This window comes from Dermacentor albipictus, chromosome 1, assembly GCF_038994185.2.
Source record: "Dermacentor albipictus isolate Rhodes 1998 colony chromosome 1, USDA_Dalb.pri_finalv2, whole genome shotgun sequence".
NCBI classification, from domain to species: Eukaryota; Metazoa; Arthropoda; class Arachnida; order Ixodida; family Ixodidae; genus Dermacentor; species Dermacentor albipictus.
Genome location: NC_091821.1, coordinates 113,250,503 through 114,403,935, shown reverse-complemented (window position 1 = coordinate 114,403,935; position 1,153,433 = coordinate 113,250,503). Strand labels below are relative to the sequence as shown.

The window sequence follows — 1,153,433 nt, the reverse complement described above, 5'->3', positions numbered from 1 at the left end:
ACGAAAAACAAGAAACTGCTCGCAGCCATGCGCAAGAAGAAATCCGAGGTAAACTGGCAGTTCGTTTGGATATGAAAAGGACGGGTGTTAGCATGGAAAACTAAGACTCCGAAGGTCATCCACATAGCTTCCCAAAATGACCTAGAAGAAACGACCTAGAGAGCGAATAGGCTATCAGAAACGCATACACTACCTCAAAAATTATTTTAAGATGGGATTTTCACCCGCCGTGGTTGCTAATTGGCTATGGTGTTGGGCTGCAGAGCACGAGATCGTGGGATCGAATCCCGGCCGCGGCGACCGCATTTCGATGGGGCCGAAATGCGAAAACACCAGTGTACTTAGATTTAGGTGCACGTTAAAGAACCCCAGGTGATCGAAATTGCCGGAGTCCCCCCCCCCCCCAAAAAAAAAATTATGGGGGTTTACGTGCCAAAACCACTTTCTGATTATGAGGCACGCCGTAGTGGAGGACTCCGGAAATTTCGACCACCTGGGGTTCTTTAACGTGCACCTAAATCTAAGTACACGGGTGTTTTCGCATTTCGCCCCCATCGAAATGCGGCCGCCGTGGCCGGGATTCGATCCCGCGACCTCGTGCTCAGCAGCCTAACACCATAGCCACTGAGCAACCGCGGCGGGTGCGGAGTCCCCCACTACGGCGTGCCTCATCACCATAAAGTTGGTTTGGCACGTTAAACCCCATAATTTAATTTTAAAATGGGATTTGAATTAGTCGATGGCACTCATTATGATATTCTTCGTCTCTACAGAGGAACTACAGGTTTAAACAGTTTTTCGACTATGCATATTGCAGCAATATAAATGCCAGGACTATTAAGAACAAAGTAGACGAAATTCACAATATTATGTCGACAATAGAAAATCAATTTGATGTTATCTGTTTCACACAAACATGATTATCACAAAGCGACCACATACTTATTTTTGATGAATATCGCTCGCAGCACATTAGTAGAATCAATCAAAGGGGACGTGGTGTATCTATGTACATAAAAGAGAGATTACATTTTACCGTAGTGGAAAAATTATCTGTAGTTATTGAACACGTAGAATGCCTTACTGTATATAGGAAAGGCCATGGCATCGGGGATACATTGACCACCTACTGGTGAGAAACACATTTTTAAAAATTTTAGACACATTGCTATCGCATGCCTGTTCTAGAAGAATGAACCTGTGGTAATCATGGGGGATATAAAGATAGACATGAGCTCACTTGACACGTGGGCATGGCATCTAAAATGAATTCTAGCTTGCCAAGCCTGCACAAACCACATTAAGTTACCAACCAGAGTTACAGAGAATAGCGCCACAACGATTGACATCTGTGTCACAAACTTAAACGATTGTAGTACACCGCCAGGGTATAGCATGTTAAGATGGGACAGATATGCAAGAGGTGGGGGCGTCGCGATTATTGTTAAGGATTGTTGTCGGGCGATAATGGTAGAAATCAATATGTCAGAGTCAGTGTGGTGTAAGCTAATTTTTGGGAACATTGCGTACCTGGTTGGAGTAGTTTACAGAGCTGAATAAAATAAAGATATATTTGCTAAAAACATAACTCTAAAGCATCAAAAACTGACAAAACAAGATAAAAAAGTACGCTTTGAAATACACTCTAATCTAAAGCATGCAATTTTTTATTGTGATAAGAGTCAGTTTAATACTATAGTATCTGCTTGTATGAACATTTTAAATTCCCTTAATAACTATGATAACCTTTCTCAAAGTGTCGTTTACAGGCCACCAGCGACTCCACCTGAGTCTTTAGATGGCCTCAATGAATTTCTCTGCACTCATGTAAACAGAAGCACTCGACTAATATTGGCTGGTGGCTTTAACTTAAGACGCATTGATTGGGAGGCTCTGTCAAGTAACCACACCGAGACAATGAGTGCAAATAAATTATTAGAAACTGCCTTTTTTCGCGAATTAAGGCAAATTGTTAACGAATACACAACGGTGACACACGCATCCCGATCAATATTGGATTTGCTGCTTCTGTCCAGTAATGTCGGAGCTTATGGCTTGATCAATTCTGGATGGTATATCCGGCCATAAGATGGTTTCAGTAAGGATACTGCCCTCGCCATGCAATGATTCTGCCGACTTAGGCTGACTTAGGGCGTAAAGAACGAGTGTCGGTTAAAGATTACGAAGGATCAGGTGATAATTTGGTTTTGGACTATTTAGAACAATCATTTGACGAATTTGACATTGCCTCCCAGTCAGAGTCAGTCGAGGAATTGTGGCAGCGATTGAAATGCATTATTACAACTTGCGTCGACAGATTTGTACCAAGTCGTTATAAAACCAGAAAACAGAAAAATCCATGGATATCTCGTGACGTTGTTCAAACGTAAAATAAAATAGCTACGCAAACAGCCGAAGACGTTAAACGAACTATCACACGTGCGGAGCAGCCTGAATCAGCATTATTAGAATCAAAAAGAAAGTTCTTCAATGACACTCTCGGCAACTTCCTTAAAAGTGCGCCAAAAAAATTTTGGCGTTTTTTGAGAGCACAGAAAGCAAGAATACAGCAGATAACAATAGAATGCAACCTTGTGACAGACACGCAATAAATAGCAGTTGGTTTCAATGAGTTCTCTCAGTCGGTGTTTCACAGAGATACAGACAATCACGTCACAGATGACGTAAACTATTCCTGCGCTTTTCCTTTGGAGCTTCATTCGTTTCTCCAGCGTGTTTCATCAACTGATAAACTTAGATTCAAAGAAGGCCAGTGGCCTCGACGGGATACCGGCGGTATTTCTGAAGCGATATGCGGAGTGGATGTCCTTTCATTTAGAAATTATTTTTTAATACTCTTTACGTACTCATTCCCTTCCACAAGATTGGCGCTGCGCTGCTGTTATTCCGGTGTTCAAAAGTGGAAATCCCCTGCTTCCATACAACTATCTCCCTGTATCCCTGATATCTGTGTGCTGCCAACTCATGGAGCACATAATAGTAAAACACATTATTCATTTTCTGGAAATAAATAAGTTACTTTATGCAAATCAGCATGGTTTTAGACAGGGCCTCTGAGCGGCTACCCAACTATTCGAAACGGTTCACGATTTTTCAGTGGCTTTAGACGAATACCAATAGACTGATGTGATTTGCGTTGATTTTAGGAATGCCTTTGAAAAAGTGTCGCACAATAAACTGCTTTTTAAACTCCGCCAAGTAGGTATCAATAATGATATTTTAAAATGGATTGAAGCATATTTAACAGGCTGGAAGCAAGTTCTACGCCTTAGTAATTATGTGTCAGGTTTTTTGGAGGTATTGTCTGGGGTACCACAGGGGTCGGTGCTAGGCCCATTATTGTTTTTGCTTTATATTGATGATGTAGTTACAGTTGTTCAGCCGCCAGTGGTGTTGAAGCTTTTTGCAGGTGACTGCTTACTTTATGCACCAGTTACCTGCAAAGACAATCAGGTGAAACTAAACCAGTGTCTCGAAGGTCTTCATAATTGGTGTCGGAAATGGGACATGGAAATACATTTTGCCAAAACCACCTTCGCGCACATTACCCGAAAGAAAAAGGTTGTTTTCTTCCAGTATCATATTGGAAATGTTATTTTGACAAAGGTGTCTAGTTTCAGATATTTTGGTGTATTGATTGCTGATGACCTAAACTGGCGCAGCCAGATTGAAAATGTGTGCTCTGCAACGTACAAAAAGCTGTGTTTTCTTCAAGTAAAGCTATGAAACGCAACCAAAGACGTCAAGCTGATGGCATACAAAACATTTATTCAACCTGATCTGGAATACGCTGCCGTAGTTCGGATTCCCCATCAAAAAGGTCTGACAGCTACACTAGAAAGAATTCAAATACTTGCGGTCTGATTTATATGTTCTAGGTACAAAAAAAAAACAGACTCGGTTACCGAAATGCTAACTTCATGTAATTTGGAAATATTAGAAATTAGGCGACAGAGGAACAGGGTAAAATTATTATTTCAGATTTGCCAGGGTCATGTAAAGATTGATAAAAACAGCTACATACGTGCACGTAGTAGACTTAGCAGTAGAATAAATCATGGTGCAACCATCCGTCCTTATGCCACCCGCACAAACGTCTTTCGTTCTTTGTTTTTTCCTGATCTCATCGAAAAATGGAATGGACTACCTGCACATATTGGTGAATGCACTGATGTAAAAGCGTTTTAAACTTTCCTTAATAGTTTTGTTCCCTGAAATTCATTCAGTGTTTTCTTGATGTTCTGCATTCTTGTCAATCATTCTATGCCACTTTTTCGATGTTGTTGATATTTTTCGATGATGTTTTTTTGAAGTTTTATGATTGGTCAAAGTTCCTTCCCAGTTTTGTGTTTGTGATGTATTCCCTCTCTCTACTGAACCTCACATGAGGGTTAACAGTATGCTTAAATAAACAAATAAATAAACAACGAAGATGAAGTACTTGCCGGCGTTCCTACAAGTTGTGTAAGTGACCATTTACCCCTATTTTCTTTTACCAATCGTTCTAACAACCGCGCTACCCGGGGACCTTGTTATCGCCGAATAATAAACAATTTTTCGTTACAACACTTTCGGGAATTAATTGTAGCTATAAACTGGCAGGTGATCTACAATGAAAGTGATGTTAAAGCAGTTTTTAGCATTTTTCTTTCAAGCATACAAACCTCTTATGAATCGGCTTTCCCGCTACTATATGTACATAGCAGAAATAAGAAATACGAAAACCTTGGATAAACCGTCATTTGTTTTCTGACATAAAAAAGAAAAATGTCATGTACCACCATTTCATAAAAACACGTGATCAATAACAGTTGGCGACATTCAAAAAGTTGGGAAATCACGTACAAAGCAAACTGAAGAAAGCTGAACAAGATTACTATCTACAACTGTTTTCTCGCATACGTAACCAACCGAAACTGATATGGAATGCAGTAAATAATATAACAAGTAGAAGGTCGAGTATTGCGTCGCAGATACCATTACTGAACAAAAGTCAAGTCACGAGAATGAACGAACATTTTCTTCAGGCTGGTTCATGTATCTCGAGAGGAGGCGAAAGACGAGTGGTCCATGCAATCGATATCCCGCCGGTGACCAGCTCCATATTTCTCCAACCCACAGATAGCGTTGGGATGCAAAACCTTATAGACAAAATGAAGAGCACAGCCTCGGAAGGACCTGGCGGAATTGAACCGGAGCCGATCAAATATATCTCAAGCGAAATAAGTGTCGTTCTAGCTTATATCGTTAATTTGTCAATTTCATCGGGAATTTTTCCAGATGCACTTAAAACAGCTCGCATAACACCAATCCATAAAGGTGGTGCGAATGATCAAGTCTCAAATTACAGAACAATATCTGCCTGAAATATATTTTCAAAGCTTTTGGAAAGCGTCGTGGTCGACAGGCTGTGGTCTTTCTTGACTAAACACAATGTAATTTCGAATTACTCCAACGGGAATGTTCGCCTAGCAGCACTAGTTCTAGGTTTGCAGCGGTAGGCTGGAACAAGTCGGTGCTGTAGCGAAACGGGCAAGCAAGCGCTTCTCGTCGTTTTCCTCTTTTCACCAGCGTCATGCCCACTACCCAGTGCCTTCAGTACAATCATCATCATCATCAGCCTGGTTACGCCCACTGCAGGGCAAAGGCCTCTCCCATATTTCTCCAACAACCCCGGTCATGTACTAATTGTGGCCATGCCGTCCCTGCAAACTTCTTAATCTCATCCGCCCACCTAACTTTCTGTCGTCCCCTGCTACGCTTCCCTTCCCTTGGAATCCAGTCCGTAACCCTTAATGACCATCGGTTATCTTCCCTCCTCATTACATGTCCTGCCTATGCCCATTTCTTTTTCTTGATTTCAACTAAGATGTCATTAACTCGCGTTTGTTCCCTGACCCAATCTGCTCTTTTCTTATCCCTTAACGTTACACCTATCATTCTTCTTTCCATAGCTCGTTGCGTCGTCCTCAATTTGAGTAGAACCCTTTTCGTAAGCCTCCAGGTTTCTGCCCCGTAGGTGAGTACTGGTAAGACACAGCTATTATACACTTTTGTCTTGAGGGATAATGGCAACCTGCTGTTCATGATCTGAGAATGCCTGCCAAACGCACCCCAGCCCATTCTTATTCTTCTGATTATTTCTGTCTCATGATCCGGATCCGCAGTCACTACCTGCCCTAAGTAGATGTATTCCCTTACGACTTCCAGTGCCTCGCTGCCTATTGTAAACTGCTGTTCTCTTCCGAGACTGTTAAACATTACTTTAGTTTTCTGCAGATTAATTTTTAGACCCACTCTTCTGCTTTGCCTCTCCAGGTCAGTGAGCATGCATTGCAGTTGGTCCCCTGAGTTACTAAGCAAGGCACTATCATCAGCGAATCGCAAGTTACTAAGGTATTCTCCGTTAACTTTTATCCCCATTTCTTCCCAATCCAGGTCTCTGAATACCTCCTGTAAACACGCTGTGAATAGCATTGGAGAGATCGTATTTCCCTGCCTGACGCCTTTCTTTATTGGGATTTTGTTGCTTTCTTTATGGAGGACTATGGTGGCTGTGGAGCCGCTATAGATATTTTTCAGTATTTTTACATATGGTTCGTCTACACCCTGATTCCTTAATGCCTCCATGACTGCTGAGGTTTCGACAGAATCAAATGCTTTCTCGTAATCAATGAAAGCTATATATAATGGTTGGCTATATTCCGCACATTTTTCTATCACCTGATTGATAGTGTGAATATGATCTGTTGTTGAGTAGCCTTTACGGAATCCTGCCTGGTCCTTTGCTTGACAGAAGTCTAAGGTGTTCCTGATTCTATTTGCGATTACCTTAGTAAATAGTTTGTACAATCACTCCCCACCGAAAGAGTAGCCATCCTGGCGACTTAAGGACACGAGGACACAGGGGGGTCATGGCGCTGCTTTAGCTGGGAGACGTGGACAATTTCCTGTCCGTGACGAGCGCTGGTCGGAAGACGCTTCCATTGGCTCGATGAGGTAGTGTACCGCGGATGCTTGTTTCAGTACCCGATAAAGACCGTCGTACTTGGAGAGCAGCTTGGAGTAAAGGCTGAGAGGAGTAGAGGGCACCCACAACCAGACGAGTGAGCTAGAAGCAAAGCCCGTAGCCGTATTGGATGAATCGTGGTGATGCTTTTGGCACCACTGGTCCTGAGATGTGAACGAACGAGCGGGCTGGCAACATTCTTCGACGTATGCAGCCGCTCTGGAAACAGTCGTCGACTCTGAATAATCTGGCTGGTAAGGTAGGATTGTCTCCATAGGGCATGAAGGTTCGTGTGCGTAAAGGAGAAAAAATGGGGGAAACCAATGGTGTATGCGTGGCAGTATTGTGAGCGTAGGTGACGAATAGGGGCAGAATGCGATCCCAATTTGAGTGGTCAGATGAACCATACATGGCCAACATGTCGCCAAGGGTGCGATTAAAACGCTCTGTCATCCCAATACTTTGAGTATGATATGCCGTAGTTGTATCGTATCTTGGGCGCCGAGCGCCACACGTGTTCTGCGCAAGCGCCTTGTATGTCACTACGCATGCACCATGTGCATGCTGTGCAAACAACTTATCTGTTATTGATAAATAGACACACCCCTTCCTAAAACCTATATATGTACACATGTTCAATAAATCAGGGTTCTTTCCCCCACTGCCCCGGCCCAGCATGTTCGTCTTCCTAGGCACTACGATACAGTAGTAGAGCGGTGAATGATGCGACACTCTTTTAGCAATGCTGAAATGACGTCGGAGAAGAAAACACGACCGCAGTCACCAGTAATTCTCGATGTGCTCCATGGCATAAAATCAAGTTTTGAAAGATAAAACTGGCGACGTCTTTTACTGTGGCAGAAGCTAGCACTGAAGTTTCAGCTGAGGTGCCCGCGTGAGGTGCCCTATAGCAACAATAACCCAGCGGTTGCCGCTTTCAGTGCTGGGCAGCGGACCGTACAGGTCAATGCCGACGCGGTCGAACGCTCGCGCGGGACATGGTAAAGATTGCAAGGGGCCGGCGGTATGTTGAGGTGGCATCATGCGTCGTTGGCATATGTGGAATAACCAGACATATTGGCGAACGAAACAGTACATACCACGCCAGCAGTACCGAAGCTGGAGGCGAGAGTATGTCTTTAATGCACCAGCGTGCGCATTGTGGGTCGTCGTGGAACGTGGCGCTGATTTTGGAGCGGAGTTGTCGGGTAATAACAAGCAACCACATGCGGCCGCTGGAGTTGTGGTTGCGGTGGTACAGCAGGTTATCCTGAATGACGAAGTGCGCGGCTTGGCGACGGAGCGTCCGAGAGATCGGCGCCGGCGACTGGCTAAACAGGAAGTCAATAAGCGAAGAGATTCATGGGTCATTGCGCTGCTCTGATGGCATGTCCGAAAAGCTGAGGGCTAAGGCGGAAATAGACGAGTGTAAATAGACGAACGGACAGGACCAGAAAGCAGGGGTGACTGGGATAGAGCGTCTGCGTCTGAATGCTTTCGGCCTCAGCGATAAACAACGCGGATATCATACTCTTGTAGGCGCAATGCTCAACGGGAGAGCCGACCAGTTAGATCTTTTAGTGAAGGTAACCAGCATAGGGCATGATGGTCCGTTACGATGTCAAATGGACACCCGTACACATCAGGACTAAATTTTCCGATAGCCCAAATCATGGCCAGAAATTCCTTCTCAGTAACTGAGTAGTTCGCCTCGGCATTGGTAAGGGTGCGGCTGGCATACGCGACGGCGTACTCTTCGAAGCCATCCTTGCGTTTTGCAAGAACAGCGCTGAGCCCGACACCACTAGCGTCCGTATGGATCTCAATTGGAGCAGAGGGATCGAAGTGTCACACTACTGGAGGCGAGGTGTGAGCGCGCCGCAGTTCTTGGAATGCGTCGTCGCACGCTGGGGACCTGGCCGATAGGTCAGAACTGCCGGTGAGAGGAGGGGCAGCTGCGGAGCCGGGGCAGGTGGCAGCGCCGCGGTAACTTGATTCTGAAGTACGTGATGAAGCGAAGGAGTCAAGGTTGTCGACGGTGTAGTAGTCGCCAGAGAGAGTTGGCGTGCGACTTCCTGGCGGATGAACTGCTTTATCGCCGGCATTGAAGCAGAGATGTCGGCAGCATTGTGGTCTAAATCCAACAGAGATAGATCCGCGGTGTCCTGCTGAGCAGCGCGTGTTGAGGCTCGCTGATGAGCTGATGCGATGAACTGATACGATGAGCTGATACGATGAGCTGATACGATAAGCTGATACGATGAGCTGATACGATGAGCTGCTTGCGCAGCTCATCGTACTGCTGACCGAGCAGTATGATCTCGGCAATCGTCCGGGGACTCTTCACGACGAGCATATGGAAGGCATGGTCATTGATGCATTTCATGACGTGCTTGATCTTGTCAGCTTCGTCCATGAATGAGTTGATTCGCTTGCAGAGCGAGAGCACGTCTTCAGTGTAACTGGTGAAGGTCCCGTCGAGGCGTTCAGCTCGACCACGCAAGCGCTGCTCAGCACGGAGCCGGCGAATGGCGGGACGGCCGAAGACCTCTGCCAAAGTTGTTGTGAAAGCCGACCAAGTGGTAAGATGGAATTCATGATTGCGGAACCATTAATTTGCCACATCGGTCAGGTAAAAGATCACATTAGTGAGCTTGGCGTGGTCGCCCAGTTATTATAGGCGCTTACATGGTCATAATCGGCGAGCGAGACCTCCACGTCGTGGTCGTCTGTGCTGCTAAAATATAGCAGGATCGCGCTGCCGGATGACGCCAGAGCAGACGATGGCCGGAGGCACGGGAGCAGCAGCCTCGGACAATCCTGGTCATCCATTTCAATAGCTGGTGGGAGCGTCCGACTGCGGAGATCCAGCACGTCGAAGAGAAACTCAGCGCCTCCACCAAATCCAACCGGGGTATTCGCCTAGCAGCCCTAGTTCTAGGTTTGCATCGGTAAGCTGAAAGATGTCGGTGCTATAGCGAAAAAGTTTGGTTTGGTGCCTGTAGATATAGCACAACCCACTACGGGGGACTGGCCATGAATCGGGCGGCAGTGGGTCGAAAAAGAATAAATACCTAAATAGGATTTTTTTTACTGAAAATGAGATATTAAATGAATTCTAATCGTTAATAATAATTTTCATGCTATAGTTTCTTAAAATTAGAAGTTAACATTTTTCGTTTCTTGTTGTAGAAAATAGGGCAGTAAAATTAGCATGGAATACTCCTTGTTTCCATTACAAAATTATATATGGCATCACATACGTTCCTATTACAGTGTCCTAGTGCCGACGCCCCCAGAGACAGAATGATATGTAGCGTAATGGCTAATCCAAGTTGGCGGAAGGGACCTTCTAGAAGTCGTTTTCTATGCACGTTGGACCTACGACACCCTATAAAGAAATGATCCGTAGTTTCGGGTTCACTGCAGTAAAAACATTTAGGAGAAGGTGCCAAACCAGACCTATGGGAATAGAAATGAAGGCCCGGATTCTCAAACACTCCTTTCCTTACTAAGGATGTCCTACACGCTGTAAGCAGACCTGGCGTCAATTCTGGAACGTACCTTACTAAGGGGCACTAAGTTAGAGCCTGCTTGGTGCTTCCCCCGCTTAGGGAGCCGGAGTGCTATCTTCATGATTCCTAACCGTGCTCCTCTAACTGAACGCATGCTTCTTCGCACGACTTTGTACGCGGTATGCTCGGCTAGAATAGGTGCCGTGCGCAGCCAAGGCTGCGTAGCCATCCGCCGTGTATTGACATCCAGTTTGATTCCGCGGACCGCGTTTTGTGCCATATCTTCTTATTTTGATTTTGTGAAAAGCGAGTGGCGAGAATGACCGCCTTACGATATTTATCCGAAGACGACAGCTTCGAAAGGTATGCACGGTTTCTTCGACAAGCAAACGAACTTCTTTACGGGACTGTGTACAAGCCTCCGCCTTGACTACAGCCCGGCGTCTAATTGACAGGCAGAATCCACTGGAATACTACGACGAAGTGGACTTTCTAGCCCGGTAACGTTTTTCCAAGCGAGCTGTTACAGCCATTCTGGCAGAGCTGCAACTGCATTGTAACACTGATAACAGAGAGCCACTGCCTGCTCTCTTCAAGGTACTCATCGCACTACAACGTGTGCCATGCAAACTGTTGTAGGCGACCTTGTGTGTGTATCCCAATTCTCTGTGTGCCGATGTATTTGGGAGGTGACACAGCTGATATGCCTACGTCTGTATCCCAAGCGCGTTCGGCTGCCAAACGCCAGTGAAGCGAGGGTAGTCATGACCAGGTCCTATTCAATCGGAGGATTCCCTGGGGTTACTGGGTGCATCGAATATACTCATATACCCATTAAAAGTCCCGGTGGAGACGACGCAGAAGTCTTCCGAAACAGGAAAGGGGTATTCTCAGCAAATGCACACACACACACACACACACACACACACGCACACGCACACGCACACGCACACACACACACACACACACACACACACGCACACGCACACACACACACACACGCACACGCACGCACGCACGCACACGCACGCACACACACGCACGCACACACACACACACACACACACGCACTTAGACACACACACACACACTTAGACACACACACACACACACACACACACACACACACACACACACGCACGCACGCGCGCACGCACGCACGCACGCACGCGATGCAATACGTACGCAAAAAAAGAAAGCGACGCCTGAGAAACCGAACTAAGATGCTGCCATATTTGCTAGACTGAGTTTTCTTTCCTGCCATATGCATCATTTTGAACTATTTTTTACGTTATAAAGCAAAGAAATCAAACTTATGCCCCGGTATTGAATAGAAATGCAATTTTAACAGTCCCGGCACTTTACCTTGGCCATTCATTACAAATATTTTACATCTTTTTGTAAGTAATCTCGAAACCAGAAGCCTCTAACATTACACTTCCTTTGGTGAGGCGCTCCTTCCGCAGGGAAGGCGAAAGGGAGCTTATAAAATTCGTGGTGGCCTTCCGAGGGCGCCTAACGTTTAAGTAGCAAGGAGGACTCCTCGCGGAAGGTAGGGAAATGGTCTAAGGTTAGGAGCATTTCAGAATCCGGCCCTAAGCCTTGTTGTTCGGCAACGCATACGCCTAAATGAAACTTCAAATTTTCTTGTTACGCACCATCCGCTGTGCCAAGGAAATATAAGGTGCTGAAAATCGGCGTTATCTAATACACATGATTTGGCATGTTCTTCTTGAACGGAAATTTTTTTATATCTTGCAGAAGTGACGTATGCCGAAGGTTTTAGGATCCTCAGTACCGGGTCTTTAAGAGATGCCGCTGCTATAGTGCGTCTGCTGACTCGTTTAAAGTGAGCCCAACGTGCCCTGGCACCCATACTAGGTGGATGAGGCGCAAATGTCGGGGAACCAATGAATGAAATTCTCGAAGAATGATACTTGAATTGTGCACAGATAAAGCGGAGCAAACAGACAAGGAGTCGGTTAAGATTACGACTGAAGAAATAGATGTGGGAAGTTTCCGTAGAGCAAGGATGATCGCCAATAACTCTGCTTGAATTATTGGTGTAAAGTCGGGTAGTCGAAGAGAGAAAGACCACTTTATAGAATATCAAAAAAATTCCCACTCCAGCCTTCTCTTCACTGACAGAAGCATCTGTGGCTATTACTGCATTTATTTGGAGGTTTTCAAGGTGGTCATCTAATAAACCTCTTAGGTATCGAATAGGTAGGAGCTTAGCGTTATTGAGAAATATATCGCCGAATTCAGCACTTACTGTCGAAGTAGGTAAATTTTGAAAAGCCACGTCACGGATTGATATTTGTAATGGCTCTAATAGCTTCTGCACAAAAACTACCTGGGGACAACGCAGTCTGGACCCTTGATTCTCAAAGAATGCAGTTGGTTCTCGAATAAAAATATACTAGGAGCGTCTCTGGGGAGAAGCATAGATGTTTAGAAATGTTTGGACTGTCAGTATACAAAATCGAGTTTGAAGAGAAGGCAGGGGAGTTTCATGATATAAAATATTATTGGCTACAAGTTTTGGAAGGCCGAGAAACAGACGTAGGGATTCGCGTTCTAAAAGAACCAGAGCACGTAACTTATACGTAGGACCTCCTCAAGATAACACGCATCCTAACTCTAGAATGGGGCGGACATACATACAATAAATCATCAGCAAGGTCTCCCTGCGCATTCCAAAACGAGTGCTGCAGACTCTTCGTAATAAACCAACAGTGCATGCTCCTTTAGATGCGATGTATTCTATGTGTGTCTGCCAATTAAGTTTTTCGGTGAAACTGGCAAGCAAGCACTTCTCGTCGTCTTCTTTTCATCAGCACCATGCCCACTACCCAGTACCTTCAGTGCAGTAACAATACAATTTCCAAAAGAATAAGTCAGCAGAGGAAGCCCTTGTAGATATCAAGCATAAAATAATTGAGAACGCCGAAAAACAGAAGGTTACACTTGGCCTTTCTTTAGATTTGCGAAAGGCTTTCGACTCGATTAATCATAAAATATTGTTACATAAACTAGAAATCCACGGAATACGCGGCGTCGCTAAAGATTTAATAAGTTATTTAACGAATCGAAATCAATTTGTTCAGATAAATTATATTACCTCTGACATTTTGCCTGTAGAACAGGGTGTACCTCAGGGCTCAAAACTCGGCCCACTATTGTTCTTAATTTATGTAAATGATACTGTACGAATACCCGAATCACCTGACTTGGCAATGTAGCCAGTGATACCAACGTGTTTTTTACTTCCAATGGCACTTCTGAACTTTCAGCGTTAATGCGTATCTAAATCACAAATCAGTTTGGTTGAGTGAAAATAGTCTTGAACTAAATACCGCAAAAACAACAGACAATTTATTCAGGGCTCTTATGAAGAACATACCCAATGACATTACCATTAGTTACAATGGTGCGGCAATTAATGATGTCCCAGAACAAATATTCGTATGTGTTGGTGGTTTCGTGAATATTTGGTCTTATGGTTTGATGAACATTTATCTTGGAGTTCGCACATAAGGATGCTATGCAATGACCTTTCTAAATCTGTCGGTATCATTAACAGCTCAAAGAACAGTTATAGATTGCTCTCCTTTACTCTAAACTCTGCTACGGGGTCCTCGTTTGGGGAACAATTTCAAAACAATCTACAACAAGTTAATTCTTTCACAGAAACGAATTCTTCGTATATACTGCGATTACCATGGCCGCTTTGTAGACCTTGAAACAGCTCCATTATTTCAACACTACTCCTTTCTTCGAGCAGACAAAATATATTATAAGAAACTTCTGAACACCATACATAAACGAAAATTATTCACGAAAATAGACAACGATGAAAGATCTTCGAAAACAAGAACAAATTATGGTAAACAAACATACATATATCAGTTGATACAAATATTAAACAAGGTAGGAGAACTGCTCAATTTTAGCGCTTCAGGAAGCTCCTATAAAAAGAGCTTAGTGTGCATTATTACTCGCTGATCACATTTGTTTTCACTAATTATTGATATTTTCATTTTATTGCATCTGTATGTACGCCTGTATGACCTAACAAAGAGTGCGTATAGATAGCATTTGTGCTAATGTTTATGCGGCTTCCTCATTCCAATGAACTAATATTGCAATAATATTTCTTGGTGAAATGCTGCTTTCTTGTGCGAAATGTATGTACGTTTTATATGTATTGATTTGTACTGATTATAACTGCTGTTGTAACTGTGGGGTCTGGGACCTCTGTCAGGCCTTCGTGCCTTTACACCCAGTCTCTCCTCGCTCGGACGAGAAATAAGACCATATTATAGATATGAAAAAAAAAATAGTAACCGGAGTGAAAATCACTGTGTAATGCGTGTGTTATTTTGCCGTAGCGAAAAGTTTCACGAAGTGGTAATCAGCCGTGTGGCATCTGCAATTCGAGTTGCTCAAGCGCTTGACCTCAAACGTTCGCGCGAAAACGCGCATGAATATGTGCGCCGAGACGGGTATGCTTCACGTCACAATCTTCAATGCCGGAGCATAAAAAGATGCCCAAGGACATTACAGGAAACGAGAATGGATGCAGGAATGCGAGTAAAACGAAACGCGCTCTCACCTAAAAAGAGAGCCGAAGAGAAAGCGTGCTAACAGGGCTTGCTGCTGGGCCAATTGGTTCATGATATTAGATGGAAGCCCTGAAAAAACGAACGTGAGTGGAGATAAGGAAGCAGGCAGGACACGTGCTATTATCCATGTTCTTTCGCACTTGCCATTTTCCGAAGCGAACAGGCATCAACTCACTCACCAGTTACACTGAAGTGTTCATGGATATCAACTTCCAACTCGAGGTTGATCCCACCGACAAATTTGCTCGTTGACTGAGGATGGTATGTTTTAGCATGTCATTGGAAAATTTGGAGGGTGGTGCATTGTACTGCGTGGCGTGGCTTTCTGTCCAGGCTGCGCGAAAACCCAATCGCAAGTAACAGCGCTAAACAGACAAGGACATAGGCAAAGAAGAGCACGACCCTGACGGTCCTTGTCTGTTTAGCGCTCTTACATTTCGAAACATGAATTATCACCAACTCGGCCACGTTTCCCTTCTAGTCCAATCGCAAGCGGTGCTCCTTTCGGTTCGTGGCTGAGATCAGCGCAGGCAGGAGCGTGCTGTACTAGATTTTCTGAAAACGTATACATGAATAGGACAAACATCTTCAAGTCAACGAAGCCCCGTGTGTGGTGGACTGCTACTTTAGGCCTACAACGTTCCGCTAGTTTCAAGCGAGGAGAGGCTAGGGCATTACTTCACGGCTGCCTGACCGACGCTCTCAATGTCAGTGTGTCTCGTAACAGAGTTCTAACGGAGTACCATGTGCGCGCTCCTGCCATCTATCGTTCGCACGCCGCTTTTTCTTCAGCGTCTGCCCAGCACAGCAGAAAAGAGCGGCACTGCCCAGAGGACCAGGTGGAACTCAGGCTCCGCCCCCCCCCCCCCTCTCGCTTCAGTCTTTGTAAATAGACTCTTCCCCTCTCTCCTCCTTCGCGTATGCCCATCTAGAAAATATGGCATAGGTAGAGCTATTTATTTGGTCTAAAGACCGCAATAAATCTACCTTCGAGAATGCACCAAAGGCGAAAAAGCATGAAAAATTCTTGAAAGGTTGCAAGCAGAGAGAAATGATGATGCTGCAGCAGAAAAGTAATCGTTGAAGAAAACACTCGGAAGTTGCACATCGAGGCACATGACAAACGGGCTGTTTGTGCTCTGTTTTACGCATAAATATCCGACTTGTCCTCATCCTTAGCCATACATCTCGGAGTTTGGAGATGTTTTGACACGTTGACGTCTCTAGTCCGGGTGTCACGGCGTCCTCAGTGAATCCCACCGGTAGCTTTCTTACACGAAGATAACTTATTCATAATGTTCTAAAAATTTTATGACGCACGTAAAGTTTAAGCACGCAATAAGAGCCGATACAAAAGTAAGTTCACCTCCGCACTGCGACGTCGTTTCTCACAGTTTAGTTGGAGGAGTAACGTTCAAAGCTACATTATCAACCAAGAGAAGCTGAAGATACACATATACAGTAATGAACAAAAAGATGTGATATTTTGTATTTGAGTCCTGTGAGGTAAACTGCTCAGAATGCTCATGCTGTGCTATGCCAGACCACTAGCGGAGGAAAACAGTATCTAGGGAACCCACTGCCAGCGTACTTTCTTCACCCGCCCATAGCCCACCCACCGTGTACATAGTTTGCGTATTCCAAAAATGTATCGCAAGGAAACGGTAATATCAACCAGGAGGGGAAATACTGTGCGCTGGAGTGACAAATTTTAATGATACCTGAGGAGCTTAGCCGAGCAAAAGTATTGGAATGCAGGCTATATGTTAAACATAGAACAAGGGTTCAAATCACGAGTAAAAGAAAGAAATAAAATCGCACACGCGCTTACTCGCACAAAAACTTTGAAAGGCGCAGCAATACGCGCCATGAAACGAACAAGGTGGAAAGTGGAGCTTTATGGTGCCGTCAGTAACCAAAATGTTATCCTTTGCTGTGCTGCAGCAAAAAGGATAGAGATGGATAACAATTTGTTTATTCACGGCGCCATACAGATCCCCTTTCAACCTTGCTCGTTTCATGGCGCTCATTGCTGCGCCTTTCAAAGTTTTTGTGCGAGTAGGCACGTGTGCGTTTCATTTTTTTGTTTGTTCTCTCGTCCTTCGATCTGTTGTTATATAGTGTTTTCTTTTCAGAATTTTTATAAATGACTTACTAGAGCAGTGAGCTGGGCGTTCTAACATAGGAGTCGCTAGGCGATGTGTACTTACCTTGCCGCTAATACCGCGAGCTTGAGAAGATTAATTAATGAACATTAATGAAATTTTCTATGGTGCCTTGGGAGCAGATGTTGAATTTAGGAAAATTGGGAAATTCGGGACACTTGCAAATTTGGTGGCAGTAACATTGTAATCACTCTTAAAGATAGGTTGAATATTGCCCCTAATTCACGACATTCGTCATTGGATTCCAGAGACCGATCGAGGCAATATCGAAACTGAGTGCTCCCCGCGGCACGTCGGATAGCCCCGCACCGTAAAGAAGTGTGGGGGTAAGTTTGAATGATAGCATGCCGTTGCATATCCCGACTCGACACGCAGCCGCATATGCTTGCTAGGCAACGCGTGCCACATCAGAAGCCACCGCGACTGGAAACTCGGTTTCAAGCTTCCTCGCGCTCGTCGTCACGGGACGTTTCGACATGATAGGACGGCGGCGCCGCCTTTTCTGAGCTCCCGGCACGCTGGGTTCCGATTGTGCCAGGAATAACCGTTGAAATTTGATGATGAATATTTCAATTTTGATGAAACTTTCAATGTTAAAAAAAATTTGGGTGCACTAAAATGAGGCTTTCCAAATTGGCCATTTAGACGAAACTGCCCGTAAGACCCTTATAAAAAGTTATTGATTTTTTTTAATTAGTGTTGTTAAGCTTACGCATGTCCTCCTCGCCCCTAGGCACGCCTTTGCAAAAACGCCATATTAGCTGCGTTTATAGCCTTTTGATAAAAAAATATTTGGGGTCTAAAAAAACGACACCGTGTATATTAAACCTGTAGTAGCGTGCCAAACCTTTTGTTCGGCTAACCTTCTCACCTATCATTACAATTACTCTCACTAGCGCGCACGTATTGTCACTGCTGGGTGATATTACGGTTTTCCTGCGAAACATTCTTGGAATATGCAAATTATGTACACGGTGGATGGGCTATGCGGGGGGAATAAAGTACGACGGCAGTGCATGCTCAAGCTACTGTTGCTTTACGCTAGCGGTTTGACATAACGCAGCATCGACATTTTGAGCAGTTTACTTCACAGGACTCAAATGCAAAAAATCATATCTTTTTGTTCGCTACTATATGTTTGGTGATATAAGTATTGCCGAATGAGCGTGCGTACAACGCTGTTTTGGGGTGCTATGCAGGCTGCGCTGAGTTTGGCGAAACTCGGGATGTACACGATCTCTGGCGACGCCTCAAGATGAAAGAACTAACGGCAGCAAGACAGTCTTTGTCCCTCGGGACGCTTCCAGTTTCATTAGTTTATCTAATTCACTCTGGGTGGCTATCATCCTTTGGGCGTTGCCTTATGGGTGGCCGATAAACTGTGGCTCACGTGATAATACAGTCCGTACATCGTCGGTGCCTTCTTTCACTTGTTTGACGTTCCACCGAGTGTATTACATGCACAAGCAAGTTACAAAATAAATGCATTTAGTAGAATATTACTAGTCACTATAATGTGGTTTGTAAGCATCTGAAAGTTTAGAAGATGTACACTGAATGTGTGGTAGACTAATTTGTACTTTATTACGTTTCGCGTTATACCACAAGGGAAAGCTGCCCTCCTCTTTCATCTGGGTTGGATTCGTACGGTTCGCGACGTGCTTGCGCTCGCATTCCCGTGCTCAGATAGGTGTGCGTCTGGTTTCGCACTGGGCTTTCAACAGATCGATCGTTGCTCGCACTATATTGAGGCTGCGAGACGAGGCGAGCGTCGGCTAGCGCAGAAGTGGTTTGCCGCGCTATTTATTCTTTTTTTTTACTTTATGATGCACCATCATACATGTATAGCACCGAGCGATGACTTCTAACAATCATAGGAAAGTCTTCATACTGGGTAGCCGCGAGCGATCCAAGGCTTCTAGCAAACACATGGGTTTTGCAGCGTATGTGGCCGTTGACTTTCACAACATCCATGCCAGGTGGGACACCCGCAGCGATGCAGTTACTCTGTACCCGCCACTGACAAAGTGCTGCTTCACTTTTTGACAATAGCGTTCTATTTTTTGCGTGTGAGCGCCCGTGATTGGGTTCACAGAGTTCACGCTGTGGTTGACTGTCTCCCAATGCAGGATGAGGCTCATCCCGTTATCATCCACTAAATTTCGGATACAGTTGTATGCGGCCCATTCGTTACTGTGAATAATGATCCCCGGTTCAACGTTGGCTGCCAGTAATGTGGCCCATCGTCGCCGTGCCTTGTCGGTCGACACTGAAAAATCGCAGCTCCCCTGCGGTCGCGCAGATCATGCCGAAGATTCATGGTCCACGGTCTCCAACACTGCCCTAATTTTGGCGGCTCGGCGGAATGTTGTCGCCCGTCATCAGACGGCCTCGATTGTACTTTCACTTGCCGCGAAGAAGGCACTCGTCAATTTGCACTATCTTCCCGGGGCCACCGAGTGGAAGTCGCGACAGCAGCTCGTCCCGCACGGTCTCACGGGCGTAGTTCCTCCAGTCGGCGATGGCGTGCTCCGACAAAGAAAACAAGTCGCCAGTCATCCCCTTCAACAGCAGCAGGTCTACGCTTTTCATCAGGCAGTACATGAGTCAAATCACTTGCCGCCTGGAGAGGTGCACGTTCGGACAGCCCCTGCGGTCCCATTTTGGCGATGTAACTTCCATCGCCTCTCTGGCCATGCAGTGCAGTGGTACCGTGTAACTGCGACAACTGCTTTCGGCACCTGTTGCACCGCAAGGCAGCCCGCGGCGTCCATTCTGAGTTTTCCTATGTAATGTGACTACTTCGCCTTCGCAGGTTGGTTGGTTCGGGTTGAACTCCAGGCCCTTGCAGATGGCCCAGTACTCCGATGACGCCGCCGGACCCGGCTTGGTGCTGGGGTGCGGTAGACGCACAGCGTTTGAAGCCGGAGCAAGCTGAAGTGATCGCACAAACTGGTAAGACTGGCACGAGTTCGCCTGTCAGTCAAATCATAGCTCAGGCGCCGCGCGAGACATGTAACTTCAGTGCGCGCACCCAGCACTGTTGGGCTACGCCCAGCTTATTGTTCGGAAACAGCGACGCGGTGCTGAGCTGAGAGGCATATTTTGACCGCTGAAATAGAACACGTACAAAGCACTGACATCGGTGATGTACTGAGCAGCACTACATCAAAAAAACAAAATGTCGACTGTCACTGGCTTGTGAATATATCTTCCCGGGCTGTGATGGCCCCACAACACGGTTTCACTGCCTGCACTGTGGCGACGTAGCGCACAGCAAATAATTATCGACACCTCACTGTAGCTGCTTGCAAGGGGTCGATGTGCGTGGTGGACGACGATGCTGAGGAGGGCGTAGTGTTCTCTAACGACAACGTATCGCGCAGCTGTCGGTTGAGATAGCTGCTCTGTCATCGGTGATGTATCGGAGTCGCAGTGTCGCAAATACGGTTGGCGTTGAGAGTAGCTCGCATTCTAAACCCAGTGCGACCGTCATTCCTTCATCACAAGCACTGCGCACTAAACAGTTACAACGTCTTCCTCCATTCGAAGTGTCATTTCATAACTGTGCAGAAGAGTCCTCACCTTCCAAAATGCGATTGCTGCGGTGTCGTTACGATAGCCATCTGCGATCGCTGTTAGCTCCGGCAAAGGCAATTAGCAAGCACCTTGAAGTGCACAACACACTAAAATACTGCGTACATGCGCACAGAGGCACCTTCTCTGGGCAAGCAATGACAAACGATGAAATGTGTGAAGCAACCTCTTCGCAATGCATCGCGGACGCTTTGCGCGCACAGATAAACTTGTACATTTTCACTGTGCTTCGTCACTATGGACCACAGAGTATCGTACCACCATTTTGCATGCGACAGCCGTTGCGCTCGTCTCTGTGGCTGGAGTTTGTTTTTAGTAGGTACTGCGGCGGCCTTACTAGTCTCAGTGGAGCATCTGCGGTGAACAGCCATGCGGCGGTGCTATGTGGTCATTCCCCCAATGAACAGGAAATTGTCATATTAGTGTTATCACTGAAGTTATTGAGGATAGCACTGCAGCGCCTCTGGCGACGGCTCACCGTGTGAACTCCCTTGTGCGTGCGATCCCCTAGAATGCATCCGCTTGTAAGCTTTCGCCTCACTGTCGCCACTCGCGGCAAAAAGCACAAACTTTAACATTTCACTCGATATCCGTTTGTCATCAGAAATTTATAGCAGTCAAAACGAAAAGCAGACAATTTAAGAAAGAAACTGCGTTAATATTATTTGCTGCATTTTAACGTATTCGATTGAGGGCAAGTGTAGGTACAAGAATGCACCGCATGTGTTGTTCACATTCGTCGGAGGATAGGACGATAATGCCCGAAAGAGAAGACACCACCTTGACGCGCTCTAGCAAAGCGCGGCAAGCAGCTCAGGGCAAGTGGGCAGGTGGACAGCGGGATAGCCAGGGTATTGATAAATTGCGACAACATGTTGATAACAATACGCGGCGCCGGCGCGTTTCGTTGCGCAGCCTTTTGTGCTTGACACGCAGAAGCAGTGTGTCGCGCAGGGTGCCCGCAGGGTGCGCGCATGTTATCATACAGAGCTTTTTGTCTCACATTTTTTTTGCCTGCTGTTTTTGCGCGTTGCATGCTATCTCTACTCGCTGACTGCCTTCGAGCAGACTTGGATAGAACTCGTGCGAACAAGAAACTTGGCGCATCTTGCATAGCAGCTCTGGTCGCTTGCTTCTGCTTCTGCTGTTTGTCTATTACAAACCGACTTCTAGCGAATAAGAGTAAAAGAAAGAATTCTTCTACTTCACAATAATATGCAATACGAAAATGAAAAAGCCAATGTTCTGTAAGTTTCATGCCAAAGTGTTTGGCAGACAACAGCATCGCGAGGCTTACAGAAATCTTCATGACCTTGCACCTTTTTAAACAGATAAAGATAGCCGCATAATGCAATTCTTCATGCAAGAGCTGAGAACACTGACCTCGCCCTTCGAGTGCATACCCATTTCGCCTTTTATTTTCTATATTTTAATAGGTATATTACGATTAGGAAAATGTTCTGACTATATCTCAGCCAGGGAACTCCAGATCGGTTTGCTGAGCCCATTTATTTTCATTTGCGTCATGGCGAGCCTACCACGGAGGCTAACAAAGGGGCTACAGTACTCTTACTCTGGTGATATCTGTACAAGTTAGCAGAAAGATTCGTGTAATCTTCCACGAAAACCTGTCGCGAGACTCTCATGCTGAACATATCTGCAGTAAACTACCGCAGGACACTGGATTACTGTGCAAACATCGTTCTGTAATGCCAAAAGATCTTAAGCTTACAATTTACGATGGTCTGTTCTTTTTGTAATCAGCTATCATCACTTAGATTGTGGAACCATCACTTTCTACAATAATAAAGAAAATCAATCTGTTACTGAAGAAAGCGATTCCCCTATCGCCAGTGTTGAGTATGTTGTGCATACTGAACCTATTATTTAACGACAGAAGCTCCTGCCCATATGAGACTTGCACTGGCTCCTTCTGATAAAAGGCTGTGAGGTGAGCGTGAAAAGCAATGAGATGTAGAGCGTTCAGCGATAGGTGCGCGATACTCGGACTGGCTTTTGAGGCTCCGGAAAGCGCTGCAAGATGGCTGGAGGACCAATGGACTCACAATGTGTGGCAAAGGCTGTTGCCTTCATGGTATAGCGAAATTAATCAGCTTGGTGTCCCCAGACCTCAGTGGTGGGGGAAAAAGCGCCGGACCTTATAAATGAGAAAATAACAATGTAAACAATGTAGCAATAAAATGTAAAACAGCCCGTCCTATTTTCCTAATTTAATTTCCGTAGTTTAAAGAAATTTTATGCATTTATCCTACTAATATTTGTGCACCTGTGTGTCGATACGTTTCTTTCTGACGGCTTTGGGCTGCTCTTGCCATGTGTGTGCTGGTTCATTGCTGCTTTGTCAGAAAAGCTGTCAGGGCCCTTCGCGGGCTTTTCATCCATGACCTCACCATCAACGTACGTTTTTTCTAAAAAGTGATGCTGGAAATAAATTTGTGTTGTATTGTGCTTGGGTCTTTCGACCATGTCTTGTTCTACTTTAGCCCATATACAGGAAGGCCTGAACATTGCAGGCGGCTTCAGATAGGTCTATCAGATACTAAAATACATAGCTCTGTACTACCTCCACCCCACGACATTTGAATGTCTTTCAGCTGCGCTTTGAGGGATCAACCACAGCATTTTAAAGAGACAGCACGTATTTCTCGGTGATTCACGTCAAAACCCTTCAACGGCGAATGAAGTCAATCATAAAGGTTCTTACCCACTTTTTAGAGGCTCGGCAGGGGGAGTTTGAATTTCATCATCACTGAAGGCATTCAACGCACCTATAAGGCAAACGATAGCATAGACTGCACTAGTTCTGCATTGGCGGTTCCATTCGTTTCAGGAACGACTTCAGAATTTAATGGGTGATCTGTCTGCATCCCTAACGAAATTTCAAGTTTATTTTGAATTGAGGATGCACTTCACCTCCTGTATCCTGTTATTAGGAGGCTGAAAACTTGTGGACACTTTTCTCCCACCTTAGTGCAGCGCGAAAGTCGTCCGCTGGCCGGAGCGCTTACGGAGACAGGGCTCAGGTACACCAGGTGGTCACAATGCGCAGGAATTCTTCCCAAATTTTTCAACGTAAATATCAGGTTCATGAATACTTCTAACAGTCCAGAAAATAGAAGTTTCAGTTGAAGCTACAATATGCCACAGAAATACACATTTATGCTTGACACAAAATTGATGTTTACGTCAGATATATTTAAGATGCGCTGGCTATATTTTAGCACATACAGACTGTTCTGGTCAAACTAATCCTTCTACTTCCATATGTGGCATCCTAGAATAGGACAAAAACAACCACGTGTAAAATTTTCACGGATCATTACCAGAAGTAGAGCTTGCTGCCATCTTATTCGTGTATGGGACATAATTACGGTTCAAGAAAGTGTGGAACTGGCTTAAGCCCTTGTTATTCCTATAGGCAGCATCATCACCTTTTGAAATTGCCTACTAAAATTCGATGAACACAGCTATAGTATACGAGGCTCTGGAGAAATTCACAAGAGCAAGCGAAGCACACTTATGGTATTGTTCCAGTAGTTGGTAACCTGAATCCTACAATACCTTTGGGCATTCTATTCAACTCAATCGAATTCACTTTTACTGATAAATAAGTTAACACAAAAACAGCCCAGCAGGGGCTTCTGCATCAGCAGGCGTTTAGTGTGTTGGGACACCACGTACCCGAGCACACGAAGGTTGGACCCTCCCGCGTGTAGCCGTGCGCGGCTTAGCCCTCTTTGGGGAAAGGGGGATCCGGGGGGTTGAGCCGAAGCTGGATGTTTGGACCTTTAAGGCCCCCCGGCGGAGGCAGTTCAGGTGTCGCTAGGTTTCTATAATTTCAATGTCATAGTATTCTTGTTATTGTTTTCCGAATGTACCCCCTCCCCTATATAATGCCTTGGCGCTTGAGGGTACGTGAAACAAATAAATAAATAAATAAATAAATAATATAATAAATACGCCTCTTTGGCCTCTGCTTCACATAGACGGCAACTTCAAACTGACCCATGTGAAAGAAATCGGCAGTTGCCTTTTCCTGTCTCCTTCTTCAATCTTTTGCTTTCTCTCTCGCTACTTCTTTCTTGTCATCTTATCACTTCTTACTTCCGTATTCTGGGCGGCAAGGGTTAACCTGATGTAATTATCCGGCCTTGAGTAGTTTATCTTAGGTTATAGCGATGATGCATGACTGGCGTCTACAGGTGTTCTTCCAACCTTGTAGCGTCCCCTTGTTGGGCTTGTTGGGTGGCTACCATCGCCGCCGAATTTTCCAACGCTATATGGCAAGTGACTTTTCCCCATTACCTGATCGCTCCCTGAAGAAACGGCGCACCTATGAAAGATTCACATTTTTCATGCAACCAAAACAGTATTTTCCCAAGTACCACGTTGTACACAGTCAGCACAATACAAAAGAGTCAGAATGATATCACCATTTGTTGTAAAGAAATGTCCCACGGAAGCAATTGGCCAGGCTATAATGTAACGTAGATGGGAAGTGGCGATCTTCATTTCGAACTTCGCGACAAAGTACAATATGACAAACTCTCGAAACTTGAAGCATTTGGGGAAATTCCTGTCTCAGTGGGCCACACAGGTCCATGAACGCAGTGCGCGGGGTCCTCTCGGAAGATGACCTTCTCGAACTGAGTGAAAGTGAACTACTAGAGAGATGGCAAGACCAGACCGTAGTGAAAATGCAAAGGATAACATTAAGGCGAGATGACAAGCAAATACCTACCAAACGCATAATCATTACTTTCGGAACCAGCAACCTACCTGAAACAATAGAAACCGGCTACTGCAAGCTTCGTGTCAGACCATACATCCCAAATCCGCGTCGATGCTTCAAGTGTCAGCGTTTTGGGCATGGGTCGCAAACCTGTAGAGGTCGTGATACTTGTGGTAAGTGTAGTTCAACAGAACACTCTTCAAGCATTTGTACTTCAACAAACCACTGTGCCAACTGTGAACGAGATCACCCCGCCTACTCGCTATCCTGCCCCTCGTGGAAAAAATCGAAACAGAACATAGAAATGAAAGTAAAACTGAATCTATCTTTTCCAGAGCCACGGAAGCGTTTCTCACTCCTCAATCAGCTCAGTCCTTCCTACACCGATGTGGCGCGCTGGAGGGCACTGCCACATCTTTCGGCGGCCGGCGAAATCACACGGAGTGTGATGGCGGCTACGCCACCAGTCTCCATGGTAGGAGCAGCCAGTGCTGTTCCGTCCCAGTCAAGAAGGACCAGCAGACGTCCGGGCCTGCCGGTCCCAGTGCTACTGCCCGTGCAGATAGGCCCGACAAACCCCAGAGTTTGCTCGCTGAGCAGGCATCATCCACCACTTCTGAAGAGGCGATGGATGCAACCAACACTCCTCCGGTGTCCCATACACCGAAGGAATGGCGTAGTACGGTGGAGCGCGCAGGGAAAAGGAAAATCCCGTACCACAGGGCCTGGAAAGGCCTCGTGAGCTAACTCGAGTTACCTTTCTCGACACAAAGTACAAAACACTTCCAATATGGCTACACAAATTATACATTGCAATGCCAGAGGTCTACTCCACAATCTGGATGACATAAATGAACTCCTACACAAATTTAATCCATGAGTGTTGTGTGTGCAAGAGACACACTTCAATTCTACACACACAAACTTTCTGCGACAATACGTCATCTACTGCAAAGACCGCAACGACGCTCTCGCCTGATCGGGCGGGGTCACCATAATAGTTGATAAGGGTATCGCCTGCCAGCATTTAGACCTGCAAACGCCCCTTGGGGCAGTTGCAGGGAAAGCAGTGCTTTTTAGTAAGCTGCTGACAATTACTTTATACATCCCACCCAACTGTAAACTCTCCAAAACTGAATTTGAAAAGTTTATTTCGCAACCTCTGGAGCCCTAAATTGTCTTTGGAGACCTAAATGCTCATCATACCTCGTGGGGCGAATCTCGATGTGATGCGAGAGGGCGTCTGATTGAAAATTTACTCTTAAGTACAGGCGCGTGTTTGCTAAATAAGAAAGAACCAACTTTTTACAGTGTCGCGAACAAAAAATTTTCATCTATTCATTTAACCATTGCATTAAGTACAGTCGTGCCGTACTTGGAGCGGAAAGTGCATAAAAATCCATACGGGAGTGACCATTTTCCGATTGTTTTAAAATTAAGAAAAGGGGACGAATGCTCTCTACACGTGCCCCATTGACAAGTTCACTCGGCAAACAGGCAGCCATACCGAGAGCTGACACATTTGACCTGGGATGACATTCGTAGGCTTAGTATTGACGATGCAGTGTCATATTTAACCGCATTAATTGTCGACGTAGCGTCAATATGTATCCCGCAAACAAATGCATCGCCTATTGAACGACGTGTTCCCTGGTCGAACGGTGAATGTAAGGAAGCGCGAAAAAAAATAAGGCTTGGAATCACCTTCGGGACTCTCCGACTATAGAAAACCTTATCAGCCTTAAAAAAATAAAATCAGAAGGGAAGAACGCGCCGCCATGCCAAAAGGAACAGCTGGCAGAAATACATCTCCGGCATTAATTCTTACACAGACGAAGGAAAAGCCTGGAACAGGGGAAACAAAATAAAAGGCCGTGAAACTCATCCTCTACCATTAGTAAACACGTCAGCAGATACTCTTGAGGACCATGGTGATTGCCTAGGAGCACATTTCGAGCACGTTTCTAGTACATGTCATTACGCAAATACATTCCTAAAATACCAGCGACAAGCACAGCAGCTGACTCTGGGCCGGAAAGGCACATCCAATGAAGTATACAATCGTCTATTTCGAAGGGCTGAGTTCCAGGCCTCACTGAACTGTTGCAACAAGTCCGCTCCAGGAAGTGACAGAATATTGTATGAGATGATCAGACACCTACATCACGAAACCCCCCAAAACACTACTGTCACTGTTCAACTGCATGTTCTCTGCCGGATAAATTCCGTTCGCCTGGAAAGAAGCAATCGTAATCCCTATTGTCAAAGAGGGCAAGGACCCTTCATCACCCAACAAGTATTTTGAGTACATGTACATTCTTACAAAAGAAGTATGTCACTGCAGTAAAAGCTGTCCTTGTAAGGCCACTAATTGGTCATGTTCCGAGTATCGCCGCAAGTGACAATGGATGATCGCCACGAGCCCTAATTGCGAAGCGTAGCTGCACTACTTTTCAATGACTAAGTTAGGGCGATGTGAGTTGCGGATTTGAAGGCTACCATACTTCAAGGCCATGCATTTTTTTTTTGTGATTGATCTCTCGAGCAAGATCGTGCCCTAAGATCGTCGTCGCCAGTCTTACGGTCCATAAACGTTACTTCAGAAGAAAAAAAAAGGAAACAGAGAATGAAACATATCGTGCACCTTGCTGGAGGCATGCCGTGGCGAGTAAATGTGGTAATGCCGGTGTGCTGTGCCACTGGCAGAGGAGGAGGAGGAGGAGTAGATTTTAATGAAGAGAAAGGAGGAGAGGTCGGCCTGGAGAGCGTGTCTCTAGCCTGCTACTCCTCACTGGGGAATGGGGAAGTGGGAAATACAGGGAAAGGTAGGTGGCGGGTGATTATGATATGGTACAATGAGATACTATATACACGTTGTCCAATATGCGGATGCGCACTGGAGACGCAATACACGTAAGAGTAATCTTGTCCATACAAAAAGTAATCTTGCCACAAAAAGGTATTGCGCAAACACATTTCGCACTGACTACACATCTCACAGCTTTTAGAGGCGATCGTCTAAACCAATTTCACTTAAAAAGTTCAAAAGTGCTTTTATGGCACGTTGGGCACAGTAAACACTCCTCCACGCACCCAAAAGCTTTTCTTCTGAAAAGGGGCGGGAGTCCAAGCTGTCAACAGTAGATTTGAGTGTTCTTCGTTCGGCCGCATATTGAGGGCACTGGCAGAGGGCTTTATACCAGGGCTGACAGTAGGTTATCAACGTCGTAAGCCAAAGCGTCAAGCAAACTGAGGATGGGGCAAGCGTCGCTCTCCTTCAGAGCATGTCACTAAACGTCTTTAATGGCAATCTTGACGTGTCTGGCGCCTTTTAGCTTGACGCTGAAGCATGTTAGAAAAGACACTGGCTTATATTGAGGAGTGACCATATAGGCCATATTATAGTATAAGACAGGTGTGCCCAGGTTAAAATGTGCGGACACCTAACTAGACAAAGGGTATGCCGGAGTCGGTAAAATAAAAAGACATATAGCTGAAGTAAATATGTACCATAGATAGGCTTTACGAAGCAAAATACAGGAGGCACAATGGCACCGACGAACCGTTTAGATTCTTTCTTTCTACACCCATTCACCCTTCCCCCAATTCCGAGTAGCAGGTCAGAACATTGATCAGGCCGACCTTCCAGCTTTTCTCTCATAACTGCCCCCCTCTCTGTCTCTCTATTTTCGAAGGAGAATGAAATCATGTTTACAAGCCGGATGTTGACTAAAAAGAAAGAACGAAAGGTAATATTACAAGGACAAAGAAAACGCGTCTGCCGGTTTCTGCATAGGTATTAGCCGTCAGTTCTTCCATTGCAATAAAACCTGAAAGTCTAAAGAACTCTTTAAATAAACTCACTCAACGGTTAACTAATATTCAATGCGTGCCCATGTGCTATGATAATACGGAGGGGCTATTGTGGCACCGCATATCAACACCCACCGACAATATGAAGTGGAACACCGTAAAACTCTTGGAGCAATAATTATTCGTGCCGTGTAGATTTGAACCTGAAAATATTGCTTTGCGGAATAAGTTTTTTTTCTGCATAGACCGGTCAGCCACAATTACTCCTTATATGCAATGATGATGTTATGTTTAATACCGATCACAGTGGTACACATGCTTGAGAATTTATGACATGATTTAACTAGACACATGAGAAATCAAAACTTGTTGAACATTTTATACAACGTACACACTTAACCGACCAGCTCCTTGGTTGCGTTTTTTTTTCATAGTCTCCATCAGAGTCTTCAAGAATATTATTTTACCCAAAAAATTGTAATAAAGCATGGAGAATTAACAATTATTTTAAGTCAGTTTATCATGGATTAGCTCATACAACGCATGACGATGATATCTATTGGCATACTCTTTAAAACGGGGTGGCTCCAAATAGTTACCTATAGCCTGCTTGAGCTAATCAGGTATTATATACATGCATAGCCATCGAGCATGTAGCCTATATCTCCTCGATATTTTTTTCTCTTCAAGAAATCCTACATCTCTATATTGCACAGGCAGCTACGCTGGATCTATCAATCTTTTCTTTGTACCCCCCCCCTCCCCCTTACGCGTTTTGCTCATCTCGGCTACTGACCAGTTAATGCTTCCGTCTTCTGATCCTCAGAGCTTCCGAAAGGTCCACGTTTCCTGCGGGTCTTCTTATGGAATGTCTTGGAATTCTATTACGATATGCTCAGTCGTCTCCGTATTTTTGCTGCAGCAGTCAGGGGCCAGTTATACAACACGTACGTCACCTGGAATGAAGCTCACACCACAAACATGAACGAACTGCGACCTAAGAAATCGTAGTTCGGTCGTTCGAGTTCAGCAGCATGCTTGGTAGTTATTCGGTGCGTATAATGCCGTAAATACGAACGAGCCCACCACGTGGAGCTAAATATACGTAGTTTTATAGTGCAGGAATGTTGGCAGAATTATTTCCGTGTGTATCTAGCGAATATTGCAACTTAAGGTACTCACAGCGATCTTAACTGCTTTATTCACCAGTGATAAAAGCTGAAGCCCACTGGTATACTTTCAATATCCGTAACAGGAATACGAACACCACAGTGAAGTCCATTATTTGCCGGCGAACGTGCCACGTAAGGCCGATTGGCCACAAGCCCTGTTTAGCATCCATTCCTATCGGGACGCATTCTGACGTAGCCTGGTGTTGTCTGACGTAGTCTGAGGTTTGACGGAAGTCCGCTTGGCAGGAAAAACACTGCAGACTAAAAAAAAATGAAAGCGTAGTGTTATTATCACAGGAACTAATATGAAAAAGTAATGTAAGGCTAAGACGAAAAGAAATAAGGCATGTTTTCCTTTGGTTTATTTTCTGTGCTTGGAGTCCTATACTATTCAACTTCTGCCGTAGATGGGCTTCGAGAATGACTCACGTTGTGCATTGCATTTTTTTACATACATAAAGAGCAGCAGACTTACCCTGAAGAGTAAGAAACCACTACCACTTGCTCTTACATTAACGCAGACGCGTTTTCCACGTAAGTCCCTTCTGAATTTTTCAAAAACTACGTATAGCGCATTACAAGGATCAACTCAAAATTAAATTATGGGGTTTAACGTCCCAAAGCGATACACGGGCTACAACGGACGCAATAGTGGGAGACGTCAGATTGATTTCAACCACCTGGATTTCATTAACGTGCACATATACCCAAGTAGGCCAGGGTTTTTGTATTCCGCCCCTATGGGAATGCGTGGCTGCCGCAGGCGAGTGTCGAACTCGCGACCTCGTTCTCACCAGCAGAACGACACAGTCGCTAGTATTACTTCCCACCCCCTCCCCCCGTCGGTACACGATAAATAAATAAAACCAACAAGATTTTGCATTCAAACTTCTTTACGAAGCCAGAAGTCTTTATCTTAGTTTAGGAATGTATAGTTGATTGTCCTGGCCGGACCTGACACGCTGTGTGGAATAAACAGAACAGGGCCATTCTTCGGAATATTCTCAACTAAGGTTATTCGCAGCTTGGGCGCGTTGTTGTTAGATTATAATGGAATGCTAGTACATTCTAGAAGAGTTTCTGCACAAAGTAGCATAAGCATCTTACAGTGAAGTTCACTTCATCCTTGTGAGAAGCAAACACGCTGTGGCTCGCACTGGAGTATTCTGAGTTCCGATGAAAATGAAAGCACAGACAAGAAAAGAGGCTGTATGCCACGACTGTCACATCGTTTTCGTCTTGCCTATACGACTAGCTTTGTGGTCTTAGAAGTGGTAGACCTTCACAGTAATCACAATAAAGCGATTTGGTTCCGAGCTGTCTCACAACTAGTTTTATCCTCTTCGGAAGGTTATTCGCAGCTTAGGCGCGTTGTGGTTAGATTATAATGGAATGCTAGTACATTCTAGAAGAGTTGCTGCACAAAGTAGCATAAGCATCTTGCAGTGAAGTTCACTTCATCCTTGTGAGAAGCAAACACGCTGTGGCTCGCACTGGAGTATTCTGAGTTCCGATGAAAATGAAAGCACAGACAAGAAAAGAGGCTGTATGCCACGACTGTCACATCGTTTTCGTCTTGCCTATACGACTAGCTTTGTGGTCTTAGAAGTGGTAGACCTTCAGAGCAATCACAATAAAGCGATTTAGTTCCGAGCTGTCTCACAACTAGTTTTATCCTCTTCGGAAACAGCTGAAAGGCTGCATTGTTAGTACCTTGAATAAATGAGGGAAGGAAGGCAAAAAATGAAGTCTACGTATTTAAAGCAGAAAAAGCAAAATCATACAACTTTGACTCACCAAATTTGCACTTCTGCTATTGACATGCAATAAGAAATGGCTCCGGCTTAATTTAAGACAATCGGATTGAGAGAAACACTCACGTCATAGATTTTCGGCATAATAAACTTTCCATGGCGTTTACTGCACTTTACCTAAAGAACAGTTCATTCGAATATTCCGAGTTCTTATCCCAAGAAAACAGGGATAACTTGCGCTGAAATCTCAGTGCGCGGGCTTTTGGATTCTTCCCACGTCGTAATGAGGTCCAGGGCGAGTATAGAACCCGCGACCTGCCATTCAGCGGCAGAACGTGATAGCTGCTGAAACATTGCTGTGGGCATTGTTTAAAATATTTTTACGTAGGAAGACGCAGACGAAAAGCTATATACAAGTATATTTACAAGGAATTTATTTACAAGCACAGGCACGTGAACCATTTGAAACCGCGAAGGAGGGAGTCCATCATGCGTTCAAAAATTGCAGGAGCGTTACATAGAGCGAACGGCATCACTTTGAATTGATAAAGGCCGTCGGGTGTTACAAAAGCAGTCTTCTCGCGGTCGAGATCGTCCACGGCCATCTGGCAGTAGCCGGAGCGAAGGTCAATAGAGGAGAAGTAGCGAGCGCCGTAGAGGCAGTCAAGGACGTCATCAATCCGAGATAGGGGATATACATCCTTTTTGGTAACCCTGTTAAGGTGCCGATAACCCACGCAAAAGTGCCATGAGCCATCCTTATTTTTTACCAGTACAACAGGTGACGCCCATTGACTACATGACGGTTCTTGGCAAATGTTTTTGGCAAGCATTTTGCGAACTTCTGCGTGAATAACTTGACGCTCAGCCGGTGACACTCGATACGGGCGGCGATGAATAGGTGCGGCATCGCCGGTATTATTGAGGTGTTTAACAGCTATAGTTCGGGCCAAAGGACGAAGTAAAAAATATCGGGGTAGGAAAACAGAATGCGGTAGCGCTCACGAGCGTGCTCGGACGGCATGTTGGGCGCAATCATTTTCTGTAAATCGGCGATGGTACAAGTTGCCGACTGCGATGGTAGAGGAGGATCGGCTGAATTGTCGTCTACTGCAATAGATGCTACTGAGTGATCCGCGAATGAGCAAAGCTGGGCCAGAGACTTCCCGCGTGGCAGCACTTGTGTCGTCAAGCCAAAATTGACCACTGGCAGGCAGACGCAATTCGCCGTAATAGATAAAACTGTATGAGGTACTGTGATCTCAAGTGTAAGGAGGACGTCTTGCATAGGAGCTGCGATATAGTGACCGTCGGACACTGGCGGGGATGACAAAAAGGCATTAACCGTCGCCACGTTGTTGAAAACAAGCAAGTTGAAGGCGTCATCGGCAATGCCTTTGAGGATGTGGGAAACCTTGTCGGATTCAGTCATATGTGCGTCAACTTTGCGGCACAGAGCCAAGACGTCCTGAGTGTACGTGACGTAGGGCTCCGTCGACGTCTGCACACGGCTGGATAACGCCTTCTGCGCGGCAAGTTGGTGACCATATGGGTTGCCGAACAAATCTCGGAGCTTTTGCTTAAGCGAATCGCAACTGGTGAGCTCATCTTCTTGCGTCCGAAACCAAACTCGAGGTGTGCCACCGAGGTAGAAAACTACGTTGGTGAGCTTGATAGTAGGGTCCCACCGGTTATTGCGGCTGACGTGTTCGTACAGGCTGATCCAGTCCTCGGCGTCTTCCCCATCTTTGCCCGAGAATACACCAGGATCATGGGGAGCTGGGAGAGTGATGTAGGTCGTCGAAGTGGCAGCAGGTGTCGGAGGCGGCTGAGTCGAGCTGTCATCGCCAGGAGCCATGAAGGAAGGCTCGACGTACCGTCCACTGCGAAGCTCCGTGCGAGGTACAGGGAACATCCACCTCCACCAGATATGTTACGTAGGAATACGCAGACGAAAAGCTATATACAAGTATATTTACAAGGGAATAAGCCGCACTTGGCCAAGAGGCAACAGTCTGCGCTAGCCTCCAATCGCCGTCGTCGTCCTCTCACTGCTCGCCTCTTCGTCATTGCAAGTACTATTCCGTAGGAATATCTTTATCGGTCGAATCGTAGGAGAGTGTACATTGACGGTTCAAAGGGCAGTTTGTTGAGAAGAATCTAATGAATATACTCTTTTGAGCAACTATACACGACATTCCCTTCACAAAATGTTTTTTAGCAATTGCTTCTACGCCTATTATTTAAGAACATTAAGATGAATATTGCGATCGCCGTGCTGACAGCGCATAAACATGCAGAATAGGATAACGGTCGCTTACGCTGCATTATGTAGCGTGTAGTAGGCTTTATGGACAGTTTGCTGTATTTTAAATCCACGATGTGAGTGTTCAGCTCGCTGGCACGTAAAAACATGGGTAGCAAACCTTTTTTGAAGAAGGTTCAGATAATTGTATGCTTGGAGAAAATGTAAATAAATAAATAAATAAATAAATAAATAAATAAATAAATAAATAAATAAATAAACGATGGGCTCGGTGGCTAGCGCTAATAGTCCTGTTTTAGGAGGTCAAATCCAATTTCCTGGGCATCAGCCTGTTAGATGCGCATATTTATTTATCATTACCATTAAGAAAGTTCGCATTTTCTTTTCTTTCTTTGCCTTGCTCAACTCTGAAACCAGCGTCACGCTAGTGGCGGCACAAATCTGTTACCTCTCTGCATGCTGCAAACGTCAGCCTGCAGTTTCTGGAAGCACCGGTTAAAGTGCGGCAAAAGCAAAACCCAACGTAAGTGAAACGAGCGTTGACTGCGGGAGTGAACAATGTAAAACCAGTGTGTCGGAAATAGCATGCCAGGGATGGCAGTGCAAACTATACGAAGCTTCTATGTGCAAAAATATACGCATAACATTAGGCAACATTAAAGCGGCGCCACTTGTAACAGCTTCGGGCTTTCTGCTCTTAAAGACAGGACTGCGTTTCTTCGTTGCTATGGTTGCGCATGGCTGTTAGCCTTTAAATGGTTCGATAATAAATACTCGTGCGGCCGTTTACTTCTCCGTTGAAACAGCCGCGTGTCGGCCCGGTGTGCGAATTTGAAGGCCCGCGCCCTGAAGACTTGACAGCTGACGTACACCTCGAAGCTTTTGGCGTATTTCCTCTGCGCAGTATGCAGAGAAGAAGCAAAGAAGCAGGGTGTTCTCAGCATTTCAGCGCTTACACATGGTTTCCATCACGACGAAAACAATCGACGAAAAAAAGTTACAAGTGAACTTGAAATAAAAACAGCCGAAATTTCGTGGATGCAATCGAAGCACTTATAGGTGCTATGATTAGTTTAGCGTTCTCCCTCGCCATACAGAAATCAGTGCGGATGTTTTAAAAGTTCCATAGTGACTACGATAATGAACTATTCGCTCTGTGAGCGCTTTATGATGTCAGAATTGTGATAGCAAAAAATGTTCCCTTCCCGTAATTTGTCCCGATTTCATATGCTCGTGCGGTATTGGATATCGGAACGTGTACTGAGTGCAGTCGCTTGCCCACCGCAGTCGCCAGCGCTAAGCACTCTCAGGCGGACGTGAGGCTGGTTCGTGCACGATCGCAGGTATCGTTTTACCCTTGGGACTGATGCATTGAGCTCTCGCGAGAAGCGCTCCCTCCTGCGTGCGCCATAGGCAGCATGGCTCGCCACCATTTCTCGGTGGGACGGAGGTTCATCAGTAATTCGCCACGTGGGCGCAAATGCCGGTCAATCAGAGTGTGCTTCGTGTAGCGAGGATTCCTCTCTCTCTCTCTTTGTTGAATTAATTCTTCAAACCCCTCATGTACTCTCGCTAGACCGTGTTTGCGCTGACCTCATTCGTGCAAAGCTGCATAGGTTGTGTTTCTTTATGCATGTGCGATATATATCACCAGTATTTGATTGCGTTACACTTGATCCGTCCTCTGACTTGATGTTCGGAAAAGCCGCGTTATTACGGCCATTTCCATATAAGGCTTACGTCGTATGTGGTGCATTGCTTTTGCGTAACTTCTCTACCTCTAGTCGTTGCTACAGAAAGCATGAATACGACACTATGACCCGAGTCCTTCCATGTTTTTTCTGGTCACGAAACTGCCGCCTCAGTTTCATATAGCGCCAGCGCCCGCCGCTAGAGGCGCAACCGTGCATGAGAGGGCATGCGAACGCCGCTACCGCTGTGGTTGTGTGTGGGGCAGCCTCGGTATTCTAGCTTTCTCAACTTCCTCAACGATCGCTTTACTCTCACGTAACTATTTTTAACATTGAATATAATTAAATTACTGCCTGAGCATGTCTTCTGCGATGATATGAGCGCACGGGACGAAAAAAAAAAGCCGCCCATAACATGGAGCTTGCGGCGGTCTCAGACCGAAAAAAATAAAGATCTGGAATTTTAAGAGCCAGAACCGCAATTACTAACTCTGTGGATTACGGACATCTCCTGCACCCTTGGAACACAGATTTTTGCCGAACACGGAAAATTGAAGTGTCCATCACGAAGCTGCGCTGCCGTATACCTGCATTGAACTTCTACCTCCACAGGTCTGGTCTGGTCCCCTCACCATTATGCTCATTCTGTGGCGAAGCGGAGACAATCGATCATTTCTTGTTGTCTTGCAGACGTTTTTCTATTATAAGAAAACGACTACTCGAAATCCCGCTTCGCTCTATTGGTCTGACTTTATCAGTGCCTGTGATCCTATCTTTTGGAGCCTCCATTGTAGGGTTCAGCAACAGAAATGTTTGCTTGGCGATCCAAAATTACCTCATTGAAACTAATCGATTTCCATGTTAGATTGATCGTTCTCCCTCCCAACCATAGCTTTCTTTTATTTCTTATCTTTTATTAATTATTATTGTTATTATTATTATTATCTTATACCCGGTTTTCATCTGATTATTTCTTTTTTTCTCCAAACACAAAACGTTTACTTTTAAACTCACACGCCCAAATTGTTAACTCCCTTGTTATCATTATTATTTTAGGAACCTAATTAAACCGCCCAATTCTTGGCCAATCCCCCACTGTGGGTATGTGCCACGGCCACTCAGGACAACAACAACAACAACCGCGATACGATTATGAGGCACGCCGTAGTGGGGGCTCGGGATTAGTTTTGATCACCTGGGATCCTTTAAAATGCACCTAAATTTAAATAAACGGGTGTTTTGCATTTCGCCCCCGTCGAAATGCGTCCGCTGTACACGGCCGGGCGGTCTCGGTCCGGATTGCTTCGTCATCACCGTTCGCCTCAACGCTTCGGTGGGCTCCGCTTTTTAATATTTGCCTTAAATTAAACACCGCGCATTCGCAACAAAACGCCAGTGGTCCCACTTATCACCAGATGAGTAAGCGCCAATTCTCCGTTGCGCATAGCGCCAGATTGTTCGCCGAGCACAGCTGTTCAGTTTCTGTTAAACTGTGGCAGAGAAGGACTCTGTGGGCAGAATCTTATAACGAGATCAAAAGAATGAAATTGCTATTGCAAAGGGCTGCTACCGTAGAATACTTAATGACAAAGAAAAGGGAACTGAGCTGCTCCATGCGCTTCAGATTTCTTGCGAAGCGATGCCATTTCTGAATAAGATTTAGGTAGAATTAATGCAAGACGAACTTCGCTACTAAATGTCTTTGGTACGGCTTTTAACAACGGATTAAGGCGAACCTGAAGTGTTAGGACCTGCACAGTTGAAACTAGCTGTAATTAGGCAATTGCCTTAGCAAGCAGTCGTTTAGAAGCGTCAGTAAGCCCAGCACTTATTCACGCTGCTCGTGGTTTCGACGCAGAAACGACGAGACTAGGTATTTTGGTTCTTAATTCGCAACTATTTACAATATGTTAAAATGTTGCAATCACCGGTCCTGATATTCTTATCATGGTCGAAAAATGAAAAAAAACTTTATAATTCGATTAAGAAAAGAAATAAAACGTGTTGGTGCAAAAACAAAATACAAGCACGATCATTTATTTACCATGTAAAATAAGCGGAGCGAAATACAGATAGCACAGAGGCGTCCGGTCATAAATGGTCCACCATTCACAATGCAAGAAGTTTGTTAAAAGCATGACATAATACGCATAAAGAAATAAGATCAAACGTGAGAGGTATGCATTGGGAGGCAGGAAACAAACACCAGCAAACGAATGGCAATAAGTACAGAATGCATAGTCGATTGTTTCTATAAACAAGAAAGTGTAAAGCATAAGCATTTCATAACACACGGCTAAAGAACTCTCAAACGAACAGAAGTAGCCACATCACAAATACAGCAATTTTTTTTAAATGGCTTGTTAGAGATACAACCTTTCTACTTCTTCAGCTGTTACTTAAACATGCAAACAAAACTTGCTCAGCAAATCACAATACAAATGTAGCTAACAGTGTGCTAATAACCTTCTTACTCATAGCAGCTTATAGACTTAAAAGTACGTGCAATTGAAGAATTGTAGCCCACCAATAGCCAAGACTAAAGGACAATGGAAAATAAAACAATGCATATTATTCTGTTTTAACACTTGCATTTAAAGGAATTCTAATGCTATACCTTTCATAGATGGTCGGGGTATGGGCGCTATTGCTGTGAACTACTCTATCCTGGTATAACACAAATTGAGGTTGCAACAAAGCATAAAGCAAATGTGTTTTGTCATCAATGCCCTGATCAGATCTCACAACACCCTTATTCTCCTTCATCATCAGCATCGCAATTTTATGTAAGTGGTCACCTTTACACGATAATCGTGATACCTACTGCGTCCCTTTAACTGGTACCGCTTCAACTGGTTGGTTTCCTACCACCCCCTGCTGGACATGAAGCTCGCCCCTTTGCTGTGACGATGTCCGAGGCGTCAAAGTGTTTCGCGCACACACGTGTATACTTCGATTCGAAATTAAAACCGCCACTTCCCTGCCGCGGTATGGCCCGCTTCCATTTCTCGCGCTGCTCCTTGTTATTAGGTAAACAGAACGACACGTTTTCAGTCGTGCCCTTGTAGCCGGAACGGCACCCAGGCACGCAACACGTGTTCGGCATCGTTTTCCCACCCCACCACTTCAACCAAACAGCCCAACACTCGAAAAATAGCACAGCACACGCACAGAACGCACCCGATCCGTCAGCTCGCCTCGCACTGCGCACGCATTTCGGTACGCGAACGATGCCCTCTGTGGCACAGTGGCGCCGCGTCGCGGCACCTTTGGGCAGTATATGAACCTCTCCCATAGAGTGACGGCGGAGTTTCGTGACCAGAAAAACATGGAAGGACTCTGCTATGACACAAACATCAGGGAATTCTCGTACTAGGGACATTTTTACATCCCATCAACCCACTGACAGGTTTTTTCATGCTTTCTCGTCACCTCACTAGCTGACGAAATCACGTGTACCTGGTCATGAATATTCAAAATCACTCCCTTCGGTCATTAAGGAATATGCTTGGCTTACAAAATGTGGAAGCGACTGCGCGGAGGCCTTGGCCCACGATGACGTCCCATGTGTATTTGAATTCCGCTTTCGAGAGAGAGAGAGAGAGAGACGAAATAAGAGGAAAGACAGGGAGGCTAACCAAGACCGTGCACAGTAGGCTACCCTACATTTGGGAACAGGAAAAAATATATCTCACAAAGAGAAGCTACGCAAAAATAAAAAACAAGCCCATTTCGCCCTGCGAAGGCGGATGTCCAGCGGAGCTGTTAACATTGTGGTAAGAAAAACTTATGGTAAAGGCTTTATTGCGAAACTCATTGTCACTTAGTAACGACGGTCATAATGCGGTTGTGGTCGCCATGATATACACTGATTGGTATACTCGCAACTGCAGACACATTCTCTGATAATGTCGAATCGATGCACGTACGCCGCTGGGTGGGCAGTTGGGCCGGATAGGTGTGGCATCACAAGCGAAGTGTCTCCAACATGAAACGCGTGAAGCACTCCCTTTTCTGTCCCGGCACATTCACGTTTTCATCATATAACCATATAAATTTATTGATGTTAACATGCACAAAAATAGTAATATAATTTTTTTGCTCCCAGAACTCGCAATAATTATGGTCATCTGACTTCAGCATACAGATAAATTAAAGAATGAATCAATTTACTCAGCTCTTTAAAATCATCGCCATTTGCATCTTCTATATCGTCCCTTAGAACATTTTTTACAATAAATATATATATACAACCATATTTATTTGCTTACATTAGTTCGCATAATGTAGTATGTGCAGTAATTGTACGGCTATATGTGAACTTTTGTTTATGTGTTTAACTTCAAGATTACTATGTATGCTTTTGAATACTTATTACTATAGGGATGGATTTTGTTGTCCAGTTGTTCAATTATCTTCATTCTTACCTGTTATGCTGCTTTTAATGTGTGAATTCCTTGTACTTCTTGTAGAGGGCCCCGGTGCAATTTTTTTTATTTTGGAACCCTCTCCTGTATAATATACCACCTGCATTTTCCATTCCTGCCACAAATAAACAATTCTTGAAAAGAAATGGGGAATGTTCTAAAAAGAAAAAGGAAATTTGGTCGCATTGTTCGCACGTCTCATGGATAGTCTCCAGCAACCTTACGTCAACCCGTGAGAACCGGTAATCATATTATCTATAAAAGACTTCGTCGTGGGTGCCTGCTTAAAACTACAAGAATAAGTTTCTTTCTGTTCACTGTAGCAACTACAGCGCAGGTGAGATCCCAGCTATGGCTCATGCAGCACACATTTGGCCCCTCGAACACCTGCTCTCGTGAACGTTCATCGAAAGGACTCGAAAGCGTGAATCGGAAATTTTCCTGTCATGTCCGGCGTGTCACTCAGCCAGTAGCTCATGTGTTGTATGCGCCTTACTCGCAGCACCTACAGCATCGTTTTCGAAGTGTTTACGCTCGGTAGTCACCGGTTGACGGGAACTGCGTTGCTACAGATCGATTGCCCTCGTCGAGCACCTGTGTCACTTTGGCAAGGATGCGGGCCTTTCTCTTTATAGTCTGCCCTGGGCCGCTTTAGCAACGAAAGTTATTTTTCGATTCCCGTCGGTTTGTTGACTCTGTCTCGAAATCGCATCAACTGAAATCAAACAAAAATATTGAACCGAGTAACTACAGCTGTATTGGACGCCAGCAACCCGCTGAGCGAAGATCGCGCCCCTCTGCGAAAAAAAAGGAAAGAAGAAAAAAAAAAGCAGCAGAATAATACAGACTTGAATGGACCCTTGACCCATGTTTGTTTCCTTTACTTTATTTCTTTTTTCTCGCGCCGAGTCTCTCGCGCCAACGCGCGAGAGACTTGGCTGTTCCTCCGGCGCCGCGCAGTTTATGTTACTCGGAACCACTCAGCGCCATGCAGACAGGGTCAGAGCACGCCAGTGAAGCGGTTTTCATTTCATCTTAGCTCACTGGCGCTGCTTGCGTTTTGGTCCTGATCTCTACGACCGTGGTCGGGGTTGCGTCACGCTTGGAAAGAAAAATTGCAAAATCTGCGCCTGCACGTAATAATAAACAGGTAGCCTTTGCAGCAGCGCGAAGTTATTTCTTCCTTCCTTCCTTGCTTTCTTTTAATAGAAAAATTACGACCACGTTCTATCTTATAAGACTGCGTGGCAATGGCACAGGAATGAAATAGTAATGCAGTTGTGCACTGCACTTAACACAACTTTCTTCTCGGCCGCAATTGTAGCTTTTCATGGTACCTTCGGCTGAGCCACCCTAGCACCACGGCAGGGTAGCGGAAATTGCGTCAAACACTGCCAGAGTTTCACGTTACGCTACGTGCCAGACGAACGTGTGAGCCACCAAACGCGAGTTCACGTCTATTTCTTTCGAGAGAAGTACTGAATTCGAAGTTCAGCAGACAACATTTCATTTCAGAGGCTAGTTGTCACTTGCATTCGCTGTGATACACAGCAGTGCCAACGGTTGAGTTTTTGATTGATGACAAATGTTTGGAATCTGAAGGGACGAATAATTCCTGCCAGTGAACAATAATTTTAATAATTCTTGGGGTACTAGGATGAGGCTGGGAACTGCGCTGTCAGCATCTTGCACGTACTCCGATAAGACTGAAGTGCTTTCGAAACAGAAAAGAAACAACGGAAATGGTTTGCAGTATCCAAAACAGAATCTGATGATGCATCTTCATGCCTCATCATCATCGTAGGATGCCACTACATCGGGGATTAAAATGTCCACATTCGACAGCTGCTTTTGTTGGTGCTCCTGGATAGAGGCTATCATCCAATGCCTTGTCTTCACTGACCGATGAGCTGGATTCTAGCAGCAAAAGCAGTTATGTGTGAGGCACCCAAGGACACGGCTTCCATCGTACACAAAATGGCGCCTAAACTGAACGGCCGGCTATCGTCGTCTGCTAGCGCGCGCTGGGGGGAGGGGGGGGGGGGGTATTCTGTAAGAGTCCATCGAGTGGACTGTCTATTTCGGCCGCTGCTGATTGCCCAGAGCCGCTTGTTTCCTCCTCTTTCGTCGTACAGCTGCATCCAATCAGTAGCGGCTGAAATGTACAGTCCACTAGGTGGACTCTCTGTTCACTAGGTGGTCCATTACGAGACACCAGGTTCCCCCTGCACGACGGGAGTGCATCGCGCTCCAGCGTTGATCTCCGCGGTGGCACGGTGGGGCGCACTCATGTCGTGCTGACCTCAGCCGAACGTGTGCCACCAATCGAGTGCGCTGAAAACGCTACTAGTGCCGTCAGCGAAAGCATCGGTCAGACGTAATAAGCGACCAAAGTTTCCCTTCTCTACTCACCGTAAACTGATTTCTCTAGATTTCCGACAGTATGCACGGAAATTAGGCTTTTGTTAAACGATCTGGTGGCTAACAAAGCTATCAGAATATTTATTCATTGCTGAAATTATCTCGTTAACAAAATTACAGCGGGATTCCCCCTTAGCGACAACTGATCATACTTTTACGTTGCACACGTGTAGCGCCACTGAAAGCATGTTTTCAGGCTTCTGGTAGCAGGTGTCTACAGAAGCGGAAACGGCAATGCAAATGATGACGTAAACCGTGCTCGAATTTTTCGTATTATATTTTATCTCGTAGTGAAATAAGGACGGTTAATTACTCATAAATGACAATGCGCGTACAAGCTATAGTAATTGTGAGAGGGGTGGTGTTGAAACGACCCACGCTTCACTCTTGCCCTATGACGCCCCCATAGGTTGCAATGGGTATAGCTTGCAACCACATGGCACCGAATTCTCTCAAGGCGGTAAGGGACGTCGGGCTGGCGTTGAGGCTGGTTGGTGGCGGCTCCCACCACTGCTGCTGCTGGTTTATTGCCCCGAGAAACAGCCCACAGGTGATAAACGTCTGTCGTTACTACACCTTTCGAGCGCTTTTCCTTGTTGCAAAGAATTGGTCCACGCCTTGCAGACACTCGTGTTCTAGATTCGCACGGCCCTGTTTAAGCTAGCGATTGGCGACACCTCAATAAAACGCTATCCTCATTCGTTTGCAGCGACGATTAGCGTAAGCCGCATTCTCCGGGAGTAATCGGAAGATATTACCTAATAGCATGAGTTAGCAGGCCTGCCATCATTACGGGCAAGTGCTTATTTGACTGAAGATTACTGAGGATTAGCTCAGAGCTAGCGTGCTATTGATCTGGGCTAGCGCAACGCGAATTCACAGTCTCATTAGGAACTAGCAGGCAGGCAGACGGTGCCTGCTGTGCGCCGAGTTAGTGGAGAAGGCATCGACAGAGATTACAGGCTTTGGAGCTGCGTCTCGTGCTGATCGTGAAAACTTCTTTTGAAGATCACGCGCACTGGCGCATTTTCTGACCACAGATTACTTAAGATAATTGTGTCTTTTGTCAAGTTATTTCATTTGTAGACTCAGCTTCCTTCAAAACTGAAAAGGCCTTGGGCATTGGAAGATTCCTAATAGAGCACTGAGCAGATTTATGCAAAATAGACAACGTTTAAAAGTTTGGATATACGACATTTAACTTAAAAAAGAAGACCTTAAAGTTGAATTCACACAATGGAAGGAATCGCTGAATCAGCACGCGGATGAGCGTAACGTGGCTGAGCTCCAACGAATCGCACCACCCACAACTTGTCTGGGGCGTCCTTGTGTGCGGCGAGATTCAGCGTTCTTGAGTCAAGTCATGCTCGTCCTCGGATCGAGCTAAAGATCCGCCCCATCGTGTGAATCCAGCTTAAAACGCTCCCACATAGGGTATATGCCCCACTTCATTGATTTGTAATGAACTAAGCTTTTTTATTATTAATATGAAATTAAAGAAAAGGTGGGCACCATTATTGGGGCAGGCCACTGATTTTCGCCGGAGAAGCATTTACAAGCACACAAACACACACACAAGAAGGCGTGCACTAGTGACAGTCAAATAGCACGAACATCAACGGCAAAGTTCTTTAGACAAAAGAAAGTAAAAAGTAACTGGGAGACACACAGTTCCATGAACAAGTGCAAATGTACAAAAGAGTCTGAAAACGCGCACATAAGCTCAGTTTGTGTATATGCGACAAGGCACACAACAACATATAACGCCAGACATGATCTACAGAAAGGGACGGAGGAAAGACAGGGAGGTTAACTATAGGGCCGCATAACGTAAAACTATTCCGATATGATTTTATTCCAATCTCCTTACGTCAAATTTGCGTAACCGCCGACACAAGCATCGGGCGATCACCCGCACGGCTGCCTAAACAGACCAATCGAACGTTCTCCTCGTTCATAGGAGTTGACTTTCGTTTGCTTGAAAAACGAATAACATTACCTGCACTGAGCGGCTTGTCTTGTCTGATTGGCTGACAAGAAGTGAGGGGCACGCTCAAACTGCGAGGGATTCGATATGGTGGAGCCACTGCACTGAAAATCGATAACCGGATGGAGAGGGTGGTGCAGGCATCTGTGATTGGTCTGCTTTCCCTTACTTAGCTTGCGGTGGTCGGTCGAAAATCGCGGCGGCATGCAACAGAAGCTTAAGAATGATACTAAAAGGGATCCTCAGCAAAGAATAGTTGGCAGAACGAGGTCGTAAACGCGCTGAAAGTGCTCGAAAATGTTGCACAGCCACGCAAAAAGTATTATTATACGCAAATAAACTCGTGCCCTCGGGCAGGTGCGAGTAGACAGTTCCTCAGCGACCGGCTGCATCCATCTTTTATTCCTTTCAGAACAGGGCAGACTGTGGCTATTCAGAAGCAAATTCAGTTTTTTCGGCATATTAAAGCATCTTTAACGCGCACACGTCACTTTGACGCGGGGAATTTTTGCAGTTTTGTGACGTCGCGAGACAGGAAGGTGTAGTGGATGCAGCCGAAAAACTTTTGACAAATAGCCAAGGGCTAATGGCGAAAAAACGTTGAAGCAGAAATGACTATTTTTCTTTTGTTCGGTCACATCATGCATAATGAGTGTGTCCACATCATATCAGATGGTGACAGACACCATCTGATATGACAGACAGGTGAAGTGGGTGTGGTCCAAAAAAGTGTTTGACCAATCGCAGAGGGCTGATTGCAGAATGGGAATAGAAAAGTTTGGAATAGATTTACGTTATAACGCCCATAGACTGAGTCCGTTTTGCTACCCTACACGAGGTGAGGGGGATGGTGGAGTGAAATGATCCATATCCATATAGATACAACTCACTATACTACCTCCGCTGTTAGCCGAAAATGTAATAGTGTGGTCAACCACAATACGTTTAGTAATAACGTAGTACATATATATATATATATATAACGGACCATAGGAAAGCGTTGAATCCTGCGTAAAAAGTGACGCGTGATAGCTGTGCCAAGCCACAGATGGTGTACTAAAGTTTATGGCTTCTATTGTCGTTAAACTTCGGCGGAATGACCAATTTAATGTTATGGTCTGTAAAGCATAATTCTGAGCACTTTGATTTCTGATCAAACCAGAAGTTTATGCTTAGTCGACAGGGAATCTGTCTCAGCAAGAGAGGGATTTCGCTTTGGGTGATAGGACAATTTATTGTATTTTCATTTTTGCACGCCTGTTTTACCACAGCCTCCACTGCAGTGTTTCCAGGACTATTGCAGTGTCTTGGAATCCACTGATACGCAGTTATGTGATTTCTTGCACTGTCTTTTGTGTGCACCTCGATGGTATATTTATGCGAAATGCGTATTCAACGGATTTCGGAGTGTGCTCTTTATCGACGTGAGGACGGCTATCAAATCCATAAAAATAACCCATTTCTGTGTTGTATGAACTGACGCTATGAAACGCAAGGCATACAGGATTGCAAATAGTTCGCTGATTCTAGAAGGTGTCGCGTGGAGTAATCTAAGCATTTGTCCTATCTTCAGGCTCGGCATAATTAATACAGATGCATACGAATTATCTTGACACGATCCGCCCATATACACATGAATGTACTGTGAATATAAGGAGTAAATTTGGTAGCTTTTTCATCCTTGACGTTCTTGCCCTCTTAAACACCAACATCAACCCCAATTTGCACTTGCGCTTAATCTACAAAGGATATGAGAGCGCCACATAGTGCCGGCCTCATTAGATATTTAGATTCATAGAAGTGTTCATCTCGTCGTCTTTCCATATCGATGGCTCTTTTTCCGGCTTCAGTAGTCGTGTAGCAGTATATAGGGTCTCCCAGCTAACTTGGACGAAGATTTTGAAAAAACCTATGCGTTCTTCAGAACAGAAATCACGTGGATGTTGTCAGCCTTTTTCTAAACTTAACAGTACCATTTTTTGCTCGTCTTTGAGTAATTAGCCGAGATAAATTAATTAACTTCTTAAATATAGCTTGAAACGTTCCGGCTTCAATAGGATAGTTGTGGAGCTTCACAAATATTGCCCAGCCCAGTTACTTCCAACGAGATAGGCTTAGCGTGGCCGTTTTTATTGGGAAGAAATGAAAGCCCGCGGAGTTTTAAAAATACCACGTGACAGCGCGCTATGTGCGCCCAAATGCGCCGCGATTACAGCGCTCTCATAAGTGATTTATAAAAACATTGCCAGCGCCGCGCCTTCCCTTCACTTACGAGAAAGGGCTGCAACCTTTGCTCGGCTCTGACATTACCGGCAGCGGCTGGCGACGGCGCTCCGAAAAAGCGCTTCGCCAGTAGCCGCTCGCGCCTGTCGCCGAAGAACGCGCCGCCATCAGCCGTTTATTCCGATATGACGAGAAGACCAATTTTTTTTTCCAGCGTTCAAGTCAACGCGGAATAGAAAAAACTACGCACAAAACATGCATAATGCAATTGTAATCTGTGTGAGAGAGAGCATTTGTTACAACACCGCTTTTCTTCCAAGCTGTGCCAGCGGCTAGATGCATGTGAGCTTGACTGTCTATTACTATCGTGCCGCGCAAATGTTTTGAAGAATTTGCAGTGCCTTAAGCATGACTTACTCAAGCGAGCAGAAGGCGAACATGGTCTTAGCCTTGGGAGCGGCACGGAGCGACGAGAGAAAAGCTGCCAAGGTATAACAAAATTGGCAATGCGGGGGAAGACCTAGCGCGAACACAATTATGAGGAGTTGCTTGACGCTGAAAGAAACAGGTAGCTTCAACAAGACACGGCACAGAAAGGGGACCATTAGTGAAGAGGCTGGAAGAGAAATTTTGGCTATCATAACTGCAAACCCTCATTCCAGCATGCGTAATGTGAGTGGTGAGGTCGGCATTTCAAAGCCTTCAGTGTCAATAGTTATTAGGAAGGCTGAAGTGCATGCGTATCACCTCCAACTGCCTCAAAAGCTGAAAGAAATAGACTTTCAATGACGGCTTGATTTCTCAAACTGGATACTTGTGAACAGTGACGAAATACCAGATTTTGTTACAAAGTGTTCTGCACAGATGAGGCAACCTTCTCCAGAAATTCTCAAGTCAACATCCATAATGCGCATTACTGGAGCGATACGAACCCGCACTGGGTGGCGCATACGAGACACCAGTACCAATGGTCATTCAATGTGTGTGTGGAAGAATAATTGGCCCCATATTTTTTTACCACATGCTTACTGCTCAGCGGTACGTGAACGACATCTTGGAAGGCCCAATCGAAGATTTTTGCTGTGATCTTCCTCTTGCGTTTTTAAAGCGAACTTCGTATCAGCACGATGGTGCACCAGCTCACAGCAGCAGCCTTGACCGAGCCTGGCTTGACGAAGCCTTGAAACGCCAGTGGGTCGGGCGGCATGGACCAGTGGCATGGCCTGCAAGGTCACTGGACTTGACACCTCTTGACTTCTTCCTGTGGGGACATGTGAAAGACCGAGTGTACCGCGAACCTACAACTACACCAGAAGCGCTAAAGGCAGAGATTGCTGAGGCCCTGCAGCGAGATACTGTCTTGCGTCATCAAAAAAGCTACATCGCACGTGCTGAAAAGGTGTCAATACTGCAATTTTTAAAGGAGGAGACGAAAATAATTTCTCCAACTACCGACCTATATCGATCTTACCAGTTTTTTTCGAAATGTTTTGAAAAGCTTTTATTAGTGCGCATTACAAGCTTTTTTAACAAGCACAAAGTCATATCAGCTTCCCAGTTTGGTTTTGTCGCAGGAAAATCAACAGAAACAGCATTATTAACCATGAAGGAAATTATATTAGAGTCATTTGAAAGAAAAGAACTAACTCTCGGGGTTTTCGTGGATTTTTCCAAAGCATTCGACTCCATAAATCACAACCTATTATTCCTTAAACTTGAACACTATGGATTTCGCGGCACATTCCTTCAGCTTTTAATAACATATTTAGAGCACCGCCAGCAACGGGTTGTAATTAACAATTCTTCATCGCACTTTAGATCCATTCATTCTGGGGTGCCGCAAGGCAGTATTCTCGGACCTACACTCTTTAACATCTATATCAACGACATTGTGAATATTGACAACAGCGCTAAATGTATAATGTATGCAGATGATGTCAGCATATTTTTTAGGGCTAAAACACTTAATAACTTGACATTAAACGCTAATGAAACTCTGCGCAAATTGGTCGAATGGAGTACTAAATCTTTATTGAAAATTAACGCTACCAAAACCAAAGCTGTACTTTTTAGACCTAAGAACAAACCACTAGAACACTTACCTACACTAACGCTTGGTTTTCAAAGCATTGAAATAGCGGAGTCAGTAAAGTGTCTGGGTGTGACACTGCAGTGCAATCTTTCATGGGACATACACATCGACAATCTGGTTAAAAAACTTGCAAAATGCACAGGCGTGTTATACAGAGTCCGCTCTCTACTACCTCTGAGTGTTAGACTTTTAGTTTATAATGCACTATTTTTATCTAACCTTTCATATTGTCATCTGGTGTGGGGTACAACAACATGGTCAAATACATATAGGTTACAGAAAATACAAAAAAAGGTCATTCGTATCATTGCGAATGCCCCGTTTACTGCTCACACTCAACCTCTTTTCGCATCATTAAAAGTAACACCAATTAATGACCTATATAATTTATTGCTAAGTAAACGATATGAAAGAAAACGGAAAAATCATGACACATTCTTTGATGACACAGCTAACTTACGGCCCAAAGCTAATTACTACACAACACGTAACAACGACGTCTGGCATGTGCCATCCTTTCGTACTAATTACGGTCGTCAAATGCTCCAACATATAATACCAACTCTTCTTAATCGGCGTAATGAGCACTGAAAACCTTACGATACGGGTGTTTTTTACTACGCACCTCCTTCCTCTTTTTTTCTTCTCTTATTGTTATTCTTCATTTTGCATTCTTAGTGTTCCTGAGCGTATCGTGTTAATTCTGCCGCCTTCATTTATTAATTTGTTATTTCAAGAAGATGTTCACTAATATTTATTGAATATGATGTTTACCTATGCACTGTAGTCTTTTTTTATTACTATTGTTCTGTCCATGTTCTGTTGCTGCCGGTTTTTATGTACGGGGTGCGCCCCTCTGTCAAGCCAGTCAGGCTTTTTGGGTGCACCCCTAACATCCCTGATGTTGAAATAAAGGTATTTGTATTTGTATTTGTATTTGTATTAGGGCAGAGGGCGACTTGTTTGAACAAATTCTTTAGACAGAGATCACAGCGAATAAATCTCTGCAACCGTTATCCATGAAAAGAGGCATCTGTGCGAAACATTTGTACGACGTTGAAAAGGCACGTAATATGAAATTACAAATTATCTGCCGACAAGGAACGGACAGGAAGCTAAAAAGCAACCTTCCGTGTCAGTTTACAATTCTTCCTTTTGTGACAATCACCGTAATTCACACGACGTTATCCAGCTTGTTATAATACGTGTTTGCTTGTTGGGGTCTTTCTGCCAAATTCGAACTCATGAGCTTCTCACTATTGCTCCGCATGCATTCTGCTAGCATGAGAGTGCAATTATCGCCGCAGAAACGGGAACCGCGCTGTATTTCAACTGCCACTCGAACCCACTGGCGTTTATCTCGGAACCAAGCACAACGCGAAGCCCTGTCGTGGGCAGCACGAAAGGCGCAAAGCGAGCGATGTTTTTTTACGAAGCACCTTTGAAGGGGAGGAGGGGGGGGAAGCAGGGAGCGCTGTAATCGTGGCGCATTCGGGCGCACAGAGCGCACTGTCACGTGGTATTTTTTCAAACTCCGTGGGCTTTCGTTTATCCTGAATAAAAACGGCCACGCTAAGTCTATCTCGTTGGAAGTGACTGGGTTGAGCAATATTTGTGGAGCTCCACAACTTTCCTATTGACGCCTGAACGTTTCAAGCTATATTTAAAAAAAGTTAGTTAATTTATCTCGGCTAATTACTAAAGAAAAGACAAGCAAGAAAGAGGTACTGTAAGTTTAGATATATAAACGCTAACAACATACACGCGATTTCTGTTCTGAAGAACGCATAGTTTTTTTCAACACCTTCGTCCAACTTAGCAGGGACACCGTGTATACTCAGATGAAGTGCGGCGTGACAAATTGATTACAATATGGCCGAGGTCACGTGAAAGATGGTTGTTAGGTCAAATAGTCTAGAATGACATTCAAGCACCGAAGAGTTTGTTGTCAGGTAAAAAAAGCTACGTTTTCACTGGTCTAGCGCCAGGCATGTCGACATCATCATCATCAGCCTGGCTTCGCCCACTGCAGGGCATAGGCCTCTCCCATACTACTCCAACTACCCCGGTCATGTGCTAATTGGGGCCATATTATCCCTGCAAACTTCTTAATGTCATCCGCCCACCCTAACTTTCTGCCGCCCCCTGCTACACTTCCGTTCTCTAGTAATCCAGTCCGTAACCCTTAATGACCATCGGTTATCTTCGCTCCTCATTAAATGTCCTGCCCATGCCGATTTCTTTTTTTTTATTTCAACTAAGACGCCATTACCTCGCGCTTGTTCCCTCACCCAACCTGCTTTTTTCTTATACCTTAACGTTACACCCATCATTCTTCTTTCCATAGCTCATTGCGTCGTCCTCAATTCAAGTAGAACACTTTTCGTAAGCCTCCAGGTTTCCGCCCCGTAGGTGAGTACTGGTAAGATAGAGCAGTTATACGCTTTTCTCTTGAGGGATAATGGCAAAGTGCTGTTCATGATCTGAGAATGTCTGCCAAACACACCCCAGCCCATTCTTATTCTTATGATAATTTCATTCTTATGATCCGGATTCGCGGTCACTACCTGCCCTAAGTAGATGTATTCCCTCACCCCTTCCAGTGCCTCGCTACCTATCGTAAAGTGCTGTTCTCTTCCAAGACTGTTAAACATTAGTTTTCTGCAGGTTAATTTTTAGACCCACTCTTCTGCTTTGCCTTTCCAGGTCAGTGAACATGCATTGCAATTGGTCCCCTGAGTTACTAAGCAAGGCAATATCATCAGCGAATCGGAAGTTCCTAAGCTATTCTCCATGAACTCTTATTCCCAATTCTTCCCAATCCAGGTCTCAATACCTTCTGTAAGCACGCTGTGAATAGCATTGGAGAGATTGTACCTCCCTGCCTGACGCCTTTCTTTATTGGGATTTTGTTGTTTTCTTTATAGAGGACTACGGTGGCTGTGGAGACGCTATAGATATCTTTCAGTATTTTTACATACAGCTCGTCTACACCCTGATACCGTAATGCCTCCGTGACTACTGAGGTTTCGACTGAATCAAACGCTTTCTCGTAATCAATGAAAGCTGTATATAAGGGTTGGTTATAGTCGGCACATTTCTCTATCACGTGATTGATAGTCTGAGTATGGTCTATTGTTGAGTAGCCTTTACAAAATCCTGCTTGGTCCTTTGGTTGACAGAAGTCTAAGGTGTTCCTGATAATATTTGCGATTACCTTAGTAAATACTTTCTAGGCAACAGGCAGTAAACTGATCGGTCTATAATTTTTCCAGTCTTTGACGTCCCCTTTTATGGATTAAGATTATATTGGCGTCCTTCCAAGATTACGGTACTCTCGAGGTCACGAGACATTGCGTATACAGGATGGCCAGTTTTTCTAGAACAATCTCCCCGTCATCCTTCAACAAATCTGCTGTTATCTGATCCTCCCCAGCTGCCTTCCCCCTTTGCATATCTCCCAAGGCTTTCTTTACTTCTTCCGGCGTTACTTGGGGGATGACAAATTCCTCTAGACTATTCCCTCTTCCACTATCGTCGTGGGTGCCACTGGTGCTGTATAAATCTTTATAGAACTCCTCAGCGACTTGAACTCCATATCCATATCATTAATCCACATTCATATTAGTAATGGTATGGCCGGCTTTGTCTCTTAACGCATACGTCTGATTCTTGCCTATTCCTAGTTTTTTCTTCACTACTTTTAGGCTCCCTCCATTCCTGAGAGCATGCTCAATTCTGTCCATATTATACTTCCTTATGTCAGCAGTCTTACGCTTGTTGATTAACTTGGAATGTTCTGCCAGTTCTATTCTAGCTGTAGGGTTAGAGGCTTTCATACATTGGTGTTTCTTAATCAGATATTTCGTATCCTGCGCTAGTTTACCGGTATCCTGTCTAACGAAGTTACCACTGACTTCTATTGCACACTGCTTAATGATGTCCATAAGTTTGTCGTCCATTGCTTCCACATTAAGGTCCTCTTCCTGAGTTAAAGACCAATACCCATTCTGTAGCTTGTTCCGGAATTCCTCTATTTTCTCTCATACCGCTTACTCATTGATTGGCTTGTTATGTACCAGTTCCTTCCATTACCTCCTCAAGTCTAGGCTAATTCGAGTTCTTACCATCCTATGGTCACTGCAGCGCACCTTGCCGAGCACGTCCACATTTCGTATGATGCCACGGTTCACGCAGAGTATGAAGTCTATTTCATTTCTAGTCTCGCCGTTCGGGCTCCTCCATGTCCACTTTCGGCTGTCCCGCTTGCGGAAGAAGGTATTCATTTTCCGCATATTATTCCGTTTTGCAAACTCTACTAATAACTCTCCCCTGCTATTTCTAGTACCTATGCCATATTCCCCCACTGACTTGTCTCCAGCCTGCTTCTTCGCGTACCGTGGCATTAAAATCCTCCATCAGTATAGCGTATTTTGTTTTGACTTTACCCATTGCCGATTCCACGTCTTCGTAGTTGCTTTCGACATCCTGGTCATCATGACTGGATGTAGGGGCGTAGAGCTGTGCGACCTTCAATTTGTACCCCTTATTAAATTTCACAACAAGACCTTCCGCCCTCTCGTTAACGCTACAGAATTCCTGTATGTTACCAGCTATATCCGTATTAATGAGGAATACGACTCCTAGTTCACGTCTCTCCGCTAAGCCCCGGTAGCACAGGACTTGCCCGCTTTTTAGCACTGTATATGCTTCTTTTGTCCTCCTAACATCACTGAGCCCTATTATATCCCATTTAATGCCCTCTATTTCTTCTAGTATCACTGCTAGACTCGCTTCACTTGATAACGTTCTAGCGTTAAACGTTGCCAGGTTCAGATTCCAATGGCGGCTTGTCCGGACCCAGAGATTTTTAGCACCCTGTGCTACGTCACGGATCATACCGCCGCCGTGATCAGTTGCTTCGCAGCTGCTGGGGACCGAGGGCCGGGGTTTGATTGTTGTATTCATTTAGGAGGTTGTGGCCAAGTACTGCACCAGGGTGGCCAATCCTGCTCTGGTGAGGGAATGCGTTACCGGTTCTGGTCACCGGGATCAGGCCGCACTCCAGGCCTGTTTATGCAATTTTATCAACACGCGGATTTTCTTTTTCTTTTCTATTTTAATCCGGTGAAAAACTGCGTGGCACCGAAATTCGTATCACGGTCCTCTTGCACGCGAGGCGGATGCTCTACCTCCACGCTACCACTGCGTCAGGCACGTACTCTGGTATTAAAAAAGCGGAGAGAGAAAAACGCTTGAACTTTGGAGGAAACTTTTTCTTTCCTGGCTTTTTGCTAACGCTGAGCATTGCGACGAGTGTCGTGGTCCTGAAGAAGCTGTCGATTTTTCTCCTGCATTCCTTTATCTGCGCATACCTCTCTGCTCCTTCGCAGTGAGAATCTGACGATAGCGCAACAAATTCCGAATCGTAATTAAGTGGCGCGCAGAGCACCTCGAAGCTCAGTGATTGCCTCAGTTCACTATCGTAATCATGCAACAACGACGTCACATACTAGCACTAGCTAGTGGTGAGTGCGATGCAGGACCAACCTCAGAAATTATTTGCCATATTCTTATAGCTAAACATAAATAAAACCCGCTAAAACTGATGCTGTTTACCAGGCTTTACCGCCTAACGCGCTCACTTCAATGCAGCAGGCGAAACAATCCAAACGCAAAACTTCTCTTGTGGCATCGCATTTTTGAGCACGCAAGCTCGCGCTAGTGAATTCCGCCAGATACTTTTTCCAAGCTGATAACATTTCAGATATATGCCGTGTGTGGCGCGTAGCTATATAGCGCCGCATGCTCCCATGCTGCGTCTCCGGCACAGCTCTCATTTCTACACCTCGCCGTCTTTCCTTTGCTTCTCTCTGTTTATATACAGGGTGTTTCAGCGAACACATTCAAAAATCTTTAAAAGTTGCCTGTGGCAGATATCACAATTCTAGTTCATGAGCTGGGCTACTCGAAGCGGCGGACAATACTTGCACAAAAAAATGAGATGCAAAATTGGCTAATTATTATAGATTCGCTAATTAGGTTGTTAACTAATTACATTATGGCCCATATTGCAATTTAGAAATTCTAGCCATGGAGTTCGCAAGGCAGATCCACTTGGAACGAATTTTCAATATGACATCAGTTCCCGAACTTTGCGGAGAAATGCAGTGGCGTTCCAGTTAATTTGTTAAGAAAACGTCGTTTCATGCAGTGCAGCACGTAAGCAACTGAAACGCCAATGCATTTGTCCGCAAAGTTCGGGAATTTAAATCTCGAAGCTGGTGTCGTCCTGAGAATTTGTTTCACGTGGATCCGCCTTGTGAAGTCTATTAGTAGAATTTGTAAACTGCAATATGGGTCACAAGATAATTAGCTAAAAGTTAATTAGTCAATTGTTGTTAATTAGCGAATTTTGGATTTCAATTTTTTTGCGCAAGTATCGTCCGCCGCTTCGAGTAGACCGGCTCATCAACTAGAATTGAGCTATGTGCCACAGGCAACCTTTTAAAAATTATGAAAGTGTTCGCTGAAACAACCTGTATTTATTTGCGCAATTTCTCATTCACTTCATCGTTCACCTCCGTTTGTGTTCCTTTGAAACAATCGTCAGTTCATGAAAGCACTGACCGGCCAGCCAATTCACGCGGGCTTTGCAGCACCCGTACATGTTTCAAGAAAGGCCTGTGCATAGATTGAACTGTAACAACACTAAAATTTAAATAAAAAGAAATAAAGAGACATTTGGGCAAGAATGGAGGTGAGGGGGAAAATGAAAACTCATCGCAAGGCCGAGAGCCCGAAGGCCTTGTATATATACAGAGTGATCATTTTTAAGTAATATTGAATTTTTAAAAATCGCCTGTTGCAGATGGCATAATTGTAGTCCTTAAGCTGGATCATTCAGTGAGGCGGACATTACTTGAACGAGAAACCGAAATGCATGTTCAGCTGATTGAAAAGAAATCGCTAATTAGCTTCTTAGTCAATTAATTTACGGCACCTATTGCAATTTACGAATTGTAGGCGGTGACTTTGAAATGAACTTGAAATGAATTACCGGAATGACACTAGTTTGGAAATATGCGCCATAAAACTCACCTTAAAGATGCACTGTTGTGCCACTTACGTTGTAACCAAAATGCTCTTTTATGTATTGAAGCACAAAAGTAAATGGAACGCTTATGTATTTTGTCCTACACTTTGGGAAGTAATATCTTTAAGCCGGTGTTATCCTGGAAATTCATTTCGAGCTGATACGTCTTGCAAGATCACCAGCTACAATTCGAAAAATGCGTTATGTGCCGTAATGTAAATTATTAGGAAGTTAATATTGAATTTTTGTTAATTGTTTAAATATGTGTTTCGATTTCTTGCGCCAGTAATGTCCCTCTCTTCGAATAATCTTTCTCAAGAACAAGAATTATGCTATTTGCCAGAGGCGATTTTTTAATATTCCGTAAAACTTACAAATGATCCCCCCCCCCCCGTATTACAAGGCTTGCTTCAGAAGACCTTGTATTTTACGTTATCACCCAGAGAGGCAGTTGCATAACGAAGCTTTGTGTCGACTCTTAAATGCGCCATCCTAGGGAACATTGACATTATGCGAATCTACGGCGCCGTCATTAACGTCCTGTAGCGATGTAGTGTCGACGTACAAGAGCCCTTGCAAGGTTGCGGTGTATTTCAATAGCGGGTCGGTCACTTGGATTAGTTTCCTCAGAATACAGTTCTCCCCTTTTTTTTCCCTAGCGCCTTTAAAGTCGCAAGGATAGGCTCCTTTAGCCAATGTTTTTTTCCCCTCTTGGCTGAGCCAGACCGCGCAACCGGTCCTCTGCTAAGCAGGCACGCAGCAGCATCATCAATCAGCTTGTGGCCCGGTGGATGATTGAGAGCCAGCCTACTGCCTGAATTTCGCGTCGTTAGGCCATTCTTGCAACGAAAGCAGACTACAACTCCCGAGTCTGCTCAGTATGCGACACATTGACTCGATATTGCCAAATTCTTACCCGCGTGGTCGAAGCCACCGGATTATGTGGCTACAAAAGTTAAGACTACTGTGTCTTGATGTGCTATAGTCGCCTGCCGCTCGGTACAGGGCGGCGACAACCACGTCGTCTGCTACGGCGGGCGCCATGTTCAATCTCGCTGCGCAATAGTATTCCTAGCGCGGTGACGCGAGACGGTCTTTCTGCATATATAGATGTTCGTGCAAGGAATAACCACGCTGAAACGTTCTCGAAAGTTATATTGGGTTTCCTACTGAAATTCAATTAATTTGCTTATGTGGCCAATTGAGCATGTTGATACATATTTGAAAAGGCGGCAGTGCAAAAGGCACGGACAGAGACAAGATGACAAGGACGAGTGCTGATTGCTTATTTGCTTATCCTTTTATTGACACTTCTTTTTATGCTCGGACGCAGCTCAAACAACTTTGTATCTGCAGTTGGTGCATCAAGAAGGACTTTTCATTTTACAGTTGTAAACTACAGACCACATCTGCCTCTTATCTCTGCACGTAATATTTCGAACAATAAATACTCAATCGTTAAAAATGTTTGAAGGGTACATTTAAATCACTTCACGCATTTAAAAAGTTAGACGTGATACACACTGCATGATGCAGCGGAAAGAGTATCCGCCACACCTAGTCATTTAATGTACGTGGAAGTAATACGTTAAACTAATAGCAAACGTAGACTATAGTTGCACTGAATGAGACAAAATTTATTGGAAGGTGACTCCCGTGCATGTTTTGCTCTCATTCTTCTCAATCCTCAATCAGTTGAGCACAGCTGGAGATCAGAAGGTTCTCAACAATCTCCTTGTGCTGGCGGCATGCCTCGACACATGTGGCTTCAGAGTCCCACTGATATAACTAGTCACAGTCTGCACCAGCAACCTTATTTTGAAGATCCTTTGAGTGCAAGCAACAGTGTCATTGGTATTTTCTTCAGATGACTTGAGCGCTTTAATTACTTCTTTGCCCTTCACGAAAATATTTTCCAGGGTGGACAGGTAGGCTTGCTCGCAGGTGTACTTGCCCCAAAAAGTTCAGCTCTGCATGGCACAAACTCATTTATCCTCTGCAGGATACCTTTCAGAAGGAAGCCTGAAGGAGAAGAAAGAAGCCTTTCAATGAAAACACTTTTGGTACAGCATTTGGTGTCAGCTTCTTTCAGCCATCCGACTGGTTTTGCTCGAAGCTAGATTCTTCAAAGTGAGCATGCAGGTTTACAAGATAAGCGGAGCACGTTAATTGGAGACGAATACAAAGACCATAAGCTTGCTGTGGTTCATTGTGGCGTGTGGCATATAATGAACATCCGGACGTGCTTTTGAGGGCAAAGTAATTATCGTACATTATTGCTAAGCGAGAAAGCAGCAGTACAGCATTTGTAGTGATAAACACTCATGCTTGGAAACCCATGAGCTCTACAGTGTAAGACTAGTTGTGACTGCAGCGCAGCGTGCCAATTATTTATTACCTTAGATTTCTGCGGTAACTCATGAACTTGACCAGCAAGCTATTTCCTCTAGTGCAGATGTGCGCAGTCTTCAGATCACACCTTCCCTCTCCTCTTGCCTTTTCTTTATATTCCTGAGCGCGAATAAACCCGGCGTTCGCCGGCTGGTACGACTGTCTCGTTCACTACGGAAGGGGCGTTGCCTCCGCCCGCCAACCATCGTAACAGTGGCGACGAGAACTCCCAGGGACACGCAACAGCGGCCGGGCACCAGCCACGACACGAAGACACCCATCGGCCCAGCCGCGGCCATGGCCCTCAAGCTTCCAGATTTTATAGAGGACACAAATAAGTGGCAATCTCGTAAAAGTCGACGCTTACGTTGAAGCAAATGAGGTTACAGAAGATACCAAGAAGCAGGCCTTGTTGGTTGCGGCGTTAGGATCTAGGACCCTGAAGATTCTTTGCGGAAGAGTAGAACCTAGAAAACCGAGCTCGCTATGCTATGAAGAAGTCGTTTCAACCTTGAATGAGTACTATGATCCGTCACCCAACGAGATATCGGAAAGTTTCAAGTTCTTTCATCGAAGCCAACTAGAAGGAGAGTCTATGCAGGGATTTATCGTCTAGATTCGTAGGATAGCCAAAACTACAACTTCTCTTTGATGTTGGAGCGAATGCTGAGGGATCGCATCGTTTGCGAAGTGCGGTCAAAAACTTACAGAAACAGCTACTAGCGAAGATGGACTTGACTCTGTCGGAAGCCGAAGCACTTGCTCTAGCAGCAGAAAGCGTAGAGCTAGGTTCACAACAGATGAATAGGCAAGGTGACGCCGTCGGTGGGCTCAACTTTCAGCGGAAAGGGGTATCGGTAATATTAAAGGGAAGCTGAAAGCTTTTCCAGAGAAAATGAGTGAAGAGCAGTACGTCATGGTTTTCAACCCTCTGAATTCGAATATCGCATCGAAATTGAGCGAAAGAAAGCGCAAACATATTTTATTTCGACGAAAAATGCAGCAGCAGACACGCCCAGCTCGCGCGCCTCGTTTTCGCCTGTGACTGGTCGGGCGCCTCGTGACGTCAACAATGGCGTTCGTCCGGAGCGACTGCTGCCGCTACACATGAAGCACGGTTCAAGGTAGTTTGGTGGTGTTTTGCTGAGACGGTCATGGAAAATTTCGAGAGCTTGCGTTTCTCTGAGGAGTTCGGCGTTACGTCCAAACTCCACGAAAGCGATTTTGCACGAGACGTTGACGGGCGACGGCTTCGAGAGACAAAACGGGCCGTCGCTTGAACAGATCGCTCGGTGTTGTCGCTCGATCGCTCGTTTCTAGAAATCTAGAACTCGTCGCTCGTCGCCCGGAAATGCTATGAGCGACTAGCCAATGGTGCGAAGCCGAAACTGGATGTACATAACTCAAATACTAGTGTTTGTGGCACGGAACGAGCAAACTATTGAATTTTACACTTGCAAAAATAAGAACCTAGTGTAAGACCTTTAGAAATATTTTATGCTCCTTCTTCAGTAAAATACATCAACTTAAATTGATAAAGCATGCGTCACGCTAGTTTCGGCGCGTATATTGCTGCCCTCATACCGGGAAGTAGTCGCTCAAAGCCGTCGCTCGCGTTGAGTTCGTCTTGCAGGCGACGAGTGAACGCGACAGACATCGCCTCACTTGTCGCGCTGTTGCTGTCGCGTGCAAGATCACTTGTAAGGGGTTTATACTTTACTCCCTACATGTACGAGCCGAGTGCGAAGAGCCGGCCTCTCCAAGAAGCAAAAAATGCTGGTGCAAACACTGCTTCCCACGTGAACGAAGGCGAAGTGTTAGCATCTCCTTGTGTTGGAAATGTTCTTTGGCGAGTATGTTTTTTTTTGCTAAGCTGCATTCAGCGTTCCAGTGAGTACGTTTCCTGGCAAACAGCTGTAGTGTTATGTTCCTGCATGCTTCCTCGTAGAACGTAAGCGGTGATGCAATCTTCGGCATTTGTGCACTGCCCCAAAGCTGTCGGCAATCTACACAGACGGTTTATACGCGGGAAAAGTTTACCGGCTGTTGTAGCACGTGTAGTATAGAACCTTCATCAGCGCGCCATGCGCACGCTACTCGTAACCGGTGAATTCCGTCAGCTACGTGAGATGGTCGGTTTCTCTATGGCTGCGAGAGAAGGGGGAGTGCAGCGTCCTGGCGTGAGCAGGCTTTCCAACACATGCAAACTTTACGCTTGCCCTGCGTTATGGTAGCTGCATGCAGGCTGTTTCACAACACACGTGCGAATAGAAAATTCGCGGCGCTTGGCGATGAAACCTGCGTCAAGGGTGGGCGATAAACATGCACCTTCCGTTCAGCGTTCTAACTATTTTTTTTTAGGAGAACCCAAAGCACGCATTATTGATAAACTCCGGTAGTAATCGTCACGGAAGTGGTTAGAGCACAACACTGTTGTTCTTGAGCGCTTGAAGTTGTTTCGCATCGCAGCAGCCACCCACTTAGCTGAAAGCTTCTTGTCTGGCAGGAACTAATGTTACATCGAAACATCGTAGCGGCCGCTGGTGTTCGTGCAAGCGTAGGCTGCACAGAACGCCGGCATGATCGGCCTACAAGTTCAATTGATGTTGTGCACCTCAACTACCACTCCTATATACAAACAAACAAAGGAATGTAGGGTCGAGCGAAGCAGATTAGGACGACACGCACGCAGAAATAAGCCCGGTCAGGCACGGTCGCGGAGACTGCGAAGGAGCGGAACACAAGTGTTGACGTCACTACGCCGCGGTTTCCGGTAACCGCTCGCATCGTCAACGTCAGCGTCAGCAGCAGCGCGCGGCGCTCGACGGCGGGCGGAGCTACAGCGCAATTTTAACGCGATAGCGTTAAGGAGCTCGTGTCGCAGAAAAGCCGGTGTCGTCGGCGTCGGGTGTCGGCGTCGGCGGCGTTGACCGTGAGCGATAAATCACGGCAGGCGCTTCACAAATAAAAAGCAACTTCCAAGATTGGCCCGGTGGGAATCGAACCCAGGTCTCCGGAGTGTGAGACGGAGACGCTACCACTCAGCCACGAGTTCGATGCTTCCAAGCGGTGCAAACGCGCCTCTAGTGAATGCGGTGTTGCCTTCGAAACGAGCCGTGGAAAGTTATACTGCGGTGTATATCGGTAATTATGAACATGTAACGTACAGAAGTCACAATTACACGAGTTGCGAAGTGCGTTTCCGCTGCATTTCTTCTGCGCTTTCCGCACACGCAGAGCCATCTTGCGGCAAACACAGAAGACCCCCTCCTCTCAATGTACGGCGCTGCCCCGACAGGAGGAGCGCCGCGCGCGCATTGGGACCGCTGCCAGGCGCGTCGCGGGACTCCCTCTCCCCTGACGACGCTTCGCCGTGCTTCCGGTTTAGATTACTATCTATCTCTCTGCCCGTATCTCTCTGCCCGGCCCGTGCCGCCAACGACGTTTGGTTGGCGTAGATCGTTTCCCCTCCGAGACACCGAGTTCTTTGGTTCGTTTCGTTCGCTCAGGCGCACGTTTCGTCGCCGCGCCGAACGCTGCGTTGCTTGACGCTCACCGCGTGATAGGTGGGCGCTAAGTCCGATGCGGGGCGCATCGTAAGTGATTGCTGTGCCGTAGCGCATTGTCTTATACCCCTTGGCGGGTCGACGGGAACGCTGTCGCGTCCCACTCTTGAAGGCGAAGCTTAAGCGTCCTCCAATTTTTATCCGATGATTGCGTCGCTCCTAAGTGAAAAATCCCCCCCCCCCAAAAAAAAATTTGACCTTCATGGTTTATAAGGTTCCCGCATCCGTATATGAGCGTCTTATTGAATTCGACAGACTCTTCAGCTTCCCTTTAAGGAATGAGCCATGAATGTTATTGCAACAATGTAGCTGCTGTGGCAGACAGGGGCATTCAGGCCATTGCGCGCTCGCTGCGAAGGCGCCGGTGCTACATATGCAGGCGAGAAGGTCACTTGGCGCGAGTGTTCTCTCGAACAGTTCTCGCCCATCGAACCTTCATCATCATCATCATCATCATCATCAGCCTGGTTACGCCCACTGCAGGGCAAAGGCCTCTCCCATACTTCTCCAACAATCACGGTCATGTACTAATTGTGGCCATGCCGTCCCTGCAAACTTCTTAATCTCATCCGCCCACCTAACTTTCTGCCGCCCCCTGCTACGCTTCCCTTCCCTTGGGATCCAGTCCGTAACCCTTAATGACCATCGGTTATCCTCCCTCCTCATTACATGTCCTGCCCATGCCCATTTCTTTTTCTTGATTTCAACTAAGATGTCATTACCTCGCGTTTGTTCCCTCACCCAATCTGCTCTTTTCTTATCCCTTAACGTTACACGTATCATTCTTCTTTCCATAGCTCGTTGCGTCGTCCTCAATTTGAGTAGAACCCTTTTCGTAAGCCTCCAGGTTTCTTCCCCGTAGGTGAGTACTGGTAAGACACAGCTATTATATACTTTTCTCTTGAGGGATAATGGCAATTTGCTGTTCATGATCTGAGAATGCCTGCCAAACGCACCCCAGCCCATTCTCATTCTTCTGATTATTTCCGCCTCATGATCCGGATCCGCCGTCACTACATGCCCTAAGTAGATGTATTCCCTTACGACTTCCAGTGCCTCGCTGCCTATTGTAAATTGCTGTTCTCTTCCTAGACTGTTAAACATTACTTTAGTTTTCTGCAGATTTATTTTTAGACCCACTCTTCTGCTTTGCCTCTCCAGGTCAGTGAGCATGCATTGCAATTGGTCCCCTGAGTTACTAAGCAAGGCAATATCATCAGTGAATCGCAAGTTACTAAGGTATTCTTCATTAACTTTTATGCCCAATTCTTCCCAATCCAGGTCTCTGAATACCTCCTGCAAACACGCTGTGAATAGCATTGGAGAGATTGTATCTCCCTGCCTGACGCCTTTCTTTATTGGGATTTTGTTGCTTGCTTTATGGAGGACTACGGTTCCTGTGGAGCCGCTATAGATATCTTTCAGTATTTTTACATACGGCTCGTCTACACCCTGATTCCGTAATGCCTCCATGACTGCTGAGGTTTCGACAGAATCAAACGCTTTCTCGTAATCAATGAAAGCTATATATAAGGGTTGGTTATATTCCGCACATTTCTCTATCACCTGATTGGTAGTGTGAATATGATCTATTGTTGAGTAGCCTTTACGGAATCCTGCCTGGTCCTTTGCTTGACAGAAGTCTAAGGCGTTCCTGATTCTATTTGCGATTACCTTAGTAAATAGTTTGTAGGCAACGGACAGTAAGCTGATTGGTCTATAATTTTACAAGTCTTTGGCATCCCCTTTCTTATGGATTAGGATTATGTTAGCGTTCTTCCAAGATTCCGGTACGCTCGAGGTCATGAGGCATTGCGTGTACAGGGTGGCCAGTTTCTCTAGAACAATCTGTCCACCATCCTTCAACAAATATACTGTTACCTGATCCTCCCCAGCTGCATTCCCCCTTTGCATATCTCCCAAAGCTTTCTTTACTTCTTCCGGCGTTACCTTTGGTATTTCGAATTCCTCTAGACTATTTTCTCTTCCATAATCGTCGTGGGTGCCACTGGTACTGTACAAATCTCTATAGAACTCCTCAGCCACTTGAACTATCTCATTCATATCAGTAATGATATTGCCGGCTTTGTCTCTTAACGCATACATCTGATTCTTGCCAATTCCTAGTTTCTTCTTCACTGTTTTTAGGCTTCCTCCGTTCCTGAGAGCATGTTCAATTCTATCCATATTATACTTCCTTATGTCAGCTGTCTTACGCTTGTTGATTAACTTCGAAATTTCTGCCAATTATATTCTAGCTGTAGGGTTAGAAGATTTCAGCTAGAATAGAACTGGCAGAAATTTCGAGGAGCGGATGATATCTGACATCAGGGAAGTGCACCACCATGCTCTGGAAAGAGGGCACAACATTATAGTTCAATGGATTCCTGCTCACTGTGGCATCGTCGGCAACAACCCAGCTGACAAGGCTGCCCGGTCTGCCCACGAAGATACTCAGACGCGTCCAATACCTTTGGCGAGGTCAGACGGTGCCAGGAAACTTCGCCTACTTGCACGCAAAAACTGAAAAGATCTTTGGAGTTCAAGTGCCTTCTATTGCCGATTAAATAAACTGGACCCCACGCTACGGCTACAACTGCCATCTAGCCCTTCCCGCGGCGAGACAACCTTGCTGTGCCGCTTGTGGCTGGGAGCGGCGTTCACGAACGCATACTCCTATCGTTTGGGAATGGCCGAGAGCCCAATGTGCGACTCCTGAGGGTGCGAGGAAACCATCGAGCACCTATTGTGTACCCGCCCTCGCTACGATGTACAACGCCTTTCTCTGCGGGCAACTTTACACCGACTGGACTCAAGAGCGTTCACCGAGTCAAAGATACTAGGAATGCGACCACACCCGTCATTGGCACGAAAAGCGATTCGTGCACTAGTACAATACTTGAAGTGCACCGGTTTAAGAGACCGTCTATAGTGTCCCTGTGTACAGTGTCCCTTCCATGCGCCCTTAGTGCTTACTCTCTGCCTTTTTCCTCTTTCTTTTCCCCTTTCCCCCACCACCAGTGTAGGGTAGCAAACCGGGTGCTCTTCTGGTTGACCTCCCTGCCTTTCCTGTCCTTGCTTTCTCTCTCGCTCTCTCTCTTGCCTAATCTCTCCACGCTACTCAGCTCCTTTTACCGACTTCTGGAAAAGAAATCGAAATGGTCTTAGGAAGGGCCCGAGGATGACGCATTCCGAAAGGCTATAGCCGTGTTGTGTTCCCTCTAGTGCTGACTCACTTCGACTCTGCAAGAGCTATCTTTGGAGGCTGATGCGTCTCCCTACGGCGTGGGAGTGGGCCCATTCCATCGAATTGCAGGACAGCATGTATAAGCCCCCCAGGATTCCGATATCGGACGTTCACTGCCGCAGAAAACAATTATTCGCAGATTGAACGTGAGGCATTAGCTCTTGTCTACGGTGTCACGAGATTCCGAGATTATCTGCTGGGCAGGCTAGTCAAACTAATAACTGACTACCAACCTTTGTTGGGTCTCCTAAGAGCAGACAGACAAACGCTGGTTATGGCCGCTGCCCGAATTCAGCGATGGGCTATCATACTCGAGGCCGACCGATATCGATTGCAACATAAGCCTGGAAAATTCATGTGCAATGCCGATGCTCTGAGCCGCCTACCTCAGCCGTTACAGGACGAAGCGGACCAGTTGGATGAGGCCCATATCGTACTGAACCTGAACCAGTGGGATCAGTCTGCCGTGCCGTTAAAGGAACTGAAAGCACTCGCCGTCGCTGATGAGGTACTCTCACAGGTACGCAAGTAGACACGGGAAGGTTGGCCGCACAGTTTTTACATGGAAACGAAAGAAATGACAGGCTTCTACAAAAAGCGGCATAAGCTGTCTGTTACTGAAGAAGTGCTCTACTGCGGTGGTCGCCTTGTAGTGCCGACAGATGCGCGAGGGAAGCTGCTAAAGCTACTACATGCAGCCCACCAAGGCGTGTCCGCTATGAAGGCAAAAGCCAGGTATTTATTTCGATGACCCGGCTTAGAGAACGACATAGAGCGCCTTGCCGCGACATGCTGCAACTGCGTGCAAAGGTTACCGATGCCTCAGGCGAAAGTACGAGTAAATTGGCCCGATGCGCGCGAAAGGTGGTCGCGCTTGCATATAGACTATGCGGGACCAATAAAAGGGAAAATTATACTAGTAGTCGTCGATTCACCGACAAAGTGGATTGAAACGGTTCCCGTGTCGCAGGCGAACTCTCACAGCATCATTAATGTCCTCGGAACAATATTTAGCCGTTTTGGCATAACGCGCACGGTCGTGTCAGACAACGGGGCGCCATTCACAGCGTGGGAGTTCGAGCAGTTTATGCAGCGAAATGCAATCGCGCATATTCAGACACCTCCCTGTCACCCCCAGAGTAGTGGCCTAGCTGAGCGAGCCGTGGGCACCGTCAAAAAAGGCTTGAAGAAGATAGGAGACGGTTGCCTCAGAACGTCGTTATGACACCGAACTTGTTATTGAGACTATAAATAAGCGCTAGAAAAAGTAAGAGAACACGCGCAAGAGTAAACGAACGACGTGTAAAAACGAACGCGGGTACAGCGGCGCATAAACACAAGCCCAATCGTATATGTAGTACCACACTTCGCAGCGAGTTGAAAATTGTAGGCACTCTGGGAGCGATAAAGGCAATAATATGGAGGAAAAGTTACGACTGTGGGGTGAATTACCCGCGCTTTGAGAAATTGCGTCACTTTCGGTATTTGCAAACTTTCTTTGACCAGTTTCGGGGCTTCATAGAACCATTGCGAAAGAACAACTAGGTTTGCAAGACAGAAAGCTCCTAGCGACAGAGTGCATAGCTTCGATAACGTGGTGATGGAATTAGAATTCTGTAGGGCAAGTTAGCAAGCCACAATATATCAATATCTTATTCCAACACTTCACCCGTAAAGGAACTAAAAGGGGTATTGGTTTGACAGTTTTCGAATAAGTCCGACAATTTTTTGCAATGTCGCACTGTCAACACGCGCGCTAACAAAATGTCAACCTTACTGTACATACACTGTTTTCCTGAATTTTAGTTAGTAATTACAAACCAGCTAAAGAAGAACAATATGCGGTGCTAGCATTCAGACGTACTAGGCGTTCGTAGGTTGTCACTTCTCGCCTTTAATCTTCACCGTCGATGGAAGCATTCTTTTCCGATCTCGCGGAAATTTCATTTCATTCCATTTCAACCGGTTCAGTTCGTTTCCAAGTCAGGCAGTTACACTAATACAAGTGATTTTGCTCAAAATGAAACCCCCGATAAATTTCGGAAACCTGTTCTGAGTAACGCAACTTGGTCCTATTGGTTGCTATTCCTTTCTCACTTTTCACCAGCGTCTGATAATTCCTAAACGTGGCGGGTGCCTGCTGCATTCCCAAGCCTGGGCCCTACCTCGAACACTGCGTACTGCGAGCATCAGACGCAAGCTACCTTATCGCATGGAGATGTGCGATAATTACGATCGCTGTTAGCTAATTATAAAGAGAAAGGTGCCCTGACTCACAAACGGAACTCTCTTTTATTTTTATCCTATGATACATTGACGAGGTAACTTTACAGTTACCTCGTCAAACACAATGACCTCGTTCTATCAATTCACAATGACCGTATTTATCTCAAAGCACGACAAACGTTACAGCCTATATATTGTGGGATGGTTTGTGATACACTGTAACACGAGTCGCCGTGCGGGATTGCTCATATTGTCGCGATTGACAAGCAGCAGGACTGATAAAACAGGGCAGGACACTTTAATTGCAGGCAAACTGAAAAACAGTCGAGCAGGGACCTCGTCTTCTGTTGCTGTTGTTGTTGTTGTTGTTGTTGTTGTAGCCTGTGGCACGTGTGGCTCCTACCCACGATGGGGGATTGGCCAAGAAATGGATGGATTATTCCAAAATATTTTATAGCATAAATTTCCTATTATCTATGGGAATAGCATTGAATAGGGTTGAATAACCGGCTAAAATAAAATCAGTAAGGTGCTGTTGAATGAGAAATAATTAATTTAAAAGTAATAATAAAAAATAGAATTTAGCAGGGCATTCGTTTAGATTCTGTAAGGAATGTTTGGACAGCGAAGCATGCATCCCTGTGGCTGAAACCCAAAGTGGACGCCCCGAACGAAAGAATTGCAGGTTCTGTCAAATCCAGGCCAATTCTTCTAAATGGCATCTCCAACAATCTTTTTCTTAACGCAGCAAAGCGGCGACAAGATAGAAGATAGTGCTGTATCGTCTCCTCCTCCTCACAAAAAGAACAAAGGGGAGAGGGAACCAAACCCGACCTGTGTAAATAGAAATTTAGGGAGGGAATGCGGCAGCGTAATTTGGTGAGGCAGACCTCAAGCATCTTTGTATAACAAGAATCGCTATGCCAGGGAAATGCCAGGTGTTTATACTCTGGAGAAGCTGTCAAATGTGGGTTTGATAAGGCTGATCTAATTGATCTCATCCGAAATCTTGCCGCCGTGATCTGTGCTGTCACTGGTAGAATAGGAAGAATAGGGCCGGCTAGTGATGCATGTGCCAGTGAATCGGCAGTTTCATTAAAAAACAAACCTTTATGACCAGGCACCCAAATCAAATGAATACATAGCACATGGGCAGGAACTAGTAAGTGGAAGAGTTTTAGCATGGGTGACTCCTTAGTAGCGGTAAGGCAAGAGCAAACAGAAAGGGAGTCAGTAATAATAGCAGCCGTTGTAATCGTTGGGTCTAATTTACGTAAAGCTAGGATTACTGCTAACAACTCGGCCAGAAAAATAGGCACAAAATCAGGCAATCTTAAAGAAAAAGGCCAGTCGAGCGCAGGACAAAATATTCCAATGCCAGCTTTTTCCTCGCACTGTGAGGCATCTGTTGCAATGATGATGTTTGTTTCTAGGGTGCTTAGGTGGTCTTGCAACATGGCGTTTAAGATGCCGTAAGGGAGTAGTTTCGCGTGGTTCGGGAAAATGTCGTCGAACCTGATCTCTGGGTTATTTGAATGCGTATTATTAGGAAGCACATCACGAATTTGTAAATTTAGTGGGTCAAGTAATGTTTGCACAAATATAATCTGTGGTCTATGAAACCTGGGCCAATGAACAGGAAAAAATAATTCTGGATCGGAGATGAAAATAATTTGAGGACGGTTTAATGGTGATTCATATAGTCTTAAGAAGGTCTGAACAGTCAGAAGGTGAAATCAGCATAATATGGGTGGGATTCTTGCTTCCATGTATAATACGGCATTTGCAACGTATTTTGGAAGGCCTAAGCACAGACGTAGTGCCTCTCGTTCTAACAAAACTAGCGGCCGAAGCTTGTATGATGGAACACCTGAGAATAAAACACATCCAAATTCTAACACCGGACGAACGTACATTTTATATACCATCAAGAGGGATTTTCTGCGCATACCTGTTCTTCGATTGCTTAACTTGCGCAAAATGCCCATTGTACGAGCTCCTTTTGTCGCAATATATTCAATATGTGGCCGCCAGTCAAGATTTCCGTTGTAAATAACTCCAAGGTACTTTAGTGACTCTACTTGTGGAATATCTTCGAGATGGTAGTTCAGCGATATGTATACTGGGTCTTTAACTGGAAAAACAAGTATAGCACATTTATTAGCATTCAGGTTTAAGTGTAAGCTATCCAGCCAGTGTTCCAGTTCCCTTAGATACGACTGCAAAATTTCGTAAAGAGAGTATATGTCACTAGCCATACCAAAAAAGGCAATGTCGTCAGCATAAACGTAGGTACTGACTCCTGGGTGAACGGGGATTGTGCTCATTAAAATATTGAATAATACTGGTGAGAGTACCGATCCCTGAGGCACACCTCTTGTTTGCTTATGTTTTCTAGAAGAATAGCCGCTTCTAAAACAATAGAATTCCCTGGCTTTTAAAAATTCATGCACCCATGCTACAATATAGCCTGGAAAACAATGGCTCTGTAACCGATCTGTTAAAATTGTGTGTTCAATGCTGTCATAGGCTTTACATATATCTAATGTAACTAAAGCTGCGTACTGCTTTTTCTGTCTGGCGATGTTAATTCGACTTTCAAGGTCTACATGCGCGTGCCATATCGAATAGCCAGATCGAAATCCAATTTGGCAAGGACTCAACAATTGATTTCCGACAATAAACTCCAATATGTGTCCGAGAAGCACTCTTTCAATGAGCTTCACTATGTTTGATGTCAACGCAATTGGTCTGATGTTGTCGATGGTGTACCCTGCCCCTTGCTTTTTAAGTAACGGAATGATTTTGGCGATCTTCCATTCTTGTGGAATCCATGCATTGCTAACAGAGTAGTTTACCAAGTTCAGAAGCTCACGTGGCGCTTCTTGAAAGAAAATCTTTAACATTGCATTTGTTATTCCGTCCGGGCCAGGCGCTGTAGTTGGCAACTGCAACATAACTTGTGCTACTTCCGAATGGGAGATCTCTTTGTAGTCCGATAATACAGGAGTAAAAACAGAAGCTTGAAGGCGCGTTGCGAACCGGCTCTCCAATCCTTTAACCAATAGCTCTAAGGACTCCTGCATTTCCTGCGAGGTATAGACGATTGAGTCCACATTAACGCTCATTGGGAGTCTGTTTCGAAACCGAAGGTAATTAAATAAAGCACGTTTGTTTTTGGATTTAGATAGGTAATCGAAATGGTTTTTATCGTACTCATCTTTTGCGTGTTTAATAGCACGTTTGAAGGTTGCAGAAATAAATTGATGATCTTTCCAATTTTGTGGGCTCTGATTATGCAGAAGTTTTTTCCAAGCAGCTTTCCTGCGTCGATAAACTCCTGTGCACTCACTGGTCCACCAAGGACTAGATGGGGAATGCTTAGCGGTCTGAATTACAAATTCAGACTTTTGTCGGGACATCTGTAACGCTGAACAAATGTTCAAGCCAATTTCTTCGTTATTACTATTAGGTAATGATGCAATGGTGGAGCGCAAGCAGTCTTTAAATTTTTTGCTATTCACAAATATTCTGCTTTGTCGTTCAACTGATGGTAAAGGGCATGCAATTTCAAAGTATACCGGAAGATGATCACTGCTTGTGCCGAAATCAATCGTAGTCCAAGATGTCACGGCGACGCTTGAGCTAGAAAACGTCAAATCTAACACTGAGCGAGATTGCCCACGCATAAAAGTAGGTCGTCTGACATTAAGGCATGAAAGATTTTTATCTATGGTCCAGTCCCATAGACGTGTCCCACATGCATCTGTTTTGTATCCCCATGACACGTGATGCGAGTTGAAGTCACCAGTAAGGACGACTTCATTTTTGCAGCTGGCAAGCGCACTATCCAATTGGTATGTACTGTGTACGCCCGTAGGGAAATAAGCATCTATAATAGAGAATGAGCGGTAGCCTGGGATGCTAAGGTGCACTGCCGAAATTTCACATTCTGGAGACATTAACCTGAAAGCTATTTTCGCCCTATGACAGAATTTAGATGATAACAAAATCAGTAAACCACCTCCTAGTGAAAGGCGATCTAATCGAAAAGATAGAAAATCTTTAAAATGAAAATTTTTCTCAGGGGTAAGCCAGGTTTCTTGTAAGATTATGACGTCAGGATTAAGTTCAGTTGTTAAGTAATCTAAGTCTGTTGAAGCAGAGAACAAGGAACGACAGTTCCACTGTAGTACTTTTAAAAAAGCTATGGTGATGATCTAATTGATAACCAGCGACTACCGTCGTGATGAACTTTCTTGGATGCCAGAATGAGAAATAGGATTACCCTTTTTGTTTTTGGTATAAGGACAAGAATTAGTTACTGGAGAACCAGTTCGCTTTTGCGGCCTGATATCATGACCCGTTTCCATGTTGACCTGCGAGTCTGACTGATGCGAAGAACAAGGATCGGATCCTACAAATGTTGGGTCCGATATGGTACTCGGCACTAGAACTGAACTGGCTACCTGTTCTGCAGCACAAACAATCGATTTGGTGATTGGTGTGGCAGCTGTTTGCAACAGCTGTGTCATCTGCGCGGTAAACACTTGTGAAATACATTCGGTAACACTTGTGACAATATGTTGCATAGCCTTTGTCATTGCTTTTTCTACTGCTGATTCAATAAGTTTAGGCAAGTTATCCTCATGGAAAGTAGAATGCTTTGCAGTGACGCCAGCGTATCCTTCTGTTTCGCAATGTGCAAGATCTTCGTCTTTCTCTACGTGCCGCGTGTTGGATGTGGAAATATGAAGGTCGAAAACAGGCAAGTATCGCATCTATAGCAGTAGCAACGCCACGAACAATGGCTTGCGCCTTTCGAAGTGGCCCGCCACGCGCAAACACTTCCCTTTTTCTAACCTCCGCCTCGCTTGAAATATTCTTTGTCCTTAAAAAAGACTGATGCGGCTCGCTATAGGGAGTATGCACTGAAACTCGGCCGCAATGTGGCGCTGCGGTTCCCCGAGCCCGGCGCCATGCTTGTGGTTGTGCCGCAGCAGCCGACGCATGCTTGCAGCTGTGTTCCGTAAGTGTTGTGTGTTGTTCCCTAGCCTTTAGGTTTCTCGTGTGTTTCATGTGACGTTGGTTGTTTGCAATACTGCTGCGTTGGAAGCTTCCTCTACGGATACACGCTGTAAAGACTTGGAAAAGTGCCCCCACCGGAGCACGTTGTTGCGCGCCGAGCCGCAATGGTGAACTACGCCGTCTACGGTTGTTCCAACCGGTCAAAAAACAAACCCAACGATGAGAACTTTCAACCGCTGGGCTTCTATGTCGTGCCCAAAGTCAAAGAAGGACAGTGTCTTAGGACAGCTGAGCTGTCTTCAAGGCGCAGAGCTCTGTGGCTGAGCAGAATTCGTCGCAAAGACCTGGACGAATTGGCGACGCATTACCGAGTTTGCGGGGCGCATTTCATCACACGTAAGCACGGCAGCGGCATTAAAGCTTAGTTTTTTAGCGCAATTCTTTGCATGCAGCTCTGTAACGTACCAGTGGGCTATATTTTTCAGGACGACCAGCTTATTTGATCGATGAGGCTAATCCCGACTGGGCGCCGAGCCTCAATCTCGGCTACAAGTCCACGACGCACGCTGGAAGAAGCGCAAGCGCCAGGTGCAAATTAATTTTGTACGCAATCAAACAAGTGATTATGAACTAATCGAACTAATTTTTTTACAGGTATATGCGACTCAAGCAACGAAGGCGCGCGAGTTCTGCAGCCAACGCCTTTGAATTAAGGCAGCGACCGGAGAGCGCGAGCACGAACGCGGCGCCCATCGCTGCAGGAACGGCGGCTGAGGAGATTTCTTTCTGTACGAAGGCGTCACTTCACACTTACATTCTTCTACTTTAATTTGCATATTGCACCGGACCAACCTTAAGCTGTCCATTATTGAACCTTGTGTACTGCGTCTGTGTAATTTAATATACGCGAGCCAGCACGCATTTACTGCAGTGCACAACATTAAAAAAAAAAGGGGGGGGGGGGCGAGGGTGCCGGGGGCAACGTCCAGTTTATGCTCTTGCTTTCACATAAATTACAGTGTTCATTTCTTGTGCAGGTGACGAAGAATCCCCCTCATCAGAACAAACTGCAATGCAACACCTTGTAGGCCATGCATGTAAGCTAAGTAAACATTTATGCATTCGTACTTAAGCGAGTATGGAGCTCTGGAGCATGGCAATCGCTCCTTTAGGCTTCTGTCTTATGTGCGCAAGGACGTTTGTCTTTGAATTCTCACAGCTGATCGAATACTGCGTTTGAAGCTGTTAACAGTAACGGTGCATGCAGATGCAACACAAAATAATTTGCAAATGGAGAAACCATTTAGTCAGGCCGTTCAGACTTGCGCACGCAAGCAAAGTGTTTTGTTGCGAAGGTTCCTGAAGACTGCTTTTTTTTCAGCTAGTTTGTATCCTTTCTGTGTGCTTTCATTTTGCAGCTCCCGAGGAGCCTTCATGCTTGGAATATCCAGTTCTACAAGAAAATGCAGCCACAGCTCAGTGCCACCTGCAAGCGGATCTGCAGAATAACCAAGCTTCTGCATGCAAGTATCGCACAGTTTTGTTTCTAGGGCTTGCAAATGTCATGCATGTCCATGCATGTCCGTGCATGTCCTTCTGATTTTGGCCGAAGCGGTGTGAGCAGACGTAAAGTCTTTAATGTACTTGATTAAAACACAATCCTTTAAGCTGGAAATGTTTCAAATATTTAACAAAAATTATATTGGTGTGGAAAAAACACAGGGAATGCGGGAGATGGAAATTCAACACGATGAACAAAACAGGATGAAAGCAGGAGCCATTTCGACAAGTGGACTTGTCTTCTTCAAGGCAACATGTCACTTTTAGAAAGGCAAGTCCACATGTCGACACATTCGCTCCGGCTTTCATCTTGTACTCGTTTTGCTTATTGTTGGTGTAGGTGCGATATGTGCAGTACAATCTGACCATTATGGGTGTGAAAATTAGGGATGCGGTTTCTTTTGCACTGAAAGCTAATCGTATAACAAACAATTCAGTCTGACAGCCAGATTCAAGGTCATTATTTATTACAATAATAAAAATCCTCATGTAAAGGTGCTGAAACAAATTACATCATTATACATTGTGTTGACACCAGTGCTTTCCCTTCATATGGTCATCACACATTCAATTTATCATGCAGGCATGATAGACAAAGAGGTGACAGCTGACCTGCTGTCAGCCCACATCTCTTCACTGGAGGAAGAAAACCACCGCCTTCAGCATGACCTGGATATTGCACGCAGTCGCCTGGCAAAGGCAGCCCCTGGAGACAGGGATGTGCTCCGCAGCAACCCAGACATGGTTGTTTTTTACACAGGGCTGCCAAATTATGCAGTTTTGGAGGCTGTTTACATCTTAGTTGAGCCTCATGTAAGGCATACATTACGAAACCGCCTGAGCAAATTTCAGGAAATGGTCGTTTTCCTAATGAGGTTGCGGCTTAACGTCCCGTTACAAGATCTTGCATACAGGTATTTTATTCTGGGCAACAGCCATACCTATATTCATTTGTAACATTAAGGTTCCTGCACTACGCAGAACTGCAGTTGAGCATGCAATAGCCATTTTGTGCTGGTGAACTTTATTGCATTAGCTCCAATAACACTTACTAAAGCACATAACAACTCAGCAGTTTTGCTTACAGGTTTGGCATTCACCAGTCAACCGTAACGAGGACAGTAGAAAGGTGGCTTGATGCTGCTTACATTAGGCTCAGCAGTCTGATCAAATGGCCAGAACGTGAAGATCTTCAAAGAACGATGCCAATGGCATTCCAAGAAACATTTGGCAAGAAAGTAGCTGTGATTCTGGATTGTTTTGAAGTCTTTGTGGACAGACCTTCAGCCATGGAACCTAGATCATTAACATGGTCTACGTACAAGCATGCAAACACCGTGAAGTACTTAATTGGCATCGCTCCACAAGGTGTAATTACGTACATATCAAGAGGGTGGGGTGGACGTACCAGTGACAAAATGCTGACAGAATCGTGTGGTATTCTTAGCAACCTGCTACCTGGCGACTCTGTGCTGGCTGACAGGGGTTTCTTGATCTCTGATGCCGTGGGCATGTGTGGAGCAAAGCTGGAAATCCCAGCCTTCACTAAAGGGAAGCCGCAGCTTACTGCATACTCTGTTGAGGCAACACGTAGGCTAGCAAATGTTAGGATTCATGTTGAAAGAGTTATTGGGTTAGTCAGGAACAAGTACTCCATTCTCAAAAGCACTCTTCCCACTGAATTTTTGGAGCCAAAGGTGCTTAACGGCATAAAAGTCAGCGCACTTGACAAGGTTGTGTTTGTGTGTGCCGCACTTACCAACCTGTGCGACTCTGTTGTACCATTTGACTGACATGTGTCCTTAGTGCAAAGCATCTAGTAAATGTACAGTACCTTTTTTACGACTTCTTGCAGTCATTACAAAACCATTTCCGCGATTTAGGTGCCCTCTTCAAATTAACACACTGGAAGTGAAACCATTGTCCACTGCAATGCTTCCCATCACACCTAATCATGTCTCCATATTCTGGCTGCTGACAGTGGCAATATTTATCATCCTGACTGCCTGCACTTTGCTCCACTACTACTTCTTCAGCAGCAGTGGTCCAATAACGGAAACAAAGTTCAGGCAGGAGAACTCGTTCAAAATACAATGCACACTTATCCACAATTTCGTTGCAGAACTCCTTATCAAACATTACTCTTTCAATAAAAATATCTTTCTGTGTCCATACTACAAAATCGCAGTAGTTTCTTTTGCAGACAAACATCTGCATCATTACTTGCTTGAAGTAATGATGGTTTCTCAATAACTTTGCATCATTGCCATCAACTACAAGATAAGATCGTTGCCGCTCTGGAATTTCGCAAATAAGTGCATCTTTTGCAGAGTATGGACATTTTATCTCCAGAAGGCCGTCTCCACAACAATTGCAATGTACAAGGCCATCAGGAGTTGCAGCCAGAAATGGTCGCTCTATGCTTATGTGGAGGCCAGACATTTCGCACTTAAAGCCTAGATGGTGCTTCTGCATTGCTTCTATGTAAGCTGCCCTCCCAGCAGCTTCTTTCTTCTTTCCCCACTGAGTTGCTGCAGTCTGGAATTTGCAGTCCTCCGGGTAGCACAGTCTCTTCAGCAGGCTCTTTGAAGGCTTGGTCAATGAAGTTGCAAATACCGCTCCTGCATTTGAGGCTGTGATGCGTCCAGTCCGAAATAAATGCCACTTCTCGGATGCAGATTGGGCCTTTGTCTGCTTCTCGATCAGTACACACACCTGCAGGAAATTGCAATTCATGTGCAAACAAACACAAATATTTATCCTTTCGATTGTTTTTTTAGTTTTGCTGTAATGCTTTAAGGATGTTGTAGATTCATGACAATATTGCATACATTTGAAAAGTGCCCAGGCAACATGTGCAGGTTTAGCATAAATTATAATTGTGAACAGATGCTGACACATGGCTGCACGGCACATAACAACAACAACCTGCACAATTAGTTTTTTTTCTGCAAGTTATGGCTGTAAGCAAGCTACAAAGAGACGAAGAAACTTACATCAGGCTCAATTGAGAGGTCCTGCAAGACATTACGGCATTCTGCCTGTACATCCTCCAAGGAAATTGGGCACTGCTTCCTTTGCAGATTGCGGAGGAGGAGCTTAGGGTACTTCAAGCCCAAGGGAATGTAGGGGTCAGCAAATTTTTGGGCAAGCGAGAGAAGTACTGGCCTACCCTCAGATTTACTCAATGACGAGAAAAACTTTAACATCTCGTCCTCTCTCGGCTTGGGCATTTCAACACTTGGTGGGTCGCGGAGGGCAGCCTCAGTGTCGTCCAGGCGGCGTTTTTTCATTGCGGAAGACGCGAAGTCCATCTCTGCCACCGGTCGGCATTCCAGACTGACGAGATGAGGCGGTAGCCATGCATTTTGCCCATCTGTGCATGATTGACCATCCCGGCGTGTCACAACAGCCTCCAAATAAAAGAGCACTGCACCAACGTGTGAGCACGCCTCCCCGAGGCCGGCCATGCACGTACAGTGCGCGCACAAAACTTCCCCGTCAGCTTTAATCAACAGCCACGGCAGCAGAAGCTTATCTCTGAACGCCTGAGAGTGGCGGACCTGCGCAGGGAGAAAAGATACATCACAGTGTTTAGCTTACGCGATTAGACACTGTGAACACGAATTCAGGCGTATGAAGCACGAACAACATTTCAGCAACTTCACCGGCGATCTAGCGACAAGTGCGACGGACTGGGCGCCACATCCATTGCTTGCTCCATCGCTATATTTCTGGACGACTGAAAAAATGCCCCAAGCCGCTGACATGCGGTACATTATATAAGTACAGCCTACCTTTCCAACGACGACGACGTTGCCATCACGAACTTTCACTCTTGGTGGCTCCACGAGACCACTGGTGACGTAATTATGAGCCTCCAGGGATTTATAGCTCTTTAGCTGATCCTGCGTCACGAAGCTCGTCCCGTGGACTAGATAGTCTCTGATGTCCGCACGGTCGACACTTGGATAAAAAGCAACATCGTTCGTAAAGTGGTCGTCGGACAGCGCCAACGGGTCATCTCCGCCGCATTTCGCGATTTTGATGATGTATCTGCTGCGCTCGGGGTCAGGCAGCGACTTTGCGTAGTCGCTGAGTTGCATGCTACACTGCGGTCGCGCCGAATGAGACGTACACAGCAGCTTTTTGTCGCGCAACAACGTGCTCCGGTGTGGGCACTTTTCCAAGTCTTTACAGCGTGTATCCGTAGAGGAAGCTTCCAACGCAGCAGTATTGCAAACAACCAACGTTGCACACGTTGCACAACAACCAAACAACCAGCAAACAACCAGCGTTGCACACGAGAAACCTAAATGCTAGGGAACACCACACAACACTTACGGAACACAGCTGCAAGCATGCGTCGGCTGCTGCGGCACAACCACAAGCATGGCGCCGGGCTCGGGGAACCGCAGCGCCACATTGCGGTCGAGTTTCAGTGCATACTCCCTATAGGCAGGTCGGATGTTTGCACGCAGAGCGCAACTACTTCCACGGTTTCGTCGCTGAAATACTTCAGACCGATCAAAAATAATGTGATCAGCAGCAAGGACCATTTCGAATTCAACGAAACACCTCGAGTCGACACCACAAACGACGAACTTGGGCACAATACCAAATGAAAGAGCCACCACGACCTTGGATGCCGTAACCATTTTATTTATTTGGGCAGTTTTAGCAGCACAAATAACGGATTATGGAGTTGCCAATAGATACAGTGCCACGGCTTGTCACCGGTCGTCATCGGCTCGAAGTCATCGACGGGGTATAGAAGCCGGTTGGTCGTTCTGTACTCAAGCGAACACAGTGAAGGAGTCAGAATCGGGAGAAAGACAAAAAAGAAATATTTATAGACTGACAATGACAGACAATTCAAACGAAACACAAGAACACTAACACACATGCACCTAATGTACATCAATGATGAAGACAAAAGAAATACAACGAACAGTTAACAGTAAATATAGAAATTAACACTACACAAAACACACTTAACGATGGTCAACTAAACAGAGTTCAAAAGAAAACAAATGATGGCATACGCATGGCCGGGCAGCAGCAGCAAGTCCATAAGGCGTAGAGTCGACGGCAGAGCTTTCCCGAAGAATGCTGGCAAGCCGATCTCGTTGTGGTGGATGCGATTGCTGGGCTGGCTTTCCCGGGAGTCTAGGTCTGACGTCTTCCCTTTAGCAGGCTGAGCTAACTTGAAGGGAACTACCGTGAGCTTCATTCCAGACGTTGGTTTGTCGTCTCTTACGTCAACTAGTAACTCGCAGTTCAGGCGCGGCTATAGGCGGCGCAGGCCATACTGAACGGCACTAGCTCCTTGACGCTTCTCAGCACATTGTAGGCTCAGCTTCCAGACTGCTTAGCTCGGTCTAAAACTTGCGTTGCAATGACTTCTCCTTTCCCTAGTTCCCTGTGTTGGGGAACGGCACATATTGTTGCCGACCCAATGAAGTTCACCCAGTTGTATCCCAGTTCCTCGCAATGTCTTGGCCATACCCCTTTTAATTAGGGACGAGGTAACGGGTGATTCCCCCCTGCTGTTAGAGGTCGCGCATTTGTATTGCACCACACACGCTCACCCTTGAGTCCCTGGCGGGCCTCTATTGTTCGTTCACAAACACGGGGAGAAACGACGGCAGCCGGCCACACGGCGCTTTCGGCACACATTCACTGTCAGCACTTCGTGAACACAGGATTGCACAGGGAAACCACATATTTCGGAGTATTCGCATTCCTGCTTTCTTAGCAAGCTTCTCAATGCACGCGCGGGGCAGAGAATTCACAGGGATTCGTACAAAAACCGTCGGGGCGTCACGGTCGCGCCGACGACAAAAAGATAATAATCTCTAAACCTGCCTTCGACTTCTTTCGGCCGCTTGCCCGACTGGCCGGCAATAACCGTCTCGCTCGCCGGTTCCTATTGCTACGATCTTTTGGCGCCCGTTGATCGGTGCTTCACCGAATCGAATAATGCCGCACCGTGACATTATTATTATTATTTGTTTTGAACACATATACGGTAACAGGAAAGGGAAAGCGAGGAGCAGGCTGGCAACTGCCACCAGAAGGGGCACAACGCCTGCCTACTCTTCTGAATGGAGGCGACAGCAACACAGAAATGGAAGATAGGAAGGAGGGGAGGAAAAAGGAAAAAGGAAAAAGGAAAGGAGAGCAACAGGACAAATCTAAAGACCAAAGTAGAACACTGCAACAGGACAAATCTAAAGACTAAAGTAGAACTCTGCAGCCGGAATTAAAGTGACGCCACGTCGAACAGCCTCCACAATTATCAACCACGTCCATGGCTAGTTCGCTATGCGGCTGATTGTGTTCTCCACGATGAGACGCCAAGTAAAGCTGCACGTAATCACCGTTTCACGTAATTACCTGCACGTAATCACCGGTTCACAATATACACTACAAGGTGTTTGAACCCGCCACCTCCCATCTTCGAAGGAAGAAGCGTTAGGGTACAGTACTGATCACACACAGTAGGGCCGGTCACTGAAGGTCACGCTACAACGGAATGTCGAATGTTCATGCTACAAACGTGAACCTAAGTTAGTTAGGTTTATAAAGGTTAGTAGGGCGCGATGGGCCTGATCACGTGTAGATGCACAGCCACTGGGGTATAAACATTCCTCGAGTGTCGCACACCGCAGGCCAAGGAGCTGATAGTTTCTCACTAGCGACATGCGCTGCGCACTGAAAGCGGGGCACTCAAGTATAAGGTGCTGAAGTGTCTCGTAACCGCCACAAGACGTACACAATGGACTTTCCGCACGCCCTTGTCTGTATAAACGTTCGCGCACGTTCACGCAACCAACCCTCAGCTTGAGCAGTTGTGCTCTAGCGCGACGAGGCAAGCCTCGACTACGAACACGGGGCGGGAACGTTCCATTTGCGACGCGCTGATCTGGATGCTGCTTGAGTAGGTGGCGACGAATCAGCAGACGAGCGTCATCAAGCTTGCACATAATTTCTGGGCAGTCACAGTTGTTATGAACGCAACTTGAAGCGAGCCGATCAGCCTCTTCATTTCCGGCGATTCCTACGTGTGAAGGTATCCATTGAGCAACGAGACATACCCCACGTGATGTAATTTTGCTCGCAGAGTCATTAATGCTGCGCACAAGTGGACAATCAAGCTCGCTGCGTTGTAACCTGCTAAGGGCAGCATGGGAGTCCGTAATGATGACAACCTTCGATGTAATTCACTCTTCTTGCACGTATTTCAGTGCTACATTCAGTGTGACATACAGCTAATGCTATAAAACACACAACTCCAATAATGATTCGACATGTAATAGTTAATACTGGAAGCAACTTGCAGATGATGTATGCCATTTCTTTCAAGCGTTAACGTTGGTCAGAAGCGATACAGGCCCAGAAAAGAAAAAGAAAGAAATAAAGCAAAAAAATAAAAGAATTCGAAAAAGTGTGACGTGCAAAGGGATAAGAGCGCCTCGCTCATCTTGTTGTTCTTGTTTATGCCATCCACATTCAAGACGACGACGATGCATGACAACAGCCACAACAAGCAAGATGAGTGGCATGTCTTATTTATCTTGTCCGCTCCTTTTTCTTCTACGTGTATTTGGTTAGGCAAGTCTTTCCAACAATTTCGCACCCAGCAAGAAGTTTCAGTTGGAATTATTTCCACAATACTTTACAACGCAATATCTCGGTGAAGAGCAGTGCGTAAAAAAAAATGCTTAATTAGCCGCACCTCCGGGGCCATTTTCGCAAGTATATTAGATGTGACTTTTTTCTTGACACATTTTCATGCCGATACCTCTGTCAAATTGCAGCTTCTGGAGCATCCGCACTTCTCCGTGGTTATGTTATCTCCCGGTATTGCGCTATGGCTCAGACTAGGCTTTCACAGACAAATTATTCCACAACGCGAGTTCAACTTTGCATACACGTGCCCAGTGGAGACTTGTCCGGCGGCAAAGCCTCCCTACCGCGAAATAAAAGAAAAAGTAAAAAACAAAAGGAAAATCGCAAGTACACATTACCTTGAAGATATCAAACCCGCCTTCATGAGATCAGGTGAAATATTGTTTGGGTTTGTGGTGTAATTTGTTTCTTTGAATAGAAGACTTTAGTTCTTCTCGTACAAAGTGCCGCGGCAACCAGCCATCAACTATCGCTTCAAACAGCCCCCTCCTCCCTTCCTTTTCCGTTCCCCGCATATCCCAACTCCCGCTTCCTCACAATCCATCACTCCATTGTCTTGACAACGCCGAAAGAGGTTACTCGCCTGTCCCTATAGTTTCAGTGATCCATTATGTAAAATGCGCTCTTTTTTCTTTCCGTCCCTATGACTTCCACGAAAAGCTTACCGCGTGGAGGAGTTCATGGCACATATGCAATATAACCTTGCAGATCCCTACAATACATAATGGGATATACGGCTCGAAGAAAGCTTCAAGCAAGGGCAGCAAAGCTGCCGCTATTCGTGAGATTTCCAACGTATGGATCGCGTTGGTGGTAGCGGCTATTTATCAAGACTGCACTTTTATCGCCGTGAAAGGTGGCATTTGGTGCGATTGAACTGACACCTATTCAGCAAGAAAAACACAGCTCCTGAATATGCAATGACAAGATAGTGCCTTGAACAAATGAGTCGTACATGCATCAACTCAGGTACGAATAGTGTAGTAAAAGAGGCAAGACCGGTCAAAACAATAGCACAATTTATATGAATCCTGTCAGGTTATAGAGGTACATTTTTGAACGTTAGGACCAACAGTGCCCTTATTTTGAACGATGTCAACGAATATCTTTTAATATGCCTGTAACTTTCTTTTTCTTATATATATATATATATATATATATATATATATATATATATATATATATATATATATATATATATATATATATATATGTGTGTGTGTGTGTGTGTGTGTGTGTGTGTGTGTGTGTGTGTGTGTGTGTGTGTGTGTGTGTGTGTGTGTGTGAATTTCGCGATAAGGGAGTACCTTGTGGGGTCTTAGGGTCTCACAGGAGTACCGACCACCGCGGGTTCGAGCTTAGCGAGCCACAGGGCCGCGTCAGCCGTCAGCCTCTAGCGCCGCTGCGCGCGAGCTCAGGCCACAAGGGGCTACCGAGCGACGCACGCAAAAACACAGTATTGCCCTAAAATGAAGGAAACCGTTTATTGTCTCCAACGGCACCCAACACTGCACAAACGCCCGGTCCCGGGACGGCGGGGAACCAAAGGGGTCCCGCACCAAGGGCGAAAAATACAGCTAGGGGCGCCTGTAGCACGTCGCTGCGAGAGCACAGGCTCAAGCTGGGACGCGCCGCTAGGAAAAGTCCCGGCGGCTATGCTACTTGCTCTCGCGATAACCAATGGGCCAACTCGCGAGAGCTCGGGCAATCTCCTTCGGCTTGGGCCTCCGATGAGTGCGGCTCGGCGTGGTACGACCTCGCGCGAGCACTAGGCACCCGTTCTTCGGCTTAGCGTCGGGATAGGAAACAACACGAGGTACGCGCTCCCCGCACGAGCAAAGGCGCCGTGCGTGAGCTCAATACTAGTCACAAAGGTGTCGGCGGATGAGAGAGAGCATCGTACTTACCGGGTGTTGTCCCAAGGAGAAGAGAGCCGGTACCGTCACGGCAGTAGCCACCAGGGGCTGCTGCGTGACGTCACTAGCTCCGCCCTCACCCGCGAACCACCGCGCGAGTGGAGCGCCACCGCTAAAACCGGTTCGGAGCAAGGGCGACGTGGCTGGGATTACAGACATGGGTGAAATGCGCCCGCGCAATGGCGCGTCGAATTCCCCAAATCCCCACAACCTTGAGGTATCGCCGAATACACTTACTACATAGCGTAGCAAAAAAGGTACAGACTAAAACAGTTAAAGGTGAACAGCGCTCTCACAAAAGTAGCATTCCACGCTCAAGCAGAGCAAAACAGAAGCCCCGTGAAGTTCACAAAATTGCAGCTTTGTTTTTGTGCCAAACGTTGTTTAGACATTACGTCAACGACTTCGTTGAGATGCCGAGGAACTGGCTCAAATGTTTGCCTGTCCAAAATGTAATGACACAGAAGAACCTGTGGACGCAGTGCACCTGCTTTATAAGGGCCCTGGAAAATAACACACCAGAAGAGGACACCTTTTTCCGACCACTCATCTCGTTATAGTGATCCCGGTGGTCTCCGAGCATGAGTGTATATACGATCCTCACCACAACTCGTTCCTCCCTTACATCATGGTGTCTGGCTTATATTTTAAATTGTAGGATATGGTTTCGAAAGGAGGCTGTGAGGCCAATATTTGAATAAAGATCTTTGCACCACCAGCACCCGCATTTGCATTGCCCTGATCTCGCGTCAGGTATTCCAGATCCCGACTCGAATCCCTTATCGTGACAGTAACTTCATTATATTACATTCGTGTCCGCAGCTAATAGTGTAGATAATGAAAAGCTTGACGCAATGAGAACTTTAAAAGGGATAAATGCATGTTACCTCGGTACATCTTCTCTATTTCTGCTCCCTTCCTTTTCTTTGAAACCAAAGCTGTTGGAAATAGCCCAAGTTACGTCAAAAGTCACAGTTTAGCTTAAAAGGCGGAGCATCGATTGCGATGGCAAATTAGTAGACAGCTATACGCAGTAAGGATAGCAGTTGTATTGGCCGTATAACCTTGGAAACATTCACTTGCTAACTGAATTAACAAGCATGGTGTCAGAGCGCACAAGCAACTATGAGAACATCCCACTCGATGAGCGCGGACACTCGCTGTCAAAATGCTGGTGTGAGCAGGCCCGGCAGCAACAGCGAACGAAGTTACCTTCATGGAGTCGATCACTTCAACGTAAGAGCGGCGAGAACATGGCGTGCACAAAGGTATGAGCCTCCTGCAGATCACTTTCAAGATACGGCCCGCGCGGCTGTTTAAAGTACGCACTTGTTGGCGAAGTCGAAGCCGCCCCCCGCCCTCCCATCACTGCCTCCCCGCTTTCCTCCTTATAAGGCGCGCGAGATTGAGCAGCGATCGTCAGTACCCCTGGCGTCCGGTAGCGAAATGCAAAGTGGCGGCCAGAACACGACGCCGCCCCCCTCCTTATTCCCTCCCATCTCCCCACGGCCTAACGCGCGACAGAAAACTGCGCGTTTGTTTTCCGTTTTCTTCCTTCGTGCCCGCCAGATTGAGCCGAGATCACCGGCTCCCCTCGTGTGCTTCCGCTGGCACATACAGCATACGCCGCGTGGCGGCTGTGTTATCGCCCTTGGACTTTATATGAAACGTCACAGCGACGGCAAAAATGCGGCTGGAGTGTCCATATAATTGCTGTCGCAATGAAAATGGTTAAATTAAAATTATGGGGTTTTACGTGCCAAAACCACTTTCTGATTATGAGGCACGCCGTAGTGGAGGACTCCGGAAATTTAGACCACCTGGGGTTATTTAACGTTCACCCAAATCTAATCACACGGGTGTTTTCGCATTTCGCCCCCATAGAAATGCGGCCGCCATGGCCGGGATTCGATCCCGCAACCTCGTGCTCAGCAGCCCAACACCATAGCCACTGAGCAACCACGGCGGGTCAATAAAAACGGCTCATGATGGGAACAGAATAGTGTAAGCAGCGTAGACAAGAACAATGTGATTTTTTCCCCCTTAGAGTTTCTGTTAAAGCGGGAGGGGGGTTTGATGATGCGTATTTTCGCTCTTTATCGTCATAGCCTTCCATAGAGCACTGAAAGACGCATTGAAGTGCAGAAATGAGTATTACGACATGGCCGCACGGGAGTTGCGCACTGCTTGCATAAAAATTATTGGAGATCTCAGAATGTGGCTCAGCGATTATTTAGTTGCTCTGTGCCTGTAAAAACTCAGCGAAAAACGTAGCTTATGCCTCAGGCGCTCCAGGTCGTTTCTCTTCTATGCACAGTTTCTAAACTTGAGCTTGATGCCAAGAAAGAAAGAGAGATAAAAGTAAATGAAACACAGGGGGCTAACCAAAGGATATCTTCGGTTCGCTTCCCTCTACTGGGGAAGCTAAAAAAGTTTACCAAGCAGGAAACAGAAGGTGGAGAATGAGCAATATAAGAATATCTGTGGGCGCGCTGTCACACAGTCTGGGAAGGCACCACATAGTGACACAGTGTCAGCGTTACAACGACATACATCACGCAACACAGTACACAGAGCCCCATGTAGTGACACCCACTTTCAACTTGACACTTGGTGTCACAACTTGTGACACCCAGTGTAGCCCAGTGGCTATGGCGTTGCGCTACTGAGGTTCAGGTCGCGGACTCATTCCTTCCCGTGGCGGCCTAATTCGATGGGGCAGGAATGCAAAAAAAGTCACAGGCCTGCCCGGCACACGTAGCACAGTCACAGCGTAAGCTGGAGGAACGGTTGCATGTGGTCTCTATTTTCGGCATCGCGCAATACAGGGTCTTCGCGGCAAAGTCTCTTCGCGTCGTCTTCACGAGAACGATCTGAGCTGCCCGCCCGGCGTCGACGACGAGCTGCGGGCTGTGCTGGGGCTTGTCTTGCTTTCTGCACATGGGTCTTCTGTGCCCCATGTTGCCTGGTTGCAGCCGCGTGCGTGGCTCTACGATTCGCATCTTCGGCAGCGGTTGGTACCCACGTGGTATCCGGCTACGTGGCGCATGTGTCATATCCCTTGATCCGTGGCAAGGTACGCTGCTGTTGATTATGATGATGATAATGGTGGTTTATTGGCATCTCCTACGACACGGGATGGTGACAATTAGTCACATAGCCTGTTTGAGTTAACCAGGCCCTGCTACATGCAGCATGTCACTGCTATATGAAACTGCTACATGTCGGGACACCTGGTAGAATATAGCGAAGCTGAAATGCATAGTTTGCACACACCGATGCTACGCGGTGTGCATGTCACTTGACACGATGTGGTGGTAATGATAATGATGATGATTTAATGGCGTTCCCTTTCAAACGGGACGGTAAAAAGCAGTCACCTAGCCTGTTTCAATTAATCAGGTATGCCACACGTGTTTTTCATTACAAAAATATTGACAGATCTCCATAATCTTGGTTTTCGTCCTCAAGACTTCTCTATCTTGCTTGTACCACTACCTACAAGGTACCACTACAAGGCGTGCCACATGATGCAATGAAAGGGCGCACGATAGACGCTACGCGGCGCCCACGTGACATCGCAAGCCAAGTGGCACGATACGATGCTAATGATGGTGATTTATTGGCATACCCTTTGAAACCCGGCGGTCACATAGTCACCTAGCCAGCTTAATTTAATCAGGTACACAATCTATATTTTTTTTCTAGAATTCTTGTATACATCTCCTGAAACTTCCTTTTATTCCTCAAACGCTATTTAACTGCCCTGTACCTGTGCATCTGCTACATGGCGTTCTACCTGTTGTAATAATATGCAACTGCAATGCAAAATGTGCACGTATGGAGGCTACGCGTCGCGCATGTCACATCGCATGTCTCCTCGCGCGCTAGGACGCATTTATAGGGCATTTTTCCGCTGCACGCTATCAAGTGATGGCGTGGCACAATGGTATACATAGTAGCTGACTCCCGGCCGCAACTGGACATTTCTTTTTCCTCATTCCCGGCCATAGCTGTCACGGACACCGGCCACCGTTGGCGGAGGCGGACACCATTGCTACCAGAAATGGCTGTTGGAATGAGACCATCACAGCTAACGCTGTAAAATGCTAATACACCGTGCATCGGGTGACCGTTATTGAACCCTAGATGGCCAAAATTTAACCGGCGTCCACCTCTATGGCATTCCTGATAATGAGATCGTGGTAATTGCACGTAAAACCCCAAAATGTTATTTAATACGGTTGATTTTCTTAGCGCAGGGCTGTCAAACAAGAATCACTAATGTATTCACCCCGCCGTTACGGCCCAGTAGCTTTGGTGCGCTCCTAAGCCCGACAGAGCAGGATGAAATCCCAGCCGCGGCGGCCGCATTTCGATGGGGTGAAATGCAAAAACACCTGTGGGCAACGTGCATTAGCTGCACATTAAAGAACCCCAGCTGGTCAAAATTAATCCTGAGTTCCTCACTACAGCGTGCCTTATAATCATATCATGGATTTGACACGTAAAACCCCAGAATTTAATTTTAATTAACTACTTTTTTGCATATCACCTACGATATATACAGTCGTGCCTCGTTAGAGTGAGCATTGCCGACCTATATATCTGGTTCCCGATCAAACAGCGAGTCTTTCATAAAAATAAATATTGATGGAAAAACATGCAACATTTTTTGAGAGAAAGGAAGTTGTAATTAAAATTCATTTTGCGCATTGCTCGGCGCACTCGACTTATTTTTAACGTGACAGCGTTAAGGAGCTCGTGTCGCAGAAAAGCCGGTGCCGTCGGCGTCCGCGGCGTTGGCCATGAGCGAAAGATCCCCGCAGGCAAATAAAAGCTATTTCCAACATGCGCTGCGTGGGAATCGAACTAGGGTCTCCGGAGTGTGAGATGGAGACGCTACCACTCCGCCACGAGTTCGACGCTTCAAAGCGGTACAAAAGCGCCTCTAGTGAATGCAGTGTTGTCTTAGAAACGTGCCGTCGAAAGTTATACTGTGGTGTATATCGGTAATTATGAGCATGTAACTTACAGAAGTTGCAGTTACACGAGTAGCGAAGTACTTTTCCGCTACATTTCTTCTGCGCTTTCCGCACACGCAGAGCCATCTTGCGGCAAACACAGAAGACTCCCTCCTCTCAATGTATGGTGCTGCCCCGACAGATGGCGCGCCACGCGCGTATTGGGGCTTTGCGAGGACCGGTGCGAGGCGCGTCGCGGCCCCGACTCCCTCTCCTCTGACCACGCTTCGCCGTGCTCCCTCACGGGTTGCAGAATCAAGCGTCCTTCCTTTCTTTAGATCACTATCTATATATCTCTACCCGTGCCGATCACGACGTTTGGCTGGCGTAGATCGTTTCCCCCTCCGAGACACCGAGTTCTTTGGTTCGTTCCGCTTGCTCAGGCGCACGTTTCGTTGCATCGCCGAACGCTGCGTTGCTCGACGCTCACCGCGCGATTGGTGGGTGCAAAGTCCGATGCGGGGCGCCTCGTAATTGATCGCTGTGCCGTAGCGCATTGTCTTACATCCCTTGGCGGGTCGACGGGAATGCTGTCGCGTTTCACTCTTGAAGGCGAAGGTTAAGCGTCCTCCAATTTTTGTTTAAAGAACAAACTCTGCAAGTTGATGCGCATTATCCCAGACGCCGATATATTCGAAAAGTTTCAGTGCATTTTGAAGCGTCTCGCGGGCCATGAGGGCTGGGATGGCACGCTTTGCGTTGATCGAATTCGAAACAACTGGGTGTTCCCTCATAGAAAGTGAATCCAGCAGAATATGAGTGCGATAGGGAGAGCTAACTACGGCGTATTGACGAATCTGGCACGTAACAAGAAAAGCTGTTCTGTCTGAACCGACTTCTGCGTAATAAATGCTGGTGAAATAGCTGAAAGATGTACAAGGTGCAGACTCCGTCTCAGAAATCGCGTACACTTGACAGAGTACGTGGATACCATAGGTATTGTATGTCAGAGATGTGGAGGAAAAGACACTCGCCAGTGCTATCGTGCCATTGTGTCGCGTCTTGGCCCCGGCGGCCACCGCACGCATTTCAACGTCAGTGTGCGCGGGGCTTACGGCTCATTTCACTTAGACGAGGCCATGGCTGTATATATACCAACAGTGTCCATATTAATGAGACAAAAATGCGTGGGCTACTACGGTCTTTGTGCGATTCTGCCCTGTCCTTTGTTTGGACAACAAGTTTCCACATTAATGTAGCACAAGCACATTAGGAAAATTTGCCGCCTGCACAAATTCACCATGATTCGAGCCATCCGTGTTGACCAGGGTCATGGTAAGAAGGCACGACTGTATTTGCACAAAGTGACATATCACTAGTCTTCCAAGATATAGCGTCTCACTCATGGAAAGTATAACTTGGTTTTAAGCTTGTTTGTTAGTTAAATGTCACGCACGAGCGATGAATTGCGCCATATGCCATGACTGCATAGTAATGGCATTAAAAATTCGCTTCAGTATCAAACGCTGAAGGAAGTTTCTCCAAAATAAGTAGCAGAGTAGTGGGATTTGCGCCTTTGGTGTCCCACGGCGGCCGCATTTCGATAATGGCGAAATGCAGAAACGCCCTTGCACCGTGCATTGGGGGCGCCTTAATGAAGCCCAGGTAGTCAAAATCAATGCGGAGCCCCCAAAAAGGGCGTGCCTTATAATCGTGTCATTATTTTGGCACGTGAAAGCCCAGAATTTAGTTTAATATTCGTGTTGCATAACTTGCGCCCCCACACGGTTGCTAATGGAAACGTGAGACGAGACAGCGGGAAAGGAAAATCACACAGAGCATACGCCGACGCACCGAAGAAATCTGACTGGATCTCGAAGGCAATTCTCGCAGACAGTGAAGAGGTCCAAAAGGCAAGATGCATTCCGCTCCTGGCCATCATGAGAAGCGGTAACATCTTTATATTCTTCTTTTCGTTTTATTACTTGCGTGGTGGACGCCTTGAGGACATCTTCGGTGCGTTGGCCCATTGATCGAGCCAAAACGATCAAGAGGGCCACTCTCGTGCGTCGTTTGAACTCTCCCGCTTCGTCTGGAGCCACATGACAGGCCTTGTAGCTATATGTAAATCCCTCAATTTCTACTAAGCAAAGTGCAGAAATGTGTCTCGCTGTCAGACACACGTTGCGGAGTTTACGTTAGTCACTCTCGTTCTCGTGGAGCAAGTCCTACTTGATGGCTTGTCCCGACCACCGAAGCTCTACGTTGTGCAGTAATATTCAGATGGTGCCCACTGGGAAAAGTAAATGAACTTATTAAGTGCCGTAAACGACAAGAAACATTGAAGGAGCTGCAGATTTTCATTCTTATTCTTCTACATTAGCTCTCGAAAGCAATTGCACAACGTTTCGTCCTCGCGCTGATTAACCAATGCTGGTTTCCCCCCTCCCCACATACGCGCACACACGTGTTTTAACATTTCGTACAAGGCAAGGCATGTCTATAAAGAGAAGACAGAACAAAAAAGCGCATACATCGAATAAAAAATGAAAATCGCTATCTAGTTCTTAAGGTATTACGTTGGTAGGATGAAGTCAAATATTTTTTTTTATTCCTCGGAGAGTTGCGTTGTCTCCAATTACGAAAAAAAAGAAGGCTTACAGAGACCTTGGAAAAACGCGAGAAAAAAAAAATTACGCGGACCCCACACACTGTGGGAATCGATGTAATCGAAGCTTTCTGCGCTGTTTGCTTTGACTGACGATAATTAGCGGTGATGTTGACGGCGACTGTTCAATTTCTTCAAAGTTTAGTCTAACACGAGAGTGGTCAATTCATGATAAATGTTATCTTGCGTGCGCCACTGCTGGTTGTCTGCGTAATACACAGAACAGAGGGAGGTGTTTGCTTGAGGCGTTGTTGTGCGCCATACTTCATAACCTCTCAGACTGTTGATCACATTCATTGCCTCACTTAGCACATCGCATCGCGGCAGAAATGTTAAACTTTATTTGAGCTATTGAATGTGTGTGCTAAAACCACAGTTGGATTATGAGGCAAGCCATAGTGCAGTGGCGGAATACGGATTAGTGTTGACCCCCTGGGGCTCTTTAACAAGCACCTAAATCTAAGTATACACGAGCGTCTTTGTAAATTTCGCTCCCATCGAAATGGGGCTGCCATGGTCGGCGTCGAACACGCGACCTCGCAAAGCTACAGCGGTGAGCACAGAAGTGTTAATTTGACGTGCATCCGCTTCCGCAGTGTCGCCTAGATTTTCCTGCTGTCACGTGACTGCCGCAGCGGCTAGCCGCCAGTTGATGTGGCCGCACTGCCGCAGCTGCGTTTTAACACCGGCGACGAGCCGCACGCATTAGTCCGCTAGTGTGACTTGGACTTTATACAATAGACAGTTTTAGAAGGGCGTCTGAAACCAAACGTAAACCTATTACTTACGTATAGAAATAGCATCATCCTCACAGCGCATGCTCCGAACATTATTAGACTATTTTGGAATAGCGTTTGTCGCCTTACGGTCGTTAAACGTAAGCACCTTTGCCGGGCGTTAAGGTGCGCGCCCTTTCAAGACTTTTAGTTTGCCGCGCGGGTACGCAAACGCAAGGAAGATGTTATAAAATAGGGCGCCGTTTGGTGCCTCGTGCTAAACGTATTCAAGTCAAGACAATCCTTTAGAAACCATTTTGTTGTTGCTATGCGGATGCGTCTCGTTAGGCCTACGGGCGCCGGAACCGCCGTACGATCTCAGAAATTGGACGCGCTATGCGCTCATAATTAACGTTTCGAGTGAGTTTAGAGAAAGCGAACTCTCATTTCAACAGTTACTGGCAATCAACGCGAGTGCAAGCATAGCGATCACGATAATTCACGCTGAAGCGGGCACCATGGGTGCCGCCATGCTCGACAACGCTATTTCTTAGCGCCCGTAAGCATCACGAACGGTAAACTCGCCAAATAACGTAGGTTATCATAGCGCACGTAAACCACAGGAACCCACAACAACAGTTTATCGTTTGTAACGAAGCGTAAACGCATTACGTACGTAAAGACATAGCGCCGTCCTCACTGCACATGCTCCGAACGTTAGTGGGTTTCTGTGGTTTACGTGGGCTATGATAACGTACGTTATTTGGCGAGTTTAACGTTCGTAATATAAGAAATAGCGTTGTCGAACATGTCGGCACCCATGGCTCCCGCTTCAGCTTGAATTTGCATGATGGCTAAGCTCTGACTCGCGTTCATCGCCAGCAACTACTGAAATGAGGTTTCGCTTTCTCTAAACTCACTTAAAACGTTAGTCATGAGCGCATAGTGCACCCAATTTCTGAGATCATTCGGTGGTTCCGGCGCCCGTAGGCCTAACGAGACGCGTTCGCATGACAACAGGATGGTTACTAATGGACTGTATTCGGTAAGATACGTTTGGCACGTGGCACCAGACTACAGTGTACTAGAAGGCTTTGTAGTGGGGGGCTCACTGGCCTATCCTTCCCATGCTCTCCACTGACGCGGCCGCTGTCGCCTGCCACTGCAGCCGCTAGAGGCACTGCAGCAGCTTCCTCCTGAACTCGCCAGTGCGCCCGCCAGTTTCCGTCTCGCGTGCGTGGGATTCTTTGTGCTATGCTGCAGTGGCAGTCAGATGTCTGTGACTTCGTTGCTTGCTGCCGGCTTCTTTTCCGTGTAGTACCTGTCTCTGCGTGTCGCCCACGTTACAGACGTGTGTCCCAGGTAGGCGAATATTCCTAACCATCGCCGCAACTTTTGTTTCGCACCCATGTGCCGTACGGGGTACAGCCGCGTGAAAGCTGCAGCGAAGTCGTCCTTGTTAAATGTTCCGCGAGACGAATAACGAGGAAAGCAGTGGGAACGGGATTTGCACCGTGCAGATAAAGTATTGAATGAGACCTCTCGTGGTCTGCGAGCTACATTTGGAGCCGCGATACATAATCAGAGAAGGTGTACATAATCAGATACTATGTGCATGTAAGTGATGGCAATGAAACACGTATTCCTCCCGGAAGGCGCCTGCTATCGGAAGACGCCATCCCCACGATTCTCTCGAACCTGCCTGACGTCTTCCCATGACCCCAACCAGCACATAGAGAAGAGAAACTCGCGGTTAACATATGCCGCTGGTTATCTCGCACGAAAATGTGTGTTAAAGACTAAGTGTGAAGTTTGCAAACAAACTTTGACAATTCCAGCCAGTGAGGAGCGCTCAGAAGTCACAGACTTCACGCGGCTCAGGGATAAGGGAGGGCTACTGTATTCGTGTGGGGAACTGTTCTGCTTTGTTGAAATGCTTGAGAACTTGTTCACGGAATGTTTTAGCAAAAGCAAGCTGCACTCTAAAATCATCCTGGATGTACTGAGTTTGGCAAAGGCCAAGTGCACGAACACGATTGATTGCAGCGAACACGCGGCTGAACTAACCTTAACGAAGAAGTCAGTTTCTACCTGACTACTCGGCTGAACTTCTTAGTGAAAGGAGAATGCAGGGAAGTGAGTCAACAAGGATACAGTGAAACTCCGAAAGATGAGTAGGTGCGCCTAAGCTAAATATGCAACATGGGAGGAGGGGGGGGGGGGACGGTGGTTTGGGATGTTGCTTGGCTTCTGCAAGCTGTTCTGCTATGTTTTTGCACGATGCGCCTGACCAATGCGTTGTATTTATTACTGTAAATAAAAGTGTTTATACATGCTCTGAAAAATAATTTGTTTCGTCGAATTTACTCATGCTTTGTATTGTAAGGAAATGGTCTGGTAAAGGAGAGCATGCACGAATGCCGTAGACAAACCATTTGAGATTGCTTATCCATAATTACTGAATAAATTGGTCTCCGAGCCTATGCGAGCGCATGGCAAGCTTACTTTCCTGCAGCCATGTACCACGGCAGTTTAACAATAAAACTTGATGCGGTTAGAGCATGACGAAAGTAACGGTTCAACCCTTTGCGTATGATTAGGTTGTGGCAGTGACATAGGCAAATTAATCTTCCCACGGAAGCGTAACGATTGTGAGAACAAACTGGGCAGACATTCAACATCATCGCGGGAATGACGTGCGATCTTCCCCGAACCGTGTGCAGTGGTCCGGAGAATCGCACTTATTTATTACTGCCAAAATGTCGGGGTGCCCTACAAATAATTGCCCGGTCGGCAGCGCAGAAACCGGCAGTCTACTTCGAAGTGAAATAACGCCGCCCACTAGGCAGCCGCGGTGTCCCGGGGCTACCGGAGCGAAGCTTCAGGAGAAACTTCTTGCCACGCCCCCTCTCGGCAGCAACATGCAACACATCAGGTCACACCCTCCTCCGAGTCCCACTACAAAGCCTTCTAGTACACTGTAACCGGACGGAGCCCTGTCATAAAGCCTTTCTTGCGCTTGCGTTCCGGTACGGTAAACTGAAGGCTTTGAAAGGGCGCGCACCGTACCATCCCAAAAAGCTGACATGCCATGCCAGGCCCGTTCTAGCAGGCACGTTCTACGAGGCACGGCACGTTCTACCAGACATACTAGTCACGGGTGCACTGAAGGCCGCGAGAAGTAACTTTATGTTAGAGAAAGTTTGAGCAAAGCGGAAATTCCTACCGTATACAGACTGGAAAGCATTTGCACTTAATGAAATCCGGCGACAAGCTTAGATCACTACAGACTTGCCTCTCTATTGTGCACTTGATTGTTTTGTTCAACTAAGAGGCTTAATCATTCTTATGCGTTTCCTTTGCAGCCTTCTGCTACCGACCGGGCAGATGACAGATTATCTCTTTCATGAAAGTCCCTTCACTTTGCGGATTTCCGCCAAGATTATTTACTTATTGTTATGGAGAATTTTGTTTTCATTGTCTTACAATTACCTCCAATCTTCGAGGTAATTCTTGGAGGTAATTGGAGGACTTCTAATCTTGGAGGTCCACAAGATGTGGACGCGACGTGGCCTGTTCACAATGACAGCACTAACAAAGCAGCAAATCAGCGAAATGCAAAAACGCTCGTGCACCAAACGGTGAGGGGTAAGGAACGCAACGTTGTCAGGAAATAATCCCCCACCTTTCACTGCAGTGTGTCTCATAATCCCTGTGCTGCTTCAGGACGTCAAATCCGACCGGTCCAGCCTCAATAATTAAGACAACGAATAAGCTGAAGGCTGCACTTGATGAGGGTAAACGCTGTTTTTTGCATGTGTGTGTGCGTGCATGCGCGCGTGCGTACGTGCGTGCGTGCAAAAACGCGCGCGCGCGCGTTTCCGTGTGATAAAAAACCAAATTTACTCGCCACCCCGGCTCTGAGAAAGTGGAACTCCAGCGAGGCTGTTGAAAACCACCACTGCAACTGCTGAGGGCGCTACGCAATGCTTTATTGCTTTAGAGTAATGTTAGTAATCGTAATTTAGAGCAATGGCAGTAATGGGAGCAATGGTCATTTTCTCAACATGCCGTCCTTGGTCGTATTGCCCTTTCTTTTCCCTTTGCCACTCCTCGTATTTACGCTGCTCCTCGGGAGTCCTAACTATGCCTTACCTACCCATGGTGGTGCTGCAACAACAATCAAATCAGTTGCTAGGCTGGTTCATTTATATGTGAAATACTAGTGATGTCACTCCCCATGTCGCAAGCTGCCGTCACCGCGGCCGCTTGCGCAACAGTAATTTTCACCATGAAACGTATGTGTGGAGAGCATACGTACTGCGCAATGTTATCAGGGATGCCTTATCATCAATTATGTGGTTCGGATACTTGTTTTGTGCTTGTTCGTTATTCAAATGAATGCTGTTATGTATGTTCTATCCGTGATACCAAAGAACGTATAGACTTTTCACTTCAACCACTGAAGGTTTTGTTAAAAAATCCCTGAAGGTATTTTGACAGCGAAGCTGAATATGGTAGTTTCGAGTGGATCGATGTCCGTAGACAAAAACCGTGCCCGACCAGACTCCGGAACCCCATATATATGTATATATATATATATACAGGAGTCTGAATCTGGCAGCGTTTAGCGCTAGACCGTTATCTAGTGAGGTGAGTGTAGCAGTGATATTGGAGCAATTAGCGGGCAGTAAATTGGATATAATAGAGCTCAGTGGGGTTAGGAGGACAAAAGAAGCATCTACAGTGCTAAAAAGCGGGCACGTCTTGTGCTGCCGGGGCTTAGCGGAGAGACGTGAACTAGCAGTCGAATTCCTGATTAATAAGGATATTGCTGGTAGCATACATGAATTCTATAGCATTAACAAGAGGGTGGCAGTTCTTGTGAAACTTAATAAGGGGTACAAATTGAAGGTCGTACAGGCATATGCCCCAACATCTAGTCATGATGACCTGGAAGTCGAAAGCTTCTATGAAGACGTGGCATCGGCAATGGGTAAAGTCAAAACAAAATACGCTATACTGATGGGCGACTTCAAGGCCAGGGTTTGCAAGAAGCAGGCTGGAGACAAATCAGTAGGAGAATATAGCATAGACTCTAGGAATAGCAGAGGAGAGATATTAGTAGAGTTTGCAGAACAGAATATTATGCCGATAATGAATACGTTCTTCCGCAAGCGGGATAGCCGAAAGTGGACGTGGAGGAGCCCGAATGGCGAGACTAGAAATAAAATAGACTCGATACTCTACGCTAACCCTGGCATCACACAAGATGTGGACGTTCTCGGCAAGGTGCACTATAGTGACCATAGGATGATAAGAACTCGAATTAGCCTAGACTTGAGGAGGGAATGGAAGAAATTGGTACATAAGAAGCCGATCAATGAGGTAGTAGTAGGAGGGAAGATAGAGGAATTCCGGATCAAGCTACAGAACAGGTATTCGGCTTTAACTCAGGAAGAGGACCTTAGTGTTGAAACAATGAACGACAATTTTATGGGCATCATTAAGGAGTGTACAATAGAAGTCGGTGGTTAGACAGGATACCAGTAAGCTATTGCAGGAGACGAAAGATCTGATTAAGCAAAGCCACTGTATGAAAGCCTCTAACCCTAGAGCTAGAATAGAACTGGCAGAACTTTCCAAGTGAATCAACAAGCGTAAGACAGCTGACATAAGGAAGTATAATATGGATAGAATTGAACGTGCTCTCAGGAACAGAGGAAGCCTAAAAGCAGTGAAGAAGAAACTAGGAATAGGCAATAATCAGATGTATGCGTTAAAACACAAAGCCGGCAATATTACTACTAATATGGATGAGATAGTTCAAGTGGTTGAGGAGTTCTATAGAGATTTATACAGTACCAGTGGCACCCACGATGATAATGCAAGAGAGAATAGTCTAGAGGAATTTCACATCCCGCAAGTAACGCCGGAAGAAGTAAAGAAAGCCATGCGAGCTATGCAAAGGGGGAAGGCAACTGGGGAGGATGAGATAACAGCAGATTTGTTGCAGGACGGTGGGCAGATTGTTCTAGAAAAACTGGCCACTCTGTATCCGCAATGCCTCATGACCTCGAGTCTACCGGATACTTGGAAGAACGCCAACATAATCGTAATATATAGGAAAATGGGTGCCAAAGAGTTGAAAAATTATAGACCGATCAGTTTACTGTCCGCTGCCTACAAGGTATTTACTGACGTAATCGTAAATATTATCAGGAACACATTAGACTTCTGTCAACAAAAGCACAAAGCAGATTTTCGTAAAGGCTACTCAACAATAGACCATATTCACACTATCAATCAGGTGATAGAGAAATGTGCGGAATATAACCAACCCTTGTATATAGTTTTCATTGATTACGAGAAAGCGTTAGATTCAGTTGAAGCCTCAACAGTCATTGAGGCATTACGGAATCAGGGTGTAGACCTGCCATATGTAAAAATACTGAAAGATATCTATAGCGGCTCCACAGCCAACCTAGTCCTCCATAAAGAAAGCAACAAAATCCCAATAAAGGAAGGCGTCAGGCAGGGAGACACGATCTCTCCAATGCTATTCACAGCATGTTTACAGGAGGTATTCAGAGACCTGGATTGGGAAGAATTGGGGATAAGAGTTAATGGAGAGTACCTTAGTAACTTGCGATTCGCTGATGATATTGCCTTGCTTAGTAACTCAGGGGTCCAATTGCAATGCATGCTCACTGACCTGGAGAGGCAAAGCAGAAGGGTGGGTCTAAAAATTTATCTGCAGAAAACTAAAGTATTTTTTAACAGTCTCGGAAGAAAACAGCAGTTTGCGATGGGTAGCGAGGCACTAGAAGTGGTAAGGGAATACATCTACTTAGGGCTGGGAGTGACCGCGGATCCGGATCATGAGGCTGAAATAACCAGAAGAATAAGAATGGGCTGGAGTGCGTTTGGCAGGCATTCCCAGAAAATGAACATCAGGTTGCCATTATTCCTCAAGAGAAACGTGTATAACAGCTGTGTCTTACCAATACTCACCTACGGGGCAGAAACCTGGTAGCTTATGAAGAGTTCTACTTAAATTGAGGACGACTCAACGAGCTATGGAAAGAAGAATGATGGGTGTAACTTTAATGAATAAGAAAAGAGCAGATTATGTGAGGGAACAAACGCGAGTTAATGACATCTTAGTTTAAATCAAGAAAAACAAATGGGCATGGGCAGGAAATGTAATGAGGAGGACTGATAACCGATGGTCATTGAGAATTACGGGCTGGATTCCAAGAAAAAGGGAAGCGTAGCAGGGGGCGGTTAGGTGGGCGGATGAGATTAAGACGTTTGCAGGGACAACATGGCCACAATTATCAAATGATTTGGGTGGTTGGAGAAGTATGGGGGAGGCCTTTTCCCTGCAGTGGGCGCAGCCAGGCTGCTGCTGCTGCTGCTGCTGCTGATGATGATGATATAGACAGGGTGTTTCAGCTAACGTTAGCCAGATTTTAAAAATGTGCCGATGCAGTCTAAAATGACGCGACTAAATGCATCTTGCTCACTTGTGTATGTAGTGTGCCACACTATTTTCGTATCTTGTTTAATTAGATAATTAGTCAAGATTAATTAACTAACTTCTGAAGCAACGAAGTTAGGCAAAAAATTCCAATTAGAAAGCTGTAGAGCGGTTAGCAATTAAACGTGTGATTAGACAGTTTCTAATCTGCTATCTATTAAATATTAGTGTTTTTCAGCTTACTGCGGAAGCCCACGAAGTACAGAAAAAATACCACGTGACATACCCGCTTGCGCGCCGTGATCGCACCACTCCCAAACTATCCGCGTACAAACGAACGTAGCATCTAGCAGGGTGTGCTGCCGCTTAAAAGGCGACAGGGCAGTGACGAAGGCGTTGGATGTGCGATTTACGCCAGCGATGCGCTTCCCTCGCGGCGGTTCATGACAGCGATAAGCAGACGCAGGGGCAGCACACCCGGATAAATGTTATGTTCGTTTGTGTGCGGAACGCTTGGGAGCAGTGCAATCATGTGAGTACTCATGCAATACTCACGTTATTCAACTAAAATCAAGCCAGTCTCGTACCATTGGGTGCATTTACAAAGTACAACACCTAATACCCAAACGTTTAAAGCAGGCACTATACTATTGACTCGTTTACTCTAGAATGAGCTATGGAATCTTGACTTGGGCAACAACAATAGCTACTAACTAATACAAACTTAATGTATTACAAAAGCAAATATTGTGCATACTGGAAGATTTTAAAGACAAGCAACAGTCATTGAGAACAGAGCCGTTATTTACCAAATATCATATGTTGACGTCTGAACAGGTGCACCACTTTAAGCTATTGCAATGGATCCATAAATACAAGTTACATATTTCCAAAGTGCCCAGCTCAAGTTCATACAGTACCCGAAACCCAATACGAAAAATGCCTCAAGTTAAAACCAACTACGGAAGGCGAGCATCTTTTCAAATAACCAATGTTCTAAACAGAAAAGATATCAAGATAGACTTTAATAAATGTGTACATACATTTCAGAAATCCTGTAGGAAGTTTCTTGTGAACAGCGACATTATGTTTTCGTTGCTGTAGATTAACTCAAAAAGTGCGCTTTGTTCTACCTTGCCATGCTCTTCTCAGCTCCTGCAATTCTGATACACGGCTGTGAATTTATGCTTGGTTTTTGTGATGAGTGCTATGGCTATGAATGATGGTGTTGAACGTGCTGACTGGTAACTGAATTGCTGTGCTCTATATTTATTTTGCAGACATTCTGCTCCGTATGTAAATATTTTTGCTGCGATGACTTCATACTCCAGCAGTGACTAGTCCCCTTTTAATATTGCCCACTGTCTGAACCTATGACGTCTGTCTGACTGAACTTTGTGCTTGTATTTTATCTGTGCACATCATCGTGCAAGGGAGCTGGGGCCCTTGTCAAGTGCTCTCTCGCCTTTAGCCTCGGCCCCCTCTTAGACTGTGTCTGAGGAAACAATAAAGTAAGAAAAAAAGAATATATATATATATATATATATATATATATATATATATATATATATATATATATAAACGAGAAGAAAGGGGGTTAACCGAGGGACCCGATATTTATTAGTCATATAATGAGAAGCCAACAAACACTGACACCAAGTACAACATAGCGGAAATTGCATGTGCCTAATAAATGAAATAAAGTAATGATAAATTAATGGAAATTAAAGTGGATGAAAAAACAACTTGCCGCAGGTGGGAACCGAACCCACAACCTTCGCATGTCGCGTGCGATGCTCTACCAATTGAGCTACCGCGGCGGCGTTTCCCCATCCACTTTCTTGGGTATTTATGTGTACTAGTAGAACCCTGGGAGTGTTAGCCAGCGCCCCCACTCACAGACCTTGGCGGCGGACGTGGAACGTCTTTTTTTGCCGCAGGCGTCACGAGAACGTGACGCCTGCTACCATCAGTCCTGATCCTACCGAGGTTTTAATCACGGCTAAAACACCTGGTTCTGTGATTTCTACGCTCGATACACCTACGAAATGTGCGGTGGCTTCATCCGCCTCATTTGCGTCGCTTACAACGCCACATCCGATTTGTCGCTTTTCTGCAAAAGCAACTGCGCCGTTGCATCGGAATGAGCTCCCGGCTGCCGAAATTATCGGCGGAGATGATATCAATCCCGCAGCCCAACAGCTACCTACATCATCATCATCTGAAAATAGCTTCAGCCTCGCAGTTTATAGCAGCGTTGGACTCTCGCCAAGCCTGGATGGATTTGACGTAGAACTGGCGGCCTCACGAGACGTAAATCGTGCGCACGCGTCAGCCTCTGGCTCGGACGGCGCTCCGGATCGCCACGCCGAGTTACAGCGGCCGAAAAACCTCGGCCTTCTTCGAGGGGGTCGAAGAAGTGACGTGTGTACTGCAGGTCCACTGGACTTGTTCCCGGGGCGCCGACGTGAACAAAACGACCAGTTCAGTTCGGTGACACTTTTAATTAAATATGGCTGACACCCTGAATATTACTTCATTAAGCGCACAGGTTTTCCGAAGACCTATAAAACAAGCCGAAATTATCAGCGTGGCCCGCACTAAAAATTCTGAAATTTTGTGATTGCAAGAAACAAACTTTTTCACCATTCGACATGTTCTTGCTTTCAAACGCGCTTTCAACCTAGATTGTTTTTTCTCTTTCGCGACATCATGCTGTAGTGGAGTCGGTATTATTATATGCAATAGAGTTTTACTGCGAGATCATCCTGTTTTTTATGATGGGACAGGGCGGATATTGGCACTTGACTGTGTGTTATCTTGATTTAGGTTACGTATTTTGTGCATGTATGGGCCCACGCAGGCCACTAAGCGCAATAATTTTTTTCGTGACCTGGACGTGTATTTCCAGTACGGTCGTCACGTGGTGCTTGTTGGAGATTTTAATAGCATTTTACACGCGAGCAGATGTGCAAGGCCCGGGCTGGGGTCGCCCTGATTGGAACGCACGGGTGTTGCGTCGCCTCGTCCAGCACTTTTCGTAGGGGGTACACATAGAATTTTGGTGGTTCTCCATTTGTCTGGACGTGGCGACGCGGTGCATCGTCAAGCAGGTTAGACCATGCCCATGTGCCAAGCAGTTTAGCTCAGTATGTCTCCAAACCTGATGTGATAACTTTACTTTTATCTCCTGTTTATATTTCTGATCCCAGACCAGTTATGCTTGAAGCTTGCTTCCCTGCTTCATCAGCAAAGTCTTGGCGCCTCGACATTCGCGTTCTACAGGACGCGCACTCGCGCTCTTGTTTGTCGAGTGTCTTGCGCGCCTCTCTTTCTTGATCTGACCCAGAGTCATGGGGCGTGCTCAATGTGCAGTGGTGTCTGCATTGTTCAGTTGAAGGACGTGTACTCAGACGATGTATGTCAGAATAACTGGCGGATACTGCCATGAAACTCCGTATTGCCCTTCGGGTCAATCGACTGACTCCGCTGATGCCTTCATCGCAGCGTGAGCTACGGAGGCGTTCCCAACGCCTCATCGCAGCGTCGTCTTTGCCAGCTGCTGCTTGGCGATGCAGACGCAATCCGTGTGCACACCCTGAAGTTCTGCGCTATGTAAGAAACTCGCGTTTGAGACAGCCAAGTGCATTCGGTTCTGCTGCCCCAAGAGCACTTCCTGTTATGTCTCCTCCGGCGCGTGATTATCCGCTCTTTGTAACGCATATTGAAAACATGGCGCGTACGACTATGCAAATAGATCCTGGTACTCGAGGATCTCGTGCAATGCTTAGTGGGCTGCCTCAGGTTAAACCTGAGGTAGATGACCGTCTTTGCGCACGACCGTCAGCTTATGAGTTGAAGGCAGCATTATCTTCCATGAAACCTGGTTCAGCACCAGGGCCGGACGGTGTACCCGTTGAGTTTTATCTAACCTCCCCTATGAAAATGGTCATTGCCTTTATGTTTCCTTTATGTTTCCTTCTTGTGCCCTATGTGACCTTTATGATTCCTTGTCCTTTGTGTGACCTCCGGGACGCCAACTTTGTGTGTACCACATGTTTACTCATCCTAACGTACACCTCGAGGAAGTGACCTTTATTATGCCTCTAGGATGTGTCCTTTATGTTTACGGCAGGATGTTAACTGGGTGTGTACAATGTGTTACCTGAGTGTACACTTGAGTGCACATGTAGGTGACATAGAGTGCACATAACAACTGTCTGTACATATAATACAGGCAGATATATCTGTACTTTGTGACAGCCGTTGATACACTCTGCAGAGTCATTGTAAGTACTAAATCTTGACTTATCCTTTCCTTTGCCTCAAGAAAACAACCCTTATTATAATTATTGTAGTATGTGCCCTTTGTGTTTACGGCGGGATGTTACCTAGATGTGCACTTCAGTGCACACGTAGGTAACATAGAGCATTAATCTATATATGGTGCATGCACTCTTTATGTGTTACCTACATGTGCACTTGAGTGCACATGTAGGTGACATAGAGCATTAATCTATATATGGTGCATGCACTCTCTATATGTTACCTACATGTGCACTTGAGTGCACACGTAGGTAACATAGAGCATTAATCTATATATGGTGCATGCACTCTTTATATGTTACCTACATGTGCACTTGAGTGCACATGCAGGTAACAGAATGTGCGCAGTAAGCATCTTTTGCGAATAGTACAGTTAGAGCTATCTGTACTGTATGTTAGTCACTGGCAGATTCAAGGAAAAGGCACTGCTTGCACCCCTCGCACTAGACATGCCGACCGGCACTAATTGTGGCTATATTGTGCGGAAAATCGAGCATGCCATGAAGTAGGATGGTGTATATAATGATTTATTCCATGCATTCTCTTAATATATAAAGTATTTCTTACTTTTTCAACCTGCTATTCTCCAGTAGCAAGCCATATATAGAAATCTGCAGTATTTAACCTAATATGCAAGAATTTCATATTTCATATATATATATATATATATATATATATATATATATATATATGAGCACTATGTTACCTGTGTGGGCACTCTATGTTACCTGGCTGTGTACTCCCTCGAGTGCACATCCAGGTAAGATAGAGTGCGCTTATATATAGTGATTATCTTTTTACACATGCTACAGATAGATCGTCTACCTGAACGATGTATTAACTTTAACTACTGGCGTATCAAAGTAAAAAAAATGGGGGGGGGTGCAGCTGCCTCCCCCTCCCTATCTATCTTGGCCGTATTGACCACCACGCGTCGTCAACACTACATACGTACATCAAAGCCTCATGCAGCGAATAATCCCTCACGACAAATAACAATTGCGCGGCGGCTGGAGACGCGGTGGCACGACGCGCAGTGTTCGATGGCTTGCGCTACATGAACCGCAATAGAGGCGGACGCCTTCGCGGCCAATCTGCCGCTTTGCTAGTGAGCGTATGTGATTATACAACCATGTTCTCGTCGCTTTCGCGCTGACCACAAGTACGAGTAACTGCTGTGTCGATATTAGCACGCGTAGAAGAAGGGCAGCGCGGATCCCGTAATGCTTGCTTGGGCGCACAACTGAATAATTTATAATTGTGAGTTGGCTGAGTGTGAAAGTTGTGTGCGGGGTATGGCCGTATTTGATTACGCGAGCATGCAAGCAGTACACCTGCTTCACTTTGGCCGAAGTTCCGCTGCCACTGCAAGCCAGCCATCGCCACATTTTTGTCGCCTTTATTCCTTACGCTACGAGCAAATATGGTTCCACCTATTCAAGATAAGGCCTGACATTCTAAAAAACACGCCACTGGGCGCCATAAGAAGCGTGTATATGTGTGGCGATTCCGAATTTCTGATCGGTGGGTGTCACAGCTATCGCGCTGCCCGACCACCGTGCGCCATCACAAGCGACGGAGCTGCACATGATGCGCCCTGATTGGCTCGTGTCCGCCGGCAAAAGTTCGCGCATAGTTCCCCTAAAATCTCTGCATATACTTTAAAAAAACAAGGCAGCACACCAAGACAATTTAAAATCAATAATTTGTGTTTAAATACCAGCCTTCCTTCCAGCAACGACTTTTTTTAAATCTCGAAGGCCGTGCTTTTTCAACTTGTACGCCCTAAAAGGAAATGCAGATCTCGGAGGCTAAATTCACTTGTTAACCGCAGTGCGGCGCTGCCGCAGTGTAACGGTTGACGGTGAGCTGGGCCACGTTGTGTTGGTTACAGTTACACGGTAATTTAATCATATTTTCGAAGTGCCTAAACAAACTGTGATCCGTACCGTGTGCATTAACCATCAAGAAACCTCTGGACTCGTGTAACGCCATTACTTCGCCTTATGTTTCCTGTGATACGCCAGTGTCTTATGTGTACTACAGCGCCCGTCCGAGCTTCCTTTGTTCTCGCCTGTCCGCGTTCGCTCGTGGAATACCTGGTACCGTGGCTTCGAATTATGGTGCGTGGAAGAATTTGTTGAAAGTTGTGCTTTCGTGCGCGGGTGTTCATCAGCAATTCGACAGTGTTCGCGCCGGAAAGAGCGTCGTCGCGTGGTGCCTGCGAGACGAAGGAGCTGTTTGCCGACCACATTGAAGGTAAGCAGGTCTGACGCTTGCGCGCATTCTCGCAGCTTCTGGTTCATGTAGTAAGCTTTGTGGAACGACAACAGAACACGTTCTGAGCGTATGTTGACCATGTTGCTCTGCACATTTAGCAAAGCGCTTCACGAGGGGAGTTTCCGTGAAATTTATTATTTCTTACCGCTTACTTGCTTTATGGAGTGATGTGCTACCACCGCTGATCGTTGGGACTTAATGGGCAAATATTTACGTAAATGCTGAAAGTTACTGTTTTCTCGGTAGTTTCCCGGCAAGAAATTTTTCCGTAGATATGAATTTCCGCAAGTTACGTGTGTAATGCATGTCGATGTGTCACGGGCATCGCGAGTTGGCACGCCACTGCGATGTTTGACACTTGAACAGATATTAGCTTGTGTGAAGATTACTTTATTGATAGTGTTCAGTTTGAAGTCCAGCTTCGCGAGAACTTGTCTGCATTGTTTGTGTTCGACGTGCTCGCGTATTTGTGTTTTATATTGTAGGGCAAATATAGACAGACATAACAACAGCGAAATTTCTTTTTAATCGAGGCATGTCAATCAGACGCTCGTTTTCATTAATATTTTCATCCGAAGAACAGGATGTCAGTGCCTGCGATTGTTAAAGACAGTGGCTTGTAGCACTGCCTAATAAGGGATGCGATTTTCTTGCGATGCTTTCCGCTCGATGTTTGCCACTCATAACCCACCTTCCATGGCTGGCTGTTCTAGTTAATAACGATAGCCGAATGTCGGTCAGATCACTGAGCAAAAGGAGTAGCATCGGAAAAGGGATCGCTACAAAATCGCGGCCTAGGTTTTAGACCCTTCGTAATCGATTGTTCGTTTAATTTACTAGATATTTAAGTTTTGGTGATAATTTCCCAGGTAGTCTGATGTTTGCTGCTCGTTTTATTCCCGCCTGAATTTTACCATATAACAGTGTAACCACTTGAGATATAACTACGAGACATCTGTACAAGCAGGCACACAAAGATTTGTTGGCCAGTTGCCTACTCCTAAATGTCATGTACTTAGCAGCTGCTGCAGAAATGTTTAAAAGAATTTGTGAGCAGTTTAATACCTGAGTGGACTGGCAGCTGAGTCTGTTTCAAACAACAATTAGTTAAAAGCTTCTGCGTTGCCCTGATGTTTTTATGAGCTGTTTTTGACTGCTCCACGTTTCTTAGCTGTGTGCATACAGGCCAGGCTGTTCTTGCTTATATGAATATTTTTGAATGAGTGAAAAAGATTGGCTTTTGTTTTGTTTTTCAGGTCCCAAGCACCACATTCCAGAGGTCTGCTGTGAGCAGACGTGGCAAATTGCAGTAACATCCAGATAGTTCAATAAACTGTTCGTAATTTCAGACAAACCTTTGCAAAGTATAGTCAAAACTTTCTTTTAAAAGTGCAAGCACTGATCCAACCTGATCTTTCTATCCAAACATTACATTTTATATTAGTAACAAAGACATAACTAAAACAGCAGCACTGCAGTGAGGAACGTACACATGGCACTCCAAGTGTTATACTGAAATAATCTATGAAGTCTAATTATTTGTAATTTTAGAACAAATTGGCATGAATTTCTGTGCCATAGCAGAGTTCGAATCCGTGCGCTGCATCATGTAGGGAACAGTAACCTTACAATGAAAACCAATGCAAAACGTTTTAACTCAGGAAATGTTTATAAAAATAAAATGTGCACACGGAACTCTTCATGTATGCATGTCTACGTAAAATACAGGATTTCATCACTGCGGCCACATAAAGGATGCATAAAGGTAGGACACACGAAGGAAACATAAAAGCAGTGGCCAAATTTCAACATGGAGGAAACATAAAGTACGGTAACATAAGGGATACATAAAGGGAGGACACATGAAGGAAACGTAAAAGCAGTGGCCAAATTTCAACATGGAGGAAACATAAAGTACGGTAACATAAGGGATACATAAAGGGGGGACACACGAAGGAAACATAAAAGCAGTGGCCAAATTTCAACATGGAGGAAACATAAAGGACATTTCCTCATGTGAACTGCGGGAAACATACAGTAAACATAAAGGGCATAACCATTTTCATAAGGGCTTCTGGGAAGATAGTGGTGCCACTTTCGTATTTGTTATGAACCGCTGCTTTGAGAACTTTGAATTCCCGGCTAGATTTCGCGACGGTCGTATTGTGCTGATACTTAAGCACGATCCATCACCAGTTCGTCAAGAGGAATGTAGGCCAATCTCGCTTCTCAATGTGTACAACAAAATCTTCACAGTTGTTGTCACTCGGCGCTTGGGAAGCCTACATTAACAGGACACCATCAGGCATGTTTGGTCCCTGGCAGATAGATACACAGTCTCTCGTTCCTTACGCGTGACATCATGACGTACACGCTGGCCAGGTCAGCACGAGGTCATTTGGTTTCACTTGATCAAGAAAAGGCATTCGATCGCCTTGAACATAGCTACAGATTTAATGTAGGGACCTCGTTTGGCTTTTCGTGAAATTTGTTGAACTTATTAGGTTAGCCTATTCAAATATCTGAAGCACATTGTTTCTTGAGGGTCGTGAAAGTTCACGATTTCCCGTCACTCGTGGTGTTCGTCAAGGGCGCCCTCTATCCCAGTACTCTTTGTGCTCAGCCTGGAGCCATTTCTGCGCTCGGGACTGAGAGACAGTTACGAGCGCGGTCTCCCACTGCCTGGTAGCGGTGTTGTGAAGGTGATATTGTGAGATATTGATATTGATATTGATATATTGATATTGATATATCGATATTGATATATTGTGATATTGTAAAGGTGATATACGTTGTGACGGAAATATTTCAGGTGCTGAGCTATATTTCAAAAAATGTCGCTATTCGTTCATTGATTCCCCACAAACACACCTAAGTCCCCTTTTCCGTCTTCAAAATAGCGATTATATACGTACTTTATGAGCGTCATATATGTTATGAGCGTCCCCTTAGGAACGGGGTGGTGGGTGGCGCCACCGAGATCTTGCTGTTATACTGACTAATGTTCTACCTAGGTTAAAAAAGAAAAAACGAAAAAGAACGCACGATGACTTCCCATAATCAAATTTTTTCCCCCCATTGCGAACTTTGTTTTTGAACGTCTCTCTTTTTTCTCATTTCCATACTTCCTATAATCTTTCAATCGCCTCTTATTAATTTCTTTTGAGGACATGTTTACTTTCCCCCTGCTCTCGCTGCACCGAAGGGCTTCAAAGAGTCCATTGGTGGCTAAATCGACCGCTGGGCAGGTATCTTCGCATTTTAATAAAACATGCTCCATCGTTTCCCTAGCTTTACCGCAGCAAGCACATGTTTCTTCTTCCTTCTTATACCTCGCTTTATAGATGCGTGTTCTAAGGCATCCTGATCTCGCTTCAAAAAGTAACGAGCTTCCCTTTGAGTCATCATAAATTGTTTCTTTCTTGATTTCGTTTTTTCCTGATAGGTATAATTACTCATGGCAGGTTTCTTTTCCATTGCCGCCACACAAGATTATTTAGGCCTCTCTCACTTTCCGCTTGACATTTTTGTTGCTGTGTTGCTCACCCTACAGGCCGCATATTTGCTAGTAAGCTTCCTAGTTCTTTTCCTCCACTGTGAAACAATGTTTTTCTGTACAAGTACATCAACATTCTACCAGCCCATTTACTTTCTTCCATATTCCTCAGTCGCTCTTCATAATCCATATTACTGTGAGCGTCCCTGACTTCAAAACTTATCCAGCACATATTACCCTACGCAGCTTCATTTGTAGTCTTCCCGTGAGCACCCAAAGCGAGGCGTTCCACTGACCATTGGTCGCCATCGACTCCTGATTGTAACCCTGATTTCAAGCAATCAACCGGATTTTCTATAGTAAGTCCTGGAACCATTACACTTTTCCACATACCCCGGAGCACCGCGTACCTATTGCATACCCATAGGACTCTGTGCTTCATCATGACTCCATTTCTGTTCCCCTTTACTGTTACTGATTTTTCCTGCGTTTCCATATATCTACTGCCTTCGTTAATCCATATAGCAAGATATTTATATTCTTTTACCCGAGGCATTTCCTGGCCCTGTATTGCCACTTTCTCTTCAATGTTTTCATTGAATACCACAACACCTGATCTCTAACGCTAAATTTCAGAGCTAAATTCTCGCCTTCCTGTCCACAGATATTAAGCCAGACGTTGCAAAATCACTTTGCTTAGTTAGCAACACAATGTCGTCCATATAAGATCAGCCTGGAAGTTGCTGCTCTACTATAGTACCCGCCTGTTTATATGAGAGATTAAACTCGATATTACTTCCCTCTAGCACCTTCTCCATCCTCGCCATGTGCATCATAAACAGCAGTGGGGATAAATGGCACCGCTGCCTCAGTCCCTTGTTGATATGAACTGTCTCCTCGCTCCTCGTCCCTTCCCATTCAACGTAAATGGCATTTTCTAGGTAAATCTCTCTCAACATCTGCAGACAATCGTCACCTAGGCCTTCCCCTTCCAAGATATCCCGCAAAATGTTGCGGTCTACGTTGTCATACGCTCCTGTAATGTCTAAAACGGCCACATATGACAGTCTGCTTTCTATTCGTGATATATCAATACATCGAGTAACAAGAAATAAGTTATCATCCATACGCCAACCTATTGTGAAGCCATTCTGAAGTTCTCTGAAAATGTCATGATTGTCTGTCCATGCTTGCAGCTTTAAGTTGATTGCCTGCATTGCTAACCTGTCGCCAACTGCCGCGTATCCTTCTATCTTTGAAAGTGTTTTCCACTGCGTTCACAAGAGCTTCCTTATTTTTAGTCCTAGTTCATTAATCAGCCTAACGGGAATGTCCTCTAGCCCAGTGGGTTTTCGCTTAGGAATTTTCTCTTCAGCTTTCTTCAGTTAAAATTTGTCAGTACCATCTCCTTTTCCATATGGTTCTCTTTCATGCTCTCTATTTTCTTGCTTCAAATACAACTTCGTCATTGCCTTGGAAAGATTGGGCTGTTATTTTTCGGATGTCATTTAAAGCCGCTTCCCCTTCCAGTTTGTTTCCATCTTCGTCTAGGATATGTTGTTGTATTGTTATTGCCTTCCTGCCTAATAACTTTATGTGGTCCCAAAATATCCTAGGGGCAGCCTTGTTTTTCACATATTTCTGACAACTAACGTTCACTTTCACCCTTTATCCTGGCTTGCACGAGTATTTGAACCAGATACTTTTTCTCCCGATATTATTCCCATTTACTGGCTACTTCATCCTGCGCTAACTGCGCCTTCTTTACCTGCCTGTGCTCTCGAGAGGCTCTCTGTCGTTCGGCGATCGTTTCTCGTATGTACCTGTTCCACCAGGTTTCCGGTTTCTTTTTTCCTTTCCAACAAACTTGTTGTTTGTCTTTCCGTATTTCTGTCATTATTACACTTTGAAGCTCACTGCATTTCCACTCTTTACTTGGCCATTTCCCAAGTTCTTCCTCGACTCAAGTGACTATATTTGTTATTTGTTCAGCGTTCAAATTTGGACTGGTGATTTTGCATTCCTTGCTCTCTTTCCCAACTACGTACACCATTTTCAAAATGATGCATTATGGTCGCTCCCTATGCTCCTATAACACTTCCTCATCAATGACCATTTCTCTCAACTTATCATAAATTGCTTCTGTCATCAGACAGTAATCAACGGTTGATTGCCGGTTTCCCACTTGGCCCGTGATCTACCCTTCACACTTAGGCCCTGTATTCACGATAACGAGGTTATGTTGCTCACAAAGGTCTAGCATTGACTTCCCGTTGTTCACGGTATAGCTATCTAAATCCTGTATGTGGGCATTCATGTCACCTAGTAGGATAATTTCAGCCTCATTCCCGAAATACTTAATATCAACACTTATGCATTCCACTAACTCTTCATTCTTCTCTGTATAATTATTTTCGGTCCACAAATACGTAACGCCCAGCCAAGTTTTTTTCCCACTCATGACAACCAAAGATGCTCTTGACATTTTGAATTTACTCTTTTCCATTTGATTCCCTGATGGAAGAGCATTCCGACTCCTCCTCGCTTTGTTTTCGACTTAGTTCTGTTTCACCCTTCCCAAACATAATTCTCAATAACTGGCGGCTCTTCCCGGTCTCTAAGGTGCGTTTCTATAACCGCATACACCCCTATTTGTTCTCTGTGTAACTGCTCCTCAATCTCTGCCCACTTTTCTTCTGCCGCCTTGCATGTTTATGTAGCCTATTGCATAGCGAGCTCTCTTTCTTGTTTTCCTCCTTTTTCTGTTATTGACGGCGATGCTATTATGAGGTTTTCTTAGGGGACCTTCTTCATTACTATCTACTCTGGCCTTCTGAGCGCCCGTCGGCGCTCCAAAAAAGCAACAGCGTGACCAGCAAATCGCCAGCCCAGTTCTCGTCCAAGCCTACAATTAAAGTGGATCCCGCCTCGTTCAAAACCACCACACATTCTCATTTCCCTGTTTGCTTCGACAATGTCGAAACCTTTCTCTTGGCATATTTTCTATATCGCCTCATTTGCAGCCACTACGGCTCTTTGTACGTGACTGACATGTACAGGCGCCTCCAGCCCCGTGCACACCACGATCTGCACCGGAGGGGACAACTCGTGCAGGTCGTCCATCCCCTTCGCCAAGCGCTCGCCTAGTCTTGTCGCTTTCCTGTTTAGGACGTCATTTAGCCCACCTGCTACTATGAGAAGGTTTCGCACGTGAGCATTTTTTGCGAGCTTTGCTTTTGCTCGCTTCATGACAGAACCCAGTGTCCGCCCTGGAAATGTCCCTACCGCTACCCTTTTATCGCCTCCCACCCTCTCCAGAAATGCTTCTGAGTGCCTAGCTAGGTTTGAGTCGCCGACGATAATCACCAGTTCACTCTCTTTTTCCTCTCCCCGCTTGCCTTTGTCCTTTTCCACCTGATTCGGACTTGACAAGGGGCATTGACGCCTGCGCTCCTGCTTTTATTGCGTGGCGGCCCCAAGGTAGGTGCCACTCTTTCCAGCTGCCCTTTTGGCTACCCCCTTGGAGGGCTTGGCTTTAAATTTTGTGGTGAACGGACGTGCTTCTCGGGGCTCCATGGTGGCGACGAAATCATAAGTTTTTGTGCATGCTCTGAGCTTGATTCTGTTTTTTGATTTGCTGAATTTTTTAGCCTTTAAGTAGTAATTGGGTGGTTTGCTTTTTTTGTCTCTCGTATTTCGTGAGCGCGGGTGTGTTTTGCGTACATTTAGTTTTGCAGGATGGTTAGAGCGTCCTTTCGCGCCACGTGCTTCAACACGTGCAGCCGTGTGAGACGCAGAGTGTTTGTAGCCTTGAAATGGTAGCTTGGAGGTGTTAAGACTAGTAGCTATTTGTGGTTTTACAGTTTGTGCTTTGGTATCGGGAACATTGCTTTGGTAGTAAAGTGAGAGCGTGGCCACGTGGTTGAACATGTGCGAAAACGTGTCATACCTTGAGTCTCCGGTGCATTGATTGCTTTTGAAACATTGGTGACAGTTGCTTTGCGACATTTTGAGAATTTGGATCCTGTGCGTATCAGTTTTTGCTAAAAGGCACGTGCTCGGCATTATTATAGTGTCATAGTTTTTGCATCAGAAAAACCCGTGCAATACATGGCGAGAAAGCCAGGAAAGCAGGCAGTGTGTGGGGGGTCCCTCAAGTCAGATGAGGGGACGCATGAGAATGAAGAGGGAATCGAGTCAACGAGCACACACTGTGATGCCAATACTAGGCTGCAGAAAATGGAGGCTTTCCAGGAAAAGCTTGTCAAACAAGAGGAAGAGCTAAAAAATGAGCCAAATAGGGAGCGTGATGCAAGGAAAGTAGTTGAAAAAAGACTTGAAGCAGCAGAGGAAAAGCTGGACAGGGCCGCCATTGTGAACTAGAATGGTCATGACAATGGAACAAAGTCCCCCGACATGACAGGAGAGGGAGTTCTAGCAAAGTACGTGGAATGCATGCAACGTGGTGAAGGGTTAGCTGGAAAGAGCGGCACCTACCTTGAGGCCGCTCCGCGGAAAAAGCACGCGCAGAGGGGGCAATGCACCTTGTTGAGTCCGAATCACGGCGAAAAGGACAAAGGGAATCAAGGAGAGGTAGGAGAGAATGAAAAGGTGATTATCGCCGGCAACGCAAACCTGGCTAGGTGTTCAGAAGCCATTGTACTGAGGATGAAAGGGGATAAAAGAGTGGTGGTAGAGACATTTCCAGGGCGGACACTGGGTTCTGCCATAAAGCGAGCAAAAGAAAAGCTCGCCGAAAATGCTCACGTGGGCAACCTTGTCATAGTAGCAGTGAGCTAAATGATGTCCTAAACAGGAAAGCGACAGGACTAGTCCAGCGCTTGGCGATGGGGGTGGACGACTTGCGCGAGCTATCCCCTCCGGTGCAGATCGTGGTGTGCACGGTGCCGGAGGTGCCTTTACGTGACAGTCACGCACAAAGAGCCGTAGTGGCTGCTAATGAGGTCATATGGAAAATGAGCGGAGAGAAAGGCTTCGAGGTTGTTGAAGTAAACAAGGAAGTGAGAAGGTGTGGTGGTTTTAAACGAGACGGGATCGACTTCAAGTACAGGCTTGCACGAGAAGTGGGCTAGCGACTTGGTGGTCGCGCTGTTGCTTTTTTATGGGGCCCGCGGGCGCTCAGGAGGCCAGAGTAGGTCAGGAGGCCAGAAACAGGAGCAAAGCAAGAAAGAGAGCTCGCCATGCAATAGGCTACATAAACATGCAGGGTGGCAGAAGAAAAGTGGGCAGAGATTGAGGAGCAGTTAAATAGAGACACAGAAAAGCCGCCAGTGATTGAGAATTATGTTTGGGAAGGGTGCAACAGAACTAAGTCGAAAACAAAGCGAGGAGGAGTCGGAATGCTCTTCCATCAGGGAGCCAAATGGAAAAGAGTAAATTCAAAATGTCAAGAGCATCTTTAGCTGTCATGAGTGGGAAAAAAACTTGGCTGGGCATTACGTATTTGTGGACCGGAAATAATTATACAGAGAAGAATGAAGAGTTAGTGGAATGCATAAATGTTGATATTAAGTATTTCGGGAATGATGCTGAAATTATCCTACTAGGTGACATGAATGCCCATATACAGGATTTAGATAGCTATACCGTCAACAACGGGAAGTCAATGCTAGACCTTTGTGAGCAAAATAACCTCGTTATCGTGAATACAGGGCCTAAGTGTGAAGGGTAGATCCCGTGCCAAGTGGGAAACCGGCAATCAACCATTGATTATTGTTTGATGACAGAAGCAATTCATGGTAAGCTGAGAGAAGTAGTCATTGATAGGGGGAGGATGGTATTGGAGCATAGGGAGTGACCATAAACGCATCATTTTGAAAATGGGATATGTAGTTGGGAAAGAGAACAAGGAATGCAAAATGGCCAGTCCAAATTTGAACGCTGAACAAATAACAAATATAGTCACTAGAATCGAGGAAGAACTTGGGAAAGGGCCAAGTAAAGAGTGGAAATAGAGTGAGCTTCTAAGTCTAATAACGACAGAAATACGGAAAGACAAACAAGTTTGTTGGAAAGGAAAAAAGAAACCGGAAACCTGGTGGAACAGGTACATACTAGAAACGATCGCCGAACGACAGAGAGCCTCTCGAGAGCACAGGCAGGTAAAGAAGGCGCAGTTAGCACCGGATGAAGTAGCCAGTAAATGGGAATAATATCGGGAGAAAAAGTATCTGGTTCAAATACTGGTGCAAGCCAAGATAAAAGGTGAAAGTGAACGTTGGTTGTAAGAAATACGTGAGAAAAGCAAAGCTGCACCTAGAATATTTTGGGACCATGTAAACCTATTAAACAAGAAGTCAATAACAATACAACATATCCTAGACGAAGATGGAAACAAACTGGAAGGGAAAGCGGCTCTAAATTACATCCGAAAACTAACAGCCCAATCTTTCCAAGGCAATGACGAGGTTGTATTCGAAGAAACCAATATCATGAACGAGAGCCGGATGGAAAAAGAGCTGGTGCTGACAAATTTCAACTGGAATAAAGCGAAGAGAAAATCCCTAAGCACACAGCCACAGGGCTAGACGAGGTTCCCGTTAGGCTAAATAATGAACTAGGACCGAGAAAGAAGGAAGCTATGGGGAAAACAGTGGAAAAAACTTTAAAAGAAAGAAGAATACTATACAGTTGGCGACAAAGTAGAAAGAATTTAATTTATAAAGGTAAGGGGGAGAAAGATAGAATTGACTCGTATAGACCGTTGACCAATACATCGGCAATCTGCAGGCTAGCAATGCAGGCAATTAAATTAAAGCTGCAAGCATGGACAGACCATCATGACATTTTCAGAGAGCTTCAGAATGGCTTCAGAATAGGTAGGCGTATCGATGATAACTTAGTTGTTGTTACTCGATGTATTGAAATATCTAGAGTAGAAAGCAGACCGTTATATGTGGCCGTTTTAGACATTACAGGAGCGTATGACAACGTAGACCGCAACATTTTGCGGGATATCTTGGAAGGGGAACGCCTAGGTGACGATTGTCTGCAGATTTTGAGAGTGATTTACCTAGAAAATGCCTTTTGCGTTGAATGAGAAGGGACGAGGAGCGAGGAGAAAGTTGATATCAACAAGGGACTAAGGTAGGGGTGCCCTTTATCCCAACTGCTGTTTATGATGTACATGGTGAGTATGGAGAGGGCGCTAGAAGAAAGTTATATCGGGTTTAATCTGTCATACGAACAGTCGGGTACAGTAGTAGAGCAGCAGCTTCCGGGTTTATTTTATGCGGACGACATTGTGTTGCTAGCTAACAAGCAAAGTGATTTGCAACGTCTGGCTAATATCTGTGGACAGGAATGCAGCAATTTAGCTTTGAAATTTAGTATTAGAAAATCAGGCGTTATGGTATTCCATGAAAACAGTGAACCCACAGTGGCAATGCAGGGCCAGGAAATATCTCGGGTAAGAGAATATAAATACCTTGGTATATGGATAAGCGAAGGCAATAGATAAATCGAAACACAATAAAAAACAATAACAGTAAAGGGGAAGATAAATGCAGCCATAATGAAGCACGGAGCTCTATGGGAATACAATAGGTACACGGTACTCCGGTGTATGGGAAATGGTGTAATGGTACTATTGGAAATGCGGTTGTTTACTTGAAATGAGGGGTATAATCAGGACTCGATGAGAACCAAAGGTCAGAAGGTCGCCTGGCATTGGGCACTCACGTGAAGACTACAAATGAAGCTGTGCAGGGTGATATGGGCTGGACTAGTTTGAAGTGAGGGGAGCTCACAGTAAAATTGATTATGAAGAACAACTGAGGAATATTGAAGAAAATAAGTGGGCTGGGAGAGTGTTTAGCTATCTGTACAGGAAAAAGATTGATTCACAGTGTGCGAAAAGAACTAGGAAGCTTACCAGCAAATATACGGCTTGTGGGGTGGGCAACACAACAGCAACGAACGTCAAGCGGAAAGTCAGAGAGGCTGAAATAATCTCATGGGTGGCGGCAATGGAAAAGAAACCTGCCATGAATAACTATACTTGAAAGGAAAAAACGAAATCAGGAAAGAAAGAATTTATGATAACAAAGGGAAGCTCATTACTTTTCGAAGTGAGATCAGGATGCCTTAGAACACGCACCTATAAAGCGAGATATAAGAAGGAAGAAGAATGTCATTGCTGCCGTAAATATAGGAAAACGATGAAGCACGTTTTATTAGAATGTGAAGACATCTGCCCAGCGGTCTATTTAGGCACCATTGGCCTCCGTGAAGCCCTTAGGTTCAGCGAGAGCAGGGAAAAAGTAAACATATCCGCAATAGAGATTAGTAAGAGGCGATTGGAAGATTGGTGGAAAAAAAGTAGGCAAACGATAGAAAACGGAGACGTACAAAAGCCAAGTTCGCAATAGGTGGTCAGAAAGTTTGGTTGCGGGAGTTCATATTGTTTTTCCTTTATTTCTTTTTTAACCTAGAAGGGAAATTAGACAGTATAATATCAAGACGTTGGTGGCGCAACCCACTGCCCCGTTCTAAAGAGGACGCTCATAACATGCATCCATCCATCCCTCCACACGTTGCATGCATTCCCCGTGCTTTGCTGACAATCCCTCTCTTGTCACGTCGGCAGACTGCATTCCATTGTCACGACCATTCTCGTTCCCAATGGCGGCCCTGTTCAACTTTTCCTCGGCTGCCTGAAGTCATTTTTTCCACTACCTTCCATGCATCACGCTCGATATTTAGCTCATTTTTGAGCTCTTCGACCTCTTTGGCAAGCTCTTCCTGGAAAGTCTCTATATTATTCTGCCTAGCATCGACATCACAGTGTTGCCGATTGACTCGATTCTATCTCCATTCTCATCCGTCCTCTCATCTCCCTTGAGCGAGCCCCCGCACACTGCACGCTTTTTCCGCTTTCTTGCCATATATTGCACGGCTTTTTCTAATGCAAATACTATAATACTATAATAATGCAGAGCACATGCCTTCCATCAAAAACCGATACCCACAGTATCAAATCCTTAAAATGCTGCAAAGTAATTCTCACAAATGTTTTAAAAGCAATCAATGCCGCACAGACTTAAGGTGTGCCACGTTTTCGCGCGTGTTTAACCACGCGGCCACGCTCTCAGTGTCCCACCAAAGCAATTTTCCGGATACGAGTGCAGACGCATTACAATCACCAATAGCTAATAGTCCTGCGACTTCCAAACTATTATTTAAAGGATATAAAGGCTTAACGTCCAACGCGGTTGCACGTGTTGAAGGATGTGACGTGCAAGGACGCTCTGACTATCCTGCAAAACCAAATATACAAGAAACACGCCCGCGCACACGAAAAAAGAAAGAGAAAAAAGGAAACTACGCAATTATGATTTAAAGGCTTTTTAGCCTTTAAATCATAATTGCGTAGTTTCCTTTTTTCAAGCAAATCAAAAGCAGAAGCAAGCTCAAAGCATACACAAAAAGAAAGACACTTATGATTTCGTCGCTGCCAGGGAGCCTTCGAAGAACACGTCCATCCGCCCCAAAACCTCACGCTACTTTGCTACATGTGTGAGGAGCGACAGCTGTCGGGTCCACCAGTAAGTTTCATGCGCTGCCACTTCTTATTTTCTTACCACTGTGGAAAGTACAGCTTCCCCTCTCTAAAGTTGGTTCTTTATTCTATACCAGTGAAGGTGGAAGCCAACGCCAAGACCGGGTTTTCTGCGACAAGTTGACCTTTTACACTATCGCATTAAAATGCCACACCAATCCTTTGCTGACATTCGCACTACGTTTTTGTGCTCTCCTAGCCAGTGGGGATAGCTATCACACCAATAGTGATCATTATGCAAATTAATGTTCCCATTCCGGCAGAACTGCGCTTCATCTTTCCGGAGAACATTCTTCAGGAATTGAAGGTTTCTGTCAAACTCAATGAGGCACCAGTTGCAAAAGTGCAGGCGCCACCCGTGATCACATTCGGACAGTTCTTGGTGCAACGAAATGTGTTACGGATGATAGTTGTACACTAGAGGTGCCCTCTAAGCTTTCGACAAGGTCGCTCCAATTTCTTGTGCCATTTCCCGGACGCTGCCTTCAAGCTTTAGTTAAACAAAGGCGAGGAGATCAAGGTAAAATTCTTTATTAGCTGCATTGTCACCTCTCTTGCACCTTCGACGCACGATGACAGATTCAATTGAATGGAAACGCTTTAATATTCTGATGAATTTATTATGCGATGTGATGGGTCTATCTGGACGTCGGGCAGAGTAGAAGCAAAATGCGTCTTGCCCTGGGCTAATACATAAATTATGATCCTATCGAAGTATTCAGCTGTGGAATACGCCCCATGCAGGGCCGCCGCCATCCTCGAAATGAAACACAAATCTACCGCCAGCGATTGAAGTGGTATTATTCGGCATTCGTTAAGCCACGTGCACTAAGCGTGTTATCACAGCAAGCGCTGCCCGCACCTGCAGCCACGAAGCGAAGTAGATCAATTGCTGATAACGACACTGACGACTCATCCTCATCCAGCAGCGACAGTACAGTTGCTAGTAAGTACAGCGGGGTGTTGCATTTCCGGAGGCGCCGGACGTTTCTGCGCATGCGCGATAAGAGCGGGTGCGAGAGAGAAAATGTGGAGGGCTTTTGCTCCTTGAACATGCGATTCTGCCTAGGCACTACGAAGGAGTTTTTTTGCTCGTGTTGTATGCGTTTGTTCTTAGACGTGGTGGAATTGCGGAGTGGGGTTGAGTTTGTTTACGCTCGGACGCTGGCCGCCGGCGTGGTGAAACAGGTGAAGCAGTGGGTACTGACGCCACATTTGGTGATCGCTGTGTCGGGGGGACTATCTCGCACCTACGGCACTCGTGCTTAGTCAGTCGTGACGGATTATACCTTTATCGCGCCTGACGGAGCTCTACCTTCATAACAGCATGACTGATTTTTCTGGGGGAGCACTAAAGATCGCAGTAGAGGCCGGGCCGCATATATTGAAAATCTAGAGGGCAGAGCGCCCGAGCAATCCTGGTTGAACGCCACTGGCTGAAAGGCCACCGGTGGCGCTCGGAGCCTGTTGCGGCTCCAGGTGGCGTTAGGGCAAAGAATCCACCAAGCCCACCGACGAGTACGTACAGTAGTGGGAATGAAGGAAAAAGGGTTTGTTCGAGTTTAGTTACACGGCTCCATTTACGGAAGGCCACTCCACGCAGGAGCAAGTTAAATGTCCGAGTTCACATCAGGAAACCTCGGCCTCACTCCATGCTCTTAAAACAGTTGCACCCTTTGAGGTGTATATTTGTCCCTCAACAATTTTCACCATCTGCCCTGCTTGCGTTTCCTTTCTTAAAAATGCTGCACTCGCTACTTTCCTGTCGAGAATTCTACGTCACGCTGATAACGCGCGTGCCGTTCATGACTGGGAAGTACCGGGCTCGCAGCGTTAAAGAAAGGAAATGTGGGAAAAAACATATGGTGATTATTGTTGTGGGACAAGATACGCCCCAAAGGTTGTTAACTTCTTTAAGAGTGCATGAAAAGTCCCCACATTGAATACCGTCGTCTTCCCTAGGCGACTCAAATAGACAATCTGATGACTATATCGCAGCCACTCACAATCATCGAATCGGTTGAGATACCACGCCCGTACTATCTCAACACTCCGCACTCCTCTCCGAAGCCTCCGCACACTGGAAGCATGGAATCTGAGGCAGGATAGCAACCTCGGAACGCACATTCGAAGCTCTTCTTCGGTAGCACCTGCCGTTGATCCTTTTCATCATTAGTTCAGGCTTTCCGGTAGTGGTGGGGGTGGGTGCCTTTTGTGGACCCATCAGCAGTCGATGTCAACGCTACGTTGGCTTCATTGTAGGCGCTGATCTGTGGGTGGGGGCTGCCTTGTGGCAAAGATATAATTAACGCCTCTGGCCGTGTTGAGACGTAACACGCCCTGCAGCCACTATAAGAATACGCCGCGCCACCCTAACGCCTTTTACGCGAAACTAACCTAACTTAACGTAACCTAACCTAACCCAAACCTAACGTAAACCTAAGCTAAGCTGACCTGACGTGGGCGAGACGCAAAGCCAATAATCCTAATGGCGTGACATCAAGGCGTCGCCTGCGGCGTTTCAGGCAATCGCGTTCAACTGCGGTTGCTAAGGCACTGTGCGTTTGTTTCACTCAAAGTGGACCGCTCAGAAATGCTAACGGAATAGCGAACGAAGAATGCATTGTGTATCGCGTCCATTCTGGGTATCCGGGTTTATTGAGAGGTTAAGAACGCCTTCATTGTTTATGTCAACGTCAGTAATTCCTTCAGAACAAACTAAATTGGTGAGAGAAGTAACGAAGTTGTTATCGGGATACAAAAACGGACTGAAAATACTTGTTGAAAGCATCCGCTATTACTGACGGGTCACTGATTCATCTTAAAACTTTTTGTGCGCAAACAAACAGGGACGAAGAATAGGGGCAACACAAGGACGAGCGCTCGTCCTTGTATTGCCCTTATTCTTCGTCCCTGTTTGTTTGCGCACAAAAAGTTTTAAGATGAATCTGTTCCAACTAGGCCGACTCGCAGTTATGCTTCGGATCACTGATGACGTCATTATTCATTTTGAATGACGTGGGTGAAGCATCACGAGGTAAGAAGACCAAAATTAACGAGGGTTAGTTCTTAAAAGATGAGGCAGTTGAAGGCGAAAAAAAGAAATCTTTGGCCGTTTGCATTTTCAAATTAAGTTCATTTTTTTCTTGTGAAACCTGTCCATGATGATGGGATCGCTGGTTCGTTTAGAACGCCTAGGCCTACGCACACGAAGAGATAAATGCAAGATGTCGCGAGTCATCCAAGGAATATTAGTATAACTTTTCTTAGTTTTATTGGGGAGAAATCGTTGAACACATGACTTGAAAATATCCTCAAAGTAATTAACAAGACAATTTACATCCTGCCTGTCTGATAGAGAGCGAGACGCATCGAAATTTCATCGAAAATGAAATGGAATTTTCGTCCGCACGGGTGAAGTCAGGGAAACTAGTAAATGTGTAGGGTGATTTGGAGGTTGGATAAGAGAGCGATAACAAAAATGTTGATGATAGGAGAGTCCGTCAATTACTTCGCAAGAGAAGTCATTTTTCGCTAGATCAGCGCTTAAGAAAACGAAGTCGAGGATGGAATTGAAGCTAGTTGCACTAGAAACAACTTTATTGAGCCCAAAGGACAAGGAAATATTTATTAATTTATTACAAATTGCGACGTCTCGACCTGTTGTATTTAGTGAAAGCCAGTGAATGCCAGGAGCATCGAAATCACCCATGCAGATAAATTGTGATGAAGCAATGTTAGTCAGGCAGATGAAGTTTGCAATGGCATGAAGGACATCAAGGGAACAACCGGGCGGACGATAACGAATTATTTAACAATACTGCGAGCGTTAATGCTCAAAACGACGAGGTTATCAAGATGGCCAGAACGATGTCAGGTAGTGGATGAGCCGGACGTCATAGACACAGGCTCGTCCTGTAATGGTTGATTGGGTACTTTTAGTAATGTGTTTGAAGTGTCATCTCAGTTATAACGATCCTTGTGAATGAACTCATGATCGTATCTTAACTTTACGAGAAAGCCATTGTTGCGAAAGGAACTGACGCTTTCCAGATTTCTTTTCGAATTGATCTAATCCTTGCAGAGAAATCTTCTGTAATGAATAAATTGGAGTCCTTGAGTTTAAAACTGTTTTTTTTAGAATCGCGGTTTTCTCGTTGAAGTCAGAAAGTTTTAGAATGATAGGACGAGTGTGACGAGTGCGTGCTCTACGAAGCCTGTGGACGCGTTCAATGTGACGACAGCTAATATTGAAAGTCTTGATAAATACAGACGTAACGTTGGACAACAGTATGGTAGCGTTTTCTTTGAGGTTTTCCAAAATACCGTTTATTATGAGATTATTTCTTCGAGAATGACTTTCTAGGTCATGATTTTTAAGACCATCTTGGTAATTTGAGAAGATAAGGAGTTGATTTCTGCACGTAATGCGCAAATTGATCTAGATTCATTAGGTGAAGGTTCTAATGCACAAATACGCGACTCTAAAGCATCAGAACGGCAGGCGACTGTCTGTTCAAATGACTTGATGTCAGCAATGTCTCGAGCCAACTTATTTTGACCAATCAGTAGTTTAGAGAACATTTCGGATACAGAAAGATCATGAGTGTCATGGCATACAGGAGGAGAATGTGCATCAGCAGCCTCATCGAGAACGGTGTTAGAAGTCACACTACGGGCACCAGGTTTATTACCAGACTGATTGCTTTTACTGGTAGAAGCTGACTTGGACTGGGGGCCCGGATTGAGTTCCACATCACCGCTAAGGATAAAACGACTCAAGCAATATAAAGCGTGCAAACACCAGGGCACAAGGCTACGTGGGCAAAGAAGCAGCAGCAAAAATAAATCATCAGATCGTATACATAAAGCGTCGGAGTAGTAACGTGCCTGCACGAAGAGCAAGCAACAATTTAATATCCTTCTGGTGCTGCTGCAACCTGGCCCACTGACGAATGGATCGATGCGCAGGATATTAATACTCCTGGATGCTGACGTCACAGATCATGGCAGTTAAAAAAATTAAATTATGGTGTTTTGCGTGCCAAAACCACTTTCTGATCACGAGGCACGTCGTAGTGGAGGACTCCGGAAATTTGGACCACCTCCGGTTCTTTAACGTGCACCTAAATCTAAGTACACGGGTGCTTTGGCATTTCGCCCCCATCGAAATGCGGCCGTCATGGCCACAGACCAGCAGTTGTCGGTAATTGACTGATCAAGAGGCATGTCGCCGGGATGACTGACATGCCAAAGCTTGAAGATAGACACACCGGAACCATCACTTCTCGCAGTGATAAGGTAGTCCCAGAGCAAGCACTCGGTAGAATTCACGTGCCCGGCCAGAAACGACGAAGCTAATCCAGGCCACGTGACGTCCCGGCGGTGCGATAAGCAAAACAGGCGAGGCACTGCACGAAGAGCAAGCAACGATTTAACACCGTACTAGTGCTGCTGCAACCTGGCCCACTCTCGCGCACAATGCGCAAGCCGTTCGTGACTTGGAAGTGCCGGGATCGCAGCGTTAAAGAAAGGAAATGCGGGCAAGACAGATGACGATTATTGTTTGGGGACGAAATACAACCCAAATGGCGTAAACTTATTTTAGAGTGTGGGTACTCACTATTTCTGAATAAAAAACGCTAACACTTTATCGTTTAGGTGGACCGAGGGATCACTTATATATAAACCCCTGCCCATTATTGTTTTATTTGGACTTCTTCTTACATATATCTTTTTTTATATTTGAGTATTTGCTTTCCTTGCAACCACATCTCCCACAATACGATGGCGAGTTTCTACCTGTACCCGTGGGAAGCAGATTACGGCACTCACGCAGCCTCACATTTATGCATCCATCTGTCTGGTCGACGCAGACGAACCTGATCCGGGTTCACGAATTGCGTTGGGTGTGCGCCAGTGGCGTAGCCAGAAATTTCGTTCGGCGAGGGCAGCTTGGCCTCCTCCTCATATAATTTGTAGAGGGATCAAATACATGAATAATAGCAGCAAACGATTTTTTGAACGCTACGCACTGTCAAGACAAGTAAAATATGTATTTTTTCATAAAAGAATATACTCGTATGTCCCAATAATTGTGCCCGAAATAACTAATATCGATGCTTCCATGTTTTTTGTCCATTTAGTAAGTAAATAAAATATCACACGAACTTTAGAACTACGTCAGTGTGAAACCAGCAAAGCAGTGCATGCGGCAGAAATGAAAAATGTAAACGCCGTAAAATTAGGGAGGTGAGGACAAATATTTTAATGAAACTTTGTCATTCAAGAACCTTCTTTAGATTATTGTACATATGCAACGGCCAGGGAGAAATCTCAATCCCACTCTCCTTCGTTCACATGTATTGTGCAGGAGGAGCTGTCACCGGTCGTGTATAGTGAGTAATTGCACCGAAACTATAGTCGCAACAGAGAGCACATATAAAAAGCAGGAGTTCTGCAAAAATATACGAGGGTGAGTCAGATGAAAGTGAGCCAATGCGAATATATGACAAACGGGGCACTTCCTTCAAAAGTAGTCTCCATGAGCATTGAGACATTTGTTCAACCCCAGGTGGTCAAATTATTGCGGAGTTCCCCACTACGGTGCGCCTTATAATCTTATCGCGGTTTTTGGCACGTGAAAACCCGGAATTCCATTGAATTTAACACACACACACACATACACACACACACACACACACACACACACACACACACACACACACACACACACACACACACATATATATATATATATATATATATATATATATATATATATATATATATATATATATATATATATAATCTCATACGCTTCATCTCAACCCTCATAAAGACGCGGACATGCAACAGCCCATGGGATAACCCGACAACAAACACCACAGCAGACCGCCATTGTACTCGTATGATTGGTAGGATATGCTCATTATAAAGCCGAGAAACACATCAGTACCAATAACGTCGCACACACGCGCGCATACACGCACAAACACACAGTATAATGACAAATATATGCGTCAAGAAGTGCAGTGCCGTGCAACATAACGCCTCAAAGCACTACTTTGGCACGATAGAAGCACACGTGTGATCGTAGACTAAAGGCTCCTTGACACCGGCGGCTAACAGCGCTTGTGCGACCAAGTTAGCCATAAATGGTCGCTTTTCTTGAAAAGCGACTATTTGGGCCAGTCGTTCGTTGCTCGATTTTTCAGTCGCGCGACCACGGTCGCAAAATCGCTAAACCAATCAGCGGCGCGCCGAAAGTTATGTTGGTATAGGTTTTCATCCGAAGTCCTTCTGCGCCGCACCAAATACAAAGTCCACGCCACCATGACAGATTACAGGAATGTAACTGGTGTCTTGACTCGCGATGCTGGGGCGCAGCAGTTCCAGCGACGTGTCTAATGTACGCGGTAGCATTCGCAGGAAGCTAAACAGTAGCAAAAAAAAGCGCAAAAATTATGCACCGATTCCCACACAACGCGAACTAGAAAAAAACAGCTTACTCTCGCTAATACTCCTCGTCATGCGCGCGGAGTTCGGGTCGGAGGCGGCTAGCATGGGCAGCCACTTATCGCGAGCGGAGGCACGGACGCACCCACTAGCGTCGCTTTCTCTTCGGAGGCTACCGCGCTGCCACAGCTGGCACCACGGCAGAGCACATCAGCGCAGTGACGAAGTCTTCCTCTTCGCTCGAATCAAAATTTATGGCTGCTGCCGGAACGCAAAACCAGCGACGTGCGCGAACTGCGTACATCCCTATAGAGTTATCGCTGAGAACGATGATCTCCGGGATCGCAACTTGCAGGTGGCGCTCGGCCCGGCTTAGCAGCGTGAGCATCAGTCGCCTTCAGTCACTTTTGGGTCACCAGTCGCAAATGGTGGCTCGACCTCCTCAAGTCACTGGTGCAATTAAACCTTAATGGTTAGAGCATTGTGCTGCTGTGCTGGAAGACTGAGGTTCGATCCCGCAATCGTTCACGCATTTCTTTATGGCGTCGTAAGCGAACTTCATCCACTGGAGGTATCTAACAAAACACTCTAGGTTTTTTTGAGCGTACGCGAGTGCGTCACAGCGTGCACGAAAAGTCACTTTAATAAAGAGAATAGCTATCTGGAAGCGTTCTGCTATACCCTTACATTGACAATCATTATGGATGGCTTCTGCACAATTCCTTGTTTTATTTAGTTCAAACAGGTTAACAATCACGTGTGACATATTGCGCTGTTTCACTTTCTCGGGTGGAGTTCTTCCTCCTTAACAATGCCTAGAGCAGGAAGACATTACTTGAACGACCAATTGGAATATTGAGGCAGCGTATTGGGAACATTCACTAATTAGCTTTTAATATTCACCTAAGGCACATGTTGCAATTGCGAAATTGAAGCCGAGTAGTAGGGAAGTCACGTCTGGTTAGCATAAATACAAAGACTAGCCCCGCCTTCGAAATATCCATCCTTGATATTCTTTGCCAAAATGGACTGGCGTTCCCGTTTAGTTTCCAAAAAGGGTCCCTGTAATTGTTGGGGATGATATCAACTGGACCGCCAATGCATTTTTTACACGGTTTCGGGGACTGATATAAGGGAATTGTCTCTAGTCTTATGATTTCTGCTAAGCTGACATTACATGACTACTCCTCGACCTCAATTTCGGGACTGCACAAATGGTCCTATACACCTAGTGTACCGCCTATAGAGGCGCCTCTGATAACCACCTAGCGGGCGCTTCTAACAGTACGCGCGAGAGCAGTAGCAGACGACAACCCTTTGCAGCAAGGATGACAGAAGTTCGCGGCCGCGATTTCTGCTTTGTTCGGGCGCCAGACTGTTTCTTCTGCGGTGACAGTTGTAGGGGAGACCCTGACCTCTGTGGGAGCGGGTGTGCGCACGATGTTAGCGGTGTTTGGGACAACATGGTCCACATACGTGCCAGGTGCGTCCCGCAGACAAACGCCATGAACTCCATTTACATTAAGTGGAGCTCACGTTAACTTGCCGATAAATTTTGTTGAGTAATGCGATGTGTCAGTCATTTTTTCTTTAATTCTGCCCTTGCCGTAATGCTGCTTCTGTACCTCAATAATAAGCACCCGTCGTTAGTGCAGACTTATATCAAACAAATCCGCACGGTGCGATGTCTGCATATGGCGTTGTCATTTTTCTGCCGATGAATGCCTGTGACATCGCCGAATAAGTGCCGTCAATGTCGCCTCAAGAAGAGTCATATGGAATTTATTGAAGGAAAAGCGTACACTAGTCAACGAAGTCACCAAACGCACGGGTTAATAAAAGGGCGTGTTAGCGCTGTACCGCCGATGAACTACCGTTCCCGCTGCAGTTCTTGCAATTTTAAATTCCCCAAGGGTGCTGCTTGGAAACGTACAAAGCTAAAGTCTGAGTAACGTTTCAGTACTCTTCTTTAATGTTACTAGAGAGAAGTGCCACATCATATATTTAAAGGCAGAGTAGCACCAGTCAAAGTAGATGAGCGCTGGCGGCAAGGCCCGGTTTAGTCCTCTGCGGCGTAAGCGTATTAATAAATAATTCAATTGAGTACAAAATTCACATGCAAGAAGCGACTACGTTGTGAAACAAACAAATCACTCGACGTGTTAAGTCTGCTCAGACAGCATCGAGGTGGGATGACTTCCCAAACGTGACCGAACTTTTCAGCGAAAAATGGAACAAAAATATCATCTGAAGCAGCTATTAGCAGCCCTGAACTACCTATTTTCTAAACACATTTCCCAAAAAACCACGATAGCTAAGATGCCCTCGGTCGAAAAGAATAAAGCTGTTAAAAAAAAGCACTTCCTTGGTATCATTCCGATAAGGCACACAGTGATTTATACCCTTTACAAGCGAGGCAGGGTGAAAACCTCGCAGCTCAAAAGAATCAACAAGAGTTATGCATGAAGGAACTAGCAACAGTTAAACATGTGGGAAGCCACGCATAAAATAGGTGTAAAAACATGAAGTGCGTGACAGCTGGTGCGAGGATTTACCGGGCCACATAAAACTAACAATTTCATTTCTTGCAAACTTATGTAGCTTTAACATACAACACAGTGCTCTCGTGCAGTCGTGCTGCCTAGCTATATCCAAATGCGGTAAAGAAGCGGAAAACAATGTAAGTGGCAAACGGCATTCCGATCTTTAGCAGAAACCGCATGCTGCGCTGCAGACGAACTTCGTTGCTTACTCGACTAACTACGATCGAGTGGAAAAATACACCGAAGCGGCAAAGGAAAGGATGAGAACAAGAAATTGCCCGCCGAAACGACGATCCATCGCTACCGTTGCGCCCGCTGATTAGGCTTTGCGGGGAATGATTAGAACCATATCGGCGGCACGTTTTCACCGGTATTTGAACCCCCCACCATGCAACAATTCTTCTTCGACACTCCTTGAAGCTTTGGCCACCCCACACATGCGAAGGGTGTTGCCTGTTTTGCTCTGAAAACGTGAATAAGACAGAGAAGCACTGTCAACGACACAACAAACTACGGCGCGCGGCTGGCTCCTCTCCCGTGTGTTCTGCGCAAGGCCGCCACCAGTGGCGCTTCCATCGGCGCGCACTACGCGTATAGGGAATAATTACTTAGTAAATATTTCTAGTTGGTTACCGAGATGTTGTGGATTGTCCGACAAGTTATCTCTGCGTCTTGAGGTAGACCACCCGAATGGCCTGAGTTATTCAATATGGCTCCATCCACTAAATAAAGAAAGAGAATCCGTTCGAACTAAAAAAAGTAACGAAAGAAACTACGTCGTATTTGCCGCTTTTACCAAGTGTGAATGTCAGAGATATTTCGCAGACGATAAACTCCATGAATTTAAATGCTTAATGTGCCGCAGGCTAAAACTGAATACACCATGCGAATTGTTCGTGGACTGCTTATTCGAGATTTGCGAAACTAGGGAGAATTATGTCGCTTTTACATGAATTTGAATACCTAGATCGATAGAAATGAGAAGCAATAAAAAAAAAAGAACTCAACAAAAGGCCGAAACGACTATGTGATTGCCTTATATCGAAAAGGGAGAAGTTGCCATTGTAGAAAATGAACTATTGATTACCATATTTTCTGCCACCTGAAGGAAACCAGTACAGGGGACAATGTCGTCGACCGTCACGCACTCTGTCACAGGCGACGTGAGTCACGATGCCTGAAATATCGAACACCCCAAGCGGCAATGGGCTCTGCTGGGTCAAACTAGGGGCGAACAACGAGGAAGAGCGTGTCATTGTTTTCCCTTTGTTCCTTAGACGGAGTTGTTGGGAGGCGGGAAATGCATGCGCTGGGAGAAAACTGCTTTGGGCCATGAATAATGCATGAAGGGCGTTGACGCGCGGCAAAGGCAGATAACATCGTAGAATGCCAGGTTTTCCTCCATGACAACGATCAACCAAGGCAGAGTCAATAAGATTCAGCACATGAGGGTGAATTTGAGTTAGACAGTGCCTTAGCGCGGGTGACATCTTCACATGATGGTGCCAGCATATGTGTACCATCCGTCTGATCATCACTGGTAGGCCTGGATGAACTGGAAAGCTTGTTCTTAGAGGAACTACTGCGCGTTATAAGCTGTTCAACAAAGGTATCAGCAACTGTCCACTGGTTTTAACAGAGGCACGACTGTTTTGTCTCACGAGGCAGTGGCTACTATACGCCAGCCAAAGTAGAGTTGGCGTATACTTTAACACAAGATGTGGAGCTTTCAAATTAATAATACTTGTAGCACAAGAAGCAGCAGCTCCATAAATTTTTGCTCGAGCTAATTATAACTTCTAGCGCCTGCAAGAGTCTTTTCAGGCTTACGAAAACAAAAGCAAAACATCAAAAATAGGCCATCTGATTTAGATGACAAACAGGGGTGCTCACGCATAATTTATTCTCCAATCCTCCTGCAGCTGTTTTCGGATCCCGACATGGACTTGCCCTGCCAGCCGCCTCGTTCCCGGATGGCGTCCTTCCCACTCCGAGCCAAGCTCCCCGGCGTGACCCCCAAAAGGTGCTGTCCACAATATATACCAGATGACTACATGCCGTCTGGAGGTTGACCTGGCTGCAGGAGCCTCGTCTTCACAGTCGGTTTTTGTCCTGCCTGTCACCGGTCAGGCAGCAGTCGCAAGCGTTCCGCTTTAAGAAAAATAACTTAGTAACGTCAGAGGGCTATACTTGATGGTGCGTAGTGGAGATAGCGAAAGAAAGGACCCATAGAAAGGCAAGGAGGTTAACCAAGGCTGGTTCTGGACTCTGCAGGGGGGTAAAGGGAAAAAAAGAGGAGAGAAGAACATAAATGAAGTAAACCTGACGACAAGTATTCGCGCAGAGCGTATCCGTTACAGAGCACGATTCTCTCCAAGGAGCAGGCCACGTCTCCACGGTGGGTACAGACCCGATCCGTGCTAATTAAGCCCCAAAAGGTGGCGTAACATCTAAGCAATAGTTCAAACGTAACTGCAGGTACTGCGAAGCACTAACCGCAGACCAAAATCCCATACTTTGGATGACCCCATCCAATCTACCGCCAAGAACGATTCTTCGGCAGGCCCGCCCGCTAAGGGCCTGGGAGCGTACGATCAACACTGATGACCCAAAATGCGAAGTCATGCTCGCAGAGTGCGCTAACCGCGTCGCGGCCACGTGGCTTCCATGCTAGCTCCTATGCCAAGGTCTCTATAACTGATATGCCTGTAACAAAGTTTACTCCTCTCTCTCTCTAGATGATGTCAAGCGAAACAGTGCGACATCAGACATACAAGCACGGCTCCCTTTGCCAGCGATGTCTAAAATTTATGAGCTGGTGGCCCCTTTTCCTGGCTGCCGACCATGTACTCGAGAGTAGAAGGTCGCTATCCAGGTCATCAAGGCAGCCGACCACTGCAATGTGTGCATCCTAGAATCCATCCAGCGCACACTGCACACCCTGGCTCAGGAAGAGGCTGTGACAGGATGCTCCAGTAGGTGCCTGCACGTGCCATCGTTGCTGTAGTGACGAGGCTGCTGAGAAACTGGCCATAGGCGCACACCAAGCTTTTTTTAACAACAGCAGCGTCGTCATTAGAAGAGCTCCGACTCGTCATCCGCTTGGCATTCATGCAACGCCGTCTGGATCTCAAGACCAAATACAGCCTTCCACACCAGGGCGGGACCAAGCCTTCCAGTACAAGTATATCACGCCAGCATTCTGACAGCGAGTGTCCGCGGTCATCGAGCGAGATGTGTTCATGTTTGCCTGTGCGCGCGTGACAGCGCGCTTGTGAAATTGGTCAGTGGGCGAATACTTACAGTAATTTACGTAGCTTACATTACACAACTAACATTACTGCGTATAGATGACCAATAATTTTCTATGGTAATAATTGCTTTGCCTTTCGGGTGAAACGCTACCATTTTCTTATTTTCAGAGCCCGCGCATGAGGCAGCCCTCGAGCGAGCGTTTCCCTGGAAGGACGTGAGTTCGTTCGGGTTTTATGCCACACAGAGAAGAGAAATGCTTGCGTTGACTTAGACAACCATCCAGTATGGTGTTTGTCGTAATTTTTTGTGTGTTAATGTGCTGGGACCGTTGGATTATGGCATGTGTACTCTTTATTCCTCTTTGTTGGTGTGTATGTGCCCACTTCCTTCATGTGACAGTTACCGTGTGTTTGGTGTCCCGACTGCTGGAAAGCTCAATCAATATCACTTTTGCATGTTATATGTTGTACTTTGTCATCTGATGTTACTCCATGCTATGTTATGCACTGTTGTGGAATGTTATGCTATGTTCTGTAATGTTCTGTTATGCTGTGTTGTGGTATATTATGTATTTTATATATTGGTAAACCGCAACTGGGTACATAATGTGCCCTTTTTCTTTTTTCTTTTTTCTTTTTTTATGTTTATATAGGGTGCTTCAGCGAACACTTCGAAATTTTTGTCAAATTCCCTGTGGCAAATAGCACAATTCTAGTCCATGAGCTGGTCTACTCGAAAAGGCGCACATTGCTTGCAAAAAAAAAACAAACTCAAATGCTTAATGGACTAATTAGCTAAAATTCACTTCTTAAGGTTTTAGCTAATTACTTTATGGCACATATCGCAATTTATAAATTCTAGCGAGTGAAAATAATTGCGCTGATGACGCCATTTACGAGATATGCGCCGTCAAACGTGCGGTAATAATGCACCGTAGTTCCACTTACTTTCTTAAGAATTGAATTTCACCCGCCGTAGTTGCTCAGTAGCTATGGTGTTAGGCTGCTGGGCGCAAGGTCGCGGGATCGAATCCCGGCCACGGCGGCCGCATTTCGATGGGGGCGAAGTGCGAAAACACCCGTGTACTTAGATTTAGGTGCACGTTAAAGAACCCCAGGTGGTCGAAATTTGCGGAGTCCTCCACTACGGCGTGCCTCATAATCAGAAAATGGTTTTGGCACGTAAAGCCCCATAAAAAAATGAATTATGTTTGAGTTTATTTGCAACAGTGTTGCGGGATACTAGGAGTAAAAGTTTTTTAAATAGCTTCAGAGGACCTGGCCACCCTACCCACACGTTGGCATAACGGTAGTTGCAACAGGAAAAAGGAAATGTGCAGTGCACATGGCTCACGTACAGGCAAAACATACTTGCGTATGGCACGCATCAGAAAAATTACACAAACACTATTCCGATAAACAGCAAAATTAAAATAAAGAAATCAGCAAGAATTTCGTACAAACATGTATGAGTTTGTGGTAAAGACGTTACTTCCGGTAATACTCTCCGTAGTTGTTTGAAAGAGATTTGTGAAATGTCAAAGCGCTATTCTCTACCCACAGTATTTGATAATGTGGGTAGCAAGAACTGTAGCATGTGCTTGCCGTAATTTGTGCGACATTTTTTTTATTATTTGCCATTCTTCCGGTTTGCGTGTATTACATTTTGTTGCTTCTAGCCCGGCTAATATTGTTAGCACGTTAGTATTGTTGACTATACCAAATTTGTGCTAGACACAAATTAAAAGTGCACATAGAACTGACCTTAACAATACTATGTTCTCTGAACAGGTCACAGTGTGAAAAGGGTGTGAAACCTTACATATTTATCGAACCACACGCTTTTGCAGCACTTCAAGCTTGTTGATATTTTCGTTAGTGGTTGTATCTCAAAGTAGTAACCCATAGTTAATAACTGGTAAAAAGAGAGCCTTATAAAGAAGCATGTTGACAGGTACAGGGCAATCAAAAGAAAGGCGGCGTATCACACCATTCATTCTAGACAACTTACTAATCATGTGGTTTACGTGGTCATACCATGTCATGTGTTCACCAAAGTAGACTCCCAGGGTTTTTATTGATGGTACTAGTGCTATTTCTATGTCACTTAAGTGAATTGGAGCAAGCTGCACGGGTTTGTTTCGAGGTCGAAATAAGACCGCCTTTGTTTTAATAATGTAAGCTTTGAAGTGGTTTTGAGTAGCCGAGTCATTTATTTTAGATATCACTTCGTTTCCTCTATATTTATTAAGTCTGTGCCTGAAGTTCCCGCAAAAAATGAACTGGTACCATCTGCATATATTATAAATTTGGCTGTATTATCAGTTGTTGGGATCTCATTAAGGTATAGTAAAATAAATATAGTGTCAGAATGCTTCCCTAGGGAACACCACATTTGACTGGTTTCTCAAATTACCTTTCTCCTGAACCATTACATACTGAGTTCTATGTTGTAAATAGGAGGAAATTAAAGAGTGTGCAACGCCTCCAGTACCCATAAAATTCTAGTTTTCTTAACAAAATGCTGTGAACAACACGGTCACACGTCTTGGAGAAATCTAAAAGTAAGCCGAGTACCCTTTCCTGACATTCAAATTTCTCTAATATGAACTCCTTTTGGGCAAGGAAGACAAGTTCAGTGGATTTCTTTTTTTCGGAAGCCGTATTGGGTAGAATGTATAAGATTATGGCGATCTACAAAAGACGACAGGCGCTGTAAGATTGTTTTTTCAAAACCTCTAGGAAAGACTGTTAATATAGTATCGTCCTGTAATTGCTCATTTCATTTTTGTCCCCTTTTTGAAATACTGCTGTGACTTTGGCGGTATGCAAGAAGATGTCGTTTTATGCGTTGAAGCACAAAAGTGGCGGGAAGAAAAATGCATTTCTCTGAAAAGTTCGAGAATTAATACCTCGAAGCTGGTGTCATCCTGAGAATTCATTCCAAGTGGATCTGCCTTGCGAATTCCACGGCTAGAATTTGTAAATTGCAATTTGGGCCATACAGTAATTAGTTAAAAATCTATAATTAGTCTTTGTTTAATTAGCCGATTGTGCATTTCAATTTTTTGTGCAAGTAATGTCCGCCTCTTCCAGCAGACCAGCTGATTGACTAGAATTGTGTTATCTGCAACAGGCAAATAAAAAAAAATTGAAAGTGTTCGCTGAAACACCCGATATATCTGTGTATTTATGTTGTACCATTTTTACCACCAGGTTGTTCCTGGGCACGTTAATAAAAATTGATAATCATCGTCTTGGTCGTCATTATTATTATTATTATTATTATTATTATTATTATTATTATTATTATTATTATTATTATTACCCTATTCCTCTACTAAGTATGGTGAAGCGAGAAGAAGTGTATACATCCCAAAAATATTTACCGATTTGGCCGATGAATTCTTTTTGGCAACTTCGAAAGAACAGCTGAAGAAATTATTGATGAAATGTTGAAATTTAGTCCCGATTTTTACTTAAGTTGTTTATGTGTTTCTCTTCATTTACTATGTCATTGCCTGTTAACGGGTAATACTACCAAACATTCTTCTCAAAGTTGAAAAAAAACGTGTTATTATGTAAATGTCTACCTTTTCACTTTTTGTGTAAATATGTAACCACATCGCTGCACCGACTCTGCCGGGCCTAGTCGCACAAGTCCTCGTGGACTTAGACAGGCCCGTTTCTTTGTTTTGCTTTTGGATGTGTCAATAATAATAATAATAATAATAATAATAATAATAATAATAATAATGTTGATGACTTTCGCATCCTGCAGTCTGACTTGTTTCCTTTTTCTAAATGGTGCAGAGACAATAACTTCACCTTGAATACTGCTACGACCAAAGCCATCACTCTCGCACGCAAAACAGCAAGCATTTCTTTTTATTATTCTGCACCATTGTCTAAGGTGGGTGAGACCAATGATCTCGGTGTACTTTTTGACACAACCTTACACTGTTAAGCTCGCACTAAACGCGTTTTAATTCGGGGTATGCGTTCTCCTGTTTGCAGGCTGTCGAGAGAATTCGATTTTCCTACATCGTTACCCGAGTCGTACACAGCAATCTTTCTTCCTCAACTTCAATACCCGTCGGTCGCCTGGAATCGCATTTCCAGATCCAACAGTAACATCATAGATTGGGTCCAGGAAATGTTTCTAACCATATGTCACCACCGCTTTCCTAAGGCGGACACTGGACCTTGTTCTAGCAGTGTTGGATTATTGTCGTTGCTCTTACTTCGCTGCCGACGTAATAGCGCCGACTTTCTCTTTCTTGTCAAGCTCTTTCACAGTATCATCACCTGCCCTGAACAAATCAGCTGTATCATGTTTCGTATTTCGCTCAAGAACACCAGAGAACATAGACCTTTTCATGTTCCTGCCTCTCATCACCAAAACTCAACAGTCCACAGAATACACAATCTTTATAACAGTTATTTTCATGATCTTGCTCGTGGTTCTTTTCCGAGCTTTGGCGTTGTTGTGTCATAGTTTCACATATTGTTCTTTTGTATTCACCTTGCGCCTTGTTGTATGTGTACTCTACTTTTCGAGACTGTTATTTTTATTCTTTGCTTTGTTTACTTATATTCCCCTGTCGTTTGTATTGCTTTTCTAATCTATGCGTGCGCCAGCACTTTGACCTCATGGTTGATCCTGAGCACGGTAATAAATGCGATTGCTTATTAACGCGATAGGGTTAGGCCCCGTGTCGCATAAAATGCGCATTTATTTGTCGTGTCCAATAAATGCGCACGGGGCTCTCATGTCGCATAAGGGCCCCGTGTCGGTATCGGCGGAATATCCCCTGAGCGAAAATTTCCGTAGATATTTAGGCATATGTATATGCCACACCTTGTATACGAGATGCTGTATTTGCGGATTATAGTGCCACATCATTCTATCACTAAAGTTGCTTATATCTTAATTGTCTTACATTCTTGACAAAGTTATATTCCTCCGAATTTTGAGAATGACTGCCCACAAACAAATGTCATGAAACAAAACACCGTCAGTGCATGCCTATTATGTTCAATCATTTCACAATTAAATATTAAAAGTGCGAAACAATACCAGAAATCTGAAAATGATGTATTTTTTTTTGCGCGGCTGTGCACTACCTACGGGATCGGCCCACGCAAGAGGCCACCCTTCTACTATATTATAGATAGCTCGCCTTCGTGCATAGCGTTCGCCTCCAGCGTCTCCCGGTAAACATTGCGGTTGCATACGCTGCATATGCTGCAGAAGCAGTTAGGGATCTTTGAATGCTATCGCGTTCCACGCTTAAAGGCGAAGCTTAAGCGTTCTCCAAATTATTATTATTATTATTATTATTATTATTATTATTATTATTATTATTATTATTATTATTATTATTATTATTATTATTATTATTATTATTATTATTATATGGAAGAGTCACAAAGAGTAGGAACAAAGTCAGCTACCAACAGCCACAAGAATGGGCACAACGCCTGCCGGTTCTAGAATAGAAAGGAATCTAAAGTTACATTCTGGGGTTTTACGTGCCCAAAACCACGACATGATTATGGGGCACGTCGTAGTTGGGTCCTAGAAGAGAAAAGGTACATAGAAAAAAAGCAATTGAAGAGTACAGAGATTAAGAGGGAGGGGCATAGCGAATAAAGGAGGAAAGAGAATAAAAAGAGAATGAGCGGAGAAGAACACAAGAATAAAACAAGCATGTGGTGTCACACGCTCCACTGGCGGCAATTAACTTTTGGCAAATGGTCCACAAGTTACCACATACAGGCCATGTATTTTGCAGGCACGATGATCACCACATGACCTAAGCAGCAGGCTTCTTTGTAATTCCCGAAGCGTTGTTTGCTTTAATGCACTCGAATCGATGACCCTTGGTGGAAGTCGAACTCTTGACCTTTGGTGTTAATGAAGGCGGTGTTAACTAAAGCGCAGTCAATTACTGTACTGTTAATCAAGGCACTCGAACCCACTACCTTCGGTGGGAGTCGAACCCATGACCTTTAGTGTTAATGAAGGCGATGTACAGTTAAGACATCGTTATTTAGGCACTCGAACCCACGAACTTTGTTGTTAATGAATGCGATGTTAATTAAGGCACAGTTAAGATATATTAATCTAAGGCCCTCAGACCCACGACCTTTGTTCTTAATGAAGTCGATGTTAATTAGGGCACAGTTATTTATTATAGAGTAATTAATTCACTGGGACCCATGACCTTGGGTGGGAGTCAAACTCACGACATATGGTGCTAATAAATGCGACGTTCATTAATGTACTGGTAATTAAGATATAGTTAATTAAGGTACTCGAACCCTGGCATTTGTTGTTGATGAAGGTGATGTTAATTAAGGTACAGTTAATTCATATATAGTTAAATAAAGCACTTCAATCCATGACCTTCGGTGGGAGTCAAACCCACAAACTTTGGTGTTAATGAAGGCGTTGTTAATTAAGGCACAGTTAGCACGGGGAGGAGCGGAACACGTAATTCACGCGTTTGAAGAGGGGTGACCGAAATGCAAATCGTTCGAATAATGCCACAGTGACGGCTTTCTATACGGAAACATTTTCCGATCTCGAAAGTCCATGCTTTTGCTGGCTGCAGACAGCAGAAGCGATTCAAAATTGAAAATGCGTCATGGAATTCGTGTCTATTCCAAGCTATATATATATCTTACAATATAGATTTATCTGTGGTTCTGTTTGTCTTGCAACATATATGCGCAGTTGGGCGCAATGCGGCACAAAACATGAGTGTACTGTGTAGTAGCTTCGACGAATATTATAGGCATCACAGTGGCCATAGCAGCCGCACAAGTCTACAGATGACGCCACCCACCGCCCCGTTTCAAAACAGACGCTCAAAGCATCCACCCATTTAGCCTGCCGCTGTGTTAACAACGAGTCCGTCGGGTATGCAAGCTGCAACGATGTGCTTGTCTGATTGTGTGTTCTTGTGTTTGCTGTAATGAAATGTGATTTAGTTCGCGTGCGCATAAGTGCCAGAAAATAGCTTGCGTCTCGCTGCAAGCTCGCTGTATGTATAGCGCGCCAGCCAACTGTAGACCAACGATGTCCATGCCGTGGAATGCGTTCCCTTTGTCTCTGGTTGTGGAAAGTTGAGTAAACGTCGCAAAGAAATAATGCGGATTATTAGCGGGCCACAGCTCGTACACTACGCACCAGCACGTATGCTGGGAGTAGCATCGCAGCACTGGCAACTTGGAGGGCGCTTTTCGACCGCGTCGTACCATTCAAAAGGTAAGTAATAACCTTGCTTGCTAACTACACACGTGTAGTGCGTGCTTCTCGCGTGGGCATAGAATGCCTTGTGAACGTAAGAAAAAGAACTAACTCCCACAGCGACAGGGAAACCTATGCCGATGCTTGCTGGGTGTCAGAATTTCGTTACGCAAATTTATTGCCATAATGCGAAATTGAAAATCTTTATAAACGTTTTCTTCCGATGAGAAAGATTACGTTGGGGAAGCAATCGTGTTCATCATGCGCGGCTGTGCGTGAGCTCCCGCTTTTCTGGTGAAGTCGCATGATAACTACTCATCTACCTCTTGACCGATTGTTACTGCATTGACGTTTCCTCGCTTATAATCGAATCGACGTTACGGATAATCTCTGCTTACAAGGTTTTGGTTCAGGAGCAGTATTAGGGAAAAATATAAGCAATAACAGCTTGCTACTGGTACGGGTTTCTTTTCTAGACAAAGGGTGTTGGCATAACTTTGACGCAACAAAACATTACAGGGGAAAGTTGCTTAAAGTCATGAAAGAAACTCTAGAATTGTTATGTAAACAAACGTTTCTCGTAATGCGCTGCTGCTGCTGCTGCGTGCGTGTTAAAAATGGTGCTTTGTTTAAGGGGTCCCTATCATCATGACATTCATCATTGAATTCGACTCTGTGCTCTGTTGCCACCCTGAACCAGTGCAAGCATTGTTTTCGTGACTGTTTTTACATGCTCGTTGCATGTGTTCACGATGTGACGATCTTAGTGTGCGACAGCTATAAAATAACACAGAATTTTTTGTAGTGGTGAAGCCGTGACCCACAACAGTCTCCACAAAAGTGTCCAACAGTGTACAGCAGCAGCACGTCGTGTAATTTGGATGGAGATATCAAGTATGCATTAAGTGTACGTGTTCCAAAAAATAGGATCTCGGTATCATTAGTGGATAAGTTTATCAACATATTACTTATCGCAGCTTACTAAATAGGCTAAGTATTTAGGCGACTTTATTCCAACCGCTGCTCATTTGTGTTCGTAGACGTTATGCGCACATTATCGTGTTCTATGTAAAGCTAGACCTCACATGTCCTGACGTTTAGTACTTTTCTCGCATCAATTGCTTTGCTGCAAGTTAAATTTTTTTTGCTTATTACACGGTATATTTCTTTTTGTTTTTGTTTTATTTGTTCGAAACTGTTTCCTATGCTGTAGCAAATATTTCCATATTTTCCTTCCTGCTTATGCTACACACATGTGCAGTTTTTGTCCATGTCAGAATTCGAAGTGTAGTGTGCCATATATGTCACAGGTCTAAGCACGCGGTGTGCATTCCATTGTTTACCATTGATATTTGCAATTATTTCGGTCGTGTTCTCAGAATAACTCCCACTGTCAAATACACATGTGATGAGCTTTAATTCCTTGAAATGAAACAGGAAGGCCAGTATTCATTGTGCTGCAGTTATTTAAGTAGTGAGGTGTTTTCTGGTAAGCTTGCTGGATTTTCTCTCCCTTTCTTCATATTCTTTGCATGCTGCCCCCATTCATGCTGGTAGTCATTGTAGCAGTCATACGTGTGTCTACTGCAGCAATGTCGGAGCTAGTTTGCACACGCTACAGGATCCCGACAGATACCCATCACTGTTTTTGTGCATTTCTGAGAACCAGCCGTGTCCATTCGGTGAAACTTGTAGTGTCTGTTTGAGTTTGCCGGTCAGTTCATGTAACTTTCCAGGACAAAACTTACGCAGGGAGGAAAGCGAGACCATACAACGTGACCTCGGGTAACAACTGACTGTTTAAGTTACTGGAAGAATTTAAAAAATAGCACTGTATGTGCACTTGTGTTGTGCACAAGTTAATTTGAGAGGGAAGGCAAAAGTTGTAATACAAAGGCATAAAATAGCGATAAATGGTGCTTGCATATATGAAAGAGTAATTAAATGGGGGACAGACTAATTTCTATCCCTTGTAATCTAGTAAGGACGCCTTTCTTCGTGGATTAATATTGAGGCTTGCTCACACGTCTTGTTATTTATGATATGCCTGACTGATTTCTCTTGCCAATTTTCAACCATGGGTGAAAATAGATAAACAACCTTAATCCGGCCTGAAGGCCATTGCGACAATGCGGGGCCAAGTCAGACGAGCGTACTGTTTTTTTTTAAGTGAAATATGGTGATCTCATGGTTACATATTTAGGCACCGGCCAGGCTGCCCTATGTACATTTAAACACATGTGAAACGAATACAGTACACTGCCTCTGACACACACTGGAAAAATTTGGGGCTATCTTTAACCAAGCAAGCCTCGCCTGCCTCCTTGCCTTTCTCAATTCAGTTGTGAACTGTTGTGCATATGCTGCCTAATTTATTTTTTGCTGGAAATATATGTGCATAGCAGTCCATAAGTGAATTGAGAAAGGCACCCAGTCATTGGAGGCTTGCTTAGTTAAAGATTCCCAAAATTTGTCTCTTATCCGCCAGGGGTAGTGTAGTCTATTCTTTTCATCACGTCTATATTTGGTGTAATGTACATCGGGCATGCAGAATGGTCGGTGCCTCAGCATGCGCCTAGGAGAGCACCATAATTTACTCAAAGGACCAGTGTGCTCGTCCCACTTGACCATGCATTGACACGACGAGCTGTGCACCGGATTTAGATTGTTCATCTGTTTTGTTCACCTATGGCGACCAATTAATGCAACAAAGTCAGTTAGTAATACCACATCCAAAAATGGGACGTGTGTCAGTCAACGCTCATTAGGATTGCATGAGAAAGAGGAACACTGTCTGAGATGGAATTGGAATCACCATGCTTATTTATTCAATTTTTATCCGTTTGTTTATCATGCTTCTATAGATTGGGTTTTCAACTTGTACCCTCCCTCTGAAAGAAGCGCTCGTGTGTAAACAATGAAAAAACACCAGACATAGTGTGGTGCATTTATTGATTGGGATATATGCCATCATACCGCAGGCCAGCACAGGCATGACATAGTAGGCTTGAAATGTACGAGAACTATGCCGGTAGCTGATGCAAATATTGTATAATGACTGGCACTTGGGTGTCTCGGGGATGCATTGAGTTGCCTGTACACGAGCACTCCTATGCCCATTTCCATGCCAAGTAATCAGGTAGTGAGAAGATTTTGAAATTCACGCTAGATATCCACAGACATTGCTGTCCTTTGTCCAGTGAAAACCGATACAGCCGAAGTAGTTCACAACACGTACACACACCACAGCTGATCCACGTTGCACGTTTGTACAGCTCAGAGCAATTTCTGCTTACTGTAGTTACTGCTGCGCCCAAAGGCAATGCAGTGGTTCCTCAACAACTTTGTGTGAACCGACATCCCATAATTTTTTCGCAGAACTAGCTATGACATCTCCAAATCGTTCTGCAGCAAGTGATACAGTGTGTATTTCTGTGGCCGACTGCCAAGTTTTGTTAATTTTCTGTCGTCTATACCATGCAGGGTACACGTGCACTTACTTCAAGACGACGACCCTCCACCTGAAGAACAGCCTTTCCTCAATTATAAGTAGCAAGATTCAATGAAACGAAAATATCGCATCCGTGACCAGACGCATACTATGCTTTCCTTTCATTTAACCTCCTGCTGCATTCAAGGCAGCATTGATATGCCCAATAAATGTTTTTGTTAAGTTTCTTTCGTTGAGTAATGTCTAACATGCAGCCTATGTAGGCGCCCTCGTACACGTTGTAAAGAGTGCTGCATCTTCGCTGGACATACGCGCGCAAGCACGCACACACACACACACGCACGCACACACAAACACACAATCACATACATACATACATACATACATACATACATACATACATACATACATACATACATACATACATACATACATACATACATACATACATACATACATACATACATACATACATACATACATACATACATACATACATACATACATACATACATGCTGCACATATTAAGCACCAAAGAGAGCCAGGCAAAGGTAACATCTTTAAATAAGGTCTGACTGCCATTGGGAAACATCAGAAATTGTTACCACACGTGGTGGCTAATTTTGTTATAGGAGTGCTATGAACACCAGCAATCTAATGTATAAGCTACTTAGAGGTTCATCAGGAAGACATGAGAAAGTCACAAGAAAACTGCTCTGGAGTGCACATTAGGAAGACATTTCATGCTCATAAGAAAAGCACTCATCAAGAATTCAACAGGAAGATGGTGGCCAGTATATTTTAGAATGACATTAGGAATACATCAGAAAATTAAAAAAAAACTAATCGGAAAGTCTAATGGCTTTGATGTCAAAACTCGTGAGACTTTCATGTGAAACTCATCTCATATTTTCTTAAGGGTGGTCGGCTTTTGTGCTTGGGTCGCTTCTCTGAAGCGAACTTTGCTCACCAAGCTCTTCGCAGTCCTCTTCTTTAACTTCTGCTTCGACGGCGCAGTCTGTGACGAACCAAGGCGCTATGACAGTGGCAGCATGCCGGCAAAGTAGGAGCTGAGTATGCTGCAGAGAGATTGCGCAAGACGCTCCCGCCGGTGAAACTGAAACTAATCCACTAAGAAGGGGCTTTGCAAAGCCCTGGCACACTTCAACAACGCTAATGAATGTAAACTATAAACAAGACCCTCGGTATCTCCTTGCACAAAAGGAAGCATGCCCTCTCAACCGTGCTCTGCTCTGCAGCGCCATGCATTCGAAGATAGCAAGCCTTGTGTAGGATAGGGACGTCAGGGCATAATTTCCCACATTAAAATCATCATGCTATTGGAATCTCTCTCCGATTGCTGGTCAAAAATACCTGATCAAATTATTTTTCACTGGCCTCTTTCATTAAGAATGACGAATATTCTAGGCTGCGAAAAAAAGTATTACACACATATTTCTTCTTGGGGTAACTCGTTTATTCATAATATTCATTCCCAGAAAATACGATACAAAGAAACGTTGATGCTTGAAAACAAAACTTACAGAGTTAAAACGTTTTCAGATCGCTGAGAAAGCGTAAGTCTTTGTATAAGTTTGATTTGCGCAATGCAGTGAACAAATCCTTTAATCTTGTTTGCGCCCAAGACATTTCTTTGCTTGTTCTTGGCTTTAAGTTGGTTGCACAAAATTGGCCGTATGCCGCCGGATATGTTACATATTACATACCGTAAAGACATAGGCACATCACTAGTGCCTTTTCTAGGGATGTGTCATCACTGATCGCAGTGCTTTCCTGCTCAAAGCCGCAGATGAGTAGCCTTGTTTCCCCCCAGATCATGCATGGTCTTATAAGACGATTAGCAAATCGAGAACACGGTAAAAGCAGGAGCCAACGTTTCGACAAGTGGACTTGTCTGCTTCATGGCCTTGAAGAAGACAAGTCCACTTGTCGAAACGTTGGCTCCTGCTTTCACCTTGTTCTCGTTTTGCTCATTGCCTTGAATTTCCATCTGCCGCCTTCCCCGTGTTTTCCCTGGATGGTCTTATAAGGTCACTTAGCACAATCTGCAAAAAAAATGTCTTAATACCAAAAGCATAATACTTTAAAGGTGAAAACACGTTTCTTTTAGACTGAATGTGGTAACGAAGACCGCTTGCTTTTTCACTGCTTTAACACTGACTACACTTCTTCTGACATTTATCCTACTTACTGCTCTTAATATGTTGCGGTTTGGAAGTTTTTGGAAGTAGGCGATAGGGGAAAGATGGTCAAATCCCCGCAGTAATGAGAGCATGCATTGTAATCCTGGGTTGCAAGCACGCTTCTAAAGCGACCTATGAAGCCTAAGAAAATTTCAGTATTTTCGATAAAATCAAAAGGAACTTTTTCTATTTTTATTCATTTTCATCAATCCTACATCCTAACTTTTATTCGTTTTCAAATGTGACCTGAGAAACAAAAGAGTAATGTGCACAATGTGTCTAGGGGAAACCCATAGCTGTAACTGATTTCATTGCATCATGCTCTTCATAAAAATAAAGTTTAAAAATTCGAGCACAACTGGCAACGCTTTCGATAAAACCTTCTAAACCTAAGAAAAGATAAGCTAGAAAAACGTAGTTACGCTGAATTCCCAACCCAATGGAGAAATAGAAATTTTGACAAGAAAGACATTTTACGTGAACTTATCACACGTGAACTCTCACTCATGGGCATAGATGAGTTTGCAGCTGGAAATCAAGAGCTGCAACAGGCAGATTATATTCACGTTCATTGAACACAGTCACACTTCCTCTCTTTAAAGCCCGAAATGTAAAATATGCGGAGCTACACTAGATAGATATCCTAATTCAAAGTGCAATTGAGGTTTCAAATTAAGTAGCAAGTGTGTTTGCAACCTTGCATGCGGTGCTTCTGAGATGCAGGTTACTGTCAGTCGACAAATAGCTGACAAAATTATAAATTTTCAATTTATAGGCACCGGTGAGGGGCGTAGCCAGGGGGGGGGAGGTATGGGGTTTCAGCCCCTTCCCCCCGAAATTTTTTCGTGCAGTCAGGCACCACCTACCAAAAAACAACTCCCGGCGCCCGAAATCATTCGGGATTTTGTCTAGAATGTTTCTTTCATGCTAGAAAAGACACTTCGGCGCTGATATTGCGAGCTCGGGCTGGATCTCGTGGCAACGCCCATGCACCTGGAGTCACATGACTCAAGGAGCCCCATCTGAGCACAAAGTTTCAAGGGCGTTTTGATGGCGAGCGGGCTCTTCTCGGCATCTCGCGGAATCTACCCGGATTGCATGGATTTTATTTCCGAATCTTTATGGGTATAAATTTCTAATAAAGTTGTGACACAAACGGTGCATTAACATTTCTAAAGTCATGCTTTAGATTTTCAATTCAGGATCTTTGTGGGTGTAATGTTCTTATAAACATTTGACGCCAAAGGTGGATTGAATTTTCTAATGTCGCACATCGGACCATACAACGAGACAACCCAAACCAACACACTATCATATAAGTTCACAAAGCACGCAGGGAGGCCCGATAAGGCGAAGCATTGTGGTGGTTCATTTGTGCCATCATGTCACATAAAATAATATGGACATCTTCTTCACCTGTGCCAAAGCATCCATGTCAAGACAGTAAGGCCAGCAAATGTAACTATACGTTCTTATTTATTTTTTTTTTCAACTTTTACTTTTATTCCCGAAGACAGATTGAGCCTCTTCAATTTTCTTATTCTGGGTACCCGCGGGCTTCCAGCGCCAGCCAGAACGCATGCATTTTTCTCGTGTTGTTTCGACCACAGTGCGGCGCACTTCGGTACGCGTTTGTTTTTCCATAGCCGTGTGACAGAGCTTTGGACGCTTTCTGGCTAACAGACGAGAAGAACAAACAGTGGTCGCTCGCCACCATCACTGTGGGGACTCGACAGATTGCAACGCGTTCGCTTGAGGGCATCACCTTCACTTCGATGTTATCGCAACCTCTCCGGAAAGTCTTTTGTCTCGCCGGTGTAGGATACCGAGCAGTATGCGTATCGCTCTCTGTGGACCATGAATCTCACGTCTTCTTCGATATTCCTTCGGTAGCCACATTAAGTGCCCAATGAAGTCGTTCAATTGTGGCCAACATGCCTTCATTTGCGTTTCTTTTCATTTCAGTGCCCCCGCCCCAGAAATGAAAAAAAAAGTCGTTGTTGCGGTAGATTGAATTGTCGCATGGTGAAAGATCGATTTTGTTGCTTCTTCTTTTGCGGAGAGTAATGGGCTACGGGACTGAGTTGTCGGATACTCTTATTATTTATTATTGCGATCGCAATTACATGGACACTCCAGGCGCATTCCCGCCGTCGCCATCAAGTTCCGTATAAAGTCCAAAGGCGATAACATCCGTCACCTTGCGCCGCATGCTGTATGTGTGCGTGAAAGAGTAGGGGAAGGGGGAGCGGAGGATGGCTGAGCCGACGACGGTGGCTCAGTCTTGTGTGCGCACGGGAGAAAAGCTATGGAGGAAGCACGCCGCTCTACGTCGCACGCGATGCATCGGGAGATTGTAGGGAGGGGGTCTTAAGATGCTGTGATCTGTCAATCTGTGATTGTGCAACATGTTTTTTGGCCTTGTTTGACGCATTATACAGGGTGTTCGAAATTAAGTTTTACGGTTTTCTTAATATTAGGCAATGGGAGGCGCGCGAAGATCACCTGTGCAAACAATTTATGTGGCCAGGGGGACACAAAGTGGGATTATATATATCGGTGCCAGCAGCCGAATTAACTAAAATTTAATAATTCACTTTTTGTTGACTGCAGTCAGTTGGTATGTTTGTATCTAAAAGTTAGAGGCAGCTTTGTTTCAACACAGCATCAGCTGGAAGAATTCTTCAAGCGTGTCTGTGCTCCGAGATATATCCGACTCGAAATTTCAATTGTCGTTCGCATGATTACGCATGCAAGAAAGTTAGAATCGGCGCAAAGCTCCTCCCTGATGTGACGCGGCTATTGCGTGCGGCGTTTAGTCTGACAACGGGGTGGACAAGAAGAAGGCATCCACACTTACACGGGGGGACGGTTCTGTCTCCTCCAAAATTTCAGCTGGAGCAGTGGTAATTCCCGCAAAATCTGTCACCATCGAATTCAAGACCTCTCACATTACATCATCGACGGCTGCAGAACTCGCAGCTATCCGTACTGCTCTGGAGTTTATTGGTCACAAATCATCACATTCATGGTCCATCGTTTTTACTCGAAGGCAGCTTTCCAGTGTCTGTTGTCCCCCTTCAACCACGGACCTAATGTGCAATTAGTCGCAAATATCCGACTGCTCCACTATCCCGCAATCGACAAGGGGCACAACATCATCTACCAGTGGATACCGGGTCAGTGCGGAATTTCGGGAAATCACAGTGCGAATGACGCTGCCCGATCGGCCCACGATGGTGCCCATATTATACCAATATCACTGTCAAGAAAAGATGCAGCCAGAAGTCTTCGCTCCCTCGCACGCGAGCTTATGCAGGCTCAGTGGAACACCATTGAATTCACGAACGCACGTCTCCGCAGATTGGATCCCCGTCTGCAACTCCGTCTTCCACCAGGGTTACCAGGAGCGGAAGCAACATTTTTGTGCCGCCTGTAGCCCAGCGTGGCATTCACGAATTCCTATTCCTTCCGCATTGGAATGGCCGGCAGCCCGACTTGCGACACCTGCGGCTGCGAGAAGACAATCGTGCACCTCCTCTGTGGCTGTCCCTGTTGCAATGTGCAAAGGAAAGTACTCGTGACTGCGCTCGAAAAACTTTTTTTTCTTCTTCCTCCTTTTATTCCCTTTACCTCTTTCGCCGGCACAGGGTAGCCAGCCGGTACTTACACTGGCTAATCTACCTGTCCCTCCTCCCCTTTTGTCCCTAGGTCTCTCTTCCAGCTGATACTGTGTAGAAACACGACTGCCTCCAACTTTTCAATACAAACGTACACACTTACTGCAGTTAACAAAAAGTTAATTACACAATTTTAGTAAATTGGGCTGCTGACAGCGATAATTATCATCTCACTTTGTGTCCCCCTGGCCACGTAACTTATTTCTACAGGTAGTTTTCGCGGTCCTTCCAGTGCCTAATTTTAAGAAAACCATAAAGCTTAATTTTGGACACCCGGTATACAGCGACTTTTGCTTAGATACGTAGATTTATTGGAGACTTATACGTACATTTAAATACCCTGTTGGGAGGTGCTGTGTATACATGCAGCGAACTTTGTTTCCACTGACACTTTTGTGCCCTTTATTGAGCTGTACCTTCGCTTTTTGTATATTCCATTGTATCTTCGTATTTCTAATGTGTATTTTGCAGAACTCCTGCTTTTTATATGTGCTCTCTGTTGCGGCTATAAATTCGTTGCAATTACTCAAAATACATGACCGCTGACAGCTCCTCCTTCGCAATACATGGAACGAAGGGCAGCATCATTGAGACTTTTCCCTCGACATTGGATATGTACAAAATGTAAACAAGGTTCTTGAATGACAGAGAGAGAAAGAGAGAAAATAATGCAGAGAAAGGCAGGGAGGTTAACTAGAGGTAGTTCCGGTTGGCTACCCTGCGCAGGGGGAAGGGTTAAGGGGGATAAAAAGAGAAACAGAGTGGAAGGGGGATATAGAAAGAAAGAGAGACAAGCACGAACAAAGCACGTACACTACAGAGCGGTATAGGGGGCGGCATTCTTAGAGTCTGTCGTGAAGCCCCGTAGACCGCAGGAACCTTAATAACGCGAGTAAGGCCTTCAACGCGAATCTTCTTTCGGAGCATTGGCCTAAAGCTTTTAGTTCTGATAGAGGAAGATTGTCCAACTGGCCCAGTACTCTGCAGATCACTTGTCTCTCAGCACTGTATCGCGTGCAGACACAGATAATATGTGCGAGCGTCTCGTCGATGTTGCATGTGTCGCACGTGAGGCTGTTGGCCATTCCAATGAGGAAAGCATATGAGTGTGTAAAGGAAACGCCTAACCACAGACGATAGAGCATGGTCTGTTCACGTCGTGGTAACCCAGCCGGGAGGTGCATGTGTATGTCCGGAGACAACGAACGCAACTGACACATGGTGAAAACATTTGAGTCCCACAGGGGCACAGTACAATCACGGGACATCAATCGCAGCCCAGCCGCAGCGCCTGTTCGCGAAAGCGGAATGAAGACTCGTTGACCACTTTCATGTGCAGATCGGGCGGGTTCGTCGGCGTGGTAATTTTCGCTGATGTTACAATGTCCTGAAAGCCATGAAAGATTATGTTGTGTCTCTTGTCATGGCTTCGATGATATATGTGCCGAATTTCTGAGGCCAGTTGTTCATTGGGTCCGTGGCGCATTGGGCTTCGTATGCACTGAAGGGCTGCCTGGGAGTTTCATTGAAATATTTCTCCTTAATTCGTTCATTTCACGGCCTTTACGTTTTTCATATCAGCAGCATGCACTGTTTTGCTGGTTTCGAACTGTTAGAGCTCTAAAGTTCGTGTGATATTTTCTTAATAAATAGACAAAGAACATGGAAGCATTGACATCAGTTATTTCCGGCACAATTTTCGGGACATAATTTTTTGTGAAAAATACATATTTTACTTGTATTGACAGAGCGTTGCGTTCAAGAATTCGTTTGCAGCATCTTTGGCATTGGCAATGCAGTTATTATCCATGTATTTGATCCCTCCATAAATTCTAGAAGGAAGAGGCCGAGCTCCAACGTGAGCCCTCCCCCCCCCCACCAAGAATATTTCTGTCTACGCCACTGCACCGGTATAATGTGAGCCGCATACAAGGCAACTGCACTCTTAGCACGGTAACGTTTAATAAAGAGGCATAATCTCATAAGTTTGTGCACTTATAAATAAAAGTTACCTACTATGTTTTACTCTAGTAACCTTCAATAAAGGGGCATACTTGTGCACCTCTAAACAAGAAGTAAAATTGTAAGCTTTAATCAAGTAACGCTAAATACAGGGAGATATTAGCCCAAGTTCGTACACCTATAAATTAAAAGGTATTTAGTAACTTTTAGTATAAGTGCACGTTGTCTTTTTGTATAATAGCTTTTCGCGTAAGCATACACTCTTGCAACTCTTCACCCGCGCGTGATTCTGCGTATGCCCATGAATACAGATAAACTGACTCTTCGGCCATAATATTTCGAAAGATCGGCCGAATTTCGACAACTTCCAATTAGCAACATCCGGAGGATACTCTCCTAAAAATATGGGCATTTAAGGCACATAGTGGCAGTTACGACTAAGTGCCATAAAACCGTATGTTATCCGAAAAAAAGTATCCTTTCAACATAGGTAACGGAAAGTTCTTGAACTTCGACTGACCTTCTGAAATACCATGTTTTGAAAGCGTTGCTCAATGAGTTGCGTTAGTGTACTGCAGCAAACTAAAGTAATGTTTAACAGTCTCGGAAGAGAGCAGCAATTTACAATAAGCAGCGAGGCACTGGAAGTCGTGAAAGCATACATCTACTAAGGGCAGGTAGTGACGGCGGATCCGGATCATGAGACGGAAACAATCAGAAGAATAAGAATGGGCTGGGGTCGTTTGGCAGGCATTCTCAGATCATGAACAGCAGGTTGCCATTATCCCTCAAGAGAAAAGTATATAATAGCTGTGTCTTACCAGTACTCACCTATGGGGCAGAAACCTGGAGGCTTACGAAAAGGGTTCTACTAAAATTGAGGACGACGCAACGAGCTATGGAAAGAAGAATGATAGGTGTAACGTTAAGGGATAAGAAAAGAGCAGATTGGGTGAGGGAACAAACGCGAGTTAATGACATCTTAGTTGAAATCAAGAAAAAGAAATGCGCATGGGCAGGACATGTAATGAGGAGGGAAGATAACCGATGGTCATTAAGGGTTACGGACTGGATCCCAAGGGAAGGGAAGCGTAGCAGGGGGCGGCAGAAAGTTAGGTGGGCAGGTGAGATTAAGAAGTTTGCAGGGACGGCATGGCCACAATTAGTACATGACCGGGGTTGTTGGAGAAGTATGGGAGAGGCCTTTGCCCTGCAGTGGGCGTAACCAGGCTGATGATGATGATGATGACTGCAGTGAAGTTAAATGGATGGCCGAAGGAGCCATGTACAAAATTCATGGACATGCGCTGAAGGACGCGTGGGTGAAGACGTGCAAAACTATATGCCTACACGAAAGATCACAAAAAGTTCATAACAATAGCCTGAGGGGCTATGTCCAAGAATATTGGACATGATATGATGACTCTGTCTAAAATGAATAAATATGCAGGTCTTAAGATAAAATGGCATTTCATTCCTATGAAATGAAATGCTCACTGGTGCTCTGTGGCTCTCGCTGTTATGCAATTTTTGCACTTTTGCCATTTTCGTGAGAGTCACTTCATGAAAGATGAGCAAGAAGATGTTCCCACGACCACCTGAACAAGGTCAGTCGTCTGCTTCATCGCTCACTTTTGGACGACGTACCTTTGGAAGCTGGGACCAGCTAGATTCCTGGCAGAGCTCAACGTCAGAAGCCATGGTCTCTGACAACGAGTACACCGTAGTCATGGGGCGCGATCGGAGATATTTTGTTCGCTGCGCGTTCTGTTCAGTTGCTGCAACGTCACAAAGTTGCAGTATGCAAAATTTGTGACAGCGGGGCGGAGAGAGCAGCCAATCAGGAAGCGGTGACCTCCCCGGAAGTTTACTTCCGTCGTTTGTCGTCTGCTTGCAAGCAGTATACTACAAAACCAAATGTTTCTCGTCTTCCAAATGAATTAAATCTTTATCTAAAAAAATGTATTTTTCTTCTCAAGCCCAAACACGTTTTCAAATAGTAGTACGTGTGACTACTGCAATTTATAACTACAAGGTTCTTTGCGTCGTCCCTAGGTGGTGTCGCGCACAGCGAGAAGGAAAAAGAAAAAAAAAACCGACGGGAAGAGTGGCGCACTTTTCAAGAGGCAGCGACAACATCCCAGTGGCTCGCTGGCACCGATGATGTTGTCGATTTCTCTGTGCAACCAACGAATTATTTGTTTCGAGAAAGAAAAACGACGCCGGAATTCACTTTCTGTCATTTCTTCAAACGCGTTTCGCAAACGTGCCATTCTGCAGCCGCAAAGGTCGCCGGTTGGATCCAATCCAATCCACCAGACGCGCCATGCGAAGCCGTATGATCGCTCCAAACTTCTCAACTCCCGTCGCGTTCGGACGAAATGCTCGGTGGGCGGATGATTGACAGGAGCGTGTCGTCATTTTGACGTCACCAAAAACGGGGCGGCGCCCCGCGGCTGGCGACGTCGGCGCGGAGTAGGCCAATCGCGCGCGCCGGTAACCGAACGAACGCGCCGAACAACCATCTCCGATCGCACCCATGGACCACCGTATGAAGAAGACACGCCGTATGTCGACTGAGATGACTCCATCGAATCAGAGTGAGCAGGAATCCATGGTTTCTTACGTGTCGCTCTCGGCGTCACACATCATTAATTCCCTCAGCCGGCAGTTTCTAACCGAATATTTTGAAAGTGTGGCCCCTGGGCAAATCAACGAGATCAGGATCAACGCTCGCAAGAACATCCTGACAATAGTTATAAGGCATAACTATTGTCATGACTATTGTCAAGGCATGACAAGAATTATAGGCAAATGTGACGTAAGGAAGGGCAATGTCCCAGTCGTGGTGGTCCTTGGAAAAGTACTTGGACAGCATATCGGTAAGAGTACGGTTTAACCGCTCTGTCAGGCCATTGGTTTGAGGATGGTATGAGGTAGTCTGCTTGTGTTGAGTGGAGCAGGAACGCACAATGACAGCGATAACTTTCGAGAGGAAGTTACGACCACGTTCAGTAAGCAGCTGTCGCGGGGTGCCATGAAATAAGATAATGTAACGCAAGAGAAATCCGCGACGTTAGCGGCGCAACTGGTAGGTAGAGCCCGCGTGATTGCGTATCGGATGGCGCAATCAGTTAAATCAGCGTAAACTACCCATTTGTTCCCAGAGGATGACGTGGGAAAGGGACCGATGAGGTCTACTCCAACACGAAAGAACGGTTCCACAGGGACGGTGATCGGCTGGAGATGACCGGCAGGTGGCACCTGAGGAGTTTTCCGACGCTGGCAGGGATCACAGGCAGCAACATAGCGTTGGACGAAGCGAGCGAGACCAGGCCAGTAGAAGCGGCGGTGGACGTGGTCGTACGTGCGGGTTACCCCACGATGTCCTGCAGTGGGTGCGTCATGCATCTCAGAGAGCACGGTCTGTCGTAGATGTTTTGGCACGACAAGAAGATCAGATCCGTCAGGGAGGAAGTTCCTTCGGTACAGAATGCCGCCCTGGAGGACATTTCGGCGAACGGATGCGTCGGTAGGTGTAGAGCGCAGACGCTCGATGAGTGCTCGCAGCGATAGGTCTCGGTACTGCTCATCGGCGATGTTAGCGAAGGCAGACACAGAGAAAATGCCGTTGGCGGGGTACTACTGCCGGCGTCGTCAGGCTCGTCTACCGGGTAGCGAGAGAGGCAGTCAGCGTCCTTGTGTATTCGGCCAGATTTGTAGGTGACAGTATACGAATATTCTTGGAGGCGTAAGGTCCAGCGACCAAGTCTTCCTGTAGGATCTTACAATGAGCATAACCAGCAAAGCGCGAAAACGGTCGGCCATATAAGTATGGGTGGAACTTCGCAACCGCCAAAACTAGGGCCAGACGCTCACACTCAGTAATGGAATAGTTGGGCTCCGAGGGTGAGAGGAGGCTGCTGGCGTAAGCGATAACACGGTCGTTGCCGCGCTGGCGTTGTACCAGTACTGCGCCAATTCTGTGACCGCTGGCATCAATACGGACTTTGGTAGGCGCAGAAGGATCGAAATGGGACAGAACGGGAGGCGTTGTGAGAAGCTCGATTAGATGCGAGAATGCAGAGGCCTCGTTATCGCCCCACTGGGAAGGGGTGTCTTTATTCAAAAGCTCGGTTAGTGGTCGTGCTATGGCCGCGAAATTTTTCACGAAAGGGCGGACGTACGAACAAAGGCCGATGAACCTGCGCACATCCTTGACACACTTCGGAACAGGGAAGTGCGTAACAGCATGGATTTTGCCAGGGTCTGGTTGCACTCCGCTCTCGTCAACGAGATGCCCAAGGACGGTAATCTGGCGATGGCCGAATTGGCACTGCCATGCGTTGAGTTGCAGACCGGCTCGATGAAAAACGTCCAGGACTGCCGAGAGTCGCTCTAGGTGTGTAGCGAACGTTGGAGAGAATACTATAACGTCGTTCAAGTAGCTCAGGCACGTGGACCATTTGAAACCGTCAAGAAGGGAGTCCATCATGCGTTCAAAAGTGACAGGAGCGTTACATAGACCGTACGGCATCACTTTGAATTGATAAAGACCATCGGGTGTTATAAAGGCAGTCTTCTCGCGATCGAGATCGTCCACGGCCATCTCCCAGTAGCCGTAGCGATGGTCAATAGAGGAGAAGTAGCGAGCACCGTGGAGGCAGTCAAGGGCGTCATCAATCCGAGGTAGGGGATGCACGTCCTTTTTAGTAACCCTGTTAAGGTGCCGATAACCCACGCAAAAGCGCCATGAGCCATCCTTCTATTTTACCCGTACAACAGGTGACGCCCATGGACTAGATGACGGTTCAATAATGATTTTCTTGGCAAGCATTTTGCGAACTTCTGCGTGAATAACTTGACGCTCGGCCGGTGACACAAGAGGGGCATCGACGGTATTAATGAGATGTTTAACAGCTGTAGTTTGGGCCAAAAGACCATCGTTAAAGTAAAAAATATCTTGGTAGGAAAACAGAACGTGGTCGAGCACACGAGCGTGCTCGGACGTACGGCATGTCGGGCGCAGTCATTTTCTGTAAGTCGGCAATGGTACAAGTTGCCGACTGCGATGGTAAAGGAGGATCGGCTGAATTGTCGTCTGCTGCAATAGATGCTACTGAGTGATCTTCGAATGAGCAAAGCTGGGCCAGAGACATCCCGCGTGGCAGCACTTGTGTCGTCAAGCCAAAATTGACAACTCGCAGGCAGACGCAATTCACCGTAATAGATAAAACGGTATGAAACGCCTCTTGGTCATTGGAAATACTGTTCCGTAGCAATATTAATCAATTCAAATTAATTAATGAAGAAAAATTCCCAAGTCAGTTCGTGCTCCACTCCTATACAAAAAGCAACACCGCAAGAATGTGACAGTTTAACAGTAAAAACGCAATATCAAGTGAGTACAAATTGAATTACTACAATTACTATTCTCTAAGTAAGCATACCTTACAATTCATTTGTAAACGCAAGACAATATCAGCACAAAACACAAGTTCCGGGCATGTGGTCTAATGTTGTGCGTACGCACAGAAGTGCAACATATACTCGAACTTTAAGAATAACCAACAACTGTGACTGATAGAGATACAAAACAAAACTGTGTTTATGAAGCGAGCAAGTCGTTCGCTTCAATAATACTGAGTAGCGTACGCATGAGCATGAATTGAAGGTGAAATATGCGACGCTCGCACACCAGCAAATAAATAATTGAACAAGCAGCATTGCTTACCCAGGTCACATTTATTGCTGTCTTCGGTATTCGTTATAGCAGTCACAACATAAGCAATGCTCACCACTCTCACGTAGGCGAAGTACTTTTCCCATTGCCCATCGGCAATGCGGATCCTTGCAGCGGCCACGCAGCGCACCAAACATGTCGTTGCTCCACGGCGGCTATGCTTCTATTCAGCGGCTCGCGCACCTTTAGGAGTCATTTTGGTAACTGTACCAGGGGTCACGAGTGACTCCGACACACAACAGGCTTGGCAAGCGCACGCCACCAAATTGCAGTTCGTTATAACGTGGCTAAAGCGATGAAACACAACCGTTACAAAAAAAAAACCGCAACGCGGCGGTACTCTTCCCGGCGTGCTTCTCGAGAGCTACACAACGGAGAAGAGATATGACTCCGCTCATGTTTTGTTGAAGCAGAGGCGCGTTTGATTGTGGCATCCATATATAGAGCGACTAAAAATAATCCACCTACAGCTCCATCAAAGTGTCGCGTAACCATATATGAATATTCTAATAATCTATAATTTAATGATGTTGCTGTTAGTCTGTATTTGCATATTTAGGTCTTATTACAAAGTAAGTCTTACTACAAAGCATTTTCCTGCCCTACAGAATAGTTATTGGGCCTACTCGTTGCTTTTATTCTGTTAGTCGTAGAGCTTTTACACTACTCCAGCGTGCGCCCGCGTGCGCCCTTCAGTGTACGTCCTGCCATCAAAGGGTGTAGTGTTTCCGGAGAAGATATAACAAACGTAACTAAAGGAAGCATTGATACACTAGGAAATAAAAAAACATTACTGGCTACAAATGTATATTCAATCACCATAATGCATCCGCGTTTAGTTTTCGTGCAGGCAGGTTTTGTACCACAGCCTAAAATGCCTTCAGTGGTAACGCGGGGCTTTCCACATCACTGAAGCGCAGTTATAATTTATGCCCCAAGATCGTTCGCCGCAATATTCTCCTACATGTGTTCATTGTTTCTGTGGCTTGGTTTTACATTATAATGTCACGTATGCAGTATATATCATTGACCACTGAATTGCTGCTGGTTGACTTGAGCATGCGCTCGTGCAAAACTTAAACTTTTGTTTATTACATTACGAAAGCAAACATTCCCATTGGCATTAATAACATCTTAATTTAGCCCAACCTGCCATCCGTCCCGCGTTCGAACACAATATTTTACATGTTAGTCTTGGCTAAAAACATCCTATCACATCGTCATATAGGACACACTGATCAGCAAACTTCAACTCCATCTAATTGGTCCCCTGACCCATGAATTACTTTTTTATGAGTTACAGTCCAAATGTTACGAGATATTTGGCGTTGCAGTTACCTTTAAAATAGCTGCTTTGACACATGTAATCTCTAGCCGCACCGGAAATTAACAAAAACACAAATATGGAATTGTTTTAGGAACCTGGTAACATTTATGTTATAGGTTACTTCAAACTAAAGTTAAACTTAAACGTTACCGTGCTAAAAGTGTACACGGCATACACGGCATAAACGGCATATCATGGTTCGTCCGTTTCCGCGGAATGTGCACCCTGTGCACAATGTAGGGAGGAGGGTCGCGAGAGCTAGGGCTTTGTTGCGAGAGGCAAAGGATCAGGAGGACGAACCTGCGTTTGTTGACGCGGCATGGATTAATGGGAAAGGTGCTTATTCGGTGTTGGTGTTAGATGGTAAAGGGAGCGTTCGAAATGCCGCTTCCATTTATACAAAAGATTCGGGGGTCGCTGACCAGGTGGCTGTTGCTCTAGCACTAATTGATTCAAGAAGAGTTTTGGTGTTTAGTGACTCACGATCTGCGATTAAAGCCTTCTCGAGGGGCTCAAATTCCATCTACTTGCACACACTTTGCAGATACTAACTGCAGTAAGTTCAAGTGATTGTGGTAATAGAACTCAAAGCTAGATATGAATGATATTCAGAAAGAATAGAGTTTGGGCTTTGCACGGCATACTCGAGAAGTAACAGAACTTCTGGGTAAGAGGAATAATCATAAGAAATGATCACATTGAAATATTTTTATGTTGCCGCACAGATTACTGAGATACTAAATGTGTAGCCGTATGAAAACTTGGGGTCAATAATAAACTTTCCAGACGGGGAAGATACCGGATTATCAGAAAAAACTGAGTGTGTGGTTCAATCGGGGAATACACAATGAAGGAACAAAATACTGCAAGAGCTGTTAAGCAGCTTTACAAACAGGCGAAATTAAGTAGAAATAGGTAAAAAGAAAGAAAGAAAGAAAGAGGAAACCCTTTTCCTTTTTTGATAGAAGATGAAGAAAAAGCTCAGGAGCCTGGCGAGGGAAGAAAAGAGGAGAATGGGGAATAAATAAGAGACACAGGGCGGATGCAAGGTCCCCAACAAAGCTGAGCATTGTGTCCTTGTAGCTATAGGAACGCTACATTATTTTGCCATAGTCGGCACACGACTTCGACGTGTTGGTGAACATATTTCTTCAGGAGATTTCTACTCAAAATTTTCGGGATATCAATCTCAAGATGATGCAGTGGTGGAACTACCTCGTGACCTGAGCTCTGCCACAATCGGGAACCTAGCTTTGGAGAAGGCTTCTGCGTATAGTGCTGAACTTTGTCGGAGGAGTGCCGTGAAAGGGGACGTCCATTCGCTTTCACGGTTTGTCCTTCTAGACACACGAGTTCCTGCTTCGACGAACTGGTGCGCCCAACAAGAAAATGAGCCCCTCTGTTTCCATTGCTTTCATGCATTGCATAGCGAAGGCCTCAACACAGGCAGCCTTGAGCCTTCAGTTGTATAGCGTACGAACGTTTATTGGCCAGTTAGCCTGCTCCTATATAAGTTCGCGTATTTTGTGATGTCTGCCGTAGAAATTATGTTTCACATCCGTCGCCTTGGCCACCAGTCTTGCTGTCTGACATTCCCAGGGTCAGATTTTGTACAGAGACTCAAATATCCTGGAAATAGGATGGCATAACGGCCGTCACCGCAGCTCAGTTGGTAGACCACCGCAGGAGGCAGATGGGGGTTCGGTTTCCAACGGCGCCGAATTGTTTTTTTTTTTTCGTAACTTTCGTTTCCCTTTATTACTTCTCCATTTCAATTAAAGCCGCAGATAATTTCCCCTTTGTTTTCCCTGGCTCCTTTGTCAGTTAGTTGCATGTGGTTGTGTCTAAATTGAGTCCATCTGTTCTTGTCGCTTTGGACGAACTAGTTCGACTCATGCGTCGAAGGAACTTTGAGCCGGTATCAAATTGCGTTCCTTTCAGTCGATTCTATTCCTTTATTATCGCTCATCTTTGATTGTCGGCTGATCCAGGTGATAACGTGGGCGGCGCGTCCCTCTCTGACCACTGACGAAGAGCGAAAACGAATAGCATTAGAATAGAATCGTTACATTATACCAGTCCGGGATCACGGTGGCCTTGTTCAGCTCCAGCAAGCGACGACCGTGCAGCAGAACCAACTGGTGTCATTGCTTGAAAGCTCTCCTAGGGCCCCGAAGTCTATGGCTACGTTTTTGGAGCCCTATTTTAGGCTCGTATTTTATTGATATGCCTCTGGGACGAACAAGTGACACTATGACGAAGATACGATTACTAACATGCGTATTTACTTGGTAGGTGTGGTACACAAGTAGTACGAGCTACAAATTAGCAAGGCTGAGCAAATGTACTCTGAAATTGTATTACGATAAAGATACAATATACTAGCTGATTAATTGTCCCCAATGTGATACACGCCACTTGTACTTTAAGAGGCTTTGATACCTTAGTCAATTACTCATAGTCCTACGGAACGCGTCAACTAAAAGTTTACCATAGTTGGTATGGAATTATCGTGACTCCTGCGAACATACCTTGTTCATTTCGAATTTCTTCTACTAACATGGAATACTTTTTTCGACGCTCTGACAAAGTACTGCATCACCATTCTGAAACTGTCTACGGCACAAACCAGTAAATATTAAACCATATCACATATAGAGAAACAGCACACTGGATAGACGCAATGGACGGGAAGTTAGCTATATGGCATTACATCGTACAATAAATAATTAAATCAGAAGAGAGATGCTTTATGGTAGTTAAAAATGTCGCAGTTCCGCCCGAAACGTGAAGCATCGATTACGATAGCAAATTAGTGGACAGCTATACGAAGTAACGATAATACTTTCCTCGGCCGTATCAACTTGTAAACATTCACTTTAACTAAATTAACAAGCATGGTGTCAGCGCACAGTGCAAACATGAACCCATCACACTCGATGACCGGGGACACTCGCTGTCAAAACGCTGGCGTGAGGAAACGCGGCAGCAGCAGTGAGCGAACTGTTATTCGTACTGTCTATCACTTTCAACGAAATATGAACGCCGAGAACACACAGCACCCACAAAGCTACCAGCCGCCGACGCACCTAGACTCTGCCCCCAACGCAGATCGCTCTCAAGGTATACGGCAGAATGACCGTGCGCAGCCACCGCATAGACGTCCGCACGTCAAATTTCATCCTATACGCCAGCGCCCGTTTATACCCTAGCGGAACGATTTCACCTGCTACGGGTGTACGTTTCCGTCGCTTCCCTTCAAGGTCTCACTCGTGATGCGTGCAAAACGTCTCTTGTTGGAGATGGCGCCTTTTCAGAAGACTGGGAATTACAATTGTGTTGGTAACTTATACAGCAGGAATGTAAACACGAAAGGGTTGATGTCACCAGTGACATCCTACCGATTCCCAAGAAAATGGTATAAAAAGGGCGGACGACAGACATCGATTACTGCGGTGTGCCGACGAAAGTAAGTATAAACAAGTGGCAAACGAATAATAATATAATAATAATATTTGGGGTTTTACGTGCCAAAACCACTTTCTGATTATGAGGCACGCCGTAGTGGAGGACTCCGGAAATTTTGACCACCTGGGGTTCTTTAACGTGCACCTAAATCTAAGCACACGGGTGTTTTCGCATTTCGCCCCCATCGAAATGCGGCCGCCGTGGCCGGGATTCGATCCCGCGACCTCGTGCTCAGCAGTCCAACACCATAGCCACTGAGCAACCACGGCGGGTGGCAAACGAAGAGATTTCGTTCATTTCGTTCATCAGTGTATGATGGTGTTTACATGTAATCCACATGAATTTACATTGCAGCCACTGTAGTCGTCAACTACACAGATCTTGAAGGCAGATCGAAGCATATACATCGTGCACATGCCCTTCAAATGAAACGTCCACACACAGACACACACGCGCGCGGCACGAAACCTGCGCAAATACGTGCAGTGCAAGAGGCAACCAAGGCGGTGTGAAGGAGAAATCGGAGACATGCACACCCCGCTGGCTGAAATTTTACCCCGCATGCGAAGCTATCGGATGGATGGATACATGCATGGATGTTATGAGCGTCCCCTTTGGGACAAGGTGGCGGGTTCCGCCACCAAGCTCTTGCTATTATATTGCCCAATGTTCTACCTAGGTTAAAAAAAAAGAAAACGAAAACAACCCCACGATGAATTCCCAACACCAAATTTTCTGATCCCCTATTGTGAACTTTGTTTTTGCACGACTCCGTTTTTTGTCGTTTCCCTACTTCCACCAATCTTCCAATCTCCCCTTACTAATCTCTATCGCGGACATGTTTACTTTCCCCCTGCTCTCGGTAGCTGAGCCCGACGGCGTCAAGGAGGCTAGTGGCGCCTAAATCAACCGCTGGGCAGATATATTCACATTCTAAGAAAACATGCTCCATCGTTTCCCTAGCTTTACCGGAGCAAGCTCATGCTTCTTCCTTCTTATATCTCGATTTGTAAGCGCGTGTTCTAAGGCATCCTGATCTCGCTTCGAAAAGTAATGAGCTTCCCTTTGAGTTATCATAAATTGTTTATTTCCTGACTTCGTTTTTTCCCCTTAAGTAGTTACTCATGGCAAGTTTCTTTTCCATTGCCGACACGCATGAGATTATTCATGCCACTCTGACTTTCCGTTTGACGTTCTTTGTTGATGTGTTGCTCACCCTACAAGCCGCATACTTGGTAGTAAGCTTCCTAGTTCTTTTCCTCCAATGAAAAACAATGTTTTTCCTGTACAAGTACCTCAACACTCTCCCAACCCATTTGCTTTCTTTCATATTCCTCAGTTGTTCTTCATAATCAAGTTTGCTGTCAGCTTCCCTCACACCACGCCGGCGCGGAAGCACCGCTCCGCAGTGGCGTTGTTGTCTATGCGGCGTGAAAGAGGGCGTGAGTATTTGTGGCGGATGGACGTGTTTTTCCGGGAACCCGTGGCGGCGACGAAATGACAACTTTTTTGTGCATGCTTTGAGCTTGCTTCTGTTTTTGATTCGCAATTTTTTTTAGCCTTGAAATTATAATTCGGCAGTTTTCTTTTTTTTTCTGTTTTTTCGTATGCGCGGGTGTGTTTCGTGTATATTTGGTTTTGCAGGATAGTCAGAGCATCCTTTCGCGCCACGTGCTTCAACACGTGCACCCGGGTCGGAGGTTAAGTCTTTATAGCCTTTAAATAGTAGCTTCGAATTGGCAAGACTAATTGTTATCAGTGGTTTTATAGTGTGTGTTTCGGTAGGAAAGTGAGAGCGTGGCCGCGTGGTTGAACACGTGCTAACTCGTGTCATAGCTTAAGTCTCTGCGGCAGTGATTGCTTCTAAAACATTGGTGATAATTACTTTGCGACATTTTAAAGATTTAGATTCTATGCGTATCGTTTTTTCCTAGAAGTCACGGTCTCTGAAAGCTTCGGTATTGGCATTAGAAAAAGCCGTGCGATACATGGCATGAAAGCCGGGAAAGCGTGCAGCGTGCGAGGGGGGTCCCTCAAAGCAGACCAGGGGGGACGGACGAGAATGCAGAGAGAATCGAGTGAATCGGCACACACTGTGATGTCGATGCTAGGATAAAGAAAATGGAGGCTTTCCAGGATGAGCTTGTCAAACAGGTCTAAGAGCTCAAAATGAGCTAAATATGGAGCGTTATGCACAGTAAGTAGTGAAAAAAATGACTTCAGGCAGCCGAGGAAATGCTGAACAGGGTCGCCATTGTGTACGAGAATGGTCGTGACAATAGAACGCAGTCTCCCAACGTGACAGGAGAGGGAATGTCAGCAAAGCACGTGGAATGCGTGCAACGTGGGCAGGCTGTAGCTGGAAAGAGCGGCACCTACCTTGGGGCCACCACGCAAAATAAAGCCGGAGCGCAGGAGTCAATGCTCCTGGTCAAGCACGAATCACGTGGAAAAGGACAAAGGGAAGGAAGGAGAGATCGGAAACAGTGAAATGGTGATTGTGATTATTGCCGGCTACTCAAATTTGGCATGGTGCACAGAAGCAATTCTGGAGAGGGTGAAAGGCGGTAATGGTACGTTCACATTGGGGAATCCGGCGTCTACAGCTGCCGCCGAAATTCGCGTCGTGCACACTGCTTGCCCAACGCGCCGCCGGAACGTGATACAGAGCCATCTGCCGTATAGGACGCTAAGCTCCAATCAAGCGCGGGATATCTCGGATGTTCCCGCGACACTAAACTAGAGGGTACTGGAATGGGGGAGTGGGTCCAGCGGATGGTTTGTCAAGAGCCGAGGGTGTTGCAAAAGCGCCGCAATTGCGGCGGCACTGCCGTCGCCTTCTCCTGAAGCTTCGCCTGTTTCGGTAGCGCCCATTGGCTGAGGCGAGCTCACGGGCTGAGTGGCTCTCGTCTGCTCGACGCGCCATCATTGTCGTGTCGTTAGCATTGTTTCCGTCTCTCTTTCCGTCGCTCTTCCGTCGCTCTGCAGGTTGGCGGGGAATAAAGTCACTGTTTCCTCCACCGAGTATCAGAACTAGATGCAGCAGAATGAAACGCCTGTCAAAGCTCCATGCAGCTGAAGTAGCGTCTCCGATGCGACTGCGTCCGACCGGTGTGCGGAGCTGCTCATTCAGGTGAAGGCGACGAGGGCGCCACTAATCTTTTAATAAAAAAATACTCAGCGGAGAGGCCGCCGTGGACCCACTCCCCCTTTCTAGTACACTCTATAGAAACTGCACAGTTATCTCCACTCTAAAGTAGAGTTCGCGGGTTTTATTTTGGCCTCTTCATCACTGCTTGGAACGACAATAATAAACCCTGAGCAAGAAGAGGCAGCATTGCTAGGCCTGCTGGCAAGCACCTATCCGGCGATGCGTGACGCGCAGAAGCATTTTCCGAAGAGACGACGCCACCGGCATTGGGCGGTCCGTCCTGCTTTGCAAGAGCGCGCGTAGCTTGGTCACTCCACCTTGTCAGATCGCTTAGTCTTTGTGCTTCGCGTGGTACTTGTCGAAAAGGACGGGACGGTTACGCACCAATTCGATGAGCATTTCCGATGTCGCGACGCGTTCGAAGACTGCGATATGACGAGCGCGTCGAGCTTGGTCGCGATCTTTCGAATTGCTGAGACGCGCTCCGATTGGTTCGCGGTGAGGGAATCCGGCGGCAGCTGGCGCAAAAATCGGTCCGGGAGCGATCGGCGCGGAAAGGCTATTCCGGCGGATCTCGCCGCCACCGAACTGGGTTCCGCGCCGCTCCAGACGCCGAATGTCTCATTGTGAACGCGCCATAATAGGCATGGCCTGGACGCCACAACCGGCAGCCTGAAGGCCGCCCACAACGCTGCTTTTTAATTTTTTAATTTGTTTTTACTTTTGGCCTTCTCATCAATAAAAGTTTTTCACCACCACCACCACCATAAAAGAGTGGCGGAGGGACATTTCCAGGGCGGATACTGGTTTCTGTCATGGAGCGAGCAAAACCAAAGCTCGCGGAAAATGCCCACGTCCGTAACCTTGTCATAATAGCAGGTGGGCTGAATGGCATCCTTAACAGGAAAGGGACAGGACTAGCCAAGCGCTTCGCGAAAGTGGTAGACGAGTTGCGCGAGCTATCCCCTCGGGTGCAGATCATGGGTGTGCACGGTGCCGGGAGTGCCTGTACGTGACAGTCACGTACAAAAAGCCGTAGTAGCTGCTAATGAGGCGATATACGAAAATGAGCCGAGAGAAAGGTTTCGAGGTTGTAGAAGTAAACAGGGAAGTGAGAAGGTGCGGTGGTCTTGAACGAGACGGGATCCACTTCAATTACAGGTTTGGACGAGAAGTGGGCTGGCGACTTGCTTGTCATGCTGTTGCTTTTGTAGTGTGCCCACGGGCGCTCAGGAGGCTAGAATAGGTAGTAATGAAGAAGGTCCCTTAGGGGAACCTCAGAATAACATCACCGTCAATAACAGAAAAAGGAGGAAAACAAGAAAGAGACCTCGCCATGCCTTAGGCTATATAAACATGCAGGGCTGCAGAAGAAAGGAAAAGTGGGCAAAGATTGAGGAGCAGTTACATAGAGAACAAATAGGGGTGTATGCGGTTACAGAAACGCACCTTAGAGACTTGGAAGAGCCGCCAGGTATTAAGAATTATGTTTGGGAAGAGTGCAGCAGAACTAAGTCGGAAATGCTCATCCATGAGGGAGGCAAATGGAAAAGAGTAAATTTATAACGGGAAGAGCATCTTTGGTTATCAGGTACAAGGAGTGGAAAGAAAACTTGGCTGGGCGTAACGTAATTGTGGACCGGAAATATTGCACAGAGAAGATTCAAGAGTTAGTAGAATGTCTAAGTGCTGATATTAAGGTTTTCGGGAATGATGCTGAAATTGTCCTATTAGGTGACATGAATGCCCACATACAGGATCTAGATGGCTATACCGACACCAACGGGAAAGCAATGGTAGATTTTTGTGAGCAACATAGCCTCGCTATGGTGAATACAGGGCCTAAGTGTGAAGGGCAGATCACGTGTGAAGTAGGAAACCGGCAATCGACAATTGATTACTGTCTGATAACAGAAGAAATTCATTATAAGTTGAGAGAAATGGCCGTTGACGAGGAAGGGTATAGCAGCATAGTGAGTGACCATAAACGCATAATTTTGAAATTGGGATATGTAGTTGGGAAAGAGAGTAAGGAGGGCAAAATGGCCAGTCCAAATTTAAACAGTGAACAAATAACAAATATAGTCACAAATTAACACAGGCACTGTGTCTTCTGCTCTTTAATTTGTGGCCTTGCACTGTGTGCAGTAAGTGGCATTACAAACTAGCCGAAGTCAACCCCGTATTGAACCAACTTTGAAATGAGAGTCAACATTAGGAGCGATGCCAGTCTTAGCTTGTAAACAGACGCCACACAACATGTCCTCACCAAATGTTTCAAAACATGGAGCTCTGGAAAAGTTCATTTACCGCAAGGCCTGTATGCACCCAAGAATGCATGTATGCTTGCTGTGTACACCCGTAAGCGAAAGTATACAGACCAGATCCTCGCTGAAGAGACTGGATTTTCTCGTAATTAACATTAACAAACTGAGCTTGACGAGTCTACTGGAAAGTTTGCAATGCCAAGATTGCACTGCAGTCCTCAATCCCAAGATATATTCACAGGCAGCGGACAAAATCAGCTTTTGAGGCAGGCTCGCCACGCCTGTCGGGATGCAGCGAAAAGCAGCTCGGCCATGGTGACAATTAGTTTGGCGCATACTGAATTTTATTGCCACAAGGTTGAGAGACTTTTTGTGGCCTGGCAACAATTTAAGCCTGCTTTCGGTACTCACGCTTGTCGAAAACGCGACGAGCAATTGCCAAGAGTGTTAACACGGGAGTGTGTTGCTTGCGCCGGCAGAACGCGCAAAGGATAACGCAAAGAAGCTCAAACGCCAGGAACTTGTAACTCGAAAATTCTGTCTTCTGAACGACTAAAGACAGGCTTTGCACCCACGTATTTGTCTTGAGTGCGAGTAGAAAGAATTCTGTGATCGTCCGGCCCGGTCTGGTTGAGAGCGTGTGTTGTGGCCACCTATGTGTATTCGTAGAGTACTATCGCGTCCGTTGTAGCCAAGTTCTCGAAACGCGCACCAGCCCGTGTATTCGTGCTCTAAATGTGCAGGAAGTAAGGCCCGGGAAAATGCGAATGCTTGTAAATAGGATGTTTTCGTGGTATGCATGGTATTGTTTGGGATGAGTTGGGTATTTTCTGCACCGTGTATGTAAAAGGGGACTCCTTTTGTTTGTAGTGCCGCCCATTCACCACTTTCGCACGTTTCGCCTCTACACGAATTATTCGTATATGTTAATACCAAAATAACACTTGCAATTAAATTTCTTCAGCTGGCGTCGTCCGATGCAGCTTCGTACGGGAACTACTGCTGCATACCTGGTGCCACAACATAGTATGAATGCACGAAAAGCCCGCAACGAGCATTTATATGAAATAAAATAAACATTTCCTCATCTCACAAGGCGCCTTGCGTCTTTACGAAATTGCACGTGGCACATCTTCGATGGAGGCTTGTAAAGATAGCTCGCAATCAAGTTTAATAATAAAACGATTTCGCGCGAAGTCCGCGCGTGGTTGAGCTGTAGAAGCAAAAAAAAAAAAGAAGGAAGAAATGATCAGCGCAGAATGCGTAACGCGTACTGGCTAGCGTTCAAAACGCGCGCGCCTATAACCGAAACCGGAAGTGTGGTTCAGGTATTAACGCCGACGGCTTGGTGCGCTGCAGTCAATTGGGCCGCTGGCACGGAGGAAGGAAACTGAGGAGAGGCCCTGACGTCACTCTTTGTGAAGCAAAAGTGAAGCCGGAAGTTGGCGTTGCTCATTGCGATGCTCCGCCTTTTGTGCCACCCTCCTCTCTTGTTTACAACTTTCGCGAAACCACGCCGCGCTGCGCGTGGTTTCGCGCGCTCGCGCAACATCCGGCAGAGCACGGTGCAGGTAACACAGCGCAACAAGACACGGTGACTAACGCAAACCCGCCCACACAGCGCCTTTGCCACGGCACGAAACCTACCAGAGCAACACGTGTGTGCGCTCAAAAAATCAGAACAACGCCGCCATTGTGGCCCAAAAGGCGTGGCCATGCAGCAAAAATAAATAAAAAAGCAGCAAAAAAATTGAGAACCTATACGTCATTTCCGCCACACTTTTCTCCTAGCGCGCGGAGGGGGTAGGGCCTCTCCTTAGTTTCCTTCCTCCATGGCCGCTGGCCTCTATGGGAGTGTCCGCTCTAGTTCAATCCTTTTACTATGGGTAGGCGCTTGGATGATAACTTATTTGTTCTTACTCAGTGTATTGAAATATCAAGAGTAGAAAGCAGACCGTTATATGTGGCCTTTTTAGACATTACATTCTCTTTCGTCTCCTTAGACGCTTTATCACTTCGGCAGCGCTTGGCCAGCAGCATGCATTTGCACCGCCATGCGGTAAGAGCCGTATGCCCAGATACCTACACCAGGCGTAACGCCCTGTCGCGGGACAGTCTCGCTGCAGCCGGCCTTGTTCATCCATTGCATGCACATTAACTTTGCGCAAGCGCTCTCTCACGTGGTATTTTTTCATATTTCGCGGGCTTTCCTTGGAACGCATATAAAAGGACCACGTGAGATATATCGTGTTGGAAACAATATGTTGAGAGGTTTCTCAAGGTACTCTAAAACTTTGCGAATCTCAATTGGGGTCTCTGCCAATACTTAAAAGTTGATTATTTCTCTATTTTTCTTTTTTCTCGCATTATCTCGGAGCATCTCAAGCGCTCATGTGATGGCGAGAGCCCGAGTTGAGAATAAATTGACTTCACAGGAATAAGTGAGAAAGCAAACGAACAATTTAATAATGTAGTGTCAAGAGACTTGTGCGAAACAAACATGTATGAACCACTAAAACTCAACAAACATGGACGTGGATCAGTTCAGTGTCGAAGGGGACGTACAAGCGACAAGGGCGTTATCGTTTAGCCATCAAAGCTTTAAATACTTGCGAGACAATGGCCTGTTTTCATAAAGCCTGGCTACTGCTCTCTTGTCAGTAAAGTCAACGGTATAGTTTGTGAAAACCGGCTTCGTGAATTTCTTATATGCAAATTCTATTATTCTGCGCCTGTGGCTTCTGCCACAACGGTCACAAAACCGTATACTGGCAAGGCCCGTCAACACTGTACATTAAATTCGCTTCCGAGGGCTTCTGCAGGGATGCGCGGTCTGAAAGCATCGTGTCCACAAACCTCTTCAGGGCGTGCAGAAATCGCACCAGTTCTTGAGTGGGTTAGCTCCTCTGTCCTGGTGAGCGATATCAAACGTTCGTCGCACTAGATCCCTTGTGCTTTTGCGACCAGCGACACGCAGCACTCACACTCAACTTTCTCGCTCACAACGCTGCATATGTAGCTCACCAGTGCAGGCCCTCGTGAAGAAGTATCCTACGGGTATCCTGAACCTCGCATGCAAGCCACAGAGGAAAAAGCACAAGAGCGAGTTTGCCAGTTTCTTCCTTTCAGACGCTGACAAAGCGTTCTTCAGACCTTCCATGTCAACATCTCCCAGGAAAACATCTCTTTGCTTGTTGTACTCGAGCCTCTCCTTCATACGTATTTCATCTATGACGAGGTGGAACATTCTAGCTTGTTCCGTCCCGAGGAATATTCCATCTTGGCGCTCAGCTTTCTTTTTCTTTTTTTTTGACGAGATCACTGAAACCTGCTTCGCCTGCAGTAAACTTCCTAGGTATTTTTGTAGTGTCGTTCTGCGTGGGAGCGAGAGGAGCTCTGTCCTCAGGTATTCATATGCCATCGTGGAAATGTTACGCAATATTATGCACTGCCGTATAGTAGCCGCGGACTACATTGGATTTTGCCTTGTAGTTCAGCACCTGATCCATAATTAATCTAGCTTTCGTACTGCCCTAGCTTGAGTCTGCGGCGACTCGAATAAATTGGTTGACATTGCAATTTTCTCTTGGGCGTTGTAGGTCTTTTTTGTAAGCGTCGATGGTTGCGTGCAGCCTCTCATTCCGTGCCTCGCAGGTCCTTTCTTTTTCGCGCCGCTTCTTTCATTCTAGGAAGGCTGATGCAGAGCTTCTCCATTAAGCTTGAGCGTCAACTGATCTCAAGGCACCGGCGCCTGCCCCGTTTACTGAATGCGCATGCATCGGTTCAAAAAAAGGAAGATCATGCATTCCCAGCTTGTTGATGTCAAATGAGCAGTATCAGGCACGTCATCTCTGCAGTCTGCAGATTCACTCTCTGATGGGACCTGATCCCTGGGCTACCTGGGCTCGGGCGCTTGAGTGGGCACGTTCACACAAACTTCGAGTGTGTCTGGTGACAGTGCAGCGCACGAATGCACTTCCTGAACAGATGAAGGCAGGCTGGCGTGGCCGCCGAGGAATCGCGCTTGCTTTTCTGTGTAACACTAGAACTCCTCACCTTAAGCTGCTCCTTCTTTATGTAAGATGGATAGTGAAGAAAAACCCTGGGGCTCTGCACCTTGCTTGAGCATGCGCCTCTTCGTGTACTGGCGAAAGTCACTTTCCAAAAAATTAAGGCTGCATACGGCCGAATAACTTGAATTCGAACTCGGCTCCCAGTTCTTTCTTGCATTAATTTGCAGCCATCGTTCCCGTAGCTCTTTGTCCACTGGTATGTCCACTCCAGTGTCTTTCTTTCGCTGGCTCGACGTACAAAACGGTACACAACTGCAGCGCATACTGACGTCTAAAACATCACAGTAACGCCACCGTTGCAACAAACCGACGGACCTTCCTCTACCGCTGCCAGAAACCTACGGGTGAACAGTGTCGTTTGCAAATTGGCGGAGGCGGCCATTCTCGCCCCGGTAAGGCTCATAGTAACAATTTATTTCGACGCTATTCTTTTATTGCGTGCAGAGATTACTTCTTTTATTGCCATTGCGAAAACACCCAACAACTATTGTAGTTATTGCTTAAAGGCAACACAAGCGCGGCGCGAAATGTCCGCAAATGTTCGGGCGGGGGAGAACGTCGTCTGCAAGCGGGTAAAGGCTGTTTCACATGCTGCGACTGCAACGACGAAAATCGGTGCTGTCGCACGCGTCGCAATGCGATTTTTAGAGGGCTCATTTCACACGATTGCGATTTCAACAATGCGACTGGTGCGACGCCCCGGGTTGCTTACTGCCAGGTTTCGTGGCACACGCTGCATAATTCTTTTATTGTAATGAATAAAACGTTTACAGTATGATATTAATGACTTTTCATGACTACAAGCAAACAATATGTACGTTTACTAATTTAAAAACGTTAGTTAAGATTTGTCTTGGAGTGCGCGACGGCGGTTTCGGTAGTTCAGTGCGACATGGCGCACGTAAACAGCTGTTCGCAGGTGGTTCTGCGCCGTGTGTTGTCTCATCTGCCTTCTATGACCATTTCGTTCTGCCTGCGCTACAACAATCTCCAAGATGACCTATCGACCGGTTCATATTGCTAGCCTCGCCGCATATGCAGTAGTCGGAATTCGGCTGCCACGAAGTCGTCGTGTCAGCCCAACAATATCCTCGCGCTACCCGTGCTCAGCGTCAGCTTCTGAAGAAATGATGCGTGTATATTGCCCGTGATTGCGCATATGTGGTGCCTGCTACTAGCCATATTCTTACGCCAAACGCAACAAGAAGCACCAACCCGAAAGCACGCGTGTGCCACTGAACGAAGCCTCAAATGATCTGTGTGATTACGACGTGGAATGAAAATTGTGTTGTGAAATTCAACCTTAGCGCTATCGTGGTTCGTCCATCGCCGTGCTTGCGCTGCGAATATATATATGGGAGCCCTCTCTAAATATTTCTAAAGGCGCAAAAGCCGACGCATCAAATGTTTCGAGCAGTTACCATCACTTTTGTAGAAACCTGTACGTTGTAACATATCATTCTAAAAGACATGCTTCTCGCCCACTTTGTTGTCCTGTGTCTCGGCTGGCAGTATACTCGGAACTTCTAACAAGAAGACCATATCAATACGCGCTATTCACAATGCAGGATCGTAGGCCTGCGGCAGGCGCACTTGCCGTAGAATTTTTCAGCTTTCTGCTCAGCCTCGCACTTCTCTCACGGTTAACCTGTTTTGTGGAAATAAATATTGTTCTTATATTATTAATGTTATTAGCTATTATAGTTTCTTCACTGTAATTTATAGCAATCATCCAGATTTCTTAAGCTAGGCATGCATTTAACCTGTATTAGATAAACATTGTTACGACATGCTTATGGGAGTCATTTCAAACTAGATGGCTCAGTCAGAGAAAGTACAAATTAATGCAGGTCTCAATGTTTATTCGAATTTGGTATTCCTAAACAGATTATATTGGCAGAATTTTATGCCTGCTTGCATTTCCTGCAATTCAATGTTCAGAGCTGGAAAAACTGATTCCTTTCCTTGCTGTCGAAAGGCTGCTTCAATGTCGATAGCAAGCTATAATTATTCATTTCGAAAGTGTTAAGCAATGACTATATGTCTAACTTATCAATGCGTTTTTGTTCCACGAACACAAGTTTTCTCTCTCCCTCTTTTGAGAGCCAGGGAATGAAACCGTTCACTTTCATAAGTATCAGGATGCAAACATTCTGAAGTTTGTTCTGAGCATTTGCCTGCATCCTATAGTGTACATGTTTCTATCAAGTTCTAGTGTTACAAACGCAGTGATCTACACATATTGTTATATTGCAACAAACAAATTTATTTAACTTTGTTTTCAAATCTACACTGTGGCCATTCAGTAACAACTACATTAATAAGCAAAAAAAAAACTGCAAATTCCGTGTACGTGTTGGAATCTATGCGAAGGGAAGTTTTTGTCAAGTGGTGAATTAAATGCTGTTAAAGGAAGTGCGATATATACAATTTGTCTTACTTTCAACAATCCAACATGTCATTTCTTGCAAGGTTTGCTTATGCACCGCATAGGTCACAACCTTAATGTCATGTAATCTTTATGCATTACCCTGTTCACAAACCATGCCGAAACGCAAATGGCAGTTAATGTAGATGCACGCTGCGAGACATCAACACAGTGACATTTGTTGAGCAAGGAATGGTGCGAGGTGTATGCAGATGAATGAATGACGTGCTTATGTACTTATTTATTTATATACCTCGCAGGCTGCAAGGTTGGAGTATTATGCAAGGAGGAATAAAAAAGTTGTTACAAAAGAAAGAAGGGCACAACAAGAAAAAAAAACATCAAAAAAAGCAGTACCAATACATTGCACCAACTAGCCCAACGTGGTTTACTGGCACAACATTATACAATACTTAACAAACAATAAGAGACAAAGTTACGGCCCATGCACCCTGTACAGACGGTAAACCAGCGAAGCTGAAATGTGCGGCCCCGGTGTTTATCACTAATTCCTATGGTTTATTCAAGTCTTTCTATATTATTGGTTATGTCTGTGTTTCTTAATGAGGTTAGGCACATGTTTGGCTTGGGTTTATCACATTGTTTATTTGGAATGCCACACATCACACTTTGCAATGACTGGTTCATTGTGCAATGACTGGTTCATTGTGTTAATCCAGCGGGTCCATCAAAGTCTTTCTGAATTATGTTACGCAGTTGTGTTTTGTAATGCGTTAATCATAATGTTTATGACTCAGTTATGCACTGTAGTTAAGAAGTAACACACCGGGGCTGCAGATTCCATTTAATTAAATGCAGGGACACATTTTCGAACCTATTGGGAAGTTGGAGAGAGACTGTTGCACGCACGCTCTGCTGCTAGAGAGAAACGACGTCACTATCAGTCGAGTGAATGGCCCACCACACCTCTGCTGCGAGATAATAATGACCTCATGATCTTGTCTTAGCTCCATCCCCCTCTGTGTCCCTTCCCTGCAATAATACTAAATAAATGTATGTTTGAAATGCATAAGCATTTCTATGTCTACCCAACAAGAAATTTCTCCGTCCATCATGCAAGCGAATGCAATGGCTCACACCCCCTTAAACAATGGCTCACACCCCCACACTAGGGTTTTTGTGATCGGACCACGAGTGTTTCGCATAGGCATATACAGCTTCACTGTAAAAAGAGTGAACACCTTTCTGCTAGAGACCAAGACAATTATGAGGTGTATTAACAAGTGAAAGTTTATTGAACATGCCGAGTAAATGCTGGTCGACAGGCAATAAATCGAATTTACACAAAAAGCAGAAGCAAGATCTGATGTGTGTCCATACAGATCCCAACAAGAAACGCATCCATCTCTGAAAGTGTAACAGAGGCCATGCTGACACAAGATTCTCCCAGTGTCTTTGCATCTACAGCTTCCATAATTTCTCTAGGCAGCCGATCTCCACAGAATGCTAGCTTCCTCTACAACGCACTCTCCACATGTGAGCGTGCATTGTAGAGGAAGATGCTAGCATTCTGTGCAGATCGACTGCCTAGACAAATTACGGAAGCTGTAGATCTAAAAATGCTGGGTTAATCTTGTCAGCACGGCCTCCATTAGAAATGGATGCATTTCCTGTCAGGAAATGCACATGAATTTTCGCTTCTCCTTTTTGTGTATGTTCAGTCTATTGTCGGCGAGCATTTACTCAGTGTGTACATTAAACTTTTGGTTGTTAGATCATCTCGGTTTTCTTGTTTGTCCTATGTGTTCTCTGGTGCCATTTGCAGCCAGGCTATTCATTTTTCTTTTAGTCTTCAACAAGTCACTTTAATAGCCCTTATGATGCTTCTGTGTACCTTATAAAATCTTTTATTTGGCCAATGTAGCAAGAATGTATAGTGTGAAGCAGTAAGAACAGGGTACGCTAACTTCTAATTAAAAGGTTTATTGTGAAAATGCAGTGATCTATAAAGGTTACCAGAATAGTACAGCAATAAAACCTGATAAAGACTAGTGCTTGATGAAACCAAACATAAAAAAGGGAAAGGGAGAAAATACATATAAGATATACAAGTCCAGGGAAAAAAAACATTGTGATCACCAAGTGTGCATGTGGCTACCTTCCAGGAAACTCATTTTTTTCCCAATGGCATGGAACTGGAAGAATGTGCTTGCATAAGCAAGCTGTCAGTCTGTCTACTGGAATAACAACAGTGTTTCTTGAAAGGTGCTGGCATGCAGGATTGGCAATTGTAATTATTTTTTTCCTGCAGTTGGAATTTTTCTCTATTTTCTTTCTGTAGCATTTTTATTTATGTTTGGCTGCACCAAGCACCAATTTTTATCTATCCTTCAAAGATGTCTTTCTTTTTCTGGGGAAAACTCGGGGAAGGCGGGAGATGGAAATTCAAGACGATGAGCAACATGAGAACAAGGTGAAAGTAGGAGCCAACGTTTCCACAAGTGGACCTTGAAGAAGACAAGTCCACTTGTCGAAACGTTAGCTCCTGCTTTCACCTTGTTCTCGTTTTGCTCATCGTCCTTTTCTTTTCTGGTAAGTCATATAACTCGCCACATTTTTACAAATGAACCTCAGTTGAAAGTTCGTCCTCATCCATATCTAGTGTCATCCTGTTGATACTGCTTCATGCGATGCACTCTTGCAACATTTATGTGTGTGTGTGCGTGCGTGTGTGTGCACATGCGTGGATTTGGATGTGAGATCGGGCCCTTGGGCAGAGGTATCATTCTTCTCCTGTGCAGCCTTATGAATTCATTAACTGTAGTGCAACAGAAATGCGATGGAGAGGAACGAAGTGAACACACAGAGCGCTTCATTCTTGTCTGTTGTCTATCTGTTGCGCTTTAGTTAATAATGAATACACACAAACTCATCCAGTTTTCAGTTATTATGTCGGGCTTATAAGCCCGCTTGTGTCCTGGAATATCTGCATGGCTATGTATCCTGTAATTTAATTTCTGGCCATGTGCTTGCAAGTCGCGTATCAATTTCCTGATTTTCCTGACAATCTTGTATGATGTGCAGGCCCAGACAGTTTCTGGTGAATCCATGCAGGCTGTTGTGCAGGGTGTAATCTGCACTACAAGTGCTGCTTTGATTGCTTTCATTTCAGCTTTTCTAGGTGTAGGATGACCTGGAATGGTACTCACTTATATAGGGTTTAGTTTTATGTAGTGTCATACTACTGTTACACTGCTATTGCCAGATCAGTGTACTATATGTGCCTTATGTTTGCTTGCATCTTCATGATTAGCAACCTCCTCTGTGCATTTGGCCGTTGCATATAGTCTCCTGGCCTAATTGTTTGCCCCCATATTTCATGGTATGGGCCTGTTGTGTTTCAAGTTCAGGTACTCCCGAGGTTGTGTTTCTGAAGGGAGGGTCTTTGCATCTCATATGCTAGCTGGCATAGTATCTTGGTACGAGGTTCTGAGCTCTTGAGACAAAGAATTTGTGCTGCAGGCTGCGACTCTACTCTGTCTAGGTGCTTGTTCGTTAGCTCTTTCTCATAGAGGTCTTCAAGCATGTTAAAGTTGGAAAGACCTGTTATTACTACCCGATGCCTGTATTCGATGAGTTGTCTTTATGTGCTGCTGGTAATTCATACCGGACCATACCTTGGACACAAGCACAGCATCTGCGATTCTCTATAGTATCCACTCGTCCACCCCCACTATTTCGAGATTATTCTTTTCACCAGGTGTGGAAGCTGCGTCCAGGCATTGCATAATTATTTCACCCATGTGCTGGCTCTGCCGTCATGGGGTTACACTAGCTGAGGATTTGTGGATGTTGACTTGCGGGCATATTTGTCCAGCTATGTGGATCACAACGTGCAATCTGGGGTAGTTCTTGGCATTGTGAAACATCGTTCCAGCGCACATTTGAACAAGGACGAGGCGAGAAAGACAACACAAACGCCGGCTTTCTCGCCTCGTCCTTGTTCAAATGTGCGCTGGAACTATGTTTCACAATGCTAATCATAACCAACTAGCCCAGCTATCTATACTTAGCGGTAGTTCTTGATTCTAGTCTTTATTTCTTTTCCGACGTCGATATGAGCTGGCTTATCAGAAAGCGAGAGGCCAGACTGGCCAAGAAAGTCTGCAGTGTCGTCGAGGGCTTGTTGCATCATTCTTGATTTCTGTATAAGATAGCTTTCCCATAGACTGTAATACACCATAGGCTGTAGTGTTTCTTGTAGTATGCCCGTGTTGTTGGTGTGTGCGGGCCAAATGTACCTCCAACTCTCACCTGGAATTTTCTGTCTTTCAGAAAGTTACTGTTTAAGTGCTATACCAGAAATGCTTTTGCTCATCGTTCCTCTTATTAGAGCAGCATGAGGTACTGCTGTTAAAAGCCTATTCACTCACTTCATTCTTTCATAAGCGGTATTACACAATGTCCTGTAATAAAGTTTCTGCTGCTTATGGCCCACTCATATCTGCCGGAAGGGAAACTCTTGAAAAAGGTTTTCTCTATGCTATGTGTGCGGCGTAGTACGAGCATTCAAGCCTTGACATTTATACATCTGTAGAACCAGCTTCCTGACAGAGTACTTGCTATACCTGATCATGCTTATTTGTGCAGCGCTGTTGAACAATACATATTGATGCAATGAATATTTACACACTCGAATCATCACGAAAGATAGTTGTTTTACAATTCTGCCCTTTGCTTTCTATTGGTGTTAGATTTCCCATAAGCATGCCCCCCTATGCAACAGTATTTTGAAGTGTAAGGGTTCAATAAAAGGTGATGAACTAAATCTAAGTGCAAGAGCTCTTTTTCTCACCTATGACTCCCATCGAAATGCGACTTCCATGGCTGGCAAATCAACCCCTCGCCTTGTGTTAGCAGCAGAATGCTATAGCCACAGTGGCAGGTGAACAAATTGAAGAACAATATTTCTGTCTATAATTTTTTTTCTTGCCTGCATGTAAGTAAAGTTTGGAATAAGTTTGTCATTGCAAAAAATCCCAGGTTGTGGTCTTTTATTGATTAAACCACATATTATGTACAGTTGAAATGCAGAAATTTGTTCTAAAATCCTCGGGTGATAAATGTTCTTGCAAGTGGCATGGTATTTCATTACTTATAAAGATAGTAATCGCAGCGGATATCGTTATATGGGCGTACACACTAACATATGTGATCACAAACTTATTAGAAACTTACTAGAAACATGTAAGGCATATGAATGTTTCTGCACACTTGATCAGCTGTGAACGTGCAAGAACTGCTTGTACTGGCTGACTTCACTGCACAGTTTTGATTTACTTTTCTTCAGCATGTCGTTTTATACTGTTTTATCCCCACAAGAACAGACCGCTTGCCTGCTTTTCGCATTGTTGCACGAGTTCTACATAATTGTGCAGGAGGGTACGTTGTCACTGTGCCACTATAGAAAGCAATTTACTTAATCTACTAGCTGTGCAGTTAATTACCTTGCAGAGCAAGTGTTCATACAGATGCAGTAAGGATACAAAGTCCGCAACATAGTCAATGTTTATTGGTTTTTGTGCAAGAAAAAAAAATTCTCCACAGAAGAGGTGCAACTTAACGTGCATGTAATATTTTATTCAAGCCACGGATTTAATGATATCGTAGCAAATTCATTACGATAGCCTACACTTTTGCTCTGTCAAATTTAATAAGAGGCAAGATAAGCTTTCAAGATGCATCGGGAAATTCATGCTTGAAAACTGACAAGAAAATGCAACTGAACGGTACCGCGTTCAGCGCAACGTTGAAACTTCGGGTACTTTGCTGTCTTGTCATTTGCGCTTGCCGAGGTTGAAATATTTCAAGCGGCTCCGTAAGCGCGATTTTTGCATGCTAGTCAACAAAAGAAAATTGTGACGACCTCGTCGTCTGCTAGGGATCGAACACCTCCTAGCACTGACAACTCGCAAAGGCGTACGAAGCAAACGTGAAAATGCACTTCATTTGCTGTGTAGCGTGTCAACAAACGCATAGCAATCGGAGAATGCAATCTGCGGTACAAGTTTTTTATTCTCCCTTCGCGTACGTACCGAATTCGACGATCCACGTCTCCGCACATTGCACTTGTCGTTCGAGACGCCATTTTCCAAAACAAACCGGCGAAATAGCTCCGTTGACAGCTCTCCGCGCAATTTCGACGGAAAATCGCAGCGATCGGTGCGACGGTGCGACTGTGCGATCAACCGGTTGGTCGCAGCCGAAAATCGGGGGGTCGGCACTGCGACTGCGATTTTCATCGCAAACGACGGAAATCGCACTTCCGGTGCGACGAATATCGCATCATGTGAAACAGGCTAAACACGGTAGAGCCGCCAAGCGGCATCTCCGGACAAGATCGAGAGAGTAACAGGAGAGGGCACGGCGGACGCCGCGGTGCTCACGCGCAACAGCTCCTAGACAAGAAGGCCTGAGTGCTCGGCGAGTGACGTCACGGAGAAGAGGCCAGCGGCGCGCTTGGGGATACCGGTTGAATGAAGGGATCGCGGCTTGGTTCACCTAGCAGCAGTATGCTTCCATTGACCAGTCCACATTTTTTCTTCGTCTGAACTGCGGAATGAGCAGCAGACACCTTGCAAAGCATTTATTTAGAGGCACAGATACAAAGCAGCTATGTAAGGATTGTGCAGGTATTGATGCCAGGAGCTTTTATAGCGTCGCGCTTTGTCGTCTTTGTAATGTACGCTTTTTGTGAATTATTATTATTATTTATTATACCCCATACTTCATACCTATTACTTCAAATTAATTGGGTCCATAAAAACCTTTCCTTCCGTATTTTGTACTTATGGTTCTTATGGCGCGGCAATGACGAATCTAATGCACTCGATTAGCTTCACAATTACGTATGAACAATTTTATTGGGGACACATGTACTTATTCCAATCTAAATTATGCTCAACCGAATAATTTCGCTTTCGACGCACTAATTACCTCAGTCCACTAATTTACAACTCAAATGAAATTAAAAATGGGATATAAAACATTCGTGCAGCTATTTACACGGAAACAGTTGCCTTAATGTGCAGAGTTTCAGCTTTTCTCTTCCTTGCCTTCGCATTGGCATCCAATATTTTGTAATTCATCTTGAAGCAGTAGTTCAATAAAATATTCGTGCTGCACCACAAAAGGTCCCTTAACACAAATTCATATTTATGTCTATTCTCGCAGGCGTCGAACTATGAGGAATCATCACTTTCTGTAAAGGCACTTGCTGTAATTGAGCAATTAACCTTTCCGTATTTTTCAAAAGTAACTACTTAAAGAAGTTCTGAACATTTTACCCTGGAGTGCGCTAATACAATGAAGTCTGCACGTGGTAGTGCCCTAATCCAGGCACTCTGGGCTTCTTCATATTACAGAAACTTGAAGACATTATTTTCTGCCCCGATTTGTACATGTAATTGCTCCGGCAATTGGGCACGCAGCACTTATTAGGCATATCTTGACATGGCCACTCCACATTCCGGGGCAATGAAGACTCGTGGTACACACAATCGCAAGGACAGCACAAGTGCTGACACTACATGCACTGGTCACGTCTAGAAAAAATGTGCGTTCGGAAGCATGCAACAGCATGGCCGAGCATGCCGGGACTTGTTTAACCCCGAAGCTATTCAAGGAGCGCCAGGGGTCCTGGAACTAATTGAATTGTCGCCGCTGTCGTCCCCTCGGTCTTCTCCGAATAGCCGGGGTTAACCATTGTATATCTTCCGCGCTTCATTTTCAAAACTGGTGCGCCGCTCGTAGCTTCGTAACACGCTGCACGGAACTTCTATGTTGGCTTCTTGTGCGTGACGTAGCTTAAGGGGAGAGGGTCAGCCAGAAGGCCTTAAGTTTTCTAGAGCGTGTTGTCACGCGGCAGGCACAGAAAAAAAAAAAGGAGGCACAGGCTATTATAACGTACGTTGTTTGGCGAGTTTAACTTTCGAATGTTTACGAACGCTAAGAAATAGCGTAGTCGAACATAGCGGCACCCATGGCTCCCGCTTCAGCGTGAATTCACATGATAGCTGCGCTCCGACTTGCGTTGATCGTCAGTAACTAGAAATGAGCTTTCGCTTGCTCTAAACTCACTTGAAACGTTAGTTATGAGCGCATAGCGCGTCCAATTTCTGAGATCGTTCGGCGATTCCGGCGCCCGTACGCCTAAGAGACGCGTCGGCATAGCAACAACAGGATGGTTACTAATGAATTGTGTTGGCTTGGATACGTTTGGCACGAGGCACCAGATGGTGCCCTGTTTTATCACGTGTTCCTTACGTTTGCGTTCCTAAAAACAGAAAAAAGGCTTGAAAGGACGCGCACCCTAACGTCCCGCAAAGGTGCTTACGTTTAACGTACGTAAGGCGACAAACGCTATTCCAAAGCTGCCTGTTATTCCCATGCCCCGACTCAGTCTTACAGACGAGAATGGGCCCTTCTTATGGATACACTGTCGTATTCACACGGGATCATGTGAAACTCTGCCTCACAAACAGTCTCACGTTCTCAAAAAAGAAATCAAATAGCAGGTCGTTCATACTCACTTGAACTCACTCATACTCATAGAAGCTGTGATCCACCGGGTCTAAATTAGAATCATATTCACGCCTGCTAGGACTTACTTCGTTTAACTCAGACTCAGTGTCACGCTACCTGATGCTATCCCAGGCTCAATTAGACTCGATTGGCAGCCACTCGGCCTTACTGGGCTTCACTACAACCAGAGTCATTTAAAACATTTTCATAAAAGAACTCTGCTCCATCTCACGTCATGCTTAGAATATGAGTGGGCATGAGTGAGCCAACTTAGGAGCAAGTTCGCCGACTTATGGCAGGATCGTGTGGCGAATTCAGTGGACCACACTGAATAGGCAGGCATAGACCGCGGGATTTCATATCCAGCTTTTCTGGACGGACGGACGGACGGACGGACGGATGGATGAATGGATGGACGGATGGACGGATGGACGGATGGATGGACGGACGGACGGACGGACGGACGGACGGACGGATGGGTGGATGGGTGGATGGATGGATGGATGGATGGATGGATGGATGGATGGATGGATGGATGGATGGATGGATGGATGGATGGATGGAAGGCAGGAGCGTCCCCTTTGAAACGGGGTGATGGCAGTTGCCACTATGCTCAGCTTTATATTTTTGTTTAATTATGTTGTAAGTTATCTGTGTTGTAAGTTCACTGTGCTGTAAGTTTAACTGTGCTGTAAGTTTAACTGTGCTGTGTCTCAGGGCCCCATTAAACACGCACCAAATAGCGTCCCAAGTGGACCCGGCAGGAAGCTAGCGCGTTTTCAACGGAACGAGCGGGTTTTTCGCTAATAACAAACGCTGAAAATCGATTATTGAAAAATGCAGGTGACGGACAAGTTCTGAAAGACAATCCACACAAGCAAAATGCAGTGATCACGCTCTGGCAATTAAGAGTTTTGTTCCCAGAGTGGTTAAAGATTCAGCAATGGAAGCCTATAGAAACGACGAAAATTTGTGCTCGATTTTTGAGACAAGAACAGTAGCTGTGATAAAACTACGGCGTCTATAGTAAAAGTAGAGGCAGTGTATGTAGTCCGGACACTCAGCTTTCGATTGATGCCTATCTCGACTCTCTACATATGGCGTAACACTGTTCCCAAAAGCGATTTTTGGCACACAGTCGTGCAAGTTCACGTGGTATCTATAAAAACCCGAGCCTATCGCTTATCGAAATGGTGGAAGCTCTGGCCGAGTTGTTTAATCGCTAGCACCTATGGCTTCGCGTCGTGCTGGCAGCGGTTCGATACCATGCTGAGTGGTACCTTTTTTTTTTTCTTTTAACGCCGCGTAGTACTGAGTTCGACAGTCTTCCAACAGATAGCCGAAACACAAAACTTAAGATTTGGTTTCAGTGTTGTTTTTTTCAGGAGCGTTCCTCAAATATTATATTTTCTATTTTTACTTCCTGAAACGTAGGATTGGTTGCTTATTTGTTAAGTCATCGCTTTTATTATCAGATTTTATTCCTTGAACAACGTAACACCAAGCATGCGCATGCTTTGTGTTACGTTTTAAAAAAAAGTATTATCGTGTCTTGTAGAATGGACATACTCAGGAATTCTGCCCATTGCACCTTCACCATCCTGTGGAACTTCACGGCAATGCACATGCGTAACTGAATGGGCAAAATTTTATTGCTATATAATTCATTATCAACAAGTTTCAACTGTCTGCGCCAAGCGAGTAGTCCTTTGTAACAACATATGCATTTATGGCACTTAGTCGAAACATTGCTGGCGCGTTAAAGCAGTGTTCTGGTCGGGGATGGACGGTTATGTCACACGACAGGATCAAATGGTCTTGCAACCTCTCAGCAGAGGGTACATTGACGTGAAGAAGCGCGATATTTTAACCGTAAAACGATTTATTGCAGCTGGAGTTTTGCACTGTAATTGCAGAGCCAGTGTCATTCAGTCTGTTTGCACGCGTATGTTTTTGTGACGCAACAGGGAAGGACAGGGAGCGTATATGGGAGCGCACACCTTGAGCGTGCGTGCGTGTGTACTTGTATTTGCGTGTGCGCGCGCGTCTATGTCTCAGTATTTGAATATGCATGCGCACGAGTGCGTGTATGCGTGTGCGAGCATATGCGTGTTTGTGTGTGTGCGCAGTTCCCTGTGCGTGCGTGGCCGCGTGTAAATGTGAATGCGGACGAGCATGTGTCGTATCTCTGTGTGTGTGCGTGTGTGCGTGTGCGCGTGTGCGTGTGCGCGCGTGCGTGTGCGCGTACGCGTGTGTGTGCGCGTGTGTGCAAGCGAGCGAGCTAGCCATCACTTCGCCGCTTATACACCTACTGTTGGGGATGAATGGGAGATAGAGATTACTTAAACGCATATTTAAATCTACGAGACAAGAACGAATGACATTGCATTTATCTCATTCTCTCTTATGAAAAATAAAATCAATGCAAAAGAAAGCAAAGAAAACGCAGTTCACCTCCACTCTGTGAAGTAGGACCAGCGAAGCTGTGTATGTCGGTCACATAATGGCGAACTGCACCTCCCCCGCGGGTCGGCCCGGCATTCCACTGTGTTCGGGATCGGCCCACGTATGGGGAGTGCTTAACGCCTGCGTTACCTCCGCCGCGGGTTGGCCCGGCGCTGCACTATATTCGGGGTTTTGTTCTACACGCGTACACGATAGTGGAGAAAGCAGCCCTTAATGGCTTCGCTGTAAAAAAAGAGAAGAAAAAAAGCGCCTCCGCCATCAATATGACCGCCCCACATTTCATCACGATGGCACCGTCACCATCGGCACGGCTCCGTGAGCAACTCCTAAGCGGTTCATTTTCGTTATCTTCCTTCCCCCGGCGGCAGCGCATTCTCTTGATGGCAGGGACGCGGTTAATCTGTACCATCATTGCGTCATTTATCGCTTCTGCAACCAAGCAAACATTCGGCGGCACATGTTCACTGTTATATTGATATTAAAGCTTTAACTGCTTGCCTTCGAAAAAACAACGTGAATAGAAATGAAAAACGGACTGGTCGTGAGGGACATCCTCACGGAGCCATTCTTTCGATGCAATATCACAAATGGCTAAGTGCTGTCCGCTTGACCTTACAGACCTTCTTTTTCTGCGTTATTCATGGTTTCAGGGAGAGTTTAATTGCAAAATATTTGTTCGGATACCTCTTACAGAAGCGTGTTTAATCAACATTTCTTCGCTCGGCTAGATAATCTCATGGACGGGCTTTAAACTGCTCACTTGCTTTAGCCACCTAAGATCAATTATTGAAAAGTTATTTAACGTAGCTCGGTTAATAACGCATACACCTTCTAAACTTAGTCCATATCTAGAAATTGCCAATCTGAACAATCGAATACTAAAACGATGTCATCACTATTTGCATTGGTTTGGTAGTTTTATGCGGTGCTGTTAAAAGCAGCCGGCATACTGATGGTGCAGTAAGCTTCCTAAAAAGCGAGTTTGAGAGCTTGGACAGGTTTTTCTGGCCCAAATATGTTTATAAACTTAAACGCATGTGTGCAACCGTGCACTTCTGCCTTTACAATCGCTTCTCCTACATTATACAAGAAGTACCTTACCGCTGCGGTATATCACACAAGGTGTGCGAAAACATAGTCCGCACTCCCGATTACATTTCTGACCGTTGCTGGCAACAGGCTCGGTTTCCTGGCATTATTGGGAATAACAATAGTGGCCTGGGGTAAAGCGTTGGATATATTTTCAGTAGTTGTAACGTATGAAGCAGCTCGAGCATGTACGTTAGAGCGAAAAGTGCTGTAGTATTAAGATGAGTGTGTTGCTCCATATATCTTGGCTTTCCAGTGCTAAGTGCTAAAGAAGAAAATACTGTGATTTTGTGACAATTAATGCTGACAGATGTACAGTCACGTGAAATATGAGCTTCCACACAGTACCCGTGGTGTAACTGGCCCCTGGACTACAGTGCTACATTGAACCACGAAATGCTGGTTTGATAAATACAAGCAATTGGAAAGTGTTTGCTCTTGAGTTTTTGGTATGTCGCGCCGTTGTGCAGTCTTGGGGTCCTTTTTTACCACGAGCACTATGTTTCAGTTAATATTCAAAGCAACCGTACACTATTCTTCTTCTTTTAGGCGTAGTGGGGGGGGGGGGGGGGGGGAAGCTGAGCTTTCTTTAGTGTCTAAACATTGATCCAAAGTTATCGGTTAGCTCAAGACGCGCCCGCGTGTGTTTCTAATATCAAGTATTTTGTCCCGGATTCAATAGCGAAAGTGCGTTACCTTATCAGAATGCGCACGTGAAGCGAATACTGGCGTTACATTCTCTATCACATCTGAGGACCCGAGATTGCGATGCAATGTACGAGCATTCCAATCGGATCAACGGATACCTTGATCCGTAGATCAGATTCAGCGCAAGCACTACTTTGCGCGCAGCCATCGTTGTCCTTTGAGTGTCTTTTTCTTTTCCAGCGCTAGCTCACATTATAATGAGTTAGATTCGTGACTCACTCTTTTGGAACTGCCTTGTTCTTCACATCACTACAACGTGACAGCATAGACGTGTTACATCTTCACTGAGTGAATAATACCGGGAAATGGACTGGGACTTTTGTTGCGTGTGCGTTTACACATTTAACGGCACAATTTATTTTTCAAAACTTATTTTTGATTTTATGAGGCTGGGGGTAAGAGACAGCAACCTTATATTAACAGTAAGTATTAATAAAACAAGTAATTTCAATGCTTATTAGTCGGCTTTCACCTTATGGTAAGGAAATTTAATAAAGACATCGCTATGATAAAAGCCTATACGCTTGACAACGTTTCATCTGAGTTCCCCCTTTGCAATCCGACACCGACTTGAAGATGGTTCATATCGTGGGCCCTTGCCATATGTCCAACTGTCAAACAAAGGGTTATTCCCAATGTTTCATTTCAGGAAGACGTGTCACCCTCCTGCCCTTCACTCCGGTTCGCAAACACGCATAAGACGTAAGTGCTGCGTGAAGAGCGTCGTTAGTACAAACTCACGAGCTACCGTAACTCATCCTATATCGCTGTAATTCAGGCTTAGATGAGTCATGTACGTTTTAAATCAACGCATCACGAGTCCAAAAAGAGCTGCCCGCGAACAGCCCAGCTAGGTTTCTTTCATTTCGTACTTCGTCCTAGCGGCTAGTAGTAGCCCACGGAGCAGAGTTCTGAGTTTAAAGGTGCAGAGAAAGTGCTCTATACTGTCACGTCACCAACCAAAAATTGCACGCCGCGCTGCTGGTCATTCCTAGAAAATTGTATAAGCGACGCCGAGCCATTTGCAACACAGCAACATTGTTTTGCGACTGGAGAGTCTAGGTGAGAGTCAGGGTGGCTATGGAGATGAAGACACGCTATTTTCTGCAGCAATTTAGGAATGAATGAATGAATGAATGAATGAATGAATGAATGAATGAATGAATGAATGAATGAATGAATGAATGAATGAATGAATGAATGAATGAATGCGTTCATTTATTGAGAAAAAGAGGAGCAAACATCCGTGGAAGCACGTCTCAGCACATCGGGAAAGGAGCGAGGGACGAAAAGACGAAAAAAGTAGAGTCCAGCTGGCAGGCGAAGTCGCAGTTAAGGGCCGAGAGAATATAAGCGGGAATTTGCGAAACCAGTTTAATTTCAGTGTAGATGTGTGATGTGGGGAGTAAATGATTGAAGTCACCGCCCAGCATTCGTCCTTTGCGGTAGTATAAGCACCCGCCGTTCTTGTTAATTAACGTTTACTCAATACCAACCTTGGCAATTACTTATTCATCGGCCATTCCTCGCCCTCGCATTCTTTAGTGGCAGGCACTGTGAATTACAACAGCCCCGTCGCGACAAGTTGCGACCACACCATGACGCTTGCGGTTACTGTTGCCCTACTCGTGGCTCTTGCAGTTGCGGTAACACTATAAACATGTGTTTGCTGGACAAGTTAGAGAACAGACATTTTAGAACAGCGTTTCTCGCCTTACAAACGCTCAACGCAAGCACCATTGCAGCAGGTTACGGTGCGCGTCCCTTCAAGACAGAGACGCGAACGCAAACGCGTTAGAAGACAGGATGCCGTCTTGGGCCTCGTGTCAAACATATCCAAGCCAACAATATATTAGCAACCATGCTGTCGTTTCTATGACAGGAGGTTATATACTTAAACTTCTGGAGTGCCAGTCCCAGCCGCCGTCTACGGGAGCGCGTGAAGCCGCCGGCGGCCATATTGCTAGAGGAAAAAAAAAAGGGCGGCTGCAGTACGTGGCCGCGGTATTCGCGTTGCGCTTGGGGTTCCGCGATACAAAATAAAATTATACCCCTTTAAGAAGTATATCAGTCCACCGTTGCGTGTCACTGTTGCCGAAAAGAAATGTGTGAGGGTAGCGGGTGCCTTGTGTTCTGTGTATAATAAGTAGCGAGAACGGAAAAACAGTCGTATTTTCTGTTTTCATCATACAGTAACCTGCCGCGTGCACCGGCAGTGTGATGCCCTTTCGTCGATACGTGGTGTCGGCCCGTATTGGCAGCGACATGACCTCGAAGTAGAGCATCCTCATGCCATTTCTTTAACAATCACTATTTGTGTTATTACGATGAGCAAAACGAGAACAAGGTGAAAGTAGGAGCCAACGTTTCGACAAGTGTACTTGTCTTCTTCAAGGCGACATATGCTTTCCTCGCCCATATGTCGCCTTGTGGCTAAAGCATATGTCGCCTTGAAGAAGACAAGTCCACTTGTCGAAACGTTGGCTCTTGCTTTCACCTTGTTCTCGTTTTGCTCATATTCTTGAATTTCATCTCCCGCCTTCCCCGTGTTTTCGCTCTATTTGTGTTAATTAGTTAACATTGATGTTGATGTCTTCATCTCGTGATGCTAACTGAGACATGGTATCGAGATGCTACAGAAGTGTTGCAAATTCCAGGAAATACTTCCTACTTTTTAAACCGCGGCTTTAAATATGGGGGCGGATTTTTGATGCTAGTTAAATGTAACTTCAGCTGTGTTATTGTAGAGACATTTTCAAAAATTACCCCTGACTTCGAAATACTCACCATCAAAAGCGGTGTTAGAGTGTACAGCGTATTGTATCGTCCACCCAACGCGAATGTTTCCAATTTTTTTTCCGTTTCTGGAAACCTTCCTAAACTATTTAAACGATATGGCCGACACTGTGATTCTTGGACGTGACATGAACATCGACTGCTTGCAACAATCATCAAATCATAACGAATTTTGTAGAATCTTGCATGCGAACATCAACGCAATTAGCCTACGAACGCGCGTGCAACCAACTTCATTGACTCTACTTGACGTCTTTATTACCAATATTACCTCCGAGCATCTCAGTGCTGGCGTCATCAGCTCACACATGAGCGATCACTTCCCCATATTTTTTAACGCAGTACGCGAAACCATCCAACACATTAAAACCGCTGCCTGCCAAAACTTACAGACAGATAAGTTCTTGCACACTGGAATCATTTTGCTGTAATCTTCGTCTCGCTGATTGGAGCCAAGTCATAGATTCTACTGAACCAGAAGAATCCTATACGGAGTTCATAAGGGTTTTTAAGGCGGTATATGACCAAAGTTTTCCATGTAAGTCAAGAAAACGACCTTGAAAAGCCCGTAAACCATGGGTCACATGGGAACACTTGCAGAGTAGGAAAGAAAAAGGTAAGCTCTACCAGCGTTTCGTGAAAACAAGACACCCGACTGACTTGCATGTTTTTAAGCGTTTCCGAAACAATCTAAACAAACAGCTCCGAGCAGCAAAACAGATTCACATGACCAATCTTGTTTTCTCCCGAAGTGTGTAGGAGACCCCACCTAGTCTTGAAACGAGTAAATTCCACACTGCAAGGCGACCCCAAAGAGGAATAAATGTTATCGGTCACCAATAGAGGCGAGACATTAACAGATATCCGACTAGCGGATTTTAACGAGTACTCGACATCACTAGTCAAGAGTAAGCACGATCTCAAATTCCTTGAGTACTTAACAACACGAATAATGGATAGTGCATTTTTGTTTCCCACTACGCTGCACGAAATTGTAAGTTCCATCATGTCCCTGCGCAATAGTATGTGTACCGATGCTGATGACTTCCAAATACAACTTGTAAAATATGCCATCAACATAATCGCACTTATTTTAGAACATGTAGTCAAGCTTATGTTTCCCATCGGCACTTTCCCCAAAGGACTTCAGACACCAAATGTATCAGTGATTTTCAAGGGTGGTAATATCAACGACTTCTCTCATTACAGGCCAATTTCATTTATTCCCGTGTTTTCAAAATGCATTGAAACGTTGATATATGAGCGCATGTCCAGCTTTTCAATAAAACACAGCATTATCACGCCATGTCAGTACGGTTTTAGGAGAGGTTGCTTAACCGAAACGGGCCTTCTCAGCCAAAAAGAACACATTTGCAGTCCTTTGAAAATCAACTATGCACACTAGGGATATTCGTTGATTACTCTAAATCATTTGACTCAATTAATCACGAGTCTTTACTTGAGAAACTGGAACATTATGACTTTAGAGACACTTTCCTAACACTTCTCACATTGTATTTTCATAATCGTCGGCAGCAAACCACTGTTAACGGTTTTCTATCTGAAGTAGAACCAATTAATGCTGGTATGCCTCAGGGCAGTATCTTAGGCTCATTACTCCTCAACATACCGTATTTACTCGATTCTAAGCACCCCCCTTTTTTCACTATCGCGATGCCCAAAGTAAGGGGGGGGGGGGTGCTTAGATTCGAAAAATCTATAATGACCCCCCCTCCCCCCTTCCTCTTTTCGCTGCGACATCACGACGAGACGGGTGCGAGAAATCACATTTTATTTTGCAAACATTCAAAAGAAAATTTAGTGCACACAGTGAACCCACCGCCTGTGTCGGATGCTCAATTACTATCACTGCCACTCGAGTTCGTCGCACCGCTTGAACCGCCGCTCTTGGTATCCCACAGCAGGTCGCCTTCCGTTCCGTCGAAGTGGTTTGTGATCGAGCAGTTCTTAAATGATTTGACCACAACGTCCACTTGGACCCGCTTCCAAGCGTCCGAAATCCACTTTGCGGTGGTTGATGGGGACGCTTTCTGCAGCTTTCGCCGTACAGCCGTACAGTCCGGCTGTACGGCGCACTCGCGCCGCGGACGCCGTGCCACGTCGGGACTCCGACGGCTCTGGCTCCATGACAGAGTGGGCAAGCGCGATTGGTGGCCGTGGCTATGCGCGCTTCCTAACAAATAGGGGGGTGCTTGGATTCGCATGCAAACTTTTCCCCCAATTTTTTCGAGAAAGTAGAGGGGGGTGCTTAGAATCGGGGGGTGCTTAGAATTGCGAAAATACTGTATATGTGAACGATATAGTAAACATAAACAGTAACACAAAATTTATTATATACGCATACGATAGAAGTATTTTCATAACAGGGTGTGATCCGTCTAGCCTCATAGAGAAAGGCAACGTGGCGTTAAATAAACTTGACGCTTAGAGTGTCGCTAACTCATTAAACTTAGATGCTGCAAAGACGAAAACAGTTTTATTTCGCCCTCAACATAAAGCACTCAATATAACCAGCAGTATAAACATTGGATCATCAGATATACCAATATCGCACGAAGCTAAAAGTCCTGGCATCGTTTTTGAAGAACACATGACGTGGATAGTTCAAGGAAGGTAAACATTAAATAAACTTTCAAGAACTGTAGGGGCTTTGTGCAAATATCGCCACATCTTGCCTCAGACTATAAAACTGTTAGTTTACAAATCCCTGTTTTTGTCGAAATTATCGTACTGCTATTTAGTCTGGGGCACGACCAACACAAACTAACACTCAGAAACTGCATGAACTTCAAAAGAGAGCCCTTCGCAACGTCGTTAATGCTGCATACGACACACACACGGAACCAATCTTTAAGCCTCTAAATATATTACCAGTGAATGAGCTTTACCCTATAATGTTAAATAAATGCTATAAATTGGAAGTGAAAAATTACAAATCATTTCTTACTGTATTGTCTGGACTATATATGCCGGCTTGAGCATGCCCGTACATAGAGAATGCGTGAGCTTTGGAAGGTGCCTAGAACACGTACAAAGTACGGCACTCAGATGTTAAAATACCAGATACCTGCGCTGTTTAATAATCCAGAGTTCCGAATATAACACAATACCACACTAATTTTCTTATTAGCTTCGCTGTGAGGTTCTATTTTTCGGTTCTTTTTGCTTTCGCAACAGAATGCGTAGTCTTATGCAGTATTCATGTACTCATGTGAGCCTGCGTGTGTTCAAGCGTATTTCTTTTTTATTTTATCATTTCTTTTTACACAAGGATTTGTTGTTGTGCTTCTTTTACTAGTATTTATGACAGTAGCAGCTGATTTAAGACCGTACAAAAAAATACACCTGACTTCTGTACATTGTTCGGTTTATTTCTGTTGGCGTGCTGTATTTGTTATGCACCTTGTCTGCCAGTACTCGGGAGTGCAGACCTCGTCAAGCCTGATAGATGGCTTTTTGTCTGTACCCACCAAGTGTCTTTGATACTATAGATAGATAGATAGATAGATAGATAGATAGATAGATAGATAGATAGATAGATAGATAGATAGATAGATAGATAGATAGATAGATAGATAGATATAGATATAGATATAGATATAGATATAGATATAGATATAGATAGATAGATAGATAGATAGATAGATAGATAGATAGATAGATAGATAGATAGATAGATAGATAGATAGATAGATAGATAGATAGATAGATAGATAGATAGATAGATAGATAGATAGATAGATAGATAGATAGATAGATAGATAGATAGATAGATAGATAGATAGATAGATAGATAGATAGATAGATAGATAGATAGATAGATAGATAGATAGATAGATAGATAGATAGATAGATATAGATAGATAGATAGATAGATAGATAGATAGATAGATAGATAGATAGATAGATAGATAGATAGATAGATAGATAGATAGATAGATAGATAGATAGATAGATAGATAGATAGATAGATAGATAGATAGATAGATAGATAGATAGATAGATAGATAGATAGATAGATAGATAGATAGATAGATAGATAGATAGATAGATAGATATAGATAGATAGATAGATAGATAGATAGATAGATAGATAGATAGATAGATAGATAGATAGATAGATAGATAGATAGATAGATAGATAGATAGATGACCATTGAAGTCGCTCATGATGAAGCTGTTGCTGCTTTAAAGTTAGGAATGAGGGTTTTTGGCTTAAACTTAGAAAACAAGAACAAAATAGAACAGTAGGCCTCATTTTTGTCCAGCGTTTCAGTTTTAACCGAAAAGAGTCGATGAAAGCAAATTTATAATAAAGCTAAGGCGACGATCACCACGCAACCGCAAGCACATGCGCTTCAATGAAAGCATCCTGCCAAAGTTAAGGTCAGGTGTCAGCTAGCGGCTCAAGCAATGTTTTCTTTTTTTTCATTTTTGCGTCCGTTCTGCCTGCGTCTGCGACAAAAACGAGCAGTGCGAAGGCAGATAAAGTGAAAGTGGTGGGGGCAGGTGGTATCATAATGTCTAGCGTGCCCAGCTCCCAAATGCAGAATGCTGCTGATATAGGGGGTCGAATGACGTGGCTTGTTTGTGAAAACACCTTTCGGTGCTCTCTGCTGATGACGAAGCTCACAATGAGGCGGCAGCCTGACGACAACGGTCGCCGTCAGCGTAAAAGAATAAGCGGGCGTGCAAGGTCACACCTAAAGCCGAAAGTATATTCAGAGGAAGTACAGTATGCTCCTGCCGACAAAAAAAAAGTAATGAATAACGAGCGGTGTTGTTGAGCGAGGCTGTAGACCGATAATGTCGCCAAAGACAGGACCACGTTCCTATCCCGGTGATCAGCGGAAATGCTTATCGACAGCATGTCAACAAGCATTAATTAATACTTCATTAAGTTCGTTGCGTGTTTGTGTTGTGTCTAGCACGAACGAGTAGTGCAAGAGATGACTGGACAGAAAGCGGTAAGCGAAGTCCGCGATAAGTACTTCAGGATATCCATATTTAACGTCAACGCCCTGTTGAAGAAAGCCTGCGACTTCAGTTGCTCAGGTCGCCAGGAAGGCTTGAGTGGTAGCATACCGTTGGGCATAGTTGGTAACCACAGCCATATACACACACACTTAGCGGGATTAAACAGAGGAAAGGGGCCCAGGGAATTGGACGGCCTTTTCGAGCTCTGGCATAATTTGAAAAATGAATGTTGCAAAGTATGACGCACAACATAGTATATGACAACCTAAATGAATCAGCGTGGTCATACATGCAGGACACGCCATAGCGGCCTGCAACCAGGACATCATGGAGTTGCGGCGATGAGTCTAGTCTACATTGGGTGCTTGATAATAAAACCGAGCATATCAAATATGTCCGAGGGACGTTTCTACGGTGCAAAAGCACATATCCCCCCCCCCACTCCCCTCAAAAAAGGCTTGTGAATAAGGGCATCAGAAGATCAAGTACTAGACGCTTATTGGTATTGTTCAGGGTGACATCAGCGTTTATTTCAGCGTTTACTTCTGAAAGAAAATGAGTTCAAGTTACTTTTATTTGCAGCACAATGGCGGGCGTAATCAGGCAAAAACTTAAAGCATTTCATTAGACCTGAGGAGTGTGTAGATTACGTACGACAATGATAGCAAGAATACAACAGTATTAGAGAATTTAATTTGAAAAGAAGTTCACTTATTAATTCATTGTAGTAGAAAGGAAGTACGTCCGCGGTATCGCTGTGGATGGCGTAAATAAAGGACATACTTTTAAAAATAAACAGTATTGTAGGTCTGTAGTAAACTGGATAGACCATTCGCGTCTTGGCAACAGGATAAGGTTGCTCCTGAAGGCAGAAAGTCTAGTGGGCAATCAAGTCGGCCAGTTCGCTCTCGCCGCTTAGAAATCCCGCAAAGGACGCGTTGACGCCACGACGACAACGCCATTGTGCGCCAGCAAATAAATACAACTTTTTCAAAGTGAAGCTTTCTTAGCTTCTTCGACTTTTCCACTGGTGCTATTGCTGTCTTGCACGCTGTGTCGGAGGGGGTTTAGAGCGTGCATATACACCGAAGGAGCTTGGAAAAGAGAAAAAGCGGCGCAAGAAACTCGTTTGGACCTTTTCATCCCGTCACATGTGCATACACAGTGCCCTCTGGAGCTCCCTGGGCGTCGTCACATTAGCCTCTTGACAGCTGTAATTATCCGTGACCCCCCGCAAAAAGCATTGCGGAAACTGCAGCGCTTACCCTTATCCTAACCTGCAAGTCCTGAAGAGAGGTGGATAGAATATTAGAGAGGGGGTAGGGAGAAGAGGCGGATAATGGATAGAACCAGGGTATTCGCAAAACGAATGAATAACAAAGACCCTTGCCATTCTTGGCTGGCAGTTCTCATACAGGGGTGAAGGACGGGACAGGGCAAATTCGACGTGAGAAGATAACAAAACTAGACACGACAGCAGTTGCGGGCAAACTGAAGGTATGGTACTGTACGTTTCTAATATTTCTAGAAAATAAACAGCATGCAAATTTGTCAAGTGGACAACTGACACAGGGCGTGTTGACGCAAAGGTGCAATCAATTACCGCAGGGTATTGCACGTCAATTCAACACTTCTGTGCCCGCCGCGGCAGCTTGACAGCTATGACATTGCTCGAGGTAGCGGGTTCGATCCCCGCCACGGGAGCCAGATTTCATGGGAGGGAAATAAAAAATCCGCCGTGCACTTTCATTTAGAAGCACGTTAAAGAACACCGCGTATCAAAGTTAATCCGGAGTACGCCACTACGGCGTGCCTCATGATCCGATAGTGGTTTTGCACGCAGAGTGTTCCGGCGTCCAACAATGAACACGCAGCGTGAAAGCAACCAGAAGAAGAACGTTTATTCGGGATCGCTTCCCAACACATATAGTGTACCGACGGCTGCATGATAACAGCCACGTGTTACAGATAGCATGCTGGCCAGGGCACATGCATAGAGCGCATGCGCGTCTGATACAATACATCTCCCTCAGTGCAATATTTAAAGGTCTGCGAGCACAATACGGGACACTTGATGGAAATCCTGGTCGTAGTGAAGACGACTGGGCTGTCGCTTTTGTCGGGTGGACCGCCTTGGAACATATTGGGTGGGCTGGGTTGTAGGCTGCGATACTCCAGCGTTTTCCTGGGCTTGCGTGGGCTGGGTCGTAGACTGCGATACTCCAGCGTTTTCCTGGCAAATGTCTTCACTCTCAGTGTCATCATCCGTTAAGTCACGCCGGAATGGCTCATGTGTGGCTAGATGTCGGTTGCGTCGAAGCACCTTGTTGTCCTCTGCAAGGACGCGGTAAGACCTTGGTGCCACCAGGCCCATGACTCGAGCTTTGCAGTCCCATGCATCCCCTCGTACTCGTACAACTGCATCTTTCTTGAGTGCTGGCAGGTTTTTCCCTTTGGATGGCCTTTGGCTGCGTGGTTGGCGCCGAGACGTCAGTTGACTGGAGCATGACACGAAGTCTGGTAACCGAGTGCGTAACTTCCTGCCTTGGAGGAGTTCTCCAGGGGACCGGCCTTCGGCTAGTGGAGTCGAGCGATAGCCGAGTAGACCCAACCAGAAGTCCTCGTTGAGCTCGCCCGTCTTCATTATTCTTTTCACAATTTGGACTGCTTTCTCGGCGTGGCCATTGGATCGTGGGAATCTCGGACTCGACGTCACATGCTGGAATTCGTATCTGGATGCGAACAAAGCAAATTGATGAGATGAAAACTGAGGACCGTTGTCGGTGCAGACTTCCAACGGAATTCCATACCTTGCAAAAATTGTGTAAGTGTAGCAGTGACAGTGCACGTCGTTGTGTCGATTAGCTTTTCGACTTCAGAAAAGTTTGAAAACGCGTCAAACACGCATAGGTAGGAGTTTCCACCGTACATAAAAATGTCAACACCCGCCGTGGTTGCTCAGTGGCTATGGTGTTAGGCTGCTGAGCACGAGGTCGCGGGATCGAATCCCGGCCACGGCGGCCGCATTTCGATGGGGGCGAAATGCGAAAACACCCGCGTACTTAGATTTAGGTGCACGTTAAAGAACCCCAGGTGGTCAAAATTTCCGGAGTCCCCCACTACGGCGTGCCTCATAATCATAAAGTGGTTTTGGCACGTAAAACCCCATATATTATTATTATTATAAAAATGTCAACACCTACCCTGTACCAGGCATGGTCTGGGATCGGCCTAAGCACCACTGGTTCGGTTTGTTGTTTGTACGTGTATTTTTGACAAACAGAACAGGTCTTGACCATGTTTTCAATTACCGTATTCAGTCGCGGCCAAAAAACCTAGTGACGGGCTCTCGCTTTGCACTTATGTATGCCTAAGTAACCTAAGTGGCCGCTGACCGAGTATTTCAGCTTTCATAGCTTTTGGGATGACGACTTTGGTCCCGTTCATAACAATGCCCTTGACTTCTGATAACTCAGGACCGAATGGTTTCATCCACCCTTCAATTTCTTCTCCATTCCTTAGTTGCCGCAACGCTGTCTGCAAGTCTGGGTCAGCGGCCGTCGCTTCTGCCAGTCGATCAAACATTTTCTTGCTTACCAGCTCCGACGTCACGCTCACTGCATGGACGTCAACATCATCAGTAAAATCATCATTGTCGCTTGGAACGGCCGATGATGATCTTGATAGCATATCGGCCAGGAATAGCCGTTTGCCTGGGACGAAGTGAAGAACGTAATCGTACCTTAGCAAGCGCAGAAAGAACCGTTGCAGTCTTGGTGGCATGTCGCCAATGGCTTTCAAAGCAATTGCTGTGGTGGTCTGTGGTCGGTCTCAATTACAAACTTGCGGCCGTAAACGAAATGGAAAAATTTCTCACAACCGAAAGTAATGGCCATCGTTTCATTCTCCATTTGCGCGTATCTTTGTTCAGCCTCAGTCATTGTGCGTGATGCATAGGCGACCGGCCGCCAACTACCACCATAATTCTGAAAGGCAGCACCAATCCGATTTTTGGAAGCATCTGCAAAGGCCTTCGTCTCCCTATCAGGCTCGAAAATGGCTAGCAAAGGTGGAGTGCTCAATGTGTCGCAGACAGCTTGCCATTCTTTGGAGTGGTTTTCGGACCATTCAATAACGTTGTCTTTTTTAATGAGGCTTCGTAGAAGCGTCGTCCTTTCCTCCAGATGCGGTATGTATTTTTCCGAAATAGTTCACGACCCCGAGCATTCTGTGAACGCCGGCTTTGTCCTTTGGCTGAGGAATTTCACTTAATGGTGTGGTCATTGCGGGGTTAGGTCTTATTCTATCTGTGTTTATGACATCACCCAAGAAGTCAATTTCGGTCAGACCGAATTTGCATTTCCCCGCGTTGAGCGTTAGGCCGGGCTTTTTAGCTAGTAGCAAGACTGTGCGGAGGCGAGTATCGTGCTCTTCCCTTGTGCTCCCCCATATCAGTATGTCATCGATATAGATTCGCACCCCTGAAGCCTGGTCGAATATTTCATTCATAGTTCTCTGGAAAACTTCAGGCGCCGAAGCAATGCCGAAGGGAAGTCTCAAGAAACGGTAGCGTCCAAAAGGCGTTCCAATTGTGCACACCTTTGACGTAGCCTCATCTAAGGGGATTTGATGGAAGCCCGAGTACGCGTCGATGCGAGAGAAAAAAGCGGCACCGGCAAGCTCAGCCTCAATGTCTTCTCGTCGCGGCATTTGATAATGCTCTCGCTTTAGGCACTCGTTAATTCACCTCGGGTCAATGCATATGCGCAGTTTCCCATCCTTTTTTGCGTGCTGCAATAAACGGGCTCACCCAGTCCGTCAGTTCGCCGACTTTGGCCACGATTCCAGCACGTTCCATCCGATCCAGCTCTTCTCGCAGGGGCTCGAGCAACGCCAAGGGCACCCGTCGCACCGGCTGCGCTACCGGTGTTGCATCCTCCCGCAGAACCATGTGGTACTGGCGTGCTAGACAGCCGATGCCCTGAAACAGCTCGGGAAATTCCTTGACCAGTTGGTCAGTGCTGTTCGTGTGCACAGTGTTGACAGAACGAGACACTAGTCCTAACGCTTCGCTTGCAGACAGCCAAAGTATGGCTTGGCTGCTCTTCTTTAAAATGAAAAAGTCGAAATGCCCACTTCGGTCGTTCTCAGCCACTCGTAGCGTAGCGACCCCGATGTGCTTTATAACGTCACCGGTGTATGAGCGGAGGACGGAGGGGCTTGCTCTTAAAGCAGACTTCGCTTTGAGTCTTTCAAAAACGGAGTAAGTCAACAAATTCGCTTGCGAGCCTGTGTCTACTTTCAGAGACACTAGTTGGGAAGCCACTCTCGCGTGGACGACCCAATCGACTCTGTTGCCTGTGCTGACGTCGAGGATTTCGAATCCTTCCTGCTCGTCACGTACTTCACTCACTTGAGAACCTTTTGTGCAACAGGCCGAGAAGTGGCCAACGCCACGGCACCGAAAGCATGTTTTACCGAATGCTGGGCATCTGCCACGTTTGTGGACGCGGTTACACTTAGAACACTTGAACTGCCTGCGTGCTTTGATCTGAGCCACTTCCTGTTCTCGTTGAGCCTCGTCATGCTCCGAACCTTCTACAGGTTGTTCACAAGCTGAACATTTGCCTTGCTGGTGCGTTTTAATTTGTGCTACTTGCTTCTCCACTTGAGCCCATACATTGTTTTGCTCGGCGCATACCTCTTCAGCTTTGCAAATTTCCTCCGCCTTCATTAACGTAAGGTCCTTAACTTTCAGCATCTTTTCGCGCAACTTCGCATTCTTTGTTCCAAAGACAATCTGGTCCCTGACCATGGAGTCACTTAGGCTTCCAAAATTGCAACTTCGTGCAAGTCTCTTCAAGTCCCGTGAAAAATGTTCGAAAGGTTCGCCCTCAACTTGCGTTCTTGAGGGGAAGACATACCGTTCGTACACTTCGTTCTGTTGCTGCTGGCAGTACTCTTCAAACTTCTTAGTAACTGTTTCATAATCTTCCTTGTTTTCGTTCTCCGAGATCAAACAATTGTTAAATACCTCTAGGGCGTCCTCTCCGGCCATGGTGAGCAGCAGTGCGGTCTTAGCTCCCGGCGTCCGTGGTTCTTTCGGCGGCTCCGTGGCCTGTAGGAACAGCTCGAACCACTGCTTGAAGAGGCTCCAGTTCTTCGCAGTGCTACCGGACAGCACCAGCGGCTGCGGTGGCTTCACTAAATCCATCGTGCCCATGCACAGCAACGCCCCTTCCACCAGCGTGTTACTGCATACGTGAGGGCGATCCCACTTCTGACACCATGTTCCGGCGTCCAACAATGAACACGCAGGGTGAAAGCAACCAGAAGAACGTTTATTCGGGATTGCTTCCCAACATATATAGTGCACCGGCGGCTGCATGATAACAGCCACGTGTTACAGACAGCATGCTGGCCAGGGCACATGCATAGAGCGCATGCGCGTCTGATACAATACACAGAGCACCATAATTCTGCCAACACGTCTGCCTCGATGCTATGTACCATGTGAAGCAATGACAATGCTCAACCCTCTCACAGGTTACAAGCAATGGCACACAACAACGCTTCAAGCAAACATGTCTCGCTGTATGTTGTGCACTACGCAGACAAAGAGCAGTAGTGCACGCAAGGTAACATTTGCCATCAACTCCATACTCTCGTATTGCACTATGGGCTGAAGAAATCATACATTAGCAATCAGCATTACCGCTATATACCATCAATCAAAGCAAACAACACACAAAGCTTCGCTTATGTCGATTCGCACAGTGCATGGGATCCGCATAATTTTTTAGACTGTGAATTTATATGCTTATGAATGGAGCACATTAATGCAATATTTTCATTCTCAGTGAACAAAAGAGGCTGTCGTGTCCACAGTAGAATTGATTTAAGCGGCTTCAATTCCATGGCTATTACATCATTGCCAATTTCCGTGGGATCGTAGTCGTCAAAATTGGACACAAGTGCCAGAAAAACCAGTTGGTTGATGGACGGCAAGAAGGCAGAAGCTTGCACAAGACCTCAGGAAAATAAAATTACTTTTTGAGCAGCGTGATCAGGGGGCCGTGCTATGGTTTCAACGTCTAATAAAAATTCTCCAAAATGTGAACAGAGGCCGACAAAAAGGGGGGCATTTCAAGAAAGCTGAAACCGCTAGAAATCTCAGGACAGCGTTAGCTTAAATATAAAAGGTTACCTAAAAATAACAATCCATAACGTTGACAGGTTGGCTAAATTTTGACACAAATAATTGGCTGTTGAAGCAATTCAGCTGAAACCCGATGGTGCGAAATAAGGCGAGAATGTCGGCAAGTGTTGAAAAGAGGTCAAGTAGGTCCTGTGGCCGACACCAGAGCCTGGCAGCTCTCGGGCGACTACACGTTTAAGCGAGATGGCTGGTCGTCAGTCGTTACACGGTTACACAGTTATTCGGGTCTGAAATTTTGGACGTGGACTCCATCACATTAGATACAGTGCACTCTACGGTGTCATTCTTCAACGGCTGGTACCGATTCTCGGGCAATGAGAATAAGAACAAATGGTCTCACGTGCCAACTGTCACCTTTCCTGAACTGTCAACATTCATTACCCGCCGTAGTTGCTTATTGGCTATGGGGTTCGGCTGCTAAGCACGAAGTCGCGAGATCGAATCCCAGCCACGGCAGCCATATTTAGGTGGGCGTGAAACGCGAAAACACACGTGTACTTAGGTTTAGGCGACCGTTAAAGAACCCCAAATGGCCAAAATTATTCCGAAATACCACACTAAGGTATGCCTCATAATGATATCCTGGTTTTCGCATGTAAAACCCGATAATTTATTATTTAACATTCCTTAAGGATGTCCTTGGAAGTCGCACAACTCTTGAATACAAGTGTCAGAAGTTGTGCGAGAGGTCTTTGAGTATGTGGGTAGCCTTTATTGCTTTCGATACCTGCTAGTCAACATTGCGGCTATATTATAAAGGCGGAATGGCTACATAGAAGACAATATCGAGAACAGACAAATCCAGCATATATTACTGCAACAATAATTTTAAATAGCGATCTTCCTTCACGCACGTGGATAACCGTGACAGGGTACTTCTTTGGGAACTAGCTACAAGTACTATACTTGTCTTACCCAAAAGTGTACCTGGCTCGGTGGCCAGTAAATGGGACGTAATACTGCGAGCAGCTTCGGCCATAGCATACTAACGGACGACGATGCATAGACAGTTTGCTCAATTCTTAGCCGCTATATTGTAGCGATGCCTTATGCCTTATTCTATGCTATTTTTATCATCCACCACACACGGCCGCCTGATCGTGTTGATAATGTGGGCAGACCGTCGCTCTGACCAGTGGCTAAGCGCGAAAAGCCTGAAAAAGCATAGAATCGGAAAAGGCATCGCTACAAAATACCGGCCCTTGTGTTGTGCCTTTTGCCTCAAGGTGCAAAACCAACTTATCCATGTATATATCTTAATACTTAAGCACGTCCAGACTTTTAGTAGATGCGGTAGCTTATGAGTGCGTATAGCAAAGTCGCTAGAGAAATAATTGGGGGCACCTTAACGAAATCGATAGGTCAAAAGCAAAAGCCGTCCACGACGACATCTCCCAGCTGTGCGATATTCGGACGTTAAGAATGGGTGCCGACTGAAGAAAGGCTGCCACGGCGTGCTTCTGACGGTTTCCCTACCTCGTTTACTCCGTAGCATCAAAAAGAAAAAGATAATAAAAAGAAAAAAAAAGGAAAACAAAAGAACCGTATCGAAAGCCCAGAATCAATCATCGCTCGCCGCGACTAAACGCTCTTTGGATGATAAGTCATTTCCAGGCGACGAGCGGTTACGCTTTATCAAGAACAGTGATAACGCCGGCGGGACATATACTGTGGCGGAGTTCAATGCGCAGGGAACGCTTTTAATTATATTATTTTGCTTTGTTGACGCCATCACCGCGTCATCGCGTGAAGTTTGAAAAGTTTAAGGTCAGTACGCCCCGTGGTGGCACTCACGCGAACTTAACTTTCGTGTCCAGAAAAGCTGGATACGTAGTAGCTGGAAGTACGCTGCGTTTGGCGGTGTCGTTCACTGAGACATAATCCGACTCAAGTTCATACGCACGCCCACTTCGAGCCCACTTAACTCCCTCAGGACGTCACCCTGTCAAACAAACTTTGGCCCAATCGGCCAAATTCACGGTCACTCCTCCTAGGACTCTATGTGACGCACTATGGCTCACGGGTAGTTAGCGGACCTACATGTAGTACATGTGAAGTACATAAAAATATGAACATACAACACAGAATGCAACACTATATAAGCACAGAAAAATACGAAAGAACGATCACGATCACAATTAAAGTAAATGGTTTGTCGTCCTCAACCGCGAACGTGGGTTATGAATGACGCCGTAGTGAAAGGCTCCGGAGTAATTTTGATCCTCGCGGATTCTTTGGACAGAAAGCACGGTACACGAGCGTTCTTGCATACAGGCCCTGTAGAAATGGTGCCACCATGGCGGAGAATCAAACCCGAGAACTCCTACTCAGCAGCATAGCGCCATAGCCATACTCACCGCGACAGGTATAATATAGTTTAATAAATATATAGTATATAATCTTTTTGTAGAATTCATTAACGGATATTCTATAGATTGTACAACCTGATTTATTGGTGCCATCAGCTTCTTTGTTTCTTTTTCGTGCTTCTTTGTTTTGTTGCTTCTTTTTTTTCTTTTAGATTGTTTCTGTTAGAACGTTGACACTTTATTTATAACTTTTGAGTTGGGATTACGCAAGACGACATGCCTCTTCAAAAATTTGCCCTGAGGTGGGGATGCTCCCGAATGTGAGTGTTCATTAAAAGGAGTGCTACGTGTTACCGTCACCTTCACCCAACGTTCTAACGGTAACAAGTTATTAGAGGCAGAATAATTAAGCTGAAAGGATTGACACGGTGTGCGAAGAAGAGTTTCATAGCCACCGCATGTTATTAATTAAGTTCGGAGGGCTGGATGGCCTGGAATAATTTTAGAACAATAAAGCCACGGGTTTCGCGGCACTGCCTTTATTGCCGCCGCACGATGCTAAAATTGTTTACGACCCGACGCAAGTTACGCGGGTTTGCGACTGGGGATCGCTGTTTCGTCGAGGCGCTTGTTGCACTTCATGGTACGTCAGGATTTACCACTTTGCTAAGTGCACTGCGCGATGACACCGCATACGTAATGACCGGGTGCGAGCTATATAAACCTATCTGATCTTGCGACCCCCGACTGTGCTTACCGCTGCCCACTTTTTTCACACTGTGGGACTAACTTCGCCCGATGGCTGGATTACTTCTTTCGTGGTTCGCTGTGCTTCCCACACGTGCCAGTATGCCGTCTATTCCCTTTGACAATTAACGCCGGCTAATAGAGGTACCAAGTTGCGAATAAAATGTATGCCTTGTCTGACTGTCTGATGCGGTTTAACGTCTGAAAGCAGCACATGGGCTATGAGAGACACCGTATAGTGGGGGGTTTCAGAGGGATTACATTATATACATGGATTATTTTTAACTCGCGCGCGAAGTTCGGCACACGAGCGCGTTTTTCGTATTTGCCCTCCTCGACATCCGAAGAGCATGTTTAGATATATAACCGACGATGGTTGGCTCACAGCTGCGGAATGTCATGGCCACTGAGTCTCGGTAAGCTCTGTACGATTCGTGCAAATAGAGAGTTTATGGTTTTCGGTACTATCGTACGGTAACGTATACCTGGGGCACTATAACGTAAAGATATTCCAAGCTGTTTCTATTCCATCTCTGCCATTAGCCCTCCACGACTGGCGAAAATTCGGGCCACATCCACTCCGCTTGTCTGTCACGCGACGTCACAAAAACTGTGAAAACTCCTCACCTGAAAGAACGTGTGCGTGCTGAGTATGCATGATTAGGCCGAACAAAAGTTAAAAAAAAAGTTATTTCTGATTGTACACGCCTTTTTTGCTATAAGGCCTCCTACAGTAGTTACATTTTCTTCGGGCTGCGCCCACTTCGTCTGCCTTTCACGCGACGATACAAAACTGCGAAAGGTCACCATGTCGAAATGTGGTCAGTCTTTGTTGCTCAATACGTGCTACACAAAAGTTTTTTTTTTCCCAAGACTGAAAGAAAGCCCGCGGAACAAGTGCCGTGTGACTCGTCGCGCGACGAAAAGCTTAATGGGAATTTTACAAGATGGCCTACAATTTTCTCATTGACGCTTTTGCTCAGAATACTTGAGAAGTTAATTATTTAAAATAAGCATTTATGTAGTTAAGTGAAATACACAAAACTGTCTGACTTGCTCCAAGCGACGGCAAAGAAGGGCGCTATAACATAAAGCTATTCCAAACTGTGGCTTTTCCAATTCTGCAATCAACCCGCCATGATTGGTCAAAACATTTTCGGGCCACCTCCACCTAGGCTTTCTGTCACGCGACGTCACAAAAGCACGAAAACTCACTGCGTCAAAGTGACGTGTACGCGCTAAAGATGCATTAATATGCTGAACAAAACTTTTTTTTACTGAATAGCCAGAGTCTGCCCCGTTCCGAAAGGAATAGAAGATTGCTGCCCACCGGTACCTCTGGCACTGGCTACTCGTAGCAGCCGGGGAGCTTGTATTTATTTACCTAGAATTAAAAGATTTGCGTGGCAATATAACGTTATCTAGTTTTTTCGACAGCTATCATCACTCTGTCAACTTTTTCGCTGAGGATTCATTCTAGCGGCATTTTAGAGCTCAGCTCTTGGGCGCCCGTTCCTGCGGCGAGCGTCGGCGTCGGCGTCAGCGTAACCGAGCGAACGAGCACAGCGAAAGACGAAAGCGAACGCGGAGCGCAGCGGGGGGATGAAAGACGCGAGGAGGAAACCGGAGTACCGGCACGACCATGCATGACCGGCGCGACCAGCGCTGGCGTGGGCTTCGGACCCACTTCGCATGCGCCAGAGAAAGCCGCCGCTAGAAAATGCGCTCCGCGTGAGCCATGCGTTCCCGTGTTCACGCTTTCTGTCTGAACAATGAGTGATGCAACCGGTGGAAAGGTGGAAATGCTTCGTCGGTCTGCTGCTGCTGCTAAGCGAGCTGCCCGAGCAGGGGCTCAGCGCTGCCGCCGAGAGCACCTTTTCCTTCAGGATCAAGGGCGGAATTCACTAAGCGAACTTACGAACAAATTTTTGGCGTAAGAAGAATCTTACGAAAAAAGCGTATTCACTAAAGTAAAACTGTTTGTAAGATCAGCAGGCTTGCGATGCCCACCGCTGCAAAGACTAGCGCTGTAGTCGAAAATGCGCATATGTAAGGGTAGCTCCGGTGCGAACTTCAGTACATCGCCATTAGTAAGCGTAACTCGATTCACAAGATCTAAACAGCAGTCGCAGATAACGACTTAAGATGAAATTTCTACGATAGGGCTGTGGCAGTCTTACGAACATTATTATGCCTATCTGTGCTGCTCTAGCGGACGCGGTTAAGTGTAAGTCGGAACGGGTTGTTGCGACTGATTGGCCAGAAGCCACAACTGATAACCGAGGATGGTGCGTGCTTATATCTTGTGGCGCGCTCTGATTTGTCATCTAAAACTGCACTTAGCTGTTTCAGTGCATAATTGTATTGAGCATGTGCTGCTGTGCAAGGCAGCGCACGCTCAGCGCGTGCTCACGACACTAATGATATGCGGCGAACTTTCCCCTACTGTCTGATAGGCTGTGTTTATGTATGTGCGCAATAGCCTGAATTTTCATACTCGTCATGAGGATCTGTATGGCGTTCGCAAATAGAAGTGTACTGTCCATCCCTGACAACCGTCAAGTTTGTCATCTTTTAGCACTTCTATCGTATTTCTTTTCTAGTTTGAGCTTTTTCTTGCTCATAAGGCTGCGAATAATTTTTGTCCTATGCTTTGGGGCTATGATTCTCAATGCGAGATAAAACAACGAAGAAACGCATTAGTGTTTCTATTATCAAAACTTGTTGCTGTTGCACAATTTGCTGTCGCCTTCCATACTGTTAGCCTCGGCATTCTGTTATATAGCTTATAGTTTAATTCAGCACTGAGTCGAAGCGACGTGGCTGTGCCCACGGGTTTGCTCATTCTGTGGCCTACTTTGTGAACGAACACATGCGTACAACAGATGGCAGTCCTGTCTGTGATATGAAGCGGGAAGTCACACACACACACACACACACACACACACACACACACACACACACACACACACACACACACACACACACACACACACACACACACACACACACACGCACACGCACACGCACGCGCACGCACACACACACACGCACGCACGCACGCACGCACACATTTATATATTTCGGTTTTGGCAAAAAAGTGTGCAGCATGGGAAGATCAGACGACAAAGCGACAACCATCGTCGTCTTATGATTGGCTGAAGATGCTTATTCTAAACCCCAGACTGACATCAGTCCTGGGCGAAATCTCGTCACTCACGTGGTTCAGTCGCTTCGATCGAAGTCCGGCCTACAGTTTCCTTCTCTCACTTAAAAACCCTTCCTAGGCGTTTTTAAATTCAGCGTAAAATTTTTCTTCCAGCCGGCGACGGTCCTATGGCGCTCCGCGCCTGCTGCACAGTAGTCAGGTCAACATGACGGCATAGAAAAGACGGGCACAGTTGCCTGGTATCGTGAAATGAACAATGTGAAGTGTGCACGAGGCTAAGCGCGGTCACTAAAACGCGTTGTATCAGGCAGATCAGCATTTGCATCGCTCGAATTATACTGGTTTGTGCGTTCTCGCGGCGGCGCACAGTTCGATCACTTAATTCAGTGCGTTTAAATGAAGCTACGACATTTGTGTGTAATTAGCGGTGTAAGTGCATATTGTATGGATTGTACGGAAAGAGTGAACGAAATTCACATCAAAGGCGGGGTGCTTGCAGCATTCGGCTGGCAACTCAATAATTCTTTCATTTACGTAAGTGTAACTTTCATATTTGTGTAACTTGCAGCGCACATATCCGCAACTTTTCAGGCTTCCACTCTGCCTCGGTGATCGCTCTGGCTTCACATGTTTTAATTACCCGCAAGAAAAGTGAAAAAAAAATACTTATCGAGAGAATGGTCAGGCCAGGAGACATAATTTCTCCAATATATATTCAGAGCATGTTTAGGAGAAGTAGTCAAGCTGTTAGAGGGGAATCTGGGAAGGATCAAGGGTGATGCTCAACGGCGAATATCTCAACAAGCTTCAGCTTTCCCATGACATTGTCCTGTTCAGCAATCCTGAGGATACATTGCAATGATTGATTCAGGATCTTAACCGAGAAATTCTAAAAGTAGGTTGAAGAATAATATGCAGAACACGAAGATAATGTTGAATAACCTGTCAAGCGAACAAGAATTCATTATCAACAGTGAGCATGTAGAGTATGCACAGGAGGAAGATTATCTAGGTCAGTTTCTCACAGGAATCCTTGATTGAAACAAGTGCAGGCGCCCGTAGAAAAGCAAGAACAAACATTTAAGTTCGGCGTTTCGGCTGGGGTCTGGCCTTCATAAAGAGTGCGATGACAAGCACACAGAGCTCAATTTATACATTTTCTTTTACGGGTGAGGGATATTACAAAAAAGAAAAAAAAAGAAAGTACGGCGTCATGAATGCCAACATGCGCACATTACCTCAAGTAAAAAAAAAGTGCAGGTAGCCTATGAATACAAATACGCGTACAGTCAGTAGCGTCCGCAAGGAAGGGGTGTGAGAAATATACGATGGAAAGGGCAGCCAGTGAAATGCAGGAAAAAAATTGTCACATGTTGGCTTAGACCATGCGAGGCGTCCCAGCTGCCATAAGAGTGTTTCCCTTGTTTTATGTTAGAAGTTACGGCAACCACAAAGACGGTCAGTACACCCCCACTTGATTATATGACACCTACACTGTGACCTCCACCAACCGCTAAGTTCCGCAGACTGCATTCCATTGCATTTTTTGAAGAGGTGGTATCTTTCGTGATTGCGGGCAAACTGTTTATATAGAATGTCTATGCATGTATGAAAAATAAAACAAGAAATGAATGAGAAATTATACGATAAAGTAAAATAATGAACATCAACATAACAGAAAGGAGAGAAGAATACCTAATCAATGATTCGCAAATATACCTATAGCTTCATAAACATGCTACATATTATGTTAGTAAGTACATAAAACAGACAGCAAAACCTTCCCTGGAGCACCAAACATGTCGGCAATCTTGGAAACGTGTCTTGCTAGTTGGGCATACACGTCAGCCTACCTGTGCTTTCATTAATTCCCCTAGAAAGTGCGCTGAACTTGTGCATGACAACCGACTCGCAAGCGTCGCGGCCGTAGTTAGTGGAGAAACCTGATTTCAAAATAGTGGCCTTAAATTTATCGAAAGGGTGGCCTAGCATGTTTCCATGTTTGGAGAAGGGGAGCTGCGGTATAGATTTTACATGTGATTTGTGATTATAGAAGCGTAGCTTAACAAGGGTTTCCGTTTGTCCAATGTAAATGTGCGCGGCAAATGGTGCACTCAAAGAGACATACAAGTGTCGCATTTGTAATCCCCGTGGACACTGAATGAAAATGAATACGCAGGGCTCTTGGCAACATTAGCGGTACGCGTATTGGGTCAGAATTTGCTTCGAAGTTTGCCTCATGGGGCGTAGCCTTTGAAATAGGCTGAATCAATTTAGATTAGATTATTTAAATTTAAAATAAATTAAAATTAAGTTAATTGAAGGTGACATCTCTGAGGTTGGTACGTGGCCCGTCTGTATACAATCCGCGGAGGTTCAGGAACAATTTGGCGCATTTTATCGCTCTAAAAGAGTATGGTGTGATGTTTCCGGATGATACAGTTTATCTTATGAGTTGTTGCTGAATCCCTGAGCATAAGCTTAGTCCGTGAATCTGGGGGAGCTGGTTTGATGTTGATGAGCACATGACGATCAAGGTTGTCTGCTTTTTTAATTGTGTCGCCGATAACGGAGGGGGGATAACGCTGGCGTAGTAAGCCGTTGCGAAGTTGGTCACAGTTCGATGTAAAGTCCTCTTCTTTAGTGCATATCCGCTTGACACGAAGATCTTGGCTCTACGGAATTGCTTTTTTAGAATATTTCCGTACACCCAGTCCCGAAGCTCCACCTCTCGTAACGACTCCAGTGCACCGCTTCAGTCGGCGCCTGCTCGGCCTGAGCCCGGACTTCCCTCCCGTTTTTACTCCTACCAGCATGGCTACATCATCGGCGCTTCTCCTTTCTTCACAGACGGCGGCTAGCATTTCCCAGGTGACTGTTGAACACTCTCGCGTCCCCGAAATATTCCACGGCGATGCCTTTGAAGATGTCGAGTACTGGCTTGACCAGTACGAACGGGTCAGTCTGGTAAATCGCCGGAACGAACAACAAAAACTCGCCCGCACTTATTTCGCGCTAGAAAACAGCGCTCGTACATGGTACGCCAACCGGGAAGCGAGCTTCCAAACGTGGGGCAATTTTCGTCTTCAGCTCCTCGGCATATTCTCGAGCTCGGACCGGTGAGATTACGCGCAACAACTTATTGAGGCTCCGGTACAAAAACCCAATGAAACCATCGCCATGCATGCGAAAGATATGGCCCGTCGTTTTCGCCGAGCTGACCCTGACATGACTGAGGTAAAGAAAGTGGTTGTCACTCCCCTAGTCCGCGCCGGGGAAACTAACGGCAGCGACCTCCGAGGGAAAGGTTGCCTTGTGTCGAGACGCCAAAAATACCGCCCACGTTCCCGACGAAGACGATATGACGAGGACGATTGCTAACACCGACGAAGACGACATGACGACGACGAATGTTCACGCCGACGTCTTTGCCGGTGCCGATCTTAGCATTCTGGTGGATGGAAATCACGTCACCGCACTTGTTGACACTGGCATAGACTTCTCGATTATGCGGCAAGAGCTGGCCGACCGCATTAGGAAAGTGAAGACGCCGTGGACAGGGCCCCACATAAGAAGTGCCGCGGTGGTCAGCTAATGACAAAAACAGGAACATGCACCGCCCGAATTCACATCGGTAATTCGAACTTCGTTGCGACTTTCGTCATTCTCCCCGACTGCTGCAAAGGCCTCATCTTGGGGATGGATTTTCTCCGAGATCACGGCGCAGTCATACACATACCGGAACGTATGGTGACGTTTTCTGCCAGCCCATACGGCGAAACGATGAATGACGGGAAATATGAGCGTTTGCGAATCGCCGACGATGTCACCATTCAGCCGCTATCCGGCCGCCTTGTCTCTGTATCATGCAAGAAGCTCTACCCTCGGGGATGTGATCGTGGAGCAAATTGTTGCACTCTTGCTCACGCAAGGCGTTTCTAAGAGGAGTACTCGACAATATTTTACATGGCCACTGTGATCATGTAAGTTGGTTTTCTGTAAACTGAGGTTGCAAGCTCGTATATCTCGAAAGGTGATTGCAGAAGCCAAATATGTATGGCAGAATGAGATGGTTGGATGGAGTGCATTCAACTGAGAAATGCGCTTCAATAACTCTTCCTCGCCGTTGGGACCGATTAGGAATATGTCGTCTATGAACCATGTGTAAAACATTCATTTTAGTTCCCAGCTAATCCAGTATGAAACCCAGCTGCTCCAGCAGATTCCAGTATGCCCGTGAATATGTTGGCGAAATTGGGACCTATTTTAGTGCCCACTGATGTGCCGTTCATTCACTTACACGAAGTGCTTTCTATTAAGAAGAAAATAAACTCAAAATTATTTATCTCTGATACCAATTTTACTGGAGTTTGAAATGTGCGACAATCAATGGGATTATCAATGGTAACCTACTGATTGACACGCACTTCAAACCATATTAAAATTGGTATTAGAGCTGACTAAACGTGAAACACTATGTGAAATAAGATGCACATAGTGGCACGTGTATTGCTAAGTATGTTTGAGCGAGAGCTCATTCCAAGTCACACCAGTTTCTTGTGCTCTGTTGTGGCCTAGTGGCCTCAATTGTTGTGGTGGTCATTAGCGGCACATTTTTTTTTTTTTTTGGCGTGGTGGTGATGTAACATTAGCCTGTGCCGGTTTTGTAGCTTCTTTCTTTCTCTACAGTCGTCAGCTTTCGGTGGTACTTAACGCTGAAGGTAAGTAAATAAACCCTTGATTTCTGTTTGTATGGTATGTCGGTTTGTACAAAGGACCTGTATTCACGTATGCTGCGCCACCAGATTTTGAGGATTGGAGTGAGGAATCAGAGCTTGAGAAGGAGAAAGAAAAAGGCATGTTTACTTGAGCTTTGAAAGCTGAAAGCCCCATCGGCAGTGGCTGCAGAATGCGTAGGTTGGGTCCCCACTGCACTTGTTAACTTATAAACCCATAGAAATGGTTTAATAAACTATATGTAAACGATCCGTAGTGGGCATGTGCGTTTTATTATAGCAGACTTAAGAACCAACATAATGAGCTTCAGCATAATGGCCATGTTCACCTTCTTCTGGACGATTATTCCAGACAAATATAGTGCTCTTTAGGCAACGTGCCACTAATACTCCTGTCAAGCTGGCAATTTAAGTGCACTTACGAGGAGTGTACTTCAGGACCTTCAGTGACACTTTAGGCTACGCGGTGCTAAACTGGAAAACAGCGCACTCGCATTAAAAAAAATTGTCGACAGACTAATATCCTGTTTTTTTTGAAGACGTAGATTAAAAAAAAACCTTCCAAAAAGCGATTGATTAAGTTGTGTTATAAATAAACAAACACAATCTTAATTTAGGTTTACTCAACAAAAAAACGAAAATATTTTTTATCACAAGAATGTTACATGTCAAGGCCGGCCAAGACGAATGCCTAGCCAATCCAGAACAATATGGTGGCGTACGACGAGGCGGCATTCGATCCTGTAAGAACAGAATATAAGCGAGTTCTGTTCTTATTATATTGTTAAAAGCTGTTCAACAGCTACAATGAACTTCTGTGTCCTTTTTTCTATGCATTACATTTTGTATCGTTGAAACAGCTGGCGGCTAGGCTACGCACTCGACCAGCGAAGTGCGTTCCGTGAACGCACTTTTACCGGAGTGCACTCTTCTGCGAGTACACTCCACTTGCGACGTTTAGATTTTGGGAAAGTACACTTAAAACCCAGTGCTCTCTCTCCGTAAGTGCACTTAACTTTGGCGCTTGACAGGGGGTATAACGCGTCATATTACACAAGAAAGAAATAAAAAAGGAAGGAAGAAAACAACGAAGTGAAAGAAAGGAAGGAACAAAAAAAGAAAGAAGGAAGGAAAGACTGAAAGAAATAAGGGAGGAAAGAAAGGGAAGAGGAAGGAAATAAAGAAAGAAGGAAGGCAAGAAAGAAGAAAAAAGAAATGGAAGGCAAGAAAGAAGGAATGAAGGGAAGAAAGATCAAATGAAAAAGAAGGAAGGAAGGACATAAAACGAGAAAGCAAGAAGGAAAAAAGTAAGAAGGAGGAAAGAAAGAAGGAAAGTAGAAAGAAAGGAAAAACAGAGTAAGGAAGGAAAGAAAGAAGACAGAAAGATAAAGAGGAAGCAAGAAAGATGAATGGAACGAAATAAGGAAGGAAAGAACGAAGAAAAGAAAGAAAGGAAGAAGGAAGGAAAGAAAAAGAAGGAAGGAAGGAAAGAAATATAGGAGGAAAGAGGGAAGGAAAGAAAGAAGGAAGGAAGAAAAACAAAGGAAGGAAGGAAAGAAAGAAATAAGGAAGGGCAGAAAGAAAGCTGAGTAATTGCTAAATTTAACCCTCGTCAAAATACAGGGCCTCAATGGCGAACATGTTATGAGGATTTGTGAGGCATCCTGTCAGATACCTTTCCGGTAGTATGCTCTGCCAAAAATATTTCATAATTTGATGTCGACTACTGTTTTAATTGTTATCTTGTCGCCCACCTAAACAAAAGCTGTGCTTGGCTTCCTATGTGGTATCCTTTTTGGAAACATCGCCACTAATTATTTTTTTCTTTTATGGGCTTTAAACTGTTTGTTGCTCCTATTTACCGAGTGGTGGACGAGTAGGAGGGGCTTGGAATGAAAATAATCCCAAAACAAAACAATCCTTACAAGATACGGCCCATGCTATTCCCATTTATAAACACGTTATACTCTCATTTTCTTTGTAATTGAATCTTTATTTTTATTGTAATAGTATGTGCGCAGGAGTGGTTTGCATATGAGTGATGCCCGCTACTTACTCGTTCTCTCTTAGGCAAACAGTGCATAGCGAAGGATAGGCAGGCTCAGACACACCTGCAAACAAACGAGGTAGATTATCATAAAGTAAAATGGAAATAAAAGTTCGAACGTGCCAATGCATAGTTCACATAAAGTACAATGTAGCGCATTGTTCGGAGTAGAGAAACAACAGGCGCTCAATATCTTCGTTTTATTCCGAGCGAAAGCACACCGCACATTCAGCTCGGCCTATTGTAGGCAAAAATTGTGGTGATCATACGCACTGTGGAAACCGATGCTATGCGAAAGATTTTGCAGGAACTTGATAAACCACCTTTATTTGGGGTTACGCAATGGTATATCAGGGGGGCCAAAATGTTCGTGTTAATTGAGTAGTGCGTGCGGGTCGCGAGCGTACTTGTGTCTGACGACAGCAGAACGACGACAACACCGTTGAACATGTTCGTGGGGCAGCAACAGCACGATTTCTACACCGGTCATTCAACGTGAGCTTACGGCATGGTGATCGCTGGGTAAAAAAAATCTAATTATGGGGTTTTACATGCCAAAACCACGATCTGGTTATAAGGCACACCGTAGTGGGGAACTCCGGATTAATTTTGGCCACCTGGCGTTCTTTAACGTGCACCGTTCTCTAAGTACACGACTGGTTTCGCATTTCGCCGCCATTGAAATGCGGTCGCCATGGCCGGGGTGCTCGTGCTTAGCAGCGCAACCCCAAAGCCACTAAGCAACCTCGGCGGGCGATTGTTGGGTTCTACGTAGGTAGTGGACGAGAGCGTAATCAGCGACTACGTGTTATGCAATCGTATACACGTATACGGCTATGTCATGTGTACGTTAAAACGACGATCGCATTTGTACCACGGCGAAGAAATGTCAAAACATGATGAATTTGGGCGATCATAAACTCGAAGTTTCTAGGCAGTGTTACCTGCTACAAGGAAAATATTAGGCAAAGTGAGCTGGTCCCAGAGATATTGAAATAGAACATGGCGCCTCAAAGTGCGAACTGTCATGAGCAAAGACGATGATAAAGTTGTATGGAACGATCCGAGTGTTACAAAGAGCTGGCTGGCTTTGGAACGGGAGAATTATGTGTTCAAATAGACAGTAAGTAATACACCATGTGCTTTGTTCATGTTATTAGGACTTTATTCGTTATGGAGGAGCTGCATGATCAACGCCGAGCCACCCACCTCGTTCGACAGTTTCCGTCTTTCGAGAAGAGGTTCCTCAAGTGCGTAGCGTGGTTTAAACGTAACATGTTCGTTTCTGAGTGGCCTTCGCAACTGGACGCTTGTTCTTGTCGACCCTATTTTTTTAGTTCTCATTGGACTGCGCAGCACGTTAGCATTCTTTTTTTCTGGGTATATCTGAATGTAAGGTAAACATATGTTCGATTCCACAAGGAGTTGCACGTTATTATTTGTATGGGCACTCCAGCCACATTGTTGCCGTCATCGTGATGTTCCGTGTAAAGTCCAAGAGCGATAGCATCGTCGCCGCGCGCCGTATGCTGTACGTGCGAGTGAAAACGCGCAAGGGCGAGCCCGCGATGGGGGCTCGATCTCGCGCGCAAATGGTAGGAAAGCAGGCAGAAAGCGCGCCGTCTTCCGTCGCGCGCAACTCACCGGGGGGAGGGAGTGAAAGGGGGGGGGGGGGCAAGGTTATTTCGGCAGCTGCTGTGTGTTGCGCGGCGGCGCGGACCCCATCTTGAGAGCGATCTGCGATGTGGACAGAGTGCGCCGATTGGTGATAGCTTCGTGTGCGCTGTGTTTTCGCTGTTCGCGCTGAAGCGAGAAGCAGCACAAATAAATTCGCTCGCTGCTGCCGCGCTTCTTCACTCCAGCGTTTTGACAGCGAGTTTCCGGGGTCATCGAGTGAGATATGTTCATGTTTGCTTGAGCGCGAGTGGCACCATTCTTTTTAATTTGGTTAGTAAGCTAGTGTTTGCAAGTTTATGCGGCCGATAAAACTACTACTCGTACTTCATATAGATGTCTACTAATATGCTATCGCAATCGGTGCTATGCGTTTCAGGCGAAACTGTGACTTTCTTTAGATGAGACAGGAAGCTATTTTTCTGATCTACCACAAGGTGCCAATAATTAGCCAAAGAAATGCTTCTCATTAAAACACTGTGTACGCAATGCCTAGACCTAATCTGTGTAGTACTGTTTCGACAGAACGGCTGACCATCACTGGAATATTGAATTGCATTTTGGGAGCAATACGATATAGAACCGTTGAAATAAAATTACATCGTGAAAGTCTATAGCGTTATTATATATATATATATATATATATATATATATATATATATATATATATATATATATATATAAATATATATATATATATATATATATATATATATATATATATATATATATATATATATATATATATATATATATATATATATATATATATATATATATATATATATATATTACTGTGATAATTCAACGTACGTCGTACTCTTTCGATATATATATATATATATATATATATATATATATATATATATATATATATATATATATATATATATATATATATATATATATAACGTCAATTACTAGGTCATGATCATTTTTGTTTATGCTGTGGTGGAGTTAATAGCCAATAAAAACGCTTGAGAGTTACACGGGATGACACATTTGAGGGGGTATGGCTGAGAGCCTACCAAGGTCAAGGCAGACATTACGGGCGTAAAGTTTTGCTGTCGTCGAAGTAGTAATGTTTGATCATATTAAAATTATATGTTCCCTCGTAGATGGTATGTAGGATGCGGGTGTCGAACTTTCATTTTTACACGAGTATCATGTGTAACTCTGATTGAGATCCCTAGAGGTACAGTAGGTATGACACAGCTAAGAGGGATATGCCGTCCAATTGAATTACTGTGGTCGAATATCCGAAGAACTACAACCTGATGATGCAGGTCCGGAATGATGGAAATATTCAATTACAGCTCCATTTCGTTTCGCGCAGCGTGATTCGCTCCCATTTGGCAGATCCATAGGAAATACGCTTAGAATAACAAAGTATCAGATGAAAAGTAATGTTGTATTATGTAGAGCCGGTATTTTGCAGCGTGAGCAGCTACTGCGATTTTGACTACGATTTTATATGTGCTCTTATAGAGCGTAAGTATTCCACCGAAACTGGAGCGTGAACTGAAGCGAGGGGGCTGGTTGTTACGCTTGTCAACTTTCATGTGGAGTGCTGTAGTTGTCAGTGCAGTGAAATAAATAATCAAACTAATTGGGTTCTAATGGATCCCTGATGTCCAATAAAGATAAGTCCAGAAAGCGTGGCGGTACTTGCGAATGAGCCCGGTAGTCAGCAGCGATTGAGAACCACGTCGGTTTATATCTAACCTAACTATGGTGGAGGGTGTTGTCGCGGTTCGTTATGTGCAACAAATGGCTTCCGCCTTTGGTAGACAGAAATACGTGCGTTAACTTGCATCACCATCAAACTGAGTGAAGAAGAAAGGGAAATAAACTATCCGACCAGCCGATCAAGCTGATCCATCTCGAAAAAAGAAAGTGAAGTAGACATGTGTTTGTAGTCCTGTAGAGAAACGATCGATTATGTTTATCACGCAAATTTTGTGCGGCTGAGGATTTTAGTTTGCATGTTTCTACTTGTTAGTTATTTTTTTCTTGTTTTATGCAAGGCGCATAAGTTTCTGGTTTGTTGTACCAATGAATCCAGAGAACACTTATTTGAAACTCAGTGTTAATTCCGTAACTTTTTGCTAAATGTACATTGCGCGGGTCGCACTTTGGCAAGTCGCTGCAGAGCTTAATAATTCAGCTTTATTGATTGTCAAGACACGAACTTAATGGAGAGATTCGCTCTAGCTGCACCTTGCAACAGAGCATAAAAAAAATGAATGCATGAAAAGCTAAAGAAAATGACGAAGAGTGTCCAAGAGCCCGAACATACATGTGAAGTTCCGTACAAAAGTATAACGAATGCACAGGAGGGAGTACAAGAACATATGTAGACATGTGCAGTTACTCAAAAAAGCGTAAGTACTGAAAATAGCCCAGGGACACGCACAGGCTAGCGAAATTTTCTACACTAGTGCGCTAACGCAACTGCACGCAACTATTATTAACTACATAACACGTAATATCCACATAGAGGCACAAAGCCGAATCCTCGTTATAGGACCAAGATTGATCCGCATTTCTGGGAGACGCGAATTGTCCTGGTTATAAGGCACCAATTACAATGCGTTGTGCTCCTGAAAGACTCGTATGCTCTGCGTGGTGGTAATGGTGCAGCAGTCGGGCGTTGGGCTGGCCTGTCTTGCCGGCAATTGTACCGTCTGAGAATCTCATACATGTGTCGTGGGCACTCGAGCGGGAATCATGGGCAGTCGATGTGTGATGGGAACGTGGAGAAAGCGGTGAACGCGCGTCCACCTGATCCCGAGGTCACTGCGAACTACACAGGGTGTCCCAGCTATCACGCTCGAAACTTTAAAGATGGAATACTCTACGTGCATAAGTCCAAGTGGGTATTGTTCGGAGTTTATTTGAATAACCACCAGTAAATTTTAGTCCCTGACATTTAATTAGTTAATTAAAATAATTACCAAACTCATTAATTGTTGTTCCAATTGCTCAGAAGTTAATGAGAGCTGTAGATAAACGTACGTGCAAATGATATGTTTCCGGGAAGGCACGCATCACGTATATTCTAGGGAAGAGTGAACGCATGTGAAATATGAACAAAAAAAATATATCATGTGACTACGCACCAGCGCATGTGGAATCACTGCGCAAATAAACATTCTCGGGGGCATATAAACTGGTCACTGAAAATGCTCCAGCGACGGTAAGGCACGATACACGGTCACTGGTGGAAGCGCGACTCCTCAGAGCATACAACACAGGAAGGACGCAGAGACTGGAACCAGTGCGAACTCCTAGGTATACTATTTTTCCGACACACGCCACTTAGTATACAGGTTCGAACACGTGCAGAGCACTATCAAACAGGGTGGTTTTCGCAGGGCACAGTTGGCTTCTGTTGCTGGGACCTGTTAAAGGACCTTTGAAGCAGATTTTATTAAAACGTGAGGGACATTATGCTGGTATAAGTAGGATACGCCTCAAGGAATATATTCGCGAATATATATATATATTTTTAGAGTGCCTAGTGTGAACAGGCGTTCACACTAGGCCTTCACGTCGGTTCTCATCGGTTCCTCTTAGCTGGGGGGACGCGGATAACAGTGTACCTGCCTATGCTGCTCCTTACTTCTACTTCAACTATTATTATTATTATTATTATTATTATTATTATTATTATTATTATTATTATTATTATTATTATTATTTACGGTCTGTTTGTTGTAACATATTGAGGTTGGCGTCTCACGACGGCTCCCGAGAGGGACAAATTAGTGGTGGCATGACAGCCGTGACCGCGTCAACAACCGCCGCTTTACGTACCGTTCCCCAGAAGATCTCGACGGGTGCGCCTGTATGCACGAGGTGGGGCTCGCGGGTAATCGATGATCAAAAATGATGGCCATTTAGCTGCTGCCACCTTCCGCTGGCATCCGGCTGGCATTTCAAAAATGACGACGAAAGAAAATCGGCCCCAGTAGCCCGTTTCTTGTGAAGTCCTTTAGTTGAGTTTACTGTAACGTCATCGCTGATTCTGCCGCATGGGGCTGAAGAAGCGTGGGGGCGTTGAAGGTCGCAGGAGAGAGGAATATAGGAAGCAATCTATTAGGTGATATTTAGGTATGCCTGCTGCACGGAGCAGAACTATTTGCGTCACGTGTTTTCAAAAAGGTAGGCGACCATGCATTAATCCTACCCCCCCCCCTCTCCTTCATATTCGCATAAGGTCAGGAACGTCCATGGTCTGAAGGGTGTGAGGTTCGTGCAGTTTTCCCTGTTCCATGAAACACGTCACAAATGTGTAGGCGCGCACCAAATGAAAGACTACGTTCTACTTGCGAAAAAGCTTATATCATCTAGACAGCTAGGTCAATGTATCAATGATTGACTTAAGACAGAACGCACTTTCAATTAAGAAGAAAACGCGCTCACGCCTGCGTCATCACTGTCTAGCTTGCACGTGCGAGCCAGCTCTGTATGCTACAATAGTGTACTACGAAATCGTGATAACAGGGTAAGAAAGCTGAGGCGTTTTCATCTACAACAAAGGGAATTGCTGTATCAGTGTTCTGTCCGGTAATCTGCATAACAATGAACTTCAGTTCTCGGAGTACTCTTTTTGATCATTACATTGCGCTTTGTTTGACGGTTGTCTGCGCATACGTGGAGCTATATGTACGGTTTCTGTTCATTGAAAAATAATGTAGTTTGGAGGCAGCGCTCTTTCCTGCCTCTGGTGTCCTTCCTTTGCTATTTGAGTTGAAAACTTGCTATTTAGTATGCACGAACTAGCCAGGCAACGCAGTTTACTATGTTAATAAAAGGAAGTGCTTCCTGGTTATGGCGGTTGCTTTGGTCCAGTGGTATGTAAATTGAAGTAGGTGCGATAGGAAGAAAACAATGAACCTAGTGCTCCGACTTCCGAAAAGAAACCACGCACACTTTTTTTTATTTCTGTGTTTCCATAGGTTGGTTTTAGTGTTTATTTTGTTAAGTTAGCATAAATGCTCAAAGCATGCACAAGGGAATGGTGTGCGACGATCGCGCACTGAGAAGTATGAAACAAATAATTGCTTTAAGCGTGGCAGTGATGCTTGCCTTCCGCGGTGCACGGGTATACGATTCCGCCCGGATTCCCTAGGGACGTGTAATAAAACGAACATGCATTATTCATCTGTAGAACCCGCGACTCTGCATCATTTTCACAGAAAGTCGGGGCGAAGCCGGCGGCTGCTCCCGCTGCTACAGCCACCTCTCTACCTTAAATGTTTCGCCACGTGAATGCTGCACAGTCATCAAAGCAGACATTCGCAACCTAGAATAGCGTCGCAAAAGCATCCGTGTATCAAGCGAACTGCTGTAGCGATTGACTTTGTACGTTTCCAACCACTCATTCGGAGCCGCAAATATACGTTACGGCGTCGATGGCCGGGAAGTGTCTGCTGAAGGCTCTGCAAAACGTGCGACGTCAGGCGAGCGTAGTCCATCGAGTGTAGAGTAATAAATTTCCTGGCGGCGTAGAGATATAGAGAAAGGAAGGCTAAGAAATGCAGGGAGTTCAACCAGACGAGCATCCGGTTTGCTGCCCTACACTGCAGAAAATGGAAACGGGGAATAAAAAGAAGGAGAGAGTGAACACAGCGTACACGTGGTTGGAAGGATACACAGAAAGACTATAAACGGTCACTCAGGCCGGTGCACTTGAACAAACTACTTCCCCAGAGCGTGAATAGCTGTTCGCGCCAGCGATGGATGTGGGAGCGTTCAGGTTATCTCGCTAACCTAAGCGGCTCCAAAGCAAGGAAAGAGAGCACTTTCTGGCAACCTTATGGCACGTTGTGGCTCTGTCAACGCTTCCGTATTGTAATAATGTAAAATTCTATCATTCTTAAATTTGGTAAAAAAATACACCACCTAAATATAGTCGCAGTTTTGCCCGAAAGGCTAAGGATCCATCGCGATAGCAGAGAGAGAGAGAAGGGATGAAGGAAAGGTAGGGAGGTTAGCCAGACTGAGTCCAGTTTGCTACCCTACACGTGGGGAGGGAAATGGTGAGTGAAAGAGAGAGAGAGAAAAAAAACTTAAGTGGAGGATGTCTATAGTCGGGCACTTAAGTCTATTGCCTTCAGGTAGCGAAAGAGTGCTCGAACTGCTTTCTGGGCTAATGAACTGTGAGGCCAGGCACCCAAGATCTTCGCTTCCGTAAATGTCCTGTCGTCCAGTCTATTCAAGACACACTGGAGAGCAAATTACTGGACAGCTATACGAAGTAAGGATAGTAGTTTTATCGGCCGTATAAGCTTGTAAACATAGGCATAATAACTAAACTAACAAGCATGGGGTAACGTGCGAGCACGCAAACATGAACACATCTCACTCGAGGCCCGCGAAAACTCGCTGTCAAAAAGCTGGAGTGAGTAAGCGTGGCAGCAGCAGCTGCAGCGAATTGACCTTCGTGCTGCCTCTCGCATTAACACGAACTAAGCCGCGAAAACGCAGCGCACGGCGGACTCTGAACCCGTCGTAGATGGCTTTTAAGAGACAGCGGCCCGGAGTAGAACGCCCTACCCTCTCAGTATACCCGTCCCCCAGAGCCTGCTGCGCGACGGAAGACGGCGCGCTTTATCCCCGCTTTCCTACTTTGTTTGCGCGAGATTAGGCCCCCGATTGCTGGCTCACCCTCGCAAGCTTTCACTCGCACATACAGAATATGGCGCGCGGCGATGATTATATCGCCCTTGTACTTCATGCGGAAATTCACGGCAACGGCGCCGGCGACGCCGACGCCAGATATGCGCCTGGAGTGCCCATATAATTGATTCCGCAATAAAAACGAATAAAACGAACGCGAAACGTTGAAGGATGAAGCTTCAGCTATACTACGTACCCCAATCACTGTTGTTCGCCGGCGTTTGGGAGTCTGAATATGTGAGTGCTATTTCAGTGCGGGAACCAGAGGTCGCGGTGAGGGTCTCGCTGTTTTTTCCCTGTGCTGATTATAATGCCGAGGATCTTTTGCGAAACACTGTTTTGCCGTCATTGTGTTTTAATTGTGCAAATCAACACAACCCGGTTCGCACCGCTTGAAGCCTCATTTTTCTCACTCGGAATTTTTAAGCGAAACTAAAACGTTTTCTGTGAACTGGGAAAATGACCAGAAGAGAAAAAAAATTGCGTTTCAACGCCCTGGATCTAATGTTACATGACTTTTGCTCGCTTAATTTGCACATGCATCCGGTGTAGTACTTCTAGCGATATCAAAGCATCCCGGTAGCCACTGCACCACTATAACGTCTTTTTTGTTCTTTCTCTCTCTCTTTGCCCTCTTTCCCGCCCATATTTGCTCGACCCCAGTGCAGGGTATCAGATCGAAAACTCGCATCTGGTTAACCTCCCTGCCTTTCTTGTCTCTTCCTGTCCCTCTCTCTCCCTCGCTCTCTCTCATAACATGTCTGGCTGCGCTATAGCTTTTGCGTTTTGAGCGTTTCATACACTGATCGTGTGCTGAATAATTTTTGCGTCTATATTATTTATTGATTGCAGGGCCGGCTCGGTAATTGTTAAAAATATTCCATTTTGGTACAATCTCTCCTGATACTGTGAAATGCGGTGCAGACAGGTTATAGAAAGTTCAGTTACGGCTGAAAGGTATGAATTCATTTAATGTAAGCAGTCTTTGTAGCTTCAACTTCAGCATGAAGAATTGAGAAGCAGATGAATTTGTGGCATGGTTCAGTCATGCCCTCTGTACGCGAGCGTACAGAAGGCATGAGTAGTATTTCTGGTAAAGTGCCAGTGGCTGAACAAATACCGAACAAATACCGAACAAATCTTCTGAAGATATGATGTTCTCGACTGATAATAAAAAATCTGGGGCTTTCAGCATCTAAGCTGGGGGAACTAGCACACATTAGGCATAATTTAAGGTTTACGCAATATAATTTAAATGAATTATTCGAGAAAACGCATTTGGAATCATATTTAACTAATGCTTGTAAATTCGGTGATATTACCAATAGAAAAGCGTTGTTTAGATAAATTTTCTGTGACTTTATCTTTTTGTGATGCACGAACCTACCTTTCTGTACACTGTAGTAATGCATGCTGTGAATGTCACGGAGACTTAAGCGCGCTCAGGCTCCCCATATCTAAGTATACTAGCTTTATTTAGTTCAAATGTACAACTTAATGGAAACTTATGCTCGTAGCTCTTTGGTCAATGTCATACTGGTCCGTTCAGTATTGCCTCTTGTGGCCTCCGAAATGCACGCAAAAAAAGGCCACCGCTTTCAGAGGCTGCATGCAGCGCAATAGCTTGCCCTAAATGCCAAGCGCCGTTGTTCAGTGACAGAGCAGTGCTTGGCGCGTCCAACTCCCTAGTGCCCATTGTTGAAATGACGTAAGTTTGAATTTCAGTGGCAGTGACAGAAGTAGTTTTGTTTTCGACACTGGTTTGGTTATCATCCGCACGTTTTTAACATGTTTTGCACACCTCTGCTATCAATCTTTTCAATATCATGCGCCGATACATTAACGTGTACGTGGGGTAGAGAGGCACATAGGAGGCGACTAAATATTATGCATGCCATATGAGTGATTTATTTAGTTTCTCAGAACAGACGTGCGCTCACTGGAAGTGGAGGCAGTTGTGGACCAACTTTTCGTTTTCTTCCCCCTATAAGGCGATGGGGAAACTGACAATGAGGAGGCGGCCTGACGTCGACAAGATAGCGCCGATGACCACACTGGTCATCGTCAGCGTAAAAGAATGAACGGATGGACGGGCAAGGCAAATTCAGCTTCGAGCACTTAAGTGCAGTCGCAGTGAAAATGGGGCTGACGTGACTCAGCAACGATCATTACACTCGAGGTCGCTCGTGGAACACCGGGACAGACTCTATAAGCTCTCTTTTCTAGTAAACGTTACAGTTCCTCCAAAATTGTTCGCAGCAGATTGTGCAGAATGGGTGCCAAGTAAGCAATCTTTTCCTTTATGAGTGCGTTATAAAAAACTTGGAGCAGTAGTGAATCAAGTGATTAGTCGACGAAGTACGTTGGTAATTAAGTTGACTGTCATGAGCACTGACGTATACGAAGCTGATGACAGTTGTTGGTCCAGAATAACGCTAATAAACTAATAAATTTCAGTTGGTTTGCAGTTGGTTGACGATTAAGATGAAAGCTATTTATTTGCCGTCTAAGGATAGACGTTACAGCTGTATTAGCTCGAGACAGACGCGTGGCCCTTTTTTTGAAGTCAAGAACTTCGAGGCCTCCAGCAACATTGATTGAAGCAGACCTATAAGTACACATGAATGTCATACACATATGAAGACAATATCTGCCTACAATGAATATTGCGGAACACATGGCAGTTCTCGCTGCAAATATTTTCATATACTAGTGACGGTGAAAAAAGCCGGCAGACACCACGCCCTGTGGAAATTGATGTCACAGGTGCTGTGTTGTTTTCTTCCTTCAGTCCTCGTCTTTTGCGCTGTGCACACATGTCGATATAGAATCACCAACTCGCCAAAGCTTCCACCTTAGAAAGCACCAAGATTTAGGCGGCTGTTTCATCACCTACATGACACGCATGTCATGACATTCACGTCAAGACCTATTATTTATGTTCCTCATACGCTCTTGTCATACTATGCCAATTTTGGCCAATAGCAATTGAACAAAACGACCATGAGAGCACGAAGACGTAGGCGACTAGATAGATACTGTCAAAATGGCAAATGTTCGCCAAGAAATATTTAAAAGCAATGCAGCAAAACTGTTAATAGCCTAACGTTTTATTGGGCGAAGCTGTGCCCGCAAAAGCAAGTTACACTCAAAGCACAGCGACAGCGACGAACACATTCGACAATCATCGAAAATCTGATCTGGCGGTCAAGCACGTCCGCTCTTATAGATAAGTCACAGAAGTTTCCAGAGCAATCGCTGGTGCCTGCATGTCTTACAGAAAGTGCTACACAATTCGCGTCACGCGTGAAATCAGACTACACGAGCTTCGGGGACAACAGACAACACATAGAGCCATCGATAACATTCCCGTAAGTTCCAATCATGCAGGTAGGCGCGTCTCGCGCTGAGCGATAACTTTAGTGGCGAATTCGGCAAATGGCACCGGCGCGCACCCGGCGTCCAGAGGCGACGATGATTGGATGAAACCGCACACTCTGGCGCTCCGGTGCGCACTGGGGCGCTTTGACGAATTCACTATAAGTTGTTAGTGGCTGCAGTGCAGTCCCTTAGAAAAGGATAAGTACACGTGTCAATGTGGCATTACGCAGTCGAAAAGAAAAAATGGCTGTGGCTTAGCTAAGGTTAAGCCCAGGATGCGAAGCATACTAGCCTTTATTTTAACGCGACAGCGTTAAGGAGCTCGTGTCGCAGAAAAGCCGGTGTCGTCGGCGTCGGCTCAGGCGTGCGGCGCTTGCTCAGGCGCAAATTTCGTTGTCGCGCCGAACGCTGCGTTGCTCGACGCTCACCGCGTCCGCTGCGCCGTGGCAAAGACGCTCACCGCTGCGCCGTGGCAAAGTCACCTAGAAACAGTCTCTGTAGCACGCCGCAACCTTCGCTTCTCATTCCAACGAGCAGCTCTGTCTCCAGGAGGCATCTCACCTCGTGAGTGGCAAGCGCAGCTGCTCATATACCGCCGCGACGCCGCGAGCGACGGCGCGAGTTGGAGCCCTGTTTCTCCTCTGTCGTGACGTCATGGTGTCACGTGGTCAGCCTTGAAGGTGACGCCGCGAGCGACGGCGCGAGTTGGAGCCCCGTTTCTCCTCTGCCGTGACGTCACGGTGTCAAGTGGTATTGAAGGCGACACCGCCGCGCCTGAGGAGCTGGGTTGAGCTCTAGTAATATGCTTCGCATAAAATACTGAATGCACTTGGCACTTGTCGGAAGAAGTAAGTTAGCAGTCAAATTTTATCGGAGGCATTTCACTGAAGTAAGGCTGTATTTGTAACCGTTATGCCGTGTAACCGTTATGGCGTTGTGCCGTCCGCGCTTTTCTTCGCTGCTCGTTCTCACGGCGCTCCGTTTTCAACGGCGGCAGATCGCCTGCTTGCGCAACAGCGATGCACAGATTGCCGTGCGGTTTCAAGAAGGTTGCCGACGCCGACTGCTTTTTCTCGTGGCGGCAACCTCACGATAGGGGAGCGTCTGCTTCCGAACGTGTACGGCGTTGAACAAATTGTGGACGGTGATGTGAGAGTGAAAGCCAAGTGCGTGTCACAGGTGTCCGACAAGATCGTAGACGACGTCGAGTTAGAGGTACGCACCATGTTCAGAAATTTAGCCACTTCTATTTCAATTACAACATAAGTCACACTGGCAGCAGGAACTTCTGTTGTCATACTACTCGATCACTGCAAATCCATTGGGCTGCTTCTTGGCGGTTCCGTCACTTCACAAAGGCATGTTCTGGAGTCTGTTTCACACGTGTCTTGCTGCTCAAGAGCTGCGTCGCTGCAGTACGAAAGCAGATGTCCCGGTGGTGCTGACTGCTGAGAAGACTGTTGTGATTGCCATTGGTCTGTTTAGCCGCTTCCATCTGCATCGCATATAAATGAAACAGTATGTGTGCCTATTTGTTGTGGGGATTAAATTACTCCCAATAATATGTTTGCAAAGGTAAGGTTCCTGTGATTGTGTGCATATATTATTCTACAAGAGTGGTACCACTACAAGTTATGATACTTGCACACTTAGATACTTAGAAAGCATGGGCAAACAACAAACATAACGCGCACGTCTCGAGCGGCTGCTTTCCGATCTGCCGCTTCCCGACGCACGCGACGACCGTGGCTTGCATTAAATACGGTCTGCTACCACACAAAAGTAGCGCGCGGCCCCTTTCGTTACCTGCACAACTAGTAATTTAAGTTTCAGCGTTTGGAAAAGGGAAATAATTCTCTTGAGCTCGTCCATGCCGATCGCGAGGGAGGGCACAGTGCAATCAAATAAATTCGGGGATTCTAAGTGCCAAAACCATGCCAAAACGACGAAATCATTATGAGGCCCGCTGTAATGGGGAGTCTCAGGAATAATTTTAACCTCTGGGGGTTCTTTAACGCGCACAAAAATCAAAGCACACGGTAACAAGGGTGTTCTTGCATTTTGCCCCTTTCGAAATGCGGCCGCCGTGGCTGGGAATCGAGCACGCGTCGTAGAGCTTAGCGGCGCAACACGCATGCATTTACCGCTAACAAACGGCGGATGCCACCACAATTCATCAACGCGACACGACTGAACAAACGGCCGTGCACTAAAAACAGGCATATGACTATTCCGCTTTCAAGATATTACACGCGAATGCGAAAGTATGAGACTTACTTGACTCGGCCGCGCACTGCAGTTATCCATGGTTGTCGTCTGTCCTTCTCGTACCACTTCCCAGGAAATCTGTAGAACTTCACGGGCGGCGTAGGACCTTTCGTGTTTTCGAGGCTGCTGTGGCAATCGACAACACATCAGTATTGCGTGCCACCTTTCCTGGCTGATGAGGTCGCACTCGGCATCGCAAAAACCACGCGCACGAGCGCTCCCTCCGTACAGAACACGGGCGCGCGCCAGCGCAGCGACGACCCTCGAAACTTCCATCGGTCCGCTAGGGGAGCATTCGGCGCTGGTGCCGCGCGGGCAAACTTTAGGTTGCCTCGTCTATTGCGCGCCCACTCAACTCATTGTATCAGTAACATGATAGCATAGAGAAAGGAATACAACAAGAGCGGACACTCTGATAGAGCCCAGCGGCCGAATTGACTGCAGCGCACCAAGCCGTGGATGTTAAAACCTGAAGCACACTTCTGGTTTCGGTTTTGTGCGCGCGTGTTTTGAATTCTAGCTGGTGCGCGTCACGCCAGCTCCGTTTTTTTTTTTGCTTTTGCAGCAAATATTTATTTACATATTTATTTATTATTTATTAAATACTTATTTGCTAATTATTTTAAGTAAAATTGATTGCGAACGATCTTCACAAGCCTCCATTGAGTATGTGCCACCTGCAATTTCATAAAGACGCAAGACACCTTGTGAAATGTGGAAAAATTAACGTTTATTTTATTCTTTGTAAATGCTCATCGCGGGCTTTTTGTGCATTCATCCAGCGTTGTGGCACCAGGTAAGCAGCAGTAGTTTCCGCAGGAAGCTCCACCAGACGACGTGAGCTGAAAAAATTACAAGCGTTATTTTGGTATGAACATGCAAGAATGCCTGTAGAGGCGAAGCGTGCGAAAGTGGTGAGTGGGCGGCATTACAAACAAAACCAGTTGGTATTTACACACATGGCGTAGAAAATACCCGACTCATCCCAAGCAATACCGTACATACCACAAGCACACTAATTCCAAGCATTCCCCTCTTCCCAATACTTATTTCCTGCACTTTAATAGCACGAATGCGCGGGCAACGGCGCGTTTCGCGAACTTGGCTACAACCGACGCGATAGTACGGTACGAATACACAGAGGTGGCCACAACACAGGCTCTCAACCAGAGCATGCTGGACGCTCGCAGATTTCCTTCGACTCGCACTCAAGACAAAATGCGTGGGCCGGTGCCGTTCAGAATACAGAATTTTTGAGTTACTAGTTCCTGGCGTTTGAGCTCCTTGGCTTATCACTTGTGCGTTCTGCAGGCGCAAGCAACGCACTCCCGTGTTATCACTCTTGACGATTGCTCGTCGCGTTTTCGACAAGCGTGGGTACCGAAAGAAGGCTTAAATTGTTGCGGGGACATAAAAATTGCGACAAATTTGTCTCAGTAAGATTCAGTACGCACCAAACTAACTCACCACGGCCGAGCTGCTTTTCGCTGCGTCAGAACAGGCGCGGCGAGCGGGCCTCATAACATAATAGCATAGAGAAAGAAATTTCAACAAGAGCGGACACTCCCATAGAGCCCAGCGGCCGAATTGACCGTAGCGCACCAAGCGGATGTTGTTGACTCCTTCCGGTTTCGTTTTCGGGCGCGCGCGTTTTGAACACCTGTTGGTACACGCCGCGCCGGCTCCGCTGCTCGGCGCGGCATTCATTTTTTTTTTCCGCTTCTGCTGAATCTCGCGTGGCCTTGGCGAGGAATCGTTTCATTATTAAGTAGAAATGATTGCGATTGACCTTTACAAGACTGCGCCGAATCTGTCGGCTGCAATTTCATAAAGAAAACGAAAGACGTCTTCTGAAATGATGAAATGTTTATTTTGCTCTATATAAATGCTCGTTCCGGGCTTCTGCATTCATCTAAAGTTGTCGCACCAGGTAAGCAGCAGTCGTTGCTGTACGATGCTCCACCGGATTCAATCAGCTGAAAGAAAGTAAATTACAAGCATGTATCATTTCGGTACATTGACCTAACAGGAGTATTGCGTGTAGAGGCGAAACGTGCGTAAGTGGTGAATGAGCGGCATTACAGATAAATTCACTTTTAGGTACATTTCGCAGCAAAAACTCCTCCCAAACAATGCCATAAAATCTGAACATCCGACTTTCAAGCACCCCTCCTTTCCCGGGCATTATTTCCTGCACTTTAAGTGCACAAATACACGGGTGACTGCGCGTTTCAACTTGGCCTCAGTCGACACGATGGTACGCCAAGTACACAAAGGTGGCTACAACACAGGCTCAGCCAGACCATGTTACACGCTCGCAGAATGCATTCTAATCGCACTCAAGTGAGACTCGTGGGTGCAAAGCCTGTTTTCAGTCGCTCAGAATACATAAATGTCATGTTCTTGAGCTGGTCCATGTTCTTTTACGCGTCCTGCCGGCGCATGCAACACTCCCGTGTTATCACTCTCGGCAATCGCTCGTCGCGTTTTCGAGAAGCGTGAGTACCGAAATAAGATATATGTTGTTGCAGGGCTATAAAATGCCTCACAAACTTGTCCCACTAAAATTCAGTACACGCAAAAGTAACTCACTATGGCCGGCTTGCTTTTTTGCTAACAGCTTCACAACCCCAGGCGCGGCGAGCAAGCCTCAAGATTTCCCACAAAGTTAACAAACAAATTACAATATTTTTCGGGTCAGAGGATGCGTCACGAACTTCTACCAGTAAGATTCAGTACACGCGAAACTAACTGCGGCACACGGCCGAGCTGCTTTTCGCTAACTGCGTCAATAAGCCGGGCGCGGCAACCGTGCTTCTGAACTACCCCAAATATAACGACGTTAGTTACCATAATGTTGGGGGCCGCAGAATGTGCAAAAACTTGTCTGTCTTAGGCGCTACGACGTAGTACACGCATGTACACGCGCAAATGCGTCACACGGCCGAGCCCGTTTTCGCTTACTGCGTCAATAAGCCGGGCGCGGCAAGCGTGCCCAAAAACTACCGAAATAAGTTACAGTAATGTTGGGGCTCATAGAAAGCGTCGCAAACATCTGCCAGGACGAGGCATTAACTCAAATTAACTGCGCCAGGACGGCGGTGCTGTTTTCCGCTAACTGCGCCACTCGAACTAAGCCTAACGTGATTAAAATGAGCCGCACACTGTCAAACACAATTTCTCACCTTGCCGTAGTCCAGTAGTGCAGTGGTGCCACGTCGAAATGCAGACGACACGCAAGAGAAGGCCGGGAGCCCAATAAAATGGGCTATATCCAAAACAGACGGGTCGCCGAGCACGCGAGCTTCGCACGTACGACCATCCTCGCTCACTCCTGCGGCTTGTCTGGCGCATGACGTATGCACGCGCGTCTGGCGTGCCGCTAGCTTGTTGCTAGGCAACGCAACAAAAAGTTGCAAAGTATAAGTTCATTTACACGCAAAACTTTTTCACTTTTAGAGGGAAGGAATAAAAAAAATAAAACGTTGTCTGGAAGTTTATTTCACATTCCTATTTTGTGATGCTCGCGTCAACTAACGGATGTTGTTGAAACTAGGCGTGACGTGTTTCCTGTTGCCAGTTTTTGAAGAGTGTCCCCTCTTGTTGAATTTCTTCTGCTACTGTTGCCGTATTAAAACTGACTACTGTCACCAAGTCTAGCAAACGTCTCAGGAGCTGGCAACCTCGGCGCGTAGCAACATGGCGGCGCTCATGCGGTTCCCGATTTTAATGCATGGGCCCTATGGGTAGCTTGTCCTCTAGAGTCAGTATAGTAACTCTATGACGCATGGCGGCCGCACGGCCGCCATTAACCGCCATGTTTACTCTCTGATTGGCAGTCGAGAGGTCACGTGTTTTGAAATTTGTGCCGGGAAGCGGAAGTATTGCAAAATGCAATTTTGTGTTTTCATCAAGATGACGAAACGTGACGTGGAGCTGCAAATTTTATGGACTAATACATTTTTTTGGTCCTTGGCAGATATATCGTGATGTTAGCGCTTCAAAAAGAATGTGAGTGGTAGCGTGCAGAAGCCAGTGCAATGCATCTGCAATTGCGCGAATATGTGGTGGCGATTCAAGATATGCGCCATGCCAGCTTGCTGATTGGCTGAAGGAATATCTCGTGAGGAGCGTCACAGGAAGGGCTGTTTCGTAAACGTCATTTTGACGATGCGTGACGTTGCGCAGGGCCGCCATTGCTGAGATTTTCCGCCATAATTTTTGCTGCGACGAGCCGCGCGAATTATGCTAATGGGCAACCATGTGCAATGGCAGCCAAGAGGAATGCGTATCGCCACATTTTCCCCGTCGTTTGGCGCCACGAAAATCTTTTGTTCATAACGCGTGCTCATAGTATTTGCATCGCTCTCGGGTGGTGTTGGCATTTGTGTTTGGGGCCATCGTTTCTTAAAAGAACGCGTTTATACGAAATAATATTGGTTGAATATAGCAAACTTTCAGCAATGTTGTCCACTTTTCACTGCTGCATTTGTATTGTAATCGAGATTAATGCCTTTTCGCACAATCAAAAGTTATGACAACGGCCTCTTTCTAACTTATAAAAAGAAATGTACGCAAGGCGGCGCCTTGGAGTTTCCTCCCGCGGTGCGAGTAACCAGTGAAATGAACAAGAGATGGCAGCGCCGGCGCTTGCGTTGCTCTAGTGGATATGTCTGGCGCGCGCAACGCTATCAGTGATATTCGGCCGTTTCTCAGCCAGCCGAGTCGGGCTGAGTCACTTGCGTTTCACGAAATAGCGATAACGTGGCCTAGAACGTGCGCGCATCACCACTGGTAGGTCGCGTATGTTGTCTCAAGAAAGAAAACAAGCGCGTTGGCTCCAACATGCGATGACTCATTCCATTTTCCAGGGACACGCATCCGAGCTACTGAAGCAGACGACGGCTTGTACGCAGCAGACGACGGAAGCGAGACGCGTTTTCGACAGAATAATCATACGCTTTGAGATGGCTGCTTTATTTTTACTGCGGAGCAAAACTGTTTTGCTTTACCGATAACGCTACATTGAGTGCCTTCATTTCAGTTTCTTAGGCGAAACGTCAAGTTGGCGTCACGTTACGTAAGCAAAACCGGGCCACCAGCGCCATTTTGTTTGCGTCGCGCCTACGTCACGCATCGAAGAAAATGGCGGAATGTCCAGAATAGCGCCCACGGTCAGGCCATAGACATAGAGAAGGAAATTTCAACAAGAGCGGACGCTCCCTTAGAGCCCAGCGGTCGAATTGACTGTAGCGCACCAAGCGGATGTTGTTGACTTCTTCCGGTTTCGTTTTCGGGCGCGCGCGCTTTGAACACCAGTTGGCACACACCGCGCCGGCCCCGCTGCTCGGCGCGGCATTCATTTTTTTTCGCTTCTGCTGAACCTCGCGTGGCCTTGGCGTGGAATCGTTTCATTATTAAGCAGAAATGATTGCAATTGACCTTTACAAGACTGCGCCGAATCTGTCGGCTGCAATTTCATAAAGAAAACGAAAGACGTCTTCTGCAATGATGTAATGTTTATTTTGCTCTATATAAATGCTCGTTCCGGGCTTCTGCATTCATCCAAAGCTGTGGCACCAGGTAAGCAGCAGTCGTTACCGTACGATGCTCCACCGGATTCCATCAGCTGAAAGAAAGTAAATTACAAGCATGTATCATTTCGGTATATTGACCTAACAGGAGTATTGCGTGTAGAGGCGAAACGTGCGTAAGTGGTGAATGAGCGGCATTACAGATAAATTCACTTTTACGTACAGTTCGCAGCAAAGACTCCTCCCAAAAAATGCCATAAAATCTGAACATCCGATTTTCAAGCAACCATCCTTTCCCAGGCATTATTTCCGGCACTTTAAGTGCACAAATACACGGGTGACTGCGCGTTTCCAAAACAACTTGGCCTCAGTCGACAGGATGGTACGCCAAGTACACAAAGGTGGCTACAACACAGGCTCAGCCAGACCATGTTACACGCTCGCAGAATGCCTTCTAATCGCACTCAAGTGAGACTCGTGGGTGCAAAGCCTGTTTTCAGTCGCTCAGAATACATAAATGTCATGTTCTTGAGCTCCTCCGTGTTATCTTTTACGCGCCCTGCCGGTGCATGCAACACTCCCGTGTTATCACTCTCGGCAATCGCTCGTCGCGTTATCGAGAAGCGTGAGTACCGAAATAAGACATATGTTGTTGCAGGACTATAACATGCGTCACGAACTTGTCCCACTAAAATTCAGTACACGCAAAAGTAACTCACTATGGCCGGCTTGCTTTTTTGCTTCAGTACACGCGAAACTATAACTGCGGCACACAGCCGAGCTGCTTTTCGCTAACTGCGTCAATAAGCTGGGCGCGGCAACCGTGCTTCTAAACTACCCCAAATATAACAACGTTAGTTACAATAATGTTGGGCGCCACAGAATGTGCGAAAACTTGTCTGTCTTAGGCGCTACGACGTAGTACACGCATGTATACACGCGCAAATGCGTCACACGGCCGAGCCAGTTTTCGCTTACTGCGTCAATAAGCCGGGCGCGGCAAGCGTGCCCAGAAACTGCCGAAATAAGTTACAGTAATGTTGGGGCTCATAGAAAGCGTCGCAAACATCTCCCAGGACGAGGCATTAACTCAAATTAACTGCGCCAGGACGGCGGTGCTGTTTTTCGCTAACTGCGGCACTCGAACTAAGCCTAAACGTGATTAAAATGAGCCGCACACTGTCAAACACAATTTCTCACCTTGCCGCAGTCCAGTAGTGCCGTGTCGAAATGCAGACGACACGCAAGAGAAGCATAGAGAAGGCCGGGAGCCCCAAAAATGGGGTATATCCAAAAAAGACGGGTCGCCGAGCACGCGAGCTTCGCACGTACGACCACCCTCGCTCACTCCTGCGGCTTGTCTGGCGCATGACGTATGTACGCGCGTCTGGCGTGCCGCTAGCTGGTTGCTAGGCAACGCAACAAAAAGTTGCAAAGTATAAGTTAATTTACACGCAAAACGTTTTCACTTTTAGAGGGAAGGAATAAAAAAATAAAACGTTGTCTGGAAGTTTATTTCACATTCTTTATTTCTGATGCTCGCGTCAACTAACGGATGTTGTTGAAACTAGGCGTGACGTGTTTCCTGTTGCCAGTTTTTGAAGAGTGTCCCCTCTTGTTGAATTTCTTTCTCTATGATAATAGTATCGAAAATAATTTTCAACAATGTTGGGCGTCAGAGAAAGAAAATCGCCATGAACTTGTGAGTGCATTAAAGCGCGAAACCGCGCACCACGGCCGAGCTGATTTTCGCTAACCGAGTCACAGCGCCAGGCACGCCCACTGCGCTCGAAAGGTAGCCCAAAAAGCTATGAAATTAGTTTCAATAATGTTGGCAGTCAGAGAAAGCGCCAAAACTTCTCGCAGTAAAATTCAGTACACGCGAAACCGCGTCACAGCACTCTGTGCGACTAGCGTGCCCAAAAACTACCGAAATTAGTTAAAACATTATTGGGGCTTATAGGAAGCGTCGCAAACATCTCCCAGTACGATTCTTTAATTCAAATTAACTGCTCCACGACGGCCACGCTGTTTTTCGTTAACTGCGTCACAAGTCTAGCCTAGTTGCCGGGCAGTAAGCCTAATTGCTAGAAGTGCGTCGCAGACTGTCGAACAATGTTTCTCACCTTGCCGTAGTCCAATAGTGCAGTGCTGCCTTGTCGATGTTCCGAATGAAGGCAATAATTCGCCGGGAGGCCACCAAACCAGACTAAATCCCAAAATAGAAAAACAGGTAGACGGGTGCCCGAACAGTCCTACGCTCAGATGCGCGGCCGGTCTCTTGTCGCTTCGGCGGTGTGTCTGACCAATGACGCAAACATCTGGCTCGTCATTCGCCGGTTCGCCTGTCACTAGGCAACGGAAGTAAGCCGCAAAGTTTAATTTAATTTATACGCAGATATTTATAATTTTTCCGGGAAAGAATAAAAAAAAATAAAACAATTTCTGTTAATCTCATTTCACATTCTTCTTTTTTTCGATGCTCGCGACCCCATTGCGTCGATGTTAATACTATAGCGCGACGTGTTTCCTGTTTCCAATTTTCGCCGAGTGTCCGCTCTTGTTCAATCCCTTTCTCTATGCTTACACTCTTAAAACGGTTGCACCCTTTGGGGTGTGTATTTGTCCCACAACAACAATCGTCATCTGCCTTGCTTGCGTTTCCTTTCTTGAAAACTCGGCGCTCGCTACTTTCCTGTCGAGAATGCTGCGTCACACTGACAACGCGCATGCCGTTCGTGACTGGGAAGTACCGGGCTCGCAGCGTTAAAGAAAGGAAACGCGGGCAAGGCAGACGACGATTATTGTTGTAGGACAAGATACGCCCCAAAGGGTGTAAACGTTTCTAAGAGTGCACTTTTAGAAAAAATTATACCCTTTGGGGCGTATGTTGTCCCACAACAATAATCGTCATCTGTGCTGCCCGCGTTTCCTTTCTTTAACGCTGCGAGCCCGGTACTTTCCAGTCACGAACGGCATGCGCCTTATCAGTGTGACGCAGCATTCTCGACAGGAAAGTAGCGAGCGCCGAGTTTTCAGGAAAGGAAACGCAAGCAAGGCAGATGACGATTATTGTTGTGGGACAAATATACACCCCAAAAGGTGCAACCGTTTTAAGAGTGCGTAGACAACGTTACACCCTTTGGGGTGTATATTTGCCACACAACAATAATCGTCTGCTTGCGTTTCCTTTCCTGAAAACGGCGCTCCCGCTACTTTGCTGTCGGGAATGCTCTGTCAGGCTGATAACGCGCATGTAGTTCGTGACTTGGAAGTACCAGGCTCGCAGCGTTAAAGAAAGGAAATGCGGACACGGCAGATGACGATTATCGTTGTGTGCCAACGATATGACCCAAAGGGGTGTAATTTTGTTATAGAGTGTAGTGTGTTCTATTCTCACCCTACACTCTTCACTCTTAAAACGGTTGCACCCTTTGGGGTGTATATTGGTCCCACAACAATAATCGTCATCTGCCTTGCTTGCGTTTCCTTTCGTGAAAACTCGGCGCTCGCTACTTTCCTGTCAAGAATGCTGCGTCACACTGATAAGGCGCATGCCGTTCGTGACTGGAAAGTACCGGGCTCGCAGCGTTAAAGAAAGGAAACGCGGGCAGCACGGATGACGATTATTGTTGTGGGACAAGATACTCCCCAAAGGGTGTAAATTTTTCTAAGAGTGTGAGGCAGAGTTACACCCTTTGGCATGCCCCTTCTGCCACACAACAATAATCGTTATCTGCCTTGATGCGTTTCCTTTCTTTAACGCTGCGAGCCCGGAACTTTCCAGTAACGAACGGCACGCGCGTTATCAGAAGGGGCACTCCAAAGGGTGTAAACTGTTCTACGCTGATAACGCGCGTGCCGTTCGTTATTGGAAAGTACCGGGCTCACAGCGTTAAAGAAATGAAACGCATCAAGGCTGATAAGGATTATCGTTGTGTGGCAGAAGGGGAAAGCCAAAGGGTGTAACTTTGCCTAAGAGTGTACCTGCAGGCGAGCCCACCTTCTTCGCTTGCTTTGGAGGTGATAGCCGCTCCGCTACAATAGCAGCAAGTCACTGAGGATGTGCTTGGGATGACCACCGAGGGCGTCGATTAGCCGCTTTATGGGTCTGAACCAAAGGCTCGAAGGGAATTGTCTCGTGCGAAAAAGAAAAACCATGACTCGGCACCTTGTCTGCCCGATTGTTCCCCATCTGAAGAATAATTTAACGTGTCTGCTTCACCTTTTTAGTTGGCGGAAGATAGAGGCACGTTATTTAAGATATAAGGCTTTGGAGGGGAAGCATCCTTGGGTGGTGCACCCATCCGTATATTACCTAATGCCTGCTGACCTCGGAAGCGGCCTTGTTCCAGGGTCATCCCGTAAAAGACGCTGCATGACTTCCGCCGTAGTTTGCCCATTCTGGTCGGCGCATAACTTTGCAGTGTGTGTGGTCGTGGCCCTCGGAACTTATCTTGCAGCCACGCTGACTGCGGCAGTCTTTAGCGAAGGCCCTGAATTTCCGGAACTTGTAGCATCGCAGGCCGGCTCATCCAACATCGCGCGATGACTAGTGAAACCCAGCGTGATTGTTAAGGACGTTCGTCACTACTTTGTGTGTTTTGGGACGAGCGAGAAAGGATGGAAAAAAAGCACTAGGAGGCACAAAATAAAGTTTTTTATAAATTTATCTTTCACACAAATGATGGGCAAAGATGAGGGGAAAGCAAAACAGTGTCGAACATCAAGCTTCACGCGACAGAAAGACGCACGCGACGCTCATGACCAGAGAAGAACAGGGAGTTACGAAAAAAACAGTACCACACCAACGCTCAACAGTTCCCAAAAGACTGTAAACTTCGGGGGTCGTGACGGCTTGCTCGTCGTTGCGTGGTACCGTCGTCGAGGCGAGCCGAGGTAGATGTGGCACGGTTGCTGTGGCTGGAACCGTAGCCGGCATACGACTGCACTACCGCGTGCGGCACCTGCCTACGTTGAGGACTCCACCGCGATGTCCGGCTGCAACTCACAAGGAGCGCGACCCAGGGGCGACCCACGCGGACAGCACCTCGGTAGGCCTTGACCAAGAACGTCCCTAAGCAACCACGCCTCAGCAGGAGCTGCTCAGCCGGCCTCGTCCTTGGTCCCGGAACAGGGCCGCTGCATTGGGCCCGGGTAATCACACCCTGGCCACACTGCCGCAGCAGGAACGCCGGCAGGAGCTCTTCTTCCCGAGCGGCGCAGTCGGCCGGCGGCAACCGTGGCTGCTGTTGTTGTCACACGTGTGGCTCCTACCCACGATGGGGGATTGGCCAAGAAATGGCTGGATTATTCCAAATTAATATGCAGCATACATTTCCTAATATCTATGGAATAAGCATTAAATAGCGTAGAATTACCTGTTAAAATAAAATCAGGAAGGTCATATCGAATGAGTAATAATTAATTTAAAAGTAAAAAAGAAAGAATTTGGCAGGGCATTCGTTTAGATTCTGTAAGGAATGTTGGGACAGCGAAGCCAGTATCCCTGCGGCTGAATCCCAAAGTGGACGCCCCGAACGAAACAATAGCAGGTTCTGTCAAGTCCAGGCCAATTCTTCGAAAAGGTATTTCCAACAATTTGTTTCTTGCCGCGGCTTCGCTGATCGAGCTGCTCTACACGTTCTCCACGTAGCACTTCTTTTCTTTCTTTTCCTTTTTGCTTTTTCCTCCAGCTCCCATGCCACCTGCCCTCAGCTCGCCTTCTTCACTTCGGTTTTCGTTTTCTTGAAACTTACAAATCCACTGAATCCACAAATCGCGGCGCACATGTGAAAAAAAAAGTATTATAAAAAGGAATATTGCGTCCTTTCCTCCCACCCAGAAATATATTTTCTGGTATTAGTCCGTAATCCATTCCTGAGGTGATGGAGCAATATTCTCAGAGCGTGGGATTCGAGTGCACCATCTTCTTCTCGATTAAAGCGTGCTTCGTGGTGGAGACATGTGACACTGACAACTTTCATTAGCTCAACCAGTCGCTCTTCGTTGTACTGAACAGAGACACGTCGCCAGCTCTTCTTCTGCGCGATGTAGGGATTGGAACAGACTTTGAAAGCAGCCATTTCATTCAGTGACAGCAGATTCCTCTCGCATGGCAGAGAAGTAACGCAAAACAGACAAGCTTACACTTCTATTCCCACGAATGGACTGCAGCCCCTTCACTGGCAGCCGAAACGATTTCTCACGCATCACAGTCCCAATTACGTGCCGTATAGTGCGAACCGCTTCTGGAAGACAGACAACTTCTGTGAATAAAGGTCTGGTTTTCCTCGTGCAGGTGCCTCACAGGAATTTTTTTTTTAATTTCCTCTCAACATCCAAAAAGTTTCGAAACACCTGAACACTGTAGTTTTTAACGATAAATATTATAGCGAAACGATGTAATGGTGTCTGCACGAAGGCCCTTTTTCTTTACTTTTTGTTAGTCGGCGTTGAAGCAGCGGCTGCTGTTTCTGCCTGTCATAACAATCACTACTCATCGTTCATATTATCGACTCCTTTATTTCTTTCCCCAGTATTTCTGGCACGATAGAGTCGCCTGTCATAGAATCAGCCAGTGAACCTTTCTAATGATAGTTACCCATTGCGGATAAGAAAAGCCAAAAATCGTCGATATTGAGGGATCCGTAGTCAAAATACAATTAAGCAATTGAAGACGCCCCGTCGTTAAGCTGACGTGCCAAGAGCGCCGCGCCGCAAATCGCTTTTTTTTTTCTTTTCAGAGCAGCTCTAGCAGTGCCTTCAGCCGCGCGACGCGAGTCCCAATGCAACCGGCATGCTATCAAGGGCCTCGTCACGTGGCTGTTTTTCGTAACCATCAAAACAATCGTACCAGTTGTTGATGCGCCTCGTACTTGCAGCCAACAGTTCGCGACAAAGCTCTCGACGCTGGCGACGGTCAATGAGGCGCCTTCGGCTGATGACACAATGGTCGGGCGTCGACGGAATTTCAGACTAGCTCCCTCTGTATTTGCACTCTCAGCGCTTCCGCGCTCGCGCAACGTTCGCTTACCCATCAGAAGAAACTTTGCTCGATCATCGAACTCGGCGACGGTGGCTGGCGGATGGGGGGAGCGGTTGGGTGGGGGGACGCGACGGCGCGCGCGGGACGCGTGGCGTCACGGATGCCGGCGCCAATGAGCAGCTCGCACGGGAGTCGGTAGGGCCGGCGTCACGGCTGTCGTCACAGGTGGTAAGCCAATGGCCGCGACCGGCGCAAGTAGAGACCGCCGAGCGCGGGTCCCGGACTGCAAAGGGATTCCAGCGCGCGGTCGGCTCGAGTCGCGCTGCGGGTGTGCCCCGGGCCCCCTTTTCTTTGTCCCCTGCGTGCGAGCTCGGCGGGACGGCGCGCCTCAGCCGCGGTGTCCTGCGCGCGCACTTCGTCGTCCTGCCACGAGGCGCACCTGCGGTGAGTGATCACGCTTCTTCACGCATTCGTACCAACAGGAATGAGCCGGATGTCAGTCCGTACTAGTGTCTGTCTGCATGACAAACTGGCAAGAGTACAGAACGAGCTTTTCAAATTTTGTAGCTCGTTTGAGAGAGCCAATGGAAAGTACAGAAAGCAGTTGGCCATCAACTCGCGCATTGTTGTCGTTCGTTCTTGTAGACAGCGTTGGAAGCAAACCAAGACTAAGACAACAGTATTTAAAAACTTGCGCACCATTCGCATAAATGTTTTAGACGCAAATGTCTAGTGGGTGAGCAAATTCATGCGCGCGCGACCAGAGTTCGAGTTTCTCGCTACGTCTGAACTGTGTTACGTACAGTAGTTCTCTTTTTTTTTCTTCTTTTTTTTTCTCGCGACCACGCTAACGCCATTAGAAACAGCAATATTTTTTTCGAAATGCCTAGTTAATATTCTGAGCATAAGTTGGTTGAAAACTTGAAGATGTGTAACCTTCTGCGGCAACGTTCTGATTGCGTAGACACGTGTGTTCTGTATGTGCTTGACTTCGTCGCCAAAAATTCGGACGGCCACGTTGTCCTACTGGCAATTATTCAGTGTTTCACAAGGAAGCAGCATCAACAGCTGGCCCGACTAAGAATCCAGACAGGCAGTAGACGAGGACATGCGGCGTTTCATCCTAACGGTGGATGTCGTGTTCCGCTTTCGCAGGATTTGTAGCCTAATTACTTTCTAATATCTGTGCATATATTGCTCTGTGTTTCTTCACATTTTCAGACACCACTTTCGTGATTTTTACAACGCAAATCTGAAAGCGAATGTGTGACTGTTCATCGAGAAATTCACGCATTCGGTTTCAGAACCATCTGATACACTCGAAAAGTATCTATCTATCTATCTATCTATCTATCTATCTATCTATCTATCTATCTATCTATCTATCTATCTATCTATCTATCTATCTATCTATCTATCTATCTATCTATCTATCTATCTATCTATCTATCTATCTATCTATCTATCTATCTTTACGGGCTGGGACTATGTCACAGAGTTCCATACTAGCATTACTAGAGGCAAATCTGGCGCCAGTTAATCGTTCAGTTATCATGGAAAGCACATTTATTTGCCTGAGACAACACGTCGCAGCTTCGTGTAATCTTCCGTGCGGCTTATTTGTGTTCTGGGCTAATCTCATAACGTTCACTTGGAATTGTTAACGCTCATACGCTTACACAAAATTTATTAGGTTATTTTCGTCGCAAAAATAAATTGCGGCAGACAGTTTCAGTCATGCGTCTTTAGCATGACTGAAACTGCCTGCAGTTTAGCCGTTGTTCCATAGGTCTTTCTTATTATATTCTCAATAATTTTCCCTGCTTGTAATAATAATAATAATAATAATAATAATAATAATAATAATAATAATAATCTTTATGTACACTGCAGGACGAAGGGCTCTCTCCCTGCGATCTCTAAATGACACCAATAACTGGCATACAATAAGATAGCTTTACGATGCAAAATAAGATACAGGAAGTACATGCAAAAACCCACAAAGATGCAGATCAAGCAAATTCATGTGGAAAGGAATCAACATCAACATCCACGATGTGCTTCCCAAATCATTCACACGCTGGTTGAAGTGTCGATGAAGAAATCCGAATAGGTTCTATTTCCCTCGAGGGTTTTTGTAAACTGTAGGCTATATCATCTATGCGAACAACCACAAAAACTAAGGGAATGTTCGGGCGAAATGTTCGCTCGGTGAAAACGTCCCTCTGTCGATTGCAGTGACCTCGGCTCCTCTACGCAGCTGTTCGCCTTCCGTGTCAAAGCGCGAGCCCTCAGTACGCCCACCGATGAGTCGACGCCGTGAACGGTTGCGTTCACTTAAGCTCAACGCATTCCCTGCTGCGGAATCATTTGCGAGAGGCTCTGAAACTGCAGAGTGGTAGTCTTCGAAAGTATCTTAGAAAAAATAACTGGGAAATGGAAATACGGGGGAACACGAATGACAACTTGGACTGACTTCTATGGGCATTTGATGTTGGCGAAACTTTTTTTTTTTTCTGATGGTGATAAAGTATGTTCTTGTTTTCCCCACGGAAAGCCAAACTTCTAATTTCACTGGCTTATTCGAAGACAGTTGCGGGCAAACCTGCACGCGAAATCTCGGACCGAATGGACGAAACGAACACATATACGTTTAATACTAGAAGAAAACATTTAATAAAGGTTGAAGAAGTGCAACAAGAACGACTCCTAGATCAACACCACTTTTCTAAATAAGTGGTGATTTGTGTTCCGTTACTGGACCACAGTCGGATGTGCGTACGTGCCGTCTTTGTCCTAATCCTGGTGAACTCACCAGATATCTCTTAATCTCAGAAGCTTGCCCGGGCTCTAATTTTCTCTCTGCGTTTATTTCGAAAGTTAGATGAGAATCCTCAGCGGTAGCTAAGTGGATATGGAGTTGCGCTGCTGAGCACGAGGTCGCTGGTTCGATCCCCGCCGCGGCGGCGATGGAGGCGGACTGCAAAATCGCTCGTGTATGCTGCGTGGGGTGCACGTTAATGAAACCAAGGTGGTCCAGATAATTCCGGAGCCTTCCGCTGACGGCGTGCCTCATAATCAGATCATACTTTTGTGATGTCAAAAGCCCAGAATTTATGTGCTCTTGCGTTACCTGAGAATATTGTTTCGTGACTGATGGCAGTTAATTAGTCTCAAGAAAAGCAACAAGGCTGCTCTATGGCGTCCGTCCAGTGGGGAGGTGTGCGAGTGGTCTAGCTTGTGAAAAAGTAGTATATTTGAGCAAAATGTTCGGTTGCATAAGCCCAGTTTATAGAACAGCGTTAACTTCGTTTTAAGCAAGGTGGTGTTGTTGTTGATTAATTGTGACAACATGAGAAGTTTCGCTACTAGCGAGCCCGCTATCCCAGAATGATAGCTAAAGCACACACATATTTAAAAAAAAAAAGAACTACACGAAAAAACAGTATAAATATAAAAATAAATATTAACAGTCAATGTGTGTCGCTGGTTCGTGCTACGAACGAAGTGCTGTTTGATATTGCACTCCGGTCTTATGCGAGGGAAGGTCCGAAGGTTTGCTTACATTTTCAGAAATAACTTGCATGCAAAATTTTTTGCTCGTCTTCGAACGCGCGAATTATAAGCACTTATCTCAATACTACTCGCCAAAATATCGATGTATATTTTGAGCCTGCCGACTTGTAGCCGTACCATTATCAGGCACGCGGATTAAAGGGTTCTAGTCTTGTTTTTTTGTCGTCGCCGTTTTCATGCCGCAAAGTAGTAATGGCGATGACCGGGCTTCGAACGCGCCAAGCATTTCTGGAGGGGCATCGTTTGGTCATTTGCACAGTGCTGTGGCGCGCAATATCATTTGTGGCGTCATCTATGGCCCACAATTAAAGGAGCCTAACTAGCGCTCTTCAGGCCCTTTCTAAGGAATCTTTTGTCGAGGGAAAATAAATTCCTTGCTCCGTATGAAACACTTGCGCGAAGCACGCGCGCTCTATATAGTGTACGCCACTTAGGCTGAGGCAGCGTGCCCACAGGTCGCCCGATGAATGTAAAAGCAAGGCATGCGAGCTGAAGTGCTCTTATGACGACCTTTCAAGTGCACAAACGACGCTGTTAAAGGAGTGCTCGAAGCACGGTCGGAACTCTCGAGTTGCTCCTGGTCTTATAGCAAAGTACGGGCTTTTATCTTTCGTTTTCACTCATGTAGTGCGTCGCCTCACTTCTTTTCGATGGGAGCGCCCTTCAAGGTGAATAAGAACAATAAAAAAAAAGACCCGCCGGGGTGTGTTAGTAGCAAAGGCGTTGTGCTGCTAATTCCCGAAGGCGCGGGATCGAATGCCGGCGGCCGCATTTCGATGGGGGCGTAGTGAAAAGAAAACGCCCGTGTACCACTCGGTGCACGTTAAATTACCCCAGGTGGTCGAAATTAATCTGTTAAACACCAGAATGTAATCTTAAGACGACAAAAGTAGCAGTTTCACCCGCAAGACGAAGCATCGATTGCGATAGCAAATTAGGGCACAGCTATACGAAGTAAGGATAGCAGTTTTTCGGGCGTATAAACGTGGAAACATTCGCTTACTAACTGAATTAGAAAACACGCGGGGTCAGCGCGCACGAGCGAACATGAACATATCACAATGGATGAGCGCGGACACCCGCTGTCAAAACGCTGGTGTGAGCAAGCGCGGCAGCAGCAGCAGCGAGTGAAGTGACCTTCGTGCGGTCTGTCCCTTCAACGGCAGGAGCGGCGAGCACACGGCGCGTACAAAGGTATGAGCCGTCTGCCGATCATTTTCAAGATACGGAGCGCGCGGCCGCCCGCGCCCGTATAAAAGCACGCACTTGTTGGCGGAGTCGAAGCCGCCCCGCTCCCTTTCGCACTGCCTCTCCACTTGCGAGATTGAGCCGCGATCGGCAGTTCCCCTTGCGCCCGGTCCCACAGGGCGCAGTTGCGGCCGGAGCACATCACCGCCGCCCGTCCTTCCCTCCCATCTCCCCAAAACATTCGCGCGGCGGAAAACAGCGCGCTTGCCCTCCGCTTTCTTCGTTCGCGCGGGCCAGATTGAGCCGCGATTGTCGGCCCCCCTTGCGTGCTTTCACTGGCACATACAGCATACGACGCGCGGCGACCGTGTTATCGCCCTTGGACTTTACACGGCGACGGCAGAAGTGCGATTGGAGTGTCGATATAATTGATGTCCAATAAAAGGAGGGTGATAAGTTGCCATGGCGATGTCATTCGCAGATTCGTGAAGAGCGAGGTCAGATTCGTGCAGCAAAGACAGAGAGAAAGGAGAAAACCACTGCTTTGATCGAAAAAAGAATATTCTTGTCTAGCTTCACGTCATGAATTATCACTGCTGTATCGTTACCCATCGGAGTAGCTGTACACTAATGGTCCAAGTATAACGCTAACGCTATCGCTAACGAACGACGCGGATTATGTTAAACAGAAATACCATCAAAAAAGTATTCCTAGAGCGTGAGCACACTAGGGTTAGCTGCGAAAGGAAGGAAGGCAGCGTTATTACTCAACGAACCTCCCTAAGTTATGTTAACATGCTAAATGCTGCGCTTAAGTTGCTTATGCAGCCTTGGATGTGTTAAACATTGGGCACGCTGCAGCGTGTGCCGGCTTACATGCTCGCCCCCCCCCCACCAAAAAAAAATGAAGAGAAGAAATGGAGAAGGGCGAGCTGCAGCGATCGTGATGGGATACATTGCTGCGCGAACCAAAGCGAATAAGCACACGTTACCCCACGTCTTCCTTTTCCTGTGCTAAAGCCCGAATTTCCTTCTAGCTTGCTTTCCTTTCAGAAACACGCGTCTTCCTCTGCTTTCCGTTTAACCACCGGCTTCTTGGCCAATCCCTCGTAGTAGTTACGCGTCATGTTATAGGAAGTTAGCAAGCAAGCAATTGCCCCACTGCATTGCCCGAATGCGCAATATCTGCGAAGTAGGAAATAAAAGAGCGTGCTTACTTTTCGCTGGGATTACATACTAAATATACTTCGGGCTTTCAGTATCCATTTTTGATGGCTTACCCGCATGCTGCAGACTGAGCTTGAGCAATATCGAAAATGAACATAATTTTGGAGGAGTAAACATTCGCAATTCCCGACTTTCCCGCATATTTTTCTTCTTTTCGTTTTTTATTATTTTGTTCTGATTGCTTGCTTAGCGATCATGCTCCGTGTCCGGGAGTTTAATTGCGCTGAATAAACTTGCTTTCTTAATCTGGTTATTCTGCGCGTGTGCGTGTGTACGTGCGTGTGTATGTGTGCGTGTGTGTGTGTGTTTGTGTGTGTGTGTGTTGACTGGCGGGCGTCAAACAAAAGGTGATACATAATGAGCTATATTCTATTTAGAGCTTAATAAAATTTAATTACCATTTCAGATGGCCATTCACAGTTAGGAGTGAATTAAAGGAGTGATTAAAATGTGTCAAGAGTTTCCGTCTGCAGTCCTGCGTCCGTACGCACGAAAACGTTCTTGTGCCAGAAATGTTCGTAAGAGCCAGTTCCAGCCAATCATGGCGTTGTAGACTTTCTTAGTGGAAGCAAGCGGCTAATGGCAAACTGTTCAATTCGGCCTCTGCAGCACAAGAAAATATATGAAAGAAAATGCCAGGAATGACGTACAATGACATGCATTTCGTCTATGCTGCTCAAGAATAAACGCCTGCTTTAATTACTTATTTAGCTGCATTTCGCACATTTGTGGTGTGCGTTTTCCTACACCTTGACATCGAGAGAGAGAGAGAGAGAGAGAGACATAATAAAGGGGAAAGGCGGCGAGGTTAACTAGAGGGGAAGATCCCGTTTGCTACCTTATGCTGGGGATAGAGGGGAGGGGGAGGTAAAGTGACAGGAAAGAATAGATAGAGAAAAAAAAGGAGCACATGTACACAATCACAGTCGGTCACTGTCACTTCGCACAATCACCGCCCAGCACAGCAGCACTTTCAGCATTGTAAACATCAGTTCAAGCTACAGCCGCTTGTCCAAGTCTGTGTTCCTTAAACACTGCAACGGAGCCCTCGTTGTCTTCTGCTACGATGGCTTGTGATGTCAGCATTCTAACATGGTTTCCTCTCTTAATGGTCTTTAATCGAAGCGCGGTATTGTGATAGTTGGTGATCGTCTTTGTAAATTGTAGCGAGGACAGTCACAGAGAAGGTGTTGAAGCATCTTCTCGCTACCACAGTCATCACACGAGGCGTCGTCAGCCCATCCAATTCGGAAAGCAAAAGACATCGTAAAGGTCACTCCTAGTCATATCCGACAAAGCAGGGTAGCTTCGCATCGGCAGAGTCCAGCTGGGATGCAAAGGCGAAGAGAACAGTCTAGGCGGTGCAGCCGGTTGCTTTGAAAACTTCGTGTGTTCCACATAGAGAACATGATATCCCGTGTGACAATTCGAAGTTTTCTAGTGGCTTCTGTCCTTGATAACGGTATCGACTTCACTTTGTCTTCTTGAAGAACCGACCGAGCAGCGTTATCGGCGTGCTCGTTACCTATGACGCCTCAGTGACTTGGAAGCCTCTGAAACTTCAGCTGTTTCCCTTTCTTAGCCAAGGTATGTATTAGTTATCTAATATCGAATACCACTTGTTCGTGTGGCTTGCGCCGCAGGGCTGACAGTAAAGATTGCAATGCTGCCATGAAGTCACTGAATATGGACCGTCTTCGAGGTTGTTCATGCATGACGAGACGAAGTGCAGCGCGAAGAGCTGCAAGTTTCGCAGCCCGTTGGGTGACACGTCTTGAAACACCTTGACATCGACACTCCAAAGCTTATCACCGACTTCATGGGCGTTGCTTGGGGCGGCCCGCTTTGATAGCGCCTTTCCCCGTCATGGCCATGGGCTAAACAACAAAAAGCCGCAGCTTTGACCCGAACACGGGTTTTAACATAGCGATGGAATACAATTCTTAAATATGATTTAAAAATGATTTGTTTGAATTCCTGGGTCCATGGAGGAGGGAGCTCCACTTAGCGCTGTATCTTGAATAACGCTTTACTTTTGTGTATTCTGCGCGACATAGTATGTAGCCAGCACACTGACTCAATTTCAGGCTCATGAATAAAAGATCCTTCCGACATGCCTAAGTCTCGCTTTGGCGCCTTCGTTCGGGTCCTGATTAAAATGGTAGCATTTCGACCAGTGTAGTAGAAACCAGCTGCACGGCGCCACTTTTCGGCAGCCAAAACGGTGGACGTTGTGGTCGCCCACATGAGAGATAAAGGAGGCACCGTTTCGTTACTGTGTGCGGCCGAACATCGCCGTGTGCCAGCACGCACCACGTTCAGGACTGTCTTCAGCTGCTTCCGTTTCACCGGGTCTGCTCAGGCTAAGAATGCGCTTTACCTGTACAACAAAGAATTGATAGCGACTAACTTTCATAAACGCCTAGATCTTTACAACTGGTGTCTAACCCCTCCGCGGAGAGCTCGGTGGATGTGGTGTTGCGCTGCTGAACACGAAGTCGTGGGCTCGATAGCTGCCGCGGAGGTCGCATTCAGATGCAGGCGGAATGCAAAAATACTTGTGTACTGTGCTTTGGGTGAACGTTAAAGAACCTGTAGCTGGTCCAAAATTAACCCAATGTCTTCCACTACAGCGTCCCTTGTAATACATTAATCCCTATATTTCTTTGATGCCTAATTGAGTACGAGCAGGACACATAATTTTTACTCAGAGTTTTTTTTGTTAACTAACGAGGCGGAGTTTCGTAAGAACGCCTATGTTAACTTGCGCAATGCACTCGATACATTGGCCGCCCGAACGCAATCACAAAGCGAGATTGGCAGCTACCGTGTGGGGAGGCACCTTTCAAGGTCGCATCATCAGGCCCTACTTTAATGATACTATTTAAACTGAAAAAAATACAGCATGTGCATTTTGAAGGTGTATTATAGTTTGCGTTTGAGCTACTTTTGAGCACATTTGAGCAGAGCCACACTTTTCCGATCAAGCTCGGTAGTTGATCGGTCAAAACTTTCCGGACCAGTGAACGGCAAAGCGGAGCCTTCCTCTGACCACCAAGGTTGCCGGATTTGTCGCTTCAAGATTTTTTCTTTGGCCTTACGTAACAAATGAAGTTTCTGCACTTTAATCTGCTAGCCTCGATGATATGAACGGCAGTGGGCGAAGAACTCTCTCAAGAATATTTCGCAGACATGTGGTGTGTTCTGTAGACACTGAAAAATCGCTTGTTCTTCGTATTGTACTGGATTTGGAAAACAATTTGAACACATCTTGTGAACATATTAGTAAAACAAGCAATAAAGCCAGAGAAACCATAGCGGCAATTAACTGGCATGTGTAATTTAAATGTAGAAATACGAAGGATGGGCTTCAGGCTTCATTGTCTGTTTTCTTCATGTGATTGTAACTAACAGACAATAGAACCCCCCGGATCCGCTTGTTCCGCTCGCTTCTGAACACGATGTGTTATGGCCCCCATTCTCGTTATTTCTGCCTTGAAGTTTTAAGATTCGAACAAACAAATGGCACCCTAAAAAGTCCGAAAGAAACGCTCCGCACGTAAGATATCACGGCACGAAGGTGGTACGTTACCGGTAAAGCAGTTATCATGTATTTTCTGCGTGAACGGGAGGGATATTCTCTTGCGTAGCAATCCAGCTTAAGTTGGTTAAAGGAGATATTCTTTTTCGAAATAAAAAAGAAGCCTCTTACTCAAAAGCTTATGTTATTATGTCGACCTGCTGAAAGCAAAATTGAACTCCGAATTCGACCACGCAAACTATGACTGTCAGGCACGCTGGATATAAAGCTATAAGGAAGGTCACGATTACTGTTTCACGTGGCACTGCAGGCAAACAGTGAAAAAATAACGGAATCGTACTCTCATAATAAGGAGCGCAGTGGCTGATCTATCATGTTGATGATTCTTGATCGCAAGTGTACATCGCGAAGGGTAAACGTGGACAAGAGAAATGACAAGCATGGAGTTTCTTTCAATAATTACCAGAAGGAACTCTGGCACTAGTGCCTACGGGAGCTGCAATGGGCACGGTTCAGCCAGCATGGTAATTATGGGAAGTACATGTATTTGCTTGAACTTCGTCCTTCTGGCTGCAAACGGCTCCGCGACTTCGTAAATACGTAATTTTAAACAAGGTGCTGTGTAGTAAACAATTGAATATGCATTATTAAAATTTTCCGATTGCCAAATTCAGACACAGGACCTCCAGTCCAGAGGCCATATTGAAACGATCACGCCACTGACGCATGCATCGACAAGCGGCATAGAACGCCCTTATTAATTTTTTGCGCACGAGCCAACCTCGACTGGTTGAATGACAAGGGAAAATTTTCGCTTGTAAAGTGGAACTAATAAATGTTCGCTCATCGTGATTTGCTGGCACCTGATACGAACCGATATAACCTAAGCACATGCGAACTGTGAATAAGGGATCTGTTGCCTCAAACGTAGCATTAAATTGATGCGAACTTAAGTATCCGTTCCTTCAACTACTTGGGATTGGTTATGTTGTCAAGGAGTACATCGCCGTAGAACTGCTTAGCGCAGCCATTGACTCAGAGCACTAGAGTCTGTGTGATGTTTGACTTCCCATGAGACGCAGGTGCCCGATCTGCCCATGATGGCATCAACTGCGTTACCATTCCTCTTTCGAGAACCGACGCAGCGACAAAATTTTCCGTACTTACACATGACCTGACATTAGCTCAATGGAATCCATGCAATTGCACAAGTGCACGCCTTCATACCCTGGATCCTAATACCCTTCATACCCTGGACCCGAATACAGCTCCGTATTCCGCACGAGCTTCCACGACGTGACTGCACCCTTCTAGTCCGTCTATGGCTTGGAGGGGCATTTTCAAATGCGTACTCTTTGCTTATCGGAATGGCTAACAGCCCACTTTGTGACTTCTGCGGGTGCAATGAAACAATCGCGCACCTTCTTTGTCAGGGCTCGCATTTCAATCCGCAAAGAGCAGTCCTCTCAGCCACCCTAGACAAACTGGACAAGCGCCCAATGACAGAAAACAAAATCCTTGGAAACTGGCCTACGCGAACATCAGCGCGATCTGCTATGAAGGCGCTGCCGCGGTACTTAAAAGACACTGCACTTTCTGACAAATTGTGACTACAGTGTGTGACGTAGGATTGTATGGTGACACTGCGTAACACTAAGAACGCCTTTGCAGGCTGCGGGACAGCGCCCACAGAAACAGTTTGTGTGTACGCGCGTGTGTATGTAGATTTTTCTTTAATATTTTTTATCTTTCTCTCTCTCACCTATCGCATCCCCTTGCCCCTCACCCAGTACAGGGTAGCCAACCGGAGATAATCTCTGGTTAACCTCCCTGTCTTTCATTTGCCTTTCTCTCTCTCTCTCTTGCCTTCCCATTTTGACAGCCGATCGCCAATTTGACGATACATATAATATCTCTGGAGGAGGGAGGAAAGAGAAAAGAAGAAGGCAGGGAGGTTAACCAGAATAACGTCCGGTTGGCTACCCTACACCGGGGGAATGGGAAAGGGGAAGCAAAGATCACAGGGAGAGAGAGGAGGGTAGGAAAGAAGGAAATTGCGGCAAGTTCGCTGACGCGTGTGGTTTTACAGAAATTGCCTTAATAGTCACAGGTGGTCGCACAAACCCGTCGTCCTTAAGAAACACAAAAGTGCCTTCACCGCTTTATGGGCCGACGGGCAATGGGGGCGGTGTTCCAGGAGCACCTGCACAGAAAGCGGCCGATTGTCCAGTTTTTGGAAAGCCTTGGCAAGTTCTTGTCTCTCTAGGGCATATCTTGGACAGTGGCACAGCAGGTGGTCGATGTTTTCTTCGGTGCCACAGACCTCGCATGCTGCACTGTCAGTCACTCCAATTAATGTAGAGTATGCCTTTGTGAAGGCCACGCCTAACCAAAGGCGACAGAGAAGCGTAGCTTCACGTCGAGGAAGTCCGGGTGGAGGTCGGAGCTGCAGGGAGGGGTTTAGTCGATGTAGTCGTGTCAGTCGTATGTTTTGCGAGTTCCACTCGGTCACTGTGAGGCTACGTGCCAGGTGTCGAAGCTGCCTTGCAGCATCAGTCCTCGAAAGCGGAATCGGAACGCTGTGCTCTTCTTGATGAGCTGTGCGAGCAGCGTTATCGGCGGAATCATTGCCACTGATTCCACAGTGGCCAGGTACCCACTGAAAAACGACTTCGTGGCCTTTTTGTTGGACGTCATGGTGGAGTTTCACGACTTCGTATGTCAATTGGTCATGACATCCGTGTCGGAGAACTGACTGCGTGCACTGTAAAGCCGGTTTTGAATCACAGAACACAGCCCATTTTCTGGGTCTTTCCGAATCAATGAATTCCAGTGCTCGACGCAGGGCCGTTAGTTCTGCCGCCGTTGAGGTCGTGACATGCGATGTCTTGAACCGCAGTGTCATTCCTCGCGTTGGTATAACCACGGCACCACCAGAACTGCACGACGTAGTCGATCCGTCGGTATAGATGTGCACGTGGTTGCTGTACCTTTCATGCAGAATTAGTAAGCTCAGCTGTTTTAGAGCAGGGGCCGGTAGATCTGTCTTCTTCTGTAGTCCAGGAATCATGATCTCAACTTGTGGACGGGTCAAACACCACGGAGGAAACGCTGGCTTGGCCGCAGGTGCGTGCCCTGAGGTAAACGACGCACGATGTGTACTGACAATACCGCTAAATGTCGAGCAGGGCCTTGCAGCAGTGAGGCTCGCCAAGTGGTGGGAAGGGGTCCTAGCATAATGCCTGAGATGCATACGCATTGTCTCAACGGCAATGTGCGTCGTGATCGGGTAATCCTGCGCTAGGGCAATGGTTTCAGCCGTTGATGCACTGCGTGGTAAGCCAAGACATATCTTAAGGGCTTGGGCTTGAATACTCTGAATCGTACGCAGGTTAGTCTTGCAGGTGTTGGATATTGCAGGCAGGCTGTATCGCAGGAATCCAACGAACAACGCCATGTACAACTGTAACATAGCATGTATAGATGCTCCCCAACTTTTTCCTGCAAGGAACCTGAACAGGTGACAGATAGCAGTCAGCCGCTTTTTCACGTAATTGACGTGCGGAGTCCAAGACAGGTCTCTGTCAATTACGACTCCCAAGAACCTGTGACTTCTGCTGTATGGTATAAGTTGTCCGTCAATAGATACGCCGTAACCAGACATTGGCTTCCTCGTGAATGCCACCATTGCGCACTTTCCACATGAAAGTTCAAGTCCTTGTTGACGAAGGTAGCAAGATGCCTTTGTGGCTGCCTTCTGAAGCCGAGCACGAAGCTGAAGTCGTGTCACACCTGATGCCCAAATGCAGATGTCGTCCGCATAGATGGAAAGTCGTACGGTGCTTGGCAGGTTGTCAACTAATCCACTGAGGGCGAGATTGAAAAGAGTCGGGCTAAGCACTCCTCCTTGCGGGACTCCTCGGCTACCGTAATGCTCGGACGTCGGGCCATTTTCTGTGTGCATGTAGAATGATCTCCTCTGTAAGTAGTTGCACACCCACATATACATCTTACCACCAAGTCCGACGGCTTCTAACGTGCTAAGGATGGCGTCATGGGTGACATTATCATATGCTCCTTTAACGTCTAGAAACAGAGCAGCAGATAGACGCTTACAGGCCTTTTGTTGTTGCACAAAGGTTATCAAGTCAACAACGTTGCCTGTTGACGAACGGCCCCGTCTGAATGCGGCCATAGCTTGTGGATAGATTTCATAGTACTCTAAGTACCATTCCAGACGTGTTAAAACCATTCGTTCCATTGTTTTTCCGACACAGCTGGCAAGTGCGATCGGACGGTATGAGGAAATTTCCAAAGGCGACTTGCCAGCTTTGAGAAGTGGAATGAGGCGAGTTGACTTCCACTCTTGCGGGACCGTACCCGTCTGCCAGGAGTCGTTGTACAGCAGCAAGAGTGCCTTCCGAGCTTGGTCTCCTAGGTTACACAGGGCACGGTATGTAATGCCATCAGGTCCTGGCGCTGAAGAACGCCTGCACAAAGCCAGCGCAGCTTCTAGTTCATCCATAGAAAAAGGGCATTCCATGCGGGGATCGCGTGAGAACGGTGGGTGGTCGAGGGTTCCCGTACCCGTTCCATCGGAATTTGCCTCGCCAGCAATCTTTCTGCAGAAAGATTCAGCGACGTCAATTTCTCTACATCGTAGATAAAGTGCCAATGATTTAAACGGGTGGCGCTGACTAGAGGTTGTGCGAAGGCCACGAACAGTCCTCCATATAAGCGACAAAGGTTTTCGCGGATCCAGGGACTCGCAAAAGGATGCCCATTGTCGCGAAGCCAGCTTGTTCATGTGACGCTGTATTTTCTTTTGTGTTCGTCTAGCCAATCTCAAATCATGATTTGACTTCGTGCGTCTATATCTTCGCTCCGCACGACGGCGAATGGCTCGAAGTTTTGCTAGTTCAATGTCGAAATCGGTGCGGGAAGAACTCCTCGAAAGCGGATGCGTGGTTGTTTGTATGGCATCCTTTATCGCGCCCTGTAAGTTATAAGAGGTGCCGTCACGACAACAGTCTTCCATTATTATTTTGTATTTAGGCCAATCGGTGCACTGGACGGTTCTGGAAGACTTGGAACTAGTCAAACCTTCGATCTTCAAATAGGTTGGGATGTGGTCGCTACCCCGTGTTTCTAAATCGGAAAACCAGTGCACTCTTCTCGAAAGCGACCGTGACACGAGGGTTAGGTCTAAGCAGCTGCCATACGCTGATCCACGCAGATAAGTAGGGCTACCATCATTTGATAAGCACAATTCCCGTTCAGAGGCAAAGGACACCAACGTTCTGCCTCTAGAGTTAACTTTGGAGCTTCCCCATAGGTAATGGTGGGCGTTAAAGTCACCAGTGAGCACCCACGGCTCTGGAGTAGATGTCAAAATTCCCCGTAGGCGCTCACAATCTAGACGGCTTGCTGGAGATAAATAGGCTCCAAAAATTGTAAACGTGAGCTTTTTCTTCTTCACTGTTAAGCAAACGTATTGATTTGCTTCGTCAGGAGGCACTGGGTGATGTACATAAGTCAAGTCACGGCGTATAAACACAACAACCTTGCTGCATTCTCCGTGGGTAGAGGACATAAAGCACTCATACCCGGACAGTCGGATGGGAGCTGACAGGTGGGGCTCGCAAATCACGATAATGGGAAACTGGTGCGTAAAAACAAACTGTCTAAAGTCGGACATGCGTGACTTAAGCCCTCTGGCGTTCCACTGCAAGACAGATGCATGCTTGACTTCCTCTTGAAACGACGCCATCGCTCGGGCCATGGTTTTACCCTAGAGCCGCAAGCACCGGACTCAAGGTGTCCAGCACCTGCAGTGCGCTCTGTGCCGACGGGGTTTTCATGCTGCTCAGTAGAATGCGCATGGCGTCCATAAGTGACTTCAGCATCACTATGACTTGGCGATCCTCAGTCGTCGTCCCATCCGCGGTTCGTGAAGTCATTGTGGGCGGCGCACTTTGGTGTGACCCCGAAGCAGGTTGTGCTCTTTGAAGTGTAGGCCACTCTTCAGGAGGTGAGCGTGTTGCCGCAGTCTTCGTTTTCGCAGTATCTGTTTTTGTGGAAGTCGGCGTTGATACGGTAACCGCTTTGCCGGAAGATGGTGTATATCTTTCAGTAGACGTAACTCTTCGTGCTGCTCTTCGGGGCCGATGGCGTCGTCGCCTGAGAGTAGCGACAGCCTCTTTGTGTGTCGAATGGTCCCGTACCATACGTTTGAGTACTGCTCGCTCGTTCCTCACCCGCGGGCAATCATTGGATGAGGCCTCATGAGTACCATGGCAGTTAGGGCACTTTAACACAGTTGCGCGGCAGGCATCTGCGGAATGAGATTCGGCGCACCGTGGGCACACGAGGTTATTCCGACAGACACCTTTTACGTGTCCCATCTTGCAGCATTTGTAGCATTGCAGGGGCTTCGGTATGTATGGGCGGACTGGATGGCGGACGTGGCCAACTTTGACATGTGAGGGAAGGCTGTCTCCATCAAACCACAGCTTCAGGCAACGGGTGTTGCCAAGTCTTGTGATGTGCGTGATAAGAGTGCCTTCTGTAGTTGGCTTTATTAATATTGGGAAGTCGTCGGTTGGTATAGAAATATCGACATCATAAATGACGCCGATAGTCCCATTGCAGCCAGTAGGTATCATGGATCGCACCTGTACTTTGTCGATCTCCGTTACGTGCCGCAGGCTTTGCAGTGCACTACGGTGTAGAACATCGACTGCAAGGACATTCTTCCGTGCGTTTATTCTCACATCCTTTATCTCATTTGGCGCGACTCCCTCAAGAAACGCAGAAAGGACTTGCCTGTTTAGGAGTTGCAGATTTGACACTGGGTCCACAGGCATGAAGAGCATAGTGTGCGGCCAGCGCTGTGATGTCTTCACGGTAGAGACACTTGGCGACGATGACCTCCGCAGTAGTCTTCTTTTTGTGGTTCGGCTCATGACAAGCGTGAAATCGTCGTCTGACGAGTCGACGCTCTCCGAGTACAACTCGGTTGCCTCGCTGTCGGTGTCACTCGACGCGTTTCCACGTTTCCTGGACGCGACCGCACGTGATGGCTTGGCTCCAGGAAGGTCTTCGAGGGCTTCTTCGTCCATTGCCACAACACGGGAGCGGCAGCTCCCAAAGTTTGGAAAGAAACAAAGCGAGACAAAGGTACAAGAGTTCTATGATAGAAACACTTCGTCGTCGTCCTCCAAATATCCCAATATCTCTGGAAACTTAGCAATGTTTCTATACTGTACACTGCTGATTCCTCCTGCAGCATTCCTCCTCTTTTTCTAAAATATCCCACCCCCTCCTTCTTCAGCCAGTAAAGTGTAGTCAAGCGTAGACAGACTATGGTTAACCTCCATCTTTTTCTTTTCCTTATACTCATCTCTCCCACTTTCTCTCATATATGGATACAGCAGGAGATGAATATGCCTACGTAGCATCCCGTATGCACCGGCGCCTTGCGTATGGCGAAGGCACTGTCGTTAGGCCAGTGTGACGTCACACTGGAGCCCGGTTCTTGCGTCATTCAAAAACGAAACTTGGGGTCATATAACGTAAAATTATTCCAATAAGTTTTGATCCCAATCTCCCGGCGTCAAATTTGCGTAACTACCGACGCAAGCATCGGGCGGTCATCCGCAGGGTTGTCTGAACTTACCAATCAAACGCTCTCCTCGTTCATAGGAGGTCACATTTGTTTGCATGAAAAACGAATAACAATAATCAATTGCCTACACTGAGCAGCTTGTTTTATCTAATTGGCTCACAAGCGGCGAGGAGCACGCTCAAGTGGAGAGGGATTCGATGGGGCCGAGCCACTGCACTGAAAATCGATAACATGATGAAGAGGGTGGTGCCGGCGTTTGCGATTGGTCCGCTTTCCCTTACTTCTAGCTTGCGGTGGCTGGTCGAAAATCGCGGCGGTGTGCAACGGAAGCTTAAGAATGACGCTAAATCGGATCCTCAGCAAAGGAGAATCGGCAGAATGAGGTCGTAAAGATGCCGAAAGTACTCGAAAACGTTACACGTCCACGCAGAGAGTTTTATTATACTCAAATAAACCCATGATCTCCGGCAGGTGCAAGTAGCCAGTGCCTGAGCAATCGGCGGCAGCCATCTTTTATTCCTTTCGGAACGGGGCAGCCTGTGGTTTTCAGAAGAAAATTCAGTTTTGTTCGGCATATTAATGCATCTTTAACGCGTGCATGACACTTTGAAACGGTGAGTTTTTGCGGTTTTGTGACGTCGCGTGACAGGTATAGGTGAAGTGGGTGCAGCCCTAAAACTTTTCAATAGCCTAGGTCTAATGGTGAAAAAGCGTGGAATCAGAAAGGACCATTTTTCTTTTGTCCAGTCCAATCACGCATAATCAGTGTGTATCGTCATATCAGGTGGGGAGCTATCGCGGTTTTCGTGACGTCGCGTGAGAGAGAGGTGAAGTGGGGGTGGTCCAAAAAAGTTGTGGACCAATCTCGGAGGGCTGATTGCAGAATTGGAATAGAAAAGTTTGGAATAGTTTCACGTTATAGCGCCCTTGATACTCCAAACCACCAATGCACGTTGGCTTCAATTTACGCAGAATGTATATCCAACGTATTTACGGCGCAGCGCACTCGCGTGTCTTCGACCCACGAGTTGGCCGCTGCGCAGCCTCGGCTAAGATACGTTCTTTAACGATGGAGATCTAAGCAGCAGCCGTAGCGAATTTATTGAGGCCGTGGTTACAACTTGAGCATTCCGCGACTTGAAATATACGCAACGACGCTCGAAAATGCGCCGGAAATGCTCCTTTATGTAGTTGACCATTTGCGCTGTGCAAGGGCTCGGTGGCGTTGCTTTACTGGGATAACACGCAGCCGCAAAAAAAGAAATAATAATAATTATAAGAATAATAAAAAAGCAAAGCAGAAATAGAAAAGAACTCCTTTAACGTTCAAGCCAGCGTTACATAAACTTTTGTAGTGCTAGCGCAGTATGCATTACACTTCACACGCCTCCTGGGATACTTGAGAAGTAATTGCAGCCCTAGACCATCTATATGGGTGTGTTTTTCGAAGAAGGCGCATTTTCTTATACTGAAGTGGTTTTCATAGCCGCGCTGACATGTAATGACAGCCTTTTTCTACTGCTGTGCGGTATCAGCGATGAAGCTTCTATTCATCGAGTTTTCAAGCCACCTCGCCTAAAAATTGTTTGATATATAGCGGCGAGGGTGATAGTCAGCCCTATAATTTCGTTTCTAAACCGTTGTCCGGGCTCATGTAATCCTCAAGAATGATCGTTTGTGACTCCGGTATTTTTACGCAACGCAGCAATCAAACTTCGATCAGGAATTAGTGCTCATTCTAGAGTATTGTTTTATTGCTTAAGCGTCGCGGAATATATATTCGTAACATTGGGGAAATGGACGGCATAGGCACTTAACGTGATAAATCCATATGTTCGGGACTCGCTTTCGTGCTCTGCTCTGTTTCGTAAATAGGTTTTACACAGTGGGCGCAACCAACCGTACTTTTATTTAGTGGCACGAATATCGAGTGACACTTGTTTCTTGCGCAGCACTTCCGGTTCACCCTCCTGAGACGATCGGGGACAAAATGCATAATAAATCAGAAAAAAAAGTAGAAAAAGAAATAGTACAGTATAAAATTTATGGGTTTGAATATAGATATGATATCAGAGCTTAAGTTGTGTCTGCCTTCATTTGAATTAATTAGAAAACACTGATTGCCGCACACCGAAGCACAGAATCGTAGACTTTAGAGACCCGCCACGTGAGCACGACTTTAGCGAAATTCCTGGAAACCCGGAAGTGGAAAGCGGTAGTAATGACCTCACTAATGACGTCACACAAGATGGCATGATATTTAACCGGCTAATTAATAGAAAACAGGTGCCCGTCATAGACTGAACATCTGCCTAGCAGAGTGGTTGTGACGTCAATGCCTCCTCTCTGGCTTCCCGCCTGGCGCTCACCTGCTCGCTCGCTCGCAACAGCTGCGCGCGCGTGCTCGTTATGTCAACCCAAACTATGTATGTCTGAATAAACTGAAACTGAAACACGCTCTGACGTCAGCACCAGAGAGGGCGTGTAAGGTGCGCTTCGTGCGCCGTTCGCTAAGGGACTAAGCCCCGCCAAGTGGCGCGCGCTGCGCTTCCTCCCTAAAGTTCCCTGATAATTTGAATGCACCGCCACTCTCTGAACTCTGCCGCCGCCGCGCGGCCTCCTCGCCTCCTCCTCGCCGCTTGCGCGGACCCTTCGGGGGAGCCAGCTTTGCACCCGTTTTTCTGCTCGAAAATTGTTCTCCTTGCCGTCGCCCTAGGAAACGCGCGGATCTTGCGTTCTGCTTATGTTTTTTTCTTTTTCGTTGGCGCCATTTTTCTCCTTAGCTCGGCTGGCTCGGCGCAGCGAACGTTGCACGCTGTGTTTCCCGCGATGTTGTGCCAGCGCTATGCCGTGCTGTAGCGCAGATAACTGCAGCAAGAAGCCTGAAGATAGTTATGCAGTTTTTTGTGATACCACAAGGAAAGTGTGACGTCTTGCGCAAGAAGCAGTGGCTGCAAAACATTGGCAAAATGACTTTGTTCCGGCAAAGAACTGCGCTGTTTGCGTTGTAAGGCGCCTTTCTTAATGCTCGAATCAAAGCATCCCATAATGCTTGATTTTTTTTTAATTCGTCCGGTCTGCTCATGAGCGTTCTTGCTGCAAAAATTTGTACGCAGTATGAAAATGCGGTTGTCCTCAGTATGCTGAATATTCAGCCGGGACTCATCGTCTAGCACGTCCTCAACTGTTATTCAGTCGGAAATGTAGCACTATAGGTTCTACTTTCTGCTGTGCGAAGATACAGCCTCTCGATCGCACTTTTCGTGATTGTTAGGGTTTTACTTAAGATCGAAATAGCGGCTTGTATAGGAGTTTTCTTTCAAGCTTACTTGGACGTGTGCGTCAGTCACTTAGATAAAATGAATCCGGGCCCTGAAAAAAATTAATGGCAAGTATGCCTGTGCATTGCGGGTAATGAGAGCAAGCTAGTCTATATTACGTTTTATAAGCATGTGTTGGCGAGTACCCCAGCCCCGTCTCGTGAAAAGTATAGTTCCTTCTATTTGCATAAATATGCGTAATTTGGAAACTTAAGACATTTTATTGTTATATTAGTGTAAATATTTATCATTCGTACCTTTAAAGGCGATAAGGAACAATTTAAACCGCCCTAAAATTAATAAGAACAGAATCCCCATAAAGATATATATGGCTCTTTAGAATATGCATGCGGAAGCTTACAGCACGGGCGGGCCAACCGAAACGGAGTGGGGGGGTGGAGGGGAGGGGGTCAACTTGAAATTTGGGGTTGGGTCAACTTGAAATTTGGAGGTGCGCCAACTGAAATTTGGCGGTGGGCAAAGTTGAAATGTGGTGGTGGGCCAACTTAAATTTGATGGTTGGTCAACTTGAATTTTGAAATAGGCCAAGTTGAAATCTGTGGGTGAGTGAAGTTAAACTTGGGGTTGGGCCAAGTTAAATTTGGGAGTTGGCAAACCTAAAATTTGGACGTTGGCCAAATAGAAAATTCGGGGTGGGCCAACTTAAATGTGGGGATAAGCCAAGTTGTAATCTGGGGGTGGTCTAATTCAAATTTGGGCCTGGGCCAATTTCAAATTTGGGGGTGGGTCAAATGAAGTTTGGCGGTGGGCCAGGTTAAATTTGGGGGTGGGCCAATCGAAATATAGGGGTATGCGTAAGCATACTCAGAAAACTCGAGTGGAGTTTCTGCATTATTTTTCAGTTCTTGAATTTGCTTTGAATTGGACTGCCATGGTATCATGAGTGGCTGACGATTATTATTTGGTTTTCTCACGGGTACAAGCAATGTGCAAGGGGTGTTCATACAATCGCGCACTCTTGCTCACACTGAATTTGCGCAAGCGTACTATCCAGTCTGGAGACCGCATCGCAAAATCCACTTTCACACTGAGAAGACAAGCACATGGACGGACGACGCACTCGCGACTAATTCATTGTAAGAAGGCACGCTAAATATATAACACGCAAGAAAAGAAAGCCATACACAGAGGAATGTGTCACCAGCAACACTACCTCAGGTGCACAAAGTAAAGCATCTTACCATGTGGCAGAAAAAAATGCCTGAAGTATAGAACCCACCTCAAAACTCCTTTTACATAAGTATGCCCCGTTCACACGACTTTAAGAAGAAACCAACCTTCCCATAAACGCATTCTGAATGCTGTTATTACCATTTTTCCAAATTTTCTACATCACTGGGGCGCGCAATCGGTCCAAAATCATGCGCCTCCATCGACTGCTGCGGTCTCTCCGCGGGAGCCAAGGAGAAAAAGCGTGCCGTGCGCAGCGCGCACAGCCGGCGCGCGAGGAGAATCGAGGAGGAAAGAGCCCAATGGAGGAGAGTGTCGTACTTTCAAGTTATCTAGATGTTTTATTCCTCCCCGCCGTCCCTCGCTCCTCGCCTGCATGTCGTGCCAGGGGAAAGTTGTTCGCTCGCTTAACATAACGAACACCAACGCCGAGGTGCGAGTGCAACTAAGAGACATCTAAGTGAAAGATTAAGGTCGCCTACCATTTTTTTATGACCGTGATGATATTTTAGTTAAAATCAGTTTCATTTTAGTTGTCCGTCATCTTCTCTGTCAGATAATTTGATACGCTATCACTTCATATATAGAACTGCTCGCTAGCCATGACGACGACCAAACACACTCCACGCAGTCCTGTTGAGAAGATTAGTTGATGCGTATGGTGTAGTTACAGTATACAAAACTAAATACACAGACTTGGACATCTTTATCATCCTTTCCAAGTTATTTGCTCCTTGAAGTAGCAAATGATGTGCGAAGGGCGACACGAGGACAGCGACGTAGTCGATAAAAAAAAATTAAGTTATGGAGGTTTACGTGCCAATACCACGATCTGACTAGGAGGCACGCCGTAGTGTGGGACTCCGGAATAACTTAGACCACCTGAGGATGTTTTGGGCGCACCTCAATCTAATTACACGGGTGTTTTCGCATGTCACCCCCATCGACATGCGGCCGCTGTGGCCGGCATTCTATCCCGCGACCTCATGCTTAGCAGCCCAAGACCATAGCCACTAAGCGTCTACGGCGGGTGACGTTGGCGATTGCAGCATGCCGACAACGGCACGACGACGTCATGAGGACGACACTCTCTTGACTGACGTCTAAGACTGCGAGGACCTTTGTCATTCCCTGGGTATCATTCTCTGCGAAGAGATGCGAGTCATATCAACGAGCGCTGCAGAAAGGCAACCAACGAACGACCGCGCTTCACTTGGCCAAAGGTGTCCAAAACAGCGGTTTCCTTTTTTTTTTAGGAGTATATACTTATGATTGGCTACGCCAGTCACCATGCACGACGGACTCTAGATTTTGCAAATCTCAATTTTACTTCAGCGAATCTCTCTGTACCTATTATTATCTCCAGATAATTGGTATCATGCGCGTGAGAACGAGTTCAAAGGCTCCCTGAGCATGAATCTGAAGCCCTAGCACAATACTGCTGCGTACGGTAAAATGAAAACAATGACGATGTGGAGGAAAAGTAGGACTTCATAAAAATGGCTTGTTATAACTTATGAAATGGCTTGTTCTTTCATTATATTATTATTATTATTAATAATAATATTATTATTTTTATATTATTATTATTATTATTATTATTATTATTATTATTATTATTATAGTAGTAGTAGTAGTAGTAGTAGTAGTAGTAGTAGTAGTAGTAGTAGTAGTAGTAGTAGTAGTAGCACTTTACAGCAGCGAGATACACATCTTACTTACTCGGAAGACAGCTGTTAGCTTCTCACTACGAAATACTGCAGCAAGGAGCACACTGGAGGCCGGACTGCGCTATCACGCAAGAAACGTTTATAGAAGATACTCTGTACGACAGTCAGTCAGCGATGTGGCAACTTATACTGCTTAGAAAACTATACGAACTTCTTTTCAAGTTTCTTTCTTTTCTTCTTAAATTTTTTTTCTGAGGCTGATACTATCTAAGGCGCGTTATTTATATCTGCCTAGTTAAGAAATTATTTATTGAAATTATTCCGGAGCCGGAATGTAAAATTGTCTCTAACCGTGCGTTGGCCTCACGTTACACAATATCGAGTGGAGAGAATTAAGCAAGAGCCCTCAACTATTCGGTGTCCCTCAAAGACTCCTTGTGTCTTTGGGGCGTTATAGTTAAAACTTACGAATCAATCAATGGGATCTGGGTCTGATGGCTGGAACTCCTCTCAGACGTGATAAAAGAAATGATTATTACGAGCTATTAATCTGTCTTTACTTGCGCACTAATATAACCACAGTTTCCACACAAGTCAATATTGAACAAGGTGCAGTGCCTGCATTGAGAAAAGGTCGCCATCATGATTTCAAACGGTGCGAAACATTTTTTTTTTATTCGCCTTACACATTCTTCTCACTTCGAGCGGCATCTTGCAAACAGCAAGCGAACGAGCAAATGCTGTTGCCAGCACTATCCGTGCACATTAATCTCGTGTCTCTTACAATTCGTGCCCCCTACAGTTATTGTTGTCACGTTTGTTACGGCTACATTCACACGGGTTACATCGAACTGTACCCCCGCAGGGTTTAATTATAAGCGGCAGTGCCCCTACTACGGCTCTCGAAAGTTAAACGTGGGACTTGCTGCGTACCAAGCTAGCCGATTGCAGAAAGGGCTACATTAACTCTTGAAAAAGCTTTGCAGGCGCGTTAGCCATCGCGACCAGTGTTGGTAACTTAGCGCGAAAGTCGCTAACTTGAGCGAGTTTTTAGTCAACTACAAATCTACAATCTACAAATCAGCAACTTTCTTAATGTCAAGCTTTTTTTCCGAACCCTATCGGACTACTATGCTGACCGCGGCTGTACCTGCTGTCTTGCTGAACAGCTTTTGCACAAGAAGAAAAAAGAATTGCGGGTCAGATTGTGGGTTCAAACTTCGGTCTACCAGCACAACAGCCCGACGCTCTTACCATTAGGCCACAACAGCACACACAAACTTCCCTCGGGCCAACGCCAATGAACGGCTTGAGCCTACTGGCGCACGAGTCACGTCACGTGGTACGTGTGAGAGCACGTGCACGCGCGTCAGTTTACATTAGGCCGAAACCGAAGCAATCAAACGGGCGAATAGCTTGAAATCCAGCTTACCAAACTGTCTTTCGCCGTCGTGCGTTTCTCTTTGCGTTGCCCCTCTCCCCACCGTTCAGTCCTCTGACAATTAAGCATCAAACATCGCTTTCGTCCTCGTGACGTCATCGCGTCGATGTCTAAATAACTAGTAAATTGCCCTGGCGAAATTCCTTATCAGTGTTTGGCTAAGTTGAATGCTTCGTCCCTATTTTATCTCAAGCGGGATATATACACGCCTTCATTTGTCGCTATACTTGTACAGACATAATGAAGAGCTAGCTAGTTAGTGAACCATCTGGGTCCATTAAAGCCGATTTACTATATGTAAGAGCACACTCTCGAGATCTGATATCGTTTTAGAAAACCTGGGCTTTCAAGCGAAGCTTTATAGCCGTTACCACATTCATAATGACGAATGATTGGGATCGCGTTGCCGACATTTGATCATGCCGTTTCCACGACGGTACACGTCGCTGCTAGCTGTGCTGCGCTAGAATTTTCGCCGGAGGGTTTACCCGACGGTCCACTCTCATACGTTGTCTATACAGGGAGCGCCTTTAAGGAGGCGCGAAACTGTCACGAGCGCCGCATGACTAATTCTCGGAAATGTGTCAAATTCACCGCAACGCATTCGGCGAAGTCTGCAGCAACGCGCGGCTTGGAAAGCATCGCTGTAGCGCTGTTTGATTTGCCTCTTCTCGTTTTCTTTTCTTCATTGTTTCAGGCCCGAGAAGGCGCACCAGCCTTCGTGAAAAGCGCGAGACTCGCGCGTCCGGTAACGCGGAATAAAACGGGCGTTTTCATTCGAGGGGCGTGCAGCTTCATGCCAGTTCTCGCGGTGATAAATCTGCATCCCTACAGCTCCCCGAGGACGAGTGATTATGACGCGACTTTGTTATTATTGTTTTTATGTACATAGGCCACTCGCGCGATCGAGAAGCGGGTGAAACAATCGTTCCGAACGCGCACAGTGCGCCGTCACCAAGTTCTGTCGCGCGGTCTCCATTTCTCTGAAACATCCCGAGGAAGGTAGGAGCTCACACTACCACCTTTTCAAGCGCTGCTCTTCCGGGTCGTAGATTTCTGGAGGTGAAACGCCGAAGATCTAGGTGAAAAGAAAACGGAAAGAACACGAGAAACGAAGCAAAACATATTAAAACGACCTCTTTTAGTAGAAGCCTACCTATTTTTCACCTGCAAGCCGCTTTAGACAGCATGAAGCAACCTTGTTGGACTTGAAGCAACATACAGACGAAATGTGGCGAAAAAAGCCTCTGAACCGCCGTCATCGGTGTCGTCTAGCGTAATAAGTCTTCGTGGGCAGTACTTGCAGCCCTGCTATTGAGCCACTGAACAAGTTCCAATCACAACGACATTAATTAGGCTCTCGCTCGAGTTTTTTTCTTGATGCATTTTCCGCAAGAACTCAGTTGGTAGTGCGAAAGAGAGAAGAATAAAAATAAGAATGAAATAAATTAACGCGGAAGGCAGACACCTGCAATTAAAGGCTGAAATATGGGCGCTTATAAAACAACCATGTGTAAACATGAGAGTTACAGCGTTTCGTTGCTAACGAAACAGTCTCTAATCTTACCTGATTCCTTGTTTACTTTCGGGCCAATCAACTTTGGTGTTGCAAAATCCTACAATATTGCGTCGGGACAACACGGCGCCTCGTAAATTTACTGTCATTCAAGACCGCTCTCCTCCTGAGAGGACTTTCAAATTCTTTCTTTATTAATAGTTTGGCAGCCACTTGTATTTTCGCGTTTACTTGGAAGCAAACAGTTCTGCAAACTGAAATTCACTGATGCCCTCGTGCAATACGTAATGCGCCTCGAGTTGCTCAGTACTTTAGTCCGCAAGTGGATCTCACTCTGGCGCTGACACACCGGCCATTGGCACCACAACTAAAACATGTCGTGGCGCCCGTGGAGCACGTGCTTTCAGGCTCGTAATGTTCTCTTCGAGCGAGTAGCAGTAAGCTAAAGTATAGCGTGTACCGTACCATGTGGAGAAAAATGAAGACGGAAAAATGAAAAACAGGGAGGTTAACCGCAATTGAAACCGGTATAGGCTACACAGGTCGGGAGGGAAAATTATAAGTGACGACGCAGCCCGTGCCGTGTTGGCAAAAAGTCACGCAAGCGGGTCGACAAACACCGAATAACCTGAACGAAATTGTAGCAGAACGGAGCGCCCCTGTCGGGTGCGCTCCCACTCTGTTTCAATTTGGGGGTAGGAGTGTTTCGTCACGACCTCGTGACGCCCGGCTCGGCGCCTGGAAGCAGCAGGGGCCGCTGTCGATAACACCCCGTCGGCGGCAGACAGCGCCGGGACGTCGCCGTTAGCGCGTGTGGCGGTTGTCGCGGCGTCAAACGACCGGCGACAGCCTCGCCCGCGGTTCTCCCAGCTGATCCCACTGATCCCCGAGCCCTCGCGAGAGAGGTTGCTGGCCTGTCTGAACCCTGTCTGGACAGCGGATTGTGGAAATGCGCAAACGCGTAGCGGTCGCTGCCGTCTACGCATCTCCCATTAGTATCCATCATCGGCTGCGACCGGCTACGTTACGATTGACCTTCTCTAGAAGCGCGTTTAAACCTCTAGTGCGGTATGGGCTCCAATGACATTCCTTCCGATTGGCGTAACCTATGAAGATGTCATGCTGTGAGATCAGCAGTAAAGGATAAGCAAAGTATGACTGTGTTTAATAAAGGAAAGTTTGCCGTTAGGAACAATGCAGGACAAGACGTTTCCGTTATAACGTGCAGATGGATTACTTACAAGCAGACTTAGCTGTTCCCGGCCACTGTCTGTTCAGGAGAATTCTGTGTCGAAAGACGGTGTCTTTCTCAAGGGATACAGAAATACAGACTTTTTGTGTGTGTGTGTGTTTTAACAGAAGCAGCGATCGACGAGATTTTGTACGACAGCTCAACGTCTCCGTACGATGTTCAGCCGCGTTTTGCTAGTGCCGCATCGCAGTCTGGTTCTTACGTTTTATAAGCCATGCCGTTTGCGTACGTACTCCTTAATTATGCGTAAATTTGTTTAATATGTATTTCCAAAACAAAAACAAATATTTACTTCGAAAGTGGTCTGAATTGCAGCTTTTCATAAAAATACATACAGTATTTTACAGCCAAGCTGCATATAGCTACCCTTCGGCGATGGTCGATGTCCGTCCGTCTAGGCGTCGTGTCCACATGCAAAAATTTTCCTCTCCAGTTTCTCGCGAATGATCTGTAGCTCTCAATCTAATATAGATATTTTGGAAAAAAATCAACTAAAATTGGCCGCTGGTACCACTCTATCATTGCACCCAGTTTCATTTACTTGTCATAATTAGTGAGCTCACAGTGATGTTGTAAACGTTGGAGATTCCGGTCGGCGGTCGACAACGGACAGCCCCATATTTGTAATAATAATAATAATAATAATAATAATAATAATAATAATAATAATAATAATAATAATAATAATAATAATAATAATAATAATCGATTTATATACATAGATGCGTCGATTGAGGTAAAGCACACCACAGCTTCGCTGATCGTCCTACTTCACAGAGTGGAACGGCTGAGGAATTTTTTTAAAGACTACATCGTTCGCAGGCATGTTCTAAATTCCAAATTACTCTCTTCAGCCATTGGGATCATATTAAGCTAATAAATAATAATTACTGTGAAACAGAAACATGCAGCAAGGTATGGTCATGAAATGCAATATATTGCTGTTGCAATATACGTAAGAGGTATGCAAGGTACGCATAATAATGAATGATAAGCTCGTAAAGAATAAATAATCTACAACGCCCTCATCATTGTTTGTTAATTAATACGAAAAGTCAGTTTATGAGCGGCAGCACCCCATAACGGTGCAAGAGACTTTGATTCTTCTACAAAAGGGAAAAAATTGTCCGCCCTTCCACTACTGCGCAGAGGGGTGCAAGCGAAGCTCGGGATCCACGGCTCTTCGTTCTCGTAGCGCCTCGGCTTCGCGCTTCCTCAGGGCGAGGTTAGCACGTTGACGACGAGCCCTTTCAAGAGCGAGTTCCCGGCAGCCTTCATCAAACGCCGCCTGTTCTTCGGCCGAACGCACGACGCGCGGCCCGCCAACGCTGCCGTTCTTCAACGCAGCATGCTCTTCGGCAGAACGAACCAAACGCGGCCTCCCCATCTGACTGCCTGGCCAGAACTGGCGGGAAACGGCGAATACGAGGCAAGCGAACACGCATCACATCCTTTCCCTCCTTCGGAGGGAGGGAACGCCTGTGATTGGCTCGCACCTTGCACTGCGTTTACTTCTTCATACACATAAAAACCCGTTTTAAAGGGCGCGTATGACGAACCGGAATACCTTCTTCCGCAAGCGGGATAGCCGAAAGTGGACGTGGAGGAGCCCGAACGGCGACACTAGAAATGAAATAGACTTCATACTCTGCGCTAACCTTGGCATCATACAAGATGTGGACGTGCTCGGCAAGGTACGCTGCAGTGACCACAGGATGGTAAGAACTCGAATTAGCCTAGACCTGAGAAGGGAACGGAAGAAACTGGTACATAAGAAGCCGATCAATGAGTTAGCGGTAAGAGGGAAAATAGAGGAATTCCAGATCAAGCTACAGAACAGGTATTCGGCTTTAACTCAAGAAGAGGACCATAGTGTTGAAGCAATGAACGACAATCTTGTGGGCATCATTAAGGAGTGTGCAATAGAAGTCGGTGGTAACTCCGTTAGGCAGGATACCAGTAAACTATCGCAGGAGACGAAAGATCTGATCAAGAAACGCCAATGTATGAAAGCCTCTAACCCTACAGCTAGAATAGAACTGGCAGAACTTTCGAAGTTAATCAACAAGCGTAAGACAGCTGACATAAGGAAGTATAATATGGATAGAATTGAACATGCTCTCAGGAACGGAGGAAGCCTAAAAACAGTGAAGAAGAAACTGGCAATTGGCAAGAATCAGATGTATGCGTTAAGAGACAAAGCCGGCAATATCATTACTCATATGGATGAGATAGTTCAAGTGGCTGAGGAGTTCTATAGAGATTTATACAGTACCAGTGGCACCCACGACGATAATGGAAGATAAAATAGTCTAGACGAATTCGAAATCCCACAGGTAACGCCGGAAGAAGTAAAGAAAGCATTGGGAGATATGCAAAGGGGGAAGGCAGCTGGGGAGAATCAGGTAACAGCAGATTTGTTGAAGGATGGTGGGCAGATTATTCTACAGAAACTGGCCACCCTGTATACGCAATGCCTCATAACGTCGAGCGTACCGGAATCTTGGAAAAACGCTAACATAATCCTAATCCATAAGAAAGGGGACGCCAAAGACTTGAAAAATTATAGACCGATAAGCTTGCTGTCTGTTGCCTACAAAGTATTTACTAAGGTAATCGCAAATAGAATCAGGAACACCTTAGACTTCTGTCAACCAAAGGACCAGGCAGGATTCCGTAAAGGCTACTCAACAATAGACCATATTCACACTATTAATCAGGTTATAGAGAAATGTGCGGAATATAACCAACCCTTATATATAGCTTTCATTGATTACGAGAAAGCATTTGATTCTGTCGAAACCTCAGCAGTCATGCAGGCATTACGGAATCAGGGTGTAGACGAGCCGTATGTAAAAATACTGAAAGATATCTATAGCGGCTCCACAGCCACCGTAGTCCTCCATAAAGAAAGCAACAAAATCCCAATAAAGAAAGGCGTCAGGCAGGGAGATACGATCTCTCCAATGCTATTCACAGCGTGTTTACAGGAGGTATCAGAGACCTGGATTGGGAAGAAATGGGGATAAAAGTTAATGGAGAATACCTTAGTAACTTGCGATTCGCTGATGATATTGCCTTGCTTAGTAACTCAGGGGACCAACTGCAATGCATGCTCACTGACCTCGAGAGGCAAAGCAGAAGAGTGGGTCTAAAAATTAATCTGCAGAAAACTAAAGTAATGTTTAACAGTCTCAGAAGAGAACAGTAATTTACAATAGGCAGCGAGGCAGGGGAAGTCGTAAGGGAATACATCTACTTAGGGCAGGTAGTGACTGCGGATCCGGATCATGAGACGGAAATAATCAGAAGAATAAGAATGGGCTGGGGTGCGTTTGGCAGGCATTCTCAGATCATGAACAACAGGTTGCCATTATCCCTCAAGAGAAATGTGTATAATAGCTGTGTCTTACCAGTACTCACCTACGGGGCAGAAACCTGGAGGCTTACGAAAAGGGTTCTACTCAAATTGAGGACGACGCAACGAGCTATGGAAAGAAGAATGATAGGTGTAACGTTAAGGGATAAGAAAAGAGCAGATTGGGTGAGGGAACAAACGCGAGTTAATGACATCTTAGTTGAAATCAAGAAAAAGAAATGGGCATGGGCAGGACATGTAATGAGGAGGGAAGATAACCGATGGTCATTAAGGGTTACGGACTGGATTCCAAGGGAAGGGAAGCGTCGCAGGGGGTGGCAGAAAGTTAGGTGGGCGGATGAGATTAAGAAGTTGGCAGGGACGGCATGGCCACAATTAGTACATGACCGGGGTTGTTGGAGAAATATGGGACAGGCCTTTGCCCTGCAGTGGGCGTTGCCAGGCTGATGATGATGATGATGATGACGAACCGACAGTGGTGAGAAGAAGATGCTGGTTCGAACGGCCACGTCTGCAATGAGCTGTGCTGGAAACAGCGCATCAGCCCTCGGCCGAGGATCGCGCCCGCCGTCAACTACTGATTCTGCTAATTATAAAGTCGTTCCCCCTCGTCTACCAGCTGGCAACATCGTTCTCAATTCAGTTTTCCTGTATTCTGACCTGGCAGGGCGGCCGTACTGGGCCCGGGACTTTCCCGATGCACTCCTTTAAGTGCTAAATGCAACTGATATCCTCGCCGCTAGACAATACCAGATGAGCCATTTGTGGTTAGTGACATGTGTTAATAGCATCGCGAAACAGAAACTTGTCCACAAAGGCGAGTTGTTGGTGAAGGGCCTCTAGTGCTTTATCATAGACCCGGAATGCAAGAATATCAAGATGAAGCTTCTTTGCCTTACTCCACACCTCGAACAGAAACGGACTGTTGAAGCCCAAGAACCATATATTACAGTGCAGTCTATCACGAGAGAAATGCGGCGGTGTGATGGCATGGAGGGCTGGCAAATGGCTCATTGAGACGTGGCGTTTACGTATAAGGATGGAGTTTCTGGCAGTAGTCTGCCTCATCTGTTGAGCATATACGGGCACCAGTGCCTCATCTTGGTTCCTGGCCGACCACCACTTTGCCTCCGGTGCAACAGAGTCGGGCATATGCGGCGACAATGTCGAACAGCGCGCAGCAGTAACTGTCACCGCTACGGTCACCTTGCAGATGGATGCATCGGAGCCTACGCTGACAAGCATCGTGGAAATAGACCAGCTGAGGATGAGACCATCACCTATCATCTAATGGATGTGAGTGAAGTTGTGGATACACCCAGTGGAACACCCGCTGAGGTTGATTGCAGAAAGTGGATGGATATCGACCTATCTCTTTGTGCAATATGGAATGTAAAAATTTTGCAAAGGGTATTAGCTAACCGTTTGCAAGTCACGATAAGGTCTGTGGTCGCTGATCATCAAACATGCGGCATCACGTGCTCATGAGATCATGAGATTGGTGCTAGAGTGTGTAGCTGAGGGGATTGGGCAGGTAGCAATGATACAGCTAGATCTGGCTGAGGCGTTCGACAGGGTGAATCATTCGTTCCTCTTTACTGTACCAGAGCATATCGGAACCCTGCTCCTTAGAGATGTCAGAGTATGTTATGCTAATGGCTCAACGAGGCTGATAGTGAATGGACGTCTCTCCGATCCCATCACGCTTGTATCACCAGTAAGACCAGGATGCCCTTTGTCACCACTTCTGTTCTGCTTGTATTAAGAGCCATTTTGAATGAGCATTCTCAAAGAACGAAATTTCCAAGGGTTTAAATTGCCGACTAATGAGGTTCGGCTTCTTGCATGTGCAGACGACGTGGCTCCCTTTTTTTTTGGTACTGAGAAACGAAGTGTAAAGACTGTTCTTGCAATTACAGAAGAGAGAGATAGAGGAAAAGGGAAAGGCAGGGAGGTTAACCAGAGGGAAAGATCCGGTTTGCTACCCAATGCTGGGGAAAGAGGGGAGGGGGAAGTAAAGTTATAACAAAGTCGAGATAAAGAAAGAAAGGAGCACAGACATACAATCACAGTCGGTCACTGTCGCCGCACACTGTCACCACACGGCACAGTAGCACTTGCAGCACTATGAACATCTGTTCATTCTAGAGCCGCTTGTCCAATTCTGTAGCCCTTAAATGCTGCAACAGTGCCCTCGTCGCCCTCCGCTGCGATCGCTTGTGATGTCGGCATTCTAAAATAAGTTCCTCTGTTAGAGGTCTTCGGTCAAAGCGCCCTATCGCGTTTGCGAGCGATCGTCTTTGTAAATTATAGCGAGGACAGTCACAGAGAAGGTGCTGAAGAGTCTCCTCGTTACCACAGTTATCACACGAGGCGTCGTCTGCCCATCCGATCTGGAAAGCAAAAGACTTGGTGAACGCCACCCCTAGCCATATTCGACAAAGCAGGGTAGCTTCGCGAGATTTGTGTGCGGCCTTTAGTGCAAGCGTTAACATAAAATAGAAATCAGGTTTTCGGTTTAGAGTATGGGCCACAAGTCTATCACATTACGCAGGCATTTGATGGGAAAAAGATCTGCATTATTTAAGTGTACCTCTCTCACAGTATATAAATAGCAATACTCATTGGTCGGGAGCAGTTGGAAAAAGTCAACGTAGAGTGAATTCATGGCGAGGGCGGAATTTCTGAATGGTCAGTCGTGCTGAATTGTGCAATGTGTTCTTAGCTTCCCTCCTATGTTTGTGCTGTAAGTACTGAATTGCCCACGACTTCGCATTCATGCACTGCATCGTGTATTTGCAACATTTATTTAGAGTTCGAGTTGTCGATCGATGCGGCGCTACAATCTGTTCCTCCCCCTTGAACGTGGTGGTCTAGGATTAGTCCATCTCTTCGTCAGGAAAATTATTTCTGGCCTGTTTTTCTTTCAAGACACTGACCATCCGTTTTTGCGTGAAATGTTGCAATTCCGATTAGTTTATTATCTTCCTAATCTAGTAGTGTCATAAAATGCCAAAGATGTCCCACAGGTTCCTTGGGACTGTCTTAAGGAGGTCGTTGACACATTTATTTTCTTGAAAGTTAGATTCAGGCTGGAGTACACGTTCACTGCGAGTCGAAAAGCAATTTCTGCGGCACTGGTGGACTCGATTTTCATAGATCCTTTGTATCATGCACCTGATTTAAGCCGAGCTTATCAGGATGTGCTTAAGCGCGCCCGAAAAATTTGTATACCTCCAGGAGTAAAAACATTTCTCTTTAAATTAAATTCCGAAACACTTCCTGTTAAAACTTGCGAATTCAAGTGGCTGCTTCGTGTCGTGGTCAAGAAACTGTCACTCTGTCCCCGTTCCGAGACCATAGACCACTGTTTCATAGATTGTAGGGATGCTGTATTTCTTTTTGGACATCCTCCAACGGACGCTTAGAGAAGACATTGACATCACTCCCTATTCAATTAGGTTTCTACCGTTTAAGGTTACGGATGGCCCTCCCTGTGGCATATTCATAGCACTTGGTTTATACATTCTATAGAGATGTAGACTGTGTGATCGCCATGCCGAAAGTCCCCGCGATCTACGAAATCTTTCTTTCGCGAAAGTGCTGATTATGTGAGAAGTGTGTAGGCTGCGCAGGAACCTCCGCTAGACTGTATGCATTTGTTGCACGCATGTGCGTGTTTGCCCGAGTTTCGAGTGTTTAGTTGTGTCTGCTCTGTAATATACCTTCAGTTTTGCTTTTCTTGTAATAAAGAAAAAAAAAACGACAGTGACTGAATCGGTTAGCCTAGTGGTCTCGCAACCCGTCGGTCGGCGGTTCGAATCCGCAGCCCGACAAGCAATGCTTATTTTTGCGCGGCTAAGGTTTTTTTCGTGCGGCAACACCAACGTTGACGCCGACACGCGAGAGGAAATGCAAGCTTCCTTTGAAAATTGCTCAGAATCCACGCTCTATGGGAATCGACGTTACCTGAAGCATTTTGCAGGCAGCTGGCTGCAAAATCGTCACCAGGTTGATCAATCTGCTTGCGCAGATCCAGTTTTCGTATGTGTGTGATGCGAGTACAGTGAACTACATTTAACGCGAGAGTGCGTTTGTGTGACGACAGCAGCAACACGACGACGGCGATGAGGGCAACGACGGCTGCACAATTTCTACGGGCCATCAATATCCAGCCTCCAAGCTCTCAAAGTGGCTACGCTTGGACGAAGTTAAAAGAGACTGCTGCACCAACTGGGTGCGTACTTATGCTCACAGCACATTATCCTTGAAATGCGCCCTATGTCACTGTTAAAGAGATACAACACTGTCTTCTCACTAATAACTACGGCGTTCTTCGTAGTCAGCCGTGTACAACGCTACGCTCGTCTCCTAAACCCAAAAATAAATCGAGCTCGCGGCGACCAGTAGTGAAGCTGTAGTTCATATTCAAAGCACGTTTGGATGTTCGCGTTCAGTGTCTATGTTCAGTTTCATGTTTCCCGAGACACTGCACAGTGTTCGTTGAAAAAAAAAAGTGAGACATAGCTTGAATGTTTAACATCTCTTCTCCTTTAAGCTTCTTTTCATATTGACATAAAGAAAACAGCGCAGGGTAAACTAAACATAAAAATCTTTCAGCGCCTGATGAAAAGCAGACATGGAGATTCAGCTTGCAGATATTACGGGTGCGATTTTATGTCTGTGCCATCGAAGCAGGCCGGAGGCTTTTTTTCGTGCATTTTATATTCAACTGAAAGAAAAGTAAAGAGGGCGCTAGGTGAAAATAGAATTTGTGCGCCAGGGCATCGAGATGCAGGACAGTCTTGTGTAGGTATACATGTTCGAAGGAAATTCGATCGCGCGGAGCTGAGAACGCCAGTCACGCGCGCACCACGTTTGCGTGTCGTGTTTCCTGCTGTGACCCTCGGTATGTATTTTACGCGTGGCTAGTTTGTTTTTGCTGAGGTCGTGAGGAGCGAAACTAAACTTCATAGCCGCTATCTTTTTTTTTTTTTCTTAGATGAAGGCGCCGGCCAGCGTACTCGCTGCACGACTCTATAGCCGCGAAGCAAAGTAATCACGCCTCGAAAGCACTCACCAAAATTATTATACTGGACCTGTTTGGAAAATGGACGAAGCGCTGCGATGAACCACCAGGTTTGTGCATGCAGCGAATTATCCCTAAACGAATGTTGGAGGCGTTTTAAACCACAACGCTTTTCATAAGCTATAGATGACCTGACGCGAAAGTGCTGATTAGGTTTTACGTTGCCGTGAAAGGCTATCGGTGAAGCATCCCAGCGATGGAGCGAGCAAGGCACTCAGGGTACAACCACGCACATACATTCGATCGGGCCACCTACGGCTATTTTCGGATCGTTTGGGTTCTGCTTTCTCCGCACGGATATTTTTCTTCCCTGACCCATGTTTTTGTTTGATCCCTTTGTTTTTGTTAACGGTTATCATCTGAAGTTCGAAGAAAGCGCGAAGTCTTTGATCGTGTGCGAAATTTTCATGATGTTGTCACGTTCGTTTGTAATATAGCAGATATAGTGTACGCACCGGGTTCGCTCTCACAACACTGTCAAGTGAACGTGTCCAAACTTTTTCGACAAGTCAAGGTTGAGGGCAGTTCGTTTGATCTCCACCGTTTTGTCGATATTGGAGACGTTCTTTTATTTATCGAAGCATGAAAAATAAGTGGAAATTTCGAATGAGCGCATTTTTTCCTCTTGACACCTTGCTCACTTGGGTTCACCAAAATTATCCGCAGCGAAGGAGATTCCTGCGGTACATTTTTTTTTTAAAGTGCTCCTAACAAGTGTGGAGGGGCTTTTGAGAAGCACTTTTCAATTATGAGCCGTCTCAAAATGCTTAACTATCGTAATAAGGAAACCAACTAGGAGCTCAAGAGAGAGAGAGAGAGAGAGAGAAGGGGCCACAGTTCTATGATTTTTTTAGTCCCTTACTCGCTTATTGTGAACACAGTATTTATGCGACGATATCCGCGGTGGCTCGCCGTCTTCCTACCTGATGGCCAGCGTCTTATCTGCACCTTTACTTCTGCAAGCGGACGAATTTATCAATTAAAGCCCGATGCTTGGAGGCGATGTTCGAGCAACGTTGTCACCCGTAGACGCCGATGTGTTCGGTCGAAAACACTGGTCCTTCTCAGCCGGGCACGACCACGTGCAGACCGTTCTCTAGCTTTGCATAACACTTCGTATAGATTGTATAGCTTTCTAATAATTTGCTATCGCAATCAATGTTTCGGCTCTCAGGCGAGACTTGGACTATTTCTGTATAAGCTCAATTATTGATTTGCAAGACTCTATTCCGCATTCGGTGTTAATCTTCATTTACACTGATCACATCTGTGGTATTCAGGTCACGTTATGTCTATGTTGTGTACTAGGACGCAGATATCCATCGACTTTATTCGTTATCTTGCCACGAGGCATTGAAATGTCAACTGAAAAGAGCGCTGCGGTTGCCTTTACAAAGCGCGACGTGTGAGGTATACCCTCTCGGGTGCGGTTGTGTCGTTGCTGTGGGTACCATCACTCTGCGATATTGTGGCGCCTGTGTCGCGCATTGGTGGTTTATCCTAAACACCATGGCATACGCTCCAACGATACTAACTTAAAGTGGCTGTACAAGGGAAGGCAGATATATATATATATATATATATATATATATATATATATATATATATATATATATATATATATATATATATATATATATATATATATATATATATATATATATATATATATATATATATATATATATATATATATATATAATATTTATTGGTCATATCATAAGAAGCCAACAAACACTGACACCAAGCATCCGATACAAGATTTCTCACTTGACAACATCGACCGGTTCGGAGCTTGTTGCCCTCCGAGGTGCCGTTGATTATATTAACAACCAACCGGCTAATCGGTGGGCAATATTCTGTGATTCAAAGGCGGCCTTACAATTTCTTCTGTCATCTCTTCTTCGCGGGTCCTGTGAACAACTCGTATCGGAGATAGGAGAAATTCAGCATCACATGATTGCGAAAGGGCACGACGTCGTGTTTCAGTGGCTGCCTGGCCATTGCGGTATCTCCGGCAACGACCTCGCTGACGACGCTGCTAAGAAAGCACACGAAGGAACAACCCTTGTTTCTATACCTTTATCGCGTAATGACGCAGCCCAACACTTAGGCAAGCTAGCGCACCGTATGACATTGGAGAAGTGGCACACACCTGATTTTACTCAACATCGATTGCATTCCCTCGATCCATCTATGCAACTGCGGCTGCTACCAGGGCTTCCGCGTAATGAGGAAACAATGCTGTGCCGCTTACGCGTGGGCGTCGCATTCACGAATGCATATACGTTTTTTATTAGAATGGCTGATAGCGCCGAGTGCAATGCCTGCGGTGTCGAAGAAACTATAGACCATCTACTGTCCTACTGCCCATCATTTGAAAATGAAAGACAAGATCTCTGCACAGCTCTCAACCAGTTAGATAGAAAACAGTTCACCTTGAACAAGATCTTGGGACCATGGCCTCGCATATCGCAGCTACAAAAGGCCACAAAAGTGCTGCTGCGATATTTGAAAGATACAGGATTGAGTCAGCGTCTGTAAACCGGACTGAGTGACTGAACGATATCCCCGGTGGACTTTCTCTTCTTTCTTTAATCTTTCCGTCCCCGTTTCCCTTTCCCCAGTGTAGGGTAGCCAACCGGGCTCAGTCCTGGTTAACTTCCCTACCTTTCATTTATCATTTGCTCTCTCTCTCTCTCTGACACCAAGAACAACATAGGGGAAATTACTTGTGCTTAATAATGGAAAGCAAGAAACGATAAATTAGTGGAAATAAAGTGGATAAAAAAACAACTTGCCGCAGGTGGGAACCGAACCCACAACCTTCGCATTTCACGTGCGATGCTCTACCAATTATATATATATATATATATATATATATATGATGGAGAAGCTGAGAGGTCGGCCAGAATTACAGTTCTGCTCTTCTACTCAGCATTGAGGGAGGGCGATGGGAGTAAATAGAGAGAAATAGAAAAGTGTTAATGGTGGCGACGAATACGGTGATAAATAAACTTTAACAGCGAGGACTCTTTATAATGTCTCGAATCCGGACCACTCTTTGCTTGCATGTGATGACATCCTTAAAACATCACACCGATTACAAGGTTCCATAAAACCTTTACAGACAAAGGTTGGTTTATGAACTAGGATATTTGTTGTGCCACTGATCTGGGGCAGTCGGGGGTTCACTGCAGAGCATATCGCTGCAAGGCCGATAAAGTGTAGGTAGCGCCAAGCAAACGCTGCACCCAAATTCCAGCACGCTTGCATTGATTATTTTAATGCTAGGCGGTAATTTCCCTTGTATGGCTAGATCGAGTCCGTGAAGGCGGTGGTGACAGCGAATAGGCAGCGCCCACCATGTTCCAGTATTTTCTTGCAGTAGTGTGCGATCGAAGAGTTAGTTGTAAATATATTGAACAGCATGTTTTCGGAATACAATTCATCTATATTTCATTTTTCACAGCTGCACAGCTGGGATTTCATTATCCATTTTCCTTCAGCGTACTTCGGTGCATCCTGATACAACTAAAGAGTGCAATGACTAAATGCGCAGGGAAGCATGAGATATAAGGAACCACGAGGAAGGAGGGAGAGCAAACTAGGCGTTCGGATGGACGGCCCCTTGCCTCTTGCTCACAAGCGTAACCGTGTCCCTGGGCCTGATAAAATGACAAGTAGCACGCTTCATAACTTACCACAGAAGCAACATGAACATCTCCTACATATCATCACAAACACATTCGAAACCGGCGAACTTTCTGTAGCATGGAATGAGGCACATGTCACCGGGCTGCCGAAGGAGCACATGCACCCCCCCCCCCCCCCCCCAACACTCCTAGTAGCCTTCGCCCAGTATTCGTGACGTCGTAAATCGGAAAAGTTATGGAAAGTAGAAAGTGCCGACCAACAGTACGTTTAATCAGACTGAGGGACCGCGTTCGTACGCAGGACGTTGCCCGCATTATCCGCAAAGCCGTGTGCAATAATCCACATAATAAGCCGCTTCACCAAAACAATGCAGGTTTCCCGCACACTCCGCTACGAGCAGATTTTTCTCCCAGAGCACGCTAAACGTATTCTAGGATCAGACGCCTTTCTTTTCAACGTGAAACTCCGCCGGGGGCAATATTTCAGCCGTGCTTTTTAATTTGCCTACGCAGGAACAACCACATAAGCTCTGTTAAGTTTCTCATCTTAATCAGGGTATCTAAGCGAATGACATATCTTTGTGAAGCACGACTGGTAACGCCGGAGAGAGGGAATGAACCTTGCAGGGTGGCCTTGATATCAAGTGCATACACAAAAAGGATAGGCTTATAATTCTTCCTAGAGAAATTTGAATGCGTTGTTGTGTTTAGCTTCTACCGCAGAAACATTTAGACAACCCGGGACTAAATTAGCGCAACGATACATAAGCATAAATGATTCCACATCTGCGCTCCATACTTGCCCGTTTATTACATTGCAATAGTGGTTGCATGCAGTAGATAAAGCAATTGATACCGCAAATGCATAAGATTGTGCACATAATGGCAGGGGCCACGAAGTGCAAATCGGTACTGAAAGAACATGTTAAGAAAAATAAAGGTAGTCACTGTGTACTCTCTGGTAGTATACTATTTTCTTTACATGGCCCCCACGCGTACGCAGCCCTCGAAGCTCCAGGCCATTCTCCGCAATTGGCAGCAGACACAACAGGACGTTTCACTCATTTGCACTAACAAGTATGTCACAGAATGGTCTCAGTATACTCAATAATAAAGTGGAAAAAAAACCAAGGTGCATCAAAAATTGCATCGGTAACCAGCCCACACGTCGGTACTCAGGGCATTTCGGGCTTCCCTTGGGTATTAAATCGGCCACTTTCCGACTCTCCCACGTAAACCGCGCCACTGTGGCACTCGATTCCACGGATCGATGTCGTTCGAATCCTACGAAATATGAGCGCTGATGTTCCTCAGGGTAGCCGATAGGGCTGAACTACTCATCTCACCACATCACTGCACACCACGTACTACACGCAGACGCTGCCCACACCAAAGCGGCAGGTTAGAGCAATAGTGGGACTCCCATAATCATTAACAAATGCTTATACCTACTGCTGGACGTGCCCGCTTTTATGGACGCTAATAGGCAGACGATCTCAGGTGCCTTATTCCAGCCGGCATAAACCAACGACACAATTAGTCACCGCGCGACTGGCCAGCCTAGACACGTTCCGGAATCTCGCGCTAAATGCCATTCTTTGTGACCACAGTGGTGATACAAACACTCACTTGTCCTCGCATTCAAACTATACATAACCTTTTGGAATGGATCTTTGGCCATCAGGGCATAGAAGGAAATGAGTAAGCTCAATCACTAGCCCACGCTAACGACACAGCGAGCTCCCCTTTCCAAGGCCAGCGGTCTATTGCCCTTGATCGTGCCAAGCTGAGCACCGGAAGCAACGCCGCGCTAGACTGAAAGAGGCTGACCAACCTCGTATCCTGCTCGAGACACCTTCCTGTCTCTTTTCGCCGTGCAGACGCCTCCTTCATCCAACAATCTCAGACCTACAGTCTTTTTAATTACGCGAGCATCTATCACATTCAGCGCGACGAAGACTACCCCATCTGTCATGTCTGCGGGCAGCATCCTAACGCGATGCACACATAGTGCGAATGTCCTAGCGCCCTCTTCTAACCTCATATTATGACACGCGAGAAAATCCATTCATCCATCGCTTACACCTGGACAAGGGTAGCTGGGCAAACGAAAGACCTGCAGCAGACCCTTTCACTGGTCTGGTGCTGCACCAATGGCACCCGCCGCCGCAGCACTATCGGGGACGAGCAGCACATCAAAAACCAGAGTCGTCCTTAAACAAAGTTTTTTTCGTTGCTTCTCAAGCGAAATACGAAATTCGTTGAAGCAATATATATATATATATATATATATATATATATATATATATATATATATATATATATATATATATATATATATATATATATATATATATATATATATATATTCCCGGGAAGTATTATTTTGTACGAGACCACGCGTATGAAATCTCACAAGGCGAAAGAAAAGAATAGCGGTAATGCAACTTTGCATCAAGTAACTTAACATAACATAACATAACATAGCATAAGCTTTGTATAAGCACGGAAATGCCACTAACAGTTGCTAATGAGTCGACACTCTGCATCCGTTTTGCAAACGCGGTGTCCACGGCTTTGTGTTCTTTTTACTTCCTTTTTTTTCTTTTTGTTCTTCGCTTTAATAATAGCGAAGCAGCTCTCCCGTGCTGCTTATGCAGACGCAGCGAGCTGGAGCGGCGCAGCCTGGCGCTTCTGTTATGCAAATAGCGAATCTCCTCATTCGTATAAGCCTCCAGTAAACTGAACTGACGGGTGATATTACGACTGGTAGAATATCCCGCAGTGCCTATGTAGAACTGCAAAGAGACAGTATAGATTACGTATACCGATTACAGTTAAACAATAGCATTCGGGATTCATTTTCAGTGGCGACGTCGGGTGTCCGCTCTGTTATCGAAGTTTGGCCAGGGAATTACTAAACACCTTCATTACCTGAAAGTCTTGAAACTTGCGTCTTCGCGGCTAAATCATTGCAACTGTGTTTGCTGTTTGCCTGCGATAATACGTCCGCGCCTTATGCGTGCCAGGTGACAGCGAACTCCGTTGACAGCCGTCTTGCTTAACGTCCAGCCAGAACGCCTTGTATAAAAGTGATATCATTCCCGGTTGATTAAAAGTGCTGCTGGCAGACCCGAACAGGTCGCGTGACTGTTGTGGAAAAAAAGTTACGCTTGTTTACAGCGTGTATCAGAGAGACAGTGCCTTTGTCTTGTTATTAGGGCGGGCTTTCTCGACAGGTGCCACGCCCTGCCAACGCCAAGTGCTGCAGTATTCTTTCTTTCTTTCTTTCTTTCTTTCTTTCTTTCTTTCTTTCTTTCTTTCTTTCTTTCTTTCTTTCTTTCTTTCTTTCTTTTCCTTTGACGAGCAGCTAATAAGACGTGACATCCTGCCTTTGCTGCATGTCGGAGGGCGTGGGCCTCGCCCGCGACTTCGCGGGGTTTAAGCGAATTTCACCGGCAAGGGACCCTTATTATCACGTGTGCGTTCATTCTGCACAATTTAAACAGCTCTTAACATTAATAACCTCCTTTTGGCTACTTAAACAGCACTGACGTGAGAACATGGTACTTGGAACATGGTACGGTCGAAGTTCGAACCTCGAACTTCGACCGATCTGTTCTATTCTAATATTGGGCGCTATAAGGTAAAGCTATTCCAAACTTTCCCATTACAATTCTGCAATCAGCCCTCCACGATTGGTCGAAACTTTTTTGAAGCACCCCAGCTTCGCCTGTCTGTCAAGCGACGTCGCAAAAACCGCGATAGCTCCCCATCTGATACAGGCGCGTACACACGGATTATGCATCTTTGGGCCGAGCAAAAGAAAAATAGTTATTTCTGATTCGACGCCTTTTCGCCATGAGCCCTCGGCTATTGGTCAAAAGTTTTTGGGATGCACTCACTCTTCCTGTTTGTCACGTAATCTCACAAAACCATGTAACCTCACCGCGTCTAAGTGAAGTGTACGCGTTAAAGATGCATTAATATGCCGAACAAAACTGATTTCTTTTTCTGAATGGCCCCAGGGTGCCCCGTTCAGAAAGGAATAAAAGATGGCTGCCACCGATTGTTCAGACACAGGCTACTCGCACCTGCCGGAGAGCATGGGTTTATTTTCGTACAACAAAACTTTTTGCGGGGCCGTGTAACGTTTTCAAGCACTTTCGGCACGTTTACGACCTCGCTCTGCCAACTCTTCTTAATTGATGATCCGTTTTAGCGTCACTCTTAACCTTTCGTTGCATGCCGCCGCAATTTTCGACCAGCTACCTCAAGCCAAGTAAGGGAAAGCGGACCAATCGCAGACGCCGGCACCACCCTCTTCATCCGGTTATCGACTTTCAGTGCACTGGCTGGGCCCCATCGAATCCCTCTCCACTTGAGCGTGCTCCTCGCTTCTTCTCAGCCAATTAGACATACAAACCACTCACTGTAGGCAATGTTATTTGTTTTTAAAGCAAACAAAAGTGTCCTCCTATAAACGAGGAGAGCATTTGACTGGTATTTCCAGGCAACCCTGCGGTTCACCGCCCCATGCTTGCGTGTGCGGTTACGCAAATTGAACTTCAGGAGATTGGAATAAAAACATATTGGAATAGTTTTACGTTATAGGGCCCATTGATAACGGAATAGTTCTAGCCTCCATTGCCAGCTGCGATACGCGCTTACAGAAACCGCGCTAAAACTTAAACACTTCAGCAAAATCTTCACATGTGCGTGCAGGTATCGCTATATGTCTGAACGTGTGACTGCGTATCATTTATCACATTTATAGCATGCCCTATGGAGAGATGCATGCTGCATGCAAATTGAAAAAGAAAGAAAAGAAAGACAAGAAATAAACGGCACAAGTCGAATACGTACCAGTTTTCTTACATATGCAAAAACTCTTCCACGAAATTATGTACTTAATGTTTATATCTTCTTTCAAGATACATGGCGAAGTTTAAACGATATACCCTTAAGATACGACATGGCCGCAATACATATGGCGAAAAGTAAAGCACATATTGCCGCAAATTAATCAATCGTATATCCAGCAGCGATACATTTGTACATGTGCCTCGAAACTTGGTAAACACTGGAAGGCGCAATTTCTGGAATAGCATGTCTTGGTCAGCGGAAAATTTGATTCCCACGTCTCAATTATAGTGTCTGCGTTGTGGGCGATTGCAGCGTGAAGAACTAGTTTGGATGGGTCAGTGTACTGTTTTATAAATCATTGTAGTTATCAAAGTGAGCGTCGATGTCGCAAAGTGGCTCTGCAATGGCTCTAGTTGAGGCAGCTGTTCACTACATTTATTACCCAGCGTTCTTTTTTTTCAGTAATACACTTAAGGTGGCCCGCCAAGCGTTACTTTCCCATTCAACGAAAAGCTTGTACGCCTGCTGACGCCAGTAGGACGCGAGTGGACGCTTGTGCTCATCTTGACGCATTTGGCGGAGTCACGTTGGTATCTCTGGCAATGAGAGAGACAACAGCTTGGTATCTAAAGCGGCACACATACTTGTGCCGTACCATTGCCAATAAAATATTGTGCTATATATTGTAGGCAATGGTATAGCACAATTTAGTTACTTTTGTTACTTTTGTGCTTGAATGCATAAAACGACCTTTTGTGAATAAAGCAACTGGAACGCCAATGCATTTCTCCCCAAAGTTCATGATTTAATATCTCGAAACTGGCGTCATCCTGGGAATTCGTTCCAAGTGGATCCGTTTTGCGAACTCCACGGCTAGAATTTGTAAATATCGATATGGGCCGCAAGGTAATTAGTTAAAAAGTTAATCAGTGTATGTTTGTTGCTTAGTCGATTATACATTTCAATTTTTCGTGCAAATAGTGTCCACCGCTTCGAGTAGACCACCTAATGAACAAGAATCGCGCTATCTGTCACGGGCAACCTTTAAGAATTTTCGAAAGTATTCGCTGAAACTCCCTGTATAGACATGTCGTATTTGTAGATTCAGAGGACTCTGTGGTGCCCTCTGAGGCTGTCAAGCGCATTTTTCCAATGCCATTTTCGTGACATGTAGAGGAGCCCTCATAAACAAGCCCTACCCCAAGGAGCCACGCTCCATTTATTGAGTTTTGAGCAGACCACTTTAAAAGCGGAAATAATTAGTGATATCTTGAGCGTTCAATAAATTCTGGCCCCATAGTGTAGTTGCGGGGTCGGCAGCTTTTCTAGAAGAGAAAAATAAGGAAGACAAGGTATTCAGAGTAAGTTCTCGGCTAAAGTTTTCAGCGCTCGTTGCCGACATATTGCAAAAAAAATGAATATGCGGCCTCTAGAACGCTTAACTAACCGTTAATTATGTGTTCGCTTTCATAAAAACGAAAGAAAGCCCCTAGCTTTAAGAAAACAGGGGATATCAATTTGTAAAGATGGTCAGTAGAAACTGACACAACTGATGACAACAATGACCTCACTAACGACGTCACACACAAGAAGATGGCGTCATATTCTACCAGCTAATTAATAGAAAACAGTTGCCTGGCATAGACTGAACATCTGCCCAGCAGAGCGGATGTGACGTCACTCCCTCCTCCCTCGCTTCTCCTCGCCCGGCGCTCGCCTGCTCGTTCGCTCGCAATAGCTGCGCCCGCAGGCTCGTTACATGCTCTGACGGAAAGAGCGCGTAAGGTGCGCTTCGTGCGCGTCTCGCTGATAATGGTCTAAGAACCCTCCACCCCCTCCCCTGGGTGGCGCGCTCTGCGCTTCCTCCTCGCCATCCCTTGCTCCTCGCCCGCATATCGTGCCAGGGGAAAGACGTTCGCTCATTTAACCTACAAAACGCCGAGGTGCAAGTGCCCCTAAGAGACACCTAAGTCAAAGGTTAGGGTCGCCTGCCACCTTTTGTTTTTTTCAGTGCAGCAAGCTAAATTTACGCCGGTTCTTAAAACGCACTTGTAACGTTCTGGAGCGCTTGCATAAGTAATTTACTAAAAAAAGGCCGTTAATAATCAACACACCACACTTTTGAATTTTTCCTAGATGTCACCGATAACCTGAATCATAATTAAGCCAGAAACCCTAAACTTTCCCCAAAAGTCTTCGCTAGCACCACCCTTATTTCCACTGATTATGCCCCGTACAATTCTCTCTGAAAACAGGGTAACATGTCATTTAACAACCTTATAATGCTGTCGAACACTTTTTCGAGCTATATTTCCAAAACCCGTGATCAAGTGACGCTCTAGAAACTTAGCCCACACATCACCCATTGAATTCCCCCAAACTTCCTTGAAATGACATCGTTGTGGCATGTCGAATTCTTTCAGGACATTTGGCAAACTTATGCGGTTCATAAAACACGCTTGTGAAGCTCTGGCACGCTTTTATAAGTAATTTACTGGAAAGACTGTAGATCACCTACATAGTTTGAATTTTCTGTAACGGTCACTACAAATATGGCTCACATTTTCTCTAACATATAGAATAGCTGCTGTGTTATGGTTCTCCCCAAGTAGCGCGGAAACTTTGTGAGCGTTTCGCATAACGCCTCTAAACACGTAGAAAAGATTTATCATATTTCATTTAGTCACTAACGTTACCTTTACCCATTTTCTCTAAATATCAACATTCTGAGTGAAGTGATTCTTTCAGGACACTTTGAAAACACGCATATAACATTTACGCGCGCTTCCTCCGTAATCATCGTGTGAAACTTTTAGTAAAAGGGACGGCTGGGCTTTCCAGGAAGCCACAGCCACGCCGCGGAAGTAACAGCGGTCGCTGAAGGTTTAATGCAAACTGCAACACCCGTATCGCACAGCGCAACCATTTCGCTTCTGTTCGTGAACACAGCAAATGCCGTGAGCACAAGCAGCATCCTCCAAGACGACGCAGAGTCGACGATGGTCTGTCTATAGACAGTACGCGCCGATTCTTCGCGCACATTGTACAATTGAGCCGACCATTGGTACAGCTTAGTCAGCCAATGAGATCATTGTGGTGAGCCACATAATTATACCCGAGGCAACAAACCGCGCGCTGAACCTCATTGACGGAAGAGGCGTTGTCTTTTTTCGTGAAAATTCGGCAACAGTGACTTCGGGATGCACCTGTAGTCGAACATGCTTGGAACTGTTCCTGCAAGAAGTTCCGGTTTGGGTTCGCTTCTAATGTGGCGGAAAAAAATATCAGTTCGATTCGGTACCGGTCCAGCTGAAAATAGTGGTTCTGCTCCGGTTTGCGGTTCCGTTCCGTTTAGGTTTGACACCCTAGTCTGCGCATCATGACCTGCAGACGCCCTTTTGCGCCATTAAAACCCGAACAAACATTCTCACGCAAAATAGACGACGAAAGATTGCGAATAATTGCAGCGCAATGAAGAATGCGAACAGGTGTACGTGACAGGGACCGTATAAGGGGCTAAAGCTTCGCATGGTTCCATTACAAGAAAAATTCAAGGATTCTCGCATAATTATTCGTAGCACTGATTGAAGCCTGGTTGCGGCTCGCGTTGATCCACAGACTATGTCACTAAGCTGACCGCGTTGTTTCAGCATGCAAAAAAAAAGGGGGAGGGAAAGAAAAGGTTTGGGTAGGGGGCGTAGTTGAGGATCGTGAAATTGGAGACGCTGAATAATGCAAAAAAAAACCAAGTGAATAAATCACCTATTTAACACTGTTGCGCAAAGCGACGAAGAGAGAGGACTTAAGCGAGAAAACAACAAACGAAAACAAAGAACATGCTTAAGTCCTGTCTCTTCGGCGCTCTGCGCAACAGTGCTAATTATGTCGAACCAACTAGGCCACTGCAGTATATTCCTGAATAACTCACGCTTTCTTTCATTCCAATTCCATTTACACTTTTTGACACTGCGCCATGGTAAACTTACCTAAATGCCTATGTTTCTTTTTTTTCTTTCGCATGTCATGTATGCCGACAACGGCGCACGTGACGGCTTCGCTTTGCTTTCGCTTGGCACACGCAACGTTTGGTGGTTGACGGATCGAGCAGTGATGCCTGTGCGCTGGATAAATGATAACTATGAGACCTGCATGCGGACGGAATGGCAACCGCCAGTGCCTACGGACAGGAAGCGGAAATGAAAGCACTTATGATCGAGTGGTACCTCCAGGAGGGTTCTCGGAGAGTCAGTCGCCTGCTGGAAGTAGAAGCTGTAGGCGATGATGGCCCACTGAAAAATAACGACTGTTGTCGCTTATATGAGCGACGTCGGTCTGTTTCTGTGAACACACCCTTCGAGTGTAAGTAACTTGCAGTGGATCGGCCACTGCGTGTCATTTATTATCGGGCTTCATTGACTTTCCGCGTATCGACAGCCCTGTTGCTGCTGCTCCCATCACAGTTCGTTCGTCGAACTCGCCTTCCCTCTTCCTTTTTTTGGCGCCATGCGAGAACACAGCGGAGACCCTATAGACACAGCTAAAAAGCGCAGCTGCTGGCGGTCATTTTGGGAGCGCGCAGGACCGTTAATCGCAACTCGAGTAAAGCAGGTGTCATTCTCATATCGCGAAACATTGGCTTGGGCTGGATGTAGCATCGGCTGAAATATAACTGAAAGGGCTTATCACCGAAGGAAGTCCATGCAATTTGTGACATCAACAGCTAACACCTCTGTCGGCCGAGAGGTGGAAACAATCATAGTTGAGAGTGTCGTTTTTTACAATAAGCGCGCAGGGAACGAGCTGGAAAGGCCTCCTAGGCAAAATAGATTCTACTCTCTAAGCTACAGGCCTCCCGCATCAGCAATACCATTTTCTTTCTTGCGGATGAAAACCTGTTCGAAAGTGCATGCGTGGGAAGTTTCAAGTACTTTTTAACGAAGAGCTAGAGTAGGGCTACTTGGTGTTGATGCAATTACGTTGACATAGCTACTATACAGCGAACAAAGATAACGGAAGAAAAGTTGGGTAGGGCAGAGCACTAGACTTCCACAGTCAAACTTTTATTTGGATAACACGAAAAGAGGTGGCCAGATGCTCATGTAAATGTGCGGACAAACGCATAGACGAAAGTGCCTCAAAGAAGATAATCAAAAGTACAACGAAGCAGACTGCCGCCTACAACTTGTTGTACCTTGAGAAGAACGTTGTTATCAATTATCTGTAATGGCACGTTGTGGGCTGCTATCCGCTTCGTTGTGCTCTTGAATATCTTCTTTGTGGCACTTTCGTCTATGCATTTGTCTGCGCATTTACTTGAGCATCTGGCGGCCTCTTCTCACGTTATCAGAACAAAATTTTGACTGTGGAAGTCTAGCGCTCGGTCCTGCCCAACTTTTCTTCCGTTAGCTTTGTTCGCGCTAGTAACTATGTCACAGCAAGTACTATTTTCCATAGAATTTACGCAAATTTTCAGATTCATTTGCACGCACACACACACCTATAGAGATTTGCGAAGGTCTCTGAGTGCCCCTTGTCCCCGCCTCCACAGCTTTGATGAAATAGTCGAACAACAGCCACTGCTGTGAGAGGCACACGAGTGCTGCCTATGAAATAATTACTTTTAGTAAAGCAATGAATGGGGCTTCACTTAAATCATGAATCATGAAATAATTACATGCGCGCTCCCGGCCCAGTGCTCGTTAACTACGGAAGATCCGGACGTCTGGAAGGACACACAAACACACCAACAATTTGCGAGACTATACAAATATTTCAAGCATTTTACAAAGATAAACGTCGGAACGACCTTTCAGCACGTTCTCAAAGCGCGCCTCAGCGCGACGAGGATGTGCTTCCAAAATTAATGTTCTCGTACGACACAAGAGCTATAGACATAAACCAAACCTCTTAGTGAGCCGATCTGCTTGCTGACGTTGCCATCAAATGAACCCAAATTTGACGGGTTAAGTAGCGGAAGAAATGGCAGGGAAGTTAGCCAGTTTCAAGGCTGACGGCTCCTCGGTGCTGGTGTAAGTGGATTAAAGCACATAATAAAAGTGATAGAAGGGCATACGAGAAAATGGAAATAATAATAAGGATAATAATAATAAGTTAATGAAAGAATGCGAGTCGCGTATAGCGTTTTCTACAGCGATGTGCTATGAATGCACTCACTCCCATTGCCTTTTGTTGTTGTGAAAAAAAGTCTTTATTTACAGGGATGACCGCGAGGCCTACGAGAGGATGGGGCAAAGTATTGCGCGTCTCATATCAGGGAGACTAAGCTGACTTCCTTTCTGTAGAAGTTGAGGCCTTTGACGTCCGCCGGCGTCCAATGCTGGAATCCCTGAATGCAGGGTCAGAATGTGCCGCCAGCAAAGGATAGAGCGCCTGTGCTGTGCCTGACCCCTCGAGCGTTCATTAGAACAAATTTGTAGACGCCACGCTACACTGCTTATCTATAAGCTGGCGCCACAGTGAACGAATGTAGACTATGCCAGTGAGTGGCAAGAAGTGAAAGGCTGGATAGCAGAGAGGAGGAAGCAAAGAGTCGTGTCCCTCTGCTTCTCCACCAGAGGGGGGGGGGGAGGGGGAGCAGCGCCACCTACACATTCGAAGAGCACTTGGACTGCTGCCCGATTCAGGTTCTATCCCCTATAGTGGGTTGCGCCATATTACACAGGATCAACCAACCAACCAACCAACCAACCAACCAACCGACTAAAGTTGTTCTTTTTCCTCGAAAGGAGATTGCTGGCGCGAACCTGCGGATTTGTTTGCTCCAACAAATACCGCAGGAAGCAGTGCGAGGCCTACCGTGGCATGCGCATAACATTGATTCAGCAATCACTTCACTGTTTCTATCATTGCTTAAAGGAAACTTTTGAAGCGAACAGCTCTCTTTGACTCCTTCGCCCGTTTTCGTGGTCGGAAGGTGGCGGCCGCAGGTTGACGCCGACGAAACGGACGCGTGCGATCGCGCAAGCGAGCTACGGGACGCGTTTGCTGGCGGACGCCAACTATACAGCGTGTTACAGCTATCATGCACCACGATTTGAAAGAAATATATATATATGCAAATGCCGCGTAGCTGGACAGAAACAAGGTAATGTTGTTTGCCGTCGCTTTTTTTTGCATCCCCCCCCCAATGACATAAATAGCCTTAATAAATTAATCAACTTCTCAAATATTATAATTAGATGAAAAGCGTCAGTGAGAAAATTGTAGAGCGACATGAAAAGCTCCCGATACAGCTTTCTGTTGCTCAATACGTGCTACATAAAAGTGTTTTTCCGAACGTGAAAGAAGCCCGAGAATACACGTAAAATTGCCGTGCGATTGGCCACTCGAGGCACTTTGCGTGTATTTGCGGGCCTCTTTCACACTCAGAAAAACACTTTTATGTAACACCTATTGAGCAACAGAGAGCTGTATCAGGAGTTTTTGATGTTGCTCTACAATTTTGTCACTGACACTTTTTATCTAATTATAATATTTGAGAAGTTGATTAATCAATTAAGACGATCTAACCGGGGGAACGCAAAGAATACTCAGAGTATCTCCAAGCGACGACAAACGGCATTACCTTGGTTCGGTCCAGCTACGTGGCATTTAGGTATTTTTTTAAATTTTGGTACGTGTAGTTGGGACACCCTGTATATAAAAGCTCTTTGAAACTGACATGCTGTGTCTACGTATACTGCGGCTACAGATGTTCTGATTAATTGCTTTGTTCTATATCACGCAGTGAAACAAGAAACACTATCTAGTATCCTCATTGTAACAAATCAAACAAACTAATCATTTATTTAATAAAGCAAATATATTTCGTTAAGCGTTCGGCATAAACATTCACAATCATCGTCGGGGCTTCTGCGTAATTGTTGTTTTCTTGAGTCCACTCAAGGTCATCGATTTGTTGGTCGCACACGGTCATTTACGCGCATCACTACTACAGTCATGGCGCAACTTTCGAACGTCAACGCTCATTGGTGTACTTCGTGGTAATGTAGCAGGTTAATTCCAGTATGATCAGCTTTTAACAGCGAATCGTCAGACAGTCTTGTATGTTTCATGTTGTTTCTGCTTCTTCATACGACAGTCAGCTTGCGAAAGCCGGCGACACAGTTGCTCCGTAATGTTCAAATACCGTAACATAAATGAAAGTATATGCCTATTGCGGAAGCTTGCCGCTCGTAGACCAGCCAGTTCTTGCTAAAGCGCCCCATGTAATCGCTGCCTGTAACTCAAACAATGCTTACCCCTGGCCCAGTCAAAGCACATTTCAGAATCTTCAATGACTGACTGTATGTTTTGGACACTCTTGGAAACATCAAAATTCAAAGCGCTACTTTCGATTTGCCCGCTCTTTCTTCTTATTTCTCCTCTTATCATATGTGATCAAAGTGCAAAAGAGTTCTAATGTCAACGTTGACAGAGCGTTGTAGTATGATCGGAATACGGGATCGGAAAATCTCTCCTAAAAAAAAGATGACGCTATACCTATAGCAGCAGAGCCTTGGCAAACGCTCACCGATCGCCCTCGTGCACCCGCACTTTATGCTATAGCCACTCAGTAACGGAATATTATCCAATCTCTTTGCTGTTTTTCGTGATCCAGAAAAATGCGTTTCTGAAAGGTTGACCAGAACTTGCTCTCTGCGAGAAATCGACTGGATGCTATTGACAAAGTGTAATCAAGTGCGAAAAAGAGCGCAGTGCCATTGAAACGCGATGACGCTAGAGTACGTGTGCCAACTGATGTGAATGCTGAAAAGGAAATTGAGGGGAGTGAAATTGTTCTCTACTGGTTTACCTGTTAAATAATTCGTGTCAATGTTTGTTGGTCAGATTTCGTGCAACTTTTTCGTGTAAGATATTGAATAATTCAGCATATACTTTAAGCAATTTGTAAACTTGGTTGAAATATGGTTGAATATATATATATATATATATATATATATATATATATATATATATATATATATATATATAGTCATGACTGCTCACTGCTAAGCGTTCTTAGACATTTGTGATAAATTGCGGTAATTACAAGTCGTCATTAGACATGTTGGCCTTATCATAGTCATTAGTAGTGATTACAAGTCATTTCAGCCATTATTACTCATTACTGGTCATTACTAAGCATTTTTAGTAATTTCTAATTAATTCTAGTCGTCACAAGTTGTCTTTAGACCTAGTGTCTAGCTAAAGCACCACCCGCGTCCTTTACCTTTTAAGCTACCGCGGCGCTGTCCCTCCGGCCACTTTCTTGGGTGTCTGATGTGCAAGATTAGCCCTGGAAGAGCGGGGCCGGACGGATGGCGCCACAGTATAGCTGAAGAGGTGAATCACCGCCCGCGTAATGCGGAGATGCTTCTTCAGTTGCCACCTCGCGGCAAACTGTATTACCTCATCACCTTTTACCTCATCATTTCTGCATTTCAATTAAACATAACAATTGCCTTCTCCCGTCCCTTGTCTGGCTTCATTGTCTGTCACTTCGTACGTTTGTGTCTAACGAAAATTGAGCGCCTCGGTTTCCTCTATTCTTCTCGCTCGTTAAAATGGGTTATTACATTTACTTCGTCAGTTGGAGTTGCGCGTTAGGCGTGTCGACAGGCAAACGTATCCAGTATCCATTAAAGAAGTTGCTCACTGAAGTGCGAAGCCTTCTGTTCTCCTTTCTCCACGTGTTCCTACGGCGTGCCGTACCGTAACTTGTGGCAGTCCATAAAGCTTTCTCCTCGTTACGTTTGAGTTTCGGGGTCTAACTAAATCTCCGTTTCTCGCGGATTTCATTGTAGACCGTTGAGGTAATGTGTTCGCGTATGTTAGTGCTGTAAGCCTTCTTTTGAGAGCACCTACGCTCCTTTTCTCTTCCCTTTCACTAAATAAAAGGGGGAAAATATAAATGCAGATCCAACTTTTTTACGCTTGCAGCGCAGCTCAGAAAGAGCCTACAAGCCTAAAAAAGTCATGACATACCAACTCGCCCAAACTGCCACGCTTTTGGCAGATCCAACGCACATGTTGGTATCTACCTGAGGCGAAGCTTTAGTGAAGCTGTTAAATAAGTTGCTTAGAACTAACCCCGATCTGTACAATTTTGTTTCCCGTCATCCTATGCAACGTGCAAGGTGATGCAACGTTTATGTTTACCCAGCGTAAAGGCCACGACATTGTACTAATACAATTTTTATGTCGTCTCGTTTCACCTATTGGGCCACAGTGGCACATACCCGCTCTGTAGGCTCGGCCAAGAATGGGCACATATCCGGTGGTACACACCGAGTGGCTAAATAAATAAAAAAAATTGAGTAAATCAAGGAATACGTCCAATATAATGGGCTACTCCATTAACAGGCCGGTGTACCTCGAGGCACTTTGCCTGTGAGCCGACATTAAACGTAGAAATTTGTGTTTTTATTACGCAGAACATAGGTGAGCCTACTTTCACTACGTTGTCGGTCATTATTGAAACCCTTTCGCTGGTATTTGCGTTCAGCGCACATATAACCTTCATATACAGAATCATAAATACAACCACCGAGATACTGACCCACTCAGCGGCAGACAGCATGCCACGCTAAATACGGGAGCGCCGATAAAGAAAGCTTCGCTTTAACAATCAGGATACGTGAAACTCACCCCGAGGATGCCACAGACGTAGTTTATTCGAAGTCATATAAGTAGTTCTGCTGTCTCTCTCTCTCACTCACACACAGCCCCCCCCCTCCCCACACACACACGCACACACAGAGAGAGAGAGAGAGAGAGAGCACTGCCCCTACGTACGCTGCAGGGCACTTCAACTAAGATCTCCCACAGTGACTGTAATTGGGCATCGGGGTACTTGAACGCTTTCATCGGGGTCGCTCTAACCGACGCGGAGAATGTCCCGGAGCACTAATTAGCTAATTAAGTAATGCGCGCATATTAACTTCTTAAGCCGTGCTCTAGCGTTTAATTGTAAGTAGAAACTTTTGGTCACAGCCCCACGAAATTGTTAACGTCGCTAAAAATAAAAATAAACGAAGAAGTGGTGCCACCACTGCTACTGTGTCAATGCACATTGCGCTTTTATCTGACTAGGGAAAATGTTAATTAGAGCGAAAAACCCGCAACTGCCTGCTACTCCTGCAGGACTCACTCTATCCCTGAAGCATGTGCCACCGGCTCCTGAAAACTTTAATCGGGCAGCAATTGTCGTGACTCCCAATGCGCAGTACATGCTAAGTCGTTTTCATCCTTATGAAGAAACACAGAGTCAAGCTACAGCGCTGGACAAGCATCGTTCGGAAATCCGAGGATTTAATTATTGCGGGCTTAACGGACGAGCGCCAGGACGACAGCCTTTAGTTAGAAGAATCCACTTAACTGCTAATTCAAGAAAAGGTTATAGTGAATACATGCGTTTACTGTGATAAGCACAGTCCGAAGGCGATTTCAAATCTAGCGGCTGCGGTGTTCATGGTAGCTGAGACAAAACCACTCGTGTGGTAGGCATGAACGTTGCATGAATATGCCTTTAGGTCCAACCGTCAAAGCAGAAACCGGGAACTCCTGGGAAGGAATTGCAGAGTCGAAGCATATTTTTTTTTACTGAAATGGTGCATTATATCAATACATTTTTTTTCTTTAAACAACCCGTTCTCCATCAACACCTCTGTACTACTTCATGTCAACCCGACGTAATCTTGCTCCAGGAAACGTACAATACTCCGGTCAGCCTTCCAGGATATCACTCTTTCACTGCGAACAACGCTCCACACGGAGTCTCCACACTCGTTCGAAAAAGAACACGATATCAACGATCGGTGCACCGAACACCTCTTCATTGAGCTCATCCCGCACAGAAAACGAAGGGAAGGAATATTTATCCTCAACATCTACAATACTCTATCTCAACGCCATAGCCGATTTCTAACCCTCTTCAAGAAGGCCCTTAACATCGCAGGCAGCAGCCCCCTTATCATCGGAGGTGACTTCAATCTCCCGCACACAGGATGGGGTTACAGACACAGCTCTGCTGCAGGTCGTAACTTATGGCAAGACTCCCATGATCTCGGGCTTACACTCATTACTGACCCAGCCTTCCCCACTCGCCTCGGCACTTCCACTGAACAAGACACGACGCCAGACCTCACTTTCACCAAAAACACAGACAACGCCCATTGGCGCAACACCCAACACGGCCTCGGGAGTGATCACTGCATCATCGAAATTACTCTCCCACACGTAACAGCCGTTATAAGAACGAGGGACTTTACTTGGACGGACTGGGATGCGTTCCGTAAACGCCGTGTAACAGCAACGACGGACACTCCCATTACCGACATAGAATCAGGGTCATGCGATCTACTGTCTGATACTAAATCGGCCACCCGCATTATCACAACAGACGCCCCAACTGAGCGCATGGACAGTAGACTCGCCCACCTTATCGAGGCCAAATCATCCATCCTCTCTAGATGGAAGGGACAACGGCTCAATAGAGGACTCAGACGGAAGGTCGCACTTCTCAACAAGGAAATTGAAGCACACTGCCGAGTTCTAAGTCAACAGCAATGGACAGAGCTCTGTCACTCTCTAGACGGGCAACTCCACCGCCCCCGCTCGTGGAAAATCCTCAAACATTTGATTGATAGCACCACCACCCGCTCGTATCAACAAGATCGTCTCGCCAAGCTTTTATTCACAGAGAGCAAGACGCATGGCCAGGACCACGTTAAGAATAGCTTATGTCAAAAGTACATCCCATCTGGGCCCACTCAACCTCACGGCCCATACACAGGGACCTCCAACCCTGCCCTTGATGAAGATTTCAGCTTGGCAGAGATTCATGCTGCCCTACATAAGCTGAACAGCCGTTCGGCGCCAGGCCCAGATGGTGTTACGAATAAAACACTAAGAAATCTAGATGACCCCTCGGTGCAACAACTCACCGAATACATCAACACCTGCTGGCGCCAGGGATCCATTCCCCCGACATGGAAAACAGCCAAAGTAATTCTCATCCCCAAACCCGGTAAGCCATCTAGCCTCGCCAATCTCCGGCCCATATCACTCGCCAATCCGGCCCATGTGTAGGCAAGGTCATGGAGCACGCACTCCTAACCCGTGTAAACACTCACCTCGAAGACACATGTACTTATCCCCACTCGATAATTGGCTTTAGACAGCATCTTTCCACCCAAGACGCTACGCTCCAACTTCAGCATCAAATCCTAGATGGCAAATCCCGTCACACGAAGGCGATCTTGGGCCTCGACCTCGAGCGCGCCTTCGATAATATAAGGCACTCCACCATCCTTCAGCGCATCTCCTTGCTCAACCTTGGAGAACGCACTTACAACTACGTAAGTGACTTTCTATCCAATCGGAAGGCCTTCCTGTCGGTCGGAGACATTCGATCGGAGGAACTCTCCCTCGGCAGCACGGGCACACGGCAAGGCTCTGTCATTTCCCCAATACTGTTTAATCTGGTTATGCTTGGATTAGCACAAGAACTACAAAAACTCGACGGCATTAAACACACCATATACGCCGATGACATTACAATCTGGGCTGCAAAGGGCAGTGACGGCCAAATCGAAACTGCCCTACAAGACGCCATTGCCGTCGTAGAAAATTATCTTGAAGGCACGGGACTCCGCTGTTCCCCTGAAAAGTCGGAGCTTCCCCTATACCGCCCCACACTCCGTGGACGCCCCCCGCGGGGCTCCACAACTAAACGCCAATACGAGGAAATAGAGCTCAACCTGAGGGATGGCAGAACTATACCAGTGATCCCTTGCATCCGCGTTCTTGGTATGACCATAGAAGCCAACGGAGCTAACTCTACGGCTATCTCAAAGATCCTTCGACAGACCGCAAATACATCCAGACTGCTGAAACGAGTGACCAACCGGCGAGGGGGTATGAAGGAAGACAGCCTCATCCGCCTTGTCCAATCTTTTATCGTCTGTCAGATTACTTATGTTGCGCCCTTTCTCAACTGGTACAAAGCTGAGAAGACTAAACTGGACATCATCATTAGAGAAGCCTATAAGCAGGCCTTAGGACTACCCAACCACACCAGCACGGAACTTCTACTACAATTAGGTATCCACAACACGCTAGACGAGTTAATCGAGGCCCAACGTCGATCTCAACTAGAGCGGCTTACTCTCACGGAAACGGGCCGCAGCATTCTAAACAAGCTTAATATCACCTACCACCGTCAATATGGAGACAAACACCCAATACCACGCGTCATTCAGCAATGGATACACGCCGACCCTATTCCGAGAAACATGCACCCAGACTACAACAAAGAACGCAGGAAGGCACGAGCTACTTCCCTCATCAAAGCTTACGCCAACACCGCGGGCGTCACCTTCGTCCACGCAGCTGAGTACCAAGATGGACGGCGCTTTGAGGCGGTTACCACAGCAGGCGGCTTGCTCCGACATGCTGCCAGCATCATTACCAAAAATGCCGAGACGGCCGAGGAAGTGGCCATCGCCCTGGCCACTCTTGACCCAGCCTGTCACACCAAAGTGAGCGATTCTCGCGCAGCAGTCAACAACTACATCAAAGGTCGCATTTCTCATCAATCACTCCGCATCTTACGACAAGCCCCGCATTCGTCTGAAAATCAAATCACCCTCGTCTGGATCCCAGCACACGCCGGCGTTGTCCACCCGCACCTCACCAACCTCAACGAGGTTACACACTCCGTAGCACGAGGACTAGTCAACCGTGCCGGAGACGGGGCAGGTGCACCCGCAGGACGCGACCGCCTTACAAGATACAACGACCTTGTAAAGTCATTTTACCTCGCAAGAAGAACCTTCCCCACCCCTCACTGCAAGTTAAACAGGGCACAGGCAACCACCCTTCGCCTGTTACAGACGAATACATACCCCTCCCTCACACGCTATCACACTATATACCCCGACATCTACCCGAGCCAGACGTGCAAGGTCTGTAAAATTGAATCGGCAACACTCCCCCACATGCTATGGGAGTGCAAACACCAATACCAAGACCTTAATCCCGTGACCCTCTCGTCGAGATGGCACGCCGCCCTGCGCAGCTCCCACCTCGACGACCAACTCTGGGCGACCCAGCAGGCCTACGAAGCGGCGAAGAGGCAAGACCTCGACGTCCCATCGTGGGAGGCCTAGGCCCAGCCGACAAAACTGCTGGTGCTTATTAAAGTTCACTCTCTCTCTCTCTCTTTTATTTACTCCGTAGATGTAGAAAAAAGGCGACTTGTTATCGTCGCTGACGAACGGTATGAGGAGGCTGTCCGTGGTTACAAGTACATAAAAAACAAGAAAGAAACCGACTTCGCTGTATGCTCGGCATCTGTGCCCACAAACTTCACCCACACGGCGTCGTGTCTCAGCATGACTTTTTTTTCTAACTTTGTGTAAACTGAAAGCGCTCTTTTAAGTCGATCGCACATGTCCGCGCTGGCTTGTGGTCGCTCTCGGTTTGTTGCAGCATCGAGTTTCTCAAAGGAGGGACAACGGCTCACTTATTCGGTGGAATCGAGCAGAGGTTTGAGTTGACAGTGCGTTCCCTTCGCATTTCTGGAAAAAGAAAGGCGATAGGCGAGCTCTCCGGAAATCGTAGCTGCACAGGGTGGCAAAAGCAAGGCTGCGATCGCAGGTTCTGCATGGAAGACCATGCAGGTAACTAGAGCGGCAGCCATGCACCGGGAAAGTATTTCAGATGTATACTTACGGCTGTACTGAACTCGTTACCTGCACGCCCATTTGTCACGTGATGCCAGTGGCGTTATCATGGCAGAAGCGCATATCGGATAACCCGTCTAGCCCATGGCCATACGTAACCTATTCACGCCGGCATCATATCACCGATATTGCGCGACGAAAAATTGGGCGAAAATAGGACCAAATGCCCTCTGCCTCGCTTGTTCTTTAGTGTGTTTACAAAAAAAAAATGCACTTCATGCTGAACAAGTTAGTTCGCTGCTCATTCTGGGTAAAGAATATCCTAGGACTTTGGCCCGAGTATAGAAAACAGAAAAGCGCCTGTGAGCTTCAAGAATTTTTTAACGAATAATTTAATCCTGTATATGGTGCTACTATTATGCCTGCCACGCGCATTTTTACAATAACGGCGGTTATGTGCACTGTTTTCATGATCCCGCATTCTATCTATATCATTTCGTTCAGAAGAACGTGCTCTAGTGCTACTTGCGTGTCCATCGTGCTACTTGGTTGTCTCGGCGCAAGTCCCTGTGTTTCAGCTGCATAGTCTTATTGTTATGTGCGCCCCGTCACATGCTATATGTCATGTCTTTGCAACCGTATGTCTTTTTCGGTTATTTTTCTGTTTGTTTTGTTCTGTCAGAGGCACAGCCGGCAACACATCGGGGCATCGACATGTTCTTTACGTTAATGCACATAACGCAAAGCCGAGATATTACCGCTGATGGCTTCCAACTAAACCTGAATCTCGTGTGACGTGTCTGTGCGGACGCGGAAAGGAGGAAAGCGCTGGTCACCACAGCGGCAGCGGTCCGTCATTATGTAAACGATGAGTAGAAAATATCACGGAGACTGTAAAAATGATGTGAGCGCCCGTTGTACAGTTGTTACAAACGGTTCAGCATAGGCCTCATTTCCAGTTACACAGTTGCAAAATCATTCTCTGTATACGACGCTGTGATATATAAAACAAACGGAACCACCGATAGGGGCTTCTCCCCACAACGCTATTTATTGAGGAGGAGCAATATCCAACAACCACTCCTTTGGCGTGGTACGCGCGTGGGGAGAGGTTTTCTGGGTGGTTGGAGGTACCGTATACAAATGGTCTTCCTTTGGCCTCGTGTATACCGCGCGTCCCCATATATTCAAATATGTTTCGCCAACTGGCGCAGCATTCCCGTCATCTAAAATACCATACACAGGTTACTCTCCATTAAAAAAAAAATTAAAGAGTGTCAGCATCATAAAGGAGCCACTCTGTAGCTGTTTACACACAGAGATCCTTAACAACGTTCTACTAAAAAAAAATAAAAAAAAACAGACCTCACATTTTCCCCACACTTGCACACAATTTTGCAGCTGAATTTTACCGTAAGATATGTGAAAAGTTATAGGAATTAGTATTGAGAGATGACGCGTATCTTCTTTGTATTAAAACGTAAAAAGAAATATCCCGTACATTAAACAAACCTGAAAACAGATTTTTTTTTAAATCATATTCTACCGATGATATATGCTGCCATAAAAGTCGTCGGGCCGCCGGCTCGCTGTTGAAACACAGGCTGCGAAACCGTCTATCTTTCTCTATGCACAAACACAGAACTACTGTGAGGCTCGGACGAGTCAGTGACCATGCGCTTCATCGGGTATATAGGCCAGTGCTCGAATGAGCAACGTGAACCGCCGTGGTTGCTCAGTGGCTATGGTGTTGGGCTGCTGAGCACGAGGTCGCGGGATCGAATCCCGGCCACGGCGGCCGCATTTATGTGGGGGCGAAATGCGAAAACACCCGTGTACTTAGATTTAGGTGCATGTTAAAGACCCCCAGGGGGTCAAAATTTCCGGAGTCCTCCACTACGCCGTGCCTCATAATCAGAAAGTGGTTTTGGCACGTAAAACCCCATAATTTTTTAATGAGCAACGTCGGCAGTACATCGGCTCTACGGTATACTGCCGCGATCCTATCACAACTGCTCAAAGGGATCTCGTAGCATCGCGTTAAGTGGCAGTGACTTTCGAGTTTCTTTTTTTTTCGTAAAGATGAGTCTGGCGGCCCCACGCCGCCAACTTCCCAATATATAGCCCTTCCAGGCGTCTGGAACTCCCGTAGTTGCCGAGCACCCAGCCGGGAGCGCACCTGTATTTACATTCAGGGGCGTAGCCAGGTGGGGGGTTGCTTATGGGGCTCCAGCCTCCATCCGCAATTTTTTCCTGCTGTCGTGCACCGTCGACCAAAACAACCCCCGGCGCCGGAAATTATTCTGGATTTTGTCTAGACTGTCTTTTTCATGCTCGAAAAGAAGTGTTTTCGAGCGCGAACGCTGTGAAATCGGGCTGGATTTCTTGGCAACACCCATACACCGGGAGTCACATAACGCAAGGAGCCCCATCCGAGCACAAAGTTTAAAGGCCATTTTGATGGTGAGCGGGCTCGTCGCGGCACCTCGCGGAGGCCGCTTAATCTACGGCTCGCATGAATTTCAATTCCGAAACTTCATGGGTATAAAGGCCTTATTAACTTTTTATGCGAAAGGTGCATTGACATTTGCAAATTCGTGTTTTAGATTGTCAATTCCGTAACTTTGCGGGTTTGATGGTGTTATAAACATATGACGCTATATGGGCATTAACTCTTCTAAATTCGTGCATTGAACCATACAACGAGACAAGCCAAATCAACACACTTTCAGACAAGTTTCCAAAGCATGCAGCGAGTTACGGTGGGACGAAGTGTTGTGGTGGTTCATTTGTGCCGTCATGCCACAGAAAGGAATATCAACATTTTTTTCACCTGTGCCAAAGCATCCATGTCAAGACACTAAAGCCAGCAAAGGTAACCACGTTCTTATTTATTTGTTTACTTTTACTTTTATTCGCGAAGACACATTGGGCCTCTTCAATTTTGTTGTTCTCGTTACCCGCCGGGCCGCCAGAGCCAGCCAGAGCACATGCCTATTTCTCGTGTTGCCCCGGCCACCGTGCGGCGCACTTCGGTGCGCGTTCGTTTTTGTCTGGTTTAGTGGATTTTTGCTTGGCAGAGTTTTGGACGCTTCGGGGCTAGCAGTCGAGTAAATGAAACAATGGTCACACGCCGCCATCACTGTGGGGACTCAAAGGATTGCATCGCGTTCCCTTGATCAGTGCAACCTCTCGGGATAGTCTTGTTTCGCCGGTGTAGGATACCGAGGAGTATGCGTATAGTTTTTTGTGGGCCAAGCGTCTCCCGTTTCCTTCGATATTCCTTCGGCATTAGCTGCCCTAAGTAGGCATTCAATTGTGGCCAACATGTCCTCCTTTGCGTTTTTATTTTTTTATTTTGGTGCTCCCGCTCCACAACAGAAAAAGAAAGTAAGACATTGTTGCGGTGCAGCGAATTGCCGCATGGTTAAAGCTCGATTTCGTTACTTCTTTTGCCGAAAGTAAAGGGCTGCGGGACGCTTCAATTGCCGGATACTCTTATTATAATATTGCGATAGCTGTTATGTGGACACTCTAGGCGCATTCCTGCCATCGCCGTCGCCCTCATGTTCCGTATAAAGTCCAAGGGCGGTAACATCGTGACCGCGCGCAACATGCTGTATGTGCGAGTGAAAGGGCGGTGGGATGGGGGAGCCGGCGATGGTGGCTCAGTCTTGTATGTACAAGGAAGAAAAGCGGGGAGGAAGCGCGCCACCTTCTCTCGCACGCGATACATCAGATGGAGTGGAGGGAGGGGGAGGGGAAGCTGTGATCTGTTAATGTGTAGTTGCGCAGCATGTTTATTTCCCTTGCTTGACCAATCATATATAGTAACTTTTTTCTTAGATACGCAGAATTATTGGAGACTTATACGAATATTTAAATATCTTGTTGCGAGGTGTTGTGTATATGTGCAGTGAACGTTGTTTCCAGTGACACTTTTTGGCCCTTTATCAAGCTGTGTCTTCGCATTTGTATATTAACGCGATAGCGTTAAGGAGCTCGTGTCGCAGAAAAGCCGGTGTCGTCGGCGTCGGTGTCGGCGTCGGCGTTTGCGGCGTTGACCGTGAGCGATAAATCACGGCAGGCGCTTCATAAATAAAAAGCAACTTCCAAGATTGGCCCGGTGGGAATCGAACCAGGGTCTCCGGAGTGTGAGACGGAGACGCTACCACTCGGCCACGAGTTCGATGCTTCCAAGCGGTGCAAACGCGCCTCTAGTGAATGCGGTGTTGCCTTCGAAACGAGCCGTGGAAAGTTATACTGCGGTGTATATCGGTAATTATGAACATGTAACGTACAGAAGTCACAATTACACGAGTTGCGAAGTGCGTTTCCGCTGCATTTCTTCTGCGCTTTCCGCACACGCAGAGCCATCTTGCGGCAAACACAGAAGACCCCCTCCTCTCAATGTACGGCGCTGCCCCGACAGGAGGCGCACCGCGCGCGCATTGGGACCGCTGCCAGGCGCGTCGCGGGACTCCCTCTCCCCTGACGACGCTTCGCCGTGCTCCCGGTCCTTTCTTTAGATTACTATCTATCTCTCTGCCCGTGCCGATCGCGACGTTTGGCTGGCGTAGATCGTTTCCCCTCCGAGACACCGAGTTCTTTGGTTCGTTCCGTTCGCTCAGGCGCACGTTTCGTTGCCGCGCCGAACGCTGCGTTGCTCGACGCTCACCGCGTGATAGGTGGGCGCTAAGTCCGATGCGGGGCGCATCGTAAGTGATCGCTGTGCCGTAGCACATTGTCTTATACCCCTTGGCGGGTCGACGGGAACGCTGTCGCGTCCCACTCTTGAAGGCGTAGCTTAAGCGTCCTCCAATTTTTTCCATTGTGTCTTCGCATTTATAATGAACGAGGGCGAGTCAAATGAAAGTGAGGCAGCCCACGCCACGCAATAATGAATGGTTCGGTTCAGTATCTGCGAGGCATGCGCGTAGCACAAAGGCATCTCTTATTTACAAAAGTGACACTCAGGTGTGAGGATAAATGTTCTTTGATGCTCTCATACACTGGGCTGAATATGGTTACGTGACATAACAGATGCTCCAAATGTTCAACAGCGTGGTGTCGTGAGGTTTTTCACAGCTGAAGGTGTTTCCCAAAAAGAAATTAGTTGCCGTATGGCTGCCGTGTACGTTGAACATTGCATTTCATTGGCCACTGTGAAACGTTGGAGCAAACTGTTCAAAGAAGGACGTGAAAGTTGCAAAGACGATCCAAGACCAGGCCAAAGCCACCGTGCAATCACCCCCAACATAAAGGCAAATGTTGATGAGCTGATTAGACAAGAACGGAGGATACGCATCGATGAACTGGCAGAGCGTGTGAACGTCAGGGACGGTTCGGTTCACACCATAATTCATTATCATCTCGGTTACCGGCTCTAGTGTGCGCAATGGATGCCCAAGATTTTGAACCGCCGCCAGAAGACGGAGAAGTTCGGCGCTGTCTTGAGTCATCTGATCCGGTATCACAATGAGGGTGACGACTTCATGTCTGTAGTTGTGACCGGGAACGAATCATGGCGCCACTACAACGAGCTTGAAACACGACGGCATTGTTTACAGTGTAACCATTCAAATTTACCACTCACAAAGAAAGCAAAAGCCACCGTTTCCACCGTTTCCGCCATTACTGACAGAATTTGCTAAACCTGGAGAAACTATCTATCGTTTCCAATATTGTGAAACGCCGGATCGGCTGCGTGTGGAAATCAAGACCAAATTTCGTGGAAAATTGACGAATGGGGTCATCTTGTTCCACGTCAATGCCCGTCCCCACGTCGTTGATGTGGTTAACACAAAAGTGGCAAAGTTCAAGTGGGAAACGCTCCAACATCCGCAATACAGCTCAGAGCTGTCGCCTCGCGACTTCTACAATTTGGGTCAGTTGAATAAACAGCTCAAAGCTAAAGGAAACCAGATTCGTGTCGGACGATGACGTGAAGGAGTCAGTTACAGACTTTTTTAAGCAGCAACCCAAGGAGCTTTATGAGACGGGAATCACGCGACACGTTAGTCAATGGCACAAATGTCTCAATGCACATATGGAGACTACCTTTAAATAATATGCTCTGTTTGTCATATATTCGCATTGGTTCACTTTCATTTACTTCGCCCTAGTATATGTTGCAAAACCCCTGCTTTTTACATGTGTTCTCTGTTGCGACTATAATTTCCGTGCATTTACTCATAATACACGACCGGTGACAGCTGCTCCTGCGCAATACATTGTAACAGAGGACAGCGTCATTGACAGTTTTTCCTGGCCGTTGCATATGTACAAAGATATAAACGAAGTTCTTGAATGACAAAGTTTCATTAAAATATTTGTCCTCAGCTTCTTCATTTCACGGCCTTTACATTTTTCATATCAGCGGCACGCACTGCTTTTCTGGCCTCGAACTGATATAGTTCTAACGTTCGTGTAATATTTTCATTACTTATTAAATAGACAAAAAACACGGAAGCATTGATATCAGTTTCTTCGGGCACAATTTTTGGGACATACGAGTACATTCTTTTATGAAAAAATACATATTTTACTTGTCCTCACAGTGCGTAGCGTTTAAAAATTCGCTTGCAGCATCTTTGGCAATTCCAGTGCAGCTATTATTCATCTATTTGATCCCTCGACAAATTCCACAAGGAGGAGGCCCAGCTGCAACGTGCACGCCCACTGAACGAAATTTCTGGCTGCGCCACTGCCTATTTTACAGGCGGGTACCCTGCGACCGCACTCGTCTGCCTCCCGCAGTAGCGGCGAATGCTCGACGATTGCACTGGAGTGGAGCTCGACTATTGCGCGACTACTGTTCTGGAGAAAAGGGACCATCGCAAATGGCTATAGGGTCCCCTTTCTAGATGAAAACACACATAACCAACCGAGCGTCAGGTCGTGGTTAAATCGCTTCCCGTAAGAAAAGTACCGGTGGCTTTCCGGCGGCACCGGGATTCGAGTTCAGTACCTCCGGCGTACGAGGCGGAGGCTCTACCATTTCGCCACCGATGCGGCACGTTAATCGCTTCCTTTAGCTGTTCGACTCTCGTTCTGACAAAATGTCAGCAATACTATCGTACCCCGAACCAGTTACGGATTTATAAGGGCACGGGTAGGGCTCATAAAAAGAAAGAAAAAAAAACGAAGGAGAGAGAAAAGGTTTCCTCTCTTGTTTATCATTCGTTGTAAGAGGAACTCCGAGTTACAGAACTTGAAGAAAAGAAAGAAAACTCGGCGCTATCTGAACATCTAGGTATTGATTTTGATTCCCAATAGCGCAAGCCCACTACACATTTTCAGGAAACAAAATATGCGAATGGTGCAGAAAAGAAAAAAAAAAAGGAGAAAAGGGAAACCCGATTGCGCGGTATTTCGCTTCTCGCAGCTTGCTGAGGGGACCGCACGCCATTGGTCATCCCGGCGGGAGAGCGCATTTTGATGGATGCCGGTGCAGGCGGTGGCCGCTTTCAGGCATCCCGTATCGTGTTACCGTGTTGCACGCCGCTCTCTCTAATTGCTTTCCAGGTCGGATTCGATTAAATAGCAAATCTACGAAATAACAATTTTCGTGTTATCCTTCTCTTTTGCTGACATCTTTCCTTTTCTTCTTACTCATTCGCCGTCAGCACCATCCGATTTGTGGAAACGACTAGCGCCTTTTGTGGAGAAAAATAAATGAGCAGCACGGAGTCCGCGAGTGACGTACCCACTTGCGTTTAAAGTGGGCCTCTTTAGATGCAAGGTAAGCGTCGTAAATAGCGGGGAAAGCAACCACAACAAGAACCACTGAAGCCTAGGACGGATAAATGAAGAAATAATTCCCAGGAAACGAAGCAAAACCAGCAAACTAACAAACAAAAGAAATCACGAATATGTGGTGCTCACAGAGAGGCCAAAAAATAAGTTGTGCCTATTAAAGCAACGTGATTTGTGAATATGCAGTGGCTTAATTATGGAGCTCAACGGAACAGGGCGTGCTACCATGGTAGACGCCGGCTTTGCGCGGTGCACATTCTGCAACTAACAATGTTAAATAATAACGTATTTGACGATACTGCAATATTTTTTTCGTTTTTTTCTTTCCCTTTGGTAGTGAGGAAGGCTAACTGTTGAACCAGCCTTAACGCAAAGAAGTTTTTCAACACAATATTGGCACATATAATTTTTTAAAGAAACTGGTGCACGTACAGCTAGTGTGTGTTGTGAAGCGCGCAACGGGCCGATGTGGCTACCGTAATAAAGGCACGTTTGCTTACCAACTGCAAGCCTCTACTTTCCGAATGTAGCATTCATCGATAAATCTATTGGCAGCATGGAGAAGATGTGTTGACGTACCGTACGAGGTTTATTTATTTATTTATTTATTTATTTATTGATACTGTTAGCCGTAAGGCCGTTACAGGGTGAATGCAGACAATACAACTCAGCAGGTGTACACAGCCGCAAGTACAAACATTTATACAAACCTAGTCCAATCAACGGGACACGAACGACCACCATAACACAATCGCCTAGCGGCTATGTAGGTACAGGCCGCAAGTGCAACAGATTTACCGAACAATGTTCACAAGAGTACGCTGGGTGTCAGACCAGTGAAGATCGGAACCTCCGCGGAAGACATGACATTAAAAACAAGAGAATCACAAGAATTTCTATTCGGATAAGTAACCGGACAAACAATGTTCGACACTGAGCAGATTATGTGCTGGTAAAAGGTCCTGAGGCAGGGCATTTCATTTAGCTGTTCTTGGAAAGAAAGAGTACTTAAAGGGGTTAATTTGGGCCGTAATGGCTGTAATCTGATCTTTGTGAGAAGTTCGCGCAGCTCGCGAGGAACGCTGCTTCAGTGAGGGCTTGTGTTTAGGTGGAAGTGATTATTGCACAACAGATAAAGAAATTTTAGCCTGACGACTTTCTTCGGTTTGAAAGTGAGGGTACGTTTAGCTCACGGAGCAGCTCATTTAGCTCATTTGGCTATATAATCTGTAAATTTATATATAAATAGAATGAACTTAGCTGCCCTTTTCTGAAGTTTTTTTCAATCTTATCAACTTGGTTTGTCTGATGCGGATCCCATATGACGCTCGCATATTCCAGTGTAGAACTTACCAATGCGAGATAGGCAATTACTTTTGCTTTTGTGGAAGCAAGCTTCCATTCTGTTCTGATGAACCGCAACTTAGTTTCGGCTTTTGAGCATGTTATTGATATGTGTATGCCACATTAGATTTGATTATTTAGGGACGTCCAGATATCTGAAATGATTGATTCGTGTTAACAACTGCCCCTTCATTTCATAATCAAAAGAAAATAAATTTTTCGTTTTGTTTGTCATTGTAATATATAAAGTTTTTGCATAATTAATTTTCATTTTGTATGCGGCTCACCATTGATTATTAGTGCTTAGTGCAGAATTTAGCGTGAACTGGTCTTCTTACTTTGAGATAACGGAATAAAATAAACAATCATACGCGAATAGCCGGATTGTAACATGGGGCGGGATGGACACTGCAATGTCATTGATGTATCATAAAAATAATATGGGACCTAGCACAGACCCACTGTGGGACACCTGACGGTACCCCCAGGCTATCATATTTTGAGTCATTTACCTCCACGAGCTGAGTTCTGTTACTGAGGTGGGCTCTTATCTACAACACAGTATTTCTTTTTACACCAAGGTCAAACAGCTTATTAACAAGCTCTTCAAGTGGAACACGCTCCAATACTTTGGACATGTCCAAGCAAATTGCATCCACTTCATCTCTGTCATCCATTGCTTTAGAAAAATCTTGCAGAATTTCTAGAAGTTGGGTAACAGTAACTAACTTCCGTCTGAAACCATGTTGATTGGGAATTGGCTTTTGATGTTCTCAAGGTGTTCGGATAAGCACTTTGCCAAGACATGCTGAAGTATTTTGCAGCAGGTGCAAGTGATAGAAATAGGTCTATAATTATGAGGAATGCGCTTGCTTGCTTCCAGATTTTTGTGCTGGTACTATTCTAATCAGTTATTAAGCAATGTTGCTTTAAAAAAGGCTTAAATATGACAACTAACTATTTAGAGACCCATTCAGCGTATCGCGTCAGAAACTCATTAGGAATAGAATCAAGGCCAGGCGATTTTTTGGGCCTAATTTAAGTAGGAGGGAAAATATACAGACGAAACAGCATCTGGCATGTCAAATGGCAGTGCGCACCTTCCTGTACTGGAATTCGGAGGCGAAGAAGTAGGAAGAGTGAACACAGGATGAAAATAAGCATTGCATATCTGTTGGCGATCTCCGACAATTGGTCAGTAATAAAACACCCATCCGTTTCAATGAACCTCATTTTGTCATACGAGGATGAAAGGTGACGCCAAAAGCGCTGTGGGGAAGCTTTCATAAGTTGCATGAACTTTTCTGAAAAGTATTCTTCTGTCGCTCTCACCAACTTCTGTTTTTCATTTGCATTCTTTTCGCGCTTGCGTTTTCTGAGTTTTATGTTTCGTTTTAGTTAAATAATTTCACGATTTATCCTGAGATCATGCTTTCTGACAATTTTTTTAGGAACAATCTTTTGTATACTATAGTTGACAATGTGTTGAAACTTAGTCACAATGTGATGGCGTCATCCTCCACATCAAATGAGTCTAAGGGCCAGACAATGAAATCTTCCTTACCTCAGTAAGGAAGCCTTCATTGCAGTGAGGCTACCTTATGTCACTCTGAAAGGTTCCTTATTGAGGCGCCCTCGGTGAAGGATTCCTTGGTGCTTCCTTGCTACTTCCTCAGCATAAGAAGCCAAACAATGAAACCTTCCTTACCTCACTAAGGAAGCCTTCATTGGGGTGAGGCTACCTTATGTCACTCTGAAAGCTTCCTTACTGAGGGGCCCTCGGTGAATGCTTCCTTGGTGCTTCCTCAGCATAAGGTAGCTCCAAAGCTACCTTCATGCGTCCTTACGCCGCTCCTGGCCCTTAACGAGCGCTTCACCTCACTGCTTAACCACGTGGCATTCGCTTGCGCATGCGCACTGTCGCCCACCTGCGGAGAAGCGCGAGCACGGTACGTCTTGCCGGGCATGTTCGTTTCAGTCACGCGTGCGGCATGCAAGCATTGCTAGGCGTTGCTAGGCGTTGCAATACGCCGGCGTGCCAGCGTTGCTGGAGCACATCAAGTTTTGCACTGTAATGCGCAACTTTTTTTTAACTTTAGTAAACGAAACTAGAAGAAAGCGTCCACGCTTCTCTATATTAGCTATTCAATTTAAAGATTGTGTGACGATACAACATTTTTTAATAGAATAATGGTGTTCGCGGAAAGATTTGAAGAGATAATCTCGAACCCAGGCACGCGGCAACCGCTCCTTAGGTGAGGACGGGTGAAGGGAGCTTTCAGAGTACGCTTGCTTCCTCCATCGGTCCTTCGCTGTAAGGAGGCCTCACGTAAGGTTAGGAAGCGCTCGAAGGAAAGGAACTAGGGGTGTGCGAATATTCGGAATTTCGAATACGAAACGAATATTTTCCATATTCGAAGCGTATTCGATTCGAGAAATGCATGTTCGGAAATTCACGAATATCCGAGGACGGCCGAATAACGGTGGAAACGGCGAATATTCGGATAGACTGCGAATAATTGAGCAATTAACCAATTGTATGCTTGCTCCGCATTCTCCTAAGAACATGTTTATTAACTGAGAACTTCGCATGATCCGCTCATTATCTGTATGCTCTGTTTCAGTCTATCTGCTTCAGGCATTTTAGACATGATCAGCTTCGGTTTCTTTTTCACCAAGCTTTATAATTCCAATTATTTTTGGAATGCCCCATTGCCTTGAAGGTTGCAAAGGCAACTCAGGGTTTGCTAACATTGATTCAAAATGTATCAAGGCTCTTTGTGCGGAGTGGAAATTTGATGAAGTGGCCAGCCTAGGCATGTTTCTTGATCCGCGCTTTATGGCCACAGTTCATCAGGCATCTGGTCAGATGATCTGGCTGAAAAACCTTGTGACAAGGGAGCTCCAGGAAGCCGTCGTGGAACACCGTGGGGACACTGCCGGGCCAGCGTCGACTTCGTGTCCACTGGTGGCATCGAGTGTATGGAATGCTTTTGACGATCTAGTGATGAACAAAGAGAAGACACATTTGGCATCTGCCCCTGAGGGGGAAGTTACAGACTACGCGCAAAAGCCTCTTCTGGAAAGGGGCATGAATCCTTGTGAGTGGTGGCAGTCCATTGGCCGCTTCAGGTACCCGCTTTTAAGTGCACTCACCCGGAAGTACTTGGCGATCCCTGCCACTTCAGTTCCTAGTGAAAGAGTCTTTTCTACCGGTAGAAATGTGACAGTGCATAGAGAGCGTTTACTTTCTGGCCATATTGAGCAGTTAATTTTCCTTCACGACAATCTGTAACAAGCGTTTTACCTGAGTGAGGGCATTACCTGAGTCCATTATCTATAATTGAGTACCTCTTTAATTTGAAGCAACCTTGTAAAATGCAATGTTATTTTTAAAAGGGTAATAAAGCTATTGTTACCTCTCTTGCAATTTTTTAATACTACACATGTACTCGATATTCGATTCGATATTCGAAGAGAGTTCTTCGCCTTATTCGTATTCGATTCGTAATCGAAAATTTCAATATTCGCACACACCTAAAAGGAACATTTTATTGTTTGGGCCAAGCTACCTTCATGCGTCCTTACGCTGCTCCTGGCCCTGAACGAGCGCTTCGCCTCACTGCTTAACCACGTGACGTTTGCTTGCGCGTGCGTGCTGTCGCCCACCTTCGGAGAAGCGCGAGCACGGTACGTTTTGCCAGGCACGTTCGTTTCAGTCACGCGTGCGGCATGGAAGCGTTGCTAGGCGTTGCACGACGCCGGCGTGCCAGCGTTGCTGGAGCACATCAAGTTTCGCACTGTAATACGCTACTTCTTTAGGTTTAATAAACAAAACTAGAAAAAAGCGTCCACGCTTCTCTATATTAGCTCATCAACTTAAAGATTGTGTGATGATACAACCTTTTTTATTGAATAGTGGTGTTCTGGTGTTCGCCTAAAGCTTTTAAGAGATAATCTCGAACCCAGGCATGGCGGAAACCGCTCCCCACGTGAGGACGGGTGAAGGGAGCTTTCATAGTATGCTTGCTTCCTCCATCGGTCCTTCGCTGTAAGGAGGCCTCACGTAAGGTTAGGAAGCGCTCGAAGGAAAGGAACGTTTCATTGTTTGGGCCTAAGGGTGTTTCCAAATAGTCTAAGATGCTTACATCGTAAGCTTTTGAAAAATCTCTAGCACAAATAGTTCGCCTTTTTTGATGTTTTGGTGGCCTGAGCTGTTTTAGGGAAACTAAGACAGGCTTACGATCAGAGAGCCCTTTTTTAACGGACGTGTAATATTCAGTTATTTTACTGCTTATAAAACCAAGTCTAATATTGATTCCGTGGTTGTTCCTATCCTTGTTGCACGTTTAGCAATTTGTGTGAGATCATTATTGAAAGTAATGTCCAGCATAGCCTCACAATGTTTAGCATCAATTGTGCTTACCTCAAGAGACTCTCAAAGAACATTTGGCAAATTGAAATCGCCTGCAATGATTACTCTTGCATTGACAGATAATACAGATAGACAATAATACAGATAATTATACAGATAATACAAGATAGACTTGCATAAAAAATTATGAAAGGGGCGTTGGGAGGCCTATAAACCGCTGCAATGACGCACGAAGAAAGGCCAAGGTTTACCCTGCGCCATACGCTTTCTCTCTTTGGACATTCTTTCATCGGAACAGATTTGATTTCTTCCTCAAAAATAAAGGCTACACCACCGCCACGTGAATCACGATCCTTTCGAATCATCTTATACGTAGGTGGTGTTATCTCCTTGTCAGCAATTTCAAGACGCAACCATGTCTCTGGAAATGCAAGGACATGTGGCTGATGAAGCAGAATGATGCGTTCAAGTTCAGTAGTTTTATTCAGTAGACAGCGTGCACTGACGTTTATCAACGGAAAATTCCATTCTTCCGTTCTACACTGTCACGTTGTTTTACTTTCAGTTGCGAGTGCCTGCTCTGCTTTGGCACGGCAGCGATTTTTCGTCATCCCAGACGAATGCCTCTTTTTCAATGAAAATCCTATCATGTTCGAGCCAAACTTTCGAGCCTCTTTTCTTGCTTCGCACTATCCCAGAGTCTCTTACGCTTTTGTAAAGTTGCCTGAGAATAGTCATTTGACAACGAATAGTCGCGGTCCTTTAGTTTCTTGCAGTTCCCAAATTCATCTTTTCGTTGTAGTAAAAAAACCTAACAATCACTGGACGCACCTTGCCCACCGCTTCTGGCCAAGTCTGTGCACACGCTCCACGGTGTTAACTTTGACGAGACTTTCTTCTTGAGATCATCAGTTGTTTCGCTAAGTGTTTCGGGTATTCCGAATACAGATGGTTCGTGTCATAAAAATTCTTCGACTTCAGCATTGGTCATTCCACATTTAGCGCTAGAGCAAACATTCAAATTATCCCGGGAGACATCTTCCACCATGGCAGAACTATTTGCAATCCTGTGTGCTTTGCGTTTCATAACATCAGAAAAACATTCGCAAAAATGGATTATCTTTAGCGATTCGCAAGCCGCTCTCACATTACTACAGAGCAATAAGAAAAATTCTTTGAACACTTCGCTATTGTATGAGACGCTCAAAGAACTTACTAAAGCAAACGCAATGAACCACGTAATTGCATTTCAATGGATACCTGGGCACTGCAATATTCCCGGTAATACTGCAGCGGACGCAGCTGCGAATCGAGCGCACAATAGCGCAGAGACAACCAATCTTCCCCTATTGCGTAGTGAAGTCCGTCTGATCCTGAGACAGATTTCTTGTCGCCTCAGTAAAACTACCTGGTTTGACCAACAAACTAAAAACTCGGAATTATACTCTATAGACCCTTGTATGAACTTATCAATGCCGGAAACTCTAAGAGACAACAGAAAATTTGAAACATTGGTACACCGACTGCGTCTTGGTACTGCATTTACGAAACACTTCTTGTGCAGAATAAAACGTGCCTCTAGTCCGCAGTGTTCTTGTGGCCACCCAGACGAAGATGTGCATCATCTTCTCCTCGAATGCACGAAATACACTACACAAAGAACGGTACTGCAAGCTAATTTGTGTATATTAGACAGAAGACCATTCACTCTTAAAAAGATACTTGGCCCATGGCCAACTGCGGGCCTTCAAAAAAGAGCACTTCTTGCTCTGAAAAAGTTTTTGGAGGACACCAACATTTTGGGAAAATATTAGGTACCCGATATTCGAATACGCTAAATGAGTTACATAAATGTTGTTCGTGGTCCATAATTGGTTTATGTGATGATCGCAACTTTTACGCGATATGTATGATTCTGTTTTGTACTTGCAGTGTATTACATGTGCTGTGTGTTTTGGCTGTTCAAAACATCTGTCTTTATATATGTGTACGTGGTCTGAACTAATGCACAGAACTTTGCGACTCATGTACTGTTGGACCGTATAGTTTTTATTCACACAGTGTTCTACTGAGTGTTATATTTTGTGTCACTATTCACCCTTTTTACGTAAATTTGTTTCGTTTGCCAAGTGACAAGGAGTAGCCGGTGCCACCATAAAGGCGCCAACCTCTCCTAACATTTCACTTCAATAAAAAAAAAAGATTTTTTTCGGTGGCTCCAATCTTCCAACTCGATCATATTCTTTTGCTAGGAGCGGATAGTGGCTCCCATTTCCTGCTCGTGCTTGAGCTCGTGCGTTTATGCACGAGATATTTCAAATATTTCTTCCATCTTTATTCTTTTAGATTTTCCCTTTTTTCTCGTAGTTTTTATCTTAGCTAAGATGTTACGATATCCGCCTCCTTGGAGGCTGCGCTTCTTCCTCGCTTATAAAAACATGATAATATTTACTAAAGTTCCAATAGGAGCACGCAATATAAAACGCAAACGGGCCACTTTGTTATTTTCTTTTAATTTAGAGATAACCAAGTAGTTTGAAAGAGAGTTATACAAACCAGCTGAAAAGAACATTCTTCCAAACATTTAGAATTATGTGCACCGCTGGCATATAATAGCGGGGTCAAATCGGAGTGGCCATGTTTCTTTTCTTTTTGTGCTTGCATAGCTTGAAAAAATGGCGATCATTGAATCTGTATAACGTGGCAAACTATTAGATTATATTTGACTAAATACGACGAAAGTGCGTAAAGATGAGTGGTAACTTATCACAACACGCGTTTCCGCATTTTATTGATAAGAAGAGCGAAGTATTGTTGAACAACTCATGGGTGAATATTGCTTTGTTTTCTTTCTCTTTCTTATTGCATTTTTTAGCTTAAAAGAAAATGTGGAAAATGGGTTGAAGAACTTGGCATTACTGCTGTCTAAATAATGTGGGATAAATGCAGGATTATCAAAAGGCACGTGGAACTTTTGACTAAATTAACATTGACGTAGATGATTAATCGTTGTAGTTTTAAAGCACTATATTTCACAACTGCAATGAAGACATCTTTCAAATTCGTTATTGTTGTTAGCAGCAAAAATGATCTTTGTGAATCATCAGGCGAAGAGAGGTAGCCCAGCAATGGTTTCCAGCATGCTGTCCCTTTTTTGATTGACGAAGCGAATGCCTTCTAAGGAAAGTACAAAGTTCAATGTGCCTCTAGCTCTCAGCTTATTCAAGCGCAGTTACTTCTCAGTAATGAGAATAATCTCCTGAAGTTATTAGGTACTGCAGCAGCATGATTGAGTAAGGGGCACATTCTACGAGAAGTTTGTGCCCTGGGTGATCATCACCATCAGCACCAGCAGCAGCATAAACCCTTATATGTTCTTTCTCGGGGTATATTACATAAGTGTAGAGTATACGCAATGAATGCAGGTCATTACCGCAACGTCTAAAATTGTCTAAATCAATATGGAACTAACGTAAAAGAGTTCAGCAAACATCCACTTATATCTGATCGAACTGGCTCTTGCAGAAGGACTCTCCATTGGATTTTAGTTATTAGCGTGCTAGTCGATGTTCGCTTGTAACCGAAGGGCTTAGCTCCATGCCATTCGTAAAAAAAATCAGCACTTTATTTAGTTCACATTTCTAAAAACATGAGAACTCCATGTCCAAGTTACTGTCAACGCTCATAATTCACTTTCACTTATTTCTAGTTGTAGTAAGCAATTAATACTTTAACGGACATCAAAAAAAGCGCTATTTAGCCCGGTCGAGGTGCAGTATACTGCTGGAGATACGCTTTGATCATAATTCAGACAGAATCTCGTTTCCAAAATCTGCACTTTTGTTGTCAATTGCAGTGGTCTGCGCCATTGCAACTGTGGTGACTGAAGCATTTCGACACTTTCGATACCGCTTCAATATGCAAAAAAGTACCGCTGAAACTGCCTTCAGAATCGCACTTGTGTTCCGAGGACTGCTACCACTTGTGCACCTCTGTCTTGCAGAGCTTGTGACCTTGAGTAAAAGGCTTGTAGAAAATAAAAAGAACGCAGGGTCTAGAGCGGAACCATCCACGGAGATACAAGAACGGCGGCAAATCACACGCGTATCAGTGACATTCTGCAAGCTACAGCACACTGTGCTTATATTACCACCTAAGTTGCCCACGCCAGCAATGTAGACAGCTTGCAAAAATATATTTTCTCTTGGCTGCAGTGAGGCGAACCATGGCAGCTTAAAAAAAAAAAATCGGATATCTTTCACTTTAAGGTGGTGTTAGTTCAAGAGGGACACAAGTGGCCAAAATATCTTCTAGCGACCTTCCATCTCAAGCGGAAAATCACGTTCGGAAGATTGGGAAATCGCTCCTATACAAGGTGTCCCACATAACTTGAGCCAAGAATATAAAAATGAAAGCCGCGTCGGAAGCGAATTGAACCGAACGCATACTATATGCATAGCCTATAGTAACTCAGACATTTTTTTTGTTTTCCCGATAACTCACTAATTAATTAAATTTAATTACACACCTTTTTAATTATTGGCTCAAAACCCCAAATATGATATGCAGATTTATAGAGCACCTTCAGAAACCACCTATCGAGTTGTCTCCTTTATGATGCGTCTCACGTAGTCTTTTTTTCCGGGTTGCAAAGAAAGCCCGCGAAATGTGAAAAAAGCCACGTGATGGAGCATTTGTGCAACTTAATGAGTTAATTAATTATTTGATTAATGAGTTATGGGGAAAACGAAAATTGTATGATTCACTATAGGCTATTGCGAATGGTATGCGTTCGGTTCAATTCGCTTCCGACGCGCCTTTCGTTTTTAAATTCTTGGCTCAAGTTATGTGGGGCACCCTGCATATTCTTCGCGTGTTGTATTTCTTATCCGCAGAGGAGCGGAGACGAGCCTAATCCTGTGGTTCCACTTACGCAATATATTTTTGTTTCTGTGAGCGGGGGACGTCTTTCTAATCAGCTGCAGGATTAGCTTAAATTGAACACGAATGGGTGCTGTTCCATAACGTGACCTCAGCTCAGAATCAAGCAACACTTTTGCGGAGGTCTCGATATGAAAAAGCTGCCATTGTGACACCACATATACATGTTCTCGTCTCGCGAACTGTTTTACAGCGAAGCTATCTACCTCTAGCCCCAGTATGCCCACCCCGCATGTGTTCCTCGGAGGGGGGGGGGGGGGGAGGCGTGGAGAAGTGGTTGGAGAGAGTACTCCTTGGGTGGCTTACGTTCGTATCGGGGACATGGCGTGTGGACATGAATGGTGACGGGTAGAGGGAGAGGGTGAAAGATTGTGGCGACGGCGCCTGTGCACTTGGCCGGCGCTTCTATTCTTATAACGTCACGCGCATCGGAGGTGCCGGCGTGCCTAGAGCAGCGGTTGCGGCAGATGTATGACAGGTGCGGTGACCGCGGTGGCGCTTGTGGTGGCGTAGTTTGGTGCCGTACGAAAAAAAATGTATGATTTCATAACGTATGCAGCCCATACATGCAACCCATGTATGCAGCCTAAAAACAGCTTCGCTGGTAACCGGTCCCCATATGAATGTTGCGGCCCCACAATTTCGTTCGTACACCTCTCGACACTTTTGAGTGGGCTGTACATCGCTGGGATGTTTTTTCAATGCTCTGTATTTAAGGCGCTTGTAGACCTCTCGAGACTTTTGAGTGGGTTGTACATCGCTGGGATGCTTTTTAAATGCTCTATATTTAAGGCGTCTCTACTCCTCAAACTTGAAAAGTTGGCGTTCTTGAGGGCTCTATGGGTAAACAAGGAAACCCTGTCCGTCAGACTGACAGCTCATAGCGCGCTGAGCGAAAACAAGAGCCAGGACTGCGTAAAACGACAGGACTAGCGTTTCTGCTTAACAGCCTCCGTTGTGACAACCACCATTCTGGGAAGGGGGTGCGCCTGACAGCCGACGTCTTTGTTTTCCGCTTCGTTCGCTGGCCGTAAGCAGGGCTTCGTGTCGAGCGGGACCGTAGCGGTGTGATGAACGCCCAACCACCGCAGTCCGTGATAACGATGAAACGTGTCGTCCGGCACAGAGGGGACGCTGTGTTCCGCTTCTTCGACGCCGCAGCAATATTTCTTTCAGCCAGCCGCTGAGTGTCCGCCAAGTCTGAAAATACTATAGGTGGTACCGTCAGAGGCTATCAATATTACTCCGGGAGGGACAATAGTGACGATGTGCTTAGCGGCATTGCACAGTTGCTTAATTTAAAGTAACAAAGGCTACGGCATTGCGAATCGGCTAAGGAAACTCGCGACTGCAGATTTTCTTTATTCTTGTTCGGCTTACTTCGCTGAACTCGTGTGCCTGCGCTGTCGAGGGGGTGCAAGAAAGGCTACGTGATCTCGCCAATTTCAGCCCTCGTGTCCCAATCAAGAGGCGTGCCTCAATTTCGGCCAAGCAGGGCGTGCACGTCGTCTGCAGTTTTCCCTGCCTTATCACCGCTGTCTGCCGCTGTCCTGCAAGATGTGACGAGCCGAGACTACCATCTATAAACACTCGTCACCTAGCTGCCGCCACGGGTGTTAATGGCGGCTACAAGGGCAAAGAGCTGAACCCCCTTCGTGCAGTGCAAGTTGTGGCTGGCGGACGGACCTACACCGGTGGCTAAATATACGTGGAACTCCTCTTTCGGTCCGGCAGCACTTTCTATCTGGTCGCGGAGCCCTCTGAGCGACCGGCCCACACTATACGAATCGATACGCGGCTCTCTCAGGCGCCGTTCCTCGGGGACTCGAGCTTTTGCCAGCGCTCGTTCATTTTGTCTCGCCGGCAATGCTAACTTTTGGGGAGAGCCCGGGCCTGGCTCCAAAGTCTCCGGGTCAGTGTGTTGCTGTTGCCTTTGTTTCTTTCCGCTTAGCTTAGTGCGCCCGCACAATCGAGTGGCTCCCAGTCCGTTCAGCTTTGCCACTCTGCAGGGATACGCGAGGAATGCCCACTGTCTCTCTTGCGAACCGAACTGCCTTCTCGTTCCTTAGTTTGCTTCCTTGGTGCGTGTATATATATATATATATATATATATATATATATATATATATATATATATATATATATATATATATATATATATATATATATATATATATATATCTTTTTTTCTGCTCTGTGTCGTTGTTCGCGGCAAGAAAGTTCGAAGCTCTTGTCAACAGTCTAGGCGACCGGCGAAGCGCAAGGTTGCTGTCGGCTGCTGCTCTTTTGAAATCAGGCTGGAGACATGCCTCCTTGTGCTCCCTTGTGCGCGTGGAACGTTACCCTCCAGTCAATAAGCCCGCCACTTCGTCCAATGTGGTTTACTTCTGTTTGCAGTTGGTCCCAGTGAACACGCCAATTGCCTTTGCGCCACGGAGTCTGTCTCCCTGCCACTGGGGTGACGCAACTGCATTTAGATGGAGGTGAAATGCGACTGCGTGCTTGCAGGACACGGCCAGTCTGTAACCGTTCCTTTGAGGAGCGCCCATAAACAAGGCAGAAAGAAAGGGAGATATTGCACGAAAGTTATTCTGACGTTTGACTTGGAAATTCGTATAGCCCAAGGAAAATTGTCATATACGAAACTCAAGGCGGATGGCAAAAAATTGAAAACGAGACTGTATAGTAGTAGTAGTAGTAATAATAATAATAATAATAATAATAATAATAATAATAATAATAATAATAATAATAATAATATACATAGATGCGTCGATTGAGGTAAAACACACCAAAGCTTCGCTGCTCGTCCATCTTCGCAGAGCAGAAGGGCTGATGTATATTTTTTGTTCGTTAATTTCCTTATAGCGATTGCCGAGGCGGAGTTGGAATACAGGCGAGAGCTTGTGCGGACAAAGAACGCGCGGATAACACAGGCTTTCGAGAGCGAGGGTGACGTGTCGGGGTGACGCCTTCTCCCGTGACGCAACACCTGGCACGCCAGTGCGGCAGCAGGTGTTCACTTTCCACCGCTCTGCTCCGTCGAGGCAGGCACGTTCGCGGCCAGTGGGAATTTAGGCGCCGTTTCGCTGCTACAGACGCCTGCTTTTTCGCTCAATGGGTGATTTCATGCTTTCCCACCAATGATGAAAAGAGAAATCAATCGGCCTCTGGCGGCGAGCGACGTTTTCCAGGCCGCCAAACCGCGATCGAATCGCGCCTCCCTGCTGTGATCGGTGAGACGTAAGATACGTGGTCTAACGATTGTTTTGGTCGCCGACTAGGTGCAAACATTTCTGACGCAGGCCGACAAAAGCCGCCTGTGTGCTCTCGTCCCGCTCGAGCGTGGCTGTTCGTGGTCCTCACACTGCGACAGCTTATATTATAGCTTATATTATATTATTATATTATTTATTATATTATATTATTAATATATTAAAGAACGACATGGCGATTTACACTTGTGCACTCAAAGCAGCGAAAGCCGCGAACTTACATCTTCGTGCCTCAACAAAGCCGGGGACTAGGAGAGGCAGCATAGAAGAGGGGAACAAATACTGATATCAATAACTAGATAGTTAAATGAAGAACCAATCTCATGTTAAAGAAAATAAACAATAAATACACAAATAAATAACTCGCTTTCAATTTTCTGTGCAGCCCGTAGAAAATTTTGTTTATTTTCCTTCCCGCCTTTCTTTCAACCAAAAGACTTGTAGCATGGCGAAGCGCGCCTGTCGGTTCATGCAAACAGAGGACGCAGTACTGCTGGACGATTCTAAGGATAAGTACTCGGAAAGACCGGGGATAACGTACGCTGGGAATTTTCCACCGGCAGGAATAAACATCGTCTGGGCTACTATACAGCCCGCGGAATATCCACCGTGTCTAGGCTCAGGCACAAGCTACTGCCCTGGCCGGTGTGATCATTTTGTTCTTTTTTTAATGTTTTTTTTTTTGTTAAGCCACTTGAAAGAGTGTTCAATACAGCAGGGATGCAAGTAGGGAAAAGGCTTTACTTATGTTTTCTCAATATTATTGTAATCGTTGTAGTTTATTTTGGTTACCTCATTTTTTTATTTTATTTTTCAGTAAAATACACGTTATGTCACTTTTCTCGTTGTCGGTGCTATACAAGGGGCATAAAAGTCTGTATACGAATTTTCTCGAACTTCTACCGGGGGTTTTTCAAACTACTTCGGTGTAGCCGTCGAAAGTGCAGAACTTGCCGTTTTGTTGATGCGCTATTTCTTTACTCTTTTGCATTCGTTGTTCATTCACGTTCGCGAAAAATGACTTATTGCCGCAATGTCCTCGTTTCACCTCTTGGTATCGTCGTTTAATCATTGAGCAATTTATTACGTTCGAAGATACAGGTGATTAAATAGTCGCCAACATTTTCAACCTGCAAGAGGCGACCTTGGAGCTTCTGCTGCTGCTGTTTATTAACTGTAGACAAATTAGACGATATATGCTACATTACAACCGTCTGCCACAAGACATAGTCAAGAAATCAACGCTAGATGTTACGCTATCGAATATGTACTAGCACGTGCGCAAACATCTCAGAGGTTCAGTCGAACTAAGCCTACATAAAAAAAAGCGTAACCAAAACAAAGAGGTGAAGCTAGCCAGAGGGGCGGACGCTTAACGCATCGAAATTCATAGCACTGCAATTAAATCACTGTACGCACGCACACACATACACACGCACAAACACAAACACGTACGCACGCACTTACGCACGCTCGCACTTACGCATGCACGTACGTACGCTAGTCTACAAACGACCTCGGAGACCTGTAGACTTCAATCACTGCAACAGCGCCTTCGTTGCTTACTGCGCCAGCGAGGCGCGCACGGCCATGATCCAATCTAAGGAGCTTGACTTCTCGAATTGTGTCATGAGTCCAGCCGGTTTATGAGGGCGGCGTAGAAGTTAAAGCTGGAGCAAAGCCACAGGACGCGATCAGGCATTCCCACGCAGAACGGATAGGCTTTCGTGAATGCATACCCGATTCAGAGGGGGCATAACAACGCTGCATTGAAACGAGAAACGCGTGATGGAAGTGATGAGTTTTAAAGAGAAAGAGAGAATACGAGATGACAGGCAGAAAAGTTAACCAGATTAGCGTTCTGATTGGCTAGTCTGCACTGGGGGATGGGGTGAGGGCAGGCAAAACAGGGAGAGAGAGAATGAACTTTAATGGGAAGCATGACTCAGTGGCCTAAGCAGGGGAGAAATGGGGAGAAAAGAACATATGATATCAAGAAAATATGTTCGCACAAATACAATGAAGGCAACTTACAACGACTATAGTTTTGCAATCATCATTAAAAAGAATCCAGTTTATGTACGCGACACTGCGAGGAACTAAGAAAGGACCAATAAGTGTGAGTGCTCTAGCCAGGAAATAAAATTTTCTTGCAGCGTCGATTCTCCATGGGTAGATCAGGATCGCTCGAGTTTCTGGTGGGTGCACCGAGCAGTCTTGTCGGCGAATCCGTTGCAAGTAATACCGCTGTGCCCTATAGACGCCACTGAAATATTATGTCGTGGCCTGTTCATTTCTCATCCACTGTATCAATTGCTCATGAGTCCTGTGGTGTAGGTAAAACCGCAAACTCCCAGGGGCTGCTTTTGAGAAGGTGCTGTTCTTTTGAGTCGCAAAATATGACCCATTTGCGAGGTCGCTCTTGCAGGACATATTTTACTGCAGCATGCAGGGCAGCAAGTTCTGTTGCTGTAGAAGTTTTGCTATGCGACAACTCAATATTTCGCTATGATTGACTTAGCTGAAATGACAACGGCACATGTTGAGCTGGTGGGCGAGACCGACGCATCCGAGTAGATGTGCATCACACATGCCTCATTGAATAACAGCAGCGTTGTCTGTTCTAAAAGTATTCTTGTGCGGTCGGCCTTTTCAGTTTTCCCCCGGAATAGCAAGGTGCACTTGCGGCTGTTGGCGACACCACAAGGGAGATAAAAGTCTGGCCGCTGATGTAGATGAACGGTTATAAGGCATGCAACTTCAAGCAATGATCTGCTGACTGATATTGGTGTGCGATCTCCATAACGCCCATAGGCATGAATAAGAGTAAGCTGCGTCGCATCTGTAGCACAGATGACATTTTTTATTTATTTTATTATTATATAGCTGTTGAACAATCTTTCTGTATTCGTTTAAGCGTTCCTACAAGTAAACGCATGCCAAATTCCACTCACTAGAGTCAAAAGCGTTGAGCGCAACAAGGAAACGATTAAGGCTACGGGACACCACACGAAGACCCAGAGAGGGAGGCTGGTCCATGCCAAAATAAGTGATCTCGCTTCCAGAAAGTGTCTCATTTGAAATAGCGCTACATAAAAAATGAGATCACGCAGGGCTGGCATAAGCAGGTCATTTGGGAACGGTCGTTATATCCGGGCACGCGTTCATGAGAAGCACTTACCTTACAGATTTTTGTAACAGGAAATAGCAGCCAATATTGATGCGGGGCATATTAGCGAAGGCAGTTGGTCAGGGCAGAATGAAATTACGATCGAAAAACTTCGTTAATTTATACCCTGAATCCTTTGATGTTGGTCCTTTGGGCTGACTGCCTATGCCTACAAAAGCCAGCTTGCCTCTGTCCGCGCAGGTGTTTCAAGTTTAGTTTCAACCGCCGTGGTTGCTTAGTGGCGTTAGCATTACGCTGCTAAGCACGAGGTGGCGGGATAAAATACCAACTGCAACGGCCGCATTTCTGTGGGGACGAAATGCAAAAACGCCCATGGCACCATGCTTGGCTGCACGTTAAAGAAGCCCAGGTGGTCAGAATTAATCTGGAGTCCCCCACTACGGCGCGCCTCGTAATGAGCTCGTGGTAGTGGCACGCTAAAGACACAGAAATTCTTATGTCTAGTTTTTTTTTTTCACATGGCGGGCTTATCAGCAAAGCATGTACGTATGTGTCGAAGTCTCAATAAGCGAGAAGAGTGCTACTTTCAAGAAAGAGTAGTAAATCTATGTCGTATCACTGAGCGGGGATGGACTCCTTGGCCCCTTGTAGACCCGGACCTGTATTCACAAGAAGCTCTTACGTTGGTTCGGGAGAGAAAATTTCAGGGAATCCTGAGGCTATACACACATGATCAGTGACGGAGGGCGGCCAATGGCTGCGAGCACTTGCGAACAAAAAGGCTTGTTCATTTGGCCCACGGCTTTCTTTACGCCCGTTTAGAGGAAGCTGTCGACAAAGCCATTACGGGCGAGCGCCGACGGCAAGCATGCGAAAAAAACTTGGAGGGCGCTTAAGCTTCATTTTAAGAGTGGAACTCCATAGCATTCCAAGATCTTTGACTGCTTCTCACGCTTCCCGGCAATTGCAGCTTATGTAACCGTAACGTTTACTGGGAAGCGCTGGCGGCGAATGCTATACACGAAGGCGAGCTTTCTGGTATAAACGCGGCCTCTTGCGTAGACCAATCCCGGAGGTATAGTTAAAACCGCAGCAAAAAAAAATATATAATAATAATAATAATAATAAAAGACATCACTTTCAGGTTTCTGTTATTGTTTCGCACTTTTAATAGTTAAGCTTGAGAAGATTTGACATAAAGGCATGTGCTCTCGGTGTTTTGTTTCAATAGATTTGTTTGTCGGCTGTCATTCTCAAAATTCCGAGGAATAACTTTGTCAAGGATGTAAGACAAGGTATGAGTAACTTTAGTGATAGAATGGTGTGGAAATATAACCCGCATAAACCGCATATCATATAACAAGGCGTGCCATATGCATATGCCTAAATATGTACGGGTATTTTCGCTCAGGGACAACTCCGCCCGATCTTCTGCGACACGGGGCTCTTAACGTTGTCACGTTAAAATATGTGTAAAGCAATGGCGCCCGTTAGTTCTGCCAGTTTCTGCAGTCACGAGCAAAAGATGGCTGCCTCATATAGGCGGTGTGAATTCAGCCTGTACACGCTTAAACGACTGCAGCTGTTACTGAGGCACAGCGGCGCAGGTAGCAGTGTGCGCTTAACGAGTCATTGCATCGGATTGCATTCGATGCTTGGCAGCGATGATGATGCTAATCATGACCTAGTAATGTTGTGCCGCTACTCCTTCGAAGTCTCGACTTCGGAGATTATCCCAGGTCAAAGGCCTGTTGTACGCCTAGCTCCAGCTCTGCACATAATCCTGGAGGGAAGAATGGGAGAAGGCAGAACCACAAACAAGGCAGTATACAGGGAGCCACGGGCTGAGCGATCCTTCGAAACGCGTGAGGATCAGAGCAAAATCTGCTACAAAAAACGACCGCGATATATGAAGAAGACTAAAAGAAAAATATGGGAAGCTTGGGCATTTAGGTACCTGTAGCTTACTTGTAGCTATGCCCGGAATAAAAAAAAAGAAACCCTGGTGGTTCAAATTATTACGGAGTCTCCCACTACGGCGTGCCTCATATCAAAACGCGGTTTTGGCATGTAAAACGCCAAATTTTTTTTATTTTACTATGATCAATCGCACGCTCAGATTTTACTGCTCTGCTTTTCTCATCGTACCGAAGTATTTACACGTAACTTGGCTTCCCTCCGATGACTTATTGAAGACGCCACATGAGAAATTGTTAACGTTCATGCGAGCGCGGAAGAATGAAATCCACATATCAGTAAGCCGAGGTAAAGATCCGCTGTCACTATATTAAGATATAGGGCAAATCGAACAGCTGGGGCAGACTTCTGCCTCGCTATAGCTGTATTTTACGCCGACGTGCTCAGTATACGTCAGCTAAGGGCCTAAAAAAGATAACGTGGTAGTTTGCTTTAGCAAGATTTATCAAAGCAAGATCTTTGGCGTAACGCAAGCGCAGTCACCGCGTCGCGAAGTAACGTAACATCCACTCTGCAGTGACCTAAGAAAGATGAAGTACGGTCGGTACGTGCCGTCCGCGTTTAGAGGTCCTTTGGAAGACGTCGCGCGCGCTGTGATCGCAGCTCGTCGGCCCCCTCAGCAATAGCGGCCGCCGCACGTGAAAGCAATAATTGATCGTCTCATCGTGTTTAGCGTCGGCTTCCGAACATTCTTTTCTTTGCGTAAGACACTGCCTTTCCTATTCCCCTCCTGCCCGATCCTTCGCTCCTTCAGACAACGTGCTGAGAAGGGGTAAAACTTTCGTTGATCGTTCACGCTTTAATCTCCTAGACAGAAAGCACACAACAGAAAAAAAAAGAAATGATGACAGAAAGAAGAAAGCGGTGTGCTTCGTGGAAGTATTGGACGAGAACAGCCCAGAGCGTACACGGCAAACATTTGCGCAGAAATTAGTTCCGTCAGAGCGCGTGCACGTTCAGCGTAGCGAGTCGATTTCTCTGAATGTAGCTTCCAACGCGAAAGGCTAACATGTCAGCATCGTTGCGCAAACGTCGTCCGCGCAGGTCCCTCTGGCTTCTTTGATTGTCCGAAGTTTCACTCCCTTAATTATGGGAATTCAGAAACTCCGTCCGTCTGCTAGATAAGTTCGACGCAACTGCGACAGTTCTCAACAGCCGGCAAATTCAAAGGGCGTGTCGCAGCGCGCCGTCGAGCTATGCGGTCAGTAATTTGTTTTGCTCGTTTCTTGCTTTTCCACTTTCATGACATAACCGAAGGACACGCGCGATTGCGATTGGTTTGTGACAAAGCTCGTGCTTTCAAAGCATCCAACGTATTTGCCATCGTGACCCAACCTTTCGCTGCTTTCGCAACGTAGCCGCGGAACATTTGACAAAGGCGACGTGTCGCACGCATCAAGAGGGTGCCGTTATTGCATGGTACGCGCGCGCCCTCGATTACGCCACCGCTATCGGCCGCTGACAAAAAGGCGAGGCTTCAGGAAAAACGGCGGCGCCCGCAAGCATGGCCACTGTCCTGTGGATTAACTTCGGTGACATCGGTGTCCTCCTCCATCCACCACGTCACTGGCGCGAAAGATATGAGAAAGTGAACCTGCACCCACCCCCGGCGACGAGCCGTTTAGTCACCCGCGCGTCCTTAGTCGCGACGGCATTTTCGAGGAGCCGGGCATATTTTCGATAGCGGGAAAGGAGGCAAAGCGTTGCCTCCTGGAAACGTGACCGCTTCGCGCGCTCCTTTTTCTTCGGCCGGGCCGCCTGATCGGGCCACGTGTGAGCGGCGGCTCATTTGTCTATCCGGCTGCTGCGGAGTGCGGGATGCCCCCCTCGGGTGCACCGAGCCTCGATCAATCAATGCGCATTTGTGAGAAATGCTTACAATTAGTGTCACAACCTGTCGAGACCGAACGGCCCGCTGACGTGACCCGCTTCGCGGTGCCCTCCCCGGAGAAATGTCCTCCTCCGTGCCACCCTGTTGTTCTTGTCGTTTTTGTTCCCTTCTGGGCACTCTGTCGACTGCCTCGACGTTATAAGAATGGACGGTCGGGTAAGAAAGAGGATCGGTAGGGCTCCATATCAAGCTGCCTCTCAATGCGGTTAAGAATAGCAGCCAACAATGAATGCGTTATGGTGCTGTTTACTGCCTACTGATATCCGCGGCGCAAGAAAAAAAGAAAAAGCGAGAAGAAGCCGTAACTGACCGACAAGAAAACAGGGTGGTACTTATGGCGATCTCCCGTTAGTGTTACCCGACCGTATTAGTTTAAGGAGGCAATAGACTCGTGGGGCCCGGAACACTTAAAAAGATGTTTGCCGTACAAAAGATCACCTAAGAATAATACATTCTCTCGTTATTCTTTGGTCGGAGAAGAGAGGCTATAGTTCGTCCCTGAGAAATCCAGAATGGACGCGTTTTTCATTCACTCCATTGAAGTCAGATATGTGGCGTCAGGCGGGATGCCATAGCTGTAAGAAAAGAAGAAAGAAAGGAAGAAAGAAATATACCAGGCGTTTCACGCAACTTAAACCAAACCTTTAAAAATAGAGTGGTACGTCTTGGACGAATGGGACTAATGACAAATTGTTTGTAAGCGTCTCGAGTTACCCAGACAGTTTATTGAAGCGCGATTAGTTAGCTAATCATAGTTATATTAAATTAAGCAAAATCTTAAATATGCACTTTTGGGTACGTGAACGCACTTTAAAATCTGCAGAAGGGGCTCAGAAACACCAAATAAATTTGGTTCCGTGGAGTGATCTTTTACATAGTGCTTTTTTCAGGGCTATGATGAAAGCCCACGAAATATTTTTATTTTAAATGGCGCCACTGCGCGCTTGCACGTCTCATTAGTATTAAGTGTACCACTTTTTTTTTAATGTTTGGCTCAAGTTGCATGACACACCCGCTATAATTAAATCAGCACCACTGCTGCCGGAGGCAGATAGCTCGCCATGAATGCAAAGTTACCACTTTGAATTCGCTCTCGTGTTTAGCATCAATAATCTGAGGTGTTGTGAGAGCCAGCGATGTCACTGTTGTTGGCATTTGCCACTCATTATCATCCACGTTGTCGCGTGAATGACTACTCGGAACGCCAACGGGGTCAGCAGTGCACTATGGTTTAGTACAACAATGTTTTCATGATTTTCCCATCGGCGCCTCGCGTTCGTTTATGGCGGCATCGTATTACGCGAACGCTCATCGCATTAGCGTATACCCAACGGCGGCAGACGTAAGGACGCAGGCAGCCTTCAACGAATTCCTGTAAAAGGCTAGCGCGTCAAATCAACGGGCTTGCCAGTGATTATAGCGAGTTTTAGTTTCGCGCACGCGTGTGTGTACCGTTGACGTGCACCAATTATCGAGGTACCAGGACCTAACCTGGAGTGTCGAAGCGTGCCTTCCGATGTCGTGTGAAGTTCTGCCCAGCCAAGTTGCGTTATAAACGTTATTGTGTACTAGACTTATTATGGGAAGATAGTCAGATGCAGCTGTACGAACAGTGCATGTATAAACGCTGTATATAGAGCAGCTTTCTCCTGTATCTATTAGATGCTTAACTGTACTGTATACGTTATATTCTACTAGAAAGGTTACTTTGTGCTGCATTAATGTTAGCTCCTTTTTCGTATTATTTCTGCTCCTTAGTTTATATTTCATCATTATTTATCTTCCGCTAACGACCCCTGTCGGGGTATTATGTTTTTGTAATTGATACTTGTTTGTTAATTGTTTCATCGGTATCATTCTGTATTATTGTTCGTTCACTTTTCCTTTATATTGTACCAACGTGCCTAAAAAATTTGGCAGCATGTTACACTCGTGGAAACACGTGAATGCGAAAGCTTGCTGCATGCTTGGTAATGCGCCGTCTCGCATCGTCGCCTTGCTGCTTCCGCAGTTCGGCTTCTTCGGCTCGTTTTCGACCCTTAGCTGCTGCTTCGCGCGCTCGTATATCGGGGTCAGTCGGACTCGCACCAACGACGTTTCTCTTCAACTTTACGTTGCATCCTCTCAGCAGGGTATTGAAACGTATGATGTTGTCTGTGTTGCAGGGGTGATTTCAATGAATGCCTGCACTGTTTGTTTCACTTTGCTGAGCGCTTGCAGCATCTGGCTTACGAGGGTACGAGCCATTGCACTTTTTGCCTGCACACAGGGGTATGAGCCATTGCTTATGGGTATGAGCTATTGAGAAGGTCACGTGTTGTTCTTTTCTTTTTTGTACATCTCGACTAGATGTCGCGTTTCTGTACGTTGTATGCTTGATTCCAATGAATGTATGTACTTAATAAAGGAGAAATGAGACATCCACCCAGACGTAGCTAATTGCTACAAAGGAAAACCATACGGGTTCCTCGAAGAAAAAACCCTCGCAGTTGAAGAAACATTCCTCCTGGTCTGGGTCTCGAACCCGGGACCACTGCCTTTCCGGTGAAGCCGCTCTACCATCTGAGCTAACCAGGCGGCTAGCAGATGTCAGGGCAAAGTCGAATTCATCAACAGCTCGAAGCAAAGACAAGAGTTTGACCTCCTCAATTGCGAGACTTTGCTTTCGAGGAACCCGTATGGGTTTCCTTTGTAGCAATTAGCTACGTCAGGGTGGATGTCCGATTTCCCCTTTATTGATTACTTACCTCCACCTTGCAGGTTTCCGCAGAACTATTACGTCGAATGTATGCACTGTACACTTTAATTTTCTCAGTGCTTGTAGCCTCTACATTATGAGAGGGATGAGCCATGGCTTCTTTCGCTTGCTTAGGGGAGTATGGGCCATTGCTGATGGGGACAGTTTTTGTACCATTGGAGCGAATGACGCGTTTTTTTTTTTTTTCAAGGCCATCGGTGGTATGAGCCACTCAAGGCATTCGCCTCAATAATGTTATTTGTTTTGTCTACTAGCTGACAGACAATTCAAGACTTTTCTGTGTAAATTGTCTTGATAAGAGGTAGAAGAAGAAGAGAAAGAATGAGGAGGAAGAAGAATAAGGAAAGAAACGGAAGTTCCTTTATTATGATGATGAGGCAACATTTACTCGGCCCGAAATAAATCGGTGGTGCACGCAGGCACCAGAGGGGGTCGTTCCCTAGTTACGCGACCCATATGTTCGCAGCAACTCCTGGCCCCTGTCCGTCAGTGCGAGCTGAATCGGTAGAGCGCGGCTGGATAACAAGGTCTCCCATCACTCAAGGGGTTGGGGTTGGGGATTGGGAGTTCTGTGCACTCTGCCAAGACGTGCGGCAGGGTGCCCTTTTCTCTTCTGCAAAAAGGACAAATCATATCGTATTCCGCAGGGTACATGTGGTTAATCAGTACGGGATGCGCAAGCGATCCCGCCTGCGCTCGACGCAGGATCGTCTGTTGTTGTTTGGTGAGTTTGGGGTGCGGTTCTGGCTTGTGTTCTTGGACCTCCTTCTGTAATCTTCTGTACTTAATACAACTTCGCAACTCAGGAAAATGTGATTCCGATTCTCTGTATCGCAAGCACTAAGGAATCCACTAAGCCGCGATGATGTTGCAAAGCGTAATATTCCAGCGTTTCTTCGGATATTCCGACAGGCCTAGGAGTCAGTTTCTTAAGTAATTTTTGTCCTTCAATCCATTCGATAAACGATTTATTTTTCGTGGAAAACGTAATTGGAGAACCCAAGATTTCACCGATGTATATTCCATACGCGACCATCACGTAGTAAAGCACAGTTTATTTTTCAGTCGTGCACGCACAACAATGGATAATGTTCAAGTGGCCAACTGTGGCAAACAGTATGCGGTTGCGCACGTTTCCGTTACAACTTGACGGCGCTGTTTGTCATCGCCAAGAGGCTGTAGATCGAGACGTGTATGCGCCGACATAAAGCACTGCCTGGAGCAAAAGATGAAAAGCGAAGAGAGAGAAACAACGGAGGCTTGCGTGAGCGGAAGCATGCAATACAGTCTGTCAGTAAACCCCGCAGTATTTAATAAGGGGAGCAGTGCTTTTGACCTGACCATTGCGGATGCAGGTGGCAACAAGAGATTGACACAATACGCTTTTTTAGCTCAAAGCAAACGGTAAAGCTCTCCAGTAAGCCAAAAATTAAAACAAAAAGGATTTTCCACGTAACTGACACCTATACTCAGTTAACACTCAAGAGTGCATTACGGTGCAGTGCGCTGCACTGTTTTGACGTGTATGTGTAAATTGCCCATCTGTAATTTCCAGCTGCACACTCACGTTGCGAGTACGTTTTACTGCACAAGTGTTTCGGACGGCAGTAGCCTGCCACAGTAAAAAAATATGCAGATCCAACGCACATACTGAAATATATGTGAAACGAATCTTACGTAGATCGTTTAATTAAATGCTTTACAACTAACGGGGATGCGTACCACCTTGTTTACTTTCATCCAATGCCACGCGTGATCTCATGGAATGTTTATGTATAGCCACTACAGAGGTCGCAGCTTTATTTTTGCGATAGCAATTGTATGGACACTCCAGGCGCATTTCTGCCGTCGGCGTCGCATTGACGTTCCGTATAAAGTCCAAGGGCGATAAAATCGTCGCCGTGCGCCGTATGCTGTGTTTGGGAGTGAAAGCGCGCGAGGGTGATCCGACGTTGGCGGCCTAATCTCACGCGCGCAGCCTTCCGTCGCGCGCAACGCGCCGGCGGAATGGCAGGGAGGAGGGGCTGCGTATGGCGCTGCGTCGCGCGGCCGCGCGGGCCCTATAGCTTGAAAGCGATCTGCGATGAGTGCAGCGTGTATAGCTTAGTGTGCGCTCTGTTCTCGCCGGACGACGACGACGAAGTGTCTTTTGATACAGCGCTGTTCTTTCTAGCTCCGGGTTATTTCTGTGAAAACCTACGTTCATCCGCTGGTCCTCGCTCCGTGCTCAGTCGTAATGGAAGTGGACGACCCCGCACGTCTGCCGGCGACGGCGGCGTCAGCGGCGGCCGCCTCCAGGAAGCGGATCGGTCAGCAGAGCGACACCGACAGCGAGGACACCCATGTCTACTCTCACAGCAGTGAGGACACTTCCGATGACGACTTCCAGCTTGTGCAGAGCCGCAGAGCGAAGAGACGGAACACGAGGACGTCCTCATCGTCAAGCACGCAAACAGTGAGACAGACACAGAGGCCGGACGCCAATACCATCATATTTGTGCCACTGCTTCCCAACGTCAACATGAAGCTACTTAACAGGCAATCTGTGTCGATGTCACTAGAAGCCTTGGTGCCAAATGAAATATCGGACATTCGAGTGAACTCCCGAAAAAATCTTCTGGCGGTTGATGTCCAGCATGCGGCTGCTTTGACCACTCTACGCAGCGTAACGGACCTCGATGGCATTCAGGTGCGCTCTTACATCCCTCTGGGATCTGACGTAGTCACCGGCGTTATCTACGACGTAGACGTCGCCATCCTTAATAACGACTTGCCGATTCTTATCAAGCCAGCCAATGATGAGGTCATCGTTGATGTTAAGCGGCTAGGCAGTTCACGCTGCGTGAAAATAGCATTCAAGGGCAAATATATACCCTCGCATGTTAAGGTTGGACACTTCAGACATGCAGTGCGGCCTTTCATTGCAAAACCTCTTCAGTGCCGCAAATGCATGAAGAGAGAGAGAGACAAAGAGGAGGAAAGACAGGGAGGTTAGCCAGTGTAAATACCGGCGGGCTACCCTGTGCTGGGGAAAGGGGTAAAGGGAATAAAAGGAGAAAGAAGAAGAAGAGGAGAAAAAAAAATTAAGGAAATCCACGCAGTACCGCGATACTACGCGATACAACACTCAAAGGCGATCGCACAATTCGCATGTCCTTAAAAACTGCAGCAAAGCCCTTAAGGCCTTGAGTGCCGAAGCCCGTCTGGACCAGTGTCCTAGAGCCTTCTCCTCTGTAAAGGGGCGATTGTCCAGTTTTTCGAGCGCGGTTACGAGCACTGTTCTTGGCACTTTGTAGCTGGGACAGTCACAAAGGAGGTGCTGAATCGTCTCCTCGCAGCCGCAGGTGCCGCAAGTAGGGCTGTCGGCCATTCCAATGCGGAATGAATAAGAGTTCGTGAATGCCACGCCGAGCCACAGGCGGCACAGAAGTGTTGCTTCCGCTCATGGTAACCCTGGTGGTAGGCGGAGTTGCAGACATGGATCCAATCTGTGGAGACGTCCGTTCGTGAACTCATTGGTGTTCCACAGATTCTGCGTGAGCTCGCGGGCGAGGGAGCGAAGACTTGTGGCTGCGTCTGTTCGTGACAGTGGTAGTGGTACAACGTGGGCACCATCGTGGGCCGATCGGGCGGCATCATCCGCATGATGATTGCCCGCGATTCCGCAGTGACCCGGTATCCACTGGTAGATGACGTTGTGCCCTTTGTTGATTGCTTGATGGTGGAGTAATCGGATGTCTGCCACTAGTTGCATATTTGGTCCGTGGTTGAAAGGGGACATCAGACACCGAAGAGCTGCCTTCGAGTCACATAAGAGGGACCATGACTGTGACGATTTGTGACAAATAAACTCTAAAGCAGCACGGATAGCTGCGAGTTCTGCAGCCGTCGATGATGTTACGTGAGACGTCTTGAACTTGAGGGTGACAGACTCTGCGGGAATAACCACTGCTCCAGCTGAGCTATTAGAGCAGACAGAACCATCCGTGTAAACGTGGATGCGTTCTTTGTGTTTGTCATGTAGGAATGAAAGCACGGTTTGTTTGAGTGCAAAAGATGACATCTCCGTTTTCTTCTTGATACCGGGAATATCAAGAAGAGCCTGGAGTGGATGAAGGCACCACAGCGGTAGAGATGGTCGTGCTGCAGGCGTGAAGTTTGATGGTAAAGTCCCGTGGTTGGCGGCAATAATCCTGTTAAACGCTGAACGAGGTCGAGTGGCAGGAAGGGGGGCGAGATGATGCGATGGAAGTCGCGCGAAGTGCCTGATATGCATCCTTAAAGCGTCGACTTGAAGATACGTATCGATGGGGTGGTCATGCGCGATGGCTATTGTTGCTGCCGTGGATGCACATCTGGGAAGTCCAAGGCAAATTCGTAGAGCTTGAGCTTGTACAGACTGGAGGGCACGGATGTTGGTCTTACTGGTCCCACCCAGTACAGGTAAGCTATAGCGCAGGAAACCGAGGAACAGTGCATTATAGAGTTGGAGCTTCGCACTCACAGACGCACCCCACGACTTTCCTGCAAGAAATCTGAGCACGTGAGTTATCATGAGCAATTTCCTTTTTAGGTACGAGACATGAGGACTCCAGGAGAGGTCTCGATCTATTATCACTCCTAGAAAGCAGTGCGTCTTCTCGTAGGCAATCGGATGTCCATTAATTTTGACAACGTACGGTTTCATTGCTTTGCGCGTGAAAGCGACCATAGAGCACTTCTCGGAGGACACCTCCAGGCCTCGCGCTCGAAGATAACCTGATGTTAGTGTGGCCGCTTTTTGAAGTCTGGCGCGCACCTGGGGACGCGTCGCTCCTGATGACCAAATGCATATATCGTCTGCATAGATCGACACATGGACGGACTGCGGAAGGATGTGAACCAGGTCGATGAGCACGAGGTTAAATAGAGTGGGGCTCAGGAGTCCACCTTGTGGTACGCCACGGCAGGTGTTGTGTTGTGATGACGCACCATCCTCTGTTTGCACAAAGAATGACCTGTCCTTCAAGAAGCTGAGTATCCACCGAAAAACAAGGCCGCCTAGGCCGACATTGCCCAAAGCGTCTAGGATGGCTCGATGGGTGACGTTATCATAAGCGCCTTTAACATCCAGGAACATTGCCGCTGATAGCCTCCTTAGGCTTTTTCCGTGCTGAACAGACGAGACAAGGTCGATGACGTTGTCTACAGAAGAGCGTCCGCGTCGAAAGCCTGCCATAGCGTCAGGGTATAACCGGTAGTGTTCTAGATACCACTCTAGCCGCGTCAGCACCATCCTATCCATCACCTTTCCGAGACAACTGGCCAGAGCAATGGGACGATAAGACGCCACGTCTAGGGGTGATTTACCTGGTTTGAGCAGAGGCACAAGGCGGCTGGTCTTCCATGAAGCAGGAACCACTCCTTCACGCCATGAATTATTGTACACGCCTAGAAGAGCATGCCGGGCTGTTTGACCGAGGTGTCCGAGAGCTGCGTATGTCACCCCGTCAGGCCCAGGCGATGAGGAACGTCTGCACGCTGCCAACGCCGCCTGCAATTCCTCGATGGAAAACGGATTGTCCATACGTGAATCCCGCGAGATTGGAACATCACAGGGATCACGTGTAACGAACGATGGCGGCAGACCAGCAACCTTGACACAGAAGTCCTCCGCTACGTCGATCTCTCTGCGACCTTGGTAGAGAGCCAGACATTTGAAGGGGTGGCGTTGTTGCGGTGATGTTCGCAGACCACGCACCGTTCTCCATATATGTGACAGGGGTTTATGCGGATCAAGGGAATCGCAGAAGGTTTTCCATCTTAGAGACTGCAGGGAGTTGATCCGACGCTGGATCTTCTTCTGTATTCGTCTCGCCTCCCTTAGGTCGTAGATGGACTTGGTGCGCCTGTACCTTCGTTCCGCGCGACGGCGGATTGCTCGAAGCCGCTCCAATTCTGCTTCGAAATGAGAAAACTTAGGAATAGGCCTAAAAGCTCTTGTGGCTTCTTGAGCAGCGGCGTTAATTAGCTTTTCGATGTTGCCAGGTAGACAGTCCTGGATCTCTTGGCAATTCTTCTCCATGAGCAGCGTGTATTGAGGCCAGTCAATGTGACGAAGAACTGTGGTCGACTGTGTCTTGCATATGCCGTCAATTTTAACATATGTTGGGATGTGGTCACTACCATGCGTTTCGTTGTCCGTGAACCATTTCATACTGGCACTGAGGCATCTTGAAACAAAAGTCAAGTCCAGGCAGCTGCTGTATGTCGATCCCCGCAGAAAAGTAGGACTGCCATCATTTAGGCAGCAGAGCTCATGGTCCGACGCGAAGGATAGTAGGCGTCTTCCTCGGCAATCCATCTTTAAGCTTCCCCATAACGGATGATGCGCATTGAAGTCGCCGGTAATAATCCATGGTCCAGCTGTCGCTGTTAAAATTGCACTTAGTCTCGCGTTGTCAAATCGACTCGAAGGTGAAATGTAGGCACCTACGAGCGTGAGTGCGACGTTCTTGCATTTTATCGTCAAACATACGTACTGATTGTCGTCATCAGGTGCGACTGGGTGTGAAACATACGTCAAATCGCATCTGATATAAACGATGACTTTGCTGCGTTCGCTACAGGTAACAGACATGAAAGCTTCATATCCTGATAGGCGGATGGCGTTGTCAATGTTTGGTTCACAAATGACGATTATTGGAAATTTGTACTTAAAAACAAACGGACGAAAGTCCGAAATGCGGGATTTAATGCCTCTGACATTCCATTGGAAGAGAGACGCTTCCTTGACCTCCTTAATGAAAGAGTGTAGAGGAGCAGCCATGGTGCCTCTCAAGACCGGACAGTACTGGATTCAGGGCGTCCAGTATTTGAAGTGCGCCTCGAGCCGCCGGAGTGTGTATGGCGGTCAGTAGTACTCGTAGCGTGTTCATAAGCGCCCTTATCATGGTGACAACTTGTTTGTCGTCGTCTAGGGTGCTGCCTGAAGGTGAAGCATGATTCGGCGAGCGTGCTACATCTTGTCGCTCCGCTGGTGGATCTAGCCGTGGTAATGGCGGCCACTCCTCGCTTGAGGCAATGATATTGGAGACTTTCTGCTGAGGAATCTCATTGCTGCTATTGCTAGTTGTATGCGGAAGTTTCTGGACTGTCAATAGACGCGGTGCATCCTTAGCAATAGAAGTGGGTTTCCTAGACCTCCGGCGCCGTGAACGTCGACGTCGCACCTTAGCGGCAGCCTCCCTGTGCGAGGAACCATCCCTGACCATTTGCCTCAAGGCTTTCGTTTCATTTTTCACGTGTGGGCAATTCTTTGAAGTTGCATCGTGAGAGCCCTGACAATTGGCGCACTTTTGGTTTTCTGTACGACAGGCGTCGGAGCTGTGCGACCCAGAGCAACGTGAGCACACGGTAGCATTTGTGCAAACCGCACTAACGTGCCCTATCCTTTGACACTTCCTGCACTGAAGCGGCTTTGGCACAAAAGGTTGTACTATGTGTCTGAAGTGACCGACCTTGACGTGTGACGGTAGGCTGTCTCCTTTAAAGGTTAACTTCACACACTGCGAGTTCCCCAGGCGACGGGCTTGCAGTATGGCAATTCCCTCTGTCGCCGGCTTGATGAGTATGTGCAGGTCAGCATCGCTTATCGAATTATCTACGTCATATACAACGCCGGCCGTAGAGTCGTTATCGTCTTGTTTATAGCAGCGTACGTTGATGCTATCCAGGACCTTAACATTGCTCAGAATGTCTAGCGCGCTGCGGTTTGTGACATCTATAGCAAGGATGTTCTTTCGGGCGTTGATCCTTACATCTTTGATCTGACCCGGAACAAGTGCCTCGAGCGACACAGATGTGGCTTGGCGGTTGATCCGGTTTAGATTGTCGCTAGCAGCCACAGGCACAAATAAAATTGTGAGGTCTGATGGCTTTCGCGTAGGGATCACAGTTGCCTTACTTGTGGACGGAGATGTCCTGACGAGCCGTCTCTTTGTTTTGTTCTTCGCTACGGGCACGAAGTCGCTGTCATCCGAGGTTTCATCACTGGTTGCTGAGTAGATCACAGTGTCCTCGCTGTCGGTGTCACTCGGGCGACTAGACCGCTTTCTCGGAGCGGCCGCTGTTGACGTAGAAGGACCAGGGACCCCTCCAGGTGACTCCACATCCATCGCCGTAGTTAAGGGAGCGGCGTCTCCCACAAGGTAGCTTCAAATTCGCAGAGACAAAAAAGCAGCGTTCCACACAGTGGACACTTCGTCGTCGTCCCCAAGATCTTATGTCGCAAATGCATGAAACTGGGACACGTGAGCAGCGTCTGCGAAAATCAGGCAGCATGCCCCCGCTGCGGAGAGCCCCACGCTGCAGATAAATGTGGCGCGACTGTGGTCAAGTGTTCAAACTGCGGAGGATCACATGAAGCTTCATCGAAGAAATGCCCACATATTAAGAAGGAAATGGCCATCTTGAAAGAGATGGCAGAGAGATCATTCATCTCATCGCGAAGCCGCCGAAAAAATCAGGAAGCGACGTTCACGTCACCGGCGCTCCTCAAGAAAGGCTCCTCAAGGAAGGCGCATGCCACTTCCTACAACACCACCTCCTCCTCCACCGCCTAGGCCAGACAATGTGGAAAGGACCGCGAAGAGCAAGTCCACTGAGAAGGCCACATCTGCCGAATCTTGGCCGGCTCTACCGAAACGACAACACTCACCAACTGAATCACAGCAAACTTTCCCTGGACAACCCCCGACGTCTACTGTCGGCGATGTGTGCGACCAAGACAGGCAGGTGGCTGATATGCTGCAATCGCTAATTAATACAATGCGCATTATACTGAACAAGCTGCAAACACCAGCAGCTCGAAGCGCTCTGCAAATACTGGATGCACTAAATCCAGTGCTTGCTAGCATCGTTTAAGCACCATGGCTCGACCAATAGTGCCCTTCCGCACTGAACTTAAAAGTGCGTCGATCTTTCAATGGAATGCCAGGGGTCTAAGGACCCGTATGTCAGACTTTCGCCAGTTCATTTTCACAAATCGCTTCCCCATACTGGTCATTTGCGAACCAAATACATCAACTCCACTCAGACTGTCCGGTTATGAATCTTTCGTCTCGTCCACATGCGGTGCGGGCACGAAAGTGATCATCTACATCCGCACGGACTTCACATATGTCGCTAACGCGATAGAGCCTCATGACGACAACCAATATGTCTGCCTAAATGTCCAAAAGAAGAATGTGTCATTTACACTAATTGGTGCCTACATATCCCCAGCGGGTCACTTTGACGGCGAACGACTTAAGAAAATAATACTAATGAACAATGGTCCATGGGTTATCACAGGTGACTTCAACGCGCATCACCAGCTATGGGGCAGCACTAAAATGGACTCCAAAGGCAGGAGCCTTGCCTCCTTTGCTGCCGACCATGATTTGTGCTGTGTGAATGACGGCAGCCCTACATTTCTGCGAGGCACGACCTACAGTAGCTGCTTGGACTTGACTTTGGTGTCACGGCGCTTTGCCTCGAGCGTCCAATGGTTTACAGACGTAAGTGACATCAAGTGGACATCAAGTGGCTTCAATTGCAGGTTACGTAAACTGGACCCCACGCTACGGCTACAACTGCCATCTAGCCTTTCCCGCGGCGAAGCAACCTTGTTGTGTCGCTTGTGGTTGGGAGTGGCGTTCACGAACGCATACTCCTACCGTATGGGAATGGCCGAGAGCCCGATGTGCGACTCCTGTGGGTGCGAGGAGTCCATCGAGCACCTATTGTGTACCTGCCCTCGCTACAATGTTCAACGCCTCTCTCTGCGGGCAACTTTACACAGACTAGACTCGAGACCGTTCACCGAGTCAAAGATACTCGGACCGTGGCCACAACCGTCACTGGCTCGAAAAGCGATTCGTGCACTAGTGCGGTACTTGAAGTGCACGGGCTTAAGAGACCGCTTATAGTGTCATTGTGTAAGGTGTCCCTCCCACATGTACTCAGTGCTGACTCTCTCCCTTTCTTCCCCTTTCTATTCCCCTTTCCCCCACCCCCAGTGTAGGGTAGCAAACCGGATGCTGCTCTGGTTGACCTCCCTGCCTTCCCTCCCCTTGCTTTCTCTCTCTCTCTGTTCTCGCCGCTTAGTTCGCGTTGAAGCGAGAGGCAGCACGAAGTTCAATTCGCTCGATGCTGCTGTCGCTCTTCCTCACGCCAGCGCTTTGACAGCGAGTGTCCGCGCTCGTGAGATGTGTTTATTTGTTCGTGTGGCACCATGCATGCTCGTTAACTTAGTAAGGGAATGTTAACGAGTTTATACGGCCGGTAAAGCTGCTATCCCTACTTCGTATAGCTGTCTACTAATTTGCTATCGCAATCGATGCTTCGCCTTTCGGGCGAAACTGCGACTTCTTGTAATGCATTTTTTAAATTTTTGTGCACTGTATCGTTCAGAAGCTATGACGAAATAGAAACTCCAAATCAAGTGCATGCACAGTGCGAGACGTATATGCAGCGATGTAATGAGGACGAAGGCGGTGTCGAGGGAAGAATGGGCGATGGGAGGTGTATGCACAGAAAAGTATCGAACAACATTTAGGCATTCTGTACCTCTTGTGGCAAAGTGGGACATACCCCATCCTGAAGGATGGGCCAAGAAAGGGTACACCTCAGTGGCGCATACCAAATGGTGGAATGAAAGAAAGAAAATTAAATAAAAGAATCTGTTATACATATTTCACCATTCTATTAAGAGATCGGCGTGCATTAAAAATTTCTGTGAGCCGACATTATATATGTGCAGGTTTTATGTAGAAATCGTAGTGGGATATGCCAATTCTGGAGGAGCGGTCAAAAGAAAGGGAAATGTATAATGATATGAAACGCAGAGTCGTTTCATGTAACAAAATTATAGATTTTTACCTCCATTTTCTGAACACATAAGCAAAGTCTGCCCGACTCTTGGCCAATCCCCGCGAGAGGGTAAGCGCCAAACTCATCAACGACATCATCATCATCATCATCATCATCATCATCATCAGAGACGTCGGCCCAAAGTAAATTCCTCTAGCCAGCTGCTCTGCGCTGGGAGAAGGGGAAGAGGGAAAGAAAGGGTGATGAAAGAGGAGCATGATGGGGGACGATGACGACAGACAGAGGATGTGGCACATATATCAAGCAATGAGGTCTACTCAAAGCCTACAGCCCCAACCCGTACTTTTTAAAAAGGCAAGTAAGACTTGCATGCCCTGAAAACTAGATTTAACGTCTTGCCAAGGGCCTTAAATAACGTCCTCCGAAAACGATGGGCTGTTGAGATGAGCAAGATCATTAGTCAACTTCTTTCGCTCTTCCACGCATTGAGGGTCAGTCAGACAGTAAATTTTCTATATACTTTCATGCACATGACACGACTTACAGTGGTTCACAGTTTAGAGACTCGGCGCCTCGCATCAGGTGCACGTACGCGCTCGTAAACGCCAGCACCAGGTAAAGTCTGTGCAGAAGAGTGGCACAGCTGCGCTGACTGTTTGGTAGTAGCCTAAATTTCATGTTAGTGTGCAATCTCTGGAGTCGTCTGTGGAGATTTTCCTGAGGGTCCCAGTGCTTTTCTGTCGCTTTTTAGATGACACTTGAGGCAAGTAAGTTGGCGTATGCTCTTGGAAAAAGGAATTGCAAGCGGCGGCTCCGATTCTTCGAGTGCCGCCTTCGCTTCGGCATCGAACAGTTTGTTGCCGGGAACACTACGGTGACTGGGAGTCCATTGAAATGTAACTTGGTGACCGTTTTCTTCCGCTAGAGGGAAGTTTCAAGAGCCAACACACTGTAGGTAAGTCCATTCATTACAGCTCTTACAACCCTAACTAGCTGCAGAGCCGTCAATGTAGACTGCCGATACTTGAGGAGGCTTTCCCGAAATATATAGATATGCCTGTCTGATTACCTCTAGTTCTGTGGATGGTGGCGTCACCTTGTCACGCAGACAAAACGACCGAATGACTCAATGTGCAGGCACGACGAACGCCGCAGCCGACGCATACGACAGGACCGGTCCGTCTGTATACACATTGACCGAGGTGCCATGTTCTTTGGACAGATATTCTAGTATTAGATGTCTGAGGCCCACGATAGGTATTCGCGATTTCTTTAGAAATACAGGGAATAACGAGATATCGCCGCATTTTGGATATTGCCCATGGGGCCATATATGGAAGGTCAGCAAGTGCAAAGTATGACTGTATGGCGGATTCTTGGCATTTAAGGGCCAAGAACGGGCATACACCCAGTGGAACATACTGACTGGCTAAAACAATAAACGAAACAATCCGTTAAATATAATTCACCGCACCATTAAGAGATCGGTTTGCTTCAGAGATGCCTGTGATCTGACATTATTTATTTAAGTTTCATGTTGGTAGCTTTTTTTTTTCTTACGCACAGTGGAGGTGCGTATACTTCGTGAGCATACAAGGATTATATAAACCACATGGCAGGAACTTTCACAAAACGTTTCTTGACATGTCCACAAGTATGTCCTCCGAGATGGCGACCGTCCCAACAGCAGCCACGCTAAACCCGGGAAAGTAGACAATGAAATCTTCGCTTTAAATATTTGCCATCACTAAGGGTGGTGGTTTGTTCCTTAACCTTCTAAGGCAAGATAGAATCATAGGTAAGGACAAATGAAGTTTACTTTTTTCGCGACTTATGAGACCAAGTAAACATCACGACATGGAAACTGCGTGATATTATCTTTCATATATAGTCACCACTCGGGAGTTCTAGAAGTGAGCAATTTTGCGTACCTAAAAAATCCGTTCTCTTCTGTACACCTTTTGCATTCGTTTGCGCTCTATTCGCGTTCTATTCTACGCCTGCCTGACAGTGTTCCCTAACTTAAGGGCCCGTGTTCCTAAACTTCCCTACTGTCAAACTCTTGTGTCAGGTATTTCGGGGTGCACCAGGCACCCTGAATTAGCACACTGTTTTCAAATGCGACTTTTCTAATGGTAGCTGTAGCTTGAGCACGCTGTCGTGTGCAGTAAATTTTCTTTGGAGCCTTAAGGGTAAGGATAAGCCATGGGACAAACCAGCGCCTGCGAAAATTTCTACTGCGAACTGGGCATAGGAGCATACGCAATGCTGTAGCGGGCTTTAACCATTTTCAGCCTTTTCCATCCGCGGTTGTTAGACCATCGCCGCTCACGTCGGGAGCTCGGTGTAAGCTTCACTCCGCTATCACTTTATTCCTATTTTCACGCTCTAGCGCTGTCCCAGTTATTCGTTAGGCGCTGTACTCACGCTCAATATGAATTACACCAACTAGTCTGTTCTTATACCTTGCAATGCCACAAGTGGATTCTAAAGGAAGCTTCGCAAACGACTTTAAGGTTGCAATGGTGGTTTTTCACTATGCGACGGTCCCCGTGCGTTTTTAGCCATGTGAAAGGCGCTGACATCCTACTTTCAGGAAACCTCGAACATTAACTGTTGGCGAGCACAAAATGCTACAGGTGTATTTTGCGACTGCGACTACAAGAAGTAGAAGAATGTGACAAAAGCAAGCTGCACGCAGGCTTTAGACTGCCCACTGAAGTGAGTTGATGCTTAAAATTGAGTACGCGCGCACGCACACGCAGGCGCATAGGTATATGCACACACACGCTTCGTGTGTTCAGTTGAGTTCCAGGTCCCTGCTCTATACTCGCAACGATAGGCAAGATGCTCGAGTGTAGCCGTTCGGCCACTAGAGTCACTTTTCGTGGGGCAATGCCTCTTTGTTGGGTGTATATCTCTTTTTTTTTCTGCGTTGACAGCCGTAGTTCAACCATAGTCGGCGGCGACGGGGGACAAGAACAGGCGGATGACCTGGGCTCGATGCGAAGCGAGGCCCATTCAGGCCACGATACATTTCATGGAAGGAGCATGAAGGCTCGATTGTCCTAATGATAGCAGCTATGCACACCGCCATGCACGGGACCCTTGTCTGCGCTCCAGGGGACGCCTCCTTCGAGGATAATGAACTCCTTTGACGTCGTTTCTGCTTTGCGTTCCGGTCGTGCATGAGCTCACGCCTGGTGATCTCGTAGGGTTGCCGCCGCAGGCTCCTTCGATCTAGACGTGGACGTGTAGAGGCCCTTGCACAACAGGGCGCGCGCCTCATTTGGTCGGCACGCGCAGCGAAGGAGGGGGAGTAATGTCAGGGAGGGGTAAGACGCCCGCATCCGCTCAAGTACCGACGCCTCGCAGCAAAAACAAGTCGACGCGGCGTCGCGGAGTAAATGGATGCTGCTGTGAATTCCTCCGCACAGCTAAGCGCGGTATTGTCGCCAGCCGCGAGCAGATCATTACGTGCATTTCGAAGGCTCACCTAGAGTTCTATGATTTTCTTTTTTCTCGGGACTTAACCTGAGGAACTGAGCAAGAGACTGAGGTAAGCGTAGGTTCTTTTCTAGCGGGCGTCTTGTCGCGCAACTCTTTCAACAGCTGTCAAGCAAGAAAATAAATGAAACTTTGGAAGCACTGTGTGACGAAAGCATGAATTCAGGCGTACTCGTTGACGACTTGCTAAGTTTACACGTACTCGCTTTTGCTCTTTCTCCCCCGAAAAGAGAGAAACAAAGAAAATAGGAATGTGGAGAGAAGAGCGACGAGATCCCAAGCAGGAATGTAGACTGTTAGCATCTTGAATCTGGTCTCTGTTTGTGCGAGTGTACGGCGAAAAACGGCGAAGACCGAGGAAGCGTCGGGCCAGGAATGATCACAAACTGACGTCTCAGTGTAAACGAAAAAAGAAAAAAACGGAGAAACTTTGAATGGTTGCCTACGTGTGAAGGGCAACTTTGTCATCTGGTGTGCGTCGTCGTCCTCATCATCATCTTTTATGTCCACTGCAGGACGAAAGCCTCTGACTGCGATCTCCGATTACACCTGTCCTGCGTCATGCGATTCCAACTAGCGCCCGCGAATTTCCTAAATTAAATTATGGGGTTTTACGTGCCAAAACCACTTTCTGATTATGAGGCACGCCGTAGTGGAGGACTCCGGAAATTTCGACCACCTGGGGGTCTTTAACGTGCACCTAAATCTAAGTACACGGGTGTTTTCGCATTTCGCCCCCATCGAAATGCGGCCGCCGTGGCCGGGATCCGATCCCGCGACCTCGTGCTCAGCAGCCCAACACCATAGCCACTGAGCAACCACGGCGGGTGAATTTCCTAAATTGATCGCCCCACTTATAGTCTTCTGTCGTCCTCGACTGCGCTTCCCTTCCCTTGGTACCCATTCTGTAGCCCTATTAGTCCAACGGTTATCTAACCTGCGCATTACATGACCTGCGCAGCTCCAATTTTTTCTCTCAATGTCAATTGAAATATCGGCTATATAACCGTTTGCTCTCTGATTCAACCCGCCCTCTTTCTGTCTCTTAACGTTATGCCTAGCATTCTTCGTTGCATCGCTCTTTGCCCGGTCCTTAACTTGTTCTCAAGCTTCTTTATCAGTCTCCAAGTCTCTGCCCCATATATCAGCACCGGTAAAATGCACTGATTGTACACATTCCTTTACAGTGATAAACTTCCAGTCAGGAGCTGACAATGTCTGCCGTATATGCGATCCAACATATTTTTATTCTTCTATGAATTTGCTTCTCATGATCAGGGTTCCCTGTGATTAATTGACCTACGTAGACGTACTCCTTCACAGACTCTAGAGGCTGACTGGCGATCCTGAACTCTCGTTCCCTTGAACGGTTATTCATTCTTATCTTTGTCTTCTGCATATTAATCTTCAGCCCCGCTCTTACGCTCTCTCTGTTGAGGTCCTCAATAATTTGTTGTAACTTGTATGCAGTGTTGCTGAATAAAACAATGTGAACAGAACAATGGCAAACCGAAGCGTTGCTGAGGTATTCGCCGTTAATCCTTACTCCTAAGCCTTCCAAGTTAAATAGCTTGAATATACTTCTTTCAAGCACGCAGTGAATAGCATTTGAGAGATTGTGTCTCCCTGTCTCGCCCCTTTCTTTATAGGTATCTTCCTGCTTTTCTTGTGTAGAATTAAGGTAGCTGTGGAACCTCTATGGATATTTTCCAAGGCATTTACGTAAGCGGTCTGTACTCCTTGATTACGTAATGCCTCTATGACTGCTGGTATCTCTACTGAATCAAATGCCTTTTCGTAATCTATGAAAGCCATATAGAGAAGCTGATTCTACTCAGCGGATTTCTCGATTACCTTTTTGATGACTTGGATGTGATCCATTCTAGTGAAACCTGCCTATTCCCTTGGTTGCTAAAGTGCCGTGTTGCCCTTATTCTATTGGAGATTAGCTTGGTAAATATTTTATATAATACTGGGAGTAACCTAATGGACCTATAATTTTTCAATTCTTTAACGTCTCCCTTTTTGTGGATTAGTATAATGTTTGCATTCTTCAAGTTTCCTGGGACTCTTGCAGTCGATAGACACTTCGTATAGAGAGCCAACCGTTTTCCAAGCATTATGTCTCCTCCATCTTTGATTAAATCGACTTTTATTCCTTCTTCTCCTGCCGCTCTTCCTCGTTTCATGTCTTGCAAGGCCCTTCTGACCTCATCGCTAGTTATAGAAGGAGTTTCTGTATCCTGTTTCTTGCTGTTTCGAATGGAGTTATCCTGAGTGCTCTGGGTACTCTACAGGTCAGTATAGAATTCTTTCGCTGCTTTTACTGTATCTTCGAGATTGCTAATGATATTACCCTGCTTATCTTTCAGTGCGTACATCTTGATTTGTCCTGTGCCAAGTTTCTTCCTCACTGATTTCAGGCTGCGTCCATTTTTTTACGGCTTCTTCAGTCCTTCTCGCGTTATAATTTCGAATGTCACTTATTTTCGCCGTGTTGATCAGTTTTGACAGTTCCGCGAATTCTATCTTATCTCTTGAGTTGGACACTTTCATTCTTTGTCGTTTCTTTATTAGGTCCTGTGTTACTTGGGAGAGCTTGCCTACTCGTTGCCTTGGTGCCTTGCCTCCCACTTCAATTGCTGCCTCTGAAACCACCCTAGTTATGGTTTCATTCATTATCTCTATATCATCTTCATCTCTGTTCTAAGGCTCCATATTTGTTTGCAAGCACCTGCCAGGATTTGGCTGCGTTTACCCTTACTGCCTCTAGGTTGACCCGTTTCTTCTTCACCAGTTTCGCTCTTTCTCTTTTCAAGTTGAGGTGAATCCTAGCCCTCACTAATCTATGATCACTGCAGTTTACCCTACCTATCAGTTCTACATGCTGCACGATGCTGGGATCAGCAGAAAGTATGAAGTCAAAGTTCTAGCAATAACTTACACCAAACCCACTCATGTGTCTAATTCTTCAGAATCAGATCTTTATATTCCTTTATGGCACTCTACAGCACCAGGTAGTTTGTATAATTATCATCACAAACTTGTTACTACGTATGAAACAGTTGAGCCCACTTAGAATGAACTCCTTTGTAACTACAATTCCACATTTCCAGCATTCAGCAACTCTACGATTATTATCAGCCTTTCTTTCCTTTTTGCCAGAAATTCAATGTTCATCAGAATTTACTTTCACTAACTTCGCAATTATCCAAAAATTCTGCAGATGAAGATTTTAAATGGTTCTGAAGCATCTGTGACCATCAGTGAGATCTAGCAGACTGGCATTGTCAGGCATGAAGACCGCCTCGGTTGGGTCGCAACATTGGTCGAGCAGCGAATAAAAGTAAGCTTCTAGCATTGCAATCTAGAAGTCAATTTCATTTCTTGTTTCATCATTAGGGTGGGCGCCGTACTTGGAGGCAACAGTTGGTGGCCGTCTCTCCATCAATTTCGCTGCCGCTCTCGCCATGCGAATCGGTTTTCGTGCTTTCTAACTACGCAACTAGAAGAACGAGTCCTTTCTTCGTTGGTTTACAGAATGCCAGTCTCTGCAGTTTTTCCAAGCGCGCGATCTCGCCCTTTCGTCCGTGCGTGAATGGCTTGTTTCATTGATTTCTGCTCTCCCCAATACTCCGCCTGCATTCATAAGCAAGGATCTTCTCTCCAAATTTAGATGATTGCTCCACGTCTACTCTCGTCAAAAACCCGCAGAAAAGGCGCATATTGTTTTGAAATTTTAGATTAAGATCACTGGTCTGCAGTTTCCGAAGCCTGAAATGTGTGTGTGTGTGCGTGTGGAGGGATGGGGCGCGCCCGTGCATTTGTGTGTGGAAAACAAAGCGAAGGGCCCAACTGAGGTACGCTCCCCGCAAGCTGGCTGCCTCGAAGTGTTGGTCGCACCCCTCTCGATGCCTTGCTGGGAAGCGCCGCAGCGTTCGACAACAGACAGTCGCACGTAATGCGCTCGGTGTCCCTCCTAAACAACAGCGTTGCGCATGCAATTGAATGGCATGCCCATGAGCTTCCGCCGAAGTTGGCACAAGTGAATGTCGTGTAACTCACACAAAAGGCGCTTCGCTATATAGTCGCTGTAGATGGTTCGCTTTGGCTCACGGGAGGCACGATTTTCACCATTGCTCTCCCCTTACATAATGGGTTGCTTAGCGGTTTCCTTGGTCTTCCCCGCTCGCGCTGTTAGTGTGGTAACCACGTGTGATTCACGGTGAAGCTAACCAAACATACCAACGCGCACTATTATTATAGTACAACCTAAGAAGTCAGTCCAAGGTCCACCCACAAGACCGCACTCCACCTACCCACCGTGCCTCTGCGATTCGAAACAGTTTTTGAGACGCCGACATTGGAATAAGTTCGTTTCCGCAGTAATTCATGGAAATGGGCAAAATTAATGGCGGTCGCATCTATACAAACTCACGCAGTATGGCAGTGCTGTCCTAGAACTTCTCCTGCAATTTCTTCTGAAAATATGCAAAATTATTTGCGGTATAAGTAATTTGCTGCGAAGATTTTAATGTTAGCAGGTAAAGAAGACAAAATCGCACACTGAAATGTGAGCCTTGGTGCACTTCTCAGTCGGAAAAAGCCTCATGAGGTATCTCGAAATATGCTGTTCTCAACCACCTCTCGGCACGTTTGCGGTAGCACGCACGCACTCACGCCTAGTTTAAGCTCTGTAATGTCAGCAGTGTTGCGCTACACAAATCATGGCTTGCAAATAAGAAGCTTGGTTTCACGCTTTTTACGTGAGCTCCAAGCTCGCATGTGCAACAAGCAATATAACTACGCCTAGGAATGTCGTTGCTTCTGTACAGAAGCATGCTCAGAAAAAATGATGAAATGTTCAGAGTCGCCAGCATCTCCATCTTATTGTATAAATGAGATGTCGACCTTCTTATAGTTGATGTAATGTCACGCAATGGCCAGGCATGAAGTTATCAAGGAGAGAGAGAGACAGAGGTGTTGACCTGGGCACTGTGGGACTCGTGATACCACGCTATATTTAGGCCAACGTTCACCTCGCTTAAACCATCGTGAAGAGAGCTATACAACAATTATAGAGGCGCTGATGCTTCGCAAGCGTCGTCATGCTCTGTCGTCCCATTTACGAGACGTCACTGTTCCTAGCCTTCCGGTCCTGGCGGTTGCTATATAAAAGGCGTTGTGCATGCCCAAGTCCGCGACGGTTGCTGCCGCCTTTTCTGCGTACGTAGAATAAAGTGGCGACCAAAGTTAAAATGTTATGTGCCGACTTGTTAACTTTGTTGATACGCATACGCCCTGCCTGTATAAATGGATATTGGCGCCACCTGGCGATGAAAGCAGGCAGTGCATAAAAGGTAATCGCAGTGCTGGAGACTTGACAGCTCGGCGTCTTTAAGGTCCGCATAAAAGCCCATCGCAAGAAAAGAAAAAGAGAACAAACCAACAAAGAAAGATATTACGCTTTAAGTAGAGGCACTAACACGTGGGAATTTCAAATGACAGGCAGGGAGTGATTATAGCGTGGTGGGGGCAAAGCCAAAGTTCTGGGGTTGCGTAGTCGCGGTAGAGGTACCCAAGGGCAGGATTTGAGAATTGAAACCCAAGGAATGTAGGTAGTTTAGCAGTCCACTTAACGTGCATTTCGCCTCATCCCTGTCGCAGCGCCTTTTAATTGATCATCTTTTGGGGGCCTTCGCCATTAATTTTGTAACTACATTTGGTACACGCTTAGGTTAACCTGTACTTGAATAACCACTACACCACGAGAAACAAAACAGAACAATGAAGTGAGCACCAGTGAAAGGAAACAGCTGTACTAAGTATACACTTATCGCGCCACTAAATGTAATTATTTTGCATGGAGAGAGCGGGCTCAGCGGTTCTGCTTCAGGGCCCATACCGTCTTGTCAGGTGTGAGTCCGAGTATATTTCATAAATACGGCTTGCGATACTCAAGTGGTTTCTTTTACCACAATTACTGCACTTTTAAAACGTATAATGTTCATTAACTAGAATGCAAGAATTCACTTTTATACTTGTGAATATGAACGGCATATTCTAAATTAAAAGTGGTAGCATGGCCGCAAATTGGGGCAGTTGGCTGGGACGCATTCCTAACGGCAGATAATCGCGCTAAGAAAATCTGGCTCAGCATGCCATCATTACTTTCGTTATTAGCGACCAATGATATGTCTTGTGGCCAGTTTTAAGCAGCAGTATACTACATTGCAGGTTTTCGACATTTTGTTCGCATATGGACAAACATTCACGAAGTATTTCATATGCTGGAGTAGTAGGTATAAGAATATAATAGGTGGCATGCGCCCAATGTGGTAGCACGCATAATATTATTGAAGACGACGGGCCGAAGAGAAACAGTCGTTAGGGATAAAAAACACTTCCCGTTTTTTATGTTACGCCATGAAAAAATTTTCTTTGCAGCCGCAGCCGAATGTGCGCTATTTCTTACTCACATCTATGATAACGAGCCAGTTTGCCCATAAGCATATATCTTGACAATTTCATTCCAATCATAGAGGGCTATAAAATTGTAAATTTGAAAGAATGCTTCAGTCGGACTGTACTGTGTGACGCATGAATAATAATTGCAAAAGCACATTCGCGAATTTAGTTGATTGACGGATATTCTAGAAGCACGTAGATTTCGAGTGTCCTTCTATTGGTTTACGCGTAGGCGACATCCAAAGTAGTCAATTCGGCAAAATGATTCTTAGCTCGCGCGCCAAGCGGCATTATTCGGAGTGCACTAAGTGAGCAGCCACTCGCCCACTCGCATGCCTTCTCATACATCTTCCTTTTGTCCAAGACAACAGGACATCTTTTTTAATGCTTATTGTAGAAATACCAAAGAAAAAAAGAAACGAAATGACCTGTAGACATCGCACCAAGATGTATACGCGTAAATTATCGATAAAATAGAAGGAAAAAAAAGAGTGAGAAGGCGCCAATGCAATAGGGAGGAGGAGTGCACAAAAAAAATTTGCGTCCTCCGCTGAAACGGTTCCGGCAAAGTGGCGGCGTGCTATGTGCATGCCCTTTCAGTGCAGCCTGTCTCGATGCCGTCTCCCGAGAGGCGAGATGTGCGAGGGCGGCGATCCTGCATTGCGCTCTTCCCCGCGGACCTCGCCCGGCGAACTGACCGGCCCCCATTCAGTCGTCCATTCTTCATCATTAGGGCGCAAAACGCAGAGTGTGTGTCGGGCGCGCCGTGCATTCGCCCCGGCGTGTGTGCACGTACCAGCGGAGGCGCCCAATTTGCCACCCCACGAGCGTCAAGCCTCGCGCGTCCTTTCCACGTCCAGCCGTTCACCCGTCCCTTCCCTCTCGCGCTTCCCCTTCGCTTTCAGGAAGCGACTTGTATGTGCGCCTTTCAAAAGTGAGCTGGCAACAACATGCGAGCGCGAACGGAAACCTACCGCAACATAGCGCGCACTCGCGACACTGCAGCGGAGCATCGGCGACATCTCTTTTCGAGCCCCTAGCTTGCGTTCGCTTGCGTGGGGCAGAATGATTTGTGTCCAACGAACAGCTCGCTTAGCGCTTGCAGCGTGGCTTCGGCACAAAATAAGAGAAAAAGCAGCGGAAGAGAAACGCGAAGGCGCCAGGAACTAAAGGCGAGAGAATGCATGAAGCTAGACAAGTGACGCGCTCAAAGAACTAGAAGCAGACCGTCTAATTAAATCTGAAAAGACTACCCCGTATCCAAGCACCTGCCACTCTGCTCCAGATGAAAAAAAATGAGTGTCAAAACGTCTACGACAGCCATTTTGTCACCGGAGTTATATGCGCTTCCCACATCTCGTCGTTCTCTCAAAGGTCTCAGCGTACAGAAGCAGAATACTGGTAATATTAATTAAACTTCCTGTTATTTAGCATGGTATACGTATTCCTTGGGGTGAGTGACGAGTGAAGCTCCTCTCTTGCATCGCCAAACACCCGACTCAATGTATTTGTTTTCAGCATGCAAAATTTAAGCAGCTCCTTGACATTGTTCCTGTGTCGCTTGCTGCATCTCTGTTATCCACTTCAGAAAAAACTGGGAAAAAGAAATAAAAAGAAAGCTTGGCGCACTTTGTAGCACGCATGCATGACTTCAAGTCTGGGAACATTTGATCACAGACTAGAGAGAGAAAAATCTGGAGGTGACAGAAAAAAAATTTAATTCTGGGCTTTTACTTACCAAAAACAGGATTTGATTAGCGGCACGCCATAGTGGGGGATTCAGGATGAAGAAGTTTATTCTCCAATATGTATAGTGGCATGGTCAGATGCCGTGAGTACAGTTCCGAGGTGTAACGAGTTAAAATGTGACGAGGCTGGCTTTTAGCGTTGCATTTAGTACCATTGCTGTTAAAGCTGCCGTTTTGGAGACCTTCGCAAAGCGCAGCATGTAATCAAACTGTATCGACGGACCAGGCGCCAGCGTTGCTGGAAAGAACGCAGAAGACGTGAGCAAAAGTGGCAAGCTTTTTCTTCACATGTCGTATATGTAGCAACCGCGACAACTATATATCAAAAGTCACGCCGAGGAAGTGGAAGAGAGGGAAATTCAACGAGGTCGACCGGATACGCCGACGAAAGTTGTTGAGGAGACAAGAAAAGAATCATGGAGGCAGACGGAGAGAGAAAGAGAAAGCGATGGACAGTTGCCCTAACAATGCGCACACATGAAGTGGCTCATCAAACCTACAGTCAGTCCCTGAGGTCAGTCCATTTCCGATAGTGTAGCAATGTCCACCGCTTTGTGAGCCTGATACTTATGAGGGCGTGGTTCACGACCATTTGTCTATTAAAGCATCTACTGTCCAGTCGGTTTAACAGAGTGCGAAGGATCTCACGCTCCGTGTCGGGACGAGTACAAAAACCGCAAAACAAAATACGCGTTTGATTAGCTTTTCACAGCTACATGACTCCCACGCGAGTGTACCGTTTCACTTAGGAAAGGGCAGGCTCTCGTAGAATCCACGCCTAGTCAGACGCGGCATGGTCAAGTTGCACCGTGGCAGAAAGGGAACGATAGCATTTGCAGCTTCTACAAAAGGGTCCGTCTGCGGAAACGACAATTCGAGACACTCGAGGCACAGAAGCTTTCAGGAAGTTTGGGACTTGGTGAGAACAAGCAAACGAAAACCTCTTGCAGTGTCTCTTCCTTAAAGGCGTACGGGAACTGTTCGGGTTCTTTTAGGCTGACCAGGCCGGCATCATCAGCAAGGTGGTTACCGACGATGCCACGGCTACCCAGCAGCAATTCTAATATTGTAGCGTAGGTTGGCGACGCGGGGTGGCAAAATAGACACTGTCTATTTACCGGGCGGGCCAGAAGAAGAACCCGCAGCCCACGCGCTTCATCGTCTTTCACGGCGTCGACCTTCGCGCGTGCCTTCCTGCGGAAGCAGCGCTTCGCTTGTGACTGACACATGCCTATCCGAACCCCGCCGCGTTATACATCATCTACCCGGACGTCTACCCCGACGATGCGTGCCGCTCGTGCGGTGACACGGCGACACTCGCACACGTGCTCTGGGAGCGTAGAAACGCTAATGCGCCCGACTCTTATCTCGGACAAGTGGCAGAAGACCCTACGAAGCCCGCTAATGGGCCGTCCGACAGGCCCGTGCAGGGGGACGCCAGGTTCGGCCCCTGCGTGGGAGACGCCCACTGGGCACTGACGTGCGTCCTGCAGGACCTTTAATAAAGTTTAATAATAATAATAATAATAATAATAATAATAATAATAATAATAATAATAATAATAATAATAATAATAATAATAATGCCCTAATTTTCCATTCCAAGGATGTCGGAGGCAAATGGAAAAAGCTAGATTTCCAGCTTGACGGGCCCTCGCCTCCCCGATACAAATACATGATCTTTAGAAAAAAAAAGCAAACAGTACAACCGTATGAGCACAGATAAAAAGGAATATCAGAGTGCACAAACAAACAATTGTTGCACAAATGTACAATTCCAAGAAAACTAAGCGATGCGCATAATATCATGTCGCACATTTTCAACCAACCCCACATCATTATTTCAATTGCCCCGGTCGCGTCGAAACGTTCTTTCAGTGAAGTTGACAGCAAGAAATGGGGCTCCTGAGCTTCAATCTGAAGGTTGACGCACGCGCACAGCATGCCTTCGTGCGCACTACAGAACAACTTCAGCGCGAGGACGACGACGGAGAGAACCGGGGTCAGAACTATAAGGGACGACTTCATAGGTTACGTCACTGAGGAGGCGTGTATACCTTGTAGGGACCAAAATACCGACGCAGCAACTTTTCCTAGAGTCCGCGGTGTCGTATGGGCGTCCAGACCCACACGCAGTCTCAGGGGTTGAAATGGACGTCGCGTCGATCCTGGTTGTATCGAAGGGTGTCGGTACGCTGTGGGCTACGGATACGATGCCGAGCGAGCTGGCGTGCTTCTTCGGCTCTTGAACTCTTCCACGTGTTCGTTTGTCGGGCTATTTTCAGCCACAGGTAGCATGGCATCAAGTGTTCGCGTAACGCAGCGCCCTTGAAGTCGATGGCTTGCCCGTATGTGAACAGGAGTCAGCTCGACAAGACTTCGCACTGGGCTTGTAGACGGGGTTCGATTTGGGGGCGGTAGCATGTACCCTGCACCTCCACCAGAAAAATGTAACATATACGTTGAAGGAGAAGGCTGGCAGAAAAGACGCTGTCTCTTAAATGGTGGGCCAGAAGAAGAACGTGCAGCCAATGCGCTTCATCGTCTTTCATGGCGTCGAGCATTGCGCGCGCTTTCCTGCGGCGCGAAAAACCAACAACATTTTTTTCAATATGACGTCATTGCTAGTACACTCACCTTAATGAAGCATTTCTCAAATATCAGATATCAATTGTGTCCCACGACCGACATGCTGTACACAGTAAACGTAGCACGCAACCGGTTATGTTCGTTCGCGAGACCTACGATATTCGAGTTAAAAAACACCCTAGGTGATAATGACAATGGTGATGATTTACTATCAATTTCACGTTCATCTCACACAGGAGGCGGGAGTAAAAGTGGTTGTGAAGCTTGCTATATCTCCCAGTTTGGTGCTTCGAAATGTGGTGATCTGGGGCCGTATAACGTAAACTATTCAAATCTGTTACTATTCCAATCTCTTGACGTCGCATTTACGTAACCACCGACGCAAGCATTGGGCGGTAACCTGCAGCGTTGTTTGAAAAGCCCAATGAAACGTGCTGCTCACTTGTAGGAGGTCACTTTTTTTGCTTTCAAAGCGAATAGCATCGCCTATATTGAGCAGACTTCTTTATCGAATTGGCTGACAAGAGGCGAGGAGGACGCTCAAGGGGAGAAGGGTTCGATGGGGCCGAGCCAGAACAGTGAAAGTAGATAACTGGCTGAAGAGGGTGGTGCCGCCGTCTGTGATTGATCCGTTTCCGCCTTACTTAGCTTGTGGTGGCTGCTCGAAAATCGCGGCGGAACGCAACGGAAGGTTTAAAATGCCGCTAAAACAGATCCGCAGCAAAGGATCGTTGGCAACGTGATGTTGCATGCGTGCCGAAAGGGCTCGATAACGTTATAGTGCCACGGAAAAATGTTTATTATACGCAAATAAATCCACGCTCCGCGGCTGCTCCCAGTAGTTAGTGTGGAGCAATCGGTGGGCAGCCATCTTCTATTCCTTTCGGAAAGGGGCAACCTTCGGCTATTCAGAAGAAGGTTCAGCTTTGTTCGGCATATTGATGCGTGTTCTACGCGTACGTGTCACTTTGATGCTACGAGTTTTCGCGATTTTGTGACGTCGCGTGACAGACAGGCTGTTAGATATGGAGCTGTTTCCTGCGATTACTTCGAGTTCCCCAAACCACTTCGAGTCGCAGCACAGCTAATTGAGGAATGCCGAGGCAGGAAAGCACATTCCAGAGGAGCGGCCGAGCAAACAAGTTTAAGGCAACAAGTTCACGTGCCAACAAGTTCGTGCGCCGCCGGGATTAGCAGGTGGGCCTCGGACAATGGAGCATGAGCAGCCCTCCCCTTCTCCTCGTTAGAAGTGCATTGCCAGTCTGCGAGGCAAGACCGCAGAGAGCCGCCAGGTGTGACACCGCGACACGGGCGCCTACCATTGGCTGAAAGTGGCGTCATCGGAGCGGACTCTCCCATTGGTCAAACATGACGTGACTTACAGTGCTCGAAGGGTTTATAAGAAGCCTTCCAGAGAGACCTGAGGATTCTGGGACATGCCCTGATTCCCTGATTTACCTCTCTCGAACTTCTTGCCGCGGGCCGCAGCGTCCGAGTTGCTGCTGGCCCGTAATGACTGTACGACTGTTAATTGACGCTCACCTCTCTATGTACAAAATGTAGAATAAATCCCTCCCCAGTTTTGTTTTCATCCCGGAGTCCGTCCCTCAACCCCTACATCTGGTTGGCAGCGGTAGGATCGCCTCCGAATGCATCAGCTGGTGGCAGCACTACGGATAAACCTTCGTCGAGAGAGATCCTAAGGAACCGGGAAGAGCGAAGAAGAGAGAGCCTTCGTCGAAAGAGGTCCGAAGAAACTGGGAGTAGCGAAGAAGGAGCGAGCCTTCGACCCAGGGAGTCCGGAGGAACTGGGAACAGCGGACAAGGGGACCGGATGGCAGGGTGCTGCAACCGTAAGTGAGCGCGTGGTTTTTTTCCTTATGATTCGCCAGACTCAAATGCTGTGTGTTCATTTTGATAGTTCTGGGAATCGGGAGTTTGTTGCATTGTGTGTTTGCACAAATTAATTAAGGAAAACAGTTTTAACCACCTGTCGGGGTAGCTGCCATGGATCTTAGAAGGTTGACGAGGTTAGACTTGTTGTTGGTGTGCGACGATTTGGGAGTTGAGGCGGACGAACGGATGAAAACGCCAGCTATCATAAAGGCGATTCAAGATAGTGGCAATGATGATGAAAGCATTAAGCTTGCTTGGGAGGTGATACAGGAGCCACGAGAGCGTGTGCGTCGTGTACGTTTGCGGGAGCGTCGTGAGCTTAGGAGTGAGCTTAAGCGTGAAGAACGCGAGAATGAACGGAAGCAGGAGCTTCAAGAACTTGCTCTTATGTGTCAGCGTCACGAACGTGAGAAGGCACGCGAACGTGAGAATCAACGTAAGCTTGAGCGAGAGGAAAAGTATGAGAGAGAGAAGGCAGCACTGATCAAAGAGATACAGTATTGTGATCAGTTATTGGCACAGAGACAACGGCTGTCTGAGAATTCTGTAGGTAGTACAGAGCGAAAGAATGAGGAAGTGTCTAGCGGACTTTCGCCAAAAGCCGACGAGAAGAGTAGTGCCTGTGAGATTGGCTGCCGATTCATAAGTGAAGGGAAAAGGCTAGCTGCTAACGATGCCTTAGTGGCAACAGAGGCCGTTAAAGGCCGCAAGGAGAGCGACGAGGTGCTGTGCCAACAGATGACTGTAGAGACAGCTAGGCCAGCTGCGAACAAATTGGCACAGTTACCGCGTGTGTGCGTCGCTGTTAATGTTAGCGAGGTTGCTAGCGAGGAAAAGGGTACTGTTGACGCGACAGACGCGAGCACCCATGTCAGGTCAGATGTGCGTGCAGAAGTGAAGTGCGAGCTGAGCGATGCAGTTGAGGGTAATTCTCGGGGTGGCGAGCTCCGTAGCTCACGAGAGAACAACTGCATTGTTCAGGGATCGGTGCGGCTCTCCGCCAGTCTAGATAGCCTAGATAGGGATGATTCAGTTGTTAATCATTCGGACTGTGCGCGTGAGACAGCGATCGATACCGACGGGCTGTGTGCCGATGCACAGCGTGAGCTGGGCAATGTAGTAGAGGGCAGTTCGCAAGAGTGCGAGTTGTCTAACTCGAGTAAAGCCTGCTGCATTGTGCCAGAGTCGGTTGAGCTGTCCGCCAGTCGAGGCAGAGAGAGTGTTGATTTAAGTGAGAATCACTCAGACTGTGCGGGTAAGAGACCGATCCGGGCCGACGAAATGTGTACCGGCCAGCACGAGGCACGAGAAGGCGACATGAAGGCGAGTGCAAAGAGAAAGCGCCGTAAAAAGAAGCGCGGTAAAGACCGAAAGTCGGTAATTAATGTAGCGCCGCCAAAAATGGCGAGAAACCCAAAAGGGCAGGGCGCGAGGAAGAAGGTGCGGTCGTCTAGGACGATGTTGACGCATCCAGAACGTTCGAGCCACCGGTCAAAGGGGGACCGCGAAGAATGTTCTGCACGGACGCGGACAGAGGGCACGAGGCTGTTAAACTCCTCGTCGTTCCGTAGTTCTTTTCATAGCTCAGCGTGCAGTTCGAAGAAACGCAAGGTGGCAGGACGAGACCAGGTGGGGAGTAGCGACGCGGTCAATCGAGTTTGTGCTGAAAGCGGGGCGCGAGGACGCAAATTGGCAGGAGACCGTAACGTCTTGGGGGAGCTGATAGTTAGTCAGCCCTTTTGTTGTCTCTCGGCAGCCAGAGTAGCTTTCAAGCCGCGACCACCGCGAGGACGGCTCAGAGTATGACTCAGACATAAGCGTTTGGAAAGGGAGGCGAAGAGCCCTTCCGTAGAAATGGAGTGTCTTGTTTTTTTATTTTTGAGCGTCGGAAAATTTCGCGATTTGAGACTAGGATTTCTTTCAAGGTAAAGGTATGAGCTTTGTTTGTGTTTTCGTTCGAGAAGCTCGAGATTTGAAAGATGCGTTTTAAGTAAACATGTAGTCTCGCGAGATGTTCATTAATTAGTAAATAGGCTTTCTTTTTTTGTGTGTGTGAGTAACCTGAGGGTCAAGGTTATTGTTAAGAGGCCTATCTTAAAGCGCGTGTGTTATTTAACCTTCTTTCTTTTTAAGTGTTTTTGAATTTTCTAAGGTTAAGCGCGTAGATTTTCAGTGAGTGCATGATTTGCACGGAGAAGCGTTCTTAGTTCCATTAGCGCGTGTCCTGTGTGGACGGAAGGAAGCAGACTGTATGACTGGGTTGCTAGTGTGTGTGGAGGGCAGCCGTATTCTGACTTCTATTATAAGTACGCGTGGAACGAGTTAATAAAAGACGCCTTAGTTTAAGGGTTCTGCGGAGTGTGTAAGTCCCGCAATTTTAATTGTTCGTTTACGTCACGTGTCCTGTAGGACTTTCAGGGAAGAAACGTGTGTAAGCGTGAATGAAAAGTTTGCCTACAACGCAAGTACGCGTTTTGTTTAGTGACCACAAGGCTAGTGCGCTTGTGATTACGTACTTGTGAGGTTGACCAGATTGTTCAGTGGCACCAATACGTGCGATAAGTACGCCACTGCGATAGATTGGAAACATGCTGTTCGTGTAGTTAGGCCACTTAAGTTATGTTCGGCTGTTTTCATTTGTTGTTTGCATCGTCAACGACCCTTTTGTTTTGCAACAACAATAGTACTCTGGTCTTGTCGGCAATCGAGGAGAAATGGATAGCTGTTTGGAAGGGTGGTTGGAACTGCTTTGTCAAAATTGGGGAACTAAAAGATCACGATTGATTTTGACTCAGTAATAGTCTGGCGAGTCAGGGGTGAAGAGCCTGCGCTTACGCGTGGTGCAGCGCTGTGCTGTTTTGTTTGTTTGACGTTTGTTCTCCAGGGCCCAGGATCCCGAGGGTTGTCAAACGAGGCTCGACCCCAGTACCCTGCAGCTTCTTTCAGCGTTCCTCATGGCCAGCGAATTGAGTTCACCGGCCATTCAGAACAACCGGGGCGAGGACGAGCTGTTAGATATGGAGCTGTTTCCTGCGATTACTTCGAGTTCCCCAAACCACTTCGAGTCGCAGCACAGCTAATTGAGGAATGCCGAGGCAGGAAAGCACATTCCAGAGGAGCGGCCGAGCAAACAAGTTTAAGGCAACAAGTTCACGTGCCAACAAGTTCGTGCGCCGCCGGGATTAGCAGGTGGGCCTCGGACAATGGAGCATGAGCAGCCCTCCCCTTCTCCTCGTTAGAAGTGCATTGCCAGTCTGCGAGGCAAGACCGCAGAGAGCCGCCAGGTGTGACACCGCGACACGGGCGCCTACCATTGGCTGAAAGTGGCGTCATCGGAGCGGACTCTCCCATTGGTCAAACATGACGTGACTTACAGTGCTCGAAGGGTTTATAAGAAGCCTTCCAGAGAGACCTGAGGATTCTGGGACATGCCCTGATTCCCTGATTTACCTCTCTCGAACTTCTTGCCGCGGGCCGCAGCGTCCGAGTTGCTGCTGGCCCGTAATGACTGTACAACTGTTACATGACGTCTCACCGTCCCTGTATATAATGAAGAATAAATCCTCCCAAGTTTGGGTTTTTATCCCGAAGTCCGTCCTCCAACCCCTACAAGGCGAAGTGGGCGCAGCCCGAAAACGTTTGACGAATGGCACAGCATTATGGCAATAAAGGATTCGAATGAGAAATAAGTATTTTTTTCCTTTCGTTTGGTCTAATCATAATCATGCATAATCAGTGTGCACATATTATATCAGATGGGGCATTTTCGCAGTTTTCGTGACGTCGCGTGAGAGACAAGCGAAGTAGAGGTCTCCCGAAAATTTTTTGACCAATCATGGAGAGTTGATTGCAGAATTGGAATAGAAAAGTATGGAATAGCTTTACGTTATAGCGTCCGTGAGCTTCTAAGCGATATAATTTTGCAAGGAAGCCAACCTCTTGACGAAGCTGTCTGCTGAAAGCAAAATTGCAACAAAGCAAAGGAAAATGAGATGATGTCGCTTAAGGCGCTAAGCTGCGGTATAAGAAAGCGCATTTATGGAGCGATAACTCCGAACCTCTGACAAGTCACTTTACACTCATTGCAACGATAAATTATAGTCATCAACAACCTAAGAATTTGAAAATTACATTCGGGTGTTTTGCGTGCCAAAGGACAATTCGATTACGAGGCATGCCGTAGTGGGAGACCCCAGCTAACTGTGGCCACTTGGGAAAGCGTGCACCCAATGCATGCGCAGGTGCTCCGCGCGGGCCCGCATCTTGCGAAACGGATCGCGCCCCTTGATACGGCTGCGTTAGCATCGTTAGTTTACGTTGTTGACGACGACGACTACTACTACTACTACTACTACTACTACTACTACTACTACTACTACTACTACTACTACTACTACTAATAATAATAATAATAATAATAATAATAATAATAATGTGAACAAAAGTAAGATCTTAAAGTCCTTTTACACAATACATCTCCCGAACAACTTCTCGCGGGCGCTTCTTCGTCTGTGAAGCTTTTTATTGTGTATCAGCCGGACGCCAGGGTGGAACAGGCAACGTTGTTTAATGACGCAGTGCCCTTTTATAGGGTGATGAACATGTGATCCGCCGACTGCTGCTTGCGTGGCTGATAAGCGATACTCATGAGAATGCAGTGCCAGGGTGACACGCGACATCAGTACACAACACTTTCGGTCTTCGCCTGGCATGCAAAGTGCGCTAGAAGAAGCACCTACGGCGCACCCGATCCTCTGCTAGGTAAGTGAGACCACGCTACGCTTGCTAACAACGATGTCTAGTGCATAAGGGAAATTTCACAGCGTACATTTTTCACGTGTTGGAGCAACGTTGGCAACTAATTATTCAGCCCCCCACCAAAAAAAAAAAGAGAAGAGAAATGCAAACTTAATGCTGAGCTAGATCGAGCCCAGGAACTTTGGTACTAAGACCACAAAACACTGTACCGGCTATCCTTGACATTTCGCTGTTGACCGCAACCTCGCCTCCATCTGACAGGTTCCACGAGGTACCACATCCTCTCTGATGAGCTAAAGGCAGAAAAAAAGTGGAATTCGAAATTGCTTTCGGCGAAACTTCCAGAACAAAGCCTGGGGCTGAACCGATGAGGCTGCAATGGCGCGGATACAAGTGCTGTATCGTACTCAGCAGTCGCGCATACTCTCGACGATGCTGACGTCGACGCTGTCGCCAAGAAAGAGCTAGCATATATTTCGGAGATGATTTCCTGCGTTGTATTGCATGCCTTGTCATATTGATGAAGCAATGACAAATTTTTCTAGGCGGAATTCACTGTATACAGTGTGGAAAGAAGGACAACATGAACGTTGTGGTTAGGACACCGACCACTTCACCGCTGTGTCATCGGCATCGTTCTTAAGTTCAATTAGACCATAATCTTGTTAGACGAACCCAAGTGGGCCACCAAATGTTTTCTTTTGATCCTAAATTAAGTTTAGCCAGATAATTCTCATACAACACATGTCGATAGATTCTCCGATGGGCTTTGTCTAGGAAAAAAATGGCTGAAATTGTTTCATGAAAGAGAGGTAATACTAAAAATAAACGTTATTACCGATCGATAAAATCGAAAAGCAGTAAAGTGGTCCAGCCTTCAGTTACTGCTGGAAATATCCATATGTTTAAACACTGGCTGCTTTCCTTGGGCTTTGATTGATTGATTGATTGATTGATTGATTGATTGATTGATTGATTGATTGATTGATTGATTGAAGAGAAGTTTACTTCGATTGCGTACAGTGCTCAGTAAAATATGTGAACGAGAAATTTGATACCTAACTTGACGCTAATCGGGATCGATAACAATATTATGCAGAGGAAATAAAGGAAAATAGAGATAGCACAGAACACGTAATTACTTAACGCACAAATCAACAATAAGCACTTTTACACCAGAGAATCTAGAGAATTACAATATAAAGAATCAATATAAAAATGCAGCCGGTAAAATTCAACAAATACAAGCAAAGGGAAATGCGGCCTCGTTGGCCGGCAAGTTATTGCTGCGCGCTCATCCAACGCGAGTGACCCGGTCATCTTGTATCTTTGTGCGAAGTCGCAGTCATTGAAAACGTTCATTATTTGCTCCTCCTCTACTACTCCGCCATACCTGCATGACAGAGTAGCTTTTGAGAGGCCAAACTTGCGCGTGTTTCAGACTTTGAAATCTTCGTCGAGCTCACGTGTGACAATAATACTACTGTGTGTGTGTGTGTGTGTGTGTGTGTGTGTTTTTTTTTTTTTTTTGGAGGAACAATTGAGTTGCATGCGTGCCTAGACATCATTGAAACGTGACTCGCACAGCGTGCACGAGGCTTTGTACCAAGCCTTGCACCCACTGTTTTCCAAACCAGCGTAGCTGCGCATAGACATACCGAGTTTTCCTTCGAAACTCTATTGACCATCCCTGGTTCACGCTTACCAGTAGCAAGATGGACTTTTTTTTATAATTTAATGCCCCTATCCTATCATTCCTTGCTTCCGTTGCAGCACGGACGTGTCTTGCGTCGCAGCCATTGCGACACAAAGCAGCGATACAAGGCACATGCAATGCAGCGAATAATTTTTTTTTCTTTTACATCTGATTTTTTCTTAACAGTTAGTGCTTTTCTTGGACTGCGTGGGGCCAGTGTGAAGGGGTCTTTGAACCGAGACCGTTTCTGTTTTGCACATCGGTGACTCGCGTGACTTCGACGGTCGCTACGAAAGTTTGGCTTATCCGAAATTCCCGGCTAAAGTGGTTTGCGGAATCCGACTTCTCTCCTCTTCTTGGTATTGCACCTATCGAGAATTGACCAAGCGCGTAGGCCTGAAGCGCTTAGTTGGCGTTGCGTAATCAGAAGACTCAGCCCAGCTGAGCTTGGCTTATCGAAAAACCGCTGCATTTCGGTGTAAAGCCACTTGACTGTATTTAACTGCGGTATCTTTGCACAGCACACTTGTATCCCTTTTTATCTATGTATGTACATAACTCATTTGGAGGTGACATCTTTACTCACTGGTTTAAGTTGCTTCAAAGCATACCTATCTGCGAACTTGTCATTTTTCATGGTACAGGGGTATGCGACCGCGTCAACGTCCGCCATTTAGAGCGCCACCTTCTGACGCTGACAGGCCCAATTTGCCCAATGGTCGAATTTGCAATCCTATTTAGTTTGATTTCACGTCAACGTCTTCAGCAGTGTGAACCCTGTATACTTATAGTGCCGTGTCGACTTCGTCGTCGTTATTTTTTTTTTTTCATAAGTATGGTACAATCGTCTTTCTCCTAAGCTTATTTCTCGGCATTTGCGCTGCATCTGCAGGCGCCACGTCTTCTTCGATCGACGTATCTCCCGTCGCCGCCTTGTTACACGCTATCGACACGCGCCGCGCGCTTCACCCGCTTCCCACCCCATGGGTTATCCAAGGACTTTGAAACTCTTTTTGCCGAAGCTTTCTGGCGCGCACTGAACCACTTGCAAGCTCGTCGAACATTGGGGGGAGGGAAGGAGGGCGGTATCTTGTTCGATTTATCTCTCTTCGCCGGAAGACGCGTCAAGGAGGGGAGAGGACACATCCGTGCACACATTGCCACGAGTATTCCCAGCGCACTTGAAGTTTCGTGGGCTCCCAGCAAGAGGATGAAAGATGCAAACACTTGACGCTTTCATAATATCAATTCTTCTCATTGAGTATTCCCAGTACCAGCAGTGCGAGTAGCGAGAAACGATTACAGGACCAACAGCAACAACGCCAGCAAAGGCAGCATTGGCACAGCGAATGAGCACTGCAGCAAAACACTAATGCAAAAAAAAAGAGGACCCTCCATAATGCTGTCATCCGACCATCATTAATTCATGATGATGCGTGCCGTCGGCAACTCTTCCGCAGAAACATAGCAACGCCCGCAGGGGCCTTCCTTCGCGACGGTTCGTTCGCGCGTCCGGCTTCTTTGTTGCTATGCTCGCGGCTTTGATACGGCCGCCGCCCAGGCGCTGCAGCCGAAGGGCCTGCAGGGCGTCGGCAAACGAGCCGTTTCTCTGGCGGCACAAAGGAACACGCTGCTCCCGCACGAGGCTCCTCGCGCGGCGCCCGCTGCTCCGCCGGCCACGTGAGGCCCTTTACGAGCGCGGAGGAGGCGCTGACCGCGGCGCGGGTTTCGCCGGCAGCTGCCCGAAGGCAAGCGCGCCCGTCCGATATTATTTGCGACTCCTCGGCGCTGACGGTAGCGCGGCTGACTACAATTTAGAGCCGCAATTATTCGGGCGAAGTTTATGGCCGCGCAAATGCGCGCTGTCGTCTTAACCCTACGAGTGCGTTGCGATTCTACGTGGCGGGTATAGCGTTCGCGCTTTGCGACCGCGTAGTCGAGTTTCGGAGCTTGTGCAACAACACGGCACAGCGTCTGTTGCAACGCCTCTCCACGAACCGACCGTATAGGATCTACGGATATAAATATCCGACATTTAGAGGGACTGGGGCTTTGCGCTGCGTACGTTGGCGCCGCCGCACTTGACGTGACAGCAGACTGGGACAGCCTTAGGCACTCGTTCAGCCATTCTTTACTTTAGAGAAACACCTTACACGATTAATACTACGACTACTACTACTACAACTATTATTATTATTATTATTATTATTAATATCAATGGCCCGTATTCACAAAAAGAAGTAATGCTTAATGTGTTCCTAAGAAGATATATGCCAGAAATAGCGATGATGGACATATTAGCGAGTGCGGCTGGTGAATGGCAAGCACCACTTACGAGAGAGCTTTGTCAATTCTGCCCCTTGTTATTACTGTCATTGTTGTTGCCGAGAATGAGCACAGCTGTAGTAGAATACGAAACATGCGGAGGGGAACAGTCGTATCTTGAGAGAGACGCCACGCCTACCGCGTGAAGGAAAGAAAAGAAAGAAGATTTCTTATTGTTCTCAAACGCAGATTGAGAGCACAGGAAGACGCTTCATTGGCATTCCTTTATTATACGCCGAAAAATAAAACGAGTGCTTTGTACAGGACCTCCTGCATGTCTGTTTATACAATCTTGAATGCAACAACGATGCCAACCGCTCTCCTTTTAGCGCTGAGACGGCTATCATTACACTTCGGTGGAAAAAAGGGACCGGACTCAACGCACAGAAACAATTAATTTGCCACTAAGGCCTTCCCTATGTTCTCGACTGCTCTGAATTGTACGAGCAAAGGAAGCCTCACAGTAATTTGTTGTAATGAAAGGAGGCTGAGATCAACGAGGATCGTTGTTTGTTTGTTTGTTTGTTTGTTTGTTTGTTTGTTTGTTTGTTTGTTTGTTTGTTTGTTTGTTTGTTTGTTTGTTAAAGGATGAGATGCTCGGAAAATACGTCACCGAACGGTTGGCTATCGAAATCACTAAATATAAACTCCATCAACTGAAAAATTTCAGAAAAAATGAAGGAAAGAAGAAAGGCAAAAAGGGAAAATAGGGGGCAATAAAATATCACATAAATCAGGCATAGCCTGCTATACTATATTCATAATTAGAGCTCGGTGTATCAGCAACCCGCGAGCGTCCAGTCATAGAGCAGTCAATATCGGTCCAGTCAGTACGCGTAAAGCAAAGCAAAAAAGAGCCTACACCCAGAGAAGAATAATTCACCTAACTACAAATACTGCATGTCAGGCACTCGCAGCAAAATGCGCCAAAGGGAAAGTTGGTTGCTAGACGCCCATATTCATATGGCCAGTGCGGAATCAACAATGCGTGCACGTGACACGACTGACCGTTGATTACATTGTTCGGAGCGGTGTTTCAGCCGGATGGCTCCAAACCTCACAACGGTGAGACTCCCTTAATTAGTGGAGAAAAGACGAGGAGCGCTCGCACGCGGAATGTTGCTAGTGACCATGCTACTGTGCGCTGGAAGAAATAACAAGAAGGGTGAGCGAAAGCAGGAAGGACTGCAGATAAGTACGATGGCGGTAATTGGCGTTCAGCGTCTGCACCGCTTTAAGAAGGTAGCTATATGTACTGTGTTCAGTATCTCACTCGTTAATTTGCTGACGTCCTTTTGCCTGCGCAATGTGAAGACTCAGCAGTTTTGCCAGTGACATTTTGTTCTTCATTACTAATTAAGTTTAATAGTTAGAGAGGAATCACTTGATAATTTATACGTTGCGTAAACACCACCTTCACTGCACAGCTTTCCCAACTTTCTGAAAAAACGTATTGACGTATAGATCCTCCGACTTACAAGCTACAGTGATAGTGTCAAACGCTGCATTTGTTCCCCCGAAATTGCCAGAGCCGGAGAGGAGGTCGACGTCATGCTGTAGTTACTGGCTGATGCCCTTGGAATGCTTTTTATGTTGCAGACACGCTCAGCTCGAAGTGTCTTACCGATGCTGGACGACCTGCGTCCGGCGCTTTCAATCCTTTAATAGGCATAATGGCAGTCGGGTTGTTTGGGCCGATGTCGATCGCGTTAAGCCGAGATCAGGTTTCCCTGAGAAGGATAAAACATCTAAAATATCAGGCAGCACGTATCAAATCAGTGGTTAGGGCTACCCTTGGTTTCCATGTTGCAGCGCGATGTGTTGCGGTGGGCGCTGGCTGTGGCAGATCGAATGCGAATGGCGATTCATGGTTCTTATATTTATCGGAATCGTATGGCTGTTGCTGTTTGAAAGCTCCGAATATCTGGAGCATTCTGTTCTCCGCGCTGGTGGGACCGGCATGCCTTGCGCGCCTTCCCCGCTTGTGTGCGCTCGTGACATTACACGAAGGTGTTCGCTTGGCTGCTTTCAGGCTTCGGTTTCGTTATTGCACTTATTTGCTTAATTAAAATTATTTTCGAATTTGCGGAACAATTCTACTATTGTACACGTGACGGGGGGGTCTCGGAAACATAAAAGTGCCATCACGTTGACATAGTAAAAAAATTTACTGAGTTGGCTTTTAGGCTGCTGAAAATAGGATTAAGAGTATAAGCTTCGCTTGTGTACGGACAGTAAATCAGAGTTTGAAATTATGCACGTATTGGAATTATAGATATAAGAGCGGAGGGCTTGCAGCATTTCCGGTAATCGCTCAGTGAGCAATGTCATGAATATATGGTGAGTCCTTCCACTAATTCTCAAACAGACTGTAGTACAGACGAATACATTTATTTTCTACGAACATCAGCTATGAGTCTAAAAAATGGAAAATGGTGCGTTGGTTCTCCGTTCGCCATGCTTTGTTTGAGACACGGCATAACATGATGTCAGAAAAAGGTATCCGACATTGGGCTGACCCAGCCGTGTTGCGCTTCTAGCCTATCATTATAACCACTGCGTCACTGAGGGTTTGCGTCAATGAGCAGTTAAAACTTGCATTAGGCGCCGACAAACACTGACCGTTCTCTGTGTGGCTCACGTCGTCCACCGTACCTCCACGCCCGGGCGTGTGCAAAGTTCATCCAGACACGGTGGCCGCTCTATTGGGCCTTCGCCCCACAGTTTTCGCGTTACCTTGCACAAGCTTGCCAGTTTTAACAGTTTAGTGCAATAAAAAAAAGAAACAATAAAAGAAATATGCAGATCCCACGCACAGCGGGAATCAGTGTAATATAGATCCTTTTCAAATAGTTTGCTCTAGAGGAACGAGAAGGCGCTTTCGGCAGCACGTTGCCGCAGGCAAAAGCCTGCAACTGGGCGATGGCTTACCTGCACTGGGTGATGGCTTACGTGCACACTGCGATTCATTCATGCCGCAAAAATGTGGGACGTTAGAGAGAAGACGCGTGTATCAGTTGGCTGCAAAAATAGTGACTGGCATTTAAGGGCTGGAATGAATGTGTGTGGCCACTGCGGCACAAGGACTGCCTGCATGTGCTTCCAGCCCTTCGTGATGCACGCCTTTCCTCGAGGATAAAGAAGTGCGCTCACCCACCAGCGTTGTATCGCTAACTTCAAAAGGGGGCACTTTAACCACGGAACGACGGTAAGAGGGAGTATATACCGCTCGTTACAAGTTGACAAATTATGGGAGTATAGCGCCACTTTCTCGTATAGCACGTTTCTTTCCCGTCATCTACCCACATCCACCCCAACTCACAGTCAAATTCACGTCCGCTTTATCGCCCGCGTATCAATAATAAGTGAATAGGTGCACTCTTGAATCAACGCGCCAAAGCATGGGCGACCACTACGCCGACAGCACACGCATGTTCGAAGCTGAACACTTCGTTGAGGTACACAGTGAGCGAGATACTATATAGCGATAATATGTCTTTGCTACAACCTATTCCAGCTTCGGAATACCAGCTTCGTTCTGGAAAGCCAGGGAGCCGAAACTATCAATGCCTTCCTGGACGCACTGAAGCAATTCTGCTTTTGGCATGCTATAGTATAGATCTTTCAGATCTACAGAAAAGGCCTCTCATTCTAACGACTGGTATTCCGGAAGACAAATTCTTGGCTATGCTAGAACATTACCTGGCTTCCACCTATATTGAATGGGACAGTCGTTTGTACCTGCAAAAGAGCGGCGTCTTCATAGGGTCGTGTTTAGCTCCGACCCTGAGTGACTTACTTTTAGCTCGTGCTGGCAGAACCATTTCTAGAAGTCTCGAGGGTAGTAGCGTAGTCAAAGTTTTTAGATTTGTTGACGACTTCCTAATTTTGGTAGGTAAAAATTGCAGTGACGCCGACTTGGTCGTTAGTCAAACATTGACAACCTTCAGGCAGACTTTATCCCCCATTGAAGTGACCCACGAACTTTCGGTAGATTACTCCATCAGGTTTTTAGATCTTAGATTGTTTTTAGCAAGTAACCACGTCTGTTGGCAGTATGAACCACGGGCTACTAAACCTCTGCTACCTTTTAGTTCCTCTCACTCTAAGCTAGTTAAACGCAGCATTGCTAACATGTGCCTGCTGGATGTTTTTAAGAAGTCCTGTCCACATCGAGCTGCGGCGAGTTTTCTTAAGCAGATTGACCGCCTTGAAGAGGCAGGCTACCCGCAACCTGTTTTAGTGTCCGTAGCGGAAACAATCCTGAAGAAGTCGCGAATCCGCCAACCGGACCAGGAGTCACCCCGCGAAAAAGAAAGAGTTGCTGTCATACCCTACATACACCACATGTCGCATAATTTGAAAAAGACTGCCAAGCGAGCTAACGTAAATGTCGTGTTTTCTGCCCCGTGCAAGCTCTCTAAGCTCTGTAGAATGACCAACCCTTATTCCCGCAAGGCACCGACCTGTGCTACTAAACACGATAACAAATACGTAGATTGTCAGGCAGGAGTTGTTTATTAGATTCCTTTAGATTGTGGTAAAAAGTACGTGGGGCAAACAGAGCAGTGCCTGAATGACAGGCTGAGGCAACACAATAACAAAGTGAACAATGGGAGGGAGGGCCATTTGGCAATTCATTGTAGAAATTGCAAATGTAAACCAGACTTCCACGCCTGCGCTGTGGTTGCCAGAAGCCATGACAAATGGGTTAGATTAATATTTGAGGCCAAAAGAATCATTGAAGCAGCTGATAACTGCGTAAGTGTTGCATCCATATCACTGTCCCGCAAAGAACTGCTTTACCTGAACGCGAATGCGCCCTGAGAAACTGTGATTGCGCTCTATAGTATAAATCAGTGGCGTTTTTTCCTGATTCAACATTGTTGGAAGTGGCGCCCTGTGTGTGTGTGTGTGTGTGTGTTTCTTCTTTGTCCTCCGTCATTTTAGCGCCTTCACTTCAGATCATTTCATATGCAATGCGGAAAAAAAAATTTAACTACATTTGAGGGGTATCGTCTGTATATAAATCATGCGTTAAAATGTGTTGGTGATTTTTACATAGTGGATATTATTGTTGTTGTCCTCATACATTATTTATTTATTTATAAATACTTCTGTCTTGAACGCAAGGCCAGTGCAGGTAGGTATATATATTTACACAGTAACATATCGAGACAGAAATGAAATACATTCAGGCAAAGGCTTCAACAACACTTATACGTAGCAGAACATTTCTCACCAAAGTCACCACGCGCAAGATCTTAGCAGAATATCGATTTCAATGCAGCATTTACAAGCACCGAACATGGCTCAACACGCACACACAAAACAAAAATCACTAATTATTTGATATCCGCCTGAAACAATAAAAATGAATTGTATGTTCGACACTATGAGCAAGGTTTTTCAAGTCGGTTATGGTTCTAGGAAAATAGGAATATTGCTAACAATAAGTTCTTGGTAATAATGCTTTTACTGAGAGTGAATGTCGCATGCATCACATTAGGGCTCATATCCACTGTGGGTGGTTGACAATGACCCATTTTCTTCCTGTAGCGCCTTTATTGGCTTTCTTTACTTTTGCTACCGGTGACTGTTCAACTTCCTTCACATAGTCGCAGCAGATAATCAGGAAGGAATTGTTTTAATTATTAAGGGCAACAGACCTGCATAAACGCCTTCAGCAATAACTGGTGATCGTGCGCTTGAGGTCGATGTCTTTTCTTCTATGTATGTTCTCGTCTCGTCTGTATGTTCTCGTCTTTCTCTCACTCGATCTTTCCAGTCGTAGTTATGCAGAGGAATCAACGGTTTAGAGAACTGCTGGATGAGCTGGTATTTGACTATATAGCAAACGCAAGAATTGGCGTCTCCGTCTCTAGCGAGCGTTTAAGCACTGAATGCACGCAATGTCTATGTAAGCCTGCTGGAGCCCTTTGTTCGTTTTATGTGGACGCTATACTTTAGATTATTCGCGATATTGCTAGGAGTAATTTGTTGCAGCTTTATCTGATGCGGTTAAACATGCAGGCGCGTTCATTTTTATGTTGTGTGCTGCGCACTGGGTAGCTGCACCATGAAAGCACTCAAGGGAGAAGTACGGTAGCAGGAAGTGCCGTAGCGGAAGTGGTGTATGGGGTGATGAAGTAGAGACACGAATAATGTTTGTTATTTCAAAACGACGGTCAGATCATATCGAAGCGTAGGCGTGGTGGAGGCTGCTAAATAATATTGCGAACAAAGCTGTTATTGTGTTTCGCCCTCCAGCATTAGGTATGTAATTTATTGCAGCTATTTTTAAGTCATTGTTTTCACGGCCCCTTATTATGCCGCTTCGCCGCGCCCGGCTATGTGGCAAGAGTCACGTTCTGTACAACTGCGCTTTCATTAACTTCTCTGAAACGATGCCTGAGGCAATCGACGAATTAATGTTTCTTTACTAAGAATGTTTGAAGTAATTCTGGCGCACAAAGGTATATTTGTGAATTTGTTTTTGAAGCTCGGGCTTTGTTTCACTCTTTTTTCCGCGCTTTTGTCCTTCCTGAATTCGAAGGGTTACAGCGACCGATTGATGCCTTAGGCCATAAAGCGCCCGGGATTCTTACGCCGGTGGCTCCCTTAATAAAACGATACTAAAAAGCAGCCGATGAGGAGGGGTGAATTCGTTAAGCATAAAGCATGGCGCATGACGATGGGGAAATATACCTGCACACGGGACACTGTACAGTCAGACTATGTTAGTGATAAACTGAGAAATAAATCAGGAAGGTGGACAGATGTTGCCTGGAGGCTAGGAAACCTGCGTATTGTGCCCCGGGTATTGTTTTATAACGTTCGCATTGAGAAAGACAAGGTTACGGACAGTCTAGAAATCGTTTATTGATTTGGGAAGCACAGAGTAATGCAAAGATTTCGACGACTTTATTAATGCGAGTGACTCGCTTGTCGCGGCCATATTTATTAACTCTTGAATGCTGCAATAGCACCATTGCGGCGTCATATCTGTTTCCACGGCGCCGGCTTTGGTCCGTTTTCTTCGTTTTCTTTGCTCGTCTGTTAGTTTCGCTCCGTTGTCATCGGCCTCGCCATGCGCAGGGCAGACCTTGGCAGCGCATGAAAAATTCTTCCCCATACTACGGGAATAATTCCACTTTAACTCGTCTTCGCTTCCCTGTATTCAAGAGTTTGAAATAAGGTTCGGTGCCCCTCGTGGTAGTTAGACTTGTAGCTTCTTACCCTCGCAAAATGTTAGCAGTTTAGATAAGTGGAATTTAAAAAGTTGCAAAAGAACCTAGTGTCCTTTTGTGCCTGAAATGATAAAGGCCTGCCCTGAAGTACTCACTTCATCAGCGGACAGAAGCACGCGATGCCACGTATGCTTCCACCAATCAGATAGAAAATATCGCAATTTCGCCCGAAACGTGAAGCATCGTTTGCAAATGCAACTTATTAGACAGCTATACTAGATAACCATAGTAGTTATATCAACCATACAGACTTTGTAAACATTCGCTTACTAACTAAATTAACAAGCATGGCGTCACGGGCACATCAGCAAACATGAACAAATCTCATTCGACGACTGCAGGCACTCGCTATCAGTACTGCTGTCCATATCAGAACGCTGGCGTGAGGAAGAAAGGCAGCAGCAGCGAGTGAATTACCCTTCGTGCAGCCTCTCGCTTCAGCGCGAAGCGGTGAGAAAACGCACAGGAAGCTATCAGCCCTCGGTGCGCCTAGACTTTGTTCCCGCGGCAGATTACCTTCAAGACAGGACCCACACTCAGCCACGCCATACGCAGCCACGGCTGGAGTGGGGGCATGTCTGAGCAATAGATACGCAAAAGGAAAACCGAAAAATTAAGACAGTGTTCATTAGCATGGCACGCACACAACAGTGGTCCATCATTGGTAGTTAGCCTCTCGAAGCATTGAAATAGTCTAGCAAGCCAAGCTGTCACATAGGGACCCGGACCATGAGGAAAAATTTTCAAGACGAATAAAGATGAGTTGAAGCGCATATGTGGCAGACATTCTGAAGTCATGAACGACAGCTTACCGTTATCCCGGATGAGAACAGTATACAGTAAGCGGATTGTAAAATGTACTAACTTATGATACGGGAAGATGGAGGCGAACAAAGAAAATTGGTAAGCTAAGGATTGAGCAACGAGCGATGGAACGGGAAAAAGCTTGGTGCAACGTCATGCCGCTGGAAGACAGCGGTGTGGATTAGAGAGCTAACGAGGGTAGCCGATATTGTAGCCAGGATTACGAGGAATGAACGGCGTTGGGCGGGTCTCGTAATATGCAGAGCAGATAACCGGTGCTCTGTGAGAGTAAGAGAATGAGAAAAAAAAAACGCAGTCTAGAATGGTGGAGGGTTAGGTGCCGCTATGAGAGTAGGAAATTTGCCGGCATATTATAGAGTCGGCGAATGCAAGTAAAATGTCCTTGTGAGAGGTCTTCGTGCTACAGGGGACGTAAAATATACTGGTTACGATTATTTATTTATTTATTCATTTATTCCTTTATTCCTTTATTCATTTATTTATCGCTTGGTTTGCCACGCGGCTCTCGACCGCTCAGCGACGCTGAAGAGGAATCTGCACATTTATACATTTATTTATTAGTACACTTTCCATCGCAATGCTAATTTTCTTGACTACATGCGCGCATATACTTCCACAGCACGAGGACACTTTTTGTAGCGAGCTAGGCAAACACACCCGCGTGGCAATACAGATTCCGGACGCGACTCAGGTACCATATATGCAGGCTGTCAGTACATAAAACCATTCATAATTGCGCTCAGTGGAGGTTGCAATCTTTAGATTACAATGGATCGACTGAGGGAATACCATTATAGAAGAATCAATGGCGTATTTCAATAAGTTCTTATTTTGTAGCACAACCGAGTCCAGGTGTCTCTCAAGCTTTCATAGTATACGTCCACAAGCTGCGAGGATACATTGATGGATGTGCAAATTGCATTCGTGGTATTCCAAGAAAAAACTATTTTGAGACAGTTGACCGTGCTAAGAGGCAGCACTGACGATGTCGCTCTTAGGCGTTTCCAGTTGCTTCTATATACCTCTGCATGACCATTCGTTTGGCGCGGACGAGGCGGCTCTTCTGACACAAAGCTGCAGCCTAAAGCATAAGAAGAGTAGTTTCCTCATTGCGCATCCTCACGCCGGGGACGATGTCGCACAGCTCCACTAATTATTCCTTAATGATTCATGATTAATGACGCCCTGTCGTAACGATGCTACGCATAATGTGCGCAGCCTCGACGCGCACCGCGCTTCGCGTGTAAGAAAATGTTTGCCTTGGCGAACAGCCCTTCTGCTTAGCAGGTCCTAAAACGCGCTTACCTTTTTTTTTTCCTTCCCCGTTGTCTTGGCCCGCAAAGTTCCCTCTTTTCACTTGCTTCAGCAGAAGCAGTAATCCGCAACGAACGGCGCGCAGTCTCGGGAGCAGCTCTGTGCAACGCAAGCTGTCTTGCCAGTGGTAATCCCTAAACCTTGCCAGCCGCGACTGCGTTGCGTTTTTAAGCAAATCCTTGAGCTTCCCTCCTTTCTTCTGCGCCATGCCAGTGTACAGAATGAGAACCTTTCCTGTTTGGTTGGTTTTGTTATATTTCTTCGGGGGGTCTTTCTCAATGCCCGAATGGTCTTTCTCTTCGTGTGCGAAGGGTCGCGACATCTTCGACACATCGTTGGATTGTGCGCGTCTCCTCCAAGAAAGTAATCTGCGGAACGACGAGTTCCAGCTTCGCTCTCCGGCATAGTTAAACGAGCAATCCCAGCATCTTTATTTCACCACGCTTAGAATACTTAACTGAGGAAAGCAGCTTTGCGGTGGAGTCTTTGACGTCACTGTCAAACTCGTGCTAACTTGTGCGTGCCCCACATGGTCAACTACAGTTGTGTTTGGTTGTTTCTCACCCGCACAGGCGGAGGAGTACCATTAAGCCCCAACGTAATCCCGTCGGGGATTAGCGGCTCTCAACGACTAAGCGACGCTAAAGAGGGATCTGCTCATTCCAAGACTTTAGACCACCTCCAGCGAGTGGCGCTCATAATACACATTTAGCACGTTTAGAAATTGTACCCACGAACATCCAAGTCAGGTAGGAGTGGCTAGTAGACTGAGAGGCTGAATTACAAGTTTCTTATCCATTGGTTTCCTTGTCCTTCTCCGCAGCCACAGTGTATTTTACGGTGCAGCGTGGCGTAACTTGAGCGGAAGAAGAGAGAAGCGGACACACGTCACTGGTAACGGGAACACGATTTTCCTCGCTTGCAAGACGGAATACAGAGCATGTAGCAAGACCGTCACAGGACTTGAGAAACAGGAAAAAAATACCACGCCTTTCTATGGCGAGGCCCCCATCTTTCAAGCTTTGGGAGAGCCTTTTCTAGACACTGCTTTGGAAGACCCCTCGATTGCGAAATTACTCACTCTTTTTTTTTTCGTTGTTGTTGTTGTTGTGCGAGAAGAAGGTTCGGGTAGCCTGTAACGTCAATCCGTTGAGACAGCATCATGGCTGTGTTTGAAATCGGGCTGCCGCTCATATGGGGTGTGAATACGAAAAGCCTGAGAAGAGAGGGAATAGTCTGGGCAACATGATTAGTATGGCAGTCCTGTTTGTCGTGCTCACAAAGCGAAATTAAAAGCCTCGTGATAGGTCTTTTTTGTTATTTCATTCAGACCGAACATCTGTAATAACCGCACAGTAATTTTTGTTGCGATACGCAGCTGTGGTTATTATACAGATCTAGAGCGATATCTACACAGTTTGCTGCTGAATGCGCTTCAATGACTTGCGTGAGCGGATCGCTTGCACTGTGTGGGCGTTCTTTTGCGGAATGAGCGGGGTTCTGGTCCATTTGGTGGCAGCTGCACTTCGATGAGCGATGTATGCAAAAATGAAAAAAAATGAAATAAATGTATGTATTTCGTGATTTCGGTGCGCTGAAAGGAACTGCAGTAAGCAGGATTTATTGCGAACCTGTGATGTGACACGATATTATTTAGTTTTGTGCACTAGAAGAACGAGAAAATGTTCACACCTCGCTGAAAACGCTAAATCTAGGAATCAATATAACTTTCAGGGACATCGGGTGATTCACTGTATGGCTTCACGTTCTGGGCATGTTATGCTGTGCCTATGCGCACGCAACGCCAGAGTAGCGGGATTAGACGCAGACGTCCACTAGCCCCTCTTTGCAGCGAATTTATGATGATCGCCTCGTGGGCACGTCTCGACACGTTTTAAGCCTGTACTGCCGAGCGTGAGTACTGGGTGCGAAGAGCGTCCATTCGTCTTGTACCTCTCGCCATATTTTGTAACAGCCAAAAGGTCAACGAAGGGGGCCACCACGTGCAAGATTAAAAGGCCGGAGTAAGAGACAAGGAAGTTTTAGGGAAAACACGGGGAAGACGGGAGATGGAAATTCAAGACGATGATCAAAACGAGAACAATGTAAAAGCGTTAGCCAACGTTTCGACAAGTGGACTTGTCTTTTTCAATGAAGCTTTAAGATATTAGTCCGCTTCTGACAAGAATCTTCGGAGAAGAGTTAAAGACAAAATACGTACTGTGTACAGTTGAGAAAAATAATGACACATTTACGAACATTAGTGCACCCCTATCGTCACAATAGCAATGACACAGTGGAGGAAAAGGAGCCGAACTCTGTTTCGTACCTGCCCGGATGCAAAGCGAAAGATTATACAAACTTAGACTGACATTAGCGATGAAGTTTTGGCCAACTTACTGCTCGTGTTAGAGGCAACGGTTGAATTTTGGCGTTTTTTACGTGCCAAAATAGCGATTTGATCATGAGGCACGCCGTATAGTGGGGGACTCCGGATAAATTTTGACCACCAGGAAATGCACGGGGCACGGGCGTTCTTGCATTTCGCATATGCATGTGATGTATACATATACGTGCGTTCTGTATCTGCTTAACGAATTCTATGCGCGTGATCTTGATTGTGACGACGACAATGCCAACAATCCTAACGCATAAAAAGAAATGAACTATGCCCAATCAAAATTATGCTCTCCCAATGTTCCCTTATGATTGTTTGGTGCTTTCATTCGTCATTGTTTTGTGTAGTTTTCGTCACCTTCTGTGTTGCCGATGCCGCTCGTGGGTATGAGCCATGTTTTGAAACAACACAACGACGACGACATCCAGAAAAACTGTGCTCAATTGGCGGACTCGCTAGTAACGGTCCTGTTATTCCTTTGTGTACTATTGTCTGCCTATTTCACTGTGGTTAGATTTCGCACGCGTACTGTAACGCAGTTGTCTAACCCCGTGTTTACTGCTTCTCCTGAATATCGACAACTTCCATATCCCTGGCGTAAGGAATCATTCAATACACGCAGACTTGAAGTATCCTTGACTAAATTACGCTTGTCAAATTCCCTTTCTTAACTTTTGCCTACGCAGGTCTGGTTTGAGCCATCCCCCCTTTGCATTTTTGCAATTAGACCACTGATGTCTATCATGCCTTCGAAATTTCCTTTTCCAAAATTTGCCTGGATCTCGCAATTCCTAATATTCTTTCATTTCGTGCTTCGACTCTCGGGTACAGTCACAGGGAGGTCTGTGCCGCCGTCCAAGAATTTAAGTTTTTATTAAGTTCAAGCGATTGCACAGTTACATAGGATTTCTCTATCATTATTAGTATTAGGGTATTTCAGTTCGCACTATGTCAGTCACTGTGTTGCATCTATCACATTAAATTTACCAGTTCTCGTAAATTTGCAAGTGAAATTGAACTTCTATAATGATTATGGCTTATCCACTTGTGTTTAGGCCAATCCCCCACAATAAGTATGAGCCAGATTGCATGAGGACAACAACACAACTCTGCTCAATGCAGACCCTTAAGCGCACCCCCAAACGGAGTTTTGTTTTGTTAACTCACGCGCGCGGGCCAACTACAGCTCCAGTTGTTGGCATTTAAGGTTTCGCTCTTGGTGACCATCTGCAGTTCTTGTGAAAATTCACGCATAAACGCCTCTGGGAGTTGTCTAAGTATGGGTAAGCATTGTGCTACTTGCTCATCTTCGCGCAGCCCGGCGTCATATATGAATGTTATGAAGCTTGATCCGACCAGTACAGCGTACCTGTACTAGGTGGGACCGGTAAGACCAACCTCCGAGCCCTCCAATCTGTACAAGCTCAAGCTCTGAGAATTTGTCTTGGCCTTCCGAGGTGTGCATCAACGGCAGCAACAATAGCCATCGCACATGACCACCCTATCAATACGTATATTCATGTCGACTCCTTACGGGTGCACATCAGGCACTTTGCCCGACTTCCATCGCATCATCTTACCTCCCTTCCTGCCGCTCGACCTCGTTAAGCGTTTAGTAGAATTATTGCCGCCAACCACGGAAGTTTACCGTCAAACTTCACACATGCAGCACGGCCATCTCTACCGCTGTGGTGCCTGCATCCACTCCAGGCCCTTCTTGTTATTCCCGGCATCAAAAAGAAAACGGAAATGTCATCTATCGCCCTCAAACAAACCGTCCTTTCATTCTTACATGAAAAACACAACGAACGCACTCACGTTTACGCGGACGGTTCTGTCTCCTGTAATAGTTCAGCTGGAGAAGTGGTACTTCCCGCTCAATCTCTCACTATCAAATTCAAGACGTCTTACGCTACATCATCGACGGCTGCAGAACTCGCAGCTATCCGTGCTGCTCTGGAGTTTATAGGTCCCAATTCACCACATTCATGGTTCATCTTTTGTGATTCAAAGGCAGCTCTCCAGTGTCTGCTGTCCCCTTTCAACCATGGACCAAATGTACAATTAGTCGCAGACATCCGACTACTCCACCATTACGCAATCGACAAGGGACCCAACATTATCTACCAGTGGATACCGGGTCACTGCGGAATTTCGGGAAATGACAGTGCGGATGACGCTGCCCGGTCGGTCCATGATGGTGCCCAGATTGTACCCATACCGCTGTCAAGAACAGATGCAGCCACAAGTCTTCGCTTCCTCGCACGCGAGCTTACGCAAACTCTGTGGAACACCAGCGAATTCACGAACACACGTCTTCACAGATTGGATCCAAGTTTGCAACTCCGTCTTCCACCAGGGTTGCCACGAGCGGAAGCAACACTTCTGTGCCGCCTATGGCTCGGCGTGGCATTCACGAACTCCTATTCCTTCCGTATTGGAATGGCCGACAGCCCTGCTTGCGACACCTGCGGCCGCGAAGAGACGATCGCGCACCTCCTCTGTGACTGTCCACGTTACAATGTGCAAAGTGCTCGTAACCGTGCTTGAAAAACTGGACAATCGCCCCTTCACATAAGAGAAAGTTCTAGGACACTGGTCCAGACGGGTTTCGGCACTCAAGGCCTTAAGGGCTTTGCTCAAGTTCTTAAGGACATGTGAATTGTGCGAACGCCTTTAACTATTGTTGCGCGTAACATCGCGTTACTGTGTGCATTTTCTTGTTTTTTTTCTCTCTCTTCCTTCACCTTTTATTCCCTTTACCCCTTTCCCCAGCACAGGGTAGCCAGCCGGTATTTACACTGGCTAACCTCCCTGTCTTTCCTTCCCTTTTGTCTCTCTCTCTCTCTTGATCCGACCAGTGTAAACGACAGCGCTGCGGCGACACAAACTGCTGCGGACGGCGGCGCGAGGTGAATCGATGAGGCCAGCAAACTACTGCAGGTGGCAGCGCCAGGTGCGCTGATGACGTTTCGATCATTACAAGCCGTTATCGCTCTGTAGCGCCTTATCCACCCGCGTCGAGCCGTTATCAAGCATGGTCAACTGCACTCCGGCAACGGCGGCGTATCGCCGGTTCGCTCTGAAACGAGGCCGTATCTCGAAAGCGATCTGCGATGGGGACACAGTGCGGCGAGTGCTGTGTTCTCGTCGCTTCACGTTGAAGCGAGACGGAGCGCGAAGGTGAGTTCGCTCGCTGCTGGGTTGCCTGGCTTGAGAGCGATCGTCTTACGGGGCGGACGGACGGGTTTCTTCGTTGGGTCGTAAGGCATAGAAATCCTTACGCGCTTAATAGCGATTCCAAGTTTAGAGGGGCGAAGATTGCGTCATTGATATTTTTGCAGTACTTCCCAAAGGTAAATGCGAGATATTTTTAGCAAGCAGTTCATTTTTATGAATTACGTGGGCGGACTTCGATAACCTCCTCAATTTGCTATTTCATGTGCACATCGCAGATATTTTCTTCGAATCACATAAAGAAAAAGTAAACAGCGGTAATTTGACGGCGACAATGCTTACGGGAAACGTTTTAAGTTCATGGTCTCGTCCCAACTAATGTTTTCTTGCTTTTTGCCTTGGTGGTTGGAAACTTGCCAAGTACTTAAGCGCGTTGAGAAGCTGTAGGTACGCTGCAAGAGGTGTTAGCTCGGAACACGAAAATTCGTTGCGTGCAGTCAACTGGGACCGAGAGAACCGCTAATGGTCGCCGCTGTGAGATTCTTTGATCGCGAATTCTTCACAGGCGAAGGTAGAACACGACGCAGTCATGTCATAACGTGCTAATCGGTTCGAAGATTGTCTATATGAACCATCTGCAAAATTCAAAAGAAAAGAAAATAGTGAGTGAGAGACGTGACCTTGCCATTTCTTGCGCGCAATCGCTTGAAGAGAGCACTCGTTGCGTCCCGGTCGCTTATGAGGTCTTAGTCCCGGCATACTGCGCGAGTCGAAAACTCATTAATTTCGCAAGGCATTGTTGAACGAAGAAACCTGAAGGCGTGTTCTTCATTGGTTGAGATTTTACTTGCTAGTAAACGCCTGTATAGAATTCGGCGTACATGATATACAGGAGGATGACTGGATAACTAGATACCCAAACTCAGTGCTATACCTGTAATTCGTACTCTGCTCTCTTCAAAAGACCCTCCATACGTAGACGGTCATCGTCCCTCGTTAAACGAGCCCACCTCTCGAATGATGATAGAGCCCCGTCCTTTAAAAAAAACACAGAACCATGTGCACCGCAGTGGGATTGACGACATCTCACAAGTGCGTGAGGTCCTCGAGACAAGTTTCTGTATAGACACTCTACATGTAGCATGCTGCGGCGTCGCTACCGAAATTTGAGCCATTAATCTTTTGTGAGGCCCGGCGACGCGCTGTCGGCTCAACACGGCCTTGGACTTCGCAACCGTTGTTAAATGTGTCTAATGAACTGCGAGTGCATGCCTTAGGAAAATGTAATCTTGGGAATCTACTTGTATTGAAGCAATTCATTTAGCGCGATAACTACAGAAACTTTACGCTGTAATGGCCGTGCCAGTCATGCCATCGGAAAACTGATAGGGACGAAAGCGCGTGGCTTTAACTATAATTTCTCTCTTTCACTCATGCACACATGCACATTACTGCTTATTGCGCCGGAACATGTGTGATGTTTCGTCTGTCACCAAATGGGAAAGCTTTGCGACGAGATAAAATCTCATATGATTATGTGTCTCTTTTATAACATTAATTTTTTATACTGTGCGTTGTAGGAGAGAAAAAAATAATCTTGTGATAGGGAGCTCCACAACGTGAAAGCAGTGAAGGAATTTCGAAGCCTTTGAAACGGGGCTCATGGAATCCAAGCAGCCAACCTTTCGATAGGCATCCGCGACGACGCTCGGCTAACCTGAGTGCTTGTTTCATGCGTAGCAGTGAGGCGTTCTTTCATTTGTCCTGTAAAAGCAAGTTTACATATCTTCGCAGAAACAAGCAATGGCTGCTCAGACCGGCTCTTTAGAATCAATTTTCTTGCAGATGCGCGGTGCATATTAAAGACCCAGAAGTAAACAAAACGTACTTTGTCATGCTGTTAGCGCTCATAATAAATGTCAGAAACGAGGGCGATGTAGGTGCGTGAAAACACACGCCTTTATTTTTATTATTAGTTCAGAAAAGTTCGGAGAGTAGCTGGCGAGTTTTACTACAATTTAGCGAACTTTAAGGCATATTTAAAGATGCACATTAACACAACCGTTCGTGGCATCGAATAGGCACTAAAGCGTCGGGCTAACATGCCTGGGAGATAACGAACCCTCCACGGCCCGCTGTTTCTATGAACTAAGCCTAATTCTCACACACACACACACACACACACACACACACACACACACACACACACACACACACACACACACACACACACACACACACACACACACACACACACACACACACACACACACACACACACACACACACACACACACACACACACACACACACACACACACACAAACACACACACACACACACGCGCACGCACACACACACACACACACAGAGAGATAGAGAGAGAGAGCGAGAGGTAATAAAAACAGAAGGCAACGTCTACCACTCCACCCGCTCAAAACATGCACTAGGTGTTCGATATAGAGCCTTTTTCACTCTACGCGTACAGTCAAAGACGTCCTTACACCTTTCGGCTCTTTGCGAAATCTTATTTCGTGGTCATTTACGTCCTTTGTCTTTTACGTCACTTCGACAAGCATTAAGCTCCTCAGGTGAGGTTACATTCATACGGCAAGTTTTCAGGGCCTTTCGAGCCATGACGCGTTTTTTAACTTGCGCATGCTCCATTGTAACGAGGAACAAGCGAAGGCTCTCCAGTGGTGCATAAAAATGGGGCTACCGCTCATTCTTCGAAAACGTCACCAAAGGAAAACAAGAGCGCCTTGTTGACACTATGGCGGCACCGGTATTGCGGTGCACCCCTTTTGTTGTTTACCTGAGCGAGTTCTTTTGATTTTGGTTTCCTTTTGTTTCACCCCCAGTGGAAAGCGGCGTGTTTGACAGCATGCCCTCATCTGTGAAGATGCTTACAAAACAAACTCTTGGGCTGCACGCGTAAATGAAAGTTAGAAAAAAAAAAGAAAGCAAGAAACAAACTCCACATTGGGCGTTCACTGCAATCTTATCCTTCTTGCGCGCCACATTTCGTGTTTCCCCTTTTCTTGTTCATGCGAAAAGCAGCTTTTAAGAAGGGAAGAAGAAAAGAAAACGGTTTTCGCAGGCAAAGTACACCCTGTAATTTGGCGGCGTCGCCTTCTTTCTTGGCCTTTGACCAGGAACGCGGAATTTCGTATCCCGCGCGTCGTATGACCGGGCTAACAAAGAAAGCAAGAGCTGTCCAGGCACTACGACCGTGTTCACAAACATCGTGTCTTAAGCAGAGGTGGGCAAGTGCGCTTAATTTTCATTTTGTTTCAGTCCCTTACTCTCAAAACTTAAGTCTTTTCGTCACCTAACCTTCACTTCCAAGACGCGAAACTTACATGTCCTCGCTTGCCCTCAATCTCTACATACAGATAAGTGTCGCGCGTCCTCTCGCTCAGTTTTCTACGTCTCGATATTTGATTTGATGATCTGTTAGTGAAAACGGCTCACGTACATTGAGAACGATAAATAAGTGTAAGCACAAACTTTTGTTTGTCGACATATAAGCGTACATCTGTAAGCAAGGGTACAACTTAGGAAATTAGCATTTTTTCTAAAACATTGCCTTGTTAGTGGCACAAAGCAGTTTTAGCAGAAATACGTAGCAAATAACCACAGCGATACGATTCGCGTATGCAGTGATATCATTGTTAATTCGAGCACAATTTTTCTAAAGAAAACCTATAAAGCTTCCTCGAATTACGTCAGTAGAGATGAATTATGTGCCAAGACGGACGTCACATGCAACAAAAACCAAAGCAATTAATTTACTATGTAACTAATTGCATAAATAAGTTTCCAGTTGCCAACTTTGCGTCCCATGTTCATAAGGGAATGCTGTAGTAAATGGTCACGAAAGTTCCGTGTTTCTGCACTTGAAGATGACCAGGTAGGCCGAAATACCTGGGCTCCATTTAGGCGTTCAATTTTTCTGATTACGCACGCGACACCACGAAACGCGGCGCTGTGTCCAGCCCCTGCGTGACGTAAAAGCGGGAAGTAAAATGAAGCTCCCCTAGCAATTCCCACATGATGTTATTCTGTTTGGCGCTGTGCACAACTCTCGATTGGATGCGTCAGTGACCTTTACAGCGGGGGCGAGACGCACTGCTTTATCGTGCCGTATAGCCCCGATTAATTTTTTTTTTTTTTGCAGCCCTGCTATGTCACAGCAGGCTTGAGTCGCGAGCCACGCTACGCAGTGTAGCGGGCGAAAATCGGGTAAATTCAACACATAAATCGCGGCCAATCATTTTGGTTAACACGGCCGTTTTAAAATATGGAAACAGGAAACTACACTTTTACGACAGTTTCCTTCAACTTTCGAACCTAAACATGTGCCCCAAACATTGTAACTAAGAAGCTATTGAACGTTAATTATTTGATTGCTTTCCGTTTGTTTGTAGATGATGTCCGCCTGGGCACATAATTAATGCGTAGTGACGTGGCCGTGTGCTGACAGCCTAGTCCTGTTCACCAACCGCAGCTGGTCCTCAGGACTTGGCCTTGTCAGCCGGGCCTCCCCCTGGTCTTCTGGTAGTGATCGGATGAGCATTGCCCGTGGGGTCTTGTTGCATTCCCAGTTCATGTGGGAAGGGGTGTTTGGTCTTTAGCAGAATTGGCAGTCCCTTGTATTTGTTGAGGAACACGTCGCGCGTAGTAGAGTGCCGGCGTAATTTGAACGCATCGTTTCCATTAATCTTGCATGATAGTGGCGGATATCCCCGCCTGTTCGTTTTGTGATGTTCTAGAATTTTGTAGTATTTGCTTTGTACTCTTTCGTCTTGGTCTGGAACAGACGATGTCATGGTGGGGCTGCCCGGCGTACATGTTCACGGGCGGCGGCATGAGCCGCTCGGTTTCCCACAGGATGCTGGTTTCTCCCATTACTGACACCCTCACCCTATAGGGAGTGAGGGTGTCAAAAGCATCAAGGGGTAAACTCACTCCTGTGCTTCGCCCTTCAGGGGTAAAATCGAATACATAGTGGGCACAAATTAAGTTTTCTTTTTTGGGCGGCTTTCAGTGGCAAGTAAACGTGATTGTAGCTTCCTCAGACGACACGAAAACTGCGTGAAATAGTAGCCGTCGCTGTCAAACTCCTGTGTCTGGTATTTCGGTGCGCACCAGCTAGTCAAAATTAATACAAAGTTTTGAACTACAGTTCCTTTCATCACAGAAGTTGTTCGAGATCGCTGTGGTGTAAAACAGCATTAAGGCTAACTAGCCAACTTAAGGGTGCAAAAATTTTACTCTGTATTGCTATCGTTCCAACTGGAAATTAAGTAGATGTAGTTCAAAGCTGGGGGACTGCGATCGCCAGAGTACTGGTTAAATTTTGCTGTATCGATACGCCGATGCTGTATGCCCTCGAGTTATTAGAAAATGAACACATAAACAGCAATAGTAAAACGATGACATCACGCGGCATTTCACTTGGCAATGTCATGGGCACAACGAACAACAATTACCTACAGCTTTCTCGCAGGACAAGCACGTGTCCGTCTTTGTACCACTAGCAACGATACGCATTTTAAGCCGCCTATTCTTGAGCACGGCAGAGGTATAAGCCCTTATTTTCTTTTGTTAAAAACTCAGTCACTGAAACTTTTTGCGTAATGATAGTCCTTTGCTTTGTTATAGCCGCATGTGACGAAGTGACTGCCGCAAGAATCGAACGTAAATCCCAAGTTCCCTGCCAAACCTGGAACGAATCCTGCGAGATGCTCGAACGTCATCGTCACTTAAAGCGCGGACAGATGGACCGAATTCGCGACAGGATTTAATTATAAGTTTTTATCGGGAGATGTCAGGATTCCGTGAGCTTCAGTGTTTTGCCTGCTTTTCTACATTTCGAGGTTGTTGAGCTATGCTGTCACATCTTCAATGCACTTTCAACTCTTATTCTCGAGGTCGTGAACACTCTTCTTTAAGCTACCGATGCCTTTGTCCTGCTCTGTCTGTTCCTTCAAAATTTCATCGTACCCTTGTGACATCGTTCTCGATTGATGCTTTACGTCCTATAGGGACATCGAAGAGAAACATTTGAGTTGTGCTGCTAAATCACCCTTATTTAATGCTAAAAACCACTCTTTCCACGAGCAAATGCTTCGCAAGGTCGAAATAACACACGAACGAAAGAGCTACGCCACCTTAGGGTTCCTGCGCCAGCATCGCCGTGACGTCATGGATTTTGGCGGCATGTGCTCGATCCTAGTTAATTGTATTATCTGCAAGCATCGATGCATTCTCTTATAGAAGAGCCAGGTATTGAACTTGACAGGCTTCGAGTAAATTTCGTCAAGCCACAACCACCTAAATACGAAAAAAATGCTTTGACATCTGTGACGTCACACCGGCGCACCGGCGCACCGGCGCTCCGGGTTCGGCGCCAATTTAGGTAAGAAAAAAGTAACCTTGGCATTCGTTTTCTTTCCTAATAAGCAGTTCGTTCATTCATTCATTCATTCATTCATTCATTCATTCATTCATTCATTCATTCATTCATTCATTAGTTCATTCACTCATTCAATTTATTTCTCCTTGTTACATCAATTGCATAAAAAGCTGTTGGGCCAGTAGCCAAAGGATATAGTGTGGGCCATAGTCAGTATGCATATATCAGCAGCTAGAAAATGTAGTACATATCTACTTCCTAGTTAAACAATTTAAAACAATTAAGCGATCACAAGAACATGCAACTAACAAAAAAATACAGTAGATGATACAAAAAAGGAATCAAGTAATTTGAGATTGGGGCAGCTTTTTGACAGCGATTACAAAATTGTTTGCCATTTTTACTTCACGAGAAATTCAATTCCAAATTTCGGCACCATGAAACTCGGTCTTTGACCATACGTGTTACGATAGACAGGTAGGTTAAAATTTATATTGGTTGCATTCCTTGTATTACGATTAGGTGTAACGAACCAGTCTGGCCGCAGTGAGTGATATCCGCGTATAATGCTGTTTATCAGAATCGCAACTTTCATTTCAGGTGCCAGAGGAAATGGTAGTATGCTGAGACGGCTGAATAGCATGATGTAGTTATCATGTTTGCTTGTGTGAGTTATAGTATGTATGCCCTTTTTTACAACTGAATAAGTGAATCTATGCAGGTTTTATATGTACCAGCCCATGACTCAAACAGTATATGATGTAGCAATGAGAAAGAGAAAAGTAGATTATCTTAAGTATATTAAGATTAAATTATGCTCTACATTTAATTAGGACATAGCAAGCAGAGGCTAATTTCGAGCATATGCTGGATATATGTGGTCTCCAGTTTAGGTTGCGATCTAATAAGCACTCTAATCTAATAATATTCCTAAGTATTTTATGGTGTCTAATTGCTAAATAGTGCCACCTTCGACAAAAATTTGCGTACCTGTTGTGTCATGTTGAGAATATCGGGAGTGGAATACCACGTATTTCGTTTTATCTCTGTTTAATGTTAATTTATTCCTCGTAAACCAAGTTGATATGTTTGATAATTCGTTATTTATACTGTTCTGCAATCCCTTAAGAGATTTATCTTAAAAGATTAGTGCAGTATCATCAGCGTAAATAGCAGATTTTGGTAATATTACTGCTGATGGCAGATCATAAATATACCGCGAGAATAGTACGGGCCCCAAAACTGATCCTAGCGGAACACCTGTAACAATAGTGCTATATTGAGAGGAAAAGGAGCCAGGACTTACATATTGCTTACGTCAACTTAAGTAGCTAGAAAAGAGGTTCATAGTAGTTTCGTTGAAGTCGCAGACCTGTAATTTTTTTAGAAATATGGAGTGAATGACAGTGTCGAAAGCTTTCTTTAATTCTACAATCATTGCTACCGCAAATTCATTTTTGTGCAGTGATGTGTTTTCACTCCGAGTTACTTCTAGCACTGCTGATGATGTTGATTGATTGGCTCAGAATCCATGTTGGGAATCTGTTAGAAGCTTGTTTGTGTTAAGGTAGTGTTTTAATTGAGCCGCAATGACCTTCTCAAATACAGTATTTATAATGCTGAGCACAGAGATAGGCCTATAGTTTCCAGGGTCATTGATGTCAGCGCTTTTATATATAGGAGAAACTCTTGTGATTGTTAAAATGGCAGGGTATGTGCCTCGGCTCATGGAGTTATTCAACATTTTTGTGAGTGCAAGCTTAAGAACATCAACGCTTTATTTCAAAGCTTTTATGGTAATGCCAAAGTGAGCAGCAGCTTTGTGACAAGGCATGCCTGATATAGTCGAGGTTACAGTATGCTCGTCCACCTGCTCCAAGCAAAGTGTACTAGGGATGATCGGGCAATTAAAATTGTTCTCACCGGCGGAAATATGTTCTGCTAGCCCTGGACCAATGCTAGTAAAGTATGCATTAAACGTTTCAGTACATTTCAAATCAACCTGTTCAGGGGTGATTTCTTTTTTAACCGGCTCGTCAATTACATCTTTTACAGCCTCCCACAATTTTTTAGTATTGCCTTGTGCTTGTTGTATAAACAAAGTGTTGTATTATATTTTTGCCTCCGGATTAGAGCCCCAACATTGTTACGAGAGATCCGGAAGTTTTGCAGATAATGATTATCTTTCTTTTTTTCTATTTTTGTTACCTCCAATGCATTTCCTTTATTGCTGTAAGTATAGTATTAATTATCCACGTGCATAAAGGTTCCTCGTATTTGCTGTGTTTATACGTGGCACATTCAGATATCACGTTTGTTAATGCATTTGCAAAGTTTGCGCATTCGATATGAGTGTCAATGTTAAATATTTCCTGAAAATCTTTTCTTTTAGTTTTTCGCCCACAATTTCTTATATTAATCCTGTGAGTTGCCGAGAGGTTGTTCTTTGTAACGGCATTATCTGTGTTTCGTAATCAATCGACAATAGGGCAGCGGTCAGAGAGACTCACATCGTATACGCCAGCAAATATATTTTGAAGTCAACTTGCCAACATTGAAGTCAACTAAAATAGGGTTTTAAGAGAGCGGGTTTTCAGTCTAATGTGACACAGTGTTTATCTTTTGTCCCTTTAAGCTTGAGTAGGGAGGTTGTTATCAAGAGCGGCTGGGCATGTTGTTATATCTGCCGCATTTACAATTAGCTCGGAGTTCTTGCCTGACTTTCCGTCGCTCTTCAACTTCGCATAACGTATAGAGGGGCTCCAGCAGCCCCTACCGCGAGCTCACTCCTACTCTTAAAGGTAGATTTTGAGACGCCAGAACAGTTGCCCAAATAGCAAACAGTCTCGCTCCAGGCATTTCATTCTGTATCCGTCACTGGCAGAGGCTCGTTGCAGCAAAAGCACGCATCATCGTCTTTACCCGTGGCGGTAAAGTACGATGCACGGATACAGAATAGGAAAAAAAGAGACCATGCAGCAATTTAGCAGAGGGGGTAGTCGTTTAGCGGCACTAAAACATAAAGGATATAGCGAAACAGAAAAAGGAGACTCAGCCAACCTGGAAGAACAAGACGCACGGGGCTGAATCCGCAATGTTTTTCGTTCGTAAGAGTTATTTGCCATTAGCGTTTGCCTTAGCTGATATGTCAAGCATTAGGATTGGCTGGGATTTTCTCTTACGAATATTTTTAGAGTAAGAAATTGTTGCGAATACCGGCCACAATCTGTTAGGAGGTTATCCATTCGCCCCTGTTACCGCTACCAACCTGCGTTGCTTCAACTAGACCTCGAGGGGTACCACAGCGGAAAACCCAACACGCGACGTCCACGCAAGTGAAATCGTAACTCAGATGCGTTCCGTGTACTCACCATATAATGATACAATCGCACGGGATGGTCTTCAGCGTGGGGATCACGCAGCGTTGGACAGACGCAGCAACGCTTTGCTGTAAAATACGTCAGAAGTACGTTCCACGGGGTTGCCGCATCAGTATTTAGATTTAAAGAGAACGTTTGCGGCACTGTCGTACACAACTAACTTATTCGCTACGGGACGATAAGAAAGTAAATATAGTAAAATATGGTAAACCGAACCATGTACAGCGACCAAGCGGTGACTGTCAGTTACGACGTGCTTGTGTGGCAGCCCGCACCCTTCCACTTTTTGGCATCTTGAACCAGTGACTGAAGGTACCAGTGTCACTCACATAGAGAACGCAGGTGCACGGCCAAGTAAGTATGTAGTGCGCGGCAGGACTATGCAATACAAATCTGCGGCATTGGGAATTAATCCCTTGTCTCGCCACGTCACCGATGTTCCTAGAGGCTCGCTTGGCTGCACGTCCCCACGGCTGCGGCCGTTCCTTTGCTGCGCGACGCTGCGCTCCGTTTCTCTCGGGGCTTGCATCGATTCTTCGCGCTGCCGCCTGCTTACTCGTGGCCGCGGGACGAACACAAAGATCGCCTTCAAATATTCACGCGGAGTGCAGCCTTTCTCTTCCTCCGGTTGCATGCACCGGTCGGGGTGCGTGCGCTTTGCCAAAGGTTCATTCCTTGACTGCATCATCGGAAAAACGAGTGTCTTGATCCGGGCGACTGTGAATCTGGCATTTGGAACAGAAGTACGCAGACAAGAAATGGGACACGCTCAATCCTTGAGCTGCGCGCGCCCCTCTTACCCGTTGGCCCGGGAGATTACCTGCACGAGGAATAGCGTCAGTAGAACCAGTGTACTTTACGATTTTCTATTCGGTCGTCGACCAAGAAGCGAGCTCTCCCGGCTTTGTCTAGGCGGCGATTAGTTCGTGTGCTTTGCTCGATTTTGCTTTTAAGAGGCTGTCGTATTGGAAGACACCATGCGATGCTACTGTTGATCATTAAATAGAGGCGAATGCGGCTCCTACAACAAAGCTGAAGGTCTCCGCAATGCTAAAGACGTCACATGTATCATCAACGACAGCTGCTGAACTCGTAGCCCTGCGTGCGGCTCTTCATTTTATTAAGGAGGAACCATCCCAGGCATGGTCAATCTTCTGTGATTCCAAGGCAGCCCTACAGAGTGTACTCTCAGCACTGCGCCATGGATCACATGAACAGCTCGCCGCAGAGATCAGAGAAGTCCACCATCGACTAGTTGACGAAGGGCACGATATAATATATCAGTGGTTGCCTAGTCACTGCGGCATACATGGCAATGATCGAGCAGACGCAGCTGCCCGATCTGCCCATGACGGCGTCAACTGCGTTGCCATTCCTCTTTCGAGAGCCGACGCAGCGAAAAAACTTGCCACACTTGCGCGTGACCTGACATTAGCCCAGTGGAATTCATCCGATTTCACAAGTGCACGCCTCCATACTCTAGACCCTAATTTACAGCTACATATTCCGTCCGAGCTTCCACGACGTGACTGCACCCTTCTTATCCGTCTATGACTTGGAGTAGCATTTTCAAATGCCTACTCTTTCCTTATCGGAATGGCCAACAGCCCACTGTGTGACTTCTGTGGGTGCAACGAAACGATCGAGCATCTTCTTTGTCAGTGCTCTCGTTTTAACCCACAAAGAACTGTCCTCTCAGCCACCTTAGACAAACTGGACAAGCGCCCTATGACAGAAGACAAGATCCTTGGAACCTGGCCTACGCGAACATCAGCGCGATCCGCTATGAAGGCGCTGCTGCGATACTTGAAAGACACGGGACTTTCTGACAAATTGTGACAGTACACTGTGTGGCGCAGGACTGTACGGTGACACTGCGTAAGACTAGGAATGCCTTTGCGGGTTGCGTGACAGTGCCCACAGAAATAGTTCGTGTGTACGTGCGTGTGTGTGCTTAGGTTTTTTTTTTATTTCCTTTTATTTTATCCTTCTTTCTTTCTCACCTATTGCATCCCCTTTCCCTTCCCCCAGAACAGGGTAGCCAACCGGAGATAATCTCTGGTTAACCTCCCTGTCTTTCCTTTGCCTTTCTCTTTCTCTCTCTCTCTCTCCGCAATGCAGTACGAGAACTTTGTGGTTTGGTCACCCCACTGTTGAAATGTGTTCTTGACTTCTTACGTTATTCCGGTACGAAAGTACGTCAGAAATACATGCATGTTTATCAAGATATACTTCAGGGCTCCAACTAAGTTTCGTCTCACGATATTCTACTCGCATTATCGCGATGGACGAGTTAGCGACGTTATCATTTCCGATTTCATGAAGATACAACAATAAAACTGATGAAACAGCAGAGAAACAAGATGTGTGCAGTCTTCGTAAAAAGCACACCAAAATCACTTACCGGGGAAGAAGGTGCTCTTCATCTAGATTATGTTTCCTAAGGACATAATTACCTCTAGAACAGACGAACGCAGAAGGAAGGAACGTGAACGAGGATACGGGTGGTTAGTGCCACCTATAGTTTATTCAGACCACAACGCAGGAATATCACCAAGAACCTAAGTGCGTCTGCATACCCCCATATAAAAAATTGCGCGTACAAATGTTCTCAAAAGACGTGTGCGATCGTCGCTGAGGACCCTTTATTAAGGCGAAAGCGTTAGACGGCTCATGCAACGAAAAATATGATGTGCCGTTACGCCTTCCGGCGTTATGGCACCAAAATTCATAGGAAGTCGAGCCCTCGACCTTCATTGGGAGTCGAGTCCACGATCTCTGGTATTAATTAGGGTGAATTAGGCCATCAGTTTCGCTATAAGAAAGCGTAATGCCAGGCGGAGCGTCAGTACAACCTGCGATGTTAATTAAGACGAAGTTAATTAAGTCACAGTCAATTAAGATATGGTTAATTAAGGCACTGGAACCCACAAGCTTTGGTGGGAGTTGAACCCACGTTGAGATATGGGTGAACCGGCGATATTTCCAAGTTGAATTCCTATTGACATCGTGAAAGACGAGAGTTGAACCCACTACCCATGGCGTTAATTAAGGCCAAGTTAATTGAGGCACACTTAACTAAGGCACTCGAAGGCTGGTGTGTTACCACAGACACGTTCTGGCTTTCAGTCATGTGGCGTCGTTGTGTTGTGCTATCAGAGACGCACTCTTGCGGCTGTCATGTGGCGCCGCCGCGTCGAACCCACGGGGAGATATGGGCGAACCGGCGATATCCCCAACTTGGATTCCAATGGACATCGTGAAGGTCTAGAATTGAACCTTCGACTTCTTGTGGAAGTCGAACTCACGACCTTTGGTGTTAATTAAGGCAAAGTTGATTAAAGCACTCAAACCCATGACCCAACATGGAGATATGGGCAAACCGGCCATATCTCTCAGTGGGATTCCAATTGACATGGTGAAGGGTGAGAGTCGAAACGACGACCTTTGGCGTTAATTAAGGCGAAGTTCATTAATACGCGATCAATTAGGACATAGTTAATTAAGACACTCGAACTCAGGACCTTTGATCGTGGGTTCGAGTGCCTTAATTACCACAGACAAAGTTCGAGTGCCTTAACCATCACAGACAAATTGCCCGACCATTTTCCGACGTCGGAATTAAAGCTGCGGAACTTGGCCTGCGAAAGAAGGACTGAAGGGCAACTAATCTGAAAAAAAAGAAAAAAAAACGGATCAATCTTTGAAGACACTCCTTGACGGAACTCTGCGATTCGTCGACCCTGCGCCGGAGGAAGCAGTATGCTGCTTTTTGCAATAGGATGTTTTTTTAGACCGATGCCAAGGATATGGAGTGCGGTCGGTGTAGTCTTCTCACAACGTCGGACCAACTCGAGCCTTTTGCCTCCCTTTCATTGCAGGAAAGCAAGTCCCTACCTTGTCTATATCTTGCGGTTGTATTACGTGCTTGGTAGACCAAACGGACCTCCTTTCTGTCTTCCCTCTTCGACGGCTTTTGACATCGACGCCCACTTAAGAATGAGGGACTTGCTCACTGCCGTATACAGCCTGCGTCGACAGTGGGCACCAGAAGCGGATGGTACCACAAACAAAATGCTTGCGAAGTTGGCGCCTGAGCGGAAAAATCATCTGGGCCCATATTCACAAAGAAGCTCCTACGCCAGAATTGGAGTCGAATATAACAGCAGAATCGCTGGTGCATAATTGTGAAGCAATCCGGCGTTTCTTATGAAGCTGTACGAAGCACCTGAATGTCCAACTGATTGTTTGACAGCGTCCTATGATCTAAACATCCGAAACTAAGTATAGCATCTCGGAATACTCACAAAGGAATTGCCTCAGAATCACCCTTGAGGTTCCAGAGGCAACAACGGATGAAACACTCATTTGCGAGTTCCGATCACCCTCTCTACGTCTGCTCTCTTCGATGCATCTTTGCCACTTGAGCGAGTCAGACACTGGAAGAGCTCCGTTGCGACGCCCTCCGAAGGACAACAGTGTCGTGCTTCTGTTGCTCGGTAATACTATCGGAGCCTTTGGTCTTAATATTTGTCACGAAGAAGAGAGTGAACAGAGCCGCCGCCGTCATTTGAGTCTATGGAATGTTATCTGAAAGATTCCTGGTATTACCGCCAAGCGCTCTACACCCGCCGCACAAGCCAAGTCCTAGGGGCTCGAGCAGTTAGATAGGAGGTATCGATATCACGTGCAAGTTTTCACCGATCACTCTGTCGACGTAGAACGCGAGGTTGGGTTCACGACGGTATCACGAAAGCCGCGGCTTTCGTGATACCGTCCGTGGAAGCGTCATGGGCTACCCGACATGAACGGCTGGTTGTTTCTACGGCAGTAAGTTAAAGCGTCGCGACTGAAGCTGCTTTGCGGAAGCTTAAATCTTGCGAACTACAACCGGTGGTGAAATTATCGGACTGCAAGCCAGCACTCCATGTACTGCATCGAACATTCCTTCAACATATTTGCCTATAGCGGTGATTACGCAGTCTAAAGTAACCACGTAGTTTGGGGTTTCGCCTGGACTTTCAGTGACTTCCTTCGCACATCGACGTGTCCGGAAACGAAGACGCAAACAGTCTTGCGCTTCAAGCAGTAACCTACAGCCCTATCAGCGGCTGTCAAAAACAACTATATTCAACAACCTTCACTTCAAGGGACTCAGCTCATCGGAAAGCTCCTCTCCATTTTCGCGCCAGGTCAGCGGGAACGCTGCTGCCCTGACACAAAGTAGGACGGTCATCCTCATCAACGTGTTCTTTTTGCTACGCTCACGCTGATCTGAGTCATTACATATTAGTCTGCCGAGAATTTGTGGTGACACCAGATGACTACGAATGGGAGGTTTAAAGACAGACAAGCGAGACTTTTTGTGAAATAGAAACCCACCAATTGCACACTATATTCGTAAAATTGTAAAACGAATTCCGCACGTTTTTATGGGAGAGAGAGAGACAAGAAGGAAAGGCAGGGAGGTTAACGAAGGTAAAATAAAAAGAAGGATGAAGGAAAGAAGAAGGAGAAAGTCATCGAGCAAGCGCTTGCAAATAGAGTTAACTCACGTATATGTTCACTCATGACGAGTGTTTACTCACAAGCGCTCATCTGGTCCTGTTGTGTTCAAAAAGCGCATTAGCGCTTTGGTGGCATTGTTAATACTCGAGGTCTGCGGCCAGGGTCCCAGTATCTTAGCTTCTGAGAATGGTCTGTCGTCTAAGCGGCTAAGACTCACACGCAGAACATCTCGTTGAGAGTTGTAGGCGAGACAATGGCACAGAATTTGTTCTATAGTCTCATCGCGTCTGCAAGAGTTGCATATGGCGCTGTTGGCTTCGGGAGAGGTTGCAGATACGGAACGTTGGGTAAACTGAGCTGCTTGTAAATGACAACTGCTTTCGGTAACCTGGTGCATAAGCTCATTACGGCAATGGAACAAGGGAACAGCACTTCCCTAGATGCGGATAAAGTGTTGTGCTCGTTGAATTGGATTAGTGTAATGCTACTGCACTACGATATATATATAGGGGCATCGGTCAAAATGATTTGCTTTGCTTAAATCGAGATACCGAATTAACACATGTGTAAAATGCCTAAAAGTTAGATATGGTGATTTGATTACTGGAAATTATTTAGACTTTATCAGCCTGATGTGTTCGTTCAGGAGCTAGTGCCTTTCCGCGCAACAACTGCACCTGTCCTGCAGTAGAATAATTCTGAATAGTCTCAACATGCTTTACTATTTTTCCCGAGAGGCTCCAATAAGTGCTCTCATTCCTTATTGCACACAGAAACAAATATTTGACAATTCCGAGTAGTAAATACTCGAATCAAATACGAATTGAATAGCCATAATTGTTTAATTCGTAATCAAGATTTGAAATATTCGCCAGAGCCCTAGTAAAATCAAGTGGCTGTACATCAGCCTAACCGAATTTTCAACCTATACGTTACACCTGCTACATGAATGTTTGCAGATGAATGTCAGCAGTAGAAGGAGCCGCATATTCACACTTTCATTCAAGGTTTACCAGTCATTCGAACACGATCAACATCCCTGGCACATTGATTGCGCAGCGCAGCTTCTGCTGCTCCTGAAGTTATCCTTGTTGTCAAATACTTTGGGAAGCTGCGTATCGCTGTTCCCACGAGCCATCAAGATTTCCCAACTGGCCAACCTTGACGCAAACTGTGACAGCGGCACTCCACAGAGTGGTACTCTTTAAGCGTCCGACCTTAGTGGAGTGTAAATTTCAACGTGCACTTATAGAAAAAAGCTCAAAGCCGGTAGGGCAGTTGCCAATCATCACCGCCGGCTCTCTATCTGTTCGGCGCGCGTTTAAATAGACAGTCCGCTTTGTGCGGACTCTTACAGAATACTGCCCTGCTCATATTTTCTGTCCTCTTAAACTTCCATCTCTGCGTTTGCGTTTATAAATGCGCGTAATTGCAACAGTAAAGGTGCGCCGTATAATTGGTAGACTTTCTACGAGGTAAACTGTAGGGAACGTTGATAGGCATATCGGCGGTAAAGAATAGAGTGGGGGCTTCAAAATGTTGAGTGTACCTGGCCCGACACGCTTGCAATGACGGGGAGATGGAAAGCGCAGAGATATCTACGTCGGCGAAAAGCTAAGAAGGTGGTGTCGAAGGGCACCATTGAAGCTACTTGGACTAATCGCTGTCATTTTAGCAGTTTTTAGCCTGTTCGAAACCATTAGAAGAAGATGGGCTAAGGGCGCCAATGAAAACAGGTCGCTGTACTTGCGAGCAGTAGTCAAGTGCGTTCAGTTGAACACAAAACAAGATGAGCCTGGATTCGTAAGAACATGCAGGTGGTTCGGGGAGTCATGCGGGCACCGGCCAATTTCGACAGCAAACATATAAACAAATGTGACTGGTTAATGAAGAAGAGTTCTTACTCCAATGAAAAGCTCCCTTGATTAAGCCCCTCACTCACGGCCACCGAGTGAGTGCGGAAGCTTCTACAGGGTAAGCAAATTTTGTTTACACACATCAGTCAAATCGCCCTACCCTCAGGACGCAACAACATATACAGAACTGAAAAGAGGTGGGGCTGACCAACGGACGAGCAAGTTTCAAATTTGATCAGAGCGGGCATCTCGGAGGTGGCAGAAATAAGCGCCTTTCGGCCGTGCCATAAACCAGCACGGCGGTCCACCTGGGGAGACCACAACGGCAGAGGCCATTACACGTATGATGTGCATCCGCCGGCCAGCTTCTGGTTGCTGACCTCGGCTCCCTGCGTGGCGTCTAATCTTAGCCAGTGCATATTGATGGTGATGGCGCAAGCCGTCGAGGTACAAGCCAAATCCAGACTCGGCTATAGCGATCTGGGAAACGTGTCCGGACTTCCCTCGAGAAACGGCGGAGCCTAGCCGAGGATTCCACGCCGACACGCACCCTGCCGAGCTTTGCGAGTGTGCCAACCGCGGCCGTGTGGTCAATAATGCATAGCGCGTTTCATTTATTATTTATTTTTCTTCGATTCTCCGTTGAGATAAGCGCGAAAGTAGCACGTGATTATCTTGCTTTTCTTATCGCGGCTAACCGAGCCACCGGTATAGGGCGTTGGGCATGAAGGCCCAGAAAGGAAAGCGCGCCAGCTGCATAACCTAGCGGGTGACGTCGGACTGTAAACCTATGGTGGTTGTAACCTATGGTTCTTTCGAAGTTCTGGCCTCCTTTATGGAGGCGTACATTATCTTGGACAAGCAAAACGCGGCGACGAATTCTGAGTTTGATAGGATGATGGCTGTCACTCAGTGACAGGCTTAGCCGTGCCGCAAATGGTAGGGAAGACTGGTATTAATAAAACCTTTATGAAGTGAAACGGTGGTCTCCTGAGGTGGCGTTGCGTTGTACCTCTTCTTTTGCTACTTCGTCGGTACAGTTGAGCGAACACAATCAATGCTTGGTTTCAAAACACGCTATCACAATTTACTGTACTGAAAATTTGAAGCAAGGGCTGTCTTATGTCGTCTGTTGATTATGCAGCGTACCACAATTCCGATTATAACTCAAAAATAATCCGCAATTTTATCACAAATTCACTTTTCATATCTGTTCAGCCCACTGGGTGATGGTGGTATAGTCGTCTTTAGAAACAACTGGCCTCAAGGCCTGATTTCGGTTCTGTCTCCTACAACATAATGCAGTCCGTTTTATCATGTCTAATTATAACAAAATTGCAAGCATGAGCTCCAGGAAATCAAGTTTGAACGCCGCAAACAACTTCGTCTGTATTTTTCATAAACTCTTTCATCACCCTGAATTACCCAACGAACTACTTCAGTCACCACATTACATGTCCCGAAGATTAGACCATGCTAACAAGGTTAGCATACATTTTTTTAAATTCAAATACTCTTGCATTTTCAATTCTTCCGTACACATCTAATGAGCGGAATTACCTTACAGAGAATGTTTGTAAAATTCTAAAGCACGAGCTCTTTATTAATGCTGTAGCTGTTATGCTATAAATAGAACCCATTTGTGTACCTGTTCCTTTTGTTATAACCATGTTAATCATCCTTTATTCGTTATATTGCGCACATAAAATTTTTACACACACGCGCGCGCGCGCGCGCGCATATATATATATATATATATATATATATATATATATATATATATATATATATATATATATATATATATATATATATATATATATATATATATATATATATCTTATATATATATATATATATATATATATATATATAGATATATATATATATATATATATCTTATATATATATATATATATATATATATATATATATATATATATATATATATATATATATATATATATATATATATATATATATATACAAACAAGACTCCATGATGTATCAGAGGAACTAGATGGGATGAGGACTGTATATTCCCAATTGGAGGAAATCCTTTCTAGCCTCTATGCGTATTGTGATCTTATGTCTTCACGTGCTCCCTGTTGAAGCTCGCCGCGGTTTAAGCTTAAGTTCTTCGGAAATGACATGACACTCGCTAAGACCTGGGCTCATATTTACGAAACTTTTCTTACGTAAGAACACTTCTCGCATTGGCTAGGGTACACGTACCGGGATACTGTAACGGGATAATCGCCGCATCCATGACCGATCCCAGTCGGAACTTGCGTAACAGAGATATTGTGAACACATGACATGGTATTAAAGCACTAGGCAGACCAAAATGGGAGGAAGTTGCTTATTCAAATGCAGAGTGTTTCTCCGGCGGGCCTCTTTGCAATGTATGACTTTTCTGAATTACCGTTGGCGCGCAAATTTTCGCGTAAAAATATATTCACTCGTGGCGAACGTGCCCATTCAGACTTCCAGGTTTTGCCTGAAGGGGATGCATATAATTGACTCTTCTTTATTTGTTTCCTACCAATAAGGTGGCTAATAGTACGTAAGTAGGTCCTTAGCCTATAGCCGAAGCTATAGTGTAGGTCCACTTCAATGTTTACAAGACAGCAGCTGATTGATTCAATGCGGAAGAATCAAGAAAAAAACAACTACCATAAGCAAGAATGACAAAACTTAACAGGTAAGCTGGTTTAAACACTCGATAAAACACAGCATACTAAGAGCGTTATACAGTATCTAGGTAAATAGAGAAAAAGAACCGCACACCCTTTGAGAAATATATATATATATATATATATATATATATATATATATATATATATATATATGCATACAGCTTGAGGGATACGGCGTTCGTAATGCAAGCAAATTCATGGCAACGAGACAATACACGAAAATAGAAACTAAATACAGCAAGATATTCATCTGAAAAGGAACAAAAAACACTGCTGTACCGAGAACAGTCTCTCGGCATCTTTCTCTTTCCGAGTCAGCACCCACGATACATTTTATGTTGCGCGCTGAAAGGGAATTATATTGGCTGCTTATGCACAAGGTAGGCATTTCCCTGTGCGTAACTTTTTTGGTGGCCTCATACAGGCGCGTATCAGCATGGTAAAAAAAAACTAATTTGATTATAAGTGCCTGTGAGCAAATGCCGCAAGCATACTGCATTATTTAGCAATCTCGTGTTATATTCACGACCTAGGAATGCGGCTGTACTGCTCATAGGCTCTTGCTCGCACATCTTTTTCCCTCTCTTTCTTTTTTTCCTTCTTCAACTTCTGAAAGAGAGTCTGGGTCAGCGAACTTCGGAAGCAGCTAAATATATGGCGCCGGTCAAACGCGCGCGCTTTGAATTCAGCATAGCGCAACTGGATAGAAGCGCATTTCACGCAGGCCGATGGAAAACAATAAAAATGTGGCGACGAAGGCTGTTCTCCCTATAAATCTCCGCCAATCGCACGAAGCGTGTACTGCATGCATTGTGTAGCGCAGGTTTCGGAATGCATCTAGGTCTGGCCGCCGCGTTCTTTAATTCAGAAGTAGCTCTAGCGATTCTAAGAGAATTTTATATTTATCACAAGAACAGCGTTCTCTCAGAAAAAAAAAACAGAAAGGCCATTCACCTTCGTCTTCGCCTTCCCGGCAAATCATCAGCAACCTCGGATACCATCAGGTCATTTCTGCATCTGTCTTCACCAAACCACACACTGAACAAACTTAACACAAGAACAAGGGTAGTAACGGAAGCCACTGATATCGCAAATAAATTCAATGATTTTTTTCTGTCCTACAGATGATCATTCACCAGACAGCATATAGCAGCCAGTACTCAGGCAAACCCCTAATTCATTCTACTTGCACCCTACGTCACCCAAAGAAGTTTCCGATTCGATCGCTAGTTTACGATTATGCTTATTGGCTGAATGACTTATTAATTATTGGCTGATGAACCCGAGTATGATACGCACATTTGCAGAGCACCTTCAGAAACCACCCATCGAGTTGTTCCCTTTACGATACGTCTCACGTAGTCCTTTTTTTCAGGGTTGCGAAGAAAGCCCGCGAAATATGAAAAAAGCCACGTGATGCAGTGTTTGCGCAGCGGTATTGTACGTGACTGGGCTGCATCGTGACTGGCGACGAGGAATCGGCAGGGCGTTCTTTATCTCATCGGCAGCGCTCGGCCAGCAGCATGCATTTTCGCCGTCATCCGATGGGAGCTGACCTTGTTCACCGAACGCACGCTTGAGAGCAGCAGGATACCATTGCGCAAGTGATGGGAGGTTAATATATCGCCAAAATTTTCCGTGGGCATTTTCAGAAAAGATTGTAATGCCACATTATAGAACCTATTTTTATATTCTGTGATTAGCCTTTTTAACTCTCGACTCATACTAGAAATGCAGCTTTTGTCGATTGGCCAGTAATTCTTTGAATACGCCTTTCGCTTCCTCGCGAACAGACGCGGCGGCTGAGCTGCGATTGATGTCCCGTGAGTGTACTTTGCCCCTGTGGCACTCAAATGTTTTCACCATGTGTCGGTTGCGTTCGTTGTCTCCGGACATATGGATGCACCTCCCGTCTGGATTACCACGACGTGAACAGACCATGCTCTACCGTCTGTGGCTAGGCGTTCCCTTTGCAAACTCATATGCTTTCCTCATAGGAATGGCCAACGGCCCCACGTGCGACACATGTAACATCGACGAGACGCTCGCACACATTATCTGTGTCTGCCCGTGATACAGTGCTGAGAGACAAGTGATGGGCAGAGTACTGGACCAGTTGGACAATCGTCCACTTTCAGAACTAAAAGCTTTAGGCCAATGCTACGAAAGAACACCCGCGTTTACTCGCGCTATTAAGGTTCTTGCGGTCTACGAGGCTTCATGACAGACTCTAAGAATGCCGCCCCTTACCGCTCTGTAGTGTACGCGCTTTGTTCGTGATTGCCTCCCTTTCTTTCTATCTCCCCCTTCCACTCTGTTTTTCTTTTTATCCCCCTGCGCAGGGTAGCCAACCGGAACTACCTCTGGTTAACCTCCCTGCCTTTCTCTGCATTATTTTCCCTCTCTCCCTTTCTCTTTCGCTTCCGTTTTAGCTTTCTTTTTGCATGAATTGCCTCTCTGGTTATGCAAGGATTTTTTCGTTTAGTTACTTTTAAACATTTTGGGACAAAGCTTTCCACACAGGGCTCGACCATGTTTGAAAAGAAATTCCATAGGTCGTCCACGTCTACATCAGAGTGAACAAGGCCTAGGAACTTATCTAGTGAGACTTCGAGGTAATCTAAAATAGATACGTCATCGGCTAATGTAGAATTCAAGACCGGTATTTTCGATGCATGGAGCAGTTTGCGCACAGAAAAATTTAAAGATGTCACTACCACTTTATGGTCCGAAATACCATCATCGATGTCACAGCTCATACTAAAAGAACATAGGCGACTTAAAACGAAAACAAGATCTAAAAGCGTTGAAGTTTCCGCGCCCACTCTCGTGAAGCCAGACACAATCTGAGTCAGGTTATAATTAAACGCAATATTTAATAACTGATCACAACTCCGTACTTTAGTTCCTCCTGAAGAATTCGATGCCCAATCAATTCCAGCCAAATTAAGATCGCCCACAAGGCATATGTTGTCATCTGGATGCACCTGCGAGTTCATAAATATTTCGAAGTTTTCTAGTACTTCTACAGGGGAGTTGGGAGGCTGGTACACACTACCGAATAGCAAATAGCGGTAATTCAAGGTAGTTTTAGTTCAGACTGTTTCGAGATTGCTTGGGTCATTAAGAACCGTAAAGGAATGTCGCTTTTCACAAATATAGCTACCCCACCACCTCAAGTGCGCCGATCCTTTCTTATTATGGAATATCCGAGGGGCTTCACTGCGACATAAGGCTATCTTGTCTGTCAAGCACGCTCCTTGCATTCAGGTTAATGATCTTAAAGCATGCAGATTTTTTTTTTTGGTCGAGTTAGTCGGTATCCGAAGCCGAATGAAGCGCGGCCGCAGGAGCCGGGTACGCATATCGGTGACTGTTAACATCATCCCAGGCGCAGAGCACATTGTTAACTTTTATCTTGTCGAAAGCCCATGTCACCTTGGCCCCGGTTTTCCTCTCCTCAGCTGTCGACTTCCACAAGTTTTTCCGAGCAGTAGCAACTCTTCCAGAAAAATCTTCTTGCACGCTGAAATGGGTTCCCTCTAATTTCAAGCCGTTTTCAAATATTTTAGATTTTTCCCTGAAGTCCCCTACTCGGAGTATCACTGGTCGACTTCTTCCTGAGACCTTCTTGCTCAACCGATGAATTCTTTCGATAGAGTTAAGTTTTTGTTTTAAAATGTTTCCAAACACATCGTCATTAACCTTTCGTAGGAGTATTTCCTCAGTTTCAAGTGTGCCCCTTTTCTAGTCCTCTAACAATAATGTTATTGCGCATCGAACGATTTTCGAGATCGTCGATTTGTTCTGAGATTTGAAGGAATTGATCATCAAAATTTCTTACACAACCATTAAGAGTAACAAGTCGGGTGTTGGCGTCGTCTACGCACTGTAGTTTAGATTCGATTGTTTCCAGACTTTTCTGGACAACCGAAATGGCTGTCTCTGAGGTTAAATGGTTTACCTGAATTTCAGAAATTTTAGTAACGATTTCTTTCTGCGTGTTCAGCATCTCTTTCACCTTATTTCTAGAGGCCCAGTGTTCTCTTCGACATCTCCTGATAGTTTTATAAGTAGGCATGCTACTGAGAAACATTCACTCGTGCAATTTACAAGCGTGTGTGGACACGGCAACACCACTGTGCAAAGATAATTACTATGAAAGCCGTATTTTCTGTCACCAACCTGCACAAAGAGCGGAGTGTCAGGCGACATAGCCACGTCGGTGTTGCCGTGTTCACTGAAGAGCGATGAACCAAATCTGTCCTTTATAGCTGCCAGCCAGAGTGTCACGTGGTCTCCAGTTGACGGCAACATGCTCGAACTAAATGCGCCGTACGATGTTTCTACGTGCAGTGGATACGCAGTCTTGATCCGTGTTGAATGATCGCAAACGTCTGCAGAAACCACCACCGTAGGCACGTTGTACGCAGGCCAGGGACGATGGTAAGCGTTGCACCCACAGGCCGCAGCAAGAGAAAGGATACCAAAAAGCACCTGCAAAAAAAGCGGACTGTGAGGCGACATAGCCACGGCGGTGTTGCCATGTCCACTGACACGGCAATACTGAAACCTAAATTATTAGTGAGTTATGTGGAAAACAAACAGTTGTCTGAGTTACTATAGGCTATGGCGAATAGTATGCGTTCGGTTGAATTCGCTTCCGACGCGCCTTTCATTTTTAAATTCTTGGCTCAAGTTATGTGGGACACCGTGTTGCAATACACACACACACACACACACACACACACACACACACACACACACATATATATATATATATATATATATATATATATATATATGTGTGTGTGTGTGTGTGTGTGTGTGTGTGTATTGCTACACGCGTGTAGCGATAGATAGATAGATAGATAGATAGATAGATAGATAGATAGATAGATAGATAGATAGATAGATAGATAGATAGATAGATAGATAGATAGATAGATAGATAGATAGAAGTTACACCACAGAAACGTGTTTTCGTGTTCGTTGCCTTCGCGGTGACCCCATGAAGACTGGCGTGTTACGCAAAGTGCGTTTTCTTGTGTACCATTTTTTTCCGTGTACTCCAACAATTTTGGTAGCACAATCGTGCAAAATCGTGTCTGCTACGCAAGAACCGTTACTACACCTTTCCTATAGAAATATTTAGGGCCTCATAGAAAATGAATGGCGTTTGGGTGGACCAACATGAATTTGGGAGTGGGCCAACCTAAATTTTAGGGTGATATGCGGGTAGAGCAACCTGAACTTGGTGCTGATATGAAGGTGTCCCGACTTGAAAATTGGGGCGGGCCAACAGGGAAAGAAAAGCACCAACTAGGCTAAACATAGGGAAAGAAAAGTACGAGCAGAGCCAAAATCTGCTGCGCCTTAGGAAACAATTGTCTAGATTTCAGTTTTTTTTTTTATGTTAGCAATGGCGCGCCATGCACTGATGATCTCTGTGCTACTTTCGCGAAGTTTGCTATGAAACAAAGCTTTACTATGAAATATCGTTTAACTATGAAACAGGCGAAATCCCGGATTGGTTGCCGCGTTTGTCGGCGCCGGCATTGTGAGCATTAATTAAGGAAGGTTCAATTAATTAATTTTGTTTATGTGTTGCTACAGCTGTATATTCGTATGGGCTACTGTAGGAAGGAGATAAAGAACTTTAGAAACCTTCCCCAGTATTTGCTCCATCCAATCATATTTGGCTAAGCATTAGTATTTCGATGCATGCAGATGAAACTTCAAAATTTGCAGACTGTCGTAACGGAGCTTATCGTGCATGGTTCTGCGTGACTTCCTTGTTGTATTTTTTAAGAACGATATACTATAGAGAGCTCGTCTGCTACCTGCTTTAATGAAAATAAGTATACATACTGTACTGATGTTTTCCTTACTTAATTTTAAGCGTTAAATTAATTGGCTGTTTACAACGTTTCAATCTGCCTAATTCTACCCTTTTATTATTCCTTTAAGGAATATTGATGGGGGCCAGTTCTTCGTTCATAAGCTGCACCACTTAGTATAAATCACTCCCTCTCACAAACAGGAAAGCAAAAAAGAAAAATATAGAAAGAAAGGGAAAAGCTACAGTATACCCCCCCCCCCCCCCCCAAAACAAAGGTAAAACATATATACGTCTGTGATTGCTTCCTGTTTACGCATGTGGGGTTGTTTTTGCGTATACTCAGCGGCGCGGCTTACAACTTTTAAGGCACCCTTCTTTCCACCTATCATCCGCGGCTACCACAGCCAATAACTGGATCGAGGCAATTATTCAGAAATATTCGTGCATCATAATAATTAACCGCGTTGCAATAAAACAATGTTTATCAAGATTTGTTCATGGACTAATGCGTTGCTTTCCGCCTTTTTAAGTATTTGCTATCCAGTCACTCTTATCACCCGAAAACATCAAAGTACACGTCGCCTTGGTTTGGCCTACATCAAAAACGCTTCCTCTTCAAAATCCACCGTGCAAGCTTTGAGTCGTGTGCGTGTCCCAGTGGTGGACGAGCACAGCCCACGTGTTGCTGGAATGCATCTTCTGTGCCCAGCAAAAGCAACAGCAGCGCTCCAAGCTTAGGGCTCTGGGCAATCCTTCTGTGTCACTTGGGGCGATAGTTGGAGCATGGCCAGTTAGTGGCCTTCAAAAGACAGCTTTTGCTGCAGTGGAATATGTTTTATTTTATAAGTACGGACATCTACTCGGAACACTAGCGGCCATTTTATGCAGTGGTTCGCTTTCGTTGTTGACGTTTCTCGTTTTCGTTTATTTTTGTAGGATAGGAATAACATTAATTAAGTGCCGGCAAACGACGATTTAACGAGTCGTGGCGCTGACCAAGCGCCGACCCGGGGTTATACTCTACTCTGCACTAGCCCCATTGGGCCCGTTTGTAGTGGGTCACGAGGCTTGTGCTTTTCGAGTGCACCCCGGGCCTGCTGGACGGCCCATAGTTGTGAGTCCTTGTCTGTAGACTGCAGTGCACTTTGAAGTTCTGGCGGGTAAGTCCTGGAGGTAGCTGCCGTCGGGAACCTGGCACAGTCCATTCATGTGCCATTGGTCCACCGGACCCGCTGCACAAATACCGCACAGCCCACTCGGATAGAGCTCTGGGTGAAGCACGTGCAGCATTGCGGGGGCGAGGAGTGACGCGGTCTGTATTTGTCTTAGCCGGAAATGCATCTTTTGCATAGAAATGAAATGCAGTAGCCGGAGCCGTATTGCTTCCAACCTCTTGAGTTGAACAACATTTAACCTTACCTACGTACAGCTTAAGAAAATGTAAGCATCATACGCATCCCAACCCTAATTTGGCGTGTGCAGTAGCATTAGCAAAGAATATTTCACCATCTTGCGGTAAACATTATGTTAGATAAAATGGCAGACGTGTTACCGATAGTCCGAGTAAGCATAAGTGCAACCTTAGGAGAAAGAAGATAATAGATTACAGTCATTATTGACAGTAGTATGACTGTGGTTCGGATTTTAGGCACAGACATTCTACATATAGGCATTACTATCGGTCTACAAGAGAAATCATTGAAGCAAGTGAGATTCGTCGCTTTGGAGCGTCGTCCATTAGCAAGACATCATTGGCACTGTACAGTAGAGAGTAACATAATCTGGCTATAAATGTCAATATGGTGACAGGACATGATTAGACATCAATATCGGTGTCATTTTTTTTCGTGCCGTTTGCTTTTGGTATGTTTATATTTGATATATAGGTTATGTAAGCGCTGCAAGTCGGCGCTTTTTGCGTCCTCTTCAATCCCTGATTTTCTTTGCACTCTTCTAAGTTCAATGTTTTCAGCCAACAAGCCCAAATTCTGACGTTGTTAACAATGACGACGTGCGAAGTGCTTAGGCTGTGCAGGCTCGAAGCTTGCTTACAAATATCGAGGGGAAATATATATATATATATATATATATATATATATATATATATATATATATATATATATATATATATATATATATATATATATATATATATATATATATATATATTTATATATATTGAAATACTACGGTTGAGACGACGCTTTATTCCAAGAAGGAAAAATGGCGCCGACGCAAAAACGAACACGAGCCGATGATTGATGATGGCTTTGTACAGATGAAGATGAAGTCCGCATAAATGCTTACACTAATTTCCCCCGTGGACGGAAGCGGCCAGCCTGGCCGCACATTAGACAGTGGAACGGATATGAAAGGGCTTCAGGCGAGAAACGTGCACGATCTCTGTTCCGCGGCAGCGTCGGTCGGTTGGGGACTCAACAGGTGTAACGCGATAGTTCACCGGCGAGGTCTGCTCGATGACTTTGTAGGGGCCAAGATATCGAGACTCAAGCTTCTCACATAAACCGGGTGTGCGCGCAGGGGTCCATAGGAGCACATCGTCACCAGGGCGGTAGGAAACGGCGCGATGAGAGGCATCGTACCGATGTTTGCGATCGTCTTGGCTGGCTGCAGTGTTCATACGGGCGCGACGACGACATTGGGCAAGACGAGACACAAACTGGTCGCAAATGAATGGTGAAGCATTGACGGGGCCAGAGAAGAAAGAAACGTCGAGTGATGAGGTTGGGTGGCGGCCGTATACTAAGAAAAACGGAGAGTATCCGGTGGTCCGTTGAACAGACGTGTTGTACGCAAATGTTACAAATGGGAGAATCGCATCCCAGTTACGATGATCAGGTTGAATATACATGGATAGCATGTCACACAGCGTGCGATGAAATCGCTCTGTTAGGCCGTTGGTCTGAGGGTGGTAGCTAGACGTTGTCTTGTGCACGGTGTTGGACGCTTGCAGAACTTGATTAAGAGTGCTTGAAAGGAATGCCTTGCCTCGGTCGCTCAAAAGAACGTGAGGCGCCCCGTGACGTAAGTAGACAGCCTGCAAGAAGAAGGCCGCTACTTCTGAGGCAGCTCCTGAGCGTATTGAGGCTGTTTCAGCGTACCGGGTCAAATGGTCAACAGCAGTGACGATCCATCGGTTGCCGTCTGGAGTAGGTGGGAGTGGCCCGAAAAGGTCAATGCCGACGACAGAGAAGGGTTGTGCTGGACAAGGAAGTGGTTGTAGGGTCCCGACAGGAGCAGTAGTAGGTCGCTTACGGTGTTGGCAAAGCGTGCACGAGGCAACATATTTAGCTATGCTCGTGGAAAGGCCTGGCCAATAGAATCGGCTGCGTATGCGCTCGTGTGTTTTGTTGTAACCCAAGTGGCCTGACGTCGGGTCATCGTGCGAGGCCTGCAGAACTGCAGCGCGAAGAGAGCGCGGTAGAACGGGAACCCATCGATGGCCTTCTGGGTGAAAAATGTACCGGTAGAGCACGTCGTCTTCAAACTTGAACAGTTTGAGTTGTTTCCGTAGCCTGGCATTGGGAGGAGATGAAACACCGCTAAGGCGATTGATGATACTATGGCAATAGGAATCGGCGCGCTGGTGAGTGGAAAGCACTGAAAGGCGGTTTGGTGAAGTCAAGGAAGAAATCGGTGTAAGAGACGAAGCGTCCTCCGTGCGGCCAATTTGACAAGGTGATGTGATGTGCCCCGATGATGGTGGTAATGGGCATCGTGAAAGAGCATCGGCATCTTGGTGCTTCCGTCCGGACTTATATATGACATTGAAATCATATGCTTGCAATCGGAGTATCCAGCGGCCAAGGCGCCCGGACAAGTTTTTGATCGTCGACAACCAACATAGGGCATGGTGGTCGGTCACAACCGTGAAATGTCGACCGTGGAGGTATGGACGAAATTTCTGAATGGACCAGACAACAGCCAAACACTCTTGTTCGGTTATCGAGTACTTCTTTTCCGCGGAAGTGAGAGTGCGGCTTGCATATGCAACAACCTTTTCGCAAAATTCGTGGTCGCGCTGCAGCAGTACGGCACCAATTCCGTGACCGCTGGCGTCAGTATGCACTAATGTGGGCGCCTTGTCATCAAAATGACAAAGAACAGGTGGGGATGTTAGTGCGCGCTTGAGTTCTTGGAACGCGGCTTCACACTGATCGTTCCAATCGAAGGAACTGGAACTAGCAAGGAGCTTGTGGAGGGGCGAGGCAATGCTGGCAAAGTTCCGGATAAAACGTCGAAAGTATGAGGCGAGTCCAATGAAGCTGCGCAGTTCTTTTGCACGAAGTGGACGTGGAAAGTTGAGCACGGCGGAAATTTTATCCGGATCGGGCTGGATGCCGGCTTTGCTAACGAGATGACCCAGGACTTTAATCGTTGTGCTAGCGAAACGGCACTTCCTCGTGTTTAGTTGAAGTCCGGCATTAGAAAGGCATGTGAGCACTTCATCTAAGCGTTGCAGATGGTCAGTGAAAGTCGAGGAAAACACGACGATGTCGTCGAGGTAACATAGACAAGTTTTCCACTTGAGGCCGCGAAGAACCGTGTCGATCATTCTTTCAAATGTGGCGGGAGCATTGCATAGACCGAAAGGCATTACATTAAACTCATAAAGACCATCCGGAGTAGAAAAGGCGGTCTTTTCTTTGTCCGCTTCGTGCATTGGGATTTGCCAATATCCGGAGCGAAGATCAAGGCTGGAGAAATATTGCGCGCCTTGCAACGAATCAAGGGCGTCATCGATACGGGGCATCGGATATACATCCTTACGGGTGATCTTGTTTAGCGCACGGTAGTCAACACAAAATCGTACCGATCCATCCTTCTTCTGCACCAAAACGACGGGTGATGACCAAGCACTGGCGGAGGGACGTATGACGTTTCTTTTCAGCATATCGGCGACGTTCTCCTCGATGATTTTGCGTTCGGCCAAAGAGACTCGGTAGGGACGACGGCGTACAATAGTCTGGCCATCGGTGTCGATACGATGGAAGGCAACGGAAGTCTGTCCGAGGGACGAAGTATCCATATCGAAGGAGGCCTGGTGCTTCGTAAGCAATTTTAGCAACGCTTCATGTTGAGCAGCAGTAAGGTCAGGGCTTATCACGGAAGTAAGGGCAGATGAAGCAGATTTGTCCTGTTGAGGAAGAGCTGGCGAGGTGGCAAGAGGAAGCAGGGAGACTGGTTGGGTATCCACATAACAAGTCACTGCAAAGCCTTGAGGTAGGAGGATTGTCTCAGAGGTCGCATTTAAAGCGATGATTAAGGCAGAGCTTTCTTTGAACCGCACCATGCAGGAAGCGAAGACAATCCCACGGGCAAGACAGCGACCGTAAGGAGTGATGAACACGTCACCATTGGTGATGTCCGTAGAAGAGAGACTTATGACTTGCTCGTGGCCGGGAGGCAGTACAGAATCGGCAGCAGTGAGAAAGCGCAGTCGTGGCTCATCGGTACTCCCGCCGCAATGAACTGTCTCGCTCATATGGACTACACGTTGACGGCAAGAGATTAATGCGGACGCTGACGAGAGAAAGTCCCAACCCAAAATTAGTTCACGAGCGCACGGGAATAAAATCGCGAACTTAATGTGATGACAGATACCATCAATGAAGACGCGTGCTGTACATTGGGCTGATGGTCGAATTATGGCTCCATTAGCCCCAATCAGGGATGATCCAGTATAAGGCGTCTTCACTTTCCGCAGACGAGAGCACAGGTCGGCACGCATAACAGATATAGTAGCTCCCGTGTCAATCAGAGCTAACAAAGGCACACCCTCCACAGACACCAATAACATGTTCGAAGGACGTTCAGGAGGACTTGGAGCACTTCGCGGTGATGCAGTTTTCCCTCCAAAAACTGCACTGGTTAGTTTTCCGGTCGCTGGACATGGAGTTGGGAGACAGGGCGAAGTGGCGAAACAGAACGTCGGAGCGGCGATGGGGAGCGGCGTCTCGAGGCACGTGTGTTGAGTGCGGTGTTGGAGAAGTCGGCCGGAGATGGAGATCGGCGAACGGGAGGATTATCGTCATAAGTGCGGTAAACGCGAGGAGGTGGCTCATCGCGTTCAAAGGCCGCGTAACCACGACGTTCGTCTTGCTGGCGGCGTCGGCAAAACCGGGAGATATGTCCTCGAAAGCCGCAGTAGTAGCAGGTAGGCCTCGACGAACGCCAGGCAGAGTAGTAAGGCGGGTTTGGAGCTCGGGTGTCTAAGGGTGCCAGGTGATCGTGAACAGGTGCAGATGGTGTAATTGGAGGCGGCGCGGCTGGCATTGCAGCAATCTGGGCGTAAGAAGCCGGTTGTGGGCAAGGAGAAGCGTTGGTATGCTGGGCGTTATGCAGGGAGGCCAATTCCTCCTTAATAATACCGCGCAGGTCCGTAGAAGCAGGTTGGACGTGAGAGCTGCTGCAAGGGGTTGAGCCATGCGCTTGCAATTCCTCACGAATTATGGCTCGAATGATAGACCGGAGCTCAATACTGTTGGCCAGGGAGTTGTCGGAAAAGTCCGGTTGCAAGCGGATTGACTGCAGGGCGTCGAGGCGCTGACAGACGGAGACGACGTCCGACACCGTCGAAGGGTTTTGAGCGGCGAGTGCGTTGAAGGCGGTAGATCCGATACCCTTAAGAAGGTGTCGCACGCGATCAGGTTCTGGCATGGCACTGTCGACACGGCGGCAGAGCGCGAGGATGTCCTCAATGTACGAGGTATACGATTCGCCATAATGCTGGACGCGCTCAGACAGCCTCTTTTTCGCAACTTCCGAACGAACCGTGGGCGTGCCGAAAATCCGCCGTAGCTGCTCCCTGAAAGACGACCAATCACGGAAGTCTCTCTCATGATTCAGGAACCATGTCTTGGCTACTTGAGAGACGTAAAATGGCACGTTGGTTAACCGCGATGTCTCGTTCCAGTTGTTGTATTCGCTGACACGATCGTAGTTGTCGAGCCAGTCTTCAACGTCCTCACCTGGAAGGCCAGAGAAGATTTCAGGGTCGCGATACCGGTTGTTGGCAGGGCTGGGATTGGGGGTGGCTGGAACTTGAACCGAGATGGTGGATGCTGCGGTCTGGTCTTGCGACATGGCGGCCTCTTGGCGTAAGCGGCGTCCCGAACGTAGCTCCAGGAGAGATCTTGAAGTGGATTGAGGTCGAAGGGATCTTAAAGCACCTCCACCACTTGAAATACTACGGTTGAGACGACGCTTTATTCCAAGAAGGAAAAATGGCGCCGACGCAAAAACGAACACGAGCCGATGATTGATGATGGCTTTGTACAGATGAAGATGAAGTCCGCATAAATGCTTACAATATATATATATATATATATATATATATATATATATATATATATATATATATATATATATAAAGGTAGCGATGGTCATCCGTCAAGAGTCCGGTAGGCTGGGAACGGAGAAAGGAAATAGCAAGAACGGAGAGAGCAGGCGGGGGCAGACACGTGCACGGACTGCGCTACTTAGTCAGAGGCGCTCGCACGAGCCATACGTTCTCAGAGAGCACAAAAGTGTCTTCACTGCCTACTGAGCCGATGATCAGTGGGGACAATGTTGTAGTATTGTCTGTTGACTAAGGAGACGATCATCAAGTTTCCTGAATGCGTTCGACATAAAATTGAAGGCAGGGGCACAATAGGTCGTCAATGTTGCCCTCGCAGCCGCAGACATCACATGCAAGACTTTCAGCCATTCCAATTAGTGCTTAATAAGCTTTCGTGAAGGCAACTGCTATCCACAACCGACAAAGAAGAGACGCTTCGCGTCGGTGTAGTCCGGCCGGAAGTCCGAGTTGCAGCGAATGGCAGCCTGTGCAGTCTGGCGCACCTTGAATGTGCGCTCTTCCTTTCAACTAACGAGAATGTGCGTGTGTGTGTGTGTGAAAACTTTTATTGTGCGTGCTAGAATGCGAAGTTGTCTCGCAGCATCTGTCCTTAAAAGAGCAATAGGGACAAAGCGGTCTTCTTGGTTTGACGTCCAAGCTGCCTTACTGTGTCATCACTTCCAATGATAACACAATCACCTAGTATCTAGTGAAAAGAGATACCATGACATTTTTATCTCAAGCCTGGATAAGTTTCACTATTTCTGAGTTCTGTGATCGAATTGAACAATCTCTCCCTTTCTTTCATAACTCACCATCTCGCCTGCAGGAGCATGCTAGGTCCGTGTCTAGGCCAACCTCTCATGACATCGTTAAACTTTCTTCCCAAGACATACCTTATTTTACAGTGTGAATATTGTGTAGGGTATTTCACAGATTTATGGCAATGCCCAGTAACCTTGGGTGTGGAAACGACGGCAGCGTCACTGAAAAGTTGCGGAGGCCCTCTAATTTTAAGTGGATGTCAGTATTAATTCTATGTAACCGTGGATGTCGGAAACGGATGCCAGCGCTTCACGTTACAGTCTATGTATTGCCTTTTTGGGCATGCACAATTGGGCAATCACGAAGTGCTAAACGTTTCACTAATTTGCTGAGGCTACTCTCCCACTCCATAGTGATTTATGTAGAGACATTACTGCATGCGTAAAGTATTGCTGCATTTTTTGTAAAATGTAGGTCTTTCAAAAAATAAAGACACCGATTGAGTTACGCGCACGTGCAGCTGCCTGCCTATAGCTGAAGGAGAGCTCAACAGCTCATAAAAGCAGTATGTTCACTTTCTCAAACAGGGAGTAGGAAACAGTTCCGAGCGCCATCTGCCAAGATTGGTAGGCTTATAAGTGTGCCTTGGAGGACATAATCTCACGAAGTATAGGGAACACGAAGGACTGGGGTTGACCGGCTCTGTTGCACAGCCGGAAACTAAACGACCATTTACCCTGTGCCCACTCGCCAAGTGCAACAGGGCCACGAAAAGCTCGTTAGCGCTGTGCGTAGATGGGATACGGGGAAAGGGGGGCTGCAGAATGAAAGGTCCGCTTCCTATAGTCCCAAGCCAGCCCAGACCGGAGGGAGGGGGGGTGCTAAGACATACACGGTGACGTAGGGGGCAGCGGAAGCCGTTCCTCCACGGAGGGACAGCGCGCCACTGATTCGGCCTTCCTTCCGGTTGCTCTCTCGACTGGCCTGGCGGGCTTCGAATGGTCGCCGACAATGAGGTCTCGCGAGCCCCACACAACTGTTTGCTTCATAATCGACTCGGTCGGAGCCCGATGCCGCGGCGATTTGCCGGCACGTTGTGCACCACCCCAACGGCGGCTGGTACAAATCGCTGCCGCTGGTGGCTTGAGGCCTCCACCGGTGGTTCTCGCTCGCTTGATCAGAGACGAACCCGCTGCCTCCATCTACCCGGGACAGGCCCGCTGCCGGTTCGCCTCGCTGCACTCTGCGAACATTCTCTCCGCCGCCCGCGCGCTGTACACGCTGCGGCGCGTCCCGCCGATCCCCCGGGAAGAAAGAAAGAAAGCGAGTGGCGCGCACGCGGCTGTTTCTTCTCCGCGGCCCGACGTTACAAGCTTGCCTCCTAAGTCGCTGGCGCCCGACAGCAGCGTGCCCATTTAGAGCGGTGATTTATCGAAGGCCTCGACCCTTAAGCAAGCGTGCACAATCTGTTCAAGGACAATGGTTTTCATTCATGCCAAGAACTTTTGACTCGAATGTTCGCTCGTCGCACATTGCTGCGGATATGTTTCTGCGCCCTTGCAGTTTGAACAGTTTGCTTCAGCCGTCCGGCTTTCGCTCTCGGTTGCTCTGTGCTCGGAATGATGTTCAAGTGTTTTTATTTCGCAGTTCACCTGGAAGCCGCTCCTCTTGTTATTTACGTGAATTCCCATTCAAACACGTCACTGACTGCGGGATGTCTATAAATTGATAAATGTTTTCAGTCTGCGATGCAGCTTATTGTGTAAGCAAGACAATGTGTCGAGTCACGTCGCGCGCCCGAAACTAGCGTACCGGGTGCCCTTGAACACGGGAATTGTGCAACAGAGGGATCGCGTCGTCCAGACCTGCGTGTTGCTCATGGTTGATCGGAGCGAATGGCGCTGGCCCACCGCCACTCCTTCTGATTCATGTTTGCGGCACGAACTGCGCTTAGTTTCACTTTTGTTTTGAATGACTGATTTTTCAGTTACTTATAACTGAATTGCTAATGCGCTGAACTGTTAAATGCAGCGTAGGGAAGAACATCACCGATAACACTTCGTCAGTAGATCTTACTCGTATATTAGATTTGTTCGGCAATGTTGCAATAATGGGTACTGTACAGGCATGCAGATACAATTGGTTCGCAGCAGCGATGGGGAGAGACATTACAATTTCGGCCAAAAAATTAAATTCTGGAGTTACGTGCCGGAACCACGATGTGATTATGAGGCACATCGTAGCGAGACTTCGGATAAATCTTGGCCACCTGAGGTTTTCTACCGTGCACTTAAATCTAAGTACACGAGCATTTTCCAATTCACCCCCGTTGATCTGCCGTCGCCTCGCCCGGCATCGAACCTGTGACCTCGAGCTTAGCAGCGCAACCTGCCAGTAAGCTACCACGGCGGGTCGATATTTTGACATAATTGCCACTGGAGAACAGGCAGCTCCCTGACGGTCACGTGACCCTTTACCCATTACTTCGATGCCCGGCCGCCAAACACTTCCTTTCCCCCTGCTCGCTGGATTAAGTTATATGCTGTCACTATTATAAGGCAACTTATGAGCCAGCGCCAAGCTTTATTCACCACGCAATGTTCTGTTCACAAAGGATGCTGCTTCATTTGACAATGACACTGCACTGACAAAAGTGCCGCTGTTTCCACATAATGAAATGCTATATGTATACATGAGGGTTGTTTGTTTCTTTTTCTTTTTCTTTAGGTTTGTGCGAATGCCTCGTTTGAAAGGCTCCTTCCATCCCGGACGTCTTCTTTGAATCATCCAAATGTAAGTGATTTTAAATATACTTAAGCTTATACCTTGACATTCTCTTGCTAAGCACAAGGTTGCAGGTTTGATTACCAGTCAGAGAAAACGGCCTTATATTGATGGGGTGAAACCTGTGAGGTCAAAATTATTGCGGGAGCCCTCTACTACAATGTCCCTCGTAACCTAAAGTGCAGTTTGGGAATTTAATGTCCCCAATTCAATTCGAATCCTGGTAAGTAATAATTATCACTTGTCGACAACTACATATCTTTAATAATGTGAGACAGTCGTCGCAGAAACCCACGGTACAAATATAATGAATACTGAGGGACGATCACTGGACTAATACTGAAGTTATCCCCGATTTATTTTCATGCTAACGTCATGTAGAAATCGTAGCGTGTCCTTGTGGATAATGTGTCTGGTTTCAGCGTAAAGCACTGGTCACCTTTCCACCTTGACGTGGGTTAAAAAGGAAAGGAAAGAGAGAGAGAGCAAGGAGAGGAAAGGCATGGAGGCCAACCAGGCGAGCGCCCGGTTTGCTACCCTACACTAGGGGTAAGGGAAAGGAGGAATACAAAGAGCAAAAGAGGGTGAGAGCCACAAAATGGAAAACTCAACAGAAAGGTTAGGCGATGTTCGCGAAGACTATAGTTACTTGCTAAAATGTCAAGAATGGTATTTTTACCAAGAAAAGCCTCGGGTTCAAGTCACCGCTCCACGCATCAAACGGCAACTTTTGGCGCCTGTTGCTTCTGCTCGTACTAAGCGCCATCGAGCAATATATTTGCGTTGAAGTTTGACGAAGAGCGGATTTCTCAGAAGTGGGCAGTCCTTCGTATGGCACTGAACAGCGTACCGCTTTCATTAATTGGAGACGCCACAGCAAACATGACAAACGCAGATAGCGACAAATACTTTCCACGAAGAGATTGCTTCATTTAGGCACCTGACATTCCAATCATTTGAGGCTGGTTGATCGATTCGAATGAGATCGGAAACACTGGAGATGATCGCCTTCTGTATTAAAGGGACACTAAAAGAGAGAGGAAAAAATGATATTGGCCTGTGTTACTAAATTACTATTCTATAAGCCAGAAACGCCACTTCTACCCCAATGACTGAGACACGTGGTAAGACAAAAAATACGCAAAAAAGGAAAGACGGCTGGCGACGCTATGTGTAAGGTTCCGCATGAGCTCTGCATGACATCGGGAAATTTGACCGCGTCTCTGCCACGTCTTAGTTAATAATTTATCAGTAAAAATTGACTACGCTCTGTCCCGAAGGAGCCAAGAATTGAACGTGACAAACTTCTAGAACTTCCACTCGATCAACGTGTTGCAAATACAAAAAAAAAAACATAGTTTGACGTCCATGACGCCATCCTGACGCACCGGGGTTGTTTTCAGTGCGGAAGTTTTAAAAAACCCGCCCTGGTTGCTCAGTGGCTATGGTGTTAGGCTGCTGAGCACGAGGTCGCGGGATCGTATCCCGGCCACGGCGGCCGCATTTCAATGGGGGCGAGATGCGAAAACACCCGTGTACTTAGATTTAGGTGCACGTTAAAGAACCCCAGGTGGCCTAAATTTCCGGAGTCCTCCACTACGGCGTGCCTCATAATCAGAAAGTGGTTTTGGCACGTAAAACCCCATAATTTAATTTTTTTAAGTTTTAAAAAAAGCCACTATTACCTTCATTATTTCCTCCAATATTCAACCTATTATTGCGATAATAACGGCAATACAGCTATCAAACAGTGCTCTATCAGTATAAACTGATTTAGTGCCGCTTTCCCTGGAGCCCGCGTTCCAAACTGACTATTTTCGGCGATTAATTTCGGACTCTCGTGCCACTGCAGTGCCGGGCGCGTGCGCCGAGCGCTGGGATAGAAAGCTGCGACGTACCCCACTTGAGGGGGGGGGGGGGGACTTGACGTCCCACAACTCCCTGGGAGCTAATCGACTCGCCAGGCACCGGTGGCGCGTATCCGCCGTCGCCTACCCGAAACAAGACAGGTGTCAGACCGGAAGGCGACCCGACAAATGCGCGTCCACTTCGGCCGTCTGGTCGGTTGTGGTTACAGTTTTCGAGGGCACGTAGGCCTGCTTAACATGGCTCTAGGCTATGAAAACGTGAAACACGAGGAATCCTCTCCGACTTTACTGTAAGCAAGAAGCGCTGCCAAGCTTCCTCGGTTTTCTTTTCGCACCATATATTGACTATCCTGCGCACGTCAAACATACCGGGAAAAAATTCAAGACAGAGAGCAGCAACATAGGAAGGATGCGCTGCTGGCACAAGGGCTGGCTTCAATACAACGATTAGTTGTTGCAGAAAGCCCAGCGGAAACTTTACTGAATGCTTCAATAGCCTTATTATCACTCAATCAGGTACCAATAAATTCCGACGTGATACACATTCTTAATTGTAGTCGATGACAAATTGGACTCCATCTTTTATGAAATTTTACCTTGACCTTGAGTGAATTTTTTGGCATGTGTAGGAGAATGAATGAATAGAATTTATTGATAGGAAAGACCGAGAATATGTAGGTGAGGTTGACGTAATGATAATGTCGGCTGCTGTTTCTCAACAAGACCTGCCACCCTCTCGTTAATGCTATAGAATGCTATATTAATGCAGGTCTTGTTGTGAAACTTAATAAGAGGTACAAAATGAAGGTTGTACAGGTCTACGCCCCTACATCCAGTCATGATGACCAGGACGTCGAAAGCTTCTATGAAGACGTGGAATCGGCGATGGGTAGAGTGAAAACCAAATACACTATACTAATGGGCGACTTGAATGCCAAGGTAGGCAAGAAGCAGGCTGGAGACAAAGCAGTGGGGGAATATGGCATAGGCACTAGGAATAGCAGGGGAGAGTTATTAGTAGAGTTTGCGGAACAGAATAATATGAGGATAATGAATACCTTCTTCCGCAAGCGGGATAGCCGAAAGCGGACGTGGAGGAGCCCGAACGGCGAGACTAGAAATGAAATAGACTTCATACTCTGTGCTAACCCTGGCATCATACAAGATGTGGACGTGCTCGGCAAGGTGCGCTGCAGTGACCACAGGATGGTAAGAACTCGAACTAGCCTAGACCTGAGAAGGGAACGGAAGAAACTGGCACATAAGAAGCCGATCAATGAGTTAGCGGTTAGAGGGAAAATAGAGGAATTCCAGATCAAGCTACGTACAGAACAGGTAGACGGCTTTAACTCAGGAAGAGGACCTTAGTGTTGAAGCAATGAACGACAATCTTGTGGGCATCATTAAGGAGTGTGCAATGGAAGTCGGTGGTAACTCCGTTAGGAAGGATACCAGTAAACTATCACAGGAGACGAAAGATCTGATCAAGAAACGCCAATGTATGAAAGCCTCTAACCCTACAGCTAGAATAGAACTGGCAGAACTTTCGAAGTTAACAAGCGTAAGACAGCTGACATAAGTAAGTATAATATGGATAGAATTGAACATGCTCTCAGGATCGGAGGAAGGCTAAAAACAGTGAAGAATAAACTAGGAATTGGCAAGCATCAGATGTATGCGTTAAGAGACAAAGCCGGCAATATCATTACTAATATGGATGAGATAGTTAAAGTGGCTGAGGAGTTGCCCGTTGCCTACAAAGTATTTACTAAGGTAATCGCAAATAGAATCAGGAACACCTTAGACTTCTGTCAAGCAAAGGACCAGGCAGGATTCCGTAAATGCTACTCAACAATAGATCATATTCACGCTATCAATCAGGTGATAGAGAAATGTGCGGAATATAACCAACCCTTATATATAGCTTTCATTGATTACGAAAAAGCGCTTGATTCTGTCGAAACCTCAGCAGTCATGGAGGCATTACGGAATCAGGGTGTAAACGAGCCATATGTAAAAATACTGAAAGATATCCATAGCGGCTCCACAGCCACCGTAGTCCTCCATAAAGCAAGCAACAAAATCCCAATAAAGAAAGGCGTCAGGCAGGGAGATACAATCTCTCCAATGCTAAGCGTGTTTACAGGAGGTATTCAGAGACCTGGATTGGGAAGAATTGGGGATAAAAGGTAACGGAGAGTACATTAGTAACTTGCGATACGCTGATGATATTGCCTTGCTTAGTAACTCAGGGGACCAATTGCAATGCATGCTCACTGACCTGGAGAGGCAAAGCAGAAGAGTGGGTCTAAAAATTAATCTGCAGAAAACTAAAGTAATGTTTAACAGTCTCGGACGAGAACAGCAATTTACAATAGGCAGTGAGGCACTGGAAGTCGTAAGGGAATACATCTACTTAGGGCAGGTAGTGACGGCGGATCCGGATCATGAGACGGAAATAATCAGAAGAATAAGAATGGGCTGGGGTGCGTTTGGCAGGCATTCTCAGATCATGAACAGCAGGTTGCCATTATCCCTCAAGAGAAAAGTATATAATAGCTGTGTCTTACCAGTACTCACCCACGGGGCAGAAACGTGGAGGCTTACGAAAAGGGTTCTACTCAAATTGAGGACGACGCAACGAGCTATGGAAAGAAGAATGATAGGTGTAACGTTAAGGGATAAGAAAAGAGCAGATTGGGTGAGGGAAAAAACGCGAGTTAATGACATCTTAGTTGAAATCAAGAAAAAGAAATGGGCATGGGCAGGACATGTAATGAGGAGGGAGGATAACCGATGGTCATTAAGGGTTACGGACTGAATCCCAAAGGAAGGGAAGCGCAGCAGGGGGCGGCATAAAGTTAGGTGGGCGGATGAGATTGAGAAGTTTGCAGGGACGGCATGGCCACAATTAGTACATGACCGGGGTTGTTGGAGAAGTATGGGAGAGGCCTTTTCCCTGCAGTGGGCGTAACCAGGCTGATGATGATGATGATGATGATGATGATGACCGTTTCTCGCCTAGCCAATCAACACAAAGTTGGCTGGCCCAAGCAAACATACTAGCGAGACAGCTTGTTCAAATAAAATGAAAACTGAACAATGAACGCACTAATGCACATTTCAGAGACAGTTCAAATTAACCCATCGCTTGTCACAACACACGCAATTTACACAGCAAGTAATGAAAGGCTGTGAAACATAATCTCAAAATCAGTTCCAGTGCAGTTTCTTCCAGTTCGCGTGTAGTTCTAATTGGGAAAGTACTGGGAGCATAGCTTGTGACGTAACCTAGTGCATACATTGTATTGTAGACCTTGCGTCTTGAACTAGAGCAATGCTTTTTTCTTAGTGATAGCAGCATTTCGCCTAGAAAGTGCAATTTTCTGCTTTTCTTTCTGTAAGACCGCGATAATTATACTGCGCCAGAAAATGTTCAAGCTTTTTCTCATTTTCCGCACTCGGCTCTGGCGTTTTGGCACAGAAACACAAAAACGTTGTGTGCATACTGCCCAAATTTAGTCGACGCACTGCGGTTTCGTAAGAATATAGCTCACCGTTGGAGGAATCTCAACTTGTAAAGTTAAATCCAGCAATACCATACGTATAGTTTCTGACGCAGTGCTTGATAGAGAGGCTGACGTCTGACGCAAGGCTTATGTATTAGTATACGCTCAGTATAGGCTCAGAAGTATAAGCTTGGGAACGGTCCTGCTGTTCGTGTGAATAACTGCGAGTCCTTATTGCTTGAAGGGCGGAAATCATTATTCTTTGTTGTATTTACCTTTTGCCATCATCGTCAACTCCAGACATATGTAGTTAGCTCAACGCACTTCTTACTGCTAAGACAAATAAAAATAAGAATGTCGTAATTATGGGTCATATTATCATAAATATTCTTGGCGACACTCATGTTGACAGTATGTTGTTTTCAGTTGTGAATTACGCTTCATACTCTTCCTATTTTGTTGTACTTCCTGGATTCTATAGCACCTTTACTGATGACGTATTTTCTAGTTTCATTTCCCATAACCTGCAAACGATCATTACAGATCATTATTGATAGTTCTTCCGTTTTCAGTACGATGTGGTAAAGATTGCGACTCTTAAAAACGGTACTTAAAGGATCCCTCACAGGGCGCATAACAAATTTTTGTTATACGCTGGAAGTTGTTACGTGTTCTTTAGGGAGCGTTCTGCCGCAAAAATTTTTCAAATCGGCTCATTAATAGCAGAGATGTAAATATTTCAGTGTCGCGAACCCATGATTTCAGAATGCGAGCTTCATCGCGAACATAGACGCTCTCTCCACTTGCCCCGTCAAGCCTCCGCAAGCGAAGTTCTTTCCCTGCGTTCTCCCATACCGGACCTCGAGGATCGCGTGAAGCGTACGTCACGGGCCCCGCCTCCATGTTTTTTCTTTTTTTTCTCCTGGCTTGTTTTCTTTCTTTTTTTCCGCGCTGTGCACTTTTGCTGACGGCGTCGCGCGCGAGGTGTTGTGATTAGAGTGTTTTAGTTGAGCGTTTTTACGGTACGCGCTCCGCTCCGAATTGCCCCGCTAAGCCACAGTGGAGGGGCAGGCGATTTTCCCGATTTAGTTATGCGTTTAGCGTAGCGGAGCGGACCTGCTGTAGTTGAAACGCCCTCTGGCCAAAGTCAGGGTAATTCAAGCGCCGTCTTGGAGAACGCCACGTGATAGCCAGCGGGCGTGCTTCTCCGTCCAATCCAATCCTTTCTGACGTCAGCGCTAGCCAACGCGCTGCACAGCACGCTCCGCACGGGCAGCTCCGGTAGCCTGCTTGCGGCTGAGTGGAGGGCGCATGCGCATTCGCGCTTCCGCTCCGCTCAGCTGCTGAGCGGAGCGTAAAAACGCCAAACTAAAACACTCAATTCTCTCGTTTCGCGCAGCGCACGATTTTGCGAGCTGTGCGCAAGGACACATGACTAACGGTATAATTCAGTGCTACACGAATACTGAGGCAGACACAAAGGGATCGCCGAGCATGATCACGCGCTGGAACACGGTAGTCACGCGCACGTGACTGCACGACCGTGGGAACAAGCGGATGAAGCGAAAGTACATCTCTCCTGGTTTGGTGCCAAGTAAAACAAAAAACACGCAGACATTCGGTTTGTGTGTTTTATCATTTCTCTAAACTTCAATTCGTAAATTCAAGCAACAGACCACACAAATAACAGATGTTTCGTTGAATAATGATCGAAGTCACGTGTCTCGATGATTGACGTCACACTGCGGACACGAGTACGTAGGCGCAGCGATACGAGTACGTCACCGTCCGCCTTGGAGCGCGGTCGCCTGCGTTCCGCGCATTTGTTAAGGAACCTCAGGTGGTGAAAATTAATCCGGAGTCCCCCACTCTAACGGCGTGCCTCATAAGCAGATTCGGGGGAAATGCGAAAACACCCGTGTACTTAGATTTAGGTGCACGTTAAAGAACCCCAGGTGGTCGCAATTTCCGGAGCCCTCCACTACGGCGTGCCTCATAATCAGAAAGTGGTTTTGGCACGTAAAACCCCATAATTAAAGAAATAAGCACATTCGGCGCGTAAAACCTCAGAATCTAATCTACTCTAACACGCGTAGCAACTTCACTACTACCATGAATCGTAAGTCAGTAAAGCTGGTTATGAGTTCAAGGAACTATTCTCTTTTGAATATAAAGAATGGTGAGGTGAACTAGTGAAAAAAATTATTCTGGCTTTGTATTTACTAGTTCTTTAGATATCACGAATGCAATCCATGAGTTTTTCTGCAGTCTTATTGCTAGACATGCAGTCACCCTTGAGGCGTTGTTCAAACCCGTATCACTTTTTACTTTAGGCTCGAATAAAATTTTATCGCGGCTCATTTAAAGGTAACCAGTGCAGATGCTGACGAAATTAATTTCGCTAACGTAAAAATAATAGCTCATTTTATTTTTATTACTTTCTGACATATCATCAATCTTGCATTCAGGACAGGAACATTTCTAGCACAACTAAAGAAGGCAAAAAATAACCCGATACACTAAAAAGGTGACAAAACGTGCGCTAATAATTGTCGACCAATTTCAATATGCCCTTTCTTCAGTAAAGTAATAAAGATGCACTGAAAAGCCATTAAGTAAGTATTTATGAAATTTAATATATTGTCACTTAATCCGGGATCAAGCCGCCTGCTCTAATGATTTGGCTCTACTTTTCTCTTCTAACAAAGTTAGGCATGCCGCCGACAGAGGCAATTTGCTGGTGCTTTATTAACGACCTAATCAAAGCGTGCGACATCATAGCATTTTGTTTGATAAACTTATTTGCATCACTGCTCTTGGGCTTGCATTAACTCTAATTAAACTCCTTCGATCTAGTAGGCAGCGAGGTATTTATATTAATCCAGGTCTATTAAATTTTTTACTAATTCAGAAAAGTTTACCCAAAGGGTCAATTCTCGGTCCTATGTTACTTGTTATTTCAGTAAGAATCAAAAGTACTTAATTAATTCTGAACCTCTCTTTTACGCTGATGACATTACGATATCCTTCGTGCTTCTTTTACACCAAAGCTAAACAATGACCTCAATAACGTATTAGTATGGAACCGGTGCAACTCCCTTCGAAATTCTTATAACTCTTATACTTCTAACTCTTATAATTCTGATAACTCCCTTCGATATGACTTATAATATTCTATTGTGGTTATAAAAGCTTTGCCCGCACCTCGGCCGTCGCCCATACATATAAATCTATGTAATTGGCCAGTGTTCGTGGGGTCGCGTGCACATTATATTCATGCAAAGTACAATATTCATATCTCCAGGTTGCTGCGTAAAACAGCTCATGAAGTGAGAATACTGCTCAGGGCATCACATTATTTCAATATTTCGAAATTACCTGGCGTTATATCTTGCGCTTATTCAGAGGCACTTACTGCACTGTAACGTGGTGCAGCGTTTACCTACGCACGTGTACTGCCATTACGGCAGGCACAAAATAAAGCGACCATAATTCACACATTCAGTGCATTTTGTAGCCGCGCAATTCTCATCTGCTTCGATATTACCCCAAAATGAATAACTGCCCGAATGGACCAATTTGCTCCTGCCATCACATTCTATAAATCAGATGTTAACGCAATGACATGTAAGATATTAGGAAGAGTTTAGCTTTTTAACAATAACCAGACTAGTTTCTTATTCAGGCCTAAACAACGTAGGGCACGGTAAAAGGTGAAGGCATACATAGAAAAGAACAGGTTGCGACACCATTGAGTACGTGTGACCAATTCTTGCCGCTCTCTCTTTTACGATTTTCACGCTTTTCTGCCTTTGAAAATGCGTCCCAGCGCATCTAAATGTTTCTCTGTCGCAATCATAAATCACTTGTCAGCAGCTCAATGTGTCGTTTCCCACGTGCCTCCATCTTTGTCCGAGTCCTTAGTGCTGTTCCCGCCTGAATATAAATAACCAACTAGCCGATGCGTTCACTTTAACAGCTGCACTAGATTTGCGTTATACCTTATTTCCTTTTACCTTTAGTTCGATGTAATCATGGCAGACAGACAGCCTGCTTCTCTTGCATACTCTTTTGGAATTGTCTGCCCATTTACTTAAAGCAATGCTCTTCATTACTTATTTCTTGAAAGGAAGTATACTATACACTTCTTTAATTAGACAATTACTTTTCTTCCCGCAAAATATATCTAGTAAATACTTATTGTTGCTCCGTCACATCTCGCTAGAAGTTACTCGTATTCTTTATTATTATTTATTTTTTTAGTTCTTTATTATTCATTGCAATATCCCTGTTTGTCACTGTATACAGGGTATTGAGCGAACACTTCCAAAGGTCTTTAAAGATTCCCTGTGCCAGATAGCACAATTCTAGTCCATGAGCTGCTCTACTCCAAGAGGCGGACATCAATTGCTTGCACAGTAAATTGAAATGCATAATCGGCTAATTAACGAGAAATCACTAATTAAGTTTCAAGCTAATTACATTACGGCAAATATTGCAATGTACAAATTCTAGCGGGTTCTGACACTGCAAGCCATATCCACTTGAATATAATTGTGTGGATGGCACCATTTACGATATATACGCCATCAAACTTTCCGTAAAAATGCGCTGGCGTTCCACTTACTTTCTCAAGAAAACGATGCTTTATGCGTTGAAGCACGAAGGTAGCTGGAACGCCAATGCATGTATCTGAAAAGTTCGGCAATTAATATCTCTGAACTGGTGTCAGCGCGAGAATTCATTCTAAGTAGATCCGACTGGCGAACTTCCCGGCTAGACTTTGCAAATAGGGATATGTGTCATAAGGTAATTAATTAAGAAACTTAATTAGTGATTCCTATTATTTATACCATTATGCATATTATATTTTTTTTACAAGCAATGTCCGCCTCTTCGAGTAGAACAGTTCATGGACTAGAATGGCGCTATCCGCCACAGGCAAATTAAAAAAAAATTTGAAAGTGCTGGTTTAAACCTCCGGTGTATATTCTTTGTCGTTGCTTGAGTTTAGTCCTTTGTGACATGTCATTGTCCTCTTTAGTTCCATTCTTCATGCCTTCAACTTATCTTTTTGTCCCTTACTTCCTGAAGAACCGGCAGGTGTTGTATACCTCTGACCATTGCATACCTCTCGGTCCTTGTCGAATAATAATAATAATAATAATAATAATAATAATAATAATAATAATAATAATAATAATAATAATAATAATAATTTTTATTACCATCTTGAGTTTGTGCATTGAAACATGGGGCCAGTCAAAGCCAGAGAGAGGCTTGCGCGACAGGACCCCCCAACATCGGCAATGGGAAAAATTGTAAGACATTCAACAAGAGTGAAATCACTCATCACGACCTAGCGAACGAAATAAAAGCAGAAAACTACGTGACAGTATTTCCAGAGAAATGAGATAACAGTTGGCAAACAAACAGATGGCATTACACGAGTCATAGATAACATATTCCGTAGGGTGCGCTTTTAAATTTGCCTGTGGCGGATAGCGCCATTCTAGTCCACGAGCTGTTCTATTCGAAGAGGCGGACATTACTTGTACAAAATATTAAAATGCATAACTGTCTAATTATAAGAATCACTAATTTATTTCTTAATTTTTTAGCTTATGGCACATATCGCAATCTAGCCGGGAAGTTCGCAAGGCGGATCCACTTTGAAGGAATTCTCACACTGACACCAGTTCAGAGAAATTAATTGCCGAACTTTGCGGATACATGCATTGGCGTTCCAAGTGCTTTCGTGCTTCATTGCATAAAACATCATTTTCTTGAGAAAGTAAGAGGAACGGCAGCGCACATTTACAACAAGTTTGATGGCGTATATCTCGAAAATGGTGCCATCCACACAATTATCTCCACGTGGATATGACTTGCAGTGTCAGAACCCGCTAGACTTTGTAAATTGCAATATTTGATAAGATGATTAGTTAAACACTTCATTAGTATATTTTTGGTTAACTACGCGATTATGCATTTTGATTTTTTTTGCAAGTAATGTCCGCTTCTTGCAGTAGACCAGCGCATGAACTAGAATTGTGCTATCTGACGCAGGCAATCTTTAATGATCTTTGGAAGCGTTTGGTCAGTACCCTGTATACAGTGACATACAGAGAGATATTGCAATGAATTATAAAGAATACGTGTCGCTTCTAGTGAGACGTGACGGAGCAAAAATAAGTATTTAATAGGTATCCATAATTACTTTATTTAGCGCAAAACAACAGACACAAGAAAGTCGACCCCCCCCCCTCCAGGACAAGGTGCTACTCTCAGCTGACATTATTTTATTGTGTCACTCCTTTATAGAAAGCAAAATCTAGAAGAATATGCGCAGTGAGCACCATGTGCAGGAAACACCAACATCCGATCATCAGAGCGCACTTATGCGACAGAATCCAAAAAACCGTATTCAGCGCTGTACAAGATTGAAGAAGGCACACTAATACACTGCGACCCCTGTGACTGTATGAAGAAAGCTTCCGATAATTCTCGGGCAGTGGTATCACGGCTCTTTTTCAAAATCGTGGTATCACGAAACATAGCTTTGCACTTGCAAATTTTACAGTCTTGCAATGTTGCATATTTTGCACGAAGAAAAGTAATTGTCTAATTAAAAAAAGTGTATAGCCTACTTCCTTTCAATAAATAAGTAATGAAGAGCATTGTTTTAAGTAAATCGGCAGACGATTCCAAAATAGTATGCTAGAAAAGTAGGCTGTTGGTCTGGCACGTTGGCCGATCGTCTGGCAGTTCATTGAAAATTTGGGGAATATTAACTTGCAGCGCAAAGGGGCCCAATAAAACGAATAACTTTTCGGAGTGATCGAGGCGCAGTGTGGGCATGTCTGAAATTGGAATTCTAAAAGTGGCAAGACGCAACTGCTTGCACAAATAATGAATTACTTAAAGGAAGGCAAGCACAGAGACGAAAACAGATCTGCACTGTTCGTCGCACAAGAATGGTTAGCGATGCTTTTCAAGATACTGTTGGTATCGATTCTGCACTGCCAACGAAAATGCAAACACGGTTATTCAGTACCTCAAAACACTGCAGGATCGAGTGCATGACAGTTATTTTAAGCGACGTCAGATAAAGTATTTTTGATTAAATAATAAGCACACAACACATCTGAGTCTATAGTACAGCGGTACGTTAAATGGGTGTGCCAGGAAAGATCGTTATCAATATAATATTCGAGGTACTTTACCGAATCCACATGCTCTGTTGGAAAGCAATTACATAAACGTTTGTTGTGTGAGAGCAAAAAAGGCGCTACCGTATTAAGTGCTGCCTTTAACAGATTTCTGAAACACACAACTTTCGTTTTCGCGGAATTAACTGTAAGACAGTTATTTTCAAACAATCCAATGACATCGAATGTATTTTCTTGTAGCACACTAATCCCTCTTACGTAATATATATGTTTGGTTAGCAGCCCCGTGTCATCTGCGTACCGAAAAAGTATAGATTTGGTTGCAGATGAAGTGAAATCATTCGCAACTATATTAAAAAGCAAAAGTGACGAAATTGACCCTTGTGGAATGCCAGTTCTCAATTCAAACTTGCGGCTGAATGGTGTTTGCTTGTCCAAGGCAACAACTTGTTATCGATCACTCAGATCATTCTCTGAGAAATCATAGAACGGTCCTCTGAAACCCTGCAGATACAACTTCTCAAGAAGGGTACTGTGGCTGACCGTGTCGAAAGCCTTCGACATATGCAGAAATTAAAGCACCGCAAAAATATTCTGTTGGAAAGCAGAATCCATCTCATCAAAAACTTCCTCCAAACAAACTATGCTTCCTCGTCATGATATGAAAGCCAAGCTGGCCATCTGAGATGAGATAACTGAGAATTTGTCTAGAAATGAGGTCATGCATTCGAACACAAATTTCTCTACACTCTAAGATTAATTTACACCCTTTGGCGTGCCCCTTCTTCCACACAACAATAATCGTCATCTGCCTTGATGAGTTTCCTTTCTTGAAAACGCCGCGCCCGCTACTTTCCTGTCGGGAATGCTATCATGCTGATAACGCGCATGCCGTTCGTTACTGGAAAGTTCCGGGCTCGCAGCGTTAAAGAAAGGAAACGCATCAAGGCAGATGTCGAATATTGTTGTGTGGCAGAAGGGGCACGCCAAAGGGTGTAAACTGTTCTTAGAGTGTAATATTATCATCTACTATCAAACTGTTTGCTGTTTATCGAACTATCACTAACTCTTCTGATAATGCAATGCAGCAAGAATATCTGGATAACATTTCTTCTTGGTGCTCCGATTGGCTAATGAAGCTCAACTTAACTAAGTGCCAAAGCATGCGTATCTCGCGTCACCCAAATGATCCTAACCCAAATGATCCTAACCCAGCAGTATATGTTTTCAATACTACGCCACTAATGCGCGTCACTGCACATATATACCTTGCTGTTTACATAGCAGACAGCCTTTAGTGGAATTCCCAAGTGAAATTCATATCTGTCAACGCTAATCGCATGCTGGGGTTCCCACGTCTCAATTTCTCATCTGCCACTGTCCCGGTAAAGTTATCCTTATAGAAAGCACTAATACAACCTAACTCGAATATACATGTTCCGTATATGGGACTCTTGCCATGCTTTCCTCACGAGCATTCTAGAGCCCAATCAAAACCACGCCGTCTGTTTCATTTTGTCCAATCATTCTCAGCTTGCTACCGTGTTGTCCATAGAAATCAACCCTCGGTATGCCTGAACTTGCTTTGCGGCGCAATATTTATCGCCTATGTCTTTTTAATAAAATGTATTTCACTAATCCCATCTTAAGGACTGCGTTCTACTTCTTATATCTCACGCGTTGACCATCAGTCCAAGTTTGCAATAGAATGCTTACCTCGACTCTTTCATCCCGCACACCAGTACAAAATAGAACCACCTCCCTGTCTCCATCGCTTCACAGACAGTATTAACTTTAAGCAAGTGTGCCGCAACCATATCATGTCATCCCACTCATCTCTGTAATGCCCTGTGGGCTTTGAGAGCTTTGAAAATAATATAGGTCTGTAAATTTTAACGTTACATCTCCTTCAGCCTCCATGTAGTGGCCTGAGAACCGCAGTTTTCAGTTCAGACGGCAAAGAAGTGGTTTCTAGAAATCATTATGCATAAATAGAAGAATAGCGGAAACTGCATTAAAATTACATTGAAGGAAATAAGCTCAACTTTCATCTATCTCAGCGGGCTTGTTCCATCTTAAACTCAACAGTATTTTAGCAAGCTCAGACACCGTCATTAGAGGCAGAAACGTGGACGCCACTATCACTTTGCTCAGCGTGCACTAGCCTACCGGCATCGGCGAGTGTAACGCCAGATGCGAGTGTGCGCGCCGATGGAAAGACATCGGCCGCGGAAGAGGCTTGACATTTTTTTCCGCGAGAGGAAGTAATCAGGGAACACCTTTTAGATGATGATGACGACGACCACGACGACGACGACGACGATAATAATAATAATAATAATAATAATAATAATAATAATAATAATAATAATAATAATAATAACATTCTCGTTTTATGTAGTATCGTCTCCAATGGAAGTGTTGGCCTTGGAAGTTCACGAGCTCGGAGCGTGACATTTACGCCGCCGCGCATGTGCCAGTTGCTAGCTGAAAACGGTGAAACAAGGCGAGTGTATACGTGATTGGTCAGACGCCGCGAGTGCCAAATTCAATAGAAAAGCACTGCGTTGACGTTAGGACCGCTTAAAGCAAGCGTCGGTAGAATAACCAGGGACCGAATTCACAAAATGTCTATTATCTAAGTGACCTTGGCGATCGTCTCCTTATCCCTCGATTCGCTATCATCATCACCAGGTACTCGAATGTTACGGCAGTTGGGGTGTTTAAAGACTGTTGCGTAAAAGAAGTCTTGTTAATAAAGACCCAGTCTGATGAAAAAGACTGCTTTGGAAAGAAATCCCGGAAAGAAGAAAAAAAGAAAGAAACGCCACCCCTCGAATTATAAGTTCTTAAAGCAACAGTAGCCATAAAATCGCTTGATTATACATGAAAAGTTAACTGAACTAGACTGCAAAACAAGAAAAGTCGCAAAAAAAGTAGTCAAGCTGCGGCAAAGTGACGACCACAGGTACCACCTGTAGCAAACACGCTCGCAACCATGAGCTCACATAAATGTATGTCCCGGTTCTGTGTTCAGCGGCGGCGGTCTGCTATTTGAACACGCATGGAATCCACTACACCGCTCCACGAATTTCTTGACATGCGCGAGACCTTAGCACCGTTTGCGCCTTTCAGTACGCTGATAATGTTTTCCCTTTCACGAAATCACAGACAATAGTTTTCGAAACTTTGAAGATCGCGTGCGGCAGCCTCGTATGCTCTTGCGGCTCATGTCACTTCTGTCACTCTCCGGCTAGGCGTCGGTTTTCGAGAGACTCTTGGAAAGGTGAAGAAGCACCTCGGACAGGTGAAAAGGTTCGCATTTACATTGATCTGGCCACCGCTGTTCAGTGATCGAGGCATCGACACGGAGCTTTCTGTGCTCTATGACTTCAGCAACTTTTGCGACAGATTCTGCAAGCACGCAGCAGTGAGTGCGGATTCCAGATGCGCCTTTTATTCTCACTTAGAAGTGCTTGTGTTATATTTCAACACAACTCCGGGCACGCTAATGGGGAAAGCGCGAATGTGAAGTCAAAATCCAGGAGTGCCGGTGATTTATTGGTGTGGCTGCGATATCCCATACTAAATTCAAAGAGAGAAGGCAAATGTGTTTAAGAATGTGCAAATGCACGTAGCTGGAATGAACCAACGTAATGTCGTTTGCAGTCGCCTGGAGACGGATTATCTTTTGCATTTCACCTAATTGGATAATTAGCCTTAAATAATTATCAGACTTCTCAAATATTGTAATTAGATGAAAATGTCAACGAGAAAATTGTAGAACATGAAAAACTCCAGATACAGCTTTCAATTGCGTAATACGTGCTACATAAAAGTGTTTTTCCATGCGTGAAAGGCGCACGCAAAGTTAGACGCAAGAGTTCCGCACGACTGGCCGCTCGAGGCCCTTGGCGTGTATACGTGGGCTTCTTACAGGCTCGGAAAAACACTTTTATGTAGCACGTATTCAGCAGCAAAAAACTGTATCGGGAGACAACAGCAGCATGCATCAAGTTGATTATTCAGGCACATAACTATCTTTTTGGCGTTTGCTTCCGCGGCAGTTAGAATGCGCTTCGGTCCTATGAAACGCGCCCACTACTGAATCATCACTCACAGTGCACACGTAGACGCAGCTGTTCTCAGTGTTCATGTGCCTTGCTAGGCAAGGAAATGACGACGAACGTCATACACTGGGGAACAGCCAGAGAAGCAAAAGTCGCGCTTTAAAACATTCAGGTCCTCATAACGTTTATGTCGAAGTGGCATATCCATTCTGGGCGTTGGCCAAGAAGGGCCACCTGCCCAGTGGAACATACGCACATGCACATACCCAGCGCCGAAGTTGTCACCTTAGTCTTCATACCCTTTGTATCACAGTGCTTCATTCATTCTGGTTAATTGGCCAAGAATGGGCACATATCCAGCGGCAGGCACATACCTATAGTGACCCAAGTTGTCTACTAGGCCAGGCAGGAGCCAGCTGCAAGTTATCGATTTGGGCGCCCATACCCAGTGACCCAAGTCTACTAGGTCAGCCAGCAGCAAATCATATGCTAAGTGGCCCGAGTTGTTTATATATATCCACAAATATGCCCGACGAGGGAACGACGACGAACACCAAACCACGGAAAGCTTCAAATAATGCTTTGCTTTAACAGGTCATTCAGCACGAAGGTTTTTATCATTTGTGCTTACAGGAATTTCATGTGACCATCCTAATGATGCTGTTCACTACAATTCTCGAGTTTTGTATCCTGACGCAATTTCACTGTCTTCTACGGTGTCTCAGTATTTTTTCTTGTTTTGCTGAAGAATAATCTTTCCGTGTGCGTTGTTTCGGTGATCTCGAGGTCACAGTTTCTGCGGTTTTAGAAACCGTCTAATTCACGCTTATATACGCGGTGAACCCAAAAGTTTCGGAGAAAACAATCCCGATATAAGAACGGCGTGTTATAGACCCGCTTGGACGTGGACGTTGCGTCTCGCTTCAAAGAAGTTATTTTCCCCCACAATGTCACGAACTAAAGAATGCCACTCTATCACACCTTCTATAAAGGCTAGTTCATCGGTTCTCCGACAACGAAGAACAGCAAAAGTGGTCCAGGCCCCTCTAATACTGCTTCTTTGCGGAGTTTTCCTACGAAAGTGTATTTCTAACCTTGGCTACTTTCCGGTATGACGCCACATTTCACATGTACCGAGAATGCGCATTAGTGGTTACGTCAGTAGAACGATTTGAGCGGAGGGATGAATGCGCATTACACTGATATGAACTATCTAAACACATCACCATAGAGTTTTGGTGGGTACATGAAATTGACCATATAACCTAGGAGTGTTTCCGGAATATTCTACAGGTTACGTCACTGAACGAGTTTACGCCTTCAAAGAAGTGTTGCGGAAGCAGCTCGCAGTCGTCAGTAATTTTGCTTCTTCTTTCTCTGATTTCACATACGATGTGCCACAGGGCAGCGTGCTAAGCCCTTTACTTTTTCTAATTTATAAGAATGACCTGCCTTCTAACATTTCCTCTTGCATGCGGCTATTTGCTGACGAAAGCATCGTATACCACACCATTGAAAGTCATGATGACGACTTCATCCTCCAAAAGGACCTTAACCTTGTTTATGCCTGGTGTGGTAACTGGCTTATGACGTTGAACTCGAATAAGTGCAAAACAATTCAATTTACTCGTAAACAGTAACTTTCTAATTTCACGTATTCTGTAAACAACGTTTGGCTGCCCCGTGCGGTGTCATATAAGTACTTAGGCTTGCACCTTACCTCAGACCGTTCATTGAAATTGCACATCACCAACATATGTGCTGAAGCGTCACAAACGCTGGGGGACTTACGTGAAAATTTGAGTATTGCTCAGCTCATATAGGCAAATTGGCATATTTAACCTTCGCCCGCCGACTGCTTGAATTTGCTTTGTCCATCTGGTCGCCTCATCAAGAGCATTTAATTTCAATGCTGGAAGTCGCACCAAATAGAGCCGCTCGATTCATTTTATAAAACTATATCCGTCATTCCAGTGTAACAAAATTTAAGCTGGACATTCCACTCCAGACGTTAAGTAATTGTCGTCATGAGAGAGAGAGAGAAGGGAAGACGGAAAGGCAGGGAGGTTAACTAGACTGAGTCCAGTTTGCTACCCTACGCGTGGGGAGGGGAATGGGGAGTGAAAGAGAAAGAGAGAGAACTTAAGTGTAGGTTGTCTATAGTCGGGCACTCAAGTCCGTTGCCTTCAGGTAGCGAAAAAGCGCTCTAACTGCTTTTTGGGCCAATGAGCTGTGAGGCCAGGCTCCCAAGATCTTCGCTTCCGTGAATGGCCTGTCATCCAGTCTATTTAATGCACACTGGAGAGTCTCACGTTGATTATCGAAGCGAGAACAGTGGCACAGAAGGTGACTGATGGTCTCTTCACACTTGCACTTAGCGCACATTGGTGAATCCGCCATTCCAATGCGGTAGCTGTAGGAGTTGGTGAAAGCTACTCCTACCCACAGCCGACACAGCAGTGTTGCGTCACGTCGTGGAAGGTTCGCTGGTAATGTAAGTTTTAGTGATGGGTCGAGACTGTGTAAACGACACTTAGAGTTCTGTGGTGTATGCCAGCAACCTAACGTGATTGCACGAGCAAGACTGCGAAGCTCTCTTGCAGCGTCGACTCTGGATAAAGGAATAAGGACTGTCGGTGAGCCAGCCTGGGCACGTCGGGCAGCGTCATCGGCGAGGTGATTACCAACGATGCCACAGTGTCCCGGCAGCCACTGAAATATGATGTCATGTCCTCGTTCAGATGCGCAATGGCAGGTTTCGTTGATTTGTGACACCAGCTGTTCATAATTGCCACGTCGTAAGTTTCGCAAGCTCTGGAGGGCTGCTTTCGAGTCACAAAATATTGCCCATTTGTTGGGCGGTTCTTTTTCAATGTATTCGACAGCAGCGCGAAGAGCGGCCAGTTCAGAACCTGTAGATGTCGTTACGTGAGAAGTTTTGAACTTGATGACGACCGATTGAGATGGTAGAACAACGGCGCCCGTAGAATTTTCGGACACGGAACCATCCGTGTAAACATGAATTCGGTTAGCATATGAAAAATGTAGAAGTTCCAATGTGGTCTGCTTGAGAGCCGCGGTGGTCAGGCTAGCTTTCTTCACTATTCCTGGAACAGCAAGGTACACAGGAGGCTTCTTCAAGCACCACATAGGGGATGGCGTTCTTGTTGCGGGTGAGTGCCTCAAAGACAAAGAGTGCCGGTTAGCCGCAATCGATCTGGAGAACGCTGCCTTGGGTCTTTTCTCAGGCAAGTGAGCGAGATGGTGGTCAGGGACTCTGGATATATGGCGAACATGCGCCCGTAGTGTGTCGATATCTATATAGGTCCTTATTAGGTTGTCTCTCGCGAGGGCAATTGTTGCCACGGTTGAAGCATTTCGAGGTAGCCCCAGACATGTTCGAAGGGCTTGGCCTTGAATGCTCTGTAGGACATGGATGCTAGTTTTGTTAGCATTGGACAGCACTGGTGTGCTGTATCGCAAGTATCCTAGGAAGAGCGTCCTGTATAGTTGAAGCATAGATGCCACGGATGTGCCCCACGTTTTACCGGCAAGAAACCTTAGTATATGGGAGATAGAAGTAAGCCTCTTCTTCAAGTATGAGATGTGGGGGCTCCATGAAAGGTCTCTGTCTATAATAACGCCTAGGAATCGGTGAGTTTTTGCGTACGAAATTGGTTGGTGGTCAATAGAAATGGGGTACCAGGTCATGGGCTTGTGGGTAAAGGCGACTAAGGCGCACTTCTCGGTCGAAATGCTTAGGCCTTGCGCACGCAGGTACGATGATGTTAGAGTCACTGCTTTTTGGAGCCGTGCACGCACCTGGAGACGTGTAACTGCCGAGGCCCATATGCATACGTCGTCAGCATATATTGAGAGGTTTACTGTATGCGGTAGAACGTCGGCAAGGCCAAGGATTGCAAGGTTGAACAAAGTTGGGCTAAGAACCCCACCCTGAGGGACGCCACGATAAGTGTAATGGTCAGTAGTTCGGCCATCTGCACAGTGCACAAAGAAGGATCTTTTGAATAGATAGCTCCGAATCCACCGAAACATGCGTCCACCAATTCCATTATTTTCCAGGGCATCAAGGATGGCTTCATGCGTTACATTGTCGTAGGCGCTTTTCACGTCGAGGAATAGTGCAACCGGTATACGCTTGTGGTGTTTTTCTTGTTGTACAGAGGTGACTAGATCGATGACGTTGTCAATAGAGGAACGGCCTCTTCTAAAACCAGCCATGGCATCGGGGTATACGTTGTGGCGCTCAAGATACCATTCTAGGCGGGTGAGAATCATTCTTTCCATGACCTTCCCAACACAGCTGGACAGCGCAATGGGTCGGTAGGACGCTAGGTCAAGTGGCGACTTTCCAGGCTTCAGGAGTGGTATCAAGCGGCTGGACTTCCACCGCTCAGGAACGACGCCATCAGTCCATGACTGGTTATAACATTCCAGAAGTCTGCTTCGGCCATCTTCACCTAGGTGGCATAAAGCAGCGTAGGTGATGCCGTCTGGTCCTGGCGACGATGAGCGCCTGCATGAGGCCAGAGCAGCGTCCAATTCCTCAAGTGAGAAGGACACATTCAATTCCGGGAAGCGTGTCGTAGGAACCTCACCCAGAATTTCGCCACTGATGGTGACCACACTGCCCGCAGTCTTCACACAGAAGTCTTCGGCTATGTCGACCTGTGAGCGGCCTTGATAGAGGGCTAGGGATGAGAATGGGTGTCGTTGCTGTGGAGACGAGCCAAGGCCGCGCACCGTCCTCCATATGATAGACAGTGGCTTGCGGGGGTCAAGTGATTCGCAGAACGTCTTCCACCGTTGTTCCTCCAGCCTGTCCATACGACGTTGGATTTTCTTCTGTATACGTCGAGCGACTCTAAGGTCATGAATTGACTTCGTGCGCCTGTATCGCCTCTCGGCTCTTCTGCGAATGGTTCGAAGTCGCTCAAGCTCCATGTCAAAATCCGTACGTTTTTTAGCGGATGTAAATGTGTACTTAGACGATTCCAGTACACTTGTAATAAGATTCTCAATGGTGCCGGTAAATCCTTCTTTGCATGCCTCTTCCACCTTTGTCTTATACGTTGACCACCTTATATATACTTGTCGGGAAGTACAAGAGGAGAAGCTTCCGAATCCAGTGATACTTAAGTAGGTGGGAATATGGTCACTACCATGAGTCTCGATGTCAGAGAACCATCGAACATTTTGATCAAGTTGCCGTGACACCAAGGTCAAGTCTAAGCAACTGCTGTAGTTCGAACCACGCAAGTACGTCGGACTGCCATCGTTCATAATGCTAAGTTCATGGTCGGAAGCAAATTCCACAAGTTTCCGGCCCCTCGAATCTATTCTGGAGCTTCCCCAAGCCAAGTGATGAGCATTAAAGTCTCCCGTGATAATCCAGGGTCCAGTAGTCGCCGTCAGGATGTCTCGCAATCGGTAGCCGTCGAACCGACTATATGGGGATATGTAGGCGCCGATAAGGGTGAAGGCCACTTTATTCTTTGTAATGCGGAGACACACGTATTGGTTTCCATCATGAGGCTGCACGGAGTGGGGAATGTAAGTCAGTTCTGTACGGATGTAAACAATTACTTTGCTGGATTGCCCGCACGTCGACGCCATAAAGGCTTCGTATCCAGAGAGTCTTAGCGCTTTGGACACGTTCGGTTCACATATTACCACTACAGGAAATTGGTGCGTGAAAACGTATTGGCGGAAACATGAAATCCGTGATTTAAGTCCTCTGGCATTCCACTGGAAAATCGTCGCGCTACGCACTTCATCACGGAATGAAGGCAGTGGAAGAGCCATTGTGCTTATGCAAGATTTGCAAGCACTGGGCTCAGGGCATCCAACACTTGCACTGCGCTTCGAGCTGTTGGCGTATTCGAGTTGCCCACAAGCGTGCGAATCGCATGTATCAAAGACTTGAGCATTGTAACAATTCGGCGGTCATGCTCTGTCAGCTCATCTGGGTGAGGGGTGGAGCATTGTGGTGCCTTTCCTTGTTGGGGTTTTTCCACAGGGCTTATCCTTGGCAGTGGTGGCCATTCCTCATCCACGGCATTCTTTTGAGATGCTCCGTTATCTATACATGGTTTGGAAACATTCTGCACTGAGGTTGGAGCAGATTCAACAGCAAGAGGCTGTGCGGCACGCGTATTCTTTGTGCGGAGAGCAGAATTCCTTGATGAGCGTCTGCGACGAGAACGACGTCGCCTGACGTCAGCAGCTGCTTCACGATGAGTCGACCGGTCCCTCACCATTTTCTTCAATATGGAGAGTTCTCGCTTAACTCTAGGACATTCCTTTGATGAGGCATCGTGGGGCCCTTGACAGTTCGAACACTTAAAAGTTTTTGCCTGGCAGTTGCCTGCAGAGTGTTGCGCTGCACAGCGGGAACATACAGCAGACTTTCCACATACGGCGCTCACGTGACCGAATTTCTGACAGTTTCTACACTGAAGCGGCTTCGGAACAAAGGGCCGGACAGCATGTCGAAAATGACCTACCTTCACATGCGATGGAAGGCAGTCACCTTTAAAGACAATTTTCACGCATCTGGAAGTTCCGAGACGGGCCACCTGTAGTATCTGGATCCCATGATTGGCAGGCTTTATCAAAAGGGGTAAATCCTCGCCTGAGATGGCCGCATCAATGTCATATATGACGCCTGTAGTAGTCTCTTTTCCCATCGGGATGATGGTACGGACGTTCATGCCACCGAGAACAGTGACGGCTCGAAGAGAATCTAACGCCGACGCTTGGGCGACGTCTACCGCGACAATATTCTTCCGAGGGTTGACTCGTACGTCCTCAATGCTATTCGGCAACAGTCTCTCGAGTTCAACCGATGCAACTTGCCTGTTGAGGAACCTCATGTTGTCGGAGGGTAGCACAGGTAAGAAAAGGATGGTGTACTTCGGCGAACTCTGCGGAGTCCTCATAGTAGATGTGTCCACAGAGGCCCTAAGCATCCGCCGCTTTGCTTTCTGGCTCAGGACAGTCACGTAGTCGTCGTCGGAGCTGTCGTCGCTCTCGGTCGAGTCTATCAGGGTAGCCTCGCTGTCGCTCGAGAGGCTGTTCCGCTTCCTTGAGGCTGCCGACGCGGGCGCCGCTACATCAGGTGGGAGTGCGGGTGGCTCCACTTCCATTCCCGTCGGGCAGGGAACAGTGATGCCCGGAAGAAAGCGAGAATTACCACAAATTACTGGTGACGGAGAACAAGCACTCAGCAATAGAATCACTTCTTCTTCTTCCAATTGTCGTCATGTTGCTCGTTTATGCTTACTACACAAATATATTCACAGCATAACGACATCCCTAGTGCCACTTGACAAACCATTACGCACTTAAAGGCGCCTTCGTAATCACCTCAGCTTGAAATGCATATTTGGTAAAACTAAAGCTTTCAATTCGTCGGCTTTGTCCCAAGCCATCGCACTTTGCAACGATCTTCCAGATGCCATTGTTTCAATCACGAACCGCAAACTTTTCCGCGAGCGTTTACATGCAAATTTACGAACTAAGACTGTATAATGATGTGTTTTTGTTGTTCTGCTTACTGTTACTTTTCTTTCTTCTTGTTCATGCATTTCATTCACTCATTCATCACGTATTTCGTTTTTTTATTGATGGAGAGAAAATTTCAGCGCTAATAGAAAACGTAGGGAGGCAACGAAAAGAATACACACAGACTGTTGTTATCTCTACAATTTAACGTTATCAGCAACCGGGTAGAATAATTAAGCGCTTTAAATGTCTCCAAGCAGTCGTTCTCAGCAATCTGTGAGTAAATTGGCCTTTTTCCTGATGTCATATATGCGCACAGAGTTAATCAAGGGAACATCATTCTATTTCCTTTAGAACTGACATCTATTCCTGTTTGTGCTGCTGTGATGTCGGAAAAGAATATACGGTGTGTTGCTAAACTGGGAGGGTTATTGCGTTGAGTTATTCGCGCAGCACACCTTGCTGCAACTGCTCAAAGGAAGGATGTAATAAAATGAACTATGCTTGTTCGTGCTTGGAAGCTATGGAGGAGAGTTGACTTAGTATACAGAGCTCGACCTGGCGACTCAAACATGCAGCTATTTTTATTTTACATGTAAAAGGCAGAGTTTTAATTTATACAGAGACTTACTTTTGTATACCGTCGCTCGACCTTTTTCAGCCTGCCACTCTGTTCACACACGTGATACAACTAATAAGATTTAGGACTGCGCTTCTAAGGCGAATCGCTACCGCCATTTCTTACCTTTTCTTTCTCGAGCACTTATATAAGAAAAGGACGTTTTTTAATTAAGGATCGGCCAAGCGGGTGTTGATTCAAAACGACACCGGCTGCGCCGTGCGGGTGACAGGCCTGTATCTATGTTTCTACGCTCGTTCGCTTTTGGAAGTGAACTGGACAGCCCAGAGTTCCGTGAACGTACGAGTTGCGAACGTGGTGTCTACTTGTTCTTTCTGTCCAGCACGTCATGCTTTGCTCCCCGGGAATGAAATCTGAGAACCCGTTCTCCCCCGATGCGGTGGCACTTCGCTTACAGAAGCAACTCGCGGATTTGTTCATAATAATAATAATATTTGGGGTTTTACGTGCCAAAACCACTTTCTGATTATGAGGCACGCCGTAGTGGAGGACTCCGGAAATTTTGACTACCTGGGGTTCTTTAACGTGCACCTAAATCTAAGTATACGGGTGTTTTCGCATTTCGCCCCCATCGAAATGCGGCCGCCGTGGCCGGGATTCGATCCCGCGACCTCGTGCTCAGCAGCCTAACACCATAGCCACTGAGCAACCACGGCGGGTCGGATTTGTTCAGTCGGCTCATGAAAGGAGCCGTTCTTCGCAGCGCAGGCCATTCAGCTACATTATTTTTATTGCAAAGGTCACACTGAAATAGCGTCAGGTCATCTTATTTTTCAACGCCAGTTATCTGGCGGTTTGATGTGGCGTCACTGTGCGCTGTTCATGTTGTCGGGGCACTAGGGTGCAGAAAGAGAAACATAAAGAGAGATAGAAAGAAAGAAAAGACGGGGAGGCTAACCAGATAATACTTTCAGGTTAGCTACACTGCACTGGGATGGCGGAAGTGGGATGTACTCAACCTTGGACGACCGGCCTCGACCGGCTTCTCTCGGAAGAAAGAATTCTGCACCGCATCGACCAGACTTCACCAGAAAGCCGTGCCAGCTTTATTGCGCTTCTCGCCGTCCAGCAGTCTATGTGAAAGGCTCTGATGGGAACACCCGTCCTGTGCTGTGGTGCAGCATCTGCTTAAGCTTTCCTTGCGATACAGCAGCTCTCTGCTTTATAGCGATAAACATGAAACGAATAAGAATCCCCACAGCATACAAAGAAAACAGGCGCAAAATATGAAGCCTTTTCCAGTGCAGCTTCCCATTGGCAGGCGTCGTCTACCTGGCGGCGAACAGACGGCCAACAAATGAGGGAGGTCTAAGTGTAAGTTCTGATGAAAGCAGGATTAAGGAGGCAGGGTTGATTGGGGAGGTGACGAGGCAGCGCATAAACTGACTTCACTGTGCGATGAAGGCGGGCCGGGCTTGGTCACTCAACACGAGGCACGCTCTTTTTCTGCTCTGCATTGGGGGCATATTGTTGCAGGGCATTTGATGTTTCGAATAAATGTCCGGGTTCCGAATAAACGTTCTGTTTTGGGTGAACTCGAAGAAAACATTTACCCGAAATCCACGGGTTAAACTGCCGTCTGGCAAACACAGAGAGGAACAGTCCCGTTGTCAACAAAGTAGAACGCGTCTGCATTGCCTATATACTTGAGAGGTGCCAGGGAGATTCCAAAGGATGTGTTGCCGAAGAAGCGCATAGCTGTTGTTTACAAGTCTTTTACCACCCTTGGAAACTTGTTCAAGATCGGCGTTGCCTTGAAAATTTTGCAGGCGTTGTTTACAAAATTCCCCGTGGTGACTGCCTGTCCGCATATGTAGGGGAGACAAGAACTGTCGCGAGACGACTGAGGCAATACAAAAGCGCCATGTGCCACCTGTACATCCAAGGCAGTGCAATGTAAGGCGTTCGATAGCAAGATTGACATTGATAGTCTGCCTTTCATTAAAGGGTTCTCTCTCTCTTTCTTGACACTGATGGTGTCCATGCTCTCTACAAAGAGGTGAACCTAGGGAAGAGGCTGTACTTTGAGTGGTGGCACATTCAGAACACGGCCGGGACTTGGGTCGATTCCTGAGAGCGCCGCAACACGCTTACATGCAATTCAACGTTTTCGCAAGGTCGCCTTCATCGAAAATCATTCCCAGTGTCGCAAACCGGCTTAGAAACAGGTGCTGCTGCTTCATGAAACTACTCTGATGAAGAAGTCAGGGCAAATGCGAAATGTAAGGTTCATTGAATAAAGCCACATGGTTGGTGTTTAGTATATTGGCGTAATTTGAGGTGTTGTTCAGGCAGACTGATTTCCGACAAATGTTTGCTTTCGAATAACCACGTCTCGTGGCAATCAGTGCAAACAACTTGTATAGACCCTCGTCTCCAGCTCTGTGTTTGGCTCACTATCATAAATATTTTGCGATATTTTTCCAGCATTTCTAAAGTTTTCGAGAAAAAAAATCTTGCTTCCTCATATTTTTTTCATACTTTCAAAATTTCTGAAAAACATACATCTGAATTGAAAGCAGCGTGTCTGCCGCTGAAGAAGCGTTTCAACCGGGTAGAGGATGAAAATGGTTTGACGGTGCAGATCGTCCAATAAGGAGCAGAAGGAGGAGGAAGAGGCTTGTGCCATCTACGGGTGGTTCTAGCCCTGCGAAAGAATGCCGGCAATTGCTCCGCCTGAGCGTATTCATTTAACTTGTTAGTGGGAAATATGCCACACCTATAGAGTTACATGCGGCATAAGCATGCCACTTATCACTGACGCTGTTAAATGAGATGACTGAGGCAAGCAGACGTAGTTAAGGTAGACTGCCTCCACTCCACCCAGTCCAGTCTTATTACATGAAAAAAAATTATGGGGTTTTACGTGCCAAAACCACTTTCTGATTATGAGGCATGCCGTAGTGGAGGACTCCGGGAATTTTGACCACCTGGGGATTTTTAATGTGCACCTAAATCTAAGCACACGGGTGTTTTCACATTTAGCACCCATCGAAATGCGGTCGCGGTGCCCGGGATTCGATCCCGCGAACTCGTGCTCAGCATCCCAACACCATAGCCACTGAACAACCACGGCGGTTTTACTACATGAGTCATCGATGACTATTAGCAAGTATTACTAAATGTCCTCATTCGCTGGACCAACCGGCCTCTTTCAGAAACTCCAAAAGGAGGCGGAACGCCTCCCTGCTGAAAATCCAATGTTGCTGGGGGAAAATTTCATAACGAGGCGTGCTGGTTATGTGGCGTTGACGTGACGGTAGACGTGCGTCATTCGTAGGTTTTCTCACCCGCGTAAACGTTGTTCCTGAAAGGGGTTATCAGGCGTGGTAGATTCTGGTCCAGGCTGTTGTAGTAAACATAGGTATGGCAGGAAGAATAAAAGCAGCCCCGTCACGCAAAAACGGAACAAGCGAAACGACTAACCATCGGCTATAACCACTACATCAAACGGCTCTTCTATTAAAAATTAAGAGAGAGGAGGAAGTTGAGATATCGACATCACAAGCAGGGCCAAGAATAGTTTATGGGATAGCGCTCGTTTCTTGTGTTGGGATCGTAGTCCTTTATTCGAGAAAGTCAACGCAAATAGCTCGTAGATTTTTTTCCCTCACACATTGAGCATAGTTACAAATGTTTTATGCCTCTACTTCGTTGTACATTAGGCGAGGGTTGTAGGTTTAAGCATTGTGCGGAACCTATGCTCCGTATTGGCTACACCTTAGCTCTACCAGTAGGAGCGTGAAGCAATTCTTTCAAAGAATAATAATAATATTTGGGGTTTTACGTGCCAAAACCACTTTCTGATTATGAGGCACGCCGTAGTGGAGGACTCCGGAAATTTTGACCACCTGGGGTTCTTTAACGTGCACCTAAATCTAAGCACACGGGTGTTTTCGCATTTCGCCCCCATCGAAATGCGGCCGCGGTGCCCGGGATTCGATCCCGCGACCTCGTGCTCAGCAGCCCAACACCATAGCCACTGAGCAACCACGGCGGGTGCTTCTTTCAAAGAATAACCCTAGTCTTTTATGGTACCCCTTGTTAGGCGGAATCTTCGTATGCGAGTCACCTTAAAAAAATGCATAAGCTACAGTACTGACGCGAAATCAAACAAATATTGGGTGTTTCTTCTGTAATTATTGGAGCTTTAAAACCCTCTAAAATAATAAAGAAAGGAAGAAAGTTTCGTAGCCAGGCCTCAAACTTTCCCTCCGAAACGAACTATTAACAGCTACTGCGACGTCTGCGTTTTAGGCAACCAATTATAATTCGTCTGCCGAGCAATCACCCAACAAAGGCGACATGTACGCTACAAAGTGAAGACTCTAGGCAAGCACTCATCGTCACTTTATACAATACTTAGACCATGATCTGCTACAGGTTTTGGAAGGATAGCCTTCATTGGTATGGAAGACTTCGTTCTTAGTGGAATATTTTTCAAGTACTAGGGGCGTATATGTGTGCAGCGATTCTTGTGTACAGCAACTTATGTTCGATCTTAACAATTTTCCATTATTTATTCAACGACATTTTTCTTCCAGTTCGAGTGCCTGCATGTGCTAGCGTCCACACATTTCTATTTTCCCGGCTGTCAAATGGCGTACTCAGAAGCGTACTGATCGCGGTACTCATAATTGCCGAAATCTGTAATTGCAATAATCAGTGCTTGTGTACTCCAGCGCATAACGAGGGGAGTACAATAAAATTTTCCTCAATGACCATACCTATGTGCACTGAAAAGACAGCTGGGTGGCAAGGTTATAGAATAATTATGTCCGTACCATCTCGTCCGAAATTTCTTTGTTTGTCTTTTAGTAGCTTAACATTCTTTGGCATGTCCTTAAAGGTCTTTGGCAGTTTAACAGTTGAACGTTGAGCTAGTCATGCGAGTTGCAGCTTATGACTGGTAAGGATTCTTGAATAGCCTCAAAGGTACGTCATGTACGACTGCCATGAGGCATCCAGCTTCAGTACTTACTGCACTTGGCCTGTAAGTGGTCGACTGGTTAGGGAAGCATTCATAGCCACTTTGAAGTACTGATGGCACTTTGATTGCGTTCTTGTAGAGGTGCTGTAGCTCAGAGGTTTTGGATGGTGAACAGATTGACTTGTTTTGCAATAACTGTATGAAGCGCAACCTAGATCGGTGAAAACTACATTTGAAACATTTTGTGCGCCACTTACGTGCAATAGCGGAGCAGGTTTTCTTACCTCGGGAATATCGGAAGCATCAAAAGCCACCGGTGCGCAAAATTCCAAAGAATTGATACTTCAGCACAAACAAAAGAAAAGTATACATTCCGGCTCCATGCGTTCATTACCAAAAGTCCACATTTTGTACTAGCCGAAAACGAAATTATAGGATAGCAGGCGCTAGATGACAGTCACTCTTGCGGTTGTAGGGGTTGGAGGACGGACTTCGCGGATGAAAGCCCAAAAACTTGGGAGGGATTTATTCTACATTTATACAGGGAGGTGAGCGACAAGTAACAGTCGTACAGTCATTACGGGCCGGCAGCAACTCGGACGCTGCGGCCCGCGGCAAGAAGTTCGAGAGAGGTGAATCAGGGAATCAGGGCATGTCCCAGAATGCCCAGGTCTCTCTGGAAGGCTTCTTATAAACCCTTCGAGCACTGCAAGTCACGTCATGTTTGACCAATGGGAGAGTCCACTCCGATGACGCCACTCTCAGCCAATGGTAGGCGCCCGTGTCGTGGGGTCACACCTGGCGGCTTGCTGCGGACTTGCCTCGCAGACTGGCAATGCACTTCGAACAATGAGAAGGGGAGGGCTGCACCTGCTTCATTGTCGGATGCCCACCTGCTAATCCCGGCGGCGCACGAACTTGTTGGCACGTAAACTTGTTGCCTTAAACTTGTTTGCTCGGCCGCTTCTCTGGAATGCGCTCTCCTGCTTCTGCATTCCTCAATTAGCTGTGCTGCAATCCGATGTGGTCTGGGGAACTCGAAGTAATCGCAGGAACCAGCTCCATATCTAACAGCTCGTCCTCGCCCCGGTAGTTCTGAATGGCCGGTGAACTCAATTCGCTGGCCATGAGGAACGCTGAAAGAAGCTGCAGGGTACTGGGGTCGAGCCTCGTTTGACAACCCTCGGGATCCTGGGCCCTGGAGAACATACGTCAAACAAACCAAACAACACAGCGCTGCACCACGCGTAAGCGCAGGCTCTTCACCCCTGACTCGCCAGGCTATTACTGAGTCAAAATCAACCCTGATCTTTTAGTTCCCCAATTTTGACAAAGCAGTTCCAACCACCCTTCCAAACAGCTATCCATTTCTCCTCGATTGCCGACAAGACCAGAGTACCTTTGTTGTTGCAAAACAAAAGGGTCGTTGACGATGCAAACAACAAATGAAAACAGCCGAACATAACTTAAGTGGCCTAACTACACGAACAGCATGTTTCCAATCTATCGCAGTGGCGTACTTATTGCACGTAATAGTGCCACTGAACAATCTGGTCAACCTCACAAGTACGTAATCACAAGCGCACTAGCCTTGTGGTCACTAAACAAAACGCGTACTTGCGTTGTAGGCAAACTTTTCATTCACGCTTACTCACGTTTCTTTCCTGAAAGTCCTACAGGACACGTGACATAAACGAACAATTAAACTCGCGGGACTTACACACTCCGCAGAACTCTTAAAACTAATGCGTCTTTTAATAACTCGTTCCACGCATACTTATCAGAGAAGTCAGAATACGGCTGCCCTTACACACACTAGCAACCCAGTCATAAAGTCTGCTTCCTTCCGTCCACACAGGACGCGCGCTAATGGAACTAAGAACGCTTCTCCGTGCAAATCATGCACTCACTGAAAATCTACGCGCTTAACCTTAGAAAATTCAACACTTAAAAAGAAAGAAGGTTAAATAAAACACACGCGCGTTACGATAGGCCTCTCAACGATAACCTTGACCTTCAGGTTACTTACACACACACACACAAAAAAAAGCCCATCTACTTATTAATGAGCATCTCGCGAGACTGCATGTTTACATAAACCTCATCTTTCAAATCACGGAGCTTCTCAAACGAAAACACAAAGCTCAAACCTTACACATTGAAAGAAATCCTAGTCTCAAATCGCGAAAAACTTTCCGATGCTCAAAAAATAAAAAAACAAGACACTCCATTTCTACGGAAGGGCTCTCTCGGCCTCCCTTTCCAAACGCTTCCGTCTGACTCATACTTTGAGTCGAACCCGCGGTGGGCGTGGTCTGAAAGCTACTCTGGCTGCCGGGAGACAACAAAAGGGCTGATTCACTATCAGCTCCCCCAAGACGTTACGGTCTCCTGCCAATTTGCGTCCTCGCGCCCCGCTTTCAACACAAACTCGATTGACCGCGTCGCTACTCCCCACCTGGTCTCGTCCTACCACCTTGCGTTTCTTCGAACTGCACGCTGAGCTATAAAAAGAACTACGGAACGACGAGGAGCTTAACTGCCCCGTGCCCTTTGTCCGCGTCCGCGCAGAACATTCTTCGCGGTCCCCTTTTGACCTGTGGCTCGAACGTTCTGGATGCGTCAACATCGTCCTAGACGACCGCACCTTCTTCCTCGCGCCCTGCCCTCTTGGGGCTCTCGCCATCTTTGGCGGCGCAACATAAGTTACCGACTTTCGGTCTTTACCGCGCCTCTTTTTACGGCGCTTTCTCTTTGCACTCGCTTTCATGTCGCCTCGTGCCTCGTGCTGGCCGGTACACATTTCGTCGGCCCGGATCGGTCTCTTACCCGCACAGTCTGAGTGATTTACATTTAAATCTACTCTCACTTTGCCTCGACTGGCGGACAGCTCAACCAACTCTGGCACAATGCAGCAGGCTTTACTCGAGTAAGACAACTCGCACTCTTGCGAACTGCCCTCTACTACATTGCCCAGCTCACGCTGTGCATCGGCACACAGCCCGTCGGTATCGCTCGCTGTCTCACGCGCACAGTCCGAATGATTAACAACTGAATCATCCCTATCTAGGCCATCTAGACTGGCGGAGAGCCGCACCGATCCCTGAACAATGCAGTTGTTTTCTCGTGAGCTACGGAGCTCGCCACCCCGAGAACTATTCTCAACTGCATCGTCCAGCTCGCACTTCATTTCTGCACGCACATCTGGCTCTACATGGGTGCTCCCTTCTGTCTGGTCAGCAGTACCCTTTTCCTCGCTAGCTACCTCGCTAACATTACCAGCGACGCACACGCTCGGTAACTGTGCCAATTTGTTCGCAGCTGGCCTAGCTGTCTCTACAGTCATCTGTTGGCACAGCACCTCGTCGCTCTCACTACGGCCTTTAACGGCCTCTGTTGCCACTAAGGCATCGTTAGCAGCTAGCCTTTTCCCTTCACTTATGATTCTGCAGCTAATCTCACAGGCACTACTCTTCTCATCGGCTTTTGGCGAAAATCTGCTAGATGTTTCCTCATTCTTTCGCTCTGTACTATCTACAGAATTCTCAGACAGCCGTTGTCTCTGTGCCATTAACTGATCACAATACTGTATTTCTTTGATCAGTGCTGCCTTCTCTCTATCAAACTTTTCCTCTCGCTCACGTTCGCGTTCATTCTCACGTCCGTGACGCTCACACCTAAGAGTAAGTTCTTGAAGCTCCTGCTTCCGTTCATTCTCGCGTTCTTCACGCTGACGCTCACTCCTAAGCTCACGACGCTCTCGCAAACGTACACGACGCACACGCTCCCGTGGCTCCTGTATCACTTCCCAAGCAAGCTCAATGCTTTTCTCATCATTGCCACTATCATTAATCGCCTTTATGATAGCTGGCGTTTCCATCCGTTCGTCCGCCTCAACTCCCAAATCGTCGCACACCAACAACAAGTCCAACCTCGCCAACCTTCTAAGATCCATGGCAGCTGCCCCGACAGGTGGTTAAAACTGTTTTCCTTAATTAATTTGTGCAAACACACAATGCAACAAACTCCCGATTCCCAGAACTATCAAAATTGAACACACAACCTTTGAGTCTGGCGAATCATAAGGAAAAAAACCACGCGCTCACTTACGGTTGCAGCACCCTGCCATCCGGTTCGTTCGTCCGCTGTTGCCGGTTCCTTCCGGACTCCCTGGGTCGAAGGCTCGCTCCTTCTTCGATACTCCCAGTCTCTTCGGACCTCTTTCGACGAAGGCTCTCTCTTCTTCGCTCTTCCCGGTTCCTTACGATCTCTCTCGACGAAGGTTGATTCGTAGCGCTGCCACCAGCTGATGCATTCGGAGGCGAGCCCACCGCTGCCACCAGATGTAGGGGTTGGAGGACGGACTTCGCGGATGAAAGCCCAAAAACTTGGGAGGGATTTATTCTACATTTATACAGGGAGGTGAGCGACAAGTAACAGTCGTACAGTCATTACGGGCCGGCAGCAACTCGGACGCTGCGGCCCGCGGCAAGAAGTTCGAGAGAGGTGAATCAGGGAATCAGGGCATGTCCCAGAATGCCCAGGTCTCTCTGGAAGGCTTCTTATAAACCCTTCGAGCACTGCAAGTCACGTCATGTTTGACCAATGGGAGAGTCCACTCCGATGACGCCACTCTCAGCCAATGGTAGGCGCCCGTGTCGTGGGGTCACACCTGGCGGCTTGCTGCGGACTTGCCTCGCAGACTGGCAATGCACTTCGAACAATGAGAAGGGGAGGGCTGCACCTGCTTCATTGTCGGATGCCCACCTGCTAATCCCGGCGGCGCACGAACTTGTTGGCACGTAAACTTGTTGCCTTAAACTTGTTTGCTCGGCCGCTTCTCTGGAATGCGCTCTCCTGCTTCTGCATTCCTCAATTAGCTGTGCTGCAATCCGATGTGGTCTGGGGAACTCGAAGTAATCGCAGGAACCAGCTCCATATCTAACACGGTGTATCCTGAGCAGCGCAACATGCCTAATGGCTGAATTGCCTGCAATAGTGCACTTTTCATAGCCTACCCTGCCACCGCCATCCAGATCCGCCATCCGGATCAAACCATAATTCATTGTGATGAGATTTTCCAGTTATGGTAATCCTTGGTTAAATTTGCTTTAGACGTATGCAGGTGAAAGGCGCCTGGTCTTTTGTTTCGAGAAAATTCTTGAAAATGTTTATGCAAATGATCTTGCAGAAAATTGAGCACATGCAGCTGGGCTTAGTATGTTTTAGCTGAATTTGGTTATGAGTGAGCGCAAGACAATTCTGGTTAACTGACCTTTTTTGTACAGTTACATTTTGGCAGCACGGCTTTGAAATTAAATCATTTGGATTATTTTCGATAGCCCTCACATCAATGAATAAAGCAAATGACAGCGGAATTCCGCAAGGTGTAGCAAATTTCGTGGAAGGAGGAATGTCGTCCTTCCAAAAGTGGCCGAAAGCTACGAGGGTCTTAAAATGAAAAATCATCGCCCCTTCCAGTCCTTGAAGATGGTCGAACAGCGAAGCTGTGTTAGTTACGGAGTGTTACACCGTGCAAGTCCAACTTCGCAAGCAGCCTCTATTGTAAATCTTTTGTTTCACCATTATTTCACCCCATTTTCGTTTTTGTGTGCTTCACGTGGTGAGCATACTTTAGGAATGCTCTTTTTTTTTCGGTTCTCCAAGTGTGTGTGTGTGTGTTTTTTTTTTTTGCGCGTGAGGTTTCTGTCTGTGTTTTGCTGTGCTTTTTTCCGCGTGCAAGTTGTTCCGCCCCTTTTTTGCGCTGACGTTCGCGGCAGGCAGCTTCTGTGCGGAAGCGCCCATCCAAAGCTTCTTATATTGGGGGCAAGGCGCACCACTAGAGATGCGGGCGCTGAAATTTTGTTGTCGATTGGTTGGAATTGGTTTGACAACTGACGTGGCTGCCGGCTCTTCGTGCTGGCGTAGGAAGTGCCGGCAGCCACGCGCTCCTATATCGCGTTTGAATCCCTGGGCACCGTTCGTTGGCCGCAAACCGCCAGCATAACGTTTGTATCTTGGATGCAATCAATCGTCGACAAATTCGATGCCGACCGGGCTCGATCGCCGAAAATGCGCCGTGTGACAACCATATAAGATTCACGTATAAGCATTCTCACAGGGGAAAGGGGCGACTCCAACCCCTTTTTCCCCCGTTGAGCTCTTTTTTTCCTCTCCCGCTGGGTCACTTTTTAGCGTACTTCGACAACGACGGCACAGGATCCGCTAAACAGCTTCGCTGTAAAATTATCCTGCGCTGGAACCTGTGTGGGTTTTCTCGGAACTTCTTGATACTGGCAGGTTGACAACTTTTGTTTCCGGATAATCCTTTGGCTAATCTCCTAACTGTCACCTCTAAGAAAACTACAAGAAATCCCTCTCCATTCCAGCCTCTGAATGTGGATGTACAGGGAAGCTTTTGCCGGCGTTAGGCAAGCTCCACCACCACAAGCGACCTACGTCACGCACGCATGCACTTGTGCGGTAGTGCAGCAGGCATACTCATTCTTCTAGGCCTCCACCAAGCGCAAGCACATTACTGAACTAAATGAGTGTTTAAAAGTAAACTGTATTGGAAAATGCATGAAATAAGACTATACACAAGCTGCAGACATCATAGGTTCGGACAGTTATTCGAATATACGAGGAAAAGTAAATCTGTTACGTGGAAACTGAAAGACAGGCGCCGTCCGCCTGAGTGGCCGCGGCCATAAGGTGGCGGCACCGTTTGCATAGCATGCATCCTCATCCTTGTAAGCCCTCCGCATAGCGCAAGTGCGTTATTAAATTAATTGAATTTCTCAAAGAAAACTGCATCAGAAAATTCGTAAAGTACGACTTAAACATAACTTGCAGGCATGATAGCATCAGATTGTAATTTGAATATACGAGAAAACATAATTCTGGTAAGCGGAATCTCAAACGCAAAGCCTTCCAAGTTCTGCTGTGTTTTCTTTTCTTGTGAGCACCGCGGACTCGGACACGAAAAATTCCGACCAACTACTGGCTAACAACTTCGCTGTAAAATTGACCTAATGCTGTCACATTGCAGTGATGGTGAAGAACAGAGTAGCAAAAAAATTGGAGGACGCTTAAGCTTCGCCTTCAAGAGTGGGACGCGACAGCGTTCCCGTCGACCCGCCAAGGGGTATAAGACAATGCGCTACGGCACAGCAATCACTTACGATGCGCCCCGCATCGGACTTAGCGCCCACCTATCACGCGGTGAGCGTCGAGCAACGCAGCGTTCGGCGCGGCAACGAAACGTGCGCCTGAGCGAACGAAACGAACCAAAGAACTCGGTGTCTCGGAGGGGAAACGATCTACGCCAGCCAAACGTCGTGATCGGCACGGGCAGAGAGATAGATAGTAATCTAAACCGGGAGCATGGCGAAGCGTCGTCAGGGGAGAGGGAGTCCCGCGACGCGCCTGGCAGCGGTCCCAATGCGCGCGCGGCGCGCCTCCTGTCGGGGCAGCGCCGTACATTGAGAGGAGGGGGTCTTCTGTGTTTGCCGCAAGATGGCTCTGCGTGTGCGGAAAGCGCAGAAGAAATGCAGCGGAAACGCACTTCGCAACTCGTGTAATTGTGACTTCTGTACGTTACATGTTCATAATTACCGATATACACCGCAGTATAACTTTCCACGGCTCGTTTCGAAGGCAACACCGCATTCACTAGAGGCGCGTTTGCACCGCTTGGAAGCATCGAACTCGTGGCTGAGTGGTAGCGTCTCCGTCTCACACTCCGGAGACCCGGGTTCGATTCCCACCGGGCCAATCTTGGAAGTTGCTTTTTATTTATGAAGCGCCTGCCGTGATTTATCGCTCACGGTCAACGCCGCCGACGCCGACACCCGACGCCGACGACACCGGCTTTTCTGCGACACGAGCTCCTTAACGCTATCGCGTTAAAATGTGTATTACTAAACGAACTCTTTATTGGGCAAACCTGTGGCCACAAGAGCAAGTGACACCTAAAGCACAACGACAGCGGCGCGTGCAGTCAGCGATCGTCGAAATCTGAGTCTGTCGGGGGCCGTTTTACTCACCGGCGGCAGCGAAGGGCGGTGATTATGTGTGCAACGTCACCACTAGACCCCCCCCCCCATTATGTGGCGGGAGATTTGAATTTCGAAAAAGTATTCGGACCCTTCAGATAGATATTTCTCGTAAACAAAGTCTTTTCTTGGCATGAAACAAGCGTTGCGACGTTTCTGGAATGGTATTTAAACAGACCACGTCGACTTAGCATTTGATTTTGGTGTCCCTTTTAAGCTCGCCTCGGCGTGACATTACGTAGCAGAACTGATGGTTGGGCGAGTTGGTACGAATTCATAGTGAAATATTTAGCGCGCACAATCGACAAGGACACAGTGAAGGGGGACACACGAGTGACATTACGTGCTGTAAGTTAGATCTGCGATACTCCGCTTGTCGCACCAGGGACACCCCGGCACCACTAATATTATTCGATATCATTATTACTGGCGCGCAACGCCCGACCTTAAAAGGCAACGAACTTTTTGGAAGTAAGACCTGTTTCCTTAATGTTTTCGGCTGGTGGGGGACCAGCCTTCGTCAGAGTACAGTGAATTGTACTCTGTACTCTGACAAATGCTGTCCACCAGCTGAAAACCTTAAGTGAACACGTCTTACTTCGAGAAAGTTCGTCATCTCTTTCCTGCACACACACACGCACACACACACACACACACACACACACACACACGCACGCACACACACACACACACACACACACACACACACACACACACACACACATATATATATATATATATATATATATATATATATATATATAGACGTATTTCTGACACTTAACGTTTCAGTGGTAACGCTCGCGGTTGAGCATTACCGCACAAACGCAATGATGGCAAATTGTGTGGCCATCACTTGTTGAACAAAAGGAAATAGGAAAGTCGGCTTCTTCACGCACAGAGTTCTGCTGTGGAGAAGCCCTATTTAGAGAGCAACGCACTATCTGAGAGGTATTCGATACCGTGCAGAGAGAGAGAGAGAAGGGAAGACGGAAAGGCAGGGAGGTTAACCAGATTGAGTCCAGTTTGCTACCCTACACGTGGGGAGGGGAATGGGGAGTGAAAGAGGAAGAGAGAGAACTTAAGTGTAGGATGTCTATAGTCGGGCACTCAAGTCTGTTGCCTTCAGGTAGCGAAAAAGCGCTCGAACGGCTTTCTGTGCCAATGAACTGTGAGGCCAGGCTCCCAAGATCTTCGCTTCCGTAAATGGCCTGTCGTCCAGTCTATTTAAGGCACACTGGAGAGTCTCACGTTGATTATCGAAGCGAGAACAGCGGCACAGCAGGTGACTGATGGTCTCTTCACACTTGCACTTAGCGCACATTGGTGAATCCGCCATTCCAATACGGTAGCTGTAGCAGTTGGTGAATGCTACTCCTACCCACAGCCGACACAGCAGTGTTGCGTCACGTCGTGGAAGGTTCGCTGGTAATGTAAGTTTCAGTGATGGGTCGAGGCTGTGTAAACGACACTTAGAGTTTTGTGGTGTATGCCAGCAACCTAACGTGATTGCACGAGCAAGACTGCGAAGCTCTCTTGCAGCGTCGACTCTGGATAAAGGTATAGGGAGTGTCGGTGAGCCAGCCTGGGCACGTCAGGCAGCGTCATCGGCGAGGTGATTACCAACGATGCCACAGTGTCCCGGCAGCCGCTGAAATATGATATCACGTCCTCTTTCAGATGCGCAATGGCAGGTTTCGTTGATTTGTGACACCAGCTGGTCATAATTGCCACGTCGTAAACTTCGCAAGCTGGCTATGGTGTTGGGCTGCTGAGCACGAGGTCGCGGGATCGAATCCCGGCCACGGCGGCCGCATTTCGATGGGGGCGAAATGCGAAAACACCCGTGTGCTTAGATTTAGGTGCACGTTAAAGAACCCCAGGTGGTCAAAATTTCCGGAGTCCTCCACTACGGCGTGCCTCATAATCAGAAAGTGGTTTTGGCACGTAAAACCCCAAATATTATTAAACTTCGCAAGCTCTGGAGGGCTGCTTTCGAGTCAGAAAATATTGCCCATTTGTTGGGCGGTTCTTTTTCAATGTATTCGACAGCAGCGCGAAGAGCGGCCAGTTCAGAACCTGTAGATGTCGTTACGTGTGAAGTCTTGAACTTGATGACGACCGATTGAGATGGTAGAACAACGGCGCCCATAGAATTTTCCGAGACGGAGGCAGTGACGATTCTCCTTCTTCCTTTTTGCCTCACAACGGTCAGGTAGTCGCCGTCATCCGACAGATCTTCTTCTGAAGCAGAGTAGTACAGCATGGTGTCCTCGCTGCCTGTGTCGCTCATCAGGTGATTGCGCTTCCTCGGAGCGCTCGACGCTGTGACGTCGGTCTCCTCCGGACGTCTAGCTGACTCCGCTTCTATCGCCTTCAACAAGGACGACGGCGGCAGCAAAGGCCCATGGCACGGCTCATACCATCCTCTTCCTACCCGAGACGCCCACCGACAACCTGAATCGGCTGAACAGGCAAGCCACATCTGTAACACTAAAGGCTCTTGTTCCAAATGAGATCACGGATATGAGAGTTAACACCCGCAAGAACATTCTCGCAGTTGACGTCAAGAACAGAGCAGCATTGGATATCTTGAGTACAGTGAAAACGCTGGGCAAGATAAATGTTCGCACGATAATACCACAGGACAGCAATACTATATCAGGTGTGATTTATGATGTCGATGAGTCAATCGACGACAACGATCTGCCTATTTTGGTCAAGCCCGCCACAGCAGATGTACCTATTATTGAAATCCGTCGCCTAGGAGATTCACGCTGTGTGAGGATAACTTTCAAGGGAGGTAGCTTGCCGTCCCACGTGAAAGTTGGATTTTTTCGTCATCCAGTGCGACCGTTCGTTCCAAGACCACTTCAATGTCGCAATTATTTGAAGATCGGGCATGTCAGCGGCACATGCAAAAATGCGACCGTGTGCGCAAGATGCTCTGAGCATCACAGCGCAGATGCTTGCCGTGCGACTCACTTCAAATGTGCCAATTGCTCCGGTCCCCATGAAGCGTCGTCGAAAGACTGCCCGAGACACAAGACAGAGCGGAAAGTCCTAAAACAAATGGTGAGAGACAACTCAACTCACAGAGAGGCCGCCGCCAAAGTACGACGGCGTAGTGTCCGCCGTCGCCGTAGACGATCTTCGTCTAGAAATACTGATACCGTCGCAAGACAGATGATACTTCCTGAGGCTGGTGCTCCCAAGGCGCTCACCCACACTAACAACACGGTGTCTGATGACGCAGTGAATACCTCTACTGCAAACGACTGGCCTGCGCTTCCGACATTAAGTCCTTCAGCCCAACAAAGGTCGACGGTGGACTACCGACGAACCAATGAGGGCTCCGATCACGTGCGCGGTCAAGACAAACAAGTTATCGCCTTAATAAAATCTCTAATGAAAGTCATTCGCGTGTTGATAAACGACATGCAGACGCCATCTGCTCGAGGTGCACTACAAGTGCTGGACGGCCTGGATCCGGTTCTTGCGAGCCTCGAGTAGCAAGCACAATGGCTCTACCGCGTCAGCCGTTCTTCAGACAAGTCAAGGAAGCATCTATTATGCAATGGAATGCCCGCGGCCTGAAATCCCGCAGTGATTTTCGCCAGTACATTTTCACCAATCGATTCCCCATTGTTGTCATCTGTGAACCGAAGCTACAGAAACCCGTCCAGATCTCAGGCTACGAACCTCATGTGTCATCGACTTGTACTGACATTAGCAAAGTGACCATCTACATACGGTGTGAACTGACTTATGTTGTTCATCCAGTGCGGCCACATGACACTAATCAATATGTGTGTTTGACCGTGAAAAAACAAAAACTTGCGTTTACTTTAGTGGGCGCTTACCTTTCTCCATCAAGTCGTTTCGATAGGCAGAGACTGAGTGACATTATAGATACGACACCTGGTCCATGGATTGTTGTTGGGGACTTCAACGCGCATCATTCACTTTGGGGAAGCAACAAGATCAATTCCAGAAGAAGAAACCTCGTGTCCTTTGCTTGCGACCATGAACTTTGTTGTCTAAATGATGGCAGTCCCACGTTTCTGCGCGGACGGACATACAGTAGTTGTTTAGACTTAGCATTTGTTTCGCGGTGCCTCACTCGCTGCGTCCATTGGTTCGCAGATATAGAAACCCACGGAAGCGACCACATTCCTACCTACCTGAAGATAAAAGGCCTCACCAAATCCGTTCCATCAAATTTTATACAAACAATAGATTGGCCCGTGTTTAAATCACTTATGGAAGACGCATGCCACGAAGGCATTTCATCCACACTAGAATTTGAGATCGCCAAGGCTATGCAGGATGCTATGCGCTCATATCGGCCATTAGAGAAATACACAGATTTTGATTCGGAAATACAGAGCCTCCGTGCAATCCGCCGGCGAGCGGAGCGACGGTACAGACGGACTAAATCATTATGCGACCTTAGAGAGGCCAGACGCATTAAAAAGAAAATTCAGCGTCGCCTTGCTGCACTGCAAAATCAACGCTGGAAATCGTTCTGTGAGTCTCTCGACCCGCGTAAACCTCTGTCGGTTATCTGGAGAACGATCCGTGGACTTCGATCACCTCCTCAACAGCGTCGTCTATTTAAGTCTTTAGCCCTACATCAAGGACGCCGAGAAGTCGAGGTAGCCGAAGATTACTGCGCAAGGATCGCGGGTCCGGCGCTCACGCATTCACCTTGCGCACCTATTCCCATTGTGCCCCCTTCCTCCCGAGATCCTCGTATGGACGCTGCTTTCTCCATCGAAGAACTGGAGGCCGCACTTGCTGGGTGCAGGCAATCTTCGTCACCAGGACACGACGGCATCACATACTCTGCGCTTGCAAACCTTGGTCAGGAGGCCAGAGATGCCCTTCTTGGCCTATACAACGCATCATGGCGTGACGGCCTGGTCCCTACAACGTGGAAATCCAGTCCTCAAGGCTGGCAAATCTCCGTTGGAATTGTCATCTTACCGTCCAATAGCACTGGCCAGCTGTGTCGGCAAGGTAATGGAGAGAATGATCCTTACACGGTTAGAATGGTACCTGGAATTTTACAACGTCTATCCAGAGGTAATGGCTGGTTTTCGACGTGGCCGCTCGTCAATAGATAGCGTTATCGACCTGGTAACATACGTACAACACCAGAAACACCTGAAACGAATCACTGCGGCCCTATTCCTTGATGTTAAAGGTGCGTACGACAATGTAGATCATCATGCAATTCTGGACGCCTTAGAAGCTGTAGGGATTGGTGGACGCACCTTTTGCTGGATATTCAACTATTTGAATGGAAGATCTTTCTTTATTTTGACTGAAGATGGACCAACGCCATCTAGCTATACCAGTCGTGGTGTACCGCAAGGCGGAGTACTCAGCCCTACCCTTTTCAACCTGGTGCTCGTTGGTCTCGCTGATTCGTTACCGCGAACCGTACAACTCTCCGTATATGCAGACGACATTTGCATATGGGCTTCAGGCGTGACACGTGTACAAGTTCGCGCACGACTTCATAAAGCCTCAACGGTTGTGTCAAGATACCTAAGAAGACAAGGCCTGGAGCTTTCCGCTGAGAAATGTGCACTGGTTGCTTTTACTCGCAAATCGATGGCCCCGTATGCTTTGCGGATTAATGACCAAATTATACAATATAGACGAACGCACCGACTTCTTGGCGTCATCATTGATAGAGACTTGTCTTGGAGCCCTCACATCTCGTACATGGCAAAGCGTTTGGCCGCCATTGTGGACCTTCTTGCGTTTCTCGGCGGCAAGTCCTGGGGCGCTACAGTACCATCAATGTTGCAACTATATAAAGCACTGTTTTTGGGCTTCCTGCGGTACAGCTTACCTGTAATAGGAAATACTTGCACCACGAATATTCGCAAACTACAGAGCGTGCAAGCCCAAGCACTCAGGACTTGTCTCGGTCTTCCCAAAACTACGTCATCGATTGCGACAGTGGCCATAGCCACAGACGCTCCTTTGACAGTATACATTGATACAGATGTCCTGAGAGCGCACATCCGACACCTGACTCGGATTCCCTCACACCATCTTGCTTGCTTGCCTGCAAAGAGGCCACTTTCAACCTTTGCTAAAACTATTGCAAGACATCAATCGTACTTGCCATCAGGATTTACGCCCGCTACACGATTGTCAGATCCATTGTGGTGTCTGCACCGGCCGAAAGTTGAACTGACAATTCCAGGAATCAGAAAGAAAGCTGGAGCGCCATTGCAAGCTTTGAAACAAGCAACTTTGGAGCACATTCACAACGTGCACAGATTCCGCCAACATGTATACACAGACGGTTCGGTAAAACTCAACAGCTCTGCTGCTGCAGTCATATTCCCGGCACAATCTGAGGAAATCAAATTAAGAACTTCATGTGTGACCACATCGACGGGTGCCGAACTCGCGGCGCTCCGTGCTGCACTTGATTTCATTAAGCAGAAGCCACCGCAACAATGGACAGTCTTTAGTGACTCCAAGGCAGCCCTTCAGTGCATACGAAGCCCAATGCGCCACGGACCCAATGAACAACTGGCCTCAGAAATTCGGCACATATATCACCAAAGCTATGACAAGGGACACAACATAATCTTTCAGTGGCTTCCAGGACATTGTAACATCAGCGGGAATGACCACGCCGACGAAGCCGCCCGTTCTGCACATGACAGTGGTCAACGAGTCTTCATTTCGCTTTCGCGAACAGACGCTGCGGCTCAGCTGCGATTGATGTCCCGTGAGTGTACTTTGCCCCTGTGGGACTCGAATGTTTTCACAATGTGTCGGTTGCGTTCGTTGTCTCCGGACATACGGATGCACCTCCCGCCTGGATTACCCCGACGTGAACAGACTATGCTCTACCGTCTGTGGCTAGGCGTTGCCTTTACAAACGCCTATGCTTTCCTCATAGGAATGGCCAACAGCCCCACGTGCGACACATGTAACATCGACGAGACGCTCGCACACATTATCTGTGTCTACCCGCGATACAGTGCTGAGAGACAAGTGATGTGCAGAGTGCTGGACCAGTTGGACAATCGTCCACTTTCAGAACTAAAAGCTTTAGGCCAATGCTCCGAAAGAACATCCGCGTTGAAGGCCTTACTCGCGCTAGTAAGGTTCTTGCGGTCCACGGGGCTTCACGACAGACTCTAAGAATGCCGCCCCCTACCGCTCTGTAGTGTACGCGCTTTGTTCGTGCTTGTCTCCCTTTCTTTCTATCTCCCCATTCTACTCTGTTTCTCTTTTTATCCCTCTTAACCCTTCCCCCTGCGCAGGGTAGCCAACCGGAACTACCTCTGGTTAACCTCCCTGCCTTTCTCTACATTATTTTCTCTCTCTCTCTCTCTCCGAGACGGAACCATCCGTGTAAACATGAATTCGGTTAGCGTATGAACAATGCAGAAGTTCCAATGTGATCTGCTTGAGGTTCACCGTGCAGAGGTTCACAAATGACCATAGGGGAAATTACTTGTGCTCAATAAATGAAATATAGAAACGATAAATTAATGGACATGAAAGTCGATGAAAAAACAACTTGCCGCAGCTGGGGAACGATCCCACAACCTTCGCATTTCGCGTGTGATTCTCTAGCAATTGAGCTACCGCGGCGACGTTTCCCCATCCGATTTCTTGGGTATTTATGTTGCCTAGTATAACCCTGGCAGTGTTAGCCAGCGTCACCACTCACAGACCTTGGCGGCGGACGTGGAACATCCTTTCTGCCGTAGGCGTCACAAGAATGAGAACATTCGCATTTCGCGTGCGATGATCTACCAATTGAGTCAGTGTTTGTTGGCTTCTTAAGATATGACTATTAAATATCGGGCCCCTTGGGGAACCCCCTTTCTTTTTTCTTCTCGTTCATTACATAACGAGGGTCTCGAATCCGACAACGTTGATGCCTTCAGGTAGCATGTGTGGGTTTATTGACCGGTTGATTTCACTCAAAAAGATCACGCTCTCGTGACGCCTGTGGCAGAAAGGATGTTCCACATCCGCCGCCAAGGTGTGGGAGTGGTGGCGCTGGCTAACACTCCCAGGGTTTTACTAGGAAAGATAAATACGAAAGAAAGTAGATGGGGAAACGGCGCCGCAGTAGCTCAATTGGTAGAGCATCGCACGCGAAATGCGAAGGTTGTGGGTTCGGCTCCCACCTGCGGCAAGTTGTTTTTTCATCCACTTTAATTTCCACTAATTTATCGTTTCTTTATTTCATTTATTCAGCACAAATAATTTCCCCTATGTTGTCCTTGGTGTCGCTGCTTGTTGGCTTCTTATGATATGACTAACAAAAATCGGGCCCCGCGGTTAACCCCCTTTCTTCTTTCTTCTCGTTGAAGGCATATGCGTAGTTCGAAAGCAAACCCGCGCAAGGGTACTTGGTGGCATAGAACCGAGGAAGAAATGACGCTGTAATGCTGCCGACCAAAATTATCATTCCATATACGGAAGTAAGCAAATATCGACCGGACATTGAAACACATTCTGCGAGTATCCCACGTGCACGATAGCGCCATATTCAGGGGGAAGGAGTAACGCCTTAGGATTGCGCGCTGGAAGTGCTTCGGTTCTGAAAATTTTTGCTTGAGCGTACAGTGGGAGTAGATCGAGAATTTCTTCCCATACGAATACATAGTAGTCTCTCTCTCTTTCTCTCTCTCTCTCTCTCTCTCTATATATATATATATATATATATATATATATAATTCAGAAAGGACATAAAATATGAACATTACGGTATATGTTTTTACTGACGGTCCGGTCGGAGTACCGGCCTTCGTCGACGCCAGTAAAAACATATGCCACCACGTTCGTCATATTTTGTTTTGTTTTTATTGCTTTTGGGAGAGTTATACCTGCGGGTCTGGCGAGAAACCCTACGTCTTATATATATATATATATGGCGCAGCGCGAACACCAAGCGTATGCGATGCGCCCGTCAGGACCCCGAGTACCGTGAATTGGAATAGGCAGGGCGACATCGAAGTTCGAGCGGAAGTTTGCGGCAAACCTATTTAATGGGTTGTGCGATCGACTGAAAAACCACGCAGTTACATGCATGTCTGTTTATTCAATCAATATAGCGATAGCCATACAAATCAATATAGTTGTCGATATAGTCATTCCAATACAGCTTCGCTGGTTATCCTTCTTCACAGAGTGAACGGACACTAAGTTTTTTTTTTATGTTTGTGTCTTGCACATGTCGGATGGCACTGAGCTGGTGCCGTACGCCAGCGCACTGCTCGTGCCAAATTGTTCTATTTGAGGCGTCATGAATGCTTCCTTAAGTTTCTAAGAGAAATGTGTGTAATTCACATCCTGGGTGTTCTCAATATAACTATTAATGTAACAACGCTCCCGGTTTGATTACTCGCTGCATTTTTGATAATGGCGTTGGACTGAATGAATAAAGGCAAAAGGTTCTACCTTCTGCGGCGAGTTTTCTGTTCATTACGGACAGGAAAGTGGGTTTCTTCGAAAACGTCCGCCGCGAAGAAAATTGGCTGTGGACTACGTGTATGTGGGGCTTTATTTGAATAGCGACTCAAGAACACGAAGAAAAAGGCAGTTTCAGTTTGCTTAGGTGTCTCTTCCACTACGCGTGTTCAATATTTCACTAGCTCCGAAGCTTTCCAGAATGCTAAGTGGCCGACGTGCCTTTGGTGACATCATGTCATACATTCGGCATCCGTGTTATAATGTGAAAACTCATCCCGGTTGCGCGGAATTCCTTTAAGTGCACTAATACATTGGCACTACGAACCCATAAATAAAGTCGAAGTACAACGATTGAAGCGTTAGCTATCACATCTGAAACAAAATTGTGTCCTTTATGCAAGATGAACGACAAGACTTGGATCTGGGCGGCAATAATATAGTCATGCCTCCTGCTCGATTCTACGCCACTCTTAACATCCCCTATTCACGGCTGGCTAATCCCACTGATAACGCGGGAGGAGTGTTGTTCTGACCACTGACGAAGGACGAAACGCGTGAAAATGAATTGAATTGAAAAAAAAAACAATGGCACAATATCACCGCCCAGCAGTGTGTTCCGCTATGTTGCAAATTATATGCAGTTGAGTAGTTAAGGTATTGCTCGCTTATGAAACTGTATTTCTGTGACAACTACAGGAAATAAAAAAAATACGCAGAAACGCTTCTGGGAGGCTAAGTATTCACAAGCATTCTGCCACTTGCTCATCTCCACGCAGCCCGGTGTCATTATCAATGTTATGAAACCTGATCCGACCGCTATAAACGACAGCGCCGTGGCGGCAGTAACTGCTGCGGAAGGCGGCGCAAGAGGAATTGACGACGCAAACAAATTACTGCAGGTGGTGGCGCCAGGTGAGCTGATGGCGTTCAGATCATTATAAGCTGTTATTGCTCTTTAGCGCATAACCAATGCGCGTGGAATTATCAACCGTGATCAACCGTTGTACTTAGGCGGCAACTGCGTATGGCGTGGTCGCGCGGTTCCTATCGTGAAAACGATGTGCGATGGGGACAGAGAGTGCACCGAGTGCTGGTAGCTTCGTGTGCTCTCTGTTCTCGGTGCTTAGTTCGCGTTGCACCGAGAGGCAGCATTCGCTCGCTGCTGTGCGCCCTATTTTATGCGATCGTCTTATGTGACGGACGGACGAACGGCCGGAGGGACGGATAGAGTGGTTTCCTCGTTGGGTAGGCAAAGAAACGCTTACGCCTTCAAAAATACCAAAAATACAAGAAAGAGTTACGGGTTACACGCATCGTAACAACCGCTACTACAGGTCTAGGCGTTCATGGCCTATGAATACAACACTCAGCCGAAAGTCCCAGCAAGTAAAGGGAGCGGCAAAAGCAGTACGACATCGTTTCAGTTTGAACGGACAATATATGAAGCCAGTCAAGCTGCATATAGAGCGGCTTTTAGCCCTGGAGACCATCCAAATTTTCTGGATAAATAAAGATTGATTGATTGATTGATTGATTGATTGATTGATTGATTGATTGATTGATTGATTGATTGATTGATTGATTGATTGATTGATTGACCAATTAACTGAAGCTGCGCCCGTATCCCTTAATTCAGTACTTCACTGAACAGGCTTTTTTTATTGAAATTGAAAATATGAACGGAGACCTAATCATCCTAGAGTAGTAATGGCTATTCTTTTCTGATAAAAGGAAACGTAGAATACCAAGAGGTAAAAGTACAAGAAAACAAATAAAATGTCACAATAATACATACGCACACGATCTATACACCACGATATATACACAGCATTTTTGTCTAGAATTATTCGTCGAATAAAAATTTTCAATATTTTTTGGTAAAATGGCTTGGACAGCGCCGTTGTTGTCCGTGTAGGTGGAGCAACGATGCCCACTTGCGATGAGTATCATGAGGTTATTTCGGCCTATGTAGCTCCCAGTCAGGCTGACAACATTTCAACGTGCTTTGGTGAACCCCCTTTAACGGATCTTAAAGACCCGAAAATCTTCATATAGTATAACAGCCGACGCAACTCACAAGTACAAAGTCTATCGTTATGGTGTCAATTCTTCTCGTGCGTGTTGGCGGTCCTGCTGGTTTAAGGCGTACTAACTAGGGCATAATCTTCAACCTCGCCTATACTACGTCTTACTAATTGGTCCGTGCAGTGCAGTAATTAAGGCCTATGTCAACTAATTGGCGAAAGGAAACGGCTGCACTTGCCGGTAAAAGAGGAAGGAGGAGGAGGAGACAAAGGAGGGGAAAGACAGGGAGGTTAGCCAGTGTATAGTACCGGCTGGCTACCCTGTGCTGGGGAAAGGGGTAAAGGGAATAAAAGGAGAAAGAAGAAGAGGAAAAAAAGAAAAAAAAAAGTTCACAGAGTAACGCGAAACTACGCTCTACAACGTTCAAAGGCGGTCACACAATTCGCATGTCCTTAAAAACTTCAACAAAGCCCTTAAGGCCTTCAGTGCCGAAGCCCGTCTGGACCAATGTCCTAGAGCTTTTTCCTCTGTAAAGGGGCGATTGTCCAGTTTTGCGAGAGCGGTCACAAGCACTGTTCTTCGCACTGCGTAACGGGGACAGTCACAAAGGAGGTGTTCAATCGTCTCCTCGCAGCCGCAGGTGTCACAAGTAGGGCTGTCGGCCATTCCGATACGGAATGAATATGAGTTCGTGAACGCCACGCCGAGCCACAGGCGGCACAGAAGTGTTGCTTCCGCTCGTGGCAACCCTGGTGGTAGGCGGAGTTGCAGACGTGGATCCAATTTGTGGAGACGTGCGTTCGTGAAGTCACTGGTGTTCCACAGATTTTGTGTAAGCTCGCGGGCGAGGGAGCGAAGACTTGTGGCTGCATCTGTTCTTGACAGTGGTATGGGTATAATCTGGGCGCCATCATGAGCCGACCGGGCAGCGTTGTCCGCACTGTCATTTCCTGAAATTCCACAGTGACCCGGTATCCACTGGTAGATGATGTTGTGTCCCTTGTTGATTGCGTGATGGTGGAGTAGTCGGATGTCTGCGACTAGTTGCTCATTAGGTCCATGGTTGAAAGGGGACATCAGACACTGAAGAGCTGCCTTTGAGTCACATAAGATGGACCATGAATGTGATGATTTCTGAACAATAAACTCCAGAGCAGCACGGATAGCTGCGAGTTCTGCAGCCGTCGATGATGTAATGTGAGATGTCTTGAACTTGAGGGTGACGCACTCTGTGGGAATCACCACTGCTCCAGCTGAACTATTAGAGGATACAGAACCGTCAGTGTAAACGTGGATGCGTCCTCTGTGTTGTTCATGTAGCACTGAAAGCACGGTTTGTTTGAGGGCAAAAGTTGACATCTCTGTTTTCCTTTTGATACCGGGAATAACAAGGACAGCCTGGAGTGGATGGAGGCACCACAGCGGTTGAGATGGTCGTGCTGCAGGCGTGAAGTTTGACGGTAAAGTTCCATTGTTGGCGGCAATAATCTTGCTAAACGCTGAACGAGGTCGAGCGGCAGGAAGGGAGGCGAGATGATGCGATGGAAGTCGGGCGAAGTGCCTGATATGCATCCTCAAAGTGTCGACTTGAAGATACGTGTTGATAGGGTGGTCATGCGCGATGGCTATTGTTGCTGCCGTGGACGCACATCTAGGAAGACCAAGGCAAATTCGCAGAGCTTGAGCTTGTACAGATTGGAGGGCACGGAGGTTGGTCTTGCCGGTCCCACCCAGTACAGGTAAGCTATAGCGCAGGAGACCGAGGAACAGTGCGTTATAGAGTTGGAGCATCGCACTCACAGACGCACCCCATGACTTTCCCGCAAGAAATCTGAGCACGTGGGTTATCATGACTAATTTCCTTTTTAGGTAGGAGATATGAGGACTCCAGGAAAGGTCTCGGTCTATTATCACTCCTAGAAAGCGGTGCGTCTTCTCGTAGGCAATTGGCTGTCCATTAATTCTGATAACGTATGGTTTCATTGCTTTACGCGTGAAAGCGACTATAGAGCACTTCTCGCAGGACAGCTCCAGACCTCGTGCTCGAAGATAACCTGATATTAGTGTGGCCGCTTTTTGAAGTCTGGCGCGCACCTGAGGACGCGTCGCTCCTGATGACCAAATGCATATATCGTCTGCATAGATCGACACATGGACGGATTCCGGAAGGGTATGAACCATGTCGATGAGCACCAGGTTAAATAGAGTGGGGCTCAAGACTCCGCCTTGTGGTACGCCTCGGTAGGTTTTGCGTTGTGATGACGCACCGTCCTCTGTTTGCACAAAGAATGACCTGTCCTTCAAAAAGCTGGATATCCACCGAAAAACAAGGCCGCCTAGGCCGACATCACCCAAGGCGTCCAGGATGGCTTGATGGGTTACGTTGTCATATGCGCCTTTAACATCCAGGAACATCGCCGCTGACAGCTTCCTGAGGCTTTTTTCGTGCTGAACAGACGAGACAAGATCTGTGACGTTGTCTATAGAAGAGCGTCCGCGTCGAAAGCCTGCCATAGCGTCAGGATATAACTTGTAATGTTCTAGATACCACTCTAGACGCGTCAGCACCATCCTCTCCATCACCTTTCCTAGACAACTGGCCAGAGCAATGGGACGATAAGACGCCACGTCTAGGGGTGATTTACCTGGCTTGAGCAAAGGCACAAGGCGGCTGGACTTCCATGCAGCTGGAACTTCTCCTTCACGCCATGAATTATTGTACACGTCTAGAAGTGCATGCTGGGCTGTGTGACCGAGGTTTCCAAGAGCTGCGTATGTCACCCCGTCAGGCCCAGGCGATGAGGAACGTCTGCACGCTGCCAACGCCGCCTGCAACTCCTCGATGGAAAACAGATTGTCCATACGAGAATCCCGCGAGATTGGAACATCACGGGGATCACGTGTAGCGAACGATGACGGTAGACCAGCGACCTTGACACAGAAGTCGTCCGCTACGTCGAGCTCTCTGCGACCTTGGTAGAGAGCCAGGCATTTGAAGGGGTGGCGTTGTTGCGGTGATGTTCGAAGACCACGCACTGTTCTCCATATATGTGACAGGGGTTTATGCGGATCAAGGGTATCACAGAAGGTTTTCCATCTTAGAGACTGCAGGGCGTTGATCCGACGCTGGATCTTCTTCTGTATGCGTCTCGCCTCCCTTAGGTCGTAGATGGACTTGGTGCGCCTGTACCTTCTTTCCGCGCGACGGCGGATTGCTCGAAGCCGCTCCAATTCTGCTTCGAATTCAGAGAATTTAGGAATAGGCCTAAAAGATCTTGTGGCTTCTTGAGCAGCGGCGTTAATTAGCTTCTCGATGTTGCCAGGCAGACAGTCCCGGATCTCTTGGCAATTCTTCTCCATGAGCAACGTGTATTTAGGCCAGTCGATGTGATGAAGAACTGTAGTAGAGTGTGACTTGCGTATGCCGTCGATTTTAACATACGTTGGAACGTGGTCACTACCACGCGTTTCGTTGTCCGTGAACCATTTCACACTGGCACTGAGGCATCTTGAAACAAAAGTCAAGTCCAGGCAGCTGCTGTATGTCAATCCCCGCAGAAAGGTGGGACTGCCATCATTTAGGCAGCAGAGCTCATGGTCCGACGCGAAGGATAGTACACGTCTTCCTCGACAGTCCATCTTTAAGCTTCCCCATAGCGGATGATGCGCATTGAAGTCGCCGGTAATAACCCATGGTCCAGGTGTCGCTGTTAAAATTCCACCTAGTCTTGCGCTGTCAAATCGACTCGAAGGTGAGATGTAGGCACCTATGAGCGTGAGTGCGACGTTCTTGCATTTTATAGTCAAACACACATACTGATTGTTGTCATCAGGTGCCACTGGGTGTAAAACATATGTGAAATCGCATCTGATATAAACGATGACTTTGCTGCGGTCGGTACAGGTGGCAGACATGAAAGCTTCATATCCTGATAGGCGGATGGCGCTCTCAACGTTTGGTTCACAAATGACAATTATTGGAAATTTGTTCTTAAAAACAAACGGACGAAGGTCCGAAATGCGCGATTTAATGCCTCTGACATTCCATTGGAAGATAGACGCTTCCTTGACCTCTTTAAGGAACGAATGTAGAGGAGCAGCCATGGTACTTCTCAAGACCGGAAAGTACCGGATACAGGGCATCCAGTATTTGAAGTGCGCCTCGAGCCGCCGGAGTGTGTATGGCAGTCAGTAGTGCTCGTAGCGTGTTCATAAGGGCCCTTATCATGGTGACAACTTGTTTGTCGTTGTCTTGGTTGCTGCCAGAAGGTGAAGCATGATTCGGCGAGCGTGCTACATCTTGTCGCTCCGCTGGTGGATCTAGCCGTGGCAATGGCGGCCACTCCTCGCTTGAGGCAATGAGATTGGAGACTTTCTGCTGAGGAACGTCGTTGCTGCTATTGCTAGTTGTATGCGGAAGTGTCTGGACTGTCAGTGGACGCGGTGCATCCTTGGCAATAGCAGTGGGTTTCCTAGAACTCCGGCGACGTGAACGTCGACGTCGCACCTTAGCGGCAGCCTCCCTGTGCGAGGAACCATCCCTGACCATTTGCCTCAAGACTTTCGCCTCATTTTTCACATGTGGGCAATTCTTCGAAGTTGCATCGTGAGAGCCCTGACAATTGGCGCACTTTTGGTTTTCTGCACGACAGGCGTCGGAGCTGTGCGATCCAGAGCACCGGGAGCACACGGCAGCGTTTGTGCAAACCGCACTAACGTGCCCTATCCTTTGACATTTCCTGCACTGAAGCGGCTTTGGCACAAAAGGCCGTACAATGTGTCGGAAGTGACCGACCTTGACGTGGGATGGTAGGCTGTCTCCTTTGAAAGTTAACTTGACACACTGCGAGTTTCCCAGGCGACGGGCTTGCAATATGGCAATTCCCTCTGTCGCCGGCTTGATGAGTATATGCAGGTCAGCATCGCTTATGGAATTATCTACGTCATACACAACGCCGGCCGTAGAGTCATGATGGTCTTGTTTATAGCAGCGTACGTTGATGCTATCCAGCACCTTAACGTTGCTTAGAATGTCTAGCGCGCTGCGGTTTGTGACATCTATAGCGAGGATGTTCTTACGGGCGTTGATCCTTATATCTTTGATCTGACCCGGAACGAGTGCCTCGAGCGATACAGATGTGGCTTGGCGGTTGATCCGGTTTAGATTGTCGCTAGCAGCCACAGGCACATATAAAATGGTGAGGTCTGATGGCTTTCGCGTCGGGATCACAGTTGCCTTACTTGTGGAAGGAGACGTCCTGACGAGTCTTCTCTTTGCTTTGTGCTTCGCTACGGGCACGAAGTCGCTGTCATCCGAGGTTTCATCACTGGTCCCTGAGTAGATCACAGTGTCCTCGCTGTAGGTGTCACTCGGGCGACTAGACCGCTTTCTCGGTGCGGTCGCTGTTGACGTAGAAGGACCAGGAACCTCTCCAGGCGACTCCTCGTCCATCGCCGTAGTTAAGGGAGTGGCGTCTCCCACTAAGTAGCTTCAAATTCACAGAGACGAAAAGGCAGCGTTCCACACAGGACACTTCGTCGTCGTCGTCCTCGTAAAAGAGGAAGAGTGCTCGCCTTTGGTTGCGCTACTGATGGGTCTGTGAAGCTTCCCTTTAGTCGGCGTCACATGAAGGGAGATCAGAGGCCGAAAATGCCAATATCAACCATTGGCTGACGCGGCGCATAGCTTTCGTTGTCCTGCACGAAGTTGGTGAGATGGAGTGTGGAATCACAGCGTCAGAGAAGCTTACGTGGGGATATACAGGGGGTCGCAGCTAGCTTTAGCGAGGCTCTTCGACGAACAAAAAAAAAATGGTTGAAAAAAAAAACACGGTACAGGATACAATTATAAGACCCTCTTATAATGGCATGTTGTACCGTGTTTTCTCAATGTTATTCTTTTTCGTTCAAGTGCTTCGCTAACGTTCGTTGGGGCACCTGTGTAGAAAGAATAGAGGGTACATTACAGGCGCAAATAATGTAAACTGCACTGCATGAACGAGGGGTACCAAGAAGCAGCAGGCCCTGTCATTCAGACTCGAAGTCTTCGTAGAGTTGCGCGTTATAGTAGCCCTTTGCGAAGACGTCCGTCTGGAATACCGCAGGGCCTTTACCTTGACTTTTTAACGGCTAGTCAGTTGCAGAATACTAGACGGGCAAAATGCATGGCCAAGAGGTACTGTAATGTCAGTTATGGGACGCTGCGCGTGTACAGTTGGCATTTAGGCGTGATGGCACTGGCACAGACATGGCAGAGTTTACATTTAGACATGAAGGGATAACACTGAAGTCATCACATAAATATGATACCTACAAAAACAATGCGCACGTATTAAAAAAGTGGTGATGCCAGCAGCAATGCTCCGTAATTGAACGCCTTCTACCAATCACGAATTTCTTTCACTTTTCCTCTCGCGTCGGTAGGCGGGACAAAAATATTTTCCAGAACCTTCTATGGGGACGTGTCTTATGCGGAGCGTGCCGTTATACATGCATCCATGAATAGTTGATTGCTTCGCTAAATACTCAAGGAAGCAAAACCACACCTTTAATTGCGCTGTGCGCATATGCGCGGATATTGAAATTTGCGAATGAGGAAATTAACAAAGAGTGGCCACGCGTCTCCTCGGCAGATGGGGTCAGGTGGCGGAATAAAAGAGGAGAAACGGGTAAAAGAAAGTCAGAACGAAAGGGCTCGGACACCTCGAGTAGGGTGGCAGTGGTGGGAGGTGGAGTCCAAAGGCCGTCGATCGAACTTCAATGACGGCAGCTCAGAGTGGAGGACGGGGAGGCCAGGAGGACTTTTGCTGCTGTGTGAGGCTCACGCGCTCCACCTTTTCGCTCTTCTCCGTGCGTCTCATTAACATTTCATCTTCGGCACTAGCGCACCTCGAGGAGAGAGATTTTTTTTTTTTTGTTCCAATTTGGCGAGCATCTTCGGATTTTTCGCCGGAGTAGGGGATTATTTTCGCCAAGGGCGGGCGATGGGCAGCAGCTGGCGGTGGGACAGCGCAGATTTTGACGGCCGATGTAGCGCGAAAGAAAGATAAAGAAAGCGCCGAGGAAGTTTTAAAAAGGGAAGATGAAGAAGGGCGTTACGAAAGGGAAGGAGAAGAATAGCAATGGCATAAAAAGACAGCGGATGGGAAGCGGTAAAACGAAGAGAGAAAGCCGTCTATATGGCGACGCTGCTGGCAAAACGCCGCCGCCGCCGCCGACCGAAGATGTGTGGTTTGGCGTTCCGCGTGAGCGCCGGAAAGGAAACGAACGGACCATTTGCAGCATTAAAGAGGGAGCGCAGGGGATGGAGGGGGAGGGGGGCATAACGCAGCCGAGCCGCGGACCGTCTGGTGGGCCTCCAGAGCAGCGATCCATATTCCCGCATAGCACGGTCGGCGCTTTTCCCGTTTTTTTCTGAACGCGTGCGCTTGTTGCTTGCTACATACGAGCGCGACGATCGCGGCGTCGGAAACGCGCACAGGAGCGTGCCAGCAGAGTTTCCCGGCATGAAAAATGCATCGACACCGTAGGTGACACTACAGGTTGCGCGGCTGGGCCTTGCTGTGTACGCTGGCCTTCCCTCTACATTTTATTAATTATTAAAAGCACACATCGAAACTACCGCGCGAGCGCAGCTAGAGCTTGCGCAGTGCACGTAGCGGGAGGAATTCCTCGGCAGAATCACGTTTACAAAATCATGTCTTATGGTGCAGGATATGAGCTGACGTCAGTTGGGTAGACGGGCGTGCGAAGGCGGAACTAATCGATGAATAGCTTCAAGCCATAAAAAAATATGGCGGTGAAAGCACATATAAGTCCAGAAGGGGTAAATACTAACAATCTGTTGAGATCAAAAAGAACCAGCAGAGAATAACAGCGAACACGATGGTAGCGCATCGCGATGCGAATGGAATCGTCTTTGTTGTGTTTGCCTTATTACGGGTTATGGAGGGTTGAAAGGGGTTTCGTTCAGTTAAGACCGCTATAGAATGCCGCCTCTATGCTATAGGATTTTTTTTTATTCGTCTCTGGCTTCTGTTTTCTGATTCTCTCTCTGCCCCTCTTTTGAAACCTTAATAAGTAAGTTCATTATTAAATTATTTTTAGTTGATTAGAAGTTAATTACTAACTAATAATCATACGCTCTACACGCGCGAGGACAATGTTGCATCGCTCTGCTCAAAGTCGACGCTCCAGTGTCGACACACCACTCCATGCGTGACGTGACACAAAATTAAGTGCCGTAATCTTTCCTGATATACGCGACAATAATGTAAAGGCAGCGTTTGCATGGCTTCCGACGCATAATAAAGTAATTGACTCGTGTATGGAGCTAACCACTCGAAAGCAACATCGCTACTATGAGAGACTTGGCAGTATACTATATAGTCCCATAGATTGATTGCGATTACCTTCGGTTCTGCGTGCGCCGTGCACCTAGTGCTTGGCATACAAGCATTTTTGCACTCCGCTCTCATTTGGAATGCGGCCGTTGCGGTTGCGATCGAACTCGTGACCTCGTGTTTAGTATAGGAGAACGCCATGGACACGGCACTACCGTGCTAAGTGGACGTTGAATAGAACGATTTGTTGGCTGGCTACTTCGTTATGGGTCATCGTTAAACGTCTTGCCGCGCAAAAAAGATGAGGAACAAGACATAAAGGAGACACTGCCCCTGACATGCGACACCACGTGCAGGGCTTTTCACTCAAGCTCCATCATGAGCGGTGCCGGGTTGGTCTCCTGGCAAACCAATGGTGCGTTACAGGTACCGTTACCTCACTTGGAGGTCCACTTACTCTCTAGTGCTCACTTTTTTTTTTTACCACTGGCAGCGCTCGAACGGTTTACATAGCAATAAAAGCTAAGAAATTTCTTTTTAGGTCACGAAGCATTCGCCAAAGAAATGCAAGCTAGGCCGAATATAGTCGCGCGCGCGAAGGCTTTCAAAGAATGCCGCATTGATTAAACATGCAAATAGGTTCTACGGAGTGATCTCAGAACGTGTAGGAACGGTGACCGTTTATTGAAGTGCACTTAACTGTACGTTTTCTTTCGTTTCTTCCCCCGAGAGCAGCTTGCACAGAACAATTTCGTCCCACAACAGGACCTAAGATTGATTGACGCTGATGCATAGTTGGCAGTACGGCTCATCAAATTTCATGTCGTCAATTACTTTGTAAGAATGTTCGATTAGCATTGAAGCAATGCAGCGACACACCGTATAATGCCACCGCCGGAAGGCGTTTCTCTCGCGCAGCTTTCCATAGAGTGACTCGTTCTTAGTGCCTCAGATATTATTAACCTGGTTTCCGATTCATCTTTTTTTTAATTAACGAGAAACCGCTTTTATATTAAAGAGAAAACTAGAAGAAAAGAATACGTGATTTTAATCCTAAGTTCTTTAGAAATTGAAAATGCAGAGAAATATTCAATTACAAAGTAACAATTTGTTGAATATTTCGCCTGACCTCGTTTTCACGAAATGTGGCCAGAAGTACATTTATGTTAAAGGCATCTTCTTTCGCTTCCTTTCTCGGATGTTAAGTGATCAACATAAATTCGCTATGGCACTACAGCAAAGAATTGGTGAGTACGCGCAGAGTACTGAAGTATTCTCAGATGTTTCGAAAACCAAGACTGTATAAAGAAATTCGAAAGGTCGCAGGGTGATCTTCATGAAAGAAAAAGTGAAAAAATCGCTATGCCTGATAGCCTCAAGAAAGTTGCCAGCCAGACCCGCGCCGAACTTGCACACAACAACATTCGCTTTCGAGAAACCGAGCTGCGCTTTTTGCTTCGCAGTGGTCCGGTTTTATTCACGGGATTCTCGCTATGGATATTCCTCCCGCCTCCAGATTTAGCGGAAACTCGTGCGGCTAACAGTAAGATTGCCTAATGTGAAAATGTTGGGGCTTGCTCGTGCATCTGCGCGTACCTCTTACTGAAGAAGGTGCCCTGAACGCGCACAACGTCATAAAAAAGTACAAAGCACGCTCAGAGTTCTAACCGACATCATGAATCACGAACCAGGAAGAAATCGCTGGCGTCACGTTAGGCGAAACACTATTCAAAGACAACAGCGTAAAATTTGTAAGGAATTACGAACATAGCAGCGGTTTTCCTGTCACGTCTTCCCTGAGAGTAGAAGTTCGCAGAGCGCACCATCGTGGTCTGCGCTAACATAATAAAGGTTTGGCCCCAATATACCTGAAAGCTCTCTGTAGCTCACAGCCTAACTTTCACTAAAGTTCTTATTGTGCTCAACCTTACTTTTTACTCTGTTCTGTTTTGTCCGACACATTAGCCTCGCGATTTGTAGTGTCGTTCGTGCGGGTGTCGTCGTTTTCTTTTCTTTTCCGCATTTGCCAGCAACAAAATTAGTGAATAACCGCGAGTTCCTGGTTTATTTCTGCTTCGTTGCCTCTATACACCGTGGTAAGCTCACCCGTCGTTCGAGTGCAGGCACATTTCAGATGCCACGCTCGAAAGCCAGGAATCCATGCTGCCATAAAAAAAAGGCCATGCCCGGGCAGTGAGATGCTGAAATACGCCCTTCGGTCACGGTGTACGCATGTATATGTACGCGATTTCTTTTTGCCAGTTCTTTCCGGTAATCGCGAGAACAAAAAAAGAAAAGAAAACGCACCAATTTATCTGCGCGTCAATTGAACCCTCTGCTTATACGAGTCCCATTTACTTCTGACTGCAGAGTATAGCTACACACGACCATTTCCCCAAAGGCACTGCAATGTTTGACGGCATGTTGCACACGCCGTGCCAGTCAGCAGTATTGATGGAATAGTTTTCCTTCCTTGGTGATGCCTGCAGCCAATAATTATTTGATACATGTGATTTGAGTCGTTGATTTAAATATTTTCATTGCAAACAAGCCCTACATGGGTGACTGAACAATAAATCGAAATGTAATTACTCTTTAGTTGTGAAGACTCACTAGAGAGGGCACGAGTGATCATCCTGTGGCCTTGAATTTCTTTCTATGTACTCTGCGGTACCTTGGAATGAAATTGTCTAACTTTGACACATTCATTGCCAATACATCATAATTCGTGACAGAAGGGGACAACATAAAGTCGCACATAAAGCCGTAGCCTTGGTGATGGAATTTATTTCAGAATATCCGTGGGTCACCACGCGATCTACACCAGTTTATTTAAATATTTATTTATTTATTTATTTATTTATTTATTTATTTATTTATTTATTTATACCCTAAAGGTGTTGGAAGGTATTACATGGGGGGGGGGGGGGGCATGTAACAAGTGACAACAATATACAAGGTAAAAAAGAAAAGCGGAAAATATACACACTCTAATGAAAGAGAACACACATTAATGTAAGACTAAGTGGTGTTAAAGTTACATTTTATGCAATGCAGAACAATGCAATGGATATACAATGCAATGCAAATGTATACAATGCAAGACACTGAAATATAGTACTCCCAAACAGTTCTTTTTAATTATAAATAAATATAAAGAACAAGAAAAGAGAAAAAAAAACATGGAGAGTGATTAAATGGGACGAGCACAGTTGATGAACATTCTGGACATAAGATACGACCGAACAAGTATATAAAATTGATTGAAGTCGAGTTCTGTTGCAATGTCAGATGGCAGCTTATTCCACTCGTTTGTAGTGCGTGGTATAAAGGAAGAGCGCATCATGATGTGCGACAAAAACGCGTTTTAGTTTCAAAGGATGAAGGATCATGACGAGAGAGTACAGTGGACGGGGTATGAAAAAAATCTTCGAGAAGAGAAGGGTGGTGATAAAATTTATGAAAGAGTTTTAAGCGTGCTGTTTTGCGACGAACTGACAAATTCTCGAGTTAAGCACGCTGTTTTAACCCTGTCACGCTAGTCGTTGGTGAATAGTCCAAAAAAATAAATCTCGTACCAGGATTTTGTAGAGCTTCAATATCATTAATGAGGTACTCTTGTTCAGCGAGCTCCTTCTTACTTAGCTTGCAGTGGCTGGTCGAAAACCGCGGCGGCGTGCAACAGAAGGTTGAAATGCCGCTAAACGGATCCTCAGCAAAGACGGGAAGGCAGAGCAATGTCATATATGTGCCGAAAGGCCTCGATAACGTTAAACTGCCACGCAAAAATGTTTATTATACGCAAATGAATCCATGCTCCCCCGCAGCTCCCAGTTGCCAGTACCGGAGCGATCGACGGGCAGCCATCTTATATTCCTTTCAGGAAGGGGCAGTGCCCGGCTATTCCGAAAGAAATTCAGTTCTGTTCACTATATTGTTACGCCGCATGTTCTTGGGGATAGGGTCTACTACAATGTTCTCTCTAATGTGGTTAGACAATCCCCTAGAACATGCACCCCACCCACAATCAGGAGAGAAGAGCAGCGCGTGCCCGCATGTTGCACAAACGTTGTTTCAGAGACCCGGATACGTACTACACAGACGCTAGCCCGTATCCCTCGTCGCCACGTTGCGGGCTCAAATACACACTCGCCGTTGTCAATCAGGGGAACCTGGTATACCCTCAGCCTCCATCCGCGCCACATGCAGCGCAGCAGCAGAAGCAGCAGCAATCGCTCTCGCACTTCGCGGCGCTGAGAGCAAGGGAAGGTCCGCCCGTGTCCTTACTGACTCACAAGCGGCTTGTCGTTTATACCTGAATGGAACACTCCCTATACAAGCCATTCGAATCCTGGGTCGCACACTACAATGGACCCACGGTATCGTCTGGTGCCCCGGGCACGAAGGCCTGCGGGCCAACGAAGAGGCGGACTGCGCAGCTCGAGGTCTCACTAGCCGAGCGGCAGACCACACCGTTCTTCAGCCCCCGACAGACCGACGAGCGACCCACGAGTTATTAACGACAGGTCAAGAAATACTACAGGACCAACGGCTCGGAAGAATGCAATACGCTCCCCCACACAAAACTCTCAATAAACTCCAGGTAAGGGACTGGCGCCGCCTGCAAACTAACACATACCCACACTTGTCTCGTCTACACGCAATCTACCCAGACAGTTATACGTCCCGAACATGTCCCTGGTGTAGCAACCACACAGAGACACTCGCGCACATAACACACGAATGCACCGACCGTCCGGGCGACGCAATTTCGCCACTAGTCACAACACACACACTCACTACGTGGTCTTGGGAGGCGAGACTCTCCGAACTGGACCTGGGAAGCCAACTGGCGACCCTCGACCAGGCCCGGCGAGCCGCGATCGCCAGTGGAGCCCTGTCAGAGGGAACCACCCAGGAATAAACCGCGCAACGGTTTCTCCAATAATAAAGTTCCTCCTCCTCCTCCTCCTCCTACGCCGCAACCAAAAGTGACGCAAGTCAGAAGAAGACAGTTTGACGTGTAGAGGTGGAATCGGTCTCGACAGCCGTCTTGTTTATGCATCGTTGTCTCTCTGGTAAATATGGTAATACATTTTTATATCTCACTTTTGCAACGTAACAAATTGATGAGAGGGGCTGGGTACCCACGGGAACTGACAACGGAGCTCCACAGTGGTCGTCACCTCGAACTGGACCGCATGACAGACGAAACAGGACCCGACATGGCGCGGCCCACATCAGCGCCTTCAACCCCGACGATTGTTCAGGCTCAGCCGCGGAATCCAGGAACGTTCTCCGGCACCGACAACCTCGACATGGCAGACTGGAAGAATGTATAGATAAAAAATCATGGTGAAAAGTCAATAGACTGAATGCGGTTATTAAAAGAGTCGATGTTATTGCAACACGCAATATCGTTGGTTAACTTATTCCACTGGGAAATGGCCGGCGGAAAAAGGGAATGTTTGTGAACATTAACACGACTTGGGTGAAGATAGATTGTTTCGGAATGATTTAGTCTGGTTGGGCGTTTTAGTCTGGTTTTCGGCTCAGTTAGACTCGGCGGTGGGCGAAACATCCATCCATCAAAACATCCATCAAAACTGCTAAGGTTGGTCGGCGTGCGAGGTGTCGAGGGCCACGAGTTGCGACAGTGTCGGGCGACATGACCAATGCGGTGACAGGTGAAACATATCGGCTGGTCGTCCGCGGTTCTCCACTTAGTCGGGTTGCGATAACGCGGAGAGAAGCGTCGGGGTGGAGCGAAAATAGTAGAAGGGCGTTCGTTAGCTGTGGAATTGGTGAAATCAGACACATAATGTAAATCAATGTTTTCAGGTTCCTGGTGAACGATGGCTTGTACGAGGGGAACTGAAAATGTGGTAGCATCAGGGCTCCGTGCACAGAAAGCTGCGGGTTCTATCGCATCCAGTTCACGTCTAACGATTCACACCACGTCCTCTGATGGCGACGCATGCTGCTGTGCGGGTTGATTTTCACACGTCGACGTTGCGGCAGTATTGGGAAGTCTGGCGATTGGTTGCAAGACGCGTCGGCTTTTGGCCTGCTCAAATTGTCGGCACTCTTGAATGATTGCATCAACTGTAGAGCAGCTTTTGCACATGAGCAGATTAAACGCATCGTCAGCAATGCCCTTAATCACGTGCCCCACCTTCTCAGCTTCTGTCATGTTGTGATCGGCTTTACGACAAAGTGCCAGCACGTCCTGGATGTACGAGACATAGGACTCCGTGGGGGATTGGGCACGGGAGGCCAGTTCCTGCTTTGCGGCAATTTTACGGTTGGCTGGTTTGCCAAACAAGTCTGTCAATTTCTATTTGCATTGGTCCCAGCTGTTTAGCTTCTCTTCGTGGTTTTCGTACCACACCTTTGTCGTGCCTCTTAGTTAGAACAACAGGTTGGCTAGCATAAGCGTAGGGTCCCATCTGTTGGTTCCACTTCAGCGTTTCTACATGACGACCCACTCTTCAATGTCGGCGCCATCGTTTCCGCAGAATGTTCCAGGATCCTTGGGTTGCACAACGACAACCGAAGGTGACAGCGACGTAGCATGCGACGGTGACGTAGCAGGCGGCAACGACGTTGATCTCGAGTGCTCACCGTCATTCATGGTGCGGACGGTGATGCGACGTCCACTGCGGAGCTCCATTTCCAGCCGTGGTGCCCCGCACCTCCACCAATATGTTACGGGGTTTTGTGAGTATAGAAGATTGTATTTACAATAATATGTATATATATATATATATATATATATATATATATATATATATATATATATATATATATATATATATATATATATATACACACACACAAAATGAGTCAGAGTAGTTAAGATGGTTGACCACCAACAACACGCAGCAGCCAGCGTCCCACGATCTTCTTCTTCCTCTCTTCTTTCATCCTTCCGTAACAATATTTTAAATATATCTTTATATGTGACTTCTGCAACGTAACAATATTAATACATCTGTTAACGCGTGCACGTCCCTTAACGTGGTGCGTTTTCGCGGCTTTATGACGTCGCGTAACAGACTGAAGAAAACGCTTGACCAGTAACAGAGGGCTTATGACGAAAAAGGTGCCAAATCAGAAATAACTATTTTTCTCTCGTTTGGTCTAACCATGCATGATCATTGTGCACATATCTTGTCAGATGGGGCGTTTGTTTGTACCAATCGTGGAGGGCTGATTGCAGAATTAGACTACAAACGTTTGGAATAGCTTTACGTTATACGCCCCATTAAAGCGTTTGTAAAACCTCAGAGCGCAATGAACGCGCTCATGCTATACACTCGTGACGTGGCGCCACCTACTCCCCGTTTCCTGTGCCATCACGTGCCCAGTGACGCACGCAGTAGGCATACTTTTAGTCAGCCAGAACCGTGGAGGCTCCGTGGCGTCGGGGAAGTGCGCTCGTCTCGCACCCAGACCTAAATTTTGCAAATTTTCTTTTCAGAGTCATTAATGTACTTTGTTTACAGAAACCTCCCTGAGCGATCTGGCGTTAATTTTATCATTTTCTTTCACGCTTTTAATCTTTGCGCCATCGGATATTTTTGGTACCATCTTTCGCTCCCACCGACGACGCCGACGTATTTTCGCATAATGGGGCATATAGTGCTTTCGCATTAATAATTGCATGTACGTGTACTCACAAAAGCGTGTCAACGTTCCAGATATGCATGCGTGTGATCCCTGTTGATGAATGTTAGCGACGTGATTCTCGTGCGTTTTATTCAATTCACCTTAACCCTTCAGCACGTTGGAACATCAAGATAAAGAAGTACTGATCAAAGAATGATTTAAGAATACACAGAATGGCCAAGAAGAGGACAAAGGAATGCGTACTCCCAAATAAATTTACTGAAGAAGTCAGCACACTTCTATAAAATACGGGTCGAAAGTACAAGGCAGCAACCAAAACTTACGTGCGAAGATCATTTATATGTAACCATTCTCCTGTATTTTTTCCCTATAAATTTACTTGAAAGCTCGGATTCGTTTTCCTCTTTTTTCGCTCTCCTGTGCATTCCACACCTTTGGTATAATAGCTTCGGTACCTTGCCTAGGTTTCAATTCTCTTCCAATTAACGTCCAGCATACTGTCTATTTTTCCCCATTTGTGCAGACACTCTAATGTTTATAGGATGGGTAGAAGGCGAACCAGCATAAAGTTTTGCTAAAAAATTTCACTGATGATTACGCTGCCACCCAATGCTAAATTTGACCTCAGCTCTATGCGAGTTTTCATTTTGCGATATATTTAGGCACAGCATTTGACCGAGACATGTAGCAGAGTCGGCGATTGTCGAAATTCTGATCTGCGGGCCACTCGCTTCGGCTTTTCTACATGACTCGTCAGAGGTTCTAGTATAATCGCTGATACCGTCTGGCTTCCAGAAAGTACTACACAATTCGCGTCGCTCATACAATACAAAACAATCGCAAACCATGAGAATCGAAACAAGCGCGAGCGAGACCAAGCCAAGCAAACCAAACAAGCGCGAGTGAGAAGTGACGCGTGCAGGGGATAGCACGAAGCGAGTAAGCACGATGCGTACTCGTAACTGGCTGAGACCAGTTACGAGTACGCATTGTCAAGAATGGCGAGCCGCTAGGCGAGATTGCCACCTTGCCACCCGATTACGACAAGGGGTGCAAGACGCGCACCTCTCCCTCTCCGTCGCTGCAGCTGGGAGGCGTTCAAAGAAGCGGCCTTTGTGCTGAAAACCCGCTTCCTTCCTCCAGCCCCATCGACATTGTGACGGGACGAGTTCGGTGTGTGGACAATGATTCCAGAGTTCCCCAACGCGGAGCTGATTTGACACGGCTGGACAAGCTGCCGCGGGAACGACTTATTTTGAAGCGTCTCACGCTTCGGCCTAGCACGGAACAACGAGCGACCCTCGATCGGCGCCGATAGTTTCCCGGAACGGCACCCCGCGCGGTTGCCTCTGTGTACAGAGCGCGGTTGCCTTTGTGTACGTAAACTGGTCTGCAGAGCAGCGGCGAGTTGGTGATGAGTAAACGAACAGTCGCCGCGTCGTAGGACCGGCGCATCGAGTGTATAAAAACTGTGGTTGTGCGAATGCTGAGGACACTTCTCTTGAGCAGTCTTGTTAGACTGAGTCACTTCTCTCATGCAGTCATGTTGGACTGTTACTCTTTTTCTCAAGCAGTCATGTTAGACTGAGTTAATTTCTGTAAATAAACCCTTTTTCCTCGTTCTCGATGAGAAGCAGTTCTTCACTTCATCAACGATCTCAGCATAAATAAGTTGGACGACGGCATGGGCCAGCTACCTTCGAATTCATGCCGTACTCCAATCTTGGCAAAGGACCACGGACGATGGGATTGAGCCCCCAATCCTGACAACTGGCTGACAGCGGTGAGATGGACTTTGCGACATGGTGCTGTATCTGCGGTGAGTGCTTGGTTTTTGCTTTTACTCTCTAGGCTTCATTGTGTGGTTGTTCTGTTTAGAACAGTAGGGAAGCTAGATTGTTGTGTGTTAGCTAGGTTGTGTTTTCCTAGCTAGATTTAGAGAGCAGAATCAAGGCAGTAAAGCAGCAGTCATGGAGTTAAGGACACTGCTGAGAGACGAGTTGTTGATTGTTGGCGAGGAACTGGGCCTAGATGTACGCAAGGAAATGCTAAAATCGGAATTATTGGAGCTAATTTCCGAAAAGGCCAGTGAGGAAGAAATTGAAATGGGGTTTGAACTTCTGAAAAAGAGAGAAGAACGAGAGAGAAAAGAACAAGAGAGAGAGGAACGCGATAAAGATCGCGAGTTAAGAAAAATGCAACTGGAACTTGAAAGCAAACGTTTGGAGATGTCTCAAGGAAGTGAAGGCGCTCTGGGACGATCAAGTGAGGCAGAATCGTACCGCATGGACAGGCTATTAAAGCCATTTGAGGTCGGGACCGACATAGGCTTGTTCCTAAGCAATTTTGAAAGGACTTGCGAAAAGATGAACTTCGGCCCGAGTACATGGCCACAGCGGTTGCTGTCTATGTTGCCCTGTGAGGCGGCGGAAGTAATCGCCAGACTAAGTGTGCAGGATGCATATGATTATGCAAAAGTTAAGGCTAGTCTCCTGAAGAAATACCGCCTTTCAGCCGAAGCTTTTCGGCAAAGGTTTAGGAGCACAGGAAAAGAAAGATAGCGAGGGCTATCCGGAGTTTGCATATAGCTTAAAGGCCAACCTAGTCGAGTGGCTTAAAAGCGCGGAAGCGTACGACAGCAGAGACATGATCATTGAATGCATGTGTCTAGAGCAGTTTTACAAAACCATCCCCCAAGCTGTGAAACTGTGGGTGCAAGACAGAGGTAATGTAAACACTGTGGAAAGGGCGGCTGAATTAGCCGAAGAGTACGCAACCCGTAGAAAGTTGAACGCCGAGGAGGGAAACTGGGACGGTCGAGATGGACCGCGGAAACCATTTCCGTTCAAAAAGGGTGCGCAAACTAGACGATCCGAGCCTGTAGACATGGCGGAAAAGCCCGCAGAAAAGAGCGAGGAGAAACTTAACGGAGAAACCGCACAAAAAGAACAGAAAAGAAAATTCGAATCTGTTAGACCAATTCGCTGTTACAAATGCCACAAACTGGGACATATAGCTGTAAACTGCGAGAAGTCTAGCGTAGTTTTTTCCTACGTGGAGGAAAAGGATGAGAATATGGAACTTTTAAGTCCATATCTCCACGACCTGCAAGTTAATGGAAAACCATGCCGAGTGCTAAGAGACAGTGCCTCCACGCTGGACATTGTCCATCCGTCTTACGTGATGGTAGATGACTTCACCGGAGAAGTAGCATGGATAAAGCAGGTTGTAGAAGAACACAGCGTGTGTCTGCCCATGGCCAAAGTCAAAATCAGTGGACCATTCGGGGAGCTAGAGACTGAGGCTGCAGTTTCCAAATTTTTGTCACTGCAGTATCCCTACATCTTTTCGAATCGTTCGAATCAGTTACTGCGTGACAGAGGGCTCAAACTGGGAGAGGGCATAGTACAGGCATTGACCCGAGGCCAAGCTCGTAAGATCGGGGCGCTTTCGGCTGAAAATGCTCAAGCTCCTCCAGCGGAAGCAGAAAAGGGCATAACTTCAATACCCGAATCCGAGCTAGGCCCGAGGGACAAAAGAACAGTTGAGGAGAGCCTGCCAGCTGACCAGCTCAATGAGAGCGTAGCACTAGAGTGTCAGAGTTCTAGCCTGCAGGAAGAGCAAGCAGACTCGCTCACAAGCGAGACAGGGTCGTTATTATCACCGGCCTCAAAGAACTTCGATCAACTCTTACGCGTGGATAGAGAGTCACTGGCAGCTGAGCAAAAGAATGATGAGAGCTTAGCTAAATTACGTGACACAGCTAAAGAAGGCATTGCTAGGCGCAACGTAACGATACATGAGAGAGGAGGATTGTTGTATCGGCATTATAGAGATCGAAAGGGTAAGATTTTAGATCAGTTAGTCATACCTACTAAGTATAGGGAGGACCTTTTGAGTCTTTGTCATGGAAATGGGTGGTCCGGCCACCTAGGAATAAACAAATCAAAGGAAAGATTGCTTATGGAATACTACTGGCCTGGCTGTTTCAAAGATGTAGAAAACTTTGTAAGATCATGCGACGCCTGCCAGCGTTCTGGTAAACCAGGAGAGACTTGGAAAGCTCCACTGAAGGTAGTGCCCTTAATAACAGAGCCTTTCAGACGACTTGTAATAGACACGGTAGGGCCTCTTCCAAAAACAAAATCAGGCTACAGGTACTTGTTTACCATGCTGTGTCCGGCTACCAAGTTTCCAGAAGCAATCCCTTTGAAAGAGCTCAGCTCCACCGAAGTAGTCGACGCGCTTTTGACAGTGTTTGCACGAGTTGGGTTTCCAGCCGAAATTCAGGCAGATCAAGGGTCAGTATTCACGAGCGCACTGACTTCCACATTCTTGCAAAAGTGTGGGGTAAAGTTAATACACAGTTCTGTCTATCACCCTCAGTCAAACAGTGTAGAGAGGTGGCATTCGGTGCTTAAGCGAGTTTTGCGTGCGCTCTGTTACGAGCACAAGGAGGACTGGGAGAACTGTCTGCCGGCAACTTTGTTTGCTTTGCGAACGGTTCCACATGAGGCGACAGGGTTCTCACCAGCAGAACTAGTGTATGGGAGGACACTCCGGTCTCCACTGAGAATGTTAAGAGAGATGTGGGAGGAAAGAGGGGAGAGTTCAACAGTGGTTGAATACGTGCTAAATTTACTGGAACGGCTAAGCGCAACCCAAGAACTAGTCGGAAAGAACATGGAAATAGCTCAAAGGAACGCCAAATTCTATTACGACAAGAATGCGAGGCTTCGTACGTTTAAAGTCGACTTAACGATGAAAGCGGAAAAGTGTAGGTTTGGTTGTTCGCAGGTTACTTATCTGGGTCATGTTGTCGGTCAGGACATGAGACGGCCGGCTGAGCTGAAAATAGCTACGATTGGAGAATTTTCTCAGCCGCGCCCGAAAACGGACCTTCGTTCATTTTTGGGACTTGTGGGGTACTATCAACGGTACATTCCGAATTACTCGCAATTGGCAAGTCCATTAACAGACGCCCTCCGAAAGGGAGCACCGAGTAACGTACACTGGGATAAGGACAAGGAGAACGCTTTCCAAAGTTTGAAAACGCTATTGGTTTCTCGCCCTGTGCTTCGCGCGCCAGACTACACAAAGGAATTCATAGTTCAATGCGACGCAAGCGACAGAGGTATGGGCGTGGTACTTAGTCAAGTCGGCGACGATAACGAGGAGCATCCTATCCTCTACGCCAGCCGTAAACTAAATGTAAGAGAGGAAGCCTACAGCGCTTCAGAGAAGGAATGCGCTTGTTTGGTTTGGGCCGCCCAGAAGTTGTCGTGTTACTTGTACGGAGCGAAGTTCATCTTCGAGACCGACCACTGTCCTCTGACGTGGCTCAATCAAATGTCACACAAAAATGGCCGCTTGCTCCGATGGAGCCTCACTCTCCAAGAGTACAACTTCTCCGTTAGATATAAGAAGGGAAAGTTGCATAGCAATGCGGATGGTTTGAGCAGGCTAATTTGAATTCTGCGTTTGAGGGTCCCGCCTAAATTTTGGGGTTACTAGTGTTAGCTTTTCTTTAGGCGAAGAAAATCCCCTCTCATTCAGCAGAATTCCCTCCATTGATTGCTGAATGTGTCAGCAGGAATTTGCTTCAGAAATTGGCATAGCGAAATGCAGCATTTTTTGTTTGCTTCTGCACTTATGTTGTTGTTGTTTTTTTTGAAGCCTAGCGAGTCTAAAGTGATAGCCAATGCACGCCATCTCGGCGCAGAGCCGTGTTGCGGGGTTCATTTTGGAGTTGCCTGTCCTTGTTGGATGTTTTGGGGCGGTGACATCAATGCACAAGTGGTCGCTGCGAGCCAAGACATCAATCCCCCCCTGACCAGCAGCCGTTCTCTTCCTGCCTAGCGGTTGTCAGCGCTAGACAGTCGAGATTTTTCGGGCCATGGAGGCGCTGTCAAGAATGGCGAGCCGCTAGGCGAGATTGCCACCTTGCCACCCGATTACGACAAGGGGTGCAAGACGCGCACCTCTCCCTCTCCGTCGCTGCAGCTGGGAGGCATTCAAAGAAGCGGCCTTTGTGCTGAAAACCCGCTTCCTTCCTCCAGCCCCATCGACATTGTGACGGGATGAGTTCGGTGTGTGGACAATGATTCCAGAGTTCCCCAACGCGGAGCTGATTTGACACGGCTGGACAAGCTGCCGCGGGAACGACTTATTTTGAAGCGTCTCACGCTTCGGCCTAGCACGGAACAACGAGCGACCCTCGATCGGCGCCGATAGTTTCCCGGAACGGCACCCCGCGCGGTTGCCTCTGTGTACAGAGCGCGGTTGCCTTTGTGTACGTAAACTGGTCTGCAGAGCAGCGGCGAGTTGGTGATGAGTAAACGAACAGTCGCCGCGTCGTAGGACCGGCGCATCGAGTGTATAAAAACTGTGGTTGTGCGAATGCTGAGGACACTTCTCTTGAGCAGTCTTGTTAGACTGAGTCACTTCTCTCATGCAGTCATGTTGGACTGTTACTCTTTTTCTCAAGCAGTCATGTTAGACTGAGTTAATTTCTGTAAATAAACCCTTTTTCCTCGTTCTCGATGAGAAGCAGTTCTTCACTTCATCAACGATCTCAGCATAAATAAGTTGGACGACGGCATGGGCCAGCTACCTTCGAATTCATGCCGTACTCCAATCTTGGCAAAGGACCACGGACGATGGGATTGAGCCCCCAATCCTGACAGCATCGAGCGGTTGGGCGGTTCCGGATGAACCAGTTTCCTGCGTGCACGTCGCTGAAGGGGCCGCTCTCATTGGCATCCGCCGTTCGCGGCTCACGTCTTTCATATCCCGCTCCGCATTCCCTCTTTCATCTTTCGCTGTGCTCGTTCTCTCGGTTACGCCGCCGACGCTGACGCTCGCCGCAGGAAGGGGCGTCCAAGAGCTGCGCTCTAAAATAGCGATGTCTAGGCACCATTCGTTTTTCGCGGACAAACTTTAGTCCAGTGAAAGAAAAATATCATCATCAGAAATGGCTCAGAGCCCCGTAAGCAAGCAATGCTAAGTATTGCTGAATGGGGAGTTGGTGCGTCATATTCTTGTCTTGCCTTAGCGCAGCTCAGTTCGGGTATGAAGGAAAAGGACAGGTGACAGGATGAGCGCTAACTTCCAACTGATTTTATTCCATGACCCCATTGCACATTATATGTGCCGCTCAGTGTGTGAAAAAAGACATATGAACAAGTATGTTGATTGCACTCGAGCTGTGGTATACAAGTTTCTTTTGTCGTGCAACGGTGTATAGACAGATCGGAAGGTGTATCAACGATCGCTTGCGCGAGCATAGTTACAATGTTAACAAAATTTCATGGGTTCCTTGCCATGCATTGCGAGACTTGTGGATGCGAACTAGTTTTTAAAAAATGCGTCATCATAGGACGCAGTCACAATCAACTGACGCGCGAGATTATTGAGGCTGATGCCATTACCAAATGCGTTAAGGTGTGCAAGAGTACACCCTCCTCATCTTTATTAGGCAATGAACTTGACTTCCTAAAGTGGTCGGCACGTGTTCAGTGGAATGCAGTCCTGTGTTCTTGTGAGATTGTTGTTTCCACGTGTGCTACGAGCGGCCCATATTATGTGAAAAAAGGGTCTTGGAATAAAACCAGTTGGAAGTTAGCGCTCATCCGGTCACCTGTCCTGTTCGTTCATACTCGAACTGAGTTGCGCTAAAGCAAGACAAGAATAAGCAAAGATGCGATGGCCGAATATGAATGAAGAAACGAAAGAAAGAAACAAAGAAGGAAAGAAAGAAACTACGAAAGAAAGAAACAAGGAAGGAAAGAAAGAACGAAAGACGGAAAGAAAGAGTGAACGAAAGAAAGAACCTTTAGGTAGTGAATTAGGTGCTCGCATGCGTCGTTGAGGAGGACGACCCACAGCGCCATACGTTTACTTCTCATTGCGGATCGTTGTGTCTTGCAAGAAGTCTGACACCTCCGACCGTATAGCTAAATGCATTACCACGTGTGCAGCAGGCTTTCGCCTTCACCTGTAACAGGAGTGTAACATGCTGCCGAACCTTTATTAAGGCGAAAGCCTTATATGTCTCAACGGTCAATCGGCACTAAGTGAAAACACTTCGACGACACGACAGTTACAAAAAGGCTTCGAACCCACGACCTTTGGTGGAAGTCCAACCAGCGACCATTTGTGAGAATCGAACCCATGACCTTTGGAGTTAATGAAGCGAAGTTAATTCAGGCACTGTGAATTAACATAGGGGTAAGGCACTCGAACCCACGACGATAGGTGGGAGTCCAAACCACGACCTTTGATGTTAATGAAGGCGAAGTTAAGGAACAGTTAACTAAGTTAGAGTTAATTAAGGTACCCGAACCCATGACCTGGGTGGGAGACGAACCCTCGACCTTTGTAATTCAGAGGGATGACTAAGCGAACTAAGTGGATGAGTAAGCTAATTGAGAGGGTTGAGTAAGCGAATTAAGAGGAATGACTAAGCCAAGTAGACTAAAGCAATCGAGGGGGATGACTACGTCATGTGTCCGTCTTTAATGCATCGGCACTTGAGCTCTCGCCTTCGAGTCGCCCTAGGTATATCATGAGAGACCCTGTGAATTTTTAATTGTGTCATGTCAGCTGAAATTTGTACGTAAAAGATTTCAGAGATCATGATTCTGACAAACTAGGTATGTGCATGCATCTGGGCGTGCGCAGAAATTCTCAAGTTACCAGAATAGAGGGCTCGCTCCAAGCGAGTGATGGGCTCAGTTCTGACGTGCAGTTTACCACAAAAGTTTACGGAGCAAGAGATCCTGTATTACCATTTCCTGCCACTAGTGATATATGCGAACAACAATACGATGCAAGGCTTTACCGGCTACATTTAAAGGCTGCTCGGATATTCAAAGTTTTCTGCGATCCCATGGTCAGTAAACCTTTTGTGGTTGACTGTACATAATTGTCCGATGGGGCACAGCGTCGTCACCGCTTTCGAAAAATTCACACGCTATACCAATTCATAGTTACCAGCCAGCAGGCCATACGCGCAGTTTGAATTCTCCATCCGCAGTAAAAATTGCTCCTAACGCCCCTCGTCCGTACAAACTCTACCTTCAGTTCATGAAAATTTTGTCTCTTGAACTGAACGCATTCGTTTATTGCGTGGGCTTTATATGTCGTCTGTGTGCCCCAAAGATATTCGAACCTCGCTGAACCTAAAGGAAAAACAGCTCACCGATGTTAATGAAAAAGAAGAGCAAAGAATAGATACAATTCCCAATGCCTTTGATATCAAAGCATCCACAGAAAAAATAAAGGAAGGAGAGATGGAGAGGTAAATGGAGATGAAGGAGGTACGTAAATACAACGCCTAGCATCTAGCTGATAGGCGACAGCTGTATAAAAGAAAGTAAAATGCGTATGCAATAGTTTGAGTGCAAGCGATTTTCGAGTCTGTCGATCAGAGCGGAACTGAAAATATCTATCCGACAGGCAGGCAGGCAGGCTGAAACGTCAAGCACATAGAACACAAAGCTGCGATCACTCCCGTGAATAGACTGCAACAGGGAAGCGGGCTCGACTGTCTAGAACACTCGTCTGGTGACACAGAGTGGCGGCGAAAACTGAAAGAGAGAAAGAGAGAAAGAGGCGCAGCATACTGTTCAGGACGACAGCGTGGAAATGGAATTTGGACTATTTTAACGGGATGAGTATTTGTCTATAACCACCTGCGCCAGCGGCAAGCTTACGTCCGCCCATTTTGGCACCTACATTTAGAGCACGAGCGGCGTAAACAGTATTCTGTGGCGCCGATGGCAGTTCCACTGAACTGCAGTAGAAGGGTCGCCAACGTATCAAAATAATCAGCATACGCGCTGATTTGTTTGCATTCATTTGCATTGCATTACAAAGGGGTAAATGATTTAGTTCTTTGTATTCTGGTACCTCTTTATATCGCGTGTACGTAGAATGGGTTGACCGGCATCCTGACGGACTGGTTGGGATCAATAGACTTCCGGTTGTTTTGATTCATTTAGCAGGGAAACTTCGGCATGTTGATAGAAGTTCACACCTGATGAAAACAACGCTAACACACACCAGGATGAAAAAATTAAGGTAAGTTCACACATGAGCGCTGTGTGTGAGCCTATCTTCTTCGTTACCGTCTTTGTTAGCGCTCAGTTTGTCAGGTATGTTTTATTTAAATAAATAAACTCACTTGCACTTGTAGCTAACGCAACCCCAACAACCGCAAAGAGATTCGTTATCGAAAGAAAGTAAGAAAACAAAACAACTAATGAAAAAAATAAGGTCTATATAAGTATACAAACTACATCAAAATGCAAAAGTGCCAATGACAGTGTAGGTGAGCACTGTCTGCTACCTAGAATGCATAGTCATATATAGGACGCTCATGAGAACGTTTTTCATAGTAATTAGCAATCTCTTTTTTAGGCGTGAAGCAGGCCTTGATCCATATTTCGACAGAAAATGACAATGACGAAATGACAACGGGCTGGGGGGGGGGATGGGAGGAAAGGGGGGTGGCAGCGTTGACTTCCAGCAGCCACTGCGTATTTCGAGACCGGGTTCAAGGGGAACTTACGATCGCGGCCCAATCTCACGCGCGGGAAAGGGAGGAAAGTGAGGAGGCAGCGCGGGTCTTCCATCGCACGCAAAGCACCGGGCGAGAGGAGGGAGGGGGAGGACGTTCTACTTGAGCGGCTGCTCTGTATGACGAGGCCGCGCGTGACCGCGCGGGCTCTGTCTTGAAAGCGATCTGCGGTGGGGACAGAGCCTAGGCGTGTAGGCGCGCCGACGGCCGATATGTTCGTGTGCTCAATATTCTCGCCGATTAGTTCACATTGAAGCGAGAGGCAGCACGGGGGTGAATTCGCTCGCTGCTGCTGCGGCGTTTTCTCACTCCAGCGTTTTGAAAGTGAGTTTCCGCGGTCATCAAGCGAAATGTGTTCATGTTTGCTTGTATGCGTGTGACACCATGCTTATTAATTCAGTTAGTAAGCGAATGTTTACAATTTCATATGGCCGATACAACTACTATACTTTCTTCGCACAGATGTCTAGAAATTTGCTATCGCAATCGGTCCTTCGTCTTTCGGGCGAAACTACATTTTTTCTTTCTTCGCAAATAGGGCTTAAGAATGAAGCGCCTATGTAATTTCTATTTAATGTTTTCTTAATTTTTTAAATTTAAAAGTTCACCAAAAAAGCAGCTATCACTGAAAGCTATCGAATGTAAACATTTACGTGCGATCCCAGCTTAAATGAGAAGACCTTTGGAGAAGCGACACTCGCAGTAACCGTTTTACAGCAAAACAACCAGTGAACTAACAACTGAAATAACAAAGCATCGCTGCGGTGCTATAGTGTTGTCAGTTGCAGCCGATGAAAGCACAAATTGTGTGATGCACAGTGGTAATTGGGGGGGGGGGGGGGGGGAGGGAGACTGTGTAGGGTTTTGAGCCGCTGAGCAGCACCAGTTGTGCGCCGCCCTCAAGCAAAAACTGTTCGTCGGGATGTACATAGCAAAAAGAAAACAAAAGAAAAGAAAGAAAGAAAGCAAATGCACAGATCCATACATACGCACACGTAGTGAGTAAAATATGCGCACAATCTTGTTCAGGATCGAACTTGGCTATCTCGGCGATCGTTAAAGAGCTGCGATCCCTCCACGGTGGTCGAGAGCATTGGTTTTCGACTGCACTTCAAGACAGGGACTTCCTGAAGCTGTCCTTGCGAACTAAAATCAAAACCAATATCAAAGCCCTCGCGCCAGAATGAACCCCTATCTTCCCGATTCGTGCGCTCATGCTGTGCCTATGGGCGCAGTAGTCGTTCTGCCTTCTATGTGCTCAGTGTGTTTTTTCGATTTCTTCACTCTGGGAGAGCTTCCACAGAACACGATCACTTTCGGTGTGGATCTTTATTTGCTCCGTTTTCTTGCGAATTAGAGCCCGAGTGAATGCGCACTTGTTTATGTGCCATGTTTTCCGTACTTCCGGTGAAAGAATAAGAGATTGCATTTCTTTTCTTTGTCTTTTTCACATTTTCGCTGAATTCATTTCACTTTCAAGATCGCACATCAGGTTCTAACGATAATTATTCAATAACTAGGAATATTAGGCAGCAGTAACCTTGCGGAAAAGCAGCTCAGGGTACGGTGCAAAGTACCTCTCACCCCCTCTCCGGGTATGTTGCTATCGGAGGTGGATAGAAAGTGCACAAATACCACCATTGTCGCACTACGGAAACAAAAATGACATAAATAAATAAATAAATAAATAAATAAATAAATAAATAAATATTGCGATGCAGAAGAAAAGTGTAAGGCGCATTTTCTTTTACATTCGGTGCCGACCTTCTTCGTGAAGGTTGAATTAACAGCATGCAGACCACAAGGGCAGTCGTAACTTTGCCAAATTTCGACATTTTGCAAGGAAAATGGCAATTTTATAAATTTGGTTTCGCTGTACCGCATCCACCGTTTCCATTGTGTTTCTGTCTGGTAATTCTCTTTGCAGAACACTTAGAGGGTCACCACCATGCAGCGTCCCAAATTTAGTACTATGCACGTATCTAACCATCTCATTTCCGTGCAACGACATCAAAAACGAATTCAATTTCATGCGAAAAAATGTGGTCTATGTAATTTTCGTCCCTTCTATGCAAATTTCGAGGAGTGCAAAACGACCATCTTTTCGCATTGTTGGTTGTTCATAGCCCTAATTATTTAAAATGCTTGTCGTCAATACATTTCGCTGCTCTATTTATTAGTTTTTGTCAAATAAATTGAAAAGTCTCTGTCTTGCGCACAATAAGCACCTGGAAATTATCACTTTCGTTGCTTCGCCGCTGTGCTTTGTTGTCATGTGGCAAAAGAAACTATTTTGCAGATCTGAGCACCATTTAGTACTGGTTTAGACCAATTGTTCCGACAGCAGCATACCTGATCGATCTGATCCCGTTCCATCAGGGCGAGCGGTAAACATAGCCACGGTCAGATCAAAAGAGATAACTCATGTGCGTTGAAATAAACATACATTGAGGCATACTAAGAGTCTCAGTAACGACTTGAGCGAAATGTGTTGCTGCGCAAAAAAAAAAGGAAATCATGTACACTGCACACAAATATATTTTACCGCTATATGTAAATAAATTTTTGCTAGCCCTCTGAAAACACATTCACACTAAAATTTTAAAACCGCAATAAATAATCTGCCTTTGGCGGCGTATTTAGCGAGAAAACTGGACCCTCATGAGGTTAAAGGTAAGAGCGATATAAACTTTCCGTGTTCCGTACTGACCGACATTTCACTCCGTTCACGTCTTGTACGTCTACACGACGCTTAATTAAACGCCGCTGTTTGCTTGCCCCTCACGTAGCGACAACAACTCACGTTCAATTTCCCCATTTAGTCTAAAGCTTCCCTCCCCGTTCTTCGCATGAGCGTCTCATAACTTCTAAATGGCAGGCATTTCTTTGCCCAGTACTAGCCGAGTTCAAACTAATAGCCATAAAAGGTCACATAGTTTGTGGCCGATACGCGGGCCGCCGCGTGCTCGAGAGCATTACAAAACAGAGCACCGTACAAAATAGGCAGCTCGCTGGCTGCCTATTGACTCGGCCTCTCCTTGCTCAACGCGCATGCGTGCGTGCTCCCACGCATCCAGCCGCTCAGCGTTACTGGCTTGGCGCCTCCACTCGCCGTACGGTACCGCTGTGCGCGTCACAGATCGGCGTGGCTCGACTGAGAAGGCTGCGCTATGTTGCGCGTAGGCATCGACTTGCACGTACAATGGACGCTCGAAAGTTCCCAGCGGAAGAGAAGCGTGAGAGTGCAGAGCCTCTGCAAAGACTTGAGAGGTATGCGATGCGTACCGATATGGCGAGGGAGGAGATTCTTAATGGATTTGAAGATATTGGATAAAGTGCAGCGCAGTAACTGCCTCTCCGGAGAGGACAACTCAAACGCGCTGCACAGAGGAGAATGGGAGTGAAAAGAGGGGGAGAGAGCAGCAGCAGCTGAAACGCCGCAGGCGTGAGGGTGACGTTAAAGGCGTCCTCGGCGAAGGCTAGGAGCGCGCGGACGAGCAGCTTGTGTGCAGAGGTGCAGCCCGAAGAGTGCAGAAGATTTCCCACCGTTGCGACGGGCCGACCAGATACGCGCGGCCGAAGGACAGCGGCACGCCACGGCCGCTGCGCAAGCCGCCGAGACCAAGCGGCGCCGACTGGAGGAGCGCCACTGGCGATACGCACGCGCGTGCTTTGAAAAGCGCTTTGTCGAATATCAATTTCGTGCGGCGTGTAGCGTCTGCGACCGCCTCCGCTTCTGATCGTGTCGGGGTGTCGTGGCCGGCGCGTGAGGCAGTCCTCGAGCGAGCGTTTCCACGGGAGGATGCGAGTTCGTTCGGGCTTTGCGCCACGTGCACGGAAGAAATGCTTCACATCGACTTAGCTAATCATCGACGATGTTTTCTGCAATAATTTTTACCAGTCGAATATTTAAGCTCTAACTTATTTTAGAAAGATTACTGTCTCGCTAAATGGGAGTTCTAGTGCAGAACGGGACAAATTTATGCAATTACTCCTCACTTTTTCTTTTGCTGAATGCTTATCCTCATGCAACGTCCACGGAGGCGCAAGCTAACGTTAGGAAGAGAGTCAACAATAGAGAGTTATGGAATAGCGTTTGTCGCCTTACGTACGTTAAACGTAATCACCTTTGCGGGACGTTACGGTGCGCGCCCTTTCAAGCCTTTTGGTTTACCTTACGGAAACGCAAACGTAAGGAAGACATTATGAAACAGGGCGCCGTCTGGTGCCTCGTGCCAAACGTACCCAAGCCAACACAATCCATTAGCAGCCATCCTGTTGTTCCTTTGCCAACGCGTCTCGTTAGGCTTATGGGCGCCGGAATCGCCGAACGATCTCAGAAATTGGACGCGCTATGCACTCACAATAACGTTTCAGGTGAGATTAGAGAAAGACAAAACCTCATTTAAATAGTTCATGGCGATCAACGCGAGTCAGAGCGCAGCCATCACGAGAATTCACGCTGAAGCGGGAGCCATGGAGGCCGCAATGTCCGACAACGCTATTTCTTGGCGTACGTAAACATTCGAACGTTAAACTCGCCAAATAACGTACGTTATCATAGCGCATGTAAACCGCAGAAACCCAATAACCTTTAGAGCATGCGCAGTGAGGACGATGCTATTTCTTTACGTACGTACTGCGTTTACGTTTGGTTGCAAACGCTAAACTAAAGCTGTCTAATATTCCGAATCAATCGTTAGTTACGCGAGATGCGCAACAGTCGCACATGATAGCCGTGTGTATTACGTGCGCATGATTATGATAGTTCAAAGTAAATTAAGTACCATGGCGAGACGCTTCACATTACGCTCTTGCTGACGTCATTTAATGGGATAGTTAATCTACTAAAGGAACATTTCTCCGAAGATATGAAGAGGTACGCTTCAAAAAATCACCGGCGGTTACGATACTCGCTAATGCGAAATTCGAGCGCAGCTGTATACGTGTTTTCATTTCGCAACATATCGGCTGGCGCGTACAATCTGTCTCGTGCGGCACGTTGCAAGCGAGCGAAGCGTGACCGCGACTGCCTCGCTGATCGGGAGAAGCAGCGCGCGGTTGACGCGTGGGCGTGATTCAGAGTAGCCGCCACACACAGACCTCAGCTTATGAAGCGCTTCCTTTTTTCTTTATTTATTTATGGTACCCTCAATGCCCGAAAGCATTATGCAGAGGGGAGTGGGAAAACGGGAAGCATAACAATGAAGTACAAAAAATAAAAAATGTAGCGTGTTAGTAATTCCTTATACAATACTATGTAATATCTTGCCTAATGTTTGTAGGTACGACAGACGTAGTAAACAAAAAAGCATCTTGATAATTCCTGTTAGTACAATGTTAACCAGTGTCGTCCTTAGTCGCTTGTAAGTACGGCAAGTAAATGAAATAGCATGTTCATAATTCCTAATTATACAATGTTAGCTAACACCTTACGAAAGAGTTTGTTGTCGACAATAGATACAATTTCGCAGGGAAGGTGGTTCCACTGCCGTGATGATCTGGGAAAAAAAGATTGACTGAAAGTGTTAGTGTTGCCTGTTTGAAGTACGACGTTATGGCGATGATCGATGCGGCTCGATAGGTAATTACGTTGAAAAATGAAGTTACTGTGAAGGGAGGAATGGTAATAAAATTTGTGAGACAGTGTCAAACGTGCTATTGTTCTACTAGATGCAAGTGATGGCAGAGATAAGTTCTCCTTCATTGATATTACGCTAGCGGTACGGTTATAATTTGAAAATATGAACCGGATTGAATTATTTTGGACAAGCTCGAGTGAAGAAATAAGGTTTTCATGGTATGGGTCCCGCACAGCTGCAGCGTATTCTAATTTAGGATGCACTAATGACTGGTAAAGTAATAATTTTAAGGATGGTGGTGCATTGCAAAACTTGTGGCGTAAGTAACCGAGCATGCTATTAGCTGTACTTATTATGTACTCAGTGTGAAGGTTCCAGGTTAGTTTTGCTGTTATATGAACTCCTAAGTATTTGTACGAGTTAACAGGTTCTAGAGGAATTCTATTTATATAGTAAGTAGGAAGAGTACTGGTAGTGACGCGCTCGCCGCATACATTATCGATAGCATCATCGGTGAACAGAGGACGCGCACTACTCTGGCTCTATGTCGAAGCGATCGTCGCCGCAGAAGCCCCATACACACTAGCGGTAAAACGCGCGTCGCGCGCCGCTGGCGTTACAACGCAGCTGCGGCAGAGCGGCCGCACAGCCACTGCTCGCCGCAGCGAGCACAAACTGGCGGCGAGCCACTGCGGTAGTCACGTGACTGCATGAAAATCACGCCTCCTTTCTGTAAGTGCATGAGATGGCGCATGCTTTTTCGTTCGTCTGCTGACAAGTCGGCACTGTGTTTACGTTCTTTGTCCTTTGTTCTTGACGCGAGTCACGTCTTACGAAGATGACGACGTCGATGCCACTGATCACAATCATGTTGAGATGTGCTCTCTTCTGTTGCGGCGCCGCAGCGTTGCTAAGTCAAGGAGAATGAGGTTTTGGGTGTCACTTCTGCGTCCTTGTATTCAGGGTTCATCTCGTCGTAGAGAATTGGATATGGCGCACTGCCTCGAATAACATTTCTATCGGGGAGTCTCCATTCCGACTCATCATGTCTCGGTTTCGACTCACCATGGCTCTGGATATCAGCGCGAGCGAGACCATGCCAAGCAAACCAAACAAGCATGAGCGAGAGCTGACGCGAGCAGACGATAGTACGAAGCGAGCAGCCCGGCTGAGAACAGATACGAGTACGCATCGAGCGGTTGGCCGGGTCCACATGACACCGATTTCTCATTGGTCTCCGCCGTTCGCAGCTGGCGTCTTTCATCTCACGCTCCGCGTTCGCTCTTTCATCTTTTACTGTTGTGCTGGTTGGTTTGGTTACGCAGAGGCCGATGCCAACGTTCGCCGCTGGAACGGGCGTCTAAGAGCTGCGCTCTAATAACTGAATACTTCATCCCCTCGTCCGCTCTGACCGCTGTGGTTACGGACGTCAGTGGTCTGTATAAGTGGGTACTCACATTCTGAGGTATACGCAGGAGGCCTGTACGCGATAGAACTTCCTTCTGCAAACCAGCAAGCGGCTTCTCTACTTGTCCAAAGTTGCGTACACAACATTGCGCAAGGTGTCACGACTCGGTTGGAGCAGTCCTCAAGCAGGTTGGTGAAAAAACACATCCATAGGTTAGCATACGCTGCTGTGAGCATCACAGCCAATTTGTACACTCGGGATCAACTTGTGAGGTTAACTATCAGAGCGCGAAGTCACCTTTTCCTCGAATGCTCTTCTTTATTGCATCAGCATTAGGCTATAAAAGAGGGAAAAGAATCAGTGGCGCTTTAGCGGTCAATGCGAGAGGGATGCGTTAATAATAATAGGGCACCGCGAAAGTTTTCGCGGCCCCTTATTATTATTTCACATATACATTTATCCCTATCACTTCTGGTCGGTATGATGTCAGTGTGCGCCTGGCTTTCTATCTGTCATTGTTCCTCACTTTTTTTTTTGGCATTTGATTCTGCGGCCGAAAGGTCCGTTCGATGCATCATTAAATATTTTTCCTGGTTGCCTTATGCCTTTCCCAACGGTTATCTATGCCGTATATTATATGGCACGTTTATGAAGTGATATGTATATTCCCGCGTCATTTATTAGAAATTATTCTAGCCCTGCTGTTACGCTGACCTTGTTATATAATTTTTCATTTTTATTTTACTTTACCTTATTTTTCACGTACGCATAGACTTTGTATAAAAGAACGGCTTGCCCGCAGACACAAAGAATACCACTTGTGGAAAGACCGCAATGGAACGCTGTTCGTTCAACTCAGAGGTCAGTGGAGGTCACAGTACAAGTGGGCTATAACCGAGCCGCATGCGAGGTCGCACAAAAATTGCAGCGACTTAAAACAAAGAACAAAAAAACACTCTCCTGGCAGCTGCGACCACTCGCATGCTCTTTGTTAACATGCCCCGCTTTCCTCTACATTTAATTGGCTACATCTTTCGTCTGTCCTTCGTTGTGGACACGACTGAACTTGCACCATAATGCCACTTTATGTACGCTCAACTTTGTAATCCCGCGATAGCTCAGCTGGATCTCCGCGCAAGTTTGTATTTACGGTTGTTTTCGTGGACTTTTCGTGACATGAGTCAATGCACGTGTTGGTATTTAAGGCGCCACCAAGTGTACGTGTGCTCGTGATGGCACACACACACACACACACAGAGAGACATATATATATATATATATATATATATATATATATATATATATATATATATATATATATATATATATATATATATATATATATAATGAGCGATTACCACTTTGTGAAAGTGGCTGATTGACAAGTGAGGCTGTTTAGCACACGGCACGGGGGTGACATTTAATTTTGAAGAAATGTACCAGCTCATTTATTTTCTTTATCGGTTGATCGGTGGTCATTATTTCACTAGCAACTGCAAACTAGCAACTGTACGTACGCCGCTGGGTGGTCGGTTGAGCCGGATCGGTGTGGCATCGCGAGGGATATGCCTGCAACACGAAATACGTAAACCGCTCCCTTTTGGGTACCGACACATCCACATTGAAATCACCCACAACGACAATAGGGGTTGTGTCATCGCAACTAATTCATGAAAAATGAGTAGCCATGAGCCTTACGGGACTATGAGTCATTGCAGTCTTCGCTCGCTTAAAGGGGTATGAGCCATTGTCACGGGTGAAATGATCTTCACGATAGAGGTGTGAAGCACGTTGTCTGGGTTCCAGATTCCACAGCTACGTCAGCTCTTTTCTAACGGACAGGAAGGTCAAGCTTCGCATTGGAGACTTCGCATTGGAGCAGGGTCGACGTTATTCGGGCCCTGGGCATGTTTGTCGAATTCAGCGGCTGGAATGGAACGGCTCTCCGCAAGATCATCGCAAAGATGGACAACGCTTTCCGCCTCGTTCGCAAAATCGCAAACCGGCACCAAGGCACGAAGGACGACAATCCCCTCAGGCTGATCAAGGCCTTCGTACTATGCCACTTCACGTACACGATTTCTATGCACAACTGGCTCACAGCGGAGCGAGACAAGCTCAACGCTCGCATTCGCAAAGTAGTCAAGAGGGCTCTCGGGCTACCCATCAGGACCAATACCGAGGATCTCTTGAAGATGGAAGGACATGACACCACCGAGGAGATTGCCGAAGCCCAAGAACGCGCGCAACTCACTCGCCTGACCACCACAGCGGCAAGTAAACGCATCCTCGAAGGGCTGGGTTACCACCCTGCGGGATTCCCGATGGTCAGTACCCCGATCCCCATGTGCATTCGAGACAAGTTCCAAGTGGCCCCTGTGACCCGAAACGTCCATTCTGTTCACAACGAAGGCATACGCAAGGCCAGAGCAGCAGGGAACCTCAAACATATCAAGCAACAAGACATTGGAGCAAGCTTCATCGATGCCGCGGAGTACAGCTATGGGAAGACCTTTGCCGTCGTTGTGGTCGTCTCCAGCGGCAAGATTTCCAATAGCGCCTTGATTCGCACTTCAGAGCCTGGAGTCGCCGAGCAAGCCGCCATCGACCTTGCCCTGCTAGACGGTCGTGAGTCCCAGATCTATAGCGATTCCAAAATGACACTTAGAGCTTTTCAGAAGGGTTGCATCGCCAAGCAAGCTGCTCGTCTTCTTAGCGGCTCGAGTCCATATGCTCCCATGCATCATTCGATTCAATTGTTTCCCGCTCACGTAGGGTCGGTCGAGGATGCTCCCCCAAACTTCAATGAGTCTGCTCACCAGGCTACGTAAGGAGCGTGTAAGGAGCGCTCCTGTGTAATGAGCGCCGGCTCCCCTCCTCCCTACGGCCACAGGGACGCTCCCGCTACTCACAACGAGGTTATTAAATTCTTCTACATGTCTAGAAGGGTCTTTCCATCTCCTCACCTCAAGTTGAATAGGGCGCAAGCCGTTTCGCTTAGACGTCAACAAATCAGCACATATCCGTGCCTCCGTTCTACGCGAGGCTTACCCCGACGTATATCGCGACGACGCCTGCCCGTCCTGCGGGCGGACCTCCACTCTAGCAGACATGCTCAGTGAGTGCGGCTCGACATACCCCAAGTTCATCCGGGAGGAGTAGGAGTCGCTTCTGCGTAGCGCCGCTCTAGAAAAGCAAATCCTGGCTGTCTGGTGTGCCCGCGACCATGCCAGTGGGCTAGACCTGCCGGCTCCAACGTCGGATTAGCGGGGTGCTCGACGAGTTCGCGTCCTCGCCGGAATCGCAATAAAGTTTCTTCACTCACTCACTTACTTACGGGGGTACGAGCCATTGATGATGATAGTTTTTGTTCACGGAGAACAAAATTGCATGGAACCCTGGCCATATACAGCTTCGCTGTAAGATATATATATATATATATATATATATATATATATATATATATATATATATATATATATATATATATATATATAAACGAGAAGAAAGGGGGTTAACCGAGGGACTCGATGTTTATTAGTCATATAATGAGAAGCCAACAAACACTGACACCAAGTACAACATAGGGGAAATTGCATGTGCTTAATAAATGAAATAAAGTAATGATAAATTAATGGAAATTAAAGTAGATGAAAAAACAACTTGCCGCAGGTGGGAACCGAACCCACAACCTTCGCATGTCGCGTGCGATGCTCTACCAATTGAGCTACCGCGGCGGCGTTTCCCCATCCACTTTCTTGGGTATTTATGTGTACTAGTAGAACCCTGGGAGTGTTAGCCAGTGCCCCCACACACAGACCTTGGCGGCGGACGTGGAACGTCTTTTTTGCCGCAGGCGTCACGAGAACGTGATCTTTTCGGGTGAAGGCAACTTGGTCAATAAGCCCACATATGCTACCTGAAGGCATCAATGTTGCCGGATTCGAGACCCTCGTTAAACGAGAAGAAAGGGGGTTAACCGAGGGACCCGATAATTATTAGTCATATAATGAGAAGCCAACAAACACTGACACCAAGTACAATATAGGGGAAATTGCATGATGCTTAATAAATGAAATAAAGTAATGATAAATTAATGGAAATTAAAGTGGATGAAAAAACAACTTGCCGGCAAGTTGTTTTTTCATTCATTTATCATTACTTATTATATATATATATATATATATATATATGCTTGTTTGTGTGTGTGTGTGTGTGTGTGTGTGTGTGTGTGTGTGTGTGTGTGTGTGTGTGTGTGTGTGTGTGTGTGTGTGTGTGTGTGTGTGTGTGTGTGTGTGTGTGTGAAGGAGGAGACTGGCGGTCGTGCGTAGCTCTGTTTTTTGCAAACCTCGTCTTCCTCCTCCTCCACCACTATTGCACCACACCGTCCTGTTGCGGTTCGTCACACGCTTCTCTCTGCCCCCAAGAAAGTCGTAGTTCTAAAGGCAGATGATATCGTCTTACCTCAGTATTCAGAAATGCAACTTGAAGCTCATGCTTGACTTGATATAAATGACGCCTGGTGCGAATGCGCCGAAGACGCTCATTGCGTTTCTTTTGGTGCGTTGTCGACAGGCGCCGTTTAAATCAAGTCACGCATGGGCTTCAATTTAACATGCATTACTGAATACGGGGGTTAATCTCCCCACATGAACGACGTTAGTCTGGCGACTAAGTGGGGTCACACTGTGGTTGATCTCGTAGTTTACAGCAGATATTTTGCGTATGATCGTATACGGCCTTTCCATTGCGCTGAGTTTACCGCGGTTGGGGTGCCAGGGTGTCTCGTATAGAACACAGTCTCCCACTTGAAGCTCTGAGGAAAAAATTTCTTGTCATATATGAGTGTTCTTCTCGTGATATGCCAGGGAATTGCGGACCGCATGCGTGAGCTTCCTGCAGGCTCTCGATAACGTTGGAAAGGACCTGGGAGTAAGATGGTGTGCCATACATATGGAAGCAGGGTGGGTAGCCCGTGACCTCGTGGGGTGTTTTGTTGTACTCGTCGACAATGTCAGAGAGGAGACGCGTCCATGGTTTTCGGGGTCCGTCGTTGATTTTGCAGTGGAGACGAGGGACTATGGACTGATTAGTGCGCTTATTTAAGCCATTACACTGTGGGCGTTGTGAGCTTGTATAGAGGTGATGAATCTTGCTGTGTTTGAGGAAATGCTTGAATTTTCCAACGGTGAATCCTGTACCGCGGTCGGAAAGGAACTTGCGAGGCTTTCCAGCAATGAAGATACTCTTCAGGCAGGAAAAGTAGGCATCGCAGGTCTCATTTCTATGTGCAAAGGCCCACACATAACGGGTTACATGGTCGACGGCCAAGTGAATGAATCTTTTGGAGGAACCGTAGTTGGCAAAACCTCCGATAGTGTCCATGGCCAGCAGATCAAATGATTGCCCTGTAGGTGGTAACGATTCCAACTAACCAAAATGTTTGGTTTTCGTCTTCTTGCAGCGCTGGTAAGTGCCACAGTGTCGAACGTATTCGGAAATGTCGGGGACGATGTCAGGCCAATAATATTGTGGAGAGAGAAGTCGCAATGTCTTCTTTACTCCGACGGGACCGAAAGCACCATGAGCCTTCTGGAGAAGAGAGGACCGGAGAGCAGAAGGAACATTGACTTTTCGTATTCCTCTGCGCATCACTATGATCATTCCATTCTCAATGGTATGCTTGCAAGGCGGTTTGCCGTTGTGGTGCTCTCGCAGTTATTCAGCAGATAGGAGCTGAGTGATGGGGTTTCTAGACAGTGCGTCGGCTTCGATGTCAATGCCCTTTTGGTGCTTGATGTTTACGTCGTACATGGAGAGCTTCAAGGACCATCGGAACGGATGGCCTAGAGGACTTTTGATGTTTTTAAGCCACTGCAGTGCCGCGGGATCGGTTATCACAGTGAAAGGTTTTCCATGTAGATAACAATGCCATTTATCGATGGCATCAATAATTGCTAAACATTCAAGTTCTGCGATGGCGTAATTGATTTCATGTTTTAGCAGTTTGCGTGAATGGTATGTAACTTCATATTCTCGACCTTCATCATCAGCCTGCTTCATGACGGCGCCGATACCTTTGTTGGATGCATCGCAGTAGAGCACACTAGGTTTGGCGGTATCGTAGATGGCAAGGATGGATTCTTCCGTTACACATTTCTTAAGCTGAGTGAACGCCAGTTCACAGTCAGGGTCCCAGTTCCAGGTGGTGTCCTTGTTGAGTAGGCGTATTTGCATGAGCAATTTCACTGAAGCGGGCGAGAGAGAGAGAGAGAGAGAAATGCAAAGGAAAGACAGGGAGATTAAACCGAGATTATCTCCAGTTGGCTACCCTGTACTGGGGGAGGGGCAAGGAGATGCAATAGGTGAGAGAGAGAAGGATAAAAAACGAAAAGAAAAACCTAAACGCACACACGCACGTACACACGAACTGTTTCTGTGGGCACTGTCACGCAGCCCGCAAAGCCGTTCCTTGTCTTACACAGTGTCACCGTGCAGTCCTACGTCACACAGTGTACATTCACAATTTGTCAGAAAGTCCCGTGTCTTTCAAGTATCGCAGCAGCGCCTTCATAGCAGATCGCGCTGATGTTCGCGTAGGCCAGTTTCCAAGGATCTTGTTTTCTGACATTGGGCGCTTGTCCAGTTTGTCTAGGGTGGCTGAGAGGATCGCTCTTTGTAGGTTAAAACGAGAGCACTGACAAAGAAGATGCTCGATTGTTTCATTGCACCCGCAGAAGTCACAAAGTGGACGATGTGTCAACGGTAAACATTGACGGTGCCGAGAAAACGCTGTAACTTTTTATAGCGTGATGGCGTGGGAAACCGCAAGATTGCCTCCAGGTTGCTTTGTTTCGGAGTGACTGTCTCATTTGAAACCCTGTGTCCCAGCTCTTCAATGGAATTTTGTGCGAACTGACATTTATTGAATTTCAGTTTAATGCAGTCGCTACTAAAAGCGTTTAGAACGGCATCTAGATGCTTCAAATGGTCTGGGAAAGTGTCAGAATAGACGACAATGTCATCAAAGTAGTTCGTGACGTGCACCAAGTGGTGTTTGGTCAAGATGGACTTGACAGTCCGTTCTAGAGCGGCTGGAGCGTTCCGGAGGCCAAAATGCATGATAAGCCGTTTGTAGTGACCGGTGCGTGCTACAAAGACCGTTTTCGGAAAGTTTTCGGGATGCATCCTCACGTGCCAGTAAGCTGACGTTATGTATAACGTCGAGAAATACGTCGATTTCCGGAAAGAGTCAAGAACGTCGTCGATGCGAGGGATGGGTTGATAGTCGGGCACCGTCAGTGTGTTTAGCTTGCGGTAATCTACGCAGAAACGCCTGCGTCCTTCTCCTTTTTTCTCGGCCAGAAGGGCCGGCGCAGCGTACGGTGACGTAGACAGTCGTGGCGCTCCTTGTGTGAGAAGGTTGTTGATTTGCGTGCCCATTTCGACGCTATCACCTTCTGAGCTTAGATAGGGAGCTCTGCGGATGGGAATATTGTTGGTGACAGGAATCTGATGCGTTTCACTAGTGATGCAGCCTATGTCAGTCTGAGATTAGGAAAAAAATGTCTTCGTACTTATGGACAAGCTGCCACCCTTTGAGTTTGATTTAGATGCACGAAATCCCAAACTTCAACTTCCTGTCAAACAACCGTGCATATTAGCCGTGGAATGGTTTTGTGGACGAGAGTGCAGGATGTCATTCCCTTGACGTAGAGTCAAGGTAACAAGATCCAGAGACATGTTAAAGAGAGAGGCACTGTCCAAGCCAAAAAGTACGTTGCTCTTCATGCCTCGTAGGACATGTGCCTGAATTTCCTTTGTGATTTTTCCGGTCTGTATCTTTAGATTGAAGCGACCCAAAATTTGGGTAGATGATTTAACTTGTTGAACATTGATGCTAGAATCTCTCATTATTTGTAGGCGAAGAGCCGCCAGCACTGCTCCGCTGATTTAGGTAATCGTGGCTCATGTATCAAGAGTAGCGCTGACAGGGTACCCGTTAATGAGTGCATCAAATTGAATTAAGAAAGCTTTCGGTCGCCCTCCTCGTTTCCCTGGTTGGTAGCGAGGGCGGAAATGCTTGCACGTCGTGGACATTCATTGCGCCAGTGCATCTGTCGGTGTAATCCATCCATTGCGCAGTGTCTGCATTCGAACGCGGGTTCTCGCATCGACGCTGATGGGCGCTGCCGCTTGCTGCGTTGATCTGCGTGTTTCGGCCTGATAGAAACGAGCTGTGATTTAACTCGCTGCATAGTTGACTCTACTCGCCGCGCAGCTGAAAACCACGTCGCTGGTGTAGACGGGTTAAGCCCAGCGAGAGCCATCTCCATATCGGCGGGAAGGTCGTCGATAAGCCTTGATATAAGGTGCGCGTTGTTTAAGTCGTCAAGGCGCCCCAAACACATTTTTCATTGTAGCAGTCGTTCAGGCTCTGGCTCGGTTTTAGCCGACAATGAATGAACTGACGGAGAGGATCCGCGATGGTGCTTGTAAAGCGTTGTGTCATGCATTGAGTGATGGTATCCCAAGATTCGTCAGCGTCAAACACCTCGGTAAGGTACCATCGGAAGGCCTCACCTTCAAGGTAATTGGAGGAACGGCACAGCTTGTCTCTACCACGTGGCCGGCTTCCACCCTTCACACACACACACACACACACACTTTTTTTCTACTTTGACACTCGCATTGCTCTCGCATTAAAAAAGAACGAGTGCGCGCTCGTGCAAACAATAACTTAGACATAAATTTTAGAATAACGGCACTGCAAGCCCCCGAAATTAATTATTTGATTTCACCGTCTTTCTTCAGTCCACTCGCTGAAAGGGCCTTAGCGGTACTTCTACAATTCGCGAGGAGCTTTCTCTTCTGCGCACTCATCAGCATGCTGCAGCGCGGAATGGTTGCTTCCATTTCGTTGTTTTACATTACACAATGAGGGGACTTCTAATTGCGCATTTGCAGTATGCACATTTAATTGACGTTGAAGCTTTGATTGCATATACTTATGTGTTACTGTCGCCACTGTGTTGAATACTGAATGAATACGTCACTAGCTCATTTGGCAATGCAATTAAAGCATCGTGGGTAATCCATCTAAAGTTGCGAGAAGCTGAACTGCTGATCAGTCCCTGAATTTGTTCGTTCTCTGTCATGTCTACAACCCGAGGGCGCAGAACGGCCGTGCCTCTATCTCTCTTCCCTGACGCTGCAACTAGCAAAGCGGGCTTAACGGAGGCTTAGATAAACCACGTTGCATTTAGTTCCCTGTAGCGAGCCTTTATACTGTTAAAATGCAAAGAGCACGTGGGTGAAAGGGAAAAAGAAAACCATAACCCGAGTTACTTCTTTGCTTGCCAGTCATTAGCCTTGGTGCACGCTTGTAGCTCTACGGCTTTGCATGGCTTATGTGGATGGGTGCGATGAAGGCAGCTTGGCGGAATGCCCAAATCCTGTGTCACCACGACACGCTGTTATTCCTTGCGGCGTTATATTGAGCGGCTACTGAGCTTATCTGCAAATGGATGGGGGCGAAGCAGCGAGACAAAAAAGATATCAGGAACACGTTAATGTCTGACGTCGCGCCAAGTAAACAGATAATATGTAGTGCAGACTGGTTCTAGTGAAACATAGAGGAAACATGTGGAAGAAAAAAAATTGTTCGGTAGCAAATGGGGATGGACAAGGAGAAATCAAGACAGTGTTACTGCCGCTACAGTCATATTTATTTGACTGCTTTGCTTGGGGATGTTGGCGACTTGGCGTGGATCCTTACTTTGTTCACATTCTTATTTATTGGGATGAAAAATGGCGATGTGAGTTGCGATGCTTCCGAGCCGGAGGAAACAGCTTTAGGAAAATAGCACATGGTGACTGGAAATGAAAGATGGGAAAAGCCTCCCCTGCGTCTTCATCATTTTACATTCTCACAGACACAGGAAAAAGATATATATATCGTGTAGACACAAAGCATGCAACTGATTTTCTGACTTTGTTTGGCGACAACTTTACTTTTAAATTTTTATTGGCGTGAGCATGTCAGGGTATGTTGGGACCAGGTAAGGGTGAAGCCTATGCTTGTCAGAAGCCGATATCCATCAGCCCTTCTCTGAAAAAGCAGCGCCTACTTGAGGGCAGAGCGATGAGACAAAGCAGGAGCACGTACGAGTTGCGTAACTATTTCGTAAATGCAATTAGAGCTTGTTATAGCGTTAGCTAATGAAGCAGCGGTAGCTATTCCTCTGGATAGCGGCAGCGTGATTCGAGCACTGTGGGGCACGCGAGAAGTGTCCAGTGCTGAATACTGGGTACTGAACGACAAGACTCCTTTGCGAGGAAAAAGAAATTGGTTTAAGGAATTCGAAATTACTTGGAATAGGAAACAGTGACTCTGCAGAAAGGATTACCTTCATGAAGTTAATTGAACGGAAGCAAAACTTGGACATTATAGTAGGGTAAAAACTACACTCTGTGGCGGCAAAAATTGTAAAGCCGCCTTGTCGAAACATATCTCGACTCTTTATAAAGTCACTGCATCGAATGTCGTCTCTAGCTGACTGCGAACGAACGTTTCTTTCGTCCACTTCTGCTGTCCGTATTTTCTCCAAAGCCTTATATATTACTCCGTTGAACTTCGCGGTTCCGATTTCAAGCTCCAACTCCTATGGGGCAAAAATGTAGTTTCCGCTTACTATAATAACCAAACGACGTTTTATGTATTGAAACACAGTTGGATCGATTGAATAAGTGGATCCGCCGTGTATTTCGTCGCACACTTTTGGGATGGATTTCTGCAAACCGGTGCCACCATCTGAATTCGTTCCAAGTGGATGTGGCTTGCGAACTCGCCGGTGTAGTATTCATGGGTGAGGGTCAAATTTTCCCACTGATTCGAGGAGACTAGGACAGGGTGGGGAAGCAGGTGATATGTATAAAAGAAAGATATATTTGCGTAATTTACATCGCTTCTTGAAGATTTGAAACTACATCCAGGTTGGACTCCAAGCAACAATCTCCCTTACACAAGGGCTAAACAGTGTTAAATATCCTTCATTAGGTAGGCATAACATCTTGCGGGCACAATTGGTTCATTACTATAAGGACTGATACTTATAGCGCGAGACGGGGACAGAAAACACAAAGAAAATGAACATGAAGAAAGCTTGCGCTGGGTACGCCCGGGATTAACAAATCGCACATCCGCTACAATTCGTAAATCCCATTATGTTACGTAAAGTAATTAATTAAAAGTTTAATCTGGGAGATTTCGTTAAATTTCTCAAACGCACATTTCGATTTATTGTGCAAGTAATGTCCGCCTCTTCGAGGAATCCAGTTCAAAGATCAGAATTTTTTTAGCTGCACACAGGCAATTATCTGACAATCTGTATAGCATAAAACACACACACAACCTGCTGCTGTAGCTCAGTGGCTTTGGCCCAGTGACCCTGGATGCGGCGCGCATTCCGATGCGGGCGGAATGAAAAAACTTCGTGCACACTGCATTGGGTGCCTAATAATCAGATCATAGTCTTGGCACGTAAGACCCCATAATTTAATTTTAACACACGTAGGCAAAGACACACACCTGGCGTATAAGACCTGCACCGACCCAATCTTAAGCGCTTTGCATGCTTGTCCCAATGGCTGACTATCCCCAAGAAAAAAAAATGTGTTGCTTTGTGCTTGTGGGTTCGAGTGCCCTAATTAGCTATACCTTAATTAACTCTACCTTAATTAACTTCGACTCAATTAACACCGAAGTTCGTGGGTTTGACTGCCGCCAACGATCAAGGGTTCTAGTGCCCTAATTAACTTTGTCTTAATTAACTGTGCCTTAGTTAACACCATATGTCCAGTGTTCGACTCCCACCATAAGTCGTGAGTTCGAGTGCCTTAATTAACACTATTTTAATTAACTGTGCCTTAATTAACTTCACCTTAACACCGAAGGTCGTGGTATGACTCCCACCAAAGGTCGAGGGCCCGTAGCCTTAATTTACGCGAAAGGTTGTGGGTTCGACTCCCACCGAAAGTCGAGGGTTCGCAGCCTTTCTGTACCATCGTGTGGTCCCGCCGACGCCGAGAACTACGCCGAATTTTCCGCCTCACGAGCCATTTAATGCTTTCGCATTACTAATATTTTCAAATTTTATTTAAGGCAGGAGAGAGGTGGGTGGGGGAACGGAGCAGTTTTTATGCCTTAACTTTTCACTTTTTCTATTTGTGATATAGACACAAGCTAAACTGTACCCCAGTCATTCTTCTGCAATAACACAGAAACTCTTTATTAGAGGATGTTCTAGAGGCATTGTGAACAAAAAATTAAGCAACAAAATGCGTCCCACTCCACATTTTCTATTGGAAGAAACGGGAAACCTTTACATATGGCCCTAAAATTTGTCTACTCTGCCTTGTGCCCGGGCAGGTAAACACTGAGCACAGACAAGAAGTTTGAGTCTTTTGGTTCCCCAGCCACTTATTTTGGCAGCTTTGGATGATGCCTTTCCTTGATACTGAAAAGGCGCCCGGACGGGAAGGAAATAAGAATGCCGACGATTCTCCGCTTCCTTTCACAGCCTTCACTACTATATCCGTACAACCAGTGGCCTTGAGCTTGCCTTTAAAAATGATGAATTATCTTTTCGTTAAATATCGTACAAGCACTACCTTACAAGAAGCACTGTTTTTTTTAAACGTTCACTAGGGCCCCACGATAGTCAGCTATTGGTAGGCCATGCAGCTCTCCCATCGTAATGAAGGTTTAAGTCGTTCTCCAGCTCGGTTCCTTCCGATGCCAAGGCAGTGAACTTGCCACTCGATTGGCTAGCTGCCTCTTGAACGTCTGCGTACCTTTGCCACGCCTTTGTGGCGATTCGTGGGCCCGTTCAATTATCCCGAAGTATGCGTACTCACTTCCCGTAATATTGCTCTACAATTAGTTAAAGGATAAAATTATAAATATACAATAATAAATAGCCAAACGTTGAGAATACGTTTGCGATTAAGGAAGAGGAGAAATAGACGGAAAGACAGGGAGGTTAGCCAGTTGTCAAACCGACCAAATCATGTAGCGAATAGGGAGGATTGGGCCAAGCGTCCCACTCCTCCCTCCGCCGTGCTGTCCAATTCCTCCCAGTTAAGGACACAGGACACCGGACGTGGTGGGTTAGCGGCTATCGTGTTGCGCTGCTAAGCACGAGGTCGCGGGATCAAGTCCCGGCCTCGGGGGCCGCATTTCGCTGCGGATTCCATGCAAAAAACGTCCGTATCCCGTGCCTTTTAGGCACGTTAAAGATCCCCTGGTAGTCAAAATTGATCATGAGCCGTCCACTACGGCGTGTGCCGTAATCAAATCGTAGTTTTTGCACGCAAAAACCCAGAATTCAGTTCTCACCCTCAGAAAACCCAGAATTCAGTTCTGCACTTCTCCAAGACGAAGTGGCCTCAATTACTGCGGAAACTGTATCCATACGATTGCGCTATCTTGAACGAGTTCCCTGGCCGGCGTTTGTCGAATGGTGTCAAAAATATTTGAACTGTTCCACTCCTCCCACCTCTACTCTATACCTATACGTTTTACCCAGTTTTAGTGGCATTACAAGCGACTACACAGCATCCAATTCGCACGACCATGATTCTAATTTTGACCCGTAATGCCGGGAACAAACTTCGGAGACCTTCAACGTCGAACGACTAGACGAGTTGACACGGCAGTATTCCTGCCTGTGAGTGATCGGGCTTTTCGCATTTTTGAAACGCTTCGCCTATTCTAATAAGATGGCTTGTTTTCTCAAAAGGAAAAACGCACCGTATTCCTGCCATGTCCCTGTCGGGCCCATCTGACGACAGCTTAAACACAGCGCAGTGGCATTTGGAACGAAAATACTTAAGCAAAAATCATCTACGATCGGCATCTAAGATAGTCGGTATAGAGAGAGGGAAATGATATAATGTCGCTTCAGTTTATTATTTTTTTTGTTTCCATCACGACAGACACATAAACAATGATAAATAACGCTGCAATAGGTGAAGCGTCTCTCATTGCCGCTCACATGAGCGATTGCACGCTCTGGTCTGAATCTCTATACAATGAAAACAAAGCTTGCGCGGTGGTTATTCCCGGGAATTCGTTCGCGCGTAGCCTGTGTTTTACGCTTGCGAGAAATAAAGCAAATGTGCGAAAAAAGCTTCAGGCGAACGCTAGTACGCATTTCGTCGTTTTGTTTCATTGCAATAATGTAGTCGCGAAGGGCGCGTCTGTTTTTTTTTTCTCTCGTTCATTTTTAATAACAGTCTCCTAATCGTACCGACTACTGAACAACAATGTGGAAAAGAACGCAGCTGAAAATTGGAGAACACGAGGGTCGCGAAGTGCATTATTGTAATCTGGAGCGTGCGCAGCGCCACTTTTCCCTTTGTGCAGGCACAGATAAAAAAATGAAGGAAGCACCAGACAAAAAAGAGAGGCAGAGAGGGAGGAAGATAGTCCGCGAACTAGCGAACAGCAAATAACAGTTTAAGATCCGAGCGCCTTCATTTTTCATTTTTTTATTTTTACTTTTGCATAAGCTGGTAGGCAGCATCGAGAGATGAACAACAAGCGCATTAAAAAGATCACTACTTCAGAAACTAATTTTCATACGACCATATGGGTTTTATGGGAACATGCGTGTTTTTATAAAGGATCCCATATTGCGATATGGAACGGATATAGGAATGTGGCGCATGCGAGGTTCTTTGATACTGCAAGGTTTAGCGTCGTATTGTCATGAGTAGCGAATTGAAACAAATCAATTTTCATGATATAGTCGTCGTGTACACTACGTGTGAAGCTACACCGTCTCCAAACGATGTTTTGCGAGGAGCCTTTTCCTTTTTCTTTTTTTTTTGTATAGGTGAGGTTCTAGCTAAATAATTCAGCCGACTGGACTAATAGGCTTGCTCGTTCATGCACGACATATGATAAAACATGTATCGTGGCCTGCCAAGGAAAAATACAGCTTCGCGACAATGCACTCTCGTGTCTCCACTGCGATGCTACATCTTTCTTTTTAACGAGTTGATCCAGTGCTCTATATGAACGTTAAAACTATTGTTCTTTTCCTGACGTGGCTTTATGTCACTTTCTCACGTAAATTAAAAGCAGTTAAGATTAAGTGCCAATACACAACATGCCGAGCTATAAAACCTACTGCGTAAGTGTGTGTGGGCGACAGTGACAAGGTATAGACAGACTCTACGTCACACTTTCGCCCTTTCTGGCGTCAAAGTCATTCAATATGTTTCCTCGACACATTTTATCCAGAAAGCAGGTAATCGCGTCGATTATGGATGAAAGCAGCCGCTGGGCTGGTTTTCTGAGAGCGATTTGAATTGCGACGTTTCTTTATTACAGTATAACAGTATAACACTCTAACAGGTGGCGACTTTAACATAAACCTTCTCAAGGATAATTTGACCTCCCGGGAATTCCTTAACAAACTATACGCTTGTGGGTACAATAACGTCATTACTACGTCAACACGCGTAACGACAACTTGCCAGTCCATACTAGACTTGTTTATCGTCAGCATAGACACTGATGTAAGCGCAGCTGGCACGGTATGCGCCGGCGTAAGTGACCACTGTCCTGTTTTTATTGCTTTTCCTAAAACTACTGAAAATGAAATAACTTGCCAGGATATCGTTAAACATAGATGTATGTCTAGCAGAAATATGACTTCATTCCGCATGCGTATGCTGAGGGAAAATTGGTCTTCTGTTTACGATAGGCTAGACCCAAATGAGAGCTATCGTGAATTTTTATCTATATTCACTAGTCATTACAACGCATCTTTTCCTTACGTAAGCACCACAGCTAACAGAAAAAGAAAACCTTGGGTAGGGCGCGAGCATATCAAAATGATCAAGAAAAAAGGTCGTCTTTTTAAGAAGTTTTTGCGCACACGCGATATTAAGGAATTTGAGGCCTTTAAAACTTACAGAAACAAACTAACTGCCGCGTTGAAAAAGGCAAAGGCCTCCTACTATAACCACATGTTTTCTGATATCTGTCGACGGCGCCCAAACCAAGTTTGGAAAGCCATCAATCAGGCACTGAACCGCAAAGCTGGTCAGAATACATTAACGGAAATAACCATTAACGGGAACAAACTTTCCGGTGTGCATCTAGCCGAGCACTTCAGTGAGCACTTTGCTAATGCGGTGCAACCTCTGGGAAGCATTGCTCATACTAACATTAATTACCATAATACTGACACAATTTTTCTCGCACCCACAGATGAAGCAGAAATAGTATGCACATTTCTTTCACTAAAAAACAGTAAAGCTGTCGATGTCGATGGATTTCAGGTAGAGGCGATTAAGCACGTAATTGACCTCCTTGCTCCTTGTTTAACCTACGTGTTTAATCTAGTCTTTCAGACTGGCTGTTTCCCAAATCTCATGAAAATCTCAAAAGTTTCTGTTATATTTAAAGGTGGGGATATTAATGATGCTAATAATTACCGACCAATTTCTATAATACCTGTATTCTCCAAGGGATTAGAGAAGATAATATTCTGCCGCGTAAATAGCTTCTTCAACAAACACAAAATACTTTCGGAGTACCAGCACGGTTTTCAACGTGGTAAATCTACACAGACTGCACTGTTAGCTCAAAAAGAACTGATAATTAATAACATCGAAGAAAGAAAGCTTACGCTGGGCGTTTTCATTGACTATAGCAAAGCCTTCGATACCCTAAACCATTACATTTTACTCGGGAAATTAAGTGCTTATGGGGTACGTGGTGTAGCTAATTCACTATTTAGTTCGTATCTGTCTGAGAGAAAACAATGCGTCTCAATTGCTAACTGTTTTTCATCTTCTAAAACCATTTCTTGTGGCGTACCTCAAGGAAGCATTTTAGGACCAATGCTCTTCAATATCTACATAAATGATATTGTTAAGATAAACAATGACGCCTCATTTCTGCTCTATGCGGATGACACTAGTATTTTTGTTTCTGGACAAGATCCAACTGAAATTGTTGCAAGAACTCAAAGTGTACTTGCAGATGTGCTGCAATGGTCTACAGCTAATGGCCTACGAATAAATGCGACAAAAACAAAAGCTGTCTTTTTCAGATCCCGAGGCACTGAAGTCGACGTCAACCAATCATTAACGCTTGAGGGAATACCCGTCGAAATAGTGGAGAAACATAAACTGCTGGGCGTGACTTTTTCTGCTCATATGACATGGACGTGTCATATTGAATCACTAACTAAATCGTTATCGCGTGCTGCTGGTGTTCTGTCACGATGTAGGCACTTTCTTCCAGAAAATGCTAAACTTCAGATTTATCATGCTCTGTTTTCTTCCCATATAAATTACTGCCTGTTAGTCTGGGGCACCACAACCCTTAGTAACATAAATACAATTCAGCTATTGCAGAAAAGAGCACTTCGGTATATTGCAAACGTCCCGCGCAATAGTTCTACAGTTACATTGTTTACCCGCTATAAGATATTCAGTGTGAAACGCATGTTCGATTTTCGTTTAATGTATGCTTATTTCTTTTCAAACGAACAATTCAAAGTTTTTATTAAAGATTTATCTAATATAAGCATGCATTACACTGATTCACGCACCCGCAGCACCGACAAGTGGCTTGTTCCTCGTTCCCGCACGACCTATTTTATGTAGTCTCTTAGATTCACACTGCCGTCCCTACTTAATAAATATGAAGAGAAAGACGCCAACTTTTTTACGTTTACAAAAAAAGAAATGCGTGAATTTTTTCTAACTCTAGTCTAATGTCTTTTGTACTGTCCGAACATGATCAAGTATGTTTCATTATTGCTTGTAACACGTTTATTTTCGTCATTTTATAATGTGTGTTCATGTGAACATTGAATATTTCAACTATAATGTACAACTGTTCTGGAGTGTACTTATATACTGACTTTATTTGTTCTATTGTTCCGTTGTTGTATTTGCACAACCTCTTCTTAATTTCTTTTTTTTACTGGATTTTTTTTACTTGATTTCTGTAAATTTGTTTTTGAACGTATGAATCGTAATACCGCTGTCATGTACGTGGGCCCTTAGGTATTTTCAAGTGGTGTTACTACCGCTTTTCGCCTAAGGGACCCCCAACTGTCGTTGGAAATAAAGATTGATTGATTGATTGATTGATTGATTGATTGATTGATTGATTGATTGATTGATTGATTGATTGATTGATTGATTGATTGATTGATTGATTGATTACCACAAGAAGAATTTTGCTTCAACACAAAATTTCAACGCAACACAACACATTTATTTAAACAGGGTGTCCCAGCTAACTTTAACCACTTTAAAAATATGCGAATGCCACGTAGCTGGACAGAACCAAGGTAATGTTGTTTGCTGTCGCTTGGAGATACTCATATTATTTTTTGCATTCCCCCTAATTAGATAATTCATCTAAGTTCAATTATTAACTTCTCACATATTATAATTAGATTTAAAAAATGTCAGTGAGAAAATTGGAGAGCGAAATGAAAAACGGTCGATACACCGTTCGGTTGATCAATACGTGCTACATAAATGCGTTTTTCCGAGCGTGAAAGAAGCCCCAAATGCATGCAAAATTGTCGCGCGACTGGCCGCTCGAGGCACTTCGCGTGTATTCGTGGGCTTTTTTCACGCTCGAAAAAAACACTTTTATCTAGCACGTATTGAGTAACAGAAAGCTGTATCGTGAGATTCTCATGTTGCTCTACAATTTTCTCATCGACACTTCCCACCTAATTATAATGATGAGAATTTCACTAATTAATTGAGACTGAATGTCTAATTATGCGTAATGCAAAAAATGATCTGAGTATCTCGAAGCGACGGCAAACAACATTACCCTGGCTTTGTTTTGCTACGTAGCTTTTGCACATTTTTTAACTCTGGCTAAATTTCGCGGGAACACGCTGTATACATTTGCAAGGACGACTATATACACACATATAGCCTCTGCATTATGACAGGAATGAGCCATTGCTGATGATGATGTTGAAGCGGAACAAAAATGCAAGGATACCCAGCCATAAAAAGCTTCGCGGTAGAACAAATGGCATAAAAACAGTTGTCATGTAGTGGCGATGGATGCGACGTCTGATTGAGTTGTTGACTTGAAACACGTCTTCAGGTCATCTGCGACTGCCAATATCTTTTATTTTTATTTGTCACGGTTATCGCAGTGAAAAGAATACAGGTACGAAAAACATTTACAAAGCAGCATGCTAGCATGCTCACGGTTCAGTGATTCAAAACCATCAAAACGAGGCTGCACATTATAAACAAGCGAAAGGAGGCAGATATAAACCTGGATAAGACATCGAGACGTTCGGATCAGTGCACATTGCATTATGACGCTTCGCAGCACAAGCAGATGTAGGGAAAACAACATATTCGGCGTTAGGGGTTTGCCTGTGTGACCGAGCTTTCGTTCATCATGAATATTCCCGTGTCTATGAATAATGCATATAATAAAGAGCTCCGTGCCGACTCCTGTACTCCGGAACATGAGAAAATTGCACACTTTCGGTCTCTGTTTGCGCGCTGCAGCTTGTCGATTTATTTGTGTTTCGAGCTTTTCTGCACCACCGTCTGTGGGTTAAGGGTTGAAAAGCACACGCGTATAGAAATCGCTGGTTCATTTGTTTCGCCCAAGCGGGCGAGATATGCTAAAGGTCACACAAATTACGTCATGTGCTGAACGGTTACGTTACTTACAGGGGCGTAACTATAATCAGAAATAAAAATTTATGTTAGGTATTTGCATCACTTTCTTTTCCTGTTATCTTTGCAATTTCATCCTTACGCATGTAAACGGAAGAACGCCCGAGTACAATTAGGCCACATCTCAATGATTTGATGTGGTTTAGTGCTCTATATGACGTACAACACCTGTTCCCCGCCTCAAACCTTCCAAGTGTACTGTTCCGAAGGTAGAATTCAATCAATCAATAATTCTATCAACTATATTCAATCAATCAACCATAATGAATCAAGCTATCTATTTAAGTTCATTGCTCATATATAATTTAGTAAAATTTTTCGTTTCAATTACTTTTTACTTGAAATTTAAAGCATTGAACGAGCCAAGCCATTATATTAGCTAATAGTGCGCAAGGTGCGAATCTTGGAGCCACTTTCTTCTCACACATGATGAAACACAGGAAACGCCTAACTTCATCCAACACTTGCTAAGGCTGTGTGAATGCGAGCACGAATCACAATTTATCACGCAAAGCGGACATGGCGTTTCTCCTTCCGCAGCCGTTATTTCTCCGAAATGAGCTCGGCTTTCAGCCATGAGGTCATCCCACACGTTCTCATCCTGTCGGACACCCCGTACGCTTTTCGCAGCTTGCTTGCCCCGCAAAAGCACCGTCACCAAATCTGTCGCCCCTATGGATGACCGACAGCTTGCATCCACGTGCGCACGCATTTGTGCCAGCAGTATTCGTGCCAGAAGAGAATGCGCATATGACGCCGCCGTGTTTCGAGTTTGTCGGCACCGACTCATGCGGTACGGCTGTAACACTGTAGTGCAAATCGGTTTTCTCTCGCGGCTGTCGCGCGGCGGCTAGCGTGGCACGTGACCCGCGGGCGTGGTCCGGACATGTGGCGCGGAAGACAATCGCCGCGGGCTGACAGCTCGCCCGTGGCGCGCGGCGGCCGATAAGAAGGAAGGCCGAGGGGCGATCAGTACCTGCAGAGACGGATGGTGATCGGGCTGTGGCGGACCCGCCCGATTCGCCGTCGAGGCAATCGATGCCACGGGGCAACACCTCCGGTGTGCGCCCTGACAGTCCGTCTTTATTAATGACACCTCCCGGTTCGCACTCGCTCGCTACCGTTCGGGGGTGGATGCCGGTCGAGCTTGAGGCCTGTCGCACAATCTTCCGTGGACGTGGGAAAGTGCACGAGGAGGTTCGGCTCCAGCATAAAGTAAAACATAATATGGACTCGATTAGTACATTCTGGGCGGTGTGCTACTCTTTGCTTCTTCGTTTTCAGAAACATATTGACCTACTTTGCGTAACCAGTGGACATGAAAGCGATACTTAAAAAAATATGTATTTTATTTTCATCACTCACATACTCACTCGCGACTTCCTGCAAGCCCGCATAAGGCTGGTATTTCAACTGGGTTTTTGTTGTTCATTAACTGCGATATTGTGGTATACTGGGCTACGAAAGAGCCCATTGTCGCAAAAGTGTAACTGAAAACAAAACAAATGGGAACTTGAAGAGATGGAGAAATATAGCACATAGACAAATTGAAATCAAAACATTTTCCATTCCCGTGGAACAGGGGCATAGCCAGGGGGCGAAGTGGACTTATGTGGCTTTAGCGCCCCCCCCCCCCCCTTTCGAAATTCTTTTGTGCTGTCATGCACAGCCGACCAAACAATCCCCGGCACCGGAAATCATTCGCGATTTTGTCTAGAATGTCTTTTTCACGCTCGAAAAGAGATTTCAGCATGAAGATTCCGAACTCCGGCTGTATTTCGCGCAAACGCCTATGCCCCGGGAGTTAGATAACCCAACGAGCCCCCATCCGAGCACAAAGTTTCAAGGGCGTTTAGATGGCGAGCGGGCTCGTCGTGGCATCTCGCGGAGGCCGCGGAATCTGCGGAGCGCATAGATTTAAATTTTGAAACTTTATGGGTATAAAATTCCCATAAACTTTTGATGCGAAAGGTGCATCGGCATTTCCAAAGTCGTTCTTTCGATTTTTAATTCCGGAACTTTGTGGATTTAATGTTGTTATAAACATTGGACGCCAAAGGTGCGTTGACTTTTCTAAAGTCCTACAACGGACCAAACAACGAGACAAGCCAAATCAACACACTGTCATACAAGTTCTTAAAGCACGCAGCGAGGTCCGATGAGACGAAGCGTTGTGATGGTTCATTTGGGCCGTCATGTTACAGAAAAGAATATCAACATTTTTTTTTTCACATGCGCTAAAGCATCCATGTCAAGACGCTAAAGCCAGCAAAGGCAACTTTGTTCTTATTTATTTTTTGTACTTTGACTTTTATTCGCGAGAACACATTGAGCCTCTTCGATTTTTCTTGGGCTGCCACAACCAGCCAGAGCGCATGAGTTTTCTTGTGTTGCCCCGACCACCGCGCGGCGCACTTTGGTGCGCGTTCGTTTTTCTCTGGCCGAGCGGATTTTCGCCTGGCAGAATTTTAGACGCTTTCCGGCTGGACGAGAAAAAAAAAAAACAATGATCGCTCGACGGATTGGACGGATTGAAACGTGTCCGCTTGAGCGCAACCTCGCTGGAAACTCTTGTCTCGCCGGTGTAGGATACCGAGCGCCTCACGCTTTCTTCGATATTCCTTCGGTAGCCACATTAGGTGCCCAAAGTAGCCATTCGATTGTGGCCAAGATGCTTTCCTTCGGGTTTTTTCAATATCGGTCACCTCCCCCCCCCCCCAACAAAAGAAAAAAAAAGACATTGTTGTGGCGCAGCGAATTGTAGCATGGTGAATGTTCGATTTTCTTACTTCTTTTGCGGAAAGTAATGGGCCACGGGACGCTTCAGTTGCCGGATACTCATATTATTGCGATAACAATTATATGGACACCCCAGGCGCATTCCTGCCGGCGCCGTCGCCCTCATGTTCCGTATAACGTCCAAGGCCGATGACATCGTGAACGCGCGCTGCATGCTGTATGTGCGAGTGAAAGTGTGGAAGGGGGGAGGGGGGGCATGGGTGAGCCGACGATGGTGGCTCAGTCTTGTGTGCGCAAGGGAGAAAATCGGGGAGGAAGCACGCCACCTTCCGTCGCGCGCGATACGTCAGGGGGGTGGAGGGAGAGGGATGGGCCTTAGGATTCAGTTATCTGTGACTCTGTGAATGGGAAACATGTTTATTTGCCTCGTTTGACGCATTATATGCAGTGACTTTTTCTAAGATACGTAGATTTATTGGAGACTTATACGCATATTTAAATATCTTGTTGCGAGGTTTTGTGTATACGTGCAGTGAACTTTGTTTCCAGTGACACTTTTTTGCTTTTATCAACATTTATCTTCGCGTTTCTATGTTCCATTGTATCTTCGTATTTTTAATGTACGAGGGCGAGTAAAAAGAAAGAGAGCGAACCCATCCCGCGCAATAATGGTTCCGTTCATTATCTGCTTGGCATGCGCGTAGCACACAGGCATCTCTCATTTAGAAAAGTGACACGCAGGTGGGAGGATAAATGTTCTTTAAGGCTCTCATACACTGTTGAACATGGTCGCGTGACATAACGGAATTCTCCAAATGTTGAACAGCGTGGTGTCGTGAGGTTTTTGACAGCTGAAGGTGTTTCCCAAAAAGAAATTAGTTGCCGTATGGCTGCCGTGTACGTTGAAAATTGCATTTCATTGGCCACTGTGTAACGTTGGAGCAAACTGTTCAAAGAAGGACATGAAAGTTGCAAATACGATCCAAGACCGGGTCAAAGCGGCGGTGCAATCACCCCCAACACAATTGCAAAGGTTGATGAGCTGATGCGACTAGAACGGAGGATAAGCATTAATGAAGTGGCAGAGCGTGTGAACATCAGTCACGGTTCGGTTCACACCATTATTCATGAACATCTCGGTTATCGGCTCTTGTGTGCGCTATGAATAGCCAACATTTTGAACCACCGCCAAAAGACGGAGAAGTTCGGCGCTGCCTTGACTCATCAGATTCGGTATCACAATGAGGATGACGACTTTTTGTTTGCAATTGTGACCGGGGACGAATCATGGTGCCACTACTACAAGCCTGAAACGTGATGGCAAAGCTTACAGTTGAAACATTCGAATTCGCCACCCCAAAGAATACAAAGGCCGTCATTTCCACCGGAAACGTGTTGTTGACTTTTTTTTTTTCGCTCGTCAGGGGCCGTTACTCATCGAATTTACTAAACTTGGAGAGGCTAGCAATTGTTTCCAATATTGTGAAACGCCGGGTCGGCTGCGTGTCGCAATCAAGAACAAACGACTTGGAGAATTGGCGAATGGTGTCATCATGCTCCACGACAATGCCCATCCCCACGTCCTTGATGTGGTTAACACAAAACTGGCAAAGTTCAAGTCGGAGACGCTGCAACATCCGCCATACAGCCGAGACTAGTCGCCTGGTGACTTCCACATTTTGGGGCAATTGAGAAAAAAAAAAGCTCTCGGGAACTAGATTCGTGTCGGACGATGACGTGAATGAGTCAGTTACAGTCTTTTTTAAGTAGCAACCCAAGCACGTTTATGAGACGGGAATCACACGACTCGTTAGGACAAATGTCTCAATGCTCATGGAGACTACATTTAAATAAAGTACTCCGTTTGTCATATATTCACAATAGCTCACTTTAATTAGACTCGCCCTCGTATATTTTGCAGAACTCCTGGTTTTTATATGTGCTCTCTGTTGCGACTATAATTTCGGTGCAATTACTTACAATACACGACCGGTGACAGCTACTCCTCCGCAATACATTGGAACAAAGGACAGCGTCATCGAGTTTTCTTCCTTGCCATTGCATTTGTACAAAAATGCAAGCAGCTTTCCTTAATGACAAAGTTTCATTAAAATATTTGTAATCAACTTGTTTATTTTATGGCCTTTACATTTTTCATATCAGCGCCATGCACTGCTTTGCTTGTTTCGAACTGATATAGTTCTAAATAGTGTTATTTTCATTACTTATAAAATAGACAAAGACATGGAAGCATTGTTATCAGTTGTTTCGGGTACAATTTTTGGGACATACGAGTCTGTTTGTTCATGAAAAAAATACATATTTTACTTGTCTTGATAGTGTGGAGCGTTCAAGAATTCGTTTCCAGCGTATGGCAATGCAGTTATTATACATGAGTTTGATTCCTCGGCAAATTTTATAACGAGGAGGCCGAGCTGCAACGTGAGCCCCCTCCCCACCCCAACGAACGCACACACAAGCACACACACACACACACACACACACACACACACACACACACACACACACACACACACACACACACACACACACACACTACAAAAAGCATGATATTTTCCTAAGCCGGCCTCCCAAGTGGCTCTTTCCGATCTCTTCAGTTCTCGTACATGACGATGCGTAACAGGCATGTGTCCTCCCGATTCATCAGCCTCGAAACAAAGAGGCGCGATGAATAAGCGTTGACATTAAGATTTACCCTCAAACAGCAGCTCGGCGGCAGCATCGCTGACAAGGCGTCGTACCCTTCGTGACACCACTGACTGCGCATACGCGTGCCCATAAGATGCACGGCGGGGAACGACAGCCAGTGCATGGCGCATGGAGTACGTCACCCGGCCCGATACCGGCGACCATGCACCGTACGCATCAGAGAGTGTCCTCCAAGCGTAGTGAGTGGTGCCTCGCTGGAGGTCCAATTACGCCGTCCCGTTTCGTCCCATAATGCCTGGTTATATGGTGACGGGGAGCTCACACCATTTCGCGGTATAAGCGTCGTGCCGCGCGATAACACCGCTTCATTACCTTCTGGAATGTTTTATGCCTGTCGCTGGATTGCCCGAAGAAGAAGAAGAAGAAGAATAAATAAAGAAAGCGCAAAGAGAAACAACAGCAACAACGTGCCCTGCCTTTGCGCCCCGCACGATTACGCGTGTTGCATGGCTCCCTCCGCTCACGGCGCACACGCGGACACAAAGAAGAGGGCCTAGCTGATTGGCTGTTGCCCTGCCATCCCACAGTTGTGTCACTTTCGCTGCTCCGGTGTATTTTGGTGGTGGCCCACGAGACACGCAGGTCGTCGTATGCGACTGCAAAAAAAAAAAAAGGCAGAGTGTCTGAATCTGTCTTTCTACAAGTTTAGCGACGGCACAGGCGGTTCCTGCAGATGGTGCAAGAACCAATGCGATGCTCACCGCCACATCTCGGTACCCGTTCTCGCAGGGAAGCTTGAAGCGCTTGCCTTTCTGGAAACACTCGCGCTGTCATTCACTTCCAGCGAAGATTGTGAGTATGCATGTACGGTGTATCAGTTGGCGGTGGCAGCACCTCTGGATGCCACGAAATCAACTTCGCTGTCAGTAACCCGGTGTCCTTCGACGTGCCTGAGTAAATCGTATTCTCCCTTCAAATCAGCGGCCTGATTTGAGCCACTAGCCACCAGCGCGTTGCAGACGCCCATTGTTGAGGCTGCCCAGCACTGCGCCTGCAGCACGAGTATAGCTGCCGCCAGGGGCACAATAGCGTTGTGATGAGGCACCCGCGTTGCCCAAGAGTGGCTTGCGGGCTTCGCTCGATAATGTATTTTGACCTGAGGGTAAATGTTGTCCCAATAGGTGAGTGCTGGTATCAGATACTGTAATGTCAGAACAGGGCTTGCGGATGCGAATCACCTCCGTAAGAAAAAGGAAACACTCACGGCGGCGAATGTGTAGCTGACGTGCTAAGAATGTAAGAATGAATAAATTTTTTATGAATTGTTATAAATGAATTAAATAATTAGTATACACAATATAAAAAAAACAATCATGGTGTGCGTACGTGTGACCGCAGTGTAGCTGTGGCTTTCATAGTGACGTAAGGCGTTTCATGTCATACAGTTCAAGCCTGAAATACGTACACAACAAACACAAATACACGCGCGATATGTTCCTGCTTGCATTACTGCAACACCTCACGATGCCATACCAACAAGCCTACGTTGCAACACTCGTCGATTTTATAGCGAATTTCCTCTCCGATGTCTGAATACGAAATCCGTGTAACAGTGACTTTTGAGTGTGATTCGACAATCGGACAACTTTGCACAAATGAATGAATAAACAACTTACTGGATGAATAAAAAATCATGTTATCAAGTAGCTAATCATCTATTTAAATAATTTATTAAGTAATCTAATTAATATTGAAGGAATGTTTTTTGAAGTAGTATCTTCTTTGACCTAACCATTGGGAAAGAGGGGATTCCGGAAAAGATAGATTTGTGACAAGTGCTGAGTTTCTTAGGATAAAAGCGGTGGGTGACACCTGTCTCCCTCTCGAAATAGGATGTTGATTTTAAAGGGCATTTTTTTTACCACGTTAGGATGTTGTCGTTTTCAAGTGGCATTGACAGTCCTTTCACCGATAGGGTGGTTCAATTTGCTGAGAAACTCATAAATAATATTAAATAACCAATAAACGACGTACCGAAAGCCAAATGGGCAGCTGCTTCGTGTGACGTCACGATGAGTCCTTATGGTCAGATCCTGCACTACCGTGATGCAAACACTCAGAAAGCGTGCTAAACACGCAGCACACAAGGTGCTAATGCCAATACAGTGAAGCTGACGACATCTTCTGACGACACGGGGAGCTTTTCCAGCTTCTTCGAACTATAGACAGCAGTGATTTCAGCAACGATGTGAGCACTGTAGGATCGCCACTTGCTTTTGACCCACCGCCACGCGAGGCAGCTGACGCGCCCCAAGCTTAACGCATCGTGCTGCGGCAAGACTGAGAGAAGCACCAGTTATCACGTCTGTAAGGACGTCGATTGTCAGCCGTTGTCTCGTAGAAAAAGAAGCCAGCTACGTCGTTTATGGGCTATGTGCCGGTGTAATCTCTCTCGTCGCAAACACAGGGTGGTCAGTAAAAAAGTCATACATTCGTGGGCATGAGTCGGGAACACGCAACCAATCTTTAAGATTTGTTTTCAGCAACACTAAATGGCTTGCAGTGATATCTATTGGCAGATAGTCAGATTGCAAACGAGAACGTATGTTCAAAATTTTATTAAGATCATTGCATGGACGCCGACAAACGCCGAAGTTGCCCTTTAAGCATACAAACAAAATTACCCACATTTTTCGTGTTTTCTTTCTTTTTCTAATAATAACGCAATAAAATCAAGCAATACATATAATTAGGTGAAGAAATATCATCATCATCATCATCATTATCATCATCATCAACAACAACCTGGTTACGCCCACTGCAGGGCAAAGGCCTCTCCCACACTTCTCCAACAACCCCTGTCATGTACTAATTGTGGCCATGTTGTCCCTGCAAACGGTGAAGAAATATAACGACATATAAATGTTTGATTGCTTGGTGACGTAATTGTTGAAATTGACTCTTGCACTGCGTATGTATGCGTTGACTCTGCGTGCGTATGTAACATGAATGCAGAACCCACCGTTCGGTCACTCGTAGGAAGCGTATAGGCTGCGACAAAACACCCGTCTCATGGCATCCGTGTCCTAAAAGCATCACCGCAAAACTTTACATAATTATTCTGTAGTACGTTCCCTGTTGAGCCATTGGAACCGTCAGACCACTTCAACGAACGTTTCTGTGACAGGCCACGGTAGCAGCATACACCACTGCGTTTCTTGGTCGCACAATAGGATGAATGTACTATCTTATCTTGAGTTGGACGCTCTCTTCCTGAGATAGCGTTGCATCGAGAGTTTGTTTGAGCTTTGCTTCATTCTGCTTCTTGGTGCGAGTGCTTTGGACAGCGATCGCTGCGCTTCTGATCGATCTTTCACCCGTAGTCGCAGCTTCAATGAACATGTCCGTGGTTCCCGTAAGTCAAATTCGTTGATTTGTTGTAAATGAGAAATAAGTGATAAAGCCGCTTCGCAAAAATATAGAAGACAACGAGCGTGTGCTTGAGCTCCAAACGACAGCATCGCCTGCACCAGGGCCTATATGCGGTTAATATATTCCTGAGCACCTTCACTCCGCTTGTGACTATTGCTGTTCGGCGTTTGCGAGTTAGTTTTTTTTTTTGCGCTGGTTAGCCCAACGCAATGGCTAACTGCTTTTTAGAGTGAAACGGTTTTTTTTTCTTTCGCCTCCTCGTAGACTACGGCCCTTTGACTCGTTCGGAAGTTCTCTTTGTCATTGACCAGCCGCCTTTGTCAATAATAGGTCCGGCATCACGATTGGCCGGCACCAGCTCTTACGAACAATTCCAGTCTAAAATCTTCTTTGTAAATAAGGGCCCTAAGCTCGTATTCACACACAAAAGAATTCCCTACTCTATAATTCTCGTAAGAGCAGATGTCGGCATCGTGAGGTTGGACATACTATTAGCGAGTGGCCGGCCAACTGCAAGCAACACTTACGAATGAAAAGCTTTGTGAATTTGGGTGCTAAATCGCTTAGTTACATTCTCTGCTTTCTCTTTCGTTCTCTCTCATTTACTCATACACACTGAAGGTCGCTGATTAGGAAACTGCCGAACTAATTTTAATTAAACATAAAAAGTAAAGCTGTGAAGCTGCAGTGACTGCAGGGAAACTACGTTTTATTTGAGCGCTACACTCACTTACCAGAACTTGTCAGTCCGTGCCAAAAAAAAAAAAAAAAAACTTGGAGACCATGATAACAACTTTTAATTTCTGTAATAGAAAATCGCAGTGCTCTTAACTGCATTTATTAGTACCTCTAAAGCTGACATAATTATTTCCCTAGTCTACTGCTTAAACTACATTATGATTTGCTTCGAGCGAGTGTTGCTAAGGGTTATTCAAAAATCGGTCGTATATTTCGGAACAATGTATATATTATCGATTTCTTTCGTTTTACGCAATGCAATAGGCGCAGCATCCGAGGTAACAGTGTTATATTTTTATAACCGAAAGAATATAGAGTGATAAACATGGTTTTTCCATTCTTCTCTCATCGCTTTCAGGCTCTGCCTGACCTGCGTGGGCCTCCCAGAGAACCTCGGCAGGGCAGCTCTACGTACGCCACCGCACTGAAAGCGCTTTCCGAGCGCGTTTCCCGCCTTCACCTCTGAGGTGAGTCAACAGCCGCAGAGTGTATGCGCTGCAACGACAAATAGGCAGAAGACAGAGAGCGAAAGCCTCACTTTCCCGGAAACAGGCGAAACAGTTGCATTCGAAAGGTGCTTTCAGCACGGGTGTTTCCATGTTAGAAAACAAACAAAGAAATGGAAGAACAAACAGCAAACAGCGCCACAGTAATGGTCGCCTGTCGAGAGAGACACTAACGCTCCTGCAAGCGCGAGGTCACATTATCGTCGTTCGTTTGCTCACAGGGCGCTCGAGCGTCTGGGGCGCTCTTGTCTAACAACAACGACCTCGCGCTTGTAGCGCGCAACTTGGCACGACGGTTAGAAACGCGCCCAGAAAAGCAATTTCGCCCGTTCAAATGTCACCTCCATGAAAGGTATAAATATTTACGTTAGTCCCCAGTTCTGCGTAAGAAATATCAAACAAGGCATACCATACGTGTTTATAACTACACCGTCGAGATTCTTACTTTTGCTTCGTCGATACGCACAAACATCAAAACATAGAGAGAAAAAAAAAAGACATGGCTGTACACACATGGCGGTTTAAATACAGATAGCAAAGCTGGGTGTGCTGAAAAAAGGAATTACGAAATAAATGACTGCGACACACTATCATTTCACGCAAAATAGGAAATGTCACAACCTCTCAGAAAACAATAAAAAAAAAAACTTTAACCACCATGAAACCCCTCGCAAAGGCTGTTTTCTCCACAAATCAATACTTTTCCAACCAAGACATCAGGATGGCGGATACGATGTTGGAATCCCTTTCGAAGCTTCCACTATATAACGAGTTCATGCCAGTAAATACTACTACTACTACTACTACTACTACTACTAGTTCAACCCGCCGTGGTTGCTCAGTGGCTATGGTGTTGGGCTGCTGAGCACGAGGTCGCGGGATCGAGTCCCGGCCACGGCGGCCGCATTTCGATGGGGGCGAAATGCGAAAACACCCGTGTGCTTAGATTTAGGTGCACGTTAAAGAACCCCAGGTGGTCAAAATTTCCGGAGTCCTCCACTACGGCGTGCCTCATAATCAGAAAGTGGTTTTGGCACGTAAAACCCCAAATATTATATTACTACTAGTTCTTCTTCTTCTGCTTCTTCTAGTTTCGGAAGACAGATTGCCGTGTACAACCTGCGGAACAGTGTACGAGAATTGAATTCCCTCGATAGTCTGCAAACAAAACCAAATGAGCGCCTATCCCCCTTGCAAAGCGTTTAGCGTGAGCTGAAATGCGTAAGGTTGTATCAGAAGGTACACGAAGATCTCACAGACCTTACAGAATGTTACAGAATCTACAGAGTAAGAGAAAGAAATACTTGCTATTTCGAGTGCGAAATTCATGACTTTGGTCTTAGCAGCATTCAAGGTGAGGTTACCATCTTTGTACCATTTAGAAAAAGAAAACATGTCAGACTACAGGATGCGACAGTCATCAACAGTCTGAATTTCCCTAAATATGTTGATGCCATCGACGTATAGAAGGAATTAAGAATTCTGAATAGCGGAAAAAATGTCATTAATAAAGTAAAAAGAAAAGGAGTGGTCATAATAGTGATCCTTGGGGGAGGCCGCTAGTTGGAATGTAAACAGAAGATGTTTCGCCATTGACGTTAACATAACATAATCTATCAAGAAGATAACTCCACCAGATATTGACAATCAGGGAGTCAACACCAAAATGCGTAAGCTTGATCGGAAGCAGTGAGTGGCTGGCTATACCGAAAGCGTTGCAGGGGTCACAGGGATGGCGTCAACTTGCCCCCTTTGAAGTACCGGCGCGGAGATCTGTCACATGAAATTTGCGAGAGGAGTGATAGTGGAGCGCCTGGCGTAAATCCATGACGATTCCGAATCAATGAGTTCTTCCCTGTACAAGGCAATGTATTCTGAAGAGCAAGCTGAAAAATATTAGCCATAGAACAGGGAAGAGAGATCGGGCGATATTTTGAAACATCGGCCTTACAGCCAGATTTGAATAAAGGAAACACATGAGCAGTTTCCCACATATTCAACGAGTTGTTAAATACAGTTGTCAGCACTGGGGCAGATATACTTCTGCAAGCTTTTAGAATGGCGCAGGGGATGCCATCAAGGCCGCGGCATAAGGAAAGCTTCAAGAGCTTAGTGCATTCGCTGATGAGGTTTTCATCAAAGAATGCAGCACTGAAGCTTATTTATTTGTTGGAAACGATAAACTTGGCTTTCTAGCCAGTCTTCGAAAGCCGTCTCTCGATGCCCATACCGTTTGCTATTTCGCTGTCTAGGCTGTGAATCTCGACAGAACACGTGACATGCTATTATGAGAGACGGTAACGTGGGCAACTGAGCTTTGTTTCGCCTTTCTATTTTAACTACGTTATATATATAAACGCTGCTTTCCCAGGGCCATCCGCCCAGGAAATCTTCCAATATATATGATCGTATCATCAGAAGCCAGCAGACAAAGACACCAAGGACAACACAGGGTAAATTACTTGTACTTGCTAATTGAATTAAAGAAATGATAACTTAATGCTAATGAAAGTGGATGACAAATCAGCTGGTCACTAGTGGGATACGAACTCTAGCCTTCGCATTACGCGTGCGATGCTCCTACCAATTGAGCTACCGCAGCGCCGTTTTCCCATACACGTTCTGGGGTACTTATGTTTTACTGCTAGACTAACCCATATATGTATCGTGACGGAGGCGAGATGCAGGCGGAGGATATATTTACAAAATATTTACAAGAAAAGCTGGGCAAGAGAAGACCTCTGATCCGGCCCACGTGGAAGCGTCATCGTCGTCGTCTTCATCGCTCTGCCGAACCTCACGTTCAACCTGTATCGATCGCCCCGTAACTTCACATAATATATATATTCCAAGATTTCCTGGGCCGATAGCACTCGGAAAGCAGTTCAGACGGAGAGAGAAATGCCGTGCAACGCGTGACCAATGTGCGATTAGTTTTCAAACAGGGGCATTTGATGTGCATTTATTCTTATGAACGTTCTACAACGATAAAGCGCCTCGAAAAGGAGAATTAGTGCTGAATAGCTATGGCACTTTGGAGCAAGCGTTTTCACCCCCACAGTGTCGAGACGACGCCGAGGAGGCTCCTCGAATGTGGCCGTAATTTGTTCATTCGCTGATAAGTGCGCAATAAAATGGGTTAACTGGAAATTTTTAACACTCGGCCTTTTTAAAGAAACGTTGCGCACACAACAATACTGAGCCTCAAAATACATCGAAGCTAGTGAAAAAAGAAAAAGAAGCTGAAAAAAACTGAAACTGAAGTCAACATCGTATACACTTAGATTGACGCTAAGGTCGACAACCTTTGCGCACTACTCTGCCAGAACGTAGAAAAATGTACGCATGCTTCTCGCGGGTGTTGAACCACGAGAACGCCAGATTTCCTTACGCTGTTGCTTTTAGCATGAGAAATTGTGGAGCGGTGGGTCTTATTCGGGAAGTACTGCTGTGTCTCATTGACTGATTTACCGGTGCGTACTGCAACCTCATATGTGAACAACCGTGACTTCTTACAGAACATTTACTGTGAAATCTATGTGGGGAGCTGTCGGCGCCTGTCAGAGGTGCTGCCTATTCCTAACCTATGAATGACGGGGAAAAATAGCTATACGAGAAAATGTTATACGCAATAACATTAAAAAAGTAATTGAAGAGTTTTGGTCAGTGGATGTTTACTTTTTAAAAGGCGCATGCTGGCAGTAGAGCTGGCTATTCAATTTTCAGGAGTAAATGGTTGTGCCGTATTTGACCACATTTTCCGGTGTGGTCACACTTTACGATGCAAATGCGCACTGCTTGCGCCCAAGCACGGCGAAAGTAGTGCTTCTGAAGAGTGAGCGAATGTGCTCCACCGAGGAGCCCTACAACGCTCGAAAAGCCAGAGTTAAATACTTCACTGCCGCATGGGCTATTAACTGCACTTGCTTAGTTGTTTTATAATGGCATAAAATGATATCCACGAACGTGGCCGCACTGCAATTCGGGTCGTGTTCTTTAGAAGAGTTATCTATATGGCTACTTGGAAACGTATATTTGAGAACGATGACGTGCGAAGCGTGGGACGAAAGGAAGACGAAAAGCTCATGGTGAAAAGTTAGAGAAAAAAAAAACATTCCCAGTTGTTAATAGGGCTTGTCTCGGCCGTCTCGTCGTCCTATGGTCCCATGTTTAACGCTTCATTGTTGTCGAAAGGTCGTACGCTCATTGCGGCAAAATCCTGTTATGAAAATTTGTCCACCTTCGCATGACTTTAAGAGTATGCTGAACTGCCTTCATCGCCACTGCATGCGTATTTCTTGTAACCAATTATCGCGCTGCTGGCGCGACTTTACCGCTGGTTACGACGCAGCGAGGGGACCAGGCGGCCGATCGACGCCGGAGGAGGGAGCACAGGGCTTTTGTTTCGCTTTCACTTGTGGACCTCTTGCAACAGAAGGAACAGTAATGCTTCACGCATTGTTATGACCAACGTTGGGTTTCCTTATTCAACATATCCAACGTTTGAGCGTCTTCATGTAACACTTTGTTTAATAATCGTTGTAATATATCTTCCTCTGGCCTTTTATTCGTTCTGCGCTGCCTTGTACTTGACTCGTTTTTTTATATTTAGACCACAAGAGAATCCTTTGCGAAAAAGAGTAGTGAATGGGCACCAATGTCTCCTAAATATTGCCTATCGAAACGACAGAGAGAACGAGAAATAGAAAACGCGCCCCGGAACAGACTGCAGAACAGCTTCTAACCCACGAAATCAATTCCTCAAATAACTGCAACTGACCTTTCTGCGCCTTTTGTCCCGAAGTTGTAGTGATTGGATGTCGGGCGCCAGCCTCCAGAAAAAAGAAGAAAAAAACGCCACGGAGAAAAAAATCAAACGGAATGAACCATGCTTCGCGTCATGAGAATTCCAGCAGCGATCTCCGACTAGATGTCCCGCAGACGCTTTTAGTAACTGTCTTAAAAGCAATCACTACATCATTACACTGAAGGTAAAAAAAACAGCCGTAATTATCCTAGCAGAATATTCTATTGAATTTGACAGCTGCCTCAAAACGGAGTACTTTCTTCCTCATGACCCCCCCTCCGCCTCCCCTACAATGCGGTTATCGCTCTCTTGTGTGCAAGTGCATTGCCGAGTTTATACTAACCACACCAGCTAAACGTGTGACGCATTTATGTGTAATAAGCGTGACATCCCTTCTTGTTTGAAAGTTCAGAGAACACAAGAATATTGTAAAAAAAATCACACTTTCAGAAGGGGAAGCGTTCCCATACACAGAGCGCGTTTGGGTAGTTTATTTCACAAACGAGAAAAAAAAAATTACGCATGTGGTATTACGCTGTCTTCTGCTCTGTTGTACATTGGCTGCTGTGGAAACATTGAGGTAGACAATAATCCGGCTACTCCATTTCTTAATGTGCGGCATCATATGAGAAGTAAGTTCATAATAGTAATTCAACTTGAGATAGGACATGCGTCTTGCTGAAGGAAACAAGGGTTACACCGACTCGGCGGCGGCATAACTCAAGTTTGCAACAGCAACGCGCAAAACGTGTTTGTTGCATGCCACCACGACATCACCGCGTAAATGAGAACGTGCACGCGTTGCCGGTGTGCGAACGACGGAAGCGCGCGACGCGCCCTCGGACAGCACGCAGGGTACATACAGAGGTTAACCTTGTTGTCGCCGCTGTCATTGCTGGACGCCTCATCCGATTAGTGCGGCTCGACGCGCACAACGGTGCACGATCTCTGAGCGGCCGTGCTTCTCGTCAACGACACCACAGACGCGCAAGCTCGCGGAGCAAGCGAACGACCGCAAGGAAAGTGTCTGGATTGAGGCTGCAAGATAGCGTAGCTTCGCCGCTGATCACAGAGCAGCTGCTATTTCTCGAAGAAGTAAACAAACTGCGTTCGTTTCGGATCCGTCACAGAAGTGTCGACTGACCTAAGTCGGCAAGTGAAGTGTCAATGCTTAAGACTGACGTAACAGAAAGATGAATAATAAAACCTCATAAAGGCTCTGGAAAACCGCGTCGAAAGGAGAGACTGCATGCATAGCCGCTTCAGGCAATTTACGAGTCATTGTACATGTGTCTGATTACGGTAACGGTAAGCGGCGTTTACGCGAGCAAGCCTGTGAGTCAGCTCTGTTCGCGCAAAAAGAAAAAGAAATAAGAAAGACAACGCTACACACACCTTGCTACTAATGATGGAGTCAAATGAAAAATTGATGTCACGGTATGCCCAAAGGTTTTAACGTTCTCACATGAACAATACACAAGCGGGCTAAATTAATTAAGGATGAAGGCATAGATATTCGGATCATCTGGGTTCCCGCGTACAGTGGCATTCCATGGCATGAACAAGCACGCACTCAGGCCACAACGTTAGAAACTTCAGAAGAAACGGCAGAGCCGGACTACCAAATGCCGGCTATACGGAACTGCCAGCTCGAGCTAAAGGAAGCAAAATACGACTCGTAAAGGTGTAGACAGACAATGAAACGGTGCATTCCATCCTTACGCGACGAGATGCCGTCGCACTTACAAGAGTGAGAATCGGAACAGCAATAACCACTGCTGTGACCTACCGATGCCAACGAATACAGAGTGGTCCTGCAAATGATCCGCCAAAAGGGAAAGAACAGACGAAGTACCTCATTTGTGGCCTTCAAACCCCACCAAAATTGGAACATATTTTGTGTGAGTGCCGATTCTTTGGCGGCCAAGAGGCAGCAGGCGCTCCTGGGACTGTTTCTCCGTGGTGCAGGCGACGAGGAATACAAAGAAGGGTGCACACCTAACAACAAGCTCGCCTATACGAGCCTTTTAAGTTTTATTAAGAACAGCGGTCTCTATAAATGCATTTAACGCCTAGGCCCTAAGGCTATCTTTTTTTTTAAGTTCGTTTTCAATAAAGACGTCACACCACTCACTAAACACCACTGACTGCACCACCTGAACGCTCCTTATAGAGGCTGTCCCCAACCTCGAGAACCTTTTTTTTTTGTCGGCATTGTTGGTATAGAGTGCTATTTAAACAAAATTATTTGCTTCCCTGTCGGTCTGAGCTATACAACGCCGCATATAAAGAGTTTGATGGCGCAGAAAGTACTGAGCATATTATGTGCGTCTGTCCTCACCAAAGAGTACAGATAGGCTCCCCTGGAACTGCGCTGATTTGTCTTGATGATCAGCCGCTTTCGAAAAATACCATTACGGGATGGATACTTTAGCGGTCGCCACAAACCAACCATGGCTGCTCAGTGGTTATGGCGTCCTCTTGCTGAGCACAATGTCACGAGTCATGCTATCGGCCTCGGCCATCACGTTACGATGTGGGTAGAATGCGAAACGCCCTCGTGCTACTTGGATTTAGGTGCTTGTTATAGAACGCGCACAGTGGAAATTAATTCAGTCCGCAATGCGGCGGACTGAATTAAGCGTCTCTCATAGCCCGCGTGTTGCTTGGAGACGTTAAACCCCATAATTTGAATTTCAACAGTCGTCAATAACACAACGCCATGAGGGGGCTCTTGCGCTTTGCAGCGTCGAATATGGCAACGGTGATGACAAAGATGTTACGTAGACAAACTCCACCGCGTAACAGGGCAGATGGAAGGACGGAACGAACCCCATTTCGAGGGCTTATCTGGTGCCGTTTGTACAATGAAGTTCATCCCGATCTTTGAACTGGTGTTCCAGAAAATCGTCGCGTTTGGTACCCTATATTAAGTAAACGATGCACAGATGGCGGCTCAACGACGCATACTGCAGCCTAACAGAACGGATTCATATGCACGAACGGACAACTCAAGAGAGCAAATCCAGGGTCAGGTACTAACTTATGTCACAGCAATACGTCATAGGTACGTGAGCCTGTTCACGTTGCTTGTTTAGTCACCTGGCAACATAAATGCGCGCAGTGTGTTATTAGTACAAATACGACGCATATGATGATGTGAAGTACTTGACAACGGGAAAAACCTCGGCGCCAATTAAAGCACGCTTCTTGTAGATTTACCGCGGATGATCCTTGACATCTTTGGGAAACTATCTGCACTTGCACTTTCTACCACTGAAAATCATCATGGAAGCAACAGCTATGCGCTGTTTGAAAGAGCCGGAAAAGTAGAAGCCTCACATCACAGGGAAGGAGATTCATGATTTTGGCACCGAACTGAGGCCAATGTCAATCGAATGACCTGTAGTGTGTTATTTTGGCACGCAAATACCATCATTGTCGATGGAATAACAGCGGAACAAGTAGTAGATTTTACGCGTCACCATTAACTTTCTTTCATTTTTTTCTTTTGGTTTTAGTAACCCCAGAAGATTTAATTCTTAGTCAGGGTGAAAATAATGTCTGCTTAGAATCGTCATATACTGCAACGTATGTAAGTTAACGTGCGCAGATGGTGTTTAAAATTCGCTTAAATGCATTATCAGGCACCTACTACAACACAGTTATTAGGTATCGTTGCCGTGTGATTGGAAGTTGTTTAACCTATGTCGTAATTATTTGCCATTGCATTCCCATAGGTTGCTTATTTTCGTCTATTTCTTTTTTTCCTTCTTCATTTCTTGCTTTCTTGCAATGCACGCTATTCTGAACAGCAAATCTGTGCAGTAACGCACGATGAAAAATAGAGTGATAACTAAACGCACTTCTGTGATGAAAGCCTCAAGCGCAATGCTATACCTCCTGAGGTCTGGATACACTGTCATACATGATACCCTGAAACCTCGCCAGTGTACCCAGTTTACGGTGTTAATGTTATTCGCCTTTCTCATTATTTATTACCATTTTTTATTTTATTGTATAATTCCTATATAGGTTTCTTTCTTGCTGTGTCCGAACAAAATTGTCTTCGTTTAGCATTCCTGCCTTTCTTTAACAGCCTTCTCTCTTGAAAGAAAAGTAGTGAGCACCAGCGAACATCATTGTTGATTATGACGGAAGGAGGCTATAGCAAAAACCAAGAGAGTGGAGTGAAACGGCGTGCACATATACCATTCGGTATTTTATTGTTTTTTGTGGTTAGTGTTGCTGCTGTTCGTTCCAGGAACATTGAGGCCGGGTAGGGGTGGCTGCACGGAGCTCGAGATCCGGCAGTGAGCCTGGCTCTTGACAAACCTTTCTCTCCAAAGCAATGCGTTCTCAGGGCAAACTCGAAGTACGTCTTACTTGTTCGCACTTTGACCCAGCTATCAGCGACTGTTTCTCCTCTGTCTAGTATTTTCCTCGCACTCTTGCGGATTAGATGTGATTCCAGGTCTGCGCTTGATGCCACCACGCAATTTGCTAGCAAACAGATCCACTCCTGTTCTCACTTTACTGGAAAGGACGGAGAAGACGCACGGAAAGGGGGTGGGGGGGGGGATCAGGGTATTTGAAGAAGGAGGAAAGAAAGTGGAATAGGTGTGTTGCTGGGCTAAAGGAAGGAATTCGCGTTGGGTTCCTTTAATATACTCAGAAGCAGGCGCATGGACGATTGCGTTGAGTTACTGCCACGCGGTGTACAGATAATTGAATCTAGCTCTGGTAACAAAAGGCCGCTGGTGCACATTCAATCTGTTGTGTATTAAAGATTCTGAGGGCAAATTGATCGGGTGCCGGAATACGGGGTGAATCTGTTTCCTTTCTCAAGCAACCAGGAAAACGAGAACATTGAACTTTGCTGTAGGGTCTTTGTTTGTTTTTCTTATTTTCTTATTTTGTTTTGTTGGGGAACAACTGCTTCACTGTATTGCGGCCTCGTTGCTTGCTTCGAAGCTCACAATAAAGATTAATCGTATTTTACTGCGTTATTGCTAGATTCAGTGCTTTTTACTTTTATGCATGTTACGCTGCAAAGAGAGGGCGATAAATAAAAGTGAAGGCGTCGAATATCCAGTTTGTGTTTGAATCCTCCTTCACCCATCCTCTCCCCACTCTGGTTAACCTCCCTGCCTTTCCCCTTTATTCTATTTCTTTCTTTTTCTCTCTCTCTCTCTCAATCTCTCTCTCCCTCTCTCTCCTTTAGAAGAAGCTTATGAAATTGAAGCCACCATGTCAGCCTGGCGCACATGAGCTTTTTCATCAGTTTTGCCACGCAGGACGATAGGGAAACCGGTCGATATGTGTTGAAGGCTGTTCTGTTCTTTCAGGGCTTATAGCTATCCGAACAACCTATGCCGACTTACACGATGACGATACATATTGATTTATCCAGATATGGTTAAAGAATGACAAGAGAAGATTATTCCAATCCTCAAGTAAGTTAGGAATTACCTGATTGGTGATTCCCCCCAGTCTCAGGGCACAGCGGCAGCGCGAGGAGTCTATGGCTGTGTGCAGCTCCCTCGATGTGAATGAGGCATCCATCACAGATTGAGTAGCACGCGGAAAGAAGAAATAAGTCACTGCGTATTTCCCAAACTCGTGAATGTCCTCAAACTCCTCAACCAGAGGCATCAAAAATTTGTATTTCAATAAGAAAAGTGCGACAAAAGGCTTCAGGGGTCTAGGTGCACTGAATGGATTGTTTACCGCCCCATATTCTAGACATCAGAGTAAACACACTTAACTTTTCAGAAAAAGCATTCCATTGATTCTTCCAGAGGTTCTTATCTTGTCGGCGAATAGCTGCGCTGAGTCCGTTCAATACCGCCTTCACAGCACGGTCTCCCTTCTTTCGCACAAGTTGCCTCTCTGCTTTTCTACGAATAGCGCACGGATTACGGAGCTTTAGGTCGGGAGCCGGCAAGTGCTGGGGCAGCTTTAGAGTGGTAGTTGCTGCTGCCTTGCTTGCTATCATCTCTTGAATAAGCTCACCAGTATACTTCACTAGGTGTGCTCTGTATTTGTTCCAGTTATTCACCTTGCTAATTTTATGCCCACTTTTATGAAACCTAAGAGCCCTTATGAAGATCGCGAAGTGATCACTTCCCATCCGATCTATTCTTATTTAGCTATTTGTCTTTCTCTGCAACTGGCCGCAAACTAGCTCTCTTTACGATGTCCAGGTTAAACAGATGTTGTTGTTGCCTCATGATCTGGTAAGTGCTTCAAAACTAGACCGTGAACTTTGTTGTCGCTTTTCTCTATTATACATGGTGCCGGCGGCACTCGCTGAAACAGCCACTTCAGTAGTCTTCACGCAAGTGTCTCCAAATCGCGGAGGAAACGTTGGCGCACTTAAGCTGAAACAAGAACAACAAATTGCTCCAACAGTCGCAAGCAGCTTACAAGAACTATAACGACATATCAATTTATCGTTAGCGTTTTGAAAGTTGCAATATTGCATAAAAAGGTTGCGACTGAGGGGGCGGGGACTATGAAACAAGGGGAAGCAAACGTTTATCGTATCCATAAGCTTGCATCTTGCGAGAGACAACGCTGGTCCTGTATATGATTATCTTCTGTGTCCCTTATTTATTGTGCATTGCTTTTCCATGGCCTAACTTATGGTGCAAGGCCAGTATGTAAGTAGCCTATTGAAGTCATGCTGCTCAAAGATTGCATTACAGCAAGGCGTTCACCTTGACATTGCTTCCGCAGTTTCAAGCAGAGAAATTATTGAAATAAAGAGCTCTTGGTTCAAGTATATCTATATATACGTACATCTGTGACATTGGAAGGAGACGGATGCCATACTGTGAAACTTTCGGGGCTGCAAAGTTTTCGAAATCAATAGCACTAAAGCTTCCTTTCGGCTTTAATGTGAAAGATGTGCTACGCAAAACCTGCCACAAAAATTCGGAACCCCTCTTATCTGCTAAAGCGCTTTGAAACTTTTCGCTAAGACTGCGCTTTGCAGCGCGTTATATAACCGCAAATTATGACCATGTGAATGCGCAAGTGATGCTTCAGTAGCCAAAATGGGCGGGTTTGTGTATAGTGACATGTAAGCCGTGTTTATTACTGCGATAGTAGGGCATCGCATCGTATAAACACATAATAGACTTATTAATGCATAGCGTAAACACATCGGCTTCGTGCGCCAGGCGGAAGTAGATCGGAACGAAGAAGTCAAGTACACGGCTGTGGCACGAACTTAAGGGCGAACAGGCGAAGAAGCCCGGCATTTGCTGCTCCCCACTCACAGATGAGGTGTGCGTGATTAACACTGTCGCGAGTTGGGTGTCGAACCGAAATGTTTTCGGATTCGCTTCGGGTGCTGGTTCGCTGTTTTCGCTTCGGTTCTGGTTCAGCTGCGGAGCGAAAAAATGGCCAGGCTTAGCTTGGTTAAGCCAAGAATGCGTTACATATTGCGCGAGTTGGGGCCCAGCTTTTCCTCCGGCTGCCGTGACGTCACGTCACGTGGTTGCGCTAAAGGTCAATGGTGGCTGCCCGGCCGCGCCCAAGGGCTGAACTGAGTGATTGCAATATGCAACGCATATCATCATCATCATCATCATCATCATCATCATCGAGTGCGTCGGGTTGAAAAGCGCGCGAAGCTTTTCCAGAAACATACCAGTTATCTTGGCTGCTAGCTGCGTAAAACTACTGTAGGGTAATTTTTTCTGCGTAGCATTAACTTGAAATAAAAACTATCACGAAAATGAAGCACAATATACATTTGTGCCGTGTGGTTGGAATTGGTACACTCAGTGGGCTTCGTGGCGCCCTGTACGGCTATGCAATTATTTACGGCGTTGGCCCACTCCCAGATTTTCTCCTTCATTGGATTCTTGACGTTTCCCGCGCTCGTTGTTTATACAAAATCAAGTAAAATACCTATTCTGTTGTTAGCTACCCATGTATTACGTATTCATTTGATTTTAATAAAACAAGACACCTAGTTCTAAACGAACATGCAATATCATAATAAAACAGGCTGTTGAGCAAGTTGGTACATGCTTATAGTTAAGGAAAGCGAGCAACAAAACAAAACAGGACGTGAATGTCGACGGGACAGATGGTCGACTCACAACTAAGTGCATTCCACAAGAGTTGCGCGCAACGCACCTGTGATGGTGAGCAGGAGTGTGCGTTGCATCGATGTGAGTTATCAAGGGAACTTAGAGGTCGAAAATGGTGGCCACCGATAAAAAACGCGGATGTCAACTGGGGCAGGTGTGGATACAGCGTAGGGGCATTATAAAAATAAAAAGAAAAAAGAAAACATGATCAAATGGAAGCATAGAGTTTCTGATTTTGTCCGAGGTATAGTTTAAATGTTCAATAAAGGCTAAGTTCAAATAAAAGTTATACCGCGGATATCTATATCTTATTGCATTTGAAGGTGGCGCTTTTCGACCAAAGTCTCATAGGGTCGCGAATTCAGGTAAAAGTACTGGCATGGCTATTGGGGAAGCGTATGAAGCATGATATTTCTGTACTGATGGTGGCTTTTGCACGACGCGCCCAGGCGGACATAATGTTGAGTTCCTACCGTGCCCATGCTTCTATCTCTGAGTGGTTGCTCGCGGAAATGACAACCACTTCGTCGGCGTAGGCATGGTGTTGACACACAAGGTGGGAAGTGCAGTTTTAAACGTCCGAGAATAATAATTAAAAATAACTAATACCTGTCGCTGATGCCTCACCTGCGCTAGAGCGGTAAATGACAATTCATTGTTCAAAGAAAACCGGTAAAAGTTTCTAGGACAGTTATGAGGTCCGAGAAAGCGTAATACTGTTGGTTGTCAAACGCTGTCCAAAGCGCCTTTGAACTGAAGATGAGGTGAGTAAAGCGTGACCACACTGGTAACCGCGCGATCTCTACAGCCATTTTAATAGTGAAAGAAATTCCTAATTAAAACAGCAGGAGTGCACCTGCTTCACCTAACTTTGCTCGAACAGGTCCTTATTCATGCACGTACTATGAAACTGTTTATACAATCAAAACATCCAGCGAGACACGACTCAAGAGGTGACCAGATACACAGTAGCTATGCTAAAAGGTTTTTCTTTTGCGTGTCCCAGAGGTTTCAGCCGTCTGAACCAAATTACATTGATTATTCGTGGTACACAGTTCATTAGATTAACCACCAGTGCGCCTTGCAGAAGAGCAAGATCGAGAAACGCATACACTGAAGTTCTTGTCGATTTATTTATTCACCAGTGGTCGAGAGTTGGAAACTTATTAGGCCCTTATCGTGCTAGCTTCCCCTACTCACCCAAGCGTATTCCTTCGCCTCGGCTTCTCCATCGATTCCTTCCATTCTGGAGAATGTTTCATGACGTCTTCCCACTGGTGAATAATTTATTTTGTAGTATTTTCTCGTGGCTGCAAAGTACTTCTCCTTTTTTTCTCTGATATGTAAGCCCTCAGATTGATTCAAAGAAATTAGCCACTTTTACGTGATGACAGCATTGTCATAATAAAATATATGACAAGAGCCGCCTTACTTGCGCTGCTGATGCGGTGAGTTGGTGATATGATTTTGTAGGCCAGTTTTTCAACTGGATCTAACATCTTGCATCAAGGTGACTACTGTGACTACAATCATAGGCAGGCCAAGAATGCAGTGCCAAGATCCCCACCACAAAAACATGTACCCATGCGTCTGCAAATCGTTTTGTCCGGCTCTCTCACTCTTTTCTTGCGCTTCGTATCTACGTCCCTGCCTTCGCCTTGCACAGGCGCTGCCACTTTGCGAAGCTCCATTCTTTTCTGGCGAAGGTCTTTTCTTCGTAAAGTTCCAGTGACACCAACATCTGCGAAGCGAAATACCTGGCCATTCAATCTTTCTCACTGCATCATCTCCACTGCGGCGCGAACTTGCACTTGGAGAGAAGGTCATGGCGAGGAGTTTCTTGGAAAGAATCTCATATAAACATTTTCCCAACGCCTTTTTAATTTGCCCGTTTGTGTCTGCGAGTCATCTTCTTTTTACCGATCTTGTTTGTTCATGCATGCGGTGCGTGATTGCACCCTGCTCACTGATGCTGAACCACTGAGGCACCTGCTTTTCTTTGGGCCGGTGCGATACGGGAAGGAACTATCTTTCGAAGCGTGAAGACGCTACAGGGACAGGTGTATGACTGCTTTTTAGGGGAGCCTCTTTTGTGTTTTTGACTTGTGGCTGGCAATTTGTTTAAACTTCTGGGCCCGTATTCACAAAAAACTCTTACGTTAGAATTGCTCGGAAGAGTAATTGCCAGCCAATCCTGATGCTCGATGTATTACTTAGCAAAGTGGCCTGTCAATGGCAAAGATCACTTACGAACGAAAAGCTTTGGGAATGCAGCTCCTATAATTCAGGGCACAAAACAAACAGGATGCAGAACGAAGACACAGCAGCTCCTTGTGTCTGTCTCTTACTCCTGCCTAACATTTGTTTTGCACTGGTTACCCCAACATACCCATAACCATTTCCTGCACAACATCTTGTCCGTCACTTGCATCGCGATCTTCTGTAGGACCGTATTAACAAAAACGTTCTTACGTTACAAGTGTTCGTAGGAGCAACTTCCAGCCAATCTCCTTGTTGGACATAGTAGCGAAAGCGACTCATCAATGGCAGAGAGTAGTTAGAAATGAAAAGCTCTGTGAATTCAACCGCTAGTTTTTGTCCACACCTTTAGTACTTTTTTGTTTTTAAAACATTGCGTAAACGAAGTAGTGTTGTGACAGAAGGCTTGGACTGCCTTATTACTTGTGTGAAAGCGAAAGTCAAAATATAAGAAAACCGGCGTAACTTGTGCCTTTTCCGAGAGAAATAAATGTCGGGTCCGTATTTTTTAAAGGTCACTTATGAGCAACATTGTTGTAAGGCACGTTGAACCACATGAATGTGTTGACAGACTAAAAATGAAAAAAAGAATGAAAAGACAAAAAAAGAATCGGAGGACACAAGCACTTCGTATGAGTTCTGAATGTGAAATCATTAATGTCCAATTCAACGCCGCTGAGCGGTCCTTTGAATTTTGAACTCCTCGAGGACGGGAAAGCGCGTTGAGACGCTTGGACAACGCCTCCTACATAGCACAAGGTTGGTGCACTTCGATAGGTGACCTCATGCTAACTTGCCCGACTGCCATCGAACGCTCCGGAGTAAGCCGCAGTGATATTGAAGGCACCGCTTTCGTCACGCAGGGCTTGACAATGGAAATTTCGGTCCAAGTCGTATGATGTAATAAAGCAGAGTGCACAGAACTGCTATCTAGGATGCTGGTTTAGCCCGGTGGGTAAGACACTCGGCTTCTTTGTGGGGTCGTAGAGAGAGATATATATACAGAGGAAAAGGGAAAGGCAGGGAGGTTAATCAGAGGGGAAGATCCGGCTTGCTACCCTATGCTGGGGAGAGATGGGAGGGGGAGGTAAAGTGATAACAAAGTAGAGATAAAGAAAGAAAGGAGCATAGACATACAATCACAGTCGGTCACTGTCGCCGCATGCTGTCACCGCACAGCACAGTAGCACTTGCAGCACTATACACATCTGTTCTGGCTACAGCCGCTTATCGAATTCTGTTGCCTTTAAAATCTGCATCAGTGTCCTCGTCGCCCTCTGGGTGACGAGGACACTGATGCAGTTTGGGATGGCGGCAGTTTGTGATGGGACACTGAGGCCCTTGTGATGGCGGCATTTTAAGATAAGTTCCCCTCTTAGAGGTCCCTGTGGGGTTGTAGGTTCGAAGCGCGCTTCCGGCAACGTTTGTCCTTGTGAATTTATTGTTTTTTATGCATTAATTTCTTGATAGCGATTACCGCGGCGAAGTTAGAATGCAGGCGAGAGCTCAGGGTCCCAAGAGTGAGGGTGACGTCTCGTCGCTGCGATGCCCTCTCCCCTCGCGCAACACCTGGCGTGCCAGCATGGCTGCTGAGGGGTATTCTTAAGAGTCCACTTAGTGAACTGTCCATTTCGGCCGTTGCTGATCGGCTAGGGCCGCTCGTCTCCTCCTCTCGTACAGCTGCATTCAATCAGCGGCAGCCGAAATTGACAGTCTACTAGGTGGACTCTTACAGAATACCTCCCAAGTGTTCTCTTTCGGATTATTTGTTCCGTCCAGGTGCGCATGGACGGAACAGCCAATAGGAATTTAGGTGCCGTTTTGCTGCTACAGAAGCCGGCCTTTTCGCTCAACGGCTGATTTGATGGTTTCGCATAGAAAGAAGGGACGTCGCCAGCGCTCCTTAATTATAACAGCTGCAATCAACAGGCGCGTGGCCGTTATTAGGTCTTATTACAGCCACGTGGTCTGTTTCCAGCTTGCTACAAGAAGCGTGGCAGTGGTACACCTGAGTAAGTGTAAAAAAGAAAGAAAGAAGAAAAGGAAAATACTTTAAAGTGTATAGAAGAGCGTTAGGTAAAATTGACGGGTGGCGAACAGAATCACCATAAACATGACTATATTAGTGGTTATATTCGGCAAGCTTTCTCAGCGACTTTTGGAAGCGAGCTATTTTGTCCCTGTTTCATTCCCTCAGAATGACGAGAGCAGAGGACTCTCCTATGCGTCTCCATTGCATGTGTGATGTTCTGCATCTGAGCGCGTTGCGGATGTTTCTTAATTTTTGCATCTGTGGTCCCTTTTTGATGTTCGCCGAATGCAAACGCTTTACGTGCTGAGATTTGTATGCACGCTAAATAACCCGTATGGTGAAAATTCTTCTGTATCCTTTCAGTGAACAGCCCCTCCTAGCCGAACTGTAGCATGTGGACATCAAACACAAATAGACTGCAATTTCTTCATCGCTTTCGAATGTGCGGGTGCAACTCTGTTCGCAGAATAAACGTCATATATTGTAAGTGAAACAAACGCGTGGCGGTGGTATGACTCCTTGCAATCGCAAAACGGTAGTTTCATTCAGACAACCTAGCAAAGTTGTCTCGACTACAAGGTGCACGTCCATGGCTTCTGAGTTAGTAAACAAGTAATGAACGAACTCTATGATGCCCGAAGAAAGCATATATAACGATTATATTATGTGAAATCTTCGCAATGCACCGCCAGATAAGTTGCCAGACTTTGGGATAACACGTCGAAATAAAATTAATCCGAACGTCTTCATGAGCGCTGTCAAGAATGGCGAGCTGCGCAACAAGATTGCCACCTTGCCACCCGATTACGACAAGGGGTGCAAGACGCGCACCTCTCCCTCTCCGTCGCTGCAGCTGGGAGGCGTTCAAAGAAGCGGCCTTTGCGTTGGAATCCGCCGCCTTCCTCCAGCCCCTTCGACATTGTGACGGGACTAGTTCGGTGCGTGAACAATGATTCCGGAGTTCCCCAACGCGGAGCTGATTTGAAACGCTGGACAAGCTGCCGTGGGGACGACGTATTTTGAGCGTCTCACGCTTCGGCCTAGCACGGAACAACGAGCGACCCTCGATCAGCGCCGATAGTTTCCCGGAACGGCACCCCGCGCGGTTGCCTCTGTGTACAGAGCGCGGTTGCCTTTGTGTACGTAAACTGATCTTCAGAGCAGCTGCGAGTTGGTGATGTGTAAACGAACAGTCGCCGCGTCGTAGGACCGGCGGATCGAGTGTATAAAAACTGTGGTTGTGCGAATGCTGAGGACACACTTCTCTTGAGCAGTCATGTTAGACTGAGTCACTTCTCTCATGCAGTCCTGTTGGACTAATACTCTTTTTCTCAAGCAGTCATGTTAGACTGATTTAGTTTCTGTAAATAAACCCTTTTCCTCGTTCTCGTTGAGAAACAGTTCTTCACTACTTCAACGATCTCAGCGCAAATAAGTTGGACGACGGCATGGGCCAGCTACCTTCGAATTCATTCCGTACTCCAATCTTGGCAAAGGACCACGGACGATGGGATTAAGCCCCCAATCCTGACAACTGGCTGACAGCGGTGAGATGGACTTTGCGACATGGTGCTGTATCTGCAGTGAGTGCTTGGTTTTTGCTTTGACTCTCTAGGCTTCATTTTGTGGTTGTTCTGTTTAGAACAGTAGGGAAGCTAGATTGTTGTGTGTTAGCTAGGTTGTGTTTTCCTAGCTAGATTTAGAGAGCAGAATCAAGGCAGTAAAGCAGCAGTCATGGAGTTAAGGACACTGCTGAGAGACGAGTTGTTGATTGTTGGTGAGGAACTGGGCCTAGATGTACGCAAGGAAATGCTCAAATCGGAATTATTGGAGCTAATTTCCAATCAGGCCAGTGAGCAAGATATTGAAATGGGATTGGAACTTCTCAAAAAGAGAGAGAAACGGGAAAAAGAAAGAGAAGAACGAGACAGAGAAAAACGAGAGAGAGAGGAACGCGATAAAGACCGCGAGTTAAGAAAAATGCAACTTGAACTTGAAAACAGACGTTTGGAGTTGTCTCAAGGAAGTGAAGGCGCTCTGGGTCGATCAAGTGAGGCAGAATCGTACCGCATGGACAGGCTATTAAAGCCATTTGAGGTCGGGACCGACATAGGCTTGTTCCTAAGCAATTTTGAAAGGACTTGCGAAAAGATGAACTTCGGCCCGAGTACATGGCCACAGCGGTTGCTGTCTATGTTGCCGTGTGAGGCGGCGGAAGTAATCGCCAGACTGAGTGTGCAGGATGCATATGATTATGCAAAAGTTAAGGCTAGTCTCCTGAAGAAATACCGCCTTTCAGCCGAAGCTTTTCGGCAAAGGTTTAGGAGCACAGGCAAGAAAGATAGCGAGGGCTATCCGGAGTTTGCATATAGCTTAAAGGCCAACCTAGTTGAGTGGCTTAAAAGCGCGGAAGCGTACGACAGCAGAGACATGATCATTGAATGCATGTGTCTAGAGCAGTTTTACAAAACCATCCCTCAAGCTGTGAAACTGTGGGTGCAAGACAGAGGTAATGTAAACACTGTGGAAAGGGCGGCTGAATTAGCCGAAGAGTACGCAACCCGTAGAAAATTGAACGCCGAGGAGGGAAACTGGGACGGTCGAAATGGACCGCGGAAACCATTTCCGTTCAAAAAGGGTGCGTAAACTAGACGATCCGAGCCTGTAGACATGGCGTAAAAGCCCGCAGAAAAGAGCGAGGAGAAACTTAACGGAGAAACCGCACAAAAAGAACAGAAAAGAAAATTCAAATCTGTTAGACCAATTCGCTGTTACAAATGCCACAAACTGGGACATATAGCTGTAAACTGCGAGAAGTCTAGCGTAGTTTTTTCCTACGTGGAGGAAAAGGATGAGAATATGGAACTTTTAAGTCCATATCTCCACGACCTGGAAGGTAATGGAAAACCATGCCGAGTGCTAAGAGACAGTGCCGCCACGCTGGACATTGTCCATCCGTCTTACGGGATGGTAGATGACTTCACCGGAGAAGTAGCCTGGATAAAACAGGTTGTAGAAGAACACAGCGTGTGTCTGCCCATGGCCAAAGTCAAAATCAGTGGACCATTCGGGGAACTAGAGACTGAGGCTGCAGTTTCCAAATTTTTGTCACTGCAGTATCCCTACATCTTTTCGAATCGTTCGAATCAGTTACTGCGTGACAGAGGGCTCAAACTGGGAGAGGGCATAGTACAGGCATTGACCCGAGGCCAAGCTCGTAAGATCGCGGCGCTTTCGGCTGAAAATGCTCAAGCTCCTCCAGCGGAAGCAGAAAAGGGCATAACTTCAATACCCGAATCCGAGCTAGGCCCGAGGGACAAAAGAACAGTTGAGGAGAGCCTGCCAGCTGACCAGCTCAATGAGAGCGTAGCACTAGAGTGTCAGAGTTCTAGCCTGCAGGAAGAGCAAGCAGACGCGCTCACAAGCGAGACAGGGTCGTTATTATCACCGGCCTCAAAGAACTTTGATCAACTCTTACGCGTGGATAGAGAGTCACTGGCAGCTGAGCAAAAGAATGATGAGAGCTTAGCTAAATTACGTGACACACCTAAAGAAGGCATTGCTAGGCGCAACGTAACGATACATGAGAGAGGAGGATTGTTGTATCGGCATTACAGAGATCGAAAGGGTAAGATTTTAGATCAGTTAGTCATACCTACTAAGTATAGGGAGGACCTTTTGAGTCTTTGTCATGGAAATGGGTGGTCCGGTCACCTAGGCATAAACAAATCAAAGGAAAGATTGCTTATGGAATACTACTGGCCTGGCTGTTTCAAAGATGTAGAAAACTTTGTAAGATCATGCGACGCCTGCCAGCGTTCTGGTAAACCAGGAGAGACTTGGAAAGCTCCACTGAAGGTAGTGCCCTTAATAACAGAGCCTTTCAGACGGCTTGTAATAGACACGGTAGGGCCTCTTCCAAAAACAAAATCAGGCTACAGGTACTTGTTTACCATGCTGTGTCCGGCTACCAAGTTTCCAGAAGCAATCCCTTTGAAAGAGCTCAGCTCCACTGAAGTAGTAGACGCGCTTTTGACAGTGTATGCACGAGTTGGGTTTCCAGCCGAAATTCAGGCAGATCAAGGGTCAGTATTCACGAGCGCACTGACTTCCACATTCTTGCAAAAGTGCGGGGTAAAGTTAATACACAGTTCTGTCTATCACCCTCAGTCAAACAGTGTAGAGAGGTGGCATTCGGTGCTTAAGCGAGTTTTGCGTGCGCTCTGTTACGAGCACAAGGAGGACTGGGAGAACTGTCTGCCGGCAACTTTGTTTGCTTTGCGAACGGTTCCACATGAGGCGACAGGGTTCTCACCAGCAGAACTAGTGTATGGGAGGACACTCCGGTCTCCACTGAGAATGTTACGAGAGATGTGGGAGGAAAGAGGGGAGAGTCCAACCGTGGTTGAATACGTGCTAAATTTACTGGAACGGCTAAGCGCAACCCAAGAACTAGTCGGAAAGAACATGGCACTAGCTCAAAAGAACGCCAAATTCTATTACGACAAGAATGCGAGGCTTCGTACGTTTAACGCCGGAGACCAGGTAATGATCCTCAAACCTTCAAGAAAGAACAAGCTTGAAGTTCACTGGGACGGGCCCGTTAAAGTGTTGCACAAACTTTCAGAAACTAACTATGCTTTGAGAATGCCCGGTCGCAGGAAGGAAGTGAGGATATATCACTGTAATTTGATGAAGCCGTATGTAGAGCGGAGCGGAGTCGTTAACTATACTGTCAAAGAGCCGGATGGTATTGGTACCAAGTTTAAGGAGTATAGGGCAACCTCCAACTCTGAAATCGGCCTAGAAGAAGTAGTGGAACACTCGGTAAGCTCTCATGCTCTAAGACCCGAGCAGCTAGATGAGTTAAAAGGGGTGTTAGGGGAATATCTCGACAGATTCAGCGATCGGCCGGGTAGAACCGAACTGATAACGCATGAAATTGAGCTGACCTCTGCCGAACCAGTAAGATCAAAACCTTACAGGGTGTCTCCAAGACAGAGAGAGATTATGGAGGCAGAGATACAGCGCATGCTAGAGTTGGGAGTTATTGAGCCCGCTGAGAGTGACTACACGTCACCGCTAATACTCGTAGAAACCCCTAACAAGGACCCTCGTCCGTGTGTTGACTACAGGAAGTTAAATGCGATCACTAGGGATCAGCTGTACCCGATACCCAACATTGAGGAACGAATTGAAAGAGTTAGCGCTGCTAAATACATTTCAGCTATAGATCTCGTGCGGGGGTACTGGCAAGTTCCCCTTTCAGAAAGTGCCAGCCGCTATGCCGCATTCATCTCGCCTGTAGGCACTTTTCGCCCTCTCGCACTCAGCTTCGGGCTGAAGAACGCGCCGTTTAGCTTCTCTAAGTTAATGGATATTGTCCTAAAAGACTTGCAGGAGTTCGCCTTACCTTATCTTGATGATGTAGCCATTTTTTCAGACAGCTGGGAACAACACGTATCGCACCTCAAACAGGTGTTCTCACGGTTGAGGGAAGCCGGCTTAACGATGAAAGCGGAAAAGTGTAGGTTTGGTTGTTCGCAGGTTAGTTATCTGGGCCATGTTGTTGGTCAGGGCATGAGACGGCCGGCTGAGCTGAAAATAGCGACGATTGGAGATTTTTCTCAGCCGCGCACGAAAACGGACGTTCGTTCATTTTTGGGACTTGTGGGGTACTATCAACGGTACATTCCGAATTACTCGCAATTGGCAAGTCCATTAACAGACGCCCTCCGAAAGGGAGCACCGAGTAACGTACACTGGGATAAGGACAAGGAGAACGCTTTCCAAAGTTTGAAAACGCTATTGGTTTCTCGCCCTGTGCTTCGCGCGCCAGACTACACAAAGGAATTCATAGTTCAATGCGACGCAAGCGACAGAGGTATGGGCGTGGTACTTAGTCAGGTCGGCGACGATAACGAGGAGCATCCTATCCTCTACGCCAGCCGTAAACTAAATGTAAGAGAGGAAGCCTACAGCGCTTCAGAGAAGGAATGCGCTTGTTTGGTTTGGGCCGCCCAGAAGTTGTCGTGTTACTTGTACGGAGCGAAGTTCATCTTCGAGACCGACCACTGTCCTCTGACGTGGCTCAATCAAATGTCACACAAAAACGGCCGCTTGCTCCGATGGAGCCTCACTCTCCAAGAGTACAACTTCTCCGTTAGATATAAGAAGGGAAAGTTGCATAGCAATGCGGATGGTTTGAGCAGGCTAATTTGAATTCTGCGTTTGAGGGTCCCGCCTAAATTTTGGGGTTACTAGTGTTAGCTTTTCTTTAGGCGAAGAAAATCCCCTCTCATTTAGCAGAATTCCCTCCATGATTGCTGAATTGGTCAGCAGGAATTTGCTTCAGAAATTGGCATAGTGAAATGTAGCATTTTTTTTTTGTTTCTGCACTTATGTTGTTGTTGTTTTTTTTTTTGAAGCCTAGCGTGTCTAAAGTGAGAGCCAATGCACGTCATCTCGGCGCAGAGCCGTGTTGTGGGGTTCATTTTGCAGTTGCCTGTCCTTGTTGGATGTTTTGGGGCGGTGACATCAATGCACAAGTGGTCGCTGCGAGCCAAGACATCAATCGCCCCCTGACCAGCAGCCGTTCTCTTCCTGCCTAGCGGTTGTCAGCGCTAGACAGTCGAGACTTTCCGGCCCATGGAGGCGCTGTCAAGAATGGCGAGTTGCGCAACAAGATTGCCACCTTGCCACCCGATTACGACAAGGGGTGCAAGACGCGCACCTCTCCCTCTCCGTCGCTGCAGCTGGGAGGCGTTCAAAGAAGCGGCCTTTGCGTTGGAATCCGCCGCCTTCCTCCAGCCCCTTCGACATTGTGACGGGACTAGTTCGGTGCGTGAACAATGATTCCGGAGTTCCCCAACGCGGAGCTGATTTGAAACGCTGGACAAGCTGCCGTGGGGACGACGTATTTTGAGCGTCTCACGCTTCGGCCTAGCACGGAACAACGAGCGACCCTCGATCAGCGCCGATAGTTTCCCGGAACGGCACCCCGCGCGGTTGCCTCTGTGTACAGAGCGCGGTTGCCTTTGTGTACGTAAACTGATCTTCAGAGCAGCTGCGAGTTGGTGATGTGTAAACGAACAGTCGCCGCGTCGTAGGACCGGCGGATCGAGTGTATAAAAACTGTGGTTGTGCGAATGCTGAGGACACACTTCTCTTGAGCAGTCATGTTAGACTGAGTCACTTCTCTCATGCAGTCCTGTTGGACTAATACTCTTTTTCTCAAGCAGTCATGTTAGACTGATTTAGTTTCTGTAAATAAACCCTTTTCCTCGTTCTCGTTGAGAAACAGTTCTTCACTTCTTCAACGATCTCAGCGCAAATAAGTTGGACGACGGCATGGGCCAGCTACCTTCGAATTCATGCCGTACTCCAATCTTGGCAAAGGACCACGGACGATGGGATTAAGCCCCCAATCCTGACAGCGCGCCTCTTCGCACTTTTTCTCATATTTTTCGTCCTCCGTCTCATTTATGCGTTTTTGTGGCTGTTCCTATTTAACTTGTTTTATTCCGCAATATTCAAAAAAAATATCTCAGTTGAAATGTGACGTATCGTGCCCGCATTTCTGCAGCCGCTTCTTTATGTCGCACCAATACAACCAATTTATGTGCGCATGACCATCATCATGACGTCTTTATTTCAAAGTTATATTCTGATGCTGTTGGTCACAGCTTCGAAGCGAATAAGTACATCGAAGGTAACTGTGCACTTCAAACTTGGCATTGTAGTGCAAGGTTAGGTGAACACAGTGTAGTTAATGTACAACGTGAAAAGTAACAAGATATCTTACGCATCTTTGCTTTAAAGGTGGTTGTAGACGTAAAATGTTTTCCTATAATAAACATACATGCTGCAGTAAATTATTTTCAATAGTAAGGCTTATACCAGGTGTTTCAGCTAACACTTTCAAATTTAAAAAAAAAATTGCCTGTGGCAGAAAGCACAATTCTAGTCCATGACCTTGTCTACACGAAGAGGCGGCCATTACTTGTACAAAAACTTCGAATGCATAATCGACTAATTGACAAAAATTCAGTAATGCAGTTTTTACCTGATTACCTTATGGCACATATTCCAATTTACAAATGCTAGCCGGGGAGTTCGCAAGGCGGATCCACTTGAAAAGAATTCTCAGGATGACACCAGTTTTGAGATATTAATTCCCGAACTTTGCGGAGAAATGCACTGGCGTTCCACTTGCTTATTTTTTTTTCAACGCACAAAATGACATTTTGTTGAGAAAGTAAGTGGAATGGCAGTGCATTTTTACCGTGAGTTTGACGGCACCTATCTCGTAAATGATGCCATCCACTCAATTTTTTTCAAGTGGATATGCTTTGGAGGCTCACCGGCTAGAATTTGTAAATTACAATATATGCCATAAGCCAATTAGTTAAAAACCTAATTAGTGAATGTTTGTTATTGAGTTAATTTTGCATTTCAAATTTTTGTGCAACTAATGTACGCCTCTTACAGTAGACCAGCTCATTCACTAGAACTGTGCGGTCTATCACAGGCAATTAAAAAAAAAAACTTTTTGAAAGTGTATGCTGACACCCTATATAGCAGAAAAATATAATCTACTCTTCTACTACACCGTGTCTTTCCGACTGCTAACAGACTGCGTTGGCTGAAAGGAGCGTGTCCTACATGATACACCAGTTCTCCTAGTAAGTCTCGTAGCAAGATACTGAGTAAATCTGTACTACCATGCTTTCTGGAACTATATCTCCAAGACATTTTACAAACGAACCTTCTGTACTGACCAAGCATGAGATCAAAAGCGTTCATATTTTTTTTTTATTTTGGTCTAAATAAGACAGGCTTGGCTTTCTTGCAGTTTACTATTAAAGAGAAGAGAGAATGAAGGAGAGAGAAAAAGTACCGGTCGCCTTTGTGCAAGGTAGCGAAACCGGACGTGCGTCTGGACAACGTCCCAGCCCTTAGTTTTTTTTTCTTCTCTCTCTCTCTCTTTATCATTAATGAAGAAGCTTGGCTCCAAGTATACAGTGCCACAAGTGTTTTGTTTGAGTGTATACTGTCACTTCAGTTATTGTGGAAACCGTAGAGAATATATTTGTGTCCTCTGCGTAAAGAACAAATTTAGCTCTTCCTGCAACGCTGACTGAAACACTGACGTACAGGTGCACTACACGCCGAGTCTGTACCGTTGCCTTTCGGAGCTATCTAAAATAGCAGATTTTTGCTGCTTATTATGATGATTTGCCTTTCCTGAGCCTGAATTGAGACACTGCATAATTGTAGTGTGCTTACTGACAAAACTAATTATGCGATCCTCAAAACAATATTTTGTTCCGTTTGAAAAAAAAAACTAAAAGTGCAGCAATTGTTCTATCGCTAGACAGCACATGTTCTCCAGTAGAATTTGCGTGGCTGCACTGACCGGCTATCGAAGCCCGACCTCGTGCTCAGCAGTGGAACGCATAGCCTGCCGAGCCACTATAAAGTAGGGAAGAGAAAGGTTCGTGAAAGCGGCCACGGTTTTTTAAAGCTTACAAGTACGTGTACGGGAACGATTAGCCATAGACAGCATGCCAAATGGCATACTGTCTGTGGCTGATGTATGGCTAATGTCTATGGCTAATCTATGGCTATGGCTCGTAAGCAGTGTCTCGGCTTAATTGAAAGTCAACGCGATTGTTAGTGGTGTAAATGGTTACGGCGCTGAAAGGACAGAACACATTTGCCACGTGTGTAAGACAAAACATATCTGCCTTTGTGTTGCACGGACACATTCGCTTAAAGCATCACGGTACAGCAAGAAACATGGAAGATCTGCTTTCAGCATTCACTGAATGTGCGCGACGAACTAGCTCGTTTTTTTTTCTCGAACAGAGTTAGGTCATCGCGATACTAACACCGAAAGAATCTGTGAAAAGACATGTCGCCGTATTTCGTTTATCTTTTTTATTTGTGTAAAGATAGAGATAGGGATTGTAAAGAAGGGTGAAGAGTAGAAGTGCGCAAAACTTTGCTTTGGAACGTTACAAGTGGACAGTTTCATTGTGAGATGTGCGGTCCACGGTTGCCATAAGGAATAACTCAGCGCATAGACTCAAATCATCACAGACGCCCTCTCTACTTGAATGGTGTGCGGAAATCTACGTATTTCGCTACTGTTGTTAAAGATTTCCTGATACATCCGTTAAGAAGTGAGTACAGATTTCGCTTTTTTTCTGAACAAGTGTGATACCTGTCTTTTTGCAACGTTCCAGCGACCGTTATCGGCAAGATGAAGGTTTGCGCCAATGGCTTCACGAGAGTGAGTGGATGAATGCACCGACGACGCTGCCTATAGTACGAACAATTCTTGCTTGAGCAAATCGTACGTACCGCTCACGTGATGAAGCTCTTGTATGTTTACAAATCTGAACATATTTGCAGAGTATTGCGTGAGACGAGAACACCGTTTAGGTAAGCCAAAGATTTTCCCTGCCTCTTTTAGGCTCACAGCAGCGGACTCTGTCCCTGTGAGGCCACATTATCTGAATGCCAACAAGTGATATTCATAACCATAACTTTTACACTTCACTTAATAGAAAATAATTTTCGTGTTTGATTTTGACCCCTGTAAGGAACTTGCCAATTTGAAAATGAATAACAGCAATTCGTTAAATCTTCGTGAAGGAATTAACCAAGGCATCGTAACAGTTATCGGCAAAACACTAGACGTCAGAAGCGCAAACAGTTCACCTAAGTACAGTTAGCCAAGCCGAGAGTGATAGTCCCCGCAGCGTAAAAAAAAACAAGAAGAAAAATGTAAGTTTGCTGAGCTACAGTAAGCTGAGTAAAAGCTTGCAGTAAATACGCCTAATAGTTATGTCACGCTATTGTCTTACAGGGCCATTATTGCGTGCGATGGACCACGCCTATAAGCGGGCTGCAGCAGAGGATCAACACGATAGCAAACGCTTGTCGGAAGGCACGCTGACAAATAAGGAAAGCTGAGCAATGAGAGCCAACAGAGTGCATATCATGCTCTTTCAACAACGGGCCTGCCATTCGCCGTATCACGAAGACACTCAGATGTGTGGCCAGACTGTCCGTGTGTGTTTATTCTGTCTTCATGCTGCGGCCTATGGGCACGCTGCCTTTGTTGACACAGCGGCACATTCTGTAGTTGTTTGCATGCTGCTGCAAATAGCGGAGTAACGATGGAACAAAAGAAAAAAAACAATGATCCACAGAAGGAATGCGCTGGAGGGTGTAAGGACCATCAAAAACGCTCATCTACACGTGACAGTGGATAGTTGCCGCTTCCAGCACCCGTAATGTATCTGTTCCTTAGCAGGATAATCTGCACGGCTTCTGAAGGATTCAGGAGCGGATAATAGAAGGGCGATCGCTCTTGACAAAATCCTTCTGTCGTATTACAAGAAGGCGCACATAGAACGAGGTTCTGATCTGTCGCTACATGTATTCACCGCGCACATAACGTGCGCTTGTCTACTTTTGCGCGCGCACTCAAGTTGTGTGCGTTAGTAAACAAATTTGTGCGAGCGCTTATAGAGACGTCTCGTTTTCCGTCCCGCACTCCCCCTTTGTTTTCTACCAGTTGCGTGCGCTGTGGCTGAGATTGCTAATCTAATGTGGCAATTTTCGTTCTTAGCATGAGAGAGCCTTTCCTTTTTCTCTTTTCTTGACGTTGAAGTTTGAGAAGTTCGGCAAAATCAGGCTTTGCTCCGTCTTCGACTCAATGTTAACAAAGGCAGTGCCATTTTTTTAGACCTTAGCCTCGGTACCGTGTTCTAAGTAGCATTGGCGTTGCGGAAGTAGTGGTCAAACGAAAATTCTGGCGCAATTTTTTTCTGGCAGCGAGAATTTGACTGGTAGCCTGACAAAATGACCGACACCCAAACTACTCATAGCGATTCATGGCTGTAGTTGGACGTGAGTGGCGAAGCGTTAAGAAATCAATGCCCGTCTTTTAGAGGCCGGACTACTTGTGTACAGTGTGTGCGGACGATCATCACCTTCCTGTTAGTGCAACAGTTTATTAATGCTTAATTATGCGGTTGTGGGGGAGGCTCGGCTTTTGGCCATCTTAAAAAAAAAGCGGGCAGGTGGGGAACTAGGCGCCGTTGGGTAGATGATTCCAGTGCCAGTGATACTGACCAAAAAGGAGCTGAGGTGCGTGAGGCGTACGCAAGGGTGGCGGAGGAAATAATAGTTTCGTGCTGAGTAGCTGGGGCGCACAAGCGACAAGTTGGAAGGTTATCTCACCCATAAAGAGAAGCATGAGGAAATATGAAGAAATGTCAGCGCAGAGAGATGACGTCTTGCGAGGAGAGAGACGAGAGAGTGTTAGACGTGCTTGCATTCTAAGTTGACAAACATTAGCTCGGCACTGGAGACTTAAGCCATCTCACCGCTGCCACAGAACAACAAATACTCGGAGAAAGGTGCGAAAACACGACGGATAGGTCCATGGTCAACACTCGGAGAAAGCCGACCACCGTCCAGGAAGTGGGAACAGCGTGCTCGTGCCGGTGTGGAGCAGAGGACTGCGTGATGGTGCAAGCAGCGGCCGCGAAAATATCGGCTTGAACTGGGACAACGGTCTGTAAACTGTCCCCAGTCACGGCCTTAGATGGCAAGCTGAAAATTTTGATTTCCCATGGGTATCTATTGTGAGCCTTCCAGTGCGGCCCCATTGCACACTCACAAAAACGCCGAAGCTTTCCTTCTCTTTCAAACAAAGCAAACAAGGAAATTTATACGATAAACTTATCTTGATACGTAAAAAAACAGATATCGGAACCCCATTACTGTTAAAAAAGAAGAATAAGGCACCGCCAGGGCTTACCCGTGCCAGCGCATGTATTTTTCTCCCGAAGACGATTATCGTATATTGCAAGGCAAAATGCCCGACTGCGCACGTGCTGGTTCCACAGATAGGCTTCAATTTCACTATTCCCTCACTACAAATGCGCTTTCTTTCAGAAGCACGGGCTTCTTCCTGCGGGCGCATGCTGCATGCCATCCGATTTTCTAACCTCATTTTTTTCGTTTTTTTTGTTTTTTATTAGCTTTTCCTCTTCAAAACTGCCGCGCGCATGGTGTTTCGCTCGCAGGCACGTATGAATTTGCTTTAAGCAGGAAATACACGTGCTAGCCTGCGAATAGAAAATGCTCTCGGGCATTTTCTGTGCACAAAAACGTCCAGTCGCCGCTGTGAATTCAGGGCGCAGCAAAAACAACACTTTTTGTTGTCGTCTTTATTTTATTATATGTATATATATTGCGTTCAACGGACGTGAAGGTGGATGAATGTGCAGAAAGATACAAAAAAGAAATGCCCGAGCAGCGTTCATTTTACTTTTCTTGGGTTTGTTGTTGTTTATTTCTGTCGTGTTTTTTTTTTTTTCGTTCCCTGTTCCCCTTGACACTGACCGGTGCTATGCCCAAGGAATATATGCTGGGAAAAGTCGGTTTTCTCGCCCTATAACGCCTCCGGTAATCTCGTGGGCGTACGCGCCTTCCGTGGCATCAAAAACCACTCCACTCGAGTTATCGTATTGCATGCGCAGCGCCTCTTGTTTGGCGATCGCTTTTGTTGTGTTCTAGCCATCCCGTTTCCTTCCTGTGGCCGGACAGAAGAAAAACAAAACTTGAGAGCGAGAATACACGCGTGAGGACAGCGCATAACTCTTGGCGGCCACGCATGCAGTGGCGCAGAAAATGTTGTCCCTGCCATGTCAGTGGAACAGTGTCCCAAGCTATGGGCATTCGCAAGTCCGCATATAGCAACGCGCGTGGGATGGCGAGACCAGCGCACGTGTTCGATAAACAGCAGTAACGTAGTACAGACAGCAGCAGCAGAAAAGCGCGCGAGCATTCGGGGATTTATAAAATCGGCAAATGCAGGAGCTCTGCACTAAGGAGGGCGGACACGTATTTTGCTCATTGATTATTTATTTGGCAGAATAATACAACAGAAATTCACTTTCTCTCGAATGTGTGTGTGTGGGTTGGTACGTCGTTATGAAGAGCAGAGAAGTATAAACAGCGCAACAGAGAGCGTCCGACTTAGAAACTGCTCAACTTCTCCCGTGCAAGGTAGAATGGTTGCAAAGGCAACCGGAACGCACGACCGACCACACAAGAGGGTCACATATGAGGACAGCTCTAACTCCTTATACGATTCGGCAGTTTTCGAGAGAAAAACACGCCCGAGGCGCTGCTATATCGGCCATTTCCATTCGCTATCACCGCAGTAATGAAGACTCGTTCTTTTCAAGAGTAAGCGTTTGGAGGATGCTCTTTCTATTTTTTTTTTTTTACTGCGATCCTTCGTAATTTTTTTTTCTTTTTCTGGTTGAGTATTTTCTGTGTGCTGCGCATTAGTTTCCTTGCTGCAGTTTTTTCATGGTGTCTGATGCTGCGCCTTTCACTTCACTACAGCCAAACAATGAAATTAGAGTGACACATAAGTGAGACTAACGATGGCACATTGTTCGAAGTCGTCTTGAGTTATTCATACTGTTTCTTGCCTTGCAATCAGTTATTTATTTAGTTACGTTTATTCGTGCATAATTTCACGTATTTGTTTCAGGGCATGAGTTGTATCTTAAAAGTTGTAGTAGAGCATGCCTCAGACACAATGATTTTAGTTAATTGTGAATCTTCTTAATTAGCCACCTGGAAAGGGCAATTTGTCGTGATGCAGATAACTTCCGCATCGTCAAGAAATGCACATGAAAGGGCGCAACAGCACCATCGGTCACGGCTGATATTTTGTAAATGAATAAAAAAAGGAAACACAAACAGGTTGTATACATAATGTGTGAATGATAAATATTTGACACTCAAATGTGCAGATAACATGTGTATAGAATAAGTATACGACACAAGGTATCAGTAACATAAATGCAATATAACACACATCACAGCAGTAAACTAATACGCGAGAGGCAGCCGGCATTCATCTGATGTTGTGCATGCCTTAAGACAAAATGAAAATAACGCCACGTGTGTGCAAACTCACGCCGACGAGCTTGTCCAATCAAAATAGGCTCTTCACGTACAGTACCATTCAAAATCCAGCTAAAATTGTCAGCCAGTAAATAGACTGTGGACCACAGAGTGAAACGCACTCTTCGCATCCTCTCAAAACTGTCGCTATTCGTATTGCGCAGGTCCCACTCCGTACAGCCGATGCAGTGAACGACTGACAGTTGTCTGCAGTTCGAGGAAGCAGGCAGGATTTATAACATCTTTAAGCAGCCGACAGATGGCGCTTAGGTACCTGGGAACTCGTTGTGTGATCCTTATAACGTGCGAGGACAGAAATTGGGCGTAACGTCAAAAACGACACCATTGCCACCGATCTCAGCCGCTCGAGGCTTAGCAGTGTTTGCACTGGCTTAAGTAAATGTGTAAGGGAACGCTGGTACGTATTGTGGGTGCACGATAGTGACATTGTTCTTGCGTTAGGGGTAGCGGATTTTCTCAACACCAGTCAATAACGGCGAGGTAGTCTGCTCGTTCGAGAATCTTCTTGCTTGAGTCCCGAGGATGTGACTGTCAAAAACATATGAAAAATTCTGTCTATCGAAGAAGGGAACGCTTCATCACAGTATTCACATTATTGGCAATTATTAAAAAAGCAGCAGAGGTGCCAGAATGGAACCCTTGGGTATGCGACACGTTGGCACGGTCAGAATGCTGGCCATTGACGCAAACAAAAGAGATCATGTTACCTTGTGTGATAACTTATATAATATGGGCCCAGTATTCTTGAGAATTGACACGGCACACACGTGCTTTGTACGGACAACAGAGACTATACTCCACAGACGTCATAATTCACACGATCGTCGAGCAACAGAACAATGACGATCGTAATAGTTTGAAATGTGGGGAATTCCTAACGTGCTTAAGCACGGATCGACCGTCCTGCACTCGCCGGTGTGTCGTCGTCAATGCCGTGGCGGCTGTCGTGGCCGCTCTGCTAGGCAGTCGGGAGTCCAGCACATTGCGAGGTGGCTTGTGCCGGACCGTGACGTAGCAGCAGCAGCAGTGGAATCGTACGCCAGGCCAGCTTAACACCAGGCCGCTGTAGTGCAGGTCACTGGCTAGCCAGCCAACGTTGCGGCAGGCTGCGGCCACGTCGGATCACCTGGCCCGCAGGCCTCTTTGGTCCCAGGCCGCGAACACCGCTGGCCACCGGGCCCTCAGATCAAATACGGCACCAGGCCGTACGACAGCAGGCCTCCGGTCGCCGTGTGAGCAGCAAGCCCAGAGCGGGACGTCGGCCTCGCCAGGTCGTCATGGCTGCAGGCGCCCGGATGCCGCCGGTCAGCGAGGTGCCGTCCGAGGCGTTCCGCGTTCGACTCGCTCGAGCCGCACGCCGCTCCCGTGGCCACGCGTTTCGCCTTCCTCGCGTCACTGCCGTTCCTTCTGCATCGTCGAAGCCGTGCAATCCGCATCACCACGTCCTGCAAAAAACATGTGTTGCTCAGTCATACCTCAGCATAAATTCTATTGAAGACACCAGAAAGCCGAACACAAAGAGAACACGGTCTACAGCTACATTTGTGAGGACTGCTTCAATAGGCTTTTAGTACACTAGAAAAAGAAGGTACTTCACATAACGACAGTTTGCGGGTTAACATTATTATGTGAAATGCTTTTCCTAGATAGCAGTACGTCTTACCGCGCCATTCTTTTTTTTCTTTTTTTTTTATCAGAAATTGATTTAGCATTGTCGTAGCTCCTTCAAATAATCGAGTTCGAGAGCCACACTTATTTCGTAAAATTGAGTTCGATAGTAAATTTGTATGGAATCACATTGACTGCGTTTGTGAACTATATTTTCGAGGCATGAGACAAGAAGACAAATAGATTGGCGGTTGTTGACTAACCTAGGTAGCGGTAGAGTAAGCGTCTTTATCTAACATTCAAGTATTGTCCTCCCGGAGTAGGTCGATATGCATTTCTTACATCAAGGAATCCAGACCAGAGCAACTAAAACCATGAGGCTCGCTCAGTTTCTTGACGTGTGAACAATAATAATAATAATAATAATAATAATAATAATAATAAGAAGAAGAAGAAGAAGAAGAAGAAGAAGAAGAAGTGCCGCACACCCTGCGCCTTGACGTGGACCCTCATGTATGTTTCCAAAATTTGCTGTCATTGCTGAATGCTACTTTTGCGCCGGTGTTTTTGGTAACTCATTCTCTTTAGGCTTGTGTTACTCTGTTTTCTCTCCATTTTCCTCGCTTATTATTCATGAATGCTATGAGAAAATTGCGGTCCTACTTTATTCAGCATGCTTTCGACTTGAAATTGACTGAAATTTCCTGCCGCTATATATACCGGATAGGTAGATGTTTATGTTATACAAAAAAAAAAGAAGTTTAGAGAGAGCAGCTTACCCAAACAATTTCTATATGGGCCAGTTGCGCGATATAGCTGGAGGAACCTCGAGTACGGTCGCAAAGACAAAATGGCGACAAGAGAAAATGAAGGAAGCGACGAGGAAACGAGATAAAAATATTTTCGGCCCACGATTGCTGTCCAGAGTAATGCGAGGCGAGATGTGCGGTTGACATAAGAATGCTGTGTAAGTACACATATCTGTAATCGAATTGAGAAAATATGACGCAATTACATGAAACGAAATTTGGGGCACTTTAGAATGCACATATAGATCATGTCCGAAGCTACCACAGAGAGGCTATGCCATAAACTAAGGGCGAGAAAAGCGTGATGTTCTCTAGCGGTGTTTGTGGCCTTTGCGGCCTCACCGTGCCTCGGTCAGTATCATTTGTATATATATTATTAATTTATTTTGCAGGTTCAGTCGTAAAGGCACCGTCTATCGACATTTAGGGGTCGCCACTTTTGTGGTGCGCGCAATCGACACCTTATTATCGAATACATCCATACCCGCAGCATTATCTCCGGAAACATGCGAGAAAAATTGTTTACAAATTCTTAGATCTGCAAGATCAGCAACACTGCTCATTGAAAGCGTAATAATTTTGTAAGCGTCACTGACGCTTACACTGCTCATTGTAAGCGTCATTGAAAGCGTAATAACCAAAAGTATATCGCGGCACGAGTGCAGATTTAACAGTAAGAAAGAAGACCTTAATATAATTGTTTTACCTCTATACGTTAAACCTAGGCCAGAAACGCCTAAGCCTATACTAAAAAGTGTATAGGACGCTGCAATGAATGGCGATGTCGTCGAGTAAATTACCTTGCAGTGACGTCATCATGTCGTCCACCTAGACGGGAAAGTTTACGATCTGTTCAATGATTCCAAACTGTCCTCCGCGTATAAAAGGCGTCGGATAGACATGAATTGAATCCTTGGCGACACAAGACGTTCGCTGAAGTCGTTCACCTGAAGCGATGGCTTAGGTGGGTAGGCAAATCCGTTACTACGCGAGAGACTGCATTACCGCCGCACGCATCATTACCACGCATAACACATTCCGCGCCACGCCAGACGCCATATGATGCTATGCATATCTTGGATAGTTGCCGTTCTGCGTAGTTCCACTTAATATTTACTTCAGTGATACTGATAGGAAATCTTGCAATTATTGGTGATTACTATTCAAGCGGTCAACAACAGTTTGAGTGGGTGGGTCCCACGCAGAGCATGCGTACTCTAGAATAGGCCGAATATTCGAAATACAGGTGTTCCTTTACGTCTTGAGCCGCACATCTAAAATTTCTGTGGATGAATTTAAGAATGCATGCATCTTAGAAAGCTATTACTTCTATGTGGTGATTCCAAGTTAGATCTAATCCGCCGTGGTTGCTTAGTGGCTTTGGCATTGCGCTGCTAAGCACGAAGTCGCGGGATCAAATCCCTGCCGCGGTGGCCGCATTTCGATGGTGGCGAAATACAGAAACGGCGATTGTCTTTCATTGGGTGCGCTTTAAAGAAGTCCAGGTGGTGAAAATTAATCCGGACTCCCCAAAAATGGCGTGCCTCATGATCAGATCGTGCTTTTGGCTCGTAAAACCCCAGAATTATACGGTCTGATGAAGAGGTTGCACCTAAACTTGCTTGAGTTGTTTGTAGAATAGGTTGATTATTCAAATGGTGTTGTGCAAAACATGATAAGGGTTTCCGAGAAAAGCGTATGTATTCGCTATCATCCATATTTAAAGACATGAACCATGTGTTGCACAAAGTATATATTATGCCAAGATCAGCTTGTAACGCCAATTTGTAGGACTCATTATTATTTACTTCATATACGATATAGTCATCTGCATAAATCCTGATTTTTGATGCAATGCTGATGCCTATATCATTATAAATGCAAGAAATAGCAGTGGCCCCACGCAGATCCTCGAGGAACCCCTGAAAAGACAGAAGTTGATGCCGATTTGATTCCATTAATCACAACTATTTGGAAGCATCCACAAAGTTAGTGCTCGAGCCGTCCAAGAATGTTTCCAGGTAATCCGAGGAGGGAGAGTACATGCGATAGAAAATCATGACAAACCTTGTCGAATTTTCTAAAAATTTAATAATAAGGGAGTGGTTTCATGGCCAGGGTCAAATGACTTGAACATATAATGAGAATATTCAGTTAGCTGCGTGGTGCAAGAATGCCCTGCCCTAAAACCATATTGGCCATCTGCGAAGAAGTTATTGCTTTGAAAGTGATGAAAAATGCTTGAATATTTGTCCAAAAGTTCTCCAACAAACACTGGTTAGATATATTAGTCTATAGTGGAGGAGGAGGAGGAGGAGGAGGAGGAGGAGGAGGAGGAGGAGGAGGAGGAGGAAGAACTTTAATCTGGTCCTGTACAAGGTGTTGCCACCTGCCTGGCTAGTTCCATGTTGGGACCGGGAGGTCAAGCCTCCTAGCCCTATCACGGGCGTACTGGACAGCCAGGACTTGGGAGGTAATTACGTGGGCCGTTTTTACCGAATGGGTATGGCGTTGGCCATTTTCCAATCTTTGGGAAGGGAGCGCCTCTCAAGGGACAGATTGTATATACGTAGGTAGGACAGGCGCGCAAGTTTTAAGAACAATTTTTGGGATACCATCCGGTCCAGGGGTAGTTTTAGCTTTTAGAGTTTGCAGAAGTTACGGCCGTCTACATTTATCTCAGGCCTCATGTCACAGTCAGAGCATTCAGTCACAGTCAGAACAGTAATGTGGCAATTCCTGAGGCGTAGCCCTAGAAAAAACAGTCAATATACCGTCTGAGACAGCTTGGTTTTCAATATCAGCAACAATAGCGATAGTGTCGCGTGTAATGGGATGCCAGTATGGTGTTTACGGTTAGATTTGACATATTTTCAAAGTTTGTTTGGGGTTGATTCTAATCTCCGAGCCAAGAAAGAAAAATAATTCATTTTTGGCAGTTCCTATTTTTTGTTTATTAGACTATATATCTCTTCAAAGGCCATTTATAAATTATTTTCCTTCTGTCTGACGTACTGCTCTTTCTTATTACTGAGTGATTCAATATTGTTATATATGGACACTCCAGGCGCAATTCCGCCGTCATCGTGTTGTTTCGTGTATAAAGTCCAGGTGTGATAACATCGGGGCCGCGCGCCGTATGCTGTATGTGTGAGGGAAAGCGTGCGAGGATGAGGCGACGACGGTGGCTTGATCTCGCGAGCGAGAGGGAGGAAGGTGGGTAGGAAGTGCGCCGTCTTCCATCACGCGCAAGGCACGGGGGGGGAGGGGGGGGGCGGCGTTCTACTACTGCGGCGGCAGCGTATGGCGCGGCCGCGCGGGAGCTATCTTGAAAGCGACCTGCAATGGCGACTGAGTGCACCAAGTGCTGGTAGCTCCGTGCGCCCTGTGTTCTCGCCGCTAGTTCTCGTGGAAACGAGAGGCAGCACGAATGTCAATTCGCCCTCTGCTGCTGCCGCGCTTGCTCACGTCAGCGTTTTGACGGCGAGTGCCCGCGGTCATCGAGGGAGATGTGTTCATGTGTGCTTGTGCGCGCGTGACACCATGCTTCATAATTTAAGTAGTAAGCAAATGTTTACAAGCTTGTACAGCCGATAAAACCGCTATCCTTACTTCGTACAGCTGTCTAATAAATCGCTATCGCAATCGATGCACCGCCTTCCGGGCAAAACCGCAACTTTTTTTGTGAACCATGGCTTATGTTTCCTTTCTTTTCCTGTAGGTGCCTTATGTGGAATATTTGGATCAATAGGGGAGAAAGCCTCTGATTAAGCAGGGATCATAAATCAAAGGTATCAAGTTTGATGCTCGGAATCTCGACTGCTTCAAAGTACTCCGCTAATGCCTGTGTTATATTACCTTTCATAGAAATAAACCTTTCTAGATCGGATGACATGTGAAATAGAGCCCTAAAAAACGACACGAATCACAAGACATTCGTGATCGCTAATTTCAGTCATAGGTAAAACTGCATGTATCAAATACAGGAAATTGGAAAAGAAGATCAAGGATGTTAGCCAATCGAAGGTGGGGACTTGAACAAACTGAAAATAGCCGTGGCTGGCTATAAGATTGCCGAACGCAGCAGGGAAGGCTGATTGAGACTAAAACACAGGCATTCTGTTGAGTCAGTGAACATCAGGCATGTTGAAACCTCCTCCGAGTAATATTGTCAAGAAAACTATGATTCCTTGAAGATTTAGAAAACATGAAGCGCTATAAACAGCGCCATAAGAACGCCTGAGGCCATGAACATGAGGAATAAACAAATCAATTTACTATTTAACTTCGTGAACCGCTGTGGTGGCGTAGTGGCTTTGTTGTTTGCGCTGACCCAAAGGCGCGGTATCGAATCCCGGGCGGCATTTAGATGGAGGCGAACTGCAAAACGCCTTTGTACCGAGCATTGGGTACACGTTAAAAAAAACCAGGTGGTAAAAATTAACCCAGAGTCCCAAATTACAGCGTTCCTCTTAATCATATCGTAGTTTGGCATGTAATATTCCAGATTTTAATTTATGTAACATACCATCGTTATCATGGCAGCTGAACTACTGCAGAACCGTAGTTCCTCGAGTTGTTGTTGTTGTTGTTGAAACCTTTTAGGAGAAAGAGGGGGGGGGGGGAGGGACTAAAGGAGAAGAACTATACTGTATGATGGTTTGCAGCAGCGCTAATTTGGTCCACATACTTTTCCGCAAGTAAGCAGATACTTATTTCAATTATCCATTCGTCATCTGCCTTCCCTGTTGTCAGGAGCTAAGTGTCTTCTGAATTCCCGGACACTAGAAGTATCTAGTTGAAGATACTTGGTGCACTGGCACAGCCACTTTTAGCCCTAGCTCTTCGTAGTCACAGGCAAAATTTAAATTTTAGGCGTATGCAAGAACCTCAGTTGCCGGCTGCCAGAGCTGTGGCCCACATGGGACGTAAGTATACCCTGCGATGCCCATGTGGGACGCTCTTCTTTTTTTTCTACTTCTTTCTTTTTGCATTTACATGAATTTGTTCGCACGGTGTTCCAAACAGACATTGTTATAAGCCACTCTTCTAAACAGAATAAATGCGCAGCGTTCCAGCCTAATTTGAAAAATGGCTCACCATTTTATCGCTTCATACTTTTTTTGGCCATTCAATGCCATGATTATAGCCGTCATCTAACTTAATATTTTCTTAAGGCTTATTAAAACACTTCTATCTACTCCCGAAGCTTCACTTACAACGCCTGTAAAGATCAATAAACGCTCGTTTGATTTTTACTTGGTTATGACTTCGTGCTTATGTATAAACTGGTGCGCTGGACGTCAACGTAGTTTTGTATTTTCTTCGCATGAAACGCCTATATTTCCTACCTAATCTAATCTCCACAGTGTCTGAGACACAAATAAAGCTTAAACGATTGCATTCATTGAGATTAAAATGAGCTGCTTATACATCATGCACTCGTCGTGTTTTTCATCTAGCACGACGTCCAAGTTTCGTATCCCAACCTCCACGACTGCTTTGCGATGGGGACGCGAAACACACATGTAGTCAGGTGCACCATTACGAACCCAGTTAGCCAAAGGTATTCGGAAGCGCAAAACTATAGTTACAGCCGGCAGGCATGCACATTTGAAACAACAAACTCAATGGAACGAAGAATCGCTGGTCGCCATGTACAGTGCACAAAAGGTATTCTGAAGCACTGCTAGGCCCAGATCACGAAGACTTTTGCTCCTGCACGACTTTCAAAATGCCATTACTCAACAATACGGTGTGCTGCAGAGTTATATGGAAATGGAAGGCGCGCTATTTCCAACAATGATTAAGAGTTCTTTCTTATGTCATGGTTTGAAAGTGTCTTATCACGACTATACCGAAGTAGATCATCAAGTCATGATGGGGGCCAAGTGCATGATGAGCACTGCATTAGTCAGGCTGCAGCCGCGTCATTGGCGGCCCAAATCTGCGCAGAAATGGTCGACTATCAGCGTCAAATATAGGGACACGTAATCCATGGGATTCACTTCCGGGGAAGTCGCCACATTGTATATTAGATAATATTTGGAGAGGTGAATACCAAGTGCGCCAAGACCTGTCTAGAAATATTTAACACGTGCACAGCTTTTCCGGTAGGGTTCGCTAATAAAGCCGCCGTTGGGGGAATTCTGTGTCGATGCAAAGTTCGCGCGCCGTTACGTATAGGACTCTGCCGATGGGTCGTCGGCTTGGAGTCCGTTCGGAACGAATTATACTGTCACTAAATCCGTGCAGCCTGCTGGAAGCTATTTGGTTTGCCTACGTGGTCAGTGCTAAGCGAAGCAAAGTGATGCCGAGTTTTGTAGGGAACACCGGAGTGTTCCGAAATTACTCGCGTACACGCCAAAGCCCTTCGCTGCCGTTACCGCATGTCTTACAGCGTATATAGTCTACTTGCCGTCCTCAATAGCAAACTACGGCGGGTGGCCGCCAACCAGTGCGTACCGCGAAGGAAGAACTCCGTGCACAGGTTCACCGGGCATCCTTGACCGGCTGACCAGCAGCGCTGGAGCTTCAACAACCATGCATGCTTATAATGTCAGTGCATTCGTACAGCTGCACCGCAATCTCGGCGCGAGCACGAAAGTCGTCCGCCGTGCGCATTCGGCGACAGACCTGAGACGCCATTTCCTGCGTTCGCCACGCATCCAGCCTAATGCATTTTGAACGAGGCAGCAGACGCGTGCTGATGCCCGCACAGCGCGTCGACGCACTGCGAGTGCCCAGCGTGGGGCAACGGCGTGCGAGTGGACAAGGCGTGCGCTCACGCGCATTAGCGTCGCCGGTGATTAGCAGCGGCGCCCGCGGAAGGGCCCGCTTCCGGAGGCCAATGACTCGCGATCCTTCGCGCCCTCTCCTGTAGTCAGGACCATTCGTCTCGGTTACTCAGCGTGGACTGTGCTCTATCTCGGCCACCCTTAATTGGACGCGACCGACAACGGTTTCGTTGGCCCAATCTTATCTTTATTTATTTCGTCCTTACGCTCTTGACCCAAGGGAGAGGAGAGGAGACTGTATAACATGGGGTGAAGAATATCTACAGCGACGTTCGGTCTTGATAACGCGTTAGCCACTCATACGCTGGGGAAGAAAGCTCTGCGATGACACAAACAGGTAATTATGTAATCGGGGCAGTGTGCAGCTTAAGATTGTACGTAACTGAAAGAGTGCCACCGGTGTAGCTAGACTGACATCACCTCACTCCTCAAAGAAAGAAGAAAAGAAAGAAAAAAGGAAGGAAGGAAGGAAGGAAGGAAGGAAGGAAGGAAGGAAGGAAGGAAGGAAGGAAGGAACCAACAGTAGAATAAAGACAGAAAAAAAAAGACACCCTAAGAGGAAGAAGCCATGGGACCGTGGCAGATAGGGCAATAGGTCAGTGTTATTAGACCCACTTGATTAATTTCTCTATACGTCATGGCGTTAACTTAGCGCGAGCTAATATTTACGATCAACCAGATGAACACGCACAGCAAGTGGACAACTCAACAAGCGAGTGCCACGCTAGCGCTATAGCATCGTTTCAGACCGCGGACATCCACTATACAAGACGTTACGCGCGAAAAGAAAATGCGAGAAATCACGAGGGCTGTCTGTCTTGACCTGGACGAGGTGAAATGTACTGAGAATTCGGACCTGTATCTACAAACGAGTTCGCATAAGCCGCAGCGGCACGTAAGAACAGGCGCAGGCCAATCTCGATAGCCGAAATGTTAGTAGCGAAGGCGACTGCAGCTAATGGTACGAAGCCGGTACGGACAGAAAACATTTTGCGAATTCACCTGCCAATGTTATAATATTCGCAAAACATTCTTGGCTGTTCCATTCTCGATGAAAGCGAACATGCCCGCCACCGGCTGCATGTACAGCCCGCATCTGTACGGCACCCGCAGGGTTCTACCTGCAGCAGCAAGAACGTGTAAACAGAACTATAATAACCAACCCTTGGTCGCTCCGTCGCCGCGGTCCGCTATTCTCACCGGGAGCGGTCTCGTAGAAGCGGCCGATAATTGCGAGCATAAACGGCGCGGTCCCTTGCCGGCTTTTATAGCACCCCATGGTTGGCCATCGATCCTGACGCGCAGCATCAAGGCTGCTCGGCTCCGGAGGCCGCGCTGTAGCTCGTGTTGCCCACTGTCCTTATCGGTGCTACGGGCCGAGTTGCGCTGGCGTGGTATAGCGGCACGCAGCTTTGAGGCGCCGGCTCGTCGCCCGGCTGCCTCGCAATGGACTCGCCCGTTACGCGCCGCGCACGCGGCCTGCCTGCCGGCACCGGCCCGCGGCCTCGCGAGGAACCTGCGGGCCGCCGGCAACTTTTCGGGTGAGTCGGCACCACACGCGCTCTTCTGCACTCCGGGCCCGCGCGCTGACAACCCACGTGACGCCAGCGCGCGCGAGCCCAATGCGTGTCTGTGTCAGAACTGCCTCGGAAGGGTACGCGTGTGTAATGCACTCGGCGTACACGTCGAATGTTTTTGAATTGTATTCACATTGAAGTACGCAAGAGTAACCTGCTACAATTGTGTGTCATAATGGTGAAGAACGAGGCAGTGCGAGAGTTGCGTTGAGTTCACTTTTCGTGCCGAAACCGAGGAATATATATTTTCCTGGCGTAGTACGCCAAAGGAATATGAATCACGGAGAATAGCCAGATCCGGAGACGAATACAGGTGCCAACGCTTCGAGTTGATGTTGTAGGCCGGTATTCGTACACTTCTGTAGCTCATACAAATCCACCTGAGTAGCGTAGCCTTCGAAATTCGGCGGCAGCGAATGCGCCTCTTGCGTTCGCGGCAACCGTGTAACACTAGCGTCGAAGCCGCGCGTGTTCCACTGTCGTTGACCTCCTAATGTTTCGACTTCGTCCTTAAATTTATACACTTTATAGTGTTTATCCAGTAGCCGAGATTTGAGGTGCTGGTGAGATAATATTGGCTGCCGTGTTTTAGTGGCACTTTCCTTAAGTCCGTCCCTTTTTCCTTTTCCCCAGTGTAGTGTAGCCAACCGGGCTCAGTCCTCGTTAACCTCCCTACCTTTCCTTTGTCATTTGCGCTCGCTCTCTCTCTCTCTCTCTCTTGCCTTAAGTATACCGCTACGCTGTCTACGTGATGTGAAAATTTTGTCCATCATTTCAGCTTGCGTTCTACAGGCTTTGACTCATGTGTGCGGTGCTACCCCGGATCGAAAATGCACTTTCATGCAAAGTCGCGTATTATAACGCCCACTTAAAGAAGAGCCATGTGACGCGCACCGTGTTGCCTTGGCACAAGGAGCTGCTTAGATGACGATTTTACAAGAGCTGTATTCCGTAAAATATGCCATCACCTCTTGTTTTACTCATTAAATAACGGAGAATCGGCTCTGCAACGTCAGACCAAAAGTTCATGAATGTGAAATTACACTGAAGTAGTGAAGCCAGTTGGAGATGGAGATGTGTGATACCTTATTTATGTATTTGCTCGTTTGTGTTCTGCGAATGCTGGAATGCAGACTGGAAAGACCTTTCTACTCCATCTGTAGCCGCTCCTGTCGTGATGATCTGAACAGTTCGTGTACACAGTGCGCAGTGTGCACGAGTGAACGCAGCGTTTGTGCAGCGCGCGGATATGCACGAGTCTTCATTTGACGGGTGTCGTAAAACGCCGCCTAGGTGAGTAATAACAATATACTGTTATAGTGACTTTTGTCTATGGCTGTGCTCGAATTAAAAAAAAACGGCACTTTGTCAGCCGTATATGCAGTATCAAATAAGTTACTAGCCAAACTGAAGTCGAATGACGAACGTTATCATGCTGATCTGTTATCACTACAGCTAATTGAACGTGGGCTCATCTGTGGTGTTAGGTTAGGTAATGTGCCCTCAACTTTTCTGGACTCACATTCATACATGATTAATTTTTCAGCAACTAGCTGTGAGTATAGACTTCTCGCCATCATTGGCGCGTCTACGCGGTAAGCCTGCTGTCTAAAACTCAGTGGCCTTTCCCTATTCTGAGCCCAAAAATGTATCTCTCTGAGCTTTCGGGCATTTGCAATAGAAAACTATATCTATCATGAGACACAGAGAGAACGAAATGCTTTGACAGTGAAAATACATACTTCCTAAACAAATAAATTTTTTTTGCGAATTTCGCAGAGAAAATTCGTTCAACAATGATGACTGAAAACAATGAAAAAGCAGTCTGCCACGAGATAGTTCGTTAGTCAGGCAGACCCGGAAACTCGCAACACCGTCCGCGTATGCGTTTGCGCATGGTCGCACGTTTGTGGGCGTTGGTGCACGCGTAAGACGAAATGTGGATTGCTAAACATTGGACGTGACGTGAAATGCAGTTATCCCGAAAGTAAACAGTATACAGGGTGTCGCAGCTAACTTTAGCGAAACTTTAAAGATATGCAAATGCCACGTTGCTGGACAGAGCCAAGGTAATGTTGTTTGCCGTCGCTTGGAGATAGTCAAATTGTTTTTTTTTTTTCGTTCCCCCTAATATTCGATACTCGATAATTAGTCTTAGTTAATTCTTCAACTTCTCAACTATTATAGTTAGATGAAAGGTGTTAATAAGACAATTGAAGAGGAACGTGAAAAGCTCCCGATACCGCTTTTTGTTGCTTAATGCGTGCTACATGAAAGAGTTTGTCTGAGCGTGAAAGAAGCCCGCAGATGCACACTAAATTGCCGCGCGACTGGCCACTCGAGGCACTCTGCGTGTATTTGCGGGTCCTTTCACCTCAAAGACCACGAACAGGAGCATTGCCTGAGGGGCGGGGTCACACCGAAAATAAAGACGACTCGAATATAGCGTACAGAAGCAGTTGAAAAATTGCGCATGTAAAAGTGAACATGCAGAATATAGTTTCAAAATCTGCTAGTCGTGGACTCCATTGATAAGTGTACTCAACTGATAACGAGGAAGCAGTGTCGTCCCTCTTATATCCAGTTATATTAGACACAAATCTTTGAAGCTGTGTTTCACCAACTTGGTAGCACGACCACAGTGCTCTCAAGCAATCACCCGAATGTGGCATTAGTCAAAGCAAGGTAGTGACTGTGACGAACACAGTAGCAAAACTGTAAATGGCGAAACTAATTCTTTATTGGGCGAACTTGTGCCCTCAAAAGCAAGTTACATTTAAAGCATTCGATCACAGTCCGCGATCGAAGGAAATCTGATTAGTGGGTCAAGCGCGTCGGTTTTTATACATCAGTCATCGAATGTTCCAGAGTAATCGCTGGAACCCGCGTGTCTTCCATAAAGTTCTACACCATTCGCGTCGCACGATGAAATCAGATTACGCAAGATACCGTGACAACAGACAGCCGGATAGAACCAACGATAACTCTCGAGAAACTTCCGATCCATGCAGGCGCATCCTGCGCTGTGCGATAACACTTGTTAGGCAGTGAAACGTGTACGTCCGATAAAGATAAACAAGTACACGTGCCAATATGAAACCTGGAATATATTCACGCTGCCATTAGAGAAGTGGGAACACGGCGTAGTGTAAGCATTTGGAGATAAAAAGATAGTGGTAGTTATGCACGAAAGCGAAGCAGAAACTCTTTGCCCCTATTTTTTATTAACAAAATAAGGTACATACAGGCAATTACAAATATACGTGCTAATCTACGTACTTTACACTATTTTTCCACATAGTCCTCAAATCGGTTCAGTCATTTGTCCCATCGCAGCACTAAATTTGAGATGCCCCTGTACTAGAATCCGTTTAGCTGACTGTGGAACCACCGTCGGTCTGCTGTCTTGGCCTAATCGTTGTACGTGAATCGCTGTCCTGCCACCTCACACTCCTAAAAGCGAGACTCCTTTCACCATATGTGGGCTACATTTCCCTGTGGATTTCGATGGGCATTCGTCCCTTGCTGCATAGAAAATGAATCGCACTTCGTTGCTCGTGCGCCGTGGACGTGTGCAAAGCACAACTGACAGCAGCGCCGTGCCGCGGAGCTACAAGCAGATAAGGCCGGTCCGGTCCAATAAAGGTGCACCGCTGGGAATGGATATGTTGACTTCGCATTTATAGCAGTAATTTGGCTAAGGAAACAGGGGAAAAGGCTTTCTCATTCGCCCTCGTAAGTGTACAGGGTGTCTACCAACCGGGAAAACCGGGAATTCTCAGGGATTTTGAGTAGTCTGGAAAAACGCAGGGCAAACTCAGGGAATTTGTGCCTCTATCAGGGAAAAATAGCTGTAATTGTATTGAAAGGGTCGAAAGTCGCGGTAATGCTGGCTCGAGTAACAGACAGGAATCTTAATTAATCATCTTTGATGTCTTGTCGTCGGTCGGAGGAGTTGCCAGTGTACAATCAACGACCGACTTTCCGAATTCCCAATAATTTGGACGGCTTCGCGGCACCACCTTGTACCCCATAGAGTCAATGTATCAGAACGTCTGAAATTTCGGACGCAAAAACTCTTCGCTGTCCGATTCTCCGGACGTTTTGCCATGACCGCAAGTCTCAAACGGCATTAATCAAAGCCACCACCGCTGCCATTTTGACTACCTCTCCGCCTCGAACCGGCGCTGTCGGGCGCAGTTCCGCTGGCAGTCGTAGCCACCACTGCGGCAACGCTAGGCCAAGCTGCTTCGACGTTCGCTATGAAGCTTCTTGCCGTTGGGTGGCGAGTTTTTTATTGAAAGAATTCGCTGCTGTGAGCAATGGCACGGACTCTGCCTTTGTGGTGCTTGCGATTGGCTTAGAAGCTTGGAAAGCACGGTGCGTTGCATAATGGCGGCTCCCGATAGTCAGCTTCGCCTCTGAACAGGAATGTTACTTGGTGAAACATAAGCAAAAGTATTGCAGTGAAGCATAACAAGCGTGGGAAGGGGCTATTGCCACGGGACACAGTATGCATTCCTTAATTATACACGCGTGCACCTGGTATTTCCTGTCACAGTACGAGCACCGATATGCCTAATACGTGTACCAACAGGCCTTCAGAGCGTTTTCGAATTTGCCTGTGGCGGTTTGAGCCCCTAATGGCAGTAAATGACATGCAAATTTTTTTCCAACTGGCCGGTTTTTCGAACGTTTTCGCGGCCCCGAGGAAGTCTGAAAAATCGGACGTGGACTGTGCATCTGACCAAGAAAATGCTTCAAATGGTCCGTATGGCGAACGAGTGGCGGAAGGAGGACAAGAACAGAAAGGACCTACGCATTGAGGAATGAACGGGAAATGAAGCATGATGTCGCCGTTTTGAAGTAGCTTGAGCTCAAAAAACAGTGTTGGCTGATGCCGAGATGCAGGTGTCCCTCATCCAAACCAAAACACTTTAAAGCAGAGAAACACAACACTGAGGCGTCGTGCGCGGGCTGAGAGTACACCTCAACAGTCCTGACATATATGTCATGCCAGTTGAGGTTTATTTACGAGCTATTGATGGAGAATCTCAAATGGGACAAAGTTCAGGCTACATACCACTGAGCTTGCTGTCAGTTGATAGAAATAGTTCATATTCGAAAATATTTGCTTCTGTGTGCATCTCCTTTTTATTCGTATTTGAGAATGTCCGACTCCATTTGCAATTTTTTCTTGGAATACATTTTATTTGCTGTGCATTTTACTACCCCCCCCCCCTTTCAATTCTCTTTTTGAATAACATAAACACTACTCCTTAGCATTCAAATTGGAATAAGTCATTTTTTTAAAAAAAATTTCATGTACTTACTACAGAGTGACAGCATCGGTTGATATGGTTTCAGCCCGTCTTGACATAAAACATAGTTCTCTATCAGTCAGGGAATTTCGCAAAGGCACTCAGGGAAAACCTGGAAAACTCAGGAAATTTGGAAATGTCAACTTGGTAGACACCCTGGTGTAAGACTTACGAGGGCGAATGACAAAGTCAGGAGTTCGCGAATGAGTGAGACAGGAGTTTGCTGTTCTTCAGTTTGTTTATACTAATATGTGTGGTCGCAATATACAAAACGAACCACGCCTATTCGGGCGGCTTCTATCATAACGAGGCTGTACAAAAATTAGGCGGTATTTCTTTTAAATGCGTAAGCATTTCAATGCCTACCCAACGAGAAGTTTGTCTGTCACTTAAGACAATGAATAGCTCATAGCCCTTTAAGCAATTACTCATACCCCCGTAAGCAAGCAAAATATGCAATGGCTCATACCCACGTAAGGCAGAGGCTACCGAGAGGCATTTATTATGAGAGAAAAGCTGAGAGGTTGGCATGAATCAATGTTCGGACCTGCTACTTGGTGGTGGGGGAAGGGGAATGGGTGTAAAAAGAAATAATAGAGAATATGTTGATTATGAGGATGAAGATGGTGCTGAAAATCTTGCTTGCTCCAAGACTCCTCAAGGTCTCTTGTCCAATCCTCTCAACGAAGTAAAGCGAACAGTGCATACAATCACTAAAATCACCCATACAACATACAGAAGCGCATACGTTTCAATAAATGACAAGCTCAAAACAAGCATCCGAACCATCAGTAAAGCAATGCATACCGCTCCCTCGGCAGATGTATAGTGGTGGGTTGGCAACAACGTCTCTAAGTTAGCCTTAATACACCTTAATTAACACCAAAGGTCGGGGATTCGACTCCCACCAAAGATCAAGGGTTCGAGCGACACAATTAACTCCATATCAATTATATGTAGCTAATTTTCTTCACCTGAGTTAACACCAATTATCGTGGGCTAGAATGCCGTAATGCACTATTCTATCTTAATTAAACCTGCCTTATCATGTTCGTTATCGAACATGATAAACGAACGACCGATGAGGGTTTTTAAGTGATTATAGCGGTCGGATCAAGTTCCATAACATTGATAATGACACCGGGATGCGTGGAGATGAGCAAGTGGCACAATGCTTACGCATGCTTATGGCGAATTCGCCAAATCGCACCGGGGCGCCCCACTGCACCGTTTCTCCCAATCATCGTCGTCCCAGGGCGTCCCGCTGCGCGCCGGTGCCATCTGCCGAATTCGCCATTAGACAATAACTACCCGGGGAGTTTCTGGGCGAATTTTTTGTTCGCGAGGCATTTACGTGCGCTCTCTGGGGAAAGCCAGGATGAAACGCGCATATAAGGGACGCGAAAGGATGCCATTTTACAAATGTTCACACTGTTGTAGCGCCCGAGCATCCGCCCTGCAAAGCATGGAAAGCGCAGCATTTGTGAGGTTCAAAGCGCAGTGCTGAATACTGTGTAGTTTATTGGTCGATTTTCTTATTAATTTGATAATATTAGAAATTTTGACAACATTTATCGCTGTTTTTTTTACAGCATTTGCTTGTCATACGATGAAGCAGAAATTATGTGAAAAAATTCAGAGCCATTCCACTCTGTGAAGGTGCATGACCAGCTGAGCTCTATGTAGCTATAAAGAAAATAAAACAAAACAACAACACAATATAACACAAATATACACGTTGTTATATTTATTTGTATTTACGTTTTATCTCGGGACCGCACTAAATATGGCTTTATGGCCGCTATGATAGACGGCCATGGGCTCTGTGACGACACTGGAGATGTTCTTAGCGAACCGTATGTCTATGCACGACCGATGGCGTGTCGTGGAGACATTGGTCTTGGTGTAACATTGAAGGCCGAACCTCTCCAAGAGAAACGCCAAGAACCACGTTCTGTCGGCACGAGACACATCGACGTTAAAGTCACCCACATTGACGATGGGATTGGGGTCCGCCGGGAGGATCCACCCAAATGTGTCGATCATAAAGTCTTCGAGGTCCCCCTTTGACGTTCCGGGATGAACGTATACGGTGGCGACAGCGATTCCGTCCCCAGCCTGTATACGGCGCATGCGTCGGCACATTCCATGGCGAGAACCTTCTAGACAGAAGTGTGGATACCTGCTCTTTTTTTTCTGTTCGTTGGCATTGCCCCTACAGCTTACATAAATTTTGCGGACAAGCGGCTGTAGCCTGAACAGATGTTTATAGTGCTGCAAGTGCTACTGTGCTGTGCGGTGACGGTATGCGGTGACAGTGGTCGACTGTGATTGTATGTCTATGCTCCTTTGTTTCTTTATCTCTACTTTGCTACCACTTTACCTCACCCTCCCTTCTCTTCCCAGCGTAAGGTAGCAAGCCGGATCTACCCATCTGGTTAACCTCCCTACCTTTACCATTTCTTCTGTGTCTCTATCTCTCTCTTGCAGGCTGTTCGTTTATATTACGCAACCTCCTCTCCCCACTTTAAAAATTTGTAGATAGACCTAACCACGGATTTTATTCGTCGTAAATGTACTGTTTACGTAGTCATAGTACACTCGACTTACGTCGAGCTACCTTCTGATATGTCACATACTTTTTATTGAACTCGGGAGCATGAAAGCTCTTTGCAATCAGTTGTTTAACACTCTCAACAGAAGGCTCACAGTTCCGGTGGCTGTTCAGTTTACGGAAACGTGGTACAGGGAAAAACATGAACAGGCTCATCGAAGATTGTTCCATAGCGCGCGCGCCCACGCACCCACACAGCGGGACGCCGGCCAAATGGTGAGGTGGCTTTTGCAAGTGCAAAAACGTAGTCCTCAGACAGTGCGAAAAGAAAACAAGCATAAATAAAGCTCGAGTTCTACTCTGGCCCTCTGCACAACCAATTTGCGGGCATCCATTTGTCCCTGAAGGCTGACGCCGGAGAAGCTAAATTCATCCGCTGTGAGAAATGACTGCATTTTCATGCCTCGCTATTGTATAAAACGAGAATAAGGGCTCCGCTTCATTGTACAATTCATGTTATGCTTTTCGTTTATGCCTCGAGTGGCATCAACTGACGTAGGTGCTGAACGCAGCGTCCTTACTCAAAGACAAATAGCTCGTTTTCGTTCCCGCTTCACCAAGTTTCTTCGTAGTCGTGAGCTGCGTATAAACTGCGTATAAACGACCCACTTCGTCCACGGTCTGCAGTGCAAGCAGCAAGCTGCATGAAAATGCACACGCGTGTGTAGCTACGTTGCAACAAAGACACACACAAGCTCTGGTAAACCGAGTGTAGGATAAGTCGACTGCGACCCTGCTCGGCGCGCCTGGTGTTATACGTATACAATACTTCAGCTCTGGGGCCTGGTTTCCTTAGTTTCTGCTTCGCCTTCGAGTTTCTTGTAGCATTTTTATCAACACGCACATGATAATATACGTCTTCGCCCGGCGCTCCTGGGCAACGTCGAACTCTTGTGCCTGAGAACTTCATATAGCGTCATCATTTGTTACCTATAAGTCACTTTTCCTGCTACCATATATACTAGTGATTTTGTCGCCAGCGCAGGTTCGTATGGATACGGCGCCGTCAATAATGACGAACGTCGCCGTGGCCTGTAATCGCAAGGATAGCACGGCTTTTCTTTTTCTGAGGGGGAGTGAATTTTAGTGTAATAAAAAATGTACTCTTTAGACAGGGTGTTCGAGCTAGCATTGCACCAAGTATAGAATAAAAAAGTGAAGGCCCCTTTTTATGTAGATGAAATTACTGTATCTGGTGAATGAAAGAAAATAGCGTGTAAAGGATAATTAACAAGGGTTTTCACTCTTATATTTTCCGCAGATATTTCAATACTTGGTTTTAGAACACATTCAAAAACGTAAACTTCATTCTTTTGTGATACGCTTTCTATGCTTGTCTTTCACGTTACAAAGAAAGTCCAAACGAGAAAAGGAGCCGAGCCAGCTTTCTCTTTGCGCCGCCGCAGCACTGGTGCTCTCAAAAATTCTGCAATGTAACTAAGCGGGCTCTATGCCTAACCGGTGGTTGCATCGCTTTGACAGAGAGAGAAAAAAAATGGAAGAGAGGAAAGGCAGCGAGGTTAACCAGGTGCACGTCCGGTTTGCTACCCTGCACCGGGGGAAGGCGATGCAGGGATGAAAAGAGAGAGAGAGAAAAAGCACGCTGTGAGGCACACATTTGAAGGTGCTCCAAAGTGCACTGAGCGTACAAGCGGTCGCCAAGACATTTCTGAGGTACAGCAATGAGGCTTTTGTGGGTTTCTGTGCCATAGGGACGTACGGCCATGGTCCAAGGATCTTCATCTTCGAAAATGGTCTAGAGTCCAGCCACTTCACGGTTGTCCGGAGAAGTTCAGGCTCGACGTCGTACCGGGAACAGAGACAAGATGTGTTAAGTTGTTTCTGTATTTCCGCAAAAGTCGCACATGGGCTGTCTCACTTTCATTTGACTCACCCTCGTTCATTATAAATGCGAAGCTACAATGGAATGTAAAAACGCGAAGATACAGCTTGATAAAGGGCAAAAGATTATCACTGGAAAAAAAGTTCACTGAACGTATACAAAAATTTCGCAACAACAAAACTGGATATACGTCCAATATACGTCATAGTCTTCCTGTGGAAACTTTACGTGATAAGTCCTGATGCTTGTGTGAAAAGACTATTTGATATGTAACCTTGAACCCTGTACGATGTATGACGGAACCACTCAAGAGATGAGGAGTAGCCGGCGCCTTAAACTGTGCGCCAACATCTCCTTATATCATATAAAAAAAGTGTCCAATATATCTAGGTATCTAAGAAAAAGTCACTGTATATAATGCGTCAAACAAGGCAAGTAAACATATTGCGGAATCACAGATGCACAGATCACAGGATACTAAGGCTCGGCGCACCTCCCTCCACTTCCCCTGATAATCGCGCAGGACGGAGAGCGGCGCGCTTCCTCCCCGCTTTTCTACCTTGTGCACACAAGGCTGAGCCACCATCGCCGGCTCACTCATGCCATCCTCACCCCCCCCCTCCCCCCACGCTTTCACTCTCACATGCAGCATGCGACGCGCAGTCACGATGTTATCGCCCTTGGACTTTACACCGAACATGAGGGAAACGGCGACGGCAGGAATGCGCCTAGAGTGTCCATATAATTGCTTTGGCAATAATATAATAAGAGCATCCCGCAACTGAAGCATCGCGTGGTTTATTCCTTTCCGCAAAAGTAACGAAATGGAACTTTCACCATGTGACAATTCGCTGCGCCGCAACAATGTATTTTCTTTTTCTTTTGTGGGGTGGAGCACCGAAATGAAAAAAAAAACGAGGGAAAGAGGTTGACCACAATCGAATGCCTACTTTGGGCGCCTCCCGAAGGAATATCGAAGAAAACGTGAGACGCTTGTTCCACAGAGAACCATACGCATACTGCTCGGTATCCTACACTGGCGAGGCAAGGCTTTCCGGAGAGGTTGCGCTCAAGCGAACGCGTTGCCATCCGTCGAGTCCCCACAGTGATGGCGGCGAGCGACCATTGTTTATTTTTCTCGTCTGCTAGCGAGAAGGCGCCCAAAGCTCTGCCAGACGAAAATCCACTAGACCAGAGAAAACCGAGCGCGCACCGAATTGCGCCGCGCGGTGGTCGGGGCAACACGAGAAAAACGCATGCGTTCTGGTTGGCTCTGGCAGCCCGCGGGTAACGAGAACAACAAAATTGAAGAGGTTTACTCTGTCCTCGCGAATAAAAGTAAAAGTAGAAAAATAAATAAGAACGTAGTTACTTTTGCTGGCTGTAGTGTTTTGACATGGATGCTTTCGCGCAGGGGAAAAAAAATGTTGATATTCTTTTCTGTGACATGATGGCACAATTGAACCACCACAACACTTCGTCTCATCAGACCTCGCTGCGTGCTTTGTGACCTTTAGAATAGTACTCTAGTCAACATGTCTCATAGTGTGTTCATTTAGCTTGCCTCGTTGTATGGCCCGATATACAACTTTAGAAAAGTCAATGGATCTTAGGCGTCATACGTTTATAACAACAGTAAACCCACTAAATTCCAAAATTGAAAATTTAAATAATGACTTTGGAAATGTCAATGCACCTTTCGCATGAAAAGTTTATCAGAACGTTTAACCCATAACATTTTGGAATTGTAATGCATGCGCTCAGTAGATTCCGCGGCTGCGACGAGTGCCGCGACGAGCCCGCTCGCCATCGAAATGCGCTTGAAACTATGTGTTTGAATGGGGCTCCTTGCTTTATGTGACTCCCGGTGCATGGGCGTTGCCACGACATCCAGCCAGAGTTCGCAATGATCGCGCTGAAATGTCTTTTCGAGAGAAAAAGACATTTTAGACAAAATCCGGAATGATTGCCGGCGATGGGAGTTGTTTTCGTCGGCGGTGCATGACAGCACGAAAAAATTTCGGGGGGGGGGGGGGTCTGAAGCTCTATACGCCCCCCCCACCCTCCCCCCTGGCTACGCCCCTGGCCGCCGTTGGTGTCATGCGTGACAATTTGAAATTGATTATAGTTTTCGTAGCTGGAATGACAACGGTACGTGAAGAGCTGGAGGATGAGCAGGGAAGAAGTTTGGGCGTGTTGGTGGGATACATACAAACTGGGATACATAGCGCAAGAATTACACAAGGACGAAGCACGAACACGGGACGTTCGCTAACTTTGAACAATTGATTTATTGCAGCTGGTGAGCATATATATACTCACTGGGACGCCACTACAACAGACACACTGAAGGGAAGGAGGAAAAGCAGTCATGTGTATGCCCAAAAATTTAAGCTCTTTCTTTGATAAAATAATAGACGCCGTGCTAACACAATCGTCACCTGCTCTAGCTATCTCAGCTGCTTCGACAATTTCCCTCGTTATCTTATTCCTGCGGCGATAGACAACAGCAGTTTGTCTTAAGAGAGGGAAGCATGGTGCCTTCGCGTCACATTTTCTACAATGGGCAGCCAGATGCCCATCTATTGCGATGCTCTCCACTTTATTACTATGCTCGGCCAGACGCACGTTTAAACATCTGCCCGTCTGGCCCACGTAGTACTTCCCACACGAAAGTGGAATCTTATACACCACATTGCGAGTGTATGTAACAAAAGGATCCTTGTGTGCGGTAGCGCAACCTGGCTTTCGTTTCGTTAGCGTTAGAAAAAAGGACAGCGCCGTGCTCATCTATTGCCGCCTCAAGGCTGGACAGCAAACCCTCATGTAGCAAAGAATAATACAAATATTTTATGTCGACAGAGAATGCAGTTAAACACTCGCCGTCGGCTCCATTTAAAAAGTTGATCATGGCGGAAGAATTTTTGGTAAGAACGGATCCGCCACGTTGAGGAGTCTCAGGTTAGGCGGCAATAGATGAGCACGGCGCTGTCCTTTCTTCTAACGCTTGTGGTGTTAGTGGGGCAAGGTTTTTAGAGCTTTTATCATTTTATTTGAGGTCTGCTTTTGTTTAATTCGACAAGAACATTTACCTGCAAAATCAGGGCGTTTGCATGGCTCATACATAGCGCCCATATTAAGTGACCTGTTTTTAGCTCGATGTGACAAAGATCTTTCTGCGCGGTGGGCGACTTGGGCGTTGTAAAAGTATTTAGACATGTTGATGATTTTTTGGTGTTTTTAGATAGATCACTACTTGTTCCGGCCGCCAGTTCTCATGTAGACTGATGTTTTGACTGTTCAAACCCTGCTGTCGACAGTATCCTTGCCTCATTCAATGAGTATTATAGGCCATTTACGTTCATCACTGAATTTCCTACGCAGGGCAATATCAGGTTTTTAGACTTGCGTTTGCATTTCAAAGCTGAACACGTGTATTGGGTATATGAGCTCAGAGCTAATAAGCCGCCCTTGAGGTGCAGTGCTGCACACTCAAAACTCATAAAAAGAAGTATCGTACGTTCCTTCTTGTCATGCGCTATTTCTAAGTCATGTGCTCACTTGCTGGATGAAGGCCTTAGTAAGCAGGTGGCTCGTCTGGAAGCAGCGAACTATCCGAGACATATCATTATCTCGGTTGCTGAAAGCCTGCATCGTCGAAGGAAGCTAACTTCACGCATGAGCGATGAGCAGAGAGCGGATGACGAAAGAGAGAAGAAAGAAGAAAGGGACAAACGAAAGGTGGCTGTAATTCCCTACTTTCACAAGGTTTCCCACAGCCTAAAGAAAGGTTGGGCAAAGGTCTGGTGTAAACGTTGTTTTTACAGGACCTAACAAACTCTTGAGGTTGAGTGTGTTGAGTTGTCCCATGAGGAAACGAAAGCCAGGCTGCGCTACGGCGCACAAGGATCCTTTTGTTAGATGCGCTCGCAATGTGGTGTATAAGATTCCACTTTCGTGTGGGAAGTACTACGTGGGCCAGACGGGCAGATGTTTAAACGTGCGTCTGGCCGAGCATAGTAATAAAGTGGAGAGCATCGCAATAGATGGGCATCTGGCTGCCCATTGTAGAAAATGTGACGCGAAGGCACCATGCTTCCCTCTCTTAAGACAAACTGTTGTTGTCTATCGCCGCAGGAATAAGATAACGAGGGAAATTGTCGAAGCAGCTGAGATAGCTAGAGCAGGTGACGATTGTGTTAGCACGGCGTCTATTATTTTATCAAAGAAAGATCTTAAAATTTTCGACATAGTAGTCACATGAGTGCTTTTCTCGTTCCCTTCAGTGTGTCTTTTGCAGTGGCGTCCCAGTGGGTATATATGTGCTCACCAGCTGCAATAAATCATTTGTTGAAAGTTAGCGCTCGTCCCGTGTTCCTGCTTCGTCCTTGTGTCATTCTTGCGCTATGTATCCCAGTTTGTATGGTAGAGGAGACCAAACCATAGGTATAATGTGTATTCGTTCCCCGAATGCCTAATTCAATAACAGCAGCGTCATCTGTGTCAGTGCTATTTTTGGGTGATTGGCCTTTTTATTTACACCCGGGATAGTTAAGCGCACCTCTGTATCTCTGTATCATATTCTCGATCATACCTCATACGAAAGTTCAAGACACTGCAACCAATAAGCATAAACGTTTCAAAGGGAGCTTTAGAATCTATTCGCTATGCTCAATTTCAAGCTAACTATAAGCAACAGCACTTAGCTATTTTTCATTGGGTTGCTTAGTTTTATATTTCATTCATTCGCTTCGTTCTTTTATTAATATATATTTTTCAACGAGCGCCATTTTCTGCCGCCACTTTTATTCTCTCTTTTAGAGAGAGGATGGTTCACTGACCTCCAGCGGAGCAGATAATCCCCTCCTCCCCTTCCCACCCCCGCAGTTTAGGCGCTGAACCGACGTTCATTAGCACATCATTTTTCTTTTTTATCCTGCACCCTCGCCACTAACACACCCTGGGTCGTTACCTCACCCACCCGTCTTACACTCTCTCCCCTTTAAATGAACCGTACCTATATACACTGTGCCGAGGAGAGCACATGTCGCCTTGAAAAAGACAAGTCCACTTGTCGAAACGTTGGCTTCTGCTTTCATCCTGTTCACGTTTTGGTCATCACGCATAAATTTGTATTATACGCTAATAAATTTATTCTCGCCGGCAGCTCCAAGTAGCCAGCACCAAAGGGATCGGCGGGCAGCCATCTTCTATTTCTTTCAGAACGGGTCATGCCTCCGGCTATTAAAAAAAAAGTGGAAAAAGGTCAGTTTTGTTCGCCATGTTAATGCATCCTTAGTGCGTACACGGGCCCTACAACGTAAAACCATTCCAATGTGTTTTTATTCCAATCTCCTGACGTAAAATTTGCGTAACCGCCGACGCAATCATCGGGCGGTGACCCGCAGCGTTGCCTCAACAGCCCAATCAAACGCCCTCTTATATAGTTTTAGAAGGTCACTTTGCTTTCTTTGCCAAGATTGAGCGGTTTTTCGTTGGTAATTGACTGCCAGGAGGCGAGGAGCACGCTCAAGTGGAGAGGCTTTCGATGAGGCCGAGCCAGCGCGCTGAAAATCGATAACCGGATGAAGAGGGGGGTGCCGCCGTCTGCGATTGGTCCGCTGTCCCTATACTTGGCTTGAGGTGGCTGGTCGAAAATCGCGGAGGCATGCAACAAAAGTTTAAGAATGTCGCTAAAACGGATCATCAGTAAAGAGTTGGCAGAGCGACGCAAACGTTACACGGCCACGCAAAAAGGTTTATTATACGCAAATAAACCCATGCTCTCCGGCAGGTGCTAGTAGCCAGTGCTTGAGCGATCGGCGGGAGCCGTCTTTTACTCTTTTGGAACGGGACAGCCTGCGGCTATTCAGAAAATAATGCAGTTTTGTTCGGCAAATTAATGCATCTTTAACGCGTACACGTCTTTTTGACTCGGTGAGTTTTCGTGGTTTTGTTACGTCACGCGACATGCAGGTGAAGTGGATGCAGCGTGAAAACTTTTGACAAATAGTCGTGGGCTAATGGCGAAAAGTCATCGAATGAGAAATAACTATTTTTCTTTGGTTCGGTTCAATCATGCATAATCAGTGTGTGCATGCCATATATATCGCGGTTTTTGTGACTTCGCGCGACAGACAGGCGAAGTGGGGTGGTGCAAAAAAGTTTTTGACCAATCGCGGAGGGCCGATTGCAGACTTGTCGTGGAAAAGTTTGGGATAGCTTTACGTTATAGCGCGCCACGTCACTTTCCCGTTGCTTTCCGTTCACTTTCCCGACCTATCTACCTTGGCCTTGAAGCAAGCAGCTCTGGATTGTTTGCACACTTCCTACTTTGACCGAGTCCACATATATACGGATGGCTCTTCCACCCAGACCAGCTCCACCGGGGCAGTGGTTATACCATCACGATCACTAAGCATCCGATACAAGATTTCTCACATGACAACATCGACCGGTTCGGAGCTTGTTGCCCTCCGAGGTGCCATTGATTATATTAGCAACCAACCGGCTAATCGGTGGGCAATATTCTGTGATTCAAAGGCGGCCTTACAATGTCTTCTGTCATCTCTTCGTCGCGGGTCCTGTGAACAACTCGTATCGGAGATACGAGAACTTCACCATCACATGATTGCTAAAGGGCACGACGTCGTGTTTCAGTGGCTGCCTGGCCATTGCGGTATCTCCGGCAACGACCTCGCTGACGACGCTGCTAAGAAAGCACACGAAGGAGCAACCCTTGTTTCTATACCTTTATCGCGTACTGACGCAGCCCAACACTTAGGCAAGCTAGCGCACCGTATGACATTGGAGAAGTGGCACACACCTGAATTCACTCAACATCGATTGCATTCCCTCGATCCATCTATGCAACTGCGGCAGTTACCAGTGCTTCCGCATAACGAGGAAACAATGTTGTGCCGCTTACGCTTGGGCGTCGCATTCACGAATGCATATACGTTTTTGATTGGCATGGCTGATAGCGCCGAGTGCAATGCCTGCGGTGTCGAAGAAACTATCGACCATCTACTGTGCTACTGCCCATCATTTGAAAATGAAAGACAAGATCTCTGCACAGCTCTCAACAAGTTCGATAGCAAACCGTTCACCTTGAACAAGATCTTGGGACCATGGCCTCGTATATCGCAGCTACAAAAGGCCACAAAAGCGCTGCTGCGATATTTGAAAGATACAGGATTGAGTGAGCGTCTGTAATCCGGACTGAGTGACTGGACGATATCCCCGGTGGACTTTCTCTTCTTTCTTTAATCTTTCCGTCCCCATTTCCCTTTCCCCAGTGTAGGGTAGCCAACCGGGCTCAGTCCTGGTTAACCTCCCTACCTTTCATTTATCATTTGCTCTCTCTCTCTTTTCCCGTTGCGAGTTTTAGCAGTTTTGTGGCGTCGTGGGACTGAATGGCGAAGTGGCGAAGCACGAACGGATTTTGACCAATAGCGGAGGGCTAATAGCGAAAAATGCGTACAATCCGAAGTAACTTTTTTGTGTGTGTTCGACCTAATTCAGCATACTGGGCGAGGAAGTGGTGGGGGGGTTGCAGTTTTCGTGACGTCGCGCGACAGACACGCGAAGTGGGCGTGGACCGAAAATGTTTGACCAATCGGGGAAGGATAAAGGCAGAAATGAAATAGAAACAGATTGAAACAGCTTTATATTTTAGTGCCGCTTGTCAGACATATCTGCCTTAAATAGAATAATTTAAATGTAGTAAATTATCATTAAAGACTAATCAATTAATGATAATAAATGCTGAAGGCATTTTCAGGTTACTGTTTTCGCATACGGTTGGTTTCAATCGCGTATACGGATTCGCTTTCTATTTCAAGTTGGTGCGTGATACCTGGGACAAGCGTGCGCTAATCTATATACACCGGTATAAGCCGTTTATTTCGCATGCCTTCTGTGCTTGAATATTTCGAGCGCAGCTTCAAATTAATATTGAACAGAAAACTTGAATTAGTTCATGTTCATGGCGTAGACAAACACAATTTTAAGAAATCTTGCCGTGCACGTGACGTCATAGTTTACCGTTTGTTTTTACAGGACACTGATAACACTGCGATTGATCGAGACTTTTTTTTTCTTTGTCGTTGTATTTGCCGTCCCCTTGAAAACGTTACTACATCGTTGTCTCAGACACCTGGTTAAATCAGTGGTCTGTGTAATATAAGCAGAGCTGCATTCAGCGCTGAGATCTTGTAAACTGCACCTAAGTACCGGAGCGAGGCAGTAGCTCATTCACATTTATTTGAGCATCATGTAGGCCGCTGCTGGGCGAGTCTGCACTTTAAGCGTCTCTGTTAACAGCTTTCTTGTCTGTGACACATGATGGCGACATCTGTGCTTTAGGATTACTGAGCCGCGTGTGTGCCTCCACTGTGTTCCGAGTTCTTCCTGAATACACATTACGCGGCATTCCGAGTAATCTGTTTTGTGTGCCCGCTGCCGACTTCAGTCTTCTTAATTTCGTGTGTTAAACTGCAGCCGTCGGAGCAAAACGACTTCATCCTAACAAAGACTGATTGCTCAGGGTTTGGGAGATGCGGATTTTGTTAGAGTAAAGGACTCTTCTCAAAATGCCCTCTGCTTTTAAGCTGAGAAGGTTAAGGCAAAATCAAACATGCACACAATGTAGAAACTAAACGTGAAGAAGCGCACTGAAGTTTAGGAAAGGGGTGTTACCGTCTGTTTTCTGCATTTGAAATGAATTCTTCGAAGAACATTAGACTGGGTAACGCGTCAATGAATTTAGATGCTCTGTTTCACTCAGGAGGGAGGGTTGAACTATAGAATAGTAATGCAACAATCTAGCAAGAAGAGCACAAAAAAATGAGCACGGAATTCTGAGGGGCTGAATACAGCTTGTAAATTCAAAATATCCAGATTTACAGAAGTGAATGAACACATGCGTGCACACGGATACAAATATGTAGCACACAAACTTGAAACAAATGTTACGCACGATAACAATGAGAGAGAGAAGGTCTGAACGGTATTCACTACGCACAATACGAGGTAATACCGACAATTCACTCATGTGCGTTACACACAGCACTGTCCAGAAGGGAAATAAATTGCACGACACAGAACAGAGGAATCGCCACACGGATATAAGGCCATCCTTTCTCCTGTGTCGCGCTCCTATAGTTAACACTAAGATCTTCCAGGCCCAACTGAGCGCCTTATGAAACTGCAGCATGCGCTCAGTGTATGACTGGGTGCCGGATCATAGGTACAGGGGTACAGGTGTCAAGAATTTTTTCTTTGGAGGCGTGGTATATGCTATCCAATTCCGTTGTGTTCCCGCGTGCCAGGACGACTCTGAGTCATTAAACGGCATGTATGCGCACACATGGAGGAGGCGGGCAGTGAGCCTAAAAATAAAGGTGTTGGCGTGTTTCCGAACTTTATGTCGCAGGCTCGTGCAGTTAGCCCTGTTTATGGCTCACAAAATTCCTTGGAACACGCGTAATCTTCCGGAGTGCAACAGGTGCGATGGACGAAGAGGCGGAGATTCAAGTTGCGCAGGTATATAGTCCACAGTACAGATTTTTTCTGGCGGATGAAGCAGATTAAATCGGTCGTGGCGGCGAAGTTATGCCTGATCGCTTTTTACCATGACTGACATAGTCCTCAGGAGCGGACAAGAGGTGGGTTCACTTTAATAGGTAGTTGAAGGTAACTCAGAGGAAACGAAGGAGGATAGAGTACAATTTCGATCAGTTAGTCATCCGTGCGGAGCCTGAATTTAATATTTTTATTCTTTGTCTATGTTTGCCAGTTTCTCCTGAAAATTGAACTGAACGTACGGTCGCACATTTATTAGGCGGGACATTACCGCTGAAAACATCTGCTATCTAAGGCTTGTATCTATCTATATAGCCTCAGTTCTATATCAATATCTATGTCTATATAGCACGTCGGTATCGCAATACCGCCGAAAATTCAAACACGAAGGTTAAAAAAAAGAATGAAGCAGTGAACTGTTATTGTCAATGGCTGCTTAAAGTCAACCACTGAACCGCCCGTAAATTACACGTCCCAGCCTGAATCACGGTGATACTTGCCATACATCCGAACGTGACGCTAACGATACCTGCGCGCGTATTTGCGAATGTGAAAACGTAAAAGCGTGGCTGGGATTATTTTGATTTGCTAACGCGTCAATTTAGGCTGATAGCGCCACTGATGTATAGGGTCAGAGCCAGAAGAACGAGTAAGCTCTCCGGCGTATCGGCACCATCCACGGAGCCGGAACGCGTGTGTCGGCTCATGGCAAAGTGGAGGCGATATTAGCGGACTGGCCGATTGCTCCCTTGCCGCGCTGCCCTACGATGCACGGCGCCCCGGTCGCTCACATGTCAGTTTCTCTCAGGCCTGACGAGCCGCCTGGCTGGCTACCGCCTCCGCCGGTGGCCTGGCAGGTCTCATATTGGCCGACCCCGCGCGCGAGTTATGAGCCGTCTCCCTGTGCGCTCCGACGGACCGGAGCGCAATAGCACACGGCAGGGCGCTGTTGACTCGCTCATTTTCATTTCTTCTTCACGAGCGTGCTTTCATACATCGTTCAAACATTTATGTGTCTTTGGCGCTGTTGTACCTCTCAAGCCTTTGAGGTCATCCCCCCCCCCCCCCCCCCCCGCATTCTGTTCCTTTCCCTTGAACCGCAGTGAGATGCGCGGCTTTCAGACTGTCGCTCAAAGTGAACAATGCGCGGAAGGTAAAAATGACAAATCTGAAGTTGTGAACGCTCTGCCAAATATCGGCAGGTCGTGCGTCGTTTTTCTTTAATTGCTTAGGTGCTGCCTTGCTGCCGCAGAAGTTGCAGCCACTGATGAAGATCCTTTATCGAAATGTTGATGCCGGGCTGAGACTTCCTTTGTTCCCCCACTGTTGATCGGTTAACTTAAGCGTGTTATCCACGCCTTCTACTTCGCGGAAGTAAAACATCATGACATTTCCGGAACACTTGACGCTTTTTTGTTCGCTCTATGTGTAAAACTCGTGTAAAACTCGTGTATGTGTAAAACTCGTATGCTAGTAGTTTGGTTTCCTCATTTGCGGACTGTAAGTGACGCCTAGTAAAACCCAGGGTCTTCGATGCTTTGGTGGTGATGTAATCAATGTGTTTATTCCATGTCAGGTCTGGAGAAATATGAACGCCCAAACATTTTACTGCAGGAGCTTTCTCAATGGCCACGTTATTGATAGAATAAAAGGAGGACACAGTGAGCTTAGCCGTGGTAAATGTAACAGCTTTTATTTTGTAAACATTAATCACCATCTGCCGTTGTTCACACCACTTAGCGATTTCGTCAAGATCGGACTGCAAGGCACTAGTATCAGAAGGGTCAGATATCTTTCTGTAGATAACACAGTCATAGGCAAATAGTCTAATAGTAGAAGTAAGGTTGCTGCTTATGCCATTAATATAAATAAAGAAGAGAATCGACCCAAACACAGAACCTTGCGGCACACCAGATTTTGCACGGGTTAGTGCAGAACAATATCCATTGGCAGAAACAAACTGGTGTCGGTTAGTTAAAAAATTAACGATCCAGTTGAGGACATTCCTCTTTATATCAAGATTTGCAAATTTCATGTTAAGACGAATGTGAGCAACTTTGTCGAATGCTATTCGCTTACATTCACAATCATCGTCCATGGTTTCTGTACAAGCGCTTTTCTTCCTTTTTTCCTTTCTTTTTGTCCACCCCAGTGTTCGTCCCTGATACCTCTTTCACCGCGAACTATAAGTGGGGAATGATAGTTCCTCGCCTGAATGTTCCTTTCGAGGCAGTTACACTGATTAACCCCCTTCTGGTTTTCTCCTCTCACATTTGCGCTTCCTTTAGACTGCTGGAAAGTCTGCACTAAAATATGAGCAACAATATACGAAACACTCGAACTCTGGCAGGTCAGGAGCAACAACTCTTTACTGAACACGGCTGTTTTACGTAAATATAACTGAGCTTGGGAAAGACACGGTGCGCGTTTATTAAATGAATGGTTTGGTGTCAATTAGGAAAAGTAAAATGAGAGCCACTTTCCTGCAATTTCAGTGGCCATGCGATCGTCATAGTTATCTGGTTGCATGGTTTAGTGGTTGCGAATGTACGGTGTCTGTGGCATCATTTCGCTTCCGAGGGCCACAACAGATAAAAGTATAGTAACGAGAACACATCAGAGTAAAAATCACTGCGAAATTTGTGTGGACTTTCGCAGATGAAACAAAGAATCCAATCAATATAACCTTTGCACTTTCAAAGGGCGGGGGGGGGGGGGATTCGAGTTTCATGCAGCGAGAAGCAAAGCCCGTCAAGTTTGGCGAACTGATTGTTTGTTTGTATTTTCTATTGTTTTTTTTTTCTGACTGGCTGTAGTGTTCTCGGTGCAGGTAAGCCATTAGGGAGTTTTAGATTTTATTTTACGCAAACGACTTTGGGTACCCAAAGGGACCTTTGCGTATATGCAAAGCGCCACGCCCAGCTTGCGTTATCTTGTATAACTTTTTGCGTTCTCTTGTAAGACCAGCGGTTTCCGTCCCCTAACTTTGCGCACACAAAAGATTGCGGGTTTACGTTTCACTTTCTGGCTGGGATATACCAACGTTTATTAGCTGCTACTTCTGTTTCATGATGTTGCTTCGGTCATGTCTCGCTATGACGAAAGCGGTGGCCAGCACCGGTGAAGACTGCCGCGCGTTGGAGGCCATGTTTGAAACTCCACGGGAAAGGGATACAAACGGTCGATGGCTTCTCTTTGTTCGCGCTGTTTCTCCAGAGCTACATCCTCGGTCGTAACTAGACTGTGCTCTAATCGCCGCAAACGCGCGAGAACGCGCTTTTAAGGTTGTCGCAGCGCGCGCAAGCCCTGCCGTCTCGAAGCGCCACGAAGAGCGACCAATCAAGGAAACGAGCGAACAGTATATTTTCCTCCGACGGACGTCAGGCCATTTAGAGATCTGTGGCGGCGGCGGCGGTGGGTAAAGACAAATAGGAACTGTCGGCGGGAGCGTCACGGGGGTCTCCCGCCGCCTAATGGCACCGCGGTGTGTGTACAGGGGCGGCGGCCGGTCGGGATCTGCCCACGCGGCGCTTTCCCCAATCACACAGCGACCGCTGCGCAGTTCCCAAGATGCCGTCAGTGCCCTCGGGCGGGCTTCAATTAAAATGCTCTTCTGCGCTTTGCGTTCGTCCCTAGTTGCAGTTGGTCGGGGTCACCCCTCCTCTTCCTCCGGCAAACTGTCCTCCCGTCAGTGCGGCTGTACAGCCAGCAATCCATGCAACGGTGAGAAAGCGCGAGACGGGCGGACACCTTGTACCATTGTGTGATTACGTCACCGCTAAGACTGAAAATATGCCCGCAGGCTCTCCCAGTTTTGCCATGATTAGAGTCGCGCCACGTGGCAAACACGACGCCAAGTTCGCTGACGGTGCGACGCACAAGAGGAAGCCTGTCCTTCCCTTCAGTTCCCCCCCCCCCTTTTTTTTTGCATGCGGCTGGCTGTTTCTGCATGTCTTTAAGAAATGAAAATGGACAAAGATTCTTTGTCACCCTCCTTCAAGCGTGCTCATACTCATTACGAGTGTATAGAAATGGGTTTCTCCGAGGCGACGCGCTGCCATATGTCTGGTCTCTTACTTAATTGTCGTTGACAGCGAGGAACGCAGATGATGGCTCCGTGCTTTTTCGTGGTTAGATAAGCTGAAAATTATAAGTTCAGCCGCTGAATACTAAGTCGGGGAATGAATGACGCCATTTAAGGCTTTATTTTCATCCGCAGACACGCATCGACCGATGTTCCTGACCATCAACGACAGCGGATGCTTTCAACGAATAATTTGAATTTCAATGTAATCTCCAACGCCATTGTGGTGTTACTGCGTGCCTTTGAATGCAGCATGCAATAAGAACCTTCGAGATTCTTCTGGCAAGTTCCCTCTCAGCCATGCAGACACCACGCACTTAAGGAAGCTCTGGGGAATGAAACGGGGCAAACAGCAAGGGTATTTGCAGCTTATTTGCATACGGAGGGAACGAGCTGGCAAGGAAATGTAGAGCGCTTCTCCGTAAAGGTTACCGTTTCGATACGTTTATATATATATAAACGGCCTAACGTGATTGATCATGATGGTGCTATGCGCTTCCCTTCGTTTGCGCGTGTACTTCCTTCTTCATTCTTTTTAATCTTTTGCCTCGTTTACTGATTTGCATAGCAGGGTCTGTGTGGGACTGGCATGGCGCAGCCCACTGCATGGTAGTTCTATTTTCTCTTCGCAAGTAAAGCTGCAATAAATATTGTGCCCGTATTTAGTAGCCACTTGAGACGCCGGAGTGCAGGTACGGTGGCCCAACCTTTAAATAACGCATCCCGAAATATCTGGCAAGCGTATATACTTAGAGGGTCCATTGCGCATCTTGATGTCTGAGCGAGCTTTTTAGCGCACGCGTTTGTTAGGCCACGAGATGAGGATGGCAGAATGCAGTGCAGTGCAGTACAGGACTCCGAAATTACATCTCGTCGTGTAATATCGAATGTTCAGGCCTAAGAGGAAGCTTTAGTTTGGAGCAAAGTCCAATTTCCCTATTCAAATACATGTAAAACGCTGACGTGCTTTGATGAAGCAAACGCTGGACCGATTTGAATGAAATTTGCAGTGCGAGAGAGAAAGCTAAATTATGATGACTGTAGGCAGCAGACTTTTTTTGTATTTGGAGCTTGAAATTTTTTATAGCAATTCTAAAATATTGGCCAGTTTGAAAAGAAAGTGAACCAGGAAGTTTACAAATCAGCAATTCTGCACCAAAACATATGTCGCAGTTCTGTAAACTGCATTTGTTAGAGAATATAGAGCGCACAAATGTTATATTTACTAATTAACGAGTTACTTGAGACTTTCAGAATTTTTAATATGATTTTGCAAAACATATTTTGCTTATCAATTTTACCCGCATTCGATATATTATTATTTCGGTTTTACAGAATCTTGATGTAACTTTTATTGAGGAGCTATAGAGTCCTAAACATGAAAGTTTAGTTTTCTGAATGTTTGTGATTTTTGCCAATTAAGCATAAGACTGGCGGCGTCAGTGAAAACCTGTTTCTGACAGTCATTAGCTTTTAAATTCTTTCATTTCAATGCTAGAAACCTCATTAAAATCGGTGCAGTGGTTGCTGAGGAATTAGACAGGAGCTCCTGAGCTGAAACTCCCCCTAATACTAGGCCTTACATGACTGGAAGGGATGAAAGTATCTTTTCATAAAGATGTCGTTAAATAAAAGCTATTGAGTATTATAGTACTCATGCATGCTGCCTATATGCCGTTGTGAAACCTAACAAAATACCATTCAGTGTTGCAGTTGTTGTTTTCAGAGTTTCCTTGGTACTGCAACTTCCTTGTTCGTTCCTCTCCGTGGAAATAAACTGGACTGTACAATCTGGTCAAGCTGGCTGTCGTCTTCCTACCTTCCCCATGACCATATACAGGGTGATCATTTTTAAGTTTATGCAATTTTTAAAAATTGTGGCAGATAGCAAAAATCTCGTCCATGAGCTGGATTAGTCGAAGAGGCGGACATTACTAGAACGCGAACTTAAAACACATATCCAGCTAATTAACAAAAATTCATCAATTAGGTTCTTAATAAGTTGCTTACGGTACATATTGCAATTTATGAATTGTAGCCGCTGAGCTTGCAAGAAATATCCACTTGAAATGTTTCCAGGATGGCACCAGTTCTGAGTTATCATTTCCCATAGTGTGGAAAGAAATACATAGCGTTCCAGCTACTTCTGTGCTTCAATGCATAAAATAGCCTCTCTTTAAGAAAGGGTCTCCAATCGACGCTGTGAAAGTGGTTGGACAGCGAAGCTGTAAGCGACCACTAGAACGAGCACCCATTGCAGCGTAGGTTGAACTTGTTCAAGTGGCAACAGTCACATGCACTTCGCTTAGTTATTGGCCTAACCCGTTTCGACGGCCTGCGACTTTGCTTGCGCCGCTACTTCGGGCACCTACGGAGAGTGGACCAAAGAGAAGGGGAACTCGCCGCGACTCGTATGCGAGCGGCTATTCAGGAGTCCTCACTTGAAAGTCCTTCCCACAGCTCTGCCACAACACAAATCAGCTGCTAGGCGGGTTGTTCTTTTACGTACGAAAGTGTAGTTACGTCACTCCCTGCTTCGTATGATTCAGTTCAGCTGCCGTCGCCTCGGCAGTTTGCGCATCAATAATTATTTGTGCTACGTGCTTCGCATTGCGTGTAAGGCGCACGAGCGCCTTCTCATCAATTATGTGGTTTTGATGCTTGTATTGAGCTTGTTCTTTATTGAAACGTATGCTATTCTGCACTGTAAAAAATCGTCCGTTGTTTTTACGGGAATTCGACCGTCAGTTTTGGCTGCCAACTTGTTCCCGTAAAAATTACGGATCTCAGTTATTCTTAGTCACGGGCCTTGCTTGTGAAACTCACACCTTTCCCGTAAAAATAACGCAGACCCGTAATTTCTTTACGGGTGCCGTCAGTAAATTTTACAGTTCCTCCTGAAAATCACTCGTCAGTTGTTTTACTTTGCTATTAAATACCACCGTTACGGCATCAATTCCGCCGGCGAAAATGAAGCTAGACGCTGCACAACTGCATCTTTAATTTCAATATTGAACATACTATCCCTTAAAAACAATATATTTGCGTACTGTACTTTTAATCGCTTGTTTCACGCGGTCTGACTGTTCCAAATCTGAATGTTCTAGTCAGGGTAGTCGGGATGCGGAACTCTCCCCTTTCTGCAAGAAGACATATCGCACTTACCGACTGAAGCTGAAATAGGCTGCAACACAACTAAGCACCAATGCAGTGCAAATACCGCATCAGAGAAAATATGCAATATACTGAGACAGCTGCCAGTAATTTGCAGGTAATTAGGGGCACCATACTCCTGGCCACTATTTTGTAGCGATGCCCTTTTCTTTGGTATTCTTATATTCCACCACAAATGGCTGTCTGATCCTATTGATTATGAGGGCACACCGTCGCTCTGACCACTGCCTAAGCACGAAACGCCCGAAAAAGTACAGAATCAGAAAAGGCATCACTACAAAATATTAGCGCTGTCAACGTAACAAATACAAATAAAGTAAGCGAGGAGCTTTGCTTATTGTAATGGCCAGCTCACTTTTTGAAACGCCACTGATACAGGATGAAAATTTTACACTGGAAAACATCCAGTGATGTTTTATAATGAACAACAAATATTTCAAAACACTTTATTGCACTTCACGTAGCTTTAAAATAACTTCTTGTGTAGATGACTTGGTGAAAGGGAACCATTTCTGTAGTTCGCATTGAAAGGTTCTGGGCTGCTTGGCAGACGGAAAAGTATCCCTGCGTGTGGTCAACTAGTTCATGCTGTGGGGCAAAGTAAAAAGAATGACTCAGTAGGCTTCCAAATGCTATAAAGAGGTGCTTACACAGAATGTGAGTGCTCTTGAAAAGAGTAGTTTGCATTTTATGAAAGGTAGAACGACTTATAACATATTTTCAAAGTTAGCACAAAACAGAGAAGGCAGGTACATGGGGCAGACTTACCTAGACATTCCATTCACACTCAGTAATGGCTGCACCAAGGCAAGAACTTTCTTGCTGACCGCCACATTTCCTTTTTTGCCCTTCCGTCCACGGTCTGGGTTTATGCCGAAAATGCCCTAAATGCCGCCCCACCCCTCCATTAAAGAGAAGGCAGGCATAATTGCAATAAAGCCTATATATAACGGAATTAAAGAAATGATTCGGATAACCTGGAATATTTTTAATGCCACAGCTCACGCTGATTTCAAGCATGACATACAAATAATACAATTTTCTTGTTTTAAAGAACACCAGCCTACGAAAGGATTCAAAGTTGGACAAGTTGTTTTATGAGAAAGTTGAATAGGAAACAGCGCAAAAAAAATCTAGTAACCGACAAAGCCTGCTGTGTACTTCTCGTCTTGTCCCCGATTTTCGTGCACCGTTTCTCCACCTAATACCCAGGAGATGTGACTTTTGACTTTTATCATACAGGTGCATCTGGTGTAAGGTGCACGTGGGAGGTCTGACTGACTTTCATCATAGAAAAAAGCCACAGATGGGTTTTGCTTTTAGGTGCAACAAATCTCTAAAGTGCTTTTTTTCTTTAATGTGAACACATTTTACCTATGGATATTTTAGACCTGCTTATTACCTTGGGGGCTTGCAAACTGAATATAAATTTCGCTGCTCTAAATATGGGAGCAGCTTGACCTTCCAATTAACTCCAATAATTGATGGTAGCTCGCAGCAGGAACCGGAACTCATTACTTTTGTGTAATTTGAAACTTAGGCCTCAACATTTTTCAGCTTTACAGACGTGTACTATGAAGCTGAAAAAAGTGGACTAAGCTTCAAATCGTCCAGTGTTATTTTTGATTACACAGAAGCAATGTCTGCTGGTTCTTGCTGCCAACTACCGTCAATTTCTTTTATCAAGCTCGGACACTGAATTTACAATATCCACAGCACTGTTAAAGGTGCTTGTATACAGTTTCGTTCTTTTAAGGCCAGTATACTATATGCTATTAATGCGCACGATGCAAAACAAATACAAGCATAAACAGAAAATAAAATATACCTTTGTATGAATTCAAGTGTGCATGACGCCTTCTCTGCATAACAAATGTGGAAGCAGAAGTAAGCTGCAAACAGCATGCAGAATGCTTGCTTGAACATCTTTGCTGCTGCCACAACATGGCCATCAACAAGCAATAGGTACTCTTCAGGCATCCAGATGTCATCACCTAACAAAATGAAAAGAGTACTTGTCACTTTTACATGATAGGACTGACTGCTGCATCAACTGTTCTTTACCAGTCGTATGCAAAGTATATGCATTCCAAAAGTTACGTTCTAGGGCACTTTCTAATTTTCACTGAGTGTTGTGTGCCACTTGTTCCTAAACCAGCAGGTATTTAGCTTTCTTTCAACCACAAAATGGTGTTGCAAAAAAGAAACTATAAATGGCCTTTGAAAACTATTTTGGACCAAGTTATCAAGAGTATTTAAATAAAGAGAAGTGAAACTATAGGCATCCTCGAACAAAAAGAGCGTGTACCATAGGCATACCCATTCAAAGACATAAATTTGCGACAAATTTGACCCGATTTTTTTAATACTTGACTATGACTCAATTGCATACAGTTAGCGGTGTACAAGCCATTGCTATACAGTTACTTGTGAAGACTGCTGGCACATGAAAAATGCAGATACTGGCTCTCTGGCATCATACTGAATAACAGAAAGCAACCAGAAAATGAACTGAATATTAAGGTTATCTCCATGTAGTTGGCAGACTGCGTAACCCATGGAACTGCTATATAAAGCATGTGGAAGAACATTAAAACTGCAATTCAGGAACAAAAATTTTGCATATTGCAAAAGCAACAGGCTCAGTGATCAAATGTATGCTCTTTCACTTGTTTTCAGTGAAATTAACTATATAGCATGCTCATACTTCCCTACATGGTGCACACGAAGATCACAGTTTAAAGGGAATAATAACACATATTGGCTGCATTTTTGTTGCTGAACTGTCCTGAGAAAACCGAGTATTAAATATTAATTTTCGCTGTTGAGTAGTAAGCTCTGTCGTTAACATAATGAGACACTAACATACTGGCAGCATAGGATATTCACAGGAAGTCATTAGTTATATTTTTCATCACAGGTTTCACGGCGTATGTGGAAATTATAGAAATGGTTCCAGTGAATGTTTATTGCAAGTCAATATTTGTAAAATTCAAGAGAGAGAGCAAGCGGTTTAAAACACTTGCCCTGAAATATCGGCTTCAAGTATACCAACATTCCATATTGGTTTGTAAACCCTTGTATATGGAGGTCTCAGTTGTAGAACCATATGCATTGCTGATGTACTTGGCACCAACATTTCTAGCCAAATATTTCGAACTAGCTGCTTGCGTTAGATATTTCCAAAAATGTGCCAGTCTAAAACAATAACTAGCCCTAATTCTCCGATCACTATACTTGGTGCAAAACCGAGAACAAAAGTTACATATTTTAGTTTATTACACCGTCTTAACGTTCATTTCGCATTATATTGACTTCTTTTCTCGATAACTAGACTGTGAACTCCACATTTTGTTGGTCTGCCGTTCCGTAAATAAAAGAGGCCTGTACAACGGTGCAATCATCACTACTGCCTACTTTCTGTAGCATGGCAGTGTAATAGGACAGCCCATAACTGCAAGTGCGTCATGTAATTCCTTAAGGTAAATCATCAAAACACTCTGGGCTATACGGGTGCTACATTACAACTTCTTTATCCAATAAAAATTCAAGCTTTTTGGCACCATTTATCGTCAACGAAATGCCAAATATACGTTGAATGCACGTACCTGCTGCGATTATGCAGGAAGAAAGCGGTGCGTCCTCAAATCAAATCAACCTGTCTTACAATGAGACATGGCTGCAAATGCGTCGCACACAGTCCGTGGCATGCGAGCACACCAAAGAGAGAACGTCCAGAGTTCCTGCGGTGACGGGCGGAGAAGAGAAACATAGTTGAGGAAGCCGCAACGTGAACCACCTCGACTTCCCCAATGGCGCTGCAACCCCCGCTTCCGCCGCCGCGCCGCGAACTAGGCCACAACGCTCACAACAAACAAAGGCGGCAGCGGGCTCACGAAAGCATGCAAAAGTGACGAAGAGCACTGCATCACGTGCAGTCCTCAGACTGGATAGCGAACAATTCGCAACAGCAGTACCACGTGCCCACGCCAATGAATGCGCCAAACCCGTTTAAATCAAAAGCGGGAGAAAGCCAACATGGCGAAGCCGAAGAGTGGCGCGGAAGCGTTCCGCAGGCGACACCGCAGACTTGGCAAGCTCAACCGCTAGCTCAACACTCAAACAAGATCGCATACGCTTCGCAGAACACCATTGACCCGTGCATAATGACTCGACCTACCTGCACTTACAAGGCGACCAACCGTTCTTTGTGTGCACTTGTACGATTTCCACTTGGCTCCAAAGCCGCGGCGCCGGGACGGCCGAAGTTGCTGTAGCGTGCGTCTTGCGTTCTACAGCGCACGCTAATACCTTAGCGCATGCGCGTTTCGCGCGCCGCGAACGGCCGGCGCGCCAATGAGCATCCGCGCAGCTCGTCCTTCTTCTCTCTAAACTCCTCTCTCTTCGTCCCTCTCCAAGCTCTCGAAGCTTTTTAACAGTGGCGGTGCTGCTTTCTAATTTACGGTATAGATTTGGCATATTTTACGGCATATCTGCCGTAAAAAAAACGAAATTTTTTACAGTGTGTATGTTGGATGCGTGATTCCTAAGAATGTATGTACTGTTCGCTTTGCATTGCTGACTGCTTGTAGCCTCTGCCTTACGGGGGTATGAGCCATTGCATCTGGGGGTATAAGCCATAGATGACTGTTTCCTGTCGACATTATGCCACGAAGAAACCCAGGTATCCTAGCCATAGGTAGATTCGCGGTGAAAAGTAAGCGGAGTGTGTTTTTATGGCAAGTTTGGTGCGCAGATCTCCAAACAGGTGTCGTTCCGAAAATTCTGGGTCACCATGAAGAGCCTGCTGAGAGAATGCGGAGACGTGACGCTCTGAAGGGAGAATCAACACGGAAATTTAGAGTCCTCATACCTACTTACTATCGCGCACGCACGTGACCGCGCGTTAATTAAGAGCGTAGCTCTAATTGTATATATCTAAAGTGAGGTATAGGTTTCGTCTACTTGGTTGGGCACGATTAAACACAAGGTAAATATTGTACAAAAGAAAGAAGGGAGGCTGCACCATGTGTTCGTTTGTCCTATTTCTACCTTAGCACTCTTAGTTTAAGTCCTCGAGAACGACTGTCTTAAATGTGGTGCAGCACCTGGAGCCCACGCGTACAAAGCGCCAACATGATAAATAACCCAAGCTTCGCTGCTCGAGTCCTACGAGGTCGAGGAGGAAGGCTGCTGCTACGGCACGTCAACCCAACTTTCTAAATACTGCAAGCAGAGACTCCGTCGGTGGTGGTGGAGGTGTTACAGACGGTTTTAGCCTGGCAGACGGGACCGGCAATCGCTCCGCCCGTAACGCTTCTCTCTGGATATACAGTATGTCACCGCATGACTCAAAGTCCACTGTTCCTAAGAAATGCAAGAAGGCGTAGTGCCTCTCTTCGCATCATATGGTGACCTTCCGGAAGCAGCAGACGTTGTGCACAATCGTGTGGCAAACCTCTTCTCATGGCGTCAAGTAGAATGTTTCGATCCGTAGCGTAACGCAGGCAAGATCATATTAAGTGCTCCGCGTCGCCCATCTCTCCGCATTCTTTACAGAGTGGAGAAGACGTGCTCACAGTCTTAAATGCCCAAGCTGCCGTGCACGCCGAGCAGGTTCTGATTCGGAAAAGATCACGCAGCGCTCATGTGGCGATATCTAAAATGACGACGAATGTCCTCCTCTGCTAATTGGGAATTTTTAGGTATTGTCCTTTTTGCGGATTGATAACGCTGCACGTGCCATAGAGACCTTTCTTTTTTTTTCATTTGCGGAAAGGCCAACAGGAGAAGGTATGCATTTGAGTTTGTCTGCCAATCTCTTGTTATTGGCGACTTTTCGAAGGTCCAAAGATTGAAGTGATTTGAATTCTGGGGTTTTACGTGCCAAAGCCACGATTTGATTATGAGGCAACGCCGTAGTGGGGGACTTCGGATTGAGTTTGACCACCATGGGATCTTTAACGTGTCCCATTGCCTGGGACACGAGCGTTATTGCATTTCGTCTCCATCGACATACGACAGTCGCGGCCAAAGTTTGATCTCGCGACCTCGTGTTTAGCAGCGCAACACCATAGCCGCTAAGCCACCGCGGCGGGCAGGTCCAGAGATTGTCGATAGAATTAGTTTGACGGAAAACAACGCGACAACTGAAGAAGTGCGCCAAGTATAGCCACATTCTCGGCACTTCAGTTTCCTCGGTGCAGCAGCTATAGCAGCTCCCTCTGCGACCGTCCAGTAAAACTTAACTCCCTAGTCTTCCAGTTCAACTGAAACGGACGGTCGGAATCCAAGATGTCGCAGCACATCTCTCTATATCCATGTTAACTGACCCATCTGTGTAAACTTCCGGAGTCGCAACTTCTTTCGAATTTCTTCACTCTGAGCGCACAGAAAATACGGAGGCATCTTAGATGCACGAGGTCAATGTCTTTGTAAAGCGCACTACAAAGTCCCCGAAGTACAAAGCCAACAAAGCAGATAGGACTACACACAATGCCAGAGACGGAGATGTTCCATGATCTTCAGCGATGCCAGTGATCGCTGTTACGTGTCACACAGCCAGTCACCCCCAGAGTCGGCTAGCTAGTGATCTGGAACCGGAACAGTACTCAATAAACCACGATGTAATTAATGTGTCGCACACTAGGGCATCGCGGCTTTGGTCGGTTGACTGCGAGGCATGACGAGAGGAAAGATGAAAAAAAAAAAGATGTCAATGCACATTCCAATCCGACCCATGTATGCTCAAGGAGGCCGCCAATGCCGAAAAAAAAAATCTCCAGCACTTTTTGTGGACGCAGAAGCCATGAATGAGCACGAAGATTCTGCACATGTGCACGGCCCGTTATATTGCTTTTCCTATATTTGTACTTCTCTATTCGACGAGGAAAGGAGCGCGCGCTGAACTGGGCTTACGTCTAAGCTTTGAGCTTCCGTCCGCTACACCTGCTTGGACGTAAGACCAAGCAGGTGGCGTCAGCAAGACCGTGTTCCCTAATCTCCTGTGAGTAGCGCTACGGTGGGGATTAGGTTGTCAGCTAATGTCAACACTAAAGTACAAATAAACGTAACAGATACAGAGGGCAATAACTTAGAGAAAGTGCAGACAAGGCCACCATCTCCGGCGTACATTTTGTGGAGAAGAAAATACTGCGAAAGCCTTATCAAATTCTTAAAATCGTCGATACAGAATTCATCTTGTTCACCACCGCAGCTGGTATACAATGAGAACAAAATAAGTCGGTTTCTTCTATTGCAGAGCGACCGAACGCTTAACCCTCGAAATATAGTGTGAAAACAGATCGCTATTTCATATCCTAAAAGGATTCCCCGCAGCCATAGTGCCGCACGAGGTTGATTTGTTAGGTTTCAGCCAGTTGCTCATCATTTCGTCTACAAAACGCATTCCTTGCAGAGATCTCATCACACAACCAGGAGTGTCATTCCATGGTGCACGGCGCCATTTGAGGTGCTGGCATGTCTACGCAGTTTTTCTGTGTGATCAGCGTCTAGGCACGCGAGGTCGCGCATTTGATTCCCGATCGTGATTCCCTCATTTCGCTGGGGGCGGAACGTAAAAGTGCTTGTGTACTGAAATTTCTCTGCGCGTCAAAAATACTGAGCAGCCAAAATCAATTCACGAAGCCAGCCGTGACGTCTGTCGTCGCCAGTCTATAGGAATTTGGAACGTAAAGCTCCACAGATTCAATTCGAAGCACGAAGCCCTGTTTCAGGTGGACGTCTGCTGACGTTATTTAATTCGAATAATGGAGCCAAATATCACTGGAATTTCTCATAGACAGGGCGCGGCACAAAGGCCGGCTACAGTCGATTGGGCGTGATTGCAATGAAACCTATAACCTATGTACACGTTTCACAATTGGTTCGGAGGACAAAAAAGAAAGTTATTATTCATAAATGCATTGAAAGTCTAACTCGCTTCTCACGCGTTGAAAATTTGCTATTTGTTTTCTTTCAGAAGGAACGAAGCGCCTGTCGATACATCATGTTTTTCTCGAGTCAGTTTCAGGAGTCTGTGTCACCGCTCTCGGCAATTATTGTTGTGTTTACGCTGTAAACGACCGGAGAAAAAATTATTGGCCTGTGTTTTGGGTTTGGTCGGCAGGAAGGAAATAAGCTATTTCATGCGTGACCACTCTCCTTTAAGAAAGGGGGGGAATGTTGCGTCGATGTCAGCGACTATTATCCTGTCGCCAGCGCATATCGACGACGGAGTCGTTCCACTTACCAGAGCAAATAGCTTAAGTATTTACAATTGGCAAGGCTCTGGGTGCCAGATACGGGCAATTTTGCAGTCCTCCCAACGTATACGCTTCTTCCGTCGCTTATTTCGCCTTTAGGCAGTCTTAAAATAGGGGCACTCAAGCCTGTAGGGTGCCCCTAGCGAATAGCATCTCGCCCTTGCACATGCGCTGAACGCTTTCGGTGGTTGACGTTCGCATTCTTCCCTAAGCCAAACGACGACGGTCAAGGCGCATCTGCAGCTTTTTACTGCCCTTCAACTCAAGTACGACGTATCTTTCAGATACCTCATCCAACTTCGTCAACAACTGCGGAACTAGCAGGGATTAATGTTGCATTGAAATACGTGCTAGAGGAGTCAATTACATCAAAGGTTGTCATCTTTACGGACTCCCGTGCTGCCCTTAGCAGGTTACAACGCAGTGAGCTTGATTGTCCACTTGTGCGCAGCATTAATGACTCTGCGAGCAAAATTACATCACGTGGGGTATCTCTCGTTGCTCAATGGATACCTGCACACGTAGGAATCACCGGAGATGAAGAGGCTGATCGGCTCGCTTCAAGTTGCGTTCATAACAACTGTGACTGCCCAGAAATTTTGTGCAAGCTTGATGACGCTCGTCTGCTGATTCGTCGCCACCTACTCAAGCAGCATCCAGATCAGCGCGTCGCAAATGGAACGTTCTCGCCCCGTGTTCGTGGTCGAGGCTTGCCTCGTCGCGCTTGAGCACAACTGCTCAAGCTAAGGGTTGGTTGCGTGAACGTGCACGAACGTTTACACAGACAAGGGCGTGCGGAAAGTCCATTGTGTACGTCTTGTGGCTGCTACGAGACACTTCAGCACCTTATATTTGAGTGTCCCGCTTTCAGTGCGCAGCGCATGTCGCTAGTGAGAAACTATCATCTCCTTGGCCTGCGGTGTGCGACACTCGAGGAATGTTTATACCCCAGTGGATGTGCATCTAAACGTGATCAGGCCCAGCGCGCCCTACTAACCTTTATAGAACTAACTAACCTAGGTTCACGTTTGTAGCATGAACATTGAACGTTCTGTAGTAGCGTGACCTTCAGTGACCGGCCCTACTGTGTGTGATCAGTACTGTACCCTAACGCTTCTTCCTTCGAAGATGGGAGGTGGCGGGTTCAAACACCTTATAGTGTATATTGTGAACCGGTGATTACGTGCAGGTGATTACGTGAAACGGTGATTACGTGCAGCTTCACTTGGCGTCTCATCGTGGAGAACACAATCAGCCGCATAGCGAACTAGCCATGGACGTGGTTGATAATTGTGGAGGCTGTTCGACGCGGCGTCACTTTAATTCCGGCTGCAGAGTTCTACTTTAGTCTATAGATTTGTCCTGTTGCAGTGTCCTGTTGCTCTCCCTTCCTCTTTCCTTTTTCCTCCCCTCCTTCCTATCTTATATTTGTGTGTTGCTGTCACCTCCCTTCAGAAGAGTAGGCAGGCGTGGTGCCCCTTCCGGTGGCAGTTGCCAGCCTGCTCCTCGCTTTCCCTTTCCTAATACCTGTGTATGTGTGTATATGTGTTCAAAACAAATAATAATAATAATAAGCCAAAATTTCAGATAAAGAGAGGATGCTCCTAACATCTGCATAAAACAAACATGGTAGGCCCCATCGACGCGACGGCTCCTACCTAGCACCAAATCTGTCCCGTGATTTCCGAGTAACACGAAAAGAGAGAGATAAATGGAGTGGGAAACGCAGGGAGCTTAACCTGAAAAGATTCTGGTTTGCTACGTTGCACTGGGGGGAAGGGAAACGGGATATGCAAGACGGAAAGAATAGCGGAGAGAAAAAGCAAAAGCTCAAGGCTGCAAGAAGTAAACAAAGACGTCAGCAATGGCTTTCTGTGATATCATGCAAATGACCGCATACTGAACAATTAATAACCGCTCATTTCGAGATAGGTTGTCAATGCGAGAGTCGTAGCCCTAAAGGGAGGTCGCTTCAGCTGGCCTACTCATTGGTAATTATTTTCTTTCAGCTATAGAGCTCCAAACGGGTGAAAACTGTACGTTTTGTATTAAATAATGATCTTGTGTTTCATTCGGCATTTCTAGAATTTCCACATGCAGCCGTAAAGGCGCTGGAAGTGCGCAACGCTAATTTAAAACGGGAACCCTATACTAAAATACATCCGCTCCATGCTCCAAGGTACTCATGGGAGTGCAAAGTGGTCTCTGGTAGGGTCACCCTAATTCTGAGGCCCCTATTCTAAGACTCTGTGATATCCACTTCTTCTAATAATGGAGTAAATACGTGACACTCTTAAAGCAAGATGTCCAGTTTTTCAAAGGGTAAATGAAGTTGCCAGCGCGCACAAACAAACGAACAAACAAACAAACAAACAAACAAACGAATTCCATGAATATATGGCCTTCTCATTTGAGTGTTTCATGGAATAATATATATATATATATATATATATATAAAGCTGCAAGGCAGCACATGAGTCGTGAGCCATTGTAGCACTATGGTGTCATCTGCAAAGATCGTGCCGCTTTAACTAGCGGTTCGTGCAGTTTGCACAACAGGGGTGCTATAACCGAAATGTATTCCGTTCTGACTTCATTTCAATCTCCTGACGCCAAATTTACGTAACTGCCGACGCAAGCACGAGCGATGACCCGCAAAGGTAGTTTCAATCAAGCTCTCTCCTCGTTTCCTTTAATTGGTTTCAAAGCGAAGGGCGTTGCCTACCGCGACAGCTTGTCCTTATGTAATTGGCTGACGAGAGGCGAGGAATGCGCACAAAGGAGAAGGCTTCGGTGAGGTCGAGTTTGCGCAGTGAAACCGGGTTAGGCAGAATGGCGCCGGCATCTCCCTACCCGTCTTCTTCTCATTGCTTAGCTTGCGGTGACTCGCCGACAATTGCGGCGTCTTTCAATGAGATCTTAAAAATGCCGCCAAAACGCAAACTCAATGAAGAATTTTCGGCAGTGTGATGTTGTATACGTTCCCAATGGCTCGGCAACGTTATACGGCCACGCAAGATTTTTATTATACACAAAGAAATAAATTCTCGTTGGCAACTACGATTACACAGTGCCGGGGCGATCTTTGCACGGACAGCCATCTTCTGTTCTTTTCGAAACGTGGCAGCCTCGGGCAATCAGAAAAAAAAAAGGAGAAGGAGGTCTAGTTGGGCATATTATTGCATTTGTAGTGCGTACACGTCGATATGAGATGGTAAGCTTCCGCTTTTTTGTGAAGTCGCGAGAGAGACAGGTTAACTAGGCGTGGTACGAAAACATTTGCACGAATCGCGGAAGACTAATGGTGACAAAGGCGTATATAGAATTGGAAGAGATGTTTTAGTCTGGTTTGGCATATTCATGTTTAACCAATGTTTAACCACGTCATCTTGAGATGGCTAGTTGTAGCTGTTTTTGTGACGTCTCGCGACAGATAGGCGAATTAGGCGTGGCCTCAATAATGTTTTACAAATAATCAAGGAATAACAATGGAAATAGAATAGAAACAGATTGGTATAGATTTACGTTATAGCGCCTCGCTGTTCTTACCAAGAAACATTTATGAATGTTCTAAAATCCTAGTCGAAGAAGAGAGAGAGAGAAGGGAAGACGGAAAGGCAGGGAGGTTAACCAGACTGAGTCCAGTTTGCTACCCTACACGTGGGGAGGGGAATGGGGAGTGAAAGAGGAAGAGAGAGAACTTAAGTGTAAGATGTCTATAGTCGGGCACTCAAGTCTGTTGCCCTCAGGTAGCGAAAAAGCGCTCGAACGGCTTTCTGGGCCAATGAACTGTGAGGCCAGGCTCCCAAGATCTTCGCTTCCGTAAATGGCCTGTCATCCAGTCTATTTAAGGCACACTGGAGAGTCTCACGTTGATTATCGAAGCGAGAACAGTGGCACAGAAGGTGACTGATGGTCTCTTCACACTTGCACTTAGCGCACATTGGTGAATCCGCCATTCCAATACGGTAGCTGTAGGAGTTGGTGAATGCTACTCCTACCCACAGCCGACACAGCAGTGTTGCGTCACGTCGTGGAAGGTTCGCTGGTAATGTAAGTTTCAGTGATGGGTCGAGGCTGTGTAAACGACACTTAGAGTTCTGTGGTGTATGCCAGCAACCTAACGTGATTGCACGAGCGAGACTGCGAAGCTCTCTTGCAGCGTCGACTCTGGATAAAGGTATAAGGAGTGTCGGTGAGCCAGCCTGGGCACGTCGGGCAGCGTCATCGGCGAGGTGATTACCAACGATGCCACAGTGTCCCGGCAGCCACTGAAATATGATATCATGTCCTCTTTCAGATGCGCAATGGCAGGTTTCGTTGATTTGTTTCATAATTGCCACGTCGTAAACTTCGCAAGCTCTGGAGGGCTGCTTTCGAGTCACAAAATATTGCCCATTTGTTGGGCGGTTCTTTTTCAATATATTCGACAGCAGCGCGAAGAGCGGCCAGTTCAGAACCTGTAGATGTCGTTACGTGTGAAGTCTTGAACTTGATGACGACCGATTGAGATGGTAGAACAACGGCGCCCGTAGAATTTTCCGAGACGGAACCATCCGTGTAAACATGAATTCGGTTAGCGTATGAACAATGAAGAAGTTCCAATGTGATCTGCTTGAGAGCCGCGGTGGTCAGGCTAGCTTTCTTCACTATTCCTGGAACAGCAAGGTACACAGGAGGCTTCTTCAAGCACCACATAGGGGATGGCGTTCTTGTTGCGGGTGAGTGCCTCAAAGACAAAGAGTGCCGGTTAGCCGCAATTAGTTAGTCGAAGAAGCTAAAAATAAATCTGGCGATGTACTTCATAATAGAGTGCATTTGTTATTACGCGCCACGCTTTATCAACACGTGTCACCTGGTGAGATACTTACACAGGATGACATGCTGGTGTGTCGTTCAAAAGCCGCCGTGGTATTAGCCATTGTCATTAGCAGTGATTAATTGTAGCTGGACGAAATTTGTCTCAAATGTTCAGCATGTCCACAGTTACTCCAGGGAGGATGCTGAAGAACGTGGTTCTGCGTTTGAAAACCAGTGCGTTAGAAGACTCGGACCAGACTTCGATGTGCCTTCTTTAAGCAACATGGGGTGCTACAACGTAAAGCTATTCCAAACTTTTCTATTCCAATTCTGCTATCAGCCCTCCACGATTGGTCAAAAACTTTTTACGACCCCCCCCCCCCCCACTTCACCTGTCTGTCACGCGACGTCACGAAATCTGCGATAGCTCCCCATCTGATACGATGTGTACATAATGATTATGCTTGATTTGACAGAAAAAAAGAAAAACAGTTATTTCTGTTTCGACCCCTTTTCGCCATTAGCCCTCGGCTATTGGTAAAAAGTTTTCGGGCTGCACCCACTTCACCTGCCTGTCACGCGACGTCACAAAACCGCACAAACTCACCGCGTCAAAGTGACGTGTACGCGATGAAGATGCATTAATATGCCGAACAAAACTGAATTTTCTTCGGAATAGCCGCAGGCTGCCCCGTTCCGAAAGGAATAAAAGATAGCTGCCGCCGATCGCTAAGACGCTGGCTACTCGCACTTGCCGGAGAGCATGGGTGTACTTGCGTATAATAAAACTTCTTGCGTGGCCGTGTAACGTTTTCGAGCACTTTCGGCACGTTTACCACCTCATTCTGCCAATTCTTCTTTGCTGAGGGTCAGTTTTAGCGTCATTCTTAAGCTTCCGTTGCATGCCGCCGCGTTTTCGACCAGCCACCACAAGCTAAGTAAAGGAAAGCCGACCAATCGCAGATGCCGGCTCCACCCTCTTCATCCGGTTATCGATTTTCAGTGCACTGGCTCTGCCTCAGCGGATCCCTCTCCACTTGAGCGTTCTCCTCGCCTCTTAGCAGCCAATTACATACGACAAGCCACTCAGTGTAGGCAATGTTATTCGTTTTTCAAGCAAACAAAAGTGACCTTCTATGAACGAGGAGAGTGTTTGATTGGTCTGTACAGAGAACCCTGTGGGTGACCGCCCGGTGCTTGCGTCGGCGGTTACGCAAACTTGACGTCAGAAGATTGGAATAGAAACATATTGGAATAGGGGCGCTATAACGTAAAACTATTCCAATATGTTTCTATTCCAATCTCCTGACGTCAACTTTACGTAACCACAACGCAAGCACCGGGCGGTCATTCGTAGGGTTGTCTGAACCGACCAATCAAATGCTCTCCTCGTTCATAGGAGGTCACTTTTGTTTGCTTGAAAAACGAATAACATTGCCTACACTGAGCGGCTTGTCGTATCTAATTGGCTGACAAGAGGCGAGGAGAACACTGAAGTGGAGAGGGATTCGATGGGGTCGAGCCACTGCACTGAAAGTCGATAACCGGATGAAGAAGGTGGTGCCGGCGTCTACGATTGGTCGGCTTTCCCTTGCTTAGCTTGCGGTCGCTGGTCGAAAATCGGGGCGGCATGCAACGGAAGCTCAAGAATGGCGCTAAAACGGACCTTCAGCTAAGAAGAGTTGGCAGAATGAGGGGGGTAAACGTGCCGAAAGTGCTCGAAAACATTACGCGGCCACGCAAGAAGTTTTATTACACGCAATTACACCCATCCTCTCCGGCAGGTGCGAGTAGCCAGAGTCTGAGCGATCGGTGGCAGCCATCTGTTATTCCTTACGGAACGGGGCAGCCTGCGGCTATTCCGAAGAAAATTCAGTTTTGTTCGGCATATTAATGCATCTTTATCGCGTACACGTCACTTTGACGCGGTGAGTTCTTGCGGTTTTGTCACGTCGCGTGACAGGCAGGTGAAGTGGGTGCAGTCCGAAAACTTTTTACCAATAGCCGAGGGGTAATGGCGAAAAGGGGTCGAATAAGAAATAACTGTTTTTCTTTCTTCTGTACAATCATGCATAATCAGTGTGTACACATCATATCAGATGGGGAGGTACCGCGGTTTTCGTCACGTCGCGTGATAGACAGGTGAAGTGGGGGTGGTCGAAAAAAGTTTTTGACCAATCGTGGAGGGCTGATAGCAGAATTGGAATAGAAAAGTTTGGAATAGTTTTACGTTATAGCGCCCTAGTTTTACGTTATAGGGCCCATGCTATATGATCTTGTTGCCCATATGCAGAAAGTTGATATTGTTACGGGGATGTCGCGAGTATAGGAAAACTATATATACAGTATATATGCAGGAGGAGTCAGAGCTGTTAAGATGGCTGACCAACAACAACACGCAGCAATATATGTCCCCCATCTCTTATGGGCAACGATGATACCATTCCTGCTTCATTCCAGAACATCTTTACGAGTAAATATTTACCGGCTGCATTTCTATGTGTGATTACTACAAGATTCTCACTATAATGACCGCGAATATGTAGGAATCAGGTGAGTTGCGTTTCTGCACCTCATCTCCAGCTCGTGCAAGTTTAGAACTCGCGTTTATTCATAAGCTAGATCTCCAGGTATCCTCAGCACAGCGGCAATAGAGAATTTTCGCAGAGCGCGTATGGTGCGCTCATTCCAAACCGGTGCACGCCAGCAAATTTCACACAACTGCTTAGCAGGAATGTGTCAGAGTGCTTGCGCACAGCGCTCATGCTAGCAGCGCAACGCAGAAGGCTTCCTTGACTCCGCTGTAAGTCCGATTTAGGGGAGCATGAGGGTGCGTCCACCTGCTTTGTAAGTCGTTTTGCAACCAAGCTGATAGCGCATCGCTCGCGTCTCAGTAAGACGCGCTTATCATAAATGTAAATCTACGCTGATCCCTGCAGTGCCTTAGCGCGTGAAATCTGAGCGAAGCGGGGTGTAAGCGATTCTCTGCCCTGTATAGCGGACAGGCGTGGGGGTAACGGTACTGGCGTCGGGGATAGGGCTAGGGTAACTTTTTTCATGCAAACTACCTTTCTCCTTCCCGAGCTCGATTCACATACCCGAGTACACGTCACCGAGATAGGCCCTCTCGATTGCTTTCATTGTGACCACTTTTTAGGCGTTACATGGTTCCTGACGTTTTAAACGTCGATCTTTTTTTTTTTTTGCTATGGTCGAAAGTTCTTTATGCCTGCTACGAGTAGGGTATTGAAATTTTGCTCCCACCTCTTATTCTCCTTGGTAAACCCTGTAAGGCTCAGCGAGCGCGGGTAGTCGACCTCCTGAGAGCTTGGGTCTGAAAGCCGCGAATGCCCTGCTGTAACGTGCCACCAGGTTAATAAACCTGGCGCTATAATGTAAACCTATTGCAAACTTTTCTATCGATTTATGCAATCACCCCTTCGCGATTGGTCAAAAACTTTTTTGGGCCGTCCGCGCTTTGTCTCTCACCCGACTTCATGAAAATGGCAATAGCTCCTGATCTGTTATGACGTGTACACACGGATTATGCATGATTGGACTGAACAAAGAAAAATACTTATTTCTGATTCGACGCCTTTTCGCCATTAGCCCTCGGCTATCGGTCAAAAGTTTTCGGTGGTGCCGAAAAGAGGGTGGTGCCGGCGTCTGCGATTGGTCCGCTTTCCTTACTTAGCTTGCGGTGGGTCGTAGACAACCGCGGCGGCATGCAATGGAAGCTTAAGAATGAGGCTAAAACGGATCCTCAGCAAAGAATAGTTGGCAGAGCGAGGTCGTAAACGTGCCGAAAGTGCTCAAAAACGGTACACATCCACGCAGAAAGTTTTATTATACGCAAATAAACCCATGCTCTCCGGCAGGTGCGAGTAGCCAGTGCCTGAGCGATCGGCGGCAGCCATGTTTTATTCCTTTCGGAACGGGGCAGCCTGCGGCTATGCAAAAGAAAATTCAGTTTTGTTCGGCATATTAAAGCATCTTTAACGCGTGCACCTCACTTTGACGCGGTGAGTTGTTGCGGTTTTGTGACGTCGCGTGAGGGGCTGGTGAAGTGGGAGGCAGGCCGAAAACTTTTGACCAATAGCCGAGGGCTAATGGCGAAAAGGCGTCGAATCAGAAATAACTATTTTTTTTGTTCAGTCTAATCATGCATAATCAGTGTGTACACGTCATATCAGATGAGCTACCGCTGTTTTCGTGACGTCGGGTGACATACAGGCAAAGTGCGGGTGGTCTAAAAAAAAGTTTTTGACCAATCGCGGAGGGCTGATTGCAGAATTGGAATAGAAAAGTTTGGAATAGTTTTACGTTATTCCACCTTGGAATAAAAACATATTGGAATACTTTTACGTTCTAGGGAACCTGCTTGCGCGTACCATCTCTGAGCTCTCCTTATTGTGTGGCAAACCCTGCCACAGCTTACCGTGTTTCCTACTGTCCTAGCGGGTCGTGAGGCACACAATCCCTTTCTCACAAGGAAGAACAAAGATGTCATGAGATGCAAGAATCGGGAGCTGCGCCAGCGAAAATGCAGTCAAAGAAAGAAACCTACACGAGCGAATGCCCTTGCTCCTCACTTTCCCAGTCGAAGCGCGCTTTAAGTAATAGCTCTTCACCACTTGCAATGTGTAAATAGCCGCACATTACCATGCATGCCAGCTAATTTGTGTGAAAGGCTGGCAGCAGGGCGTACGCGGGAGATCTGAGGGAAAGTTAGTTTAAATCTTGCTGTATATACAAATACGTCCACACCCTCGCACACACCCGCACGCATAGGAGTGAGCAAAACGTATTTGGGACCGTTTCAGGTAAAGCGGAATTTCTTTCTTTTATTTTTCCTAATTGTGACGGATAGGGGAGAGGCTAGATTGGAGGCGTAGAGAGCGGTCTCCTAAGGCATTGCTGTATTTAAAATTGTTAATTCATCGTTGCATGCAGTGTTATACAAACTTGTTGTAAAACAGCACGAGTAGGTCGCGGATAGTTAGTTTTTTTTATTTTTCTTTCTTGACAAAGGAATTTAGAATCATCACAAAACTTATTATTATTTGTTTTGAACACATACAATTAATAGGAAAGAGAAAGCGAGGAGCAGGCTGGCAACTGCCACCGGAAGGGTCCCAACGCCTGCCTACTCTTCAGAAGGGAGGGGACAGCAACACAGAAATGGAAGATAGGAAGGCGGGGAGGAAAGAGGAAAGGAAGTGCAACAAAGCAAATCTAAAGAATGAAGTAGAACACAGTACGGACCACACACTAGGGCTGGTCACTGAAGGTCACGGTACTACAGAATGTTGAATGCAATAGTTTAGACGCTACAAACGTGAACCTAAGTTTTTTAACTCTAGAAAAGTAAGTAGAGTGCGATGAGCCTGATCACGTTTAGACGCACAACTAGTGGGGTACAAAAATTCGTCGAGTGTCGTACACCGCAGGCCAAGGAGATGATAGTCTCTCACTAGCGACATGCGCTGCGCACTGAAAGCGGGACACTCAAATGTAAGTTGCTGAAGTGTCTCGCAGCAGCCACAATACGTACACGATGGACTTGCTACACGTCCTTGTTTGTATAAACGCTCGTGCATGTTCGCGCAGCCAACCCTCAGCTTGAATAGTTGTGCTCTGGCGCTACGAAGCAAGCCTCCACCGCGAACACGGGACGGGAACGTTCCATTTTCGACGCGCTCGTCTGGATGCTGCTTGAGTAGGTGACGACAAATCAGCAGACGAGCGTCATCAAACTTGCACAAAGTTTCTGGGCAGTCACAGCTGTTATGAGTGCAAGTTGAAGCGAGCCGATCAGCTTCTTCATTTCCAGAGCTTCCTACGTGTGAAGGTATCTATTGAGCAACGAGAGATACCCCACGTGATGAAATTTTGCTCGCAGAGTCAGTAATGCTGCGCTCAAGTGGACAATCAATCTCACTGCGTTGTAACCTGCTAAGGGCAGCGCGGGAGTCCGTAAATATGGCAATCGTCAATGTAGTTAACTCCTCTTGCACGTATTTCAGCGCAAAATTAATCGCTGCTATAGTTCAGCAGTTGTTGACGAAGTTGGATGAAGGATATGAAAGATACGCCGTACTTGAGTCGAAGGGCAGAAAAAAGCTGCAGAGGCGCCTTGACCGTCGCTGTGTACAGATGCATCTGTGAATACTTGAAGATAATCTGGAAACTTTTCGAACATATGAGACTGAGCCAATTGGAATATTGTCGAAACAGGCATAGCAGACTTTTGTGCATGTCAGGGATTGTGAAGTAAATTGGGAATACGTGTTTCGTGGCATCTATTGGAGCCGGAGGCGTAACTGAAGCTGCATGTTCACAAAGCTTTAGCAACTGAATTAAATGCTCGCAACTTTTTTTTCCAAGACGTTCACGCATCTCAGCAGGTTAACACCTCTAGCGCAGCTTAGTGCACCTTAGTGCTGCGCGCTCTGTGTGTCATATATATTAACTAGTCGTTTCATTCGATGCGCTCTTATGCACTGTTGTCGCCAATATACGGTAACGACAGCGGGTCGTTTGCTTCGGCCGATGTCGCCCATTAGTTAGCACGGAGCGAATAAGTCGCATTCCTCACGCAGTCCGAATTCGATATAGCGTTACTCTGTACCTCGGTCACGCGGTCAGACGGAAACGTCGCTTTTCGGGCGCCGGAAATTCGCTCAAGGAAATGGGCCCTGCGGGCGGTGCACCACGCAAGGTCCTATATCACAGGGTGAGACACGTACCACCCGGCGCCGAACGGCTGGTGAATGGTGAAAGATTGACCTATAGGTGCAAGCGCGCGTTACCGAAGGTGCGCAGCGGCCTCGCACCGAAGACAGACGACGCTCGTAATTAGGACGGCGGCTTCGGGCTGCCGAGCGCTTCCGAAGCACGGAACGGGCACGCAAGGGAGAACAAGGGGCGCCGCACGCTCAGCGGAACGTTCGGCTTTCCTTCCTGCGTCCGTACGCAGTCGGCTGGCACTGAGCCGCACAAGGGCAGGCCGCGGTGCTCCTCCACGAATGGACCGAGGCACCCTTGCTGTGTTTGCCGCTTGTCATCGTGCTCCGGCACTCGATGCGCGTGTGCCTGCCGGCGACAGACCGGCACTCTCAGCAGCGCCGGGCAGCGTGTCGTGGGCGCGACGAGCGGCACTTGGTGCGGAGGCGCCAGAGGGCTGGTTCGGCGTTATAGGCTGGCGTCTGGAATTCTTTTGCTCTACAAAGTTGCTTCGGGTGTCGCGGACGTCATATGTGTTGCCAAACACAATTTGTTACTGATTCTGCTAAGAAAAAAGAAGAATTCTGTGTCTAATACTTCCTAAAATTTGTAGCGCAAGCAAAGACACGGACAAGAACCAAACCAGACTAGACAAGCGCTGTCATTTCTGGTCTTCCTGCGGTACATGCCTTTCTTTGCGCTGTCCGTCTTAGGAGCTATAGAACAGTGAGCCCAGCGTTAATGCTCTGTAATCCCGGTGTACTATTGTTCCCCTTGGCGTGTATGTTGCACGGTTCGGAGCTTCCCTACTGATTAAAGTGGACTTTTCAGTGTTTGTGAATCAGCCATTTAAGCACGGTTTAATATATTCTGAAATTCAAAGTGAGGACATTTCGTATCTTTTGCCTCTTTGAAAGCTTCTACTTGCCAAATGCGGTATAATTAAAAAAACACTATTAGTAGTTATCATAACTAAAGTCAAGAAGAGAGAGAGAGAGATTTATTTACAGAAAGGCAGAGAGGTCGGCCTGAGCCATAAATTTCTTTGGACTGCTGCTCTACACTGGGGAAAAGAGACAGGGAGGAAAAGGGCTGATTAATCATGATGATGATATGATGAAGAGGTGCGTATATACAAGTTCAAGAACGATTACAAGAAACCACTTACACGACCATCACCGCCACTTGTTCATTTACCAATTTAATATTATTTTGTATTGACACGAACAAATAAGGTGCTGCCACCAAAAGACGGTGCCGGCTGCTCCTTTCACATGAAAAACATGAAAATGCATCACAGGTCACACGACATGAAAAAGATGAAAGAAGCATGTAAATAAAATTATATTGCTTAAATGATATTGCGCAACAAAAAAAAAACGACACGGACGTGAGAGAAGACGACGACAAAGAAGAGACGACGACACGTCCGTGTCGTTTTTTTTGTCGCGCAATATTATTTAAGCAATGGATTACCAACTTGCCTGGAACGCTGCTCTCATTAGTCGTCTTCTCTCACCTTCGTGTCATTTTTTTTTGTCGCGCAATATCATTTAAGCAATGGATTACCAGCTTGCCCGGAATGCTGCTCTCATTAAATAAAATTACAGTACGATAAGTCCTCAAAGCACGAAATGTCAACAACTTGATTTGGGCGAGTTGGTTCATGTTGAGTAAAACCTGAAGCAGCGCGAAGAAGACGAAGAGAACAATCGAAAACACGCACAACAGGATGAGCGATGTCCTGTTGTGTGTGTTTACGATTGTTGTCTTCGTCTTCTTCGCGCTGCTTCAAGTTTTACTCGCGAAATGTCACTTCACAGGAATACAGCTTCAGATCTCGCAAACATTGTAAATACATTACAGATGCACAAAATGTCACAACAGCGAAAAAATGCTTGCAATAGCATACATATATACACTGTATATACGTATAATGTATACAGCGTGGTTTTTTTCCGAGCAGAAATGCACATTCACTTCCTATCCAACTTCTCTTTATCGACAACATGAAAAGTGACCTCCAACTGCTCTTCAGGCGCACCTTTTACCTGGCGACGTGCTTGCAGTCCTTGCTCAAATTATTTTTTTTCCTGGCTGACACTCGATTAGTACCTTTATGGTAGCGCGAACTGGCCTGATTTCTCTTTTTTTTTTCCTTGCCGGGTTGACAATTGGGGTGGCAGAGGAAGTGTCTGTAACGGACCTGATGCAGCTCCGGCGTTGTTTGATATACGCGTCCCGGACGCCAGAGTGACCGCGACCCAGATCCAGATTCTTCTGCTGTAACTGTTGCGGATTTCAAATAGGGCATTGCAGTTCCGACAGCAGGCTCTCTTTATCTGCAGCGTAAAAATAAATGCGTAAAAATTAAGTTATGAAGAATCCTCTGGAGGGCACGAACCGCTTTGCATAATAGAGCTCGCTGTTCGGTTAGTTGGTAAAGCATTTCAAAGACGGTAGCTCTAAATAACACGCGACCAAATAAAGCAAGGTCACAGGGCAGAATTATCCTGCGCGATATTTTTTTCTTTTTTTTCATTTTCATCCTGTGCTATTTTGCGCGGCCCCCCTTAAGCGTAGAGCTGTTTAATGAGAATGACGTCGTGTCAAAAAAGTTCTGTAAAAACACAGCGAACCGACACGTACACATTTTCCTTTCTTTCTTTATATGAGGTTACTACTGTGCTAGAGCGCACTGCTAATGAAAAGTAATATCGCCAGAAACAAAATAAAAAACTTGCCAAAGCTTGTCTTATAAAGTTTTTTTTTTTCAGTTTCCTTCTTAACTTTTCATTCGTCATTGACTCGCTCGAACCTGCACCGCTGCTATCACCGAGATCGGCCACCTCTCAACGGAACGGATATTAACGAATCAATAGACTCGGATAAAAATCATTACAAAATACGGCCCCATACCGATCATGGTATTGCAGTAATTGTTTCCCATGTGAAGCCGCAGGAAATGACGGGGGAGCAAATGCTGTGCAAAACGCATTTCAAAATCCCGAGCTAAAACCCTCTCGCCGTTTTCTAAGTATACTCCTATCTTGCGGCAGTCGTCTGACTGAAGGGATATGTTGATATATTATGAGCCAAAAATGTGTCACGGTGATAGGTGACAGCTCGGCAGTGGCGCACTCAAACGTACCTGCAAGCAGAATGCAGTTGCAGCCACGCTTGACAAAATCGGACACTTGAGCGTGGGCGCTTGCTCACTATATTTCCGTATACGCGACTGGCAGCCAGGAGGTCAAACCGAGCAGTTTATATATTGTTTGAAGTGAAGCCGTTATTTAGGAGAAGGGCTGTAATTCGGTGCATGCATTTCAAATCATCTAACCTTCAGCAGACGACTCCAACCACCACCCAAAAAATATCTTCGCAGACTTCTGGAAATCTTGCAATGTGGGCGTTTGTATTTACGTTGGGACACCCGCGTGTTTCTGTTACATAAGTTAGTAGGAAGAGTGATGTTAGGACCTCTTTTTGTGGGCGTTAGACGGTATGCTTGTCATTTCAACTTTTCAGAGTGTTTTCTTTTTTTCTTTTCATGCTTTAGTATTCTTAGAGTACTTCATGCACTTTCTGGTGGCTATGTATGTATGTATGTTTGTATGTGTCTACCAAGGCGCTTCTGCAGCTTTTTTTATGCCCCTTCGACGCAAGTACGACGTATATTTCACATACTCCATCCAGCCTCGTCAACAACTGCGGAGCTACCGGCGATTAATATTGCACTGAAATACGTGCGAGAGGAGTTAGCCGCATGGAAGAGTGCCATCTGCACGAACTCCCGCGCTACCCTTAGCGGATTGCACCGCCGTCAGATTGACTGTCCAGTTGGGAGCAGCATTACTCACCCCGCCAACAAAATTGCATCGCACGGCGGAAGCGAATCCACGTCACAAGGTTCCTCAAGGACAGCAGCCCGACGCACTAGCAGGCTGTGCCACAAATGCACCGGGTATGTGCCGTTCTTCAATGAACGACTCGCCAACGTGGGTCCCTCCCTGAGTACGTGCCACCGAGTGTGCGGCAAGCGCGGGAACCATTCTCAGCGTTCGCCAGGCACCGGTGCGCGGCGCTTCTCATCTCGAAGACAACGCGCGGACTTGGCAGCGTCGCTAGATCAAGCAGCGTGCCCAGAAAGAACGGCGAGAGAGGAGCTTGGTTGCCGCATGACGCGTTTCTCAGCGCTTACAGGCACTAGCTCTGCATGCATTTCGGACGCCACGCGCAGGCTTCGCGGAGGTTGCGGCGCTGGATGGCGCCGAGTGTTCTTAGTAAAGCGCGAAAGAGGAATCGCACCACAGTACACGCCTCGTACGTAACTCGGTCCGATGGCGGCAACACCTTGTGTGCCTTTACTGATTCAAGGCTAATGGCGTTACCGTCCGCAGTCATTGTCACGTGGGATCTGCCGACTGTTTATGTTTTTGTCCCTTACTTCGATCTGATATGCCAAGTTTAGCCGCCCACTTCTTTCAATAACGGCACAAGGCACTCGCTACGAAGGCGCGCGTCTCACTGCTATCTCCGCTTGTTCAAAATTGCCAAGTCGATCGAGCCAAGCTGCCGGTCGTGAATATCTATCTGATGTATGCCTGTAAAACCAGCTAGTTGTCAAAATGGCGTGTACTAGCTCTGTACCGGTGCCCTACTTCCTGCCCAAATATATAGTTCCTTGCAACATAAATTAAAGAATTCTGGCTGTTTATGAGCCGAGAATCAAAGAAAGTGTCACCACTGGCGGGGCTACAATTGCCTAATTTTGTCAATTAAACAAAATAAAGGAACAATTTTTTTCAACATTTCTCGCAGTGTAAAGACACCGTATTCTTAGTGGACATGAATAATTCAGGCGCCCTGCCGTACTGACCACTTAAAGGGACCTCACAACTTACAAAAACGAAATATGAAAGCAGATGACTTTATCAGTATATCACAGACGAAATAGTTGATATCATTTTCGTCACATAAAATGCTTAATGCGATCTTGTGAGCAAAGGTTAAAGCGCAACCGTTCTCTCCCCCCCCCCTCTTTTTTTTTCTTTTTTACGACGTTGCAATTTGGATTCGAAGCAGTAGCATTAAGGATATAGATAGCATGAAGTATATATATAGTGGCCAAAACAGCTATAGTCATGTGAAACAGCTCAAGCCCAACTCTATATGGGGCAATCATAACACAAACATTCCGCTCAAGAGGAAAAGACAGCTAGCAAAAAAAAAAGGAAAGGAAAATGGTTTGTGCATTATAGTGGTAGAGGGTCCACATCGAATCTCTTGGGTTTTTGATTGGAAGCTTTAGATATTGAGAATTTTTTTCTGTATACGTTGCCGGGGCATCAACTTCCCGATTCTACGCTGATAAAACGCAGTAAAAAAATTTGGCAGAGACACTCAAGACTGCTTACGTGTGGGAATGTGAAAGCATTACGGCCGCTTTGGTGAAATGTCTTTTTCTGCGCGTCCCTCGTCCGCGCAAGCTCTCGCCTGCGTTTTATATGCGCCTCGGTGAGGCCAAATGAAAACGCGCAAAGCGCCTAAACGCGCTCGCTTGCTCGCGAGGAGTTCATAACTCGAAGGAGCGCTCGGCGGCATTGAATTGGACATTAATGTTTTTTTGTTTTATACGCTCATTGTACACGCTCGTGACGTGGCGCCACCTCCTGCCCATTGGCTGCGCCGTCAGGTGCCCAACGACGCACGCACTAGGTACACATTTAGTCAACCAGGTCCGTCGAGACACCGCGGCGTCGGGGAACCGTGCTCGTCTCGCACCCCTGAGGCCCGAGAACGACTCCCACACACAGCGAAATTTATCCAATATGCCTTTCAAAGGCATTAGTTTGCTTTGTTTACAAGAACGTCCGTGAGAAATTTGACGTCAATTAGAGTATTTTTTTATGTGGTTTTACTCTTTGCCGTTGGCCAGTTTTGGTACGATCATTCGGTCACGCCGCCGACTATAACGCCGGATTTTGGCGTAATGGGGCACATAATGTTTTCGCATTAAACATTTTTAAAGTGTGCTGTTAACGGGTTTATGTACGAGAGACCTTCCGAAAATGAGTTTCCCCACGTTACACCAGGTGAAACAAACAATCGCTATAAGAATCCACGCCCGTTGCTGGTTCAACGACGGAAGGAGCGTCAGTGGAGGAGAAATGACGCATGCGCACAGCAGCAAAGAAGAGAGATTAGCAACAGACCGGCGTGCCCGAGGTTATTCGAGTACAAATCACGATGGCAGACAGACGTGTGCGGACAACGTGGTCACCAGTGTAAGCGTGTGCTGTTATCCGATATGAATGGGCATGTGGGACTAATGTGTCCGTCGTCCATGAACGCCTACAGATGGCGTATGGTGAAGTGGTCGTGTCTCAGGCCCTCGCAGGGCACCGAGTTTTACCAGGGTGGTTTCTTCAAACTAGTTGCATGCTACCGTAAAGGTATCAGTGTGGGTGGCGACTATGTGGAAAAATAGTGCAAGCTGAATAGTTCATGATGCTATGGTGCATTTTTTTTTAGGGGGGGGGAGGGATGTTGCAATAAAGTTTCCGTGTAAAAATAAATGACAAAACTTACTTTCGGAACGTCCCTCGTATGTAGCCCCAGGCAATATACCTTTGTCGCAATAATTTAACACGTGTCGTGAAAGGTAACAGCACTGATAAGCGCACTCGCGCAAGGAACGTTGTGCACTCGTGCGCACTTATTGTGCAACCATATGAACGAGACAACAGAGCTGGTTGAGAAAACCTTGCTCCCCGCTCAGTGGTGAGGTCACAAAATTATGGTGCACTGTAGACGCTAGAACAACATTCTCTCTTCCGCGAAGCGCTGCACCATCGTTTTAGGCAATATGGTTCCGTGGGATGCCAACTGCAGAATTTCGACACGCGCCGTGTGCCGAAGTAATTCTGCGAAGACGTCGGCACGTTTAGATTAGGCGTGCCCGAGGCGGTACAAAAGTTTTCAAAGCCCTAGCCGACTCTCTTGTGGCTGAAATAAGTCCTACTGTGGGACTAACATCTGTTTAATTCCTTTTTTTTTTCGATATTGAAGTAATTTTTCGCTCAACGCATGTGATCATAAGCAGCGTATTTTCTTTTTAATTTTCTTGCCCTCTTTCCCATTTGATCATGTTTACATTGGCGCATAGGCAAATAACACTGTCGCAGTCTGCAATTGATGAAATCGTCGGTATAGAATTAGACTCGCATATTTTTTTAACGCCTACAATGTATAAAGGGCGTAGAAAACTAGAATTCAGAAGGACGTATTCGGAAGAGTCGTGGTGAAAGTTCGAATAGCTGCATGTAAGATGTTGCTGTATTTTTTAGCGACTAACTCCAAGCAGGTAAAAGCGACCAAAGCAAAATCCCCCCCCCCCCCTTTCTTTCTTCTTCTGCCTGCTATGCCAAAAGATTGCAACCAACGATCATAGAAAAAAATTGATGCGTTCTTGCCAAAAGAGGTTGGCTAAGTGCATCATTAGTGGTTGCTGTACAGATACTGCGGTAGTAGGCAAAATATTGAAGGAAAAGTTCGTCGCTCCACGAGAAATTTCAAAGCACTGAGGGCTTAAAACGTCGCTTTAATTGCGATGTCAATATGCTGTTTGTCAGGTAAATAATCATAGCGTGCTGAACTTAACTCCAACGTTTCGTTTGGCAGCCTGATTGTTGCGTGTCCAAGTAATAATTAACGAACACTCACAAAAAATAAAACATCGATAATGGTTTACTTATGCTTAGAACAGTTGAGGAAAAAAAGTATATTTATAGGGATAATGCAAATATTCCACTTCATAAAAGTGAAAACAATTAATGTAGTTGACGTGCGCGGTCCAATGAGTTCTTAGGCAGCAAGCACACGTGGTGCAGCCTTTATATCGCACGTGCTTGAACACCGCATCACATTGCGTTAGGTACAACTACGTTGGTAGTTTTCCGTGTCCGTTAGTATCTCATTATTCTCTGGCAGTCGCTTCATCTTGCATACATAAAATTAGCGCCATCACCGTGTTCTCATCCAAGAAGCGACTTTGCTTCGCTGTGAACAAATGTGGGGAAGGATGTGAATTTCGTTGCTTTTTCGTGCATCAAGAGTTCGAGTGCAAACACTCAACTTCCCTTGCGAAGGGATTCGAATTCCGAAGAATTAGCCAAGACTGGCAAGTTCGATGGTGCCAAGAAGATGTGGCGCTGCGGGGTGACAAAATCTTTTTCCCAGCCAGGATTTGAGAGGTGTAGTCTAATTGTCACCACGAAGAGCTGCTGCCTCGTTGATTGCCAGCATGCGCGTTTCAGGCCGAGAGAAAATTTAGTCTTCTCTATGGCTCTCGCGATCTAGCTCTCTCTCTCTCTCTATGGCGGTCCATATTACAGCGAATAAGGGGTACGAGGCAGTATTGAGTGGGGTCAAGATAGAGAGGCTGGAAATAGCATGCTACCTGTTGCTGATTTTCGCTTACGGGGAAATAATAAGCGTATGTATAAGCGTATAAGCAGCAACACGTTACCATGCAGGCGCAAAATCTGACACAGAACGTGTAACAAAAAAACAAATGACAAAGCCTGACTAAAGATTTGCGCAAGAAAATGAAATAAGGAAAAAAAGGCTACAACGACTCAAGCTACAGTAAATATTCTGGGGTTTACGTGCCAAAACCACGACCTGATTATGAGGCACACCATAGTGGAAGACTCGGAATATATTTGACTTAAATCTAAGTTCACGAGCGTTCTTGCATTTTACCCCCAGTGAAATGCTACCAGCGACCTCGATCTCCGCAGCTGCAACGCCATAGCCAATTAGCCACTATACATGCACGTCAGTGATACTTTGAGAGCATTCCAGCCGGAACGTTCTCTCTGTCTGCTTTGTCTTTTTTTTTTTCTACGTCCTATTCCCCCCTCCCCATTTGTAGGGTGATAAACCGGCTTTTCTGAGGCTGGTTAACCACCCTGCTAGTCTCTGTTCCTCTCCTCTCTCTCTCTCTTGAGAACGTGCGTGTACTACTACTATCACTACCACCGCTAACTACTGCTACTATAATAATAATAATAATAATAATAATAATAATAATAATAATAATAATAATAATAATAGAACTATCACAACGAACTGGCCCACCTTTCAAGGCCTGCAAACACCCTGTTTCATGTAGTCTAAAGTGACGTAAGGATTTTATTACCGAATATATAGACACTACAGGCGCATTTAAGCCGTCGGCGTCGGCGTGAGGTTCACTATAAAGTCCAAGGGCGATAAAATCGACGCCGCGCGCCGTATGTTGTATGTGCGAGTCAAAGCGTGCGAGAGTGCACCGACGATCGCGGCGCAATCTCGCGCACGCCAGCGGGAAGAAAGCGCGCCGTATTAAGTCGCGCGCAGTGCTTCAGGGGGGAGGGTAGGGAGGGAGGACGCGTTCTACTCCGGGCTGCCCAAGCGGCCGCGCGCGCCCGCCCGGGCCGCTGTGTCTTGGAAGCCATCTGTGACGAGGACAGAGTCCACTTAGCGCTGTGTTTCCGCGGCTTAGTTCGTGTTAATGCCAGACACAGCACGAAGGTCAATTCGCTCGTCGCTGCTGGCGCGCTTCATCGCTCCATCGTTTTAACAGGGAGTTTCCTCGGTCATCGTGTCAGATGTGTTCATGTTAGCTTGTGCTCGCGTGACACTATACTTGTTAATTTAGTTAGTATGCCTATGTTTACAAGTATGCCTAAGTTGCCAGTTTATACGGCCGATAAAGCTACTATCATTACTTGGTATAGAAGTCCACTAATTTGCTATCGCAATCGATGATTCACGTTTGGGGCGAAACTGCGGCTTTTTAGTTCAACGCGCCGAACACTTACGCCCACCGCCGTTTTGGCTGGTCGTAGCAAGGACACTCTAACAGCCCACGAAATAGTACTTCACTTCCTCCACCACACCATGCGTGCAGGGCACGGTGCTTCCTTTGTGAATTTTGATGAGAAACCAATTAGTGTATGATTTGCCGTGAAGAAAGGATTCCCCCACTTGCTGACACGCTATCATAGCGCACAGAATCTCAGCGCGAGGTTGGGCTGCATAAAGGGCGAATACATGAATCATATTGTTCACGAGCCAAGGCCTTTGACAAGACTCACGAGTCCCTCCAGGAGATGGTCTACACAGATGCAGCCGTATACCGTGGCAGAAGAGCCAAAGGGATCGTGGTGACAACAAAGACGAATCTCCTTGTCAGCGCCACCACACTAGATGCAACAACAAAGGAAACAGAGGAACTAGCCATGACATAAGCTCTAACCAAGACTGCGACAACATTCATTATAACCGATTCCCAAGAAATGTAAATGAACTTTACGTCGGGCTGGGTGGCACCAGCCAGTCAACGCATAGTAACAGCCAAACTGCCAGAAAGAAATGTTAGAATAGTGTGCACACCCGCTCACGGGCGTCCCTGGAGGGCAATGAACTCGCCCACCCTAAGGCACGAGGACTTATCCACCAGGCCCCGGAGGGCATAGTAGTGCTCACTACCCACGAAACACAAAACCTCTTAAAAACTTCTTGAAATGGCTACAAACGGCTATAGACGTCTTGGTCTATGATAAGACTGAAAATAGAATTTCTTCTAAACATAACCTCAGCACTTGGAATATGCTAGCATATATTCTATCTGCGGCAAAACCCACTACGGGTGTCACTAGAGTCTGTTTTGGTAAACGCATTCAGAATGTCTAACTCAAGAACTTTTCTAGATCTTTTTGTCTAAAAGTGCATAAAATGCCAAACGACGTGTTAAATGTGCGGTTACCGTCGGCCGTCGACGTTAGCGAATAAAAGACGCCTCAGACAAATCGAACTCGTTCGAAGCAACATAAGTTAATTGGCTTTAATATTACATAATTTCACACCAGAACTTCAACAATCAAGGGCGTGGTATTGTTTTCCATACAGGGCGCGCACGCGACGCCTGGAAACCATTCTATGATCGCGCAGCAGCAGGAGCGAAATGCCGGTGTTGCACAGCGGTGTCACAGAGCCACCGCGCTGCGACCACTTCGGCGGCACAATCCAAATTTGTCGGACATCTCATTCTGTGCTGGAAACACTGGGAGGCAGGAAGTTTGAAAAAAACGGCCACTCCCGCCCGCAATGTCTCGGTCGTGGGTTCGTTATGCCAGTTGTTCAAGCCGTTCTGTACATTTATACTGGACATTAACTGGAGTCATTTAGCTGTGCTGATGCTGTTTGCCGTGTGTTTTGCATCAGTGCTTCGTGACATCGGCTGTATTGCGTGTTTTCGCCGACGGCTTACTACCACAATGGCGGGATCTGCGTTCGCCGCCTTCGTGTCTCGGTGCGTCTTTGTACGTCGCACGTTCGGATAACACTTTTTCCGGTAAGTGAAATGCATTGCGCTTCGTTTTTCGTCAACAATGTGAATATATTTAGGTGTTACCCGCGGCAATTTTTGATATATGGGCTCTTCTGCCCTGCGAGTTTTCGTCATTACTTTTATACGAGGGTTCTGCTTGTGTTCAGCCGTTCAGCACTACCGCGCTCCACGACTTCCGCAACAACAGTCAGAACTTTGCCCTGCTTGTTAGCCTGTGGTTAACGTAGCACGAGCCAACCGAAAGGAGTGCATTCGAAGATGACGCGCTGGCTGTAATGCTGAACCAGACTGAACTCGCCTTATTTTGTGTCCTTTTGTATTTACGTGTGCGCGCGTGTGTCAGTGACTATGCAGTTTGTAGCTATCCCACTTTATAGCAAAACAAAAAATATAACTGCAATGTTTACTTCATCTATACAATTCCAAATTAAATCGTCTACTGATGTACAAATTTCACTTGTTTTGTTCTAAATAAGCAGCAAAACCTTTAACCTAGTAGGTGCTTCATCTGGGAGTGAAATCACGACAGCTTGGCATTTATTAATGAATGACTGTGACTGGGTCACCCTATGTGTAATTGCAAATCTGCCTTTCAACTGACTTGATGCTATCTTATTTTGTCCCTTTCACTCTATAGACGGCTGGACATCCTTCTTGTACCTTGGCGCTAGCTGGATGACGGGACCTCATCATGATCAGTGTAAGCCAATGTACTGTACCCTCTCTGGTCCTCCCAGTGCTTTTTATGTGGGTTAAGGCCAGGGAGCGCTTCGTGGTAAAATAGCTAGTTGGTGTCTCACCAACGGTCATTTTTTAGCTCTGGTCCATTATAAGCTGCCACTATTATAACCAATTTCTCAGTGCCAGTGTACATACACAGTTCTACTAATAATTAATTTCCCTAAGCCTTACAAAATTTACCTGTAGGTAGTCATTGCTATGTAAGAACTCGCAAATTAACTCTGCTGTGTCATAGAAGTATTCCATACATGAGTAAAAATTTTCTACAACAGTGTACATTACACCTTGCTTCCCTAATGCCCAAATGTATTCAAGCCAGTATTTGATTAGTTTGGTATTCTAAACGTTTCCTGTGTGATTTAGTTTCTTTACAGGAACTTACTGTACAGCATCAGCAAGCAGTCTTATTTAAGATTTATGTGTGCTGTAAAAGGTGTGCTTTGCCGCTAGAATTGATAAAACATGGGCCAAGGCTTCCATACAAGGACAAACTTCAATTTCGTTCTACCACCATGAGCACTTGGCTGGTGCTTGCAAAATGAATCGCATCAAGTAGCTTGTGCCAGACTGTTTTTTAACCTTATTGTGAGGAGATCACAAAGTGATCTGTGGATGCGCCTGCGTCTGAGATATAGATTGCGCTGCAACATATGTGCGTGTAGAACAGGCATGATGCTGAGGGTTCCAGCAGTTTGCAGAGGTGCTTTTAAAATTTTGTCATGACTGCAATTTTACCTGTGCTGTTTTTTATCACTTATTTCAATAATATCATTGGATGTGTTATCAGAATTTATCAATCTATTTGCCCTGGCCCATTAGCCTGCCACATTTGCCTCTTCACTAGGTGGGCAATTATTCTGCATGGACCATTACTTGAATACACCTTTTTGTGTGCAGTAGCTTCTCAGTTGCAAGTCAGCATAGATGCTCAGAATTACCTGAGAGTATAGATACACTGATAATTTGCCACCTATACGAATCACTTCGCACTTTCTCACGCAAACAGCATGTTAACACTTCCAAGTCAGCGGGCAATGTTATCGTTTGATCACATCATGAGATACTTTCAACTTTGTATGAAGCATCATCCAAGGTATTGCATCATTTGTGTGAGGTATTGCCCGAAGCCAATTAGGGTCACTTGAAAATATATCAACAAAAGTGATTGATCCAGCTAGGAGTGTTACTTTGGAACACTACTTTATCACCAGTCCTCCTTTGCATGCTACCTGCTTACTCTGTACTGTGTCATGTTTAAGTTTGAAAGAAAGGCAACAGCTAGGCAGCGCAAAATGCCAAACTTGCTTTTAGTTCAACAATATAAGACGCTATTTAACTTAATTAAGTTAGTACATCATTTACCTGCAGAGTGAATTACTGTTTTAAACTGATTATATTTTGCAGGAAGCTTCTCAGACTTGTTTGACAGGTTGATAAGTGGCTTTTTAGCCACAAAACACCATACAATAATTTAAAGGCTGATTTTGACTCTGCTATGCAACTTAATGACTATATGCCAGGAACAAGGCCTCTGAGTTGAGGCGCTGGCTAACACTCCCAGTGTTCTACTAGGACACATAAATACCCAAGAAAGTGGATGGGAAAACGACGCCGCTGTAGCTCAATTGGTAGAGCATAGCACGCGAAATGCGAAGGTTGTGGGTTCAGTTCCCACCTGCGGCAAGGTGTTTTTTCATCCACTTTAATTTCCATTAATTTATTGTTTATTTAATTTATTAAGCACAAGTAATTTCCCCTATGTTGTCCTTGGTGTCAGTGTTTGTTGGCTTCTCATGATAGGAAATATACTAGTCATTTTAAACATAATCGCATACATACCTTAAGATACCCGTAATTTAAGAGAAAGGAATGCTTAAATTTATTTTTAATGTGAGCCAAACTTCTTACGTAGCACATATTGCTAATTGAAGTTCCAATTTCAACATTCCCATTTCCTCCCTTGCCCTTTTTTTCCTGTTCTGTGCAGGTATTGCTTTCCTATGTCTACAAGAACCGTCACGGGTGGCCTGTGACAGCAAGCTTTTGTGGGCAGCCAGTGCTCTCCTACGAAGGCTGGCCTACTCTGGCAGCGGCGGCAATCATCTTCAAGATTTATCGATGATCACCTTTGCTGCTATTTGTCACTCTTCTTAATTACACTTTCTGCATCTTTTCTAATCTATTAGGTAATAAAGTATGAGTATGTGACATGGTGTGAAGTTGATGCCTTGCTGCATTTTAGCTTGCAATCACCTTATATGCATGAAAAGCTCATCATACAATTTATGAAAAAAAATAACAGCATATTATGATTTATCTTTCAGTATCTTGTCACATGCAACATACAAGGAATTCACTAATGGATGGTATACCGAAGAACTGGCCATTATTTCTGTGTGATGCTGTGCAAGCATTTGGCGTTACCTTACAAGAGGCACCCGGAAAGTAAGTTACAATTTACTTTTAAATGAAGCATGGACATCAGAAAAAATATATTTATATTGCTAGTTAGAGTGGTTCGCAGAGTGTTTTTCCAGATGTGTACTATCCTTTATTTCGTAACTCATTGCAGCACAGTGTTCTGTTTCGTATACTGGTGTAAGGCTATTGTGCCCCCTGTAGCTGAAACCAGGATATAATTTTTGCCTGAACTGCAGCATCACTGACAAAATTTTTCTTTGCTACAAACTATTTCAATTTGGTGGAGACCCAGCAGGGCGAAGTTTTGTCAATAATGGTGTGTTTCACGCAGAGATGTTCTTGTTTAGGTCAATGAGTGAACATTGGAAGTATATCAGCATACAATACAGATCTTGTTTGATTTGCAAAATAATTCTGACAGGTGGCATTCAATTGATTGGTCTAATTAAAAAGCACAAATTGACCAATGAGGCCGTACTACACTATTGCCATGTTTCACATCTGGAAAAAATACCTCTGCATCACTCTATCCGACAATATAAACTATTTTTTTTTTTCTGATGTCCATGCCTTGTTTAAAATAAATTGTAACTGTGGGCAAACGTCGTGTTACTGTAAGAGCTGCCGCAAAAATTTGAGGTAATGTCTAATAAAAGTCTTCAGTTGTTCTTGTCAAGCTGTCCATTAGCCAACTTTTAGCGTAACGTTAGCAGGGCTAACTGAAGTACTTCTAGACGTCCATGGCTACAAAATGTCTTGATCAAGACAGCTACTAGGCTTTTGAATTAGCCGTTGAAGACATCTTTTAGACATAAAATAGCTGCTTGCGTGTTTCGTGGGTAGACTGACAACATAGCAAGTAATCACTCAACACTAAAGACTCATCTGCAGAACACTCCCACCCCCGCACCCACAGCTCACGAAGACTCAAGAGACAACACTCATATTGTTGCAAACCAACACGTTCCCGCACCTAGGGAGGCTTCATCTCATGTTCCCTACTCAACACGAAGAACAATGTAAATACTGCGAACAGCTAGAAACCTACCTGCCCATTGTCATAGATTGCATACAAAATCCAGACTTGCCTCCTCTGCCCCCTACTCACAATCCCCAAGAGCAGTGGGAGACGCTGCTGTCCAGCTCCCGCCTTTCGGACCAGATCATGTTGGTTGAGAGGGTGGTCGCCGCCAAGGCGGTGCATGGATTCTCTTGAAGAGGGAACCACACCTGCAAATCAAGTCATCTTTAGGCTCATTGAAAAAGTTTTCTATCTCTCTCTCTCGAACCATATCCACTGTTTGTCTTCTCGCAACATATTCACGTGATATTTGTAAGATTATGTATAAACAACATAATTTTGCACTCTTCGAGCTGTTCGTGAGCACTCTTTCCCAGTATCCACTCTGATTTTCAAATAGGTCACTTTTGGAGGCTATGACTGTGCGCCCACTGAATGCAGTCTCATGACCGCAGGTTCATGCAGCGTGTTCTACATCCCAATAATTGAATTTATGCACTTTTTACCACAACGTTTCAAGAGAGACATACAGAAGGGCAGGCAGGGAAGTTAACCTTGGTCGTGCCTGGTTGGTTAGTCTACACGTCGGGAAGGGGGAAAACAAAGATAAGAAGGAGAGTCAGTATGCGCACACACGCAGATGACTGTTCACTCACGTATATATTCGTCAAGCCAGGTTCCCTTCAAGAGACGCGTTAACGCTTGGGTCGTCTTGTGCATACTAGAGAGTTATTCGGCCAAGAGACCAGGATATTTGCTTCCGAGAACGGCTCTATCGTTTAAGCGGCTGAGAGCATATCGTTGAGAGTGGCGCAGAATGGGCAACAATGGCATGTGGCACTGCTGGTCATTCTGATGAAGAAAGAATATAAGCCTTCGCAATTCGACGCCCAACCGCATGCCGCAAACTAAAGTCATTCCATGACGGGAGAGTTATGGTGCAAATCGCAAATAAGGGTGCACTGAATACAATCGGGAGATAGGAAATCAGGTGAATGCCATTACAGAAGTGTGATATAAGAGGCAGCTGAGTCAAGCGGTACAGTCACGCAGTTATCTTGCTGATGAGCAGGACGTGCAGCTTTAACTGGTCCTGTCGTTACCGGCAATTTTACAATGGCGTGGCAGTCAATGAAATATGATATCCATATCTGTCCACGAAAGCTTGTTGGCGAGCATGCTTAATTTCCTATACTACAGGGCTCCTCAACAAAGCCATGATGCAAGGCAAACTCCAGAGTCTGTAAAGCGACCTTGTAATCGCAAAAAAACAAAAGAAAAAAATGCCCATCACTTAGGAGGCTGTTGAAACGCTTAATCTGCGGCAATTTGAAAAACCGCAAGTTCTACTGCTCTCGATGTCCTAACATGCAATGGCTTGAGCAGTATAGATAAACCTAAATACATGAATAAATGAATGGATGAATACATAAATAACGATAAATAAAGTGTCTCCTTCACCTCATAGTTTAATCGCAGCTCCGGCAGAGTGACCGATTATAGGCATGATGTTATGGACATCCGCACGTATTCACACCGATAGTATCATCTTCTCTCCTTCTCCTTTCTTCCTTAAACCCCTTCACATTTGTAGGGTAGCAAACCGGACGTGCATCTGGTTGACCTCTCTACCTTTCCTTCCTTCCTTATGCTCCTCCTCCTATACAACCGACCGTGTAGATACCTATGCATTCAACAGTCAATGTAGAACTTATTTTGAGAGATAAACGAGACACCTGTTTATGGTCTAGTGTTGGCGAGTCTGGCGTTCATGGGCAAGCCTCAACGTTTCAACACAGCTCAAGCGTATACTTTGAATCCGCGAAAGTAGCTCATTTATGCGGTGGTTGACTTGTCACATTAAACTTGTAGCTTCCAACACCACGTACGCTTCCGTGGTTGTTGGTGTAGTAAAATTATAATTTTTTTGCTGGTATTCTGGATGCACAGCAGATACATGACAAACCGCATTCAGATTGGGGCCGAATGCAAAAACGCTCGTGTAGTTAGGTTTAGGTGCACGTTAAGCGGGAGACACACAGTCCGATTTGGTGTCCGATCCGGCGTCCGACGCGCCGGAACGGCAGCCGGAATCGAGGTGTTTTGCCGTGCCGGAGCGCCGGATCGGACGTCCGGCGTGCGACAAACCGGGCAGATTTTCATCGTCCGACGCGTCCGACAACCGCACCGTCGTCTGGCCGCAGCCAATGACAGCGCGGCTGGCATGTGACGTTCCCTCCACGGAGGCGGCGCTGGCTGGCCGGTTTCTCCCAGTGTTTTTTTTTTTTTCCTTGCCTGCTGCAGTTTGTTTCCGACACGAAATAGTTACCAGTTCAGTAAAATTATCTCGACGTGTGCCTGTTATTCAAAGCAACGCCTAGTACACTAGGATAGGCTACTGGCGAGATTAGGAGACGCGACGCGAGGGCATTTCGCGGGCAGACAGCACACACCGACCGTCTGAGCGAGGCTGCTCGCTTTGCTTGCACATTTGCCCTTCGCAACGACTGCGTCGAGTAAACCAATTGTATTTAATTACGGGCGACCTAAGTGTACAGTGTTAATTGTTTCGGCAAACATAAGCGCTCTTCGACGAGCTCGGGTTGGATCGTAAGCGCCGTCGGCCGCGGCGTCTGCCTAGCTAGGCCTACCGGCCCTATCGCTGGCTGTTAGCGGAGTCGTCATTGGATTACGCGCCGTCGTGAAGTGTTCTGTCACTCGCACGGGCATAACGTTATTGGCAGTGTTCGCGTAAAGCGACGCAGTGTTGTGCAGAGCTGTTTATACTGCGTTTCTCGACGTGGCTCTGAAGTCAAGCTGGAGGGCTGGATCTGGGCGGAGCTAACGCGCCGCTCAATCTTTCGGATGCACGCACCGTGTGTCCCGAATCGTCGTATGCCGCATGCCGGAGCATACGGCGCCGCACGTCGGATCGGACGCCGAATCGTACCGTGTGTCTCCTGCTTTAGAGAACCTCAGACGGTCAACATTAATCCGGATACCCCCACTACGGCCGTCCCTCGACATCACCCGTAGTTTCAGCACGTAAAACCCCATAACTTTTTCTTTATACATGGCAAGTTATGCTAGGTCAGCTAATGTGAACTGCATATGTGTCTTCATTCTCCATTTGTTCGAAGCACATTCATGTCGGTGCCATTTTGTCATAGTGTTGGTAAACCGCAACAATTGATTGTACATCCAGCCAGTTACGAATGCTTAATACAGTCATCTATAAGCGGCAACTCATCAGAACGCGGATAGCATCAATGCTGAGTCCGTGAGTTGGTATTAACCACGCAGTTCACCATGGAGATTGAAGGTTTAACCTGCAGTATACTGAAGAGAGAGAGAGAGAGAAGTCGTAAGGGAAAGGCAGGGAGGTTGCCCAGGATGAACCCGGAAGGCTACCCTGCACTGGTGAAATGAGGAAGGGATTGAAATAGCAGAAGGGAAAAGATAAGTTCACACTTTGCACTGGTACGCGCACTATATTAAGCGTTCATCGCTGACTTAATCACAGGCGGTCATATAGGATGGTGTATTTCGAGAAACCCAGCAGCGCTTTTGTGGATTTGTTCATAGCAGACGCGCGAGGCCATGGCACCACGATCTTCTCTCTGTGAAAGGCCTGTCATTTAAGTGTCCTAAAGCTGTCCGGACAGCAATCAACTGATATTCGTATGTTTGGAAGTCACACAGGATATTCCAAAGAGACTTCTTCATGGGCAAGTTGGTGCTTAGATTACGAATGCTTAATGCAGTCATCCAAGCTGGCGCTTCTCTCCTCTTTTCTCTGTCCCCTTTTCACGAAATCAAGTATACTTAGGAAAACACAGGATATGTTTGATTGTTTCTTCAACACCGCATGGGCTGCAATTGACACTGTGCGCGCCACACTGAAAGTTTACATTACGTTTTTTTCGGGGGGGGAGGGAGGATTTCCGAAGATATCGCTAACTTGCATTACGCCACGGAATTTGCCATTGTTCTGCCGTGCGATTCAGTTGACGCAGCGCTCCTATGAATTTCTCCGAATATACGTTCGTCATTTAAAGGAAGCTTGCATAAGAGCTAGCGTTGCCTGGGCTGCTCATATAATCCCGTCATCAGCCTCATGTGAACAGTATTGAACCTGTGCCAAATGTCACGCGAAACTCACATGGGCTTTGCCTATGAAGGCATGTGTGTCCAGGTTAGCTCCCTTTATGTAGTTAGCTTGCGTACATATCCGCTCCATCACAATGTGCCACCACTGCATAAGTTCAACACAACACAACAATCGTAAACACATTACTGTCTCGACTCGATAGAAAAAAATGGCATATTGAATATTTCTGCAACTATACAAAGATTTATCTCATTATAATTTATGCCATGTCCTGTTTATTTATTTAGTTAGTTAGTTAGTTAGTTAGTTAGTTAGTTAGTTAGTTAGTTAGTTAGTTAGTTAGTTAGTTAGTTAGTTAGTTAGTTACCTCGCACGCTCCCGAAGAAATATTGCATTAAGGGAGGTTATATGGAATTAGCAAAAAACAAAGGAGTACAAAGAAATTATACAATGTAAGCGGGTAAAGGTAAAAGAATAAATATCCAACAAATGTTAATAACGCAATAAAGGAAACAAAGAAAACTGAATAAAATGGCAAAATATGGGTACAAAGAAATTATACAAATGCTAGTGGGTAAGGAGAAAATAACAAGTCTAACAAATTTAAATAACCCAATAAATGAAGCATACAAGGGTGCTATAATGTAAAACTATTCCAAACTTTTCTATTCCAATTCTGCAATCAGCCCTTCGCGATTGGTCAAAAACACTTTTGGACCACTCCCACTTCACCTGTCTGTCACGCGACGTCACGAAAACCGCGATAGCTCCCCGTCCTATATGACGTGTACACACTGATTATGCACGATTTGGCCGAACGAACGAAAAATAGTTATTTATGATTCGACGTTTTTTCGCCATCAGCCCTCGGCTATTGGTCAAAAGTTTTTGGGCTGCACCCACTTCACCTGCCTCTCAAGCGACGTCACAAAATCGCAAGAACTCACGGCGTCAAAGTGATGTGTACACGTTAAAGATGCATTAATATGCTGAACAAAACTGAATTTTTTTTTGAATAGCCGCAGGCTGCCCCATCCGAAAAGAATAAAAGATGGCTGCCACCCATCGCTCAGGCACTGGTTCTCGCACTTGCCGGAGAGCATGGGTTTATTTGCGTGTAATAAAACTTTTTTGCGTGGCCGTGTGCCGTTTTCGAGCACTTTCGGCACTTTTGCGACCTCGTTCTGCCAACTCTTCTTTGCTAAGGATCCGTTTTAGCGTCATTCTTAAGCTTCCGTTGCATGCCGCTGCAATTGTGGACGAGCCACCGCAAGCTAAGTAAGGGAAAGCGGACCAATCGCCGACTCCGGCACCACCTTCTTCATCGTGTTATCAATTTTCAGTGCAGTGGCTCAGCTCCATCGAAACCCTCTCTACTTGAGCGTGCTCCTCGCCTCTTGTGAGCCTATTAGATAAGACAAGCCGCTCAGTGTAATCAATGTTATTTGTTTTTCAAGCAAACAAAAGCGACCTCCTATGAACGAGGAGAGCATTAGATTGGTGTGTTCAGACAACCCCTGGCGGGTGACCACCCGCTGCTTGCGTCGGCGGTTACGCAAATTTGACGTCAGGACATTGGAATAAAAACATATCGGAATATTTTTACGTTATAGGGCCCCAAAACTGTATACAACTTCGCTAGACATAACTTAGGTGCGCAGTGTGGTTAGTTGTGATGGATTATGGAAATAATAGACCGTTTTAGTATAGCGTACGCTATTCCATTGCCTACGCTAAAAAATAGCGGGTCGTCACTGCGCATGCGCTGAACGCTAAGCGAAATAGCGGGTATAGCGGGCGTACGCAACGCAAACGAGTTAGCGTCAGCGTTTTTGCGTGGTTTGCGGAGTTTGCGGGAAACATGGCGGCGGTCCCGGCTGCCCGCTTCGAATTGAATTTGGCGTTGCTTTTGTAAAATGCACTTCGTTCGTAGCAAATAAATGTGTCAACGACTTTCGCTTAGTCTCAGGCCGCTTCGGCGACAAAGTATTATGGATAACTTCGTGGTGTTTTCGAGATCGCTCCTCGTTTCGAACGAGTCGAAGCCTAACGAAAGAAACGTTCGAGATGTCAGCGCCACCTATTGCTACAGGCGTGAATTAGCCGCAACGTCGGCATCTAGCCTCAGAGATCCCAAGATATTGTCGGCCAACTAAAATTGTAGAAAACGTGCGCTGCTTAGCGTACGCTGTATTATAGCGTACAGCGTACGCTATAGTTGCGTACGCTAAACTAAAACTGTCTAATATGTCTAAGCGTGCTGCCAAGCGTGCAGGTTCGAGAATGTCAACTGTTTCGTTTGGTGGGTTATTCCAATGCTAAATGGCACATAGCAACGCGGATGAATTGAAAGCATTGGTTCTGCCAAAGATACGCTAGAAACCGATACGATTATGTAGATTCCTTTATGTATGAGATGGACGAGTGATCGAGTGGCAAGGTGGACGGCAGGGTGTTTTTATTACTTGCCACAAATCGTAAGTTTGTCATCTAATGAGCCTGCTATCAGACGTCTTAGCTAAAAACGAAGCTCATAACAAGAGAAAATAATAAAATAAACAAATGAGGAGAACGTTTCACACTGGCTTAAATATGTGTCAAGCATAAGTCTATACGTATATATACTGATAAAAAACCACAAAGTTGCAAATATGTGTATATTATGATCAATGCTGAACCACTGCGTAAACTGTGACCAGCGCATTCGAGCTGGAATAGTTCTGGTGATATACCATAGGGCATGACATATAACTTAATTGGGAAATACATAATAGCGTGAGGGTGTGACAAAAGAAGGCATGCCAAATGCACAGTAGGGTAGTCACTCTCGACTTATCGCCTTACTTCCCACGAGAAAACCTGCACAACGCTTTGACGGCGTATCTCTGCACATAAAGACACGAGGTCAAGCATGCTGCTTACATGATAAGGGATCTCTAACACGTTAAGACGACCATGAAAAACCTCTCGATTCTGGCCAAAGTATGGACGTTCGATATTCAATAAAGATGTACCATGCAAAAGCGTCCGGTGCGCAAGAGTGAGTACAGCCATAACGTGACTTCGGCTAACTGGTGCCTTTGTCGGGAACATAAATCGCGTAAAGAAAACTGTTCCGCGCAACATGCGTCTGTCGCTGCTTGCGTTCATTTCACGTTTACACTTGTCTGCGGTTGGGACTCGTGGCTGCGTTCAGTACATTTCCTAAAAATAATGTTACGTGCGAAACAGCGTCGCGAATGCATTTTGGTCGCCGCGTAAGCGTGACCCATTGGCATGCGCGGATGGTCTTGAATGGAAAGCGAGCCGCCTGCATTCTAACCACTTGTGCATCTGCATTCGAGGCCGCGTCAGCGGGAGAGCTAATATAGCGGAGTGCTAGTTCGTTCCGGCCATTGCGCCCGAGCCGCCGCCGGTGTCGCCGTAAGAGCAACGTGTGATCGCGAAATTGAAGTCGGAGGAGCACGCCCGCCAAGAGGCTTCAAACGAAAAGGAGCGACGAAAGCGAGGAACTCGCAAGAGACGCCGGTTTCAAAGAGCCCATTTTTCGAGCTCTTGCAAGGAGGAGAGTCGCATGCACCAGGCAACAGTTGTGCATTGAACGGAGCGCTTCCTTGCTTTCATAAACGCGCGCCGGCTCGCATGGCTCGTTTGCGCAACAAGCGCTTTATTCGGGGCTCGGGCAGTGATGCAATGTGCGGAGGCTTCTCGCTCTGTTCAGAGTTTGCTCCGCCGCATAGATGAATGACAGCTGCTTCCACCTGCGACGTGATCGTCGGTTGGTAGTATTTGCTTTAGTTGAAGAAGAAGAAGAAATTGGAGTATCGAGTGGAGAGCGGCCGCAGTCTTGAATAGTGTACGTGGTCGCTTGTCCACCATTCGCCCTGTGTCTTTATGATGTTCGTCCGCAGCTGCCTTTGTCTCTTCTTTCCTTTTTTTCTTTAGTCCGTTAATGTTAGGAGTGTCAACGGGGACAAAAGAGTAAGTGTGTGAAACTTGGGGAGCCGGTCACGTGGTAGAGAGGGGATGGGAGAGCTTAGATGAGTGTACATCGTATACAGAGCCGCACTTTGACCTAGACCCCACGCAATACCGAGCTGCTATTCTATAAAACATTCATTCACCCCATTCTTGAATACGCCTCCGGGGTTTGGTACCCATACACAGTGCGAAATAAGTTCGCTTGAATTTGTGCCAGAAAAATTTGTTCGTGTGATCTGCCATATTACAGTCACGGTTGTTCACCTATATACACAAACCGCGGCAGTGTCTTAGTCTCCAACCATTCTTGCTACGTTATCCTTTTGAATCTCTAATGTTTCTACAGGCCATCATTAACTCCGTCTCTTATATATTACACTTGCTAGAGAAAGTTGTACTCGTAATTCCCGTGCTTTTAATCTAGTACCTTTTCTTTTGCTCACACTATAACGCATTCAAATACCATTTTTTCTCCACGCACAATACAACGCTGGAAGTCATTATACGGTACTAATCGTCCCTTGAAATTACATTCGTTGCGATTATTCGCTGTAAAAGAGTACTTCTCGAATATGCAGGTTACATTACCTCTATTGTGTTTAATTGTCTATGTTGACTGCTTTTCAATTTCTCCCTTCATTGCAAGTTTGCCTTGTATGCTAATTAATGTTTAGTCGCCGTAGTAGAGTTACTTCACTAATATGTATATTGCTTTACCCAGATTTATTTGTTTCTTCTTCGCTTGCATATTTTAAACGCATTTCAGTCGTTCGCCTGCTTTCTTCTTGTACGCTAATTTATTGTTCCCAGTCCTGCTATAGGCCTATTAGGGGTTTGGAGTAATGGTAAATAAATAAATAAATGAATAAAAAAAATAAATTAAAAAATTCTCGCTTCCAAATACTGTGAAGCTACTTTCTGCGTGTATGAAATTTTATCTTAATGTATTTTTATGCCACCTTTTTCTTTCTAATTTCGCCCATCTGTGTAAGACAGCCAAGCAAGCCGCGATAGTACTGCCTTTCTACCGTACATGTCATTAACTATACGCCATTCTTTCATGTTGGTCTATTTCGGTCTCCTCGCTCTGGCGTGATTTCTCCGTCTCTGCGCGTCTTCAACGCGCTGTAACCTTAAACGGGGTGAGAGATAAAAAAAAGGGGGGGGGGGGAACTCGGGTGACGAACGATGCTGGGCGTCGCCGTTGGGGAGAACAGTGAATCTCCTGCACACGTCAGCGTCGCCGGCCGATGTCGCGGCCATCCCACGATGCAGGCGGCGTTGTGGTCTATTTCGCGATTCCTGCTTTTCCCAGCCGGCCAACATCTATACGTACAAGCCGCGCCGTCACGCCTCGTCGCCAACCGACGACGCCTGCTCATTTCACGCGCTGTCGCTGATGCGTGTGACGATGCGCAGATCTGTTGTTTGAAAGCACGGCTTGACCCTGACGGGGTCGCGTTGGGAACGCGGTGTGCAACCCTTCGGCCGCGTCCTTCTTGTCGTCTCTCTTTGTTTATTTTTGCCTCGTGCACGCTTTACAAGCTCGTACCAAGGTCCGAGCACTGGCGCGAGGTGCCACCAGCGCGGCATGTAGTCGTGTGCGCGGCTGTCGTATGATGCTGTGCGCGTATCGACCACGCCATCAGTGGCGCCTTGCCATGCGAGTGATTCGCTCGCGCGTGCTGGCTTCACTGTTTGCTATCGAATTGGCGACACTGATCCGGTTGCACTGTTGACGTAGAGCGGACCGCCGCGACTTTGGCGCGTGCCCACGCGTGTTCGGGCAGGTGGCGGACAAAAACGTGCGAGGAGGTCTTTTCCGTCTCCTGGCAAACTACGACATTTAATGGGGTGTACGTACGCAGTGTTTAAAGGATACGTGCTTGAGAATAAAACGGGTGGAATCTTCCGTCCATCCTTTTCTTCTTTTTTTCTTTCCTTTTCTTCTATTAATTCATTCATTCATTCATTTATTCGTTTGGTTATTGCACAGGTACGGTTATTGACCTAGCACCTATAAAGAGAGTGTTAGCCTGTGATGTGGCGGGTGCGGTCATCAACTGTAGCTCCATTTTTCAATTGAGAGTATATGCAGAGAAACGTAATTATATTACGCTCAATTATTGAAACCATTTTGATTTCCCAGCGCTCTCTGAGTGTCAGCGACTGTCGACGCCTTTGCTCCCTCAGAAAGCAGGCAGATAACGACTCTTTGTCCCGCTTTTGCAGTTTGTCGTTATTTTTTTTAACTACGTTACTTAACGTTTTGACAAAAAAGATGTTCGCATGTATTTGTCAGGTGAGTATCGCACCCTTATGCTGCACTATACTCGGAACTCGGTACTCATCGCCAAGGTTTTTGAAAGTGTCTTGGTTAACGCTACTACCTGGGTAAAATGAAACATCTGCAAGTGGGCTCAGTGCAACGGTCAAGCAAGCATGCTTCGTTTATCTCTTTTCTTTTTAGTTGTTGTTTAGCATACGGGTCACCACCCAGCTGCGTAATGTGTGCTCAAAGGATATGCGTCTTCACTGATCCGAGGCGCAAATGCGTTGCTGAGATGGGAATAAAAAAGAACGAACTTCTCGTGGCTCAAGCGCAGCTGATGGAGCGGGAAAATGCGCTCGTTGAGTGCAAAGGCAGACAGCGCGAGCAGTGTTGCCTTTTGTCTTTCTTTTTCTCTTTCTATTTAAGTTGATGCCTGTATGAAACACAACATACCTCTACGGTGCACCAGTAAAAAGAAGGGATTTTAGAGGAACTAAATAAAACAGAAAAAGAAATACGGATCTTCACAGGCAGCCATTTGCCAGAGTTGATGTACTTATCGGTGCTACTATTTAGAAGTTTGTGCGAAAAGGCTTGTAGTTTCTTTTTGCTGCTAGGAGATGGCTACATTTTGGTAACTTTATCGCAAGGCGTTTTTTGTCTTTAATATGCTATCAGGCTAATAGCATTCTCCACGTCCTTGCTTAAACAGGCATATGCAGTATAAGGCGTCGAGAAAGAGGCCGAATGCATTTGCATGTTTAATCAACATAAGCCGAATCGAAGTCTTAGCTTCTTCGCGGGTATCATCCCGCTTCGCGCTTTTTCGCTCTCGAAAATATGTGTGATCGTCTGTCGATACCTTTTAGCCGGCTGGCGGAAAATCGCGAAAGTGTTTGCCGAGACACAGACGTCATGCTGTTGCCAGTGTAGCGGACCAAAAAAGAACAAAAAAGGACGAGGAAAGCTTCGTCCTTTCTTGTCCTGACCCAATTTCTGTGAGTGGTGTAGACTGCAGGAGCACTTAACCGATCGCCTTCCGGTCTGTAGCAACGAGCCCGCCCACAAACGGTAGCGCGCGCTATGGCCACCTTCGGTCTGATCCGGTACGGAACTGAGGAAATCCTCTTAAAAATGATCCGGTCTCAACAGATCTGGTCACCCAAACGAGCAAGCCGCTTTCTCCTCGTTAACCGCTTTTCTGGGAAAACCCAGCAACCAGGTTAACGCATGTCCCCCGACCAACTCCTTTTTGGAGTTGGTCCGGGGACATGCGTTCCGTCTGGAGGTGTCCTTCACCGTTGATGGTACCACAGTTGGGAGAGTAAGGGCAACTCCGGCAATTTTGCGATGTCCACTGATATTAATAAAATTTTGAATATACGTTCTCTTTTACACTCTGGTTATCTGTGCCAAACAATATGTCGGCATGTCATTTAGTTTCCCTGAAAATGAATTTTAAATGTTGTTTGCTTTCCCGACTCATGACTTTTTACTGGCCACCCTGTGTTCGTGACCTCAGAGTCTGCACCGCAACTGCCGCTGAAATCGTCGCTGAAATCGCCTCTGTCTAGTTCGGAAAATCTGTAAGCGCTCCCTGTATCGTGAGGAGACATTATCAGATTCGCACCTTCGCCGTTGACATCACGTGTACTGCGTGTTTAGCACGCGTTCTGCGCGTTTGTATTATGTAGGATCTGACGTCATCGACCCATCATGGCATCACACGAAGCAGCTATCCGTATTTGTAAGCAAATTTAAGCACCCTACCGGTGATAGGATTGTCAGCGCCATTTGAAATTGACAATATACTAATATGGTTAAAAAAACGCCATAGTTGCTCATTAAGACCATAAGGGCTGTTTCTTTGGCCCCAACCACCCAGTGGCGCTAGGCGAACTGGAAACGGCCAGTGAACGCAACGAGCTTTTCTGGAAAACAGCGTTGTTGTGAGAGTCTGAAATGTTATCCTGGCTAGATTACAAAACCACGTTCTTAAAGGTGCGCAGCATCGCGATGATCCGTAATACGTGCCACGACTGTTTGAATTGGTCTGAACTTTTATAATTGATTTGTGAGTTCCTACGAGGCTTTCTTGGGGTCTGCAAGTCGAGACTCCTGATTACCACAGTGCTACTAAACGTTACAATTGTGGCCGACTGACGATTGTGCACACTATGTCACGAGGTGATAGATTGTATGCTGACGAATGCGGATGACCCGGTGAAGCGTTTGGCTGAGCACTTGCAGTCTAGGAACCGAGAGGTTTCAGGTCCGGTCCACGTAGTCGTTCGTTTTAGGAACTTATTTTTCATTTTGCCATCGCATCTATGTATTTGAGTTCTTATGTTTAAATTCACAGTTCTTTTTTTTTGCGTTGCACTGCTTTACATGAACGTCCACCGTACGTATTTATTATGTTAGGAAACGAGTTTATTTTTCATACGTTGTTATGTGAACGCAGCTACAGTGGTTTGGATTTGAGACTTTCGCTGTTTATGTCATCTCATCACCACCACATTTATTTTCTTTTTCTTTTACGCACATTTTCCTTCCCGAATACTGAGTAGCTGGTAAGGACTTCCATTCAGTCCAACCTCTCAGTTTATTCGTTTATGTGGTCTTCAGAAAGTGGCATCGTAGCTTCCTTTAAATACCTGTAGGGCCAACCAATATAGAACGGTAATGTAACTCACGGCGTCACGTCAAGCATTCGTATCACGTCAAATAATTTAGTAACAGTGATGTTGACTGTTGCTATTGGGTCTTTTATACAATGGGGACTATGTCAAAAACAAAAACATGGTCCATATTAGTTAAAAAATCCAACAAAAACCGAGTCGATGGGGGCGAAATGCGAAAACACCCGTGTACTTAGATTTAGGTGCACGTTAAAGAACCCCAGGTGGTCAAAATTTCCCGAGTCCCCCACTACGACGTGCCTCATAATCAGAAAGTGGTTTTGGCACGTAAAACCCGATAACTTAGCAAAAACCGAGATGCACACACACACACAGTGGTTTTGCGGAGCAGGTGGATCGGCTAAGAGCTTCCGGTTTTCAGTCGTCTGTATTGTTCACTGTTGGTGAAACATTGGCAAGAAAAATGAAGAATCAATGTGTGAATTCCTATCACCAATTACAAGAGACATTAAGGTGATTCTCTACTTCCATAAGATTTCCCACTGGTTTAAAGGAGTGTCCCGAAATTTCGGTGCTAACTTGGTGTTTTCGGCCCCCCACAAGCTTCCCGGCCTCTGCGCCCGCATCTCCGGCTGTGAACGAGATTCAGCCTGCAAAACCAAGCACCGAACAAAGTTCACGAAGTGCGCTGCGGGGGTGGTTTCTTCAGTTCACCCGTATTTTGTGGAAAAGTATGTATCGGCCCGACGGGGCAGCCTTTAAGAGAACGCCTCAGAGAACACGACTGCACGCTGCGATAGGCACGGAAAGCAACCTTGCTTTGCGCGTAAAAGATTGCAACTGCTGCAGGCCTTTGTTTCACCGCACTAGCGTCATCGGCCGGGGGAAGTGAAAGCACGAGCGTGAACTGCTTGAAGTGTTTCATATAAAAAAGAACGAGTCCTGCGACTGTGTGTGAGTGTGCCTCCTTCTTGTCCTGCGTCTTGGTTTTCGCTGGTGTTTTCGTTTTTTTTTTCACTTTAAACATGAATAAACTGACCCAGCAGTTCACGCTTCTAAGCCATAGAGTGCATCGTCTGTTTTGCAAACTATCCATACCTCCTCATAAAATATTATTTCTTTCATGCCACCATAAAATTCCTTTGTTGATCACTGTGTTTTGTTCTAAATCCTTTTAGAGTATAGCTGTAGAAATAATATCGGCTGAAAAGACTCTAAACTCATCGAACACTTGCCTGGTTGGAACATCGGCACTATCTTGGATGCCCAAAATTCGAACATACGTCACGTTTTCAGATGTGGAAGAATATATATATATATATATATATATATATATATATATATATATATATATATATATATATATATATATATATATATATATATATATATATATATATATATATCAGTTGATCGGACGCCAAGCGCCTGAGACTCGACGTGCGTAATCGTCATGCTCGTTAACATGAAAAGACTTGTCCGTCGGGTGTATGCAACGGGATTATGCACTAGTGCAAATCGCACTATCCTTAGTCCTATGTTCAACCCCTCTACACCAGTGAGTGGTTTCTCTCCGAATTCCTCTGGGTGGGATGACCAGTGTTCTGACAAGGTCCTCTTCCACAGAGCAAGGGAGAATGAGACTTTGCTCTGATACTTACGCCTCCCAATGCAAATGAGCGTATTGTGCGTCAAATTCGATCAATATTTAGGAACACAATCGCTTCACAGGAATCAAATTAAATGACGTTTTTTTCGAGCACGATTGTCTTGAAATTTCCAACATCAACATACGCCGTAATCACAAAATAATTGGAAGTTCATTAACTAGTTTTCTGGAGTTCACTTTAATTTTTCAGTATTGACTCTAATTGTTCCGAAAATTGTATCCACCATACTGCATCGACCATCTGCGGAAGGCAATATTTACCACTGGTTGTATGTGTATATGTAGCAATATGGTGAATGAATGAATTCTGAGGCTTCACGTGGCAAAATCAAGATTTGTTTATGAGGTACACAGTAAGGGGGACGGGGACTCCGGATTAATTTTGACTATCAGGGGATCTTTAACATGCCCCCAGCGATAAATTCTGTTTATAGCTTAATTCCCGATTACGAGTGGCTGCATAATCACTTAAATGTGTGAAAATAAGCAATACACAATGAAGGAAATCAGTGGCCGCTTAATCGACTTGTTCATTGGGAAACGATATACGGAGAACTCAACACTGTTACCGTCGTTAAATTTGATGGTAATCGCGCGTGAAAGGGTGGAAAGAAGAGATCGCAAGGTCCTTTTTAAATCGCCTTCCGGGCAAGTGATGCCTTCCATAATAGACAAGTAGATCAGCAACTGTCAAGCAAAAAAAAAATAAATAAACCAATGGCAATACTATTACCCCGGCGCAGTGATCTTTCGCCGTGGTTGTGAGGCAGGCAATATTCTTTGCGTAAGATGTTCATGGCGTGGTTTCTAAAGTGAGTGATTTAAAGCGAAATGGCATCTTGTCACGGGCCGCCGACCACACTCTCCTCGATTGCAATCGGCGTTGCTATATACAAAGCGCGTGTGCTACAATTTCTTGTGCCAAAACGGTCAGCAAGCACGACACGAAAGACAGTTTCATGCAAGAACTGAGACACGAAAGACCAGACCAAGAAGCTGCAGCAGCTGGCAGTTGTTTCACGGGTACGTTGTCCTCTAGGTCTCGGGAAAGCGCTGTTGCAACGCCTGTTTCTCTAACCTCGACCGGCATTACTATTGTGTAGCGTAGCGTTGTCGGCGGGCTGCAGGCGTCCGGCAGACCATGGAAACCAGGCAGGGACGAGACCGTTTCTAGTGCGAAACTTACGCTGTTTATTCAATGGTTGGTGAAGGGTAAGAAGAAGAGAATGAATGAATTGAAAAAGTACATTGCGTGGCCCCTTAAATAGGCCCATTAAAATCGTAGGCGGGATCTTGCTCACGTCAACGTCACGTGACATGCACTGGGTCCCCGTCAGGGCTTTGCGGCTGCTCTTTCTGGGCGATGTTGCACGTCCCCATCGTTGCTTTGCGGCTGCTCCTTTTCTCCTGGGCGATGTTGCACGTACTTGCCTCCTCTGGCGGCAACCCGCGGAGTCTGGTCGGGGATGGGCGACTGATCCTTTCTCCAGGGTCGGACACTTCGCAGAAAGTTCTCCGCTTGGTCGCATAGTTTGCGGAACGGGTCCTCCCTAGAGTCGCACACTGTAGGAGTTGGAGGCGATCCCACCGCTAGCAACCAGTTGTAGGAGTTGAGGACGGACCTCGGGATGAAAACACTTGGGAGGTTTATTTTTCATTATATACAGAGAGCGTCAATTAACAGTCGTACAGTCATTACGGGCCGACAGCAACTCGGACGCTGCGGCCCGCGGCAAGAAGTTCGAGAGAGGTGAATCAGGGAATGCTCCAGGAATCCTCTGGAATGCTCCTGCTGCTCCCGGTCTCTCTTTTAAGCCCTTCGATGTCTGGAAGACGGGTCATGTTCGGCCAATGTTAGAGCCCGCTCAGATGACGCCATTTTCGGCCAATAGTAGGCGCCCGTGCGGTGGTGTCACACCCGACGGCTACCTGCAGTCTTGCCTTGCTGACTTGCAATGCGCTGGGCGACGCTTGGGCCCCAATTGTCCGAGGAGCCCCTACTCCCGGCGGTATGGCCTCGCTGGCTTGCAAATGCCCTCTTCAAAGGCGGCCGGGGCGACGCTGCCAGGCCTTCCCGGTACAACACAGCCGTCTGGCTTCGGGACTCACGTTACCTGGAACAGTGCCGGGCTATCTCCTCGCTTTCTGGAAGAGTCAAACAGTGAATAGCTCTACCGGCTGTGGGGCCCGCCAAATTGTTTGCACGTGTCGTGCCTCAGGAATGTGGCCTCCGTACTCCTGCATTCCTTACTTAGCAGTGGTGCGATTCGATGTGGTCTGGGGACCTCGAAGTAGCCTCAGAAAATGGTCCCGTATCTAACAACACACACAAAGGGGCCTGTCATCAATTACAGCCAGACCGGCCAGCACTCGAGACAACCATAGCGAATTAGGAATCCATGCTCCGGTTCGATTAGGCAAGGTCTTTGAGCATCCTTTTTGCCCAGGGTGTTACACGCCAACCGTAACAGCGCCTGTCCACACGCACGCACGCATGCTGGCACATATAATTTGCGTGCACTCAATGTGTGTGTCTCTGCACAAAAAGCCCCGAAGGGCGGGTTTTGCGCGATTATTGAAAGAGTAGTGACGCAGAGCTCCAACAGAGCACGTATAAAAAACAATTGCGAAACCTTTCAGGTAAATAAGTTTGTCCGCTTTTAAGAAGCCTAAGAGACACGGACGGCGCCAATCTTCGCGCGTGTTTTTCTTCTTCGCCCCTCCCCCTTCCCCAAAGTAACGGCACTCCTTCCTGTTTATTTATTCGTATGCCTAGTGATGACGGGGCCATATGAGAGTTAGCGACAGCGTTGTGGTTTGTAAACCGTTCGCTACAACGTAAAGCGAAAAAAAAAGTGAAAGCCCAGAAATAAGTTCAATCGCGAAGTGCAGTTTGGTGCTTTGGATCGATCACGACTTTCACACTGTTCTGCTGGATACACGTGTGCCTCCTCTTACTCATCTCACGCGAGGGGTGACGCGATGCATTGCCGTGCGAGTAACTCCGCCCAATTCTTACCCCAAACTCGCTCAGAAACAGTTTCATAAGATTCAACTGCAAGTGGGATCGGCTTGTAACTTTTTCTCAGTTTTTTTTTCTCCTTTTAGGTTTGAACAAATTCTCGAAAAAATCGCGTGCAGCCGATGGCGCCATTATACCTTCTCAGGGGAATTACCTCTATTGATAGCTTTCACATGATGTCACAGGCCCAGCTTATCAACGTGCGGGTGCAATAGCATGGCGGCTACGATGACGTCAGCGCAAGCCATCGCATCGATAGCTTTCGCGTGACATCATAGAGCCAGCTGATCACCCTGCTTGGTGCACCAGCATAGCGGCTACGATGACATCAGTCCAAGCTATCTCTAAAGACGGATGTTAGCTTGCATCACAAATTGCAATATCCCGGTAGCTAAGTAAAATTATTTACCAATTATTCTTTTTAATTATTCAGTTAGAATACACGTTCAAGTTGTAAAATTGAAGCAGACCGGTAGTGAAGCCTTGTCATCCTAACAAAAATGCTAGGATTAACACCACTTTCGCGATATCCGTTAACTACATTCGTCTTTATGTGCAACGAAATACATCGGTGTTCGAGTTTAAAGTTTCCCAAAAGCCTCCGTCAGGCAGTTTGGGATGATAAAAATTCAGGCAGAAATTTCTCTGGGAGTTGTTTAAGTATGCGTAAGCATTGTAATGCTTTGGCATCTTCACGCAGCCCGGCGGCATTATCAGTGTTATGAAACCCGATCCGACCACATAAGCCCTTATCAAGCCTTATCGGTCGTTATCTACCTTATCTAACTAGACATGACCCTTATCAATCCTCATCGGTTGTTATTGTTTATTTATTTATTTAGCAATACTGTAGGCCTTAGCAGGTCCATACAGGGGTGGGTTACAGGGATATTCACAGTTTCCATCACTATATGCAGGACATTTGCATATTAATGTACTGTTCCGCAACACATCATTCTGGCCGAGTTTCAAAAGAGCACATACAATTTCCGCGTTATGGCACAGGATGAAAAAAAGATTCTAATTTGGTTACAAAGCCTGACACACAATCGCTGTCAACAACATCCCGTGGCAAATCAATCTTAGCGGACTCGATCTGAGCCTTATCAACCCTCATCAGTCGGTATTAGCCTTATCGCAATCGACCCGATTCTTATGAACCCTTATCTTTTCTTTGAAACCTTATCGGACATGGTCGGAACCCTTATCACTCTTATCGCTCGTTATCAGCTTTATCGGACTTGATCCGAACCTTGTCAACCCTTATCTATGCTTATTAACCATATCAGGATAGCTCCGATCAATATAAGCCCTGATCGCTCTTTAGCACCTTATCCATCTGGGTCGCAGCATTATCAACCTTGATGAGACCTATCTAACCCCTCATCTCTGCTTATCAACTCATCGACTGCTTATTTGTGTGTTATCCCTCAGATATCGGTGGCATTTCGGTCGGTGAAAGAACGCCCCAACGGAAGGCGCATCCCGGGACCACCGAAACGTAACGGGTATGTGGCGCGTTTGGCATTAAACTTGAGCAAAATGGAAATTTAATCTTCCTGATGCCTGCAATGCTCCAAGACGGCTCTACATGTGGCCCTAGAGATGGCTTTTATTTCACCTCACCAAATCTTTCAACAAAGCCTTCTGTTTGAAGGAAACGGATGTTAGATGCAATTTAGGTACACTACTTTCGTTACGGCAGTTGTGTCACCCTAAGTTATCTCCACTATGCAGGAAGTTTCCCATACTCCGATGCTTGGTTATCAGCCGCAAAGACTGGAATTTCCTGATGCTCTCTCAGCTACTGTAATGGTTTGTACCTAACATTTACCTCACCTCGGAATCATACAATGCCAGCAAAACTCCTTCGTTTGTGAATTGAGTATCCATTACTTAGCGACTTTTGTTTTTTTCCTAGCAGTCGTGGATACTCCGAAATGCATGCCAGACACGAAAAAAAAAAAGCGATTTGACACAATGTTATGCAGTGGCACTCGCGTATGGGAAATACGAGATTGAGACAAGGTTTCAGGCATGTTACGCGGCGAAACTAGAGCACTGGGTTGAGAGGTCAGTGGTTTTAGTGTCATGCCGTTTCCTCCACCTTAAAAGAGTGCTGTGCACGTCGCAGAGGTTTAGTGCGTTGTTAGTAGTAGCCAAAGGCGTGTTTTCCAGCCTCTATAGACCGTTCTATCCAGCGCGCCGCAATATTCAATACGCAGAGGCGCCACCTATGAGCAGGCTGATTCCACCGTCATGCTGGCGTGGGCGGACGCTCCGCGTTGTATGTCAGCTATGTGCTCGGCGGCAGTTGCTGGCGGTTGTTTTCAGGCTGGCGCTGTCGGCTTAGTATTACGTGACGTCTTCTACGTTGAAAACTATTCTGTGACATGTACTGAAGTGATTTAACTCGGCATAGCCGGAGTTTCTGCTGCCGGTAAGGCGAACGGAGCACCCAGTGGTATACGTGCGCGTATGTTTTAACATACTCTCGGTATCGGAGATGAGATGTCTATTTATAAGGAATATTTTTTTCACGAACCTATCCGTTTTCATACATTCATCATGTAGTACACCTAGACTCTGATTTAGGCTGAATATTTTAACAAAAATACGAGACAATCGTAATAGCATGGGTGCCGTTCTTCCGTTTACTTCGACAAGTATTGAAACCATTATTTTCAGATACATTGGGCGACTATTTCGTTAGATAGACATAGATTACGTGTCCATATAAAATAGTTTGTTTCGCAATAACAGAAAGCCTTACAAACCGCAGGGCAACAAAATAAATTTCCTTTTCGGTCCACGCTCCTAAACGCGCCCCACAAGGGTTGCGGGGATCGTGTCATCACAAAGAGCCGCCGCATTATTTTTATAAAGTGCCCATTGAATATCGCTCCTATACAGCACGAAAGCCGGTGCTGAAGCACAAATCAAACGTATCAAGTCGTTTTGCCAACCGCAGTGGCCGCTATGTTGTGTCACGCCATCGGCCTCATACTGGAAGCCCAACGTATATCACAGTAGAACTTCAAATGCGCGAGAATGGCTGGTACAAGTCAATGTTTTGAGTTTGCGTTCAGTTGGAGTACACGGAGCACACTTATTCCACTTCCTGCGATCAGATAATGAAACGTTTTTCCTATTCGCGCTGTATATTGTGTACAATAAGTAAATCCAGAGATATGCCGCTGATATTCGTCGAGCGGGATCCGATGCAGCCGCACTAGTTCGAGAACACCCGCACCGTAGCATAGCGATGCGCACGATACGTCTGTGCGGCCATTAGTTTCTACTCTCTGTAGTTATTGATGCAGCACTAGAGTAGACAGTGATTTTCCCATGACCTTTTATCAGCAGACACCACGTAACTAGTTCGACCCCCTCCCCCCACCCCCTCCATAACGAGCTAAAACATCTCCAAATCGCTCCTAGCTCACCGTCAGATGGTAACTCATTCGAGCAGCACTGCGTCGGCGCACACAAGCCAGGAAAAGCTCGCCGCCCCTTTCCTCCTTTCCCGATGAAAAAGTTTAGAGAAGCCGGCAATTGTTCCGCCTAAGCCTTTAAGCGCAAGATCGTGTTTTCAATTCTTCGATGTGCCAGCCTTACTTAAGCTTTCCCTATGAAGCCGTTTTCCATACCATTCATGCTAAAATGACCAGTATTTTATATGGTCTAATAATAATAATAATAATAATAATAATAATAATAATAATAATCATCATCATCGTCATCATGGAGGAAACGCTTCAGTAGAAAGCCCTGTATTGAGGGAAACGGGAGGATGCAAACGCTGTATACCGACATTTCACTGCACTTTATGACCACTGGGGGTAAAAACAAAGCCTCAGCTTTGCACTATAGTGTGTCTCTCGACACGTGTCAGCAAATTTTAGGCACGTAAGTCGCACTCAACCAGTCCGTCAGCCACTGAAGCTCTGCAGCGTCATTTTGATTCCAGATTGGTGGAAATCTCCGTGTATTTCGTAGGCGTCAACAGACGGTAAGTTGCTGAAGAAAACTGAGACATGAAGGCGAGGATGTGAGAATTACAGGAGGCGAAAGCACAAAACCTATACCTTAACTAAAGAGAGAGAGAGAGAGAGAATGAAGAGGAAAGGCAGGGAGGTTAACCAGATATGAGTTTCCGGTTTGCTACCCTACACTGGGGATGGGGGATAGGGGTCAGAAAGATGACAGAGAGGAAAACGCTAAAAAAAAGGAAAAAAAAACCCGCACACATGGAGGCACACACACAAAAGGCGTTCCAGTTAAAGTCGTTCACTCAGGCCGGTAGATCGCAAAAAGCGCAATAGCGCCTGCACGGCCTTCTTCTGTGACGGTAGGTCCTTCCGATGTTGTAGAATTCTTTTTTCGGATAGCGCTTGGTCGTCCAGTTTGTCAAGTTCGTGGCGAAGGCATGCCCTCTGTGTACTGTACTGCGGGCAGGCACACAGAATATGGCCAATTGATTCTTCATGGCCGCAGTGGTCACAGGTTGGGCTGTCGGTCAGCCCTATGCGGAATGCATAGGCTTTAGTAAAGGCAACGCCCAACCAAAGTCGATATAAAAGCGTGGCGTCTCTACGGCGAAGCTGTGATGGCGCTCGAAGACTTAATGTTGGATCCAGTGAGTACAGTCGCGTGTTTCTTAAATGTGGCTCATTCCATTGCGACGCGGTGCACTGCCGAGCAAGTAGGCGGAGCTTCCGTGCTGCGTCAGTTCTAGAATGAGGAATTGGGACGTGGCACTCCTCAGTATGGGCTGAGCGGGCAGCGTGATCCGCCCGTTCATTGCCGATAATCCCGCAGTGACTTGGAAGCCACTGAAAGGTTATCTCATGGCCTGCTTCACTTATATGTTGCAAAGTCTCTGTAATATGGAATATTAGTTGTTCGTGTGGTCCACGTCGTAAAGGTGACAGTAGAGACTGCAGTGCCGCCTTCGAATAGCAGAATATTGTCCATTTATGTGGTGGTTCATCACCAATGTGATGAAGGGCAGTAAAGAGCGCTGCGAGCTCTGCTGCCGTCGATGTTGTCGCGTGGGTCGTCTTAAACTTGATTGTTGTAGCTTTCGCTGGTATGACGATTGCCGCCGCGGTGCTACTTGGAAGGACAGATCCATCAGTGTAAATATGCGTAGAATCACGGTAGTTCTCGTACAAATGTAGTAGCGTGAGCTGTCTAAGGGCTGGCGATGATAGATCAGCTTTTTTCGGGATACCAGGTATTGTGAGGTTGATTTTTGGCTGAGCGAGGCAACCTTAACTAAAACTACATGTACTTCATTGTATCATCAATGCAGGTGTTCATTAACCTGATGCAGGTGTTCATTAACCTGATTGCAGGTGCAATCAGGTGTTCATTAACGTATACTAATATATGCTGAGCAGGTTTGTTTCTTATTCTGCTGCCGTCTTGGGAAAAACTTTTCGCTTCTATTTATCTGTTATCACGTGGTGACGTGGACGTCTCAGTGGCACTGCACTTGCTTTCAGTGGACAGGCATCTGCTTCGCGAATCTTACAGGTCAGGTTAACGCTGGCAAACTCTGCCGCCTCGATAGGATAATGAAGAAGAAATTCTGTTACTGACGCCGGTGCGCCGCCAGACTGTGCTGTTTGGCGCTTTCTTTGCTGTAATTTTTTCTGTTACAGCCCCGAAGCATTCACCCATGACGAGCTAAGACTACATGTTTTGGCAAGGTATGAGACGGCTGGCGTTTACGAAGCAGATTTCGCTGTTTTTGTAGAAGCGAACTCCCGCGGCAAGAGTTTACTGCCACCACACACCAGGTCCTTTCTGCCGGCACACGGCAAGTACTGGTAAAGAAAAATTTAATCGACTGAAAGTTTTATTTAGAAAGCGTTTTCCTAATACGATTAACTGCAGTAATCCTCAAACGCTTTATAAAGTTTCAGACCTTTCTACTGGGACCTGAGCATAGTCCATAAATTGCTCTTGTGACAAAGAGCAGCCTATATACAGTTATATCCGAAATCACCGCATTATTATTTGTGTTTTCATTTATTATGCGAATTGCATCAACGTATTAAAAGTGTTTCATTCGGGGGGTATAAAGGCACGTCATCATCTGCACTATGGCTAGTAAGTTAGAAAACGTATTGTTTCTTTTTAAGCAGAGAACGCATAGCTCATCGAAATATATCGTCATTTAGTGCGCATGGATTGTTTGTGGAGAATGACGGATCGCGTACAATCGAGGACAAATCTTTGAAGAGCACTGATATGCCGAGAAAGAGCTGAAATTCGTCGCGCGCTGTGCCCACTAGAGCTCTGTGCTGCCCGCACGTAAAGCTTCCAGTTTCGCTTCTCGATTACTGCTTTGCGAACTGCACGCCCAGACTGCGAAATAATCAAGTGTTTTCGTTGCTCCCTGGTTTAGACAATTTCGTTTCAGACTGTACGTTCTTAAGCGCCGCGAGCACTCGCGCGCGCGCGCGCGCATGTGTGTGTGTGTGTGTGTGTGTGTGTGTGTGTGTGTGTGTGTGTGTGTGTGTGTGTGTGTGTGTGTGTGCACGCGCGCGCCTCGTAGAATTGATCCTAATGCAAGACCTGAAGCCCGTCCTTCAAAGATTTCATAACCGCTTCAAGACTTGCAAAATGTCTGCTGGGTTAAATAATTACTAAGCAGTAATGAATTCCGGCGTACCGACTGCTTCCGTCACAATGCTGCCCGAGCAGAGAGCGCCTTTATCGTGTACCGATTTCTTTCGCTTCATCTTTACTGCAAAATAAAAGCCGCCTCCAGCTATTTGCCAAACACTCCTAACTGGAGTCAGCATATTTCATGGCTTGTGAAATTTCCTGCTATTACCACTATATCTAATCTTCTGTCACATTCGAGTGCATTTACTTTTTCTCTTGGCACTCACTCTGTTACTCCAAGAGACCGCCAATTATGAGCTGTAAGCAGTTACACGACTTGCCCTACTCCACATTTAAAGGGTTCATCGCAACAAAACCATCGCATTGCCCTGTCCACTTTTTCAGGTACCGTCGTCTGCGCTGTTTCGCCGTTGTACATTAGCCAGCAAGCCCAGCTAAAAAGCTTCGTAAAATATAAGCTACGGGCGTTCGCAATCTTAATCGAACCGCTGCCAAGTTGTTATATGCTATATACGATGTTATGTGCTCTGTATGACGTATGTGCTGCCAACGGCACCACATACCGACACGTTGCCTCAGTGCATATGCGGCATTTCGATGCGAAAGTTTGAGAGTCCCTTTTCTTGCTGCGGTGATTTCGTTCGGATTGGGGCGGAATAGAAGAATGCTCGTGCACCTAGTTTTCAGTGCACATTGAAAAACTACAATTCCACCACCTCCCTCCCCCCCCCGCCCCCTCCCCTAAAACGGCGTCTCATACACTCCTGGTCAGATTGTGTCTTGTAAGCGTAAAACCCGACAATTTATTTATCAGTTCTCCTTTTAAAGACAGCCTGTACAATAGGGACTTTTTTCTCTCTCTCGATGGCACGAATGCACGACGAAAATCTCTGCGCGAGGGAGGCGTAGCTCTCTCGCTATATACGCGCGAGTCACGTCGGCCGCATACGCGATTCGACTCAGCCACGTGAAGCGGGAACGCGCTGGCAAGTGTCTACGTGTTAACGCGCAGCGCTGGTCGCTCGCCGTTCGTCTCATCATTGGCGCGTTCGCGTTCTTAAGCCGAGGAACGATCGCACCCAGGAGTCAGCCAAGCCAAACAACCGGCCGCGCGATTGCTCCCACGTTGCCGTGCGGGAGGCTGCCTGCAACGACCGCTTATGCAAATGTCCCGGGAGCGCGCCAGTGTTGGCCGACACGCGCGCTCGCCGCCCACGGTTCCGGGGAGGATCAAAGCGGCCGAGCCTCGGTGAAAAGCGAGGACCCACATGCAGCGCAAAATATCGACGGACGAGCGTGCTTGCCGGGTGCCTGCGCTTCCAGGACGGCGGAGGTGTCGGCCTCCCTGCAGCGCATTGCTTTAGGCGAGCGCGCAACGGGCGTGCGAGGACAGTGACGCGCCGCTGTCCTCGACGGCGCGTTTCTTCGCGCCTAGCCTGCGAAAACAGTGTGCGTGTACCGATATCGATTACCAAAGTAATCTGGGATGAAACGCTTGCCACCTGTGTGTCACCGGTTCCCCCGCGCGGGTTTCGAGTATACTCTGTTATACGAGAGAGGTATGCCGCTGCTTCCGCTCTTGCTAGTATATATACCGGGCGCGGTATATTTTGTTCAGCGCCCGCTTCTCCCCGCCTATAAGACTGACGCGAACACAGCTCGCAGGACTTCAGTGCTGACATTGATTTTAACGTTAACGTTGCTGCTGACGCGGCCGAATTCAGCTATGCACATTGCGCTTTATATTCTCTTCTACAGGACTAGGAAACCATTTTCGCTCATTTGGCCCCCTTAAAAGAAATGGACAAAAAGAAACACGAAACAAGACGACTGAGTATTATATTTGGTAAATAATCGCACCAACAACTAAACTAGTTGGGTTTCAAGGCTGCCCACATAGAATAACTGTAGACTAGTTGGTGGTTCATACTGTACAGGATGAAGCAAAAAAACACGTTGACATTTCTTGTAATGCTTTGCTCACATCACTATATCACACCATTCTATAACATACATACATACATACATACATACATACATACATACATACATACATACATACATACATACATACATACATACATACATACATACATACATACATACATACATACATACATACATACATACATACATACATACATACATACATACATACATACATACATACATACATACATACATACATACATACATACATACATACATACATACATACATACATACATACATACATACATACATACATACATACATACATACATACATACATAGAGAGAGAGGCAGACAGAAAATTTTGGGAAATAAAACCGAAGTTAACCACGAATAATTTAAAGGCTCTGTTGTACGCTCATTTTGTATTTATTTGGTGTTGTTAGTACATTGTAGTCCTAATCTTGTTTTTGTTGTTGCACTTCACCTCTTTGTTTCTCTCAGAGTACATTTTGTAAATTTTATTTATGTCCTGTCACCCACGTAATTTTTTAGTTATAATTGGCCACCGAGGGTCCCGGCAAGAGTCTTCGACTTTGGGATCCTCGTCTGTAAAACAAAAATGTAACCATTTCCTCTTTTGTAATGAATAAACATGATTTGATTTCATTTGATTTGATATGTGTTTCTCACCCCTCTTACGTCTGGGCCATTGAAAAATCCTTCCATGTATACTGTCACGTAGTAGTGACGGTGAAGAAAACAGCAAAACTTGCGTGTTATTGGACCTGTGGCCTCAAAAACAGGCCACACTAAAAGAACAGCGATAGCAGCGAGCACAGTCGGCGATCGTCGAAAATCCGACCTGTGGGTCAAGCGCGTCGGCGTTTATACACGAGTCATGGAAGGTTCCAAAATAATCGCTGGTTCTTGTATACTATACTCTACGTATGCAGTAGTTGTAGTTGGAGTCGAACAAATAGAAGGTGGGATGTAGAACGAGTGGCATTCGTTCCGTTATCCTGGTACTATGTTTTACTAACTTTGTCACGGAACTTTTTCCCGGGCCCCATCCACTCTATAAGAAGGGCAGTGACCCAAAATCAAAGCGCCAAGGAAGTTCTTCGTACTGCCGCTCAGTGTTGCGGAGAGCCCAGTAACGATTGCATTTTATTCGAACGCAAAAGGAAAAAAGCAACGCCCGACACACTTTACTGAGCCGCTGCTTGCTTAATTGTAGCACTGTTGACAAATGGCTACTCAACATCATCGGAGGTAACCCATCTTTCACCGCCACAATTTTTACTTCGTTTTCTTTCTTTTCGTTTTTTTTTCGTTCTTAAATTCATTGAAAATTGTTTGGTCAAAACAATCAATGTATGTTGTAGTACTAGCACCTTTCTTGCGAAAACTTAAAGTATTGTTGTTGAGCTTTTGCTGCATCCAGGCTTGGATAAGTCCAAGCAACCAGATAGAGAAAAGAAAAAGAAATAGAGGCGGATTACTGCCGTATATTGTAATTCACTGCGAAAGAGAAAAAGAACAAAAAGCGCACAGCTGACTTATTTGAATCGCAGTGATGGAAATAACATCTATCACACGCACACGAAAGCGAGGACCATTTGCAAAGCATGGCCAGCGGAGGAAGTGCTCGAGTAAAGCTGAATAGTTTATTCTTTTTTTTCTCATTTTTTATGTCTCTCGACATACACTCAGCTTGTTCAGGCGAAATTCGGGGAATCATGAGCTCAACGAGTATTTCACGCCTCACTATACGTAAACCAACTCTAAATATGGAAACATGGCGGCCCTTAGGCCAGTTGTGCTCCACCTGAGCCTTGTTTGTTATAGACAAGTCGCCTTTTTTGTTCTTTTTTTTTCTTTTTGCTTGTGTGCGATTCTCAAGGAGAGCTGAATTGTTTGCGGCCAACTTGGACTACCGGAACACACAAACGCTGCAAGATTTGGAAAGAAGCCTAGATAGCGCTACGCACCTAAAAAAAAACAAAAAAAGAACACTAAGATAAACACAGATCTAAACTATGGGGTTTTACGAGCCGAAACCACTCTCTCATTATGGGGCACGCATTAGTGGGGGGACTACGGAAATTGCGACCACCTAGGGCACCTAAATCTAAGTACACGGGTGTTTTCGCCTCCATTGCAATGCGGCCGCCGCGGCCGGGATTCGATCCCGCGACCTCATACACAGCAGCCCAACACCATCGCCACTAATCAACCACGGCGGCTAAACACAGAACTACCTCGTCAGCTTACCAAACCGGCTGTTGAAGATTGACGCCTGCGCACTATTTGAAGGCGATAACAAGAGGTGCCGTGTTCTATACTGTTCGCTATAACTTTTGAAGCTCCTGTTCCTTGGCGATGGCGAAAGGTGGGGCAGCATGCAATAAAACAACTCATGTGCATGCAGGCACCAACTGGTAAAGATTAATTACTTCAAATCTGATTGCTAAGGGGGGCATCTTGGACCTATAGCTGGTAATCCATTCTTACTACTCAAGTATAGTTCTTATAAAAATTTTGAGCGTACGTTATAAACACACCTGACGTAGAGAAGCAACACACACCACGTGTTGACTCTCTAGGTCCTGTGTGTTTATAGCGCTGAAAGCTTTTACAGCGAAGCTGTGTATGGCTGGCCGATTTGTCTGTCCGTCCTTGCGTCCGTCTGTCGGTCGTCTGTACGTCGAAAACTCCTCCGCCCCAACCCCATTGGCATGCACGAAGAGAGAGAGAGAGAGACGCGCGATTAGCTAATACAGCCTAGATAGCACAAAGCCTGTTCACTCCAATCCATGACGTCACGCTGCCTCGCCCAAAATTTCCATTGACAAGGCTGGCGGGATGAAACCGGTTACGTCAAAATCACCCCCGCCTACTCGGAGCATCCCCATTAGATTCTATGGTAGTCGGGCCAGGTAACATGACGCCACGTATCGGAGTGAAAAGGCCTTGTGCTATCTAGGTGGTGTTGGATTAGCTGCGGCAGTAGAGACCTCATAGCTCTCGGTCGCAGCCGAGCGCGCGCGCAGCTGTTTCTCTCCGGCTCCGAAATGGGTGGGCCACGCGTCATACGTACTACTTAGGAGCAGGCAGCTTTCGATCAGCAACGTCGCGAGCAGAACCGGAAACGCGCTCGTCTGCGTCATGCCGATGCTGCAGCCCGGGCTCAAAAACAGGCTCGTGCAGCCGAGCACAAGCAGCAACTGCGTACCAAGGATCCGGCAGCCTACCGAGCCGTCGTTTAATGAGCCGTCGGGATTAATCCTGTGATAAACACCGGGTCCGCACGTTCCAGCTTCGCTGGTTAATCAACTGTACGGAGTGCTTGGGCGGTCATTTTATAATAATTCGTTTACCAACTAGCCTACCTATCCATCCTTCTCGAAGTATAGTTCCCCTGTCAATAAAGTTGAGCTGCCACGTACTTTCTTAATGTCAAGGCAAAAACGAAGAAAACTGATAGTCTTATAAGTTCAAATCAAGTGTTTCATTTCATATTGGTCCCGCGCGTAATTTTGCCAGAGAAAGAGCGATTCGTTTCACGCCTTCAACATGCCGCACCTGGGCCCGTATTCACGATGAAGATCCTACGCTAGAATAGACGTACCTCACCCCCAGCAGTGCCGTGCCACCACTGCCGTGATGCACGCTGGTAGTTGCAGTAGTGCGGCTGTGTTGGACGCACGGAGTGCGTATACGGCACGCGCAATGCACTGAGCCTTTTTAATAGTTTGGAACGTTTTTTTAGTTAGTGCGCCGTGACGGAATAAAACTGCCGAGAATAAGCTGTTGCGTGCCTCTTTGCTACAATAAAGTGTTAATAAAAAAAAAGAACAGTAAGTGTATAGATATTTCGAAAAACACAACAAAAAAAAGCTGGGCGCAGGAATGCATGTTTAAGGACTAGTAAATGGTCCGAAGAAAAAGTGAGGCAAGAAATTTTTATTTTGTAGCTTTTTTTTCAGATTTGCTGGTCGCCCCTACTGGCATCTTGTAAAAATTGAGTGAAGAGCGACAAGGCATTGAACATGGCATGGCACTGAGGCATTTGTGGCAACAGCAGACGCGGTTATGCTGCTAAAGACGCGAAAACATATGAAGAAACGACAGGAGGGGAAATAGCGGTTTAAGTGATATACCCGCCGTGGTTGCTTAGCGGCTTTGGAGGGCGAACTGCGGGAGGACACTTAACAGCGACATGCATGTTAACCCAATTTTTGCGGTGGTTCAATTTACCACACCAACCCCTATAGTCAACTGATCTGCAAGGTAACAACACGGATTTGCGAGGTAGGGGCTAAACTGTGTCGTGTTTCCTTATGTTCTATCCGCTTTGTCCTGTTCAGTGCACTGTTTGACCCACACGGTATGATGGTTAAACTCCACGTATTTGCTCTTTCTAATATCTCCACGGTAAAGCCCCCGTTGCCTGAGTGGCGAACAGGAGTGCGTCATTTCAGTGTTGTTTTTTTTCAGCAGTTTTCGAGAACCCCGTAGTAGTTGTTCCAAGTATATACGAAGGGGGTTTCAACCGCCACACAATGCCAGCGCTGCAGTATACAGCGCGTGACAATGTCTGGGATTGATGGCTGTTGTTTTTATTGTTTTTCTTCTTTCTTTCTTTTTTTTCCCTTCGTTTACTATGTAACGGGGTACAAGAAAGGGCAAGCGAACATGCCGATTTCTACAGCCTCATATTCGTCGTCGCTGGCCGAGGCGAAATCAATCACCAGGCTACAAAAAGACTATTGACAAGTGTGCGAAGAAAGAGCAGGTGATGCGCAACCCGCCTACGATTAAGATGCGCTCGTTGTGGAAAGCCCGCCGCCGTAGTGGAATAATGCCCGAAGGAAGTTGTGGTAGTTGCGTTGACACAGAATCGATCATTTCAGCGAAAGTCGTAGTGTGGCAGTTTGGAGTTCTTTTTTTTTCTTGCTCTCTCAAGTCGCTCAGTTTTCCGCTTCATAGCAGCAACCCCAGATCATTTTGCACGATTAATGTTCTTCATGTTTTCAGTCTGACGCTACATTTCGCCAGTTAAACGCAGCATGAAATGACATGAGGATGCAGCCGCTCACAAGTGTCACATTTCTTAGCAAAAGAAAAAAAAAGCAAGCATTCTCGCGCGCATGTGGTAGTTTGGCTCGTAATTTTAAATGCTATGTGAATGCATTGTTTGCGGTACGATGGGTAAACAGGCTCTATCATTTATTATTCCTAGTTGTTCTGCATGGGAAACATTTGGAGTTTGGAAATGCCGAATAACTTTTCCTCTATTCGTGGAAAACACCGCACAGCAGTAAAGCCGGTCTTCGCGGTATTGCGTAATTACTGCCGCGCCACAACTTTTCGCGCCTACTGGCTGCTAACTTAATATGCACATTTGGTTCTCGTAGAGTGTAGTGGTGGAGAACCCTTTGCCCGAAACTTTATTTTTCCCCTAAATATCTAAACGCTTCCACTCAAAATATGGGGAACCACCAGAGAACGAGTGACATACGCTGGCTCGTTCATCTCTGACCGTTGACGGCCGACATTGCTGCCCACGACGTCTGAGCTCGCGCAGGGAAATAGCTATCGTCTCTATCTCAATCGCTATTTGACGTGTGGAGGTACTATAAGCGTGATTAGATAACGGCGGGAACCGTCCGCCATGGAGGTGCCGGAACACTAAGTTCGCCATTGGTCATGGCCACCAGGTACCGTAAGCACTTGTGCCTGTGGTTACCTCGACTGGCCTGTGCGAGCGCCGTCGACAGCGCTAGAGCGGCTCATTTCGTCCACAGATTGGTGCAGCCGCCATTCTCTCCCTCATCCATCTTTCTGTTTTCCATTGGTTCTCTCCTCCGGTGTAATACGAGTGTACTGTGCCAATTCCTTTCTAGACCCGCCATGCGTTGCTTAGTGGCTTTGACGTTGCGCTGCTAAGCACGACGTCGCGATATCAAATCCTGGCCGCGGCGTCGGCATTTATATGGGGGCGAAATGCAAAAACACCAGTGTACCATGCCTTGCGTGTAGAGCCCCAGCTGGTCAGAATTAATGTGGAGTTCACTCAGTACAGCGTGCCTCAATCAGATCATGGTTTTGGGGCGTAAGACCAGAGCGCTGAACCAAAAAAACTATGGGTTCTGTTTGCGTTCGGGTTCAACGCGCTCTGGTTTCGCTACGGTTCAGTTCGGGTTCAGAGAAATAAAGTATTTTAATGGTTAGCAAATCCCTTCGCGACACTGAACCGGTTCGCGAACCGGTTCGGTGCAGCAAGCTCAGAAACGGAGGAAGCCTAAAAGCAGGGAAGAAGAAACTAGGAATAGGCAAGAATCAGATGTGTGCGTTAAGAGACAAAGCCTGCAATATCATAACTAATAGGGATGAGATAGTTCAAGTGGCTGAGGAGTTCTATAGAGATTTATGCAGTACCAGTGGCATCTATGACGATAATGGAAGAGAGAATAGTCTAGAGGAATTTGAAATCCAACAAGTAACGCCAGAAGAAGTAAAGAAAGCCTTGGGAGCTATGCAGAAGGGGAAGGCAGCTGGGGAGGATGAGGTAACATCAAATTTGTTGAAGAATGGTGGCCGGATTGTTCTAGAAAAACTGGCCACCCTGTATACGGAGTGCCTCATGACCTCGAGCGTGCCGGAATCTTGGAAGAACGCTAACATAATCCTAATCCATAAGAAAGGGGACGCCAAAGACTTTAAAAATTATAGACCGATCAGCTTACTGTCTGTTGCCTACAACGTATTTACTAAGATAATCGCAAATAAAATTAGGAACACCTTAGACTTCTGTCAACCAAAGGACCAGGCAGGATTCCGTAAAGGCTACTCAACAATAGACCATATTCACACTATCAATCAGGTGATAAAGAAATGTGCGTAATATAACCAACTCTTATATATAGCTTTCATTGATTACGAGAAAGCGTTTGATTCAATCGAAACCTCAGCAGTCATGGATACATTACGGAATCAGGGTGCAGACGAGCCGTATGTAAAAATACTGAAACAAATCTATAGCGGCTCCACAGCCACCGTAGTCCTCCATAAAGAAAGCAACAAAATTCCAATAAAGAAATGTGTCAGGCAGGGACATACGATCTCCCCATTGCTATTCACCGCGTGTTTACAGGAGGTATTCAGAGACCTGAATTGGGAAGAATTGGGGATGAGAGTTAATGGAGAATACCTTAGTAACTTGCGATTCGCTGATGATATTACCTTGCTTAGTAACTCAGGATACCAATTGCAATGCATGTTCACTGACCTGGAGAGGCAAAGCAGAAGGGTGGGTCTCAAAGTTAATCTGCAGAAAACTAAAGTAATGTTTAACAGTCTCGGAAGAGAACCGCAGTTTACGGCAGGTAGTGACCGCGGACCTGGATCATGAGGCTGAAGTAATCAGAAGAATAGAATGGGCTGGTGTGCATTTGGCAGGCATTCTCAGATCATGAACAGCAGGTTGCCATTATCCCTCAAGAGAAAAGTGTATAACAGCTGTGTCGTGCCAGTACTCACGTACGGGGCAGAAACCTGGAGGCTTACGAAAAGGGTTCTACTTAAATTGAGGAGGACGCATCTAGCTATGGAAAGAAGAATGATGGGTGTAACGTTAAGGGATAAGGAAAGAGCAGATTGGGTGAGGGAACAAACGCGAGTTAATTACATCTTAACTGAAATCAAGAAAAAGAAATAGGCATGGGCAGGACATGTAATGAGAAGGGAAGATAACCGATGGTCATGAAGGGTTACGGACTGGATTACAAGGGAAGGGAAGCGTAGCATGGCGGCAGAAAGTTATGTGGGTGGATGAAATTAAGAAGTTTGCAGGGACAACATGGCCACAATTAGTACATGACCGGGGTAGTTGGAGAAGTATGGGGGAGGCCTTTGCCCTGCAGTGAGCTTAACCAGGATGATGATGATGACGATGATCATCATCATCATCATCATCATCATTATCATAATGGGGACACTCTGCACAGTCCTATCGACTTGTCCGCAAGACGCATGCGCAAGTTTATTCAGCGGTTGCTGGGACCTAATACCTCCCAGCCTGCATCTGAGGCGGTGGCACCCGCCCCTGACCTTTATGTCGGGGGTTGGGTAGATTACCTTATCCGTTGGACAATAAAGTTTATTCTATCTATCTATCAGGAGGTGGGGAGGAATGGGCTCCGTGGCCTGTTGCCACAGTAAAAATTTTCTCGTGGAATTCTATTTTTAAGTTTACTTGAATTGGTGGCTACAGACTTGATACGAAACCTGATAGTGGCTTCATGGATGACATTTGTGAATGTTTATCATCAGAGTGTTGAACTTGCTTTCACCTTTGCGCATCCCTCTTGCTATGCCATCATTATCCCTCATCACACCTTTTTGTCCCCGTTCCCCCTCCCCCTGTGCAGAGTAGCAGGCTAGAGCGCCTTAGCTCAGGCCGTCAGAACGTCATTAACGTCAGAACGTCATAGAACGTCATTACTAAAAATTTTAAAAATAGGAATGGTCTAAATACTGATCCTTGAGGGAAGCCGCTAGTTGACATGTAAAAAGGAGACGTTTGGCCATTGACGTTAACATAACATAATCTATCAAGAACATAACTGCGCAAGACATTGACAGTGGAAGAGTCAACAACAAAGTGCGTAAGCTTGATCAGAACCAATGAGTGGCTTGCTATAGCAAAAGCGTCGCAGGGGTCACCGTAGATGGTGTCAACTTGTCCCTTTAAAGTACCGGCACTGAGATATCTGTCGTGAAACTAGCGAGATTTGTGACTGGGGAGCTGCCGGTCAGAAATCCATGTTGATCCAAAGTCGATGAGTTCTCAGCAGTAAAAGACAATATGTTGTGAAGTGCGAGCTCAATAATCTTAGACGTAGCCCAGGGAAGAGAAATCGGGCGATAATTCCAGACATCTGTTTTACAGCCAGACGTAAATGCTGGAAAAACACGACCAGTTTACCACATGTGATGGAACGTGCAAATATTCAATGAGTTATTACATGTAGATGTCAATACTGGGGCAAATATACTGCCACAAGCTTTTAGAATTGCGGAGGAGATGTCATCAGTGCCGCAGGACAGGGAAGGCCTCAAGCGCCTATGGTATTCGATGATGAGCTTCCCACATCAAACGACACAACACTAAATGTAGGAACAATCGTGTGCTGCAGTCTGACACCAGCGTTGAAAGCTGAAGTATTATATAAGAATTTGAAATGGGCAGCAAAACCATCTCCGACTGCTTCTACTTCCACTCCTCTAGAGTCGAGCAGGCGAAAATACTCTCCACGTTTAACAGAGCGCTTGAGGATATACTTCCAAAATTGTGCCAGCCGGTCGCAGGTGCTCTTTTCCAGTAATGCATCTCGTTATATAATAATAATGATCTAGCTTATAGAGGCGTTTGCAGAGAGTTAAAAAAGGCGGAATTCTTCTCTCCACTCATTAGGCACAGGACTTTTGAATTATAATAATAATAATAATAATCTCTTATTAATATTTATCACAAGTAAGTGCACTTCGAAGTGCTACACGTCTTCAAACGGCTAGAGGGCAGAGCGGCAAGAGCCACACGTGTGCCCCATTCCTCCAGATGAAGGAGTCTTTTGGGTAGCTATACGCATTTAAATAAAACAATTGTGCTAATTTACCCTGAGGAATATTTCTGGTGGGGACATTTATGGGCACCCTTCCCAAGAAACATTATAGAGACCCACTCGTTCTCTGATTATCTTGATATGGAGAGATTGCGATACCAGATTGGTGCATGTATAAATTTAAGGGTGGGACTCGAGAACGCAGCCTCGTTAATGTCACGAGGGTCCGCGTGGTTTTGTATAATTTTCTGCTCCAAGAGATATTGTAAGTGGCGTAGTTCCGAGGATGAAGTTAGATTTGATTTTGATGTTAAAAGGATGTATCTTCTAAACGTGATAGACGTGATAAAACCCGTCGTTGGAAGTAGAGTAAACACAGGGCCGCTAATAGAAGACTTGGTCAATTTGTCTGCCGCTTCATTCATCAATATGCCTTTGTGCCCAGGTACCCATATTAATCGTAAATTCCGCAAATGACTTGGAGCCAGTGAGTACAAAGTTTTTAATATACGCGACTCGCCGGGGGCAGTAAGTGAGGTGAACAGCGATAAAGAGCCTACGCGAAGAGCTGAGAGCTTGCTCGAAGCTAGAACAACAGCTAGGAATTCCGCTAGGAATATTGGAGTCAAGTATGGGAGCCGAACAGAAAAAGACGAATCCAACGGTGATAAAAATTCCAAATTCGGCCTTTTCCTCACTCTGCGAAGCATCTGTTGGTATAATTACGTTTGTGTGGAGCTGATTCAAGTGATCCTGGAGTAAGCCGTTAAAAATATGCGATAATAATAATCGCAAATAGAATCAGGAACACCTTAGACTTCTGTCAACCAAAGGACCAGGTAGGATTCCGTAAAGGCTACTCAACAATAGACCATATTCACACTATCAATCAAGTGATAGAGAAATGTGCAGAATATAACCAACCCTTATATATAGCTTTCATTGATTATGAGAAAGCGTTCGATTCAGTCGAAACCTCAGCAGTCATGGAGGCATTACGGAATCAGTGTGTAGATGAGCCATATGTAAAAATACTGGAAGATATCTATAGCGGCTCCACAGCCACCGTAGTCCTCCACAAAGAAAGCAACAAAATCCCTATAAAGAAAGGCGTCAGACAGGGAGATACGATATCTCCAATGCTATTCACAGCATGTTTACAGGAGGTATTCAGAGGCCTGGAGTGGGAAGAATTGGGCATAAAAGTTGATGGAGAATACCTTAGCAACTTGCGATTCGCTGATGATATTGCCTTGCTTAGTAACTCAGGAGACCAATTCCAATGCATGCTCACTGACCTGGAAAGGCAAAGCAGAAGGGTGGGTCTGAAAATTAATATGCAGAAAGCTAAAGTATTGTTTAACAGTCTCGGAAGAGAACAGCAGTTTACGATATGTAGCGAAGCACTGGAAGGGGTAAGGGAATACATCTACTTAGGGCAGGTAGTGACCACGGATCCGGATCATGAGACTGAAATAGCCAGAAGAATAAGAACGGGTTGGGGTGCGTTTGGCAGGCATTCTCAAATCATGATTAGCAGGTTGCCGCTATCCCTCAAAAGGAAAGTGTATAACAGCTGTGTGTTACCAGTACTCACATATGCGGCAGAAACCTGGAGGCTTACGAAAAGGGTTCTGCTGAAATTGAGGACGACGCAACGAGCTATGGAAATAAGAATAATAGGTGTGACGTTAAGGGATAAGAAAAGAGCAGATTGGGTGAGGCAACAAATGCGGGTAAACGACATCTTAGTTGAAATCAAGAAAAAGAAATGGGTATGGGCCGGACATGTAATGAGGAGGGAAGATAACCGATGGTCACTAAGGGTAACGGACTGGATTCCAAGGGAAGGGAAGCGTAGCAGGGGGCGGCAGAACGTTAGGTGGGCGGATGACATTAAGACGTTTGCAGGGACAACATGGCCACAATTAGTACATGACCGGGGTAGTTGGAGAAGAATGGGAGAGGCCTTTGCCCTGCAGTGGGCGTAACTAGGCTGATGATGATGATGATGAATATGCGAGGGAAGCTGCTTTGCATTGTTTGGGTATATGTCATCATAAGTAATAACCAATGAATTTGAGATACTGTTTACCACGATTACATCATTTACATGTGCATCTAACGAGCTCAATAACGATTGTATTACAATCACTTCTGGCGCGTGAAACCGAGGCCATGAGACTCCAAAAAATAGGGCTGGTTGATTGATAAAGGTTCACTGGGACCTTTTTAGTGGGAATTCATAGAGCCTTACGAATGTTTGAACGATGCGTATTTTAAATATCATTTCAAGGGAAGCTATTCGTGATTCCTTGTAGAGCACAGCGTTTGCTACAAACTTTGGCAGCCCCAAACATAAGCGAAGCGCTTCCCCTTCGAGCAAAACTAGTGGACGTAGCTTATAAGCAGAGGCGCCGGAGAATAACACACAACCGAACTCTAGTATACGTCGGACATACGTGCCGTAAATCATTATGAGTGTGTCTTTGCGCATGCCCCATCGATTATTGCTTATCCTCCTTAATATCATCATTGCACGGGAAGCGTTTGAAGTTATATGTTCAATATGATGACGCCAGTTAAGATTTCCACCATAAATAATTCCAGGGTGCTTGACTTCTTCCACTTGTGGAATAATGGAATGGCGGTATCAAAGGGTTATAGTACCTGGGTCTTGTAGAAAAAACACAAGAACAGCACTCTTATTTAAACTAAGGGACAAGCGGATACTGTCCAGCCATGCTTCTTTCTAGCTCGCATAAGTATTCCTGTAAGCACTCGTACAGTGACTGAATATACTTGCCGAAGCAAAAAACGCCATATCATCAGCGTAAACGTACGTGCTTACATTATGATAATAAAGAATGGAGCTGAGTAAGATCTTAACCAGCCGGGATAAAACTGCGCCTTGGGGAACCCTGCCCGTTTGTCTGAATTTTCCCGAGGAAATTCTACTTTGCGCACAGTAAAACTCCCTGCCCAACAAGAACTCAGCAGTCCACGTTACGAAGTATTCAGGTAATCCAATATCCTGCATCCTCTTTATTAGTGTAAGGTATTCCACAATATCGTATGCTTTAGAAATGTATAGTATAACTAGAGCTGCACATTGTTTTTGGTAACGAGCCAAGTGAATTCGGCTCTCTAGGTCGATGTGTGCGCACCAAATTGACATCCCTGGTCTAAACCTAATTTGGCAGGGGCTCAATAATTATCTTGTGATCACAAACTTAATCATACGTGCGTCTAATAATCTTTCTATTAATTTTACAAAATTTGGTGTTAGAGAAATAGGCGGAACATTGTTTTGAACATCGCCTTTGGTTTGGTTTTTCAGTAGTGGAATCACCATCGCTATTCTCCACGCAGGAGGGGTCCATGCATATTGTATTGAGTAATTTACGGTAGCTAACAAGCCGTTAGGAGCCATGTCAAAGAGACGTGGCTCTAAGTAGCGAGTCCACCGGGATCGGGGGCTGTAGCTGGTAAATATGAAACAGCTTAGGACAATTCTGACATAGAAATCTTGCCGAAATCTTCTGATGTGCCCTGCCTCTGCTGTCCCTGAGAAGAGGAGGGAAGAGAGGTCGCGAATCGAGTCTCCAACCGTCTCGCAATTGCATTTAGAGAGTCAGCTTTTTCACTGGTTGTTAAAACAATTGACTCCAAATTCAAGGTGTGCTGAATAATTTTTTGGGATCTTAAAAACCGCAATAATGCAAGCTTATTGTTTGACTTCGAAAGAAATTCGAAATGGCGGATATTGTAATTATCTTTTGCCTTACATACCGTTCTTTTATATGTTCCAGCAATAAATGTATAGTTGTTTCAGTTTTTCGGAGACTGGTTAAGCATGAGTTTTTTCCACGAAACGTTCCGTCGCTTGTAGTCCCGCGAGCAATCGTCATTCCACGAATTTGTAAAGGCAGTGTGTCTGCGTGCCTTTAACTGGAACTTTCACCTTTTGCGTGAAGTATCTAAGATTGAGCGAATATCATCAGCGTTCAATCAATAATTTTCAATTGATTTGAAAGCGGTCTACAAGCATTTTTTAAATGTGTAATTCACGAAAGAGTGAGTTTCAGCCTCCACAGTGAACTGCGAACCTACCACTTCAAACACAACTAGGAAATGATCACTGTTTGTCCCAACATCCACCGTTTCCCATGCGTATATGAAAGACCTGGACCCGAAAATGTAAGATCCAGCGCAGATCTAAGCTGTCCGCGAAGAAATATAACTGACATTTTGACACGAGATTTATTAGTTGTTGCCCAGTCCCATAAACATTTTCCACACTGATATGATCTGGATCGCCATGATACATCATGTGAGTTGAAGTTATCAACCAATACTATCTCTTTACCGCATTTTGCCAAAACGGAGTCAAGTGGGCGTGTATCCTACGCACCCGAAGAGAAGTATATATTGACCAATGAGAAAATTCTATTTCCAGGGAGAACAATTTCTACTGCTAGAATTTCCCATTCCGGAGACATCAACTGGAATTATATATTTGCCATGTGGCAAAACTTGCTTGAGACCATAATTAACAAGCCCCCACCACTAGACGGGCGATCTAGGCGAAAGGGCCTAAATTTGCGCAAACAGAATAGTTTTTCAGGGGATAACCAAGTTTCTTGCAGTAAAATTACATCTGGAGAAATTCGAGAAGATAGAACGTTTAAATCAGCAAAAGAAGCCAATATTGATTAGCAGTTCTACTGCAGCACCCTCATCTACCTTTCGCTGATGAGAGCATCGCAGAAGCAACGGCCTCCTCCAAAATATTACATTTCGGGTTGACTTCACACAGGATTTTCTTAGATTTACTAACTGAGTATGAAGTGGTAGCCTCCAGGGAGAACACCTCCTTTCCTGTGCCATCATGTCAATTTCCATGTCTGAGGCATACTGATAACCAAAGTTGTCTGGGCTAGTAGTGACCTTGTTTGAGGAACCTGAAACAGGCCTGATTTGCTTTATGTGAGTTGTGGGTGCAATTTCCCCATCTTCCTAAGGGTGGGGTGAACTAGCATTCATGTCAGAGTTTATTCGCTGAGCAGTAGCAGTCGGTAATACTTGTGCTAACTGTCAAGATACAAGTCCATTAAAGCATTTCGTGGCGCTTTCTACAAGACGCTTCATAATTTTAGCCATAAACCTTTCAATAGCTTTACGTTTACCTCTCACAAGCTTCTATCACTGACAGCCTGGTGTCGAGCTGGCACACTCGCATAACCATGGGCTCTTTCCTCTACCGCCGCAATGGTCTCTCGGCGTGTACAACGCCTTTTGTCCATAACTTTAGGTATTTGGACTTCTTGAGTTCTAGCAGGGCAGTTTGACCAATCGGCCTTATGGATTCCACCGCAAAGGCAGCACGAGTCCGATTGAGCCGAGCAGTCACTAGCGGAATGACTATCGCCGCAGGCGCAACAAGGAAGACTGGATTTACAACCACCCATGCTATGACCATAGAGCCAACAATTGCGACATTGTAATTGACGCGAGGCAAGCGGGACCATTCTGAAGATTAAAGACCAGACTGTTATCTCATTAGAGCAAGATGTAGCTGCGAAAATGACGAATACTGACTTAGTAGGGAAACGTGCATCGTCCACCATTCTGTTGCACCGGTAAACAGCAATTACCCCAGCCGCGGAGAGCTTTTCCAGAGTCTCCGCCGGACTTGCATTGGTGTCCACACCACGAACTATTCCTTTAGTGCGGAGGGATGAAGGCACTCCCTTGCATCGATTCAAATGATGTGCACTTAAGTAGGTCATACACGCATGCCTAGTCTGACGAACGGCAAATAATCCCACCTCTATCAATTAACTGTCGAACATCGGTGATGTGCAAGTAGTGATGCGTGGCCACCTGAAGTTCCGCCTGCACTACCTTCAGGTTGTTGAGCCGGATGCCTCCTTCATGCAAAGGCACCAGGGCCACAAGAATGCTGCACACCCCACCACGAAAGAAAGCTTAAGAGGCATTTGATCAGGTGGTAGGGAGGCCGACCAAAGGGGGATCGCCCCGGGCCGTCCCCTGCAGAATTTTTTGACATTTCTGGCTCTATCTTTCCATCAAACAATTAACTTTCTCTCAAGCCACAACTAGGCACCTACAATAACTGGATTAAATCCGCCCGACACATAGCATAAACCTCGAGAGCTCACTGTTGCGACCCGAACCAGCTTCTTCGTCGCCGAACAGTCGCATCGTGCTCAAAAAAATGTTGATACTGGCACTCGCCTGTTATCGTCGAAAATGTTGTGCCATTGTCTGCACTCCTACCGGATGGCGTCAGCATTTTGCGGTTTCGCACTCGAACCTCAGAGCCTCCTGGCAAGCGCTGGTTCCCTAAACTCGCAGGGCATTACGACACGAACACGCGGAAAAATCTCGTAAGATGAATTCCACAATAACACCAATTGGTATAATTGCCACTTTCGGCGACTCGCTTTTTTTTTAAGTCTGACGGAAAAAATGTTGATCTCACAACACCACACCTTATTATAGTAACGTAACTTTTACACCAGTATTTTGTATATCGCTTAGACGCGATGAGCGACGAATGGCACGGCGTCTTCAACGGTGTAAGTACTTTATGCTAATGCCAGTACATATTGCTGCGAAGCTTACTAATGCGAAAGCTTTATATGTCCCATTGAGCGCAAATCCGTCGTAGTCGTAGTGACTGAAAGATGGTACCAAAAACTGCCGACGGCTCAAAGAGTAAAAATTGCTGGGATTAGCGTCCAGTTTCCAGGGGAGGTTCCTCTAAACAAAGTAAATTAATGACTTTAAAACGAGCATTTGGTAAATTTCGGTCTGGGTGGGAGCCGAAACCGGGCCTCTGGGGTGCGAGACGAGCACGGGTCCTCGACTTCATGGCGCCTCCTCGTTTCTGGCTGACTAAAGGTGTGCCTATAGTGCGTGCGTTATTGCACACGTCGCGTCGAAGCCATCTGGCTAACTAAAGGGGCCTATGCGTGAGTCAGTAGGCAGCTGACGGCGAGCCAGTAGGGAGGATGTGGCGCCACGTCGTGAGTGGATAACTTGAGCGCGCTCATTGCTTTCCGAGGTCTGCAAAAGCTATAATGCTTTCGCTTGGCCACACATAAGCAGTCTTAAGTGCCCCTGCCGAATTTTCTTGCCAGCCAACACTGAAGAATGCACCCGACGGGTCGTCCGGGTGCACGAAGAAACTGATGAGAGAAACGTGAAATTTGCGGTGTTACCGTGAGACAATGCGGAGGACTCTGCAGTTCTCCGCGTGGCTATATACGCTATTCGATCGTTTCCCGCGTTTCTAAATTGGACATGAAAACCGACTTCCGTTGCACCTATTAGTAGCGAAATATATGATCGGCGCAGTTTCCAGCCAATACTGCTCTCTGTCGCACGACTGATACCATCACAAACCTGGACACGCGCGGTGGAGTGCGTTAATTTGCATTCCTTGGTGCTATCTCGCAAGCGCTGCATTGCTCGCGCGGCAATACGTTGCGTCATTTGGAAACTGGTCCATGCACGGCACTCGTCAATAAGGTTCGCCGCTCTGACGGGCGTGTCCGTATGTGTTGCGAGTGATCACTTGGTCGTCCAAGAGGTGGCGGAGCAACATGGCGGGTGGGAGCGACGCTGTGTGTAAGAAGGAAAGAGCGCAGTGATGTGACGATGCGAGGCGCTCAACTGGACTGCGGAATTATACGTGCTGTGCTTTCTCTCGGGAGACGGCCACAGTAAAGCGACAGTAGTGATTCGAACATCGAAGTGTGCGGGGTTATAGAGCCATCGGTATGGTCAGTGTGACGTCATTTCCATAGCGAAAGCTGCGTGGTACGATTATAATGCGACCTTTTCAGTTATGGCGTCAATTGATGCCATTACTGAGAAGGTTGCGCAAGGATCCAGAACGTATTAAAGTTGGGAAGATGATGCCTTGAACACGAAGCTTTGACAATTACTATGCAGTTTCCAGAACACGAGCTCCAGTACGGCGAAAAATAATGCTGTTGTTGTTTTTTTTGCGAAAAACCAAACAAAGAAAATCAAGAATAACAGCGGCAGTCATTAATTCCACTTTAGGATATTCTCAGCGACAGTGTCAAGCTTCTTTGCCTTGGGGTTCGATAACTTTCTCTTTATTCTTATTTTTTTCAGTGAAGGTGTGTTCATAGAAAGGGTAAGAGAGAACTTTTGGAAAACTCTTTGCTACTTGAGGTGGGTCTCGAATGTGCGAATTCGAGACTACTAAGCTTCTCTGAACAGTGTTCCCCGTTCCCTGAAACGTGTGATGTTGCAATCGTTCTGCGCATTTCCACACTTTTCAGTCTAATTTCGTTGAAAGAGGCCTAAATTCAGCTGCATTAGGCACTCAGTATACAGTTATTCAACATTACCTCATTATTTAAGAACTTATTAGCTTATTATTACCTATCTACCTTATTTAATTTATTCAGCTATAAACTATTCAAGTTTCAAGAAAACCCTCTTGTACATCCAGCTACAAAGATAATTTATCAATAACGACAAAGCACTCAATGAACTTGTAAGTAGAACCTATTTCCTTGTTAAAAAAGTAGCTGGAGCTTGCTTCCAACGGCTCTGTCGGATATGTGAATTTTTGTGTGTGAATGACAACTTACGAATGGTTAATTCTCTTCTCCTTGTCCTTTTCTCTTAACACCCGATTCTTGGCCACTCCCTCACTGTGGACATTTGCCATGGGCTTTACAGTCAACAACATAATCTAGAAATCAACGCGCATCCGCCCTATTTAATCCCTACTTTAATCATTATTCCCTGATCCCTTTTCGTTTCTTGTGTCAGGACGGGTCTGTTAGAAATAACACATATCTGCCCGTTTGTTCAAATGCCTAAAAATCCCACGACCGCGAAAACGGGAGGGGGGGGGGGGGTTGGCGTGCATTCCTAAATACTTTGCCCTTAGTACACACTTCTTCTCCCCCCCCCCCCACCTTCTTCCATGCGTACGCGCTTTCTTATTTATTTAACTCCAAGCGCAGCGCTCAAGCAGCTGCAAACTTGGAATATGGTAAACTGACAAGCTGCACGTTGTCCTTAGATCGTACTGAGTTGTTTCAGCGACTTTGCTCTTGCTTATTTCGCCTGTTTCACAAACTATACTGAATGAACTGGCTCAAAGCAAGTACCCCGCTAGTATACGGCGTCTTGCACGGCATTAAGAAGGCTGTGCAAGTACCATGAAATTCTTTTTCTGTGTGCACTTTTTTTTATACCTTGCGTCACCCCATCCATAAACGCCTTGAGGACTTCTTTCGCAAACAATATTTATTTTTCGTTTACATTGACGGAATATTTTTAAATCGTAGAACGAGCCCAAATTCGTAAACTTTATAAAAATTCGAACGGAAGAGTTGGTAGGCATGACAACATCGACACGGAACACGTACTGCGATGAGGAGCAGGAAGTTGCGGCATCCTGGATAAGCAGTTTTTTTTGTTATTTCTGAGAAGTTAATTTCTTTGTTTGAATACTAAAGGAGCCAGAACTAAGCTACAAGGTCCCAACTCCTCTGAAGTCCCCTCAACTTAACATAGAGAATGCTATTGGTGTTTCAAAGAATTCTGTAGTCGGCTGTTCACGACAATTTGAGACTCTGTACTTCCATTTTACACCATGTAGCTCGTAAGTTTGCTCAAAACGTCAAAGTCGGCGTTTTCCATTTGTGTTGTCCTGCGGAGAGTTTGATCGCAGTAAAGACGGCAATGCAAAAAATCCGTACTCGTACGAAAAAATCCGTGGCTGAAAGAGAGAACGCCGTGATAACTGTGGCGCATATTTTTCGTGTTTCAAAATGGTATGGCACAGATAAGAAGGCATACCACATACACTATTGATCCAAAGTCTTCTGCCTCTGAAAAGTGGCACACGCCTCAACTGCTCCACGACATCTACGAGGGCCCGAGCAAATAAAGGAAGCAATGGGGCATCTGTTGTGGTTCGCTCCACAGGCCACAAGGCAATCTGAGACCAGCGACGGGCTGTTAAAGGATACGTGAAGCACGAAGTAGCACTGCAGCCGGTGAGCCCTGAGCGTGGGCCCGGAAAGGCGGCCGCATCTGGTGTTATTGTTCCAGGCTTGCGATATTGTTACCGGCCTAGAGTGTTTCGATGTCGACGTAATAACAGCGTGTCATCACCGGTGACGCTGTCATAACATCTGTGCGCTGTCGTCGTTTTGTACATAGTCGATAAAACTTTCTCAGAAACTCCCTCTTTCTCTTATCTGCTCATTTACTTTTACGTCGCCTTGTCCCATGTCGACTGTTACGTGTCCATTGTGTAACAGGGAACTCTAACAGTCTCTGTGTTGGCGTTTTCGGTTTTTCCGCGCCATTTTAAAGGTTCGTTATTTTTGCTAGAGTCGTTGTTTTCGCTCTATATATACCAATGTTAGTCTTCATGGATAGTGCGCATTTCTTTTATCTGAGAACGTGGAAAGAGTCTTTCCGTGCATCCAAGGAACTTAGAAAGACGGTTTTTTGCTCCCGCGTATATATTAGAGTGATGAGGCACGTGACCGGAAGTGTCTTGCATGGGCGAGAGGCTCGCTACTGTTGCTCTATCTATTTTGCCGTATTTAATTATTGTAGACTAAAACCAACCAATTACAGATGCGCCGCAAAGAAAGATGCTCGCAGCCGAGGAAATTCGTTTACACTTTACTCGGTCCGCGCGCCAGCGCTGGTCAAAGGGCGGCTAAGCGAACCGACGCGCTAATGGTCCACATGTGCCTTACGACTGAACAGCTGCTCAGAACGCCCTGCATCCACGGGCAAACAATTTCTATGGAGCTGTTTCTTCTCTTTTGTTCAAGGTATTATCGGAGCGCGATCGTTTCATTTATTAGTGCCGTAACGCAGGAACTACACGGGCTCCAGGACGCTTAATTATTTACCCATCGCCCGCCTACGTACAAGGGCACTGACGGCACGCATGCGCCAATAGTGAGGTGGACGCTTCCACGATGAGAACTCGCAAATGTAATTGCATGCCTGCGCAAGCAGCCTTGTTTTATGTGCGTATGGTGATGGAATGTTCTTCTTATTATTATGTTATTATTTGTCTTGGAAAATCTCGTCTCATAATTCCACCTTAACATGCACGGGATTTATGAAAAAGTGAACGAGAAATGTATGCGAACTTGTCAAGCGCGTCTTGCACAGAGGCAGGCGAACATTTGCGGCTCGCACTAGGCGAGCACATTCTCTCTCGCGCCGCTCACGTGGAACCACGAACTGCGTCGGGCGCGCGCGCGCGCGCACGCACGCACGCACGCACGCACGCACACACACACATACACGCACACACGCACACACGCACACACACACACACACATTTCAGCCGATTAATTGCCTGGGATGAGAACGCCGTGTGCGGATTGTGTTCCAGCGACACCGATGCATTGGCAAGGGCCCGCGCGTGTACTACGCGACTTCGCGCCGGTAGTTCACACATTCGCGACTGCAGCGCCAGAACTCAAGCACTGACGCGACTGTGCGATACGTCGCGAGGTGCGCAGCGCCATGCCGCTCGGGTGCAGCTCTGGTACAGCGCTCGGTTAATGCGCTTCCAGCCCCGATGGGCGCAGTCCGTCCCCGAAGCCATAGCCACTCCACTCTGCTCCGGAGGCGGGCGGCTCGCGCCCTTCACAGAACAGTCTAATCAAGCTGCTGTCGCCCTCGGAGTCGATTATGCAAAGGCCAATTAGCGTCGTGTGACGTTCAACAGCCGCCTTGACAGGTTTCACGGGCGCGCGAAGCTCGAGTGAAAGACGCGACGAGGGCGGCCGTGCCTCGGCCCCCGGCTGTCGAAGACTTTGCCGTTATGAATGCGCCGCGAACCGAACGTGAGACAAAGGCCCCGTTAAGACGACGCTCTCAATCCGCCCTAGAAAGCGCCGCGGGTGACGGCGAAGGGGTCTACGAAAACACTAGTCACAAAGGCGACGCGCGCGGAGTCGGCTTTATGTTTCGTCCGCATAGTATGACTTGGACGGGCGCCTCGCTTTTGTTGGGCCTCTTACCGGGGACGCCCGCGAAATGTGCGATAGAACGGACCAAGGAAACACTGTTCCGGCGCTGTCTGGCGGCGCAATATGAGGGCGCCTGACGAAGGCTATTCGACGTCCTTCCTTCCGTTGTCCCGAGTTCACATAGCGAACAAAAGTACTCCTTCAGGAGCGTGACGGCGGCGTGGTTCGTTGATTAAATACTGGCTTTGATTTTCGCCAGAAATTAGCAGTTACGCTAGACCGCGAGAATATGAGTATTGATTTGACTTCTTGGGCTAATTTTGTATGTATAGCAATGTATATGTAATGTAATGTAATAGTAATGTATGTATAGCAATACGTGTGGTGATGTCTCCCAAGTTGCCTTGTTGCCCGAGGACGTCGACCTATCGGGTTTGTAAGTTGCGTACGCATAACACTTATTCACGGCATGCACGCGGGCAGAATATTCTGTATATTATTAAACAGCTCTCTGTCTCTTTCTCACGGTACTACGAGCGAATTTAGCGATCCTCGTACCGCTCAAACATAATGCAAAGTAATTAACTATATTGTCCAATCATGATCATTTTTATTTATTTATTATTTGTGTAATATGATTAAATTATTTATTTTTTTGCTACAAAGTCTATGAATATGGAATAGCCGATTTCCTCTCTACCTCAGTCTCTTCACAGAAACGCATGAACCGACCATAGGATTGAAATAATGTAAGAAAAGGAGACAAAATAAAGAACGCGGAAAAAGCGAAACTTATCACAAACTATATGACAATAATTAGAGCATGACAATTCTGCTGCCACTTAAGGAATGTGTCAGAGAAACGTTCAAATTAAGCCATGTTCATGGATATTTCCGATGTCCAAGCACTTTTTCTCTTATAAAGTTACTCCGGCTACAGCAATCTAATCGGATATCTAAACAGTTCTTCGCGACTAAACACGGAAACTCGAAACAGCAGTAGCTGTACACTTAGGGACAAAATATAGTCGGTCGTATGCGATAGACGAAACGAGCAATCCTAAATCCTAATCTGGGATGACCGAACATAGACGGAGAGTCGAGCAAATTATCGTCTCAATTTAGTCAGCAGACCTGGGAGAACGTGTCATGGCTGGCCTAAACAGAAAATTGCTGTCAGTGTCACAGAACAGACCGTTCACAGAATTGGCTCACACGAGAATTGGACGCGGGCCACATGTATTGCAGGGCAGATAAGTAAAGAAAACCTGAATCTCTCTCACTTTTCGTCCGTCTACACAACGAGATGCTGAACACGCACAACTCATTAAAAGAGAAATGTGGGACGCTTTATATTAGATCGATTTATCGCTTCCTCGAGCTGTGTTCGGAAACGCACTAATAATTTATTATTCTGATAAAGCTGCTTCCTTCTTATTCTTTCTTGGGGGAGGGCTAATCCCATGAAATATTACGTACTGTAGTGTCTCCCGAGGCACGTACTAAGTTATAAACTGCAGAGCAATCTCGCCCCCACATAGCGTACCTCAAAGTTATGAAGTGTGGCAAATGTTTTTAGTGGTAGTGTTAAGCAAGACCTTCGCATCGTTTGCCTTCTTTCTATGCTGCGAGCCTACTATGAGCAGATTATATTGCTCAAGCTAACTACCGCTTCTAAGGGAAAACCTACTTCAGTCGTGCACCTTATTATGGGAAACGCATTACTTGGAACTATAACTGCCGAGAGGAAATGAGAATTGCACGAAGTCCCGCGATTCACATTTCAAAACAACGAGCATCCCGGCATGTAGCAGTTGAAAGCAATCAATTTTCCAGGATAAGGCATCTAACGGAAGCTTTCTAGGGAGCATGCTCTTTGAATTCTCTCGGAAAATGTGCTTTCGATTGTTGTGTTTTGCAGACGCGCGCTGATAGAGACCAGACACGGGCGTGCGTCCAGCGAACGCTTCCGCATCCATATTGACGGGGGCAGAGCTGATAATGGGCGATCATAAGGCTGGCTAATAGTAAATTTTTAAGAAAAGGAACAGTAAACGCAGCTCAAACATACTCCCAACAAATCAATGAGGTGTCCAGTGCTTGTGATTGCACTTGAGCAAGCTTGAGTGCAAGCATTAGCAACGGACATTTCGAACTGCCCAAAAAATTTCCTAAGATCGGTTGCAGGAGTTAACTACAGTATATCGGACGTACGTAACTGTAGTACTTTCACGTTTACATTTATTCATGCAGCTTAGCAATGCACGAGCGCACATGTCATTTAAAAAAGAAAGCAATAGAAAGAGAGCGACGTCCTTCGCATAATATCTACTAATATTAGTTCATCTTGAATAGCACAGGCTCCTCCTAAAGTTTCTGTTTCACCTAATGTAAACTCGGTGTGACGTAGAATTCTCTCGCGACACTGGGAAACATATCTGATAATGTCCACATAGTGCTTTCGAGCACATTATTAAGGAATGTTTCACAAAGGGTGCAAATACATGACTATTTTTAAAAAATTTGACCCTGCATCGAGCAGAATACGCCCCCTATTCTCTCAGTATGTCAATATTTTGGCACGCTGAGTTCTTTCAGGATATTGGCCAAACTTCCTGCGCCATTCGTAATATGCGCTTGTAAAGCTTTCGGGGCGCGTCACCCATAAGATGGCACCCATTATGAGCAAATGTAGAATTGCTACCAATTTGGTTTCTTTCAGGGTGGTGGGGAAGCTTTGTGAACCTTTAATAACACCTCTGCACAGCCAAAAAAATATGACCGTTCAGTAATTATCATTTAGCTATTAATAAACTAACATGCTTGAAACGCTTTTTGTGTACTACTACTAATATACTCCCCACGTTCTCTTTACATATACCTGGGTTATGCAGGCAGCACACTCGAAAATAACACGGTCACAAAGAAGTGAATCGCTGAAATAATTCGGCACTCCTCCGAGTGTTCTCATTTATTGTGTCGTTTTTTTTCTCAAATGCACTCCTATGTAACTAAGTCGTGAACTACCAGGTAGCGTAGCAGGACTTGACTCCGTTAATTATAAAGTTCTCCCAGGCCACCATTAAAACAAGCATATATAACGTTTTCGATAACTTTATTCTAGTCGCACCAATTTCTTCGCTGTAAAAACTTGCAGAGGAAAGTGGGTAGCAACGTGAACATTTAGCAAAATATTTATTCTCTAAGTAGAAGCTGCTCGTATACCATTACAAGTGAATTTTTGTTTGGTGAATTGCTCTTTAAATCGCTTTTCTCTTAATTATCAGCGTTCGCAGAAATTAAGCGAACATGTCATTTAATAAAGAGCGGTGTATGCCCGCGCAGACAATAACGCAATAAGCTTTTAGGGAATTTCAAATATTAACAAATTAAACGTTAGAAACAACTTAGAGAAAGGAAAGCCCTCAGATGTGGCAATGCTGAGTGTGGCGCAGGGAGGCGGCGGGAGGGGAGCGCCCCCCCCCCCTACCCCTATGCTAGACGGTCAGCGTGTTCGTGTTCAGGAACAAGACGTAAGACGGTATTAGTCCGGTGATACATGCTGTAGTCCTTTCCGATGAAAGAATCCAAGCAATACGGAATAACAAGGTTCCCTCTTCTCGGTATCGGACAACGGAAAACCTCGCGGCACGACAGCCTCCGCTGCCTGCCCGCGCGCTATAATGTTTTGTTGCCGCTCAATTCTCAAATATGCGAGACTTTTGCGGTGGCATCCGTGGCGCGAAAAGGTACGATGCGTGCGAGTGTACAGTGCCAAGATGAACTCCCTCGCCTACGAAGGAGCGGATCAGCTCATTACTATCGGGTAACAAGGACGCGCGAAACCGGCAGAATAGGCGTCGCGCAAGGTTCGGTGATGACATTGTCTCCATGCGGGCGAGGCTCCGGAAGCCGCACGGCTTGTCGGAAATTGTTATTACGCCCGCATGGAGTTCAGCGTGCCGTCCGCTAACCAGCGCCTTCTTTTGTCCGCGCCGCGCGGCTCCGTAGACGAGAGCCGCGTGTTCGCGCCGGTGCGCGCTCCCGGCAGCTACCAATTAGGCAGCGAGTTCTTCAATCCGTGCGGTCCCCTATGTAACTCGGCTCAGTGTCACCGAGGTTCAGGGACATAACAAACGTGAGAGCGCATGCGCCCTTGACTGCAACGGTTTGCGGAACGTTGGATCGGTGAAATAATTAAGTAATACAGGGTTTCGGGATTCCTTCGTTGCCAGTGATCGCATCCGGGAATAGAAATAACCTGCGGTGCTGTATTTGCGACCACCCCGCTTTATTCTTCGCTGCGACGTCAAGTGGTACGGAAATAATTAAATGTTATTTTTTGCTCACGGCTTCTCTGCCTTTATTGTGGGGTACACATGTGTCTACGTGCTGTAGGCAACGTATACGGCTGCCGTCTTGATTAAGTAATAGTTAACAATTGGGTTTGGCCCAGTTGGATGCGGTTTTCGGGCGTTCTGGAGCGGCAATGCCACCTAAAATGAAAACTAAATGCGCAAGACGCTCTTTCGGCTAAATTAAACGCCCTGCGAGCATTGCAGCACTTTGCATTACAGCGCTCGCTACTATTACTGGATGAACTGAAAAACGCACAAGCCAGGGTAGCAACAATGACGGTGTCCTCGAGAAGGGAAAACAGGAAAACCAACGAGTTCATGAGTGTGGCTTCTTGTAACAATAAAACTGAGGTCGCTGATATGAATGTTATCGCCATCTCAGTGCGCGGCAACAACGGGGTTTAACGTGATTTTTATGTGATTTTTCTTGTGCGCTATGATTCAGCGTACGTTTGGCGACTCCCAGCAGATGAACGCTATTCGATTTTTTTCAAGTTTTTCCCGGGACACATATGAGTTATTTTAATTAATTTATTCCTTGTCCGCGCTTAGTCAGCGCAAATTTTTTTGTGAACTGCGCTAGGAACGAGACACCGAGGTAGAAGAAGACAGGACGAACGCAGTCAGCGCAAGACTGCGTCCCACATAGATCGGCAAACTCACTCATGAGTCGACTCACCGAAGCTCAGACCGACTGAGTCTGAGTAATACCCCTGTCACACTAGAAGCTTTAATGTCATTCGAATCAAATGGCATTAGCACCGACATTATTCGGTTGCTACACTATGATATTTAATGACATCAAAATCGAATGACTTGCGCAATTGAATGAGTTCGAGAAACTCATTCGGCTTCGCACTCGAAGAAAATGTATACTGTCTCCTCCAGAGAGAAGACAAAATATAACATTGAGCGTTCGTAAATTGAGAAGCATTCATGTAAAGAGGTAATGAATTTTGCGTCGTTTAAGGCATCTGTCATATTAAATACAGAAAAGATATACGGCAAGCTGTCACAAAATGTTTTTACTCTGCACCTCAGTGGTGTCTAACGGCCGTCGCTTTACTAGCCGGCCATACCGTAAACAATCAGGGGCTTAATAATTAATGAAGGAAAATGAGACATCCACCCAATCGTAGCAATTGCTACAAAGGAGGAACATTCCAGGAACCCATGTGCATGGGTTTCCTTTGTTGCAATTGCTACAATTGGGTGGATGTCTCATTTTCCTTTAATAATTACTTCCCTCCATGTTGCGTGTTTCCGCAGAACTATTACGTCAATCAGGTGCTTGTACGCACATGTTTTCGGCGTCTCAAATGGCATCTGCATCTATTTGACGATCGAGCCTCGTCCTCTGATTAGTATGCTTTGCTCGCAGTAACAAGCACACGTCAACTAACCGCTTCACCTACTGCAACTGAGCGTCATTGCTCAGCCTTGCCATCTCTATGGTGGCTAGATAGCCATGTTACTCATATTGTTTGTCTTCAATTTATTGGCTGTGGCTACTAAGCTGTCTAAGTCTTGTTTTGGCTTATAGTAGACAGACATTCTCGGATTAGAAGCTTTATATGTGTGTTATATCATTGAAGCGATGCCCCATATTTACATTAAAATAAATGGATTGACTTTTCAGATATTCTACGCCTACCTTGCTCTACTTTTCTAACCAATCTTTTTGCAATAATGGACATTAATTCTTACTATGTAGCAAGGGTCAAATGGCATTCGTTGAACCAAGTGTCATTCTAATCTAATTAGATTATATATCCAGCGTGACAGGGGTATTAGTCTGAGCCTGAGTGAGCGAGTTGAGTATAATTTTCGGGAGAATGAGTCCGAGTGAGCCTTAAGCAAAAAATATGTGGTTGAGTGAGTCTGAGCGACTCCTAAAAAAAAAAACATCGCTAAAATTGTAGCGCCAACTTCTCATGCGCGCAAGGGTGGCAGCGGGCAGATGTACGTACACTAGGAGAGAGGGAGGTTAGGGCGCATCTCCTACTTCAGCTGCGGCGACCACGCGCGTCCTATATTGGGCGCAAGCTGCGTTGGGTGCGAAGGTTAGCCTACCTGATATAGCTGATGACTCTATATGCGTTGTATTCCCGCGAGCCTAGTTAGCGTTGAAGCGAGAGGCAGCGCACGAGCGGGAATTCGCTCGCCGCTGCTGCCATTCTTCATCACGCTAGGGTTCTGACAGCGAGTGTCCGTGGTCATCGAGTGGGGTGTGTTCGTGTTTGCCTGTGCGCGCGTGACAGCATCTTCGTTAATTTAGTTAGAAAGCGTACGTGTGCAGCAGTTTATGCAGCCTGATAAAACGACTAATCCTTTTTGTTGTTGTTTTTGTTGGTCTTGTCGATGTTGTTGAGTCTTAGAAATACTTGCGACTCCAGTTTCCGTACTTACTGGCGCGCACCGCCCGCCAGCCGGCGCGCGAATCCAGTGGCCGGCCTAACAATCCCACACGTGGGAGTCTGACAGAAAAACAAAACGTAATGAGTGGGGCAACCCCCCCGGCCACCTCCCCACACTCGGCAAATTACGTTCCCTGTTATATAAACGAGACACGCAAAAGAACGGCGCGCTTCCCCCATGTTCTCTGCTGGACACAATTAAAGACGCCTCACGAGAAACTGGCATTGTGCAAAGGAATCGCTGCGGCGTTATGCGGAACGTGCACAACAGCGCGGCTATATACAGAAGCAGCGAGGGAACCAGCCGGCGCGGAAGAAGTGGGGATGAGGCAGACAGCTGGCGAGTGGCCGCGGGCGCTCTGCGTGGGATCTTGCGCAATTCACGCGTGCCAGGACGGCAAAAAAGGGTGGGCCGGCGCGGCGTCGCTCATCCCGCGGTGGCTGCGCCAAGCGGGAGCACGCGGCAGGCAAGGCAGGCGCGGCGCAAAACGGACGTCGGCACGATGCTCATTACTGTGTCCGTCGCGGGGCTTCGGCACGGATCACGGCACGGCCACGAAACCTTTCTTCGCTGCGCTGCTGCGACGTTGTTGTTGCAGGACGCGCGCGCCCCAGTTTCGCGCCTCGCTGAGCTTGCGCGCCACGGTGCGTAGGGCTGTCGGGATGCGACGGACGAACCGCGCTGCCCTGTCCAGGTTGGGCTAACCCCTCGGGAGCAGACAGTCTCCGCATCTCGTTCGTTGTTCTAGTTCTTTGTGGTTGCCAGTCAGGTAAAACTTTTCCCGTCCGCTGCAAAAGCGCGTACAAAGGCTAGCTAAGGGGATAAAGAGCAACAGTGAAGGAGAAAGAAACTCCCAGCGTTGGAGAGCTGATGAGCCCCTTATCGCTGGTTCCGCGACTGCTGTGGCTATTGTTGTGGTTCCTAAGGTACGTCTGGATGGCACCGGAAAGTGTGCGCGACGCAGAAAGTGCGTTACCGTGACAACAAATAATCCGGGCTCTCTCTTAACTGGCCCCTACCTAGCCGTCTTATATATATATATATATATATATATATATATATATATATATATATATATATATATATATATATATATATATATATATATATATATATATATATCATAAGAAGACAACACTGACACCGAGGACAACATAGGGGAAATTACTTGTGCTTAATAAATTAACTAATGAAACCATAAATTAATGGAAATTAAAGGGGATCAAAAAACAACTTGCCGCAGGTGGGAACCGAACCCACAACCTTCGCATTTTTTCATCCACTTTATTTCCATTAATTTATTGTTTCATTATTTCATTTGTTAAGCACAAGTAATTTCCCCTATGTTGTCCTTGGTGTCAGTGTTTGTTGGCTTCTTATGATATGACTAATAAAATCGTGCCCCTCCGTTAAACCCCTTTCTTCTAGTTTATATATATATATATATATATATATATATATATATATATATATATATATATATATATATATATATATATATATATAAATCATTGATTTAAAAGTAATCATTCTAATTTTTTAATAATATCGCGCGAGTGCCGACTGTTCGGCGTGTCAGCGGCCTTGTAGCAGCGAGGGGCACCCCTGAAGCGCGAACAGCACCGCACAATACATTAGAACGGGAAGTCGCCTTGCACGCCCGCACTTATTGTCGCCAATCCCGCCGCCCCTCGCCGTTGCAAGCCCACCGACAGGTCGTGTTGTCGTCGCTCGAGCGATATGGTTTGAAAATGTCGAAGGCGATTTAAGGTCAACTTAATGTAGATCAAACACAATGTCTTGCTGAGCGATTTAGGGCTGAGTGGCAGAGTCATTGTGGATAGCACGTTATCAGGTAACCTCTCCCGTATGAGGGAAGAAGTAGGAGGAGTGTCTGCATGACTACTACAATTTTCTTCGGGATCGGCACACATTTTGACGTATGATGACGGGTTAATTAATCTGAATAATTTGCGGAGCGGAACTACGAGTTGATTATGAGGCACGCCATAGTTGGAAAAAGCATCCGTGGCGTAATGGTTGCAGTATCTGGCTTCTGTGCTTAATGTCCTCTGTTGGGATCCGGCTATCGGTAAATTTTGTTTAAATATATAGATACACAAATATATCCGGCAGACCACGAAGAACAGTCGGCCCAGCGGGCACCCACCGATTGACTCCAGGGCCACATATGCAGCAGCACATGTCGGTCCGCATTTTAAGACTGCACGATCTTTGGGATCGGCCCACAAAATAGAAGTGGCAGTTTCCTCCGAAAGGCGAATCATTGATTGCAATTGCAAATGATTAGAGAGCTATACAAAGTAAGGTTAGCAGTTTTACTGGTGGTATGAACTACTGTAGACATTCGCTTACTAGGCGAATTAACAAGCATAGTGTCACCTGCGCACAGCCAAACTAGAACAAATCTCACTCCATGACTGCAGACACTCGCTGTCAGAAGGCTGACGTAATGAAGAGTGGCAACGGCGGTGAGCGAATTGCCCTTCCAGCTGCACCTTGCTTCAACGCGAACTATAGGCGTGAAAAAAAAAAAGGGGGAGCGCGCAAAGCCGTCAGGCTCTCGACTCGCCCAACCTTTGCACCCACCGCGGATTACCTCCAGAATAGGGCGCACGCGGCTGCGCTCAGCCGCGCCATGCGTATAGCCACGACCGGATTAGAAGAGGAGAATCGCGCTAACCTGCACCCCCCTCCCCTTGCGCGCCATCCCATGCGCGCGCGAAATCAAGCCACCATCCTTATCGCCTCAACCGCGCACGCAGGCCCCTTCCAACAACAGCATGCGGCGCCTCGGGACGTGATATGATCTTATAGCACTTGGACTTTATGCGAAACATATCACGGTGACGTCGCCATGGATGCCGATGGCAGAAATTCGCCTTCAGTGTCCATATAATTGCTATCGCAATAAAAGGCTAGACAATCTAAAAAAAAGATACGGCACGAAAGCTTCCAACATATGACTGTGAAAATTAATGGAGCAACGTTAGCCCAATTTATACACTGAAGAGTGGCGCTCAGGTGGAGCGATTGCCGGCACGGATTGCCCGGCTAACACAGCCTGTAGCGACACCACCAGCCTCCGACTTGTAGAGAAATAAACAAAAATGTCTACTACATGTAAACATAAAAATTGTTCTAAGCTTAAGGAAAGCATTAAACATCGAGTGTCATAAACGAAATTCAACAATGGAGCCGTCTAAAAACATCCTGTAAACAGGGTTTTTATGCGTTGCATATTGCAATCACTCAGTTCAGCCCTTGGGCGCGGCCGGGCAGCCACCATTGAGGGTATGAGCCATTGTTCATTGCTGCGCGTCTCATATGTGGGTCTATTCTCTTTTAAGTTTGCTATGTTTCTTATTAAGTTGCTTCTATTTTTATGCGTTGCATATTGCAGTCACTCAGTTCAGCCCTTGGGCGCGGCCGGGCAGCCACCATTGACCTTTAGCGCAACCACGTGACGTGACGTCACGACAGCCGGAGGAAAAGCTGGGCCCCAACTCGCGCAATATGCAACGCATTCTTGGCTTAACCAAGCTAAGCCTGGCCATTTTTTAGCTGCACCAATATTTTAAAATATTGCCTTTGGAAGATAGCACAATTCCATCCCTGCCATTACTTCTACGAGAAATCAAGATGTTCAGTAGAATAACCAACGTAATTGTGTTAATTAACTTTTTAATTCATTACTTTACGCCACATATTTCAATCTGCGAATTACAGTCGCTGAGTTCGCACGGCGTATCCACTTGGAATGAATTCTCTGGGCAGCACCAGCACCAAGATTTTAATTTTAAAACTGTTCGTCGAAATGCACTGGTATTCCAGTTACTTGCGTAAGATAGCGGTTTCTTATAAAAAGTAATGTCTGGGCTTTCCCTTATTAACGCTGCGTAGAAGATGTATCATTTGATTTTTTTTTAACTTTTCAGTGATCAAGTGCCATAACATCGACCAGACGTTGTTAAAGCAATCCTCTATTAAAAGGGGCAATAACTATTTAGCTGTTTAACCCCTCCGCGTTAAACAGTTAATCCCTAAATATCACTCGTGTTAACTTTTCAAGTCTTTTCCATTGATTTGCATGAATGTCCAAGACGCGGAACTAAACTGATCGAAAACGTAACACGAGAAAGCTCAAACTACATATATATTCCGTTCAGGTGCTCGGTAACATCGTTATACGAATATAAATATTTAGGTAACAACTATCGCAAGAGCACCTGGCGCCTTTGAAAGTTGCTGACGAACATAGTTGCATCATCTGCGCCCCCCCATGAAGAAAGTGTATGTCATGTTGACCAACCATGGCGAACAGCAAGAAAGGCGCCAGGACCATGCAAGCAGAGCAAGAAATATTTAAATGGAAGCGGCCGAGCTTGATAACGCATTGAGGAGTCGTTTGCTCGCATATCTTGCATGCATTAACTGCGGAAGAATGCCTAAAACTGAAAATAAAGTACTGACATTGTTAACGAAAGCAAAAAAAAAATTGGAGGACGCTTAAGGTTCGCCTTTAAGAGTGGAACGCGATAGCATCCAGGGATCCCTGACGGCTTCTCACGCTTCCCGGCAACTGAAGAGTATGTAACCGTAACGTTTTAATGTTTGCCGGGAAACGCTGGCAGAGTATGAAACGCGGCCTCTTGCGTGAGCCGCGATGGATGGATGGAAGGATGGATGTTATGAGCGGCCCCTTTGGAACGGGGCGGTGGGTTGCGCCACCAAGCTCTTGCTACTATACTGCCTAATATTATACCTAGGTTAAACAATGAAAAAAGAAAAAAAAAACACTCTGAACTACCATGCCCAAATTTTCGGATCCCCTATTGCTAACTGTGCTTTTGTACATCTCCGTCTTTTGTCGTTTCCCTACTTTTCTTCCACCAATCCTCCAGTCGCCTCTTACTAATGTCTATTGCGGACATGTTTGCTTTACCACTGCTCCCTCTGAACCCAAGGGCTTCAAGGAGGCCAGTGGTGCTTAAATTGACCGCTGGGTAGACGTCTTCACATTCTAATAAAACATGCTCCGTAGTTTCCCTAGCTTTACCACAGCAAGCACATGCTTCGTCTTGCTTCTTATATCTCGCTTTATAGGTGCGTGTTCTAAGGCATCCTGATCTCGCTTCGAAAAGTAATGAGCTTCCCTTTGAGTTATCATAAATGGTTTCTTTCATGATTTCGTTTTTTCCTCTTAAGTAGTTACTCATGGCAGGTTTCTTTTCCATTGCCGCCACCCATGAGATTAATTCAGCTTCTCTGACTTTCCGCTTGACCTTCGTTGTTGTGTTGTCCACCCTACAGGCCGCATACTTGCTGGTAAGCTTCCTAGTTCTTTTCCTCCACTGTGAATCAATGTTTTTCTGTACAGATGCCTGAACACTCTCCCAGCCCATTTACTTTCTTCCATATTCCTCAGCCGTTCTTCATACTCAATTTTACTGCAAGCTTCCCTCACTTCAAAACTAGCCCAGCCCATATCACCCTGCACAGCTTCATTTGTAGTCTTCCCGTGAGCTCCCAATGCGAGGCGACCCACTGACCTTTGGTTCCCGTCGAGTCCTGATTGTACCCCTGATTTATAGCAAACAACCGCATTTCCAAAAGTAAGTCCTGGAACCATTACACCTTTCCACATACCTCGGAGGACCTCGTACCTATTGTATCCCCATAGCGCTCTGTGCTTCATTATGGCTGCATTTCTCTTCCCCTTTACTGTTATGGTTTTTTCCTGTGTTTCCATATATCCATTGCCTTCGTTTATCCATATACCAAGGTATTTATAATCTGTTACCCGAGGTATTTCTTGGCCCTGTATCTCCACTGTCTGTTCACTGTTTTCATTGAATACCATAACACCTGATTTTCTAACACTAAACTTCAAGCCTAAATCGTTGCCTTCCTGTCCACAGATATTAGCCAGACGTTGCAAATCACTTTGCTTGTTAGCTAGCAACACAATATCGTCCGCATAAAGTAAACCTGGGAGTTGCTGCTCTATTACTGTACCCGCCTGTTTGTATGAAAGATTAAACCCGATATTACTTCCTTCTAGCGCCCTCTCCATCCTCACCATGTACATCATAAACAACAGCGGGGATAAAGGGCACCCCTGCCTCAGTCCCTTGTTGATACGAATTTTCTCCTCGCTCCTCATCCCTTCCCATTCAACGCAAACGGTATTTTCTAGGTAAATCTCTCTCAAAAGCTGTATACAATCGTTACCTAAGCCTTCCCCTTCCAGGATATCCCACAGTATGTTGCGGTCCACGTTGTCGTAGGCTCCTGTAATGTCTAAAAAGGCCATATACAACGGTCTGCTTTCTGCTTTTTATATTTCAATACACTGAGTAAGAACAAACAAGTTGTCATCCAAACGCCTACCTATTCTGAAACCATTCTGAAGCTCTCCCAAAATGCCATTACTCTCTGTCCATCCTTGAAGCTTTAATTTGATTGCCTGCATTGCTAGCCTGTATATTACCGATGTAATGGTCAACGGTCTACACGAGTGAATTCTGTCTTTCTCCCCCTTTCCTTTATAAATCAAATTCATTCTACTTTGTCGCCAGCTGTTTGGTATTCGTCTATCTTCTAAAGTTCTTTCCACTGCTTTCACCCGAGCTTCCTTACTTTTTCGTCCTAGTTCATTTATCAGCCTAATGGGAACCTCGTCTAGCCCTGTGGCTGTACGCTTAGGAATTTTCTCTTCCGCTTTCTTCCAGTTTAAATTTGTTAGCACCAGCTGCTTTTCCCCTTGGGTCTCTTTCATGCTCTTTTTTTCAACAAGTATAACCTCGTCATTTCCTTGGAAAGATTCGGCTGTTGCTTTTCGGATATAATTTATTGCCGCTTCTCCTTCGAGTCTGTTTTCATCTTCGTCTAGGATATGTTGTTGTATTGTTGTTGAGATGACGCGGCGGAAGCGAGCGCCATCTGAAGGAGTTGCAAGGAACCAGGCTCGCCGCTCCGTTGCCTCCAAGATATTCGCGCGCCGGCTGGCCCAAATGGCGGACACCATGGCCGGTCTTTGAATGGTAGAAACGCTGAAAGAGGAGTTTGTTTGAATTTTTGCGTAACATAATTATGTTTTCTTGTATATTCATATTACAATCTGCCGATATCATGTCTCTAGGTGGTTCGTAAGTCATACTTTACGATTTTCTACGTATTTTAGATTCCGAAATTCAATTAGTTCGGTAACTTCCTTCTGCCACATGAAAGGCCTGTATACGTGGCTCGAAATTCTTTTTACCGAAACGATTTCCTGTGGCACGGGGATCTTAACGCTGTCGCGTTGAAATTACTGATAGTAACAAGGGGCGCTATAACGTAAAACTATTCCAAATTTTTCTGCTCCAATTCTGCAATCAGCCCTCCGCGATCGGTCAAAAACATTTTTGGACCACTCCCGCTTCACCTGTCTGTCACGCGACGTCACGAAAACCGCGATAGCTCCCCATCTCATATGACGTGTACACATATTATGCATGATTCGACCGAACAAAAGAAAAATTGTTATTTTTGATTCGACGTCCTCGGATGATGGTCAAAACTTTTCGGGCTGCACCCATTTCACCTGCCTGTCGTACGACGTCACCAAACCGCTAAAACTCACCGGGTCAAAGTAACGCGTACGCGTTAAAGATGCATTAATATGCCGAACAAAACTGAATTTTCTTCTGGATATTCGCAGGCTGCCCAGTTCCGAAAGGAATAAAAGATGGCTGCCGCCGATCGCTCAGGCACTGGCTACTCGCACCTGCAGGAGAGCATTTGTTTATTTACATATAATAGAACTATTTGCGTGGCCGTGTAACATTTTCGAGAATTTTCCGCACGTATACAACCTCGTTCGGCCTACTCTTCTTTGCTGGGGATTTGTTTTAGCGTCATTCTTAAGCTTCCGTTGCGTGCCGCCGTGATTTTCGACCAGCCACCGCAAGCTAAGTAAGGGAAAGCGGATCAATCGCAGACGCGCAGACCAATCGCAGACGCCGGCACCGCCCTCTTCATCCGGTTGTTCATTTTCAGTGCAGTGACTCGGCCCCATCGAATCCCTGTCCACTTGAGCGTGCTCTTCGTCTCTTGTCAGCCAATTAGATCAGACAAGCCGCTCAGCGTAGGCAATATCATTCGTTTTTCAAGCAAACAAAAGTGACCTCCTATGAACGGGGATAGCGCTTGATTGGTCTGTTTAGACAACCGGGCGGGTAACCTCCCGATACTTGCGTCGGTGGTTGCGCAAGTTTGACGTCAGGAGATTGGAATAAAAATATTTATAGGACCCAAGGAAAACTGCGCACTCCGTGCTATACTATTAGGCACACAGTCCTTGCAGAAAGTCTGTAATAACAGGTGATATTTTTATTGAAATGAAAATAAAAGGAAGATACGTAGTCACCGGAGAATGGGGATGGCTACTCCTTTTCTCATAGCGGAAACAACTGTGTGAAAAATATGTAGCAAAATGAAAAGAAATAACTTCGTACGGTCATAAATCCACACCACAGTCCTATACGCCCATGAAAATAATGGTATAAAAGTCAAATGCAAGTTGCACCACAATGAGTTCGTAAACAAAGTCACAAACACGCACAAACGGCCGTGATGTTAGACTTCGATGAGCATATAAACAGATGAGGAATTACACAGTGTTAAAATATTTCACACACAATAAAATGTACAACACGTAATATACAAGCACTAATAATTACAAACAATAGAAGAACGTTATAGTAACATCGTGAGATTATTCCGTGCAATACCTAGTACTTGTTAAGGATGCCTCTTTCTTCATAAAAAAATGTTCAAGTGCGTTCAATGCTGTTCGCTGTGCAATTTTCGATGGCCATGGGCCCAGCAATTTTTCGAGTGAGAAAAGCCGGTGAGGATCACTGGAGTGTAGCTCTTGTTCTAGCTGCCGTCTTTGCATCTCGTATATGGGGCATTAGAGGAGTAGATGGCGAACATTCTCATCGTCGTGGCCACAGGAGCAAGGCGGTGAAGGAGCCTGTTTTATGCGATATAGGAAATGTTTTGTGTATGCTGTACCAAGGCACAGTCGATGAATTAGTGTCTCGCTACTTTTAGAAAGTTGTACATCCAGCTGGTATTTGAGTTGAGGGTCCACTTCATAAAGAATTGATTCCTTGGTGTTTTCATTAAACCATGTTGACATACACGAGTCTTTCTTTAGTACTCTCAATATGCGTTTTGTGTCCACTGGTGATAAGGTATGAGTTGAATTTCTGCGTCTTTATGGGTCGATTCTGCCCATGAGTCAGCTAGTTCGTTGCCTGCTATACCAGCATGGTCCGGGGCCCACTCATATATCACAGCCCACCTAGCTCACGCGCGAAGAAGGCCATTACATACGTTGGGGCAGCTTGTGCGGTTTCGGGAATTCCGGTGTCCACTGGGCACGGAAATAAAATAAAATAAAAGAACAAAGAGAGAAGGAAACCAAGAAGCAGCGGCTTTCCAGACGCGGGAAAAGCAATGCGCTTCCAAGTGAGGAGGGTAATGGGTAATCCCCGTGATGGGGGGTATTCCACGTGATGGGGTAACGCATACTTCTGTAACGACTACTTTTATCTTCTGTTCTTTCAGCACTTCGTCATTGGCTCCCTGAAAGGCACATCCCGGCTTTCACCGGTATCGAGCATTGACAGCAATGAATGCTCAAGAAAGTATAATGGAAAATGAAATGACCTTTAAAAAATACAGCTCCGGATGCTTTCATGAAAGGCATACGAATGGATTCAAGCGAAATTCAAAAGTTCAACGATGCTACATTGCCGAAGACTGTTTTCCATGATCCTTTCGTGTTCAAAGCGCCACTTGTCTAAATAGCGCAAATATTGGGTGCAATTTCGGACCACAGTCGCTTCCGGCTCCTTCTCTGACTGTAAATATATAGAACACTTCGCACACCTTATCATCACTCGGCCAACCACTTTTTTTTCATCTGCTGGACAATGTTGAGGTGTAGGGCTCCCCGCAATACCTTAACGACGTGGCCAACGAAACTTTGCCCTTCGTTCTTCTCGAGCCTTCGCTGCTACTCGGGTGCTCACCAGGGACTGCACTGAGGCTAGGGATTTCTTCCTAGTCAGTTGCCATCACGATAGCTTATTCAGAGCTAATTCGAATTGCCGACTTTTCTGCATGTGATGTCTGCGGCTGCGAAGAGAACATAGACCAACTATAGTGCCACTGTTCTCGATTTTACATGCAATGACATCAATGGCCAATGCATTGCGTCGATTCGACGATTGTACACTGACCGTACAAAGACGTTACTGGAACACCGTCCCCGCCGATCATTGGCCTAGCAAGCAGTGAACGCACTTTTGTACTTTTTGAAAATGGCTGGCTTGTGCGAGCGCCTTTGACTGTGTGGGCTGGCCACGCACGTGCACACACTCGCCGCCGCACTCCTCTCTCTCTCTCTCTTTTCTATTCCCCTGTTCCCCAGCCGAAGCGTAGCATAGCCAACCAGACGCTTTTATGGTTAACATCCTCGTCTTCTCTCTTTTCCGTCTCTTTGTCCCCACAAATATAATAAAAAATAGTTGCCAGTAGCAGCTTTTTACAGCGAAACTGTATACGGCCAACCAATTCGCCCGTCCGTTCGTCTGCCTGTTGGTCGCCTGTACGCCGAAAATTCCTCCGGCGCAACCCTATGCGCATGCGAGAAAACAAAAGAAGAGGGAGAAAGAGAAGCGCTCTATTAGCCTACATCACCTAGATAGCACAAGGCCTGTTTACGCCGAGTCATGACGTCACGCTACCTGGCCTGAAATTTCCATCGACAAAGCTGGCGTGATGAAAGCGGTGACATCAAAATCACTGTTGCCTACTCGGGAGCATCCCCATTAGATTCTATGCCAGTCGGGCCAGGTAACATGACATCCTGGATCGCATTGAAAAGACCTAGTGCTATCTTGGTGGTGCTGGATTAGCTGCGCCAGTAGTGACGTCGTTGCTCTCCGTCGCAGCCCAGCGCGCGCGCAGCCTTTTCTTTTCGGCTCCGGAATGGGTAGCCCACGCGTCATACGTACTACTTAGGAGCAGGCAGCTTTCGATCAGCAACGCCGCAAGCAGAACTGAGAACGAGCTCGTCTACGCCGTGGCGATGCTGCAGCCCGGGCACAAGAACAGGCTCGTGCTGCCGAGCGCAAGCAGCAACTGCGAACCGAGGATCCGGTAACCTACCAAGCCATCGTTTAAGGAACCGTCGGGATCAACCCAGTGATAAACACCAGGGCCGCACGTTTCAGCTTCCCTGGTTAACCATCTTTACGGAGTGCTTGGGCGGTGACTTTTTTTTTCTTTTGGTGCACGCAGCGCCACCCCCTTGCTATAAACAAGGCTGACATCACGATAACTATGGATAAATTACAGCATTTTGAGCGAGTTGCGTGATGTTTTTAGTGAAAATTGGAAGCCACTGAAAATCACCCGAAGAGCAGAGTACGCTGTTCCCGAGTGTTATTCAGAAATCTTAACGTCTCCACCGTATTGTTGAAATCCTTCGTTAGAGCTAATCAGACGGGATGTCACTACGCTCAGTGTCAATGAGAGCTGGCAGGACGGCGAATGGCACAGCGGCAAAATTTATGCATAAAAACACAGCCTCTAGCTGTCTTTATTTGCTGAACTAGACTTTTCTGTCCCACCATTTGCCTAAGGAACAAAAGAAACTGTTACTGACGAGTCGGCCCCTGATTTATGTTTCTGGCCAATTGCTAAGGAAAAAAAAGAAGGAAAAAAGGAAAGCAAATCACTTGAAATGCCAGTACTATAGATCACCTACAGACATGAAGTTGAGTAATTGAACAATTTATCGTATTTTGAGGAGGCGCGGTAACAGCCGGCCGCGGCGCCATTTCAAGGAGCGAAGTAAGAAATAAATTATACGCGTATGTCATTACGTCAGCGTTTGCGGTTCTCAGCAGTCCTTGAAACGCAAGTGAGCGAAAATCCCTTTGTGTGGGACGACCATTTTATTCGGCACAACTTTTGCTGCCTATAGCCACAAGGAGGATTTTTATTTTCCATTTATTCTTAAAATAGCCATGCATGGAATATGATGTATGTATAAACTGGCTGCATCAACATTTATATTTTTAAGCTGCTTTCTTTCGCCAGAGTTGCTTCACGAAGTCCAACTTTGCAAATTAGCGAATAGGCGCGGAAAAATCAATTGTAGTCGCACTTTTCGCGCACAAAAACGCATAAAAGCGAGCTATAAATAACGTGTTTCTATACTCGACGTGACTCATTCCAACTTCCAAGATTTTCTTCTTTTTTTTTCAACCTACGACGGCGCAGCCTGTGAACCATCCCGGCCATCTTCGTTCATCGTTGGATTTTCTTGTTATGGTGATATTTTCTCCTCCTTTCTCTTCTTTACGGTGTTTTCTCTCTCCCTTCTTTAAAAGCTTGCATTTACCTCTATTTCTTAGACTGAAAATGTTTGTATTCCTGGTTTTACTTATTAGTTGAGTTTTGTGCTTTGCAGTAACATCATTACTTTGTGGTCTGTCCAACGCAAAAACGGAACAAACGGAAATTTTCCGGCGCAGATACTTAGGCTGTTAAGGTTAGTTATGTTGTTTGGCTCAAAAAGGAAATTTTCATGTTATCTTGCGCCAAATATTCTTATTTGCCTAATGAAAATATAACACGTGCATTTCGAAAGGGTGGGAAGGAAATTCTCGTTTACGGGGAGAAATCTATCACAATTTGGATTTGAATTGCTCAGTGCGCCATGCGCTCTTCCTATTCTTTTTTTTGGCACTATAAACTTCTTTGAAGAAGAAAGAACACACAAAAGAAGGAATCTTAAGGATTATTAATCTCTGTAACGTTCCACGTATGACATACCCTGCTATACGCACATTTTCATTGCTCAAAAATGCTGATTTACGTACGGAAATCTTAAAGCATAGCCTATAGCGTCATTTTTCACACGCTGGAGCGAGTTCTCGGTTGTGGATAGTTCAGTAAACCAAATGCTAGTTAATTAATTGCTTTGCTAAATAAAATTTCACTTAAATAACATTAAATGTTTTTTGGGCAAATGTACCCTTTAAGTCCATGGATAAAGGTATAACGTAGTTCATCCTTGACTTAAAACTGCGTTGGGGTATTACAGGGTTAAATACCCGAATTAAAACTGCGTTGGGTTATTACAGGGTTAAGTACCCGAATATAAGTTTCGTGTAACCACACAAGTGCAGGTCGGTCGGTCGGTCGGTCGGTCGGTCGGTCGGTCGGTCGGTCGGTCGGTCGGTCGGTCGGTCGGTCGTTCGTTCGTTCGTTCGTTCGTTCGTTCGTTCGTCCGTTCGTCCGTCCGTCCGTCCGTCCGTTATCGCGAAAGAGCGCGCACCAGTTTCAGTTAAAAAAAAAACGTGAGCAATTAGGTCGCCACGCAATGAGAAATGAAGTACCCGTAAACTTTTTTTCTCGCGTGCCGTCATATACAAAGTACCAGCGACAACTCATTTCTTGAGTAGCTATAGCTTCATGGCTCAAATTTATGGTAACTCCGTCAGTTACCCTTTTATGTAGACTATGCTTAAGCGTGGCGTTTACCGATTCCTACCCCTTCTGCAACATCTATAGGAATTAGCGGCACCACGGCATGTGACGACTGCGGTGAAGAGTGAACCATCAGCCATATTCGGTGCCAGTGTCCGGAGTATTGTGCGCGGAGAAGCTCACTTACTGCCGTTGTCAACAGGTTCGATGACCGGCCCCTGTCGGGAGAGATGATCCTCTAACCTACTCATGACTCCATATGTAATGAGAAGACTGTTAAAGCATTGTTGTGGTTCTCACAATCTACAGGAATCAGTGAACGCCTTTTTGTTTGTTTTTATTTCTCTCTATCACTTCTCCTCGATTCTTTCCAACCCCCTTTTTCACCAACCAAAGTGCAGGCTAGCAAACCGGTGATTTGCTTCTGGTTAACCACACACTCTCTATGGTTCCATATATCTCTCTCATACTCGGCCAGTCTTGTATCCTATTCGAGCACTTGATTTTACATGCGCCTTTGTGCAGATCTACTCGGTATTTTCTTGCCACGGGCCTTTTATCAGGTTGGCCGTTTCTTAACGAAAGAAGGGCGGTGCTTGCGCCCGAACTAAAGGATATGTTTTTCATTTAAGTGTTACATCGAACACGCGGCCGCGTTTCATCGAACGCGGCGCTAGAGTCTGCCGCGACTGTGATTAAGGGACTTGACTTGAGTGTTTGTTCTGCGCATGTGCGATGTAAGGTGAGAGTTTTCTTAATTGATGCGACGCGGCCTGTACGCCAGATGGAATAAAGACGTTCCACAAGTACGTCTCGGCGTTTGTCGCTGCGTATGGGATACTGGAAGATGCACTGAAGATGGCTACGTCGGGTGCTGCACTTGGCAAGCTGCCGGAGTTCGACCCGGACACCGGGGCCTTCGAAGTCTACCTCGAGCGACTCGAGTGCTTTATCGCGGCCAACGACATTGCAGAAGAAAATAAACTGCTCGTCTTCTCGACTACAATTAGCGAAAAGGCTTACGGAACGCTCAGAAGCCTGCTTCTTCCAAAGACGCCCACCAAGGCGATTTATGAGGACGCCGTTAGTGCACTGCAAAAGCACTACACTCCCAAGAGTTCCGTGGTGACGGTAAGGTAACGCTTCTACTGACGAAAACCAGAGAAGCATGAAAGCGTGACGGACGTTATCGTGGGTCGCAAGAAATTGGCAGCAACGTGCGCGTTTGGGGGGGGGGGGGGGGGGTTTCTGGAGGAAGCTCTGCTGGACTGACTAATTGCCGGCCTTCAAACAGATTCTATATGCTGCCGACTGTTGCCACGCTTGACTCTGAACTGACCTGGGAACGCGCCTGCACTATCGCTGTGGCTATAGAATCCGTGTCGAAAGACACTCAGCAAATGGTCTCGTCGAGAAGCAAAGTTCTCTCTGCGGGCGTCTCCGACCTTCACTGGCAAACACAGGCAACAGGACGGCGTCAACAAGCAAGTGTTGGCAAGAACGCCAGCAGCAATGCATTCGCGAAGAATGAAAAAACAGCATTGCATGGGACTCAAGCTCCGTGTCATTGATGTGCGGGACACCATGCGCCAGCAAGTTTCCCATTCTTTAACAGTGCCTGTTACAAATGTCTAAAAAAAAAGGGCACTTGGCTAAAATGTGTAAAACCAAAGTAGTTAAGCAGCTGGACTATGCTGTCGCGGGAAATTAGTTACACTGTGTCACACCGACAAAAGTTCGGGCACGGCTGCTGTTACAGTTATATCAGAACTAGATGGAATAAAGCCGTTTCACAAGTACGTCTCGGCGTTTGTCGCAACATTAAGTCGTTAAACTTTCAGAGAACGAAAAGAGAAGGATGTGCGTCCTATGCGATGAATGTTATAATTATTATATATACTGTTCAAGGAGTCTACAAGTAAATTGGTGCCATGTTAGAAAATTAAATATTTATAAACCGAATGCATTCGGTTCCGTCAGCTCTTGCTTTGTTCGCGAATGACAAGCATCGTCGGCTTGCATACAGCTGGAAACTGCACCCACCTTGAACGTTTAGTAGACGAGGTATATCCTTTTTGCACAACTAATCTCATCACTCTATGCCCATATTTGAAGGTGAACGGCGGCCCTTCACGGGAAGGTAATGCACGGATGAACCGCACATGACTTGAAGCAAAAACGCGTCGCCCTAGATCTATAAGTAATAGTATTGGCACTTGGTTGAGCCTTGAGTGACAAAGCTTTGTCTCAGCCTCTCTTTTCTCTGAGCTTAGAGGAGCTATTCATGCTTCATACGATATTCATACGAGATCCTGTGCCGACTTGGCTTGTGCCGGAGTTATCGCATGCTGTTCCGTTCGGTAGCTGGAGCATTTGCAGCAACACTCATTCGTTATTTACTGAACGCCAGTGGGGCACCTGTGAGCGCGCACTCGTTAGCCGCGCGAGTCATTATAGGCGTCACTTCCTGGCTCTTTAATTTCCAGGCATGCGCCCTCCTTCGCGCCGCTGGTCTTCCAAATCACTACGCCTCAAGGGATCCTGTTCCTTTTTGCCTTGCCCCTAGTGACCTGCCGCGCACGGCTGGCTTCCTCGGGCACGGACGACAACGGCGCAATAGCTTTTGGAAACCGAATCAATCCATGTCATCGCTGCTCTCAACTGTCCGCGTACGCGCTGCGCGCACACACATGTTTGTGCTCGGCATATTTCTGTGGACTCTTACCGCGTGCAGAGAGGCTGGCGCGGAAGCCCCAGGGGCAAATAATGACGTTCGCACCCGCCCTCCTCCTGCACCCAGTGCTTCGCCGCCTAGCACAAATGCCCCGCGGCGAGGCGCGACGGCACGGGCTGCCGCCGAGATCTTCCGCATGCACGGCCCTTTTGACGGCCACCGCCACGCTAACTTGATTTTTCTCGTGCGGCTTCAATTTGTGGGCGTCACTCGCCGGTGAGGAAGCCGCAGACACAGTGTGCTTCTGTGAACCGGGTAGCAGCAGCCGCTGCTTGCATGGAATGCGAAGCTCTACGTCGCGTATCTCACCCGGCTGCGGAGTTTGACGCAACTGCAGTGCATGCAAGCGCATTTCCGATGAATGGAGTTTTGCGGCAGTGACTATGAGTGGCCGAAACGTTTCGTTTCTCCTTCATTTTTCTTGTTGTATGGTTTATTCGGCTGCCTTTCCTTTCTATTAATTTATTTTTATGCGTGTGTGCAACGGCGTTTACCTCACTACACCGGTCATTTCGTGTGGTGAACAAGCGGGTCAAGCTTTCCACGTGCTTCGTTACATGTACCCCACCGCCACAGATCTCTCACTAAGCGCGATTAGCCAATGCTTTTTTTTCTTCTTTTTATAAAAAGCTCTTTTTAAGCATTGAAGCACAAGAAGTAACTGGGATAAATATCTATTTCTTCCCACACTTTAGGAAATAATATCTGGAAACTGCTGTCATCCTGGAGATCCATTTGCAAACTCCGTCTTGCAAACTCACCGGCTACAATTCATCAAGTGCAATATTTGCCGTAAAGTAGATGATTAAGCAGGCAATTGAATTTTTCGTAATTATTTGTACATGTGTTTCGATTTCTCGTGCTATTTATATCCGCATATAATAATCCAGCTCAAGGACAAGAAGTATGTTATTTGCCACACGCGATATTCAGGAAGAATTCCGGAAAACTTAGAAATTATCACCTAGTATATATGCCTGCCAAACGCGCTTGTGAGCGTTGTTTACGCCAGCATGAAGAGAAGATGGTGGATAGTTGCTGCTTTTATTATTTAACTGCAAAAGATACTTCGATAAGCATTAGTGGATGATGTGCAGTAGCTTTATTGTTTATTTACTGTGTCGACGATTTATGGCTCTGGCCCTGTCAAGAGGCCAACGTCTCCTATTATATCGATGACAGTATATAGGAGAAACGCACCCTGACAACCAGGAAATATGGATTAAAAACCGGAGGATGGCTAATGAATATGTTTCGCGACCCATTTAATGACGCCATGGAGCGTGAGACAGATGTTTTGGTTGGGATTTTACGAAGAACCATCTCCGTAGCTTGGTTTCCAGTGCTTTGAAACGTCCGCCCATTGGGAAGCTCAGCAATTACGAACGCCCATCAGAGATGAAAGTTCCAACGGGAAGCACCCTTCAGGTACCGAGACCAGACGGATCGATCTGGCGCAACTGCGGACGCCTTTAATGGATGACATTAAGCGCCCTTCATTCTTGCTCTAAAAAGCCACGATGGTGGTGAGGACGTAGGATACAAAATTCGCGAAAGCGCTAAAGTGAAGGCACACGTGAGTCAAGCACGTTTGGGATCAGCTAGCCATTCGGCAGGAAGCACAAAGAGAGCCAGGAAGTCCGGAAATCCGGCAGCAATACTTTATATTACCGCGTACGTTTCGTTTTTGTTCGTTTGCTCGAACATGGATTCCACTAGATCAGCAAAGCTCTTAGAACATTTGTTTAGATTTTTGCAACCTTTTATTTTTGTTGTTGTTGTTTACTGTAGTTATCGACATTGCGCGTACACATGATTGTACCCTAGACCTAATGGATTGACTGCTTCAAAAGCTTTTTGGCGCTGCCTTTCTGGCTGGAATCTTCACGTTATTAAAAAATAGTTCATTTGGGAAAAGTTTCCGTACGCAGTGCGAACGTCTTTTAAGCTGACTGATGGTTTTAATAGGCGCGAGATCGAATTTTTACTTATTGTTGCTTGGGAAACATTGTCGAGTGAAGTGATGTGTCCTCTATTTGAAGTCAACAAAAGTGTAGAAGCACTTAAGTGGTTACACATCTGGTTACACATCTGGCAAGTGGTGCACATTGGCATAATGCCCCGTACGGTGGTGTTCTGAACGCGCATGTGGGCACCCGCTCGAAACCGCCAGCGAGGGTGGCAGCAGGTGCACTTCACACGTACACAGTTCGGATATAATGTGCTTTGACGTCTCGATTTGGGTTTGAAGCGTAATGCTGCATCTCACTATTCTTCTGCGTGGATGGGGGACGCTGCGATAAGTTTTGGCTTTCAACTCATCTCAACATGAGGGTGTTTCATCCAACAACTGCGGGTCGTATATAGCACTTCCTGGCGATCCGATTTCCGTATTTTATCATTAACAGAAGACCACCCGTTATTCTCAGTGGCATATATTAAAAAAGGGTATCTATTGCAGCGGGCTTCGGAGTCTTCCTCAAAAAAATATCAGGTGCCGCGAAGCTTCTTACTGGCCTCTTTTGACTTGGGCATTTTTTGCAAACCTAGTCGTTACTTCTCCTCATGTATCATTGTTCGTTGCTGTTCTTGGAGAACTCCGAAGGCTATGTTCATTTTTCAGCTGACTTTTGATATCTTCGGTGAGCCGACATCGCGTACGCTTCAGAACAAGCTTCTCAAATCTCTGTAGCCGTATGTTGCTTTTGACTGACCCTCTGCGTAACACTTCGTCCAGGATTCTCCATGCATTCTTGAGGGCTGCTTTGATGAAAGGCGCAAATGTCACGTCACACTGGAGGCCCATCACCGGCCCAAATTGCAGTTGGTAGCGGTTGACGATTAGGCGATTCGGTGAAGTCTTGCTGACGAGAAAACATCATCTGCATCTTCGTTTCTGTTGTCGGTTGTGCCAAAAGATTGCGTTCCTTGCTTGACACAAAAGTAAGAAACAGTGTCAACTAGACGGATGCTACCTGCCGTATATTGTTCCTTTTTGTTTTATTTCGTAGGCAAAACACGTCCCGCTTCACGTACCATTTGCTGTTGGCCCCCACCGCGAAGGCTGTGCCATCATAACGCATGTCGCTGTCATAAGTGGCGGAGTTCTCAGCGTCAGAAAATGAGGACGCGATGTTACCCAAAGTTTTTAAGATTATGGGTCCCTATGTCCACTGTCTAAGGTCAATATTCATAGCACTGGCGCATATAGTGGTTTTTGCAGTAAACCACTTATAACATCGTGAATTAGTTTCATTAATTAACGTCTGAATGAATTGCTTAAGTTCATGGGTTGTAATACCTGAATATAAGCCGATCATGAGACTAGCATCAACATGTGCCTCAACATTTGTCAAAAGATCAAGGGTTTTATAAATATCTCCAGCGCTTCCATAGGAAGAACAGAGTAACTAGAGGACAAAGTCCTCTTTGTCTAGTTCCTATTCTATACTTTCTGTAAAAGAAGCTCTGGAAATAACAATGCCGGGTTTTAAAGCTATCCCAACTTTTTTCATTAACTTCGCATCGGCGTCATATATATACTTATTCTTACACAGTACGTAAGGAATGGCTTTGTCGGAAATTAACTACACTGCTAGCACATATTGTCATAATTTTTGGTATAATAGCTCGAAACTGGTGCTATATCACAAATAAGTTCTGCAAAATTCCCCTAGAGGAAGGTTTTCGAAAGGAATAAATGTGGCATCCACATATGTAGCACGAAGCCATAAGGGAGCCCACAGGGGTTTCTCGAAAACCCGAGTTCTTTTTTTTTGTAGCTTCGTGCTACACACGCGTGTTTGCCAATTTTTCCTTTCATGGTGCTACTTATATAGTTCTAATAAATATATTCAGTTTATGTGCTATCAGCACTGGTCGGCTTCAACCTACGATTGAAACATCGACCCAAAAGTTAATCTAGGAAAAGTAAAGCTTGCCGAATTATTGAACGCATTAAAGTATTGCATAAATTTTCATGTCCACCCTCGGCAATGATAATTGGTGTGCAAATATTGTCATTTTGTCACGAATCTACCGTTCCCGTTAATATTAGCTGTTCTTTACTGAGTGAAAATGCACTTCTCTGGGAATAGATATTTGCCCGCAGAGGGTGTGCGGTGTCACCTTCACATACTCATAAAAAAAATTATGTGCCAAACGGCTCGAAAATTTCATGGTGCATGATATTTCTGCAACCCAGTGAATCAGTGTGAATATTTTATTTTTATTTTTAAAGCGAAGGCGTTATATGTCCCATGAAACAAAATCCGGCGTGACTCGTCGCCAGGCGCAGTGTAGCGCGCGGTAATAATGCCAAACCTCTCATGTGACTCTTGCGTTACAGTGGTACGGCTGCTGCGAAAGGGTCACTGTTCTGTGTCACCATATAGGACCGAGCCAACAGCGGGGCGTTTTGATAAGGCTGCTTTGTAGTGTAACCTTGCCACTTGGTGTTGCCACACCTAGAAGTGGCCCAAGTCACAAAAATGCCTGTTTGATCTTACAGAGCGCCATGACAGGTGCGTATTGAGATGTTTCCCTTCGTAAAGGGGCGTAGAGTATGTCCACACGGTATTGGGTGAAGTGCGAAATGGCAAGATTGACACAGCGTTCTCGACAAGAAAGTAGCGAGCGCAGCGTTTTCTAGAAAGGCAACGCAAGCAAGAAAGATGACGGTTATCGTTGTGTGGCAAATATACACCCCAAAAGGTGTACATTTGTTTAAGAGTGTAGGGGAAATTGTAGAACTGCCTTCGAATCGCTGAATATAACCCTACTCTAAAAACAGTTGCACCCATTGAGGTGTATATTTGCCACACAACAATAATCGTCATTTGTCTTGCTTGCGTTTCCTTTCTTGAAAACGCTGCAATCGCTAGTTTCCTGCCAAGAATGATCTGTCAAGCAGGTAACGCGCATGCCGTTCGTGACATGGAAGCAACGGGCTCGCAGCGTTAAAGAAAGGAAATGTGGGCAATACAGATGACGATTATCGTTGTGTGGCAAGATACGATCCAAAGGGTGTAATTTTGCTAAATAGTACACGGAGAGCGACAACTTCTGACGCTGTCGATTTTGTTACGTTAGAGATATCAACTTCTTGCAGGTCGATGTCGACGAACTGACCCCCGCGCACCAGTGGAGTTTGTCAGAGGTGAAGAGCCATCAGTGCACATGTGAATTCGATAGGAGTACGCATCATGTCATAGACGAAGAGCGGCTTGCCTCAAGCCAAATATGGCCGAGCTTGACTTTTTTCTTTAATATTGGAATGGATAGGCGCACTTGAGGTTGCCGGAGACACCATGCAGCGGGCGGTGGTCTCGCTGCAGGCGTGAAACCAGTTGGAAGATATCAGCGGTAGGGGGCTACAATTCTGGAAAATGTTACCTCGAGTCCACTTGACTAAACAGAATCAAGGCGTTGAGACTGCGACCGGGAAAGATGCCGAAGATGTGTTCTAAGCGCGTCAATGGCGGCATAGTACGTATACTGATGGGATGATCTAGTGATGACACGTGTTGCAGCGGCTCGAGGCACACCACGGAAGGCCAAGACAGGTTCTAAGCGCCTGGGCGTCCGTGCTCTCAAGCACTTCGCGATTTGACTTCCTAGTGCTTAGCAGAAGCGAGGTGCTGTTTCCTGCCAGATAGAAAATTTCTCGAAACACCAGCGAGGCAACAAGCATAGAGAGGGGAAAATAAACGCAAAGCTTGGGAAGTACAGAAGCGTCGAGGCCCCCTCGACTCGCCTGAATTTGCAAGAGCACATTGAGGCGAACAGTTCAATGGGAAAATGCGAAATAAAACAGACTCCTTATACAGTTGTGAATGGCTGGGTTTAAATATAAAGGGAAAAAAAAGAACCATTGCCATTTGGACGCATTGTAATTTGAATATCTCGTAGCTTTTCCTTCCCCTGAAGTCTCGCTACTTGAATATATCCCCTTTCTTCCTGTAAAGCTTTGGGTGTAGGGAATATTTAATATTTACTTCAACGTATTCTAACTTTTTAGCTATCTAACTTTCTGCATTTACTTTTCCGCCAGACTTCTTGTTCGCGCTCGGGCCCACATTTACCGCAATTGGCTCCCACTGGCAAGGCAGCAGGCTTATAAAAGTATCGGAGAAAATGCTTTATTGAAAACTGAAAATACGAAGAGAAAGACTTCTCGCTCTTTCGTTCCACTAATACAAAATGGGTCACTGCTGTTTTTGATGGCAAGATCGAAGAGAGAACCGTATCAGTACTTGTCTTGCAAGAAACCACATCATCGATAAGAAATGTACATAGGTTTCGGGTTCTCGCAGTTGTTACTCCAATACAGGCTCCGCCATAAAATAATTCAGCACTTTTTTATGAATTAATTTTCTTCCGGTGCCTAAGCAAACATTTTGCAGCACACATTGTGTTTACTCGCGCTCTTGTGAACGGTCTCCGGAGCAGCTAAGCCAAACAGTGTCTGCAAATTAAGTTGCCTCTCTTTTCATTACCGCTCTGCTCTACCTATACGGCAGCTTGCGGCGTTTTATTTGATGCTTGTTTGTTTTCGTGTGTTCACGTTTATGCTGGAACTTGTGCCACAAATTTTGAAGCCACTGTGCACTCGGCTGAAGCTACATGGGCAGTAATTGATCCTGAGCCACCTTTGACTCCCAAAAGCTGTTCCGTCAGAACTTTTTTTTTATATGCCAGAAGTATTTAGCATAGCATGGTTCGCGATATGTCGCAGTTTTATGCTGCCCTTGGGAGCCAGATGCCAGCGCGCCACCCCTCAGGGGATACATTTTTCATGAAACAAAAGTTACAATCAAAGCACTACTTCCTGTTACCCGAAGCTACGTGTGGTGGCACTGAAAAACAACCAACTTCTCAGGTGTAGCCGTGGTTATGCGACGGTTTCTCGTGCACGAGCCCGTGCGCGGCGTTATGGTGATTTTTTATGCACTAAATAAAATTTAAAAAACATGACGGTTCCCGAAAATTTAAATTTGGCGCACGACCTTTCACTACGTCCGTTTGGACTTTCTGACTACGTGAGGTATCTCTTCTCAGTGAAAGAAACACATTTATGTATTTTGTAAATCTCTCGTAGAGGTGTGATGTCAGTGATATGAGCATACTCAGGACTAAATTGCAAGATTCATAGAAAAGGTTTGCTTTGATTTCAAGTACAGGGCGTTTACTCCAGGTATTGTTATTTTTTTTAGATCGTACAGACTTTTTAAATATTGCCTGTGTGTGATAGCATAATTTCACCCATTGAGCTCGGTTATACTCACGGAGGCGAACATTGCACGAGAAATCGAAATGCATGGTCGACTAATTATCATAAGTTCACTAATTAAATTATTTATTGACTACCTTACCGAACATATTCAAATGTACGAATTGTAGCCGGAGAGCTCAGAATTCGTACCCTCTTCGAAGGAATTTTTTGGATGACACTAAATTAGAGATATTTCCAGAAGTTGGGGGGGGGGGGGAAGCGACGAAAAGCATTGGCGTTCCAGTTACAATTTTTCTTCAATGCATAAAATAAGTTTTTTTTAAAGGAAGTTGTACAACAGTGCATTTGCACCGCAAGAGTGATGGCGCATATGTCGCATCCCGTGCCATCATCAGTAATTCAGCTCAAGGACTGCAAACATGCTATCTGCCTTAGGCGATTTTTCAAAGGATTCTGTATAGTGCAAAAAAAAAGAAATGTCCCGTATGTCGCGGAATATAGGTGGGACAAAATTGTTTATTATTATTATTGTTGTTTAGAGCAACGCGTTCCCAGGGAACTGTCGGTTGCGTATCGTTCATGTTGTCGAATGCCTCCCCTTTGTCTTTGACCGTTCATACGAAAGCATAAAATTTCGCTTTGTCTAGCGGAAGCTAATGTTTTAACAGCCACAACAAATGCTGACATGTTTTCTTGAAAAAAAAACAAGCATGCCATGGAGGATATTTGAAGCGCACTTCAACACGAGCCTCGATATTTTTACCGCTCATGAGGACATCATTAAAACATTTCTAACTTCCCATCGAGAGGGGCGTCCGAAATCATCTGATGCGCAATCATAAAGCGCCGCTTAATGACTCACAGAAAGGCCGTTTCCCTTGGGAGAACTATACCGCTCTGTTTAATTGCTTTGTCTGTCTGGAGAGACCGTTGTTAATGCCTTTTCTTTCTTTCTTCCTTCTTTTTTTATTTTCAGTCGTACGTTTGTGAGAGCTTCGGACCACACCGGAGCGACACCTTATCGACACCTTGGCGAGCGACACCTTATCCGGCATCCGTACGTCGTGGCTTCAGGTGCAGCAAGCTTTGAAGGAAGCCCGTAGCTGTGCTCCGCGGGCAGTCGGCAAAAGTAAGTGGCGTGCAGCGGCGGCGCACCGGCACTGCAGCTATGAGCATGCCTGGAGGAACGGCGCGTGTTGGACGCCGCCTTGGCCTTCAGGGTTGCTCTTCTGCCGCGGCAGTACGCACCCCTTAAACAGGGCTTCCGGAGTTCTGCTAATCTGCGAGCTAAAAACTAAAAATAAGAAATAAAAGGTCACGAGCCATTCCACTCTGTGAAGGTGGATGACCAGCGAAGTTGTATAGCGAACGACAAAGAGGCGACACAGAATTTTGAACAAAGGTACGAACACATTTATTGTCTTGATGGGCGGTCATCATGACGAAAGGCACGCGCACGCATTTCTTTTTATACATTCACGTTCATTCGCGTTATACATTCGACATACACATTCCTTATATACACTCGTCTTTTCAATTCGCGATATACTGAGGCAAAGGATTTGAGAGCGAACTCACCGCACCACACTGGCAGTGGGCCAGTGCAGTCATCACCTTCGCAGAGGGAGGAGCAGTATGGGAACGCTGGCATGACGAGCGCCATCGGAGCCACCAGCTGTAGGAGAAGACGACGGCGACAAACGCACGGGCAGTGGCACGAGCCATTGCTGATGATGATAGTTTTTGCTCGCACACATGAAAATTTCACGGAACCCTAGCCATAAACAGCTTCGCTGTGAAACATTGTATCCCAGTACCACGCAATCGGATTTCTGTGTGATTTATTCTTTGTGTTTATTCGTATGGCAGTTTTAAACAAAGTGAACAAGGTAGGCTATATACCATCTAAGTAAGGAATGGAGGAGAATTAATTAGAGGAAAAGCAAAGAGGTTGACCTGAGCTTGTTAGCTCTGTTCTGCTACTCAGCACAAGGGAAAAAGGGAAGGGGACATAAAAGTGTGATGAAAGATGATGATGAGGACGGGAAGCAGGCATGCGTATATACGATAAAAACTTATCACAGTGCTTTCCTTAAGGTCTCGGGTCTCGTCATGTGCTCGGCAAATAGTTCAAAACCGCTCTTGTAGCAGTCGTTACTGCTCTGTGGTCACACAGAGTGCCAACATATTGTTACAGTGAAGTGAAGGAAGAAGTTGAATTGCACTAGAGAAAGACGATGTCTGGCAGTTGCCTGAACGCCATATCCATCATTTGTAAATATACATTATTTTACACTCGTGGGCCTGCTTTCTTCCCGCAACATTTTGGTGGAGGTGCGGGGTGTTGATCCCCGTACCTCTCGCAATTAAAGCGAAGCTTTCTTTGCCTCTTCCCCCCACTTTCCGGGCGCTGTGATGGTCTTGCCGCATGTGCCGCTGGGTTTCTTGCAACGCCACCAGATGCGCGGAGGCACTCGCCTCTGCGCTTACCGGTCTGCGCCGCCGCGGGCCGGGATGCGTAATTGGTGCGCATGGCAGGTGCTATGCTTGCTTTCCTATGCGACAGAAATGGAGGTGCTGGGCTGTGGAGGTCGCGTGCTGGGCTGTGATAGTGTAAACATTACAATCGTCCATAACCTGAAGAGAGTGCTTGAAGCTGGTGCCTCAACAGCGTACTGGTCATGAATCCAGAAGAAGCACGTAAACGCGCACCAGGAACAATGGCTCCCAAGCGTGCACTCAGCATCGAGGAAACCCAGGCCCGAAAGAAGCATCGCCCAGTCTTCGCTACGCAGCGAAACGTGGTGCAGACTGCAAATGCAAGGCGAATGTATATGTACAATGTATACATACAATTTTATAATTAATAATTGAATTACGTACAACCCCCCAATTTATTAAAGTTTAACACTTCTGCCACGATGCGACTTGCTACGTGAGCCGATGATAATGCTCAAATCTCAGAAATTATGGCCGGGACCCGGGGGCGTTCCTGGCCGATATGTGGGACAAGTACGTGGGTCCGCAACTCAAGACACCGTTATCGGTGGCTTACCGCGGACGGCCGAACGCGCACTTAGACGCAGACTTTACGTTCACTGAGGTGTGGGCCGCCGCCTTCAAGCTGCGGACAAACTCGGCGCCGGGTCCGCACAGGGTGACCAACAAGATCCTGCGCAACCTGGACGAGGCCGCAGTAGAGCAGCTTACTAAGTACATGAAAGAATGCTGGAAGACGGGCGCCATCCCGGAAGAGTGGAAGACGTCCACGATCGTCTTGATACCCAAACCAGGCAAACCGTTATATGTGGACAAGCTCAGGCAGATTTCGCTCGCATCATGCGTCGGCAAACTGATGGAGCACGTGGTCCTGGACCGTCTCAGTGAGCACTTATAGGATGGGGACGAATTCCCCCGCCCCATGTTTGATTTCAGGGCACACCTGTCCACCCGAGACGTACTCCTTCAGTTAAAGACGCAGGTGATGCAACCCGAAAGTCCGGCGGACGCTCGCCGATTCCGGTGCCTCCTGGGCCTCGACCTGAAGAAGGCCTTCGGCAATGTCGCCCACGCAGTGGTGCTCGAGGTCCTGACCCAACTGGGAGTCGGAAACCGAGCATACCAATACGTCGGGAACTTTCTCGCTAACCGGAAATGCCGGATCAAAGTCGGCGAACATGAAACTGACGTTATAGAGCTGGGAAGCCAGGGCACGCTGCAGGGATCAGTCATCTCCCCTTTTCTCTTTAACGCGGCGATACGCGGCCTCCTGGGCCTGTTGTTCTCTATCCCCGGGGCTTCACCACAACCTCTACGCTGATGATGTGACATTGTGGGCGGCGGTGGATTATCCACGAACGCTTCAAGAGATCACGCAACGCGGCATCGACGTCGTACAAGCTTAAGCAGAGTCAAGGGGCCTGACATGCTCACCGGAAACATCCGAATGCCTCCTGATCAAGCCCGGCAGAAGTAGCTGTCCCGGGGAAATAAAATGGGGGAGGCGCTTCCTCGAACTTAGGGTCGGAGGACGTACCATCCCGGATCGCCCTAGTATCAAGATACTGGGGCTAGACTTTCAGAACACGCTGCGCTGCGGGCTCATGTTACAGAAACTCCAGAGGGCGACAAACTACAGACTACAGCTCATTCATCATCATCATCAGCCCTGTTACGCCCACTGCAGGGCAAAGGACTATCCCACACTTCTCCAATTACCCCGGTCATGTACTAATTGTGGCCATGTTGTCCCTGCACCTAACTTTCTGCCGCCCCCTGCTACGCTTCCCTTCCCTTGGAAAATAGTCCGTAACCATTAATGACCATCGGTTATCTTCCCTCCTCATTGCATGTTCTGCCCATGCCCATTTCTTTTTCTTGATTTCAACTAAGATGTCATTAACTCGCGTTTGTTCCCTCACCAATCTGCTCTTTTCTTGTCCCTTAACGTTACACCCATCATTCTTTCCACAGCTCGTTGCGTCGACCACAATTTAAGTAGAACACTTTTCGTAAGCCTCCAGGTTTCCGCCCAGTACGTGAGGACTGGTAAGACACAGCTGTTATACACTTTTCTCTTGAGGGATAATGGCAACCTGCTGTTCATGATCTGAGAATGCCTGCCACGCGCACCCCAGCCCATTGTTATTCTTCTCATTATTTCAGTCTCATGATCCGGATCCGCGGTCACTACCTTTCCTAAGTAGATATATTCCCTTACCACTTCCAGTGCCTCCCTACCTATCGTAAACTGCTCTTCTCTTCTCAAGGTAGCTCGGAGTTCGGTTGCGGATGGCTTTGCTAGACTTATTGCGGAAATGTGTGCTCGAAGACTTCGCTAATAGAATCCTGCTGCCTTGCTTTCCGGCCGAGATTTCTCTTATCTCGTTATTGCGACTGCTTTGAACGATGCGCGAGAACGTCCGTAAGATGTGCACCTAAAGCGATGCTGAGACAGAGGTATATATAATGCTGTGTCGGATCTCCTTCCTTCTTTTTACAGCGAAGCTCTCTATGGCTAGGATCCGGGATTTTATGCCATTTGCACGGAAAAACTCTCCCCTAAAGACTCTCCCTTAAAACGTGAGAGTGAAAGAGCCAACAACAAAAGCAAACGCATATCACCCCTCGCGTTGGAGCTCGGTTTAACGGCCACCTGTGTCTAAAACAGCGCGCCGTTGCAGCTGTGTCTGTGTGAATGTATGACGTAGTATGCGGCTGCTAAGGCGACCAAGGGAAATTTGTGCTACCATTTCGCTCCACCGTTGCTATGGGAAGGCCACGCGCGATCCGTATGGCGGAAGAGCAGCATATCTAGGAGCGACAGCGAGAGCAGTGGTAGGAGGGAGACCGTCGACATCTTGCCAACGCGGCGGCCCGCGATGTGGCGCGTAAGTAACGAACAAGAGACAACGACGCGTATCGCGGCACTGAGAACGCCGCAAAGGGACGTCGATGCTACGAGGGCATGCAAGGTTCCAAGGAGACTGTCTCGATCGCAACTTGGGATCAAGCTGCCGAGTACGTGGTCGCCTATGGTTCGATGACCACTTGTCGGAAATCAGCGGCATACGGTCGGAAGAGCGACGGCAGAAGGCGGTGGATGTGCTGACGCGGTGCGTTCCCGGTGAGAACGTTGGAGAGTTTCGAGTCTGCGGCACATGTAAGGAGGCGCTGATAAAGAGTAACTTGCCTCGGTTCAGCACAACGCGTGTACAGAGGCTCTGCTGAAGGGTGCGGTTCCAAGTTTCTGGACGACGAACGGTTACGTTTACCCGCATCTGCCGGCGCATCTTCCGAAGCTGAACGCCGATCGGGCCAGCTTCGCTGGTCATCCACCTTCGCAGAGTGGAATGGCTTATGAATATTATTTTTCGACTCCCTTGCGAAAGGGCACTTATTGACTCGTAAAGGCTCAACCACTGGCACGCGTCGGCAAACGAACGCTTCGCTTCGCGTCGGTCGGAGAAAGAGGGCACGCAACCACTGGGCACAAGCTCTGACGTGCGCCGAAGCTTGCTCTTCGGCTGCGGCGCACTGTTGCTGGACTATTTTGTCTTCATCCGTCAAAGTCCGGCATAAAACAGCCTGCTGTAAACTAAGCTTCAAACAATAAGTTAGTGATATGTATGCTCTTTCAGGTATAAAAAACACGTTTGATGAATAAATGTACGCCTGCCACAACAGATATTCTTTTTTTTATCTTTGAAGTAACAATAGTGCACAATATATCGACATCAGCGCTCGCGCTCGCGCATCGTCTGTCTACAACATCGCTTTGTAAACACCTCCACGAACATGCCATATCGTATCAAAATCTGTTGTACCATTTCATTTTTTGGTAGCTCATTGAACAGTCAACTATGTAAGATTTAGGCGTGCAAAGTATCATTAAAAAGTATGTGTTAGAAATATTGTCACGTAGTAGTGACGTTGAAAATTATGTAGACTCAATCACAACGACAGCGGCGAGCAAAGTCAGCGATCGTCGAAAATTTCATCTGCGGATCAAGCGCGTAGGCTTTCATATATCAGTCGTCGAGAGTTCCAGCGTATTCGCTGGTGCCCGCACGCCTTCCAGAAACTACTACACTATTCGTGTCGCGTATGCAATCAGATTATACAAGGTTTGTCGACAACAGACAACCGACAGAACCATCGATACCATTCGGGAAACTTTCGATACGTGCAGGCGCATCCTGCGCCGAGCGATAACGTTTAACATTTGTTAGCCGGTGAAATACGGTCATCGGATTCAGATAAAGTATCCGTGTCAATATAATTATGCTTGTTGGTGTATGAAAGAAACGTGAAAAAGTGGGCTCTGAGCAAGTCATCAAAAAAAAAAATTGAAACACCTGTAGCCCTTACAAAAAAAGAAAACATCTAGAAGAGCTAAAATTTACATAATTCGTAGCTTGTCTCCTCCCGATTCTTGATTCTGTCAAATCTTGCCCATGCAGGACCTCATTTATTATTCTAGGTTGTTTTGATTCATCAACACCGCATCGGGAGGCCTTCACATTGTTCACATTTAGTGTATTGGTAGAAACAATTTTCACAGTGTAAAGGCCATGTGCTATTGTTGGTTGTTTCAACATGCCAAGTTTGTCCTTCTGGACATTAATGAAATGACATACCGTCAGATAATACGAGCTTGAGTATAGGAGGGTTTCAATAGGTGTCTTGCGTTGCCCTTTGCCAAGTCGTACTACTTAAGCGCTTATTCGAATGTATGGGGGAAGCTCATTAACATTATATATATATATATATATATATATATATATATTGACAGGTTAGTTTTCACAATTTCTACATTTCGTCACCACAAAAAAAAAACAGTTCACTGTTTTCAGCCTGCTATGATGTTTTGACCGAGAAAGACATTCAATTTGTTGTGTGAGGGACGCAATAATTGCTGTGGCATATTATTTGATTGGACAACACTGGACACAGTAGCCAACCATTATTAAATCTCAGAAGAAATGCATAATGCATAATGCACAATGCATAATGCAAATGCATAATGCAAATGCACAATGCATAAGATCAGGCGCATTGCATTTTATTGCATTTCTTTAATTCATGCCTTTCTTTTTAATTGCACAAAATCTACTGCGCTGAAATAATTTACTACAACAATTTTATACTACGGTAATTATCAATCAAATGTTTATTATAGCGCCCAGGAACAGCTAGAGAGCCCTTAAATAGATGCACTTAAATAGCAATATGTGAGACAAACTGTACAGAAAACATGAATGTGGTACACAAAAAAAAATGCGAGATAGAGAAACAAATAGGGAAAAAAGGAAACGAGGAAGAGTAAAAGGGAGTTAATCATACATGATTATTTACAGATATACAAAACGCAGGAAATTAACTCTGAGGTATGCCAATACGGGAACAGTTCTTATTATGTGTTTTGGAGTCAAGTCATATATAGCAGTCTTGCAACAAGGCCAGGCAAAGAATGTGGAATGCTTCCAGGTATACTGTTGCGGCATGAACAAATGCATATGATCAAGAAGCTTCGGGGAATGTATAATGTCACTGACCACCTTATACAGGAAAAAAAGGTCTGATTAATTAAGTATTGAATCTAGAGGGGCGAGTTGAGGTATATCTGAGAAGGCTCAACTGTTGTCGCCAGAATGGGAAAAGTGGTGCTTCAAGATAGATATCAATTTATCCTGGACGCACTCAATGAGGTCAGAATTCGATTTGCACGTTGCGCCCCCTCCTATAGAGGCGTACTGTAGTGATGGACTACACACAGAAGAATACAGTTTCGGAAACACAATAGGTGAGTGGAATTCATGCAATATAGGGCATGCAATTCCAAGAGCGGGAAGGGCATGTTGTGTATTTATCTGTGTGAAGAGAAACTTAGCATTTTGTTGAAGTACACACGAAGATCTTTCATTTCATCGAGCCTGGGCAGTGGAGCATCCCGCAGGGTGTTTGAAAATTGCACATGTTTTGTTTTCCACATATAACTTAAAGTCATAGTATTGTAAGCATTTGAGAGTACATCATTCTTTCTGCACCAGTTTGAGTGAAAAAAAAATGTCGGAATGGCGCGAATTGTCGAGCTGAGCCTTGGTGATGTAGTTGTTCTTTATTAGCGCGACAAAATTGTTGAGCTGTGGCGCGCTCCCATCGAATTTCGCGTTTAACGTGGCGATCTTGTTTTCGAAGGTTCCGAATGTTTTTCCGATTGCTGATTGGACGATTTTTTCCATTGTGGCGTGAAAAGTTCTTCATAAAGGCTTCTTGAAATTTCAGGCACTTCGTATCTACTATGGCTTCGACGTCGGCCTTGGTCAGCGTCGTTCCCGACTGTCTGTTAATGTTATCGAGCTCCTGGCATTTTTGATGCAGCTTGTCTGTGAGTTCTTGCCTTCCTTGCATTTTTGCAGGAGTCTGTCGGTGAGCTCTTGCTGTTTCTGTTGACTGCGGAGTAGCCTGTCTATGAGGTTTTGCTGGCTTTGAGATTGACTGTGCTGATGTTGTTGTTTGATCTGCTGGTTCTGCTGTTTGTTTTCGAGGACCTGCATGGCTGCGCCTTCGGCCGACGAGTTCACGCTGCTCGTACCACCCGAGTCCCTCGAGCCGCTTACCACGTCGGTGTAGCTCGCGCGCTTCACGGAGCGGGAACGGGAGTGCGAGGCATTTCGCAGTATTGGCTTAGAGCTGCTGCGCCTGGGGGAGCTGCCCGCACTGATATTGCTCGAGCCGGTGGCCGAGGGGGCCAGCTCCGGGAACATATTTTGGTGCACGTAAAGAACCTCTGCTGGCCCAAATTTTCCCGGAGTCCCCCACTTCGGAGTGCCTCATAATGAAATCGGGGATTTGGCACGCAAAGCCGCATATATATTTTAATTGCTAAACCGCTGCACCACGACAGTCAGCATACTGCCACGCATGCTTCTTTTCGCAAAACTGTGGTTTCGCTACAACCACCGCCCCGGGGCCACTTTCCTTATTAAACATCTTGAAAAGATTAGAAATATCGTTTTGTGCGCGTTATCGTTATGAAGTACACTGCGCTGCCAAGTTACCCCTTGTATGTTATCTCTCTCTCGGCTTAGAACACATCACGATCAACGTGGCATTTGTATGTACTGCTCGATCATTTTTCTTTTCAACCGCAAATTGATTCTAGAAGTACGTGTAAGGATATGTTCAGTGAATATATTATTGGAAAAAAAATGCACTGCAGGTCAAACGAATCACGAAAACAATTCCTTGTTTTGTCGACGTATACTTTGTTTATGTATTTCGCCTGGTGTTTGCGGAGAGTTTCGCTTTTCATTCCAAGATCGATCGAAAGAGTTCGAAACTGCTTTCTCTCTCTCCCCCTTTCTTTTTTTTTCGCGAATGCCTGATGCTATAGCTTGTGTTGGTCAATACACACCAAGGATTTTTTTCCCAAAGTCGGGGCCATGTGTTGGCTGCTAGTACCAACAACCCACAACGCCATTGAAAAAACAGGCGCGCGCACCCCACAATGCGCTTTCTTCTTACTTGAGTGTAAAAAAAAGTAAAATAAACGAGAAGCAAGAAATTGGTTCCAACCCTTCTGAATCGACCAGCCAAATATTATTTCCGAGATCCAAGGGCTGTTATTTGGCGCCACTGGAACGCGTCATTGCAGCCGGGCGACTCCCGACCAGATATTGTGGTTTACTCAAGGATTTTGGACAAATTTCAAAACGGCGTACCGCTGAAGCGAATATATATGGCGGCAGCAGCGTGCTTTCACACATGCTGTTTCGGCTACGCGTATTTCAGCCATTTCTTTTGCCAGCCGAATGAAGGGCCACAAAAAATGTCCTATTTTTTTCTCAGCCCGCAAACAGAGACGAAATGTGTTGGCGTGTCTTGGGGCCGACAACGTTGATTTACAATACGCACGCAGCTAGACGAATCACAGGCCGTAGCCATCTGCTGTGCTTACTCTCTGTCATAGTTTCGGCGTTCCTTTCATCGCACTGTGTGCCTCTGTGCCGTCTCCTAACCGTACACGCCCACCGACGCGAAGCGTTGAAACACTGGCTCAAACGGTGACTCCAGCACGTATGCGCACGCACATACACTACTCCTTCCTCAATGGGATTTTTAAAATTATTTCTTTTCGAGACGCTGGGCATCAGCTACTACACACAGCAGGGCGAAAAGGTTGCGATACCCATACCGATTCGCGAGCGCATCGCCGTTTCGCCGTTGCCCAAGAACATGCACCCGACGCATCACGCCGGCCGGCGCAACAGGCGCGCGCGAGATTTACAAAAGAAATACGGCAGCAACAAAGAAACTGTCTACGTAGATGCGGCCCGTTACGAGCGGCAGCGTGGTTTCGCGGTTGCAGTCACGGACCATAGCGGAACTTGCGTCGCGAGCGCGACGATACGCACGGAAGAGACGGAGGCGGCCGAGGAAGCAGCGATAGCCCTCGCGGTGGCCACCACGGATGCCGAGGTGATAATCAGCGACTCGCAGGCAGCGATACGCAACTATGCTAGCGGCCGGATCTCCCGGGAAGCGGCCCACATTCTCCAAATTCAACAGGGCAATATTTGCCGCAAAAACGACCGTTTCCTCGTATGGACCCCCGCCCACACGGACCCTCCGCTCTCGGGAAACGAGACGGCCCACGCCACGGCTCGAGGACTTACATGCCGAGCCGCGGCGCCCGCCGGCAACCCCGACGTCTCGCCCACCGCGAGAGCGATGCAGGAGTGGACGTGGGGGGATCGCATGACCACTTTCAGAGACATCACGCAACACTACAGATTGAACAGATGTAAATACCCACCACCGCACGCCAACCTAAACAAGAAACAGGCGGTTGCCTGGAGGCAATTGCAGACACACACATATCCTAACCCGGTGATCCTTCACCTCTGCTACCCCGACATATATCCGTCCGACGCCTGTAAAGCGTGCGGAGCCAGAGCGACGCTGCAGCACATGCTGTGGGCATGCGCCGGTAGCCAGCAGCAGGAGTCTCCGACGAACGGGATAGAAATGGCAGTCTCGGACCGAGGGGCGCGTTGGGAGGCGGCCCTGCTCAGCCACGACCTCGCCGATCAACTGTGGGCCGTCCGGCACGCCGAGGAAGCCGCCCGGGTCCAAGGACTCGAGGCCGTGACCTAGGCTGGGGTGCTTATGGCCCCACCCCACCCAAATCGCCGGGCATTTTCAATAAAGTTTTTCATCATCATTCGAGAACGCTGATGAGTAGGCTAGCGCTACGATGCACTGCCGCTTTGCCTTCGTCCGCCGTGAGTGTAGATCTGCTCCACGTGTAGGAAAGAACTCTGGGGGAAAAAAGCGGGGTTGCCACACCGGGGTTACCTGTACCCGCGGGAGATGGACAGCGTTTCTGGTCGAGGGCGACACGTGCGGTCTCTTTGCGCGACGGGAGAGCGGTCGATCGTCGCAAGCGACACTTCGTTGCATCCCCCCACCCCCTACCCATGCTGTGTTGCGAAAGAAAAAAAACAGGCCACAGCCACTACTGCCGGCAGGGCACCGGCAACAGGGGACGGTTACAGCAGAACACAATCTTTGCTCGCGGCCTGCAGCCAACTATATAGACTCGGACAAGCATCTCCTTGTGCGCGTACACATGCTCGCGCAGTTCTGTTTGTTTGCAGGTCTCGCACAAGTGCTGCGTCGCAACGCAGCGATTGTGGAAAAGGCGCCGCTGCTTCTCCCTTCGGGCTCGTTTTCTTTCTTCTCCCGCCTCCCTACCTCCTTCTCTCTCTCTCTTTCTTCCGCACTTGTGTCGAACGCGAGAATCAATTGACGTATAAGAGCTGACCGACTTGATGTGGCTCGTTCGATGCTATGCATGCCCAAATTGGTTTTGACGTCTCCGGAAAAGAGCGAGAGAAATCGCATTTTCTTCCGTGTTTCTCTGTGAGGCCTAAATTAAATTTTTTGCTTCCTTTTTCTTTCTCTCTCTCTCTTTACTTTGGGCAAACCTTTTAGCTGAAGTCAACCTCTCAACGACGGTCTGCGGTTAGATGAAATGGCCCTATGATAAATAAGGATAGTAAGTACGTCACAGACTTTCTTTCTTTCTTTTTTCGCAGATGGGCGATGCATCATCTGCATAACAAAAAAATATTGATTTTCTTGTGTGTTTGAAGTACACTAGCGCAATTATACCTTGAAAGTCGGTAAAGTTAGGTGACTATGTTTGATGACTAATACTGCTCAAATTTTTTCCAGACAGTCATCAGGTATGTAAAGAATATGGCTTGGCAGGTTAATCAAATCGGTATGGGTGTACAGGCAATATACTTTGTCCATTGCGATGACTAGAGTCATCCGAAAAGAAAAAAAAATTCTCACAATCAAAATTTTCATGTGCTCGAATATTTTATGCTGCGAAGAAAAAAAATGCGCAAGTTCTCTCTGTGACCAACTTCCATGCATGCAACAGCATCGTTCTAGCTTATTTTGTCTGTTCGCTCACTATTGGATCAGTAGTACACGGCTTAATCCGTAAGCCTACATCCATTTTACTCTGTACTCAAGCTGACACAGTCAAAAATATTTCTTACGCATGTCTAGAATTTGGCCAAAGGGATGAAGATAATTATGCGATCACATTTTACTACTCTAAATGTATCCGAGTATCGGTGGGCTAATTGGTGGCCCATTGTTGTTCTAAAATGCGGAGAACTTGTCGAGACGTGGACCAACACCGAATCACAGAAACATGAGCGCATCACCGTTAGTGTTTGTAGGATTAAGTGTTCTTCCATTTGTCAACAAGTACTATGCCTTTAGGACATTCTTACGGCTACAGCAATTGGGCGCTCAAGTCTGGCTTCGCTGTGCATAAGCTCGTTCTGTCCGTCCGCATAATTTCTGCCACGCTGTCCTTGTCGTTGTCGTTATCGTGCAGTCGTCATCCCCACGTAGCTTCCTCATTCTCACTTTCACCCTCGCATTTATGCGAAGGAAAAACAAAGCCGCTGGCTCAGGAGACCTTGCCTACAGCTCACATCCTCATTTGAGAAGCAGGACTTTCGCCAACTGGTGCATATGATTGCAATCTTTGTTTAATTAGCTAAACTTGGAGTTCCCTTCAGGACCGAAATACTGAAGAAAAAAAACTCTAATGAATTGTTCGACTTGCCACCAAGTATGGTTTTACGAGTCCTAGAAATCAAGAATGACTAATATTTTTCTTAACCTGCTTAAGAACGGCGTAAAAATTCAAATGGCTATGTGACGCGTGATCCTGAGCCACATGACCTGAGCCTACAGCGTGCAAGGTTGGCAAGGCAACTCATTTACCGCCTTTGCTTTGTTAGTGGCACGAGCATCAAGTGACATTCTTGTTTCTTGCGCAGCACTTCCGGTTCTCCTCCTAAAACGACCGGGGACAAAATTCAAAATAAATCAGATAAAAACAGAAAGAAAACAGAACAGTACCAAATTTCTGGGTTTCATTATCGATAAGATATTAGAGCGTAAGTTTAGTTACAAGTTGAGTTACTGAAGTGTCTGGAATAAGTAGAATTAATTAGAAATCACTGAGATGACCTTGGACGAAATTCAAAATAAATAAAAACAATAGAAAAAAAATAGTACAGTACAAAATTCAATGGTTTCATTATAGATGTTATATCAGAGTATAAGTTGAGTTAGAAGTTGAGTTACTGAAGTGTGTACAATAATTGGAATTAATTAGAAATCACTGATTACCTCACACCAAAGCACAGAATTGTAGACTTTAGACACCAGCCACGGGAGCACGACTTCGGCGAACTTCCTGGAAACCCGGAACTAGAAAGCTGAAGTAATCAAGTCGCAAATGACGTCGCATACAAGAAGGTGGCATGATATTTAAACGGTTAATTAATGGAAAACAGTAGCCTCCGAGTTCGGTTCGTGCGTTGCGTTCCCCTAACGTTAACCTAAGGAGCACCAACGCTGAGGTGCGAGTGCGACTAAGAGACACCTAAATCAAACATTGGGGTCGTCTACCATTTTTCTTATTGCTTTATTTTTTTTGTTAAACGTATCTGCAGGAGAGGATGGCATCAAGGGCTATTTTTCTTTTCTTTTTCTGTGTATTGTCTGGGCAGATTTTGTTTTTTTCATCACTTTCTGGAAAAGACAGTATTTCGGCTCTTAAGATGAAGTTTTAGGTCAGGCCCAACTCCGATACCTCCTATTAAAACACATATAAAACGCAGAAATGCCTTTCTGAAATAACTCTGGGGCCGATTTTAATGCAATGTGTTGCATATGATAAAGAAACTTAAATTATAGTGACTGTGTGAAGTCGAATTTTCATTTGTGGCTTCTAGTTTCCGTAAAATTTCCGTAATTTAGGGAGTTCGAAAAAAAAAAGAAAAGAACCAGCGCTAAGTTTACAAATCTGTCTCACTGCACCAAGAACAAACAGATAGTGCAATTCTTTAAATTGCGTCCGTTAGAACATCCAAAAAGGATAAATTTAGTGTAATTATTTACAGCTTATGTGGATTTGTTAATTGTTCACAGTGGTTTTGCACGAGTCCTATTCACAAATTAGTTATATATTTCACCCGGGTGTACGTCACATCAATTTTGCCCGCTTTAGATGTAATATTTAATGTAGTTTTCATAATTGTGATGTCGCTATTCATTGCTCAGCCCCAGAATTGTAAACTTGATAGCGTCGTTTTTCTAAATTTCGCTATCTTCAACAGTTCTTATTAAAAGTCGGCCGCCTAAACAAAATTCCGATTCCACCAGTCGCTAGGTTTGAATTCTTGAAGTGTAACAAATCTCATGAAATTCGGTTCAGTGCCTGCCGAGAAAAGCGATTTATCCTTCCTTTCAAAGAGACACTAAAGACAGATATTAGGTCAAGCTAAAGTGAAAATACTGGAAGATATCTATAGTGGCTCCACAGCCACCGTAGTCCTCCACAAAGAAAGCAACAAAATCCCAATAAAGAAAGGCGTCAGACAGGGAGATACGATCTCTCCAATGCTATTCACAGCATGTTTACAGGAGGTATTCAGAGACCTGGAGTGGGAAGAATTGGGGATAAAAGTTGATGGAGAACACCTTAGCAACTTGCGATTCGCTGATGATATTGCCTTGCTTAGTAACTCAGGAGACCAATTGCAATGCATGCTCACTGACCTGGAGAGACAAAGCAGAAGGGTGGGTCTTAAAATTAATCGGCAGAAAACTAAAGTAATGTTTAACAGTCTCGGAAGAGAACAGCAGTTTACGATAGGTAGCGAGGCACAGGAAGTGGTAAGGGAATACATCTACTTAGGGCAGGTAGTGACCACGGATCCGGATCATGAGACTGAAATAACCAGAAGAATAAGAATAGGCTGGGGTGCGTTTGGCAGGCATTCTCAAATCATGAACAGCAGGTTGCCACTATCCCTCAAAAGGAAAGTGTATAACAGCTGTGTGTTACCAGTACTCACATATGGGGCAGAAACCTGGAGGCTTACGAAAACGGTTCTGCTGAAATTGAGGACGACGCAACGAGCTATGGAAAGAAGAATGATAGGTGTAACGTTAAGGAATAAGAAAAGAGCAGATTGGGTGAGGCAACAAACGCGGGTAAAGGACATCTTACCTGAAATCAAGAAAAAGAAATGGGCATGGGCCGGACATGTAATGAGGAGGGAAGATAACCGATGGTCATTAAGGGTTACGGACTGGATTCCAAGGGAAGGGAAGCGAAGCAGGGGGCGGCAGGAAGTTAGGTGGGCGGATGACATTAAGACGATTGCAGGTACAACATGGCCACAATTAGTACATGACCGGGGTAGTTGGAGAAGTATGGGAGAGTCCTTTGCCCTGCAGTGGGCGTAACTAGGCTGATGATGATGATGATGAAAGTGACAGATTTCAAATATATTGCATTTGAGATAGATCTCAAATATAAACGTCTTGAGCATTTAACTTACTTCTTGGAAAGGCTCGATTCAAGCATTTTCGCTGTTATCGGTTCTAAGTTGCATCCTGCATCCCTTTATACGTGCGTCGCTGCATACAGAGCGGCGCGAGTGTGCGTTAAGGCGTTTCATTTGGATAGCGTTTGATAATTCGCAGGCTCTAACAACTGTAAAAAAGAATTATGCGGATCCCACGCACTGTGGTTATCGATGTAAGCGAAGCTTTCTGTGCTGTTTGCTTTGATTGACGATAATTAGCGGTGATGCTGACGGTGAATATTTAATTTTTTTTCACCGTTTAGTCCAAGACGAAAGTCGTGAGTTCACGTTAAACGTTAGCTTGCGTGCACGACTGCTCTTTGTTTGCGTAGTGCACAGAACGCACAGGGAGAGCGGTTTGCTTGAGGCGTTGTTGTGGGCCGTATTTCATAACCATTGTGAGGGTTGAGGATTGTCACTGCCTCTCATGCACGTCGCATCGTGGCAGAAGTATTAAACATTAATTGAATTATGGGGCTTTATGTGCCACAACCACAATCGGATTGTGAGGCACACCGTAGTGGAGGACTCCGGATTAATGTTGACACCGTGGTGTTCGTTAACGTGCCCCTAAATGTAGGTGCACGAGCATTTTTTATATCGCCCTCGTCGAAATGCGGCTGCCGCGGTCGAGATCTAACCGGCGCAAAGCTACCGCGGCGGGCACAGAAGTGTTGACTCTACGTACGACCGCTTCCTGAGTGTCGCCTATATAGCCTGCGGTGCGTTTTAATTAATGCGGCTGTGCTTCTGAACGCCCTGCGCAAGTTGTCTGCTTGGCATACTACCATGGGGTTTATTTTTCAGAAATAGCGGAAACGTACCGTCATGTACTTTGAACTTAAACTTATCATGTCCCCCTACAACCGCTGTCGTGTGTAGTAGCGTTTCCTTGCCTTCTCACTTCACCTTTTTCCTCTGCCTCCCGCCCCTGTTATGGAACTGCAAGAGTGGCACTCGCTTCACTCGTTTTGCGAATGCATCGGTTCTACCCATTCTCCACCTCCTCTCCCCCCTCCTCTCTGCCGTTCTATCTCGCTTCTCTCTGGACTTGCACGTTGGTAGAATGGTAAGCGCTGCAGTTTCAGCAGTATTTTTGCGGGGGGGTCACGGATAACTACCACTGTCAATAGGCTAATTTGGCCATGCCCAGGGAGCTCCAGAGGGCATTCTGCACATTCGGTGCGATGGAAACGTCCAAACGAATTTCTCGCGTCTCCTTTTCTCTCTGCCCAGCTCCTTCCATGTATAAACATGCTTTGAAAGACCCCCGACGCGGCGTGCAAGACAGCCACAGCAACAGCAGCAGTGGGAAAGTTGATGTGGCAAAGAAAGCTTCTATTTAAAAAAGATGGACTGATAAGATTATTACGCAGTTACAAAGATTATTTCAATTGGTGATTCATTACTTGCAATTGGCCATGCTGCATCGATGCACTGTTCGCAGAACTTGGACGTACACCTGGTCGGAGACAGGGCGCAGTTTCTTAGATGTTCTAGCTTTTATTTTGAGGATCCGTGTATAACAGTCTACTTCGGGCAATGTGCAGTGCCATGTGCCGAGCACTATACGCTGTACTCATTCATGCACTGGCCCGGAGTTGAGGGTGAAGAGCATGGAGTCTGTAAAGCTATTGGCTCTGTCCTGCCGTGGGTGCTCGGAAGAATTAGAGGCGCATTGCTTGAGTACGCGGCAAATGTCGAATGAGGCGGGCGAACTGAAACTTCAGCGGCTACAGCGTCTATGGATAAAGTCAAAACAAAAGGCCGGGACGTTGGCCATACTTACATGTGGTTGCTATATCCTACTCTGAGGGAGAGAACAAAGGGTGAGAAATCCAGGGAAATGGTGGGAAGACAACACTCAGGGCCCTAGTTCAGATACTGGTTCAGATGATTGACAGTACAAAGCCCTAGCCCTACATTTGCAAGATCACTTTTTAAGCACACACGGGCTGCGCGAAAGGCTGTAAAAACCTGCTGACACGAAATTGTGTCCCGCTTGTCCTGCCTTTTTAGGTAGCTTTTAAGTGCTTGAAGCTTTATTTTTATTGCCTGCATTGCTAGCCTGTATATTACCGATGTAATGGTCAACGGTCTGTACGAGTGAATTCTGCCTTTCTCCCCCTTACCTTTATAAATTAAATTCATTCTACTTGGTCGCCAGTTGTCTGGTATTCGTCTATCTTTTAAAGTTTTTTTCCACTGCTTTCACCAGAGCTTCCTTACTTTCTGGTCGTAGTTCATTATTCAGCCTAACGGGAACCTCGTCTAGCCCTGTGTCTGTGCGCTTAGGAATTTTCTCTTCCGCTTTCTTCCAGTTTAAATTTGTCAGCACCAGCTCCTTTTCCACTTGGGTCTCTTTCATGCTCTTTTTTTTTCTTCAAATACAACCTCGTCATTGGCTTGGAAAGATTCGGCTGTTACTTTTCGGATGCAATTTATTGCCGCTTCTCCTTCCAGTCTGCTTTCATCTTCATCTAGAATATGTTGTTCTATTGTTGTTGACTTCCTGCCTAATAGTTCTATGTGGTTACAAAATATTCTAGGTGTGGCTTTCTTTTTCTCACGTATTTCTGACAACCAACGTTCACTTTCACCATTTAATTTTGCTTCCACCAGTATTTGAACCATAGACTTTTTCTCCCGGTATATTTCCCATTTACCGGTTACTTCATCCTGTGGCAACTGCGCCTTCTTTGCCTGCCTGTGCTCTCGAGATGCTTTCTGTCGTTCGGCGATCGCTTCTCGTATCTCCTTGTTCCACCAGCTTTTCGGTTTCTTTTTTCCTTTCCAACGAACAAGTTGTTTCTCTTTCCGTATTTCTGTCGTTATTACACTTAGAAGCTCACCATATTCCCACTCTTTACTTGGCCATTTTCCGAGTTCTTCCTCAACTCTAGTGACTATATTTGCTATTTCTTCAGTGTTCAAATTTGGACTGGCCATTTTGCTCTCCTTGCTCTGTTTCCCAACTACATATCCAATTTTCGAAATGATGCGTTTATGGTCACTCCCTATGCGAGAGAGAGAGAGAGAGAGGGCTCTTTATTAGAAGAACAGAGAATTTTGCCGGCGCGTATATAACCACTGGCATGCTACTCTGTATAGGGAAGGGGTATGTGATTAAAAGATTCCAGAAGAGAGTGGGAGAAAAAAAAGGATAAAAATAAATATGAAATGTCCGAGTGGACCTGATACTAATTTTTACACGTGACATTGCGGGTTAATTTAGGCTTTTGTATAGGAAGGATGCAATTTTTAAAGTTTTCCTATTTGACCAATTTCTGTCAGGTATTTGAACAATAAATCCAAAACCCGTCGCTGTTTTGAAGGGCCGGGCATTGGACCTAAGATGCTCGGTAATGTTAACGGTTCGTGGCGAATCATGTCGATTTGGTGCTCAAAAAATTGTCTCTCGTCGCGGTACGCGGGGCATTCTAGTAATATGTGCTCAATTGTCTCTAAGTTGCGACAGTTATCACAGTATGGGTTAGTGGTAAGTCCTATGCGGTACAGATAATTGTTCGTATATGCCACGTTCAGTCGAAGACGATGGTACAATGTCTCTAAGTGTCGAGGAAGTGGTCGTGGAATTTTCGGTCTCATTTCTGGGTCAATGTAACGTAGGAAGTTATCTTGGTGAAGCGGCAGATTCAAGATGCGGTTTTTTTCTTGATAGGCATATTTTTTTGCCATGGTTGAAGCGTCGGCTTTTGTAAAATATGTTCTTTTGAACTTGCGGTATTGGAGTGCATTTCTGGCAGCTTCGTCCGCTCTTTCATTTCCCGAAATGCCGGCATGGCCAGGTATCCACTGGAACTTTATGCAATGCCCAGCAATCTTAGCCCTGTGGTGAAGATAAGCAATGTCAAATGCTGCTGGTTGATTATTGCAACGCTTGTGCCTGTTCCATATACTTTGTAGGGCTGCTTTTGAGTCTGTGAATATCACCCATGTCTTTGGCGGCTGCTGTCGAAGTATATACACAAGGGCCTCCTTAATGCCATATAGCTCCGCTGAGGTAGATGATGTCGCTCGCTCAAGACGAAACGAGAATCGTTGTCCTGTAGAGGGAACAAAAAGTCCGCATGATGAACGATGTGGAGTTGTAGAGCCATCTGTGAAAATGTGCGTTGCGGCTGCGTATTCTTTGTGCATATATTCTAAACCTATCTGATAAGTCGCTGCTTGAGGCATTTTCTTTTTCGCACTGATTCCAGGTATGTATGGCACGATTTCCAGTGGGGACAGTGTCCATGGTGAAATGTTTCGCGGCATAATTTGTGACGCCTGAGCAGGAATCGAAATAGATATGCTTCCAACGGCCTGCCCAAAGCTAGATGTAGCACGGGTTCTGGAAATATCCTTTAAAAAGTGAGTCTTCGTATGAATGACGTGGCGGAGGTGTATCCGAAGTGTCTCCTGCGAACATAGCACTTCCAGAGGCAGGCATCCAGCTTCTGCTACAGTCCCTGAGCGGGGCGACCCCTTCGGAAGGCCAAGACATACGCGAAGGCAGTTGTTTCGTGCTGCCTCGAGTTTTCTCTTGCTTGTGGGAGATATTTTGTGCAGGATCGGGAGGTAATATCGGAGTGTTCCATCGACGTAGGCCTTATGGAGGAGCACCATTGATCGACAGGTGCTGCCCCACTGTGATCCGGCTAGAAATCGGAATACGTGCGACGCCGAGGAAATCTTCTCACTCAGTTTTTTCACTTGGGGCGACCATGTGAGGTTCCTGTCGATCGTCACTCCAAGAAACCTTTGCGTCTTGACGTATGGAAGGGCGCGACCACCCAACACTAGTGGGTATTTTTCCATACACCTCCGCGTGAAAGCCATGGCAACGCTTTTGTCGGGGGTCAATTTCAGACCCCTTGGATTTAGGTAGGCCGATATATTTGCTAGCGCTCTCTGGAGGCGTTGTTGGGTGGTACTGCGGGAACGCGCCGCACTCCAAATGCAGATGTCGTCCGCATACAGTGTGATTTTGACGCCAGGGGGCAGGTTTCTTTTCAGATGGATGAGGACTAAATTAAATAATACCGGGCTTAACACAGCTCCTTGTGGCACTCCCTTCTCGACGGCATAAAGCGCCGTGGGGCCATCCGGGGTACACATGAAAAGTTGGCGTCCTTGAAGATAGTCTGCAATCCATGCGTAGAGCCGTCCTCCAAGACCAAGGGTTTCGAAAGCGTCAAGTATTTCTGTATGATAGACCGAATCATATGCTGCCTTAATGTCTAAAAATAATGCAGTAGGTATGTTGCCAGAGACCAATTCATCTTCAATTGATGAGACCAAGGCAATGACATTATCAATTGCGGATCTATTTTGCCGGAAGCCATTCATTTCCTCCGGGTAAACTTTTGCAGTTTCCAGGAACCAATTTAGTCGTTTGTAGATCATTTTTTTCGAATAGCTTCCCTACGCAGCTAAGCAGAGATATGGGTCTGAAGGAGGCGTAATTTGTTGGCTGCTTCGATGGTTTCAATATAGGAATGACTTTCGCAAGCTTCCATTCCGTAGGAACCTCCCCAGTTATCCATGAGGCGTTGTAGTACTCCAGAAGGCGTAGGCGAGATGTGTGATATAGATTTGCGAGTGCTTCATAACTCACGCCGTCATGGCCAGGTGATGATCGCTTGTTTACGTCGCTGATTGCTGCCGTGAGCTCTTCGATGGTAAATGGTAATTCTAAGTCAGGAAGGGTAGCTCGAGGTGGACTAGGCTGACGACTTGCAATTTGCCGCAAAGGTTGTGCCCCGTTGGAAAGGAGCCTGCAGTACTGCTCTGCCACCTCTTTCAGGGATGCGCGCTCATGTAATGAGAGGGCGATAAAAGGATAAAGCTGTTGCGGCTCTTTGCGAATGCCTCTGACGACTCTCCAGATTTTGCTGAGCGGTTGTCGTATGTCCAGTGTCCCACAAAAGTCTCTCCACCTTTTTCGGTCCAGTTTGGTGAGGTAACGTCGTATATGTCTTTGTGCCCGTCGACAAGTTCTGAGGTATTCGATATTCTTAGTACCTAGAGCCTTCCTTTCGGCACGCCTTCGAATGGCACATAACCTTTCAAATTCCTCGTCGTTTGTTGGTACATTACAATGCTTAGTGGCAGAACGGGTACTTTGTTTGAGGCAATGAGCTATTGTCGGTATTATTTCTGTATTTGTAGTCGAGGCTGTGATTCCTCTGTCTACGGCTGCTGTGTAAGCTTCCCAGTCTACCGACTTCAGTTTCACTTTTCTGGGCGACGTCCGAAAATGAAGGGCAGAGATTAGGATCGGGTAGTGATCACTACCTCGAGTCTCGAAATCTGTACACCATCCGAACATAGGGGCCACTTGACTTGATACGAATGTGACGTCAATGCAGCTAACAGTCGTCGGATTTTTCAGGTATGTTATGCTGCCATCGTTCAAGGGCTCTATATTGTATTTTGCAAAAAGCTTCGCCAGCTTGGCACCCCGAGCACATGTATGTGAACTGCCCCAGATCTCGTTATGTGCGTTGAAATCGCCACAAATAATATGTGGAGACTGAGTGTTTGTCAACAAGTTTTCCAATCTGGTCACGTCGAAAGGTGATCCTGGTTCCAAGTAGACGCCGATCAGGGTAAACACTTTGGATGCAATCACTGTGGTTGCGCAAATATATTCGTTCTTGTCATGTGGAGTTACGTCAATCGCAGAGGCAGGTATGTCGTTGCGAAATCCAACGAGCAGTCGGCTAATTCCATTTTGTCGCCTTGAATGATGAAAATAATACCCCTTTATCCTAAAGTGCTCGTCGATGCGAGACTCGTAAATGACTAAAAAAGGGAATCAGTACACTCGCGTAAGATGCTTAAAGTCTGCTAACTTCGAGCGCAATCCGCGAGCGTTCCACTGGAATATAGTACATGTGCGGAAGTGTTTGTTGGTGGACACCGCTTGTGAGACGATTGTTGGCGAAGCCATCGTTGCTACTGCGAAGAATCACGGCTTTGCGTCGTGAAAGAAGACGACACTAGCGGTTCCAAAGCCAGGACGGCCTCTACTTCAGGGATGCTCTTAAACGATGGGCTGGCACGGAGAATAGCCTTGATTGCGGCGAACATCATGGGAATCAGCATACTTGATATCTCATTTGCAGTGTTACCATCTAACAACCTTTCTTGGTTCTTCCTGTTCTTCTGCTGCGACCTTGAGGACACTTGTTGCTGTCGTAGGGTTGAGGTTATATCACTTGAGGGCTTTGATGGATTCGTTGCAGTTGAAGGCCTTTGCTGGTTTTCTGTCACGACTGAGGCGTAGGACTTTTTCAAAGCCGTGTCGCTGCGCTGCACCGTGTCGTGTTGATTTTGGTTTGTAGATGTATACATCACATCCGGATTCGGTGGTGGTTCTCGTCGTTTCCGTACTTTTCCTTGGATTTGCTCCATCGTCCGTGCAAGAGTGGCTGATTTCTTTTTAGGACACCCTCCGAATGACGCAGCATGCTCAGCTCCACAGTTGGCACACCGAGGCTGGGAACGTGACGTACACTCCTTATGCGTATGTGGACCAGCGCATATCTTGCAGCGGATGGGGCCTTTACAATATTTCGCTATATGTCCGTGTCTTTGACATCTGAAACATTGAGTAGCAGACCCCATGTATTCCGTCACGGGATAACTGCAGAATCCAAGCGACACTCGGTTTGGTAAAGGGGCGTCCTTAGAGGATTCCAGGATGACCGAGCGTCTTCGGATTTCCGTTACTACGCCATCTTCGTTAGGGACGTAGAAAACTTGCCTTTTAGCAGATATGACTCCTTGTTCGCTCAAATACTCCTTGAGGTCGTCATCTGAGTATTCGACAGGAACGTCCTGTATCCTCCCGTACGTGGCAGAGTAGGAGTATGGAACTCGAGCTTCTACAGGAATACCCGATAGATCTGTCACTGTGAGGAGACGATTGGCTGCGGGAAGTGTAGACACTGTCACCAAGAGGCTTCCATCCTTGTTGAGACGATGGCTGAGTATCTTTTCTTGGGCTGTTGTCACGACCGCTGAAGCCAGAAGATTTGGGTTTACTCTCCATAAGCTGCTGTCAGGCTGAGTTGGCTTGAATATAACAGGAACACCTGCGGCTCTTTTCTTTTTGTAAGAGACAACAGTGAAGGCTGTCTGATCCATCTCTTCGTTGTCTCCTGCAGATTCTCTTGTCTCGATGTCATCTTCACGTAGCCTTTTCCTTGCTTGCTCTTCTTCTCCGTGGTCTACAGAAGCAACGTGTTGACCTGATTGCTGATTGCTTGCGACGGATGCCATCAGAGCATCACGAAGGGCGGCCGACGGCGGAGGCTCGCCTCGCTGCTTCGGTCCGGGGCGCTTCGGGAGCCGCTTGCGGTGCTTCTCTCGCAGGACGGTGACCCCCAGACCGGCGTTCGGTGACAGAGAGGCACAAAGAGTAAAAATGAGCTCTACACTGGCTAAAAAAGACTTAAAATTACAGACGGGCGTTCGGTAGCGAGCCTATCACTCGTCGTCTTCGTCTTCGTCCTTCCTCCCTATGCTGCTAAACCCTTCCTCATCGATGACCATTTCTCTCAACTTATCGTGAATTCCGTCTGTCATGAGACAGTAATCAATGGTCGATTGCCAGTTTCCCACTTCCCACGTGATCTGTCCTTCACACTTAGGCCCTGTATTCACGATAACGAGGTTATGTTGTTCACAAAGGTCTAGCATTGACTTCCCGTTATTGTCAGTATAGCCATCTAAATCCTGTATGTGGGCATTCATGTCACCTAATAGGACAATTTCATCACCATTCCCGAAACCCTTAATATCAGCACTTATGCATTCCACTAACTCTTTATTCTTCTCTGCGCAATTTTTTCCGGTCCACAAAGATGTAATGCGCAGCTAAGTTTCTATCCCACTCATTGTACCTGATAACCAAAGGTGCTCTTGACATTGTGAATTTACTCTTTTCCATTTGGCTCCCTGATGGATGAGCATTCCGACTCCCCCTCCCTTTCTTTCCGACTTAGTTCTGTTGTACCCTTCCCAAGCATAATTCTCAATTACTGGCGGCTCTTCCGAGTCTCTAAGATGCGTTTCTGTAACCGCATACACCCCTATTTGTTCTCTATGTAACTGCTCCTCAATCTCTGCCCACTTTTCCTTTTTTCTGCCGCCCTGCATGTTTATGTAGCCTATTGCATGGCGAGCTTTCTTTCTTGTTTTCCTCCTTTTTCTGTTATCGACGGCGATGCGTTCTGATGTTCCCATAGGGGACCTTCTTCATTACTATCTACTCGGACCTCCTGAGTGCCCGCGGGCCCCCTAAAAAAGCAACAGTGCGACCACCAAGTCGCCAGCCCACTTCTCGTGCCAGCCTGTAATTGAAGTGGACGCCTCCTGGTTTAAAACCACCACAACTTCTCACTTCCCTGTTTACTTCGACAACCTCGAAGCCTTTCTCTCGGCTCATTTTCCATATTACCTCACTAGCCGCCATTACGGCTCTTTCTGCGTGACTGTCACGTACAGGCACCTCCGGCACTGCGCACACCACGATCTGCACCTGAGGGTATAGCTCGCGCAAGTCGTCCACCCCCTTCGCCAAGCGCTGGGTTAGTCCTGGCCTTTTCCTGTTTAGGACGTCATTTAACCCACCTGCCACTATGACAAGGTTGCGCACGTGGGCATTTTCCGCGAGCTTTTCTTATGCTTGCTCCATAACAGAACCCAGTGTGAATTACTCTTACAATAAGTAAAAGAGGTGGAAATGCTGCGTCTGTACGTTATACGTATTTTTAACGGACATGGACCGTAGACCTATTTATTAATCACACGTGGTGAAGCATGGGGGCCGGGAAAATTATTTGAATTTGCATATATTTCTAGCAACTATGTAAAATCTCAAGATAATACATGGACAAAAGGCAGTGAGTGCCTCACAGAGGTCCGGAATACCGCCAAGTAGCAGCAGTACACCGCACATGTATAAAGCGCATCTGCTACAAACAATTTTAATAATTAAACAAAGAATTGTACGTGATGTTTAAGCCTACATCATAAATGTGTCGCTAGTTTACGTCATAGTATTGTCGAGGTGATACGCAACGAAGTGCAATCAACATAAATTACTTGCAATATTGACAAGAAAAAAGGGTAGCAGATGTGTCGACCTTCGCATAATTACAACCAGATTTGCAGCGAAGCTGTTTCTTTCGAACAGTTCCAACAAAAGTTTCGGTTTCTTGCGACTATATTGCATAGTATAAGAAGTTGTGCGTTTATATATGACTATTCCGCTAGAAACCTTGCCCACAAGTAATGCATTGGAGCACTTCTTGTCGGAAATGTTTAAAAAGCCAGTAATTCACCAACACACATGTTACTTCGAAGTAACATTTATCCTGTTGTCCTCTCTCCCTCCCTGCCCCCCCCCCCCCAACTCAATTTCCGCTAGATTTGATATCGGTTGAGTTCACAGTTCTCCCAGGGCAAATGCAAATGCAAAATGACTGCAAATGCCGTAAATAGTCCCCTGTCTTTGAAGTTTACCTGCATATTGTCCATAGTGCGCGCCCTCGATTTCCGCCAATTATAAACAAAATGTCTTGTTTAGTTCACCGAGGACATCGCTGAAACCCAGTTGTAACATGTTATGACGCCTGAAAATAGGGAAAGAAAAACGACGGCTCAGTAATTACTTTCAACGCTTCTAACTGGATCAGGAACGTAAAAATATTGTCGCACATTGCAGTCACCAAGTCTCCCGTCCGCTTTCCACGAAGTATAAACCTGTTGTTAAGTATAGTTTTGTCGGGACACTGGGAAGCATAGCTGATAGCAGCCATACCACACGCTCTACCATTTGAATAGGCATTTTTTTACAATGGCTGTCTATGATCCAGCCATACTTAACTTCGCATGGAGAGTTTCCATAGCGTACCACTAACTTTTGCTAAATTTGGTCTTGGTAGCTTTTATTATACTGCCAGTGCAGCGGGCTCAATTCTCTCCCGCTCGTTAGGTACGCTCATAACCCTCTAGAGTGCTTGAATACGCAATTTATTGCGAAAGTCACAATTACCCATGCATTTGGAACTTCATGCGCACCTGTTCTTCACCCATTAGCTTGTGCTTACAGTCACCGAACAAAATAAATCTGCCGCCTTTTTAATTTTTAATTTTTTATTTTTTACGATGGCGAGTTGGAAGTTCACCTCCTCCAGTGCACAACATCTGCAGGCTTGGAGTGACGCCTGTCACTGGCGAAAGGTGCCGAGAGCGAGGGGGGCTACACTAATCCAAGTACAATCAAATTAGGCAGGCCCAATAAGCTTCAACAAGACACTTCCTCACCAGAACGGGAATTGGCCTCCCTGGTGCAGTATTCAGCCACTCCCTCCCAAATGAATCACTCAATTACCCAATGGCCCTCAGTCCCCAGCAGCTGCGGAGCACCTGACCAAGGTGGCTGTCAGACTTGTAACGCAGCAGAGGATGCTAAGAATCTCTGGGTCTGGACAGGCTGCCAATGAAAACTGACCCTTGCAACGTTTAACACCCGAACCCTCTCGAGCGAGGCTAGCTTAGCAGGACTCTTTGAGGAACTATCAGACATTGGGATATCATCGGCGTTAGTGAGATTAGAAGAACTGGTGATGCTTATGCAATGCTGAATAACGGACATCTCCTCTGCTATAGAGATGAGGAGCAATGCTCCCTGCATTGCTCCCAGATGAGGAGCAATGCAGGCTAGGATTCCTAATCCATAAGGACATAGCGGGCAACATTGACGAATTCTACAGCATTAATGAGAAGGTAGCTGTAGTCGTAATCAAACTTAATAAGAGGTATAGATTAAAGGTAGTACAAGCCTAGGCGCCAACATCCAGTCACGATGATGAGGAAGTAGATCAGTTTTATGAAGATGTTGAATTAGCGATGAGAAAAGTGCAAACTCGGCATACTGTAGTAATGGGCGACTTCAAAAGTGGGGGAAAAGCAGGCTGGTGAACAAGCAATTGGCAATCACGGCGTCGATTCTAGGAACGCTAGAGGAGAGATGCTGGTAGGATTCGCAGAAAGGAATAAGCTTCGAATAATGAACACCTTTTTCAGGAAGCGTAGCAAAAGAAAGTGGACCTGGAAAAGCCCTAATGTGGAAACAAGAAATTAAATTGACTTCCTACTTTCTGCTGATCGCAGCATAGTGCAGGATGTAGAAGTGATAGGTAGGGTAAAGTGCAGCGATCATAGATTAGTGAGGGCTAGGATTCACGTCAATTTAAAGAGAGAAAGAGCAAAATTGGTCAAGAAGAAACAGGTCAACCTAAAGGCAGTAAGGGTAAAAGCAGACAAATTCAGGCTAGTACTTCCAAAGAAATATACAGCCTTGGAACAGAGAGATGATGATGACATAGAGCTAATGAATGAAGCCATAACTAGGCTGGCTTCAGAGGCAGCAATTGAAGTGGGGGGGGGGGGGGGCAAGGTACCAAGGCAACCAGTAGGCAAGCTCTCCCAAGTAACAAAGGACTTAATAAAAAAACGACAAAAAATGAAAGTGTCCAACGCAAGAGATAAGATAGAATTCGCGGAACTGTAAAAACTGATCAACAGGGTGAAATTAAGTGATATTCCAAACGTGAGAAAGACTTAAGAAGACGTAAAAAATGGACGCAGCCTCAAATAATTGAGAAAGAAACTTGGCATAGGACAAACCAAAATTTATGCCCTGAAAGATAAGCAGGGTAATATCCTCAGCAATCTCGAAGATATAGTAAAAGAAGCAGAAGAATTCTATACTGACATGTACAGTACCCAGAGTCTGGATACCTCCATTTGAAGCAGCAGTGAATAGGTTGCAGAGACTCCTTCCATAACTAGCGATGAAGTTCGAAGGGTTTTTACAAGACATGAAACGAGGAAAAGTGGCAGAAGAAGATGGAATAACAGTCGATTTAATCAAAGACGGAGGAGACATACTGCTTGGAAAACTGGCGGCTCTTTATACAAAGTGTCTATCGACGTCAAAGGTCCCAGAAAACTGGAAGAATGCAAACATTATTCTAATCCACAAAAAGGGAGAGTGTAAAGAATTGAAAAATTATAGGCCCATTAGCTTACACCCACTATATATAAAATATTTACCAAAATTATCTCCAATAGAATAAGGGCAACACTGGACTTTAGTCAACCAAGGGAACAGGCTAACTTCAGGAAGGGATACTATACAATGGATCACATCCATGTCATTAATCAGGTTATCGAGAAATCCGCAGAGTACAATAAGCCTCTCTATATGGCTTTCATAGATTACGAAAAGGCATTTGATTCAGTAGAGACAATCGGCGATGTCCAAGCAGTGGATGCGTAGTAAAGAAAACCGTTACTTATGTGGTCACTCTATTAAAAAATAAAATTTTGCTTCAGCTGTAGTTTTGTTGAGCTTTCCAGCGTGCAGCCGAATGTGCCCGCATTCAAAAGTGGTGGGGGGAGGCAAATGACATACTTTGCCCCCTCCAATTTTTAAGGGGGGCAAGTGCCCCCCTTTCTCCTTTTTTTTTCTTTCTTGTGTTGGCAATGTGATGGATAGCATGATTCCATCACGCTTACAATAGTACGTGGAACGCTTCAACATATAACGTTGAATATAACATGGCGGGCTTTCTGCGAGGGCACTCTTTCATCAAGTTTAGAACTTAGAACTGCCTTTGGAAGCATGCGGGTGGTTCACTTTATCGCGCTACCAAATCGGCTACCGATTCTTTTAAATTGGTTGAGCTGCTGTCACCAAGTGGGCTTGAGTTGTCTGTGCCACTTTTACGTCCACTTAAGTGACACTCGAGAGAAATGTTCGAGATACCTGTCTCGAAATAAGACGCGGCGACACTGGTATCTGCACATGCTTGGCGTTTACAGTGATTCATTCCGACAGATGCAAGCCATCATTATGAACTCTAATATAATATCGATCCATCATGCAAATTTTATATACCGTGAGGTCTCAAAAGACAAGACCAATGATTCATTTACCGTACAAACTCAATATGGCCTACACGACCAACTTCAAGTGCAAGATTCAACTTCGCCAATATGCTCTGACTCTAACGCCTCCGAAGACCTGCAACATGTTCTGTGCGACTGCTGCCGCTGCTCGTCAGAGAGACAGTCTTTGAAGGCGGCACTGCACCTTCAACGAGACTCGAGCTTGGAACTGCGGCACGTTCTTGGCCCGTGGTGAAGCATCACCTGCGCCCCACACGCCACAAAAGCGCTGCTAATGTTTTTGCGGCCCACAAGCCTTAACGGCGCTTTGTAAATATCTCTGTAGTGTATATATGTGCGTTTCTGTGACTGTATATGCCGTTTAAATTTTTATGTCTGTATATGTATCATAATATTCATCTAACACCTAGATTATCATGTCAAGTGAACAGCCAGGCTAACATCCCCAGCATATCATTAAAGCTTGTATCTCTCTCTTTTATCCGCCACCCTGATCGTGCAGTGGTACTCTAGGTATACGTATAACGTTCGGGAGCTCGTTGAATATGTTGGCCCGCAAAAGTCAGGTGTACTTGGGCGTTGTTGTGTTCGAGGCTGCCAGCAATCAAGAATGTGGTGTTTTCAGAAGAATGCCGCAAGCCCTTCTTCTGCAAGTACTTATCGACAGCATTTAGAGCCATATGCATGTTGGCAGTGTACAGTGTAAAGAAATAAAAACTAAACCAAAAAATATCTGTCAGTACTCACTTCCTCGGTGTTTGTGCACATATTCCTTTTTTCATCGTGTCTCTTATGTTTGCTTTCGATACTTTTTCCACTTTGTTACTTGCCCCTTTTTCCTTACCGTGGTTAACCTTCATTTTTTAGATCTAGTTTTCTCTCTCTGTCTCTCACTCGTCGCGAGCGCATGCATATTTACCTCTTTTCTCCTGGCTTTTTTTATTATTTACATGGCTTTAATTGTTAGTTATGCTGCAGCCGCCTGCGGAGACCATTTTATGTTCTTTCTCTTGGACAAGATTCCTTCTGATCACCGCCTTCTGACTGTAAAGGGTCAAACACTATAAGTAACCCACATGGCGCTTTTCTTTTTTTTTCTCAACCAATGGAACGCTTGTGATGGAAGGAGGCACATTGAGGGGTAACTTTAGCGTCTTCACGAACATTTCTTTTATTTTTCCTTCGACGTTAAACATTAGCGCGTGTCACTGAAATGGAATATGACCCGTAAATGTTCGGCTTAAACCGTGTGCACCTAAAGGAAAACAAAAGCTTGCCTCCCGTATTTAAGTGCCTGTGTTGGTGCCACGCGCTGATAAAATTAGTTCCGAATCAGATCCGTTGTCTCGGAGCGCTCACGTGTGCGCTCCTTTCCTGCTACACAGTGATTCCTTTCATTCTAACGTCAACTTAATAGCAGAAAGCAGCTGGTTTGCAGAAGCGCTACACCATATTCCTGATTAAGAAAGCTCATCGCACTAGTGGTATGGAGCGAATCCTCCTTCTCAGTGGGAAGCAGATGTTTAGTTTTCGTAAGAGTTTCGGAGTACTCTTGCCGAACGTCATTATTTAATGGCACCCGTACGTGTAGAAAAATAAGAAAAAGAGAAAACAAAACACAAAACAGAAAATTAAGAAAGGGCCTACTCACCTGAAGTAACGTGCGCACGTGAACTGAGGCATTTTCCTTCGAACAGAAGACGACACACGTCCACAGCGATGCCGCCCACGACGTCCACAAGAAAAAAGCGCCGTGCGACTATGGTCGCGCGGCACTTTTTCTTGTTTCGCGAGTTGTCTTTTAGCCTTGGAAAAAGAAATTGCGCAGCACGTACTGAGCAACAGAAAGGGCCGGATCGGGATTGTTTGGGGATGATCTGCAATTTTCTGATCGACACTATTGATTTGAAGATGATATTTCAGACACCGTTACCTTGGTTCTGTCCAGTTATATGTGGCACTTGTATGTTCTTAAGCTATGACACAACCTACGTCGGACGCATGGTAGGTTTTCGGAAAGTTAAGCTTACCGCTCCCACTGTGTGTGTAAGCACAACACTTGCTCCTAAGCACATATTAATTTAGCAATTCTAGCAGACAGAAGTACCCTCTCGCTTCAATATAAGTCACCACTGTATGAAGTAAGCAACTCTCTAAGTCATACGGACGCATGGAAATGCCAATCCGGTGCCAACAGCAGTCTGCGACTGTTATTGGTGGCTCGAGCATCGAGTGACGCTTTTGTTTATGGCGCACTGCTTCCTGTTCACTACCTGAGATGACCGGGGACAAAATTTAAAATAGATCAGAAAAAAAACATGATAGGAAAAAGTAGTACAGTGCAGTATTCATGGGTTTCATTATAGATATGATATCAGACCATAAGTTTAGCAACAAGTTGAGTTACAGAAGTGTTTGAATTAATAAAATTTAATTACAAGTCACTGAGATGGCCGGGGAAGAAATTCAAGATAAATCAGAAAAAAATAGAAAAAGAATAGCACAGTACAATATTCATGGGTTTCATTATAGAAGTGATATCACAGCATAAGTTTAGTTACAAGTTGAGTTACTGAGGTGTTTGGAATAACTAGAGTTAATTAGAAATCACTGAGACGACTGGGGACAAAATTGAAATTAAATCAGAAAGAAATAGAAAAAAAGTAGTACAGCACGAAATTCATGAGTTTGATTATAGATATGATATCAGAGCATAAGTTTAGTTACAAGTTGAGTTACTGAAGTGTCTGGATTAATAAGAATTAATTAGAAATCACTGATTACCACACACAAAAGCACAGAATCGTAGACTTTAGACACCAGCCACGGGAGCACGACTTCGGTGAACTTCCTGGGAACCCGGAACTAGAAAGCGGAAGTAATGAACTCACGAATGACGTCACATACAAGAAGGTGGCATGATATTTAACCGGTTAATTAGTGGAAAACAGTTACCTCCGAGTTCGGTTCGTGCGTTGCGTTCCCCTAAAGTTAGCCTAAGGAATACCAACGCCGAAGTGCGAGTGCGACTAAGAGACAGCTCAGTCAAACATTGGGGTCGAATAATATTTTGTGAATTTGGTCGATTGTACTCATCGGTGCTTCCTTGATTCACATGAGAGAGAGAGAGAAGAAACATGTTTATTACATAAATGAAACTTTGGAGAGGCGTCGTCATTACAGAATGCATTGAACTCGGGCCGTGTCCTGGGCCCTCGCAATCAGCCGTTGCTGATCGTCGAGGTCAAAACTGGCCAAGGCTCTCGCCCAAAACTTGATTGACATGGGCCTAATGGTCTTCTACAGGTATCGGAAGGCTGGCATGTTTATTCATTTATTTATTTCAAAGTACCTTACAGTCCCCAAGGGGAGCATTGAGTAAGGGGTGCGTCACTGAACAAATGACAAGTGAAAACAGATATCTGAGCGCTAAAAAATGTGAGACCTAAAAATGTTTATAATGACCACGTGCTTGCAAAACAAATAAATCAATACAAAGAGTTGTCGGGAAAGGAATGAAAAGTGCAATTCACGGTAACATAGAAAGCGATGTATCACTCGCGCAAAATAACGTACATAGCGCGGGCACATGAAGCAAACAAAATTGAAACAACAACAACGGCAAAAAGAAAGGCATGGCCCATATATGACACGTATTATATGACAGAACATATGTACAGATGAGTATATTTGTTATGATGAAGACTGCAGGTTCGGTAGTAGTATGAATTTATCATTGCTCATTTGAGCGACAGTGCTGTTAGGAAGCGAATTCTATAACCGAATGGCTCGTGGTAGAGCCGAGAATTTAAATGCGTTAGTGTTGCCATAAATGCGAGTGAGGCTAAAGTAATTATAAAGTCGTCGTGATGTGCAAGACGCGAGTTTCAGTGGCAAGTTTGATGGCTTCGTTTCGTGAACATATCTATGGAGCAAGGACAGGAATGCTTTGTACCGTCGGCTACTCAGGGATTGAAGGGAAAGGTCGAGTTTTATTTGAGTAATACTTGGCTGGTAGCTGTAATTTCGGGAAATAAATGGACTAGCTCGGTTTTGGAGGGCTTCTAACATGCGGATTAGGTATTCATGGTAGGGAGACCATATAGGGGGGCGCGAACTCAAGCTGAGGGCGTACAAAGGATAGGAATGCTAATTGACGGATGTTAGACGGGCAGTTACGCAAGTGGCGACGAATATACCCAAGAGATTTGGAAGCGTTTGTGCATATTTATTTATTTATTTATTTATTTCGTGTACCCTCAGGGCCAGAGGCATTAAAGAGGGGAGTGGTTACATCAAATACAAAAAAAATACAAAGTACAGTGCAGCAAAATAGTTAATAGTACAAAAATAGATGGTTCTCGGTTATACAATGTTATTTGAGTGTACCTGGAGTGCTGGTCAATAAAATTACATACGGTGCAGGCAGTGCAGTAATACAGTGTTCCGGTCATACAAAACAAAAACAGTAATACAATTGGTAGTACAAAAACACGAATGAAATGCTCCTGTTTATACAATGTTATCTAATACTGCCGTGAAGTGCTGATGGTCAACAATAGTAGCGGTGGAGGCTGGTAGGCGATTCCACTCGGCAGATGTACGCGGAAGGAATGAATGAGACATGACATTGGTTTGGCATAATGAAATTCCAACTTTGTTATTGTGATCTAACCTTGATGAAATGTATTGAGGAGGGGAGATTAGTTCGTCGCGAAGTGAAGGATGATGAAAAACCTTATGAAAAAGTGAAAGTCTAAGGCCTTTACGGCGAGAGGCTAAAGATGACAAATCAAGGTTTAATTTCATTACAGAAGTGCTGGCAGTTCGGTTATAATTAGAAAAAACGAAACGAGCAGAGTTATTTTGTTGGTTGCGAGTAGGCCTGTTTGCGTTTTTCCGTCACGTGAACAACACAGGGCGACCCTTTCAATGCTACTTCGCGCAAGAAAACGTCGCCAGCCATTACAATTATCAGCGCCAGGAGCGGACCACTGGTAGTGATGCCAGTAGCTGCGAATGCACAAGAGTAGCCAGACTACCAATTCCATCAAAACGAAACTAAAAAGCATTTTACAGATATTTAGACCAAAATCGAGTAATAGTTCACAACGTGCTCATTTGATGCGCGAAGACCAAGGGGAGATGAAAACTCGTACTGAAAAGAGATGTAATATTCTTCCTCTAATTCGCTGAGCAAGTTCATAAGGCTGAGATCCTGATTCTAACTGTCCCTTTCGTTTTCTGTATCTCCCTTCATCCACTCGGATTTCGCGCAATTTACATGAGTGCTCACTTGTGTTTCTTTCACATTATGTTCCAGTCACGTCAGTACTTTGCTTTTCTCTCTTGGATGAGAGCAGCAAGTTGAGTGGAAGGGGTACAACCAAGAGATACAACACCATCCGCTCATGCAACACGTTGGGCTCGTGCCTGCGGAAAAATTATAGCTGCCCATGAGAACAATCTCGCCTGAGAGTGCAGTGACGATCAAGTTACTGTTTTCTCTCCCACGTTCTGTGCGAACACCAGGGCAGCCGTCCCTCGCCAACATTACTTCCCTGTTGAAATTGCACACTGTGTGCTTCACGCCGTGCCCTTCCTGTATCGGTGTCTTAACCTGACCATCGGCGTCCGCCCCATGGAACAGCAGGTGGCGAACTTTGCGCAGCATCTGATCGCTTTGTGCACGCAACGTTGGGTAGTGGCTGGGAAGCACGCCGAAGCTCCTCGCGCGTGAGCTCTATCTACTGCGGCCGATGTAGTTTCTAGTCACGGCGCTGCGTGTATAGTCGCTCGCCCATTTCCCCGCCCGGCGTTTTCCCTGCCACTTCCCCCTCCCCCCGCAACTCATGCCCTCATAATATGTTCTGGCGGCGCGCGGGCTTCGGTCTTGAATCAGCGCGGCCGCTTGGTGCACCGCCTCGTTCGCTCGCAGCGTGAGAACGCCGTTTCTGGCTATTCTATAGCAGGCTCGCGGTGGCGCTCCGATCGTGCGGGGCGTGTGTGTCGCCGGCTGCTTCCACTATAATGCGCACCCATCGCAGGCAGCACATGTGCGTTAACCGGCTGGCCTGCGGCCCCAGAGCACGTCGGCCCTGGCCGGACTATCCCCGTATGCGCCCGCGCGTCGTTCCCTCCTTCGGCGCAACGACGACGACCGGCCAGGAGTCGACAGGCCGTTCATAACCGGCCGGCAGCCCGGGGGCGCGCGCTTCAGACGATTGCAGCAGGGCCACGGGCGAGACAGGCGCCGGCGGGACAGGGAAGTTGTCTCGTGCATACTCTGTCTCCTGAGGCACTGCTGCTGGAATAGCACAGTGTGCGGTCACTGGTTCTGACGGGTGTTCTTTCTGTTTTTTTTTTCTTTTTCTTTTCGTCCAAACCGTCTGTGGCCACTAAGTGGTGGCTGCTACTGGGCTCCAATTAAGGAGAAGCGAGAGTTGGACAAGAAAAGGTAAAGAAATAAAGAGGACACAAGTGCTTTAGCGGTAAAAGTGCCTTTCACCCCACGCCTCGGGAGTGAGCCTAGGGCTACGCAGATTACCGCACTACGCTTCCGTTTCCTGCTTCACTTGACAGCATAGGCAGAATCACATTGAATAGACCTTACATCATCAGCGGCAAGGGTGAAGTCAATCTATTATGTCGCTTTATTGCCCTCATGCAAGCAACAGTTTAAAAGATGTCAGAGTAAACACAAAACATCTTGTTGCAGTAAGGGGCACTGAATAACCACAAAAAAAGTAAACATAAAAAGATTGTATCTGATTACTTACGCCTTGTAAAAGCTAGCGGCGAAAAGAAAATTTGGGGATAATACAGCGGACCAATGGACTTTAGAGAGACACCTAAGGCAGGTTGAAAAAGATTGAATAAATTATGGGGTTTTACGTGCCAAACGCACTTTCTGATTATGAGGCACGCCGTAGTGGGGACTCCGGAAATTTGGACCACCTGAGGTTCTTTATGGCCCACCTAAATCTAAGTACACGTGTGTTTTGGCATTTCGCCGCCATCGAAACGCGGCCGCCGTGACCGGGATTTGGTCCCGCGACCTCGTGCTTAGCGACCCAACAGCCACTAATCAACCACGGCGGGTAAGCGAACGCAGGTGCCACCAGCATAATATGAGACGCGATTCACAGTTCTAGCTTAAGAACATGTTTTTTTTTTTCTGTTTGTGCGGGTCCCGAATAAGAGCATTTCCAAAGCGGGAATGTCTTACTTGATGAAACGGAATTTTTGCGCATCCAAATCTTAAAGCTGCTGCATCACAGATTCACCTCCTTTACGTTTGGCTCACACTACTATTTCACATGCACAATATAAATGAACGAATATAGTAGCTTAGTTTGTTTTTACCGATTCTTCCTTCGATTTCTATCAGTATACTGGTAACTGAAGGAAGGAAGCACATCACTTATTCAGTAAAAAAGGAGACATTCTTTAATGAACACAGGAGTTGCTACAAACGACCGAACACCTAGCATCCCACCGTGGTTGCTTAGTGGCTTTGGTATTGCGCTGCTAAGCACGAGGTCGCGGGATCAAATCTCGGCTACGGCGGCCATTTCGATGGGGGAGAAATGCAAAAGCACCCGTGTAATTAGATTTAAGTGCACGGTAATGAACCCCAGGAGGTCAAAATCGGGAGTGTTCCACACTACGACGTGCCTCACAATCAGATCGTGGTTTTTGCGTGTAAAACCCCATAACTTAAAAAAAATCTGCACCTAGAATGCTATTTCAGGTGACCAAGGTGATACGTGAAATGACCCATTCATAGATACGCAAACAACATGCACAAGCGTACAATTTAAGAGCGCATAAGTTAATTCCGCGTATAAGTGAATAAAGCCATCTGCAACATCGAAGCTGCAGTGAACAGTGCAACCTTCCAGGTTTAAGTCGCAGTTAATGCCACTATGCTAGGTTACACAATACAGCCGGCAAAAGAGGCCTTTCTAATGAGCCCGCCCTCTAGCCACTAAAGGTGCGATCAAGCATGTAGGCACCATTGACCTCCAGGACGCCTATAGTTCAACACCTGCTCGCGGAGGCTGCATTTCGATCAGGCGGGAATGCAAGGTCGCTCGTGCGCGAGTAATCGTGCGAACTTTAAAGAGGACACAGCTGCGGTCCGGATCCACCTGAAATTCGCCGTTAGTCCTTTAACTACACCAGCCGATTTTGAGCGCTAAGCGCTGCCAGTTGCGAGCAGTTTATATAGGTTGCCCATGCAGACAGAATGGTACTCCTGCTCTGTGCAGCAGCGGCGGGATAGCTAGCTGCCTCGTGGCTGCTTGGGTTGTGTAGAGACGTCACGTGGATCGCGAGGTAAGTAAGCCTACATCTGCTTCATGTTTAGTCGTGTAGGGCTCACGAGTTGAAGTGGGGCAGTGAGCATGTAGCGCAATGGCGCCTTCAACACTGTGCGCAAAGATTATCACGTGGATGAGGGAGCATTTACAAACAACCGGCCAATTGTAGCTTGGAAAAGTGGTAGTGCGAAAAGAGATAACGACATGTTCGACAAAAACAGGCCGCGCACGTCCTGTATTACGTGTCCCTTCATTTTCCGCGTTTTTCTTTTTTTTTGCGCACTGCCCTGTCTGTATAGGGTGTCCCACGTAACTTGAGCCAAACCTTAAAAATATGCAAATTTCACGTAGCTGGACAGTCCCAAAGTAATAGTGTTTGCCGGCGCCTGGAGGCACTCGGTTTATTTTGTTGCGTTCCGCCTAATTAAAAATTGGTCCTAATTTATTATTCAATTTTTCAAATATTATAATTACATTAAAAAAGTCAATACGAAAATTGTAGAGTAACGTGAAAAACTCCCGATACAGCTTTCTGTTGCTTAATACGTGCTGCACAAATGTGTTTTTCCAAGCCTGAGAGAAGCCCGTGCATACAGGCCGAGTTACCGCGTGTCTGGCCGCTCGAGGCACTTTAGATCTGCTCAGCGTATACTTCTTAAACTTCATCCTCTTTGTCATCCTCTTCCTGAGCTGCGTTAGTCTTGAGCTGGAGGCCGTTCTTGGCTTTGCACTTATGTGGACCAGGGGCTGCTCCCTCCTCATCCTCAGCGTTCTCCTCATAGCCAGCATCATTCTGTCGGCGTCAGTATCTTTTCAGCCTCTTCATCGTCGCCTTCGTCTACTTTCACGAAGGGTATCGCCTTCTTCAAGTCTTGCCGCTGGCCTTTGCCACGTACTTCACAAAAACTGTCCCGAATGAAATCAAATATTGTCATGGTGGGTTTAGCAAAGAGACACCGTCTGGGTTATGATTCTCGTTTTATGCTAATATGTGTGCATTTGCGCATCTGGGTATAATATGCATTTTCTTCTGATGACATTGCAAGAAGGCATAATTATCGTTAACCAGTTTTTGAGAAAGAGAGCGGTGGTTCTATTACACTTAAGAACAGTCGTATTGCCCTTCACCCGGGAGCAGATAAAAATTCGCGTCTCAATCTGCAAGGTCAACCTCTACTGAACCTTGCACAGTGCCGACTTCCTTTAATAATACTCTATCGGCAAGCTATGCTGAGCTTCATACATAAAAAAAAATATACTCACCTTCAAGCACTAGGTACAGATGGTTAACCAGCGAAGCTGCAACATGCGGCCCTGGTGTTTATCACTGGGTGAACCCCGACGGTTCATTAACCGACTTCTTGGTAGGCTGCCGGATCCTCGGTACGCAATTACTGCTTGTGCTCGGCTGCATGAGTCTGTTATTGTGCCCGGGCTGCAGCATCGACACGGCGTAGACGAGCTCGTTCTCAGTTCTGCTTGCGGCGTTGCTGATCGAAAGCTGCCTTCTCCTCAGGAGTACGTATGATGAGTGGCAACTGCTGCGCGCGCGCTCGGCTGCGACGGAGAGCAATGACGTCACTACTGGTGCAACTAATCCAGCACCACCTAGATAGAACAAGGCTTTTTCACTCCGATCCACGACGTCATGTTACCGGGCCCGACTGCCACAAAGTAGGCAACAAGTAGGCAACAGTGATTTTGACGTCACCGCTTTTATCACGCCAGCCTGGTCAGGCAGCTTTGTCAGGTAATTTCGGGCCAGGTAGCTTCACGTCATGGATCGGAGTAAACAGGCCTTGTGCTATCTAGGCGGCGTTGGCAAAGCGCACGTTTCCGTTTCTTTATTCTTTTTTTTCTTTTCGCGCATGCGCATGAGGCTGCACCGCAGGAGTTTTCGGCATACAGGCGACCGACAGACGGATGGAGGGACGGATGGACGAATCGGCTAGCCATATACAGTTTCGCTGTAAGAACGCGAACGCTGGGTCAATATGCAATTTTAGTTTAGCGTACTCTATACCATTGCGTACACTATAATATAGGGGGTCGTTACTGCGCATGCGCAGAACGCTAAAGAACCCATAGCCTATAGCGTAGGCAGGCTATTTATCAGGTTTAGCGTTAGGGTCTTTGCATGGTTTGCGTAGTTTGCGGGAAACATGGCGGCGGTCCCGGCTGCCCGCTTCGAATTGAATTTGGCGTTGCTTTTTGTAAAATTCACTTCGCTCGTAGCAACTTACTGTGTAAACGGCTTTCACTTAGTCTCAGGCCACTTAGACGACAGAGAATTACGGATAATGTTGTGGAGTTTTCGAGATCGCTTCTCGTTTCGATCAAGTCGGAGCCTTACGAAAGATGGATGGATGGATGGATAGATGGATGGATGGATGGATGGATGGATGGATGGATGGACGGACGGACGGACGGACGGACGGACGGACGGACGGACGGACGGACGGACGGACGGACGGACGGACGGACGGATGGATGGATGGATGCATGGATGGATGGATGGATGGATGGATGGATGGATGGATGGATGGATGGATGGATGTGCGGCCCCTTTGAAACGGGGGGATGGGTTGGGCCACCAAGCTCTTGCTATTATACTGCCTAATGTCAGAAACATTCAAGCAAACATTCAAACGACGGTATATGGCTTCTGAAATCAGAAGATCTCGCAGGGCAACTAAACCTCAAACGAACTTGCGCTGTATAGCATACGCTATAATACAGCCTATAGCATACGCTATACCATAACTGTCTATTGTGATGGTTAATTTCGTTCTTTAATCACGTCAATAGTTTTTAATCACGTACTAATTGAAGAGGATACGGAATATTCATCTCCTACATATTCAGCTTTCTCGGTTGAAGAAAATGTCACTTTCGCTTGCGAGCGAATGGCGGATTGTTTAAAGGGTCCCTGAACCATTCCTCTAGCTTGGTGAAATAACACAGTCCGCGGGTAGCATACGCTGCTGCGAACATCTCAGCCTAGTTTTGCTATCGTACGCGGTGCGTGGAGCTCGCAAGCGGATAGCGAAGTCGCCTTTCTCTCAAACGCTCCCTTTTCAACACGAGGCCCTATCTCCATTCTCTTCTAAGACGACTGCTATCGGCCGATAGCTGACAACGAGCTACGGCCGGCTACATGGCGTAGGTACCGCGGCCACCGCGGGCTGCCGCCACGAGTCTCCTGGCTCAGCGCACTGCGGCTCGCCGAGGACAACCGCGTTTGGCTTATGTTTAGCGCGTCGGTGGCACCAAAGGCGGAAGTGGTGGCGTCTACGTGGAGACCCGAAATGAAATTTCAACTGCGCGCCACGTAGGAGGCGTAGCGTTGTGGGCACGCCCCGCTGCGCTGTAGCCTTCGCAGTGCACGGCATTGAAGAAGGAACGGGAGCACAGTGGAGGCCGTGTTTTATTACCAATGACTCCGCTTCTGCTGAACGCATTGAAGTACCTTTTGCGGCAAAGTATTTCTGACATCGCCTATTTTCACTTCAAATGCCTTTCTCCACTTCGATAAAGAGTAGTTGAGGGCCCCTTTAAAGAAAAATTCAGGCAGAACCGATACTTTGGGTGAGGTTATGGTCGTTAAGGCCATTAGCATTCAAGTGGTGGCGTACATGCAATTTGGTAGTGGGAAATACATTATTGAGAGGACTGGTAAGGATTCATTTAGTGTTACTTGATTAGGACTTTGGTGTACATTGTAAGAATCGTGTATATTGTGAGAATACATTATACCGTGCGTCCCACGTAACGTGTGCCAAATTTTAAGATATGCAAGTGCCACGAAGCTGGGCAGAAGAAAGGCAATGTTGTTTGCCGTCGTTTGGAGCAAGTCGTACTAGTTTTTGTAATTCGGCAAATTACATAATCAGTGATTGTCGATTACTCAACTTCTCAAGTATTATACCCAGAGCAAAAGTGTCAAGAGAGAATTGTAGACCATCCTGAATAATTCCGGATCCAGCTTTCTGTTGATCAATGCGTGCTACATATTAGGTTGCTAATAAATCCCGCAACACACGAAAAAAATGCCGCGTGACAAGTCGCGCGGCACTCACTCTCGCATTCCCCCGTCCTTTCCCACGCATTGGGAATGCGGAAGATACAGCGCGGGCGCTCGGCATTTCAGGCAGTGGCGAAAAACCTACATGCGAAGTATGTAGCGTCGCGGCACTGAGCCACTACACCTTTCCATATAAAGCGGAATGTATCCGTTTTTTTTTCACCACCGGGTAATCAAGTTCAGCTAATAGTGAAAATATTTAATTAAAACTCGTTCATTTCATCCTCTCCATATCATTGTTGTGACAGCGTACTGAAAACCTTTGAAGACGGGAAGCGCTCTCTTGAAGGAGTTCGTAAGCTCAACCACTCTTATCAGTCCTTCCTCGAGTGGTTTGTTAAAGGAGAAACCAGGGGGCACGCGACGTTGCGTCGTATAGTGCGCGGAAACATGTGACAGGCAAGCCCCGGCATGAATATTTCGGCACGGCCGCGACGCGCTTCGGGAAACACAAGCAGGGGTAGACGGTGGGGGATAGGGAGCGAAGATTCGCATCGAGCAAACGCGAGGAAGCGAGCGGCTGAGGTCCGGGTCATCTCCTTAATTGGAGTTTGCCGGCACTGCTCGTACCAGTCGTTTCTGTCGTTTGCCTCGTTCCCTGGCACGGGTCCACTGTTTACACAACGTGTTGGCCCTCGCTCTTGCTGATTGTCCCTCTTTAGCTTGTTGCCATTTCCCTCACGATGACGCGATGGAAGCATCTAAAGCAACGACGGCGTGGTTATCGGTGCATACAAGCTGTCGACACGCCGACAACGACGCCCACTTCCAGGTTTGGCAAGGAACTGCGTTGGGCGTGATCCGCGCAACGTTGATTGACGAGTCCGGGCTGGTTTTGAATGAATGACTTATGAACTCGGCGAGTAACGCCGACACGAGCTGTCAGCGCCGAAATGGTAATTATGACCAGTCGGGTCTATATATTCAGGGCATCTCGACACGCTGTGGTAAACAGCCATCGCTTCTGCATCACCATGCGTATCACCGTGCCTGTAGGCTTGCTACAATGGATAACGTGTCGCTGCTGACATATTCTGTGTTTATTCTTCTGACGCATTAGTTGTTTGTCATACGCATGTTTAACGGCGCTCGCTGTTGGGAATGACCACGTCTGAAGCTCCGGTGGCGCCCGACTTTTAAGCACCTCATAGCGTCACAAGACTCTCTTCGTAGGACGAGTAAAGTCACCTTCGTGTATGCACATGTCAGTAAAAACAGCTGCAACTAAAATTTATACGTCACAATTCTGTCTCAGGGTCTCAACAGCGGACCGATGTCAACACCACAGGACACGGATATGGCTTACGTGCCTTCTCAGATAAGATTCCAGGGAGTGTAATCATTCATTGCAATCGTGGTCGTTATTTTTAATATTAGTTTACTGGCTTGCTAGAACAAGGAAATGTTGACTCGCAAATAGTGCGCCGGCCACTCCTTGCCCCATGAATAGGTGCTACAGTTATACATACAGTCTTGTACAATTTGCAGGGTAAAAGGATAAATTGAATAAAAGGTGAAAGAAGAAACAAATGGAAAAGAGAATTAAGAAAAAGTCACACAATAGCGTGCTGCTATGCGCTACAACTTTCGAAGTCGGTCGCACAATTCACAAGGCCTTACGAACTTGAGCAGAGCCCTTAGAGGGCCCCTTGCCAGGTCTGGCCATTTTGGGCTGACACGTGTCGTGCATACAATGCGCTCTAATGATCGTGTCTGCTAAGGCTTAGATTGACACCTGCTGCGAAAAGAGCTGAAATTTCAAACCGAACGCCGTTTGCCCTTCTCTTCACGGGCGCCAAGCTCCCAGCTGGAGAGTCGACGCATATCGCCCAACTGTGCTTACGTAACATGGCAGTGCTGTGACGTCGCTCATAGTTGCACGTCATTTCGAGAATTCTTCAAGCCAAGATCTCTTGTTTATGCAATCTGTTTGTTGCTTCAGTAGAAGAATTAAAATTTAGAGAAATAATGAAACACACAAACACATCTGCACGTTCTTGTTTTACTTCGCACCTCAGCAAAAAAGATGTACAGTCGACCAAAAAAGTTTACGGACCACGGGATCTCAGAAAATTCTAAATATACCAGTAGCCTTTAAAAGCAGCCACTAAAATTGTGCATCACAATGTTGTTCGCATATGCCGCAAAAGGCTGGAAATGGGAATAACAGGCTGCGTCTTGAGACTGAGGAGATATTCAGCTTTTTGTGAGATCTCATGGTCCGTAAACTTTTTTGGTTGACTGTACCTCCGTTGCTTCTGCTTTTCCCACGTCGCGCTGTTGTGTGCGCATGCGATGGAACTATGTCATTTTCTACCATGTTCCAGCGTGCGATCATTCTCTGTGATCCGCTTGTGTCTGCCTCAGTATTCGTGTAGCACTGACTTATACCGCTGGCCAGGTGTGAACGTGCACAGCTCGCAAAATCGTGCGCTGCGCGAGACGAGGCAAACTGAACAGCTCGCACGCGACGCCGTCAGCGGAAGTGCACCGCGCAGCAAAAAAGTGAGGGAAAAAAGAAGAAGGCGGGGCCCGTGACGTATTAGTCGCGCAATCCTCGAGCTCCGATCCTCGAGCACTCCAGTAGAGGCCTCGGTCTATTATCACTCCTAGAAAGCGGTGCGTCTTCTCGTAGGTTGGTAGGCTGACAACGTAGACTCATTGCTTTGCTCGCTAAAGTGACCATAGAGTACTTCTCGGGAGACAACTTCAAGCCTCGTGCTCGAAGATAACCTCATGTTAGTGTGGCCGCTTTCTGGAGTCTGGTGAACACCTGGAGACGCATTACTCCTGATCGTCTGCATAGATGGGCACATGGACGGATTGCGGAAGGGAATGAACCATGTCGATGAGCACGAAGTTGAATAGAGTGGGGCTCAAGACTCCTCCTTGTGGTACGCCACGGTAGGTGTTGTGCTGTGATGACACACCATCATCTGTATGCGTAAAGAATGACCCGTCTTTCAAGTAGCTGAATCTAAAAACAAGGCCACCTAGGCCAACACCGCCAACGGTGTCCAGGATGGTTCGAGGAGTTATGCACAACATAGACGCCTTCGACGTCCACGAACATCATTATCATCAGGATATTATGCACAAGTTCTCAAAGGAACCATGCGAACGAAAACGACCATGTAACGTAACATAAAAGGCGACATTACATATAAAAAACGCTCTTGTCAGCAAAACGCTTTCTCCGTTCTATAATAGCACCCAACAGTGTCGCTATCCTCAATAAATGTTTTCAGTGTTATCAAGGTGCACTTTTTCATGGCTCTTGTTGGCCATGAACGCAATAATGTATATTATACTTAAAGATGTACGATGTAAGGCCATTAGGGACGATTTCATTCGGCTTCTTAGTGTGTCATGATGAGGGCATTCTATATAGAAGATAGGTATATGTTTATTCGTCCGCAAGACCGCAATTGCACTTTAGAATTTCAGAGTGCCAATGGAATTTGCCGGGTTTCACAGACTCACTCTTGTACTCTCTCGGGCCTAACTTGCGATTTCGCCTGCCACCTGGACTCTCCCACCGTGAAACAACTTTAATGTGTCGCATGTGGCTCGACGCCGTGGTTGCTCAGTGGCGAGCACGAGGTCGCGGGATCGAATCCCGGCCCCGGCGGCCGCATTTCGATGGGTGCGAAAACACTCGTGTACTTAGATTTACGTACACGTTAAAGAACCCCAGGTGGTCGAAATTTCCAGAGTCCTCCACTACGGCGTGCCTGATAATCACAACGTAAAACCCATAATTTAATATATATATATATATATATATATATATATATATATATATATATATATATATATAACCCTTAATATCACCAACCATTATATATAGCTTTCATTGATTACGAGAAAGCGTTTGATTCAGTCGAAACTTCTTCAGCAGTCGTAGAGGCAGGGTGTAGATGAGCCGTATGTAAAACATACTGAAAGATTTCTATAGCGGCTCCACAGCCACCGTAGTCCGCCATTAAGAAAGCAACAAAATCCCAATGAAGAAAGGCGTGAGGCAGGGAGATACGATCTCTGCAATGGTATTCACAGCGTGCTTACAGGAGGTATTAAGGGACCTGGATTGGGAAGAATTGGGGATAAGAGTTAATGAAGAATACCTTAGTAACTTGCGATTCCTGGATGATATTGTCTCGCTTAGTAACTCAGGAGACCAATTACAATGCATGCTCACTGACCTGGAGAGGCAAAGGTCAGGTGGGTCCAAAGGTGGGTCCAAAAATTAATCTGGAGAAAACTAAATTAATGTTTAACAGTCTCGGAAGAGAACAGCAGTTTACGATAGGTAGCGAGGCACTGGAAGTGGTAAGGGAATACATCTACTTAGGACAGCTAGGTAGTGATCGCGGATCCGGATCATGAGACTGAAATAATCAGAAGAATAAGAATGGGCTGGGGTGCTTATGGCAGGCATTCTCAAATCATGAACAGCACGTTGCCATTGTCCCTCAAGAGAAAAGTGTATAACAGCTGTGTCTTAACAGTACTGACGTAAGGGGCAGAAACCTGGAGGCTTACGAAAAGGGTTCTACATAAATTGAGGATGACGCAACGAGCTATGGAAAGAAGAATGATGGGTGTAACATTAAGGCATAAGAAAAGAGCAGATTGGGTGAGGGAACAAACGTGAGTTACTGACATCTTCGTTGAAATCAAGAAAAAGAAATGGGCATGGGCAGGACATGTAATGAGGAGGGGAGATAACCGATAGTCATTAAAGGTTACGTAATGGATTCCAAGGGAAGGGAAGCGTAGCAGGGGGCGGCAGAAAGTTAGGTGGGCGGATGAGATTAAGAAGTTTGCAGCGACGACATGGCCACAATTAATACATGACCGGGGTAGTTGAAGAAGTATGGGAGAGTCCTTTGCCCTGCAGTGGGCGTAACCAGACTGATGATGATTATGATGATGATGATGATGATGATGATGATTCATTCCTGATAGGAATGGCCAACAGTACGGCGTGCAATTTGTGCGGGTGCGATGAGACTCTAGAGCACCTCCTGTGTCATTGCTCATCCTTTGACGCTCGGCGACACACTCTAAAAGCTAACCTCAGCCTATTAGATAATAGAGTCCTCGCGAAGGAAAAGATCGTGGGACCGTGGCCTATGCATTCACGCATGCGAAAGGTCACAAAAGCCCTTCTACCCTTCTTGAAGGCTACTGGATTGTACGAGAGCTTGTGACAGTGGGCATTCCTCTGCGACTGACTCCGTGGATGACTTTACTATTTTTATTCTGTCTCGTTATTATCTATTATTCCCCCGTTCCCCCCCCTCCCCAAAGTGTAGCGTAGCCAACCGGGCACGACCTTGCTTAATCTGTCCATATTTCCCCTTTCGTTTCTCTCTTTGAGCGCCCCCAATTCTAGGTGCAAGAACCCTTTCTTGTTGGCGGTGCCAATTCATAATTTATTAATAACGCTTTATGTATAGGGTGCCCCACATAACTTGAGCCAAGAATTTAAATATGAAAGGCGCGTCAGAAGCGAATGCAACCAAACGCACACTGTTGGCAATAGCCTATAGTAACTCGGACAATTGTTTTCCCATAACTCACTAAAAAATTAAATTTATTTACCCGACTTTTTCATTATTGGCTGAGGACCCCAAGTATGATACGCAGACTTGTAGTGCACCTTCAGAAACAAGGTTGGCTCCAGTCGGATGCCGGCAAAAACACATACTGCTGGCCGAACGCTGCCGATGAGATAAAGAACGCCTTGCCGCTTCCCCGTCGCCCGTCACGATGCAGCCGACCTTGTTCACCGAACGCACGCTTGAGAGCAGCACGATAGCACTGCGCAAACGCTCCCTCACGTGGCTTTCTTTTTTTCATATTTCGCGGGCTTTCTTTGCAACCCGGAAAAAGGACTACGTGAGACGTGTCGTAAAGGAAACAACTCGATCGGTGGTTTCCGGTGGTATAACAAATGATGCAGTGAAAAATTTGGCTAGACTGCAGCCATCCGCATGGACATGTACACTTCTCTTACGGTTTATTTCCACAATTAGTAAATGAATCAGCTATCCGCAGCAATAACAGATTCAATTCGGATTCAGAAACGGCTGCATGCACGGATCAAGAGGTCCTTAGAAATATTGGCCAGGGAGTCAGCAATCGCGGCCTTCAGCGAGTCTTTTGTATTATGTGGCTGTTTGTTGGCCTCTTTCAACGATGCCCCAGACATAGCACTTGATCGTATTTAAATCTGGAGAACTAGGAGGCCACAAACTGGGGGTGACGTGGTCGTAGAAGTTGTCAACCAGCCACCCCTGGGTGACGCAAGCGGTATGGGCGGGAACCAAATGTTGCTGAAAGAGATAACGTTTTCCTCTCGAAACAGTCTCTATCCACGGCTTTACGATGGTGGCAAGCACCCCCACGCACGCGGCAACATTAATGCGGAGTCCTTCTGCAAAAAGTGCGGCGGCATGACGTCATGCTCGTTGCTGACGGCGGCTAACACCAACAGAGACGACGGGAATTTTGTGTGCATCACTGTAGGCACCTCATCAGTGTTTGCGCAAGGCCACCTGTCGTTACGGCGGCTAACTTTTTGGTCTTGGTCAAAGTTATTTTCATCAAAAAAAAAAAACAGAGCATTCCAGGCTCCACAGGTCTCTTCAGCTTGCTTAGTAAAAAGCGCTTGGACCGGAGCACACGATTCTCCCGAGTTTTATCGGACATTAATTGCCCCCTCCTCATGACATGAAATTGGTAACTCCACTCCTCGTGCACAGCGAGCCTGACATTCGACTCTGCGACTTGGAGCTCCTTTGCAGTAGCCCACATTGGCTTCCCTGGGTCGTCACTCACGATGCCATGCAGCCGCCAGAAAAAATCAGCAGTTCTGACAATGTCTGACCACTGACTGGGCTCTTGCCTTTTCGCTACAGATGCCCCGTCACCGCCAGAATACATCAGTTCATTCCGCACCTTGTATACGAAACACTTCGCTACGTTCAGAAAGGTGGCAATTTCCAAGTGGATGTGGTGTGCGGCCAGGGCGACGAGCACAGCATGACGTTTCATGTCCTGCGTCAACCTGCATGTATGCTTCCATCTTTGAACAAACTACGCAGTATGAATTATAAGGGGTCAACCAGTAAGAATCCGCACGCCTAGATAGATATGATGAGCCTGCTGGTGCCTGTCGGGGTAAGGAATAGTGCTCTCAAATACCTCGTGCAGCTGGTATATCCTGGACAACGTATATGATTTTCATATAGTGTTAGCTGTTGAGCGGCTCTAACAAACAAGTGTCGTTTGCTAAATATACCATACCGGCAACTCTATTTCCGGAAGCGTAAATAGCTATGTGGGGTATTTGACGTCTGCTTTCCAAAACTCATTATTCGCCAGAATATCTACATATTCTCCAAGATCTTAATGGACGCGACTTTTGGGCCTTTTCAATATGTCTAATGCTAGTGGGTTGTTTCCAGGCCAAGTTTATAAGTTGCAAAACATGTCGACATGTTTCTGAAGTTCTCATAATTTGAAATTATTGTATTCGTATACGTCACTTCTCACAAGTTGGTTTATATCAGAGTAAGGAAACGAACCTAAAATCTTGTTGAAAAAAAGACAATTCGCAGGCTTGAATAAAAAGAAGCGTTTTATGTATTGTCTTCTTTGTTATAGTAATAGCTTTGATCCCTGTTTTTTGCTTTCATTTTGCTTTCATTGCTTTCATTGGAAGTGATTCTCGTAGAGACCACTGTTCCTTCGCGCTGCACTATTTTCGGCTTTTTCCCGTGTTTTACTGGGTGACGTCGCTCCCATTGCCACGGCAATGGAAGTGGAGTCGGCAGAATGCCGATGCGACGTGACTGCTTCGGCAGGTACCGGCCCGAGGAAGAGAAATTGCCCTCCTAGTCAAGCTGACAGCGAGGACACTGCGCTGCACTCCTGCTCGAGCGATGACGCCTCAGATGACGAAGGCTTCGAAAGAGTTGTACATCGCAAGGCCAAGAGAAGAAACATCAGCGGACGGTCTTCGTCAAGTAAGTCTACCGTTATGCCATAGCGAAGGCCATCTGCGCACACAATTCTTTTTGTGCCGGACACACCTGCCGACAACCTCAACCGCCTTAATAGACAAGCGATTTCCGCTTCTCTGGAGGCTCTTGTCCCAGGATAAATCAAGGATATCAGAATTAATACTCGAAAGAACGTCCTGGCTATTGATGTCCACAACCAAAGCGCAATCAATGCTTTGATGGCAGTAAAGCTCCTGGGCAACATCAACGTCCACTACCTCATTCCGCAGGACAGCGAAACCACGGCTGGTGTCGTTTATGATATTGACACATCGATTAGCGACAACGACCTGCCAATTTTAATCAAACCTGCCACAGATGGTGTTGCCTTACTACAAGCTCGGCGCCTCGGCAAGTCGACCTGTGTAAGGCTCGTGTTTAAAGGTGACTGCCTACCGTCACGTGTAAAGGTCGGACACTTTCGGCATGCGGTACGACCTTTCGTACCCAAACCACTTCAGTGCAGAAGGTGTCAAAGAATTGGACATGTGAGCGTTGTCTGCCGAAATACAGCGACATGCCCACGATGTTCCAAACAACACGACACTGACACTTGCCGTGCAACAGAGCTCAAGTGCCCAAATTGTCAAGGCTCGCATGCTGCATCCTCAAAAGACTGTCCACGCCTAAAGAAAAAGCTGAAAATCTTGCGAAAAATGGCCAGAGACGGATCATCACACAGCGATGCTTCTGCAGCGATAAGGCGACATCGCTCCCGGAAACGAAAGTCTACAAAACCCTCTTCCGGTTCAAGGGAAAAGTCTCGTCCGGCAACGCCGCTTCCTGTTCCATCTGTCTCAAGTAAAGCAATAATGTCAACGATAAACGCGGCCCTGCTATTCCTGCTTCATCAATTGGGGTGTGGCCAGCACTGCCGAAGACATGCCACGCGCCAGAGTCACAGCACATGACTCGCCACTTAACGTCAAACGTCACTTCAGTTGACCAAATGCGAGACAAGGATTCGCAAGTGATTGCTATGCTCAAATCCCTCACGAATGTCATGCGTCTACTACTGAAGAACATGGACACTCCGGCTGCTCGTAGCGCACTGCAATTGCTGGGCGCGCTGACTCCAGTACTTGAAATCATCGCATAGTACCATGGCCCGCCCCTCGCTGCCCTTCCACAAGGAAGTCAAGAAAGCATCTCAATTGCAGTGGAATGCCCGTGGTCTCAAATCGAGAATTTCAGATTTTAGAAACTACCTTTTCGAAAACTGATTTCCCATACTTGTAATTTGCGAACCGAACGTGCAGAATGTTATACGCATTTCTGGCTATGAAGCATTCATGTCTTCTACCTGTGGTGATGTGAGCAAGGTAATTGTATATATTAGATGTGATCTGACATACGTGTTTCACCCAGTCCCGCCTCACGACGACAACCAGTACGTTTGTTTAATTGTGAAAACGGACAACCTTACGTTCACACTCGTCGCTGTTTACCTTGCTCCTTCACGCGGCTTCGACTCTAAACGACTGCACGACGTACTATCAGCGACACCCGACCCTACGATTCTCACCGGAGATTTGAATGCTCGCCATCCGCTTTGGGGGAGTTTGAAGATGGACTCCAGGGGAAGGAGACTAGCATCCTTCGCCACACAGCACGACCTTTACTGCCTCAACGATGGTAGTCCAACATATTTACGCGGGCTTACATACAGCAGCTGCCTAGACTTGACCCTGGTTTCTCGGCGTCTTGAAAGAAACGTGCAATGGTTTCCAGACATCGAATCCCGTGGAAGCGACCACATTCCAACGTACCTGAAGATCAAGGGACTATCTAAATGCCCCTCCACGACACTCCGGAGAATTGACTGGTCGACGTTTCGGTCGCACATGGAGGAAGTATGTCAGCGAGGGAACTACTCAACTCTGGAAAACGAAATTCAAAAAGCCATGCAAGATACTACGCGTGCTTTTCAGCCTTTCCCGAAATACGAAGAATTTGAAACCGAACTGCAGCGACTACGAGCAATTCGCCGGCGGGCTGAAAGAAGATACAGGAGAACCAAATCCATCCATGATCTCAGAGAGGCAAGGCGGATGCAAAAGAAGATTCAACGCCGCATTCATGCACTTCAATCTCAAAGATGGAAACGTTTCTGTGAGTCATTGGATCCACGTCAGCGATTATCTCAGATATGGAGAACTGTGCATGGACTTCGCGTATCACCGCAACAGCGTGTTCCTTTTAAGTCCCTCGCTTTGCAACAAGGTCGCAGCGAAATAGACATTGCTGAAGAATTTTGCTCAAGACTTGCCAGCTCGCAGCCTCAACGCGCCCTTAGACCATGTCCCACTCCTGTGCCACGGGATTACCGCATGGATGTAATGTTTTCGGTGGAGGAACTTGAAGCGGCACTGGCGACTTGCAGGCGCTCTTCGTCACCTGGGCCGGACGGCGTTACCTATGCGGCGCACGCCAATCTTGCACAGAAAGCACGACTCATGCTGCTAAACCTTTACAACGAGTCTTGGCGCAATGGTTTGGCTCCACGTGAATGGAAATGCAGCCGCTTGGTTCCGCTTCTCAAACCTGGCAAGTCACCGTTAGATTTGTCATCGTACCGCCCCATCGCTCTGGCAAGTTGCATAGGGAAAATAACGGAAAGAATGATTTTGACTCGCCTGGAATGGTACCTGGAAAGTTACAACGTGTACCCAGATGCTACGGCTGACTTCCGGCGTGGGCGCTCATCCATAGATAATGTCATCGATTTGGTCACGTATGTTCAACATCAAAACCGGATGAAACGACTCACTGCGGCATTATTCCTTGACATAAAAGGCGCCTATGATAATATAGCACATTATGCCATTATAGAGGCGCTGATTACAGCAGGAATCGGTGGCCGCACTTCGCAGTGGCTGTGCAGTTATTTGACCGACAGGCATTTCTTCGTGATGACCGAGGAAGGCGCCACGACTCAACACCAAACGTTCCGTGGAGTACCGCAAGGCGGAGTGTTGAGCCCGGCGCTATTCAACCTAGTGCTCGTTGGCCTAGTCAGATGCTTGCCCAACACAGTTCAAGTATCAGTCTATGCCGACGACATCTGCATTTGGGCGTCTGCTGTAACACGACTGCAGGTACGAGCACGGCTACAAAAGGCAGCTACCTTAATGTCACTGTATTTGCGAAAACAGAACTTAGAGCTGTCTGCAGAGAAATGCAGCCTTGTTACTTTCACTCGGAAGGCAATGAAGCGTTATTCTGTAAGTGACAATGGACAAGCAGTTGCAAATGCACGTAAACACTGCTTTTTAGCGGTAATTATCGACCGCGACCTATCATGGAGCCCGCACGTTTCGTACCTAAAGAAGAGGTTGCTGACAATAATACATCTCCTCAAATTTCTCAGCGGAAAGTCATGGGGCTCATCTGTGCGATCAATGCTGCAGCTTTATAACGCCTTGTTCCTCGGTTTCGCAAGATACAGCCTCCCTGTGCTTGGTAACACCTGCAAAACAAACCTTCGTGTACTCCAGGGACTACAAGCTCAAGCCCTAAGGACGTGTCTCGGTCTTCCGAGGTGTGCGTCTACAGCGGCAACGATTGTCATAGCTCGAGATCACCCAATATCAACGTACTTGCTAACCGACGCTCTCAGAGCGCATATTTGCCAAGTTTCCCAACTACCTTCTCACCACCTTGCCGCTCTACCCGCAGAAAGGCCACACGCAACTATCAGTCGTATGATTGTTGTTATTCGCACCTCATTGCCATTGAATTACATGCCTGCAGCAAGACCATCCTCACCTTTATGGTGCCTGCACAGACCTGAAGTACGCCTCACCATCCCAGGAATCACTAAAAAGGCTAACATGCCGTCGTTTGCCCTGAAGCAGGCCACATTACAACTTTTACATGAGGTGCACAGTGGCCGCGTACACGATTACATCGATGGCTCAGTCACATCTGCAAGTTCAGCTGCTGCTGTGGTGATACCAACAAGATCCGTTGAAATACAGCTAAAAACGTCGCATGTATCATCAACGACAGCTGCTGAACTGGTAGCCTTGCGTGCTGCTTTTCATTTCATTCAGGAGGCACCACCCCATGCATGGTCAGTCTTCGGTGATTCCAAGGCAGCCCTGCAGAGTGTACTCTCAGCACTGCGCCTTGGATCACATGAACAGCTCGTCGCAGAGATCAGAGAAGTACACCATGGCATAGTTGATGAAGGACACGATATCATATATCAGTGGTTGCCTAGTCACTGTGGCGTACACGGCAATGATCGAGCAGACGCAGCTGCCCGATCTGCCCATGACGGCGTCAGCTGCGTTGCCATTCCTCTTTCGAGAGCCGACGCAGCTAAAAAACTTGCCGTACTGACAAACGACCTGACATTAGCTCAGTGGAATTCATCCGATTTCACAAGTGCACGACTTCATACCCTGGACCCTAATTTACAACTCCGTGTTCCGCCCGAGCTTCCACGACGCGACTGTACCCTTCTAGTTCGTCTATGGCTTGGAGTAGCATTTTCAAATGCGTACTCCTTTCTTATCGGAATGTCCAACAACCCACTTTGTGACTTCTGCGGGTGCAATGAAACAATCGCGCACCTTCTTTGTGAGTGCTCTCGTTTCAACCCGCAAAGAGCAGTCCTCTCAGCCACCCTAGACAAACTGGACAAGCGCCCACTGACAGAAAACAAGATCCTTGGATACTGGCCTACGCGAACATCAGCGCGATCGGCTATGAAGGCGCTGCTGCGGTATTTAAAAGACACTGGGCTTTCTGAGAGATTGTGACTTCACTGTGTGACGCAGGATTGTACGGTGACACTGCATAACACTAGGAACGCCTTCGCGGGCTACGTGACAGTGCCCACAGAAACAGTTTGTGTGTACGTGCGTGTGTGTGTAGTTTTTTTAATCCTTCTCTTTCTCACCTATCGCATCCCCTTGCCCCTCCCCCAGTACAGGGTAGCCAACCGGAGATAATCTCTGGTTAACCTCCCTGTCTTTCCTTTGCCTTTCTCTCTCTCTCTTTTGCTTTCATTTCTGCCAATATACCAGTACGACATGCTAACAAATAGCAAGAGCTGTATGATAATACGGCACGCTTGTCTAACTTGCTACATCATCCTGAAGCTCTTGCGGGCTAAGATTTCTAAAATCTTGGCTTGTGGCTCACAAAGCAGGTCACACACATAATCGGTTCCTATGGACAAGCGCGTGCCAACCAGGATAGCGAACGTGTCATTAGGGAGTTTTAGAATTGGAGACTCAAGACTATGGGTCCCAAAGCCGCGTTGCGCAGGCGGCTCTTGAGTTTAGAGGAGCAGCAGAGTATGAGAATTGGGTCAAACGCAGACAGCGTTAGGTCGAGCGCTCAGGACACCGCAGTGGGGAAAATAAAAAAGGTGAAGGAAAGCAAAAAAAAAAGAAAAGAAAATAACATGAGCTTTTCTTACAAGTGAAAACGAACAGAACGCATTTTGAGCAAAACGGGCAAACAGCAAGATGTAATAAACGCAATTATTGTGTTAGTACTCCGAGCTGAGTATGCTGTTCTAAGACCCAAGACAGCTTGGGCACCCACGCTAGTTTTCGATTTTTGGGTCTTGGATCAACGCGAACGCAAGAACCCAAGACTGCCCTAGATTCTGTGCATGGGCAGTTGCGGCCCGCCATTTTCTTGGGTCCCCAAGAAGCTTGGGTCCCAGATTCTAAAGCTCTCTATTGATTAAAGCAACCGCGACCAATGCCGAACAATTCTTACAAACGAAAATATTTGCTAATTTGGTCACGATTCCCCACCCTTTGATTTCCTTGGGCACTTTACTTGTTATGTTGAACGGTAGTGCTATATATTAAATATCCGCGGAAAAAGAAGTACATCTTTCTTTTGCGACAGGGATGGTTCTGCAGCGAGCGCCTACGGCATGGTGTCGCGTGATTTCGCGACATTTTTCCCAGCGTCATATGGCTTTTCGTTAGTCACGCTGCGGAGTCATCGCACTCTCATATTGGAGTGACTGGAATGATTAAGTAAGCCTGCACCGACGACGTCACAAAGTTATTATTGTGAGACGGTCCTAAAGTGGCGTCGGCATTTTGTCGGGAATCACGTCATCAAGAGACCGACCTAGCTCTCCACGTAGCACGGGAAGGCAAAACTGAGAGCACTCTGAGCGCGCAGCGGAAGCGCGGCCATCTGTGTACGCACACCGACAAGACGGAAGGGGGGGAAGGGGGAAGGCACCGATTGGGCTCGCTTTTGAAAACTGAAGAGAAACTATCGTTCGATCCCTTCATTTATATTTATGCACGCAAATGTTCCCACGCCTCAACCACAAGAGTACTGAATTGCCGGCGAAAAAAAAAAGGGGGTATTGGAGCGATCAGAGCGGTGTGAAAAAGCAGATGGAATCGCCTTTTCATCTCCGTGTTTTGCCACTCAAAACAAAAACAAAAAAAGTGAATTTTGTTTAAAGCCGGCACCTTTTAAAGCGATCGTGCAGATTGGGTCATTTCTCTGGTATGGAAATCTACTTCTGATTGATATCTTTTTTTTTGTCGCCGTTTCTTTTTAATTCTCGGCAGTTATGTATTTGCTGGTTCCTCATTTATATACGACAGATTCGGCATATTGAGGGTGGCCTTAAAGAAGGGGATCTCCTAAAATGGGTAATATTTTAGTCACAAGACAAACGCCATTTTCGATCGTTTGCTTCAAGGCGGCATTTTGAGCATGCGCGGCCGCCAATGCGGCAGCCGTCGGCGAAGTTTGCTAGCCGTTTAGCGAGTCTGGTGCCTGGTTTTAGGGCACCGCAAGGCTTCTTTTAGAGCAACCATTCTCCTTCTTGAAGGAAAGGAAAGCGTTTCAGGAGCGGTCCGTGGGAGCTGACGAAAACCATTTGTTGAGAGAAAGCGGCATGAAGACGGCACACCAGAAAAAAAAATTACTCAGGTCCCCCGTCATGCATGTGGGAATCAACGTTATAAAAGCCTTTGTCTAATTACGCACGACGCGTTGTTCCTGTGTCATTGTCGATACCCATTGACTCCGAATTTCACGTCTATTTCCCACTTCGTGGTTTCGGGCTGTTCCGAAGCTTGTTGGCAACAAAATTTCACGTTTTTGTGCCAACACGGTGTCGTGTTGTAATGTCTGCGCAACAGTCATCACTGTATGACTGCGATTGTCTATTTTCAATGCCCAAAATTTATTTACTGACCCTGTGAGTAAGAGCAACGATTATTTTCAAAGACAAGCTTTGGACCAGAGCCTGTCCCTTGTTATTTTATTTCTTTAGGAATACTTGAATCATCGCTGTCTTGTGCAGTTGTTGCACGGCCAAATCTCGCAGTCAAGCGCAGATATAACAGCGAGACGCGCGGTTGCGCGTGAACGTCATTTGAAGGGTGTGTCGCGCTCTTTTTTTGTTTTCTTCGTGTATAGAGTACTACATATTGTTACACAATGGGCAACGCCGGGTGAGTCATAAGGCCGCGCAAAGTCCCATGCGCACACGCACATTGCCAGTATTACGAGGTTATAGGTTACATGACCCCCCAGCCAATTGAGCCCATCCAATGTGTGAAAAAGACCGCGGTTCAAGAATAATCCCTAAGGAGAGCGCATGATTCACCATTTAGCTATAGAGAGAGAGCGAGAGAAGAAAGGGCATGCAAATGCAGGAAGGTTTAACCAGAGGCGAAGATACGGTTTGCTACTCTACACTGGGGAGAGAGGGAATCGGTAGGTGAAGTGACAAGAAAGTAGAGAGAGAGAAAGAAAGGGAGCACAGATACAGAACTACAGTCAGTCGCTGTCAGCGCATACTGTCACCGCACAGTACAGTAGCACTTGTGGCGCTGTACAAACCAGTTCAGGCTACAGCGATATGCATTTGACGCACAGCTCCCGCCTCTGCTAAGCACAAAGACAACAGCCTGAGTGCGATTTCCTCACCTGGTTCATCCCAAGCACGTTAAGATGATTCATCGTGCTCTGTTTTATTTCAGACGTGGTCGATGAAGTGCACACGCAGCGGAACAATTTTTAGTGCTAAACAATGTTTCGCACTAAAAATTGACTAACACTGCGTTGGTGTGTGTTATCGCTTTTATTGCGATAGCAATTATAGGGATACTCCACGCGCATTTCTGCCGTCGCCGCCGCCATCGCCGTGATGTTCAGTCCAAAGGCGATAACACCGTGGCCACTTGCCCTACGCTGTATGTGCGAGTGAAGGCTACGATCGCGGCTCAATCTTGCTCGCGCGAAAGGGAGGAAAGCGGGGAGAAAGCGCGCCGTCTTCCGTCGCGCGCAAGGCACCGGGTGGAGGGGAGGAAAGGGGGGGGGGCAGCCTTCTATTTCGGCTGCAACTGCGCATGTGGCGGCTGCACGCGCTCGCGTGGCCGTATCTTGAGAGCGATCTCGCGATCTGCGGAGGGAGCAGAGTCTAGGTGCGTCGATGGCTCGTGGCTTTGTGCGTGCTATATGTTCTCCGCGCCCAGCTTGCATTGAAGCGAAAGACAGCACGAAGATCACTTCGCGTGCTGCTGCTGCCGCGTTTCGGCATGCCAGCATTTTGACAGCGAGTGTCCGAGGTCATCGAATGTGATGTGTTTGTTTGTTGTGCGCGCTGACACCATACTTATTAATTTACTTAGCAAGCGAATGATTACAAGTTGATACGGCCGATAAAAGTACTATCATTACTTCGTATGGATGTCTGCTAATTTACTATCACAATCGATGCTTCTCCTTTCGGGCAAAACTGCGAATTTTTGGGTGCTTCATCAAAATACACTATTTGGACGTCCATCGTTTTTCTTATATTATTATCGGTTTGAGATAAAGCGAACGCACTGGTTCAGCGCTGATGCAAAGAACTAAAAACGATCGATTTTTGGAAAACGACTTCTTGCTAAAGTGCGGGAAAGACTAGGTATAATATTTGTTAGTTGCTCATTGCATTACTCAAAAATGTTGCCTTGAACTTTGCTCGTTAGCAATGCAAGAGCTGTTTACATTAGCAGGACGTCGAAGTGCCGAGAATAAAGCCAGAGCATAAAGCAAGAAAAAAAATACATTGAACAAGGACAGGCGTGGAGTTAAAGGTATATTTTATTTCCCACCTCGTAAATAGTGTATCCTGTATAATGATTTAAATGTCGGGGAATGACCGACTTTCTTTTTGTTGTTGAGGCTACAAGCGGGGCTGTGAACTTTGCATATTTTGTATGTTTCGGTATCAAACGTGAACGTAGGGCTATCGATCTTCTTCCATCTCTCTGCGCGTTGCTGGCACACGGCACTCAGGTATATACGACCGTTTTTGTGTTGCCATCAGCCGGGAAAACTCGGCGTGTCGTCTTGAGTCCCGGCTTTACTGCGCTACAATGTAGACGCACGTGTGAGCCTAGGGAAAGGCTGCGATTGAGGCATAAATTTTTTTAAGTACCCTCAGCAGAAGAAAGAAACGGAAGAAACGATAGACAGTGTAGCGGGAAAACGGGGTGAGCACCTTGAAGTGCTCAGCGTGTTACGACCTAGAGCGCTGTTACACAGTACGGAATGCACTACGCTCTCCCCTGAAAATTCTGCATCTTTGCGCGTGTTTTGTGTGCACACTTCGAGTAGCCTTTCGGTATAACGTGGCATGCATTTAGAGATATCTTCGTGGTAGGGTATGCGTACTGTAGGCTTCTGGTGAGTGGCTCGGGAGGCGTATAACGTACTAAGGATAATACGCAGTGTCGGATTTTACAGTCTAGAAGAGCATCTGGTTAGAAAATTATCTGTTATACTGCCCTTCTGACTGCGCAAATAAAATCTCGGTGTCATCGACGTGGTGTAGTTTACATCTCAGTGCAGGATAATTGCTGTTGTCTTTGACCTGTATGAAGTAGCCTAATCATCTCCCGCGACTGCGCCTAGAAACCGCTGTTATACAATCAGTGACCTCCCTGGGAACAAAGCCCATATACGGCGCGTAAACATGAAGGTGGAGCGCGGGTTGCCGCGTTTAGAGAGAGAGAGACGTATCGGGCCACACTATATGTAACTTTGCAGTCTTATCGGCAAGGTACACCCGAAAGTAACGACCAGTTAAATGCTGACTACGTGAAACCGGAGTGCAACAGTTGCATTGCAAGTTATGACGATCAAACATCGCCAGCAGTGTGAAGAAAAGAGCACGGGAAGAGAGAGTAACGTAATAATAAATGGGTCCAGGTTATTGTTCCTTAGAAAAACCTTTACATTGGCGCAGTCGAAAACAGTGACCTGTGCAGATAAACAAGAAGAACGTCGGATCCCTGCGAGGGGTGACCCGTCATGGAGCGCTATCAAGTGGATGACGAGGAACATGACAAGGTTCAGGAGCCTTGTCACCATGCACCATTTTTTGTCGAAGGTAACGGGCGACTATGGGTCTTAGCTGCGGATGACCCAGTCATCAAAACTAGTGTAAATACGGAACTAGGTGACTCTACTCCTAAAAACACACGCAAAAAAATTTAAAAAGAAACACTGAAGGCGCCAACTGTAACCAGCCGCAATATCTTTACTTCTAATAAGGCAAGTCTTACGAGCGCGTTGATTGAACTCCTAAGGTGCCAAAGAAACATCAGTAGCCTCCTTCTAGCGGTGTCAAGGGCGGGAAGAAATAATGAGGACGCCTTACATTGTTAGAGACATGTTTAATGTCAGTTCTTGAGTTTTACAGTCCTAACTGGATTTGTTTAACTATTTTTGCTCCATGTATTTGGAAAGAAGAGGGGGTGGGGAGGACGACTCCGGAAATATGCATACAGAATATTCGCGCATTCCTATGCTGCAATGTGCGAAAATGCATCATTTTTGGTAAGATTGTGCTTGATTGAATCTCAGAGAAAGTGATTTTATCAATACTTATCGAGATCAATCACACAGTGTTTGGGAATAAAGTCATATTCTACAGAGAGAAAGCCAGAAAAGCAGGGTATTTGTTCGGGAGAATTGGCGTTTACTGTATGCATCTACGAAACGGGGGGCTATTAAAGCTTTCAGGACCATCTGTGATCGCCTTTGCATTACAATGTATGACAAGACATTATTAGAAACAAGTTATAACCAGGTTCTTCAAGCACCATGTGTCAACTGCTTTATCTGTTGCTGTACGCGACGTCCCTCTGACTTCAGTGGGCTACCAAGGGAGCATTTCTTTTTGAAACGGAGTTTCGTGTAAGCAGGGAAGAGGCGCAGCTCTAGACCTATCTAGAAACCTGGGCAAGCGTTCTCTCTCTTCCACTTCTCCCTTCCCCCAGCGTAGGTTAGCCAACCAGACCCTTGACTGGTTAACATCCATATGCCTTCCTATTTTCCTCTCTCTCTCTCTCTTTCTCTCTCTCTCTCTCTCTGGGCAAGCCTGCATACTTCGGCATTAGCACTACCTTACAGAGTGAGGGTCCCAAAGGACCTGTTGTGTAGTGACGAACGATGTTCCAGATGAGGACAGGTATTTCCTAACCGTACCGATGATGGTGAGCAACCGCAACATGTCTGCCTTGACCGACAACGGTGTCTTCGTGGGATTAATTAATGGGGCTATAGTGGACTAAAAAGCCATTATTTCCGCAATGCATCATCCACGCGCGAATCTATGATGGTTAATTTCAAGCAGGGACATAAATAGACCAATGACCGGCGGTGTTGAGTTTCAGGAGTTTCAGGGCCAGAAATTCAAGGTGTATGCGTTAGTCGTGTCTTGCGTGCATAGATGATCTCGCCAGTGGCGTAGCCAGAGGGGTGGGGCGGGGAGCACACCGAGCACGCCACCCCCCCCCCCTTCCTCCCTAAATTTTATTGTTAGTATGTATATCTCGGAACTGTAGCCTTGCAGAAGAATTAAACAAAGGGAGCTTCCTTCAGAGCGCGACTCTCTTCAAGCTTCCGCTATAAATGTGCACCCTGAACCCAGACAGCATTATTCAATGCTAAACATTGTACTTGAGCTTATTATGCACTTTCTGACCACTATCTACCTCCCAGAGTGCGTCCACTAAGAAGCATGCAGCCTAGTACAAGCGAAATTTTCGTATACATACCTTGGGCGTAGCCTTCAAAAATCAATGAAATTCTGAAGCCAACCACTATATATATATATATATATATATATATATATATATATATATATATATATATATATATATATATATATATTGTGAAGAAGAAGACGCGCCTCACGGCACAGCCGCATCGCCAACGCGCGGCTCGTCTCGGCTCGCGCTGTTGATTGCTGGCATCCGTTTGGACAGTGCTTCGGGCTGCCTCGCCGTTCCCGGTCGCTGTGCCTTCGCACTAGGCGCCGCCAATAAAACTTTTCTCAATACATATATATATATATATATATATATATATATATATATATATATATATATATATATATATATATATATATATATATGTGTGTGTGTGTGTGTGTGTGTGTGTGTGTGTGTGTGTGTGTGTGTGTGTGTGTGTGTGTGTGTGTGTGTGTGTGTAAGCGCAAGCGCTGCAGAATCACCCTTGTGCGAACTCCCTTCATTATCGAATGTGTTAGGTTCGTCATGTCAGCAAACAGCCACGACGGGCACATATCGATAAGTTACCCGATGTTTCGATCCACTCAAATCTAGAGGGCGGAAAAGCGGGAAAACTTTACCTATCGATGACAGCATTACGAATGATTCCCCGGAGAAACGATACAACGCGTCGTGACGCATTAGCTAACTTGGAAAAAAATGGGCTCCATGCCTGGTGGTTGGCCAGCGAAGTTGTGGTATCACCTGACCTGATAGACCAATGTGTCGTAGCCTTGAACTCGATCCTCCCGAGCTTGAGCATGACGACGTAGTGCAAATTGATGTCGTTGTTTCTTTCGTCGCTCATCGTATTCACACTGTTCTTCAGGCCTCCTAACTGTGCGTGGTTTGCTTTGGGCAAGAGCCGCTGCGTCCTGCCTAGCCTGAGCACGACGCTGTTGTGCATATTATATAATAATAATATAATAATAATAATTTATTTATGCCTCAAAAAATACAGACAGGGGGAGCTGCAGAAAAAGCTGTCATTAACAGCCTGACTCGGCCGCAGCCCCGAAATACAAAGCGCCCCTTTCACATATTGACGTTGGTAATCGCGTTGCCGCTTATTATGTTCACGCTGCTCTTTGGGAGTCCTAACTATGCGTGGCATTTCCATTTATTTATTTACTTATTTATTTATTTACTTACATACCTACAGCGCCCAATGTTGGGCATTAGAGTAGGGGGAAGGAGTATACAAATGATGGAAATACAGATGATTGATGTTACAAAAGGATAGATCTAATACACAATACAACAAAATATTGATATTGAAAACACAGTACTTAACACAACATTACACTAGAGGTTATTATGAAATACAATATAAATACACTTTAGTACATAATACGACGCAAGTACATAGCACTATCAGAACACAAATGAAACCAGTCGCTAGGCAGGTTTTTCTTTTACCTATGAAAGTGTAGTTACGTCACTACCTGCTTCGTATGCTACGGTTACCGCTTCCCGGCAACTGCAGCTTGTGCAACCGTAACGCTTGCTGTGATATTCACGAAGGCGAGCTTTCGGGTTCTTTTTTTTTCCCCCGACATAACGTTGTTGCCGCGCACGGCCGGCGCATCCGCTGGCGCAGATGCGTGGAGGCGATCGCCATCTGGTGGTGCTCAAGGAACCCAGCGGCGCGCGCCTCCAGCTGTGATTGCTGGAGTTTTTGCCCACGGACACGACAAGCGCTTTGGGGGGGTAGACCTATGCATCGCTGTAAATTATGACATGCTTCTGACGTCTAATAGCACCGCCGGGGTCTCTAGTATTTACCGTAACGAATTGATGGTATTAACCAGTAGTGGAACAGCTGCGCGAATTGCGCGAAGCCGTGCCGTGAGCGATGATTTGCGCCATCCGGCGCCAAAACAGCATTTTAGAGGGAAATCGCGCCGAGCCTGTGCCAAAGCATGCATAAGAGTGAAACCCTCCTTCGGTTGATGCTTAGTAGATGGCAAAACTGAAATCAGAGCCAACAGTGCGCCATCATTATCGTCATAGAAGGAAGCAGAGGCCCGTCCAAAGCGTCTCTTATAGTATATACAATGAGAAAGTCTATGCGCCCGTCGGAATCGTCCGTGTTATCAAGCGTCACTTACAGCGCATACATAGACAGAGGACAAAAAAGGACGACGTAGACAAGCGCTGACCTTTTTTGTCAAACGTCGTCCTTTTTTGTCCTCTGTCTATGTATGCGCTGTAAGTGACGCTTGATAACATGGAATACCAACCAGCCCGTACTCAAACCTTGCTTCAGGAATCGTCCAGTTCGTCATTCACACATTTTTCTCTGACGGAGATAGAGTTTCATACGTACAATAATTATTTTATGAATGGAATGGAATGGAAAACTTTATTCGCTCTTTAAAGGTTTTAGCAGGTCGAGGCCGAAGTCTTCATTCTTGAAGCTTGAGTCCTCTTCAGCCATGGATGGGCCCCTAGTCCAGGGCTCCACTGAGCCGGGCCGCCTCGCACGCGTGCGCTATTAGAGCTCTTTGAGTCTCTAGCGCGCGGCTGGTGAGCCAGCTCTCCCATTGCTCCGCACTTGGTGTTTTGTGTTTGTGGAATGCCTGGTTTCTTGTACACTCCCATGTAATGTGGTATAATGTTGGCTTAGCTCCACACCACGGACAGGTTGCGCTATACTGCGTGGGGAACATCCTACTTAGTAGGTGTAAGTTTGGAAAGGTGCCCGTTTGCAGTCTCCGCCATCCTGCGGCCTCCTCCTTTGTTAATGCTTTATGTGGTGGCGGATATTGATATCTTAGACCCTTATAGAGGTTTAATAGCTCTGAATAGCTGTTCCCGCAGTTGATCTGTGGCCCCTCTGGGGCGGTTGACGTTCCTGCTCGGCTGGTCATCCCTCGAGCTAGGCAGTCCGCCCCTTCGTTGCCCCTGATCCCTGCGTGGCTTGGTATCCAGATAATGTTATGTGTGGGTTGTCCCTCAGCGATTGGAACTCTGCTGAGGATCTTGAGCGCCGTGTTACTTATTCTGCCTCTTATATAGCTCCGGCACGCCTCTTGTGAATCTGTTAGAATATTGAGCGATATTCCTGTTCTATAACCTTCTTCCGCTGCCAGTGCGACAGCAGTTTCCTCTGCCTCGGTTATGTTTGCCACCTCGGCCGTGAGTCCTGTGATTAATTCTCCTTGATTATTTACTACTACGGCTGCCGCGTTGTTTTTGTGTGCGTGTGAGTATAGGGACGCATCGGTATAGACTGTATTGTCCCGATGTCCCATCGTCTTTTCGTAAAATTCTGCCCTAGCCTGTCTCCTACTCGCATGGAGGTTTGGGTCCATGTTGCGAGGGATAGGTTGTATGCGTAGTTTCTTTCTTAGTGGGTCTGGTATTGTGGCCCTGCTACTTTGTGATTTTTCTACTTCCCGACCTAGCTTTGTCAGGAGCGCCCTTCCCGTCGTTGTATTGCTGAGTCTTCGTACTTGTGCGTTGAGCTGGCATTCCCTTAGTTCTTCAAAAGTGTTGCTGATTCCAAGTTGCATGAGTTTGTCGTTGGATGTGTTCCTTGGGAGGTGGAGAGCTGTTTTATACGCTTTCCGGAGGATGGTCTCCACTTGCTCTTTTTCGGTTTTGGTGATTGCATGGTACGGCAGTGAGTATGTGACCCGGCTGACTATCAGGCTGTTGACCAACCTGAGTGTGTCCTCCTCTTTCATGCCATATCGCTTGTGTGCCACTCTGCTAATCATTCGGCCCACCTGTCCTGCTGCTTTGTTTAGCAGGCAAATTGTGTGGCTGCATTTCCGGCTTCCTTGCAACCACATGCCGAGGATTCTAATCATCTTTTGTTCCGGGATGTTCTGTCCTTCTAGCCTTACTTCGAGCGGGGCATCAGTGGGGTGTCTGCCCACCCTGAGGAGTTCAGATTTCTCCGTGGAGCATCTGAGGCCTCTTTGCTTTGTGTATTCTTCGATGCAGGTGGCAGCTTCTTGTAGTGCCTCTTGTTTATCCCCTAGTGAGCCTTGAGTAGTCCAGATCGTTATGTCGTCCGCGTACATTGCGTGACTGATTCCTTGGATCTTGCTAAGTTTCTTGGTAAGGTTGACCATCGCTATGTTGAAGAGTACTGGCGAGATTACTGAGCCCTGCGGAGTGCCCTTGCATGGCGTTTGAAAGGCGTCACTCCGTAGGTCTCCTAGGCCTACTGTCGCTGTTCTGTCGGTTAGGAAGCTTCTGATATAATCATGGACTTTCTTCCCGCAATTAGTGGTGTTAATCCCCTCCATAATGGCGGCGTGGGAGACGTTGTCAAAGGCTCCCTTAATGTCGATGGCCATGACCACGTTTTCCCCGTGTTTCGGCATTGTCTCGAGTACCTCTTCTTTTAGCTGTAGCAAGATATTTTGGGTAGACAAGTTTGCCCTGAAGCCGAACATGGTGTTGGGGTACCATCCTCCGTCTTCAAGATGCGTTTGGATTCTTCGGGTCACTATTCTTTCGTACAGCTTGCCTAGGCATGATGTAAGCGAAATTGGTCTGAGATTTTCAATTTGGAGTTTTTTGCCAGGTTTGGGAATCATCACCACTACGGCGTGTTTCCACTCCGCTGGTACTTTGCCATCCTCCCATAGTTTGTTGAGGTAGAGGGTGAGCTGATCAATTGCTTCGTCGCTGAGGTTTCGAATTAGCGAGTTTCGGATTTTGTCCGCCCCTGCTGCTGTGTTCTTTGTTGCAGCCCTTACAGCCTCGACGACCTCTTCTCTTGTGATGGGTCGGTCCGTAGTTGAGTTTTCGTCACCCTGGTAGTCGCCTCGGTAGCCTTCTATCGAGATCTTTCCATAGCATTTTTCCCGTACTGCTTGGAGCAGTTGTTCTTCTGTTCCTTCATACTGGTGGATTAACCTCTGAATGGATTTGCTGCTTTCCGCCTTGCTCTTGCTCGGATCCATGAGTGTTCTGAGGATATGCCATGTTCTGGCTGTGCTTAGGGTGCCATTCAGTGAGGTACTAAACTGCTGCCACCCCTGCCTTGCCAGCTGCGTTGCATACTCCTCTGCTTGCTGAGTTATTTCGGCAATTTTCTTCTTAAGCTTTCTATTTAGCTTCTGACGCTTCCACCGCTTGGTTAGGCCTCGTCGTGCCTCCCATAACCTGAGGAGTCGTTTGTCCACTTCTGGTGCTTGTTCTGTTCGTTCCACTTCTTTCGTGTAGAGATCTCTTATTTGTCTGAGTTGGTGGCTCCAATCCTCTGCCGAGGTTATGTCCCCTTTTAGCTGTCTACAGTGGACTCTAAAGGCATCCCAGTCTGTTAGACTTGCCTTGCCAATCTTCCTCCTGGTGATTTCTGCCTCTGTGCTGACCCTGATGATGTAGTGGTCGCTGCCGAGGTTTTCTTGCAAGTTCTCCCATTCGACTTGCTTAGCGCCCCTGACAAAGGTTAGGTCGGGACACGTGTCCACGCTTACGCTATTGCCCTGTCTGGTGGGTTGGCTTTCATCTGTGAGTAGCTCGCAGCCTATGTTTTCCGCAGCTGTGCAGATACTGCGCCCTTTCTTGTCTTCGATTCTACTGCCCCACTGCGGACTCTTCGCATTGAAGTCTCCTGCTATTATTAGGGTGTTTTGCCCTGCAAGCTTCTTCGCTTCCGCAAAAAGCTTAATGAAGTTTCCTCTGTTTTTATGTGGGCTATATAGATTGATTACGAAAGTGCTCTTCGCTTTCTTTTTCCGTTTTGGAATCACTTCGGTCACTATATGTTCTAGATGTGTGTCTTCTAGTTCCTTATGTGTTATGGTTGTTATTTTCTTGCTTATTAAAGTAGCTGTTCGTCCATTTTCCTGACACGTATATCCTTTTAGGGTTGGGATGCAATTTGTTTCCTGTAGTAGTATTAAATCTGGTGGATTTCCTCTAGTGTTAATGAACTGTTGCAGGAGCCCTTGCTTGCGCTTGTAGCTCCTGCAGTTCCACTGCCAAATCTCTAGTTGGTTTGGTCCTGCCATGTTGATGTATTGGTGTTGTTATTTGTTCCCTGGGATTCTGATCCAAACCTGCGCTCGTTGTAGAGGCGGTCTCTGGCGTCGTTTACTGTTCTCTGTGTAGTTTGATTCTTTACGTAGTTGCGGAAGCTCTGGTCTTGCAGGGCTATCTTTTGATTTAGCTGCTGCATTTGCTGCTGCATTTGCTGCATGAAAGCTTTGAAGTCTTCAATTGAGGTGTTCCCCTCGCTAGTTTGCGTGCTCTCTATATGTTGCTGCGGCGGTGGTGGCGCCCTAACTGGTGAGAAACCTACCTTTCTCACCTCTTGCATTTCCTGAATTAGGTCGTCTATTCTTTTCCTGAGCTGCCGGGTTTCTTCGCGGCAGAGCTCAAGTTCCTTTTTAAGATTACTGTTTTCGGCACAAAGCCTCTTCTCGTTTTCTGTCTGCATGCTTGTGTTATTGGTTATGTTTTTGTGCGGAGCAAAAAGCGTTTTGGGAGGGCCGGCTCCCCAGCTCACCTTAACTCCGCCGCTTTTCTTCTGCTGATTTGGCTTCGTCGTGGTCTGCTGGCCCGCGCCGCCCAGAGGTGGGTAGGACTCGTCCCTCTCCCGGCTTCGGCCCTGGCCTTGACTGTGGCTGCGCCCTCGGCTGCGGCTCCTGGATTCACTCCGGTAGTCGGTCTGTCGCTCTTGATCTTCATTCCGGAACCAGCGCGGTCGCCTTGCTCCGCTTCTGCTCCTGCTGCGTCCCCGCCGCTGCTGGCCCTGGGGTCCCCATCGTAGTTCGTTTGTCGACTTTAGGCGTTGTTTGCAGTCCTTTGTGCCCGCCGCGTGGGAGCCTCCACACAGCAGACACTTGGGTGTACATTGATGATGTTCTTCCGGATCTTTCTGGCCACATTGCTTGCAAGCTCTGATTCCGGGGGTCGGGCAGACGTCCGACCGGTGACCTTGCTGGCAGCAAATATAGCAAACTTGCCGCGTTGGTCTGTATGGATAACACCACATCTCTCCCCCGTAGTACAAAACTTGCTTGGGGAGGATGGGGCCATCAAAGGTGATAACAGCTGTGCTAGATCGGCCTAGCATTCTCGCCGCTAAAATCTTCACCCCTTGCGTGCGTGTTCGTAAGTTTGTCTTGAGTTCTTCGGCGGGGGTCCCCGGGTCCACCCCGTGAATGACCCCGCGCATCGTTCCCTCCGGCGCCGCCACGTGCGCGTTGACGTCGTAGCTGTGCTCACCAATCTTCAGTTGCGTGATGCGCCTGACTTGCTGAGCAGCACTTTCGTTGTCTGTACTAATTATGATGATGTTTGAGCCCGTGCGTAGCCGGATGATGAGGTCTTCGGCCCTGCATCCGTGTCCGGTGGCCGCAACCACCGCTCGCGCCACTTGGTGTGTCTGCAGGTTTTTCACTGCCAGTCCCTTCGGCCGGAGGACTATCTTTAAATCATCTCTGGGGAGCGGAGGCAGTCTCCTCCTCGGCGCTCTCTCTCCCTCTCCTTGCTTGGTCACAGCTGGTGCGCCATCTGTGCGCTTCGTCGAGTCAAGGGGATTTTCATTCCCCAGCTTCTTTCCCGCCAAAAGTTCTGCTTGTCCGCTACGTTGTCGTTTTCTTTGCCGCTTGGATATGGCGATCTCCCAATCCGCGTCTGTGTCCTTGCCTTGATTCGCTTGTGACATTGGTGTCGCTGGGGTGCTGCCTTTCAGGGCTTGAGTAGTTACCGCTGCTCCGTGGGCGAGGGTCTCCCCGGCGGCGTCGCTGAAATCTTGATCCATAATTTCGTGTGTTTCCGCCATGAAACTTGTCGATTTTGGTCGTAACCGACGCCGGAAGCGGAACGGACCACGAGGACACCATTTTCGAGCCGGTGGGTCCACTATTTTTGGATTTACACGAGCTTGAAGATTCCCTACGTGGCCGGCAGAAGCTAGGCCCATTAGGCCTAACACGGTAGCGGGGCTCCGTGGCCCTCCCAGCCTCGGCCAGCGGCAGAGGAGCCTGGAGCGATTTCCCGAGTCATCAACCCCAACCTAGCACACCTACCACCCCAAGTTTCGACAAGTTTCATGGCGGAAACACATTATTTTATGAAACTCTATACTGACGAACGTATAATGTAGTGCCTCTGTACCATCTTGCTGACGCTTTATTTTGGTGTTCATCGAACCAGAGTGGTACGGCTGAGTTTGCCGAAGGAGGATGTCACAGTGTAGGTTTAAAAGTAAGCTTTTTTGATGTTTATGGGTGACAGAGGGGCTTTGCATGCAAAAGAGCCGCTGCGAGCACGTGCACGGTGCACAGTTAAGAATGGTATTAGCGAATGAGGCAGACTGTGGTACACGGGCCACGGCGAGAGCTGCTACTTCGATGGGTGCCACCATATTCGTTGACGCAAAGCTTTTACGTCGAGTTTGGGTCGATGCGCTATTTTAGTGAAATAGCGTAGCCGACGCAAACGCAAAATCCTGTTTGCGTCTCGCGCATGTGCAGTGGCGGTGAGGCTTTCGTATATTTATTTTTTTTTCTTTTTTTTTGCGGCCGCAAAATCTTTGCAGCCCCTATTCGAAAACTCCCTAATGTGCATGGCATGATATGAGTATATTGCATGATGTCATGTTCAGTACAGGCGCGCTTACTCGATCGGTCTTGCGGTGACCCTTTGCCCACAAGCTGTGACTGTCGCACTATGTTGCATCCTGGTTTAATAAAAATTGGAGGACGCTTAAGCTTCGCTTTCAAGAGTGGTACGCGACAGCGTTCCCGTCGACCCGCCAAGGGGTGTAAGACAATGCGCTACGGCGCAGTGATCACTGACGAGGCGCCCCGCATCGGATGTTGCACCCACCAAACACGCGGTGAGCGTCGAGCAACGCAGCGTTCGGCGGGGCAACGAAACGTGCGCCTGAGCAAGCGGAACGAACCAAAGAACTAGGCGTCTCGGAGGGGGAAACGATCTACGCCAGCCAAACGTCGTGATCGGCACGGGCAGAGACAGACAGACAGACAGACAAGAAACTTTAATTGGTCCTAAGGAACTACGTTGTCGTAGCCGCACCCGAGCCGGGGGCGGAAGACCGTGATCTTCAGCCCTGGCGCAGGCTTTTTGGACAGCCCGAAGTTGGACTTGAAGGTTGTCGCTCTTGACGGCTTCATCCCAATCTTCTTGCCTGTTGAAAGGCGAGTAGCGCAGCACAGAACATTGCCACAGCATGTGCTTCAAAGTGGATTGTTCCTCGCCGCAGTCGGCAGCGGGGATCCACACCCGGAGTGTAGTGGCTCAGCCTTGAGCGAGACGAAAAGGAGCCCGTCTGCAGCATTCTCAGCACCGAGGCCTGGGGTCTACCTAGCTTCCGGTGAGGAGCCGGAAACTGCCTGAGTCCCAGCAGGTAGTGAGCAGTTACCTCGTGGAAAGTTAGCAGCGGGTCCGTGGTTCGGTCGACCCCTACGAAGCCGGGCCCCTCGGACCGGCGCGGTTGATGAGACCTCGCGCCTGCATGGTCGTGGGCCAGCTCATTCGGGTTGATGGAGCCGGGGGAGACGTTCGGGTCCGGGCAGAGAGATAGACAGATAGTGATCTAAAGAAAGGAAGGACGCTTGATTCTGCAACCCGTAAGGGAGCACGGCGAAGCGTCGTCAGGGGAGAGAGAGTCCGGGCCGCGACGCGCCTCGCAACGGTCCCCGCACAGCCCCAATGCGAGCGTGGCGCGCGAGCTGTCGGCGCAGCGCCGTGCATTGAGAGGAAGGCGTCTTCTGTGTTTGCCGCAAGATGGCTCTGCGTGTGCGGAAAGCGCTGAAGAAATGTAGCGGAAACGCACTTCGTTACTCGTGTAACTGCGACTTCTGTAAGTTACATGTTCATAATTACCGATATACACCGGTGTATTACTTTCTACGGCTCGTTTCTAAGGCAACACCGCATTCACTAGAGGCGCTTTTGTACGGCGTTGAAGCATCGAACTCGTGGCTGAGCGGTAGCGTCTCCGGCTCACACTCCGGAGACCCTGGTTCGATTCCCACCCAGCCCATCTTGCAAGTTGTTTTTTATTCATGAAGTGCCTCCCGGGATTTATCGCTCACGGCCAACGCCGCCGACGACACTGGCTTTTTCTGCGACATGAGCTCCTTAACGCTGTGGCGTTAATAATTCCGCGTTTGTTGACGATCCGCGCGTGGCGCCTTCTCTGCGCCATATCGACGATCCCGGTCGTAGCGCACTTTGGGCGTCGCCGTGTGGAGGAGTGTAGTGTGCTTTCCTGACCGCGCTTGCAAGGTAAGCCTCGCGCAAACCCGTCTCCACAACATATCGGCTATACCATTTAAAATTTGCACCATATATGGTAAGTTTACGTGCGTTGGATCCTAATGAAAAAGTGCTTGCTGCTGGAACAAATCGGTTTTTTGCCTGCGCCAGAACTATCAGCAGTCTATGTGGTTTTGTGGGTGATCTATTCTAATAGAAACAAATATTTCAAAGAAAGGATGAAATACATGCGAGGATGCTTTACGTACTATTCTTCTCTTTGGCGCGGAGGCCACTAGGTGGTCGAATACTTGCCGCACTCCTTTCACTCATTAACTGAAGTTGATTAATTAAAAATTTAACTGCAGTGTTTTAGCACCTACGTTGAATGGCAGCATTGCAGGAGGAAGGCGCCACGGAAGGTGGTGTAAGTGTGGCATTCGTTAAGATATTCGTCGGAAAAAGCTCGCTTTTCCCGCTTTGATTCCAAAACTGGGCGCGCGAAGAGCGCTGGAAACACGTGATGCTTCCCGCCTCGTTTATATAGTTTCTCTACGTCATGTAGCGCCTTTCCCGCGTACGCGCGCCTCTCGCGATGCTCCTCTGCCAGCGACCGACCGCCGTTCGCCGTATACGGGCGCGCGACGACGGATGCGATGCATACCTGAGCGGGGGTGCTACGCTGGACCATGTCACGCTCTGCTGTATAGTCAAATTCGACAAACTTCATTGGCCTGCGGAAAGCTGCTACTGCCTTTCTAATTGGCTCCAGTTGTCGCCATTGCAAAAATCTGACAATATGGCGGAATTTCAGTGTTCCGAATAGAGCGGCCGTGCTAGCACCACCCCCTTTCTTTTTTCTGCCTTTATTCGTTTGTTTAAAGTGATTACCCTTGAAGTGTCTGTGATATGCCTGCGAACACTATGGAAGACGGTCTTCTACGGTCCACACTTTGGATTATGTGGACTGTGATTTATTTATTTATGTATTTATTCATTTATTTATTCATTTGTAGTGGGCACAACAGAAAGGAGTGGTAAAAATATACAATAATTTCAGTACAGGGCAATAATTAATAATCAAACTATAAGGCACTTTGAACGGCGATCTTGAAGTTAGTGGCATTTGCAGTTGACTGCGCCCTGTTTGGCTCCAAACTGCTCAAAAGCTGAAATGCTTCACTTCACGAGTTATTACCCTTCAGTCCCGTAGCAGTTTTGAATTGTCGAGAAGCCGGTGACATATTGTGCTTGTGGCTAACATCTTCAACTGATGATACATAAACCACTCAAAGCGCCCCAGCGGTGAGCTGCTCTGCGTCGTGACAGCGTCGAGTATAAAGTGAGTAGCGCTTCCGGAGCCGGCTGTGCGCGCTGTTTCAGAATCAGTGCGAAAAGTCAAATTTCCGACATCGAATATCTCAATAGCGGGAGCCGTTTTCGAATTCGCGTAAATTGCTCTATGGGCCGCAGGCGCGCTAACACCACGCTTACTGCAGACGCACATGTACCAAAACCCCGCTAAATTACACGTTTTCTGTCCCAGCGACACGTGCCCCTCGTGCGGAGACACAGCGACACTCGCGCGCATGCTCTGGGAGTGTAGAGACGCTCTTGCCGACTCTACCTCGGACAAGTCGGAGAAGTCCCTCAGAAGCTCACTACTCGCCGACCAACAATGGGCCGTCCAGCAGGCCCGCGAAGCGGCCTCCAGGTATACTCCCTGTCGGTCCCTAGGCAGGAGACGCTTAGTACGCGCTAAGCACGTCCTGCATGCAGGACCACAATAAAATGTTCCAGTCCAGTTCCTGCGGCGAGCATCTATAAAGTACTACCATTGCAACATGAGCCTAAAATCCTGTGATTGAAAAGTTATTTAAATTTTTTTTTCAATTGGGGGCTGGGACGGCTACTTGCCTACCAAGTGTCCCCGCCACGTTGGAGCTACGAAAAGTGGTGAAAGCATCCTCTCATCGGCTGTACAGCAGCTAAAGGTGTTTGCGCCGGTAAAATTGTTTCGTTTTTCTGCCTTTGCGGCTCACGCATATCGGAAGCATTTGCGGACAATATTCGATGGGCTGAGTGAGCACATGCTGTAGAAACACTGTTGTCTACGCGTGAGCAAGTCAAGTGCCGCTCCTTGTATGCATCGTATACTAACTGCCTCCTTTCCAGGGGAATGTTCGAACAATTCTGTGCTGCTGAAGGTTTGCCTAGGTGCTATAATACTCTTTTGTTTTCTATTCCCGTTAGGATGCCAGGAATAGTTGGTGCCGCTTCGATGAACCAGAGTGTTCGTTTGCGCACATGCAAATAGCAAAATAAAAGGGCGGGGTCTGGTTGTGGGGGAGAGGAATGTGAACGGGGAACGATAATATTTTGCTGAGTAGTGTCGTGAAGCGCGACGTTCGCTAATGAATGCGCAGCACCATGCTCGCTCCCGAACCTGAATGACTTTATCTCCCTACAGAGCCTATAGCTTAGCCTTTCATCTTTCTATTCCCTGATATTCCTCATCCTTTATGCGTTATAGATTGAAAACACTCCCCGAAAGTAATATTTATGTGTAGTGCTGAGGTGTTGAAGATTTTTCAAGCTCTCCCCTTTATATTTCTTAAACGGTAAGCATTTCCATATTAAACTTTGCTGTCATTTTAATTTATTACAGTTGACTAACCGAATCAGCCGCGGCACCAGCTGGCGAGTAATATAATGAAGTACACTGACAACGCCAAGCGCTCCTTTTCATCACCAATCCTGCACTTAATCTTTTCCTTAAAGCCCAACCTAAGTTTGTTTAAAAGGATAGCACCGTCGACCGATAAACGCAAACAAAGCACTGCGCTGGACGCTTTTCTTTTTCTAGAAACTACTTCAAATGCTCTCTCTACCTAAACGCGAGCTACGCAAGATTTGCATTTTCCGCTGCGGAGTCGCCCTAAAGCTTGCAAGGCCGACAAAAGGACGTTAACAAAGCACGGCTGCCCGCGAATGTCAGATGCAATGACGATCTAATGATGCTTGACGATTTAGGAAATATACGCCCCACTTTTGTCCTTTTTATCGCTCACTTCTTATTCCGTGGTGCGCGTGAACTTTTCGCAGCAACCACCCGCACTCCCAAGTAGTTGCGTCATGTGGCGCTTAAACAGCGAGGACCAGAAAGTTTAAAGATGCACGCTGTGTTGGAAAGCTAAAGTACGGCAGAAGCCGGTAACTGAGGAAGATAAAAAAAAAAGAGGGCAGTGCGCTGGGCACGCTTACATTTACATGGCCCCGCCGTCTAAAGCGCCGAAATGGTGGTGCAGTGTAAGGTTTTCCCGCGCCTCGTTCAGCAGGGAAAGAATACGGCGATATAGAGGGAGAACTTCCCTTATGTATTATTTATTTATTTGAAGCCCATCAACCGAATTATGTGCCAACATCTCTTTCACGGGCAGAATTGCGTTACGTACTTATTGTGCGTTGTGTCCGCGTCGTCTGCGCTCGCGTACGTTAAGTGAAGCCCTCCCCCCCCCCCCCCCCCCCCCCGCTGACGCACAATGGACGTGGCTTTTGCGTCAGCCTCCCTCCCGCTTGCTTCATGCTTCACAACTGTTTATTTGCTGTAGTGTTGTTATTCTTTAAAGGAACAGTGAAAGCTCCCTTTCGAGTTACATGTACTCAGCCACATGGAAAGACTGCTTGGCCCGGGAAGAAATCGACGAAAAGTATTGCACGGGGCTAGAATTGGTGGTGCAGTGCCGGTCGAAAATTGGTCCAACAGCTGTAATAAAATAAACCAGCCGCCTGCGTGTTTTTGTGCCATTTATTCTTGCCGGTAAATGCCAGTAATGTAAAAAAAGCAGTTCTACAAGAATTGAAGGCAATAAAAAAATTGGTTCAGTCTTTCCTTTGGTTAAAACGTAGAAATACGTAGAAATTTCTCACGCGAAAAAAAAATGTAGCTACGAATTTTCGATTGTGCGTTGCTTAAGGTGCTGCTAATGGAGAAACACAATGGGGGAGAACTTTCGATCGAGTGGTGTTATGTTATGAATGCTCACGGAGAAGTAAAAAAGGATAAGGGTAGGGGAGGTAGGGAGGTCGTTTTAATGCAGCGTTTGCCATGTCCTTCGACCGCAGTTGAATCAGTGGCAGGGATTCCGCTTGTGAAACAATGCGCCGCTTTTCTTTTTCATGATTTCTTTTACTTTTTCTTTAATAATACCTAAATACCCCTTCACGCGCTTTCTTATCAGTAATTGTTTATTGAAGAACAAACATTTTCGAAGCTTGTTCCAAGCACCGTTGTACAAAATGGGCAAGTGTAAAGCTAAAAAAGAAAGAATTCGAAAGAAAACAATGCAATGATGGCTCCTTTTATTTGCGATGGTAGCTCCGGCCGGGGGATTTCTTTCATGCCTCCAGCGGGAGCTCTTGTTTGTTTGTTTTTTTCTGTTTCTCCTTCTTTATTTCCTATAGTTCGTGCAGCAAGCTTCATGCGAATAAATTAAGCTGTATGGAGATGGGGCTCATGAACATACTGACGCGTGCGGTGTCCCAGACCAGTCACATTTATTCCCATTTAACCGCACGTGCCACCCCTTCGAGCTCACACAGTTGCCCCTTCGTATAAAGGGACGACGTATACTCTATAGGACGGGGAAGGCACACCAATGGACAAATAAGGCGAGAGATAGGAATTGGAAGTTGAAATGGGTGAACCTCACAGCTACGGGCATCCTGGAAATTCCTGCAACGAAGTGCAAACGACCGGCCGACGCGAACGCCTTCCCATGCTGCTGCGAGAGCGCGCTGTAGGTATACGGATGCATTGGTCTCGTCGGAGGCGAAAGTTTTAGGCGCGCGAAATGAGCGTAAGCGGATACACTCACGGCAGGTACGGTGAATCGATAGAGGAGAGCACTGTAGGAGGACTGGGGGGTGGGGGGGGGGGGGTGATAAGGGCGTCGGTGGCCAGGGCCACCGAACTCTCAACGGCTTTCTTTGGCAGCGTGAACATGCGAACACATTGCTGGCCGACGCAGCTTCTCGTTAGCGGCGCCGCTAGACATCTGTACAAGCGAACCTCACTCCTGGTGGTGCTCTCAGGGGAAGCTGTCGCTCTTCGCGAGATGTCGATCGAACCTGTCCGATGTGCTGTGGCGTCGGTCCCCCGGTAGGGCTTGGCAACACTGGGAACGGCTGAACGACGATGTGAGCTGGCTGTTGCCTGGCAGTGACGTACACAGACATCCAAAGGTGCAGAACTGACGTGTAACGTTAGGAAAGCTTCGCACAAGATATTCGCGTCAGCTCAAATATTAGCAGCAGCTGTGTAGAGAGAGAAAGAGAGCCAGGGAGGTTAACCAGAGGTGAGTTTCCGGTTTGCTACCGTGCACTGCGGTAGGGTATACAGGGGTTGTAAAGACGGCAAAGAGCGAGAGGAGATAAGACAAAAACAAGGAAAAAGGTAACAGAAAAGGCGTTCCAATCACAGCCGTTCACACAGGCCGGTCGATCTCAAGAAGCGCAGTAGCGCTGGCACGGTCTTCTGATGCGATGCTAAGTCGCGTCTATGTTTCAGAATTCTTTCTTCCGACAGAGGCTTGTAGCCAAACTGGTCGTCCAACACTGTACTGCGGGCACTGGCATAGAACTTGACGAATTGTTTCCGCGTCGCCGCAATCGGAACATGCTGCGGTGTCGGCCATCCCTACGCGGAAAACGTAGGCATTGCCAAACGCGTCGTCCAACCATAGCAGCGGCTGTAATGGTCATGTCTGCACATGTGGACCAAAATATAAGCAGTCGAAATCAAAATAAATGGTGGAACCGAGACAGAGCGTGGATGAGCGATGACTTCCTGCTAACGGCCTAACATCAAATACTGATAGTCACATTTCTGCAGGTGGGCCTGCATAGTTCACAATACACCTATAGACCATAAAATCCGCAGCCACAGTAGCTCGGCTCCCTCCAGGCCCCTGCAGACGTTTGTTAAACAAGCCGCTCTGAGGTCTCCAAACGTTTGCAAAAGCAAGCAACGGGATTGTCAAAGCTGCGTATACAGAACCGTCCACCGGTCGTGTTGACTCAGTAAGATTGGACTTGACCCGTCCGTGCTACGCCTTCCTTGTTTTATCTAGGCTGATGTGAAAGCGAAACGCTATAGCGCTTACAATGAACGAGCCAGCTTCTTTGATGAGTTCCGTTGAGAAAGCATTGTTATAAATATATGAAATGTATGCAGAAAATTAGGGCCGTTTACCTTCATCCACTGAAAACAAAGGATACAATTTCTTTATAGGATTAAAGTATGAACAATTTAGATAAAAATATTGTGCTAGCGACACAAGTACTACTTTCACAGGTAACTTATGTGCTTTGGCGTACATAATTTTTGTGAACGGGTCAGTAAATACTTAATTAACCAAAATATTGATAATAAACTTGTGTAGTTTCGCAATTTCTCCGATACAATGTACGTTTAAATGAGACACCTGAAGGGAATGGTAGTCGAATACAACTACATTTTGTCTGAATTTTTTCATGGATTAGGGTAGATATTTGCTTTTCGTTGAGAAAAAAGAATTATTATTGAATTCTAGGGATTTACGGGCCAACACCACTGTTTTATTTTGAGGCAGCTGTACGGGGGATCTGGTTGGCCCACCTCGCTTTCTTTAGCGTGCACCCAATGCACGGTACACAGGCGTTTTACGTATCACCCCCATCGAAATTCGACCGGCACAGCTGGGATTCCGGGCCCTCGAGCTTAGTAGCGCAACGCCATAGCCACTGGAAGCTGACCTTGACAACATTTAACACCCGAACTCTGTCGAGTGCAGCAAGCTTAGCAGCCCTCTTTGAGGAACTATGAGTGAGGTTAGAATAACTGGTGAGGCTCATACAGTGCTGACTAATGGCCACGTCCTCTGCTGTAGAGGACTACCAGATACGAAGCGGTACAGAGTAGGAGTCCTAATCAATAAGGACATAGCGGCCAACATTGACGAATTCTACAGCATTAATGAGAGGGTAGCAGTAGTCGCAGTAAAACTTAATAATAGGGGCAGATTAACAGTAGTACAAGCCTACGCTCCAACTTCCAGTCATGATGATGATGATGATGATGATGATGAAGTAGGTCATATTAATGAAGATGTGGAATGAGCGATGAGAAAAGTGCAAACTTAGTATACTGTAGAAATGGGCGACTTCAGTGCAAAAGTGGGGGAAAAGCAGCTTGGTGAACAAGCAATTGACAATTACGGCGTCGATTCTAGATGCACTAGAGGGGAGAGGTTGGTACACCCCGCGGTAAGGAATAACCTACGAATAATCAACACCTTCTTTAGAAAGAATAGCAACAAAAAGTGGACCTGGAAAAGCCCTAATGGTGAAACAAGAAATGAAATTGATTTCATTCTTTGTGCCGATGCCAGCATAGTGCAGGATGTAGAAGCGTTAGGGAGGGTAAAGTGCAGTGATCGTAGGTTAGTGAGGCCTTCGATGCACCTCAATATGAAGACGGAAAGAGTAAAATTTGTCAAGGAGAAACAGGCCAACCTAGACGCAGTAAGGGTAAAAGTAGACCAATTCAGGCTGGTACTTGCGAACAAATATGCAGGCTTAGAACAGCGAGAGGAAGATGAGATAGAGGCAGTGAATGAAACCGTAACAGACTGGCTTCAAAGGCAGCAATTGAAATAGGAGGCAAGGCACCAAGGTAACCAATAGCTAAGCTCTCCCATGCAACGAAGGACCTACTAAAGAAACGACAATGAATGAAACTGTCGAATTTAAGAGATCAGATAGAATTCGCAGAATTGTCAAAACTGATCAACAAGGAGAAAATTAAGGATATTCGAAAATATAACGTAAGAAACACTGAGGAAGCAATAAAAAATGGCCGCAGCATGAAATAAATAAAAAGATAACTTGGCTAGGACAAGCCAAGATGTATGTACTTAAAGATAAGCAGGGTAATTTCATCGGCAATTTCGAAGATATAGTAAAAGCAGCGGAAGAATTCTATACTGACCTGTGCAATACCCAGAGCAGCCACGATACCTCCATTTGAAGCAGCAGTGAATAGGTTGCAGAGACTCCTTCTATAACTAGCGATGAAGTTCGAAGGGCCTTACAAGACATGAAACGAGGAAAGGCAACAAGAGAAGATGGAATAACAGTCGATTTAATCAGAGATGCAGGAGACATCATGCTTCAAAAGCTTGCGGTCCTTTATGCGAAATGTCTTGCGACTTCAAGGGTCCTAGAGAACTGGAAGAATGCCAGCATTATACTAATAAACAAAAAGGGAGGCGTTAAAGAATTTTAAAAATTATGGGCCAATTAGCTTACTTCCAGTATTGAATAATGCATTAACCAAGATAATTTCCTATAGAATAAGGGCAAGACTTCAGTCAACCAAGAGAACATGCTCGCTTCAGACAAAGAAGCTGCACAATGGTTTACATCCATGTAATCAATTAGGCAGTCGAGAAATCTGTAGTGTACAATCAGCCTCTCTTTATGGCTTTCATAGATTACGAAAAGCATTTGATTCATTAGAGGAACCAGCAATCATAGAGGCATTACGAAATCAAGGAATACAGGATGCTTATGTAAATATCATGGAAAATATCTACAGAAATTCCACAGCTACTTTAATTCTCCGCAAGAAAAGTAGAAAGATACCTGTAAAGGATGGGGTCAGGCAAAGAGCCACAATCTCTCCCATGCTACTCACTGCATGGTTGGACGAAGTATTCAAGCTATTAAACTGGGAAGGCTTAGGAGTAAGGATCAATGACGAATATCTTAGTAACTTTCGGTTTGCAGATGACTTTTTTTTTTGATGAGCAAAACTGGGGACGAGTTACAAGAAGTGATTGAGGACCTTAATAGAGAGGGGGTAAGAGGGGGGTTGAAGATTAATATGCAGAAGACAAAGATAATCATGAATAGCGGGGCAAGGGAAGAAGAGTTCGGGATCGCCTGCTAGCATCTAAGGTGTGTGAAAGAATACATTTACCTAGGTCAATTACTCACTGGGGACCCTGATAATGAGAGGGAAAGTTACAGAAGAATAAAAATGGGTTGGAACGCATTTGGCAGACATTGTTAGATCCTGAGTGGAATATTGCCATTATCACTAAAAGAAAGGTCTGCAATCAGTGCATTCTACCAGTGCTTACATATGGGGCAGAAACTTGGAGACTGACAAAAAAGCTAAAGACAAGTACCGCACGACGAGCGATGGAACGAAGATTGTTAGGCGTAACGTTAAGAGACAGGAAAAGAGTTGTTTGGATCAGAGAGAAAACGTGGATATCCGATATTCTAATCGACTTTAAGAGAAAAAAAAAATGGAGCTGGGCAGGTCATGTAATGCGTAGGTTAGATAACCGGTGGACCATTAGGGTTAGAATGGGTGCAACGAAAAGGGAAACGCAGTCAAGAGAGAGAGAGAGAGAGAGAGAGAGAGAGAGAGAGTAGAATTCAGGAAAGCAGGGATGTTAACCAGTCAATAGTGTGGTTGGCTACCCTACACTGGGGAATGGGAGAAGGGGAAGAGAAAGAAGTGAGAGAGAAGGTGTAGATACGTGTACGGACAGCACTTCAGTTAAAGTTGCTCGAGCAAACCAGAAGTTCTGAGAAAACACAAAAGTGCCTTCACTGCCTTCTGAGTCGATCATCGGTCGGGAAGGTGCTCTAATATGGTTTGTTCACTCAGAGGACGATCATCTAGTTTCCTCAATGTGTTGGACAAAGACTGTCTTTGTTCTTGAAATTGAGGACAATGGCACAATAAGTGGTCAATGTTCTCCTCGCATCCGCAAACATCACATGCAGGAGTATCAGCCATTCCAATTAGTGCTGAGTAGGCATTCGTGAAGGCAACTCCAAGCCATAACCGACACAGAAGAGACGCTTCACGTCGGTGTAGACCTGGTGGAGGTTTGAGTTGAAGTGACGGGTTTAGTCTGTGCAGTCTTGTGCGCCTTGTACGTGCGGTGTTCCACTATGCCAAGGAGATCGTGCGTGCTAGAATGCCCAACGCAGTCGAGAAGGGCAGAAGACTAGGTGCGGTGATGAAATTAAGAAATTCGCAGGTGCAAGTTGCAATCGGTTAGCGCAGGACAGGGGTACTTGCATGGACATCGCAGAAACCTGCAGTGAATATAAAATATGCTGCTGCTGCTGCTGCCGCCGCCGCCGCCGCCGCCATAGCTACTACGCCGCCACGGCGGGTCCCACTGAGAGAAAGCCCTTTCTTGCGCAGTGAAGTTCATTACGATAATAACGTAATGAATAAGAGAAATAAGATAGAGTGCAGATGAATCCTTAGGGAAACACCGGTTTCGCTGGTGTTTATGCTGTGAATGGTAGAAATCCCGTTCGCAGCATCACCATTACCAAGAATGCTAACCAGAAAAGGCACCTTGCAAACGTCGTACATTATTACATCAAAGTGTACAGTTCTGGCTCTGATTTATAAACACGTTGGAGCCCTAAAGCTTTGCGTCAGACGCTAAATCGTGCCTGCCAATTCGGCATACATTGCATACCGACAAACATAGAAAGGAAAAGAAGCGCGTTTCTCTCCGCTTTGACTTGTTCGCATTTCAATATATAGTGTTAGTCCCTTTTATTCACATTGGCTATCTTTTGTCCTCTCGAATAACTATACCTCATTATTTCCTGTCTCCCGCTGAAATAATTACTAGTTTTCCTCTACCGCAAACTTGTAAAGAACAGTTGGTTCAGTACACGGCCACGATGAAAGTAAGTTGTGTGCTCCCCTTAACCTCTTTCTCTGAGAGCAGAGCTAAATAATCTCCGCGAATTCGAAAGCCTGATTTTTAGGGCACTAAAAAGACACGCGCCAGGGAGACACACACGTAGAACGCCAACTGCCAAATGACTAATCAAAATTGAAGATGGGGGCAATTCCTGCGCACGCGCGACAGAGGAGTTGTGACGTGACATTGAAGAGGGTGATCTCTGCCGCTACAGCTGTGCTTTAAACAAGTGCATTTCAGTATCATACAACGTGACTGATGTATTACTCACACACGTGGTGACTTTCTTTTTGACGCAGCGTGCTTCCAACAGTTCACGAGCAGTTTTATTACCGCTCTTACCCACTGTGGCAATGCCTGCAATTGCAGTGCCTGCGCGTGTGAGCCAGCCATGCTTTACGCGCGTTGCCGGCTCAAGATGTGCCGGTGCGTTAATTGGATTAATTCGAATAACATTTTTTTGTCTACGTGCCTAGCGTACCTTATATTTACTAATTTATTTTCATTAACATTTATTTACTTTTTTTATCGTCTGGCCCGCGACACCGCCACTGGTCGCTAATCTGGCCCTCAAACAGTTTGGAAACCCGTGCTGCAGAACATTCTCTTCACTCGCCATGGCCTGACGTCTCGATGGAAGCGAGGTAGCAGATGTATTAATTGGTACTGACGCAGACGCAGTATCCTTTCATAATTTCTCAGAATAAAAGAGACCCACACTATACGTACCATGATCTCGACATAAATTTGCAAATATGTACATATCAGCCGTAGTAATGAGTCAGCATATTGTCACGTAGTAGTGACGGTAAAGAACGAAGTAGCGAAACTGTGAATGACGAAACTAACTTTTCATTGGGCGAACCTGTGCCCACAATAACAGGCTACACTCAAAGCACAACGATAACGGCGAACACAGTCGGCACTCCTGGAAATTTGAACTGCGGGTCAAACGCGTCGGCTTTTATACATGAGTCATCAGAATTTCTAGAGTAATCGCTGGTGCCCGCGTATATTCCGGGAAGTACTGCACAATTCGCGTCGCCTATACAATCAGATTACGCGAGGTTCAGTGACAACAGACAACAGATAGAACCATCGATAACATTCCAGTAAGTTCCAATCATGTGGGCGCATCTTGCGCTGAGTGATAGCTTCAAGTTGTTAGTGGGTGTAATTCAGTCGCCGAGAAAAGAATAAATAAGTACACGTGGCACTATGATATCGGACAAGTATTGTCTTAGCTGCGATTTCGAAATACCAAACTCTTCAGCAGCCACAATCGCCATACTGCAGCAACAAACGACATGTACGCAGTTTTGCGTGTGTGACTCAAGTGCCCAAGGGCGCAAATTGTGGCCCAGTACAATCGGCCCTTCTGGTGGCCGCCACCTGCAAACTGGCGCTGAAACGTTGCTTTCTTCGTAACTTAACGAGGCAGTAACAAATGTGTCGTGCACGCCTGTGACAGCGAAACGAGCATGCAGCGGGGTTTTGCAAGCGACGTTTTCTATTTCTCGGTCAAAATCGGCCGAGTTTTCGGTAGAAAAAGAAAGGATTTGCGAAGGATATAATGCATGAACATGAGGTGTTTAGAAGCTTGGCTTTTATTTCCTCTCATGCAGCTTGCCTTCTAATTGCATAAAAACGTTTTCGAAGTCGTAGAAAGGTCAATATTGATATGGGCATGCCAAGCGACGCACGTTCACGGTGTGCCGCGAATACACAGGTGGGGGCGGAATGCAGGGACAGTTCACCGATTTGATGTCTGGGCCAGTCTTTTGTGTTTTCTTTATATCAATGAAAAAATTCACCGATAGGACGAACTGACGGATGTACTTAAGTTGCAGTTCCTGTCATTGCCGGAGATTCCGATACACAAGTGTAATCTTGCTGCCAGTGCAAAATGGCAGCGCGTCTGATATATATATATATATATATATATATATATATATATATATATATATATATATATATATATATATATATAGCAAACATGGCGGACCCGTTGAGCCTGCTGCGAAAGTTCAATGTCAACAAAAAGGATATCGCTGAGAAGAACTCGCAAATAATCTTCGACGAGTACTCCTGGCCGAAAACCGTTAAGACCAACTACCTCGTGTGGGGATCCGGAAAAGATGGGGCACTTCGGGAGTACTACACGCTGCAGTGCTTGCTCTTTCTTCTCAGAAATGTTCACTTGTCTCACCTGGTGTACGTACGACAAGCTGCGGCTGAAAACATCCCTGTCGTTAGGCGTCCTGACAGAAAGGACATCCTTGCCTACTTGAACGGGGAGACAGCCACCTCTGCCAATATCGACAAGAGCGCCCCATCGAGATACCCACACAAGTGAAGAGAACAGCTGAGGAGCCCCAAAATGAGGTGGTCAAGAAGCCGCGTCTTGAGGAGACACAGATGCAGCGTGCCAAGGAGCAGTTTTCAGCTTGCTTGGATGCTCCCAAGGAAGCACCTGTGGTCACTGAGCAGATCAGGTCTCTGTCCGAGGCCATGTCCGTGGAGAAGATTGCAGCCATCAAGGCCAAGCGCTTGGCAAAGAAGCGAGCCACCATTAAAGGAGACGATGACCTTGGCCTGGCTGACATGCAGGGCATCCTCGAATATGATGTGGACGTCACACGCGACATCCTCAGTCGTGAGCGCCAGTGGGGCACGCGGGCCACTGTGCTCCAGAGTGCTGCAAAGAATTTTGCCAAGTCCATCTTCCCGACCCTCCAGTCAATCAAGATGCGGGAGGAAGGTGTCACCACCAAGCAGGCACAACCTGAACCCATTCTACCACCCAGGGCTACGCCAGTGCGTGCAGTGCCTCAGCCAGCCGTTTACAACCGATACGATCAGGAGCGTTTCAGGGGCAAAGAAGAAACGGAGGGCTTCAAAATCGACACAATGGGCACGTACCACGGCATGAACCTCAAGTCAGTGACTGAGGGCAGCCAGCCCAAGCGGCCCGTCCCTGTGGCCACTCCTACACCTGTGGCCCCTGCCGCCGCCCCCACCACCACAGCTGCACCTGTTCCTCGACCGATGCTGCTGACTGCGCGCACGTTCGTCATCTTCCTTACAACATATATATATATATATATATATATATATATATATATATATATATATATATATATATTATGCGAAACCAGCAACCAATGACACCAAGGAGAGCATGCATGGCGGTAATTACCGGCAGCTCTTAATTGAATTAAAGAAATGATAAAAAAATGGATATGAAGGTGGATGAAAAAAAAAAAAAACTGGCCGCAGGTGGGACACGAACCCACGTCTTCGCATTATGCGTGCGATGCTCTTACCAATTGCAGTATTACCGCGCGAACCCCAATTAGCTACCAGTTACCAGTTAAGAAACCGCGGCGCCGTTTTCCCATCCGCTTTATATCTGCTACCCGAAATAACCCTGGGACTGTTAGCCGGCACCATCACTATATATATATATATATATATATATATATATATATATATATACGCACGCACAAGGACACATGCGCAAGTGCACGTACCATTATAGTGCAACACTGCGATAGCGCAAAGTGAGCCAGCAGGTTTCCCGATAAACGTACCAGTTCACAAAAGCACATCACACGCATTTCTTTGAGCGCCATTGTAGGTTTAGTAATCATGACTATAGCGACCACGCATTTTCCAGCAGCCGCTTACAGCTCCTTTTAATCGACAAGAGTGGCCTAAAAAAACTGCCATCGCTCTTTTCGTTCAAGAGCTGCTGTTCATATATAGAAGAATCTAGTCAGGCTTCGTTCACAGTGCGCGTACTTTGCTTGAAACAATCGGAATGGGCGTAATTATTGGCACTTTTTATTTAGCTATACCCGTCAGCGCCCTGACAAACACGGACTGCTTTCAGAAACGGTGAGTGCGTCTGCCAGTGTTTCCTTTCTTTATTATTTTCCTAACAGGATTACGTTTCCATTTCCAGATTTAATTTTCCATTTCATCGGCTAGAGCACTTCTTACACAGACGCGCACTCTTGTAAGTGAGGCACCAATTCATGGATTATTTTTTGTAGGCGTTTGTAATGTCTCGGACAAAACCATTAGAGAACTACGACTGGTAATATATTATGGGTAGCCTAGGTAATTTCCTCCTCAACGCATCCACAGCAACCTGAGAACGGAACAAAGGATCTCTTGTCCCCGCAAGGTCCTTTAATTTAGCTACGGCCCTTTCAACGCGCCGTTTACTGCTTGTGTTAAAACGAACCTATGTTCGTTCAGCTATTTTCTTATACTGATTTTACAGAACATGCTTCACCTTAACTCTTCTTAGAGAGGCTAACTGCGCCCTCCCCCACCATTTTTTTTTCGCTCTCTGCGATGGTATATGGCCCTGTTTTGATCATACGAAGGCGGGTGCATAGATATAATAACCAGCATCATTAGGGTTTTCATCATCAATAATAATTTCTTCAACAAGTACTTCGTTTTTTTCTGTTTATTGTTTCATCTAAACGACTTGCATTTTAAGCGTTTATACAAAACTTGTGCGCTCACTTTGAAGCGAGCATTAAACACTTGGGATAAAAAATCACCAGCACGTCTATATAAGTGATCCTGATATTTGCTCATTTAAAATTTCCTTTGCTGAGCTCCGCTATTAAATATCGATATTAAAATTAATCAATTTCTTGAATTATACGCGCCAGCACCACGACCTGATTATGAGGCACCTCGCATTATCTTTGGACAGCAGGCGTTCTATTAACATGCACCTGAATATAAGTACGCGAATGATTCCGTTTTTGTTTTTTCCATTTGGCCCACATCGAAATGCGGCCGCCGTTGTCGGGATCCAACCTGCGACCTCAGCATCATAACACCATAGCCACTAAACTACCGCGGCGGGTCCACCCATAACTTCACCGCGCATGCATGCCTTGCAGCGCAATGACACCCGACAAGGGCCGCTGTGCAATGTAGCAAACGTGGCGCCTAACATTGAAGGAATGAACGAGTTTGGAAGGGGGGGAGGGGGGGAAGCACTATTTACAAATAAAGCACTGGAGCCTCCGCCACGGGTCATCATTTCAACGAGGAGCGACAAGGGTGAATGCCTTATTTTTGTCCGTGTCCCGACAGTCGTACAATTCTTTGTCAAACGCGCGTCGATCTGGACTAAGGCACTCATTCCTTTCCCTTCGCGCACTGACACGAGGACGATATGTGTACTGACGGCGCCATAGGTTCTATATAAACAAGATCCTGCTAGCCTAGGAGAGCACTCATGTTTCGCCGCCATGGCTGGTGCCTTCCCTCTCTTCCTCAAAAAAAGAAAAAAGAGAAAAGGATCGACAAAGAAGTACCGAGCGCTGCGGGCTGGTTTCTCTCAAAGCTCTTCCGCGGAAGCCTGGCTGCCGCGTGTGAACGGGCAGCAAGGACGCTGAGGCGCGCCATTTCGATTAGATTTGTTCTAAACGCGTTTCAAGTGAAGTCACGTGGTATGATAACGGGGCAACCTATTCGGCGCGTGGTACCTTGGCAGTTTAACAACGGCGGTTAATGCCGGGGCACGGCAGCGCCAGAGCCTCCACCCCTCCACCCCCCCCCCCCTGTTAATTTGGCAAACAGCGTGGCCGTCGCCATAATCAGATTGGGCCGTCCGCAAACGACTGGAACTCCCGGCTCCGTCTTTAATTCAGTCAGTCTCGGACGGTCGCCTCTGCAAACGGGCTCCCGGTGCGACCAGCGGCGCAGAAACATCGGGCGGACCATGATTGAAAAAAGAAAAAAAAGAGAAATAAAAGAAGACAAAAGAGAAATTAAAGAAAGAAACAAATGAAGAAATAAGGATGAAAGATCCCCCGCTTACACCCGCCTGCAGGGTGCTGCAGCGCGCTTCGGACGCCGGGTGCCCGATCCTACTTCGACTGCATGGGCGTATTTGTTTGCCCCCTAGCAGAGCCTTTCGAGCGCTTCTACACGGCGCACTGCCGTCAAGACGAAGCTGCCGCTAAAGGAGAAAGCAACGAAATGTCGGAAAGCAATATGATGTATGGGAAAGTGTGTTGAGACAAGAAACGGCCTTCTTCCATGAGAGCAGCTTTGGAAATAAAAGTAGAACATGCATGGTACAAGGCATAAACCAGATAGAAGCGTGGGAAAACTAACACCACCTTTTCTTTTTCTTTTATTCTTGCATTTCCGCTTCATAGAAGTGGTACGTCATTTCTGGAATAAATCAGAAGCTCGCCTTTTTTTTCCCTCTTTATTTCTATAGAAGCATCAGTTGGCACATAGTTTAGTGACATTTCTGGCATTCTCGAATTTGCGCCATAGATCAAAATGTGTTACGATGTCCGATATTTAAGTGCCCCAGTTCTCGAGTGCTCCAGGAAAAGAACTAGGAAGCTTACAAGCAAGTCTAGCTATGCCAACAAAGAACATCAAGACGAAAGTCAGAGAGGCTGAGACTATCTCATGGGTGGCGTTAATGGAAAAGAAACCTGCTATGACTAACTACTTAAGAGGTAAAAACGAAATCAGGAAAGGAATAAGTTATGATAACTCAAAGCGAAGCTCATTACTTTTCGAAGCGAGATCAGGATGCCTGATCTCGCGAGATATAAGAAGGCGAGATATAAGAAGGAAGAAGGAAGAATATAGCCAGATATAAGAAGGAAGAAGAAGCATCTGCTGGCTGCGGTAAAGCTAAGGAAACAATGGAGCATGTTTTATTGGAATGGGAAGATATCTGCCCAGCAGTCGATTTAGGCGTCTATGGCCTCCTTGAAGCCCTTGGGTTCAGAGAGAGTAGGGAGAAAGTAAACAAGTCCGCAGTAGAGATTACCAAGCGACGATAGGAAGATTGGTGGAAGGAAAGTAGGGAAATGACAAAAAACGGAGGTGTGCAAAAACAAAGTTTGCATTAGGGATTCAGAAAGTTTGGCTATGGGAATTCATTGTTTTTTCTTTCCTTTCTTATTTTTAACATAGCTAGGGCATTAGGCAATATAATAACAAGAGCTTGGTGGCGCAACCCACCACCCCGTTCCAAAGGGGACGCTCATAGCATCCATCCATGTATCCTTGAATTCGCGTGCTCTCTGGCATCTCAACCTGCCATGATCTTCGTGACGAAACACAGGCGTCGTATTTTGAAACGATCAATTTCGTTCTCCATTCTTGTCACCATTCGATATCGACTGGACGAAGCCGCGACGCTTTTATCGCCCGGATTGGCCACTTGGTTGAACGGATTGTCAGAACATAAGAACGGAAGTTGAAATGAGCCGTCTCTTGAACACGTGGCCCCTTACAGTATTGGTTGACCGAGGAGCCTACGGTGAGCCATCACGACGCAGAAAGGAAGCCTGTCCAATGCTTAACACCTTCGCGGTAGACTCCACACCCACTGCGGCTGTAGAACACATTTTGGCAACGTTCGGCGCTGGAGTTATAAGTAATACAATAGGAGTAGAGGTGTCCATCATAGCACTCGTGGTCTGCACGCGGGAGTTCAAGCCGAGCCCTCTGGCTCAGTAGCAAAACGCCATAACCACTGAGCCACCGGCACGTATCTCCAACATCTAGAAATAAATACTTGCTCCTCATATTTGATGTTATTGTGCACCCCTTACGCAGTACTCCTAATAAGGTCTTCATGAAAAATGAAGAGGCTAAATGGTTAAGAGTGCCGCAGAAATGTGCATCTGTACTTTTTAATGGTTGGTGATGAACGATATGCTAGACAGTTTTTGACGTGATGAAAACCTGTATGTAAACTTTACAACTGCTGCCGCTACGATATTTCTTTCCTTCTTGTTTGCGTAATATTGCAACATTCTCATCACTTTTCTGTCTTCCTTTTGCACGACAATTTTTTTTTTCTTCTGAAAGTGGGAAGCTCGAATTCACCTTCCCCAGTACACTACATCTCCAGGCTTGGAGGAGCGCCTGACACCGGCAAAAACGCCTAAAGCAAGTGGGGCTATAGTAATCCAGGTAAAACCAAATTAGGAAGACCCACTAAGCTTCAACTAGACACTCCCTCACCAGAACAGGAACTGGCCTCCCTGGTGCAGTATTCGGTCACTCCCTCCCAAATAAATCATTCAGTTAACCAATAGCCCTCAGTCCCAAACAGCTGCGGAACACCTTACTAAGGCGGTGGTCAGGCCTGTAACGCAGCACAGGTTGCTAAGAATCTCTGGACCTGGACAGGCCGCCAATGAAAACTGATCCTTGCAACGTTTAACAGCCGAACCCTCTCGAGTGAATCTAGCCTAGCGGGACTCTTTGAGGAATGATCAGGCATTCTTTCGAATATCATGGCCTTATTGAGGTTACAGGAACTGGCGAGGCTTATACAGTGCAGACAAATGGCCCCGTCCTCTGCTATAGAGGACTACCTGATCAGAAGCAGTTTGGAGTAGGATTCCTAATCCATAAGGACATAGCGGGCAACATTGACGAATTCCACAGTATTAATGAGAGGGTAGCAGTAGTCGTAATAACATTGAATAGGAGGTACAAAATAAAGTATTACAAACCTATGCTCCAACCTCCAGTCACGACGATGAAGAAATAAAAGTTTTATGAAGATGTTGAATTAGCGATGCTAAAAGTGCCAATTCAGTATATTATAGTCATGGGCGACTTCAATGCAAAAGTGGGGAAAAAGCAGGCTGGTGACCAAGCAATTGGCAAGTGCGGCGCGGATTCTAGGAAAAGTCGAGGAGAGATGTTGGTAGAATTTGTGGAAAGGAATAAGCTCCGAATAATGAACACCTTCCTCAGGAAGCATTGGAACAAAAAGTGGACCTGGATAAGCCCTAATGGTGAAACAAGAAATAAAATAGATTTTGTGCTTTCTGCCGCTCCCAGCCAAGTGCAGGATGTATAAGTGATAAGTAGGGTAAAGTGCAGTGATCATTCAGGTTGGCAAGAGTTCAGGAATTCAGGTTGGCACTTGCAAACAAATATGCAACCTTAGAAAAGAGATGAAGATGACAGAGGCAATTAATGAAACAGTAACTAGGCTGACTTCAGAAGCAGCAATTGAAGGGAGAGGTAAGGCACCAAGGCAACCAGTAGGTAAGCTCTCCCAAGTAACAAAGGACCTAATAAAGAAACGACAAAGAATGAAAGTGTTCAACTCAAGAGATCAGATAGAATTCGCAGAACTGTCAAAACTAAAAAGCAAGGAGAAAACAAAGCATATTTGAAATTATAACGTGAGAAAGGCTGAGGAAGCAGTAAAATATGGACGCAGCCTGAAATCAGTCAGAAGGAAACTTGGCATTGGACCAACCAAGATGTGTGCACTGAGAGATAAGCATTGTAATATCATCAGCAATGTCGAACATATAGTAAAAGCAGCGGAAGAATTCTATACCGACCTGTACAGTACCCAAAGCAAACACGATACCTACATTCGAAGTAGTAATGAACAGATTACAGAGGCTCCTTTAATAACTAGTGATGAAGTTATAAGGGCCTTGCAAAACGTGAAACAGGGAAAAGCGGCAGGAAAGAGGGACTACAAGTCGATTTAATCAAAGATGGAGAACACAAATTGCTTGAAAAACTAGCGGCCCTTTATACGAACTGTCTATCGACTTCAAGGGTCCCATAGAACTGAAAGAATGCCAACATTATACTGATCCACAAGAAGGGAAACGTTAAAGAATTGAAAAATTATAGACCCATTAGCTTACTTCCATTATTGTATAAAATATCCACCAAGATAATTTCCTATAGAATAAGGGCAACACTGCAGTTAACCAAGAGAACAGGCTGGCTTCAGAAAGGGATACTCTACAATCGATCACATCCATGTCATTAATCAGTTAATCGAGAAATCCGCAGAGTTCAATCAGCCTCTCTATATGGCTTTCATAGATTGTGAAAAGGCATTTGATTAAGTAGAGATATCAGCAGTCATAGACGCATTACGTAATGAAGGAGTACAGGGTGCTTACGTAAACATCTTCGAAAGTATCTACTGAGATTTCACAGCTACCACAATTCTCCACAAGAAAAGTAGGAAGATACTTATAAAGTAAGGGGTAAGACAAGGAGGCACAATCTCTCCAATGCTATTTACTGCGTGCTTGGAAGACGTATTCAAGCTATGAAACTGGGAAAGCTTAGTAAGGACTCACAGGGGACCGTGATCATGAGAAGGAAATTTGCAGAGTAAAAATGTGTTGGAACGCATTCGGCAGATATTGTTAGATCCTGACTGGAATCTTATCACTATCACTAAAAAGAAAGGTGCACGATCAGTGCACTCTACTGGTGCTTACATGTGGCGCAGAAACTTGGAGACTGACAAAGAAGCTCGAAAACAAGTTAAGGACCGCGCAAAGAGCAATGGAACGAAGTATGTTAGGCGTAACGTTTAGAGACCGAAAGAGAACGGTGTGGATCAGAGAGCAAACGGGTACAGACGATATTCTAATTGGCACTAAGAGTAAGAAATAGAGCTGGGCACGTCATGTAATGCACAGGTTAGATAACCATTGGAACATTAGGGTTGCAGAACGGGTGCCAAGATAAGGGAAGCGCACTCGAGGACGGCAGAAGACTGGGTGGGGTGATGAACTTAAGAAATTCGCAGGCGCTAGCTGAAATTAGTTGGTGCAGGTCAGGGGTAATTGGAGATCGCAGGGAGAGGCCTTCGTCCAGCAGTGGACATAAAATAGGATTATAATGGTGATGATGACGTGTAGCACGGATGAGCAGAAAGAGTTTGTCGCTATGTTCTCCATTCAAGGCAGTACAAGTGATAATTCAGCCTTTTTAACGCGTATACATCACCCGGCATCGCATTGTACGATAGTTAATATCCCTACCAAAAAAAATCAATCAGGGCGACAGCTGCGTGACTAGAAGTTTGGCTCCTTAAATAAGAATCTTTCAAGGCCGTTATTGATGAAAAAAATCACCGTAATTACTTACTGTCTTTATTCTTAGTGCTGCATCGACAATTGATCATTTATTAACTCACCACGTCTTGTGTGCAGACACCTTTGGCGCGTCCGTTAAAGTTTTCATCAGTCGTCTTTCACACGGGCAATAAATTTCAGTGCCGTAACTTGAAGTCCTGATTGCGCTGCTATGACTGTTCACATCCCAATCTGCAGCCCGTAAGAGGCGCCTTGTTCCGAGCCGCTGGCGGCGTAATCCGAGTTGAGCCTTCGACATCGGCGCACTTTTGCGAACACTTTCGCTTTACCTTCACAGCTTTGCCGCTAATCTGGTCTTGTTCGCAAGCAGGGTGCCTCGCTCGTGGGGCCCAAGTCTGCCTAGTCGCTGCTTTTGGGAACGGCCGTAAATCTTGTGCTTCCCCTTCGTTAGTGGCCGTACCCAGTGGGCGGTGATTCACATCGCCATTGGGAGGGCTTCTTTGTTCTGAGAGGGGAGCGTAATTAATTGCGGGTGCAAGTCATTTGTCTTACCTAGAATAACGGAGCAGGAAGAGACCTCTACGCTTCATTACTGCAGTCGAAAGCAAGGTACCGCTAGTGGGAAGCAGCTGGAAGGAATACGTGACTGCACTACGGATATACTCTTGGCCTGCGCTGTACTGCAGATATTATTCTTAACGCATAAATTATTCCGTCGAGCCCTCTGGTATATTTTGAATGTTTGATAAACTCTCCTCTCCAGTGCAGACATTTTAATTGGAGCCTTCTGATGCTCCCATCCTCAACTATTAGAACGAGGAAAATCCGCTACTGTATACGATACTGCGCACTACGCGTAAAGAATGGGGAAAAGTTCATGTTGAAAGTAGGTGTTATTGCGACTTTGAGGTGGTCCCGTAGCGCTCGTCACCCGTTTCGTGGCGGAGCGCTGGTAGCGAAGACCCCGAGTCAGGCGTCGGTGAGAATAACAAAATGGGACTTTATACACTATATACAGGTTATTATACAAGACAAGACAGTATCGTCACGCCGGCCGAGAGTTAACAGCAAACGCGACTGTTCCCGCACGGCGACGTCCGGCGACACTCCAACACGTAACGCATCTAACCCCACTCGAGGGCAGGCACTCGGCTCACGGTGGTGCGGCGGATCCGGTTCTGCAGGCGGCGGCGTCAGGGCTTATAAAGCCCCGAGAAACGATTGTCACTCAAACAGCCCAATGCAAAGCCAGCACTCGACGGTCGTCCGAGAGGTCCAACCAGCGACCGCGCTGGCCACCCGCTTCAAATTTGCCGCGCGCAGTGACCTCCAGGGGAAAGGAAATACGGCGCCGGGCTGTTTAGCACTTTGTTGCACATTTGGACATGTCGCTCGCCGATGCTCCTCCACAGGACGCTGCTGCCTGGCAGCGCAGCATCTTGACTTGTCAAGGGAGCGTTAGGGCGCTGTGCCTTTCGGCGCATCCCCGGGTTTGTCCCAAGGGCGTTCGCAGGATAAATTCTGCATCTTGTAGATTCGAAATCCGGGCTGGTTTTACGGGCACAACAGTGTGCATGCCCACGAAGGCAGCGACTACCAGCCGATCTTGATGGTGCTGGAATGATGCGAGAGTACGATGGCTCGGTGGCAAAGAAAGACCGTCTTCAATATATTGTTCTCCCCCAACCTTTCAAATCATGAAATCAGGTGCCACGTGGGACGAGGTCATGAGCAGCTTGCGAACAGATCCTCCTACTCCACGTAAGGTATACCAGAGCACCGAATGTTTTTTTTCCCCCATGGGTCGTGGTTTCAAATCCCACCAGCCGACAGGGTTGTCTGTACTTCTTTCCTCTTTCATTTCTTTTCTTCCTTTTAAGAACACCAAGACTAGCGCAAATAAATATTTCATTTAAAGTTGTAGACATTTTAATTATTTGAGCATCCCGGCGTTTTCTTTCCCTTTCAAATACATATAGTATGTGCGCACAAGCATAAATTCAGCGAAATGTGGTGTTTAAATTGCGCCAGACGTCTATAAACCCTTCAATCCGAAATCACAGACAAAAACTTGGAGGGTGCTTAAACGTCGCCTTTAAGAGTGGAACGCGATAGTATTCAATGATCCCTGACTGCTTCTCACGCTTCCCGACAACTGCAGCTTACGTAACTATAATGTTTACCGAGAAAGGCTGGCGGCGAATGTATGTCCGAAGGCGAGCTTTCTGGTAGAAACGTCGCTTCTTGCGTGGGCCGATCGCGGAGGTTGTGCACAGCCGCACCATAAAAATTACTTCATTTTAAGGTTTACGCTATTGTTTCGCCCTTTTAATATTTCACTCTGAGACAATCTAACATTAAAGGCATGCGCTGTCGGTGTTTTGTTTGATGACATTTGTTAGCTGTCATTCTCAAAACACCGAAAATAACTTTGTCAAGAATGTAAGACAAGGTATGAGCAACTTTTGTGATGAAATGCTGTGGCAATATAACCCGCATATACCGCATGTCATATGGCAAGGCGTCGCATATGCATATATATATACCTAAATACATACGGGAATTTTCACTCACGGAGAAGGCGGCGCCGAACGCCGACACCGGACTTTCTGCGACACGGGGCCCTTAACACTTTCGCCTTAATATAGGCGAGGGGCTAAGTGCCTCTTAGTAGGCATTCAATCAGAACTTTAGTCGCTGAGGCCTCCTTCAATGCGGGCCATGTATTTAAGATTAAGAGCACATGTATTTGTGAACTGAATCTTCTCATAGGCTTCCCTCCGTTGAAGCAATGATTATAGTAATTTTTCTCTCCTCTTAACGCCACACACCTTGTGCAAACACGACCTACAGCTTGAACAAGCATAGGATATTTGTCTTCCCCTGCGCCGTTTCTCTTCTTCACAGAAGTGAACTCCCAGAGAAGCCTGACGCGCACTTTCATCGTTTTAAAGTCAAGCTAGCTCGGTTTTATATCACGCGCTTGTTGCTATATCCTTGAGCATTCCCCACTTCTTGTGGTTACTGGTTATGCTATTGCATACCAATCGAGCGTTCAACCGCTTAACGTTATTTTAAACCATGGCTTATGCTTTCAACGGCGACCTTGCGCGTTCAGGGAGACCTGAGAAACATATACCGGTTGTTCAAAATTAAGCTTTATAATTTTCTTAAAATTAGGCATTGGAAGGCACGCGAAGACCACCTGTGCAGATAAGCTATGTGGCCAGGGGGACACAAAGTGAGGTGATAATTATCGCTGTCAGCAGCCCAATTAACTAAAATTAAATAATTAACTTTTTGTTGACTGCGGTAGGTGGGTATGCTTGCATTGAAAAGTTGGAGGCAGTCGTGTTTCTACACAGTATCATTGTCGTTCGCGTGATTACGCATGCAAGAGAGTGGGTATTGGCGCAAAGCTCCTCCCTGATGTGACGCGGCTGTTGCGTGTGGCGTTTAGTCTGACAACAGGGCGGAGGCGTAGGCAAAGATAACTATTCCCCTTGCCCTCTCGGCTGGCGAAATCACGATACGACAGCGCGGTGTGCCGTGCAGTTGTTGCTCTTGATTTCAACAAAACTTGCAATACTTGGAAATCAGCAGTCACTTTATTTGCGTAGCCCGTGCAACACACTAAGAAAAAAAAGAGTATCCCTTACTCTTTTCGAAGAGTCTGGACTCGTCACGTATACGACTCACTTTGTGGGAGACACCCGAACTCTCTTTTGGCAGAGAGTCCCGAGACTATCTGTGCTCAATACAAGGTGTTCGCGTGACTCTGCACACAATAGTCATGCATACTCTGTTGTAATAGTCGCCTATACCCTCTCAAAAGGGTTACAAGACTAGTGCTGAGGGAGTCCGTTAACAATTCTAAATGAGTCGAACGACTCAAGATAAAGTGTCACGTGAACACTGCAAAAATGATTCAGGTAACTATTCTAGATGAGTCTGATGACTCCACCATGTGTGTCAAGTTACCCTTAGTGCGTGGTGCCGGCCTCTTGCAAATGCTAGCGGCAAATGCGGCCTCTTGCAAGTCGTTTCACTCTTGGATGGCAGTGTCGAGCCGCTTTTCAAAATGTGTCAACAACTCTTGCTGTAAGTACACACGACTACGGCTAGTTCTCAAGAAGACTACTATGAAAAGACAACATAGGATAACAAAGAATCCACAGTAAACTTGACAAAAAGCACATGGCAGGTTAGCAAGAAAAAGTTAATATTTCATCAATCTTTGTTACTGTCTTCTGGAAAGATCAAATGTTTAAGTCAGCACAGAATCACTATGAAAGCAAGACAGTTCTCTTTACCATTAAACTGGAATCAATAGCCAACTAAGCAAAACAGTCTTAAATAAATATCCAATATGTAGCCTGCAGCTGCATATGCATGACACTGCAATGCCACTCAGAACCATAATTCAGAAAAATGGATATTCCTCCATTTTTCGTGTGTTTGTGATACGTATTCTTCTTGTACACTTCTGATTATTTTTTACTAGCACAATAATCTTATTCCTTTTGTATTATTATCTTTTGTGGTTATTGTTTATTAGTTCCCAATTTTTGTTTTCAGCTTACTACTCACTTATTACATCTGTATGCGTTACTGCACCACCACCCCCTATGTAATACCCTCCTGCGAGAGGGCCTTTAGGGGTATTCTGAATAAATAAAAAAAAATAAAAATGAGACCCCAAAATATTATGTAACTCATGTAGAAGGTTAATTCACCACTGCACAAGTCTCTTATAATATGTCAAAATATTCATAAGTTCAACCTATTTCCCTGTTCTAAAAGACTTAACTTACGACTTAACGTTCTAAGCAAGTAAGCTACACATAACAAATAAGAGAGGCTGCACTTGTGTACAAAGGAGACCCATATAATGAAGTGCAATAAAAACAATATTCCAACTTAGATTACATTATCTATGCATTATGCTATGCTTGCTGAAAACAACTGGTTGGCAATTGATAATCCAGTCTAATAGTAAAAACAGCTGTCTTACCTTATGGTACTCTTGTTGGCACTTTTTCCCACACAATTTGTGCATGTTAGCGTGATGAAACTTGATCTGAAAAACACCACAATAAAAAGTTGTGCATCAATTTTATTCTGTCATACAACATGCAACAGTGTATAAAAAACTCATAACTGACAAAATTACAAAAATAAATACAGCAACACTCACACTGATCATTTATTTATGTTGAGAAGCATACTTTTGCAAGACTAAGTAAAATAGGTGACACAGACAATTTCACAGGTAGAAATAACCGCTAATACAAAACTTTCCATAATGCAAACATGTTGACAAAATAAGTAGCACAGGCAGCTGTATTTTGTTACGGCAAAGATAGCGCATGAATGATGAGTACAAGAGAGGAAGCAGAACACATAAACAAACTATACCCAGCTGCATGCACGCAGCTGTAACAATACACATAGTGCACAAAGATCCAAAAGAAACAAAGAGGAAGATGTGAGGAAGGCTTCTTTTACTCATCACAAGTCATCCTGTAAGAGCACATTATGCACTGGCTGTAATCTATCCTCAGGACATACATGAATAAGTTACTTTAGGTGCCACATTTATAAATCACTCATACAATGTTCTTGTGATTTTCCTTATTCCAATCTTTAGCTTAGCAAGCATGACTGAGTTACGTAAAGCCTCCCTACGGCTTGGCACATATACACAAAGAAGTGTTTCTATAAACACTGGAGGTCACGGACGGATGACGGACACATACCTCTTTTAATTCTTTTGTCTTTGTCATTATGATTACCTACCACAGTAGTCTTTTGTAGAGTGAAACACATCCAAATAACACACTGTGGGCAACCAAGTGTGAATACCTGTTCTCGATTTCTACCTTTCTCTGGTGTCCCGCTAAGGTAACAATGGCGCAAAGGATTGTCTTCCCAATGTATGCATTCCCATACAACAGGAGCAGATGATAAACCACATTAATGGTGCGTGAAATAAAGCATCTGTGCTTGACTTCCCACTGCCGCTCCAATCTGGAGTGATCTTTTTTTTTGCTTTGTATACACTAGTACAGGTGCTACGTAGTCCCCTTGGAACCCAAAGCAATTCTCACACCACAGCAGGATGTCAATTTTTTTAAATTCTAAGCAGAACTCTCGTTATGGGGGACAATTGCGAACTTATATTTTTGCTTTGTATCTTAATTATGTTGTTGACCTTTAAATTTAGCCACTTTACTACTTTTCTGCAGACAGGCCATTGCACCAATGCTAGGTTTTGAAAACACCAGAGCAGGGTAGAAAGCAAGAAGAGATATTTATAATTTGGGTGCCCTCTCTGCATTACATGGATATGTTTCAATGAACGATAAGACTACTTGGTAGATAAACATATAAAAGATAAGAGAATTAAGCTCAAAGCCTACCAAATTAGTAACTGGGAATTTCATATGCAAATTAAATTTCCTGATTCCCAGTGATGAAACAGTTTTGAGAATATGTGCGAAGGCAACCAAGTGACTCATTCTCACAAAGAAAACAAAATAAAAACAAGCAAGATTACAAGAACTTCGAACTTGCAACCTAAAGTAAGACACCTGACATGACTGATTTATGTATTTACTGAGCATAAATTACAGCTAGCGCATAATCTGCTTGAACAAGATGACAAACAATGAGTTACTGTTGCTTTCTCTCTGGGGCATTTGGCTCTTCTGAACACATGCACATTGTATGGCACAGCTGCGTGGATGTAGCTGGGCATAGTTATGAGTCAGCATCACTCTGTTATTATGGTCCTTCACTATTATCGTTATAATTTATATTTGGCAAGCAGCCTAACTATCGGGTTGATCAGCTGTATTTTAAACAAAACATACTGACAGATTTCCGTTTCTAGCTAACATAAGGAGGCGGGTACATCCTTTCAGATTTCGAGAAACAGCTGTGCAACAGAAAGTCCATGATGACCAGTACCTTTATTATTAAGTGCCATGTACTAGATCTTTCTGCAATGAATACCTCTATTACCAAAAATTGTAGTCTGAAAAACTAATTGGAAAATATTTACAAAAGTGACAGATACTAGAACTGAATTACAATTGCAAATGTTTTCGTAAACAAGATCACAATAATTGAAGTTTTATTAATTTCAGCAAAATGGCTGACATCCTATTATTGAGGCTAGTCAGTGCTGAAGGTATTGTTAGTTTGTAGGAGTCCTCAGACTGACAGCTCTGAAATATTTATCGCCATACTTGGTGGAACATGCTTTGCTGTTGCAGATATTACTTAGCCACAAAACATTTTGTAAGCTTTATGGGACAATTCTGTGTGGAAGATAAACCTATCTGATCATGTCTTTTTGGGTTGTGTATCTCGGAACTGGTGCTAGTCTGAGTTCTTACAAACTAGACGTTATTGAGGACGGTAATTATAATGCCTGCCACTGCTATAAATTTCTGTTAGCGAAAATTGTCGCATTGTCATGAAGCAGTTATGTTCAATTTTTAGCGGCAGTCACTGCTGAAACACTCAGTACAAAGCACAAAACAAAGATATGGAGTCAAAATGTAAATGTCGAACAAAGTTTTAGTCAGTTCTTAATTTCACAGAACTGTCTTTTTTTCTGTTAGTTTGCCAATACCAATTGCACATACACAAACATTTGAGTATTGCACTACTGGTAAATGCAGGAAATTTCAGTGTTTAACAGAAGCCCTTGGAAAGACAGCCCAGAGTCGCTTCAACAAAAAGACTTGCGTTCAATTTGCGTTTCTATGTTGTAGGTCACTATAGCAAGGGGCATGTTTTGCTGATTGAATATTACTCGAAACAGTCTTATTATTCGTGCTAGAGGCTTGAAAAGAGAGCAAATTGTAGAGTTCTTCATGCAGATGTCATATATGTCATTAGTATTTCTTTAGCTGCTTCTTGAGTTATGTCCTACACAATGGGAAAATACACTGACCTTTGCGGGCACTTTCTTTTGTAAATTTTCACAAAAAGCAGTGTGCTGTAGCTACCTCAGCTCTTTGTAGACTGCAAAGTGCCGATATCTATTCAAAGAGCATGTAAAGTTACTAGAAGTATGCAAAATTAGTAGGCAGGCAGAGAGGCCTGCCTACTAATCTTGCATACTTCTCATGCTATTGTGAAAAAAAACTATTGAATATACTTCAAAAACATTTTCTCACAATAGCATGAGAATAACCTTATGCACTTATAGTTGTCCTATACTTCGAAATTTGGCATACGTACTCTTCAAGATATGCAGAATGCTGATATCTAATTGAAATTGCAATCTGTAAAATTATTTAATGTGGCCTAATATATTTTTGCATAGTTCCAGTAATTGTACAAGCCGTTTGGATAGGTATCACCACTTTGCAGTATACGAGTAGCTAAATAAGATACAGCATGAAGCTATTTGTGAAAATTTTACACACAGGAAAGTGCCCACAAAAATATTTTGCCACTGTGTAGGACATAACTGAAAAACAGCAGCTACACAAAAATAAATGACAATTCAAATCTAATAAAACACTTTATGAATGACAGTATATTCAAATCTCTAGTACAAATATATAAAAGAGTTGTTTCGAAGAGTTAATAAGGGGGTGTCAGTGTATTCTACCAAAGTGTTAGAAAATGCCTTCAGGCATACCATGGGGAGCTTTATAAATAGCACACGCACGCATCTGCCTAAAAAGCCCCATGCCCTGCTTGAATTCATTAGTCATTTTTGCATTCTGTTGTATGTCACCATTTGCATCCCTTAACATAGAGTGCACGAAACCAAAAACAGCCTATTACCCTATTTACTCGCATAATGACTGCGCTCGCGTAATGATCGCACTCCTAAATTTTGTCGTCAAAATTTGATTTTTTTTATTTCCCATGTAACGATTTCACTCCGAACTTGCCGCAGCGATGTGTCATGTGCCAAATCTAGCTAATAATGATCGCGCTTACCATCTGTCGACTGCTATGTGAACGACTCTTCAAGACAAACCAAGCAGACTGCATGCAAAAAACTTTCTTAAGCAGATGCCCCATTTCATTCCTTTCATCACTTTCTGCACTTCTACGACAAAAAAAAGCTACAACCAAACTTCCCTTTATTATGTGTAGGCTTTATAATGGTTGTGGTCAACAAAAACAACAAAAAAAGGCGTCTTTCGATTCTTCTCATCTGCACTTGTGGGCACGCAACAAATCGCGAGCGGCAATGATAGCAGCCACGTTTACACTGATACGTTAGAAGTGTACCCTATTCATTCGCCGACGTTTGTAACGCAGCTAAGATATTCGCCCACCCTTAGCGGAAACGTGCCACATTAGGATAGTGCTGAAGACAAATGCCGCAGTTTCCGCAGCATGCCCACCATGTGTTCCTATGTCACTGGCAGAGCTAAGCGTGCCCACCTCTGTCCCCTCAAAGTGGGCATGGCTATGTTATTGCCGCAAACTTGCCGATGTTATTCATTACTAATATGGAAGAAACTGTTTGAATGCACTGTAATGTACTTACGAGAAGAAAAACGCATTCAGCGCGTTCGGCTTGCTCTGCCGGCCACCATTTTTTTTCGTGTCCTGCACTACATACAGCAGCAGCCGCCTATTTGTTGACCTGTTGTCATTGTCATAATATATGGTACGCGGGAGTGAAAACATAAACATACGAAGACAGTGCGCCGTGCGGGGGCGAAGAGGACAGTGAATCTTGGCAAATACCCGCAAGATGGTCATCATCATCATCGACGCCTACTTGGGAGCGTCGGCAGTGGCGCCTCAATAAGCGTGGCGCGAGAGAGTGTGGCCCGAGGCCCGTGGCGTGAGCAGTGCGCGAGGTTCGGCGGTCGACGGAAAACAGCTTCCTCGCTGGGCGTCTGGCCCATAGGAGCTATCGCCGACCGCGCCAATACGCCACACCCGAAACAACACTGTCGCCCGCTGGGAGGTTCCCTCGCCCCGCTCTTCCGCTGGGCACTGGTCCAGGAGGGCTGGCGGTCCGGAACCGGGGCGCTCGAGCGTTCGGTTGAGCGGCCACAGGGCTACCCCGCCAGCTGTGGACGCGACCCGGTGACTGCGGCCGGCTACCTGAGCGCCGCGAGGCGGTCCGACCCGGCAGTCCAACCCGGCTGTCCGACCCAGCCGTCCTACACGGCTGTCCGACCCCGCTGGTCACGGTTGTCCGACCCGCCGGCCGACACTGTTGTCCGACCCCGCTGGCCGGTACCAGTTCAACGAGGTCTCAGACACGGCGACACACGCTTACGCCGGAACTGTAGGCCAAACATATTCCACCGTTCCATAGATACAGTGCATGTCGCCTATGAGGCATTTTGGGACATTGTCACGTGTGTGTGCCGTTATCTGTGTTGTGTATGTCAATACATGTCTGATGTGTGTTTTTGCTTTGGCGTGCTGCTTCTCCCTTTTTCTGGAGTGATCCGGCCCCAATAACATCACAGTCATCCCGTAGTAAATGCCAGATAATATATTTTTTTCTTTTTGCGGGAAATTTAACCAGCGTAATGAGCGCACCCCTGAATTTGAGTCAATTTTTTTTACAAAAAAGTGCGATCATTATGCGAGTAAATAGGGTAACACACTGAATTTTTAGCCTGTAAAGGGGTTGTATACAAATGGGGGCAGCCAACTCTAGTGTGACAATAAACAAATATTTGTTCTCACAATATTGAAACCAGTCATAAAATATAGCCTCACAAATTTCGAAATGAAGAACCACAGAACCTTGCTGATTGTCTAATTGGTGTCCTAAAAAGATCTTTTGATGTTTATAATTCCTAGTTTAATTCACTTTCTCTAGTAAATGGGCTCTGACTTAGACTACTCAGTGTAGGAGACTAACCCAGACCTGGAAGCCAATATTTAAATCTGAAATAAAGACATTCATCCCACGAACACGTCACTGCTATGTCATCAGAAGCGTGCATCCATGGACATATAGTCTGTAAAATAATTTTTACATGATCTGTACTGTTACTCTTGTACTAATAAATTAGGAAATGCACTTGCTATTTAAAGCACTGCTGTAAACCTTTGTGTTTAAGAAATGCAATACTCAAAAGTGTAACACAACCAATGTGTGCATGAAACCTACGATGCCTTTGACATTCGTCAGTGTGGCAAATAGGCACTGAGAAATGCCAAGGGCATCATAGCTTTCTTGTTTGAAACCTTGTATGTGAGTACATTACTGGTATCTTTGCAGTGAAAGGAAGTCGCATTATTATCAGACTTATGAGGGGAACTCATGTTTCTCTAGTTTAATATTTTCTTTTTTGTGCTCCTATATTCTTAACTTTTCCAAGAATAATGGGTGTTTGAAATAAGTACTCTATATTGCTCTTAAATTTTTCCTGCACAAGAGCCCATGTTAGGTTACATTTCTTGAACACTTTGCAGTGCTGTAGATTATCAAAAGAAAGAAAAAAAATGCTGTAAGTTTGCATTTTAGCCTTCTATATAACAAGTATGAACCTATCAATTACATACACAAGTACGAAACAACTACGAAAAAATGGGCATAAAGACATACATTATAATACCAGGAATCGATGGTGAGAATTCTAATAGAAAGGAACCATTAAAAACTAGGCACTAAAGACACATATTAATTATAATAACACAAGTATTTGCTAAGAATTTGAAGAGACAAATAGAATGTCTCTTCAAATCACTCCACCCCAACATTCATCCATGGTTCGATGAGTGACCACAGTTGGTGATGCTGTTTGGATAAGTTGCAGCTGAGGTGCAGCTGTGAAATAGGTGGAACATGTAGAGGGGTCACCAAAGGTTGCATGCTGGTTGCACAGCAGGTTGCCTTGATCTCCAGACTCACTCGACACTCATGCGTTGAGCTTGGTTATACGCCGTTTGCAAAAAGGCCTGGCCCGAGTGTGTGGTACGGCTTTGGTAAAATTTCGAGGCAACCTGAAAAACATAGATCGATATCTATAAGCACCACAATATTCTTCACCATAGGGCAAACCTGAAGTTTACCATCGGCACATAGCAGATAATGAAAACAGACACAAGCCACCAGACTTCAGGTATAAAAATGTGCAAAAGTGTAAATGAGTGTGAAGAGCTGCTTATAGGATGGAATGTTTCATTTTGTCTTTTGTAGATCAATAATAGTATCTTAAAATAAAGTCAAGTTTACTTCGCGCTCCCTAAAAAAACTTAAAATTATGGGGTTTTACTTGCTAAAACCACTTTCTGATCATGAGGCACGCCGTAGTGGAGGACTCTGGAAAGTTCGACCGCCTGGGGTTCTTTAATGTGCACCTAAATCTAAGTACACGGGTGTTTTCGCATTTCAACCCTATCGAAATGCGGCCGCCGTGGCCGGGGTTCAATCAATCAATCAATCAATCAATTTTATTTACCAGAAACAAAAGGAACTGGAGGGACACCTGGGCAAAAAGCTGTCGCAGCAGCTTGACGGAGGCCCAGGGTCCCTTACATGGCAGTAGCACTCACATGATATATACACTGAAATCTTTATACACAACAAACATTACAATTTCGTACGTATGCATGAAGATGACATTTTACACTTGAATGCAAATGTACTAAAGTGCCACTATAAAGAAAGAAAGTAGTCACGCAAACCATTTTTATTTAGCGTAGCTGTGTGCTTATATTTGTTTAGTACAGTCGGTATATTATGTGTTAAGGACTGTAGGCTGTAATTGTTTCGGAACCATGGTACCTTCCACACCTCGGGGTTTGTGTAGTATGTTTCGTGTGAGTGCAGAGTTCTAGCTGAGCAAGGGATGCAAAATAATTCTTAACATATTCAGATGAGAAGTAAATCGTTTCTAGTAATCTGTGTTCGTATAATTTATCAACGCGGTTTAGTCGGTATTTGAGAAATATATTATCTGTTGGTGAAAGCCGATTAACGTTATCTATATACCGAACGATTTTCTTTTCAAGTATTACCAGCTTGTGCAAGTTAGATTTAGATGTTGTAGCTCGATCACGCGACCTCGTGCTCAGCAGCCCAACACCATAGCCACTGAGCAACCACGGAGGGCATGGCCCTCCCTATTTGTGTAAGTAGGCTATTCCATGCGAGCTGTACCAACCTGGCACACGACCACTTGAAAATTTTTTTTGAAAAACTGGAGGCCCTTCAATATAGCGCAAATGTTAATTTCAAGAAATACTTAACTTAAAAAAAAGTTTTTTTACTGGCGCAAGCACTAAGTGAGATTTTGTGTAATGCACCAATCTATGCATCATAAAAGGCATAGCAGAAAAATTGGTTCCTCCATTAAGGGGGCCAAATTTTTCAGGACAATAAAGAGAGGCCTTACACCAAAAATTGAACTGCTTATTAGCCACTGCTTAGTTTATTATGGGTCATTAAAAATGGACAAAATGGCCTATTAACTTTATTTTCATGAATCTGGCTTACAGCAAAAGCTGCAAATTTATGTAATCCACATATTTAGGAGTTGTGCTGCATGCAAAAACTGGTTTCAGGAACATAAATTATGCAGCAGTGCACAGAGATGAGGATGAACTAGCAAAAAAAGTCAGTTTTGGTGTGTTTATCGGCATACTTACTATTGAGGCAGTCCTAGTAAATTTATGCCCACTACCATGTATGAGTGTACACTGTATTGTTTTTAGATTGCTAAAGCTTTATCAGAGCAGTTTTTTGTTAAGCAAGAAAAAAAATTGTACAAGTGGCCTCCTACTGGTTTCAAAATTTGCAGCGCATTTCGTGTAATCCACATAGCCTTTTGGCAGCTAAGCCAAACTGCGTGGACTTGAGCATCCCTGCACAGATAGCAGGGAGTCTAAACTGCTTTGAAGTTAACTCTTTCATTGCTGAGTGGCTACAAGCCACTTCACTCAAAAAGTTGCCACTTAATCACATGTATTTACCTTAATCTTTCTGCCGGCTTCCAGCCTGCTTGGCATCATCACGAAGGCTGCCAACTCCCTAGTGGACGTAGTCAGGACACGGTGGTGGCAGGACGCAGTGGCAGGAGCCGCCAAAGGCTTCGAACTCTCTAGTGGACGTAGTCAGGACACAGTGGTGGTAGGATGCAGGGGCAGGAGCCACCAGAGTGTACCTGCAGCAAATTTGCACAAATGCTCTTAGTCCTACCATGTCACAATTTACAAGAAAAATTCAGCTGTCTGTGTAACATGGATACCAATACAAATAAATGTAAACAGTTAGGTCCTACAACACAACTAGAACATCGACAAAAAAGAAATGGTACTTATGCTTATGAAAATCCAAGCAATGAAAAAAAAAGAATGTGCATCCGATTCGTGCATGGAAGCTCAGTGGAAACCCGAGCTCATACCATCAAATGATCTGCTAGTCAACTGCAAGCCTCTTAAAATGTCATTGTATATTTTTTACACGCAATATGTTAAGCTGCATTAAAACAAGTTCAGCATCTCTAAATATAAGTGATCACGAAGCAATTCAATTAATGAATTCCAGTGGTCGATAATGCAACAAAGTGCATGCTCTGATGAAGCTGGCCAAACTGGGTAGTGACAAATAACAATGTGGTTCTCTACATCTTGTTTTTCTGGCTTCCGCTGTAGCATTAAAATACACAAGAAATTTCACATTCCTGACATTTAACCCTGCTAATTTTTATTCCATAATGCATAATACTGCAGCAAGAGCAATAATGCTGTCTTTTAATCATAAATAGTGATAGAACAAGAAATTTTACTGGAGCTAATGTTTTGACAAGAAAACTTATCTCCTTTTCTTTGTCGAAACATTGGCTCCAGCGATGCTCCTTGTTCTACAGCTCTTCATCATTTCAAGTCTCTGTCTTCCTGTGCACCTCTGTACTTTCAATGTTGTATCAATGAAATTGTAATAACGGAGAATTAGTAAACGTAGCTGATGAAGAACTTGGGCTTGTTGGTAGACAATGACAGAGTAACTGCGCAACATAGAAATACGGACAAAGGAGGCTTATGTGTGCCGTCTCCTCCAGCCATGTTTCTCCTTTGGACAATTACTCTATCTCGATGTAAAAGTATTACCCTTTGCACAATAATGCTGAAATGAATAAAGGCCAGGAAAGTGGACACAAAAATTACAACAAATAGCATCATATGCTAATGAGATATGCGAAAGTGCCTGCTACGATCTGTCTCACCCATAACGTGTTGGATAAGATGGCGTCTTCTGGATGTTGGCATTTCTTGAATACCTAAAATAAAGTACATTTCAAAATTACAAAAATACACAGAACAGCAGTAGCAGAGGAGATAACGCATTGTTTAGTAAAAGAAAGTAAATTAATCTCTGATGCAGTGCAGACGAAATTTCCTTTATTAAATTAGTAGAATAATACACCACACTTCATTTCATTCAATGCTGTGGGCGTTTCTTGGTACAAGAAAGAAAGGTATTTCTGCATGAAAACAGTAAAATAATCATAGCCTTCTACTTTTACAAATTATGCGACAGCGACTAAGCCAACTACAGCAGTATATACTTAAAATTGTTATATGCACATTACAATAGCCAAGACAGGATAAACTTGGGTTTATATGCAGATCACCAGGAGGTACCACTTTGAAATCAATTCATTTCTGCTTGCCAAATATCTGCGCTAACATAAGACTACTAATAAAAAGACCCTCTTTTTCATAAAACACCGGACTCAAAATAGAAAATCCAGTAGGAATACCACAACTTCTGTGCATAACACAGCCAGGTTTTGTGCGCCTAGTAGGATTTACTATATAAAGGTTGGAGCAAATTCATGCTTTTAAATATTTACCACCATGAAAATAAAGATTACATAAAAAATAATAACATTATAGATCGGCTTAGATTGTCAGCTAACGTGTTTTGTGTATTCTACTTACAGCCAAATGCACATAAATTTTTTTCTGTTTCAGCGGTTTTAAAGCGCTGTGTCTGTTCGCTTGTGCATGCAGCCGCTTTACCGCTCTTAAGATATCGGTAGTTCTGAACTTAGTGTCACACATTACTTCCCCCCTTTTCTTTGGCTTCTGGATTGGATTGGCGCGGCTCGCTACGTGCTTGCGCGCGCTTTTCCGAGCGCAGATTGGTGTGCGCCTGGTTGCTGCACTAGGCTGTTATGCGATCGCTTTTTCGAGCGCAGATTGATGTGAGCCTGGTTTGTGCACTAGGCTTTTGCACGATCGCCTGCTTTTTGCACTGGGCTTTCAAAAGGCGAAGTGAGCGTCGCTTACCATAGAATAAAGAACAACTTCCGCGCTTACTGCGGAAGTGCAGCGCCGCGGGCCTACCGTGTATGGAAGCGCGCAGCAATGCCGGGAAACATTCATACAAAAGCAAAGGGTCAGAAAAGTGCGCTTTATTTTCCATTACTATGTCACAGTGGGTAGCGCCGTGCGATCGCTTCAAATAAACGCAGAAACGAGTCCTTGCAGCGCATGTGCCCATTAATCGATGCCCACCATAGCCATATCAGGTGCGACTCGAGAAGCTGTGGAGTCACCCTGTAGCCGGCGGAGTCGAGGTAGCGCTTCACCTTCTGCCAGTAGCTTTCGATTTTCTGGGTGTGAGCGCCCGTGATTGGGTCTACAAAGTTCATGCTGTGGTTAACAGCCTCCCATTGCAAATTCAGTCTTGCTCCGTTAGCCCCCACCAAGTTCGGGATGCAGTTGTATGGGGCCCATTCATCACTGTGGATGGTGGTTCCCGGTTCAACGTTGGCTGCAATAATGGGGCCTAGCGTCGCCGCGTCTCGTCGGTCGACCTTGAATAGTCGGAGCTCCCCGGTGGTCACGCAGATCATGCCGAATACCCATGGTCCACGATCTGCAATGCCGCCGTAATTTTGGCGGCTCGGCGGAACGTTGTCGCCCGTCATCAGGCGGCCTCGATTGTATTTTCGCTTGCCGCGAAGGAGGCATTCATCAATTTGCACAATCCTCCCGGGGCCACCGAGTGGGGGTCGCGCCAGCAGCTCGTCCCGCACGACCTCACGAGCGTAGTTCCTCCAGTCGGCGATGACATGGTCCGACAGATTAAGCAAGTCGCCGGTCATCTCCTTCATGAGCCACGTGCCTATGTTTTTGCTCACGCAGTACATGAGCCAAATCACTTGCCGCCTGCAGTAAGCGACGCTCACTTCGCCTTCTGAAAGCCCAGTGCAAAAAGCAGGCGATCGTGCAAAAGCCTAGTGCAGAAACCAGGCTCACATCAATCTGCGCTCGAAAAAGCGATCGCATAACAGCCTAGTGCAGAAACCAGGCGCACACCAATCTGCGCTCGGAAAAGCGCGCGCAAGCACGTAGCGAGCCGCGCCAATCCAATCCAGAAGCCAAAGAAAAGGGGGGAAGTAATGTGTGACACTAAGTTCAGAACTACCTAAGATATCTGTGCTGCCACATCGCCTGACACTGCCATACAGCGTTGTAGCGCTTTTATTATTCGCGGTAATATACCTAAAGCGCTAGTAAATCTTCAGAATACACAAGCTGTCTTTTCGACTACCTGTCTTCGCCAGCGAAAGTCACACTGGTGCTAGTACTGTATCTACACTTCAAGTTACGCAGTACTTGATATTATACGGATTTTTCGATGCGACAGGCCACTCGTCACCGGAGTCGTTAAGAACGGTGTTTCTCCTGGCAGTACAGCTTTGCAATAATTTCAGATGCTCTCCTGAGGCTTCCGTCTGCCAGTAGTATTTTCGCATACATACGTGCACGCATGCCCAAGAAACGTCTGTGAACTGCCAAGAGAAACGTGGCGCAAAATGTAGCCATACCGGAAGGGCCGAGTCCGCGCCGTTTGTAAACTCGGAACAAAAGATGATATGCTTACCTGAGAAGTTAAGAGAAATATGGCACAGGTCACAGGTCCCCGCTGGTAGTGGTTCGTATGCATCTGGTCGTCTCTGTCCGTTGCGATCTCCCATATCACAATGAAAGATGCAGTGCAAACCGAAAGACGAAATAGGCGATACGCTGCTGCTGGCGGCGGTCCCCTCGTCGCAATCACACAGCACGGACAGAAGCTCCCACCGTAACTTGCCGCAACGCTTGGTTGCAGTCGCCCCTAACGCAGCGATTTCAGAACCACTCAACGACAACGCACTCGCGCGTGATACAGCGCAACTTTAAAATGGCGTCATGCTATTGACGGCTTCGGCTTTGGATCATTTTGTATCTGCACAACTGAGCGAAACAGTTGCGCTAGTTTCGGTTTTGTTTCCTCGCGTTGAAATGAAAACTGTTTTGCTCACTGATAATTTTACGTCACTTAAGTAATGTTCACGAATGAAACAGCCATGAATTTAACACGCGTGTTGAAATGCCCGCTACGTTCACTTGGCAGAAGCAAAATTTGCCCGTCCGAGCGTGGTTACGTTTGAAATATCTATCGGGGGGCTGTCGGAGCATGCTCGAAGTGTGAAGACGCGGCGTAATTGTCCTTAATTTGCTCAGCTATAACGGTGCGGCTGCCCTTTATTTCTGTCGAGTGCAGTTTGCTCTGATGTGAGGTAGAACTACAAAGCCGCCCATGTTACTGAATGATCTAGTGCACCTGAAGCTGCCAGAACTCCGGTATTTCCTCCACAAGTTCTTGCGACTGTGTGCCGTTGTCACCAAATGCGAGCGTAGTCATTTGGCGGAGATTTAGCAACACATTTTCTAGAACTATCGTTCACCGCTCTCTCATGACATGGAGAAGCAGCGTGGTTGGTCCTTAGTGAAAATTTCTATTTATTGCGAATTTTGCGATAGCAATTATATGGACACAACCGTCGAAATATATCTGTCGGTGTAGCTTTCGTATAAAGTCAAGTGCGATAAGATCTTATCCCGTGCCGTTGGCTGTGCGCGTTAAAGAAAGTGTTTGAGGCTGAGCCGGGCTCGATGGGCGCCCCAAGTATCTATAGGAGGTCACGTGATGAAACGCGCGCACGCCGGGAGAGGGATGCGCTAGTTTAGCGCGCTTCTCCTCCTCTAGCCGTTGCTCTAGCCCGGTCTTGCGCCACCCTCGCTCTCTTTTGGTGATAATTTCCGATGAACGCAAAGCTGGGGGGAGGGGGGGGGGGGCGCTCAGATAACGCAATTTTGCGGAGACGCTTTGACGGAAGAGGCAGCAGAAACGTTCGGTCGCGCCCTTCGTCACGCCAACGCTGTGACAGCGAGTGTTCGCCGTCATTGAGTGAGATCTGTTGTTTGCACCTACGCGCGTGAGCCAGTGCTTCCTAATTTAAGGAGTAAGCGAATGTTTACTGCAGTTTATTCAGCCGATGAAACAACGAACCTTGTTTCGAGCAATGGTTCGTGCAGTGGTTCATGCAGCATTGGGGCGAAACTGCTGTATTTTTGTTTTTATATTTCTAGGGGGTTCCAAAGCAGTGTTGCGTACGCTAATATTTGTTTCTGGCCGCGGAACGCAACGCACTGCGGTAGCCCAGTGGCTTTGGTGTTGCGCTGCTGAGCTCGAGGTGACGGGTCTAATCACAACCGCGGCAGTCACATTCCAACGGGGGCAGAATGCGAAAACGCGCGTAACCGTGCATTCCGTACACGTTAAATAACCCGAGCTGCTGAAAATAAATCTGCAGCTTTCCATTACCGTGCGCCTAATAACAAGACATTGATTTTGGAACTTAAATCTTCAAAATTTAGTTTAAGTCGCGGAATTACATTTACAATCGACACTGTTGACTGCACCTACTGAACTTATCTCTTTGCTGTGCTCTCTTTAGTAGCCAATACTTTTTTTTAGATTTACTTATGGTCAGAATCCAGTGTGACAAATCCAAGTTTTCCTTATCATGGGAATCCAGCTATCGCTTAAGCGTGTGAGGTATCAACAAACATGGTCAAGGAAAATCAATATATAGAGTTCGAAGTAATTGCAGAACATGACAAGGATGAAAGAATGATACACGGCATTACAACCAGGACAGGAACCCGAGGGCCTGCCTGAAACAGAAGAGTTTTTCTGGTATTTCTTCTCCTGCATTAAAATCTTTCTCTCGCCAGACTCATCTCGAATATCAGTGCAATGGCGATCTTCCATGACTCTTAGCGTGCTATTGAGAGTCAAACGACCCATGCGGGAATGTTGACTCTTCTTTCTGACTCTACTCGCGCAAAAGTGGGTCTTCAGAAGAAAAAAGAGAGTCAAGTTGCCGTGACTCACTTTTTACTCTCTTTTTTCTTAGAGTGAAGGACCATGCCCGCTCGTCTAACACCATTACACACACGCACTGCCCTCTAGCTTCTTTGCTCGCGCCATTATCTCGGCATGGCAGCTGCCGCCATCGTTGCAGGCTGCGTGGTCGCGTGCTATGACAGCGGTTCCGGGTCCTCCGGTTTTTTATTTCGCCAGCCGAGAGGGGAAGTGGGACAGTTATCATCTTTGCCAATGATTCCGCCCCGTTGTCAGACTAAACGCCGCACGCAACAGCCGCGTCACATCAGGGCGGAGCTTTGCGCCGATCCTAAGGCTCTTGCATGCGTAATCATGCGAACGACAATTAAAATTTACAGTAGGATATGTCGGAGCACAGACACGCTGGAAGAATTCTTCCAACTGATACTGTGTAGAAACACGAATGCCTCTAACTTTTCTATACAAACATACCCACCCACTGCAGTCAACAAAACGTCCATTATTGAATGTTGTTTAATTGGGCTGCTGACAGCGATAAGTATCATCTCACTTTGTGTCCCCCGGGACACATAACTTATTTGTACCGGTGGTCTTCGCGTGCCTCCAGTGCCTAATTTTAAGATAACCATAAAGTTTAATTTTGAATATCCCGCATGCTATAAGAACACTCTTTGGCATTATGCGCGGTAGTGTCGTTATGGTGGTGGTGTGGCATGAATCTGAGCGCTGAAATTTGACATGTGTATACTGCAATATTTTAGTTGCCTAGAGAAGTCTTAGACACCGATGGCCGTCACCTTGTAGCGGCAGTTTTCTCCGTAGGATCTAACCGAAAGTGCTCAATGCCTCTCTTTCAGACTTCGCTACATTTGAGTGGATGAAAACACAAAAACATATTTTTAGGTATTGTTATTATCTTACGTGTTATTATTTTTTCAGACCTTTTATTGTGCAATGTAAATAAATGGGGTAACGGAGGTATATCCTGCATCAATCGCTTCAGAGCAACCCATTTATAACAGATCATGATGACTGCCCTATGCTTACGGACTGTTTCAATGCCGCCCAACAAATGCGCATTTCTGTTTTAAAAGTGGGAATTGCACAATTCTATGGTATGAAAGACTTTAGGGAAGGAGAATACCTCAAAGCTCCACACCACCCGATCTGCGGAGGTTGTAGCGCAAGCTGATGTTTTGACCGGACATTATAGCAGCAGACAAGTGATCTTCACCCGCGGAGGTACAACGAACTTGTGATTGGACTGCCCATGAATTTTCACGAGTCTACGTCATACCGACTTTTATACGTTGTCGTCGCGACGCGGTTTTGACTTCACAACCAACAGGATTACGCGGGAAAAGAATCGTTACGAGTTGCGATGCCTGTCAAAACAAACCATCCGCTCATTCTGAAATAAACGTCAAAACGTAATGACCTTCAAGGGTCTAAGCAGAAGCTTGACGCCGAAACATATTTGGTAGTCGCTTCTACAGCAGCAGCCGGAGATTGACAGAGTAAGATATCAATAATTTCTTGCTCTCTTTCTCTCTTCAAAATCAAAATTCAACATAGCCTTTTTTGTTTACGTTGCATAAAAAGCAAAGACTGTCTTTTGAAAATCGAGCTTTGAGGCTTCTGCTCACGTATTCTGAACATACGTAAGCACTGTTTACGATTACGTTTTGCTGATAATTAAACCAATCATGCTAGCCCCTATGGCGTGCACTTGAAGATGCTCTCTTAACTCTGAGGATGCCCAGAGTTAATGTATACCCAGCACTTAGGCAACTAGTTTACTACCAGAGTTAGGTCGTGACAGCATTCGTTACGTCATTCTGCTAATGCTGAAAAAACGAAAACAGATAAACTGAAAATTCTAGCTCTTCATTACTGTTTTCGAAAGTTCAATCAACCTTCTAGTGGCCTTTGGAGATATCTTGTAAGAAGAGAGAAAAAAAGAATATGTGAGAGGAGAAAGAAATGAGACAAACAAAAAGAAGGCAACAAATAAAAGCTTGCTTCCCGTGTCGCTCCAGTTGCACGGCTGGCCTACCATGTACTCTCCGAAGACAGCTGAAGAGAACGGTGGCCCTTTTTTTACGAGCTCTGTCGTGCAAACAGAGGGGACGCTTCTAGGGACCTCTGTCCCCAGCGACCGTGGAGTCCAGGCTCCGCAGGTGAGCGCTTCCTTTACGGTCCCATTACTGGCTCAGGCGTGTAAGGCAGTTCGGCGGAACACTGCCCGGGACAGACGCCCCACCGTGCGTGGCGCTACGAAAGCGCCATGGCTTCCAAGGAAGTGGCTAGTGCGATTTTCTACATGTTTTTCCCCTTTCTTTTCTTACTTGTGCTTCAGCCCTTCGAAAAGTGCCACAACTCTAACTTCGCTGCTGTCTGCTTCCTTTTATTTCTGCACTTCTTCAACACGAAGACCTAAGTTGATTGAGTCTGTTTCACAAAGTAAGACTTTTGTCGGCCGTGCAGTCATCGAGAGATGCCGTTTGGAGAACTGTTGCGACCGCCAGAGCAACGAAAAAGGGAAATAGATATAATATCAAAGCATGAAGAGACGCGCAGGCAGCCATAAGAAGTTCTGAATGTCAGGAAAAACCGCTCAGAAACGGGTTGCGGACGCCATAGGATCAACGGGTGTGCAAGAGAAACATTTAAAAAGCTAGTTCACACAAGTTCACTGAGACGCGGTTGCCTGACAAACCACATTGTAAATGTTTGCGTGCAATGCTAACCTTAAAGCAGCTCATATATATGTATGAGACAGCAGCCGGCCTCTCTCAATGCCGTTAAAAGTTACTCTGAGTGGAGCAAATACGTCCCTGTACCTTTATGGCTTATGTAGCTTATTTTTACTCCAATCTAAGGGATGCTTTCTTTTTCATCCTGCGTGCCATTAGGGGAAGACGAAGAAGTGGCTCTTACGTAGAACGCCGTTTTATTCTTCACTCATTTTACGAGTGTTTTTGCGTGTTTTCGGGAGGGCGCCGCTCCCGAGACCTTCGCCGATGGAAGCGGAATCAGCTATAGGCGCCCTGACGAGAAAGACGTCCCAGCATCAAGCGCTCCGAGGAAGCGCAATAACCTCATGAGCGACACCGGCAGCGACGACACCCTGCTCTACTATTCTGCTTCAGAAGAAGATGTGTCAGATAACGGTGATTACTTGACAGTTGTAAGGCAAAAAGGAAAGACGAGAATCGTCACTGCTCCCTCTTCTTCAACAAGGGCAACGTCGATGGCAAAGAACATTGGCACGGTCCATACCATCCTCTTCTTGCCCGAGACACCGACCGACGACCTGAATCGGCTAAACAGGCAAGCCATATCTGTCACACAAGAGGCTCTTGTTCCGAGTGAGGCTACGGATGTGAGAATTGCCATCCGTGAGAATATTCTCGCAGTCGATGTTGTCAGGATTGGGGGCTCAATCCCATCGCTCGTGATCCTTTGTCAAGATTGGGGTCCGGCATGAATTCGAAGTTAGCTGGCCCATGCCGTCGTCCAACTTATCCACGCTGAGGACGTTGATGAAGGGAAGAACTGCTTCTCATCGAGAACGAGGAATAAGGGTTTATTTACAGTATTTAAATCAGTCTAACATGACTGCTTGAGAAACGTGCATCAGTCTAACATGACTGCTTTAGAAAAAGAGTGTCAGTCCAACATGACTGCACGAGAGAAGTGTCAGTCCAACAAGACTGCTCAAGAGAAGTGTTAGTCCAACAAGACTGCTCAAGAGAAGTGTGTCAGTCCAACATGACTGCTCAAGACAAGTGTGTCCAGCATTCGCACCACAGCAGTTTTTAAACACTCGGTCCTCCCGCGATACAAGGTGACGCGAACGTTCGTTTACTCATTGTCAACTTGCCGCCGCCCCGCAGAACAGTTTACGCACACATAGGCACACACAATCCGATGTCCGGCGCCGACGTCAGAGGGGCGCCGTTCCGCAAAACAGTTTCGCACACACAGGCACACACATTCCGATGTCCGGCGCCGACGTCAGAGGGGCGCCGTTCCGCAGAACGGTTTACGCACACATAGGCACACACATTCCGATGTCCGGCGCCGACGTCAGAGGGACGCCGTTCCGGGAAGCTCGGAGCCATGGTGGGTAGCTCGTTGTCCTGCGTCCCGGAAGGCGCGTGGGAAGCAACAAAAAACGGCTTTCCCGCGGCAGCTCGTTCATGCGTAGCAGATCAGGTCCGCGCTGGAGAGCTCGGGCACAATAGTTCGCCCGCCGAACTCGTTCCGTCACAACGGCGCTGGGGCTGGAGGATGGCGGCGATGTCAGCACAAAGCCTTCTTCACCGAACGCATCCTAGCTAAAGCGACGGAGAGTGGGGGATGCGTGTCTTGTTCCCCGGACGTAACTGGGTGGCAATCTTGCATTGCAGCTCGCCATTCTTAACAATGTCAAGAACAGAGCAGCGCTGGATATCTTGAGCACAGTCAAAGTGCTGGGCACGATAAATGTTCGCAACATAATACCAAAGGACAGCGATACTTTATCACGTGTGATTTATGATGTCGATTAGTCAATCAATGACAACGACCCACCCGTTTTGGTTAAACCCGCCACAGCAGAAGTAATTATTATTGAAGTCCGTCGCCTAGGAGAATAACGTTGTGTGAAGATAATCTCGAAGGGAGGAAGCTTGCCGTCTCCCGTGAAAGTTGCATTTTTTCGTCATCCAGTGCGACCTTTTGTGCCGAGACCTCGTCACTGCCGTAATTATTTGAAGATCGGGCATGTCAGCGCTATATGTACAAATTTGACGGTGTGCCCAAATTTCTCTGAGCAGCACAGGGCTGATGCCTGCAGTGCGACTGACTTCAAGTGTGCGAGTTGCTCTGGTCCCCATGAAGCGCCACCGAAAGATTACCCGAGACACAAGCCAGAGCTGAAAGTCCTAAAACAGATGGTGAGAGAACTCAACGCACAGAGAGGCCGCCGCAGACGATCTTCGTCGAATTAATGCACTGATAACGTCGTAAGAAGATCAGTACTACCTGCAGCTGGTGCTCCCAAGCCCGTCAACCGTACAGACGACATGGTATCATGGTGACACACTGAACACGCCTACTGCAAACACCTGGCCTGCACCTCCAGCATTAAGTCTTCTATCAGGACAAAGGCAGATGGCGGACTACCGACGCACCAATGACGGCAAACATAGCGCGCAAGGACAAGACGAGCAAGCAATCGAAATCATCAAGTCTATAATGAAAGTCATTCGCGTTTTGATAAATCACATGCAGACGCCATCGGCTCGGGGTGCACTGGAAGTGCTCGACGGTCTGAAACCGGTTCTTGAGAGCCTTGAATAGCAAACAAAACTGCTCTACCACATCATCCGTCCTTCAGGGAACTCAAGGAAGCGTCCATTGTGCAATGGAATGCCCGTGGACTGAAATTCCGTGTTGCTGATTTTCGCCAATACGTTTTGGCCAATCGATTCCCCATTTTTGTCTATGAACCCAACCCACAGAAACCCGTCCGGCTCTCAGGCTATGAACCTAATGCGTCATCGACTAGCAAGTTCAATGTCAATGACATTAGCAAGGTGATCATCTACGTACGGTATGAACTGACTTATGTTGTTCATCCAGTGCGGCCTCCTGATATTGATCAGTATGTTTGTTCGACCGTCAAAAACACAAACTTGCGTTCACTATAGTGAGAACTTACTTTCCCCATCAAGTCGTTTCGGTATACAGGGACTGAGTGACATTTTAGATGCGACTCCTGGTCCATGGATTATTGTTGCGGGCTTTAGCGCATAATCATTCACTTTGGAGAAACGTGAAGGTAAATTCTAAGGGAAGAAACTTCGTTTCATTTGCTTGCGACCATAAACTTTGCTGCTCTAAGCGAAGTAAGTACCCCGTTTCTTCGCGGCCGGATGTATTGTACTTAGTAGTTTAGATTTAGCGTTTGTCTTGCGATGTCTCACTGGCAGCGTCCATTGGTCCGCAGGTATAGAAACCCACGGAAGCGACCAAATTCCTACCTACCTGAAGATAAAGAACCTAGCAAAATCGGCTTCGCCAAATCTTCAACAAACAATAGATCGGTCCGTGTTTGCATGACTTATGTAAGACGCATGCCACAAAGGCTTTTCGTCCAGACTGGAAATTCAGATCGCCAAGGCCATGCAGGATGCTGTGCGTTCATTTCGGTCGTTGGAGAAATACATGGCTTTTGAGGCGGAAATACAGCACCTTTGTGCAATCCGCCGGCGAGTGGAGTGACGATACAGACAGACTAAATCAGTTTGCGGTGTTAGAGAGGCCAGACGGATTCAAAAGAAATTTCAGCGTCGCATTCCTGTGCTGCAAAATCAACGCTGGAAATCTTGTTGTGAGTCTCTCGATCCGCGTAAACGTCTGTCGGTTGTCTGGAGAACAGTCCGTGGACTTCGAACAGCTCAACAGCGCCGTCAGTTTTAAATCTTTATGCGTCGAGAAGTCGACGCAGCAGAAGATTACTGCGTAAGGATCGCGGACCCGACGTTCCAGCCTTGTACACCTATGCCTATTGTCACCCCTGTCTGCCGAGGGTCTCGTATGGATGCTCCTTTCTCCATCAAAGAACTGGAGGTCGCACTCGCTAGATGCAGGCGATCTTCGTCACAAGGACCCGATGGCATCACATACTTTGCGCTTGCTAACCTTGGTCAAGAGATCAGACATGCACTTCTTGGCCTATGCAACGCATCATGGCGTGACGGCTTGGTCACTAGCACGTGGAAATCCGTTCAACTTGTTCCACTCTTCAAGTCTGGTAGATCTCCATTAGAATTTTCATCTTACCGTCCAATAGCAATGGCCATCGGGGTCGGCAAGGTAATGGAGAGAATTATTTTTACACGGTTAGAATGGTACTCGGGATTTACAACGTGTATCCAGAAGTAATGGCTGGCCTTCGACGTAGACGCTCGTCAGTAGATATCATTATTGACCTTGTGACCTATGTACAGCATGAGAAACACCTGGAATAAATCACTGCGGCCTCATTCCTTGATGTTAAAGATGCCTACAACAGTGTTGATCATCATGCAATTCTGCACGCCTCAGAAGCTGTAGGGATTGGTGGACACGTCTTTCGCTGTACACACAGCTATTCGAATAGATCTTTCTTTGTTTTGACTGAAGACGGACCAACGCCGTCTAGCTATACCAGTCGTGGTGTACCGCAAGGCGGAGTACTCAGCCCTACCCTACTCAACCTGGTGCTCGTTGGTCTCGCCGATTCGTTACCGCTAACCGTACAGCTCTCCGTACACTCTAAGAAAATTCACGCTTATCTAAGTGTGCGTTTTAAGTTTTTTTACATGCTTGATCCAAGCGTGATATTTTTCCACGCTTACCGATCACGCCTGCCAGGAGTGATCAGCAACCCCACTTCGCGTGTTAAGGACCCCTGTTCTCACGCTTATTATGGCGCGACAAACTTTAACGCTTAGAGACGGTTCCCGAGGGGGCAAGGTGGATAGAGTGAGGAGCATGCCCCATCCCCCCTCGCCTCTTCTCTGAATCGTTGGAAGCAACGAAGCACCGCCCCTTGTCGCTTGGGCGCTTAGGTCGCTTCTCTGAAGCGAGCTTTGGTCACCAAGCTCTTCGCAGTCCTCTTCGTTAACTTCTGCTTCGACGGCGCAGACTGCGACGAACCCAGGCGCTATGACAGTGGCAGCATGCCGGCAAAGCAGAAGCTGGGCCACGGCGGCCGCATTTCGATGGGGGCGAAATGCGAAAACACCCGTGTACTTAGAATTAGGTGCACGTTAAAGAACCCCAGGTGGTCGGAATTTTTGGAGTCCCCCCACTACGGCCTCATAATTAGAAAGTGGTTTTGGCACGTAAAAGCCCATAATTTTTAAAGTAGAAGCTGAGTATGCTGCAGAGAGATTGCGCAGGACGCTCCCGCCGGTGACACTGAAACCAGTTCACTAAGAGAGGGCTTTGCAAAGCCCTGGCACATTTCAACAACGCCAAGGAATGTAAAGCGTAAACAAGACTCTCGGTATCTCCTTGCAGAAAAGGATGAATGTCCTCTTAACCGTTCTCTGCGGCGCCGTGCGTTCGAAGATAGCAAGCCTTGAGCAGGATAGGGACGTCAGGACAGAATTTCTCGCATTAAAATCATTATGTTATTGCACTCTTTCTCCGATTGTTGACCCAAAATACCTGATCAAATTCTATTTCACTGGCCTCTCTCTCTAAGAAAGACGAATAACCTAACCAGCGAAAAAAAGGATGACACATATTTTTTCCTGGGGTAAATTTTTTGTTCATAATATTCATTCCCAGAAAATATGATACATTGAAACATGGATGCTTAAAAACAGAGTTAAAGCGCTTTCAGATCGCTGAGAAAGCGTAAGTATTTATATAAGTTTGATTTGAATGCGCGACGCAGTGAGCAAATCCTTTGATCTTGTTTGCGCCCATCATATTTCTTTACTTGCTCTGGGCTTTAAGTTCTTTGGAGAAAAATTGGCTATATGCCGCCGGATATGTTGCATGTTACATACAATAAAGGCATAGGCACATCACTAGTCCCTTTTCTAAGGATGGGTCGTCCCTGATCTCAGTGTTTTTCTGCTCACAGCCGCAGATGAGGAGCCTTGTTTCCCCCCAGACAATGCATGGTCCTATAAGGTCAATTAGCGCTATCTGAAGAAAAAAAAGAATAAAAATGTCTTAATACGCAAAGTATAACACTTTATGGGGGAAAACATATTTCTTTTGGTCTAACTTGTGTAACGAAGAGCGCTTGATTTTTCACTGCTTTAACACTGATGGCAATTCTTATGTCATTTCTCTACTGACTGCTCTTAAAATGTGGTGGTTTGGAAGTTTTCGGAAGTAGGCCATATGGGAAAGATGGTCAAACGACCGCAGTAATGAGAGCATGCATTGCAAGCCTGGGTCACAAGCATGCTTCTAAAGCGACGTATGAATTTTCAGAAAAAGTCAGTATATTTCGGAAGGGTTGAAATCCGGGCCTGTTGGTATACATACTTGAAGGATAAAACCAGTCTAAAAACACAAAGGACAAGAGGAAAGTTCACACCACAACTACTCCGTGCTGACGTGCTGCACGGAGTGCAGCACGTCATTTCATTGATCAGGTGCCACCGCAGCAATGGACAGTTTTTAGTGATGCCAAGGCAGCCCTTCAATTCATACAAAGACCATTGCGCCATAGACCCAATTAACTACTGGTCTCAGAAATTCGACAGATATGTCATCGCAGCCGTGACAATTGGGCAAAACATAATCTTTCAAAGGCTACCAGGACATTGCAACATCATCGGGAATGAACACGCCGACGATGCCGCCCGATGGGCGCATGCAAGTGATCAATGTGTTTTGATTCCGCTTTCCCGAACAGACCTTACGGCTGGGTTGCGAATATGCCCCGTGAATTTACAGGCGCGGCCACTGCTAGCGGAAACAAGGAGCCTGTGGCGTAGCTCCGTGGAATGCCCCACCACCGGCGTCTCATTAAGTCTTGCGGCGGAGGCGCAATCAAAGCGATTGATGAAAAGCCCGGCGAGTCGTCTACTATGTTGAGTCATCTGCTAATACTTCTCGAGGAACCAGTGGTGGCGCTCCGCCGAGCCCTGCCAGGGGCTCCTTTGTTCCCGCTAGCAGTGACCACGCCTGTCATTCGCCACTGTGGGGCTCCAACTCTTTCGCCATGTGTCGTTTACGTTCGCTGCCTCCGGATGTATAGATGCACCTACCGCCTGGGTTACCACGACGTGAACAGACCATGCTGTACCGTCTGTGGTTAGGCGTCGCATTTATGAACTCATATGCCATCCTTATTGAAATGGCCGGCAGCCCCACGTGCGACATACCCGGCGGTGAAGTCTCACATTATCTCGCACACATTAGCTCGCACACATTATCTGTGTCTGCTCGCGCTATAGTGCCGAGAGGCAAGTGATGTGTAGAGTGAGGGACCAATCGGGTAATCGCTCGCTATCAGAACTAAAAGCACTAAACCAGTGCTCCCAAAAAACGTCCGCGCTGCAAACCTTATTCGCGTTACTAAGATTCTTGTGATCTACGGGCCTTCACGACAGACTTTAAGAAGGCCGCCCCCTACCGCTGTATAGTGTACGCGGTTTGTTTGTGCTCGCCTCCTTTTACCTCTCTTTCCGCTCTCTTTCCCTTTTTATCCCCCTTAACCCTTCCCCTCGTGCAGGGTAGCCAACAGGAACTACCTCTGATTAACCTTCTTGCCTTTCTATGCATCATTTCATTCTCACTCTCTCTCTCTCTCTCTCTCTGAATGCCACTAGTTACCCAATCGTGCTGGAGGGCAGTTTCTGAGTCAACTGGGAAAACGTAATTTTCTTTTCTAGAAAGTAGAAATCCAGTTATTTTAAACTTAACTTAAGATTATTTGTTTATGTACCTCGCCCGCGACCGACTGCGGGACCGAGGGCGGTGCTCCATGATTGACTTTTGTCGTCGGTTACGCTCCGGGTGGAATCGCTAGATTTTTATGTCTCTGTTTCCGCTTCAGTGCCCTAGCGCATGTTGTAGTACTCTAAAATTGCTTTCTGTAACATTGCTTTCAGTGGTAATTTCAGAAAAGTTGGTAATGCTTGGGACAAAGGTAACATTTATTTACGTTTCATAAAACCCCCAAAAACCGTCTATCTTCGATTCAGGTTTGACCTCTCGGGTACAAGTACACCAGGGGTTGGAATGTGTGGCATTTACGTAATTTTTTCGAGTTGAAAGACAGATGTTTTTCGTTTCCTGCGCTAAACATCATCTACCATCTGTATATTTCTGCACATTTCGTAATCACGTGGTTTATTGCATGAACATGGCCCAGCACAATCACAATTTATGCCACAGCGCAATCAATGGCCAGCATGCTGCCCTCTCGAAGCCTACCGAAAGATCATGCTGGCTCTTGTCACGAGGCTATGCACCACGTGGATTTATATTACGCAAACTGCGCCGAACAGAACGAGGTGGATGACGCAAGCACATGTGGCGTCCATCTCCCTTCATCCGGTCTTCTGCGCGTCTCGCGCAATGTTCCAAGCGAACCAACAGGCCCAACTTCGTGCGATTGTGATCTATGGGGCACTTGCATTGGATAAGTGCATTGAGAGGTTTCGCATGCCGGGTCGCTCGATAGTAAGTGTAGGGGTTGAATTTGTGAAAGCGAAGTTACGTAAACATGCGCGGCTACATTTTGCGCCAATGGCATTTCGCCAGAAATTCGACACCCTTCTGACGTCAGCGGAAATACTTTACTGACCGAGCCGTGGTACCTTACTCAAAAAACGCGCATAATCTGCGAGTAACCTATCGCATCTACGTGTACATACCTGTTCAGTCTGTGCCGCCGTTGTCATTTGCATTTGAAATGAAATTGGAAACTTCCGATTGCGATCTGCAGGGGACAAGCACGAAGCTCGAACACCTTAGTCGGCCCGAAACGCCATTCTTGTTTTTATCAGATATTCATTTACTCGGGATTTAGCCACGTTGCTCCCTAGAATTAGTTGCATTGATGTCCCCAGAATCGTGTAGAAGGACTGTGCATTTGAATCTAATTTGCTGACTAAAAGCTGATTTGCATGGTGTTTCCAGTAAGTGATAAAGTGCAAAGCCATTGACATGCCATATCACTGAATGTATCTCTTAGACAAAGTTGTCTGACTAGATTTATGCTTGATCACCACCTGCGGCCTTTTGCTACTGCGGTTGATGTATAATAAATGTGGTACAAGGTAAGCTATTACTAATTTCTTTTTGACATTACGCCGAGAGTCTGAAGCATGCATATATGGAAATCGGATGTTGACGCACCTGGAGCTTGAGATAAATGGGGCTTAAAAACGAAGGCTCAAAATTCCCTCCAAGCGTTTCTAAACTGAATATCAAAAAATAAATTTGCGGGAACTATGTTTTTAAAGAACGCGATAATATTTGGCCAAAAGCTGTTGTTTATTTTTGCTTTCAAGCTTTGGACGGACCGGCTTTTGGGCAAGCGCCCGTTGTTTCTGCTTTCGTAAACAAATGGAGATTGTCAGTGTGAATTCTTCTTACGCTTGTACATTATTCGCAAGACGCTTCACGTCGCAACGACGTCGGACAGAAAATAGCGCGAGATCAGTGCATCTTTTATGTCAAGGAGCACAATACTAGTCAGCGTTTGTTAAATCCATCCTAGAAGAAATCTCAAATGTGCAAGTGAGACAAAGAAGATAATGAAGTTGCCTGCCTTGAATGATGGTTGACGACGAAAAATCACAGAGAGCATCTATGCGCTCCATTCAGTTTGTATTTGCAATGTTACGTGCAGGTTCCGATCAAACAAAGCACGCGACAATTTTCGCACTATCAGCTATGGAAAGGCTTATCACCCTCAACAAGCGATGGACATGAACATATCATTTTTTAAAATATGCTCATGGGCCGAGCATTAATTACTGCTTATTTTAAAGCATACAACTGTAATCAAGGAAATTTGCGCTCAAGTTTTATTCCCGGAACAATAGGTACTCCTTGCGCAATGTTTTATATATGTTTTCTTTTCTTGACAAGTTATTCACACTGTAATGGTCTTGCAGCACTTGAGACGCGCCTCTTACACATTTAATTGCTTGCAATCCTTACCGATGTTTTGCTTTAAAAGTCGTGTATCTATTTCTTTGTCAGTGAAGAAACCGCTCAGAAGTAGCTACCTTCGTAACCGCAGATGATAAAGGCTCCTACTATCATATTGCTTGATCGCAACTCTAATAGTGAATTCGCTTTCGAGATAGGACCTGTTGTCCATATTATTAAACTGTCAAAGATGCATAAGTCTTCATGATCCTTTTTTGCACCCAATATTTGTTCTCCCAGATGTGCATGTGTTCATGCGGCGGCAAATCACGTATGTCAAGTCACCTTCAAGTCGTCGCCTAACAGGCAACGCTGCAGTTGAACAAACCGCGCGCATACGGTGCTCGCACGAAGCACGCCAATGTGGCGCGGAAGTTTACTCGTAACTCAAGAACGTGTCATCCATGTGTCACCAAGTGCGCTGCTTTGAGAACAATATTTCCCAACCAACTAGACCGCCAATACTTTTAATAAAAATATTGGCTCCTATGTAGAAATTGTTCATGTAGGATATGAAACATGACTGTAAAAAAAAGATGATAAGGCTGTGACGCATTTAGATTTCCATACGCAGCTCCAATTCATAGCATCTGTTGACTGAATGACTGACAAAAAAAATGTGTCAAGCTCGGATGAATGCGATTAAGGCAGATTTTTAGAACAGCTTGCTCACGGCAAGGGACGACTGCACTCTGGTTTACGTGCGGTTTGAGCTCGTGTCTCTGCATTCTCCTCCTTCTATGTGAAATGCGATACCGTAATATATGCAAAGGCTTCATAGAGATGCGAATATTTCGGTTATGTTTTTACCTAGTCGATGTGCAACGCGGTATATAGAGGAATCAAACCACTTGTCTTTCTGCTTGAAGGCCTTTGCCGCCCCTACGATGGAGCCTTCTCCACAAGTCTTATCCACTCGGGACGAATCTTCAGAAGTATACCAACTTAGAGATAATAATTTTTTAAGGGTCCGACAAAATGCATTGGCGTTCCAGTTACCTTTGTGCATTAATGCATAAAACAGCGTTTTCTTAACGCAGTAAGTGGAACAACAGTGCATTTTTACCGCAAGTTTGATGGCGCGTTAACTGGTTTCATCCTCAGCATTTATTCCAAGTCAATATGCCTTACAAACTTATTAGCTGCAATTCGTAGATACAAATATGTGCCGTAAAGTAATTCATGAAAAAGTTTCTATTTTACGCCACGCTTTTACGTCGCCCGTACAGGGGTTGGACAGAGAGCAGCGTGTCGCGGTACTACGCGCGTAATCGGGTAAACTGAACGAATAACTTGGAGGCAGGGCAATTCGGTCTGCATGGCCATCTTGAAATGTGCAGACGCGAAAGGGGCCTTTTGTGACGGTTCAACGTTCCAAGGAACACGCGTGCGGTAAAGTTGGTAACTAGAAAGTTAATTCATGCAGTTAGTTTAATCAGAAATGAATTGCTTTGGTTTTCTTTTTCTGCCAAACGACTCCCGCTTGGGCAGATAATTCACGTGTAGGGACGAAACCGGAGTAGATATTGTAGGCCTTTTTTTAGGCGCTCGGCGTAAAAGAAGAAAAAAACGGCATAGCTACCGACGTTTGCTGGGAGCATGGGTGCTGTTCTGTAATGTGAGATATTACGCTCCATATTTCCCCTCTGATTAGGCAACAACACAGGTTTGTTGCTTATGGATACAATTGTTTGGTCTCCATTAAAACAACCTTTCGGAGGTCTTTCAAAATGAGGCCAAGTAGAGGCAAGTGCTCCCTGTTTTTTTTAATATCGTTTATTGCGAAATGTCTCCAGGGTTACTTGTTATAATATGGCTACGATAATGCCAGCTAAGTATACACCGAAGGGTTACTAAAACTATCACTGAGGAACATTCCCGCCCCTTTGCCTTCTCTTCCAGTTCTACCACGGCTATTTTAGGCAACATTTTATTCTTCTTAAAACTAATGATCCCTGCATTCGCGTGATACAGTCACCTCCATTTTTCTTCTTTTTCTTTTTTTTGTCCTGAACTTTATTAATTGATCTTGGGTTTTACGTGACAAAGCCACGATATTATTATGCGGCACACCGTAGTGGGGGCTTGGGATTAATTTTGACCAACTGGGTTTTTTTAACGTGCGCCCAATGCACTGTAAACGGGCGTTTTTGCATTTCGCCCCCATCGAAAGGCAGCCGCAGCGGCCAGGACTCGATCCCGCGCCCCCGGGCGTAGCGGTGAAACGCGAAAGCCACTATGTCGCCACGGTGGGTTGTCGTAATGTCGAGACATGTAATCGGGTATCTCAACTTTATCGCTGTCAACAACTGCCCTATTGCGCGTATTTATACCTAATCCTGCGACAGTAGATCTGCAAAGCTTTCGTAGCTGTGTATTCACTCCCGAAATCGCATCAACTCTAGAAAATCTTCTAATATCTCTGCAGTCAAGCGGAAAGCTTTAACTTCGTTAGCGATCCATATAGGCCGATAGAATAATGGTATTTGCTCGGGATTTCCCTTTTCTTCAGTTTGCTGCCTACATTGTACGGGCCCTGAACGATCAGATTGGGAATCTCAACTGAACATAAACTCTCTCTCTTCCTTCTTCGGTCACCCCCCACTTCCTATAGCATTCTTCTTGCTCCGCATCAGTAGTGCGATACCTTTTTTTCTTCTCGGTTTCATGATAGACTTTGAAGTGAGCGCGAACGACTACTATTGCACCTTGGAGGCACACTGCCTCCATCTCACGGTCCTTCGTCTGCGTGAGCGAACCTGACAGCAGTAATCCTTTGATCCGCTTAGCGCTGCGATGCTCCGACCCAAAATAGCCCGGCTGACTAACCGAGGCTGCGCTTCTGTCGAACCCACAAACAGCGGCGCCGCACGTTTGCACGCGCAGCCCGCGCCGGCTCGTGTGCACAATGCAGCGCGTCTCGTGCGGCGAGTCGCGCGCGCGAGCAGCGCAGTGCCAGCTGCCGCTGCTCCTAGCTAGCTGCCCCGCGGCACACATGCCCGCGTGTTTTTTTTTTTTACTGGACATACAAGGGGCACGGGAGGGGGGAGCATTTTCGAAGCTGTTGCGCAATTGAGAGACGCGTGGCAATACGGGTTAATTAGCAGCACTCGCGCTGTTTGGTGCCGGGCGCACGTGTTTCTGTGGCACGACGAAAGAACGCGCGTGCGCGTCTATCGACCCTTATTTTCGAAGACCGAGGGACACCGGCGTCTGTGTGCGTGAGCCACTGATACCGACAAAATGCAATAATTAGCTCTTAACGTACTGCTTGTGCGGCGCTGACGACCCCTTTAGCGCCATCCTGCACGTGCAGCTTCCCATTTACGGGGGACAAAATACCGGGAGAAAAACACAAAGACAAAACAGAGAGGTGGCTTCCGCGCGCACATGAGATTCTGACCACGCTTTAACCACGCTTACGATTTCGTCCGTTTTATCAAAGACCGACGCTTCAAAGTTTTATACTGCCCATAAAACTACGAGCCTTGTTTCGCCTTGTAGTCGAATACTTTGCCATTGCTGTCAATGCCTGGCCTTTCAGGCGAAATTGCGACACTTGATTGTTGCTGTGACCTCTCAGAAAATCATTACCTGTTATTATTACAGCATGGATTTGGAAATGACACGGAGCCGGCTGCTCCTCGTCATATAGTGTGAATAAAGGCACATCATGGAATAAAGTACAAGGATGCATACTCATATTTACTTCTGCAGACTATGTAGACCAAAATAAAATAATTTATTGCAAGATTTCGCTGAACCGCTTGCGCTATAGACCTTCCTGATAACCCGTGTTATTAGCCGGTACAGCAAGGACAGCTTGATAGCAAGGTGATTTGCTGCACACGAGGGCAAAAACAAGCCGCTTGCACAAGATGTGTGGGCTTAAGGCAGCACCACGCGTCGTGCCCAAAGCGATAACGGAAGAGATGCCGTACTACCAATGCGATGTGTTTCGCGTCGAAGAGCGAAGGCAGCAGCGCTCCGTTCGCGCGTCGCGCAGAGTCAGCGCACCCTGGCATAACGGCGGCGAGGTGGCTTTTCAGCCCGTGACGATGCGCAATCAAAATGAATACTCAGATAGAACGTTGCAGTAGCATTGTTACTGCGGAATTGGGTCAATTAATCATATTCATTCATTCATTCTTTCAGTTATGTGTGACACATTGTCTGACATCGAAATAATCTTATTTTATTCAACTATTCGGTCCAACTTCAGTGCATGCCATGCTGAAGCACGGCTCAATTTTGTTTACTCGATCTTCAGTTGGTTCCGCCCAAAAAAAAAAGAAAAAAAAGACAGGCTGTATTTACATAAATTCTACCTCACTAAACAAGGCAGTGCAAATATATGCAATATCGACCTCCACCATTGCTCCGTGGTTGCCACTGAGCCACCGTTGACACGCCGGTGCATACCACTCCCGGTGATGTTTCCATGGCGCTCCTTGCGCTCCAGACACCTGGATAGTCGATGGTTCTTTTCATTCCCCCGGACATGGTGTACCCCAGGGCATGGGAACTTGTGGCATATTGTAAGAACAACAACTCCCTTAAACAGCCTGGCGGTCACCTGCAACGTAGCTCGTATAATTTTGAAAAAGAGTGCATGTAGCATGTACCCCATTCGCATAGTGGGCGCTCGTTTGTGAATTCAAGCGTCATACCAAGCGCTGTGTCGAGTTGTTCCATGCAATAGACGTACGCATGGCCACCTCCAAACGTTCATCTTGCACGGAATCTAAGCTTTTGCGTGAGCGCATTCGCCCTGCAGAGAACATCTGCCGGTGGCTGGCGCGTGGTCGGAGGACAGTGATTTACCGGCCGTAACACGCGCTACGCGCGTGGCCGTCCTTGCCGCAGGTCGAGCGTGCGCCCTGAGTTACGGCTGTCGCCCTGCCGTCGTGGCGTCGTCCCAACGCGGCTCGACGCCGAGTCTATTCGGGGATTCGACGTGTGAAACGCTACACCCTAGCGTGGACGGGAACGCCATTGTTTGCGACGGCAGCGGCGGTCGGTCGGTCGGTCGATGCGCGACTGTCACGTCCATATAGCCCGCCATCGCGTCCACGAATTGTCCGGCCGCCGTGTCGGATTGCATGCCGCGGGGATCTTTTGTGGCGAACCGAAGGCTTTCGGAAGAGTCATTTCGCGCCAGAGTTTGTCCCCCTTCTGCATTCATTTTTACTTATTTTTGCGAATTTAGTCCTGCGTTCTTTTTTCCTCTTCTTTTTATTTCTCCCCCTAGAGATGCAGCGGTTTCGGCGCCCGACGAGTTACGCTCGGCCCAGTGGCGCTCGAGTGCCGGCGCGGAAGCCGAATGGCCAATATGGCTGCGTTCCCCGCGTCTCACCGGGTCCGTCTCCTGCCGGCTCGATCGCCGATAAGAGCGCGGCGTGCCGTTGTGAAGCGCGCGCAATGAGATCACGCGGTCGCTTGGAGACGAGCAGGATACAGTGTGCACATGAGCGCGCGAGCGGCTGACCACGAGCTGGTGTCACAGTCGCACTCCTGCGGCAGTTGGCGCAGCGACTTGAAAACATGTTCCCTATAAACTCCTCTCTTCCTTTACTGTCTTGCAGCGAAGTGCCGCAACGGAGTTAGCATCCGCGAGGTGATGCAAACGAGTCCTACGTATGTACGTCTTTCGTCGCACGCGGGCGATCAAAAAACGAGGCAGGTCGGAACATTTGTCAAAGTTAGACGTTTCGGGTACTTCACTTAAGTGGCACACTGGTATTGCGTAACTATGTGACATACCTAATTTGTGCTTGTATGCTCTCTTACGCATACCGGAAGAATTTCATATCTAGAGAGAAAGGGACGTTTATTTCAGGAAGAGCAGAGAGGCAATAAAGAGTCCTCTATGGCCTGCTAATTTCATATGGTCGGGACGACATGCGTCCCTCATTACAGTACTCCGCTCAAAGGTGGGCGCTATCTCGAACTTAAGCCGCGAATGCAAGTCCTCTCGCGAAGCTTCGTATAGATTGCGCGTGTGTAAGCCGCCGAGCTTATGATTTCGCGAGCGGTTTCCTGGCGGTATTATGCACACATGTGTCGCAGCTGCAATGAAGCAATGAATATATGCAAATTCTTGCTCATTTGTTAACAGCATGCCGAAGTAAGATCCAGCTTGTGGCGATATTACGGCGCAGTATGCGGTTCTGTGACATGTATGATATCGAGCTATGTTTGCTCGTTTGGTTGGTCGAGCAAGAAAACAAAGAAACCATTCTTTCGAAAACAGATTCAAAACGAAAGCGTATCGTTTAGCCTTACGGATTCCGTTGACAAAAAAAGTGCGAAATACTGCTGCTGAAAAAAAAAAGTGAGTGTGAACGCCACTGCGCATGTGTCAGTATGCAAGACGCCAAAGTCAAAGTTCATTTAACAACTGTCTATGCTGCTGAACCATTTTTAAAAGTTGTCACTTGGTTCGCATCATCGTACTCGTGAAAAACAGGGCATGACCCGCCGCGGTAGCTGAGTGGATATGGCGGCAGGCGCTGCTGAGCTAGAGTGTTCGATCCCGGCCGTGGCGGCCGCATTTCGATTGGGGCGAAATGCAATAACGCTCGTATACTTAGTTTTGCGTACCCATTAAAGCACCAAAGGCGGTAAAAATTAACCAGTAGCCCTCCACTATACAGCGTGCCTCACCATCGTATCATGCTTTGGGCACGTGAAACCTCGGTTTATTTTTTAAGTGAAGCTTTATTGGCCTCCCATCCCGTGGTTTCGCCTGGGTCGGTAGGGTCTGTCTGTCTGTCTGTCTGTCTGTCCGCCTGTATTCGGTTTCTCACCAAGTAGATTGCGCCTCACACTTAACAAAAAAGAAAAATGAAAGAAGAAGAACATCCGCCGGCAGGATTTGAACCTCGGCAACCCAGCACAGAATCCGATGCTCTAACCGCAATCTTTTTTACGACATTTATTGCATCATGTATATGCGAGAAACGTGCAAGCACTAGCCAACACATCTCATAGTAATGGTCTAGAAAGTACCTATAGATCACGCTGTGCACGCCATGCACCACACAAGAACTGCAAGTAGTTCTGAACTTAAGAAAGGCTGCAGTTTCCCCTAAAGGCGAAGCATCTTTTACGATAGCAAATTAGTAGACACCAATACGAAGTAAGGATAGCAGCTTTATCGGCCGTATAAACTGGGTAAGATTCCCTTACTAATTGAATTAACAAACACAGTGTCAGCGCGCATAAGCAAACAAGAACACATCAAACTCGATAACAGAACTTAGTCAATGCTCGGTTTGTCTGAGCAGAAAAAGGCGAGGTCATCTGCGTAAGCCCACACTTTGAGTTCTTTGCCCAAACTGTTGAAACCATGAATGTCACTGCACTTCGAATGCTTACACACAATGACTCTAAATTAAGGGCAAGCAGAAGTGGCGATAACGGGCAACCCTCTTTTACAGAGGAAAGAATAGACACCGGCTCGGACAGATCATCATTAATAATGATACTGGTGGAACAGTCAGTGTAGCACATGCTGACACCTTTTTAAACAACGGAGGCAACATTAACGTTTTCTAAAAGTTTGAAAGTAGGCGTGGTTCACGCGGTCAAATTCTTTTGCTAACTCGATTTAGTGCAGTGCAAAGTGGCCACTTTGAGATTAGCAATACTGAAGAGCAGTCGGACTATTTGTAAGTTGGCTTGTATGAAACGGCCTTTCAATCCACTCGTCTGGTGAGGTCCAGTAAGTAATGACATCGCATACTGGATTCGATTAGATTGGACTTTTGCGTCAATTTTGTAGTCTACATTCGTTACTATAATGGGCCCATAGCATTATATAGACCATCATTTTTCCTTGTTTCTCGGTATTTATTTATTTATTTATTTATTTATTTACTTTGATACCCTAAGTGGCCACAAGGGGTATTAAAGGGGTGGGGGGGAGGCATAAAGCAGAACACAATTTTCATAAACGCTGGAGCATTGCAGATGGTCAATACAGCACTTTGGTACACAAAGTCGTAAAACATAGTAACTGGGTGAATATGCTTACAAAAATGTGGAATCAACAAAGAACAACATAGCGGATGCTAGTAAGTGCTCTGAGAGAGAATATTTTGTAGAAAGTGGTAGGATTCTAGGAATGTTAGCAGTGCTGAAAGAAATAAAGGCGACTGTGTTATTGTTTCAATTCTGGGAGGTCTCAATCCATTCCCTTATTAATAAGCTGAAAGGCGAATTCTATTACTTTTCTGTCCGGGTGAAAATGGGGTTAACTTTATGGGCACGATCGATGTGATGTGTGAAGTGTGAGGTGGCGCTAGACAAGATGAATCGCGCTGCTTTATTCTGGGCGGCTTCGAGTGGATCGGTGAGGATGATCGGGTAGGGATGCCAAATGAGTGATGCATATTCCAGGGAAGGATGCACGAGGAAATTGTACGCTCGAAGCCTGGTGCCCCTGTCGGCCAGATATAAGAGTCGCTTCAGAAAGCCAAGTTTCTTTTGAGCTTTAGATGTAATATATTCCATATAGTCAGTCCATGTTAAACTAGTATTTATGAAGACGCCAAGGTATTTAACCGATGTTACTGAGTCTACTGTGCTATCGTTTAAAATGTAAGTATTTGGCTGAGACATTGAGACAGAAGTTAACTTCAAGTGTTTGTTCTTTTCTTTATTAGTGGCGCGAGCATCGAGTGGTAATCTTGTTTCTTGCGCAGCACTTCCGTTTCACCTCCTCAGACGACAAGGGAGAAAATTCAAATTAAATCAGAGCAATATAGAAATAAGTAGTACAGTACAAAATTCATGCGTTTCATTATAGATATGATATCAGAACATAAGTTTAGTTACAAGTTGAGTTACTTAAGTGTCTGGAATAATGATAATTAATTAGAAATCACTGAGATGACTTTGCACAAAATTCAAATTAATTCAGAAAAATAATAGAAAAAGGTTGTACAGTACAAAATTCGTGAGTTTAATTATAGATCATGACATCAGACCATAAGTTTAGTTACAAGTTGAGTTGCTAGAGTGTCTGGAATAATTAGAATTTATTATTGATCACTGACATGACTGGGGACAAAATTCAAATAAGTGAGAAAAGTAATAGAAAAAAGTAGTGCAGTACAAAATTCACAGGTTTCATTATAGATACGATAATAGAGCATAAGTTTAGTTGCAAGTTGAGTTGCTGAAGTGTCTCGAATAAAAATAATTAATTAGAAATCACTGATTACCGCACACCAATACACAGAATCGGGTACAGACCCACCACGTGAGCACGACTTCAGCGAAATTCCTGGAAACCCGGAAGTAGAAAGCGGCAGTAATGACGTCACTAATGCCATCACATACAAGAAGGTGGCATGATATTTAACCGAAAACAGTTGCCTCCGAGTTCGGTTCGTGCGTTGCGTTCGCCTAAAGTTTAGCTGAAGAACAATAACGCCACTAAGAGACACCTAAGTTAAATATTAGGGTCGCCTACCTTCGTTTATAATTTGCATCTGCCATTCTTAAGATTACTTTATTAAGGTCGGATTGCAAAGTTATTACGTTGTTAGGGCTAGCTATCTCTCTTAAGATTACACAATCATCGGCAGAAAAGCTACCTGTTGAATTAACATTTAATGCTACGTCATTACTATAGATTAAAAATAAAAGCGGGCCTATTAATGAACCTTGAGGGACACCCGACTTGACAAGGGTTGGAATTTAGATATCATTTAATTTAACCACCTGAAAACGATTGGTTAGAAATTCTTCAAGTCATCGTGTTATTTTGCTATCAAGTTCGCGATTACGTTTTTTAAGTGTTGGTCGTTTGTGAGGTAGACGGTCGAAGTCTTCCGGAAAATGAGCAAACATACCATCGACAGAATAAGACATGTGCAGTGAGGTATGAAGGTCTGTTGCCAACTGGTAAAGCTGCATTTGGCATGAAAGCTTCGGGGAAAAACCGTGCTGGTTGTTTACGTTAAAATTATTTTGATTGAGATGCGCCGTAATGTGTGAGTAGAGAATATGCTCAGGCGATATGCAACTAATTGAGGCTTGCGAAACAGGCCGGTAGTTAGTGAACTCAATGTTATCGCCACTTTTAGGTATTGGCAGAACGTGAGCTATCTTCCAGGATTCCAGTGAACATCCAGAATCAAGTGATTGTTGGAATATTGAGGGAAGTACAACTGCTGAGAAATGACTGCTTAGTTTTACAATTTTAGCACTGATGCCATCGGGCCCTGGGCTGATGTTGAACGGCAAACTGTCCATAGCGCGTTTTAGGCTGTGAGCGCTGATGATACTAGATGGAAAGCGAAACGGGATGGTGAGCTGCGGGAAGAATAGGGAATTATTAATAGGACCTTCATCTGTGTATACACCAGCGAAGTACCTATTAAATTGCTAGGCACAATTACCTTGTGTTCGCATGTCGCCGTTCGTACCTAACACAGATGGTACCAACTGATTTTGTTTAGGATTTACTACATTTCAGAACTTTTTTGCATCTGTTTTTGAGAGGGTGGGTAGAGTGCAATAGAAATGTTTCTTTTTTGCTTCAATAACTGTCCTTTAGATTTATTTCGAGATTAATCCTTGTATTTTTGGCAGTCTTCAGACATCTGGGCGCCTTGCTTTCCGATACACCCTTTCCTTTCTGTTTATGAACCTCTTCACATCGCGGGTTAACCGTGGATCGCTTACACGCGACGTTATAATAAATTTAGACACACGCGAATCTTCTATATGCTTCAGGTGACCGTGATATAAACATTACCTATCATTAGTTGTACGGCTTGCGAAGTTTGTCTGAAACTCAACTAAAAAACCGTTCTAACATGCAATTCATTTTTTCCCGTATCTACGTGCGTATAGTTAAATATTTGTTTTGTTATTTTTATTTTGTCAGTTCGTGGTATAGTGAATGAACTATTCGTGGCCCTGCGTTCACGTATTTCTTCCAGGATTGTTTGTCAAGTCTTATGTGCGATTACCGCGAGTGGGTTCGTGCACTACCTGGGTGAGATGATGATGATAGTGAAGGCACAGAACAAAGCGTAGATGCTCCGCGCGATTGCTCTGGGTGTTAATTGATGACGTGCTACAATCTTGGCTGGATAGTTAAAATCACCGCATATAATTAAATAATATCGAGGAAACATCATGATTTGATCAGTAGCATCATTGAGAAGATCAGTGAATTCAGATCGGCTATCTGGCGGCCGCTAACAGGCACTGTTGGCGCAGTGGACGTGGCAAAAATGAACAGATACCGAGATTAATTCGAGAGGCGATTCATTAGCTGAAAGTGACGACGATCACTCCTCCTCCTTCTCCTCCTCTAGTCCCAATTCTATCTCAACGGAAAAGTACAAAAGTCGGTGGAAACACCTGCTCGCTATGGGCGATGTCGTCGAAAAGCCAGGTTTCCGTTCCGTTGAGGATATTGGCAGAACACGTGGGCATGATTGTTTTTAAAACGGGAAGTTTATGAAATATACTGCGGAAGTTGGCCAAGAGCAAACGAATCGGAGCTGGTGTGGTGGCTGGCTTTCCTTGTTTTTCTGGTGTCATTTCGTGGTCAGCTTTGGTCGGGCATAAGTTCGAATGACACGATCTGAAGCCGAATCACAGTGATAAATGCCACTCTTCATGTGAAGTTTGTTGTATACCGCACAGTAAACCGCTCATTTTCATTAGCGCGAGCTCTTGGGCCAGTTAGTGCTTGATGAACTTCGTCCGTCCGTGTCTAACCCCTTTTCCTTGTGTGGGGGTCCTTTGTGTTTCGCCAATACCCTCTTTTTTCAAGTTCGCTCATTTTCCTTGCATGCGCTGCTGCTCTGCGAAATCGCGAAGCTTTTTTTTCCTTTCATTCATGATTCTTTGATGCATTGCTCAGAACTTCTGTTTTGAATTTGAAGTTAAGAAATTTAACAATAATCTGTCGATGGTTATTAGCACGGCGCTGGCTTAGGCGGTGGGCTCTTTCTATGTCGCCAGCATGAATGAATATCTGAAAATTCTTTAACAATGGGCTCAGATTCCATGTATCCCTCGTACTCAGCTTCGGGAAGGCCTTTGGTAATTATATTATTTCTTCGCGTGCAGTTACTCATGTCTTCAGCTACATCTATTAGTTCCTTGTTTGTTTTACAGATGTTCACCTTACATTCCTGTACATTTTCGGTTTTTCACAAAGCCTATAAGCTTACATTAAAGCTTAGAACGACAGGAAGCTGAGCGAGTTGGTAAGAATTCATAATGCGAAAGAAGGTAAGGCGTGCAGACACGGACACAAGAGAAGACCTTAAACCCTGTTTTGCTCAAAGTATTTACAGCTAGTTTCGTTGAAGATTGCCTACCAGGATCATTTATCATTAGGCAGTCATCTTTTTACTTTTTTCATTACCTGGTCTTGCCCAAAATACAGTCATATTTACAATATTATGAAAGATTGAAAATGCATTTACCGTCCTTCAAGCACACAAGTAGCTCTCATTGGTTCATATCATAAGAAGCCAACAAACACTGACACTAAGGACAACATAGGGGAAATTACTTGTACATAATAAATGAAATAAAGAAACGATAAATGAATGGAAATTAAAATGGATGAAAAAACAACTTGCCGCAGGTGGGAACCGAACCCACAACCTTCACATTTCGCGTGCGATGGTCTACCAATTCAGCTACCGGGGCGCCGTTTCCCCATCCACTTTCTTGGGTATTTATGTGTCCTAGTAGAACCTTGGGAGTGTTAGCCAGCGCCACCACTCACAGACCTTGGCGGTGAGCTCGGTTCCCACCTGCGGCAAGTTGTTTTTTAATCCACTTTATTTCCATTAATTTATCGTTTCTTTATTTCATTTATTAAGCACAAGTAATTCCCCCTATGTTGTCCTTGGTATCAGTGTTTGTTGGCTTCTTATGATATGAATAATAAAAACCGGTCCCCTCGCTTAACCCCCTTTCTTCTCATTGGTTGAGCCATTCTGGTATACAGGCTTTTGCCATCCACGCATATACTTCAAGAAATCTTGCGATAACTGCTCAGAAATGCAGTCGAATTGGTCGAATGTCAACCTCTCTATTAAACACTGCCATGAGCTTCGTCTAAATGCCATACAAAGCAATGAGCGTGACAGCATCAAATGGTATATCATTTTCACAAGGTACTGGTCAACACTTATGCTATATACATTCAGCGGAAAGTCCTCTCTAAGCGTTCTCAGTAATATGCCCCAAAAAAACTCGCGCTCTCTGCAACCGCGCGTATACGATTATGATGCCAACGCCAACAGATTCTTTCAGACGATGACCCGGTGTTGACGATTTTTATGATTTGCGTAACTTGGTGCATACCCACAATGGGGAACCGGCCAGGAAGCGTGTCCACGCGTTGAATATGACGTCCATGCTATGACACGTACGCACAACGGGAGATCGGCCAGGAAGCGACCGGTACATATAAATAAATAAGAAGAATTGAAGAGAGACAAGCCAATATAAGAGGAGCTGCCACATTGCGTAGCACGGTATACATTTTTTTTTGTTATATATACAGCCTGCTCAACCCAAGGGCACTCCAGCCGGCAATACAAAAAACTCAGTGCCCTTACACTCTGTGAAGAACGATGATCAGCGAAGCTGTGAATGCGGGCCCCTTAATGGCAGACTGCATCTCCGCATAGGTAGGCCCGGTATTGCTCTATCTTAGAGATCGGCCCGCGCTTGGGGAGTGCTTAACGCTTGCTTCACCTACGCCGCTGATGGACCCGCCATTGCACTACCTTCGGGATCGGACCACGAATGGGGAGCGCTGAACGCCTGCTTCACTTCCGCTGCGGGTCGGCCCGACAGTTCACTAATTTCAGGATCGGACCAAGTGTAGGGAGTGCTTAACGCCTGCTTCACCTCCCCCGCGGGTCGGCCCTGCATTTCACTACCTTCGGGATCGGACCACGTACGGGGAGTGCTTCACGCCTGCTTCACATACGCCGCTGGTGGACCCGGCATTACACTACCTTCGGGATCGGACCACGATGGGGAGTGCTGAGCGCCTGCTTCACTTCCGCCGCGGGTCGGCCCTGCATTGCACTACCTTCGGGATCGCACCACGTATGGGGAGTGCTTCACGCCTGCTTCACATACGCCGCTGGTGGACCCGGCATTACACTACGTTCGTGATCGGACCACGATGGGGAGTGCTGAGCGCCTGCTTCACTTCCGCCGCGGGTCGGCCCGGCATTGCACTAACTTCAGGATCGCACCACGTATGGGGAGTGCTTCACGCCTGCTTCACATACGCCGCTGGTGGACCCGCCATTACACTACCTTCGTGATCGGACCACGATGGGGAGTGCTGAGAGCCTGCTTCACTTCCGCCGCGGGTCGGCCCTGCATTGCACTACCTTCGGGATCGCACCACGTATGGGGAGTGCTTCACGCCTGCTTCACATACGCCGCTGGTGGACCCGGCATTACACAACCTTCGTGATCGGACCACCATGGGGAGTGCTGAGCGCCTGCTTCGATCACTTCCGCCGCGGGTCGGCCCTGCATTGCACTACCTTCGGGATCGCACCACGTATGGGGAGTGCTTCACGCCTGCTTCACATACGCCGCTGGTGGACCCGGCATTACATTACCTTCGTGATCGGACCACGATGGGGAGTGCTGAACGCCTGCTTCACTTCCGCCGCGGGTCGGCCCGGCATTGCACTAACTTCAGGATCGGACCATGTATGGGGACGTGCTTAACGCCTGCTTCACATACGCCGCTGGTGGACCCGGCATTACACTACCTTCGTGATCGGACCATGATGGGGAGTGCTGAATGCCTGCTTCACTTCCGCCGCGGGTCGGCCCTGCATTGCACTACCTTCGGGATCGGACCATGTATGGGGACGTGCTTAACGCCTGCTTCACCTCAGCCTAGGGTCGGCCCGGCATTGCACTAACTTCGGGATTGGACCACGTATAAACAGTGCTTAACACCTGCTTCACCTCCTCCGCGGGTCGGCCCGGCATTGCGCTATACCTTCAGGATCGAACCGCGTGTGTGGAGTGCTTAACGCCTGCTTCACCTTCGCCGCGGGTCGGCCCGGCATTGCACTACCTTCGGGATGCGACCGTGTATGGGGAGTGCTTAACGCCTGCGTCACCTCCGCCGCGGGTCGGCTCCGCATTGCACTACCTTCGGGATGGTGTCTTCAATGAAGTGCCGAAGAAACGTGATGGTCATACCTGCGGCAGACGCCACGAAATTTAGCTCAAGTGCTCATAACGGCTATCGCTGTAACACACTCATCAGCTACGTGCAAAACGTTGTGCCATCTTTCATGTATATTGTTTACGTCACGAAAGGCGTCCTGTTATCATTTTCGCACATTGCGTGCAGCGAAAGCGTTGCTTTTTTAAATATCTTCCTCTGTACCGGGGCTAAAGCTAACTGTACAGCTCGCATGAGGAGGCGTCGGGAAGTATGCTGATTAATAAATATCTCTCTTGTATTTCTTATTCTTGCTCGTAGTATTGCTCTAACAGAGACCCGAGTTAGTGTAGCACAAGTTGTCACGGGATACCATCTCAAGCGCACCCGTGGTACGCTTAATAATCGAGTCCCGCCAGCTCTACAAGCGCAGAATTTAGCGAAGGGCAACGCTTTGCAACTTGCTCTGTTTACATATGTTTTTTCAGTGACGACCGCTGCGGTGAAAATTATTCCCCAGCTTACAAAGGCTGCCCCATCATTGTATATATAGGTGCGCACTTTGGACCATAGAACTCCCACTCGGCATTTAAACACCACGTGGCTGTTAGCTCATCATGCCATGCGCCCGAGGCGTTGTTCCTGCTGTAGAAATAAGGGAGCCTGAGATGGCGGCTTGCTTCAGCCGCAACCCACCCGTTTCTCGTAGCACCTAGCGAAGGGCCTCGTCCTAATCGGGAGTGGCAACAGGGCGCGAAACAACTCCTGCACCGGGGAGATTAAAAGCGCCCTCTATGACGTTGTTCAGCCGTAGCACAACTTCTGCATGCTGTACCGACTCACCTGGGACATTTCTCTTTTACTTGCTCTGCGAAGTGCAGAGACCTGCGTAAAGCAATTACCCTCGGCCAGGAGGGTGGGTTCTTGCGCCATTGCACAAGCAATTCTCTAGGCCTAACGCACCTTCTGGGAGAATCATGCGGCCTGTATATGTTGTAGCATGGCGTCTTACCTCGGGCTAGTGTGAGAATGGAAGGACGGCGTGGATGCGTGGGGGAAAACGGGTTGGGTCGTATATGTACGCCGCGTTGCGAAACTGCAAAAAGAGCGCGCGCACATTAATCATCGCGCCTGCGCGCACGCGTAAATTTATCCTGAGGGTTTCTTTTTCGGGAACCAGTAACACCACCGGCACCGTCCGCGCCCCACCTCTGTTTCACCGCTTAGCAATTGTTTGCATAATTTCTGTTGAGTCAGGATACGCACGTGTGTAGTACTATAACGATGTACGCCACTACTGGCAGACATTCTACAGGAGGTGATAAATATAGCACCGGCAAAAAAAAAAAAGCGCACCATCGCCGCGCTTGATTGGCCGAGAAAGGTGGGGCGTTGCGTGCGGTACGCTGGACCCGACACTATGGGGCGCCGCACGCTTGCAATGACACGAAGACAAGGAGAGTCGCGGATTCCCTGTTCGCACCCGTCAAAAGCGAAGAGCGAGCTTGGATGGTCATAAAAGTTACACGCAAATGTCTTTGAAACTGTTTATGCACAAAATAGCGCATTCATTCTTGCGCTAGATTTCAGCGCGAATAGGGCAAGTTTCTAGGAAGATTGAGTTAGTTTCTTTCTTTCTTCCTTCCTTTCTTGTTTGCTTTAGGTAGTTTCTTTTTGGTTTATGTTCTGGGGAATGACCTTGGACAGTGGTGCACCGGAACCCTTTCTCCTCGTCGTGACTCGGTGAGGATAAAAGTTATGGTTGTATTTGTAACTACATGAACTGTTCGAAAAAGCAGCTTCACCGGTTCCTGATATCGCTAGAAATTTTTGACATATTAGTCATCTGAAACAGGGTCCGAAGTTTAGACGAGCCACGCTTGTATAGTTTTACATCGAAGATATTGTTGCTTTACTAGAACTGCTACTAGTCACATAAGTTTGCACAACAAAGTGTGCACAAAAATATAGGTAAATAGGAATAGAGAGATCATGCAAAAAATAAAGGGGAAAGTGTGTGTGTGGAGGGGAGAGTGTACAAAACGCACCCACCGACAGGAAAAGAAACTATGTCGGGCCACGATAAAAGATTGCAAGAATACATAGGTAGAATATGGGTAACTTAAGGGCAGGACAAGATGCCATTCAATCCTCGTTAACTGCAAATAACATCCCCCCGCACGTCTGAAACAATTGTCGCAAAATAGATAACTAAAAATCGCATCGAGGTGACGCTTTTAATGAATAAAATGTTTTTTATATATCTAAAGTGGAAAAGCTACAGAGATACCGGGTAATTTGGTAAGTCACAAAAATGGTCCAATTCGCACTAAGTTCAACACAGAACGGAGAGACGAAAATAATAGCCGTGTGAAAATTTATTGAAATTAAACCGTTGGAAATACACTGGAGGCACTTCGCAACATATGTGGTGAAACTTGAATGGGTGGGTTAATGGTAAAATGGCAAAATAGATTACCAAGTAATGCGCAGCAGATTGAAACGCCTTGCATATGGGTCAATTCTCTAAACAGGTGAATAAAAATTGCGCACTATATATTGCCATAGGTATCGTTAAAGCTCTGTGTGAGCCAATGCAAGCAATGAAAATAACCTTACAAAATCGGACACATTTAAATAAGCTTGTTATTCAGAGCGAGAAGCTGTTAGCGGCGGCAACTATATAAAAATTGACGTGCCCACATATTAAGGCAGCTAATTAAATTATGGGCCTTTACGTGCCAAAACCACTGTCTGATTATGAGGCATGCCGTAGTGGAGGACTCCGGATATTTCGACCGCCTGGGGTTCTTTATCGTGCACCTAAATCTAAGTACACGGGTGTTTTCGCATTTCACCCCATCGAAATGCGGCCGCCGTGGCCGGGATTCGATCCCGCGACCTCGTGCTCAGCAGCCCAACACCACAGCCACTGAGTAACCGCGGCGGGTAGAGAGGCATGTACTGTTCCAAACGGCGGCGGCATTTTTCAGCAGAGGTCGGCCGTGTTATGTGTACAGATGAAAAAATACATCTGATTCAGGACAACATTCATTTAGGCTAGTTGGTGCATACTTGAATTAGGAAGGAACAGTGCCAACTAAGACGATCATGAGAGGGAGAACGCGCTTTTCCTGTGTCGTTCTCCCTCTCGTGATCATCTTAGTTGACGCTGTTCCTTCCTAAATACATCTGAATTTCTGAAATTCCATGGAGATTCGACTTGCTGTGGCCAGGGTGCGCAGGCCGCACTTATTGATACATTTTATGTGGGGCGAAAGAATGAGCTTGGAATGAAAAAAAAATCACCTCACAAGCATTACGTACTGATGGTTAAACAGCGAAAGGGAAACGTGCGGCCCATGTGTTTATCACTAGATTAATCCTGACGGTTCATTAAACGATGGCTTGGTAGGCTGCTGGATCCACGGTACGCAGTTGCTCCTTGCGCTAGGCTGCACGAGCCTGTTCTGCTCAGATTGCAACATCGGCACGGCATAGAGGAGCTCTTTCCCAGTTCTGCTCGCAGCGTTGCTGATCTAAAGCTGCCTGCTCCTCAGGAGTACGTATGACGCGTCGCCTAACCGTATCGGAACCGGAGAGAAATTGCTGCGTGCGCGCTCGGCTGCGACGGAGGGCAATGACGTCACTACTGGCGCAGCTAATCCAGCACCACCTAGATAGCACAAGTTCTTTTCACTCCGATCCATGACGTCATGTTACCCGGCCCGACTGCCATAGAATCTAATGGAAATGATCCCGAGTTGGCAGCAGTGATTTTGACGTCACCGCTTTCGTTACGCCAGCCGTGTCAAGGAATATTTGGGGCCAGGTAGCGTGACGTCATAGATCGGAGTAAACATGCCTTGTGCTATTTAGGAGGTGTTGGCTAACCGCGCGTCTTTCTTTCTCTATTTTTTTCACATATGCGCATGGGGTCACGCCGGCGAAGTTTTCGGCGTACAGGCGATGGACAGACGGATGGACGGACAGACGAATCGGCTAGCCGTATGCAGCTTCGCTGTAAAAAGGGATCCGTTGAACATCATATGTCATGAGAGTGAAATGGTAGAGCATTTTTGCTAACGACTGTTGCAGCTGTCATGCCGGTCAAGTGATTGAAAAAGCAAAAATCTACTGGCTGACGTATGCGACATAACAGAATCGTCGATAGAAAACGTTTGATGGCGTCACGCCTTTATTCGCAGAATAATCTCCCTCTAGCGACCTCCTGGACACTACTATTTTCTTCTCACAATATCATTCCCGGAACGTTGTTTGAACAGCCCAATCAACCACTCTCCTCGTTTAAAAGAGGTCCCTCTTGTTTGCTTTGAAAGCAAATAGCATTCCCTACAGTGACAGGTGTTGCTTGTCTAACTGGCTGACAAGGAACGAGGAGCGCGTACAAGTGGAGTGGGTTTCGGTGGGTCCGAGCAGTAAAAGTCGTAATCGTATGAAGAGGGCGGCGTCTGCGATTGGTCCGCTTCGCCTTGCTTACCTTCTGGTGGCTGGTCGAAAATAGCAGCAACGTGCAACTGAAAGCTAAAATAGCGGTAAAGCTCAAGTTCAGCAAAGTTGGCAGAGTGACGTCATATACGTACCGAAAGGGCTCGACACCGTTGTACAGCCAGCCAAAAAATTTTATTATGCCCAGAGAAATTCATTCTTCCTTGCAGCTCCAAGTAGCCAGAGTCAGAGCGATCGGTGGGCAACCATGTTCTATTCCTTTCGGAACAGGACAGTCTCCGGCTATTCCGGCTATTCTTTAGTGCGCACACTTCACTTTGACGTGATGAGTTTGTGAGGTTTTGCGATGTTGCGTAACAAACAGGCGAAGGGGGCGTGGCCCGAAGAATTCTGACCGATAGCGTGAGAGAAGAATACAGGAAGGCAGGGATGTTAACCAGTCAATAGTCTGGTTGGCTACCCTACACTGGGGGAAGGGAGAAGGGGAAGAGAAAGAAGGGAGAGAGAAGGTGTAGGTACGTGTACGGACAGCACTTCAGTTAAAGTCGATCGAGCAAACCAGAAGTTCTGAGAAAACACAAAAGTGCCTTCACTGCCTTCTGAGCCGATGATCGGTCGGGACGGTGCTCTAATATTGTCTGTTCACTCAGAGGACGATCGTCTAGTTTCCTCAATGTGTCGGACAAATTCTGTCTTTGGGCTTGAAATTGAGGACAATGGCACAATATGTGGTCAATGTTCTCCTCGCATGCGCAAACATCACATGCAGGACTATCAGCCATTCCAATTAGTGCTGAGTAGGCATTCGTGAAGGCCACTCCAAGCCATAACCGACACAGAAGTGACGCTTCACGCCGGTGCACACCGGCTGGAGGTCTGAGTTGAAGTGATGGGTTTAGTCGGTGCAGTCTTGTGCGCCTTGTATGTACGGTATTCCACTCTGCTAAGGAGATCGTGCGTGCCAGAATGCCAAGTTGCCTCGCGGCGTCGGTCCTTGAGAGCGGAATGGGGACGCAGCGGTCTTCTTGGTTTGACGATCGAGCTGCCTTATCGGCGTCATCATTACCAATGATACCGCAATGACCTGGTATCCACTGAAAAGAGATATCATGGCCCTTTTCGCTTAAGTGATGTACAAGTTCTGCGATTTCGCACGTGAGCTGATCGTGTGTTCCATGTCGGAGAAATGAATGTACACATTGCAAGGCCGGCCTTGAATCGCAGAAGACTGCCCATTTTCTAGGACTTTCAGTATTTATCACTTGAAGCGCGTCGCGGAGAGCCGCGAGCTCTGCAGCTGTAGACGTAGTGACATGGGAAGTCTTGAACCGCTTGGTTATTCTCATTGCTGGTATAACTACAGCGCCGCCGGAACTGGTTGATGTAGTTGATCCATCAGTGTAGACGTGTGTGCAGTCGCTGTATTTCTCGTACAAGAGAAGTAAAGTTAGTTGCTTGAGCGCTGATGATGGCAAGTCCGACCTTTTCTGAAGTCCTGGGACTGTAAGGTTCACTTGAGTACGGCGCATACACCATGGAGGAATAGAAGGCCTTGCCGCAGTTGTGTAACCTGACCTGAAAGAGGCACGGTGCGCGAAGACAGTCGCACTGAATGTCGTGTGGGGCCTATCTACTGGGAGACTTGCTAGGTGGTGGGTAGGGTTCCGGGCGAAGTGTCTTATGTGCACACGCATTGTTTCAATGCTAATGTGCGTTCTAATAGTGAAATCTTGAGCCACTGCAATTACTTCTGTCGTTGACGCACTCCGCGGTAGACCGAGACATATCTTGAGTGCTTGGGCTTGGATGCTTTGGATTATGTTCAGGTTCGTTCTGCAGGTGTTGGACATGACAGGTAGGCTGTATCGCAGAAATCCAAGAAAGAGGACCCTGTACAGTTGCAGCATAGAGCGTATTGGCACTCCCCAGGTCTTTCCTGCAAGGAACTTAAACATATGGCAAATTCCTGTCAGGCGTTTTTTCACATAATTCACATGAGGGGTCCAGGAGAGATTTTTGTCAAGGACCACCCCTAAAAATTTGTGACTCGTGCTGTACGAGATCATGTGTCTGTCGACGGATATCACGTATGGAGACATTGATTTCCTGGTAAATGCCACCGCTGCGCACTTCTCGTATGATATATGAAGTCCTTGTTCTCGAAGGTAGGATGATGTTAAAGTAGCCGACTTTTGAAGCCGCGCGCGAAGTTGCAGTCGCGTCACAGCCGACGTCCAAATGCAAATGTCGTCGGCACAGATGGAGAGCCTAACGGTGCCTGGCAGGATGTCGGTGAGTCCAATGAGTGTTAGACTGAAGAGCGTTGGGCTGAGTACTCCGCCCTGAGGCACCCCACGGTTACTGTAATGCTGGGAGGTCGGGCCATCCTCGGTAAGTACGAAAAAGGATCTCGTATGTAGATAGCTACTTATCCAATTATATACTTTGCCGCCGAGTCCTACTGCCTCTAACGCGTTCAAAATCGCTTCGTGCGTTACGTTATCGTACGCTCCTTTAACATCCAGAAATAGGGCAGCAGATAATCTTTTGCAGGACTTCTGGTGCTCGACGTACGTCACCAAGTCGATAACGTTGTCTATGGAAGAACGGCCCCGCCTGAAACCGGCCACTGCATCTGGGTATACCTGGTAATGTTCGAGGTACCATTCTAGCCGTGCTAGAACCATCCTCTCCATTAGTTTTCCGATGCAACTGGCAAGCGCAATTGGTCGGTATGATGCAATGTCTACAGGCGACTTGCCAGGCTTGAGCAGTGGAATTATGCGACTGGTCTTCCATTCTTGGGGAACCGTACCTGTCCGCCAGGAGCTGTTGAACAGGAGCAGGAGCACTGTTCGAGCCTCATCACCCAGATTACACAGGGCACGGTAGGTTATACCGTCGGGTCCTGGTGAAGATGAACGCTTGCACAAGGCCAGTGCACCTTCGAGCTCGTCCATGGAGAAAGGACTATCCATGCGGGAGTCGCGTGAAATCGGTGAGTGGCGGAGCGTCGATGTTCCAGCGCAACTAGTTTCGCCAGCAATCCTCCTGCAGAAAGCTTCCGCTACGTCAATCTCGCTGCATTGTTGGTGAAGGGCCAAAGACTTAAAAGGGTGGCGCTGCTGAGGGGTTCCACGGAGACCACCAACAGTTCTCCATATGTGAGACAATGGTTTTCGTGGATCCAAAGATTCGCAGAATGATTTCCATCTTTGTGATGCAAGTTTGTCCATGCGACGCTGAATTTTCTTTTGAGTTCTTCTGGCCAACCTCAAGTCATTTACAGACTTCGTGCGCCTGTATCTCCGCTCTGCACGACGACGAATTGCACGAAGCTTCTCTAGCTCAATGTCGTATTCGGTGCGTGTGGACGTTCTCAGAAGTGAATGTTTCGCAGCCTCTAGGGCACCTTTTATGATGTCCTCTAGGCTAGTGGCCAAGTCATCACGACAGCCGTCTTCGACAATTGACTTGAACATTGGCCAGTCGATGCATTGTGTGACGGCGGCTAACCTGGAGTCGGTCAACCCTTCAACCCTAAGATAAGTGGGTATGTGGTAACTTCCCCGCGTTTCAATATCCGGAAACCACCTGACCTTTCTAGTGAAGGAGCGTGAAACAAAGGTCAGGTCCAGGCAGCTACAGTAGGCAGTTCCACGTAGAAAGGTGGGGCTTCCATCATTTAACAAGCATAGTTCTTGTTCGGAGGCAAATGACACTAATCTTCTGCCCCTCGAGTTTATCTTAGAACTTCCCCAGAGATGGTGGTGGGCATTAAAATCTCCAGTAATCACCAAAGGCTGCGGAGTCGCTGTGGTGATTCGCCGTAATCTGTCGCAGTCCAACCGACTTGAGGGCGATATGTAGGCTCCAATTAATGTGAAAGTGAGCTTGCCTTTCTTCACTGTCAGACAGACGTATTGGTTTTCTTGGTCAGGCGACACTGGGTGATGGACATACGTAAGATCACGTCGCATGAATACGATGATCTTGCTGCATTCTCCGTGGGTGGCGGACATGAAACATTCATACCCGGACAGTCTGATGTTATCTGATAGGGGCTCGCAGATGACGATGACTGGGAACTTATTCGTGAACACAAACTGTCGAAAGTCCGACATGCGTGACTTCAGTCCTCTGGCGTTCCACTGAAATATCGACGCGTTTCGGACTTCGTCACGAAACGACGGCTTCTGGAGAGCCATGATTTTAACCAAGAGCTGCAAGTACTGGACTCAAAGTGTCCAGCACCTGTAGTGCGCTTTGCGCAGACGAAGACTTCATGTTGGTAAGTATAACGCGAATGGCACTCATGAGCGACTGCAGAATGTTGATGACCTGGAGATCATCAGTAAGCGTCGCTTCAACAGTGGCAGAAGCCGTTGAAGTCTGTGCGTTTTGAGGTATCTTAGCAGGGAGTTGTGCCCTCGGTAGCTCAGGCCATTCTTCAGCATGGGCGAGGCTCTCCTCTTTGTTCGCTTTCCTTGTATCTGTCTTGGTGGCGCAGTGTGGAGATGCGGCAGCCCTTCTGACTGTAGTGGGCGTGTACCTTTCTGCTGTTGCGGAAGTTCTTGAACGTTTTCGGTGTCGATGCCGACGTCGCCGAACAGCGGTGGCAGCCTCTCGATGCGTTGAATTGTCGCGCACCATGCGTTTCAGAATCGTGAATTCCTTCCGCATCCGCGGGCAATCTTTTGATGAGGCCTTGTGAGGACCACTGCAGTTCGGGCACTTTAGAACATATAGCGTAAGGCTCATGGCGAAAAAGGCGTAGAACTGCAAACAATTTTGTTTTCTTAGATTCGGTCTATACGTGCACAATCAGTGTGGAAACTTCGTTTGAGATGGGAAGATATTGCGGCTTTCGTGACGTCACGTGACAGACAGACGAAGTGGGGCAGACGCGAAAATTTTTTTTACCAAATGTGAAAGGCTAGTTGCAGACACGGAATAGAAACAGACTGCAATAGTTTTACGTTATAGCGACCGTGCTCCCATTTACATCTGCGGAGCTTTCGGAGCCCGTCGTCACGGTTCCATAAAACAATGGGGGATGCTGTTCCGCAAATGTTTTCTCTGAAGTTCGCCCATAATAATAGCTGGCAAGCAAAAAAATTGTGGTTATGAAAGTCTTTTCCGTTCTATTTACTTCTAGAAGACAGTCCTTTTATTTTAATGATCACCTGGTGCCATGCACGGTTATTCCGAAAAGCGACCCACTTAGCTTGGTACAGAACCCTTAAAGGCGTTTTCTCATTATGCAGAAATCGCGCAAGCACGCAGTGCACGCTGGTGGTCGGTTTCTCTTCACGTGGCACTGAAAGACAAACGCTGGGCCAGTCTACGTATTCCTTCAAAGTGAGCCACTGAGGGCATATCTCCCGCGGGTGCGTGTTTAAAGGGGTCCGCCGTCCGCCTCTTGCCAGTGGCCTTTCCAAGGCCCCGTCGTGATTTCTTCCCTGCTTTGCTCAGGGGGCAGCCGGTGCAAGCAGCCATCGTCCTCGCTGCTGCTTCAGCTCTCAGACGCGGATCCAAGGCTTTCAAACAGTTTGCTCCAGGGACCAAACTCTTATGAACACGACAACGTGCATTCGCCTTCCACCCTCGCATCATCTTTCTTTTTTTTTTCTCGCTGCCCCTAAGCGTTGAGACGAAGGCATGAAGCGTCGTCTTTCGTTTGTGAAAACTGTAGAGTGTGCGGCCATCTGCCCAGCCATAGTGTGTTCGCTTTTGTAGCTGCTCAAGCATCGCTCCCTTTTATTTGTTTTATTTGTTTATTCTTGTCCAATGCGCATTTTGGGCAGTGACTTAGAAACTCTCTCGCCATGGACAAATGTGATGTATGAGTTTGCTTTCCTTGTTTCTTTGTGTGTGTGTGTGTTTCGAATGCAGAACAGACAAAATATTCGATTTCACTGGTGACGTGACGCTCTTATGTCGGTCGGAGACAAATGAATCCTAACCCACGTTTTGCTCTTGGTTTACAGGAAACAAATCACGGAACAGCAGCAGTAAACAACGAGTGTAGGAACTGCACCGGTACACTTCAGTCGGTAAGCTCTGGATTTCCTCTTCTTGTCGACATCGCCTTTTGAGCGTAAGCGAACGCTCGCAATTGCGTCATGCCTAGTCAGGAAGGAAGTTCTACATTCTTGTGTTCCCTGATTTTGCCTCTTTTCATGACTGAAGCGCTATATTATTTCACAATATACGTGAGATATTTGGGGTGCCGCCTATACTACCAGCCGGTCGTCGAGGCGAGTCACCGTTAATAAAAACAAGTCTTTAACGCATGGTGTTTTTTGAAGGCCTAAAAGGGATGTTCTCTCAGACAATTTTTCTAATCATAATCACCGCAAGCATCCTTCAGTCAAGTTAACTCCGCCAATTTCGTTTACTTTACTACTTATTCCCGCGGACATGTGTTAGGGAAATCTGAGAGGAAGCTCAACGGCTTCGTAAAAGTAATCCATGCATGTCTCTTTATATGTGGTAGAGTCGGGGGGAACGGGATATTTCTCACGTTTGAACTTGTTGCTTTGCTTGCTTAATTTGTCGAATCCATACAGGAGGAACTGTTCTAGATTTAGAGAAGGAATTCTCCTACATTAACAAGAAAGTTCTTCCTTCTAGGATGTTGGGGAAGTTTTGCAGGGAAAAAAAAAGAAGAAAATGGGATGTCCTCCATTCCGCTGGGAGTGCGAGTAGATGAACATCACGTTTGAGGAATGAGACACATTACATATTGCCTTAATAATTTGTCTACTCGACATTATGCGGGAGCAGGTCGACATTTAACACAGACAAGATCCCCAGTATTCTGAATAACTATGCAGTTGTTGTCGCTAGCACCTTTTACCTTTTATGCAATTGCTTTGCTCCGCACGGCACATATGTCAATACGGGCAGGAAAGAAAATGTCCTTGTTTCACTTCTTCGTTTCATGACCTTCACAACTATATCTGTCTCATCAGTGTTCTTAAACTTAATTGTTCTTAAAAAAGACTGATCTTTTTCTGCAACAATATACAAGTACAGTCGTACAGAAAGAAACGGCAGCTTAACTTTTGCTAGGATCCTTGAAAGTCGATTGCAGACTGTCTCTGCGATTTCCTCATGCTCAAGGAGGGTTAGGACACTCTCCGTTTTGGTTTCTTCCAACACCAAGAAAATGGACTTGTTACTCTATCGGTGCACAAGCTATGTTTTTGAAGGTCTGCGTTTGCGCGTCATCCCGCCTTATGCGTACTTACATATCGTAATTGTGTTATAAAAGACATACGTGAGAAACTTATACATATGACGAAGAAATATCCGTTTACAGAGACTGCGCATGCGATTACCAGATCGAGAAGAGCCTGCAGCACAGTGAGGGCGGAGTTGAAGAGCGTGCCACTTCCCCCTCCACGATGTTGTGCCTTTCCTTCCTAGGTCCTAGGACAGAACAAATCCACTTTTTACTTGGAATAGTTATTGATTAGGCATACAAGCACAGTGACAGAAAACACTCCATAAACACCTGTACCTGTTATTAAGATTTGTTTTCATAAAGGCTTTGCCTTTCTGTTTTCGCTTTAGAGTGTTAGTTAGAGCAGTTAGTTAACTTGTTTCAATCGAAAAGGCGATTTCCCCATAAGATACAATTCTCCACAACAAAACGGCCACAGATAGAAACGATATGTACAGTGGCGCTATTTGTGTGACTGGTTGCCTCAACTGTGTAGTTCAGGTGGTGTTAAAAATAGTGGCACTGTACCACACCTCCCGCCTCTCTCTCTCTCTCTCTCTCTATATATATATATATATATATATATATATATATATATGTGTGTGTGTGTGTGTGTGTGTGTGTGTGTGTGTGTGTGTGTGTGTGTGTGTGTGTGTGTGTGTGTGTGTGTGTGTTCTGACAAGGAAATCGCTTGAATAGTAAGAAAAAGTGAAGGACACTTAGGTAGCACAATGCCTTGGCGGGCTAGTTGGGGCGAATCCATAATTTGTTTAGCGCAAAACAACGGACACAGGAGAGACGACCAGGACAAGGCGCTACTCTCAACTGACGACATCATTTTATTGCGTCACTCCTTTATAGAGAGCAGAATGCAGAAGCACATGCGCAGTGAGCGCCATGCGCAGGAACCAGACTGCGAATCAGATTTTTATTGCACACTTAAATAGGCTGCAGGCTGCGGGTTACCCAAGTGTGGTAGTGACGTCAGTCTGTGAGGTATTGCTTCAGAAACTGAAAGAGAAGCGGCACAAAAGTAACTGTATTACACAAAATAAGAGGCCTGAAGTTGTGCCGTATTGGCATAGAGTGGCTCATAATCTAAAGAATGTCGCCACTAGATACGAAATCCCAGTAGCGCTTTTTGCTCCTCAGAAACTGTCAATGTTGTGCAGCCGTATTTTCTAAAACAAGTAAAAAACCAGATTGTGAAAAAAACACGCAAAGTTTCTAGATTGCAATTCGGTGTGGTATGTAAGATTCCGTTGTCATGTGTCAAAGTAGTGCAGTCAGGCACTGAATCGTCCTCTGAGTGAACAGACAATACTAGAGCACCAACCCGACCGATCATCGGCTCAGAGGGCAGTGAAGGCACTTTTGTGTTTTCTGAGAACTTCTGGTTTGCGCGAGCGGCTTTAACTCAAGTGCTGTCCGTACACATATCTACACCTTCTCCCTCCCTTCTCTCTCTTCCCCTTCTTCGATCCGCCAGCGTAGGGTAGCCAACCAGACTATTGGCTGGTTAACATCCCTGCCTTCCTGTATTCATCTCTCTCTCTCTTCTTAATGCAGTCATTGGGACCACAGTGCAATAGTGTGCCTTCTTTAACGTTGTACAGCGCCGAATATGGTTTTTTTGGATTCTGTCGCATGAGTGTGCTCTGGTGACCGGATGTTGGTGGTTCCTGCACATTGTGCTCACTGCGCATGTTCTTCTAGATTCTGCTCTCTAAATAGGAGTGACGCAATAAAATTATGTCAGTTGATAGTAGCGCCTTGTCCTGGTCGTCTCTCTTGTGACCGTTGTTTTGCGCTAAACAAAGTAATTATGGACACTTAGGTATCCCTACGTGGATGAATGCGAAAGCATTGCTACGTCTTCCCGATGATGACTCGTTTTACGAAACGTAATGGCAAAGGTTTTCACGTTGCCTTGCATCATTTCTCGCACCACGTTCCTTGGCCTCGTTCGTGCACTTGCGTGGACGTCTAAAGGAGCCGGGCGAAGCTACTGACTGAGAAGTCCAAGTCGAAGGTTCGTCCATCGGAGCGCACGACAGAACTCACCGAAATCACCGCACCGACTGGCAGTTCCGCGACCCGCGGCGCTATATATAGGCCGGCCACCTTTGTGGTCTGTCTTTGTGACCACGTGACTGTTTCTACCATCTCATTCGAAGGTTCGTCCATTGGAGCGCTCGACAGAACTCACCGAAATCACTGTATCGACTGACAGTGGACCAGTGCCGTCAGTGCGTTCGCAGAGGGAGGGGCCATATGGGAGTGTTGGCATGATGAGCGGCATCGGAGAAAGCTATGGCAGACGACGACGAACGCGCGAACGCATGAGCGCGTCTCTATGACCACGTGACGTTTTGTACAATCGCTCTCTCGTCCTTCTCTCTATTCCCCATCTCCGTTCCCCCAGTGCAGCGTATACCCAACAGGACTCTTGACTGGTTAACATCCCTGCCTTGTTTTTATTTCTCTCTCTCCGGCCACGCCGCCTGATTTCTCGCTTCATGAGCTATTTAATGCTTTCGCACAAATAAAGAGTAGGAAACCGATGAGCAAACTACGTAAACATAAATTAAAATTTGTTTTCTTGCTCTCTTACTAATCCGTTGATAAGTGAATAGATACGAACCATCACGACCAACAACACAGGAAATTCGTTCACCTGATTTGTCCCGATGAATAAAAAAAATCAGACATGCATGCACGACATAAACCAGTAGAATTGGATATACTCTATGCCGAAAAACAAATTTTTGGTGGAACAAGAGAGCATAAAACATGAAGCGGTTCCGTCAGCCCCTTCGATAAAAGATCAACATCGACATAGACTGGTGCTTATCCATGCATGTATTACATAAAATAGCTGTAAAAGGAAAAATGTCAGTAATATTATATAACATCAGACCTATACACCCCTTTGAAGGATCAAACACAATGCATCGTTAAATCTGTCTAGTAAAGCCCAGTCGCAGTCTTAATTATATTTCAGGCACCATCAACAAAGCACTGCGGAGCTCACTGCAAAAAAAAAATCTGTAGCGAAGTTTGGTGCGACCAGTAGCCAGAGGAATTTCGACAAAAACTTGAGGAACAGCGCAGAGATGCGACTAATAGCTAGGATCGACTAACCAATTGTTTCTGTCGTCCTCTTCCTTCATCCCTACTTTACGTTGTTCCTCGCGTTTCATTATGTACCAACCAGCCAAACTACGCGCTGTTTTAAACAGCAGGGGTGGTATTCTGTAAGAGTCCAGTTCGGCAGCTGCTGATTGGATGCAGCTGTACGAGCGAGGAGGAGACGAGGGGCCGCAGCCAATCAGCAGCGGCGGAAATGGACAGTCCACTAGGTGGACTCCTACACAATACTTCCCCTGATTTCGACAGCGTACATAACTCGCTGTGGTTCGTGCTGCCCTCGTATGCCTCAAAGAACCTCTTGCGTATCCTATCTACAGTCCCAAAGAACCAACACCAAATAGGAGTTGGGAGTTATGGGTCCCTTCCGTCAAGACAGTAAAAAAAAGTTTCACGGTGTTGTTGTGCATACTGAACCAATGGCGCAATCTGAATGCATAAATTATAATCTTTTAGGTTGTCTGACATTTCTTTAATTCTTCTTGGTAGAATAAGAAGAAAAAGAAACAAACAGCTTAATGTTCTCATTTTAATTCTCAGTGCGCAGCCATTGGAAAGTAAATCGAAGCAAAAATGTCTAGCGATACAATTCCTTGCAACGGCTTGTTTCATCTGTCGTTCAGGTAGGCACGCGCAATCTTTCACGTGGTTGAGTAGTTAATGCCCGTGTAAAGCAGCTCTCCTATCATGAGGTGAAAAAAAATGTTCTTAGTGCTTCTGACTTTCATCGCTCCTTTAATTAGGCGCGCATGACATTGGTTGGCTTATTATTAATTAATTATTTTTACAGGTGTTCAGTGTCGTGGTAAAACCGATAATCGAGCCCTTACAACCAATGGCGGAAACACTGCGGCTACATTTATCTTTGAAACAATTTGGCGAAGTGTTCGCTGTTTCTTTACACTTATTAGTAAACTTTCTTTCTATGTGTTAGGCTGGCGTATCTCCGTTTACGTTTTTATGGCAGGCGCCTCAACTTTATTTCATGTTTATGCCATGCGGCCGTCGCAGTGAGCGCGCTCTGCCACTTTTCAAGAAAACAAAAATAAAGCGAGAACGACGAGGAAGAAAGTTTAACACAAATAAACGACGTGCATGTTGTTATTAATACGCCGCAGCATATTAATCATGATTTGCCGTTCTTTACCCCAGGAGCTCTAAATTATTATGCTGGTGGCACGTGCTTATTTTGTCGCACCGCTGTTTAATAGTTTATTACTACAAGAATCGCAAGAAAGAAGTGCAGCTACTGACGGCAAAGAACGTAGATTAGCTTCTGGCTTTTAAAGCTTCCAAGAGTCGGTACCAACATAAGCGCAATTTTAGTGGCGCGAACATTTATCTTCAAATTTACCGTTGTGCTCCATCCTTGAAGCCACCGACAGCAGCGATAATGCGAAGCTCGTTACCTTACATTTTTCTATCGGCGACTTTTATTAGTGCCAAAATATTTACTTATCTCATATACGTACTTCGCCATGGGCTCTGAAACGATTATATAAACGATGTAACGTTCTGAAATCGTTTATCGTGCTGTGTGCACTTCTCCAGAGAGTAAGTCGACAGCTTCAAGAAGGCGGTTAGGCATTGTTCGGGAACGCAGACAGGCCCTGCCAGCTAACGCCGCACATTCATTCTTGTAGAAGAATGGAAAGAACGTATGCCACAGAGCCATCACAATAAAGATGATTAAGTGCTTTCTTATGTCCCTTGTTCTTCTGGCTAGCCGTGTGTGCGCGATCTGAGCATTCGCCTTCACAGATTGTCCGTCTGCTGAATTCTTCCTTTTCATGTCGCCGTACTTGTATGTATTGTCTCGAGCCTCCATTGGGGCGAGGGGGGGGGGGGGGTGGCTTGCTGTCGTCGCGTTATCTTTGAAAGCAGGAAAGCGCTTCATCTTACCACTCTCGGTGCTACTTTTCTTTGCGGAAGCTATGTATCTCCTAAAAAGAGCGAAAAAAAAAGTTTCCCCCAAGGGAATCCTTTCTCTTTCCGTGCGTTACCATTTCTTCTGACGCTCGAACCTGGAGCTTGTGATTAATGAAAGTATGAAAGCTTGTTATCGCGCTTCTTTCTCCATTTCTTCGGTGGACTTTCTGTCAGTCCGTAGAGGTATACGTAGAGCTCTGCGGTCGCTGCTTCGCTTCAGAAAGCGTGTCTTTTTTTTTTCTTTTTCCCTATTGCCAACTACGGCTGCAAGCATCAGCCGCGAAGCCATCAATGGTCCAATGCGTCGAGTTTCAATCGGCGAGAGGTCCTGCCATGACCACTAACTCGCAAACGCGGATCCCTTTCAGCAACGAAATCCCTTTTCCGTTCAATCGTTACTGCTCTTCCAAGTTCCAATTGTTTTCCTTGTTTCACGGGCGCGTCAAGTTCCCGACTCATACTCGAGATAAGGCGGCTCAGCTCGAGTTTCCTTCTGGAAACAAGCAATCACAGAGCGCGACGATCGCTCGATCACCTGCCCTCACGCCTGTTTGCTTCCCCTAACGACCTCCTTACGATGGCTGGAGTTGCGATGGCTATGCGAAACCCACCGAATGCTATCGCGTTTCCACTGGGGTGAGTACCGCCTAAAAAATTTGACGATTTGTTGCACTCTCAAATGTCGTTCTTCATGTCTGGCACTGTGCTAATCCATCTACCGCGGCCTCGAGTTGACGGTCTTGTGCTCACAACCCGGTGCATCGCAGGTGAAGAATGTGATGTGACAATATATATGTATATATCCTTTCGGTCACTCATGACTCAAGCACTGCATTACCCGAGTAAGACTTTGGATGCACAGGATTCAGAGACGCTAACAAGTGTTTGGTCAGAGTTTGCAGGAGTGTTTTATTTTCTCGGTCAAAAGCATCCAAACGTATTTCGCTTCAAAGGGATGTTTATTCGCTTCAACTGAGTTTTAAGGGGATGGCCTTCTGGAAGCTGACATAAACCATATTCGCAGACCCCTACTGTGTAATTGCTGCTATTAGCCCCGAGAACGAACACGGGCGGCGCTGCGAGCGCCGCTCGCGTGACGTCAGGGCACGGACTCGCGCCTGTCGTCTGCTACAGTTCGGGCGTTGTCCGGGCGCTTTCTGCGGTGTTTTTGTTTGTTCGCCCTCGTTCTCTCTGCTTGTATACTTATGGTGGTCGTCTCAAATATATTTTTACGACGTCTTCCTTTGCGAACATTTATTCAAAGAGCTAATTTCTTAGACAACAATGCAGCTCTCGAAGGCAACGCTACAGTGCCAGCCGAAGCGACGCAGACCAGCCCATTGCGGGTTTTTCATACACGGATAGACAATCGCAAAAGCATAGCCTATAGGAATCCAGTTATGATACGATACCTGCCGCGGTGCAACAAGTATGTCACAAAGCTGGCTATATATGACTTCTACAGCAGTTACGTTGATTTTATTCCGCTAAAACAGGTTTGCTCACGACGAGTAGTTCATGGTATAATATCGAATTTTTGCATTTCCTCACAGAAACGCTCGGCAGTAGCACGGGGGCTTAACTAATACTGGAGCTTAGATTCTACACGCCTCACTTGCTTCTTTAACTGCTTGTCAACATTAGGCGGTTCTTCACGTATTCATTTTTTTTAAGCGGCGGAAACTTGAAGTAAAGTTAATGAAGGCTTACAGCTATTTACAGAGTACAAATAGGAATGTACCAATATATATTCCCTTTTCCGTGCTACACGTTCAACTCACCTCTTTAGAGCGCGTTTGTTAATGATTAATAATGTATGTTATGTTCCTGTTTTTTTGTCTATGTTACCTAGTGTATATAATTTATTTATTTCAATGCCGCAGTGTGTTTTGCATTGTTATTGTGGAAATATTTCACTGTTCTTTCATATATTGTATAACTGCAATGTTTTATGGCCACAATATAAATGTAATTTATATGGCGCTTGATGTGTTACCCCATGCAGCCATATTGTACCTTAGGGGGTGATGTTACCTCAAGCCGCGTCTGTGCGACTTTTTCCCCTCATCCACCTCCACTTACCACTCCTCTGTACATGTGTGTGTGTAAATGGAAATTATTAAATCAAATCAAACTCACTTGAGAAATTTACTGGTGCTTGCTGCTTGAGGAATATACATGACGAATCTGTTTGGCGAACTGACAAAGGCTGCTCGGCCCAATTTTTTTAGTGAAGTATGCCTGCTGGACCGCATCGCTGCAGCCAAAAAGAAGTCGAAGCGTCAATGATTAGTAGTATGGGACATATTGCAGATATCGAAATTCCCCCGGTGGAGGGTCAGAAATCAAGTGAAAGTATATGCAAGGCTTGTGGTGCTTTCTTTATGAATGTTTGCGATTGGATTGGAGCAAACTTAATTTGCCTGCAAGGTTCTCTTTTATGTACCGACGAAGCGAATAGTTATCCGTATGTATAATTGAATAACGCTGGATCGAGACATGGTGAGACAGAAGGTGCTTGAATTTTCCTTTTGTATACAGGAAATCTAAGCTGCGGTGTAGTAACTCGAGAATACTTTAACCATTCCAGTTGGCGCTGTAAAAAACATGCTTTATGGTTTTAATTCGAAGTTGTAGTGAACTGATGAGTTTCGCGAACATAGCGTGCCTCTCCATACGGACAGTCGATTGCTACCGTTACGTGATCAGGGGTGTGCCATATTGTCGATAAAGGCTACTGAGGGCCACTATGAAACATTTCATCACTTTCAATTGAGTGGCTCTCGATCTTAACAACGAAACTTTTCTCTGAGGTGATTGCTACTATGGTGTTTGTGAATTAACTATGTAAATACTCTACATGACGCGCCGTCGTGTTAGCAGCCATGACCAATTCGTTTTTTTGGAGGCCTGTTTCAGAGGGGGATGAAAGTAGCAGCAAACTTTTTCATAAGAAATGCGCGCCTAACTATTTTTTTACGCATTAATGAATGGCCATATTTGAATAGAACAACACACCAGAGTAATAGGAATCATGATGAGAGCTTCGCTGGGCAGTGTCTTTCTAAAATCAGATAACATGTTGAGGCTCACGGGCTTCCCGTCCCAACGTGGGTGCGGCCCGCGACCCCTGCCGCCCACTAAACCAAGAGTGGGTGGGGAGGGGTTCCTCAGGACACATTAAAGTTATTTCCTCCTCCTCCTCCATGTTGACGCCAATTACCAAATTTTTCTTCCACGTAAAATGCAATGCCTCTCATAGCTAAATACTAAAGGAATGTTAAATGTTTAGCGAAGCATCATACACAACTTCGCGCGTTGAATTTGCAGATATTTTTTTTTAGTCAAAATTTACCGATAAACACGGCGCATATATGCATTGCAAGACCAAGGAGACCCTTTTAACGCTACTTAGCTTGCGATATCCAAGCCGCAAAGTTCTTCGACTCACACGCTTTTGAAGAAGAAACTGTGGTTAAGGTATGGCAGCTGAAAGAAGCCGACGTATCCTTCAATACGTACGGCTCGAGCCACCCATCCCCCAAGCATACACGAAGGGAACGAGCGCGCGCGGCAGCCGAGCGAGCCGGAGCGAGCGGCGTCCTGGCCGTGACGTCACTCGCGAGAGGGCGCCACTCCTAATTCTCGGGGCTAATAGTGATCTGTGGTGCTACCTGTAGTGTACTAAAATTCCGTGATTTATGAAACTGCCCCAAGTAATTTCATTTACACAGTCGCGTCCTCTCTTTTTAGGTATCGCTCTTCCTTAGGTTTTGGGTAGGTTGCGCGAACATCACCCGAACTCTAGGCTTGTTTCCTAATGCTGTTCTTGTTTTCGTATGGGCTGCTTTCATTTGCGTCTCTGGACAAATTGAATAGCAGCTTGAACTTTCGCGACAGGAGAAAAAGGAAAGTTCTTGCTCCAAGGATTTCCTTCAAAGTTACGCTGCTTATATGGGAAAGGCCTGCTTTGAATACGTCACTCTTAAACTTCATTAATCATGCTTCACATACTTCCCTCGATGCAATTAAAAATAGTGTCAAAGATATTTGATTATTTTTCATGGAAGTTGCAGAGTATAACGAGGCGCAGAACTTGCAAACGTGATCTCGTATGTACACAAAGAACACAGCGAAACCTGACTTACATGATCGCTCCATAGCCCAATGAAAACAGTATGTTTTCGCACTCGAAAGGTCCAGGCCTGCGTTGTCTGCTTCATCACTTCGCGCTCAAACTGGCGATGCTGACGTTATCAGCAAACACAAACGGAAACTTTTGACTCCGGATGAGAGGGTTATCCACGTATTATTAACCGCATATTATTCTGTTCTGGATCTTTGCAGAACAGAATAATATGCGGATAATGAATACCTTCTTCCGCAAACGGGATAGCCGAAAGTGGACGTGGAGGAGCCCGAATGGCGAGACTAGAAATGGAATAGACTTTATACTCTGCGCTGACCCTGTCATCATGCAAGATGTGGACGTGCTCGGCAAGGTGCGCTGTAGTGATAATAGGATGGTAAGAACTCGAATTAGCCTAGACTTGAGGAGGGAACGGAAGAAACTGGTACATAAGAAGCCGATCAATGAGTTAGCGGTAAGAGGAAAAATAAAGGAATTCCAGATGAAGCTGCAAAACAGGTATTCGGCCTTAACTCAGGAATAGGACCTTAGTAATGAAGATATGAACGACAATCTTATGGGCATCATTAAGGAGTGTGCAATAGAAGTCGGTGGTAACTCCGTATGACAGGATGCCATTAGGCTATCGCAAGAGACGAAAGATCTGATCAAGAAACGCCAATGTATGAAAGCCTCTAACCCTACAGCTAGAATAGAACTGGCAGAACTTTCTCAGTTAATCAACAAGCCTATGAGAGCTGACATAAGTAAGTATAATATGGATAGAATTGGACATGCTCGCAGGAACGGAGGAAGCCTAAAAGCAGTGAAGAAGAAACTAGGAATAGGCAAGAAGCAGAAGTGTGCGTTAAGAGACAAAGCCGGCAATACCATGACTAATATGGCTGAGATAGTTCAAGTGGCTGAGGAGTTCTATAGAGATTTATACAGTACCAGTGGCACCTACGACGATAATCGAAGAGAGACTAGTCTAGAGGAATATGAAATCCCACAAGTAATGCCGGAAGAGGTCAAGAAAGCCTTGGCAGCTATGCAAAGGGGGAAGGCAGCTGGGGAGGATCAGGTAACAGCAGATTTGTTGAAGGATGGTGGGCAGATTGTTCTAGAAAAACTGGCCACCCTGTATACGCAATGCCTCATGACTTCGAGCGTACCGGAATCTTGGAATAACGCTAACATTATCCTAATCCATAAGAGAGGGGATACCAAAGACTTGAAAAATTATAGACCGATAAGCTTACTGTCCGTTGCCTACAAAGTATTTACTAAGGTAATCGCAAATAGAGTCAGAAACACCTTAGACTTATGTCAACCAAAGGACCAGGCAGGATTCCGTAATCGCTACTCCACAATAGACCATATCCACACTATCAATCAGGTGAAAGAGAAATGTGCGGAATATAACCAACCCTTATAGATAGCTTTCATTGATTACGAGAAAGCGTTTGATTTAGTCGAAACCTCAGCAGTCATGGAGGTATTACGGAATCAGGGTGTAGACGAGCCGTATCTAAAAATACTGAAAGATATCTATAGCGGCTCCACAGCCACCGTAGTCCTCCACAAAGAAAGCAACAAAATCCCAATAAAGAATGGCGTCAGGCAGGGAGATACGATCTCTCCAATGCTATTCACTGCGCGTTTACAGGAGGTATTCAGAGACCTGGATTGGGAAGAATTGGGGATAAGAGTTGATGGAGAATACCTTAGTAACTTGCGATTCGCTGATGATATTGCCCTGCTTAGTAACTCAGGGGACCTACTGCAATGCATGCTCACTGACCTGGAGAGGCAAAGCTGAAGGACGGGTCTCAAAATTAATCTGCAGAAAACTAAAGTAATGTTTAACAGTCTCGGAAGAGAACAGCAGTTTACGATAGGTAGCGAGGCACTGGAAGTGGTAAGGGAATACATCTACTTAGGACAGGCAGTGATCGCGGATCCGGATCATGAGACTGAAATAATCAGAAGAATAGAATGGGCTGGGGTGCGTTTGGCAAGTATTCTCAGATCATGAACAGCAGGTTGCCATTATCCCTCAAGAGAAAAGTGTATAACAGCTGTATCTCACCAGTACTCACGTACAGGGCAGAATCCTGGAGGCTTACGAAAAGGGTTCTACTTAAATTGAGGACGACGCAATGGTCTATGGAAAGAAAAATGATAGGTGTAACGTTAAAGGATAAGAAAAGAGCAGATTGGGTGAGGGAACAAACGCGAGTTAATGGCATCTTAGTTGAAATCAAGAAAAAGAAATGGGCATGAGCAGCACATGTAATGAGGAGGGAAGATAACCGATGGTCATTAAGGGTTGCGGACTGGATTCCAAGGGAAGGGAAGCGTAGCAGGGGGCGGCAGAAAGTTAGGTGGGCGGATGAGATTAAGAAGTTTGCAGGGACAACATGGCCACAATTAGTACAAGACCGGGGTAGTTGAAGTATAGGAGAGGCCTTTGCCCTGCAGTGGGCATAACCATGATGATGATGATGATGACGACGACGACGACGACGACCTTGATGATGATGATGATGATGATGATGATGATGATGATGATGATGATGATGATGATGATAGGGTTTGCATTTTTCTGGGTCACCGGCTTCGTGGCTCTGAGTGGTGAAGTAATGAAGTAATACGGACAACACGAAGTTAGCAGGAAGTTGGATACCTGAAATGATATCAACCGTTGTCGAACAAGAGATGTCTGCCAACGTTTCGCTAAGGGAACTTGGCTTTGCCATGGTAAAGACAAATCCTGACGAAGAGGCGTTGTCGAGACGTTCACTCTGCAGATATTTCTTGTTCAACACCTGTTGATCATGAACACTGTAGCGAACGGCACACACGTACGGCGCGCGGAGGGGATACAGATGTAAGTGTCTTTAGTCACGTACCTGTTGTTTCGGCACCGTTCAAGTTTTATTTTTCAAGCACATGTTCTCAACATTGGAAGGCAGCCGGCACCCGACACAGCATGTTATATCACGCGGTTGCACGCATACTGTTTTGCTCGATATCAGATGGCGACGACGTTCTTTACCTGGGCTGATAAGTTCGTCATTCACTACACCGCCACCCCTTTGCGTGTATTGGGGCTCCATTGTGCTCCGATATTAAAAAATACTCCTCACCCCCCCCCCCCCCCCAAAGAAAGGACATCTCGCTTGCTCGCCGACTTCCAGAACTTACAATACACGTACAATATTACACGAACGTACAATATTTTTCTTAGCAGGTTTGTTACCGTGCATAAAAAGCATTTTGTTTACAAAGTTAACAGGAGAAAAAAATGCCTCAGAAAGCCATGGTTAACGAATGCTCTTTGTAAAAGAATGAAGAAGCGTGACAAACTATATGCTAAACTCATCAAAATCCGAGAGCCTCTGGATTTAAAAACATTTAAAATGTTTCGTAACAAATTAAGCAAAGTGCTACGGAAAGCACGTGATGCTTATTTTCTGCAGATGTTTTCGTCTTGTATGAATGACTCAAAGAAACTATGGATTAGACTAAATGCTCTTATGAACAGAAATCAGAGGAGTGATCCAATTGAACAAATTAGTTTAAATGGTAGATTGTTGGTAAAGGAGGATTTAGCAAACGCTTTCAATGATTATTTTGTACACAGAGACGTTGACCTCAATCATCCCATGCCGCACTATGTGCACCTTACTCCGAACGCAAACACAATATTTTTTCAGCCACTCATGCCTTCGGATGTATGTTCTGTGTACCTAAGACTCAAGACATCTCGCAGCTGCGTTGCCGATGGTCTTCAGATTCTACCTATAAAATTTGTTATATATGATACAGCCCCTATTTTGACAGATATTTATAATTTGTGCATTTCCACAGGCGTATTTCCAGAAAATATGAAGGTTGCTAAGGTAGTAGTATTATTTAAAAAGGGTAATAAATTAGATATAAAAAATTATCGCCCTATCTCGACCCTCCCCGTTTTTTCAAGAGGTCTTGAAAAAATTATTCTAAGTCAGTTGTCTTCGTTCTGTGAAAAGTACAAGATAATTTCAAATGCTCAATACGGTTTCCGTAAAAACAGGTCGACTGAATTAGCTCTTCTCGATCAAAAGGAATTTATATTGCAGAACTTCGAACATAAGCTATTAACAATAGGCATATTTGTCGACTTTACACAGGCGTTTGATCATATTATTCACAACATTTTATTCTACAAACTAGAGAAATATGGGATTAGAGGCATTCCACTTCAATTATTAAAATCTTATCTTAATAACAGACGCCAGTTTGTTTCTGTAGGCCACAATACATCGGTAACCAAAGAAATACTTTGTGGCGTCCCACAGGGTAGCATTTTGGGCCCGCTGCTGTTTAACTTATATGCTAACGATATTACTTCCATCTACGAAAAGGCGAAATTTATAATTTACGCAGATGACACAAGTGTTTTCATCTCGTCCGGTTCTTGTACCAATTTAATTAGTATGGCAAATGACTTCTTGCGCAGCCTATCCTATTGGTCCACTGAGAACTGTCTAAAAGTAAATACGGCGAAAACAAAGGCCATAATTTTTCATACCAAAGGCATGAGTCTTCCTGCAGATCTAACATTAGCGTATAGATCCACAAATAAAGAACTCACTCTTTCTGCAAAGGTGTTAGGGGTACACTTCACGAGTACCATGCAATGGGACGACCATGTAAGCTTTGTACTCCAAAAACTTAGCCGCATAACAGGTGTTTTAAATCGCTACAGATATACTTTACCCGTCTCTGTAAAATTATTCATTTATAATGCCTTATTCGTGTCTCACATACATTATGGGCATCTTGTATGGGGCACCACAACTGAATGTAACTTGAGTAAATTATTTCGTATGCAGGAGAAAATAATACGTGTCATCGCTAATGTACCGTTGCCGCCCATACTGAAAACCTGTTCAAGAAATACGACATTGCGACAGCCCATAACATCTATAACTGCAGACTATTACGCGAGTATTACTTTAATACCAAACGTAACAATACTTTACTTGTAGAATTTGCAAATCTATCCGCCAATTCATACCGTTATTCAACTCGTACACCTGAAGTCTGGAAGGTTCCGCGCTCTAGAACTACGGTTGTCAAATGTTGTGTAACAACCTTCCAAGATTACTGAATTTATACGACAGAGCAGGCTTCAATTCACAGTATTTATCACTGTCAGAATTTAAAACTCTATTGCTTTCACTTTAGAGCACGCTTGTTAATGATTAATAATGTGTGTTATGTTCCTCTTTTTTGTCTATGTTACCAAGTGTATATCATTTATTTATTTCAATGCCGCAGTGTGTTTTGCATTGTTAGTGTGAAAATATTTCACTGTTCTTTCATATATTGTATAACTGCAATGTTTTGTCGCCACTAGATAAATGTAATTTATATGGCGCTTGATGTGTTACCCCATGCAGCCATATTGTACCTAAGGGGGTGAGGTTACCTCAAGCCGCGTCTGTGCGGCTTTTTTCCCTCATCCACCTCCATTTACCACTCCTCTGTACATGTGTGTGTGTAAATGGAAATCAATAAATCAAATCAATCAAATCAAACTACATTATTCTAGCGACCAAATTAAATCTAAAAGGCAGCTGTAATTTCCTTCGTTTTTCTTTTAATTGCATGGCGAAGGGGTGCCATGGCAGAGAAGCACATCCCGTGTCTGTCTGTTAGTAGTTTGTCCAAGTTGCACCGCAAATTTTGTATGATCTTCCGTCGCGTAGCATTAAAACAACGATTACTAGGAATAGTAATTTCTAAATTGCTATCAATCAATATAGCTATATTATTTTACTCCCCCTTTATGTATCGCTACAAATATGCCAAAGCCTATATTAAGGTTATCATGGAAATTGCAGCTCGAATAAATATAATGTACGGAACGGTGTGATGCGGCATACCAAGATGTATCACTTGATATGCATGGCTTAGCGTTTTTTGTTAAAGGGCACGAATGCGGATAACCCTCTAGGAATATATTAACGTGCCCTGTATCGGTGCTTTGTTTAGGAGGGTGGTGTGTGGTGCAAGGTATATTTAAACATTATCTTGACAGCTTTTGTATTACTGTTCTCATTGCCCTTTTCGTTACGGGACATTTATAGCTCACCCTGAAAGATCTCATCCTCTCTGGAATACAAGAATGTTGTGAGAAGGCCGAACTTGCCTTGAAATTCCCTCCGCTGAGCGCATCATATCCTCCGAAACAACCACGATTACTCATGCTTATGCAAGTTTTATTTCCTATTATTTAGCAAATGGTACCATCTTGCTGAAAAGCTACCACACACAAGAAAGTGCTTTGTCGACGTATGATATTGACTTATTGAATGAGTTCTTTCGGCTGAAACTTCCCCTCGCATTGATCTTTAAGGACACCGTAACTCTTGCTTGGTTTTCTTTTTAGCTGACTATCTGCTCGTTGGTCTAATGGCATTTTTCACTGGTCGATCTGGAGCGGCCACCGAAATCCTTGAGCGAGCGCTCGGGTTTCACCATGGGTTTCACAAATCCGAATCGGCCAGCGGAGCGCAAAAACAGTCCGCGAGCGATCACACAGGAAGTCTGCGTACACGTGACACAAGCCGGTTCCGGAAACTATGCCCGACTTCCGCTCTGTACGTTTCCACGGCAACCAAAGTCGCCGTCCACCGTGCGTAATTTGACCGCGGCTCGTAGAGTCCGTCCCGTCATTTCCATGTCGCGCCCGCAAGGATTGTGCATGGACAACGTACATAGAAGGCTTCGTACAGCGCCTGCGTCACGTCGTAATCGCTGTCCTCCGAGCTCTCATCGCAAAACGCAAGCTTTACAGCAGCACCGAACGCGGCCATCTTGCGAAGCAACACAATGTTGCGCGCATAGAGTTTCCTACGAAACTTTGTGGTTGTGCGTACCGACCACGTACTGACCGATTTAGCTTGAAGACGGAAGTGACGCCAGCTATTTCCGCCTGAATTCGCGCCTGGGTGGCGGAGCAAGTGAGAGCGATCTGGCGCGGAGCGAGTTGATCCGAAACGACCAGCGGAAAGCGCGAACCCGCTCCAGATCGACCAGTGAAATTCGGATTCGTTGCCACGGAGGAAGAAATCCTGCCCCGAATCGACCAGTGAAAAACGCCATAAGTGTTACTGGCCACCCCACCCAGACCACGCGAGGTAGAGTAGCTGTTGCGAGCAGCGCGTGGTGTGGTCACCATCACACGAACACTGAGGTCGTTCGGCGCCATCAGGCGTGACGCGTGCACTGGCAGCCTTGTGCTGGCACAACAGCGCTTGTTTTAAGACTCGGATGTTTCTTGTATCTTTTTTTTCTTTTTTTCAGAGCCGCATGGCTTTCCCAAACGTCGCTGTGGTTGTGGGTTGGGGGGCGGGGGGCGGTAACGCACACGTCGTGTCAAGTACGTTTCTGGCGAGAAGTAACGGACGCTTCACAGGCTCATCTGGCTCCGCTCCTATTAGTACCGCACGTTTTGCAAAAGCTTAAAATGTCTTTATCGCATGAGATGTATTGCTGAGTGGGCGAGTTGGTGCATCATATTCTTGTCTCGCTTTAGCGTGACTCATTTTGAGTATGAAGGGACAGGGACATCGTGTCACATGTCCCTAGTCCCTTCTTACTCAAAGTGAGTTGCGCTAAAGCGAGACAAGAGCAAGAAATGTATCTGCCATTTGTTTTGTATGCATACTACTTGCGTGTAGGAGCAAGTAAAGTTTAGGGCGGTGTATGCTTGAAAATGATGTATTCCCTCTTCCTCCTCATTTACGTATACGTAGGCCAGAAATAAGTATACATGAACCATAAAAACTTTTGCTACTCTTCAGCTATACTGATGTATAGTTATTTGATTTATTCATTGGATGAATATAAAAGCAAATCATGCCGGTTATACCGACAATACTTTCGAATGCTTGCGTTACCCTGTAAGCTCTTTGTAATAACACGAACACTAAGTTCTGCACATAGCCGCATTCTATGGTTACCAGAGGTGCAACGACCAGTTTTATGTCTTGTTGGGCTGGTTTTTGAAAGCGCCTCGTCGAGCAACGTCTGTAACACGAGCAGTCACTAGGTTATCAGCTTTCGTGACCACAACCCGCAAGAGGGGTATTCTTTCTGATGAGCAACATTACGCCACATCGGAAAATCGGGCATTATCAATAGATACCGGACTCTTTCCCCGACGGCAGTGCAGTTTTAAACCTGAAGCGCCGGCGCCAGTCACTTTGACATTCTTGCCCTAGATTAGGTGACGTTTCCAACCCTTTCGAGACGTAGTGGCCTTGTTCTCTAAAGACACCGCGGAAATCTTACGCCTTTCTGTGCGCAGATCAAAGACCAACGCTCTTTTATCCTCGCGCGGGCTCGCTTCTTCAAGGCACTGCCAGAAGAATGGCGCAGTTGAAACTGGCGGGTGTTTTCCTTTTTGTGGCGTTTTTATTTATTTATTTTTATTTTCACTACTCTGCATGCGCCAACACTATGGCCCCCCATTCAGCTTCTTCGCGCACAATACCGTCACCTGTCTGTACGTCCATAGTAGCTTTGTTTCCTACAGGCACGACTTAATAAAGTGCCCACAAAAAAGATGAGTGAGTGCCGTGCCGCGGTGAATACAAGGTTATTTGAAATTTTCTTGCATTGCTGTCGCAAACAGCAAGAGTGCCCCTATAGATTTGCGACTATATATATATATATATATATATATATATATATATATATATATATATATATATATATATATATATATATATATATATATATATATATATATATACTGTGTGCGTGTGTGTGTTGTAACGCGGCGAGAACGAGAGGTTGAAGATCTTCCCGATCGATTATCTCTGCAAGCCTTCAGTGGTAAATAAACACAACCATCCGCAACAGTTTTGGCGGAGGTGCGGGGTATCGATCCCCGTACCTCTCGTATACTTCGTGCTTGTACTTCGTGCTTGATGGGGAAGCCAGTGCAAGACAGAGAAAGGTGAAGTAATGAGACTTGGGTTTATACTGTCAAACTCTGGAAATATTCAAGAGTATACACGACGTCATTGGCCTGTTACAGATGTATAAGCTCCCAACTGCCTTCACCTTAAGTCTTGGCATTGTATGGTTGCCTCCTTCACCTTGTGAGTAAAACCACATCTTTTGAACGCAGATTACTGCAGAGTCTCGACGGACGTTTTTTTGTGCTGGTAATATTTTGCGAAGAAAATATGTCACAATACTAATATCCGAGTCAAGTATAGTGACGCGCGACTTCGAGATCGCTTCCTTTGCGGAGCGGCCGTAAACAACCACGCATTGCAGCCAACTGCCAGGACGTGTTCGCGGTGGCGCCTCGTTGGTGCCGCGATGGAGGCTTTGGAAATGGCAATATCTCCGAGCGTGTGCAAGAATTGGCGCCAACGAAGCGGAGATTTGCGACTTAGTGAATCATGCTTTCAACGTTTGGTAACCTCCTTGGCGACATGCGTGCTCGTTGCACGTGCCTGGAATTACGCTTTCAAACCAAATTCTATGCGCGATGGACACGCGAAGCTGTGGGCTGCAGTCGGTTCGTCAAACACGGTGATGCCTCCTCACCTATGAAATCTGTCCGTGATGTATACGCACGACCAGATTACCCCGACAAGGATGGGGACAAAGCGCAGTGACACTTGCATATGCGCATGATGGTGATTCATAATGGCGAATGCCAAGACCCCATTCCAGTTATCGGCTTATCACAGCAGCGTCGGATTGAACCCCGGCGGTGCAACGCGTGCAATTTCCTCCATGCTCTGCCAGCATCATGTGCAAATTGTGCAAATGCATCGCACTTGCTCTTGGGCCGAATACGCAAAGCTTTCCGTTCCGAGAAGGGGTTTGCCTTAGGCGGGCCGCCTAATAACACTGGAAGCATAGCACGCAAAGGACGATCCACAAAGATTAGACAGGACAAGCGCTATTCTGAATCGTCCTTTGCGCGCTATGCTCCCAGTGTAACTATGTTTTACCAACCAGCCCAAGCCTATACACTTTTGCTAATAATATGGCCCACACCTGCGCTTAAGAACCGTTCCAGTGTAGTACCTTTTTGTACCGGGCCTTCTTTTCCACTAATGCCACTATGGACGTAGAGATTAAGACTATGTGTCGACAAAGAGGTAAGCGGGATACGCAGTAATGGTGATGCAGAAGACAATGGTAAGTGCCGAGGCTATGGCCCTCGCATGACGGCCCTACTCTTGATGCGATGCCCGGATGGCTAGGCTCGGGCGATAGTGTGGACTCGCTTATTCCGCGAAGAGACTCGGTTCCTGGGGTCCACACGATGTTGATGTTTGGTAGGATTTAGTTACAGCCTTAATTATTGTTTTTTTATTTATTCGATTCGATCGAGCAACAATTGACTAAAAATACTCCATCTGTGGCTTTATCATCTATCAATATTCTTTTCATTTATCATTTATCAATATGCGACTGAACATTGTGTATAGCCAACGCGAGTTTTTCGGACGACAAGAGAAGCAAACGGGACTAGTGGATCATACGACACTCGGAGCCTCTCGATAAGCGCTGGAACACTTTTCCCTTTTTTTATTGTTACGCACAAGTGTTAAGCGCTGTTCAAATTCAGCAAAAATATATCGTGTACCTCGGCGCGCTCAAGACCGCGTGCATGCGTAAGATTCGGGAAACAAAAGGTTTGGGCAACCGAGAATTGACACTATGTCGTGGAACCTGTGCCGATCAGCTAAAGCCCGCAAAGGGCGGACAAATTAGCGGATCTCTCACGGATGTAAGGCCCTCTGGGTCGTACTTATCGGCGACAAGGTAGCCTAGCCGCCTGACAGATTATCTTACTGAGCTATGTCTCATGCTCGGTTGTGGTAGTCGGAAGTTCAAATCCTCCCCCCTTTTCTTTTTTTTTTTTGACGATGGTATATCTGCCCATGACATCCTCCAGTGCACTACATCTCCAGGCTTGCAGTGGCGCCTGACACCGGCGAAAGAGGCCGAGAGCGAGTGGGGCTATACTAATCGAGGTACAACTGAATTAGGAAAGCCCACTAAGCTTGAACAAAGACACTCCATCACCAGAACAGGAATTGGCCTCCCTGGTGCAGTATTCGGCCACAACCTCCTTAATGAAATGATCTCAATGAACCAACGACCCTCAGTCCCCAGTAGCTGCGGAGCAACTGACCAAGGCGGCGGTCAGACTTGCAACACAGCAGAGGGTGCTAAGAATATCTGGGTCCGGACAGGCCGCCAATGGAAACTAACCCCTGCAACGTTTAACACCTGAACCCTCTCGAGTGAGGCTAGCTTAGCAGGACTTTTCGAAGAACTATCAGACATTGTTTCGGATATTATCGGCCTTAGTGAAATTGGAAGAACTGGTGAGGCTTACACATTGCTAAATAACGCCCATGTCCTCTGCTATAGAGGCCTCCCGGATAAGAAGCAATACGGGGTAGGATTCCTAATCCATAAAGACATAGCGGGCAACATTGACGAATTCTACAGCATCAACGAGAGGGTAGCAGTAGTAGTAATCAAACTCAATAAAAAGTATAGATTAAAGGTAGTACAAGCCTATGCTCTAATGAATATGTTGAATTAGCGTTGAGCAAAGTGCAAACGTGGTATACAGTAGTAATGGGGGACTTCAATGCCAAAGGGGGTGGGGGAAGCAGGCGGGTGAACAGGCAATTGGCAACTACGGTGTCGATTCTAGAAACGCTAGAGGAGAGATTCTGGTAGAATTCGCAGAAAGGAATAAACTGAGAATAATGAACACTTTCTTCAGGAAACGTAGCAACAGAAAATTGACCTGGAAAAGCCAAAATGGTGTAACAAGAAATGAAATTGACTTCATACTTTCTGCTGATCCCAGCATAGTGCAAGGTGTAGTAGTGATAGGTTAGTGAGGGCTAGGATTCACCTCGATTTGAAGGGCGAAAGAGTTCAATTGGTCAAGAAGAAACAGGTCAACGTAGAGCCAGTAAGGGTAAAAGCAGACAAATTTAGGCTTGTACTTGCAAACAAATATGCAGCCTTAGAACATAGAGATGATGATGATGACATAGAGGTATTGAATGAAACTGTAACGAGGCTGGCTTCAGAGGCAGCAATTGATGTGGGAGGCAAGGCACCAAGGCAACCAGTAGGCAAGCTCTCCCAAGTAACAAAGGATCTAATAAAGAAACGACAAAGAATGAAAATGTCCAACTCAAGAGATAAGACAGAATTCACGGAACTGTCAAAACTGATCCACAAGGTGAAAGTGAGGGATATTCTAAACTATAACGTGAGATAGACTTAAGAAGCCCTAAAAAATGGACGCAGCATGAAATCATTGAGAAAGAAACTTGGCATAGGATAAATCAAGATTTATGCCCTGAAAGATAAGCAGGGTAATATCATCAGCAATCTCGAATATATAATAAAAGAAGTGGAAAAATTCTATACTGAACTTTACAGTACCCAGAGGACTGAGGAGCACTCTATTCGAAAAAACCTAATGAAAAGTATACAGAAAGTCCTATAACTAGAGATGAGGTCAGAAAGGCCTTGCATGGCATAAAACTGGGAAAGCGGCAGGAGAGGATGGAATGACAGTCTGGCGGCTCTCTATACGAAGTGTCTATCGACTGCTAGGGTTCCAGGAAACTGGAAGAATGCAAACATTATACTAATCCACAAAAAGGGCGACGTTAAAGAACTAAAAAAATATAGGCCCATTAGCTTACTCTCAGTGTTATATATAAAGTATTTACCAAAACAATCTCCAATATAATACGGACAACACTGTACTTTAGTCAAACAAGGGAACAGGCGGGCTCCAGGAAAGGTTACTCTACGATGGATTACATCCATGTCATTAACCAGGTTATCGAGAAATCTGCAGAGTACAATAAGCCTCTCTATATGGCTTCCATATATTACGAAAAAAGCATTTGATTCAGTTGAGATACCAGCAGTCATCGAGGTATTGCGTAATTAAGGAGTACAGACCGCTTACGTAAATACCGTGGAAAATATCTACACAGATTCCACAGCCACCTTAATTCTACACAAGAAAAGGGGGAAGATACCTGCACAAGAAAAGGGGGAAGATACTGGAGAGGTTTCTCCAGTGAATAGCACTGGAGAAACCTCTCCAGTGCTATTCACTGCTTGCTTAGAAGTATTCAAGCTATTTAACTGTGAAGGCTTAGGAGTAAAGATCGACGCGATTACCTCAACAACCTTCGGTTTGCGATGACATTGTTCTATTCAGCAGCAATGCAGACGAGTTACAGGAAATGATGATGATGATGGTGATGATGCATTTCTCTTTTCGGGCAAATAATGTCTGTCTCTTCGAGTAGAAAACTCATGGACAAGAATTGTGCTATCTGCCAGAGACACTTTAAAAAATTTGAATGTGTTCGCTGGAACACCCGGTATATATATGTGACGCTTGATTGTTATTCACTTGTACCTGCATCAAACAAATCGCGTCTACAGGTGCCAGCCAGTTATCGGGTTTATCTCGATCAAATTTATTATTATTATTATTATTATTATTATTATTATTATTATTATTATTATTATTATTATTATTATTATTATTATTAAACAGGAATAAGCTGACACCGAAGCATGGTGTCCGCGACTCCTTGCGAAAAATGAGAACACTGCAATTCAGTTATTGACTGCGAGTCCCAACACACAAATGTTTCGCATATTTTCAAAAATGTACAGGTAAAACTAACTCTTTGAGAACGCACATTGTTCTGCTTACGGGCATGTTTACAGATGTTCGCAGCCAACTAAGAGGAGGTACAACGCCAGAATAAGTGTTGTGAAAGTGAATAATAGCAGACAAAACCCGCACAAAGTTGTCAAAAAGCAAGAAAAAGGATTGCGCGGAGAGAGGTTGTTTCTAAACACGCACTCGAACACGCTCGCATGCACGTAATACCATACGTGCCGCTCGGACCACACGTCTTCGCCATTGACAAAATTTGTTATATTCACTTTCGTGCATATTCCATCTGTACACACTAACACTAACGCGGAATATCGATGATTTCTTTCCGAAAACTCTCTCAGAAAAACTAAAGCGTAATCATGAAGGAGACGTGTTCTTCATGGCTCCAAGAACCGTTCATAGGCTCTGAACCAATCTAGTTATTTCGTACACCAGTCGCCTTCTTGGTTCAACGTTTTACGGTGCTCTAAAGGAACTGAGCAGGTGCGTAGCCGGGGGGCTTATGGTTTTTCAGCCCCCCCCCCCCCCCCCCCCCCCCCCCCCCCCCCCCCCCCCCCCCCCCCCCCCCACTCCCGAAATCTTTTCGTGCTGTCCATCCACCGCTCACCAAAGCAATCCCCCGGCGCCGGTAATCATTCTGTATTTTCACTAAAATGTCTTTTTCACACTCGAAAAAACATTTCGCCACAAACATTGCGAACTCGGGCTGGATTTTGCGGCAACGCCCATGCACCGGAAGTCACATAAAGCAAGCAGCCCCATCCGAGTACAAAGTTTCAAGGGCGTTTTGATGGCAAACGTGGTCACCCCGGCATCTCGCGGAGACCGCGTAACCTACGGAGCGCACGCATGTCAATTCCGAAACTTTATGGGTATGAAGTTCTCATAAACTTTTGATGCTAAAGGTGCATTGGCATTTCCCAAGTTGTGTTTTAGACTTTCAATTGCGGAGCTTTCGGGCTTTTAATGTTGTTATAAACATTTGACGCCAAAGCTGCTTTTCTAAAGTCGTACATCGGAACATACAACGAGACAAGCCAATTCTACAAACTATCAGACAAGTTGACAAAGCAGGCAGCGAGGTCCGATGAGACGAAGCGTTGCGGTGGTTCATTTGTGCCGTCATGTCACACAAAAATATGAAGATTTTTTTTTTTACTTACGCGAAAGCATATATATCAAGACACTAAAGTCAGCAATGGTAACTATGTTCTTATTTATTTTTCTACTTTGACTTTTATTCACGAGTACACATTGAGCCTCCTCATTTTTTTTTGTTCTCGCTACCCTACCCGCGGGCTGCCAGAGCAAACCAGAGCGCATGCGTTTTTCTCGTGTTGCCCCGTCCACCGCGCGGCGCATTTTGATGCGCGTTCGGTTTTCTCTGGCTGAGTGTATTTTCACCTGGCAGAGTTTTGGACGCTTTCTGGATAGGAGACGAGAAAAAGAAACAATGGTCGTTCGCCGCCATCACTGTGGGGACTCGACGGATTGCATCGCGTTCGCTGGAGCGCAACCTCTCCGGAAAGTCTTGTCTCGCAGGTGTAGGATACCGAGTAGTATGCGTAAGGTTTTCGGGGGCCCAGGCCTCTCACGTTTTCTTCGATATTTCCATGGAATTATCATGCACCATATGCACCCCACCAAATTCTCAAACTTATGCCGATATTGTGATGTACCAGACACCCTCCAACACAAGGTGTCGGTGGCCCCACACCACGAGAAAGACAGTCAAGACGATGCCTCAGAACCGCTACAAGCGTTCAAAGAAATGTGGGAGGCAATGTTAAAGGCACAGAGCCTGGAATATCAGCGAAGTCTGGTGGACCGGGCCCGGGCTGAGGCATTAGCCAACGGCTTTCTGGACTAAGAGAGCCGCCCACCTATAGGACGAAGAAAGAACACTTTTTCGCTGTTTCCCACAATAAACGTTCATTCCTCCTCATTCCTCTTTCAGTAGCGACATTAGGTGCCCAAAATAGGCATTCGATTGTGGCCAAGATACTTTCCTTTGCGCTTTTTTTCATTTCGGCACCCCCGCCCACCTAAAGGAAAAAAAAGACATTGTTGAGGCGCAGCGAATGGTCGCATGGTGAAAGTTCGATTTTGTTACTTCTTTTGCGGAAAGTAATGGACCACTGGACAATTTAGTTGCAGGACACTCTTATATTATTGCGGTAGCAATTATATGGACACTCCAGGCGCATTCCTGTCATCGCCCTCCTGTTCTGTATAAAGTCAAAGGGCGATAACATCGTGACCGCTCGCCGTATGCTGTGTGTGCAGCAGGGGGGGAAGAGGGGGGGAGGTGCCATGGTTGAATCGATGATGGTGGCTCAGTCTTGTGTGCGCAAAAGTGAAAAGCGGGAAGGAAGCGCACCGCCTTCCGTCGCACGTGATACATCGGGGGGAGTGGATGGAAAGGGGGCGCGATCTAGGATTCTGTGAATCTGTGATCGCGTAACATGTTTATTTGCCTTGTTTGACGCATTATGTACAGTGACTTTTTCATAGATACGTAGATTTATTGGAGACTTATACGTATATTTAAATATCTTGTTGCGGCGTTTTGTGTACACGTGCAGTGAACTTTGTTCCCAGTGACACTTGTTTGCCCTTTATCAAGCTGTAGCTTCGCATATGTACATTCCATTGTATCTTCGCATTTCTAACGTACGAGGGCGAGTCAAATGAAAGTGAGCCTACCCACCCCACGCAATAATGGTTGGGTTTATTATCGGCGAGTCATGCGCGTAGCATACAGGCATCTCTCATTTACAAAAGTGACGTGCAGGTGTGAGAATAAATGTTCTTTATTGCTCTCATACACTGGGTTAAACATGATTGCGTGACGTAATGCACCCTCCAAAAGTTGAGCAGCGTGGTGCGGTGACGTTTCTGACAGCTGAAGGTGTTTCCTAAAAAGAAATTAGTCGCCGTATGGCTGCCGTGTACGTTCAACATTGCATATTCATTGGCCACTATGAAGCGTTGGAGCAAACGGTTTAAAGAAGGACGTGAAAGTTGCAAAGACGATCCAAGAGCGGGCCAAAGCCACGGTGCAATCACCCCCAACAAAATTGCAAAGGTTGATGAGGTGATGAGACAAGAACGGAGGATAAGCATCGATGAACTGGCAGAGCGTGTGAACGACTGCCACTGTTCGATTCACGCCATAATTCATGAACATCTCGGTTATCCGCTCTTGTGTGCGCAATGGATGCCCAAGATTTTGAAACCCCGCCAGAAGACGGAGAAGTTCGGCGCTACCTTGACTCATCTGATCCGGTATGAGAATGAGGGTGACAATTTCTTGTCGGCAATTGTAATCGGGGACGAACCATGGCGTCACTCCTAAGAGCCTGAAACACGACATCAAAGCTTACAATGGAAACATTCGAATTCACCATCCCCAAGAAAGCAAAGGCCCTCATTTTGCGCCGGAAAGGTGTTGACTTTTTTTTCGATCGTCAGGGGCAATTACTGATAGAATTTGCTAAATCTTGAAAGACTATCAATTGTTTCCGATTTTGTGAAACGCCGGATCAGCTGCATGTCGCAATCAAGAACAAACGACGTGGAAAATTGACGAATGGGTTCATCTTGTCCCACCTCAGAGCCCGTCCCCGTGTCGCTGATGTGGGTAATGCAAAACTGGCAAAGTTCAATTGGGAAACGCTGCAACATTTGCCATACAGCTTAGACCTGTCGCTGTGCGACTTCCACATTTTGGGGAAACTGAACAAACAGCTCAAGGGAAACAGATTCGTGTCGTACGATCACGTGAAAGATTCACTTGCAGACTTTTTGAAGCAGCAACCCAAGGGAATCACGTGACTCGTTCGTCAATGGGACAAATGTCTAAATGCTCAAGGAGACTATTTTAAATAAAGTACCCCGTTTTACATATTCACTGACTCGCTCTCGTATATTTTGCAGAACTTCTGCTTTTTATACGTGCTCTCTGTTGCGACTACAATTTCGGTGCAATTACTCACGGTACACGACCGGTGACAGCTGCTCCTGCGTAATACATTGGAAGAAATGACAGCGTAATTGAGATTTTTCACTGGCCGTTGCATGTGTAGAAGAATGTAAACAATGTTCTTCATTGACAAAGTTTCATTAACATATTTGTCCTCAACTTGTTCACTTCATGGCCTTTCCATTTTTCATATCAGCGGCATGCACTGCTTAGCTGGTTTCGAACTGATATAGTTCTAAAGTTCGTGTGATATTTTCTTTACATATTAAATCAACAAAACATGGAAGCATTGATATCAGTTATTCTGGGCACTATTTTTGGCACATACGGGTATATTCCTTATGAAAAAATACATATTTTACTTCTTTTGACAGCACGTAGCGTTCAAGAATTCGTTTGCAGCATCTTTGGCAATGGCAATACAATTATTCATGTTTTTGATCCCTCGACAAATTGTTTAAGAGGAAGCTTTAGCTCGGGCCCAACTCCGACGCGGCCTATTCAAATACATGTAAAACACAGCAACGCTTTCCTGAGATAACATCTGGATCGCTTTTAAGGAAATTTGTTGTATTTGAGAAAGAAAGTTGAATTCTATAGTGACTGTTGGAAGTGAAATTTCGATTTAGGGCCTGAATTCTGTTTAAAGTGTTTTGAAAATTTTGAAATTTCGAGAAATATAGAAGTACGACGTTTACAAATGAATAGCTCTCCATCGAGAACAGATATCGCGCTTCTGTAAACGCTATCTACTATAACAGTCAAAGCGGACATATTTGGTTTGTCAATTTGTATCTTACTTGAATTGGTTACGTTGTGTGCAAGGGTTCTGCAAAAGCTGTATTTCCATAATAAAATTTTTTTAGATTCATGTGTAATATATCAATTTTTCCCGCCGTAGATGTACTATTAGATGCAATTCACAGAGTTGTGATAACGTTTTTCTTTGTTGAGTTACAGAGTTTTAAACTTCATAGTTTAGTTTGCTCAAAATTGGTGATTTTTGCCAATTTTTAATAAAGAATCTACAACGTAAATGAAAAATTCAAAACAAGCAGTCGCTAGAATTTAAGTTTTCTTTTAATGCAACAAACTTCGTGAAATTTGGTGCAGTGGTTGCCGAGAAAAAGGAATGCTCCTTCTACATGTGTTAAGCACCCGAGCTAAAGCTTCCCCTTAATGAGGAGGCCGAGCTGCAAGGCGAGCCCCCCCCCACGAACGATATTTCTGGCTACGCCACTGTAACTGAGGGCATGTCCTCATCTGGTCTTGCCACATACAACCTGGTTTTAGCGAGGCTAACTCGATGTAGCAACTCCTTGGTCATTAGTTTGCTGTATTCGGTCGTGTAACGGTACAGTTTTTTATGTCGCACTTGCTACACTGCCGTTCTGGCTCCATACATTGCGTTGTTTTGTAATCTAAAAAAAAACATGACGCTGGAATAGGTTTGTTGCTCAAGGTTTTCCTTCACCAGTTAGCTTGTTCGCTGGTTAGTTAGTTAGTTAGTTAGTTAGTTAGTTAGTTAGTTAGTTTGTTTGTTTGTTTGTTTGTTTGTTTGTTTGTTTGTTTGTTTGTTTGTTTACTCACAATGCATGAAGGCATTACACCAATCAGTAGTACAAGTGAGATGTATAGAATAAGAGAAAATTAGTGATTCTGCAATATTAGCTAACACTGCGTAGATAGACAAAAATGAGGTGCCAAAGGAGGTTAACGGGAAAACAAACATCCAGTTTGCTACCTTGCACTTCGCCAGAGGGAAGGCGAGGCAGAAAAATGTGAAGAGCCGGAAAGGTAAGCATATGCATGCACAAAGAGAGAGAGAGGGGGGGGGGCAGTGTGGGCACACATACACAAACAAAAACGTGTGCGTTTTAGTGCGCAAAACGAATGACATGGAGATTATTCATCCGGGAAGGTTATTCCAGTCCTCCGAAATCGACTGAACGAATTTGTGAGCCCTTGTGGATGCAACACTCTCATTATATTCGGCACCAATGCGGCCTAGTACTGTGCCGGTAATGTTAATTAATTAATTATGGGGTTTTACGTGCCAAAACCACTTTCTGATTATGAGGCACACCGTAGTGGAGGACTCCGGAAATTTCGACCACCAGGGGTTCTTTAACGTGCACCTAAATCTAAGTACACGAGTGTTTTCGCCCCCATCGAAATGCGGCCGCCGTGGCCGGCATTCGATCCCGCGACCTCGTGCTCAGCAGCCTAACACCATAGCCACTGAGCAACCGCGGCGGGTACCGGTAATGTGCAATGTCCTGTTAAGATTTGAAGGGGTGTGAACTCCGATATAGTGATAGAAGGAAAGAGATTCTAGAATCGGTGTTTCTGAGAAGAAACCAAGGATAGGCGAATGCCGCTCGTGTTACGCGAGTTGGGTGCAGCATCACTTTATGAAACAGCATTGGCATTATCCGTAATAATTTCGCGATATTTGACGCAGTCGTCAGCAAATAAGAAACGCAGTCCGTAATGATGTCCATATCTATTGAGAACTGTGGCGCACTTAAAACGGACGCATTTGGTATTGCAAGGTGAACGGATTTAGAAAAATGTTGTTCACTGCACAAACTGCAAGTGCCTAATAACTAGGTCCTCGAGCTTGCCGAGGAGTCGCGCATCTATAATTAGTTTGCTTAGTTTGTTAAGTAGTATATTGTGGCACACTTTAACTGTTGAGAGTAATCAAGAAAATGCAGCCAGCCAAGGATTAAAGGTCCGAAATTAGATCAAGTTCCTTAGTGAAGGAGGGCGACTTAGTTTCGCAAGAAACTTATTTACGAAAGCTGCGTTCTGCAAATAAAGCCAAACAAAAAAGAAACAAAACAAAATCATGAGATTGAGTCAGCTGTGACGACAAACTGTGTTCGAGTACTTCACAGACGATGCTAGTAAACGAAATAGGGCGGGGATCGTGCAGTGAATGCTTTGACTGGACTTGTGGAGTGGGCTGGACCACCTGCCGAATATTCCAGTCCGAAGGACGGCGGTGGGTGTGGAGCGACTGCTCAGATGTTTGGGAAAAAATCAACGACGAGTACAAAACAGTGCTCCTTGAGAACTTCGCATTAATTTGGGGTGCATGTGTGCTGGCTGAAATCTTTAGCAATTGCATTACCTTAGGAACGCCACACTGTTCGGCATCATCAGATGTCATGAAAGCTCATGGAAGCTTTAATGTTGCCAGAACTTACGATCTCGTATTCGCAGCTCTTCTTGAGTGGGAAATATGGAGTGGTGCAACAGTGGTGTTGCATTGCTTTCTGCCTATAAGGACGACTTTCAGATGAAATAAGCGTGATGTTTTACGCTCAGCTAAATAAACAAATATATATTTTTTTCTAAACTGAAACAAAAGGAATTCGGCCTAAGTGGAATAAATGACACCGCTTTCCCAAATAGAGACGTCCCGCTATATGCATGACACTTCATGTGGCGCTATAGATGTGTCTAATAGCGGGGGCAAAAAGTTTCTCTCAATAATTATTACAGTGCACATTATTCTTGCCTTGCTGACTTCTTTTTGTTTGCATTTTTATCTTTCGATGTACATATTCGTGTTAGGTTCTGCTGGGCCGCGCAATTTCATGATCGTCGTCATTATCGTAATCATCACTATGTTTTGCCGTGGTCAAATGTTCTTTATTCCCACCCGGCGTTACGAGAACAGGCATTTATTTCAAGTGCTTGGAGCTCTTACTTTCAGTCGTCCCTTTACAATCTACATTCGGTCGCATTTTATTAAATTAAAGAGGCACTCCAGGCGAATTTTCGCCGTCGTTGTCCAAGTGCGATAAGATCCTATCGCAGCCTACGCGCCGCATGCTGTAGGTGCGACGAAAAACGTGCGAGTTGCCCCAGAAGTGTGGTGGCTCGATGTGAGGAGCCTTCCTGCTCGCCCAGTGTTGCGCGCGCAAGGGGCAGTGTGTGCGGGAAAGGAAGGCGCGAGAGCGGGCGTCTCTTCTTCCAGCACTTCCGTTGCTGCTCATGGCTTAGCACCGCGCGCCCGAGCTTGGAAGTAATCCAGCTGCGCAAACTGCAAACGTTGGTGAGCCGAGATGGCTGATGGGTTTGTGGGTGCTGTCCTCTCCCGCGCTTACTGTCTGAGGTCGCGAAATCATGTTTCGGACGCGTGTTTAAGCGAGAGGCAGCGCGAAGCGTTCGCTCGCCGCTGCTGCCGCTCTTTATCCCGTCAGCGTTGTCACAGTGAGTGTCCGCGTTTATCGAGTGTGCTCTGTTCATGTTTGCCTGTGCGCGCGTGACATCATACTGGATAATCTAATTGGTAAGTGAATGTTTCTTGCGATTTACACGGCCGACGACTCTATGAACTTTACTTTGTGTAGTTGTCCGACGCTTTGCTATCGCTATCGATGCATCGCCTTTCGGGTATTAGTCTGACTTTTTTTCTGTTAACACGAGTTGTACTTACTCTAACGTATACCTGGAGCGTATGAGCATGAAAAAGAAATCCGTCCTTAAAAAAAGATTGGCAGCAGCTTGGACAGACGAGGCTCACTTCGCGTGCAGGCGTCTTGACCTCTACGCCATGGATGCGGTGTGAGGGTTGCGTGGCAAACCTGTCATGTCGTTAAATGGTCATATCACTTGAGACATAGTTTTCAGCGTTTCATACTTACCCCAACTCAAGTTATACTTTTCTTATGATTCAGATAAACCCGAAAACTGAGCTACACAAAACAATACAAAATACCGCTATCGCTGAGCAATAAGGAGTTAGCCATCAAGTGCACCAGGGATGCACTGAAAGATAGGATATTAAGATATACAAAAGTCAAACGAGTAAGAATATTTGGCAACCTGACCACCGCAGAATACAGTGACGTTAAGCGCTGCCGAAAGGCAGTGATGTCTGTAGGGAGTAAGCTGAAAGCGTTGGTTACCTTCCACCAACAAAAGAAGCAGCTACATTTCTCAAGCGGGAAATCGGACACATTGATAGTTGGTTGTTATGCAACTCCGCACAAAACCTCTCCCGTGCCAAACGCCGAACATGTAAGCCTGCAAAAGCACGACATCTCGAACGTGTCATCAATGCAGATATTTAGTTGGATGCGAGCCAGCTTCATTGCGTTGCGAGAGTGATCAAAGTAGTAACTAGCACGACCTCGGCTGTGTATTATTTAGCGCTAATATATCTGGTGGTGTGAAATTGTGATGCAGATGCATAATAACTGAGTGAAATCTTCAGCTGAACAGATAAAACATTCAAAGGTGGTAAGTTACAAAGCAACGAGTTTATAAGCTGCGAGTGAAAAAAACATCCGTCCACTTCAAAGGCAGGCACGTCGCTGCAAATTATGGAAGAATCCGCACTTTTTTTCTTCCGACAGATATTTTCCTTCCATATGCACTAGGAGTATTTCTTTTTCTTTCGAAGTCCGTCCTCATTCCTTTTCAAATGGCTTGAGCCTAGCACATTTGTGGGTGTGAAAATTTTAATGCAAACAGCATTCTTGGTATTGTCAGACCAGTTTTCTTTCTGGCTTTCTAGCGTTACACCTATTCCACCGAAATCTTGGACATTCCCAGAGATAGTGCAGTCTAAAATTGTGCGCCCATCTCGAAGGTTGTGAATTCTAAAAAGGTGGGTCGTGGTTATGTGTCACTGGATATGTTCCCCTGCGGCCACTGGGCATCTTCCGCTCTTCAGTGAACCTCTTTGACACCAACTTGGGTCAGTGTGTATGTGCAACTGTAGGTATGTGCAGACTTCATGGCAGCGCCGCCAGAAGGCGCGGCGTGACTAGACAGAAGTGCGAAAGCGGAGCCCGACACGCCTCATACATGTGACACGTTTCGTCTATTCGCATTCTAGCATACTCATCGTAGATGAGTTCTGTCCGATTTTTCCCTCTAATTTTTTTTTGCCTGAAATCGACATGTTAGATGCAAATAAAGGATCTAAAGGTCAGGCATCAGAGTTAGTGAGCCTTTGACGCCCCTTTGACAAAAGTTAGCCATGCTAAGTTCGCAAAGCAGTGAATGGGCGACTGTATGGGCTGGGCACATACTGGGCTTGAGATTTCCACAAGGTATGGCGAATGACCCAGTTCGTCACGAAATTCACGTTTCACATTATTATCATGTTTAACGCCTTTCAAAAAACGTTGTCTTTCAGGGTTTTTCTTACATATATATATATATATATATATATATATATATATATATATATATATATATATATATATATATATATATATATATATATACTGTTGCTTTCCGCGTGTTTTTATTGATTATTGATTCCGCCCTTGATTATTTGCTGCCGTTTTTGGATGCCCAAAGACAAACTTTGCGTGCTGCATTAAGCCGACTGGATGACAGAGCACACAGAAGAAACTGCGACCATTGACTGGTCGCAGCCACGGCACCCCCGAAAATTCCGCCAGCGCCCTGCTGCACGCTTTAATGGCGGCTGGGCTCTGCAACGCCCCTTGAATGCACGGTGAACACTGTTGTGCGTCTGTGCGGATCACTTAGTAATGCTTTCCTTTTCCATTTCCTTTTTTCCTTTTCTTCCCGCTTTGCGATCCACTAGTGCAAGGTAGCAAACCAGTACAGCTTCGTTAACCTCCCTGCCTCTCCTTTTCTCTCTCTCTCTCTCTCTCTCTCTCTCTCTCTCTCTCTCTCTCTCTCCCTCTCTCTCTATGTCTATGTCTCTCTTTTATTGAGCAGACAAAAACACATTACATTGTGAACATACCCTCATTTGCACATGCTTTTCCTCAAGTTGCTCGCTCTCATTACGTATCGCCTCGTGGCACAGGCAAAGCAGTAATGACATCGTTATGCCTTAAGCTATAACAAAACAAAATTTTTCTGTTCTTAACGATGCTACTTTATTTGCTTCCTCCTGAATTCGTAATGGAATGTGCAGCCTATCCCACCGCCACCCCCACCCCCCTTAAAGAAATATGCAAGATTGCCTAAGCCTATGGGTGCTTCTCATGGATCGAGGAGTAATGAAAAGGAGCACTTCAACTAACCTAGTGTGCATGTGAACCTTCATCAGTGGCAGCGGAGGTCGTCAGATGGAGCCAGACCTCGTCCTTTAAAAGTAAACCTAGCGAAACCACCAAAACCACGCTAGAGGGATTCATTTAGGGGCTCCTGGTTCGGTTTGCGGGTCGGATGCAGTTAAATACACTCGATCGTTTGCTCTCTGAAGGAGTCTGCAAGGAGTCGATGTTCAAAGGATATGTTATTGCTTTCTCCAGAATTTCGTAAGCTTCACCTAATGATAGCGCAACGTTAAGAATGCCGAATGGTTCAGGGTTATCAGTTAACCATGCAGATGACGAAAAACAAGTTAAGCGTTATCGCCTAAAAAGCATTTTGCACTGAAGCTTTCTTTCATCGCTTATAAAGTTTAGGCTTTTATGAACAATGAACCACAAACAATAATATAAAGTAGTTATCAGGTCCAATTAAACGCAAGTGGCCCAAGGGCCCATGGTCGGTAACACGACGAAAAGAAACTTATTTCGCTGTCAGAAAGGTATATTTGTGTTCTGCCACTTGCCGATGTCCAGTCAGAAAAGGACCATTTGGATTGCTGCAATTGAGGATATGGAGGGAAACAGTGCGTTATATTGTCAAATAATGTCGAATTCTCGTTTGGTAAGATAGGATTTTACTGTGCTACGAGTGCAATGTTTCGTTCTTCTTGCTTTTGCAAAATTTGCCACCCGGATAACATATATGCATTTGCAAAATAAACAAAAATATAAGATCGCTCAACAGCAGGTCTAAATCTAGGGAGATTTTCATATTCTTGAATGTCGCGGAATTTCAGTGTTAAAGTCATGGTCTCGCTAGAAATAGAAAGCTTCTTTTTTCTCTCTCTCGTTTGCTTGTTTTAGCCGGCCGTTCTTTTTTTTTTATAACTTCTGTTTGCTTAAAGAGGAGTAGCGGGCATCTCCCTTGATGCCAATTTCTCCTGCACACACACTTGATTAAAAAGAAAGAGAAAGTAATTCAAAGCAGTACGTTACTACATAGACAGCTTGGGACGAAAGAAGTGCTCCTTTCTACATGAACTATAAACGCCAGATATGTGTAGCACTGTACAGATAGCTCGGGCTAGATTGCGTACCATGAAATTCACATCTTTTCCCTCCCATAATGGTTGTTGCGGGAATCATTTGGGTATTCTTTTATCTTACATTGCTCCTGCAATATGGTCTGTTCTGGCCGCCCCACCTGTGCTCAGTGAGTGCCAAAGTAATTATCATGTTTAATTACTGTAATCAGGCATATAAAAAATTATGCGTAACCGCTAGGCGTCCGAGAAAAGGAAGGAACATACGCATTCACATTCAAGTTAATGAAATAGTTACAGTGCCACACGCTTTTGACGTTCCTGTTAATGGCACGCTCCCGAAATTCCTTTGTTATTGCCGCCCACAAAGAAAGCTAAAGTTCATTAGCTGTTGAGGAAAATGGAAAACTCATTTAAATCATCCTGTCACCCACAAAGCTAGGATTTTCATTTACAGTGCTCGGTGAAGTGATTACGGCATTTGCGTTTTATTTTCTGCCAAAGCCTCATTAGCAGTGGTTGAAAACGTTCGCTGCATTCTCTCCCGCAATCAAGTTCTTGCAATCGTTAGCCTTTATCCTGCCACACGTGAACCTGTTCACTTATCATTGGATCTGCGTTTCGTAAAAAAAAAGTTCATATTGTTTCAATTGTTGCCTATCTTGTCGTCACTCTTGAATTCTAATGCACTAATTTTCCTTAAAGCAGTGTTATATCTTATTGCTTCTCGGGAGGTTTGGAGGGGTCTCGGAACTCTAAATCCTGCTCTCGCAATGAAGACGAAACACTCATTGAATAATTGTAAGCCCTAACTGTACCTTTAATGTATCTCTGCTGGATAAGGTTTTACCGTAATTGACTAGAAATTACCAAGTCTGCACCGCGGGCTCGACAATTTCACCGATAACGTTCCTAGACTTTTCCTAGAGCTTTCGGTGGGCACCGGTGTGTCCTAGCACTGGTTACCATTTTGTTCGCTCAGCTAATGCTGATATTTTTCGAAAAGAAAGCAAGAAAAAAAAAGAACCACGTTGAGAGATGACATGATCGTATACAACGTCAATTAAAGCGTCGGTGAACACCTAAGAATGAAGATATATGGTAAAAACGAAAACTTACAAGTAACTGTTTCGTAATGCCTGTCTTCTCCGGTTTGTGCCCCATTGTGTTTTTTTTTTGCTTTTTTTTGCATGCTTAATTACTGGCTTAGAAGAGATGCTATGCGAAATACCCGCTTAATTATTAATATATATATACTCTAACATTTGTAAAGAAATGCCAAGGTTCATTATACCGCCACCGTAGCACGAAAGATGCTAGCACTTTTCGCAACCCATCGCACGCTTTGCCTACTTTTACTGAAGGTAGACGCAACGAATATATAGTCACGCGAAGGCTCTGTCTTAATCGTGATTGTGCGGAATGCGCGTACCGGCGCGCGTGCGTGTCTAAACGATTAGTTCAAGGATCTCTAAAGGCACATTCCTCATTGCTCCGCGACCTTCTTTTCTAATTACATCATCACATCAAACGGTTCCTGACGGGATGATTTATCGCATAGCGTCAAGTGCGGCGAATTAGGCACCTTCCAACAAAGGAATTAGAAGTCCACGTCAACGTGCAGTGTGCGCTTTCCAATCTCATTTTTATTAGTACGTTCACCTAAGAAGGGCAGCTGCAACAAGAGCACAGAAAAATGGGCCAATTAGCGACGAAAGGAAAGTTATGTCAGAATGCAGCATGTAATGTGTAGATGGCGAAAACAGCGGCAAATACAAGAGGCCGTGAGTATACGCGCATGTTGGCTACACGATGTCTATATATATATATATATATATATATATATATATATATATATATATATATATATATATATATATATATATATATATATATATATATATATATATATAGAGAGAGAGAGAGAGAGAGAGAGAGAGAGAGAGAGAAACGAGAATAAGGTAACGTTGGGGGCCAAATTTGAATAATCCTGACACAAGAAGGCAACAAAGACGCCAAGGAGAACATAGGGGAAATCCCTCGTACTTACTAAATGAATTAAAGAAATTATAACTGAATGAAAGTGAAAGTGAAAGGAAATGAAAAAAAAACTGGCCACACATGGGATACGAGCCCACGTCGTCGCATTACGTGTGCGACGCCCTTACCAATTGAGCTACCACCGGCGCCATTTTCCCATCCACTTTTTGGGGTATTTATGTTTTACGACTAGAACTAGCCCTGGGAGTGGGAGTGTTAGCCGGCCCCATTCCTTTAATTCAATCAGTAAGTACAAGTAAGTTCCCTTATATTGTCCTTGCTTGGTGTCTTTTTGTTGGCGTCTTACGATATATATATATATATATATATATATATATAGTCACGAGCATATAAAGCCACAGGCAACGAATGCGCGGAAAGCACAGGGGTAATTAGCTCTGGTTGGCACTGCAATGTAGAAGTATTGCAAGTGCCCTTTATGGCCCTCAGTCCCGTACTATTAAAGTGAGGTGTGCCCGTGTGCTTCGGGAGGCGCATCATTGAAGCAGCGCTAGCATTCAATTTAATATCGCTTTCTGCTTCTTCCTTTCAGGACTCGCACTAACGTGCATACTACTAAGCTGCCATGTCCACATTCCCGTCCCAAAGCGTAAACAATCGAAATGACCAGCTCTTAATAGCCGTCTGTTTGGGCTCAGGTTTTCATGTGCTGATTTTCCGTGGCCTATTTCTTGCCCTCTCCGTGGCGTGCCTGCCGAATGGCCTATCTTTCTCAGATTATGCACGTCATGAAAACGCGTGCATCCCGACCTATATGTTATACTGCCAGTTTGGGACCTTTGCGTCCCATTTGGCGACTGTTGGGCAACTGCGGCTAGGCAGTGGGGAGTCGATGTATGTCAGACCTCCACAACGGATGTCGACGTAAATGGAAGCAGCCTCTTGTGGCCTTAGACGACGAGGACCTCTGTGTGGCGCCTTCGAGAAAACCAACGTTCTTTCGGCCTTTGTTCGAGCAGCGTCATTTACCTTATACTCTAGACTCGGCAGCTTTGATGGCTTCGTTTGTCCAAAGCTAATGATCAGACGGACAGCGAACCGCTCAGAATTTTAAATATTGTTGTTGGTTACCAGGTAAGCGATCGACGGCTCTGCTTTTGCGAACTTGCTTGCGCAGAGGATGCCTATTGGTTTAGGTATGGGTACTGAGGTATAGGTATAGGCAGTGGCGTAGCTAGGTCGTCTGGCACCCAGGGCCCATAGGTCTCCTGTCGCTTCCCCCCCCCCCCCGCCCCAGAGTGTAGTCAGGAAGGCGAGGATATCGAAAATTCCGGGGAAGGGATTGATGTTTCAGCCCCAACACAGCCGCCTTGGATACCGCGCATGTCCCCTCCACCCCCCCCCCCCCCCCAGAATTCGCTTTCGTTCCCAGAGATCGCGAATGCAGGTATACACGCTGTTTTATTTTCTGCTCCAAATAACACAGGGTGCTGCACTAATAACTTGTGATAAGAGCATTTGCACATCTGTTGTCGCATGTAAGGTTTGGCGGCCAATATAGATGCGGCATCGTGGAAAATATGGCTCACAAGTAAAGTAAGAAAATATTTCATTAAAGTTCTAATTAGCGATTTTAGAGGCAGTATTGCATTTGAGAAATTGAAGCCCGACAGACATATGTTGCCCAACAACAGCTTCACAGAAATCGTCGCAGGTACTACGGCGTGTAGTACTTTGGTTACGGGCTGCTCTGGACCCAAACGAAAAATTAAATAGCGCGTCAGTGACGTTGACCTCCCCACCCTATTAGAAAACGCTACCTGCTTCCTTGCTGCGCGGGCGCCAATGCTATGACAATTACGAGTTGTCCTCATTCTGCTCCATAAAGCTTTTCTTTATTTGCTGCTATTGGCAAACGTCATTATCCGAGCTGGGGTACTGTCACAAGGTTCTGAACGGAATAGAGCACGCTTCGAGACGATTTCTGGCGTCACCAGGCAAAAGAGATAGATAGATAGATAGATAGATAGATAGATAGATAGATAGATAGATAGATAGATAGATAGATAGATAGATAGATAGATAGATAGATAGATAGATAGATAGATAGATAGATAGATAGATAGATAGATAGATAGATAGATAGATAGATAGATAGATAGATAGATAGATAGATAGATAGATAGATAGATAGATAGATAGATAGATAGATAGATAGATAGATAGATAGATAGATAGATAGATAAAAGGACGCCATCACCCGTGCCAGCGAAAGCTTGCGCTATTGTTGGCCTGCACTCGGAATGGATAGGAAAGAGGGATCGAGGTCACTGGTGCACTATTTCATATTTCTTTCGGTACTGCCGTACTGAGCCGCCCGCACTGTCAAGGTTCTGCAGGCTCTAGCACCCAAGACGGTTTCGTTTAGAGAAGAAGTTTTTGTTCAGTTCATATAGCTTTGGGTCCTCAATTCCCGGATAGCAAAGTTTCCTCTATAATTCCTAATTAAACATTTATTTAATAAATCATATTTTAAGACAGCACGGACTTAAGACGGCTGCGCATGAGCGCACCGCACATGAAACGTTCCGCTAAAGCGAGCACTTTAACGACAACGCTTAAATTTTTTAGCCCGCACATTTGTCCAGTTATTACGTAAGATGTTGATAAAGCTGGAGCCGACAATTCTGCGGCACTACACATCTGGTACATCGGGCACATGAGCGTGGGCTGCTCGTTACTGGAGCATTCTTTACCATTTACGCCCAGTCAAGCCGGCGGAAAGAGGGGCTAAGTATGGACATCTGCGCTAGTTGGTTGTGATTAGCATTATGAAACATCATGCCAGCGCACAATTGAACACGGTCGAGAAGAGAAGGACAACACGAACGCCGGGCTTCAACTGAGTTTTATTCATGGAAAACAGGGCTTTATGTACACAGGGCTTTATGTAACAGGGCTTTATGTATTTTCTTGGTCTAGGCAACAGTCATCAGAAGGGTCAAACCAAAACAAGAAAGGCATAAAAGCAAAAAGTGAAAAAAAGTGAAAAAAGGTGAAAAAACCTTTCCCTCTCTTTTCTTCCCCTCTTTTTTACATCACTCAGTACAATCTTGCTCATCTCCCGCCGTATTCACTAGTAGTATTCACTAGTCGTATTCACTACCACGAGGTAATCGTCGAGATATCTAAAGACTTTCTGCACCCCTGCGTTGTAAAGGGACGCTTGAATGCGCTTGTCAATACTTGCTAAGAAAATATCGCTTAAAAGTGGTGCTAGGCAAGAGCCGATGCACACTCTTTCTTTTTGGATAAAACAGCTGTCATTAAAAGTGATAATGGTGGATGAGAGATGAGACGGGGTCTTCAGACATATATGACCCCCCCCCCCCCCACTGGCACGCCCCCCCCCCCCCCCAAGGCGGGACCCACGGCCCCCCGGCCCCCGTGTTACTACGCCAGTGGGTATAGGATGCGTTACAAAATGCGTATAGTTCTTGGTGAGCCTTCTTAACCTGGATATGGAGTGAAGAACTTTCGAGCTGCCCGAACAAGAGCTCAGCGTAAGTTACCGAGAAACAAAGGAGGTCTATTACTAAGGGTGGTGTATAACGCCATCCTTCGAATCACGTGAATACGAAAAAAAAGAAGGGTAAATACGCGACCAATATGGGTGGTGCTGTATGTCACATTGTCTCTTTTCACTCGTATGTCGAAAATATGGGTTGTTATCAGCAAGCTTGCTGGAAAGGTTCGCCCTTGCACATATTTTGAAGCCCTCTCCTTTTAACTAAGCAAGCCTCCCCTGTCGCTAGCGGAAGGTTTTTCTCATGTGTACTCACGTAGTCGACCAACTGAGCGAACGGGCTCCTTGCTACCCCTGTCACATTTTATAATGAGCACACGTTTATTCCTACGGAAGATAGAGCTCGTACTACGCAGCCGACCACGTCGCTAGGCCATTGGTCAGGATCTAATTAGCAAACCAAATGCTTACAAATTTGCCCACGAGCGGAGCCACGAGTTTCTAACCTTGTCTAATGATGTCTGGAGCACAGGCTAACGTCCGCAGGCCTGGAGAGTGGCTTGAGTAGTATACCCCTTCTCAAGCCTCCAAAATATGCCACTGATCCAGCCTCATATTCGTTAGTCTCTGTGGCGTCTTGCGTGGCAAAACCTTCAAGGAAATCAGTATGCACCAAGCAGAACTAATTTACTGAACGGAAAACTTTCATCGCATGATTTCGTTTTTGATTTGCATGATGTTGGATCAAATCCCGGCCACGGTGGCCACATTTATACAGGAGCGAAATTCGAAAACATCCCTGGACTTAGATTTCAGACGCTCCAAATTTCCGGATTCTCCACTACGGCGTGCCTTATAATCAGATCGTGGTTTTGGCACGTAAAACCCCATAATTTACTTGCATGATATTGTAAAAAACGAGGAGAAAGGGGGCTAACCGAGGGGCCCGGTTTCTATTAGTGATATCATAAGAAGCCAACGAACACTGACACCAACGACAACATAGGGGAAATTACTAGTGCTTAATAAATGCAATAAACAGACGATAAATTAATGGAAATCAAAGTGGATGAAAATACAACTTGCCGCGGGTGGGAGCCGAACTCACAACCTCCATTCATTCATTTGAAGTGAGACGTTTCGGAGTTTTCGGCCGTCCAGCGTCAGCATCTGCGGCGCTGGGACCTGCCACTTGGGGCGCACGTGACGTCGTTACTTGACTAGGTCACGCATTTTTCAAAGCAGTGACACTCCTAAGTGAGGATCGTCTACGGCGACGTTGTCTACGTCGCACTGTTTCAGCGGCCTCCTTGTGGGTTGAGTTGTCCCTAACCATTTGCTTGCGCACATAAATTCATATCCTAATCTTCGGGCAATCTTTGGAAGAAGCATTGTGAGCGCCTTGACAGTTAGAGCACTTCAAAACAGTCGCAATACAGTTTTGTTCTGAGTTGGGCTCGGCGCATCGGAACACGTGGCAGAATTTGTGCCAACGCCCTTCATGTAGCCCATCATGTGGCAGTTATAACGTTGCAGCGGTTTCGGAACAAACGGTCGAACCGGGTGGCGGAAGTGGCCAACCTTCACGTAGGGGGAAGGCAGTCACCCTTGAATGTTAATTTCACACAACGTGTATCACCAAGACTGCCGGCGTGCACAATGACATTGTTCCCACTCGCAGGTCGTATGAGCACTGGGAGGTCTGCTTAGTGGATCTCAATGTCAATGTCATAAATGACTCCTGCAGTGGTAGTATCATCCGCTGGGACAATGGATCGAACGCTTATGTTGCCCAGCTGTGTTACATGCTGCAGAGGGCTCAGCGCAGTCGGGGTCATCACGCCGATGACCAAGATGTTTTTCTGCGCGTTTATCCTCACATCCTTGCTCTCGTTTGGAACAGTGTTCTCAAAAAACAAGAACAGTGCTTGCCTATTGAGGACGCGTAGATTGACAATCCGGTTCTGTGGCACAAACAGGATGGTATGAGGCCATCGTTGAGGCGCATATTTTACGGTGAGCGAACTTGACTCCGAAGATGCATTGATGATCCTTCGCTTGGCTTTGCGGTGCAAGACGGGTTCAAAAACGTTTTGCGATTACTCGTCAGTCTCCTCGCAGTCGCTAGATATATTTCCTCGCTTCCTCGAGGCGATTACCGCTGATGAACCGGAGCAGGACGGGGCCTCGGGACGTTGCAGGTCCATCAGCGCGAGATGTGGGGTGGCAGACCCCACAACAGCGGTGAAAAATTTAAAAAAGTGGAGAGACGGCTAGGCTCTGTTCCACAGAAGAAGCACTTCGTCGTCGTCCAATACGGTAGAAAGGTGCAGTCGCATGCAATATGACTTGCAACACCCTTATTTGTGGTCGAAGGGGCTTCAGGGCAGCGCGGTGGCTCTGACATGCGAAATAGCGGTTTATTAAATACCACTAATTGAAGCTGTGTTTAGAACTTACCCTATGTCTGCGCAGCCGCACAGTCTTAGAGCCCCTTCCACCATGGGCACCGGTGTTGCAGTCATATTGCACGTGATTGTCCGTTGAGAACAAGGGTCTAAAATGCTCTCCCCAAAAATCGTAACTACTGCTCTACAGACCTACAAGCAGAGAACGAACACAAGTGCGATCAAGAACGACGCAATATCACAATCTCGACAGGGGGCCACCCAATCCCCAGGTACAACACCTAAGAGTACCGGGACTCCGAATATCTGAGAAGGACATAACGGAGAAGCCATAAGAATACAGGATAACAGCACCCAGCAAACGATCAAGTTGATTCGAAGAATCGCCAACAAGAACTACGGCATGAAAGAACACAACATGGTGTGGCTCATCCAAGCCTTCGTCGTCAGCCGCATAGTGTATGTGACCCCATCCCTCAAGTTACGCATGGCGGAAAAACAACAGATGGACTGCATCATCAAAAAGGCATATAAACAAGCCCTCGGCCTACCGATCACCACGTCTAACGAAAAGTTCGAAGCCTTAGGAATGCACAATACGCTTGACGAACTTATCGAGGCTCATACAATGCTACAATACGAAAGACTCGCGCAAAGCAAAACGGGAAGACACGTCCTGCACAAGCTCGGTATCACGTACGCTGGGCAAAGCGAGAATAAATATGATCCTAAGAGAAATCACACGGCGCATCATCATACCACCGTTACCCAGAAACATGCACCCTGAACATCACCGAGAGCGGAAGAATGCAAAAGCCAAAGCACTGCACAAAGTTTCAAAACGACGCGCACGTGGTCTATGCGGACGCGGCGGAATATGCAGATGGTCGACAGATGGCAGTGGTCGCCTCAAATCAAGCGGGCTGCCAGCTTGCCAGCGGCACCATTAAAACAGGAAATTCGTAAAACGCGGAGCAAACGGCCATAGCGCTGGCGCTCGCCTCCACAATGGCCAGCGCAGTAGTTCTTGACTCTAAAACCGCGCTTCATAACTTCGCTAAGGGAAGCGTCTGGAAAGAGGCGCTAAGGAGCCTGACTAACTTTTGCGGGAAACGTGACGTTGATGTCATATGGACGCTCGCCCACTCCGTCCTTCCAGGCAAAGAAACCACGCACACCCTATAGCTCGAGAGTTAGCGAGCCGAGCAGGGGCAGGAACAACGCGGGGCCCCAGTGCGGAGAGAGACCGCATAGTCAAATATAATAAAATCACCAAGAACTACAGACTAGCAAGGTCAGTATTACCCCCTCCACACACAGACACTCCTCACCAACTAAACAGCAGGCGACAGCATGGTGCCTACTATAAACAAATACCTTTTCAAACCCGATCGCTTATAATCATTGTTACCCTCAACTCTATTAGGATAGATCTAAAGACTGTAGTCAGCGGGCGGACCTCAGGCACATATTCTGGGCTTGCCCGAACATAGTGCAGGGGACAAACAACACATGCACGAACGCGGAGCAGTGGGAGACCACACTGCTCAGCTCAGAAAGCGAGGTCCAACTACAAGTCATCAGGCAAGCCGAACATGCCGCTAGGACTCAAGAGCTCCTAGCCGCCATCTGAGGGAAGGGGATAAAAACTCCTTTCACACCTGCCGTGTTCAATGAAAGTTGTTTCATGATTATCATCACCCCAAGACTGCAGCGTACAGGCGGACTTTTAGGCAAAGCTGCGTAAAACGTCTGTTTTATCATTCGTCCTAGTCCGCTTGTGTGCTTCCAGGTCATGGATAACCAACTATATAGGCAAATTCATTACGGTGCTAAGAGGGAGATAGAGAAAGCAAGATGAACAAAGGCAGGAAGGTCAACCAGACGAGCGTCCGGTTTGCTACCCTACCGCGCGGGTAAGGAAAATGGCCAGTTGCTGAGAATTCTTACCATTGAAACCATGCTCTCGGATCCAGACCCTGTCAATGTAGTAGTTGACGACATTGTACAAACATACAGAGAGCATCACGATTTCCCCGCGGTTGAAGCTTACACGGTAAAGCCATCGAACCACTGGTACAGGCTTGTAAGCGTTTCGCGCGAGATTCGTGACAACTTCAGCTACAAGTTGCGAGTAGCGACCGATTCATTTTTCGCTCGTATTTTATGCCTGCCACCCAAAAACGTGCACCGCGGCATCCATCCCGCCGAGAGGTACAGAGACCTCGCGGTGACGTTAGCACTTCAGGCTGGCTCGGTTTCGAGGCGGTTAAGCTACACGCCGCGAAGAGACGCTCGACGTGGGCTAAGGGAGTTATTGGCGGCGGCCAAGGGGCTATAAGTATATTTTGTTCGTCTCAGCATCGGCAGCCGATATGCTTGATGCTTCAGGGCTCTCGGTGAAGGCCCTACGCCAAACGGCGTGCCGATCGGGACTCTCTCCGGTCTCGGCCTTATAAATTTATCCGCCAAGCCGAGAAGGGAGCGCCGTTAACGGTCCCATTCGTAACACCTAATCTCGGTAAGGCGGGCGCTGCCGGGCTCCTTTCAACTCATATTTTGCGGCTCGCCATCGCCTCTGCGCCAAGTGCCGTTGCAGGGCAGCGTCCTCCGACGCGGACGTCGCCATAACTCTGGCGCCATCGGGGACTCAGCTGATACGCCGCTTTCCCAGCGAGGGTTCCCGTGGGAGCCATACTTCGGGGCACCCGAGCGTGCACTGATTGTCTCGCTGTCTGGGGCCCCAGTTTTGCGGTGCACAGTGGCGAGGAACATGAAGATGTACCAACGTGAGCGCACTAAAGAGAACGCGTGGTGTCTTAGGTGTACCTTGCTAAATGCGGGATGTGTTAAGATCAAACCAAGTTGGAAGGTGGGTAAAGTAGTTCTTTTTTACGAGCCCTGGATCTCAGATCTCGGCATGTTTCTCCACGAAATTAGTGGAGAAAAAAAAGGAACCAAGCCGCCTGCTCACTGCGCAGTTTAAAGCAAGCAGGTAAGACTGCTTACAAACGATTGTACCTCCGTTTGTAGCAAGCATACGCACCTGTATAGGGCTTCAATGCTCTGCATTTATTTGCCACGAATACTTTAATGGAGAATGAAGATAGCTGCACTTTAGTATGTTTTGAAAGGTGCATATTTCCTCGTTCTTCCCGAAAAAAAATTGTGTGCACCATATGGGGCTTTCTTTTTTAAGTCGCAACCGCAATGCTGGCTCGCTGAATCTTCAGGAGTTCCCTGGCCACGAAATTACTTGAATGCGCAAGAAGTTCAAGAACGTGTTCACAGGTGAAGTCTTTTTAGCGTGCCAACACACTTACACGGACCCTAAAATGTCTACCGCCAAAAAGCTTCAGTTTCTTTGATCTGCGGCTCCTCCTTCCTAAACGTCGCCACAAGAGCTCTGGATAGGGCAGAATTATTGGAGCCTGTGACGCAAACCTGCCCATATTTGGCCAGACAGTCACAGAAACGCTTTGACGCGAGTATTTTGATGCCACAAGAGCGGTGAAAGTCTGTAAAATGAAACGTGGTAAAGAGCGGACAATAGAATTTGAGGGGCGCTGGGACTTAGCAAAAAAGCTCATGCCGTTTTATACACGAAGCTTTTCGCAAACCAAGCTTCCGCTAGAGCAATGCGGAAGCAGCGTGGAATACTTAAATGAATCTCGCCGATTCATTTGTGAAACTTTCATCTGTAAGTAGCGATATTTTTAGCAAGCGCCGTCCTTCATACAGTCAGTACTTGTTTGACGAAGGTATCAATATCTGCTAAATGTGAATAAAAATTTGAACTCGCATGCGCATAATTGACAGAAAATTCAAACGCATTGTATAGCAGAGAACACATAACTGCAGTACACAGAGGCGATTCGTCTTGAGAATTGCTTGCACATTCTCGATACCACGTTCACAGCAATCCACGCGGCCACTCATAACGCTCTCCTATGCTGCCCATGTATTCAAGGTGATCATTTTTAAGTTTTACGGAATTTTTAGAAATCGCCTGTGGCCGACGGCATAATTCTTGTCCTTGAGCTAAATTATTCGAAGAGGTGGACATTACTAACACGAGAAAGCGAAACGCATATTCAACTGATTAACCAAAGTCCACTAATTATTTTGTCAATGAATTACTTTACGACACATATTGCAATTTACGAATTGTAGCCCGTGAGATTGCAAGACGTATCAACTTCAAATGAATTTCACGAAAATGCACTGTTAAGATCAGACGTACTAAGAAAGTTAGCAGATTTCCATGGACTTGTTTCTGTGCTGATCATCAACGAAGAATGATGTCGACCCAAAGTGGCTGACGGGTGATGGCAGGAACACAGCGTGGCTGTAAAGTGTGCAATGAAAACGTGTTAGAAATATGTACGAAAATTACTATGCACGATGTGCATGTTAACAACCTGCACTTTTAACAGCAATCTGCAGGTTCTGACAGCAACTTTGCTTCCTTGTGGCGTAAAACAAACTCGTTGAGCTAACAGATATCAGAAAAGAAGTCGTAATGATTTCAACTCTGTACAAAGATGAAAGGAATTCTCCTAGTCTCTGTGTCAGCATAGCCATATCAAGCGAGCTTATAACAGTGAAAAATCTCGCAGATTCGTCCGAAAAGCGAAGCAGTGATTGCGACAGCAAATTACCAGACAGCTATTGCTACACGTGTTATGGCCAGTGTAAATTACAGTGAACCTTCGCTTCCTTGTTAAATTAACAAACTTGGTGTCGTGCGCAAAGCCAAACATGGATCCATCTCACTGACGGTAAACACGCTGTATGATCGCTGCCGTGATGAAGCGGTGCAGCAGCGACAAAGCGATCGCCTTCTTGCTGCTTCCAGCTACAGTGCGTTTCCAGAGCCAAGTTTGCGCGACATTCGACACTAAGTTGCACAGGAACAGCGCCCACGAAGCCACAATCAACCGCGGTGCACGTCCGCGTCAACGGAATTTCGGCAGGAGTGTCCCCACAGTTTCTATAGCAATAAAAAAAATTAGGTGAATGTCGACTATATAGCTTCAGTAAAAATACAATGGCATATATGGGAATGCAACAGCCTCGTAATCTTGTCCAGCGCGTTGCGCACACATGTCAGCACATACGCTGGCCCAAATGATAGCAAATGCGACAACTGAAGCAGCACGGTTGGTCAACCGCCCTGTGTGAGAGGATGTTGCCATTGAAATACAAACGCCTACAATATAGTTCCATTATTGGGAACTGCCGCGGTTGTACGATTGCTCTTGCAATCGTGGTTTCGCAAAGAAAACTGAAACGATAGACGAAGCTGAAGCGACACGGTAAATTACCTGACAGAAGTTTAATTAACAGTCAAAAAATACAAGCGCTCTCCATTACTAACAATTAGATTACTGCGTTTTACGTGCCAAAACCATGATCTTATTGTGAAGCACGCCATAGTGAGGGACTCCGGAATAATTTGGAGCACTTTGGGTGGGGTTCTTGCACCTAAATGTAAGTACACGGGTGTTTTCGCATTTCGCTCTCATCGAAATGCGGGCGTCGTGGCCGGGACTCCGTTACTAAAGATACGACAACGTGCGAATTTACATAGTCTAATAAGAAGCATAAATGTTTCGATCGTTACCGACACCTGAGACGTAAGTTTGACTTCACCCACGCACTAGCGTGCAGCCGAGAACGTGTAAATAAGCAGCAGTTCACAAGAAGTCACCCGACAGTTTCGTCATTCCCAGAAACGAACGTGTACGGCATTGTTTGACAGAAACGCGTGGGAAAATTCAGCAGAGTGGCCGGCTAACCATCACGTGCAACAAGTGCTGCGATCGCGATACGAATGCCCACAAATGTTTAGTTATTTCATCCGTACCCCTTTTACGACGGCTCTCGCTGTCGCGGTTGCGCAGAGAAAACTCAAATGACAGACGAAGCTCAAGCAACACGGTTAATCAGTGAGGGAGAGCATGTGACACAAATTTAGCAGTCAACAGAGATGGACAAACGTTCGGTTTGTACATGAACTTGGGACGTGGAATACAGATGCAAGCATCTAGCTGTATCATGATCGGAGCACTTGCTGCACGTGATAATTAATTGGCCGGCCGCACTGCTGAACATTACCACGCTTGTCTTTACGGCTGGTATGCTGCACGTGATGGTTAATTGGCCGGCCGCACTGCTGACCTTTACCACCCTTCTCTTTACGGCTGCTATATCAGCCGTAATGACAAGCGTGGTAAAGTTCAGCAGTGCGGCCGGCCAATTAGCCATCACGTGCCGCAAGTGCTCCGATCGTGATACAGGTGCCTACATTTGTATTCCACGTCCCAGGTTGACGTACAAACCTGCACGCTTATTCCTTTCATTCCAAGGGCAGCGACAAGTTTCCGTCATCCTTCAAAACCATGATTTCCACTTATTGTATAGAATCCCACCCCCCTTTGTAACGCTCTACGTGACATTTAGAGTATTGAAATAAATAAGTAAAGGAAACTCAGTTAATCCATCCTTACGGAGTTTTTACGATTGCTATCGCGATCGTTCAGCAAACAAAACACCAATGGCAGATGAAGCTTAAGCGGTTACTCACTACACGGCACGGTTACTCACTACGAGCGCGTGATAGAGTCAACTCTGACAAACTCTCATAATAAAAAAAAAATCGACCACGTGCGAACAAGCTAATCAGCGCACTCGTTTCGTCGTTAGAGAGCTGAGACGTGAAGTTGACCTTAACACCATACTAGCGTGCATCCATTCACGTGTAAATAAGCAGAAACCTAACAAGTCGCCCAGATGTTTCGTCATTACGACAACTTGCAGGACACTGTTAGCCAAACACAATACCAGCCTTCAATGCACGCGTGGTTAAAGTCAGCAGCGCTCCTGGCCGTCACGGGCAGCAAATTCTCAGATCGCGATACAAACGCGAATAAACGTTCTATTATTCCGAATGTGCGCCGTTTTGCGATTACTTTGGCAATCGCTGTTACGCAATCAATACGCCAACAGCACGCGTATGGAAATTTAAGCGACACGGTTATCACTATGCAAAATATAAGTGAGGCGTGCAGACAGGACACAAGAGTAGAGAAGTGGACAACACGAACGCCGCTTCGACAACACGACAACACGAAGTGGACAACACGACAACGGCGTTCGTGTTGTCCACTTCTCTACTCTTGTGTCCTGTCTGCACGCCTCACTTATATTTTGCATAATGAATCCTTACCAACTAGCTCAGCTTTCTGTCGTTCTACGGTTATCATTACGAGCATGCGAAAGAATCAGTCAACTGAGAAAAGGTTTCACTGTTAAGTACTAAAAAATACGACCACGTGCCAACGAGCAATTAAGTCGTCGCAAACGTTTCTTTCGTCACAGACAGCCGAGGAGAAAACTTCTCTTCATGTCACCACCATACTAGCATCCGATCACGTGTAGGTAAGCAGAAGTCTAAGTCGCCCTAAAGTTTCGTTATTCCAAAAAACGGGCTTGGAACTGTTTGGCAAAAGCAATATAGCAGCCCTAAAGACAGGCGTATTAAAATTCAGCAGCGTTGCTGGCGATAAGGCGCAGCAAGCGCCCCGACGGAGATAGAAATGCGTACAAAAGTTCAGCTACTTCAACCTTACGCAGTTGTACGATCGATTGCTCTCGCAATCACGGTTACGCAAAGAAAACGTAAAGGAAGCTCACGCAAGGCTATTCCGGACAGTGTGGGTCGAGAAGTTAATTATTATTAATATTTATTTTCTTATTATTCACCACTGTTCAGGAAAGACACAACGATAACTCTCGCGTACCCATCCTGTGGGCTACATGGAAGGAGTTAGCAGTACTAAAGTTTCGCATTCAGAAATTTCTTTTCGGCGGATCTCAGCGCTGCGCAGAAATATAGGACAGAGTAAGCTAGGAAGTTTGCAGAAAACCAGTACGATGTGACCAAACGCAGCACAACGGATGATCAATTGCCGATTGATGTTACCGTTGCCGCAAACAATGGGTATGTACAATGCCCATCATTCGATTACGCGCAGAACAGACACTTTAGTCGAAAAAATTGCAGGGCTGCTAGTATAACAACATTAACTTCATGAACTGTCACTTACCTATAGTCGGAAGACGTACAGGCGCCGCGCAAATGGAGCTTGAAAGCGCATGACGAGAACGTTCAACTGGAACTCATGAGCGCATGACACAACCACAACATTCAGTGAAAACGTGTGAACTGAGCGTGTGAGAGAGCGGCAGCGCAAAGCGCACCAACCTATAGAATAAAGAACCGACTTGACCAACCCAGCAACCTTCAGGCATTCTGAGCTTACAGAGAAGGGCGAAGAGATCGAATAAGACGGCGGCGTTAAGTCATGTGACCGACTGCGGGCAAATCAGCGCAAAGCCTGCATGCAACATACAGTGGCGATTGGACTGGGTAAAGGCAGTCACTGCTCTTTTCTGCGGCAGGGGTCGCAGCCTTTGCAGAGGTTGCAGTACTCGGCTTTCTCGACATGTTCGGAGAGCGTAGGAGCAAAGGACACGATTGATTCGATTACGCCTTGCGATAGGTGGTAATGCGCAGCTGTTCCGGCGCTCTGCCTACCGCTTTGTGACGTTTCCTCCCGATATGCTTGAGCAGTTTCGGTCGTTCATTCCAACTTCTCTATTTATCGTCTGCATTGGAAGTTTGATCCTGAATGCAGCAGCTTCACGTTGCTGGCAGACATATCTTCTCAGAAGAGCGTGCGCTCAAGGCAGCCGTGGAAGAGGCTTAACATTCCGCGATTTGATCGCGTAGCACGTGTTTGAATGTTTGTGTTGGTTCCACATAGGGCCGGTATGGGACATCCCGTTGAAAACATCCTTTGGACATCCATAGCATTAAAGTTTTGGGATTTTAATTAGATCCCGGAAGTTCAAATGTGTGGATATCCGAAGGATGTCTTAAATAGGACATCCCTAAATTAATGTCCACATGTTATCCCCTGGACGTCCTGACCGGGATTTGGACGTTCGGATTTAATCGGCATGTCACGAGGATATTCGTGGTCCAATGGGCTGTTATGACGGCCACCTGTCCGGACGCGAAAGAATGTCCGCCTTTCGAGGTCCGTCGGCCTGCTTGATCACACGGCGCCGCTGCCGTGAGCAGCGTGGCCGATTGTGTCGCAGGTTAGGCCGAAAAATAACGCCCCACGAGGAATGAAAGGAAAAAAAAAAAACGCCACTGAGCCTCGCAACTCGCGCGGCCTCTCCTCGCGCAAGGCCAACGGCGGCGGCGACGTCTGAGGCGCTTCGCTTGGGACCGACAGGATTCAATCAGCCTTTTCTAAAACAACATGTGTTCCCAATAGGAACGTAATGAGTCATTTCCGACGCAGCCAGGAACGCGGCCGATGGCCGACCGTCGTCGGTCCAGTGCGCGGTCTTCGCTCGTAATGTGATTGGAAGACGCGCTGTCCCAGACTTAATTGGGCCTCCCAAAACGCCAGTCCCGCTTTCCCTTCGCGCCGGCGGGACCGTTGTGTCGCTTAGTGGCTCATTGGTTGCCCCGTGGTGCTTGTTTTTCTTTTTCTTGTTTTTTTTTTGTATTAGATCAATTTGACTCGGCCGTTTCGTCTCGCTTGCTGTACGCTCGCTGACAGGTCCTTTAGTCCTGAGCGCTCGCCGTCTGTCCGAGCAGCACAAAAAAGGCGCGTGACGTGAAGACGTGCGGCAGCTGGAGAAGCGGCTCCCGTAAGAAGAAAACGCGCGCTCGATGGAAAAAGCGCGTCCCGTTGAACTAAACACAGTTAGAATCCGATCAGGACTTAGGGTTCGCGCAGGGACACCTTCCGGGCCGAGGCTACTTGCCGCGCGCCTTACCACGAAGACGCGCACCACCCAATGCCGTCCCGCCCGCTCAGCCCGGAAGGTGGGAAGCCAGCTTTTCTCTTAAGGGAGGCCTCTAAGTCTCGCTTTGTTTCGCGTGCATTGGCGCCTTTTAGCCACTGCCTGGTCTCACTCTTCCTTCTCTTTTGTTATCTTCGAAACCGTTCACACTTAGCGCCGCCTTTCTCCCACATTTCACGCGCCTTTCAGCCTAATTTTTTTAGCGGGTCTGCGAGTGAACAGCCAGGAACTCTTTTTTTTTTTTTTACTCTGGTGTTGTCTTTCCTCTTAACTACGAGCCGAGGGAGCCCACTGATAAGCCACTTTATTTGGTCACCGCTTTTTTAGGAGGTGCACACTCCCCAGCTTCGGGTTCTTCACACTGCAGTGTGCCCTACGCTGCACAAATATCGATCACAGCTCGCGGAGCCTCTTATCCGTTGCGAAAGACTGAGCTTGCAGCCAGTATGACTTTTTTTGTTCGAGGCCAATCTTTAGGTCGGGCTCTACTCCAGCAAATGGAGTAGAGAGCACTGCACTTGTCCTCCAAATTGTGTAAGAAAAAGAGTACAGCGGTAGGGCTGCCCCTGTACTTTTTTTCTTGCAACGCGCGTTGCATGTGCTCCGAACAAGTGCAGAGGCGCTGATCGAATTCGCCGAATAATCAAAAAGGCTGCCTAGATCCCTTTGTATCCTGAAGTACGGCTACTCTCGCGAAACTAAACACCCCTTCTAACCTAAGACCGTTATGCAAGAAAAAGAAATAAAGTCTGCAAAATGAAGTGGCACATTGCGAGAGAAGTTTATCCTTCGGAGTTTACCGCCTGCTATCACTAAAGAAAAAGAATAAGGTAGAAAAATATGACAAGCGTACAAGTTGGTTAGCATAAAGGATATAAATTCCTATTTCCTGAATATTCACTGTTTTTTTAACGCAGGGATAAGGTAAATTTTTGCTTCAAGAATACTCGTAATGCACACCTGTGCCAAACATATTAGTGAAATCGGACAAATGAAACAAGGCTGCGCCCTTATACTACACGCTCAAGCCCATGTGACCGCTGAGTATACCGAAATGCACAGAGAGACTTGCGTTAATCAAGATGTAGGAAATTAAGTTGGCTTCTCTTTAAGGAGGCACTGAGGCTACTTCCTGTATTACTACGCAGTAAAAGAATATAGAATACTGAGGGAAAAAGTGGCGGTGCACGAAAACGTAGGATACAATATGCATATAACAGTTGCTGTGTGTGTTCGCGCGCAGGTGCAATACATACATATACTGGGTCTCTATTTGCGACAATTGACGATGATGGAAAAGACTCAGGAAGCTAGCTCAAGGACGTTTCGCATTTTAAAAAAAATGAGACATTGTGCAGAAACCATTGACCATGATTATCGATGTACGCGAATAGAGCGACGCTTCTAGAAAGTAATTCGCTTTATTAAAGTCCAAAAACAAGAAAGGGGCTGACAGATGGAATAGCACACTGCAGTATAAAGTTCGTAAACAGGGATAAGGTGCCTCAGAAAGGCTGAGGCACCTTATCCCTGTTTACGAACTTTACACCGCAGTCGCTTTATTAAAGGAATTATGCGCGTAAGGATATTTAGGTAGCGTTGGTTGTTTCGCTGCGTAATTCTGCAGAGAACGGAGCCTGTTAATCAGCACATCTGTAGCAATAGTATTATTAGTGCTTATAAGCCGATTCGTCTGATACCTGTTGTCTCCAGCAGCGCGAGCGCCGGCGTAGAGGGCGACTGCCACCCTCCTGTCCTTCCGCCGGAGCCCTCTCTCCTAGCGGAGAGGAGGCGAGCCGTCCTTCCCGAGCACTCCGCCGCATGACCCAAGCCTCCACGCGCCCTGAACCTTGACGCCCTAAACCGCGCGCGTCTGGGAAACTGTTTTCGTTTCGCGTGGTCTCGCGGAAACTCGGTTCCGCGAGACCACGCGCGCCCTGTGCACATCGGCGCCGTCGTGTGGGCGGTGAAAGTCCGATCACTGCCGACCACCGACCACCACGAGAACGAACGAAAGAACCAAAGAAAGCTATTCGCTTTAAAACATGCTTGTCGTATAAACATTAATAAACATTAATGACAATAATTAATAAACTTGCAAATACACAAGTCACATTCAACGGAATTGTGGCAACGAATATAATAATTTGAATACACGACGCCCAAGCTCGATTACTGTACAGTCGCATACTGCATGTCGATATTTTTCTCGAGTTTTAGAGGTCTAGCTATTCAGCTCACTCGAGTTTGTAGAGGTTCCCCTGTCTTATTCGACAGAAATAGCGGGCTTATGTATTTCTAGCGCCTTTCTTGCGATTCCCTGCCGCTTGTTCACAACATTGAAGCTAGAGCTTGAGACCATTTAAGCGCACCTGGATGGATTAAGGAACATGAGCAAGGATAATATGTGGCAATATTTTACTAGCGGTTAGAGCATCTGTAAGTCATCTCCCGTAGAATAAATTATTTCAGTTCCTCTTAGAGCGACGGCCTACAGAGACGCGTAGTGCGTTGGCAGCAAAATCGACAAAGTGTACGCACCGTCAACGCTACGCTCAATCGCCTCGGTGACAGAGTCAGGGCAGCGTTCCACCTTCCGCTGCTTTCATGAACGTTGCGCGCATGCAAATGCGCACTAGATGTTCCTGCTGCCTTTATCTGTGTATGCGCTGCTCTGAGCGGAACGCGCAATAAGCGCGAATATCTAATATTTCACGTGGCCGCTGATCAACGCCGACGTCTTATCTCGCGCACCGGCGAGGTGCGCCAGCTTTGAGAAGCGCCAAGTAGTCGTTCCTTCTGCCCAGCAGCATGCGTATTGCGTCGCACCCACGTCCCACACGCGTATGGATGTTTGGTACACAGTTTTAGATGACAGGACACAAGCCTCCAGCCTAAATCTGTTTATGTATACTGTCTGAGGAGCACAAGAGCAACGCTAAACCTTGCTTTCACTGTCGGTGCTTCAGCCTTCTGGCGTGACTCATAACTTATTTGTAATACTATACCTACCCACAAGGAGAGAGAGAGATGAATATAGAAGGGCAGGAGGAGGAGTCGATTTTAATGAAGAGAAAGGAGGAGAGGTCGGCCTGGAGAGCGTGTCTCTAGCCGGCTACTCCTCACTGGGGAATGGGGAAGTGGGAAATACAGGGAAAGGTAGGTGGCGGATGATTATGATATGGTACAATGAGATACTATATACACGTTGTCCAATATGCGGATGCGCACTGGAGACGCACTACACTAAGAGTAATCTTGTCCTTACAAAAAGTAATCTTGCCACAAAAAGTTTTTGCGCAAACACATTTCGCACTGACTACACGTCTCACAGCTTCTAGAGGCGATCGTCTAAACCAGTCTCACTTAAAAAGTTCAAAAGTGCTTTTATGGCACGTTGGGCACAGTCAACACTCCTCCACGCGCCCAAAAGCTTTTCTTCTGAAAAGGGGCGGGAGTCCAAGCTGAAGGAGGGCAGGGATGTTAACCAGTCAAGGGTCTGGTTGGCTACCCTACGCTGGGGGAAGGGAGAAGGGGAAGAGAGAGAAGGGAGAGATAATCTGTAGATACGTGTACGGACAGTACTTGAGTTAAAGCCGCTCTCGCAAACCAAACGTTCTGAGAAAGCACAAAGGTGCCTTCACTGCATTCTGAGCCCATGATCGGTGGGGACGGTGCTCTAGTACTGTCTGTTCACTCAGAGGACGATCATCGAATTTCCCGAATGCGTTGGACAAAGATTGTCTTTGTGCTTGAAATTGAGGACAATGGCACAATAAGTGGTCAATGTTCTCCTCGCATCCGCAAACATCACAATTAGGACTATCAGCCATTTCAATTAGTACTGAGTAGGCATTCGTAAAAGCAACTCCAAGCCACAACCGACATAGAAGAGACGCTTCGCGTCGGTGCAGACCGGCCGGAGGTCTGCGTTGAAGTGACGGGTTTAGTCTGTGCAGTCCTGTGCGCCTTATATGTGCGGTTTCTAAGGAGATCTTGCGAGCTAGATTGCGAAGTTGTCTCGCGGCGTCGGTCCTTGAGAGAGGAATGGGGACGCAGCTGTCTTCTTAGTTTGACATCCGAGCTGCCTTATCTGCCTCATCTTATACTATGATACCGCAATGACCCCGTATCCACTCAAAAGATATAGCATGGCCTTTTTCTCCTAAGTGATGGACAAGTTCCACGATTTCGCATGTGAGCTGATCGTGAGCTCCATGTCGGAGAAACGACTGTACACATTGCAAGGCCGGTCTTGAACGCAGAAGACTGCCCATTTTCTAGCACTTTCAGCACTTATCACTTGAAGCGCGTCGCGGAGAGCCACGAGCTCTGCAGCTGTAGACGTAGTGACATGGGAAGTCTTGAACCGCTTGATTACTCTCATTGCTGGTATAACTACAGCGCCACCGGAACTGGTTGATGAAATTGATCCATCAGTGTATACGTGTGTGCAGTCGCTGTATTTCTCGTACAAGAGAAGTAAAGTTAGTTGCTTGAGCGCTGATGATGACAAGTCCGACTTTTTCTGAAGTCCTGGGATTGTAAGGTTTGCTTGAGTACGGCGCATACACCAAGGAGGAATGGAAGGCCTTGCCGCAGGTGTGTAACCTGACCTGAAAGAGGCACGGTGTGCGGAGACAGTCGCACTGATTGTCGTGTGGGGCCTATCTACTGGGAGACTTGCTAGGTGGTGGGTAGGATTCCGGGCGAAGTGTCTTATGTGCACACGCATTGTTTCAATGCTAATGTGCGTTGTAAGAGTGGAATCTTGAGCGACTGAAATAACTTCAGTCGTTGACACACTCCGCGGTAGGCCAAGGCATACCCACAATGAATGTGTGGAATAAAAACAAAGCAAGAGTGACGAGACACACTAACAGAATGGGAGAGAAAGAAAGCCGCTGCTTCGCAGAATCTTATTGGAGTGTATTTTCATCTTTTTCTGGCGTTTCAGTGCAACGTAAGATGCAAGTTTCCTGATCGCAAATGCTGGGAAACATAGCTCCAGTGTAGCTGCCACATAACTATAGGCCAGGCCATCAGCTGAGAAGTGAATGGTTGGAAGTACTGAACAGATGCAGGGTGGAGGGGAGGCCACAGTAGAACTTCCTCCCCACACGTATAGAATGAATCACTGACTAGGAGTGATTGTGATCATAAAGCTATGCTGCATTATCCGTATCTGTCAGTATTCGATTCTTATGAAGAACTATCGCACCACTAGTAAATTTTATTGAAATTTGCCATCCTTCTGGAAATTTTCAAAGGACGCTAGATGTCTTAAATGGCCTTCTCTAAACGCGCCCCGCGCTAGGGAGGCATAGAGTGGGTCACTGCTGTGGAGTACTAGTGGTACCAGTATGAAACTTGTGAAAGCGACTTGGTGCTTAGGCTATGACATTTTGGCTTGCATCTCTGGAAAGCGACCAATCTGGGAACACATTCTTATATAGGCTGCTCAGCAATAGTCAGGCCTTCTTTTTTAAATCAGAATCTCCAATTAAGGCGGAGAACACGTATTATGCCACTTAAACTATTTCTGACTTGGAACAACAAGAACATTCCTCTGCTGCGCGGTGGCGGGACTTATACAAACATCTAAGTGACCAAAATGTTATTGCAAATAGGCGACACCTAATGTCACCCTGTTTCCTGGCAACAACAAATGGCAATACCTTCGTCGACGCATATTCACTCTACGCTAGCACCAATATAGTTATACTGTATATCAAGAATTGAAATATTGATAATCGTCATCCTTTTGTTATTGCTGATTACCTATTTTTCGCAAATTTCAGATAAGGCAGCGGCAATCATGGCGGGTGACAGACGCAAATAAGGCAACAAAATGTTTTGCCGCTCAACCTCACAAAGAACTCGTGGCAACAAACCTCGAAGTCACTCTTGCTTTAGATTGAAGTCAGAATGATTCGCCTCATCAAAGCGCTAAATATATGAAAGTTGTGAAATTGACACATTTTCTTTATATTGTTTTTAGCGTTATGTCGCTAAAAGCGACACTTCCCCATTTGCTATAAGTAACACTTCATTGTCTCTCTTACTCTCTATCTCCTCCTTCCACTCTCTTTCTCTTTTAGGCCCCCTTACCCTTCCCCCCGTACAGGGTAGCCAACAGGAACTAGCTCTGGTTAGCCTCCCTGCCTTTCTATGCATCCTTTTCTCTCTCTCCTTCATGCAGAATATAATGGTGCAAACTTCAACTGGAAGTTCACCTTAACTTTAAAGGGGTACTGACATGATGTTTTCGTCTATTCATATCTTGCGTTAAATGAAGGACCCAGAGACCTCTAAATCTGGAAAAAACGTTGACAAGCCTTAGAGCACGGGTAATAATTTATTATAATAGCTTTCCAACAGCCAGTTTCCGTTTAGTTTCCCAGGAGGATTGTGTGTCGTGACGTCACGAAGTGGTGTGTGGTCAAGCAGGAGGAAGACATTGCGGCGTTTTGACACTCGCTCCGGCTCGCTGGGTCGCCTCATACGCTACTACATTGGCCCTGAGCTGGAAGTTAACCTCTAAGAGGTTAATAAGCTACACTTTAAGTACCCCTTTAAGTTGCATTGTAACGTGTCCCGCGCGCATTTGCTTTCCGTCACCTTTCACCAAGCATGCCTTTCAGATATTTTTTTGTATTCGCTTGAACATCTCTGTTCTAACAGAAAAAAAAAATTTCAAGGAATTTGAACTTGAGTTCGGGCATTTGCGAGCCACGAATTATTCAAGATTCCTGTCGCGCACTAACAAAGTTAAGGGAGGTCTATCTCCGAGTCCCAGTAGGCCGAAAGAAATAGCTCTTTCTAGAGGTCAAGTCGGGGTTCGGAAATTTTGTTAAAATGCGGAACAGTCTCAAAAAATATGGGGCGGTTGGTAGCCAGAGGACGTCAAGGTCACTTTATTTGCGTACCACTGGTGCTGCAGCAGCGCGGTCGTCATACGAGCTATGTCCAGGCTTGAGCTGGCTGAGTGGCGTTTACATGGTCACCTGCATCCTCGCCTGCAGCCAACAGTGGCACCACTACAAGTAAAACTGACGACTAAATGCCTTCAGACTGGGATACATAGCGCAAAAAAATTACACAGGGACAAGCAGAACACAGGACGAGCGCTAACTTTCAACAAATGATTTATTGCAGCTGGTGAGTATATATATACTCACTGGGACGCCACTACAATAGAGCAGACTGAAGGGAAGGAGGAAAAGACAGTCATGTGACTACTATGCCCAAAAATTCAAGCTCTTTCCTTGATAAAAATATAGACGGCGTGCTAACGCACTCTTCACCTGCTCTGGCTATCTCAGCTGCTTCCACAATTTCCCTCGTAATCTTATTCCTGTGGCGATAGACAACAACGGTTCGTTCGAAAAGCGGGAAGCATGGAGCGTTCGCGTCACACTTTCTACAATGGGCAGCTAGATGCCCATCTATTGCAATGCTCTCCACTTTGTTGCTATGCTCCGCCAGACGCACGTTTAAACATCTGCCCGTCTGGCCCACGTAGTACTTCCCACACGAGAGTGGGATCTTATACACAGCATTGCGGGTGCATGCAACAAAAGGATCTTTGTGCGCGGTAGCGCAACCAGGCTTTGGTTTCCTCATGGGACAGCTCATCACACTCAACCTCAAGAGTTTGTTAGGTGCTGTAAACACAACGTTTACACCAGAACGTTGCCCGACCTTTTTTAGGTTGTGGGAAACCTTATGAAAGTAGGGAATTACCGCCACTTTACGTTTTTCCCTTTCTTCTTTCCTTTCTCTTACGTAGTCCGCTCTCTGCTCATCGCTCATGCGTGAAGTTAGTTTCTTTTGACGATGCAGGCCTTCAGCAACCAAGATAATGATATGTTTCGGATAGTTCGCTGTTGCATTCTCAGCGAACTATCCGAAACATATCATTATCTCGGTTGCTGAAGGCCTGCATCGTCAAAAGAAACTAACTTCACGCATGAGCGATGAGCAGAGAGCGGACTACGTAAGAGAAAGGAAAGAAGAAAGGGAAAAACGTAAAGTGGCGGTAATTCCCTACTTTCATAAGGTTTCCCACAACCTAAAAAAGGTCGGGCAACGTTCTGGTGTAAACGTTGTGTTTACAGCACCTAACAAACTCTTGAGGTTGAGTGTGATGAGCTGTCCCATGAGGAAACCAAAGCCTGGTTGCGCTACCGCGCACAAAGATCCTTTTGTTGCATGCACCCGCAATGTTGTGTATAAGATCCCACTCTCGTGTGGGAAGTACTACGTGGGCCAGACGGGCAGATGTTTAAACGTGCGTCTGGCGGAGCATAGCAACAAAGTGGAGAGCATTGCAATAGATGGGCATCTAGCTGCCCATTGTAGAAAGTGTGACGCGAACGCTCCATGCTTCCCGCTTTTCGAACGAACCGTTGTTGTCTATCGCCACAGGAATAAGATTACGAGGGAAATTGTGGAAGCAGCTGAGATAGCCAGAGCAGGTGAAGAGTGCGTTAGCACGCCGTCTATATTTTTATCAAGGAAAGAGCTTGAATTTTTGGGCATAGTAGTCACATGACTGTCTTTTCCTCCTTCCCTTCAGTCTGCTCTATTGTAGTGGCGTCCCAGTGAGTATATATATACTCACCAGCTGCAATAAATCATTTGTTGAAAGTTAGCGCTCGTCCTGTGTTCTGCTTGTCCCTGTGTAATTTTTTTGCGCTATGTATCCCAGTCTGAATGCATACCACCAACACGCCCAAACTTCTTCCCTGCTAAAGACTAAATGCCGCACTCAACAGCGCATATACGACGTGTCTATCATTGTTTTTGTAAACCGCAAGCTGAAGCGTATAGTATACTCCAAGATTCAATGCAACTGGGAAAATTATCGCCGAGTGCGATTGTTGTTGTCACTGCGCCCGCAAGGCTCGTTCCTACGACCGCAGATGGCGTCACCGTGAGGAAACCAGTCACTCGGCTTGTGGCGCGTCGGGCCGCGTAACGGCAGCGTCTGGGTGCACTTCGCGGACGCCTCGGGGACACCTTAGCGCGGGTCGCGCCGACGCAGCAGGGCGAGGTGCGGCTCAGAAAAGGGGTTTCGTGATGGCCGATACACGCGTTTCCATGCGTCGCCGTGCGCGTCTCTCTAGCCACTCTGCGTCTTTCCAGCGGGGCTCCGTCTTCCCGAACGACCGCGCAAGGAGCGAAGGAAAGGGCAAAATCAAGAAACGGGCGCCGCCGTTGGGACACGCCCTGCCGGACGGCTGGACGGAAATAAACGCCGGAACTCCAGTGATCCACTCGCGATAACGTCTGAGGGAACCCGGAAAGAGAGAAAAAAAAAACATAGCCCGGCTGAACTGCCACATGCAACCTCGAGCGAGCGCAAGAGGCGCCGCTGAGAGAGCTGCGGGTGATTAATAAGACGCGCTCTTGTCTTATACCTATATAGTGGGAGAAACCGGATACGCCTCGCGAGCATTTACATCATTCCCAGGCGCCCCTGTTCTCGCGGAGCACCTCGCTTCCTGCTGGGCACAGAAGCGTCCTGATGTCTTTTGGCATCCACTGCTGCCGTACTTTCGCTTTGCTCGGACGGCTCAAAACGGAGATCTGCATTGCATGTGCTCTCGAAAGTTCCTTCTTGTGCCGCTTGCTGCGGAAAAAAATTATTACGAAGATCCCACAGTTCGCTTCGTAAGCGAAAGTTCAACAGAAGTTTGCTTGTAATGCCCGAACCAAATGCAGTATAGAAGGTTAACAGAAGTTCGCCGAAGTTGTAGTATACTTGTACATGTAAATAGTATTCTTAAAATTAGCGTCGCTGTGTCGATTAGCAAGATATGCCCTTTACAGCTACTGACATGATATTGCGAATTTTGCCTCTAGAGCACTGTCTTCGTTTCCGGAGACAAATGCAAATCTGGTACTATATAGCTTATCAACCATTACTGCAGATGCGTATTATGAATGGAAGAAGGAAAAAGATAGTAAAAGATAGGAGGATGCATATCGCAACGCGATTAAAGCCAGTGTGGTGGCCAAACGCCTGGTGACTACGTCAGAGCGCGCGTTAGGTTTTTGTACTTCCGGGTTAATTCTTTTTTTTTTCGATACCCATTCGACACTATTTCAAACTCTTCAAATAAATAAAAGATTGGTTGCCACCGCGGCACTTTCGCTTAATGCTGCGCTCAAGTTTTTGGATTGTGGCGTCGAATCGCGGTGTTGCGCTATGCATGCCCGTTCGTCGAGCCGCATCAGAGAGGGAACCTTTCAAGCGAGTCGGAAGTGGTATACACTGTATCGGAAGCCAAGCGCGCACCGAATAAAAGTTACCGGTACCCAAACGTCTCGGAAAATGTCGATTTTGCTCCGTGATCTGGACTCAAAAGGTCACGTGTTGGGTCACCACTATGGCTTCACGGAGCGTTTGCTTGCCAAGGCTGGCAGCGTGACGTAATTTTCCCTCCTATCTTTTTCCTTGCTTCGTGCTCTTATGTCCTGAAAGGTGATATCATCCGGCATTTGACCTTAGCTAACCCCGGTGGTCACGGGAGAGTTGATATCATTAATCACGCAGTTTAAGCCAACGATACTTGCTCTTTTTCTTTTCGCTATAGTATATCTGGACGACAGCTGTGTTGTAAAAATAATACAGATATCGTAGATGTGACATTCCGGACTAGCATCCATGGCTTAATATTTCCTATGTACTTACCCAAGGTTTAATTTTGGTCACTCTTTTATTATTCTATTTTTTTTATTTTATTTTTTTTGAGAGGGCCGAAATTGACACGCGCAGATCCCCACAGAACTCTACGGAGCTGCTCAGGGTTACTCTATACAGCCGCCGCGACAGCGCAATAACTATGGCGTTGCGCTGCTGAGGCCATGGGTTCGATTCAGACGGCGGCGGCCGCGTTCCCATGGGGGCGGGAGGCAAAAACTCTCGTGTGCCGTGCATTGGGAGCACGTTGAAGAACCCCGGGGGGTCGATGCTAATCCGGAGCCCCTCACTTCGACGTGCCTCATAGCCGGATCCTGGTTTTGGCACGTAAAAACCCGGAACATATATTTTTCTTTAGGTTTGCTTTATGTCGAACGTAAGAAAAACGAGGACTTGTGTATTTATGCTATGAAAGACGAATTGTCGATCGATGCCCATTTCAGTACTCCGTGACTCTGAAATTTATAACCCCAATTGCACATCCGGTGTCAAGACGCGTGCTGCGTTGTCTTTCTGCTAGGGTAGGCGGGGTCGCACGAAAATAGGGAATAAATGGAGACGTTGGAAGCCGTGGGCCTTGGGCGACTTCATTGTTTTCGTGGGCGGAAATTGAAAGACGACACGCAACTTTCTGGCGGCACACGATGTAGAGCTTGAACGTTGAGGCTGATGCATTAAAATTCAAGTCGGTCGGTTGCCAACACGCAAAAACCCCTTAATTTTGCGCGCGTTTTTTTTTCCCCATTTTTTCTGAACTTCTCGAAGAATTGCGCCATGATAGTTCCCAGCAGCTCGCTCCTTCTCTCCGCCTACAGTGATTAGCGGAGTAATTTCCCGGCAAAATGGGTGCCATGGCGGTAATTCGGCCAGGACCCGTGGAACGCCGCCGAAACAAGCGGCGTTTCTGCCACGACAGAAGGCCGGCGGCGAGGCGGGGGTGGGATAAAAGAGGGCACTCCCGGAGGTCTGTTACGGCACCAGAAACCAGGCCTAAATACGCCAGTGCACTTAGCGCTCACTGCCCCCGTGCGTTGCTTGCTTGTTCTGCAGCGAGCGAGCCACGCTGGCCGGCTTGCACAGCGCGCGGTTACGAGTGGCGCGCGCGACCCGACAATGGCCGGCGCGCCCGGCTGTGCGCGTGTCACACGCACGCGGGTCCCAATGAGCGCGCAATCAAAGCGCGCTCTCTCGCAGGCCACTTCGGCGGCCGCCGCGGGAGAGCCGGCTCAAACGCAAACCGCGCTCTCCTTCTGTGGGTGCGCCGAGCCCGCGCAGTTTCCTGAAGCACCGCGGCTGCCTCGGTGAGCGGTTATCAATTAAGGTTCCCAGCATAGCAGAGAGAAAAGCAGCTCGGTGTTCTTCGGCGGCGGTCGGTGGAGTAATATTTAGGTCTAGCCTCCTTCGCATTCATCGCGGCAAACTGCGAGAGCTTGTACGTCAGTGTTGGCTGTACGCACGCTGTTTGTGCATTTGTTGCTTCGTGATTTTGGCATTCCTCTCCGCTGAATTTGAAAAAAAAATGTATATCTATATAAGAAAGAAAAATAATGGTTGCGTCACGCGCTAGATCGTTGGCTCGCAAACTACGGCGTCCGCTCGAAGGAAGGCGAAGCTAACTTTTCCCTTTCGGGGACAGGTGTGTACGGTGCCATTTTTCCGAAATGTTCCAATGCGCCATCGCGCCGCAATCTTCGCCTCGCTGGCTTCCTGTGTCCACGTGCTTCTCATCTGCTCTTTTCCGCTGCGAGTCAAACAAAAGCGGGTCCGTTTTCCACGAAGGAGGTGTCCAACTTGGACGGAGCGGATGCCGCGTTATACGCATGCTATCAGCGGAGGGAGGAAAGCTGCCTTCGAGTTTCTGCAGCTGATGATGCCGCGCAAGATCATAGCACCTGCAATTCTACTCGCTCTTGCCGCATTCGTTTCATTATGCTTTTAGCCATTTATACGGCAAGAAGTCGTCGAATGCGTAGATTGTAGGAATGTCTCTGGACTGGTTAGTCGATACTCCTTCCTTTATTCTTTTCTGCAAGCGGCCCGAATCGTCAGCTTTTTCGAACTGTGTTAGCGTTTTCTGCGTTAGATTTTCTGCTTTGTGAATATTGCAAAGTAATTACGTGTCTCCGCAATGTGGTTGGCTGTTCCTCAGAATGACACGAAATGTGAGCATTCAAGAAAGTAACATCCTAAAGGGTAAATTGGCTATCAACATTTTTGCTGAAAATATGTAAAATGGGTGTGCGATCTTCATCAAAACAACCTTGGTGCACCCTTTCATTAATTTCAGTGTTCCAGAGTGATGTTTTCTGCGAAACGTAGACCTTACAACATTGAAGGGTACTCTGGCAGTAGTACTTCAAACAAGCTAAAAGCTATGGGGGTTTATTTCCCAGCGGTTTTCGCCAAGTCATTGTTCGAGCTCGTCATATGGCCACGGCAGGCTGAGGATGTAATCCTGCTACTTCATGTTCACGGCATCTATGGTGGTGAAGTGGAGGAGGCAAAACCTTTTCTTTATTTTCTAAACTGCCTTTGGCTTGTTATTCACCTCGTCCGCTTAAATTGTTTCAGCTCGGTGTTGTTTCTAGATCGACTGCCAGGGTCAGCGAATCATAGGCCGTCAGCCGATCATATATGGCTCTTCACGCGTGTGTTCTTTCTGCAGCTGCAGCATCGCCGCCGGTGCAATATTATGCGCAGTAAGTCTTGCACTGTTTCATGTAGTATCGGTTGGAATAAGCATTATAAACATTCACAGGTGCATGCGGAGTAACCTACCACGGATAAGAACACGGCATTTACTGCGAATGTGGCGCTCCGCGGTAGTAAAGTCGAGAGAGAACACTTTTGTCCTTTTCTCTCATTCCTGCCTTCCAGGTATAGCTGTTAGCTTCGTTTAAATTGTTTCACCTTAGTGCAGGTTTATAAATAAACTGAAGGACGTGGCGTCAGCCTGTCATAGCAGCTAGAGTCAGCGCACACTTTAGGTGTTGTGGGCGTCGGCGGAAAATTTCATTGGCAATGTGCAATACATGAGAGTAGTGTTCAAGAAACAGGCTCAACGTTGCTGAATGACTGGGTGGACGTCAAACAATTTTGATGTAAACACTACCTTTTGTATACAGGTTGTCTGATCGCTTGGTTTATGAAATATTGTGCTTTACAGGCTATGAAACAAAAGAATAGTGAGTGGCCGAGGAGTAACACTTCCAACGGGCACTCTGAAGGTCTTCAACTCAAACCCAGTTGTAGTGCTGCACATTTATTTATTTATTTATTTATTTATTTATTTATTTATTTATTTATTTATTTATTTATTTATTTATTTAGAGACTTCTAGAAAATCACTTCGGGGTTACTTCGGCCGACATTCAAAAGACTATAGGTTAGTGATAGAGAAAAATATATTTCGCTGCTGTAAAAATAAAAAAAAAGTGTGTGTCGGGGGGTTGGGGGGGGGGGGGTGCGTAGCCTGAATATGGGCAAAACACCCTTTAGGTAAAAGGTGCAATTACATAAAATCACCATTTCGTATGAGTGTATTATTTCGCTCAAACGTCCTTTTCTATGGCTATACGAGTGTGAGTTATAGACAGGAAAACGCCCTTAAGTATACAAATTTATTTATAAGTGGTCGTGAAAGCCAGGAATGAAAGTAAATGTCAGAGTCCAATATGTCGATTGTTGCCTCCCGGCCTATGAAATCTGATGGTGTCTACTGAAGAGGCCCACTGCCTTCCACTCAGCTTTCGCAGGATCGAACGCGACCGCGGTTGCATATATGTCAAGAAAAAAACTGAAACCTAATTTCATCGTAGCGAAGGCATGCGCGGAAAGGCATTGAGTCGTGCATAATCGCGATCTATGCAGTGAATTTCCTTTACATTCAGCTGCTGTGTGTGGATGCCTGCACGTACAGCAGGCCAGAACGGAACACGGACAGTGTGAAACTAAATAGAACATCTACCTATCTTCCGGTGAGCCTCCCTGCATGTTGACGTATCTCATCTCATCTCATCTCTCTCTCTCTCTCTCTCTCTCTCTCTCTATCATATGCCCGTATTGGCTTCAAATTCTGATCTGGCAACTTAATGTAACCTGCCGCTAAACAAGCTCTAGCCCAAAAAACTCAACGCCTCTTTTGAGTTCATCACGTATAACGGAAACGGCCGTGTTTGTAACAAGATATACGCGGCCAGTCTTTTTTTTTTTTTGTTCCCTTTTCATTCTGCCCTGAGAAAGTGGGTGTCGGAAAGAAGGCGCTCTTTATTGAAAGGCAGGGTGGTTTGTCGGCTTTAAGTGGTTAGGTTAGCCTATTATTCTGCATAAAGAAGGGAGAGAGAGAAGGCCTAGATGAAGAAGTTGGGCAACCAGGTTTGCGGGACACTGCAAGGCACAATTACTGTCTCGTTAAGGCTCTCTGTTCACACTTGGCAACACGTTGGGCACCATTGTCCGTAACCGCACGAAAAAAGCCCTACATCAGAGCGCGCCCCAATGGACGAGTAACAAACGTATGTTGGGAAAGGTGTTCTTCGGTGGTTGTGCAAAAATATATCGCACTCAAAAACATACCGGAAGCGTGGTGCCGCTTCAACCAGAAGGAGCCACGAGGTTTAGCTGTAGTTTCACTGATTTGTTTGAAAGGCTGTTTATACTGGCAAGCAATGATGTCGCTGAGGGCAAGATCTACAGCCTTCGCAACCCCTACATTGATTAAAAGGAAATCCAGAGACCTAAAGGCTCATACAGCCATGCACGTAAATGTTCATTGGTCCTCACGCCACACAAGCGCAACACCGACCGCAGAGCGGCGCATCGGGCCACGTGCGAGCCGACGCATCCCGACCGGCAGCGGTGGGAGAACAATGATCTCACTTCTGTGTCTGCGACCTCCCTTCCCTACCGCGCTGTACCCGCTGGACCCCTAGGAGAAATTTCGGAAAGAAAAACTCCAGAACAAGAAGATGCTCAAGGAGACAGCCACAACTTCCGAACTTCCCTACCAGAAAACCTTTCCCAGAGCCTATCAGGGGCGCGATAGGAGATCTTTGTTCGATACGCGTTCTGTTCGGTTGCTGCAACGTCACAAAGGGGCAGTATTCAAAATCTCTGAGAACGGGGCTGAGAGAGCGGCCAATCGGCAAGCGGTGAACTCCCCGGAAGTTTACTTCCCTCGTTTGTCGTCTGCTTGCAGACAGTATACTACAAACCGAAATGTTTCTCGTCTTCCAATGAATGAAATCTTTATCTAAAAAAGTGTATTTTTTTCTTCTCAAGGTCAAACACGTTTTCACATAGTAGTACGTGTGACTACTGCAATTTATAACTATTAGTTTCTCTGCGTCGTTCCTAGGTGGTGTCGCGCACAGCGAGAAGTAAAAAAAAAAGGAACGACGGGAACCGTGGCGCACTTTTCAAGAGGCAGCAACAACATTCCAGTGGCTCGCTGGCACCGATGATTGGGCCGATTTCGCTGTACAACCAACGCACTATTTTTTCGAGAAACGAAAGCGACGCCGGAATTCGCGTTCTGCCATTTCTTCAAACGCGTTTCGCACCGCCACCCGCTCTAATTCCTCCTCGAGCGACGCTAGCGCAACAACTTAAGTTCCCAACGCAAGCGCCATTTTTCTCGAATTAAACTATGTATTCAGCACATCTCTAGCCTCACGCCGTAGAATAGTACGTCTTAACCTTTTTCATAACTTTTTTTCATTCTTTTGCCTTTTGACAACCCGTACATAAAGAGAGTACGTCGCATTGCCCGCACCAGTCACTCTAACACAGTATATCCCTAACAAGCCCATACCGTGACTTTTCAGCACTCCTTGTTTCTGCGCACAACACCAGACTAGAATGGCCTGCCCACCGAAGTTGCCACTATCGTCGACCCACTTGCATTCAAGCGATTCATCGAAAATACCCCTTTGTAATTTGTAGTATCTATCTTTGTCACTAACCCCCGACTCCCTCATGTAATGTCTCAATGAGAGACCTTTGAGGAAATAAATAAATAATAATGCAATCTAAGAGCGTGCTTTTCGAAAATAATATAGAGATTGCAAAATCTCGAAATGAAAGGTACCGGCGTAGCTTCTTCATAGCGCTCGCCGCCCAGTGAGCATAGGAGAAAAAGACAAGCAGAAACAAAAACGCGGTCCCATTGCTGTCACCAAATATTTTACTCTTGTTTTTGTTGCCGAAAGTTGTCACTTCTGAGCAGCGTTGTTGCTAGTGACAACACAGGCGTTGATGATCACATTGACCCACAACTTCCGATATGCTTCGCGGATTGAACATTGCTTAAAAGAGAATAAAATGCTATGATTCTATGCGTACTATCTTCCCCGGTATCTCAGTTGCTACAGAGTTCTGCTGCTGAGCACGGTTCACGCGGCCGCGCAGGGCCCATTATGCTAGAAGCAGAGCGCAAGAACGCTCGTGTACCGAGATTTCTGCACACATTAAAAAAACGAGGTAACCAAAATTCATATCCAGACCCCCACTAAGGCGGTCCTCATAGTCTAGGTATTTCTTTTTAGGCGTTGTAAACACTCAATGAAGTCAATCTGTTAATTAATATTTTTTTTGTTGTTCGGTGACAACGCTCTGCATCGGGCGCAATTTCGGAGCCCACTTAGGCGCACAGTTTTCAAAATAACGATTAAAACGTGAACGAAGAGGAGCACGTCACGCTGAAAGCCCCATGGAGATGCCGTCAATGTAAAAGGCTTGGTATACTGTATCATGAACGGCGCGTTGAAGGTAAAGTCAAACGCCACGCAGAAAAACGCCGCGTGTAACTTCACACTGATGTTTTAATGTGAACGCATTATATGCTCCACGAGGCAGAAAATGCGGCGTCGTCAAGCGATGGTACCAAAAATCATCATCCTCAGTGACGTCATTAGCATCTCGTATGACGTCAGTAGTAATACAGAATATAGTAAATGTGTCAAAACGTTAAGTACTTGTAATTATGGGTAATAATGTGAAATAAAGTGATTTGAAGTGAATTTAGGTAAGTAAAGAATGAAGTAAAGTGAAAGAAGCTGAATTAAAGTGCATGAAGGTGTAAGCTAGTTAAGGCGGATCAACTTGGATTAAGGTGGATTAAGTTGGATTAACGTTTGTACAAGTTAGAGCAAGGTGGATTATGGTAGAATTGTGCTGGAAATGGTGGCAATGTATGACGTCACGTATAATAGGTGCAACCAGTTAACTAGCGAAGTCATAATGCTTTCGCATTCAAATCAGGTAAGGTTATTTAAGTGACTGTCAATACATCTTTTTCTTCTTTATTTTCTCTTTAACATATACTCTAAATTAAAATAAAGTTCATATGTGCTACATAACTCTCAGTGCACCCTCCGTGTCTTCACTTGTTTTTTTTTTCTTCTTCTAGTGTATGCAGCAGCCTACATGTGTCACTTAAAAGACTCCAACCTTTCGCGCTCTTGTTATTCCCCCCCCCCCCCCCCTCAGAAAAGGGATCCGCTACAGCTTTCTCTCCTTGTAGTTTCAGGAAGAAATATGCCTTTGCTTAGTGGTGGAGAACGCGTTCAGAGCTCTGTCTTAAGCTCACATATTTGGCAGCTCTTTACTGCAATAAACGGTCATGTGTTATCTGCATCAACCGCTTTCCGCTCGACCTCTTCGCGATTATACATAACGTCGAAGATAAGAATAGGATAGGAAAAACAAAGCACTTACCGGGCGGGAAATTCTGTACTTAAATGTTGCTTTAAGAGAAACGAATAAATGGCAAAAGAAGCAGAAGTTGCATTTGAAAAATAGAAAAAATAATCATAAGGTTATGGATTGTTACCGTCGTAAGCTTGTTTCGCAATGTTCACGACTTCAACGTGCAGCAGCCAGTTCTCGTTGAGAAAGCCGTTTTCACGTGTCATAAAAGTAGCAACAAATCCGTTCTCATACGTCCTAGCCCATTAAAATTGTCTCGGTGCTCTAAACCAACGGGCGGCTGCCACGACCTCCACTGAAGCGGTGCACCCGAAAACTGCACGGATGTTACGCTATGCCGCGGCCAGTTTTCGAATTCTCGTCAGTAACAATTAGGTTCGCCTTGCACTCCAAAGTCATGCTTGAGTTTGACTGGTAAGCTTGAGAATGCTTCTCTGTTCTGTTGTTTTTTTTTTTGCCGTTTTTCCTTTCCTTCTTCCTTTCTTTCTTTCTCTTTTTTATGTTTCGTTGTCTTTGTGCTTCATATTATGCAAAACCTAAAAATCATTACCGATGGCCTTGGAGGCCTAGCTTTCTTTTTTGGAAGAAAGTAGGCCGTTCCTAACACTTTTATTATCAGCACGTTACAAGACACAGAAAAAAAAAAGAAAGTATCGCCTCAAAAGCCCCAAGAACATTAGTCCAGAAAGCCATATTGTCTTTACTAAGTATGCAACACATGCTTGGCGGCGAAGCTTTAGCAAGTAAGACTTAATTGATCTTCATGGTATGCGGCGCATATTGTTGTATGTGCTGCAAAACAAAGCACGCGCCCACTCAGACGCGGTGTACGTTGACCGCCGTAAAGCTTCAGTGCTCCTTGCGGCTACCGGCGCTAACTTCTAAAAGCGATGGGACTGCAGCTACGTTCATTTTCTTTCTATGAGTGACACTTAAAACCGATTTATGGTGTCTACTAAGTAGTGCAGAAAGAAAAACGCTGCTGCGGTTAGGTTGCAATGGTGTTACCACCGTCTCACTGTGCTATATTTATACGACTCGCCGTCTCTGGCGTGATCGTTGTTCACTTGAGACTGTTACGAAGCTTTTCAACTCTTTGCGCTATTCGTACTCGTCAGGAAGCGCGTCGTCGTTCTCATGCGTTGGCGTCCCGTTAGTTTTTCGAAAGCTGGGAACACTTCTCTGCATATAAAACTGCGTTTCTATAGCGCGCAGCGAGGGAGCTTAAATGCAGCTGCACATTGATCTGTTCAGTACTCAAGGCTGAAGCCAAGTCGCACTCTTCCTACCGTGTCATGCTCTGAAGTACAACTTGCAATATATCGTGGTCTTGAACAGCATGCTGACTATTCTTTATGAGATTAACCGCAGCGCATTTCATGACGGCGTTTCGCCAGTCCAATATACATATATGTTCGAATGAGATCCGGCAAGTACTCGCACTTCACGGCTATCTCTTCCTCAAACACCGCACTTCACTAAGTATTACAGAACACACAGTTAGCAAGCGCTACATTGATTAGCCCACTGTACAGATATCTGCCTAATAAAAAAAATTTAGCCATAAATTTATTTGTGAGTAGATGCGTTGTGGTCAATGTAATCTATAGTCAAGAAAACTGCAAGAACAATTGCTCTGACCTTCTCTGGGTCGGGTTCGTTAAATTGCAATAAAAGCTGCACTGTACACTGCTGAGAATGCTTGCACGGAACACTCAAGCTCAACAAACAGATTAGAACATCCAGCATCTTGTGAGTTGAACAACGAAGTCAGTGTTTAGGCACTACTGCTCTAGACGCTGGCCCCACGTATGTGGCGTAGCATGTTACGCTCCTGGTCAGACTGACACCTCTAGTGTGTAACACACTTGTTCTCTCTGTCTCATCCTCTTTGACCTGAACTAATTGAAGCATTGTGTAAACGCATGCGGTGAACACGCAGTTTTTTTTCTTTGTCTATCGCTTTTTTTTCTTTGTTGTGAATTATTTAGGTCTGAGTAGAATATTCCACATCTGTGTCGCTTTCTGTGGGAAAAATTGGTGCCTGCCTCTCCTGCAGTACTGTTTCGTCCGCTAAGCCAGCTGTCCATGAGCAACACACTATGCGCGGAGCATCCACCCACTTTCACTTAATATAAGCCGTTGATTCGAGGTAGACACAAAACAACGCAATATTTTCTGTACATCTGTTTTATTACCGGTGTGATCTCATCTGTACAAAATATACATCGCAAGAGCCAACACCGTTCGCAGGCTTCGGGATGAAGGTGATTCTTCCACTGAATGTACTCGTTTTAGCCACTGCAGAAAAGCTACCTGTTCTGCGCCTGAGTAGGCTATACTATCACTCACTCATGCAGGTAGCGTCGGCACTTCTGAGATAAACTCCGTTTCTCTTTCTTGTTTTTCTTTTTTCGCATTTCAGCTACTTACAGCTTACAATGTTCTTGCTGCACAGGCATCACGTCGTTCCAATGAACGTTTCTTCTGTTGCCGATGGTAGAAGGACTGGCCTTTGGTTGTACTGCCAATGCGCGCTCTGCGTTGGTGTTTTGGCTACTAGTGAGAAGCTTCTAACTTTAACCCTTGTGGCCGTATCCGAGACCGCCGAATCCATAACCGCCGTAACCTCCATAACCGCCTCCGAAGCCCCCTCCGTAACCTCCGCCGTATCCGCCACCGTAGGCGACACCGAGGTCGTAGTTGGCCAGGATGGGTCCTCCATGGCTGACCTTGCTCACGTGGTGCACACTCTTAATGAGGAAGGATGGTCCGGGAAGGGATTTGCCATAGCCTCCACCGTATCCTCCGCCACCGTATCCTCCGCCACCGTATCCACCAAGAGCAACGAGTCCTCCGCCGTAGCCTCCGCCGTAGCCTCCGCCGAAGCCGCCACCATAGCCACCGCCGTGTCCGACAAGACCGGCCAGGGAGACGCCGACCAGGGCGCTCACGAAGAGGGTAACCAGCTGTATTAAAAAGGAGCGGTTTCCGTAATTGTATATGATGCCACAACGATTCTATTCTTCAGGACGGCACACGTGAAAGCTTGAAAGGTGTTTTTTAAATGATCAACCACGTTCGCAAAGCGCGGCTTGGCACTTCGTAAGTTCTTGGAAAAACAATCAGTGCATACAAGACGGTACAGACCTGTCGTCTAAATGCAATCCCCTAAGCGCATAAAGATGCGGAAGTATTTCTTGCACACATTACTGTACGGGGATAGTATACTTCCAATGTCTGTGAAGGCACTCAAGTAATGTTGTAAACGGTGCAGTTACAATTCATGACGTAGCGAAGTGTATTGCAGCGGCTAGTCGAAGAATATGCCCATGTGGCTGCTGCAGTGAGCGTCGCACGTGTCTGTCGTTAAATTGTTTTGTTGAAAAGTTCATTGATTCACCTATGCCAACAGCTGCTGAGGATACCGCAAGCTATTTCGTTATACTACATATGTCTTCATAACTCCAATGATTTTTAAGCTATTAGGCTTGATTTACGAGATCGGAAATGTCTGATTGGCAATAATTTAAAATAATACCGGCCAAATTATCGCATAACGCAGAAAATATTTATGAGATAGGAAATGTCTGATTAGCAATCGTTTAAAATAGCAGCGACTGAATTATCACATTGTCTCATTTAACCATTAACAATTGTTTCATTGGACCAAAACATCACTCGCAAGGCAAGCACGCGCACAGGGTAATCTTTGAGAAAAAGCAATACAAGCCAGCTAATAGTTATCATAAAAGTCAAGTGATGACTACTATATGATTTCCATCGCGAATATGATTTGCATCGCGAATATGATTATCTGCCGCACTGGCGATTGCACATGCAAGCCAGTTACGATGGGTGCTGAGTAATGCCTTAAAATTAAATAACTGGGACAGAATTCACGAAGCTCTTCGCAAGCGCGCTGGCTGACCGCCTTAGCTAATAATAAGTCCAGCATCACGATTGGCTAGAACTTGTCCTTACGAACAATTCTATCCGAGAGCTTTTTGTGAGTGCGGGTCCTGGTTTAAGGCTCACATACCCTTTTGGCTGCTGACAGGCGCTTCACTTTCAACATATGAACTGTTTCATTTTGTATTATGATGCCATCAATTAGGCAGGAGGGTATCAAGGGCGTTTAGCCATGGAGCCTTGCATGCTTTCTTTACCTGGCTCACTGATCTCATTGACATTTTTTTGAACTGCTCCATTTGAGTTCTCTGTTTTCTTTGTTTGGTTTTTGCAACTCTCGCGAGCTTTGTCGCCGCTTACTGCGAATTTTTCAACTTGCTGTTCCTTATCAGTGCTCAACACTTGAGTGTGTTGTTAAACGCACGACTTTGTATACCCTACTCGTGGGCTGCTAACCATTACTAAGACTACAGAGAGAGAGAGAGAGAGAGAGAGAGAGAGGGAGGGGGGGGAAGGGGGGGGGTGCAAGCTCGAGTCGAGCTCCGGCACCGAGCCGATATCCCCGCAGCACAAGCGGCGGCGGTAGCTCGGCTCGGCACCCGAGTCGTTGTCCAGCGACCTCACACCGCTGGCTATCCGTCGCTAGTGAGCAAGAGGCAGTGCTTACCATGGTCCTCATGGTCGGTTCTGCGTACTCTGCTGTGCAGTCAAGAACTGAAATGTTGCTGACTATGGTGGCGAGGCGCCTTATATACTCGGCGAGAATGCCGGAAGGTTGGATGCACTTAATAATGAGCGCGTGCGCATAGTCCTCCTCGGCGTGCTGAATTCTGCTCTAATTCCTGTCACTTCCTCTCGCTTTTTGAGATATGGTCACACCAGGGAGAGGCAATAATCAAAGGAGCAGTCGCCCTCGCTCGGAACGCGCCCGATAGCCAACTGGTTTTCGACAGCGGCGGGCCGCGCCTCGCGACCGGACAACGGAGGGGGAGGATGGATATCGGTCCGAGGCGCCGCTCAGACAATGCTGCTCTTTTGCCGTCTCGCCTATTTTTACGCTTCTCAAGTGAATGGCGGTTGCGTGCCGCCGCGCGGGTTGAGCGCCGGCCGAGAGCTAACACTTTGTGGCACGCCGCAGTACCTGCTGCCGAGCGCTCGCCGGTCGGGCCACATCATCGCGCTCCAGAGGTGCGATATCTCCATTTCAGGAATAACGGTAGTCTAGACAACAGAACCGGTCAGATCGTCGTTTCTCTTGCTATCGATTATCTACTGAGCCAAAGGTTGGGCTCTTCCGCGCCTCAGTATAGTTGCTGAAGTATTGTGGTTTTCGCATGTAATGAATACGCGACACAGACAAAAAAGAATGAGACAGAAACATTACGAAACACGAAGTAGTACTTGACTTCAGGTGTCGACTTGCTTCGCTTGCAGCTTGGTCATTTATCTTCGTTTTCCGAAGGATTGTGCAGAGCCCTTGAAGCTGGCTTCAATCCGCATCCGCATTTATGAGCGACACTTCAAACACTAGCGTGCTGAAAGCCCATCGACGCGACCCATATTCACGTCACGTATGTTACCCTTAGCAGGCGCTTAGTCGATGAAAGATGGGGAGTGGAGGGGGAGAGATGCCGGTGCTTGAGTTCGAAGTAAATTGAATTCAGTTTATTTCTTATGCAAGAAAGAGGAGCCTCTGTCAGACCATGTAGCCTGACAGAGGCTCTTGTTCCTGTTGAGATTAGGTGTACAGCTACATTTTACCGTTCATATAGGTATGTTTACATGTTTTGTAAACACATTTGGTGACACACTTTCTTCATGCACATTTCACACTAAAAATAATTCACTTGATTAAGCATCACTACGATATTTCAGCAACACATTGTCTTCTTGTGTCTCCAGATGAGGGGACTTAATGACTGTGGAATTCTGTTTCTGTGCGCGAGATTACGGATTTGATTACCTAGGTTTAGGTACATGTAAAAGAACCCGCTGTCAAAACGCTGGAGCGTGGAAGTGCGGCAGCAGCAGCGAGTGAATTGACCTTCGTGCTGCGTCTCGCATCAGCGCGAGCTAAGCCGCAGAAACACGCTGCGCGGCGGACTGTTACCCCGTCGCAGATCGCTTTCAAGGTACAGCGGCCGGCCGAAGTAGAAAGCGCACCCCCCCCCCTCCCCACCCTTCGCCCGGAACCTCGCGCGACGGAAGACGACGCGCCTTCTCCCCGCTTCCCTCCCTTGCGTGCGCGAGATTGAGCCGCGATCGCCGGCTCACCCTCGAGCGTTTTCGCTCGTACATACAGCGTACGGCGCACGGCGACGGTATTATCGCCCTTGGACTTTATACGGAACCTCACTGTGACGCCAATGGTGTAAATGCGCCTGGAATGTCCATGTAATTGTTGTTGCAATGAAATTGCCGTAAACTACTATTCCATATGAGCCGACATCGTACAGGATGTAGTAGATAAGTTAAGCCAACCTGTTAAAGAAATCTGGTGCAACATGAGATTATGGCAAATCAGTACTGTGGAATCCCGCTAGGTGGAGGAAGTATCATGAAATGGAAAATTGTCCTGCACCCGAGTGTAGCACGAAACTACAATGGAAACCCCTACGGGTTTCTCAGTATTTATCGCTTCACAGTTGAGGAAAAATTCGACTTGGACCCGGATCCGGACCACCGGAATCCCGGACCAGGAATAATTTTTCCTCAACTGTGAAGCGTTCGTTCTGAGAAACCCGTATGGGTTTCCATTGTGGTTTCGTGCTACATTCGGGTGGATTACAATTTTTCCCTTCAACATAGGATTATGTGACCTACGGTGTTCGATCATCAGTCCTCTTCCGCTGCCAAGGTCATTTCTGTGTGCTAATTTCTGGATAATTGTTGAATATTATTTATGCAAACTGTGAATTTTTATTTTATGGCGTGAATTTCAGTGGAGCAACCCATTCAGTCGTTTTCGTTGCCCTATGTACGGCGTAAATATTTTTTTTTCGCTGGTCTAATGATAGCGCCCGAAATACGAGAAGTGCGGCTTGATTGCGTGCTCACGCTCCTCGATACACCAGCGACCTTAAAGGTGATTTGAAAAAGCTAACTCCCCCGCTCGATGCCTGAATCGGCAACGCTCTGACCACTGTGACATGCTGCGATGGTCACGCAGCTCGCAATCACCAGAAGCCAACACCGACAGCTTACCACCACCACAGAAAATGTAGCTGTTGCCACTTGTTGCCCCGGTGAGACACGTTCCAGTGAGCAGACCCTAGACATAATTGCAAATAACGTTACAAAATTGTTAACCTCGCTGTCAGTGGTTGTGAATTATACAGCGCGCTTCGCGCAATCACAGTCGCAGTGAGCAGCCGCAAAATGATATATAGCAACTGCAGCCAGACGCTGGTCTCCTCAAAATTGCAGTGCAGCCGCTCATGGAGAAGAGAGCCAGAAGCTAATACTGGTGTAACGTCACTATCGCAGGTTATAATAGACAGAGCTAAAGTGAGCAAAACGCTTGTAACTGACAGCAAAACGTTTGTAACAGCAGCGCTTACTACCTCTCACAAGCAGTTACTAACATTTTACTAGCGGTTTACTAACGCTGGAGCCCTACAGTTGCAATCGAGCTAAGTTAGTAACTGCTGCTACCTTATATTGCTCGTACAGTGTATTGTGCTACGTAATGGTAGTTTTGGTGCAAAACTTAAATAAACTGCAGCTCCGTTCATTATTTTAAATTAATATATGGCCTCTCCAATGTGGTGCCACTTTCTCCACTAGTTGACGGAGCGCAGCGCTTGTGTTCTCGTGTTTACAGTGCAGTGAACGCCGCATGCACCGGGCTCTCGAATTTGACTTCGTGCAAGGTCAAGTTCTGCACGAGTTCACAGTTCTCTTGCACGCGCTACATTGGAAGTGCAGGCATCGTGCAAGCTCTCGGTTAGCTGGCATAAGAATGTGAAGCGCAAGTTCTATGCCTGCTTGGTTGTGAGGGCAGTTTAGTCAAGTCATGTGACGTGCTGAGTTGCTTTGAGTAATTAGCTTACCTGGAACGAGTTAACTAACGAAAAAATAGCATCCAGCTCCGCCATTTCGTTCCCGCGACGTATAGTAGAATCACGATAGCGTTTATTGCGATAGCGAACAGAAAATGCCCTCCCTTTTGCTACATGCGAATTTGACGAAATGGTTCAATTCAGGCCTTCAGTATGTTGATGAGAGGTACCGCGAGATTGCAGAAGCATGTCTGCACAGGAGCCAATGTTTAAGCACAGCGTAGTCGAAACGAAAACATATCTCAAACAACGAGGAATCGCACAAACTCAAAAAGCACCCGCAGAACAATGTGGCGATAGCAGCCGACGCTACGACACTCCCCGCAGCACGTTGTACGTGTTGTGTCACAACACGTTACGTCACAAAGCGCTCAATGCGCGAAATGCGCCGAGCAGACGAGAAGGCTTTAACTTTTGTATTCGTTTTCGAAATTAACGTCCAGCGCTAGTGAAGGCACCGCACTTGAGAGAGAGTGAGAGAGAGAGAGAGAAAATGATGCATAGAAAGGCGGGGAGGTTAACCATAGGTATAGTTACGGTTGGCTACCCTGAACAGAGGGAAGGGGTAGGGTGATAAAAAGAGAAAGAGAGTGAAAGGGGGAGATATATAGAAAGAGGCGCTAGAAAACAAGCCCTTGAACTTTCTGAATTGGCACTGCAGTCTGCTGCACTCACGCGGTACTGAAACGTAACTGGTGCAGAAAGTGCAGCCAAATCGAAGATACCTTTCTCTCAACGCGAAACTAATAAATAAATAAATTCTGGTGTTTTACCTGCCAAAACCACGATATGATTATGAGACATGCCCCAGTGGGGGACTCTGGGTTAATTTCGACCATCTGGGGTTCTTTAACGTGCTCCCAATGTACGGTACATGGGCTGCTTTGTATTTCGCCAGCATCAAAAGTTTCCGCGCCTTCTGGCTTAGCAGAGCAGCGGAAAGCCCCTACGCCACCGCGACGAGCAATGCGAATCTAGCGCACTGTGCGCCGAATTTGACGATGACTATCTCGGAGCAGAATCCCGCTAGAAGAATCAAACCGAAGTTGTCTTGGAATACGATTGTCTTCAAGATTTTAATTGTGCGAATGCCTTAATCGCGAGAAATACAAAAATAGTTTACAAATTTTTGTTAGTTACTAATTGTCTGACTCGACTTCTTCATGAATATTGTATCCGCCAAAACACATATACCACCCTTGCAAGAACTATTTGCGTAGCTAACGTAACGTTGCTATTAAAATTACTGATGGATTCACTTTAAAGGCCATCCATATTAACCCATGTAGTCGCTTTGAGCATTCGCGTTCGAAACGCGTAGGGCTTTAGCGTTTGCCTAAATAGTTTTTCCTTTTCTTCCTGTTTGCTAAATATTCAGTATTTTACCATATGAAATGGTCATAAATTCATACTGGTGCCTCCATTTACAATATTTTCACGTAAATAACCATGAATTTAACACGGTAGAGAGAAAATATATAGCAATTATATGTTTATAACGCGAAGGGATGCCGAAAATAAGCAGAAAGCATGCTTAAAAGTGCATGCCCACAAGGCTTTATTCGTAGTTACAGGGAACTACTGTCGCAAAATAAAATGAAAACACGATTGCATGCACAATTTACTTGTCACTGCGCCGCCAAATTACTGGACAAGCAACCCATCGGGAATGGCCGCTGCACAATCAAACACGGCAGAACATTTCGCACACTGCGCACTGATCCACCGCGCGACTTCGAAGGCGACTTGCTTTACGCGGTGGCACAAAAAGCGTCGATCATCTTGTTTAAGGTTGCGATGAGCTCACGCTGTGGAATTTTGTTGTTGTTACCCAGTTTTGGCCAATTCAATGCCTGGGTTCATGTATACCTTCATTTGAATCTAATCCGCGCTTTCTTATGTGCCCTGATTTTAGTTTACTTATGTGACTAGATTTTGTGTTGCTGTGTTGATGAGTTGACTTTCAGTTTTAGTTTGGCATTGGTGTGCCTATCTGACTGGACTTTGTGTTATTAAGATTTGAGTTAACTTTTAGTTTTAATCTATGTTCTTTTTAAATCTCTATGTGAAAAGGCAGCAAACAAAGAGACCAAGGAAAATGTAGGGGAAATTTACTTACTTATTGCATTAAAGAAAGGATAAATTAATGGCAATGAATGTGGATGAAAAAACACCTTGCCGCAGGTGGGGAACGATCCCATGTCTTCGCATTACGCGTGCGATGCTCGAATGCGCGTGTAAATGTCTAATGCGAAGAGGTGGGATCAATCCCTACCTGCGGCATGTTATTTTTTCATCCACTTTCACTGCCATTAATTTATCATTTCTTTAATTCACTAAGTAAGCAGAAGTAATTTCCCCTATGTTTTCCTTGGTTTCCTTGTTTGTTGGCTTCTCATGATATGATTAGTAAAAATCGGGCTCCTCAGTTAACTCCACTTCTTCTATATGAAAAGGAGTAGCCGGAGTCAATTAAATGCGACAACATTCCCTAAGTACCATGTCATAAAAAATCGATTAATACGCCGTAACCACATTGATACGGCGTTAACGGCGTTCTAAATTAAGAGACGAAAGCGCAAAATTCTTAATGGCAATGCCCAAACTCGCGCGCTCTTGCGCGAGGCAATGTGGCGGCGCTAGCGAAAATAAAATTTAAAGAGCTCGCATCACTTCGAGTCGCATTACACTTTACTAATGACGAACCAACACACAAATGGTCGATTGTCTGCGACTCGACGACGACACCGCAGTGTTTACTGTCAGTCTTACGGCGCGGCCCCCATGAATAGTTGGCATTTGAAATGGCAGAAACCATACACCACCTGACTGAGAAAGGACATGAACAATTTTTTTCAGTGACTACCAAGCCACTGTGGTATCATTGGCAATGACCATGCTGATGAAGCTGCTCGTTCAGCTCATGTAGAAGACCACCGCCCTTCGATCCCGCTGTCTAGATCAGATGCTGCAATGATGCTCCGCGTACTTGCACGCCAATGCAGTACATCAGAGTGGAATGAACCACATTTTATGCACGCCCGTTTATACACCCTGGAACCATCCTTAAGTCTCCGACTTCAACCAAGACTTACCTGAAGAGACGCAGACTCTTTTGTGTCGGCTATGGTTGGGCGTCGCGTTTACCAATACCAACGCGCTCCGCATGGATATGGCCGACACCGCAGCATGTGGCGATTGCGGTGACGCGGAAATGATTCGTCATGTTCTTTGCCAGTGCCCGCAGTACAGTGTGCAGAGGCAATCGCTTTCCGTCGTTCCGAGCCAGTTGGACGACCGGCCTCTGTCGGAAGAGAGAATTTCGAAACATCGACGCGGCTTAACATCGCATTAGAAGGCCGTGCAGGCGCACCTGCGCTTCTTGAGATCGACCGACCAAAGTGACGCCTGCGATTGGAACGCCTTTTCTGTTACCGGTTCCTTTTTCTCTCCCTCTCTTTTCCTTCTTTCCAGCCCCTATGTCTGCCATGGGATTTCTTACAATAATCACTAGAGGTAACTCTGGCGCTAGTGTCTACGGGAGCTGCAATCGGGGCAGTTCAGCCAGCATGGGAATGATGGGGAGTACGTGGATTTGCCTAAACCTCGTCCTGCTGGCTTCACGCGGTTCTGCGACTTTGTAAGCGCATGCCCTTGAGCGAAGTGCTGTTTAATAGATCATTAAAGAGCCATTATTAAAATTGCCCGACGGCAAGATTCGAACACATGACCTCTAGCACAGAAGCCCGATATTGAAACCATTATGCCACGGACACAATCACCGACAAGAGCCATCGAACGCCCTTATGAATTTTTCGCGGGCAAGTCAGCCCGTTGAGACGCTTGGTGCGTTTCGATTTTGCCACCTCGACAGGCTGAACTGCTGCGATTAGTAGTGATTGTGTGTGTTCGTAGTCTTCTGCACTTCGAAAAGTATTGATTGCTCTGAAATTTAGTACAATGAAGGCAGATAAAGCGTAATAAATGAAGTCGCAAGAACGTCTGAGGCCACAGGAAGGACGATCAGACAAATCCATCCATCATTCCATTGGTGGTTGAACGATTGCAGCGCCAGAGTTCCCTCTAGTAATTATTGTAGGAAACTCTATCGTAGCCCCCGCCCCAGTGTAGGGTACCAAGCCGGAAACTCGCCTCTGGTTAATCTCCCTGCCTTCTCTCTCTCTCTCTCTCAAGAAGTTTAAGGCAGAAACCATTCGTGATGGTTACCTACGACATGCGAAGCATTTCTGAAAGGTATAGACGGCGCAACTGTGGGCAAAGAGTGGCGACGAAGGTATGATTATTATTATTATTATTATTATTATTATTATTATTATTATTATTATTATTATTATTATTATTATTATTATTATTATTATTATTATTATTATTATGTGACGCCATGACGACTATGGTATAACGACGAGGTTGTGACGACGACTGCAGGACGATCATCAGATGACGACGCTGGAGTGCCGGCGATAGTACTAATGACCATAGAGTAATATAGTAAATGTAAAGAGTGGTCACTTCCGTAGGGCATCTGCGGCCGACTTCGGCGCTCAGCGCAGCTAGCGGAATCGGCGAAATGCAGCAACCTCCCAGATGACCACCGCACGTCACCAAATCTCGGAGGACATAATTTCATCCTCATCTTTCTTTTTTTTTTTTGACCATTAATGTTGCATGCATATCAAGGAGTGAATTCATGCAGGCGCTTGCGCCGCTCTTTATACGTTGCAATGACGAGCGCACAAAGCTGTTTCACATTATGTTAGTGCTATTGCAACTCATATTCGTTATGTTTCCAGGTGTAACTTAGCGCAGCTATCATACCAACTGTAAATGAGCAAGTATAACTTTATCGCGTGTGATATTGTATTTCTAATAATTTACGCCAAAAGGAGTATCGTAAATAAATGTGTCATATTCTTTCAATATCAATCAGCTAGCTAGACAGCCAAGAAAACGAAAATAGTAGAGAAGAATTTATTGCAGCAGGATTGTGAGAAAAGTGGCAGACACATGAAAACGGGAAGAAACTGCGAAATGTAAGGGCGAATACTCGGAAATAAATGGCGTGATGGCAGTAAACTTTACACAAGCGTAACACACACACAAGACGTGTTGCGAGTTTTCAGCTAATGAAAAAAAAAAAGAGAGAGACTGCACAAACAAGCCAGTAATTAATCTACTCAAAATTGAGATGTTCTAGAAGGAGTAAATACGACGTTGTTTCTTGTACTGCTACAAAGGTGGGTGTATTAAAAGAGCAAGGAAGGAAGGAAGGAAAAAGTGGAGAAGGAAAGGCAGGGAGGTTAACCACTTTAGCTTAACCGGTTTGCTACACTACACATGGGAGCGGAATGGGGGGGATGAAAGATGGGGAAGGGAGAGAGAGAGAACATAGCACAGCACAAGCATCGTGCATTAGAGTCCATCACTCTTGCGTGGTACGTGATATCACTGTCACAGCCGCTTGTCCAATCCCGTCTCTTTCAAAAACCGTAGTAGTCCCTTTGTCGCCTTCAGCTGCGATGGCTTCTGTCGGCGGCATGTCAGCTAAGCTGCCCCCCCCCCCCCCTAAGGACGGTGAGGCAGCACGCATCCGAGACAAGACCCATGCTCCCACGGCAGCCCGCACACATGCATGCTGGCAATTAGAATTCATGAAACTGCTACACATAATTTCGTTGTACAAATATGCAATGTTTGAAGAAGGGGTTAATAATAATATTTGGGGTTTTACGTGCCAAAACCACTTTCTGATTATGAGGCACGCCGTAGTGGAGGACTCCGGAAATTTTGACCACCTGGGGTTCTTTAACGTGCACCTAAATCTAAGCACACGGGTGTTTTCGCATTTCGCCCCCATCGAAATGCGGCCGCCGTGGCCGGGATTCGATCCCGCGACCTCGTGCTCAGCAGCCGAACACCATAGCCACTGAGCAACCACGGCGGGTGAAGAAGGGGTTAAACATTATGCCGTTTTAGCCATTTGCAAAAAGACTAAAACCTAATTATTATTCAATTAATGCAGCAAGAATGTACACTGATACGTTATACATACATTTGATGCACAGTATGTGAAGTAAGAACATGGGTACATAGACATTTGCACTCATATTACTATTCAATCAAATACACATACATAGAGGCAACAAGAAAGTATAACAGTAACGCTGTATGCAGTTGTTAACATTGTTATAATTTTCGTTAAAGCCTAATCAGTTTAGATCAGGAAGGAAGAATTCTTTTACCATTGTGGTAAATGTAACCAACTGCAAATGTTTGCATAGGAAGCGAGTTCCATATTTCGACACCCATATAATGAATCGTTACCGAACTTCCAATGGCTACGGCTTCATTGTAAACAGTGTGCGCTGTTCGCAATCAGTTCCTGCGCTAGCGCCATTATTATTTTTACCGTCGGTTTTTCACGTGGTACCCGAGAGCAGTGCGATGCTACCGGGAATATTAAACGCGATAACCCGGAAGCCCGTCTAGAGGATTTTGCAACCCAGGCTTCTTTTTTATCGCACTGTTGATGCGAGCTTAACATAATGCCGAATGATACGGAACGAGAGCGTCAATGTTTCAGAGCAACCGCGGGCGAAAGGACGCGTGGAAAGCAGAAACGCCCGATAGCGGTGTCGCGCAAAACACAGCGATCCCTTATCTCACTGTTCGCGGCTGGGCGTGGGCAGGAACAAGCCGGACGCGTGATCGGGGCTGCACTTGAAGGTGCCGCCATTTACGCCGCCAGCGCCGAAGCGGCTCCTGCACTTCCTGTGGTCCACTTCACGGCGTGTCCTGGTGGACGCGACCGCAAACGCCATGTGCCGAAGGGCAGCGTGTTGCGGCGGGCAACTGGCCCTGTGCCCGCAAAGCAAGCGCTGGCCGCGTGTACTGCGGATTATTGCGAACTGTGACAGATAGGCTGGCCGCCCTCACGTGACACCATGGTCTCGTAATGGACGCCATTGCTCAGGGGCTTATCCGTCGCTGTGGCTGTTAACGCACCTAATTTGCGAGCCTGTGATAAGTGCTGATTTTCTACCAAATCCTGGAAGAGTTGGGGATTCCCTGAAGCAATGTGTCCTGAATGGAGGGGGATGAGGAGGAAAGAAAAGAAGAAGGCAGGGATATGTTAGCCATAAATGTGCGGTTGGCTACCCTATGCTGAATGGTCAACGCCTAAAAAGATTAGGAGGACACATCTGTCCGTATACTTGCAAACGCAGCCAGATTTAAATGGCTGTTGTCCAAAGTGTACATACACCCGTGGAAAAGGTGTTCGTCGTATGCGATGGCCATTTATTAGACGAATACATGTTGACGTTCCTAAGCTCGGGTTAACCCAACTTATTTTATGTCTGTGTCACTCTGTCCGCGCTGCATCCCTTGTTCGCGCTCACCCGTTGCCATGTTGGCAGAGCCGCGATTTTCTAACGATGCCTTTTTCCAATGCGATTCCTTTTCGCACTTTCGCGCTTCGTCAGCGGTCTGAGGGACGCTCTGCCCGCGCTATCAATAGTAGCAGCCGACCGTGAAACATAGATGCCAAGAGTGACATAGGATCAATCGAGTGGAAGGCATCGCTACAACATCGAGTCCCACAGTGCTCTGCGTTATGTCACTGAACGTATTCGCTTGCATTTATCCAACTGCATAATGACGGATTGCAAAACCGTGGTAGCTCAGTGGATATGGCAGCCTGCTGTTGAGAACCAGGTCACAAGTTCCACTTCTGGCTGTGGTGTGACGCGGGTGTAGAATGCAAAAACGTTGGTGTACCAAATGATGGGCGCACGTTAGGGAACAGTATAGAGGAGATTAAATTAATGCTTAGCTTTCCCCTCTACGGATTCTTTCATAGTCTTTGTTTTGCTTTAAGACGTTAAAGTCCTTCAATCAATCAATCAATTAGTCAAGTAAACAAACAAACAAATAAATTGCAGCACTGGCCGACCTTGCGCTCACGTGGCAGATTAGCGCAAAATGTGACAGCAAATAAAATACGGGCTTCTTACTTACATAAAAATGGCATCACCATACCAGGTGTACATGTGCGTTTTTATTGCTTCTTTTCTTTTGGAAAGATTAAACAGAACTTTAAATATTGCCTGAGCCCTGAGGCACATGTCACAATTATAGTACTCGTAACCTAATTACTCGTAGAGGCGGACATTACTTGCACAATAAATCGAAACGCATAATTGATCAATATAAACTTTTCACTATATAACCTTTTGACTTATGTCGTTACGGCGCATACTACAAGTCACTAGTTGTAGCAAGTGAATTTACAAGCCGTGGCGAATCTAGCTGGAATGAATTTTGGGAATGACACTGGTTTGGAGAGATGCGCTGTCAAACTTGCGCTTAAAATGCCGTGTTTTTCCACTTATATATGGTTTCTTTTTCGGAACGCTGTTTTATATAAGTTGAAGCACAAAGGTAACTAAAACTCCAATGTGTTTCATCGTACATTTTGAAAATGAATATCTCTAAAGTGGTGTCATACTGAGAATTCTATCGAAATAGCCACACCTTGCGACATCACGGGCTACAATTCGTAACCTGTAATATGAACCGTAAAGTAATTAGTCGAAAACTTATTTATGGTTATTTTGTTAATTAGTACCGAACATGCATTTCAATTTCTACAGCAAGTAATAATGTCCGCCTCTTCAAGTAATTCAGCTCAACGACGGGAGTTCAGCTAACTGCTGCAGGCAATTTTTAAAGATTCTGTATAGTCCTAAAGAAACAGCCGGTACTATAAACACAAGATATATAACAATTAGAGCCGATATAATAAACCAACAATTTCATATTTAACAGTTCTGCATGCACACCAATATCAAAAGCAATCTTGACAAGCCTTCCTGTGTTCGTGAGAAACACCTGTAATCCTTCGGCTCACACCTGCTGAATCGCTGCCATCGCGTCATGCCTATTTTTCTCCCGTGAAAAGATGTATAAACACTGCACCAACTTCGAGTATGACACTGACAACGGCCGTCCAGTCCGCTGCTCTGGTACTACTCACGTGACTTCTCGGCGTAAGTGACAGGCGCTATGAATTCGCACGACACGTTGCTTCAGTGAGCGTGGGCAATCATCCTAGCGAGAATATTCTTTTTCGACTGCATCCTGCGCGAACAAGAATGACTGTGATGGTCATCAGTGCCTCTTTTTTCGTTTCCAACTGCGCCTCTTTGTTAACTCGTTTAGCAGAAAAATTCAGACGATGCACCGACGCGTTGATACACAAGGCAGTAACTACCATCCTCGATTTAAATCAGCTGCATGTATTCAGTAGCAATGGATATCCGAGGCGACAGTATTAGACACCTACCATGTGACGTAGGTGATTGCACATAGCACACAACTATAGCAGCCGGTTGGAGCTAATAGCAGCGGCCTTCCTGCTCTTGACTGGCAAAAACAAGACTGACTTAACTCCCCCGCATTAAGCTGCGTCACGTGGAGGGTTCGTGTTTGCGTTTAAACTCCCGCCTCTGAAAGAAACAAAAATATGCGTTCTAAGTGTGAAATTTGTTCGTGAATATCTCGAACAGAAGCACTCTAAAGGAATCAAACAAAATGTGGTGGCCTTCAGGAACAATTGTATTCAAGTGTCTTATATAAGCATATACCATAATCGCGACATAATAAACCTTAGTTAACAAATTGTTTTAATTACGCATTTGGTGGATCGTGTATATTTTTGTCCACCAAGCGCATAAACAATCTGTGCATGCAGAATTTGCGTAGTGAGCATGACATTTTTATTAAAATTACTAATACATTTAATATTGTAAGCGCTCTATACAAAGAATAACGCGCCGTGGTTGCTCAGTGGGTATGGTGTTGGGCTGCTGAGCACGAGGTCGCGGGATTGAATCCCGGCCACGGCGGCCGCATTCCGATGTGGGCGAAATGCGCAAACACCCGTCTACTTAGATTTAGGTGCACGTTGAAGAACCCCAGGTGGTCGAAATTTCCGGAGTCCTCCACTTCGGCGTGCCTCATAATCAGAAAGTGGTTTTGGCACGCAAAACCCCATAATTTAATTTTAAGTACAAAGAATAAATGCAGTGTTGTTACCTTGCAGTGTATCTCGTATTGTGCTAGATAAATATCCACGAGCAGCCAATTGCAAAAAAGTAAAGGCCAGTAAACTCTTGTCGGCATTGTATGACTGGTCATTATCTTTTGCGCGCCTTCTTTCGTGTCGTTTCTTTTTTTTCTCCTGTCAAACTAATGCCTTCTTCTTTTTCTGCGTGCATGTACAAGTATGGAGTATTTCAACACATCTTGCATTACTGTGATAGATGTAATATAAAACTGCTGCAACTGCTGTACGCTGTATATTTCAAAATAATGCCCTATTATATTTAAATAATTTAGTTTAAATTTTTAGTTGTTTATTTATAGATTTATTTATATATATTCATTTTAATTTAAATAAATAGTATATAAAAATAATGCCCTGGGGGGGATCTAAGCTCATATGCTGGACCTTGTAAAAGCTGCGTTTAGTTTTCAATCATGGGTTTAAGTGTTCCATTGACAGTGTTCAATAATGCTGTCGTGTAAGTATCATGAACATTTGTCAAGCTGCTCCCGTAGCTTTTATCATGCTAGGCGACCATTCCACTCGCTGAAGAAAATAAAGCAAAAAGCCTTGATCTTGGCGAGTTTACTATATAGTCTTGAGCAGACAGCGTCGATGCAACTAGACTGTTCTGTGGCACACGAAGAATTCAGTACCGCACCTTCTCTCCCAAGATCTGATCGAGCATATATTGCTACGCAGGCTCCATGACCTCACAACAACCAGTGTATTCTGCGCGGCATGGCTCATGGTCGCGAAGTTTTTTTAGCAGTCGTTAAAAGCATGTGCAGTCGGGCGATTCCTTAACAGTACCGCGCGAGCGTCGACTAGCCGGTCGGTGAGCGCCTCCTAAGGGCATCAAGCGGCCACATCAGCAGGAACTTGTTGATCTGGCCGATTGCGTCGCTTCTCGCCGTTAGAAGGCGTTAACCGGCCGGCTATTCGATGCTCGCGTGGTAAGAATCGGGCGACTGTACCTTCGTCCACTTGTGGCATGTCGCGAGACATTCGGGAAAACTTTATTAAAGCGAAGCCTTCTTTGGCCTACCTCCCAGACTTTTGTCTTGACTGAGTGGCTGGGTTTCTTGCTGGATAGACTCAGCGTCCACCTCACTCAGAAGCCAGATGCTCTTCATATAAACAGATCTACTCATAAACCGTTGAAAATAATTGAGATAACCTATTTATATTCACAGAGCCTTAGTTCTTAGGTCCCACACTGTGTTTTTTCTACGCCATTTTGTTCTTTTTTGTTAACATTTATCGTTTTCAAGCCATCTGGTCATTGTTTAGCGCTTTTCCTACGAATAATAAGCCTGTAATAAAGAAGGCAGACAGAATTCGCAAGATTTTAGCATTTCTGTGTACAATTTCAAGACGCCTTTTTACCTTAATACACCCTCTAAATGTTGAATTACAGCTGATTGTCCCACTATTACGTTTAACCTTAAACTTTGAATGGTTTTCACCAAATGCGTTTATTATTAAATTATGGTTCAACTTGTCTCAAACACTCCGTCGAAACAATGGCTTAAAGAAACAGGATCCCCGCTTCGAGTGCACGAAGTAAATGTTTGGGCGAAACTTGATTCGTCCTGAATGATTCCGAGGTATACAAACGCTGTTCGACATCTCCAAGTCAATATTCTTCATTTCAACAGTGCTCATATCTGCACCAAATGAAAGGACCGAAGAAGAACACATACTTTCAGACATTTTTCATTGCACGTCCTTTATTATTCAATCTTTTTTTCTGTACAAAATATACACTGCAGAGGATGCTGACATTACTGCGGAACGCCGTGGCACTTCGTTCTCGAGTCACTACATACAGTTTGCCTGGTTACACTGTTACACGTTGATCATATTCAGTTTTCTCGCAGACTTTCTTTGACGTCTTTTCTAGTGCACATCTCCTTTGCTGGTGTGCATGGCAAGTGCTTGCCATGCACACTCGCACGCGTTGACTATAAGACGACCTGTCTCGAACGAAGAGGACGTGCTCTTGTGCGGTGTGTAGCAGACGCAACATTTCTGCACGCAGGCACGGTCCACGAGCGCAGCATACAGTGTCTCCTGCATAGCTACGTCTTCTGGATTCAGTGCCACCCGTGCCCGTAGCCGCCGCCGTAGCCGCCACCGCCGCCACCGTAGGAGACTCCGAGGTCGTAGTTGGCCAGGATGGGTCCTCCATGGCTCACTTTGCTAACGTGGTGCTGGGTCTTGATCAGGAAGGACGGTCCCGGCAATGATTTGCCGTAGCTATGGCCGCCTCCGTAGCCGCCGCCTCCTCCTCCGTAGCCGCCGCCTCCTCCGTATCCGATCAATCCGGCTAAGCAGGCACCGGCAAGGGCGCAAATGAGCAGGGAAACCAACTGGAAAAAAAAGTAAATCGTCTTTTAGAGGAGGCTGTCGCCGCAAACATCAGCACATCATGGTGCGACTGTACAGTGTTTACGCGCTACTAAGAGGGTCTAGGGTTTGCAAACGTCAGTACGACGTGAAGCACCATGTGCCTTCCTGGTTAGTCCGTATATATGAGGCGGTGGCCAAGTTTCGTAGGAGCTTTGATTGCTTGACCTCCACTCCATATCTACGTTCTACAAAGCTGCAAGTTTCGATAAACTTGCAACAATGTGGCTTTGCTTTAAAGCAATGTTGCCACAAAAAAAGAAACAAAAAAACTAATGAGAAAGTTCGTCATGCGAACAGGACAGCTAACGAAGTATAAATGGCAGCCAAAAGAACATAATAATAATAAACTTGGATTACTCAAGGATCTACAGGCATGAAACTTTCGAGATACAATTTATTTGGCTGAATCTTGTTGTTCGGCAACACTAGCTTTTCAAATCGCACGACAAGCAAGTCGGCTTTTAAGATTCGTTTTGGTTGTGAAGGACATCTTTGATCGATGACATGTCAGCAAAAGATAAGAAACAACCTTTAGAGACCAAGATGGCGGTGTCGTTAAACTCCAGCTGAACGTCGCATTCTCTGTCACATTCGTGCCGTTTTCCCCCGAGAGTTTTTTACTTCATTCGCTATCTCTTCGCTAGCGCATTTTGTCGTAATGAGCTAGTGGTTGGTACGAATTGATCAGTTGAAAATCAATGTTCGCTACAGGGAAATCCCTTACCCGATATGAGTGGGAGCGACAAAAAAGAAAAAAAAAGAAAAAGCGACAGCGAAATACTTGTACAACCGTCTGGAGCGCAGTCCTTATCATATGCCCATTAGCAATATAGCTCATGCGGAAGATTTCCCTACCGGGCAAATTCCTATTATGCGGCTTCTAAACACCAAGGAACGCTAACAGTAAGAAAAATGATGCCAAAAAGTTTTGAAGGAGCAGAGAAAGTGGTCAACTATCTCCGCTTTCCTCCAAACCTCCCCCCTCCCTTTCCGCGTTTTCTGGCTCGAACACCGAGTGCATCGATTAGCTGAGGCGGCGGCGGCAGCCGGTGCATAATGCCCAGCGGAACGTGAGTCGGCTCGCGGTCGGCTCACGTGCCGTGCGCACTGGCTGCACAGCCGCACCGCCGAAAAGGGGCCGACGGCGACCGCTTACCAGGAGCCTCATGGTGTTGCTTGAAATGGTGGCTTGCTACTGCGGAGGCAGGACTACTCTGACGGAATGATGCCGCTGCAGCGAGGTTTATATACGCGCCGCCGCTTCCGGAAAAGAAAAGCAAACACGCTGCGATGCCCACGCCAGCGCTCATGAGTGAGCAGCGGCGAGGCGGCACGTGGTCATTTCTCTCCGCCGCTGTCGTAGACGTGCTCCAATTTCCACCGGCCACTTCCTTCGATCTCGCGATAGAAAGAGATTGAGGAAAGGCAACAATCGAACGGGCCTCGCTCGCCAACGGGTTCTCTTGTTCTCCGCCGGCCTGGGTGCGCTGCGCGAGCACCGGCGGGTTTCGCTTTCCGCTCATTTTTTCCTAGGGCTTTTCCTGGCCAGTTGCGAGCCCGCGCTGAAAACGAAAACAGCACGCGCTCCTACTTTTAGACTTGTAATCGTTTGTGCGCTTTTCAAATAAGCCATAAAGGAGCGCTCATGAACATATGTGCGCTGCATGGCGAGAAAGGTGCCTCCTTCTTTCTTTGCCTTTTACGCCATCGAGAAGTGGCCGAGGGCTGTTTTCACGCAAGAGCTTATACCGATGGGTGCCTGCGGGAGCGACACGCAAGCGTCTCCATCTATAAAAAACACTGGATAGCATTAATGAGCGCCGACCGCACTTGGCGTCTGCGCGCTGGCTGTTGTGCGCACGAGAAAAATGCGCGCACATTGCCATTGGCACCAGGAGACGGCAAATAACCATGGGATGTTGTAAACGCATTCTTCCAGCAAACTTTTAATAAATGAAGCAGATTTAGTGTGTCATGTTTCTGATGGTCAGACTATAAACGTCGTTTTTTTTTTCTCTCTCTCTCTCTCGCTCTTTAGGATAACAAAGTGCGCACGAAATGCTTTGTACGTTTCTGGCACAGAGCAGACAGCTCTGTTTGGGCTGTGCCGTTGTGGTCCATGAGCTGCTCCTCAATTTCTGCACTGGAATCGGGAGAAGAAATGTTGTGTAGATCGCGAGTGGATTTCAATGTGCAAAATTGTCAACAAGTACTTCTTCACTTTTCTACAACGCCTTAAAGTGGTCCTCTGCTGTCTCTCAGTCAGTGAAACTGTTTGGTTTCCAGCTGCTCTCTCTATGGCATACGTGTTGAACGTGACACATGTTGGTACCGCAATGCTCTGCCATTCATGACTTATTGTTGAAGTTCTAGCCGTGCTGCGGCAGATGTGCTTATAAAATTACTCGATCTCCTCACGTCCTTCCTTTTCTATCTCGTCCCTTGAATAGTTCGGCAGAAGTAGCGAGTGTGGGTGATATCTCACGGCAGTCGGTCAGAAGGGCATTCGTTCACCGAGAATATGAAATGCATTGGTCTCATTCGCTGTGCACATACTGAGATAGAGAGAGAGATGCACGTGTTAATGGTATGCTGGAGATGTTAGCCTAGCTGTTCGCCTGACATGCTACTCCAGGCGCTGGGTGATTATTATGATATATACAGTGATAAACACCTTAACAGCACGTACAATCACACACACACAAACACTGTGCAGGGTGTTACAAGCAACTTGAGGCAAACTTTAAAAATATGCAAATGCCACGTAACAGGAGCGAACCAACATAATGTTGTTTGCCGTCGCTTGGAGATACCCAGATTATTTTTTGCATTCCATATAATTAAGTAATTAGTCTCAATTAATTATCCAGCTTCTCGATTATTATAATCACACGAAAAGTATCAATGAGAAAATTGTAGAGCAACATGAAAAGCTCCCGATACAGCTTTCTGTTGCTCAATACGTGCTACATAAAAGTGTTTTTCCGAGCGTGAAAGAAGCCCGCGGATTCACGCATAATTGCCCGCGACTTACCGCTCGAGGAACTGTGCGTGTATTCGGGGGCTTCTGTCGCGCTCGCAAAAACACACTTTTATGTAGCACGTACTGAGCAAGAGAAAGCTGTATGGGGAGTTCTTCATGTTGCTCTACAATTTCTCATTGCCACTTATCATCTAATTAAAATATTTGAGAAATTGGTTAATTAGTGAAGAATAATTATCTAATTAAGCGGAATGCAAATATATTCTGAGTATCTCCAACCGATGGCAAACAACATTGCGTTGGTTCTGTCCAGCTACGTAGCCTCTGCGTATTTTTGAGGTTTCGCTCAAGTTAAGTCAACCACCCTGTAGAGATATTCCCGCAAGAAAGTCAGCAGCGCTTTCCTGGCACGTAACGTGCAGGTGGTGCTTTGTCATGGGCCGAGAATGGGCCGCAGTTCCAAGCTCAGTACCCCTTGAAGGATCAGTGCCGCCTGCAAAGACTGTTTCTCTGGCACACAGCGAGAGCAGTCGGACGGGACGTGTTGCAGGTCAAGAGGGGTGTCGCGTTCAAAGCGCACTGGGGAGTCCGTCAGTTCCATGTTGCACTCGAAGGAGTTCGTGTAAGCGACGCTGAGTTTGATACGGAGTAGGCATGATTGGTCTCGTCTATTGAGGCCTCGCGCCATGTAAAAGTCACACGATGGATCTATATTGTATACAGGTCCGTACTGATGACTTGCATCTTTCCAGAGGGATTGCTGGAGACGCCAAGAGAGTACTGATCCCAGTGTCACCGCCTCTTTTGTCGAGAAAGGTATCTGGAGAACTTCTCTCGAAGTGTTGTGTACAGCTTTGGCAGCATGGTCAGCCTGGACGTTGCCTTGCATTCCGCAGTGGGCTTGTAGCCACTGCAGCACAACGCTGTGATGCAGTTCGCAGGCTTTATTGCATGTGCGTCTGATGCGCATGACGAGTTCTCCCTGCGTGCGTGGCAACATCAGAGAAAGAGAGATAGGAAATGCAGTTAGGTTAACCAGAGGCAAGTTTTCGGTTTGCTACCCTGACCTGGGGTGGGGTACATGAGCGTTGTAAAGACGACAAAGTGCGAGAGGAGAGAAAATAACGAAGCGATAAAGAAGATAAAAACAAAACAAGTAACAGAAAACGCATTCCAATCGCAGGAGTTCACACAGGCCGGTTGATTACAAGAAGCGCAGTAGCGCTTGCCCGGCCTTGTGCCCGTGACATTTGGAGAGTTGTGTGCGCAATACACAATCTGACGACATCATATATATATATATATATATATATATATATATATATATATATATATAGAGAGAGAGAGAGAGAGAGAGAGAGAGAGAGAGAGAGCTATATGGCAAGATAACAGCAGTGCTTCCCGCCCACGGTCAGGAAGGTCCGGGAGGGCATAGAGTTTCTTGCAATAATTATTAGAGTGAACGCTCTTGCTAGTTTCTACGGAAGCTGCAATGGGAGCGGTTAAGCCAGCGTGGAAATTATGGGAAGTGCATGGATTTGCCTAAAGTTCGTCCTTCTGGCTTCAAACTGCTTCGTGACTTTGTAAACTCGTCATTTTCAACAAAATATATACTGCGTAATAAATAATTAAATACACATTATGAAAATTATGTGATGGCACGATTCGAACACAGGAGATTTAGCACAGACGCCCGATATTAGAACCATTACGCCACAAACGCATGCATTGACAAGTGACATATAACGCCCTTAGGAATTTCTCGCTGGCAAGCCAGTGCCTTGAGACGCTTGGTGCGTTTCGATTTAGCCACCTCGACAAGCTGAACCGTTGCAATTAGTAGTGATTGCGCGTGTTCGCAACGTCTTCTGCACTTCGAAAAGTATAGATTGCTCAGAAACGTACGACAATGCAGGCGCACAAAGCGTAATAAACAAATCCACAAGAACTCTTGAATCCACAAGCACGAAGCTCAGACAAATCCATGTACTTCCAATCATTCCCCTGGTCGCTCAACGATTGCAGCGCCAGAGTTCCCTCGAGTAATTATTGCGGAAAACCCTATGCGGGAGGGTTCGCAAAGAAAGCTTCGCTTTCAAGAACAAAATTTTGCCGTGTGCACAGCTGTTATCTTTATGACGAAGATCGGCAGGCTGAAAAGCCCCGTTGCCATCGTGTGGCTCGTACCAAGTTTTCTCTCAACAAATCACCTGCCTGAGTACCTATGCAAACAAGTATACCAGAGATTCCAAAGTGCTTAATGCAGGATCATGTCAGCAGAGGTGTTGCAGGTCTCCTTTGACTGTAACGTCATAATCGCCATTGTGTGAAGTCTACTTAGCATAATTGATAGTAAGTATACATTAAGAATTCATGATTACTTTCGTGTGCACATTGCCACAATTCGCGCGATCACATAGACGAAGTTAAAGTTTTTTTTTTCCTCCTTATGTACCTTCCGTTGATTTCTAGGAAGGCAATCAACCGACACACCCTAAAGCGGCTTTGCATCTGTGGTTGGGATTGAAATACACCTCGCTCCTCCTGCGTGTTGTAAAATTTATTTTCAAAATAAAAGGGCAATGATTTCAGGGAAACAAATTCAACTGATTTTTATATTCACGTAATCGTAGTGTGTGATATACTGGTTGAAGGGCTTACGTCTATTGCGGTTTTTAAAGTTTCCACCGCGAAACTTGTTCGCACGTACATTTGGCGTCAGAAGTTTACGGACCACGCAATCTTAGAACACCTTGAATTGTCGAGCAAGCAGTTTGGGACCATAGTCAGGGAAAGCGCACAGCACAGTGGTATTCGTAGATATTAGTACAGGCTGGAAATCCGAATACCACGTTGCGTGCCCCAACTGCGAGAATATTCAGCACTTTTCCCGCAATCCCGTAGTTTGTAAGGTTTTCAAGCCGACGGTGCATGCACAAGTGATACCGAACTGATGCATACACACCACGTGAATGTTGTGTATAAACACTAGCTGTGCCGTGTTCCGATTCTTCTTTTTTTTTTTCAATGAAGTTGATTTATAAGGACCTTGAGCTTGTAAATGGATGCAGTGCCAGCTTGACTACTGTTCCTATATAGTCCAGCTTGGAAATGAGAACTGATGCGACGTTCCTGTAAGCTGCACTTGAGCTACAAGAGACGCATTATTGAAAGACTATGAATTAATTTCGGCCCCCTGAGCTTCTTAAACATGTAATAAGGTTTCAGTATACGAGAGTGTCTTTGCATTCTGTCTCCGTCGGAATCTGGCCGCGTTGGCTGGGATTTGGGCTGACGACCTTGAGCTGAACCGCAGTAGCGGAATCACAAACGCTAGGCCGCTGTTAGGGCAGCCCGTACATCAGAAATAAAAAAGTTTTTTTCAAAGAATAGTCTCATGTCTGTTTTCTTGTATGTCGCAACTTACTTTATGTCAAGCATTGAATTGGGTTATTCTTGTGTTCCGTATTCATATTTTATGGATGGAACCTATTTTCGATTCCGTTTACACCCCTTTCCCCCAAGTGTAGGTAAATTTCGAAAAATACTCCCTTAATTTCTTCTTATTGCGTCATACATATTTCGTTCAAATATTTAACATTCTTTTTTACATGTTTAAATATTTAGCAGTTCATTTTTCGCAAGAGACCCCCAATAATCGTTGTTGTAGGCGTTAGATCGAGCAGACAAAACAACTTCCCCGAACGCAGTTCTGGCACTAAAATTGGTCGCCACGCTACATTATTGAGTTGCAGACTACGCCACGCACAGTTGCATTTGTGCTAAAGTCGCACATCAGCACATCAAGGTTCTCTAACGGGTTCGTCACTTTCACTGTAAATCCGTTCTCTGCATTCAAGGAGCGCGGTAATTTCGTGCCTTTCTTTTCTTTACGTGGAGATGCATACGCACATTAGTGTAATTGCAACGCACTTCAATTCCATTGTGTAGTTTCGGCTGATTAATCCGCATGCTGTAATCATTATCGAGCAGGTAAATTTCATCCTGCAATGACCACTCACAAGAAAACCTAGTGGAGGCTTTCATTCGGAACAAGTGAACAGTCCAAAAAACACTACCGCAAATTACGTAAGCGATAATCCCTGCTGGACACCAGTCCCTCGTTAACTCATTACGGCAGCCTGACTAGTCGGCTGCCCGACAAAGACCCCTTATAAGCCTGTCCAATTATCCCCTTTGTCGCGCCACCTGCGCCTACCCTGTAGCCGCCGAATTGCCCGAACATACCATTCCCACTGCTCCTCAATCGACTCCGACTGCGTTTTCTATCCCTTAGCACTCATTCTATTGCTCTAATTGGCCAGCCGTAGTCTGATGTGCGCACACTACACATTCTGCTCATGCCTTCTTTCTGGTAATTTCAGCTAAAATATTACCAACTCGTGCTTGTCTTCCAATCCATGCAGTATTATTATTCTTTTTGCTAGGCGCCGATAATAGCTTCTTGCGCTGCAATCGATTTCCTCTTAGACGCCCGTTGTTACCCTGCGGGTTTGGGCCCCGTAGGTCAGCTTTCACGCAGCACGATGATTGCGTACCTTTCTTTTCAAAAACATTGGCACCCAGTTATTCTTTCCCAAGAAATATTTATCGCCCCACCCCCCGTCCCTATTTTCTATTGTCTTATGCTTGTTTCCCTTTCATGGCACCCGCCGTGGTTGCTCAGTGGCTATGGTGTTGGGCTGCTGAGCACGAGGTCGCGGGATCAAATCCCGGCCACGGAGGCCGCATTTCGATGGGGGCGAAATGCAAAAACACCCGTGTACTTAGATTTAAGTGCTCGTTAAAGAACCCCAGGTGGTCTAAATTTCCGGAGTCCCCCACTACGGCGTGCCTCATAATCAGAAAGTGGTTTTGGCACGTAAAGGCCCTTTCATGGCAGTGACCCGGCGGGGCTGTTTCGCCGAGGCAGTTCTACTCATAGGCTCTTTCAGTGATTCACTATTTATTCCTGAGTCTTTTGCCCGTTTCTAGATGTCAGTCCCTTTCGGAAAGTGTTATCAAATACGGCTGTGTACGTTACCATCCGCCTTCTTCACGTTTCCACCGAGGCACGCGCCGCGCCATTTTGCTACATGAATGAAGCAATGCGTTCTTCGACGGCGCTGAAGCGTGAAGAAAAGCTAGGAAAGAAAGACAGGGGGGTCAGAAAATATGTTTTTGAGGAGGAGTTGATGGGCGAGGCGGACATACTTTGGCGCTAGTAACGCAAGTTTTAGATAACAATTAAAAGAAAATATGTTGATCAACTTCTTTATTTGAACCTTGGCATGCTCGGTTTTCATATTGCATGCATTGAAAGTGCATGCATTGCACTGTATTAATATTTCTTTTCTCACAGGCCCGAAACACAGCACAGCATGGTTATAGATAAGCGGCGACTCAAGTCTGCGGTTATGAAGCTGTAGGTGGGGAATCGCAGCTGCTTCGCGGTATTTCCATCGGCTGTGTTGCGCTGCCGTTCGGGAACTTGGCAGAACTGAGAGTTGGGCGAGCGGGAGAATTCGTTCGTTTCGTTCAGCGCTCGAACATGCGTGATTCCTTAGTTCTTCCTCTGTTGTCTGTGGCACTGTTTATCACAATGATTGACAACTCGGAGAAGCAAACTGTTCCCATAGACACGCTCTGCCTGTTAATGAGCAACGCATAGCGCAGTCAACGATTGGACGCAGTAAGGGAAAGTGCGAAGAAACGACGCAGTAGCTATTGGAGTTTTATTGTGTACGTGAAACGAATTACGAACAACCTGCATTAAAACAGGAAGAAGCTAACACAACGTGAGAAACTAATGAGAAACGCTAAAGAGAAGCACCAGAAATGATGAAACTAGCACAACATGAGAACAAAATTCTATGCAGTAGTGTCTAATCTCACTGTATACCACGAGAATAAAGCTGGATTTCTCGTTTCCATAGATACGGACGGGAGCCCAAACACTTATTACTTCTCCTGTTAACACCGATCGTTTAAAAAACCTACCTGCTGGGCTAGTTGGATCACGCATATGAAAGGCACAGCAGTGCAAGGAAGAGCACAAGCTTTTGTGTTCCTGGTTTTATGTAGTCTTCTTAGCACTCTCAGGTCTTTCTTAATCGCGAAGGCTTCTTTAATTTTCCTGGTAAGCAGGTCAGCGTTTCTAGAGCCAGAATTTCCGCGCTGACAAACGCAAGTGATCCCCTGCTGCGCTAGCAGTCTGCACCAAGGTTACCCCATTTGCACGTAGCACCATTGCGAACATTGCTATGTTGCTGCCTTCTGCAATCTTGTTCATTGTACTATTTCTTAGGTAATGACAAAGAGCAACCCTGCCTTCCATGCACGCAACAAATATATCATAAGGGCTTGTCGCGCGCACGTGGCTTTTGCGTATCAGAATCTGCTTTCGCGTACAAACTTCACAATTGTATATGGCAAGGAAACAGAATGCCATCGCCAACAAGTTTCCAAATTTCTTGGAGTCGAAAGGGGGTGGGTGGCAGTAAAGAGAGCCGCTATCCTTTTTCCTCTTTTTTTTTAAATTGTGGGGTTTTACGTGCCAAAACCACTTTCTGATTATGAGGCACGCCGTAGTGGAGGACTCCGGAAATTTCGACCACCTGGGTTTCTTTAACGTGCACCTAAATCTAAGTGCACGGGTGTTTTCGCATTTCGCCCCCATCGAAATGCGGCCGCGTGGCCGGGATTCGATCCCGCGACCTCGTGCTCATCAGCCCAACACCATAGCCACTGAGCAACCACGGCGGGTTTCCTTTTCTTTACGTAGCTACGCGCAGTCTCGCTAACGCTACATTTCTGCCGCCTGCTGCTGGCCACGGCAGCATACGGGAACGTCGAAAAGCGCGAAAAGCGGAAAGACACCACACCACGCGGGCGCTGAACTTTCAATTTCGTGATATTTGTGCACAAATGGGGCGTGCTAAAAAATTAAAACGGGATGTTCTAACCTAACATTTATTTCGCATTTTCGTTCGGTTAGTCACCATGATCCAAGTTCAAATAGCCCAACAAAAAGCCGCAGCGGTAGACTGAAGCACAAATAACTTGGCGCCAGAAGCAGCGACGCTTGGTTTGCGCAAACACCAAACGCCATGAAGGGTCCCACGCAGAAATAGAAAATTCTTCAAATTAAATTCTGGGGTTGTACTTGCCAAAACTAGGATATGATTAGGAGGCGCGACGCATTAATGCTGACCACCTGGAGTTCTTTAGCGTGCACCCAATGCTCGGTACACGGGCGTTGTTTTTTTTTTTTTGTGTGTGAACTTCAGCTCCATGGAATTGGGGCCGCCGAGTTGTGACCCCGCACCCTCGAGTTAAGCAGCGCAACGCCAACACCACTCCCCCAACACGGCGGGTTCACACAAAAACGAAGGATTTTTTTTTTATGTGTGTCACCCTTAAGATGTCTAACAATAATTCCTGATGACGGCTGCGCGCCCATGTGAAAGGTGCCCGTTGTTTATTACACACTGATTCGCTCGAAAATGTTGAAGTGAGACGCTGTTCACCTGGGGCCGACTCCACAAAGCTTTTCGTTCCTGAGTGCTCTTATCCATTGGCTGGCCACCTTCTCTAATAATATGTCCAGCCTCAGAATTCGCTGCAATTTTCTCTTACGAGCAATCCTAGTGTAAGAGCTTTTTGCCAACACGAGCCCAGAGTTTCAAAGCACCCCATGAAATCTGTCGACTGTGGGCGGCAACATGCTGTATACATCCATACAAGTGTGTCGTGATTGTGAAAACCACGGGAAGAAAGGCAAGGATCAGGGAATAGTTTCTATACCTCACCTCTGTGACACTAGCCATAACGTCCAGGACATAAACACTTGTTGGCTTGGTGTTCTTTCCTCCGGTGAAATTATCAAGCTTTGTACGTGAAGGTGAGCGAGAGAACCGACGCACAAGTCATGTCGGTTTGACAAGGACCGCGTCGATATTTTTGTTCCAATGTATAGAAGAAGTGGTTTACTCTACAGATGAGTATTGAAGGAAATAACATGCTGAACAAACCAGCAGATGCCTGAATAAATGGGTATGAAAAGACTACAGCAGTGTTTTCAAAAAAAAATTACGTTACATCACTTTAACGCACACTGTGTGCGCTGCGGATGCTCACCTTTGCTTGCACTCGCACTTGCGCCGCATGCTATGAATGCTAAACCAGCTCATCCGGAGAATTACAAACGCATTCGATATTAATCGATGAAATTATGACTGCGCTAGGTAGTCATCTGTATCCTCTCCACAAAAAAGTCCTGCTCCTTTCTTAGCACACACCTATATGAATTGCTAGGTTAAATGGTAGTGTAGATTTGTGTTATTTGCTGTGTTAATATTTTTTTTATTCTCGTTGTTCATTGCAACATACTTGAACGCTTGAGCGGTTAACCTCATTTTATGTTGATCCCTTAATGACATATACCAGCCGCACATCGAGAAATGAAATGACTAGAAATAAATATCAAAATTAGGAAAGAAATAAAAAATTAATGTCGTTGATTTAAAGATATAAGAAAAATTGCAAACCTTAGTTCTTAGCAGAGTCATGTGCTCGTTTTCTTTTTTCCTTTTTTTTCCGTTTCTTCCTGCGGACCATCTCTGCATTATACTGTACATGCATAGTAGGGATTAATTACTACCTAGCCGAACTGCCTGTGCTTCTGCTGTTGTGTACCGCATGAAAGCTAATAGTAGCAGATTTCGAGGTCCCCCAGCTCGCTTGCGAACGTAGGGCAGTACAACAATAACAGTTTTTGTTTTTTTGATATGTGGCCTAAACGATTTGAGGTCCGAAAGAAACAGCGTCGTCGTCACTGCGCGTGCGCGAAATGCTAACGGTGTGTAGGATACGCGTCGAGCGTGCTTCTCCTTGTTTTGTTTTCGTTTCTTGTTTTCTTTTCTGATATAGCGTGCCGCCCCATGCTTGCCCAAAAAGTTTTTCGTTAACAAATATGGTGGCCCCCATAGAAGTCACGGTTCTCGCTTTGCGCCAAATTGGACCTGATTTCCGAGTGACCCGCAAAGCTCGTATACTTAAGTCAGCCTGTAATCAAAGCACGACATTTTGCTAAAGCTTTTCCGCATTGCAACGGCTTCGAAGAAATAAGTACTCAAAATCTGCACCGAAATGGCATTGCTGTTCCAGTTAATGTGCTTTCGCAGTGCAGAAAATCCAGTATGTAAAACTGTTGCGTGGAGTTGCAATGCATTTTGAGACCCATTTTTGTGTCCGTAAACTTTGTAGCGAGTCTTTTGTTGTAGTAAAATGTAGCACATTGAATGCTGTTTGATTGAATTCTTGAAGTACGGCATATCCCCTAAAGTAATTAATTTAAAAGGTACTTAATTAAACTTTGCTAATTCATAATAGGATTGGCGATTATCGCTAAGTTTTGTTTACAGATGTCGATCAGCAAAGGTGATCATTTTTTATGATCGTTTCAATGATCTGAGACAGCCGTCACAGAAACACACGGTACATACAGCATACGCAGTACTTACAAAGCATGAAAGGCGCGTAAGGCCACGGCGGCATTGTCATCAATACTCAACGGGCTCAACAACGATGTGGAAGTGCTAAGAGAGGACGGCTACTTTGTCATTTTGTTACTGCCTATTCGCTGATATCTGAGAGCTTTCGGGATTGTTAAAGATCCGAGAGCGCGATTGAAGAGTTTCTATTCGAAGATTACATTTTCGCTAAGTTGTCAAGTGGCAAAGTTTCAGAAACATTAGATTAGAAATAACGGTAGAACTCGTCTTAGCCTACTAGGCCGACGGGGAATGAGGATTCTTCCTATGGATGCGCCCTTTTTTTAAAAAGAAATTACTACACGTAATGGGCATTCAATCATGACAAACTAACGCAGTGTCAGTGCTTGCCCTAAGCTCAGTAGTTAAAAGATAATCAGTGAAGGTTAAGTAGTTGCCAACCGATTGGTGTTGGTTTCAAAGCGACGGGGTCTAGGTCTAAAGAGTTTTGCCTCTGAAAAAAAAAGAGCAATTACCAAAACACCAGGGAAAGAGCGTGAAACAATGTTCGTTTGAGTTCCTTCATTAGATGGAGACAGCGAAACTGTTGTTCCTTTGTAGACGTTAAGGTGACGTGCAAGGGGATTACACTCACATGTATTGATAGTCTTGTGGAATGTTCTTCCTTCTTGTTCTTTTTTGATTCTCCTTTTCTTTATTCCCTCGGTGTCCATGAATTTAGGATGGCCGGAGCTCTAATGCCGAAACTTCTCACGCTTCTATTGAGAAGAAAGAAGTCGTACCTCTGGAACGGCCTGGAGGTGCACAGCATTAAACTGGCGAGCTGCCGAACGCACCTTCAACAAGCCAGTACTAAAAAAAACATGGATTGAAAGGAGGAATCCCATGTTGGAAATTCGTGTTACCGTGACCAATACGAGCGGGGCCGGAAGACCTCTGGCCGAAGCAGCCGTTTCTATGATTTGCTTCTCAGCATCTTTGCTTTCCGCGTGCGTCCGCCTCTGAATACAAAAACACCCGTAGTACACTTATCATATGGGGACGGTTAAAAAACTACAAGTGGGAAAGGGTTTTCGCGCACCAGCGCGCACCAAGGTAGGGACAGTAAAACGATAGAGCGCTTACTTGCGACAAACGCTTATTTTAAACCGGACGCGTATGTATTGAAAAGAAAGATCACCGTTCGCGTGAGGGCATCACGAACACTTGAGCTTAACACTGATCTAACCCCACTTCACAGACATAATAAAAGCAAAGTTCATGAGACGAGACATAATCAGAGTAAATATAGACGAATACATCACGAATTCAGTGCATACAGCTACCTTCATGGGAATTATATATATATATATATATATATATATATATATATATATATATATATATATATATATATATATATATATATATATATATATATATATATATGGTTGAATCGGCGCTTTTCTCTCTCTTTCTGTATCTCCCTGTTTTAGTTTCTTTTTTGTTCTTAAAGTAATGCGCTCACGCATGTGTCTCGCAGTCTAGAAATTTCCGCAGTTTCGATTGTATTTCTCGTGTCGTGTGCGCAGCACTTCTTCCTCCTGCTCTGCAGTGCTAACGTTGCAGCGTGCGCCCCCACTCACTGTCTCTGCTGTGTGCGCTGGCGTGCAAGAATGGAGTACAAGCGTGCCTAATGGATGGAGTCTATAATTAGCCTTTTAGCTTGCACTATTTTAGCCCCAGTGATGAGAGTGCGGCACGGTAAAGCTGTAGAAGTATTTGCCTTGTGAGTGAGAGCACAGTTTGATAGCCATTAAAAAACAAATTATCATGAATTATATTTCTTTCTTTTTTCTTGTCCTTGTTTCTATTTTATTTCTATTTTATATTGTTAATCACTCCTATCAGAATGTCGCTGTGCGGCACCGAAAGTGTCCGGGACATGGCGCGAGCTGTGCATGAACTAGGAGCCTGAGGACAAAATAATGTTTTACGTAATAAACTTAACGCGGTTGTTTTCAGATCACGTTTTGAAGGGAACGTGTTGGAAGCTTCTGTAGTGTGATATGCGCCCGTGACACCTATATTTCGCCTGTGTTCCCGTAGCGAAGTAAAATATCACGTTAACAGCTTTTATATGAAACTGCTTCCGTCTAATGTTGCTAATTTCTCTGGATAGTTATTTTCTGCAATAAATTAAAGGGAAGGGGGGGGGGAGAGGTCATGTGGCACTCAGTTCGTTAGTCTCTTCTCGTTTTAAATGTTGTGCGTTCTCAGAGAATGATTTAAACTAAAGTGACGTAAAACATTCCCTATCTGTTTTAAGTCTCACGGTGCTTGCTCATCGTGGTCTTGCCCTGTCGTGTTGCCACATTCGTATATTTCACTGCGACCATCGAATTTTTTTGTGCTCTCCGGAATTTATCATACGTTGCGCACCGCCTCACTGAGGGTCAGTAATCGCAGAGCAGTTAGCGCTCGTTTAAATATAGTTGTATTTGTTCAAGTTAGGCGTATATATGGCCGTCAGAACAATCCTATGGTAACAAGAAATGATTCTGGCGTACCGCTGCGACACTGGTTACTCGGCGCCCGTACTTATACAGCTGTTCGCATACATCAGGGCGGTGTAACAGCTCAGCCTGAGCGCCGAGAGAAGGACGCGACGGCAAAAAACTAGTGCGCGACACTTGCGTTCCAACTTCGTCCTGGAGGGAACGCAAGCCGCACGCCCAGGGAGAGAGGAGGCGAAGGCGCGAGGTGGCCAGGGGTAACGCAATCTTGTTTATGACAGTGAGCGTGACAGTTGCTTTGCGTGTACGATGGTCAAAACGTGATGAGAAGGGGTTACGCGGAGGCAAGAAAAGAACGGCTCAAATAGAACACACTATACGAAAAAGTCAAGAAAGCATGAGGCACACAAAGAGTACGAACAAAATTAGCAACGCGCCATTTATCCCCATTTCCTTAAAGTACCAAAGTGATTAAGTACTCTGAGTGCACTACGGTGCCGTTTCTGAACATTCATAAATGGGCTATTGAAGTGATCGGCATTATTTGTCTACTTCCCCCATTTTGGCGTGCTGCTGCTGTCTGCTATCTAGCCCCTGAAACCTCGCCTGCTCTCGAAACAAAAAAGAAAAAAAAAGAAAGGGAAATTAGGTGTCCAGCAATTGGTTTCAAACCTTGTGCCCGCGGCCTAGCAGCCACATATCCCTTACACGATATCCAATCGACCGTGGACACACGCCTACATGGAAGCTCGAAATAACATCCTTACCAGCTTTCATCGTGCAAGTCAGCGCTTTGAGACGGTTGGCGCGTGAGTTGCGTCGCATGGTAACAGTTTACTAATGAAAGTGAGACCGCGCGCTCTTCCATAGCTGACAACAAAAAATGAAAGTTTTATGCCTGAAAAAGAAGCATATGTGCAACCGCTCCGTATTTCATTCGAAGTCAGATATGCTGAACCTCAATTATACAGTGCCAGCAAGGCAATGCTGGCTGCGACCAGGCGGCCGCGTTGAGTGAAGCCTTTCTTTGTGGCCTCGGAAGGTGTCAAGCTAGAAGAAGAGAGCCCTCATAAGCGCAATTAGTAACGAACCCGAAGCAATGGAAATCTTAAAATAACCACTACAGATGGTAAATAGAGGTGTGTTCAGCAACGCGGTGTTGTCGCTACATTTCTTGAATGCTAATCGCATTAGCATCACAGTCATCATGAGATCAGTTCTGCCGGATTCGTTATTCTTAAAAAGAAACGTAGCTGGCATAGGTTGCATCTTATTTCACGCGCGAAACCGAAAATTAGTGGCTAAAAAAAGCACCACCTTCGCTTCCTTCTGAAGGCCTGATCCAGTGGAGAATGACTGTACAATCCATGTCGCCAACCCCATGCAGGGCGACGACAGCTACACGTCGCGCCAGCAACCATGCACAACGAAGAACCCGAATAAGGGCTGCTCCATTTCTGCCCTCTGACCGTCTTCGCGTGACGCCTACACTCTTAAAGAAAACGTAGTCATGTTCACTAACTAATTACTAACACGTTACTTGCCCCAAAAAGCACTACCTTCTTAGTAAGTGCAGGTAGTTAAATCATGGCTAGTACTTTCACTACCTGCTGAAGCTAGCAACAAGCACTACCTTAATACTACTCAAATACTACTTCGGTAGTGCAGTTACTAACGCAGCTGAAATATAATTTCCGACAATACAATAGGGCTATTCTATTTAGAAGTGCTGCCTGTATTGGCATACGAAGTCGATTGTATGGTGAAAGCATAAGATAGTAAAATAATAAATATATAGGAAAAAGGGAGAACCGTGTCCTTTCCCTATACATTAAAGCATCAATTAAGGGTACATATATGTAATGTTTGCCACGCACGTTAAGGTGCACTGATTCCGGGTAAAAAACAAATCTCCAACAAGTAACGATGCACATGAACACACACACAGAACGACAAAGGTGCTACGCGGCACTTACTCAAATAGCAACTTCAAGAGTTTTTATAGCCCTAGTTTTAGGGGTTACATGTTGCACCGGTGGGCACCTATGTATTTGGTTAAACAATCAAAGCTCTGTGCACACATTGCTAAAGCCTACTGTGTTCGCATATGTGTGCGACGACGTCGCACCTATCTGTTAGTCCAGTATAATGAACAACACTACAGTTTATCTCAATTTTCCATAAGACTGTCACAATCACAGGATACTAGGCCCTGGCCAGACGAGGTAGTAGTGGCTTAGTAGCTACCTAGTAAAACCTACTAAGTAGCCTTTCTGGCTAGTAAAGGCAGCACTTACTAGCTTTACTAGCCACTGGCTAGTACAGAACTAGTGAGAAGGTAGTAAAAAACATAGTAATCTAGTAAACACGCGCATTTACTTGCCATTTACTAACTTTATTTTTAAAAGTGTATGCTATATGCCAGCGTCACGGAAGGATCAGTGAGCGCACAATGGGCGAGTCTCTTCCTTCTCTTCCCTCGCTGTGGAACAGTCAGGAAGCCTGTCGTCACTGATTGGTTGACACAAGCGCTAGCCGTTGGTGCGCTGCACGAAATTGCTGGGACGGAGTATAGTTATCTACTGCAGAAATTGTTCACATGCTTCCACCGCTATAGCATTCTCGGCGCCTCGGCACCGAAGTGTGTATGTAGCGCATGGTCAGCAACTGAAGGCAGCAGCTCTTTCCTTAGAATGCGCTGACAAACACTGTAGCGCACCATTCACGCGCTCTGGACAAATGTACGGGATGTTGGCTGCGCAGTGGATATTCGATGAGCGTGTTCGTTGTATCTGTAGCAAAAGTTTCCAGGGCAACACTTTTGAAGGAAAAGTGGGCGTAAAGCACTACAGCGGTTCTGACCCGTCGATAGCGACTTGACTGAGCAGTACAGTCAACCACAAAAGTTTATGGACCATGGGATCTCAGAAAACGTTCAATTTACGAGCAGCCTGTAACAGCAGTCAGTCAGACCGAGCATAATAACGTTGTTCAGATATACTAGTAGAGGGTGTAAATGCGAATACTAGGCTGTGTTGTGAGCCTGCGCAGATATTCAGCTTATTGCCAGATTTCGAGTTCCATAAAACTTTGTTGTCGACGGTACTTGAATACCCAGACCACTATAGACACTTTTCACAAAGCAGAACAGATACGACAAGTGCGCCGCTGCCGTGGTATTTTATTTCTGATGTGGTCGGAAGGCCACAGCAGAACTTGAAGGCTGATTAAATCTTCTAAAAATCGGTACGGTCCAAGAGCAATCCCCAGAAGGTGAAAGAATTGCTCATGTCTGTCAAATCACTGCATTTATCTTAGCGCTATACAGTCTCTCGAGTATGTCATCCGGCTGGTATCTGTGATTAAAGAATATGTGTTCATGTATGCGTTTCGCTCAGATAATGCGATGTCTATTGCTGTTTTGTGTTGTTTCTGTTTGTTCGTTTCATTCTTTCTTGTTGGTCTCGATAGGGTAAGTTTGATTACGGGAAAGGAAAAGACAAACGCTTTGCACATCGTTCTTGGTCACATAATTTCTTTATTATTCTGCGAAACAAGATATTCAGGGCACACGACGCAAGCACGAGACAAAGAAGGTCTTGTCGCAACATTCACTCTCATCAATCACACTCGATGTCAGCTGGCGCCGCTCTGAATTGATCGAGTCGTTGGCGCAGTGCTATCGGATGTCACTGAATCGATTATGGCTTCAAGCAACAAAAATGTCTGGTCCTTTCGTCACACATGGCCTTTCCCACGGGACTACACTAGACGTAATTTACTTTTGTGTACATTGACTTCCAACAGATGTGCGAACATGAATTGCACGTCTTTAGCTGCACTGTCGCTGGGCCTGACGCTGCTCACAGACACTGTGGACGTTGTGCCCAGATGTGGCTCGAGTGCTTCTATGAATACCCTCCACTTTTATCTGCTGAAGCGTCCTATCCCTTGACGGCCACCTTGGCGTAGCCACCACCGTAACCTCCTCCGTAGCCGCCGCTGTAGCCGCTCACGAGGGCACCGCCGTATCCACCACCGAGTCCGACACCGCCGGCGTATCCACCGCCGTATCCGCCGTGGCTTTGGCGACCGTATAGGGTAGAACCTTGGCTCACGCGGTTCACGTTATGCACGGTTTTGACTAGGAAGGAAGGTCCAGGGACAGTCTGTACAAGGCCCAGTCCATGACCAAGACCACCTCCATATCCGAGGCCGCCCCCGTATCCTCCGCCGAAGCCACCGCCGTATCCGCCAACAAGACCAGCAATGCACGTGCCGGCAAAGCCGCAGACGAAAAGGGCAATGAGCTGCGAAATCGACGAGAAAAATATTAAATGTTTTTGCACTATTGCGGCCAGTGGCTACAACGGCCTCCCGTTAGGGATCCTGACAGTAGCTCCTCAGGATCAAATAAACTTCGTTGTCTGTCTGTCTGTTTTGTACTTTGCTGGATAGGTTAGTTTTGTTGGGAAATCATTTCAAAAGTTGCGCGGTGCCCTGGGGACTGTTTTGTCTTAATGAAATCGCGTGCACTCGCCCGCACTATTCAAGTTTGGAATTCACGCTCTCGTGTATTTACTCATCAGGTCTCATTCTCATTCTCCATACTCATTCTCCGGTGCTAATGCCGGATGCACCTCTAGCAAGCAAACGCAGATGTGCTGCTTACTGTTTAGTTACCGCAGCTGCCAAGACAAAAGCACCAGGACGTGTAATAAACAAACGGGCTAACTATACTCATGAGAAATCTTTACTAGATAAATATTCTTACGTTTCTAAGCAGATTCAAAAAACAATTCAAGGAATATATAAACACCACCTTCAGTTACCTTATTTCTTTCCTCTTTCAGAAAAAGAAAAAGCCTAATTCATATATGACTAGTAATTAAACCACCTCTGGTCGAATTACCGCCCCCTATAATAATAGCATCGACAATTACGCGATGTGTAATTCTGTCGAGACTGTAATACGCCTGCATTATCAAGACAATTCGCTAGTTAATGCTACAGTATAAGGTACTGTGTGAATGTACTCGTGACTTTCGAGAAGCAATACTGAGGATCAGTGAGTGGGAAACTAACCTTGCTCAGTAATTTGCCCTGAACCTTCAATGCGTGGGCGAAGCTGTTATATTAGCCTTTAGACTAAAACTGTACGGCTGAAATAATGTATGAAATATAGTCGCGCATGATGAAATAACCACGGAAGGCTGCAATTTCTTGGAAGTTTTCATCAATTGCTATAGCGTGGCCCCACCAGCACGAACACAAACGTCAACACAACACACTACACATGCAGGCACATCAATGCGACACAAAGCCACCCACAGTCGTTATACCAAAATCCTGACAGCCTCTCAAAGCCGTCAAAATCGCTCTTCGAAGCGGCCATCATCGTTGCCACAGACGGCTTAGCCGTGCGACTCCGAAAATCCCGCTATGCCTGTAGCATTCCAGCACTCACCAGGCTCTTCATGGCTTGGCTGGAAGCTTTTTGCAGTCGTACGAGTGACTTGTGTTTCACCGGTTGCCCGGAGTTGCTTATATAGTCGACGCAATCTGCCTTCCGTGGCATCAAGACAATTGGTCAACCGGAGTGGTCATCCCTCTCTACTTTGACCAACGTACACTTGCTCTCTCTTCGTCGTGTTTCCGCTTCGCGAAGCCGCGGCCGCCCCATTTTGGGCTGTGAAGAGCATTTAGAATTCCTGCGCGATGAATGCAGCGAGCTGTCGCTTTATCGGGTACGACAATTAAGCCGCCGTCTTTTTTTCCTCGCAAGGTTTTGCTCGCCCTAGCCGGACGCAGCCGGCTACACCGGCGAAAACAACAGCGTCAAAAAGAAGGAAATGAAAGAAGCATGAAAGGGGGCGGTGCGGGAGGCGGCGGGGAGTGGAAAATTCGCGGCATTTTCTGACACAAACAAAAATGTACGCCATTTGGGGTGCGATCTTGTACGCGTTCCAAACTCGAACGGAGGCGGTCCGTTCTTTCCGTCGCGAAATTGGCGGTCGATCCGTTCCATCGCGTTCGTCCGATAGCAGACAACATGGAATGATTGACAGCAGATATCATTTCACAATTGACGTCATGGCGTTCGTCACCGTTCAAACTGACCAACTGTGTGCGGCTCGATGGAACGGACCGCCTCCGTTCTATTTTGGAACGCGTACAAGATCGCACCCTTGATTGCCGCGTCCGATTACGTAAGGCGGGTAATCAAGACTAATTCAAAGCAGAACACCTCGCTCTCCCGGGAACCCTCAGAAAGCCCCGACGCTCGGCTGTCGCCAACGTCCTCCTCCTGCGTTCGTTGGGCGGCGACACGGGCGGCCTGAAACAACAGTCACAACTGGTTGTTCTACTGCTGAACTCGCACTCTGAAGACGTCTATTTTCGGACACGCCTTTGAGGGTAATAATAGTAGCCTCCCTGGCCAAGCGCAGAGAAAGGAAGCCGCCTATGGAGCCCGCATCTGTTGGCTCCTTTTTATCGTTCTTTTCTTCTTTCGATCCCTTTGCACTCGTGTACATACTTTCAATCTTTATGTGTACATACGCGCGCGTGCTGAAGCATTCGCGTGGACATGTGGCTGAGTTAAGACACCTCTTGCGCTCCGCATAGTATATGTCGTCCGGCCTGTGCAGGAAGCGTTGCGTAGGCGTTCCCGATCTATAGTGGGAAAGCGATACGGCGCCGCCGTCAAACTAATGCGGTTTCTAGAAAATATGAAAACAGCTCGGCATGCACTGAAGGGCGCATCAGTCTGGTTCCTTGGTGTTTGGAAGCTTTGCGTGTAAGCGGCTACTGAGGAAGGGCTCTCCCACTTTACGACGTTCAGAGTAGAGACATAAGCGCACATGACAGTAAAGAGCTTTAGCATAGCGTTACTGTTTTACCCTTACCGATACTAGCAGCCACGACTTCCTATGCGCGAAGTTTACCGGGCTCCGGTAACGTTTACCGTCACGCGCGCAACAACATGGCGGTGCCCAGGCTGCCCATTTCGTTCTTAATTCGTCCGTTTTACTTGCTATCTGTCATGACAGCACGAAAGAAATAATAAAATCAGCCATCGCTCAGTCTCAGCTCACGCCGACGACAAAGTCTAAGCGATATTGTCTTGTTAATAATGAGATGGGCTGCTTGTTTTGACTCTGCTCGGCCTAGAGGGATGGCATTGAGAAGGGAAAGTGTCTCTAATCACACGTAGCATATGGCGCCGCAGCGCTACGCAGCGTACGCTAAATGACGCAATTAAATATACGACGAAGAACGCCCCCGACGCATATTAAATTAGAATGAAAGCCTGTTGAATTCTGTCTAACAGATGGCGCCACAGCACTGCACAGCGTTCTTCATGGATGGATGGATGGGTGGATGGATGTTATGCATGAGCGTCACCTTTGAAACGGAGCGGTGGGTTGCGCCACCAAGCTCTTGCTATTATACTGCCTAATGTCCTACCTAGATTAAAGAAGAAAAAAAAGGAAAAAGCAAGCAAAACCCCTGATGAATTGCCATAACCAAATTTTGTGACCCCCTTTTGTGAACTTTGTTTTTGCACATCTCCGTTTTTTGTCGTTTTATTGTCTTTATCTAATCTAATCTTTATTGTCGACATGCTTACTTTCCCCAGAAAGAGCAGAAGCTTCAACGCTAAATCTTTGGCGCCATCTGCTGAGTGGAATTCGACACACTTTCCCGCCTCGATGACGGCCCTCTAGGCCTAGCAGCGTCAAGACAACACGACTGATCTCAACAATGACGATAAAACAGCGCTTTGTCGTCTGCATGATATGAGACTGTCCTTCGCGTGAATTATGCACATCGTCATCTACGATGTCATAAAGCCGAAAACTAAACATGCAAGAACGTATATAGCTTTTGCTCAGTAAGTGACAAAGTTCCCTGATTCTGAAGGAAATTGAATTTTTCGTGAAGGCCAGCTCAGATGTATGCGTATTCAATATGCCTGTGGAGCCAAGCTGAGTGATGGTCAAGCGAACGACCAAAGAGAGAGAGAGAGAGAGAGGTAAATCTAAGGGAAATGTAGGGACGTTAACCAGGCTGAGCCCGGTAGGCTACCCTGCACTGGGGAAGCGGGAAAGTGGATTGAAAGAGGAGAAGGAAGAAAGAAGGTCGCAGTCTCCACTGTTAGGCACACAAGCGTGCACCAGTGAGTCAGTCACAGGCGGTCATACAGGCTGGTGCATTTGAAAAAACACACCAGCGCCTTTGTGGCCCTGAACATCACAGACGCACTAGGCCACGGGCCCAAGATCTCCTCCGCGAAAGGACGGTCGTCTAAGTGCTCCAAAGCTGTACGAAGGGCACTCCTCTCGTCTTCGTATGTAGGGCAGTCACACAGGATATGCTTGGTCGTTTCTTCGACACCACACCTGCTGCAGTTGGGACTGTCCGCTATTCCAATTAGGAATGAGTAGGCGTTTGTGAAAGAAACTCCTACTCGCAAGTGGCACAGCAGCGTTTTTCCCGTCGGTTATAGCCAAGTGAAAGTTGCAAGGTCATATATGCAGGTCTACGGCATTTAGGCGCAGGTTGGTGAGCTCCGGTGTGTTCCATTTCCTTAGAGTAATACTATGGACAAGACCGCTGAAGTGCCGCTCTGCATCCGTTCTCGACAATGGTACCGAGGTGCTTTCAGATACATCATGTGCCTCACGGGCAGCTTTGTCGGCACTGCCCGAGGGTCAGGGAATAATTCACAATTCTAAAGTGCATGGTTCACGATCATTCCACACACAGCGGTGCTGCCGCTACACTTAGGAGGCGACGGTATCGCCACCGAAGAGTGCAACGAAACGCCGCAACAAGCAACACGCCGTCTTCCGCCAAAGCGGCTGCTACAACAACGTGGAGCACCACCATGAAAGATAGCGCAATGAAAGATAGCACCACCATGAAAGCACCACCATGAAAGATAGCGTTAGAAGCAATAGGACTTGGTGGCAAGATATATCGCTGGAATCGTAGCTGCCTACGGATGCGATCATTCTATAGTATACGTGCTCACCGGCGATGGCCCCACACTCCAGTATTACAATAGCCGTGGAGTCCCTCAGGGTGGAGTACTAAGCCCAACGCTTTTTAATCTAGCCCTGATTGGACTACTCGAGGACCTGTCAAGCACCGTTAAACTCTCTATCTACGCCGACAACATCTGTATCTGGACGTCGGGGTGACACGCCTTCAGCTTCGCGCTCGGCTTCAGAAGGCGGCCTTATCAAGTAAATGTCTGCGTACGCCATATCAATCAACCGACAAGTGATATCGTCCAGGAGAAATTACAGGTTCTTAGGTGTTATGATTGACAGAGACTTGTCCTGGACTCCTCAAGTGAACCACGTGAAAAAGCGACTGATTGCTATATGTCATCTGCTAAGGTTTCTTGCAGGAAAGAACTGGGGGGGGGGGGGGGGGTGTCCACACAATCCATGTTACAGCTGTACAGGGTGTGGTTTGTTGGGTTCCTCCGGTAGAGCCTATCTGTAATATCCAACACCTGCAAAACCAACTCGCTTACAGTTCAGAGCATTCAAGCCCAAGCTCTCAAGACTCGATCATCCTGCAGAGTGGCCCGCACTTCCAAGCGCGCTAGCTGCCACGAAGACGCCTCGGATACTGCCGCCATCGACACCTTTACAAACCGCTGATGCAATGACATTTGATGAACGTCAGGTTATAATAACATTGTGGTCACTGATGAATGCTATGCGCGTTCTACTCAGCAACATGAAAACCCTGTCGGTGCAGAGTGCACTGCAGGTGCTGGACACCCTAGGTCCAGTGCTTGCAGCTCTAGGGTAAAGCAATGGCCCGCCAGATACCATCGTTTCGAGAAAAGGTCCAGAATGCATCTGTCTTTCAATAGAACGCCAGAGGACTTAAGTCGCGTATGTTCGACTGTCGACAGTTTGTGTTCGTGAATCAGTTTCCCATTATTCTAATTTGTGAGCCAAACCTGCCGTCTCCCATCAGACTTTCCGGGTATGAGTGCACTATGTCCTCCACCCACGGGCAATGCAACAAGATTATTGTTTTTATACGCCGCGACTTGACGTATTTTCATCACCCCGTGTCACCTGACAGTGTAAACCAGTACGTGTGCTTGACTGTGAAAAAGACAAGGTCTCTTTCGCAATTGTGCGAGCCTACTTATCACCATCAAGTCGTATAAACTGCTAGCGCTTACAGGAAATTTTGACGACGACTCCACAGCCATGGGTGATCACTGGAGACTTCAATACCCACCACTATCTCTGGGGAAGCGACAAGATTAACTCATGGGACAGAAGGTTGGTGTCCATTGCCTCTGAACGAGAACTTTGTTAAATGATGGAAGCCCCACCTATCTGCGAAGAACAGCGTATACTAGCTGCCTCGACCTTAGCTTTGTTCCGCAGTTCTTTAACAGAAGGGTTAAATGGTTCTCGAACTCGGAAACGCGGGGAAGTGACCCCAACTCAACTTATCTCACGATTGAGGGGCTGACTAGCTCCAAGTTCTCCGGAGCCATCCAATGCACCCACTGGCCGAAATTTAAATAAATTATGGAAGACTGCTGTCGAGACGACGTGCCATCCAGCCTAGGGGACGCAATAAAGGGTGCCTTACAGGTTACCACGCATTCGATCTTGAAAATCACCGCACGCACCAAATTCAACATCGAGCTAGCCAAACTTGGGGCAATTCGCCGGCATGCGGAACGAAGGTATAGGCGCACAAAGTCTATTCATGATTTGAGATTGGCCAGACGCACACAGAATAAAATACAGTGTCGTATGAAGAAGCTGGCTTCACAACGATGGGTGTCTTTCTGCGAGTCTCTGGATCCCCGAAAGCCTTTGTCTCTTATATGGAGAACTGTTCGTGGCCTCCGTGCAACCCCTGGACAGCGCCACCCATTTAATTCCCTGGCTCTTTACCTACAATGCAAAGAGATTGAAGTCGCAGAATCCTTCTGTGGGAGGATTGCCGGTGAAACAAGCTCCACGGGAACGCAGGCTCCCGACCACTCACCACTCTCACGTGATCCCCGTATGGAGTGCCCTTCTTCTGCGGAAGAACTAAAGGGTGCGCTTGCTTTATGCAGGCTTTCCTCAGCGCCAGGACCAGATGGCATTACATACCGCGCTCTGTGTAACCTTGGTGAACGAGCTCAAAAGGCGCTCCCGCTCCTGTACAACGACTCGTGGCAAACTAGCATGGTTCCTCAAGAATGGAAGACAAGCCACCTGATTCCGCTTCTCAAAGCTGGCAAGTCGCCTTTCGACATTGCGTCATACCGTCCCATCGCGCTTGCTAGTTGTGTAGGTAAAGTAATGAAGCGGATGATTCTAACGCATCTGGAGTGGTACCTAGAACACTATGAAATTTATCCAGACACGTTGACAGGATTCAGACGCGGCCGTTCATCTATAGACAACGTTGTCGACTTGGTAACATACGTCGAATTCCAGACGGCCTGTAAATGCTTGTCTGCCGCCTTGTTTCAGGATGTTAAGGGGGCTTACGATAATGTCACCCATGAAGCCATCGTTAAAGCGTTAGAAGCAATAGGACTTGGTGGCAAGATATATCGCTGGATTCGTAGCTGCCTACGGATGCGATCATTCTATAGTATACGTGCTCACCGGCGATGGCCCCACACTCCAGTATTACAATAGCCGTGGAGTCCCTCAGGGTGGAGTACTAAGCCCAACGCTTTTTAATCTAGCCCTGATTGGACTACTCGAGGACCTGTCAAGCACCGTTAAACTCTCTATCTACGCCGACAACATCTGTATCTGGACGTCGGGGTGACACGCCTTCAGCTTCGCGCTCGGCTTCAGAAGGCGGCCTTATCAAGTAAATGTCTGCGTACGCCATATCAATCAACCGACAAGTGATATCGTCCAGGAGAAATTACAGGTTCTTAGGTGTTATGATTGACAGAGACTTGTCCTGGACTCCTCAAGTGAACCACGTGAAAAAGCGACTGATTGCTATATGTCATCTGCTAAGGTTTCTTGCAGGAAAGAACTGGGGGGGGGGGGGGGGGGGGTGTCCACACAATCCATGTTACAGCTGTACAGGGTGTGGTTTGTTGGGTTCCTCCGGTAGAGCCTATCTGTAATATCCAACACCTGCAAAACCAACTCGCGTACAGTTCAGAGCATTCAAGCCCAAGCTCTGAAGATATCCCTTGGATTACCACGCAGTGCGTCAGCGGCTGAAACTATTCCCATTGCTCAAGATTATTCAATCACGACGCACATCGCCGTCGAGACAATGCGTGCACATGTCCGGCACATTGCGCGAATCCGTTGCCACCACCTCGCCGCACGCACCTTGGAAAGACCCAGCACGTCATTTAGTACAGTGCTCAGTGCATATCGTTTAGCTCAGTGCATTTAGCTCAGTGCTTTTAGCTCAGTGCATTTAACTCAGTGCTCATTTAGCTCAGCGCATATCGTGCCTCGCTTACACCGGGTTACACACCTGCGGCAAGGTCGGTGTGTCCTCCATGGTGTTGGTGCCGTCCTGAAGTACACCTGAGCATTCCAGGACTTCAGAAAAAGTCAGATCTACCCCCGCTTGCACTAAAACAATTGAGCTTACTCCTGTTGTACGAGAAATACAGTAGCCACGTACACATCTATACTGAGGGATCGACCACATCGACCAGTTCTGGGGTTGCTGTGTTTACACCGACAACAGGAGTAACACTGCGATTCCAGACGTCACATGTCACGACGTCCACAGCTGCAGAGCTCCCGGCTCTGCGCAGTGCGCTTCAGCTTATTGACACAAAGGGTCCTGGTACATGGACTGTATTTTCCGACACGAGACCAGCTTTACACAGCATGCAGTCAATTCTCAGACGTGGAGCACGTCAAACTTCATCACGACGTCAAACAGAAAGGCCACGAAATTATTTTCCAGTGGCTACCTGGCCATTGCGGGATCAGTGGAAATGATCAAGCCGACAAAGCTGCCGAGAGTCACATCAAGAACAACACAGCGTTCCCATTCCCCTTCCCAGGACAGACGCTGCAAGGCAGCTTCGTCACTTGGCACGCAAGCGCTCTTTAACAGAGTGAAACATCCCAAATATAAGGTGCACCAGGTTGTGCGAACTGAACCCTTCGCTCCAACTCCGACTACCACCCTGGCTTCACCGACGTGAGGCATCGCTTCTATACCGGCTGTGTTTGGGAGTTGCTTTCTCGAAGGCGTGCACTACTTTGATTGGAATGACCGACAGGGCTGCATGCGACTTATTTGGCGTGGAAGAGAACTTCGAACATTTATTGTACCACTGTCGTCGATTTCAGTTGGAAAGACAAACATTATCTATCGCATTGCGATGACTGGACGATCGGCGGTTGTCTGTGCAGGTGCTACTTAAAGACCGTCCCCGTCGCTCGTTGGCCTAGAAAGCTTTGAAGGCACTTATGTCTTTCTTGAGGGCGACTGGCCTATGTTACTGCCTTTGACTCGCTCAGGCCCTCCGCGTGCGTGCCCGAGCTCACCACGGCTTTCTTTCCTCTCCCCCCCTCTCTCTATTTCATCTTTCTATACCCTCTTTCCCGTCCCCCAGAGTAGGGTAGCCAACCAGGCGCATTTCTGGTTAACATCCCTGCCTTCTCCCTTTATTTCCTCCTCCTCCAATATTGCCAATAATGTTGCCAATATTTCCAATAATGTTGCCAATATGACCAATAATGTTGCAGTGCCCGGGTAGCCACTGAAATACAATGTCGTGGCCTCCGTCCGCCGCTTGATGGTGGCGTAACCGTTGAGTTTAGAAACGTTTAGCGCATATGCTATACGAACTTAACTTGAAGGTCAAATAAACCGTACATAAACTTCATAAAGGAATACTCCATGGTTAATGGAAATTAAAGCCATTCAATTTGTCCAACTTACACCATCCGCGGTGCCCTGTTATGGAGATACATCCTTTGTCTGCAAACTGAATGTTCTTATTCTGCACATTTTTCTTTTTCGTTTTGTAGACCCACGGCCTCTGCGCGATCTGCATAATTGGATTCTGAGGGCTATTGAAAGCGTGAATAACAATGCGAAATTTTGATTATAAATTAGGCTCCCATAAATAATTTTTTTATTAGCGGAAGTAAGGCGGCATGCTGGAGGTAAATATTATACTGTGCTGACATTTTGTCAAGCAGCACCGTCCTTCTGTAGCTATCACCACGTTCACCACTGAGCTCACCTTCCGATGCGCTTGCATAGGCAAACACAAGCCACTCAGACGTGAATTTTCTATTTTAATTTATTCTGGGATTTTATGTGTGAAAACCATGGTATAATTATGAGGCACGCAGAAGTGGGGGAATTCCGGAATAATTTTGAACACATGCGGTTCTTTAAACTGCAACAAATGCACAATACACTAGCGAGTGCTCTCCTCCTTTCTTTTTTTTTTTTTTAGTGGCACGAGCACCTAGTGACACTCTTGCTTCTTGCACATCACTTCCGGTTCACCTCCTGAGACGACCAGGGACGAAATTCAATATAAATCAGAAAAAAATGTGAAAAGAAAAAGTGCAGCAGAAAATTAATGGGTTTCGTTATAGACACGACATCAGAGCATATGTTTAGTTACAAGTTGAGTTACTGAAGTGTTCATAATAATGAGAATTAATTAGAAATGACTACGTCCTGAGACAACCGGGGACGAAAAAAAAATATTATGGGGTTTTACGTGCCAAAACCACTTTCTGATTATGAGGCACGCCGTAGTGGAGGACTCCAGAAATTTCGACCACCTGGGGTTCTTTAACGTGCACCTAAATATAAGTACACGGGTGTTTTCGCATTTCGCCCCCATCAAAATGCAGCCGCCGTGGCCTGGATTCAATCCCGCGAACTCGTGCTCAGCAGCCAAACACCATAGACACTGAGCAACCACGGCGGGTGACCGGGGACGAAATTCCAAATAAATCAGAAAAAAATTGTACAGTAGAAAATTCATAAGTGTCGTTGTCGATGCGACATCAGAGCATAATTACAGCTACAAGTTGAGTTACTGAAGTGTCTGGAGTAATTGCAATTAATTAGAAATTATTAGCTCCTGATACGACCAGCGACGAAATTCAAAATAAATCAGAAAAATATAGAAAAGTAGTATAGTACAAAATTCATGGGTTTCATTATAGATATGATATCACAGCGTAACTTTAGATACAAGTTGAGGTACTGAGTGTCTGGAATAATTAGAATTAATTAGAAATCACTGATTACTGCACACCAAAGCATGGAATCGTAGACTTTAGGAACTCGGAGTCGCTCGCTTGCTCCTCCGAGTTTGGTTTGCGCGTTGTGTTCACCTAAAGTTAACCTAAAGAACACCAACGCCGAGGCGCGAGTGCCACCAACCGACACCTAAGTCAAATATTAGGGTAGCCCACAATTTTTTTTTTCAGTTCATTTTGGCTTATCAAAATGTTTAGTCCGATGTGTGCTTGTTAAAACATTTTCTCATTGTAGGCTTTTATAGAGCCAAATATCGCATATTGAAGTCAGCTAACAAACACGCCAGAACCTAACTGCACCGCCAAGGGAACGAAGCCGGGCAAATGAGCTTTTAGTATATTTAACGGATTTGCTAGTCATCGTAGCAGTTCCGAGCACCCGCTGTGGTTGCTTAGTGGCTATGGTGTTGGGCTCCTAAGCACGAGGTCGCGGGATCGAATCCCGGCCACGGCGGTTGCGTTTTGATGGGGCGAAAACACTCGTGTATTTATATCTAGGTACACGTTGAAGAATCCCTAGTGGTCCCAATTATTCCACCTCTACGGTGTCCCTCTTAATGAAGTCGTGGTTTGGCACGTAAAACCCCATAATTACTTTTTTTTTACAGTATACTCCTGCACTCTTTTTCAAGTCGTAAAGCAGATGAACCCTTCTAAATAGCTACACTGCGATTCTACACGAGCGCATAATGGGCATGTGTTGTTGCCTGATACCTGACGTCGACGGCCGCCCGCTTGGTGCGTGTGGCAGTCTGTTACGGCAAAGATATCTTCGTGATTGATATCGAAGTGCGCAATGCATGCTCCTCAAAGCAGTAGACAGTAATGATATCTGAAACAGCTATATCTTACAAGTGAAGTCTATGTCACAACGTTCCTATGGACATTTGCTGTGACATAGTTACTAGCGCTAACAAGGCGAACGGGAAAAAAGGTGGGACAGGACAGGGAGGCTGTCGGCTTCGTTGCGCATTTGCTTTTCTCCTACGTGGCACATTCGCTTATGCGTCTGTCTGCGCATTTATTTTAGCATACGGTGATTTCTTGCATGTTCTTTTTTTTCTGGACAAAGCGTGTCAGTTGTAGTCTATCGCTCTGTCTTGTCCCACCTTTTTTTTTCATTTATTCTTGTTAGCGCTCGTAACTATGTCACAACAAATGCATCAACACCAACTAGCCCAACTTTCTTCGTTTTCGTTAATTACTCCTATTGACATGGTACCTAGCTGAGGCCATCAAGAGAGTCCTGCAAGAATATATTGAACACGAGGTGCCCGCAGGATTCTAAAAACTTGGCCGGTAGGTTTCCAATGTCGCGTCTCGACTTGATAAAATACGTAGCCCGTAAACAAATGTGACACGGATCGCACTTTAGTGGCGCGTGGCAGCTTCCAAAAGCACAGTTAAAGGGCAACTCCGATGATTTTTTGGTGTCAACGGATGTCGATGAAATTCGCCGTGTACGAAGCGAGCTAGGGTGGCTGCGCATGTGAAGCTCGCCTGCTCGACGGCCCGTCAATTTTGGATGTAGCCTATTTGTTGGGCTCCCAGCATTTTCTTATGCTCCTTCTATATTTCGACGCGGCACCACTGCACTATTGGACAACGGCAAGGTGAGAAATTTTGTTTGACTGTCTGCGACGCATTTCAAGCACATTTAGGTATACGGCACAGAACCGAGACTTATGAGGCAGTTAACGAAAAACAGCTCGGCCTCCTGCCTTAGTTAACTTGAGTTAATGACTCGTTCTGGGAGATGGTTGCGACGCTTTCTATGAGCCCCACATTACTGTAACTTATTTAACTTATTTAGGTAGTTTTTTGGGCACGCTCGCCGCTCTCGGCTTTGAGACGCAGTTAGCGAGAAGCAGCTCGACCGTGGTGATGGTTTCGCGTGTACTAAATCTTACTGGGACAAGTTCGTGACGCTTTCCCTGACCCCCAACATTATTGTATTTCGCTACTTTTTGGGATACTTCAGAGGTACGCGTGACGCGCCTGGCGTTGTGACGCAGTTATCGAAAACCAGCTCGGTTATGGTGACAAAGTCTGGCTGGTATTGAACTGTAGTGGGACAAGATTGTGACGCTTTTTATGGCCCCGTAACAATATACATCTTCTTTCGGTACTCACGCTGGTCGAAACCGCGACGAGCGATTGCCAATAGTGATAACACGCGAGCGTGTTGCTTGCGCCGGCAGAACGCGCAAAACATAACGCCGAGGAGCTCGAAAACCAAGAACTCGAAAATGCTGTCATCTTAACACAAAGCGTTCATCTGAGGAATCGCCAGCCGTTTGTGCGCAGGCGCGAGTAAGAGCGGGCGCGAGAGAGAAAATCCGGGGGCTTTTGCTGCTTGAATATATGACTCTGCCTATAGTGTTAGGATTGGGGGCTCAATCCCATCACTCGTGATCCGTTGTCAAGATTGGAGTCGGGCATGAATTAGAAGGTAGCTGGCCCATGCCGTCGTCCAACTCATCCACGCTGAGGACGTTGATGAAGGGAAGGACTGCTTCTCATCGAGAACGGGGAATATGGGTTTATTTACAGTATTTATATCAGTCTAAAATTACTGCTTGAGGACGTGCATCAGTCTAACATGACTGCTTGAGAGAGAGTCTCAGTCTAACATGACTGCGTGAAAAAAACTGTATCGAGCATCCGCACAACAGCCGTTTATAAACACTCGGTCCTCCCCCGATTCCAACGTGGTGGAAACGTTCGTCCAGCCATCGTAAACACGCCGCTTCTCCCCGGGACGGCTTACACACACACACACACACACACACACACAGGTGCATGGTCCGGAGCCGACGTCAGAGGGGGCTTCGTAGAACTCGGAGCCGAGCCGCGCAGTGCGCCCTGGTAGCCTTTGTCTTGCGTCTTGGTCGGCGCGTGGGACGGGGTGTCCGACGACGTTCCCGCGGCAACTCCCCCACTCATAGCAGATCAGGTCCGCGTTGGGGAGATCGGTAACAATAGTTGCCCCGCCGAACTCATTCAGTCACAACGGCGACGAGGCTAGAGCGTAACGGTGGCGGTTTCAGCACAAAGCCTGCTTCGTCGAACGCATCCTAGCTGAAGCGACGGAGAGTGGAGGACGCGCGTATTGTTCCCGACACAAAGTCGACTTAGTCACGCCGTGGCTAGAGGTTGGCGGCGGCGCTCCAGGAAAGTTGCGGCCACTGTTGCAACTGGCCGGCAAAACTTGCACTGCAGCTGGCCGTTCTTAACACTAGGCACTACGGAGGAGGTTTCTTAGCGCGTGTTGTATGCGTTTGCCCCCTAGACATGCCGGCATTGCGGAGTGCGGTCGAGTTTGTTTACGCTCCGGCGCAGGCTGTCCGCGCGGTGAGGGAGTGGGCACGGACGCCCCATTTGGTGATCGCTGTGTCTGAATGGGCAAGGTTCTGACTGGTGTTGTATAAGTCGTGGATCGCTTTTTTTCGTCCCGACGTTAGATTGGATTTTTTACAAGCACTGGAGGGCACATGTAACCGGCAAATGGAGGCCTCAGGAGAGCACCTGAGGTTATATTAAAGCAGGCGGCGCAGAGAGAGAGAGAGAGAGAAGGGAAGACGGAAAGGCAGGGAGGTTAACTAGACTGAGTCCAGTTTGCTACCCTACGCGTGGGGAGGGGAATGGGGAGTGAAAGAGAAAGAGAGAGAACTTAAGTGTAGGTTGTCTATAGTCGGGCACTCAAGTCCGTCGCCTTAAGGTAGCGAAAAAGCGCTCTAACTGCTTTTTGGGCCAATGAGCTGTGAGGCCAGGCTCCCAAGATCTTCGCTTCCGTGAATGGCCTGTCATCCAGTCTATTTAATGCACACTGGAGAGTCTCACGTTGATTATCGAAGCGAGAACAGTGGCACAGAAGGTGGCTGATGGTCTCTTCACACTTGCACTTAGCGCACATTGGTGAATCCGCCATTCCAATGCGGTAGCTGTAGGAGTTGGTGAATGCTACTCCTACCCACAGCCGACACAGCAGTGTTGCGTCACGTCGTGGAAGGTTCGCTGGTAATGTAAGTTTTAGTGATGGGTCGAGACTGTGTAAACGACACTTAGAGTTCTGTGGTGTATGCCAGCAACCTAATGTGATTGCACGAGCAAGACTGCGAAGCTCTCTTGCAACGTCGACTCTGGATAAAGGTATAAGGACTGTCGGTGAGCCAGCCTGGGCACGTCGGGCAGCGTCATCGGCGAGGTGATTACCAACGACTCACGTAACTTCTCACGTAACGACATCTACAGGTTCTGAACTGGCCGCTCTTCGCGCTGCTGTCGAATACATTGAAAAAGAACCGCCCAACAAATGGGCAATATTTTGTGACTCGAAAGCAGCCCTCCAGAGCTTGCGAAGCTTACGACGTGGCAATTATGAACAGCTGGTGTCACAAATCAACGAAACCTGCCATTGCGCATCTGAACGAGGACATGACATCATATTTCAGTGGCTGCCGGGACACTGTGGCAGGCGGCGCAGGATCTCCAGGGCACCCAAGGGGTAGCGGGGGGATCAAAGCTGGAAGCGGGGCGTCCCATGCGTTGGGGCCGCGGAGGTCTGCGAGTGCCAGGGGGTGTTCGCATAAAAAAATGGCTGTTCGCAATAGCGGACAGCCGATCTTATACACCCGTTCTTATCTTAGCCGATCTTATACAGTGCGGGTTCTAGCTTTGGTGTCCCCGTTGCCGCTTTGGTGTCCTGGAGGCGCCGCCAATAATGCGAAATAATGACACGTTGTTATAATTAGTAAAAAAACAGGATTGAATAAATATATTTACGTCTAGCCGCGAACTTGTGGCGCTAACTTTAGCACTACCGCGCCCCTTGACTTCTGCAACAGCCAGTCAGAACTTTGCCTCTGAAGGTACGTCGGGCAAACTTTCTCGCGCCTGCGGCGCTGGTGCTGAGTCAGTCATCGTCACCGGCGGCCTTTCAGTCACTTGCGTTCAACCGAGGTTTCTAAGAGCGCTGCAGGCACGAGACAGTCCGTCAGAGACAGCGGCCGCCAAATCGGGCGTCAGTGCCCGTTGCTTCGCCTATTTTACCGCGCCGGCAGCCAGCGTCCCAGCGTGAACAAACTCCACCCCACACGCACGTCTAGGAACAAGCACCTACAACACGCGCTAAGAAACCTCCGCCGTAGTGCCTAGGCAGAGTCATATATTAAAGGAGCAAAAGCCCCCACATTCTCCCTCTCGCGCCCGCTCTTACTCGCGCCTGCACACAAACGGCTGGCGATCCCTTAAATGAACGTCTCGTTGATCTGAACGACTGAAAACAGGCCTTGTAACCAGGCATTTGTCTTGATTACGAGTAGAAGGCCTTCTGCGAGCGTCTAGCATGGTCTGGCTCAGAGCCTGTGTTGTGTCCACCTCTGTGTATTTAGCGTGCTATCGTGTTGGCCGAGTCCAAGTTGTTTTTGGAAACGCGCAGTCGCCCGTGTATTTGGGCTCTTAAAGGGCAGGAAATAATGCCGGGAGAGGGGGGTGGGGGGGGGCAGTGCTTGAAAATGAGATGTTTTCTTCATATGTTATGGTCTACTCATATGGTATGGTCTATAGGAGTCTATTTTCTGCGTCATGTATGCAAAAGTTAATTTATTGGTAATCCCGCCCATTGAACACTTAGGCACGTTTCGGCTCTACACGCAGTGTTCCTGTTGGGTCTATATACCGAAATTACACATCATTGTAATTTACTTTTTTCAGATGATACCGTCCGGTGGAGCTTTGTACGGGTGCTGCTGCTTACCTGGTGCCACAATGTTGGATGAATGCACAAAAAGCCCGGAACTATCATTTACATATATTAAAATAAACATTTAATCATTTCAGAAGACGTCTTGCGTTTACCTAATGAAATTACACGCGGCACAGATTCGATGGAGGCTTGTAAAGATCCTTTGCAATCATTTTTACTAAATAATAAAACGATGCCGCGTGAAGGCCGCGCGCGGTTGAGCAGTAGAAGCGAGAAAAAAGAAATTGCGCCGATCAGCGGAGCCGGCGTGGCGTGTACCAGCTGGCGTTCAAAACGCGCGCGCCCGAAACCGGAAGGTGTTAATCCCATCCGTTCGGTGCGCTACATTCAATTCGGCCGCTGTACTCTATGGGAATGTCCACTCTTGATGAATTTCTTTCTCTATGGTCTGCTCTTCTCTGCTTTCATTCGCACAGCTGGCGAGGCCGGCATGCCTTGCGCGCCTTCCCCGCTGGGGACACTCGTGACGTCACACAGAGGTTCGCTCGGCTGCTTGGTCAGGTTTCGGTTTCGTTCTTGTGGTTTTTTGCTTATTTAAAAATTATTTTCGAATTTAGCAAACAATTCTAGTATCAGACGCATGACAGGGAGGTCTCGGGAACCTAAATGTACAGTTTTCTTGACATGGACAAAAAATCACCGCAGGTGCCCTTAAGCTGGATTCGCGCGACGGAGCGCGTTACTGATTCGCTCCACCGTCGTGCGCGACGTCGGTCAGTGCCATCGTATCACACATATTCAGCACTGTATAACACAGCATGTTGAGTACTGAATCATTATATAGGCCTTGCGCCAATTACCTCGATAAAGAAATGGCATTGTATCATATACGCGGACGTCACAGTATGAAATGAAAAAATGGGCGTTAGAAACACTAGTAACCTTCTCGCTCGTCAGCCAGGGCTCCAGCAATCACTCTAGCGCATTCTGTGCGTTCCGGCGAACATTACTGGCGGGAAGTTGGAATTCGTACAGCTAAACCAAAGCTGAAGCTCGCGTCCAAGGCATCACTCAGTTCAGCTGTATACCACGCAATGCTTTCTTGTCCAACACCATGTGTGGCTTTACAACAGTGGCTGTTGCAGCGACTTATTTCAGTTACCCTGTGGCTGTTCTAGGCGCTATATTAATTGTATTTGCCACTCAAATGATGAGCTATGATGGTCGACTGAAGCAGAGGAGCACAACAAAAATCTGCAATAAGTCTTGCCTCGTGGTTCTCAACACTTGGTCGTGTTTTAAGATAAGGAAATGCTCCACTGCGTTCGAGAAGGGCGCAACGCTGTTTGTCAGCGGCCGCCGGGCCACAGCTGCATCACCGGCAACTATGTGCCGAGGAGAAAACCCGGACCCGCTCCCTTTTTAGCAGCATTTCTTTACATCCTCGAATTTTCTCGTCGCCATGCCGCACAGCCGCTATGCGTTATTGTCGAAATGGAATTTGAAATCTCGCTTCGGCAGAGAAGGTGCAGAGGGCTCACTCCAGGTACCTACAGATTCTCTAATTTCGCCAGGGAACTCGGCGCTCTCGCTTGCACGAATGAAGTTTGCCAGGTGTCTCAGCGAGCCCATTCGCTTCGATATTTTGGCACCATCCGTGAATAACGTGAAAAGGGGCAAGTGCACACGTATAACATAACGGGTCGCGCACAATTTCCACAAGTGAAACACGCCGAAGCCGAGCTTTTACAAAAGAAAAGGGCCACACAAGCGTTGCGGGAAACCTATTTCGCTTTTTAGCGCCTGTTAGATATGGAGCTGTTTCCTGCGATTACTTCGAGTTCCCCAAACCACTTCGAGTCGCAGCACAGCTAATTGAGGAATGCCGAAGCAGGAAAGCACATTCCAGAGGAGCGGCCGAGCAAACAAGTTTAAGGCAACAAGTTCACGTGCCAACAAGTTCGTGCGCCGCCGGGATTAGCAGGTGGGCCTCGGACAATGGAGCATGAGCAGCCCTCCCCTTCTCCTCGTTAGAAGTGCATTGCCAGTCTGCGAGGCAAGACCGCAGAGAGCCGCCAGGTGTGACACCGCGACACGGGCGCCTACCATTGGCTGAAAGTGGCGTCATCGGAGCGGACTCCCCCATTGGTCAAACATGACGTGACTTACAGTGCACGAAGGGTGTATAAGAAGCCTTCCAGAGATGCTGGGACATGCCCTGATTCCCTGATTCACCTCTCTCGAACTTCTTGCCGCGGGCCGCAGCGTCCGAGTTGCTGCCGGCCCGTAATGACTGTACGAATGTTACTTGTCGCTCACCTCCCTGTACATAATGTAGAATAAATACTCCCAAGTTTGGTTTTCATCCCGGAGTCCGTCCTTCAACCCCTACATCTGGTTGGCAGCGGTAGGATCGCCTCCGAATGCATCAGCTGGTGGCAGCGCTACGGATAAACCTTCGTCGAGAGAGATCCTAAGGAACCGGGAAGAGCGAAGAAGAGGGAGCCTTCGTCGAAAGAGGTCCGAAGAAACTGGGAGTAGCGAAGAAGGAGCGAGCCTTCGACCCAGGGAGTCCGGAGGAGCCGGGAACAGCGGACAAATGAACCGGATGGCAGGGTGCTGCAACCGTAAGTGAGCGCGTGGTTTTTTTCCTTATGATTCGCCAGACTCAAAGGTTGTGTGTTCAATTTTGATAGTTCTGGGAATCGGGAGTTTGATGCACTGTGTATTTGCACAAATTAATTAAGGAAAACAGTTTTAACCACCTGTCGGGGTAGCTGCCATGGATCTTAGAAGGTTGACGAGGTTAGACTTGTTGTTGGTGTGCGACGATTTGGGAGTTGAGGCGGACGAACGGATGAAAACGCCAGCTATCATAAAGGCGATTAACGATAGTGGCAATGATGGCAAAAGCATTGAGCTTGCTTGGGAGGTGATACAGGAGCCACGGGAGCGTGCGTGTCGTGTACGTTTGCGAGAGCGTCGTGAACTTAGGAGTGAGCATCAGCGTGAAGAACGCGAGAATGAACGGAAGCATGAGCTTCAAGAACTTACTCTTAGGTGTGAGCGTCACGGACGTGAGAATGAACGCGAACGTGAGCGAGAGCAAAGATATGAGAGAGAGAAGGCAGCACTGATCAAAGAGATACAGCATTGTGATCAGTTATTGGCACAGAGACAACGGCTGTCTGAGAATTCTGTAGGAAGTACAGAGCGAAAGAATGTGGAAGTGTTTAGCAGATTTTCGCCAAAAGCCGAGGAAAAGAATAGTGCCTGTGAGATTGGCTGCCGATTGATAAGTGAAGGGAAAAAGCTAGCTGCTAACGATGCCTTAGTGGCAACAGAGGCCGTTAAAGGCCGCAAGGAGAGCGACGAGGTGCTGTGCCAACAGATGACTGTGGAGACAGCTAGGCCAGCTCCGAACAAATTGGCACAGTTACCGCGTGTGTGCGTCGCTGGTAAGGTTAGCGAGGTTGCTAGCGAGGAAAAGGGTACTGTTGACGCGACAGACGCGAGCACCCATGTAGAGCCAGATCTGCGTGCAGAAGTGAAGTGCGAGCTGGACGATGCAGTTGAGAATAGCTCTCGGGGTGGCGAGCTCCGTAGCTCACGAGAGAACAACTGCATTGTTCAGGGATCGGTGCGGCTCTTCGCCAGTCTAGATGGCCTAGATAGGGATGATTCAGTTAATCATTCGGACTGTGCGCGTGAGACAGCGATCGATACCGACGGGCTGTGTGCCGATGCACAGCGTGAGCTGGGCAATGTAGTAGAGGGCAGTTCGCAAGAGTGCGAGTTGTCTTACTCGAGTAAAGCCTGCTGCATTGTGCCAGAGTCGGTTGAGCTGTCCGCCAGTCGAGGCAGAGAGAGTGTTGATTTAAATGTAAATCAATCAGACTGTGCGGGTAAGAGACCGATCCGGGCCGACGAAATGTGTACCGGCCAGCACGAGGCACGAGAAGGCGACATGAAGGCGAGTGCAAAGAGAAAGCGCCGTAAAAAGAAGCGCGGTGAAGACCGAAAGACGGTAATTAATGTAGCGCCGCCAAAGATGGCGAGAACCCCAAAAGGGCAGGGCGCGAGGAAAAAGGTGCGGTCGTCACGGACAATGTTGACGCATCCAAAACGAGCGAGCCACAGGTCAAAGGGGGACCGCGAAGCATGTTCTGCGCGGACGCGGACAAAGGGCACGGGGCAGTTATTCTCCTCGTTGTTCCGTAGTTCTTTTCAAAGCTCAGCGTGCAGTTCGAAGAAACGCAAGGTGGCAGGACGAGACCAGGTGGGGAGTAGCGACGCGGTCAATCGAGTTCGTGTTGAAAGCGGGGCGCCAGGACGCAAATTGGCAGGAGACCGTAACGTCTTGGGGGAGCTGATAGTTAGTCAGCCCTTTTGTGTTTCCTCGGCAGCCAGAGTAGTTTTCAAGCCGCGACCAGCTCGGGGACGGCTCAGAGTATGAATCAGTCGTAAGCAATCGGGAACGGGAAGCCAAGAGAGCTTCCGTAGAAATGAAGTGTGTTGTTTTTGTTATTTTTGAGCATCGGAATGTTTTCGCGAATTGAGACTAGGATTTCTTTCAATGTGTAAGGTTTGAGCTTTGTGTTTTCGTTTGAGAAGCTCCGAAATTTGAAGGATGCGTTTTATGTAAACCTGTAGTCTCGCGAGATGCTCATTAATAAGTAGATAGGCTTTTTTTTTGTGTGTGTGAGTAACCTGAGGGTCAAGGTTATTATTGAGAGGCCTATCGTAACGCGCGTGTGTGTTATTTAACCTTCTTTCTTTTTAAGTGTTGAATTTTCTAAGGTTAAGCGCGTAGATTTTCAGTGAGTGCACGATTTGCACTGAGGAGCGTTCTTAGTTCCATTAGCGCGTGTCCTGTGTGGACGGAAGGAAGCAGATTTATGACTGGGTTGCTAGTGTGTGTTGAGGGCAGCCGTATTCTGACTTCTTTAGTGAACGTGCGTGGAAAGAGTTAGTAGAAGACGCATCATTTTAAGAGTTCTGCGGAGTGTGTAAGTCCCGCGAGTTTAATTGTTCGTTTAAATCACGTGTCCTAGAGGGACTAAAGGAAGAAACGTGAGTAAGCGTAATGAAGAGTTTGCCTATGACACAAGTATGCGTTCTGAATAGTGACCACAAGGCTAGCGCGCTTGTGATTACGTACTTGTGAGGTTGACCAGATTGTTCAGTGGCACCATTACGTGCGATAGGTACGCCACTGCGATAGATTGAAAACATGCTGTTCGTGTAGTTAGGCCACTTAAGTTATGTTCGGCTGTTTTCATTTGTTGTTTGCATCGTCAACGACCCTTTTGTTTTGCAACAACAATAGTACTCTGGTCTTGTCGGCATTCGAGGAGAAATGGATGGCTGTTTGGAGGGGTGGTTACGACTGTTTTGTCAAAATTGGGGAACTAAAAGATCAGGGTTGATTTTGACTCAGTAATAGCCTGGCGAGTCAGGGGTGAAGAGCCTGTGCTTACACGTGGGGCAGCGCTGTGTTGTTTGGTTTGTTTGACGTCTGTTCTCCAGGGCCAAGGATCCCGAAGTTCGTCAAACGAGACTCGACCCCAGTACCCTGCAGCTTCTATCAGCGTTCCTCATGGCCAGCGAATTGAGTTCACCGGCCATTCAGAACTACCGGGGCGAGGACGAGCTGTTAGATATGGAGCTGTTTCCTGCGATTACTTCGAGTTCCCCAAACCACTTCGAGTCGCAGCACAGCTAATTGAGGAATGCCGAAGCAGGAAAGCACATTCCAGAGGAGCGGCCGAGCAAACAAGTTTAAGGCAACAAGTTCACGTGCCAACAAGTTCGTGCGCCGCCGGGATTAGCAGGTGGGCCTCGGACAATGGAGCATGAGCAGCCCTCCCCTTCTCCTCATTAGAAGTGCATTGCCAGTCTGCGAGGCAAGACCGCAGAGAGCCGCCAGGTGTGACACCGCGACACGGGCGCCTACCATTGGCTGAAAGTGGCGTCATCGGAGCAGACTCCCCCATTGGTCAAACATGACGTGACTTACAGTGCACGAAGGGTGTATAAGAAGCCTTCCAGAGATGCTGGGACATGCCCTGATTCCCTGATTCACCTCTCTCGAACTTCTTGCCGCGGGCCGCAGCGTCCGAGTTGCTGCCGGCCCGTAATGACTGTACGAATGTTACTTCTCGCTCACCTCCCTGTACATAATGTAGAATAAATCCTCCCAAGTTTGGGGTTTTCATCCCGAAGTCCCGTACTCCAACCCCTACACGCCGCTCTCTCTGTTCCCCTCTCTCGGGCTGCGAGAACTCGCCTGAAGGACATGTGCTTATACCTTAAAATTCTCAAATACCCCAGAACCCTCTTGTGAGCTTCGGGCTCTCTTCACGTGCTGCCCTCCTCTTTATTTACCAAATTTTTCTCGGCGTCTTTTTTTTTCTTCTTGGGATGGGGAAGGAGAAGCAATATACACTTCTGCTTTTTTTTCTTCTTTTTTTTATTTTATTTATTTTTTTTTAGAAGGTGAGTACTTTCCGCCGAACGCTTGTGTCTTGGTCCTGTTTGCCGGTATGGGTCTGGCCGCTCTTTTCTCCACTGTCAGATGGGACCTAAGGTTGACAAAGCCGGGATCTCAAACGGCAGATACTAGAGAATAAAGAGGGTGCCAACGGCTTTGGAATTTCTTCTCTCGTGTCTTGAAAGGATTAGGAAGAAAGCAAAGGCGTTTTCATTTATAGGCTGTCTTGTTTTGCTCGTCTTTCACGCCTTTGAGATTTGCCGACACCTTCACTTTGCGCCACAGTTCGTTTCTTTTGTCTCGCGGCTCTTTGTCTGTGTTGCAACTATATTCGGAATATGGGCGGTAAGAAAATGAGCTTATTGCTTTCTCAATTTACAGCAACATTCTTGACTGTTTTTTTTTTACGTGCGCATTGCGTCGGCAGCTTGTCCACTCAGTTTGTACTTTGGATAGCATTTGAAAAATATGTATAAATGTCCTTGCTGTCACTATGAATGACATTCAAGGGCCAGATATATGAGGCCGGCTTCCATATTTCGCATAGCTTATTATATTTATAGACTTAGTCTCTTTCACTGGCCTAACGTGTTTGTTGTTGAATAGTGTTAGGATGATCAATGTTGGAGTGCCGGAATTTTAAAAGTATTCATCTGCGGAACTCTTCAATCGCTGCTTTCAAAATTCTTTGACTCTGCATACAGCACTGCTCAACGCACGTCAGTATACCGTGTCTCCCTTTTGTCAGCGCAGCAGGAATTTTGAACAGTCAGCGAAATACACTGCAGTTGCTACATTCTCTGTTACTGTAGGTATCACGTGTGTCGGTGTGATCAAAATATTGAGGCAGTTTTAAAAACAAGACACCAAAAAAGTAGTTTTTTTTCTTTAGTAGAACACACTGAGATAACTTAATGAGGATAGCTATAGGGGCTTGTTGGTGCGGGATAGCTTATTCTGTTGCAACGCAAGCTGAACGACAAGGACAATGGAAAGGCACATCTGACACACACAGCGCTAACTTTCAACAATAGATTTATTTCCACTTACTTCTGGTCGCTATATATGCACCCTTGAAACGGCATACGACACGTGTAAAATGTCGGTAAATGTGAACAAAAAACGGGGAACCACACGCAAGCACTTTTTTTGCCACACAGACTGATAGACACGTACACGTTCAACGCGAACAAAGATAATCGAGCTCTTCTGTGGATAACGAAATGGAAGGCTTACTGACGCATTTGTCACGAAATGTTGATATGCGTCTAGCTTCTATTATCAATCGCGTCATCTCACACCTGCTTCTCCTCGTGATGACTGTTTCCTTAAATCTAGGCTTGCATTGGCATCTCTGGCAATGGATGGCAAGAAAGCCGCCGGCAGCCACGTTGTTTGCTTTGTTATTGTGTTCTAGCGTGTCATTTATGCCTATACCTATTTGACCAATGTAGGATCGTCCACACCCGAGTGGAATGCGGTATACTACAGCCGTGATGCAATCAATGAATTTGTTTTTATGTTCCTTTTCGCATGTGGTACGTGCGATTCTTTCTGGCCTTTTGTTTCTACACACGCTGACCAATTTACAATTTAATTTTCTTTAATCTATGGGAGTACCCGTGTATGTAGGGGATGACAGCAACATTTCTTTTGTTTATGTCAGTGCTTGTACCATGCACCTGCTCCGAACTGCTTTCCTGTGCCTTTCTTAAGCGGTCCTTCTGCGACTGACACAAGCACGTGGCTCGGGTAACCAGCGCAACTCAAACGCGAGGCTTGCCATCCGAAGCTATCGTGCATTAGGTGCTGGCATACCTTATTCAGTGCTTCGCTGAAACACTTCTTCGCGATTCCCCTCTTCACAAGCTTTGTATGCGCGGAATGAAATGGTAAAAGTGGCTTACTTGCCCTAGGTTCGTAACACCAGCAGGATTTGTTATCGATGAGCACAAACTTGATGTCAAGGAATCTAATCCTTCCGTCGCATGGCATATCAAAGGTCACTTCTAGTGGGTTAAGACAGTCACGAATAGCGGTAAAAACGGGAGCACATTCATTAGTAAAACGAGCGGATGTACATTCAATAAGAACTAAAAAGTCATCAACATATCTAAAAACTCTTACAACCTTAAATTCGTGAAGGCGCTCTGACAGGTCTCTGTCCAGTTTGGCTAAAAGCAGATTACTTAGAACTTGTGCTAGGCAAGAACCTATACACACTCTCTGTTTCTGCAGATACAGGGTACTTTTGTTTTCGATAAACGTAGACGAGAAATAACACCTAAGCAATTCTAAAAAAATTCTCAATGGACGTACCTGCTTCTGCACTGAACCTAGCGGCATCTTATTCATCGATGCAATTGTCAAAGGAGGTTAATTATTCTGATTGTGGCAGAGAATAATAAAGATGTCTAAAATCTGCGGAGAAAGCCTTTAAACTTTCATTCTCATGAGCTCTTACAAAATTTCTAAAACCTCCTCGGAACTGAGAAAAGGTCATTGATCTCAAAAAAGTTTAGTTTCTCTTGCAGGTACAAGGCGACATATTTCTGGCATGTGTCCCTCTCAGAAACTATCACATACCCTGAACGGTACACCTTCCTTAGCGCTGAAAAATACTTCCGGACAATCCTTCTTGCTTTTTTCTTTTTATGCCGCTTGTTACACCTTCCAGATTCATCTTTTTACACAATTGCTGCGCTTTCGCTCTGACCTTAGTACAAGAAATGTCTTTTCTCTTGTTAAAAACTGCCGAAATAGCATTTCTAGCTTTCTCATGCGAAGCAGTCTTCATGCGAGAAAACTGCGAAGCCGCCTTCCTTATCAGCTGGCAGCGCACACAGATAATGCCGTAACGAGTATGATCCTACATATTTGACGGGTAATTTCTGACGGGGGGGCTTACAGCTTTTCAAGGCGTCGACACATTTGGAGTTGATCATCGTGGCCTCGTTCTCTGGAGCAGGTCTGGAGACCTGACGCACAATAGATAAACGTTCAGGCGTGTACATGTCTGTCAGTCTGTGTGGCAAAAGAAAGTGCTCGTGTGTGGTTCCCAGTTTTTTGTTCATATTTACCGACATTTTACACGTGTCGTATGACGTTTCGAGGGTGTATATATAGCGACGAAAAGTGGAAACAAATCTATTGTTGACAGTTAGCGCTGTGTGTGTCAGATGTGCCTTTCCATTGTCCTTGTCTTTCAGCTAGCGTTACAACAAAATAAGAAATATGTTAATTGAGGAATTTACACACGAACTGACCACTGTCATTGCAAACATCGTCTAGCGCACATCCAGACGGGCTTCGGCACTCAAGGCCCTAAGGGCTTTGCTGAAGTTTTTAAGGACATGCGAATTGTGCGATCACCTTTGAGTGTTGTATCGCGTACTGTCGCGTTACTGCGTGAATTTTCCGATTTCCTTTTTTTTCTCCTCTTCTTCTTCTTTCTCCTTTATTCCCTTTACCCCTTTCCCCAGCACAGGATAGCCAGCCGGTACTTACACTGGCTAACCTCCCTGTCTTTCCTCCTCTTTGTCTCTCCTCTACTCTAGTGCGCAGTTTGGTTTTGCGCGCTAGTTGTCTATCTTTTTCCATGTTGGCACGTATACATCAATTTGGAGTGTTCTGTATGTAATAGAGCTTATGTACCAATCTTTACTTTTGTGAATGCAATCAAAGAAGTGAGAACGGCGTACAAAGCGATACTCCTGGCTTACCTTTATCTCTATTTTTCATGTTCGTTATCTGCATACGCCAGTGGACGCGCTCAACTCCTCGCATTTTCAAAAGTAACTATGATCGTAGCTTGTATTTTGGAACGTGGCAGCACAAGAAGCCTTACGCCAAACAGCCGCTCAAAGGTTGAAGCTAATATATACGTATTGAAAAAACAGTTATATCGTACTTATTGTTCATAACAGTAGTAAAGTTTTAATGAAGACGGAGAACAACGAAGACGTCTGATAACTGCTCTTAGCAGTTGCGCCACTTGAGTGGTGCTAGTAAGAAGTAAGGATGATGATTGAAGGACCCCGAGTCCTGTTCCATTTGTCACACGCTGCGCACGAAACGAAGCAACCGAGCTAGTGCTAGGCAGCTTTTCTGGCCACATAAACAGTTTTTTTGTTTTCGTTAAGTGTCCGCTGTTAAGGGATGAGCGTGCTCTGGCCAGTCGTTAAAGAAAAAAAGAAAAATTGCGTTCAAATTTTATGCGGTGTCCCTGTAAGATTTCAGCCTAACTGTTTTCTTGATTAATCTCTGTTGCCAGTGTCTGTTGCACAGTTTGCGTAAGAGAGAGAGGAAAAAAAGCGCTGCACTTCAAGTACCCCGATGCGAGCAGAGTCTGTATCCTTCTAGATGAAATTATGGTGCGCTGCCACGCTTGCGCAGAGAGCACCGAGCCGTGGTGAGTTCGTTTTGAACGCCGTTATTTCTTCAGCGGACCCGAAATCCTGCGCGTACCGGGCGCTCACTTGGCATTTAACTAGGGAGTCAGAGTGAGACGGCTGTCTGCGCCTCAATTTCCATATACATGGCGCTCCAAACTACGACTCTAGGATGGACACCACCGAGGCCAAGAAATGTAACTGAACCGCAAAAAAATGGTTTGCGTGTGCTCTGGAATCTCTATACGTTTAAAGTGGTGCCGGTGTGACGTATAGAAGAATTTCGCCTCTCACGGTATTTACCGTAGCGCCGCAGGCTGGCATAGCTTTAGAAGCTATACCCTAAGCACTATATCAGCCGGCGTACCGCGTCAGTGAACACGAATTTATATTGCAGAGATAGTTGCTACGGGCTCACTTCCCCTGTTGTTTTGAGGCCTGTCGATTTCCGCCACCGTCCGTTACTGGAATTTCAAAATAATTTGCGCGGAACAGAGACAGAAAACGAACGAAAATTCTCATACGTGAAGATTCGAGCTTACGATCATCAGATTAGCTGTCCAGGGTTCTGTCCAGTCGCTGTCCAGCTGTCCAGTCGCCGAGGTGGTCCTGAATTAATATAGATGAAGATGTACGTTCGTTGATTTAGGGACACATTGTTTGGGCACACTGTACGTGTAATGAAAATGTCTGAGCGCGTCTTCTTTGTCTTCAATAATCTTCTATAGCGCTCAGCTTCTTCTGATGTATACTGCATGGCTCTGACGTCGCCTTGTTTTCATCGAGGATAGCGCGAGGCCTGTTAGGGCGGCCCAAGTATAATGTTGAGAAAAGCCGAACAAACGCAGCTGAAGGGTTCTTAAAATACGGATGGCGACGCCGCCTTCACGCACCACCTCTCCGTGACGTCACGCACATTGGTGACGTCTGATCGCGCCTATAGTTAACTTGTTATCAGTGCAGATTTACTTCGTCGTACTTCGTCGTACTCGGGCCCGTTCACCGCACCGCCGTCAAAAAAATGGCAGCGCAAGTGTCAGGCATTTCGCCTCACAGCATTTACCGGAGCGGCGCAGGCTGGCATAGCTTTAGAAGCTATACCCTAAGCACTTCTCGCATTTCTGCGAGAGACAGGACCGATGGACACATGTTTACATATTAGGCATAGAAATAGACGCTTAGATGGAGCAATTCCCGGCTAGGTCTGCCAGGCTAACCCTGCCGGTAGCAACATCGCCACCACAATGTTACAAAGCGACTAAATTACTTCATCAAGGCGAAAGCCTTAAGTGGCTCATATGCACCCCCGATGGTCTGAAAAACGCGGCATGCGCTCCAGAAAGTCATGTGAGCTCGCCTCGCGCACATACGCGCTCGTGCCGCTGCTCGCGTGTTTACTACGGCATGCCTCATTATCAAATCGTGCTTTTGGCACGTGAAACCCTGTAATTTAACTTTTTTTCGTCATGTCAAAAAAAAAGGCAAAGTTAATTAGGATATAGGTAATTCAAATGCTCGAACACATGACGTTCGGTGAGAGTGGAACCCTCGAGCTTATATGGAAATCAAACCCTCGACCTTTGGTGTTAAGGCGAAGTTAACTGAGGCGAAGTTAATTATTATAGCGTTAATTAGGGCACTCGAACCCACGACGTTTGGTGGGAGTCGGACCCGCGTAGTTTGGTGTTAATTAGGGCGAAGTTATTTAACGTGCAGTTAATTAAGGTAGGGTCAATTAAAGCACTCGAACCCACGATCTTTGGTGGGGGAAAACAAGTAATCAAGAAGTAGGAGTGCATTCGAATGAGAATGTCAAGTAATTTAATGAATCTCTCTTAAGCGCGCAAGCTTTCGCCTTCACCCTGTTTGACTTGTGCCAAAATGACTGTCACTTTTTTCGATACTAATTACGGAAAGGAAAAACTCGACCTATATAACAAATATTTGATAGTGCCTCAAGGCAAGGTCACCAGCACCCGCACATTCGTCGGTATGGTATATGACGGCGCTGCACGCATTTGCAAGTGCGGTTCTAATGCCGCGCATAGACTCGGTATCAGCTCCCTCGGCAACCGGTACCGTCTGAGGTGCTATAGTCGACGATGTTGTCGAGCATCAACCGACTACAAAACACGGGCTCCCTTAGCATAAAATCCCTGTCGAAGCCACGGGGAGCTCTGAGAGCAGCCCAGACAGAAAAATGCAGAAAGGATCCCTAGCTAATGAGACTTACAAAATTATGACAGAAATCTTTACTAGGCAACAACCGCAAAGTTTCGCTGTCTATCACACTTTGACGTCGTATCAGCATTTACTGCTTGTTCTTGGCTTCTCCTCATCTGATAAAACTCGATGAGGCGTCGCACCAGGCCGAAAGTTTATTTTGCAAATTCATACGACCCTATTCCGGCAGAGGCGAAATGCACAAAAGCGTGTATACTTCAGTTTTGAAGACCGGTAATAAATCATAGGTTGGTGATTTCAGGGCCTAGAGCCCCTAGCTACGCTGTCGGTTATAACCCAAGTGACAACTCATAGAAGTCAAGGCTAATCAGTCAGCATTGCCGCAATTATCTGCGCCAACGTTTCCAAAGTTTACCGGTTTCATAAGAGCACACGTTGAAGTGCACATCAGAATACTGCGCAGCAGCGTACACGAAGAACATAATGGTTTAATATTCGAGCTGAATTCAGATCAAATCAGTTCAAGTCATCAATCTTGCTACACTGAGGCACTCTGTTCGGAGCCGTCACTACACATATAATACGTCGACAACGAGGGGGGAGGGGGGGGGGGTATCTAAGCAGCAACAGACACTGTTCTCCAAACATGCAAATGTGACCGCGCAGTGCGAAGCGAACTGCGGCTCAAGAGCAACTGTGCTAGAAAATACCGGGCGAAGTTCGTATGTTGTAACACGGCATCAGCGTATATCTATGACCACTGCGAGACGAAGGCCTCTCCCAGCGATCTCTAATTACCGCAGACCTGCGCGAGCCGCAGTTGTGCCTGCAATTTCGCTAATTCCATCACCCCACCTAATTTTCTACCGTCCTCGACAGCGCTTCCTTTCCCCTAGCACCCACTCTGTATTTCTAATGGACCACTGATTATCTGCCCTGCGGGTTACGTGGCCTACCCAGCTCCAATTTTCCCCGTAATGCCAACTACTGCTACCCTCGTTTGCTCTCTGATCCACAGCGCTCGCTTCCTGTCTCTTAACGCTATAGGCCAAACATTTTTCGTTCCGTCGCTTTTATAGAGCGCAGCTCTTAGGCACGCGTTCCTGCGGCGAGCGTCGGCGTCGGCGGCGTTGAGCTTCGGCGACGGCGTAACCGAGCGAACGAGCACGGCGAAAGACGAAGGAGAGGAGAAGGGGGAAATAAAGTGAGAAGGCAGGGATGTTAACCAAAAATGCGTCTGGTTGGCTACCATACTCTGAGGGACGGGAAAGAGGGAATAGAATGAGATCGAGAGAGGTTTACCACTGGGCCAAGTATTGAAGTTCACACCTGTGCTACCATTACATACACGCCTTTTTGCTACCACAGCGCTAGTCTTTGCAGCCATGGCCATTGCAAGCTGGCTAATCCTGCGAACAGTTTTAGATCTTAACGCGATAGCGTTAAGGGCCCCGTGTCGCAGAAAATCCAGCGCCGGCGTCCGGCCTCCAGCGTCGGACGTTGCTCCGGCGAAAAGAATTTCGAGCCAAATTCCAAATTACACATACCCAACCACTCTTCTACCACGAAAGTTGCTCACACCTTCTCTTTCATTATTTTGAAAGTTATTCTTCGGAATTTTGAGGACGGCAGCCCACAAACAAATGTAGTCCGAAAAAAACACCGACAGCGCGTATCTTTTATGTTAGCCCTTCTCACACTGAAATAATAAAAGAGCGAAACAATAACAGGAGACTGACCCACGCAAGAGGCCACGTTTCTACTAGAAAGCTTGCCTTCGTGCATAGCGTTCGCCGGCAGCGTTATGGTTGCATAAGCTGCAATCACCGGGAAGCATGAAAAGCAATCAGGGGTCTTTGAATGCTTTGAAAGAAGACACAAAACTCATCTGCGCAAGCTCAGGAATGGTATCACCACGTGTCAGTCGGGTACATGTGCCGGTCTACGTGAGAGATAACTGTTAAGGCACTTAATCTCTTCCTTATGTAAAGTAATCGAAGGCTGACTCACGCACGCACTTCCACCATTATAGATATGCCATGCCTCTACCATAAGACGAGTATCTTCATTCTTATGCCTGTACAATATCGCACAGTCAGCTAACTCTGGCGTGCAGTTACAATCTTGGCATTGTAGGGAAAGATTAGAAGGCTATCCGCCGGTTAACGACCTTTAATGTTCCATTAGCCTGTGATTGATACAACGTCCCGTTTGCCCTACGTAGAACTGGCCTCATCTGAGGGGAATTTTGTAAACCACACCCATACGACATTCAGTAAAACTGTTGTTTTTATTGTGCTTCACTGGACAAATATCTGTTCTTTTTTTTGCCTTTTACCTGCTCCTTTTTCCTCTGTACGGCAGCGCATATCTTACCTAGCTTATTGGGAGCAGTAAAAGCAACATTAACATCATATCTACTTGCAACTTTTTTAAGCCTGTGCGACACTGAATGAATGTACAGAATAGCCACTACTCTTTTTTTGCTATTATTGCTTTCTGTAATCACGTCCGTCCCCCTCGAAACCGACTTCTTTAGGCGCGCAGCCACAGTGGCCACTGCTACACTAGGATAACCTGCTTCTAATAGGCGCCGGACCTGCGTATTAAAACTGGCGCTCATTCTTTGCATGCAGGATCTGATGAGAGGAGACTTAAGCCACGACATGGCAATTCCGTTTTTTACTACTTTGGAATGCTTGGATTGAAAGTTTAGCAACGGCTTCGAAGATCTTGGGGAGTACTGCCAACAAACGTGATTTTGTTCGAAGACCAAGGAAATGTCAAGAAACATAATTACGCGTCGCTGAGGAAATTCCTTGGTAAACTTTAATCCTCCTCCATAAAGTTTAAATTGCTCACTTACTGAGGTAGCAGCGGAATCGAATTCTTCCCTATTGCAGAAAGTCAGGTAATCATCAACGTAACGAAATGTTTGACATAAAAATTGTAACAGCGCAAAGGTTTTTAGGTACGTCGATGATTGCAGACGGCCTTCACCTACCTCTCTACAGTAGGTGAAGTTTTAAACGCATTTGACAAGCATGGACTTGGGCTCAATTTTACCCATGAACTAGCTGACGCATAGCTTTACAGTTTTTAGACCTCAGACTAACTTTCATGAAAAGCACGTTTGCTGGGGCTATTTCCCTCGCGCAAAAAAAGATCTGTTACCGTATGATTCAGCGCATTCCAAAACTGTAAAGAGAGCTATAGCGTCGCACTGTTTGGAATCGTCTCTTAAGAAGTCGTGCCCGCACCTAATGCAGAAATGTTTTGAGAATCAGGCCAGCCGACTTTTGGCAGCGGGGTTCCCCTATTCGGTCTTGACTGCTGCTGTGTCTGAGACCCTCCTTTAGAAGCTGAAACTAGGAACACGAAGATAAGATGACCGTCGGAAAGCCGACAAGCCTTTGGTTGTGCCGTACCTGCACAAGACTTCACACAGTCTCAAGAAGGTAGCCAACAGGCATGGGGTGTCCGTTGTTTTTTCGGCACTCAACAAGCTGGCACAGTTATTCCCACGCATCTGCAACTCGAAAAAAAGAGGTTGTCAGCTAAAACATGAGATGCTATTCATCAAGTGCTCCACAGGAGTGGTATACGCCATTCCCTTGAAGTGTGCAAAGGCTTACGTCGGCCAAACCGGCCGCTGCATTAATGAACGCTTGAGGGAACATGCCCGAAATTTAAGTAACTTTAAGTAATTTAAGTAATTTAAGTAAATTTAAGTAAGGACAAGTACGCACATTTTGTTACGCACGTAATTGCATGCACAGGTTGCGAGGCTCGATTGGGAGAGACGAAGATTCTCGGTAAGAGTGCCGACGCGACGGCGCGGGTCAGTTTGGAAGCGTTTCACATACAGAAATATGGCAGCAAGTGCGTAAGCACCCCCTCTGTATCGCTTTTTGCTGCAGATCTTCAGTTTTTGGGAGCGACCGCTTACTGATTTGATTGTATGTTAGTACCCATCGCCTTTTTTTTCTACTTTTATTACATTTTCTAGTTTTTTCTAGTTTTCTTGTCTTCCTGCGCCTGATTCCGTTGACTGCCGGCACGTTCGTTCATCGATGCGCAATGTCATTTTCCCCGATTGTATCACTCCCTTCCCCCTTCACTTCTGCTTTTCCCTTTATATAAGGTATCCGTCTTCCATCAATAAAATTTAGTTGACAGTCAGCGCTTGTGTCTCGTCCTTGTTACTTTGTGGTTGCATGTGTTTGCGCTGTTACAATTTTTATGTCAAGTATGCACCAACTCGCCCAGAAAGAAGTTTTAATGAAGTAACGAAATAACTTGATAGCGCTATCACCTAAGGCTTTCTCTAAGCAGCTGTCAACCTTACTCAGGTAAATTTTGCTAAGAATTGGGGCAACCTTTGAGCCAATACAAATGTCGGATTTTTGCAGAAAAACGCCATCTCTCTACACAATCAGCGTCAACTTCAAGTAAATTGAAAGAATTTCTAGAAAAGCTCCCGTGGGGAACACCGCATCTGTCAATAAAGGCCGACTCACCTCTTTTTTTGCATAATGAATCCTTACCAACTAGCTCAGCTTTCTGTCGTTCTATTATATAGCTTATACTTTCAATACAACACGATGTCGAAGCGACGTGGTGCCTGTGACCGCTGTTTTCCTCATTATGCGGCCTACTGTGTGAACGGACATATGCGTACGACGCGTGGCAATTCTCTCTATGAAGAGGGACGTCAATGCAATGGCAGAAAAAAATTCGCGAATAATAGCACGTACCACCATTGATACGAAAATCACATGGACTGCTTAACCAAGAGGGACGCTGTGAAATGAAATGCACATCACGAACGAAGCAAGGAATTGGCGCATGAGTCCACACACACACAAACACACACACACACACACACACATGCACGTCCAGATTGATATTTATATAATCGCACTGACGAGTATCACTGGAGACACTTCGTTTTTGGTAAAAAAGGACGCATCATAACGCTCATAAAGGCGCTACTAAAATTTTGTTTTGCATGCACGAAGCCACTAACATGCAACAGGCCATGGGAAGACGAGAAGACAAAGAAAAGCAATAGCAGACGACAGCCATCGTCGTCTTATGATTGGCTTAGGATGCTTATTTTAAACCCCGACTGACATCAGTGCTGGGCAAAATAACGTCACTGGCGTCTTTCAGTCGCTTCGTAAGAAGCACTTCATGGGCGTTTGTGGATTCAGCGCAAGAACTTCCTTCCAGCCGGCGACGGTCTTACGGCGCTCCGCGCCTGCTGCGCAGTAGTCAGGTCAACATGACGGCATGAAAAAGCCGGCCCCACTTGCCTGGTATCGCGAATGAATGAGCACGAGGCTATAAGCGTGGTGACTAAAACGCGTCGTATCACCAAGATCAGCATTTGCGTCGCTCGAATTATGCTGCTTTGTGCGTTCTCGCGGCGGCGCACAGCTCGATCACTTATTCAGTGCGTTTGGACGAATCTACGACATTTGTGCGTAATTAGTGGCGTAAGGGCATATCGTATGGATTGTATGGAAGGACTGAACAAACTTCACAGCAAGGGCGTGATGATAGCAGAATACGGCTGACAACTCAATAATTATTTCATTTATGTGTAACTTCCATATTTGTGTAACTTCCAGCGCACATATCCGCAACTTCTCAGGCTTCGACTCGGCCTCAGCAACGCTGGGGACACATCGCAACAATTGATTGAGGATCTTAACCGAGAAAGTTTAAGAGTAGGTTGAAGAATAGCATGCAGAAGACATAGGTAATGTTGAATAACTTATCGAGCGAACAAGAAGTCATGAACGGCAGTCAGCCTCTAGAGTATGTACAGGAATAAGATTATCTTGGTCAATTAGGCACAGGTAAGCCTGGTCATTAGACTGACATTTACAACAAAATGAAAATGTTTGAAGTGCACATGGCTGGCCCAATACCAAATCGTGACCGGGAGCTCACCGCTGTCGTTAAAAAGAAAAGCGTACAATCATTCCATTCTTCAAGTACTATCGTTTGGAGCAGAAACTTGGAGGTTAACGATGAAGATTGAAAATAAGTTAAGGACCACTCAAACAAGCGTTGAAACAAAACATGTTATGCCTAACACTAAGACAGAGGAAGAGAGAGGTGTCGATTGGAGAGCAAACGGCGTAGTCGTAGTTAAAATTAAAAAGAAAAATTGGAGCTGGGCAGGCGACGTAATCTGTAGTGCAGATAATCGGTGGTCCATTAGGAGGGATAGAGATAAGAAGAAGGTAGGGAGGTTAACCAGAATCACGTCCGGTTGGCTACCCTACACCGGGGGAACGGGAAAGGGGGAAAACAAAGATAACAGGGAGAGAGCGGAGGGAAGGAAAGAAGGAAATTGCAGTGAGTTCGCTGACGTGTGTGGCCTGACAGAAATTGCAATTAGAGTCACAAATGGTCGCACAAGCCCGTCGTCCTTAAGAAGCACAAAAGTGCCTTCACCGCTTTTTGGGCCGACGGGCGATGGGGGCGGTGTTCCAGCAGCACCTGCACAGAAAGCGGCCGATTGTCCAGTTTTTGAAAAGCTTTCGCAAGTTCTTGTCTCTCAGGGGTGTATCGCGGACAGTGGCACAGCAGGTGGTCGATGTTTTCTTCCGTGCCACAGACCTCGCATGCTCCACTGTCAGTCACTCCAATCAATGTAGAGTATGCCTTTGTGAACGCAACTCCTAACCAAAGGCGACAGAGAAGCGTAGCTTCACGTCGAGGAAGTCCGAGTGGAGGCCGGAGTTGCAGGGAGGGGTTTAGTTGATGCAGTCGTGTAAGTCGTAAGTTTGGCGAGTTCCACTCGGTCAGTGTGAGACTGCGTGCCAAGTGTCGAAGCTGCCTAGCGGCGTCTGTCCTCGAAAGCGGAATCGGAACGCTCTGCTCTTCATGATGTGCTGTACGAGCAGCGTTATCGGCGGAATCATTGCCACTGATTCCACAATGGCCAGGTACCCATTGAAAAATGACCTCGTGACCTTTTTGTTGGACGTCATGGTAAAGTTTCGCGATTGCGTATGTCAGTTGGTCATGGCATCCGTGTCGAAGAACTGACTGCGTGCACTGTAATGCCGGTTTGGAATCACAGAACACAGCCCATTTTCTAGCTCTTTCAGATTCAATGAATTCCAGTGCTCGACGCAGGGCCGTTAGTTCTGCTGCCGTTGAGGTCGTGACATGCGATGTCTTGAGGTGGTCCATTAGAAATACATAAGGGGCACTAGGGGAAAGGAAGTGCTGTCGAAGACGGCGGAAAATGAGGGGGGGGGGTTAATAAGCAAATTTGCAGGCACAAGTTGCAATCAGCTAGCCCGGTTGAAGGGGAATTACAGATCGCTGGTAGAGACCCTCGTCCTGCAGTGAACATAAAAGTACGCTGATGACGTTTTACAATATCGAAAATTCGTGCGGTATTTTAACGGACTGTTGCTCTTGAGCTGCAGAATTCGCTTCGTACTGGGAGGCCGCATTTGCATGTTTACAGAACGGCGTCGGGCGCTTTGATACCGTCACCGCCACCTTGGCACCGTACTATTTATAAGTACATATATTATTTGGGAGCTAAAAGAGAAATATAAAAGAAAGGCTGTGACTACTCCGAACAAAGTGCGTCAGTGTCGCAAGAAAGATTACTTGAACCGATTTGATCCGAAACCAGCTAAAATGTTGAACCGCTATGTGCTTCGGTGCTGTGCAGTATTCTGACGTGCACTTCAGCCTGTGTTCTTGTGGGGCTGGTAAACTTGTGGAAACGTTGGCACTAATAATTGTGATGATGTTGACTGATTAGCCTTGACTTCTATGAGGTTCCGCTTGGGCTCTGTCAGACAACGTAGTTAGTGGCTCCAACCCATGATTTATTACCGGTCTCCAAAATTGATGTGTATGCACCTTTGTGTATTCCGTCTCTGTCGGAATGCGGCCGCCTGAACCTGCAAAAAATACTATTCACGTGGAGCGAGGTATCATCGTGTTTTGTCAGCTAAGGAGAAGTCAAGAAGAAACGGTGGACGCTGATGCGATGTCAAAGTGTGATAAGCAGCGAAACTTGCAAGCGCGGATGTTATGCAGTGAAGTTTTCTGTCATAACTGCGGGAATGTCCGTAGTGCCGTCTTCTTTCTGTATTTCTCTTTCAGGGCTGCTTTATACCATGCCTTCGACAGCAATCCTATGCGAAGGGAGCGTGCGTTTTGGTCGTCGGTTGGCACTCGACGTCATCGTCGATCAGCACCTTATAGACTGTACCGGCTGCCGATGGAGCTGATACCGAGCCTATGCGCGGCATTAGAACAGCACCTGCAACCGTGTGCAGCGCGATTACATACCATACCGGTAAACGCACGGGTGCAAGGCCTCTTGCCTGAGGCAATACGAACTGTGTTTTGTGGAGCTTTTTTTTTCATTTCCGTAATTAGTACCATTAATACATTAATACATTCGTGGTGGTGGTGGTGCAGATGGTGATGGTGATGGTGATGGTGATGGTGCAGGTGGTGGTGGTGCAGGTGGTGATGATGTATACAGGCTGTTAGCCTGGGAGACCTGGCCGACAACTGCTCCAACTGAGCGTCTTTTTCTGCGCCAAATATGTCACCATGTGCCCATCTGTCCTGTCTCTCGCAGAAATCTTAGAACAATGCGTAACGCTTCCACTGCAGTTCTTTTGACGGCGGTGCGTCGAACGGGCGAGCGCAGATGCACTTGTCGGCGCTGTAGCAGACGCGTGGAAAAGGAAGCTGTCGAACAGTGGTGTGCAGCGATTTGGCTGTAAGAATATAGCCTCAACTACGGATGCATGGCGTGTGGTCATGCTGTCAGGTGACTGCACTTTTTTTCATTTCCTGTCGTTTTATTCGAGTTTTGCTTCTCCTTACTCTCATGCGATGCCGTAAGTTCAATGCGCTGCCACTTCGGTTGCACCCTTATCTCAGCGCAAGAACTTTTTGGCTAAGAAATTGTGTACGCATAGCGCCGCTTAATGTATTCCGCCCCTGGAGACCAAATTTCACAAAGAGCCATTATTTACCGGCATGGATGTCAGGTTGGTAGAAGGACAATGAGTCAACTTCTATACTGCATTTGGGAACACATGTATCAAAACTGGCATTCACCTCCGAAATTAGGGTAATATCGGTGAGATACAGTCACAAAGACAGTGAAAAGGAAATGAGGGTGACCAGATGGGAATGTAGATTGTCCTACTTGCACTTGGGAGGAGGGGCGCAGGGGAGTCGGAGAAACTTAAAGATAAACGATAAAAGTAAGGTGCGTGCCACTCGGGTGACCCTAACAAGTGCGCGAAACCAAAAACACGCTGCACTTTAGACGGTCATGCAGGCACGCTGTTCTAAGGAAGCTCGCCGTCTTCTTTGCTGACATATAGTGTGGAAGGTATGTTAGGTCTATTTCCTGTTCCCGAAATGGAAGTTGCTTGTGGGCCATTCTTTCGAGTAGCCATGTATTTCACTGATGATGCGTGAAATTGTTTGTGTTATTTTCATTAGTAGTTTATAACTCTGACAAAGCTATACCAGAAAACCCGCACCATTTAGCCTCTTCCAGCGGGCGACAGTTGCCCTTCCGCTAGCATAGCTCATTTCCCATCTATTTACCACCGATGTGTTAAGGGAGAGAGAGAAAAAACAAGGGTAGGAAAGGCAGGGAGGTCAACCAGAACAGCATCCGGTTTGCTACCCTACACTGGGGGTGGGGGAAAGGGGAATAGAAAGCGGAAGAAAGGGAGAGAGTAAACACTGAGTACGTGTGGGAGGGACACCATACACAAGGACACTATAAACGGTCTGTTAAGCCCGTGCACTTCATGTACTGCACTAGGGCACGAATCGCTTTTCGAGCCAGTGACGGGTGTGGCCCCGGTCCGAGTATCTTTGACTCGGTGAAAGGTCTCGAGTCCAGTCTGCGTAAAGTTGCCCGCAGAGAGAGGCGTTGGACATCGTAGCGAGGCCAGGTACACAATAGGTGCTCGATGGTCTCCTCGCACCCACAGGAGTCGCACATCGGGCTCTCGGCCATTCATATACTGTAGGAGTATGCGTTCGTAAACGCCACTCCCAGCCACAAGCGACACAACAAGGTTGCTTCGCCACGGGAAAGGCTAGATGGCAGTTGTAGCCGTAGCGTGGGGTCCAGTTTACGTAATCTGCAATTGAAGCCACTTGAAATCCAGAGATCTTGGGACTTCTTGCGCGTAAGTTGGCGAAGTTCTCTGGCAGCGTCCGACCTCGCCAAAGGTGTTGGACGCGTCTTGGTATCCTCGTGGGCACACCGGGCAGCCTTGTCAGCTAGGTTGTTGCCGACGATGCCACAGTGAGCAGGAATCCACTGAAATACAATGTGGTGTCCTCTTTCCAGAGCATGGTGGTGCAGTTCCCTGATTTCAGATGTCATTTGCTCGTAAGTTCTGGGACGTAATGCGGACTTGATGCTGTGAAGGGCTGCCTTAGAGTCACAAAATACGACCCATTTCTCTGTTGGCTCTTCGGTGATGTACATCATAGCGGCATGGAGAGCTGCAAGTTCTGCCGATGTAGATGTAGTCGTATGCGACAACTTGAATTTAACTGTAACGTTCTTGGCTGGAACGACGAATGCGGCAGTTGAGCTGGTAGGTGAGGTCGAACCATCGGTATATATATGTATGCGGTCATGATACGTCTGGTGCAGTAATAGGAGCCGATGTGTTAAGTTTGTCCATTGTGTAATAAAGAAGTTTCATCACCAGTTAAAAAGCCGTAAATCTTTTTGGTTATAAAAATGCAGCCGAAGATTTAAAAACTCACTCAAACAGTAGGATGTAGTGCATTCATGGGAACATGATAACGCTTGAACTTTATTGAGAGCAGAAGAAGATGTCGAAGTCCCCTTTCTTGCGAGTCATGTCCTCAGCCCACAAGAAGAAACATGAAAAAAAGTTTTTTAAATATAAAAAGCGGACAGAACCAGATTAAAAGAAACTATAACACATATTTTTGTTGGCACAAATATAATGTATAACACTGGCACACAATGCGCTTTGCAGACTTGTTTAGAGGCCGAATGTCTTTCGAAACCGCAGTCCACTCTTGAGTTAATCTGCAGTGTTTGGTTAATCCTTCCCCGCGGCCGTTTGATTCAGGCTCATAGAAAAGTGTCTTTTTATTTTTAAGTGGAGTCCATCAGACGTCTGTAGCTTGCTAACAAGCACGGTGTGCGGAATCACAGTAGCAGTTTAGTGGCTACGCAGCTCTGCTATACTGACCACGAGGTCAGATTCCCGATCACGATGGCCGAGTTCAGATAAAGAAAGAAATGCAAAACGCCTATGTAGCTTTGTGCAAGTTACGGAATCGGAATACTAGGTCTTCAGAATTAATCTGAAGCCTTCGATTGCGGTGTCTCGCGTATACCGTTGCGTGGCTTCAGCACGTAAAACCCAGCCAGTCAGTTGATCAATCTACCAACCATACAGCCTGCGACTTTATCGGCCAATCTATACGTCAGTCGATTGATACATTGATCAGTCAATGAATCATGTGCTCACAATATTCCAGCGTTTTCGCAGCACAAATCCTATCGTTACAAATGATATCCATGTTATATCACAAATGTTATCGTTCCATACGCGCCAACGCGCTCGTGAAGATATGCTTCTCCACCATAACGGTATATGTAGGGAGAAGCCTGCTTCGCTCATTCCATTACTACGTAGCTCAACGCATCCCAACGCACCTCTACGTCTTCAATCTCAAGCCATTCCAAGGATCCAGGAAAATTGCGACAACCTGCGAGGGGCTTCTATGTCCTGCGTTACTGCTGTGTTTTCTTTTCATCCTCCTTTTCATTTTAATTTTATTTGTTTCTTTTTTTTCATTTATTATGTCGATGACGCGCGTCGAAAAAGAAATCCGGCGTTAAGGCGACGGCCAAAAAGGAAAAGGCTAAAAAAAGGCACCTGCCTGCCAAACAAAAGGTGCGAAGTTGTCGTAGGCTTTCGTTTTATGAACGGCACCAAACTGCCGGAACGTGAATGCTCTGCCACGGCACGCTGGCCCCGACCGGAGGTGGTGGAAGCGCACTCCGCGCGACTTTTTAATCCTCTTACCTTAATATAATCCTTGCGCGGAGAGCCGCATAACATGCAAGGCGCATAGCAACAGCCAGACCCAGACGGTGCGGAAGGATCGCGCCCTGCACCCGGCAACGAACCTGATGGCCGCTCTGTTCCCGCGGTCTGATACACCGGCTATGAGCGTCGTTTCTTCCCGTGTTACAGGGCTCGGGCGATCATTACCCAGTCTCCGCTGTGCGGGCTTTATTTTTTCTCGCCGGCAAAGGTCACCATGGCGGCTCAGCTACGCGGCTGCGTGGCGGGGGCGGCACAAGTGGCCCCGATGAGCGCGGCCCGGCTTGAAAAGGACTCGTCTTGTCGGCCGGCACCGCGCGCTCGCTGCACAAAGGCCAATTTCGCCACCCCTCGTCAGGACTTCCTCGCGCAGCCTATTCCTGCAGGCTGCGCGGCCGTTTCTTTCGTTGTTAAGGCACTACATTCGAATTATGAATAAGGGTCGTTTGTCGCCCTACAGCGTCGACGTCCCCCTCCTTGCTGCTCCTTTCATTTCTCTCTGCTGTATTTGCTACACCATTAGCTCTTCCTGTCTTCCTGGCGATCTCCTGCTTGTCCCCGCTTGTCCTGTCGCCGCTTTCATTATCTCTTGATTATCGTTTGTATTGCCGTGCAGTTAACTGCGAACCTATTTTGCCAATTGAATCTCGATTCACCCGCTTTCTGTTCCTTGTATGGCGGCTTAGGACAACGGACGGAAGAGGACAAAGAAGAGGGGCGAAGGGACATGCTGTTTATGGTGCGAATGATTTGTCTTTTTTTAATTTCTACTATTTGTTCTCCACACATTGAAAAACCATGCTCAGGCGTCTGAATCTCGCCAAATGACCCGCCCGACAAATCTGGCAACGTGCCCGCTTCTTCTGCAAAAGCACAGCAGTTGCATGGAGACTCCCCAGTTGCTAGATTACATCCCTAGACAGTAGCCCTTAGACCTCAAGAGTAAGCGAGACCATTAACATTGCACAATGTAGCGCTTCAGCATCGCGACTGCGTAGCTACTACGCGCAGAAAAAAATACATAAGATAGGCAAGGAGCCAGCGACCTGCACATGAGCAGCTCAGGCCAATTAGAAGGGGAAAAATGCAGAAAAGCGCTAGCCGCAGAAGGCGATTGGAGGAGAGGTTGCCTTGAATTCGGAGTCAATGACCAAGGGAACAAATGCGCCTTATTTCGAGTAGGCTTAAATGTGATGTGCTAAATGAGTATTCGACGACACTTGTAAATTCCATGGACAGCCATAGCAGTACAACAACAGCCCATCCATGCTGGAATCGAGCGTTAAACACTCTCCACTTTGCTGCGTCGGGCATTAATCGGTGGCGTCACTTGTTTGTCAGTTCTTTTTCTCTTTTCTTTTCTTTTTTTAGCGTCATATACGTCTTTTCGACTACCACATCAATCAGTGTAGTCGTCCCCTCACACTTCTGCCGCACCCGCCTTCGCTCCAAGTTTATGCCAGTTTATGACAAACCTATATAGTACACAAGGCCCCCATTCTGAAGTTAAAGGCTCTTTAAAAAATAACCAGGGAACGTGCGAAGATAATAAATACTGACGCCTTGTTCGCAGGCGCCAAGCGCCCCTCCGAATAATTCTTGTAATCCAGATAATCGGTTAGTTAGCTAAAATAACTTATACATATTTCTTAATATTTATTGTTCCGGTTATGTATAAATTAGGAAGTCCTAGACACAACCTAAAGCATCGAATCGAAATGTTTGTTCCGTGCCATGTTTCGCGGAGACTCTCCCTCTCTCTCTCTCTCTCTCTATCTCTCCCTTCTGTTTTAGTTTTTTTTCTTTCGCGTTGATTCAAACTGATATTGCGCTCAAGTGCCCCGCAAATGAACAAACCCGACTTCGCTTATGGTCTGGCGTCTTCGCTGAAGCAACAGGATGTCGATAATTGTTTGTGTCTGGCATGAATGCGCGACTGCTCTGCTCTTGGAGATGTTTATCGGTATCGCGAAACAACGCACATTATTTCGACTTGCAACGGCACGCTGCATACTATATAATTGATGTTTTGTCGCATTGATGCGGCCACAGGATAAGGCACACAATCAAATTGGATCGTTAAGAACGCACTTGAGAGCAGTGCGGAGCAACCGGAAGCTCGGCACATACAACTTACTGAATGATTTCGACGACGCTTTAATTTTTTCCCATTTGTGAATAGCTGCAAAAAAATTGATAGTTGAAAAGCTCGCCGTCAATTTTACGTAACTGCGAACAACAACGCATCGGCTTTATTCGCTTAGGTGCGCAACTGGTATATTGCAAGGTTCTCGCTAACTTTAGCCGCGTCACCCTGTATGCTTGCTGTTTCTGATGACCCAAGTGTCAGCTAGTGGCCTTTAATTCCTAGATTAAATCCTGAAAAAAAAAGAGAAGCTGCTGGCAACGAAAACTTGGAGTTCCGAGCTAGAAGTTTTAAATGGCGCTCGCTTGACCAGATTTTTCCACGTATCTCGTACGTCTTTACTGATTTCGGATTAAAAGCCGCTCAGTGCTCGGTGCATGTCATTTAGTTGTAATATGCCGAGAGTGCCACCAGTTTCGATATATCCATGCTCACCGCGAAGTGCAACCCCGTTCCGCTTATTCCCTCAGGAAGCCGTCTAACACGGACTGCGGGAAAAGACTTTGTGGAACATCAGTTTGTTCTGAGGCACAACTTGGGTAAAATATGTCGAAACTGGAGGTATCTGTAGGTTTCTGTACTTGATGAACATGCACAAGGTGCTTCAACTATGCTAGAAGTGTGTGCCCTAAAGCAAATAATCGCAATGAACAAGAAGAATTTGTGAACTTCTTGTTAAATAAAGCGCTAATTAGTGTCGGTGGGAATAATGTGTCGCAGAGAAAAAATAAAAATTAATCTTTTTTTCGCTTGAAGATCTCGAAGATTAACTGAAGGCTTTGCTAAAACACCTGGGGAAGTTTGCAGGAAGGATTGTATCTGCAAATGGTACCCACGTTTAAAAACTTTTTTTCCCGCAAGTTGTAGTAAGTTGCCACACTGTAGGTTGTCGAACTGCAAAAAACAAAAAAAGAGAGAAAATGACCGTTACGCCAAATATTTTATCTTTGTTACTCTATATACAACTTTCTGTGGTGCATATTTGTGTCACTTGCATGATTTTCTGTTTTAAAGTGAGTAATTTTACCTACAGGTAAAATGCTTCAAGTGGATTGCCCCGTGTGGATTCTACAGATTAACACATGAGCAGGCTTGTCTCTTAGTTATGATACTAATTAGTCTGCGCAGTGCGCTTTTTATGGTTAATATCTGCACTTTGTTATCCTTTCTCATTCTATCTACTACTCATCATTTTTTTTTTTGTACGCGATATGGTTATTCCATTCTTCAATTTTGTTATAAGTTCGGAAAAAAAGTCGGCAGTGTTAACAGCTCATTTGCACAGCCTTAGACGACGCACCGGAATTAATAATCGCCTATTACGCGCATGACTTCGGATCCACAGTGTAGCCAGGACCTTAAGCAGCAATAGTACAGGTGCAGTGCTCAGCGGTTCAAACGCAAAACTCGGAGCGCATGGGTGCCCGCACGTCTTGCGCCGCCGATGGGTGCTGCAGACACCGAGCTGGTGCATTCTTGCGGTGCACGACGCCTCGGTGACGCATCGTGGCAGCACTTGGCCCCCTCAGCGATCACACAGCGTTCGCCGGTGGCGCAAAAAGAGAGCCCCGGTGGCCACGTGGTCCGAGTATCGGCTTTGAATCGCTGAGCACTGTGCATGACAGCTTCTTCAGTGGCTCGTAGTAATACCCGCGCCAGGTTTAAAAAAAAAAAAAAAGAGTGAGAGACGGACGTTCTTCCCCTGCCGCCTCAGCTTCTAATGTCATTGGCACGCTACTGCATCGGTGATTACGATATTAAGGCTTTGGTGATTAGCGGTTAACCGAGTTCCGACGGCTCGATCGGTCCCGACGTTTGTGCCAAACAGCACATTTATTTGACGCTGAAGAAGCATCCAGCAGAAGTAATTATTATTATAATGGTTGTTTTTTTTTTAGACTACCGTTTCATAAAGAGCAGGATATGACGATGGTTACAATTTTATATTTGGCTGACGAAAAAATCGCGCGAAAAAAACAAGGTACAAAAATGAAACATGATACGAGCCCTAGTCGGCTCTCGTATCGTGTTTCTTTCTTATCCCTTGTTTTCCTTGCGCTATTTTTCCACAGTATGAAATCCCAACTTGCCCAGCATTCAGTGCTTATATCTGACTTCCAGAGCGTTGCAGCCGGTCATCTCGCTTCCACCGTTTGGTTTAGGATTAAACAACCATTGAAAAGCACAGTACACACCAACGCACTTACACGCGCTACGCGTGTAAATGTGAACCTCCCCTACCCCCAACACACGCACAGACGCGCACGTACACACACACTAAACACGCATGTACTACATACACAAACAGATACGCTCACGCACGTGTTCAAAAATGGAAGCACGTTTAGGAAAGCGAACTGAATGTCCCGTGTACTGATCTTCAGCGTCACTGTTAGCACTTGCAACAGAAAACTGCCCTTATTTCCGATAATTACATTTCAAAAGAAACTTGCTTCCATCGCTGGATATATTAAAAATTAAATTATGCGGTTTTAAGTGCCAAAACCACTTCCTTATTAAGAGAAACGCCGTAATGGGGGACTGCGGAAATTTCGACCACCTGGGGTTCTTTAACGTGCACCTAAATCTAAGTACACGGGTGTTTTCGCATTTCGCCCCCATCGAAATGCGGCCGCCGTGGCCGGGAGCTGGATGTATCGCTGTCGTGGCGTTCAGTGAAATTAAAGATATACCTTAATAGAACCGCAAGAATATGGGGACATATGTCCAAGTCTGTCGCAAATGCAGACGCGCAAAGCATATGCATATAGTCTTGACTCGATGGGCCACATTGACACTCCAAGAGAAGGAACAGCTGGCTCTTGCGAAGCAGCGTGGGTGCGAGAACCGCGGTGTAGCACGCAGAGTAGCAAATATAGAAAAACAGTGCAAATGATGAGCGTCCCAAAAGGACACTCTCGGGACTGATGAGCCGACAAGATACTCAAGCAAGGTCTGCGAGGCGGACGAAGAGTCGGCGGCGGACTCGAGACATCAAGCCACAGAGGCACAAGCGGAAAACACCGAATTTATTAGATGATTCGCGAGAAATAAATCTGTACACACCTCTGACAAGTTAAATGAGACTGTCATACAAGTATAATTTGAAGCGCCGATAAACTGGCGTTTTCATTAAACAAAAGCCTGACTTCGTTTTATCCTAAAAGAGAGACAAATGAATGCGTAGAAAGGCAGGGAGGTTAACCAGAGGTAGCTTTGGTTGGCTACTTTGCACGGAGGGAAGAGTTAAGGGGAAGAAAAAGAGAAAGAGAGTGGAAGTGGGGGGGGGGGTGTAGAGAGAAAGAGAGACGAGCACGAACAAACCGCGTAGAATACAGAGCGATAGGGGGCGGCGTTCTTAAAGTCTGAAGCCCCGTGGACCGCAGAAACCTTAGTAACGCGAGTAAGGCCTTCAGCGCGGATGTTCTTTGGGAGTACTGACCTAAAGCGTTGAGTTCTGATAGTCGACGATTGTCCAACTGGTCCAGTATTCTGCACATCACTTGTCTCTGGGCGCTATATCGCAGGCTAAGTATTTTATTTATTTATTTATTTACAATACTGCCAGTCTCATATCGAGACCATAGCAGGTGGGCATATGATTATACATACATTTCATGGTTTATATACGGAATGGTAAGAACATGAAAACATGCAAATGGAAATACATAAAAACAGGTTCAATGCACAATTTTCCAACACTAATAATACGAATAACAAGAGAAACTCACAGAAATAGTACACTTCAGGTTACATGTGCGTAAGGATTATTACAGTGTTATAAAAACAAAGAAAGAAACAAAGGGGGTAAATGTTTAGCTACAGTTCAAAAAAATGGGGGTTCTCACAATTATACATGCATAAGATATATTCTTTCCTAATTAATTATTTCGTTTTCTAATAGCGTAACAAAATCAGAGTGCGATACTGTGTTAGTTACAGATGCATCTAGGTTATTCCACTCGCGAACAACACGGGGGAAAAAGGAAGACTGAAAAGTATCGTTATTACAAAGGAACTCGTTTAATGTATATGCATGATTATGACGAAGTACGCGGGATTTAGAAAAGGTAACGTATGCAGAGGCATTTATTTTTAGTCGGCTGTGTAATATTTGATGCAGAAATTTGAGACGAGCTCGTTTTCCTCGTACAGTCAAAGTTGCAAGCCCTGACTGTGTTAGAAGGAGAGTAGGGGAATCACTGCGCCGGTATTTACGATGGATAAATCTAATTGCCTTTCTCTGGATCCTTTCCAGTTTAGATATGTTTGTTTTAGTGTGCGGGAACCATACGACATTAGCATACTCAAGGACAGGTCTCACAAATGTAATGTAAGTTAAAAGTTTGACGTTAGTTGGTGCCAACCGCAGGCACCTTTTGAGAAAGAAGAGTTTCCGTAATGCACAAGAAGTAATGTTGTTAATATGTGCTGTCCAGTTAAGGTCGGACGTTATTGTTAAACCAAGATACTTATGCTGATGAACTCTAGTTACGAGGCTACCGTTAAGTGTATAGTGGAAGAACGATGGGTGCTTTTTTCTTGTTACTGTCATGCAAACCGTTTTGCTTGTATTAATGGTCATTTGCCAGTTATCACACCATTCGGTTATTTTTGCTAGTGCGTTATTGAGCTGAACTTGATCTTGGTGATTGCGTATTTCTCTGTATATTATGCAGTCGTCTGCAAACAGTTTGATTTTACAATCAATGTTATTTGTAATGTCATTGATAAAAAGTAAAAATAACAGCGGACCTATTACTGAGCCCTGTGGGACCCCTGATGTGACAGCCACCGGAGCAGATGGGGTGTTTTCGATGACGACAAATTGGGATCGGTGAGATAAAAAGTTTGTTATCCATGCAGTAATAGGTCCATTGCCAATCGCAGCTGTAATTTTGGCAGTTAGTTTAGTATGGCACACACAATCAAACGCTTTACTGAAATCTAGTAAAAGTAGGTCAGTTTGATTATGATTATTAATACTTAAAGCAAGATCGTGTACGACCTCTGTTAGCTTAGTGACTGTCGATAAGCCCCTTCTAAAACCGTGTTGAACATCTACTAGAATATGTTCTTCGAGATATGCGGTTAAGTGTTTGAGAATAATGTGTTCCAAAATTTTACATGATGTGCTGGTAAGCGAAATTGGTCTGTAGTTAGATGGCAGGTTAGTATCGCCTGACTTATGAATCGGTACAATTTTGGCAATTTTCCAGTCTTCAGGTAGCTCTGACGTCGAAAGTGACTTGCGGTAAATAAGGCCAAGATATTTACTATTATATTGAGCATATCTTTTTAAGAACTCGTTGGGGATGTTATCTGGACCATTTGATTTCTTCACGTCTAACTCAAGTAACTGCTTAAATATTCCGGAGTCGTTTATTGTTAATGTGTCAATAGTGTGAAATGATGACGGTGGCAAATATGGAATTGTGTCGTTATCTTTAGTAAAGACTGATTGAAAGTGTTGGTTAAATTTATCAGCGAGTGCCAGTTTTTCCTCGCGTGGACGATCTGGTGTCGCTGCGGGGCGTGCGCGAAAAAAGTTCCAGAAGCGATTAGGGTTGTGATTGATAAGGTTAGGCAAAGTTTCATTGAAATATATATGCTTCGCAAGCTTCGTCTTTAACTTGAGCTCGTCGGCAGCGCGGGAGAGTTGCGATTTTGCTTGTGTACTTGCACCGGTCTTTTTCATCTTATGCCGCAAACGTTTTATTCTGCGCTTGACATGAATTATATCGCGTGTTATCCAAGGATTTTTTTCGTTCGATTTTTTACTTTTTTTCGGGATGTAATGACGCATGCAGTGCGATACTATACGCTTGAAATGAAGCCAGAGATCATTAACGTGGACAGTACTTTCGTTGGCAGTTTCGTAAAATTCTTGGTATTCATGCGCCAAATAGGTTAGTATAGCGGAATCATCTGCTTTTTCAAAATTAGGGACAATAATTTCACTAGTTTTGGCTGTTGCAGTGCATCCGAGGGGCAGCTGGCATTTTGGGATGTTGTGGTCTGAGATACCATTTATGATCTCCGAGTTCAGTAAATCAAGGGGGAAGTTGTCACTAATCAGTATTAAGTCTAGGATGTTAGCGCTTGTTCCTTGTGTTCGCGTAGGAGAGGTTACTACTTGATGAAGCCCGAAATTTAGCATCAAATCAATGAGCGAATTTGATGAGAGTGAAGTGTGGTGCATGGTATTCCAGTCAATATCAGGTAAATTGAGGTCTCCCATAAGAATAATTCGGTTGCTAGCATGCCTCTGCAAAAACTCCTGTACAGCAATAACACTTTCGTGACCAGAAAGAGGACTTCTGTAGAAGCAACCAGTAAGTATAGCAAAATCATCGCACATAATCCTGCAGAACACAGCCTCGACATCTGGAACGTCGGGCATCAATACAAAGGGTAAGTGCTTCTTAATAAGCAGAGCTACGCCACCGCCTCTAGTTGGTCGATCTTTACGGATAACTGAGTAATTTGGGGGTGCTATTTCGTGGCTGTATATTTCTGGTGAAAGCCATGTTTCAGTAATAGCAACAATGTCAGGGCTGTGCTCGAGTAACAGGTTTTCTAATGCTTCAGTTTTATTTACAATACTTCTCGCGTTCACATTTAGCAGTGTTATTTCTGAGAATGTTTGTGGCTTCGAGTTACTGGTCGACTTCTTTCGGCATTTTTTTGAACGGCGACTCTCACATTTCTTTCATCATCCCAGACAAACATGCTATCGTTTATGTACAGCTTATCAAAGAACAAGGATACCTTTTCACCTTTCTCACGGTTTGATTTAGCGCTTTCCCAGAGGTTTCTTCTCTTTTCTCGCACTCTACGACTGAAGTCTTCACCTATAGAGTACTTAGTATTCTTGAATTTATAGCCTTTCTTCAGTATCGCTGGTTTGTTACTTGAGTCAAGTAGCTTTAAGATGACTGGTCTGTTTTTGTCTTTATTCGGCCTACCTAAGCGATGTATTCGTTCGATGGCAACTGGCTCCAGGCCAAGGATTTCCTTGATGATTGTATGATTAACACTGTGTTCCAATGTAGAGCTGTTTTCGCCCTCATCCCTTCCCAAGTATGTCCTTCCCATCCCTTCCCAAGTATGTCCTTCCCAAGTAGCTGTTTTCGCCCTCATCCCAAGTATGTCCCTGAGTATGTATCCTAAGTATGTCATAGGGAGGATGTGAGCTACCGCTTAATGTCCCTGCAACGCACTGCTAGAGAACAGCCTGTTTATTATTTCGTAGGGGTGAAGGGAATGCAACAGAAGAGGACAAGGGCAACCCAGGTGTCTTCGCGCATATATCAGGTCAATAATTTTCTGGAGGAAGGTAGGTTCGCATGTAGAGCCGCCCCATGCACCGCTCCTGCTTGGGGAACTTCACTGCTCTTTGTCAGAACTCTGTTATGTTAGCCTTTAAATACAAGACTTGATTTATAGGATGCGACCATGTATAGTCGGTAAAAAATTGTTTTGCTTCAACTGCGAGGTCTTCGTACGAAGATTGTTATTCTGTCTGGGACGCCGGATGAAATGCGAGAGATGTAGTAATTCACTTTATCAATTTTGCTCGCGGCTGCGAAAGAGAACTTCCTTTTATGAGAGGAAGTTGTGCCGCAGCCTGCCATGCATAATGTTTTGCCGGAAGTGAAACCCCGGGTTGTGCCAAACAAGTCACTTCACAATATCCCGTCTACTTTCTGCGACGTTTACGTGCTTCAGCTCTCGCCTGCTGTCTCTTGCGTTCAAGTTCAAAGTGGTATTGAGATTTTTCCTGATATAAACACTCTTACAGAAGCTATTGCCCCCTCTGCGGGATTTTTCACTACTGTTTCAGTGCGGCACAAACTGTGATTGGGTGCTAACGCAGACTTTGGGAACACATGTATTTTTTGTTGTTGTTGGAGTGGCGAAAGTGTTCAAGTTTTAAGCCCTTTCAAATCTTCCGACCTTTCGAGTGTATTGCTGCATATTATTTACGACAGTCACATCAACAAAACTAAGTCGACTCAGAATGTATCTCACGATCGTTCACTAACCATAATATACAATTAGTGACAACCGATTAAAAACCTTTAACTCAGCGCGATGGGCAGGCATCTGAGCAGCTGTACGTGTGGGGATCGATGAAGTTACAACGCTCACTTCATGCGATGCTAAGGCACCGTATAGTAATCTTCTGTTTTGTTACGTTAATGATAGTGACATGTGGACGCTATAGATACAGAAGGTATATTTACTGCAGCTACTTAAAGTGCAAATTTCAATGGACAAACTCGCCGGTGTGCTATATGTGAATGACATTCCGGAGAGAAAAAAAGCAGAAATTTATGCTTGTGTGTGCCTAACCATCTGCATGATGAACTCTGTGTAGAAAAGGAGATAGGGAATTGAGAGGCTGTATAGACAGAGCAAGTAGGAAATGCTTCCGAGGACTTGCAGCATGTTCGATGTGACGGCAGTGGTTACTTTTCTTGGAGACAATCTCCGAACGACACACTAAACTTTCAACGCAACATGTGCTTGGAGCTACGGGCTATCCTCTACACATGAAGAAGCACCGCCTACCGACTTCCTACAATTGTCCCTTTCTCTAAACTGCAGCCGTCACATTATGTTAGTGTGCCGATCAAGACGAGAGCCTTTGTTTCTCAAGTCGCACGCATCCATTCAATCGACAAAACAGTGCTTGTGCTGTGCTGTCTTCGTTCGTTCCATATACGCACGTTGCGAAAATTTCCTGCTACTGTAAGCGCCGCATCATGGTATTTTAACTTTCTGCTGCCTCTCTCTTCCCTTCTCAATTGCATAGATATTTCTTACGTTGAGAGGCGCATCGGCTAAACTTTAGACGTTCCGTACGCAATGAGAAAAAAAACAGATGAAAACAAGAATAAAAATGGCAGCAACATTTTTGACAAAGACTGTACGCGCAGCGAGAATTTTATGCCTAAAAGTGCGTTTATCCTGATCAGGCGGGTCAAGGACTTTTCTGACACGACCTTGTCGACCCTGTATGTACAATAAACAAAAGGCAATGTGCTGCTTTTCTCTTTCATTGCAACAATAATTGGGACATTGACAAATGGCTTGAGCCCGCCGCTTACCAAGCCATACAGTTTGTGTCATGCAACGGATGTCGCCGCACATGGCAGCGTCCGTAGCAGCTGCAGCGTTCGAGTTCGCAGCATACGCTCGGGGACGCTCCGGGAAAGACTATACGCAATGTTGCGACTGCAATTGGCCGTCGTCTGCATCGTCGGCTGCGAGCGCTCGGTAAATTTCGGTACCTGGCCGCCGCCCCGGTTTGTCCTAGGCTGCCGTCCGTCCCGGAGTCATGGCTTAACCCGACTGCGGCGTCGGTAAAGGACGAGCTCGACGGTTAGTGTCTCCTTTGCGATTCCTTCGCGCACAGGCCAATTAAAAGGCTTACGAGGGGTTATGGGTGGCCGAATATAGTCCGCTTTGTGCACTATTCCAATGCACCCGTCCGAGTTTACCTGCTGACAGCTGTCAGAGCTTTCAGATCTTTCCGTAAGCGAACATTGATACAAGCAGAAGCTTATACTCTGCTATATGTTATTGTTATTATTATCGTACATTAGTGCACCGCATTACGCTACGCAAGTAGAGTAGATGTTGGTCGTTGAATGCCCGCACATTTGTAGCTGTCTTCCGTGGCGGCAAAAATCAACTCAATATAGCTTCAGAGGCGCCCCTTGAATTATCTAATGCATGAGAATCAGATCACCAGGAAATTAACATCGTGTAAGAGTGCCTCAGTATCACCGTCTAAAAAAAGGAAACGGAAAAAAGACGAAAGAAAAATTCACCGATGATTACAATACTAATGCGAAATATGAGCGGAGCTATATACGTGTTTTCATTTCGCGATATATTGGCTGGCGCGGACTCTCTGTCTCGTGCGGCACGTTGCAAATGGAGTGAAGTGTAGCGCGATGGCCTCGCTAATCGGGAGATCGCGAGAGGCAGCGCGTGGGTGACGGGTGGGCGCGATTCATAGCAGCCGCCGCAGACAGACTTCCGCTCATGCAGCGCTTTGTTTTCATGTCTGGCGTGCACTACTCTGGTGCCAGCTCATAGCCATCGTCGCCACAGTGCCCGTCTAGCGCGGCACTACGCTGTATTTCTCCCGCTTTCGCTATACCCTCCTCCTCCGCTTTCCTCCTCACACTCTCTTCGCTATGGCCGTCTCTCATCGCCCGCTGCGCACCGCTTTCGCGTTTTCATCCTTCGCTGTGCTCGTTCGCTCGGTTACGAGGGACGCCGAGGAACGCCGAGGAACGCCGTTGCCCAACACAGCAACAGGCGCCTAAGAGCTGCGATCTAAAATTGCGCGCTCAGCTATACTGACTGAGCTCGAGATTCTATAACTATGTGAAATTATATCCCGCAAGTATTTTTTTAAACTTGTGCCTATTGAATTGCGGGGTTTTTTTTTACTCTGTTAATGATGGCAGTTTATTGTATTAAAACATTTACGCTAAGCGTCACACTAAAACAGCAACAGCAACAGACAAACCCAATCTGCATTTAGAGAACAAACATGAATTCAAAATCCTAAATTGTTTTGAAAGGGATATTCTGTAGCCGTTTTTATTTTGAGCGAACACATACCGGCCCATTTACTTGCTACCTTATAGTCGTATTCCCCTTGGCTCGCCGCCAACAGTGGCTCTTCTTCGCTGAACTCTAAATCAGAAAAAAAAATGTCTATAAATAAGTGAAGGTTAAGAGTACTGCCGTGTTAACCACCTTAGTGTCAGGAAGAACAGCTGACGTTAACGTCGTTCGAAGCATCGTCACCTCGTCATTCGCTGACTTGCTGTCAGCACAGGCACAAATAGAAGGGGTGCGTACGTGTTTCGGAGATGCGGCAAATGCGCGACTGTTTTCGTTAAAGGGCTACACTGTGTGAAGGGCTCTGGACGAGAGTGGCGGCGCGCGTCAGCGCCTTGTCTTTTAGCCCGATGCTTGTAACGATTTTTCGGCTGCACCTTGGAGCCATTCAGAGCACGCGCATTTCGACTGCGCGAGCCACACACCTCTTTGCGCTCGTGGTGACCGTGGCACGGCCCACGGAAGAAAAAAAAAACAGAAGGCAACCGGTGGGTGGCCGATATTCCTATCACGTAGCTTGTCAGCTCGAAACAAATCAGACAAGGCTACACGAGAAGCATGTGGATGCCTCGGGGCCCCGAGCTCACAGCTAGGGCGCCCAGCGCTCGAAGCAAGCTGTCTTCCCGAAAAACCGGCGGAACCTGCAGCGACTTGCGAGGGAATTCTACTGGTCCAGCGGGAGAGAAGTGGTGAATGCGGCCTGATTAGCCGTCCGTCTGCATTCTACGAACAAACGTGGCCAACGCTGCCGGCACCAGACTGCGAAGCAGGGACGCCAGAGAATAGAGAGGCGGTGTAGTTGTAAATGTCTTTATTAAGGATTACCGCAACGGCGTAAGGGAAGGGTCCGGATGTAGGAGGAACCACAGCAGTAGGCTGCTCTAGCTGCTCCACCAGTGCTGTGGATCCTGCACTAGTACTACAGCACAAAAAAAAGACACAATTATCGGACCCCACTTTAGCACAGTCCGCTAAAATGTGTTTTTAATGCGAAAGCATCATACGCCCCATTAGGCGAAAATGCGGTGTTGTCGGCGGCTGCGTGACCGAAATATGGTACCGAAAATGGCCGACGCGCGACGAGTAAAAACACGCCAGAAATGCTTGGATTGACATCAGATTTCAGGCAGGTTTCTGAAAACAAAGTCAAATAATGGAATCGGAAAGAAAATTTGGTACATTTCGCTCTGGCTGGGAAACGAATGCGGACCTTAAGCCGACACCACACGTACGCTTGCGGACGCGCGCAAACTCGCATCCGCGCGCCCACGCATGCGCAGACGGTGCGGCACGGCTCGTACGCGTCGAAATGCGGCGCGACCTCGGTGAACAGCTGCTCTCTGTTGTAGCGTGTGTTATGCGCTTGGGCTGCCTCGTGTCGGCGCGCCTGGCTACGCAGCTACGGCGCGGTACATTCAGCTCTCGGTGAAGCAGATTTATGTCACGCGAGGAAGTGCTTAATCGTTCCTTTTTGTGCTGATTTAACAACTCTAAAGATATAACAACTACGATTATAGACGTCGAAGCGTTTTGAACACTGTCAATAACAATATACGAAGTGGTGTCTTCCAAGGCGTCTATGAGTGAGCCCAGTGAACGCGTGCTGTCGTACGCATGGAAGCGCGTCTTTGTGGATGCAAACCACCATTCCTCGCGAGGCGCGGCAGGTGCGAGGCACGTTGACGCGAGCTTGCGCGCGTTCGCAAGCGTACGTGTGGTCCGGGCTTTAGGGCGTGCGAGGCGAGCACGCTTTCCCGATGACATGGTGGCTTTTTTTTTTTTTAACATGGTATTTGTTACAACGGTGGCTCCACGGTTATGGTGGCTATTGCGTGCTTCAATGCACACGTGCCTCCCACGTGTCAGTCACTTGCTCTACGGATTTCATCGGTGCTGTGTCAACTGCAACGCAGACTCGACGCAAAATCACGAATGTATAAAATGTGGTGCGCCTATGCGTGCGTCATTTCGCATGTCACGTCACTGCTTCCCGTGTGTCACTTGCTCTTTGGATTTTATATCTGGGCTGTGTCTACCGGGATGCATTCCGAAGCGCCTACCTCAGCGGCATCTGTGAAACGTGGTCGCCCACGGAAGCATGCCGCAGAAGACGAAGCACGGGAACATAAAAAGGAATGCCGTGCAAGTGTGCAATGTACACGATGACATACGGATGAATATCTAAGGGAAAACATTTCTCCAATGCGACTGCAATGCTTTCGCATTCCCGCAGGTGCAGTCTTAAGTGCCTCTGCCAAACTTTTTTTGTATATTCTATTTGTTAGGATCATTTTAAGGGCGCAGATCATTGTGAATGATTATAAGAAGGTCATTGATATACTATTCCCACGTGTCGCATATGGTTCAATAACTGTTCTTCGAAAACAAACGACACCTGGCGCCGAATCGACAAAGCTTTTTGGTTCGTAAGTGCTGTTTGTCATTAGCCAGCCGGCTTCGCTAATGATATGTCCAGCATCAGGATTGGCTGAAATTTTATCTTACGAACAATTCTAGCGTAAGTCGCTTTAGTGAATGCAGGCCCTGGTTTCTTTGTACTAGTGGTACCCTGATTAGTTTATTGCGTACATTGAGTTTCTGTAGCCTCTTAAGGCCGGGATACATGGAGCGTTTGTACGGCGGCAAGTCTGCGATTTTCGGCCGACGGCGCGCATTCGACGCCCGGCGCCGAGAAAAACGCCCGCCGCCGCCGATCAGGACCGGCCAGATATTTGACCCGCGTCGTCGGACGCTGCCAGAAGCGGCCAGCAAGGGCAGCCCCTCATGGCTCACTGGCCGAAGCCTCCGTCACTTCCGTCTTCCTCACCGGCACATGCTTTTCGCGCGCGCGCTTCTCTGTTCGCGGGCTTGGCACCTTGTGTTAGCGACATGGGCGTGACTTCAAAGGCAGCTGATAAGCTTACATGCGCGGTGCAGAAGCGTCCCACATTGTGGGATAGTGGAAGGGTCGATTATAAAGATTGTTAGACGGATACACGTTTGTACGTCAATCTTTTTCGATTACGCGCGGCGTGGCCGTACCGCTAATTTTCAACGAAATTTCTCTGCTAAACAGGCACAAAATATACTGATACATTAGTAAAAGGAACTGAAGGAGCTTTCGACAAAGGTTTAGGGTTTTTCTTTTCTATTTTGCTGTTGTAAAGAAATAGCAAAGGTCCATAAACTTCATTTGTGCATTTCATGTTGACTAAAGCAGTTTCGCCTTGACTGGCCCCACTGAGGCGACACCCGCCGCTTTTTCGCCCGATGTGGCCCCAGCCAGCGAAAGTTGGCCGTCACGTCACCGCGGCGTTTTCTGCTGTGCGAAATTTGTCGAGAAAAACGCTCCATGTATCCCGGCCTTTAGATGTCTACTGCAAAACAACAAGCGTCAACTGCATGACCCAGAAATTACTCACATACAAAAATTAAGCATCTGCTTACAAGTTACTTTTCATTTAGATTGTTCGTTATTTTCAGTCATCAGGGATCCAGTTAGTGCACAAGTAAACTAAGTACAAACCATGATTTGTTCTGCACTTCTTCAAATTACCAGCAAAAATATTTTCTAGCTGCATAATTCTGTATTTATGCACCTAGACCAGGGCTTACCCGTCATTTGCCAGCCATGGTTGCTTAGGGGCTATGGTGTTGGGCTGTTAAGGACGAGGTCGCGGGATCGCATCCCGGCCACGGCGGCCGCATTTCGATGGAGGCGAAATGAGAAAACACCCGTTTACATAGATTTAGGTGCACGTTAAAGAACCTCAGATGGTCCAAATTTCCGGAGTCCCATATATCAGAAAGTGGTTTGGCACGTAAAGCCCCATAATTTTTTTTATTTTTTGCTTACCCGTCATTTTTTTGTTAAACTAGAAGATAATTGGAGAGAGAACGTCGATCATATTGCCGTTATGGCAGTAGGCTTCTCGGCTTGCATTAGACGTTCGTAGTGTACGGCCTAGCTGCGCATGAGTGACTGTCAGGAGAGCATATTGAAAATACTGGCAGCAACCTCCGCAAAGCCTAGTATTCTTGATAACACAAAACGTCACTGCAACCACCACCGCAGTACAGAAATAATATATTTTGTAGTTGTCGCATTATAGTTCTCAACCTATAATTCAGAAGCACCTATGTAGTATTGCCAACTGGTCGTGTTGTTATAAAAACACAGAGTGTGAATGCGAATAAAGCTTGCGAACATCCGGGCGGAGCAATTGCCGTCACTTCCCGCAAGGCTAGATCCACGTGCAGCCAACAACAACATCCTCCTCCTCCTCCTCAACATCTTGATTCTTGCTGTTGTGCATTCGTGATGTAGTCCCCCATGGAAAGTATTAAGGTCAATATCCATTCAGGCTTTTTCTAATGCGAGAGCATTCATTTGAGGCCTTCAGGTAAAACGAAGCCGCATGAGCGTCGCAGCTATGCGTTCAGTGACCCGACATCTACATGCATCTCTTTGCAGGCACTGCACCATGGGCCCGGCGCGACCCGCCAACCCTCGGCTTCGCAGCGAGCCTTGACCCAGACTGATAGCGGGGCCCCATCCGGCGTCACTCCTCTGCGGTCGGCGTGACTTGCTTCACTCAGCGGCCGAGGAAGTGGGAGCCCGAGCGCGTGCGACACAACGGCGCCCAGATTGCAGCCCCGCGTCGAATTAATAGGGCCACGGAGGGGACCGACCGGAAGCCGTGAAGCTGCCAGTTTATTGCCCGCTTCCCGTCGCCCAAGATCGCAGTCGGCTCCAAGCGCCGCCCAAACAGCGCGCGTCGCGCGGCATTTGTGTTTGTGCGACCGGTGTCGACACCGCCTGACGCGACCGCAGAGGCTGCGACAACAGCGCAGTTCCGCACTTCCTCCGGTACCGGATTGGAACACCAGCAACAATGAGGTCACGACCTGACAAGCTGTCAATCGCCGCCAGCACTCCGGGACCGCCGGCTTGTGCGCAGGACTAGCCGCCTGTCTTCGTCGTGTCGTGCCCGAAGCGAACTATTTACTTTGTTCTTAGGCCTACGTAGAAGCGCTTCCTCGGGATGCTTTGCATGAGGGACTGACGACGTGCTGACTGGCAGCAAGCGTTTTCAGCGTCACTCTTCTTGTGGTCCCCTCTCCGCCGTCCGCCATCTACTTGTGCGTAGTGTGTAACTTATCTCGCCCTGCTGCAGTATTGTCGAAGGCCCACTTAAGATGGCCGCGAAATACGGGAGCACCTGAATGTGATACAAGAAAACAGAGCCAAGAAACCCTAACGTTTCGGCTTTTTGTTCGCGCTTTATTTTAATTGTCTCTGTAGATCGACCTGGACAAAGGCAGGGTAGCTTGTTCGGTTAGTTTGTCACTCGCTGCGAAGCCATTTCATATTTAAGTAACGGCTGTTTCGTAAAATTCGCTGCTGCATGTATGCGTGCTGAGCATCACACAAGTGATTGTCCGGCGGATTTTGTTTGAAACACGTCCAGTAACGCTTTTGGCAGGTCGTCTCTTCCCATACACACTGTGTTACGAAGGGGCGCGCTGCTCACTCACAGTCACTTGCACAAGAGTCGAAATCCCGGTATGCCCTAGCCATGGATCTGTATCTCAACGACAGTGTCTTCGGCAGCAATGGCACGGGAGCTGAAGGTGTGTCTCTCGTCAACCTCAGCTCGGAAGATATCATGACCGAGAACATGTACATATTGCCATGGTGGGGCCAGGCGGCCTGGACTTTGCTCTTCGGGAGCATGGTTCTCGTGGCCACAGGAGGCAACCTGATCGTTATCTGGATAGTGCTGGCGCACAAACGTATGCGCACGGTCACAAACTACTTCATTGTCAATTTGAGCTTAGCGGACACGATGGTGTCAACATTGAACGTCATTTTCAACTTTATCTACATGCTAAACGGGGACTGGCCGTTCGGAACAGCCTACTGCAAGGTCTCCAACTTCATTGCCATTGTGTCTGTGGCAGCCAGCGTGTTCACCCTAATGGCCATCTGCATTGACAGGTGAGTGAGGTGTCTTTCACTCTGCTCGAGATCAGAACTATGCTTTCGAATATAGTCGGTGTGAATGAATGAACAGAGGCCCATTTGGGAGCCTCTGTTTTTTCATCGGATCGACGTGTGCACGTTCTTATCATGCAGTTATTTTTCACGAGTTGTTTTCTGCTCTGAATATTTAAAGTCGTAGCGACAGGTGTTTGGAATCTATGATTGTTTCAAGAACGATATTTTACGGCAGTGATGTGCGTACTCCTGTAACGCACGAAACAAATTCTACTAAGGTATTTCCGAAAAATAATTTCTCCGTATTTTATCTATCTATCCTTTTTTTTTCAACGTTCCGCGCTTTGACTGATGTTGCCAAAACGAGTTGGTTGGATTCTCGCACCCAGAGGGTAAATAATGTTTTTCTCCTAGTTCTCTCAACAGGTGCTCACGGATGCTCACAACAGCCGAGCGCGCATTATTGCGACTGCCGGTTGCTTTCCTTGCAAAGATTTATCGGTCTTCGTTATTGGGGTGATAATCGTGTAGCTGTTATGACATATCTGGATGATGATGGCTTTTGGGTTGTGCACTATCGAAAAGAGAAGACTGTGGTCGCTATAACGTAAAAGTATTCCAAACTTTTCTATTCCAATTCTGTAATCAGCCTTCCGCGATTGGTCAAAACTTTTTTGGACCACCCCCACTTCACCTGTCCTTCACGCGACGTCACGAAAACCGCGATAGCTCCCCATCTGATAAGACGTGTGCACACTGATTATGCATGATTTGACCGAAAAAAGAAAAAAAAATAGTTGTTTCCTATTCGACGCCTTTTCGCCTTTAGCCCCCGGCTATTGGTCAAAAGTTTTCGGGCTGCACCTATTTCACCTGCCTGTCACGCGATGTCACAAAACCGCAAAAACTCCCCGCGTCAAAGTGACTTATACGCATTAAAGATGCATTATTATGCCGAACAAAACTGAATTTTCTTCTGAATATCCGCAGGCTGCCCCGTTCCGAAAGGAATAAAAGATGGCTGCCGCCGATCGCTCAGGCGCTGGGTACTCGCGCCTGCCGGAGAGCATGGGTTTCTTTGCGTGTAATAAAACTTCTTACGTGGCCGTGTAACGTTTTCGAGCACTTTCGGCGCGTTTACGACCTTATTCTGCCAACTCTTCTTTGCTGAGGATCCGTTTTAGCCTTATTCTTAACCTCTTCTAGCCTGAATTTAGCATACTGCATAAAAAAATTATTTTTGCTGTGGCTTTTTATGTTCTGGTTATGAGGAAGTTACACAGCAACTTTTATGCGTGTCGGGGTTTTAGGAAGAAAGTTACAGCTATGTCGCGAAAACGCGACAACAGGTCGTAATGGATCAAAAAATGTTTATTTTCAAACACACTTGAGAGCTCATTTCTTTGAGTTTAGCACATTTGTATCTCAGTTCTTATGAAAAGAAATGAAACAATTTGAACTTTTTTTTATACACAGATGAACTTTGCACTTTGTGCAGAAGGAAACAGGTTGGCCTTTGCAGCCAGGCATCTTGCATCGTTGTCGTTGCTGCGACACTTCAGGCCAGTGGCCAACATTGTCTTGACGGACTTCAGCATTAGGTGTTGGAGCTGCTGGTCCTCTTCTTTTCTTCTTCTCAAGCTCTCCTTCCACGGAAAGAGACGGCCGGCCCCTCTTCTTCATCACGTCCTTGTTTTGATTGCACAGGCAGCTGGCTAGAGAAGCCTTGAACGCTAGAAGATCCAGTTGATGTTTCTTTGGGATTCCTAGAGCATCACAATCCCTCCGGTAGAGCAGCCAGCTGCTCACAACAGCCATGTCCACAAAATGAAAAAAAAATCGCAGGTAGAATTTCTTCTACTTCAGAAAAATTCTGTAGTACGCCATGAGCCCATCGAGAAGGTCGACTCCACCCATAAAAGTGTTGTAAGCCTTCACAATGGCTGGCTGCTCAACTTCACATCTTTCTTTCTTTTTGCGGTCATACCGCTGGCAGCTTCCTAGAGGCTGGGCACTCCCGAATGTGCTAGCAATATTCACTCCCCGGCTGTCGTACCACTTCACTACTCGGACTTCGACCCCTTCAATAGTAGCCTGCCTCTCCACGTGGCTTCCTCTACCGTTCTTCTTCATTTCTGCATCGCTGGGCAGTCGGCATCCAGAAATTCTGTTTGCGCGTGCAGTTCCCATTGCTGGAATACCACGCTGATGCGAATTTACCAGCAGTTTTATGGATGTGAACCAGTTGTCAAAAAAGAGCAAGTAGCTCTTGTTCTCTGGGATGGAGCGCGAAAGCTCGAGCACAACATTAGAGCTTGCTCCAAGGTCAGGTAATCCAGGAACAGGGCGGATGTCCCCTGTGTATATAGAGAAGTCAGAGACAAGTCCGTGGGTGTCGCAAAGTACAAAAATCTTGTAGCCCCACTTGTGAGGCTTGCTAGGGACGTACTGCTTGAGTGAGGAGCGGCCTTTGAACGGCACAATTTGCTCGTCGACCACCAGCATCTGTGACTTTGGAAGGATTTGAAATTTGAGCAGCAGATTGTCAATGAGTGGTCGAATTTTGAAGAGCCTGTCTTTGCCAGCATTTGCTTGTAGGAGATTGTTGTCGTTGAAATGAAGGCTGTTCTTTATCGCTTGCCACCTGTCACGTGACATAACTTCTGCCACTTTTTCTACTCGCATCTCGCGGTTCCAGTACATGCGCGATCGCGGAAGCCTGTATATGGACATATACATTGTGGCCCCAAGAAACTGCTCCAGTTCAGCGCGTGTTAGGCACAATGCTTTGTTGGCATTCTTCTGCACTGCATAGAGATTGGACTGGTCTGTAATCTCCTCAAGAAGCTTGTCGTCAAAAAAATACCGGAAGTACGCAATGGGAGCTTTCAGCTCATCTGGCGGGTCTGGAAGACCGTCTTCCCATTGAGGGTGGCATGTCCGCGGATGGTTCACTTGCTTCCAGAGGAAACTTCTTGCGCTTGACGTTGACGGCTCTTCCGTTTCACCTTCTTCATCTGCAAACAAAAAAAGAAAAAGAAATCACTGCGAGGTCGCAAACCACATTTGAGAAGCCACAAAAACCTTGGCTTGAAAAAATTGGCTGGGGCTTAGCTAAGGGCCTGGATATCTCGAAGCGAAAAGCTGCGGTGATCCGCGATAAACACGCGCTTGCGGCGAACGTCAAACGATGACGCATAGCGCGCGGCAGCGTGCGCCTGTTCTATGGGCAAGCGCGCCTTATATACCCCTCCTTTCAAATGCGCACGGCTGCGGCGAAAGGTCAAACGGTGGCGCGGAGAAGCGACGGCGCACATGGGCAGTAGCCTGCGCAGTGCGTGACGTCACTCGTGCTCCGACAAACGCGGTGTTGACTATCGTAGTGAAGCTTTTGGCTTCAAAAGAAAAAGACGCGCCACTGCAATACAACACGAAAGAACGCTGACGGCGTTTCACATTGCAGCCGAATGCAACTCGCCCAACAAACAAAAAATTGCGCACCTGTGTCGCTCCCAGACTGCCCAGATTGATCTGATGGGGCAGCATGTACTGTGTCAGGGCTGTATTCCGAATCGCTGTCGCTGAGGCAGCTATCTTCGCTTTCTTCAACGGGTGGAACCCTGATCCCGTAGAACCTTCTGGTGTCCATCACGAACAAAAAGCACCGAATAACTGCAAAAAACAAAAATTACTAGTTTTTTGACCACATGCCGAGGAAGACGAAGTTGTGCACAAATCGGGACGCTACAGCCTGTTGATGCGAAAACGCGACAAAGCGACACACGCTTGAAAAAACAACTAATCTTCAAAAACAAATTATTTACGTGATCTGCGTGCATTATTCAACCAAGTGCCTATCATGCAAAATTTTTTTATATTCAAAAAACTTACATACCTTGAATGGAGACGGATGTCAATGGATGGATAGTGAGAAATGTTCTTCGTCGGCATCAACTGGAGAAATGGCAGCCGTCAGCTCTTTACTGAATCGACGATAGATGGCGCTGCCTTTTCCACGTGTTGCCAGACATCTATGGATTCCCTCTGAGCGCAGGGGTAGCGGCTACAGATGTTTTCTTCTGGTGGTGCGGCTTAAAACCGGTATGATGCGAAATCGCGACAACAGGTCATAAGAGGTTAAGCTTCCGTTGCATGCCGCCGCAATTTTCGACCAGCCACCGCAAGCTATGTAAGGGAAAGCGGAACAATCGTAGACGCCGGCACCGCTTTCTTCATCCAGTTATCGACTTTTAGTGCAGTGTCTCGGCCTCATCGAATCCCTCTCCACTTGAGCGTGCTCCTCGCCTTTTATCAGCCAATTAGATACGACAAGCCGCTCAGTGTAGGCAATGTTATTCGTTTTTCATGCAAACAAAAGTGACCTCTTATGGACGAGGAGAGCTTTTTATTGGTCTGTTGAGACAACTCTGCGGGTGACTTCCCGGTGCTTGCGTTGGCGGTTACGCAAATTTGACGTCAGGAGGTTGGAATAAAAACATATTGGAATAGTTTTACGTTATAGGGCGTTGTATGCCTACCGGTGATAAATACAGCTGCAACTTGTGATCTGATACCTTCTGTGTTAGGCCAAGAATCTGACTTGAATTGACTGACTACGATTACTTTGTACATAGACACTGCAAAAAAAAACTTCGCGCTTGATCAGTTACAAAGAATATCAAGAACGCCCTCCTCATTAGCAATTCAGCGACAGGAATCATCACCTAGGCACGACTTACCGATTTATTTTTGAAGAATACTTCTATGACCTAAAAAGTGTCACCCGTTGTGTCCAAATTTATGAGTCTGAGTTGGAGTCCAGGCGCACGAACCTCTTGGCCCTGACGTTGGCTCCAAACGCTGACCGCCCAAAAGCTTGGGCATCACAAGGCATGGGACCATTGACTACACTGCCACCTGTTCCGGCAATACAGTCAATGCAATACGCCTCTATAGTTACATTCACATTGTGGTATTCCGTGTAATACCCCTGACTTCCAACGACCATCCTCTCCATCACTTTGCCCACATGGCAGGCCAATGCGACTGGGTGGAATGATGAGAGTCCTACACTCACTTTGCCCACACAGATGACCACACAACTGGCCAATGTGATTAGGCAGAATATTGAAAGTCCCAAAAGGAACTTGCCTGACCTGAGTGACGTAACGAGGCGACTAGTCGTTCAGCCTTTGGGAAACCTGCCATAGCGCGAGGATTCATGGTACAGATCCAGTGGAATACCACTCGCCCGTTCACCAATATTATGCCGGGTACTGCGTCGAATCCAATCAGGTACAATCGATGACGTTACGTATGCACAAAGGTATGGTGTGACCAGATTTGTTGTGAAACAGTTCTGCGCGACGTTATCCAGCTGAATAGCAGCCCCCACCAGTTGGCCACCAATTCGGCTCCAACGTCTCTGTGGTGACAAGTTATTCGATGCTCATAGGAAGCGACAAGTAGCCAGCATTTTTTCGATCACCGGCCTCGTGCGCCGTCGCAGTCTTGATATTGCAGTCAGCGGTCATGCTGCCATCATCGACTACAGTCGAGATTGAAATGGTGGCGATCATTTTCCTTTTTTCGTCATAACCCGTGCGGCGGAAGCAGGCCTCATTAGTTACCAGATGCTCACTGTCTACCAAGTCAGCGACGGCGCCAGCTTGAAACCGGGTTTTCTGTGTCCGTCCATCCTTTCCGTTACACCGTCGTCACCAGGCCGCCTCATATATCTCCAGCATTCCCATATGGCGAATGAAACAAAAGTTTACTTGCCACCACCACGGACAGTGCCCCATTTTTTCCCTATTTGGGTCGTTGTGGCTTGGTGAACTATATCCAAACTTATCAAGTTCACACTTTGGCTGTTTTAGAATACAATTGCAGTCCATCTTCAGTAATATTAACTTAACTAGACCTGGGCAGACGCCGTGAATATCTATGACGTCACGGAGAGCTAATGCGAGAACTTAACTTTCGTTCTCGCGTCTTTCCTTGTTTACCTTGCTTTCCTTCACGATAAAAGTGGAATTTTTTTAGTATTGTATAAGTAGTACATTACTAATACAGAGCAAATTATTTTTGCCTTTTGTACAAAAGGCAGCAAGAAACAGAAAAAAAAATTAAAAGTGTTCGTACTCGAGCAATCCCTTGGCACGGGAGCCACGTACTCGTCAGTCATCAAGAGGCGTTGACACTATGCAATTATCAACGCTTCTGCTGTGGAATAATCGGTGCCGTGGACTTCATTGTTAATGGGGCCGCAAACACGAAGGTCAAGATTTGATCGCCTCACCGTTAATGCTCAAGTTAGGGCGTCTTGATGGCAATTTTATATGCATGGCGTATGACTTATCGTGAACTCGTCTGTGTAAGAAGTGCACAGCTTCCGTCACACTTAACCCCAGCATACCTTAAGTGCCTTTTCGTTTCCCCTGCTACTGGTGCTGGAGATGTGTGGTTCGGGTGCCTTTATACAGCTTGCTTAAAGCGTATTTCTTCAAAAGTATTCGGTGTTTGCTCCTTACAACTTCAGTTTGTTAGAATTAAACCATTAGAGTTGTTCGAGTTTAAACTGACAGCAACCGTACAGATAATAAAATGTAAATTTTAAACGTGATAATGCAGTACCTGAATGCGACAAGTCGTTCTTCAGTTAATGTAAGACTAACCAAGGCGGGGCAGATGCGGAGAACTAAAATAATTGAGTGAGATAAATTACAAATTACCTATGTCGTAAGCAACGAGCAGGCAATATTTCTTTATGAACGTTCGTGCGATAACGCTTGTCATTTAAAGCGCGTGGATCAGGAAACCTATCAGTAGTTAGTTAGTTAGTTAGTTAGTTAGTTAGTTAGTTAGTTAGTTAGTTAGTTAGTTAGTTAGTTAGTTAGTTAGTTAGTTAGGCTTTATTTTTTGTTTATTTGTTTTTACCTCATTTTCAGCCGTCGCAGTGACCTGTTGTCACCGAGGTGGAATATCTTTACATGCCCTTTCAGCAAGACAATAGAAACACAGCAGGGGAGATGTTACAACCACAATGGCATGAAGAACTAAGCGAGGAAAACGAAAGCGACCGGGGGCACACACGATGTGGTGGAGGCTAAGTGGGTCCTTCAAGGACCGCCTCAGTTCAACTCCTCGCGATGCTTCGCCGTCAACAGCGTGCGCCTCCACGCGGTAGCATAGACCAGCGCATCGCGGCATGCCCTCCTACATGGCGACGGTGAAGATCGGGAAACGCCGCCGCCACCGCCGCCTCTGCAGCCTAGCCTGTTGCTGACTAGGGCAAGGCCCACGCCGGGTTCCTCCAGTAACTGGGCAAACACGCTTGCTAGCCGTCAAGCATCCAATATCGGCTTCCTGCGAAAAGTGGCCACGCGCCATCCGCGTGACACGAACACTTCGACGAGCAACCTGAGGCAGCAGTTATTGCGGTAGGAGTCCAAGCCCTCCCCCTCTACCTCGTCCTGCTCTCGTTTTTTTTTTTTTTCTCGCGCACTCACTGTGGCTGAGTTTGTAGGCTGGAAAGGGGGCTTTGCGCGCTGACCACAGGCCGATCACACCCGCTGTGGTTGCTTAATGGCTACGGTGTTGGGCTGCTAAGCACGAGGTCGCGGGATCGAATCCCGGCCACGGCGGCCGCATGTCGATGGGGGCGCAATGCGAAAACACCCGTGTACTTAGATTTAGGTGCACGTTAGAGAACCCCAGGTGGTCAAAATTTCCGGAGTCCCCCACTACCGTGTGCCTCATAATTGGATGGTGGTTTTGGCACGTGAAACCCTATAATTTAATTTTAATTTAACAGGCCGATGACGCGCGTATCGAGGTTTCTGCGTTGACGCCTCACGCGTCGTTCGCCCGGCTGAACCAAACAGCATCTGTCATCTGGGTCACCTAAACGACAACTAAGTGCGTGGCTGTAGGTGACCGCCTCCCATCTGCATCACGTTGTCCTTTCTCTTCAAGTGCCGGCAGCGCGCCGCATCACCGAGCTTCGTGACGTATTCGACGGGCGTATAGTACTGTATCGTTCATATTTATTGCATGTCCAAGGGCGCCGCTAAGCGCCTTTAACGGACTAATCTCAATGTATTGCGACCCCATAGCAAAATGACAAGAAAGGACATGTTTCCTTTTTTTTTCACTTGCTTGTTTCGTTTGATTTTGAAGGGTAACAAGATTACGCAGATTTAAAGGGCCCCTGAAATGGTTCGGACAAATTTTGTAGACGCGTAGGGTACAGCTTAAGTAGAACATTCGCACCACAATTTAAGTGAAGCGTTACGTATTAATGGAGCTACAAGTGATTAGAAGTTACCCTCCTCCCCAGCGATGCTTTTCCTCCTCAACTCGTTCGCCGAGCGAGCGGGGCTAAGCTCCGCCTTCACTGGTCCTGCGTCACGATGCGACGTCACATCGTCCACTTCCGTTTGTTTTGGAGCCCGCCCCCGCCCGCGCGAAACCTCTCCGCTAGCCGCTTGGCTGTCGACCCCAAGCGAGAGCTATCGAAGCAGCATGCGTTGCGAGCATTCTGTCGTAGCGCCGAACGTGTCTCGTATTCCGTTAACCGCAGGCAAGCTGGTCATTTCTGCAAATGACTGGAGGCATAAACTCAAGCTGATGAAGGAACTTTGGCGTAGACGTACGTGAGCGGCCTGATCGGTCTGCACGGTCCAGACACTTGTTGGCGCAGCGCTTAACCAGCCAAACAAAGCGCTAATATTGCTGTAACCAAGTGTAAAACATTTTAAACATTTATAAAAACAACGTGTTCATGATTACACTCCTGCGAAAAATACGCACCAGCAGCAAAGAAGAATACGCTTCGTTGCTGCTACTGTGTATGGTTGAGCTCTATGCCACCAGGTGGCTGCACCGTGCAGACCATTCACATTTGCCCTTCTACTCATCTCGGCTCATCCCGTTACGGCACAATCAAGCGGCCAGACCCTGCCCTAATACGGGACTCGCGAAACGGTTTTCCGTTAGTAACCTTCCGGTGTAAAGTGACGGCCACAAACGCGCAAATTCTGGCGCCGATCGGATAGCGGCAGTCCGATGCGCAGCAGCCAGTTCGCTTGTACGCTGCCTTGCAGAGGGACACGATGTCGCAGCTTGACATATTGCCAGTCGCTACGTTTGCAGTCCACAAGGCAACAAAGTCGAATCATAGTGCTCGCGAAAAAACTGAGACCAACTCTGACCGCGGAGCTCTCGTCAAAATGGAGTACGTTGTAACACAAGCAGACGACACTTGCTGTGTGCCGGAAGTGCTTAAGTGTACTGAAAAATTGTTCTTGTGCATTCTCTTTATGCTACTTTCTTTTTATAAAAACAAATGAACTAACATTCCAACTATTACGAAAATCATTTCTTTACCATAAAGTTGGAAAAATTGTCGATCACGCGCCCTGGTCAGCAAATCGGATAGCTCGCCCCACTGACGTCATATGGGTGACATCGGTCATATGGGTAGGGGCGGCTTAAAATTCCGCGGAGCAGTGCGCTGCGATCGGCAGCGATGTGCATTTTTAAAACATTATAATAAATTACACGCTTTACGCAGAGCACTTAGATGTGTCAATTAATAATCAGAAGGACCTACTCTAACGACTCAGTACGTTTGTAGAAAATCGTCAAAAGCGTTTCAGGGTCCCTTTAACGCACACGTTGGAATCTACGTGGAGCGACGCTTTAGCGAAGTGTTTAGTTAAATTGTTTCCAACTAAATGCGATGTGTACAAGCGCGTTTATCTTCATCCCATATAACCTCGTGCAATGTTTACGTTTTTACACGGCACCGTTCGAAAGCTATGCCGAAATGCAAGCGCCAAATGTGGAGCATGCGCCCCGTGAGTCGTCGACGCAGCGATGTCACGAGGACAAAGGCGGCGCTCGTCGGCGGAAGCACGTGGAGGAGCGGTACTAGAAGTGTGGCCGAGAAACAGTACGCGTGCATTGTGTCGGTGCGTTTAAAGGATTCCGTACCCGTGGTGGCGCGGTGTCCGATGCCCACTCCGAAGAGAGAGAGAGAAAAGGGAACGGTAAATATGTTAACCAAGGCCGCGCCCCGTTGGCTACCCTACACTTGAGAAGGGGGAAAGGAGCAAGAATAGATAAGGAGAGAAACGAACAATAGTAGCGTCTCTCTGGGGGACTGACTAAGAAATCATGTGCACATAGCCAGTAGCGCATACCCAGCTGCGCAATAATGGGGTACCCCAAATATAGAAAGCTTAAGGAAATCAAGGAAGCCGTTTAATAGCATGCGCAATTTTATTAAGAGAAATGTGTTCTGTGCAAGTTCTCACAAGCGGTCTTTACAGGTAAAAGTATTATGCCGATATTTATCGTTTTATTACGCGGAGTAGAGGCGTGCTCACTGGCACTACTTTGTCGGTAAAAATTCCATTCGGTAGAGACCGTTTCATCGGGCGAGGAGGATAGGGCGCGCGGGGAGCCTTTCCTCCTCTCCGGCTTGCCTCTCCGGCTTTCAAGCAGCGCCGCGCGATCCGGCGCGGCGCTGCTTGAAAGTATTGCTGTCGCGTGCTGCGGAACGATTTGGAGATGTTTTAGATGGTACTTTGTGAAATTTAAGCCATGTCCGTTCATATAAGGTCGTCAGGGAAGCCTTTTGGTGTATCGGTAACTACAGTACGCGGAAATGTTTCTTGGGGGCGCAAACACGCGATGCGCATTGTCAGCCGCGGTGCGTCTATGAGTTGTGAACTCTTTTGCATATAACGGTTTTGATTCAACGAAGAGAAACGGCGTCTCTGTATTACTAGCATGAAATGGTAAATCTGCTCATTGCCTGATCGCTTGGCATAGGGACTAAAACATAAGAGCGCATGCTCGTGCACGGCCAACCTAAGGCAACCACGAAACATCTAAGCGGCAGGCGCTATCAAATATTTGTGATGCACCGGCATCGTTCTCGCGCATTTCAAGTCAAGCAGGCTTCAAATTACCATATGCTTACGCTATCCTTCCTGCATGAGTACGATGGCGCTGCTCAACACAGAGATCACTGCGGTTGGTGAACCGGCACGATACATATGTAAGCTGTGCGCTTCGGCATTGCCTTTTTGGCCTGCATACAGCCATAATATATGAGAGGGATCGCATAAAAAGATTGCGATGCCTATTTTTGTGGACAAAATTTCCGTAATACGTGTGAGTGCGTCGTAGAGAACGGAACGAACACAACCGAAAAAAAAATTCGGTTATCATCCTCTTTCTCAAAAAAGCAAGAGAAAACGAGCTAACGCCGCAATAGGACCTCGCATAATCACGCCGCACAACGTCTATAAATATATAACCGCTGATGCCGTATGCTTGGACCATGCGGTATATAGAACAAATATATATGTAGTCCAGCACCTACCACTGCTTAGGACGCTCGCGCAGTGCATAAACAGTCTCTTTTCTGGACAAGATTAATTCAGACTGTAAGGTATGCTGGTATTACTTGCCAAAACTATTTTATTCAGGGGCGGAAACCACATCCATCGAACCAAGTAGTCACGCAATGTAACCTGCAGCGAACAGTTTGAACGCTTGTAAAAGTATAACATATCACGGCTCCTATCGTAGCAGACGCTGTTACGATCATCGCGTATGTTTCATGGCTCCTAAACCGCAGCTAAGAAATAGAGGATAATACTACAATAAGGTCACATTAGTGATTGGAACATTCAGAAATGCACAATTGATCTCCGAGGCTGATTGTTGGCTCAAATATGCGCGCACACATCGCGCTGCGTGTTCCGTTCACCTCAACGCCAGCAGAAATTCCGGCCATTACGCCTTAAACCACTTCAGCACGTCTCACAGAACCGTTTACCACGTAGAAGACGCACGTCATACTAAACAGACCACACGACCGCGAAAACAAACGCCAGAACCTGCCGCCGAGCGTATGCCTGCTATGCAAAAGACCGCTTTCACCCAAGCCAGTATGGCGCTGCTCATAGGCGGCGCCAATGCGTTCACAATATGGCGGCGCCTACGAAAAAATGGTCTATATAACTCGGTTTCTTGAGTCGACTTGGCAAGACGGCATGGAAGGAGAGGAAAAACTGGGAAAGTAGATAAAAGCTTTGCTTTGAGACATGTTATGTTGTACGGCATATTTTCACGTGAGAGTTTCTGACTGTCACGAAGCGCTATCGTTCGTTGTCTTTGGCTCGCTGCTGATTAACGTGCGGTCTCGGGTTTTCCCCCTGGTCATGACGTCCGCGTTTCTATGGCAGCAAAGGAAAAAAAAAAACATTCGCTCACTTAGGTTCAAGCAGCTTCCGGAACACTATGCGAGTGATAAAAATTATACCATGCTTTTCACAACGATCTCCCAACAAAGGCCACAGTGCAGCTTTGGGACGTTAACTCCTGCCATTTGTTATTATTGATAGGTTAAGAGAAATCCCCTGATGCGAGACGTAACCACCCCCTTCCCCCTATCTCAGTGTCGTGGGTCCGCCTCTCGAAACCGAGGACGATGTATGATCCAAAGATGTGCCTTTGACTTTTTGCTGTCGCTTGACGAAAGCTATGGCGTGGACAAGGCTCGAAGAATTTCTGCAGAGCTCAAAATTTTTAATAATAAATGAGTAGATAAATAAATAAAATGAAGGAGAAGCTGCGTACGTAGAAAATACATCTGCCGTAGCAAGGGCTCTGTAATGCCGAAATGGTTTAATGTATGGCCTGGCGACCACCGGGTGATGCGGTCTATCGCCACAAGATATTACCCACCTCGTCTATATACACTGAGTCAGCGTAAGGACTTTCGGCTTGCGGCCGCCCCTCCTTCGCTTATTTTTACTTTTTTTTTATGGTAGCAGAAGCAGTTCCACAACGCTGCGTTTGCCTTGTGCGCTACAAATTCTCGCTTCTTTTTGTTGATGTCCATCTGCGGGACATCGTTAGAGTTAAAAATAAAAAGAAGCAGATTACGGCCATCCTGAATGTGTTTGTTGATTATACAGCATGCCGTTTTTATTAAACCTATACAATTCCAGAGAGTTAAATGGCCATAGACATCGATGATGCGGTGTCAGACTGTAAAAGTTGGGCATTTTGTTTCGGCATAACTAATTATACTGTCATTGACTAGAGCTCAAGAAAACTTAAAAAGTGCACCTCGCCAAGACAAAATGAAAGGAAACAAGACTTCATTCTTCCGTCATAGGCATAATTGTCGTCCCTCGTTTTATTCAAACGCAAGCTGGAGAATTATCTATGTTCATGGCTGCAGTCTATACCAACCTGCGTAAATGAAACACGAAGGAAAAGAAAACTTATCAGAACGCCACTTATGAGTAATTCTCCTTATTGGTGCTCTCAGGTTGTGATGTATTTAAAACCTGTCTATTTCAAGTTCCCCTTGGAAATACCCTTATAAAAATTTCTAGCAACATTTTTAGACAGTCTATAGACTTTTGTCACTAGAGCCTACCAACAGTCAATTGAAATTCTACCAAATGTCTTTATACAATCCTACCAACTCTCTAGTAACATCCTAGAAACAATTGGCCACCAACTCCCAATAGAAACATGTTCATAGGATGTCTTTAAACTTCCTACCAATTTCCTATGAACATTTGTCTTTATATGCCCTAGTAACATTCTTTCAAAAGAGAAATGTTCATATATTTTCTGTTAAATTCCTACCAATCCCCTATTAACAAACTTTCTTTATACACCATATTAACATTCTTTCAAAAGAAAAATGGTCATATATTTTCTGTTGACTTCCTACCGATCCCCTATTAACAAGCTTTCTTTATACACTATATTAACATTCTTTCAAAAGAAAAATGTTCATATATTTTCTGTTGACTTCCTACCGATCCCCTATTAGCAAGCTTTCTTTATATGCCGTATTAACATTCTTCCAAATGAACAATGTTTGTAAACGTTCTGCCAACTTCCTACCAATCACCTATTAACATTTACATGTCTTTATACACCCTAGTAACATCTTATCAAGAATTGGATTCTATCAAGAATTGGACCCTATCAAGAATTCGCTACCGTACTTCAATTGAAGCATGTTCATAGATGGTCTGTAAACATTCTACTAACCGCCAACCAACACAAGTCTTTTGGCTCTTTAGTAACACTCTGGCAATATTTTACTTCCATGTGCTTATGTACTTGCTACTGACGTCTTACTATCCCCCTAGTAACATTTGTCCCACATACGACCTAGTAGCATAGTGTAAAAATGTGTCAGTATGCGTGAACGTGTTGGTAAAAGGCAGTATGAAACCCAGAAGGTACATGTACATGGAAAACAAATGCAAGTTTGCACTGAAAGAAGTTTATTCACACAAAAAATATTCACACAGAATTGTGAGAGAAGTAGTAGAGAAATCAATAAAAATAATAAATTAATAATGACTTAGTTGATTACGGCATGATACTGTCGCATAATCTCTAGGAAGCATCGATTATAAGGTATTCTTTACATTCAGCGCTGATGTCCAAAATGTTTGCAGAATGAACCAACCCTGCACAGAAACAAGATGGTCAGTGTTAACATCATGTTCAGGTTAGCATATCACATACACAGAACAGCTTTTTAACAACGTTCACATGAATCCTAAAATTGTAACCGTCATCCCTGTTTACTTGCAGAGGAGATGGCAAGGATTGGGAACATATTGCAATGCATATCATTTGCTGCGTTGTATTTACTACATGTTATTAAAATTAGGAAAGTGTCCAGAATGTTTTCTCTACCAATTATCTGCATAAATGAGTTACTCACTCAAAAAGTTAATTAAATGGTTTATTCATGGTGAAACTTGTAGCGCGCACAATAGACACAGACACAGAGACGGTGGACACGCGAGCGCTTACTCACAGCCGGTTATTTTTGGAAGGACTGAACGTAACAGTGCCAGCTAGCTGCACCGAGCATGTGCAAAACGTGTCATCCATTTTTATATAAACAGATTACAGAGCTTCAAGCAGTATTCAAGAATACAAACGCTTTGTCAGTGAGAGCAACCAATGGCTGACTGACGCATTTTTAAGCACGCCTTATTATATGGAACGCTTCTGTAATTTGACGTGATCGTTTATTTTTACTCGAAAACAAAATATCAGTGTCAAAATATACCGGTTCACAATGACATTGGTTGCAATGGTTAACAAGCGCGAATGATTTTCTTTCACATTCGCACTTGTCTAACCAGTGCAACCTACGTCATTGTGAACCGTTTCGCTGAAACACATGTAATTGTGAACCATGAAACTATACGCTCAATATTTTACTATCTCTCATCCTGTGCAGCCACAGTACGAAAGAGCAAAGAATGATTTCATGATCAGACAATATTTAACACACATTAAGTCAATGCGAACACTGTGAAAACGAAGTATTTGTACGCTTCTTGTTTATAGCAACTTCAAGCGAACCGCATGACGCGGGGCAGCTGACAAATGTAAGACAATCGTTCTTAAAACATTTCACGTCGTTACAGTTCGCGCTATAATAACCTGCCAGAATGCGGTGTAGGAAGAAATAAAATAACATAAAAATAAAATGTTTATGAAAAATGATGGAAAAGAACATACCTTTTATTATGGTTTGGAGATAGAGAAAACTTCGGCGCATAGCAGTCTTGAGGAACAGCTATTCGCTACTTGTGCAGTTTAAAACACGGACAGTGCCAATACAGAATCACTTCACACGACACTGCATCGCAGCTGGCAGAGAAGTTCCAGAAACGCTCACATCACGGAACGAAGAAAGCACCGTGGGCTTCGCAAACACCTTGCTGGTTGGCTTGCATTGATGAATTAGCCACAACACATCATAAGAATAAAAAGCAGCAAAAACAGCTAGATTGCTGCTACAATACGCCACGAAACACCTACATCGCTCGACCGTACCATGCCGGCGTCGCAAAAGAACTGATGGCGATTGCGATAGTCACCCTCTTTGCCTCGACTCGGCCAACTGTCAAATGTTTGCGCATGCGCGGGAGAGGCATGCTACATTCTTTCCATCCACCTGCTTCGCCTTGACCGCCGCGGAACTAAAGCCCCTCTTTAAGCCGAAACATCCCCCCCCCAACCCCTTCCCCACTACTTTGGGATGGTTGACTCACACCTAGACATTCGTCGCCTCTCAGTGAAAGTTGTGGCCGGCCTTTTGTACGCACCCCTTTCTGGGAACTGTACTTAGAGGGAGGAATGTACCTCATGGCCAACACGGCGTTGACAAAGAAAAAAAAAACTGACAAGACAGCCGGCTCAATTTGTTGGGCATTTAGGGGCTGTGTAGCTTTATCTTTCTAGACAATTATTGTTCTGAAAACCGACTTTTTTCTCGAAATGTAATAAACATAGAAAAATATCATATTGGGTAAATTATGTGGTTATTCTATTTTGCGCAAGAGCATCCTTTAGCACTTGCTGCTTTCAAAGACAAAGCTTTGCTCCCTAGCGCCCAGCCGTGAAGCACATTGTAGTACTATTTTTATAGTCAAATACATGTCCAAAGCGTGCCGGCTATGACGTTAAGTTTTCAGACGCCCGAAGCACGGCAAAAGCATGGCCTTTGATATCCTGGCTCTTGGTATACGGAATGCCATTATTACGGATGTCATGATGACCCGTTGTCGGAACTCAAAATTTTGTCGCCGTGTTGAGGAGCAAGATCACTGAATGTTAAGAGTGCATAATTATTTCTTTTCTATCTGTTTTCACACACAGCAAGCTACCATCGCCATAAAGCACATCAGTTGACATAGTTACTTTGCCTTCACTTTGATGCAATGTCCATTTCCTTTAACGTGCAGCAGCCGTCAGTAGGAGGCAGGGACGAAAGCGTGCGAATAGGAACGCGTAGAAAGCTACATTTTTTATACAGTAAGGGTAATTTAATTATTTTTTCACAGAAAGGTGTTACTTGCACAGAGTTCAGCTTTTCTTTCTATTCGAACTGTGCGCTTCTCAGGTCAATACTCGCTCTCACTTAGCAGCAGCTGCATTTTGCAGCCTTTTGGACATTTGAGCGGCAACGTTCCAGCGCCGTGTTACCCTGAGTTTCTGTCTTTTTATTCTTTTTAACTAATATCTTGACACTACTATGCTGACACGTTCGAGCTTAGGGCGTACTATTTATATCGCAGAATGCACTGACCTGATTATCTCGTTGCAAAGCTAATTGGTGGCATTGCAATAGCAGTGGAACAGCTTTTTTGTGGTAAGGGAAAATTTGCGCTCCAGCCCCACGCCACACCACCCGCCTGCCCGCACGCGTGTGGTCGGGTGAAAATTTCCACATTTCGTAGACTGGTACAGACATTTCGGTTTACACTGCATGCGCGAGCCCAGTGTATGCCAAAATTTGTGAACCAGTGGGTGAAATGTACAGTTTTCTGCACGACCGCATGCGTTACGGCACAAGCGTAAATCGGCCTTTAATTAACCAGCCCGAAGGTCGGGATAAAGCTCTGCAATTGGTGCGCGGCCTGCACAGCAGTCCGCTATCACACCGGTCAGGTGGTGTAGCGCAAGCAAATTTTCTCGGAGTGTGCTGACGTCACCGCACGCTCACGTAGTCCAGTAGAACCTTTAGAAAGATTAGTTCTTACAGTTTACGAAGATATTTCTTTAAACATTTTAGTAGCACTCCGTCAACAATTCGCTACCGACTTGGATTGGGACTATGATTTAAAACAAAGAGCTTGACTCCTGAGTATGTCATATGCAGGCATTAATGTGTGTTAGAAAAATTTATCAAAAACACTCAAGTTACTTCCCATTCTAAATATTTTTCGGCAAACAGTACGAGCTGTGGACCTACTGAGGATACATGTCCTTCAAACAAAAAAATATAGTTCGATGACGTATAGTAAAACATTCTTTACACAACAGTAACGAGCCTTGTGACGCACTACTAAAGTGGTTATAGAGACAAAAGCTAGAAAAATACATTTTGATGGGGACCTTAAAATATTCTATGTGCAAAAGTAAGAAGAAAGTCTGTTTACAGTGTATTGAAAATATTCTTTATACAAAAGTAAGAAGAAAGTCTGTTAACGGTGTATTGAAAATATTCTTTATACAAAAGTAAGAAGGAAGTCTGTTAACAGTGTATTGAAAATATTCTTTATACAAAAGTAAGAAGAAAGTCTGTTAACGGTGTATTGAAAATATTCTTTATACAAAAGTAAGAAGGAAGTCTTTTGACTGTGTATGAACAAATGTTACTAGAATGTAAATGTAAATAGACTGTCAATAAAGTAAATAGAAAGTTGGTAGGAGTTCTGAAGAGTTTTAACGTTCATTTTTATAAGGGTAAACTACAATGCGTAGGAGTGCAACGTGAAATCGCTCTGAAGCCGGCTTCCAATCAAGATGTAGCCCCAAATGTACGTTTTTTTTTAGTCTCAATTAAACCACGCTTACAAACGCAAGCAAACTTGGAAACGAAACGACGTGTTGTAGTCGTTCTCTACTTCTCCGTGTTTGAATTTATGTTGATAGTAGATTTCTAACAAGTTCATCTAGAGGGAAGGGGAAATGGAAACGACAAAGAAAAACATTCCTGTTCGCCGCACTGTACTTGCCCCGCTGAAGCTGCTGACACCAGAACGGTGGCAACCAGGGAGGGGTCGGGGGAGGGCTGGGCGAAGTAAACGACAAGCAGAAATGATAGAATGAAGAGGGTGAATAGTTTTTGGTCAGTATAACGTGTACTACAATTGCTAGCTCCTAAGTTCCTTGTAATGCCTTTCAGAATTACTACATGCACGCAATATTGTTGATCTGCTGACTCTGTAGTCTACAGCTGATGTCTGCGGAAACCCGCCGTGGTAGCTTAGTAGCTATGACGTTGCACTGCTAAGCTCGACGCCGCGGGATCGATTCCGGACGCGTTGGCCGCGCTTCAATGAGGGCAAACTGCAAAAACACTTGTGTACTTAGATCTAGATGCACGGTAAAGAATCTCAGGTGGTCAAAATTAATCCGCAGTCCCTTGCTACGGCCTCCCTTTCCGGCCTGCCGGAAAATTTTATTGCTTTATTTTTATGTCTCCAGAAACGCAGACATCAACTAGTACGTCGATGAAGACGACGACTACAGGATGAGGACGCTTGTGTGACGATGGCACGACATCGACAACTGCGGTGGCACATTGACGACGCTACGATGGCTAGGCGAAATCACGTCGTTGACTGGCGTCTAAGACCGCGAAGAGCTGTCTTTGTGAAAGGAACGCTGAGGATGTCTGTTTCGCTCAAAACTGCATTGAAAAACACCACCCTTCCCTTGGGCCAGAGGTGTCCGTGTCATTTACTGCCGAAATTAGTAATGTACCAGAGAAGTGAGTTTGAGCGTAACGCTTTCGCATAATGGTGTAAGTGGGCTCTTTAAATCATCAGCAAGGGACGAGCTAAAAAAAGATTCGGCGATAAAGACTCGGCATACAAAAAAAATTGAGTAGAATAAATTATCAAGACAGCAGAGACATGTAGTAGCCGACGTAGTCGCTATGACCTGTTAAAAAGCACACAATCACTTCGCCTAGTGAGGAGCGCTCGGTCGTCCGCTGAGTAGCTTTCAGCGCAGCAGTTTTCTCAGCATTCGTCTCAATAATATTTCGCTGTTTTAGACATCAATCAATTAAGCATCGTCAGAAGCGTTGAAGATTGAACTTGTTGGCGCATTTTTTGCACTTATATTTCTTGTCCCGCCGTTTAGCGTTCCCCCAAATAAGTTTACAAATGTATCGTCATGCTTCTCCATCATCGTGTCGTCGTCGTCATATTACGGTAATCACGCAGTTATCGTTGCCATTGACGTCTTCGCCATCCTCGAGGTGTCGTCATAGTCATAATCGCCTTGCCATCATCGTTGTCGAATCACCATTGTCGTCGTGCAGCAGTAGTTCTCGTCGTTATCATTGCGTCGCCGTTGTCGGGGTGTTAACTGCTTTGCGCAGTAGGAGAGAGGAGGAAATGAATAAAGGATAAAGGCAGAGAGGTTAACCATCACAAAATTCAATTTGCTACCTAGCGTATAGAATTTGCTGAGCTGTCAAAGCTTATAAACAAGAAGAAAGTAAGCGATATTCTAAATTATAACGTCGTAAAGATTGAGGAAGCAGTAAGATATGGCCGCAGCATGAAATTAGTGAGAAGAAAACGTGACACAGGACAGGGCAAGATGTATGCAGTGAAAGATAAGCAGGCTAATGTCATCATCAATTTCGATGATGTAGTAAAAGGGGCAGAAAATTTATATACTGACTTGTACAGTACCCAGAGCAACCACGCAAGCTTCGTTAGAAGTAGTGATGAACAGGATACAGAGGTTTCTTCTATAACAAGAAAGTTAGAAAGGCCTTGCAAGACATGTCCCGGGAAGAAGCGGCAGGGGAACATATAATCGACGCAGAAACGTAGGGTTCCGTCCTTTTTCTTCACCAGGACTACAGGAGATGCCAACGGACTTTTCGACGGCTGTATGATGCCGTTGCGCAGCATTTCGTCGAATTGATGCCTAATAGCTTCACGTTCTCGCGTCAAAAGGGCGAAAGGACATAGCACACTGCTCAACAGTAAAAACAACTTGAAGAGGAAACGCAAAATGAAAACCTATAAGCCCCTTGCACCCACCAGGAGCGTAACATAGAATGACAGTTGATTTAATCAGAGATGGAGGATACATTACGCTTGAAAAGCTTTATTGCTCTGTATACGCAATGCCTATCGACTTCGTGAACCAGAGAGCTGGAAGGATGCCAACATTGTACTAATCCGTAAGAAGGCAGACGTTAAAAAACTGATGATATATAGGCCCATTAGCTTTCTTTCAGTATTGTATAAAATATTCACCAAAGTAGTTTCCAACAGAATCACAGCAGCACTTGACTTCAATCAACCAAGAAAACAAGCTGGATTCAAGAAGAGATATTCTACAATGAATCACGTCGATGTCATCAATCAGGTAATTGAGAAATCTGCGGAGCACAATCAACCTTTCTATATGGCTTTCATAGATCATGAAAAGGCATTTGATTCAGTAGAGATACTAGCAGTCATGAAGGGATTGCGTAATCAAGAAGAACAGGAGGCGTATGTCAGTATCTTTGGAAATATCTACAAAGATTCCACAGCTACTTTGCTTCTCCACAAGAAAAGTAGAAAATTACCTGTCAGGAAAGAAGCTAGGCAACGAGACACGTGCGACCTCTCCAATGCTATTCACTGCATGCTTAGACCAAGTATACAAGCTATTAGACTGGGAAGGCTAAGGAGTCAGGATAAACAGCGAATATCTCAACAACCTTCAGTTTGCAGATGACATTGTCCTGTTCAGCAACACTAGGGATCACGTACAAGAATTGATGGAGGACCTTAACCGAGAAAATGTAAGAGGGGGATTGAAGATTAATATGCAGAAAACAAAAGTAATGTTTAATGGTCTGGCAAGGGAACAAGAATTCCTGATCTCCAGTCAGGCTCTGGACTCTACTGGAGTGCGTTTATTTAATTGCTCAGAAGGGACCCTGATCATGAGAAGGAAATTTACCGAAGAATAAAAATGGGTTGGGAGTGCATATGGCAGTCATTACCAAATGCTGACTGCGATATTACCATGGTCATTGAAAAGAAAAGTGTACAATCATTGCATTCTACCAGTGCTAACATATGGGGCAGAAACCTAGAGATTAAGAAAGAAGCTCGGAAACAAATTAAGGATCGCGCAATGAGCGATGGAACGAAAAATCCTAGGCATAACGTTAAGAGACAGGAAGAAAACCTTGTGAATCCGAGAGCAAATACGGATAGCCGATATTATAGTGCACATTATGAGAAAAATTGAGCTGGACAGGTCATGTAATTAGTAGGGCAGATAATAGGTGGACCACCAGTGTTACAGAATGGGTGCCAAGGGAAGGCAAACGCAGTGGAAGGCGGCCGAAAACAGTTGGGGTGATGAAACTCGGAAATTTGCAGGCGCAACTTGGAATCAGCTAGCGCAAGACAAGGCTAATTAGAAGTCGCTGGGTGAGGCCTTCGTCCTGCAGTGCACATAAATATAGGCTTATGCTGATTATCATTATGACTGAGAGAAGGGGGAGGCACAGAGATAAGATAAATATAGAGACAGATACAAAGCGCGCACACGTGATCAACGCACACGATCATAGCACACAAACACGTGCAGCACAATCAACGCTAAAGGCTAAATATAAACGTTAACGTAAAAACGTTAAGGCTAAATATAGGCACTGGCCTACTCTGAACGAGCTTAGTTGTGAGGAAGCTCATTGCTGTTTTGTCGTTTAATCGTAACTTTTCGCGTCTTGTATGCCATGACTAGGCTAAAGCTGCTTGTGCAAGTTTGTTGTCCTTAAGGATTGTAGCGGTGCCTTCGTCACCCTCTGCTGCGGTTGCTTGTGAAGTTGGCATACCAAAAATGGTTTGTTCTAACAATGGTTTGTGATCAACGCGAGCTTATGCAGTCGCGAGCGATCGTCTCTCTACGCTACATCTAGGACAGCCACACTGCACGTGTTTACGGGTCGCCTCAGTAGCATAGTCATCGCATATGCAGCGTTGCTGATGATTTAAAAGCCGAAAGGCAAACGAGTTCGTGAATATCCCTCCTAGGCATAGGTGACAATGCATGGTAGCCTTGCGTCGGCAGAATTTACATGGGATGCGAAAACGGAGCCAAGAGTCTAGATGAATGGTGCAATCGGTTGTTTTAAAAACTTGGTGTATTCTACACGGAGAGTGTGCCGTCTCGTGCAATCTTACGGTTCGCTTTGTGCGGCAATGAATGGAACGGATGCCAAGCGCCTGAGACGCGACGTGCCTAATCGTCACACTCGTCAACATTAAAATACTTGTCCGTCGGGTGGTGCGACGAGATTATGCGCCAGTGCAAACCCTACTTTCCACTGTCCTTCGTCCAACACCTCTACGCCAGGGAGTGGCTTTCTCCGAATTCCTCTGTGTAGGTTTGCGAGTTTGTTGACCCGGCGGGACCTGCGCTCACCACCTCTACGCCAAGGAGTGGTTCTTCTCCATATTCCTCTATGTGGATTGCCAGAGAGTGGTTTTTCTCCGTATTCCTCTCTGTGGGCTGACCAGTGTGCTGACAAGGCTTTCTACCAGGGAGCAAGACAGAATGAGGGTGTCCGGATGGTGTAGAGCATAAGAATGCCAGCGAGACGCCAAATGGAGATCTCTGCCCATGCGTGCAAGTGCACGCACGCTGAACGTTTTTGTACTTTTTGTCTTGGAGGGCACTGCTCACCCGTAACGAGGTATTAAACTTCTGTCATTTGTTCTTACGCCATCTCGTCGTCCCTGCCGGACCCTCTCCGATGGTCAATCTGCTTAGAGCTCCAAGCAGACGCTGTTGATGTTCACCGAACGCCGTCCCCGTAATAACTGGTGGCAGCCGTAACAGCAACTACGCAAATCTGTTTAACTGCGTCTGACCTTGATATGATATCTATTCCTGTGTATTATGCTCAAAAGCTGACCGAGCAGCTTCATCGGCGTGCTCGCTACTTATGACGCTGGAATTACTTAGAAGCCACCGAAATGTGACGTGATGCCTCTTCTCAGCCAAGATAAGTACGAATTCTTAAATCTCGAACACCAGTTGTTCGTGTGGTCCGCGTAACAGTACTGCAGTAAATACTGCATGCACTGCTGCCTTTAAGTTGCTGAATATTGACCATATTCGAAGTTGCTTATGGCTCATGAGACGAAATGTAGCGCGAAGATTTGCAAGTTCCGCTGCCGTCATTATAGTGGAGTGGCACGTCTTGAATCTGACGGGGGGTGATTCTCGGTGGAAAAATGTTGGCTGCCGCCGAACCCTGGAGAGTCGCTGACCCATCTGCATAAACATGGACATGGTCGATGTACCTCTCGTGCACAAGGAGCAGAGAAAGTTGTTTAAAAGCTGAAGATGACAGTTCAGCTTTTTTTCTTCATTCTTAGTTCAGTGAAATTGCACTGCTGGTTGAACAAGACACCGATGAGGAATCGGTGGTTTAGTAGTGAAGAGGAAGCCTGATGTAAGGCTGTTGCAATAATCAGAAAATGTACCATAAAATGATGTCTGCGACCTTTGTGAAGGTAGGGAGGAAGTATTTCTAATCTGCACTTTCAGCCCGTCCGTGGCATTGCTTGCTTCAATTCAGTGGACCAGGAGATGGCAGTAGTGGCCTCTGTTGATTCGTATCTTGGCAAACCACGACTAACTGTCAGACCCTGCAGATCTTCGATAGCCTGCAGGGCACGAAGATTTGTCCTGAAATTCTCAGATACTACGGGCAAACTGTATCCCGAAAAGCCCAGAAAGATTTGCTCGTTTTTTCCACTCTAGAACTAGAACGGCTGGGAAGTGGCTTTTAAGCGATGTTCCATGTAGGTCACGCGATGGCTCCAAGGGAGGCCCCTATTAATGATAATACCAAATATTTGAGTCATTGCATAGGAAATAGTATGACCGTTGATAGAGGCGGCGTAGGGTGTCATTGGCTTGTAAGTGAACGCCACCATTGTACATTTATGCACTGATCCGTTCTTTGTTTGTACCGAATATAGTCCAACCACATTGCACTGCACCTGCTGGGGCGTTCCTCACGGCAGAGTACTATGCCCCACCCTGTTAAACTCACATTCATTTCATTGCCTCGCTGAACATGTGCCAACAGCAAGCAAAGCATCAGTGTGCGCAATCGACGTGTGTGTCTGGACTTGTGACACGTCCGCAGGTGCGTGCGAGACTATAAAAAGCTGCTACTCTGACAACGGTGTACCTTCGCAACCCGGGCTCGAAATCTATCCACGCAGAAATTCCTCAAGGATGTCAAGGGTGTCTGTGTATTTTAGTAGTGATTGCGGCTATAATAATTTCTCCATGTGCTTGCAATTTTACAGATATTGGCCTCAGTTTATTGCCTCCCTCTATCCTAAATCTTGTTTTATATAACTTGTTTAGCTTGCCTACGAAAATCACTAAAAATGTGCACTTTGAGCATTAAAATACAGCGTTAGACTAGAACAATTTTAGCTATTATTATGAGCCCTTAATCTTGAAATTAATAATTTCAGTTCGTCTTTGTCTGTGCCAAATTCTATCTCGGAGTTTCTCTTATCCGGATGATGAAACTTAAAGTGTGTGCTGAACGTGAAGTTTTCAAACTCGGTTCTCTATGACATTACTGCTCTGCCCAGTTAAAAAAACGAATTTCTGAGATTTGAATTAGTTTGACGCCTGCGGGACTAGTAAATCGAATTTTTTTTAAAAGTTAGAATGGCCCCGACTTTCCGCGATATAACAGCTCAGCCGCAAGGCGGTTGCGGTGCGGCGGATTTGTAAAAGCCTAACGCGAAATCCTTCTCCCGCCCGTCGACTGTATACAGGCGGTGCTTCAGAAAACACGGGAGACCTGAGAGGAACTATGAATCTGAGAAACGCTGCAGGACGGCTTTAGTGACTGCAGTTAGTTTCACGCTGGGATCAGTTGCACGAACGCACATCTGCGAGAGCACGGCAGCGTCGACGCAACAGGATTTCCGCGTGGACAACCAACACTCATATGAGGAACGTTACAGTATAGTGCATGGGCACACTGCATTAGTTTCCGTCTCTCCGCTGTGAGTTGCAGTATTTTTCTTGTTGTTTTTCGTCCATTTCGATACGGAGCCTCCGCGGCACGGAAGATGCGGGAGGTGGGCATACGCATAGTTATCACAGTCTTAGATATTAGCACCGCGGGAACGGCAAGCCTGTACCTCGTACGTACGCGTACGCGAACGCGTACCTCTGTCTGTGTGTGTTTCTATTGTTTCTTATTTTGCATTTTTATCTCATTGAGTTGTTGCTCCGGTTAGCTCTTTGCTTCACCACGAGTACAGGCAAGGAGTCCACAGTGTCCTGAATACCGGGGCCCAAAATAGAAATGGAGGCGAAAAACAGAACACATGCCAACCAAGGTTAAAAAGAAAATATTAAAACTTGACGTTCCGGCTCACACGTGGCAGCCTTGTTCGCAATCTGGTTCAATAGATTGTGAACAAGGCACACGCGATAGAGCCGGAACGTAAAGTTTTAAATTTTTTTCACCTTGTTCGCCGTCTGTTTCCTTTTTCGCCATGTTTTTTTCTCACCAGTCGAGATTTCACCATACTCTCGACTTCAAAGAGAAATGTCGTCGTGATTGAGACATAGCCGTAGACTTCCGGGCGAGCGTGTAACAAGAAAAAGGAGTCACAGAAAGTATAGCGCTCAGGGTACAATTGAAATTGATTATTTTTCTTTATGTGTGTGTTCTGGCACATAGTATTGAAGCGTCTGCAGGAAATATAACAACTAAATAGTTGGCTAATTGTTCAATATATGCAACTATTGAATTTCTTTTTTACTTGGTGCATGTTAGCTGGAACACCAAGTATAGTAGCCTAATAGGTACCTCAAAAGTACACAGACCTGCTAATATAAAGAGTGCATTATATTCAACGCTTTCATTACTTCAACACACTGAAGGGGCCCTGTATTCCTTTCTGAACGCGGTGTATAAATCATACTACACGCGATGCAATGCTTCGGTGAACACCTGAGCCAAATGTTACGCGTGCACTTCCATGCAGCGGAGAACGTATGCAGCTGTAAAGATGGGCCGTGCTCTGCTGCGGTTTCGTGAAACCCCCGCCATCTGAACTGCACATGATGACGCAATGGCACTCTCATACTGCTATTGGCTGAACGTGTGAAAACGTCACGATCAATAATAACTCTATGAATGGCCGCAAAGGTGTATGCAATGGTAACAACACTCATGATACTTCGCGTATATAAAAATACGATTTACTACGGCGCTCGAAAGCAATTCAGTTTTGATCTTTCAGTATTTGGTGGTCGATCGTGTGCTTGTCTTGCGCCGGCTTTTCCGCAGCGCAAGATCGCGGCGCCGATGAAGTTTTGCTGAAGGTACTACAGTGCGCGTCTGCGTGCTTCTTTGCGTCTTTGTCCTTGTGTGGCAAATTTTTGCACGCACAAACTTACTTGAGGGCAAGCAGAACGCAAGTATAGGCGGGCAGCGTGAACGCGGTGTTTGTAGTGCTCGCATTTGTGTAAGTTGTGGGAAACGGGCTTCAAATACTGTTTGCTCAAAATTAACGGCAAACTGCGACACCTCTATGCAGTTCTTCGCTGCAAAGGCAGTGACAGCGATAACAAATGCACTGCGCCGGTTACCGCAAGACGCGCAGTTTCGGCAAGCCTTGTCAAAGTGCATCGAACAACCAGCGTCCAAGCAGCGGGAGCAGATTTGTATTCGGGGCGGACACTTCTGTGCCACCGACTGCGCAGGATACTTAGATGTGGCACAAGCTGTCGGTAGTGGTACCTGAAGAGCCCTGCTTTTCCGTGTTGCCTTGCGCAGTGGTGCGTCGGCGTATTGGTCGAAGCCATGTCCGGCACCAAGCGCTATATAGCTACCGTCATAAAACGGGTCGTCGCTTAAACAACACGAACTTGCCACGGGAAAAGCCCTACGTTGGCCACGGGGAATACCTTACCTAATTTCTTTGACTTAGTTTGAAGACGTTTAACGGGTTAACGCTACAGCTAGAACGACAGTGCTCGCCATTGCAGCATATAAACTGTACCGTAAGTCGAGGGACAGTCCGAGAGTTTAGCCTGTAGTTGGCGCCAAAACCGGAAGCAGTGGCCGTCTGCGTTGCCAACCAAAACCAAACTTAACCTGGGCGCAGCAGTGACATTCAGTGGGCAGTCTATCAGCAGCGCCCACTGACGTGCAGCCGACCGTGATTGGGCAGCAGTGACTAGCGGGCACCGTCCCCCTCCACCGTAGCCTCCGTAGATATAACTTTGTGGAAGAAGGAGCGAGAGCACCGCGAGGGAATGAAGGACCAGAGTTGATTGCCGGTAACTCCGTTTCCACTGAACGCATTGAAGTACTTTTTGGTGGAAAATATTTCTAAAGTAGCGCCCTTCCATGTCAAAGGCATTTTACGACTTCGATAAAGTGTTGCATGGCCCCTTTACGCGTCACGTATGAACGGTGAACGTCACGTATTCGTCAAATTAGCCGCGTGCCTACTCTCTTAAGATCACGCGTTAACTGTCGTCATCGGGCAAAAGGAAATATTTTACATCCGCCACCATGGCTCTGAGTGACGCTGGCTAACACTCTCAGGGCTATATCTGGTGAACATAAATATTAAAATTAGTGGACGGATTGATAGCCGTTGCCGTTGCGCAATTGGTAGTGCAACGCACGCGTAATGAGGTGGTTGTGGTTTGGGCTCCCACCGGTGGCAAGTTATCTTTTCATCCACTTTCACTGCCATTTTCTTCAGTCAATAAACTGAAACTGAAACTGATTTACAAAATCTAGCGTCTCGGTTCCTCTTCTTCTTTCGTTCAGCAGAGTGATTTGTAAGAAGGGCTGCTAGCCAATTGCGATTGCAAGCATATCATTACCAAGTGCGTGCGACCAATGACAAGCAGTTTTCATGAACGAAATGCATCGGGAATTCTGGCCCTGTTTTCTTTGCACCGCACACCGACACAACCTGTTGTATCATTTCGTACTCATCATCAACACGTTTCTCACTATCTCTTTTTATTCTCATTCCACTTCACGAATACTGAGCATAGCTGGTCAGAACTTTGATTTATGATAAAAAAGCTGACCTCTCAGTTTTTCCATCATAATAGACAGAAAGAGAGACAGAGACAGAGAGAGACAAAGAGAGAGAGAGAACGATAGGCAGACAGGTTAACCACAAGAGTTCTCCGGTTGGTTACTCTGCACAGGCGGATGGGGTGAGGTGAGAAGATTTTTTTTTTCATCTTAATAAATATATCTGTGGCTGTGTGTATTCTGTACTGCTATAACCTCCCCCGCTGTTACATGCATGACCAAACGCAGACACACGCAGACACACCCACACATAGGCGGAGAAATACGAGTGCTGTCCACTAAATAACTTACCATGTAACCACTATTGTTGCTAAATCTGCGAAAATCGATGGGCCCAGCTAGGTCGCGCCCTTTTACTTTTCTTTTTTTTTGCTGAACCTCGCCAGCAAACAAATTACAGCAAATAATATGCACTGGTACTAGTCACAACCTGTTGGAAGCCAGTTTGACATGTCTTACTAGATTAGCGCATTTTAATATGAAGCCGCTCGAGACGGAGACTTGATCATGATCAGTTTACGTTCTGTGAGGGTCATGCATCAAATACGCATGTCTGCGCTCAGGTGTTAGGCTCATATGAGTAGTGAGAAAAGCCTTCCGTGGCCAGGCCTACAAGGCAAAGTTCCTAAAGTAGGCCACGACGTTTCGAGGGCATGGCGTGATCGATTAGTGCGGGCGCATAAATCGAAAATTTAATATCGCGCCATTTCCGCGGGCACCCCATCTGCCATCGCGCCTGAATACCGGCGATTCGCGGTCAATTTGTCTCGGGAGGTATGGCAGAAGACAATGAATATTGGGTGCGCAGCGCTTTGTTAATGAGGCGCGCGCCTGCTCAGGGCGCGGAGCCCACGACCAAAACCGGCTGCGCGGACAGCGCTGGTCGCGTAATGATCTGTGCTATTGGCTCCCGGGCTCGCAGAAGTGGCTAATTAACGTCGCCCTTCGTGAATATTTTTTTTTTCTGTTCTTTCGGAAGAGTGCCTGTGTATACCAATCGTCTTTGCGCGGAGTCTCACGGCTATTCTGAAGACGATAAAAGGGTTATTGGTCCTTAGCAGATTCCCATGGGCACAGTTTTGTGCCTCTCGCTGTTGTAGGTCTCCAAGGCGCGGGGCTCGTGCGCAATCCCGGACAGGATGCCTTTGAACAGGCACCATTTTCGCGCAGTCTGTGGATATATATATATATATATATATATATATATATATATATAATTCGAAGAATAGGAAAGAATGGAAGCGCGTAGGAAAACTAACAGGACTATTTCTAATTCTTTGAACTATTGAAGTGCCGGATCCTGTGATTCACTATATATATGTGAGGAGGGGGGGGGGGAGGTCTTTTGCAATTACAACATGTGCGCCTTATCCTCTGCAGCGCTACCACCACAGCTTCAACCTTCCGAATAGATAAGTAAAAACAAAGCTACAAAGCGGAGGCACTAACTGCGAATGGCCAGCGAGTTGCTTGTTACCGAAGCTGCTATCAACATCATAAGAATGCTCTGGTCGGCGGTAATCTCGTCTCACGAAGCAAGTTTCGGGGTAACTGAAGGTGTTGTTGCACAGAAGCAAAGCGGGCAGCTGTGATATCTTCTATGCGGTCTGCTCTCGTTTTGTGGTTGCTTCGGAGAGCACGACAAATTTCCTGGTCGCCGCAGCAGCGAAAAGGCGAAGAACGCTGATAGGCGCCAGAGGCTGATACGTAAAAGCCTCTATAACCCGGCACTTCCGGCCAAATCTAGTTGGGGACGTTGAAGGATCTTGCGAAAGCTTCTGCGACCGGCAGGCAGTTCTGAAAGTGTCGGCATCGCAGACACGGGCCTTCTGGGCAATCAACGATAAAGCAATTGGCTGAGTGCTGGGCCTCTCCGGCTGTGCTGTGGCTAGCACTGCTAGTCGTGCTAGCCACTGCTGTGCTGTGGCTAGCACGACCGGACAAGGCGTGCGCGCAGGCCTTAGTCGCGAAATTGAAGAGTGCTTACCTATGGCGCACCGCAAGCTGGAAGTGCTTGCCCTCCCTGGGGCACCAGCTGCGGACAGATTTACACGTGCTTTCGGATGCTCCGCTCACCCACTCACCCACTGCGCTCTCGGAAGAGGCTAGGAGTAGCATCGAGCGCTGGCAGTGGGTCATCATCCACCTCGGGAGTTCGATCATGATAAATCCCAACTATATAGTAAAATAATAAAGTAATAACAAAAATTTGCCAATAGAGGCTGATGAGCATCAGCAACTAACTTGACCCCAAACGTACAGCAAGTAGTTCGGATGAGAGCGGCCACAGAATCTTTGCAGTTAGACCAGAATCAAGTGTAGCGGTAAGAATCGCATGTATACTATAATGCAATACAAAGAAAAGATACGAATAGTATAGTATACAAGAAAAGTATCGTTTACGCGAAAGGAGCAGCAGCTTGCTCCTTTAGTTTCAAAAAAGAAGTGTCCAGTCGACATATAAGGACGATTAATAAAACATTTGGTTAGCTAATGGTGTTCCTTTTTTGTTTTGTTTCTTCTGCTTGCGATGTTTGTTTTCGGGTCGCTTTCGGTGCCGCTGTGTGCCGTCTCACGGAGGTGGGCCTGCCTGCAGGTACATGGCGATCATGCGTCCACTGCGGCCTCGGATGTCCAGGGCGACGACGCTGAACATCGCCATCTGGATCTGGGTGGCGAGCAGCCTGCTCTCGCTGCCCAACATACTCTACTCGACCACCAAGGCAGAGATTTTCGCCAACGGCGACTCTCGCGTCATATGCTACATCTTCTGGCCCGACGGCGACGTCACCGAGAGCCACGACGAATACGTGTGAGTGTAGCCCATGCGTATCTTTTCGGCTTTTTGAAAGTCCAACGCCGAAGATCCTTTGCGTTCAACTCAGATTGTCGCCGGTGAGCACAACACAGCCACCGCCGTAAATGTCCCCATGTGACCGCGAGGGCTTTGACCTGTGAACTTTTCTGGTAGCTCATTTACTAGCGCTAATTACTCGTAGTTATATGCCCTTGACCTAGAACGCTTACTTTTTGGTTACAGTTCCAGATGAATAAACATAGAATGTGATTTCTGTTTACAGCGGAAGACGTTCATTGAGGTTGCAAGGTTTCTGTTGTGCATCACGTGAGTGCGCACGACAACCACACTGAGACAAATTCATGCTGGAGGGAAGCGTGGCCTCGCAAAAAGTTTTGATTACAATCTCTTCTGATGGTTAATCCTACAAGTGCTGAAAATGACGTGCCAGAGAATGAGTTTCCTGTTCTTTTTCTTTGCCGTCCTTTTTAGCCAACAGGTAGGTATCCCTACCAGTTTCAGGCAACACGATCACTTTCGTTATAGTGCAGATAAGATAATACGAGAGTCGCTGCTATCTATAGTGATTAAAAAGCAGCGTTCTTGCTACAATAAAAGATTATGCACTTCTGATTAAAAGGAATTAGTATACAGAAATAGAAATCATATGCACACTGCTAGTTTACTAATGCCATTAACACAATGTGGTGACTTGTATTACTTATTGACTCAGATTGTTGACCTTGGGCTTCATATTTGCAAGCAACAACTGCAATTGATCGACCAAAGTATTGCACAAGATTTATTTGTGAGCACATCAGCAATACAAAACACAGTCAATCGAAAGCAACCGATGTTCTAGACTACGTCTCCGTGTCTGGTTTCGTGGCGCTTCAGCGTTTAGCAGTTGCTGCATGCCCTGGTTGCGCTCGTTTCCATTAAACGCAAAGCCTCAGCTTTAATTGGGGTACTGTGTCAGTACACGATCGATATGCCAATGAGTCTTCATGCTTCCATCAGTGGTAATTGAGCAAGCCTATAGTGGTTTCGAGATGCGGGACAGGAGGTATACGAGTTAATTTTCGAAAGACGCAAATCACGTAAGCAACAGGTACATGTATAATTCGGCCTTTTGGGGCTTTGAGGTAGTATTCTGCATATGACATTTTCCTCTCCACATATCAAAATTTGAAATTAAATATAAATTTTTACAGCGAGAGCTGTATATGAATAACCTTCCGTAGTTTTTTCGGCGTGCTGCAACAGAAACGCACTTAGCGATTTCTAACCCATACACAATGGCGTTCACTGTTTGCTTTGTGTCTGATCACGTACGGGTAGAGTGCGGCAGCGCAGATGTAAAAATGCGGAGCAGATTAGAACGCTCGCCGTGAAAAATAGCGTGATGTCAAGGCTATCGCAGTGTATAAGCAGGAGAGGTATCGGCGCTAAAAACAGCTGCGTTATCGATGGGGCGGGCACGTATAGTTAGTACACCCGAAGAACAACATGCGTACGACGAGCGCCGGAGGGAACAGCAACGAGAGTGCAAATGGCGCCAGCGCGAAGCGACCACCGACGAAGTAAGTTCCCGCGATGCTGAACGAAAACGACAATCGCGAGCCCGGGCAGCCATTCCACTCTGTGAAGATGGAATAGCAGCGATAGCACTAAGTGGGAGGTCACGGGATACGGCCTCGTTTCGGCGGGGTCCTCGTGGCCGCCAGTGAAATACCACTACTCTCATCGTTTCTTGACTTACTCGGTGGAGCGGGAAGCGGACCATTGAGTTGTCCACGCTTCTAGCGCCAAGCGATGGGCCCCCGGTCTCCCTTCGGGGCGGTGCCGGTCGGGCCTGCGCGACCTGTTCCGAGGACAGTGTCAGGCGGGGAGTTTGACTGGGGCGGTACAACCTGTTTGTTTTCAACCTGTTACCCCTTCCGTGTATGTCCTTTTCACACTCCGCTCCTTTATTTCTTTTCCTTTTCTGTTCTTTTATCCTGCTCCCCCTATTCCTCACTTTCGCAGCGGCTGTACTTAGGCACTGGCGCAGGCCTCTGCACGACGCCTTCGTGGTAGTTCCCTGTTACTTATCTTTCCTTTCCTTATCACGTACCTCCCATGTCCAACTCCTGGTGCAGGTACGTTAATGTCTCGGATGGAGGCTTCAGTGGCCCTCAGCGCTTGCTTCTTGGGTTTTGGTGACGGTGGCTGCCCGGGGGCTTGTGTTGCCCGGGCAGTCCCTGTCACCTCTTTTAATCACTCTTCCTTAAGCGACTGCTCATTGCATTTTGGTGACGGTGGTTGCCCTGGGACTACTACCCGGGCAGTCCCTGTCGCCATTTCTAATCAATGTTTTTAAGATTTTCAGGTTTTCACGTCCCGGCTCTGGTGCTCCCCGGCTGACCTAGGAACTTGACCGGGGTCTTCATCCTCCTTGCAATCTTCATTTTTACCTGGGCACTCAGCATGCCGATCATCATCATTACCTCTCTCTGGCGACATCAATAAACACTCTGCGCGAGGCCCTTGTGCCCTCGCTGACCTCGCCTTCGGATACTAGCAGTTACCGTGCCCTCCCTTTATTTTTCCAATTGGCTTTTTTATCCAAATTTCCGCTTTGGGCTTTTGCCCCTCTTCATTTATTTTTGATTGGTTTAAGCCTGTTATTGCGCTAGTAGGAACGGGCTTTTCCCTCTTTTATTTTATTTTCTTTTATTTCATTTGAGGGAGCAGACTTCGAAAAGGGGCGGTACATCTGTCAAACGGTAACGCAGGTGTCCTAAGGCGAGCTCAGCGAGGACAGAAACCTCGCGTAGAGCAAAAGGGCAAATGCTTGCTTGATCTTGAATTTCAGTACGATTCGAGACCGCGAAAGCGGTCATGGACGGTGGCCATGGAAGTCGGAATCCGCTAAGGAGTGTGTAACAACTCACCTGCCGAAGCAACTAGCCCCGAAAATGGATGGCGCTCTAGCGTCGCGCCTATCCCCGGCCGTCGCCTGCAGAAAAGCACGAAATGTGGGGGTGCTAAGCCGCGACGAGTAGGAGGGCCGCAGCGGTGGGCGTTGGAGGTGTCGGGCGTGAGCCCGCCTGGAGCCGCCGCTGGTGCAGATCTTGGTGGTAGTAGCAAATACTCAAGTGAGAACCTTGAGGACTGAAGTGGAGAAGGGTTCCATGTGAACAGCAGTTGAACATGGGTCAGTCGGTCCTTAGGGAAAGGAGAAATCCTTTCAGAAGCGGGCTTCTGAAAGGATGGTCCATGGCTTTTCGTTTGAGAGCTTTGACTGTGTTCAGCTTTCGCTGCCATTCCATCGTCACACAGTGGAATGTTTTTTTTTTGTACTTCGTACGAATAAGGCGCTTGCTGTACTGCAACTTCGCACACGCAGGTACAACGTGGTGATCCTGATTGTGACCTACATGATACCGGTGACATCGATGGCCTTCACCTACTTCCGCGTTGGCCGTGAGCTGTGGGGGAGCCAAAGCATTGGCGAGTGCACAGCCAAGCAGATCGAAGCCATCAAATCGAAAAGGAAGGTGAGCGCGTCGGTGCTTGTAATTTCGTGTGCCACCGACCATGGCACACAACTTCCTGTCTGCGTGTTGTTGTTGCCCTCGAGCACAACGCTGCAAATACTCGGAGACAGATAGCTCGATAACCGGGAGGTACGAAGGAATGAAAAAACAAAGAGCTCTAAAAGAAACGGTAAATCACGAGATGCATGCAGTTGAACAGAGTGACCTGCAAAATACTACAGCTACAAAAAATAACAACTTTGCTATATTGAAAAGAGAGGACAGAGATATTTAACAAAGCATGACAGAAGAAGAAAGCGTGAACAGAGAGAAATTAATGAGACAGTCGCCTTTTATTGTCCAGTACTTATCTGTACCCGCTACACTACAGTTTCATCTCATATTCAAGCAAAACTGTAAGGCCACAGCTAGGAGAGCGGCCTTTTAGAAATGGGCACTTTGTTTCTTACTGTCCCTTTCGTGGCCCCGGCCTATGCATAAAACATTTGTAGGTGAATAAAGGAGCAACAAATGCAGCTTTATTTTCTCTCTCTCTCTCTCTCACTCTCTCTGTCTCTCACTCTCTCTGTCTCTCTGTCTCTCAAGGCTCCTCCTCCTGCTGATATCTATGTTTTGGCCTTTCTGCTTATTCTTCGAATTTTATTCCCACTGAATAAATTTCTCTGGGAATACCGGAGTTTTGCAAGGTCTTGAGATTCTGATAAGAACCGTTACAAGTGTGTCAAAAAGGCTATCACTCACTGGATCTATAGACAATTTACGCGCAATTTTTCTTGAACAAAACTAACCCATTTATATGAACGTTTATAGCAGTCACCGAATAACCATGGATTTCAAAGAACGGACAACATTTTTGTTCGTTAGTCTGACATATCTAGAGTAAACAAAATTTTAGGAGCTAGCTTTTGGGGTACGGATTTTTATTCAGTTACCAATTCGACATATCTCTGCTGTCACACTGAACACAATTTTGCAACTTGCCCTTAATAAACTGGTGTAAAGGTTTCAATTTATCTTTTCCTTCTAAATGCTTTGACGCAGCACTGGACGTTCATTTGAGACAAAACATATCAAATAAACGAAGTACTCAGGCATGCCAAGCTAGTCGTAACTTTGGCTTAATCACCATTAGTACACCTTAACGCCGTTTTGCTTAACGCCATTAGTACATCTGCGTGTAGTCATTTTTTATGCAATGTCTATTCTGCGCCAACCCACGAGCCTATGCGAGAGGCGGGCTACTTCCCTTTCCCGTCCGCGAGTAATATACACACGTACTAAAATTGCACCCTAGGGGTTCGATTGGACGTCGAAACATCCTTTCTACACTCTTACCTTTCATTAAAAAATTTTGAAAAATGGTGTACCGCCGTGGTTGCTTAGTGGCTATGGTTTTGGGTTGGTAAGCACGAGGTCACGGAATCGAATCCCGGCCACGGCGGCCGCATTCCGATGGGGGCGAAATGCGAAAACACCCGTGGTACTTAGATTTAGGTGCACGCTAACGAACCCCATGCCGTACAAATTTCAGGAGTCCGCGACCACGGTGGGCCTCATAATCGGAATGTCGTTTTGGTATTTAAAACCCCATAATATAATTTTTAATTTTTAAAAATTGGTGTACTTGTTAGCAGAACAGCCCTAGGTATTATTTTTTTGGGCTAATAGGGTGTTATGTGCGCATAATACAGCATACGGAATTTAACTTCAACATTGCAAGCAAGTAAAAAGCCGTACGCGCTTCCTTCCCAGCAGTTTGCATTAAGTCATTTTGAATCCCTTCAAATGGTCAGAGTGTAATGTCACCGATGCTGTCCTGGTGCTTCATATATGCGGTGGTAAAATAGAGAGACAAGGCTTTTTCTTCTATTTCTTAACCTGCCTTGCATTTTTTTTTTACTACTGGCTTTGTTTAAATTATTTCAGCTCAGTGCTGTTTTTAAGATTAGCTGCCAAGCGTCAGCGAATCATAGCGCGTCAGCTAATCACAGTTCTTCAGGCGCATGTTCTTTCTGGTTTAACATCGGCAACGCAGTCAGTCTTGCGCTGTGTTGTGCAGTATCGAGTGAAGTAAAAATTCACAGTGGCGTGCGGAGCAATTTCCTGTCGATAACAACACAGCAGTTATTGGGGAAGTGGCAAGCCCCGGTTGTAAAGTGGGGAGGTACAACTACTTTGTCCTCCTCTCGCCTATACTGCCTTTCATATCTTAATACTAGCGTTGCCTAAATTGTTTCACCTTCGTACTGGTTCAGAGAGCGCGGCGTCAGCCTAGCATAGCAGTTAAATATAAGGCGCCACCGCGCTCTCCAGGGGCTGTATTATCCTTTTGGGAAACATCGTCGGAGTGGCTAAGACATTCATCATAAACATGTTTCGGATAAATGTGATTTCGACCATATTTTTTTCAGTGGGATGCTTATCCTTACCATCCTTCTAAAGCGGAACCAGCATTTCCACCAAAGTATGAACAGTGCCTTTTCCGTGTGTGATTGTCTTTGTGCCCGCCATTCTATGACTTTGCGCAATTATTAATTGTTTTATTTGATTACTTGTTACTGTAATAAATGCGCTGAAAAAAAAAGAAGGCGGAGTATATATATATATATATATATATATATATATATATATATATATATATATATATATATATATATATATATATATATCCATCCCGCGGCCCTCATGCTGTTCCTCGGTTCGCCCCGCAAACGCGGCCAGCAAATTCTGGCGACACTATCTTCCTACCCGCTCTAGCCGCTCTCCTTCATCACGTCACCGCTTCTCCCGATCGCCCCAATCTCGCCGATCACCGTCCCGTAGCTCCTTCCGGCGCACCCTTCCGGAAAACTAACGGCTGCAGCGCCTGGAGGTGATGCTGCCAAACCGACCCGATGCAAAAATCCTCTTTTGACCTTGCCCTTGCACACGTCGGAACCTCATTAACGTGAACGTGGATGGTGTACCTGTTACGGCTCTGATTGACACTGGCGCCCACGTATCTGTGATGAATGCTCAGCTTCGGAATCGTCTCAAGAAAGTCCTCACTCCTGCCCCTTCGCCTGTGGTGCAAGTCGCCGACGGTGGAACACCAGCCGTTATTGGCATGTTTGCGGCTTGCGTGAGTGTCGCCGGACATCATACTTCTGTTTTATTTTATGTACTAGAGCACTGGCCCTCGCGACCTCATCATGGGCCTTCACTTTCTGTCTACACATTCTGCTTTGATAGACTGTTCTGCTGGTGTTGTACAACTCGCTCTACCTGCTGCTATTGACCCTCCCGATAGTGCTCCGATAGGGCTATGTTCCACAGAGCATGTTGGAAGAATGATAGGTGGAGAATGATAGAATGATAGAATGATAGAATGATAGATAGAATGATGAATGATAGAATTATAGAATGATATGGAGGAATGATAGGAAGAAGAATGATAGGTGTAACGTTAAGGGATAAGAAAAGAGCAGATTGGGTGAGGGAACAAACGCGAGTTAATGACATCTTAGTTGAAATCAAGAAAAAGAAATGGGCATGGGCAGGACATGTAATGAGGAGGGAAGATAACCGATGGTCATTAAGGGTTACGGACTGGATTCCAAGGGAAGGGAAGCGTAGCAGGGGGCGGCAGAAAGTTAGGTGGGCGGATGAGATTAAGAAGTTTGCAGGGACGGCATGGCCACAATTAGTACATGACCGGGGTTGTTGGAGAAGTATGGGAGAGGCCTTTGCCCTGCAGTGGGCGTAACCAGGCTGATGATGATGATGATGATGATGATGATGATGATGATGATGAAACTGGCATGAAGAATCATGATTATGTTCGAAGCTATAAGTAACTAGAAAGGGTACAATATTGCACTCCTGCCCACAGACAACGGTCCTCATCGTGCGACAGCCATAGAATGCCATTGTTTCTTTTCAGATAAGCAGGTCTCCTTTGCCGCGTGATCCGCTGTTCCGCAAGTATGTCGTCGTCTACTGCATTTGGACGTATTACGCCCCATCACGTTGCCAACGGCATTTATACTATTGTTCAACGGCACACTGCCGGCCGTATCATTCAAATCACGTGGGCTTTTGCTTTAGGGCGCAAATCGCGTGTTACGGAGCGTATGTCACTCCCAGTACCGCATACGGCGTCAATACTCTTGACCAATAGCCTCACTTTAACAATATTTTTTTGGAACCAGCAATTGATATATTAAAGGCCGTTACTTTTTTTTTCTAGTACACCGTAAGTGCAGACTCCGGCAGTGGTTACAAAGATCACACCATGGAACTCTTTTATGCGAAAGTGTCAAATGGACCATTCAGCGCAAAAGCCGGCCTCTCTCGTCTGTATCAGCGAAATGGCGCCCTAAACTCTCATTGCCATTGGCTGCGACGCCACGTCACGAGCCGCGCCTCAACGGAGCAAAGCGGGCGAAAGGAAACGACCGCTGGCCGATAGCGCGCCAGGGGTTGCCTGAGGGGAGAGGGAATGGGGAGAGCGTTGGCACCGCAGGCTGATGCTGCTTGCTGAGTCGGGCAACACGTAATGCTATGATACATCACTCGCAGCGCAAAACTCGAAGGACCGCTCAGCGCCGTTCACTTGGACAATAATGCCTTCGCATTCACAACTCATTGGAATTGCTCAGATATCCTCGGATTTTTTTTTTCTATGGAAATTTCCTATTTGTGGGCGCGTTCGTGTTCATGCAGTCATGTGCTGGAAACAGCGATAAGTGAGTGCTGTATAGCGAATATGCACTGGCATAAGAGAGGAACGGAAAGCAAGTGCTTTCAAAAGGTAAAAAAAAACGAATAATGCTTTGTTTAATACGGCATTTCTCATGTGCCTTATCCTTTCGTTAATGCGGCATTTGGCATCTGCCTTTTAGAACATGGTTGTTTTATTGTCGAATGCAATTCTTCGAAAATGAAGCAACCCTTTTACGAGTCGGCTGCGCAGTCGCCCCTCTAGCACTACCGCGATGCTCTTCCCTGGCACAACGAGAGGACGGCTGTTGCATGCAACCACGTTGCACCTGGTTTGCTACCCTACACTTCAATATTAGTAACAACAAATCCAAAGTACGGTGTCACGTCATAAACCTTCATGGTGATCTCTGTGTCGGTTTAAGGTACCAGTGCGATCCCATGCAGACTGGCGGTAGCGCTTCCATATACCGCTCACCCTCCTGTTATGCAATTTATTGCCGTCCAGACGTATATGAAATGTTAATCGCCGGGAAAGCGTATTATCTTGCATGAGCAGAGATAATCTGCATTTTTCTCTCCTTTTATTTTTCTTGATGGTAAAGCCTGGAATTGATTGTTTTGCCAGTTACTTTTCGCGAGATTTAGGAATATTTGAGGAAAAATAGCTTCTTATGTTGTTTTTTTTATTCATTATGGGGTTCATAGCAAAGCACGTGGAACAGTCCTAACGGATTACGAGTGACACCGAGCAAAAGATAATGTTGTGGTGTTTTGGTTTTAAAGCATTAACGTGGGGGCACGCATGGGGGCGGATCGATATTAGATGCGGGCAGAATGATGAGGATGGTGATAAATGTTTTAATTCTGCAAAAACGCGCACAATATTAACGTGGTTATTGTAGAACGTCTTAAGTTAGGGGAAGGGGGACAATTATTTTTATTTTTATTCGTTGGGCGTAAACATGTTCCTAAGCACCGTCCCAAACCATTTCAATAATTATCAGTTTCCGACAATAAGCTGCATAATATAGCTGACACAAGTAGTGCATAATTTATAAAGTTCCCGCAGCTGCTTAGGCACGAGTGCTTTTTTTTCACAGTCATTATGACAGCAGTGGGGAAAGGAACGCTTTATCATTCCCCTTAAAGCCTACAGCAACGCTGATTTTGGGAAGTTTCCCCCATTTTGAATATCATTGCAGTAACTATAAACTAAAAAAATAAGACTGACGCAGCCTTGAACCTTTTCAAGTTTCAATATGGGCAGACACAGCCTACTTTTCAAACGCAGAAATGCTTTTATGAAACAACCACAGGACCAATCTGAATGAAACTGCTTGCATTCGAGAGAGAAAGTTAAATTCCAGTGACGGTAGAAGCGGCATATTAATTAAAAGCCTGGAAGGGTTTTTTTTTAGAAGATTGCTAAAGATTGGTAAGTTGCAAATTGATAGAAGTACAAAGTTTACAAACTTGTAGCTGTACACCAAAAACAAGTATCGCACTTCTGTAAACTGCATCCGTTGGAGCATCTAAAACGGAAAGATTTTTTGTCTTGATTTACAGTTTACGTGAACTTGGTACAAAGCTTAAGTAAGTTTTGTAAAAGCCCTATTCGCATAGTCATAGTAAACTTCAGAGCGTTGTGTTAGGCATCTATTTTGTTCGCTTTAGGCATGTTATTAGGTGCAGTTTACAGAATTGCGTTATAATTTTTATTGCTTAGTTGCAGAGTTGTAAATGTGATAGCTTCGTTTGTTCAAATTTTGCATTTTTCAACAATATTTATTAAAGAATGGATGGCGCAAATCAATATTCCGCCTTCTACAGCCACTAGATTAGAACTTTCTTTATGAAACCTCATCAAATTCGGTGCAGTGTTTACCGAGAAAAACGAGTTCTCCGTTCCCATGTATTTAAATAGCAGCCCTGGAGCTGAAGCTTCCTCTTAAGCGCAAATAGAAACTCAATTTGTATTCAGTAGTCAAGAGTGAATACGAAAGCACGTGCATATTCAATTGCCGTTGTGCTAAGGCAATCGATTTTTGGCACGAACAAGAGATAAAGCTTTTCCAGCACAGTGGGCCTCTAAACCCTTCTTGTCTTTAAAGAATCCTCTACAGCCTCTTGTTCGTAATTTCTGTGCCAGAATGAGGAATGACTAACTCCGAAAAGGCAGCTCCTTTCGTTGAGGCACAGGAAAGGCAAACGCTTAATTTATGGTGTCCAGGTCAACTTTGACGTTCGTAAGTCGGCATACAACAAACAACGCACAGATTCAACCGATGAGGAGTGCAAGGAGAAAAAAAAAGAGATGGAAAGGCAGGGACGTTAGCCCGTGTAAATGCCGGTTGACTACCCTGTGATGGCGTAAATGGGTGAAGCAAATGAAAGATGATAGAATGAGAGAATAAATTTAGGAAATAGGGAGAAGAAGGACGTGCGTACACTAACGCGGTGCAACAGGCTGCAGTTGAAATAGCCGACAGTCCACCTCGCGACAATCGCATCGGCGAGGAGTCGATCAGGCACCTCCGACGTGACTGTCCGTGTTAGAGTATGCCTAAAGAAGCGTTCTCGAGCCTGCTTGACAAATGTAACAATTGCTATTGACAGAGGAGAGAATCCCAGGACACTGTGGCAGACTGAGTTCAACAGGGAATTAAGATTTAAGACTTGCATTGGGGCTAGTTGGCAGGAACACTTAAGTGTGTGAGCGGCTTTGAAGTCGATGAGGGTGACACCGTACGTATAAGGCTAAGGAGTCAGAACACTTGGATACGCCCTTGTGCACCGACTCCTGCAAATGGCATCGTTGATGGGTCATCAAACAATTTCCCCTGCCCCAACGTGTCATACCGAGGGATTCTACACAGCTCAGTATTTCATCAGGGATCGAATCCTTTTTTCGTTCTTTGTAGTTGGGCGATGTCAATCAAAACCTCTTTGATTTTATATGACGAATGTACTAACCCAAACACCAAGTGGGAAACTCGGCACTGGAGTATAAGGCTCTGTCAGCTATGGTTGAGCACACCCGTTTGTAGTCTCAAACTTGCGGTGTCACTTTAATGCGTTGGAATTGGGAGTGTCAGAGTAGGAAATGGGATAATATGTATGTGTGTTTAATGTGGAAAGCCGGTCACGTGAAACACAAACACACACACGCGTATATATATATATATATATATATATATATATATATATATATATATATATATATATATATATACCACCTCCTACCAATTGAGCTACCTCACCGTCGATTGGTAGAGCATCGCACGCGTAATGCGAAGACGTGGGATTGTTCCCCACCTGCGGCAGGTTGTTTCTTCAACCAGTTTAATTTCCATTAATTTATAATTATATATATATATATATATATATATATATATATATATATATATACAGTGCAACTGACGGTGGTCTGCTTCCGGCCAACCTCAGTTGCACTTCGCTCCTCGCAGAGGCAGGCCGTATGTCTAGTGAGGTCCGGAACAACACTTCGAAATGTGGTGAACACGGTTCAAATCATGGAATCCAGTACCTCAAATGGATGCGACGTAATTTACCGCTAAATCACCACAGAATTTTTTTTCCTTACTTAGGTCATTGCTTGTGCTGATAAATGCACTTCGGATACTTTTAGGCGTTAGTGTAACATTACTCGGCGCTTCATGCAAGTGCCGCTTGAGCAAACGGTTGTGGTTGACGAGAACAGTCTAAATCGTCAAGAATTATTATTTTTTGTTTTTTATCAGAAGGCAAGATAAAATAAACTGTTTGCATCGATGATAGTGTACAAATGTTAATAGCTCCAGTCCTTGCACTATCCCCTCTCCCAGCACTGCTAACCGCTATTCGGGTGTCAACACAATGCGCTAGACAGTGTGCTGTCTAGCGCATAAACGCACCACACAAAAATGTGTGGGTACTTTATCGTTCATCATCATCATCATCAGCCTGGTTACACCCACTGCAGGGCAAAGGCCTCTCCCATACTTCTCCAGCTACCCCGGTCATGTACTAATTGTGGCCATGTTGTCTCTGCAAACTTCTTAATCTCATCCGCCCACCTAACTTTCTGCCGCCCTCTGCTACGCTTCCCTTCCCTTCGAGTCCATTCCGTAAGTCTTAATGACCATCGGTTATCTTCCCTCCTCATTACGTGTCCTGCCCATGCCCATATCTTTTTCTTGATTTCAACTAAGATATCACTAACTCGCGTTTGTTCCCTCACCAAATCTGCTCTTTTCTTATCCCTTAAAGGGCCCCTGAAACGGTTCGGACAAATTTTGTAGGCGCGTAGGGTACAGCTTGAGTAGAACATTCGCACCACAATTTAAGTGAAGCGTTACGTATTAATGGAGCTGCAAGCGATTAGAAGTTACCCTCCTCCCTAGCTATGCGTTTCCTCCTCAACTCGCTCGCCGAGCGAGCGGCGCTAAGCTCCGCCTTTGCTGGTTCAGCGTCACGATGCGACGTCACGTCGTTCACTTCCGGTTGTTTAGGAGCACGCCCCCTCCCGCGCGAGACCTCTCCGCTAGCCGCTTGGCCGTCGACCGAGAGCTATCGAAGCAGCGTGCGTTGCCAGCATTCTGTCGTAGCGCCGAACGTGTCCGGTACTCCGCTAAAAACAGGCAAGCTGGTCATTTCGGCAAATGACTGGAGGCATAAACTCAAGCTGATGAAGGAACTTTAGCGTAGACGTACGTGAGCAGCCTGATCGGTCTGCACGGTCCAGACACTTGCTGGCGCAGCGCTTAACCAGTCAAACAAAGCGCTAATATTGCTCTAACCAAGTGTAAAGCATTTTAAACATTTATAAATCAACGTGTTGATGATTACACTCCTGCGAAAAATACACACCAGCAGCAAAGAATACACTTCGTTGCTGCTACTGTGTATGGTTGAGCTCTGTGCCACCAGGTGGCTGCACCGTGCAGACCGTTCACATTTGCCCTTCTGCTCATCTCGTGGCTCATCCCGGCACAGTCAAGCGGCCAGACCCTGTCCCCTTTCGCTTGCGTTTGCCCTAATACTGGACTCGAGGTTTGCAGGTCGCTAGGTTTGCAGTCCACAACGCAACAAGGGTGATTCATCGTGCTCACGAAAAGACTGATCGACACTGACGGCGGAGCTCTCGTCAAAGACTGCGCACGTTGTAACACAAGCAGACGACACTTGCTGTGTGCCGGAAGTGCTCAAGTGTACTAAAAAACTATTCTTGTGTATTCTCTTTAAGTTATTTTCTTTTTACAAAAACAAAGTAACTAACATTCCAACTATTACGAGCATCATTTGTTTACCATAAAGTTGGAAAAATTATCGACCACGCGCCCTGGTCAGCCAATCAGATAGCTCGCCCATGTGGCGCCATATGGGTTATTTGCATCATATGGGTAGGGGCGGCTTAAAATTCCGCCGAGCAGTGCGCTGCGATCGGCAGCGATGTGTATTTTTAAAACCTTATAATAAATTACACGCTTTACGCAGAGCACTTAGATGCATCAATTAATGATCAGAAGAACCTACTCTAACGACTCAGTACGTTTGTAGAAAATCGCCAAAATCGTTTCAGGGTCCCTTTAACGTTACACCCATCATTCTTCTTTCCATAGCTCGTTGCGTCGTCTTCAATTTAAGAAGAACCCTTTTCGTAAGCCTCCAGGTTTCTGCCCCGTACGTGAGTACTGGTAAGACACAGCTGTTATAAACTTTTCCCTTGAGGGATAATGGCAACCTGCTGTTCATGATCTGAGAATGCCGGCCAAACGCACCCCAGCCCATTCTTATTCTTCTTATTATTTCAGTCTCATGATCCGGATCCGCAGTCACTACCTGTCCTAAGTAGATGTATTCCCTTACCACTTCCAGTGCTTCACTACCTATCGTAAACTGCTGTTCTCTTCCGAGACTGTTAAACATTAAATTAGTTTTCTGCAGATTATTTTTTAGACCCACCCTTCTGCTTTGCCTCTCCAGGTCAGTGAGCATGCATTGCAGTCGGTCCCCTGAGTTACTAAGCAAGGCAATATCATCAGCGAATTGCAAGTTACTAAGGTATTCTCCATTAACTCTTATCCCCAATTCTCCCCAATCCAGGTCTTTGAATAACTCCTGTAAACACATTGTGAATAGCACTGGAGAGATCGTATCTCCCTGCCTGACGCCTTTCTTTATTGGGATTTTGTTGCTTTCTTTATGGAGGACTACTTGTTAGTTGGATTAATATAAAAACTTCGAGCGCTAAAACCACACAGTACGTCGAGAAAGAGGCACACACCATACGCGCGTCGGGTGCGTGTTTCTTTTTCTGCGTCTTGTGTGCCTTTAGCACTCGTAGTTTTATTATAATCAATTGACAACTAGCCCACCCATCGATCATTTTGTTCGTTGGTCTTGCGAAAGCCTCGTAGCAAAAATTCGTAGCTCTGTTTTGTTCCAGAGATGGACAGCCACGTTCTCAACACCCAAAGGCGAGTTTCTCCACATGCCTATATCGGAGAGTGCGCGGAGCATCCGTGCGCCGAGCAGCCTGCAACGCTGTTTCGTCTCGCAAGGGCGGGCCACACTTTAATCCCGTTTCGAGCGCAATCTGTGCGCCCCCCCCCCCCCCCGCCCCCATAGCTGCGGCATTCCAATCCACGTGGAGTTCGCTTACAGATTCTCAGCGCAGTAGCTTCCCATTCCACTCCTTTATTGTGTTCTGCACCCTTCTCTTGCTCTCCACTTCTTTTTGTTGTTGTTCCTGCTGTTGTTTCGATGTTTGTCTCATTCGATCTGTTCACCCTGTGCCCTTAGTCGTTTCTCTCCCTTTCGTTTCTCGCACACCGTCGGAAGGCTGAGAAGGCGCAATTTCCACACCGAAACATACTTATGCCTCCGGGGACAAAAATGCCCCGCCGGCTCCCCGGATCTTTCCCCCTGTACACCTCCTTTTCGTTTGTCCCCGCTCTTGTTCGCGGGGAGGGACCATGGTAGGCCCGCTTGCCCGGCGACAGGGCGTTGTTTCGGCACAATCAGCGAGGAGCCCGTAAAACGGTTGCCGCGCCAGTCCGCCCCCGGCGACGCTCGCGTGATCGCGCCCCCGCGCGCTGTGGGGACGCTCGCCTCGCCGAGTCCCGAAGGGGAACCGCCGTCTCGGCGATAAGGAAGAGCGCGCTGCGGCCGGCGCTCACGGAGCGGCTTGGCATGCCATCTCCGCGCGCGGTGTCTCTGCCTGATGATTCTCATTGGGCTCCGCTAGTCTCATCTTCCAAAACCGCTCCCTGCGAGCGGGAGGGGGAAGGTGGCCGCGGCCCGCGAGAGTCGGTCCTTAAGGCTCGGTGGCCCCCCTCTCGAGAGTTCAGAGTTCTCTGCTGACTTCCTGATGAACAATTCAGGAACCTCGGCCGCTTTTCCGTGTCTTGTTCTGGGGCTGGGACTGTATGTGTCCAGAAATGCCGGTTCTTTATATTCGCTCCAGAACAAAGCGGAATTTAATTTCGTCCTCCTTTCTCTCTGTCCTTTCCAGAGCCGCGGTATATATCCGCTGTTACGAACTTTGCACCGCTGCACCACTATTACGACTTTGTGGTCCCGTAGCGCTCGTCACCCGTTTCGTGACAGAGCGTTGGTAGCGAAGACTCCGAGCCTGGCGTCGATGAGAATAACAAAAGGGACTTTATACATTATATACAGGTTATCATACAGGACATGAACGGGTCGGCACTGGGGCCGAGTGCTCACAACAAACGCGACTGTTCTCGCACGGCGACGTCCGGCGAAAACGCGTGACACATCTCACCCCAGTCGGGAGCGACACTGTCTCCCGGTGGGTCGGCGGATCCTGTTTTTCAGGCAGCGCGTCGCTGCTTTTATAATCCTCGAGGAACCATTGTCACTCAAACGGCCCAATACAAAGTCAGCACACGACGGTCGTCCGAGGGGTCCAACCAGCGACCGCGCTGGCCACCCGGTTCAAAGTTCGCGCGCGCGGAGACCTCCATGCAAAAGGAGGTGCGGCGCCGGGCTGTCTGGCACACGCTGACACATCTAAACACGTCGCCTGCCGATGCTTCTCCCGCAGGACACCGCTGCCTGACGGCTCAGCACCTTGACTTGTGAAGGGAGAATTAGGGCGCTCGCAGGATAGATTCTGCATCTTGCAGATTCGGAATCCGGGCTTGTGGTAATGGCACAACACCGCGAAACAAGAGAGGTACTTTCTCCGAATGCCTTCTTTTACGGCTGGTGGCCGACAGGACACGACTACCGGCGTGCTCTCGCGCAGACATTTCAGCCTGCACCGTTCGTATCGTGGACCGAAATATCCCTTCCAATAGCCGAAAGTAAAAGCACGATTTAGTGTTGCAAACTTCCCGGTAATTTGTAGTAAAAGTAACGGATGCGGTTTTACGCCTAAAAAGCTAGAATGGGAGATTCCGCGCTATTTTCTTTCATAAGGACTAACTTCGGTCATGCGATGTTCCTCGCGACTGTTTTAGATGCGCGTGTCTGATCAGAAGTTGTATCGTCTACCTTGCTCTGGTTACTTTGGCCGTATGCATTTAACGGTGCGACGGAGAGTTGCGTAGTTTTTCCGCAGTGTTAAAGATTGCCGTGCGCGCTCGCAATTCCTCTGCTCGTCAGATTCCTACTGGCGACCCTGTGGTTGCTACTCGGGGCGTCAGTAGGGGAGCGGGAGCCGCGTGGGAGAAGCAGCACTGGTGGCGACATCTTGCGAGGGGTTCTTGAAAACAGCGCGCACGGTACAAGACTTTTCTCGCCACGAGCGACTGTGTTCAACCAATCCCCTGTTATAAAGGTTTCAGCAGCAGCATGCCCTTGTGAGACGATATTTCTTACGTTCTTATGAAAAAGAGGTTTTGTGAATACAGACCCTAATTTACGCTTTCTCTTTGCTTAAGGTTTATTGTTTCGCCAGACCATAGGCGCAGGCAACTCGTAATAGTAAATGATATTAAAATGACGCAGTTTCCTGTTAGATTTTTATTTTGCTATTACTATTAACTACGTTTTCTTCTTTTTTGATAACGTGGTATGGGGAGTTACAAACTAGGTTACACCTTATTTTCCACCACAAGTCTCTTGGCAACAAGAAAAATAAATCTGAAAAGGAATAACGTTTTCCGCGTTAACAGAAAGCACTGAAAAGTTTTTAGATACGTGCTCGGACTCAGGGTGACAAACTGGTCGCACTTGATGTTGGGCTGAAAACTTAATTTAAGCAGCCCTTCTTTCTCTATGTTTTCATTTCTATATTCTGTTTTTTTCCCCTCGTAAGGCTCTCGGGTTAACGTTCTTAACTTTGCAATTTGTTTTTTTTATTTCCCTGTTTAAATAGTCAGTCGATAAATTACTTACGGAAGAGGTCTTGTTTAGTGGCTCGAAGGCCGCCTTTAAGTTAAGCAATGCCTCACTCTGCTCGGGTACAATTATTGTGCGAGACCCGAGTGATTCACAGTCATTCTCTCGAAAACGAAGACGGTTGGAACTTCCCGTCAATGAAGAAGGACGGCAGCAATGGCAGTGGCCGTTGCCGGCGACTACCCCTTTAGCTAAGGTGCCTTTCATACGCGCATGAGAAATACCCATGCACTGCCAACCCTTTTGTCAAACAAAGAAAAAAAAAGAGATCTGTTGGGTTGGCGCATCACGAAGCTGGGCATGCTAAATAGAAATACAAAACCTCCCAACGCAGCTGTCTGTGCACCTCCGAAACCTAGTCTCGCTGCGACTGAGCTTTGCTATCCCCTCTCTGAATGGAAAGCGCTATTACACATTCTCACCCGGTGCGCGTTGGAATGATGATTACCATAACATATTTGTGTGATCATATGGTAGAAGAGAGAAGGCCGTCAAACAACTCATTCTAATTCATGGGTATACTCGCAAATATGTCCAAATTTATACTTGCTAAGATGTAGCCCGCGCGCGCACGCACACTCACGCACGCACGCACGCACACGGTAAATTGTGGGGTTTTGCGTGCCAAAACCACGATCTCATTATGTGGCACGCCGTGATGGGAGACTTCGGATTAATTTTGATCACGTGGGTTTCTTTAACGTTCACCTAAATCTACATAAGTACACGGGTGTATAGCCGCTGTGGCCGGGATTTGATCCCGCGGCCTCGTGATTAGCAGCACAACACCCACTAAGCAACCACGGCAGCTGTAGTATAATATATATATATATATATATATATATATATATATATATATATATATATATATATATATATATATATATATAGAGAGAGAGAGAGAGAGAGAGAGAGAGTGTGTGCTCCTTTTTTTTGAGCTGCACCATTTATTTTAAAGATTGTCTATGGCAAATAGCACAATTCTAACCCTTGATCTAAATTACTCGATTAGGCGGCCATTACTTCTACGAGAAATCAAGATGTTCATTTGAATAGTTGAAGTAATTATGATAATTATTTTTTAAATTAATTATTTTACGCCACATATTTCAATCTACGAATTAAACATAATTACCCCAGAAAGTGGATGGTAAAATTGCGCCGCGGTAGCTCAATTGGCAAGAGCATCGCACTCGTAATGCGAGGACGGGGGATCGTTCCCCACCTGCGGCCAGTTGTTTGTTCATCCATGCTCATCTCCATTGATTTATCGTTTCTTTATTTCAATTAAGAACAGCAAATAATTTCCCCTATGTTGTCCTTCGTGTCATTGTTTGTTGGCTTCTCATGATTTGAGTAATAATAAGCGGGCCCGTTTGTTTTCCTTTCTTCTTATTCATATATATATATATATATATATATATATATATATATATATGTTTGTGTGTAGCTTAATCTAAATCTCAATTATACTACAAAAGCCATCTTTGAGAGTTGAGCGTATTGTTTACGTAAAGGTGTTCACGTCCGTAATCCCCTTATGGACACTTATGTTCACATATATACGTTGGACCGGGCCTGTACGCTTGTAGACCGTACTCTTAGTTTCCTCTTTCCTCTTTTTTTTTTCTCTTCCTCGCATTTCGGTTTCCTGCTTGCGTAGCCAATCTTGATTTCCACAGTCAGTTGCTCTCGCAGAAATCAGGGCTGTGCAAACAGCGTCAAGCGTATGCGGAGTGCCGGCTCGCGATCGAAAGAACTCCCCTCTGAATGGGACACATCGAGCGGCGCTCTGTTTTTCACTCTCGCGTGCACCCGGAATAGAATTTGTGCCTCACCCTATATCAAGCAACGGGTCTTTGCACCGAAAGTTTGGGGAGAACAAAAGAGAAACAGAAGGCGAGCGCGGAGTCGGTCGGTGCTGGGGGAGTCTGCTACGACTCCTGATTTCCGAAACCGGAGAAGTACCCGCTGTCGGGCTCGGCGCCGGAAAGTGCGGCCGGCGAGAGGTGTAATGCAGAGCGGGGCGGAAGAAGAAAGAATGCGGCTAGAAATGCAGACTGGCGTAAAAGCGTGCGAGCAGCAAGGCACGCGTGGCGGCGAGCCGCCCTATTACCGCCGAGCCATTTAGCGCCGGTGGCGTTGCTCTTCGGCGCCGCGGAATGCTGGTGGCGGCGGCCCCGGGGGACGTGACCCCGTTCGCCTCTGGGTTCGGCTGCGGCCGAGGCGGCGGCCTGCATCTCAACTCGGTGCCGAACCCGCGTCCCGCAGCGCCCAGGGCTGCTCCTCGTGGCACAACCGCGCAAGCAATGGGCGCCACCTGCGCCGGCCACGCCAGCCTCCGACGCATCCACCACTTGGCGCGCGCGGTGGCCGCAGCGACTTGCGCGTCTTGCAACAGCGCTGCAGCCACGCGCGCAGTAAACGCCTCCGCTCGCCTCGTTTGCCTAGATACTCAAATACGCGGTCGTCGGATTGATGGTGGCTATTATTCGCTACTTTTCTCCCCGTGTGTCCCTCTTTCTTGGGATACCGCGTACGCAACGCTGATGGCGGTTCTCGGCACAGAATTGACTAACGCGCGATAGTTAAAAAATATAACCTACTTTTTTTCGATTTGGCATTCACTTTGCAAAACTGAAGAACTTAAGATAAGTCGACAGTGTATTATATTGCAGTCATGAAAGAAGGAAGAGAAGAAAAAGAAAGAAAAGCGCGACTTGTGCCGCTCACCCGTCAAATGCAGGCGGCCGCAGCAGCATCGCAAAGCCAATGTCTGCACGGCTCAGCTGTCACGTCATGCGCACGAAACTGCTCCGGATGCATGCACGTGCAGACTATTGCTTTAGAAATTCTAGAGAAAATACGCAACAAAATTTCTCTGGCTCATCTTTGGCCACGCTAAACACTTTCTCCACTCATTTATCATGGCGTTGCCGTCACGTGGACGTCTTTGATTGCTGTCAAGCGCCGCACAGCGCGACGGTATCACCGACGGAAAGCGCTTAGTCCGGGAGGCGAAACGAAAACGAAATGCAGAATCGGTGTCATAACATTAGTCAAATCCGACTGCTTCATAATCCAGTTCCATATTCAAACAACTTATTTTACGCCTTGTACGACGCGTGAATAAGCAGCGCTTGTAGGTGTGTCACCTGAAATGTAAACAAATTGATCGGACGAAACTTTGCAATTAAACGATAACAACGGGATGGTCAAGCAGTCAGAGAACAAACATTATTAACCTAGTGTTCGGGTCTTCAAACTTAGTACTTACGGTGTCTTTTTGCTCGTTTTCTTCACACGCCAGTTCTACGAGGTTATTTGCTCTAATATCCACCAGCTAAGTATATATATCACGCAGTCTATAGCTCACCGCCTGCGCGTAGTCAGCGCCATGGAAACATTTTTGCTTTTTCGGAGAGCTGGACCAGTGTGGCAGGTCATCCAAGTATTAGGCCAAACCCACTCTCTCGCTTGTTCACTTCAGCGACGTTCAAGCTTGCACCATCACGTTGAAGACCGGAGAGAAGCCAATGAGTGTGTGTCTCTCGCCAACTGGGCCAAACACGTAACCTTTTAAGACAGTCATAGTACTAAAGGCTATCGCTTATTTCGCGAAATGCATTGCTATATTACGTACTATATTCTGGTATAACTCACCTATAGCGTTGCTTTGTGTAGGGTAGCCAACCAGACACATTTCCTGATCACATACGTGCCTTCTCTCTTTCTTTCGTCCTCCTCCTTTGGCATTGCTTTAACTCAACCTGTTAAACTCTCCAATTTGTTTGAATCAAAAAATTGTTTTCAACAGCATCGAGTGCATTACGTACAACCGCGAGAAACTTCAAAGCATTGCCGTGAAGCATTCACAACCAAATTTCAACGGAGAGGCTTCAAACAGAAGAGATATGTAGCCATAGCTGCAATTGAGATATGAATGGCTGAATTGAAATTACGTATGCTGGCTACTTATTTATTGTCACTAAAATTCGGTATTCGTCTCCCATAAAACCTTATTTCAGCCTTGAAGGCCACCTCAACGAAATGCTGAATGATATTGTAGCTTAGGGAATAGCTACTTAATCCTACAGCTCGACGCATGTCAGCCGAAACCCTTCTCAGCTTCATGCGTGTTGAAGGACATTGAATGATTCCCCCGTTTCCGTACGGATCATAAAGGGGACTGCCAGGCTGATGCCGTAATTCTGAAAGACGAGCGATGTTCAGACGCGGCATTATTTTCCGCGCCCAGCTGCCTTGGTAAAATTTAAGTTCTGAAGCTTCCGACAGCGGAAGCACTCGAACGCGTCAGGCCCGCTAGACTTCGCCAGTCAAGAGCGAAAATTTCGCCACGGACTTGGCGCTCCCTCGGGGACACGGCGTCGGTACGCTGCCTCCCCGAGGGCGGGAGACGCGGCGCGGCGCGCAAGCCGATTCCGCGCGGGCCATTACAGGCTCACTTCAAACTTTGGAAGCGCACTTGCCGTGCCTTGTTTCCCTCATCGCTACGGCGTCCACAGGTGTTGGGACGGCGGCGCGCACCCCAGGCACGTGTCAGCGGACAAAGCCTATACTGCAAGTGGCGCCCCGTACACCCGTGCTCCAGCTCTCTCTCTCGCTCGCGCGCCCGTCTTCGAAGCAGAGAACGTATGCGCATAGTGATGAGTGCACCCGCGCCGTGTTGTGGCTCGCCTCTTTTTTTGTTTTTTTCACCGTGTACACTTTCCGTCACTGACAACCTGACAAGCTGTCCGTAAGTGCGCGACACCGGCTGACTTCTTTTTTCTTGGTGTTATTTTATCGACTTATTTTTCATTTTGTTGTATTCATACTGTGCACGGCACATTTCGAGTTGCCTCCATTCATCCGCGCCTCCTCATTTTTTTTTTTCGCACGCGCTTTGTTCTTTTGAACTCAGTCGGCGACCACTGAGTCTTGAGGACATCTCAAGCAAAGCGGAAACAATGAATCTGAACAGCGTTTTCCCGGCTGCTTTACATTCGGAGAACGTTTTCCCGCGTGACATGCGCGATTGTGTTGTTCAGTGTGCGCCTCAGGGACGCAATCTCACCAAGGAAAAAAAAATGTGGCAAGGGGAAAGGTTTGGGCGCGGCTCAGCGAAAATGAACTCGCGGCGACAAATTTCTGTCACCGTTGCACGGAAAATAGACAACCTTCTTACGTAAACATGATCAAGCTGTGCGCACAAACCTATCGGACGTGTTCGAAACTCACACTTGTCCCGTTATCTTTAGGTGGTTTAGCGTGCATTATATGTCGCCGCTATGCATCTTCAATGTTATACTCACCCGGACAGCATGCAGAAAGCAGTATACGCTTGAACGACAGTTTTATTGTGCCCCGTTGAAGGAGAAGCGGATGGAATACGAAGAGGGATGCCAGGATTCGCTTTCAAGGGGCCATAACGGCTCAGCGACTTCATCCGCAACATAAAAGTACTTAACAAAACTAACTTTTCAGCGCTAACGCAAATTGGCACATATTCCCATGCAAGGTTCAATTTCGCTCGTCACGAATATCGCTTGCTTCAAAATTAATTCAGTGAGTTTATTCTGCTTCTTCTTTTCCTTCTTTCCTTCTTGTTATTGCTCACGCTTGTTTAACGAGAAAGCTTGCTCTTAAAGATATAAGTACGTAATAAGCAGGCGTGTATTCACTGGAAACCACGCGTTTATACCGTCGCAGTATAGTATCTCGCTGTGCGGCCGTTCTCGATGCGCTTTTCTGAATGCGCCGATTCTGAGACACAAATCATTTCTCCTGTTCCGACCAATGCTTGCCTGCAACCAGTGCCTGCAGGTCTTAGGCATCGGCAGATTTCGCTTGTGCGGCACACCAATTACTTGTGACGTTCTCTTCCCGCTTTCTGTGAGCTTCCGCTGTGCACTTTCTTCTTTTCAAATGCCCACTTCTTTTTCCCTCGCTCACCTCTTGCAGATTGTGAAGATGATGATCGTGGTGGTGGTAATTTTCGCCGTCTGCTGGCTGCCGTACCACGTGTACTTCCTGGCCACGCACCACCACCCGGAGATCACTCAGTCTGACTACATCCAGCATGTCTACCTGGCCATCTACTGGCTCGCCATGTCCAACTCCATGTACAACCCCATCATCTACTGCTGGATGAACAGCAGGTACATTCGAGACAGTTCAGTGCAACCTTACTTTCTAGCCAAACCTTCCAAAGAGATACAGGGGTCAAACGTTAGCCTAAGAGCTTAAGGAAGAACCGGGGTCTGTTATATACGCCAAAGAGTGCATGCGCCGTATTTCAATTCATAAATTCATATATATATATATATATATATATATATATATATAAATTCATATACGAGAGTACATTGCCGTATTTTTTTTACAAAAGCATAAAACTACTAACGAGCAACATAATTTGCGAAAGCGGCATACACAAACGCATTACTGCACCACGGAACCGTTCCTCTGGGGTGTCAAGTCGAAAAACACAATACGGGAAAGTCAGACAAAGCAGGCAGTTGGGAACAACGTAAGTGCGCCGCGGCACGAAAAAACGAGGAGCAAAAAAAATGAATACGAGGCCTGCGACGTATGCGTCATGCGAGAACGCGGGAAAGAATTTCGCTTGCGGAGGCTAGAGGGGCGAAGCGGAGAGAGCGTCTAGCTTGGCAGTGGAGCTCGCCTTCTGAAATCATGGGTTCGTGGCACTGAAATATTTCTATCTCGGCTATTAATGAGCCGATTTCAAAAATATTCGTGGAAGAACGCTCCCTAGAGGACACGTAACAATTTCCAGCGTATAACCAAAATTTTCTATGGGGCTTGGAGGGGCCCTTTAATGGCAAACCAAAATAGGGTTGTTGCAACACCGCCTTCGAGTCCGTGAGGAGTAGGATATCTCGTGCAGGCAGAATCTTTAGCTTTAGCAGCCACACCATCGACAACTGTTGATGAGGTCACGTGGTCCAACCGGCCAGACTGTGTACCTCTCAAAGATGGTAGACAAAGCGCAGCGCTCTGCGTCCGCTTTGAGGGAACCATTTGTGTACGCCTGGATGTTATTCTGGTAACTATAGTCGTCAAGTGCCCCAGAACGATGAACTTGGCTTCTACAGATGAAACAGTGGTCTTTCAATGCAGTCTCGGTACGCGTAAGCTACAGGTAATATCTTCAAATGCCCAGGGTGGGTCTATCTTTTGCCTTTCTCTCGCAAGCAGCGCAATGTGAATGTTTCCTGGCACCTATACGTTCGAAAAAGGCTTTGCGGGGGGGGGGGGGGGGGGAGAGATTCATTTATCATAGCAATTGACTCAAGAGAGCCTGAGACGCCTGAATCTAGAGTGGGCACGGCTCAGCTTCGTACACCCTTTTTTTCGAAGCTTGCTGAGGAACTCCTAGATATGGTCGAATGCCTTTCCTGTGCATTGCTTCTAGGTGCTCGTACTGGCTGACCGATTGCGACAGTAGAGGAATCTGGTAAAGTATCCTACTGGTAACTAACACTGAATGTAACTATAGCATAGACGTCGGGTGGTTGCCCCAGCGTATATACCAGCTACGGGCAGAAGGAAATTGATCCTCTGTGATGATGGCGTAGCAATATTCTTAACAGCCTGACGACATTCTAGCCTACGGTCCATTGTGATGCCCAGAAATCGAACACTTATTGAATACCATGAAGCGCGTCGGCATTTCCATGAAGCTGGCTAAATAATATCATGCCGTCGTCAAGGCATTCGCTGTTCCCTGAAATGAAGTTCACTGCCAGCTAGCTTACTAAACGGGAATCGTGACGCGCATTCCAGCTGGAAATTTTTACAAGGCACAATAGCCTTGGTCAGGTGTGTCACTCTGTAACATACGTCCGCCGCGGTGGCTCACTGTGACCACGCTGTTCTGTTGCATGGCACAAGGAGGTGGGTTCGATTGCTGGTTACGGTAGTCCCATTAGGGCGAAATGCAAAAAAAGAATGCTCGCCTGCCGAGCTCCAAAATAAATCTGCAGCATCCTCTCCTCCTTTAGTGTCTCGCATATTTAATTGCGTTGCTTTGGGGCATCTAGAACAGTGAATCACTTGATGAATATCTACAACATAAGCATATGCCTAAAAAGAGGATGCTTAAAGGTTTATTAACTGAAAGCCCTAATTATCTAATTTATCATTGTGACCTGTCTTGCAAATTATTTCCCTCTCTCCATATTTAAATACGTAATTGCAACAGCTGCAGTGGGCTTTCTTTTTAAATATATTTGTCCAGCAATAAATGCTTATGTTAGCTCAAGCACCTTGCATGCTTCCATGCACACATCCACACCTGTTTTTATACATCTATTGGAAATAGTTGTGCCTTGTTAGTTCATTAGTCTATATTGTTTGTGCACTCAGTATGATAAACGGCTATAGCAGGCTCACTTCCTGCTTTACGCAACACATTCCGAAGTTATCTTTTGCCGTACTTTTGTATGTTACAACCATGTTGTGTGTTTCCTTGTGCGACTGCTTTCCATTTACAAACGTTTCACAGCGGGAAAGAAAATATTCCCAACATATTCATCAAGCCCAACAAGATTGGATGATGTTTCTAAACATAGCACTAAAAGATGACATCATCATCATCATCATGAGCAGCAGCAGCAGCAACAGCCTATTTTATGTACACTGCAGGACGAAAACCCCTCCCTCCAATCTCCAATTACTCCTGTCCTGCGCCAACTGGTTCCAACTAGCGCCCGCGAATTTCGTAATTTAATCGCCCCACTTAGTCTTCTGCCGTCCTCAACTGCGCTTTCTTGGCGCCCATTCTGTAACCCTAATGGTCCGTCGGTTATCTAACCTGCGCATTACATGACCTGCCTAGCTCCATTTTTACCTCTTAATGTCAATCAGAATATCGGCTATAGCCGTTTGCTCTCTGATCCTAACCGCTGTCTTTCTGTCTCTTAACGTTATGCCTAGCATTCTTCATCGCTCTTTGCGCGGTCCTTTACTTGTTCTCAAGCTTCTTTCTCAGTCTCCAGGACTCTGCCCCATATGTCAACACCGGTAAAATGCACTAATTGTACGCCTTCCTTTTCAATGATAATGGTAAGCTTCTAGTCAGGAGCTGACAATGTCTGCCGTATGTGCTCCAACCCATTTTTATTCTTCTGTGAATTTCCTTCGCATGATCAAGGTTCCCTGTGAGTAATTGGCCTAGGTAAACGTACTCCTTCACAGACTCTAGAGGCTGACTATTATCCTTCAACCCCACTCTTAACACTCTCTCTGTTAAGGTCCTCAATCATTTGTTGTGAGTCGTCTCCAGTGTTGCTGAAGAGGACAATGTCATCTGCCAACCAAAGGTTCCTTATTAATTCACCGTCGATCATTACGCCTAAGCCTTCCCAGTTTCTTCCAAGCACGGAGTGAATAGCGTTGAAGAGATTGTGTCTCCTTGTCTGACCCCTTTCTTTATAGGTATCTTCCTACTTTTTTTGTGTGTAGGACTTTCACTCCCCTTCCCTCTTCCCCGGTGCAGAGTAGCTGACTAGAGCGCACTAGCTCGGGTTGACCTCTCTGTCTTTCCTATCAATAAATTCTATTCAATTAAAAAAATTGGATAGGATTAAGGTAGCTCTGGAATCTCTGCAGATATTTTCCACGCTATTTACGTAAGCGGCCTGTACTCCTTGATTACGTAATCCCTCTATGGCTGCTGGTATCTCTATTCAATCAAATGCTTTTTCCTAAAGAGTTTCCTACAAAAATTACTAGAGGGAACTCTGGCGCTAGTTTCTATGGGAGCTGCAATGGGAGTGGTTGTACCAGCATGGGAATTATGGGAAGTACACGGATTTGCCTAAACTTCGTCCTTTCGGCTTCAAACGGCTTTCTGACTTTGTAAACTCATCGTTTTCAACAGTGTATTGCGTAAGAAATGATTAAATGAACATCATTAAAATTGTTCGACGACAGGATTCTAACACAGGAACTCTAGCACACAAGCCTGATATTGAAATCATTAAGCCACGGAGGCATGTATCGACACGAATGAAACGCCCCTATCGCGGGCATGCCAGTGTCGTGAGACGCTTGCCGCGTTTCGAATTGGCCACCGGGGCAAGTTCAATCGTTGCAATTAATAGCAATCGTGCGTGTTCCCGGCGTCTTCTGCACTTCGAAGAGTATAGATTGCTCTAAAATTTACGACAATAAGATTGATATGGCGTAATATACAAAGCCACAACAACGTATGAATTCACAAGCACGAAGATCAGGCAAATCCATGTATTTCCCATAATTCCCATGGTGGTGCAACGACTGCAGTGCCAGAGTGCCCTCTAGTAATTTTTGTAGGAAACTCTATGATACAGACAGGCTTATTGTACTCTGCGGATTTCTCGATTACCTGATTAATGACATGGATGTGATCCATTGTAGGGTATCCCTTCCTGAAGCCAGCATGTTCCTTTGGTTGACTCAAGTCCACTGTTGACGTTATTCTATTGCAAACTATCTTGGTGAATATTTTATATAATACTGGGAGTAAACTAATGGGCCTATAATTTTCAATTCTTTGACGTCTCCCTTTTTGTGGATTAGTAAAATGTTTGCATTCTTCCAGTTTTCTGGGACCCTTGAAGTCGATAGACACTTACTATAGAGAGCCGCCAGTTTTTCAAACATTATGTCTCCTCCATCTTTGATTAAATCGACTGTTATTCCATCTTCTCCTGCAGCTTTTTCCCCGTTTAATGTCTTGCAAGGCCCTTCTGAACTCATCCCTAGTTATAGAAGGAGTCTCTGCAGCCTGTTCATTACTGCTTCGAATTGAGGTATCCTGACTCCTCTGGGTATACTGTACAGGTCAGTACAGAATTCTTCCGCTGCTTCTACTACACCTACGAGATTGCTGATGATATTACCCTGATTGTCTTTCAGTGCATACATCTTGGTTTCTCCTATGCCAATTAAGTTTCCTTCTCACTGATTTCAGGCTGCGTCTATTTCTTACTGCTTCTTCAGTCTTTTTCGAGTTATAATTTCGAATATCACTTATTTTCGGCTTGTTGATCAGTTTTGACAGTTCCTCGAATTTTATCTTATCTATTGAGTTGGACGCTTTCGTTCTTTGTCGTTTCTTTATTAAGTCCTTTGTTACTCGGAAGAGCTTGCCTACTGGTTGCCTTGGTGCCTTGCCTCCCACTTCAATTGCTGCCTCTGAAGCCACCCTAGTCACGGTTTCATTCATTTCCACTATGTCATCTTCATCTCTCTGTTCTAAGGCTGCATATTTGTTTACAAGTGCCAGCCTGAATTTACCTGCCTTTATCCTTACTGCCTCTAGGTTGACCTGTTTCTTCTTGGCCAATTTTGCTCTTTCTCTATTCAAATTGAGGTGAATCCTAGCCCTCACTAACCTATGATCACTGCACTTTACCCTACCTAACGCTTCTACCTCCTGCACTATGCTGGGATCAGCAGAAAGTATGAAACCAATTTCATTTCTTGTTTCACCATAAGAGCTTTTCCAGGTACACTTTCTGTTGCTACGCTTCCTGATGAAGGTGTTCGTCTTTCACAGCTCATTCCTTTTCGCGAATTCCAGCAACATCTCTATCCCTGAGGGTTAGAATCCACGCCGTAGTTGCCAATAGCTTGTTCACCCGCCTGCGTTTCCCCCATTTTTACATTGAAGTCGCCCATTACAACAGCATACTGAGTTTGCACTTTTCTCATCGCTAATTCAACATTTTCGTAAAACGGATCTAGTTCATCATCATCGCGACTGGTTGTTGGAGCGTAGGCTTGTACCACCTTTAATCTATACCTCTTATTAAGTTTGATTACGACTACTGCTACCCTCTCATTAATGCTGTAGAATTCGCTACTGTTGCCCGCTATGCCCTTATAGATTAGGAATCCTACTCCGTACTGCTACTTATCTGGGAGACCTCGATAACAGAGGACATGGCCATTAGTCAGCACTGCATAAGCCTCACCTGTTCTTCTAATCTCACTGAAGTGACATTTGACGTTAAGTGGCGAGTCATGTGCTGTGGCTCTGGCGCGTGGCATGTCTTCGGCAGTGCTGGCCACACCTCACTTGATGAAGCAGGAATAGCAGGGCCGCTTTTATCGTTGACATTCGTGCTGTTACTGGAGACAGATGGAACAGGAGGTGGCGTTGCCGGACGAGACTTTTCCCTTGAACCGAAAGAGGATGTCGTAGACTTTCGTTTCCGAGAGTGGTGTCGCCTTATCGCTGCAGAAGCGATATCACTTCAGTTGACCAAGTGCGAGACAAGGATTCACAAGTGATTGCTATGCTCAAATCCCTCACGAATGTCATGCGTCTACTACTGACAAACATGGACACTCCGGCTGCTCGTAGCGCACTGCAAGTACTGGACGCGCTGACTCCAGTACTTGAAAGCATCGCATAGCACCATGGCCCGCCCCTCGCTGCCCTTCCACAAGGAAGTCAAGCAAGCATCCTTACTGCAGTGGAATGCCCGTGGTCTCAAATCGAGAATTTCAGATTTCAGACACTACGTTTTCGAAAACCGATTTCCCATACTTGTGATTTGCGAACCGAACGTGCAGAATGTTATACGCATTTCTGGCTATGAGGCATTCATGTCCTCTACCTGTGGTGCTGCAAGCAAGGTAATTGTATATATTAGATGTGATCTGACATACGTGTTGCACCGAGTCCCGCCGCACGACGACAACCAGTACGTTTGTTTAATTGTGAAAACGAACAAGTTTACATTCACACTCGTTGCTGTTTACCTTGCTCCTTCACGCGGATTCGACTCTAAACGACTGCACGACGTGCTATCAGCGACACCCCACCCTACGATTCTCACCGGAGATTTTAATGCTCACCATCCGCTTTGGGGGAGCTTGAAGATGGACTCCAGGGGAAGGAGACTAGCATCCTTTGCCACACAGCACGACCTTCACTGCCTCAATGATGGTAGCCCAACATATTTACGCGGGCTTACATACAGCAGCTGCCTAGACTTGACCCTGGTTTCTCGGCGTCTTGAAGGAAACGTGCAATGGTTTCCAGACATCGAATCCCGTGGAAGCGACCACATTCCGACGTACCTGAAGATCAAGGGACTATTTAAATGCCCCTCCACGACACTCCGGAGAATTGACTGGTCGGCGTTTCGGTCGCACATGGAGGAAGTATGTCAACAAGGGAACCATTCAAGTCTGGAAATCGAAATTCAAAAAGCCATGCAAGATACTACGCGTACTTTTCAGCCTTTCCCGAAATACGAAGAATTTGAAGCCGAACTGCAGCGACTACGAGCAGTTCGCCGGCGGGCTGAAAGAAGATACAGGAGAACCAAATCCATCCATGATCTCAGAGAGGCAAGGCGGATGCAAAAGAAGATTCAACGCCGCATTGATGCACTTCAATCTCAAAGATGGAAACGTTTCTGCGAGTCGTTGGATCCACGTCAGCGATTATCTCAGATATGGAGAACTGTGCGTGGACTTCGTGTATCACCGCAACAGTGTGTTCCTTTTAAGTCCCTCGCTTTGCAACAAGGTCGCAGCGAAATAGACGTTGCCGAAGAATTTTGCTCAAGACTTGCCAGCTCGCAGCCTGAACGCGCCCTTACACCATGTGCCACTCCTGTGCCACGGGACTCCCGCATGGATGTAATGTTTTCGGTGGAGGAGCTCGAAGCGGCACTAGCGACTTGCAGGCGCTCTTCGTCACCTGGGCCGGACGGCGTTACCTATGCGGCGCTCGCCAATCTTGGGCAGAATGCACGCCTCATGCTGCTAAACCTTTACAACGAGTCTTGGCGCAACGGTTTGGTTCCACGTGAATGGAAATGCAGCCGCTTGGTTCCACTTCTCAAACCTGGTAAATCACCGTTAAACTTGTCATCGTACCGCCCCATCGCTCTGGCCAGCTGCATAGGGAAAATAATGGAACGAATGATTTTGACGCGCCTGGAATGGTACCTCGAAAGTTACAACGTGTACCCAGATGCTATGGCTGGCTTCCGGCGTGGGCGCTCATCGATAGATAATGTCATCGATTTGGTCGCGTATGTTCAACATCAAAAACGGATGAAACGACTCACTGCGGCACTATTCCTTGACATAAAAGGCGCCTATGACAATGTAGCACATTATGCCATTATAGAGGCTCTGATTAAAGCAGGAATCGGTGGCCGCACTTTTCAGTGGCTGTGCAGTTATTTGACTGACAGGCATTTCTTCGTGATGACCGAGGAAGGCGCCACGACTCAACACCAAACGTTCTGTGGAGTACCGCAAGGCGGAGTGTTGAGCCCGACGCTATTCAACCTAGTGCTCGTTGGCCTAGTCAGATGCTTGCCCAACACAGTTCAAGTATCAATCTATGCCGACGACATCTGCATTTGGGCGTCTGCTGTAACACGACTGCAGGTACGAGCACGGCTACAAAAGGCAGCTACCTTAACATCACTGTACTTGCGAAAACAGAACTTAGAGCTGTCTTCAGAGAAATGCTGCCTAGTTACTTTCACTCGGAAGGCAATGAAGCGTTATTCTGTAAGTGTCAACGGACAAGCAGTTGCAAATGCACGTAAACACCGCTTTTTAGGGGTAATTATCGACCGCGACCTATCATGGAGCCCGCACGTTTCGTACCTAAAGAAGAGGTTGCTGACAATAATACATCTCCTCAAGTTTCTCGGCGGAAAGTCATGGGGCACATCGGTGCGATCAATGCTGCAGCTTTATAACGCCTTGTTCCTCGGCTTCGCAAGATACAGCCTCCCTGTGCTTGGAAACACCTGCAAAACAAACCTGCGTGTACTCCAGGGACTACGAGCTCAAGCCCTAAGGACGTGTCTCGGCCTTCCGAGGTGTGCGTCTACAGCGGCAACGATTGTCATAGCTCGCGATCACCCAATAACAACGTACGTGGTAACCGACGCTCTCAGAGCGCATATTCGCCACGTTGCCCGACTACCTTCTCACCACCTTGCCGCTCTACCCGCAGAAAGGCCACACGCAGCTATCAGTCGTATGATTGTTGCCAATCGCAGCTCATTGCCAATTAACTACATGCCTGCAGCAAGACCATCCACACCTTTATGGTGCCTGCACAGACCTGAAGTACGCCTCACCATCCCAGGAATCTCTAAAAAGGCTAACATGCCGTCGTTTGCCCTGAAGCAGGCCACATTACAACTTATACATGAGGTGCACAGCGGCCGCGTGCACGTTTACATCGATGGCTCAGTCACATCTGCAAGTTCAGCTGCTGCTGTGGTGATACCAACAAGATCCATCGAAATACAGCTAAAAACGTCGCATGTATCATCAACGACAGCTGCTGAACTGGTAGCCTTGCGTGCGGCTCTCCATTTCATTCAGGAGGAACCACCGCATGCATGGTCAGTCTTCTGTGATTCCAAGGCAGCCCTACAGAGTGTACTCTCAGCACTGCGCCATGGATCACATGAACAGCTCGTCGCAGAGATCAGAGAAGTACACCATCGCATAGTTGACGAAGGACATGATATCATATATCAGTGGTTGCCTAGTCACTGTGGCATACACGGCAATGATCGAGCAGACGCAGCTGCCCGATCTGCCCATGACGGCGTCAGGTGCGTTGCCATTCCACTTTCGAGAGCCGACGCAGCGAAAAAACTTGCCGTACTGGCAAACGACCTGACATTAGCTCAGTGGAATTCATCCAATTTCACAAGTGCACGACTTCATACCCTGGACCCTACTTTACAACTCCGTATTCCGCCCGAGCTTCCACGACGCGACTGTACCCTTCTGGTTCGTCTATGGCTTGGAGTAGCATTTTCAAATGCGTACTCGTTTCTTATCGGAATGTCCGACAACCCACTTTGTGACTTCTGCGGGTGCAATGAAACAATCGCGCACCTTCTTTGTGAGTGCTCTCGTTTCAACCCGCAAAGAGCAGTCCTCTCAGCCACCCTAGACAAACTGGACAAGCGCCCACTGTCAGAAAACAAGATTCTTGGACACTGGCCTACGCGAACATCAGCGCGATCGGCCATGAAGGCGCTGCTGCGGTATTTAAAAGACACTGGACTTTCTGACAGATTGTGACTTCACTGTGTGACTCAGGATTGTACGGTGCACTGCATCACAGTAGGAACGCGTTTGCGGGCTGCGTGACAGTGCCCACAGACACAGTTTGTGTGTACGTGCGTGTGTGTGTAGTTTCGTTTTTTTTTTTAAATCCTTCTCCCTCTCACCTATCGCTTCCCCTTTCCCCTCCCCCAGTACAGGGTAGCCAACCGGAGATAATCTCTGGTTAACCTCCCTGTCTTTCCTTTGCCTTTCTCTCTCTCTCTCTCTCTCTAATCTCACTAAGACCGATGATGTCCTAAACAATGTCTGATAGTTCCTCAAAGAGTCCTGCTAAGCTAGCCCCACTCGACAGAGTTCGGGTGTTAAAGGTTGACAGGGTCAGTTTCCGTTGGCGGCCTGTCCGGGTCCAGAGATTCTTAGCACTCTCTGCTGCATTACGGGTCTGACCACCGCTTTGGTCAGGTGCTCCGCAGCTGCTGGAGACTGAGGGCCATGGGTTAATTGTAGGAATCATGAGGGAGGTAGTGGCCGAATACTGCACTATCAGGAAGGCCAATGCCTGTACTGGTGAGGGAGTGTCTTTGTTGAAGCTTAGTGGGCCTTCCTAATTTGGTTGTACCTGAGTTAGTAAAGCCCTACTAGTTTGCGGTGTCCGGCGCCACTCCAAGCCTGGAGATGTAATTCAATGGAGGAGGAGAAATTCGAGCTCACCATCCTCAGATTAAAAAAAAATCTATACGAGGATTCGAACTTCCGACTATGGCATCCGACATAGCTCAGTCAAGTAATCCTGTAGGCGGCGTGGCTACCTTATCGCAGAGAAGTCCAGCCCAGAGGGCTTTACGTGCATAAGAGATCCCTTCATTTACATGACCCATTTACATGACCCGTGTAAATGTTTTAAGAGATCCCTTGATTTACATGGCAAACGGAAATACGCAAGAACGAATAAGCGCAAATGTAGACGAAAGGAATGGACGCAAATACGACCATTCCTACATGATGAAAGTATGTGCGTTAACTTTACAAGTAGTGTCGCAGCGTGCTTTTTCCTATTCTTTGCGTGGATACTGTAAAGCCTTCTCATCACTTTTCTCTGTCCCTTTTGTGCGGAAATTTTGCATCATCAAAGAAAGCCCTTTTCGGCAGCGCGCCTCGTAAGTTGCTGTGGATAAATTCTTGAACAATTTTAGTGTTACGGAGTGTACAGTGCTAGCATCTATTCAATAGGTTCCCCGAATACGTTTGCGAGATCTTTATAAGCAAATGTCTATGTATGTAGGCTTACAAAGAAAAAAAATCTCGCTTTTTTTTAACGTCATCGCGGCATGCATACAGATGTTATGAATGTGTATAGGCGTTATATCTTCTATCCTTGTCACAAGAAAGTATGCGCAAGTTATGTCAGTAGTGTGTATCTACGGTCTTTTTCGTAAATCTATCTTGCCGAAGAGATCCCTTTATTTATTCGCCATCGGTGGGTTTTGCTGATCGCCATAGGTTGCTCGATATAGTGTCAATTCTCAATGGTCCTTACATCGTGGTTCCGGAATCTCACGTCCGCATGCGGCCATGAACGCGCCTTGGTACACGATATATTCTCGGCGAAATCGAACAGCACTTAAGTACGTGTGCGAACAGAAATGAAGGAAAAGAAAGAAGGTTTCAACGCTTACCGAGAAGCCCCGAGTCGTGCGTACGCGGAGATGCACCCGTCCGCTTATTGACGTGTCTGCATGCCTGTGGCCGTCTTTTTGCCTAAAAGACGACACACAGTATAAAAAAGAAAATCGACTTGTTTGCACTATTTTTCTTCATTCTGTGTATCCGTTTCCTTTTCTTTCTTTTTTTTCTGACATTATTTTCTCAGCCCAACCATTTTAGCCTGTTCTCGAGAATCATGTCCAGCAGTGCCATTTCAATTGTCCAATGCTTTCCTCACACCTGTACTTAAAAATAGAGGTATCCGTGATAGCGCTAGATTGTTACAAGGTTGATTCGCAGCAGCTGTAGAACAAAATGTTTCGTCGAACGTAAAGCTCGCTGCATAATTCAGTCCCTGAAAAACCAGGCAGCATCACAAAGAGCCGTGTGTTTTCTTTCATTTCGGCTTGTGGGCGTGATTGTTTGTACAACGAAGTATTTGATTGAAGAAATGCCGGCTATTCTAGGACGTGTCACCACTCGTAAACCTTTACTCGGCAGCTTCGGGTGAAAGGCAAGGCGACCTAGCGGGAAAATCTGCCTGGTATAACGCTTAAGGGACGTACCAGCGACAAAAATGTATCGGAGGATAACTTTCTAAGTAAATAGAAGCGGTCGTCACCCCTGTGAGGTGACTAAATCGTTTTGTTCTTTCGCGTATGACACGTGTTCCTCGGGGTATGTGGACTGAAAAGTGGTACAGTGCCCCGTCTACTCGAACAGGGACGGCTGATGCCTGATAGAGAGAGATGGCCATCCGCGGGGCAGACCTGACCGAGCCTTTGCGTTCCTGCAGGTTCCGCGAGGGCTTCAAGCGTGTGTTCTGTTGCCTGGCCTTCAGCGACAAGGAGACCGCGCAGCTGCGTCAGCACATGGCGGCCACGCGCTACTCGTGCTCGGAGCCGTACGCCGACACTCGGGTCACGTTCAACGGGACCGCCACGGCCGTCCCGCTGCACACGCTCACTGAGACCATGAGCGCAGGAAACCTGACCGGCGCCGGTCCGGCAAAGTTCAGGGGCTGTGGCTCGGACGTGTGACGAATGCTGCCGCCGGCCCGGTCGGCCCGGCTCGGCCCGCACGCCAGTGCGGCGGCGCACGCCATCTGAGTCCGCGGCGAACACCCCCTACCGCTAAACACTGCTCGGACGCGCACGAAGCGCTCGCCTTTAACGCGCGAACACGAGGGGGGGAGAGGGGGGGGGTTCTGATCCGCCACTGCGTCGGGCACCTGTCCGAATCAATCCCCCCCGTTTTCTTTTCTTTGTCTTCTTTATTATTCAATCGCTAGTTTCGTCGCTCTCGTTGCACTTTACTCCCATGGGGCTGCTTTGCGGCAGATAGATCCGAGGGAATATAAGAATGGCCGAACCGACCTGAAGCAGAGGTCCTGCGACGTCGGAATTTGACGACGCAGGCCACAGCGCTGACGACGTCAGGAAAGGATGTTCCAACCTCATTCTTGCTTGAGACAGGAAAGACGCCGTGGCTGGCGTCGGCTGCGCATAGCGAGAACAAAAAGCAGAATAAGGGAAGCAAAACTATTAAATTATCATACTTTCTTGCAAATCTTTTTGGCGCTGTCTAAGTTGCCTGTTCCTTACCTCCCACCTGCGTTCTGATGTCATAAGTACTTACCAGTGGCAAGGTGGAGAAACACCATTGTGCGGCAAGGTATACACCGGCCGGTCTCTGTACATGCGGGTTATGGCGGTGTCCGTTCGTGGCGTACGCCAGAGTCGGCGAATGGCGGCGATCGTGAACAAGCCACGGGCGCGAGAAGCTGTTGTGCTGATGTGTCGGCTCGGCTGTTGTGCTAATGGTGTCGCTGTGTGAACTTCCTGTTTCATTGATGTCCGTTACTCATAAGGAAAATGTAATGCATTTTTTCGAGCGTTTCCCGAAGATGTTCAATAATGTGCCCCCACGTAACAAACCCCACGGAATGCACGGTACGCATTAAACGGACTGCGAAATCAGGGTGTTGATTCGTTTCATTTGGAGCACCGCAGCAGCTCATATACGAATGACGATGCGAGGAGTTAGACGTAGGAGCAGCACGGGCAATAATTTCGTGCTATGAAAATTTGTGCACGCAAATTATGTGCTCTAAAAGCGATGGTTCTTGTTCAACAGTGTTCGAATTTTCGACGTCGACCGCAAAAAGAAAAGAATTATTATGGGGTAGAAGCTTCCGCATTTCCTCCAATATAAGCACATTACTTCCCTAAAATCAGGGTGGGTTTCCGACCATAGAATGTGTTTGGAAACTACCAAGTGTGCACAGAAGGTGGGGCTGCCATCATCCTGATGAAATAACGGTTTCGCTGTTCGTTTTCTTCAGTCGGCAACGCTCATAATATTGGGCTCACTTTCAGCGGTACGAGAACACAAGTGCTAAGGCATTCGCGAACCATTGAAATGCCGGGTTCTTGTTCTGTTATTTAGAATTTTCTGAGCAAATGCTTTTTACCACCTGACGCCGCGCATGGTTCTTGAGGTCATCAAACCTAATTATACGGCGTATGCATATACCATTCGCATAAACCCCATGTTTCCTTTGTACTTTTTGTTTCAGTGCTTGCAAAAGGCGTGTGCTATAACGACATATAATTTAGATCGTTCTGAAATGTTGCTGCTTGTTGAAACGTCGTGGCGAAGGTTTGATTTTTAAAAAAGAAAGAAATTAGTCCTAAGAAGCCACTGCGAATAGTGCGCGTATTTAACACATGTGCTAGCAACCTAAAATGAATGTATTATCAAAGTTAAAAAGAATCAAATTTCGTGTGTGTGTGTGTGTGTGTGTGTGTGTGTGTGTGTGTGTGTGTGTGTGTGTGTGTGTGTGTGTGTGTGTGTGTGTGTGTGTGTGTGTGTGTGTGTGTGTGTGTGTGTGTGTGTGTGTGCGCGCACTCCGAACGAAAGTGTCTGTTTGAGTCAGTAGTTATCGCACCGTCGCTAGCTCTTTCCTTCACGCAACATTCAAATGCCTCACTCTGCTGTTAGTCCATACCAGAACCACTGCATTTCATCGTGCGTATACGCCTCATAACCACCAGTATGCCTTGTTAGTGACTGTTTTGTGCTGTGGTATGGACATTACTCATCGCTTTTCCCCTTTCCCCAATACAGTAGCCAAACATACGCTGATAAACCTCCCTGTCTTTCCTTTGCCTATATCAATCAGTCTCTTGTCCCGCAAACCACTATAGTGCGATTGCATGTGCGTTCCAGGAATATACTCTCGCAATTATGTATTTTCATTTTTCTACCTTTTCTTCTCTCTGCGTTTGTCAAATCCTTTATGTGGAAAGTCATTAGGCTTAGTTTTATATCGCATGTACGGTGTTTTACTACGCCTTGATTCTATTAAATTTGCCTTCAACCGGAAACAGGCGACTAGCTCTATTTTGTTATGGCTTGTTATGACACGATTGTTATCAGAATCTTAAAGCATTTGCGTATAACGTTAGGTACGTTATACCGTTAGCTCTAATCCAAACGGCAGCTGCAATTACAGTATTGTTTTCGCCAGTTATGCCCCAAATAAAAAATATATATAGCAAATGTATACGCACTATCAGATAAGGTCCCTTTTTTTTTCGCTTCACGCCGCGTGAGCCACAGCGTGACGAACTATGGGAGCATGATCCGCCCATTTGCTCTAAGTGCTGTTAGCAGAAAAGCACTTGTACCGCGAGCTTTGGGTTTACGTCAAAGAACCCCAGGTAGTCAAAATGATCAGCAGCCGTCGAATAAAGAATCTCCCATAGTCCGTCTGTGCTTTTGGGCGTTAACTCCAATCGGTAAGCACAATTTTTCTCGGTCGGGCGAGCGTGGCAGGCGCCCATAAGTACTGAAAAGAAGGCAAAAGCAATAGCGTTTCCCGTGGTTGCGTATGCGCCCGTTACACGGGCTCTGCGAAACCGTACCTAGCGCGTTTACAATGTCGAATGTGCGGCAGTACTCCGTCAAGCCTCATCAGCAACGTAACGCATGAAGTCATTAAGCCATGCTATAGACCTGCGCCACAGACTGATGAAAAAAATTGTTGTCAAGTTGCCGTAGCGAAGGCTTTGCGCCGTGGACCGTAATATTGAGTCAAAGATGTTGCAACAATGCTTGTTCTGCGAAACTACGACACTGCTTGGTTAATGCACGGAAATTAAAACCATAACATTTTGCGTATTTGGCGGAGGATTGCCTTTATAGTTACCTACCGTGACATTTGTCCTCTCTTAGTTCTATTTCGTTGCAAGTTGTCAACTGTCGAGCCGTTCAGGTACTGTGTGCCTCGGCTACTTCATTTCCTGTCAGCTTCACAACAAATAGGAAGCAAAGAAAAAAACATAATCGGGGAAGAATTGATGGGCACATTGAGAAACTGTGAGGCCATCTAACCTGTTAAGCGCTAAACAACTGTTTGCTTGCAGCTTGTAGAATCATTTACGCCTTAAAAAGCGTTGTCGCGTGTCGTTATAAGGGTCCGTTAATTCACTTAATGTCCCTGCTGATAGAGGTAATGGGCGCGTTTTGACCATGTACACAGACCCGTCGCACTTCTCAAAGCGCGTTCGTCTCAAATAAAGAATAAGGCTCTATCCAGTCATGTTTCGTATTGAAGTGCTTCAGTGTTGCAAAAACCCTTTCTGGCAATCTGCTTGTGGACCACGGTCTGAGTACGCTGTTTGCGATCATGAGCGCTAGGGAATGGTGAGCTCGACAAATATTATGTATCTAAGATTAACTTCGTGTCTAGAAATGAAAAGGTAAAGTGTGCGACGAAACTCAATGCACTGCTATTGAACTCGAGTGAAAATCATTCTCTGCTAAGTGCGCTCTTTTGCGTATGTTTTTTTTTTTTAATGTGTGAGCATTAGGTGGGTCAAAGTGTAAAGAAGTGTATGTGAGTGAAGCTGCTCACGTGGCAGAGAGGGGATGGGAGAACCTAAAAGAGCATCCACATATATATATATATATATATATGGAGTCATAAGAAGCCAACAAAGGCACCAAGGGCAGCATAGGGGAAATTGCTTGTACTCCTTAATTTAATTAAAACAATGATACATTACTGGAAAAAATAGTGGATGAAAAAACCACTGGCAGCAGGTGGGGCACGAGCCCACGTCTTCTCATCACGCGTGCGTTGCAATTGGCAATAGCATCGCACGCACGCGTGCCCCACCTGCGGCCAGTTGTTTCTTTCATCCACTTTATTTCCCATCAATTTATATATATATATATATATATATATATAAGCGAGAAGAAAGGAAACTGAGGGCCTACTTTTTTTTAGTCATATCATAAGTTGCCAACAAACACAGCCGCCAAGGATATATATATATATAGTCCAACTGACAGACGGTGGTCTGCTCCAGACCACCGTGAGATTCACTTCGCTCCTCGAAGAGGGCGGTCGCAAGTCGAGCGAGCTCCCGAACAACACTTTTGCAGTGTAAACGCGATTCAAGTCATGGATCCAGGAGTGTAAACAGGTGCGACATAATGCTTACGATTTCTGTCCCCTTTATGTTAAATCGCCACTGTTCTTTTTTTTTTTGCGCCAGTCTGTAAGCGAGCGTTCATTAGTACTGCGAACCATCTTCTTGCGTACGCGCAGTGTACACACCCGCCCTCTCTCTATATATTCCCCTTTCCCTTAGCCTCCGTGCAGGCGTAGCAAAGTGGACGCTCGTTTTGCCGACCCCCCCACTTTTTCTCTAGCTTTTGTACCTCCCTCTCTGCCTACTTTATGGCCTTCAAACGTTCATCGGCAACAGAAATTTACAAAAAAAGAGTTGTTTTTGAGCGGAAATAAACCAAGTGGAGCCGAGTGACTGTTTTACTGTTCCAGTTTTGAAAAGCCGCTACTCTTCTGTTATTAGGTTCAAAGCGCATTAATTCTCAGTCACTGCACAAAGCTTCAAGAATGGTATACATTGCAAAAATACTGTTTTTGAAATCTACAGCAGGTGTATGCCAGTACAGTATAACAGTAACAGTATAAAAGTAACAGTAGCAACAACCACAGTACTGCAACCTAAAATACAGTTGAATTGCTTACTCTGGGCAGGTGCATCACTCTGGGCAAGTATATCACGAGCCGATATTGAAATTTATGTTGGAAAAGAAATATTTCATGCCCAACAGCGGTCAGACGTCGTTTCTTGCTTTGTGCAACTTAAACGCGCATACATGTCCAAACAGAACGAGTGAAAACTGCTCCGCAAAGCCCGGTTAAAAAAAAAAAAGTTTTTGCGTGAAATTACATCCCTGTATTCTTTTCATCGCGATACCTAACAAAGAGATAAAACTGTGCGTGCGACTCAACGTCGTTTTGGTAGATATAATGGTGCCCGACACTGTGACTCCAGAAAATTACATGCATCTTCAGTCTTTCTGCGTGGCCCGAAGCTTTAAACAAGGACTTCTACGGGATATCGCAAAGATAGCGAAAACCTTATAATCCTCCATGACACCTATGTCGTAGTCATAAGCGCGCCGATAACTGCAGATAACGGCAGTGGTCCACACCTTTAATATAAGCACACTGAGCGCAACGCTGACCAGTAATTTCATGGTCGCATCACATAAATCTGCTGGGTAAAATTGTAACCCAATATGGGCACTTCTTTTTTTTCTCGTTTCCAGAAACTTTCTTCTCAACGCTATGTTTGAGCTTTCATAAAGATGTTTTATAGAACCCTCCTCGTTGCTCCCAGCGTTGTACACTTGTCAGTGTTCTCGGTCAATATGAAGCTGTACCGCTGGCAAACGGCGCACCCGCTCATCCCCATGCTCTGAAGGAGGCGTCGCATGTGTGCGTGTGTATTTGATGTGACAAAGCACTTTGACTTTTGCGTAGAAATTTTGCAGAATACCCGAAGGACGCACCTTGAATACAGTACAACAAAGGCATAAAGGTTTTGAGCAATCGGCAAACGAGGTCAAAACTAAAAGCCATGTTTTGTGAGCTGATAACTTGAAGCGACACCAAAGTTGCACGGGCTCGCATGCTCAAACGAACTACAATTTGTCTCACTAATAACGCACATCGTTAGGGAAACCACAGCTGACGTAAGCTAGACGGTGTTCTTCGATTGTCAAGCGTTAGCCCAACTCATCCGCACACCTTGAAGGGGATTTCCTGTGGTCGTCACTCGATCTAATGCTCTGCAGCCCTCTGCAGCTCTCCCTTGCCTTGGCGCCCATTGAACTAAGTAGACCACCTGTTATCTTTACTAGGCATTGTGTTACCTGTCGAACTATATTTCTGCCTCATTATATCAACTAATATAATTTTACCCACGTTTGATCTAAAGCCACACTGTCACACTCATATGTAAGAGAGGTTAACGACTGGCCATGGCACATAGACGTTGGTGCCCGCTTTTAACCTGGCATTGCAGTACGCACCTCGTTTATTTAGCGTCTGTTCCTTTGTGCCTTGTTTTTTTTTTCATGTTTCTATGCCGCAAGGATTAGTATTAGTGATATCTAGGGGTGTGCGGAAATTTGAATGTTTCGAATAACGAATCGAATAGTATCCTATTCGACTCGGTCTTCGAATCGAACAGTCAGTATTCGTAAATGCGAACATTTTTTCGAATACTTTTCGAATATTTCTAAACGTCAACTGCGTCCAACTCAACGTGAAACTGGAACAAAAGTAAGGTGAATTTTCACCCCCCTGGTCATAGTATAGACATAAAAATGAGAACGAGCAGGCTGCTTCGCCTAGATAACCATGTTTTACAGGTTATAGATTGATCATTGCCACTCTCTGAAGAATCCTGTACATGCGAAGAAACTACTTGTTGGCTCATAATGTTACATTTGTGTTTAGAATAAGAACGATTCAACGCGTACTATCTAATGACAGAAACTTGTTAACTTTAGGAATACTATGATGTGAACATGGTATGGTGTTAATTGTGACAATATGGCTGTTGGTTATGCGAAAATTATTCGAAAACTGTTTGATTCGATTCGCTTCAGGCACGGTTCGATTCGTATCCGATTCTTTGTCGATCCAGTCTCAAATATCACTATTCGCACACTCCTATTGATTGCTGTATAGCCGGCTCCTCGCTGACCTATTTTCGATAACGCCCGTGTACTTACAAACAACAGCCGCCCGCATAGTAACGCTGGTCCATCGACAATGGCCAACGATGCGATAGCCAAGACGTCCACTGATTAAGAACCTCTCTTACGAGCGAGGTGTGGACCCCGTCATGACATCTCTGGCTTCCACACTGTTGCATGGTGTTAGTAACGTTTTCTTTGCTATTTTTTAACAAGTTTCGCATCGCGGGCATTGCTGCGGTCACTGCAGTCCACAAAGGATGACTTGGTGCGTTGTGAGTGGAGTTTTCACCGAAATCATTCTTGACAATAAATACGCAGCTTCGACCAACAGATCCGGCACGAGAATGCGCGTAGCTCGTTTGAGCAAGCTTGCCTTGTTCTTGCTTCCCGTCCTTATCTTAAGATAGGCATGGTGAATGCTTGGGGGAAAATGGCATTGCGTACGGCTTCTCCTATAGTCTCAATTTTCTTAAGCGTAGCACAACCGCATTCTTACCTGGCTGTCGCTTTGCTCTAGTATAATGTAGCTCGGGGGAACAGCGTTACAAGTTAAGTTCCAACGCGAGTGGAGCGCGGGTCGACCTGTCTAGGAGTCCGCAAAGCCTGCTTTTCCTCAAGTCACAGGCTTTCATAGCTACCATGCAACTACCTCAAATATGTCTAATCTCCCGCAGTCCTTCCGATGTGTTTCTCCATTTTATGGCAATCCGTAGTCGCTTCCGCGTAGGCCGTGCAACGTTCGCGTAGCCCAATTTCATTTCATGAGCTGCAATTCCTCTCTCTGTTTCGCTAAGCTTTCATGTAAGCAAAAGTTGTGCATGTACTGGTATCTTTCGATAATCTGCGTTTGCTGAAAAGGCATGCGGAGCTGGACCGCGTCGCCATCATGGAGTATCTGACAAGTGTAGCAGGCGATAAAAATTGTTCTCCTTTCTTTTTTTTTCTCTTTTATGGAGGCGCAAAGTAACGTGCACATTCTAGAGAAGATGAATGATGCCATTTTACTAACATCGCCAGTTTTCGTTTGCCCTGCAAGGTTCCAAAAGTAAGGGTAAATCAACGAGTTCGATACCGTCATTGTAGTTGTGCATACAAGAAAATGGCAGCGGGTGCATTATTTACTGTTTATGATCGTTTTCTCAAATGAATATGCTTTATTGGTTCCCTTATCGTACGGCGTGGTATTACCTGTCCCATATAAGGGAACATTCTAAAGTATTAAAAAATCAGCGTTTCTATAGAGCTGCTTTATGCAAATGTATGCAAAGCTGGTATACTATGTGAACCAATGCTTCGCCACAATACGTGGAAATGGTTGCTCTGCATTCACGTATACATTACTCTGACCTTACTGTGGTTTAAACTTTGATGTAAAGATGGTCACTTGCTTGCAAACGCAAGTAGGCACTTCCACCATCAAATAAAGACAAAAAAAATATGTGATGTTTCGAGCGCATCGTAAATTTCTCTCTGTGGGACACAAACCATATAACACAATTTCGCAAGAAGGTCCTGTTCTTATATCCCAGCATCGTTCGCGTCGTTTTCTTTTTTGTTGCGTTCGTTGGGCCTGCGTGAAGATGAGACGGATTTGCGTGTATAATCTCCACGTTTCTATGAGTCGTATATTCTCCATAACTCTGGCTGAAGTAGCGCAGGAATTAAGTTTTCCTTCAAGCTGAGCTTTGAGTAAAACGCACTCTTTGCTGATGGGTTTCTTTCCCGCCGCTCGCGATTTGCATATTTAAAGCTTGCGTAGCTCGTAACAGTGAAAATTGAAAAGCGTGACTAAAGACTGATGAAGATTCTGAAACCCAACTTTAGATGGTTAAACTTCGTGCCAGCACTCGCCGCGTCCGCTGAGCCACTATGGCGTTGCCCTGCTGAGCTCGTGGTCGCGGATTCGCTCCCAGCCGCGGCGGCCTCACTCCAAGCGGTATAGCGGCCGTTTTGCACTCCGATGCAAAAAACGTTTGTACACCGTGCATTGGATGCACGTTAAAGAAACCCGCGTGGTTAAAATTAAATGAGCGCCTCTACTATTTTGGCACACGAAACACCGGAATTTTTTTTTAATTAACGATAGAGAATTTGTAGCTCGAAGCATGCAGCTTCCAACCTACCATGGCGCCAGTTAGGCCCGGCCTGCCGCAAATTATTCCTTGTCTGATTTTGTTTCTTTGCATCCTTGTTTCAGCTAGTCTATATTTTTACTGCTATACATTAGCTCTACATTAATATCTTTCGGCCATGAACGGTTGCTTTTATTGTTCTAACAATTTTTTTACATAGCGTTTTTCTTGTACTTAGACCTCTGCGGCGCCATCTCTATTAGCTCTACATCTGGGAAAAACAAAGACAGAGACAAATAACAACGTTCAATTTAAGGTAGAAAGAACTGGAGGTACAATTCCGGCACTTTCAGCTTCCCCAAGTTACCGATGAATTAGCATTCGAGGTGCGCCTGGGTGCGTGGGAATCTGGCGGCATCAGTCTGACTCCTGTTGGCGGCAGAAAAACGGCAGTATGCCTAACGGCGCCCATTATACCATTTATACCCGTCTACTATAGTTTTTTGGGGATCCGTGGTATCGAACCATCTATCTCTTTATATTTGCTGGCATATCTTGTAATCTATGCGTGCGATGCCTCTTTTAGAAAACAGCTGCTAGCCCGCATCTCTTTTTCCTTTGTGATGTCCATATATGTTTACATGATTAGTAATTACTATATGAAATCCAACTTAATGTGATCACTGTTGTATAAGAGTTTTACCTACCATGGCTTTACAGGTAGGTCTTTCAGGTTATGTCCTCAAAAATGGGTGCAAATAATGTTCGTTTGCTGCACATTAAGCCTTTCCTGTGTATTGGCCCATTTTTAATTACCAAGCACAGATCACACTTCCTACACCGCCGATTAGTTTATCGCATTCTAAGATGGCATTCATGTCGTTGAAGAAGAGAGAGAGACGTTTGGGATTTTCTTCAACCAGAAGCGTCGCATCTTTTTTCACTTCATTTTACGGCGTACAAAAATCTTTACTTCCTGTTTTGTTTATTTATCTTTACTTTCAAGATTATCTAGTATTGGTGAACTCCCTTAGTCACGAGAGGGTCAGCACAAGTCAAAGCTGTTGCGGGAGCTCCAACTTGTCACCTTAATATATTAATCCCCCAGCTGATTTTCACACATTTATGATCAGAACGCGTGGGAAACAACTGGTACAGGGTTGTATATTCACTTGGTGTAACTAAAGTATTACAACAATAACTCCACGCCCATGCGACGGTCGCTCCGACGTTGGCTTCATGCACTTTACGCGGCAAACATTGCAGTGCATAATTCACTGAAGGAAATGTAAGCTTCCATAGTGTTAATTCTGAAACAGGTTGAAAGCGAACTCTCACGAATATAAGCACGCAAAATGCAAACAATGACTGTAACATGAACTGTCGGCTGTAGAGGCTACTCTCCGGTGCATTCTAAAGTTGTGTTCTCTCTAATGAGTTGCGAATCCGTTTTTTTTTTTTTTTCATTGTGCGTGGAACGACTCACGATGTACCTCCAGAATATCGCATCAAACGAAGCGCTGAGCAAATTGCGACTTGGTGTTCGAATGGCATTTCATTTGAGAACACTGGCGTCCGTTCATTGCTCCATTTGTGCTTGGGGTCATTTGCCGTTGTCTCTTGTAGTTTTCCGCCGGTTGTCTATGTCTCATCGCCGCGTTTACTCCTTCATCATAGCTTGAACGGTCGACACTCGCTTTCTGTGCAATGTATTTTACTGCATGTTTCCTCATATCTCCTCTACCAAATGTCGGAGCCTGCAGTTTGCCTAGCAAAGTTTAAGAGAAATACTTTTTCATATCGCATGTGGATGTTGCAAAGCTGCAGTGGGTGTCTTTGGCAGTTTTGAATTTGTTCTTCAATAGGAGTAGCCTTGTATTGTTTCTAAGATAATTAGTGCATCCAGTTTAATAAAAATTATGTTGTTGCTTAAGTGACTGAGAAATCGTTGTTTTTGGTAGCGTTGCTGCTTGCAAGCATGCAATTTATAACAAAAGAAACTGAAAGTGACCGGCTGCAGTAATTACACTGTGTATAATGAGTGCCAGCATCGCCGCGGCCCATTATGCACAGTGGGCTTTGCACTTCTATGTCTTAAAATACTCTGGTTACCACAACAAATTTTCATTGTTGTGGTTGTAACCGCGTTGTTGCGCTTGTTGAATGCACTCGGTGCTTGTTAAGCTTTGCTACCTGCGGCTACAATGAGTACAGCTTTTGTCAAAAGTTTTGGAGCCACTGCCCACGCACACGCACCGATCGTATTCGGCGTAATGGAGTCCCTGCAGAACTTCCGCATTGTTTCACAACCACAAAGACTGAGGTGGAAATGTATTTCTTCACGCCCCACAAATCCAGAGCACCTGCCACGTAGACAAGATCCGGCGACAGCTCTTGTCACTCACGGACGGCTTCTAAACTTTTGACAAACACTGTATAGTACCGTCTGCTGCCGGGCTAATTGGTACATGGCTTTTAGAAATGGTTTCAGGGGCAAAAAATAAGACGTGGACAACAGAATAAAAGACGGAGTGCGCCTGTCCGTGTCTGTTATTCTGTTGTCCGCGTCCAATATTGTTCGCCTAAAACCATTTCTAAAAGACAAACATTCTACATTGTGCCGAACCCGTTACCTTGCTGCGGGGACGCCGATGAGGCCAGTGTTTAGTCCGCCGGGCTAAGGGAATATTCACCAAATGAGCATTCCTCTTGCGCACATGGCTGCTGTCATCCCTGTGCATGTGTTACCACGTGGTCTCTCGTTGACGAACGCTCTCACAGCCGTAGAGTGAGAGAAGGGGTTCTTTCTGTGAGGCCCTCTAAGCCGTGAATCCCCAAACGGCGCGGAATCATGCTTTAGTGACCTCGAGAGAACGACCGCAGGGAGGAAACTATATATATACATATATATATATATATATATACATATATATATATATATATATATATATATATATATATACATATATATATATATATATAGCGTGTGTGTGAAAAAAGCAGGGACTGCGTTACCTGCCATTTTCTTTATCAAGGTGAGTGCTGTCTTCTGAGAAGTCAGCCAAACACCCCCGTGTTGTAGCGTGGTATACAAAAGCCCGATGTGATCGGGTGCGCAACTCGGATGTGTCGGGCGTGCATCGTGTGTTCAGGGTGATATACTCTTTACTGTTGTGACTGTGTAGAAATTTAAAAACGTGTTATTTATTGTCGTCGCTGTTCGCGCGACGCTTGTATCACCCATCCCCAGAGTCGTGTGTCTTTCTTTTCTTTGCTCCAAAGAAGAAAAGAAAGGTACCTGTATTGTCCTGCCGTTCTCCCGACAGACAACTAATAAATAAAGAAAGAAAAGTATATAACAGGACGTTTGCTCATTGTATCCGGCTGCGAGATCGTGAAACACGTAGCGGAGAGGTTGAAAAGGAACGGGAAAAAAAGTAAGAAAGAAGAACAAATAAACCGATCGCATTTTCACTCACTTTTTCCAGTGGGTTCACTCGTCTTCACAGTGTCGGTGTCTGTTGTGTCACTGGAGATACGCCAGCGTTTCAGTTGACAGTGTGGTGCTGTTTGTGTGCGTGTTTCGTCCCGGTGATATCAATGAACTCCGTGCGTGTGCTGCTGAGGCAGCAAGACGGTGCTCCCCTGGCCTGTTCCCCTTTTTGGTCTGATGTGCCCTCATTCTGCTGTCTCGGGGTCGTTCGCTGACAGTTGTGCTTTTGTGTTGCGTTTACTTCTTCTCACGTGCATGATCTGGCGTGCAAAGGCGACAGGACGATACAAAAGTCTGTTAACGATACCATCTCGGCTGCTGTCAAAAGCGAACGGATATCAGAGGAACTGTGTTCTCGAGTACAATAGCCCACTGCTATGTTTTCTCTGACACGCATTTTGTACACAGTGCGGAAGCGTCGCTGTAGAAATGACCACAATTTGCCGCCTCCACGACGCTTAATTTTTCACTGTCACCTGAAGTTTGCTTTGTGTTAGCGGGATTCGTATTCTTCTCTGCTACGCGGTATGCGAGGCGGTATACTCGTGCCACCATATTTGTTGTGCAAAAAAGAAGAAGAGTGCGCAGTGTTTAAATTCGCGTCTTTTCAGTTGGACAACGAGAACGAGTTCGCCACATTGGGAGTCACAAGCCACCTGTCATTTTTGTTTCATTTGGTAACGCTGCGGGTAAACGGGAACCTTTGCGATGGCATTCACTGTGTATATTCTATTGCCAAGAAAACTGAAATTATATTGTTTGACTCGTCCCATTCAGTATTCACTTGAAATTTTCAGTTATTCTAGAACGAAATCTACATACGCTGTTTCAAGGTAGCCAGTTAATCCGAATGCTGCGAAACAACTCCGTAAATAGTTGGCAAGTAAACATAGCGAATACCACCAGCAAAGGCTGCCCGACGTAGCGTTAGTCTAGTGCACTTTATTTGCTATTACGCGTGATTTACTTTTCTCTCCCTTGCTTTGCTTATGCTTCTAGTGAATGAAAACGACCTGTGTACTATCCTGGATGTAGTGTGAGTCTCGTGATAAAACGACCCTTTCTTCAACTGCTATGCGTTGAAACGTGTGCTTCTCCTCTCTACTTCATTTCACAACAGCTTTCCACATCCAACTTCGAACTCGGGCGTCGATTTGGCGCTATTTCGCGTCGATAAAAACGCAGGCTGTGTCTGCGAGCGCGAGCGTGTGCCAAATTGACACCTCGAAAACACTATAATTACGTGGACCCTCGCGGGCCATGGAACTTCAATACCTCAACCACCTTGGCAACGCTGATTTACGTCATAGTCATACTACTTTTACTTTAACTAAAGGTCGAATAACGCGATTGTTTGCAAATGCATGCGATTTAGTTTCTATTTACACTCCTTGTTATTATTTTTTCAAGAGGGGCATTAATGAAATCAAGCTAGATTATACCATATACGTAGTAGTTCTGCGGAAAACCGCAAGGTGGAGAAAAGTAATGAATAAAGGGAAAATCAGATATCCACCCTTTCGTAGCAATTGCTACAAAGGAAACCCATACGCGTTCATCGAGGAACCCGTATGGGTTTCCTTTGTAGGAATTGCTACGAAAGGGTGGATGTCTGATTTACCCTTTATTCATTACTTCTCTCCACCTTGCGGGTTTCCGCAGAATTACTACGTCAAACCCTTGCCTTTGCTTCGTGTTGTCGACAAATTCGACTTCGCCCTGCCATCTGCTAGCCGCCTGGTTAGCTCAGATGGTAGAGCGGCTGCCCCGGAAAGGCAGTGGTCCCGGGTTCGAGTCCCGGACCAGGACGAATTTTTCTTCAACCCTGAGGCTTTTCTTTCGAGGAACCCGTATGGGTTTTCTTTGTAGCAATTGCTACGAAAGGGTGGATGTCTGATCTTCCCTTTATTCACCATATACGTGAAAGGCCAAATATTTCACGTTTACCCTATATTACTAATAACACAGATTTTCGACACGCACCCGCCGCGGTTGCTCAGTGGCTATGGTGTTAGGCTGCTGAGCACGAGGTCGCGGGATCGAATCCCGGCAACGGCGGCCGCATTTCGATGGGGGCGAAATGCGAAAACACCCGTGTACTTAGATTTAGGTGCACGTTAAAGAACCCCAGGTGGTCGAAATTTCCGGAGTCCTCCACTACGGCGTGCCTCATAATCAGAAAGTGGTTTTGGCACGTAAAACCCCATATTTTTTTTTTTTGACACGCAGCATAAAGACGTAACACTGGCCATTTCCACCCTTTGTTCCATTAAATACCGCATATCAACAAGACGTAACTGTGAAAATTGAATCGCTGTACCATACAAATACGCTCAAAGCAATTCACTTTGGCTGTATCTACGACTGGCCATCGACAGTTAGCTTTTTCTTTAAGAAAGTGAGCCATGTCATAGGAGAGGCTGAAGTACATTGCGTGTCACAAACTGATGCAACGTCCTCCACCATCCATTTGAGGTCGACATAAATTCAGAAGGAAACTTTTGACCTTCATATACAATGCTATTTATTGACAAGTTGTTTTTTTCATCGGACAGGAGAATAAAGAGTTATTGTTGAAGTCTGGAAATCTTGCGTGCGTGCGTGCGTGCGTGCGTGTGCGTGCGTGTGCGTGCGTGCGTGTGCGTGCGTGTGCGTGTGTGCGTGCGTGCGTGTGCGTGTGTGCGTGCGTGTGTGTGCGTGTGCGTGTGCGTGCGTGTGTGTGCGTGTGTGTGTGTGTGTGTGTGTGTGTGTGTGTGTGTGTGTGTGTGTGTGTGTGTGTGTGTGTGTGTGTGTGTGTGTGTGTGTGTGTGTGTGTGTGAGCGTGCGCGCGCTGTTGTTGTTGTCCTATGTACAGGGAAGCTCGCGGAAATTCAACATGCACACGTGTGCAATATGATAGTATCGTGAATACATGGCGTTAACTAACTTGAAGACAGCACGGAGCAACACAAGGAAGAAAGCGCGCGATGCTTATACAATTTATTCATCTCACTGGCGCAGTGGAATCATAAAGTTCGGAGGCACGGCTAGTCACAACGTGCACTGCACCGTCCACTCCTAGGGAAACACCTTTTTAGCTTTCAAGCGCGCATAGCAGCTGAAGTATAAAGCAAGGACGTGCAGAGCACCGTTGCTGTAAGAGGTATCTGTGTTAGGCGCATCATATCGGCCCCTTTTTTTTTGTCCTCTTTACCACATAAATACTGCGGTAATAATAGGATCATAACACCTGGACGAGGACAGATTTTTCTGCAGCAGAGATGCCGTTTTTTTTTTCTCCTTAAACCACCCGCATAAGCTATCTTTGAATCTTCGTGCTACTTCTAGGTATATGGAAGCCAGTTTTACCTGTCGTATTTTCCATAAAGTGGCAAAGTTCTCTTAAGCTGAATGCTAGTCGTTTCCTCTAATGGTGGACGACAGTGTATGCAAGAAACGGCAGAAGGGTCAGATAGGAACTAATTCTCCCCGGCCAACCGTTCGACGCCGACTGAAAAGAGCGCCTATAGTGCTCATGACGTTCAGGTACGTACGTCCGTGGCGTCCTTCCGACAGACATGCTACGGCGGTGGCTAGTGGACAGCCGTTTGACGGCCCGCCGAGGAGTTTATTTTCTTCTTCATTTTGAGCTTGACGTCACCACAACCGTAGCAAAGCCTCACCGCTCACGAATACCGAGCACCCTGCTCGTACGTCACCTATAGCAGGCATGTGCGAAACGTTTGCTCCCTCTTTTCTCCCACCTTGTTATGTTTCTCACGCCGATTGGCCCTGCTTTTCTTTTTTCTCTATCTCACTCTCTTTCTGTTTCCTTACCTGGCAAATTCTCATTATCTAAATAGCGCATCGTCACTTAGTGCCTGTTGCTTCAAATGAAAGTCGCTTCGGTCACACACAAAAAAATAATAATGAATTGAGTCACACGCAATGAACTTCAAATATCGATGGCCTGTGACAGCAGCTGGAACCGTGTTGTATGTTCGGTTTCCAACCTGGCAGACAGTTTACTTGTTGTTTTGTTTTTAACGTCTTTCGATACATCCGCGTACGGCCGAGTACGGGCATTTTTGATGAAAGCCGAAACCACGTTGACTCAGTGGGTTGCAAGTATCAAGTAGAGTGTGTGCTGTTTCGTGTATCCAAGGGCTACTGGCCTTTCACGTGGTACGCTGTCTGCGAGAAAAGTGAGCACCTTCTCGGAGAACAAAACTGACAAACATCAATGAACGTCAATACGCTCCACGTGACATGCGGCAACTCGCTTTCGTATGAAACTGTCATTATAAGAGGTTACAGTGTGCCCTCACTTACACCCGGAGAGTCCATTCAGAACGACTGAACATGATACTTATTAGGTCAAAAAGTAAGTATACCACTGCGGTATCCCAGCGTTTTTACAAAGCATAGAGAGCCTCAAACGGTAGGCGCAGCCAATTTTTTGGTGTTTCATGAAAACTGATGCCATGAAAGCATATTTAGCGCCAGCAAACAAGGACGTAAGGGAGACGACAACACAATGCGCTAACTTCAACAACTTGATTTTCAGGAAGTACACCTATATAAACCATGCACAGTGGCGCCACCTTATCCAAATCTTATCCATCCAAAAAAGCCGTCTCCTTATCTAATAGGTCGATTGAAGGGGCACTAACACACGTGTCTCTGTTCCGCCAGATAGCCTGCGCTTCAATGATCTCTCGCACGTCTTTATCTTTGTGCTTCGCAAGAACCCGACAGGATTCACAGACCGGCGCACAGCCGCATTCTTGACAGTGGGATGACAGATGACCGTTTTGCTTATTTTTCACAGTTTGGCAATGTTCCCGCAATTGGTCATTAAGACTTCTCCCTGTCTGTCCGATGTATTTCTTCCCACAGGACAGCGGAAGCTCATATACAACACTCTCTGCGCATCCCACTGGCGCTTTCCGATGATTCGTAGAGCACCCGGCAGCTGGCTTACGGTACGGGTCTGTCAATCGACATATTTTTGCCAGCTTTTCTGGTGCGGAAAAGACCACTTTTGTGTCCACCCGGCTAGCCATTTTCTTAAGTTTATGTGCCGTTCTATGCAGGTGGGGCACTACCGCTACCTTCCTTCTACGTTCCGTCCCTTGATTTGCCGTGTCCTGAATTGTGCTATTGGACCTGCACCTTTTTAGAAGCCCCTCGACGACCGAAACTTGCACTGATTCCGGAAACCCTGCTGCTGATAGCCTTCCCGATTGATCCATAAGGCTCGTATAGATCTTGTGGTGGCAAGACTTCTTTAGAGCATTTCCAAAGCATAAGTTGGCAATGCTCCTCTTGACGAGCTTCGAGTGGGCTGACCTATATGCTCTAAAGAAGTATATGCTGACCGAAATGCTCTAAAGAAGTATTGCCACCACAATATCTATACGAGCCTTATGGATCAATCGGGAAGGCTATCAGCAGCAGGGTTTCCGGAATCAGTGCAAGTTTCGGTCGTCGAGGGGCTTCTAAAAAGGTGCAGGTCCGATAGCACAATTCAGGACACGGCAAATCAAGGGACGGAACGTAGAAGGAAGGTAGCGGTAGTGCCCCACCTGCATAATAATAATAATATTTGGGGTTTTACGTGCCAAAACCACTTTCTGATTATGAGGCACGCCGTAGTGGAGGACTCCGGAAATTTTGACCACCTGGGGTTCTTTAACGTGCACTTAAATCTAAGCACACGGGTGTTTTCGCATTTCGCCCCCATCGAAATGCGGCCGCCGTGGCCGGGATTCGATCCCGCGACCTCGTGCTCAGCAGCCCAACACCATAGCCACTGAGCAACCACGGCGGGTCCACCTGCATAGAACGGCACATAAACTTAAGAAAATGGCTAGCCGGGTGGACACAAAAGTGGTCTTTTCCGCACCAGAAAAGCTGGCAAAAATATGTCGATTGACAGACCCGTACCGTAAGCCAGCTGCCGGGTGCTCTGCGAATCATCGGAAAGCGCCAGTGGGATGCGCAGAGAGTGTTGTATATGAGCTTCCGCTGTCCTGTGGGAAGAAATACATCGGACAGACAGGGAGAAGTCTTAATGACCGATTGCGGGAACATTGCCAAACTGTGAAAAATAAGCAAAACGGTCATCTGTCATCCCACTGTCAAGAATGCGGCTGTGCGCCGGTCTGTGAATCCTGTCGGGTTCTTGCGAAGCACAAAGATAAAGACGTGCGAGAGATCATTGAAGCGCAGGCTATCTGGCGGCATAGAGACACGTGTGTTAGTGCCCCTTCAATCGACCTATTAGATAAGGAGACGGCTTTTTTGGATGGATAAGATTTGGATAAGGTGGCGCCACTGTGCATGGTTTATATAGGTGTACTTCCTGAAAATCAAGTTGTTGAAGTAGCGCATTGTGTTGTCGTCTCCCTTGCGTCCTTGTCTGCTGGCGCTAAATATGCTTTCAATTTACCAACACGCCGAACAAATGGCAATGCTACTGATGCCATGCATTGATGGAGTCTTATGTCCAAAGCAACCCTGGATTGGGAAAGACACCGTAATGTGGAAGAATTTCGAGTGGCCCAGAATAACTTCGACCAACTGGGGTTTCAACCTGAGCCTAAATCTCAGTCGATAAGCGTTTTTTTTTCTTCGTTTTTAATTTCTCTCCAACTAGAATACGGCCACCGCGACTGGGAATCAAACTCACAACCTTGAGCTCAGCAGCAGAATGAATTAGCTACTGCGCCATCTCGTCGGGTAAGATACTCCAAAGAAATCTTATCGCCGACGTTAAATTACGTGAACAGCGAAAGCGAAAGACAAAAAAAAAGTTGATGTTGTTTGAACATCAGAATGTGCTGGCACGCACAGTAGAATGCGCAGGCCGACATAGGAATGCGCGTACGATGCGTCAGCTAATAATTTCATTTAATAAAAACGTTTGCTCCCCATCTAGACAAAGGAAGGGGAGACAACTGATAGAAGAGCGAAAGTGGAGTAAGAAAACGTGGTATAGCCAACCGTATGATACTTGCAAGTATTCAATTTCACATCGCCGAGGCATTAACTACACGGCAGTTCGCCCCCTGCCCCCACCCCAGCGCACTGCCAGCACGAATAACTTTTTTTTTATTTTTTAAAGACACTCTACCATTATACTGGCTTCGCTACAGCGCTTATATGCTAATAGATGAATGTGATTAACATACACAAGCATATAAGGTGTCCCAACTAACGTCAGCCAAGCTGTCCAACGAAAAAAATTAATTAAAAAGAACACGATGTAAGATACGATTTCAAAACGTACGGTTTTCGGTCGTTGCACCTCCGGTGACCGAACCCAGTAGGTTTTACAACTGTATCTAGCAACATGTGTTTTAATAATTTTTTCTTTTGTTGGGCAGCTTGACCAACGTTAGCTGACACGCATGGTATATCTTACAATGTGGGTTGATGATGATGATGATTGAAATTGTGCTAATATTTAGCGCAACCATGCAGACAATTATAAGCAGAGGAAATACAGGACCGTACTTGCATGAGAGAAGTTCACTAAATATGCCAAGTGTCTCTTTTTTTTCATTATGGCTTTTCTTTTCTTTGCAACATACCTTAAAAAATCGGCTAACTAGTACGCTTGGGTGAAGTGGCCGCTTTCTTCTGAGCCAATCCCTTGTGGTAAAAACAATGTCTGGCATCATCATCATCGTCAATCCCCGGTCAGTGGGTATGAGTCATATGCAGGGCGTTTTAGCGAACAATTCCGAAAATTGTTTAAACTTTCCTGAGGCAGATAGCACAATATTAGTCCCTGAGCTGGTATACTCTAAAATGCCGACATGCAAAAAAATTTCAAATTCCTAATCGAATAATCAACAAGAAATCAATAATTAACTAACTTGCATATAAAGCTTAATCAGAACTAAACTAAAATGTGCTTGTGCTATTTCTGACAACCATCAGGTTAATATGATTAACACCATGGAATCGGTTCAGAACCGAGCTGCCCGATTCGTTCTATCTGACTACTACTATAATACAAGTGTTTCAGCGTTAAATCGAGGTTGTGTCCTCCCTCGCTCACCTCCCCCCTCAATCTGCTCGTCTTCTTTTATTTTTAGGTTTTTTCATTTACAACCCACAGGTAACCAAATCATCATTCCAGCCCATCGTAATGCTGTCATGTGCCCATTCCACTACGTATCAACGTCCTTTTTTTTTTCTATACACAGCCCGTAAATGGAATACCCTTCCTTATAACATCGCCCTCATCACTGACATTTCTCGTTTCAAAGCTGCCATCGAAGACCATCTTTCAAGTCGCATTACTTAACCTGACACGTCGTCTTTCTTTTTTCACTATGTGCCCACCCCTCATGTAATGTCCTGTTCAGGAACTTTTGAGGTATTATAAAAAAAACTAATTATCTTATGGAACATAGTGCAAATTACAAATTCTAGTGGATGAGACTGCAAGGCATGTCCACTTCAATATAATTGTGTGGATGACACCTTTTACGAGACATGCGCCGTCAAACTTGCGCTAAATATGTATTGCCGTTCCACTTTCTTTAAAAAACGTCGTTTTATGCATTGAAGCCCAAAAGTAACTGGATGGATGGATGGAAAACTTTATTTGGTCCTGCAAGTAGTGATAATTAACCACTAAGCGGGCCGCTTCCTCATCGGGACCGGAAGGCCAAGCCTCACGGCCACGTCGTGAGCCTGCTACACACCCCAGAATTGTGACATCCAGGTCCGGGCTGCGAAGTGCAGCCTCCCACCTGGACGCGTCCTTGATCGCCGAGTCTTCAATTCTTTCGCAAGACCAGAGCATGTGTTCGAGCGTGGCTAAATCACCACAATCCTGGCAATAAGGCTCTGTATACGTCTCAGGATAAAACATGTTCAGCCTCCGTGGGCAGGGATAAGTACCAGTCCGTAGTAAGCGTAATGTAAGGGCCTGAGCCCTGTTTAGTTTAAGATGCGGCAAACCGTAAACACTGCGATTAAGAAGGTAATACTTCGTTATCTCATTGTATGTGGAATGGGAGTCTGTTCTCGGGGAGTACCGCCACGCCGTGACGCGGGGCAGAGCGGAGGGTAAGATCTCGCGCTAACTCATGAGCGGACTCATTGAGATTCGGAGGTGCTCCCTCAATCATCCCAAGATGAGCAGGGAACCAGCATAACTAGTGTTGAGAGATCTCCCAGGTCTGCATAATTTTAAAAGCAACCTTAGCCACCGAGCCCTTCTTAAAGACCCTAACGGCCGATTTTGAATCACTATATGCAAAAGTCCTGCGCCTGTCAACCAGGGCGAGCGCAATAGCCGCTTGCTCCGCGACCTCCGCGAGCCCGAACGGTAGCAGCGTTAACGACAATGCCCTCATTGTCCACGACAACAACGGTAAAAACCTTCCTCTCCTCGTTAAAAGAAGCATCGACGAAGCCCAGGGGCGTAGCCAGGGGCGGGCTTATGGGGCTTCAGCCCCCCCCCCTCCCCCTCCGAAATGCTTCGTGCTGTCGTGCGCCGCCAACCAAAATAACCCCCGGCGCCGGAAATCATGCTGGATTTAGTCTAGGATGACCTTTTCGTGCTCGAAAAGACATTTCAGCGCAAACATTGCAAAATCGGACTGGATTTAGCGGCAACGCCCATGCACAGGGAGTTACATATCGTAACGCAAGCAGGCCCTCCCGAGCACAAAGTTTCAAGGGCGTTTTGATGGCGAGCGGGCTCGTCGCGGCATCTCGCGGAGGCCGCGCAATCGACGGAGCGCATGGTTTCAATTCTGGAACTTTATATAGGTATGAAGTTCTCATAAACTGTTGATGGGAAAGATTCATTGACATTTCCAAAGTCGTGCTTTAGATTTACAATTCCGTAAATTGCGGGCTTAATGTTGTTATAAACATTTGAAGCCAAAGGTGCGTTGACTTTTCTAAAATCCTACATCTGACCATACAACGAGACAAGCCAAATCAACACACTATCAGACAAGTTTACAAAGCACGCAGCGAGCTTCTATGAGACGAAGCGTTGTGGTGGTTCATTTGTGGCAGTAGGTCACAGAAAAGAATATCAACATTTGTCTTTCACCTGCGCCAAAGCATCCATGTCAAGGTACTAAAGTCAGCGAAGGTAACTACGCTCTTATTTATTTTTCTTCTTTGACTTTCATTCCTGAGAATACATTGAGCCTTTTTTTTTTTTTCGCTACCCGCGGGCTGCCGGAACCAGCCAGAGCGCATGCGTTTTTCTCGTGTTGCCCCGATCCCCGCGCAGCGCACTTCGCTGCGCGTTCGTTTTGTTCTGACCGAGTGGATTATCGTCTGGCATAGTTTTCGACGCTTTCTGGCTAGCAGACGAAAAAAAGAAACAAATGCATGGCCACTCGCCGCCATCACTGCGCGGACTCGACGGATTGCAACGCGTTCGCTTGAGCGGAATTTCTCCGGAAAATTAGGATACGATACCGCGCAGCATGCTTATGGTTATCTGTGGAGCAATCGCAGTGGCGTAGCTAGGTCGTCTGGCACCCGGGGCCCATAGGTCCTCTGTCACCCCCCTCCCCGGGTGTAGCCGGCGGAAAGAGGGGTGTCTTCAGACGTATATGACACCCCCCCCCCCCCCCTCACTGGCCCCTTGCACCCGGGGCCCACGGCCCCCCGGCCCCCCCTGTTGCTACGCCACTGAGCAATCGTCTCACGTTTTCTTCGATATTCCTTCGGTAGCCGCATTAGGCGCCCAAAGTAGGCATTCGATTGTGGCCAACATGCTTTCCTTTACGGTTTTTTTCATTTCCATGCCCCCGCCCTACAAGAGAAAAAAAATACCTTGTTGCGGCGCAGCAAATTGTCGCATGGTGAAAGTTTGACTTTGTTACTTCTTTTGTGGAAAGTAATGGGCCAAGGGACGCTTCAGTTGGCGGATACGCATTATATTATTGCGGTAGCAATCATGTTGACCCTCCAGGCGTCGCCGTCGCCCTCATGTTCCGTATAACGTCCAATGGCGAAAACATCGTGACCACGAGCCGCATGCTGCATGTGCGAGTGAAAGCGTAAGGGGGTGTGGGATGGCATGGGTTTGCCGACGATGGGGTGGCTCAATCTTGTGTGCGCAAGGGAGAAAAACAGGGAGGAAGCTCGCCAACTCCTGTGTGAATCTGTGGTTGCGCAACATGTTTATTTGCCTTGTTTGACGCACTTTATATAGTGACTTTTTATTAGATACGTAGATTTATTAGAGACTTATAGTTATATTGAAATATCTTGTTGCGAGGTTTTGTGTATACGTGCAGTGAACTTTGTTTCCAGTGACACTTTTTTGCCTTCTATCAAGCTGTATCTTCGCATTTGCATATTCCATTGTATCTTCGGATTTCTAATGCGCGAGGGCGAGTGAAATGAAAGTGAGCCAACCCACCCCGCCCAATAATGGTTCGGTTCATTATCTGCGAGGAATGCCCATAGCACGGAGGCATCTCTCGTTTACGAAAGTGACACACAGGTGTGAAGATAGAAGTTCTTTAATTCTCTTGTACATTGGGTTGAACTTGATTTCGGGGCATAATGGACACTCCGAAAGTGTCACAGCATGTTGTCGTGAGCTTTTTGACAGCTGAAGATGTTTCGGAAAAAGAAATTAGTCGTTGTGTAGCTGCCGTGTACGTTGAACATTGCATTTCATTGGCCGCTGTGAAGCGTTGTAGCAACGGTTCCAAGAAGGACGTGAAAGTTGCGAAGACAATCCAAGACAGTGCCAAAGCTACTGTGCAATCAACCCAACACAATTGCAAAGGCTAATTAGAAAAAAACGGAGGATAAGCATCGGTGAATTGGCAGGGCGTGTGAACAACCGTCATGGTTCGGGTTACACCATAATTCATGAACATCTCGGTTATCGGCTCTTGTGTGCGCAATGAGTGCCCAAGATTTTGAACCACGGCCAGAAGATGGAGAGGTTCGGCGCTGCCTTGTCTCATATAATCCTGTATCAAAATGCGGGTGACGACTTCTGTCTGCAATTGTGACCGGGAACGAATCATGGTGCCACTACTACGAGCCTGAAAGACGACGGCATAGCTTACAGAGGAAACATTTCAATTCATAACCCCCAAGAAAAGCAAAGGCTGTCATTTCTGACGAAAAGGTGTTGACTTTTTTTCGGTCATCAGGATCGAATTTGCTAAACCTAGAGAGACTCAGTCGTTTCGGATATTGTAAAACGTCGGATCGGCTGCGTGTCGCAATCAAAAACAAATGACGTGGAAATTGAAGAATGTAGTCATCTTGCTCCACAATGTCCGTCCCCACGTCGCTGATGTCGTTAACATAAAACTGGCAAAGTTCAAGTGGGAAACGCTGCAACATTCGCCATACAGCCTAGACCTGTCTCCTTGTGACTTCCACATTTTGGAGCATTTGAAAAATACAGCTAGAAGGAACCAGAATTGTGTCGGACGATGACGTGAAAGAGTCAGTCACAGACGTTTTGAAGCAGCAACCCAAGGAATCTTATGAGACGGGAATCACGCGGCTCGTTAGTCAGTGGGTCAAATGTCTAAATGCTTATGGAGACTACTTTTAAACAAAGTACGCCGTTAGTCATATATTCGCATTGGCTGACTTTCATTTGACTCGCTCTCGTACATTTCGCAGAACTCCTTGTTTTTATATTTATTTCATTTATTCCATACTGATAGCCTGGGTGCCAGGACTTATGCAAGAGTGAGCGTACATAATTTTTTGGCAAAATAGTTGCAACATATAACATCACAACGACATGGTGAAAAAAATAGAAAAATAACTGAACAAAGAAAGAAAGCAGAAATAAACATGGCACTATCTATAATGAAGTGCATCATTATACAACCAACAGAATAATAAAAAAAAGCAGGTTTGGTGCCTGAGCCCAATTATAAATAGTTCGACTGTTTCACATTTTACAACATCAGCTGGTAGACAATTCCATTCACGGGTTGTTCTCGGAAAAATAAATTTTTGAACGTATCAGTGGAATTTATAAAATCTGCAACTTTCTTAGAGTGACAAAAGCGCATTGTACATTCTGACCATGTTTTTATATACGATGCCTTATCAATTCCAACTATGTCATGATAAACTAAACACAATGAATTTCAGCCTTTCCGCACTTCTTCTTCGTAGCCCTTGAAGTTCCGCTTTTTGTAAGACATGTGCTCTCTATTGCGACTATAATTTCGGTGAAATTACAATACACGACCGATGACAGCTGCTCCTGCGCAACGCATTCTAACAAAGGACAGTGTCATTGACATTTTTCCCTGGTCTTTGCATATGTACAAAAATGTAAACAAAGTTCTTGAATGACAGAGATAGAGAGATGGAAATGAGAGAAAAGCACGGAGATTAACAAAGTTTCATTAAAATATTCGTCCTCAACTTGTTCATTTCATGACCTTTACATGTTTCATATCAGCGGCATGCACTGCGTTGCTGGTTTCAAACTGATATAGTTCTGAAGTTCGTGTGATATTTTCTTTACGTATTGACTAGACAGAAAGCATGGAAGCATTGACATCAGTTATTTCGGGAACAATTTTTGAGACATACGAGTATACTATTTCTTGAAAAAATACATAATTTACTCCTCTATCTGGACAGTGCGTAGCGTTCAACTATTCGTTTGCCGCATCTTTCGCAATGGCAATGCAGTTATTATTAATGTATTTGATCCCTCGACAAATTCTATGAGGAGGAGGCGGAGCCGGACCGTGAGTCACCCCCCCCTCCCCCCCCGAACAAAATTTCTGGCTACGCCACTAACGAAGCCAACCTTCTTATTCTCATCACGAATGAGTCTCAGTAGGCAAGCCCCCCTGGCCTTTCTTCTACCCACATTTGGCTCCGGATGCACGTTCCTGCGAACAGGCTAAAAAGTAACTGGAAAAGTAAAATTGAATGGAACGCCAGTGCATTCTTCGCAAAGTTCGGGAATTAATATATCGAAACAGGTGTCATCCTGAGAATTCGTTACAAGTGGATCTGCCTTGTGAACTCCCCGGCTAGAACTTGGATGTTACAAGATATGGCATAATGTAATCAGTTAACAACCTAATTAGTGCATTTTTGTTAATTAGTCAATTATGCATTTCGATTCCTTTCGCAAGTAATGCCCGCCTCTTCGACTAGACCAGCTCATGGACTAGAATTGTGCGATCTGCCACAAGTAATTCTTAAACCTTCCTGAAAGTGTTCGCTGAAACACCCGGTATGTAGAGGAAAACCAACCAACCACATGTAGCTTATAGTCTTGCTACTGGAGTGTGGGCACAGAGGTTTCCTTATTAATATTCCCGTTAGGGAACCCACCCGAGGCGATGACAGAGGGCACGCTGCTTCTTGATTCATGCTCGTCTCTTCGCACACGGGACCCTCTAAAGTAGTGTGAGACTAGCCATTTCTTCTCGGAGGTGTTTGTATTATTCCTGTTTCTCCACATGCTAGAGAGGCTATAAACTCCGATAGCCACTATAGCATGGTGGGAGGCAAAAGACTGAAGAGAAGAGACTTCAAGAGAACTTAAGACGTGAGTGAACAAGTCTCAGCCAGATCGCTTCCTCCAACTTTTACGATTGCCTACATGCCTCTCGACACCTCGAGGGAACGTAGTGAATTGTTGGCAAGACAAATCGTCGTGTAGAAACTCTAGTGCCAGCCTCAGATATGCCCTGTTCGACCACTGTTGAACGCTGCAAGTATGCATCTTCCTGTACGCCTATGTATTGTGTGGATGTCGACGCCTCGAAAAGTCCGAATTCCGTACGTGAACACGTCCTCAATGTCTACTTTGGGAAACTGATCCCCGAAGAAATTAACAAAGTGCGACCTAATAACGGCAAGAACATACTTGCAGGCGAATGTAACTACGTAAGCTACCGTATAGGAAAACTGAATGTAGAACACCACTCGTTTATTGTCCACTAGAATCCACGTCACGTTTCTCGGCCGACGCCAGCGCTTGTAATTCCCCTACCGCCGCAAGGCGAACTTTCACGCCTGTGCACGCCCAGCCCCTCCGCCTATCGTTTCGCTGTTAGTCCAGAGAACGACCTACAGCGTCGCTGCGAGCACCACTCGCGTGACGGCAGGGCACGGACCCGCGCTTGTCGTCTGCTGCTGTTCGGGTGGTCTATGCAGTCTTTCCGTTTGTTCGGTCTCGTTCCCTATGCTTGTGTGCGTATGACAGTGGTCTCAAATATATTCTTACGGCGTCTTCGCTGGCAAAAATTTATACAAAGACCTTATTCCCTGAACGACAATATATTAAAGGGCCCCACACCAGGTCTGGCCATTTTGAGCTGACAAGCGCATAGCATACAATGCACGCTAACGATTCTGTTTACAAAGAATTAAATCGTTACGCGCCGCGGAAAGAACTGAAATTTCAATCAGAACGCCGTTTTTCCTTTTCCTCACGGCTACCGCGCTCCAAACTGGACGCTGACGCACTCATGTCCCTGCCCCTACGTACTCGTGTCGGCAATGTGACGTCGCTCGTGGTGAGACATGACTTCGAGAACTATTCAAGACAACATCTGTTACTTGTGTGATCAGTTGCTTGAAGTTTAGAGAAATAATAAAACACACAAACGGAATGTCTGCGTGTTTTCTTTTGTTTTTTTTTTGTTTTTACTTTGCACCCAAGCAAGAGAGATGTACTTTCGCTTCGTCTGCTTGACACCGTCGTGCAGTCACGTGCGCAGGTACCGAAACTATGCCATTTTCTACCGTGTTCCAGCGCCGTGTTCATGCTCTGCGATCCGCTTGTTCTGCCTCAGTATTTGTGTAGCCCTGAATTATACCGCTAGTCATGTGTCCTTGTGCACAACGCACAAAATCGTGCGCTACGCGAAACGAGACAATCACAACAGCTTGCGCGCAACACCATCAGCAAAAATGCGCAGCGCCAAAAAAAAGAAAGAAAAACCAGAGAAGCGAGGAGGAAAAAAATGAAGGCGGGGCCCATGACGTATGCTTCACGCGATCCTCGAGGTCCGGTATGGGAGATTGCAGGGAAGGATTTTCGCGTGCGGAGGCTAGACGGGGCGAGTGGAGAGAGTGTCTCGCTTGGCAGTGGAGCTTACCTGCTGAAATCATGGGTTCGCGGCATTGAAATATTTCTATCTCGACTATTAATGAGCCGATTTGAAAAATTTTTGCTGCAGAACGTTCCCTAGAGGACACGTAACAACTTCCAGCGTATAAACCAATATTTGCTATGGGGCCTGGTGAGGGGCCTTTTAAAGGTAACGCTACAGTGTCAGCCGAAGGAGCTCAGACCAGCCCATTACGGATTTCCCTTGCGCGAATCTGGACTGCAGCAGCAGCTCACGTGAATGATAAAAGCATAAGCGCAATAGCATAGCACATAAGAATCCAGTTAGGATAACATACCTGCAGTGATTCAACAAGCATCTCACAAGCGCTGGCTATATAGGACTTCTTCAACATTTACCTTAATTTTAACCCGCTAAGACATGTTTGCTCACGACGAGTAGTTCATGGTATAATATCGAAATTTTGCATTTCTTCACAGTAAGGCTCGGCAGTAGCACACCCCCCGTGGTTGCTCAGTGGCCATGGTGTTAGGCTGCTGAGCACGAGGTCGCGGGATCGAATCCCGGTCACGGCGGCCGCATTTCGATGGGGGCGAAATGCGAAAACACCCGTGTACTTACATTTAGGTGCACGTTAAAGAACCCCAGGTGGTGGAAATTTCCGGAGTCCCCCACTATGGCGTGCCTCATAATCAGAAAGTGGTTTGGGCACGTAAAACCCCATAATTATTATTCGGCAGTAGCACGACGACTTAACTAACACTGCAGTTTAGGTTCTACCAACAGCATTTCCTTCTTAACTGCTTCTCAAAATTAGGCTGTTCTTCACCGGTTAACTTTAGGTGGCACTAATTGTAAGTAAAGCTAATTGAGGCTTAGCTGTTTGCAGCATACGGAAAGGAATGTACCAATATTTATTCCCTTTTCCGTGATACGCGTTCAACTCACTTGAGCAATTTACTGGTGCTTGTTGCTTGAGGAACAGACATGATGAATCTGTTTAATTGGCGAACCGACACAGGCTGCTCGCCTTATTTTTTAAATGAAGTATGCCTTTTGTACCGTGTCGATGTAGCCAGAAAGAAGCCGAAGCCTGATTCATTAGTAGCGTAGGACATATTGAAGATATCATTATTCTCCGGTGGAGATCAAAAAATCAAGTGAACTGATGTGAGGCTTGTGGTGTCTTCCTTATGAAGCTGATATGCGAGATTCTTTTTATGTACTGATGAAGCAAGTAGTTCTTAGTTTGTATAACTAAAACAACGCAGGCTCGACATATAGTCAGTCAGACGGTGTTCGAATTTTCATTTTAATGGCAGCCTAAGCCGCGCTGTAGTGCCTCGAGTATCCCCGTACAAAAAAAAAATTATTGAGAAGACATTGAAATATAGTTTGTCAATGTTGAGTTTTTATTGAGGAATTATGGAGAGTTTGTTGGAGAATTGTTGGGCTGAGTGTTAAGCACTCTTGAATATTGGCCACTGAAATTTAATTGAAACACCATTGGGTACCTCAATGTTGAATAATTGCTAAGTTACCATAGAAAGTCCATTGTGCTTAGACAGCCCGTTGTGTTCGTTTTGTTGAATGGTTGTTGAGTTACTATTGATTCTGCGTTGGACAGACGTTGTGGTAGTTCTGTTGACGTGTTGTTGAGTTATTATTGCCACAGCACTGAAAAGCACATTGTGGCACAGTTGAGATGGCATTGAGATTTGAAAAGTCGCCATTGAAATATGATTGACGTTGCGTTGGGATAGTAGATTTTTATTCATATATTGAAATTGCTTTGCTGTTCGCACTTGCATGCCCCGGTGCCTGCTCATAACTTTTCCAAACACAAACAAAATCAAAGGAGAGACTGATCAACTTGAAGTACTTTATTTACACTAAAGATGCGTGCACGTGAAACATTACAGTACATAAGGCACCACTACATCGAACCTGGAGACATAGGCTATTACCTACAGCACTCTAGCAGTGTAAATACATCTGAAAAAACCTATACATATGAATTCAATCAAAACGATCATTGTGGTCTTCACTTTCGACTTAAGTCTATCACTAGAAGGCAAAGCCACGGCGGCCGCATTTCGATGGGGGCGAAATGCGAAAACACCCGTGTGCTTAGATTTAGGTGCACGTTAAAGAACCCCAGGTGGTCAAAATTTCCGGAGTCCTCCACTACGGCGTGCCTCATAATCAGAAAGTGGTTTTGGCACGTAAAACCCCAAATATTATTATTTATTATTAGAAGGCAAAGCGACTCAAAAGGCAGGGCTTAAGCATACCTTTGTAACAACCAACTTTGAACACTTGAAGCTACTTGCATGTGAATACACAAAAGACATCTGAATATGTTACGTTAAAATGTTTCGCACACTAACACATCACAGGAAGAGCTACGGCTGACTGTGAGAAGTCAAAATATGACTAGAAACAAATGACTTCACGTAAATATATACAAGCTTTAGCACACGTCTTTCACCGCAATTAAAATTTAATGAAGTACCAAAGTAGACTTGTCTGAGCTTTGTCTTCGAGATGTATATATTTTCATGTTGCCCAATTATTTTATAAAATAACATCACTCAACATCTATTAATTGACTAGACATCATTTAGAAAGTTGTTGGGCATAGTGAACACCTGAATCATATTTCTCACAAACCAGGTTTGCTTTCTTCAGAAATAAACTTGTAAAATTTTTGTGTAATGAATGCAGCTTATCTCCCTGGCACAAGTCAAGAACAAACAGTACACCATTTGATTATGTTAATTTGGGGTACAGAAGAGTTTGTTGGTGGCATTTCCTCAATTTAGTGAGCTCATTTTCAGGTAAGTTTTCTGGACTTGCACAAAGCTAATTAGAGCACTTTTTGGGGCCTTTTTCCCAATACCCAGCAACTAAGTGGTACCTTGGTCAATAAAGAGATAAGTCAAGGCTAATACCTTGAACGATAAGAGAAAAAATAATTATTTAGCACAGGAAATTGGTAGTAACACATGGCTAACACAATTCCAAACAGTCAAATAAATGGTCACCTGCACTTTCAGTATCAAGTACTCCAGAAATAGTCATAAATGATCAGAAAAGGTTTCAATGACACAACAGCCAGATTGGTGAGACAGTGAAAAACGCAAATAAATGCATATTACACCAATTACCTCAATATCGCAGGTAAAATGTTATTACAATAGCGCCAGAATTTTGCTGCATAAAATACATAAAAGTTGCATAAAATTGGGACAAAGCAGTAACTGAAAGACGGAGAAATCTACAGCACCCGTGTTGAAAAAAATTACAAGGAAAGTGATATATATGCATATTTAAGCTCACAATTTTCGCTCCAACATATAGAAAAAGAACGCCTGCACTTAGAGCATAAAAAACGTTCATGTGACCGGAGAACGCAGCACAGAACAAAGCGACATCAGAACCGAAAAGTAGACCTCACTACGAATGCTTGCAACCTACAATCAGGCATGTGCCATGTCATGCCTTGAATGGATGAAATTTATAAATCTTACACACAAAGGAAGTTACCATCACTCTTATTGGCTTCCTCAGGGGACTCCTTGAAGTTGAACTAGAAAAATGTACTCAATGCTAAAAACAAAGAGAAAAGACCCTACAGCGTTCTTCCTGAAATAAACAGCGCAAATAACTTCATGTATCAATTCTATGGACACTTCGCCAATTCTGTGTATATTTATATTTGACAACCACCCAAACAGAGACGAGACGGATGAATTAAGGCAGGAACACACATGAACGCTGACTCAACTAGAAGTTTATTCGTGAAGATAAAGATTTTAAACGCACTGGCCAACTTCACAACGAAAAAGCCATGGATGCGCAGCAGAAACAGCCCGGCACAACAAAAAAAGGACCGAAATACGTCCTGTAAAATAAACATGTGCGTCAAAAACTAACAAAAACATGAAAACCGAAAGGTTTGTCCTGTAAGTGATATTAACGAGAAGTACTGCAGCAACTCTTTCCCACTAAGGGTCACAGAAATCTTGCTTATGAATATTTCTACGTGATCAATAAATAATTCTTCCATAAGTCCTCTTGTGTTCTGGTCTTTGTGATGGAACAATCGTTCTTTATGCTCTATACCGCAATACCAGAGGAGTTCCAGAAGTAATATTTATTGATCACAAACGAAACAAATACATAACCAAGTTATCGGTTGCCCTTAGTGGGAAAAAGTTGCAGTCCTCAAAAGAGTATTTCTCGTTGGGTAGCATCACTTATCGGACAAATCTTTCGCTTTTTCGAAAAATTTGTCCGATAGTTCTCGTTTTTCACGCACGTTTATTCTGCATGACATGGCTTTTTCATATTTTATTCTTGTCGCACGTGGCTGTTTCTGCCACGCATGCACGGATGTTTACCTTTGTCAAGTTGACCAATATCTTTAATACCTCTGTCATCAAAAGCAAACTTGTAGTAGAGCTTGCGCTCGTGTGTGCTCCTACCTATTTCGTCGTCCGTCGTCCGCCTCTGTTCGTGCTGCTGTTTACAGTACGCACGTATCACTTGCTTAGGCTGGTAAACATTCTCACAAACAAAACTACATGCCTCCCCTCAAAAGGTAGCCCATCCTTTACTACTAAACGCCAGAGCAAATGGAAAGTAAGCCTGCATAGCGTCCATGCGGCAGCTAGTACACCACAGAGCAGCACAAAAAATAGTTGAAAATCCCACTTGATGGACAGTGGCAACAGAGATGCGAGCTTGCTAGTGAATCAGCCTCATATCAACGGGTGTCTTTTGCACGACGCCAAGGTTCTTTTGGCGTATAACACTTTAGCACCTGGGAATTTGCTGCATGCGTAACCTGTGAGAAGGGAATGTGGACAGAAAATGAGATAAGCGGATTAAGAATCTGCCACGCACTGCACATAACTACGCACGAAATGGAAGTACACACTACGCTGGCAAGTAAAAATGTGCGACTCTTTACGAGTGCCGTCGAGAAAAGGAAGAAATGGGTTGCTACGGTAAATGTTAGCTAAAAACATGCACAGCGATGTTTCACAGCGGGGCAAAATATTCCCGTCTCTCTCGTAGAACCAAAGACCACGCGATAGTGCATAGCCGATACCAATCTGATATCGAATCTTTGGGTAGAAGTCTAGCAGAAGGAATGACCTAAAGATACGCCGAGAGCGATGCGAGCGTGAGCGTGCCTGTACGAGTGAGAGCATGTACCGCTTTGAAGCTAGCCGCTCCGGCGTGGCTCCGATCATACCACGCGATTTGTGTGCAGAGCGTCGCGTACACGCCCTTGCGCGTTTTGCGCGGTAGCGTCCGCGCAGTGAGCCAGCTTCATGCACGCGTCATTCTTCACCGCGCAAACGGTGCTCGAGTGCGACGCTAGCGACGCTAGCTCAAGGCGACAACGCGCCGATTGGCGCTCCTTTCGCTTCTGCAAGCAACGCACATTCGGATCGGTCCAACTCAGAGGCAGCAGAGAACGGTGGCATGTTTCGGTTATCGCCTATTAAAATTGTACAGTACGCCTTCAACGGCAACCCGCCACGCTAGATAAAGATACTTACTGCGGTAGTTTTGGCTCTGATATGCGATAGGGTGAGCCCGTTGGCGGCTGTGTTCGTTGCCGACGTCGTCAACACACCTCTGTTCATTTACGCTGTGTATCCATGTACAGTCACCGCGCGGAAGCTGTAATCGGTTGGCCGTTCTCCGCAAATCCCAAAGAGGCGAAATATATTTCGCGGTGCGCCGCATCATTAGCCGCAACCTAAATCGAGGCGCGCTTAACCCCTACGGCACAAAAGGTGATCACACTAACCGTATGGTATACGATGAGCCACTACGGAAAAAAATAATTCTGATGTTCCACGTGCCAAACCAACAATCTGATTATGAGGCAGGTCGTAGTTGGGGACTCCGTATTAATTTTGACTTCCTGGAAATTTTTACGTGCATACAATGCACAATGCACGAGCGTTTTTGCATTCCGCTGCTTTGGAATGCGGCCGCTGCAGGGATCCTATCCACGACCTCGAGCCCCAAATTGCCACAGAGGCCGCCATAGTTACGAAATGCGTAAGCGTGAAGTGCAACACTGCCTTCCGGTACGAGTGTGGTACAAATGTAGCACAGCTGCACACCTGCTGCACAATTATTTGTCGCGGTTCTCCTAAGCTCGTAGTGCCTGCCTAAATACCTTGAAAGGCAGTGCGCCTCTCACGTATCGGAACGCGATAACAAGCGCTTAGACGGCCCAAGTGAGCCCCCATATGAAGGATGACGTGGCCACTGTACAAAATTATCACTGCGCAGAGAAACCGATCCTTATGTTCCAATTGTGTTCTCTCGTACAAATTAAGGAAACGTTATTATACAGGAACAAATGAAGCAATGCCATTTTACGCACATGGGGCGCCGCTGCCACTTCGCCTACCATTGTTTCAAACGAAGTGACGGCGGCAGCGAGAGTTAGTATCGCGCGCATTTGCTCCGGGGCATGCGGTTTGCTTCAAGAAAGTGAACGGTGTGCTTAACATGTCACGCTCGTCAATGTCAAAATAGAAAAAAAGGCTACGTGCCCAAGAAAACGAGATTACTTACCTATCTTCAGAAGTGCGGCTGCGACTGTTTCGGGGTGCCTTCTCTCCAACAGGCATCATGGCCTCTGCCGCGCAACTCATCAAAACAACCAGGCTCGCACATCAGTCGATGACTAGTAGCTGGGTGAGCCAACCACTTCAACGGATAAACATCCCACTTATCGTCGTTAAAGCATTTCACTAAAATGTGCGTCATGATGTCGGAAAAGAAAAAAATACTTTCATCAAAAAGCACGAGGCGTGAACAACCTCACAACTTCAACTAAGTAACTGAGTCCGAAAGCCGTTCAAGCTTCACTATCGTATTCAGTTTTAAGAACCTTTCATATACAAAATGACGACACTGAAAAACCGCTAATTAATTAGCAATAATTTTTCATAAACTAACCTTCATAAATTTTTAAGAACAACCTAATTTGTAGCGTAAACAATAAATACTGCGACCAAAAATGCGACTACGAAACTAGCGGTAACCGTGTGTACTGTTGCAAAAGTGTGCGCAAAACGAAGCTCGGTTGCAACCGCTTGCACGCACACATACGCACCCGAACGCAACCTTGACGTTTGTAGCGCCACTTAGAAATAAAAATTACTACTAGTTTTGCTATTTTTCCAAAAATAAAACTTTTAAAATAGTTTTCAGTGCCTTTGTAGATGACGAGGTGACAAGTAAGGTATGATAAGAGTCCGTTACCCGTATTTCTTTCATTTCCCTTTGGTGTTTTTCACTGAACATGCGAGACCTGCAGCTTTGGGAGATGAGAAGACGACAGTTCGGCGAGGCTCAAATAAATCGCGTGCTTCTTGCAAGGCGAGAGACGGGAGCAGCCGCAGACACAGCGAGTAGCTGCGATACTGTTACAGCCGTTGCTGAATCCGAAGCTCTTTGAAGTCGATGGTTATAGCGGCTGCGGGCTGCGATCTCAAAGCGCGTTCGTTCTTTGATCTCTAGTACCACGGACATTGGATAAAAAAAAACTATATTTGCTTCGTGGACAGAGGGTACGTCGCAGGAAATTCAAAGACCTCACCCGTGTATGTTTGTAGCGTGTGCGCGCTTGCATCCTACGGTTCCCACAGCGCGTCCGATGCTCGAAGGTAGCGTCGTCGCCTGTCGGCACCTGTCTTATCGCCGGCCGCGCTGCCGCCGTGTCTACTTTTGGGGAACTCCACATGCGCGTAGTCACCGTGTTTGCAAGCGAATTTCGCAATCTTCTGCTCCCCGAAACGTGCTGATTTCGGATCGTACCAATAGTTATGTCATCTAGTGTATGTTAAAATGACGATGGCATTTGTACACCGGCGAAGAAATAAATCGTTATGAACTTGGGCGGTCATGAATCTAGTCTAACGTTGCAGTTTTTACGTAGCGAAAATGGCTACGAAAGTGGGGCGGTCCCGGAGATAGGCGCTTCAAAGCGCCAGCTGTAGCGACAGCACCAGGAAGTGGCACGCGGCGCACGCGCCAAGCATTTCAGAGCTTACTGGCTTTCGAATGAGAGGAGTATGCGCGCGCTCGTGGCTATTGGTTAGAGTACCGGGCTCGACGGCCGACGTTCGATTTCACCCCAACGGTCACACATTATTTTCTTTTAATGAAAGCGAGGCGAAAGAAGAACCTACCTGCCGCAAAGTGACAGGAATGAGGTTGAAACGCATCGCAATAAATTTTTGGAATGTCTTCATATGCGAGTCCTAATTATTGTATACTGGACTCAACTGCTACACAACCAAAAAACAACTAGAAAAATCAACACAAATTACCCAATAATTTGTTTATTGAGAACACTCAACGGTAATATTGTTGTGCAATGGTTGAGTGAACTCAATTGCTCTTGAAAATTTGTTGAAGTCCGTTGTTTCAACAATTGCCCAACAATATATCAATGGTTAATAACCCGTCATTTTTGTACGGGTTCTTTAGGCATTGCAATTGGCGTTGTGAAAAACTTAATCATGGTTTCAATTAGAAGTTGTAGTGAACTGATGGGTCTCGCGAACAATGCGTGCCTCGTCATAACGGCAGTCGGCTGCTCCCATTGCGTGAGGGGTATGCTGTATTGTCTATAAAGACTACTGAAGGCCAATATGAAGGCCACTTTGATACGATATACATAGCGCCATTTGATTGGCTCTCGATCTTAATCACGAAACTTTTATTTCGGGTGATTGCTGCTATGGTATTCGTGAAGCATATACACGCTATACATGACGCGAAGCCGTGTTCACAGCCATAAGCAATGCGCTTTCTGGCTAACTGTTTCGGAGAACAGTGAAAGTATTAGTAGCAAAATTTTTCATAGAAAACGCGCCTGACATTTCCTTTTACGCATTAATAATGTGACCATATTTGATTAGAACAACTCACCAGAGTAATATGAATCATGATGAAAGCTTCGCTGGACAGTGTCCTAGCTGAAATGGATTATAATGTTGACACTATATACCAAGATTTTTCTTGTACGTAAAATGCAATGTATCTCATAGCTAAGTAATAAGGGAATGTTAAGTGTTTAGTGGAGCATCATTGCTGTCATTATTTTTTACGCAATATTTATGGACAGACACGGTGCATATATGCATTGCAAGACCAGTAGACCCCTTCGGCGCTATTTAGCTTGCTCTATCCTAGCCGCAAATTTTCTTGACTTACGTGATTTTGAGCAAGAAAATGCGGTTCAGGGATGATAGCAGAAAGAAGCCGACTTATCATTCAATAAGTACGGCTCGACCCCGTAAGCAGGGCAAGGCCCCAAGCGTGTACGAAGGGAATGAGCGCGCGCCCGGCAGCCGAGCGAGCCGGAGCGAGCGACGTCCTGGCCATGACGTCACTCGCGAGAGGGTGCCACTCCAACTTCTCGCTGCTATACCCCTCTCGCGTTGCACGTGACCGCTTCTTTATTCAATTCACGTGAAAAGATTGAAGAAGGCATGTCTCTTGAGCCAGTTTTTCAACAATGGGACTTGCTTCTTCGAGCGGTCGGCGGGTCGGCCTTACGCTCGACTGGGGGGGGGGGCTCCTTCCTCTTTTCGTCTTTTCTTCACCTTCCCTGCGCAATGCTGTTGAGGTGTCCTCACAGCGAGAGACAGTTACGACGCCTTTGCGGACAGTTACGGAGTCTTTTCGTCGCACTAGGTACCCATTTCACATAGAAAAAAAAAAACGAGCACACCTAAGCACTTATGAGTTGCGAATGCGGAAGCATTAATGTCTAATTGAACGCCGCTGAGCGGTACATCAAGTTATGAGCTCCTCGCGGGCAAGCGAGCGCCTTGAGACGATTGGCCAACTCCTCCGATATAGCACAATTGCGGTGCACTTCGATCCGGGACCTTGCCCGACTGGCATAGAATTTAATAGGGACTCTCCCGAGCAAGCCGCGGTGATTTTTACGTCACTGCTTTCGTCCCGCCGTGCTTGGCAACAGAAGTTTCGGTCCAAGTAGCACGGCGTCATAAAGCAGAATGCACAGGCCTGTTATCTAGCAGGCGTTAGCTTGATGCATATTCATTTGGCCTTATATAGAGGCGCAGTTAGAACGCAGGCGAGAGCTTGCGCGGACAAGGAACGCGCCGATAAGACAGGCTTCGGAGAGCGATAGGGAGGTGACGTGGCGTTGCGGCAATGCCCTGTGCCCTCAGGCAACATCTGGCGCGCCATCGCCGCAGCAGGTGTCCCCTTCCCCACCCGCTCTGCTCCGTCGAGGCGCGCTCGTGACGTGGCGTCGCAACCAACGGGGAATTTAGGTGCTGTTTTTCGCTTGTCCAGAAGAGAGACGCCGGCTTTTACGCTCAATGGGCCATTCATCATGTATACTAAAATATGAAAGAACAATCGAGCAAGGAGGAGCTAAACAAATCGAACGCCACAGGGTCAGATAGCCGTTGCCTCGCCTCCCATCGAGGTAGCGCACACATGTATGAAGAGTTTCCCTTACGTGTCCCCATTCCTGCTCGCGATTCGATGGCCAGAGAAAACTCTGCGTCTCTCAGGTCGCCTGGTGATGAAGCAGCAGACGGTGACTCCCGGCGCACACCTGATCGAACAGCTCCAACCAAGTCATCTGCAGGACCCGACCAAGCAGCTGCGCTCGTAAAAGCAAGATACATGACTCGTCAGCCAGCTTTCTACAGAACTTCATAAGCGACTGAGATCTCTGCGACAGCGCCTTCACGACAACCTTTGCCAAAGGCCATCTTTCTTTCCAAGCTCTCCCCATAGACGACGGCGTCCGAGCTTGGTGACTATAGACTGCCAGAGACGCTATATATATACTAATCTTGTGCGAACGGGTGAAGGCGCGATTTGACTCCTATTTATCGTTCAGTTGGATGGCACGTACCTGCTTTGCGCGGCTGCAGGACCTATGCCACAGGTCGAAAGATTTCCGTCGCACAATACCTGCCGCACAAAAGTGTTTGTCCAAGCACGACAGGAGCCCGCGAATACACGCAAAGTGCCTCGAGCAGCCAGTCGCCCTGCAACTTTTCGTGCACTCGCGAGCTTCTAGTACACTTAAAAAACACTTTTATGTAGCACGTATTAAGCAACAGAAAGATGGATCGATAGTTTTTTTATGTTGCTCTGCAAGTTTCTCATTGACACTTTGCATCTAATTATAGCATGTCAGAAGTTGATTAATTTATTAAGACTAATTGTGTTATCAGTCGGAATGCAAAAAATACTCCTAGTATCCCCAAGCGACGGTAAACAACATTACCTTGGTTCTGCCCAGCTAAGTGGCATTCGCCTATTTTTTTTTTAATTTGGCTTCAGTTACGTGGGACAACCGGTATAAAATAGCAAAGTATATGGAGTTCGAGGGATCACTCATGAGCTCATGGACAGCTTGAACCGTATAAACGTATCAGGAACTTATGGACGACGAAGTGCCTTCTTCTTGGAACGCTTCTATCTGTGTTCTCTGGTTTCCGACGAATTCTTCGGAACTTCCTGGTGCCTCGGCTCCCGGTTTTGTGGCCATGGACGCGGAGCCTTCCAGAGGCCCTCCTGGCCAGAGGTCATCAAGGCCGTCCCTCACGAGGAAGAGAGGAAGCGTGCTCAGTGACACCGAGGATACTGAGCTATACTCGATGTCGGATGAAGACTCATCGGATGATAGCTTCATCACTGTCCGCAGAAAGAGGGCCAAAAGGAGGACTGTCAACGCGAACCCATTAACTGAGAAAGGACACCACGTGACATTTCAGTGGCTTCCAAGTCACTGCGGAGTCATAGGGAACGAACACGCGGATAACGCTGCTCGGTCGGCTCTTCAAGGGGACGCAGTGGAGCCGATACCATTATCAAGGACAGATGCCGCTCGAAAACTTCGAATGATCAGCCGTCACATCACGTTATCCTTGTGGAACGCTGGAAGTTTTCACGACTGCCGACTCCACAATCTTGACTCCTCTCTACGCCTTTGTATTCCAACTGGACTCTGCCGTCGCGAAGCTACCCTGCTTTGTCGACTATGGCTAGGGGTGGCTTTCACCAAGTCTTTCGCTTACCGAATTGGATGGGCCGACGACGCCTCGTGTGAGGACTGCGGTAACGAGGAGACTTTTCAGCACCTTCTTTGTGACTGTCCTCGATATAATTTAGAGAGACAATCACTCGCAACCGCGATAGCGCGCTTTGACCAAAGACCTCTCACAGAGGAGTTTATTTTAAGATACCGCCATCATAAGCCATCGCAGCAGAGGGCGACGAGGGCATTGTTGCGTTTTTTGAGGGCGACAGAACTGGACAGGCGGCTGTAGCCTGAACAGATGTTGATAGTGCTGGAAGTGTCACTGTGCTGTGCGATGACAGTGTTCGGTGACAGTGACCGATAGTGATTGTGTGTCTTTGCTCCTTCCTTTCCTTATCTCTCCTTTGTTACCACTTTACCTCCCCCTCCCCTCTCTCCCCAGCGTAGGGTAGCCAACCGGATTTTTTTTTCTCTGGTTAACCTCCCTGCCTTTCCCCTTTCCTCTCTCTCTCTCTCTCTCTATGGACAGCTTGAACAGTATACTGAAGTAAACGGAATTTGTTCGCGAACAGGTGCCGTAAAATACGGCGTACCGCAAGCTTCGATTGCGGGAACCACGTTATTTTTGCTTTGCGTAAATGACTTCAACAACATTCCTTTAACACAGCAAACCATTCAATATGCAGACGACACGAACATACTTATCGCAGGAGAAAACAGTCATAGCTTGGAAACGCTGTTGTACACGACGGCCGTTCAGAGGAGGGGTATGCCATCCTGGCGACATGCAGTTTTCACGCTTCACGCTGCGATTCTTCACACCTGCCAGCCTCACAAAATGGCGCTGCCACGCTACAGTGTACTAGAATAGGGGTAGTGTTTTCAGGAAGCAATCACCACTGAGGCGCTGCATGTAGATAGCACGAGATGGCGCTGTAGGAACATGGGCTGTACGGAACGTACGGCGCAGCGCCAGCGCTGCATACTGATATTTTGATAATTATTTTCTATCGCAGTCAAATAGATGGGCAAATGCTCGGCGGATGTTAATATGCATCCGCGAAACTCACTTCATATAAGAGATGAATTATATGCGCACTCCTAGCGCATCTCAACGGCCATTAGACGTATTTATTAACCTGACAGCAAAGGTTTTGCAGACGCCGAAGTAGTGGCGTAAAGCCGTTAAATTTGTTTTGAGCCACGCTGCCACGTAACCAGAAATTATTCGGACGGAAAACTAGGCTGGAAATAACGCCATAGTAAAGGTCATCGAATTGATTTAAACCAGCTCGGATTCCAGGTGGACACATTTTCTTTTGCGGTTCGCATGCATTCATATAAAAGTGGCAGCGGCATCCGCGACCCAACGTCAAGCGCTTAGTTCTTCAGCCGCTGTTGTAGAAGAGAAGGCAAAACAATGTGTACGTACTAGCCCAAAGCCAAAGTGCTTCCTTGCTTGGCATTTACCTTCTTTCGCGGTAAACATTTGTCCCTCGTTCTTGCATTCTGTTTCGCGAACCATCCGCAACTACATTTGCACAGTTTATTCGTGATTTTTTTTTATTTACATCATAAGGTGCTCCCGAACGTCCGGCCCATGTGCAAGTATGAGACACACCGACGTCCTACATTGCTATGAAAGCAATAAAACAGGTAGGAAAGACGCAAGGTAAAAGGGATTTCTGCAAAACTACAGACAGTATGCCAAAACACAGAAAA

At 46.2% G+C, this 1,153,433-nt stretch overlaps 6 protein-coding genes, 3 long non-coding RNA genes, 1 other non-coding gene and 2 pseudogenes across 22 annotated transcripts; 5 read left to right on the top strand and 7 right to left on the bottom strand.

Moving 5' to 3' along the window:
• The first annotated feature begins 73,117 nt into the window (after positions 1-73,117).
• Positions 73,118-76,441, top strand: LOC135915410 (uncharacterized). The gene is made up of 7 exons (XM_065448462.2): positions 73,118-73,484; positions 73,574-73,676; positions 73,743-73,876; positions 74,126-74,185; positions 74,507-74,611; positions 75,232-75,562; positions 75,736-76,441. The coding sequence occupies exons 1-7, from the start codon at positions 73,253-73,255 to the stop codon at positions 76,439-76,441; spliced, it is 1,671 nt and encodes a 556-aa protein (XP_065304534.2). The 5' UTR covers positions 73,118-73,252.
• A 46-nt stretch (positions 76,442-76,487) lies between these two features.
• LOC139055567 (uncharacterized) lies at positions 76,488-78,862 on the bottom strand. Its single transcript, XM_070533088.1, has 3 exons — positions 78,446-78,862; positions 77,645-78,211; positions 76,488-77,363 (listed from the first exon to the last, which is right to left on the bottom strand). The coding sequence occupies exons 1-3, from the start codon at positions 78,752-78,754 to the stop codon at positions 76,488-76,490; spliced, it is 1,752 nt and encodes a 583-aa protein (XP_070389189.1). The 5' UTR covers positions 78,755-78,862.
• Positions 78,863-241,563: 162,701 nt separating this feature from the next.
• On the top strand, positions 241,564-1,121,613 carry LOC139049454 (tachykinin-like peptides receptor 99D). Of its 12 annotated transcripts, none has more exons than XM_070524895.1 (10): positions 241,564-241,844; positions 420,444-420,509; positions 533,017-533,125; positions 717,429-717,581; positions 869,890-869,955; positions 1,041,416-1,042,942; positions 1,074,286-1,074,501; positions 1,077,878-1,078,028; positions 1,098,069-1,098,265; positions 1,110,691-1,121,613. In XM_070524895.1, exons 6-10 carry the CDS (start codon positions 1,042,521-1,042,523, stop codon positions 1,110,932-1,110,934), a joined length of 1,230 nt encoding a protein of 409 aa, XP_070380996.1. In that variant the 5' UTR covers positions 241,564-241,844; positions 420,444-420,509; positions 533,017-533,125; positions 717,429-717,581; positions 869,890-869,955; positions 1,041,416-1,042,520; the 3' UTR covers positions 1,110,935-1,121,613. The 12 variants fall into 12 exon arrangements, with proteins under 12 accessions (XP_070380996.1, XP_070381004.1, XP_070380997.1 ...); XM_070524903.1 differs by lacking the exon at positions 241,564-241,844 and adding an exon at positions 383,872-383,888; XM_070524896.1 differs by lacking the exon at positions 241,564-241,844 and adding an exon at positions 387,051-387,144.
• On the bottom strand, positions 603,264-607,044 carry LOC135896169 (uncharacterized). Its single transcript, XR_010562615.1, has 5 exons — positions 606,993-607,044; positions 606,421-606,663; positions 604,641-604,806; positions 603,581-603,696; positions 603,264-603,400 (listed from the first exon to the last, which is right to left on the bottom strand). It is a non-coding gene; the product is annotated as an uncharacterized lncRNA (long non-coding RNA).
• LOC139055563 (uncharacterized) lies at positions 633,618-636,955 on the top strand. Its single transcript, XR_011511858.1, has 3 exons — positions 633,618-634,009; positions 634,644-634,706; positions 636,735-636,955. It is a non-coding gene; the product is annotated as an uncharacterized lncRNA (long non-coding RNA).
• On the top strand, positions 802,479-813,006 carry LOC139057617 (parafibromin pseudogene; annotated as a pseudogene).
• Positions 816,481-829,538, bottom strand: LOC139049450 (uncharacterized). Its single transcript, XR_011508282.1, has 4 exons — positions 829,240-829,538; positions 826,568-826,621; positions 825,315-825,505; positions 816,481-823,343 (listed from the first exon to the last, which is right to left on the bottom strand). It is a non-coding gene; the product is annotated as an uncharacterized lncRNA (long non-coding RNA).
• On the bottom strand, positions 944,680-947,210 carry LOC139055560 (uncharacterized). The gene is made up of 2 exons (XM_070533076.1): positions 947,019-947,210; positions 944,680-945,408 (listed from the first exon to the last, which is right to left on the bottom strand). Exons 1-2 carry the CDS (start codon positions 947,028-947,030, stop codon positions 945,019-945,021), a joined length of 402 nt encoding a protein of 133 aa, XP_070389177.1. The 5' UTR covers positions 947,031-947,210; the 3' UTR covers positions 944,680-945,018.
• Positions 962,254-964,473, bottom strand: LOC139055554 (uncharacterized). Its single transcript, XM_070533070.1, has 2 exons — positions 964,110-964,473; positions 962,254-962,913 (listed from the first exon to the last, which is right to left on the bottom strand). The coding sequence occupies exons 1-2, from the start codon at positions 964,119-964,121 to the stop codon at positions 962,638-962,640; spliced, it is 288 nt and encodes a 95-aa protein (XP_070389171.1). The 5' UTR covers positions 964,122-964,473; the 3' UTR covers positions 962,254-962,637.
• LOC139049463 (uncharacterized) lies at positions 981,483-1,010,680 on the bottom strand. 2 transcript variants are annotated; one of them, XM_070524944.1, is made up of 2 exons: positions 1,010,367-1,010,680; positions 981,483-982,256 (listed from the first exon to the last, which is right to left on the bottom strand). In XM_070524944.1, exons 1-2 carry the CDS (start codon positions 1,010,370-1,010,372, stop codon positions 981,891-981,893), a joined length of 372 nt encoding a protein of 123 aa, XP_070381045.1. In that variant the 5' UTR covers positions 1,010,373-1,010,680; the 3' UTR covers positions 981,483-981,890. The 2 variants fall into 2 exon arrangements, with proteins under 2 accessions (XP_070381045.1, XP_070381037.1); XM_070524936.1 differs by lacking the exon at positions 1,010,367-1,010,680 and adding an exon at positions 983,414-983,448.
• Positions 1,044,296-1,046,959, bottom strand: LOC139049452 (piggyBac transposable element-derived protein 3-like; annotated as a pseudogene).
• Positions 1,121,614-1,125,285: 3,672 nt separating the features above from the next.
• TRNAS-GGA (transfer RNA serine (anticodon GGA)) lies at positions 1,125,286-1,125,360 on the top strand. Its single transcript has one exon. It is a non-coding gene; the product is annotated as a tRNA-Ser (tRNA).
• Positions 1,125,361-1,153,433: the final 28,073 nt, after the last annotated feature.

Coding starts and splice junctions, on each gene's coding strand:
- LOC135915410 (XM_065448462.2), top strand. CDS start 73,253: ATGGTGAACTACGCCGTCTACGGTTGTTCCAACCGGTCAAAAAACAAA. Junction 73,677..73,742: donor GGAAGAAGCGCAAGCGCCAG/GTGCAAATTAAT, acceptor ATTTTTTTACAG/GTATATGCGACTCAAGCAAC. Junction 74,186..74,506: donor ACACCTTGTAGGCCATGCAT/GTAAGCTAAGTA, acceptor TTCATTTTGCAG/CTCCCGAGGAGCCTTCATGC.
- LOC139055567 (XM_070533088.1), bottom strand. CDS start 78,754: ATGCAACTCAGCGACTACGCAAAGTCGCTGCCTGACCCCGAGCGCAGC. Junction 78,212..78,445: donor ACGTCGTCGTCGTTGGAAAG/GTAGGCTGTACT, acceptor CTCCCTGCGCAG/GTCCGCCACTCTCAGGCGTT. Junction 77,364..77,644: donor ACCTCTCAATTGAGCCTGAT/GTAAGTTTCTTC, acceptor AATTTCCTGCAG/GTGTGTGTACTGATCGAGAA.
- LOC139049454 (XM_070524895.1), top strand. CDS start 1,042,521: ATGGATCTGTATCTCAACGACAGTGTCTTCGGCAGCAATGGCACGGGA. Junction 1,042,943..1,074,285: donor ATGGCCATCTGCATTGACAG/GTGAGTGAGGTG, acceptor GCCTGCCTGCAG/GTACATGGCGATCATGCGTC. Junction 1,098,266..1,110,690: donor TACTGCTGGATGAACAGCAG/GTACATTCGAGA, acceptor GCGTTCCTGCAG/GTTCCGCGAGGGCTTCAAGC.